Source organism: Equus asinus, chromosome 11 (genome assembly GCF_041296235.1).
Source record: "Equus asinus isolate D_3611 breed Donkey chromosome 11, EquAss-T2T_v2, whole genome shotgun sequence".
NCBI classification, from domain to species: Eukaryota; Metazoa; Chordata; class Mammalia; order Perissodactyla; family Equidae; genus Equus; species Equus asinus.
The window spans coordinates 74,164,483-75,300,517 of record NC_091800.1 but is presented as its reverse complement, the minus strand read 5'-3'; the positions used below and the strand labels follow the sequence as shown (position 1 = coordinate 75,300,517).

General features: G+C 38.3%; 5 protein-coding genes across 10 annotated transcripts; 3 read left to right on the top strand and 2 right to left on the bottom strand.

Annotated features, from left to right (window-relative positions):
- Positions 1–2,693: 2,693 nt before the first annotated feature.
- CCDC168 (coiled-coil domain containing 168) lies at positions 2,694–30,433 on the top strand. The gene is made up of 3 exons (XM_070520241.1): positions 2,694–3,055; positions 9,726–14,156; positions 14,742–30,433. Exons 1-3 carry the CDS (start codon positions 2,812–2,814, stop codon positions 30,311–30,313), a joined length of 20,247 nt encoding a protein of 6,748 aa, XP_070376342.1. The 5' UTR covers positions 2,694–2,811; the 3' UTR covers positions 30,314–30,433.
- A 37,583-nt stretch (positions 30,434–68,016) lies between these two features.
- METTL21C (methyltransferase 21C, AARS1 lysine) lies at positions 68,017–85,123 on the top strand. 2 transcript variants are annotated; one of them, XM_070520125.1, is made up of 5 exons: positions 68,017–68,153; positions 70,311–70,467; positions 73,854–74,005; positions 76,608–76,725; positions 77,685–85,123. In XM_070520125.1, the coding sequence occupies exons 2-5, from the start codon at positions 70,338–70,340 to the stop codon at positions 78,077–78,079; spliced, it is 795 nt and encodes a 264-aa protein (XP_070376226.1). In that variant the 5' UTR covers positions 68,017–68,153; positions 70,311–70,337; the 3' UTR covers positions 78,080–85,123. The 2 variants fall into 2 exon arrangements, 1 of the variants encoding a protein (XP_070376226.1); XR_011506645.1 differs by lacking the exon at positions 68,017–68,153 and having other exon boundaries at positions 77,685–79,663; positions 79,931–85,122.
- Positions 85,124–87,251: 2,128 nt separating this feature from the next.
- TPP2 (tripeptidyl peptidase 2) lies at positions 87,252–163,598 on the bottom strand. 4 transcript variants are annotated; one of them, XR_011506643.1, is made up of 30 exons: positions 162,301–163,598; positions 155,320–155,448; positions 147,670–147,765; positions 145,818–145,922; positions 143,487–143,611; positions 135,721–135,884; positions 132,105–132,259; positions 131,361–131,437; positions 129,139–129,266; positions 125,916–126,015; positions 122,206–122,354; positions 120,396–120,511; positions 119,687–119,855; positions 118,845–119,002; positions 118,470–118,546; positions 116,105–116,211; positions 114,274–114,428; positions 112,973–113,089; positions 112,632–112,732; positions 111,945–112,041; positions 111,003–111,140; positions 109,109–109,353; positions 108,769–108,847; positions 106,585–106,623; positions 100,864–101,015; positions 98,229–98,325; positions 96,685–96,826; positions 91,954–92,161; positions 89,976–90,095; positions 87,252–88,182 (listed from the first exon to the last, which is right to left on the bottom strand). XR_011506643.1 is itself a non-coding variant. In XM_014839439.3 (30 exons), the coding sequence occupies exons 1-30, from the start codon at positions 162,463–162,465 to the stop codon at positions 88,093–88,095; spliced, it is 3,789 nt and encodes a 1,262-aa protein (XP_014694925.1). In that variant the 5' UTR covers positions 162,466–163,598; the 3' UTR covers positions 87,252–88,092. The 4 variants fall into 4 exon arrangements, 2 of the variants coding, with proteins under 2 accessions (XP_014694925.1, XP_070376225.1); XM_014839439.3 differs by having other exon boundaries at positions 96,696–96,826; XR_011506644.1 differs by lacking the exon at positions 106,585–106,623.
- Positions 163,599–304,291: 140,693 nt separating this feature from the next.
- On the top strand, positions 304,292–903,507 carry FGF14 (fibroblast growth factor 14). 2 transcript variants are annotated; one of them, XM_044779731.2, is made up of 5 exons: positions 304,292–305,259; positions 778,366–778,476; positions 784,362–784,465; positions 896,339–896,537; positions 899,839–903,507. In XM_044779731.2, exons 1-5 carry the CDS (start codon positions 305,052–305,054, stop codon positions 899,973–899,975), a joined length of 759 nt encoding a protein of 252 aa, XP_044635666.1. In that variant the 5' UTR covers positions 304,292–305,051; the 3' UTR covers positions 899,976–903,507. The 2 variants fall into 2 exon arrangements, with proteins under 2 accessions (XP_044635666.1, XP_044635667.1); XM_044779732.2 differs by lacking the exon at positions 304,292–305,259 and adding an exon at positions 731,749–732,783.
- Positions 903,508–904,343: 836 nt separating this feature from the next.
- ITGBL1 (integrin subunit beta like 1) lies at positions 904,344–1,110,728 on the bottom strand. Its single transcript, XM_014839412.3, has 11 exons — positions 1,110,204–1,110,728; positions 1,109,074–1,109,291; positions 1,025,761–1,025,907; positions 1,017,447–1,017,569; positions 1,013,588–1,013,728; positions 1,009,680–1,009,820; positions 1,000,001–1,000,147; positions 931,160–931,276; positions 914,503–914,649; positions 908,138–908,251; positions 904,344–907,125 (listed from the first exon to the last, which is right to left on the bottom strand). The coding sequence occupies exons 1-11, from the start codon at positions 1,110,299–1,110,301 to the stop codon at positions 907,034–907,036; spliced, it is 1,485 nt and encodes a 494-aa protein (XP_014694898.3). The 5' UTR covers positions 1,110,302–1,110,728; the 3' UTR covers positions 904,344–907,033.
- Between the last annotated feature and the right edge of the window lie 25,307 nt (positions 1,110,729–1,136,035).

Sequence of the window (1,136,035 nt, the reverse complement as noted above, 5' to 3'; positions counted from 1 at the left end):
CTCCACAATAGGCCTTATCAACACTTCAGCTTTATTTTCCCACATATTCTGCATCTGTACACAGTACTCCAGCTAAGCTGGACTACACAGAATTTTGGAACAAATCTTTCTGTCTCCTCTTCCTGAAACTTTCTTCTCTGTTAGTCTGCCTGCTACTTAATCCTACTCATCCTTTAAGGCCCTTAAATTCTCTTTCCCTCTCTACAGCTTTCCTTGAATTACCCCAATCAAGTGTCTCTCCTTCAAACCCACATAGTATCTTCCTCCTCTCTTTGTTTTGTTAATCACACTCTGCCTTCTCAGTAAGTTATTGACATATTTGCTCCATACCACTTGCATTATATTAGTCCTTCAAGTCAGGGAATGTTTTTTACTCATCTTTGTGTTCATAAAGCACTTTTTAGTGGCTTTTTCAGTGCCTTAAACATTCATTATATAATAAGTATTTGATGTATGAACTAAGATATTTACAGAAGGAGAATTTCTAACTATTATGAGCAATCTCTGGTTTTATATTGCTATCTTATACACCTGTTATTGGGACTTTTTTCTGATACATAAAGAACAAAAACCTAGTTCACAATGTCCAAATAGTTCAAAAAATGTGACATTGGTAGATATAATGGATTTTTTAAACTTTAATAGAATTGTTTTCTGAGTGTTTTCTTGTAGTGTCTATATTACTGTTAGGAATGGGGTTTCTCTGGTGTTATTTTTTGTCTTCGTGATTTTAAAAACTAAATCTAGCATTTACTTTTTATGCTGCTCACTTGAGATTGACGTGGAAGGGTTTCTAGTATGAAGGAATGAGGTGTCTATGCTGAAAACTAGGTAAGTGTATTTTTATTAGTAGGCAAGTACATAAGTAACAAATATGACAGAGCCCTGGAGGGGGAATACTCTTTACCTGTATGCAAACTTAAGCCATCAGCAAGAGTGATACACAGAAGTTCCTTTTCGGTTCTTAGAAGAGCTATTCTGTGCTATACTAATTAGGGATTCAGTGCTGTAAAGCTCTGAAAGATCTAAGGAACCAGAAAGTAAAGTATTAAAGCACTGAATCCCTTTAAGGTAGTTAACATTAAATGAATTAGAGAATGTCTGCTATCAGGCAAGAGAAATTGAATATTTTGCCAGCTGCATTAAATTTTGTAGAAAAACCCAGCAGAATAAAATCATCCAGATTGTATATTTGAGTGGGGTCAGAGAAGAGAGTGTATTTATCCAAGAAAAATCCAGAGGAGCTGCTGAAGTTTCTTCTAGAACTAATGAATGCCTACTTTGCCTTCTGGAGGGCTATCTTTTGCAAAGACAAACCCCAAGATCACAGTTAAACCTAAATAAAGATTGTAAATACTTGTGGTCCAGTAAATACAGGCTATGGTCCAGTAGATGGGAAGACTGTAAACTCTGACACTTAGGATGTGGCATTGATTTCATTATCTCCAATATTTGGGGAAAGTAAGAGCTCAATAAATCTTGCACTCAGTTAAACTTACGTGATAGAGGAGGCCTAAACAGTTAACTCTGGTGTAAAGAATAATACTTCTTTCCTCAACCCACCTTGAATAAGTAAAGGCAAAGAAAGTATTAATTAATTACATCCTCAAAGGGAAAGTGCTGTAAATCCAAGGTAGTATTAACATTCTCATTGGTAGTCCAGACTCTCTTGTCTACTTGTGATTAAACTACTGGAGACATTTTTATTTTAATTTTTTGAGAAAGATTAGCCTTGAGCTAACATCTGCTGCCAATTCTCCTCTTTTTGCTGAGGAAGACTGGCCCTGAGCTAACATCCGTGACCATCTTCCTCTACTTTATGTATGGGATGCCTGCCACAGCATGGCTTGACAAGCAGTGTGTAGGTCCACACCCAGGATCCGAACCAGCGAACCCCAGGCCACCGAAGCAGAACGTGCAAACTTAACCACTGTTCCACTGGGCTGGCCCCTAAACTGCGCTAGACTTTGAAGGAAAGTGAGCAGTAATTAGATCTGGCTCTGCCCCACCCTAATTCTGACATCAGGAAGTGTCACATGTGGCTGCTCCTTGGAATCACTAGAGACTGTGAAAAGGAAATTCACCAGGAGACCATTCCAAAGTCTAACTTTGGTTTTTTGGCGTATCGGTAGATTGTTGAAGAGGAACTTTGCCAACAGGCCTCTCTGGCAAAAAGGAATATGAGGTGTTCTATTTTAAGAAAAAATAGGCCCATAAAAGACAAGCTATCATATGTCCTACATAGTGACAATGGAACATACTAAAAAATTATTTGGTATTTATCTGAAATTAAACTGGGACATCCAGTTTGGGTGTTTTACTTCTAAATGTGGCAACCCTACATTCGTATACTCCTGATCACAAAGAAGCATAATATATGCTGTTCCTGGTGGTAATAGAAAATAGTTAGGTCCAATTCAAATTTGTTCTCCATTTTTAAATTACAAGGTAGTGATGATCCAACTGTGCTAGGGGATTGTTTACAGAATTGTGAAATAAATAGGGGGTTATTGTAAATTTTTAATTATAAACTACTTATAGCACCATGCATGTCTTACCAAGGAACTTTCATGATTGCTAAAGTAAGTTGATGTGAGCTCAGTTAAACACCCACTATGACACGTACCTCACTTGACTTAGGCTCAGGACAATCACTGCTGCACTTGATAAGACTCTGAGCAGCCCTGGAAATTTTTTTCTGGCAGATCGTTGCATGTGGTTATGAGATGGTCATACCACCTTTGTGTGTTTTGGGGCATCTGAAATTGAGGACTTCAGAATGAGACAATCTATTTCACATACTACATAATAATGTTGAAGCAATTTTATTTCTTTAAAAAAGCCCTACAGGGTGGATTAGGAGATAGTACGTTTTTGACATTATGGGACCTTCTAGAATCCTGGATTTCTCAAAATGTTTGGATAGCAATCTTCTTTATAATTTCCTTAGGAATTATTTTTGAGATGGTACTCATAAAGATTTGTACATCCTTTCAGAAGAAGCCTGCACTTCCAGAAAAGAGTAATTCAGATGCCCAGGAGGTAAGAACAAATGGCTGATTTCCTTCTGCTCCATTTCTCAAAATCACATGTAAGAATAACTTATAAAATTGTGGAACCTTGATATTTGGATTACTCCCCTAACATTTTATTGTCTCTCTTGAAATAGAAGGAACACAGTTGCCTGAAAAGCATGAAATTTGGTAAATATCATACAATTTCATATTTTAATATAAAACTGATTCAGCCTGAGCTTCTCCATTGGTTCTCTAACTTTTTTTATTCCCATTTTTCTCTAGACAATTGGTCAATTCATTCATCTTCAGAGGAAAGGTAAGTGATAATTTTTGAAATTAAATGAAATGGGTTGGTTTTGTTCTATTCAAAATTGCATTCACATCTGAATAACAGAGAAGGGTTTTCCCACATGTGTAGAGGACCACAGATGTTCAACATCATAATTCAATCTAACATTGATTTTAAATGGTCACTCTGTTCCAAGCTATGTTAATGGCTTTTCATATATTATTGAAAGTATCCTTCCAAGTAGGTAGTATTACTACTGTTTTTATAGATGCAGAAAATAAAGCTTAAAGAGGTTAAGTGATTTGCTCCCCTACTCCGACCTCTCTCTCCAGTACACACAAAGAAATAGGAAACACTAGTTCTGATAATTCAGTTGAAAAAATATTTATTTAGCAGCTACTGTGATCCCAGCAAACCCTGAGCTAGGTGCTGCAAGAGTGACATGAAAGGACTTTATGCAATCTGAATTCGTCAGCATACTAAAGATAGATCAGAGTTTGGGATTAAATACTGGCAGCACTACTCTTGTTGCCCTCAGTGTTTTAATTGTTTTCATCAAAATCCATTCAACAATCATTAGATATCCACTATGCAATGGACACTGTGTTTGATACTGGAATACAAACAATAAGATAGTCTCTGTTCTCAACAAGTTTATAAGTTTATATTCTTGTGTAGGAGATATGTACATTAAGGATGATTGCCTTGTAGTATGGTAACGCACTGATAGGAATACTGTGGGAGCTTTTAGGAGATACCTAAGCCAGCAAGGGGTGTTGGAGATGGCTTCATGAAGAAGGTTGTACTGGAGCTGAATTTTAAAGGATGGGTGAAAATTAGCCAGAAAAAGACAGCAGGTTAGGAGGATAAGAAAGGCATTCCAGATGTGAGCAGAGGCAAGCAAATAAGAAACATCAGGGTATGTGCAATAAATTATGATTATTTCAGAGTTGCTGGAATGCTGAGGTTGAGTCAGGGAGTAGTGGGAGATGAATGTGAAGAGGCAGGCAGACGTCAGATCATGGGGGGCTTTCTATACCCTGTTAAGAAGCTTGGATTTTATTCTGAGGATAGTTAGTAACCACTGGTGGTGGTTAAGCATAGGAGTGACACAGTTTTGTATTTCAGCTAGTTCACCAGTAGCTGTGTGGAGAATGAATCTGACAATTACTTGACTTTAGTCTAATTTCTTTCATTTGTCATGTGTAAAGGGGCTTTATTCATTTAATCTGATTGCTCTATTTTCATAGCACCTCAAGTCGTAAGGTGGGTATCCTGGGAAGCAGTAACAGTATCTGGAGGTACTAGTAGGTAGAAGCCTGGCCAGGGCTGGTTGGGAACAGGAATGCCAGCACAAACTGGAGCACCTAAGTATTTGAATCAGAATAAGTGACTATCCAAAAGTCAACGAGACAGACCAAGAATCAGTGTTTGAGATATACAGGGATTAGGTGTACACTGTGATTGAAGTTCACATGTAATTAAAAACTAGAGGATTGATAGGCAAGAAAGGAAACCACAGGAAGAAATGAGGAGAAAAGGATTTTTAGCTTCAGAATCAAGGTGACCTCAAGAGTTTCCCTATCCTATGTGCCATTATTCCACTCCTGCCTAGGTGGGATTTAATCCTTAGGTGGCACCTTTCCAGGAGGTATTAGGGGAAAGTAATTGAGAAGAGATTAGGAGGGTGATGTTGAGGGAAAAGGATTAGAGAAGAGATATGGCTCCTTTGGTGGCAGCATACTGTAGTGAAGAAATACACGTTTTGAATTTAAAGAGGTCTAGGTTTATATCATAGTTCTACCTCTTAATGATGGCATGATGTTGGGCAAATTACTTAAACTCATTATACCTTCATTTCCTTACTTTCAAAATAGCATCTAGAAGAATTACCTCTTAGGAATATCATGAAGATTAGTTAAAACTGTGTGTACAAAGCAAAAATATTTTACCCTGGCTCTAGAATTCCTTTCTGGGACAGAACTGTATTTCAGAGAACATCTTAAATTATTTTGAAATAAAATGGGTTGAATATTGGTGGAAGCTCAAGCATCAAAATGATTAAAGTATATCACATCAGAGACTGAGTGGATTTTATCTTGCTTATGAGATGGGAGAGAAGAGAAAGGTGGGAGTGGTGGGCAGAGAGGAGGAAGGAGCAGGTGAAATGGTGTGAGGCTCAGGACTCAATGGCATAAAGGGACGTCAAAGGATGAGACCACCACTCAGTATCTGGAATCAGGGAGAGCTGTGCTGGCCAGGCATAGTCTCAGAGAGCAAAGCAAACTGCTGATCTTACATCAGTCAAGTTTTGGGGAATGAATTGTTTCAGGGTTGACCTCAGCTTTAGAAGTGTGTTCCTGGGAGAGTCTGCCACCAATTACCTGACTTTCAAAGCTTGAAGCTGCCGCTGACTGGTTGGTTTCAGAAACATATTTCCTGAAGCGACTTATCATTAAAATTGTTTAAAAGCAAATTTGGTGTTTATTTGTCATTATGACTATAGGACTATACCATGACTATATGACATTGATTGATTTGATTTACAACCACTTCTGGTACTTACGTGTTACCATGGCTATAGAACTATCAGTCTTTTCCTAGGAGTGTGGGGAATTCTTTTCAAGTTTTCAAAGGTCAGTTGAGATTCTCGGGTGGGGAAAAGCCAAAGGACATTTCAGAAGTGGAAAGACATGCCTAATGTTTAAGTGGGAGTTGTTTGTATTGCTGTAATCAACTCCCTTCTATTTCTGCCTCCAACTTTTCATTAAAGTTTATGTGTATGGGTGGTTTGTGTATGTGGATTTTATTTCCCCCTCATTGAACTTGAGGAAAGGGATGGGTTGTATGTCTGGGTCAGCTTGTTGTGGATGAGGGTTAGCAATCAGAAACCTAGAGGCAAAGATGGCCATTCAGCAAATATTTACTGAGGGCCTATGTTCCAGGCATTGTTCTAGGCCCTTGAGATACATTGGTGAACAAAACAGACAACAATTCCTACCTTACATATTAGCCAGAGGGGAGTCTGATGATAAACTAACACACAGTAGATAAATAAATTACATAATATGTCAGAAGGTGCTAAGTTTTATGGTAAAACAAAAGATAGAATAGGGTAAGAAGAATCAGGGTGCCAGTAGTAGGGGAGAAGAGGTAGGTTGCAATATATATAGTAGGATTTGAGTAAAGCTTTGAAGAGATTATGGAGTTAACCAAACAGATATGGTAGAAGAGTATTCCAGACCGGGGGAGCAACTAGGGCAGAAGGCCTAAGGCAGGGTGTGCCTAACGTTTGAGGAACACTAAGAAGGCCAGGATGGCCAATGCAGGGAGGCGGGGTGACATACAGGGATGAGGTCAGAAAAGTAATAGGTGACCAGATCACCGTTGGGCCTTGTAGGCTATGCTAAGGACAGTGCTTTTACTCTGAGTAATAATGGGGAATTGTTGTAGAGTTTTGCGTAGGAGAACTATCTGTTCTGTTTTATATTTTTAAAGGATCATTCTGCCTGGTGTATTGAGAATAGACTATTTTTGGTCAAGGGTCTAAGCAAATGGCAGGCTACTGCAAGTCATCCAAGTGAGAGATAAAGGTGAGCTAATCCAGGGTGGTAGCAGTGGAGGTGGTGAGAAGTGGTTGGTTTCAGGATGTACTTAGAAAAGTAGAGCCAACAGAGTGTGGATGTAAGAGAGAGGAGGCAAAGATGACTCCAAGATTTTGGCCTGAGCAAGTAGAAAGATACAGTTTTCATCAACTGAGATGAAAGCTGTGAGTGGAGCAGATTTTGAGGGGGAGATCAGGAATTTTGTTTTGCATTTGTTAAATTTGAGATGTTGATTAGACATCCAATAGAGATAGTAAGTGGTTTGGGAGAGATGTCTGGTAGACATAATAAGTTTGAGGGTTGTTGGCATATAGACAGTATTAAAAGCCACAACAGAGGATGAGATTACAAAGGGATTGTGGGAAGGGAAGAAGAGCAAGGATTGAGCCCTGGACACTTCAAAGAGGTCAGGAAGAAGAGGAGGAACCAGCAAAGGTGACTGAAAAGGAGCTACCAGTGAGTTAGGAGGAAAACCAGACCTCGAGGTTCACCAAAAGAATATGTAGAGTGGGAAAGACAGATAGGTATACAAGCTAGGTACCAATATCCCTTATCAATTTGGATGCAAAACACTCAACAAAATAAACTAAACCCAGCAGCATATTAAAAGGATCATATACCATGACCAAGTGGGATTTTTCCCAGGAATTCAAGGTTGGTTCAACATATGAAAATTATCTAGTATTGTTTTGTTATGTTTAAAATCACAATATTACATTGTTGAACTATCTGTCTTGGATTTCAGCTTCCTCTTTTTTCCTGAAATGTGTAAAAATTAATTGTTTTTATATCTTATATTTTCACTATTTGTTCAACTTTCCTAAGTGAATACTCATACTCTAGTCCTGATGAAATGTTATCCTAATTATGTCTGGACAGTGCTATAATTTGTTGAGGTCACTTGATTCCCCAGAATGCTTATACATCCTACCTGTATCAGTTAGGATATTTTAATTCTCAAGTAACAGAAAACCATGATTCAAACAGGCATACTAAGAAAAGAATTTATGATATCATATAATAGGAAATCCTGAGGTAGAACTGGCTGCATAATTGGTTGATGCAGTGGCTCAACAACTTCATTAAGGTCCTGTATCTCTCCCTTTGCCTTTCCAAAATTTTGCTTTGGTAATAAGGACAGACCTTGTTACCATAATAACATGATATTAAAGGTAATGGGTAGGTGTAATTGCCAGAGTTCTCCAGAGAAACAGAACCAATTGAAGATAGATAGATAGATGTTATAGATTAATAGATAGACAGATGTAAGAGAAGATTTGTCAGAGGAATTGGCTCACATGGTTATGGAGGCTGAGATGTCTGGTGATCTCCCTCTGCAAGCTGAAGAACCAAGAAAGACCTGGGGCAGGAGCACGTGGCACTGGTGTAGGTCCCAGAGTCCAAAGGCCCGAGAACCAGGAGCTGTGATGTCCAAGAGCAGAAGATGGATGTTCCAGCTCAAGAAGAGAGGAGAATTCACTTTCTTCTGCCTTTTTGTTCTATTCGGGCCCTCAATGTACTCCCTACCCACATTGGTGAGAGCATATCTTCTTTACTCAGTCTACTGATTCAAATGCTAATCTCTTCCTGAAACTTCCTCACAAACAAACCCTGAAATAATGTTTTAGCAGCTTTCTGAGCATCCTTCAGCCTAACCATCATAATAGGTGACAAAGATGTGTATACAGCCTATATATTAGCTGTTAATAAATACTCTAACAGTTGAGGAAACTTGAAAACTACTTACATTTTTTAAATATTCATCCAATATTTTTGTGTTATCTATGAAAGAAAGTAATCAATAATTTAGCCTAAAATACTCCAAATTCTAATTAGCAGAATCAAATTAATGAGATCTTGCTATATAAGTAAACATTTAGAAAAAATAATTTTTATGGTTGGGTAGATTGTAATGATTTTATATACTATCTTCATGACTTTGTTTATGATGGAGAGTTATTTAAAAGTAGGGTCATTCCTTCAGTAGTAAAGTACAAGATAATCTGTGTTGCCTGAACAAATAGCTCCTAGAGTTATCTGACCTCATTTATATGAGTTTAAGTTTAGGAGTTTAGGCTTGCCTTTCTATAAAACAAAACTTAGGGTGCATCAGAATCATGTGGAGGGCTCATTAAAACTCAGATTTCTGGGCCCCACACCCAGGGTTTCTGATTCATTCGGTCTAGGGTGGGGCCTGAGATTTTACATTTCTAATAAGTTTCCACAGGATGGTGATGCTGCTGGTCCAAGCATTGTTAGACTGAACCTAATCATTTGATGTAGAAAGGATGTTAGACGGTCTACTAACTTGATCATTACACCAATCCAAAATTGTGCTGAGGAGCACTGCCCTAAAGCATAGGGTTTCCTTTTACTCAAAAACAAACAACTGTTAAAATAATCTAGACTTATTTATAGAAAGCCATAGTTTATGGTATTGGACATTCTTCTGTTGTACCTGCTAAATTTCCATAAGAATGTTTTTATTCTTGTCAAAACTTTACAGAGAACAGAAAAAAACTGATATTTCTTATAAAAGGTTACAATCCTAACCTGCAACTTTGACTCATTGCTCTCAAAGATAGACTTTTGGACAGGTTTTAGAGGTAAAAATCCCTCATTCTCTGAGATATGAAAATAATTTCCTTCATTTTTTCAGAAGATTTTTTTATTAAATGAATGGAACTAGTTAATGAATTATTTGTAATGTGGATAATGAATTTCCAATTTATCTCTATAGTGAGCTATGTTGTCATAGACTAAATTGGGTTTTTTTAAATCTAGAAGAGAGTTCTTGTAGAAATATATCCTAAGTGACAATTCATTTGCACACTCTTTTCTTATATTTCAGAATTGATGACTTTTCAGAAGGAACAAGCACTTCATTACTTACATCTGAAGAAAATGAAGGTTACTTCAAAGACAGAGTTTTATCAGCAGATGAAATAACATGGGCAGGTAGCAGTGAAGGTAAATATCAAGTAAGTCACTTTAGTGAAAGTCATATGCTGTCTTCAAATGAGACTAACCCATCTTTGTCACTGCTTCATTCAGAAGCAAAGGAAATTTCTCTAAGCCATAGAGGGTATCCAGAAAATGAACGTGAAGCAATACAATCTTCATCAAAGAAATTATTTTCAATGATGAAAACCAACAAAACTAAAAATTTAATGTTTTCTTCTGACTTTAACTTTTCAAGAACTTCTAGAATCACTATGGAAAGTGAAGATCTAGATGTGGCATCATGCCCGTCTGCCCATTTATTTCTTTCTAGAGACCAAGTCAGACTTCTGGAAGAAAATGTGAGAAATCAAATTCCTTTAAAATCCAAAGCTGTCTTAGAGAGTGAAACTACTTATCTGTACTCAAGATCTCAAGAGTCCTTGATCCGGAATCAACGTTCTTTTAGAATGGACATTTCTGCCCAAACACAAGTTTCTTTTCCAGGACAAAATGCTATTCAGAATCAAGGTTTTTATGAAGCTCAATTTACTAGCCAAGCCCAACGATTTGTTAACAACCAAGAATCAGTCAACTGCCAGTCTGATATCAAGGCCAGGTACTTTTCTATGCCTCAAGATTTGACAAAGAAACCATTTTCCAGCAACACACAATGTTCCTTCCAGACCCAAGACATGGATGGGAGTCAACATTTAGTCAAAGTCCCACATTCTGTTCAGAGTCAAGATTCAAGCAGGGGCCTAGAGTCTGATAAAAAACAGTTAGATGAGGCCCAATATTCTGTTTGGTTTGAAGATTCAAACAAGATTAAATATTCAATCCTGGGACAAAGAACTATTTTTAAGAATGCCAGATCTCTAGTTTTAACTGTAAGTCCAAAATCAGTTGCAGAAGAGATGCCACAGCTAAAAAGTGTAAAGCTAAAGGGCCAGAAACAAATTCCTTCATCAAAATTAAACCAGTATTCTGTATATGGCTCAGTGCCTCTTTCACCTACCACCAAAAGGCAGAAAAACAGAAGAAAAACATTACACGGTAAAAGTAAATTTAGTCTCAAAGTTTCATCTCAAAAGTCAAAGAAAACACCAACTTCACAGGTATTTCAAATCACAGTATGCCACACTTCAAAAGAAAGCAAGCTAGGAGGCAAGTATAACACTAAGAAGAAAGAACTAGATCAAAGGAAAGGTGTATCAGATAGAGCATTGCATCTTATTTATGTTTCCAAGCTTGTTCCTCCTTATATGAAGAAGTATTGCAGGAAAAAACTAATGAAAGTCATGCCAGGTTTAACAGGATGTAGATATTTTCTGCTGAAGCAAAACATCTCAGTAGATGCAGAGAAAGGCAGTTGTGCAGAGTCCGTTGGGAAAAGCGGAACCTCAGGCAAGACTAAAAATGTAAAGCAGCATGGTGGGGACAATAAAGGACTAAAAAACATGTCACTGAAAATTCCACCTCAGCTGAAACAGCCTTTCATGGTCAATAATTGTCAACTAAAAGCACCTTTTCTTTTAATAGAAGCAAACTGGAAGAATAAAAAGTCTTTTAAAGACCCAATTACACAAGCAAATGAAGTTGGTATTGCAGAGTTTCATGCCCCAAATAGGAAAAAAACTTCTGACCTGCCTTTTCCAAAGTATGAGATGCCTTTAGAAGAAGATATATCACAACCTTTGCAGAAATTTATTTTCTCTCCCAAACTGGAATCAAACAGAAGAATGAAAACACAGGAGGACCTGAAAAGTACAGAGAATTCTCATCTTCCACTTTCAAATGGAGAGAAGTTACCAACTAGTTCACCAGAGATGCAGAGGTGCCTTCCACAGGGAAATACACAAGAACAAGAAGATTTTCTGGAAATCGTTCTGGAGTCTTCAGATGTCAATTTGCTCATTTCACTAGGAACCAAAAAGCGTAAAAGCAGTGAACAATTAGCAAGTGTAAAAACTCAAGAGAGTACAGAAGATGTAATTCTGAAGGCAAAGAAACCATCAATCCTTGATGTTACAGAATATGATAATCTAAGTGAAAGTGAGGAACTGGAATGCAACTCTAGAAGCAACATAAAAAATATGCAAGATAAAAGAATAGCTGATGCATTTCACAATGCCACCAACACTACCATTTCTCAACCACCTGATATGGAAATGCTTAGCAGATTAAAAGCCAAGACAGATACATCAAGAATAGAGCTTAGTCATTCAGTGGTAAAGCAAGAGAAATTACCAGAAGAAAAGAAAATATGGAATGTAAAATATATTGAGAAGAAATGTGTATTTAAAAAACCACAAGAACATGACAGAGAGGAAGAGGAACAAGCTTTACAAGAAGAAGTTCCACAGCTGCCACAAGATTTCAGATTCAGCCTACAACTAAAGCAGAAGTCCAAACATGTCAAATTTGAAATAGAACAGAGCAGTTCAGGAAGTAGAAAAACTCAAAATAGAAAGCAAGAAGAGGTAAAACCACAAACTCTTTCTACAGAAACGATTTTGGGTACTAATCCATGCCCCACAATGGATCCATTTGAAGTTGAGAATGTGAAGCAAAGCACTAATAGACCTACAGACAGAGAAACTGCAGAACCAAAGAATCTTGCTACAGTGCCAGAGAACTTACCAGTTGGTGAAGTTTTAATTGAAACAACAGAATGTGGTGTCCCATTTGGTAGAAGCTCCAGGAAGACGCTGGATGATCGTATTGCAGAAGAAAAGGAAGACTTAAAAAAAGTTTTACCTGCAGTTTCCCTGGGCTCTTTCATTATCCACATGCTTCCTTTATCATATTTTAAAAGGCAGAAAATCAGAAAAAAATTATCAGGAACAAAAAGTATACTCAGTCCCAAATGTGTAATTATGAAAGCAAAGAAGCCAGCAATTTTACTGATGCCTGATATCAGTAGACATGGTAGTCTAAATCATAGACAAAGATTGAGAGGCAATTTTAAAATCATAAGTAAAAAGATGCTTCGAGATAACATTGAGGAAGATGTGCTTCTGAATGTTATTTACCCTCATGTGTATATTTTGCCTCATATTAGAACTCACAGCAGATTAAATGCAGAAAATCACAGTTATACCAAGCTAAAACAAGAGAAATCACAAGTTGAAAGGGAAGAAAAGTGTTCAGATTCCATAAATAAAGGAAGTGACTCTGGAAACACACTAGAAGGAGCTAAATTGCAAGATGAAGTGAGAGGAGACAAAGAAGCTCCACAGGAAGCAGTCCTTCCTGATAGCTGGAACCTCAGGTTGGATGCATATCCAGAGAAGAAGCTTAAAACAGAGAAAGAAATGCATCAACCACCCACATCTGCGGAAACCACTTTGGAGTCTATGTACTCCCCCATAATTGATCCACCTCATATTGAGAACATGAAAAGCCTAACAACACAACCAGAGTTAAAATGCACTGCAGATTCTGAGATGCCTCTTCCAACATCAGAAAAATCACTGATTGGAGATCCTTTAAACCAAACAAGAGAAAGTGATGTTCCAGATTATAGAAGTAATACAAGGGAAATGGGTTACTGTTTTGCAGAAGCAAAGGTAGAATTACCAGAAGATTTACCATCAACTTTCCCAGAGACTTTTAATTGCCATATGCCTGTTTTAACTCATTCTAAAGTGAAGAAAAATGGAGTAAGATTCTCACACACAGAATGTACAGTGAGGCCCAAGTCTGTACATATGAAGGCAGTGAAGCCATCAATTTCACAAACATTTAATATCACAGGTCATAGAAAGAAGTTGGAATCCAACTTTAAGGCCAAGTTTGAAAAGATCAACCAAGCTAATGGATTGCTGTTTGAATTCCTAAATACCCTTTACTCTCCCATGCATAACAGATTACAAGGAGAGACAGACAGCTTCTGTCATACTATGTTAAAGCAAGGGGAACTAGCAGATGAAGGGAGACCACAGTATGTTGATTTCTTTGGTAAGAATGGTGCATTCCATGACAGAGAAGAAAAAGTGCAAGATGAAGAGGAAATGGAGCAAAAAACTTTGCTAGAAGCAGCTTCACACCATACCCAATATCTCTGGCCTGATGTATGTCAAGGGAAGGAGACCTACCTTGATGAACCAGACCTGGCACTGGACTGTTTAACACAGGAACTGCCTGTTAATGAGCAAGATGTGCAGCACCAAACATACTTTACACAAACTGCTTTGCAGACTGGCCTCCAGATGCTTCCTAGAGAAGCTGAGCAGCTCCAGAAAACCAACAGAACAGAAAATGACATAACAGCCCCTATGGGTCCAAAGATTCTACTTCCCAAAGCAGGGAACTCATCAGTTGATAAACTTTTGAACACTACAGAGCGTGGCTTACCATCTGGTAGAAACCATGAAAGGGAACGAAATTCTTTTGTGGAAGAAAATTCAGAGTTACCAAAAGATTTGCAAGTGACATTCCTGCAGTCTTCTGATTCTGTTGAGCTCTTTGTTTCTAAATCTAAAAGAAAGAAAAAATCATTGAAATTAGCAAGGAAACGAATAACAGTGAGTCGCAGACACAGAACTATGAGGGAAGAAAAGCCATCAATTTCACATATGCTTAATGGCAGACAGAGCAAGGAACTGCAATGCAACTTTAAAGCGAAGATGAAAAATCCACAGCAAAATAAAAATGTAACAGATGCACTCTTGGATATTATTCACTTCAACATGCTTATTTTGCCCATCAAAATGAATAGCAGATTAAATGTGGAGACAGATAGGCAAAAGATAATAAGTCTTGGTCAAATGCAATTAATGCAAGAGAAATCACCAAATGGAAGGAAATTGTGTAGCCCAGGTTCTATTGATATGAGTGGTTTATCTAATGGTGTGAAAGATGGGAAGGCGGTAGAAGGGGAACATGAAGCTTTACCAGTTCCAGAGAATAGCCAAGGCTTCGTATTCAATGCATATCAGAAGAAGAATTATGAACTTGTCAAATCAGATGAGGAACTGAAACAACCAGGAAGTAAAAATATTCAGGTACAACCACAAATACATTTTACACAAACTATTTTGGGTTCTGCCTCATGCCCTATATTGGATCAGTTTCAATTTGGAAAGCTAGAGAGCTATGCTAGGTATTCACGTCCAAAGTCAAAGGAAGGCAAGACTGATAAAATCATATTTTCTGCAAGAGAATGTGGTGTCCCGTCTGGTGCAAACCATCAAAAAGAACAAGCTGGTGGTATTGAAAAGAAAGAGACTGTGACTTCTGATTTCTGCTTGCCTACTTTATCTACATCTAAAAGCAAGAGAAACTTCAAACAATATTCAGACATGAAAACTTTAGTGAATCTCAAATGTGGAATTTCAAAAGCAAAGAAACCATCGATCTCATGCATACTCAATATCAAAGGTGGTGCTAACCCAAACCATAGGAAAGAATTGGGATGTAACTTGACAACCAAAATGAACAAGGTGGATCAAGGTAAAAAAATGGCAGATAGCATGTACTCCTTCATGACTTTTACACCTGACATTAATATGTATAGCAAGGCAGAAAGAGAAAAAGACATCTTGGAAGAAAAAAGACTTAGTTCCAAGCAAGTAAAGCAAGCAGTATCACCACAAGGAGGGAATATTACTTTAGATGACACCAAAGAAACCAACAATCAAGATAAAGAGGAAGAAGAAAGTGAACAAGAGATGTTATTAAAAGTAATTCTGCAGCACAGTCAACATTTTGTATTCTTTTCAGGCCAGAGGGAGAAGCTTGACCTCCAGAAGTCAGAAAACCAAGGAAGCAGGAAAATTCTGTTTGTTATTGAACAAGACGTCCCACAACAAATGCAGCCTACAGATCCAATGCAGGTTAAAACGGCAAAGAAAAGCCTCCAAACACAAAATGGCACAACGTGTTCAGTGAATTCACAACTTCCTCTTCTAGAGTCAAAGACATCACTGATTGGTCAAGCCTTAATTGATACAATGAGACATGGCGTCCCAAGCAATGGGAGCCACACAGGGGAATGGTACAGTTGCAGTAAAGAGGAAAAGGCAGAGTGTAAAAATGATCCACAAGCAAATGCACTGGAGTCTTTGCATGTCTCCACACCTGATCTACCTGAATCTAAAAGGCAGAGAAAGACATTTACATGTAGAACCATAAAAAGTAAAATGAGTCCCAAATGTGTAATTATGAAGGCACAGAAGGCACCAATTTCACAGATATTTAATATCTCAGGGAATGGCTGTCTAAAAAACCTACCTCCAAAGACCCTGAAATCACAGATTATTGACTTTTTAATTTACATAAAATTCTCTGGGGTACTGGACGATCTTACTGTAGAAAGAAAGGAAGGATTAGCACAAAAATTACCAGCAATGATTCTGGAGTCTTTGGATTTATCCACACTTGCTTTACCTGTGTCAAAAAGAAGGAGAGACAATTTGAAACTTATGGGCAAGAGAAATAAAATGAATCTCAAATGTGTAGCTTTGAAAGCAAAGAAGGCACCGATTTCTCAGACATTTAATATCATGAAATGTGGTACCTCAAGCCATAGAAGGCAATCTGAATGCAACTGCAAAACTGTGATGAAACAAGGTAAACCTGTGTCCGATATAATCCTAAAGGCCATTTCCTCTCCCATGCCTGTTTCACTTGACATGGAAATACATAATAGAACACAAGCAGAGACAAACATGCTGTGGAAAACAAGACTGAGTCATGAACAGCAACAGCAAGAGCAATCATCAGGTGGAGAGAGAGCCTGGTGTGCCTGTTCCAGGGATAAGAGGGGCAGTGCTTCAAATGGCATAAAGAAAGTCAAAGCCCCAGGTAGAGAAGCAGCCCTACAGAATTCTCGACACTTCAGTCTCAATGCTCATAAAAGGAAGATGTCTCGCTTTGTGAAATCAGATCTAGAACTGAAGAATTCAGTCAGGAAAAACATCCCAGAATCACTTACCATAACTCAGGAGCTGCAGCAACAAATCCTTTTTATACAGAGTGTATTACATTCTGTTTCTTGCTGTCTTTTGAATTCATTTCCATTTGAGAAGTTACCAAAAAGAACAAAAACACAAAAAGGCTTAAAACACACAAGGCGTTCAGTGATTTTATCTCCACTCCCAGGGAAATCAGTTAGTGAATCTTTAATTGTTACAGCACGGAGTGACATCCCATCTGAAAAAGGCTCTAGAAAAGAACTTGCTGGTTCTATTCTAAAGGGAAAGATGAAGTTACAAAAGGCTTTACAAGCAAGAAGCCTAGAGTCTTTTGATTTCTCCATGCCAGCTTCATCTGAACTTAAAGGGCAGAGAAATGCAGCACAAATCCCTAAGTCTAGAACTGGGAAAGCACAGATGGCATCAGTTTTAAAGGCAATCAGTATCACTAGATCTGGTGCCCTTCGCCATGGAAAGGAACAAGACCACATCTTGGAAAACATGGCCAAAGAAATATCTCAAGGTATGTCAAATATACTTATGCATACCTTTCTTTCACCTACACCTGCTTCCCCTGCCATCAACACACATAAAAAAGTAAAAGCAGAGGAAGGCTCATTTAGAAAAAAAAGCAACATTATACAGCTAAAACCAGATGACAGGAAAAGACTGTATACATCTTCTGTTAATAAATGGAGTATCTCAAGCAACATGTCAGAATCAAGATGGCAAAATGAAAAAGAGAAAGAAGGCAATGAAGTTTTATTTGAAGCAGGTCTACAATTCCTGAATAGTACAGGAAGTAGAAAAGATCGAAATATGCTTATTACAGAGCAGGAAGTGCAGCAAGAAATGCTAGTTTCAGAAAACCCATTGGAGTCTATTTGTTCTCCTCTGATGATTCCATTTCAAACCCAAGAGCTGAAGAAGAATATCTCACCACAAAAAGACATACTATATAGAATAGGAGGAAAGATTCTGTGTCCAAAATCAGGGAAAGCAACATTTGACGATCTTTTAACTGATGAAACAAAGTGTAGTACTATATCTGACGGGAACTCTACAGAGAAGCTGGATGTTCACAGCGCAGTTTCCCTACAACTTGAAGAAGAAGAGGAAAACATAAAAACTCAAAAAGGAATAAAATACATAGTTGATCAAAGTATCCCACCTACCAAGTCAGAGAACTCAGTGCTTGGAGGTCCGTGTGATGAAAACTCTAGAAGGAAAGTGGGTGGTCATATTGCCAAGAAACATAAAGAGTTGCAAAGAGATTTACTAACAATGTCCATGACATCTGTTTTATGTGAGTCTAAAAGGCAGGAAAAGTTATTTAAATTTCCAGAAGGAAAAGCTCTTAAGAGTCCCAAACATGTAACCATGAAGGCAAAGAAGGCTCTTTGTTCACAGATGCTTAACATTACTGAGCATGGTAATCTATACTGTAGAAAGGAGCAGGAATGCAGTTTGAAATCTACAATAAAAGATGTGCAACCAAATGAAAGTGTAACTAACATATTTTCGTCTCCCATACCTATTTCAACTGATAACAAAATGAATATTGAAATGCATAGCACACCAAAAACAGAGATGGATCAACCAAGAGTAAAAATGCACAAACATACCTATTTAGAGCTAGAGAAATCACCATGTGATGGGAAAGCATGGAAGGCCAATATGACTTATAGACAAAACAGATCAAGCAGCACAAGGAAAATGAATGTGCAACATGAAAAGGAAGGGAAAACTATCCAGAAATTGTTATCAGGATCAGTTCCACACTTCAGTTTCAATGACCATTTTATGAAAAATTCTGTCCCTTGCAAATCAAAATCTGAACTGAATAGTTCAGAAGGCAGAAGGACTTGGAATTTATCTTGTACAGCACAAAAGATGAGGCAAGAAAAACACTCTAGAGAAACTGATTTGGATCCTCTTTCTAGACACATGATGAATGTTCTTCAAGTTGACACGGTGAAAATAAGTCCTCATACCCAAGAAGGAACAAAATGTATGGTAGATCTACTGACTCCATTTCCAAAAGCAGGGACATCAGAGACTGGTTCAGTACAATGTGATAGTCTCTGGGATGGAAATCCTAAGAGCAAATATGGAAGTCTTATTTCTGAGAAAAAGGCGTGGAATCAAAACAACTTAGTAAGAACAGTCTTAAAACCTTTAGATTTTTTTAGCCGTGTTTCATCTGAACCCCAAAGCCAGAACTACACATTAGAATTTGTAGGCAAGAAAAGTATAATGAGTACCAAGCATGTAACTTTGAAGGCAAAGAAACTACCAATTTCACAGTTGCTTAATAGCACAAGATGTCTTAAAGAAAGCCAAAGAAAGAAAAAGCAGCAAAAATACAAGTACAAGATGAAAGAGAGGCCATGGAATGAAAGTACGGGAGAGGCGTTACTCTGTGCCACTGAGGGAGCTAAGATTCCACCACCCAAATCAGGGATTGATGAACACTCATTTTTTGCAGCAGCAAGGGGGACTCTATATAACAGAACACTTCACAAAAATCTGGATGGTCATATTACAGAGGAAAAGGCAAAGTCAGGGGAAAACTTAGCCACAACTTTCTTGGGACCTTTAGATTTCTTCACAGCTGTTTTATCTGACTCAGAAAGCCAGATAAACACAGTGCAGTTATCAGAAAAGAAAATCATATTGAATCCCAAATGTTTAACTATGGAAAAAAAGCCACCAATTTCACAGATCCTTAAAACCAATAGGCAGTTTACCGCAGAACACAGGAAAAACCTTGGATCCAATTTAGAAAACAAAATGAAAGAGATGCGGCAAGGTAAAAATGTGGTTGATACATTTCCAAATACCATTTACTTCACATCAGATACTTCTGACATTAAAAGGCAGAGCAGATTCAAAACAGAGATAGACAGAGTATCAAGGCTTAGTCTTGTACAACCAACACAAATGGAGTTGCCAGTTGAAGAGTTAATGATTTCAGAATCACTTAATACTGTAGGACATGCTGCTTTAAGCATTGGTAAAGAACAGGAAGAGAAGACAGATGTAGAGAGAGATAAAACTGGATTAAATGCAGACCTAAAACCTAAACATGCTTCCACACCTATTCCACTGCACATAAAAATGGAGCAATCACCTAGTACCTGGGACATCTATGAAGAATATTCTGAAGAGAGAAATGCCCTAAACAAGGCAAAATTTAGGGAGAAAGAAGAGTGTGGACCACAGGTTTTGTTTAGAACAGCTCCATGGTACACCCAGCCATTTGAGTCTGGAGCAGATCAAATGAAACAACAAAACACAATGCTACCTTTAGAATCATGCAGTAACACTGTAAAATATCTGAATGTTTCATTTCCACAAGGAAAGGAATCATTGGATGGGGCACAGGTAACTGATTCACTATCAAATAGCAGCTCCCCTAGGCTAAGAGGCAGAAAGAAGGTGCATGTAACATGTAAGACATATCAAAAGGTACAAAAAGAAGTATGTCTACCTAGAATGTTTTTACATTCTCTTTCTATCTGTAAGCCTATGTTGCCTGAAAGTAAAACACAAAAGGATAGCGTAAAACAAGGAGTTAAGGAAGGCATAATATGCCCCCAAAGAAGAACTTTGGAGTTGAAGAAATCAGTATGTTCAAAAGTATTCAATACCACTGACTATGGTACCCCAAGCAACAGAGGGGAATGGCAGCAGAACATAAAACAGAAAACAGCAAATGTGAAATATAGAAAGGGTAAATCTGATTCAGTTGTTGCAAATATATATGAGTTTATCCCTTCTTCACCTCACCTCAAATTGAATAAAGAGACAATTGATGGGATTATCTCAAATAATTTAAAAAGAACAAAACAACATGTATCACAGATGAATGAAAAGGATAGAATAAAAGGAGTCAATTTGAAAGAAATAATGAATCTCAATGTTGTTCTAAAGGCAGAGAAATCATCACCATCATATATACTCGATAGAAAGAAATGTCCTATGCTGTCAAATATTATAAAACAAGAGAGCAGGGTGCAGATAGGTAACAGTAAATCAGGTATGAAACTGACAAACAAGTGTACTTCCTTACCTTCTCTGTCACATCCTAATTTGAATTCAAGAATAAAAGTAGGAAAAGATAAGTCAGGGATACCAAGGAGCTGCCTTTCATCATTGAAGCTCCAGGCATCATCAGATGTCAGGAAAACATCATTTGCAGTGTCCATTAATGGAGCTACTCTAAGCAATGTAATAGAATCAAAACAACATTTGCCACAGAAAAAGGAGGAAGATAGAGAAAATATAGTCTATGTGAAAGATATAATGGGCCTCAAATGTATCACTCTTAAAGGAAAGAGAACACCATTTAAACACATACTGAATGGAAAAGAACCACAGTGGAACAATAAAGAAGAAGAGAAAATGATGCAGGAAGAGAAAAGTGATCTAGATATAGTTCAGAATAAACCCCATGCTTCTATTCCTTCTTTACCTCCCCTGGAATGGGGTCCTGGAATAAAAGAAGAGGTGTACATGCGAGGAATAACAGGATTCTGTCTTCCATCATTAACACTCCAGGAATTATCACATGCAATGGGAATATGTGAGGAGCCAACTGATGATATTTTAAACAGTATTAAAAAAGCAAAATATATGCCACAGAAAGATGATAATAGAGTGGAAATGGCTTTGGAAGAAATAAGACACCCCAAAAGAATAGCTTCGAAGGTGAAGCAGTCTCCAATTGCACAGGAATTACAGTTGAACATCAAAGAAAAAGAGAAAAAGATGCAGGAAGATAAAGATAAACAAGTTGAGAGTCAGAGCAAATCTTGTGCTTTCATCTCCTTTCTACCTTACTCTGAAGCGGACACAAGAACAAGAAGAGAACAAGTCATGCTAATAAAACCAAGATCCTCTTTGCTACAATCAAAACTCCAGGAGTCATCAGATATAGGAAAAATAGCATATAAAAAGTCTATTTATGGTGATATCTCAAACAGTATAAAAAAAGACGAAGAACATATAATGCAGGAAGAAGAAGAGAGAGTAAAAATGGCAAAAGTCATAGCTTTGAAGAAAAAGAAATCACCAATTTCACAGGAAATCCAGTTGGACATCAAAGAGCAAGAGAAAAAGATACAAAAAATTAACGGTGAACCAAGTGGGGTTCTGACCAATACCAGCACTTCCATACCTGCTCCTTCTCATTTAAAATTGGATACAAGAATTAAAAAAGCAGACTCTGTAACTGAAGTACCAAGAGACTCTCTTCCAGAACTATCACACCAGAAATCATCAGATACAGTACAAAAAGCAAGTAAGGAGTCCACTGAGGGTGATATCACAAGTGATGTACAAGAAGGCAAAGAAAATATGCCGCATAAAGAAGAGATCAAGAGGTCAGACGAGAAAGAAGTAATGCATCCAAAAGATAAAGATTTGAAAGGAAAGAAAGTACTTTCACAGGACATACCACTGAATCTTAAAGAGCAGGAGAAAGCAGGTAGAGAAGGTACAGGTAAACAGGAAGCAGTTCTGCCCACAAATCAGGCTTCTGAATCTTCTCTAACTCATCACGAATTGGATACAAGAATAGAAGGAGAGGAAGACATACAAGGAATAACAAAATCTGCTATTTGCCATCTGCAGCTACAAAAATCATTTGATGCAGAGAAAATAGCATATACCACATCAATTGGTGATGATATCTCAAATGATGTAAAAGCAGTACAAGAGTACGAGCCACAGAAAAGAGAGGATAGAAGAAAAATAGTCAACATGGAATATTATATATTACCATGTCCACATGTACTTGGAACCCCTGGGGATTGTGGCCCCCAAATTAGAGAAGTACAGACAAATGAAGAAGAGTTGGGACACGTACAGGAAAGAAAAAGTGAAGTAGATGAGGTTCTGACAGGACCTTCTGTCCCTCAATTTAAATTAAACAAAGGTATAGAATACAAGGAAGAGAAACAAGGAGTAACAAGACCCTTTCTTCCACCCTCATGGCAAAGGGAATCATCAGATGCCGAGAAATTAGAATATGCAGGGTCACCTTTGAACGATATGTCAAGTGATTCAAAAAGAACAAAATATGTGACACAGAGAGAGGACATAGCAAATATTTTTGAGAAAGACATAATGCATTCCAAGTATGTAGCTTTGAAGGCAAAGAAATCACCCCTTTTCCATATACTCAACACAAATAAACTGGAAGTAAACATCAAAGAGCAAGTAAAAGGGGGGCAGGAAGCTACCAAGGAAACAGTTGTGCTTCAGAGCAAAATCTGTCCTCTCGCCACTTCTTCAATTCCTCTTAAATTGGACACAATAAAAGAAGAGGAAGGTGAATCAGGAGTAACCAATTACATGCCACATCTTGAGCCTCAAAATGCATTGCCTTTAGGGCAGATAGCATCTACAGAATCAATTGATAGCCGTGTAAAGAAAGGTAAACGACACTTGCTACAGAAAGAAAACGACAGAGGACAAACAGTAGCCATGAATGGCTGCACACACCCCAATGGCACAGATTTCAAGGCAAAGACATCACCACCTCTTTGTGTGTTTGGTGTCGCTGAGCACGATGCTCTGAGCAAGAGAAGGGAGCCTGAGTGGAGCATTAAGGAGAGAGTAGAACTGGAGCAGGGAAGAAAAGGAGGCCCTGATGTGGCTCTGACAAAAACTCCTCCTCCCAAGCCTTCTCCCTCTCACAGTAGATGGGATACAAGAACCAAAGCAGACAAAGACTTGCTTGCAAGTACAAGATTCTCTCCTTCACAGTTACAGCTCCCCGAGTCATCAGGTACAGGTAAAATCAGACATGCAGATTCCAGTGGAGGTATTGGCTTATGTGATGTAATAATAAAAGCTAACCAACATGTGCCATATAAAGAGGCAAAGGAAAGAGTAAAAACAGAAGGTGAGAAAGGTAAAATATTCTCCAAAACAATAACTTTGAGAGCAGAGACATCCCCACTTACACACCTACTCAGCAGAAAGGGACCACCTTCGAATATTAAAGAGCAAGGGAAAGAAGTGCAGGAAGGCAAAGGTGAGCCAGAAAGGAGGGAAACTTATGCTTCCTTACCTCCTCCATCTGACCGAAAATGGCACATTAGAATGGATGAAAAGGAAGACACAGTAGGAATAACAAAATCCTATTTTCCACCACTAAAGATTCAGAATCCATCCAATTCAGGCAAAAAAGCATATAATAAGTTATTTGATGGGCATATGTTAATCAAGGAAGATAAACTCAAAACAAATGTTGAAGACAAAATGTTCCCAAAATGTATGGATCTGAAGGCAAAGAAACTACCACTTTCATATATACTTGATGCCAGAAAATTGAAGTGGAAAATTGAAGCGCAGGAAGATGAAAATAAGCTAGTTACAAATCTGAAAGACATTTGTATTTCTTTACTTACTCTACCATATCTTAAATTTGATATAACAGAAGGAGAGGGGTACATGATAAGAATTAAAAAATTGCCTCTCTCACAACTACAATCCAAGGAATCATCAGATGCAGCAAAAATAGCACATGAAGAAACAACTGTTGGAGAACTTTCGAAAGATATAAAAGAATTCAAAGAGCACGTGCTACAGAAAGAAGAGAAGGAGAGAGAGAAAAACGTGGATATGAATAGTATAGTGGATCTGAGTGATATGTATTTGAAAGGAAAGAAATCACCTATTTTATTTACATACAATCTAAGTGACCTTCAGTCGAAAACTAAAGAGCAAATGGAGAAGGTTCAGGAAGGTAAACATGAGCCAGATGATGTCACGCTGACTGAGACTTGTGCATCTAAATCTTCCCCACCTCACCTGAATGTGAATACCACAATCGAAGGAGGAAGCGTGCCGATATTAACAGGATCCTCTTTGTCCCCAGTAAACTTACAGGAATTGTCAGATTCTGAAGAAGTGGTGTGTGTAGAGCCAATTACTCATGCTATTTTCATCAGTCCACAGGAAAGTAAACAACATGTGCCACAGAGCAAGGAAGACAATGGAGTGGAAATAGTAAACCTCACGTTCCCCAAACATCAAGAGAAGAAGACGCAGGAAAGTAAAGATGAACCAGATGTGGTTCTGACCAAATTTTCTACTTCATTACCATCTCTCCCTCACTTCAAATTGTCTAAAGAAATACAAGTAGATGATGAAATGCTTAAAAGTTCTGTTTTGCAGAGAATGTCAAATGCAGGGGAAGTAGTACCTACAGAGTCAATCAGAGATGATATCATGAAAGATGTTCAAAATAAGAAACAGTATAAGCCTCAGAAAGAAAAGAAGGACAGAGAAAAAACGGTAGATATGAGAGGTGCAATGCATACCACAGACATAACTTTGAAGTCAAAGCAATCTCCTCCTTCACGTATGCTCCATAGAACAGAATTGCATCTGAACATTGGAGGGCAAGAACAAAAGAAATGTGAAGGTCAAGGTAAACCAGCTGGTTCACTGCTGAGACAAATTTATGTTTCCAAACCCCTAACTAACCTTACATTGGACAAAGGTACACAGGTAGATGAAAAAATGCTTGGAATTAAAAGACCCTCTCTACTTCCACTAATGCTTTCAGCATTATCGGATGCAGACAAGATAGCAGAGACAAAGGCAATTGGTGGTGAGGTAGGAAGAAGAAAACAATCTATGTCACAGAAAGAAAAAAAATATGAAGTGAGAACAGTAGATATGAGGATCAGGATGCATCACAAGGAGGCAAGGATTTCACCAATTTCACGTATCCTTAATACAAAGGAATTTGTCGTGAATATTCAAGAGCCAAAGGAAAGAGTGCACGAAGGTAAAGATGAGAAGCGTACAGTTCTGACAAGGACTTTTCTTTCCATCCCATCAGCACCTCCCCTTTTTCTAGATTCAAGTAGTGAAGTAGACAAAGGTGCACCAGGAATTACAGGATCCCATCCACAGCAAAATCTGCAGGAATCCTCACATACCCGGAAAGCAGCAAGTAGAGAGCCAGTTGCTGGTGATGGTGAAATCCTTGCTGAAAAGGCAGAACTCCCTGTGCCACTAGAAGAGGCAATGCAACAGTGGACCTCAAACTTCATGATCAGTGTACAGCGAAGGAAGGAACCTCCACGAGTCAAATCCGAAGGAGATTTGAGTCAGTTACTTTTAAATTCACAGCATGAGGATATTTATTTCACAGGATTTGGTACCATGAGAAGTGGAAAAAGGCTGGAATGTTTTTTTACAGGGCGAGAGGCTCAGCCAGAAAATTACAAAACAGAAACATTTACGACATTTCTTTCCTACCCCACAATGGATCCAACTAAAATTGAAAATCTGAAGAAAGAAACTGAAATAATGGATAACTTAAACCGTAATATGAATCCTCAGGGTTTAGTTTCACTGCCAAGGAAAATATCAAAGGAAATTCATATCACATTTGGCACCCCCGTAAGTTCAAGAGGATTTCCTGTTTCCAAGCGAGAGGCCCACCAACCAGAAACTTTATCAAAAGCATCTCTAGGATCTGCAGATCCATGTAAATTTGATAAGCCAGAGAAAGATATACAAAATAATGATAAAATGAACAAAATGTTCTCTTCCACAGTGTCAGCACCACAGACAAAGAGGTCACTTGAGAAAATGACTATCATAGAGTCAAATAACCCCCAAAATATAGAAGAACAAGAAATTGTCATGAAAAAGCAAGTGGTGCTATGGTCTCAAAGTGGACACAAGACCAGGCTAAACTCCAGCCTTTCTCTTAAGTTTCCACTTCAAAATGGAAAGCAGAAGACACCGTTGGAAATAGATGTACACAAGCAAACCACAGTGTACCCTGGAACACAAATACTACCAGGAGGACACATGGATATTACAGAGTTTGATTCCATAAGAGGAAAAAAGGAGCAGGCATTGCTTGTTCCAGAACAAGAGGGAAGCATTCTAGAATCACTTCAGAAGTCTCTTCCCCCACACTGGACTGTTCCAATTCAATCTGGAAATCTGGAGGAAAAAAATGAAACTGACACAAGTACTACTATAAATCTGGAGCAGAAAAAATTAGGAATGGAGGAAGGGAAATTAAAAATAGACACAAACATAGCTGTCCATCTGGAAGAGGACAAAATAGAAATGCACAGACATACGACTGTCAATCTGGAGAAGGAGAAAATAAAAGTGGGCACAAGCAATACTGTAAACCTGAAAGCTCCATCTCTAAAGACAGAGGAATCTCAAACTAAAACTCAGGCAATCAATCTTATGGCAAACAGCTGCTCACTCAAGCAAAAACATCAAAAGGAACTGAAAGCATCTGGTGCAAAACAAAACATTCAGCCACAAAAATTGTTTCAAAAACATGTTCTGAATTCATTTTATGCCTATATTCCTCTTTCTCCCAAATTTGATGGTCGGAAAGGCAGATTAACAATAGCAGATTTGAAAAGAGAATTGAGCCCCATATTTTCAACTATGAAAATCCAGAACCATCCAATTTCACAGATTCTTGGCAACACAGGACGTGGTACTCCAAGCAATAGAATGAAGTTAGAGTATGACTTTAACAAACCAGAGAAAGTAATTTCATGGGGTGAAGATGCCTCAGGAATATTTATCAGAAGTCTTTCTATTTCCATGATGAGTCCATTTCAGACTGAAGAAACAGTAAAATCTGAGACAAACCTAAAAAGAGAAAAGATAATCTGTTTTTCTAAATTCCCAGAGAAATCACCAAACACTTGTGAAGTTAAGAGGAACAGCTCAAACACTGCGAAAAATGGGGACCAGAATTTTACAAACACAGTTCCACAAGATTCCCAGCCCTTCATGGTGGACGAGCAACAAATGCAAAAACTTCCTAGTGTCAAATCAGAAGCAAACTTCAGCTGTGAAATAAATGAAAAAACTTTAACTCCACAAATGGAAGAAAGGGTTGTTCCAGAGCATGGTATCTCAAAGACCATAAAAGAACCTGACTTGCTTATAGTGGAGCAAGAGGAAAAGGCACCAAAACCCATTATGACACCCACAGAGTGTCCATCCATGTCTGAAGTTCCAAAGGAAAATGTGGAAACCCACATGAAAAGTAACATAAGTATGAATATTTCCCCTCCAGGAGTAGAGAAACCACAATGTGAGACTCAGCCATTCGATACCACGGAGTGCACCTGGCCACCTGAGCATACAAATCAGAGTGAACCTGTACGGGACACAACCACACAAAAGGTCCAGCAACAAAAAACGTCCCCAGGAACTGGGCCTGTACCACCCCAAGAGAAAAGTAATGAAATAGAAATAGTGGCAGATAGTGCAAGTGTGGAAAGTTTACTTCTTCTTTATAAAGCAATTAAAAATGTCTTTGAATCTCAGGTAAAAAATTGGATCCAAGACAAAATTTATGCTGATATGCTAGAAAAAGTTAAAGCCCAGAAACCTGATGATTGGCAGTCACAACCTTCTGTAGGAGGTCCAGATACAACAGCCACGGAAATACATCCCAAAGTGCAGCCCAAACTCATTTTAGAACGTTTGACTCCCAAAGAAACAAATAAGCTCACTAATCATTTAGAGTCAAAAGCACTTGAAATAAAACTGAATCTCATACCAGAGAGAGCAAAACAATCCTTCACAAAGTTCAACTTTTATCCAAAATCGGCTATTTCAGAAGGTAATAGTTCGAGGCTCTATCCAAGCCATAAAAAAATGTGCTTTTTGTCTCTACAAGGGATTGATACTATAGAACTCAACTTAAAACATAAATGCCAAAATGACTCACCTCCTATCAGCTGTAGGAAGACACTGATCGTTAATGTTTCAAGTGGCAGTGAGGAGAGCATTAGAAAGTTAAAGTGTATTGATAAACTAGAAAGTGGAACATCTTTAGTGACTTCTGCTAATGAGGTGCCATTGCCTCATATTCTCCAAAATTACTCAGTAGACGAAAAAGACAAACTTCTTATACACTTTTCTAAGAAAACATTAGAGATTCAAATGAAAGCCTTTTCCAGAATTGTGAGAGAATCTTATGAAATGGCTGATGCTCAGGAGAGAAGGAAACCTTTATGTAAATGTATTAATTCTGGTGTCAAAATACCAAAACGGAGAAACAGAATTTTGTTACTTTTTGAGGAAAAATCTCTTCATCAAATAGATCTTGATCTACAATACAAATACCTTCGTTTTCTCCTGGGGCTTCGGGGCAAAAGTATGTTTCCTAAGCCAAATGCACTTCCCAAACATACTCTTAAATTAAACACAGTTGCGATGTGTAAATCAGGAGATGATAGTAGAGAAAGTGGTGGTCTTTCCATTGATACAGGATCATTCGAACAACATATCTCTTTCAAAATGCAAAGTCCCCATGAAAACTCGTCATTGACTAGAAAATTCCTCAAACCAACTCATGTGTGTTCTGACCCTGATCAACATGGCACAGTGCAGAAAGATACTGCAGTTCTTTCAGAGTTAAAATCTCGTGTGACTCCAGAAAAAGATAAACAATACCATGTATGGTTTCAAGAAATAAATACATATGAATCTTTTGATTTAAAGACTCAGAAAAATGCCCCTAGTTTAGTTGACTCTCATTCAGTTCAGATTCCTGACTATTTTACTGACAGTCAGACAAAAATTGAGAGTTCCACTAACTTGAATAAATGCTCACCTCTTGAATTACGTGATAGTGAAGAATGCATATTTTTAGAAGCCAACCCTTATTTAAGTCAGGAATCACAAAAAATTCTACTTGAATTACAGAAAGGCATTCCTTTAAAACATCTCTTCAAGATGAAAAAAATCAAAACTGATTTGAAACCATTTTACAATGAAGATTCAGGTTCCCATTATATTAGTGGCTGCAGAAAACATCCTTCGATTGTGAAACCACCTAACTACAAATCCCACAAAAGCAAGAAATACAGGTCATCCTCCAAAATTCAATCTCCTGATTGTTTGTGTCACAGTTCATTAAATGCTGTCGAAGTTCCATCTGTATCACCTTATATTTCATTCAGTGAAGAGAAGTTCTCATGGACTACAGGGAGCAGAACAAGTTACTCTTTCGCTCCCTTAACAGAATCAAATATTAAATTACATCTTGCAAAAAGCCAAGGCAAACCTCACAGGCATCCAGAAAGCAAAGAAAGAAAGAAGACCAAATTTGATTTATTTCGAAAGAACAACATTCATTGGGACTGTGATTACAGTTGTACACAGAGTAAAGAGAAACACACAAGAAAGAAGAAAGTGTATATTTATGAGCCAGAAAGATCAGATTATTTCCCAAGCAAACATAAGTCAACATCAAAACCTCACCAGGAGGATATCAACTTCCATTCTGAAAGACAACAAAACCAGCCATTTTTTTATGCCTGTACACCAGCAGACTCTCTGGAGATTATACCTAAAACCATTCGCTGGAATGTTCCCCAAAAAACTTTAAGGAAAAGAAACTTCAGAGTCCCTCTGGTGGCAAAGATTTCAAGCTCTTGCAGTATATGGAGTTCATCCAAAAAGTTGTTGGGGTCACTCTTAGAGCCCTTCAATCCAGTTCATCCAAATTGATATTACCATATGTAGATTCCTCCAGAGTGGAAGGCTGGTCACTATTGTGGTATTCTTGAAAAATAAAATCATATGAAGTCATATAGTTTCCTCATGAAGTGCTTTCTAAACTGATATATTTTATTTCTGCAGTAGATTTTTGCAGTTGTTCTGGGAGGTCAGGATAGGAAAGCAGATGACTCTGTGTTTGATCCTCCCATGCATGAGATCTTCTTTTAGTTTGTGCTGCCTCCTCATAGTCACAAGAGGAGAGGGCCACAGACGTAGAAGCCCTCTTCCCACCCACTCCAGTGACTGAAGTGTGAGTCGGAGGAAATTTAGCCTATAAATGAGATTGAGAGAGAATGACCAGAAAGTTCGGAGGGCATGGAAACTAAAGGGAGAGAGTTTCAAATAGCTGTGAGGGTTCAGCTGTCAGATGTCACAAAATATAGAGGTAAGTACTGGTTTTGAGAACCTGGATCCCTCTGACAGCTTTGTCCCCACCCCTGGCCTCAAGTGGTACCCACAGAAGCTTGATGGCCTGTACCTGATCACCACCTGCCATCACCAGGACATCACGTCTCTTTGGGACCTTACCCCAGAGCACCTGTCACCGCACAGGAATATCCTCCAGGAGGGGCAGGAAGCCATCCTGCAGCACTGCCAATAGAAGGGAGACCAGCTCTGGGTGTATCTGTACTACCTTCCCTACCACCATTGCACGTGCTCTTCACTGCCCTGGGCTTGGAGGCCCCTGGCTCTGGGGTGGAGCAGGCTCAGCTGCTGGCAGAGGTGGCTGAGAACCTGAAGTGTGATCTGGAACACTAGCAGCAGAGCACCTCACCTTTGCCCTCGAGGCTAGTGACCCCCTGCTCAGGCTCTTCCAGGAGGCCCAAAAAGCCTGGGCTGACCCAAGGCTGTCAGGAGAACACAGATGTGTGGGTTTGGGGGAGGGGAGAGAAGGGGAGGGATTTTTAGCACCAACTGAATTTTTTAAAAATATGTTTGTGCTGGCTTATTCCTAGTATGTGAAGAAAGTATTGGTCTCATTTGGGAAAAAAAAATTGGAAGGCTCATAAAAATTCCATAATGTTAATCATTTTATTATTCTAATGACAAGTCAGAGGGTAGTGTTTCATATCACCATTACATTCATGCTCAGGATAACAATGTTTTCTCTGTTATAAATGCTACTTGATCTTTTTAAAACATGCTTGGAATATTTGGGATGCTTAATAAAGTAAAAAATTATGAAACATTCCAATTATTTTTACTAAGTAAAGTATCTAATATTATACAGTTTAAACACAACTTTTAATTTTAGTAATAGAAACAAGGAAATTATTTCACTTTTTGATATTAACAATAACAAGACTTTAACTCCCAAGACGTGCACTATAACCATAAAATAGATTCTGTCATCAACCTGTGGTCTTGGCATCTTATATGAGTTATGTCCATTGGACTTGACAATCAGGTTGAATATTTTAATGCTATTTATTATAGAGAATTTTGAACATACATAGAAAAAAGAATAGTATAATGGAACTCTATGTACCCCACCCCCAGGCCTCAAACTTTAACCCAGAGCCAAACCTGCCTTATCTACTTCTCATCCACTTCTCCTCCATTAGTATTTTGAAGCAAATCACAGATACATAGTTTTATCTATAAATATTTTATATATCTATACAAGATAAGAACTATTTAACACAACCATCTCACATTTAAATAGTAACAGCAATTTTTTTTTTTAAGATTGGCACCTGGGCTAACAACTGTTGCCAATCTTTTTTTTTTCCTCTGCTTTATCTCCCCAACTCCCCTCCCCGCCCCCCGCCCCGTACACAGTTGTGTATCTTAGTTGCACGTCATTCTAGTTGTGGGATGTGGGACGCCGCCTCAATGTGGCCTGGCGAGCGGTGCCATGTCCGCACCCAGGATCCGAACCCTGGGCCGCCGCAGCCGAGCGCGCGAACTTAACCACTTGGCCACGGAGCCGGCCCCGTAACAGCAATTTTTTGATATCAAATATTCAGTTAGATGGTTTCCAATTATGAATGTCAGTCTCTAATAGTTTGTTTGAATTGGGATATAAAGAAAGTCATGTATTGTGCTTGGTTTTTTAAGTCTCTTTTAATCCATATTTTCTTATTTCATCACTTTTTTTCTTGCAGTTTTTTAAATTTAAGAAACCAGGTTGTTTGTTCTGTAGAGTTTCCCACAAGCTGCAATTTGGTAAGAGTGTCCCCATTGGCAGATTGAAATTATCTCACTTTGGAGCCCTAATTGTTCCTTAACGATCTTCAAATAGATTACACAGTGTGCAGCGTTTAAAATAAGATGTATTGTTTCAGAAGATTGCCTGTCACTTTTGGCAATGCAAACTCGAGCTGTTATAGCTACAGGGTGTTAGATATTATATGTCATATACAGCTATTGTATAGTTACACACTATATACAGCTGTCACATAGTTACACGTTATGTAGAGCTGTCATGTAGTTAGAGCTGTTAGAGCTGCAATCGGGAAATTTCTTACGGTAAATGATAAGGTGGGATTGAGTGACTCGATCTTGTAGAACTAGCACTGAGACAGCAAATGTTATCATTTGTCAATAGAAAAATATTACAAAATTTTGAATACAAAATTAGATATGAAAGGGCATATTTATTTAGAATGAGAAAAGAAATCAATATACATTTCAAATTGTGTAAAGCTAATCAAACCAAAACCATCACAAGTCCAGAAAAACAGCATTTTCAACTGCTTCATACACTTTTTTCTGCATGTTTTGGCTGCACACTCTTTGATCACTTCTCATAAAAACAATTTTGTAATATAATTTTTCATATAGAGATCAAAAGTAAACCTATCTTCTAGTGGTTGATAAAATTTTATTATTATTGACAACTGAGAAAATGCAGGCACTTTTCCTAACTCAGTGGCAATTTTACATATGATTTCATCTGGAACCACCAGACTTCATCAGAACAGGATACATCCAATATGGTAAAATGCAAGCTGACAAGCTGAGATGCATAAAATGTGTTCCTTCACACACAGATGCCCTTGCTGTTTGTGGTCCTGGTACAGGTCTGTACCCAAGAAACAAAGTGTGGTGAACTCTGCATCTTGCAGTCCCCATCAAAAAAGAAAGTAGAGTAAATGTGTTGTGTGTGCTCTGCTCTTTTGAGTGTATTCCTGTTGGAAAAGAACATCCTTTTTGACTAGTTGTTGTAGAGAATGATTCATCAGCTCATAATTTTACACGCCTGATGAATGGAAGACTCTTCCGCAGACTGTTTGCTATCCCACGCCTTCCAAGTCTTGTTTCTCCTCCATCACGCACCTGCCCCCTTGCAGTGGGCACTGTAGGAGGCGTTCACACTGTGATGTAGCCGCTGGCCTTGGCACCCTCCTGTCCCAACCTGGGATGTGTCCTTCACAGAGGGCAGAAGGATTCCTGGGAACATTGTTCTACTCTGGGATGGTTAGCATAACTACAGACAAAAGAGAAAGTCCATCACATGAACATTTAGCCCACTAAACCCAAACTAAATGCATCCTAACTCAACTTGCCCTGAGCTCAATCCCAAAAATGTTTGCAGCCTCTCCAGTCTCACCAAACATGGAGTCAGAGAGTAAGTCAAAGTGGGAAGAGAGAATGCTTTGAGTGAATTGCAGTTAATCATCTCGTTTTTACAAATCTGTGAGGCCCTGAAGCTCGAGCTTCTGTAGCTTTTATGGTACATCTGCTTATGCAAATCAGACAACAATAATTTATTTCTATACTCTAGCAACAAACATTTATTCAGTGTCTGCACATGCCAGGCCTGGTCCTGGGTATTGGACCTAACAAAAATTAACAAAGCACAAGCTTGACTTGAGAAGCTCACAGTTACAGGTCAAGAACAGACAGTCTTTTCAAAGCCCTGTAACACACTCAGACACATGCACACATACATAAACACAGCCTGGTGGCATCTCATTTCCCCAACACACATGGGTACGTTACTGGTATCTTTGCTGGAGAAAAAGAAAGCAGTTCTGAGGCCACAGTTATTTGGCCTAAGCCGTCTCTCGAGAGTTACCCATTTGGAGTGGATGTGGCAAAACGGTGAGCATCCGAGCTAAGTCTTCTGGTGACCCACGTGGCCTGACCTCCTTCAGAGACAGACTCTGAGGGAGCTGTGAGGCATGAGTTTCCTCCTGACTTTAAATACTGAAGTTGTAACCGATGCTGATGGTGTAACCATGTGCCATTAAAACTGGAGAAAGACATTTAGGCTTGAGTTTTAAGGCAATGAGGGAACTTGGGAGGGCAGGGTGGAGAGTATTTGTTATAAGCTATCTCCTGCAGGAGGGAGACTTAGGGCTGAGAATTTCCTAGTTCCGCCACACACAACTACACCCCTCAAGGGCCTTGACTCCTTACTTGGAAGAAAGAGAGAAAGCAACAGGAATTCATCCTTAAGTCAGAGCTTCTCAAACTTTCTCAGCACCTGTAGGGTCTCTGATTTTTCATTGTACTTCTGGGCCAAAATAAATAGCTAACAATTCTTCATATTAAGTAGCTTAGGTCCAAACAACTTAATTATTATTTATATCTTAACAACTTGGAAGTTATTTGAAAAAAACAACTTAAATTGAAAGAAAAAATTCTTTAATTTAATCCTTAAATGACCACAATTACTTACTAGTGGGATGTGTGTGCCTGTTGGGCACTGCATAACTTTTCAGACTTTGGAATAAGATTGGACACTCCATGCTTATTTTTGTGCAGTACTTGCTTTTATTACAGCAACAACTACAAAACTCAGCTTTACAAAGAAATTACTTAATGGAAAGGAACACAGCACCATCTAATAAGGAGACTGCGCTGCCTTGAGCTAGTAGTTCATGCCGAGTCCAACAGATGTCACTGTGTTTCCCTCACAATATAAAAATATTCCACGCAGCCGCAGGCACATGTTTGGAACTGCCACCTTCAGCTTGTTGCAATGCTCTGTATTTGTGATTTGATCAAGAGCAGGTCTTCAAGAACAATAGGACAACAAGCGGTGGTATGCATGGGGCGAGGGAACAACAGCGTAGCAAGTGTCTAAAGCTGGATTCATTTCTTTCTCCTACCAGATTACCCCACATACACATAGTCACTCTAATTTGAGCCATTTTACTTTTGTGACAACAGAACTCTGGTGGGCCTTAGTACATTTCCATAGTCCATTCACCCCCAGCTCTCCTATCTGACTATTTCATACCTTCACTTCTCTCCTCAGACCTCAAATTCCTCCTACCCCATCCTCACAAGCAGATGACCTTGCTTCATACTTCACTGAGAAGTGAAGGAAATTTTCACAGACTCTCCTCACATCTGCACAGAAATATCTGCTCACTCACCTCTTACCACAGATGAACAATCCCTGCTGCTCTCTCAAGCCAATGCCCCATTGATGCATTACATCCTATTCCTTCTCATCTACTCAAGGAATCACTGTAACGTTTCTCCTCTCTCTCCTACATCATCAATTTTTCTCTCTCTACTGGATCACTCCCAACAGCATACATGCTATTATTTCCTTCGTCTAAAAAAACCCCAACAAATCAAAATCCCCCAAAACATCTCTTAGCTCTTCTTCCTCCACCAACTACTTCTCTATTTATTTTCTCCTCTTTGCAACAAAAGTTCTCAAAAGAATTCTTAACTCATTATCCCATTCCTCTATCCCACTGTCTCAAAAATACACATCAATTGTGCTTTCTCCCACCACTTAAACCTTTCTTATGAAAGTCACCAGTAACCTCTACATTGTGAAATTCAATGCGAAATCCAATTCACAAAACTCATCTTCAAATAGTAGTATTTGACACAAGTGAGCTCTCCTTTGTTTTTGAAGCAGTTTTCTTCAATCGGTTTCCATGCTCCTACTTCTCAGTTGCATTTGCTGGTTCTTCCTCTTTTCCCTGGCCTCTTACTGTACTTGGTTTCTTCCCCCTTCCTTGATGATCTCATTCAGTACCATGGCTTGAAAGAACATCTGTGTGTTTGATTACACCAAATTTATATCACCATTGTAAATATATCTCCTAAATTCTAAACTTGGCTATCTAATTGCCCTCTCAATATCTCCCTTGTTTGAGTAGCAGATATGTTTCAAACTAAACATAAAGAAAACTGAAGCGTTCCTCTTCATGCACGAAGCTGTTCCATCCATAGCCTTCTCCTTCTCCATCTCTATTCTTCCAGTTGTTCTGGTCAAAAACCGAGGTTTTATGACTCTGGTTCCAGATAAGATGGAATAATGCATTCCACCCTATTTCTTCCTTTAACTAAAGCTAAAAACCCTGGACAAAATATATAAAACAAATATCAGAAAACACTCCAAAGTGGAAAAATAAGGCAAATTAGCTAGGGACTTTAGGACTCAAAAAAGGTTATAGAAGTGAGTTCTCTATTTTATTTTTCCACCCATATATACCCTGGCCTGCGGACTGGAGAATGCCAGAACACAGAAACGCTAACAAAAGGAGCAGACAAAATGAAAGCTTAAAGAAGAGACTTCTCTCTGTAACCAAAGCACCAGGAAAGGCGAAGTTGAGCAGGACAGAACCCTTTTGACAATACCTGCCCTACTTCACACAAGTACCACAAGTAGACTACAGCTCTCCTCTCTCCACTGGCGCCATCCCAGCACTGGCACTGTGGGCAGAGCCCTAACTTCTGTCCCTGTCCTCTAGTGATGAGGTGACACACCTTCCCCTCCCTGTCAGCCCATGGGTAAGGTGTCCACAGAGACTATGGGTGGCACCCACACTTTTATCGTCCCCTTGCAGTAATGAGGTGGCACTTCTCTCAGGTAGAAAGTGGGGAAAGGATTACTTAAAGAAAGGAGCAAGAGAAAATAATTCTTTGCATATGTGTATGAAGTACTGGGGAGACTCTCAAGTGACCTATGCATGAAACGGAAGAGAATCAAATAGCAAAAGGTTTTAGAAGTGAACTACAGTGTGACTAAGTAGGATTCAAATTGGTCTCTAAGTAGCACACATGTGGGGTAGACCAGAATAGCAATGAAAAGCTTTGAAAACTTAGTTGATGTTTAAACAAAAATGTAAAAAAAAAAAAACCCGCCAAAGGGGGCCGGGATGTATTTTCTAAACCCAAGTAGGGTAACTACCTGTCAAATTAGAAGATTTAAAAACTAGATTCTCATAATAATCAAAAAGTCCAGAATATAATCAAATATTACTCATCACATTGAGAACCAGGACCATCTCACCTCAACGAAAAAAGATAAGAATCGGTCAATGATTTTAAAGCAGTCATCATAAAAATGCTCCAATGAGCAATTATGAACATTCTTGACAAAAATATAAAAATAGTCTCAGAAAAGAAATAGAAGGCATAAAAAAGAATCAATTGAAATTTTTTAAGCTGAAAAAATTAAACAAAATTGGAAAGCTCATTCAATGAACTCAGTAGCAGAATGGAAATGACAAAGGAAAGAATCAGAGAACTTGAAAACAGATCAGGAATCTGAGGCATTCCCAAACAGCATAAACCCAAAGAAATTTACGCCAAGATACATCATCATAAAATTTTTTAAAACAAAAGACAAAGAAAAATATTGAAAGCATTCAGAGAAGAATGATACATTACCTATAGGGGAAAACAATTAGAATGTCAGCGTATTTCTCATCAGAAAACATGGAGCCTGAAGGGAGTTCTACCACATTTCCTAAGTGCTGAAAGAAAAGAGTTTTTCATGCAGAATTCTATATTCAACAATATCTTTTAGGAATGAAGGTGAAATACATTGTCAGATGAAGAAAAACTAAAATAATTTGTCCCCAGTAAACCTTCCCTAAAATAATTGCCAAAGGTAATTCTTCAAATGGAAAGGAATGATAACAGATGGAAATGTGGAACATCAGGAATGAAGAAAGAACAATGGAGGAGATGGTATATTGGAAATATAACAGACTATCCTCCTTTGATGGTTGAAAGCAAGATGTGATTCTCAATGTAGGTAGAGGAAATATTTAAGACAAGTGTATATATATATATGTATATATATATATATATATTTTTTTTTTTTTAAAGATTGGCCCGAGCTAACATCTGTTGCCAATCTTCCTCTTTTTTTTTTTTCTTCTCCCCAAAGCCCCAGTACATAGTTGTATATCCTAGTTGCAGGTCCTTCTAGTTCTGCTATGTGTGATGCCACTTCAGCATGGCTTATGAGCAGTGCTAGGTCTGCGCCCAGGATCCAAACCAGTGAAACCTGGGCCACCAAAGCGGAGCGTGTGAACTTAACCACTCTGCCACGTGGCTGGTTCCAACAAGCATATTTTAAAAGGGAGATTTGTAAAGGAACCTAAATGGTAAGGTTTCTATAGTCCACTATTTACTACTATTTACATATGTTTATGGAGTTCCAAGGAGACTCCCAAGTGACCAATGCATGAAACCAAACAGAATCAACACAACAAAAGGTTTTTAGAAATGAACTATAATGTCAAATATCACCCAGATTCAGATCCTGAATCTGTAGCAAAGTAGTAAGATGTTTATACTGTTGGAATATGAGTAGTTATATATGCATATTATAGTTCCTAGAGCAACCACACACACACATATATGTAAACAATATACTGAAAATAATCTTTAGAGAAGTCAAAATGGATCACCAAAAATCTTTCAGGCAACCCCCCAGAGGAAGGCAGGAAAAGGGACGCAGCAACAAAAAACAGAGAGAATAAACACTTAAAAATATAATAAGATGGTGGACTTAAGTCCTAACATATTAGTAATTATCTTAAATGCAAATGGTCTAAATACATCAATTAAAAGCCATATTAGCAGAGTATATAAAAATTATATTGACTATAAGAAACTTCAAATATAATGATACAAGTAGTTTAAAAGAATGAAAAAAGATACACCATGCAAACCCTAATCAAAAGGAAGCTGGACTAGCTGTATTAATATCACATAAAGTAGATTGCAGAGCAAAGAAAATTACCAGGAACAGAGTGGACTAAATGATAAAAGGATCGATTCACTAAGAGGGGAAAACAGCTCTAAATCGTGTATATACTGAACAACAGAGCCTCAAAGCATGTTAAGCAAAAACTGACAGAACCGAAAGGATGAAATGGACAAATTCACAATTATGTTTGGGGACTTAAAAACTTCTCTCTCAGTAATTGGTAGAAAATCAGCAAGGATATAGAATAAATGAACGACACCATCAACTGATGGAATCTAGGTGACATTTATAGTACACTCTATCCTATAATAGCAAAATACACATTATTTTCAAGTGCACATTGACATTCACCAAGATAGACAATATCTTAGGTCACGAAACAAACTTTAGCAAATTAAAAGAAATGAAATCATACAGAGTATGTTTTCTGACAATAATGGAAAAAACTAGAAATCAATAACAGAAAGATAACAGGAAAATCTACAAGCATTTGGAAATCAAATAACACAGTTTTAGATACTCCATGGGTCAAAGAGGAAGTTCAAAGGAAATTTTTAAAAAATACATTGAACTGAATGAAAACAAAAATACAACACAGAAAAACCTGTGAACTAGTAGTGCTTAGAGGAAAATTTATATTAAATCCTTATATTATAAAAGAATAAAGTTCTCAAATCAATAATTTGTTTCCATCTCAAGAAATTAGAAAAAGAAGAGCAAAAATAAACCCAAAGCAAGCAGAAGGGAAAAAAGTACAAGAGCAGAAATCAGTGAAAAAATTGAAAACAACAACAAGAAATAGAGAAAATCAATCAAACCAAAAGCAAGTTGTTTTAAAACGTCAATAAAATTGATAAATCTCTAGGTAGACTGACAAAGAAATAAAAGAGACAAGACACAAATTATATCAGAAAGGAAAGGGGTATCACTACAGACCCTCAAAGACATTAAAACATATAATAAGGCTATACTAAAAACACCTCTATGTGCATAAATTTGACAACTTAGATGAAACGGAACAATTCCTCAAAAACCAAAAATTATCAAAACTTACCCAAGATGGAATAGATCATTTGACTAGTTCTATAATTCTTAAAGAAAATGATTTCATAGTTTAAAATCTTCTTAAAAAGAAATCTCCAGGCCCAGATGATTCCACTGGAGACTTATACCAAACATTCAAAGAAGAAATAATACTAATTATACACAATCTTTTCCAGAAAATAGAAGAGGAGGAAACACTTCTCAATTCATTTAGTGAAACCAGCATTACCCTGAAAGCAAAACCACAAAAATAGTACCAAAAACAAGGGTATAGTCAAATATCCCTCAGCAACACAGATGCATGCATCCTCAACAAAATATTAGAATATTGAATCCAGCAGTATATAAAAAGATGAATATACACAACCAAGCGTGGTTTATTCCAGGAATTCAAGGCTGGCTCAATGTTAAAAAATCAATGTAATCCACATCATATTAACAGGCTGGAAAGGAAAAACAACATGACATTTATTGAGGCAGAAAAGCATTTGAAAAAATTCAACACATATTCATGTATTTATATTAAATCCTTAGCAAACTAGGAATAGAGAAGACCTTCCTCAACCTGATAAGGAGCATCTACAAAAATCATCCTTAACATCATGCTTAATGATAAAGGCTGAATGCTTTTCTACTAAAATCAGGAACAAAGCAAGGATGCCCACTCTCACCATTCCTATTCAACAAAGTACTGGAAAACCTAGCCAATGCAATAAGGAAAGGAAAGCCATAAAGATTGAAAGGAAGAAATAAAACTGTCCCCATTTGTAGATGACATGACTGTTTACTCAGAAAATCCCAAGGAAACTGGGTAAAAACATCTAGAACTCATTGAGTTGAGCAGAATCAAGGTCAGCACACAAAAATCAATCATATTGCTATACACCAGCAATAAACATTTGGAAACTGAAATTAAAAACAATAACATTTATAATCACTAAAAAAAAATAGTTATTCACACACATACACAATAAGTCATGTAAAAATGAAAGAACTCTGAACAAGGTCTGTAGTCTAGTTAATTATATTGTACCAATGTAAATTTCCTGATTTTGATAATATAATTATGTAAGATGTTATCACTGGGGGAAGCTAGGTGAAGTGTACATGGAAAGTTTCTGTACTATTTTTTCAACTTTTTGTGAGTCTAAAATGATTTCAAAATAAAAGGTAAAAAAAAAGTTGGGTTCATATGTAATGCTCTCTTTCTTTCATATCACACATCTGATTCAGCAGAAAATACCGTTTGCTATAGTAATCAGGAATCTGATCACTTAACACCTTCACTGCTACCACCCTGATCCAAGCTGTCATCATCTCTTGCATGAATTAGTACAATTCCTCATTGATCTCCTACTCCTACCTTTGTCACCATTCGGCACAGAAGCCATAGTGATATTTAAAACTTAAGTCATGGGCCAGCCTGGTGGCACAGCGGTTAAGTGCACACGTTCCGCTTCGGCCGCCTGGGGTTTGCCGGTTCGGATCCCGGGTGCAGACATGGCACCACTTGGCAAGCCATGCTGTGGTAGGCCTCCCACGTATGATGTAGAGGAAGATGGGCACAATATTAGCTCAGGGTCAGTCTTCCTCAGCAAAAAGAGGAGGATTGGCAGCAGTTAGCTCAGGGCTAATCTTCCTCAAAAAAAAAAAAAAAAAACTTAAGTCAGCTATCTCTGCTATTCAGTACCCTTCAATGGCTCCCACTTTACTCAAAGAAAAAAAATCAAAGTCTATACAACAGCCTGCAAGGCCCTACATAATCTGGCTGTCTATTAACGTCTAGGTTCATCTTACATTTTTCTTCCTTTGACTCTATTCTAGCCACACTGGCCTCCTTTCTGTTCCCTGAATATACCAGATATGCCTCCACTGAGAGCCTTTGCTTTGGCTCGTCCCCTTCCCAGAATGCTCTTTCCCCAAGTACTTGTTGAATTAATTGAATGATTAAAGTGATAAAATGAGAATATCAACATGACACATATTCTAAAAGGCTTCCATTCTTTCACTAAAACATCCTATACTCCCTTCCCTAGCGGCTACTCTGGTAATATTCAGGAGCTACCTGAATGATATGTACTCCTAGTGTCCAGATCGTGGTCCTTTGCACTATCATGTAATAAAAGCAACTAGTAAGATTTTTTGGAAATAGTCTTTGCCAAGTCTTGGGCCAAGGAGAGCGAGATGAGCCTAGAACAAATTCAGTAAAGTTGTGGGATACAAAATCAATATACGAAAAATCTGTTGCATTTCTATACACTAATAACAAACTATAAGAAAGAGAAATTAAGAAAACAATTCCCTTTATAACTGCACCAAAAAGAATAAAATACCTAGGAACAAATTTAACCAAGGAGGTGAAAGATCTGTACAATGAAAACTACAAGACAATAATGAAAGAAATTGAAGAAGACACAAATAAATGGAAAGATATTCTATGGTCATGGGTTGGAAGAATTAATATTGTTAAAATGTCCACACATTTTACAAAGCAATCTACAGATTCAGTGCAATCCCTATCAAAATTCCAATGGCATTTTTCCAAGAAATAGAACAAAGAATCCTAAAATTTGTATGAAACCACAAAAGACTCTGAGTAGCCAAAGCAATCTTGAGAAAGAACAAAGCTGGAGGTGTCACGGTCCCTGATTTCAAACTATATTACAAAGCTACAGTAATCAAAACAGTACGGTATTGGCATAAAAAGGGACACATAGATAAATTGAACAGAATAGAGCCCAGAAGTTAACCTACATATGGTTAATTCATTTATGACAAAGGGGAAAGAATATACAGTGGAGAAAGGATAGTCTCTTTGATAAATGGTGTTGGGAAAACTGGACAATCACATGCAAAAGAGTGAAACTGGATCACTATCTTACACCATACACAAAAATTAACTCAAAGTGGATTAAAGACTTGAATGTAATACCTGAAACTATAAAACTCCTGAAAGAAAACGTAGGGAGTAAGCTCCTTGACACTGCTCTTGGAGATGATTTTTTTGGATTTGTCACCAAAAGCAAAAATAAACAAATGGTACTACATCAAACTAAAAAGCTTCTGCACAGCAAAGGAAACCATAAACAAAATGAAAAGGCAACCTACTGAAAGGGAAAAAATATTTTCAAATAATATATCCAATAAGGGGTTAACGTCCAAAATATACAAAGAACTCATACAACTCAGTCACAACAAAAAAATCCAATTAAAAAATGGGTGGGAGGACCTGAATGGATGTTTTTCCAAAGAAGACGTATAAATGGCCAACAGGTACATAAAAAGATACTCAACATCACTAATCATCAGGGAAATGCAAAGCAAAACCACAATGAGATATCATCTCACATCTATGAGAATAGCTATGATCAAGAAGACAACAAATAAGCGTTGCAGAGGATGTGGAGAAAAGGGAACCCTTGTGCACTGTTGTGGGAATGTAAACTGGTGCAGCCACTATGGAAAACAGCATAGAGGTTTCTCAAAAAATTAAAATTAGAACTACTATATGATCCAATAATTCCACTTCTGGGTATTTATCCAAAGAAAAGGAAAACACTAATTTGAAAAGATATATGCACCCCCATGTTCATTGCAGCATTATTTACAATAGCCAAGCCATGGAAACAACCTAAATGTCCATTGATGGATGAAGGGATAAAGAAAATGTGAGAGAGATATATATATACATACATACATACAATGGCATATTATTCCATAAAAACGAATGAAATCGTACCATTTGCAACAACATGGATGGACTTGAAGGACATTATGCTAAGTGAAATAAATCAGACAGGAAAAGATAAACACCATATAATCTCATTTATACATGGAATCAAAAAACACATGAAAACCAAAAAAACTGAGCTCAAGGATGTAGAGAACAGATTCATGGTTGTCTGAGGCCTGGGGTAAGGGGTTGACAAAATGGGTGAAGGGGGTCAAAAAAAACTCAAAGGGGAAGGAGACGGGGAGAGCAATCCTGTTACTTGCAGCAACCAGTGATAGCTCTACACAGTTTAACATTTCATTTCTTCTAGAACTCATAGTCCCCTGCAGGGAGAACAGACTTACCACCAAAGCCATAGTCGTGTATTTTTCCTAATTTCATTTGAAGACTCATGTAAATTTCATATTTAAGAAGTTCGCTAATTTTCCTAGAACATTGTCAATTATCTATTCCTGATCCCTTCTGCACAGTATATAAACAATTCCATGGCTCTTCCAGCAACTCACATATTCCCCCTAAATATCCAGAAAAGCATACTACTACATTGTAGGCAACTCATTAGTAGATTTAGAACATGCATATCATCATAGGATTACAAGAATTATTACAAAATAAGCCATATCACCTCTCCTTGCTGACAAAAATAGACTGGAACTCTGGAGAGGAAAGCTTGCCCTTCATCCAAGAATCTCAACTGATTGTGAGCGGCTGCACAGGAAATTTACCAGCCCTCAACATTACTCTGTGTCCATTCTAAGTTAACACGTCATCAATTCTTCAAAACTCAGCTGTTGCTGGCATATCATTTTCCAAAGGGAGTAAATAAGTTGCAACATACATTCTAAACACTAAATAATACCATCCTGATGTACAAAACAAAGCCATGTGACCATACCATGAGTGACAATTGCATTAGGGAAATTCTGTTCCCACACAGGCCAGGGAGACGTCAACAGCCAACATTTATTAAGTACAAGGCATGCTTGATATACACTATATCATGTACACTTCCCCCCAACTCTGGCATTATTACTCCCATTTTACAGATGTCGAAGCTGAGGTTCAAACTTGCCCGACATCACCAATTAAGGGGTAACACCTGAGTTCACCCTCAGTCTAATTCCAAAGCTTCATTAGAGAACAGATATACAATTCACATTACCTTCAAAGATTTCAAAGGCAGCTACTCAGGCTGCCAGACGTAGAGGGGAGGCATTCATTCAGGTTAGAAAAGTTTCGGGAGCTCTGATCCCCTCTCTGCCCCTCCTTGAGCTCCCACTGCTACCCTCCACCCCCTCCTGATTTTCCAAAGCTCCTACGCCTCCCAGGCCAGATGAAGCAAACGGGGAAGTTCACCAGGTCAGGCCCAGCTCTGTCACTATCCACTGAACTGAAATAAGAATGTTCCACTAGATTAGGGATTTCCCCTATCTACAGCCGAGAGCCTAAATAGAGACACCTGACTTTTTAGTTAGCATAATCTCAGCTATCTCCTTTGAGCCTAAAATACTGTGATTTGCTGTGAATTCTCACGAAGGCTTTCTTAATAGCTCACACCAGCCCACACTGATCTCTTTCTTCTCTGAATTCATGGCTCATCACTGGCATATAAAATGCTGTCCTGACATTTACGGGCCCAGGACAAGAATACAAAGGGAGACCAATATATCATTTCTCTAAATATGTAAAAGTTATAAATCAAATGAACAAGCCATAATATAAAATATGTTCTCTCCTCTACCACGACTAATAAAACTTCATAAGGCACTGGAAGCCCAGGCTCAAATTTAGAATCCTCAGACTTCTTGGAGATCTGCTGGGGAAAGTGACAGTGCAGGGGGGGCCACTCTTGGGCCCACAGTCCTCCCCACTTCCTTCCCAGTCTCCCACAAGGAAGAGAACATCATAGTTACGGATGTGGACCCGCCAGCACACACATGCAAGCTCCATCAAACTCTCCCAACACACACACACACCTGCACACACACACACACAGAGCTGTCCCTTGCCCACCGCTGTCCTGCTGTGTGTGTTCATCCCTGGGGAACAGACTTGGGAAGAAGCATATTCAGATGCTGGAAGCTGACTCAGGACTGGACTGGATGGGGTATTCTGGAGTTCCAGGAACTCCAAACACTGTTCAGAAGCAGGTGGGTGGGCGTGACTCTTCACTTTCCTCCTTCATCACGCACTCATTGCCTGGAAGGTGGGCCCTGGATAGAAGAAAGTCAGGCCCTCTAAGACATGCGTACAGAGCAGGGGACACTCCTGTTGGAGTCTGACATCCGTACTAACTTTGCGACATTCCTTTCATCCTCTCTTTGATCTCCCCTTATTTTCCTCTTGTCAGATAAGATCTTTAGACAGTTTCGCTTCCCGTGGGTCGCAGCCTTTCCCTAACTACCAGGTTTACGTAAGATAACTGGATATTTTACGTCCAACCTATTGACAGGGTTTCCTTTGCAGAATGACTTTTCTCTTACAAGACTTTTTATTTAGCATTTATACAGAGTTCTAGGAACTCGAACAATCTATCATCGACCATTTGGATTTAACCATATGACACTAGAGTCATGGCTCGAAAGTATTTCCTCCCCACTTCACATTTCTCCATGTTGAAGTTAATTTTCTAATTCATTTGTCACTTATTGTAACTAGATTTCTCTAGTATCTTCATCACATAAAATACCAGTGTTATAGTCTCTGAAACCAAGTGTGTCTGCATATGTGTTTCTGTTGCTGCCTGAGTGAGTGATGCTTTGGCTGGATATGGGATTCTTGGGTTGCAACTCTTCTAGCAGCAGTTCATAAATACTGTCTAACTGTCTCCTGGCCTCCAGTGATGACGAATGAGACATTCAACACTGCTCCAAATCGTTTTCCTCAATAAGGTTCTTATTTTTCAGTTCGGAAGCTTTTCAGTTTTGTCTTTGTCCTTGGAGGTTAGGGGTTTTTATCGAGATAGGCCCAGTTTTAGGTCTTCACTGTGTTTTTGGAGTAGCATGAGCCCTCTCAATTTTCAAATTTGGGTCCCTCTCCCGTTTAAGGGTCTATTAATCTATTTTCTCTTATTACCCCTCTATTTGTTTCCTTTTCTCCTTCCGTAACACCTATTATTTGCACATAAGGTCTCTGAGATGTGTCTTCCAACTTTCTCATCTTTCCCCTCGTATCTATTTTGAGATTTTCTTCCACTTGATCTCCTGGACCACAAATTTGTGCCTCAGCAGTAAATAACCTCTCCTTCAATACATCTACTGATTTTTTTTTAAGGAATGGCTATTTTTAATGACAGATTTTACAACATTTTTAATGAAGGATGGCACATAAATAAAAATGCGTGGATTATGTGTCCAACTCTATACATTTTTGCAAGAACACACCTACTTAACCACCGTCTGAATCAAGACATAGAATATTGCCAGCACCCCAGAAGCCTCCTTTATTAACCCTTCCAGAAATTACCACCCCCAGACATAGTCACTATTCTGACTTCTAGCCCCAGAGACTTTCTTGGGCTTTATACAAATGAAATCTCATACAATATGTCCTTTTTTAAGAAGACTTCTCTTATTCAACGTTTTATTTATGACGCTCATCCATTTAGAACTGAGTGGTTTGTTCTTATTGCATAATATTCCACTGTATGAATGTACCACAATTCATTTATCCATTCTAACCTTGATAGACAAATAGATTCTTTCTAGTTTTTATTTCACTCATGTACAATATGCTGTTATGAGCATTTGTATACAGTTTTTTTGGGGGGGAGGTGTACATATTTGTGCTTGTCTATTGTATACACTTAGGAGTGGGGTTGCTGGTTCATTGGGTATGCAAATGTTCAGCTTCATTGGGTACGAAGTGATTTTTCAAAGTAGTTGTACAAATTTCCACTCCCACAGCAGTATATGGGAATTCCTATTGCTTCACCTCATTGCTAACACTTTGTATACTAATTTTTTCCCATTTTGCCCATTCTGATGGATATTAGTGGTAACTCGTTGTGACTTTACATTTTCACAACTGAGTTTTATTTAATGAACTGGTATCCAGCAAACTTACTAAGTTCACTTATTAATTCTAATAGTTTGACTGTAACTTCTTTTTTTTCTACATGCTCAATCATATCTGAAAATAATAATAGTCTTATTCCTTTCTTTCAATACCAAATGCTTTTTATTTATTTTTCTTGCTAGAACTCCCAGTACAATTATGATAGAAGCGGTGATAGCTGGCATCACTGTCTCATTTTCGAAGGAAACCCTTCAGTATTTCACCCTGAAGTATGATGTGTGCTGATAGCTTTTCACAGATGCTTTTGTTGAGATTAATACGTTTCCTTCTATTCCTAGTTTCCAATAGTTTGTTTAAATCATGAATAGGTGTTAATTTTATCTAATGTGCTTTTCTATACCTATGAGATGATCATATGAATTTTCTCCTTTTTCCCTCCTTTCTGTTAATGTAATTTTGAGTGTTAACCCCCTTTGCATTCCTGGAATAGAACCCTCTTAGTCGTAACGTGTCACCCTTTCTGTGCGTAACTTGATATGCTGTTATTTTGTCTCCTTCAATTCACCACTGAATTTACAAATTTGAGAATCGTGTTTCTTGGGTTTACTTGTGTTAGTTCCAGAAGGTCTCCTCATGCTGTATTTGAATCTCCAGGAATGCTCTTCTTATTCACTTATGTTCGAGTTACTGTCTGCTCTTTCGAAGCAGCTGTCTTCCAGGAGGCATTGCATTTTCTCTAAATTTTTGGAATAGCTTGAAAAGGATAGGTATTAAATCCTCTCTGAAAGTTTGGTAGAATTCTCCAGGGAAGACTTCTGATCCTGGACTTTTATTTTTGGGAATGCTTTTGAATACTGTTTCAATCTCTTTCCTTTGATTGGTCTATTCAGATTATCTATTTCTTCCTAATTCAGCTTTGGGAGGTTGTTAAGAGTCTAAGAATTTATCCATTTCCTCTAGATTGTCCATTTTGTTGGCATATAGCTTTTCATAATATTCTCTTATAATCCTTTGTATTTCTTGTGGTACCCATTATTATTTCTCCTCTTCCATTTCTAACTTTATTTATCTTAGTTTTCTCTCTCTTTTTTAATGTATGTCTAGCTGGGGGGTTTCATGTATTCTGCTATTTCTTCTCCCGGCTGCTGCATCTATGGTGTTTTCTTTTGCTTATTTGTGGCTCTGTTCTTCCTTAGGGGCTCAGATCCAGTTCCTGAAGTACCTTAAATGACAGTCCTGAAAATTGCAGAAGATGGGGTAGCTTATTCTCCTATGGTAATTTGGCCATTCCTTGTTTGAAATATGGAAGTTTATTTTCTCCAACTCTTCTCGGCTGCAAGGGCTAACGCTCTCCCAGCCTTGGGATTAGGGAGGATTCAGCCCAACTGTTCTCTTTCCTTGCAGGTCCTTAGCAGTGACAAGAGCAGGTGAACCTAAGAAAAGTCATGCATCTTTCCCCTCTCAAATCTATGGCTCTCCATAGGAAGCTCCTTCCATGAGCCCCTGTTTACCTAGTCCATCGAGCACTCTCCCCCACTGCTCCTCAGGCTCTCTTTTAGATCAGTAGTGGGGCAAAGCTATCAAGGTCCCTCTCTGCCTGAACTCTGGCAGATCCCAGGGTCTGTATAGTATTAAGACAAAGTTTGGAAGCCCAGCAACTATTTTGCTCAAAAGAAGTATTTGGAAAAGGAGGGTGGCACAGATGCATTTAGGTCTCTGTCTTCCCAGAGAGCCTGCTACCCTTCCAGCACTTGTGTGTGTGGGTGTGTGTGTGTGTGTGTGTGAGGAAGATTTGCCCTGAGCTAACATCTGTGCTAATCTTCCTCTGTTTTATGTGGGATGTCGCCACAGCATGGTTTGACCAGCAGTGCTAAGTCCACACCCAGGATCCTGGCCTGCAAACCCCGGGACACCAAAGCAGAGCATGTGAACTTAACCACTATGCCACCGGGTCAGCCCACAGCACTCTTTTAATGCACTTAATAAATCCTGAAGGATTCGGGCAAATCACCCTCTAAGCTTAGTCATTCCTTATCCATATACCCTAAACAATGTATAATAGTATTCTTTCTTCTACACTCTCATTATTATCAGGTACTTTCAATCTTTTACATTTTTTCTGTCTAATGAATGTTGAATTGTATTTCATTGTTGTTTAAATAGCTTTATTGAGGTATAGTTGAATACAATAAACTATATATTCTCAAAAGGTACTATTTTCTAAAGTTTGGCATATTTATACACCCATGAAATCATCACCACAAAAAAGATATACATCACTCCCAAAACTTTCCTTGTGCTGCTTTCTTTTTTCTTTTTAAAGATTGGCACCTGAGCTAACATCTGTTGTCAATCTTCTTTTCTTTTCTTCTTCTTCTTCCCAAAGCCCCCCAGTACATAGTCGTATATTCTAGCTGTAGGTCCTTCTGGTTGTGCTGTGTAGGACGCTGCCTCAGCGTGGCTTGATGAGAGGTGGGTGCTATGTCTGTGCCCAGGATGTGAACTGGTGAAACCCTGGGCCGCCAAAGTGGAGCACAAGAACTTAACCACTTGGCTACAGGGCTGGCGCTCCTTGTGCTACTTTCTAATCTCTCCATCCTGCTCCTCCTTACCCGCTCTACATCCATGATGTTGCATGTACCAATCGCTCATTCCTTCTTATTGCTAAGTAGTATTCCCTTGTATGGCTGTACCATAATTTGTTTAGCCATTCACCTATTGCTAGACATTAGAGTTACGTTCAGTTTTTGACTGCTATGAATAAATTGCTATGAGCATTCATGTACAAATCTTTATATGGACATATTCTTTCATTTCACTTATATAATCACCTAAGTGAATGGCTAGATCTTATGTCAGACCTATGTTTAACTTTTTAAGAAACTATCAGATTATTTTCTAAAGTAACTGTAGCATTTTACATCCCCACCAGCAGGTATGAGAATTCCGGTTCCTCTACATCCTCAGCAACACTTGGTAGTGTCAGTCTTTTAAATTTCAGCCATTATAATGAGTGCTTAGTGGTATTTATGGTTTAAATTTACATATACTTAATTAATGACGAATGATCTTGATCAAATTTTCTTTGTGCTTATTTGCTATCAGTATGTCTTCCTTGGTAATTGTGTTCAAATCTCTTGTGCATTTTTATTTGGTTGTTTTCTCATTATTGAGTTTTGAGAGTTGCATTTTGTAGAACTGGATATAAGTCCTTTATCAGATATTTACTTTACAAATATGTTCTTTCACTCCATGGCTTGTATTTAATTATTCTGACAGCATCTTACTAAGAACAGAAATTTTTAATTTTGGTAAAATTTAATGTATCAACATTCTTTTTTATCAATTGTGCTTTTGGTATTGCATATAAGAAAAAGATTTTTCTCTTATATTTTCTTCTAAAAGTTTTATAGATTTAGGTTTTACATTTAGTTCCATGATTTATTTTGATTTAACTTTGTATATAGTGATCAGCATGGATTAAACTTTATTGTTACACATATGGTTAAACAATTGTTCCGGCACCATCTATTGAAAAGATTATCCTTGTCTACTTTCCTTTCTACTTATATCAAAGATTAATGGGTCATACACATGTGGATCTATTTCTAGACTCTGTTCCATTGATCTGTTTGTCTATCTTCATGCCACATTGTCTATCTTACTGGAGTTTATAAGAAGTCTCAGAGTCAGATAGTGTAAGTCCTCTGACTTTGTTCTCTCTTTTTCAAAGTTATTTTGACTATTCTAGGACTTTTGTGTTTATGAAATTTGGAGTAAGCTCATCAATTTCTACAAGGAAGGCTGCTGGGATTTTGATTGAGATTGCATTGAGCTATAGATTAGGAGAGAAGTGACATCTGAACAATATTGAGTCTTCCAATCCATGAGCATGGTATATCTCATCATTTATTTACATTTTCTTTAATTTCTTTTAGGAATATTTTGTAGTTTCCAGAGTTCAGGTCTTTCTTTTCTCAGGTTTATCCCTAAGTATTTCATATTTTTGGTGCTACAGTAAAAGGTATTTTCAAAAATTTCAATTTCTAATTGTTTGTTGGATTGTTAGACTTTGTGAATTTTATCCCACTGAGAACTAGATATTTTTGTATTTATATATTTTTCAGCTTTGTTCTGGCACATATTTCTTTATTTTGAAACAATATAATCCTTTTAGGTCTTGCTTTTAATCTTTGTTAGGCAGGGCAGAGCGACATTTATTCCAGGACTAATTTTGCCCCACTACGGAGTGAAGAGCCTTCTGCGTCATCACCAATGATCAGCGAGTTCAGTTTCTCACTCTGGCTGGTGAGAATAAGCACTATTCCCAGCTCTAGGAGATTGTTCTAATCCTTCTGAGTGCTTCTTCTCCTGGCGTTGGGTAGTTCCTTCACACACATGTGTTGATCACTAGTCAGCTGAATACCTCAGGAAGGTTTTTATAGATGCTCAGAGTTCTCTCTCTCTGCAGCTCTCTATTCTCTATTACTTTATCCTCAGACTCTTGCTGCCTTGTCTCCTCCCGTGACTCCTAGCTCCATCTCTTCAACTAGTGGAGCCTGCTGGGCTCCTCCTGGATTCCTCCTCCCTTCTCTATGGCCTGGAAACTTGATGCAGGAAGTGAACTGGGTGAATTATAGGGCTCACTTCTTTTGTTTCCTATCTCTCTGGGATCACCTTCTTTTGTTGTCTGATGTTCAATATATTGGGGACCACTGTTTCTTATGTGTTGTCTGGTTTTTTGTTGTTTCAGGCAGGAGGGTAAATCCAGTCCCTGTTACTCCATCTTAGCCCAATGTGGAAGTGCACCTTTTCCTAAGTTTTTAATTTAAATGCTTATTTCTTTTTCTTATTCTTTTTTCACGATAAATACGTTAAAGGCTACAAGTTTTTCTGTATTTTTTCCATATCCCCCAAATTTTTGATATTTAGTTCCATTGTTGCTCATTTTAGTGGTTTCTAATTTCTATTTTGTCATATTATTAAATGTATTGTCTAAAAGGCTTTAAATTATTTTATTATAAAACATGCACAAAATTGCAGAGACTAATACAATGAATCTCTATATCTCACTCTCCCAGCTTCAATAGTTATCAAGATTCTCCCACATTTATGTCATCTTTTCACTTTTCTTTTCTTTTTCTTTGTTATTTTTAAGAAAATCCTAGACAACACGACATTTCCCTCCAGCATATTTTAGTGCCTAAAATATAAGAACATTTTCTTCCTTATCCACAATGTTATTATCACACGTTATTGTTATTATTGTTATAATTAACAATAATTCTTCAGAACCATTTTATAATCAGACTACGACCAAATTCTTCTGATTGTCTCAAGACTATTTTACAGATTGTTTATTCAAATTAGAATTGAATCAAGGTCCACTCATTACATTTAGTTGTTGTGCTTTTTAAGTCTCTTCTCATCAAACGGAGTCCTCACTCGCCCCACTTTTCCCCACCATCAGCTTGTTCCACAAGCCAGATCAGTTGTCCCATAGAATGTGCTACATTCTGATTTGTTTCTTTGTTTCCTTATGGTTTTATTTAACTTTCTCCTCTACCCCCTGTATTTCCTCTAATTCACTCCAGATTCTTAATTAGGGTCAGGTTTAACTTCTTATTGGCAAGAATATGTTACAGTTGGTGCTGCATTCTTCATATTGCATTACATCAGGAGGCACCTAATGTCTGGCTTCTATTTTTAGTGATACTAAATTGATCAAAGGGTTTGGGTGGTGACAGCCTGCCCCCTCCATTATAACTTCCCACCAATCATTGGTCAAGTGATACAATCCTTTGTTGATTGCTGCCTGACTCGGTTATTTCATTAGGGATGGCAAAGTGATAATTTCCTGATTCTATCATTCCCTATACATTTATTAACTGGAATTCCTCTGTAAATAAGAACTTCCTCTTTTCAATTAGGGCTATTTGATTATCCTGAAAGGCAAGAGAAGTGTTTAACTCTTTCCTTTTAATTGCCAATTTTCAGAGTAAGAAATCAGTGACCTGGTACTCCAATGAGCTAGGTCTCTCTCTTTCTTTCTTTCTCTCTCTCTTTCATATATTCAATTGGTTAAATTAACTGAATGAATGTACGTTTCTTATTAATGGCCAATTGTTCCCCTTTGTGAGCTGAGGACCCCATAGAGCCAGCAGCCTTGCTTCAGTGGTGAAGTGGGGGATGAAGTTTTCCTTAGAGGGCTGGTGGCCACTTTTTCATGGAAAGCTGAGATGCTTCTGGCGCCGGGCTGGCTGAATTCCACTTTTCAAGTGAGGCTTGTTGGGCCCTTCCCACCTTGTGTGTCACTGAGTCTGGGTTTACCCATCCCAAATGGCAACATCAGGTTGGAGGATCACGCAGCCTCCATGAGTCAGGTATGCAGTTTCAACTAGAACCCAGGAGCCAGCCAGTTGCTGCTTTTCAAAAGGGGTGAGGCTGGTGGTTGCAGCAGGAAAGTCACAAGTCCAAAACCTCCAGGGGTGCATCTGAGTGGAGGCTGCCCCTCTTTGCCAGAGACTCCAATTGGCATAATCATTAGTCTCAGTGACTGATAGCTCAGAGGATCTGGGACGGTGAGTCCCCAAGAGTCCCAGCACTCCTCTACATGCAGCTCTTCCTGACCAGAATCATCCCGTCTGGCACTTATGGGATAGGAAGAACAAGCATACAACATCCATTCCCACAATATATCCAGATGTAAAAGCTGCTACACTAGCAATATGAATTAACTTTACCTTATTAGAAAAATATAAATTTAATATACTTGTTAAAAGGGATTTTGCTGGTATCTATTTCTGCTTGGGTCCAATCAGGAGAAAGAAATCACGCAGATATTTAACAGGGAAGGTTCATGTAAGGAATTAATAGCTGTAACAGGGGACTGGAATAATGAAGCACTTAATAGTAAGAAGAGACTCTAAAAGACATAGAAATAGCAAATATAAGGAGCAACCACTATACTTAGGGCTACAGTGGAACTCCCTCTCACCCCACCACCACTAATAGGGCTGAGATCCAGATCTTGATGAGAAGGCACGGCTGGCCATGGCTTGCTGGATGGCAGAGAAGTTGCCCTGGTGTTGCACTGGTCATATTTGTGGGAGCCAGGCCCCGGAGAAGACATGTGCTCTAAAGGAGCAGCCCCGGGGGAAGTCCACTGGGCTGCTGGGGCACACCAGAACTAGGAGGCAAAATCTGTTCCTCCCGCACCTTCTACTGACAATGTTTAGTATTGTTCCAGCTGGCAAAGGAAAAAGGACCCACATCCATTTTCAGAGAGCAGGGGAAAAGGGTGAATTTGGAGCTGAGAGACAGGAAGTCCACAACTGACACGCTCTATCTGTTGAAAGGGATCATTACTTATATCTCTATCTTGAAAAAACCTGGAAGCAAATAGGATAAAAAGTGGAGTTAAAATTCTAAGTGATGGGACTTCGGGTGTTTATTATACTAGCTTTGTAACTTTCTATATATTTTAAATTTAGTGAAGACAAACCTTGGTAAGAAAAAGTGATTGATATATTACTTAAGCTTGAGAAAACTTGGACTAGTCGTTCAATCTTTCTACATCTAAAGAAACTGATCTACATTAACTTTTTAACCTTGTATAATCCAAATTCTGTTGAAGAAATAAGAAAGAAGTTTCCATCATTTATTCATACATTCATTTATTCATTAAACATTTAAAGAGCATCTTTTCCATGCCAATAAATGTAGCAGGTACAGAGTCTCAACCCTCAAGTTCCTCAAAGCCCAGGGGGCAAGAGACAAAATCTCAGATAGTTAAATTGGACAATAACTGAGGAGAACGTAAGGGAGGTGTTTACTCAGAAGGGACTCTGGAAGTCCTTCTTACCAGAGTGTTGCCTGAGCTGTGCTGAAGGAAATACTGAGAATTATCAGGGTAAAGAGAGTAGTCAGAAAGACTTTTCCAGAGAGAACAAGATTTGTTTGAAAAAATAAAAAATCCAGCTCAATTTTTCACCTATAAAATAGATAAACCAACAGAGTGGAAAGGCTTATACTCTAAATAAGGAATGTCTATATTCCTTATTCTAAGTAAAATAATTTGTAAGTTTGATGAAGTTAAAACATTTATAAATGATTCATGATCCTACAGTTCTCATTGTTCCAGGAGAGCTAAAATAAATAAATAAATAAATAAAGAGAGACAGAGGCTGTATTTGGGTCTCAGTCAATTTTCTGGCTATCTGCAACACTAAGGTTTTAAGTGGTTGGGGTCAGAGCTTGCATTTCAGAATAGAATCAACACATTCTGGGACAGGTAACACAGATACCTCTCATGAAGTGTGCATTTTATCACATTCGTCTTTTACTAAATGAAAGTAGTGTGATATTTCCATGTCCTCTTCTATTTATCCTGGGTTTCCCAAAGAGATACTGCGAGATAAGATCGCTGTTTTCCACGTTTGGGTAATTATTTCTGATCTTATTGTCTATGCGTTAAGGCATGCTGCAATCCTTTCCTTTGGGAAAAGTCACTGTGTTGTTATTCCAATACCTAGAATGATTCATAGGTCTGGAATGAAAATATGATCCTGTCTCGGTGCCACTGATAATGCCATCGTTATTGCTGTGCTGGGAAGAGCACCAAGACTGTAACTAAATCAGCTGATCTTTAATACCTGTGTAAAGCACTTAAGCTACCCTGCAATTCAGAGTCTCAACTTGCACTGACTTGACGAGTGAATTCTGATTTCCACTCCGGGTTTTCTATTAACATTGTGAGAATGGACTAGTAAAAGATTGATGTTAAATTTTTTTTCTCATAAAACTAAATGGAACTCACCCTAGTTATTGCAATTAAAGTCTCTTAACTAAAATGTTAAATCTTGAGGACTTTTGTTGCCATTTACTTTTTAAATTAATTTTATTTTTTAGAGTACTTTTACATTCACAGCAAAATTGAGCAGTAAATACACAGAATTCCCACATATAATCCCTGTCCCCACACATGTGTAACCTCCTCTGCTGTCAACATCCCGCCAGAGTTGTACATTTGTTACAACAGATGATCCTACATTGACACGTCATTACCACCCAAAGTCCATGGTTTACGTTAAGGTTCATTCTCGGTGTTGTGTATCCTATGGGTTTTGACAAACGTATAATGACATGTACCCACCATTATAGTGTCGTACAGAATAGTGTCACTGCCCTAAAAATCCTCTGTGCTCCACCTTTTCATCCCTAACTCCCCACTACCCCTGATAACCACTGATCTTTTTACTGTCTCTATAGCATTGTCTTTTCCAGAATGCCATATAGCTAGAATCATACAGTAGGCAGCCTTTTCACATTGGCTGTTTTCACTTAGTAATATGCACTTAAGGTTCCTCCATGTCTTTTCATGGTTTGGTTGTTAGCTGATTTCTTTTCAGTACTGAAGAATATTCCATTGTCTGAAGGTACTACATGTTATTTGTCCATTCACCTACTGAAAGGCATCTTGGTTTCTTCCAAGTTTTGGCAGTGAGTTTATGAGTAAAGCTGCTATACATATGTGTAGGTTTTGTGTGGACATAAGTTTTTAACATCTTGGGTAAATACCAAGGAGCGTGGTTGTTGGCTTGCATCCTAAGAGTATGTTAAGCTTCGTTAAGAAAGTGCCAAACTGTTTTCCAAAGTGGCTGCACCGTTTTGCCTTCCCACCAGCAATAAATGAGACTTCCCGTTGCTCCACATCCTCACCAGCTTTTGGTGTTGTCCATGTTCTGAATTTTGGCCATTATTTTTTTTTTTTAAAGATTCGCCCTGAGCTAACATCTATTGCCAACATTTTTTTCTTCTTCTCCCCAAATCCCCCAATACAACTAGAATATAGTTGTCAGTCCTTCTGGTTGTGCTATGTGGGATGCTGCCTCAGCATGGCTTGATGAGCGGTGCCATGTTGGCGCCCAGGATCTGAATCGACAAACCCCAGGTGGTAGAAGCAGAATGCTTGAACTTAAGCACTTGCCCATGTGCCCCTGGCCATTCTAATAGGTGTCTCATTGTTGTTCTAATTGGCATTTTCCCGATGACATATGACTTGGAGCATCTTTTCATATCCCTATTTGCCATCTGTATATCTTATTTCGTGAGGTGACTCTTAAGGTCTTTAGTGCACTTTTAAACCAGATTGTTTGTTTTCTTACTGTTGAATGTTAAGACTTCTTTGTAAATTTTGGGTAACAGTCCTATCAGATATGTCTTTTGCAAATATTTTCTCCCAATCTGTGGCCTAATTCTCTTGACATATATTTGTCTTTCACAGAGCAAAAGTTTTTAATTTTAGTGGAGTCCAGCTTATCAATTATTTCTTTCATGGATGAAATTTGTTTCTATTTGACTCATTATTTTCCCTTCACTCTGATAAAGACTGCTGTTCTCTAAGCATCCTGCTGCCCAGGAAGAGATGACTAACTGAAGCTCTTCTCCCACCGTGTTCCCTGGTATTGATGTCGCTTGTGTGGATCCCACAAAATTGCTGTGAGCATCAAATGAGATAATGCTTATGAATAAGTTTTGAAAACTGAAAAGCAGCTGTACACATGTCAGGTAGCATTCCTTGACAGCACACACACACACAAGCACGCACACACATGCATGCACACGCACACACAGACAGGCTTTTGTTTCTTTCCTGTTTGGCATGGATTGTATTCATGATGCCAATTAAAAAGAGATCAGTTTCTCATTACAGTTGACAACAGCATTTGGAACCTAAGAGATCAGAGGTGGCAAATGTCCTCTTTAATTCCAGAGGTTGACAACTTTCCCTATCTAGGGAGAGTGCATGTCCATTTCAGCGCCTTCTGTCTCTGGAAGCAACAGGAATTATTTTGTGATTTTGCAAGATTTCCCTAGTTTACATTCATCTCCTGGTTCAGGTTTTTCTTTCCATTTCTTTTGATATAACTAAATAAAACTGCAGTGACTTTTAACTGAATAATTGAAGACAACAAAAAGAAAACAGAAAAGAGAGAGAAGGGCCATACATGACGTTCCAAAAGTTTCTGAATTTCCTTGCTGAAGATCTAGTCAACAACTAAGAAAGAAAGATGTCATTATTGGCAAACGTTATAATGAGGTGATTTATGATCGTTTATGTTACCTCCATCTCATTGTCATGGGAGCATGTATTTGGAGCTGTCCCTCCACCAACTAGAGGGAAAGATCTTGAGAAAGAGACAATGTCTTGTAACATCTTTCAATAGATTTATTCCTTGTTGCCTCATAATTTTTGTTATACTACAAATGGCTTATTTAAAAAATTATCCTTTCTAAATTTAGTGTATGACAATGTTGTTTTTTGTATATGATCTTGTACTAACTTGATAAACTCTTTCATTAGTTCTCCAGTTTGTCTGTAGAATGTGTTGAATATTCCATATAGAAAATCCTATTCTATGAAATTTTATTTCCTCCATTCCAATCCTTATACCTCTTGCTTCATTTCCTTGCTTTTATTGTACTGTCCAGACCTTCAGTACAATGCTGACTAGGAACAGTGGTGACAGAGAGCTTTGTCTTTTTCCTGTCGTTGTCACTTTCCTCCATTTAATATAGAGTACACTGTGGGCTTTCAGAGGATAACATTTATCTAGTTAATGAAATTCCCTTGGTTTTATGTTTGTTTAAAAAATCATGAATGATGTTGACTTGTACCAATTTTTTTTTCTGTATTTTTGAAGGAGAGTATTTTTTTCTCCTCTAATTTGCTAAAAGAAGGAATTACACAAATAAATGGTTTTTTCCAACAATGAAGGTAGATTTTTTTCTGATTAGCTCAATATTGCACACTCATTGTAGAAAATTCAACCAGTATATGAATGTGTACAGACACCCGGTGTGCAGCCCTGCCTCCTGCTCCAGCCAGTGCAGCCACGTGGACTTCGGGGACCTCATGAGCTCAACCAGACCGCAGCCCTGTCCTTCTGCTTCCTGACCACAGCTTCTTGATGCAAGGGAGATAGCTTTATATTGTCAAAAGGAAATTCAGAGAGCTTTCTGTACTTCATATGACTATCTTATGGAGCGAGAAATACACTGTTCATGAACAGGAAGACTTCAAAACCGAAAGTGGTGAGAAACCTCTCTCAGCAGTTACAGCTGGGTTTATGAAGCATGCAGGAGGGAGCATTGCTTTCTGTTGTGGTTGGTTCTTAGAAACGTACATCCCTTTTGGGTGGCAGCACTGCAAAAGCTTACTTGTTTGAGGCTGATTGGGCGGGAAGTGGTAAGGTCACCTGACATCTGGAAAGCTAGAGTTTAAGTTGAGTTTTCTTGCTGAAGATCTAGTCAACAACTATAGAAAGAAGGGTGGTGTACAGAGTTCATTGACCTCCCCACCTTCCAAGGACACTGGGCCTGGGCCCTACACAAAGGAATGTGTCTGGGCTTTGGGCCAAAGATGGCCACTTCAGCCCGGACTCTAAGGCACAAGTTGCAAAGAATATGTCCTGCGTCATGTTCCTTGTCTGGGCTGGCCACCCTGACTGGCACCTGACTGGACTATAGAAACATCCCATCCGTGGGAACAAAAAGAAAAAACTCAAAGTATCTAAATGTCTAAAACCCTGAGTCAAAACCCAGAAAACATTAGAATAAAAGGGAGTCACAAGCATAGAACAATTGGGAGTCTCACTGAGGAGAGGATGCTTTGCCTCAGACCCGGACAATCGGCACTCCCGCCTGCCGTTAAAACTATTGGGACTTCCTCGGCTGATTGTGGTGTGGATGTTTTAAGGACCAATTTGTTGTTCCCCTTTATCCCTGCTCCTTGTTCTGTTTCCCTTTATCAGTAAACTTTGATTGCTTAAACAAACAAGTAGCCTTGGCGGTACCTGTCATTCCTTGCCCTTTGCGGCTGCGGGCAACAGGTGTCATTGTTGGAAAATGTCGTAATGAGGTGGTTTATGATAGATGAGTTACCTCTATCACACTGTCATGGGAGTTTCACCTAAGGTGGGAGTCAGCATTTCCAGGAAATTGGGACACTAAGTTTTGGGTATGTGACTATGGGTGTTTGGAGTGGGGGTATTCAAACTGTGGCCTCCATTTTGGACTTTCTTTAACAACATCTTCATTTCCAGTATTTATACTGGTACCCTCCTTCTCTTTCTCCATATGTGTGTGTGTGTGTGTGTGGTGCGTGTGTCATAGTTGTCCTTTCTCTCTTTGTCAGATATGTCCCCTTCATTTAAGTGCACTAATTTTTCCTCTGTCTGCTTCTTGAAGTTCAAGTCTACAAATCCCTGGAGTTCAAGTACTCATCAAACATAATTCTCCTACCAGTTAATAAAAAGGAATGAATGATATGAACACATTGGGAAAAATGATTAAACTTCTTACTGTTTAATATAAAATACTGACACTGAAGAAGATAAAGATAAACTTATAATACACTATAAAAACAAAGGCATAGGTCACAATCCAGTCAATGAGTGTTGTCAATTCAAAGAATATTTACAGCTAATCTCTTCACAAGAATAGGAAATGCAATCTTACAATTCATATATGAAAGAAGCAAATTTGACATCAATCCTAAATATTCACATGACATTACCAATAATGGGTTGTAAAGCTAAAAGAAATTTTACCAAAATGTCATTAATTATAATAAATTTAAATTAACCATTCCAGAGGAAAAAAACTTCATTAATCTTTTATTTTCTTTATAGAAATATGATACTATTTTGTTATCATATAAAGTAATCAAAAAGCAGGCAGGCAAAAATTTAGGAAATAATATTTTTAAAGTGTTGAAGGAAGTTAATTGATATAATATTTCATATACTATTATATAATAATAATTATTATATTATGTAGTTATAATTATATAATAACATTATGATCAACATACTATTTTAAAAATACTTCATTATTTTTCATCTTTTAAAATGTTGTTATTTTGGTGACTTCCCATTTTAAATAAATACTACTTTTGTACTCAATTTTGTATTTGTAATTTTAAATTTTTTTCTTAAAGAGGACACTGTCTTCAGATTGTATAAGCTTCAGGCCCCCCAAAACCTGGATTTACCCTGGTCCAAGATCTCATTTCCTGTTGGCCCAAGGACATATCTCCTGCCCCCCAAAAGCATCAAAACCCCAAAGCTTTTGGATTCTGGGGCCTACACCTGAGTCAAATACACCCCAGACTTGCGGTGGTGGGAACTCATGCACTTACTAACGTGGCTTTGATTTCCCTCTTCATTTGTGGCATCTAGAGGTTTCCCCTTCTTTCAAGCTTGGATATGCATTTCTAAAGTATATCTGAAAATACTTTATTCAGTATTTTATGTGTTCAGAAAGGGATGGAATGTCTGTATCAGCTTTGTTGGCTATGTGGCTAGAAATGAACCCTTATTTTCTTTTGTAATTTTATTGATGCACACACATCACAGATCCAAATTCTTCTTCAATAAACTAATGATAATGCTTACATAGGCCCTGTAATTTTCAAAGGTGTTTCATATGCTTTGTCTCACTCAACCCGTAGAAAAACCCGCGGAGTAGGTACTTTAGATGTGTTATCATCCCTAACAGATGAAGGGAACAGAGCCTGGGTATGTGACTCCTCTGAGATCACACACTTGGAAAGTGAAAGGGCCAGTCTCACACAGAACTGCCTGCTCCTCTCCTCTCCACTACGCCACCTGGATTGAGCTGAAATAATTCGGCATATTTCCCCAAATCCATGGCTGCACATCCTCAGATGAGAAAGCTTGTTTCTCAAATTGTGTCTGCCCTAGAATGGAGGGAAAAAATGAAAAGAATTCTCCAATGTGGCACATCCCGGAATAGCCACACCAGGTAAACATTCTTTCCTAATAGAAATCTGTTGGGAAAAAATTATTATCTTTCTTAACATGGGTCAACGGCTGTTGCTAAAATTGGAGCTTGATCAGTCACCACTAAGCCTCTTTAAAAAGTGCCATTTCCAAACAGCTGATGGCAACATGGAAAGAACAGATGGCATTGGAGGCATCTGCTTCTGGCGGAGAGTTGTAAGGTTGTCATAGTCATTTCTGCTTCACGGGTCTGACAAAACTGGGACCAAGGGGTCATCTCCCATCCTCACTCTCAAAGTTGAATTACTGTGAAGGGATTTTTTTTCCATACTGACAGATTCATTTGGTTCCATCTATCGTAGGATTAAGGTGAGCTTTGAAAAGCTATCACTTATTAAATTTTAAATTAGGCAGAATGTTATTAGCAAATTAACTCTTATTTTGTAGACATTTCGATATCAGAATTTGTTATCTAAACCTGTTTCCCAAGCATGACATTCCTGCATGTACTGTAATTAATATCACAGTCTTATAGCTCTGCTCCAAAGCCTTCTTGGCTATTTTGGTGACATGAACCCTGGCAATTACCAATTGTGATTTACACACGGTTGCAGTTGAAGATTCTCCTAAAATAACAACAAAATTTCCTGGAGGGGAAATCGGTTTTAAGAATTGGCTTGGGAAAAAATAAAAATAGAAACAAAGAACTAAGTGCACCTCTTCCCCAAGACGCATGTAAGTCCATCGAGGCTACTCATTGGTTTCCTGTCAGAGCCACTTTATAAGGCACATAATTTATGGAGGGCCAGGCCTTTCCATGTGGTTAAGTGCAGACCCAAATGCTTTGGAACAGGCATGTGCTATTTTTAAAATGAAATGACTATAACTTCACTTGCTGTTTCCAAATATATTGGATTATTTCACTCATATTCTTCCTTCCTTCCTCACTGGTAATATTTTTCATTATATGAAAGGTATTTAAAATGAACCAGAAGTAAATTCTCTTCTGTGCAGCAAGCTGACAAAATTTAAGTGTTGTTTGAATGGTTTTTGAAGACCTACTTGAAAATTTCTGATGGTGGTCTCTCTTTAGCATGACAAGGAAGCCACGTGTTCATGCCCCAGCCAAAACCAAATCCAGAAGAGTTCCATTTTAAGATCCTGCTTTGGAGGCTTTCCATCAGAGATGCTTCTAAGGGCTGGGGAGTCTAAATCTTAACATCCCCCCATAGCAGCATCAATGGACCCTTTCCCTTGACATTCTCAGGGGCTTCCCCCAGAAGTCTGGCAAATGAGAGGGCATTGTGGCAGCCCTAAATAATTTCACACAGAGGATAATGAACTTTGAGTCACTGTGTTACCAGATAATTGAGGGACCAGAAATTATGGAACTGCATTTCGCTGTGACCAAATATTTTCTGTGTAACATACTGAAAATCACACACATTCTTGAATGTTAGCGGTTACCAGCAGTTTTAGAGAACATCTAGTTCTCCAATGAAACCCTTACCTCTCTGGAAGTGAATTCCCACCACAGTCTCTCCTATAAGTAATTAGCCATACTCATATCTCTTATATTTGTCTAATCAGCATCCCTTCCTTTGTGGAAATTGTGGGGAAGATCAGATGACAAGAAGTGAGCCTCTCATTCATATTCTGGGATGAGAAGAGCAGCCCATAGAAAGCAGTGACGAAACAGCTTATCAAGTCATTGTCTGTGGTCACCTGGGATCATGGGCCTATTGAGGAAAAGGACATCATCTAGAGATTTGAACTCGGAGAAGAATGGTTCCATTCTTTCTAGATGCAATAGACAATGAGACTTTAGGTTGTCTTCCATTGTAGAGAGGATAGGTCTCCATTCTGAAATTGTGTTTATAGAAATAAGCAAGTTGTGTATGTACAGGGTAGCCAGGAAGGAGAGGAAGGCCGTACATAACTCTTGCTTGTTATTGGCACAGCATCCCTCTGTTCAGCTGCCAGCCCTACACTTCATGATTTGGTGGGATGCTTCTCATACCACTCAGCTCTGACTATAAGGGTGAGCTTATGACCAAGTAAGACCCATTAGAATCTTTTCCCCTAGATCTTGAATCTCAACCACAGTTACACAAGCCAGAAGGTGATAGCGGCGGAGGCCTCCAACAGCACTATTTAAAGAGAAGGTCCATGAACTCAGGCTGCTGAGACTTCTGGGACCAGAGCAGCCCTGGGTCCTTTATTTCTCAAGCCCCAGTGCTCAGCATTTCCATTTAATTCAGTGAGGGACCCAAAATCCTTTCAAAGAACCCTGCTGATTCAACCCTCTACTTGAATGGCATACAATTTAATACAAGACATTTATTTATTGATGACCTTCTAGGCACCACGCATTGCCAAATTCTTTCAGATATGTAAAATAAGGAATGATAACATCTTATGAAGCCACAGCAGATGCTGTTGAGGCCACACTCACCTCTCTCAGACATATCTGAGTGCCCAGCTGCTAGTCCCTACATCTGTGCTGAGCTGTTGGTGTATCAATACCCCAAAAGCCCTCTGAGCCTGGACTGGAATAATCCTGAGGTGTGTATTTTGCCCTGTTTCCCAGCCTTTCCCCACGGGTTTCAGTTTTCATCGCCCACTGTGGTAGCAGGCTTCATAGAACACTCTTTGGAGGCTGCCACCTGTCCCTGGGTTAGTCTCCCTTCCTCACTTCCCAAATAAAATACTTTCTCTCAAATCCTTGTCTCTGAATCTGCTCCTGGGAGAAAGCAGATGAAGGCAGGGGCTGCGGTGTTGGATCTACATGAAGATGTGGCTAAGAATCTGGTATAAATGCTAACTCACACCATTGTATAGATGTGGACACTGAGACAGAGGGGGCAGGGGTCACCTTTCTAGAAGATGGTATATATAGGATGGCAATGAAATACCCTGAATGACAACTCCAATCCGTCACCTGGTGCAGGGTTTCTCAGCCTCGGCTCTGTTGACATTGTGGGCTGGGTAGTTCTTCTCTGGGATGGGTTGTCCTGTGCAATCTGGAAGGTTTGGCAGCACGCCCAGCCTCTGTTCAATAGATGCCAATAGCACCCCATCCCAGTTGTGATAAGCAAAAAAGTCTCCAGATTGCCAAATGTCCCTGGGAGGCGGGGAGGATTCCTCCGTGTTGAGGACCACTGGCCGAGAGAGTTGGGTTCAGTTGGAAAGAAGCCCTGTGAGAGATCAGAGGTCTACGATGATGGAGAAAGGCAGATGACAGCACACACACAGCCTATTTATTGACCCTGTACAAACCTTTGATTCAATCTTGTGTCTTCTGACTTCAAATCTGGCCCACTTTCCATTATGCTAGGCTCCCTGAGATCAATTGTTCCATTGCTCTGCTTGTTAGAAAGTTCTTTCCTGTTGAGCCCAAATCTGCTTCCAGGGCACTTACTTCATCCGTGTGCCCTCTGGAGCCATGCAGAGGCCTAATCCCTCTTCACGGGGTGGCACTTCAACTATGTGAAAACAACTCATGTGTCCCCTGCCCTATAGATTGCACTTCCTGCATGCCAGGTGCTGTGGACACACAGGGAGCAGTCGTCAGACTGGGAGTTCTAACTTCTGGGCTCTTTCTCAGTCCTTTGAAGAGGAATTTCCAGGGCCTAGAATCAATGTATTGTAAAGCTTCCAGGTAATTCTGATGTAGCCCATCTACTGTCTAGAATATAGGAAACTTGAACCTAACTTATTCCAGTTATAGGTCAATAAAGTTCCGTTTCTTAAAGCAGCTACCTGAAAGGTGGTTTTTGAAGAAAGCATTAAAAAAAAACTCTTAAAATAATAGGATATTCCATACTAAGTCAAAGAGGTACCTGTTTCTGTCCAGTTTCATTTTCCGTAAAACAGCTTTTAAAGTTTATACAAAAAAAGCCTGGAAGTTGATACCGAAAAATGTTAGGCTTACTTCTCCAGATAGTGAGGTTAAAGCAGATTGAAATTTTTTTTCTTTTTTTGTCCTTTTCTTCATTTTAAAGCTTGTAGAATGAATACTGCGTGTGTGTAAATATACATATATACATTCATATACATTGCAATTGGTTTTCAAAAGTTATTTATAAAACTGTAATGACTATCTTTTTGCTATTCCCTATAAGGATGATGACATCTGGTGGAAATAAGTTACAGACTCGCAGGACACAATCACAGAACTGGACCACTTGGGGAATGAGAAAGCATGACAATGACAGACTTGGGAAAGACTCCAGGTCACCTCCCTTCATTGAAGGGAGTGGGAAAGAAGACCTAATAGTCATGGGACCACCGCACATTCGGATGAAGATCCTGATTTAAAAGAAACAGGCGTAAAGCAAAAAAAAGTGACAGCAGAGAAGAAAGTACCCAAGTTGGGTAAAAAAATGAAAATAGGCTCTTACATCTACTCAAACTAAACCACCATTGGTTCAGTCCACTGGTTAAACAGAGTCCCTCATAAATGTGACTAATTGTTTAATTCCCATTTACCTAAGGCTCAATTTACACGCCATATGTTCTATTTGAAGGGTTTCTAGGCTCCCCAAATAAGCACATGATTTCCCTCCTCCCTTTTTAACTCTGTCTTTTTTCAATTACATAAATGACAATGACTTGCTTTTTTCTTAGAAGAGTTTTTCTGATTTCCTAATCACGGCTGCCCCAACTAAACACCCCTTATCCGACTTGAAGCCTCTGACTCACGCCCCTTCTGGTGGGTAGCTGTTCTCTTGTCCTCCTCTTGGCAGTCTTCCGTGATTTCTGCTGCTAGAAGCAGACTTTAGGGCAGAGCCCACAGCTGCCACGCCCCTTTCTTCAGCCACAGGAGTTTGGCTAATGAGCACAAAGTCTGCAGGTCCATACAAAACGCCAACTATCCAACTCCTACTTCTTTTGAAAGTGAAATATAAATCTACATTTTATACTACATTACAGCAACTGGATACCATAGAGGACAGCCTCTGTTCTGCTGGAGTAATTTTCTGAATCTTTTGAGGGTGATTCCATTTCACGTTGCAAGGATTGTGTTTGTGTATGTAAGAGAGAGAGAGAGAAAATTGAGAATTGAGAAAGAGAGAAAGAGAGAGGAAATACCAGCAAAGTAATGTGTCTGAATACTGGTGGATAATGCTACCCTAAATAACTTGGACTCCCACTGGCTGGCTTTTGTTCATAAAATGCTAATCCTTTCAGGTGCAGATCTATATAAAACATTGGGGATTAAAGTGTGCACAGAAATCTCAATCTCTTCCGCTACATAAGGTAAAGATATATTTAAACTAACAGTTCAATATTATTTTGAGGTTACTAACAAGGAGTCATTTTAAAAACTCCCCAATTCTTTAGTAAATACTGACATAAGCTATATAACACATGATGTGTGCAACTAATGATGAACACTAGGTAGATTACTGTAGTTATTTTCTAGGTTGCTTTTCAATGCACAGCTGTCTTTGGGAAAAAGTTACTTTCTCATGTCAACTATAATGGTGGGGGAGGGAGGCAATTCATTTCAGGAGGGAAAGTGCCACCTGATGTTTGACTGAAAATGATTCTTTCCTTGCGGGCAAAATGAAGAAACGTCTTAAATTTAATGCGCAGAGTCCTGTGGTGCTGGATGGAAGTCCTGCAGAGTGCTGTAGTGCAGAATATCTCTAGCTTCTTGAGATGATGGCGGTTGAGACTGCATGTGTGAGAGGCTTTGTGTAGATTACTTCTCAATTCCTACACCCACCATGTGAGGCAGGTCTCACCATTATCTACCTTCGCAACAAAGATTGTACATGGCAGAGCCAAGATTCAAGTGCCGGCCCACATCACAGCTCTGAGCCTTCTGCACTGAAGATGCTCTGCGTCTTCATAAACAACCAGTCTGTTGTCTTTTAGCGGGAACAATTAACTTCCTGGAGTTGTAGGAAGGTGCAAGTAATTATCTACAAGAGAAAAACTTCTCCTGCAAAGCACAGACAGGTAGAGCATGCTTGGCTGGTTGATGAATTGGAGAATTGGAGTAAATATTTGACTACTTGATTCCAGAGCCAGTGAAAATGCTAACTTACTTTCACAGCAAAGGCATTTGTTTGAAGTCCTGTGGCACATTAATGTGAGGGACACACAACCTCTCCAGGTGCGGAATGGGATTGTGTTGGCTGTGGGGCTGGCACTCTTCCTTGCGTCTTGTCCGTTTGCTCGGTGGAGTGAGTCAACGCCCAGTGGCTGGATTTCGTGTTGGTTTTTAGGTCAGCTGGCTAGTAGTGGCGTGGCTGATGTGTTTAGCTACTATCCTCAGTGGGCTGAAACAATAAGATGAGGCGACTCTGCACGTGGAGAATAAACTCAGGAGGGTACACGGAAATAAGGAAAATCAATTACATTTTGTGAAAAAGACTAGAAAACGTCATTGACAGCTAAGGATTATGAGTATTTTCAGGGCAAACTAGGGCAGGAAACCCAAGGCTGACGGAAGGCATCTCAAGCTGTGTCCAGCCTCGTGGTTAAGAAGGTAGATTGTGCAGCTGGAGCTCCTGGGTCTGACCCCATCTCTCCCACTGGCCAGCTCTAGGGCTGCTTTTTAACCTCTCTGTGCCTGAATTTCTCTCATCCGAGAGTGGCACAATAATAGTGTCCACTTCACGGGGTTTGTTGTAAGGACTAGATGAATCAATACCCTTAAGGCGCTAGAACGGTCCTTGGCAACAACCCGATGGGTCCTGTGGTCAGGGCAGGTGTTACTATTTTGATGCAGATCAATGATCCCAACAGCCAGGTCGCCTTTTGTGAAACAGGTAGAGTTTTCCTGTGCTGGACGAATCACTTTCGCTCTTCTGTTTCTCGCCCTGGGGGTTAGCGGATATTATTATCCCCTTTTTGCTGATGAGGAAATGGCTCGGAGGGGATTAAGCGAGTTGCCAAGTGTTAGCGTAGGGAGCCAAATCAGGCTCCTGGCTCTCAGCCCCCAGCGCTTTCTACTGTCTTGCGATAAAGCCTCAGATGAAAGGGGAGCAGCCCTATGTTGGTCCAAATCCCAGCTTCTCATCCATGATGTCTTTAACCCCTCAATCCACAAGGTACTCGCAATGGTACTTACTGCTGGACCAGATTTTAAGATTTAGTTCCAGATGCTATTGGCAATACATTTTAGAGTTCAGCCACGTAGTGCCTGTCCTCCGGCTACCATTGCTCTGTTTTTGCATTTCTTCATGCACAGCACAGGTTTGGTCATGTTTGATGGTCTCCCTCCACTTTGCTCTGCAAAACCAGGATGGCAGCTCCTCGGGTGGCCACTTTGCTCGCCTAGGGAACTAAGCTGAAAAGCAGGTGTTCTTTTCGGCTCAGCAGATACTAAAGCGATAAGCTGCACCTTTTAGAGCCTTCCGGGAGATTCAGACAGCCTGGGCTGAGCACCTCGGTCTTGTGCAGTTCTCTCCTCTCCAGCCGGCTCCAATTATGGATGTGTGTCTGAGCTCCGAGCAGCAGCCCGGGCACCTGAACGAAGGACCGAGCACCCCAGATGGCTGGTTAGAGGCGAAGGAGGAGGGGGTGCTCCACGAAGATGGCACCGGTGGACCCCCAGGAGGTAATCTCCTTCTTCCTCACCTCAACACCTCTTTTCCTGGTGATGGCATTTTCCGGTGGGCTTCAGTGACAAGAATTTCCATTTCCTTTTAACTCTAGATTTTTCCAATAATGAAGCGTGGTAGAAAAATGCCTTTATACAAGCATAAGCATAGCATTAAAAGTAATCCTATTTTTTATTATTTACTTATCAAAGTCCACAAATTTGTTTTATCTTGTGTGTAAATCTCAGATTTTTATATTTTTTGTAACAAAAACTTTTAAAAAGAAACAAAATCTAGATTCATTTCTGCTTTTTTCTAAAATTTATTCCTAGCCCAATGCCATACAGTGGATCCTTGTAAATCGAAGTGTAGCTTCTCATTAAGACAATGTAACCCTTAAGGCTGCCTTTCTGGACAGGGACTCAGTAGTAAATAGATAATAGACATAACAAATGCTGTCATAAAGTCCAGGATAGAGCATTTGAAACTCCTACAATCATTTAACATGGTAAAATTTGGTTCCAACGCTACTAAGATGTTACTTATTTTTACTAAACTTTTTACACAAAAACGCAACTCTACCTACCTCTAAAATCTGATCTCTCTAAAACTATCAGGCTAGCATATATACAATACATGAAAATATTTAATGCACAATAAACATAAATTTCTGTATCTTAGTAGAATGTAAAGGGTCTTATAGGAGAATATTTATATGCCCATGTTTCTTTACATTGTTGATTGGGGAAGTATAACCGTCAGCTTATTATTTGTTGGTTTATTTCCCTGTGAAATGAGCCATTCAAAATCAGTCCATTGACATTTCCTACAGTCCCAAGAGAAAAATAAGTCCCCAGTTGGTGATACGTGGGAGGAGGGAAGGAGGAACAGTCTGGGTCATCCTGAGGGTGGGGGGAGGAAAGGCTGCAGGAGTTGGCACGAGTCCCTGATGGTCTGGCTGCTCTGAGTCACCTACTGCAGTGAGGAAAGCCTCAGAGGAAAGGAGAGAAGCCCTGTACCGACTCCTGGTACCGACCAGTCTGTACCAGCTCCTCAATTTCAGGAATTTTGTGAGCTGGTTGTTAAAAATGGCCCTTACTGACATTTAAGTTATATATACTTAGATTTAAATAGATTATATAAAAGGCAAAAGTATAGGACAAAATGCAAGTAATAAATACGACTCATCGTGAATCATTTTACGATAATCTATGCTATTGAGGCTATTGACGTCCATTGTATCCGTGTGGCAGAAACACCACGTGAGGGTGTGCTGCTGCGCATCTTTCCCCAGTGACGTCCCGTGGGTGGTTTGAAATCGCAACAGTGGGAGTATTTACACCAGGGTAATCGTCAAACCCTACGAATCAGTGCAGCTTCTCCTCACCCCAAACTGGTTCTTAAACATTTACCGGCATGTGGAGGTCCGTTCCTTTGCCTTCTTATTGTCTCCGAAACAGAATTCAGAGTCAACCACTGGTACTCAGTCCTGTGGGGGAAGCTGGGTCATTCATAAATATTGGGTTCGCATTGTTAGATGTCAGTGGTTTCCCATAATAAGAGTAGGCCAGGGCCACAGGTCTCCTTCCCTCCCCTGCAGCCCCCCCACGGCCCCCACCAGGACATGTGACAGGAAAGGACAGTGTCTAGGGCTGAATGGGCCACTATTTAGTGGCAGATTCTTGCAAGTTCAGTGAAGACCCAGATCTCTGGAGCTCACCCTTCCGGTTAGGGCAGGAAATTCTCCTTCCGGGGTGGAATACACTAAATCGGAACCTGGGGCCCAGAGCAGTGCTCTGAAGAGCTGTGGACATCCGTCATGCGAGTTTACAAACCAGTCCCTTTGCTCACGCTGTGGTCAAAGACTGTTTTGACACTTTTTTGTAAAATGAATTTCTAGAAAAACAAAATGAAAATACATACAAAACACAAGACACGTTTCTTTGTAATTAGATTCAAAAGACATGGCCAAATTATTATAAACATTTCTTTTTTTTTTTAAAAGATTTTATTTTTTTTTTCCTTTTTCTCCCCAAAGTCCCCCAGTACATAGTTGTATATTCTTCGTTGTGGGTCCTTCTAGTTGTGGCATGTGGGATGCCACCTCAGCATGGCTTAATGAGCAGTGCCATGTCTGCGCCCAGGATTCGAACTGACGAAACACTGGGCTGCCTGCAGCAGAGCGCGTGAACTTAATCACTCGGCCACGGGGCCGGCCCCTGTTGTAAGCATTTCTAAATGCTTACTCCAAACTTCTGTGCTTTTTCACTGTGAACTTCTTCTAAAAGGTTTGCAGGGCAACAGCACAGAACTGCTCTGGTGCACGTGGAAATCAGTGCTACTGAACTGGCCTGTCGGACCTGCCTCGGAGGGGTGCATTGCACTCTTGATTAGGTTTCTTCAAAGGCCCGTTACCCTTCACCCTGTATTCCTGCCCTCCACCCCTGTCTCCTCCTCTCCCAACTTAAGTGTATACGTGTTTCTGGTGAGAGCACCTCAAACGTTAACTGACTGCTCCTTTCTGCTATTTTCCAAAGCCCACATTCCACCCATGGTTAAAAATGTCCTGGGCGTATCTCAGGCAACAACAGCAGGTTTCAAGCAGGTTTCCCCCACAAGCTCCTCGCTGCTAATTCCTTCTCCCCACTGGTACCAACAGCTTCTCCTCTTCTGCTGACGGCCCCTAAGTGTGCCTGCTCAGCACCTTATTCCTGACATTTTTACTCCCTGTTCTTTTCACTCTGAAACACTCTGCAAAGCCTTCAAGAACTTGTGCTTCTGTGATGTCAGCCCTGATCAGGCGCTCTTTTCCTCTCATTTTATATGATATTTGAGAGCTGCAAGAGTGGGTCATGAGAGTAAAGGAGTATTTAAAGCAATAGTAACTTAATACCCAGAGCTCATCTGACAACCTCCCCCAGGACTGTGGAGCTGGCTCTTCTTTGGGTGACCTGTACCTTTTGAGGAGCAGTTGTAGGAAGGGTTTAAGGAGCATGCTCCAGCCAACATGTGGGAATGTTACTTCACTTCAAGACCTAAAAATAGGCAGGTTCATGTTTGCCTAGGTCTTCCTTCTCCAGACAGCTCATTCGTGCCATTCGGCTAATAAGCTATCTTCCCCCTGTCGTCAAAACAGAGGGTAGGATGGAGCCACTCCTCGCCCATCCTCTCCTAAACACAGGAAAGGACCCAGGGCAGCCTTTGGTATTTCATCATATTGTAAAAATGTCACATCTGAATCCACGTCCCTGTCACCCCATATCATTCAGTTTTGTGCCCATTTGCTGGCATTATCCCCTTTTTGTGGGAAGATTGCTCAACCTGTTCCCCTCCTGCCATTTGTACCTCGTGTACACTCACACTGGATCAACAAATCATGGAATCTACTTTCTCTGCCCCACAGAGTCTAACAAGATAGAACCATCTCTTCAGAGTCTCCAGAAATTTGTTCCTACTGATTATGCCAGCTACACTCAGGAGCACTATCTGTTTGCAGGCAAGAAGATTGTCATTCAAGAATCGATAGAGAGTTACGGAGCGGTGGTGTGGCCAGGGGTGAGAAAACCGTTACATTTGGGATGTCAGGATTTCTGAGGACCATAATAACAATTTCGTTCATCTGTGTTGCCCTGGATGATTTGCCAAGTGCTTTTGCATTCTGTGCTTCTCCAACTGACGGGCAATTCTCAGCCCCTAGAGGATTGGGTGGTGTGCTCAGGCTCCGCAAAAACGCAGCATGTCTCTCAGAAGCATTCCTTTCCTCTATGCTATGTTTCTTGAAACATTATTTTTTACATTAAAATAAACTTGAATATATCAGGAAGCAAGATGAAAGTTCATATGAAACATTATGAAATTGAATTGAAGTCATATGAATGAATTGAATTCATATAAATTGTTAGCATGGATGTGAATCATTTTGGGTTCATGTTAAAATGCAGGTTCAGATTCAGCAGGTCTGGGGGCCTGTGCGTCTGCATTTCTTGCATGCTCCCAGGCAATGCAGACCTGCGGTCAAGGGACCGCACACTGAGACATCATGATTACAGGTTCCGTGGTGCTTCCTCACGGCCATCTGGGCTACTGGGGGCAAGTGAGAGGGGAGAAGAAGGAGGGGGGAGAGGGGAGGGAGGGACAAAGGGCTCCAGGCTCTCAGAGCTCTACCCTCTTCTCCCCCTAACTAAGGAAGCTTGATCTCTGCGCATTATGCATATAAGTTTGATTTCCTTCAAACAAAGGCTTTTCTTTAGCTTAACAACAAGTTTGAAAACCACCAAACGACTCCACAGCTTCCTATTATAGTATGTCTGGCAAATGGACCACTATAGCAGGGGTATCAGAGATCAGGAACGGAGAAAGAGCAGTGGTCCACCGGCCTGTTTCATTTTTAATAAGGCCTCAGGCTTTCATGCACCAAACGCTGGCCTCTCTTGGGACCTCAGTTTCCTGAAAGCTGCAAAAAAAGGGGGTTATGTAAAGTGGGAGGACACACTTTTCCTGTGTGACTTCATGCTGTGAGAGAGGTCACTTGGAGGAGTTTGCTGCGAGGCCTGAGGAGCGGGTGGGGACTTTGCAGAGAGCATTGGGTGGGCTGGTCTCTGCCAGCGGTGAGGGAGGAAGCCTGGGGGTCTCTTCAGAAAAGCCCTCAAAGCATATGTCCTCTCGATGGCCCCAGGTGACACTCTTCCTAATACTGAAACCCCCACAGAGGAAATAATTATCCTTGCTCCTCAAGAACCAATAGACTCCTTTCCTCACAACCTCCCGTCCCGCCCCAGAGCTCCTTGCAGTGGGCAGCACTTTGCTGCTGTCTCACCTGCTGCCCCTTGCCTGGTGTGTCGCCCCCTCCTTGTGTGTGGTCACTCATCCTTCAACATGCACGTCACCTGTCACTGGGCTTCCCCTGAGTACCCGGTAGTGCCTCCTGCAGGCCTCTTACCTCCCTGTCCCCCACTGTCGTGCAGTTTAGAATCAGTTTACAGGCCCCTTGCCCCACCCACACTGAGTCCCTTGAGAGGAGAGATGACCATGTCATGCTGGTCTTGGCGTGTGACTGCTCAGTATGAACAGAGGAGGATGAGAGGGAGTGACCTATGGGGTTAGTTTGCTCCGGATCCTGCCACGGGCCATCGTGAGAGCAGCATGTCTCAAATAATCCTGGCTGCCCCCCTCTGCAGCCAGGCTCAAAATAGAAAGTGGGGTCATAACGAGTCCTGAGCATCTGTAGGAAGATGCAGGCTAAAAGTGTACACAATCTAGAGAGTTCGATTTGTTTTTCCATCTCAGTGTTCACATTCCCAACTCAAGTAATTTCCTCGTGCACGACTTCCCCCAGGCCCTCGGATCCATGACATCGCTAACTGCTACCCTGTTGGCATAAAAGTGAACACCTCATGAATCAGTGAAAATTGCATATCCTTTATCTCTTCTAAAAAGGTTAAGAAGGTGGAGGCAGAAGAGAACGAATAAAGAAGGAAAGGGACATTTGATTTTCTGTATAAAAAGCTACCTTAACTTATTCACATATAATATGTTTTTTAACATCTCTCTGCTAATACTCAAAGACTGGTCCACAGGTCAGCAGCATTGACATCACCTGGTGGCTTGTTGGAAATGCAGTCTTGAGCCCCCAGACCTACTGCACGAGGATGTGCCTCTTTAACCAGGCCCCGGAGGATCTGCGCGTGCACTGAAGTTTGAGAAGCACTGTTCTGAGCACTAAGTCAAAGCCCTAACCAGCCTGGGTTTTGATAAAGGAGTCAGGAGGCAGGTGTTGAAGAAATCTATGCAGCAACATTCTTAAAGCAGGTGGAGGCCTGACATGAATAAACCAGAGGAAGAAGTTGCTGTTCTTTAGGCTTCCTTTCACAGATTTGTAAGAGCTCAGCTGATCTTCCTATTTCTGGAGATTGACCCAGAGTCTTCTGATATAGGCAATTTAACAAATCTGTTTCTCCAGTTCCTTTGATGCATATTGTAACATTCATATTCCAGAGGTCAGAATATGGCATTGAATGTATATTTTGATTCTTACGAACCCCTCAATAAACTGACACTATCAATAAGATGTCTTTTAGAATTTAACTCGGGGTGGGGAAGGGGATCTCCTGGTTTCCAATGTTCCAATGCCCAGGTGACAACTGCAAATGTTTTTTAGGCAACGGCTCTGTGTCAGTATTTGGAGGAACACACAGAGGAACTGAATCTCCAAGATGCTAAAATACTTGAAATTGGTGCTGGACCAGGCCTTGTTTCCATTGTGGCCAGTATTTTAGGTTTGTGTGTTTGTTTCTTCCTGACCTTGTTTCAAAAGACCTTTACTGTGACAACAATGACAGTGAGTGCTTACTGTATGACTGGCTCTGGTTTAGGTGCCTGGCCAGGATTTCATTCACTGAATCTCCCCCAAATGTCCCCCTAAGCTGTTATCCCAGAAATGAGATAATCGCATCTTAGAGAGGTTAAGGAACTTGCTCAGTCCACTGATCCCCGTGTGATGAAGCTGAAGTTCTGGAGCTGTGACCCCTGAATCCCTGTTGTAGACACTATGTTCTATTATGTCCTGCTTTGGGCTGCAACTAAGATTTTAAAGAAAATAAGTGTGTTAATATAAGATGAAGACAGATTTATACCCCAAATGCAGGTTGTGAGTTCCTGGGCTACTGGGCAAGAAGTGGGTATAAAGCTGGCATACTTCTGCCTACACTCTTACAGTTCTTCTGTTAAAACCAATCTGGAAATACGCTGATCTACTTTGTGAACCGTAGTCACTAGCTTTAAAAGGCCTAAGAATTAATTTAACGATGTTAGGCAGCGGGGAAAGTCATGCAAAATGGATTATCCTTTGTGGAAAGAACTGGGTGCTGAACGCTTCATATAAGAGAAAAACAAGATCTTCAAACAAATACAATTTTAGAAGGAAGAACATTATGAATTATTAATATAATAATGCTAGGAATCTTAGTATGTTTAGCTAATTATCCAGAAATCTCCCAACATTGCACCGCTGTTTAACTTACAGTGTTGGCTGCCACACATCTTGCAGTGCACAGGGCAGGGCTCCCCACGAGAAAGAATTATCCAGCCAGAATTATGTCAAAGATGTCCAGCCCATTTGTCAATAGCCAAGGCTGAGAAGCCCAGTTCTATTTCTGTGTTTCTCCCTGAGAGTGTATGTCCACTGTGGCTGCCCAAATGTTTCTAGGTAATTACAATTTTTCTCTTTCTCTCTTAGGAGCTCAAGTCACAGCAACGGATTTGCCTGATGTCCTAGGAAACCTTCAATACAATCTTTTAAAGAACACACTAAAATGTACAGCACATCTGCCTGAAGTGAAAGAACTGGTGTGGGGAGAGGGCTTGGAACAAAACTTCCCCAAGTCAAGTTTTTATTACGATTACGTTCTGGCCTCTGACGTGGTCTACCACCATTACTTCCTGGACAAGCTGCTCACCACCATGGTGTACCTTTGTCAGCCAGGGACGGTGTTGCTTTGGGCAAACAAGTTCAGATTCAGCACCGATTATGAATTTTTAGATAAATTCAAGCAAGTTTTTGATACAACACTCTTGGCCGAATTTCCAGAGGCATCAGTCAAACTTTTTAAAGGAACACTAAGATGGGACTAAATTAAACAAATGTCTCTCAAAACATTAGTGTGTCTTTTGAGCAGTGTTAGAAATTGTATTGTTAATAAAAGACTTCTTTTATAAGATTGAGAAGATAGTGCATAAAAATAACTCATATGCCTAGAATAGATATAACTCAGTATCACAGCCGCTTTCCAGACTAACCTATTTAAGATTATCTGGTTCATCTAAACATTCGGAAAGAATAACATGAAAACAGAAAAGTAGCTTTGTTGGCTTCCAAAAGTTTAATAAATTTGACAAGAATAAATTAATACACAAGTGGGTTTCCCCTTGTTATTTCTGCTGTAGATCACGGTTTTAAACTTGTCAATATACTTTTGTCACATGATGTTGGAAACTGAGCTTGACAGCGTCCTTGTGCCTTAATTTGAAGAAGCTGCTTATATGCATTTTAACTGTAGCAAAGGGAGAGAATACTGAGTGACAGGAAACAGTTACAGGCTTAACATTGATTAAAAGTGAAAAATACCAAAACAGGGCTGGAATGAGGAAATGGATGTTGTCTTAGGAACTTCTTAGGAGAAGTTACTCTACAAATACTCTCCTTTTGTGTCAGTTGTCTAGGACCACTTCAAGTTAGATTTCTGGATTGTCTGCTTTTTTTTTTAATAACTGATCTATAATTAAAATTCTTGGAAAAGTAGGAAAGAATGGACTTTTTGTTTGTTCTCATAAAGGAAGGCTACAAAACAATGTAAAACAAACATCATAATTATAAAATGTTAAAGGCTTCTCCTTTGAGACAGGGGAAGAATGAAAAGTTCCAGCTAATGCCATTTCTCCACATTTTACTAGAGATTTTAGTCAATGTTGTAAAGGAAGGGAAAGAAATAAAACCTGTAAATTCAGAATGGAAGGAATAAAAGCAACACTGTTCCTGGATGATACGACTGTCGTTTACATAAGACAGGCCAGCAAACTTTCTCTTGAAAGGGCCAGATGACAAATACTTTAGGCTTTACAGGCTACATACTGTTTGTGCAGAATTTTTTTTTTTTTTACAATGATTTATAAAACTGCAAGAACCATTCTTAGCTTGTGGACCCTGTAGAAACAGGCTATGGGTTGATTTGACCTGGAGGCCATAGTTTGCTGACTCCTGAAACTGGGAATAATCTACAATGGAACTATTGGAATTTTTAAGAGTTCAGCAAGGCTGCCAAATGTCAATATATAAAGCTCAATGGTTTTATGAATTCGAACTATAGATAGTTAGAAAATGAAATTTAAGTAACGATATCACTTACAATAGCAATATTAAATACTTAGGATAAATCTAACAAAAGATATACAAGAACTCTACAAAAATGTATAGCCACATTGAGACAAATTAAAGATAACAAGTAAATAGAGAGACACCCCAAGCTTGTGCACCGGAAGACATTATCAAGTTGCCAGTTTTTTCCAAATTGATCAATAGATCACGTGCAGTTTCATGTAATCTTTCTTGTGGATCTTGTCAAACTGATTCTAAAATTATACAAAGATCAAGTCTAAGAAGAGTCAAGGCATTCTTGAAGACGAACCTGGTGGGAAGATTTGCTCTACAAGAAATCAGAGGTATTTTAAAGATGTAGTAATTGAGAAAACAATTAGTATTAGTTGCTAATACTAATACACATTGGTATTTCTTAATACACACACACATTGGTATTTCTTTCTTTTTTTTTTAAAGGAGACACACAGGAGGGAAGGCCAGGTGTTTCCCTGCACAATTTATGTTTAGATGGTCTCATTTTTTTTTTTTTTAAAGATTGGCACCTGAGCTAACATCTGTTGCCAACCTTCTTCTTTGTTTTCTTCTTTCTTTGTTCTTCTATATTCCAGTTGTGAGAGCCTCTGGTTGTGCTATGTGGGACGCCGCCTCAGCACGGCCTAATGAGCGGTGCCATGTCCGTGCCCAGGATTGAAACCGGTGAAACCCTGGGCTGCTGAAGAGGAGTGCATACACTTAACCACTTGGCCATGGGACCCGTCCCTGGTATTTCTTAAACTTTAAAGCCAACTGTAAACCAATTAACATAAGTATCTATGAATTTAAAGGCCAAATAAGCATTCTAGATACAATTCCAAAGATTTAGCTGCCTCTATATTCTCCTTTATTGTTACTGCATATTAGAATTTGAGTCTCTAGGGTATTTATTTAGTGATCAATGTTTTTAAACAGTCTTCAATCTCTCTGGATAGAGATGAAAATTTCTTCTTTCTTTTATGATAAATAATGTGTTCATCAACTAACAGCAAAGTCTATATGGTAAAAGTACTTCCCTGATTTTGAAACTAATACTTGAAAAAATAAGCAGAGGAAATTATTGTGACCCCTACCCCCACCAAAAAAAATAAAGTTCTTGGCCAAGACAAATGCTTTAATTTCCTTCTCTTAAGCAAAGAGAAAGAAAATAAACATGCCTTTCACAATGCCCTCCCTTAGGATATGGAACTTACAAGATCAGGTCCCTAAAAGCAGAAGAAAAGTTGTGGGAAGAGCAGGATATCTTTCATATCCAGATACTGTGTGGCAAGCTCTGATGTTCACGTGGTGATTCCTGATTATTCCACCCAATTCTATGTGCTGCTGCTTCTCTGTCTCTGGTGAGCAAGGGCGGGAAAGACAAGTCAATGTAGAAAACACCAGTTAGTGTAAAGCTCAGTAATCACATCAGCTGATACCAGCATAAGGATGGACAGAGAGGTCAATGGAATAGAAGAGAGTTCAGAAATCAGCCCACACATGTGTGCTCTACTGATTTTTGACAAAGGAGCCAAGGTGATTCAATGGGGGAAAGTACAGTCTTTTAAACCAGTGTGCTACAACAACTGATTATCCATATACAAGACAACGAAGCTTGAACCTTCCTTCCTACATATGTGACAGTTAAACTGAAATGGATCATACACCTAAAGAGTGTTTAAATACTGTTACAATTCTAGAAAAAACATAGGATAAAATGTGTTACTTTGGGCTAGACAAAGATATCTTAGATAAAGACACCAGTAACACAACCCATAAATGAAAAAGAAAGTTAAACTGGACCTTATCAAAATTGAAAACTTTTGCCCTTCGGGGCCGGCCCCATGGCCAAGCAGTTAAGTTTGTGCGCTCCACTTCTGGGGCTGGGGTTTCATGGGTTAGAATCCTGGGTGTGGACATGGCACCCCTCATGAGGCCATGCTGAGGCGGCATCCCACATGCCACAATTAGAAGGACCCACAACTGCAATATACAACTAGGTACTGGGGGGATTTGGGGAGAAAAAAAAACTTTTGTCCTTCCAAAGACGTCATTAAGAAACACACTGGAAGAAAATATTTGCAAAATATATATCTGATAAAAGACTTTTAGCCAAAATATATAAAAACTCTTACAACTCAACAAGAAGACAGACAACCCAACAGAAAAAATGGGCAAAACTTTTGAAAATTTAAATAGAAACTTTACCAAAGATGATATACAAATATCTAATAAGCTCATTATTTATTAGGGGAATATAAATTAAAACCACAATGAGATCCTCTTACACAACCACTAGAATGGCCAAAGTTAAAAAGGTGACAATACCAAGTGTTGATGAGGTGGTGTAAAATCCGCACCTCTCACACATTGCTGGTGGGAATGTAAAATGGTACAACCACTTAACAGCTTACTGGTTTCTTAAAATGTTAAAAAGAAACTCAGCAATTTCATTCTTATGTATCTACCCAAGATAAATGAAAACACACGCCCACACAGAAGACTTATAAATGAATATTCATAGCAGCATTATTCGTAATAGCCTCAAATATAAAGAATCCAAATGTCCATCAACTTGTGAATGGGTAAACAAAATGTGGTCCATCATACAATGGAATATTGCTCAGAAATAAAAAGGAACGAATAACTGAGAAATTCAAGAACACTACGCCAAGCGAAAGAAGACATAAGACTACATGTTGCCTGATTCCATTTATATGAAATGTATAGAAAAGTCAAACTTGTATAGATAGAAAGCAAAGCATTGGCCGTCTGGGGTTAAGGGTGGGAGTGGAGATTGACTACAAATTCGGAGGAGGGAAATTTTACAGCCAATGGAAATGTTCCAAAACTGGATTGCATTGATGGTTGCACTGCAGACAGTGAACTGTACACTTAAAATTGGTGAATTAAAATGAAATAAAGCAGTTTTTAAAAATTTCATGGTTTGTCCCAAATGTTTTGCAAATTCTCTTTCAAATCTCTTTGAAGGACATGACGTAGAGAAATCTGTTAAGAAAATTATAGCGATGGGACCTGACCCCTAAATTTCTTCCTAGACTTACCAATGGATCGCTTTCACACTCTCAGGACAAAGGGATGTAATGACCATGCTTCTTTTCTTTTCTTTTTTTTCCTCCCCAAAGCCCCAGTGCATAGTTGCATATCCTAGTTGTATGCCATTCTAGTTCTATGTGGGACGCCACCATAGCATGGTTTGATGAGTGGTGTGTAGGTCTGCAGCTCAGGCCACTGATGCGGAGTGCATGAACTTAACCACTTGGCCACAGGGCCGGCCCCTCATTTTCTAAATGGATAGAGGCCTGCCCTTTTAGAAATCTGGACTGATTGCCATTATAAAGAATCTTTGTCTTTAAACTTTTACTATAGAAAAGTTTACATATATATAAAAAGTAGACAAATTTAAATATGTGCAGTTCATTGTATGGCAACTATAGCTCAATAATGCTGTTTAAATAAGTAGATGAAAGTATGATGAATCCTCATCCCCATATGAATTTTCATCTCATGGCAAATCTCATTTCACAGATACTTCCACCTCTCTCTCTGCTCCTATATTAACTTAAAGCAAACAACAGACACACCCTTCCTTCTGTATATTCTGTTCATATCTATATAAGACACAAAACCATAATACTATTATCACATCTAAAATACATTTTATATAAAATTTTTATCTTAAAAAATTTAAAATTATTCATATATTAAAAAATCCAGTGTTCCAATTTCCAATTGTCTCATAAATTTCATGAAATTTATTTTTAGAGTTTGAATCAGGACTCAAAGAAGGTCCACGTTTGATTAAATGATTGATCGGCATGTCTCAATTCTTGTAATCAACAGGTTCTCCTTCCATCTTGCTTTTTCCTCTTGCCACTTAACTTGTTGAAGAAGCCGAGCTGTCTGTCTTGTAGCATTTTTTTTTTTTGAGAAAGATTATCCCTGAGCCAGAATCTGCTGCCAATCCTCCTCTTTTTGCTGAGGAAGACTGGCCCTGAGCTAACATCCGTGCCCATCTTCCTCTACTTTATATGTGGGACGCCTACCACAGCATGGCTTGCCAAGTGGTGCCATGTCTGCACCCGGGATCTGAACCGGCTGACCCCAGGCCGCAGAAGCAGAATGTGCACACTTAACTGCTGTGCCAGAGGGTTGGCTCCGGTCTTGTAGCATTCCTGCCTGCTGCATTATGCTGACTGCATCACCAGGGTATCCTTTCATACGTCCCTCTAGTGTCTGTTCTTCCTGTAAATTGTACATTTCAGTGACTCGGGCTGGGAACCAGCCAAGCCAAGCCCAGCTTAAATCAAACTCCACCCAAGTTACACTCTGAGCGAAAAGCAATGATTGTTGTTGGAAACCACTGGGTTTTAGGTAGCTTGGCACATAGAATCACTGAGACATACGTTAGTAACTTTTAAAATCATACATAAAATGAGATATTTCCCATTGCTTTGTATTCTAGTCACGTTTTGGATATGACCTGGCATGGTCAGATTCTGGGATGAATTTGGTTTACACGATTGGAAATGCAGGCAGGCCCACCTGCATAGTGAAAACTGTGGCATCTGGCCTTGATACTGCAACTGTAGCCACTCATGTTTGACCCTCAAGAGGACATGACTTGAATCAATCATACACTTGTTTGTTAATTCTTTGAAATCCTCTCACAAAAGCAGGGGTTCTAAATAAAATGCAAACACCACCTTCGCAGAATAGGGTGTGGCCTGTCGTCTCCTGGTGGGACAGCCCAAGCCCTTGTGTTAGGGCAGTAGTTACACCTTCCTTCTCTTTCCTAGTGTCCTTTTTCAATTATTACTAATGTAGTTTTCTCTTCTTGTTAACTACGCTCAGACTAATGGAGCTTAGAGCTTATTTCTTATTTTCTTCTTCCTTAGAAAATTCTCTCGAGTTTTTTCAGAGTGGGAGAATGAAAAGCATTCCTCCTTCCCATCCCTCTACGCATGCCGCTCTGACTTACATCCTACAGGGAAAGACAAAGACATACAGTTTAATGCTGGGCCATTGAGAGTACAGACAATGAAACACTGCTGAGAGAAAGACTCAGTTAACTCAAATTAAATGATTTTTGACTTGGAACAGACATACACCACCTTAATTTTCTTGATGAAAACCATGGCGTCAAGTGATTTGGCTTGTCAGTGCCTGAGTCAGGATTAGTGAGCAGAGACGGGGCTGGGCCGTCCAGCCAACTGGTCTCAGGACATTTCATCATCAGATTTGGTGGGGAGGTGAGGAGGGGACAAGAGTTGGAAGGAGAGGTTTGAGATTCGTGGTGCCTCAGGAGAGGACCAGGCAATGCTCTTCCGGGGCAAAGGGAAGTTATCCTGGGAAGCACCTACTAAGGGAGAAGTGAGAAATCCCGTGATGGCAAAACTCCTATCAGTACAATTGGGAGCTGCCTCCTGTCATTGGAAAAGGGCCCTGGGGCTAGGACTGAGCAAACACCCTGAACCATCTCTACTGTTCTTTACGAAGTGATTGTCACCTAGCTGACTCCCTTGTTTTCAGTGGGTGTGGTGCAAACATTGGCCACCGTTACCAGAAACAGGAAAACTCTCCCTGCCTTTTTAAAGCACCATTTTACCTCCTGCATTAATCTAATCACACAGAAACAGTAACGATTCTACTGTGCACATCTTCTGGAGCTCATTTGGTCCAGCTGTCCCCGTGGGGGCACAGTGTGATCCAGACAGAAAGCAGAAGCTGATGAGGCCACCTCGTGTAAGTGCCCGCAGCTCACAGCATCGCTTACCTAGGGTCCCCTGATGGAACCGGTCTTTCTAGGAATCTCAGTTCAAAGCAGGTTTTGCCAGTCTGTGGGTGCATCTCTAATTTCCATAGCAAACTTAATAATCATCATTCTAAAATTTTATCTGAGACTTTAGCCCTATGGAAAGAGATAAGTAAAAATTACAGACACAGAAGTTCCTGTTATAAAAGAAAACCAGAAGTACTTTAGGGAGCCTTTTTAAAAAACACTTGCCTATAAATTTTCATGCTGTCCTGAACCTCCATTAGTCACTATCTCCCCCCGCAGACACACACCTCTTTTGTCTGCTTTTCACTACCAGTGAGGGAGGGCTGTGAACCCACCAATTCGCAGCACCAGACTGTCAGGCTGCTGTGACCTGGCCTGGCAGGAGAGCTCAGCTGCTTATTACACCTGGAACGCTACACTTTTCTCGAAAAAGAGAGTATATCCAAAACCCGCCATGGGCTTAAGTTGTCCCTCAAATTAAAAAATACAGTGAAAAACCCAAAACCTGAGGAATAAAGTGGGAAATTAGGGAGCTTAGGAATGATGATGCCTTTATGTAAAAATAAGTCATATTTGAAGAATCCTAGAATTTACTGTATCTTGACATAACTCAGAAGGTAGCACTTTGAAACAAAAGTATTACCAGCAAGTTTCTAACCCTAAGATTACATTAAAATTGGATACTAAATTCATGTGCTAAAAAAAGAAAAAGTGTGACATCAGTGAACACGGTGCACCAATTCCTCAGTGAGAAAGCACCTCTGAAAATGCTCTCCTCCATTAAAGCCATGGTAGAACGGGAGAAACAATCAGAAGCAACTTTTTCAAAACTCTGGAAATGAACGAAAGGCACGGAGCAACCTGAGGCATGTTCACTCATGTAAAATGGCTGAGTCTCGGTAAGAGGAGAGCACTTCGTGATGTTTTAACCTGCCCTGACCTGTCCCATCTCCACGGCAGCCTTGAAAACCAGCAGTCTGGCGATCACTGGAGGGGGCTGGAGAGGGTGGGCACTCCTTCAAAGCTCACTCCCAGAGAACTGTCATCATCTGACTTGTCTGGTTGTTCCCAAGAAGACCCCAAGTGCGAGGCCGACTTTAACTGACAGGACTCAGATCTCTCTCAGGCCAAGAAGCCTTTTCCCACGGGGTGTTTGTCTAGATAATCACAGGCAACTCTGTAATTCTGTGGCTGCCTGAGATGGTGAATAACAATTGGGACTCATCAAAAAACTTAAAAGAAAATGCTGGAGAATGAGATGTCCGTAGGGGCTCTGACATATCCCTGGGGATCTAGAAGGCCACACACGTCGTGGGGCTGTGCACATCCTCGGGAAAGACCTGAGAAGGACCCAAGCTCTCCCCTCGGGCTGACCCTGAGCTCTGTGCAAGCAAGCAGCACTAGCCAGGAATGGCAAAACCTGGCTTGTAAAACAGGTTCTATATTTAATAATCAATCAGTCACTCAGTCAGCAGTATGACCTCAGGAAGTCACCCTAGCCTTCCTGAGCTTCTCAATTTCCTTATTGGACTGAAACTGTACATATGGTGACCTGTGTGTGTGTAGGTGAAAGGACGTGTGTTCGTGAGGGAACATGCATGTGGCTGTTCACGGACTTCAGACTCCACATGGCTCAGAAATTGTGTGCAAAATGTTTACATGCATATGTGTATTTCTCCATAAAGGCTCTAACGTTTTCATCAGATAAAGGGGTTAGTTACCCAAAAACCAGTTATAAATGACTAGAGAAGATTACTGGTAGGTCTTTTGCAGTATTAAATCCTAAGGGAACAAGATTTAAAAACCATACAAACACACACACAGACACACACACATGCATTTGCTACAAGTGAGTAGAAGCTTTTTTATATCATCTATGTGTGTCTGTTTATGTTTTGGAGGAAGGTTGAGAGAAGCTAGTAGCCAAAAAGATAGAAACAATAAAAAGTTACACACATAAAAAAGTTAATCACATAATTAGAATTGGAAATATATTTAAATAATTACAAGCCTGTAAGAAACACTATAAAATAATCTCATGTTGAATGTTTTGTCAATGGATTTAATATTTCTGTTCTAACCCCAAATTTTATTCATGAGAAATTAAGACCAACTTTAAGAAGCTTCAATATTCACTTTTATTATTTATAAAAAAATTAAGGTATCAGAGTGATAATGGTGTACTGTAATCTTGGTTTTGCAATTTATTCAGGTGTTTACATTATTTCAACTTTAATAAACATACCATATGTGTATCTTTACAATACCTGAAAAAGATTTAGCTGTCTGGCACTTATACATCTATTATTAATAAGTTCATTCTGATGTTCTGCACGTCAAGAGGATGTTAAAAATGATTGGCCTGAAATAACTCCAAAATGAAGAGTTATTGAAGCAGTTATGCTCCAGCAATTGCCACCCATTTATTTGTGCCGGTTTCATTTTTTTCCCCTTAATTGAATGTAAACGTTTGCCAAAAAAAAATCTGAAAATGAAGTTCTGTTACTTTTTAGTCCAATAAATAATTTCAGCTACGCTTAATGTAGCTTTTTTAAGGCCTTCATACAATTGAAAAAATTAAAGTCAAGCATGTTAAAACCCTGTTCATTTATAAAATAAAAAACAGAATTTTACTGGTTTGCAGTTAAAAGTTATGGTTTAAAACCTATCATGCATGTAATAGCTGCAACCCAACTGAAAGTCCTTGGTGCTGGCAGACAGGGCATGGCCCGGTGCCAGCAATGTGAGGCATTAAGAAAACACCATGATGTCAGAGGTCTCGGTTTACATGTATTAAGCCACACAGCGAATTCTCTGATAAATACACATCATTTTAATAACTGGTATTTGATAGCGGATGAAAACATGCATTAGACTAAAAATGCGACAAATTTGTTTTTATATCCATTCACTATAAAACTTTCTTTTTTAAAATTTAAAGTCCTGGTTCCTATTTTAGAATACACAATAATCAGGAGGATACATGATGGGGAGCCAGTTTTCAGTAAAAGACGCACAATGGGTCCATCCAAGCAGCTTCATCAGCTATAACAAAACACAAGGATATACTATTAAAGAACAGATTTTTCAAGCTCAATCTTTCGGGTACATTCTGAATTAAATATTTAGTAATAATACAGTAGTAGCATGTAAATCTTCCTTCCCCCCAACCCGCCATCAACCCACCCAGCCACCTTCCTTCCTACCAATCACCCTTCCTACCAGCCCACCTGGCCTGGCAGTCATCACCACCCCTGCAACTTTCCTTCTGACTTAACTCACTTGCTTCCTTCCTTCCTACCAGCCTGGTCTCCTTTCATTCATTTTTTCTGAGCACCTACTCTAAGTCCAACACTGTTATAGGCATCAAGGAAACAGCACTGAACAAACTCACTTTTCACTTTCATTTATGGAAATTTATGTTCTACTCAGGAAAACCAAACAATAAGCAAATTAATAAATAGATGAGTAAGTAAAAAAATTGATATATATCATGTATGCAGTAAAAATAGAACTTGACTAGGAAGTGAGATGGTCAAGAAAGGGAGCTCTGAGGAGGTGACATTTAAGTTGAAATTGGAATGACAAGAAAAAACCTACTCTGTAAATGTGGGACAGAACTTCCATGCAGGGGAACAGTCAGGGCCTCTGCTGGGAAAGCGCCTCGCTCTTTCAGCCAGGCCAAGAGGGGTTTGGCGCGGCACAAGCAGAGCGCAAGGGGAGGTGTGATGTGAGATGCGGCTGGAGAGCAGGGCAGGAGCCAGATAACATGGGCCATGTGGGCCGCACTGAGGAGTTTGCATTTCACTTCAAATGTGATGGAGATTCACTGGTAGGTGACTAAAGCCGTCATTTTTGGCTGCTGGGTAGGGAGATCAGGCAGTAGGGGAGCAGAATAGAGAGGAGACAAGTTATAAAACATCGCTTGATGTGAACGTCTAGGTGGATCACTGGTTCACAAATATAAGAGCTGGCAGATTACAGCCTACGTGATGAGAATCACACTAGACATATTGACAATTAGGTCCAGAAAGAGTTCTCTGAACCCATTAAAAGATCTGAAGGCGCTAATTTAAAATGCCTTACGATATGGACTGACTGATGAAGGCACAAAGAAAAGGTCTGGGAGTAACGATAACCTACAGTTTATACTAATTAGAAAAACTCTCCACAGGAACCTACTGGTTAATTTTACATCCAAGGAATACCTTAAATACAGAGATGAATCCCTCGGCTGCACTTGGCCCAACCAACATTCCCCAAGCTCCAGACATCCTTTAGGCCTAAACCAATTATGTGTGTCCAAAGACAGGGCGAGGTCCAAATAATTTCCGTTGAATTCAGTAAGTTTTTACACTTGACAAGCAACTTGTATGGAAAGCTCAACCACAGAATTTCTCTGCATATAATACAATCTTCGGTAAAATAACAAAATGGTCTATCATCTCAAATGAAGACTAAAATCAAATATAAACTCTAATAATAGTTCAACCATTTTAGAATTGAGCCAACACGTATTTAAACTAAATTACCTGTTTCCTTCATAAAGGAAAACTTTGTCTTTTAACTATACAAAATACATGATGCATTTTTGTCTGTTAAAAAACATTTGAGGCTAAATACAGGCTTCCTAGATAGGAGTAAAACATGTTTTAAAAATTTAAATAGCTTACTGACCATGTCTCATGCATTTATTTGATAGTTCACATTACGTTAGAGTACTAATCAGTCAGGATAAAGTCAGTATCGTTACACCACTATCATAAGGCCTTTTAGCTATCTTGTCGCTATGCAATACTGAAACGATACTCAACAGTGACAATTTAAATATCACTTACTTGAATACAATTTTTCCAGTTTTCTTTTGTTGGCTTTTCTTCCACAAGTTTAGTTGCAAATTTAAGGCCTCTCCCATACATTTTATTTACTAATGCATGTTTGTATGCAAATGTCAAAACCTATAACAAAAAACAAGACAAAGCTTACCTATGAAATATTTACATTTTAAGTCATATAGCTTTAATAATGAAAGAGTTAAGGCTGCAACAGAAATGTAGGTTTTAAGATGAAAATGTTACATCAAGTAAGTTTTAAAAAATTTTAAAACAATTAAATCTTCAAAAGAACTAGGTATTCCACAGAACAGATAATTTACTGGGGGGAAGAAAATTATTATGATAAATCACTAGCTGTTAGAATCCATACCAAAACACCTCTTTATGCAAAATAAAGCAAAGCTAACATAAATGATTACAAAACTGCAAATTAAGATAGAAGTACAAAACTATGAAGTCACTATAATTTATCAAAATTGCAAGAGGATAAAAATAAAAAAAAGCATTAGATTATATAAACATGTTAATTTCAACTACTTCCTTTTGTACAAGCTTTGTATCTTTAATTATTGCATCTGTCAGATATACTTGGAACCATTTATTTATATTTTGGGGCTTCACTTTTAGAATGTGGAGAATGTCCTCAAAGAAGGGAATCATAGCACATTTATTTGTATTCGAGAGCCAAACTGCAAAAATGTTTGACAAATGTTGCTAGAAACGTAGTAAACAGACAGGTAATGTAATGCATGGCCCCAACACTGTAGTACTACGGCAGAAAGAGAACTATTTATAACAACTTTATCATGATGTTCATCAAGTGTCTATCGACTTGCTGTTGGACCAGGTTCTTACTCATCTTTTGCCAGCCGCGCCCCCAGTGTCTGGTACACGGCAGATGTGAGAGCCTTCTGGTTAGCAACAACAGCAAACGTTGTTGAGACCCTCCCACGTACTTAACACTCATTCACAAAAGCCTAGTGTAGCAGTGTCACTATCCTCCTTCAACAGATGAGAAAGTGAGGCACCAGATTCAGTAACTTGCCTCAGGTCACACAGAGAAAGTGGCAGAGGCAGGATTCACACTCCAGGGGGCTGAGGTCAGGTCCAAATTCTTAACCTCGGTGCAATACTGACTCCTTCAGTGTCCTGAATGAAACTGAGTTCCTTCTACGCACGCACTACTGTACTGTGCTGGAAAACCTGACGCTTTCCAGAGAGGAAGGTTTTCTCACCCGCTCCCATGGTTCTTTACCACAAATTACCATAATTAATCCTGAAAACAAGCATCCGTCTACTAAAACAAAACAATGGTTTGTGCTGAGTGAGAATTCCACTTTTACTTTTTTTTCTTTATCTCCAGAAGAAAGGAAGATTGACAAAAACTTGTAGTTATACAATCTCTACTGTAAGAATTATGGTAGAGAGCTAAAAGGGATGTTTCCATAATCAAAATCCAAAAAGTTCATCAATGTTTCTTTTTCTAAACTGGGTTTTAAAACTGATCAGCTACAAACCAAGATGATAATTACTTAGAATTTAAAGAGTTTTGAGAAAAATAACTAATACCTAAACTAACCAGAATACCTCCTTCTCCATTTCTGACAAATTAACACACAACTAGACATGGTGAGGCATGAAGATAGCTTCTAGATGTTCTTCATTTTAGCTTCACACATAACTGGCTTAAACAACAGACCACTACATACATTCTCAAACTGTTTTCCAAATTAGTGTGGCTAAACAGCCGCTTTGCAGACAGATAAAATAATGGTAAAATGGTTTTAAAACAGGTAAGCCAAACATGAGGTCTCGCTAGATGCACTGTCTTCCTCAGAGCCCGGCTTAGCCTCCTTCCATTGCCTCCATTCCCCTTCTGGCTGGTCAAGTGGGCATCAGTAAACAGCAGGCAAACGGGGCCCAAGAGGCATCCGCGAAGTCACCACCAAGAACTGTGCGCAAACCAGAGGCAGAAAGTTACCTTATTGTCAAAAAGATCAGTCCATTTTGTAGTTTCCCAAAAAGTTTCCGCCAGAGAATCCAGAGTACTTTCTCCTTCTTCCTCCCTTCCCTCTGCATCACTTGACACGGCCCCGTCCTGATCCTGTGCGTGAAGAAGATGGTCGGCCAGGGCACAGCCTTTTCTACAAAGGGCATCTACTAGGGTGGATTTTTGTTTGTCCATGTCACTGTATGCCAAACCAAAAAGCATTTCACAGATCAGCAAAACTTCTTTAAAAGTACAGCCTTATCTGAAATTAAATTCATGCATTCTTTTGCCTGAGACTTAGAATGCAGAAATATAGTATAGCCTACATGTACATAAATATACATTTATACTGTACATCAAACAAGATTTCTTATTAATAAACAGCAAATGAGCCACGATATTACACATACATTAAATGAGTTAGGATGGTGGTATCCAGTTAAAACAGAATACTATAAGCAATAGAACTAAAAGATTATTTAGTTCTAAATTCTGTCAGTTACATAACTCTTCATCAGAACAATATCTTTTAAGTGTTTAAATTTCTTACAAATAGCAATTATTACATATTTGTCTATGCGTATGTACAGATGCACCAAAGTTCTTTTAGTCAATAACTTTCCTGTATAAAGAGAGCAAATATAACACATACTCTGAATATGCCAGCAACTGTTCTAGCCTTTTAACATATTAACTCAAGTAGAGTCAAAACAATTTTATGAGTAAGACACTATTTGGCAAAGGAGGAAGCTGAGGCACAAAAAGATCCAGCGATTTGTTCAGGATCCTGCAGTTAGGAAGTGGCAGATCCAGGATTCTCAGCTTGCCAGCCTGGCTGTGCACCCGGTGCTCTCACTCACTAGCGTAGACTGCCTTGCTCCAGGGCAGGCATCTTTGCTTTCTTCTGATGCATTCCAAGTGCCCAGAACAATGCCTGGCACAGACGACACTCAATAAATCACCGTTGAATGAAATATAATAACCTATGCCCCAGGGGAGCGTAGACTAACAGTGTTAGTCTCTAGAATGCTTGCTTATTTGAGGTATTTTCTCCGACTCCTGTCGGATATGTGTGAAGACAATGAGGATTACAAGTGTTGAGAAAATGACCCTAAGACACTCAGATATGGGAGGGACAAACCGTCCAAAAGTTAAGAAGAATTCTGAAGGACCCAGCGTGAAATGAACAACATATGAAATCTGCTGGGACTATAAAATCAACAATAACTAGTTTGAAAGATAATTAACAAAACGAGGGGGGAAAAAACCCCAAACCACCCAACAAGGTGTTACAAGTGACAACTTAAAACAAGTTGCAACGACTTGTTACAACCCAACAACAAAACTATCGACCATAATGCATTTGTGATGTAGATGAAATTATGGCTAAAGGATGCCTAAGAGGACATCAGCAAAGAATTTCAAAGCTTAAAAGAAGCAACTTTCATCTCTTCTAGTAGAAATGTGTCTAGGGGCTTCCTGGTTACTTTGGACTTCAGAAAAAATGGATTTACAGGTTTGGGGCATCTGCACAGCTTCTCATTTACTGAGCGCTCCCCTGCTCCCCATTTTGGGGGGGGGGGCGCCAGCTGAGATGTCTTAGCAGTACTTCATCTATGCTTTACAGCAACCCTAGGAGTTAGGCACAATCACTGACCCCATTTTGTGAGGGAGAACGGGGGCCCTGGAACAGAACTGGATTGGCCAAGCAGGTTTGGCCAGTTTCATCACCCCCAGCAGTCCTGCCTGACTGGACCTAGCTGCACAGAGAAGGGCTGCATGTATGCAGAATTCAGAAGGCAAGCTGAGGGGGACACAGGTGTGTTGTACTTGCCAGTCCTAGGTCACATTATCTGTAAGATCTCTTTCTATTTTAGCACTCTCTGATCCAATAACCTAAATTCCACATATCCGGACTATTTCTTTCCTATCCTTTTCTAACTTACAACTCATCTGCTCATATTTAATACCTACGAATCCATGAAGCTTTCTCCACCCAAAAGAAAGTCAGCTCTCCTTCCCATAGGCTTTCGAAATTTAAAATTCAATTCATTACATCTCTTAATCACCTCCTATCTTGCAATTTCATCTTTCGTATTAGTGCATATGCTTTCTAAGAGTAGAGAGTGTCTTGTTCATTTTTTTTTACATGTTTATGTGTTTGCTCACTGAACATCTCCGAATCAGATCTAGGTAGGCACCAATCAAGGGGGTAACAGCTATATTTTAGGAAGCAACTTGAATCATATATAATGGCCTAAATGGGTAAACTGCAGCTTAAATTTAACTAAAACTTAATTATTAGATGCCCTATAAAAAAGTTAATATTTTTAAGATGACAAAATGGCTATCTTACAACTTTTGACACGAGTGATTTAAGTGAAAGCAGTTTTGCACGGAAATGAGAAGTGAACGCCTAAACTGCAGCTACCTGCCAGCAGATACACCTACAAGGAAAACAGACGACTCCTGCGAGCAGCTCGCCGGGAGCGTACGGCCTCTAAGGCCTGCACAGGCTCCTCTGCTCTACGCAGCCGCCTGAGCCCACTTCGGTCTGCTCCAAGGCCTGGGGCAAACACTGTAACTACAAGGGGGGACAAACTGACCCCATGTTGCCAAAAACTTAACCTATCTTCACTCTTAGCATTTTTATAATGCTTTATGGCTCCTTTCTAGTTTTATCCCAGTATTATCTGAAACTCTCTACAGCTATAATCTTAAAGCCAAGACCCTATTTTATTATGTTTTTTGATAGCCGCGAGAATCAGTGTCTGAGATGAAAAAGTGAGAAAAAAGACTAATACGTGTGAAAACACAACTGATCTTGTACTTTGGGCTCACCTGAACCTAGAATTAAGAGTTTCCTCTACAGATGGTAAAATTTAGAAAAGACAGGCCAAAATATCAGCAGGGATAAACTGACCTTAATATTTAATGAAATTTCAAAATGAGTCACACGAGTTATTTCATATATACCTGAATTTGAGGAACCCACATTATTTCCACAAACTGTAAGACATAACAGATGCCAGAAGCACAGGGCACAGCTAATGGCAGATGCTGCCACACGGTCAAGGATGATGGAATGGGCCATTGTTTTTGGCAATTAGGTTATCAACAGTGATCAAGGCCAGATTCCTCTTGTAACAGGATTAGCATCACCTGGTATTAAGGAAGTAGAAGGGCAGTGTAGACTACTCCCGCAATAAGCCCGGGGCCTCAGGAGACAGGAGGTGTTTGAATATGACCACAGGCTGAGGTGAGGATGCCTGAAAGGAGCGACTGGTCAGTGGAGTGCAGTTATGAAGGAAACGCAGTGGAGAAGACGCAGTGTTGGGACAGAAAGCTCAGCCTTGGAGAAGGGCATCGCCTCACCCCTGCACAGGAAGGAAAGCAATGACCAGGGGAACAGGCAAAGTGGAGCTGATGCTCTACTTTTTTCTGTGAGAAAAAAATGAGGCATGCTACTCTTCTCAAGATGGGATAAAAATGTAAGGAGTTTCTTATCAACAAACGAAAGGGCATAGCTTGACAGACCCTGCTTGAATCCTGGCTTTCCCACTTCCTGGCATGTCACCTTAGGCAAGTCATTTAACCTCTCTGAGCTTCAGTTTCCTCTTCTATAAACATGGGATAAAAAGGTCTCCACTTCGCCTGTTATCTAGAAGATTAAATTTAAATGAAATAGTTTTGAAAATGCCCCAAATAATTCCTTGCACATAATATGCACTTCATAGATGGTGGCTATGCTTTCCTCTATTACTATTATTAACAACAAAATAGCAATGTTTCACACTGTGGAAAGTGTGAAAGGTGGTGATAAAAGCCAATAGCTATTCTGAATAAACAGGTTGAAAATTCCTGCTTGTACGATTCATAAGACCTATAATTTAATACAGTATCAGTATAAACAATGTAATGCCAAGCGTTCTAGCAGTTTAGAATCAAGTATTTTCTATAGCAAAAATACTCTGACTGAAGCAGATGGGATCTTTAAGGGAAATTACAGTACTTTCAGGCAGCCTGAACAGTTTTGGTTTATTAATTATAACAACTGTAAGAGAATATTTCTACCCTTGTAAGTTAATGACCCCCTTGGGTGAAAATAAATGCAAGCGACAGAGTAAAAGCTGATACTGGGAGAGTCAGCATGAGATGAGGCGAGAGCACATGGGATGGCCGGACCAACACACCAGCGTGTGGAAACCACTCTCTCACGTGGAAGGAACCATGAGGTACTGGCTGAGGCTGAACATAAGCGCCCCTCCCCTTCTCCTCAAGTAGTACTGCAAAGCCAGTTCCAGAAAACTGAAGTTGCCAGATAATGGTTTTAATTTAATTTTATTTCTCAGGCATTACAAACTGCACTTGGGTTTTTTCATGCCATTGGCCAATAAATGGCTTAAAAACTAATTTTACAGGGTATAACGTGTTTGCCTTCTCCATACATCCAGTTCACACAAACCCCTAAGTGGCTGGACTGCTTGATCACAGCTACTGAAATCTCTCCATGACTGTAGCACCTGATGGTAGAGAAGGCAAACCACTTTTCTTTTGCTCAATCTTAAACAAAGGAAGAAAATTACTACAAAATATCTAAGGATAGAATATGCAAATATCAATAATTCCAATTATAAGGATATAACAAATACCAGAAAAGAAGAATATTCTTAGTAATTTAAAAAAGTAACTAAGAAATGAGATGCAAGAAAGATTATTTACTGGTTAGGTACTTTTTTATAGTAGCTGCATCGGGCCTGGGGTCAGTCTTCATTGCAATATAAATGGCTAGGGCCGTCTGATCTATATGAGAAATAACAGCATTTGCGGCTTCAACAATTTCATTAAGTCTTTTCATTCGTTCCTGGGGAGGAAAAAAGGAAGAAATAAGAAAAAAATGATGTATCCATGAGTACACTGAAGCAGTTTCCTTTCTGTTGTCTCAACCATGAGAGTTACAAGTCCAGTGTGAGGGACCATGTATTTACTTGCAGCCCAGGGGCTCTGCGCTGTCTCATAGTGGGATATTTTAACTGTCAGCGTCTCTAGAAAACCTGAGCTCAGATGGGAAAACACCTAATTTACATTCCCCACTGTGGTGTTAAATAGCGAGAGTAAGCAAGATACGAAGTTCATAAAAATATAATAAGGTGTTTTCTACAAAGGCACCTCCTTTTCTGAATATCTTAAGAAAACATTTTAGAAACGTGATTGGCTATGTTACTCCAATCCCACATCACATGAAAACAGAAGTAAAGAAAGCACTAGCTGATGAAACAAATTCTTTCTAATTTATAATTAAAAATGAAAAGATGAGGGGCTGGCCCCACAGTGTAGTGGTTAAGTTCAGCACCAACTGCCTCAGCAGCACTGGTTCGTGGGTTCAGATCCCAGATGCAGACCTACACCACTCGTCAGCCATGCTGTGGTGGCAATCCACAGATAAAGTGGAGGAAGACCACCGGCACAGATGTTAGCTCAGGGTTACTCTTCCTCGAGCAAAAAAAAAAAAAAAAAGAAAAAAGAGGAAGATTGGCAACAGATGTCAGCCCAGGGCTAATCTTTCCCAGCAAAAAACCAAAACAAAACAACCAAAAAAACCCAAGAAGGTAAGAGTAAATAAGAATATACTCAACAGAGTCCAACTATGATTACCATGGTGTTCTCAGCAATTTGCTTCTCTCTTGTTAAAGTTTAGATAATTTCTAGTTCTAGTTCAACATCTTTTAGTTAACTCTAAAAGTTTTATCTGATTGTTAAGTTTTACTTGATTATGGTAAGTTTTAACTGATTATGGCTAACATTTTCCTACTGCCATGATTACTAATGAGAGCTGGTCCCTGGTAAGAGACACTCTGGAACTAGGGCTCATTCTTAAAAATGAGAATCATTAACAAAGTTAATGCAAAGTAGGGGTTCTTCTGTTACTGAAGGCATTTATATTTGCAACTGGCCAGAACCACTGCCTTTGGTTCCTTGCTCTTCAGGTTATGGTCAGAAAAGCAATGCTTAGGGTCCTCTTATCTACTCCTCCTCCTACTGACCAAAAATGTGAGCAAGACGCCTAAACTGAATTCATAGTAATGGCTAATTTCTGTAGTTAGCTTAAGAAAATAGTTTAACAGAACATTCAATTTGAGGAAACATGCTTTCAGTCAGGCCAGAACAGAAGACAAATATAAGGTTGCACTCTTATTCAAAATATAAACCTTATCTAATATTAGAAACAAAATAGGATACTCAAATAAAAAATGAACACATCCAACCTTTTCAGCATCCAACTGATGAAGTCGAGCAACATATAGAGGAAGATAATTAGGATACGTTTCTTTCAATTCATTATAAATGTCACTAGAATCCAGCCTATGTATATAAGAGAGAAACATTCATTATTCCATTTCTTTTAGAAAGAAAACAATTTGTCTTTTCTATTATTTAACATTGTTTTGAAGTTCCAGTCAATAATATAAAGCATCAACACGAAATATAATTATTGACAAAGATTATCATTATTTGCAGGTAACATAAATATACTTACCTAGAAAACCAAAAAAATCAAACTGAAAATTATTTCAATTAAGAGTTCAATAAGATAGTCAGATAAAAACAAGCATCAATAGCTTTCCTATGTACCACCTATGACTAGATCTATAAAAAGGAGGAAGGAAACATTCACAAATAGCAAGACAGATTAAAAGAATTAGAAATGCCTAAGAGATCTATAAGAAGAAAAATTTAAACTTTCCTGAAAAATCTGAAGTTTTGAATGAATGAAGAGAGATTCCATGTTCCCAGGTGGAAAGCTGAATAAAACTATATTCATTCTTCCTGACGATACGGAGGAGTGCAGACCACAGCCTGAGGTCTTCCTGGCTTGCCCCGCCTGGCACGAAACCACTGCTTCCCAGGCCGAGTGGGGACGACCAGGCCTCAGTGTTCTCGGCAGCGCCACACCCAAGACACTCCCTCCAGTTCACAAGTAGGGGCTGAGCAGAAGGAGGAAGCCCCATCCCTCGAGTAAATCACCCAGAACTTAGCCTCAACAACAGCAGCGGGGCTGGAGGAGCCCTGCTGACATCCTGCTCCTCCAGGGAGAAAGGGCTGTGGACAAAGGGAGCCCCATGCTCGCAGCTGCAAGCAGCCTGGAGTAAGGCCTCTGCTTCACTGAGCTGCGAGTGTGCAAAGAGGGAATGGTCTGGGCTCAAATGCCACAGATTCTCACTTTTCTTACTGAATTTTTGTAGATACTCTTGAACAGATGTTTCTTCATTTGCTGTATGCTCTTAGGATCATTTCCAGAGGTTTTAGAAGGTTGTTTTTAAAAAAGAATTCTCACTAGTTTTCTGGGGAGTGGGCTCATGGCACTCTTCATACTGTCGTGTCAGAAGTCAATCTTTGCCATTTCATTTGGAAGGATTCTGTATTTTCCACTGTTTATAACACTCTACCAGACAAAGACTCTGACTTCTGGGGCAGATACGACCTAGTTTTAAGTGGAAAGGTGGGTTTGAATGTGGATGACATTGTAACAGTTTAATCCTTGGGAATTACTTTCACAATAAGATGACGTGTTCTCTGTGAGACCTCATGACTGCAAGGCTGCAGACAGATTCAGCTAATGAGGACTCTTACAGAAAATCAGTGGCCAAAGAAATACTGCATAACACAAATGGATAAAGCAATTGATTTGACTACACAGAATAAGCTGAAAGTCAAAGAATAACTGGGGGAAAATATCTGCGACAATACCTTCTATGTTGAAAAAGTCAAAAGAAAGATCTGATACCCCAATAGAAAAATGGGTAAAGAACATGTTCAACTGACAGAAGCTATACAAAGAAAGAAATAACATTAAAAAAGGTCAAATTTAATAATAAAGAAATGTAATTTAAGACAGCAACAACGGCCTTTTCTTTTTGCGCCTACAATAGCAAGGCTTTATTTTTAATTATTTGGCTCATTGCTGGCAAAGGTACAGGGAGCGAAACAGGCTCCCTCATACTCTACTGGGTGGAGTATAAATGGCTATATTCACTCTAGAAAGGAATTTGGCAAACCTATCAAGATAGCTTTTAAAAATTAATATTTCTGATTCAATAATTCTACTTTTATGATGCCGTCTGATGGAAATTAAGAAAAAAAACTTATATGTATAAAAATGTCCATTACAGCATTATAGAGAAAAGCTATCAACGTATGTGCCAAATAGAGTACAATCACGCATTGCTCAACGACAGTGATACGTTCTGAGAAATGTGTCATTAGGCGATTGCATCATTGTGTGCACATCAGAGTGTACTCATACAAACCTAGATGGTGTAGCCTACTACACACCTAGGCTGTATGGTACTACTCTCATGGGACCACCGTTAGTATATGTGGTCCGTCCTTGACTGAAATATCATTATGAGACACATGACTGAATTTAAGTAGGTTCTATTACAGCCACAGGACCATAAACTGTGTAGTCCTTACAAAAGGCATTTTAAAGGACTATTAAATGACATAGGAAATGCTCATAATCAAACAGTAATTGGCAAACTGGGACATAACATCATTCACACTGCTACACGTACAAATACAGAGACATAACAACAGGACAAATGATTATATTTGGGAAGTGGGCAAAAAGCGATTTTTATTTTCTTCTTTATGCCTTCCAATAAAATCCTCTTCCAAGAGAAAATCAGAAAACGTAATTAAAATAATATTTAAAAAAATCCTTCTCACAAAAAGGAATTAAAAATAAATATAATTACAAGAAGATGTAAAAGCACCTGTAACCCTCGCATCTGCTGTGAACATTTGTGAATACAGCCTATGGACACACACACAATACTGTGGTAATTGGGAATATAAAAGTAAACACGTAGAGGTTTAAAATCCATCAAAAAAGCTTACTTTGTCATCCATTGAATTTTAAGATCTCGTAATGCTTCAGTAAACTCTTCTTTTAAATCTTTATCTTTTTCTGAATCTTTTTCTTTATCTTTACTGCCATTCTTACTCTTTGTTGGTGGAGATATTAGGTAGTAATGAACAGGGATTACATCCTGTGAAGGTGGAGAGACAGTCTCAGATTCACATGCTTAATTTTACATATTTTAAAATCATCTTCAACAGCTGAGCATCACATAACACGGGCTGCACCTGAGTTGGGCTACTTCGTATTCCAGATTCTAAGGGCCACAATACATCAAAAATCCCGATCTGTGATCAACTAATTTTCCCCCAAACTTTAAAGTACCGATGTTTCTAGTATCTCCTTTAAAATAAAGGAGATAAGAACAAACTTTTCTCCATTTGAGTGTATTTAGTATTCTTAGTTTTACTTGACAGACTAGTTACTAAAGTATATTGATCTTTCACATTTTATAGCTGAGAAGTGGAGGAAATAAGAATTTAAAAAATCCTCTTCTCAGTAATTTAAAGAAAAATTTCTTTATTCAATCCACAGGACTTACGGAGCCCCTGCCATGCGCCAGGTAATGCTCTAAGAGATGAGGAACAAAGCAGACTTTCCTGCCCTCTGGGAACATATGTTCCAGGGTGGGAAGACAGACAACACATAAGTAAAGAAATATTTTCAGATAACAACACACGATAAGAAGAAAATAAAACAGACTAAAGGAGGAGAGAGTGACTATTGGGTCGGGTGGGGAAGACAAAGTGGTTATGGAATGCTGCTTTAAAGGAACCCAGATGACCTAGATGAATGAGGCTCAATGAGAAGAGGGAGTGTACGAAGGCAGAAGACGAGCACGTGCGAACACCCGCAAGCACAGCTGTGTGCAGAGCGAGGGGGCAGCAAGCACAGTAAGCAGGGCTGAGAGACAGCGGTGAAAGAACGTCGAGTCGATTCTCCGTCCCACAGGAAGCCTCCCAGAAGAGTTGCACGTGAGGCAGTGACAGGATTAAAGACATTTGCTTTCTGTTTCATGACTCTGGATCCTGTATGGCTAAAAACTTTGTTTTTAACAACTCCGGATACTATCTGGAGAATGGATGATAGAGGACAAAAGTAGAAAAGGAGGAAGACAGGTAGGAAGAAACCTGGGTGTCCCAGCACCACATGGGACTAAAGAACAGGCTGCAGAAAAGGAAGGAAACAAGTGAATTTCCTTCTGAATTCTGTGAAGGCAGAACCAACAGTGTTTGCAGATGGTGTTTAAAAGGAAGGGATGAGTAAGACCAGGCATGGATGGGAGACGGGAAAGAGTAAGCCCAGGACTTGGTCCAAAGCATCCTACTATCTAGATGCTCTGTGAGGGAGAGACAAACCAGAGAGAATCGCAGGTCATGGCGGCCCTGAGGGAAGGCCAGCGTGAAGAAAGAGGGAGTGACTGACTGACCACTGTAGCTCAGAGGTGGTGGCAGACGGGAGAAGGAAACAAGTGTAAAACGTGGCAGCAGTGGCTGCTGATCAGCATGACCAGAGCAGTTTCACTGGACAGTCGGGGGGAAAAGGCTAAGAAAGAGATGAAGAGAGAACGGGAAGTAAACAAGTACAGATAGTTCTTTTGAGAAATTTTGCTTTGATGAGAGCAGATAAGTGTGTAATTTATATCTAATTACATCTATTTCTAGCTACTTGATTGCAGCATGTAAGTCTTTACCTATGAAAAGTAATGCATTATTTGGGAAATGAAATCATATGTTATACTTGCTAGATTCATTTTTGGCACAATAACTAGGTTCCTTTAATCAAATCATTATTTATTAAGTCAATTTTTCAAAAAAAATTTTTTTTGAGGAAGATTAGCCCTGAGCTAACTACTGCCAATCCTCCTCTTTTTGCTGAGGAAGACTGGCCCTGAGCTAACATCTTTGCCCATCTTCCTCTACTTTATACATGGGATGCCTACCACAGCATGGCTTGATGAGCGGTGCCATGTCCCCACCCGGGATCCAAACTGGCAAACCCCGGGCCACCAAGAAGTGGAACGTGCAAACTTAACCGCTGCGCCACCGGGCCGGCCCCTGGTTTACATTTTTAATGCTGCTCAGTTAAAACCTTATGCTTGTTTTAACTAACAAAGTCTCTAAAATCAGAACAAACTGTTACCAAAAAGACTTTTACTGCCTAACCATAGTAATTTCAGAAAATTTACAGAGGTTGAGTCAAAAATAGTATTGCAAGCCCCCAGCTTCCCCAAAATAGGATTTTCAGGTGTAAATACTATACAAGTACACCCATTTTCACAATTCAACTTCATTTGGGGTATAATTAAAATAGTAAGTAGAAGGAACTACTGTCGTAGTGGTTTTAATAGTATTCCAACAGAAAACAATAAGTATTTCAATATGACTCATTTAAGGCACAGAAAACCACTAATGTGAAACAACCACACAAATCACTTTTTAGCCATTTCAGTGCCACTCTCTCTCGGGTCAGAGAGCCAGTGCCTGCCAGCAAAGGTGTTCTGTGAAGTGTGAGACGGGTAAAGGAAAAGGTACTGAGCTTGGGCTCACTCCCTCCCGACCCTGCCACCCACCCTCCTCCCCTTCTTGAGGTTCACTTTCCTGGGTGGGTACTGCCCTGGGCAAAGCCAAGTTAAAGTGTCTGCAAAATCTGACTTGATAATTTGCCAAGTTCTTCGGGAAACAGACTGCTTCAGTGTCATCTGTATAAGCACAGACAACATACCTAAGAATGACAGGTATAAATGGCCTCCAACACTTACTCTCTGTTAATACAGTTCTATTCTCCTTGCAATCACACTTCTTTACTGGCCAGTACACTAGAATGTGAATGATACCTGCCCAGATGAAGAACCTTGGCAGTTCACACACATTCTCCCCTATCGTGAGCCTTCCTTAGTTCCGTCCTCCTCACTCAACTAGGGAGGTGGATGACACTGACACTTCAGGGTGGGAAACCTCTGTGTGCAAGGCAATTCCTTCTCTGAAGCTCAGAGGTAAGGCATTTGCTATTATGTTTTAATACTGAAGAGAGAAAATAGAATTTAACTTAAAATGAGCAACCTATTAAACTTAATTTATGGTTAACAATTAACTTTAACTAAGATCTATAAATAGAAAGAAACCCTGTAAAATAGCAAACACAAACTATTACTAAAAGCACAAAAGAGACAAAGTTTATGATGAGTGACCTTAGGGAAAAAAACCAAGGTTTTGTAATCAGCATTTTATATATTAAATATATCAAATTAGCAATTATAAATGCTAAATAATCCTATAAAATATTTCCAGACAAGAATTTTTATTACTAAAAATTATGAATGTGGTAGTTTCAATTACTGATCAAAAAAAAAAAATGGAGTTATTTTAAATTTGCCTTATCATGGTCATCTGTTCTTTTTGTCAATAAGTGTTTTTACAACTCACTTCTCAAGGGCTTAGCATACAGTCAGTTTAATAGAAATGATTTTGTACCATTAAATCTTCAGAAATCTTGATCACGATTTAAAAAAATAGTCAAGGAGACTCTTTATAGCAGAAGTGCTAAAACCCTCTACAGTAGATACTTAACAGGAAGTTTTGTTTTTCTTTTTTTTACAGATTATTCTAGTTATTCATAGAGTATTTCAACAGTGTGTGAACTGAACAATGTTATATTAGAAAGTCAAACCGATCTGCCAAACCCATAAATATTCTTTGGGCAAGATAACACACCACTTTTGACATTTTGGTTCAAAACAATAATTTCCTTAGTTCTTATTAATAACTGTAAATTCAAAATTTTAATACCTTTACACAAATGAAAATAGCTATTTTAGGGATTAATATCTAATTTGAATGCTGTTTATGATCTGTTAAAAGTAACTTTCATATACAATGAGCTTAAGAAAAGGTAATACACACATTTTCAAATAAAAAGTCACTGAAATCCAGAGAACAAATCCATCAAGGATTACGCACAAAAAGCAAGCTGTTATTTTGTTCAGACAATAAAGTTTATACATATATAATTTTTTTTGGTAATGTGACTATAAAACTATAATAATGATTATTTTTAAAACAAGAGCATCATGCGTACTTGCACTGAAGGCAGGGACAAGTGGGAAGAGGTAACTCTAGCTGCCAGGCTCTTTACACACAGCTTGACTAACCATCAAGCAATAATAACCGTGCCGTTAATTTGATAGTTTTCTATCTCACACGACCTAGTCCAAACAAAATCCACCAAAACTCCCAAAAGATCAACCAAAATATACACTAGGAAGAAAAAAAACTGGTTATGTCTTTATGATATGCAGCTTCTACATTTCTTTTTTTTTTTGAGGAAGATTAGCCCTGAGCTAATATCTGTGCCCAGCTTCCTCTACTTTATATGTGGGACACCTGTCACAGCATGGCTGGATAAGTAGTGCATATGTCCGCACTCAGGACCCAAACCGGCAAACCCTGAAGCAGAGCAGGTGACCCTAACCACTATGCAACCGGGCTGGCCCCAGGCGCCTTCTACTTTTAATGGGCTCCTAGACTACCTTTTCCTCATTCTCTAAAGCAGCAGCTTTCAAGCTGTTTTCACTATGACCCAAAGATAAACAATCTACACATAAAATGAAATCATAATTTTATGAGTCTGATGAATTCAAATTTCCTATTTTATTGTTTCCATTTTACTGCTGGTTATGTTTCAGTAGGTGAATTTACTGGCCCCTAAATGGGTCAAAATGCTCAGATGAGAAACACTGCTCTACAGAGAAGCAGATATGCCTTCATCTGGAAATGTGATTCCTAGTGGGGTATTTGGTTTGAACAAAGTGTTTACCATTACACAGAAATACCGACATTTCAGAAGCTTTTATTTAATAAGGAATTTACCTATTATAAAATGGTGATCCTCAGTTTTACACCAGAATGAATTAAGAAATAGAGTTACCTTTTGATTATACCTTAAGATATTAATCCTTCCACTGCAGTGCTTCCTGCTCGAATGCAAGAAATCACTAAGATGTTCAATGACCTCAGGAGGTCTTCCCCAGAGACCACATCGAATAATATATCCCTTTCTCTAACGTACACCTGAAGTAGAATTTTTCTGTTTTGAGTTAAATTTGGCTCTAGTAGTCAACTGGAGATTGTCTAATAAATTGCTGGAAGCCGATCACATCACTTACTAGTTATGGTCTTAAAATCTGCTTGTGCTCTTAGAGGGTGAGTTTCAGCTTTTAGTCAACAGTCCTGATTTCCATTCCTACTATGTCCATTGCTCTGTATCTGCCCTTCCAGAATTAAGAAGATGCAAGAGCAGGGAATAAACTTCACTCCAAATACTTTGATAATATCTTATTAATCAAATCATCCAATTAAAGAATGTTTTAGACTTAACAAAATCACATTCATCTCTCTACAGGCTTTTAGATATGCAAAATTTCAAATATTATTACTTAGTATCATATCTGTAGTAAGAAATGAAGAACCGTAAAATTTTTTCTATACACATGTAAGCCAGGGGTCTTTCAGCAATTTATGGTATTAAAAAAAACCTTATTAAGAAAGTAGAATGTCAACATTGATAAGCTAAGAGCACTATGCTGCAGAACTTAAAGAAAGGAAACTAAGGGAAAGATTTATAATAGTGACAGAAAAAGAGTTTAACTAATACGCAAATAAGGCTTTAAGATATCTTTGTTAAGAACTGACAATCAGTACCTTTTTAAACTTTCCTTGTCGTTTTGCTGCAGACTGCCCCTGGGAGTTAGAACGACATTCTGTAAGAAAACACGCATAATCTACACAGGATGGAGACACCTCCTCTGTCTAAGTTTCTTCCAGGTTACGTTCCAGCTGTGTGTGTCACAGTCCTTAGAGGGGTCAGGTCTATGGTCACAATGGCAGGCTTTTAAAGAAAGCAACATTGCCACTTTCATTTTTTTAAATAAAAATGCACTCAAATATCTTAAATTTATTATTCCTAAGGGCAAATGTTTTTCAACATTTTACTTCAAAAATTTAGTAGAGCAAAAGCCATTAATCATCAAAACAGTTTTGAAAACATTCAGTTTAGCTGATGGTCCAGAGTCTTATTTTCAGGGACATCACAACAATCACACATGCCCATGCATTCACAGAAAAGCATCCTTCAAAGTGACTGTGAAAGTCAGGGAGAGTACAGTGAACAGGAATCTTTCCAACTACCCAAACCACAGGAAATGCAAAACCAGGGAGGTAAGAGGATGTGAACAATGCACCAGGAATCATCATTAACCAGACACCTTTAGGTTTTTGTTCTCTCAAGACAATCTACTCTGGTAAGTAATAACTATAGTTAATCCCACGTGTTTATAATTTAATTTTTTACAACTGCCTCTGAAAGAATGCAGCCAGGAAGTAGTAACCATCTCTAAATTTCTAAAAGCATACTTTTAGTAACAATGCTCTTCTGTCATACTCATCACAACGAAGTGGGCACTTCAAGAGCTATCTGGGTGAGAACCTCATGGCTGAAGCCCCACAGCAGAAGCAGCAGGCTGCCTGGGAAATGAAACCTACAAATAAAGACTACTAGGACTTGTTAAATCAGTTCAGCTATGAATTCCAGTATCACTAACTAGCGACTCACTTCAAATTATATTAAAGTATATAGAAATAAATAGTAATGACTGAAATGAGACAAGAGATGTCAGGGAACAACTTTTTCCAAACACAAAATTCCAAAGTTATGCTTCTGTGACAGTGAATAAACGACCTTTGGTTCAGCAGTCGCAAGCAATAAGTATACTTGTTTAGATGTATGTGATCTATTCATTCTGATAACAGCATTTACAGATTCTAGCATTAGGTGTTAGACCTACTTAAGTGTCTAAGAACTAAAGCAAAAGAGAAATAACAACTGTAAGAAAGACAACTTTTAAGGAATTGAGCTCAGATTACTTTATGGCAAAAGGTGCTAAGTCTACACAAACACTATTCTCATAAAAAATTTGTAATGAAAACACATGGAAATCCACAACAGGTACTTATAAAACTGTAACATTTATCTCTAAAATGTAACAACCACAAACAAGTTTTTAACAAAAAGCATAACTGAGACTACAAAATAAAATGCAATGCCAAAAGAAATCTCGTAATTATGTAATTAACACAAAATTCCAACAATGAGAAAGGCCTGTACAAGTGTGAAAAATACTGTTCATTAGTAATAATTATTCTGACTGGTTTTTAGAAGTAACCCAAGAAGATATGATTTATTCCTATATCCATAATATTACATTGGCTAAAATTCTACAAAACGCTCTAATTTAAACATTCCATTCACTTAAGATAAGAGTGCTTTGGATGTACACATTTCATAGGAAGTTCACGTATACTAGCCACGCAAGGTAGGACAGGTTCAGGGCCGAAGTACTCAGGCTTGGGAAAAAGAATATCAAATATTTAATTAATTAATTAATTTATTTATTCATTCAGGTTTTTTTTCCTTCCTTGTGAGGAAGACTGGCCCTATGCTAATGTCTGTTGCCAATCTTCCTCTTTTTGCTTGAGGAAGATTTTTGCTGAGCTAACATCTGTGCCAATCTTCATCTATTTTATGTGGGATGCTGCCACAGCGTGCGTGGTTTGATGAGTCGTGCCCAGGATCTGAACCTGCAAACCCTGGGCCAGTGAAGCGGAGTGCACGAACTTAACCATTATGCTACCAGACCTTCCCCCCAAATATTTAGAAATACAACTGAATATTACTTGATCTTTACCAGTAACTTGGGAAAAAAGTATTAAACTTTTTCCAGGAAGATCTTCCCTTTTACTCAATCTGAAATATGGAATTAATTCCCATCTTTAAAGAAATGGAAATTTTAGAATAGGTAATTTCAGTGTAAAAAACCTAATACTTACAGCTTTCTTTCCAAGTTCAGTCTTTGACAACGTTAAGGATCCTGCAAGGTAGCATCCTGGTCCTGCTCCTTTGGGTATTCTAATAAGAAGATTCAAAAGAGAAAAAAAAGAACAAAAAAAGAAAGTTTCACAAAGATAATGTAGGGGTAAAAACATCAAAACAACTGCATTTAAAATAATTCCCATAACTAAAATTTCAAAAATCAAAGGGAGGATTAATCTCAGTCTCCAATGGTAAATGACAACATACTATAAATTTAGCCTAACGTAACGAACTAGTAGCATTAAAAGACCAGAGTGTATAAGATGGGCATTAAGAGTAATCAACCTTATCACTTACTTATCATCAGGTAAGGAAGTAACAAAGAATGGCTGATTATACTTGGGTGGTAATGTCAAATTACTTGATTTCTTCTTTCCTAGAAGTGCAAGGCTATGATTTTCATGAATATCTAAGCTCAAGGTATTAGACAACCTATGAGACACAATAAATGGAAGATCTTTGAGACGTTCCAAATCACTGATTTGCTCATGACGAATCTGTAGTCGAATTGTATAATCTCCTTTCTCCAGCTTCAGAGAATACTAAAAAAGAAAAGCAACATTTGGGAAAAGTAAAGTTTAGCCAAGTAAATGGAAATTACAGTAAGAGGATAAATAAGAAATAGTGACTACTTACAGAGCACTTACATCGTGTGAGGAACACTGCCAGTTACGGCACATTTATTTACATACACACAGACAGTCCTGACTGCGCAGGTGAGTAAGCAGGAGCAGGGACATCAGGTGAACTGTCCAAGGTCACACACAGAGTAAAGGACGAGGGGGCTGAAGGCAGGTCTGACTCCCAAGCCCTCATTCTTTCCACAAAAGGTCACTAAAAAATCAGGGTCTGCTCAAGACTGATAAAAGCAGTAATTTTCTAGTCCATAGATCTTCAGAAACGTATAAACCACCACCAAAAATCAGCAAAATTTAGGTGCTAAATATAAAGTCAAGACAAATACGCACACGTGTGTGTATACATGTGACTGCTAATCTTTATATTGTAACTGAAATGCCACACTTCTTCATGGCAGACAGGAAAAATAGGGAGCCAAGAGCGATGGAGGAGTATAAATCCACTAAGCTTCATCTCGATGATCTGCTCAAGAGGATAGGAGCTGTATTCTGCAGCAGCAGTTTCTTCTGGGGAGATTTTAAATGCTAAATTTTAGAAGATTTTAGCGATCACTGCAAAAATCCAGTCTGTACTGAGGAGATGTGACTGGGGCTTGCTTTGATAAAGGAAAAAAGGGAAATCATACCTTGAATGACTAATTGAAAAAAAACCTGTATAAATTATTTTTATTATTTAGCATAAAATTATAAATGTTATAGCAAACACCTCATATTTCTTTGTAACAATATTTCAATTAGAGATAAAATTTCTATAAATTACAATTAAAAGATTTTTCTTTCGGGGCTGGCCTCATGGCCAAGTGGTTAAGTTTGTCCGCTCTGCTTTGGTGGCCCAGGGTTTCGCCAGTTTGGATCCTGGGTGGAACATGGCACCACCCATCAAGCCATGCTGAGGCGGCATCCCACATAACACAACCAGAGGGAGCTATAACTAGAATATACAACTATGTACTGGGGACTTTGGGGAGAAGAAGAAAAAAAAGATTGGCAATAGATGTTAGCTCAGGTGCCAATCTTTAAAAAAAAAAAAAAATTTAAAAAAAGATCTTTCTCCTTCAATACAATAGTGCCAAGCATGGCGCTTGGCATACACTAAGTGTTCAATACGCAATTGTCCAATGAAGAAACAAATTTGAAAGTTCTGATAAACTGAAAACACTTGGCACTGTTGTAGTGCTCTTTATCCAGTTCAGACCAGGGATTATTTCAAGGTGCTCACATAACTAAGATGATCTGTTTCCAACCTTCAGATGGGTGGAAGCAGTGGGAAGGAAGGAGAAATTCTAAAAATAAAAAGGTATGCTGGCCAGTATGTGCAAGTGTCATCCCCACCCTCCTCAACCCCAAAACTTGTTTCAGCTGAACTACATGGCTGAAAAGTTGTCACAGACTGTTCCAAAACAGACAAGTGAGATTCTAAGGGTGTGCCAAAGTACCAAATGCAAAACTCTGACATTAAAAAAACAACAAATAATACCATAACAAGAAATCAGGGATTCATTAGTTCAGGAAACAGCTTTCGTTAATTTTAACAATCACTGCCAATTTTATACCTGATGTGGATAGGCATCACCTGAACCCATCTGTCTTTTATTCTGGTCAAATATGATCCACAGTTGGCTGTCAAATTCTGATTCATATAATAATTCACAAAGTAGCGGGCAGCTTGGAGTTACTTCCCCACTCTTGGGCTATAAAGAAAAAAAGAATGAATACTTGACATGGTTTATGTGATTTCTAATGCTGATGAGATTTTTACATTACAAGTATTAAAAATATTTTCTTGCGGTAACCAATTTTAAAAATGCAGAACATCCAGTATTTTGGTACTAATAAAAGGTACTTCTCTTTACAAACTTTTAAAAATACAAACCTAGCTATTTGTATTCATTAATAAAGCAATATATATTCTTCAAGGACCTCTAATTACTTAAAAAAATTGAAATTTGACAATTCACTGAAATCAATCATCTGAACATTAAAACCAAATCCATATTATGCCTCAGTAAGAGTTTTACTGAAATCTTACTGATGTTACATGAACTCTTTGATCCAACATTTACACTAGTCTCATAACTACCTTCACCATTCATTCAACTGAGGAGTTATTGTGATGCCTCACTCTCTGACGTCTGCTTCCCAGAAAGCAATCAGGCCCACCACCATAATCAGAAGGCATCTGGCACAGACGAGACACCTAACCACCGGACAGGAGATACTGGACAGGTACCAATGAATAGGCATCACTGATTACAAACACTAAGGCTCCAAGGCCAGGTCACCAGTAAATTAGAATTAGTGACTTCAGACCTGAATGGTACTTAGATCATTACAAACCATAATTTCCCAAAGAATAATTTCAAATTAACCAGTGTTAATCACTCGATCCCATTTCATACACAGACACTGAATACATCATCCTCCCATTTTTGATTTTATCATTCATAAACAAAAAAGTTCACTGTAAGGGTATACTTTATTATACACACACTTACTTGATGAAAGTTATATGTCAGGATCATCTCATAAAGTTGACGATTATTTGGCAAAACATCTCTTGATCCTAAAGGTTTTGTTTTTGCACTCAGTGGGCTGTAATTAGACAATTGCATAACTGATTTGAGTTCATTTAATGAGATAAATCTATAATCAACAAAATCTATAATATATCATCATAAGTGACAATGAGCATTCCTAAACACTGTCCTTTTCAGTATATTTTATAACATTTAAATCACTAGCTTACATAATTCTTTACTGACTGAACCACAGCGACACACACAGTTTAAACTTTGCCATATTACAAAGGTAATCTTTTCATGATAAAAACATTTTCAAATGTCAACAATAAATATAATCGGATCCCAATACTAGGGTGACAATTGCCAACAGTGTTGAAGGACAGGTTTTGACTGCAGACAGTGCTCATTTGCCACAGGATTGGTCCTGCCAGGCGCCACAATAACAGCTTTACATACATGTTATTTAAGGCTAGACGCTGCTGCTGGGGCTGCCTCTCAAAGACCTGCCAGGATTCCTAGGCTGGAAAGTCATAAACTTAATTTTCATCTCTAGCATTCAGACGGATTTAAAATAATGACTCTTTTCAAAGAGTGTAGGAGATCCCGTGCACACACCACATCAGTACTCAACATCTGTAGCCCTAAAACATTCAAGGATACCGTAGTGTTTGAACCCAGCTCTTCAAAGTTATGCACGGAGCCAGATCTTCATATTTCAAGGAGGACTGAACATCAAATCGGTTGATTCCTTCCGATGCATGCTACAAAGGATATTTATCAAATTAGTTTCTCAAACTTTATTGCAAATAACTGTACCTTTAAACAATATTGAGACTAAAATAAATGTCTAATGCAAAGTTTATAAGCACCCATGAACAAATACTACCGTTATTTTCAGAAACACAAGTAATTTCCCTATTAAAGTTTAAATCCAACCAGTGAGACTATTTTTCAATAACACAAATAATTGATATTAAAAATGATGAAAATGTGGAACTCACAATGTTTAACTGAGGAGCAGTGCACACTATCCCATGGAAAGAAATGGTATAATCAATATTGACATCACTAAGACTTGCCCACCAACGAGCAATGCAAAATTCAATTGCTTTCCCACCCTGCAAAGAAAAAGAAAAATAAATTATAAACGCGTAAATCCCTTTTCTCAATTTCCTTCAAATTATGGCATACAAATGGTAGGCGTTTGAAAGCAATTCTATGCTTTCAAACTTTTCTATTGGTACAGCAAGAAAACCCAAGGAACTTTTATCAGCTATGTTTGGAGCTGCGCAAATCACAACTGCATAGATAGAATGCAGACATGTAAATCCACAAAGTTATTTACTCATAATCCTACACTGCTTGTCATAAAAGATCTGAGGCAGCTTTGAAAGCACATACAATAAAAAACAGTGAAAACAAACTAGAATAAAATCCTGGGATGAAAGGAAAAATTATTAAGAGTAATGACAAGAAAAAGGGTATTGACAGCTTTCTAAGGCATATTCAACAGCCACAGTTGAGTTTCAGGCTCAGAGCTGCCTGGCAACCAAAGCAAAATGAAATTATGGTCACTTACCTCTTCCTATTAAAAAAATTAAAAACAAAAACTGTCTCTAGCAATGAGTTTTAAATTAAGTGTTCTATTACTCAGCACATTAGAAAGTTTAAAGAGGCGTCATGTGACACTGCCACATACATGAACATAAGTGAAAGTAATCAGAAACATGAGAGATACAGGAAAGACCATATAACCAACTAAAAATACAGTATAGCAAGTTTAAGAAGAACATCAGTACATTCACCTTCCATGGAGGAAGGACTGGTCTTTCTAACACTACTAGTAAGAATGGAGACTGCCATACTTGAAGTAATTTAAGTAGGAAGCAGCAGTAGCAGTTTCACCAATAAAGCAAATTAACCTCATGGATTCTTAACAATAGGGCATTAATAAAATAACATAAGTGACATGTAGAAAAGTCTTAAATAAGGAAATAATCTACTGTATGATGAGGAAACTATCTCAATCAGGGTCGACACTGCTAGGTGTCAGAATCTAGCACAGTAGCATTTTTCTTTGACAATTACTAAAGAGTTAAAAGAAGGTTAATATCTACCTCCAACTCGGTCTCAAGTATCCTAATTAGACTATGTATCTTCATTTATTCAGCATTAACAGAACACAAAGCCCCAATATGCTCTGAATACAAACTATAAAATTAAATTCAAATAATTAGTCTCAGTCCATACCAAAGATGAAAAGAAATCGTTTTAGGATTTTAAACTATTAATTAAAACTTACCAAGACAGGAAAAGCCTCGGTCAGTGTTCCTTTTTCTGGAAGGGAACAAAACTTATAGAATTCATGACTTCGATATGCTCTTTGCTTCACAAGCTGTACTGCGTGAAGAACAAATTTGGCGGACACCTCAGAAGAACATGAACACACTGTAACTTCTAAAATAAGAAATGAAGAAGAAAATTTTAAACTTCTAAGATTTAAAATGGCTATAAAATGGTTTTAATAATGCCTATTTGTTAGGGAATAATATATCAAGAATAAAATATATAAGTATATTCAATGAAATCTGCATATTCCTTAGAAACAAAGTATCAACAGAATATTAATAAAACTGAAGAGGTAGAAGATTTAGCTATGAAAAATACAGAAATCAGTATTAAAATGAACAATCACTATGCTGTAAACACCACGGAGCAGCAAGCTGTCCACAGATGGACAGAAAATTATCCTAATCAGGTACCTTTTAAAATCCCTCTCTCCTCTGTTGCTAAGTTCAACCTTTCCTCTTGTTTTAGCTGGAAACCAATCAATTCCTGATAAAGTAAAGAGGATTTTAATTTTAGAAACCTCTATTTGTTATCATGCCATTAGTATCTATTTATTCAATCTCACTGATAACTTTTCTTAGTCACTCCCTCTTGATTTATTTGTGCCTTGTTTTGCTTCTAGAAAGTCTGACCATCAGAACTACAAATGCTCAGCTTTATTCTGAGGCACAGCTGGAGGGAAGCCCAAATCACTGCGAAGCAAGATTGGCAACCTGTCTAAAGAACAGCTACCGTGACACAGGTAACTAACTCAAGGTCAAGTGGACACAGGCTCTGTGAACCTAATCAATGGTTAAGAATACAAAATCTAGTGTGATGACAGTATTTCCAATTATTTGAAACAGGAATCATCTGCAGTACCTTTCTTTTGTTTTTTTGCTTTGACTCATTCCCCCCCAGCTTTATTGAGAAATAACCAACAACACTGTGTAAGTTTAAGGTGTACAACATGATGATTTGAAACATGCATACATGGTGAAATGACTACCACAGTAAGGCTAGTTAACATATCCATCACTTCACATAGTTACCATTTCTTTTTTCATGGTGAGAACACTTAAAGTCTACTCTTTTAGCAAATTTCAATCACACAATACAGTATTGTTAACTACAGTCACCATGCTGGACATCAAGCTCCCTCAAACTGATTCACCTTACAACTGAAAGTTTGCATCCTCTGACCAATGTCTCCCCATTTCCTCCACCCCTGTAGTACAACTCTAATTCAAGACTGCTAAATGCTCTGAGGTATTTCCATTCTGGATCATCCAACAAATTCTTATTAAAAAAACTAATTATTTTCAATGCCAACCTAAACAAACCATAATTAGGGCATTATAATTAATGACATTTACCATTAAACAAATATCAGATTCAATATGAATTAATTATAGATTTTTATTCTTTAATATTGTTAGCGCATATTTTGTCAGAGCCTAAGGTTAGACGACTTCCAAGGGCTCTATGTGGACGGCAGCCTGGAGTCGTTCAACACTGTGACTCTGACTCTAATCATTAACAGGTAAGGCAACATTCTAAACTAAAATCTTAAATATTAAAACATCTTAAGATAGCCTAGATGATTTGATGTATGAGCCAATGCAAAATAGTAGTACTAGATCTTAAAAAAGTTTTGAATCTAACACAAATATGGGGTGCCAGATACAGTATTGCTATGAGAACAGTATGTATTATCGATATACAAGCTTTATGTAGTCATCACCATAACAGAGACAGAATGTGCATAAAGATAGGTGGTCAAGATAGACTTTAATTTTACTTACCAGCCCACGTTGCACCCTCAGGAACCTCAATAAAATGCCTTCGAATCTGACCAGGTTTAAAATGTACATCTGTAAAGGCTAGATCATAGTGTGATGATTCACTTACTCTGAAAATTAATAAAAATAAATGATTAAATGTAACACTCTCATAAAAAAGGTTTATATTATAAGCCTACTGGCACTCTAGATTTTAACAGTCCATTAGAAATAAACACAGGGACTTAAAAGCTGGTTACAAAACAGTATGCAAAATATTATCTCAATTTTGCAACATGTTAGCAGAGAGAAATTCCAGATAGCCCAGTATAGATGCTTTTTCTACTTTTTGTCTATTTTATAATTTGTCCGTAAGACACACACACTCTATAAAAAAGCTCTCCCTCTTTTTCTGTGAAAGAAATGGTACAACATTCACTGGATTTTCCACCTACCACAGTCTAGACTCTAGTGAGTCCTACATATGGAAATCAAAGGTAATGTTCTGTGTCAGACTGTCTTGCAGCTGTGATGCTGGTATTAAATTAAACCCCTTTTGAAGTTTTGAAATGCTCCCCTACCATAAGGACACGGTAAACAAGAAACTACTGGGGCTGGCCCCGTGGCCGAGTGGTTAAGTTCGCGCGCTCCGCTGCAGGCGGCCCAGTGTTTTGTTGGTTTGAATCCTGGGGGCGGACATGGCACTGCTCATCAAACCACGCTGAGGCAGCGTCCCACATGCCACAACTAGAAGGACTCACAACTAAGAATATACAACTATGTACTGGGGGGCTTTGGGGAGAAAAAGGAAAAAAATAAAATCTTAAAAAAAAAATTGCTTACAAGAATTAAAAAAAAAAAAAGAAGAAACTACTTTCATAACATTTTTCTAAGAAATCAATGAAACCCAAAGGTCAAATGTATAATTATCCATATGGAAACCTAAGTATAAGCTAAGGACAAATTCTAGTCAGTGTGTCAAACATTTAATGAGTGCCTACTATATATGAGGCACTATTGTTAGGAGCCACAAACACAACAATGAATAAAATATTTTCCTTTGTCCTAGACAATCTAGTGGGGACAGAAAAACCATTAGAGACGTTTAACGTAACATGCTCTGGGTAGACAGGAAGCGTAGGGAAAAAGAGATGAAGAGGACCTGGTTCATGCAAAGGGACCAGGTAGAGCTTCCCGAAGGAGAGGGTGTCTCAGTGGTTCCTGAATCTTACATATCCCTTGTCTAAATTCCTCCTGGACTTGTAGGGAATATATGGCTGAGAATTTAACTGTTCTGCAATGCTTCCATGTGTATGTCACTTTTTACCTCCTCAGTTTCATCCTATGTTTGTTATGGGTTGAGACCTGTTGCATAGTTAATACTTACCAGTGTAACTAACTCAATAGAAACTGCTAATTTAGAACTTTTTATTATTTGCAGTATTCTTATAATTCCAATTTTGTCCTTCACCTACTAACAATTTGTTTTCTTTTGTATATTCTGTATAATGGGCTCCAATAGGAATGCGTGAGATACAGTCCCTGTGTCTTCAGTGGGCTCAGTCAAATGGGGTAAATTAAATTAGAAATGACAACATACTGCCTAAAGTCTGTACCGCAGGCACGTAAAAAATGCCACGAGGCAGCAAGAAGGGCCTCCCTTCACTCGGGGATGACTAGGAACGCGTCTGGTCATTACGTTAGGAGACAGGGAACTGAAGCAAACGAAGCAGCTGTGCAAATGCACGGCGTCCTGAGGAAACCTGCAGGGTCACCAGCAGTGAGCTCACAGCCATGTGCAACTGGGTGGATGGAACGACAGGAAACAGCAGCTTGTGAAAGATCATTATTTGCCACTTAAGGAGCATGATCCCTGAGTGTGCCACCAATATATTTTATACAGGAAACAATATGATCCAATCTGAGTTCCTTGGTTCCAGGGTGGAAGACAAGATGGAATGAGAAGAGTCTGGAAATAGTAGGTGACTGGAAAAGTGGAAGTAGCAGAAGAAAACAGTAATCCCAGAGACAAGCAAGGAAAATGGGGTGGGGGTGGAAGGGGACCAAGCCATGTCAAATACTGCAGAGGGATCAGGCAAGATGAAGGCTAAAATGTTCTCTGAGTCAGGCAAGTAGGGGGGCATTGCCACGCTGGTGGAAAGCAGTGTGGTGCAGGGGTAGGGCAGACGACAGATGCCATCACTTATTTTCACAGTGAACAAGGAATACCATGACTCTACGTGCCACCCTGAACTTCAAAGGAAGGAGCAGAACTAAATCCCATTATCTAGTTCTGGCCTATTAATCCTTCGAAAGTTTGCACTATTTTCATAAATAGCCATTAAAAAAATTACGGTTGACAGTAAGCTGTTGGTAACTTGTTACTTACTTTGCTGCTATAACTGCAGTAATTGGAACTCTGAACAGAGGACCTGCATTAGGTGATGCTATATCATAGCCACAGACCTTGGAAAAAGAATATTAAGTTTCAGTATCTGTAAATAAACTTTTAAAAGAGAGAGAAGAAAAAGAAAAAAAGGTGTAATATATTCACAGAAGAAATTAATAGTAAAATTTAAAGGACCTAAGCACAAGCTGACATTAATTTTCTGATGTCAGGTCACATAATTAATGGCAAATAGCCTAAACAAGTACATGGATGACAACCCTCGACTAATTCAGACTAATGGGGAAATGGACTGCCACAAAAAGTACTCAAACATTTTAAAGAGTAAAGAAAGTAGAAATAAAGATACACCAATACCTCTGTGTAATGCAATCCTTCTCTTAAGCCCCTGGGATCCACACGTATGTTTATGTGTCTACACTGATTCATGAGCTCCAAATGGCTGGGACACTGAACCCAAGATGAATTTGAAGTTAAAGCTAAATGAAGCTGAAGGGATATTTTTTCAGAGTTTTCTGGAATTAAAAAAGACCACAAATTAAAGATTAGTACTTTTCCCTTTTCTTCCATTTTAAAAAGTTTTATCTTCTCTGAAGAAAATTTAGCAAATGAGTTTGGTTGGTTGTAAAATGCACAAAGCATAGGCATCCAAAATACAGCTTACATAAAACAGTCACAGAAGTTTCCTTAAGTTTTAGTATGCTTGTGATCCACTGACATCCAACACTGCTACAACCTTAAAATAAGGAGTTTCAGTGGATATTTTTCATAACAGCATTTTATGGAAATGACTGCCAAGTAGACACTGATGATTATTTTGTTCACACCTCACTGAGCTGTGGCTCTCTTTGGCTGCTTCTACTTCCCACTTGCCAACCCAAAGCTTAGTGTTACATCCAAGTAGTAAAAGTGGGAAAGAACAGGAATTTGATGTTCTATTATCCACAATTTAATAAAACTGTGGGTCACTGAATGCCCATTTTACTGTTTTTCTCAATAGACACAATACTAACTGAACTACCACTGTATTGGGATCCTAATTACCATCAGATTTCCCCTAAAATCTTCTAAGATTTGAAACATGGTCAATTCATGTTTTCTCTTTAGAACATTAGCCCAAACAGTGTTTCTCTATTATGATACTATTCATTTGAACCATACATGTGAGCACTTGAGCTTACTGTCCATTTATTACTTACCCGTATTTTCTGGAAATACAGGTTCAATGCCAACACCATGATCTGAAGGTGCAGCCACCTGAACAGGATCTCGGAGGTAGATGCCACGGTTATTTCCAACAGTAACAGTGAAACCTAACTTATTAGCAAATGATGTATTCTGAACGAGGTAGTCATAGGCTTTATCAACCTAATTAAAAGAATACAACAGTAAGATACAAATGGTTGGGTCAAGAGAATGTCGTGTTGCAAATTACCAATCCGATTTCAATTATGGCAAAGTGCAAGCAAAAACTCAGTTTCCACATTCACTTCTCTAAACTACATGGTAACCCCAATCAAAAGGACAATTCTACCTTTTTAGACAAAATACTAGTCTGACCCCTGGACTCACCTTCCACTCCACTCTCTATTACCCTCTTATTCCCAAGTGACCAAAGTTAGGAACTCTTCCATACGCCATTATGATGTACCAGTTTTTGCCCTCTACCTTTTTGCTTTAAATTTCCATCCTCTGCACGTCCTACATTTATTATATTTCTCTTACTCCAACAAATTTGTCTTAACTACAGAATTTTTCATATCCTCTGCTTATAGTTCAGAGACGACTATGGCCAAATAATCTAGAATTAGATATACTCAATCATCATTATAACTAGAAATTTTATCCAGTAATAGCTAAGATATTATCTTAATGATTTACAACCCATTTTCATATAAACAACCATACCTGAATAATACCATGTCCTTGGGCAAATACTTCTATATTATCAGCCTTCACCGCGGTGTTTTCTAGAGCTCTTCTGACTGAATGAACTGTGTAGTTAACATCATTAGTTTTCAGACCTAAAGTCAAAAAACGAAAACAAGAAAGTACTATTAGAGAAGCTTACTACTTGAAACCTTTTCCCCTCACCAGGAGCAATAACATGTACATTCTCTGGTTTTAATGTCTTGTGTTTCAACATTCATTTTTAAGTCTTTAAAAAAAATTTTTTTTTAAACAGAACAATATGACTCAAACTGCTTGCATCACACAAAGACTTCATTCAACAAAAACCACTGCGTGCCCACTAAGCAAGGGCACAAACACAGGCTATGCAGAGGTAATATGCACGCAGGAGGCAGATACCTAAAGGCATTCGAGTGACATTTTCTTTCAAATACTGCTGGTCAAACAATATGGTCACTGGCAGTGCTTTTCAACCCAGCTGCATGTTATAACCACCAGAGGAACTTAAGCAAAAGTGACGCTGAGGCCTCACTACAGACCAATTAAATGAGCATCTGAGACTGGGTCCCAGGCACTGATACTGATTAAAAGCTTTCCTGGGTGACGCTAGGGAGCAGACAGGCTGGGAATGACTGTTCTATGGGAAGGATGTAGAGGCGCCAATCCGTAAATTTCATATTAATGACTATTGTTAGAGATAAAAAATGAGTAATATAGCATTCCTGTCCTCTCCAGAGCTCATCAAACATGTAATCACCTACGATATTGTAAGAAAGAAGCAAAACAAACAGGGAAATATGATGTTCTAAGAGCGAATCAAGAAAGTGACCAATTTTGTCTGTGAGAATCCAAAAGAAAGGGAAGCTCTATCAGAGGGACAGATACATGAGTCAGCTCTTACAGAATGCACAGGAGTTTGCAAGGCCAAAAGACGGCAGGCATGAGCAACCTTGAAGTATCTTGTGAACTTGAAAAGCACTAGAAATGAGGGTGGAGAGTCCCGGATTGATTATAGGGACACTTCTGAGGTGGCATCTTCACGACAGCCTGGTTGCCCTAACTCTGAGTCCTAGCCAGCACCAATGCCACCCTATTTAACACTGTAAGCCTCCTGCACACCACCCTAGCAAGTCCTCACTCCCTCTGCACTTCGTTGTGCTCCACAGCAATACTGACTACCTTCTAATATAATAGAAACTATTTGTTAGTTTGTTCATAGTCTGTCTCACTCAAGGGTAATATAAACTCCACATGGGCAAGTATTTTTGATGTTTTATTCACCAATTTAGCCCCAGAGCTAAAATAATGCTAGATAGTCATTAATAGTCAATAAATACATGTGCTGACTGAATGAATACACATTCAAATCATTATCATCACATAAATATTCTCCACCTTACACTTTACTCTGAGCCAGGACATCACCAATTCTACCACATTTTACCACCATGAGAGCTCCGGAAAACAAAAATATCTGTCTGCACTAAGGTAAGAAAAATTCATTCTATTATTTTTTATGGCTACTATCTGACTATTTTATGCTATGAACATAAAATTGTCTGGATACTTAACTCTTACTTACCCAAGTTTATAAATACATCATAGATTTTAGAACCAGGACTAAAGTGAACTATAAAATGATACATGTAAAATCCATTTTATAACGCCACTCCTATCTCATTAAGCAAAGTAATTAAACTGTAATTGAAATACATGTAGAATAACCCAAAAACTTACCATCACCTTCCTGGAAATGTAGAAGTGGTAGTAAAGTTAAACCATGGAGAGCACTAAGCCACGTCTTTACCTGAAAGTATCAGGGCGATGCCCCCACACGCATTGGGAGAAGACATAGACGTCCCGTTCATTAGCTGAGTTCCTCTCAATGTCCAGTTAGGAACAGAAGCAATGGCTCCTCCTGGTGCACTGATACTCACTCCAAGGGCTCCATCAGCACTGAACAAAAAGCCATTAAAGTTTGCTTATGATGGTGAAAATTGGATACACATGGGCATTCATGAAAAGGGCCACTAGTCAAATAAATTACAGTACAAGACCATGGACTATTTGCAGTCATTGGAATCAACGGGGAAATAATATACAACACAGCTATTTCTCCATCATGCAGCAATTTTTTTCCTTCAAGTGGACAAAATGTGTACGTGTGTGTGTGTGTCTGGGCTTACATGTGAAAGATATCAGGTATATGTATAGAGGGAAAACAAATGAACATCACTGCTCAGAATCCTTGATGAACGTACTTTTCTCTTGTAATAACAGAAGCTTTGCCTTTGTCTAAAGTCTAATATAGCACTGTCCAATAGAAGTATGTGGGACATATGTCATTTTAAATTCTCTAAAAGTCGCATTAAAAAAACAGTTAAGAAACTGGTGAAATTAATTTTAATATTATTTTACTTAATCCAACATATCCAAAATATAATATCAATATGTAATTGATAAGAAAAAAATGAGTTAACTTATATTCTTTTTTGTGGTAAGTCTTGAAAACCCAGTGTACATTTCACTTTCAGCACATCTCAGTTCAGACTAACCTCATGTGACTAGTGGCTGCCGTACTGGACGGCTCAAGCCCACAGAACTGCCTTGCTGTGGGCTTTGGCAAGGCAGGACCTAATGAGTCAAAGCCCGTAGAGTTCACCATCACATCATCACCAAACACACACACTGCCCTCTGCCCCAACTACAGGAGTAACACAATGGCGCACTACTTCCTCCTCCCCGGAAGAGTGGCCATAAACTCCCCAGATAGGCTGGGTCCCTTCTACCATTCTTCCCCGCAATGAGTGAACTATTTTTATTCCTGGCAAGGAATACTAGGGTAATTTGGTTCCACAATTTTATACAGGAAGCTCAACGCAATACAGATAGTAGCTTCCTCCTGAAATGGGCTGGTGGCACCCCCTTTAGTGAATATCTTAAAACAACTATTAGGTAAATACCTGTTGACTTGTAAAGATGTTCATACTGTATCATCGAGTGACAAAAGTAGGTTACAAAAATATCTGAACAGTGTGTTCTCCCATTTATGCACACAAGAATGACTAAAAGGGTGTTCAAATGTCATCTGAATGTATTCTTTGCACCAATTATATTGACTACCAATGTTCACAATGAGAATTTGGTATCTTATAATTTAAAAAAACAACTACAAGAGTCACGAATTCTGACTACTTTCTATTGCTCTCTATTAATTTTCCAGATAGTCTGTTAAAGTGGCTTATGAGAAACTATTTAATCTGTGTTCCGAAAATGGGTTCCATGAAATGTAAATAAGTTTTATTAAAATAAAAAAATAAAATTTTTCTTATTTAAACCTTACAAATTCCTTATAAAAAACCTTATATAAACATTACATGAAATTTTCCTTAACAACAACAAACACACAGACACAGAGGACAGATTGGTGCTTATCAGAGGGGAAGTGAGTAAAGGGGTAAAGGGACACATTTGAATGGTGCCAGAGGGCAACTAGACTTTCAGTGGTGAACACAATGAAGTCTATACAGAAGCTGAAATATAATGATCTGACATTTAGATAATGCTAAAAACCAATGATACTTCAATTAAAAAAAAGGATAATAACAGAAACTATCTCATAATTTTGAGGTTTGATCAGATGAACTAAAAAAAAAGTTACCTTAAAATAAAAAAAAGCCAGTAATATTTTTCACCTAAAAGACAGTACGTAACAAAAATTTGAAATGTTACATAGACATTATTTGGTAATCTGTCTTTAAGAAATATGCCATACCTGCAAACACCAGGAAGTCAAGTAAATTCTCTATGTCTGACAGTCTTTCCTGACAAAAAGGATTTTTCAAATGGTGCTACACAACATACTCCGTTCAGTGATCATTAACCAATGTTTTATATTTCCTACCCTTTCTAATAATTAAATCTAATAATCAAACCATGTATTTGCAGTAACAGACCATTTATAGTATAGTAAACATGAAATAAATTCTCTCAACTCTTAGAGTGACTGGCTTGTGAACCAGTATCTGCTTTAATCCAAGCTTCCCTCATAATTCAGGAACTCCTTGTTTTCTTAAAACAGTTCTTTAAATGTTCTACATGCAAATAAGACTGAGAAAGGCTGGCTTAAGCATTCCCCAATATTTTGTTTTTATCCTGACTATTAGACAAAACATTTCAAAATCAATCTTAGACGAGAATTAACAAGTTTAATAATACTTTCATTAACTGAATATAAAACACAAAGCCTTTGCCCACTTTGACTCTCACCCCTGGCCACTCTTATTCAGTGATGTGGAGTTTTAGGCCAGTTAGTTGGGCTGTTGAGGGCAGTCTATGGTGATGATACAGGCAAAGCTTGCTGATCTACATGGAGATCCATAGCCTGATTGTTTTCAGTGGCAAACAGTAAGAATAAACTATCGAAATAAGTTTATTTTTGAAAGAAGAAATTACCTAGAGAAGGCTAGACAGATACCCGTAACTCACAAGGTTAAATTTAGCATTACCAGATTTGATCTGATCCCAACCAAGTTCTCTAATCTTATCTTCCAATATTTCCTTTTATCTATTTTATGCTTCAGAAAAACCCAACTACTAGTTATTTCCCCCAAAAACCTTACACCAAAACCTGTTCATCTTTAGTTTATGATATTCTTGCCATATAGAACTTCTTTCTTCCATCTCTCAAAATCCTATCCATCCTTCAAGGCCAACTCCAACACCATCTCCTTCTTGAGGGGTTCCATTCAAAGGGAAATGATGGCTCCCACCTCTGTAAGCCCATTGTGAACTCAGATCATGACCTGCTGCAGGCAGTAATGTATTTGCTGAACTGAATTCAGAGTCTGGTCTCTTTAAATAATAACTCCAAAGAGGTAAAGGGATGAATTAAAATAGGCTTTATTTTCCAGAAGGTGTCTGTACCCATTGACGCATAATGAGGGATTATATAAAATAGGATTTAATATACCTCTTTCTCTATCTTGAGAAAGATAAGCAGTTCCTGGAATCAGATAAATATAGTTCACAGAGGATTTCAGGGAACCAAAATAAATGAACTTCATTTATCAAATATAACTTGCCTACTACGGACTGTTCCCAAAAACTGTTCGAAGTAGGTTATAGCTTCAAAAATGTGAACACAGGTATGTAGGCCTATAACTGGGATCCTTTACAAAAGCTTAGGGCTTTTGTTTCACCAAACTTCAAATATCAAAATTATTTCAAATGGCTTTCACTACTTTCTAAAGATAATCAAGTCCTTACTTTTTATTTAGATCCTTATCAGTGAAAGATTATGGGCACAGACATAGGAATAAACACTCAGATTAGTTATGTCATAACTGTATTTTACTTAATTATCTGTTTCCCTGACATGAGACTGTTAAAATGAAAATGCCGAACAAGCAAAAATTAATAGAAAGAACTAGTAAAATTACTGAAACTCTGCCTTTTGCCACCATGTAAAATTTAACCAAATGTTTCTAATAGTCCCATGTACTACTCTCAACCTACCTGGGGCCTCTAGAAGACCACGTGTATTGATTTGCAGGTAATTTCTCTCTCAGAGAATACTCAGCAACCATCATATCAGGAGAAACATAGGCACCAACACCTGTGGGATGGATTTCATTATTAACAAAAGGACACAAAAATGGATCCTAATTCTAATCCACTATTCACTGGGCTATGTGACCTTGAGTGAACTGCTTGATTTTCCTGTACCACAGTTCTCCCTCATAAAATGGAAAGATAAGAAAACTTAATAACCAAGGAAAGTTTACAGTGTCCCAGACATTATACTACATACCTTGCTTTTGGATATAAAAAAATCTACCAGGATTATTATATGGATTAAACATAATAATGTGCCTAAAAGTGCTTGTATGTGTAAAAGAAACAGAGGAGGAATGTGTAATGTGTTTTAAACTACAAAATATAACTTCAAATTTAGAAAAATAAAGGACTTAGTTGACTGTCTTCATTTTTAAATGACCATTATATCCAAAATTCTACCCAGAAAGTTGGCAGTATCCCACGCCTTAAAAATATTTGGCTGTAATAATGAGCAAATAACAAAGATATAACATGCCACAATCTTCTAGAAAAATATGTAGATGCAGATTAATTAGAGAGACTCTGAAACACAGAATAAAGAGATCAAACTCAGTTCCTGCATTTTAGAAATTTGGAAACATGGCCTAGAGAGGCTGGAAAAAAGTACTAAACACACACGTGACTGGCAGAGACGAGACTTAGGATCCAGGTCCACGAGCTCCTACTTCTTCTTTATAACATACACATACTCAGAGTAGAAAACTGGGCAAAACGTGTGAATTAAAGGGATTTAGGTAAACAATGCTGCTACAAAACTGAAATAATTTTGCAAAATTTAGTTTAAAATTTCAATCAATCTGGGGATAAGAAAATGACCAAATACTAAGATTGCAGCAGAGCAGCGTACTTTTTGATCCTTAGGTACCTTTCAGATCTATTTTCTGTTTCATTTTAATTTGTGTACCTAAAATATCTAAAGAACTGGAGTACACAACGGATATATCACGGGTAGGCACTGAACCCATGATTTAACACAATTACTTAAGCAAGAGGTTTTAAATTACATACAGTAAGCTATACTTGACTAAAATTTAGAAGCTATGAATAAAAGCATGTCCTATAAATCTAACATCACTGTTATTTTGAAACAAAAAATTATAAAAGGACTAGTTTCTAAACTTTCACACTCAAATGTTATTATATATCTATAACATCCATATCTGTAAACCTGTAATAACATCTGTACCCTCCATATATCTATGCAGTTATTGATACATACATCAGAAATACTGCTTGGGACCAAACAGTTTCTATAGTCCTGCATCCAATCACAAATGTGAGGACGTATAACCTTATACTGATCTCACTTAAAAATAAACTATGTTAATAATTCCTCAGACGAGGGAAACAATAGAAAGAATAAACAAATGGGACTTCATCAGACTAAAGAGCTTCTTCAAGGCAAGGGAAAACAGGATTGAAACAAAAAAACAGCCCACTAATTGGGAAAAAATATTTACAAGTTATTTATCCGACAAAGGGTTAATCTCCATAAAATATAAAGAACTCACACAGCTCAACAACTAAAAAAATCAAACAACCCAATCAAAAAAAGGGCAGGGGACATGAACAGACATTTCTCCAAAGAAGATATACCGATGGCCAATAGACACATGAAAAGATGCTCATCACCACTAATCTTCAGGGAAATGCAAATCAAAACTACACTAAGATATCACCTTACACCTGTTAGAATGGCAAAAATATCCAAAACCAGGAGTGACAAATGTTGGAGAGGCTGTGGAGAAAAAGGAACCCTCATACACTGTTGGTGGGAATGCAAACTGGTGCAGCCACTATGGAAAACAGTATGGAGATTTCTCAAAAAGTTAAACATAGAAATACCTTATGACCCAGCCACCCCACTATTGGGTATCTATCCTAAGAACCTGAAATCAGCAATTCCCAAAGTCCCATGCACCCCTATGTTCATCGCAGCATTATTTACAATAGTCAAGATGTGGAACCAAACTAAGTGCCCAGCAACTGCTAATTGGATAAAGAAGATATGGTATATATATACAAAGGAATACTACTCAGCCATAAAAAAGGACAAAATCGTCCCATTCACAACAACATGGATGGACCTTGAGGGTATTATGTTAAGTGAAATAAGCCAGACAGAGAAAGACAAACTCTGTATGACTCCACTCATAGGTGGAAGTTAACACATAGACAAAGAGAACTGATCAGTGGTTACCAGGGGAAAGGGGGAGTCGGGGGAGGGCACAAAGGCTGAAGTGGTGTACCTACAACATGACTAACAATAATGTACAACTGAAATTTCACAAGGTTGTAAACTATCATAATCTTAATAAACAAAATAAATAAACTATGTTAGGCATCATTTACTATATACTTGTTCTCTCAATTCATCCTCCTCATTCATGCCTCATATTAAAAAAACGGTATGGGTTTTATGGGCTTTTTTGCACAAGCTGGCAGCTACATACTATAATTAAGCTAATTTTATTATTTTCATCCTATGACTGCATCTAATTTTGATTTCCCATAATTCTTATTGATAGGCATTTTTTCCATTAGAGTACAGTGAAACAGACAAAAAAAACTGCATCATAGCCTAAAGAACAAATAGTGTAAGAAAAGCCACATTCACGGAACAAATGTGTTTTAACTGCTTTCTCATCATGAAGAAGAAGGGATCTTCCGCTACACCTGAGTCTTTCTGCAGGTCCCAAGGGAAGTTAAAGGTGGAAACCCACTATAAATAGTCTACGCTATAAATAGAGAGTGAGGCAAGCCTCCTTATTTATGCTGTTCAGTCAGTCTGGAAAGCCTTTCCCTTGCTCATTTCTACCTACTGAAATCCTCATCTCACACTCCTTCCAGAAAGCCTTCATTAAACTCTCAAATCAGAAATAACTGCGCTTTTGTAATCCCACAGCACTGCGGCTGTACTTTCATTAAACCACTGACTCCCACCTACTTTAAACTAGAGTAAACTCTACATTAGCTGGTCTCTACTAGATTTCGGTTTCCTGAGGGTATACTTAAGGGTTCACGGTGCCTTGCATATAGCAGATACAATTAACACTGGATTAACTGAGTTTTTCTGTTTGCTTGTTTTAAACAAGTCTACTTCTAAAACAGGAAAACTAACCTATTACACTTGACGTAGTTCCACCTGGACAACCGACTGTAGACAGGCATGGACCGTTATTTCCGGCACTTGAAACATAAATTATATTGTGCTTCCACACTGCTTCACTAATTACTTCACAAATTCTCCTGAAAGAGATCAAATTCCTTTGAACATAAAAAATTGTCCTACTTTTCAAGAAATATATTATCCTGTGAAAATATTTTCAAATATGGCTTATATAAAAAACTAAACTAAAACATGGGTTCCAAGGAGTAGAACTAAAAACAGTGGCTATAAATAAGGAGGAGTGCATCAGAATCACGCAGAAGACATTCTCAAACTAAAACGCTTAGCTTCCATACCCAAAGTATCTACACCACCAAAGTATTGTTCAAATGTATGGTTAAGTAAATTTCAGCACATCCACCATTGGCAGAACATGGAACGTACAGCCACTCCAAGTGATAGGCCCTAGTGCGGATGTACTGTAGGGAAGGAGTTATGAGGTGAGATTAAACGCGGGGCAAATGCTGGATACAAAATTGAATATATATAGGAAAATAAACTACAAAAGGACTGAAAGAAAATACTGAAATACTGGCAGTCATTGGGGGATGAGGCAATAGGTGGTAAAGTAACGTATTCAGAAAAGACTCTTCAGGGGATTCCTATATCTATTTCTGATTAGTGGCAAAGGTGAAGGAGAAATAAGGCAACAGGGAGAACTCAAGATTTAAAATCTATGACATCTGGCTTGAGAGCAAGCAAGAAAAATGTACTGGTATTAACTGAAGGAGATGAAGTTAGACCATGAAGAAGAAAATGGAATCAATATAAAAAACATATAGGGCAAAGGACACTCCAAAGTTGTAAGTGTGAAGGAAAGAATATTAGGGAAAGATGACTTTAAAAGGATGAATGTCAGAGAAGGAGAGAAAGAAATAACACTTAGGTAAGTAAGATACTGAAGCAAGAGAACAAAGGGCAAGATCATGTTCACGAATGAAATCACTGAGGATGACAGGCTGCTTGTTACAAGGCTGGGAAGGGCACGTGTCACAAGAAACCTAGAACCAGTTACCTGAGAAAATTAAGTTACTGAGAACAGCGAACCACATGGCCTGGCTTGGTAAAATTTGCATTTTGACAGGATTTTATTAAAGAGTGTCAGAAACTGGATGATAGGTATATATGATGGCTAGGTGGTGGGAGTGGGGGCAAGATGATCAAGAAGTAAACACTCTAAATAAGGTAATTTCAAGTAGTTACCATTATGAAGAAAAAAGAGGTGAGGTAACATGAGGTCAAGGCCAAGCCAGGAAGCAGGAAGACACCGACGACACTGGGAGGAGGGCTGGGCTGTGAGACACACTGGGATGAACTGAGGAGACTCAGAAACCATGAACACACACAACTAACAGTGAGTTTTGCTGGAAAAGTGTGTGAAGGCAGTGTGAAAGGAAGAGGTTTTTGGTTCATCTGTTTTAAAGCTAGCAGATTCTAGAGGATGTCTGTGTCATGATAATAATCCAGGAAAGGAGAGGGATGATGCTGGAGCAGTCTCTAAGGAGAAAAGAAATGGGAACTAGATCACAAGCGCACGAGAGACTTCTGACCTGGGCACTCCTTTATCACCCAAGAAGGAAAGGTGAGACAGCGGGGTGAGAGCAGGTCACAGAAAGGGCACAGACTTCCCCTCTGAGCGCTTCTAGGATCAGTGGAAAAGAAAGGTGTGGCCATCAGCTGAGGGAAGAAACGGGGTCTCTGAAGGTCTCCGAGGGAAAAGAAGGTGTAAAATGGTCACATAGGATGAAAAGATAAATGCGGTGTGATCAAAGGCGATGCAGAGTGAACATCTGAGATCTGTGGTCATAAATTTAAGCGTGACGTCAGGGGGGTTTCCAGCAAAGAGTGGCAGATCAGGTGTGGGATCACTTAAGGGAACGACAGGGTTTCTGCAAGTCTAGAGTCCTGTCAGGTAAGTACACCTCAAAGAGTTCAGGCTGTGGGAAGAGGAATTAGAGTGACAGATGGGCTTCAGGCTACCTGGCTAGGGGAGAACAACGACATCAAAGATTTGACCGTGGGAATGTGGGCTCGAGGTCTAGGAGACACACAGTTGTCATCTAACCACTGCAAGCACTCTTTTTCAGTCGTGATATTGAATCCAGTTATAAAAAACATCTCATACTCTTCATGAGCTAGGCTTCCACGGCTAACAAGTGTCAAAGAACACTCACCCTGAATTTGGCCAGTGAGTTGCTTCTCCATAGCTATAGTTGACAAGATCACACTTATGATTTATAACTTCTATCATCTATTAAAAAGATGAAGAGAGTCTAGTTTAGGCAGCAATTTATAGAAACAGATTAGCCAGTAAAATAAAGGCATGGAATCCCATAGTTTTCTAACCAACAATATTCTAATTCAAATCCAAATTTATAAGTTACTTCTAGGCATATGGTTGATAAATTCAAAAAAAAGATAGGGGGAGGGAGAGTAGAGTAAATGCTCAATAAAACACGAAGCTCACATTTCCAGAATGGAGTTGGGGAAGGGAGAGGAAGAGGGAATGGAATGGTCCTCATGAAATTCTAAAATTACTAAAGTAAATAAAATCTAATTCATATGCTAAAATGAAACATAGAATATTAGTTAAATTCTTAGGCTGATGGAGCAAGCTGGCTAAGAGGTCTTTTTTTAGTTTTTTTAAAGTATCTCAAAATAGCTTGCTAGGGGATTTACTAAAATGAAAAGTATAATATAATATTTTCATAACGGTTATATCAAAAAGCTTTATCCTAATAATTTTTAATAAAAAATAGTTTAAAAATGAATTAAGCACTTTTGCTTTTTAAAACAAAGTCCTGTACACCAAATACAGTTCAATGTATTCTTGGTAAACCAAGGGCACTTTATAAGCCTAAAAATACCCAAGATCATCAATCATTAATCTTCTGAGTCAACAGCTCACAAATACTCACAGCTCGTATAAGGCCGGTGCCTGTCTCCATTGTGCTTAGTCTTGTATCACCAATCTTGACTGAAAGAATTTGGGCACCAGGAGCTACACCATTCCGTTCAGGTTCTTCTGGAAAATGTCCAGCAGCTATACTAGCTACATGTGTTCCATGAGCCCCTAGACACAAAAAGGGGAGAAAAATATTCTCACAGACCCAAACTTTTAACCATTCAATTCAATTTGCATATTATTAATCATGATAAAAATAACTGAATAAAAATACACTCTCGAGGCTGGCCCCATGACCCAGCAGTTAAGTTCACACGTTCTGCTTTGGTGGCCCAGGATTCACTGGTTCAGATCCTGGGCACAGACCTACACACTGCTCATCAAGCCATGCTGTGGTGGCCTCCCATGTAGAAGGACTAGAATGGCCTACAACTAGGATATACGACTATGTGCTGGGGCTTCAGGAGGAAAAAGAAAAAAAGAAAGAAAGAAAAAAAGAGGAAGATTGGCAACAGATGTTAGCTTAGGGCTAATCTTCCTCACCAAAAAAAAGTATATATATATAAAATATATATATTTATATAAAAAACACAAATATATTTTTCTGATCTTAATATCTAATGGTATATTATCTTAAGTCTTTTATCAATAATTCACAAAAAATGAAACTCTTTGAATTACATACACTATTCTGCTACTCTGGATTCTATCCTCTTCATTCAGAGAGAAAATGCAAGTCAAAAAGTGAGAGGGGCTGGCCCTGTGGCCGAGTACTTGAGTTCTCGCACTCTGCTGCAGGCGGCCCAGTGTTTCGTTGGATCAGGTCCTGGGCGCGGACATGGCACTGCTCGTCGAGCCACGCTTAGGCAGCGTCCCACATGCCACAACTAGAAGGACCCAGAACGAAGAATATACAACTATGTACTGCGGGGCTTTGGGGAGAAAAAGGGAAAAAAAATAAAATCTTTAAAAAAAAAAAGTGAGAAAGTGATTGCAATATATATATAAATGACAAAGAGCTTATATCCAGAACATAATCTTTCAAATCCAAAAGAAAAGGAGAATCCAAAAGGAAAATGGGGCGAAACACTTGAAAAAGAATTTCACAAAAGAGGATAATAAGGAAATGGCAAATAAATATACGAAAAGATGTTCAACTTCATCAGTCATCTGGGAAATGCAAACTGAAGCCATGAGATACCTCTTGCTAAAATTTTGAGGCTGACAACAGCAACTGTGGATAGGGATGTGCACTTACACTGCTGGTGGGGCTGCAGACCTGCATTTTGGAAAGCCCAGCACAAGCATATCCTATGATCCAACAATTGCACTTGTAGCTATACACTCAACAGAAATGCAAGCACATGTACACTAAAAGACGTGCAAAGATGATTGTGGTAGCATTGTTTGTAAAATTCAAAAACTAGAAACAACCGCAAGATCCATCAATAGTAAATGGATACATAGCATATTCATAGAATTCATTATTATATAGCAATAAATATGCACTATTTCCACATACTATGTAATGAACACACAAAAATAAGGTTGACCTAAAGAAGTCACACACAAAAGGATATATACTTAATAATTCTATCTATATAACCGGGAAAACACTACATTAGGTTGAACTATGTGAAATTACCACTATTCGATCATCTCTGCCCTACAAAAACAGCAATATCGGATGGTTCACACTAATGTGGTGATAGAAATCAGGATAGCAGTTAGCTCTGGGAGGAGTGGGGGGTAGGTTAAGTGGTTAGAAAGAGGCATGATGGCAGCAGCTCAGATAGCATTTTATTTCTTGACCTGGCTGTGGTTACACAGAAGTGTCCACTTTGTGATAATTCAATGTGTGTACAATTTGTGATTTGTATATTTTTCTGTACATATGTTATATATCCATAAAGTAAAACAAAAACACTAGACTCTTTTTAAGTGAAAAAACTTCTTAAAAGACATGGCTACAGAGAAATGTCCCACCACTGTCAGATAAACAATAACACAAGTACAATGATAAATGACAACCGACACTGGGCTTTCATGTCTGGGTGACATCAGAGTAGCTGGAACTCCAGAAGCGAGAGCACATGACTCTTCCAGCTGGGTCTGCTGCAAGGCTGACTCCTGTGCTCTAGACAACTGCTGTCGTGCAAGAACATGGGCCCACTGTTACCACTTCTTCCATTTTTATTTTTCCCAATAAAAACAGGAAATGGATTTTAATGTAATCTTCTCCCCCAAAAAATACCTTGTTACCATTACCTACCAGTTACAGGGGCTAGAGTTTAGCAGACTGACCACCCCACGTATTGGTGAGGATATGGAGCTCCTGGAGGCTGACGCTGATGGCAGGAGGGTAAAAGGGTGCAGCCACTTTTTAGAAGCCCAAGAAGAAGGGCTTGGGAGTTTCTTAAAAAGTTAAACATATATCCATCATTCCCAACCAGTTCTCCTCGATATCAGTCCAAATTAAATAAAAACGTATTTCCACACAGAGACTTGTACACAAATGTTGGAACAATCCAAATGCCCATCAGTAGGTGAATGGATCACTACACCTCAGTGCACCCACATGATGAAAGATGCCCCAGCAACAGGGAACTAGCTTATTATAATAATAATATTGACAAATTTCAAACCATTTTGCTGAAATAAAGCAGGGGGAAAATATTTTTTTATTCTACTTACATAAAATTCTAGAAAATTCAAAGCAATCTAGAGTGACAGAAAGCAGTTCAGTGGCTTCCCGGGGATGCGGATGGAGAAGGGCTGGATTATAAAAGACAAGCAAACTTTTGGGGGTGATGGTTATGTTCATTATCTTGACTGTGGTGATGGTTTCCTAGGTATAGACATGTATCAAACCTTACCAAATTTTGTGCGTGTGTATGTGCGGTTTATTGTACTTCAGCTACATGTTAATAAAGTTGGGGAAGGGGCGGTGGAGTTAGCTGCCCTACCTCATTCTCCTTGTTCCCTCCCCTGAAGTAGCCACCACCCTGAGGCTGGTGTGCACTTTCTTTCCATCTCTTTACCAAATATACACACATATCCATAAACATTATACAGTATTAATTGGAATGTTTAAGAATTTTACACAAATGTTTTACCGATGTATTTTTTCATTAAAATTTATGTATTTGAGATTTATGCATACAGGCATATGTAGATTTATTCATTTTGATTGCTATATAATATATTCCACAGGATGAGTAATGTGATTTTTTTAGAAACTTGTCCTTTTGTTGATGGGTATTTAGATAGTTTCCAACTTTTTTGAAATTACACAGAATGGTGTGGTAAGGACCCTTTTACCTGACTCTCTGCATTCATAGGTGAATTTCTCAAGGGTTAATATCTGGAGGTGAAATTACTGTGCATAAGATGAATTATGTTGATGGATTTTCTGAGGGTGGACCATGTTTCTACTCTTGGAATGGATCCTACATGGCTATGACTTTAAAACAACATCATGCCAGGCAATCAAATCACATCTATTATTCCAGACCTAGTTCTTCAGTTGGGATTTCTAAATTCTCTATAAGGCTGCTGTTGGCTGTAGGAATTTATCATCTTACCACTTCATAAATTTATCTCTAGTAGGCAAATCTGAAACACAATACCTCCGCTGGTCACAATGGAGAGCAGGTTTCCATCATCATATATATTAACAGAGTAATTCAACATCTCAGCTGTGCCAAAAGAGCCATATTCCTGGGCCTCTTTGTAGTTTCTCAAAACAGTAGATTTACTCAAGTCCCCGTCTTCATTCGAATCAATGCAGGCTCTATAAATTGACAATAAAAAGTAGATAATGAAATTTATCTATTTTCTTATCTTTCTAAAAATCATGTAATATTGTTTCTCAGCTATCTTCTTACTACCCTTTCCATTTCTATCACAGCAGACACAGTAATTGCTTGGTTTAGATTCCTGTTTCATAGAGTCAGCAGTAAAGATTAGCTAAGACAGCTTACAGGACCCAGCCCTTAAATAAAGCCATATACAAAGGGCTTTATAAACTGTCCATCACAAAACTCCAAGCAGAAAATCTTCTACCACTTAAGAAAGCTTAGCTGAGAGCCTTAGAATAGCTTAGGATGATTCTGACACACAGCCTAGGCCTTACTTTCTGCTGCTGCTTCTAGAATTGCCTTCATGAATCTAACGGCTTATGTAAGCTCCTTGATAGATGAACTATACTGAGGCTTGGTCCCATAATTAGAACAGCCTTAGGCAAACGCTTATTTTTTAGGAAAGGCATTTTCTACAGAGTTTTATGGTGGTCTTCCTGTCTGCTCTTTTCCCATTTTACTAACTCTTCAATTTTTTTTATTAAGATTATGATAGTTAACAACCTTGTGAAATTACAGTTGTACATTATTATTAGTCATGTTGTAGGTACACCACTTCACCCTTAGTGCCCTCCCCCCATCCTCCCCCGCTTTCCTCTGGTAACCACCAATCAGTTCTCTTTGTCTATATGTTGACTACCACCTATGCATGGAGTCATACAGAGTTCGTCTTTCTCTGTCTGGCTTATTTCACTCAACATAATACCCTCAAGGTCTATCCATGTTGTTGTGAATGGGACGACTTTGTCCTTTTTTATGCCTGAGTAGTATTCCATTGTGTGTGTGTGTGTGTGTGTGTGTGTGTGTGTGTGTACACACACCATATCTTCTTTATCCGATCATCAGTTGCTGGACACTTAGGTTGGTTCCATGACTTGGCTATTGTGAATAATGCTGCGATGAACATAGGGGTGCATGGGACTTTGGGAATTGCTGATTTCAGGTTCTTAGGATAGATACCCAGTAGTGGGATGGCTGGGTCATAGGTATTTCTATTTTTAACTTTTTGAGAAATCTCCATACTGTTTTCCATAATGGCTGTACCAGTTTGCATTCTCACCAACAGTGTATGAGGGTTCCTTTTTCTCCACAGCCTCTCCAACATTTGTCACTCTTGGTTTTGGATATTTTTGCCATTCTAACAGGTGTAAGGTGATATCTTAGTGTAGTTTTGATTTGCATTTCCCTGATGACTAGTGATGATGAGCATCTTTTCATGTGTCTATTGGCCATCCGTATATCTTCTTTGGAGAAATGTCTGTTCATGTCCCCTGCCCATTTTTTGACTGGGTTGTTTGATTTTTTGTTGAGCTGTGTGAGTTCTTTATATTTTATGGAGATTAACCCTTTGTCGGATAAATAACTTATAAATATTTTTTCCCAATTAGTGGGCTGTTTTTTTGTTTCAGTCCTGTTTGCTCTTGCCATGAAGAAGTTCTTTAGTCTGATGAAGTCCCATTTGTTTATTCTTTCTATTGTTTCCCTCGTCTGAGGGGTTATGGTGTCCGAAAAGATTCTTTTGAAACTCATGTCAAAGAGTGTACTGCCTATATTCTCTTCTAGAAGACTTATTGTTTCAGGCCTAATCTTTAGGTCTTTGATCCATTTTGAGTTTATTTTAGTGAATGGTGAAAAAGAATAGTCAATTTTCATTCTTTTACATGTGGCTGTCCAGTTTTCCCAGCACCATTTGTTGAAGAGACTTTCTTTTCTCCACTGTAGGCCCTCAGCCCCTTAGTCAAAGATTAGCTGTCCATAGATAAGTAGTTTTATTTCTGGGCTTTGAATTCTGTTCCATTGATCTGTGGACCTGTTTTTCTACCAGTACCATGCTGTTTTGATTACCGTAGCTTTGTAGTATGCTTTGAAGTCAGGGATTGTGATGCCTCCAGCTTTGTTCTTCTTTCTCAGGATTGCTTTAGCAATTCGGGGTCTTTTGTTGCCCCATATGAATTTTAGGATTCTTTGTTCAATTTCTGTAAAGAATGTCATTGGGATTCTGATTGGGATAGCGTTGAATCTGCAGATTGCTTTAGGAAGTATGGACATTTTAACTATTTTTATTCTTCCAATCCATGTGCATGGAATGTCTTTCCATCTCTTTATGTCGTCATCGACTTCTTCCAAGAAAGTCTTGTAGTTTTCGTTGTATAGATCTTTCACTTCCTTGGTTAAATTTATCCCAAGGTATTTTACTCTTTTTGTTGCGATTGTGAATGGGATTGAGTTTTTGAGATCTTTTTCTGTTAGTTCATTGTTAGTGTAGAAATGCTACTGATTTATGTATGTTGATTTTATACCCTGCAACTTTGCTGTAGCTGTTGATTGTTTCTAATAGTTTTCCTACAGATTCTTTGGGGTTTTCTATATATAAGATCATGTCATCTGCAAACAGCAAGAGTTTTACTTCTTCATTGCCTATTTGGATTCCTTTTATTTCTTTTTCCTGCCGAATTTCTCTGGCCAACACCTCCAGTACTATGTCGAATAAGAGTGGTGAAAGTGGGCACCCTTGTCTTGTTCCTGTTCTGAGAGGGATGGGTTTCAGTTTTTATCTGTTGACTATGATGTTGGCTGTGTGTATGTCATATTTGGCGTTTATTATGTTGAGGAATTTTCCTTCTATACCTATTTTATTGAGGGTTTTTATCATAAATGGATGTTGGATCTTGTCAAATGCTTTCTCTGCATCTATTGAGATGATCATGTGGTTTTTGTTTCTCAATTTGTTAATGTAGTGAATCACGCTGATTGACTTGCGGATGTTGAACCATCCCTGTGTCCCTGGTATAAATCCCACTTGATCATGGTGTATAATCTTTTTGATGTATTGCTCTATTCGGTTTGCCAGAATTTTGTTGAGGATTTTTGCATCTATGTTCATCTGTGATATTGGCCTGTAGTTTTCCTTCTTTGTGCTGTCCTTGTCAGGTGTGGGGATCAGGGTGATGTTGGCTTCATAGAATGTGTTAGGGAGTGTTCCCTCTTCCTCAATTTTCTGGAATAGTTTGAGAAGGATAGGTATTAAATCTTCTTTGAATGTTTGGTAGAATTCTCCAGAGAAGCCGTCTGGTCCTGGACTCTTATTTTTGGGGAGGTTTTTGATTACTGTTTCTATTTCTTTACTTGTGATTGGTCTATTCAGATTCTCTATTTCTTCCTGATTCAGTTTGGGGAGGTTGCATGAGTCTAGGAATTTATCCATTTCTTCTAGGTTGTTCAATTTGTTGACATATAGTTTTTCATAGTATTCTCTTATGATCCTTTGTATTTCTTCAATATCTGTTGTGATTTCTCCTCTCTCATTTCTAATTTTATTTATTTGAGACTTCTCTCTTTTTTTCTTAGTGAGTCTGGCCAAGAGTTTATTGATTTTGTTAATTTTTTTGAAGAACCAACTCTTTGTTTCACTGATCCTTTCTACTGTCTTTTTTGTTTCAATATCATTTATTTCTGCTTTAATTTTTATTATTTCCCTCCTTCTACTGACTTTGGGCTTAGTTTGCTCTTCTTTTTCTAATTCTGTTAGGTGTTGTTTGAGGTTGTTCACGTAAGATTTTTCTTGCTTATTGAGGTGAGCCTGTATTGCAATGAATTTCCCTCTTAGGACTGCCTTTGCTGCGTCCCAAATAAGTTGGTATGGTGTGTTTTCATTTTCATTTGTCTCCAGATAATATTTGATTTCTTCTTTAATTTCTTCAATAATCCACTGTTTGTTCAGTAGCATGTCTAAATTTTCAATTTTTAAAATACATATTCCATGGGCTGGCCCCATGGCTGAGTGGTTAAATTCGCGCGCTCTGCTTTGGTGGCCGGGGCTCGCTGGTTCGGATCCTGGGAGTGGACATGGCACTGCTCGTTGGGCTACGTTGAGGTGGCGTCCCACATGCCACAACTGGAGGGACCCACAACTAAAATATACAACTATGTACTGAGGGGATTTGGGGAGAAAAAGCAGAAGAAGAAAAAAAAAAACAAAAAAGAAGATTGGCAACAGCTGTTAGCTCAGGTGCCAATCTTTAAAAAAATAATAACAATAAATAAAGAAAATACATATTCCAAACACTTTAGAAGACAGTCTGATTAAAAGTAAATAAATCTAAAATAAAAAAGTCACAAAAAGAATGCACATCATTTAAGGGTCAATACTGTGTGCACATTTTCTAAATAAGAACTGTGTTTTAACAAGCTCAGTTAGTCAATCATAACTGCTACAATGAATTAACGGAAGTCCACTAGTATAGTACAGATAAGATATTTACTATAAATACTAAGGCATATATTTCATTAACAAACTACGACAATTTAGAAAGAAGGATCTCTGAAATTGTTGGTTTGTTTTTATGTATACTTCAATCAACAAGTGCCTAAAATGATTTATGGCATTTCGAAGAAGGACATACAACACAGCAAGATATAGGAGATTGAACACTTAGGGGAAAAGTGAGGCAGAAAGAGAACAAGTAGCGTATGAAATGGAACCAGGACTGAGGTTACCAGGTAAAATGTACGACATCAAATCCTCAATATTTGCCAGAGAGTAGCACTTTTGGTTCCAAAAGATAACTAACTGGCCAGCAAACACCCTGGAAATCATCTCTGAAGTCCTCCCCTTCTTTCACCCAGCCCACCAGACGCTCTAAATTCCTAACAGTTCCTCCCGCATCCTCTGGATTGGTCCCCTTTCTTCAACCCCCTTTTCCTACCCTCTCTGTTTAGCTGACTTGTGCTGATCCTTATTGAAATCTTTCTTACTGCTTCCTAGATGGTTCAGACGTTTCCAATACTTGCTTCCAGAGCCTAGGGACTGTAGAGTATGTTCCCTACAATCGGCCTGGTACAGAGAAGGTACTCAAGTATTTGCCAAATGATGAAAGAACAAATGCATCAACATCTTTAACAACATTCTCACAGCAAATGTAGTGACACATTTCATAGATCAGTTTCTTATAACCACCATCAACACGGAGTGACTCAACAAGTCAAATGCCATATTAATAAATAAATTATTACTGACTTCACTAAATAACACCACAGAGGGCAAATGTGAATGTGGTGCAAGGTTATAACCGTCTGAAGGTTTGGTTGGCTTAGTTCAAGGAATAGTGGCTAAAACACAGAGAAAGAGAATATGGAGAAGAGGCTGACGGACAGGATCAGAGTACACGTGTGTGTCGGGTTTTGAGTTATAAATTCCTGGACATTTTCATATATTTCTTTGTCCAATTTTCTACGGTTTTTTTATCCACAGCTTTCAACAGAATCTCAAAGGAAACCTGAGATAACAAGGTCAAAAACCACTGAAAAGAAACTAATTAATGGTCTTTCCTTTACGTAATCTTCTGTAAATACTATTTCTCTCAATCAGTTTTTGCTCCATATTGAGTGACACTGAGTTTGTACTATACATCCTGACAAATACTACAGTATACTTCTATGAGGTTACCTGCTAAGCACAGAGACGCGGGATCAACAATTAGTGGGACTGTGGCAGGGGGAGGACAGACTTGACACTCTTTGTAAAAACAAAAGCAAAACAAGGCACTTAAGGTCATTTTACCCGCCCTCAGAAACAGCTGGCATTTCTGAAAGAATACTGCAGATAGTGCCTAGATTCACCAGAGATAACTGAGGATCTTAAAGATTATCCTCAAAAATTCTGGATCTAACTCTGAGATGGGGTGGGGGAATCAGAGCCGTATATGGTATACAGTATTGTGCAAAAAAAGTGAAATTACTTCTAGTAGCACCTGAAAGCATAATTCTGTCGTATTTTTCATTGATTATAATAACATTTTCTAAAACGTTATTTGTGACTTCAGATTTTAGTTCATCTAACGTTTGATTAAATTTTATTTCCAACACAAAAGTTCTAAAAGATACCTTAGAATAGCTGCCCACAAACTATTACAGTATATCCCTTGCTTTGTCAACTGCTTTAAAGATCAAGGAAACCTTTTGGAAACATACACTGGCACTCTGGACATGCTGACCCCAAACTCCTTTTCCATGGGACAAAGTAATCTGCAGTAATTTCAGCATCTGTAGGAAATACTTTAATTGAAACCACCTGTTACCCCACCACCCAATCCCTGCCAGTATTTTAGCATTTCCTTAAGTCTTTGTGTAGTATATTTTCTGCAAATACTCAGTTTTTTATCTAGCATTTCTTCACATTAACTTTCCCTCCTCTCCCACACTAAAACCACCTAAGGCTTATCACTGTGAATGACTGTTTCATGTTATACCACCTAAAGGATGTACCAACATTTACTAAACCATACGCCTGAACACCTTTCTAATATTACAACTACTGTGATCAAAGCTTTCTGCAAAGCTTTTGGAAAAAATGTTCACAATGTGTGCGCACCTGCATACACACACACACTCAAACAACATACCAGAATCACACAAAAACTGCATTAATATTTAACATCATTTGGATTAAAATAATGTTATATGCAAATATTAACATTTTTAGTCCCAAATGAAGCAGGGATCTCTTATTCAATTGAAAATTTCATATACTCATTATCAAAGATGAGCTAGTACCCACATCCATGGGAGGAAAGCCCTCCTTGAGGAATGGTACATTGTGATACAATCAGAGAACAGAAATCAAGTCATCATGTTCTGTATTTGCCACATCTTAGGAAACAATTCTTTGCTTATGAGCAGGGACACAAACTAGAAAATGATTCTTGATTTCAAGTTTCAAGGAGCAGTCTCTCTGGTTTACTGCAGGTACCCTAAAACACACATGTGACTATCTATAGCAGAAACATATCCCTATTTCCATACACTAGCCAACCTTAAGAAACACAGTGTACGATTCACTAAGAAAAAAACTGAAAAATGTACATGATACATAGCTCAGTATAAATCACCACTTGTAGTAGCAGAAGCAGGAGTAATAACTTACATTTACTGAGTGCTTACTATGTCTAGAAACATCAAATTTAATTTTCACAAACCCTCTATATAGGTATGATTACTCTCCCAATTAATAGATGAAGAAACAGGCTTAGAGTTCTACATTCAGTGTTCAAGGTCTCAGAGCTAGGATTCCATTTCCAAGATCGAGCTCTTCCCCACCGCATCATACTGTCTGTTTTCTTCCTAGCTACCTTATCTCTATTGAGAAATCTTCACCCAGCTTTCCACCTTTGCCCTTAAAATGTTTATAGTAGATGTTGGCAACATTCTCTGCAGTTACTTTCCAAATTGCCTAGTTTCAATTAGGAGCATTTCTACATACACAATGATCAACCTGCTAATATCTGGCTAATGATTACTATCTGGTTAACAAAATAAGCTTCTTTAAAAGAGACAGGAGTCAGGTTTAGTGTCTAAAATACTGAAGTTCAAACGGCTTGTCCAAAACTACCCAAAAGCCAATTTGGCTCTCAAATAGTTTTGCTTAGTGATATTAATATCACATGAACCAAATCTCTGGAGAGTTCTGAGGGTTTAATGTTCTTCAGAGTAGATAAAAAGATTTTTAAGTGAAGATCTATAAAATACATCGAGTTTACCTCCAGGCTTCACCATCATGCCATACCAAGCAGTCATACACAGGGCCAGGATCACTGTATTTTTTCTCAAAAGAATTTAGCAATTCCACTTGACTTTGAAGCTCCTCTTTGATTAGTTTATTTGCCTAATCAATCAGAAAATACATTAATATTAGCACATTTTGTACTCTTGAAAAGTTATATTAACATACAACCAAAGACACAGTGTGACTCAATAGTAAAGTCCTTTTACCCTGGAAAAACGTAAGAAAATTTTCTTGTTATATCTATGCAACTTGTAGTTCAATTTAATGAAGCCGATATTAATATGGTAAACATTTAAAAAATAATACTTATTTTACTCAATCTCTCATTCAGTCACTCTCACTCCACCTGCTTTGGGAAAGATACTGTGCTACACGTTGGTGCTATCATTTGGCCAAGATATGTTGGTCACATATCTTTAATCTGTATACAGTCACATGTTGCTTAACAAAGGGAATACGTTCTGAGAAACGCTCTGTTAGGCGATTTCATCATTGTGTGAACATCATGGAGGGTACTTACACAAACCTGGATGGCAGAGCCTGCTACACACCTAGACTCTATGGTACTAATCTTATGGGACCACTATCATATATGCAGCCCATTGTTGACCAAAAGGTCATTGTGTAGTGCATGACTAACTCATTTCCAAAAGTAGCTCTAAAATTGCCATAAAATAGGCTATCTACAGTCTTTTATATCAGGATTATTTCCATTTCAAATCTGTTTCTTAAGAACCCAAATAAATAATAGAAACCATGAATCACCTCTTCTAGAATTTGCCACATTAAATACATACTATATTCATGACCATGTACATATAAGCTGCTACTTAACCATTTGATCTATAAACATGAGAATTTCACATTCTTCAACCTAAGTATTAGTTTAACTACATACTACATTAGACTGCTCTACATTAACCTGAATAAAAATTTAATTTTCACATGTTCCAAAAGTCTTAAATTATGCTTTTTTATTTATTCAACATATTTAACATTTACTCCTCCTTAAAGAAACAATTATATCGACATGTTTGATACACAAAATAAAATAAAATGTACAATTAAATCTAGATCCCTCTTTTATAAAGTTAGCTGTATATGGGTAGCACCTGAAATCCTACATTTAATCTGTCTAATAAGAGGCTGAAACACAAATATTGATCTCATAGAAAATTATACAGCTGTTAAAAAAGGATGATGTACACAGATTAAGGAAATAAAAATTAAATATGCATATGGAGATACATACAAACCAGCAGTCCTGGGGAACTTTTAAAAATGCCTGCCTCCCTGAAAGGTTTTAATTTAATTCCTCTCTAGGGTGCAAGCACTGGCAGTTTCTAAAGCTCTTCAAGTGACTTTAATATGCAGCCAGGGATGAGAACCACTAAAACGATTCCATTTTTGATTAAGAAAAGGTAGATGCATACATAAAAGAAAAACCTAGAAAGATACACATCAAGCTGTTATCATCCTTGCGGGTGGCCTTGTGGAGCCCTTCATTTGCTACTTTATTACCCGTGCTGTCCAAAAGTTTCTGCAACTAGCACATATTTCTTTCATAATAAACCAAGGTGTAATTTTCATTTTATAAATTGATTTTAAAAAGTTTGATGGCTATTTAAGGATGTAGAACAATGGGTGCTCTCATATACTTCTTGTGGAAATAGGAATTGATACTACCACTTTATGACCTACCAAGAGACACCCACAAGAATCTTCAAAATAGCATTTCTTGTGATAGCCAAAATTGAAAAAAAAGTATCAATCTGCAGAATGGACACATCAACTGTGGTGCATCCATCACACTGCAACAAAAGTGAACAAACCACTTCAGCATCCCACACACATACGAATCTCACAAACACAACCTGAGTGAGACCACCCACACATGAAAGAACATACACTGCTTCCATTTTACAAAGTTCAAAACAGGCCAAATCATTCAACAGTGTTAGAAGTCAGGATGGTGGTGGCCTCTGGGTAGGAGGGAGGGAGCAAAGCTTAGGAAGAGGCACGAGAGGGAGTCTGGGTGCTGCTTATATTGGACAGTTCACTTGGTGATAAATCATGACTACAGACTTAGAATTTATGCACTTTTACATGTGTATTGTATGTTCACTACGAAGGTTTTAAAAGTTGATACATACATATCTAAATTGATTTCAGGATAAATAATAGACGAAAAATTAGTAAAATTAAACAACTTAAAACTTGTGAAAAAACACTTGATTAATTCTCTAAGGACTCTATGGTAATAGGACTATATGGTAATGTTTAAATAAAAGCGACTAGCACCAACTTGAGAAGGGCAATTGTTGGCAACATCAAATTCTTCCTGTTTTCTACAGGCTTCTGCAAGGGCCACTCTGTGAACAGGGTCCCAGATTTTTTCCTTCCGTTCTTTCTGCAAAGAGAAAAAAATTACCTTACAATGAGGTTGACAAATACTGGGTAAACAAATATGGGTAAACCCAGACAGTCATTTATATATGGACTTAGTTCTTATCAGCTGTGATGCTCCATAATTCTTACACAGAGGTTTAAAAAAAATCGTTTATAATCAAGTTGATAAAGCAATGGAACAATTATTGATTAGGTAATTCACTGCACCTAGGTTTTAAAAGAACAAGTTTACCACAGCACATTCAAACATATTTTTATACATCATGTGCCCCAATTTAAATCCTTCTCTTCTCTAAGAATGAATAATGCCATGTCAGATAAGTGACTGAATTCCCAGTCATTAAGTAGAGGCAAGTTCTGTATTCCGCACCCTTCCAGAACTGGGCAATGCCCTCAGCCAAGTGCAAGCAGAGGACAGGAGCGAGATTGCAGCTGCATTTTGATGGACATGCAGGCTTCCTCAATTTCCTCCCTCTCTAGCTTATTTTTTTCCAGCCTCTTTGACTTGATAGGGTTCTTTGTTACTGAAATTGTTACTTACCTTCATCTCCAGCGTCTTTAACCCATAGTGCCTCCCAATGGGAGTCTGCCAGTTAAAGAAATCCTTTCTAGTAAAACAATCAACTGAGCTGAGGAGGAGGTCTGCTTTAACCCAACCACTCTATATTTGCATTACTTTGTACCTTATCCACACAGTTGATTAAATTTAGTATAGTGCATAAAAATGCTGTCCTGTCTATGTGTATTTCAGCTTGAAATTTTAAAAATAAAATAGTATTCAATTAACGTTATGTGCATTATTATATTACTTATCCATTTGCTTTTGGGGCAGAATGACTGGAATCTGAAAAGTAAGATTACATCATATGTAATATACTGAGTAACTTATGGTTCATAGAGCCCTAGAGAAGCAAATAGCAATATTATGATTAGATGGAAGGGCCCACAGGTCTGACCCATCAGGCTCATTTTCAAGGATTATACCTTGTTTTCCAGCTGAAACCCTGAATCTGTGTCAGCTACTAGTGCTCCAGCAATCTTCTCCAGCAGCCCTGTCAAACATGGTAGCCACTAGCCCATGTTGTTATTTAAACTTAAACTTTAAAATATTACATAAAATTAAGATTTCAGTAACTGAGTCATACCAGCCACATTTCAAGTTCTCAATGACTACCTGTGACTAGTGGTATAATGAATAGATACTGAACATTTTGAACATTTCCGTCATCACTGAAAAAGGTCTACTGAATACCGCTGTTTCAAAGCAGGTCCCTTAACACTCAGTGTACAATTCTTATTCTCTAATGACAGACTTGTGTTTCCTATACTTCAGCTGCTTTAGGTCTGAGTAACCCTTTCCTTAACACTAAAGATGGCTAACTGGAAGCAAGAAGGCTAGTTAAACAGTAATAAAAATGTGGCAAATTATCATAAAAACTATAGGAACAGGAATAAACAAGGCAGTACGAACTTCAAGTTAACTGCCCTTAACCTTTTGAGGTAAAGTCCTTCAAAAATCCAATGAAAGCATACCCCATCTTCCAGAAAGACATAAAAACATAAAAATTTGAATATAATTTCAGGGTTTTCACAGATTCCCTAAGCTTATGCATGTACTGAAGATTAAGAACATTTCACTGAACAGAATCTTTCTTCAAGCAGTCATCATTTGAAACCCTTAGCCCCCCAAATAATTAAGAGTTAGTGAGATTTTGTATCTCACTAGATTGTACTAGACTGTACATTACCTGGATCCTTTCCTTGAGAGCCTTTGGATAGAAGTCATAGCCATTTTTTATGCCAATGTGATACCTGCCTGAGGGATTTATCCAACTCGCAGGAATCTGTAGGAAAGAAGTGAATTATTCTCTCATTAAATGCTTCCCAATTCCAATGATACACTACTAAGGAAAAAGATATCTTACTTTTATCCCAATGGCTCAACTTGGATGAGCAGGCTCACATATTAGAGCAATATTTTTAATATTCTAAGTTGCCACTTAATATTTCTCTGGCTCCTTTTTTCTCATCCACAAATAAGAGGGTTCAACTGGAATGCCTTTCATTGATACGATGCTTCATAGTTTATAAAGTGCTTTCAGCATGCGCTACCCCATTAAACCATGAAGATCTCTAGTTCCCAAGCATCAGCAACACCTCACCTACTGCTTCACCATTCTACTGCCCAGCAAGAGGGGAAACAAGTTACAGAGCCTCTCTACCCTTAAGATTTCCTGTTAAGAAAAAGAACTTCACTCTTGTCTATGACACAACAGGGATAATGCTTAGATATTAAGAAAGAGCTCTTTGAGTTCTTAAGAAAAAACTCCTATAAGATCATGTTAATTATATATAACATATAAGTCTTTTCAACTATCGCAAAGTATTTAAAAATAATACTTAAGCTTATAATTAAGAGAATGATGTAAAGAGTATGTCCAGTTTACAAATGGAGAAAGCAAAGAAGCAAAAAGAAATTATATTGCCTGCCCAAACAACAAGAAGGTGGAAAAGAAAACTGGAACCTAGTCTATCACGGAAACAAAAGTCCAGTGTAAAGGATATGGGATTTAAAGTCAGATAAACCTGGCTGTGAATCCAAACTCTATCACTAACTAGGTAGCACCCACAGGCTTCTACTTCCTGACGTGCAAGAGGAAGAAAATAATCCCTACCTTATGATTCTCATGAATAATAAAATGTACTGAACATCGACCAACTTGAAATGTCAATCAAGAAAATGTGGAGTATTCATATTCTTTGTAAGCACAGGACCCCCGATCATTAAAAACAGCTTTTAAATGTGCATGAGTTATGACATTGAACTATCAACCACTCAGAGTTGGGTGACTCATCACTTCTCACATATGCAATATCTTTAACTGACTCATCCCCACGTCCCTCATCAACTTATTCCCCAGGCAGGAAACCTCTGGATGAAATTTTCTCACAACTAAATAGAGGAAAACAATCATTCACAGGACTTCAAAGATCTACTCACTTTTTAAAAGCCTGCATATCAGTAATCATTTCTGAATCAATTAGATTTATGGAGTATATGAAATTTCAAATATGTTGGCATACAAATCAGTGCTTTTCATTCAAAACTTATCAACCTTCTTTAGAGAACAGGGATTCGTAACTGTAATATTCTTGCAACAGCCTGTGACATAACAACAATAATGAAGTGTTGCAACAACAAAAAGGTAGGTAGTCACCAACTGACAAATTCAAACAATATTTAATCAGGTGTCCCACTACACAGGTGGCTTTGTAACCCTAGGCTAGTGGTAATTTCTTTGTACAAAGAGATTATAAAAAGCTACGAAATGCCAAAGGATTAAATGGAATAACTAATTAAAATAACTGCAAAATAAACAACTGTTAACACATATTTAATCACAATTACTTAAGATATATGTAACATAATAGAAACAATCCAATAGACATAATTTATATTTAATTATAAATGAAACCAAAATCTGAAGGGTCTATCTCAAATCACTACAATGTAATTTCTCACAATAAAAGCAGACTAGTTATTTACAAAACTTAAACTAAAAAAATCAGAAAATAAAAGTTATTTATAATTATGGTTCTGCTCTCCAAACTTAACCAAATTAAAGTAAAGCTAACTTTACTCTATGAGGCAATTAGGGAATATGTCATTTTACATACTTGAATATTCTATACAAATGAAGTTATTTTTAGTCTCTTTAAGAATCAAAGCTTTATATTTAGACCATTTTAAGTTGATCCCTTTAAAATAGTTTTAATTACATGGAACTACAATATAATAAGACTGATTTTCATACGAGAAACAGAATCTCTTTAATTACTAATTACACCTCATTTCCTTGACTCTATCAAAGAAAAGATGGCTAACAAAGATTTTCTTAATGAGTCAAGTGTCATCAAAAGTGTTAATGTTTCATGAGGTAAAATCCTGTCCAGAGTTTTTCTGCCTGAAAATTCTATTTCCAATTTGTCAGCTTCCCGCACTGCCAGTTCACATGTACACTTTCCTTTAGCTGTCACTGCATCTATCTAGGGTGCTAAATCTGGCCAAGTCATTCATTGTGGCTGGACTTAACCATGTTTTAATATGCAAAGCTAAATATTGATGATTTAAAAAAATGACTTCAAGTTGAAAGTGGGAAAATTTAAGAAGCACTGTGCACCCTTCCAAAATGCTGCTAAAATCAGAATAAGGAAAAAGAAAAAAACCACATTGTGAAGGTTGCAAAGTAAAAGACACTAAAAATTAGTGGGGAAATTACAGAATTTTAATACATGGTGTTGAGACAACTGGATCTTCAGATGGGAAAAACAGATATAGGACACTTGTTTTGAACTAAGCATAAAATCAATTCCAGGTGAATTATAGAAAAATGAAAAGAAAAATGATGAAAGTTTTCAGAAAATAATATAGGCAAATATCTTCATAATCTTGGGGTTAGAAAATATTTCTTAAGACATGAAAAGCCCTAATCAAAGAAACAAAGATTGATACTACACTACATCAAACTTAAGAACTTCTATTCATCAAATGACATTGTTTGGAAAGTGAAAATATAAGTGCAGAATGGGAGAAGACACCACATGCACTCAAAGGACAGGCATTGAGAGCCTATAACAAATTCTGTGGATCAGTAAGAAAACAACAGACAACTCAGCGTAAAAAAAAAAAGGGCAAATAACTTGAACAGGCACTTCACAAAGAGGAAATGCAAATGTCTAAACAACACATGAAAAGGTGCTCAATCTGATCAGTAATTAGAGAAATGCAAACTAAAACCATAATGTGATACACTTAGATTCCTAGCATATTTGCAAAAATTAAAAAGCCTAAAAACACCAAGTACTAGTGCAACTGCTAAAGCACTCACACACTGCTAGTGGAAATGCATTTTAGTACAAACATCTGGACAAACTGGCGTCACTTAGTAAAGGAGCATCTCCACGACGCAGCAATTCCAGCCCTAGGTACACATCCTGGGGCTATCTAGACACATGTGCACAGGATATGGGCACAAGCACGCTCTCTAAAGGATTGTTAGTGACAGTCCCAAACTGGAAACAACTCAACTGTTGATGAGCAGAATGGAGAGAATGTGGTATATACACACCATGGCTACTGCACAGCTACGAGACTGAGCAAACCATCACCATATGCAGCATCACGGCTGAATCCCACGAATCGCACAAACCCCCAGGAAGAGAAGACGTAAAATGACACATAAGTAACTGATCACCAGTTTCTCAAGAAGGCCTAGGGCCAGCATCCTTAGAGAATGAGATTTCTGGAATGTTCAAAGCACTTAACTAGAACTAGATCTTAAACGGGGAGAAGAATTAGACATTAACCATCAGCAGTTTATGGGCTACTTGGAAGCAGGAGAAACAGAATATAGATATTTAATTCATTTTTAAAGCATGGTTAAGTCAAAGAAACTTGAAGACTTTACTGTGTTGCCTTCTGAAAACTGAAGAACTCTGAGAGATTCAACTAGCCAGGATCCCAGTGCCTAATAACATTATTCTGTTTAATAACTCCTGTAGCATCCTGAACACCTGCACATACTTGAACATGTGCATAAGTATGTTCTGTATGGATGGAGAAGGGAGCTAGAACCAAGAAGACTGGTGGAAAGTTTGTATGAGGAACAATTAGACTCCCGCTGCCCATCCCACATCCTGCACAAAGCTGACCAACCAGGCAACTTCCCCAACTTGAACCCGAGAGAAGGTGGGATGTCAACTTTCTGGAGAGGTTGACACAGCAGAGGGGAGAGAGGAGACGTAGTGGAGAGTCCTTAAGAAAGCTCCCCAGGCACCTTTCAAGGAGTGAGTCCCTGAATGCTGGTAGCCAGGCTTATCTCTCACTCTTCCCCACAACCCCAGGCCAAAAAGGCTAGGGTCCTCTTTGAGATAACTGGGCATCTCAATGGAAAAAAAAATATACTGTATACTGCTATCTTGGGGTCCTCCATGACAGTGTCATTATCCTGCAGTGAGACCCACATGGCAACACCCTGCACAAGCAGAAGCAGCTTCAATCACCTTTTATGTGCTTTGCTAAATAAGAGACGGCCAGGGATGACTAGATAGCTGAGGAAAAGCTCTCAAGTAAAAGGCAGAGCACAGGAAGAAGAGGAAGCAGAGGGAGGAGACGAGGAAGAGGGGAAGAAAGGGGAGGAGGGAGGACGGAGCAGTAGGTGAAGAAAAAAGGAGAGACGACAGGAGGAGGAGAATGGTAGGAAGGTGAGTACAAAGAGCAGGAAGAGAACAAAGATATAACTAGGGAAAAAATTTAAGACAATACTCTCACAGATAAAATGTAGACATGATAGAAAAATATGCTCTGAGTGAATACGAACAGACTTTTGCAATTAAAAATAACAGGCAAAATTTAATAAAATTCAATACAAGAGTTAGAAGAAAATGTTGAGACAATCTCAGAAATCTCTCAGGAAGGAAAACACAAACAAAAGCAATGAAGAAACAGTATAAATACATAAGAAAATTGGAGGAGCAACTCAAGAGGTCCAAGGTCCAATTAACAGGAGTTCCAGATAAAAGACAGCAAAAACAGTGGGAGGAAGTAGCCCAAGAGACAATATAAGAAAACGTCTCAGACATGAAGGATCTGAGAGCTAAACCCTCTTCTTCCAGTATTAATTCTACAGACAAAAATCTAACACTAGAAAAAAAAAATTCAAGAAACAAAAAGTATGAGCATGTTATTTAAAACTCTGAAGATAATATATCAAAGACTTAACCCTGGTGGAACAGAAATTAGGGGTGGAGGGAAGACAAGCACGATAGGGGACTGAACTTGTCTTGCTACAAGCTTTGTACAAGTATTTTAAACTACACAGACACGCTGAATACTATTAACAATTAAATTAAAAGCCCTCACTATATTAATGGGCTGAGAATATCTAATAGTAGAGCTAAAGAAATATGTCACCAGATTGAGAAAAGATATAAACAGCACTCTATCAATTTTCTGCTCTTATTCCACAGCCATGTATGTGATCCACAGGAGTCTACCTTCGAGCACTAGTGACATCAGGAGTGCATGTGGTTCAGCTAAAGCATGGGCTAGTACTGCCATTTAAAAACAAATGACCGAGGATAACACTCCATGAGGTTGTGAATCGGCCTGACTTGCTAGGAGCGCTCTCCACTTTCCCAGAGCACTGTAACTCACAGGAACCTCACATTTCTCTGTGAAACCTACTCCAGATAACAAGGGTGAGTCAAGGGGAAGACAGGCAAAACTCTAAAATAATTCAGGTGCCCAGAAACTCACTGCCCTGCAGTTTACAATCCTTTTTTTTTTTTTGAAGAAAAAGCACATGGTGTATTAGTCATCTTGACCTGCCATAAGAAAATACCATAGACTGGGAAGTTTAAACAACAGAAACTTATTTTCCCACAGTTCTGAAGGTGGGAGTACATGATCAGGGCTGGAGTCTGGTGAGACTCCCTTGCTGGTTTTCAGGCACAGCTTTCTCACTGTGACCTCAAAGGCAAAGACAGAGAAAGGAAGTTCTCCCCTACAAGGGTGCTAATCCCATCATGAGTGCCCCAGCCTCATGACCTCATCTAAGCCTAATCCTCCCTCGAAGCTCCCATCTGCAAATACCTTCACATTGGGCGTTAGGGCTTCAAAATATGAATTTTGGGGTCACACAAACATTCAGTCCATAACACATGGAAAAGGAAGCAAAACTTGGATATTAATGTCTGCTATCTGCCTGTGATAGGTAGATTCTAAGATGACCCACGCCCTTGTAAAGTCCTCTCCCCTCAGTAAAGGCAGGACCTTTGAATATAATGAGATATCATTCCTGTGATTGCATATTCCAAAGCTGAGGAGATTTTGCAGATGCAATTAAGGTCCCTAATCAGGTGACTGAGTTAATCAAAAGGGAGATTACCCTGGTGGGCCTGACCTAATCAGGTGAGCTCTTTAAAAAGAGACTGGTGCCATGCCCAAGGTCAGACAGATTCTCTTGCTGGTCTTGAAAAAGCAAGGTGTTATGAATTCTACAGCTGCAAGGAATGAATTCTCCCAAAAACCACATGAACTTGGAAGATGATCCTGAGCCTCAGATGAGACCATGGTCTCAAATCAATATACCTGATAGCAGTCTTATGAGACCCTGAGCAGAGAACCACAAAAAGTCTTGCCTGGACTCCTGACCCATAGAAACAGTGAGATAATCAATGGAAGATTATGTGGTTTTAAGCTGCTAAATTTGTGTTAATTTGTTATGCAGCACAGAAAACTAATATACTGCCATGAGAATCTTATCCAACAGACAATGCTTAAACATAATTCACATAGACAGTAACAGATAAGAAGAGTTAAATAGTTAAATACCGCTCTTTAGAAATCTAAATAATCACAAATTTATCTTCCAAACTAATCCTCCTTGTCGGTTTTTAAAGGTAAGAGTACCGAATCATAATCAAATTCTTGCCATCTAACAAACTCACTAGCTAATATCTCATGAACTGCTTTATGTTTGTTTTCTAATCATTGTTCACGTCAGCTTACCTCAGCCTTTCTATCAACTATGTGGAATAAGACAAAGCCAGCCACCAAAGTCCATAAATATTAATACTTACATATTTCACATTTAACTTCCCAGAAGGCACAGAAAAAGATGAAGGCAAAACTGACATCTGATGACTTTTCCCACCTTGTCATCCAAAACTTAATATTTTTAGAATTTGGCAACCATACTGAAAAAGTTATCCCAATTCTAAGCCCACTATCAAACAACAAAAACAATGACTTCTAACGTGGCCCTTAATGATCCAGACCTGCTGATATTCACGCCCTTGTAAAACCTCCTCCCTATAAGTGTGTGCGGGATTTACAGACTCCCTCCTAATGAAAAGAACGTGGCAGAAGTGATGGGCTGTCACTGCTAACAGTGATCTATAAAAAGACCATGGCCTCCATCTGGGGAGGCTCTCTTGGATTGCTCACCCTGGGGAAGACAGCTGCAGGTTGCGGGAGAGACCCGGGTGGGGAGGAACCAAGCCTGCCCATAACCACAGACTCCCCCACCCCAACTCTTTCCCACTCACTCTGAGCCTTCAGATGAAACCACAGTGCTGGCCAACAGTTAGCAAGCTCAGGAGAGACCCTGAACGAGAGGCACCAGCTAAGTCACAACCCGATTCCTCCCTCACAGAAACTGTGAGATGATAAATGTTTGTTGTTTTAAACCACAAGGTTCTGAGGTAATTTGTTATACAGCAACAGGTAACTAATACTCACCATACCACCAAATGTAAGCTAAAAAGATTAGATGCTTTGAGGTGACAGTACAAAAAAAAAAGAAAAAATTCAATAAAAAGATAAAAGCTCCAACCTTAAGCACTCTTCCTGAGAGACCAATAATTTCCCCGTCTTTTGGCTCTACTACTGTGGCAGTATTCACATCACCACTTCCTGTTGTGTCAATGATATCAATGATTTTTGGTTTTCCATCAGTTGTAACCTGAAAATTAAGAGACAATTAAAACATGAATTAGATATTTTAGTTTTTTATCCTTAAAGAAAGCAACACCAACCCGCATGTGTGCATATGTACACAAATGTAAAATATTCTATAAAATCTGCATTCATTTTAAAAAGAGAATTGAATTGTTTTAAACCAAAAGCCTGAAAAATACTAACAAGAAAATTTAATCATGGAAAACACCACAGAATCCTTCAAGTGGTTTCATATATTCAGTGAACAAATACTTACTGAGCATTTACTATGGGCCACACTCTGCTTTAGGTGCTGGGGCTAAGCAATAATCGATACACAAAAATCCCTGACCTTGGAGATCTTATGTCATATGGAGGCAATAAACAAATGAGTGAAATACATAACATGTCAGATGGTGATCATTACCATGGAGGAAAATTAAGCAGGGAAAGGAGACAGGTGGTACAGGGCTTTCAACTGTAACTAGGCTGGTCAAAGGTCTCACCGAGAAGGTAACATTTGAGAAAAGATCTGAAGAAGGGGAGCTTTGGGCTGGACAAATGAAAAACTTTAGGGGAAAATCGTTTAGTAACATTTCATTATTGGATGCCACACTAGTACTCAAACTTACTAAGTCCAAAGTTCAAACTTAACACTCAAACTTGTTCCTCTGCAGGCTTTGCCGCCTCAGGAAATCAACACACACCCAGATGCTCAAGCCAGAAACTTAAAAGCCCTTCCCTGACTCTTCAGTTTACTCCCATCAAATCTGCCAGGAAGTCCTCCTAATTCTACCTTTAAAACAGAGTTCGAATCCATTTGCTCTTGATTTTGACTCCCAGTATCCTGATCCTCTGCGCACCACCATCTCTTGCTTTCATAATGTGGACACTTCCGTACAGGTCTCCCAGCCTCCATTCTTGGCCCCCACACCAAGATCAACAGAAAAACAAGCTGTTATTACGCCACTCCTCCGCTTAACACCCTGCAGCGGATTCACCCAGCACTGGATATAAAAAGCCTTTGCCGGATCTGACTCTGGCCACTCCCAGTCTCTCCCAGCTCTAACCACATTGGCCTCCTTTCAATTCCTGGAACGTGCCACGTTTTTTCCTGCCTCACAACTTTTTGCACATGGTCCTTTTTCTTGGACTTCTCTGTCCCTTCAGTTGTTCCACAGGGGTTCCAATCTCATCCTTCAGTTTTCTATTAAAACAGCACCCCTTCAGGAGGCCTCCCTTAAGACCTCTGTTAAGAAGCGGCCATCCTAACCCTGATTAATCGTCTCACTGTACCTCGTTTCCGTCAGAGAACTGAATTTGTAATTATACAGTTAGGTGACCCCGTACCTATTTCTACTATGAAAAGATGAGCTCTGTAAAGGCAGTGACTGTGTCTATTTTATTCACCAAATTACCCCAAACCCAGCAGTGCCTGTTAAGTACTCAATACATACTTAACTACCGAATGATCAGACACTAATTATGTAGCAGTAAGACTGACTTTCCTGAGGTCCCGTTTCTGGCCAGCCCACAAACTTTCATTTGGGCCATGCTGACGGCTACAGCTAACAGTAATACCGTATTTCCTTATTGCTTTTGTGGGGAAAAATCATTTCTGGGCTAGCTTTGCAGAGGGAATTTGTAGCAATCAGCACATATGTACTGAGTTACCAGGAGGAATCAGGCACGGAGACACAGACCCCCTACCCCAAGAAAGAAATAGGAATGCAAAAATGCCAACAGCGTGAGAAGAGCACAAAGCCTTCGGACTCCTTTTCCACCTGGAGAATTCACTCTTTAAGATAAAGCTTAGTGTCTGTTTCTGAGTCTTCCCAGTCACATGCCCTTGTCCCCAACGCCAACTGCAGTGTCCTCAAAGCTCTGCAGTTAAGGTGAACGTGCAAGGAGGAGAGGGAAACTCACAGTGTGGAGGAAACACAGGTAGACATTTTTTTTTAGAAGGCAAAGCAAGAGGGTGGCTGGTGCACCCCAATCTCACATCACGTTGCCATCAAACGACCAGGGCTGACAGCTTTGTCAGGCACTGCACAGTTGTTATTTTCAGGTATGGTAATTCTTAAGTACATGTTTATTTCTTGGGGGCTGTCTACACTAGTAACAAGTAATTCTAATATACTCAGAAAGCTCAAAATCATAATTTAAAAACATCACAGTGGAAATCATACCAAACCCTGATAAGATTATAGTAAAACTTAAATCAGATACTGATTTTAAAGGGACCGGCTAAGTATCTTCAAGAATAAAATAAAATGAAAATAAAGTAATGAAGGAAAATGTAAGAAAATCTACCAAGATAAAAATGAAGATTAAAAGGACGTTAACAGTCTCCTATAAAGTTAAAACTAGCTAGATCATGTACTAAGAATACAGGAAAATAATCTATTTGTAAATGTATTCCAAATAAGTACATAATTTGAAAGAGACATCGTAGTGCTAAGAGCACAGATCCATTATCTTCATCTCATTCAGTGAGCAACTTCAGTGAATCGAGATCAAGAATCACAAGAGATCACTAACAAGTCAGACACAGATCCCTCTCATTAGAAGCCTCATTATCAGTATGTGAGCAAAGAAGAAAGCCTAATGAGATTTAGTGGCTTATTTACCGTCTACTATTGCCACAAGCTTTATTACTAGGATCTCTCTCTCCCTCTCGTTAAAAATTCTTCTATGTGTAATTTTCTATCCATGCACTTCTTACTTCACCACTAGGTAAAGGCAACCACTCCACTGGAGATAATAAGACAAAAGAGGGAATTTGGGGTTAGGAAGGAGAGGTTTTAAAAAATGCAAACCAGCTGAGAATGTTGGAATGGAACTCTGAGAGAAGGAAAGGAGGACACTGAACTGCTACCATTAGAACTACACCCCTCACCTTTCAAGAGGGGAGGCATCACATGGAGGGAGGGACTGAAGGCAGGGACAATTATAATGAGTAAAGCTAAGGTAATAAGCCCTGCGTACTGGGTGAGAGACTGAGAAATGCTTACCAGGCGATGCTGGCTGGACAAAACAAAAACTGCCCACAGTTCTCCCCCATGGTCAGCAATCTAAGTTACTTTGTGTCTCTACTGAAACAGTTATGGTGGAGGAGTTGGTGAGGGTTGGGAGCTACCCACTAAACATTTGTGGAGGACCAGAACAAAAGGAGGGAAGTTAGCAAATTATCCTAAACAAAACAAAGGGAAGATATAAGTACTTAACTTGAAATCTCAGGGACGATACCAGAACTATTCTTTTAAGCAAAGGAAGATACTTCATAAACACTGTTAAATGACTATCATTCTGAGAACATAACGATGAATGAATAAAACAGGCTTTGCTTTCAGAAAGCTTACAATCCAGTTGGGAAGAGAGACAAGTAAAGAGATAACTGTAGTGTATAAATACTAAATAATGCAATAAATACTAACGGTAAGGACAGTATCTATGAAAGCATGGAAGAATACAAACCCAGCTTGGGAGAATCAGGGAAGGTAACTGAAGGAAAGGAAAGAAAAAGTAAAATTAATTGATAGTACCCTCTATCAGCGACCAATTAGATATCTATGATACTTAGTGAACTTTTATATATTAGTGAATGTAAAAATAGAAAGATTTTTATAGGACTACTTGTACCCTCCTTCCCCAAACCATTTTTTCTCTATGAGGAAATTATGTACATTATGCACATCTATACATTTTTTCCATTCAGCAAAAATATTTAACATTGTGACATTTTATACAAAATAAATTTGGATATATGCTTTCAAGGAATTTTAACTTAACCAGGAAAAATGTATGTGAACAGAAATACAAAAATGAAACATTTTAAGTGCTACAGGGGGTATGAACAAATTGCTATGAGAGCAAAGAGGGGAAAAAAAAGAACTGTTAGCCCGAGTTGGGCCTTCTTCGCCGTTGAACCCCCAGGTCCTCGCACAACAACCGGGACATACACACCAATACATGGTGGGGGATAACTTAAATCAGCAGATATCCCAGAAGGTAATGGTGTCAAGACCCAGCCGGGACTTAAAGGATTAAGCAGGAGTTTACAGGTGATTGAAGGCAGCTTGCTGGCAGATTAAACTCCACGTGCAAAGGCAGGTGTTGAGGAAAGACCCGAATCATTTGAGTGAATGGAAAAGAATGAAATGTTGAAGGCAGACGCACCGGGCAAATGGTGGGTGGGGGTGGAGTGGATATGGACAGAGGAAATAGTGAGAAGAGAACTAAGGCTACATGAGGAGGTGGAGTGGGGATGCTGAAGGGCCATACAAAGTTCAAATTTTGGGATTTTTTATGCAAAGGCAACTGGGATGCTAAAATAGTTTTGTCTCCTATTAAACAAGGCTGTAATGGAAGGTTTTTTTTTTTTAAGGAAAATAACTTTGGCAATGTGACAGATGGATCAATGTGAAGCAAGACTGGTGGCAGGGAGACCCATGGCTTACTGCCTATTTATTTCCAGGTCCAGTCCAAGCCCCAGCTCTGGTCTGTGAAGCCTGACTGGTCCAGCTCTGGCTGGTCCCCTGATCAATCTCTGTAACAGTGACAGTCTGCAGGACTACATCATCTTTTAATACAACATCAGGCACCTGGCATGTGCCTGAATATTTGCTGAGGAAAGAGTTAATCACTTACGTAATTATCACTCCTCTCACGCTGTCCACCCTCCACTTTTAACAAACCCACACAGCTGTCACAGGAGAATAGGGCCCAAGGCAGTTACCAAAGAAGGAGACAACCCAATGCGTTCTTCAAAGTTTCCACTCGTGCCTCTAGTCCTCTACTCAGACCCCATCTGGCTTTCTCAAGGTCCAGTTCGGCCTCCTCTTCCTCCTATTTCCTTCTTTCCTTCCTTTTATTTCTAACCACCACAATCTTATGGTAATGTATGCATAGATCTACAAAATAAATTTGTTAAAGGTAAGGGGGGGAAAAAAACCTTAAAAATTCACTCATGTTTGCAAACCATTACTGAATTTTCTTTTGGCTGGCTGTGTTTAGGTCACTCTCTCTGAGTTACAGGTACAAGAATTGTTTTCATTTTACTTCAATATTTTATTGCTCAAACATTTGTTGTTACATGCAAATATCTAATGCATATTCATATTTATCCTTCAGCTAGTGATTTAAGATGCAACATAAACTCCTACTAAACATCCCTGCTTTAAAAAACTAGTGTCTATTTAACACTTTTCTTGAGCATTTTAAAAAGTTACATGTAACTGATCTCAATCAATTTTCATAGCAACACAGTGGGATGAGAATTACTGTTACTTTCAGAATGTAACGGAATAACGTGATAAGCAGATATGGGAAATTCCACAAGACCATTTTTACTGAGACAGTACTCCTCCAAACTCTTCTGATCCTCTCATTATCCTGACAAAAGAACCAGTGAACCACTTACTGTTCTCCTCCCACCTACCCCTATAAAAAGTAAACGTACACCACGACAGAACGGAAACCATTACTACTCTGTAATAAAGGCTCCATGAGGTGATAGCTGTCTCTGTTGTAAGTCTTCCGAGCTATTAATACAACACCTGTACCACTAAGCTACCAGGAGGGACCTCATCACTAGCTCCTCTTGATTCACCACAGCTGCCTGGCAGGACCACCATAAGGGGTGCTGTACTCCAGAGTCCTGTTGCAGAATGAAGAGGAGGCGGCAAGATTTCGAGAGATTCTACACAGTCAGGAGACTGGTTCCCTTCCTACCCCGCATTACATTCTAACTTCCAAAATGCTACCTCAAGCATTAGAGAGCACAATAAGGGATCCAGAGGGAGAGGCTTGTGGAGAGGAATAGAATTATTAAACTTCAGCGTTTAGTATAGAAAGGCAGGTAAGATACACAGATGAAGAACTCATACAAGGAAGAGATCAGCATACAGTAGGATTGGCCAGGTTAGACATTGGGAGATGGATCTTGAACAACGGTGAAATTTTATTACTGGATTTCAGTAAAAGGCTAAGGCTAAATTTACAAAAGTCAAACTTTGAAGATTTTAAGCGGAATACCTTTGAGAGATTTTTAAAAATTACCTTTCAGTATTACCTTCTGACCAAATGATTTGAAAGGTGCCTAAGGCAAACTAAATAATTTTTAAAAATCGTAAAGTATGTTGTCTTATACTTTGAGGCTAAAAAAATACCGAAGCATAATTTAATAAAGTCTGCAGAGTTCGCCAAAAAAACTAAATTGGGTCCTTCTTATGTCAAAGACTAAGCCATGCGTTTCAATGACCCTAAACAAGTACACTGCAGAAGACGGTTTAAAAATAGAATGCATAAAACTACCAGAGGAAACAATTCCGGAAGTTGACCGAGTTATCTTCATGAAACCCGGCTTTCGTGTTTAAAGATATAAGAATTCTTCCCCCAACCAAATCTCTCGAACGACAGCCATAAAAATGAAGCCCTAATAGGTCATTTGTCCCCTCGCTATTTCCTCCCCACCCCACCCCCCTACAAATACCAAAAACTGTAAAATCTTCATTTGAAAATAGCAGGCACGGGTCGGTGCCCGAGACACGAGGGACCTGCGGAGGAAGGCGGTGTGGAGGGAAAGCGCCCGAGGGTCCAGGCCTGGCAGAGCCTGGGCAGGAACGGGCTTCCCGGGCGAAACGCGGACCCAGGCGCCCCGGCCAGCCGCGCCAGGCACGCCGCTTTGTCTGGGCCGGGATCACGGCCCAGACGAGCCCCGCGCCCGCCCTGCCCTCCGCCGCCTCCCGGTGCCCGGCTCCCGCTCGGCCACAGAGCGGGCTTCGGCCTGAGGGCTCGGAAGCCGCGTTCCTTCGGTGTCCCCGGCCGCCCGCCAGCTGCCCGCGCCCCGCGCCCGGGCCCTCAGCGGCTGCCGCACCTGCATGCCCGGAGCCCCGGGGTCGACCCCCGTGTCCAGGACGGCGATGAGCACCCCTCGCCCGTCATATTCCGGGTAGCGACAGAGGAAGGAGGCGGCCCCGGTCTCTTTCTTCGGGAGCAGGCCGTGGAAGGGGAAGGGCTCCTCAGTCGCGGCGGTGGCCATGGACGCAAGCTGGAGGACGAGGAAGAGGCAAACTGCCAGGCTGCGCGCGGACGAGCTGCCGGAGGACACCCCGGCGGCCGCGGGCCTGGGCGGGGGCGAGGGGCGGGGCCTGCCGCCAGCCAATCCCGGACCGCCAGGGCGAGGCGGCCAATCGCGTGCTGCTACGTAAGCCTTGGGCGCCGCTCTCAGGAGCCGAGCCGGAGTGTTGCCCGGGCCGCAGAGAAAGAGGCGGAGTCTGAGACACTGCTCGAGGGTTCGGTTCGGGAACCTGGGGTCTTAAAGAGACCCGCACTTGCGCTTTTCGGGAGAGAGCCGGCCTCCAAGCCAAGGGTCAGTGTGTCCCGGGCCGAAACTCTCCGAGGGACGGGGAAGGCATGGGCCGCCAACCTGGAGTAGCGGGAACAACCGCCGCTGGCAAGCGATGGTTTCCTAACTTGAGGTTGTGGACGAAACTTTTCGGTCCGCTGCTGCAGCAGGAGCCCCAGCTGACCCGAGGGAAGGGGCCGACTCACGCACCCTACCCGCCTGGGAGTCGTGGGATGTTGGCGAAACGCCCTGACATAAATTTTCGAAAGAGCGTTCTTTGATTCAATGCTGTAGGGTTTGTGTTCCCCTGCCGGTCTCGAGTGTGCCCCTTTGATGGGGGCTGGAGAGGAACAGGGTTGGGACGGGCCAGGGCTCCAGTCAACAGGAAGTGGGTTGTTGACGATTCAGTCGGCCTTGTAACCAGTAAAAAGTATGAGCCTGAAGTGGGCCCTTCCTATCCTCATTGCTTACCCTTGTCTTCCGGGATTGCTGAAAAACTTTTTTTTCTTTAAATTGAAGTTCCTGGTTGCTCCTTGAGGGCCTCCGCTCAATTATCTAGTCATACACTGCAGTTTTTCAGATTTACAGTGGCGGCTATCAGTTGCTGCATGCTGCACTAGTGGCCTTTTAGTGATTTTGATGTCTGTATTCATGCCAGGATAATCTTAGTCTTTTTGTGTGTGTGCCAGAGACCCCTTTGCCAATCTGGTGAAGCTTACAGACCCCTTCTCAGAGCAATGTTTTTAAACGCATAAAATGAAGTACATGATTATAAAGGAAATTATGTTGAAATATGGTTATCAAAATATTAAAAGCAACTTTGTTATATAGCAATAGTTTTGTATTTCTGTGTGTATATAGTAGTATGTGTGCTTTTTGTATTAAAAGGAGCTCGCACTAAATCTAATCAGCTTCCATAATTTCAAAATAGTGAAGAGCATAAATGATATTTTGAGATATCTGCAACAGCTGTACATTATAGTACCTGATTTTTATTGGTGACAAAGTAACAAACATTAACTGCTAATACTAGTCTGGTTATTGCCTACATCCTTAATTGAAGGGAACATTTAATTAAGAAGTTAGTGAAAATAAAGATGTGTTTTTTTTCCTACACAAGTTTTGAACCCCTCGGATTCTCTCATGGACCCCAGGTTAAGAATGCCTGATGTAAAGGGAAGTCCTATGTCGACCAGATTGCAATACACAGGATTTAAGAGATCCTCTGTGAAGTCTCAAATGTTACTATCATGGCTGTGCAGTGGTTTTAATTGATTACTTGGCCATTTATTCATAAGTCTTAGAGAAGCCTGTTCCCTTTAGTGGAGAGGAAAAGGAGAATAGTTGTTTTCCTTTCTATTCCCAACTGTGTTTATGTTACCCCTAGACAAGAACTTCAAATTGACGAGAAGAAAAGAGAAAGACAAACTCTCAGAAGATACTCAATGTAGAGCTTATAGTGACAGAATGGAATAGCTCCCAGTTTCAAATGAACCTTAGTCCAATCACTTCATTTTACAGATGAAGAAACAAAGGTAGACAGGTTAACTGACTCCCGTGGGTCACGAAACCACTTAGTTAAAAAGCTGGATTTCTGTTCTCACAGTATTTTCTAGCATGCCAATTGTGCTCCCTTGCCAAAGTATCCAATGATTGGGTTGGGAATGAACTGTTCATTATGAAACCAAGTGGCGGGCTTTAATTTTATTAGACTCCTGTAACAGTGTTCTTCAAAATTTTTTTTGCTTACGGATTCCATAAAAATGTTTTAGAAAAATTATGTATCCTCTTGTACAGTTTTAAGATAACATTTGAAATTTGTCATCATAAGCTTAAGAAAATATAAAAGATTAGTATCTGGCATATTATAAATATTGGCATTCTTTAATGAAACTTTTACATCACTCATTTAATTATAGCCAGTGGAATGTTACCCTGATACCTACCATTGTCTGTTTATAAAATACTTGAACATATTCCATTTAAAATCAGTCAGACCTTTTACATCACTATTTCTTCTTGAAATTTTATTTCCATTCTACACAGAATTTTATCCTAATGTAGTTTACATTTATAATGGAAAGTTTTACTGATCATTGATCATCTGCAACAAAAATATGTATGTTAATATTTAATTTTTAAAATTTTCCTGGAATCAAAGTGGTAAAGTTTTTCTTTTGGATTAAGTTATCTTTAAATGACTGGAAAGTTGATCAAAACGACATGAATAAATCTTAAACTTTGATTAGAAATTACAGAACAAAAAGATTTGTATTGAAAATGCAGCACTTAAAAAGATGCATGTCATTGGACTTTGGTTAAAGAAGGTTTTACTGACTATTTCAAATCGTCCCTTTATTTGATGCCCAAGAAGCTATGTGCACAATAATTAGATGCCTTTTTATCTGAGAAGTGTGAGACCTGGCTGTGAAATAGGAGCAGAGGGGGGTAGATGTGTCCTTCCACCACAGGCACGTGGTCAAGCAGATAAGTTTAGAAAAGAGTAGAAATGACATTTGAGCGTCTGGAAATTGACTGTTGAAATTATCTGACTTTGTACCCCGGTTTGAAGACCACTATTTTATGTAAGCCCTGAAACCACTTTGTCAATATGAAGTCCTTTACTCTTTGTCTTTAAGTCATAGTATTCTCCACATTATGTGTTTACATCTCTTCTTCCCTTGATTTAGTGACTGTCTCAGCCAAGGGAAACCTTTCAATGCTAAGTCAGTTTGTGCAACTGGGCAAACACCTTGTCAGTTCTTTTGGATGTGGGAAGAAAACAAGTAGAGGATACTTGGAAGAAACAATGAAGATATAGATAAATAAAACAAGGGTTTAGGAGTGGGAGGAGGAAAGGGAGGAAAGGACACAACAGGGTCACTAGACCCAGGCGTCAGTCACCCTATCTGGGGTACAATAATAGGCCGGGTTCACGAAACCTCCCACACAGCATTGTTCAAAGCAGGAAGCGCAGAGCCGGTGTTCTTGATGCTCACCCCCCTTTCCCATCACCTGGCCGGTTTGAGGCCAGCGCAGAGGGGCGGTGAGAGGCAACAGCTTTGAATAGCTTCCCGTGAGTCACCTCTTTTGCAACTATTGCAGCACCATATTATTTAGAGAATATTTTTCAATCAAGTTTCCAAATCTGTGTAGGGGCTGTGAAAGCAGCGTGAACTAAGGGCTGGGCTTTGAAATCCTGCGCAGCTTTTGCAGCGAGGCCCCTCCTCCCGTGGGCGGCTACTAGGCAATAACTGAGTGCAGTAGGAACGCCAGAGCCAAACTGTTCCTGGGAGACGGGGAACTCCTTTGACAGCCGATTTAGACTTGAGGACTCCCGAACAAGGGGCTTGCCAAGACTTTCCTAGACGGCATGGTAATCTAGGACGCTTCCATCCAACCTTCGCTTCTCTCTTCTTTACTCAGGGTCAGACTTGCATCGCGGCCTGATGACTCTCCCAGCCTTATGTGGACTCTTGACTATTTCACTTTGCACAAGCATTTCTCCCAGTAGAATCCTTGCTTGTTTAGCCAGTCTCGGCGTCTGCTGCTTCTCAAAGGACCGGGACTAAAATAGCTCACACCAATGAAACTGCGGTCCAGATGCTTAAACATTCACCCCTGCTGCCCCCTAAAGGCAAAAGCCGTCATTGCCATTCCTACCAAATACGACTGCTTCCTTAGCCGTTTTTCCAGGGCAAAGGCAGATGGGCGAGGGGATTTGGCAAAGCTTAAGTGACATGTCTATGCCTAGCTGTGAAGGAGGAAGATTAAGTTCTGACTTCTTACATGGACAGGCAGGATAATGTGGGAAATTCTATAATCATAGGAAGGCTTTTCAAAAGATGCCAACAAATCATGATAAATATCCACTCTGCCAATTTATATAAATACATATATATCCATTTAGCCTTAAGACTTCTATGACTTGAATACTTGAAGTTATCCTTGCTATCCTCCCACTTTCTATTCTTTCTACCTTCAAACCAAATTAAGCTATATAACACCAAGTTCCAGGTACTTGAACTTTCAGTAATAAAATGACAAACTAGGCAATTCGGACGAAGGCTCCTGGTAAGAATAATGAGAAAAACTGAACAACATAGAAATATATCCACTTGGGGGCTGGCCAGTGGCATAGTGGATAAGTTGGCACACTCTGCTTTAGCAGCTGGGAGTTCAAAAGGTTCAGATCCTGAGTGCGGACCTACACACTGCTCATCAAGCCATGCTGTGGCAGCATTCCACATACAAAATAGAGAAAGATTGGCACAGATGTTACCTCAGTGACAATCTTCCTCAAGCAAAAAGATGAAGATTGGCAACAGATGTTAGCTCAGGGCCAATCTTCCTCACCAAAAAAAGGATAAATATCTTCTTAAAAAATATCTTCTTGCAGAGAGCTAACAGTGTGGTGAAGAATTTCTGGAGCAGATGCAAACTCAGAGACTTGATGCTACCATTTGGGACAGCTTTGCCTTTCGGGGATTTGCCAGTTCTTAAAGATGTAGTGGAGAGGCTGAGAGGTCTTTTTCCCCCAGACCTCCAGGGCTATCAGTACAAAAGTTGAGTCCAGGGCCTGTCAAGAGAGGGCAGCCATGGTAAACTTCGCATGTTTTGGGTTGAGACCACAAAGTACTGCACCCTAGAAGAAGGAATGAATTGAAAGTAGACTGAGACTAGCCCTTGCAAGGACAGTCCCATTGTAAGTAATATTAATTTCTGAACTTGGACTAAGGCAAAGATTCTCAGTTTTGGCTGTTGGTTGGAATCCCCTGGGGAACTTTAAAAATATTGCTATCTGCGCCTAGAAATTTCCAGAGATTCTTATTTCATCAGTCTGGGATTTAGCCAAGGCATTAGGATGCTTTATATCTCTTCACTTTATTGTAATGGGCAGCCAAGGTTGAGACTTACTCTGCTAGTGGTGCCTGGCAGAAGCAAAATACTTTAAAATACCTATGTTCACTATATTTAAGAAGATAAGGTAGAGAATTTTGGCAGCGAACGACTAAGTGTCAAAATAAAGACTACAGCAGATTTGGAAAAATAGCCAAACAGAAATTCCAGAACTTAGAAATACAGAAACAAAACAAGACCTCAGTGAATGAATTTAATAGCTAATTTGATATAGCCACAGGGAGAGTTATTGTGCTGGCAAGCAGGTTGGAAGAAAACACTTGAAAATACCTACAGAGATAAAGGAATAAAAACACAGAAGAGAGGAAAAGAGTCAAAGAACTAATAGAAGTTCCAACAAGCTTTTAGGAAATGAGAGAGAGAATGGGGTAGAAGAAATATTTGAAGAAGTAATTTATGAGAATTTGCCAAAAGTGATCAAAGGCATCAAGCTATATTTATATATATATGTATACACACACACAAGAAGTCCTATGACCCCTATATGCAGGATAAATAAAAAGAAGTTCACATCTAGGCACATAATAGTGTGAAATAGTGCTGAAAGAAAATAATTGCCAACCCAGAATTCTGTGGGTAACAAAAGCATCCTTCAAGAATGAAGATGTTTTAAACACACTTACAGAAACACAAAAGTGAGAGAATGTGTCACCAGTAGAGGGAAAAAGGAAATTCCAAGGCAAAATAAAAATGATCCAGATGCAATGTTGGAAATGCAAGAAAGAATAAAGAGCAAAGAAAATGTAAATATGTGGGTAAATCTACATTAATATTGATTTCAGAAACAACCATAATATTAATGTATTGTGAGCTTTAAAATTTAGAATTAAATTTAGAAGTAAAATACCTAACAGTAATAGCAAATAATTGAGAGAGATGATAAATGGAATTAAAATTAAGTAAATGTCATTGTCTGGAAAGTGGATGAAAGTAAAAGCTCAGACTCTGATAAGTCAAGGGTGCATATTTGTGACCACTGAGAAGACAGTAGAAGAAGATACAGCAAACAAACTCTAACCAAGGGAAAGCTGGAGAGGCTTACCAATCTTAAAGTAAATGTTGGGGCAAAAAGCATTAATAGAGCTAAAAATTGGCATTTAATAATGAAATATTTATAATAATTAATAAAATGGTTCTAAATTAATGTGAACCAAAATATGTAAAGCAAAAGTAGGTAGTACTAAATGAGGAAAAAGATCTGCAATTGTAATGGAAATTTATCATACTTTCCTAAAAACTGATAAAACCTGCAGACCAAAGACAAATCAGTAAATCTATAGAAGATTTGAGCAGCACTCAGTTTCCAGGTCCAGTCTTCCTCAGCAAAAAGAGGAGGATTGGTGGTGGATGTTTGATCAGGGCTAATCTTCCTAAAATAAATAAATAAACATATTTTTAAAAATCTATCACTTTTGGGCAAATTTGCCTAATAAATATCACATCCAGGGTCCCTCTATTATCTTTTCATAGCTAAGTTTCCGCTTATCCCTTGGGTTCTGAGCCAATCCTTGCTCATCAGTATATCTATAAACTAGTATATGTGAGCTGTATGAACATCCAGAATTAGTATGTATGAGAAACATCACTGATACATTCTTGGTTTTGAGAGAGTTTACTAATGAGAGGCCAGACAGCTATACAGAATTACAAGGGAAGTGGGAAAAATCCTGAAAAATTAAAACTGTGACGGCCATGGGCAATGTCAGGAGGCCTTGCGTCTAAGCCCGTGTAGAAGTCTGTGTTGGGAGCTAGGTGACAGCTGTCTTTAGGAATCTGGAGATCTGAGATTTAGTCCTCGCACTGTCTTGGCTTGCCATTTTAGACAAGACAATGAAATTCTCTGGACCTCAGTTTCCTGGTTTGCATGGGGAAGAGTTAGAGGAGCTCCCTTTCTTTGTAGATAGAGGGGGCGAAATGCGAATCAATTTCAAAATGGTGCATTTTATTGTCAGTTAATAGAAGAAAGTTTTTTAAATGTCCCCCGGGGCAGAGAGGGGCCATGTGCTCTTAGCATAATAAAGCTGGGGTTGTCATTTCAGAAGAAATTGAGTCAATGTTATATAAATAGGAGAAATAGGAATTTCTTATATAGGAAAGATAGGTGCCTTTGAAGGAAATTAATCCCTGAAATGGTGAGATGTGTTTAATTTCAGGTATTTGGTGGAGGTAAAGAAGCCACAAGCCATAGTGAAAGTCTCTCACCATTTTCCTCTCATCTATGGGACTAGAGCTGCCCTTTCTCCCTTCCTGACAGCTCTGACCAGCTGCCATTGGGACCAGAGGGCCACCCCTTCCCTCTGCAGAATCAGTAGAAACTGGGCAGAACAGTAAATCCATTGACTTCCAGAAGACATTGGATCCTGTAGACTTAGAGAAGGATAAAAAGTCTGAGGCGGATTGGGATTGATTTGTGCAGGCGGGATGGTATGTCCTGGGAAGCAGGTGGGGAGGGCGTAGGCGGTGAGGCTTCCCTCTGTGCAGAGCACAAACAGATGAGGGAGCTCAGTCACAGGCATAAGGCCCAATTCTGCGCCCCTCTCCATAGCCTTCTTCAGCTACATTTACTGAATTTTCTGTAGAGAACTTCTTAGGACCTGATTGTCAATCAGAATAGTCCAGGCTACACTATAGCAACATGCAAGCCCAAATTTCAGTGATATAAAAGACATTTTTCCCTCATGCTTCATCTCCATTCCAGGTCAGCTGGAGGCTCTGCTCCAAGTTCTTCTCATTCCTGAATCCGGGTTGAAGGAGCAGGCACTATCTGAAATGTTGCTGGTCACAACTGCAGGGAAATGAGAACGTGGGGAAGCATGCACCGGCTCGTAGAGCTTCCATCACTTCTGCTCACACAATTCATTGCCTGCAGCAAGTCCCAGGGGCGTGCCCACCTTCAAGGGGGCAGAGAAACACAGTTCTGTCATGTGTCCCAGGGAACAATAACCAGGATATTTGAATAGTCTTAATTACTACTACAACGCCTTTGATGTTCAGTGTGTTTCACTCTGGTGAAAGATTGGTAATGTGACATCCAGAACAGAAATGTTCTCCTCCTCCATGGTCAGTATCCTTGTATGAACTGCTGGATGGACGGTGAGGGGCATCTACTCCTGAGTGACCACCTAGGGAGAGAAACAGGACAGCAAATACTCCAGGTCGCCTGAGAGGAGCTAGAAATACATACATCTTGTGGTTTAGAAAGAGAAGGGGCAGCTTGTGACTGCTAAGCTCTGACAGTTCTGTCTACTCCATACCACCCAGCATGTATGTGCTCAATAAATAGTTGAGCTACACTGTGTCCTCCTTGAGTAAAGAATTGTGTTCTAAAATGGCCAATTGTTTCTCACAAACACAGAATAAGTTCTCAAATCTTTGTGCATTAGCCTAATTTATTTTAACCTTCAAGTTTGCACACTATTTGGTTATTACTGATTGCATAGTCTCTCCAGCTTTATTTCTTTAGTGTTCTTATAGGTGACAAAAGAAAAATAATAGGAAAATAGAGTAACATTATACTTTCTATTACCATAGGTACATAGAAACATCTCATCTGGAAGTGTGTAAAAATCTCTAGACTTCTTTGAATTGTACATCCTTCCAGAAATGTTGTACATGTAAAAAGAACATGTGTGTGTGTGTATATGTGTGTATATACACGCATGTGTGTGTATTTGTATATGTATAATTCCTCTCTCCTTTTTTACACAAAGGTAATATACTGCACTGTCCTGCACCTCGTTTTTTTACTTTACTCTTTTTCCTGATGAGTATTAGTAAGTAGAATTTTTAATACCTGCATGCTATTTATTTCTTTGGTTGTGCCATCATTTATTTAACCATGTGAGCTTGTTTTAAAATCTCTTGTTTGTGAAGTTGGAAATGGGTACTTCCTTGCTCATACCATTGTTTCCAAAACATAAACCTCTCAGTCCATAAGAATCTTCATTTACTTTAGTTCTGATAAGTCAGATTTCTAAGTCTAACTTCTATTAGTCTCCCTCCCATACCTGGAGGAATTCAGCCCACAGTCCCCGCTCAGTGGGCAGCCGGGATGTAACCCACCTCCTTTCCAGCTGTTGATGAGGGGACAAGGCGTGGACTCCTGACCTGAGGAGGATGAAAGAAGCAGGTGGGCAGGCAGTGTGCAGTGGAGCATTAGAGCGAGGCTCTTGAAAGCTGGATTCCCAGGGCCCGCTGCTGGGGGCCTAAGAGCCCGCTTTAATCCAGAACAACTTGACCGTTCTATTCTCAGAAAAGCCCAGACCGCTGAGCTTTTGGGGTTGATTTGTGATTCCCCCATATCTTATATAAACCATTCTTGCTTGATATTCTGTGGAATTTTCTCTTACTTAATCAAAAGAGCTTTAACTAGAACGGAGCGTATGGTACTTATTTTGTTTCACCCCAATTCCTGATACATGGTAGTTAGCAAAAACATCCTCCCACTGAATTCTATGAAAGTAAATCATGCTTGTGTTGACAGACACGAACTAAGTGGTGCAATGCGGGAATTGTTCAAGGGTGGTTCCTACCCTCTATTGGTTCACTTCAGGAGGTACCTCAGAGTTCTGGGTCTCTCGATGGGTGCAGGCCTGCATCTGCCTAACTGTGTCTGTCATCACCTGCAGCACCTGAGTGGGATTTTATAAGTCCCATTCATCTGCCCAAACTTGCAGTGCCAGACAAACATGTTATGCTTAGGATTCTAGTTATAGGTGAATCCTAATGATGACCCAGAGTATCCTGCGTTGAACAAGAGAGGCAGAGAATATGCTAGTAAAAGCACTTAGAAGTTGAAGTATCTTGCCTTCCAGGACTAGTTCTGCCATTAATTAGCTTCAGGACATTTAATAAGACCTCAGTGTCCTCGGTCACAAATCGGAGTGTTTTAACAGTGTCAAATAAAGACAAGTAACTTCCACAGTGGCCATAAATAATTGCTATTATTATAGCATAGCCGGTATGTAGTAGAGACCCAATGCACTGGGCTGGTCATATCATTTGGCACCTCAATACCTAAAGTTAAGGCTTAGACAAAGTAGGAAACTTCCTTTTTTTAAAGGATTATTTAGTTTCAAGAAATTGTTTTAAAAGTCAATTTAAGGCATATGGTAAAGAGACCTTATAAGCCTGTTTCCTTGAGGTGAATAGATCAAACAATTTACCCCACAGCCTGCAAAACGTAATATAGAGAGATAAGTTTTTACTCTTTCCAGAATTTAGTTTTTTTTAACAAAATATGTCTCCAATCTTACGGAAATATTCTTTTTCCCTTTAATAAAAGAATGACAAATGGAGGACAAATGATAAAAATCACTCTGTGTGCGTTTGCACACACAGCCACATACCCTGGGGTGTCAAAGTGAGAATTCTCTTAAGTCTTGATCTGAATTATCCCGCATTCTTGTTAAAAATACAGATTACAGGTGTTCTGCCTCAGACCTACTGAATCAGCACCTTTAGGGGAGGTCCATGAGAATCTGCATTTTTAACAAAGATCCAAGTGATTCTTCTCATGAGGAAGAAGTTTGGGGAACTGTGCTCAACTGTACTGATTTGCTGTGGTTCTAAGACATCTCTGCAGTGCAGGGAATTAACACTGAAAAGTTTGTTTAAGATTTTTTATTCCACTGGGTAGTGTGCCAGTTATCAACGTACTGCCTCTCAGGTTCAAATCCACCCTTCTCTGCCTGCTCTGTGTTATGGGAGCTGCACACCGTAGATATGTCCTTTGCCATGGACACAATTTTAAGCTTTGCCAGTTTTCTCTATTTCTTGTCTCCAATTTAATTCCTCCCATTTTGTTTTCTGCTGCAGTTTTAAAAATTATTTTTATTGATGTCATAATAGTTTATAACATTGTGAAATTTCAGGTATACATTATTATTTGTCAGCCACCATATATATGTACCCCTTTACCCCTTATGCCCAGCCCCCAACCCCCTTCCCCTCTAGTAACCACTAATCTGTTATCTTTATCCATGTGTTTGTTTATCTTCCACATATGAGTGAAATCATGCGGTGTTTGTCTTTCTCTGTCTGGCTTATTTCACTTAAAATAATACCCTCAAGGTCCATTCATGTTGTTGCAAATGGGATGATTTTGTCTTTTTTTATGGCTGAGTAGTATTCCATTGTATATATGTATAGCACATCTTCTTTATCCATTCATCAGTCGACAGGCACTTGGGTTGCTTCCATGTCTTGGCTATTGTGAATAATGCTGCAATGAACATAGGGGTGCGTAAGGGTGCTCTTTGAATCGTTGATTTCAAGTTATTTGGATAAATATCCAAGTATTCCACCCAAGTAGTGGAATAGCTGGGTTGTATGGTATTTCGATTTTTAATTTTTTGAGAACTCTCCATACTGTTTTCCATAGTGGCTACACCAGTTTGCATTCCCACCAGCAGTGTATGAAGTTTCCTTTTTCTCCACATCCTCTCCAACATTTGTTGTTTTTTGTCTTGGTAATTATAGCCATTTTGACAGGTATAAGATGCTATCTAAATGTAGTTTTGATTTGCATTTCCCTAAAATTAGTGATGTTGAACATCTTTTCATGTGCCCGTTGGCCATTTGTATATCTTCTTTGGAAAAATGTCTGTTCATATCCTCTGCCCATCTTTTGATCAACTTGTTTGTTTTTTTGTTGTTGAGTTGCATGAATTCTTTATGTATTTTGGAGATTAACCCCTTGTTGGATATATGATTTGCAAATATTTTCTCCCAGTTGGTGGGTTGACTTTTCATTTTGTTCCAAGTTTCTTTTGCCTTGCAGAAGCTTTTTAGTCTGATGTAGTCCCATTTGTTTATTTTTTCTTTTGTTCCCCTTGCCTGAGTAGACATGGTATTTGAAAAGATGTTTCTAAGACTGACATCAAAGAGTGTTCTGCCTATATTTTCTTCTAGGAGTTTTATGGTTTCATGCCTTACCTTCAAGCCTTTAATCCATTCTGAGTTAATTTTTGTGTATGGCAAAAGATGATGGTGTACTTTCATTCTTTTGCTCTTGGCTGTCCAGTTTTCCAAACACTGTTTATTGAAGAGACTTTCCTTTCTCCACTGTATGTTCTTAGCTCCTTTGTCGCAGATTAGCTGTCTATAGATGTGTGGTTTTATTTCTGGGCTTTCAATTCGGTTCCATTGATCTGTGTGTCTGTTTTTGTACCAGTACTATGCCGTTTTGATTATTAGAGCTTTGTAGCATATTTTGAAGTCTGGAATTGTGATGCCTCCAGCTTTGTTCTTTTTTCTCAAGATTGCTTTAGCTATTCGGGATCTTTTGTTGCTCCATGCAAATTTTAGGTTCTTTGTCCTATTTCCATGAAGAATGTCGTTGGGATTCTGATTGGGATTGCATTGAATCTGTAGATTGCTTTGGATAATATGGGCATTTTCACTATGTTTATTCTTCCAATCAACGTGCATGGAATATCTTTCCATTTCTTTGTATCATCATTGATTTCTTTCAATAATGTCTTATAGTTTTCAGTGCATAGGTCTTTCACCTCTTTATTCCAAGATATTTTATTCTTTTTGTTGCAATTGTAAACAAGATTGTCTTCTTGAGTTCTCTTTCTGTTAGTTCATTATTAGAGTATAGAAATGCAACTGATTTTTGCAAGTTGATTTTATACCTTGCAACTTTGCTGTACTTGTTCATTATTTCTAACAGTTTTCTCATGGATTCTTTAGGGTTTTCCATATATAGACTCATGTCATCTACAAACAGCGAGTGTTTCACTTCTTCCTTGCCAATCTGGATAGCTTTTATTTATTTTTCTTGCCTAATTACTCTGGCCAAAACCTCCAGTACTACGTAGAGTAAGAGTGGCGACTGTTGTCTTGTTCCTGTTCTCAGAGGCGTGGCTTTCAGTTTTTCACCATTGAGTATGATGTTGCCTGTGAGTTTGTCATATATGGCCTTGATTATATTGAGGTACTTTCCTTCTTCGCCCATTTTATTGAGAGTTTTTTGGTCATAAATGGATGTTGAATCTTGTCAAATGCTTTCTCTGCATCTACTGAGATAAGCACGATTGTTATTCCTCATTTTGTTAATGTGGTGTATCACATTGATTGATTTGTGGATGTTGAACCATCCCTGAGTCCCTTGTATAAATCCCACTTGATCATGGTGTATGATCCTTTTAATGTATTGCTGTATTTGGTTTGCCAATATTTTTTTGAGGATTTTTGCATCTATGTTCATCAGCAACATTGGCCTGTAATTTCCTTTCTTTGTGTTAACTTTGTCTGGTTTTGGGATTACCGTGATGTTGACCTCATAGATTGAGTTAGGAAATTTTCCATCTTCTTCAATTTTTTGCAATAGTTTGAGAAGGATAGGTATTAAATCTTCTTTGAGTGTTTGGTAGAATTCTTCAGAGAAGCTGTCTGATACTAGACTTTAATTTTTGGGAGGTTTTTGATTACTATTTCCATCTCTTTAATTGTGATTTGTCTATTCAGATTCTCTTCTGGATTCTCTATTTCTTCTTGATTCAGTTTTGTGAACGTGTTTGAGTCTAAGAATTTTATCCATTTATTCTAGATTGTCCAATTTGTTGGCATTTAGTTCTTCATAGTATTCTATTATAATCTTTTGTATTTCTGTGATATCTATTGTAAGTCCTCCTTGCTCATTTCTAATTTTATTTATTAGCGCCTTCTCTCTTTTTTCTTACTGAGTTTGGCTAAGGGTTTGTCAATTTTGTTTATATTCTCAAAGAATCAGCTCTTAGTTTCATTGATCCTTTCTGTTTTTTTAGTTTCTATTTGATTTATTTCTGCTCTAATTTTTATTATTTCCCTCCTTCTGCTGGCTTTGGGCTTTGTTTGTTCTTTTCCTAATTCTGTTAGGTTTAGTTTAAGATTACTTATTTGAGATTTTTCTTATTTGTTGAGGTGGGCCTATATTGCTATGAATTTCCCTCTTATGATGATTTTGCTACATCCCATATGAGTTGGTATGGTGTATTTTCATTTTCATTTGTCTCCAGATATTTTCTGATTTCTCCTTTAATTTCTTCATTGATTCATTTGTTTTTCAGGAGTATGTTGTTTAGTCTCCATGTATTTGTCACTTTCCGAGCTTTTCTCTTGTAGTTGATTTTTAGTTTCATAGCATTATGGTCAGAAACCATGCTTGATATTATTCAATCTTCTTAAATTTACTGAGGCTTACCTTGTTTCCCATAATATGGTCTATCTTCGAGAATGTTCCATGGGCACTTGAGAAGAATTGGTATTCTGCTGTTTTTGGATAGAGTGTTCTATATATATCCAGTAAGTCCATCTGGCCTAGTTTTTCATTTAATTTCACTATTTCCTAGTTGACTTTCCGTCTGGATGATCTGTCCTTTGGTGTAAGTGGGGTGTTGAGGGCCCCTATTATTTTCGTGTTGCTGTTAATTTCTCCTTTTAGGTCTGTTAATAGTTGCTTTATGCACTTTGGTGCTCCTGTGTTGGGTGCATATATATTTATAAGTGTTATGTCTGCTTGGTGGAATGTCCCTTTTATCATTATATACTGCACCTCTTTGTCTCTCATAGTCTTTTTTATGTTGAAGTCTACTTTGTCTGATATAAGTATGGCAACACTTGCTTTCTTTTGTTTGCCATTTACTTGGAGTATCATCTTCCATCCCTTCACTCTGAGGTCATGTTTGTTTTAGAGCTGAGATATGTTTCCTGGAGGCAGCATATTGTTGGGTCTTGTTTTTAAACCATCCAGCCACACTGTATCTTTTGATTTGAGAATTCAATCCATTTACAGTTAGAGTGATTGTTAACATATGAGGGCTTAATAATGCCATTTTACCTCTTGTTTTCTGGTTGTTCTGTATTTCCCTTGTTTCTTATCATGTGTATTTCTGACTGCCAGTACAGTTCGGTGATTTTCTTTGATGGTTTTCTCTCTCTTTTTTTTTTTCTTAAAGTTACTTGACTTTTTTTTTTAAAGATTGGTAACTGAGCTAACATTGTTGCCAATTTTCTTTCTCTTCTTCTCCCCAAAGCCCCACAGGACATGGTTGTATATTCTAGTTGTAGGTCCTTCTGGTTCTGCTGTGTGGGACACTGCTTCAGCATGGCTTGATGAGCAATGCTAGGTCCATGCCAAGGATCTGAACTGGTGAAACCCTGGGCTGTCAAAGCAGAGCAAGTGAACTTAACCACTTGGCCATGGGGCCAGTCCCTCAGTTTTCTCTTTATTTATCATTTGTGTCTCTGTTCTGATTTTTTGTTTAATGGTTACCACGAGGTTTATATAAAAGATCTTGTAGATGAGATAGTCCATTTTCTGATAGCTTCTTCTGTCCTTAGCCTAAGCACGTTCCATCCCTTTCCTCTTCCCTGCCTAAGTTATTGTTGTTACAAGTTATTCTGTTTTGTGTTGTGAGTTTGTGATTAAAATGAAGTGATTATAGTTATTTTTGATGCTTTCCTTCCCTTTATCTTTAATGTTATAATTTTTTGCTAACCTGTTCTGATAGAGAGCTGCAATTTTCTGATTTTGTCTGCTTATCTGTATCCTTTCTCAAGGCTTTTTAAACCTTTTCTTTTTTTTATTTCGGGTATGAGGACCTTCTTGATCATCTCCCAAGGGGATGTCTTGTGGTGATATACTCCTCAGCTTTTGTTTATCTGGGAAAGTTTTTTATTTCTCCATTGTATCTGAAGGATAGTTTCACTGGATAGAGTATTCTTGGATGAGGGTTTTTGTCTTTCAGAATTTTGAATCTATCATTCCACTCTCTCCTAGCTTATAAGGTTTCTGGTGAGGAATATGCTGAAAGCCTCACAGGGGTTCCCTTGTAGGTTAATTTCTTCTCCCTTGCTGCCCTTAATATTTTTTCTTTGTCATTGATTTTTGCCAGTTTTATTAATATATGCCTTGGAGAAGGTCTTTTTACACTGATGTAATTAGGAGTTCTATTAGCTTCATTTACCTATAATTCCAGCTTCTTCCCCAGGTTTGTGGGGGAGAAGTTCTGGGAAGTTTGCAACTATTATTTCTTCGACCAAGCTCTCTGCTCCTTTCTCTCTCTCTTCTCCCTCTGAAATACCTATAATCCTCATGTTTCATTTCCTAATTGAGTTGGATATTTCTCAGAGAATTTCTTCATTTCTTTTTAGTCTTAGTTCTCTTTCTTCCTCTACCTGAAGCATTTCTATATTTCTATCTTCTAAATTACTAATTCTGCCTGCCATAATGTCAGCTCTGTTTTTTAAGGCTTCTAGATAGTTTTTTTTTATCTCATTCATTGTTTTCTTCATCTCCAGCATTTCTGTTTGGATGTTTGTTTTATAGTTTCAATCTCTTTTGTGAAGAATTCCCTCTTCTCATTAATTTCATTCCTGAGTTCATTGAACTGTCTTTCTGAGTTTGCTTGTAACTCATTGAATTTCTTTATTATAGCTATTTTGAATGCTCTGTCATTTCAATTGTAAATTTCTGTAACTTCAGGGTTGATTTCTGGGCACCTGTCATGTTCCTCCTGGTCTGGAGTGTTAATGTATTTCTTCATGCTGTTTGACAGGATGGACCTTTGCCAGAGCATAGTGGTAGTATCTGGTTGCAGGTTCCACCTGCCACCACTTGGAGGGCAGGAGCTGTGTTTTTTGAGCCTGCCATGTCCCCTGGCATTGTACCTATCCATTGGGAGTTGTGCCGATAGGCTCTCAGAGTCTGGCAGCTGCTGCTTCATGCACAAAGGTGCAGGCATTCTGGCAGGGATGCCCTGTCCTGGCTGACCAGCTGAGCTCATGTGCCAGGCAAGATTGGGGAGAGGGAGCTCTTTCTTTCCCACCTACGCTCCCTCTCTGCATTTAATGGTGGCCCACCTGGGCTGCTCATCTTGGTGGGTGCGCCCCCACACTGACTGAGCTGCCTCTGCGTGGAGCATTCCCATGGGCTGGGAAGAAACTCCGAGAGCAGAAGCATTCCCACTGAGGGCTGTCTTTTCCCTTGTGTCCTCTCAGAGCTGCATGCTGGCTGCTATAAGAGGTCCCACACCCTAGATTGCTGCCCCTGGGGAGGGGGAGATCTGCTTCCCTTCTCCCACTGCTTCCTGTGTGATCCAGTACCCCTACCTTCAGATACATGGCTGTGGGGTCTCTCAGATGTCCATTGTGTTGTGTGATGTCCTCTGCTGGTTAATGAATGTCCTTTTATTGTTGTATCTTAGGGGAGAGATAGTAAGGGAACAGCTCTCTCTGCCTTGATGCTGACATCACTCTCTCTCAATTCCTCCCATTTTTTTTAAGAATCCACCTGGAGTAGGGTTTTTTACCTACCTTTGAAACTGCTCATTCAAGGACCTCCACACTGGTAAATGGGAAAGTTGATTCTCATCTTTTTACTAGACAATTATCAGCCATATTTGAGCTAGCTGAATGCTGCTTCCTCTGATAGACTTTCTTTGTTTCATTTCAAAGCAAGAACTTTGTTTGGTTTTCTCCTTGTTTTCCTGTTTCAGGGCTTCAGTCTTCTTTGCTGGTTCCTCCCTTTCTCCGGACCTCTGAACTGGCACTTGCCCTGGGACCCAGTCCTTGAACTTCTCTCTTCTATCTACACTTACCTCCTTTGACGATGAGAACTTCTTGCCTGACTTTCAGTGTTGTCTACCTTCTGAAGATTCCAAAATTTGAATTGCCAACCTGGCTTTCTCTCCTAAATTCCATCTGTCTGTTTGATATCCAATTCTGATATTGACTTGGTTATCTAATAGGAATATCAAACTTCACATGCTCTGAAGCATAATTGCTGATCTTCTCCAAACCTTCTTCTTCCAGTGATCCCCTTCTCAGTTATTGGAAACTTCATGCTTCTAGTTGCTGAGACCAAAACTCTTGAAATCTTCCCTGTCTCCTCACTCTTTTATCGTGCATCCAATTCATTAGCAAGACATGTTGACTCTGTCTTCAAAATACACCCAGAAGCTGACTATTTCTCATTACCTCCACTGCTAACTCTTTTGTCCAAGCCAACAGGATGTTTTGTGTGGATTGTACAGTAGACTGCTCTAGCATGATGGGCTAGGTTATGTTGTTGTCAAAATGAACTTTGTCTTAGTCTGTTCAGGATGCTATTAACAAAACACCAAAATACCATAGGCTGGGTGACAAAGGGATGGCTTTTGTAATGGCAATGGTTTCAAAGCTACAGGGGTCATATCATACTTATTTGATGCTTAGAGTTCATAGAGAAGAGAATGTGTCACCACTGCCAATGTTATTCTCCTCTAACCGGATAGTCCAGCTGTCCACAGAAAATGCTTTACCCTGAGTAAGAGGCTGCACATAAGGCAAGAGCACTTTACTCAGTACATGGTAACTGTTCAGCAAATGGTAGTTATTATTAGCAACAAAGTTGGAATTGAAATCTAGACCCCTAGTTTTCTCTATTATCACCCATAATGGGACATCCTAAACATCTCATTTAGAGCTGTTCACAGTGTCAGACCTTTCAATTTTGGTTTTTTTTTTTTAAAGGTTGGCACCTGAGCTAACATCTGTTGCCAATATTTTTTTTTTCCTTCTTCTTCTCCCCAAAGGTGCCCAGTGCCTAGTTGTATATTCTAGTTGTAGGTTCTTTTAGCTCTGCTATGTGGGACGCCGCCTCAGCGTGGCTTGATGAGTGGTGCTAAGTCTGCACCCAGGATCCAAACCAGTGAAACCCTGGGCAGCCAAACTTAACCACGCTGAAGCAGAGCATACAAACTCAACGACTTGGCCACAGGGCCAGCCCTGGCCTTTCAACAAATATTGACAGAGTGTCTACCATGTGCCAAGTGTTCCATCAGGCAGAGAAAGATGATCCCTATTCTCAGGAAACTTCACTTTTATGTTTAGTGTCATACAGTATGAGGAATCCAGGGCTGTGAATTTAATACACTGTTCAGCCAGGCAGAGTAGTCTTCTTTTCTTTTGTCTCAGCCACTAGAAGATTCTTTCTTTGTGAAGCAACTCTAAGAACAAACTGAAGCTGCTCTGAACAACCTCCAGAGATCCTGGACTCACTGTTCGTTCCTCTGAATTTCTGGCTGAGAAACTCCTGAATTTACTCCATAAGACTCTCAGTTTGAATTAAATTCTATCCATTCCACTTTTTCTCAATTTCTAATTTCATTTTAATTTATTTTGGTCATCTAGAAAGCAGTAATTGTTTACCCACAAACCAGTAAAAAGAAAAAAATTACAGTGAATAGTATAGAAAAACAACACGTTTTACTGAAAAAACTTAAATTCAGATAGCCCTAGTGTAAATTCTGTCTGCTGCTTACTGGCTCTGGAACTTTGGTTAAGTTACCTTATCTTCTGAGTCTCATTTCTTCATTTGTAAGGATGTGATTGCCTTGCCTCCCTCACAATATGGTAGTCATATTTTAGTCAAGAGAGTGGTATGAGACAGAATCTGGTATGTAGAAGGTGCTTAATAAGTGTCAGATCTACCCATTCACATTCACATTACTCTGAATTAGACTAAAAAGGTTTACTGGAATGGAAAATCATGCTGGAGATAGAATTTCTTGTAACATAAGCATAGTGAATAGCACGGTTAGTCAAGAAACAGCATAGGAAGAAATAAGTAAAGAGGCATAAAGCTTATCATAAGAATTTCAACTTAATTCAAATAGCAAAATTTTGAGTTGCAGGTGAAATGACCCTTGAAGACAATGTTTCTTATTCCAAGAAGAAAATTGACATAAATGGAAAGAATTAAATATGTCCACACTTAAATTTGAAAACTGATTAATAATGTAAAGAAAGAAGTGAAGAACAATGTCACAATAGCCAAAGGGAAAATTGGATTCTGCTGAATGGTAGAATACTACTTAAATAACCTGGAATATTTAACCAATCAGCAATATGGTTAGGACAAAACTCATTTAGAAAATCTCAGTAAGTGAAATTAATAGCAGGATAACTCACATGAAGAAAAGTTAAGTAACTGTGCTCAATGAGAATATATATCCCACCAAAAATTTTGATTGCCAAACAAATTATGGATACGAGATATTTAAAGAACCATATAAAAATTTTAGAATGTCCATTACCTCTACCAAACTCTAAGGATTAACTATACAAATTCCTCCAAAAATTGGTTATTTGAGGATAGATGGCCAAGTGAAAAACTGGTAAAATATATTTTATCCTTGTTCTATTCCTCAATAGAATATGCTTAATTCAATTTCAACAGAATTTACTAGGAATAGAAATGATATTCTCACAATAAAAAATACTCACGGAATACTGGCATTCCCTAACCAAATAATTAAGAGTAGATCCTTGTGGTACAAATTTCCAGTTACAAAATAAACAAGTCACAGGAATGTAGTGTACAGCATGGTGACTATTGTTAATAACACAGTATTATAGGGGCCTGCCCGGTGGCATAGTGGGTCGTGTGCTCCACTTTGGAGACCCAGCGTTTGCCAGTTCGGATCCTGAGTGCAAACCTACACACCACTTGTCAAGACATGCTGTGGTGGCATCCCACATAGAAGAGCTAGACAAACTTACGACTAAGATATACGACTATGTACTGGGGCCTTGGAGAGAAAAAAAGAGGGGAAGACTGACAACAGATATTAGCTCAGGGCCAGTCTTGCTCACCAAAAAGTATACCTTAAAAAAATTAAAAAAAAATACTGTATTACATATTTGAAGTTGCTGAGAGAGTAGATCTTAAAAATTCTCATAACAAGAAAAAAATTTTGTAAATATGTATGTTGACAGATGTTAACTAGACATATTGTGGTGATCATTTTGCAGTATATACAAATATCAAATCATTATTTACACACCTGAAACTAATATAATGTTATATGTCAATTATACCTCAATAAAAAAAAGAGCGGATCTTTGTATTCCCTCTCTGGCTGGTATTACACCACTTGTATGAGTTATATTGAGTATCTAATACCTTAAATTCTTATGAGGTATAATTGGTATTCAAAAAACTGCACATAATGTATATAATTTAGTGAGTTTGGACATATGTATACACTTATGTTACCATCACTACAATCCAGGAAATAAACATATCCATCACCTCCCAAAGTTTCCTTGTATCCTTTGTGTGTGTGTGTGGTAAGAACATTTAACATGAGATCTACCCTCTTAACAAATTTATGAGTACACAGTACTTTATTATTAACTGTAGGCACTGTGTTGTACAGTAGATCTCTGGAACTTACTCATCTTGTCTAACTGTAACTTTATACCCACTGAACAACAACGCCTCATGTCCTCCTCCCCCCATCCCCCAGTAACCACCATTCTATTGTCTACTTCTATACCTTTGACTATTTTAGATGCCTCATATAAGAAGACTTAGGCAATATCTGTCCTTCTGTGACTGATTTATTTCCCTTAGCATAATATCTTCCAGGTCCATCCATGTTGATGAAAATGATAGAATTTCCTTCTTTTTTCAGGCTGAATAATATATCATTGTATGTATATGCTACATTTTCTTTTTCCACTCATCTGTTGATGGACATTTGGGTTATTTCCGTATCTTGGCTATTATGAATAATGCTGCAGTGAACATGAGAGTGCAGATATCTCTCTGAGATCCTGATTTCAATTCTTGTGGATATATATTTAGAAGTGGGATTGAGGGAGCATATGATAGTTCTATTTTTAATTTCTTGCGTGACCTCTATACTGTTCCCATAGCAGCTACACCATTTGACATTCCCATCAAGACTCTACAAGGGTTGTAATTTCTCCACATCCTTGCCAACACTTATCTTTTTTTTTTAATAATAGCCATCATAACAGACATGAAGTGATAGCTCATTGTGATTTTGATTATAGTTAAAAGCATTCTTATTTCACTGTGCTGAAATAGAGGCCAATGACCAAAATTAGACTTCTTCAGTATATTAGAATTTCATATATGAACTTTCCATTTAACATCATAGTGTTCACATTTTCAGAGTTTAAAACTTATGTACAAACATGATTTGTACGTAGTTCAATGAATACACCCAAACTTTTGGAACCATTCCCAATTTTTGAACATTTAAATTGCTTCTAAGGTTTGCTTTTATAAGCAATGCTATAGCAAACCTTACAAAACCAAAATCTTGATTGCGTCTGTGATTACTTCCTTAGAAAAATTCCCAGGACTTTTGGGGAATTTCTCAAAGTCCGTGAACATTTTTAAGGTTCTTAGTCAAAATGCATGAAAAATTTTCAGATTTGAATTCTGAAAACCTGAACTTCTGGGAAATAAATGGTCGTGAATTGGCAAGAAATGAACATGTAAGAAAGTGGATTCTAATTAGGTGACTTCCCCAAATAACCTTGGCGGCCAGGTTTTTGAGAGCATTTCAAGCCTAATGGACCAAGCTCATTTTCAGATGCTAGAATGCAGGTCAGCAGAGAGTGGAGCACTGGGTAAAAACAGCCAGAGAGGGTCCTCACTCAAGGCCTCTGAAGAAGAGTGGTTTCACCAGCGGTCCAGTCTAAAGATTAGTTGATTTTGTGTAAGATGCTTGGAACTATTTCTGGCACATAGTGAGGGATGTAAAAGCATTTGCTGCTTTGCTTAAATGGTTGTAATATTTACAGCAGAAAATTGGCTGCAGTGGAAAGTAAACTGCAAATTACATATCGTAGGAAAGCATGCTGTTGTGGTCGCAAACTTCAAATCTGTGTTCAGTTTGCAATTATAATTTCATTATAATTATCCTTAACGAGAGGAAAAGTTTCTCAATTCTTTTAACCATATAAACTTTGATTCACTATCTATTTGTGTGTGCGTGTGAGTAAATCCTAGAAGATGTACCTATATCAAAAGCATTGCATTTAGGTTTTTCACTCAGCACTGGTTTTGCAATAGTGCCACCTTCTGGTTGGAGTTTGCCTTTACAAGCTAGCTTGTTAGATTCATCCCACCCCTGCTTGGTAAACTGTGATTTTGCTCCAGGGGATGCTTCAGTGAACCGTGGGAAATCAATCTCAGCAGACTACCCCCTAAAGATGCTGGCCTGATATGTGCTAGAGGATTAAAAAGCGTACAGAATGCACGAAACACAAAGAAAAAAGAACTAAGAAGTTATGCCAAGCGTATAAACAAATCAATAGTGTATCTAAACTTGGAATGTTTCTTTGCTTCTGATTGACCGATTCTCCTTTAGAAAGATTCAGCGGAACTGATCTCTCTCTCTCTGTCTCTCAAACCCTGGAGTGTAAATAGGTCAGGAACCGCCCAAGATGGGTCTCTCAGGGCCACTAGGGTACCTGCTAAGCTTTCATATAAGCATTTGAACGCAGCATTTGAGTTCATCTAAAGAGATAGTTCTTAAACCTCGCCCCCTCACCTTTTTCCTTTTTTAAGTATGAAGTGAAAATTTGAGACAGCTGCTGTCGGCATACCCAGGTTTTTACAAAAGCTCCTCCCTCTTTTATTTTGGTAAAAATAATGCGTTACGGTAACTTGTATGCAGCACAACTGTTCAGATTCGATAGTAAAGATTTACTTACTGCAATTTTGATTAGGGTGGATATGTCCTGTTCCCCAGCTCCAGCGTTCGCTTTCTCTCTCAGAGAAGCTTGTTGACAGGAGTTAGTGTCTCTGTTCAGAAAAACTCGCGAATTCCCTCCGATGTATAAAGTTCAGGGACTTTTCCACTACTGCTTCTTGGATCCCGCCTCAGGATAAGGATAAGAAAATCCTCACCTCCTGGTTAACACAAAAGTGGCAATCTGATTGAGACAAACCTCACAAAGGAGGAAGACAAGGTGAACTGAGGCTCTCACGTGGAGAACTTCCCATCTAAATGTCTCCAATTCAGTGACCATAGGTGCACTATTTACTCTCATTTATTCAACCTTTCAAAATGTACATAAAGCAAAACCTTCCTACAGCCAGACCTACTAATAGCTTACTATATTAATGTCTGGATGCGTGAACTCCTTTGTCATATTGTGATACTTTTAAGCAAGAAACATATACTAATTTTTAATCATGGAAAATAATACAGGGGTCTTTTCCGAGATAAAAATGAGCACCTAAGAGAGTTAACTGGCACTTTTGTTTAGTTTCCGAAGTTGTCAAGTTTCTCAACAGAAAATAAAGCAAAGTGCCTGTTGATCTCATCTGAGGCACACAAACTAAAATCTAGTCTTGAATTGATATGTGAATACTAAGAAATTGATTTGATTGCTTCCTTTTTATTCCTTCTCTAAATCTGAGGGCAAGCAAAGCTCTTACATCACACCCACATATTTAGATATTCATTTGTAAAAGCTGCTCATGTTGTCTGGATGTCTGTCAGTCACCAAAACTAAAAGGAGATTTGATGGACCAGATCTGATGACTGGTAAATATCAATTTCCCTCTAAGAACTGGGATCTGAGCCGTCCGAAACAAGGAAGAGCCTATGGACATCTCCGCTTCACCTGCTATATTTGGGAGATCGTCAGTCAGCTGCATTATTTATCTCCTGCAAAAAAGTATTTCAAAGTATGTAGGAGTTTTCTCCTGCTAAGGTTGATCAATCTTCATTACTCTCAACTTATAGCTTCCCAGCTTAAGAAAAGTGAGTTCCTTGATTATAGTCAATAATACTGTATTATATACTTGAAAGTTGCTAAGAAAGTAGATCTTAAATGTTCTTACTACAAATAAAGGAATGGTAATTATGTGACGTGATGCAGGTGTTGGCTAACGGGTAGTAATCACTGTGCAGGATATAAGTGTATCACATCAAACGGTGTGTACCTTAAACTTACACAATGTTATATGTCAAGTAAAAAGAAAAGAAACCCCAGCTCCTTATTTGCCTTCCTTTAACCATTTCGATGACCTGAATTCACGTGGCTATTAAAAATGAATAACAGAGAGACTTAAGGAGACTTTCTTTGAAACTCTCTAGAAATATCTACAGCACAGCATAGCATGATAAAATAGGAGTGAGGGGAAAGTATTAACAGGTTTAGGCTTTTGAACTCACTATGATTTCCCTGAACCTTTTGAAAAATCTGTGAGCTCTGTATTTTTAAACTGAGGATAACTACAATTTGATTTGTTCAGCTAAATAAAGCATTTATACAGGAGGAGAGATTTTGTGCTAAGCTCTAATTTACTGTGAAACAAAGAGCTATATTTAATATAATTGTGTTTCTTCTTAAAATAAAATTTCTCTATAAACTTTATCCTGAGAATGAACTATTGAGTATTCCCTGGGCTTCCAGGTGACTCTGGTTTGTTGCTCCATGCCATTAAATCGGATTCCTTTTCTGTAATTGCAAATCTGGTTTCCCCACGTTGCATTGTTATCCTCAAATATTACCTTTTCCAGTATTTTCTTCACTATTTCCTACCAATAAATGGTGCAAATTATGTGATCCACAATTTCTTCACGAGTGAAGTGAACCATCCCACCTGTGGTTCTTTGCTGAGTTCTCCCGGGACTCCCAGGCTATCGTGGCTTCTGTTGGTTGGTTTCCATCTCCACCTCTGGCTGTTGCATCCTGGTCTCTGGCCCTGTCTGTAGCAATGTCATCTTGTCTTGCCCCCCTTCTCTCCCCAATCCTTTTCCCAGCAGATTCCTTTCGGGATCCTTTCTCTCTTATCAGCCAAAGACAGCATCAGAGAAATAACCAATTTTGATATCTACACCTGTACTCTAATTCCACTTTGCAGCCAGCCGTGGGATTTGCCTTAACTTAATTTCTATGTTAACCTACTTAAAATGTTCTCAAAAGTTACTACTTACATTTGTACTCATTCTGCCAATCAACAAATATGCCACAAATTTGGCATTTAAAAGTCTCCTGCAAATGTAATTCCAATAAGGGGTTCAATTTAGAAAAGGCTTCCCATACGCCATCTTAAGATCCCCAATGGCAGGATCTTGTGGAATAGAGGCATCCATGCAGTAGACAGGAACAGTTCCCTACTATAAAGACTATTCAATATCTTTAGATTGAAAAAAAATACCATATGTGTATAGTGATTCTTTTGCATGACTGTCAAGGAAAAAGGAATGTGTAATATTTCTGGAGAAATTAGCTCCATGCCTCAATGGGGGTGAAGATTGGAGGAGGTACTTTCTTCTGATACAGTAAGTAGGCTGGAAAAGTGTTATTTGCAGGGACTTTTTTTCCTTTAAAAAATAAGACACTCAGACACTTGTGAAGCTGGTACATAGGTTGGAGGGGGTGAGAGGTGGGAGAGAAGTTATGAAAGTAGGAAATAGAGCAACTTTATTTTCATCCTAGAATTTAACAAGTATGACGCTGCCTGGGGGTGATTGCACTGGATGTGAGGCCGTCATCAGAAGGCTGCAGTGTGGTCCACGCACTGAGCAGAGGGGAGGCGCTCAGTGTCAGGAACAGCTGGAATGGAATAGTCCTTGAACCACAGAAGGACCACCACGCAATGAAATTTGCATGTGTAACTTTTGCACATGCTCCTTTGTAGACTGTCTTCCATAGTTCCTATGTCTCTTCCATTTTTTATAGCCCTTCATTGCTGAGGCATTGCCCTCTCTCTCTCCTAAGTTGGACCATTTCACCCAGTTCTCCAGGAAGTATAACCTCCTTAGTTGAGGATCGAGGAAAGCTCCCAAGCCCTGGAGCATGCCTTCTATGGCAGATGTCATACACAGTAAAGGCTCTTCTTGGCTGTTAGGCAAAGCCATGCACTGTAGTAAGAGCTGCTGTGTGTTGCAAGAAGTCTTTGATATAACAGACTCTTAGATTTTCTGAGCAAAGTGCCTTGAGCACAATAGATACTTCCAAAATATTTATGACTAATGATTTCTAGGGCTTGTGTTATTGATGCCATCTTTGCTGCCCACCATTCTGTCTGGGGAAATGGAAATTCTGAGAAAACAAGCCAGCCATGTATTTCTAAGCATAAAGATACCTAAGGAAACAATCTAATATAAATGTCCTACCAGACTGAAATTTCCCAATTGTTCATGCTGAATTCTGTTGAACATACATATGTGGCAACTGCTCAGACAGTTCCCTGTGAGACCCCCTCAAGTGGGAAGGCATCTGTTTGGTCTCAGTTGGAAAAACATGCTAAAAATGTCTTCAATTTGGCATTAAATCAGTTTATTGGAACAGTGTACACTTCAAACTAGGCATTTCTTACTTCTCTTTTTAGTGAGATATTTCACATTTATAATCTATTTCTGGAGGATCCCGTGACTTTACACATTGCATTGAACCTGAATGCAAAGGTGAGGACATGTTTTTTGCCAACTAAAAATAGCAATTTTTAAAATTATAATGTAAAGTGATCAGAGAGGAGAGTTTCTTAACTAAACATTCGAAAAAATTTACTCCTGAGATAAAAATTATGAGGACACGTGGATATATTATTTTAGCAGAAAAATCACCTCCTACCCTAAGCCAAAAATATGCCGTCTAACAAAATTGATCCCAGAAGGAGGATTTTCATAGTTGGTTTTTAAAAATAAGCTGAAATTTTACTTCTAAGCAATGGAGAATGGTTCAAGCTCTTCAGGTCTTCATAAATTAACTAATTCACTTATTTAGTTAGAATATGAAACACTGTTATGATAAGGGAACATTAATAGGTCGCTTTTAATGCTTTGGTGATAGACGAGAATTTGCTCCTAACCTGTAATAATGATGCTGGAGTTTAGTGCTAGATGAGAGCCATTCTAGGTGACAATAAGAGGGTACATGAGTTAGTAACTGGTGACATCCTGGTTGTAAATGGTGGCTAAAATAGTATTGTTGGAAAAATAGATACATTGGTGGTGGAAAGTCTCTCCAAGAGAGCACTGGCAATCCTCTTTTTTTGTTTGTTTGCTATTCTGAGAAAATACTCATTGACATAGAACTGTGACTTACATTGCATAATGTGGTAGGTGATTTCATGGACTTTCGGTGTTTCTGCTAGATTTGGGCCAGTTATGATCGTCCCTCACTGGGAAGCTACATTCCCTCCATACCAGGATGAGCATCATACTTATCAGAATGGAGATGTGGGGACCATTTGTAGCTGTAAAGGAAGAGCCCCAGATGAGAAGCAGAATGTTCTCTGTTGGGGAGGGAGAGTATGTCAAGGGGAGGGGAAGCAGTGACTGGAGTCTGTGGGGGAGAAACCAGAAGAGACAGGTTAACGTGTCTGCTGGCGCTGCACTAGAGCACAGACAACCTCTGCAACTTGTGGTGTCCTCAACGATTCCTATTTCCCCAGCCACCTTGGGGATGTCACAAGGACGTTAAGATTCCCAGGAAATGCCTCTGTTCCCTGAAATGGGCACAACAAGACTCTGAGTTACTGAGGAAATCTATTAGATTAAAGATGCGGTGGCCTTCTGTTGATTAGTTGAGAACTGCAGGCCCCAGGGGAGTCTAAAGAAGTGTTGACTATACAAAACTCTGGAAGAGAAGAGATGCAGCAGAGTCTGAGGACTGACTGAACCAGGGACACAAATGCCATCAGGGGCCTTTTTTCCAGTTCTTGACTCTGCTTTACTCAGTATGTTGGCTTCATTCTCTCTTATTTCATACACTTCCTGCACTTGATGGGACACTTGGCCACTGACTTGAGCTTTATGTCTCATGGTTTCAGCCACTAGATAAAGACTAGTCTTTGGTTCTCTCCAGTATCAAGTCAAAGTCTTTTGGATTTTTTTTTTTTTTTGAGGAAGATTAGCCCTGAGCTAACATCTGCCAATCCTCCTCGTTTTGCTGAGGAAGACTGGCCCTGAGCTAACATCCATGACCATCTTCCTCTGCTATATACGTGGGACACCTACCACAGCATGACGTACCAAGCAGTGCCATGTCCGCACCCGGGATCCGAACGGGTGAACCCCGGGCCGCCGAGAATCGGAATGTGCAAACTTAACCACTGCGCCACCAGGCCGGCCCCAAAATCTTTTGGATTTTAATGTCTGAGAGGGATGGCTAATTTGGACTTCTGGGTCAGATAGTCAAAAATCCCAAGGAAATCCCATTGGACCACCTTAGCTCACAAACTCATCCTTGTATGAATCAGCTACGATCAGAGGGGTGGAGTCAATGAGGACATGGAGCTGCCACTCCAGCTGGGTTGATGGAGCAGAGCAGCTCCCAAAAAGACAGAGATGTGTGTGAAAGACATATCATGGATTTTGACTACAGGAGGAGGATCATTCCGTTGAGTCACGCATCTAGGCAGGAAGTCAGTTCCTTTTGTTAGTTCTTTCTGTATGATCCCAATTTTATTTTAACTGAACTCTAAGCTCTATTTTTCTGTTTCTCTTATTCTTACCAAAAGTCACAGTGAATAAGAGATGCTAAAAAGATCTTTGCTATATTGAATGGGATTTGTTTTCATGTCAATTATGACATGCAAATGTATTTTACAATTTTAAAATACATCGTTGAGAATTATGGAAATGAATATTCTAAATTTCCTTTGCACATCTGTCACAAAATTTTATTTTGTAAGGAGCCATGGTCACTACCCTTTGTACTTGCTTTATGCACATCAGTGAAGTTCAGAGATTAAGGAGAGGACCTACCTACTTTCTTTTTGAAATCTACAGTGAGGTGGCTATACAAAATACAAGGTGGCTATTTTTCTATTATTTACTCTTAGGCCATATGGTGTTCCACATTGAGTGTCAGTGTCATACAACAGGGCTCAGAATGAATTATGCCTCTTCCTACGGCACAGGCCTTATAAGAGAAAGGGAAACAAGGCAGAGTCATCAAGAAGAGAAGTCATGAGTCTCCCATTATTATTTCTCTCATTATCCCAAGAGAGATGTACCAGAGTACATTGGACACACAATATGGGTTGAGGTTCAGTGGAAAGACCATCGTGCTAGGGATTTTCTGTCTTATAGAATGAAAGTGACAGCAACTGTGTCAATGAGGAACACTCCTGGGAGCCAGGCAGTCTGGATTTGGGTGCCAGCTGTCATAGGAGTTATGTGAGGAAACAAGTTGCTCAGAACCTGGTGACTTTGGGGGACATGGGGTCATGAGGGCAGTAGAACTATGGGAAGATGAACTTAGAAATAGCCCTTCCTGCTGGAAGAAAGGGGGAACCCATGCTGCTTGTTCAAACTAGCTCTTTACCCTTACAGCCATTTTGCAGGGTTGGGGGATGGAAGGGTACAGAAGAGAAAGATTGCTTTTAAACTGAGAAATCAACGTGCACTGGATATTTTCCATTTACTCCTCCAGATCCACTTTCCATTCTTCTTCGCCCTTCTCTGTGCTCCAGGAAACTGATTTTTATTGTCACTGCACTCCCTTTCTTCTTAGTTTTTGGCCAATGGGAGGCCTGGCAGGGATGGGATGAAGAGAGGAGAGGAAAGCAGGGGTATCTATTTCCATAGCTTCACCCTATCTGTGAGTTAGCTTTATCCCTCTGCCAAAGGCTACAGCTCTTGTTGGTTGTCACTCTTTTATAATAGCTATTCTCTCTGATTTCCAGTACATCCCCCCCTGAACTTGCCCTGTTGCCTATGGTGATAACTGCTCCGGGAGGGGCCTGACACCTGGAGGCTGCCTGTGACAGCACCGCCAGCAGCTGGGCTACAGGTTCCGCATTGAAATGAGATGGTGGTGGCACATCGCTGTGTCCACCACAACATTTATGGCTTCCAAATCTGTATTCAGCTTTCCCCCGGTCTTAAAATTCTTTTCCAAATTAAAATTTCTTTGGTTCTGATTTTTAACTTTTTATTCATATTTAATAATTTGAACTTCTACTGTAAACCAAGAAGAAAAAAATTAACATTGATTGAAGCCCACTATAAGTCTAATACTATGTTAGACATTTTCATAAATTGTATGCTTTACTTTTTTTCTCAATAACCGTGTAAGATATTGTGAATATCACTGTGAGGCTCAGGAAGACTGAGCTGAAGACACGGGGTCTGTTTCGCGTGGATATCTGCATCATATACACCACTATACATACCATCCTTGCTAAGTCCCTCATGCAGTGAGGAAAAAAATTTAATAACTAAGTAAAAGCAAGAACATATCAACTCTGTATTCTCTGTTGGTCCCTTCCATCAGATGAAGATGAAGTTAGGACCAAACAACAATGTTAAGAACCAGTGAGTTCTAAGCTATTCGTTTAAAAATGCTGCATTTTTTCTTAAACTCATTTTGGGCTGTTTCCCTAGAGAGTCCTCAGCTGTTGCTTCTGACTGTCTTGGCTCCATCTTTACCACCTATTCATCTGCCTTAAAATCAGTTCACATCGCTCCTGGATTTCTTGGATCCCATCCTCATCTCTTCATCATAGGCACCCATCTGTTTGCCGTTGATTCCATCCCTGCTCCCTTCCTTGGCTTTGCTCTGCTTTTGCAACTCTGATATTTCAGCTCTCCTGTCACAGCCAGTCTGACCAGCCCCTCCCTCTAGCTTTTGAGTGAAAGAAGACACCTTGTAGGAGTAGATGTGGTTTCCTTGGCACTGGGCTAGGCTGGTGGATGTTGTAAGTTAGCATACAGTCCTGAGCTTGGATGGCACATAGTTTGTCTGGAGGAGCATGAACTAAGAGAGCATTGCTATAGTTTGGGAAAGGCAAAGGATTCAGCGTGACCAGAGCCCACGCTGTGAGATTATGGGGGGCGGTGTCAGGGCAGGCAGAAAGAGCCATAGGTAAACCACTAGGGTCAGTCATACGTAACAAAGCTCCCAAGTTGGCAGGGATGTGATCTCTAAGCACAAATTCCACCTACATTTGGTCGTGTTGATGAAGGTTATCTCCAGCGCTCGCTGCCTCTGTTGCGCCCTCCTCCTCCCTACCTGTGTTTACACGTGCTTTTTTCACTGAACATTAGAAGGTCTAGTTGATACTAGGTGTTTCTGAATCCTACACAGATAATAGTTTGCTATTGTTTAGAGACTTCTGAAAAATAAACTACTCAATGTTTTACGAGGATGTATGTAAATAAAAGCAATATGCCGTGTTCACTAGAAATGGCCTGTAGAGGATTGAACAGTGTCCCCCTAAAAGATAGGTCCAAGTACTAACCCCTGGCATCTGTGAACTTGAATTTGACCTTACTTAGAAAATGACCTTTGTAGATGCAACTTAGTTAAGGATCTCATGGGGCCGGCCTGGTGGCGGAGTGGTTAAGTTCGCATGTTCCGCTTCTCAGCAGTCTGGGGTTCGCTGGTTTGGATCCCAGGTGTGGACATGGCACCGCTTGGCAAAAGCCATGCTGTGGTAGGCGTCCCATGTATAAAGTAGAGGAAGATGGGCATGGATGTTAGCTCAGGGCCAGGCTTCCTCAGCAAAAAGAGGAGGATTGACAGTAGTTAGCTCAGGGCTAATCTTCCCCAAAAAACAAACAAACAAACCAAAAAAGGATCTCAGGATGAGGTCATCCTGGATTTAGAGTGGGCCCTAAATCAAATAGTTGGTGTCTTTATAAGAGAAAACAGACGGAGATCCGACACAGACACAGGGGGCATGCCATGTGAAGACAGAGAAAGACATGCAAGTTAGGCAGCTAAAGCTAAGGAGTGCTGGCAACCACTAGAAACCAGAAGATGCAAGAACCAATGTTCCTCTAGAGTCTTTGGAGGATGTGTTGCCTCCTGATCTCTTGATTTTAGACTTCCGGCCCTCAGAGCTGAGATAAAATACATTTCTTTTATTTTAAGCCACTAATTTTGTGGTAATTTGTTACAGCAGCCCCAGGAAACTACTATATCGCCTTTAATTGAATAGGAATGGAGTCTTACCCATAATCATACATCTGTTTTAAAATAGAGTACTATCTTCAGAATTATGTAGACTTATATCATCATGGCCATATTTAGAAGGTATAATCTCATGAGTAAAGTGATCTTCTTGATATGATTAACAAGTCTATCGTGACGGTCTAATATTTAACCAAGTCTGAGTGCACATTATATGTTTTAATCTTTGATCTCTGCAAATATTTCAAGGCGGTAATGACATTTTTTCAAATGAGCTACATAGTTTTGATCAGGTTTCATCTCATTTATTCATAAAGTCCGCTCAATTTTCCTGCCAACATTGATCTCCCCTTCCTAATGGCCTTTAGTCCTTCAGTGTCTGTACTACATATTTTGACATATCAATTAATTTTGATCCTACATCATAATTTTTATAATACAGGTTGATCATGATTGTATAATAATGGCTACCATTTGTTGAGCATATAGTGTTTATGTGTTCTTAACATATGTCATTTCTTAACCCTTCAGCAACGCTCCAAGGTAAGTATTATGCATATTTTTATGATGAGGAAACTGAGGTTCAGAGAAGTGAACTGACAGCCAATATGGGGCAGAATAATAACTGAAATATTGTCTCTTTGACTTCAAAGTCTAAAGCCTTTCTGCTGGGCTATCTTGCTTCTTAAAAAAATTCTGTAAGTCAGTAATTTTAAATTTTTTTCAGAGGAACGATACCTCCCATGTGTTTATTTCACCTACAGTGTACCTGTACAACAATACATACAGCCATAGATAAATGTTCACGTATGAATTCCACTTTGATTTACTTTGAATATATCCCTCCTAGTTTGGGCAGCAGAATTTGGGAACTTAAATTCCAGATTACCGGAAAGCAACTGAGTTCCCCTTGGCTTGGCAGAATTTCTGATGAGACAGGGACTTAAGGTCATGAAAAAGATCCAAAGGGTTTAGGGAGCAACATGCTTGGGAGGGTCCCTTTATGGTCTTTTGTTAGATAAGACACTGACTGGACTCCTCTGGGCCCCAGACTCTCTTCCTTCTGCCTGTCACTTTACGAAGAGTTCTGTGGTGCAGAGCGGGCCGGTCAGCAGGCTTTCATTTCCACTGCATTCAGCAGTTGGTTCTGATGGGAGTTCTCCCCTCCGGGCTTCTGATGAGTAGAACAAGACCTCACAGTTTTTTCCAAGTAATTGGAATAAACACAAAGCCCTTTAGGTATGTTTAATGGTTTTTAACAATTAGCATCTATGGATAAATATGAGATAGAAACAATAAAAATGTGAACTCTGACAAGTTAATATGTTTCCCCCACAAAAGCCCTCCCGATGCTCATTGGACACAATGAGCAAGGATTCACTCCCTTCTCTTTGCGACAAAGGCTTCTCCGCTCTTAGAAGCCCCAGACAGCGTTCTCTCCCTTTTCCCTTCTAGAATTAGTGGGCTTGGGTCTCACTCCCTTATAAAACCAGGCTCCATTCCATGTTTTCCCTTCTCAGTTGCTTGACTCTTGGAATTAAATGAGTCATCCTTTCTATATTTTGGAGTTTTTTGATTAACCTCTTGGGGGCAGCAATCCCTCAGTACTTAACGCCATTTTTCCCAGATGAGATGTTAAATTTCATGTGAATCAGCGTCGGCTTATTTGTTTTGTCTTCTCTATTGCAGTTTGTTATGATGTCACTGTATTAATTCTATGCTTCATTCCATTAATGAAAATAGTAAACCTATGAATCAAAGTCAGATGTTTTTGTAAATTAACAGAGGACAAATTTGCATGTTCAATGAAAGAAGCAGTTGATAAATTGGCTCACAGCTTAATTTAGCTCACTTTCATTCCTGAAAATCTACAGTGAAAAATTCATCTTTTTCCCCATTAAGTCATCTAAAGGATTGGATTGTTTTTTAAGTGTTTTGTGTATTTGTTTCCATATCTGACTGTAACCTCCGTGAGGTCAAAGGCTACAAGTTATACTTTTCATTTGTTTTTTAACTAGCCCAGTACTATGAATGTATTTAAGTGGGTACTTGATAGTGTGAAAGCCATTGGCTTGAACTGAATTAAGCTCTTTTCATGGATATTTGTGTCCATTTTAGAGAAGGCATAATGCCAGATAATTAGGACACAAAGATAAATAAGATATAATTCCTTTATTGTCAAGGACCTCACATGTCTTTTTTTAATCTTTGTGTCCTAAGTCTTTATGTATTGTTTTGATTAGGTAATAGAGATATGTGGTTCCAAATTAAAACAATATTTTGAGATTTACGTTGAGAAATGCAGCTCCTACTTTTGTCTTCCCCCATCCCTCCTCCAAGTCTAATCAATCTCCAGTTGGTAATCATCGTCATTAATTCCATGTGTCCTTTTAGTGTTTCTTTATGTAGACATAAGCAAATACACACATATATATTTTTTCTTATCTTCTTTCTTTTCTTATGAAAAGTTAGTAAATAAACCATTCTGACCTTGTTATTTCTGCTTAATGTACTCTACAAATCTTTTTTTCCCTGTACATAGAGAATGTTTTTATCCTATTTTTTAAATGGCTGCATAATATTCCTTATGTGTATGAATGTTTAACCCAGGATTTCTCACCCTTGGCACTATTGAAATTTTGGGCAGGATAATTTTTAGTTGTTGAGATTGTCCTTTGCAAAGTAGAATGCTTAGCAGCATCCCTGATTTTTACTTTCTAGATGCCAGGAGCATCCCCTCCCCAATTGTGACAACCAAAAATAGATTACTCCTGGTTGAGAACTCTTGGTTTAAGCAACCCTCTAATAAGGAACACCTGAGTTGCTTCTGATCTTTTATTATCATAAACAATGCGGTAATGAATAATCTTGTTGTACATGTGTTGTTTGGTAAGTGTGCAGGATATAAATTACCAGCCATGGGATTGCTGGTTTAAAGTGAAAGGACCCTTGCAATTATAGAAATATTGCAAATTTCCCCCCATAGGGGTCATGCCGTTTGGATTCCCATCAACAATGTATGAGATTGTGTCTATTTTTCTACGTAGAAATCATAGGGTTCTTATGAAATGGTTGAAGGGAGAGTCAGAGTCAGACAGACAGTGATGTGACCACAGAAGCAGAGATGGGAATGATACACTCTGATGAGGAAGGGTCCATGAGCCAAGGAACTCAGGCAGCCTCTAGAAACTGGAAAAGACAATTTCCCCTGGAAATCTCCAGAAGGAATCAGCCCTGCTGACACCTTGATTTCAGTCCAGTGAAACTGACTTTAGACTTCTGGCCTCCAGAATGTAATCTAATCAATGTGTGCTATTTTAAGCCTACATTTGTGGGAATTTGTAATAGTAGCAATGGGACAATAGTAACTATTAAAAACATCTTTTATTATTATCCACCTCAGGAGGGACAGTCTGGTGATCAAGGGCAGGGCTTGAGCACGAGGCCGCTGGCTATATTGCTTACTCTCTGTGTACTTATCCAGGTTATTAGATCCCACCAAGCTTCACTTTCCTCATCTACAAGATGGGCATAATTATTCTTACCCGACAGGTATTGGCTTAAGATTGCAACACATGTAAAAGTAGGTAACCCTGTCTAGTGTAGAGGCGGTTTTCACTAAATGTTCAAATACAAGCAGTGGAGGAACAACCACTGAGTTCACTGCGTGGCCTTCTCCCTGCCATGCATTCAGAATAGGGTTTAAGACATTAAAATTCCATTTAGATCTCTCTTTTCAGGAACTCGAATAACCTGCAACTGTAGAAGGTTTTCCAACTGTCACTTTGGGCTTTCTTCTTTTCTCCTTGCATTAATTATGAAAATAGAACATTTTAAACTTCTGGATCAATAGAAAAGTTACAAATTATTTTGGGGAAGCTGTATGCTCCTGTCTCAATCCGTTCAGACTGTTGTGACAAAATACCCTAGACTGGGTGGTATAAACGACAAACATTTATTTTCTCGTAGTTTTGGAGGCTGGGAAATCTAAGATCAAGTTGCCAGCAGATTTCGTGTCTGGTGAGGGCCCACTTCCTGGTTTATAGACGCATGTCTTTTTGCTGTGTCCTCCTCACATGGCAGAAGTGGCAAGGGAGCTCTCTGGGGTCTCTTTCATAAGGGCAATAAGCCCATTCTTGAGGGCTCCACCCTCGTGACCTAATTACTTCCCAAAGACCCCACCTCCTAAAACCATCACATTGGGACTGGGTCTCAACATATGAATTTTGGTGGAATAAAAACATTTAGTATATAGCACCTCCCTAATATCTCTTTATTAATGGCTTAAGATAGTAGTTTAACCTACAAAATCCCTTATTTAGAAAACAAAAACATTTAATGAAACAGAATAGTTTGAACATAATTTAAATGAAACCCTAATAATTTCTGTATCTTTTAGGACTCTCTCAGCTTCAAGTAACAGAAATCCCGACTCAAACAACACAGAAATGTGTGATCTGACCATAACAGAACATCCAGAGGCAAGGTGGCTTTCAGGGTTTGGGTCAGTGGCTCTGAAATCCTTGGTGTTGGCTTCATCACCAGACTGGTGGCATGATGGTTGCTGCAGACTTCTCCCCAGTTCCCCAAAGCTCAGAATCCTGAGCCAATTGCTAGCAAAGAGAATGACATCATCCTGGGATAGGGGTGGAATCAGCAGCCCCTGTGGCCCCTGGCTCCCCGGCGGAGGGCATGCACAGGAATTACTTTGGTTATCTATTAGGGAGGAAGAATGTGGGAATGACTGCTGGCTAGGCAACAATGATCATTATGAAGTTGATTTTCTTTTTCACATTGAATGCCTCTTAAAACTGCTTCAAGCTTTTCTCAGGATATCATCCACATGTCAAAAAGGAAATATTCTATTTAGACATTTACAAATAGCTAAGTACACAACTTCTGGTCAAATTTTTAATCAAGTTTTTTTTAATGGAAAAAGACAACCATATTTTCTAAAAGTTTAAATAAATTCTTTGGATTGAGATAGACTGTAGAAAGTTTCATGCGAGAAGGTGATTTAAAAATACCCAAGAGCTTATTGAAGCAATATCTTATTACTGTAGTCACAAAGCTTTGATGGCCATTGCATAAAAGAACCCCACTGTCAATTAAAAAATCTGTAAAATTTTCGCTGTGCAACTGTAAGTGACTTGATAGCGATATCCTTATATGTTATATATACATATACACACATACATTATGTATAGTGTGTGTATATATTATAAATAGCACATGTGTGTGTATATAATGTATATGAATGGTGTGTATATTATATATACTACATTATACTATATATTATATGATATATAATACACTATATAGTATATGATATACTATATATATAGATTTATATCTATATAAATATATAGAGATAGATATACGTTATATTATGTATAGCATATGTATATAATGTACATTGTGTGTATATATATAGCTATCTATGTATTTATATTTAGTTATCTATCTACGTACATATATAGTTATCTATGTGTATATATATTATAGTGTATGTATGTAATGTGTTTGTGTGTGTATGTATATATCACTATAGTTCCATTAGATGCCAATAGGACTCTATATTCTCATGTTGATAAAATAGTACTTATTCTCTCATAAAGCTCTCCTATACTTGGTAAGTTTTAGTTTTCTACTTTGTGAATTTTTCCGGAATTGTTCCTCCTGTTGCTTTTGGTCTTATTTGCCTCTCTCCCAAGGCTTGCTCCCTTTGGACTATTTCCTAAGGCTGTTATGGTCCTTGTTGCTCTATTTATTATAAAAGGAGACAAAGGAGGTGGCTACATTTTACTCAGAAAAATAAGGTTAAAATGCCAGGAAATATTAATGGGAATTGAAGAGATGTAAAAGAAAACCAAGTTTTGGGATATTGTTTTGCTTAAATTTGTTAGCAGTCACAAATTATTCTCCATTTTTCTGTACAAGGATTATTTAATCACAATAATTGAGATTTTCATTTCTAGGGCAATTTAAAGTGTTTTGTGAAGGTTCCACATTGACTTATTATTATTAACCTCAGGGAGCAGAGAAATGTAGAGAAACAATGTGTAAAGGGAGGGAGGTCCTTAGAGGGTGAGAGACTTACACGGAGTAGAATCTCAGCTTTTTCAAAAGTGAGGCATTTAACGTAAACAGACTTGGGAGGCTCATAAACACAGAAGCTTGACACATAACAAGGCTGACTTGGGCTTTAAATATTAAAAGGGTAAAATTAATATGTTTAAACACCCCTCAGGTTCAAGGCTGTCTTTAAATCACTTTCCGTGTACTTTGCCGCCTTAAAATATGAATTAGCCATGTCAATACACAAATGACACCCCTTTATAATCACTTCTGTGGAAGCCTGAAGGCTAATTATACAGTTTCTATAGCATGCCACCAATCTTCTAGATCTTTCCCCACCTCTCTACTCAAACCTACCTCACCACCCCCTGCCCAGAGTACTTTAGGGACCTCCAACTCTACTCTTAAAGCCAACTGGGCATTTTGTGTATAGTTGTAGTCAACATCTACAATGATTGGTGCTTTCCTACTAGAGCCTGAAATATTTGAAGGCAAAGGCTATCCCTCACTCATTTTTGTGTCCACAATCATGAGCACAGTTTGTGACACATGACGTTCAATATTTGTATTGATGAAACTAAATAAAGACGGTGTGATGTACTTTTTTCAACTGAGTTTTCCATTTAAAAATTTCCATGATTGTCTCTGAAATATGTGTATTTCACTTTAGTAGGGGCTAACGATGTGGCTGGCTCCTTCTGGTTGTATTCCAGTGTTGGAAAGGAGACTGATGGGATGCAGTGCCTCTCCCAGGTGCTCTACAGTCCCAGTGGGAAGTAGACAAGCAAGGGAATTGTATAGATGGTTTAAGACTGAAATGATTTTCCCTCAAATATTCAGACAATGGAGTCTGAGTCTATTCAAGCTGCTGTGGGGAGATGTAGAGTAAGCATTATTTGTTTAATTTAGGTTGAATGGATGGCACAAATGGCTAATTTATGATAAAATCCACTTTGGGTATTGCAATGTCCTGATTTTTTACTTATTTATTTTGTTACCAAATAATCACCAAGACTGGTTTCTTTCCTATCAGACAGATACAACCGAATCATTTGTTTGAGTTACTCTGATGATTGTCTCTAGTTTCCCTTTCCTGAATGATAAGTTTCAGGGGATTAGATCACTTTCTATGACAAAACAATAGTCATAATGAAACCAATTGGTCAATTGATGAGGGGGTAAGGGGAGACCTCTACAACAGCATATCAGGAGAAAAAGAAGCAGTTGAACTATTTGTGTGGAAATAATGGTTGTGAGACTGGTCATGCTGTTATTGGGAGCCTCATAACAGCAGGGGTTCGGGAAGCTCTTTGGTTCTCCAAAGTGGTCTGAAGCTCAGGTCTGCATTGACAGTGGCCCCAGGACTACTCAAGGGAAGAGCCAGGGGACCTGGGGCTTGAAGCAGTTCCTTTAGTGTGGATCATGGAAGACTGCCATGGAAATGCACTTATGTTGGGAAGCCTGCACTCTGGGGAATCTCAGCATATCAGATCTCCCAGGTGAGTCAGCTAGCTGATGGTAGGGTTGCTGTAGCCACTTGGCATCACTAAGTATCTGGGGATGGACACTCTGAAGGAGAAGAGAAATTGTGAAATGTGTTGAAAATAAATTTTGCCTGAAATTTTGTTTTATTCTTGAGATCAATTTGTTTATTACCCAGAATGGAAAAGACAGCTCTATCAAATAAATAAACTGTAAAACACTTGATTGAATTATCTATTTTACGTTTATATCCTAGTTAAATGAAATACATAGTGAGTTTATTTAAAAGAAAAAATCTTGCAAATTTTCCTTACTTTAACCTTGAGTCATTTTGCTATTTTTTCATATAAAACATTCAATTAATTGTAAGACATTTGTCCTGGGCCATTACCCTTTCAATCATTTAAAAATACACAGACTGTAATTAGATAATTATTGGTTGTTAAAATGTGAATGCTTACTTTTTAAAAGGTTAAATTAGATCCAAAAAGGAAGATATGCAACAGAAATGTATTTGTTGTATTTCCATTAGCACCATCAAAGTAAAATAATTTCTTTTTTTTAAAGATTGGCACCTGAGCTAACAACTTGCCAATCTCTGTTTTTTTTGCTTTTTCTCCCCAAATCTCCCCCAGTAGATAGTTGTATACTTTTAGTTGTGGGTCCTTCTATTTGTGGCATGTGGGATGCCACCTCAACATGGCCTGATGAGCGGTGCCATGTCCGCACCCAGGATCCGAACCGGCGAAACCCTGGGCTGCAGAAGTGGAGTACGTGAACTTAACCATTTGGCCACGGGGCCAGCCCCAGAATAATTTCTAGTCTCATTACACAAACATCACTTTTTTCCCCTCTATTAAGGTAGAAGAAATAAAGGAACTATTTCTTCATCAATTATCCTCATAGTAACTTCAAAATGTTTTGAAATCTACGTGACTGACCTACTGAATATCATTTTAAAAATAAAGTGTAGAGGAAGGAAAAAAAACTTGTGAAAAAATATTTCAGCAAGGAAATGAAAATTAGATTGCCAGTTTGCCTACCTGAATGAGTGTAGTCAATTAGTTGTTTAGTTCAGACAAAATTGAGCCAGGAAATAATTTAGATTTGAATTCTAAAGCAAATTTTGTTTGAAATAAGATTAGATCTTTAGAATTATCTTAACTATGATATTGTCTACTTTGAATCTTACCTATAGCCTTTATATTTTTCTTAAAAAAGAGTACATATGAAAAGAAAAAGGAACATTCTTTTATTTACAGAACCCTCCTATCAATTATTTGGTTTCTAAAAATTCAGAAAAGTTTTATATATATGATATATTTTCAGTGAAATGGTTCTCATGTAACTTAAAGCTGAACATTTGTGAGCTTCTGCAATAGGTCTGGTTTTCTTTAATTTATAGAAAGCATTGATTCTGGTCTTTCCTGTTCTCCAAGTTTTTTTTCTAGTTGATAACTCTATTTTGCAGAATTTCCAGCTCCATCCCGGCAGCGCTTCTCAGACTTTAATCCCCTGGGTGGGGGGTGGGGCATGTGAATCCCCTGGGCATCTTGTTAAAATGCAGATTCTGATTCAAGCAGGTCTGGGCGGGGCTGAGACTCTGCATTTCTAACAGGCTCCTGGGTGATGCTGATGCTGCTGGTTCAGGAACACACTTTAAGCATCAAAGACAGAGAAATGCTTTATTTTTAAACCTTTTGTTTGTCCGCACTCCCTGAAAGCTGACACGCTGGACAGAGCCCGGGCCTGCCTGTGTAGACCAGCCGTGGGACGCAATCATACGGATACTTCCCCTTGCCCGATCTTGACTGCTTTAAAAGGATTTACTCTGGACAATTTCCTTAGCATTATAAACTTTAAAATCTTGGAATAAAAGCCAACTTATTCTTTTAAAGAAAAATAATCTTGCTTTAAAAAAATCTTAGTTACTTTTGGGGCCGGCCCGGTGGCCCAGCGGTTAAGTGCGCACATTCCGCTTCTCGGAGGCCCTGAGGTTCGCCGGTTTGGATCCCAGGTGCAGACATGGCACCGCTTGGCAAGCCATGCTGTGGTAGGTGTCCCATATAGAAAGCAGAGGAAGATGGTCATGGATGTTAGCTCAGGGCCAGGCTTCCTCAGCAAAAAGAGGAGGACTGGTAGTAGTTAGCTCAGGGCTAATCTTCCTCAAAAAAACCCACAAAAAAACCTTACTTTAAAATTCTAAAATTGGATCTGTTATAAAACAAAAACTCTTTAAAATAAGGTAAAAATTTATTTTAAAAAGAAACTAAGAAGGTAGAATTTGTACATCTTGAATGAAATGTATTAATAGTTTCTTAAAATCCAGGAAGTAACAAAATAGAATCTTTTATCTCCAGAAATGAATTTGTTTTAGCTTCTGAATATCAACATCTATCAAAAAGTTCTACACCCAGGACTTCAAGATTTCTCTCTCTCTCTCAGAGAGAGAGCCTTTGAAATTCATTATAAAATATGACCTTTTCCGTATTTCTGGGAGGGAGAATGTAATTCATTTTAACTCTTGATCTGGCCTGTTAACTCTAGTCCTGTGGTATGCAAAAAAAGAACTAAAATGTCATCTTTCCTGTTCTACAAGAGAGATTGGAAGGTCTAATAAATTTTAAAATTTCATAAAGAGATGTAGGAAGTAAGCATCATGAGGGATTTTCCACTTAGCAGCGTAAGAGTGATTTTCTTTTAAATAATATTCGAGGGTCACGTTATGGATAATGGAAACCTCATTTGAGCTTCAACTTCAGCCTGGGTACGTGGGATGAGGTTGTATACAGAACCGCCATGCTGTGGATCAAGGCAATCTTTGCTCGTTTTGATTATTCACTTTTTTTGGTAATGAAATATTTTAAATAGCAGACATACTTTTTAGGGATATACTTTATGACTTTACAAATGGTTTAGCCGTGTGGGTCTCAAAGTGTGGTCCCCGAACCTGCAGCATCAGCATCACCTGGGAACTTGTTAGAGATGCAGATACTCAGGTGGCATGCCAGTCCTATGGAATCAGAAACTCTGGGGTGGGGCCCAGCCATCTGACGTTTAAGAAGCTCTCCGGATGATTTTTTTTTTTTTTTTTAAGATTTTATTTTTTCCTTTTTCTCCCCAAAGCCCCCCGGTACATAGTTGTGTATTCTTCGTTGTGGGTTCCTCTAGTTGTGGCATGTGGGACGCTGCCTCAGCGTGGTCTGACGAGCAGTGCCATGTCCGCGCCCAGGATTCGAACCGACGAAACACTGGGCCGCCTGCAGCGGAGCGCGCGAACTTAACCACTCGGCCACGGGGCCAGCCCCTCTCCGGATGATTTTGATGGAGGTTTAGTTAAACTAAATCAGTTGTTCTCAACAGGGGTGATTTTGGCCCCATCTCCTGGAGACCCCTGGCAATGTCTGGAGACATTTTTGGTTGTCACAACTTGGGGGAAGGGTGCCCTTGCCATCTAGTGGGTAGAGGCCGAGGTGCTGCAATGTCTTACAATGCGGCCCCCATCACAAAGTACTACCAGCCCAAAGTGCCAATAGTGTGGACGTTGAGAAATTCTGCACTAAACCATTTAGGAGGAATTTCCTGAAAGTAGCTAAAATTAGTCAACAGAAAAGCAGCGTGTTTTAGGGACTGAGCAAAGGTCTAGCATTCAGGTTCTGGCTCTGCTAATTAATAGTTGCGTAATTTCATGTAAATCTCTCAATCTACCCGTTTCAGTTGTCTCGTTTGTAAAATGGGAATAATCCCTGCCTATTGCATGGATTACTATGAGGATCACATGGGATAATGTATGAACACACTTTTTAAACCATAATGCTAATTAAATTGAACCAAAGGATTTTTCCAGCGGGAAGAACACATAGGCCAGAGGTGGGAGTAGGATGCTATAAAAGGTTAGAGCATCTGATTCAGCTCTCCGAAAATAACCAGATTCCTTAATGTAAATCTCATTTGTGTTGGAGACTTTTGCCTTGTGCTTCTTACCTCCTTTCCCGTAACTACTCCCGTTTAGCTTTTCTTACCTTCAATCATTGCCTGATACAGAAATAGCTGGCTCCGATTCTCTCTACACCAGAGGTTCTCACACTTTAGCCTGCATCAGGGTCACCAGGAGATTTTTATTTTATTTTAGTAAGAATACAACATGAGATCTACTCTCAACAAAATTTTGAGTGTACAATATAATACATTGTTGACTATAGGTGGGTATCGTGTCGTACTGCAGACCTCTAAAGCTTATGCATTTTGTTGGACTGAAACTTTGTGCCTGTTGATTAGTACTTTTCCATTTCCCCATCCTCCAGCTCCTGGAAACCACCTTTCTACTCTGTGCTGCTATGACTTTGACTGCTTTAGATACTTCGTGTAAGTGGAATCATGCAGTGTTTGTCCTTCTGTGACTGGCTTATTTCACTTAGCATAATGTCCTCAAGTTTCATCCATGTTATTGCGTATTGCTTAATATCTTTATCTTTAAAGACTAAATAGTAATCTGTTCCACATTTTCTTTATCCATTCATCTGTCCATGGGCATTTAGGTTGTTTCCACATCTTGGCTCTTACGAATAATACTACAATGAACATGGGAGTGCCGATAGATATCTTTTTGAAACCCCGATTTCAATTTTTTTTGGATAAATACCCAGAAGTGGGATTATTGGCTCATATAGTAGTTGTACTTTTAATTTTTTGAAGGACCTCCATACTGTTTTCCATAGTGCGCACTATTTCACATTCCACTGTCAGTGTACAAAAGTTACGATTCTCCGCATCCTTGCCAACACTTATTGTCTTTACCAGGAGGTTCTTCTTAAAGGTTATTAAAATGCAGATTGCTGAGCTCAATCCCCAAAGCTTCTCACTCAATAGGTCTGGGAGGGGTCCAAGAAGTTACATTTTTCTAACAGGGTCCCAGGTGATGCTGATGCTCTGATGTTGTTGGTCTGGAGACGACATTTTTAAGACCCACTCTATACCCTATCACTAACTGGAGGACAGAAGATAGTGGTTAGTGCTGCTAATTTCTAGTTGTCACTGGTGAGCTTTGGCTTCAACGGTTCTTCACCAAGCCTCTTTTGACATAAGAAATAGCTTTTATTTGCCTGACAAGGGAAACCATCTCCCTTGTTAATTCCTTGCCTGAGAAGGTCCATTTATTTCTCTTTCCTATTCTCAATGATATTAACAATTTCAGCAATTTACTGTTGATAATGGCTTTGGCTTGTTCTCAGTTAATTGAGGCCACTCTACTTTAGCAATCATAGTTCATGACAGAGGATGTACACTTGGCTTAAACAAAGACAGGATGTCCTAATGAATTTTGGATAAAGAATAGTTTTGTTATTCAGTGTTTGTCTTCAATTCGGGAATTACTGTCCTATCACAAAAACAAAAACATGAAAATGAAGAGACAGGTCTGAGCTGAAGTCTTTGTATTGGAAATATTTTTTACAATGTGGCTCATGGACTGTTTACTTCAGAGTGAATGGGGATATTTGCTTAAAATGCAGTTTCCTAGGCTCACTCCAAAAGTGAGGATGCTCAAATATTGGTTGCTGTAGAGGGACGCTGAGAATGGGCCCTGCAGGACTCTGGACAGAGTGATGTCAGCAATGGCGCAATACGAGTTTTCTACCATCTTCCTCTCAAAGAACAGTGATGAATCATATTGACACGTCATTATCCCCCAGAGTCCACTGTGTACATTAGGGTTGACTGTTCGTTTTGTACCTTCTATGGGTTTGGAAAAATGTATAATGCCGTGTAGCCAACATTATAGTATCATACAGATTTTCACTGCCCTAAAAATCCTCTGGGTGGGTTTCATCCTTGTGTGCCCAGTGCACTGTGTAGATTATGACATAACACAAATTTGTTGAGTAAATGTCTGCTATATATTAAGGTACATTTTTCATACCCACATCTCTTAAAATCACTGAGTTTATAACATTGAAAAGGTCTTGAAGATTATTTACCTTTCTTTGTTTTTGTTATAGTTGAGGGCGCTGAGGTACAAAATGGTTGGATGGTTGGGGTGCTTATTCAAGGTCCTCTATCTAATTAATGACAAAGATTGAACTAGGTCCCAAATATTTCTACCTTCTATAACATTTCTCTGTCATTTCACATTGAACACAGGGCAGAACCATTGACAGTTTTATTTATCAATGTCTGATTACACACTTTTGTTTTAAGTAAGGTGTTTTTTCATCCTTAAAGTCATTAACAATTGTTTAGCTAATCTGTTACCTCTTTTCCCTGTTTTCTAGCCACATCAGACTGCTCACTTCCAGTCCCCAACTAAAACAATTATTTTCATGCCCCTGTACCTTTGCTTATGCTGTTCCTGCTTCTTAGGATGTCATTCCTTTTTCCCACTTAGTCTTCAAATCCCAGCTCAGTAAAGACTTCCTGACCTAACTCAACTTAATACTTATTACCCTCTCCTCTGAGTTCTTCTAGCATTCTAAATATAACTTGCCAAATTGTACAAGAGACACAGTCTCATCTCATAACTTGCTAACTGATAATGATTGCTAATGGTAAGTTGAGCTTTCAAAGGAGATAGATATATAAACAATACAGGACCCTGACATTTATTTTGAATCCTTCTTATGTAGAACCAGGACCACCAAATTTACCCAAGGAAAGTAGATTCTCCTTCTGCACTGCTGTTTAGCATGTTCAGGCCATGGGATCCTTCCAGTCCTCTGGGCACAGTATTTTATACTGAACTCTGCCCAACTAAAACCTCCTGCTCACTTCTGATTTCTGGGGTCAGAAAGATCCCTGTCTCATGTTAGTGAGAAAATGAATGACTTCCTATTTCCTGTGAAATTCTGTCTTTTATGTGCAGGTCATCTTTCTGTCCACATTACAATATGACATGGTCTAACCAATTCAATAACCGCAGCACACAAGAACCACACACGTAAGGGGCCAGTTAGAAGCTACCCTCCCATCAGCAAGGAGGCACTCAGTAAATATTGGGTGAATAAACGTATCAGGGAATAAAGGAATGCAACCTATAATTTCACACAGCAGTGAAATGCAAACATATTTTACCCTAGACTGCAAGGCCCACTCACTATTGTTTTAAAATCTTAGTGAGGGAAAAGGTTTGCCCTTCTCAAATGATGTATAAAACTAACAATATTTATTTGTAATGGTGATTAACTTTGAATGTCCTCCAATCAACTGCTTGATCTCTAGTCATGGCGTACGTCAACCCAGGGTGAGTATATTCCCATATTCCTATACTCAAATTTCCTTATTATGTGCTTAATATATACTTAATATGTTCCATATTTCCTTATTCTTTCATTTAAATGAATGTAGACATAGGCATATTACGTATTTTTGTGTTAAAAATCAGGTTCTTGTCCATTGAGGGAGATAAGCTGGGATCTAAGGCCCACTCTACCTTCAGTGAATGAGCTTCTGGGATCCCTTGAGAACCCCTGACCTCAGTGAAGTTTTCATTGCTCGCGTTTCCTACCGAGCCTTCTATCAATACTAATCAGTGATTATAGACAATAGAGCTTCTACTGTATTAATAGAAGATGTGTAGCTATCAGAAATAGTATGAACCTTTCAACCTTGCTAGAGTGGAGTGTATAGTCCATAAATTCTATCTTTGTTGTAATATTAAAATATATAGAAAACTCTCAAGTAAACTTTACCACCATTTTAGCAATTATTTTCAAAAAATCCATTTGCAAGGCTGAGATGACTCTCTTTTCAACCATTCCCTCATTTATCCACTCAAATATTTATAGCTTCTATAATTTACAAATAGCTGAGCTTGATAAGGAGACTATAACAACAAAAATAACAGCGATTGAGGGCTTGCTATGTACCTGCATGCACCATGCTGAGTTTCACATGTACTTTCATTTACTCTTCATAAAAGAATTGTATATTTTTAATTCTGCATAACCTACTTGAGAAATTAAAAAGTCCATGATCCGTAGGCTGTTTGTAAACACATTTAAAAGCAAATCACATATTTGACTTCCATTTCAGAAGAAGCATTGACCCATTCCTGAGGATCTAGCATGTATGAGGTATGAAAGAAGGATGTGTATAATTTACAACCATGAAGGTCTTATATAATATGGTTAATAAAATCACACAAATGTTATAGGGCACCTTTATAGTGCTATATGTATAACTATTGGGGGAATTTAAATGAAGGAAATATGCATACAGGATTAGGTGATTCGATTGGCCATCCTCACTGATTTTGACTGACTCCACAGTGTGGAGTCACAAAGCTGTAACCTGGTTAAAGTTTTGCTTCAGTAATACCAGTCAAAGATGAACAAACTTCACTTTTACTTCTAATCTGGGCCTTAGAAGCATACTTTTCATCCAATGGTCTACAGGCTTGTTTTAGCTTTCAAAGAGAAGCTGAAAATCAGAAAGAGTCCAGGTGGCAAGTGTTTGCTACTAACCTACAGGGAAAAAAAAGCAACAAGAAAAGAATTTCATTTCCTTGCAAAAACATAAAGCAGCTGCTCTTTGCAGTAAGAGCATTGGCTTCTGTAGACCATTATACATAGTGTGCATTATGTGCAAGGCTGAAGTTCTGGAACCTTATGATTTGTGTGTGCGTGTCTGTGTGAATGTGTTTGTGTTTCTCCAATCAACCCCCTTGCTGAATGACTCACCGTGGAGTTGTCATGGAGGAATGATGGAAAGATGAATCAGATGAACCAGCTCCTTTAAGAACCTGTATTTCTACCCACAAATATGCCAGTTTGGTGATGCACCTTTCTCAAAGCTTTTCTTTCTCGGAAGGAATTCTCGCTTCTCTGCAGCAGCAAATGGCACTAAAATTACGGTAGAGTTTTGACGAGAGCTTTTGAGCCTAGACAATTCATGTTTTCACAGAAGATAAGAGGATTCTTTGACAGAGTGAAATGAAAAAATGGTTCCTTGCCCCTATGATTAGACAGGTTCAAATGTCACAGTCAAGCGTAGGATTGAAAACTACTTAGCATCCTGAAATCATTGTTGCTAAAATAAGCAAATGGAACCTTTCATTAGTTTTTATATTCTCTCGCTTCATAGTTAATTGATATATTATGCTCAATGAAAATGGTTCCTCAAATCCTAATATATTCTGAATTTGCTCATTACTAAAATGTTATCCTTTTCGTTAATTTTTAAATTATATTATTACATTATCCATCAGAGATCAGTGAAATCCTATTAGTTAGGTAATAAAGTTTAAATAGTTTTTATTTCCTGAAAGTTTAATTTTATAATAAATGATCACATAGGAATATGATTTCTTCTATAAACTAGTCTCAAATCCAAGCTGTTGTAGAAGATTTAAAGACTTGAGTAGCTCCTAGATACTCCTAGATACAGGATTGTTGACCTGAAATCCATGAATCACCTGCACAATTTTGTGTGAATATGTACTTTTCTGAAAATTGGATCGAGAACTTTCATCATCTCCCTCAGAGCATCTATGATTAAAAAAAAGATAATGAATAGAGGCTGGCCTGGCTGGGTGGCATAGTGGTTAAGTTCATGCGCTCCACTTTGGCAGCCTGGGGTTCATGGGTTCAGATCCTGGGCGCTGGCCTACACACCACTCATCAAACCATGCTGTGGTGGCATCCCACATAGAAAATAAAGGAAGATTGGCACAGCTGTTAGCTCAGCAACAATCTTCCTCAAGCAAAAGAGGAAGATTGTCAACAGATGTTAGCTGAGGGCCAATCTTAGTCACCGAAAAACAAAACAAAACAAAAGACAATGAATTACTATATTAAATACAGTTTATGTATTGAGAAATAGTATTTAAATGGCTTGAGACCTACTAGATAATACTAACAGGAATTATCTTAATAAAGAAAAATAAGTTTTTCCTGTTAATAAAACAAGTGTCTTTCCCCAAAGTCTGTTGTAATGAACACTTACACAATGAAAGATATTGTTGTCCATATTCCTCCTTTTTCTTCTGGCACTTATGGTACCTCTGTGTATTCATGATGTGTGCTGACATTTTATAGTCAGAACTTGGAGTTTTATTGCTCAATAGTTAATCTAAAATAGACCGGGTTTGCATCCATACATTTCATATCTTTGAATCCACAATTTCCTGGTAGATTCCTTGTTACTTCACTGAATTAATGATAGGTCTCTGAAAAATTTGTCACAGTGTATATGCAGCTTATCCAGTTCTGTCATTAACATTGCCAAGAACCTAAGACTCGCAATTTTTTTTCCTCAAAATAAATTTTGTCAGTACATAAACTATGTAAGTGATTTTTTTGAAAAGCATTTTTTTCAAGGTAGTTTCTTAGTAGAATAAACAATAGTCTGACCAATTCTGACACTTAAAAATGGTCATAAGGAAGTAAAATTTCTCTATTTCAAAGTATTGAAAGGCTCAGACATTTAGTTGTTCGAAATTAGACTTCCTAGTGTATCGCTGGGAACTGCATACCTCAACCAGCGAAACTTAGAGGTATCATAGCCCAAATTACTCATTTCATACATAGAAGAACTGAGACTGTTCTAGACAGCTCCTAAGTAGGTAAAGGAGTCAGGGACCACCTACTTTGGTTGTCTTTAATCCACTCCTATGCACTAATAGATTGGAAGATCATTTCCGGGTACTTATATAACAAGGAAAAAGCGGTCCAAATGTTCTGTGTCGTGGATAGCAGTGGAAGTGGCAGCCCCTACACAGGCCCGTCGTTCCCAGTCCTTTGTCATAAGGCAGGACACTCTCATTTTCCAGGCATTCTTACCCTCTTAAGGGCTCTAGGCCATAACATGGCTATGCTGGGCCTAGAGCAACACCTCCTCTACTCTACCCCAACTGTGACTCAGTAAAACTCAAGCAGAGTGCTTCAAACCTTAAAATACTGTTTGGGAGTTGAGAGGACTGGTTATTACAGTTCCTAAATGTGAGCTCAATGAAGGAACGAACGTCAAACCTTATGCGCGTGCAATTAGAGATGTTAGGAAGCTTGTTTTGGAAACCATTTAAGCTTACTAAACTGCTACCTCATCTCTTTTCAAATTGAAACTTTGAGACAACTGTCTCCTAAGATAAAATACAAAGTTAGCGCGATGAGAAGGAAGGCAGCATCTCAGACAGGATACAGCAACAGTTTCGGAGTCACTCAGAAATGGGTGAATCCACTTAAGGATTGTTTTGTCCTTGGTCAAATTGCTGCATCTACCTGAACATTAGTTTCTTCATCTGGTAAACAAGAAATTGTGGAGATGAATAGCATTTATATCAAGTGGCTCCTGTGAGTATCAAATTATTGCATGCTATTCAGAATAAATATCGCTCATGGTAGACACTCAATGGATAGTCGCAGCTCATTTCGCACACCCGAACAGTCACAGTTTTTCCTTGGATAAGGAAAAAAATCTTTGAAAAATTTATTTACATGTCATAAATTAAAATAAAAACTGGAAAGGCAATGCAGACTACTGGACTGGTACTCTGTAATATTTAAGATCATTAAAGGTAACGTATAGACTGGACATCATTAAAAAATCTATTTTTCTAGCTTCTTTAACTCAGATTTTCTGTCTTGCGTGGAGAAGAAAAGTAATAATAGAATTAAATAAAATCTTTGTTTTTTGGGTAATTAATATAAATGTCATTTTACAACTTTTGAAACTTAGATGTAAACAAAATCAGTCCTTATAGTTCAACCACTAAATGAAAACATTCGCAGCAAACACCATTGTAAATATTTTTTTAAAACCTAGACACATTATGAAAGTAAAATCGCATAAATAGATACCTAGAAAACAAACGTAGTAGCTCCCGGTACTCTTAAAAGCTAGTAAAATGCTGTCAGCATTTACCAAATTGTAAATAGGAAATTTCATAGCAGGTTAAGCTAGTTACACGCGACTAATGACATAAACGTTTAACATTATTCCATCTGAATTCTGTCCAATCATGCCTAACTGACGTATTTTCTGATTTTTTTATCAGCAAGAAGAAATCAGTAGAAATTGTTGGGATTTACTAAAAGCACAAACTTTGCTTTGTTATCATTCAACTTTGCTCCTCCTCTCTCTCCTCCTTCCGCCCTCCCTTTTCCCTTCTCTTCCTCTTACTTCCCCTCCTCTTTCTGTCTCTTTCCCTCCTCCGTCTCACCCTCTTTCTTTCTCATCATTAATAATCTAATATTATTTAGGAACGGTTATATCATGCAATTACATGTGTACCAAATCCCATCTTTCTAAAATGCAGCAATTTTAGTTGATTCTAATACAATGCCCAGCAGATGTTGAGTAAACACTAGGTGATGACTGATAAGAATAAAGAGATGGAACCTTAACCTTGATTGATAATATGTCTATTTTCCTTCTCAACTGACATCTAACTACACAGCCTCAGCTCACCGAACACAGGAAGATGTCTTAGCGCTGGCTTCACAGGTAAGTGACCAGCGCAGTTGCACTGCACCCCGCACTGTGCTTGGTGTGTAATGCTTTGTCCTTTCTGTCTTGAGACTCTTAATAATTTTATCTTTGAATTTGTGTTCCATAAGTAAAGTCTGATGGGACAAAGGAGCATGTGCCAAGGGCTTGAGCCTGGCTCACTGGTGGTTCTGCCTCCCTTTGCCTCCTTCCCCCTTCCTGGGATAGGTTCTTGGCTACTTGGTGCCCAGGCCTCCCCTTCCCTGCATCACTGCCACTCAGTCTAGGTAACAACTGGCTGGGTCGCATGGTTAGAAGGAAGCCCCATTCTGCCATCGCCTTCCATCTGGATGGGGGCCTAGATGTGGGCACCCGGATGAGTGATGTTAGGCACATGCCCCGGACGTCTCAGGGTGGGCCCAGCAGCACTGGGTGCTCTGGCCCATCCCCTTCCAGGTACTGCCCACCCCCAATACAGGCACTGAGTGCATCCTGGGAGGAGGGTGCAATCCGGGAGGGTAAGTGGTCGGCTGTGGGTTGGGGCAGAGGGCCTGGTGGGAAGGGGAGATTGACTACTGGTCCAGCTGGGACTCTGTGTTTTCAATGTGCACTTGTGAAATGTGAGACAAAAAGGGGTTGCTTATGTCTAAGGACTTTAAAAGGAAGCCAGGAGGCCATTAGGGAAATGGATCTTATACACATTCTCATTGGGCAGAACATGAACTTTTGAACTGAGTCAAGACACAAGTATCTGACAATGCTGCAAGAAACCTCCAACTGGTCACAGTGATGGACTTTTGCCTCCCTCTAGCCATAGCCTTAGCAAGCAATTATGTTTAACCAAGATTAGCTGTCTGCTGCCAGCCCCAATTAACATTCTCTGTAATGCAAACCTTCCTCTTCTGACTTTAAAAGCCTTGGTCTCTTACTTCCTAGCAGGACACTATTTGGCTTGCTACCTGACTCTGTGTACACTGAATTGCAATTCTTTGATCCCAAATAAATGCTTCTTTGCCTCTCATTTGGCTCTTTATTTTTAGGTTAACACATTGGACCTGGTCAATTATGTAGCTGGCCCTGGTTTTAGTGTCATTATTGGTGTACTACTACTGAGCATGTTGGTTACACGCAGAGAGCTCTATGTCAAACCATTAGGAAACTAAGAGTATTAAAAATTATGTCTTCCAAATTTAGCTAAGCATTGAGTAATAGATGCTGTTTGGCTAGATATTGATTCCTAATATTAAGAGATTACCCTGGAGAAGTTCAAATAATTTTTTTTTATGTTTGGCTACCTTCATTTGATATCAGCTCTAAGTAATATTTAATCTTGACTAGCAATATTTTTGTGAGCCCAAAGTATTTGAATACCTTTGCAAAGCACTGTTAAGTTGAAAAATACATGGGACTAAATGATCTTAATTAGAGGAGACAAAAAAAGAAAAAGAAAAAGAAAGAAGAGAAGGAAGTGCAAAGCTATTAGAAATTGAGGAATGAAGGAATGACAACGGCAAGATGGCCGAATAAGAGGTTCCAGCCCTCAAATCCCCACAGAGACAAGGAGGCTGCTGGGTGGCAGGGCACCAGCAGAGGAGAAGGCTGTTGGGAGCTGGAGTGGCTGGAGGTTATACTATGAATAGCAACCAGATCTACTGAAGGCTCACTCTGTGCTGGCCCTGTCTGGGTACGTAACATGTGAGAGCCCACCAGAACCCTGTGAGGGAGATGCCATCACCATGCCAGTTTCATGGAAGAGGAAATAGGCTCAGAGAGATTAAATGATGTGTTCTAGGCTACACAGCAAGGTGGTGGCAGAAGAAGAATCTAATCCAGGCAGTTGGTCTGGAGGCCATGCTCCCAAGCATTACTCCACAGCTGAGTTGCATTTGGAGTCTAGGTTTGGAGTTTGAGATTAAATTTGGGCTGTTCATGTATGCATGGTGAAATTAATGAGATCAGCTTCAGTAATATTAGTAAGCTTTTAGTTTTTATTCCACTTATTGACAGAAAAAGAACTGGAGACCCAGGGAAAAAGCATGGGATGAAAATATTGAAGAACTTTGGTCTGATAGTACCTTACATTTGTACATAACATTTGGGACTTTAAAGTGTTTCCATGAGTACTATCTCATTTATTTTGCAAGATGACTTGGCAAGACAAGTATTACTGTCCCCGTTTTACACAGATGAGGAAATTGATGGTTGGAGAGATTAACTGACCTCCAAGCCCAAATAGCTAATAAAATAGAGATTTAAGTGCACAGACTTCTTTCTGCTAAGGATTATTAGGGAGAAAATTGTGATAAATGAAGTATTTTCTTTTTTTTTTTTTTTGAAGATTGGCACCTGAGCTAACATCTGTTGCCAATCTTCTTTGTTTTTCTTCTTCTTCTTCTCCCCAAAGCCCCTAGTACATAGTTGCATAGTCTAGTTGTAGGTCCTTCTGGCTGTGCTATGTGGGATACCGCCTCAGCATGGCCTGATGAGTGATGCCATGTCTGCGTCCAGGATCCGAACTGGTGAAACCCTGGTCCACCGAAGTAGAGCACACGAACTGAACCACTCGGCCGCAGGGCCGGCCCTGAGAATGAAATATTTTCTAATCTCAGTTGAAACAGTTAATTACAGATAGTTTCTTCTCTCTGCAATCACTTTCAAGTGGCTGCTATGCCATGTCTACTTTATTAATTGAAATTATAATCAACCAAAATAATTAAAAGCCGCAATATATAAAAAGAAAGCTTATGGATCTTATATGAGATTTAATCCAATTTATTAACCATAAAAGCCATCTGGATATTGGTGTTCATTATTTTATTTCTTCTTTGGGCAGATATTGCTAAATTGATTTAAAGCAATTGTCTCTCAGTATATTTTGTTCTTGAGTCAACATTTAAGAAACACTATTTGAGAGTGGGCTTTGGCTTTGAATTATAAAGAGGGAGTAAGGGGGAGGCAAAAGGCTGACTCATTTTCCAGAATTATACATGTTGCAGAGAGCAGCACAATTGAGTATACTGCTCCTGACATTTACGGTGAATGCTGAAGGAGAGGATCCATGGTGGCGCATGCTGGCCATGACGTCACTCTCCCTTTTTCACTGGCTGGAGCTTGGCTCCTTTTGTTCTTGATTTCTGCCAACGTTATACTTTTGGAGCCCACATTCTCTCAGTAAGTATGTATAGAACAATATTAAGAGACTGAAACTCAGTATTTGTTTTCCTGAGAGCTCTAGGAAGTAAGACAGGATAAGGATATACACAAAATTGAAAATGACAAGGTGGTGAAGTTAATATCATGGTTTTTTTTGGTTAACGTGAAGCTGAGCAAACACCCTAGAATCATAGATTAAAAAAAATTTTTTTTCCTGAGGAAGATTTCCCCTGAGCTAACATCTGTTGCCAATCTTCCTCTTTTGTTTTAATTTTATTTTTTATGTGAGCTGCTGCCACAGCATGGCCACTAACAGACGAGTGGCTTGGATCCATGCCTGGGAACCAAACCGGGGCTGCAGAAGCAGAGTGCACTGAACTTTAACCGCTGGACCATTGGGCTGACCCTAAAGAATGTTCAAGCATAGAGGATCTGAGAGAGCTGATGAAGATACTAATTAACTAACTAATTAATTAATGTACCATGCTCTGTGTGGAGCTAGAGCTACAGTGAACAAGAGAGACATAGCCCTTATCCACATGAACTTCTCGACTTAATGGAAAAAATACACAGTTAAACAAGGAAGTGTCTGTCTAGCATGCCCAACCCCTGGTTATCCAGTTTTCCATTATCCCATCCAGTGACTAGACAACCCTCAATGTATAAGATTGTGGGGTAAGGCCTTGAATTAAAGCCCAATATTGTATGTGCCTCGACATTTGGGGAAAACCCGGAAGGATCTGGGTGGCTGAACAGCAAGTTCTCCTGCTCTGCTTCTGAGGACAGGGTCTCCTAACCAAACAACTTTGCTTACCATGGGAAACAGGCACAGTGCCTGTTTATCCTGAGGAGCAGGCTTTGGTTCACTGCCAGCTCACAGAATTATTCAAACAAGCCAATCACATCCTCCCCCAGGAACCAGGGGTCACCCACCTTTTCGGTGCTATACAACCTGCCTCCCACAGCCTCTGGTTGTTCGCTCAGTTCCAGAGTCCGACCCCCATGTGGCCCTGCATGGCATGGTGTCCTTTGCTCCTGGGCTGTGAGTATAAGTGACTAATAAACTGCTGTCGGTCACATCTGTCCAGGGCTGGGTGCTGTGTGTTTGGCTGTAACCCTAGGGTGAGAATCCATCCCTCACCAATGGAGTCAAGAGGAGGCAATCAAAACAAAGGTACTTTAGACATTGAATTGAAATTCAATTTCTTATTATATCCACTTATTGCAGAGAGTCGAGAAGTGAATAGGAGTCCAGAAATTGTTGACATGAATGTATACTACTGTTTGAAGTCATTAACGCCAAACACAGAATGAAGAAAACTAAATGTTGTCGTACACGCTTCTTTAGAACCTTATTTTCATGACCTCAGAAATGGCTCCACAATAATGAAACATTTTTGTCGATTAGTTTTATTGATCTGAGCTATAAACTGATAGAAGAATTTGGAGACTTTAAAGAGGCAGAGTTTGAAATTTCACATTGTTCGGTTCAAATACTTGGCTTACTTGGGAAGTTCAATTTTTCATCTGTCAATTTTCAATCTTATCCTTGATCTAACAAGTCTTGCGGAAAATTATTCATCGTTGTGTGAGAAATCTACTGAGAATTGTTGACACACACTTATGATGCATGTCAGTATAAAAATGAGGTGGCTCATGCATGTAGCACCACCACCACTTGTTTTCTTGAAGCAATAATTCCCTGACTAAGGACAGACTCATCACTTATCATCTCATCTTAATTAACTTATATTTTCCTTTCAGTCAACAGCAAACAAATCATAGGCTGGCAACCCTGAGGATGGATGCTCTTCAAATCAGATGCTTGCAGTGTTCTTTTGGCCATGTGCTGTGGCATCCATGATAACGGAGGTCTGAAATAAACTAGGACAGTTTTTACTAAACTGAACAAAGAGGAATTGGAATAAAAACGTGTAATTGTACAAAGAAGTAATCAAAACAGCCATATTGTGCCACTGAATAGGGCTGGAAATGGTGAATCATAAATTTTCACCCCATTGTTATCCTAGTACAGGAAGTCGTGAGAAAGCTGATTGTGAAGAGAGATCAGGAGCATCCCTTGAGCTCCAGCACGTCTTACTTTTCGAGGCCGCTCAGGATGAAATTCTACTTAGAGCCACTTTCCACGCTCTCCTGCTGTCTTTAATTTTGAGCGCATTAGATTGCTATATTATTAAGGGGGTAGATGGGAGATAAGAAAGGAAAGGAGGATATGGAATGAGAAAACAGGATGAAGGTGAGGGCCAGGGCGCTCTAATATCAAATTGTCCTCTAACAGTCTGGAGACATCCTAAATAAGGGAATGGAAAGAAAAGGCAGACAGGAAGGCATTTAGAAATTTGATAGCCCGTAGTAGCTATAGCCGCCACTGACTGGAAGTCTGCTGAGGGACAGGCAGTGTACTAGATATCTATGTTGTATGTACCAGCATAGTGAGGTTCTCCAACTTGGCTGCGCATTGGAATCACCTGGGGAACTTAAAAAAGAATGCTGATACCTAGGTCTTCTCCCAGAGATTCTGATTTCATTGGCCTAGTGTGAGGCTTGAGCATCTGGAGTTTTAAAACCTTCCCAGGTGATGCTAATGTGCAGTCAAGTTTGAGAATCACTCAATTTAATTCTCTCCATAACCTTGGAAGGGAGGTATTATCACCCCAATTTCAATAGTGGCACTAGTCAGATTCAGAAGTTAAATAAATTATCTAAAGTCATGCAGTCAGTGTCAAAGCAAGGACAGCAACGCTGCTCTGCCCGACTCTGGGGTCTGTGCTTTTCCGGATCCACTGCTGCTCTGATGGGTGGATTACCTTGGAGGGAGGGGCGGCGGGGCGGCCGGGCGGGGGAGCAGGAGACTCTGCCCCTCGGAAATGAGAGTTGACCATATAACTTTATTGCTCATTATTCATCCTTTATATTGGAAATGTATTGTACCTGTGAAAACTGGGACTGCAGCAGCTTAAAAAAATGCTACTAACATTTACAGCCCCATATTCCTAAGTTAAACTGATTTTCTATATTTAGAGACATGGGAGCTGAGGTTGGTTCTCTGAGCTCCTTGACTGAAAGAAAAGAAAGGTTATATCAGAATTATGCTTCGAAGATTGGAATTGCTTCCCTTGTGTTTTATGAATGAATCGCAGTGAATATATTTGGCATTTTATAATTTTTCTTACCACTCCCATTATCTTTTTTCTAGCTCACTTTTCAAGTGACAGAGTGATTTATTGACTGTCTTTTAAAAGTTCCATTTCACTGAACAAATGGTGAATATAAAAATTTGCCACTTGACCTAACACTGACTCAGATATTCAAAAGCTTCATTTGATTAAAAAGAACTCATGGAAGTGGAGGTCAATAAATGTTAGATTATAAGAAAATTGAGAAAATTCCAAAATTTGTTCTTTTAAAAATCCATGGGAGGCAATCCAAATTACATTTTCTTGTAGGGTGACCAGGGGCTGGATTTACTTTCTATTGTAAATTACACGGAGTGTGCCTCATTTGTCTGCCTGCCGTTGACTTCAGTCGTCCTCACCTACGAAACCAAAACACGTTAGCACATTTCAAGAAACTGTCAACAAACATATCTTCTCTACTCCTCCTGCCAAAATCCAGAGCAGGCTGCATGTACAGGGACTTGGATGTGTAAAACAAGTGTAGATTGGAAGGGGAAGGCCCAAATCAAAATTAAACTTCTATATTCTTTTAGGAATTATTTAGTTATGAAAGGTCTGATAATAACTTATAAAAGCAAAAGACTGGAAATAACCCAAATGATCCTCAAGAGAGGACTGGTTGAAAGAAAGATGAAAATCCTTACTATGCAGCCTGCATGGTGTTAAATGTTTTAGGTTGATAATGGTATTGTGGTTGTGTAAGATGATGTCTCTATTATTAGTAATGAATATTGAAATATTTAGTGTTGAAATGATATCACATCTGCAATTTTCTTTAAAATTCTTTAGCTAAAATAAAACCAACATCCCATTTCAAAAAAACAAAACAAAACAAGAAAACCTCAACAGGGATAAACCCTCAACAGGGATAAACCAAGTGTGACCAAAATCTTGATAAATTCTTAGCTCTGAGTGGTGGGTGTATGGGAGTTTATTATGGTGCTCTCTCTACTTTTATGTATGTTAGAAAATATTCCAAATAGAAATATTTAAAAACTGGTGGAATCTAAGAATTATCAACCTTCCTCTTGCCACTGTCTAAGCGATGTATAACCAAGCATTCGCATTCTTTATCTGTGCTTCAGCGCCCTTATGTAACAAAGGGGATTGTTATAGACATGGAAATAGGCCACCTAATATAGTACCTAAGTTTCGCTAACTATCTGTGCATGGAAATATCACATGGATCAGGATAATTGCTGTGACTTCATGGAAAAGTTGGGCTCCAAATCCCATAAATGGAGAATGCTCTAGTTCCCACTGGTCTCGGGGAATATTACTTAAAGCCTTCACTGCTTAAAGTAGCCCAGTCACATCTAACCAACATGACTCAGTTTAGACCAGCTGAGATTCTAGCAAAATAAGGTCTTCTTGTTTTAATACTGTTAATAAGATTGGAAAGGAGCCTTTCAAATGCCAGAAAACTGCCAGAAAGGGCTTTTTCCACGTGTGGTCTCAGGTAAAACTTGAAAGAAAGTACTAGTTTGCCTCTGGCATCTTTCTTTCATTCCCAAGGTAGGTCTTACAGACGCTTTCCACACTCAGTCTTCGTACTTATTTTCTTACTCTGCCTCTTCCTATGCAGGGCTCAATGTGCATTTTGGGGACCCCATCAGGGTCTAACTCTTTTGTCAATGCCATGTTGCAGTCCCAAGCCACTCCCCCTTTTTCACTCCTCCTGCTTACCTTTTGTCTGCTTTTAATTGGGAGAGCAAGATGTGAAATAAGAGTAATTTAGGGGAATTGAGTCCAAATTAAAGAGGGGACACTAGAAAAGAGCTAAAAGTGTCCCAGGCAGGTAGTACCACTGGCTCCCAGCAGAAACAAACATATATCCTTCTTGAGGGAAATCATCTCCAATTATGGCCTCCACTTTCCCCACAGATTAAGATAAACCAAATACTAGCTCAAAACAAAAAAATCATCAAACACACAGGGAAATAGATCTCCATGAATGGAATTCAGCAGAAATAACAAAAATTGGGTTAGGGCTCCAACATTTCAGATTTTGGCATCATCAGATACAAAATATAAAATATCAATTTATAAAATGTTTAACAAAATGAAGAGTAAAATTTTTAAAAAATCGATAAGAGGTTATCCAAAATGATCAGTGTTATGTAAATATAATAATACAACATGGCAAAGTTGGGTTAATCTCACAAAAGCCATGTAAAATGGTACAGACCAACTATGGAAAATATTTTGGCTATTTCTTATAAAACTACATATGTGCTTACCATACAACCCAACAACGACACTCTTGGGCATTTGCTCCAGAGAAATGTAAACTTCTGTTCATACAAAAAACATGTGCATGAATGTTTACAGCAGCTTTATTCATAATAGCCCCACCGTAGGAACAACTAAAATGTCCTTTAATGGGTGAATGGTTAAACATATGCATAGTTGTACCATGGAACATTCCTCAGCAATAAAAAGGAGGAAACTATTGATACATGCAACAACTTAGATGGATCTCAAGGAAATTATGTTGAGTCAAAAAACCAGTCTTTACAGGTTACAAACTGAATGTTTCTATTCAGATAACGTTTTTGACATGACAAATTATAGAGATAGAGACCAGATTAGTGGTTGCCTGGGGTTAGGGAGGGGTTGGAGGGTCAGGCAGAAGGGAGGCTGATGTGGCTGTAATAGAATAGGGTGAGGGATCCTTGTGGTGATGGAACTGTTCTGTGTCTTGAATATGGTGGTGGTCACATGAATTTACACATATGATAAAATTCCATAGAACTAAATGCGCACATACCCCGACACACGTATGTAAAACTGGTGAAATCTGAATAAGATGTGTGGATTTTATCAAGACAAATTTTCTGCTTGTGTTATTGTATGATAGTTATGCAGGATGTTACCAGTGGGGAAAACTGAGTGAAGTGCATACAATATTTCTCTGTATAATTTCTTCTAACTGCATGTGAGTCTACAATTATCTCCAAATTTAAATTTAATTAAAACCAAGCAAAATATAGATGTCATTTTTAAAGCAACAAAAATGTAAAGTACTTGGTATAAATCTAATAAAATCCATGCATGATCCGTAAAATTATTAAACTGTATTGGGAGACACTAGAGAAGATCTAAATAAATAGAGAGAGAATTCACATTCATGAAATGAAAGACTTAATATCACAAAGATATTAATGGAGGTAGAAATCCAATAAAATTCCAATAAATATCCCAGTGGAATTCGTTGAGGAAGTTAACAAACTGATTCTAAGATTGAGATTCAAGTGCATAGGTCTAAGAATACATTTAATACCTTTAAAGAAGAATAAGACGGAGGCGCTTACACTTAGCAAATTTGAAGACTTTCTATAAAGCCATGCTAATCAATATCATGTACTTGTGGTCAGGCAGAGACAAACTGCCCAATGGGAAAAAGTCATGTATACATGCAAATTGCTTTATAATAGTGCAAGCATTCTGGATTGCTTGGGAAGAAATTGACTATTAGTAAACTGTGTTGAACAACTGGTTATCTAAAGAAAAACTAAAATTGGATTACTACTTTATACCTTACACAAAATTAAATATGTAAATATGAAAACTTTTAGGAGAAAATATAGGTAAATCTTTTTATGACACACAGGTGGGGAAGAATTTCTTAAACATGATAAAAAGTGCCAGCACAGAAGAAAAGGTTAATAAATTTGACAAAATTTAAATCAAGAACTTCAGTTCATCAAAACACTATAAAGAAAACAAAAGTAAAAGCTCAAACTGACAGAAAATATTTGCAATGTATGAAATCAACAAAACTTAGTAATTAGAATACATAAGAACTATAAACCAATAAGAAAACGTTAACAGTAGAAAAATTAGCAACATACATTAATAGACTTTATACAGAAAAGGAAATACAAATGTCCAATAAACTTATGAAAATATGCTCAATCTTATGAATAATCAGAAATGCCAATTAAGACAGCAATGAGATACAATTTTATGTCACTAGATTGGAAAAAGCAGAGGCCTGTTGACATGTGTTAGTGACGATGTGGAGTAATGGGAAATTCTACTCTCTACTGGTATAAAAAATGTACATTGCTGCAATCACTTTGGAATGCAATTAGATACTATCTGATAAAGTTAAATATTCACATACCCTATGTGACAGCAATTCCATCCTTAGAATACACTCTAAAGAAACTCTTGCTCATGTGTCAGGAGATTTGTATATGAATTCTCTTTACACATTGTTTGCAATGTCAAAAATGAACTCAACATAAATGGTCATTGATAGGAAAAAAAGATAAACTGTGGTATACTTTACAAAGTAAAATAGTACATAGAGAAAATTAATGAAATATAGCTACATTGAAAAACTTCAATGACTCTTAAAAATTATATTGAGTGAGAAAAAGTAGGCTGTGCTAGACAACTTTTAACATGTTATCATTTTCATAAACCTTTAAGGCAAACACAATTAAACATTATGTTATATTCATTATATATTATTGCATTACTTTTTAAAGCAGGAATAAATGCACAGTTCGGAGTAACACGTAGCTCTGAGTTGGGTGTAGACACAGGCAGGCGCAGAGTAACAACATAAGGAAGGACCATATATTGAAGATGCAAGCTTCCTGGCAGTGTTCTGGATCTTAAGTTACGTGTTTACGGCAATTCATTTTAATCTTTTGCTTCATAACTTACACATGTATTGCATATTTTTCATGTTTCAGATATTAACTAATATATTTTAAGCAGGAAAAAAAGTCCATTGTAGAAAACTTCAAAGAGACAAATTCAAATGTCAATAAAAATTCTTGTCCCTTGAGAAAAGGCAAGCCACTAACTAGGAGAAAATATTTGCAAAAGATATATCTGATAAATGACTGCTATAAAAAGAATTCTTAAAACTCAACAATAAGAAGACAAACAATCTGACTAGGAAATGAGCCAAAGACCTTAACAGACACCTCGCCAAAGAAGATTTAGAGATGGCAAATAAGCATATGAAAAGATACTCCACATCGTATGTCATCAGGGTAATGTCAATTAAAGCAACAGGATACCAATACACACCAATTAGAATGGCCAAAATCCAGAACACTGCCAACACCAAATACTGGCATGGATGTGGGGCAACATTCATTCCATTCATTGCTGGTGGAAACGCAAAATGATACAGCCACTTTGGAAGACAGTTTGCCAGTTTCTCACAAAACTATACATACTCTTACCATATGATCCAGCAATTGTACTCCTTGGTGTTTACCAAAAGTGTTAAAAACTTATGTCCACGCAAAAATCTGCACAAAGATATTTATAGTAGTTTATTCATAATTACCCAAACTTGGAAGCAATCAAGATGTCCTTCAGTAGGTGAGTGGATAAACTGGAGTACATACAAACAATGGAATATTATTCAGCACTGAAAAGAAGTGAGATATCAAGTCATGAAAACACATGGAGGAATGTTAAATGCATTATTACTAAGTGAAAGAAGCCAATCTGAAAAGGCTACATATTGTATGAGTCCAACTATAGGACAGTTTCAGAAAAGGCAACACTATGGAAACAGCAAAAGGATCAGTGATCTCTGGGGGTTAGCAAGGAGAGATGAATAAGTGGCGCACAGAGGATTTTTGCGGGAGTGAAACTATTCTGCATAATACTATGATGGTGGGTACATATCATTATACATTAGTCCAAACCCATAGAATGTACACCACCAAGAGTGAATCCTAATGTAAACCATGGACTTAAAGTGATAATGAAGTGTCAATGTAGGTTGATGGACTGCAACAAATGTGGGGGATGTTGATAGTAGGGGAGGCTATGCTAGTGTATGGGATCAAGGGGTACAGGGAACTCTGTACTTTCCACTCAATTTTTCTGTGAACCTAAAACTGCTCTAGAAAATAAAGCAGTAATGTATCAATGTTAACTTCCTGATTGAACCATGGATATGTGACAGGATGTCCTTATTTATAGAAAATATTCCCTAAAGTACACAGTGGCGGTAGGGCATCAGGTCAGCAACCCACTCTTAAATACTTCAGGGAAAAAAAATTGTACTTGAAATTTCTTTGTGTGTTTGAGGTTGTTTCAAAACTAAAGAAAAAAATTTTTTAAATGAAGCCAATCATTGTCAGTGTTCTTAATGGGAAATTTCAGTGTTTAGTTTTCTGTCTGCTATTCTTGTTTCCCCAAATTAGAGGTATGTAGACTCCTAGTCATTTCAAAAAATCTGCGAGGCCCCAGGAGAGCAATTACTCTCAATCTGTTGTTCACTTCAGATGGCCACGTTTTCTTCAGGGCTGACTCAGGTTGCTGACCCAGTGAGTAAGAAGCTGCCCCAGGAGACACGTTATAAAAGGCCATCTGCCTAAATGCACCTTTTTTTTTTTTTTTTAAAGGTTTCCGTGTCTGTGTTCTAGAATATAGGGATGTCAGAAAGAGGCATGAGGGCACTTTGGGCCACTCCCAGGTGGCCAAAATAATGGAGGGTCCCAGAGCTCTCTGTCAGATCACTTCCTTCCTTGCCCTACAACACAACTTTGGCATTTCCCTTGTGCCACCATCCCCCCACTGGCCAACTCAGACAGCCCCAACCCTCTAAGCAGCCAGATCCCTGGGCTTGTCACTGATGGTCTGCAGTTTTTGAACTCTCTGGGTTTCTTTCCTTATTTAAGATTTATCTATGAATATAAATTAAGTTTGATATCAGCTGAAGGAATATAAGCTGGACTTAAATATAGAAATGTCTCTAGAGTAGGGCTGAGCTGCTTTCCACCTGGTAAGAGAGCCTGCAGGAGAAAGAGAGAGAAATATTGGGTTGGTCTTGGGGCCCTGGCTGTTTTAAGTGTAGCCATTGCCAGTAGGAGTATTAGTCATTCCCGTCATTTCTCAAGGCTTCAGGAAAGAATTGTTTAACCTCATGATTAAGACTTATCTGGATTTTGATTAGTTAAGGGATGGGACAATGTTTGGGCAAAAAAGAGCTCTTCAGCTGTGGGTGAGGGCAAATTAGGGGTGGAACAGAAGGGAAAGTTGGTCATGAGAAGTAAACTGACTTATCTTTGTTATGTTTTCAGAATTCTCTACAATGGGTATGCAGTACTTATATAACTAGGAAATTAATAATAAAAATATACAGTGACTGTATAGATATATGTCTCAGTAATGAGTTGAATAGTGAGAGTTTCAGGTCATATGGGTCTCATAGGGAAGCTATTTTGGGATGACATCTGCTATTCTTCCCCTTGTTCTAATTTTCCGTCTTCTCTAAGTACACTTTGCTAAGCCTCTTCTCTAAGCATCTTTGCTCTTCAAAAATGAAATCGAACTTGTCCCATTTGCAATAATGGTACCCACTAATGTCAGTTTTCAGGGTGTGATTGACAGAGAAAAAGTAAATTCTATGTGGATTTAATGGGAACTTCAATGAGAAACATTAACACAATTGGCACACTACACATATTAGCACCTGCTGCCAGAAAAGTTGCCAGATTTTCCCTACCAAGTATGTAAATGGATATTGTATTTGTTTCTATGTGTACAAGCAAGTCACAACTTTGGACTAATTTTCAGCACTTTTGCTTCATAGACTTTTCTTTTTTTCAGGTTGGTCAAAAATTAATTGCGTCATTCAATTGGAACATTAATATTGCATGAGAAGGCAATGCATTTTGCAAACCTACAGATAGTTCAAATGTAACTTTTGAGTTGGCAGGAGACTTACTGTTAATTATTTAGAGGCTTTTTGAGTTTGTGTATTGAAATCTTAGTCATTGTTTAAAATGTATATCTTATAGTAATTCTTCCAGTTACTCAGTCATTGTTTATTCATCAAACTTATTTTGGGTCTCTGCTATGTGCAATATATTCCTTGGTAAATAAGAATTCGTGGTTGTCTTCAGAGAGGTTACAGCCTAGTAGAGAAGAGAAGATGCATATGAGAAATACTGTAAAAATTAGAAAGTGCTAAGTCCAACAAGAATTAAGATAGCTTAAGTGGTGATTGGATAGCAAGTGTGGCGGGGAATGAAATAGTAAGGTCATTCTTAGGGGAAGGAATAGAGTGGCAAAGGTGGGGAGGCAGGAACCCGAGGTATGATGAAAGGACAAAGAGCAGAGGCTACAGCTTATAAATGAAAACTACTGTTGGCCTCTAACCACTAGGGTGTATCAAGTGAATGACAGGTTTGTGGGGTTTATGGTTCTTGTTCTTTGATAACCTCAAACCCACAATAGGTGACAGATATAGATTTCTATGTGACACAGTGGACATATACTAATAAGGCAGCCATTCCACTTTGCTGGGCAGTGGGTTTCATCTGTTTCTCATTCTCTCTCAGTCATTGATGAATTAGGGTCCTCTGTTTTTTGTTTGTTTGTTTGTTTTTTATGGTGAGGAAGATTGGCCTTGAACTAACATGTTGCCAATATTCCTCTTTTTGCTTGAGGAAGATTGTTGTTGAGCTAACATTTGTGCCAATCTTCCTCTGTTTTATATATGGGACGCTGCCACAGCATGGCTTGATAAGCAATGTGTAGGTCCATGTCCAGGATCTGAACCTGCAAACCCCACACCACCAACGTGGAGTGCCTGAACTTAACTGCTATGTCACCGGGCTGCTCCAGGGTCCTCTGTTTTGATCTTCACATCTGTGATGGTCAGTTTTACACTTCAGCTTGGCCAGGTTATAGTCTCAGTTATTCAATCAAACATTAATCTACGTGTTGCTGTGAAGGTATTTGGTAGATGTGAGTCCATAATCAGTTGACTTTAAGCAAGGAACATTATCTTGGATAATCTGGGTGGACCTGACTCAATCAGTTGAAAGGCCTTAAAAGCAGAACTGAGGCTTCCTGGAGAGAGAAGAAATTCTGCCTGTGGACTGGAGCTTGAGCCAGTGCCCTTCCTGGCAGCCTGTCACGTGGATTCCAGACTTGCCTAGCCAGCTCCCACAAGCACAGGATCTAATTCCTTTCAATAAATCCCTTAATATTTATCACCTACTGGTTCTGCTTCACTGGTTGAACTTTGATGGATACAATACCCAACATAAAGATTCTTATACTCCTTTTTGTAATTATACTCCTTGGTTCCCTTTATTGAAATTTTCCCTTTCCTAGAGGTCTAACAGATGACAACTTCTCCAACTTTTCTTTTCCCAGGATTTACTCATTATTTTGTACTGTTAACTCATAAACTCATGATTTGATTTTTAGCAAGTTCGTTTTACTCTATTTCTTTATTCTTTATACCTTAGCAATCCTTGGCTCTGGCGTGTTCCTTCTCTCTTTCTGTCATATCCATCGGTCTCAGTTTTACCTCTAGAAAGTAAGTTCTCCAGGGACCAGGTTTTTCACCTGATTCATTGATGTTTGCTAAGCAATGAGAGCAGTGCCTGGCACATAGGAGATACTTATCAGATGTTAATTGAATGAATAAATTATATTTCTTTGTAACTATTCCTCTTTACGTCTACATGTTGCTCATACAATGATAACATCTTCACATAAAACATTTATCTCTGTCTTCATTGTGGGGTTTCCCAGTGGGAGACAGCTATTTGGGGTAAGTGCATCTGCTTTGAAGATCCAAACTCTCCATTGGTGATGTAATCCCAAGATCTAGACACAGATCAAGTATAAGGTAGCTAGATACTGGCCATAGATCTAAGCTATTCCCTCCAACTCAGCTTCACCAATAACAGAGGTAGTTTAATCTCTATTCATTGGATGCCTCCATTTATCTCTCAATCAGTTCCAAACTCAGAGATAGTTCAAGAAGTATATTGATTATATTTCCCAAACCCTACAACATGCACTTATGGAACAAATACATTTTTGGTCTTTTCTGGCAATAACATACTTTTTTGGGGGAGAATCTATTTCTCTCCCTACATAAAAATTGTGTTCAGTGGAAACTGCCAATCACATAGTTTTCAGTCTTTCTGTCCTCAAAGATGGGTGTGTCACCCACACCAGAGCTCTTCCCAGGGATTTTTTTGAATTGGAACTAAGAAAAGTGAGCCTGCTCTTCTCTGGTGTCATTCTGATATATTTACCTCTTTTTTCATAAGAGTTTAAGATAGTGATATGGCCACTTTTCTGAAGAATTAGTTATGAATTTTGGAAAGGCCTCTGTAGGAAATTGTAGAGGAAATTGATTAAGTATTCCATTGGCCTTGTATTGGCACCAATTGAAATGAGAAATAATTGGTTCCAAAATGTCCCAATGCATATTCTTATCAAATTTTCCTTAGTAATGCCAAAGGTGTAAGAATAGGGAAGGAAATTGTGGGGTGAACTAGGATGGGGGTTCCTAGCTAAATGTAACCTTCTAAGTGACTCAGGTAGTAGGTAATAAGATGTCGTTCAGCCTGGATTGTTAAAAAAGGATTCCCACAGTAGAATTAATTGAATAATACCAGCCCTTGCTTCCTGTGTTCCAAACATGCCTGCTTCCTCAGGTAAATGATCTTTGGTCACTGTCCTTAGAAGGTTCCCTGGAATTTCCCAACCTAGTACAACATTGGGCATCCCCTGATTGTCTCTCCTCTTGGTTCATAAACTGAATCTGGCACCCACTCAATGTTTCTTTAATATCAACTTCTCCAAGCCATAAACCCTGCTGGGTACAATAATATCCAAGTTCTTTCACCAGACATAGTATGACTTAGTCTCTTTAGTAATTTAAATCTTTCAAACTGTTCTCTAGTAATAAAAGAGGAATGTATTTTCATTTGGGAGAACATAGAGATTTATAGTCTTTTGAAATATTGGGCTTGTCTTACTTTCATTCAATACAATATTTATCACTTTTGGTCATTAGAACATAATGTTCATCTCAAAGAAATCCAATACTTTTATATGCCTGTGAACATGAAGTGCTGCGAGATTCTAAAACTGATTCAAGTAGACAATTGAGTGACTCAGCAATGGGATTTTACCTCTTATTTGAAAATCTCCCACTTGCAGAAATTTGTGATTTATGAGCCAAGCTGAAAAGGCTTATTAATCTCTTTGGGAATCAGATAATTATAGCAAAGAATACCTGGGTTAGAATTTAGCAGAGGGATATTTGAAGTCAAGTATAGGGGAAAATCAAAGGAAACAAAATAAAACATTAAAACCTTTCAGAAATAGGTAATCAAACCCATTTTGTTAAGAACAGGAAACATAAAAGTATCTCTCTGTCCTGGCCTGGTCTCCACTACCCTTTCTGTTCTTTTGACACTGGCATACGGTTTGCCAAACACATTGTCAAGGCAACATCATTCTTCTTTTATTGAATGTCTGTCGCAAGCCAGGCCCTGTTCCAGGTGTTCTGCTGAATACAAACATGAGTAAAGAGTTTCTTTTGATGGGGAGACTATGATATCCTGAGGGAGACAGACATATACGAGGTGTATCGGACAGACATTGTAAGTGTGTCTGCTTCCACCTTGAGGAACGGGCCAGCGTGGTGTCTCACGCTGTTGAGGGATTTGGGCCTGTCGGGGCAGCTGGAAGTGGACCAGGAGAGAGACTGAGGGCTGAGTGAAAATGTATGCAATCAGAAGCGTGAGAGTAGATCTCAATACGGGAAGCAAAATTAGAGGGTAAGACCTGGCGAATGCTGGAATTGATGGGACGTGAGCAACATGTGTGGAAGAAGGCAGGAATCCATACAAATGGCCATGATTAGGATTCAGGTACAGAGGTTTTTAATTCTTTTATTCACTTAAAAATTTTGTTTTTACTTGAAAATAACATATATATAGAAGAGTACATAAATCATACTTCAATGAATTACCACGCCCATGTAACCATGAGCAATGTCAGACAATGGAACATTACCAGCACTCCAGAAGCACACCCTCCACCACCACCCTGCAACCCCCCTCTCAATCATTGCCAACTTCCTCCTGCCCCCTCTTCCCATAGTTGCCTGGTTTTGAAATGGATCTAAGTGGAAACATACAGCATGTATTCTTGTCTGGCTTCTTTTGCTCAACATTATGATTTTAGTACCTATCCTGTGTTGCATTTATCAGGATTTCATTCTTTTTCATTGATGCAAATTTTTCCATCATATAAATTTACAGCAATTTATCTATACTCTCTACTGTTGGTGGACATTTGAATTGTTTCCATTTCTGGGACTAATACAAATAATGCTACAATAACCATTTAGTCGGTTTCTTTTAGTACATTTGCATGTGGATATATACCCAGGTGTGCCGTTGCTGAGTCATGAGAGTAGGCATGCAACAATTTTAGCAGTAGATCTTGTCAGTGTTTCCCAAAGAGCTTATATCAAGTTACACTCCCCCACCAGTTGTTGGATCCTATTGTTCCACAACCTTGTCAACACCTGGGATTGTCAGACCTTTTATTTTTAGCTCAGTATGTGTGCTGTGCTATATCATTATGGTTTTAATTTACATTTCCATAATTATTAATGAAGTTGAACATCTTTTTGTATGTTTCTTGACAGTTGGGATGAAATATCTTTGGTGAAATACCTGTTCAAGTTTCTTCATGATTTTTCTATTGGATTGTTTTTTCTTAATTTGAAAGCGTTCTTTATAGATTCTGGATATGAAAACTTTATTAGTCTTGTGCTCCATATATCTTTTCTCTCTGTGTTCCTCATGTTTGCACTGTCTTAATGATGTCTGTTGATAAGCATTTTGTTTATTTTAATGTAGTCCAGTTTATCAATCTTTTCCATTTTGGTTAATGTTTGCTGTGCCCCATTTAAGAAAAGTTTCCCTAACCCTAAGATCTTGAAGTTTTATTGTTTTGCTTTTCACATTTAGATCTAAATTAGTTTAGAATTCATATTTATATACAGTTTGAGGTTGGGAAATTTCATTTTTTTCCATGTAGATATCCAATTGACTCAGAACTGTGTATTGACAAGATTGTCTTTTCCAAAAGAAAAGAAAAAGATCGTCTTTCCCCACTGTTGTGCCATGCCACATTTGTTAAAAATCAAGAACCCATATATTTATGGATGTGTTGCTGCAGTCTAATCTGCTTTGATACATTTAATTATCCTGATGTCAATACCATTCCATTGTCATTACTGAAGTTTTATAATATGTCTCTATATCCAACAATGTAAATTCTCCCATTTTATTCTTACTCTTTAAGATTACCTTAAATATTCTTGGCCCTTTGCATTTCTATAAAAATGTTAGAGTTAGATGATAAATTTAGGCAAAAACCCCCAAACCTGTCAGTGTTTGGATTGGGATTGCTTTGAACCTGTATATGAATTTAGATGGAAGTAACATTTTTAATATTGTCCTTCAATTCATACAGGGCATATCCTCCATTTGTTTAAGTCTTTAATTTCTCTCAAAAATGTTTTATGATTTTCTGGCTTGCAGTTTTGAAGATATTTGGTTAGATTAATTCCTAAGTACTTATTCTTTTCTTAAACTTTTTATTAAAATCTAATATTCATATAGAAAAGTGCACACATCATAAGTGTATATAGCTTGGTGAATTTTCAGAAATCAAACACAACTCTGTACCCAGCACCCAGGTCTAGGAACAGAATATTACCAGCACCTTACATGTTCACATTGTGCCCCTTCCCATCACTAGGCACCCAATGGGAAATGCTATCCAGATTTTTAACACCATAGATTAATTTTGCTCTTAATTTTAAACAGCTTGGTATAAATGGAATCCTTTTGTGTCTGGATTTCGTTGCTCAATATAATGTTTATGAGTCATCAATGTTATTGCAAGTAGTTGGAATATGTTTATTCACGTTGCTGAACAGTATTTCACAATATGAATATAAAATGTTTTTCCTTCATTCTCCTACTGATTAACATTTGCACAGATTTCCAGTTTTGGCCTATCATGAATAATGCTGCTATCAATTCTTGTACATGTCTTTTGGTGAACATACAGATACTTTTTTATCTTGAGTAATGTCTAAGGGTGGAATTTCTGTGTCATAGGGCATGCACATGTTTAATTTATTAGAGGATGTTGAAAAGCTTCCCCAAATGGTGGTGATAATTTATACTCCCACCAACAGCATATAAACATTCCAGTTGCTCCACATCCTCATCAACTATTTTCCTTTGCTTTAGCCATGTAGGCAGATATGTAGTGATATCTAGTGATATTTCATTTTGGTTTCAAATTATTTCCCTCATAACTAATAAAGTTGAGCACATTTGGCCACTTACACATCATCTTTTGTGAAGTATCATTCAAGCCTTTTGCTTCTTGGCCCCCCTATTAAAAGTTGAGCTGTTTGTGGTTTTTCTTATTAATTTGTGTGTATTTTTAAGTGTATATTTTGGATAGGAAGCTTTTGGTCCTTTGTTGGGTATATGCATTGCAAGTATTTTCTCCCACCAAATGAGTTGCCTTTTACTTTGTTAATTGTGCCTTTTCGTGAACAGAAGTACTTTATATTCATGCATTCAAAATTTTTAATTTTCCTTTTAAGTTAGCACTATTTGTGCCTTATTTTAGAAATAATTGCCTCTACTGAGGTCATGAAGATATTCTCTGATGTTTTTGCACATTTAGATCTGTAGTCCGTGTGGGGATAGACGTCAAATTAATTTTTTCCTTATGTGTATCCAATTGACCTAGCACCATTTATTCAAAGGATCATCCTTTCCCCTCTACATTACAAGTTACCTATGTCATAAAGCAGGTGGTTCCATATGTGTGGTTGTAATCTGTACTCTCTATTCTGTCCCATCTATTTGTTTGCCTATTCTTGCACCAATTCCACACTGTTTTACTTCTATATTTTTATAATAAGTCTTAATATGTGGTGGTATATGTTGCCCAGCTTTGTTGTTCTTTAAGATTGCCTTGTCTATACTTGGCATGTTGCATTCCCTTATAAACTTTAGAATCAAATGATCGATTCAATAAATAAAATCCTCCTAGGTTTTAATTGAATCTGTTGTATTAGTTACCTATTTGCTGCCTAACAAAATATAAATTATCCCAAACTTAGTGGCTTAAAACAACATTTATTATCTCCCAGTTCCTGTGGTTCAGGAACTGGGCCCTGCCTTAGCTGGGTCCTTTTGTTCAGGGTCTCTCACAGGCGTCCATGAAGATATCAGCTGAGGCTCTATTCGTTTTGAGGCTCAGCTGGGGAAGAATCTATTTCTAACCTTGCTCATGATTCTTGGCCATGTGGGCCTCTCCAATGTGGTAGCTTATTTTGTTGAAGCATGCAAGCTGAGAAGGCAACAGAGAGAAAATAACAGCAAGATAGAAGTCAGTCTTTTCGAACCTTCATGGAAGTCATATCCCATCACTTTTTAATAGAACATTTTTATTTTACTATGGTAAAAAACACATAACGTAAAATTTACCATCTTAACCATTCAGTATTGTTCATATATTCACATTGTCGTGCAACAGATCTCTAGCCCTCTTTCATCTTATGACACTGAAACTCTGTACCTGTTAAACATTAATTCTCCAACTCTTGGTAACCACCTTTCTACTTTCTTTTTATTATTTTGACTACTTTAAACATTTCATATGAATGGAATCATATAATATTTGTCCTTTTGTGACTGGCTTACATCACTTTTACCATATTATATTATTAGACACAAGTCAGTAGACCAAGCCCAAAATCAAAGGGAGGGTATCAAACAAGAGAAAGAATAGTAGGATATAGGAATCATTTGGATCATTGTTATTGAGTTATAAGCATTTTCCTTTTTTTGCTGAGGAAGATTCACCCTGAGCTAACATCTGTGCCAATCTTCCTCTACTTTGTATGTGGGTTGACACCACAGCATGGCTGACAATTGGTGTAGGTCTGGGCCTAGGATCTGAACCAGGGAACCCGGGTCACTGACATGGAGCATGCTGAACTTAACTACTGCAGCACAGGGCTGGCCCCTGTAAGCATTTTTTATGTATTGTGGATTCTAGATCCTTATCAGATATATGATTTACAAATATTTTATATCATTATGTGCAATGTCTTTTCACTTTCTTTTTACTGGTTTTTCAATGCACAAAATTTTTAATTTTTGTGTGTGTGCGTGTGTAAGGAAGATTGGCCCTGAGCTAACATCTGTTGCCAAACTTCCTCTTTTTGCTTGTGAAGATTGTCACTGAACTAACATCTGTGCCAATCTTCCTCTATTTTATGTGGGATGCTGCCACAGCATGGCTTGACAAGCAGTGCTAGGTCTGTGCCCAGGATCTGAACCTGCAAACCCTGGGCCACTGAAGCATAGCATGCAAACTTAACCAATATGCCACCAGGCTGGCCCTAAAAGTTTTAAATTTTGATTATTCCAGTTTATCTACTTTTTCTCTTGTTGCTTGTACTCTTGATGTCGTATCTAAGAATCCAATGAAAATCCAAGGTCATGAAAATTTAAACCTATGTTTTTTCTACAACTTTCATGGTTTTCGCTCTTATATTTAGACAATTGATCCATATTAATTTTTTTATATGGTGTGAGTCGGGGTCCAACATCATCATTTGCATATGGCTATTCAGTTCTCCCAGCACCATTTGTTGAAGAGTCTGTTCTTTTACCATTGATTAATGGTGACATGTTTGTTTAAAATCAGTTGGTTGTAGCTGTATTGAATCATTTCTGGCCTCTCAATTTTATTCCATTGGTCTATGTGCCAGTCCTTATGTCATTATCACGCTGTTTTAATTACTACAGCTTTGTACTAAGTTTTGAAATTGGGAGGTGTTGTCCGCAGCTGCAAAGGGCAAGGAATGACAGGTACCACCAAGGGTGCTTGGTTGTTTAAACAATCAGAGTTTATTGATAAAGGGGAACAGAATGAGGAGCAGGGAAACAAAGAACAACAAATCGGTGGTTACAACATCCATGCCACAATCAGCCGGGGAAGTCCCAATAGTTTGTACGGTGGGCGGAGGTGCCGATTGTCCAGGTCTGAGGCAAAGCATCCTGTCCTCAGTGAGACTCCCAATTGTTCTATGCTTGTGACTCTCTTTTATTCTAATGTTTTCCGGGTTTTGACTCAGGGTTTTAGACATTTAGATACTTTGAGGTTTTTCTTTTTGTTCCCATGGGTGGGATGTTTCTATAGTCCGGTCAGGTGCCAGTCAGGGTGGCCAGCCCAGACAAGGAACATGATGCAGGACATTGTCTTAGTAACTTGTGCCTTGGAGTCAGGGTCAAAATGGCCATCTTTGGTCCCGAGCCCAGACACATTCTTTCACATAGGCCCCAGATCCCAGTGTCCCCGGAAGGTGGGGAGGTCAATGAACTCTATATAGGACGTATGGATCTTCCCACTTTGATCTTCTTTTTCAAGATTGTTTTGTCTATTCTAAGTCCCTTGAACTTCCATATGAATATAAGGATCATATTTTCCATTTGTGCAAAAAAATGGCCATTGGAACTTTGACAGGCAACTCATTGAATTTGTAGATTGCTTTGGGTAATATTGACTTCCTAACAACATTAAGTCTTCCAATCCATGAACAGGGGATGTCTTTCCATTTATTTAGGTCTTCTTTAATCTTTTTCAGTAATGTTTTGCAGTTTTCAGTGTCATTCACCTTCTTGGTTAAATTTATACCTAGGTATTTTATTCCTTTGGGTGCTATTGTGAATGGAGTTGTTTTCTTTATTTCCTTTTTGAATTGTTCCTTGCTGATAATCTCTTTGGCTTTTGGGTCTCTTGAGAGTTCTGCTCAACTTTGAGACTCTCATCTATAACCACCAGAATTGTCAGATGCCAGTAAAGGAGAAGTGGTCCAAGTGCCAATCTTAGCACTTTAGACTTTTCTCAACTGCTGGATATTGGTCTCAGAATTATACACTTATTTGATAGAAAAACATGTTGTGGGGCCAGCCCGGTGGCACAGTGGTTAAGTTCGCACGTTCTGCTTCTCGGTGGCCCAGGGTTCGCCAGTTTGGATCCCAGGTACCGTTTGTCAAGCCATGCTGTGGTAGGCGTCCCATGTATAAAGTAGAGGAAGATGGGCATGGATGTTAGCTCAGGGCTAGTCTTCCTCAGCAAAAAGAGGAGGACTGGCAATAGTTAGCTCAGGGCTAATCTTCCTCAAAAAAATAAAAAGAAAAGAAAAACGTTGTTATGTAGAATATAGGCCCCATAGTGTTTGGTTGAGTCAACTAGTGTTCAAAGTACAAGATCAGACAGAGATAATAAAAGTTAGAGCATAAAAGTGAGAAAATAGAGCAGATAGACTTGCAACCAATCCTGACTTTACCATTCTCTATTAAGCATCATTGACAAATTGTCAATTGTGTCAATTTTGCTACCTGAATGGAAATGATTATAATTACCTCATGGTGTGGTTTTACAGATTAATGGGCATAAAACGAGTAAAGCTCTTTATAAATGGTAACTATCATTCCTAATTGCCATGTTAAAGAAACAAAGTAGTGTGAAGATGAGCTGATAAAACCGTGAGGAGGGTCATTTGATATAATTTGGTATATATCTTTTATTATTTCATAGCTATGCTAAATATCCTAAAGAATTTAGCATTCACCAAATTAAGCTGAAAGAAATTTTTAAAAAGTTAAAAATGGTAATGTTTAATTAGAAATATTAAATTTGATATAATTCTAAATAATTTCTTTCTAAGTGGAACATTTTCCTTTTGAACAAAGATGAATACCATATAAACAAGTCTCAATTTAACCCTATATACTGGAATTAATGTCAAATTAAGGATGTCCATCAAATATGTGGGTATCCAAATGCTCTATAAACAGGAACAAATACTAAAAAAAAAGGGAATGGAAGAAAAAACAATGAGAAACATTAGCAGTTGAACATATAAATGTGGATTTAGGTTGTAATTATAATTATGATTTTTTAAATGTCCTGAAGATATGTTGTACCTTGGTACACTAGAAATAAAGAAATAAATAAGCAAACTGGAACCCCACCCTTAACCATTAGATATAGAGACATCTTTAAAAACCTTCAATTATTAAACTGCCTTGATAAAATCCAAAATTCAAAAAGTGATGGTTTTATTTATATCTTGCTTCTATAGATTTTCCTTGTCCCTAGCCTTTGCCAGCTGTTATAGAAAAGTCTGTCACTTATCTTGTGAGGAAAGAGAGGGTAGATGAATTTGCTTATATCCATCACTACTGGTGAAAAACAACTTTGCTCTGTCCTAATAGTGAGTTATTATCCCTATTTTTTTATATGAAAGGATAACACTTAATTTCTTTCATTAGTTCAGCCACAATTCTTTTGAGTAGCCATTGATGTGATTAAGTGACTTACTGACAATTGTGGCCAACAAAATAATGAGAGCATGTGTCAACCTCTGAATATTTGTTGTTCAAAAATCTGACATAACTTATTGAAAAGAAAATTAAGAAATTCTATTTCTTTGTGACTTTATGATTGAAGTTTAAAAAAATTTTTAAATGATAAAGCAGCATGTCCCAAATTTACTTGAGATTTTGGTTGTTTTTAGTAGAAAATAAAGGTTTCTGAAACTCATCCTGTATCAAATGTGTTTCAGAAATTTTGGGAATTCAGCCAAGATAATCCCATTTCTTTACTTCAGAACATTGAAAAATCTGTAATATAATGCCCATTGTAAATCTCCAGGAAAGTGAGTTTGGGCTAGAATTTATCAAGTATCAATTTCCAGAATCACAGAGTATATTTCTCAACCTTTTTTCTTTGGAACACTTAGAAGAAGAGAAATTTAAATTAGTAGTCATTTGCAAACGGATCCACTTACAAATTTTGTCCTTCATGTTCTGGCAAAGATGTTATTTACATATTTTAATTTGGTTTACTTTTATCTGTAACATACAGTTTGTTCTTGAGAACTCACATGTCAGAATCAGTATAGTAAGAAATTTGGCATTGATAGATGCCACTATAGCAAAATGTCATAGACTGGGTGGCTTAAACAGCAGAAATTTATTTCTCAGAGTTCTAGAGGCTGGGAAGTCCAAGACTGAGGTCCTCACCCATTCCGTTCCTGGTGAGAGTCCTCTTCCTGGCTTGCAGATAGCTGTCTTGCTGTGTCCTCACATGGTTGAGATCGCCCTCTCTCTCATTCTCTCTCTCATGTTTCTTCTTAAAAGAGCTCTAATCCCATCATGAGGGCTCCACCATCATGAGCTAATTGCCTCCCACAGGTCCCACCTCCAAATACCATCACAATGGGGTTTAGAGCTTCAAAATATGAATTTTGGAAGGACACAATTCAGTCCCTAGCAAATGATATGCCAAAAATGTCTTTTAGGTGAGTATATTAGTTATGATTATTTTGATGGCAAATAACAGAAATCAATTTGACCTGTATTAAGAAAAGTGGGGGGATTTATCACCATAATAACAAAGTTATAATCTGGAACTCAAGGACTAGAATAGTAGGGTGTCAGGCATATCTAGAACAGTGCTGTCCAATGGAAAATAAGTGAGCCACAATTGTAGGACATATGTGTAATTTTGATCTTTCTAACAGCCATGTTAAAAATGTAAAAAGAGGAGCTGGCCCCATGGCCAAGTGGTTAAGTTCATGCGCTCCACTGCAGGCGGCCCAGTGTTTCGTTGGTTCGAATCCTGGGCGTGGACATGGCACTGCTCATCAAACCATGCTGAGGCAGCGTCCCACATGCCACAACTAGAAGGACCCACAACAAAGAATATACAACTATGTACTGGGGGGGTTGGGGGAGAAAAAGAAAAAAAAATCTCTAATAAAAAAAAAACTTGTGTGATGCAGTTAAAACCATACTTAACAGGAAATTTATATTCTTAAACTCTTAAATACATAAAGAAGAAAGGATGAAAATTATTTGTTAATAATTAATAAAATTATTAAGAAATAAAAACAGAAGAAGAGAATCCGCTAACAGAATTCTATTTTCTTTTCTGTTTCATATCAATATGTCACTTAACACTGTTGACTCCACCTTCTAATTATCTCTAAATCCATCCTTACTTCTCTCTTTCCCATGCCCTTGCTTAGGCTCAGCCTTCCTCATTTCACTGGCTTTCTAAAAATATTCTCTATCACTCACATCCCCCTCCCTTTAATCCATTTACCCCCTTGGTTATATCTATTTCTAAGTATTTTATTGTTTTTGATGCTATTGTAAATTAGATTGTTTCCTTTTCTTCTTTCTTTTTTAGACAGCTCATTGTTATGGTATAGAAACAACTGATTTTTGTATGTTTATTCTTTATCCTGCAACTTTACTGAATTTGTTTATTAGTTCTAACACTTTTTGGGTATATACCAAGAAGTGAGATTGTTGGATCAAATGGTAGTTCTACTACTATTTTTCTGAGGAACACCGTATTGTTTTCCATGGTATTTGCAACATTTTACATTCCCACCAATGCACAAGGGCTCCAAATTCTATGCATCCCAGGCAATGCTTGTTATATTCTGTGTTTTTGATACTAGCCATCCTAATGGGTGTGAGGTGAATGGGAATATACTTTTTGTTTGTTTATTTATTTTTTCAAATATTGAAATCATAAATGTTTATAACATTGTGTAATTTCGGGTATACATTATTATTTATCAATTTCTGTATAGACTGCATTGTGCTCACCACCAGTATTCTAACTTTTATCTGTCCTCATACATCTGTGCCCCTTTACCACTTTGCCCACGCCCCCGCCTCCCCCCCCCCCCAGCCTCCTTTCCCTCTGGTAACCACTAATCTCTTCTCTTTATCCATATGTTTGTTTATTTTCCCCATGTGAGTGAAATCATGCAGTATTTGTCTTTCTCTATCTGGCTTATTTTTCTTGACCTCGTACTCTCAAGTTCCATCCATGTTGTTGCAAATGGGACCATTTTGTCTTTTTTATGGCTGAATAGTATTTCATTGTGTATATATACAACATCTTCTCTATGCATTCATCCATAGCAGGGCACTTGGGTTGCTTTCACATCTTGGCTATTGTGAATAATGTTGCAATGAACATAGGGGTGTGTAAATATCCTTAGATTGTTGCTTTCAAGTTCTTTGGATAAATACCCAGTAGTGGGATAGCTGGATAGCATGGTATTTCTATTTTTAATTTTTTGAGAAAGCTCCATACCATTTTCCATAGTGACTGCACCAGTTTCCACTCCCACCAGCAGTGTATGAGGGTTCCCTTTTCTCCACATCCTATCCAACATTTGTTATTTTTTGTCTTGGTAATTACAGACATTCTGACAGCTGGAAGGTGATATCTCATTGTAGTTTTGATCTGCATTTCCTTAAAATTAGCCATGTTGAACATCTTTTTATGTGTCTGTTGGCCATCTGCATATCTTCTTTGGAGAAACGCCTGTTCATATCCTCTGCCCATTTTTTGATCAGGTTTTTGTTGTTGTTGTTGTTGAGTTATATGAGTTCTTTATATATATATTTTTTAAATTAACCTCTTGTCGGATATATGATTTCCAAATACTTTTCTCCCACTTGGTGGGTAGTCTTTCTATTTTGTTCCTGGTTTCCTTTGCCCTGCAAAAGTTTTTAGTCTGATGCAGTCCCATTTGTTTATTTTTTCTTTTGTTTCCCTTGTCTGAGTAGACATCATATTCGAAAAGATACTGCTAAGACTGATGTCAAAGAGCGAACTACCTGTATTTTCTTCTAGGAATTCTACAATTTCACATTTTACATTCAAGTCTTTATTCCATTTTGAGTTAATTTTTGTGCATGCTGCAAGATAATGGTCTACTTTCAGTCTTTTGCATGTGGCTGTCCAGTTTTCCCAACACCATTTATTAAAGAGAATTTCCTTTTTCCATTGTATGTTCTTGGCCAATTGTCATAGATTAGCTGTCCATAGATGTGAAGTTTTATTTCTGGGCTTTCAGTTCTGCTCCGTTGATCTGTGTGTCTGTTTTTGCGCCAGTGCCATGCTGTTTTGATTACTATAGCTTTGTAGTATGTTGTGAAATCTGGGATTGTGATGCCTCCAGCTTTGTTCTTTTTTCTCAGTATTGTTTTGGCTATTCAAGGTCTTTTGTTGTTCTATATAAATTTTAGGATTCTTTGTTCTATTTCCATGAAGAATGTCATTGGGATTCTGATTGGGATTGCATTGAATCTGTAGATTGCTTTAGGTAATACAGACATTTTAACTATGTTTATTCTTCCAATCCATGAGCATGGAATATCTTTCCATTTCTTTATCTCTTCAGTTTCTTTCAAGAATGTCTTATAATTTTCATTGTATAGGTCCTTCACCTCTTTTGGTTAAATTTATTCCTAGACATTTTAATTTTTTTTTGTTGAGATTATAAATGGGCTTGTCCTCTTGACTTCTCTTTCTGCTATTTTTTTTAGTAGTGTATAGGAAAGCAACTGATTTTTGTATGTTGATTTTACACCCTGCAACTTTGCTATAGTTACTGATTATTTCTAATAGTTATCTGATAGATTCTTTAGGGCTTTCTATATATAGAATCATATCATGTGCAAACAGCGAGAGTTTCACTTCTTCTTTGCCAATTTGTATTCCTTTTATTTCTTTTGCTTGCCTAATTGCTCTGGTCAAAACCTCCAGGACTATGTTGAATAGGAGTGGTGAGAATGGGAACCCTTGTCTTGTTCCTCTTCTCAGAGGGATGGCTTTTAGTTTTTCCCCATTAAGTATGATGTTGGCTGTGGGTTTGTCATTTATAACCTTTATTATGTTGAGGTATTTTCTTTCCAATTTTATTGACAGTTTTTATCATAAATGGATGTTGGATCTCGTCAAATGCTTTCTCTACATCTATTGAGATGATCATGTGATTTTTATTCCTCATTTTGTTAATGTCGTGTATCACATTGATTTATTTCTGGATGTTGAACCATCCCTGCATCCCTGATATAAATCCCACTGGATCATGGTGTTTGATCCTTTTAATGTATTGCTGTATTTGGTTTGCCAATGTTTTGTTGGGGATTTTTGCATCTATGTTCATCAGTGGTATTGGCCTGTAATTTTCCTTCTTTCTGCTGTCCTTGCCTCATTTTGGTGTCAGGGTAATGTTGGCCTCATAGAATGAGCTCAGAAGCATTCTATCTTCTTCAATTTTGGAATAGTTTGAAAAGGATAAGTATTAAATCTTCTTTGAACGTTTGGTAGAATTGTCCAGAGAAGCCATCTGGTCCTGGACTTTTATTTTTGAGGAGGTTTTTGATTACTGTTTCAATCTCTTTACTTGTGATTGGTCTGTTCAGATTCTCTATTTCTTCTTGATTTGGTTTTGGGAAATTGTATGAATCTAAGAATTTATCTATTTCTTCTAGGTTATCCAATTTGTGGGCACATAGTTTTTCGTAGTATTCTCATATAATCCTTTGTATTGCAGCAGTATCCCTTGTAATTTCTCCTCTTTCATAACTAATTTTATTTATTTGTGGCTTCTCTCTTTTGTTCTTAGTGAGTCTGGCTAAGGGTTTGTCCATTTTGTTTGTCTTCTCAAAGAACCAGCTCTTAGCTTCATTGATCCTTTCTACTGTTTTTTTAAGTCTCTATTTCATTTATTCCTGCTCTAATTTTTAATATTTCTCTTCTTCTGCTGACTTTGGGCTTTGTTTGTTCTTATTTTTCTAGTTATTTCAGGTGTAGTTTAAGATTATTTATTTTAGATTTTTTCTTGTTTGTTAAGGTGGGCTTGTATAGCTATGAATTTTCCTCTTGTAACTGCTTTTGCTGTATCCCACAAGAGTCGGTATGTTGTATTTTCATTTTCATTTTTCTCCAGGTATTTTTTAATTTCTCCTTTGATTTCTTCATTGATCCAATGGTTGTTCAGTAGCAAGTAGTTTAGTCTCAACATATTTGTGACTTCCCCAGTTTTTTTTTCTTGTGGTTGATTTCTAGTTTCATAGCATTGTGGGTAGAAAAGACACTTGATATGATTTCAATCTTCCCAAAGTAATTGAAGCTTGCCTTATTTCCCAATGTATAGTCTATTTTTCAGAATGTTCCATGTGCATTTGAGAAGGATGTGTATTCTGCTGTTTTTGCATGGAATGTTCTCTATATACCTATTAAATCCATCTGATCAAGTGTTTCATTTAAATCTGCTATTTCCTTGTTGACTTTATCTGGATGATCTATCCATTGACATAATTGAGGTGTTGAGATCTCCTACTATTACTGTGTTGCTGTTAATTTCTCCCTTTAGGTCTGTTAATAGTTGCTTTATATACTTAGGTGCTCCCATGTTGGGTACATATATATTTACAAGTGTTATGTTCTCGTGGTGGAAAGTCCCTTTTATCATTATATACTGTTCCTCTTTCTCTCTCATTGTCCTTTTTTTTTTTTGGAGGAAGATTAGCCCTGAGCTAACATCTGCCTCCAATTCTCCTCTTTTTGCTGAGGAAGATTGGCCCTGAGCTAACATCCATGCCCATCTTCCTCTATTTTATACAAGGGATGCCTGCTGTAGCGTGGCTTGACTAGTAGTACATAGGTCTTCATCTGGGATCCAAACTGGCAAACCCTGGGCCACTGAAGCGGAACACGCAAACTTAACTGCTATGCCACCAGGCTGCCCCCTCTCTCGTTGTCTTTTTTATCTTGTAGTCTGCTTTGTCTGATATAAGTATGGCAACACCTGCTTTTTTTTTGTTTGCCGTTTGCTTGGCATATCATCTTCCATCCCTTCACTCTGAGCCTGTGTTTGTCTTTAGAGCTGAGATTTGTTTCCTGGAGGCAGTATATTGTTCGGTCTTGCTTTCTAATCCATCTAGCAACTCTGTGTCTTTTGATTAGAGAATTCAATCCATTTACACTTAGAGTGGTTATTGATATATGAGGACATAATATTGCCATTTTATTTCTTGTTTTCCAGTTTTTCTATATTTCCATTCTTTCTCTTCCTTTGTATTTCTGACTGCAATTTCACTTTGGTGGTTTTCTGTGCAGGTTTTCTCTTTTTTTATGAGTTGGGGCTCTGCTCTGATTTTTTTTTTTTTTTTGGTGGTTACTGTGAGGTTTGCACAAAAGATCTTGTAAATGAGATAGTTCATTTTCTGATAGCCTCTTACCTCCATAAGCCTAAGCAGGTTCCATCCCCCTTCCCTTTCTGAGTTATTGTTGTCACAAATTATTCTGTTTTGGGTTGTGAGTTTATGACTAAGATGAAGTGTTTATAGTTACTTTTTTTTGAGGAAGATTAGTCCTGAGCTAACATCTACCAATCCTCCTCTTTTTGCTGAGGAAGACTGGCCCTGAGCTAACATCCATGCCCATCTTCCTCTACTTTATATGTGGGACGCCTACCACAGCATGAAGTGCCAAGTGGTGCCATCTCCATACCCGGGATCCAAACTGGCAAACTCTTTGCCACCAAAGTGGAATGTGCGCACTTAACTGCTGCACCACTGGGTTGGCCCTATAGTTACTTTTGATGCTTTCCTTCCCTTGATCTTCTAAGTTATAATTATTTGCTACCTTGTTCTGAAGGAGATCTGCAGTTTTCTGATTTTGTGTGTGCAATTCCTTGATCAAAGCTTTGTAGACCTTTAGCTTTCTGTTTCAGGTATGAGGGTATCCCTAATAATTTCTTGTGGGGGAGGTCTAGTAGTGATGACCTCTCTCAGCTTTTGTTTATCTTGGAAAGCTTTTATTTCTCCACTATATCTGATAGATGGTTTTGCTGGATAGAGTATTCATGGCTGAAAGTTTTTGTCTTTCAGTATTTTAAATATATCATTTCATTCTCTCCTAGCCTGTAAGGTTTCTGCCCAGAAATCCTCTGAAAGGCTGATAGGGGATCCTTTGTATGTTATTTTCTTCTGCCTTCCTGCCCTTAATATATTTTCTTTCTCATTGTCTTTTGCCAGTTTTACTATTAAATGCCTTCGACAAGATCTTTTAGCATTGATGTAATTAGTAACCTATTGGCTTCACATATTTGTAAGTGCAGTTCCTTCCCCAGGTTTGGGAAATTCTCAGCTATTATTCCTTTGAACAAGTTCTCTGCTCCTTTCTCCCTCCCTTCTCCCACTTGAATACCTATCATCTTTATGTTGCTTTTCCTAATTGAGACAGATATTTCTTGAAGCATTCCTTCATTTTTAAAAAATCTTAGTTATCTCTCCTCCTCCACCTGAAGCATTTCTTTATTTCTATCCTCTAAATCACTAATTTCTTCCTCCATATTGTCAGCTCTATTTTTTAAGGATTCTAGATTTTTTTATCTCATTAATTGTGTTCTTCATATCAGAATTTCTACTTGTTTTTTTTTATAGTTTCAATTTCTTTGAAGTATTCCTTCTTCACATTAGTTTCATTTCTGAGTTCATTGAACTGTCTTTCTGAGTTTTCTTGTAACTCGTTGAGTTCCTTTATGACAGCCATTTTGAATTCTCTGTCATTTAGATTGCAAATTTCTGTGACTTCAGGGTTGATTCCTAGAGATTTGTCATTTTCCTTCTGCTCTAAATTCTTGCTATAGTCTGTCATGGTGTTTGATGAATTAGTCTTTTGCCAGTGCATTTGTGGTAGTATCAGGTCAGTTTTCACCTCCTACTGCTGGGAGGAAGTAGGAGCTGTGTTTCTGATCCCACCCCATCTACTGGAAGTTGTCTGGGTATGGTGGGTGCTCCCACCAGCCAGGAAAGTATTCACATGTGGGCTCAGGGCTGCTGCTGCACCAAGGCACATTTCCACTTGTGGGGCCGCAGTGGTACTATGGGCACTTGCACCATCTGGGAAAGCAATCATGTGTGCACATATGTCTGCCACTCCCTCTTCTTATGGTGGCACCAGTTGCTGTGCTTGTTAGGCAGGGCTTCTTCATGGTGTCTGAGGCTGGGCCACTCACTGGGACTGCAGTGGTAGGGTGGGCTCTCCCACTGACTGGGAAAGCATTCACGCACAGACCCAAGGCTGCTGCCACTCTCTCCCTACAGTTGCGCCAAGACGTGTTTCCACTTTTGAGGTCACAGTGGTACTATGGGAGCTCATGCTGTCCAGGAAAGCACTCAGGGGCACACACACAGGGCTGTGGGGAAAGGTACGGGAGTGCTTACCTATCCCCACCACTTCCCAGGGAGCCAGTCCATCCACCTTCAGATGTATATCTGTGTGGGTCTCTCAGGCATCCTGTTGTGCTGTGTGGGCATCCTCCACTGGTCAATGAATGTCCATTTAGTTATAGTTCAAAGGGAGAGAGATAAAGGGAACAGCTCACTCTGCCATGTTGCTGCATCACTCTCTTGGGTATATTTTTAAGCATATTAAACTCTACACACCTCAGCCAGTATTAAACGCTCATTGACCTCTAAATTAAATATCTTTTCAAAGCATCACAATATGAGATATGAAGTCTAAGTGGTCACTAGTCTACCAAGTCTGTGAGAGCAGGGACCACACCCTAGCATATGCCTAGCAGAGCACCTGTATCAAGGCATATTTATCAAATGAATCAAGAATGTGTTTCTATTGACAATGAGCTTGGAAGTGAACTATGTGGTGCTTGTTACCATCGTGGATGCCAGTGTCAAATGTGTGATCACTGACAAGCCTGGGGCTCATGGGACCCTCTCTTTCTCTTTAGCAGCACTTTTGAGGTAAAGGACTGCTGTTCTGGTTCGTTGGCATCAGTTGGTCTTGAGCCACAATGACTAGCACAGAGTTGACATTCCTTGTGTTCCTGAATGCCCAACTGTCTCACATTTTAGAGAGGAAGCACAGTAGTCCAAAGAGAAGATTTCGGGAACATGGCTTTGCACCTAGTAGGTATGTGACCTTTAAGAATGATCTCATCTCTCCAATGCCCATCTACTCCTGTGTAAAATGGGATTATAATACCTACTCCAGGAGATGGTCAAGAATTTAAATGAGATAATGTATGTAAAGTGCAATGCATATGCTTGTAGACATTATTGTGAATATATTTTAATTAATTACATTTTTTCCTTTAATCTGTGCCTTTTTTTAATGGCAGGAACATCCCCACATTAAAATCTATAGACAAAGTACAGAAAATTCCTATTCTAATATTTCTCTGGAGACCTTTTAATATTTTCTCTCAATTACCTCATTAGAATTACTTTGATCAGAGAATAAAAATCTAACACTGATGTGCTACTTGATAATGTACATTACATCAACTCGAGTAAGTATTGAGTGAGATTGTTATATTTTACCTGTCCTCAAATAAAGAGGCAAGTTATTAAAAGACAGTCAATGCCTGATCTCTATCATTATGAATGCCCTTGATCACTAGGATAGGGTTTACTCATACCTCCCTCAACTTTAATAAGCATATTTATGTCAGCTAACAAAGTCATCAGTGGGAATTCCAAAATCCAAAGATACGTTGTTCACTGTGTATCTCAGGGAACATTTTATCCTCATGATGTAAAACCTGAATCTTCTTTTTTCTTTTTTATAAGGAAGATTAGCCCTGAGCTAACTACTGTCAGTCCTCCTCTTTTTGCTGAGGAAGATTGGCCCTGAGCTAACATCCATGCCCATCTTCTTCCACTTTATATGTGGGACACCTACCACAGCATGGAGTGCCAAGCAATGCCATGTCTCCACCTGGGATCTGAACCGATGAACCCAAGGCCACTGAGAAGTGAAGTGTGCAAACTTAACCACTGTGCCACTGATCTGGCCCCTGAATCTTCTTGATTGTGGTTTATTCAATATCTTTTCTGCCAGATTAAACACAGGTTAGATATGTGTTATTTAACTGTGGAACAGGTTACCAAAGGAGATTACAACATTTTTTTTCACCAAGATTATCACCATCCAATAGAAATTTCTGTATTGATGGAAATATTTTATACTTTTGTACTTTTTAACAGAGTTGTCACTAGCTGCATGTGTCAATTGAACACTTGACATGTGGGCAGTGTGGCTGAGAACTAAACTTTTAATTTTAATTAATTAAAATATAAACTTAAGTGGCTGCATATGGCTAGTGACTACCATATTGGACAACTGGACAGCATAGCACAGCATATCTTTAGGAAAATGAGAGTTGGTGTACAGCCATATGAGATATGCTAGCTAATGGCCTAAACTGGGTAAGCTTACCTGCAGCCCCTCACACTGCCTTTGTTTGTAGGTTTGTTTCAGTTTTAGATTCAATATAATGAAGGAAAAATGTTATTCTAAACCAAAATTGACTGTTGTTATAACTGCTGTTGGAGGTAGATGGAGAAGGAATAATTCATTTTAGAGGGAAAATATGTTTCTGTACTGCTCTTTGCATTTTGTAAAGATGGCACAGAAAGAAGTAGAAATAAAAGACTAAAATTTTAAAGTCTCAGTCGGTTCCTCTATGTTACTATTGGGTGAGATCTAGGTTAGGAAGCCCTTCCTTTAAGCAGAAATATTAACAACATTTTGGATATGCAAAAGTAGAGCCAGAGTTTCATGGTGGGTGAAGAATAACTTCATTTGAATTTCCAGATAAGAGGAGCAGATGAAATGTTAAGGAGCATGAAAGCAGAGAAAAATAGAGAAGGAAGAAGCATGGGGATGGAAGAGGGGAGCAAAGGGCAGGAAGCCACAGTATGGCTGGAAGCTGGGCCTGTGGACAAGATAGCTGACAAGTAATCCCAGAAACAGGAAGACAACGCTGACAATAGAGATGTTTAATTCCTAGTGTTAAGTTGACTGCATTCCTGCATTGTAACCCCTCCTATATTTAGCAAAGTCTACTCCATCCACAAAGGATTGCATGGATTATGTGGGGGAAAGTAAAAGAAAAGGGGCTCTGTTTCATATGTGAGTCAGCACAGGGGTAAGAGAACAACCACATGAGGAAAGTTTAAGTAAGACAGAAACTTCAGGAAAAGCAGCTGTAGACAAGGAAGAACTATTCCTTTACTCTCTAGATTCTTCTGACTGGTCTAAGAATTAAATTGAGATGAGATAGAATAACAGGAGAAAACCAAATAATGTTTAATAACATGTACACATGGAGAACTGAGTAACTTGCCAGAATGGCCCAAGCCACCACCTTAAATACCATCTTTAGCTAAAGACAAGGAGGACATTCGGGTAGTGGTCTGAGATGCCAAAAGAGAGGAAGGCAATTTACGTGGACATGGAAAAGCAAACGTTTGATAAATAAATGTTTGCTGGGCCATCTATAGACCATGTGTCGCAGGAGAGAACTTTGATAAAAATGGGCCTAGCAAGGTTCCTCCCAGTCTACCACACCTAGAGTTATCTATGGTGATAGCTCCTTCCCGGGACAGGCCTTCTATGTTAAATACTTTTTGGCAGTTAGAGGAAAGGTCAAAGTTTCTTTCTGAGTCTTTTGTTCTTAAAAATAATCAAGCCAAATAGACATATTTTGAGGTGGCAAATTCTGATCCCCCCACACAGCAAACGTGATTATGACAATATGACCCCTAAAGACCTCTGGAAGGATGAAGTGGTCAAAATCTCAAAGAGCCAAGTAACAGCTAAATTGCACAAGAGGGAAGATACTGCATATGTTGTATTAGCTTAATGTCTTTCCATGTTTTTAGAATGATGGAATTCTGTGTTTCGTTCATGGTGAAGAAGTTCATATCAAGCAACATGTGCTATTTCAACTACAGTTTTTAAAAGCCTTGGATTATTGCTTATATCATCATTAATTCTGATTTACATTTACAATGATCTCCTGGGTGTATTACAGCAGCTGGGTTTTACTTTGGGCAAAAAGAAAAACATCTCTTAATGTAGAAATTTTTGCAACCAGGTATACAAACAAGATAAAAGCTCTGAGCCCCCAGGTGACTAATGGAGACTGAGAGGAGCTTTGACACATTTACAAAGAAACCAGAAAGCTCTTCTCTGGAAAATTCCAAGCATAAAAAATAAAAAAAGCAACAGTCTTTCCTGGAAGTAAGAGAATACAATTAGAAATGTAGAGTTTCTTTTCATCCTGAAATTCTTTGATTTCCACAGCTCAAGCACCTCTTCTATTTGAATCTAGCCAAATGAGTTCCTTTCTTCCTGACCTCCACTTTCGGCCATGAAACTCTGATAGTTGGGGGGAATTTTACTACTTTCATTAGCTTGCTTTCTTTTTAGCAAGTGACTTTCAAAGCACATGTTGCCACATATAAACTTGTCTGTACTCAGGAAATATTTTATTTGTCAGAGTTCCTCACAATGTGTACTTCAAACATACACTCAAGGGCTTTTGGTTGAGGCCATCTGTTAGTTTTGAAGACCGGATTTCAATATGTTGGTGACTGGACTCATGCACATTCTGTCCTCTCTTTTGCAACTCCTCCTACAGCAAAGAATCTTCCTCTCGGAATTCAGAAAGAAGTCCAAGTCTTCTGTGTTTTATTATTTTTAAGCCAGTTCTGCTTTGGCTCTCCTCCTTTTGTTTCACATGCTGCAGTCTCCTGGGTGAGGCAGTGAAGTAGACTGATCCTTCACTGCCCCCTTTCCTATCCTGTACCTCAAGATCTTTCTAGAGAATGAAAGAGATGAGTTCAAGATGGCATTTGGCTAGGAAGAAAAGGAATACATTTCTGTCTTCGATGAGTTACTCTTTGCTTTGAGGTTCTTCAATGAAATACACACAGAGAACATTGTCTGGGAAATGAGTACTTGGTTTACTCTGACACCAGACCCTAAATCCCTGTCTAAGACTCCCTTGGGGTAGCCTGGATAAAGTGAAAATTTCCTTTGTTTAGGCTAGTCATAGGCCTGTGGCTTGTAACTAAATTTCCTATTTTTTACCTTTTCTTTATAAAATGACGCTAGACTCATTAAGGGGTAATGGTTAGGCTTTGGATTCTGAAGCCAAGATTGCTTGGGGTGGAAATCTGTCACTTAAAATAGTAAGTCTTAGGTATTATAATTATTATTGAGTTTGGGAACTTCTCATGAGTGTGTAAGCCAGAGAATGTCAGAAAGCATCAGAAAAAACCACAACACAACACCAGGAAAACAAATGCTGTTTCCTGGACAGTCTTCTGTATCACCTCCTGGTAAAGCCCCAGTCCTATCAACCATGGCCAATCAGTGTAGCTATTCTCTATCCCCATGGGGTAAATCTGGATTCATCCTTGGTGAGGACTGACGTATGGCTTGGATGAGTGAGCAATAAGGAGAAATATACGTGGTTTCTGCTCAAGACCTCAGCATTGATCTGTAAAATGATTTACTGAGAATAAATCAAGGTCTTCACATGCATACTGAAAATTCTTCCTTATTACAGCACAGAACATCAATGACAAAGGTTTCTTCTTGGTTTTCCCACCACCATATTATAGCAGGATTGTCTTGCAATAATTTTCATTTGAATAACTTCACTGGAATAAGTTGGGAACTTTATTGGTGAAAACCTTTGAGGGAATGCAAATGTGATACTGAATAAACAAAAATTCCTTCTCATGATTGTACAGAGATTTGTTTTTTGATTTTTTAATGTAAGATTCTAGGAATCCCAAAAAAATATTTCCATGTAGAGAGGTGAAATGAAGCCAAAGCAAAATGACATCATTAGATGAAAAAAACTCAGTGCAAGTTACATCAAACACGTATTTTACCTTCTCTAAATCAATGACTTGATAAATAAATGAAAAGCAATAGGATTTACTGGAGCATATGAAGAAGCCATTTGATTTAAAATTAGTTCCATCTGACTTTGTTTTTCCGAAAGGGTCTGATGTGGTCTATTGAGCATGCATTGTACATCTGCTTTAAATATTCGTTATGTCCCAAGACAAGAATGATGCTCTTAAAGATAGGGATGTAACTTCCCCCTATATTGTCATTTCTCTAAGGATAAGCATCACTTCCTGGAAACTAAGGATTAATTGTCTACCTGCTGTGCTCACCTTGTGACCACTGACCTGCTGACCACCAATCTACTGTGTCAGCTAATCATCTCATGACAATTGTAAAAGGGACGTTTCTATTATGTGAGGTATGTTCTTTGTTCCAAGACGGGATATAACCAATTTGTTCTCCCCACTTTTTTGGTGCCCTTCCTTCCTTGGGAAAGGAAGGCCCTGTGCTAGTCCTCAGATCTGGGTCATAATAAATTCACCTCAATTTTGGTTTATAGACTGACTATGGATTATTTGCATTGACACTTCTTGGCATAGTCGTGGCAGGATTTCAGAGAAACGCACCAGAGATCACCTGGAATCTCTACACTGAACTGGCGTTCCGTACCCATAGGGGCCCATTGATCCACCCAGATCACTGCATTCTTCAAGAGATCCTGGTGAGTTCTCCTGAAACCCAGGCCTCCTTATTTTAAGTTGATGGTCCAGAGTTTATATGAACTATTTCAAATCTTAAGACTAGGTGTCTTAAGGGAGTATGAGTAACAACCTAGATAAGAGGAACTTGCAGGGGGAATTCCTGGGAAAGAGAAACCTAGGGGGAATTTCCTAGGCCAAAGGAGACTAGAGGGGAACTTTGGAGTGAATGGGACAGGCTGATCTTTTAATTTGGCTTTAAATTGTGTTTATAAAGTCTGAACAAACTGCTTGATAGAGAAATGAGAGTCTGACCTCGTTCAGCTCTGAAGAAAAGGGATAGCAGCTCCTCTGAGCCAAAAGGCATTCCAAGGAGATTGAGAACCTTGTGGGAGTGTCAGAGGATCAATCCTTGTGACGGATAGCATAGCAGTCCCATAGAGAATTCCACCATCTTTCATGTTAATTGATTAAAGGCTCATCTGGGGAAGTGCATTTGAGGGTTAGTCGCCCATGTGCTCCGAGCCCCCACAGTAGTTTTAGACCGCCAGTGGGAGAAACCAAGGCATGTAAGAGAGTGTTTATGACCTTTCCTTAGGGAGTAACACTCACAAGCAGCACATTTCTGATCCACTACACTGTCCCTAGAAATTGTTCAGACTTTATAGTAAAATGAAACCAAAAGAAAAGGGCGAAATCAAGCTTCTAAAAGCTGACCAGTTCCCAAATGGGCAGCCTCGCCTCAGAACTGTGGCTGGCTTCATGCTGAAACTTGCAAGTGCTCAACAAAATAAGGATAGCTACAAATGGCTGGCAAGATAACTTGGGAAAATGTTAAATTACAGTGGCCACTGTGGGGCTCCTTCTTAAGTGCCAGGTAAAACAGAAAGTTTTTTAAAGAGTTGAGCTCACCACCTTCTGGCATAATTGCTCAAACTAGAGGTTCTAGGAGCTGTAAACATTTGCAAAGAAGAGAAAAAAAAACTTACCAAGCTTGTTTCATGTCCTGAGGGCTTGGCTTAATAATTATCAGGTTCGGGTCCCAAAATATAGTCAGACAAAAATGTGACTGCACCCCATTTTTTGGTCAGAGACGGTTGGACAGAAATGTGAGTTGCAGTCTATTGGAGGCTAAGGGAAACTGATGCCTGCCTCAGGGGAATTACATTGGCCATTAGAAGGAATGTTCTGATTAGATAAAATCATTTAAGAAGTGCAGTTAAAAGCAAAAACTTCAAAATTCCAAAATAATCTTCTTGGAAGTTTTGTTGCAAAAAACTAATAAAAATTGTTATAAAAGGGACCTAAAAGAAAATATGTTAGACTGTGATTTTACAGACACCCCTGCAATCTACTCCCAGAATTAATGAGACTCTGAGAGATTTGCTGGGAAACTGCTACGTTAAAGATTACTGGAGCTGTTCAATACCACCAGGGAGTTACTGTTTGTCCTGGCTGAAGCCTGACAAGGTATTTGAAAGGATTTAGCAACTTATGATCAGAAATTCAGCTAAACTGGAAGCTAATATTCAGAGCCTGACAGGAATTTTCTTTCCAGGCCTTCTTCTCTAAGTTAAAATAAAATTAAACACCTAGTGGGAAAGAAACAAATTAGGGATGATGTAGTTGGACAGGTAGATCAACCTATAATACCATTAAGTTACAATCTAAATTTCTGAGAAATTAAGAGTAACTATCCTTAAAAAAAGAAAAAGGAAAAAATTCCTTGTAAGACTGGAAAAGCAGCTCTAGAGGCAATTCAGATTACACCCGTTCCTCTCTCTCAAAAAGGATTATTGCATCACCTCTCTGGGAACTGTTATCTAGCCCATCACCAATTCCTAAGACTGAAGGAAAAAATAAAGGAAAAAAGGCAAGAAAAACAACCATATGAGTGTCTTTGCCAAAAATCTAGCATCTTGAGTGGCTTCTCTACAAATATTAGTAAAAAAAAAAAGCTTAAAACAAAATTTGGATTCATAACTAGGGAGTCATATTACTGTACCTGATTTGTGCCAGTAATTTTAAAACAATAGCTGTGGAGTCTCTATGTGTGCATGTCTATATCTATGTTATATGTGGTGTGATATTTTTACCTCTGGATGGTATGGCCAAAATTAAGAGCTCTGTTTAATTGGCATAAGGTAAGCACTTACATAAATTATTTCTAAATGCAACTAAGTCAAACATCTTTCAAGTTAACGTGATATGAAATAATCTTTGGTAAATGAAAGTTTGTTTAAATTTATTGGTTTGATTAAAATAAGCATGTCCTAAAAGTTGTCAGTATTTGGATATAATGCAAACATACAGCCTGAGTTTCCTGGTCAATTAAGCTCATATTATCCCTCTTACAAATTTGTCAGCAAAATAATAGCTTAGAAAGATAACTGACTTTGTCTGAGGTCTCAAAGTTTATATATATATATATATTTTTTTTTTTAAAGATTATACTATGAAGTAGCATGCTTCTAGAAATTATGAAAAGTGTTTATAAGCTTGCCAAGCCACAGAATGCTAATGTAAAAGGCAGTTTATGATTCCTCACTTAGTTTTCACTAAAATTAAGGTCTGTAAAGATTAGGAATTTTAATTAATATATGTAATTAAAACTACTAAAAATTAATAAGAAAACATCTTCGTATTCAAGGAAAGTAAGATGTATATTTTCAGTAAAGAACATATAAAGAATGCAAATACTTTTGTTTATTTTGTTAAGAAAGATAAATTTATCCTAAAATACTAGGAGAGAAGAAAGAAGGCTTGGGACAAATTCTGAATGTAAAAAGAAAGTTATAGAAGGTTTGTGGAAGAGGAACCTTAAAAAAGATTTTTATGCATGGTCAAGTTGGCCAAGATTAAACTTAATTCAATTAAGTGAATAAGTTTTAATATCAGAAATAGGCTGGTACATAAATTAGAATTTAGTTTTCTCTTTCTTAAAAGGATAATTTTCCTGGATTTTCAGTCTGCTCCTGATAAAGAGATTAACAAAGCTTTTCTTTACTTTTGAGTGAATTTCACTTTGGTTAAATGGATAACTAAGCATTGTTTCACAGAGACACTTGTTTCACGGCCACAAGATCAGCAAATGCTTGATTTTGTTTGAATAAGTGTTTTAAAGCTTTTTGATATTTTTGACAAGCTCCCAGAAGTTCATATCCTAATGAAGTCTTCCTTTGGACTTAAAAAAATTTCTCTGAGAATTTTCAGAGGGCCTCTGGGACTTCTCAAAGAAATTTGTTCTCTCTTGCTACAAAGAGAGAGATACTAAACTAATCAGGCTTGTTTGGTAAGCTAAATTGCATAGGAAGCATTGTCATGTAAATGATGGTAAACCTTCTTAGGTTATATTGTGTAGGTAAATATTACTCATTATCCTAACCCTGCTACCTTGTTTCCAGCACCAGAGGAAGAAAATGATGATGACTGCATTCTGTTATCTAATTTGGTTTACAGATGGGTCTTACTCAAATGATAAGCAAGGACATTATCAAGTTGCATATGCTGTCCAGCCTTGAGAATGCCCGCTACTTTCTATTAACTCTGCTAACCCAGCAGAAGATTTCCTTCTATAGGCTCAAGAAAATTGCCACAGAAGAAAGGAAACAAAAGTGGCAACAAAAGGGGGAATTTTTTTAATCAATTATTTTTTTTATTGAGTTTATAATAGTTTACATCAATGCGAGATTTCAGTTGTACATTATTTCTTGACTGTTACCACATAAGTGCTCCCCTTCACAAAAGTGGGAATTTTTTTTTAAAGATTTTCTTTTTCCTTTTTCTCCCTAAAGCCCCCTGGTACAAAGTTGTGTATTTTTAGTTGTGGGTCCTTCTAATTGTGGCACGTGGGATGCTGCCTCAGCATGGTTTGATGAGCAGTGCCATGTTTGTGCCAAGGATTTGAACTGGCGAAACCCTGGGCAGCCAAAGCGGAGCATGGGAACTTAAACACTTGGCCATGTGCCTGCCCTAAAAGGGAGAGCTTTTGACTCAACCATGCAGATGTGGTTTGGGCCCTGATAACCAACCGCAGTGCCTACTGGAACACAATTGCCACTGCTCCAACATATATACCAATTAACCCACTGGGCAGCTGAAAAGATGATTTCATGGGGGAAAGCAATACTTTTGGATACTTCCCCCACAGTGGCTCATAAAACCTATACTCATTGTGTTATATGCCTGAAAAAATAATCCAGAGAAACTATTTCATGAATTGTGAGGCCACTTTCCCCTTCCTAAGGGACCCTTTAAGGTATGGCAATTGCACTTTGTTCAAATGCCACCATCTCAAGGATAAACATATCTTGCAATGATCTGTATGTTCTCACATTGTGTTGAGGCCTTGTCTTGCAGAAGAACAACAGCTTTAGGTAAATTATTATTGAACAGGATAATTCCTGTTTGAGGAATTCCTACCAAGTTACACAGTGACTGGGGAACTCATTTCACCAGACAAGTAATTAAATCTATTTGTGACATTTGGCCAATAATGCAGCATTTCTAATGCGCTTACCATCCCCAATCCTCAGGACTGGTGGAAAGAACTAATGGCACAATCAAAACTCAATTGGCAAAGCTTTCATAAGCATTTAATCTTTCATGGCCAGAAATTCTTCTGCTAGTGCTCCTCAATCTTAGATCTATACCTTTTGGTAAACATCAGCTGTCCCCTCTAGCGATAATAACTGGAAAGCCTATGCATGAAGATGCACAGGCTATAGATGAAGGAATGCATGAACAAACTTTTCTTAAAGGAGATCTCTTAATTATTGTCAAGGTCTCATTGAGACACTTAAAAAAAATGAGAGGTTGGTAGCTAATTCTTTTCACAGTGAGCCCCCGGGAGACAAAGACCTTGAGGATCATGAACTTCAATTGGGAGATTTCATTTATTGAAGAAGACATCAGATAAAAGACTCTTTGCAGCCCTGTTGGAAAGGACCATACCAGGCCCTTTTAACCAATTAATGCACTGGAGAATCAAAAGGCACAGACCCATGGATCCACATTTCTTGTTTTTTTAAAAAAAAATCTTCTCCACTTGAGTGGGTTTCAGTTCCCACTTCCGATACTTGACTTCAAGTGACCAATGCAAATATCTCCAAACCAGGATGAGGAGATGGCATGTGTTGTAAACAGCTGTCCCAAGACTCCAGACCAGGCCTGTATTCTCAACCTTATATCTCCTCATTTAAACTTTTGTAATGTTTAAACCACATACTTATTTTATAATTATTCCACTTAACTTTTTCAGAGTACTATCATACTTAAAGAAAGTGATTGGTTTGGAATAGACTTATCTTGAAGGCCAGGCATTTATCAAATGGCTCCTAGTGGAACTCAGTGGTTATGGAGAACAAACCTCTGGCCTTGGCTACTGCCTGGATGGCTAAAACACTGCACCCTGAGCTTCCCTTGTATGCAGAGAAGGAGTCACAGTAAGCTAACATCTGTTGCCAATCTTCCTCTCTTTAAAGTCAGATGAGCTCATTCAGTGTTCCACTGGTATGGCCACCAAGTGGTCATATTTATTCATTCTCTTGGGCTAGAGGATGTCATATCAAATAGAAGCCCTAATCTAATTTACTTAACAAGCCCTTAATAAAAGTCAAGCAGAAATAGCTTTATTAAATACTGAAATGTCTTTAATGAGAAAGGCTGTCCTTCAAAATAGAATGGCCTTAGATATTTTAACTGCATCTCAAGGTGATATGTGTATATTCATTCAAATTGAATGCTGTGTTTTAATACCTGATGAATCTTCCAATGTGTCATCTCTGCTAAAACACATGAAAAAGCAGGTGAATGTCTTAAGCAATCCTACACCCAGTCTTGTTTTGTTTGGTTGACCCCCTTCAGGTATTGGTTCCCCTTTTAGATTTGGATTGCAATTGTAATTGTAAACAATGTGAGCATAAGGAGTCATGGAAGAGCACATGTACAATGTTTGTGCAACAATCTAAAATTAATTGAAAAACCTGTGAATTACTTCCTTTGTTAATTATACCTTGATGCTTGTCTGACTATTTCCCCCCAAGGTGGATAACTGGGTAAATAAATGAGATAAAAACATAGCACCAAGAGACATGCATGGACCCAGGGCAGGCAGCAACCACGCTGGCACTGAGGGATAATATTTTGATCATCAATGCTTTCTACTGAAAGATTATAGATCAAAAGGGGGAAAATGATAAATAAATGAAAAGCAATAGGATATACTGGAGTATATGATGAAGCCATTTGACTTGAAACTAATTCTGTCTGACCTTGTTTTTCCAAAAGGGCCTGATATGGCCTGTTGAGCATGCATTGTACATCTGCTTTAAATGTTTACTATGTCCCAAAGACAAGAATGATGTCCTTAAAGATAGGGATGTAACTTCCCCCCATATCAGCATTTCTTTAAGGATAAGCAACTCTTCCTGGAAACTAAAGATTAATTACTTACCTGCTGTGCTCACCTTGTGACCACTGACCTCCTGACCACTAATGTGCTGTGCCAGCTAAGTATCTCTTGACAATCTCATGACAAATGGGGAAAACGTGATGTATGCTCTTTGTTCTAATATGGTATATAACCACTCTGTTCACCCCACTTCTTTGGTGCCCTTCCTTCCTTGGGAAAGGAAGGCCCCAGGCTAGTCCTCAGATCTGGCTCATAATAAACTCATCCCAATTTTGATTTATAGATTGACTATGGATTATTTGTGTTGACAGGCTAACAAACTTTTTTCTAATAGCAGTGGAACTCTTTTGTTGATATTCAATGAAATCTTATAAACCATAGTCATTGCATGAATACATAAAACAGATAAAAGTAGAGCTTTCCTAGTTGCATTGGTCTGACATAGGTGTGGCCTACATTCTTAATGTCAAGACTCTAGAAGCTCCTGAGGCAGCTCCAAGCACTCTGGGGCTGGATATAATACAATGGGCCACCACTTAATTAACTGAATGGTTCCCAGTATCTTTACCACCCAGGATCCTTTATTATTATTTTCTGCACAGATTCTAAAATTTCCTACTATGTCATCATAAGTGCATTACCTGAACTAGACACTCTATGTGTTATCTCCTTTAATCTTCTAAAAATCTTATTAGGTAGATACAAATGTATCCAGTTTACAAGCAAGGGAAAAAATTATATAACTTGTCCAAGGTCACAGAGAGACTGTGGAACTGGGTCTTGAAAGCAGGCCTTTCTCATTCCAAAGTCTTGGGCTACTCCACTACCATATATCCTATACAATTCCAACTCAGAGTAAAGGAGGGACTTGTCTTGCTCAGGACAGTAAATCTTATCATGGGCTTATATATGATTGACATTAACAGTTGATAACCCAATTACAATTGTTGGAGATCTCAATTTGACAATGATTTCTGGTTATCTAAACTGATAAGGCTACTTAGTTTCCAAAGGCAATGAGTAATGAAAGAATGCTTCCAAATAAATAGTTATGAGTTCGTTGTTAATTCTCATTCTATTTATGAGCTTGATCCTCCATTCTCACAAGTTAAGTTGGGTATACTCTTTCCCTTCCTGTCCTTCCAGATATCTTATTGTTAGGTTACCCTCACATAAAAGCAATGTGAAATTCAGGAGTTTGGGCATTTCTTATACAGGTGATAGTCCTGTGCAAAGCTCTAAAGAGTTCCCCTCATATCCCAGTTTGGACATATGGTTCTGCAACTTTCAATCTGATCCAGGAACTATTTTATGACCATTTACTACAAAGTCATCCTCTTCCCCTACAGAGAAGTATCAATGCCTTAGCTATAGATGAGGCTAGACTGCCAAGTGGGTATGAAGTGTTAGGCTCAATATATAAATAATTGTTAAGATATTTTGTTCAGTGTTGAAGCTGTGTAAGTCTAGCATAATGCAAACTGTGTGCTTCTTATCGTTTGTTGTATTTCTAAGGCTATTTTTAATTCTTGGTGAATTCTCATAACATCTCCTCATGCCTCCCAAGAGTTTGTTGTTTTTGTTTCATTGTTATTGTTGCTTGTTTGTTAGTTTACTTTTATACTTCAATTATCTGTAGCTCTTAATTGTCAAGTCATTCACAGGGCTGTATTCTGAGATGTGGGCTTTGACTAGATGGCTCTGAAATGAATTGGAATGATGCTACTTGACAAGAATGTCTAGGCCAACAACACTAAAGATGATAATAGCTTTCACATATATAGCACTTACACTGTGCAAGGCTTTGCTCTAAGTTTTATAGATATTAAACTCATTTAATTCTTATGACAAGTCTAGAAGTCAGCTACTATTATTGTGGAAGCAGGCACAGAGTGTTTTAGTAATTTATCCTAGGTCAGCCAGCTAGTAAGTAGCGAAACTTTGATTTGATTCCAGTGAGGGTTAATGGACTCAAAAATGTCAACCTATCCAGAAAAAAAATCTAGCTTTCTTCCTTTCTTGTATCTATTATTTTCTTTAGGATAGAATTGAGTCTAAGCTCTGCCACCATCAAACTACCACAAAATCTCAGCAGCTTAAAATAAAGAAGGTTTATTTCTTGCTTACATGTCGGCCATGGGTTGGTTGGGAGCTCTGCTCTGCATCTTCCCCGTTCCAAGTCCTGGGAAATGTATGGACCACTGCAGGTCACTGAGTGGGGGAGAACTGAGTCGTCTCAATTGCACAGGAGCTCTTAGGGGTTGTGACCCATCATTGTCTAAAGCAAGTCACATGATCATGATCATGCCTAACTTGAAGTTGGGTGCTTAGAAAGGGAGAAGAACTGGAAATACTTTGTGAACAGCCCCGCTGGCTCTAGATCCAATTTTCAAGTGTAAACTACTGGTGGAAAGAAGGGGAAAATTTACACCTAAGGGCATGCATCCTTCTGATACAGTTTGTGAAAATCTAAGCAGGATTATTCTAGTGGATTGTGAGGATGCATTTAGTGATAAGGTTAAACTCAACAGTTATTAAACTCAGGTTAGATCTGGCTTGCAAAAAGAAATGGGTTTCTGGATCTCATCTTTTGGCCATTTCCACCCCTCTCTCTGCCAATAGTAACGATATGAGCAAGTGGCAAGTAGGTGCTTTCCTTGGAGTCCTGCTCCACTATACTATACTGCCTTCTCTCCCAAGTGATAGCTAAGTAAATATTAAGTGAATGACTCACTAATTAATTATGCTAAACCCTGGAGATACAAAGATATATAAAGCATGGATTATACTCTCAAAGATTTCAGGCTACAAGGATAGACAAAACATAATTAATTTATCCCGCACATAATAGATTTTACAATCTTATGACACAGAATTTTATGGCAATTGAGGTGGGGGAGGTTGGTAATGGTGATGACCAAAACTACAATTTACTACTTCTTAGTGACGATGGCCAACATCAACTATAAATTGCTATAGAATCTGTCCTTCCTTTAGCATTCAAAATCTGAAGTCTTAGCCAGTCCTGTCCATAGAGAAACTTTCTCAACAAAGAATATTTATCACGTGCTTTGTGTCATTGTGCTTCATATACCACATACTCTAAGGGAGAGGCAATAAAGATTTTTAGGTAGAGTTGCTGATTAAGAAACTAATTCTAGTGAAATTATAGAGGATAGATTAGAAAGAAGAAGGAACTGTGGATTGCAGGAATTTTTAGGAAGTTATTCCAACAGGTTGAGTTTGGAGCGAGTAGAAGGAGGAAGGAGTGGACACTGTGGCTCCCTCTCACATCGGCTCTCTGGGTCCCTGGAGTCCCTGCCACCTTGGATGCACTCCAGACATGGACATGGGCATCTTGAGCCTGTCGTCAAAGACTCAAAAGCAGCCTGAGCAGGTGCTGATGCATGTCCTCAAATGGTTGCCTGCTCTGGGCTGTGGGGGCTGGGCAGAGGTGGAATCAATGCATTCCTGGTCCCTTCTGGAAGGCCTTGTATAAAACCAGATCTACATCCTGGGAAGATATAATCTGGCAGACAGGGCTCAGGCCCTCTCCACTGAGCAAAAGAGGCAGAAGGACCCATGGATGCTTCAATCGATGCCTGGGCCACATCCCACCTCCTCTGTGCAGCCCACCTCTGTGCCCAGGAAGGCCAGCACCCTCTTATTTCTGATAATATTCAGAACAGTTCTCTTTTAGCCAGTGCTGTTGAACAAATAGAATGCAAACCATTAAATTACCTAGCAGCCACATTAACAAAAATAAAAAGGAAGAGGTGAAAATAATTTTAATAGTATATTTTATTTAACCCTATATATCCAAAGATATTTTTCAACTTATAATCAATATAAAAATCTGATTATTGAGGTATTTTGTCTTCTCCTTTTGTACTATATCTTTGAAGCCTGTTGAGTATTTCACACTTACAGCACATCTCAGTTTGAATTTAGCCCCATTTCAAGTGCTCAGTAGATGCAAGTGACTGGCTACTGAATTGGATGATGCAGGTAAGGACTCTTTATTCAGCTGCCTTGAAATTGCTATTTTTTAAAAATAATATTTCATGGGGGGCTGGCCCAGCTCCATAATGGTTAATCCCACATGCTCCACTTCTGCGGTGCAGGGTTTGTGGGTTTGGATCTTGGGTGCAGACCTACACACCACTCATTAAGCCATGCTGTGGCACTGACCCACACATAAAATAGAGGAAGACTGGCACAGACGTTAGCTTTGAGACAACCTTCCTCAAGGAAAAAGAGGGAGAGTAGCAACAAATGTTAGCTCAGTGACAATCTTCCTCACCAAAGCAAAAAAATTCATGGAATAATAGTAAGACAGAAATGAAGGCAGGCTATATTACTCGAAACATTTGCCTTTTAGCATAAAAGGATAAACAACAGCACTTCTAATCCTTCCAGATATTCACATTGACTCATATTTAATCTTGAGTTGATACATAGAAATACCTAAATCTCTATGATTTTTATATTTTTCCACAAAAATACTCACAAGATATAGTTTTCTTAAAATAATTCTAAATGATAGGATATTTGTAATGCCAAGTAATTTTTGCTTTTACCAAGTTTTCAAGTGCATGATAGGAATATTGATTTATTTAATTTTACATAAACTCTCTCAATTATCAGTCTTTAATATTTTGTCTAGTCTTGAAGTCATCATAGTAAATGAAATTGTACTTCAATGAATTGAGAAATCAATAATATGATCTGCAAGGTGTTCTGTCAGGTTTAACTGGTGAATTATTGCCTGGAATTTATAAGGTTTAATTCTGGGTTTTATAGGAAATTGGTGTAAAAAAATTGAAAATGTATTCATTTTATTATTTCTCTAAATTAGAAAAGACCACAAACTCCCTCTGAACCTCATTTAGGGAGTTCACCTCTGCATGAGGTCATCCATTTGCAAGCTCTGAAGTGTTGTAGAAATTTTCCTTTTTCCCTTAATTTAATACCATATGTCATTCTAGGATCTGAAGTTCTGTCCCTACAGTCTCCCCAGCTGTTTCTGCAAATCACAACGGAGTGTCTCACATACATTCCCAAATAAGTACTCTTTGTTAATATATCTCTGTTTTTCGCCTTCTATCCAGATAAAAGACAAAAATGTCTTGTAAGTATTTTCATGATGCCTGCAAAGGCCTAAATCATCTATCTAATAAGATTCTATTAGCCAGAAAGAAAAAAGAGGCAAATGACCCAATTAAAAAATTGGCAAAGGACTTGAATAGGCATTTCTCCAAAGAAGATATGCAAATCACCATAGGCACATGAAAAGATGCTCAAGATCATTACTTATTAGTGAAATGCAAACCCAAACCACAGTGAGATACCGCTTCACACACACTAGGATGGCTATAAAGGAAAATGGAAGACAATGACAACTGTTGGTGACAATATGGATAAATTAGAACTTTCATACATTTCCGGTGAGAATTTAAAATGGTACAGTCATTTTGGAAAACAGTCTGGTAGTTCCTCAAAAGATTAGACAGAGTTGTCGTATGACCTAACAAATCCTCTCCTAGTACCATGTGACCAGCAATTCCACTCTTAGGTCAATCTATCTATCTATCTATCTATCTATCTATGTCCAGGAGAAATGAAAATATATGTCCTCACCAAAACTTGTACATGAATGTTCATAGCAGCATTATTAATGATGACCAAAAGGTGGAAACAACCTAAATGCGCATCAACTAATGAATGGAAAAATATAATGTGGTATATCCATTCAGTAGAATATTATTCAGTAATAAAAAAGAGGTGTTGATACATACTACAACATGAATGAATCTTTTTTTTTTAAGATTGGCACCTGAGCTAACAACTGTTGCCAATTGGTTTTTTTTTCTGCTTTTTCTCCCCAAATCCCCCAGTTCATAGTTGTATATCTTTTAGTTGTGAGTCCTTCTAATTGTGGCATGTGGGACACACCTTAGCATGGCCTGACGAGCAGCGCCATGTCTGCGCTCAGGATCTGAACCAGTGAAACCCTGGGCCACCGAAGAGGGGCACGTGAACTTATCTACTCGGCCCCGGGGCTGGCCCCATGAATGAATCTTGAAAACATGCTAAGTAAAAGAAGCCAGATACAAAAGAAAACATATTGTATGCATATCTATTTATATAAAATGTTCATAATCGGCTTGTCCATAGGACAGAAAGTTGATTAGTGCTTGCTTAGGGCTGATGGGGTTGGGGAAAAGTGGACAATGACTGCTAATAGCTATAGGGATTTTTTTCTGAGATGATGAAAATGTTCTAAAATTGATTTTGGTAGTGTTATAATATATAAAATCCTGGAGATATAAGAAGTCCTTGACAGCCTAAAAATAAGAGCATCTTCCACTTTGTTTTTGAAAATGTGACTCTGACAAAGGTTGAACTATGACGTTTTTTGAATGTTTGATTTAGAAATGTTTGGTATTATCACTAACAAAAAGAGTTCCCTTGTTCCATTGGGACTTGAGATTACCTTTCTGATGCTTAGGAAGAGAATAATCAATAACTGTATTCACCCCGTCACAGAATAATCATATTGGTAAATGCATCAGACAGGGAGAACCATTGCAAGTTGAGCTAATGTATGCAAGATATTTTTTCCTCTAGAGATTATCTGTTGATCTTGCGCATGGGCTGAGGATTGCGCTTGGTCTAGGTAGAGACCTTTGTTGGGGGAAGGCTGGATTGACAAATTGGAAACATGTGGGGCCTCAATCATATGGATCTCAGGACATTTGCTGAGCTCTGGGCCATGTGAGAGGCTGTGGAAGAGTAAATTCAGAGCTGGTATCCTGTTCAATATTTAGCAACTTTTGAAGTATGTGGAATGGTAGGTACAGAGCTGAGCCGAAAAACTCTGTAAGTGCAGAACTGGCTCTCAACATAAAGTCAGGAGGAACACTCTCTGAAGTTGGGGCAAAGCCAAATCTAGCTTGAGCCTTCCCAAAATTGCAATCCAGCTCCAACCCACCTCAATTCTTTTTTTTTTTTTTTTTTGAGGAAGATTAGCCCTGAGCTAACTGCTGCCAATCCTCCTCTTTTTGCTGAGGGAGACTGGCCCTGAGCTAATATCCATGCCCATCTTCCTCTACTTTGTATGTGGGATGCCTACCACAGCATGGCGTGCCAAGCAGTGCCATGTCCACACCCGGGATCCAAACTGGTGAACCCCAAGCCACCGAAGCCGAACGTGCGAACTTAACCACTGGGCCGTCCCCCCTCCCTCAATTCTTGATGGGACTGAGGTGATCAACATTTTAGCCTGTTTACCTAACAGAGGAAAGGAGAACATTCTCTGGTAGAATATGACACCACTGGAACCTCTGAACTTCTTTTGTACACAATGTTGGACATATAATAAAAAACTACTAGCCATGCAGAAAGACAAGATTATATGAAATCTTAAAAAGGCAAGAGATTGTTATATTTTTCGCGTTAAGAAAAGAAAAAAAGACACCAAACAGACTCATATTTGATTAGATATTGGAGTTAGCAGAGTTAGTAGATTCAAAGCCGAGAAGAGTGGACTGGACCAGGACAGAGAGGTGGGAGGCACCAGCAAACGCTGGGTCAGAGCCCCCAGGACAAGAAAGAAGAGCAGGCAGAAAGCACACGATGACGGATTCCAATTCTTAGAGGTCAAGTAGAGGAAGAGAAGCTGGTTACAGGCTGAGAAAGACTGATAAACAGGAATACCAGGGTTGTGTGGAGTCGTGATGACAAAGCAAGACATTAGATTGGGAAGAAGGAAGGGATCAACGATGTGGAGATATGGACTACTGCAAAGAGGTCAAGTGAGGTGGAGAGAAGAGACAGCTGTTAAGTTTGAGCAGCTGGTGGGAAACAGACTTGCTGACGCTGGCATCCAAGCTGAGCTGTGCAAGTTCTTGTCTTAGATCAACATATTTTGGGGAATGGTTAAATTATAAATGCAGTTGTGACTCACATAATGACATTTTGGTCAACAATGGACCACATATACAGCAGCGGTCCCATATGATTAGTACCATAGGGCCTAGGTGTGTAGCGGGCCATACCATCTAGGTTTGTGTAAGTACAGTCTACGATGTTCGCACAGTGACGAAATCACCTAGACTCATTTCTCAGAACGTCTTCTATCGTTAATTGAGGAATGACTATCTGAGGATAGACCCACCAAACAGTTCAGACAATCCACCAGAGCATAATAGATTACTTTAACTATGCTCCTTTAGATATTTCCTTGACCTGAACTATTTCTTTTAATTAGATTACAAACTTCTTTCTCATAAATCAAGTCTTACCCCTTAAAAATAACAAAGTTTCTCGATATTTGATTCTTATAACAATGAAATGAAATGAAATTTTAAAGGTACAGATACAACATCATTACCATGAGACAATTTTGAGCATGCTAAATTTACGCTTCCACTCATGTTTCTGAAATACGTAATATTTACTTAAATAGGTAATTGCTGCTTCAGTAACATTACTCTTTACATGAATGGTCAGCAAACTTTTTCTGTAGAGGGCCAAATAATAAATATTTTAGGATTTGAGGGCCACATATAGTCACATATTCTTCTTCTTTTCTGTTTTTTGGGGGTTTTTTTTACAACCTATTAAAAATGTAAAAACTAATTCTTAGCTTGCAGACTCTACAAAACAGGCCTTCTCCCAGATTGGGTCCATGGGCCATGGTTTGCTGACCCCTGCATTAACTTTGAAATGTTTATGGTGTCATATGTGCTTTATTTTACCTGTAGCAGTCTGTCTTCTTATTGTAAATATGTCTATATCAACACAGTATCACTACTTTATATTTAGTATAAATTGTTTATATTGAAAGCGATTTTTAAGATATCTTTATAAAAGACTACGGCTTGTCAGAAAATTGTTCCTTTTATTTTTTCTTCAGGAGTTGATTAAGACCATCCAAGCAAAATCATAGAGTTCTAAGGAGCATTCTGTACATTGAAGGGGAGCAGAATATGCCTCTCCAAATTATGCCTTTTTGGCATAAGGATTATTTTGAGCTGATTATTTTTAAGGAACAGCAGACACAGGAGAAGCTCTGAAAACAGAGAAGTTACCCTTTGTAAGAGGTATTTACATTTATAAGGGAAATCTCCATTTGTAAGAGTGTCTCCTTCTCTGTACAAGGAAGAGAAGGATGGCTCTAAATCTCTAGACACTCTTATCAGTGGAGGAGGCAGCGGCTTAAATATGCATAGCGACCTTATCCTTGCTTATTGTGCTTTGCCTGAAAAACCTCGCAGCTCCCCACTCCCAATATCTTCCTTTGTCTTTAGCTGGTGATGGTATTTAGGTGATGTCTTGGGCCATTTTGGGGAGTTACTTAGGTTTCCTGGGTATCTCCCACGGACACAGAAGGTATACATGTTATTAAACTTCTGTTTGTTTTTCTCCTGTTAACCTGTCTCAGCTAAGAACCTAGGAAGGTAGACGAAAAATTATTAACCTCCCGCATAACATCATTCTAGTTCAGATATTTTTCATGAGATTTTTGAAAGCCAAAATTATATTTTAAAATAAAAGTTCTTCTAAATTTGAGGTTGTTGGCTACACAATTACATGTAATTTCAAAATATGCTCATTTGGCCAATTTATCCACTTCTCCCTTGGGAAATCTGATGAACCCATAGCAATTTATTTATAGATGCTTCTGTATTTCTCAATAAACAGTGATTTCCTTGAAGACAGCAACTTTAAAAATATGGATCTAGTACATGCCTGTCACATGGTGATAATAATAAGAAGAATAACCAATAATACTGACTGCCCTTTGAGTGCATTCTGTGTTCAAAGCTACTACTTCTTCAGATTTTTTAGCACATGTCAGTGGGAACCAGATAGAAAAAATATAGCTGTCTGGAATTTGGCTAAGGAATTATTCCAAGCTTCATGTTCCAAATCTATTTTGAACTTTCTTTTTTCTTTGACTCCTATTGTCCTCCATGCATTTGGCTTTATAGTGTAGGGGAGGAAGACATTTCCTCTACCCACTCTAGGTCCTTCTGGCCGGGCCACAAATTAAATTGACAAGGGACAGAATAACAGGAGAAAATCAAACAAAGCTTTATAACATGTACACATGGGAGAGACCCAGGAAAGCTGAGGAACTCGCCAAAACGGCAGAGGCTGTCATCGTAAATATCGTCTTCAGCTACAAAGGAGGATGTTGGGGGTGGTGGTTTGGGGCTTCAAAGGGGAGGAAGGTAATTCACATGGAAATGGAAAAGCAAATGTTTGGTAAATAGAGCATTGATAAAAGTGGGCTTAGCAAGGATCCTCCCAGTCTACCCAATACCCAGAGCTATCTATGGCAATGGCCTGTCCTGGGGAAAGGCCTTTATTTTAAATTTCTTTTAAGCAGTTAGGCAGAAGATCAAAGTTTCTTTCAGAGTCTTTTGTTATTAAAAATAATCAAGGCAACGCAAAGAGACGCATTTTGGGGTGGCTAGTTCTGATCCCCCACAAGAGCATCGTCCCACTTTGGGCACTTCTATTCAGGTTGGCAACCTGTGTGTGTGTGTGTGTGTGTGTTCATATTTGCACTGATTAGAATTTCAGTGCTCTGATTAGAAATTCCAGTGGGATTTTACATTTTGATAAATATCTTTAGCTCTGTGGGAGAGAAACAGTTTATCTCCACACCCTTCCCAGGTTTCCTGAATACCATCAATATGGGGTATGTGGAAAACATTTTGTATACTGAAATTTAAAAAGGAGCAGAATGGGGTAAATGTTACTCTTTACTCAGCTTAAGTGGTCACTGTCTGAGGTCACAAGGATGATAAGGTAATGGACACTTTATCCTGTCTTCCTTTTCATTCTGCTTCCCCTTGGACAACATCTGTGAGATGCTGCATGTGTTGTACAATGGTACCTACCATCCTTCTGAATCTTAGAATGTTTTCACAGCTTTTTGCTTTATTTTGATTAGTATATATAGAGAGAAACACAGAGAAACATAGAAACAGAGAACATTAGAATTTATGAATCTTGTTGTTTTTCTGGACATGTCAGGTTATAGTCTTCATATCAAGACATTGGTAATATCCAAAAGCTTGTATGGATTTTCCCAGTACTTGTGGGTAACTGCTTTATAACATAAGATGCTGAGAGCCTCAAGAGAAAAATAATGTCTTTGTGTGCTGTCACTAAAATATCTTTGAGTTTACTCACCTGGCCTTCGACTTGTTGATGCCCTAGTGCTCAAAAGGTAAGGTATGTGTCATTGTGAAGGAAGCGTATTTTGAAAGATTATCCAGTGGGGGAGCTTAAGGTGAAAATTTTGTCAAACTTTATTCTTTTAAAGGGACTTAAAATATTGTTGAGGAATCCTCTGCTCCTTTTCCTCATATTTTCATGAAGAAAGTCCCCCAGAGTTTCTGTCCACCCTTCATTCCTCCTTGCTAAAGGAGAAAGTGTTACTCACGTGATTGGTGAGTTTGGGAAGCAAGAACTGAACACATGCTGCTCAGCCCCTTCTACGTTCTCTCGGTTGGACCTTTCTGTCTTCGGGATATGAATACTCTCCACAATTAAGATGGAGAATGCAGTTGGCCTCTGAGAGGGAGGCTTGGGAATTGTCCAGTTCTGTCTGTGCCTGGATAGATAAATTTAATTTAATGATTGAGAGGGTAATTATTAGGACTCTCAACTGGCAACAGATCTAAACTATTTCCAATTCATTAGTTTTACCACTAATAAAGTTGATATTTTTGATTTTGATCTGACTCTTGCATTTCATTCTTTCATTTGGTTCAGAAGAGAAAGGACCAAAAGAAATATATTTAATTGTCATCCTGAGACCTCAATAAACTTCACATGATACTGGGGAGTTACAACAGAATCAATAAAGTTTTTTTAGATTCTGCAAGCCAAGACTGATGTAGTGTAAGCCCTGATAGTTGGCTTTCCTTTTTTGTAATGCAAGTTGCCTGATTTAAGCTTTGACTACCAATGCATCCATTTCAAAGATGGCTATCTCAAATAAATACATTGCTAGCCACAGGACTAGATAAAGAGCCAGGCTGTCCCCTCCCCACCAGCCTCCTTTGTTTTAGAGATTTTGGTTGATTTTAATAACTGACCATTTGGGCTGCTTGGCATTTTCCCCCTCTTCCTGTGCTGTAAATTTCTGCTCTTACATTTTAAATGCACCAATAAACAGTGAGGTCTCTAAACCCTAAGCCCTCAGCCTTGACCCCAATAAAAGCAAAACCCCAGGCCCACACTCTCTCTCTCTCCATGACTTTGCTGTGTGGCCCCAGGTGTGCCATGTAATTTCGAGGACTCATTAAGTAATAAACCTGTTTTTCAAAGTTTCCTCATGGTTGTTGCTGAAGGCATCTTGCAATCAATAAGAACCACAAGGGCTGGTCCAGCTAAAACAATGGCTATCAATAGGTTGAGACCAGCACACAATTGATCTCCTGCCTTACTAAATTTCTCAGGGACTCTTGGAAGAGCATGGCTGCTGATCCACGGATAGGTGTGGGAAGTGAATGGGGCCAGGTGGAGCTAACAGCATCTCTAATGCTGCAAGAACAATATTATCATTACTTTTTTATTAGAGAAAACTGAGTCTTTAAGAGTTCAAGCAGCCACCAAAGTGATCAAGCCAGTATTCACTTCTCAATTCTATTGATTCCAAAATCTATGCTGTTTTCACTAAACTTAGTTGCCTCTCATAAATGTGAATTAAACCCATGAATTGTTACATGGAATAATAAACAGATACAATGTAAATGTTAGCAGCCCAACCATCTCATATATGTGAGTGGATGTGAATGTTTATATGTGCATGTGTAGTTATATGCGAGTCTGGTGTGTAATTTTCGGTTTGTGCTTCAATATTCTTATTTTGAAAATTTTTAATCCTAAAGAAAATCTGAAAGAATGATACAATATACATCTGTGTATCACTTACTTAGATAAGCCAGCTCTTAATATTTTGTTACATACGCTTTATCTATGTGTAGCCTGTGTGTATAAGGTTTTTGCTGAACCTTCTAGAAGCAACTTGCAGATATCATGGCATTTTATCCCTAAGAACCTTAGTATAGACCTGCTAAGAATATGTCATTCTTCTATACAACCACAATGCCATTGTCACACCTGAAAATGTCAACGTTAACTTAATAATATTATCTAATATACATGCTATGATCTGATTTTTCATTGGTGATGTTTTAGAAGAAGAGAATTAGAGTCCCCCATCTTGTGAGGCATGGACTTATATCCTGGACAATGGCTGCCAGATGGAAGGTTCTCTAGACTAGGTAATACTGCTGTACTAACAGGAGAGCTACGCATGGCATCCTGAATAGCAGGAGGAAGAGCACATCACTGTGGCTAGATCCTGGGTAGCAAATGCCACAAGGAGTATTGGCATTCAAAGGATTAGAGTACTGTTCAAATCTTCCAGTAGCTGGGAATCGAGACACTTGAGGTAGGCTTAACCTTACCAACTTTGTTCTGGCTCCGGGTGCTTATTCTTTTATTTTCTCATTCATCTTTCACTATTCTTTCGTTCATTCATTTATTTCATTTTATTTATGCAATTTAATATTAGGCACTTGCTATATGCTGGTGATATATAAATTTATGGCACAATTCTTGCCCTTGAGAATCTCAGATTACTGATGAAACATATGTCAATAAATAAATAATAGCAGACACCTTCCCTTGGAGACCCAACTGAAGCTGAAGTAAAAGGATCCAAAAGGAATAAACTGATCACATTGAGGAGAATGTGCACTGAATCCCAATGGATAAGAGAGTCTAACAAAATTCTAGATGATGGAAAGTGGATGAAAATGTGTAATAGGACAAAAGACCTCAAGATACCACAGGCGAGTACCTTTTCCGGGGTGGCTATGGAGGAGGCAGGAGCCCCTAGGAGCCATAGAAATGTTTGTCTGAAAGCAGGAGGGAAAGGAGGCACTGGAAGGTAGAGGGCTTAAGAAAGTCTGCATATGAGATTCTTGCACCAGTCTACGCTATCTCCTCTCCTCCTTGCTCCTGGAGTGCAAGGCGCCAGGCTTATCTTCCCCAGCAAAACAAACAAAACAAAATCATTCTAAAGAACTTGTTTGAACTGGGAAAATCTAAGGCTTCCACTCTGATGGTTGATGTCCCTCCTTGAAGCTGTCCTCTTCCTTACATTTGCAGGCCCATAGTCCATGGTGGGCTTTTTGCTCATCCTAAAGTAAAGGCTTCAGGGACCAAAGCCGGCAAAGAGTAGACCAGTCCACCCAACACACACTGCCACACACCCTTGAACATGTGAGAGTTTGCAGTGTTCCACACACAGTGGGTGCTTCACAAATGTGGTGGATACAGGGCCACTATACTCACCAGTAGCTGCAAGAAAGGTAAATTTGGGCACAGGAGGAGGGAATTCTTGTTACCGAACCTGAAGTGAGTTCGCTCACCCGTTGCGCAGCAAACCAATCTCTGACACTGGGTGTGGTGGAAGAAATTAGGAATTTTATTTTTGCACAGCACTGAGCAAGGAGAGAGGGCAGCTAACGCTGAAATCCCAAACTCCCTGAAAAGCTAAAAGGAAGGGTTTTTATTTGGGGTTTTAGGTAGGGGAGGGGGAGCATATGGCCTTGCTGGTCAGAGCTTTCCCAGAAGCCTGTCTTTGGCCTTGAGACACTTGCAGAGAGGAGGGAGCCTGTGACCTTGCTGGTCAGCAGCTTTCCCACCAACCCGTATCTCTTTGCGGGAGGAGATAGTCCAGGTGCTTGTCCTTGACGGTGTCTGTCTCCATGGAGGATAGTGGATTCTGGAGCCAGGAAGCCAGAGAGTAAGCAGGGAATGAGTGTTTTTGTTTTAACCCCATATATGCTGGGTTTAATGTGGGGAAACTGATATCAGGGTTGGTATCATTCTGAAAAAGGTTGATCATGCTTTTTATTATTAGTTATTATTTTATTATTATTTTCCTTTTGGTGAGGAAGATTCACTCTGAGCTAACATCTGTTGCCAATCTTCCTCTCTCTTTTTTTTTTGCTTGAGGGAGATTAGCCCTGAGCTAACATCTGTGCTAATATTCCTCTATTTTGTATGTGGGTTGCTGCCACAGCATGGCTTGACAAGTGGTGTAGGTCTGCACGCAGCATCTGAACCTGCTAACCTGGACTGACACAGCGGAGCGCACCAGACTTAACCACTATGACACAGGGCCAGCCCCGGCTATTATTTTAAATAAACAAATGTATTTAGTTGTTACCAACGCAACAGCTTACTTGCCAAGGCAGGGGATGCATCTTAACCCTCTCAGGTTTGGCATCATTCAGGTTCCCCACTGAATAAAATCCAAGGGAAGGAATAGATTTTTCTGCAAGTTTCAGAACCTGGGTTGGTATCCACCAGAATGTAGCCACGAACAACCAGAATGTGGCCAAGAAGATTGTAAGACCCAGCTCCTCCCCTTCCTCCCTTCCTTCTTTTTCCATAGATTCAACCTCTTCCTCCAAACATTTATGTAAAGTGGGGGTGGGGGCGGGGCTTGGGAAAGGGAAGATGAAGCCCTAATCTCATAGGATGATAGCTGAAATTAGACTAAGAAAGCCATAAAGCTCTGCTACTATTTAATTTCATTTTTATTTGTTTGTTTGTTTGTTTGTTTCTGAGGAAGATTTGCCCTGAGCTAATATCTGTGCCAATCTTCCTCTATTTTGTATGTGGATCGCTGCCACAGCATGGCCACCAACTAGTGGTGTAGATCCATGCCCAGGAACTGAACCCAGTCTACCGAATGTGCCCAATTTAACCACCAGGCCATGAGGCTGGACCCTAATTTCATTTTTAAAAGGCTTTACTTAATGAAGATAAAATGAGAATACAACCCCCAAAAACCACTTTAAAAAACCAGTGGGAGATACATTATTAAGATTTTGCATCTCCTTTAAACATCTATTTCGATGCCTCTATGAATTCCACATTGATGCATATATGCATATATGAATAATATATATAAAATATCCTGGTTAAATTACATATAATATGAGGCTTTATGTACTCCCTTTTCATTTTGTATTATTTTTTTTTAAAGATTTTATTTTTTTCCTTTTTCTCCCCAAAGCCCCCCAGTACATATCTGTATATTCTTCGTTGTGGGTCCTTCTAGTTGTGGCATGTGGGACGCTGCCTCAGCGTGGTTTGATGAGTAGTGCCATGTCCGCGCCCAGGATTCGAACCAACAAAACACTGGGCCACCTGCAGCGGAGCACACGAACTTAACCACTCTGCCATGGGGCCAGCCCCTCATTTTGTATTATTTTGACAGTAATCTCTAATGTCACTGAGATTCACGAAAGTCTTCATTTTTAATGACTGTCTAATATTTCCTAATACGAATTTGTCATATTGATTTAATCATTTCCCTTTCATGTAGTTTAGCCCAAATTTGTCAATGTTATAAACAATTCAGAGACTTAGCCAATTTTAATCTTGGCTCGTTATTATGCTGACAGCCAGAGCATCAAATCAACGTGTCTGAAGAGGAGGGAAAGGATGTGAAATTTCACAGCATGGGGATAAGATGACTGTAATGATGCACTAGTAGATATGGAAACTGAAGTTCAGATAGCTTAAGAGATGTGTCCGAGGTCACACAGCTGATCAATGAAAGAACCGTGATTTAAACCCAAGTCAGCCTCACACCCAAATCCACACTTTTTCCTCTATGTTGTTTATACTTTCCTGACTTATGCGATTTTACTATGTACATCCAGAGGGGCTCCTGATGATCACGGGTATCGTGAAATTAGACTTGTATCAGAGCTGTAGTCAACTCCTTCACCAGTGGGACAAAGCAGTTATGTCTCTTAGTCTTCAAATTAAATGAATACGGTCTTCCTCTCCCAAACTTGTAAAGGCTTCCTTCCTTGTCCCTGGCATTTCACTCCTATCAACTCCCCCACCCAGAACACACATGCACACCCCCACGCAAGAATCTGAGGGGCTTTCTCACTGGAAGTGTCAATAGTCTCAGATAGTCAATAGTGAATAGTGTTGAGGGAAAACCAGAAGTCTAATGGTCTTCTGCTGTCCCTGTAGCCGTTGCTGCCACATGGTGTCACTGTTGAAACACAGGCTGATCAGCTGCCCCAGTGCTGTCTCCTTTGTCCCCAGAATGGGGCATGGGCCTTCCAACCTCAACATCTCCTCCCTAAAAGACCTGGTGTGCTGGAAGTCTGATACAGCCCCTGGTTGCTCTCTGGCTCTGCTCCTCCACTCACACACTTCTTTCCATGGGGCATAGTCACCACCATTCGTTACACACTCATACATGACACACAGGCAGTTCAGCCATCTGTCTCAGGTGTGCAAACGTAGCCCACAGACTCTTGGATGTTACATACCAGTGATTTAGCTCCAACTCCACTCATTGGTAACATAGCTTCTCGAGTTTAGACATGTAGTGGAGGTGATCTGCTAAAAATAGCTCTATCCATTTATTTTCCTCCTTCAGACAAAAAAAAATTTATTTTTGCTATTGGGTTTGTGAGGGAACCAGTTCACGCATTCAGAGGAACGGACAATGGAGATGATTCCCTACAACCCTACTCTCAGAGAGGGCACAAAAGCCTTTATGTTTTTAAGGTCTGGTTCTTTCTCTCAGACAGGAGAAACAGATTTTTCTTGCATCTCAAGAGTCCAGGATCTTCTTTTGAGTAATCGTTTACTCTTTTAGAGAGAAGGAGCTGGTATTTCCTGGGTTGAAAAGAAAAGCAGCCCAATTCTGTGGGTACTTCCAAATTGTGGAAGAAAGGGAGGTGGGTATCATTACGGGCAGGTGACACACATGTTCTGGCACAACATGGCTGGGGCCCCAGGCTTGGAAAATTGCTGGTGTTCAAATCTGAACACCAAGCCCAGGTGCTGCAGCTAGGGGCACTTGGGTCAGGGTACCTGAAGCAGAGGAGGTGGAGACACAGCTTTCAAAGGACCTGACTAGCCTGAACCTGCAGCTGGTGACTGCTCTGTTTTGTTGACATTGGGAGGGCAAGTTGGAAGACCAAAGTGAGAAGGGAGCTCTTCCTTTCTTACAAGTGGACATCTGCAGGAAGCCCTTTTGGAATGCGTAGGATATTCCGTTTCTTTGATCATCCAAGGGAGAGTGGGAGAATCCCCAAGAGTTTAAGAATGGACTTCATGCCAATCTATCATTTGGGTGCCAAGCCAGATTAAATTTAATTTGGAGACATTAAACTGATGTGAGACTGCACCCTAGTTTAGAGTAATAACAATAAAATTACCTACACGTACACAGCTACTCATCCAGGTTCAAGCCTTCCACCAGGCTAATTAGTTTCACTATCTCATGGAACCAGAGTCTTGTATTTTCAACCTCAGCATCTCTGAGTCTCAAGGGTAGAAGAAATCCTTTCCTCTCTTAGATCAGCTTCATCTTCTGACCACTGGGTGAGAGAAACTTTGTTCAGAAGAAATATACACCTGGTTACGTGCATTGATCAAACTGCATCGAGGTTTTAGTATATGTCTTTGTTGTATTCATGTCATTGTGGTATAGGAATATGACTATTCCTATGGAATAGCAGCCCCATCCCTGAGCCTTTACTCAAAATGTTTCCCTCAAAGCAATGGTAGAATATTAATAGCATTTGTTCCAGAAATCATTTGGAAATAGTCCCTGGTCTGTGCTCAAGAAGGACTGCCAGGCACTTTCCTGTAGTCTTAACTGGTGACGTCTCCCACTCCACTCTTCCTTCCCAAACTGGTATGAATATTTATTTTCCCTTTCCTCTGGGCATCTTGGGGAGTTTCTCTACCTCCCATGGATCGATGCCTGCAGAAGATCCTTGTAGACTAGTTGGGAAAACTTCTCTGGTCCCTTCCTCATTTATGTTTCATTCTCTTATTTTGTAACACAACACTTGGATGGTCTTATTGTCTTTGTCCTGTACATTAGAGACTTGCTCCGTCCATATTCTCTTTGGCTTGAATTCTGCCTCCCTTGGAGCTTAGACTTGGAGATGGGATCCACTTTGGACTTGGTCTCTAATTTTCAGATCATTTAGGCAAATACCACCACTTACTCCATTGCATTTTGTTTGTCCCTCTGATCTTTTGATTTTGACCCTGCTGTCTCTGTTCCCAGTGTGCCATATGGCTACTACTTTAGTGGACGCTAGTGTAACTAGTTACCTCTCTAGTTGATAATGCCTGGACATGTGTAGTGGTGTTCTACAAGAAGTATCACAGTACAATGTTTGGAGTCCAAGCAGTGAAGGACTCTTCCCATCATAGGAGCTTTAAGATCTTTAACAACATCACAGCATGGAGAATGTTTCTGCTGGACCAAAAGGGGGCAGAGAAGAGACCACTATTTTTCACCCCAAGTGTTTAGATACAAGGAAGACATGCAGTCTTGCACCACTCTCCTTACAGGTAACAACCACTGGTAATATTCATAGTGGCCCCAAAGAAAGGAACAGACATCCCAGGGCAGGTCAAACTGGGAACAAAGAATACACAGAGGAGAATAGAGACCTGTCCAGCCCAGAGCTTGTCACCTCAATGTGGTATTATTAATTCATTGTGACTCTTTAGTATGCATAGTAAATTACATGCCATTCCCAACAGATCCTTGTGGCGTCTTAGCAGAATACCTCCCTCCTATTAGAATGAAATAAGCCAGTCCCATCGTCCACTCTCAGGATCCAGTTGCCTCCAAGACTCCTCGTCATTGATTACCCTCTTTCTCTTCTGTGTCTTCAACCCCTTGCTTTGTCTTGATCTCTTTCACATCAACTTTTAAACACATCCCAATTCCTTCCAACTTAAAAAGCTTTCTATCACTTGCCAGATAACCTTTGCATTTTGAAAGTAATGCCCTTCTTCTGTAGCTAGACCACTGACCAAAGTCTGTAAGAGTGTCCTTGCCCTGTTGCCTGCCAAAACACTGCTTAAAACCTGAGTGAACAATCACAATATCAATCGTTGAAATGTTTGGGGCCATAATGCAATGCTAGGACCCAAAGCCTACCTGCCTCTAATCCTATTGTGCCTCGATTCCCTGTTTGCTTTGGTCACCCCCAGAAGTCCAAACCTCTGCAGACATTCACTACCACCTGCATCTCCTTTATGTTCTTCTCTGTAGACGCCTAATCTGTCGCAATCTGCAGCCTTCCCCTCCAGTCCTGTGACTTCTTTCTGGAATTCCTGCTCTGTGATTGGCCACCTCCCATCTGTCTTAGTCAGCTCAGGCTGTTATAAGAAAGTGCCATAGACTAGGTGGCTTAAACCATAGACTTGTATATCTCACAGTTCTGGAGGTTGGGAAATCCAAGATCAAGCTGCTGGTACCTTCTGCTCCTGATGAGATTTCTCTTCCTGGCTTGTGGACAGCCACCTCACTGTGTCCTCACATAGAAGAGAGAATGAGCTCTTCTTCTTATAAGAACACTAATCCCATCGTGAGGGCCCACCTTCACAACCTCACCTAAACCTAATTACCTCCCCAGAGGCCCCATTCCAAATGCCTTCACACTGGGAATTAGGACTTCAACCTGAATTTTGGAGGGCCACATTCAGCCCATAACATTCTGCTCCTGGCCCCCCAAAATTCATGTTCTTCTCCCATGCAAAATATATTAAATCCATCCCAATAGCCCCAAAAGTCTTAACTTGTTCCTTCAGTAACTCTAAAGTCTAAAGTCCAAAGTCTAAATATTACCTAAATCAGAAATGGGCGAGACTGGAGGTATGATTCATCCTGAGGCAAAATTCATCTCCAGTTGTGAAACTGTGAAACAAGATAAGTCATGTACTTCCAACACACAATGGTGGGATAAGCATTGGCTAGACATTCCCATTCCAAAAGGGATAAATAGAGAAAAAGGAAGGGGTGATGGGTCCCAAGCAAGTAAATATCATTAGATCTTAAAGCTCAAGAATAATCCTCTTTGATTCATTGCTCTACATTTCAGGCTCACTGGAACAGAGGTCCTGCCTCTGTTGCTTCTCCTGGTGGAGGTTGCCTTCCCAAGGCTCCAGGTGACCGCCATTTTGCCTGTAGAAACTGAGATGATGGTCCCCCTCTTTCAAACTGAGGAGGCAGCCCTGATGATCTCTGAAGTGCCTTCAGAGTCATTCTTTCCTTGTCCCAAAGAGTAGTTCATGTTTGTGGCTGAATAGGTCAATGGTCATAGTTCTATAGGATCTAAGAAGTCTGAGAGCCTTCCCTCATTTCATCCCAATTCCCTCTCCATTCTCAAATCTTTCTTTTCTCATTCTTTCCACTCATGGCCTCTAACCATGCCAGGTGCCTGGCAGGTCCCTGAGGACATTGTTTCCCCTGTAGCCTTCCAATTGGAGGCGTTGTTTTTCTCTGTCATGCACCACACACTTCTGAGCCATGTGGTGGGGTAGGTGTCCTCCTTAATTCTCATCATCACACCTGTACCATTAGGCCTCTTTTTTTTTTTTGGCAAAACTCCATGCTGACATCATTGGATTCTATCATGGTATCAATTAGAGTCCTAGCAAGGAAACAGATGGCACATCAAAGTAGAAAAATTCAAAGAGGGTTTTCAAAGGGAGCATTCACAAAGATCCAAAAAGGATGTAGAGAAACCACGTGGAATACAGTGCAGGAACCTGGAGCTAGTAACAGCAATCACCTCAAGGGAGGTGGGGGAGAGTTGTTATCAAAACCCAGAATGAGAGACTCATATTGGATTGGCTGCCTTGAGTGATTAGTGACTTTCAGCCAAGGGTCAGCCTGATGCCACCTGAGGAGCAAGTAGTCAGGTATCCCTGTCTCCAATCTCCTGAGAGGCTCTGCAGTGGCTAAACCAGAAGCCAGAGGGCAAGGGATCCCCTTGAGGTATTCCATATGAGAGTCTCTAGGGCACAGAGCAAGTGCAAAGCTGATCCGATGGGCACATAGGTGCCAGCCAGTGCAATCATTCTCTTCTCTCCCTCACTGCTTTTGTCTGCTGACCACCTGGCCTCTCGCCCCCATTCACTGAAAGCTTCCTCACTACTGCCTTCCCCTTCTCCCTGACTCATGCCATCCTTCCTAGAAATTTTGACATCCTGGTGCATGTCCCATCCAACATGCTGGCCTCTCAGTTCCTTGACCAATATTTCTCCAGTCATTCTTTCCTCTCCTCCCCTCAGCCTTCCACAGCCACAGTCCAACCTGGAACTTGTCATTTATAGAAAGTGTATTGCCTTTGAAATCTTCAGTTTATCTCAATTCTGTAACCACCTCTTTTCCTGACAGCTCATGGAATGGGCCCAAATAATCTCACTGCAAAACTTCTTATCAATTAATTCTCTCCAATTAATCTACCCCAACGCTTTCTTACTATCTAACACCCCCCTTCTGTTTTCATCTTCTTTCTTGTGCAGCTGAGAACCCATGGCTTATCATTATTATTACTCCCTTGCAATCTCCTTAACCTTCTCTCTCCTTCTGTTGTTTTTGCCTGGTAAAACCCCAGACTGTGATGACTCAACCATCCAACCATGAGTTCTGTGCTTACATACAGACAGATGAATGTTGCAGGAGGAAAAAAATGCAGCCAGGCAGACTGGTTTTCCTTTAAATAAATCATACAAAACTCCAGGGGGACACTCAACCCTGACTGACAACTCAGCTGGATTTGTCTTGTAAGTTGCTCTCTCACTCTTTGAGTTAACTATTTTGTTTCTCTTCCTTTCCCTTCTCATTCCCCCTTCCTATACTTTCATCCCTACTCTTAAATTTGACTGTTAATTCACTGAAACATTGAAATCATCACCTAAGAATTTCTTCATCTTCTCATTTCCAAGTCCAGAAACCTACCTGCATCTAAACCCATGTGCTTCGTCCCTCCAGAGGGAGGGAGATCATTTTATAAAAGTTCAATGCCTCCAATCCTTCATTTGGGCTCTGCATCCCATCTCTTTTAGCTTTCTCATGCCCTGATTAGTTCTCCACTCTCCAAGCTCACTTCTTTCTCTTTCAACTGGACCATTCCTACAGGAATATTAGCGATCTTTGGTACCTCCCATCTGAGGGTACTAGAGTCACTCTTCCAACTTAACCCTTCCCTCCACCATCACTTTATTTCTCTACCTCACTTCTTTTGTCTTGGCTTGTTACACTCCACTCTATGATTTCCTTCTCCCTAATGGGCAGCTTTTCTTCAGGCTCCTTTCCTGGAATTTCCTGCAAGAAAGTGAGTGCTCTAAAAGCCAGGAGAGTGGTTCCTTTTGGGGGGAGAGAGCTGTGGTTGGTATTGGACACACTGGGGGCTTCTGAGGGGCTGGAATGATTCTTCTTCTTGATCTTGATCTGTAAAATGGATACAAGAGTGTATACCTCATAATAATTCACAAAGCTATGTCAATCAAGTAAGGAACATTAAAAATATTCATACGAGTTGCTCATAATTTTCTCTTTTTAATATCTGCAAAATCTGTGGTGATAGCCTCTTCTTCATTTCTAACAGTGTGCATGTAAGTGCGTGTGTGTACTGTCTCCATTTATTTTTGGAGGGGGAGGCAGAGTTTATCAGTTTTGTCAGTTTTTCAAAACTTTATTGATCTTCTTTAGTTTATTTTTATATCCCATTTTATTGATTTCATTTCATTTTTTTCTATCACATTATTTGGGCAATTTACTATTCTTTTACTAAAGTTTTGTGATTGACTCTTAGCTCATTAAAATTTCAGCCTTCTGGGGCTAGCCCAATGGTGTAGCAGTAAAGCCATGCTGTGGCAGTGTCCCACATACAAAATAGAGGAAGATTGGCACAGATGTTAGCTCAGGGACAACCTTCTTCTCCCCACGCACCCCCCCCCCCAAAAAATTTCAGTCTTCCTTCTTTTCCAATGTAAACTTTTTAGATTGCAAATTTCCCTCTAACTACTGCTTTGGGTATAGCCCATATATTTTAACGTATAGAATTTTTTAAATTATTATTCATTGAATATTTTAAATTTCCATTGTGATTTCTTCTTTCACCATGGGTCACTTAAATGTGTATTTCTTATTTCTAGTATATGGGGATTATACTTATTTTTTGCACTTATTTCTAAATTAATTACTCTGTGGTTAGAGAACATACCCTGTACTGTTTCATATCTTTGAAATTTGTTAAGACTTGCTTTGTGCCCCAGCATATCACCAAATTTTATAAATGTTTCATGTTTTCTTGAAAAGAAGATATAGTCTTAATTTTGGAGTGCAGGATTATGTATTTATATATCTGTATCCATTAGTTAATGTTAATTATGCTGTTTAAGTCTTCTATATGCTTATTGATATTTTGTCTGCTTGTTTTCTTGAGAGTATTAATATCTCCCATTATGATTGTATATTTCTGTACTTTTTCTTTCATATGTGTATTTTTTAATAATATTTTGGAGTCACATTAATATGTGTACACAAATGTAAAATTTGTTTTGTGTTTCTGATAAACTATACCTTTCATCATTATGATGTAAAACTTTCTTTTGCTTAATGTCTACATGGTGCATCTTTTTTATTACTATTACTTTTTCTTTCTGATTCTTTATGTTGCAAGTATGTCTCTTATAAATAAGTTAGTTTTTTTTATCCAATCTGAAAGTCTTTGTCCTTATCTGAATCTTTTCATCCATTTACACTTAATATAATTAGCAATATATTTGGGTTAAAATCTCCATCTTATTATGTGTATTCTATTTGTTCAACCTATTTTATGTTTCCTTTAATTTTTCTTTCTTACCTCCTTTGGGATTAATAATTTTTATGATCACATTTTCCCATTATTTTGGAAGTTATACACTATTTTTATTACTGAAATGTTACTCCAGATATTACAACATGCATTCTTAACTTATCAAAGTCTAATGTTAATTGGTATTTTTCCTCTTCTTCCAGGAAATGTGAGGATCTGAGAAAATTTTTTCTCCATTTACCCCTACTTGCTCAAATCCTATTGCCATCATGTATTTTATTTCTCTTTGTATAGAAAATAAACCTCATAAGACATTATTGTTACTGTTCTAGAGTCAGTATTTATTTAGATTAACTCTTTTACTTGTCACTTTATTTGTTCTTCATTTCAGCATCTCCAACTTTTCATTATGTGATCATCTTCCTTCTTCCTGGGGAATACTGTTTGTTGCTTCCTTTAACACAGGTTTGTGAATGGAGAATTTGGAACCTCCTCTGTGATTCTTAGCCATATCTTTGTCTATCTATGTAGCATGTTGTATGGTTATTTTTTCCAGTTCACATATTCTGTCTTAAGCCTGCCTTGATCTGCTCTTAAACCTGCCCCTCTAGTTCTTAATTTCAGTTGCATTTTTCAATTCTAGAATCCTGCATTTTTACTTTTATTTTTATCTCCTATGTCATTTTTTATATTTTCCAGTTCCCTACCGAAATTTTCAAGCTTGGTTTTTATCTCCTTTAGTAATAATAGGTATATTTCTTTTACTTTATAGATTTTAATGATAGATTCTAACATTTTCCACCAATATATAGCACTGCTTCCTGCCTTAGGACTATACTTGCCACCATGTTGAACTCAGGTGTGTGTGACCATGGGAGTGGAAGTGATGTGTGTCATTTTTAGGCAGAAGCTTTTAGAGCCAGTATAGGTTTTATCATGCTCTTCTTTCTTTTTGCTGTGGTTATTGGTAATGTTCTGGGGAGTGTCTCTTCTATCAGGCTGCAACCCAGAGTGAGGACAATAACGATGGAGATCAGTACCATCATCCTACTTCTGATGGACATATAATGTGAGATAGAAATAAACATTTGTTGTTTTAAGCCGCTGAAATTCTAGAGTTGTTTATTACTGCAGTGTAATCATATCCATCTGATTGAAAAAGAAACTGGAATGAGGACTGGAGTGCTATTGTAACAAACAACCTAAAATATGTGGCTTTGGTTTATGGGCCAGGCATTAGTTTGCAAGAAAACTGATAATGGAAGCTAGAAGAACGGTAATCCGTGTTATGTAGTGACAAATTACTTAGTAAAATTGTTGCCTATGTTAACTTAGAAAACAAATTATATACCTAATAAATTTGTAACTTCATGGGAAAACAAACTTTTAGTAGCATGTGTTGGCTGCTGTTGGCTGCATATGAAAATTTATTACAAGAAAGAAACAAAATCAGAACAATGCTGGCTGCTTTGCAAGCAATAATGAAAAAGAATAGAAATAGTCTATAAATTCAGGGACTTGTAGGTTGAAAAGAGAAATGTGTCTCAAACTCAAACGTTAAAAGAGAGAATTGAGGGGGGCCAGCCTGGTGGCGCAGTGGTTAAGTTCACACGTTCCACTTCAGCAGCCCGGGGTTCACCAGTTTGACCCCAGGTGCGGATATGGCACCACTTGGCAAGCCATGCTGTCGTAGGTGTCCCACATATAAAGTAGAGGAAGATAGGCATGGATGTTAGCTCAGGGCCAGTCTTCCTCAGCAAAAAGAGAAAGATTGGCAACAGATGTTAGCTCAGGGCTAATCTCCCCCCCCCCAGCAAAAAAAATAGAATTGAGGAATTCTTTGAATGTCAAAGGCTAATTAAAAGTCATTCTTAAGGTGAGCATCAAATAAAGAATACGGTTGTCACACCAATTGTTAAAATTTCTGAATAGATTAACATTTTCCCAGTAAATACTTTTAGTTGGACAAAACAGCTGAAGAAAAAGAGACTAAGTGTGTGGGTCTCCCATCAATGCCTTACAAACACAAGGTTGCTGCATTACACTGGCTATAGAACATGGGACGAGAAAATTGATTGGAAAAAAATGGATAATAAGCTACCTAAGTTTTTGAGAGAATTGTGGTACACAAAGAGCCATCAGCTTGGACTTAAAGAGACTATTATTGATACTTCAGACGCCACTTAGATGCCTGCTATAGACTGAATGTCTGTGTCTCCCCCACCCCAGATTCGTATATTGAAACCTAATCCCCAATGTGATGGCACTTGGAGGTGGAATCTTTGGAAGGTGATCAGGTCATAAGGACAGAGATCTCATGAATGGGTTTAATGCCCTTATAAAAGAGACCCCAGAGAGATCCCTTCCCCTTTCTGCCATGTGAGGACACAGTAAAAAGACAGCCATCTCTGAAAAGTAAGAAGGCCCTCACCAGACACTGAATCTGTCAGTGCCTTGATCTTGGACTTCTCAACCTCCAGAACTGTGAGAAACAAATTTCTGTTGTTTATAGACCACTCAGTTTATAGTGTTCTGTTACAGCTGCCCAAACAGACTGATACAGCACCCATATTTCCACCAGAAGGAAGCTGGCTGAGAAGTTCAGCCCTCAAGGAGGGCAGATTCTTCAACGCTTTCTCAAGTTCTGGTCAAGGATGATAGGGGAGAAAAGGAAGCCCTGTGGGGCATTGAGTCAAGGGGCATGGAGAACAATGGGCTGGGGAGGTACTCCCAGAAAGCAGAGCACGTCCCATCCCCAGAATACCAAATCCCTCATGGCATCTGTTCAGTAGGATTTTGAATTTGCTATTTACAGTGACTTCTTTGTGTCTCTTTTTTTTTTTTTGCTTTTTCGATGCAGAGAGTGTACTGGTATTACCCTTCCCCACTGTCTTTTGGGAGCGTGAGGGGCAAACACTATTGTGTACCACTCAGGGATCCTGGCTTTGCACGGTGATTGGATGGAAACTTTGGCTGTCTCCTTGGAGAGGGGCTGAGTGTACTTTGCATTGAGAAAGGAGAAGGAAACAAATATTTAGTGTTCAGCAGGGCAGGACCTGAAAAGTTGTATGATTAATGACCAATCTCTGGTTTCCCATCCGGCAGGAGGATTGTACTTCCCAACTCTATCAAATCCACGTGTGGTCATAAGAATTGCAATAGGCAATGAAATATGAGCAGAAGTGATGTGCGTCACTTTGAAGAAGCAGCTTTTAAAGGTGTGCGTGCTTTTCCATGCTCTCTCTCCCACTGCCATAGTTACTGGAAGCATTCCACATAGCAACTATCCAGTCATACTAGGTTTCTGAGTGAAGACACAGGTGATAAAATTATTTGTAAAAATATTTTGAAGGATAAGGTAATGTTATCTTCCTCTGTAGAGATTTTTTTTTACTTCTAGGGTACTTGCACCAAGGATTCCTTTAATCTAAGTCCAGAATTTGAGATTGTTTGCCCACCAAGTGACTTGAAGCTGGGCTTCAGTCATGAAGTTCTTGCAGTCACCCTTTTTCCTGGGGTAGAGCCATTTAGGATCCAACCTTTGGCTGGTTCTAGACTCTCTGACTCCTGGCCCTAGAGCTATTGAATATTGTCCCAAGTATAACTCAACCTTTCAGTAGTTAGTCCTAATTGATAAATTCCCCCAGGACAGAAGCAGCACCATATACAGGGCTAAAGTCTCTTAATTCTTTTTGTATCTAAGATCTTGGCCTAGCCATTCCTTATTATATTATATTATTATTTATTTTTTAAGAGAAAGATGTCTTCAGCTGGAGTGTTAGAACAAAGTATCTAGTCTTCCATTACCATTAGCTAAAGTAAATGTTTATTCCCTATATTTCCAGGTTCTCACAGAGGCACTCACTATGTTTTCCAGGTACTGACAACATTTGATTTCTTTGATGACCTGATATGCTCCATTATTTATTATAATGAAACTTTTTTTTTTAGGAAGATTAGCCCTGAGCTAACATCTGCTGCCAATCTTTCTCTTTTTGCTGAGGAAGACTGGCCCTGAGCTAACATTTGTGCCCATCTTCCTCTATGTTATATGTGGGATGTCCCCACAGCATGGCTTGTGGATAGGTCTGTGCCCAGGATCCGAAGTGGCAAACCCCAGGCCACTGAAGCAGAGAGTGCAAACGTAACTGCTACGCCACCAGGCAGGCCCCTGAAACTTTAAAAATTCATCATGTTTTTCTTTTCTCCCTACCTGCCTGAAAACTCAAATTTGAAGCATAAGTACACTGATCAGGTCGAGCTTTGGTTGATTTTATACTTAATTTATTGTTCCTTATTCTTTTTGTTTTTTGAGGAAGATTAGCCCTGAGCTAACTACTGCCAATCTTCCTCTTTTTGCTGAGGAAGACTGGCCCTGAGCTAGCATCCATACCCATCTTCGTCTACTTTATACATGGGATGCCTACCACAGCATGGCTTTTGCCAAGCGGTGCCGTGTCCACACCCGGGATCCGAACCGGTGAACCCCGGGCCACTGAGAAGGGGAATGTGCAAACTTAACTGCTACACCACCGGGACGGCCCCTATCGTTCCTTATTCTTGCAAGTATCTTGTGATAAGATGACTTTGTGACATATAGCGTGGAAGGAGGCAGGCACAAGTAACTCAAAAACACAAATCACAAATTTAAAAAATGTAAATAGTCTATTTTATTGTGGAGGAGCAGGACTTTAAATCAAACAAATTAGTTGAGCACGTAGAATGTAGCTATGATAATTTCAGAGTTACTGATTTTATTCCAGACCTTACTCAATGTAATGTTTATCGGAAGAACTCCCTAACTGCACCTGTTTCCCCTTTATTTATTTTAAATGAAAATAAGGGAGTTTCTGATCGTACTTTATTAATCTTCACATTACCAAAAGAAATGATTGACTAGCTATATAATTAGTGTCTAAATTTTAGTCTAGATCAACTTCTATAATTTATTGTCCTATTTTGTTCCTGAAGCCTATAGTTCAGTACCAGCCCCCCTGACATCAGTTCCTCCTTTGGTTCCAATGACTTTGCAAGTGTCTAATTGTCTATGTTAAATTCTTTTTTTTTGGTGAGGAAGATTGGCCCTGAGCTAGCATCTGTGCCAATCTTCCTCTAGTTTGTACGTGGGATGCCACCACAGTGTGGCTTGATGAGTGGTGTGTAGGTCCAGGCCCGGGATCTGAACCTGCAAACCCCAGGCCATCAAAGTGGAGTGTGCAAACTTAACCACTACACCACCGAGCTGGCCCATATATTACATTCTTAATGTAGTTAAGAATATATATTACATTCTTAATGTACTTAAGAATAATAATAACACTGATTGATACAATCTTTGTTTCCTGTGAGTTCAAATATAGTCTTTACTTTTATGTTTAAAAGTGATAGTGGAAACCTATACTCTTGCCTGCCAAGATCCGTATCCTCCCATTTTATCCATATGTTTTGAATGAGTGCTGCCATGTTATTATGTACTCTACACCTATGGCCACTTTTAATTGGAGCAGAGATGGTCAACTGACGTAAGCTGAATCGATCAGAATATTTCCCTGGAATTTCAAAACTTGGGTCTGGAGAATAATCTCAAACCTTCTCTGTTGCCGAAACTGAGAGATATAATAAATTAAGAGCTCCCAGAAGTCATTTTTCCCAAACTTTTGGAACAAGCTGCTCTAAGAGAATAAAGCTGACACACTGAGAAGAACAGAGATAATAGACAGAAAATCTGTTTTCCTTTCAGCCTTGAGAATCAGTGAAATTTTTGTTCCTCTCATACTTAATGGAGTCAATAGAGTTTTGTTTCTGTCACTTGCAACAAAAAAAGTCTTGAATACTAAAAGAAAATTTCAGACCATGTGAAACTGCTCAGTTGCAATGTCTAGTCTGTAGTTGGCCAATACTGATGCTAAAGCTTTAAGAAAAGAAGTTTGTAAAGTCACAGATTACAAAAAGAAGTGAGCAGTAGAGAAGTGAGGGCTGATATCTCCCACATTAATCAGAAAAAAATAGATGCACATGCCATTTAACGTTTGCTGATAAACACTTATGATTAAACTTGGTGATATTTAGACAGTTAATACATATAGCATAGTAAATTCACATCTTAAGTTACCTATTCTACTCCAATTACATGGCAGTGATGGATATAATATAAAAACCAAAAACCAAGATTACATAGCTAGGTTCAAAAATAAAGATTGATATTTTGAGGGACCAGAAATAGAACAGAAACTCTCAGCAGAGGTGGAGGCTGAAGCTACGGTAAGGCTCAGGTCGGGCAGAAGCAGCCAGGAATCTGGTTCTTGAAGACTAGCCAGGCCTGGAAGCCAGGAGCTTGGGTGGGACTCCCTATCTTGTCAGTAGACTCTGAAACACAGCAGTTCCTGCTCCCACCTGGGACTTGGGTAGTTAGGAGCTTAGGGAGAGGGGAGGATAAAGACAAGGCCTCATGGTCAAGCACTGCCTTGGGGATTTAATGGCTGGTATCCTGAGCATCACTGCAGCTCTGAGCGCCAGCCATGCCACCAGTTCTGGTCTGGACTGTAGTCCTGGGAAGTGCTGGATGGAGGCAACCATTAGGCATAGGGAGAAGAGACGAACCAAAATCTAAACAAAAGTCTTTCTGCCCACCTTCTAAAAGCCAAAATTCCAACCCACATTTGAATCATATGCTGAGAAAGATCACTAACATGATCAACAGAATGTGAATTCTATCCACATTACATTTACTTCATAGAACAATCTGGCAGAGACTGTAAAGTGAGCATGTTTAAGATGCTTAAATAGAGAAATAAAAACACAACATACATCAAGCATAAGCAAGAAGTCATGAACCAAAGGTCTAAAGTAAGAAGTGACCAATACTTCTGTATTAGAATTTCCAGGAAAAGAGAATGGAGAGAATGGCAAAGAATTAATATCTGAAGAGATAATAACTGAGAATTTTGGAACTGAAGAATAATATACACTGCATAGAATGTAGGCTCAGTAAAAAGAAATCCATCCATAAGCACACCATGGAGAAAATGCAGATCATCAAAGAGAAAAAGAAACATCTTGAGTTACCAGGGAGCAAAAATTAGCCACGTACCAGGCCCTATGGAAGTCTCAACACATCATATTCTCAAAGCATAATACTTTAAAATGAGAATAACAATAAAAAGAAATAATACAGGAATCAAAATCAGAAAGATTATAAAAAAGATAGAAATCTTAATAGGTGGATAATTAAAAGACAGCTTATAAGTTATTGTGAAGAATAGCTTAAAATAAAAACAGACTTTATCACGTTTTCCCACAAATTAGTCTACTTTTAGACATACAAATATAACATTGAAGAGTGCAAGGGGTTAATGAAGCATTTTGCTCATGACTTGCTTGTTAACTTGCTCCTTTTCTATAACTTTAATGTGGATGCAGGTGGTGCAGGGGACGTGAGAGAAATGATGTGTTGGCTTTGGAAAAACTACTTAAAAGCCAAACCTCATAGGATCTTACTCAACCCCATTCTGTGGAAGTGGCTCAAACCTGGACGACATGCTTACACCCCTAAAGCCAGTGCTTTTAAAGAAACACCCACAGAAGCCCTTTTGCAGGCAGCCTCAAGTCTCTTAGTTCTTTTTTAAACATGCCAGAAATGAATGGTCAATTTAGGGAAAATTAAGTTCAAATAGTTGTGTTTACGTATCTGTTCATGCAAGGTACATGTCAGAGAGAGGAGGAGAGAGGAATTAGAGAGGTTAGAGAGAGGAAATTAATGGAGATAGCCTGAAGTTTTAAACCTTCATTGGTTGATCTTATGGAGACAAAGTTGAAATCTTCTCGAGACTCAGAAACAGATTTTATAACCCTCCTAGAGGCTGGCCAAATTTCTAATGACTTGGCTGGCTAAATGCCCGAGTTAAAATCAGCAGGCATGCATGATATAGATTTGAAAATATTTTTCAAATAAATAGAACTATTAATCCTCAAATACATTAGACACGGACCAGCGGTCCACCCTGCTTTTGGTTCAATGCCATTCAAAGCTGACTTTTGCATATTTGAGATAAATATTCTTCACGTGCAGAAATTGACATATAATAGGTTGGAGCCACGTGGTGCTTGAGAATAACCTTGGGTACGAAGAATTTTAATGTGTTCAGTGATTAGCACTCAGATTTTAAGGAACGACAATGTATTTAGAATATCATCAGGCACATTGTCTTCTGGCCTGATCAATTAGAAAAAGGTGGAAGATGAGCCACAAACAATCTAAATTTCAAACTTCATACTATATTCAAAACTCACTATTCCCTCTGAATCTATCTTCTTTGATGAATCTTATGTGTCTGAACACTCTCTTCTCTAGAGATTGGTCTCCTTGGTCTCACGGTACTTCAATGTAGGTCTCCTTAGCACAGCAGGTATCCAGGGCTCTACAAATTAGAAAAAAAATGTCTCTTTTGGGTGGACCAATTAGAAAAAAGGCACCCCTTCTAGGCACACTAGTCAGAAAAAGCATATCTTCTGGGCTGACCAATCAGAAAAAGTCACTACCTCTGGAGGACCAATGAGAAAAAGGCAGTTCTTCTGGGGTGAACCAATTAGAAGATGCCTTCCGTAGTCTGGGATGATGCCTAGGGCACTGGGTTAGCAAATGGAGCGCAGCTTGCATTTTAGTCCTGACTCATGCTCTGCCTTGGTTAGCTACCCTTGAAGTTAAGTGTTCAAGAATTAACCACGTTTTGCTGCAAGTGGTGGTCTTTTTTTCCCATATTGCAGGAAATAAAACAAATATTATTGATTATTGGATTTTTTTCCATTTTATTTTTTCTCCCAAATTCAACTTGAGATTTTGGTGCCTGTTGCTGCTAATATTCCTACTGTAATCTAATAAAGTTGGTATAGGGGGCCAGCCCGTGGCGGAGTAGCTAAGTTTGCGCAGTCCCCTGTGACGGCCCGGGGTTTCGTTGTTTGGGATCCTGGGCCCGCACATGGCAGGCTCATCAGGCAACGCTGAGGCAGCGTCCCACGTGCCACAACTGGAAGGACCCAGAGCTAAAATATACAACTACGTACTGGGAGGATTTGGGGAGAAAAAGCAGAAAGAAAAAAATAAGAAGATTGCAACAGTTGTTAGCTCAGGTTCCAATCTTAAAAAAAAAAAAAAAAGAAAGATGGTATAGCATCATCTGAAAAGTACATAACTTTAAGTTTACTGTAACAATATTTTATGTGGCTCTGCACTGAGCACCATGACGGCCCGCCTTCTGCTACCTGAACGTCTTTTAAAATCTTACTTTAAAATATTGCCTTAAAGGAATAGTATCCGACTCAACTGATAATGGAGCTTTAAAATAAACACATTTAAAAACTTGGGAATGCTTATATAAAGCATGTGTTTATTTAAAAAATTAAAATAAAAATAAGCAAAAAAGTCCTAATATGTGTCAGAGCTTGAGAAATATCTATTGATTAAAGGAAAGGGGTTGATATTGAGGTTAAAGTATGACTTTTGTATACTTTTATTCCAATTTTATCCAAATTATGAATTCCTTAAATATAACCTAAAATATTGGCCTGGATATGCTTGGCTACTTATGTATTACTTATTTAAAAAAAAAACAAAGTTAATGCTAAGTAGTAATTATCTTCAGCAATTATACATGTGTGTGTATTCTATTATTTATCCCATTTGACAAGTAATAAAGTAAAACTGCATTATTGTCCAGATGCCAATAATACGTTAAGCCAAATCAATGTTCAAACACAATATTTTAAATATTTTTCACACCTGCATGGACAGCAATTCAATTATGTGCACTTAAATCTACAATATTGTAAATGTTCATGAGGATGTCTATTGACGTGAACAAAGAAATGGTATTTTTTTCTCATAATATAATCTTCAGAATCTAAATATATGTGGAAATTACATATTCAGGACATGAATAATTAAACATGTATACATCTGAGATTATTAGGGTGCTGTATTAAGCAAGTTAAGTAGCCTTAATTTTTGACCTCTGGGAATTTATGGCCAACAAACTTGTGCCATTTACTTTTTAGAATGTAAATTCTCCCTGAGTTGGCATTTTTCTTCATTTACTTTGTAATCTAAGTGTTAGAATATATGACACTTTTTTTCACAAATTGCAATTTTCACATTAATTTTGATCAGTGGCTTTGTGAATGACACAGTTTAACTTAACAGAAAATTTGGGTTTACGAGGAAAATAATTCCACGCATTTTCTTATGAGAGAATTGAATTTGATTTTATAAACTCTTTTTTTGAGGAAACATAAAAATAAGCCCAACCAAATAATTTTCATTCAATTCGAAGTGAAAAGCGCTACAGATTCAACTTGATTCTCTCCCAAAAATGGCCTTCCGGAAGCCCATGTTGGGTAGGGTGCTCAACAAACTCTTCTAGGAGGAAATAATCTCTGTTTATACATTTAATAATGTGTGATAAAACATGTGGATCCTGGATGGAAGGTCTCCTTGTCATACCAGATGTTTAGGTATCAAGTAAGCCATCACAAATTCAAAGAGAATTCTTTATGAACGAGGCACCAGGTACCTATAAAGAGGTACCTAGGCAGTGAAAATATAGCGTATCCATCTGGGAAAGGTCAGGAAAACCGAAGTCATTTGATGTCTTTTGTTTCAAACTGTTTTAATATGGGAATTGGGGACTTAGAACTGTTGGAAAAGCAGCGGATGAAAGTCAGGTCAAATATTATCCATGATCTCAGCCTGAAGCACTGAAAGTGAGTGCTCTCAAGAGTTGAGTGGGATGCTGCCATGATTCTTAGGAAAGCTATGGTTCTCAAGGATGCACCAGGAATCCACTGTGAATCTCACCCTGACAGGCAATTGCCTTTAGAGAATAGGCCTCTTCTCTTCTGCCTTCTGAATCTAACTTGAGGGCCTCTCTTGGGAGACAGCTAACCTGGAACCACACAGAAAGAGCATTCTGGGAAGTCTGTGCCTGGCTTCTGCAGGTGAGCTTGGAACAGGGCGTTGGTGGTGCTGAGTTGACCACAGACATTCACTACATGGAGGGATGCACCTCTTCTATTTAGGTATATATTCAATAATGTTATTCTTATTCCCCAGTTACCTAAATTTTAGAAAGTGAACTATTGTTCAGGGTAAATAATTTTTGAATATATAAATCTCTCCCCAAATTGAGAAAGTTCAGTAGACAAATTTCTCCTGTAATTTCCAGATGTAAAATGATATATATCCAAAGTTGTACCATTCAAGAGTTATGGAGATTAAGGAACAGGATTCTATTGACAGAAAATGTAGTTTCCCTTTAGAACACCTCAAATCATTGATGAACAATGTTTTTGAACCAGAGGCATACTCACCTAGAATAAGGCATAACAAAATTTTGGGTTAGTGAAGAGAAGGTAGAAGGTAGCTTGAAGTAGCCTCCAAAAAATTACCATTGCTTTGAGTTGGTTTTAGTCAAGATATTTAATTCATGTTGAAATTTAAATCACATTAAAGAAGACTTAACCTGTTTATTAATAGGAGGCATGGGTTATAAAGATCAAGAGACATTCATACAAGGAGCCATGCCACGTAGGTTCTCTAATTGTTTAGAGCCAATTCTACTTGTCTGAGGTTCACTCCCACCTCCTCAGAAAAGGCCCTCTGAACTCTTAGTGGGGCTGTACAGGGAATTGGGGCTTTACTGTCAGGAATATCTATATGGGCTGAGACAAAGTGCACTTAGGTGAGAAATGAAGCCTCTTGGCATTTTGTCAAGAGAAACTCATATTTCTGAGGACTCAATGGAATTCACCTGTTTTTACCTGTATCTCTTGGCAGGTTCCTCACTGTTTTATTACTATACTGTGAACATAGTAGGAACAAAGAGGGGGATTTTTTTCTTACATTATTTTCTAGTATTTGGGGCTCTAAGGGGTGATAAGTAATTCTCCCTCTTCCCTCCACTTCTGAGTTCAGATTCAGTTAAGAAATACAGCCACACGAGTTAGAAAGATGAAAATAAAAATATTAGTTTTATTGCTGACAAGGTTGTTTTGGGGAATGAAATTCGAACTGTGGACAAAAATTGGTCTCCCTAAATACTTCCCCCACATCTGGAAACTGCAGTGGCCACTCAGCGAAGAATTTGGATCTGGAGAGCACACACATTTACCCAGAACCCCTGCCTTCCCTCTTCAATCCTGTCTTGGTTTGGGTTTCTGTGGAGGATGAAGATTCTAGTGTAAGTAGTTTATTTGGGAGACAATATAGCAGATGAGTCGGGGACCGATATAGGGAAGGGGAGAGGGCCACTATCACGTTGATGAGCCAACTATCCCGGTGGGAGACTGTGTCTTAATCCCACAGGGAAACTCTGGGAAAGGATGTAAAACACATGCCTCATCATTATCCCTCCCAGGGGTAAGAGAGCTGAGGTATTCAGTCACGGAGAAATTCTACGGCGTGTTACTTCCCAGGCTTTTCTGTGAGTGCCTGGAGAGAGGGGCCTTCCATGGTTTGGACAAAAATCCCTTGGATTTGGAGATGGGGAAACTGGAAGCTGGAGGTAGATCACAGCACATGGATATGTTAGGATGGAAAGGATATGTGTGAGGCACTCATGATGTCTGCTACACGCCCCATAGAGAGCTCAGAGAGAGATTGGTCTCCAGACCTGCTTCTAGAAGACAGGCTGTAGACTCTGAGCCTGACCCAATGCTTCCCACAGAGGAGTCTGAAAACTTCTTGCAGGCAGATCACAAAGAGAGAGAGAGAAGGGGCCAGGCCACTTAAGTCATTCCTCCTTCAATGAGAAATTGGGAGGAGGCAGATAGAAGGGCTAGAGTTACCTTTCAAGACTATTCCCTCCAGAAGAGAGGAGCAGAGGTTTTCTATGCCATGAGTCAATGTAGGAAGATGGGGAGAGGAAGAAAGTAGTGGTACTGAGTAGTACAGTGATGTGAAATTTAGAATTATTCCTTAAACAAATGATGGTAAGGGGCCAGCCCAGTGGCATAGTGGTTAAGTTTGCACACTCCACTTCAGCAGCCTGAGGTTTACAGCTTCAGATCCCGGGCATGGACCTACATACTGCTCATCAAGCCATGCTGTGGTGGTGTCCCACATACAAAACAGAGGAAGATTGGCACGGATCTTTGTTGAGTGACAATCTTCCTCAAGAAAGAAGAGGAAGATTGGCAACTGATGTTAGCTCAAGGACAATCTTCCTCACCAACAAACAAACAAACAAACAAAAGATGGTAATTAACACCAACAATAGAGACGGAATAAGTGTGCAAACAACAAAAGGGGCTATCTTTTAGAAAAAGTTTTCCAAAGTAAACATAGACACTGAGGTCCTTGTACATACATTGGTCTTCTTTTTCTCTCTCTGATCAACTCTTTCTTCCAATCGCTTTCCCCCCTGCTTTTCTTTTCCTTTCAGTAATCAAAGCTTTCTCATCAAGTTCATGAGCTCTAAACTGTCATAGGTTACATTCAAGGGGCAGGGAGCAGGGCAAAGAAGGAGACAAGGGGGAGTCAGATGTGACCCTCAGATGTTTGCACTGTGGTGAAGATAAGCTAGAGTAGCTTGTGAGAGGTGGCTAAGGGACAAGTAGCTGCTACAGTGAAGGGAAAAGAGAGCAGCATGTTCTGAATAAAGCCGTAGGTTATCTGCGGCATACTTGTGTTCTTTATCATTTTAACATAAACAAATAACCCAAACATAAGTGTATTATTATTAACAGTAGACCAGTCCGTAAGATAGTAAACAGGATAAGCTGCTGTAACAAATTCACACAAAAACATAGTGGCTCAGACAAAATAAAAGTTTCTCTCTCTGTCCTCTAACAGTGGGCAGTCCAAGATAGGTCGGTGGCTCTGTCCAAGGGCTCAGGTTTCTTTTATCTTGGTATTTCATTCTTGGGCTGTGTTCCTGTCCATGGTGTCAAAGCTGCTCACACTGTTACCTTCAGCTCACAGAAAGGACAAAAGAGAGCTGTAGAAGACAAGCAACTTCCTTTGAAGAATGTGACCAGGGCTTTGAACAGGGCACTTCTGCTCACACCCCATTGGTCAGAATCTAGTCACATGACCATACTTAATTGCAATGGGGCTGGGAATTATATTCTCTATCTGGATATCCATGTGCCCTTCCAAAACTGTGGTGAGAGTGGAGTTTTATTACTAAAAGGAAGGAAGAAATAGAAGAGTAACTATTGGGAACAATTAGAAAAAGCATGCTCAGACAGTTACACTTACAAAGATGTTTTTATAATCTTATGAAAGTTCACATGTCCTATATTAAAGTAAAATGTATATTTCATTGTGTCCTGAAAGTCTGGTCATTACACTGAACTTTAGGTTTGTTTACTATAATATGCTGAATGTAAGTTTAATTTTTAATGAGCTTGGTTATGAGTCGTGGGTTTATATTGTTTCAACCTTATGAAAACAGTCAAGATTTTTTCTATTTATATACACTACAGATTTTACTGTCAGTTCTTACAGTTACCAATAAGTTTTTCTTACCCTATCTTCCCTTACTTATGTTTTAAATCTTGCGTTTACTTTCCAGTAGTTTACATTTTTGTCATCTAATATTGATTTGAATGTAGCATGGCAGAGGGTGACTAAACATTTTGATGTCTTCCAAAACAAAACTTAAATAATAGTCTGAACTCAGGTCAGTGTAAATCTCTCTGGATCATCCCTAAACTGGAGGCCTCCAGAAATCTGGGCTGACTCTCGGACCACTTTGGTCTTTATTGTGTAACTGGAAACCTGGTTTAATTTTATGAGGTAGCATGCAACAAGGAGTCTTGTACAGTTACTCTCACAGGGTAGATGGTTAATAGATATCGGTTGAATAATTGAATTGGGTCACTCAGAGCTCATGAGAAATTGCAAGTCCTTTGGACCAAAGGTAAATTGAATCAGTGTTAGGCCATCTTTTCCAGACAAAAATATTTGGTATATTTTGTTTGTTTAATAATGTGAATAATAGTCTATGTAACATAAGTAAATATCAGTAAACATAGTAAAGAACTATAGAAATTTCATACACTGTAATAAAAGATTTCTCCTTTCTTTAAATAGCATAAAAGATGAGAAGCAACTAACACAGTGCCTGACATAATAGATTCTCAATAAACAATATCACAGTTAATTACCTTTTATGTTGTTCCTTAGGCCACAGGACAAAGAAGTAATAAGTTGTCCACCAATATATAGCAAAATAAACCATACCTTTCTGGCACTCATTGTTTATTTTAATAGGGATCAAATTCACTGTCACAATGTAGAGAAGAGAGTTCAATTTGGAAATGCAAGAAGAGCTGGTTTGAGAAATACTCTCTTTACACAAACTTAGCATATAAAAAGATGCAACAATTACAGAACATCTCCCCAGATTTTACTTTACCTGTGAAATACCCCAGGGAACTCGGCAAGCTTTTATAGAACCTTAGAACTGTGTGAGTTCAGAAGACCTTGATGGAGAACATTTTTTATCCAAATCTTTCTCTGGCCTATGTCCAGTAGCAATATACTGGGATATTCTGAACCCTCGACAGGACACTGGAACGATAGAGAAGCAGTATGTGATATCTGTCCCTGATTGATTGATACCAAAAATTCTTCCCTAAATATTTGGCAATGCCATCCCATTTTTCTTCTTTCAAAAAAGAATTCTGCTCTTCAATTTTTATTTCAGCCTGCTTCTGCTAAGTCTTTTGGCATTAAATTCGTGGACTCTTTCTTTACTTTCCAAACTTTATTTGAACTGCAGTTCTCTCAGTCATTTCTTTAAGCTGTATGACACGGTACTTTTGGCACAGTGAGCCCATCACTATTTAATTTTCTAGTTTCTTAACTTTAATAGAATTTACTTGTTTTAAATTCCTTTTCTATCTCACCTAAAATTGACTGATGTTTCCCAAAAGGCTTCAGGATGTTGGATGCAAATTTTGGCATCTCAGAATGCTTCTTAAATATTAGAAAACCCTAACAGTGGGAAAATTGTTTATTACATTTTCATTTTTGATAACTGATAATCAAGGAGTTAATTTTCTTTAAAATCACTTTCTTCTATCAATCCTTAACATAAATCTACATCTGTTTATAAAATAGTTTGATATCCCATGCAGTAGAGGGAGTAGTTTTAATTTTTTGAAATTAAAACAGAGCTTCCAGACATGTATTTTTAAATTAGAGTAAAACTTTTATGTCAATTTTCCCATAAAAGTGGAAATAAGCTGGCACAACTTTAATTCATTTACCTAACAAGAATGAGAGTGGTCAGTTCTACTTTTCCAAAATGCTCAACTCACAGATATGATGAAATGCTAATATTTGTTAATTTTGAGCAGTGAGTTCATTGGGGTTTGTTATACAATTCTTTCCAATAGTTTGTACCATTTTATTCTTTGCATTTTTTTCTCAAACAAGATAAAATAAGTCAACAGCTCTGCCCTAAATCTTACTATTTCTGTGAAAGTAGGAAGCTGGGTTATATGTTGGTGAAACAGAAAATTTGCCAGTTTTGTTAGGGTTAGATCGTGGTGACACAGTTGTATATTAGTGTAGATGAGAAGTGAATGAGTGTGATTTTAGTGTTAGGTCAATTAATGGGTGCAGAAACAAGCAATGAATTAGGGTGTAATTTAAGCAGAGTGCTTTCTGTACAGAAAAATTATTTGAGGATAATGGGTTTTCTGTTTAGAGAAGGCATAAATTTTCTCATGTACATATGACCCTTCCCACCAAAATATAGCTTGTCAGCCAGATTTTAGTGATTGACTTTTTAACAGGCTGTTTCTGCAAGTACATATTTGTCATATGCCTACTTTACATTTTTCCAACAGTACTTTAAGTAGGATTCAAATAATGAGAACTAAAGGAACTTGAGTTTTCCCTAATGTTTTAGAAGCTTTAGATGCTGCTTTGGAATATGTAAGGTGGAACTAATTTTGGCTGTGAGGACTGGAATTAAACTACAGTTTCTCTTTAAACCTACCCTCCCATGTATTTTCTAAGGTTTACTAATCATAATTGTTAATTTTCCTTTTCAAAATTCACTTTTAGCAAAAGGCTCTGTTCGATGGCCCCCAGAGCAATCGGCAAGCCGATTCATGCTGGGCAGAGGAGACAGAGGGTCCAACGTCGGGGCTGGGCGCGGGCGGTGGGGATTTCAAGAGGCGAACTAGCGGAGAGACTGCAGTGACAGTGCCCTCCCGGGGCGGGTGGAAGCATCTCACTGGTGACGGGTCTGAAAGCACGTGGCTACGTCATGGAAAGCCAGTCTTTTCAATGCAAACTTCAACTCCTCCTCCTCCTCCCTCTAGTGCCTGTAACTCACATCCGAGGCCAGGCGAGGAATCCGGAGGGGAGATTTTCCTCATGCTCACCGTTGTTGGAAACTGGGAGAGTGAGAGGAAGGAGGAAGGGGATCCGTGGCGCTCTCTACCTGCCACCAGCCTGACAAGGGGAGGGGGCACCTAGATTTGCATCTTTTCTTCGTGGTGATTGAGAACTGCAGGTTCAATCCGATCCCACTGAGCACTGGCGATTGATTATAAAAAAAAAAAAAATCGACCCTGGGAGAAGGCAGGCTGTGTCTTCGGCTGTCAGACTCGATCTCGGAGGTGGTATTGGTGTGTGAGTGTGTGTGCTGGTGGTTTTTTTTTTCTTTTTTTTCTTTTTTCTTTCTTTCTTTCTTTCCTTTTTTTTTCTTCTCTCCTAGGGACTACACAATGGCAGTCTTCTCTCAGTGAGATGAATCCTGCTTTGCCTTCTGCAGACCCACCCATCCTCATAGCGATCAAGTAAAAGGCTATGGTTTTCTCTTTGGGGATCTTTTGTGCATTACTGTTCTCCTTGATTAGTTCTGGTCTCAGCTGGGATTTCTTTGCTTTTTTGTTTGGCTTCATGCTGAAAAGGATTTTTTTCTCAACCCTTTGGTAATAATCCAGTGGTGATCGAGGGGATAAATCATTCACCCTGGCCGAAAAAAAACCATCACTGAGAAGTCTCAAAGAAATATACCACGTGAGGGGAAAAAACTGGGAGAAGATCCGGAATATTATCGTTTTTCCTATGGTAAAACCGGTGTCCCTCTTCAGGAGAACTGATTTCAAATTATTATTATGCAACCACAAGGATCTCTTCTTTCTCAGGGTGTCTAAGCTGCTGGATTGCTTTTCGCCCAAATCAATGTGGTTTCTTTGGAACATTTTCAGCAAAGGAACGCATATGCTGCAGTGTCTTTGTGGCAAGAGTCTTAAGAAAAACAAGAACCCAACTGGTAAGCAAAACATGCATCATGTTATGTTTTTCCTCCTAATAACCTGTCTGTTGCTCATTGAGCTAGCTCTGCAGTTCTGCTATGCAGGAAGGCAGGGGAAACAGAAGGAACCAGGACAGTGTTGCATATAGAGGTGTTGCATGGATAAACAAGGAACGGCTGGATCGCGTCTGTGTGCCCGAAAACCATTATCGGCTTCTCTTGGCCGTGACACAATCCATCACTAGGAGGGAGGAGTAAACTTTTTTTTTTTTTAATATATTTGGTTGCCTGTGTTTGGTGGAATATTGAAGGGCTATGGCTTAAGATTTTGCCCAAGGCAGCTGAAGCTTCGGTAGTTGCCAGAAAAAAGACCCGCGAGCTCTCCTTACTTCTGCTGCAGGTTCGGGGACGTAGCTCGGTGCTGAGAACCTGCTCTAGACTTTCTGATTAGCTTGCACGATATTCGCCACCCCATCTCCTTTAGCAAAGTAGAAGAGGCCCCCTCCCTCGCAGCCCCGCTTCTCCGTCAGCCCCCGCCTCCCTCCCCCGTTTCGCTCCCGGCGCCCGGGTGTTAACTCATTCCCTGGTCTGCCTCCGACACCTCCTGCCACCGGGAATGCTTGAGCAGGGCTTATGCCTGGGGTGGGGGAACCCCAGACCGAGAGGATGAGCCCGGCCCCTCTAGTATGTGGAATTTAAACCCCTCTTTTAAAAAGCAGTATCAATGCCCGGCGTCCGGGTCCCAAGCGTAGGAGGAGCCCGGCGGTGGGTTCCTGCTTCAGCATCCCGGTGATCGTGCGCCCCCATTCCAAAGGGCTCCAACCGGGAAACTTGCAGTACATTACATAAGAAATGCAAATGCAGGTGATTCGGGGAGCCGGGTTCCCCAGGTTCACTTCCCGGTGTCTCAGTCTGAGGCGTTTGGGGGCGGCCGCGGAGCTGTGGGCGAGAAACCCGGCGAGGCCAGACCGGAGGGCTGCGTGGTGGCGGCGGCGCGCCGGCGAGGAGGCTGGGCGCAGCGGCTCCGGGAGCCGCGCGCGCTGGCAGCGGGGGTGTGTGGCGTCCCCCAGCTCCGTTCAGGCTGAGGAGGGACCCCGGGCCGGGTGTTTGTGTTTGGGGCCGCCTTGGGGGGGGCGGGGGGCCGGGTCGTCCTGCAGTGGCAGCCCGGGCGCTGGAGGCTCCTGACGCTGGCACTGCGGTGTAGTAGATCATGGCTCCTCACGGCCGCCCTGACACCCTGAGCTCAGCCGGGGGCCGCCCTGGCCCCCAGCGCCCCAGCGGCTGGGCAGCAAGTGGCCGCTGCCTCCTTGCCTCCGAACCCTGCCAAGGCAGCGCAGCTGGGGCGGCGCGCTCCGAGGGGGCTGCCGGCTCCGGGTGTCGGAGCGGAGGAGGAGGAGGAGGAGGAGTGGGTGGGCGGGGATGGGGGCGGTGGGTGTGAGGCTGAGCACCCTGCGTGGCCCCACTGCTGCAACAGAAGGGAAACTATGAGTTGTTAGACCGTCCAAGAGGGCAGATGCTCGCGTGCTGGCGGAGGACGCCCGGGCGGTTGCCCCAGCGGGGACGTTTGGGGGCTGTAGAGGCTCTGGGAGTAGCCTCTGGGAGGCTGCCCGCGGGCGCGGTGCTGCAGTGAGCTCCGTGCCTCGGTCCTGGAATTCTCATCCTTGTGCCCCAGCTCTACCCGCTTCTGCCGGTGCCCCTCGGTTCCTTCCTCCCCCACCCCTCCTCCGTCCCTGTCCTTTTACCCTTCTCTCGCTTAACTCCTCAGCGTTTAGCAGCTCTGAAATGATACCACCATCCTGAGAATTACCCAAGGAGAAAGCAGTGCTGTTACCTTAGCACCCCCATTTCCAATTCGGCCGGGAGGCGTACCCCAACCTCGGCACCAAGCCCAACCCTGCTGATGCTTTGGTCATACCTAGGTCCGCAACAGTGCTGTCTCACAAGTTCGTGTGAGGACCCTTTTTGCAAGATTTCCAAAGTGGGACAAGCCCGGGGCTGCAGCTGGGAGGGGAGGGGTTACTCCTTCACACAGTAAAAATAGTGGTTTTTGAAGCCTTCTTGTGTCCTTCTGTGAAAAGATTTAGCTCCCTTCTGAGAAAGGAATACTGTAAAAGCATTTTTTTAGACCCAGCCATTTGTCTAGGGACCTTGAAGTCAGTCCCTCTGTAGTACTGGAGAGTGGGAAATAATTATAATGGAACACTAAGTTTCCTCACTGGCCTTTATAATTTTTTTGTAAACAATTTTACTGGAAACACTAGTTTCCCCCTATACACGATTCAAAATCTTTTGATTACACCTCCCCCACCCCACCCACTTTCCTCTCTCTGGAATAAAGCAGATTTTTTTCCCTTCCAAGGCGATTTAGAAGGTGTCAAACAAATGACAAATTGTTTTTAGAGCAACTTATTTTGCAGCTTATGAATGCAAAAGTGCTTGGGTGTGAATTGATGGGTTAACTCAAAGTGTGCTAACGACATCACCAACTATTCTAATAGGAGAGTTTAGTCTGAGATCTCCAGGGGTTAGAGTTCCAACCTGGGAGCTGGAGCATTTTGTAAATTATTTTAAAAATGGGACATTAACGTGTCACACTATTTATCTCACCTCCTAAAAGTTTTTGCCTTTTGAGCTTGAAGCAAACTCATGCTTGGCCATTCCCTTTCAGGACTGTAGTTGGTTGAGTTCAATTCTCCTTCTGCTATTAACAGGAAGCCTAAAATCATTTGCAGGTTTTTGATCCCCAGATAGCAGTACAACTAAGAAGTTAATTGGGTAATTAATATAAAGCAAAGACAAAATCCTCTTAACTGCTAAAACCAAAAAGAACAGATTGACTACTACCTATTATGTTATCTTAAATCTAAATAGAAGACAATTAACTGGTTTCAGACTAAGAAGCTTGGCAGAATATTGCCAAGTACCAGCGCTAGGATCATGAATTTGGTGTAAATACTTCTTCTTAGAATAATTTTTCTTCCCCATCTTTGCAAGTTATAAAATAATTTACTGATTATTCCCAATTCTTTAAATTATCAACAAGTGTACGTGGTTTGGCCAAGGGTTCCTGGGAGGAATTTCAGAGCATTGCTGTATAATCAGGTTGGCGTGAAAATAAGCAGATAATAGAGTCATGAATGTACGGATAAAGTTATATATCTACCCCAAAGTTATTAATTAGTAGTTAAATAAGAGTTGGCAATTAAATAGTTTTTTTGTAGTTGTTTGTATGTAAAATTTAACTGGAAAATAACATGAAGAATATATTTGCACAATACATGCTTTGTAAAATAAATTGCAATAGCTTAGAAATCCTGGATATAAATTTACTATCTTCATAAAAACGTCCAATATCTCACAATACAACTATTAACGGAGAACACACATACAGACCCCTGTTTAATTAAATGTCCTACTTTCCCCTACTTTGCTCGTAGAGCAATAGCTGTATGTTTAGAATAAATGTTACCTGCTTCAACTTTCACTGTATGAGTCATGTAAGGTGACTATATTTTAGGCAAATCAGTAAATGGGGAATACTCGGTCCAAGGCAGTTATTTTGCCTGGAGGAGGGCTTGATATGTTTCTTTAAACCAGTCATGATAGTTTGGACTGACCAATGTGTTTCACAGACCAGTTTGGGTCACTGAACTTTTAGTATTGGCTGCTAAGGAAAGAAATGTGATTGGAAAAAAAAAAAAAAAGCCACAATAAAGATAAATACTAAGGTCACATCATGGATATCCCTTCAGACATCTAATGTAAAACAAGCAAGGGAAGGCACAGACCCTCAAATACATTCACCCACTCAACCACACAGGAGCCCCCCCAAACTTCCATGGCTTGATAGGATGTGGGAAAGCACAGATTTAAAGATACATTGTAATCAAAGATAATTTTATTGAGTCCCAGTGTTAGCTGCTGGGAGGGTGTGAAGCAACGCACCAGACCTATTCCGCAGAGCACATTTAGAAAATCCCACAAACTCGTGGCCCTGAGTGTTCCCTTTCCTGAACTGAGTCTCCCTCTCTGCCACTTTGAGATGAAACAAGCAGGGCTGGGTAGAATTCATTGCCACTTTCTATCTCCTACTTGTTTTGGTGTCTTTCAGCTCTGCTTGCTTCACTAAGTTGTTTTAGGTGCCAAAACACCTGCTATGCCATTGTTGCTCATTTAAATATACATCATTCTTTTAAAGCTCTTTGCTTTACATCCAGGGCTGTCATGACATTTAGAGGAAGAAAAAAGAGAGTAAGCATTTTGTACTCCTTTTCCTTCTCGGCCTGCCGACTCATCCTGGTTTCCTGTAGAGCTGAGTGGGCCACAAATGGCCCCACCCTCTGTATTTCTAAACATTGAGTATATATCAAATGGAGACATAGAATTCAGACTGCATGGCTGGAACACCAAACTGGTGTAAGGTTCTTCTCCTTCGAACATGCTTGCCTTTAGAGTGGGATTCTGTGTAATAGGAGCTGGCCTTGGACTCCACCCGGGAAGCTTTAGTTACTAAAATATCTAAGTTAACAAGCGTAAAATCCAATGCATGATAATCTAAACTTGGTTTTAATGATGAAGATGACTTTGGCTGTACTTGTATCCAGCCTGTTCTCATCTTAGACAGCATCCATAACTGAGAACATTCGCTCAAATGATGCATTGCTTTCAGAAGGTGCAAAAGCTACTTCTATACTGTATTTCACATTTCCCTCATGGAACCATTCCTTTAAAAATGTTCAAACCCAGTCTTCCATGTTTTAGCAACACAAACGTTGGGGACTTTTGTGAAGTGTTTTTGTACATATGGTAACAAGGACAACAACCAAAGTTTTTGCTCGTTTGCACATTTTGGCATCATAACTCACTCAATTGACTCATAAGCTTTCTATAAATACTGTGTAAATGTCTCAAAATGGAAGCATTTATTCACAATAGTTTCTTATGCCTTAAGGGGAAACAGTTGGGATGTTTGAAAGATATATTTGAAGCTCCTCTATTAAGTTTTAAATGAGACATTGTCTTGTGCCTATATTCTTAATAAAACCTTTGAACCCAACTTAGTACCAGCTCCAGGAGAGCAACACCTACTGACACATCTTCCTGCCCAGTGCCAGAGTCTGTGTGGTGTTCTTTAGAGTTCTAGTTTATGTACCATATACCAGATTTATTTATAAGAGTTGAACCTGAGCACTGAAGGGCAGATATTTTCTGAGGGAGACTTCTCAGTTCCTCCATAGGCCTCTAGTGATGCACTAATATTTTTGCTATTCTGCCTTTTAAGGACCAAGTATGTCCTGATGTTTTTCCTGTGTATCTCTCTCTCTAATTGCTACAAACTTTCTGCTTTGGTCAGAATGTAAAAGGTAGGATGATGAAGGGAAGTTGAGAGGAGGAATTCTTAGCGTCTTCCTAAATGTGAAGGACAAGAGGAGGCATAGTGCAGACATGTTTTACAGGGAGTTCCGAAGTTTTTGTTTATCTAACCTACTAAGACCATCTAGCAAAGTTACCCAACAACTGTTGGACAGTGTTGCCTTTATCACTGTCCCCTGACAAAAAACTCTGGTTATGACACATAGCAGGTTTTTAATACATTTTTTATTAAACGAATTAATAGTGAAAAATAGGGTTCTCTGAGAAAGTTAACTGTGGGACTATAACTAGTAGTATCATAAATTTGACTTGGTTAGGTTCACTTAATGCTGACTTCTTTCCAGCAGAGCTAACAAAGAATTTGGCTTCTAAATGATAAATCAAAAAAAGGAAGAAGGAAGAAAGCCTTAGCAGCCTTCTTGCTCTTCATCCGCCATGACAGGGCATCCCGAAGCGTGGTTTGCAAACATTCCCTGGGCCCACATTTTATAACACCTTCATTCGAAGTCTCGAAACTTGAGGCCTTCCTCAGAACACAAGCTCCAGAGCCAATCGCATTCTCCCCTTCTGGCACTCTCAGCCTTTAAATAGCAAATGTTCCGGCACCATTCGGTTCCTCTCTAAGAGCTCCCCTCATTTTCTTTTCTGGTCTCTAATTTTCTTGTCATTAAAAAGGAAGGCATTACGCAATACAGCTGAGAGAATTGTTCCTCTTTTCTGAGCTCTTTTTTCTGAAGAGGGTACCTGGGACCCTCCTTTGTGACATGTTTTTGTTCTTGAGGGGACGGCTCCTCAAGAGCCTCGAGTTCCGGTTGCTTTGTAAGGAGGCGCCCCCTCCCTTTATACTTCGTTCTTCTCCGTTTTAAAGCAGTCATCTTCCAACTTGCGCGCCCCCTGCCCTTCCCGCACCCACGCTGATCTCTCCAGCTTCCTCCTTTCAGGAGCCACAGTCCGAGGTGCAGGCGCCGGGCCGCCGAGGCGTCAGCGACGAGAAGGCCTGGCGAGCGCATGGCTGCGGGCAGAGCCCCTGCCTTCCACAGCGGCGGGTCCCTGTTCGTTTTCTGCAAGCCGCGAGCCGGCCACCTCGGCGGCCCCGAGCGGCTCCCAGGAGTCGGGCCCCTTGGTGACCTGGCTACAGCCGAGCTCAGAGTCCGCCTAATTGAGCCCTCAGGAGAGGGCGCACGCAGCGGCGCGCTGGCCTCCTCCGGGTGTCACCCATGGCCGAAGCGCCCGGGACCCACCCCCAGGCGCTCGCAGTCTCGGGGCGCCGGGACCTCAGCGGCGCAATGCGGTGGAAGCGGCCCGTCCCAGCCGCCATAGCGCGGGAGGTTTCCGTTGCCACAGAGATGACCTCTGATCTGGGGGCGTCTCTGGGGCGGGGGGCTCGGCGGCCGGCGCCGCCGTTGCTATGGAAACCACGTGGCCGGAAGCCGCGGTGCCGGTGCGTCCAGGGGCGCCGGCCGTGCGGGGCTCCTGTCGCGGCGCCAGTTTGTGCGCCCCCAGACAGGCGATCACGCAATTGCGCCCCCGTGCGTCCCCGGGCCGAAGGGCGGCGGCAGGGTTTGGTTCTGGTCCGCAGGTGGCTGCGTCCACCCGCCTGTCCCCAAGGCGCTCTGGGGTTTAGAGGAAAATGGACTGGGCGGGAGGTAACAGCTGGCGTGCTGGTGATTGCGCACAAGCTCAGGACTGCGCGAGGATGCGCCGAGCTGTGGTTTCAGCTGCCCCACTAACTACTGGAACACCGGGCCGGCTCTTGAAGTTCGCTGGGCCTCGGTGGCAGTACGAAGGACAGTGGTTAGAGTAATCTCAGGTCAGCCCCAGCTCTGAGGTTCTAAGCTTCTGTAACTTTCCACCCAATCCGGACTCTAAATGAACTTTTCACTCTTTCCTGTATCTCTCCTGGACTATGTTGAGTATATTTGTGTTCTGTTATCAGAGACTATCAGAGATGGAGGGCCACCTTAGGGATCATGAACCACCTGCTCCTTTTAGAGGTGTGGCAACTCCTTCACAGTGGAGGAAGTGACTATTCCAAGAGCCGATTTTGAATTGTAGACACAAACGCAGCAGCTTTGAGGCCTGGAAGGAGAAACTCAGAATATTTCACTGGTAACACTACCAAAAGCTCTCCATGCATCTTATGGAGTTGTTGGTTGGTGATGAAAGAGATGGCATTCCATTCCCCAGATGTCTTTTCCTATAGTTTTTAAACATTTTGCGGGGCGAGGAGTCTGTCTGCACTCGCTTGCTTTTCCTTCTATCATCTTTAGGTTATTGAGAAAAATGACAAGTGTTTTGAAGTTTTTGTTTTTTGAGGAGGATTGGCCCTAAGCTAAGATCTGTTGCCAATATTCCTCTTTTTGGTTGAGGAAGATTGTCGCTGAGCTAACATCTGTGCCAGTCTTCCTCTATTTTCTCTGTAGGATGCCGCCACAGCATGGCTTGATGAGCGGTGGGTAGGTCCACACCCAGGATCTGAACCTGCGAACTCTGGGTGCTGAGGCAGAGTGTGCAAACTTGATCACTAAGATACCAGGCCAGCCCCCCTGAATCTTTTTTTAAAAGCTTCTTTGTAAATTTAGAAATTGAAAAAGACTATTTTGAGGGCACGATAATGCAAAACTCACTAGTCTATAAAAGAACAGCTGAATCCAAACTGTGTTTCTGGCAGATGGAATAAGTTAAGGTTATGTGCTCAGATGGCTTTAAACTTTTTACAGATTTTTTGTTGGCCTAGTTTCCAAATAGCCTTTCTCTTTCTCCTTTTTTTAACTTATGATAAGAATTATCTCCCTAAAGTTTGCATTTCATAGAAATGGCTCTCAGTTCCTAGAGAAGACCAGGTAAAACGTTTACATCTCAAAGGCACAGGGAAAGAATGCAAGTTTTTCCAAGGACTTTTGTTTCCTAAATCTAGAATTTTACAATACCTATAAACTTTTATAGGTGAATAGGGGTGGTTTGGGATTGGCAAAAAGGATGGATGGGCTTTGAATTGCTTCTAGACTTGCATTTCTGTTCTTGTAAAGACTCAAATTATGAGATAAGGATGATTGTGGGTTTTTTTTTTGTGTGTGTGTGTGTGTGTGAGGAAGATTGGCCCTGAGCTAACATCTGTTGCCAAATCTTCCTCTTTTTGCTTGAGGAAGATTGTTGCTGAGCTAACATCTGTGCCAGTCCTCCTCTACTTTGTATATGGGGCACCGCCACAGCATGATTTGATGAGCAGTGTGTAGGTCTGTGCCCAGGATCTGAACCTGCAAACCCTGGGCCATGGAAGCGGAGAGCATGAACTTCACCACTATGCCACTGGGCCAGCCCAGACAGTTGTTTTTAATTTCTCAAAGAATTGGGTTACAACCTGTATGACATCAAAGGGCTGGCCACCCATCCAACTACATTATCTTCTATTTGCTTCTTTAGATCAGAGAGAAGATCTTCAACTAGAATGGAAATCAAAAGATTCCTGTGTTCTAGATTTACAGCTACTTATCTTTGTAATGTTCTTCTTTTTCTCTGGGTACATAGTTTCATTTAGCTTAGGAGAGAAGGCCTAACAAGAAAGTTCCTATCAGGCTCTGACTAACAGCGTCCAGTTTGGTCAACTTCTAACCATAGAGCTACTTAAAAAAAATCCTTTCAAATAGCTTGTCAGGTTTCAGCCCAGACAAACAGTGAATATTCCTGGCAGTGCTGAACAATCTGTTGGACACAAGTGGTGTCCCCAAATAAGATGCAAAAGATACTACTCTCCCAAGATCCCGAGCCACTGCCAAAGATAACCGAGAAAGAAGGACTTAGACAGTTCTCTTGAGGGCTGGCAGCAATTGGTAGGACACTAGCTGCAAATGGAGTGCAACCCACGTTTCTGTCTGGCTTTATATGAGGACCCCCAACCTGATACTTGCCAAGCCAAGTTCTCAGGGCATAAAATGAAACAAGAAGGCAATAGCTGTCCCTGGGATAGAAAGGATCAACAACCAATGGGTCTTGGAAAGGAAGGGACAACATGAAATTTTACCTTCCTCTCTTGACTGGGCACCACAGACAGAGATCCCGGAGAGCTGACTCTGGTAAGAATTCTCCCCTTTTGCGGGCTTCTGCCAGTTTTCCCAGGATCGCATCCACGGAGTCCTGAGTGAGTGAGGTTTAAAGTAGAGAGTGTACCTCGGGTATCTACCAGAATTTGGCAAGGGTTTTCATTAATTTTACTTTTTGTTTCTCCTTGGCTGTTTAAGGGAGTAACTGGTAGTGGTTTAGCAGAGAATCCCTCGGAGTCCCGTGTGCCCGAGAAGGGCCCATATAGGGGCCTCCTTCAAAGGTAGATACGGGGGCATCTGCAAGGCCACTGACTTGGTGGACTTTTGTTAAGAGTCTTGTAGTCTCTTCAGAGTGGAAGGCAGTTCCAGTAGAGGATTAGTAGACTGCGAGGACTGAGGTAAAGGAGGATAGAGGGAAGTGGTAGCAGCTTTTTGCAATGAATCTTTCAACGAAGCTATTTTGGAAACTTGAAGCCTTTTGGAGGCTTCTGCATGCCAACTAAAACAGGAATCCCATTCAACTTGTTTGATTTGGGAATCCTTATTTTCAAGTGCACTTCTTCAATGCATGCTCTTGTCTAACTGGAATGTTCTCTATAACGGTCATTGTAATTCTACGCTGTCTTAGTAAGATTTTGCCATTTCTGTAGATGTCTACAGCCTCTGGAACCACAGTTCTTAGACATAAAATAAGCAGGTGGGAGCTTAGTTCTTTGAAACTTGAGGATCTCATTTCTCTAGCTAAGTCTTGGGTCTCTTGGAGCCAAATTAATACCTCAGAGGGGTGTGCCCCTGGGTTGGGGACTTGTGGTGTTTTACAGTGTGCCTCAGTGCATGGGCTTTATCTTGAGGTTGGGGGTGACCTAGTGTCGTTCTAACTTGCTCTGTGATCGCCTCACCCTAGCACAGGGGTCTCAGAGTTGCGTGGTGAGTGCTCTAACAGCTTTTAAGTGCTCCACTTGTGCCCACCAATTTTGTGGCTTTGGCTCCTGACATTCCCATTAGCAACAGATCTGTTATTCCTTTCATGAGAAAATTTCTTCCTAGTGGCAGATGCCCTAGTGGCTTTTAATAGTTTGACTTGTGCCTACTTAGATTTTGATGTGCCAATGGTCAGAAAAGTCCGATTTCTTGTCTTAATTTATTTCCTCAGGTCCCCCAGCAGTTTATGCTGTGGACTTAACCTTGAGGCTTTGTGACTCCCCTAAAGGCAGCTACCTTGCTTTCTTTAGATAAAGGGATAGGCACTATTTTCCCTTGAAATAATTCTCCCCGATTCAAGGAGACTTACTGTTTCGGGCCGCCGGCACACAGGGTCCGAGACTGGCAAGGACCTCCCCCGGGCGCGCACTTGGAGGTGAGGCAGGCCCCAAACCCAGATGTTATGGCCACGAAGTCTCACTGTGAAAGTAGGGGGCCTCTCACACACCGATTTTCCGCCCGTAAGTATCAGGACCAACAAACTCGAGGAGCTCAGAACGTGAAAGAAGCGGCGCTCAATCTGAGCGAAGCTCACAGGGGACGCGGGCGAGCGGCCGCCGGGGCCCGGGGCCCACACGGCTCTGCGGGGCCCTCCGCCAGCCGGCGCCCCCTCACCACCCTCGGCACCCAGCGGGCCCCATCTCAGCGCCAGACTGTCAGCCGACAAAGCGAAGACAATTTAGTAACGAGCTTGATGTCCTCTATCGAAGGCGGACACTCCTTGCACTGGGGGAGCGCCTGCCTCACGAGCAGCGGAGCGCTCCTCCCGACGGGCTTGGGGAGGAGCGCGGTTCGCGGAGCCAGAGAAGGGGCGACGTGGGAACGGCGGGATTGGAGGAGGTCGGGGGTGCCCGTGCAAGGCCTGCAGGTCCTCTCTTCTAGAGGAAGGTAAGCCCGCTACAGCTGAGGGGAGGCCTGTGGTTGGTGTGTGTTAGGTGCCCTTGACAGGTGTGTCCCGTAAGTGCAGGCTGACTTAGGTTTAGATGTGTGATGTCGGCCGGGCTACTGGGGCAGCCTCCATTTTGTGGGTCCCAATCTACAAACTAACGTTATCAGTAGTCAAGAACAGGTCATATGTTCTGTTCTGTGGCATGGTCAGCATAACCCTTTAGATAATCCTTAGGGCCACAGTGTGGAAAATAGCTTTGAGTGGGCCGAGATTGAAGGTAGAAAGGCCACAGAGGAAGCAGTTGAGGTAGAAGTGGTGAGGTCCAAAATAAGGCAGTGACAGGGCCTGGAGAGGACGTGGAGTCCATCTATCTCAGTGACTAGTGTGAATTTTGGAAGGAAGGACAAGGAGGGGTCTAGAATGTTCTGGCCACAGGTTTTTGATTTGGACAACTGTTGATGCTGATCCACTGACCATTTGCCAGTAGAACACCTCCATCTCCTTGAAACGTGGAGTGAAAACTTGGCTCTCTTCGGACTGTTCATATTCGAGGGGCTGTGTTCACTTTTAATAGCAAATAGAAAACTTTGACAAGTTTCTCTTTCTAGATCAAGATTTAAATAGGCAGTTCTAGGAGCGTTGCTCTGGGGTAAAGAGTTCATTTTGTTGACTTGAAACCTGAAAGTCCTTAGAGATGGAAGAAAAATGCTTTAAGTCAAAAGTTTTTTTATGATTATATACACTTCTTGGTCAATAGTGGATGTTTTTGTTCACGATAATTTGTTCAGTTTGAGGAGTCATATAATGCAATTAAAAGCCAAGTTTCCAGATTAACTATTAAGGTCTGGCAAGAAAAGAGAAGGAAGTGTGAACTTTATTGAATTTACATATGTAAGTGTGTGCACCTGCTTTTTAGATAGAACTGAATGTAGTTGTAATTAAAATGCCTTTTTTCCCCCATAACATTTTGTTGTCTGCACAATTACAGTGGCTCACTGAAGTGTGTGGTAACCTCTTCTGTAATGCTGCCTCTTTCTTAGATAGAGTGTAGTTTGGGAGGAATTGAAATCTCTATTCTTTCCACTTCCTGTGTGGAGCACATGGTATACTATTGTTGCACTTTAAAAAAGTAGAAATGTGAAAATAAGGCTTAAAGATGAAAACAATTGTAGGGTTTTTTTTTTTTTTAAACAGCCACTTATTTCAAAGTCTGAAACTCATCTTCTTTGGTTGTGTTACTGTTGTACACCAGGTGTTGTAATTCTTTAGCAAAGAAAGGACTCTGCTGGGAGGCCTGAGTCAGGTTCCTAAGTAAAATCTGAGTACTTACCGTCCTTCTGCTTCGACCTTTTCTTGGTGGGACAGATTGAATACAGTAACCCAGTATGCTCCTTCCTCCTTTATTATCCAATGGTGACTTGTTTCCTAGGAATTTGCATTTTTCATTAACTTAATTATTTTTTGTTTTACACTTAAATTTTCCACTCACATGCCAATTAAGTGACATAAAATTCTTCATATGTCAGACATATAATAAAATATTGGAAATACTTTTAATGGAATGGATACTAAATGTTAGAAATATTTTAATGATGCAGTAACATAAAAACAAAAAATTTAAAAGGATAGAAATTTTACATCATTGCTGTTTATTTTCGCTTTCCTAATCATATTTCCATTTAAAATCTTGGGAATAATCTTAAAGAACACAGTGCCAAGGTGACTCTGGTACATCTGTGGCACATGTGCCTTTTAATGGGGATGTTAACCAGCAGCATACATGCTAAAGATAGAGTGTGGCCTGATCTGCGGAGCCATGAAGTCTGGTCAGCTCTGTTCTGACCCCATGCTCTTTGCTTTGGCAAAGTGCTTTTCTGTCACTGAGAATTCACCCCTTTGTTCCCCTCTCCCTGTGTTTGTACTATACTCCAGATTTTGTCCTTTTAGATATTTCCTTTAGTCGTATCTTTCCAAAGTTCTGCCATCAGTTTACTCTTCAGAAGAGGTCAGAATTAGAATTCAATTGGATTTTCAACTTTTGCATGTACTACATTAGGGAAAAAAGGCAAATAATGCAAACAGTTGTCAGAAAGTAAATGAGACACGTCTGCCTTAACTTTAAACGTTTACTTTATTTGACTCAATTTTTTTCTTTCTATGCTTCAAATAACATGTAAACAACTGTGATGTGTCTATTGTGTTATTAGATTATATAATTAAATGACTTTTTGGGTGTTATTATAATAAGTAAATATTCCACCTCATATTCCCACTAATGAATGTACATTAAACTTACTAGTTTTTAAAGCATATTGGTCTTCTACATTAACAGAAATATCCTGTATTATTTTGAATCCTGTATTATTATCAATGCTCTAAGTAATTATAACAACTAACCTTTAGCGAATGCTTTCTATGTACTAGTTGCTTTGCCTATATTATCTAATTTAGTCCTCAAAACCACAGGTAGGAACTTTTGTTATATTTATCTGAAAACGGATGAAGCACAGGCATGAAGAGGTTAAGGAAGTTATCTGACAACACCCAGCTAGCAACTGAAAGATCTGGGTAAAACCCAAGCAATCTTACTCCAGAGTGCATACTCTTAAATCTCTGTGTTGCAGCTGCCTCTCTAAAGAATGCTTGAAGAATGTATGTGAAAGTGGCCAGTATTGTCTTAGTGTTTCTGTGAATCATTATATCCTCAAGCTAAAAGAGACTGCAATACATTCAGTGTTTAAATATTTAGAATTGTGATACATTTTTATCAAGCATAAATTACATACGTTAAAATGCACAGCTCTTAACTGTAGCATTTGATGTCTTTTGACTATTGTGTGTATCCTTGCCACCACCACCCCAGTCAAAATACAGAACATTCTCATCATCCCAGAAAACTCCCTCCTGGTTCAATTAAATTCCCACTGTGCCTCCTCTAAGAAGCAACCACCATTCTGATTTCTCTCACTTTACCTTACTTAGCTTGTAGTAGAACCTCATATCATTAAATCGTGGAGTTCTCATGCTTTTGAGTTTGCTTATTTCACTCAACATTTTTTTTTTTTTTGAGATTCATCTGTGTCATTGTTAGATGTACAGAATTCTATGTGCTGGCTTCTGTTTTCTTTTGTAAACTAGAAACTCCTAATTGAATAGATTCAGTTTTAGTTAACATCAGGAGTTGTCCGAAACTACAAATGGTTTAAGAGTTGGCCCAGCTTGCAGGCTAACAAGTTAGCCTGCCCCAGTTACATAGATACTGGCTGAAGACAGGAGACTCCTGGGTCAGAGATAAAGGACTTTATTACTTAGGGCACGGCAGGCTTCATGTTCTCATTCCCTGTGTCCCCAGATCTCCCAGAGGCAATGCTGAGCGGCCCAGGTGGATGCTTGTACACAGCAGGCTTGTGTCACAGTTGAGGAACTCCAAGTTTAAGGAATCCTGCTGCTTTTATGGAGCTTGCAGCAGAGCTGCCCAACCTTTGCCCAGCAGGGAGGCATTGTCTTTATTATCCTGTGTGGGAAACAAATCTGCCCTCTAACCTGGGAGGAAGCACTATCCCTATTCCAAGGTTGTTTGTGATGCACATATCCTTGCAAAGACAGTCTGAGACAAAGGCTATTGTAAGACATGCAGAAACCCCATGGATTAGTCGTCATTCAAATCTGTTTCTGCAAAGCACCTTTTCTTCCCTGTTTCTCGTAGGCCTGCCATTCTTGTTGTTCTGAAGATGCACTTAATATATAGAAAAATATCTATTTGGAAATTAACTAAAAAGTGATCCTGAGATTTTGAGAGGATTGACAATGTACAATCTTATGTGATAAATCTATCAACATTTATTAAATAAATACTATGTGGTAAGTTCCATGTTAGTTACTGGGAGAGATTTAAAACATTCTATAAGGATTGGGCTTTGACCCATAAGTACTTAAGTTAAATGTACAGAGAATACTAGAAATGAGAGAGTCCTGAACTCCTGAAGGCCAACTAGAGTGCTGGAGGAGACCCATCTAGGATGTGTGGGGAAGAAAGGGAAATGTTTCAGAGAAGTGTGACCTGCGCTGACTTCTGAATGCATGTTTCAGTTGGCAGGAGAGAGAGGTATATTCTTGGCAAAAGTTAAATAATATGAGTGAAAGTCAAGGGCTGAGTGAAAGGTACAAGTTTGGGGATTTGTGGGAATGTTAATGGAATCTTATTTCGGAAGATTAAAGGAATCATAATTTGGAGTCCAAAAGCCTGGCAGAGGAGTCAGACTGGATGTGGTAAAAATTAGTGAACTGGAGAACGTTTCTGAAATGGGAGACTGAACAACTTTCTCAGTAGTACATGGGTAGCAGTTTATTTCCCCGCAAGATGGTGTTTCCTAGTGAAACACCACAACTGGGAAGAACTGAAAATGTCCAGGCTATTTGGCTACAAAGAACTTTTCAACAACTTGAGCCGCATCTTTTAGTGTAAGAATCCTGAGATGCTGTTCTGGCTCTAGTAGTGGCCTTGGGTTTTAGGACCCTGGATGACTGTTGCTTAGCAGAGAGGTGCGTTAAAGAAGAGTTTGCCCAAAGCGCCACTTTTGGAAATGAATTTTGATTTTCTACTCCTTTCTGTTTTAAATTTGAATTGTGTTTTAAGGAGTAACGATCTGTCTCTTGGATTTCTTAATGTTTAAACATGCCACAAAATTTATAAAGTGGTATTTTAAGGAAGATAACTTGTTAAAACAAGAGCACTAATTAAGTTATTAATGGCTATTCAAACATTACAAAATGTAACCAGTAATGCCTTCTAAGCAGGAGTCTCAGTTTCTTTGATTTGGAGCTGGGATCCTTAGAGATCACAGTTTATAAGACTAATAGTTATAGGGCCGCAAACATAATTCATGCAAGAAAGGGAAGGGGTTCATTTTAGGTGGTAATAACAGTAGTAGACACATGGTGGTGGGAGCGAATTGGCAGCATAAACCTGAATTCTGCCATTTCAGTGGATGAGTAAGTGATTTAATAAAATTTTTTGCAATGTAGGGTAAAGGCAGTAGACAGCTGCATAGTGTGAAAGATCTGAGTACTACAGAGTTAAGTAAAGGGTCTGAATGTTGTTGTGTTAACATAGCATTGAATAAAAAATTAAAATATACACCCTTTGCCTATAAAGATGCCACTTCAGAGTCACAGTCGAGCTGTGTCATATGGATTGGCATAGGTATGCACACACTTTCTTACTCAGTCTCTCCGGCGCTGATTAACATGTATTTGCAAGAGCCATGAGGAAAGGGATTTAGGGTCATTCCACTCATTCTGTAAATCGTAATCTTCCTCTCATTTTTATTACCTAAAGCAGAAGGAGACCTTATCACTGAATCTTGGTAACAGTTTTTGCCTAACTGTTTTGCTTTCCTTTCACTGTTACAGTTTTAATGTAAGACAGATTTTTTGACCTTTTCTTTTTTGTATCCTTTTAAATTTATAATTGGAAGAAATACTTTTAAATATTGTGTATATTTTGTTGGGAGCTATTCTTATCTCTCTCCATTTAGAGTTACAGGAAAATTAAGGAAAATGGTAGAAATTGATACTGCTAACAGTTATGGCAATACAGGTACAAGGAACTTTAAAAATTGCGTAAAAGCAATTTTCAGGTAATATGCATAATATTTATTTCCTAATTGCTGTGTTACATTGTGGCAAAATGTCCATATTTTGAGTGGCTGAATAGTGGAATACTCTTTTAATTAAATAGTGCTTTGAATTTTTTCAATTTGAGGGGCAAACACTAAGCCTGTTGAATGTATTTATGGGTATGGATGATGCTAGACATTTAACTTATGGCTTAATCCTAGGTGTTTGTGCTCTTACCCAATCTGTAGGCAATTAGAATTTTTTACCAAAGAGAACCATTCAGGAAGGGTTCATATTAACAGTGATTTGAGGACAGAAAGAAATAGCTAGCAAGTAGGATCAATACAAAATATTAATAGATTATGTATTTTGTTTTTAACTTTGTGATTTTGAAATTAAAAACCATACTATTTCATATCCACACTATTTCATGGCTTTCAAGTGAGTTTTGTTGAGATGATTTTTAGTTAATTAATTATTATATATAATAATATAAAATAACAATATATAACATAATAGTAAATATGTTAAATTTATAAAATTTAAATATTAATTTTAAATTGTATATAAATTAATTATATGTGTATTTAAATATAATTAATTAAAAATTAATAAAATATTAAAATTAAAACTCAGACTATTTCATATCCACACCATTTCATGGCTTTCAGGAAGGTTTTGTTGAGATTATTTTTAATTAGTATTAGATGCCAAATTAAAATTAGACTGCCAAAGGAATCTTGAGAAAGACAGAACAAAACTGGAGGCATCACACTGTCTGATTTCAAGTTGTATTACAAAGCTTTAGTAGCTAAAACAGTATGGTATTGGCATAAAAACAGGCACATAGATCAATGGAACAGAATAGAGAGCCCAGAAATAAACCCATGCATATGTGGTCAGTTAATTTATGACAAAGGAGCCAAGAATATACAATGGGGAAAGGATAGTCTCTTCAGTAAATGGTATTGAAAACTGGACAGCCACATGCAAAAGAATGAAACTGGATGACTATCTTACACCATACACAAAAAATTAACTCAAAATGGATTAAAGATTTGAATGTAAGACCTGAAACCGTGAAACTCCTAGAAGAAAACATAGGTGGTAAGCTCCTTGACATAGGTCTGGGCAATGACTTTTTGAATCTGACATTAAAAGCAAAAGTAGTGAAAGCAAAAATAAACCAGTGGAACTACATCATACTAAAATTTAAAAAAACAGTCTGATTAAAAAATGGTCAGAAGATCTGAATAGACATTTTTCCAAAGACAGTTAGATGGCTAACAGGTGCATGAAAATATGCTCAACATCACTAATCATCAAGGAAATGCAAATCAAAACCACAATGAGATAGCATCTCATACCCGTTAGAATGGCTATTATCAAAAAGACAAGAAGCGAGTGTTGGCGAAGATGTGACGAGAAGGGAACCCTTGTGCGCTGTTGGTGGGAATGTAAACTGGTGCAGCTACTGTGAAAAACAGTGTGGAGGTTTCTCAAAAAATTAAGGATAGAACTGCCACATGATCCAGCAATTCGCCTTCTGGGTATTTATCTGATGAGAACAAACATACTAATTTGAAAGGATATGTGCACCCCCATGTTCATTGCAGCATTGTGTTTATAATAGCCAAGATAAGGAAACAACCTAAGGGTCCATTGATGGATGAATGGACAAAGAAATGTGGTCATACACAGACACACACACGCAGACACACACACACACACACAGTCACTACAGTATTATTCAGCCATAAAAAAGAGTGAAACTGCCATTTACAACAATATGGATGGACCTCGAGGGCATTATGCTAGCACAGATTGGTGATTGCCGGAGGCAGGGGTCGGAGTGGAAGAAATGGGAGAACTGTTTGCTTTTTTGTTTAATAAAGAAAAGAAGGGCCAGCCTGTGGCCAAGTGGTTAAGTTCGGCGCTCTGCTTTGGCCGCCCCGGGTTTCACCCGTTCGGGTCCATGGCACCACTCATCAAGCCATGCTGAGGCAGCATCCCACATGCCACAACTACAAGGACCCACAACTAAAAATGCACAACTATGTACTGGGGGGCTTTGGGGAGAAAAAGGAAAAATAAAATCTTTAAAAATAAAAAGAAAAGAAAAAAGTTCTTTTTCGAACTTCTAGATGCCCACGCCACGCTGTGGCTTCCTCCAGTCAAAGGATCCAAAGACCTTCAGCTCATACCTCAGCTGTCTCCTTTTCATGTCTGGTTTCCTGATGTGTTGCCCACTACCACCCAGGACTACCTGCCTTCCTCCTTTGTTCATGCCAGCATACACCTCCCTTTCCATTCCACAGAAATTTCACTCATTGTTCAGTTACCTAAACTGGAAAACATCCTAGAATGCATATATGTAAGTGATCTCTAGCGTAATTTTTAATACTAAAATACTAAAATAATAGTAAATCAGAATAAGGAAACCTGCCATGTACACACCCTCATTTTAGAAGTCATGGCTCAGCCCAGCTGCAGGCTCACGGGCCCATAATGAGCAGTAACAGATGATACAAGGTTCAGTGTGTAGCTGATGGTGTCTACTTCAGAGACTGCCACTTGGTGTGATACACCTCTTGGAACAGCTCTCCACCTACCTAACCACACCAACCAGTGTAAATTTAACTAGCACCATCAGGTCAAACATGGAGAAACCACAGCCAAGGCAAAGTCCTTCAGTGTGGCAGGTTCATGGATCAAGAAACAATCCCAGGGACACATCCTGATTCTGCTGTCTGCTCTCTGGTCACAGCAGGGACCTAAATACTGTCCAAGGAAGGAAGTCTCTCCCTCTGTGATAAGCACCAAGCCCCACGAATTCTTTTAGGGAAACCTTCCTGCTGTGTTGCTTCTTTTTGTCAAGTGATATAGAACTTGGGAACTGGTCTCAATAAATGACATTAGATGCAAATAATGATGAAATAAAGTTGGATGCTGAGATCTGCAGTATAGGATATAATGGTTGAAAAGGACATTTGTAAGTATGTCTACCTTTCATATCTGATTTGCTAATCAGGCATCTTGGTATTGGCAGTTATGGATTGGTACAGTATAACCAGTAAAGTTTTCTCAAATAAGTAGGCCACCTACATAACTTAGAAGGCAGAGTTGTTACATCCAAATATATGGTATATTTAGTTCACATTGTAGGTTCTTTTATAGGTTTCCGTGTTGTTTGCTGTCATGATTTCTTTGTATACTGACAGATATTAGATAAAAAAAAGAATAGAACTTAGAAAAAATGTATAACCAATAGGGTTTTAGGCTATTTAAAAATTCACTGGGAGGAAATAAAACACACTCTAAATGACTTCTCAATGTATATGTTGTCTCCATATGGTCATTGCAGGAGTTTCAAGATATCCAGTATCATTGATTCTCATTGTATGTGGTGAGACATACTTAACAATAGTTGCCAAGAGTTATTTACTTTATAATCTCCTAAGGACTGCTATGACTTTTCCATTTCTCCTTATTAATCTGCCATCTAAAGGAATAAAATGGGAAAAGCCCTGGTTATTTGATTTTAGATGCTGTCATGCATTTTTTTTTTTTTTTTTGGTCTTTTGTTTTTACTTTAGCTGCTTCACTTGGTAAGGAAGGAGGAGAGAACAGCCTTGATTTTAACATTGCCTTAAAATTAATCACCTGTGATCACTTTGGGGACTGATTCCCAATTTGATTAGAAGTGATGGTTTAATAAAACAAAATATAAACTTATATATCTGCAGAGGTAAAATTTAACTAATTTCTTTTGATTTGTAACACAGTTATATAGAGTGACCTTTCATTTCTGTGGCTCTGATGCCGTAGGACCAACTACAGGGCATTGAGGGCTTTCTGGAAAGAATCAAACTCTGACGGAGTCATGATAGATAATATCCTCACATCTAATACACTTTTATGAATAGTTGTCTCTGCCCACTAATTGTTACTTCTTCCTTTCTCTATTTCTCCAGAAATAACATTAGAAATAATGTAACAAAGACATTATTAGAAGAATAGCCTTGAATATATTTTAATTATATGAAAAAGTCAGTCATTGACAAACATTGGTACTTTATTAGTAGTAACAAATTACTTGAGCAACGTCTTGCAGCTCGTCATGGCATGTGAGTGATGGGACATTGTGATTGAGTTCTGGTATTTTAAGTTTTGAGGGTTGGTCTTCTTTCAAAAAAAGCTGTTAAAATTTTTTTGTAACATTTTTAAAGCATGAAGTCCCACTTCAGGTAGTCGATTCAACACTCAACACTTAACTGAATTCCTTCTACGGGAAGAATGGTGTGCTTAGCTCAGTGAAGGATTCATGAAGGAGACAGGATATTGGTCTTTCTCGGGGGTGTAGAGGGGGTTGGAAGGTCAGGTAAAGATAGGAGGGTTCCTCGGGATGGTCAATCCTGAAGCTAAAGAAGCGATATTGATAGAGATGGAGGGATAAACTGATCCACCCTTCCCCTTTTCTTTTCCATTTCCTTTTTCCCTTTGCCACTGCCAATTATGTCATGAGATTCTGCTGGTTGGACCAAATGAGAGATGGCTTTGGACTGAAGTATTCTAAACTCTAGAGTCCATGGCTGTCCTTAGATAGCATTTCATGAAAAGCTGGGTACATTTTTAAGTTGAAAAATACAATGAAGATAGGAATAGCTGTAAAATAGGTTATGGCTAGAAATTAACTTATTACCCCACAAGGCTGACTGGCAATGCCTGTGAGGTCTTTGTGCTATTTTTTGTTCTTTTAAATTTGTTTGCTTGGTTATCAATAAGCATATTTATCTAATGAATAATGAGACAACTATAAAGAACATTTTCTGTAGTAAAAGAAATCTGAAATAATCTGTAGTATAATTATAATATACAGTTATGCGTTGCTTAACGACAAGTATCTATTCTGAGAAATGCGTCGTTAGGCGATTTCATAGTTGTGTGAACATCATAGAGTGCACTTACACAAACCTAGGTGGTACAACCTACTACACACCTAGGCTATATGGCACTAATCTTATGGGACCACTGTCATGTATGCAATCTCTTGTTGACCGAAATGTTGTCACACGGTGCATGTCTGTAGTTGCAAATGCATTTCTTAGACCCAGATTATGAGTTATAAATTTCATTTCTATAACAGTTTTATTGAAATATAATTCAAATACTATAAAATTTACCCTTTTAAAGGGTAAAATCCAATAATTTTTAGTATATTTACATAGTTGTACAACTGCAACCGGCACCACTATTAGAACATTTTCGTTAACTTAAAAAGAAATCCCATACCTACTAGCAGTCCCTCCTCATTTCCCCCTTCCCCCATACCTTGACAGCAATTAGTATGCTTTCTATTTCTATGCATTTGCTTATTCTGGATATTTCATATAAATGGAATCGTACAATGTGGGTTCATTCATTTAGCATAATGTTTTCAGGGTTCATCCATATTGTAGCATGTATCAGTCCTTCATTCTGTTTTATTATCCAGTAGTATTTTATTGTATGGATATACTACATTTTGTTTATTCATTCTTGAATTGATGGACATTTGGGTTGTTTCCATATTTTTGCTACTATATATAATGCTGCTATGAACATTTGTGTATAAATCTTTACCCACGTAAAAATTTCTCTTGGATATATACCAAGCAGCAGAATTGCTGGTCAAATGATAATTTTATGTTTAACACTTTGAAGGACCACCAAACTATTTACTAAAGCAGTTGTACCACTTTATATTCCCTCCAGCAATGTCTGAGGGCTCCAATTTCTCTGGCTGTCCTTGTCAACACTTGTTATTGTCTGTTGTTTTGATTATAGTCATCCTAGTGAGTGTGAGATAGTATGTCATTGTGGTTTTGATTTGCATTTCTCTAATGAGTAATGATGTTGAGTATCTTTTCATGTGTTTGTTGGCTATTTGTATATCTTTTTTGCAGTAAAGTCCACTCAAATCCTTTGCCCATTTTTAACTAGGCTATTTGTCTTTTTATTTTTGAGTTGTAAGAGTTCTTTATATATTCTGGATACAAGTCTTTTATCAAGTATATGATTTACAAATATTTTCTTCCATTCTGTAGATTGTTTTTCGCTTTCTTGATGGTGTCCTTTGAGGCACACAGTTTTAAATTTTGATGAAGTCCAATTTATCTGTTTCTTCTTTTGTCATTTGTATATTTGGTGTCATATCCAAGAAACCATTTTGTAACTGGAGATTTAGTCTTAAGTTTTCTTCTGAGAATTTTATCCCTTACATTTAGGTCAGTGATCTATTTTGAGTTAATTTTTGTATATGGTCTGAGGTAGGAGTCTACCTTCATTCTTTTGCTTGTGGACATCCAGCTGTCCAAGCAATATTTGTTGAAAATCTTATGAGACTTATAAATCTCATTTTGAATTAATATATAACTAAAAGACCTTTTTGCTATTCTTAATTTGTTTCACCAAAGAACAATCTAAAAATGTCTTGGTAGTTCAAAGAAACAAATTATATTGTATGTTATATGAAACTATAATAGAGATACTGTGAATTTTTTAGTAGTAATACATACCTTACTTTTACTGTAGTTTAGCTTATAAGCACTTAAAAAAATTAATACCCGTGTGAAACTTACAAGCACTTTTGAGAAACTGATCCCCTTGTGAAAATAGAACACTTAGACTATTTATAGATATACAGATTGAACAATTTTTATATATTTATCTTTGATTAAAATATCACTCTGAGGGCCAGCCCAGTGATGTAGCAGTTAAGTTTGCGTGCTCTGCTTCGGTGGCCCGGGGTTTGTCCGTTTGGATCCTGGGCGCGGACCTAGCACCGCTTATCAAGCCATGCTGTGCAGGTGTCCCACGTATAAAATACAGGAAGCTGGGCACAGATGTTAGCTAAGGGCCAATCTTCCTCAGCAAAAAGGCGGATTTGCAGCAGATGTTAGCTCAGGGCCAATCTTCCTAAAAAAAAAATAAGAATAATATTGCTCTGACTCTTCTTATCTGTGTTTATTGTCAAAGCGTGGTCATTTCATTAATATACTGACAATATGATAACATATTTACATTGAATTTTTCTATTTAGCTTTAATGTTAATGCAATGAAGTTCAGAATTCACTGTGAGATATAAATTATGCTTCTTTTATTTAAATTTATTCTGGTTCACTTCCTAAGTATCTCATGCAAAACTTAAACATTCCTTGGTATGAATGTCATCTAAAGTTATAACAGAACAACCCTCTCCTGCTACAGCTTACTGGCTTTGTTAAAAAAACAAATCACCCTATTCTCCAGTAGAGTAAAGCCCTGTCACTGTAAGTAGGTAGAGCCTCTCCTATAGCAGGTGGACATTCTCAGGGCCGATCATCAGAAGGAGGGTTCAGACGTGAACTTGAACCCTGAAAGTGGGAGTTAACCACATAGGAAAAGCAACTGCCTGCTCTCCTTAATACTTCTCTTGGGTATGGATATTAGGTTGCTAGACGTAATTAGGCGTCGTGGGCAGGTTGGAAGCTGAATAGGGAGGCATCCATGTATTGAACTCTAAACTGAACACGGGTCAAGTTATGCTAGCTTATCCAGTTCCATGTCATTCTATGTTGCTTTCGTTTGTATTATATCCAAGTATTTAATTACCTTATGTTTAAGTATTGTAGCCTTACCTTGGCTGTGTGCTGGGGTGTTAAGAGAAAGGCCATTTACCTTTGCTTGAACCAGAGTATTAAGTTCAGAGCAATGCCGACATTCTCCTTCCAAGCTGTCATTAGTGAGATACCCAAAGGGGAGGTGGATCTCAGGAGCATGACTAAAGCTCTAAAAGGCCCTGCTGGCTCTCCAGTGAAAACTTCGGAAGATCTTGGTTTTGTTTTCTTAAGGAATAAAATAATTTTTCCCTCCAAGGTAAATTTTTAGTTTTATGATATCAAAAAATATTTTGTTTTCAATTACATTGCCAGCTTAGAGTGTGATTATGTGAGATTATTTTTGCTTCAGCTAACTTGTTTGCTTGACCCTCCTAATTTAGAACAGGGCAGGACTGTTAACAGCACGTCAACATGCGGGTATTCTTTTTGCCTTAGTCTATATGAACATTTAACATCCAGAAACATATAGTAAGTGTTTGCCCATTGAATTCTCTGTGCATATATGTGTGTGTATTTGTGTGTAAATGTATATGCGTCTGTGTGTGTGTATCTACATTACCTAAGTGTACAAGTGATATACAAATAAATCACACATAGAGATATCTCTTTGCTATTTCTTTATCTTCAGTGTCAGACATATTGCTTGACACCTAGTAGGTTTACTGAATGATGCATTTGGATTAAGTTTGATTTCCTTGAAAATAATGCTGATATTTTTCTTAATGCTCTTAATTTTATCTCCAACCCATACTTGGGAGTAGAGCTGTAAGTACAAATAACCATGTTAATTGTGGTTTTTGATGATGTTATTATAATGTTAAAAAATGAAACATTAAAAAATCTAGATTTTGATTTGCCTAGCTGTTTTCCTTTAACAGAAAGCATAAAAAAAAATCTCAATCTTTTATGTCTTCCTCAATATTATAGAAGGATATTCTGGTACAAGTCCAAGCCAGATGATTTTATCTTCTTTTGGCTTGTGCTGGCCAAGATGTCCCCAGTCCTATTGATTTAGGCGGGCTAGTTTTGTGTAACCCTAAGGCCACTTCATGCTTCTGTGTTCTTATTGTCTTCCTCTGACAATTATTGTTAGATAGTTGTATATTTTAAAAATAATTTTTACTTTTTTTCTTGCTTTTAAGACAGCAGTATGTATAATATTTTAAAGCTTTTAACTATAGCTAATGCTATAAGGTCCATAAATGAATTTTTAAAAAGTGTCCAAGCAGAGGTGGAAGGACAGATTAGAGGCCTAGTAGAAGGCACGTTCTCCTGGAGCCTCCGTTAGGCCTACCTTATGGCTCTAACCAGTTCCTCGCTCATAAGCTGCAGAGCCTAAAGGAGCTTGGAACATTTTGTATTTTGTCCAGAGTGGGACTGGCTGCAAACAGACAGTTTTGAAGTCCTTATATTGTTCTTGAGCTAAAGAACATTGTCAAATATCTGTGCTAGAATATTAGAATACCTGCTTCTCCTGTTTATCTTGTATAGTTGGGTCTTAGTCATCTATATATAACAAAATTAAATTTTAAAGGCTTTTCTAATATGTGTATTTTACTTTATTTTTTATTATTGTCTTCCTTAATTGCTTTTGTCTAACAATAATTGCCTCAAAAGCTTTGAGAAATCTTATGGGGGTTCCCATTCGCAGGTGCTTTGTACCCTAGTTATAAATGAATAAAGTGCATTTTAAAACAGTCTTTTCCTATCATTGTTCTGCTCCCTAAGAGATTCACTGCCCAACTCTTCTTTTACTTCTTCAGATTTAAAAATCATTTGCAGCTTTGAACTCTCTATTTGCTACTAGGCTTTTATTTCTTTTCACTACTTCCTCCCCCATTGTGTATTTACGTCTTAGTTTTGCTGTTATTGATGCTCCTTGTACCCTGAACACTATAAAAAGCCTATCCTGTCAATTTTGTATTATTCGTGAAAATTGTAGTCCTTTTCTTTGTTCCTACCTGACCGCCTTAGGTGCTATTATTCATTTATTTTCTTTAGGAAAAAAAAATAACCAAGACGTTTAAAGTCTAGCTTGTTTGTCTCTCTCAAGGGCCTTGTAGGAAGAGCTCTGCCTCGTAAAGGAGAATCCCATCTGGGGTGGGAGAGAGATTGACCGGATGAGATGAACACACTTCCCACTCCAGGATTTGGGTGACCAGGGCTGTTTCTAACACCTAGCACCACTGGGCTTGTGATAGCTACTTATTACCTGGGAGTGACAAGACCTCCTTTTCTTGGGAATACCATTGGAAAACACAAAATTTCAATGTGCTGACGAAATACAGTTTAGGGAACCAGTAAGTGAAGATGACCTGATTCAAAATGTCAGTCAACTGATTATATAATTGATTTCCTATTGAATATTTAATATGATACCAGGAACAATAAAGTTTCATTTAATGTTACTTTGTACTTCTTTTGGTGTTTAGTTACTTTGTTTATTTAGAATTATACAGTAGTGGGAGTCCTTTCCAGGAAAGGCTGTGGGTGAGAAAAGCTATCTTTAAAAGAGTTGTAGACTCTAGGCAGTTGTATATACTACATCGAAGAGAGGCCTGGGCTACGTAAAAACTTGCTGGCATCAGCAGTGTGTAGCCAATAATTGAACCCTTCGGAAGGAATGTGGGCACAGAGGAGAGAAAGAGTAAGAGGAGAAGTTAGCCTAGAACAGGGTCCTTAGAGACTCCAATATTTGATGAAATAATAAGCCAGTCAGCCATTTTTATTGACAGCAGAACCAGCTCATTTATTCCTTAAAATTCAAGTATCAATATGAGAAATGGACTCTAGATACTACAGCTTCAGAATTAATGGATTTTTACATTTCAGTCCAGTTGAAACTCAATAAAGAAGATGTATTTAAAGAAAGAAGATACATTGGGACACCCTCTTGTTTTGGTTATGATTTTTGGCTTTGTGTGTATAGTTTCTAATCGGTTGTTGATCTTTTTAGGGAGCAAGATTGGAAAATAAAAAAATGAAGGCAAAGGACTTTGACATTTTATTTGCTGAGTTGAGGTTGAGTTTTCTTAAACTAAGAATTGGTTATCTGGTATGGAAAGAAACTCAGGTGAATTTTTTCATCATTAGAATTTGGAGGACAGTTCTAAAATGGAAACTAAAGTTTGTACTTCAAAAGGTAGCTTCCCATATTAGCAGTCTTATCTTCTGAACTTGAAGTTTTTAATTTACTTCACTTAGAAAGTAGGTTTTATATTTTAGATTTAATTTGATTTTTTAAAATTGATAAAACCTTGCTTAGTCTTTTACATCATCATTGAAGAATTATAATTTGTGTCAAAGAGTTGACTCTTCAGTCATTAGTATACTCCGAAGTCTCATACCTTCAGTTAAAATATTTTACTATTTGTATCATACTATTTGCTGGCTCTGATTTCATCACACTGTGCTGGAATTAGGGGATAAGGAACACAGCTTACTCCTGGCTCCCACTGAGCGCCTGCCCCTAGACTCGTTCTGCCTCTAGTAGTGAAGATTAACTAAGACCACATATGGATGTGGGTTTCATTTGTGGGGTGTAATAAGACAGTGGAAGTATTACTTTTTATCAGAGTGAGAGACTTTTCCTATCCCTCTCTGTATTTCCAGTTCTGTTTGGGTACAGTCTGCTGAAATGATTGGCCAGATGTTATGATTTATTTAGTTAAAGTCTTCCTTTAACTCCAGCTCTGATACATTGCTCTGCCTTTCTTTTGTATAAATTTAGTTGTCGGAAATATAATCTAGCAAATGTCTGTTAGTTGACAGTCTCTCATGTCTCAAGTGTTCTTTATACTTTGGAATCAGCATAATTCACTAGCAAGCATGTATGTTTATGAAATTGTTTCAAGTTATTGGGAATTTAGTTCAATTGCATAAGCTACCGATATATCTTGACTCACTTTAGAAAATTTCACTTTAGCCCTTGATTGAAAAAAATCTCTAGAAGGGATTAGTCTGGTTTTGCATAATAAATTCTTTTCAGTAAGTGTTTAGTGAGGTGAAAGAGTCTGAGACATCTGCTTATTGATATATATGAAGTATGACCTACAACTTTTAAATTTTACTTTGATATTTATTCCCTTTCAATAAAATATATGAGGTATGGACTTTTGCACTGATAAGAAAATACTTCTGCCTGAATTACCCCTTCCTCACAACTGGACGTAGTCTCTTTAATGAACTGTCATGCACTGAGACTTCAAACACACCTACCTTACTTTTGTATCACAGCCATTCGTGCCTATTAAATTGTAAGTTCCAATAAGATCTGAAACTCTAGCTAACTCATTATTGAATGTTCAGTACCTAGAAGAGTGTCTTGCACATAGCAGATGCTCAGTAGATATTTAGTAATTGAATAGATTGAATTATTCAGTTTTAATATCTCTTCAATGTAAATTAGAACCTGGAGAAGATAGGATACTTTAAGGAGCAAGTTTAAATAATAGTAGCATCCTTTTTGTATTTTGAAACTACTCCCAGGAAACAATATTACTGCAACAATTTATTTCTAATTTGCACATCCAAAGAAACTTCAGGTCTAGTCTAGAAGCAAGTTTTAGCATGGGTCATAGCAATAGTCAGAATTAGACTCTCAGGGCTAGAAGAGTCCTGACTTGTCATCCATCCCAACTTCCTGCCCAATGCTTAAGTTCTTTCTGTAGCAGTGGTTGTCAGCCTTGGTCGCCTATTTGAATGACTTGAGGAGCTTTAAAAATCCCAGTGCTTAGGCCTCACCTCAGTCCAATTGTATAAGAATCTCCATGGATGGGACGTAGGCATCAGTATTCTTTGAAGCTCCCTATGTGATTCCATTGCGCAGTCAAGGTTCAGAGCCATTGTTCTGTAAAATCTTTACCAAATATTTTTCCAGTCTGATTGAACTCCTCTGGAGATGAGCATCTCACTACCAAACTTAGTCTTGTGTTTATTCCATTTATTCAAATAGTGAATTATAAGAGAGTTTAAATTATATACTAGTTAAATTACATAACATAAATCAGACTCACCAATTTAATACTCAACTGTTGATAAACAACCCTGAAGAGAGAGTGACATTTAAATTTAATAATCTTCCTTGAAGTAGTATTACAGCACTTTTGAATGACTTCCAAAAGGCTGATCATAAATCGCTTCAATCGTTTTCAGATTTTACTTTAGCAGTAATCAAGTTATTTGGTGTGACTCAGATGAACATTCTGCTCTGTCTTAGAGCATTATGATCATTTCATTTCTTGCACCTGGGGAAAATGAGGACTGATGGGCAGGTTATTTTTGTATTTACCTGCCTGTAGCTTACTGATTTAATACACAGTGTTAATAGTGAAAGTTAGGTAGGCCCTTTTGGAAATGTGCTAGCTTCTTAGGACAGTAATGTACCATCTAGGAAATTTCAAATATATTCAAAGGGGAATGGCAAAGGTTTGGTTTTGTAAAGCTCTTTGATTTTAGAGAAGAATTTGTAGAGAATATGTGACTACATACAGATACACACAGAGCTGTATTCTTGCTTAAGAACTTATCCATCTTGAGAGCATTTACCTGCACATCAACTCATTTGAGCACTTTTGCATTTCGTTTAGTTCTTTAGTAGAATCTTGGCACTAGAAGTCAGTCTGTAACATCATTATTAAATACTCACGTAGTTCTGGCATCAGACAAACCTGAATTTGAGTCTCATCTCCATCCTGCCTCACTGTGTGGCCTAGGGCAAAGTATTATTTTATCTCAGCCTTAGTCTCTCTATTGGTAGAGTAGAGATAATGGCACATATCTTGTAGGGATGTTGTGAGGATTAATAGTAATGATGCATATAAAGTCTCACAGTAGTCCCTGGGTTACAGGAAGTTAACTCAGTAACTTAAATTATTTTATACCACTTTATTGAGGTATGATTGACATGTAAAAAGCTGTACATATTTAATGTATACAACTGGATGAGTTTGGGGCTAAATATACACCTGTTATCACTACCGTTAAGGCCATAAACATATCCATCACCTCCCAAAGTTTCCTCTTGCTCCTGTTATTATTATTTTGTTTACTATTTTTGTGGTAAGAACACTTAACATAAAATATACCCTCTTAGAAAGTTTTTTTTTTTTTTTAAGATTTTATTTTTTTCCTTTTTCTCCCCAAAGCCCCCCGGTACATAGTTGTATATTCTTCGTTGTGAGTCCTTCCAGTTGTGGCATGTGGGACGCTGCCTCAGCGTGGTTTGATGAGCAGTGCCATGTCCGTGCCCAGGATTCGAACCAATGAAACACTGGGCTGCCTGCAGCGGAGCGCGCGAACTTAACCACTCGGCCACAGGGCCATCCCCCCTCTTAGAAAGTTTTAAGTACATAATATTATAAGCTATAGGCACCGTGGTAGGTCTACAGAACTTATTTGTAATGCATAATGGAAACTTTGTACTCTTTGACCATCACCTCCCTATTCCCCCGCTCCCCACCTCAGAGCCCCTGGCCATCACCATTCTATTCTCTGCTTCTATGAGTTTGACTATTTTAGATTCCACATATAAGTGGGATCGTACAGTATTTGTCTTTCTGTGTCTGGCTTGTTTCATTTAGCATACTATCCCCCAGATTCATCCAGTCATTACAAATGGCAGGATTTCCTTCTTTTTTAATGCTTCTTTTTTCTTTTGTATGTGTATACTATATTTTCCTTATCCATTTATCCATTGATGGACATTAGGTTGTTTCTGTATCTTGACTGTTGTGACTAATGCTGCAATAAACATGGCAGTGCAAGTATCCCTCTGAAATCTTGATTTCAGTTCCTTTGGATAAATACCCAGAAGTAGGATCTCTGGATCATATGATAATTCTATTTTTATTTTTTGAGGAACTTCCATACTGTTTTCCATAATGATTATATCAATTTATATTTCCTCCAACTGTGTTACCAGGGTTCCCTTTTCTCCACATCTGTGCTAACATTTTTTTTTTTTAAATAATAGCCATCTTCACAAGTGTGAGGTGATATTTCACTGTGGTTTTGATTTGTATTTCTCTGACGATTAGTGATGTTGAACACCTTTTCATATACCTTTTGGCCTTTTGTGTATCCTCAGTATTACTGGATGGATTACAATAGCTGTAAAATAAGATCTTTTAAGACAAAATCCTGAGGCTAGTTCTGTAGAGCACATCATCTTTACTCTCCTTTACAAAAAACTATCCTTACACGTGATCGTGGATTGTGCCTTCACTAAACTGACTTTCCTATTAAGAGCCCTAATGCTACAGCACGTGGGTCAGGCTAGGTCTCTTTAAAGCCATAGAGCATAGGGGATGGCTGGGGTCCTTAGGTTTCCTCTGGGGTACCAGGAAAGCTAACCTTTATGGCTGGCACTCTTTCGTCAACTAAGACCATCCTAGCATCTATTTATTGCTGGTCTTCTTGTCTGTTACATGTAGAGTTGTCAGATAAAGGACACCCATTTAAATTTGAATTTCAGATAAATAACTAATTTTTTTTAGTGTAAGTATGCCCCAAATATTACGTAGGGCATATTTATACATACAAAAAATTGTTTACCTGAAATTCAAATTTAACTGGGCATCCTGTAGGTTTCTTATTTTTATCTTTTTTCTAAATCTGGCAATCCTGCCTATGTGCTATGTAAAAATGTTTTGCGTTAGATGTTAGGCAAATTTTATCCAAAATTAAAATGATAGTATTTCTGAATGAAGTAGAGAGAAATACTGTTTAAATAAGTGAAAAGTCTAAATTATAGCATTAAAATGGCTTCATTTGTTGAAATACTATAAATATAATTGTTACCGATTAATAGTAGTAAATAAAATTAGACAATGATGACGCAGATAGAAGAATGTCTTCCTACTTGTCTAATCTCAAGAGTTTAAGTGAAACCTGAACCTAAGGCTCTTCCAACTACATACTTATAGCATATTAAAAAGCATATATGATACTATAAAGGTATCCTATTTTAAGAAAGTCTGAAGTTAAAAAAGGTTGAAGCATGATTATTCATGCTTCTGAATAATTCCTTTATTAGTGCATTTAAAACATGTTATGTATGAACATTTTATTTACGTATATTTTAATGTAGCAATTCCTGATCACCCCAGAATTTATTGAATTCTCCCTTTTGTAAACTTTTAAAGCACTTACTTTGGTATTCATTCATTCATTCATTTAATATGACTAAGCATTTTCTATGTGCCAAGAATTGTGCTTGGTGCTGGGGATATAAAAATAAATAAGACAATCACTGCCCATGTGGAGCTCACAGTGTAGCTCTGGAAAGACAGAGGTAATATTGACATTATAATGCAGTATGACAAATGTTATAACAATGAAATTAATTGCTTCTAGATCCACAAAAGGTAGCTTGATGGAGGCTTCACTAAATATGTGATATTGAAACTGGGTTGCTTTTTTCTTTTTTAGTGAGGAAGATTGGCCCTGAGTTAACATCTGTGCCAGTCTTCCTCTATTTTGTATGTAGGTCACCACCACAGCATGGCTTAATGAGCAGTGTATAGGTCCACATCTGGGACCCAAAGCTGTGATCCCTGGGCTGCTGAAGCAGAGTATACGAATTTATCTACTATGCCACTGAGCCATCCCTGAAACTGGGTTTTTAAGGATGAATAAAATGTTGGTTGGACAAGAAGAGAGTTAAAGCCACTTTAGGGAGAGAGAGAATGAGAGAGAGAGCATTTTAAAAAAACGAACAACCCAGCCCATGAAAGAACCTGGCATGACTTGTTAATTGTAAGAAGATGGCAGGGGGAGGAGTACTCTGGAAACAGAGTAGAATGTGTTGAGTTGGCAATTAGGTTTAAAGAGAGGTAAGATGAGCCCATGAAGAGTATTTTATATCAGGTGGTGAGATTTTATTTTATTGTCTAGTCAATAAGGAATTACCCAAGTTTTAAGTCAGTAAGACCTAATTGTTTATGTTTCAGATGTACACGTGGAGTAAAGAAAGACAGGTGGCCAGTTGTTGTTGCAATTGTTTATGGGTGATGACATGATGACACAGGAATGGGGGAGTTGTAGTAGGAGTTGAGAGATGCTGGGTGGGGAACATTTCTAAGAATTATTAGGGTTTGAATAGTTTTTCTGGCTGGATTTTTTTCTATTTTTGGTCTAGAGGCAGAAGATTTGAGGATAAAAGATAGGGATAAGTTGTGTGTGTCTGTTATTTCCCCAAGGCCTTAAGATCATTGGAGGCAGGGACGCTTTCCTAATGCTTCTATCTGATTCCCAACAGCACATCAAACAATGTTCATTAAACTCTTGTTACATTTAAACAAGAAACAAAATGTATAAGATGGGGCATATTTGTATATCTTTATTTTATTATTTTGATAAATCTATTGAGTATTATAGGAATAACCCAGGATTCATATGGAAAATTCATTCTCCCCGCCCCACTTGGTTAAATAATAAAATCCAGGTAACTGATAACATAATGATCTCATTAAAATTAATCTTCGTATTTAGTAATGCCTACTGCCTTGTAATTGTTACCATTTACTTTAGAATTTAATTGTCTATAATCCTTTCAATTTTTTGATGTGTCAATAGAATTGTTCTTCCCATTTTACAGTTAAAGAATGCTGCTAGGGAGGTCTGAGACAGACCACATCAGGGCTTTGAATTCATGGCTGTAGTTTTTTAGCTCAACACTTAAATCACAAATCCTGAGACAAAGAAACGACAGGCAGTGATGCTAATAGAAGGGCTTTCACGTTCTAAAAAGTGTATTACTTTGTACATAAAACAATGCACTATTAAATACTATTACGTATATATTCTTACACTTTATTTTTCTTTGTAATTTTTCTTTTTACTTTGATGACATCTAATGCTACTGGTTTTAACAGGTGCATTAAGGTTAGCAGACCAGGTGAGGAGATCTTGTGTGAGGTCCTCAAACACCCAGACTCCGAGGCAGCAATGCTTAACCTTGAACAGGTAAAGAGCCACAGGGCCACAGAGTCAGGAGAAAGTGCGACCTTGTAACATCCCGATTGATAATGTCTGCAGCAAGATACTGTGTCACCATGACTCAGCACCACTCACACATCCATTCTGCAGCGCAGGGAACACACGGAAGAGCAACACTGGTCTGTGAGATCGCGGTTAGTACGAGACCCTGCACCTGCATTCTCAACAGTGCAGCTCTCGTTTCCCTATGTCTTTGGCTACAACCAGGAAAGCAGAATGAATCTGGGCAATTTATTTTCTCACTTCTTCTGAGGAGAGGGAGAGCAGCAGAATCCATGCCATTCTCCTTTTTCTGTGCTGCAGTGGGCATGTTGGCCATTGCCGGGAGCCTTTCAGTGAAGGACAGTAACAGAAGAATGCCAAAGATTCCGGAGCCTCTGTGTGGCTGAAGAGCCAGATTCCATTGACACCAGCACTCCACTGTTAGACTGTGTGACCTGGGCATGTAACAGATGGGCCATCGATCCTGTGGCTTACATTACAAAGACACACGTGACTAGTTTTTCAATGAGAAAACAGATGAGTTGTACTAGTCTGTTGATTGAGAGCTCACAATATATTCTCGATGGACTCTCTCTGGAACAAATCCTGTGAAACGATGTAGTGACTGTTGGCACCCAAACATCTGGATTCTCTTAAAGAAGATATTTCTCCTGATTGTCCCTTACTCATATTCATTTATGTCCAGAGGATCCAATTATACTTCAGCTTTTTATGTTATTGAGTTTACAGATGACACAGGTCTAGTCACTTCTTACATAATTCTCTTGGTGGGACAAAAGCCCTGAAAGATGGCATTTATGGGCCTTTAATATCAACAGTAAAAAGAAGGTGAACTACGTTTTCTTTACACGTAAGGAAATAGTGACTAATTTAGAGTAATTCTGAAATGAATTCATTGCATTATTGTCAAGATTGGTAAATCTTTTAAACTAATATCATTTCTGTCATGCATTTTATGTCTTAAGTAGAAAATATGATATTTTTCTGGAACTTTCAAATAAGCTCAGTCTGTTAGCTTCCCAGGGACTCGGAAGCTTTGAATGTAGAGGAAGAGGAGTTCTGATGGGAGGAAAAAGACTCTCTGAATCACCTCTGATCGCAGTTCAGAGGAAAGAAGGAATAAAACCTCTCATCTTTATTACCTCGTTTATATGTGGTAAAATTTTTCATGTGTGTTATTTCTTTTAATTTTGAAAGCAATTCTGTGAGGTAAATATTATTCCTTTTTTTATGCTAAGGTGATGAACTGACATGCTAAAATACCCATCATGTGTTACTTACTGTGTTAGGAGCTTATCACGTATTTTCTCATTTAATTCTCAAAATAAGTTTCATTCTTTTTAGATATGTGAATTAGAATAGGCTAGATTATACTGTGGTATCAAACAGACCCAACATATCTGTGTCCTGATAATATAAAGGTTTATGTTTTGCTCACACCATATTCACTACGGTGCCAGGAGACTTTCAAGGCAGTTCCCCTTGCTGGTACTTGACAGTTAAGGCCGAGGGAAGCGCTAGCACCCTGCAGCTTCACTGCCCAGAGTACGCAGCTCCTTGGTTGTTGTGGCAGGGAAAAGTGACAGGAGACTCATGCTTGGGTTTTTAAGGCCTCAGCCTGAACATTACACACATTACTTTCCCTCATAGCCCATTGCCCGCAGCTAGTCACATAGTCCGACCTCACTGTAAGGGGGATGGGAATATGAGGCAGCAAATGGATAGTGGTGAACGTTACTGGGTCTGCCACAGTATTGTAACGTTGTTTTAAAAATGAGAAGACTGAAGTTCCAAGGAGTTGGATCATGTTCCCCAATCACACACTTAGTAATTAGTAGACTTAGTTCTTGAAACTAGGTCCCTCTCAATCCAAGGAAACTTTTTGTGCCCTCTACCCCCACCCTCCCACACACTCTTAATATTTTGGTGATTTAGAGTTATGTGTGGATCTGTGGTAGCCAACCTCCAACATGGGCCTGGTGAACTTTGCCTCCTGGTGTGCTCGCCCTCCTGTGGTTTCCTCCCTCAGTGAACAGGGCTGACCTGTGTAACCAGTACGGTGTTGCAGAAATGACGAAGTATGACTTTTGAGACTAGGTCATAAAAGACAGTGGTTTCCTCCTTGCTTTTTCTTGGATCACTTGCTCCTGGGAAAGCCAGCTGCCCTAATGTAAGGACACTAAAGCAGCTCTATGGAGCTGCCACATGGCTGGGAATGAGGCCTCCTGCCAACACCCAGAACCACTGTCCATCCATGAGAGTGAGCCATCTTGAAAGTGATGCCTTGACCTATCAACCTTCAGATGACTGAGCCCAGACCAACATCTGGACAGCAACCACGTGAGAGAACCTGAGCTACAACCACTCAGCTAAGATTAGTCTCCCAGATAATTCGTGACCCACAGAAACTGAATGAGATGATAGATGTTTACTGCTGTTTTCAGTTGCTAAGTTTTAGGGTGATTTGTTATGCAGCAACAGATAGTAATACAGGCCTTTGTGAATTACTTCCTTTCATTGCGTTTTTCTCTCATCTTTGGGAATCTTCCTACTTATCACAGTGAGTTTTTTTTTTTTAAAGATTTTATTTTTTTCCTTTTTCTCCTCAAAGCCCCCTGGTATATAGTTGTATGTTCCCTAGTTGTGGGTCCTTCTAGTTGTGGCATGTGGGACGCCGCCTCAGCGTGGCTCGATGAGCGGTGCCATGTCTGCGCCCAGGATTCGAACTGGCAAAACACTGGGCTGCCTGCAGCGGAGCGCGAGAAGTTAACCACTCGGCCACGGGGCTGGCCCCCACAGTGAGTTTTTAAATTAGCTGAATTATAAAGTAGTACATTTCACAGTGATTGTCACACAATAGTATGTTAAGAAATTGTAGTTGAATAAATCTTATTATTTAATCTAGTAATTGTAAGCAAATTTGGTGTAAAGGTCGGTGCTAAAAAGTGATGTACCGTGCTAGTTCAAAAGAGAATTTTTGCAATTTATTGTCTAACAAATGTGTATTTTTCTGCTTTAAGATATTATCTTTTTGAGATTATTTTGTGTTTTAAATCACATTGTGAAGTTTTGAGAAAGAACAAGCTAGGACGTTTTTATTAACAGTTTGTTGTAGGGAGGAAGACAGAATATAGAAGTAACTGCTGGCTGCTTGGCAAGGCGAAATGTTTTCAGTGCTTCAGCCAGTGCTGTATTGCTTGGGCAGAAGGAGGGTAGGATTTTCAAAAAGCAGAATCCTGCAGTGAGGGCAGACAGCCACATGTGAGCCCTATTGTCACTGGCACCACCAAATCCACATGTGGATCACTCCTGGACCGCAGATATTATTATGTCCCGGATGCCATTCCTCAACATTTTTGTGTGATTCTATATTGTTGAAACTTAGATTATTAATCAAGGAACATAGTATATTTACAAATATAATCATTTTCAGAAATATAATTCAGCGTTCTGAACACCAGTATGACCTGTATTAATAACATTATGCCTTTAAGTTTTTACATTGCTCATATTTCACTCTTGAATGTTGCACAGACTTTCAGAGATGGGTTCTAGGCAAGCTGGGGATCCCAGTGTTGGAAGGTTGGGTGTGAGTCACCTCCCAGAGTTAGTAGTCTATGAACCTTGTAAAAGACAACAGGATACTATTTTGTTCTATTCTATTTGACATTTTCTTAATATCTCTGTTTCAAAATAGAGCTAAGTTTCTATTGGATGCGATGAAATTTTCCTAACAAAATCCTCTTCATTGGTTATTCATGTCCATTTTCTCCCTCCACACATTAGCAAATACTCTTTTTACATACATTCTCTAAATTTTCTTGAGCACACTTGGCTTTTCTTGGCGTGGTTTGTGCCAGTTGGGCGAATGATAAGAGAGAAAACATCATTTAGATCAAGCAATGCATTGTTGTTGGAAACATGGTTATCTAACAGAATCATAGCCAAGTCAGGGGGATAAAGGAATATATAGTCACATATACAAATTGTTTATGTTTACATACACAAACATAGACGTAGACATTATATATGTCTATATATGTTTGTTTATTCATGTATAAGAATGTGTATAGATATATAACAGCTGGGAAGAAGAGATTGAGGTTCAGACATAAGGACTTGAGGTGGTGAGTGAGTCAAAGAGAGATGCTTTGAAGGAACAAAAACAGATTTTAGGAGACAAACAGAAACAACGACTCAAAGATAACTCCAAGGTTTCTAACTAAAAGACATACTTTACCTTACCTAGGGATATATAATTACAAAATTTTGATACACATAACAATTTTTATTGATAGAACCAACAGTGGTGGTGAGAGCAGGAACTTTGTAAATGAGAAAACTGCAAAGTATTTTAATTGACTTGCTTAAAGTCTTATAGTTAGCAAGGGACAAAACTGGAATTTGAATCTAGGGGTTCTGTCTCCAGATGTACTTAGGAATCTTTCCACTTCCAGAGATCCCTCAACTCAGGGTCCGTGGATGGTCCTCTGGGGATTCATGAAGTGCTAAAATGTCGTGTGTACTTGAGTGTATGCGTGAATTTTCCTGATTAGAGGACCCAGATTCGAGATTCTCAAAGGGGTCATGATTCAACAGAGCTTAAGAACTTTGTTTCTCCTGGGTGACTGTCTGGCCTGTGTGACTAGAAGGATGATGAAGTAGGAGGGACAGATCATGGAAAAGTGCCCTCCCAGAATGGAGCCACGTAGTAGTGTGAAGAATCCTATGTAGAAGGAAGAGAAAAGAGCAAGAGTGTTGGAATTTAGTGAATTTTTAAAGGAAAACTTTTACTTGGAGCTGGACTAGCTCATATCCTAGTTAGGAAAACAGGTCAGACTTAAGAGCTTAGGCCACATAGATTTCCTGACTAAGCAAAGGACTTGCAACTCACCCATATGCATGGGGTTTCTTGTCCCTTCTGGCGTTTCTCCCATAGACAGTGGATTTTGTGTTTTGCTGCACACTCATGACCAACTGCAGAGGAACTGAGCAGGAAAGTTTGGGGAGACTGTGGTTTCCAACCATTGTCAGTATGGTGCTGTGGATGGTTCAGTTCAAAACATTTAGATTTTGTTTAAATAGTTTAGATTTTGTTATCAAGGGCCTGTCTGCCATTTTATAATCTAAAGTCCAATAGATTAGTTTATACTCAAGTAAAATTTTGTTAGGTTTAATTGGCAACAAGTAGAAATGTCTATTGAGGAGTCCTTCAGTTGCCACCATTCCTTTTTTCTCAGCAGTAGTAAATAGGTAACATTCTTAAGCATGAAACAGTGAAGAACTGAAGTGCTAAGACTGGAATCTGAAACTGCATGAACAAATTTTCGAACAGAAGAATACTTCGGTTGGAGTTACTGTGAATATGCTAGCAACTTTCTAATGTTAAATTGAGTCCATCCTGAGGTTTGTCCTATTACAAAAAATTTGCAAATATAGGAATAAATCAACATGAAAGTCATGTCAAGGTCAAGCATCCCTGATTGCTTGCTCTGAACCTCAAGCGTGGCCCTCTGAAACATGTTTTACAGCACAACTGGTTTTGATCATTCAAGTGTTTCCTAAGGAAATCAGTGCTATCACATCAATATGGACATGCACATTTGTGCTGTTGGCAGCTGATTTAAAAAGCTCAGAGAAAAATCCAGTGGTACTTACTGCGTCTTCCCTGTAATACAAAAGTGACAATAACATAACTTCCTTCAGATCCAATCCCATGAACCAGGGTATCCAAATGATCTGACATTATTTGTTTGGCTCTGCCTGCATCTCAGGTGGAGACAAGGAAGTTGAAAGTGTGTTTTGGGGCTAAGATATTCAAATGCAGTTACGTCACAGTCAAGACCTTTCTTCAAGAAAAGATCCACTGAGAGACTCTTGTCAGAATGCTTCAGGGCATGGAGCTCCATTCCCCTGAAAAATGGGACTATCTCCCTGTTTAATGTTAAATATGGTGGTAAAGAATCTTGTCTATGAATTTGTGGGGATGGATAGAGAGGAAATCGATCAAACTATTCAAAATGGCAACAGGACAAATAAAGAGCTCCCGACAGCTGTCACAAACAGATAATAGAGACATCACATGAAAAAAAAAATATGTATTTTCTTCAATTCCAAGAAATGCCTTCCTTTTTTTCCTTTTGGGATAGTGATAAATATTCATCTTCATGGCAGTATCATGCTGTGGGAAAAGGAGTCTTTTGTAACAGAATTCAGTTGAAGTGTATTTGAACACATAGTGTTCTAATCGAGCTTGGACGGAACCTACATTTTTATACAGTTTACAAAGCTCTTTGAACATTTATTATCTCACTGAATAGGCTGGAGTCCTATTTCTGATATCCCAGTTGACCTACCATGTGAAATGTGGACAATTGCTAAAACTCTCCCAGAATCACTTTCTTTTTCTTGCAAAATGAGGAATTAATGCCATCCTAAATGAGTGGGTTTTTCTCAAGTAAATTAATAAGAGTATGTTTTGTCTATAAATAAATTAGCAACTTCAATAACTGAAGGTCACAATCAACTGATCTAAATGTTGATTCGGTTAACTGTCTAATTTGAGTTTTAGAGTGAGTTAATTTTACATGATTAGAAAAGCCTGGTGCAGAATTACATCTCAATATCTCTGATATTTAAATGTTTTTCTTTCACATGTATGTATCTCTTAAAATAACCAACTTTAATTGTATTTCATGTGACAATAAAGTTAAATCAATCTGTAGTAGATTAAAAAGCATCATGGTTTAATGGTTTAGTTTTCTTAACATGCTCATTGTTTTTAATTAATTTTTTCCCTGTGAAAGGTAAATCTTTTTCTTTTCTAATACCTCAAAAAAGTAATCTTTTCCACTTGGATTTAATTAACATGTAAGTTTTTTTTCCTTCATAATATGGCTAAAGATAACTCAGTATAATTTAATCTGATTTAAAAAATTTACACTGCAATATAGTTATTTAAAGTTTGAATTTCTTTTTTCCAATACTTGTATGGACTTTACAAATGAGCATCAAAATGAAATCCTTTTTATTTGTTTTGGCAATGAATAAACTAGTGGTGTGGGTAGCATGGTTTCTGTTCTCAACAAAAGTCATAATTTGGCGGGAAGAGAGAGACAAACAAGTCTCTCTCTTTATTGAACACACAAGTACTTAGTTAACAATGTGCTATTGTACATAGAGGTAGAATAGTTGCTTTTGCCTGCAGGCAAGATTAAGTGCCCCCATATCATTTCATTCACATTGCAGTTATCCTGTTGATAATGTTTATATTATAATAAATAAAGTTTCCATCTCATCTGCTAAATATTTAACCTTTTAGGGCAGAAGCACTCTTATTTATCTCAGTATCTCTAGTCCTTACTTTGCTTTATGCTCATTAAATATTTATTGAATTCCGTTTGGTGGACAGAAGTTAGAAGAGCTCATAGAGGAGATAACATTGAGCAAATGAGATAACGTTCCACGTGGGCCTTGAAGAATGAGGAGGCGGGAAAAGGACAGAATAGAGGTGAGGAGGGAGGTTTCATTCCAGCAAAATCAGAAAGGAACAAAAGTTTGTGAAATATTTGGAAAGTGGTCCTATAGAGTGAGGAAGTGGCTGGAAATGGAGATGAAATGGTAAACCCAGGCTGTAATTTGACGGGCCTTGACTCTTCTGCTAATGAATTTAGTTTCTTCTGGAAACAGTCAGGTCAGATCAGTTTCTGGAAGTAGTGAAGCTGCCAGGAGCAATCACACCAGAAAGAAGGCCATAACAATAATAAGAGAAGAAAAAGTCCTGAACTAAGATAATGGCCACAGGAATGGAGAAGAGGACATGAATTCAAGAGACAAAGAAGCCTAAAGGGACATGGATTCCTGACACCATGAAACTACCATATCAGCCCTGGACAGCTTCTGTTTAGACTGTTATTTGAGAGATTAAAAGATTCTATCATGTTTAAGCTAATGCTCCTGCTGAGCCACAGATAATTGCTAGGATGAGCATGCTGGGCATTTGAGATGCAGTTGGGGATGGCATTTGTTTTACTTTGGGACTGCCCTGGTTTGACTGTCCATCTTGAAATAGTATTCCCTGAAAAGAGCATATCAATTAATATTGCCGTGTTTTATAATTTATTTCTTAATTTATTATTGAGACACTGAGATAATATTTGTTTTGTAATTTTGACATAGAGGTCTTAAACCACCGTCCTTTTATTTTCCGTTATAAATTCTGTAAATCAGACAGTGATATAATTTGACTAGGAGATATTTTAGAAGTACCTTCAAATGCAGCAGTAGTGTAATATCTTCTTTGCTTTGCAGTTTATGACCTAGGTGCAGAGACCACAGGTTATGTTCTGGTGTCATGGCCCATTTTCTGCATCACTTATTCAAGAGACAGGTTCTGTGCACAATCAGAATGAACATATCTGCTGATGATGCAGCTGTGCATGTGTGTGAATACCATGCAATATTGAGTGTGGAGTATACAGTAGGAACTGGCTTGACTAAGACATGAGAACATAAAGAATCATATTTCAAGGGAGAACAAAGTCCATCTAAAGAGGAGTCTTCTCAGACAGGTGTGAATGGCTAGCCAGGAGGAGGGGTCATTTTCCTCCTTGACATTGACTTCCAAAGATGTTTGCACTCTTATCATCTCCAGTTTTTTTTGACTTACTGTGGAGGTATTAGCTATGATTTATATACGCTTTAATTGTGTATTTATGTTTTCATCTTGCACTACCTCTTAAGGTAATAAGTTCACTAAGTAACTAGCACTACATGGAATACCGTTTTGTCTTAAAATTATCTCCCTAATTTTTAAAGACTGTGGATAAGCTTTATTATTCCTTTTTAACCTGTTCCCTCTCATCCATGACATTACAATTTTTGAATCAAGATACTTTCATTTAGCCCAAAATGCTTGGGTTTATTTGCCCCTGAGTAGTACAAGTGGTACACAATTTTGGGCAAGTAGTTTACTTATTTTATAGGTTAGTTTTAAAATCTGTAGAATGTTCCTAACAAGTTCTTTTTGTAATTGTATCCACATATAGTTTGTAAATTTGATGCAGAGAACTTGCTTTGCCATGGTTTTAAAATCCCCACAAGCTGAGAAAAGGCATGATCTCGGTCCTCTTCAGACTAAGTCTTACACACAGCACATCCATTTGTTGTGTATGTTAACATGTTGCTTTACATACTGTTAATTCTTGTTGAGTAAAAGTGAAACATGGTTGAAGGTGCAAATGGATAACCAATCTGTTCTTCATGTTTTATAGCTGTTTCTAATATTTATAGCCCTTCAGCTTTGTTTTAAAAGACATCATCCTATATTTTGGGTTGGAATGACATTTTTATTCAAAATCTAATCTACTCACTCTATATGTATTCTTTATACCGTAACATTTTCTTTCACTATATTTTAGGGACCAGAAACAATCGTAAATGTGAAAAAGTAAATTATTTTCCCTGAGGACTGCTTATTTTTTAACATGATATTAATTTTGGTTTATTTATTTTCTAAACCACTATACTAGTTTCCCAATGGAATTATGTTTAGATTTTCAGAAAGTTAACACATAAAGGATGCAAATTTTCTCTTTATTACTCTATCTAATTCAGAAGTTTAATATAAGAGGAAAATTTCACTGGGGTATGAAGGACTGAAAATGAAACTTTATTTGGAACAGCAGCTTGTAACTTTAACTAAACCACCATACATTTTCAGATGCAGTTACTAACTTTCCAGTTCATCATACCATTTTGCCTTAGGGAAACTGAGTGAGGGAAGAGCTGCCTTTTAGCTAGTATTAAACAAAATGCAAAAGTGGAAACTAGCAAGATGTATAGAAATGCAGGTTTCCATGGCATTTTGACTAAATCATCAAAATGTGGAGAGAACGTCATGTCTTAAAAATGATGAGAATATGGAGAGGGATATTAAGGTGCAACAATATTTTATATGTGCTTCTGCTGTATTTGAAAGCATGTTTTTGCATTATGCCTGGCACATATTAGGTGGTTATAAATCTTGTCTGACTCTAATAAAAATTTTTCTAGGGTTGAAATAGCATTCATTGTAGAATTGTGTCTCAAATAAGCATGTATAACATTTGAAAAAGGAAATTTTGTCATATGAATCCTTTTCAAAGCCTTCATTATAGAGCTCTAAAATGTATGGTGGTTTAGTTAAAGTTACAAGCTGCTGTTACAAATAAAGTTTCATTGTATTTCACATTTATACATTTATTTTTGTGGCTGATGCAGAGAATGGTTTTGTGTCATGAAAGTAAAAACAAACACGCACCAAAACACACCTCTTGTGTTTTCAGGTAGGGAGGTAAGAACACATATGTGTGCATGCACACACACATGCACGCATACTGTGCTAACATGTAGATGCTCAAATTATAAGCTGAACTGGGCCTTGACAGCTTGTGCATTCTCTCCACTGCACCCCTCGAGCCTTTGTTAGCATCAGACTGTAGTCAAGTCTCCTAGTGAGACAGTATGTGGTTGAAAGCCTGTAAGTGAGGAAATTCCGTAAGTTCACTAGGATATACACCTGATATTAGAAAATCTTTACGATTATGGTACTGTCAATATCTACTAAGTATCAACAACTAATTCAAAACAAGCTTTGGTGAAGGTTGTAGATAGTCATGGTGGAGGAATTCTTTTATATAATTGATCTATTACTGAAAATATACTCGTAGATCAGATTTTTGTTAATGATTCTTTTTCAGCTGTTTTCTGGGCAGTCAATATTTAGAAGAAACCAGAGGTTTTTAAAATTAAATTAAATGATCATTTTTAAAGGCAAATAACCACTGTCTAATTTTCTTTGTATAAAGTTCAAGTTTTGCCCGTTAGAAATAAGATTTTCCTGATGTGAGATATTCTTATCAAAATGGAAATAACTGGGTTACTATTGATGAAAAAACCTTTCCATTCTGATATCTCTGCTCATACAATTCTTTGGCATGTAATTGCTCATCTATTTAATATGTGCCTACAGATATGTACGAATGAATAGCTCTAGAGAATGATAAGCAAGCCAGACCTTGAGGACTTGTGTACATGCTTCTCTCTGAGCTTGGCTAGTCTGAGACATTTATAAAGTGGGTACAATCACTGAGCCCCGTTTTCAGTACCCCATAGCCCCCCACCGCCTGCTGGTGTAGAGACAGCAAGAACACTATCAAAAAGTGGAGTTTATTGTCCACTTCTTATCTTCTAGGCACTGTCCTAAGCACTTTTTCTTCACTAACTCACTTAGACCTTGCAATGTCCCTATTCATGTCCCCAGTTTACAGGCTGTGAAATAAAGCACAGAGAAGCAACCTGCTCAAAGTCCCCTAGCTAATAACAGGTGGGCTCAGGACCCAAATTTAGGCGGTCTGACTGCAGAACAGCTGATTTTAAGTGCTATATTGAGTTGCCCTCTTCACAGGGAGAATAAGAATTCCAGAGTTCAACAGTGTATTATTCCATTTTTGGACCTTGGCTATGCTATTGGTGGGCCTTCTCTGTATCATGTTGTCAGTGCCCTCATACAGCATAGTGGCCCTCTCAGTGGACCCCTGGGTCCCACTTCAGAAACCTCTGGAGTGCGTGTGCAGGTGTGTCTCCTCCCTTCCTGGAGGAGATCTTGCATTGTACACTGGGAAGGACATGTACATAAATACAATGCACATGTTGTGCTGTGCCCTGGAGGTGTGCAACCTGGTGGCCCTGATGGTGTATGAGGAATTTACCTTGATTAAGTGTTAGGACACTTTTGTTTTTGGAAAACATTATAATGAAAGTAGTTCCATAGTCTGAGTGCAACCTCATTAAAGACCTTGAGCTGGAACCACCCAGCTAAGTCACACCTGGACTCCTGACCTGCAGAAAGTGTCAGATAATAACTGTCTTTTGGGGGGCCGGCTCTGTGGCCAAGTGGTCAAGTTTGCACATTTGCTTCAACCACCCAGGGTTTCACTGGTTTGGATCATGGGCACAGACATGGCACCACTCATCAAGCCATGCTGAGGCGGCATCCCACATAGCAGAGCTAGCAGGACCTACAACTAGAATATACAACTATGTACTGGGGGGCTTTGGGAAGAAGAAGAAAAATAAATAAATAAAAATACATAATTTTTTTTGTTTTTGGAGAGGAAGGATTGTCCCTGAACTAACATCCACTGCTAGTCTTCCTCTTTTTGCTCTAGAAAGATTGTCCCTGAGCTAACACCTGTGCCAGTCTTCTTCTATTTTGTATATGGAATGCCACCACAGCATGGCTGCTGATGAGTGGTATGTAGGTCTGAGCACGGGATCTGAACCTGTGAACCCCAGGCTGCCAAAGCAGAGCTCGTGAACTTAAACACTATGCCACTGGGCCAGCCCCCCTGTTTGTTGTTTTAAGCCACTAAATTTTGTAGTAATTTGTTACTCATAACTAATACACCCATCCAAAACTTGTTTAATCAGCTGAAATGCTCTCTGAAGATTTCCAGTGAAACACTATTTAAAAATATGATTTTAAGCAAAGTAGACATTGTAGAATTGTGTAAAAAATATGATTTGAATTTTTTTTTGAGGGCAAGAAGGTCACATCTAGTTAGAGAAAGATGAGGAAGGAGATGGGGCTTTTTGTTTTTTTTTTAAGAGTCTGAAGGGATATTTGGGAGACTTTCAGTGACTCAGACTTTTAAAATTGGGTATAATTTTATTATACTTATTACTGTACTTTACCAAACTTCACAAACTAGTGGTCTTCTTTTGATTCAAATATTGAAGAATTATGATGAGGTATTGAGAAGTGAGAGGGGGAGAATGGTTTTCCTGAGGCAAGAGTTAGAAGAGATGTAGGAAGGAAGAAGGGGGTTGAAGAGGAGCATAAGAAGCAAGGGGAAACTGTTGACAAGAGTGATGAGAAGCAGAAGAATAGAGAACACAGTGAATGCAAGTCCATTTGAAAGAGAACAAAAGGGATGCTGACACAGATGCAGATGTTGATGCAGTCCACCGTAGTAAGAGGAGAATCTATTGCTCTCTGAGGCAAGTTAGGTCGCAATGACTTTGAGTTTAAGATGGTGAGAGGGAGGCAGTGACCAGTGACCATTCTGTGTAGAAACCTTGCTTATGAAATACGCCTGGATCTTATACCACTCCTTACTACAGTGTCAACTTTGTTGTTCCCACCTAGCTTCCTTTGAATTCCCATACCATTGTCTTATACCTGAATACCTGGATTGCTGTCAGTAAATGCTTTTCAACTGCCTGATCGGCCCCTTCATGTGTTCTGTATGAAGGCCGGCTTGATTTTCCCCAAGTACAAGGAGAGTTTTCTTGTCCCAATAAGGTCTGCAATTTACCAAGGAAGATGTGTAAGTTTAACTATATGATATAGGAAAACAGAGTTAGTTAAAAATGAGAGATTTCAAAATTTCTACCCAGGCTGGAAATGCAGAGATGAATCTGCCTTGCTCCAAATGAGCTCAGAAGATAATTTCCGTAATGACCAAGCTTCTTTTTTTAAGCCCTTTGGAGAGGTGGATTTTTGTGGATGGTTCCGGTAGCATTTAGGGGCAGCCTATGTGCTCGGATGAAAATGATTACTGATGAGTTAAATTTCCGGCTGCATGCTATCACATAAGGCTTTGGTAAATAGTATGGTATAATTCATTGCTAGTGAATATTTTCACAAGCATATGGTTTTAATAGGTCATCCATAGTCCATATTCACTCTTATCTCCGTTCTGTTTCAGGTTTGTATCTGAAAACAGTACGTCATAATTCAGAGTATATATATATATGTTTGTTTCCTTAGTATCACTTAGTAGTATTCACTCTGAAGGAGAAAAATAAGGTCTGTCCCTTCTATGGGACTGATGACCAGTGTAAGTACTATTTTTAAAATACCGTATAGGTTTATTGCACCTATATTTGCCATAGAGTACTCAGAATTTATCCTACTTTAGCCCAAACCTGGGGGTTCATAATATGTTATATTTACATAAAACCAAGGAACCAAGCACATTCAGGGTTTTTAGCTTCATTGCTAGAAAAATTCAACTCTTAGCTTCCTGGCTTTGAAGTTTCTGTTGATAAAAAGAAAAAAAATTAAAACTTTCTGTAGAGATATGCATTATATTATCTTTGTGGAACGAAAATTTGCAGATTTTTATGACTTGGAAACTATCTTTCTCTATTTATACAACATGTTCAAGTCAGAAAAGATGAAGTGCTAGTAACATGACAACAATTCTCTTTGGGCATTTTTAAGTGATAGAATGAATGTTGACATGGAGGGTGCAGCTGAGAGAGTTGTGTCACCTAAGAAAAGCCGTGTATAATTAAGATGAGTTGAGGGAGGGCAGATATGGAAAAGTTTGAGTATAAAGAGAGAATTGACTGTATCAATAGAACCAGGATTTCACAAGTTTTAGTGGAACCAATTGGGTTGGAAGAATTGAAGAACAAATAGGTGATGCTTGATGTGAATTTAGTTCCTAGGGTGACTGCTCTCCATCAGCATTTCTCAACAGCAGCACTGCTCACATCTTGGGCTGGACAATTTTTTGTTGTGGGGGGCTGTCCTGTGCATTGTGAAATGTTTAGCAACATCTCTGGCCTTTACCAAATAGATGCCGGTAGCGCTGCTCCATTCCCCCAGTTTTGACAACCACAAATGTCTCTCACTTTACTATATGTTCCCTGAGAGGCAAAGTGGCTCGAGTTGAGAAGCGCTGGTCTGGATAAAGCCTGTGGGAAGCATTGTATTAGGATGGAAACCTACATTTAAGGTTGCAGTAAGAGGAGATTGCAGAGGAAGAAACACTTGTTTGCTAAAGGCATGTCCGAAGCCGTTTGACTGATGCGGCCGCCTACAAACCCAACTTCACGCCAACAACCCAGACCTGGGGGGATTCTGCTTAACTTTCATGGTATCTTCATGGCTGTTAGCTTCTAGAGTAGTGGTCCCCAAATTTAAGTGTGCATCAGAATCAGCTGGAGGGCTTATTAAATCACAGATTATCAGGTTCCCAGAGTTTCTGATGCACCAGATCTGAGAGCCTGAGAGAGGTTGTGCATTTCTGAGAAGTTTCCAGATGATGTTGTTGCATCACAAAGAGACCACATTTTTGAGAACCAATTTTCTAGAATAAACTACCTTTGGCGTTACCTGGTGTTTAATCATTCTTGATTACCTTTGTGATGTTCTTTCTTCTCGGGCTTGCTGACTTTAGACTTTCTTGTTCACATTTGCTCTATTTATCTTTGCACTTTGCATTGTTTACTTCCCGTGGTCCTTAATGGTCTTTCTTAATTCACATTCTGCACTAATGGATGATGGGTAACTTCTTCCTCTTTCTTTTACTTCTCTCACTGGGCGTATTTTTTTTCTTTGCTTCAAACCATATGAGACTCAGTTTTCCTCATGCTGCGTTCTGCACTATCTCCCAAGGTCGCCTGTCTTTCAGGACATCTGTGCCTTAAGGATGGGTTATGTACTTAACACCACAGTTGTCAAAAACCTGGGGTCACTTACCATTTGATATGTTGTTTGACTGTAGTAACACATTTTTAGTGAATATCTGACTTTTAGATCCTTTCCTGAGCTGTAATTGATTTCTTGGAACTTATTTTTCTACAAAGGATATTTGAATTATTTTGCATAAATGTATAATTTCACGCTTGCCCACATCAAAGTTTATCTGAATTTTCTGCCCACTCACACATCCTCATGAGATGTCCCTATCAGATTGTATTTTATTATCCAGTAAAGATTTCTTAGGGTCACGTGCATTCTTAGAGATATCGCTGTATCCTATTCTTTCTTAGTCATTGAAATGTTTTTTTTTTTTTTTAAATAGATATAGACTGGCCCTCAGGAGACTATCACTGTTTATTTATTTATTTATTGAGGAAGATTAGCCCTGAGCTGACATCTGCTGCCAATCCTCCTCTTTTTGCTGAGGAAGACTGGCCCTGAGCTAATATCCATGCCTATCTTCCTTTACTTTATATGTGGGATGCCTACCACAGCATGGCTTGCCAAGTGGTGCCGTGTCCGCACCTGGGATCCGAACTGGCAAACCCTGGGCTGCTGAAGCAGAACGTGTGAACTTAACTGCTGTGCCACCGACTGGCGCCTCACTGTTTATATTTTTGTGTGTCCGTTCCCTTTGCTGCATGTTGATAATGAACCCCCTATCCATGACAACACAGAATCACACAATCCTGTAGGAGAGAAAATTATTTTCCCTCTATCCTTCTGAAATCTTGGCTGAGACCCCTCTAATAAAAGCCAGACTACCAAGAGAAAAACAAACAAGTTTATTGACATGCATACCACGTGTATACACGGGAGACAGGGAGAAAAGAGTAACTCCCAGAGGTGGATTAGAATTCAGGCTTTCATTACCATCTTAATAGGGAAAGGGGAGAGGAGATATAGGGCTGTTAGGGGAAACTAAAGGATTTTTAGGAAAGATGAATGGGCCTCAGAAGAAGAGTTTATGACAAAGTTTCCCCGGGTGTGGTGTTGACTTCTAATCTCCTCTCCTGTGACAAGAGAGTCAGTCCTCTTTGGCTGGTGAAACTCCCGGGGATGGCATTTATGACAACTGAGTTCCTTTTGGAAAATCTATCTTTAAGCGGATAAGGGGAGTTTAGAGAAAACTTCTCCCTGCGTTTGCTGTTTTTCAAGTGCCTATAGCTTCAAAATAATCAATACAACAAAGTGGCATATTTTGGGGGTGGCATATTCTGCTACCGCTCAATCCCATTCAAATTTTGGGTCAAAAGTAGGCTGTTTCCTCTCTAGCACCACCTGGTTTTCCTAGACCTGATTCCACTTAAGTAGCTGATCCCAGTGAATCACCATAAACTGACAGTTCCCTCAGTCTGGATCTTGCAATGTGCTAGTTTTAGGTGTGTCCCATGGCCCGGGCAATTTGGATTACAAGCAGTGTTAGAAAAGATTGCTCCTTAAGCAGCAGTGAGGGAAGAATTCATTTGATTTCTGCAACGGGGCTTGCTCTTCTTCCGTCGCTGCACATTTTCTAGAGCTGCCTTCCACTTGTACAAAGCACAACCCCTCCTTGCCAAGCCAACTCCTGGTCATCCTTCAGGTGTCAGCTTGCACACCGTCTCCTCACCACCTCAGAGGGGTCTTCCATGACACCCAGGCCATGTCAGCCTGCTGTTTGCTCCTGAAGCACCTGTGACACTTTGCACAGTGTAGTTATTTAACTATTTGTCATAATATGATGAATAACTCCCTTGCCTGTGAGTTCTCTAGGTCCGGTGACTGCTTCTTGGGTCACTGTAAATCCCTGGTGTCAAGCATAGGGCCTGGTGCTGAGAAGGACCTCCATATTGAGACTGGTAGGTCTGTTTATTCTGTCTGCTCACTGGAATAACACTAAAAAAAAGAAAAGATAGAACCTTGTTCCTACACTTCCATTTTGACTGTCCACGATCACGTCTCCCCTTCATTTTCGCCATTTGTTTTCAATTCTCTAATTGAATGTTTTCATTCTCTAAGCTGCTCAGTCCCTTAGCTTTTCTTCACAGGATGTGGTCTCCAGATCTTCTACCATCCTGGGTACCCACTTTTGGATGTTTGGTTGAACACAGTGTTCTGGGTGTCAGCACAAACTACATGGAAGTGTTCTTTTCCTCAATTCGAACATGGTCCTTCTCTAATCCACATTAGGACTGCTTTAATGATTTTAGCACCTGAGTCACAGTGCTGACTAATGCTAAAATTCCGATCACTGCAATGCCTCAGCTATTTGAATGATGCATTTAATAATAGTGATATATGATCACTATAAAAAACTAGAAAGTTCAGATGAAAAATAGTAATAGTTTAAAATCACCAAATAATGCTCTCGCCTAGAAACATCCAGTGTTAAAATTTTATAACCTTAAAGACTTTTACCATGAGTTGTCTATATTGATTAAAAAAAATTATATATATATATATATATATATGCGTGTGTATGTATGTGTGTGTGTGTATCATGAGCTCATATGTTCATTAAAGGTATATGTATCTGTACATGATCATATATTAGCATGTCTCTTCATGTCAATGAGTATAGTTCTGTTCTGCCTTGGGAAGCAATGTAGCATAGTGGTTAAGAATCCGGGATTTGAATTTGGATAGACCTGGGTGCTCTATGCCCCCATACTTACTAGCTATATGACCTTGGATGGGCTACTTATCCTTTCTAAGTTTGAGTTTAATATAGTTATATATATCTATGCAGTTTTATAATTATATAACATATTGTATTTATAACAGCTATATAGTTCATATGGCTATATAGCTTTGCATTTTATGGATATACTGATTTATAGCATCTTTAAATTGGGTTTCCCCCATCCTATAATTTAATTTTTGAATTCTGAAGCTGAATTTGAGAGTTTTGTACTTGTTAGATTTTATCTTGTTGATTTCAACACAGTATTTTGGGCTTTGGAATAATTTTAAAATACTTTTCAATCTTTATCTCTTGGATCTGTGTGTCATATACAAATTTGATAATCAGACATCTAATCCAATTTATAGATAAAAGTTAAACATAGTAAATGTAGTAGAGAACTGTACGTTCCATCATTGTTACCCTTACAGCTGTGACCCCCCAGCTCCCTCTATTGTGCCAGGGTTGTTAATCCACTAACCAACAGACTTTGGGTAAGGTTATTAGTTGAGTGTTGGATCTATCCAACTGATTGGTCTATTCCTCATCAATTTCTTTCTCTCTTCCAAAAGAAGAGCAGGAGAAATCCTGCCAGAAGCCCTGATTGAATAAGAATCTATTGTATTCCCATAATTTGCCTCTCCAGTAAGAGTTGCATAAAAGTAAATAAGGTTAGATTTCTGATGAATTTTTAGTGAACTCATACTAGCCCCTTGAAATTTTGACATTTTTTATTAATAATATAAGAGCTAAGGGCATACGATTTTAAAACATTAATGCCTCTAGAAAAGGGAAATCTATAGCAACAAATCCATACCAACATAAATATATGAGTTATATCCATTCCAGCTTTTCACTCTAGAAAGAGATGGGGGGAAAGGTATGTTTTGGAGGAAGAAAGGAAAGAAAAGAGAAAAGAGATAGGTTGGAGAATGGAGAGAATTTTTATTTGCTTCATTATTTTTCCCTTGGGATAGCATTGGATCTCAAATAAAGAAGGAAACGCCATGCTAAAATAGTGCCATGTTTGATAAAGTCATTATAGCATTAGATACATATAAATAAATGCTGCCCACACATATTATAAAATGTATGCATTTACTATCTCTTGTTCACCTGGTGTGGTTCATTCTATGCATAATAGTTATTAAAGTAACGTAACACTTTTAGATAATATTGTGGTTATGCCTCCAAGGCACTCACTTATTATCTTTTTTAGTTCTTCAGTGCATCTCAGTAGGTTGGTAGGGTACTTCTCAAAAGGGAAAAGAGCCATATAAAGACTAAGTGATTTTCACACAACACAGAGGTTCACAGCAAGTTATTAGTGGAATTAAGACTGTAAACCAGAGGTTATATTAGAAGGATCTGCATCTGAAATTCAGTAAAATTTTCTCTCATTCTATTCTAGGAGACTGAGCCAGGCTCAAGTAGTTTGTTTTAAAAGAACATCCAGGATCCAGTCCTTACCTGCTTCAACAGCTTCATCTCCCATAGCTCCTCATTCCATATCTCATGTTCCAGGTACATCCAGCTGCCAGTACTTTTTCCCCACACCAATGATGCTTCAGGCCTTTGTGTCTTAGGCCATGTAGGTCCATCTAAATAAAGTGCCCTTACACTTTTCTTCATTTGGAACATTCGTATGCCTCTATTAAGCATTTTAACTCCTCTCCTCCCGGAAGCCTTCTTTGAATCTCCTGACAGGGCTCTTGTGTGGCTGCCCTAGTACTTAACATTGCGTGTCACTTGATGTTGCAGTTATGTCTTTATGCGCCTCTCCTCTGTTTTACTAGAAATTCTCTGTATATTCAGGAACCTAACGTGTAGTGAGTGCTCAAATATTGTGAAAGTGGGCTCAACTGACAGGTTGTCTGCAGCAAGTGGGATATGAGAATAAATCTAAGTCAATGAGCAAATAAATACTCTTAGACCATATTCTATTTAGAAAGAAATTCAGTTTCATTTTTGAAAATACAACTGACAAATGATTACTCTAGTATAGCCATTGTTTGTCTCGTTACACATCTAATTAGTGTTTTGCCCAAGTGGGCAAACATGAATCTATTTTATCCAGAAGCAACATATGCTGTAATCTCAATGGCTAATGGGTTTAAGGAAGCAGTTCTATTTTAATTCAGATTCCTTAAGAGGTTGGAGGAGTCTTTACCAGAAATTGTAGCATTTTGACAATATCTATCTTTTTAAAACATTCTGACATCCAAGTGATTTGATTAATTTAGTTTTTAATAGATATGAGGGAATTTTAATATGCTATACTCACAAGATGATTTATTCATGGAGGATCATTTTTTAAGTGATGAATTTCATTCTTTCTTTTCGAGTAGAAGTAGAAAAAAAGTATGTGGAATGCAGCTGCTAATTTAATAATTTTACTGATAACTAAGAGTGGAACAGATCTTGCTGTGAGTTTTATAATCAGCTTAAAAAGCACTCCGTATTCTTTCTGTGACAAAGTATGAAAAACACAAGGCAATATGGTTATTAGAATTTTTTCCCTGAAAAAGCTTAACCACGTTGTATTCAATAGTATAGTCAAAGAAAGATTGGGTTAGAATGATCAAAACAGCCATTAAAGGAATGTGTCTTAATGTCGGCCTTGCATGGCTTCTCTTTTTCCTGCTAAGGAAATCTAACAGGATATTAAAAAACATATTAACCTTCAAAGTGTGTTTAGATTCTGTTACGCTTCTAAAGAGGCAAGATGAGAATATGAGAGCTATGTTTAGTAGAAGGTTTGACCCATAGAATTTGTAGAAAGGGGTCACTTAAATTTAGTTTGAAAGCCAGCACTCTCACATGTGACTGTCTCTAATATCACACCCCTCCAATCCATTCTCCAAGCAGCTGGTACAGCTATCTTTCCAAAGGCAAATCTGATTATGTGATTCATCGGTTTAAAGCTATTTAGTGGTGGAATCTAGACGCCTTAGCTTGGCAGATTAGGTACTACCTACAAAGGTCTTGCAATAACTGCCCTTGAAATCCATGCTCGAGCTAAAACGAGCAACTCCCAGTGCCCAGAACACCTCAGCCATTGGCTACTTGTTGTTATGCAACCATCCCTGTCTGCCTGGAGTGCGTGGTCTCTGTCTATTCCCCCAGGGAAATTGAGCACTCCTTTCTTTGGCCCCATAATCTACCTCTACATCATTGTTCTTTCAAGCCAATCTTAACATTTTGTGTATGCAATTACCCTTATCTCTTACTCTTAAGCTCTTATTATCTCTGTGTGGCACTTGGTTGAATAGATTTATGAATGGATTCACCGATACCTGATACCTGAGAGATATATTGAACGTCCCTCCTTTCAAAAACAATATTCTTCATGGAAGTTTTGCCAGACATTTAAAAATAAATGCTCTCCAGCTTGGGATGTTTTCCTGAGCTTTTATTATTACTCTTACTGATTTCATTTTAACATTGTAGGTGAAAGCATTGGCGATCAGTAGCTTTGGTTTATAATTTCAACTCTTACTCAAAATACTTACATTCCTACAGAAGAATATACTTTGGGCTAAGAAAACCAGCATAGTCAACAATATAGTCAATTTGGACCTTCTCCTCTGCCCCACCCCCCACCCTCCATGGAAATATGTCTTTCAAAATGTGCCCAATGACCCATTTTGCCCTCTCCTGGTATTTGGGGATGGGTTTAGGATTTTTCAGGGAGCAAATAGGGGAATAGCATCACCATTTTTAGCTAGAATCCTAACTATTGAGAGTGATTCTGTTATTTTGTTCCTTGAGCTGTCACTAATCTTAATTACTGGATTATTGTTTATGTCTGAGTTATTTCAATTATAGAAAGTCAGAGATTAGCATGTTAGGTGTTATATAGCTATAGAATTGTCATTGCCATTGTCTGCAGCCTAAAAGTAAGCCCGGAAGTAGACACCATCATCACTGGGGCATAGGAAGACTCACACTGTTGAGTTAATTTTGCACATCGTCCTTTCATTTTCAAAGTTGAGAAAGCTGAAGCCCAGAATCTTAAGTGGCTTATCCACGGTTTCATGGCAAAGTCAGAGAAGCACCAAGCTCCATGCAAAGCATTTCCAAAATGCCTCACCTGCCTTTTGTATTTGAAAGCCCTTCCAGTGGCACTGTAATAATACAGGACTATTCTGGAGGCACCCAGGCTTGGAGCTGGGGGTTACTGGATAGCTTGCTTTCCACTGAGTTTTCATTGGCCTCTCGTGGAAGGGTGCCGCAATGAACTAAGATTGAAGCACAAAACTGCCTTGTAAGTTTATAAGGCTTTATCAAAGGGGGTGTACACATTTTAGATGATGCCAAAATACTGATTTTCTACTTGAATTAGCAGAAACTTTGACAAGGTGGGTGAAGATGCCCAATCTGTAATTACTTCTGTTAACCAGTGGGCCTGTTGCTTCCCTATAGTTTGCAAGACTCTATATTGAGCAGGGTCAGCATGGGTGGCAACGTGGAGCTACAGATAAGTTAGTAACAGAGGCAAGGGAGGGAAAACAGCCTAAGAGACCAATGCAAATAATCCTGGGAGTCCTTTCTAAATATATCTCTACACTAATCTTTGCCTGTCACCTAACTGCCATTCTTCTTCAGTAGGTCACCTATTGTTGCTAGACGGCTTTAATTATTTTGCAATTTTAAGTTAAAAAAAAAGGTAACACCATAGATTTGTGTCAGCTTCCTGCCTTTTATTCATAGTAAGAGGACATAAAAAGTTCTCAAAAAATGCCCAGTGTTGGAAATCTTGCAAGAAGGTAGCCCTTTCAATCATAAAAATATTTCAAATAACAGCTTTATCAGCCTTCTTGCTTTGAGCTGATAATAGGGACAGTAGGTGGGTTGGGGGAGGGGGAAAGAACAGCCTTTAATTATACATCAGGAGCACTTTAGGGAAGGAGCTATATGTTTTTGTATCAATCAAAGCCTACAGTAGTGCTAAGCACACAACTTGCACTTTAAGGTGTTTTCTGAATGGGTGGATGGAGTGATGATGGATGGATAAATGAATGGATATTTTACAGCTGTTTTGTGTAATTTTGAATGACGCAAGATCTCTAAAATAAATGCATCTCCTCGTAATGGAACTCTTTCTTCTTCCTTTTTATTTTGCATAAATAAAAGAGTTATCCTCTTATTCTTCTCTAGTCTAATGGAATTTATCAAAGAGTAATGAAATGAAGGCTGCCATTATGGTAGGTCAGTGTATCTATAATGATGTTGTTCTCTCTCTCCAGTAGCTTCAGAGATGGGTGCATAAAGCAGGGAGCCTAACTGGACCTGCAGATCTATAAACTGAGAGACGTCAAGTATTAACATGTTATCATGAATTACTTTTCTTGTAGTGAGATACAGGAAGTTCTCTGGATATATATACATTGATGGGAAAGCAGGTTTAGGTGGAAGGGGGTGTGGAGAGGAAAGAAGGCAGAAGATGTGATGATGGTTCTGACACTGTGGCTTCTAGTCAGACAGGGTGCTGTCTGGTAGCTTTAAGTGTCAGTGTGGGTTGAAAACAGGTGCTTTCTTGGGGATGGAGCAATGTCACCAACACAATTGCCAAAATCCCCTAGATCCCAGTTGTTATTGTAGTGGGTTATTTTGAAAAACCTAGGACATCTTTCACATGATCATCTCAAAGATAACTAAAAAAGCAAGACACATTTTAGGGTACAAAAAACAAAATTCAAAATATCTTAGAAAGCTAAATTATTTCCACTTGGGTTCATAAACACTGTGCATGAAACATGAAGTTAGAATTCTGATCACGAAAATCTTATACTAATGCATTCTTTTATCCCAGCCTAATCTGTAGCGACTGGCAGTTCTTCGTAATAGATCATGAATCTTTGTGCAACAGGGTGATGTTGAGGCAATAGAGAACATCTCGTTTGGTTTTATTCTACTGAGTAGAGCTGCATGATACTGCTGTTTCTGAGGAGTGGCGGTCATCTGTATGCTTTGCTGCAGACAGCCTTTCCGGCTACAGTAATTTAGGGGCCTCTGAGAACTGAATTTGAAGGTGCAGTAACGCATCATCAGGCAAGCACTGAGCATCATGTCCTCTGGGTGGGTTTCATTTTGTAGATTGTGTACAAGGTGCACTTACTGGTTCACTGGATCCACCTATTTATAAGTCTGTGAGACAGGACTAAGCCAGAGATTTCAAATCAACTTAACATTAGTTTGGGCAAATCAGCCCATGTCTATGACTTGATTGAACCAGAGTGCTGAGAGAGAAGCTGAGTGGGTACGCTGCTCAGGCTGGGTCTTCTGCTTTACCTCAGGTGGCTCGTTAGCGGGGCTGGAGCCCACCCCTTTTGACATCATCTTTTTGTGTGTGTTTGGAGAGCTTGGGACCTGAACAGATGGCCTCTGTGTGGGCTCCCATGACTACCAGGCATGCCAAGCAGGCAGATGAGTGATCTGGCTTGTTCCTTCTCTTTTAAATTGCTGTCAGCCAGGGAAAAGTGGGGAAAATAAATCAATGGCTCCCTCCTCCAGACCCAGCGTGTACCTTTCAGTCATCAAAATAAGAAACATCCTGTGGTGGCTGTTGGGTGATTTCTCTGATAGGAAGAGCCCTTCACACACTGGAGATTAACATAACAAATGGCCAAGCAGTGCCTCAGAAAGGACATTTTTTGTCAGGGATGAAATGTTGGCGCTGAATGGACAGCAGCAGGCTTGGAGGGAGCATTGTTTATTCACTCCCAGACGCTCAGCGTCCTTTGTCACTGGGTTCAGTATTTTTGGTAACTGGTTGGTAACTGTTTACATCTCCCACCTTCGGAACATAGGAAATCATAAACAGGAATCATGCTGACTATCTCTGGCAGTGCCTTTGTGTTCCTACTGTACTAGAAGCTAAGGGGCCTCTTCTTGTGTAACATCCATGTTTTTGACTCTTCATTTGAGTCCAAAGGAAACTATGTAGCAAGGGACTCTGTTTAACACCAATGATAAAAGCTTTAACTCTTGTTTAATCTTCAAATACTACCATGTTGACCCTGAGCTAGCCGACTTTTTGGAGTCACATGTTAAAAAATTGATCCTGAATCAGGGGAGCATGGGATCTTTTATTTTTTAAGATTTAAGATATCATTGCATGATTAATTGCTAATCATTAATATATTAACAAGTTGACCCTGAACTAGACTGTTTTATGGCTCAATTTCCCTTTATTTGGAATAAAGCCCCCCTCCCACCTTGCTTACAAATCTATGTCATATTCTTACAGATGCATACTGATTTTCTAGTTATAAATCATGGAGACTGATGTATTTTCAAACAATAAACATTTCACATATGCGAGAGCCATGCTGGATTAAGGTAGAAGCGAAGTTTTACTTTTTGGAATGAGTCTGATATATATATATATGAGACTTTATAATTTCGAAAGCTTCATATGGCCTGTGGGTGGCATGTTGGATACCCCAAGACTTACTTAGTGCAGTATGATAATCTAGTTCCCAAGTTTTACATAGCTTGACACATAGAACTGGTAATGTTTCTAGAAATACCATAAATAGAAATATCTTCATAAGACCTTTATGTTGTGATCTGCTTTAAGTTGTCTCCCCAGTTAGCTAGATGCATTATGGGGCTGTCAGGTCAGAGAATTAAAAGTGGGACTTCTGGTCTTGTTTCTGATTTGGTTATAACCGAGCTATTTCTTGAAAAATATCACTTATCATGTCTCTTCATTGATGCTTAAAATATGTATGCAAAAATAAAGCTGCCTAACTTGAAAGTCTTTTGGGGGCGTTCCTTTATAAAGTTAAGAAACATAAAAATTATTATTAATGACTATGAAATACTTAGAACTGTCAAGAAGGATGGCAACGTTTCACCCAGCCCTTGAGAGGAGACAGGTCGGCCATGAGTTAGTCATCGTCCGTGGATGATATATTTGAGGACATGATGCACAGCAGTTGAATTTATTTAAAAAAAAAAATGTTAGTAAAGCTCTTGTTTGGAGAAGTCATGGATTGCAGCCTGAAATTCTGGGAAAATGGAATTTTCCCTCAGCTTTACAAATGTGGCAGAAGGGGTCCTCACTATTTTACACATTTGGATTTTTGTTAATGTTTCATACATGCACACACAGTCAATAAAACCTGTGATAATTAAAAATGCTACCTTAGATTTAAGATATATTTAAAAAATATTAACACAGAATAGCATCTCAGGAATATTGAGCATTTTACTCCTGCTGCTTTTATACGTTTTCTTTGGGGAAATGGGCAGACAACTATTTGTTCATTCTTACCCTTTTATTCAAATGTACATTTTCTGTTTATTGAAATAGAATGTGACCTTTAGGCCCCCGTGTCCCAGGACAGCCCTGTGAGTCTCAGCAACTTAAAAAAGTTTCTTTTCTCCTTTTCCTACTCCTACAAATTACAGTCAGCCACCCAACACGCCCTTCCATTGGTGGAATCTGCTGACTGTGATGTAAGCACAAAGATGAGGAAAATGAGACCAGAGAGGTGAAGTAACTTATCCAAGGAGGGTTTGGGCAGAACTGCAACCGGAATTTAGGTCATTGTACTCTTAGTTCAGTTCTTGCACAAATATTTACTGCACTGGGCGCTGTGCTCTTTGCTATTTCTGTGCCCTTTCTATTCCATTCTGCTGCCTGTCTGTCTCTGCTGTGGGGGATTTGCTCTATGGAAGTTACTCTTCTTTCCGCAGGGAAGCGTTTTCTCTGTGCCCATTCTCTTCACGTAAACTCAGCAGACCTCCTCAGTTTCCTCATTTATAAAACAAGGATGCTGTAATATCAAGTCCAAACTTTCATGATTCTGTCATCCTTTAATCAATTATACGTGAAAATTGCATTTGAACCCTGAAAATCCTTCATTGTGCATTTCATGTAGCTTGTGTTCATCATGCTGTGTTTTACTTATTTTTGTTTTGCCTGGTTCTTAAAGACAGCATGAGAAACAATGCGGTAACACCCTGTGATGATACAGTTCTCAAACAAACGGTTTCAATCAGATAATTACATTTTGCTTTAGGTCCCTTGTTGTGAACAAGCTAGGCTTCGCATCACTGTTGGGATTTTCTGGGCCTTTTTGGGTGGTGTGTGCAGGCACATGTTAGCAGCGTTGTGAGCTATTGTCCTCGGGGCCTAGCAAAATGTGAATGTGTAATAATGCGGCAAAAGTTTAGCTAATAAATGCAAGATGATGATGCATGTACGTGATGGAGTAGAACAACAATTCCGTTTTGGGCCCAAGGTATTGGGATCATACCAATATCTATGTTAAATTGCATAAGCTGGAGCTGTGTCTTTTGGGGCATTGGGATATTAAAATATTAGAAAATGGAGCAGTTAAGAATATAATTGTTAAAACTGCTTTCCACCTTTTGACCTGGGATAATGTAAAAGTGGCCATTCATTTATTGTTTGCTGTGTTCCAAGGATTTTGCTGACTGCTTTACATATCATTTTGTTAAATTATTTTAATAATTCTATGGTATAGCTTATCCACATTATCCACATTTTACAGAAATGGAAACTGAATTGCAGAAAAGTTAAATGACATGCCCACATGCTCAAACTGCTATTTAAATTGAGGACTGTCTGATTCCAAAGCTTTCCTTTTTTCTTTTTTAATTTTTTTTTTTGAGGAAGATTAGCCCTGAGCTAACATCTGCCACCAGTCCTCCTCTTTTTGCTGAGAAAGATTGGCCAAGAGCTAACATCTGTGCCCATCTTCCTCTACTTTGTATGTGGGATGCTGCCACAGCGTGGCTTGCTAAGAGGTGCGTAGGTCCACGTCTGGATCCAAACCAGCAAACCCCAGGCTGCTGAAGTGGAGCACACGAGCTTAACTGCTACACCACCAGGCCACCCCCTCAAAGCTTTACTTTTTGTCATTATGCTCTAATTCTCCCAAACCCATTCATTATTTGCCACACTTTTATTGGCATATTTGGATGCCAGGAATTCAGAGAATAAAATAGACAAATAATCCTGATCTCATGGAACTATCACAGGCAACACGGTTAGTGAAGAAATGGGTAAAATGTATAGGATGCCTCATGGTAATGGGAGATTGGAGAACAATAAAGCTGAGAAGGGTGTAGGGAGTGAGGAGTAAGGGTGTGGGGCTTGCAATTTTGAGTAAGGTGGTCAAGAAGGCCTTGCCAAGAAGGTCACACTGGAACAAAGGCATGAGTGGAGGCATAATTGAAGTGGAGTTGGGGTGGGATTGATACCTGTTGGAGAAGGCTAAAGGGAAACTGGGAGGAGAGACATCAGAGAGAGCAAGAGCAGAGACAACTCTTTAGAGTCAGGTGTTAAAAAATCGGTCCTGGATTAGGAGAGTGTGGGATCTTTTATTTTTTAAGATGTGCGATATCACTGCATGATTAAGTGCTAAATGGTGACAGTCTAGTAGAGAAGGAAAATTGATTGACGGTGCAGGAGAGAGACGTGAGAATTGTTACTGCCATGTTCCAGAGTAGGCGAGACGGGATGGGACCTAGTGCAAAAGTGGAGGATTTGATCTTAGACAGGAGCATGGAAAATTGTTTGTAATGATAGGAGGGAAGGTGGAGGATAGGCGTATAGTGCTGATAGGTGAAGAGATGAACTTGTGGGAATGGAGGGTGTTCTCTTCTGATTGCTCCTATTTTCTCATAGAAAAAATAAAATCAGATCTTGAGTTGAGGGTGCAGATGGGGGAGGCTGTGTTGGAAATTCGAGGAGGGAACAGTGCAGAATTGTCCTCCAAAAGAGTGTAGAGTGACTGGAACACACCTCTGAAGTTTCATTGTCTGCCAGCATTAAGGGTGCACGTGGGGTTAGTGGTCATGTGTTCAGAGTGAGAACAATGGATGTGATTGTGGTTCAGTTTCCACATGAAAATGTGGAAGCATGCTTCTCAAACCAAGTTGGTCAGGATGCACAGAGTAGGTGGAAAGTTGGGTTTAACTGTGGTCAGAGTTTTGCCAGAAGAGTGTAATAAAGAGAATAATTATGAAATTTAAGCTGGGAAGATGGCAAGTGAGGACATGGAGGGGGTGAGGGACATGAACAGGGTGATGAGATCAATGGATTGTAAGTCCTGGTAGGTTCCAAGAGCGAGGGACTGAGGTGGAAAACAGGAGGTGGTGATTTGAGAGTGGGATGCTTGATAATGAGGTTACTCAGGGGATTAAGTTTTCTTAGCTATAACCATAGGTCTGAGCAGCTGAGGTGGGGCAGAAGACAAGATCATTGGAGGAAAGGTGCAAGGACCTAAAAGACCACCATTAATTGGAACGGAAAAGCACCAAGGATTATTTCAGGATTCTTCTAGGGATCGATGATGAACTAAAAGTTAAAGAAGTCCAACAAGGGAGGGGTCATGAACATGAGCCAGCAATGATTGCAAGAAGGAGCAAGTTGCTGATGGGTCTTAAAGGAGAATGCTCTGCTCACAATGAGTATTGCTAATGAGTGGTGCTGAGGAATCTGTGGGACTTTTGGGAGGAGGAAGGGAAGGGAGAACTATCTGGCAAAGATGAGAAGGAGGACACCAACCTTGCTTTTGGCACCATGATTCAAGTGCTGTGGAAAAGAATGCAGCCTTCACTCACAAGGCTAAGAAGGAGCTGAGTCTTCCCAGGTCTCAGCCTGGAGCAACAAGCTGCAGGAGAGAGGCGGAGAAGTGATTAAGCAAAGAGGGGGTTGTCCTGATTTTAGTGAGCTTTGGTGGATACAGTGGAAGAACTTCAGGAGTTGGGGCATGGTGGATAGGGCTGCAGAAGAGGATGTAAAGAGGCCTATGGGGTGGAAGTCTGAGAGAGAAGGAATGAACTGGAACTCCTGGGCATCTTAAGGGTGGAAAATCAAGTTAGCTCCATTGGTCTCTAGGCCCATAGTGGTGGTGAGGCTGGGTGTTGTGAGTGGGGGTGGGGGGTTGGGGGGGAGGTTTGTCAAGAGCATGTAGGGTTGGATATTCCCCTGTTCCTGCAAATGATGGTGTAGAGGCTTGGAGAGAGTCAATTTCACTGGAGCATCAGGATCTCTGGGATGCTCTTCTAACTCCTATAACATGAGCAGTGTTAGAGCGCACTCTTAATTTATACTAGGTGTTTACACTACGGAACTCATTTTCTTCACTTGTGAGAATGCTCAGCTGTGGAACTTTGAATCCCCCCACCCCTCTGCCCCTTTAGCAGTCTATGCTGTTGCTTCTCCTTCATGTATCATGCTATCCAGCTATTCTAAGCATCTGCAATGTACCAGGTTCATGCTTTAAGAGAGGAAGTAGGTGGGAGCTACATGGATGAATAGAATCCTTGCTTTGAAGAATTTACAGTCCAGAGGGCAGGAACAAATAACTACAAGGAGGATAGAAACCTATTTATCTATACGGGAGCGATAGAGGAGGTAGGAATATGTTTAGATGTCAATTTTCCTAGAAATATGAAAGACTGAATATCCATGTAGAAGATAAATTTCACCCATTTTATTCAGGTCATTTATAGAATTTTACGGCTATCTAAAAAGAATTTGATTTCTGGGAAGTTATATAGTACTTTTCTCAGGGTTTATATATAGTAACTGTTCAGATCAATACATGAATAGATAGATGGATGGATAAATAACAAATGTACTTATGAAGTGCTTTGACCTTTAAGATTATTAACTTGAACTGGTTGCAGACATTTCTTGTTTATGTTAAAATTCGAGTCCAAAATGAAACAGTTGGACTTCATTGCCTTTAACTCCAGAAGGGAGAATGGAGGAGAGGAGAGCGTTGTGCTCTGGTTTGAGATAATAGGGAGAGGCTCATGAAGTTTAGTTGTCTGTCTTCGTTTTTTTACACATGGTAGTGAACAAGAGCTCCTTCTGCATTAAACATCCTTAGATCACATTCTAGTGTTTATTCTAAACCTTTTTGTTGATCCTTGCAATTCCCTTTATGCTGCCGTTTGCTTATAAAGTATTTTTCTTTTTTGGAAATGAGCCCATTCTCTATTTTTGGGATAAATACAGTTGTCTTCTATCAGATAAAAGAGATTTATAGAAGTGATTTGGTCACCTGGACATATTTATTTGAATTAAGAGAATCATTTGGAGGTGGAGGCATCTCTTAGTAATTTAATGGGTACTTTTCCTGGCATCATAGATTGATTCAAGAGCTTTTATGAGATAACCATAATCACTAGTGTTGATTTTTTTGGAGGAAGATTAGCCGTGAGCTAACATCTGCCAATCCTCCTCTTTTTGCTGAGGAAGACTGACCCTGAGCTAACACCCGTACCCGTCTTCCTCTACTTTATATGTGGGATACCTGCCACAGCATGGCTTGATATGCGGTGTGTAGGTGCGCACACGGGATCCGAACCAGAGAGCTCCGGGCCACCAAAGCCGAACGTGTGAACTTAACCACTGTGCCACCGGGCTGGCCTCTACTAGTGTTGATTTTTAAGTGCCTTTATGTTGTTCTGTGCTGGCTCCCCTTCTCCCCCCTTGCCTCTCAAGTAGTCTTCACCTTTGGATCCTAACAAATGTATCTCAAGGCAGTGAAACTAAAGGGTTGTACGTATGATTTTTATTAACATCAATGTTACTGAAAGCAAAGAAATAGATACTGAAATAGTTCATGCAGTTTTGGAGGACCAGAGAGCCATTCCTAGGCTGACATGCCATTACGTGGCATTGTTGAACTTTATTTTGATGAAGATAACTTGAAATGTGAGCATAGATGCTGGGAAGCTAATTATCCCTTTAACATTTTTGAGCTTTTGGAGTTTTGCTGCCTTTATCCTATACTAGGTTGAACTATTATTCTGCTTTAATAGGTGAGCTGCACAGAACCTTCCCTTTAGGTCTTCCTTCTATGGGGGAATAATTGGGATTATTTTCTTGACTTTTTGTTCCATTCATATTCTACTGATGTATAGTTTCTCTCTTTTAGTCTTTATGGATCTATTTTTCAGTCATAGTCTCCAGAACCCTGGAACATTTATTTCCTTGCATGCTTTTTTTTTTTTGGTCTTTTTTTCTTTTCCTTTTTTAATTTTAAAATGTAGGATTTATGTAGCATATCAGATTTTAAAATGCTTTATAATTATTTTGAGCTGTTTTCTTGTGTGCCTGTTCCTCTTGCCACCTTAACCCTGTTTCATAACCAACATGATGATAGATGAGTACTTTTTTCTCCTGTCAGTGTTGAGGAAATGGTGCTAAATTTGCTATTCACTATCTATTTACTAGTCAGTAATCTGTTCCAAGAAAATAATTTGCAAGGCTAAGGAAATCATAAGAAAGAGATTAACATTCTTCTTTTGGTTTTGATTTATTTAAATTGAACTGAGACTGTGGAATAATTCTCTACTGAGTTTGGCCTGATTATACTAATAGTTTTATTTGGCATTGTGCAGTCTGTGGCCTTAGCATATTAAATGACATTTTTGAAAAAAAATTGGCTGCCGTATTTTCAGTGGAGAAATTTGTTCTCTAGTTGTTTGCATTTGACGTTTTGATTATTGTTCCTGGGCTTCTGGGTTTATTCTTTACATTTACATTTAGTTGTTATTTGAGATTATGCTTTAAAACTTGAGTTAGTACTCAGAATGATTGAGATTTATCTCACATTTCAACCCCATAAATAATAGCGACAAATTTTCCTTTTCTCTCAAGAAAGTCTAACCAGAAGCACAGAGATTTGTTTTGTTTTGCTTTTAAGCATCACCTGTGTCCGTTGGGGCAAGTGTGAAAAAAATAATTGGTATTTTAAATTTATTGAACAAACAGTTTTTCCTTGTTTGTACCAGGCCCTGTTTATATATACCCAGGGTAGATCAGTGAACAGATGGACAAAAACAAAAGAATTTGTGCCTTCATTGAGCTTATATTTAATTTGGGGTAGGTGGGGCGAAATAGACAAAAACAAACATGGTAGATAAGTGTATTGTATAGCGCGATAGAGGATGGTAGTGTTATGAAAGAACATAAAGCAGGGTAGGTAGGATTAGGAAGGCTGGGGTGAGGATGAGGTTGCGAACTTAAATTTTAAATGGTAAGGTCGGAGTAAGTTTCTTCAAGGAGGTGAGGGCGTTAGCCATGATGCTATCTGGAAAACAGAATTCCAAGCAGAGGGGACAGCCTGAGTGTGTCACTGCACATTCAGATAATACCAGGGTGGCCAGAATGGCTGAGTGATGTGAACAAGAGGGAGTGTGATGGAGACGAGATCAGAAAGGAGATGCTCATCAAAGGGATGTTCTGTCTGTGACTGGCCCCAAGTGGTATTGTAAGGACTGTTGATGTTCTTTCTTGTCAACAACAAGGGAGAAAAATAATCTGAGTAATAGTTTTCTAAAAATTTTGTTTCTTCTGTTGATCATCTTGATCTGGTTGGACACTCTCTGCTCCTTTTCAAAGTTTTTTGGAAAAAAATATTCCAAGTATGATTAAAAACCAGTATAATCTCTTCATCTGTCCGTTGGTGTCCTTTAGGGCAATATTTGAGAGCTGTTTTTGGAAATCTGGTCCCATCCCTTTTTTACAGGTTCCTTCCATTTCCCTTGAGCATTTTCTCTTTGATGTACTTTGATTTTAAAGATATTTTCCTTTTCTTAAAAAAATTATGACTGTGCTGTGTGTATATCTGTGTTTATGATATTTGAGAATCACAGTAAAGTTTTAAAAAAATTCACCTTTAACATTTATAAAATTATCAACAGAAATAACAACAAAAATCAATCATTAGACAATGTGGTACAGGGAAAATTGGTGGGTTTTAATGAACTGTTATTTAAACGTGCTAATATTTGTAATATGCTTAGAACACAGAGTTTCTCATATAAAAGTGTAGTATCTATCTCTAGTAGAGAAAAAAGAAAGAACTGTGAATGGTCAAGACACTTTACTTCATTTAGCTTCAGTTTCCTCACATGTAAAACAGGGTTAATAACTATTTTACCCAGTTGTTTTGAAGATTAGAGATCATGTGTGTAAGTGTCTTGCATGGTGTCTGGCGCCCAGTGATAGTAATGACCCTATTGCCTAACATTTATTGAGGGCCTGCTCCGTTTCAGCCACTGTGCTAATAAAGGCTTTGCATCCCAGGTCTGATCTCATCCTCATGGGGACCACTGTCATGAAAGCTCCCTGAGGGAAGAAATCTCATCTGTATGGTTCGCTGCTGTATACCCAGTAGGGAGAATAGTGCTCGGCATATATTAGATACTCAATATATATCTGTTGAATGAGTGAGAGGAAATGCCCATTTCACAGATGAAGAAAGTGAGGTTTGGTGGGATTATACAAATGACTAAAATGGCCCAAGGGGACACATGGAGCAAACGGGGGAGTCAGAATTTGAACCTAGGCAGACTGACCCTAAAGCCCAAGCTCTTAATCAGGCCAGCAGCAGGCTCTTGTAAGGGTTTTGTGTAGGACAACAGAGAGAGGGTTCCCTTCCTCCATTCTTCTAAGTCCATAGCTCCTCCTTTCCACTTTTATCTTAGAGTGAGATATGGTATTAAGCACACTGAATTTAATAGCTATGATTATTGTCCTTGGGTATCAAAACGTTGTCATGTCTCTTTCTCTTTTCCCTATAACAGCAACCAGGGATAAATATGGTAATGCCTCCAAACATGTGCACGTGCTCACATGCAACAACACATGCAGAACACACACACACGTGGGCTGCACACTGGATCCTTTGAAGATTCCTGTGCTAGATCACTCTCTTAAGATCCTGTTGAGCAGTAGTTTGAAGGTCCAGTAAAATAATCACTGATCTGGACTAAATTTGTTGCCTTTAGTTGTATGTAACAGGTGGGAGAGCAGCCTATTACTCTCAGAACCTGAATTTAAATCTCCCATAGGTAAGACATTTTATTTCTACTAGGAGGTTAATTCTACTCCAATTATTTTTAATGATTGATAGGATATCAGTTATTGTAGGTCACATATCTTTTTCAGTACTCAAAGGTTAAAAAAAAAATCAAGGGGAGTCAGGTAGGACCTTACTGCTTATATTCACAAAGAAGCTGGTAAAGGTTTTTAAAAGAAAGGACTTTTGTTTAATTTAATCTTCATTAAATTAAATAATATGTTTTCAATTTGAGTCTGAGAAAAGTGTTTGTCCCTACCAATGTCATATCAATACGTTTGAATGGTTAAACCAGCTTTTGGTGTATTTATTGGTTAGATAACATGTATGAAAATTATGTAACAGATTCTTTAATGGTACCTAGTTAGCTTATTTCATCAGTAATAAAGACAGGAAACAAAATAAAAAGGGGCAGGTTAATGAACTATAGAAAACATGGCATTATAAATCCTTATAAAGCATGTGATCCTGCTTCCATCTGAAGACTCAGAATTCCAGGTATTCTTAAAGAAATCTGTGACTAATGCAGCTTAAAAGGTCTCAAACTGACATGTAGCAATTCTTCTCAGTATTTCCCATATCTGGAATGTGTCAAATGCTGATGCAGTAGTAACAATAATTTATAAATTGACATTGCAGCAACTTTTTAACCTTACACTTAGGCAAAAAATGGAAAAAATCATTGGAGTCAATGCTAACCAAATTTATGTTATAGGCAGAAACCGCAGGGCTTCCATTTCACCTTTATGCTGTTTGCCAGTTTAAGAAATGCTGGCACAGGGATCATTTGGTGAGAAAAGCAAGCTCCGAAGAGGTCAAACTAGATTGTTTCTCTAGCTTTTGTTTTGTTTTTAATATCACGTTAAACTTTTTGGTTTTAGTTTGAAAATAAACTGGGAAGAGGTAGAGATTGGACAGAAAGGGGATGGATATATATTTATTTCTTTAATAGGTATGTGGGATTAGAACACACTACAATGTCTTATTTTAGAAATGGTTATACATGTTTTAGTATGAAACAAGAAATATTAATCTTCTGAAATTATAAAAATTCCATGTGGGCTTCTGTTTTACATTATTTTTACAAAGTTAGTAATGATAATTTTACCTAAAGAAAATCATGTAGCTGGCAGGGAAGGAAATAGTGAACCCAAACTTTATTTATAAATATGAGAAGACTTAAAATTTAGGCAAAGTTTTGGATAATCTTTTTTAAGGGTATTTGCATCTCAAGAGTCCAATCGATAGTCACTGAAGTACTTCATCTTCATAAATGCTCACCATGACTCACCACCATTAAAATCATGGCACTTATGGGATCCCCAAAGCCACAGGGATACATTATATATCGGCATTGTGATGGACAGGCCTAATAGGTCTTTCCCATTTATAATAAATGTATTTCTGTACTTCATGCCAGAGTGTATTTTATTGATTTCCTCTGTTGCCGTGCTGAGGCTTCAATCTTGGTGACAAAGCATGTTTTAGGCAATTACAGTTTAAAGTTGCTAAATTTCAAATATTAAGCCACTGAGTTAACTGCTCAAGGAGTTCATGGCAATACTCTGTGGCATTTAGAAAGCAATATGTAGGTGTTTAGAAAAGTAATGCTTCAGCTCTTCCTAGAAGGCATATCTCTAGCCCATTAACTTTTCATTCCAGCAAATGCTGGAAGGGAAAGTGCTTGGTGAGCCACTCCGTGTTCTGGTATTCAGGGACCTGTCTCAGATCGTGACGTTCCTGGGCTCAATCTAACCGTGTCTGGGCCAGAGCACTCTGACCTGGGTCTGCCTTAGGAAATTTGGTCTGTTCCTGGTGAGGTTTGGGTTGAAAACATTTCTAAAAATTTTAAGGTCACTTTGAACCTTTGGGTTTGAAGATAATTAAAATGTGAGATGCAGTGGAGGTGTAAATGAATATGAACCAATTAATAAGGATGAACCATGACTTTTTATTAGTTATAGAATCACAAATGACTAGAATGCTACTAGTTATGAACAAGATGTGGAATCTAATTTTGTTGTATTTGGTATGCCTGGCCCAAACTTAGAAAATACATTGCAACCCAATCAAAACTAGTGAAATGTAAACACATTTTGGCAGTAGCCCAAATATCCAGTTACCTGCACCTATAATCATCTCATATGCACACACACACTTTTAAACATTGAGTATAAAAAACACTAATAACAAGAATTTATCAAAAATGTCTATTAACTAGCACTTACTAGTAAATGAATGTGTGCTTATAATGACCCTGGGAGGTATTACGTTTCAAATTCATGAAAAACTTATGTTCTGTGTAGTTGTATTGTTAAATATTTTTTTGTGTTATGATTCCTTGAAAATTGATAATTGATATATGATAACTCCAAGGTAACCAAAATACCATACTGTCTCACTTATCTATACTATGGAAATTAAAACAGGCTGTATAGCTTGAATCTCCAGCTAAATATACATATATATAGATGTGTGTGTGTACATACACAGATATATGCAGCAGTCAACAGGAGTCTACTTAAATCTGCTTCTTAACACTGAGTCGAGGAATATTAGAGCTATAGATTTCAATTCAGTTGTTTTATTGATGACAAAATACGATCCATAGCAATGAGGAGGTCTTCCAAGGTCATCCACCTGTGTGGCAGTGGAGGACAGATTGCTCTCTGGCCTCCTGACTTGCAGATTGGTGCCCTTTCCTCCACAGCGTGTCAAGCAGAAATAAGAAATCTTAACACTTTTGAATGGCCTAAAGTTTCTCTACGTTTGAACTGTACCAACTATCCAGGTTACGAATTGAGCCCATATTCAATAAAGGCCATTTGAAGTCAGCCATCCTGATTCCATGGGGAGTCTCTTTTATGTCAGGTTGGCTAAGAATTTGGTGGAAGGAGCAAAGGGAATAGGAAATGAGGTCTCACTCCCTAAGAGATTCATAATAAATGTACACCATGGCTTCATCATAGCCTGTGTTGCTGTTTTCCAGATTTCAGCCCCATTCAAAGGGACGTGGTTAGGTAGGTGTGGGGCATGTAGGCGAGCTGATAGATGCTGTCAGCGTTTCCCTTTGTGCTCCCAGGCTTGTCCTCACAGGTCCCCTTTCACAGAGCACATGCTCTGAGTAGGGGCACCACCTTGACTCCAGCCTCTTATTGTGAACGAGCAAACCTGATCCCTTTCCTCTCAGGCTGCGTGAGGGAATGAGTCTCCAAAAAGGAGCGAATGGACGTGAAAAGGCTAAGTGTAGACATTAAAGAGAAACTTGGCCTCGTCACCCCTTTCCCTAGGATAACTCCAGCCACACAGCATAGCTCAGGATGAAATTATATGGCCATCCCAGTGCAGCACCAACTGAATGCATGCAGGGGATGTGTCCAGAAGGGTCTGCAGGGTCAGGAAGGGTCAGTCATGTCTCCACTTGGATGAATACAGGTCGCCTGAAACTTTCACCACATGATTCTTATCTTGCTGACCTGTGAGACTCATAAATGTCATTTTATTTATTTATTTATTTATTTTTTGGTGAGGAAGATTTGCCCTGAGCTAACATCCATTGGCAATCTTCCTCTTTTTTTTTATTTTTTTTGCTTGAGGAATATTAGCCCTGAGCTAACATCTGTGCCAGGCTTCGTCCACATGGTTTGTGGGATGCCTCCACAGCATGGCTGATGAGTGGGGTAGGTCTACACCTGGGATGCAAACCGGCGAACCTGGGCCAACGAAGCAGAGCATGTGGAACTTTAACCACTCAGCCACGGGGTGAGCCCCTCATTTTATTTTTTCAGGTTTATAAGATGCTTTCACATGATCTCTTTTATTTCATGCTCACAGGTTGGGTAGTAGACATCATTCTTTCATTTTTCATTGGTGGTAGGACTGGAACTCAAACGTAGGACTTCCGATTAACTCCAAATTATTATTCTTTGCAGTACCCTCCAGCTGCTTTGAGAGGACACACACCCACACACACACACATGCAGAGGCACATACATACCTTTTGAATATGGAACCGTACAGTTAAACTGTCCACAGATAGACTTTGGTAGGTGTTCTCAGAGAAAACACCAACCATATGCGTCATAAACTTGGAAGCTATAGCTCAATGGCAATTTGGGGTATCAGCATAGCAGTTTTTGTCAGTCTCTCTCTGTGCACACACACACACAGAGTACTTAGCACATATGTATCAATGTCTATATCTAAATCATTATCCTTAGCTAGTGTCCTCCCAAAAATGCACAGTGACAATCAGCATAAGCCTATGGAGCTAATAGTTTCAGAGTTGATGGGAGGATACAGGCAAGCTGTCATTTGACTTGAGTGCATGGAAAGCTCCCATAGATCTAGAAAGATTTTCCTGACATTGCTTGCATTTAAGTAGCTGTTGTACGCAATCATGGCTGTTTGGCTTGCCACAGTGACAACTAAGTAATTCTCTCCCCTCACTGCAGGATAGCTGCAGTCACAGCCAGTCCTCACCACAGAACTGCCAGGCAGTGTAATATCTGCACTGTGTGCTGGGGAGAGTGAATCCCAGGAAGACTGAGTGACATCACCAAGGCTCCTAAGGGGGACGCTCGGCATTTCCAGGACCATACTCCTAGGTTTTCTTATTAGCATTCAGAGCAGGAGTGGTCTTGAGAGAGGTGACTGCTGACGTCTGAGCACCTGAGCAGAGCAGGAGGCATGCTCTTCAGTCCCAACATGTGATTTCCAACCTTCACCAGCTATGATTAGACATGTAATTGTGCATCTAAATTTAGCCTACCATTTGCATATATAATTAATTATAATATAGTTAGTTCTCTCTGGTCTCCGTTTCCTATAAATCGAATTACTCAGAGACTCTTATCTGACACTAACATCTTTTTTATAAGTACATATGACATTTTGAAGGATAAGATTAGCTGCTATTTATAGCACTCTAACTTCAGATTCAGAGCCTTCTGCTGTGATCAGACAGCAAAGGCTGCCTCAGTTTTTCAGGAAAAAGTCTGAGAAACTTTTTCACAGCAGTAGCTTCTCTCTTCAGTAGTGTTTAGTGTTTAGTAGTGATCACAAAAACTACATCATCCCAAACCAGATACTACTTCATCACCCCAAACCAGATGAGTAATCCCTGCTGAGTAAATTCTTGGACTCAGCAACGATTATGCATTCATGTCTTCATTTACTTAGCATACATGTCTTCATTTATTTGGCACACACCCCTGTGTGCTAGGCCCTGTCTCAGGTAATCCACAGGTAGTGGTAAATATCATCCCTGGTGTTATGAATCAAATTATATCCCTCCAAAAAATTCACATGTTGATGTCCAAACCCCTACCTAGTACCTCAGAATGTGACCTTATGTGGAAGCAGGGTTGTTGCAGATGTAATTAGCTAAGATGAGGTCACACTGGAGCATGGTGGGCCCTTGATCCAATATGACTGGTGTCCTTATACAGAGGGGACATTTGGACACAGAGATGCACACAGGGAGAACACCATATGAAGATGAAGGCAGAGATTGGGGTGATGCTTTACAAGCCAAAGAATGCCAAGGATTGCCAGCAAACCACCAGAAGCTGGGGAGAGGCGTGGACCAGATTTTCCCTAAAAAGCCCCAGAAGGAACCAACCCTGCTGACACCTTGATCTGGGACTTCTGGCCTCCAGAACTGTGAAAAGATAAATTCCTGTTGGTTAAGGCTCCCAGTTTATAGTACTTTGTTACGGCAGCCCTAGCAAACTAACACAACTGGGTACCCAGTTTGGGTTGAGTAGGACACTCTAAGGATTTACGATCGGGACTCTTTGTTGCTGGCAGCTCACACACCATCCAGAGAGCTCCCTGTGTGGATAGAGTCCAAACTGAATTCTGGCTCCTCCAGTGGTTTAAATCTTCCCCACCTCTGTGCCCTGAATGGCTTATAGAAGTGCCAAGGTGTCCATCCTCTCAGCCCTCATGGTGACTGGGAGGGACCCCGAGTTGTTGGAGCCTCCAGCCTCCTTCATTTACTGAGAATGCCAAATACTGTTATCAAATTTTAGTGAGGCATGATGGTAAAATAATGGAGAAACACCAGTCTAAGCAACCAAAAATAAAAAATCAAGTATTATTGGGGTCAATTTTGATTTCCAAGGATCCAGAGTGAAGGCATGGGCACATCGTAGGCTTTCATGTTGCAGGGGTTTGCCATCTTGCAACTGTTGTAGGAGGCTAGATTGGGACAGGGGAGAGTTTATCTGAGTTGAGGAAGGATGTTGTAAGTAGGACGATTTATTGGAAGGACCTGGTAGGAACTAAGCAAGAGTTTCCACTTGGTCAAACTGGAATGTAGAACCTGGCTACCACCCAAGCAGAGTGTGAAAGTGAGACTAGAAATCAGGCGCTGGGTGGGGGGCCAGTCAGGCAAGTCGTAGCATTCAGTGGAGGTCGCTGGAGTGGGATGCTCCATCCCCAGTGCAGGCAGATCCTTCCTGGGAGGGGAGACATCTGTAACTCTCATACTTCATGTGCTTGTGCAAGCCTCCCAAGCACGTTGACAGTTTGGTCCCACATTTTGGAAAGTATGTAGAAGAAACAAAGGAGGTTTAGAAACCAGCACACTGCAAAGCTATAGAAATAAAAGAAATTCATTCGTATAGAGGAAAAATACACCCCTACTAGAGGCAGGCATACTGACATCAGTGAGGTGTCATCTCTATACCACTGTCTAAAAGGGTAAATCATGGCATGAATTGAATTAATGAATGTGGAATGACCCACGAAAACAGTGAAAAGCAGCCATATGACCTAAAGAAGTATAATGCTGTGGACCTGGTTCGTGCAGGTGAGCTGCCTTCCACATGTCAGTCATTGGAAAGATGTCAGTGTATAACATTGATGATCATAATGATTACTCTGAGAGAGGGTTACGTTATTTTTACTATAATCTTTCAGATGTCTCAGAGGTTATATGATCAGCCTTAGAAAAAAAGTAATTAAAATTTTAAAAAATTGTGATTCTTAAAGAGTTCTGCTCGAGATATTTGAACAAAAAATCAAGTTCTATAATATCATGGCCAAAAAACAGGTGTCAACATTTGTAATGTTTTACACACACACACTCTGACAGTCCAAGAGAGCTACTTCAGCAATCTTTAAACGTATTTTGTTAAATTTTTCCCGTGCTTCTCTGTGTTTTAATATGTTTAATTTCCTAGCGAACTTGCCTGATGCATGGCATTCTCTTTCAAATCTTCACTACTTGATGTGCTTGTGGAAGTTTCTCTTCTCTCTTGCACTCAAGAAAATCTATTGGAATGCAAGTGACAGTAATGATGTTGGAGATCTAATTTTGAATCTGTCTTAATTTATTAAAAATGCATTATTTGCAAACTTTAATATTTTAACTATCATTGATAGCATTGCTTTCTACATACCCCACAACTGATTGTCCATAATAGCATGTCATGAAAACTTGGTTTAGTACTGTGGCCGAAGGGTCAGCAGTTTAGGATTTAAGAAAGTTAAATTTTTCTCCAGGCACAAAGCTTACCATTCTGCCAATTTCTGGTAAATTTCTGGTTAAATTTTTCTCCAGGCACAAAGCTTACCCTTCTGCCAATTGCAATGCCCTGGGTTTAATATGAGACTCCAAGGATTCTTCTAGTTTAGAGCCTTGCGTCCTGGCATGGCGTATTTCCCCTTAATTAGCTTGCACTGGCCAAATGTTTTATTCTTTCCTGAATAATGTTGCTATGGGATTGTACTTACTATGCATCCAAGTAGTTATGTCCTAGTTTCTGCTCTTTCATGGTGCTGGTATATTCATGAAAGAGTTTAATGTAATATACAACAGGGGTTTTTTTTGTTTTTTTAATATCCTGGGATGTTGTGAAAGGGAGTAATTTGCTAGAAAGGTAAGAAGAGGGAATTAAGGTTTTAATAAATCTGTGTTAGGCTTACTGCCTTGCTGTATTTGAGGTCTTACCTAGTTAATTTCAGGCCTGGGGTTTTCCCTAAGGTACACAGGATCCAAGCTAATGTATTTTAGAGGTGTGGTATTTAGGACAGAAATTTCCAACTCTGGTTTCGCGATATGCTATGGGATCCTCAACTATTTCAAGAGGGATTACAAACTATCTCAAAAGAAAATGCATTTTAAATTTATTTTGACTTAATAAACTAATGCATGCCAGGGGGTCTTTTTTGCTGCCCTGGTAGGGTCTGACCTGGTCTGTGCCGAGTCCCAGGCATTTAAAGGTGAATGGCTCTTAGTGCCAGCCCTCAGGGAGCTTAGTCAAGTGAAACAGACTTGCAAGAAGACAGTGAAATGTTACAGGTTGTGCTTACAGGAGAGGGTTCACGGAAGTGATAGTTCTTGAACTTGAGGTGGGACTTCAGAGGATCGCTCTGGTCTTCTCTGTTCAGTCAGGATGCAGGCTGGGAGGCACGTTGGAAGCAGTCTCCATTGTCCATGTAAATGTGACTGACTTTTAGAGCAATCTTTGTTCTTTTTGAAAAGATCCAGAAAATTTGCAAAAAGGGGGAATAGCAGATCTTATAGTCTTTTCTCTTTACCACTGATTTTTTTTACCTATTTACTAGAGAAGGCACATGTGTGTGCCATTTGTATATATGTGTATACATGTTTGTATATGTATACATATATGTGTATTGTTTAGATATTATGTTATATAATATATACATATATTATACATACGAATACTTTTCTAGCTAAAGCTAGTAGAAACGAGGTCAACAAAACATTGTCCTTATTCCTATGTCCACAAGCGTCAAACTGTTGGGGCAGGCATGACCAAGCACTTGGTTTCAGAGCCTAGTGGGAAATCTCTAAGAGTTAATACCCAGGAGACAATTTTTTTCTGACAGCAAAAATGAACTTTTAGAATAAAAATAACTCTGTTCTTGTAAACATTTTTGAAATAGTGGTTGGCATTTGTTTCCTTGCCTGTCCATCCACCCATTTATTCACCAAGTATTTCTTGAGTGCTTGCTATGAATAATTGCTTTGTGAGTTACTATGATGATAAAATGAGGCTGCCGATTCTCTCAGGGCAGGAATGGTTTCTTGTTAATTGTTGGATCCTTGTACCTAGTACAGTATCTGGAAAATGTAGACATTGAAGATATGTTTGGTTGGTTGAGATGACCTGTGCTGTGAAGATGTATGGAAATGGCCCTCTCACTTCAGGGAATGGATCTGGCATGATTGAGGACATACTCAGAAGGAACTAAGTGGACAGTACAGAACATGTGCTGCTTGATTTTGCATGTAGTAGAGGTTTTGAAAAATCTTTTCATTTGAGTAAAACAAGATGATACACACGTGGAGATGTTGGTAACTTGATTGAGAACCTCACTTTGTAGGGTCACCATGTGAGGGAAACCATAATGTTGCTAATTGACTTCGGCTCAAGATAGATTTTCTATTGTACAAGCAGCAGAAAGATATTTTACTTTCTCTTTTCCCAACTGACCTCTCAGAAAATGAGCCATTTCTCTTCGGTATGTAATGCTTCATGATGGTATCTTGCGTGGCACTTGGAACGTTTTCTTAAATGGATTGAACACGTTGGTATTTGGATGTCGCTTTTGTCTTTCTGCCTCAGTCTGGCAGAGCTGTTATGCAATTGCTGTATTTCCTGCCTGAGTGATGATGGAAACCAGGTTTGGTGGTTTCAAAGAAAAGATCTGGTATCCAATAAATCGTTGTTGTTTAATTATCGTCTTTTAAGACTTATTTTATTTCTCTGTCTTGAACAGCCATGCATTATTTTGTGAAGGGATTTGGGACATGTTCAGGCTATATTGTTACTCTTCCATTTGTAATGTTGAAGAAATCCTAAGGATTGATGACTATGGACAGTTTTCCATAGAATTTCATCCGAAAGGTTTTGGTGAATATCTCCTTTAATTAAAAGAAAAATACGATTCTTTTCTTTGGAGATGGAAATAGACATTTTAAATGTCATTATATTATATTATTAATTTAAAAATCGATTAAAACTAACAATTCTAAGTATTTTGAATCCTCCTCTGCCTTAAATGTAACTGGTGCATTTCTGAGGGAACTCCCAAAGAATTTCTTGTTTTGACCACTAACTACAGTTCCCACAGGAAACTCACCATTTCCTGTAAAATCTAGCCTCCTTCTGGAATGCCAGCATTCACTCTTGTGTGCCTTTCCCTGGGAGTGGACTGCCCTTCTCCCAACTCTGATGATAAACTCCCACTCGTCATTCAAGATTAAGCTCAAATATTGCCTTCTAGGTCTCAGACAGTTTCTGAGTTTGTTTCTGTTGTGATTTATAAGGAGAGTAAACCCATACTTCTAATTTGACTGTTTACACGCTGGCCTCCTCTGCTGCTGGGTTCTTTCAGGTTCGGGGCTGTGTTTGATGTTGAAGCATACCTTCCAGGGACAGTGCTGTCTTCACAGCAGAGGTTTAACATGTTGTTGAACTTAGTGTTCGCTAGATCTTTGAGACCTTTGCTATAGAGCCTTGCTTGGTACTTCCTTTCTCCTTGAAGAACCATAAAGCTATCAATGTTTTGAAGGTGCTCCATTATCTTTGAACTAAATTGAAATTTTCTTCTGTGGCTGTGGCCCAGGAAGAGACAGGCTGGTCTGCGCGCTGTCATACGTGCCCTTCTACCTTCTTTTCACACAGCCCAGGGGAGCTATGGGCAGAGACCAGAACTGGTGCTTTGATGTAAGGGCTAGATTCTTTATTCTCTGTATGTTTCTGGGGACATTGTTGATACCAAAAATAATCAGCAATAGCCTCCTGCTGTAGGCAGCTTTCAACCTGTGCCCTGAAAAGGAAAATAAACTCCTTCGAGTATAAATAACCACTGTTAGATTTTTCTAGGGCTTGCTCTAGGTATCTTTATCACTTTAAGCTGTCCAAGAGGTAGTCGGAATACCTAACAGTTCTGGGATTAATAGTGAGGTGACATAATGCTAGCAATAAGTGTCTGTGGGAAATACAGTGTCTGGTGGATTTAATTTGTTATAGAATATACAGACATTTCAAACCATTGGCCCAAATTTCAGTCCTACTTATTCTTTTAAATAACATTTTTTCGGTGACCTTGGATACACAATGAATTTCTCCGTTGGTAGAACAGTGATGACTATTAGCCTCCAGAGTTTGTTCAATGAGATTAGTCATTGAAGCCTCTTTGAATACAAAATATTAATAGTGCCCAGATGTAGGCTGCTATTATAAAGTTCTTACCCACTTAAGATATTTTAATTTAATTTCTTTTTGCAGGGGAGGGTGAGCTCTAAGCTAACATCTGTTGCCAATCTTCCTCCTTTTTTCTTCCTTTTTCCCTGCAAAGCCCCAGTCCATGGTTGTGTATAGTTGTAAATTCTTCTGCTGCTTCTATGTGAGGTGCTGCCACAACATGGCTATTGATAGATGAGTGGTGTGGTTCTGCACCTGGGAGCTGAACCCAGGCCACCGAAGCAGAGCGTGCAGAACTTTAATTACTAGGCCATCAGGGCTGGCTCTTAAGATATTCTTTTCTTCGCTTTTATTTAAATGAACGAGCTGGGTTTACCTTTTTTGTCTAGGTCTTGTACCTCGTTCATTGTGTAATACAAGGAAAACACAGGGAGGACTGAAGAGAGAACAATAATGGTTCTGTAAATCATAGGCCACCTCACAGAGAATGGAGTCCTTTATTTAGCAGATGGGGAACTGAAACTCAGAGCAGAGAACTTATGAAAAGCCAGACGCCCTCAGCAGCATAGCTGAGCTAAAGCTCAGGTCACGTGGTCCCTAAATTGAAATATTATTAATTGTATTAGTAAATTAATTGTAAAAGTAAATATGAGAAAGTAAAATGTAGTTAATACTTTGGAACATAGGAGTGAAAATCTCACCACTCCCTTTTTTGGTGAAAGCTGCCTTATGTGAGTAGGTTAAACAAATATTGGAAAATATGAGACCCTAATAATATTCAAATATCTGTTTCTGTTGGTTCACCTCAATAATGAAAGAAACTATTTAGCACATCAGTTAGTTTTCTACTGATTCCTCTGTTTTATTTGGTAAACATTGCACTGTATCTTCTGTATTTCTTTTTTTTTTTTTGAGGAAAATTAGCCCTGAGCTAACTACTGCCAGTCCTCCTCTTTCTGCTGAGGAAGCCTGGCCCTGAGTTAACATCTGTGCCCATCTTCCTTGCCTTTCTATGTGGGATGCCTACCACAGCATGGCGTGCTAAGCAGTGCTGTATCTGCACCTGGGATCCGAACTGGCGAACCCCGGGCCGCCGAGAAGCGGAACATGCGAACTTAACCACTGCACCACCAGGCCTGCCGCTGTATTTCTAAGAAATAGGAGGAGAAGGGGATAACTTGTTCTGCTCTCGTCTTTGATCACAGATGCTTGAGAAGAGAGCTTGTAGTTGTGCTTGAGAATAGCTCAGAGCTTTGTTCATTGGAAATACTCTGTGTTATACACTGCTTCTTTTGTAACTTGCTTTGCCTATCCCTTAATCTCTTCTGCCTTCCTTTCCCCTCCACTCTCCTGCCTACAGCTTTATTTTTGGTTAGCGGTAGTATGACAGCACTTCTGAACTATAATGGTAGTGTTTTTCCATACCTCCAACCTGTCCCAAATTCATGAGGTGACTTTTAAATTGGCCAGATTCAGCTGTGGGAAAGTATGGATGCTTGCCAGCAGGGGCATTGTAGCTCAAATTAAAGACACTGTTCTTTTCTGGGGAGAATCATTGACAAAACTTAGTTTTCCTTTAAAGAGCTCGCACAGAAAAGATGTTTTCTTCAGCACTAATCAGATAACTGTACCTAGTAGATCATAAAGCTCAACTCTCCAGGGCCCAGAAACCAGGGCAAGAGAAACTCCTAAAGCAATGTGATCTGTTCATGACCTTCTTAGAAGAGAACATCTCAGTTCTCCCTAAGGAATGCATTTTCAAATGCATGTCTCCTCACACCCTTAAGAGATGGCCTCTTCTCTGGGACCACGCTGAACGTGATGAATGGAAGGGCGCTGAATGAAGATGTAGTTAGAGCAGCTAGCCTGTTTAAACGGCTGATCAAATCCTTTCCGAATTGTACGTGTGTGTGCACGTATGTGTAAATGAACGGAAGTGGGCCATATGGGACACAGCTGGTAATATCAAGAGATGTAATGCTGGCATAGTAGAAGGACACAGGCTTGAATTAGGTCATGCCCTGGATGCAATTCTCAGCTCCTGAAGATGAGACCCTGACAGTCATTTCCCACCCCCAAGGGGGAACAATCTGGTCTGGCATCTGGCTCCAAATGATTGGTTAACTCCTAAGAGAACCTCAGGCCAGTGGAGGCCAAGCTTCCTTCCCCCAAACCTTAGGGCTTGTTACCTCAGAGAGAGAGGAAGGGTGTGTTTTCTGCAGAGAGAGGAAGGGGGCGTTTTCTGGCAGTTTAAAAAAAAACAACAGAGAAAGAAAGGAGGTTTTATTCCTTACCTTCCTCCAGTTCCTGGCCCGGAAAGACACTTTTCTGTCCCTTGTGCGCACAAGCTCTGAGGACAGAAGCAACAAAGATACTTATGGAAGGGCAGCTCGTACTTAAAGAGAAAAGACTCCATTCTAATTTTAATAAGGAAATTCTCTTCTGTTTTAATATTTATCAGCTCCATTCATTCCTTGTGCCTCTCAAGGTCACTTCTGTTTTTCATATTCTAAGATTCTGTCCATTAGGATTCCTCACTTTAAATAGTTAATAATCCAGATAAAGAATAGAAACGAAAAAAAGACTCTCAGTGAGGAAGGGGGAAGGATTGATGTGTGCGTGTGTTTCACTTTAACCAAGACCAAATCGAGCAAGAATAACACTATGCTCCGCTTCCGTTTGCCCTTCCTTTTGTCTTCTGGACTTGGTAGAGTTAAAGCGCTTCCAAGGTTTTCCCAATTCAAAGCCATGCCAATTAAAGGTAAACTGATGCTGGAATCATAGAGCTGAAAGGAAGCGAACTTCTCATTTTATAGGATAAGAAAGGAGTCCTAAATTGGTGTAGTGACAAGTCAGGATCACACAGAGATGCTGTGAGCCGTGAGGACTTGTATATTTTATCAGAGATAGCCATGTGTGGGTGAAGAATTAAAGGTCATGGAGACCTTATCAATGATTTCCATTGAATGATAGATTCAAATTTAACTGGTTCAAGAGTAACTGAGATTCAAAGACTAAACCAAATGCATGATGAAGATTTAGAGAGGACCTGACATCATATAAGGAGTAGAGCGGGCAGTGAACCGAGATATGTGCTCTGAGAAGATTGTTATTATTTAATTTTGTAGAATTTTCATTAGCATAATCCCTTTAATGGATGAATATGCAGTTGCAGCATGCCTTATAATGTTGCACTAGACAGCACTCCTTTTCTGTTTTTTGTTTTTGTTTTTGCTTGAGGAAGATTAGCCCTGAACTAACATCTGCACCAGTCTTCCTCGACTTTGTAGGTGGGATGCCTCCACAGGACGGCTGAGGAGTGGAGTAGGTCCACACCCCGGATCCGAACCCACAAAGCGGGGCCGCTGCAGCGCAGCAAGTGGAGCTTTAACCACTCGGCCACGGGCCGGCCCTCTGGACAGTGCTAGTGATTTGTTTATTTATTTTTTTATTGAGGTAACGTTAGTTTCTAGCAGTATGTAAATTTCAGGTGTACATCATTATATTTCGATTTCTGTGTAGACTACATCATGTTCACCACCCAAAGACTAGTTACAATCTATCACCACACACAGGTGCCTAATCACCCCTTTCGCCCTCCTGCCTCCCGTCTTCCCCTCTGGTCACTGCCCATCTAATCTCTGTCTCTATGTGTTTGTTTGTCATTGTTTGTGTCTTCTACTTGTGAGTGAGATCATATGGTATTTGACTTTCTCCCTCTGATTTATTTTGCTTATTTAGCTCAATACCCTCCAGGTCCATCCACATTGTCACAAATGGCCAGATTTCATAGTGTTTTTATGTAGACAGCACTAGTTATAACATTCTGTTTACTAAATGAACATTTCAGTGCTCTCCCTTTTTCTGCAGTTTACTATTGAATTTCCTTTCTCATGATTCTATGCTTTGTGCCCAAACTTCATGATTCTTTTGTGCAAGAGAAATCACTTGTGGGCACTAACATGCAACTTTCTCCATCTCTTTGATTCTTTCCTGGCAGGATCCAGGCAGAATCCCCTTTCCTCTCTGGTACTGCAGAGTGGGCTATGAAACTGCCTTTCCTGGGCAGCTGAGTACAGGCTGATAGTCCTGTCGTTTCAACTGGTTAAATGAACGCCTTTACCTAGCTGATGAAAGCATCAGGGTTTGGAAGAGTTCCAGGACCTCCTTTGTGCTTGGAGGAAAACATGGTAGTGTTTCCAGGTGCACTGTGTGTTCAGTGAGTTTGGTGCAGTGCAGCAGGCTTGTGTAATAGTTCATGTTGATGCTTGGATCAGCTCATTGCTCCACTTGAAAGAGCACTCACTCATTTCTGTGTGAGGGGATGTGTGTGTGTTATGCATGTACGCATTTGTGTGGGTGCATGTTTACTTTTCTTTAAATCCCATTAGCCAAGTGTCAAGTACATCTGCGATTACTTACTTAGCAAGGTTACTATTTCTGGTGTCCCATTTTTATTCAGGTCTTAGAAAATTCTCTACATTTTTGCTGATACTTTGGAGTGCTCTTTTTCCAGGGTCCTTTTTTTTTTTTTTTTTTAATGTATAAGAAATCCTCCTAGTTCATATATGAGTGGCTCCTGGGTTTGGATATTTACCATCATCTGCCCCTGGTACCACTTCAGATACCTGGCCCCACTCCAGTCCCCACTCTCCAGATTATTGCCTGAATCTAGACGTTCTTCTTGTGCAAGGACAGAAATCAGAAGTAGGAAGATATTGGGCCCAGCCTGGTGGCGCAGTGGTTAAGCTTGCACCTTCCGCTTCTGCAGCCTGGGGTTCACTGGTTCGGATCCCGGGTGTGGACATGGAACCACTTGGCAAAAGCCATGCTGTGGTAGGCATCCCATGTATAAAGTAGAGGAAGATGGGCATGGATGTTAGCTCAGGGCCAGTCTTCCTCAGCAAAAAGAGGGGGATTGGCAGTAGTCAGCTCAGGGCTAATCTTCCTCAAAAAAAAAAAAAACCAACTAGGAAGATATTTGATGTTTTGTAGACCAGTCTGTTTACTTAACAAATGAGGACATGGAGGTGGACAAGTGAAATGACCTGTTTAAGGTCACTTGGGTAGAACCTGGGTCTACTGACTTTTAGTCCACTTCTTTTTCCAATGTAATTGGACTGACTTTTTCTAGAATATTATGAGAAGTTGCTTGAATTTCCCCTGATATGTCTTATAAGTTTCTTTAGGGCTGTGGCTGTTACGCAACAGCTTACTGAGCTCTTTTAACTTCTCTTTAAAGTTATAAGGTAGAAATCAATACACTCAGATACATTGTACCTGTTAGGATGTTCCTTAATGCTCATCACATTGATTTGCACATAGTAGGTACCCAATAAATGTTTGTTGAATCCATTTTGTAATCAGGATTGAATGAAAAGTGGGAAGGTGACGGAAGCTTTTTGTTGTTGTTAAATACAAATATTCCCAATTGTCGACTTGGCGTATGTGAAGCCCGTCCTGTGCCAACAATGGAGAGGATCTCAAATGTCCTTTGGGAGAGATCTGGCTTGGTTCAAGTGTTTGGAAAGCTTTTAACTATAGTACTCCTCTGAAGATTGTTCAGAAAAGGACATCCTCAAGTAGCCATACATTTCTGCTGCCGGCTCAGCCTTACTGGGCTTCTCTAGAACACACTGCATGGTTTTGAGGGTCTGTTCTGGGGTCAGTTCCAACCTTAGCTGTTTGTTCATTGTGAGCCACTGAGCGAGTTATTGAGCCTTTGTGAGTCTCAGGCTCCTCATCTGCAAAACAGGGTGCTACTGGGGCAGTCATGTGCAAATGAATGAGAAGTGCCCGGCCCAGCTCCTGAGCACACAGTGCTCCTGATAGATGCTCATTCTGTTAGAGGGCTGCCATGAAGCTTAACTGACTACTGTCTGTGTGACCTTAGCACATTAGTCACCTTCTTTGGGCCTCAACCCCTTATCTGTAAAATGGGGATGATAAGAGAAGTTACCTCGTAAGATTGTTGTGAAGATTAAATGAACCAATATGCTTAAAGTGCTTGGGACAATGCCTATCACCTACTAACGCACGTCTGCGTGTGCTCAAAGATATGAGGATTACTACTGCTCTGCAAAGCACTTACTGCAATCACTAGTACATCATAAATGGTAGTTCTTATTATTATCTACTCTTTCTTCCCTTTTAGAAGAACTGCTTCGTAAAAATAAGTGGTATCACTGTAACAACATTTCTGGATCTCGAACAGTATTTATTTTTATAGGATCAAGTGATAATCCTGTATCTGTAACTCTTATCTTTAAGTTAAAAATGGAACGTGTTGGTGTATTAGTTTTCTATTACTTGTGTAGCATAGTACCACACACTTAGACATATATGAAACAACATAAGTTTATTATCTTAAAATTCAATAGGTTGGAAGTCCCATATGGGTCTCATCTGGCTAAAATCAAGGTGTCAGCAGGCTGAGCACCTTTTTGGAGGCTCATTCAGATATTGGCAGAATTGAGTTCCCTGTGGTAGAATCCAGGTCGCCATTTCCTTGCTGGCTGTCAGTCATGATGCTGGAGATTCTTGTAGGTGGGGTTGTCAAATGGCTTAGTAGGCATGGTGGCTTGTGCAGGTGTTTTGGGTGGACTTTGCTTCTTGGAGTTCGAGGGTCTCTCTTGGTATCTAGAGGCCTTGCATGCAGCCCCTATATCTCAGAACCAGCAACAGGGTACAAAATCCATCCCATGTTGCCATTTCTCTGACCACAGCCAGGAAATATTCTCTGTTCTTAATGTAATTAGATTGGGCCCACCTGGATCATCCGGGCTCTTCTCCCCACCTCGAGATCCTTCACCTTGACCACATCTGCAAGGTCCTTTTTGAAATGTATGATAACATCTGCATAGGCTCTGGGGGTTAGGATGTGGACAGCTTTGGGAGGAGGCATTATTCTGTATACCACAGTTAGAATACAAAAATGACTCTGGCCTGTGAACTAGATTAATTATGGATAGTTCAAAGTAAGTATGCCATGAGCCCCAAATTTCATTATTCAAAAGGTGAAAAAGCCTGAACACCTTGGCAGAAGATATGCTAATTTCTTTCTTGATTCTTTTGGTCTTGTGGGCCCTTAGAGACAGGTTTATTTGATGATTACTCTTTTAGCAGTATTTCTGGCATATGGTCATATTTCATGGAAGCTTCAGGTTTGTGGCCTAGTGTCCACTCTTGCCTTGTCAAAAGCTGACTGTCCATCAGGAGACCTTCTACTTAAAGGTCAAGCCCAAAGGTCATTGTTTTTGTCATGTCCTTTTATGCAGTGCTCTGTTCAGCCTGTTTATCTCTGACTTCTTTCTAGAATTTAGAATTCTTCTATCTTTCCCTCCATCATTTGTCTTCCCTCGGTTATGACATGTTTTCTCTGTCCTGCAGTTGTCTGTGTCCATGCCTGGGTCCCCTGCTGCACTGTGAGCTCCTTCACAGCTGGTATTGTTCCTTGAACTACTTTGTATCCTTAGTGCCTAATACATTGCCTGATAGAAGATAAGCAGACAAAGCGTGTTGGTGCATGGATTGGAAGATGAGTATTTGTCTAATCTGTCACTCAACAGTTGTTTATTGGCCAAACACAGGATGCAGAACTTGGGACCAGACACAGAGCTAATATAGACACAGTTCTGGGATTCTAGGAGTTTCCAGCTTAATTTCTAGGAAAGCATCAAAGTGATACATCTCTGACAAAGTGAGTTCTGCATCCCTCATGAAGAGATGAATGCCACATGCTTTATTTGATGGCAGAAGGCCGTTGAAATTATTTAACTTTTATTTCCTAAATGTTTTCCAGAGCTTCAAGACAGAAGGCAAGTGTTATTTCAGGTCTTCTCTCTTCAGTTTCAGATTTATAACACTTCTTTATTGTAATGTGTAATATATATCGAGACCAGAGTAAATATTGGCAATATTAGCTGCCTCTGTAAGTTGGGTGCATATCATTTCATCTGTTTATTTGAATATCTTATGTTGTCTGCAGGTGGCAATTAGAGTTCACCTGATTCAGGTTGCTCTTTTTGACATCAGTCCGAGGAATATTGATCTTCTAACTCAGGCAACAGAAGGGTTAGTTGATAATGACTGACAACATATACGAAATGACTTATGTTAGATTTCTAATTAGTTACCTACAGCAAGCATATTTATATAAGAAAGTACAGTAAGAATACAGATCTAATTACAATGCCATTCTGATATTAATGCCAGGCTTTCAACCTTAAGGCAAATGTTTTTGTGTTGGTCCTAATCTTGAAATTTTCTTCATAGTCATGGCCTGGCATTGTCTTTACTATTTTGTACTGCACTTTAATCTTCTGCTTCTATCCTAGACAATCTATGTTCAGTTGGTTATTATTATATTTTAAATCAGGGTTATTGCATTAATAGCCGGAAATTATGTTTCTTAATGTTTCTCAAAGTTCAGAGTTTAAAGTTCAAAGTTTTTAAAGCTTTATTTTCTATATTTTATGCTATTTGTGCTATTACACAAATTTATTGAAATGCTAACATTTAGGGATTTATTGAAGGTCAGAAAAAGTCAGATAATAGCTTTTTTTTTTAAAACCCATATTCAAAACTCTAAACTTTGTAAAAAGACAAATCCTTATTTTCCTGTCCTGTGTACCACATACATTTTGATTGCTGGGTTGAATTTATACACAACTTTCCTTGTTGTAGAGGTCATGACTTTTTAGGTTTACTTTCCTTACAGGTGGATTTTGTATGCATGTTGTTTTAATTATCTTTTGCTGCATAACAAATTACCCTAAAACTCGATGGCTTCAAATAAGAATGCACATCATGTCACAGTTTCTGTGGGTCAGGAATTCAGGAGAGTCTTAGCTGGGTAGTTCTGGCTTAGGGCCTTTCGTGAGGTTGCAGGTCAGATGTTGGCTGAGGGTGCAGTCATCAGAAGGCTCCCTGGGGCTGGAGAATCCTCTTCAAGAGGCTCATACACACGGACAGCAAGTTAGTGCCGGCTGTTGGTAGGAGGCCTCTGTTCCTTCCTACCCAGACTTCTCCATAGGGCTGCTTTACTGTCCTCATGACATGATCGCTGGCTTCCTGCAGAGCAGATGATCTAAAAGTGCAAGGCAAACCCCTCAGCCCTTCGCCTCAGCCACATAGGTCTTCCCTATTCAGTATGGGAGGCAGCCATAAAAGAACTTGCACACCTAGAGGCAAGAATCACTGGAGCCCTCCTGGAGGCAGGCTGTCACACGCCTATTCCTCTTTCTTATTCCTTAAGCCCATCTGGCTGTATAAATGCTGATTCTGCACACTTTGAAAATAGGATTTAAATGTATTTAGGCTTGAATAGAGAACCCACGTCAGGTAAGCATTAGGAGCTAGTAGAACACGGGGTTAACAGTATTGGTGATAGTAGGGCTGGATTCAGAGTCAGAGGAGCAGCAGGCATCTGGGTCAGGAAGACAAGGCCAGAAGAGAGGAGGTGTTGAACCAAGCACATCTTGGGGCCGCTGCCTTCTTTTCTCAGGAGAGTTTGTGAGGCTATGAAGGAAGACAGGACTCTGGGGAACGGGTCCCAGAGAGGAGGGCAAGAAGTTCACTGTGCTATGTATCCTCAGAGGGGATATTTAATCTAATGGGTTTTTCTGGTTTGTGCCTGTGATGATGGTGAATGGGGTTCAGTAGCGTCTTGGCAAGTAGATTTTAACAACTTGAACCTTAGCATCAATAAAGACCATGTAGCTTTTTGGAGCTAAACTGAAGATACGCTAATTCCAAAGTTACAGTTGTGGTATCCCTCCATTTAGCAAGGCAATGAAGTTGTACCAAATGTCTAAAATCTTTGTTGGAAAATGTGGTGCCTAGCACTCTACTAGCTTTTTGAATCTGATAAGTTATCATTTAGTGTTTTACCTACTGTGTGGAGTTTGATTTTAACACTAAGTGTTGACGTTTATTTAGTATTTATTCACACTAAGGTCATTATCGAGGTTCATCCCAGCAACACAGCTCTAAGATGTGAGGAGTCAAATTAGAAAAGCAATGGGCTGTGGAGTGAATCAGGCTTAAGTGTCAGTCTCAAGTCCACGATGTATCGGCTCTGGGAGTTTGGGTGAGTTACTTGACCTCTCTAAGCCTTAATTTCTTCATCTGTACGATTGGACATTAGAAGAACCTACCTCAAAGATTGTTGCAATGGTTGAGGCAGACAATACGTGCAAAGCACTCATGCCTGGGAGCAATCACTCAGTATGTTAGCTCTTATTATTCTTATAACTATTCTGTTTCAAAATGCAATGATTCATTTAGTCAACAATTATTTATTGATTTCCATTTATCTCCCAGGCATATTTTTGGGTTATGATGAACAGAAGTGCATAGAACAGCCAAGATCCCTATCCTTATAGTGTGGTGCTTATGGCCACAAAGTAAGCACAAAAATGTAAGTACAAAGTGTGTAAGATGGTGATAAGTTCTGTAAGTAAAATAAAGCAGAGAAGGATGAAAGCAAGTGCTGTATTTGGGGAGGGGGTGCTATTTTATGTAGGATTATCAAGGAAATTTTCAGTAACATTTGCCCAGAGAACTGAAAGAAGTAAGGGAAAGAGTTATGCAGGTATCTGGGAAGACATTCTAGGCAAAGGCAGCAGCAAGTGCAAAGGTCCTGAGGTGAGGGCATGCTTGACATGTTGATAAACATCAAGGAGTCCACTTTGGATGGAGCAGAGTGAGTGAGGGAGTGGTAGGGTATGACATCAGAGAGGCGGTGAGTGCTCAGCTTGTTTAGGGTTCTGTAGGTCTTAGTGAGGGGTTTGCCTTTAATTCCTAGGGGGATTGAAAGACATGGGAGGATTTTGAACAAAAGGGTAACATGATCTGACTTACATTTTATAAAGATCACTCTAGCTACTGTGTTGGAATAGACTTCAGGGGCCAGAGTTAAAATGTGCTACTAGTGAAATGGTCTAGCCACAAAATAATGGTTGCTTGAATCAGGAGGTTTTGGTGGAAGTGGTAGAAAAGAGTTCAGATTCTGGACATATATTGAAAGTAGAGTTGACAGGAGACAAGGCGAACTCCAGGTTTTTTAGCCTGAGTAACTGGAAAGATGGACTTATTTCTTGGGTTGGAGAAGTTTGTGGGAGGACGTCTGGAGCTGGGATCAAGAGTCTGGTTTCAGACATGCTAAGTTTGAGAAACTTTTTAGATACGTGTAAGTGGAGATAGTGAGTAGAGTTGGATCTCTGAGTCTGGAGTTCAGGGGACAGGGTGGGGGTTGGAGACTTAAATTTGGAAGTTTTAAGTAATCAGTTGAATTCACAGCTGGGGAATCATGGTAGATGGGGAAGGAGGAGTGGTGTGAGGATGAGCCAGTGTTTACAGAACACGGATTTGAGGAGGAATCTCTGAGAGGAAGGAGGACCCAGAAAACATGATTCCTGAAGCCACATGAAAGAAAGAAGGAGAGAGAGATCCATTATAGTCAATGTTGCTCATATATCAAGTAAGATGATGACGAGAATTAACCATTCAAATATCTGCAACATGGTGAACCAGGTACTCCATTTGACCTTCTGCAGGAACAATGAAAAATGCTGGATATCATATTTTAAAACCTTTTTGAATTCTCCATGAGCTGGCAAGGAAGCAAAGACTACTCATGAGGAAAACTTGCTATGGCAATACTCTTGAACAGGTAGTATGAGAAAGGGTCTGGGATATGGGTGGAGGCGGCTTTCTGTCGAAGTTTGGACTTTTCAACAAAAGTAACAGGAAGGAAGACACCCTGGCTGGGCACACATGCAGGTGGTTGGAAGATGATGGTGGTGTGATGTGCAGTCCTCTTCTGATACTTTCTTTTTTCTCAGCGACATCAGAAGTAAAGCCATCAGCTGAGAGTAAGGGTAGGGGAGAGTTTTGAGAAGAAGGGAAGTATAAAATAATCTCCGAGGAATATACTAAGATTGCGCTCCATCACTAACTGCCTCCTTGAGGTTAGCAAGTCACGGATTTTAAGGGGAGTGTGTCAGGGGATTGGCATGTTTTTCTCCAGTTATGTTTGGCTGCATGGGCACAGGTGGGGAGCAAGTTTTAGCTGGTAAGTCAAGGTGAGAGGGCTAAGGTAGGGAGGGGTGGTTATGGTGATGCACCATGGAACCTAAGTGGGTAAGGCGAGATGAGAGCACCGGAGGAAGACAAGGGAAGCTTAGAAATCAGAGCTTCTGTGTTTCCAATTTGCCATTGATTATAATCTGTCTCCTCTATTAATTTATATTTGTCTCTACCTCCCCCAATTGCTTATGAGCCTATGTGTCTTTCTTTGATGTTTCCAATATACTCTGTAGCAGTTTTTTTCTCCAAAATAGGAAATCATAACAGTCAATTGGATTGTGTTTTCATATTTTTCTTAGTCATTATACATCAGTTACATTATATGAAATTTTATTGAAAACTATTTTTAAGTAGTCAGCTCCATATAAATATGTATAAGGAACTATTCTGCTCCAAAGTGCTACTTTTGATTATAGATGTATCAGCGTGGCTTAGGTAAATTAAAATTTGACAATATGGTCAATTTTGTTAATTAAGTAGATGGATGAAATTAAATTATTGAATAAAGTATTTGGCCTGAACTGTTTGCTTTGACCCATGTACATGTAATCACATTGACCTAATGCTTGCCAATTTTCCATTTTATTTTGAGGAAAGCCTAGAAGATGGAAAAAAAGGGCAATCGCCTTTTTTTTGTTTTGAAACTAATATTTTCATAATGGTTATCAGTTTGAAATTTTATTAAAGTTAGATATGTGTGTGTGTGTATTGGTAGGCGGTTGGTGGGGTCAGGAAGAGAACATAGAATAAAAAAAATGTTAGGTCAGAGGTCAGTGATTGGCAAAGGATCTCTAAAAATATCCTCTTATGTGGCTATGCCTAACATAAAAGACTAGCAACTAAAAGAATTATCTTGAGGTCTAGTAATATATAACTTTAGTCAACAAATATGTATTGTGTATCATCTTGTGTGGGTGCTATGCTAGGTGCTGGGGCTACAGTAATTCAAACAGATAAACAGTAAGATTCTTATTATTATGGGGTTGAAAATCCACAGGGTCTATAAACTGGAATCCTTTAGGAGATAGAGTGGGCAGATTTTGGTAACTGACTAACCATGCCGGGTAAGGAAGAGAAGGTTATGGAAGATCTCACAGAAATTTTGATCCTGAGAAGAAGATGTTGACTTACCTTGTTTAGGGAATACACGAGGACTGTAGAGTCTGGGGAAAGATGCTGAATTGGATGATGCCTGATTTGTTGACAGGACCATGTAGATATTTGCATATAAATGTCCAACAGGAATTGGTGAGAAGGCAGAAAGTACACATGAGGCTGCTTCAGTTGTTAGATGGCGGGAAGGAAAGATTTGAGGAAGCAAGAAGGTTGGAGGGAGAGTTGTGTTGTGAGTCAGGTTGTAAAGAGGATGCTTGTTGTTGCTGCATTTATAAAGCAATCAGTGCTGGTATGCTTTATGTATATAGTTAATTTTAGTTTTTGAATATAAGGTTTGTATTTTCTTCACACAGAAGATTTGAAATTATATTTAATTTTTTTTGTTTTTTTTAAAGATTGGCACCTGGGCTAACAACTGTTGCCAGTCTTCCTTTTTTTTTTTTTTCCTGCTTTATTTCCCAAACCGCGCCCCACCCCCTCGGTACATAGTTGTATATCTTAGTTGCAGGTCCTTCTAGTTGTGGGATGTGGGACGCCGCCTCAACGTGGCCTGACGAGCGGTGCCATGTCCACACCCAGGATCCCAACCCTGGGCCGCCGCAGTGGAGCGCGTGAACGTACCCACTTGGCCACAGAGCTAGCCCCTATATTTAATTTATAATTTAAAATTATTAATTATAAAGGTAGAATAGGTAGCTTTAACAAATATCACTTAAACAAAATTTAATTTCAAACACTTGAAGGATGAAATATGTATATAACTGAGGTTTGTTTAGGGATAAGATCAGGAAGCTTTTAAAGCGTGATTGGATTTTTGTATTTGGTTTACATATTTGTTTTTCTCCCTAATGTTCCTAAAGTATTCCTAGGGGATACTCACATTTTGTGTCACCCAAGGTGATGTATTCTCAAACTCTGACCTTCCTCAAGCCTAGGGAACTTCTGCTGTGCTCCCCAACTCGTCTCGTGTTCTTCTTTCCTAATGCTGTACTTTTAGTGTCCAGGTTAATTCTTGTGGGAAGCAAAGAAGGGTAAAGAAGTGAGGAACCTTTGCCTTCCTGAGACTTTGCTTCCTGGAGTGCCCCTCTTCACTCGCCCACCATCTTTCTTTCTTCCCTCACTTCCCACTCTCCAGTCTATCTCCTCCTCTAGAGTGGGAGAGATGGAAAATGCTGAGGTCACAGGTAGAAATCGGGCCAGCCTCAGCAGTTCTTGTTCTGTTTGATTTTCCTCTTGATCTCTTGCCTACTTGCCAGCTGGTATTTCTGGCAATAGAATGCTCATAATGGAAATATGAAAAGTCCAGCCAGACCTATGTGTATGCTGAAAAGTCTAACCTTTAAACTTGTACGTTGCTTAATCCTAAGAAGCGTTGGTTTTGGACCCATTCTGCACTGTTTTATATTCCTAAGGGATAGTTAGCATCCATTTTGACTCTCCTCCATTTGTTTCTCAAGTATAGTTTTATAAATGCCCTATTTTTAAAATTATTCCTCCAAAGCACATTCCAGACAAAACCACGCTAATTTCTGAAGGGCATTTTTTTTTTTTTTTGGTGAAAAGCTGAATTTGCAAATAACCATGTAATTCCATTTGTTGTATCCTTAGAGCACCTTGCTGTTCTTTTGCTTCAAAGATTCTGACAGCTTGGCACTAGTCAACTTTGATTAGAGCGAGTTTTCTACCAGCGTGGGAAGAAGCAGCTTTGCCACCATCACTGAGCAAGATAGATTCTGTTCGGAAGACTAAACTGTGTCTTAGTGATCTCGCTTTCAGGAGGATGTGAGAAACAGATTCACATCTAGTATAATCTTCTGGTGCAGAAATTATTACCCAGAAGCCAAGAGAGAAACATATCACGTTTATTTATTTCTCATATTCTCTCCTACTTGGAGTTCTATGAAAACAGACTGACTTAATTTTGAGGAAATGATATTGTTTTCTGAGATACTGAATTTAAAAAACAAAACAAAACATTTCTAACCTGTTTTGTTCTCGGGGATTTTTGCTCCAGCTTTCACATAGTGCTTCACCCAGTTCCTCTGAGAAGGCACTTTAATGAAGTTGCTTTTTATGAGCCACACAGTATAATTAGGCAATCACCCTTGTGTGTAGAGTCCACTAGGGGAGAAAGGTGGCAGAATTGCACAATGGACTCGTTATAAAACAGCACAAATTAAAAACCTGAACTTACCAGTTAAAGGAAAGACAGCCAAAAACATACTGTAAAATATTAATGCATGAAAGATGAAAGTAAAAATCATCTTTAATAGAATGTGTTGGTCAATTGGGATCAGCAGTAATTGGTTAATTGAAAAGATAAGTTAATGAAAAAGGCAGTAAAACAGGACAGTTATTAAAAATGATACACACGTGCCTTAAACATTTTATTTTATATTAAGTATGTAAGTGCTGATTCACCAGTACTTTGAGATCGCCCCATGGTGTTTTCTTTGATTATGGTTGAACTGATTTGAATTCCTGAAGAAATCACACTCTTGGTCTGTGATTTCTAATTTTAGTGTCTTTAAGTGGAGCAGAACTTAAAGGATGTAACCAGTCTGAGTGCAGAATCCTTCTTGATTTTTATGGCATTTTCTCCCGATCTTTTATGGTGCAAGAACACACATATTCAAAGGAGTATTTTTAGCCATTTGCCTTTATCAAGTTTTTTCAAATCACTCTATCCATTTTTCATAGAAATAACAACTCTTTTTTTGCAATTATACTTGTGATTTCAAGAATAGTTAAATTACATAATTAAAATAGCAAGTACAACTTGTATAAACAAGATTGGGGGCATGTGTTGGTAAGAACTGAACTCCACACATGGACAATCTATGAGAGTAGCCCAGCCACGTGGTCAGCTTCCCATGGGCATCCATCACGTTCCTCTGTAAAACAGAAGAAATAAAAAAAAGAGTCGGCTAATTGAATCATTCTGATCCATAGATATCACTAAAATAAATGGAAATGACTTTTTTATTTTTAAGGAAACTTTTATTTCAGAATAGTTTCATATTTATGAAAGAGTTGTAAAGATAGTACAGGAAGTTCCTGTGTAATCCACACCCAGGTTTCTCTTACTTAGCATCCCACATTAGTTTGGTACATTTGTTATAATTAATGAACTAATATTGCTACATTATTATTAATCACAGTCCATACTTTATTGGGATTTCATTAGTTTTTACCTAACATTCTTTGTCTGCTCTGGGATCTCATCCAGGATACCATGTTACAGTAGTCATGTCTCCTTAAGCTTCTCTGGAATGACAGTTTTGCAAGCTTTCCTTGTTTTTGATGACCTTGACAGTTTTAAGGAGCACTGGTCTAGTGTTTTGTAGTATGTTCCTCAATTTGGATTTTTCTCATGTTTTCCTCATGTTTAGCCTGAGATTATGGGTTTTTGGGAGGAAGATCCCAGAGGTAAAGTGACATTCTCATCACATCATATGAAGGATACCTATCAATAATATGAAATATGACTTGACACTGTTGATGTTGACCTTGATCACCTGGCCTGGGTTGTGTAGTCAGGTTTCTCCTCAGCTGCATTTCTGTGATTTTTATACTCGAATGGTTTACTACACTCAGATGGGAAATGTGCAGATAGGTAAATCTTTCAACCATGTCTTCTTCATGATAGAATTAGATAGTTTGACCTCTTTATGAGGATTTCGTAAAGAGCTGAAAGAAGTACACTTCATGTCGTCTTAGCATTCCTACCGAAGGCCAATTTTGCTGTCTTGTTTCCTGTTTCTTGAGCTTTAGTACGTAACTGAGGGAAACACAGGCTCAAAAGATGTTTTTTGGCAGTGGTTTGGAAGGAAAACAGAGCACTATGGTTGCACACTTGTGCTTCTGCAGTTGCATGATTCAGGATTTCCAGCTCAAGACTAAATATACCATTCCTGGGTTCAGTTTTATTTGAATCTGTGGTTAGTATTTTATGACAATTTAAAGTTTTTCTTACTACTCTTGAGTGCATTTAACAAAAATGTACGTGATAATCACATTTCAGTGTATCAGTGGATGAACAAGGCCAGTTAAGCGTTGCTAAGTCCATTGTCCTATTTGCAGACTATTCCTAAGATGGAAAGTGATTCCAGTATGGTGTAGAGAAAAGTTTTGTGACATTGACCTAAGCTGCCGACCACAACAGCTCGTATCTCATACTTTACAGAAGAAGTTGCACAAAACCTGAGAAACAATCTTTTAGTAAAGAATCAGACTCCTACACTACATCAATCTAGTGGAAAGATTTTAATATAGAACACAAAGAGATCTCTAAAACCCAGAGACCATCTGTTGCCTTTCTGGGCCTGGAGATAACATGAGAATGTTACACAAACTTCCTTTTACCTAAATTTCTCTGACAAGAATGTGAAAACCATTCATTTTAGAATTGAAATTCATTTACTTCACTTAAATAAGAATGGTTTCCTAACCCTTAAAAAAAACAAGAAACAGTGGTCCTGGCATTTTAAACATAGTCCTACAATATCAATACGAGAGGAAAATAAGACTGAGGCCAGTTCTTTTCAGGGTTTTCTCTTCTGTGGTCCCAAAGGACTTTATTTTTCAACTCCATCTTGGCTGAATATGGAACTCATGCATCTGTTTCCCAGATATCTCCAGATCACTTCAGTGTAAACTTGACCTTGAGCAGCCGAATGATGTGAGTAGCTTACTGCCCGTTCAGACATTCTTTCACTGTTCTTAGGTTGTTCTCTTGGTTCTCTGCCCATTGCCGGGCTATTTGCTTCCACTTATGCGATAGTATGAAGAAAACATTTTGAGGAGTAGCAACATGGTGTTCTGAAAACACCTTTGGAGGGAAAATCCTGAGAGCTGGGCTTTACAGTTTTCTCTGGCACCTCTAATTCTGTGACCCTGGGTAACATCCTAACCCTTGACTCACATTTCCTGGGGTAGAATAAGGGGACAATTATAACTGCCTTGACTACCTTTAGAAAGCTATCTTTAGGATCCAGTGCATGATAATTGTGCAAATGTATTATAAACCACATGGTACTGGACAAAGGAAAAGAAAGAGTGGAAGACTGCTAAGGGACAAGGAAAAGTCTACAGGCATCCTTTCTACCCACACCCATGCACCGGTACGTACCACAGTGTTGGGTATGGATCTGAAGGACAGAGAAACAAGTAAATTTGTTGCCACTGTTGAGAAAATCTCCATACACGAAGCTTAGATTACAAATGCACTTGGGTGGCATTGGAATCCTTGAGAAGTACAATTAACTGTTTAATGAATGCTGATGACAATAATCATGATGATTAAGAACGCACTATGGAAATTGGAAGTTGGACAACATGATTTTTAGGGTTCTTCCTAGCTCTAAAATCCTGTGGCTAGCCAACTTAAAATAATCAAACTAATTACTTAAATTGAAGTAATCCATAGACTAATGGGGTAAAAACAAATAAAAATAGATATTTTAAAATATTTTGAGTAATAATGTGTTCATATTTAAATCACTTCAGCTTTCAGGATGATGACGTTAACATAGAGCTCACTGGCCAGGCATTGTTCTAAGACCTATCCTAATCATTAATACTCGCAGTAACCTTATGAGGTAGATGAGAAAACAGAGATACAGAGAGAAGAAATGACGTGACTGAGGTCATCCAGCTGGTTTTGGGGGAGCTAGGACTTGGGAAAGGCAGTCTAGGTATAAACGTTAAACAAAAATTAAATTGAGAAGATTTCACTAATAAGTTCAGGGAAAAAATTACTATTTTGGCAGTTGGAAAAATAGGGGAGATAAAAAGGAGAAGGGGCAAACACAAATTGGCAATCCAGTACCAGTAACTACTCAAATATTCAAACATACATGACAAAGTACAAGCCAAGGGAATGCCCCGGTATTAAGGGAATGTCCTTGAAATGAATATTTGGAAAGTATTTATTTTTAAAGTTAATATTAGACAATTCATTGAAAATATTTAAATGCTTTCTAGATAAGACGATTCTAATAGTTATCCTAATCATATTCAGGATATAGTTTTTTTAAAAGTCTGCTTCAGAAGAAAGATCAATGGAAGACAAAGATTAAGCAGTGGGAAAAAGGGCTATTATTTTAAGAAAATTAATTGCCAAAAATTAATAGGAAAAGCATTTGATCATGTTTGAGTAAATATGTTTTCTCATTGACTTAAGTACTTTATTTGTACCAGATCATTCATAGATACCTCCCATAAGATTTTTACTAAAGAAACCACTTGTGTTCTGATTACATAAAAATAGTTATGTTCCATTTGTTAACAGTTTTTTCCCTGGTATTTGTGGATGTTGAGTGTTTATTTTTTTTTTCATATTTCAGGTTTCTAATTCTACATTTCTCTCCCTGAATATCCATGAAAGATTGCTGTACCTATGACAGGTTCATGATTCTTTCCCCCTCTGTGCACTTAATTTGTGTATTATTGTATCATATGACATTTTGAATCAAGTGCTGCTAGTACCAAGCTGCTATCAGCAGCTGATGCCAAAAATATTCATTATAACACTTCTCAGCATGCAAGTGAGAGCACTTCAAATCAGAGAGGGAGAATTTCCAGTCATTGTTCTTTTCTTTTTTGCATATTACACAACAAAATGAATGCAAACAAAAGGACGTTTATTAGAAAATAATGCCTTGGTAAAATGTTGTAAAACATGTGATTCATTGTTTGCGAAGGCCGTGGGAAATTCAGTGCTGCATTGTAGATACCATCTCAGAGGCCTTGTTGCCCTTCTTTTCTCTTTTCCCAAATGTTTTTCAAGTAGCATTTTTTTTAGTCTTTGATTACCTTAAGCTATTTACATATCTGGAAGGAGGCAGCGCCCTCAGCAGAGAACCATGAAATGAGCTCCGCAGCCCAGCTTTGCTTTAGCTAAGGCCCCTTTCTGTCAGGACGCAGGTCACGACCAGTGCAGGGCTCAGGTAGCCACAAGGAGAATGGGAGGCTTTCTTCTCTAAAGGAGGACAGTTAAAAAACAAATTCAATAAGTAAGGTTTGTCATTTTCTAATGTTGAGAGTGCTGAGCCTGCAAGTATCAGCAAATTTCTTGTAAATTAATTCATTTTACAAAGTGAACACTGAGACTTGGTCGCCAACTGACAAGATGCCAGAAAATGTCATGGCAAAGAAGAGAGAGCCTTTAGTGGCAATTTGGAACACCTGACCTCTCATTTTCCCCATCTTCTGGAAGAGGAAACATGGAGCCTGTTGACTGGGAGATGAAAAGAGTGGTGGTTACCAGAAGTGGAAAAGTGGGATTGGCCAGGGGACTGCAATTTTCCAATTCTTCTTCTTCTGCCTGAAGAACTGGGGATGGGTAATCTTCCCTCCCTCCTTCGCTGACCCCAGAGAGACAATGAACAAGGGCTGAAGTTGGGCAAAGGTCATTTTCATCTCAGCTTGATGAACACACACCAAGTGCTCCTTAAATCTATGCTTCCTGCACAAAGTGCTGTGACCTCAGTCTACTGGAGAGGGCCAAATGTCACCTGTGTCACCTGGAAAGAAATGAGCACTATTGCTATGGTCTACTGCATTCAGAAGAGATCCAAAACCACCCCTTGGCTCTCTTTGCTGTCTTCTGCTTCACCTGTTCTGTTGTTCATTATATGGGTTGACTCCATATTTTTAAAAAGGTATTTCATATAGAGGTGTTTCTTTTCCTGCTGAATTTCAAGCCCATTGTTGTAGGTGAGGTGATTTCTTTTGTCTGGTGTATAATGTTTTGCTAACTTTTGACTTGGAAATCACAAAGTCTTACCAAAGCCTTAAAGGAGAAGCTAAAAATTCAAGTTTATTGACTACTTTGTAGGTGTCTAATATCATAGTTCATACTGTATATATGAAAGCCCAGAACAAGTTGATGTGCGTGTCTTTAAGAAAACTCATAATCTTTGCTGTGGAAATGGTTTAGGATAGTGATCTCACATTTTCCTATTACATTTGAAATCCTAGAAGATAATAATGTGAAAGACTTTCCCTCAAGAAGAATAATATATTTAAATCTGCTTTGAAAATATTTAGAAATTTCCGTATTTATTTTGCTTTGGAGTATATATTAGGAAATGTTTTGTGGGTAAAGTTTGACTCCTTTGAAACCCCATGAGTTTTTGTCAAATCATTTAAATTCATGAAAAGCAGCCCTTTTATTAACAACAACACAGCCCCACAAAATGTAGAGTGCCATTAGTGGAATATTATTAAGCCATTTTCAAAAATCTATCAGCAAATTTCTGGTGTGACGAAAGACTTAAGAATGGGAGGGCTGGTTTAGTATTGATCACTGATTCATGTTAACTAATTAAATTCAAGCCGGAAGAATGAATTCGCACTGGCTTTGGTCTGCTGCCAATCAGCAGTTGTTGGGGTGGGGTGAAAGGGAACCTGGGGTCACAAGCCAGGCTGGCTCGAAATCAGATAACTGTAGAGTCAGCATTAATGTGCTGACTCATTGCAGTGACTCTGAAGCATTTCACCCCTCCCTTAAATGCTTCCAATTGTGAACAGAGAGAAGGCTGGGCTGGGCAGCATATGGACAAGCAGGAGGGATGGGCTGGGGTTCCACAATCCCATTCGTGGTGGTCAAAACTGGAGTGTGGGAGGAGACCTGCCCGGGGACCTGTTGAATCCTTCCAGGTGCACCGTAGCTGCCAGTTTTTGAGGTTTGCCAGTCTCATTCTTAGGATCCTGTTGTATTCAGATAAAGTCCTTGAAATTCTTCCCTCAGTTTCCCCAGTTTAGCTTGATATCATGTGGGGCCCCTTAGCTCGGTGGGTGATGATTATCTGGTTCTAAAAAGTTTTGTTTATCAATCCATCTATTTTAACTTATATTTATGTGTGTGTGTATTTATTTATTTACTTTGGTGAACAGATAAATTCTTGAGACAGGGAAGAAATTGGCTCTGTTAGGCTTCTCTTAGCACCACCGTGCAATCTTCCACAGTCGTTTCTCCCAAACCTTCTGAACACGCTAGCAAGTTCCTCTCTCTGCATTCAACTGAGAAATCTAACTACAGTTTCTCTGCTCTAAAGGTAGATCAAGTCCGGTGTATAAAACGTCCAGGGTGGAATTGGAAAGTTGCAAATTTCAAAAGAAGAAAATGCTTAGTTTTAACTTTTAAATGATAGTTCGCATAGGAATGGAGATCATTCATGAGGTTATTTTGAGTTATTTGGTAGTTAAATAATTTCAGATTTGTAGCTGAAAAGTTAGAGGAGCTGTATCAATCACCCTTTTTAGGAAAAGCTTCTTTTTACTGCTTTTAGAGTCATGAACAGGAAAACATGCAGCTTACTAAAAAAATACCGTTGCTCAATGTTAATGCTTTTTGTTTTGATTTTTAAAAATGTTTATGTGAAAGTAAAAAAGAATGTTTTCCCAAATGTTATTGGTTATATAACATATTTGATTTCTGCAACATTGTATGTTCTAAAGGACAGTTGCAAACTATGTGAGTTTGCATAGGTCCATCAAGCAGCTCTCACCAAGAGGGTAGCTCTCTACTGCTGCTGTGTCATCTCTGGGGCACAGTAGCTCTGGCAAGTGCTAGTGACAACTGCAGAGGGTGAAACAACTATGTGATTTAAAGGAAGGATGTGGAGGGACAAGACAGTAAAACCCCTAGGCAAGGGTGATGTGGCCCTGGATCTAGCTCAGGGTTGCACCCCATCACTCACTCCAGACATAAGTTCAAGACTGTAGCCAAGTCTTGTATATTCAGAGGGACATGATGCTACACTGAGGCTGGGCTTAGGCACAGCACTAGAATTTAATGGAAAAATTGATAGTTGGCGCCAGAACAAAGTAGATCAGGTCCAGAGAGCCAAAGATGAGATGTTCCTCTGAACCTTAGTGGTTGTTGACTACTGCATCCTGAGGCTGGGCTGGTAAGGGAGTAGCTGTGACAATTTTAATAATGTATTGTGTTGCTTATTACCATTCTACTTATTTAACTGAGCTTTCCTTTGGCAATTAAGTCCCTTTCTAAATATTCTGAACTTAATGGAAATGACTTACCCCTTTAAGGCTAGCATATTTTGGCCTCACTAGAGCCTTAGAGACAGAGAGAAAAAAAAGAGTGCCAATGAATTTGCTCACACATAAATAAGTTAACCATAGTGTTAAGAGAACCATAAGTTATTCAGCAGTGATTCATCCCATAAACGTGTTTTGAGCACCTACAATATACAGAGAACTAAGCAAGGTCTGAACCTATGTTGGCAAATGGAAGGTGACACAGAATCTGTTCTTATGGGTCCTATAGTCTAATATAGGGGTCAGCAAGCTATGACTCATGGGCCAAATCCACCATCACCTGTTTTGGTATAGAGCATAAGCTAAAGTTGAAAAAAAAATAAGACTAATATTTTGTGATGTATGAAAAATTATATTAAATTCAAATTTAGGTGTACAGATATTGAAAAAGTTGTATTGGAACATAGTCACACTCATTCATTACGTATTGCTTATGGCAGGTTTCGTATTACAATGGCCAACTTGAGTAATTAGAGAGCTTTTGGTCCATGAAGCTTAAAATATTTAATATCTGACTCTTGACCAAAAAACTTTGTCAGTGGGTTTTCTAATGAGTTGGAAAAACATTAATCAGATTATCACAGTATTAAAATGTGCATGTGGTGAGTGCTGGGCAAGCAAGGTGTATAAACATATGAACGTGTATGATGAGACCTAGAAATGTAATGATGGTAAGCAGACCCACAGTGGTGTTAATACCTTCATCATTTTTTGTTTAATTCTTTACAGGATTCATAAGAGACCACACTCAAGAAGTGTTAAACAAATGTGATTGGTAACATAATTCTAGTAATATTAAGTGTTTAGGAGTTTCTGATTGAATCCCTGCCAATGTAGTTTGAGAGTTTTTAAGGCAAGAGGGCCAGAAATAAGTTTAAAGCATCATATGATGCTCAGGCTTTCATTGGCCAACCTTGGCACTTACTGGTACTGCAACTGAAAAAGAGTACTGACAAACTCAGAGTATAGAGAAAGATGTCAAAGGATATACACTTTTAAAAAGAGGAAACGGACCGACCCCGTGGCTGAGTGGTTGAGTTTCTGCGCTCCACTGCAGGCGGCCCAGTGTTTCTTTGTTTCGAGTCCTGGGCGCGGACATGGCACCGCTCATCGGGCCATGCTGAGGAAGCGTCCCACGTGCCGAAGCTGGAGGGGTCCACAGCTGGGAATATACAACTGTGTACCGGGGGGCTTTGGGGAGAAAAAGGAAAAAAAATAAAATCTTTAAAAAAAAATGAGGAAACACCCACCTGTATAGATATATGAAATAAGGGAATATATTTTTCTCCATAAATATGCAAAAAATGCTTATTTTTGTGTTATGAAATGACTGCTTATTTAAAATTTATGAGAATGATACTTTTCTTCTAAAGGATTCAAAGTATTTTGGTTTTAATTCTCTGAACATTATTATAGAATAGAGGAAAAATGTAAGTAAATAACTTAGTCTGCATTTAGAATTAATAAAAAGATGTGTCAGTTTGAATTGAGCTTTGAACTTTGAATCAGTTTTCCTGTTAATTATTGAGACAAGGAGGATATGTGATAATAAGGCTGTCCACCTAATTATGGAGATTTTCGTGAGTTTGTGATAGGCTTAGTTTGCAGGCTTACATTAACACAAACCACTTTATCAGTCTTTCCTGATCATTATTGAGAAAAATAAAAAAGCTAGAGAAAATAAAATAATTTTTTGAAAGTGATATTGATATAAAATAAAATTCCAAGGTAATGCAGAAGAGCCTTTGAATTTTTAGATTCTTGACAGATTCAACTTCAAAGACTGCTTTATTCTCTAACGCAAACGTTTTTTATCAGCCATCCTCAAAAGATTTAGTTCATTTGTGTAGCTTCAAAAGATTCTCATTTCTTCATTGATCAAACAATTACTGAGTGCCTCCGGTGTGCCAGGCACTGTGCCTGACGCTTGGAATAACAAGACGACTGCGGAGAGTTTCTAGCATGCTCAAATAGCAGAAAGACAGAGGTCAAAAGTTGAACTCTAGTGGCCAAAGAATTCTCCCGAAGATGAGTTTTTCTATGGGGTGAATGGTTTAATGCAGAAATAAAGGGAGGAATATTTTATGCACAGTGACAATAATTTTACAAGTCTCTTATTTCTTAAATTCCATTGGATATATTTTCATATATCTTCTTGAGCCGTTTATATTAAACTTGAACATTTTTAAAATTAAACATTCAGTAATAGACATTTGATCAACTAACATATTATATCAGTATAGAGATACAGATTGTTAAGGGATCTGCCCTACAGTTTTGGTCTGAAATAATAATTATATATTATATAATTGTAATAATTATAAGTAGAAATCATTTGGGGAGGAGAAAAGAGGCATGGCATCAATAGAGGTGTTTTCACAAAGAATCACCAAAAACTTTGCATGTCTACCTTTTAGACATTTCCTATGAAACAGATATATTATTAGTGATTATATCCCAAATAATGTCATCAACTAAGGTGGCTTGGGTATCCAGGCTCCCGTCGCATTTAAGTTCACTCTTAGACTAACACAGACAGAGCATATGCAGACGTGCTGCCTACACAGCACTTTCAGAAAGGTCAAACCCAAACCCCAAATATATTTTTGCGAGGGACTTGGCAGCCTTGAGTTACAAGCCTTCTCCCCAAATGCTATCACTGTTAAAACTCAAATTTCTCAACTGTTGTCAGCTATGAGCCAAAGACAGGGAGGACTGACCAGGAACGAAACACGTGCCGTGCGTCCTCACCAGGTGTGAAGGAAGGAAGAAAATGTTTGCCTTCGTTAGAAATGAGTCCCTGGGATTGTGTTCATAGTGTGGTTCTGTGAAATTACATAAAGTACCTTAGGCACATATTATTAAATACTATTCATTTAAAATAACAAGTATTAGATTGTAATCATGATCTTTTGTCATATTATTGCAAACGATTTCGGACAACATGAAAGTAACTAATTAATCGATAAAGATTTATTGAGTGCTTTTTGTGTACCACAAATGATTGAGTTGGTGGAAAAAGTAGGGTAACACATAAATTATGGTATTCATTGATACATTCACTTAAATATCCGTTAGGCATTTTGTACACACAACCCACACTGATGAGCATTGTGAGTGACGAGAGAAGTGATACTACGTGGCCCTTAGCCTCAGAATTGCCAGGTGAGATTCTCACGCAGAAAAACAAAACATTTCACTGAAGTATCTGACTGAGTGCAATATACAGATAATAAATACTGTGGCTCTTTCAGCCTTTATAGGGAAAAGGGGGATTTTATGAAAGAGGTGGAAGTTGATCAGCCCCTGTTGATGGGGAAGCTAAGGGGTAAGGAATTTCTTTCAAGGGAGGGCAGGTGAGCGGTGGTGGGGAGAATGGAACAAGCAAAGGTGGTGTCGGGAGTGAATGCTGATACTGCATTCAGGAGAGAGGACGTGGACACGTCTGGTGAGAATATTCAATGATTGTCTAGGATCTTTGGTCTCTTAATTTAAAAGATCCGTTGATGAGAATATTAACTCCATGTATAAGGTTGGAGCCTGCCCTAAACAATGAGCTCAATTTCGCCCTCACAGAATGTTCTAGGAATCTCAGACCAATGGTTCAGGGACATAGTGTCAGGTTGGTTTTCTTTCCTTCTGCTGCTGCTTTGCTGTTGAACCTTGTTCCGCGAAGGGCACCCTCTCCTTGGTCCTTGTTATCCTCCCGCTATGTCGTATCACAATTCCTGGATTTACACCACTGTTTGCCTTAAAGTATCTGCCTTGGCTTCATGCCTGGTGTTAGTGAATGTTGTAACTCTGGGCAAATTACTCACCCTGTCTTTGCCTGCATTTTACCATTTGTAAAATGGGAATAAAAATGGTGTCTACCTCCTTGGAAGTTGTAAGTGTTAAGAACATTTAGAATGGTGCCTGAACTTACTAAGTGCTATACAAGTATAAAAAAGTGTCAAAGCATTATTTTGGCTAGTTTACAAAGATCTGGCTTATCCATTCCCTGGCTAAACCTAGGTCTAAAAGAGTGGAGAGGCTGTGAAGGAAATCATTAGAAATATTGGAATGCAGTACACTCTCAAACAGTTTAATAACAAAATAGAGAAAAATTCAGGGGAAAGGTTGAGTGGTATTAATTCTTAGTGTAACTTTCTAGGTAATTCAGGAGCCAGGTTTATTGTTGATGTGATAAAAGTGCCAACATTTATTTCACCAATTATTAGTTCATTCTGCTTCTAGAAATGCACATATGCACATCATTCCAGTAAAGTTACTTTTCTAGACTTTTTATCTCCGAACAGCAGCTATCATGAATATATTTCATATGACACACACGCAATCTGGAAATTCTTCTTAAGGGAGTGGTGAAATCACCTTTGAAGCACCCTTCATAACCAAAAGAATAGTATTAATCTGGGTACCAAGAACATTTATCTAGTCACCAAAGAGACCATTATGGAGTCATGAATATTACCCTTTGCTGTATGAAAAACGTCCTCTGACATCAAGAAGGTACAAGTTTGGGGGCCAGCCTGGTGACATAGCTGGGGTTGGTGGTGATGGCTTGGCAGGTTCGGATCCCAAATGTGGACCTAAGTGCCACTTATCAAGCCCTGCTGTGGCAGGCGTCCCACATATAAAATGGAGGAAGATGGGCACAGATATTAGCTCAGGGTCAATCTTCCTTGGCCAAAAGAGGAGGATTAGTGGTGGATGTTAACTCAGGGCTAATCTTCCTCACCAAAAAAATAGAAGGTACAAATTTGTGGCTGTAATTTCTAAATGAATAAACATGTTCAATTATATGGAACGCCAAGATTTATTTTTTCTTTCATACCTTTGGTGACTCTCCCTCTCCTTTTTGCAAAATATGTAATATATAAGGCTCAAACAAATGGGGGAGACACACACACGTACACAGAGATAGAGAGAGAGAAAGCACTAAAGGTCTATAAACATTGGTTGCAATAAGAAACAATGATTATGTTAATTATTTAGGGTCTTCCCTACTCATCAGTTAGTAAGAAATATCATTTAAAAAATTTTAGGTAGGATTGTTTGCATTAAAACTGTGAATAAGCATTTATGTTTGAAATCTCCATTGAAATGTTGTATAATTTTATGTTTCTATTATTTTATAGCCAATTCAGCCACTCAAATGGGTCCTGTACTTGTAATCAACGCATAGAGCTGTATTTAATATTAAAAAACTCACATTGAAATTAACATAGAAACTTAAAATTTTGGAGCAGAAAAATATCTTACAGAGCATCTAGTCCAATTTCATTTTTTAAGTGAAGAATTGTGAGAGGCAGTTGCTCTGTTTATTCCTCTGTGTTCATATTGTGTAAAAGTTAAAACTTCAGCTGAAGTGTAGTTTGACTTTGAAAAAAATTAATGCATTTTTGTTTTAGACTTTGCCACATTATCCTCGTTGGTCCCTCGTTTATCCAGCAACCCTCAATCATTCTCTTAGTCAAGATATTTTACTGAGGACTTGCTGCCTATAGATTCCTTCACGGGGGCAGTGAATAGATCAAGACAATCTTAGAGAATTGTATGATTGTTCTTGGTAAAAGAGTTAAGATTTGGAGGCTCTTGAGTGGGCTTCCTGAAATATACTTTTGTGTATGCAAGGTCTGTTTCCTAGAGTTTGAGACCATACTGAGGGTATTAGCCGCGTCAGAGTACTGCTCTCTCCTTGAAAAAGCAAAAAACACAAATTGACTACAGTGTTTCCTGAAGGTCCAGTGCCACGGTTTCTGCAACACCTCTCTGCCCTTCACTATTTTTTCGTCATAGAAACATAATGTTAAAGATCATCTAGTTATACCCACTTTTTTTAATGTGAAAGCATCAATGCTTATTGACTACCCACTGCATTCTGGTACTTTATATGCATTCGTCCATTTAAAGCCCACAGCAATACTGCAATGTGCACATATTATCTTCATTTTACAGCGGGAAAACTGAGACTTGGAAGGGTCAACTGGCTTGCTCAAGGTTACACTGCTAGTGAGTGACAGTTTTGAATTTAAGGATCGGGGGTGAAATTAATGCCATTTAATGTCTCCCTTATGAACACATACATTAGAAAAAAGTAATTTTGACAGCATCTTTTCAATGTAGAATAATTTAAGTAGGTGATGAGTTCAGAAAAATATTTCAATGTAAAGTTTTGAAAATACTTGTATTTTCTAACAATGATTGGAATCTATGCTAAAACCAAAAGATATGGAAAAATAAAACTTATGGCAAAGCATTACTTTTCAGTGTGAACTTTTGGAGGTGCTTGATAATGCTAGTCAAGCACTTCCTTCTCGTTTGCATAATGTGCATCGCCCATAATCTCATTCACATTCATCAGGTCTTTAAGTCAACTTGTTCCCAAATGGATTCTGTAGATAGTATAGAAAAACTACTTGTTCTTCTTCACTCTCTAGTCTTCTCTTCTTTTATAGTAATAGGGGTTTTAGCTAAACACATGGCTGTATCCCTAAAGACTATTTCCCAGTCTTCTTTGTGGCTAGTTGTGGTCATGTGATCAAGCCATGACCAATGGGATAGGAGTGAAAATAGTGTGAATAATTTCTAGGGCATTTGTTTAAAACAGAAGGTGTAGTATGTCCATTTCTCTCCTCTCCACTGGATGTAACATCAGTGTGATGGCGGGAGCTGGAAGTCATCTTAGGATATGGAATGAGTGCTGCCTATTGAGGACCACAGAGCAACAAAATAGAAGGAGCCTGGTCCCTCACCCCTTAGAGCCATCATATCAGCTTGGGACTGTTTATCTCTCTCAGAAAAAGAAACTTCCATCTTGTTGAAGACACTACCACTTTTTTTTTACATAAAGCAATCTGTATCCTAACCTTTTTCTGATATTACTAAGTATAATTTGAGAAAAGGAAACCATAGACAAGGATATTTGGTAAACGTTTACATAAACAAGTTAGAATTTTTTTTTTTTATTGCAGAACTTTTCAGAGCTCTTATTGTATGAGTGTTTGAGGAGAATCTCCAAAAGGGTATATACAGCATTTCTAATGTTTTTTTAATTATAAAAATCATTTTTTAAATGAGGCATCCAATGGACTTATATATGTGGAATGTATTTTGAGAACTGCAACTTTAGGAAGCACAACTTCAAGAAGCTGTTAGTGGCTGAGCTTAAGATAAATATGGAGGGTGTTATATTGAGGGTAGATGTGGCCACAAGGAAGTTTTGGTCTACAGAACCATTCAGTTCAATATGTTGTTAGGGAGCACTAAGTGTTGTGCAGATAAAGATACATTTCTTTATAAGGAAAAAGAAATCAATTATTGTTACAGGTACTCAGCTAACTATGATATTAAGACAGATGAAATAATTTCTAAATAAGAGGTGGCTCAGGTAGCTTATGTGATGACCTATAAGGAGGTAGGGATAGAAGGAGGAGCAAGTTTGGGAACCATGGCATCTTCTGAATTTATATGTGCGTGGGGTGTATGGTCATTATATGGCTAGAGGAAAGTACTGTCTTTGCTTTGCAAAAATATGACTTTGCTTTTTATATGGTTGTGAGAGGTGCCTGGTGGAGGAAAGATAAATCCTGACCAGGTCATCCCTTGTTGCCTCCACTGGTTGGGACACACAGATATTGAGTTATTTGGTGAGATATCTAGATGGACATGTGCAGCATGTTTTTGGGAAGTAGAAGTTTGAAGCTGGGAATGATGAGAAATCTGGAGAAGAAGGTTTGAGAGTCATCGTAAGTGATAGTTGGGGCATGAAATGTATACAGAATAGACAGACAAAACAGAAGATAGGATCTGGGAAACGCAAATTATTTAAGGCCCTTTTGGAGGAAGGAGAGCTGTAGGATGACTGAGAGGTTAGGATAAGAATAATAATGAGATGGACAGGAAACATAGAGCCGAGGATTCCAAGGTGTGGTGAGTGGTTTTATGACAAGGCTGTGGTCAATGTTCTAGTACTGAGGGATGGGAGGAAATGCAAAGGGATGAAGGGAAGATTGTTAGTTTGGATAATTAGGAGGTTGTTGGTGACCATGGTGGAGTAGGTCAGGTCAGAGGAGTGGTAGGGGTGGGGATTTGGTTGCTCTGCTTTGAAGAATGGATGACTGTGAGGAGGGAGATGAGGTGGGGCCAGAACATGCTAGAACAGTTGAGGCACATCTTGACTTTGCTGTGCTGCTGAATAGGGTTTTCGAGGAGAGAGCTACCTTTTTCTGGGAATTTCTGAATCCATAAAACTGGTCAAGGAACAGTGGCCACACCACTGGCAGCACCTACTGCCTTCTGAGCACGCCCGGAGCCTGCGCCCGGAAACTTGATTTTGATGCTACTCTATTTATAGTCAATAAAAGGAATGTCTTACTTTTCATCAAAGCAATGACTTGATTTTATTTAGAATGCTTTTCAAATTATTTTATATTTTTTTTGTGAAAATATTATCCCTGACAGCTCAAAAACTTGGGGGAAAAAAGAGAAAGCTGTAGTAGAAATAGATGAAATCCAAATTCAGGTCCCCAAGCACCTTAGAAAGTGCCTCTTCGTCCTGTTCCTTTTATGCTTGTCACCTGCGGACTACTTCTATTCATTCATGTAGCCCTGGTGTTAGGTCACTTTGAAATTTACGGGGTTGACTCAAACTTCCTACTCCATACTCTGTAGGAAGCTCAACATCTTCCCCACAATTGCTGTTATTTTCCAGGGGCTCATGTTCTCATGTTCACCCTAGGTCTCTTGGCATATTTCTGCTGAGCTCTGGATGTCATTTTTATCTCAGCTCCTGGAGCTATTCTTATTTTTCTGTTCCACGAATACTCAGAAGTGAAACCAAAACGACCACTTGAACAAGGCATTGGTGTGTATAATGGGTTTACTGAAGTTCACAGTGATGAGACCAGTTTACCTTGCAGAACCAAACTCTGACTTAGTTAATAACTGAATGCCCTGACTTTCTGCCACTTGCAATTTTTTTTACCGACCTCCTTTTCTGCATGATCAAGCCCACTGTTATGTTGCTGCCTACTCTCCCCACCACTCTAAATGATAACTTGCCTGCTCTCCTCTCTAGATGCCTCCTCCACGCTCCGGGTTCAGTTAACATCTCATGGAGCAGTCAAACTATGGCTTGGTTTTGCTATCTTCACATAAAACATTCCCTCGGGCCACACTTCTCTGCTTAAAGCAATCTATTCAGGTATTTTCCTAAACAAAGACAGTTCTCTCCCTTAGGGGAACTCTGGTGCCAGCTGTTAAAATGACATTTTTTTCAACCTGCTACATAATTTTTTAAAGATAAATATGTTCTTTATTCTTCAGTGGCTGACATGTCTGGATATTGCTGAAATAATCGCTTATTTTTTCTGCAGCATGTGGTCTAAGTAGGGGCTGTTATTTGAACAGAGTGAATAAAGGAAATAATAATTATTCAATATGTCCTGAACTGCATCCCCAATATATTCAAATGAAGCCTGGACTTATTATTTACTATGTGGAGAGTTTCCTCTCTCTGATAGTTTAAATCATGCACACAATACAGCTTAGGCCTGGTCCCTGAGCATCACTTCTCCAAGTCCGTCTGTTTCCACTGAGATGTGAACTCTGCAAAAAGTCAGTGTAGCATTTGGGAGCAGATTCTAAAGGCATCCTTTGCATTCAGCAGGGAGAAGAGATGGCTGGATGTTTCTCAGTGGAGCCTAGGTACATTTCAAGTGGAGTACCCAAAGGATTTTATTCTGAACAAGATGTTCACAGTTATATTATAAAAGTTTATGCTTTTAAACTGTCTTGTTTCCAAGAAGAGCTTATTTTTATTTATTTGTGGTTTTGAGGGAAGAAAAAAATCACTCAGTATACATTAGCCACAGTGCCAGTTGCTTTGTATGTAGTATTTGATTTCATCCTCACAATAATACTGAGAGAGAGGTTAACATCTATATTTTCAGACTGGAAATGTGACACTAAGAGGTATCTCTCCTCTAGTTGCATCTAGGAAAGGGTAAAGTTAGGACTCAACTCACGTCCAATGTGGCATGATGGTTCTGAATATGGAAATCACAATTCTGCATTATTCACTTCTTGAACTTAAGACTTTGTATTCCCGTTCTTTCTCTCGAAAAATATGAGCACGCACTTTGTAATTCTTCAAGAGGAGGAGTAAGACAAATGTCATTTGTGGGGGAATAAAGCTGTTTCAACGAAGGAGTTGAGTCACTGACAATTTTTCCTTTGTATGTTTTTTTCTTCTAAACTGTTCATTATCCAAATGTATCAATATTCTTGTTCTTACGTGCTATTTTTGAAACTGGGAATATGTTAAAATAGCATACTTAATCAACATGTGATCTTGTTCTTTAGAGACGTGGTGTACTTACATAGTTCAAAGCAGGGCTCAGGGGCCCAGACTCCTGGGTTCTGATCCATCCCATGTTAGTTGTGTGGTCTTAGGAAAGTTAGATGGTTCTCTCTCTGGCTTTGTTTCCTCTGCAAAGATGATAAAAGATAATAATAGTCCTGTATCTCATAAGGTTCTTATGAAGATTAAAATGTGCAAATATATGGAAAGTGTTTGGTATATAATGAGGGATCGATACGTTTGTTGGTGTTATAAGTTGATGAGGAACAATAGACAATAGCACTAAAGCCACTCATAGAAGATATAATTCACAGTTGGAATATTAAGAAGAAAACTCTGGCAACTGAACTGGTTAAATATAACATGTACATTTTGTTAAAATATTGCTATTTGTAGGATTATTTTAATAGACAAAAGGTGGAAGTAACCTGAACCTCAACAATAGAGAAATAGTTAAACAGATCAGCTTATATGTGATGGCAGCTACCACAATATCGTGTCTTCCACATAGCATGTTTCCACATAAATATACTGTGGATAAAGGATTAAAATATTGTACAAATCTTAATTATCTATCTATCTATCTAGCCAGCCAGCCCTCATGGTCTCAGAGGGTTCAGATCTGGCACTCTCACGCCATGGCCTGGTTTTGTTTTCTGGTCAGGGAACCACACCACCCATCTCTCAGTTGTTATACAGTGGTTGCTGTGGTGCTGAAAGCTATGCCATTGGTATTTCAAATACCAGCAGGGTCACCCATGGTGGACAGGTTTCAGCAGAGCTTCCAGACTAAGGCAGACTAGTCAGCAGGACCTGGCTACCCACTTCATCTTCTGGCCATCATCTTCTCTTCCTAGATACTTTGTGCAAAGCCCCTGCAGGAGGGCCTTCAGACACCCTGTGTTTACGTGTGGGCTCATAGTGCATTTCATAATCACACCCTAGAGCAGATGGCGCCAGACTTCCTGTATTTGGTGGAATGTGATTCCCTCTTTCACAATTGTTTGCTTTCAATCATTTAGCTTAAAAATTAATGAATGAACATTATGATAGCAGCAGAGAAGAATTTTGCAGAGTAATACATACCATGGGGTTTAATGAAATATTTTTTTTGGATGCAAAGTATATGTAGAGTGAAGCTTACTTTTAGGGTCACGTGTCTAAATTTCTGCATTTTAGAATATCTTGATTTATTTTTGAAATTTTTTTCTTTAATTTTTTTTTTAAAGATTGGCACCCGAGCTAACATCTGTTGTCAATCTTCTTTTTTTCTTCTTCTCCCCAAAGGCCCCCAGTAAATAGTTGTATATTCTAGTTGTAGGTCCCTCTGGTTGTGCTATGTGGATGCCGCCTCAGCGTGACCTAATGAGCGGTGCATGTCCATGCCAAGGATCCCAACCAGCGAAACCCTGGGCTGCTGAAGGGGAGCATGTGAACTTAACCACTCGGCAACAGGCCGGCCCCTAGAATATCTTGATTTTATTTTCTGAAGGAATGATGTGTTTTGAGCCTATGCTCAAGCACCGCCTGTTTAATCTACCCAGTCTGCTGATTAAATGCATTAGCTATAAAAGAATAACTTTCAGAATGGGTAGGAGCTGATGCCAAGATATATTACTGTTTTATTCACTCATCTTCGAACTACCTTTCTAAAATTAACTTGTTGGCTGCTCATTCTCTGCTGGGCAAATCCTTGAGACTTGGGAGACGGCTGCCAATTGGCTCTGTGATTCTACGCAAACCATTTTACCCCTCGGACCTCCATTTCTTCCTGTGTGAAGAGAGGGAATCTTCAGAGCCCTTAGCCTGTGACCAGGAAGCCTGTTTTCATGGGCTGCACACATTCGTGGAATGGCTAAAGGACTTAAGCTGCATTCGTGTTGGTTCATTAGAATTGAATTATGGAACCTAGTAACAGAGACACTTAAGCTGAATGGTGGGTGGACTCCCACCTTGAGTGCTGTTCTTAAAGGGGCTCTTCGAAGACCACCGTTAGCCCCAGGGAAGCATTTACTCTAAGTGTTACATTTGGTTCTGGGCCAATCACTTTGCAAAGTGAATGGAACAGGTATGATCCCAGCTGGTACCACCTGCAGTCTAATGCAGAAAATAATGACCTGGACAGGGATAGCAGGGACGTAAATTTAAAAAATACATGCTTTAGGGGCCGGCCTGGTGGCACAGTGGTTAAGTTCGCATGTTCTGCTTCAGTGGACCAGGGTTCACCAGTTCGGATCCCAGGTGTGGACCTATGCACTGCTTATCAAGCCATGCTGTGGTAGGCATCCCACATATAAAGTAGAGGAAGACGGGCATGGATGTTATCTCAGGGCCAGTCTTCCTCAGCAAAAAATAAGAGGAGGATTGGCAGCAGATGTTAGCTCAGGGCTAATCTTCCTCAAAAATAAAAAGATGCTTTAAATGGGATCAGTTATGTAAGGAGGCTAAGAAGTTATCAAGTGCAGGAGCAATTCTCTGGGTTCATTTTAGCAGATGTGAACATGTGTCAGAGAAGATCTTGAACAGCTGTAAAATTAGAGGAAAAATGGTACTCAGCATTCAGCTTTCTTCTCTTTTTCCCTTGGTGAGATCCAGTAAATGAAGGAGGTTATGAACGGTCTTCCTTTACCTGGGATTCTCCCCTTCATGGGATGCTTTCCAGCAGGATAATGGAACGTGACAGAGCAGAGTCTGGGGCTGGCCTCCTGATCCAGCATGGAGCTCCTCCCAGTCCCTCCACCTAGGAAATGGAAGCATGAGTCTGCAGGCTAAAGGTTGGACTGGGGAGTTAAGTTTATGAGGAATCTTCTAAATAACCCCAGTGGGCACAGCATGGGACCAACATGCCACTCCCAAACTGGATGGAGGGCATCAAATCCACTGGACATTCCAATTCCTTGGAGTTCAAGACAGAAAGTTGATAGTGGGACAATCTCCCCTATATGATAATGTGATGGCTTTTCCAAGTTTTGAAAACTTTCAGCTTAAACACAACTTTAGAATTAAACAAGATTGTGTAAATTTAAGGCAAAGAGGCATTGCAGTTTTTTAAAATAGGAATATAAAGTCAATGAAGATTTCTAAAATAGATTTTCTTGACAGTTGTTCTAAAATAGAATTTCATCAACCACAATATCTCTGTTGTTTAGCATCTGTTTAAAAATAAGATTGGTAAAATTGGCCATATTCTGGTAATGTGGCAGTTGATAAAATTAATCTACAAAAATACCTGAACAGATAAAATAGTTGAAATTAAAAATGAAAGAAATGTCAAACTATTAACCCTTGCGTCTTCTTTCTGAGTTGATATGCCTTTAGCAAGCATCCTTGGCTTCATAATCTATACTTCTTGGCCTCCATTAATTTTATAAGAGTGACCATCAGCACAGATACCCATAAACATACTACCAAATTAGTCAAAGTCACATTCTCCTGTTATTAATGGCAACACTATGACCTTGCAACCTCTAATTCTATGCATCATTTACTATCAACTTTAAAATGTCATGTTAGTAACTAAGCACATCATTCATGTGTTTCTAGTAGCTTATATAAGATATTGCTTAAATAAAAAGTTCTCTAAAAACATTAAAGGCCAAACACATACATCTCTTTGCAGTGTTTCAGAAAGAAAACTATGTATGCCATGACAGTTATGTGTTTTTTAGGTAACTTGAATAATGCACCAGAGGCTTTAAAACTCTTCTTAAAAGGATAGAGAATGTTTTGAACTGACAGTGAACAAACAATCTTTTCAGAGCTGCAGAATTTTTGTTTGATGCCTGATGCAAATATAGTAAATTATGAGAAAGACTCAATACTCTAAATATGTCAGTAGTTTGGAGAAGATTCTAAGAGATCTTTGAAGTGCTTTTGATTTAGCGATGATAAACTAATAATATATACATATATATATATATATATATAAACTTCCAAGCTAGACAGAAATTTCCAGAGAGCCCTAATTAATATAACTTAGTAATTACAGTGGAAGCATTTTTTTATTGACACCCCACCTATGCAATAGTGTTCCTTTTTATCATCCAATGTGATCCTCAGGACAGCCTGGAGTTTCCATGTTACTAATGGGAAAAGTAAATCTCAGATTGAGTAATTTGCTCAAACTCATTCCGTCGTCTGACTCCAAAGTTCACAGTCATTTCATACCCCACAGTGCTTCTTAATAATATTATATTCCACTTTTTTGTTCGTACAGTAGCTCAAGAAGTGTATACGATGCCAGTCTTGTTTTTTACTGTTTATTGCTCTTAAATCCAATTTGAGAATATGTTGCTTTTATACATGACCAGTCACCTCATTCTGTCATCCTTACCATCCCAGTCCAGGTTATTATTATCTGTGTTAGATCGCAAATGATACGCAGCTGGATCATATCTGTTCAATTCACTTTGCAAAGTGAATTTAGAACACTGGAATTTAATATGCAAAAAAACCATTTTAAATAATTTTCCTTCTTTCCTAGTCTTGGGAAAATGTTAGAGGGAGTTAAATTGGAGGCAGAGTGGTTTATTAGGCTTAGCAGAGGTGGACATTGGGAAGGAAAGTCTCCTTTGAGGAGCCGGATTTTGGACTCACATCATAGGACAGGACTTTAGAAGTAACATTTCTGTTCTAAAATCTAGGAGTTCATCAGTCACAAAAGTCTGAGACCCAAATTCTATTTCTGATGTTCTTTGCAAGGATCCCTGTTAGGCACTTGGATTATTGACAAGTTGTTTCCCAGTGGAGTGCCTTCATGTCTGAAAGCTTAGCTAATTAGTTTCACATTAATTTTTACCTTGTTTGCTTTTCAAATATTTCAAAAGTTATTTTTAATTTAAGGATTAGGAGAGGAATTCTTCCAGTTTTAGATACAAAATTTTTAGAGATTGTGAAAAACAAAAAAGAGTGTAATAATTCCTAGTCTAGACATCATGATTTAAATTCTTCATTAGACAATATATTTTTGCATATTTTTAATTTATAAAAAATGCCAAGGATGACCCATTTTCAATTTTAGAGTCACAAAAGAGATATATTGTGTCAAAAGACAGATAAATGGGTTCTGCAGAGTAGCTTCTGCAGGATATTACCCATGAGTTCACACCATAGAGAAAACTGTTAATTTTTGTCATTACGTATGAAGATAGAAGGACATACCTGAAAGCACTCAGGAGAGAATACTTCCAATCTATGCTAAGATTCTGTTATAGGCTACTTAAAATCTTGATATGTTCATATAAAATCAACATACATTTAATTATTGAGGATTTTACACATGTTTATGAGTTGAATGCTATTATCATCATTATATAAAAAATTTATTAAATAATGATGAGTAAAAACAGAACAAAAACTCTGCATTGGGCATAAAGTGTACAGGCATGGTTCCTACACTTTGTAGCTGAGAATCAGAGGGATACACCAAGTCAGACATAACTGGGATATGGGTTGAAGCAGTGGTTTTCAACATTCCTTCCACCAAGTGCTTCTTTCACTGTGTGTGTGTGTGTTTGGATCCCTTGTTTGACAGGTTTTTAATCTCCAAACAAATTGCATTCTTAAAATAATGTATTAGAAATATGAGTGTTATTAAGAGCTTCTGAGCAGCATTAGAAAATTGGCATTTTATTCTTTTTACTTATTGATCACCTGCGTTTTGCTGAACACAGTATTCAAAAGTCCAAACAAACAGCATCCTTGCTCTAATGAACATTATAGTTGGTGCATGTGTGTTGGGGGGTTGGGGGGCAAATAAAAGAGTTCAAAGATAAACTTCCAGGTCTACTAGAAAGAAACTAGAGGTTTTAGTTGGCTTGTGCAACATTTCACAAATTTGTGTAGCATTTCTGTAGAATTAAAAAAATATATTTCTGACTTTCAGTGGTATAGGTACCCCAAGATGAGATTCACTATGTTAAAACAATTATATATTTGTAGGTGTTATTGTATTAAGTATCCAAAGGACTGTTTTTAGGAGAATGTGTGATAAGGGAAATTGCAGCACAAAGTGGGACCTCCACCATGTAGATGGCTATGGGCAGTGGGAACAATGACAGATACAGCATTGAGTCTTCGCTATGTACTAGATGCTTTTCCCAAAGTATTTACAATTCTTAGCAAAACCCCATGAGGTAAGTATTATTTTCACCACTTTTCTTATGAGAAAATGAAGCCTGAGAAATTCTGTAATTTACTCAAAGGTTAGTAGTGGTAATGATTTGGATCCAGTTTACCTTGCCCCTTGGCTAGATTTGGTTTTATTCAAAGTAGGGAGTTGTTAGGAATAAATGAGAGAACCGGGAGGGAGGAAAAGAGCAGAGAAAGAAACATTTAGTTGAAAGAGGTACTAAAACTAGACCTGTACAAAAAGTAAGTTGAAGATTTTTAAGATGAGTAAAGCATTTATTAGGTATTGGGAATACGGGTTGATCATAAAGAAAGCATTAAAAGTCTCAGGTGTTTTAAGTTAGTACACACAAAATATGTTACTAAAATTAAGAGATTGAGAATTGAGAATGTAACTATTTTTTGCTCCATTCTTCTTTAGATCACAAAGTTTACCTTTCAATAAATGCAATGTTTATTTTTATCGCGTGGTGTAAATGAACGCCATTAGTCATTTGGGTGGTGGGCCATTCTCAGGCCCATGAAAGGCACATCTGAACAGGTGGTGAGTCTCCAGATTTCCTCTTGGTGAAGGCTGTGCACAGAGAAGGAAATTAAACGTTGTGGATTAATTCTGTCTCATGCTGCTATTTCTTTTTCTCATGAATTCTATTTCCTATAAACACCATTAGTTGATGGATCAGTGGTTTGCTATTATTAACCAAGTTAGGTCTATTTTTCAGTGTCCCTGTCCAAAAGTTACTCAGCATGGGTTTGAACCACACCATATGTCCAGCGTTGCTACATTTTTGTCAAGATAATGCTATGCAGCAGAGTCCCATGTATTCCGTTCAGCTAAAGGGAAAGAAAGTCTTTGCCTTTTTCTAAGGACAGACATTGGATTTAGCTCTCATGTCACTGGTTTTTATTAGTCTCATGACAGGTCATAAGATAGGATTTCAACAATGACAACCTAATCTGCTTTATTTTTTAAAATACTCTTTGAATTCATCAGACATATATTCTATTAAATCAAAATAGAGTTAAAACTAGGATATAAAAATATTTCTGATGAATTTGCCTTCTCGTTTTAAAATGAGGTGCATGTAGTACAATGGTGGAGAGAGTGGGGTGCCTTGTCAGTGTTACATAAGTCAAATTCTGGCTCTACTGCTCAATATCTGTGTGCCTTTGGGCTGGTTATTTAACATTTCTCTTTCTCAGTTTTCACATCTCTAAAATGAGGGCAATGACAATGGCTGCCTTTTCTACGTCATAGTTCATGTGTGTATGTGTTTGTGTGTGAAGTAAATGAGTTAACAGTACTTTGTGTGTGGTAGTCATTCAATAAATGTTAGCCATTATTACTACTGCTATTACTGTTACTATGTACTCATTTAGGAATATTTACTATGTACCTAATTTGTGCCAAGCACTAGGTTTACAATGATGAAAAACTCTTAGACAAGGTCTCTGCTATCCTAGAGCTTACATTCTACTACTGGTGGGAGACAAGTAATAAACAAGACTGTATAAGTAGAAGCAGAAAAAAAACTCACAAAATAAGCAAACAATAAGAAATGCATGAATTAACATTGGGTGATATGATTGAAAGATGGGAGATATGTTAGTCTCTGAGTTTCTGACATTTGAACTCAAATCTTTATCATAATAAAAATCAAGCCAGGAAGATGTCAGAGGGAAAATATTGTAGTGGGAGGGAATGGCTGGAGGGAGTGGGCAACAGGGAGAGAGTCAAAAACTTTGGCCAGGGTCAGCACATGGAGAACCATATGGAATCTGGATGTTTCTTTATATGCAACTGGAATCCATTGGAGAGGAGAGACTGATGACATTTATGTTTTAAAATGTTCTTCTGAGTTCTGAAGTGGAGAACAGACCATTGGGTTGGAGCAAATGAAGAAGCAGAGACCAGGCAGGAGGCTACAAATGTGGTCCAGGTGAGAAATGATGGCGGCCTCATCTAAGGAGGTGGAAGTCAAGACGGAAAGGAAAGGAAAGATTCTAATTAGATTTTTGGAATTATTTTTATCCCATGCCCTCTACTTGACCACTTATCAAACAGGCACCCGGAGTACTTGAGGAAGGCAATCATAATTCATCACATATTTATTGAACACCTGGACACTGTACTAGTTATTGAGGATTTAAACTTTTAGTTTGGTAGGAAAAATGGATACATAATAATTAACATGAATCAAGGTGATAATGACTTCAGTGAGTGTGAATAAATGGCCCTACTACTCACAGGAACTCACTTATCTGGGGCTGTCCACAAGAATTCACTGAAGAAATATTTATTGCATCTTCAAATGATAGGTTGGAGTTTGCCATGTTGAGAAGTAGGCAGAAATGTATTCTGGGGAGAGAATGGAGAAGCATAACCTGGAATTATGAACATTCGTAGTATATTTGGGGGAAAAGTACATCAACTGGTGTGACTGAAATGTAGCAAACAGACGAGTGAGAATTACGAAGAGAAGGGTGCCTCTGATAGTGTTGTATTCTGCAGGAAAGAGAGAGTGCTAGGAAACTGGCAAACAAATATGAGACGGAAAAAATAAAAAAGTTTGACAAAGCTTCTGAATTTAACCTGAGAAAAAAGTTCACCAGATACCAAATGAACCAATAACTACATATCTTAATTTAAATTCTAATAAGGATTTACCATACAACCAAGGACAGTTGAGCAAATGCTCCTTTATACATAAACAAGATAAAAATAAGAATATCTCTGCAGGGCATGTCAAGTTAACTAACATGAATGCAGAAAATGTGTCCATTATGAACCATGTTGACCACTACTGTACAAGAGTTTATTCACTCATTTCTTTTAACAAGTAGCATAAGCAAGGAAGTAATGCCTTAGTGTATTTATTCAGTGGTAGCAACAATACCAGCATTAAATGAAATTTATCCAACACGAAAAACATTTGGAAAGCACTTTACACAAAATATATACACAAACATTAGTTGCTACAAATATGACAAAGCACTAATATATTTACTCTACCATGAATTCACAGCTATCAATAAGAAAAACATTGACACAAACAAATAAATGAGCAAAACTTGAACAGACAATTCAGAAAGAAGGAAAAACAAGGCTAAGATATACAAGGCAATGTAATGTATACTATATATAATATATACATACGTGTATATGTATTTACATATATATAAACATACACATATATAGTATATGTACTTATTTATACATATATACATTTATATTACATATAAATGTACATATATATATTTACTTATGTCTATATATTTACATATAAAAATGTTCATGTATTTAATTTTTAGTTGAAAATGTGTAAGTTAAAATTCAACTTGTTTATCAAATTAACTTCTTAGAACGCAATTTGACATGTATAAAAATCCTTAAAAAGTTTTTATATATTTTCTAAGTGATTCTGTTTCTGTGACTCTATCCTAAGGAAATGAACCTACCTAGAAAAATATTTATGCATAATAATTATTTTGCAACCATAAAGAATTGAAAGCAGCTTAGATTTCCAACTATAGGGAAATGTTTTGGGAATCAATGGTAAAGTCATTTCATGTAATATGATACAGATTTTGAAACATGATTTGTGAAAAAGATGTAATAATATGGGAAAAGCTTCTGGTATAAAATAAAGTGAAAAATTAGAGTAAAATTATGTTTAAGCTTAAATTGTATGAAATATCTTAGGCAGAGAGTAAAATGAAAGACATTTAGTATGTAGTTGTATTTAGGTGAAGGGATGTGGGTCATTTTTCCTGAATGTTCCATATGTTCTTGAAGTAGAAATAATTTTATAACATATCATTTCATTTGAAACTTTACACTTCTCTTGTCAGATGACAGATTAATTCTATTTAAAAGCTGTACGAATTTAACACCAGAGAATTTTTTTACTTGGTCAGGCACAGTGCCAGATGCCAGTGACCAATGATGGAGAAACCTGGTCCTTGTTGTAGAGGAGCTCCCAGGATCAGATGTGGTCAGATTCAAAGCCCCTGGTCAGGTCTCTAGCTTGTGGACTTTGTTATAACCTAGGGGTAACAGAACCTGTGAGTTCTAAACAGATGATATCCATCCTTATTTTTAGCAATTGCCAGGATAGTCATTTGATGTACCCTAGAAACTCAGCTCTTCCCTACTTATGTCTGAACAAAATTCTCCATCATATAATTTAAACTCATTTTTCTTAAAATTGTCTTCATAAGAGATGATGAAAAGTTGATCACCATTCTTTATATAATAACCTACCTAATATGAAAAGTAGAATTATATTCTCTATTGTCTTTCCAAAATAATCTGCCCATGCTATCCATGTTGAGAGATATTTCCAGGGCTAATAAAAAGGATTTTATCTCACTCCTGTAGTCTGTTGCTGATCCATCAGTTTGCGATATATTCATGGAAATCGCCCTGACTGTTGACTTCACATATGTCCAGTTTGGATCCCACCGAGCATTCTGGGCTTTTGCTTTTCCTGATGAATTGTTTTTCCTTTTTGTGCATATTTGTGCCTGACAGACCTTTTACTGTCTGTTTCATACAATGGTTTCTGCATAAACCAAACATTAGGCTTGAATTATGTTTTCCTTAGTTGAAAGCTATTTGAACACTTAATGAGAAGGTTCTGTCTCTCTAGATTGTTAGTTATTAGGTGATACGGTATAAAATCTAAAGCTTATCTTGTCAGCATAAATGACATCTCTATCTTGGTGATCTATTGAATGATCTTGTTATAGAAGCAAGGAAATTGGTTGCCATGGTGAGTTTATCATTAGACTTATCATAAGATTAGTCAGGCTTTTGATGTAAATATTTTTCTTAATTTGTCGCTATTTGAATAATGCATTGTGTTTTTCCCCATATATTTTAGTGATCTAAGGATTAGTGCTAGAAATCTCCAGATGACATTTGTAATCTTTGTTTATTTTTAATCTAAATGATTTAAATGATAAAAGTAACATGTTCACTGTAAAAAGTTAAAAATAACAGGAGAGAAATGAAAAGTGAAATTCTTCTCCTCCTCTAATTCCCTGTTTCCTTCATTAGAACCTCTATTGAGATTTTCATGTATGTATTTGTACACGTTATTCTAGACATTTTCCTGTATAAACAGCATTCTATGTGTGCATAATATGGTATTATTACTTATAGAACTTTTGCATAATATCTGCAATCTTGTTTTTATGCAAGTGAGATCATAGTGTAATATTGTTTTACAGTGTTCTCTCTTCACTTAATTACAATCATGCAAAACTTTTCACGTTAGTCAGTTTTGGATCTTTTTATTGTTTTCACAGCTACACATTATTCCTTTGTATGAATTATTATGAATTATTCCACTAACCCTTAAAGAGTTAGTCAGTAATGTGGAGTTCCCACAATGTGTGTGGACCTCTCCTGGTTGCTAGGGACGCAGTAGCTAACAAGACAGATTACATCTCTGTCCTCCACGTGCTCACAGTTTTGTGTCCTTAAGGATGGGCATTTATAATGCTTCCAGTTTTTCACAATTGCATTTTTCTCTTTTAATAATTGATTTTATTGCATTCACATCTTTTCATTTCAGAAGTATTTGGTCCTATTCTTATGTCTTATAATGCTGTATTTCATGATTTATTGCTTCCCTTCTTATTTATTTTTAGCTAAATTGACTATATTCTTTTTTGCACTGTTTGGGGCTTAAAAAATGTCTGCTGAATTACCCAGTTTCTTTTAGTGGTTTTCTTAATATTCTTAGATAATCATTTTGAATAACCATTTCTTGATTATTAACTTTATTCAATTTCTGCCTGCCTTGAAAAATGAGAGAATTGCTATGTTTATATTTTTCTTTACTTTCTAATTTTTTTTAAGCAACTTTATTTTTTAATTCTTTGGTAAGGAGATTAGCCCTGGGCTAACATTTATTGCCAATCTTCCTTTCTTTTTTTTTTCTACCCAAAGCCCCAGTACATAGTTGTATCTCCTAGTTGTAGGTCATTCTAGTTCCTCTATATGGGGAGCTGCCACACCACGGCCTGATGAGCGGTGTGTAGGTCTATGCCCAGGATCTGAACTGGTGAACCCCGGGCTGTGGAAGCCGAGCGCGTAAACTTAACCACTTGGCCACAGGGCCAACCCCATCTAATTTTAGTGTTTTACATTATCAAGGATTACAACATTTGCATTCTGTTCTGTAGCCATAATTCCCATGTTTATTTAGATCTAGTTTTTCATTTGTATTGATTCAGCACCAATCCTTCATGTAATACACATAATTTTGATTTATCACTTGGTTGGAGATATATATATATGTGTGTAATATATATAATATTTACATGTATAATATATAATTTTTTAAAGGATTGCTAATAGATTACTGAGGCCCTTGAATGTTTGAAAATTTATTTCTCTCATCTGTATGTTTGACTTAAAATCACGGCTGCGTATAAAATTTGGAAGTCATATTTTTTTATGTTAGAATTTTATTGGCATTTCTCCACTGTGCTGGTCATTGATAGTTGATCTGGAAATGTCTAAGGCCCGTCTGAAATGCTGCTCATTTCTCTTCCTACATTACACTGTGCCAAGCAGAGTGTTAGGTGCTGGAGGTACAAGGATGGAAAAATTTCAGATTCTTTCATTGAGAAGCTCCCAGCCTAGGGTGTAGTTGAGTTCCAAATCAGTTGTCTGGCTTATGGGCCTCATTCTAACCAATAGTTTTGAATAGAAATTTCACCTTTTGCCTTGAGGTCCAGTAATTTCACCAGAATATTCAATCTTAATATTTCTGCATAATTTCTTTGCAAATATAGCATGACTGTTTAATTTATTCTTTATTTTAAGAAAGATTTCCTGTGTTAAATCTTTGAATTTTTTCTGTTCCATTTTATTCTTCAAAAATATCAATTTTGCTCATTTAAATTTTTTTGTCTTCTGTAACTATTATTTTATCTTCAGTGAGTTTATAGTTTTATTCTTTTGTTTTTGTTTTATTTGATTTGCTTTTCAAGCTTGCTCTTTATGCTTCTTACTGGTTTCAGCAATATATATTCTACTCTTTGCTGTTTTAAGTGTAGTTTTCATATGAAACATGGCTGTAGTGATATTTTACATTTCTGTCCTAAAATCGGTCAGTTCACTTTTTATCCTTGTTTGTTATCTTTGATCCTCTTTTATCTCTTTCTTAAATTCTTTGCCCAGAATCCACATTTTCTTTAAATTCTTTAAGAGTATCACTTGATTTAAATTTGCTTCTGCTTATTGGAGGCAATTCTTTCCTGAAATGTAGTATTTACCAGATCTTTGCTTCTGTCTCTCTCTCTTTATGTTCTATATTCTCTCTTTGGGATGAGCAGATCACTCACTGCAGAAGGTTAGTCTTGTTGTTATTGAACATTTAAGTCACGTGTTTCTTATTTTGTAATTTAGTCTTTGTTTATCACTCATCTGGGGAATCTGGCCAGCAACTACAAGGAGCGATGATCCTCTCTCTTCTGCCTCCCAACTCCATCTTGGGCAGTTCCTTGGTGTTAGGAGTCCTCGTGGGAAAAAAATCTAGATGACCCATGGTATTTCCATCTGTAGTCCAGTCACTTCTGCTATTCTGGAAGTGGAAGTTGACTCTAGTCTTTCTCACCCTTAGTAAAGAATCACCAATTAGGCCTTTTTGAACTTACCAGTTTTAAGAAGTCTTCATCTTGGTCACGATCTAGAGAAACATGAATTGTCCATGATTTTTTTCTCTCATTTTGTCCCAATTCTATTGTGTTTTGCAATAGTCTTCTTAGTCTTTCTTGTGGGGTGGTCATAGCTTCCAAATTTTGTTATAATTGCAATTTTATCTTTTTTTTAGTTACTTCCATTAGTTTTTGTGAGTGTCACTGCAAGGAATAAACACATACTTTTGTTCTTACATTTTCCCAGAAATCTCAATTTGTATGCTTTAAAATAGGTAATCCAAGGAAATAGGTAATCCAGGCATTAGTACTGATTTAAAACTATCTGCATGTTTAAAATCAAAATAAAATAAAAGTAAAGTGTTTGCATACATGTACATGAAAGTATTCTCAATTCTTAGGGACAAATATTTATTTCTATAACCTCTTTCTTTTCCTCTGCATTCTAATTTCTTCACTTACCAGCTGTGATTCTTCATTTAGTCATTTAATTTTTTTCTCTCTTTTTCTATTTAGTCATTAAATTTTCTCAGTCTTAAGGGGTAAAAATTCCTATTTGCCTCAAGGACTATTTTGTGTGAATCAAGTAGGATAAGACAGTTTTGAATGCTACCAATTCCAATGCAAGGATCAGGATCAGTTACTATTTACATTACGTATGGAAATCTTTTCCATTTTACATATGGAAAAAATTCTGAAGTCATAGCTTACAGAGGACTATATTAGGTTTTCTCTTTGCTCAAGTTGTCTCCAGATGAGCTCCCATTTCTTGACTCAGTATGATAGAGAGAAACAGAAGTGCACACCAACGTGGTAGAGCATGCAGTTATTCCCCCTTCCACCTCACCTCCCTCTGTTTGCTAAGGGAGATAATGAACCTGCCAGCTTCTGAGTGTTTGCAAAGCAGGGATGAGGATGGAGAGAACTGAAGTGGGGTTAGGAAGGTTATACCAGAAAGAGCCAGTATTTACTTAGAGGAAAAAATAATAGAGAGGTAAAGGGTGGTGAGGACTTCATTTTGGAGGGAGATTTTGATGGAGGGTGAGAATGAGAGAGGAAGGCAGAAAGACATTTTAAATTGTGTTTTGGGTTATGAATTGGACTTCTTTCAAAGTTTTCAAAAGATACAGGTAAATTTTAGAACCATTTTAAATTACTTTGGGGTGAAGGACTGATTCTTTATGATACTGAATGAATGACTGAGGACGTATGTGGGATTCCCTCCAATCTACTCTTAGCTTTTCTCCATCTTGCTCTGGGAGGCTGATCTTGACCTTTGACCAATGCAGAGCATTACAAGCAACCAGCAGGAGGGAGAAGAGTGAGGCTGGGGACTTATTCCTCATCCTTTCTCCCTGAAGGGTCATGTGGGCCAGCTGCGTCCCTTGACCAAAGGTTACAGTTCCTGTGAGGGGGCTTCTCTGACTCCAGGTTTGAATAACCACTCCTGCCTTGCCCTTTGGCTCAGGTATAGTAGTAGCCGCCTCACCCCATCTTTAGCTCCAGGCTATTGTTACCATCCCTGTGGTTTCTGTACACCCTGCCCAGACTCTTGTAAACAATTCCTTTATAAACTCGCTTCTCAAATTACCCAACTCAAGTGTGTTGTTTTCTACTAGAACCCTGAATGATACTGGACCATGTGAGGCCCTTACTGACTTAGTTTATATAAGTATTTTATAGTGTCTGGAATTCCCCTAGAACAAACACAGATGGTCTGGTGGTCAAATAGCTCAATCAGCTAAAATGGGCAGAACATTTATTTTTGGCCAGCTTTCCTGCTTTAAATGGGAGCCTACATAATGTTGCTTCACCAAGTTGAAGAACTGGAAATACGCCTCGATGTTAATAATAGATGCTAATTTTAGGGAAAGAGAGGAAAGGATGAAAACCTTTCTTGAGCATCAATTTTGTTTGGTCTCAGTGTTCAACATTTCATTATCCTTTGTAATCCTGGTTAGAATGTCATAAGAAAAATATTTTTTCTTTCATTTTATAGATGACTATCATGAAAGTTAGACAGTCTTAAGTTGCTCGTCCAACATCTCAGAACTGGTAAATGGCAGAGCTATGATTCAAACTCTTTAGATCTCAGTCACCAAAAGTTGGTTCTCCAAACTGGCTGTACTGAAGGGAGCTTTTAAAAAAATCCAGATTACCAGGACTACCCCAGATCTGCTGAAGAAAATCTCTAGTGATGTGGCCAGTGGATACGTTTTATAGGCCCCACAACCCCCTCTCCCCTAGGGCAGTTCTGATGTGCAGCCAGATTCGGAAAGTCTGAGCTAAAGCTTCCATTGGTTTTGTTCTTAAATGACAATGAACTTTTCTTTTCTGGTTCTTGAATTTGCACATTTTTGTGATTACCTTAAATAGAGTCATATGTGAGAGAGTAAATTATTTCATTGTATAAGAATGTTTATTGAGATTTTTCCTCTAGGCCACTTTTTTTTTTTAATTCTGAATTTTAACAATAGTTCATGAATGAAAGGCAATATTATGTCCTGAAGCACTGTAGAAGAAATATTTTTATCTCTACTAATATTTATTATCTAAAAACAGAATATTATTTCAGATTCTGTGAGGATGCATGGAGTTTAAATCATCAATACTGACAAAGTAAAAAATATGTCGTTATGTATGTTTTAATAAAAGTAGCCATAAAATGAGAATATTGGCATTTATTAATCTCATTCTCTCTCTCTCTAATCTTCATGCACAGCAGATATTATCTCTATTGTGAGTGCCTCTCATGTTTTTTGAAGACTGAAGAAGAAAACGTGTTATATAATCCCTTAGCACTTGGGACGGAATCTTAGTTACATACATTAAATTGCAATACCATGTGATTTTTCACTCTTCCTGTTCCATTTCCCATCTTTAAAATGAAGATAAGTGCACCTTATTTAACCTCAAAGGAATATCTATCAAATCTACTATTTGTAAATAAATCATCGATTCCTAAGACGTTATGGGATGAAAACATCAATACAGTACAGGTAAAAGTGAACTATCTTCCAAATAGAAGATAGTTGAATAAGTAGAATAAGAAGTCCAAATACCAAGGAAATGTGTTATTTCTACGAGTCCGATGCCTAACATATGCCTAACTCTTAGTAGGTTCTAAATGTTGGTTATAATTGGCTATATTGGGTCATTATTACATGATTTAACAAAAGAGGTCATGCAGCTTTCTTACAGCTAGATTTACATTAAAAAAAACTGTCACAAGTAATCATCCTGCTAGGAATTTTAGGAAGACTATCTAAAATAAGCAACTACCTACCCAGAACCAGTAATGCTGAAAGATTCTCAGCAATAAGGATTATAGCTCTATTTCCCTTTATATAGCACCTAGAGGGACAGGATGAACATGGAATAAAAGGTAAAACTTTTTCAATTTCGTCACTTGAAAGGGACATCCAAGCAATCAAGAGGCAGAAAATAACGATTTTGAATTTTTGTTTCCATTTTAGATGGTAAATGATTGCTTCTGAAAAGTTTTTGAGTGTTTAACCTAAATATTTCATCTTAAGCAGTTAAATTGTTTTTTAATGTAAAAACCTTAAAATGTTTTATCTTAAGTATTTAAAATGTTAAAAACAGTGCAAGTATTTCTTGAACTATCCATGAAGGGCAGTTTTCCCCAACTATGTGATACTGAAGATCAACATCTGCTTTAAAATGTTGAAATCTATTTGTTCAGTGGCATTTACCCAGGCCTCAGCCACAGCTGATGCTGAGTGAACACTTGACGGCTGACAGGTTCCAGCGATAATCACATAGCAAAACACCAGGGGCTGAAATGGACATCGACCCGCCCTGACTCCTGGTATCGCTCGCTAACGAAGCCATTCATCTCATCTGTGAATCATTTTGGACGACTACACCAAAGAAGCCCTGTGCAGAAAGAGTCCTCTGGATCCTCAACTCAACAAAACCTGTTAGTTATCCTCTATTTTTAGGGTGATAATCTCTTCTTTATTTGAAATTCAGCAGGAAAAATCATTTTGTCTCTAAAGCGTTATGAAAATCCTTGAAAATCAACTAAGGGTAATTTGAATTCTAGGTATATGCATTCAGATTTCTTTATGTGTGATGTGTTTATAGAAAATATTGGACATTCAAAGCTGGTAGTCATGCTTCTTAGAGAAAAACCATTTAGTTTTTACTTTTGAGACCTGCTGTCATCTTTCCTTCCCCAGTTTGGGAAAAAAGAGTGTAGTATAACGGGTTGTTTTGGAATATGCAAGGACGCTGATGAGCTATAATTACGTAGTGGCATCTTGGGAGCTGCTATTTGGATGCTGTTTCCAGCTAATTTATTATTCTTTAAAGATGCTACATTCATATGAATTCTCATTTACTTTTGTTTTTTCCCTTTTTTTAAATTACCGAGAGCACTGCTATTGGTTTAAGTATCTCAAAGATTATTCTCCTCAACCTGCAGCCAGCTGAATTAAAACTTGTTAAACCAGCCAAGAATCTAAGGGTAAACCTCCTTAAAGATTTCTCAAAATCCTCTAATTGCCTCTTTGCTTTGTTCTTGGTGCTTAGTTGTGTCCTGCTGTAAGACGGTCTTGATGGGTCTTACTAGGAGCCCTCTGTCCTTTTCCTGAGAGGTGATGTCATTTTCCCCAGATACTCATTAAAATAAAATTACATGAACTTTATTTGTAAAGCAGACTAAATGATCCATTTTCCAGATATTTTTGAGTGTCTCCTATGAACACAGTCTCTGCCCCTAAGTAGCCATGTATTAGGAGAGAGACCTGGGAAAAGGTAACTATGATAGCAGGTGCTAATGGAGCACCCAGGGGCCTCTCGCTCTTGAGGAATCAGGAAAGGCCTCCTGGGGAGTACCTTCTCTGCAGAGCTGTGAGGAAAACAGGTGTTATTCAGGGAAGGGGCACAGCGCAAGGAGGAGCACTGTAAGCAGAGGGATCGGCATGTCTAAGCACAAGGAGATGAGAAAGGACAGGCTGCACAGGGATGCTGCAAGTTGCTGGGTGGGATCCAGCCCATTGCAGAATGTCTTCAAATGTGGCCAGTTATTCTCCTCTGGATTCTGGTGCCCATTCTTCTTCTTGGCATCTTTTAGTGCAATGGACAGTAGTCAATATTATAGAGGGGGAAGAACATCTATCTTAACTTGCCCTTATAACATTAGTATGTTGTAGTGAATTGGAGAAGAGAAGCAACGGAAGGTTTGCAAAGGGAATGAGAACATAGCAGGATTGGAGACTCCCCTTGGAGCTCTCATTCAAGCTTAGTTCAGGGTGGCTCCTGACAGCCCAGCACACTGGCGTCCGGCCATCACCGTGCTATAGGGTGTCATTTTGCTCTACACTTGCTCAGTCTTCATTTGATGTGGAAACACGCTTCCTGTGTCCTAGAAAGTGTAGTTGGGTTACCAACATCAGTGCTGACTTGATTTATTTTGTACTTGAGATAACTTGAGCTTTAGCTTTTACTTGAGATATAAATAACTGAGAATGTGTCAATTACCCATAGAAAATGTAGTTAGGCTTTAATTGATGTCAAAGAAAACTTGCCTAAAATTATTCTTTCCTCTCCTCTTATGTTTCCTCCCCTCCCTTCCTCTTTCTTCTTCCCTTCTTCTTTCCTCCTGCTCCTTCTTTCTCTCATTCCCCACAGTGAAGATCAAGGGCTTCTCTAGTGATGTACTCACCCTTAACTAATTTGCAAGTTACAGATCCCCTGGAAAGGGGTCAGGCAGAGAGTAATCCTTGTAGAGAAGATGAGGAATAGCTCCCTCTGCCCAGGGAGGTCTGCAGAGGCAGCAGTTACATTTTATATTTTTAAAGGATGCAGGAAAAAATGCTCCTTTTTTTTTTTTTTTTTTTTTTCCAGAGCAAAGAGGTAAAGCCCTGGGGCACAAGAGAAATATCAGTGGGATCAGAAGTAGGTTTCTAGTTCTGGTCTGTCACAAACTACCTACACGGCATCTTTACTGAGCTGTTTTATCTATAAAATGTAATATTTGGACTGTATGAGATGCTCAGTGCTTTATCTTTAATATTCTATACTTAAAATTTCATTAACTCGCCTGTTTATTCATTCATTTGTGTAACAAACATTTGTGGAGAAGCTAGAATGTTCCAGGAGTTGTGTTAGGCCTGGGGAGTGTTAAGGCAGAAACGTTCTAACTTCAAAGAGCTGAGTGGAGGGTAGGGCTTCTGCAGGAGCGATAAATCCAGAGATGAGCTAATACACATTAATAGTGGGATGGGATGTGTGCTAGGAGAGAGGCGTACACAGGTTGCTACAAAGACAAGGAAGAGCGTTACCTCATAGAGACTGAGAGTTGAGGCTGTAGGCAGGGAAGTTTTTACAAGGGAAGGGATGCTAGATGAGCCTACAGTGATTCATTAAAGTTATCAAGGTGGAGCAGGGGAAACTGTGCTCACAAGGGGAGTATGGCACGTTCAGGAATTGTGAGTATTCAGTCTGTCTGCAAAGGGCATGCGTGTTGACGAGTTGGGGCTGTGAACCTGGAGCGGGGGCTGGGGCCAGATCCCCACGCAGGCCTAGTATGTCATGCTTTGGATTTGATCTGGAGAGTGGTGGGGAGCCACTGAAACCTTTCCAATATGGGAGTGAGATCACTGTATTTGCATTTCAGGGCACTCTCTTTGTGCCTTGGAAGCAACATTTATAAAATGAGCAGATGAATGATGAGAATGATTTCTAACTTTTTCAAATCCTGTTGTCTTTTGAGAATGTTAAAATTATCTCCAGAAAAATGCGTCTACAGGTAAGATTATACCTGTATGGTTTCAGGGGGCATAGAGACCTCCTGAAGCCCATCCCTAGATCACAGTGGATAAACTCCCAGTGATAACATTCTATATTTAGTTTTCTTATTAGTTTTACTTCAATGGGATTTATCCCAAATCTGCTTAACTGATCCTGAAATTTTTACATTATCATTTGTATCCTCCATTCAGTTAATGACACCAAGAGCACATTTCTCCCAAGTTCATGTGTAGTCCCTATGACAGTATCCGGGGCATAAAGAAGGTGGAATAAATAATTCATTGAGACAGCTGTCACTCTAGGGGCTCAGGCTCAGGGCCTGCTGAGGTCATCACTAAGCTCCTATATGCTACCATGTTCTTCCCATAGGCTCCCAGTCCTCAGACTGGAGGTACAAGGGAGCAGAAGATGGCATTAAAGGAGGGGTTTGTTGAGCAATAGGTAAGCCGTCAGAGCCCTAGGCAAGCAGGCCAGTGTTTAGGGTAAGGGCTCTGTCCTGAAAGGAAATAAGACAGAGTAACTGGGCTGAGAGCAGCATGAGGAAAGGAAGCAGCAGACCCGGCAAGCAGGAGGGGTGAAAGGCAAACAGGCTCCCTGGCAGCCTTAATTCCTGACCCCCTCTGGGGAGGGCATGGGAGAAATGTGTTCCCACTGCCCCCACCCTGGCCCATCCATGGGCTAACGTTGCAGCTGTGCTCCTAGCTATAGGCATAACTGGAATGGAGCTGGGGAGGACATAGGTCAACTCAGCTTGAAGAGCTGGGAGAAGGAAAAGAGATGAGAAGTCTAAAAGTGGTCCCTCCAGGAACACTGTGGACTGGCAGGCTTGTCAAAATCTTTCATTTCTTGCATGAAGCTCTACCCTTTTCTCGTGGCCTAGCGGGAAGCAATTATGAAAAATGGAAGTATGGATGGAAAAAATACATATTGCATAAGATAGGTAGTTGAAGACTATTGATTAGAAATGCACATGCACATAAAAAGGAAAAAAGAAAAAGCAAAGGAACGTTGAAACTGTCAGCAAACTATTGAAAGAATCTACTCCAGAAAAATGCTGTTATTGTAAAGACTTATTCTTGGGTGTAATGAATTTCTATCTGGTGGTCTTTTTTTCCCCTAATGGATAAACTATATATCCACCATCATTTACTGTGATGCTGTTGTCATGAAAAAAGTGTCAATTTTAAGCCAGCCAATGCTTAATTTTGCAATAATCTTACTGTCTTTTTTGTGCCAATTATTTTGCAAGCCAATCCTCCCTTTTCCTTATATAACAGAAAACGAGTTCTAAACAAGCCACTAAATTCAGATAGAAATATGTTATTCTCATTTAAAAAATGAAGGTAAATGAATGTCATTTCATTGGGAAAAAATTGCCGTGTATCTTTTCAACAAATTTTTAGTTTGTGTTCTATTGTTTTATTACAAACAGCCTAAATTCAATTTATAAACCTGATATTGCATAACATGTAACTTAAAGTCAAGCTATGTTCTACGTAGACTAATTTTATTGTATTATCAGCATCAAGTCTTAATTTCAAATCAAGTAAATGCCACCCATTTATTAAACTACACTTAGGCTCTAGCATGTGCAATTGCTAGTAAGTTACATGATAGTTTAGTCCAGATCCTGTGGAGGACGTAAGTTCTGCTTAAGATGTGGGAAGCTCCAGGCGCTGTGTTAACTCTTTAAAACATCTAATACAGTAGCTCCCAAGAGAAGTTTGGGAAACATTTCAACAAAATTTGATAAGTTGATGGGCACCTCTGTTTTGGCTTCCACTTTAGTTACTCTTAAAAGACCTGTTAGATGTGTATGATCCGGGTTCCTGACCTTCTTTTTACCTTTCCCTGTCTTCCATCAACTCACACCATCCCTCCCTGTTCTCAAATCAAAATATTGCTCAGTAATAATTTGGAGTTTGTGTGACTGCTGTGCCCAACCTGACTTCCCAGGTGGCAACCGAGTGGTCTTGGATACTTTTCTCACCAATAAATATGTTTTCCTGTCATTGTCAAATTCCAATTTTATCTTCTAAAACCCACCTTCTCTACCAGAATCTGTCCCACATCGAGTACACCTTGTAAAGGTGTCCTGAGATGGGAAAGGGTAGAGGAAGAGTGCGTTGATGTATCAAGAGTTACTGTCCTCGATGAGTGTTCTCAGTCACAAGATGAGCCCTTTAGAAATCAGGTGATGGTGGGTGTTGCTTTTCCTCGCTGCAGATGTATGGTTTTAACCCAAGTAGACACATACTAAATCAGGCAGTAGTAGCCTTTGCTTTCCCAGCAGAAGTTTCTGAGACGGAGAAAAGGCTGTGTTTCTTCATTTAATTGCCCTCCCTAAACAGAGTTCCTTGATGAGATAATTACTCACTCACAATTTATGCAGGAAATTACATTACTTTGTAATCTTGCCTCATTTACAGGCAAGGGTAAATCTTCTTCCATCACAGACCTTTCTGATGGTATCTCTGCCTGTGGGTTAGTAACACAACTGACTGCACAGGATAGTCTGCTTTGTTTCTTGTTTTATAATTCTAATTTACTTCCTTAAATGGATTGCTTACCTTCCAGCACTGCTTTATTTCCTTTCTCTTTGTCATGTGTGTGTTTTAATTGACTGAATGTAGCTCAGTAAAATTTTCCTATCTCTGTATTTAATATTCAAAGATGGTTGGACATTTGTATTTCCTCTTGGCTCTGGTTTTCCATTCAATCCTTTTCAAGCTCAAATTTTGATCAAATTTAATCAGAATAAATAGCCAAAGGAGTTACAGATTATAGGAGAATCATTTGCTATCTCAAGAAGGCAGCGATGAAAGGGAAATTCTGAGGTGACCCACTCAGTATTTCTAATTGACAAGGACAAAATGGTTCTGTTTTAATTGAGGGAAATAGAACACTGAGAACAATGACCAGGAGAAAAGGGGTTAGAATTTGAACTCTTGTTCCAAAGCAGGAGCCGTTTTGGTAAATTTAAAAGGAACTATCTCAGATGATCAATGATTTGGAGGTGTTTACCCAGCTACTTCCCGAAGTGCTGTCTTAACAATGAATTGAAAAAGAAAGCAAGTTGGTCAGTAGCATGCATTCTCTACTATAGTTTCTCCAGGACTTCAGCTACACTAGTGGTTCTCAACTGGGAGCCCTTTTACTCACCAGGGGACATCTGGCAATGTCTGGAGATGTTTTCAGTTGTTGTCGTAATTGGAGAATAGTGCTACAGGCCTCTAGTGGGTAAGGCCAGGGATGCGGCTAAACATCCTATTGTGCACAGGACACCTCCCCAATATCTGGCTGCAAATATCAATAGTGCTGCTGTCGAGGAACTCAGAGCTATACCAACAGCTACAACCAGGTGTTAGGTGTCCCTTGCCACAAGGCTCAAACAGAGGTCTTTGGAGACTTGTGACATCACTGCTTTTAGGAATCTTAATGTTTAAAACTGCTTCTGAGGTCTGAGGTTATTGGGGATGATTTGTTATTTGGGGTTTCTGGCTCTTGGGGCAGCTCCTGTAAACCCAATGCTGAGGACTTTTAGGATCCTGGTTCAGCCTGTGACATCCACCTGTAGCTGATATTCAGCCATCACCTCGGGACTGATCCAGAGCTCTGGCAGAACCCCATGCTGACTTTGCCTTCCTCCTGCATTTCAGGGCAATTCTAGAACCCTCCCAGGCACTGTGGGTTTGTGCCATGGGCATGTGTCATCAGATTGATAAAAAACAGTATTAACTAGGTTAACTTTATGAAGGCAGCTATCCATTGTATATTTTTGAAGTTTTTCTATTGTTTGGAGGTTGTTAATTTAATCAGCATTTTTTCCAAATAATGAGGAAATTCACCATCCCCAGTATGATCGCCCTTGCTCTCTATTGCGGGGGGGTAGAAATGCTTATTGCTCTTTGGTTGTGTTAACATGTGCTATGTTTTATAGCCTACCTTCACCTGATCTTCATTATGTCAAAACAACATGAGGTGGGGAGAAAGAATCTGCATCTTATTTACTTAGGGGGACCAGAGACCTGTCTCAGTGAATGGAAGTTTTTCTGTTCCACGTTGCTTCTAATTACCAGGCTTACAGATTTAAGAGGCTTACGTGATACTTACACTTTATTTATCTATACAGTTTAAAAAGCTTTCACCTCCATGATTTCAAGTAATCCTCACCCTCGGAAGCAGGTATCATCATTCATCATTTTGTTGATGAAGTTACTGAAGCTCAGCAAAGTTATATAGTACTTAAGTGGCAGAATCAGAACCTAAGTACTGTTTTCTCCTCCTGAAAGTAGTGAATTTCCCAATATAGCAGAGCTAGACCTCACCATGGTGGCCCCCACCATATCAATATAGGGTAACCCTTAGGATGTGTCCTCTTCAGCTCTTCTCAATGTGACCTACTTTTGGCAAGTGGCTCATCTTTACCATTGGTTGCAAAGGTGTGTAGTGCCTTTCCCAACCCCCTTCTTTTCTAAATGGTCCAGACAGATTGGATTAGCCTCATAGCCCCACCACTTTCAGCTATCTGGAGTCAGTAATACGTTGTGACCGGGCCAGTCTGGCATTATGTTGACTTAATTTTATCCATTTGTGGGTGATAGCCTGGGAGAGCTGAGATGCAGAAGTATGAGGAAAATGAGTTTCGTGGGTGGGTAAATTTCAGTTCTAATTTATCAGTGATATTTAGATAATTCTGCACTTATGCCAATAAAGGGGATATTATTTGGGGATTAAATGAGGCTTTGTAGAAGGACAGATTCAGCAACATTATTTGGAAGATGCTGGAAGAGAAGCCTGAAAAGAAACACATAAAGGGAATGGCACATAATATGGACTGAAGCACTAGCACTATTGGGGCTACCCCTCCTCCACCCTGAACCCCTGCCTCCAGACTGTAGAGTGCCCCTGGGAAAATTGGACAAGGCACTCCCTCTGGTAGTGCAGTCCTAGGAGTGCAGACCTTACTTAACCAGGAAAAAAGAGGAGTCCTGCAGGCTCAGGACCCCATGGCTGGCACTCCCATTGGATTTTAGCCCTACCCACCCCAGGCCTCAGTCCTTTATGCAATGCACACACCGTTTATTGTATGCTGCAGCCCTGAAGACTAAAATACTGTCTCATCCTGAGATTCTGTTTCCCAACATTTCAAAAGATTGAGTCTGGCAGCGAGTAAAAGCAAAACCAAGAAGCCAGCAGCAAAGTTTCTCAGGTAACCAACAAAGCTTTCACAAAGTCCGGACTCTTAGAGGGCTATAAGTGCCCACAACCCTCGCCAGAGCCTGCTGCCTGTAAGGAACAGCTGATAGATTGATTGATTGCAAGAGAGGAGACAAACGAAATTTTGCAACAGACATCCAGATCATCAAAGGTCAGCATCCTAGAGGGAGCCTTGTACCTTTACCCCCATAGTCTCGAAGGGCGCAGACCCTATGTCTATGAGTAATGACTGCGTGTAACATTCATGTTTATAATGACTACTCTGAGTAATGAAAATGCGGAATTATTTTCAGAACTTTTATTTTTAATAGTTGACACTTTAATTAATTAATTAATTAATTAGTTTATAGCTGAGGGAGTTTCACCCTAAGCTAACGTGCATTACCAATCCTCCTCTTTTTTTGCTTGAGGACCTTTTACCCTGAGCTAACATCTGTGCCATCATCTTCTACTATGTATGTGGGACACTGCCACAGCTGGGGAGCGGAGGCGGTCTGCACCCAGGATCTGAACCTGCAAACCTGAGCTGCTGACCCAGAGCGCGTGGAACTTTAACCACAGCCACAGGGTCGGGCCCAAGAGTTGACATTTTAAAATGTTGATATGTATAGGAGTAAGTTCTAGTTAACATCAAAATTCACTTATGTAGGATGTTTAATTTCTTGATAAGATTAGCTAAGTAAAGAATTGCAGAATACAGTACTATAGCTATCATTTTGTTGTAACATTTATAAATACAGGAATAACACTGTATAGCTCATTCTTTAGAATAAATCATTAAATAATTAAATATGCCAAAATATATTTTGGAGATAGAGATGTAGTAATATGCCAAATGTCCAGAACAATGTTTTAAAATTTCTGTTTAATAAAATATTAGATTATGAGGATGTTAATTGGAGTTCTCTGAAAAAAATAATTCCTTGGATAAATAAATTTGGGAAATACTACAAATTAGAACATAGACATCTTTATTCCAGGACTTATCAGGACTTTCAATATGTTAAAATGCACGTGCCTTTCTTGGAGAGGAACATAATGTGCAACATCTGCCACACTTATATATAAACTCATAGTTAAAACTCAGCTCCCCTTTGCCCACCCATCCCTTTATGTATTTGGTGAGTGTGATCTCTTCCTACCCTGGGTAGACAATTGGATGGAGCCAAGATATTTCATGGCTCTCAGGTGATAAAATTCCCCTTGCTGTCAAACAGACTTAATTCAGATAGCAAATGCATAGTATACTATGTAAAACTAAAATTCTAAACAAGTACATTAACTCAGTCTTGGACTTCTCTCAGGTCAAACGTGGTTCTGGTTGGACATCTGTGTCCCAGGGAAATAGTGGCTGTCTTCTCCTTGGTCACCTCCTCACTTTGGCAGATGCAACTGGGACCTGGTGACCTGACGGGGTCGGGTGTAGGTAAGAGGGCAGGCAAGCCAGGGTGGCCCAGTTCTGCTGCTTTTCTCTCTCTGGGTCCATGTTAAAGCTCGCCCGTCTCTCCTGAGGGTGCTTTCACAGACTTCCTCTCCCGCAGTTCCATTGACATGGAACACATACATCTTTATATTTGGAGGTGGTCTTCTTCCAAATCCTGGGCCACAGTGCCTCCCAACTCGATTAACTGAGGTCTCCTCTTCCACCAGGAGGCTTACAGGAATGGGACGAAGGCCCACTTTCCCTCCTACCTGGCTTAGATTTGGCACTCAGGTATCCTTGCCCCAATGAGTCTGGGAGTTCGGGTCACCCTGGATCTGCCTTCAGAGAACATGGTCAATCCTTCTCCCAGCCCATAGTAATCGGTTCTAGAATCCATTTCAGGTTTCTCATGAGGAGGAGGAAGAAAATGCTACTGCGTTCTCACTCTGAAGAAATCGTTTTCCTATCTTTAATCTCACCATGGAGTTCAAGAGATCTGGAAATGCTTCCCAGGACCCTTCTCTTCCCAAATTCTGTTTAGGAATTGGGGGAGAGGGGGAGCTCTCTCCCTCTCACTCACTTGGTTATCTCAGCACTGCCAGGTTGGGGACTTGGTTGAAATAGACACAGGTGGAGTTCTGTTCCAGCATCCGGTGTCATCTATTTCACCACATAAGATACCCCTGCCATATACCACACACACACACACACACGCTGTTCTCAGTACCCTACTGTAATTTCTGAATAGTTGATTTTCACGCTTACCCTCCATTCCTCACTGTCTTCTGTGTCCTCCAACCTCACCTACCGCTACTGTCATTCTGAGAAACTGCTATCTGCAAGATCACGTGTCTTTCTAATGGTGTAATCCATTTCTCTTTCTTCAGTACTCATTCTCTCTGACCATTTCAAGATTTTCTTTCAGTTGTAACACCAGTAAGCTGTCAATGCCCTTTCTACTTTCCTATCCAGTTCTTCTTCACTGTGTCTTCTTACTTTTGCTCCCAAATAAGGAAGTAAAACACAGATAAACTCTCAGCCCTTTGCTAGTCTTCCTACCCTTCTTGGAAATCTCATCCATTATAATGGATAATCTTAAATCTTCATCTTTAGGCCTTGACGCCCTTTCTGGCCTCCATTTATGTGGCTCCAGCTATATGTGTCCCATGGCCAGTACATGTTTCTATGTAGATGCCTTGCTGTACCTAGAACTCCATAAGTCCAAAACTAAATTTGTAATTTCCTTCCCAGGACATTCCTCCCTGGGCTTCCTTAGTCTATCAGTGGCACTGTCATCTCCTGATCAGCTAGGCTTGAAATCTTGGTGTCTGGCCTCCTCCTGTTCCTTTGCTTTATATGTGACCAGTCATCAAGTCTCAAAGTTTCTTTCCTCTTAATGCTCCTCCACGCGCCCCCCTTCTTCCACCAGCTTTCTTTCTTTCTTTTTTTTTTTTTGAGGAAGATTAGCCCTGAGCAATCATCTGCTGCTAATCCTCCTCTTTTTGCTGAGGAAGACTGGCCCTGAGCTAACATCCATGCTTCCACTACCTTTCTTGTTCAGTCGTTATTTTACATCATGAGAGACTTATCTGCACATTTTTCTCTGCTTCCAGTTTTTCTTTCTGCATGCAATATATATTGCATGTTTTACCTGAAGTCATCCTAAAAACACAGCTTTGATGCTGTTAATTCCTGGTTTGAAACAGATATCTCACAATTTCCTGACAAGTTAGGTCAAAATCTAGCCTAGAATCCAAGGCTCTTTGTAATCTGGTCCCACCTCCCTCTCCTACCCTACACTCTGCGTATTCCTTTATACAAACACCGTGCTTGAGGCAGACTGGCCTCCATGTTTTTATATTGAACGTATTAAGTCTATTTCCCAGCCCTCTCCTCTTATTTGACTCTTGAATATCTTAAAGAAGGCATACTTATTTGTTCTTAAAAGTTCTCATCAGAAGAAAAAACTTTTCTGGTTATGTATAGTGATCCATGTTAACTAGACTTATTATGGTGATCATTTTGCAGTCTATACAAATATCAACCATTATGTTGTACACCTGAAACCAATTTAATGTTATATGTCAATTATAACTCAATAAAAAATATTTAAGGAAAGCTCTAATAGAAAAGGGATATAAATATTTCACTTCACTAAGAGAAAGCGAAAAACAGAGGCCTAGGAGCAAAGAAATTTACAAGAAAGCACAGAGAACAGTGTAAAACATGCACAAGGTTATTGAGGTAAGAAATTGAATCTTTCTTTTTTGAACTAAAATCCTTATATTTGATATACTTTTTGTCTCACAAATTTCACTTCTAGGATTTTATTCTAAAGAAAGATGATGTGTCCAAGATTTAGCTACAAAGTTATTCCCTGTAGTTTTGTTTACTAATGCAAAAAAAATGGAAAAAACGTAAATAGCCAAAGGAACTGATTTAAAAATCATGATTTAATGATAGATACAATGGGATGCTATCTGCCATTAAAAATATTTCCATAAACTATACTAAATGATATGAAAATTTCAGAATATTTTTTTAGGTGATAAAGAGCACTAAACGTCAAAACAGCCAAAAAACAAGGCATATGTACTCTAAACTTCTCTAACAATGCCTCTCTGTAGCATTTCCTCATTTTATGTTTCCTCATTTTATTTTAGTTGGTAAAGGAGTACACATTAATAATTTCTAAGAGTCTGAAAGACAGGAACAGTATTTTCTGCTTCTTTATAGATCCCATGATGCTGAATACAGTGCCCTGCAAATGGAGTATATGCTAATTTATTATTGATTCATTGAAACGTAATAAATAGAGCCAGTCAAGAATTGTCTAACAAACCTGGATATGAAAGTTGCTCACTTTTCCCCGAGGATAAGTGGGATTTGTGTTTCTCTGTATCCAAATTTGCTTTTTCTCTGCCAGTGCCAACTCCATCTCTTTCAAGTGCTTTTGCACATGTGTGGATTAATGTGAGTGTTTGCCAACTCATCCTGAGCTTGAAAAGTTGACACATACATTTGTGTAGCATCATTTGCTTTCCTTATTTCAACATGTGAGGACTAATTAACATTTGAAAATCTTAATAACATTATCATGACTGCAAGGTAGTGTAACAACTTTAACATGGATGGATGGTCTTTGCTTTTTCAATTCTCGTATTTAGTATGATCATTATGTGTTAACTTTTTTTGAGAGGGCATGTAGCAAAGGAGTAGCTTAGCAATTAAGGAGAGATGAATTCTGGGAATAAATCTCCCTCTAGCCTGTTAGATATCCTGACCAAGTTACTCAACCTTTCTGTGCTTCACTTCTTTTCTAAGACAAAGGAAAATGATAATATCCACCTATACATAATCTGTTTTAAAAAGAAATGAATAAAACAAAATGTTTTTAATGTTTTATGTACTATGTTCAACTGCAGGCAACGTTTTTCAAGTAGTGAGTAGGAAAAATGATGGCATACAGTCTTAATTGATTGTGAACTGCTAAATTAATGTTTTCTTTCCTACACTTTTAGTTGGATGCAATGGTTCTCTCCTGCACATGGGTTAGTCCCTGAATATTGAATAAATACCAAATTTTGGACATCAAATGACAGTTTAAATCAATATCTCAATTCCTATATTTGTTTTTTGAGGATAAAAGAAGACCCTAACATATGCAGTTGTGTTTACTAAATGAGTTAATGCTGCCAGGTGTTCATTTAGACTAATGGATAGTATGTGTTCCACAAAAATTAGTTATTGTTATCATACTATAAAAATTATTTTTCATGAAAGCACTGTAGGAGTAAATGCTAAAAGAAATTATATCAAAATATTAATGGTAGTTGAGTTAGAGATTATGAGTAATCTTTTTTCTAATTCAAAGATGTCATTCCTTATTTAACTAATCCAGTCCATCATTTAGCGACCAATCCATTGAATGACTGCCATATGTCAGGCACTTAGCTAAGCTGTAGTCACTCTAATATGGATAAGGCCAATATGGTCCCTTCCCTGATGAAATAGTCTACATTTTGCAAAGGCTCACCAGCAAAACTTTAAAGAAAGTTCCCATGGTTATTCTTTATGTTTTCTAACTAAAAAATTCTTTTTTTTTAAATTTTATTTTGTTGTGGTAAGAATATTAACATGAGATTTCCCTCTTAACCAGTTTTTCAGTGTACGATAGATTATTGTTGACTATAGGCGCAATGTTGTACAGCAGGTCTCTGGGGCTTATTCATCTTGCTAATCAGTGGGCATAAAGTTTCAGTTAAGCAAGATGAATAAATTCTAACAGATTCTAATAGAAGTGCTTATATTACATATTGCTGTAAGCTTGTCAAGACATACCTACATTACTCTTCTAGAATAATTCTTATAAATATCTTCTTATAGATAATATAAATTCTTATAAATTTATAATGCTTATAAATTATACATTCTTATAGATATATATTCTTTTTTTTTTTAAAAGATTTTATTTTTTCCTTTTTCTCCCCAAAGCCCCCCAGTACATAGCTGTATATTCTTCATTGTGGGTCCCTCTAGCTGTAGCATGTGGGACGCTGCCTCAGCGTGGTCCGACGAGCAGTGCCATGTCCACGCCCAGGATTCGAACCAACGAAACACTGGGCCGCCTGCAGCGGAGCGCGTGAACTTAACCACTCGGCCACGGGGCCAGCCCTTTATAGATATATATTCTTATAAATAATTCTTATCAATAATAAACCTTTGAGAGAGATGGTTCAAGTAGCATGATGTGTGTTTTTTAGATATGGTTAAAGAACTCACCCAAGTGCAGGCAGGCAGTAGAAGGCATTTGGGATCATTGAAAGAAGGGGTACACACACAAGGCTGATTTGCCTACCGGTTGGGCTTTCTGAAGGGAAGATGGAATAAATATCTCTGGTGTCATTCCCTAAGTGGTGAACAACAGTTTTCTTTGCTTTCCATTTGACATTGATTAGAGATAGTAGTTTCTACATTTTATGTAATAAGAACAAATTAGTGGTTTTTCTACCACAGTTTTGAAGGGCTATGATTGTGAAGTTATTTCATTTCCTGGTTCAGACATTTAAATCTTTTTTTTCTTATGCACTTTTGTGTGTTCCCAGAAACATATTTCTTCCTTAAAAGGGATCCTAGGATATTCACAATAATGGACCAGTTCACCTGGCCTCTGTCAGGACTGGGGCATAGTTTCCTTCACTGCACCTGATCAGGCCCATTTCACTATTATTTTCAGTATCCTTTATTTGAGAAGAAGATATATTTGCTTCACAAAACCAGTTGTGATCAAATAATCAACCAGTGATCAAGTGGTACTCTAATTTGCATATTAAAAGATTCAGCTTGTTGATGCCATAGCATGAAAAATCGAGAGGACTCAAGATAAGTCATATATATTCACATGATATTTTTACACTAAACTCTTTCATCCATTGTTTCTGCTAAAGACTTCAAAATTCTTTAGGTCAATAATATTATCATTTTAAGGGAGATTTTTTTTTCACTTAAAATTCTGTGCTTTTTTTGGTTTTGGCTCATACAATTGTGCATGTGAATTGGTCAAAGAGTAGAATTCTGTGAAACCAGAGAGGATGTGGGAGCTGCATAGGAAGAACCATTGCCTCCCTATTCCTATGCGTTGGGGATGAGGTTTTTATCTCCCATCCAATTTGCAAGTTACACGTTTCGATAAAAGAAAACTCAGGACCAAATACACAACCCAAAATGCAGAACAATTCAGACCCAGCGCAGATCTACAGCGCTCCACAAATTCAAGAAAATCCAGTCCCAGAGTAATAAGTACTAGTTTAGATTTTACAGGACACAGGGAGGATGCAAACCTCCTTAGCAGCACTCTTGTTAAATACTTAGAATTTAGGGAAAACTTTGAAGTAATTGCAGATAAAGAATTAGCATTTTCTAAATATAATGATGAGGGGCTTCTGTGGGGAAGAAAACATCCCAGTGCAAACACTATGGGATGAGAATAAGGAGAGGTACCCAAGAGCATCAGCTGAGTGTAGACACAGAAGAGGAACCAGGATGAGACTTGAAGTCAAAGAGTTCTCATCAACATAGTTGTCAAAGGATTTTCATTGTTGTTTCAGTGAGAGAGACTTTTCTTTATAGCTGTTGTATGTAAATATGTTCATTAATTAAAAGACTACTGCTAGTAGCTACACTTTTGTTGACTGTCTACTCTTTGCTATTTCCAGGCTAAACATTTATTATAACATCATGTGCTGGATTGTCTTATCCTCGTATTACATGCATTACATTACATTACATTACATTAAGACTCAGATAAATTAAGTAATACCCCTAGAGATCTTGAATTTAAACCATGGCCTGCCTGCTTCCTTCCTATTTTACCACACTGTTACCACACTTATACCCCAACTTACTTTATAGCAATAATTGGAAATTGGTCCTTTCCTTTCCTTAATTAGTTGTAGTTAAATAATCTAATTAGGTGTTGTTATAAATAAATGTCAGGCCTGAACATTTATTCATCACCAATGATTTGGGTTTATAAAAATTAGATAATCTATTTTGGACTTTTAAAATTTTTGAATTGACAGAAGTTTATATTCGAATGCAGTTACTGCTGGAAGAGAGAGCATTCTAAAGAGCAGAATTTGATTGAACAAATTGCTTTCTTAAGAAAAGGCTAAGCTGCTATGACAAGGAGACCCCAGATGATAGTCACTTAAAGAAGACAGAAATTTGTTTTTTCTTATATAATAGTCCAACCAATTTAGTCTGTCAGCTTAGCTCTGCTTTGGGGGGTCATTCAGAGACCCAGGTTCTTTCCATATTGTTGTTCTGTCTCCTGTGGACTTTGTCTCCATCTTCATGGTTATAGTTGGGTCACAGATATATCCCTGTTCTAACTTGTGGGAACTGGAAAAGAAGGAATGATGAAGTGCATGCCCGAGGTCTTACGGCCGAGATGATGAAGTGGCATATATTTCCACTCACTTCCACTGACAAGAACTTAGTCATAACATGCTTGACAGCAAAGGGGTCTGGGAAATACAGTCTCTAGTTGTCCAACCATGAGCCTAGGGCAAGAGTAGAGAACTGATTTTGAGGGAAAGCTAGCAGTCTGTCACACATTGGAAGGAGTTATACTCTAAAAAGATAGGATTGGTTGAACAAATGGATTTCCAAACAAAATGCTGGGAAAAAGACAAAGACTAAATATACAAAATGGATACACCCAGAGGACACTCTACCAGGTCCTTCGTGGCATGGCCAGGTCTTGACTCCTCCTGCCTGCCAGATTCTTTTTGTCCAGATTACAAATTTAAGTGCACTTCAATATTAAATATATTTAACGTATAAATAAAAACTTAAATATTACATTTAAGTGTCCTATTTCCCCTATCACCTGAGGAATACTAGAGAAAGAGGAGGTGGGAGGAGGACTGGCTGGGACCTCTGTGAGCTCCAAACTTATAAACGCAGTTTACAAATCTCCTACATGCATTTCATTTTATTTTAGCCTCCCAAACTAGGTTATTCTGATAATCCTCATTATAGAAATGCTTTATACTTGAAATCCAAGCCAATAAGTGCAAGGAGCAGGGGCTTGGTTTCCTATTATCAAAAGCCACCGTACCTTTCATTACCCCACCTTGAGGTCTTAGAGCCTGAAGAAAGCATTTAGTTTATTTTCCATTTTCAGGTTGCCAGCAACAGAGGTTCTCTAAATGTTAAATACAAAGCAAGCAAAACTTGTGTGGCTTGTATAAAATGATTTCCTAACTAAAAATAAGGCTTCCTGGCAGGAGCTATTTGCTGGATCAGAGCTTTAGGGCTTTTCATTGGCAGAACCTTGTCTCCAGTGGTTTGTCTGTCTTCATTGTACTCTAAACAAACACTTTCCTTCTTCATTAAGTGGATTGTTGTGTAGGTAATGGGAGGACAGGTTGGCTGCTACCCAAGGAAAGGGTTTTTTTAATAGTGGAAAAAAATAGACTATCTCGATGTTGAAGTTCTTGAGCTCAAATTAGCAAAGCAGGTGGACAGATCATATTTTCTCTATAGCATAACTCCAGGGGGATTCTGAGCTGTCTTTGTTAGTTGTCCCAGTTCCTTTTGACTGATACTTAAAGAAATCTGCATCTTTTAACTTGGATTGTTGTTTCTTCTAAAGAGTCTTTTTATGATGGGGAAAGAATAAGGCTGCCATGTTTGGCTGCATGGATTGTATATGGTACAATTCCAGGACAACCCTGGAAAAGTGAAGATATCAAGTGATCCCCTATAATTTATTTACTAGGGTAAAGGTATATGGAATTTGGAATTATGTTTCCATTTTCAGGGTGGCTCACATATGTATGCAGCCTCTCCTTTCTATGAAAAGGAAAAAAACAGGCATTGGATTGCCTGAGAGAGAAGAGTTTTCTAGCCAGGATGTGCAAGAGCGCCTCTTTCTCTACACCCATCTACCCGCCCCCCCCCCCCCCAGGTTATTATCAATCTGGTGGGAAATATAGACTGTAATTCTTCTAATTTGTACTTTCCTGATTACTGATTAAAAATCTTTACTCATGTTTACTGGAACTTTGAATTTCTTTTTTCCCTGGCAATGATCTTTCCAGATTCTTGTCCATTTTTTAATTTTTGTTGACCTTTCTCTTAATGATTTTTAGGAGTGCTTTTCTTGTTACAGACTTAAAAAACTTCACTACCATATATTTTGATAATATTTTTCTCAATGAGGGTAAAAATTATTCTCTTGTATTATTTCTCCAAATTTTATTTTTTTCCATGGTGTTTGAATTTTTGATGCTTCTGGAATTTAAATACGTTATTCTGTGATAGGAGGTTACCTTCCTTCCTCATCTGCATCCCGACAGCCATTTGCCCAGCAACATTTAAAGAGGTCCCTAGTTGGGGAGAATTGGTGCTGTGGTTGCTTTACTTAAAGGCTGTGTGTTTTCCAGGACATTACTTTGTGAAAGAAGGGAGACTAGGAACCAGATGTAGTGGGAAACAGAGAAAATTGGTCTATTATTTCTAAAAGATACAAAAATCCACTCTCAAATTTGCCGAAAAAATTCATTTTAGTTGGGCAATGTTGCAGGACAGGTAGGGAGGGGAAGTGTGCTTTCCAAATGAAGACAAGTCCTTGTTATGTAACGTGTGAGCCTGGGAGAGCATGATTCTGTGGAGCAGGGAATAGCAGGGATGACAGAATGACTGCATTTGGTTGGCCATATGCTTTATATTCTGTCTTGAATTAAGATCGCTATACATAGAGATATTTTATCTGTAACCTCTGAGCGCCTGTTCGTAATCTTGCTGAGAGTTATGTATGTTATCTATAAAAGGATTTTCTCTCTATGATGCTGATAAAAAATAATAATGCAGGTGCAAGGAGACAGCTAACGCTTCTGGTAATATCCTTGAGATAGGCTGTGCCGTGAAGTAGTAAATGCATTGTGTTAAAGTTTCCATTGTAAAAAAGCATGTTTTGGAAGTGTTTCTTTGAAGGAGAGAGTCTTTTTCTAATCAGAATAAAATACTAATATATCCTTTGTGTTTTTCTTGTGAAATTATATTCTAGACTTTTCAATCCTAATGGAGAGCTTTTGGAAGACTTTCCTGCTTCCATTGACATTTTTTTAAAGGTGTATTTTCTTAAACTTTGTGTTGGAGGAGAGGAGTTTCTTTTTCTCCTTTTGGAAGGCAGCCTATTCTAGTGGGTGAAGAATCAAAAAATAATTAAGAAAATATCAGAGGGAATGCAATAAGAAAAGTAAATACTAAGTTATAGAACCCAGGAAAACTGAGTCCATATTTTCTTCATCTGGTGGCTCCATTCAGTGGAGTAGTTCCAGAAGGAAAGGAACCCCCTTTTGGGTAAGAATCTTATTTCATAATCTTCATCTATTTTTTCAGCTTTCAGGTGATCGCTGTGTTAGTCAGATGTGCAGCTAATGCTATAAATGCATACACCCAATTTAGCAGTTTAGTTAACCTCATTCAAATCCCAAAGCAGAGAATTGGTCATAGTCTTCTATAAGCCTTGCTGCTCTGTGTGGTCCTTGGACCAGCAGCAGAAGCATCACTTGGGAGCTTGCTAGGAATGCCCCAGCCCAGACCTAGTGAATCAGAATCTGCATTTTTTACAGGATTAATGTTTGAGAAACACTGTTCTGCAGCACTAATAAACCACACATATCTTGGATCTCAATTTCTCTTATCTTTAGTTCATCTGAAAAATAATACATCAGGTATTTCTTTGACCAGCAAAAAAGAAAAGCCCAGTTTGGCCAGAGTATGATTAAAGGGAAAAATCTACAGTAACCAGGGAAGGGAAATCTATTCAGTGCAATGCTGGCTCAAGTCTTGGCAGTCTGGCAGACACAGACTGGAATCCTGGTTTTTTGATTTACCAGTTTCATTACCAGTAAGTTATTTAACTTTTTCTCGACGCTCAGCTGAAATAAAGGGTTCTGATTCTCAGTTCCATGGTCTTTTGACTGTACTATGATTTCCACTATGTCCAGCTGGTGAGCAAAACAGTTCATGGATGTACAGAATCATATTCAGTCCAGCTAGTCTTTTTAATAACCTGCATTTTATTCTCTATGTACTGCCTTTCTCAGGGCAGAGACATAAACCAGATACACAGACATATATATGAGCTAGAAGTTAAAGGAAATCTGTGTAAAAGCATTATTAGCTTTTTTTAATAGTTTACATTAGTAAGTTTCCAACTAAATATTTATATTTCTAACCTGACTTTCTGGCTATAACATTATGGGGGAACTTCTGGTGAAGATATGATGCTCTGACTCACTGACAAATTTTAAATATTTACATTATTATGAACTATGTCCATAAATACATCTTAAAGAAGGGCAAAGGGAATTTCAGCTTCTCTCTGAAATGCCATCTCATTTAGAAAAGAGATATGTAAATGAGTTTTCACTGAAAAAGATATAGTGCCAGGCATGCTGATGGAACATGTATCTTTTGTAATTTAGAATAACATCCCAGAAAGAAAATATCACTGTGACTTATATGCAGGTAGAAAGACAGGATACACAAGATAATACAGAAGATGGAAACATTCTTTATATTCTGTACATTTTAAATTGTCTCTAGAAAAGTGCCTGCAACCTGTTTTATTTTGAATTATGACATTTGCTCTTGGCATTTGTTAATCATTGGATTAACCTTTATCTCATGCTCTTAAAGCTGTCACCTTATATTTTCTTGTTACATAATCTCTTCAATATATTCAGAATATTTTGACTTGGTGCAGCTTTTACAATATGAATATCTTATGTCCCAATTATTTCATTTAGTAAGCATGTCAATTTAGTCAAGAGACAAATTTAATGATGTTAAAGAAAATGTTGCCCATTATGCACAAATTGAGCACATAAATGGTAATTAACTAGATTTGGGGGGAGTATGAATAGCTGCAAAATTAAAATTTAAGTAGATCTTTAAAACACAATTGTTCAGGTAATATGTGTCCCTAATACTAGTTTAGAGTAAATGGAAACACACCGATTTCCTCAATATATGTGGCCCAAAGTTCTGCATATGAGTTTATAATTGTAAATTAAATCATTTTGCTATTGAATTCAACACTTTACTTTTAAGAGCTGTTTTAGATTTGTTATTCTAGGTTTGTAATTGTTACTTGTTAATTCGCAGAAGAGTAGCGTTTTTGGGTGTGAGCTCTACACTGTGAAATTGTTACCTTGAAAGCCTGATGACATTTAAAAAATGTATTTAATTTATGGTCTAGATGACTTAAAGAGCCTTGGTAATATTTTTTTTTTAAAATTTATGCTTGATTTGAGCCGGATTTGGAACTCTTTCTTTCTAAGGGGAGAGAAGATCCCAGATGGTTTTGAAAGTAGGTGCAAATACTGGTTCTGCTGAAACACAGCTTGTACCAGCTGGTTGTCCCTCCCTTTCTCCGTAAGTTCCATTGTGACGCCCACGGCATCTCAAGGGGATGGCCGTGCCCTGCTCGCATAGATGAGGAATGGCCACTGTTCCCTTGGACTAATTCTCTTGCAGAGTCTCTCAGGGGCTTTTCCTGCCTCTGGAGAAAGGCTCACCAGGCCCAATCCCTTCTCCTCTGCAGGGAACCTGTGCCTGCTGGCGTTTTAGTGGCTTGGATGGAGGGAGCCCACCCAGTTTTTTCTGAAGTGCTCAGAGAGAGAACAACATGAGCCTCTAGGGTTCCTAATTGTGGGTAAACGTGTGTGGGAAGGTCTCTGGTGAACCGCTGAGTATGAGATGAAGCTTGACCAGCAAGTCTTGCTCATGGTGGGCTGAGCAAAAAACAGGATGTAAGAGCATCCTGCAGCCTACAGCATTCCTTCTGCTAGTCTCTGTTTGGGAAGAGGACTGTGAGGAGGTGAGGTCAGACAGGAGAACCTCAATCACAGGAGCAAATGAGGAGACGGAGCCCAACCCACCACCCCAAGCTCCTGGCTCTGGTGTGCCACCAGCCTGTGCACCTGTCCTCCCCTCTTCTCTGCATTCCTCCAGCAGGGAGGCCAGGTCAGTGGGGGGCCCTCTGAGTGCTCAGCACCCACCAGCCCAGTCTTCTTTGTGTCTCTGATGGATGCGGTTCAACATGAGTGAAGGAAATCTCTATGTGCCTGCTCCAAAAGGGCAGTGCAAATAAGGGTTCTGGATCTTATTTCCGCATTGACCTACTGCATACCCATTGACATCAACAGACTGAAGGAAGATGCTCATACGCTTTAGCTTTCATACCTTTTGCTCAGGTATGGCCTTTGAACCCAGGCTCATTTCCAATTCTTATTCACGGAGTTTCTTGCTTAGATGATGAACAGCCCTGGGGTAAGCATGTGACATGGTGGTTGGGGAGGCCACAAGATGCATGCTGGGGGAGCCCAGTCAGTGTCCAGGAATGAGGCCATTCTGTCCACCACCAAGGAGAGCTTCACTTCCTCCAGAGTTCTCAGAGCACTGTTTGGCTTCCCAGGGCAATGCACTGTTATATTCTTGACACAAATTGTTACTCTTCTAAGTCATAGGGTCAGGCTTTGTGTATACTTACCACAGGATGTGAAAGAAATCTGGGAGAGTTCTCAGTCTAACTGGTTCACTGGTCAGCAAGCATTAATGGGTTATTTACTGTATGCAGAATTCTTTCTGAGGTTGTTGAAACGTTTTTTGTGGAGAGGCTTGTAATTTTAGGCTATTCCTAATTACTTTTCCCTATTTTCATTTCTTACCACATGATCTCAAAGTTTAAAGATAGAGATCTCGTGTCAAAATATTTTGTTGTCTTGAAGAGACACATTTTTTCCTAGAAAGTGTGTTTTATCTTCTAAGAAATAAGGGCTCAAGTATCAAAAAAAATAAACAAATGTTCTTCTTTGATTCACATCACCTAGGACCATAAATTTGGAAAGGAGACCAATTTAAAAAATCAAATTTTATCATATGTCTTTATATATCCCCAGGGCAGTCCTTCTTAAACTTTAAAGTGGATAAAAATCTCACAGGGCTCTTGGTAAATGAGGTCTGGAGGGAGCCTGAGAGTCTCGATGCCTAACAAATTCCCGGGTCACCTGGGTGCAGCTAACCCACAGACCAAACTTGGAGTAATGAAGACATAGAGAATTTCAGTGAATAATTTTATTTGGCTAAATTTCAGTGAATAATTTTATTTGGCTACATTGCTAGCTGAGTAGAGATTAGACCTATGAATTATTCATGATTTTAAATTTATTCATTTATAAAACTGGAATTTTAATATTATCCTACATGATTAATAAATCTTTTTATTTGGCATGATTAAACATTACAGAAAAATATAAATAAATCCCAAAATATAATTTCCAAGGGAATAAATGCTGCCAAATGATTTTGTGATTTCTGTTTTGGAAATCCACTGGGCATATGTGCAATAGAATTTGTCAATAAACCAAATTTATGAATCAGATAATGATCAAATGATACATTGATTTGACCAGACAAGAGGGATCTCACTGTTTGGGGATTTTTCAGTATGGGCAATATCTTCTATGTGTAAATCTTAGCCATAGGTACACATGAAACAGAATTCATGCTCCTCTGAGAATCAAAAGATTTTACCTCTCCCACTCAAACAGTGTTTTAAAGCTTCACTAATTCTTAGAGTCTTTTCTACACACTATTTGACTGTCTACAATAAGTAAGTGAGATTCTGAATTCCAATGTAGTATAACTCATGTACACCACTGAGGAGCTATTAAAGCTGTAACTTTTATAAGCTCAGATATAATTTATGAGTAAAGTGTATTTAATGTGTCTGACATACATATATATGTATATATATCAATAAAATATGTATAGAACTTGAGAGAATACTTCTGAACTCTTTGAGGATAGTAGTATAATATCTAGGCATTTCAGAAAAAAAAAGCTGAAGTTGTCTACTAGTTTTTTAATTTTAGTTTTATTTTTAATTGTGTTAAGACATACCTAGCATAAAATTTGTCATCGTAAGGGTTTTTAAACATACAGTTCTATGATTTTAAGTACAGTCACATTGTTGCACAACCATCACCACCATCCAGCTCCAGAATTCTTTTCATCTTGCAAACCGAAACTCTGTACCCATTGAACGGTAACTCCCCATCCCGCTTGCTCCCTACCTCTCGCCACCACTACTCTACTTTCTGTCTCTATGGATTTGACTACTCTAGGTAGTTCATATAAGTAAAAAATTGTCTACTATTTTGTAGTCAAATATGGAAGAGCATAATTTATTTAACAATTGAAGACAGATGTTTAAAAACTTGATAGGAAACCAATTAGAAGCACATTAAAAGTCTACATGATGCAAATGCAAGGATGCAAGAATCCAGTTTCTCATGGACTTCATTTTTGTGTATGCCAGCACCATTCAGCGTAGCGTTGAAGTTGCTAGACTTTCTGCTAAATCATGGAGGCAGAAGGATGTCACAGAAGATTCTCACTTCTGACTCTCCCTTCAGCTAAGGGGAACTTAGATATTTCATCTGCAAAATTAGGAGGTTGAACTAGGGATGATCTTCCAAGTTCATTCATTTGTTCAGCAATTTAATTTGAGCTCTTCCTTTTGCAGGCTCTGTTATATATAGGTGCTGGGGGTACAGCTGTGGAAAGAACAGATTAAAAATCCCTGCCCTCAGGGAACTTTCACTGTAGCTGGGGAAGCTAGACAAAAAGTAAGCTAAATAAAAAATGATACCGTATTTTACATGGTGAGGAAGGGCTTCGATAGAAAATGAAGCAGAAAAGGCGGGGGAGGATGCTGTGAGTTGGGACCAGGGAACGTGAGAGGAGTAGGCCTCAGGGAGAGGTGGGTGGGGCTCTGTGGATGTCTCCCCCAGAGGGAACAGCAGGTGTAAAGGCCCCTAGGTAGGGTAGCCTGGCACTCCAGGAACAGCAGGGACAATGCTGTGGCCAGAGTCGAGAGTGACGGGGAGAGTGAGAGGTGATGAAGTTGGAGAGATAACAGAAGGCCAGAGCAGATAGGCCCTTGTAGTAATTATATAGATTTTGGTTGTTACTGGAAATGAGGTGGGAATCTCTGAAGGGCTTTTAGCAGAATGACTTGATCTGACATGTTTTGGAAGAGTTGCTCTGGCTGCTGAATGGAGCAAGAGCAGAAGTAGGAGGAGGGTCAGGAGACTGCTGTGGAAATTCAGTTGATCTATACTCAGGCCTTGGACCAGTGTGGTAGCAATAGAGGTGGTGAACCATGGTTTGAAGATAGAGATAACAGGATTTGCTTAAAGATTAGAAAGCCAAGTCTGCAGTTTTTGGCCTGAGCAACTGGAAGGATGGAGCTGTCACTTACTACAATGGGGAAGATTGTGGAAGAGCAGGTAGGAGAGGGAAGATCCAGAGTTTTGTTAAACTGGACATCCAGGTAGAGATGAGGCGCAGGCAGTTGATACGAAGAATGAGTCTCGTGTTTTCAGAAGAGGGCCAGAAACCCAGCAGACTGGAGGAGATCACTAAGAAGGGAGTAATTGCCCACAGAAAAGAGAAGTGGTCAGGAACTGAGCCCTACACCACTCAGACTTAATAAAGGGGTGAGAGTGTGTGTTGATGAAGAGGAATCAGCAAAGAAGGAGAGGGAAGAAGGGTGGAGGACTAGGAGCACGTGGTGTCCTAGAAGCCAGGCAAAGAGTATTTTGATTTCATTCCAGATGTAAGAATTGCTCAATTGTACCTATCTTCAGCAAAATGGGTTCTGAGTCCTGACATGGCAGCCCTCACTCGCAGAGGCAGACACACAAGTGAGTCTCTCCGATCTGATTCTTCTCGAGAAGAACTCACAGATAGTCCCCTAAGCTTTAGTGAGACGATGACCTCTTTTACATTAACATGTAATTTGATTAAAGCCTCCTTCGTTTCACTTAGTACGTGATAAACACATTTTTAAAGAAAACAAGTACTTTTTATTAGTCAAATATAAATGTACTTTTTTTATTCAGTGTTTCTAATATTCATATATACAGGCAGTTTTTGACCTTTTCCCATCTAACGTGTGTTGCATACTGCTTAATGTTAAAGTGATTTTAAAAGAAAAGCATGATTAAAAAATTAAAGGGACATTGTATCATGTTCATTTTTGTGACTAAATATGTTAAAATATGGGTTGGATGTGTTAGGTAATGAAGAGTAGATCAAAATTGCTCTGATGACTTGGAATTTGGAATTCTTACATTTTTGCATAAAAAATCAACTTATTCAATATTCATAATTTTATGTTTTATTTCTATGTGTTAGAATAAAGGAAAAATTTTTTTGATGTTGATATCAATATCGGATTGATATCTGCAAGCACTTCTCTGAAAATAACACATTGTGGATGTGGTAGTTTTTATTCTCCATGAATGAAAAGCCTAATTGGATATAACTGTCACTAAATGTTCACCTAGTATTATTCCTTTTTTAAATTTCTGTGAAATCTTGGTAGGGTATATAAAATTACAATTTACTCTTCAGGTAAAGTTGATATTGATGTGAATGTGAAAAAGTTACTTATATTTTCATGTACGTCATCAGCTTGTAGTTCAACATCAATGTGATCTTTTCTTTCTACTTTTAATTATTTAGTGGCTAAAATAAAAGCATTTTAAACAGTGTGTAAACTGATGGGGAGCTTTGTTCTGTTTAGTTGTAATATGAGACTTATGGGTGCTTAGATGTAAAATTGTGGGCTTCATTTATTCAGTCTCATATTGATAGTAGTCTGCCTGTCTCTATTGATTATCAATGAGAGTGAGGGAAAGGATTAGGAAAAAATAAATGAATTCTCCATGGAAACCACAGCATGCTTCAATTGAATATAATTTGCGTGTGAGTTTCAGGGCTTTCTTTTTTCCTCAATCACAGTTAGTAACAACTAGTCATCACAATAATGTTTATTGAGCATTTATGATGGGCCAGTACTTTTGGGTGCATTCTTTTATCTAGTCCCAGCAGTTACCCTCTCCGTTAGGAGTTACTCTCATACCTACCATCTTGCAAACGGAGAAGCAGAGTTAGGTAGAGCTTAGGTAATTTGCTCCGTGTCCTACAGTCAGGAGAAGGCAGAGCTGGGTATCTGAATTCAGAGTCTGTCCTCTTAACCGCACTGTGTTGAGGAGCTCTTACTCCACGCTCTTCTCTAGCAGGTTCTCTTGAGTCACGAAGTAGCTGTTGGACGAATCATAGCAGGGAGAAGGACGAAACATATGCTGGCTTTGGCTGGGTGGTCAGTTATTGAATACTTCAGAAGCAGCCTACTTCTAAGCAACATAGTTAGGATGCCTGTGTTATACATCTCAAGCATTATTATGTCTTGCAGTTCTTTACTTCTGTCTATAGAGATGCTCCCCCCACACCCTGGGACCCAACTCTGCCTTCTGCTCTGTCTTAAAATTTTTTTTTCTCACTTCTGAACATTTCCAGCTCATTCTTGTAGCCAGCTCACCTCCTGGCACTGCTGTTTACAAGGGATATTTTTCTAGGTTCACAGTGTGCTGAAAAGCCAGGGAAGATCACTCTTTTTTTTCTTGTGAAGAAGATTGTCCCTGAGCTAACATCTGTGCCACTCTTACTCCATTTTGTATGTGGGATGCCACCACAGCATGGCTTGATGAGCAGTGCATATGTCCGTGCCTAGGATCTGAACTTGCAAAACCTGGGCCACTGAAGTGGAGCCCACAAACTTAACCACATGCCATTGGGCTGGCCCCAGAAGATCACTTTTTAGGGAAGTAAACAGATAAAAATGCAAAGTAGGGTACTTATTTTACATGATCTTGATAAGCTTTGATTTGCAGTCTTCCATTCCATGTAAACAGTTCTTTTATCATCATTTTAAAATTCAAGACTTTCAAAGAATGGTTCACATATCTCACAACATATTAAGCTGTATCTGAGAGAGGGAGAAAGAGACAAATACACTTAATGGCAGCTTGGTTCACCAGATTGGCAGACATCAAAATATATTACAGAAGAAAAGAAGAAGGGAAATAATTTAATGGAAAGAATATATTTTGGATCAAGATATCCAAGGTCAGATTCCAGCCATTTAACACTTCTGAGACCTTGAGTAAGTCATTTTAATTCTTTAAGTCCGTTTCTTCACCAGGTGACTAGGGTTACCTTTTTTCCCAACTTGGTTCAGATATTAGTAAGATATTTATAAAATCTAGTTTTAGCCGTTTCTAACTATATGTTTATTTGATAAGCTTCAGCTTATATTATTGCGTATTTTTTTCAACTCTTTCTACAAGTATCATGGTGATTGTCGATAAATGCTCTGATTGCTCCCATCTGCTCACTCATGACTTAAAAGAGAAGTTAGAGGCTTTCAGGAATGACCTACACAAGTTCTTCTGGAATAACTAACACAATAATAGAAATATTGACAAGGTGCATGCACGCTCCCTTCTTGAATGCCTTTTACCCCTTCCACCTGCTACTGCCTACAAGATACTCCTGAGTCACCTTCTCTGTGAAGGCCGCGACCTACTCCCCAACAGTGGGGTTGGATTGGCTGGGACCAAGGAGTCTATGTGAATTAACCACTCCTTCCTTCGTGCCCCCAATATCTCTATTTAGATCTCTATTATAGGACTTTTTCTATTTTGATTTGTAATTATGTTTACATTTCTATCCTTTGTTAGAATGTGAGTTTTTTAAAGACAGAAGTTATGTCTTAATAAGCTTGTCACTGGAATAAATACTTATTGAATAACTGAAGGCTATTCAGTATTTTTCTCATGTGATAAAGCCATTCACAGCATACTCAGACAGTTCACCCCAAGCTCACCTTTCATCTGTCCACTGTCAGAAGCCAAAGTTCATCTGGCACATTGGGAATTAAAGCTCCTATTCTTATTTAGCCCTGAGTTTCCTCTCACAGCCATTGGCAACCACACAGGTAGGTGTGGAAAGTGCAGAGCCTATTTTATTACACTGCGACCACGTCCCCAGAAGCCCTGGGGTTGGACTAAGAGAGAGAATCCAGAAAAGGAGGCTGAGGAGGTGTGACCGGAAAGAGGAAAACCAGGGGAGTGGTGTCTCCCAAGCCAAGAGGAGAGCATTTCCAGGGGAAACGGCAGTAGCCTGTCAGTAAATCCTGAGGAATCTTTTACACCTACCATTACCAATAGCAGGAGAGGCTGGAAGGAAGGAGTACTGGACAGCGACCACAAAATATCAGTTCACGTCCTCTTACATCATCAACTCTCTTTCACTTCATCTGTGAAATGGAGATAATAGCCATTCCTAAGCCATACGCTTGTCATGGAGATGCAGTTGTAAAAGCTGTGTGAAATTCCCTGCACCGAACCCTGCACATCAGCGCTAAATAAACATGAGTTACTAATACTGTTATTGATTGTGTGATCCAAATGAAATTAGTAAAATAGATAAGTGATAAAATCAGCACAATAGAACTTATCTCTAGCAAACAAAGAACATCCAGAAAATTCTCTAAGGCCCGTTGGGAGAACTCCCAAGCAGCATTGGCTCCTGGGTCTTCCAGGCTTCAGGACAAGCTACCCTGACACCTCTCACCTGAGATGCATAACCATTCAAGGTAGAACCAAGAACAGCAGATTTTTTTCTCTCTCAAAATAGAAGTAATTGTAGGAAATAAAGGGATATGAGAAGGAAGTCAGTGAAAAGGGAAGATCAAATTCAGTAGAGTCTTGAGAATATTTTTAAAACAACCCAAAATATATTTGAGACTGTTCTTCAAAATATACTTAATGATGGAGGAGGAGGTTTTATATATTAATATTCATCTTGCATAGGACAGAGGTGTGCTAAGTTTAGAAGGCAGAAGAGCAGAGCTGTTAAGAGCACACTTTCAGAATCAGTAAAACCCGAGACAAAAATCCCAGCACTAGCACCTATTTACTGTGTGATCATGAGAGATTTCTTAACTTATCTTGGCCTCAATTTTCTTATCTGTAAAATGGGAGTTATAATACCTAACTCACTGGGCTACTGTAAGGATGAAATTGAATACTATGAGCAAAAATCTTAGCAGAGGGCCTAGTGCACAGGAAAGGATCAATCAGTATAGGTAGTGTTAGGATGATAGAATGTGGTAAGTGGGTGGATTGATGAATAGCTACATAGACAAATAAATAGATAGACAGTGTTTTCAATCTCAAGAAAATAGATATTAAGTATTAATTAGGCAATTCTAGTCTTAACCTTCCTTAATCACGTAAATCATTCAGTCAATACATCCAAGTAAATTTGATCACCATCAGTGTCAGAGTAGAAAGGAAGATAGGGAGACTTTGAGTGACTTAGAATTCTGTTTGTTTCTCCTTCACCATTTCCTAAGTGGTGCCCTCTGCCACGTGGTAATGAATCTTAATTTTTTAAACTCCCTTTGAACAACTAGAAAACACATTTGTATTGGTAAGGAACTAAAACTACCCAAAAAACCTGAGGATGTATATAGTAGAATAAAGGTAACATCATTTATTTTTGATGAAAACAAATCTTTGAAATAGGAAAAACTGCCATGAGGAAGCAACAAAAAAAGTATGTTTCCAGTTTGTCATTTTACAGTTAGTAAACATGAATGAGAATGTTGGTCAACATAAACGCTCAATAAGAAAAGTCAGCTGTTACTCAATGAGCAATGAAGAGTGTCATATGCGAAGTTTCCCTTTGTGAGTGTATTTCAAATAAAGAAATCTGGAAGTGTCTGGGAGTCCAAAATGTGGTGCATGCAATATATGATGTAAAACAGAGGCGGTTGGTTTACGTAGCTCAGCAGACAAGATGCCAGATGGTAGGTATGCTTGATTGAATGGCACCCAAGATGAGAAGCACCCACCTGCTACTCTGAGAACACAATGGACAGAATCCTGGATTTTCACATCCCCTTCATTGATGGCTCTTATTTTTTTTTAATACTTAATGTTTCTATATTACCCATGTCTATTATTCTAAGTTGCAGTAAGTCCTTCTGGGAAGGCAGAGTATAAATAATATAATCTGGTAAATAGACAAGGATTAGTAAAACTTCTGAGTTAGAAGCAAATGTATGACTGACATCAGATAGACTTGTGTAGTGCAGACAGGTATTCACGGTGGCATGAATTTATGATTGTGTTGCTCAACATGAATACCTACTACATGTCAGACATTGTGCTAGATATCGGGGTGGGGAGACAGCGAGGGGACAAAAACATATATTATTTCTTCCCTCAAAGAGATTGCAAGATAATGGAGGAAGACAGAATATAAAAAATAAAATACACAGGAGCTGGCCCGGTGTCTTAGCAGTAAAGTTTGTGTGTTCTGCTTTGCTGGTATGGCGCTCACCAGTTCAGATCCCGGGTGCAGACATACACACTGCTTATCAAACCATGCTGTGGCAGGCATCCCACATAGAAGTAGAGGAAGATGGGCACGGATGTTAGTTCAGGGCCAGTCTTCCTCAGGAAAAAGAGGAGGATTGGCGGCAGGTGTTAGCTCAGGGCTAATCTTCCTCAAAAATAAATAAATAAATAAATAAATAAATAAAAGAAAAGAAAACCAGTGGAAAACACTCAAAATCTGTTAATTTGGGCTGGAAGAGAGGTTTACTGAAAACTAGACATTTGAGCAGTGCATTGAGGAATGAATGGGTAGATCTCCCCTTATAGATGGATAGGCCAAGCTGAAAAAAAGCAAAAGCAAAATTTCGTAAGTCAAGAGAGTATGTGACATTTCTAAAGGAGCAGACTGGAGGGATCCTAATGTGGGCTGCATGATGGACAGAATGGGAGGTAGAAGAAGTGGCAGGCTTTGAATAGTATTCTAATAACGTAGACTTTATCTTGATAAAAATGGGAATCTGTTAAATGTTATTAAACTGGGAGTGAAAAATGACTGGGGTTGAGCTGGAAAACAGGCACCAGGACCTCGAAATGGTAGAAGATAGGAATGTAGGAGAATTGACTGTGAAATATATATTCATATTATATATATGAAGCGGGGAGCGAAGGCGAGTCACAAAACGGAGGTAAGTAAGATCCTATTGTTCCTGGCTTGGATATCTAGGGTGAAAGCTGGATTCATTAACGAAGGTAGGGAACACAGAAAGTGGAGAGGTCTGAGAAGGGGTGCAAGAATGAAGGTAAGAGGTGCAGTTTAAATTCTAAATTTAATTCTGGTGGCTGTTTACGATGAAAAGTGCTTAAAGTGTTTGAAATAACTTGGTTTAAGCGGGCTGGCAGACATAGATCTGAGAATTATCTGATCACAGCAGTAATTGTAAGCCTGAGAGTAGATGATTTTTGCCTGAAGAAATCAGGTACAATGAGTAGAAAAAGGCCAAGAACAAAAATGTAAGGAATAAGTACATTTCAGGGACGAGAATAGAACTTACAAAAGGAGGAAAACCAGGAGACATTAATATGGCTGAAGTATTGAAGCTGAAATGTTGAAGAACATTTCAAAAATAACACATTCCAAAATATTACATGTTGTAAAAAAATGAAATAGGATTAGAAATGAGAGAATATTGTAATGGGCATTATACAGATCATAGCAAAAATAGTTTTAGATAAACAGGATAATAAATTTAAATGAGTATAACCAGTTATTATTCATTGAGCCCTTTCTTGGTGCTTGGTGTATTAACTCGAATCCTTACACACCCCAATGAAGTAGGATTCATCATTAACCCATTTTTCAGTTGAGGACACTAAGGCATGGAGAAGATAAACAGCTTCAAGTTCATATAGCTAATAAATGACAAAGTTATGATTAAAACCCAGACCGTCGGGCTGCAGAGCCCAACTCTTTAACCACTAATTGGAGTGACTTAGGATGAGAAGTCAGAGCAATGTCTGAAGTGTGCTGCCAGGGTGGGCCAGCTGGGTGGCCTCCTGATGTATCATTATTTGGGGGAAATTAAAGCACACGGGAGCCCTTGTCTAAGCAACTGAATGTCATTTAGATAGACATCGATGGGGACTTGAAGTGGACATGTAAAAACACTCTTTCAGGGTTGCTGCCACGAACTGAAAGGCATAAACATGCTTGAGCTGCCTCAAGTCGCTGGTCACAGTTTGCAATTTCTATAACCAAACAAATTCATGGTGGAATGTTGCTTTCAAGGAAAACATGCTTTACTTTATTATCTAAATGTTAATTTCTCTGCTGTGCCTCCAAGAGGTGGTTTGGTTTGTAAAACACGAGAGAAAACCCAAGGGAATACATGTTTTGCTGACCTGACAGAAAACAATAAATAAATAAACTTTTTTGAATCGTCTTTTAATCTGTAATTTACCTCTATCCTTAGTGTGTATGCAGAGAGACTAGTATCATTTAGTTAGAGGTGATTGAAAAAGTGCAAAACGAAAGGCAATTCTAACCCAGTTAGCAGCAGAGGTTTAGTGTATGAAATAAATCCCTTATTGTGAACTGACAGTGAGGCATGTGGTGTGCATTAATAGAAAATGGTGTCCTCTGGAGGTCATAAAATAAAGAGCTTGAAATTACTAGCTGGTTCAGGCTGGCCACACATCTGGTCTAGCCCTGAACAGTGTGTAGTTAAAAATGGAAGCAACAGTTACTGCGTCTGGAGAAGTCATATTGAAGAGTTGTATATGGATGTGCTGGGGACTTAGGGGGCAGGTAGGGTTGAAGGAAGATTCTGCAGGATTGAAGGGCTTGTCCACAGGCTGAGGCAGGCTTTCCGAGTTAAGAGGAAAAGCAGGGTGAGATATGGGGAAGTGCACTATCGCGGAGGGAAGCTGCGACCGTTCCCCTTAGGAGGGGTTCTTTCTTTTCAGGGAGACAAGAGCAAGCTCTTCTGCTGGGAATTGGGGCCTGAATTTAGACTCGGAAGCAGGAGGAGATTTGGAACATTTCTGATATGAAAGGGAATCAATTAGTGAAATGTTTGCTGCTCAGCGTTAAGGACCAAATTGCAGTTCTAAAGCACCAAATTAGATGAGAATATGTTAAAGAGATTTTTACTTTTTTAATGGACATTTGGAGAGAAGGAAACAATGGAAGCTATAAATAATCAATTATTAGTAACTGATGACATATAGCTGCTTGAACTAGTGTAAAAAAATAGTCACTGGGAGATGGAGAATGTGCCAAAATTGAGCTAAAACATTTCCTCTCCAAGGCATCTTTTAAGATAGCCATAATTATCGATCATCAAGGTACTTACTGAAATGGATTAAACTATAGCTAATATTTGAGTAGTTGTATCATGTCGTACATTTTATGGAAATACATTACATAGTATAGTTTGGTTAGAGTCAGAGGTGTGAGGATACTTAGTAGGTTAATAGTTTAAGATCCATTTGGTATATATACGTAAGTTACCATCTAGAGACACTGCCTTCAGCAATTCTTGGTGCTTTGTAAAATTATTATTTTTTGTCTCAGTTTCAGTTGAGAAGGACCCAGAATGTTGCCTTCTCTTTGTCCCAGGACAACCTGTGGAAATTATAAATGGAATCTATTAATTCACGGTAGCAAGAATTGAGTGTCCTATAATGATGCACAAAAGAGTTAAGATCCCTATAACGCTGAACACAGTACAATTAAAATAGCTTCCTGTTTAGAAAAAGAGCTCCCCTAACAGATACCACCACAGAAATGATTCTTAAATAACATTTCCTGAATACTAAAACCGTTTAATCTGGAGTTTTCTTGCAAGCTGTCTAGAGCCTGTCAAGATACGGGAGAGAACGTCTTTCAATCCAGGAGCTGTTTGAATGACCACTAATGCATGAGAATATCTTTGAGATATATTTTCTGTATTCCAAATCTTTTCTGTTAATGGTGGGGGAAAGTTATAGGATGAAAATAATTTTGATAACATTTTGCAACCATATATTTTTATTAGCTTTAATATGTTTATGTATGAAAGGAAAAGCCAGATGATAAGATTGAAGTGCTTTTCAGAGACTGTGGAACATCACCTCTCACTGTCCTGATTAACCTGTGGCTCAATACAAGTTCTCGTTACCCTTATGTTAGGTATCATTTACAAAAGAATGAAGAATCAAAAATTTTAGTATAAATATATTCTGAAGTGAACATTTTGTACGTTATATTGGTGACTATAAGAGCAAAACGTAGGATAGATGTTGGTGAAGATTGAAAGAGGATACATGTGAATTATGACAGTAGATTAAAAAGATGGAGCAAGACCCTGATGATTTAAAAATGTTAAAAAAATAGGGCAAAACTCTTTCGAAAGCCCTAGACCATAATAGATGACTGCCGCTGTGCAGAGGGAAAAAGCAGAATAAAATTATCATATCAAGTTTAGATAAGAGAGGTCCTAAGAAAATTCTAGTCCTTCTTAAATAATATTTAAACCACAAAACCGCCAAGAGTACTCGCTGTGGCTCCAGGGACAGCAGTGAAAGCAGATTTAATTAGGAAGATACAAAAACTACTGATAATTCTGGTCCCTTCTGGATCTCAGGTAGCTATGACATTGTCAGTATTGTGTTGAAAAGCTCCCATCTACACTGCCCTCTGCCCCCAGCCAAACGCCTGTCTCTGTATCTAGTCACTGATGTTGCTTGCACTGAGTCACCACCCAGATCTTTTAGTAAAGTGGTTTCACATACACCCTTACCCCGACCCATACCCAATTTTGGTAAAGGTGTGAATGTGTGGCTTTAGCATTTTTCTAGGGTGGTTTTTCTCTAGATAATTTGAAACCTATATTTGGAACTGTAGAAAATGAGGTTTTAAATAAAGTGAACGCTAGCATATTCCAGGATGGTTTAATTGACCTAGATAGCATCGCAATAGGTGATGAAAGACATCTATTGAAAGCTGATTTCTAAAGAGCCGCCTAAAATATGGTTTAAATAGATTTATTCCATTTTGTACTAGGTAGGGTCTTGGGCTGCATTGATGGAGGACTCGTGCCTGGATTTTCGTATGTAATCCATGGCCTTAAGAGGACTCTGTGCCTTTCTGATGCTGTATTCCAAGGAGGACATAGACTGGAGAGTGTTTGGAGAGAATGACTAGAATGGTCATTGATCCAGAGACCACATACCACAAGGACTACTCGAGGAAAACAGGACACTTACCTTGGGGAAGAAACGTCCTGAATGAGACAGGATTGCTGACCTACATTTCAAAAGAACATCCTCCAGAAGATGTAGAACAAGCTATTCAGCCTTTCTCTTAATATAGAGTTCGAACCAGTAGGCAAGAGATATAAGGAGGAGGATTTTAGTTCAGAAGAGAATCCTCTAACAGCTAGGGCTGCCTATGAGGCTGTGCCTGCTGGAGGTCTTTAAGCTGGGGCTCACAAACCATTGGGCAGGATTTCTTAAAGGGCTGGACGGTGACGACATGTGAATTTTGAACAATACTTTCCACTTTCAAAACTGCAGACTTTGCTGAATAAGTACTTGTTGACCATGTATATGCCAGACACTGTAGTAGTGCTATAAAATGTGGTGCTGGATAAAACATTAACCCTGCCAAAGGTCTAGCAATGTAATCGGAGGAAATGGCATGTCTAAGACTAAGTATAATGTAGTGTAAGTGGTGTAACAACAGTGTAAACACAGTCCTGGGGGACTCAAGGAATGGCAGTTAATGAAGTCAACAAATATTTATTACCCTCCGACCACATTCCTAACTGGAATCTTACGAGGTTCTGTGCTTAGAGTATAGCTGAGCTTCATGGTCCCTGAAGACTGTTGGTATGGGGTGGGGAGGGTTAGGAAATCTACAGTGAACTCTATAGTTGTACCAAGTATTGGTGAGTACCAAAAGTGCCACTGCTAAAGATGAAGAGAAACCGTCGCTGGCTCCTCATCACCTCTGAATCAGTGGTAGCAATTCTGACTGCTTACACAATAAAGTGACTAGGATAAACAATCAGCCAACAGTTCTTTACTAGATGCCAAATATTTTCTAGTTAGTAATGGAGATCTACAAGCAAAGAACAAACATTCTATCTTCAAGTAACTTGCAGTCTATTTGGGCAAGTCAACAATGATATAAGATAATTAAGTAATAACTTGAAAATTTAACAATTCTTTTTTTTACATTTGCAGTTGAATTTCAACCATGGCTAACTTTCATCCCACTTCTTTACAAATTATTAATTCAAAGAATGTGTGGCTACATTTTTATTGATAATCCATTTTCTCCTTGAGATACCATCCCCATTAACCCTGCACTCAGGTATATGTTCTGAAAGGATGCAATGGTCGTGCATAAGTTTTTGTGGTGTTCAGTCTTCTTTGGACTTGATGATTTTGCACCCTTCCTTTGTAGATTCTCAGCTCCTTGTGGACAGGGTTCTAGCTTGTTTCTTTGGGATCCCTTCAGTGCTCAGAGCAGTGGTAGGCAACGGGTTTAGAGTTAGCATCTTCGTTATTTGTTCTTTTACTCAATGTTCTTGAAAGAACTACATTTTTATGAGTTTAGCATTTCTCCTTTGTTATTGATGTATTTGGGTTCATTAGGTGATTATGGGTTCTGACTGATTTCAAAAAGTTTCCATCTGAAAAAAGTCATTTTTCATCCAAATCTAGTTCTCTTCTGATAAGAATTGCCTCTACAATGCAATTTGCTTAAATCACATGACCATGTTTGTAAAAATTCTGTTCTTTAATTATTTGCACTGCTGGGATATCTAGTTAGTTGGACTTTGAAGACTAAGGACTCATAAGAAAATTTTTTTCACAAAATCCGCTGTATGTCCGCTCTCCTTTTAGCACGAGGAATGTCAATGCTGCCATAGCCCATTTACAGGGTGCTGTTAAACTGTCTTCACTTTTACAGCTGTTATCTCAACACCCATGTGCATTGCATCCCTTATTTTATAGAGGGGGAGAGAAATGTTGGGGACATTAAGTGATTTGTTTGAGATTATACGGCTAAAGAGGGGCTGAGCTGAGACCAGCATGCAAGTTTCAGCTCTGGGCCATCTCTTACTCCATGCATAAATCATGATGCTAGCATGTACATTCTCACGATGCAGAATGTACACATGCCGTGAATTCACTAAGGAAGCACATTAGTAAATGGTAGCTGTGAACATTGTGTGAAGTGCCTCTTAGTGCCAAATAACAGCAACTACAAAATGCAATGTGCTTTTGAAAAATGTATGTAATACCTTGAAAAATTCTGCTGTGTTTTAGATCAAAAACATGATCAAATGTTTTATTTGATGTATTAGGCAGGGATGGCTACACAGGAGGAATCTAGTAATATATGTGCTAACCATCTCTGATGACTTGACTTGTATTTTGGCAACTACCACAGGTAAAAATGTATCTGATATCTTGTGACTTCTAGATATTGAGCTCTCTTCCTTAAATTTCTGCTTCAGTTTTTAGTAATGACTACATAAAATATCTAATTTTGGGTTTTATGTGTAGATCTAGAGTTTATCCTGCTCGTGACTGAAAGTGAGGTTTATTTAGAGTTTTCTCTCTTCAAAATCAATCTGGATTTTGAATTGTTTGTGTAACACTTTTATTTACCTTCTTAAATGACAAATGTAGCCACAATTTTTGTTAGGAGAATTACTAAAATTACTCTTTAGGTAAAAACATCTTTCTCCATGTAGCGTTGGGTCGTATGATCTTAAAAGTTTAGAATTCAAAAAGACTAAATATGAAGAAATTTTAGAAATTTGATTCTCACCCAACTTTTAGGTTTCATGGAAGTGAAAATGAGAACCCAGAAATGTGAGCTCACTTGCCCAAAGCTATGCATGTATAATTTTCGTATGATAATTCTTTGTATTAATACTATTGTTAACAAGATTAAATTAAGTTGTGGCCATGCTATAAAGTACAAGAAAAGTCCTGGGTTAGGTTTAGTGAATAAATATTTCTTGAGAAGCTCTGAAGATGGCTCAGGTTTAACTAAAAGGAAAGCTTTTGGTTTTGAATTGTCATTAATTTAATAACTCTATTCTGGTCATTGTGCTAGAGATATTTTATAGAATCTAGAGCTGTGAGTTCTGAGTTGAGGCTTGAGATATATCAATGGAGGGTATTTTGATATCAAGTTCAACAGCTGAACGCTACCCACCAAAATGGCAATCTAGCCTTTCAATTCCAGAAGGAAGTTGAAAGGTAAACATTATAAATTCTTACCGGAAGCATCTTACGTTTTCTTTCATGATTGAGAATGTCATGTATCCAAGTTCTAAACAAATCTCCACAAGCTCAGAAGTTTCAGCTCTACAGCCAGTTTTAACAATATTTGAAACAGAACAATCTCACTTGACAGTAGAAACCGAGGAGAGCATGATTGGCATCAGATCCCAAGTTAAGAATTCCTTCTCCTGTTTCATGGCATGGAGAGAGCAGCCCAGGAATTAGTGTGAGGGAATACACCTCCAGGTAAATAGGCAGTGGGAAGACTCCTGAGATGCAAGGATTGGCCAGTCTATAAAGCAACACCTAATGACAAGCCCAGTAGAGAATGGTCTTCTATCTAGCCAGTATAGCTCCTTTGAAGCAAGGGAGAATTTGCAAAAGAAGAGAAATTGAAATATTGTGCAGGCATGAAAAATAATGAGTTAATCATGAATTTTCTCTTAATTGAAAAGATCAATTTATAATCTCAGGGTTGTAAAATAAACAGAAACAACATTCTCCATACTTATGTAGGTCAGCATGTTATTTTATGAGTGAGTAGGAAGGTGTGGATGAAAACACACAAGATGGTATTCTGGATGGGAGGAGAGGAGGTAGTAGGTGCTGTGGGTACCGGGGAAAAGAAAAGACTTAGTATGGTGAGGGACATTAGTACTCTAGCTTAACTTTATGTCTCTTTAACACAAAATAAATGTAAACTGTGAGTGATTTGTTTTTTCTCTTAATGTATAACATTTCCTTCCTTCTCCATTTTCTTGCACTACCCATAAGATTCTGAGCTCTTTAAAATTCAACTAGGAATTTTATACATGTTCCAGTTACAATTTACAAACCAAAAATTCCTCTCTAACCTCTAATTCCATTTTACCCACCCGAATATGCTCTACCAAGCACAGCAGGTCAGATGTGGGCTTGATGGCCCTTTTGTCCTTTGGTCAAAGGCCATTCCAATGTCCTCAAAACTCTAGCTCTTAGTCATATTCATTGAACAAAGCAGATGGAATGAAATCCCTGCTTTGTGGTCCATGTTTTTTATTCAAGCAGAGCTCTGGCACTGAGGAGAAAAACGGGGATTTGATGAAAGATCTTGCTTCAAGCTGGGATTGATTTCCTCCGGGAATCGATACTGCATTTGCAGAGTCGGGCAAAGCTGGAGCTGATGAGGGTCCAAAAGCAGATAGTGCTACTAAAAAATGGAAAACGGGAATGTTCGAAAGGGCTCTCTCTTGAAGCAGGATCAGAATTTTGCTTCTGAGGAGAATTTTCTAAACCATTTTAAGTGCTAATTTTTTTTTTTTAAAGATTTTATTTTTTCCCCTTTTCCTCCCCAAAGCCCCCCAGTACATAGTTGTGTATTCTTCGTTGTGGGCTCTTCTAGTTGTGGCATGTGGGACGCTGCCTCAGCATGGTTTGATGAGCACTGCCATGTCCGTGCCCAGGATTTGAACCAACGAAACACTGGGCCGCCTGCAGCAGAGCGTGCGAACTTAACCACTCGGCCACGGGGCCAGCCCCTTTAAGTGCTAATTTTTAAACACTATTTTTCGCTCTGCAACATTGACTTGCTCTTCGCAACCGTGATTGGGTCGAGCTGGTCCTGAAACTTACCTTCAGTCCTCCTGGCTTTCACAGCTTTCTCTAATGAGTGTGGTTCTCCATCCCCACCAACCGCAGGCTGCTAACTGTGGCACTTCATCTGGGGCTGACCCAACTTGTAAGACTCTGCCAGGAGGGCCTTGAATTTGCTGGGGCTGGTTGCATGTTGCTTTGTCTGTGGAGCTGTGTCTGGGGTGGGGGTGGGGGGAGTGGCTTTTAACTGACTTATGAGTTAATTACCTTTGTTTTTCTGAGTCAGTGTTTTCTTTCCCCTGAGTTTCATGTTTGCCACTATTCCGGAAACTTGAATTCTAATTTCAATACGCAAGCTTTTATTTGATACTTGTTAATAGAATGAAATGTTATTTCCTGAGTATTGAAATGTCTACTTATCTTGTTTTTAGCAAAGTATTTCTTAAGATATATGAATAATTTTTTTGGCTGGTAATAAATTGACGTATTCTCTGCACAATGGATGTAACGCTGATGTGGGCATGGAAACTCCTGTAAAGGATGTCTGTTTCCTTTAGAACAGAAATGTCCTGCGATGAAGGTTTAAGAGTGCCTTGTTTGTTTCCCCTGAAAGGAAATAGCAATAAAACAGTTTTTTTTCGTATTTTTTCCCATTTTTGTCAAATACATGTATTTTTCATATGTATATATAAATAGTTTTAGTGCTTTAAAGTCTTCTTAAGAGAACAACAAATTTCTCCTGTGGGAATTAGTGGTTGACTAATGAAGTTTTAAATTACCATTGGATTAAGAATGTTCATAATCCAATTTTGCTTTTGTTATTACTAATATGTTTTGTCTCCAGTACTTAGAGAACTGTGTGATGCGATGGTAAAGCATTCCATATGACATTTGCTAATGCAACTGTTTCTGTACACATGTCACCTGAATCCTATTATATAATGATTGTCCCCATTTTAGGGATGAGGAAATGGGGTTCGGGGAGATTTAAGTGACTTGTTTCAGGTCGGCTGGCCAGCAGGTGGTGCAGCCATTTAAGTCTGTTCTCTCTGGTTCAATGGTTATTGTTTTCTTCAATTTCATTCTGCTTTCCCTCCAAGCTATACTGAGAGCCTGGAATGAGGCACATCTTCGACCTAGGCTCCATAATGACAAATTGCCATGGCACCCAAGTGTTCTGTGTATCTCAAAGCCATGTGAATACCCCTTTTCTCCTGCCAAGCTTGCATAGATTTTATGGTTTCTCTCCCTCCTATCACTTAACTTTATGCTCCATTTAGTCTCTTGGCTCCATTCTGTAAATATTCTTCTGCTCAGCTCATCTTCTCTTGTGCCTTCAGTTCACATACCTGGATCTATCTGGAACCCAGACCTCCGTCTCTGACTTTTACTTCTCTTTCCAACTGGTCTAAGCACTTGAACATTACAATATCAATTCAAACTCAATTGTGAATAACAGTGCTTTAAGAAGAGGAGGCATGTGGCTAAAATAATGTACACAGCGTCTCTATTCCCTTTCCACTCAGAAATAAGAATGATCAACCAACATGTGTTAAGTATTGTATATATAACCCTGTGCTTGAAAAAGCAGAGTTTGAGATGATTCAAAACCTCACAGTTGGCTTTTGAAAAGCTCATCATTTCAAGAAGGAGACAAAATGTTCTAATCAGAATTATATAAAAAGCCTAAACATACACACATGGTAGCATGGATAATAAATACCTTGCTGGCCATGAGGAAGGGACTCAGGGCTAAGATAAATGTGTGGTGGTTTGATCTGGATGTTGGGACCAAGTATCGTGTAGCTAGAAAGGCTCAGTGCAGGCATGGGGACTGGAGATGATTTTTATCTGAGGGCGCTGGCTGTCTAGGAGAGTTCTTTTTACCTTTTTAGAGTTCTGAGCCAATTTCTCTGAAACATATGTTGCACTTATATTTTACTTTTAAGAAGTACATGGGAAAAAATAAAGGAGTAAAAGAAGTGCCAGCTTCTTCTTCAAAGGCTATTTTGAAAAGCTGGAGTCACATCAGCGAACATTAAGCACATGTGTTATATTATCAGTCATTCTAACTCAACGCTTGAGGGATGCTAATGCACCCAGCCACACGGAGCAGGCTGACCCTCTCTGATGCCCTTTTCCTGCTCTGTGTTCCTCAGCATCAGTTCTGTGCAGCTGGGCTAGAAGAGTGGGAGCAATTAACCTGTCAGTATCTCCCATTTTTAGTGCATTACAATTTGCATATGAACCAAAAAGAAGTAAATTGTGAAATTTTAAGCTTAATTTTCCTAGAAGAGTGAATAGTGATATGCCTCTCCTTCACAGAATGTGGGTGGTGACATTCAGTTCCACCAAAAGAGTATATCTGTTTCCCACTCCTTTATTTATAGGTGAGTCATTCTTTCAGGCTTTATGGAACTCTTCAGGCTGATGAATAAAACAGTCTTTCCACACCAAATATGAACAAAGCAGGCAAGAGAGAATATCTAGAACAGGCTTTCTCAATAATGACACTATTGCCATTTTGGGTTGGATAATTCTTTGTTTGGGGACTGTCCTGTGCACTGTAGGATGTTGAACAGCATCCCTGGCCTTCACCTACTAGACGCCAGTAGCAGTCCCCAAGTTGTGACAGTCGAAAGTATCTCTAGCAGTAGTCAAATGTTCCAATGAGGAAAAGCATCCGATGGGGAAAGGGGGCAAAAATACTCCCAGTTGAGAACCTCTGATATAGAAATATACATTATAAATAATGAACTTAATAACAACTTAGTGGGAGGAGACCATTCCAGATGGTTACCTGACTTCCACAGGGAATGCTGAGGACTCGAATTAAATGATATTCATAGAGTGGGAAGGATGAGCTTAATGAACATAATGGGTGTTTGTCATGTTGGCTGTGTGATGACTAATTTGTTCGCATAATTTCATAGAAGACTGTGGAGTCATCTTGGGGCTACCCAATGACTTATCCCTAGGAAAGAAAACCTATCTTTTTTCTTTAAGCTTCTGAATCTTAAATGGTGGATCAGATCCTTAAATTAAGAATAAAAAGAGACAATGAAATGACTCCCAATCATGGCTTCAAATGACATACTAATGACAATACTTCATCCTTTGCTTGTAAATAATTAATGGCAAAGGGAGGGAGTTAATGTGTGAGTGGAGAAAGTGGAAGAATCTTCCCGAGGAGACAATGAAAGGGCAATGTTGTTAATCTTGCCAAATGCAACAAGTCAATATTTACAGGTTAGACAGTGCAATTCAAACAGTGAAGGCAAAGGTTAGGTCAAGGATAAAGACCATTCTGCTGTTATGGACTCAATGCCTCTTTCCCAGCTTGTCAGTGATTTCAGGAGAGGGGCATCTTGTCTATAGAACCTGACTCCCAAGTAATGATCTGAATTCTCACCTGCAGGCTTTCTCAGGTGAAAGGGAACTTCAGTCTTCCCTCCTTTCTGAGGCTGAGGAGTTCTAAACAATGCCTATTAGTACCATAGACTGAAATGCCTTCTAATTAAAGGAGATGGGAAGACTATGGGCTATTCTTCATTAGAACTGTCTAAAGAAGCCTGGCTACCTACAAATTTATTTGGTGCCTAGAGTATAGACAGAGGAATGTTCTCTAAGTTGGCTTGGCTCTGGCAGGCAGCAGCAGATGCTGCTGAGGTTGCTTGTTGGGGAAGGAGAATAAAGAATGATTCCATTTAAATTGTTGAGTCTATTTCTTCTCATTCATCAATGCCATCCTTCTGATTTATTGCTTTTTTCATTAACATTAACAACAACAATAATTATTAAATATGTACAATATTTCAGGGTTTCCAAAAAATTTTCTCCTTTGCTCCTTGATTTATTGGCAGTTTCTCCAAAAGATTCTTAACTTTAAAGTCACCTGATGGACCTATTCATGAACGCCTAAAACTCCTCTTGACATACACGCTCCACAACATTTCTTTCACTTACCATTTAAATGATATTTTGATCCTATTCCCAGCCCTGCCACTAACTGGGGAATGCAAAGTACTTTGAGATCCACAAGTGAAAGGAACATTCTAGGAGGAATGACGATAATTTCTGAGCATAAGTTTCTAAACACTTTGATTGATATTTTTCCCCAGTGTGAATTACTGTATTAACCTAGAGTACACTTTAATGGAGAAGAAGTAAAACTCTGTTAATATTTATGCTGTCTGTAAAAAAAAGGTAGTGGCAGAATTCCCCGGGAAGTTCACTTCATTTAATGTATACTGATCCTTAAATTGCAAAGCAGGCTTGGTGAACGCTGGCTGCAGGCATGAATCGCCTGCTTCGCGGGCTGCTTTAGAGCTCTTTTCTAAGAAATCTCCATCTTTGTCACTATTTCCTTCAAGGTGTTAAATAATTTTAAAAGTGGCAGTTGCAACAATATGTAAAGAAAAGCTGACAGCTGGCAGCATTCAGCTTACTTTTCCGTCCCTTTCGTTGAAAGCTAGGAGCGTTTTGCACTATGGGGGGAAGTAGAGTCTCATTTGGGTTTAGTGGCAGCATCCTGCCTGGTCACTCTGAAGAATCCTGCCTGAGCAGAGCTTTTGGCAAGCCTTGCTCGGCAGTGCTGGTGCAAGCCCATCTTGCTGTAACGACACTAATGTATGTTCAGATATCTGTACTTTACAGGGTACCTGTTCATTTTGAACAGAAAGACAGTTTTTTCCCCTAATGCTCAGTCCTGTAATTAGTTCTTGTTAATTTGATAATATTTTCAGAATCATAATTCTCTGTTTTCTTCATTCAATGCATATTTCCAAAGCTATGTCCAGAGTACATGATGTCCAGTGTACATCACTATAGTAGTGATGTCCAATGTACGTCAATATAAAGTACTCAAGAGAAAGAAGATATGTTCCATGACCTCAAGAAGCTTCAAGGTGTGGTAGACAAAGACCCATGCTGAAATAATCCCGGTGTCCGGTGGAGAGTGCCGGCCAGGGAAGGCAGCACTGTCATGGCTCTGAGCCGGGATCCGGGCTCAGCATGCTCTGAGCTCTCTCTGCTCAGTGTCTGCTCTGTTGCATTTTAGACTTGACTGTGTGCAATGAACTTGTGTGATGTTCTAGAGACTCTTCCTCCATTTGCTTCTAGCATGGGAAATAGACTGACCTACATTAGTGGTTTAAGAAAAACACATGATGTTAAATAAACAACAACAACAAAAGTTTTGGAGGAGGGCTGAAACTGCGGAGAAGAAAGTCCGCGGGAACTGGTGTGAAATAAATGCACAAAGGCTGACTCTATGGGAAGGCGCATTACGGAACCAGTTAGGGAATTAGATTTGGGCCATCTGTTCACTCCCTGATATCCTCTAATAAGAGAAAACTGTAAATGAGGAGGCCCTAAACGCTCTCTCAGAAAACATCTGAGCAGTTGTGAAAGGGAAATTTAAGCAAAATCAGTGTTTGACTTAGAACAGGAACTTAGGACTGAAATAGGAAAAATAGGGCAAAATTACATGTACAGCAAACTGCACTAAGAAGCATTAATAATAAAAGTAAGTCTCAAAATTGAAGTCCTTTTTATGAAAATCAGTCTAAAATACACCCCCAGCTGCTGGCCACCAGAGACGCTTCTCTTTCAGCTCCTCGGCTCTGTTTGGTAAATTGTCCTGAGGCTAGAATAGAGCCCTGTGTGACATCACCGACCTTGAACTCTTTTGGTATTACAGTTGAAAGGAGCAACCAAATTTCGTTGAAAAAATTATTAAACAAAATTAAATTTTAAACTAGATTTGCGAGCCTTTCTTCCCCAGGGTCTAGCAGGTGCTTGGCACGCATGGGTCCAGCATGGGTTTCCTGCGTCCAAGTAGCAAAGAGGTACTCAGCAGGGCAAACTTGCCTACATCGTGTATTTTTCTAATTCTGACTTCAAAAATTTTGTAAGTAATTGAACCAAAAATCTGATTAGTTTCAAGCTAAAATGGCAGATGCCAACATCATCTTGGAAAATAATTTAAAGGAGTCATATTAACATATAAATTCTGATTAGAATGAGGGAAACAAACAGCCATGCAATAGGGCAAAGCATTCTTTAAAATGTTTTATTAGAGGGCCTGGCCCTGTGGCCAAGTGGTTAAGTTTGTACGCTCCGCTGCAGGCGGCCCAGTGTTTCGTTGGTTCGAATCCTGGGCACGGACATGGCACTACTCAGCAAACCATGCTGAGGCAGCGTCCCACATGCCACAACTAGAAGGACCCACAACGAAGAATATACAGCTATGTACCGGGGGGCTTTGGGGAGAAAAAGGAAAAAAAAAAAAGAATAAAGAGGTCATGCCAAAAATGAAGACAAATATTTAAAAAAAAAATGTTTTATTAGATAAGGCTGGGGGAGGAATCACACACATACTGTTCATATCTAATTAGTTTTTTGAGGCATAGGTAGGTATAAGGATCTCACAGACTTACCGGGGTGTGTTGTTAATTTACCCTTTCTTCCCACAAAGCTGTTTGGGCCAACCTGCCTCTCATGTTTGCAAAATAATGAGTGATTTTTTTGTTGCTCATTTTTGTATTATAATCATAATCTTTTCTTTTTTACTGAGATAGAAGTCTTTAAACAGAGAGAGAGAGAGGAGGAAAGGAAAGAGGAGAAAGAGAGAGAAGAAAGAGAAGGAGAAAATAGAGGGAAGAAGGACAGTAAGAAGAATAAATACACCAAGGTAGCCAGGGGGCGAAGTTGGGTTTACCTCTGGTGAGATCACTCAGGGGTCTTACTCTGTCCCAAGAGGCTCTCCTCTTCCTAAGGCAAGAGTTGCCTGGTTACAATAACAAACACCGAACTGGTTGTACAATATGGTTGAGAAACCGAGTATGATTATTTTGACTCAATACAATGCACCATTTCAGCCTTGATTTTTCTCTGCCTTTAGTTGGATTTTTCTCTACCTTGCAAAGCCCTCATTTTCCAGTGACAATCTCTCCTAGATTATTTTGCCTGTGATCAGTTTTTACTCCTTTACTGTGCTAAGTAGGACTCTTAATATGCTTCCTAGACATTTAATTAAACAGGTTTCTGTTGGTAGTTCTGAGGTGCTACATGGGCAATAGCTTCAGGCCCTTGGGGAAATACCTGGTTTGTAATTATGAGTACGTAATGTTGGGAGGTACTCTTTCAATTCTTGCTTTCATACTGCTCATCCCAAAACAGTTTTGAGTGGCCGGCCGGTGGCGCAGCGGTTGAGTTTGCACATTCTGTTTCTCGGCAGCCTAGGCTTCGCCGGTTCAGGTCCCCGGTGCGGACATGGCACCACTTGGCAAAAGCCATGCTGTGGTAGGTGTCCCACGTATGGGGTGGAGGAGGATGGGCATGGATGTTGGCTTGGGGCCGGGCTTCCTTGACAAAGGGAGGAGGATTGGTAGTAGTTAGCTCAGGACTAATCTTCCTCAAACAGACAAAAAAAAAGTTTTGAAAATCTGTCTGTCCCTTGCACGTTTTATAATGAAGACACAAATTTTATATCATAATTTCAAAGTATATAGTTTTTAATGTATTCTAAATATTTTCATTTTAAAATAAAAGTGTACACCTTTCAGAGTAATGATCATTTCTGGAAACTACAGTAATTTGTTAATCACCATTGTCCATTTAAAAAGTGCGTGAACAAGCTCTTCTTTGACATATGGAAATTTTCCGTCATTTTCCTTTCTTCCATAAACTCGTATTTCCATTTAACTTCCCTCACAGAACATAAAATAATCTATCTGTGCTTGAAGGTCTTTTGTTGTTCATCCTTTCATACCTCTCTGTAATAAAAAATTTATATAACTTTAAAAAAAGTATTTTTTCTAAATTGGGTTCTTGTTAGAATCATTTATCAAAATAACATAATTTATAGACTTGATGATTAATAAACATAAAAACTAAAATTATTTTAAAATGCATGTCTGAGTGAAATGGATGAGCCCTTAAAAAAATCTCAATTAGTTCATGTGTTTGGGGTGAATATTACTTATTGCTAAAATGAAAAAAGGTTCAGCATCAATTCTATTTTGTTTTATAGTTTGAAGTGCTGAGAACACTTGTTCAAATAGATGAATTGATGAAAAAAAGATTTATCTATGCTTCCTCTCTTCTCTATATTTATTTTAAAAAATTGTTTATTCTCTTTCATTTGGTATGTGCTTATTTGTCATTGACTAGGCACCCTTAGAGTATCATAGGTCTTAAAAGTTTGAATCAAGATTGGTATGGTTTGAAATCTAACTTGGTGGTGCTTACTCCTGTTAAAAATCCCCTTTGTAAGGGATGCTGTACTGTTCTTTCTAGATCCCCCCTCAGGTCAGAAGCATCCTCTCTAGATGCTGGGAACATGGGCCATTGATGGCTCGTAGCTGTACCCCTCATTGAGAACTGCCCTCAGCCGTTGGGAACTGCCTGGCCCAAAGTTAAGCCTGCAGAGCTGCCCCAATGTGTAGCGGGTGCAGAGTTACAAAACCTGGTTTCAACTGGGGACAAATCTGCAGGGTCACCCCAGCTCCAGAGCTCTTGTAGAGTTAGCTGAGACCTCTGGGGCAACTATACTGAGGACTCACTTCCCCAAAGTTCACCCTATCTCGCCTTCCTCGTGTCCCTGTGGGTGTTTTCCTGGGAACACCCCTCAAGCTCCACAGGCCTCTCTCCATCTCTGAATCAGTTCCCAGGAAACCATCGTAAAACAGTCATTCATTAACTTGCACTTCAAGTTGTGATTCTAGGGCTTGGCCTTGTGGCCGAGTGGTTAAGTTCGCATGCTCCACGTCAGCGGCCCAGGGTTTCGCTGGTTCGGATCCTGGGCGTGGACATGGCACTGCTCTTTGAGCCATGCTGAGGCGGCATCCGACATGCCACAATTCGAAGAACCCACACCTAAAATATACAACTATGTATGGGGGGCTTTAGGGAGAAGAAAAAAATTAAAAAAAAAAAAAGTGTGATTCTGCCGAAGGGAATAAAAAGTCACTCTATTTCAGGTAGAAATGATATAGTGGGATTATTTCACTTGTTGTGGTTATTTTTGGTGGTATTTTTTTGTGTGTGGAGTTTGTGGTATGAAATATCTGTATTCAATAGGAGGACAGCTGTTGAAAATATGACCCATCCTTAATAGATACTCTCCTTGATATTTTCCTAATGAGCTAAAAATAGTTTGGTTATGCCTTGGGTTATCTGTTTTCATTCTGGTCTGAGAGGTAGGATAAACTCGAGTGTGCAATATGCTGAAACTTAATAATTTAATAATCCTCAAATTTAAAATGGCCCAATAAAAACTGTGTTGTTGTTAAAGACTCGGTTTCTATCAGGGAACATACACATGTGTGCATGTTCCTCAGTAGCATGGAGCCGAGGGAAAAGCTAACTACAGTTCATGAATAATGCAGAATTTTGCTGTTTATGCTATTTCCATCTGTTGTGTGCATGATATTTATGATATTCACAAGATAAACTGATAGGAGTGTGTGATTTGCTAATATGTATATTTCTGAAAGAAAGCTTTAATTACTGTTTCATGGAAGAATGATATCACCTCCTCTGACTCCAGGGGAATGAGAATTGGAAAATAAACGAGCCACATAAGCAACACAGACACTTTTGCACATCCAGGCATTTTATGTTTTAATGAGTGATGCTTGATTTGCGTGTCTTCACATTCCAAGATCTCAAAGTGCTTGCCGGCATGGGTTTCTGACGGCATGTCAGGTGGCAAAGAGGGCAAATGGTTCCAGTGTTGTGATTCTGTCTTTCCCTGCTGGCTTCCCACCAGCGCTGCTTCTCCACGGCTGTGTGTTGACTCAGCTGAATGAGGAGGGATTACTTTTGTGTTTTTCAAATGCTATATTAACCTTGGAACTTATCCTGGAAATTACAGTTTTAAGGAAGTGAAAGTCTCTAGAGGAAACAACAACAACAAAAAATCCCCACAGTTTTCTTCTCCATAAACCAAAGGTTCAATCCCACCCAAAAAAATTTTTGTTAACTCTATAATATATAGATTTTAGTGGAAAGTAGCCCAGACAGAAGAACCAGCTTCTTCTATCACTGGGTAAGAGAAATCACTACTTCACTGTGTGGCTACGGGCAGGTCATTTAACCATTGAACTTCTCTCTTGTAATCAGAAAAATGCAAAGTTTGGACTAGGCAATTTCAAACATTTGTTGAGCACAGACATTTTACTTTCACCTTCGAAACATTCATTATTGGCTATTACATCTGAGAGACCATCTAGGTTGATGAACACTATCTTATTTTTATAAAACTGACTCTCCTTTATTTCTTAAGGAGAAATGTTGCAAAAATTGATAAAATGCCCTTGTAATTTTTCCCAGCCCAAGTGCTTTTCAGGTATTTTGACTCTTTTTTTGTCATTGTTGGAAAAGTTTACGAAAATAGTTAGGAGCCTGCCTTCTCCCATTTCTTGGATAATCCTAGGAGTCTGGAAAGAGGTCGATTTGCTTATTTTCAAATCAGGCTTTCTTTGATGACTGTCTTCTGACAGTTTTCCTGAGCTTAGAGATTTAGAGGTGTAAAAGGGCTTTTTAGAAGTGTTCACATTAACTGAATTGAGAAAATGTGAAATCCAAGGTGTTGGAGGGGAAGATTTGTTTCTGAGCCTTTTATCAGATACAGCTTATCATGAATTATTGACATTTAGGCAGTCAAGTGGTGCGATTTAAGATAAGAGACAATGCCCCAAATATTTCCTCTTCACTGTCCAAAATTACAGCAAATACTAATTCTTTTGGCCCACCCACATCCTCTTTGAAAAAGTAAACACTGTATAGTCATGTGTGTGTGTGTTTTGAGGTTTTACTGGTATGAATTCGTTAAATGCCTTGTTTTCATCCCAACACCTAGATGAGCTTATCCTAACCCTTGGAGCAGCCACAGGTAGGTTCTTCAGCTACTTTCTGGAGGAAGCAAAGTCCAAGGGAGTGACCCATGGGTCTCCATCTGGACCACCTAGTGGGTGATAATCCTCACTGCCTCCAACATGAGTGTACTGGTCACTGCTTGCTAAATACCCACTTCCCTTTTCCCCTTTTGGATGTGCTCCTTCAGTTTTTAGTAGGCACACTGAATTATGGTGGCAGTTTAGGGAGTTTGTTCCTGAGGGTTTCCATATGTCTCTCAACCCTTACTTGGGGGAGAGATGGCAATATGCTGTCGTGTTTTTCTTCCTTTCTGAAGACAATTTGTACCCTTATAATCCAGTGCCCCCCATTTTGGGGGATTCTTTCCCTATGGAAAATAAAGTCCAGATCTTCAGTTTCTTTGTGTGGCTTATAAATTCCTCCCCCTTTGATCCTTGAAGGCAAATTGAGAGCAGGGACCGTGTATTATTATACTTTGTATCTCCCACAGTGCAATTTATATTAAATATATATAATTTCTAATGTCTACATATAGTATCTCTAGGTACTTTTCATTAACTATGATAGTAGTAATAGTTACCATTGAAGGTTTTAATTTTGTGTGCCTTGTTTTCTGTTAAGCACTTTACATACATCATCTCATTTAGTCCTTGCATTGATTATCTAAGGTTGTGATTACAAATAGTCCTCATTTTATAGATGGAAAAGCCAAGGCTTCTAGAGGTTAAATAACTCACTTGAGTTAACACACATGCACTCGTGTGCACATACACATAGACCAATGTTGCAAGCCAAAGCTCTTCTTCTCTCGGTTTCTGCTGGCCCCATAAGCAGGAAGGAAGAAAGCTGTTCTCAGTTACTGTCTTCACAATGGGGCCAGAATGAGTGTGTGCAGAGGAGGCAAATCCTGCCAATCTGATTTGCATCAATTTTTCCCTGGAAGTACAAAATCAACCTACCTTGCACCTAGACATCTAATTTTCTTCTGTAGGATGCTCCCACATTAGCTACTGTATTGTCTCATGTTAGCATGACTTTAATCATACACCTTGTGATCCTTGTGGCTTTCTTATAGTAAAAAGATATTTGTCCCTTTCTTGTCCTAAGTTTTATTATAAAGATCCCCACCCCCAATTAAATCAATATACTTGAACCTGTGCCAACCAGGTGGATGGTGCCATGCCCAACTTGCTCTATCCTAACTCCTATATTTCTGAGCTTTCCTGATCCCTGAAGTGAGGCATGGCACAGCGAAGTGGTGTTTGTGCTGGATGGGTGGTGAGGTTGTTCAGTTCACCCAGCACAAGTCTTAACTGAGGTATTAGAGATGTGGGGGAGAGGAGTGTGGAGGGGAGGGTGTGTGCTTCCTGGGAAAATGGAACTAAGTGGGCTGAGGAAAATCTGGTTTTGGACAACCATAAGGTGGTGTGACAAGCTTGGCTTAAGTGAGTCAGAGGGGCAGAGTGCTAAGCACTGGGGCTAACTACCCCCAACTTTACCAGGTCCTAGGGAGCCTGACTGAATTTCAAAGCTGAGTCAAATCACACTTTTGGTTATTGTTTCCATGGATTTAATTTGCCTTGTTCTAATTGAAAAGTTTTAATTGGAGCACACAACTGAAAGCCATGCAAAACTCACCCATCTACAGTATCTGACTATCTAGTCTTTTCCACTGAGCATAGTTAAGCTAGTTGTTCTGACAGAAGCCCCTTATCTAATTAAGTGAAAAGTGCACAGTAGGTAACAATTAAGCTTTAATTAGCAATTGTTTCCAATTGTACAGTCAAACTGTAATGGGGGAAGGGCAAATGGTCTCATTGAGTTAAATTGAATTTGCCCTCATGCAAATGGTCTCATTGAGTTAAATTGAATTTGCCCTCATGCAAATTGGTGTCAAAACTTGTGTTAATTGGGAGAAAAAAAAGTAAGGAATTACAACCTAATTGCAAACAAAATATTAGACTTCATGAAGTACACTTAAAAGCAAAGTGGAAAATATTTCAAATTAACTGTTTCAACAGAATTTTATGTTTTTTAGTATAAGCATCCCAGATTTGAGACTTCTAGATTTCAGTTATAATAAATATAATTTAATTCAATTAATGTTCTCTCATTAGACTAATTCTTTATTAAAATCAATAAATCATGTCGTATATTTTCAAAGAAGTCATGGAAGCATGCTACTGAATTGTCACTTGAGCAAACAAGAAGAGAGAGCCCCCCAGTGCCTGTCTCTGGGGGCGATGATTCTGTAGTTGCTCTGATATCTTCCCAGAGTTATTCAGGATTTTATTTTTACTTATGAAAATTATACCCAAAATTTGCATATCCATCATTCAATTTGAGATTTGTAAATTTATATTTAAAAAGCAGATTCTCTTCTTCATCACCCAGCCCCTTTGGGGCTGCCTCACTTCGTAGTTGTTGATATGTACTTGGGAAATGCAAACCGATTTATTATGGTATTTGCTTAAGCAAATCATAATTTAGAAGGCAAATTTACTGCTATCAAAAAACGGAAAACACGTGCATTATTACAGTGTTAAACTCCAGTGGAATTTGCTCCATGCTTTGGATTACTTTGGTCGCCGCTCTTCATAACCACGTTGGAACAGGGCTTCCTTCTCACCCCGCTCTCTCTCTCTCAGTCTTGGATGCGCTCAGGGAAACACTTATGTGGTTGTTAGTTATCTGTACTGAGATTGAAGGGGTTTCAGGGAGGCCCGTGATAACCTTTGGGTCGGTGCTGCCTCCAAAGCTCTGATAAAGAGGCCCGTCAGCTCCTTCCCCATTCTCCATCCCTCAGATAATTTTGGACAGCATGAAAAGAAATATCAGCATTGCAATATTCTGACTGTGAGCCCTTTTGTTGCCAGTAGTCAGAATAATACCACGAGTTTAGAAATGGAGATTTTGCCAAATTGTCTATTACTTAAGGATAGCACTTCTCTGCAAATGTTTTTGAAGGTCTGGAATTACAAGTGAAAAACACTAACTCTAAAAACACCAAGTCAGACCTTTTCAGAAATGACTTTGCCTTCACTAGGAAGCTTGTAAAGTCAGCAACAGCCATACTGCTAAGATGATAAATTTTAATTCTGGGAAAGAGCTAAAAAGGCTTTTTTTCCCCAATATAGTAGAATACAGTCTGGCATAAAAAGAATGTTTTCCATGTAAAATTAACAGGCTAGTGGTGATTCAAGAAGTCTTATAACTCCTCCTTCTGCCCTCTGGCCATCGCCCTCGCTTGTCATGTTCTCAGAACCCATATGCAACACCATAACCCTGCTTCTTGTTAATGAGACTCCTTTCCTTGTAGGTGACTGTGAACAAGTGTTAGCAACTTCCACACCCCCCTTCCTGGTCAAGGTCTGCATGCTTATAGGCTCGTTGGACCAACTGAGTGCTACAGAGAACATGCTAACTTTTCTCAGTGCATTGGCTTCTAGGAGGCACAGCTGTTCAGATTGTCTGTCACCAGTGACAGAAATAGAAGAGTGCTGCTTTGTAGTTTTAAAGTCTTACCTCTCTCTGGATATTTATCCCTCAGTATCCTCTTCAGCTTCAGGATCACAACTGTACCAGCTTAATATTTTTTTAAACATTTTCTCCACTATCTTTTCCACTTTGTCTTATAAATTGTGCTCAGTTGCTCATTTGACCTCTGGACCATCCATTTAGCATCTTCTTAACTCTTGCTAAAGAATCAGATGCATATTTTCAAAAGGATTTCCTCGTCTGCCCTGAACATGATGTTCAATGATACAACAGAAGAATTAAGATCATGGTATTTCACCTGAGAGAATCTTTTGGAGGGATATGAAAAAAAATGATAGCTGCTTCTTTTTTGTATAATTAGGTCTTTTTTCTCTTCTTTTCCTGCAAACTGTATTTGTTCTCCATATAGTTTACTAATCCATGAGATATGTTTATTATTCTCTTCCAACTCTCTCCATATTCTCTATGCTTGTCAAGTTGGGGGATTTTAGAGATGGATTCAGAGCTTCCTAAGTAATATTTACTAGCATGGAGAGATTGTCTGCTAGACCTTACATTTTAGCATTCATATTTTAAATTTTTCTGAGCAGACTCTTGATAGGGAAGACATTAGTCTTTTTTTTTCTTTAATGTGTGGTCTTTTCAATGCTGTTGTTTATATTTGCTCCCATCTTCAAGTTGTCAGCACACAATTCAACACAATTCAAATTGTGAATTGCAGTGACATCCTCCAAATGTGGCTGAAGCTCTACTCGCTCGGTGCTATCCACAAGCAGTGAGTTCCTCCTCTGAATGTCATTAGTAAGAATGAAGTTCAGTTTGTCAAGGAAAAACTGACAGAACAGTGTGGTTGGAAAAAAAAATCTCAAATGAGAATCAGAAGATCTGCATTTGTCACAGACGGGTTGGCTGTTCGCTGATGGGTTTCTTTAGCCTTTACAATTTTGTAATGCATAATATAGGAATAATGATTATTTCCTAGGTGTCTTAGAAGAATTCTTAGTCAAGTATTTGCTGAGCATTATTTATTGTATATATACTGTGCTAGAGCCGAAAAAGGGTCTTGACGAAAAAGATTGCTACCCTCTAGGGATCCAAGTTCTATCTATCTATCTGTCTGTCTGTCTGTCTGTCTATCTATTCTATCTATCTACCTACCTACCTACCTACCTATCTATCTATCTATTTATCTACCAGTTAAGACAGTAATGATTCTGTACCTCTTCAGAGCATTTTATAGTTTTAACAACTATTACATGTATGTGTACAAAATTATATGCATATGAATGTATAAATATTGTATAAGGATTAAATGAAACATATGAAATTATATGTATATAAACATATGCATGTATTTACTTGTGTATTACTTGTGTACACATATATGTACATTAAATATATCTGTGTGTATTTATAATTTCATTTAATCCTTATAGCAACCCTGTGAGACAGAGAGTAATGAATCCACATCATAAATGAAAACCCTGAGGCTGCATGATATTAAGTAAAATTGCAAAAACTGGAATTTCAGCACAGGTATCTGGATTCTAAGCCCTGTGGTCTTTCTATTGAAGTAGAAATTCTTTTCTTAAACCAGTGTAAGGATGAGACCCTGGAGTGTAATACAACTGGTAAATTATGTGGAAGGGCTGCTTGGAGAAGTGGGGTTGAGGAGAACCTTGGACAGGATAGAAGAAAGAGAATCTGAGACGGAGGCGGAGCATGCACTCCAGTTTGGAATGTGACATACTGTGAAAGAAGAAGCAAGAAACTCAGTGTTTTTACATGGAAATAGTAAGATCTATGGTTTTAGTACATGGGGTCTGAATGTGGTGAGGTGTGAGTTCTCCTGAAGGATTTTGTTCCGAGGCATTGAATTGCATGAGAGAATATAACAGTGCAGGATGAACTCAACACTTCAGGAGGACTGGGGGAGACTGTGGAATAGCTTACAACACGGAGTCAGAGATGAGTTAGAGGGCTTTTGTACCCTCGAGGCATGAAATGCCAATGGGAAAAGGTGAAAAAAAATAAGGCCAGTTAACTTAATACCAAGACCCTTATGAAGGACTTGGTAATCCATCAGCTAGTCTAGTGTTAAGGATCGGGATTCTAGCTCCGCTGCTAACTAGCTTTGTGACCTGGACAAGTTGTTTATCTTCACCAAGTCATAATAGCTCCTGCTTCATCAGCTTGTTTTGAAGATAAATGAAATCATTACATATAAAGCTAATCTTAACCCAGTACCTCACATTTAGAAAATACTCATTAACTGTTAGATATGTATTTGTAACTATTATTAGAAGTAAAGTTGCAAGAGGTGGTATTTAAAAGATGACATGTTGTATGAGAGTGTTTTAATTCCTTGAAGGAAGAATGCTGTATTAAACGAAGACACTAGACTGTTTTAACTAATACACAACCAATACCTGCCTTGTCTGTGGAGAAGATTTATTGTAATTTGGATGGACAGTTTCTATCATGATGCAATAGCAGTGACTCATGACAAAGATAATAAAACTGAGAACTGCCTACCCATCTTTACAAACCTTAAGAGATATGTAGTATGGGAATAATAGCATTTCATGTTCTTGAGCCAGTCTGGTATATTTTGGGAGCTTTGTCATTATTGCGACATTTAGATAGAAGAGAATAATTTGGGACTTCACTGAGATAACTTTAGATTTAGAGTTTGGCAGAGAGTGAGGAGTAAGCACTTGCCGTTTGCTCAATGAGCTTAAATGTTGAATCCCTCTGGAGAGGCTGAGGATGAGCTGTGTCCTAGATGGCATGAGGAAGGCAGCCGACCAGGTGGGGAGGCTCCTGTCACCCCACACACTCGGGATTTTGATGATTCTTTAAAGCATTTGAATAATCAAATCACTTGAGCAGATTCTCCTTTCAATATTTAAATGACTCAATTCCAGGAGCAATATTTAAAAAGTCCAAAAGAATATAGAATTTGTCAGGCGGAGAGGAAATCTTCTCTGGTCCTCAGAAGGAGGAACTAAAATTACCACACCCCCATTTCCCCGCTCAGAATTATGATCTGTTCAATTTCAGTCTGAACAGCCTGGCTACGTTTTGCAGTTCAGTGTCCTATGGCTTCCTAAGGGCAATTTGAGGAATAGGCAGTTGCCAGTAGAATATAATGTCAGTGGAAGCAGAAAGGCTCACATGGCTGAAATATCCACTCTTGAAGTCATTAACAGTGGCTGGGTCATCCTCTCTAGAGAAATTCATATGCGTTCTATTTTGCATTGGTGTGTATTGATTTGTCCTAGAACACGTAGCTGGAAAATACCTCTCATCCCACCGTAGTCTAACTTCCTCTGCCAGTTGGGATAGCAGACCCTTAGCCTCAGAAGACTGTGTATATTCCTTTGAATCTTGTCTAGTGCTATGCCTTGGCTCTTGTTGGTGCCTAAAGGAAGGACTGTGGTTTGCTGCTGCTGCTGCTGCTGCCACAGTCTGCCTTGAATGGGTGGGAAACAGAAAAACCTCATTGGAAGGGATTGTCATTGATTCTCAGAAGAAGATGTCACCTCTGAGTTAGGGTAGGTGGAGGAGAAAGCTGAGAAGGGAGGACAGAGTTGGTGCCCAGCAAAGAGCAAACTATGGTAAAGAATGGGAGGAGAAAATGTTGTTGACCTCGCCATGATGTCTGAAGCCCTTTCTACTGAGACAGCATGTTTCAAAATGTTGGTTCCTATCAATGTAGAGGTTTCCCACCGATAAACACCACCCTGAATCAGGAGTGGGCTACTGTGTGTCATGAGGCTGTTCTATCTTTTGATTCTGAGAAACCCAAAATAATTTTGTACTGACCTACTTTAGATGGTCTGTTTGGAGACTATTGGAAAATACTCTTATGGCAATATAGTTTGTTTATATAGTGTATGTATATCTATGTGTGTGCTATGCTGTATATGTTTGTGTAATTACGTACAAATTGATATTGCTTTATATAAACATATAAATATATATTATATAAAAATATATTTAGATATAAATATATAAATTTCCATAAATATGTATTTATTATTTATTTTAAAGGAAGTGAGGAATTTATTTCATATGGGAGGGGCATCTAAAATCAGAGAATTTTGAAGGTATAAGTTTATCTTTCTCTTTTTACAGATAAAGAAACTAAGGGCCAGAAGAGAATAGTGACCCAGGAAATGGCAGAATCCCCTCTAAAACTCACTTTGCTCTCTCTGAGCCAGGGCGTCCTCCGATACACCCTGGAGTCTAGTGCAGTGGCTCCTGGTGTTGGAGGGGTGAGCCTGGGGGTCTTGACAGTGTACCCCAAGGGTGATTCTGAAATGTTCCACCTCTAACTTGACTTGATATCCACTGTAGAAGGACCAAATAGAGAAATATTAAGAAGTAATTGGCTCAGAGTGTAATAAAACTTCAATAGGAAAACTACGGGAGGTTAATTTGCTATCAGACGTATATGATATACTTGCTCTTAAAATCAATCATCTACCCATAACTGATTTTGAGGAACCATCCTACTGGATCCCACTCACAGAAATGGCTCTTTCCCTTCTATTTTCTCCCCTATTTGTTGAGACCACCAGCCTTGCTTTAAGATAATGTTGTAAGGACAGGAGAAACAGTCTGTTCTCAGTGTGGACTCTTCAAGAATTCCTCCTGCCCCTCCCTTTACCAGAGGCTGTTTGTGAGATGTCCTCCACTAGCAGGCAACCTGAGAACCTGCTGTTTGGACAACATTGCAGGGCAGGACGCATCTTTTTCTTTCCTGAGTCTTTTTGCTTGAATCCAAATATCTTTACAGTTGACTCATTTCTTTCTCCTGCCCCTGCCCACTCCTGTTAGCTGTTCTGCAAAAAACAGCAAATGAGTTTAACATTTGCAGCCAGTGGCTGGAGGCCACAAGCCCAGGACACTTAACATAATATGATACGGTCAGCTTTGTTTCAAATTAAAATTGGAACCAGTAATGTCTTAATTCTCTTGTCTAGACAATTGTCACGGCTGTAAATTACCATCATAATAGCCATTGAATGGCTTATAATGACCTTACCAAAACATTATTTGCCAATCCTATGAACTTTCTGAACATGATGTTTGGTTTATCCTAATTAATCTATTAAGAGACGACATATACATCCTGCTTCCTCTCTCCAAAGTGACATTTGTGGATTCAATTCCTTTCTTGTTGCTAATGGTACTCTGTAAACTCATAACTGATCTAATTCTGTCTTCTGTCTGTCTGCAACAAATTTAATCAAGAAATCATTATCCAAATGCGATGTTCTTCTTTCTGAGTTTGAGACGGTGGCTATTGCATCTGCAGATTCTTAGTGCTGTCCTCTGATGATTAACAGCTGTTTACATATATTTTGTTCAGGGTAGGGATAGTGGTACATTGCATAAGCTACTACTAATTGTGTGCAAAAATGAGTCTAAATGAACTCTTTTCAAACAAGACCTTGAAAGAGTTCAAAATGTTCAGGAGATCGGCTTTGTACCTAAAGGCGTGTCTACAAAGTATATAAGCACAGCATTTAAAACCAATCTGAGTAAGAAACCAATTCACCTTAGAATGTGTGGGGCAGCTAATTGCACAATTATAAACTCAACTAATACTGAAATTGCCATGCCGTGCTCTTGTATCTGTGTGTGTGTGTGTGTGTGTGTGTGTGTGTGTGGAGCACAGTAAGTTAAGGTCGGAGGGAGGGAGACGCCAAAAGACATCTGAAAGAAACTGTCTGAAATCCTAGTTGCAGGACTTGAGTTCCTCTAGTTCTCTGCAAGGAATGCTCTTGTCTTTTCTGCCTGGGAACTCGGAACCATCCTTTGTGGTGCTTCCTCTTCTTTTACCTTGCACACAGCTCTATCCCTTCCAGACTTCTTTTACTTGATGACTATTATTTGTCTGCTTGTCTGTTTCTACTCATAAAATGTGATCTCAAGAGTATGGATGTTATCACTGCTGGTGGTCAAGGAATCAAAGAACCTGGGATTGAATTCTATTTTTGCTGCTTTTTTCCCTAGCTGAGTTACTTTCAGCATGTTTCATTGTTGCCCTACGCTTGATTTTCTTCATCTGAAAATTGGGGATAAAAAGAGCATCTGCTTCATAGGATTTTTGTAAAGGTTATCTAATCTTGGCTATCCTCCTCCTCATCATCATATTCGTATTCATGTCCCTATTGTCATTATAAAACATATAATTATTTAACAAAAGAAATTACTAATTTTATCTTCTTATCAACTAATCTTTCAGTTCCTCCCAATGTTTTTTGTTTCCTGAGATATAATTTACGTACCATAAAATTCACCCTTTCAAAAGTATACAGTTCAGTGGCATTTACTATGTTCACAAAGTTGTGCAAACATCCTAATTCCAGAAAGTGTTCCTCGTTCCCAAAAGAAACCCTTTCCTCCTTAGTGGCCACTCTTTATTCCCTCCTTTGTTCCCCCAGCCTGTGGCAACCACGAATCTATTTTCTGTCTGGATTTGCCTGCAGTGGACATTGCATACAAACGGAATCATACAGTGTGTGGTCTTTTCTGTCTGACCTCTTTCACTTAGTGTAACGTTTTCAAGGTTCATCCATGTTGTAGCATGGATCAGTATTTGATTCCTATTTATGGCTGAATAGTATTCCATCATATGGATATACTACATTTTTTTTAGCTATTTATCAATTGATGGACATTTGAGTTTTCCCCTCCACACTGTCTATTAAGAATAACGCTGCTGTGGACATTTATGTACAAGTTTTGGCGTGGGCGTATGTTTTTAATTGCCTTAAGTGTAAACTTGGAGTGGAATTGCTGAGTCATATAGTAAATCTATGTGAAACTTTTAGAGGAGTTGGCAAACTCTTTTCCAAAGTGGCTGCCCCCTCTTGGATTCCCACTAGCAGTGTATGAAGATTTCCATTTTTCCACATCCTCGCCAACAGTTGTTACTGTTTGTCTTTTTGATTATAGATATCCTAATGGTGTAAAGTGGTATCTCACTATGGTTTTGGTTTTCATTTCCTTAATGCTTAATGTTGAGAATTTTTTCATGTGCTATTGATCATTTCTGAATCTTCCTTGGAGAAATGTCTGTTTAAATCATTTGCCTGTTTTTTACTTAGGTCATTTGCCTTTTTATTGTTGAGTTGTGAGACTTCTTCATATGTTCTTGATACAAGATTGTTACAGATATGTAATTTGCAAATATTTTCTCCTATTCCATGGGAGAGCTGTCTTTTCATTTTCATGATGATGTCTTTTGAAGCACAAAGTTTTCAATTTTGACAAAATCCAACTTATCTATTTTTTTCTCTTGTGCTAGTACTTTTGGCATCATATCTAAGAAACCATTGCCCAATCCAAGATCAAGAAGAATTGCTTCTGTTTTCTTTTAAGAGATTTGTGGTTTTAGATCCTACATTTAGGTCTGTGATGCATTTTGAGTTAATTTTTGTATATGGTGTGAGATAGGGGTCCAGCTTCATTCTTTTACATGTGGATATCTATTGGATATTAGACAACTGATATAGTTGTCCAAATCTTCATTCTTTATTGAATTTTCTTGGTACCCTTGTCAAAATCAATTGACCGTGAATATTAAGATTTATTTCTGGACTCTCAATTCTAGTTCATTGATAAATGGAATATGTCAGACGTCCTTATGCCAGTATCACACTGTCTTGATTACTTTAGCTTTGTAGTAAATTTTGAAATTGAAAAAGGTATGTCCTCCAGCTATATTTGTATTTTTTGAGGTTGTGTTGGCAATTTTGGGTCCTTTGCATTTCCATATGAATTTTAGGATTAGCTTGTCAATTTATGCAGAGAAACCAGGTGGGATTTCGACAGAGATTGTGTTGAGTCTGTAGATCAGTTTGGGGAGAACTGCAATCATAATAATATTAAATCTGATTCTTGAAAGCAGAATATCTTTCCATTTGTTTATGTCTTCTCTGATTTCTTTCAACAATGTTTTATAGATTTTAGGGTACGAGTCTTACACTTGTTTTTTAACTATGTTCTTAACTATTTTCTTTTTGATGCTATTATAAATAGAGTTGTATTGTTAATTTCAGTTTTGTGGTGTTCACTGATAATGTATAGAAACACATTTGATTTTTAATATGGATCTTGTGTCCTGCAACCTTGCTGAGCTTGTTTATTAGTTTTAATAGGTTTTTTAGTGTATTCCTTATGATTTTCTATATAGAAGATAATGTCATATGTAAATAGAAATAGATTTTTTTCCTTTCCAATCTTGATGACTTTCTGTTCTTTTTTCTTTTTTTGCCTAATTGCACTATCTAGAACCTCCAGAACAATAGAAATGGTGAGGGTGGATATTCTTGTCTTGTTCCTTATCTTAGGAGGGAAATCTTGTTATAAGTTTATTCATATTTTCTATTTCTTCTTGAATCAGTTTCAGTCATTTTTATCTTTCTAGGATGTGCCTGTTTCATCTAGGTTAGCTAATTTGTTAGTATACAATTGTTCATAGTATTCCCTTATCATCCTTTTTGTTTCTATAAGGCCAGTAATATTCTCCCTTCTTTCCCTCATGCTTATAGTAGTTGAATCTTCTCTATTTTTCTTGGTCAATCTAACGGTTTTTCAAAGAACTAACTTTTTGTTTTGTTGATTTTCTCTATTTTTTCTACTGTTTGTTTCATTTATTTCAGCTCTGATCTTAATTATTTTCTTCTTTCTGCAGGGTTTGAGTTTAGTTTGCTCTTCTTTTTTTAGTTTTGTAAAGTAGAAGGTTAGATTTTTGGTCTGAGATCTTTCTTCTTAATATAGGCATTCACAGGTATAAATTTTAATCAAAGCATTCATTTAGCTAAATCTCATAAGTTTTGGTATGTTTTGTTTTCATTTTCAATTATCTCAAATTATTTTCTAATGTCTCATAATTTCTTCTTTTATCCTTTGGTTATTTAGGGTTTTGTTTTGTTTTGTTTTGGTGAGGAAGATTCGCCCTGAGCTAACATCTGTTACCAGTCTTCCTCTTTTTTGTCCCCTCCCCAAAGCCCCAGTACATAGTTGTATCTCCTAGTTGTAGGTCATTCTAGTTCTTCTATATGGGAAGCCATCACAGCATGGCTTGATGAGCGGTGTGTAGGTCCATACCCAGGATCCGAACCAGTGAACCCTGGGCCATAAAAGCAGAATGTGTGAACTTGACTACTTGGCCGCAGGGCCAGACCCAGGAATTTTTTAAAAAATTTCTACATGTTTGTGAATTTCACAAATTCCTTCTGTTATTAATTTCTAACTTCATTCCATTGTGGTCAGATAACATACTTCATATGATTTCAATCTTTCTGCATTCACTAAGACTCATTTTATGGCCTAATATGTGATCTGTCCTGGGGGATGTTCCATGGGCACTTGAGGAAAATTTGTATTCTAATGTTGTTATAAGGAACATATGTATGTCTGTTGGATCTAGCTGTTTCATAATGTTACGTCTTTTATTTTTTTGTAGATCTTTAGCCTCCCTTTAATATTTCTTATAGGGTAGGTCTATGAGCATTGAATTATCTCAGTTTCTTTATCTGATAATGTCTTAATTTCTCATTCATTTTTGAAGAATAGTTCTGTTGGATATAGAATTCTTGATTGACAACAGTTTTCTTTAGAACCCAACCATACAGCACCCTGATCTCAGACTTCTAGTCTCCAGAACTGTGAGAAAATAAATTTCTGTTGTTTTAGCCACCTGATCTATGATATTTTGTTATGGCAGTCTAAGCAGATCAAGATAGATACCCATGGACAGCTCACTCACCAGATTTTCTCTCTAAGTTTTTTGGTCAGCTTCTTGTTTGCTCTAACTCTCTGAGGCAGGTCTGATGTTAGACAATTACACTTGATTGCTTTTGACAAATGCCCTGAGGAAAGGCTGTTTACAGTGAATGATCTCTGGGTCAGGTCAAATAAAAGCAAGCCTTGCTGATGGAACTTTCCAGGAAACTGCCAGACAGGTCAAATAACAATATCTGGTAATGGTGCTTTAGGGAATCTTCAAACCTGTTCTGTTCTCTCCAGTGGCTAGTAGGCTGCTGGTTTTTGTGTCTATCATGTTCTCAAAGCTATTGTTTTTCAAGGCTACTGTGGAGCTGAGGAGAGATGGAACTCGGACAAGTTAAAACGCTACAGAGCTCACTGTTTTTGTTGAGATTCAGCTGTTTTGCTTTAATAAACATTCCTGGGATTCTCCTGTTGGCTAACTTCCAGAGTTCTTAAAAAGTTGATTTTGGCAATATTGCTAGTTTTCTCATCGTCTTTATGGGGCAATAGATTTCTGGAGATCTTTAGCATTCCTTCAAGTGCTGTCCCACCCAATTAATTTTTGATGAGTATATGAACTGAATGTACTGTGTGGTTGTCCTTCTAACATTGATTTTACTCTTCTCTATGAATGTCAAGTTGGGTTTGGAGCTGATCCCACCCTCAGGTCCAGAGGTAACCCCTGATTATTCTAATCCAGCATTCTCAACCTCAACACTATTGACATTTTGGGTCCAATAAGTGTGTCGTGGGGGGCTGACGTGTGCTTTGTGGGATCTTTACCAACATCCCTCTACTCCACCCATTAGATGCCAATAACACTCTCCCACTTGTGACAACCACAAAGTTGTCCAGACATTGCCAAATGTCCCCTGCAGGGCAAAATTGCCCCTGACTGAGAACCACTGTTTTAACCACATTAATACAGTCTCATTCTTTTGGACAGAAGGATTGGTTCAAGTAAACAAGCCTTGTGTGTTGAAGCACATGGCAATCCCATGATCACAGTTATTGGTTCAGGAATGGAGGTGTAACCAATTCCAGCCAAGGAGATATGAGAGAATGTTGCTGGAAATAGCAAGAGGAAAAGGTTCTTTCTTTCTCCTTCTTGGTTGGGTTGTGTGAGGATGTGGAATCCATTGGGAGTCCAGCCATCACATGAAGCTAAAAAGGTTCATAACCTATGCCTGGCACACAGTAGATAATTAGTTATTATTACAACACGGACTGTGCCTATGCTGTGACCTTTGCTTTTCATGTGAGACCTATTTTACCTAAAGTTTTTGAACCTAAAAGTATCACTAAAAGTTGTAAGAGATTCTACCTTCAAAACACCTCTCTCAAATCCAATCCCTCCTTTTCATATCACTTCAACTCTCTAGTTCCTACTTTGCCTTTTAAGTCTTAATTGGTTAATTGAAACACTGTTTATGAAATGTTGTCTCTGTTTTTTATGTCCCTCCACTTCACCTCATCCTACCATCCTCAGTTATCTTCCCAAACCACACTTCTGATTTTATCACTGCTCTGCTCAAAAAGTTTCAAGGTTTACTTACTATCTACGCTTCAAACCCAATATCTCAGCCTGTTTTTCAATTTGACTAGAACTAAATTTTCAAGCCTATCAACCTCCACTTTTCTAAGATCAAAACTTTAACCAATCAGAATGCTCACCATTCCCAGAGCAGTCTCTATATTTCCTGTCTCGTGTATTTTCTTATGCTAAAATATTAAAAGTAATAATTAAAATGAGAATGGGGGGCTGGCCCCGTGGCCGAGTGGTTAAGTTCCCACACTCCGCTGCAGGCCACCCAGTGTTTCATTGGTTCGAATCCTGGGCACGGACATGGCACTGCTCATCAAACCACGCTGAGGCAGCATCCCACATGCCACAACTAGAAGGACCCACAACAAAGAATATACAACTATGTACTGGGGGGCTTTGAGGAGAAAAAGGAAAAAATAAAAATCTTTAAAATGAGAATAGGTAGCATGTTATTGAGCACCAGCCCTGTGCCAGATACTGTGATTTATCTCATTTAATTCTCCAAAACCGAAATAGAACAAAATGATTTCTTAAGAGCTTCTATTTAGCCTTCTGGCACATAAGAGGAAATTATAGCATGGAGAGGTTAAATAATTCCTAAGGTCACACAAATAGTAATGGAAAAAGCTGGAACTTAAACTTGGATCTTTCCAATTGACCATATTCTTATGCTTCACCCTATATTCTATATTGCTTTCTCCCTGTTCCTCTTTATTCTCTCTCTCCTATCACTCTTTGTTGAAATTCTGATTTTTTCTAGTCTAAATTTACATGCCAGTTCTTCCATAGCATGTGTCCCGGTCCTTCAATCCCGAAACAGTCTTTCCCCTCTTTAATCTCTTACTGAACCTGGCACAATGCCTAGTACATCATGATAGATGATCAATATACATTTTAAATAAGGGAGATAGATGAATAAAACTTGGAGCCTAGATATCTCAAACTTTTATTTCATCATTGATGTAAAGATAAAAGTCAAAAAATGCACAGTATTTTTCAGATAACAGACACTTAATAACTATTTGTTAAATTGAATGAATTGCTGAAAATTCAATAGATCAGTTTGTTGGGTGTCTATTTCCCTTTGCACTTCCCTTATGTAGACCATAGCTGTATATGTAAGAGCAAGCTATCAAGGCAGCTACCAAATATATGTGCAATGTCCCTTACTTTCTGTCTTAACCTGTGCACGTGAGCAGGCCTGGAGGTCTGTTTGTTTTGTAGTTAACAAAGGAAAAGTGCCTCAGTCTTAAATATCTGCAGAGGAATTCAGAATTTCTAGCTTTTCAACCCACTGTAATTGTGGCTTTCCTTCCACAGAGTAGCTGTTTTATAGGCTGTCAATATGAAAAGAGATTTGTTTCAATGGTATGTCTGTTTTGCCTGTCCCCAGATGTGTGTGGTATTTAAGGAGGGCAAGGATGGGGCACTAAGATGGAAAAGAGGAGAAAAAGCTGGAAAAGAGAAGAAGGTAAAGGGTAAGGATGGAAACTAGACTAAATTAGATACTAGACCTCCCAGCCCAGGGATGCTGTTGCTGATGCTGTTGTCCTGAGATGGCAACATAAATCAATTGTCAGATCTGGCTGGAGTCGGGCACCCTAAGAGATCTATTCAAATCGGGAATTCGGAGATTCTATTTCATAAAAAACTTTTCAAAAGATTTAGACTTAAGTCATGATATAGATACTAGAGTTCCTCAAACAGGAGTGTGTAAAAATTTTGCCAGTGTCTGTGTGTTCCCCAAGAAAATGACCGATTTTATAATTCCACTTTGATTATAATCTGAAAGAAATAATATAAGCATGTTCCCGATTGTCTGGGCCTCCTAACAGAGTTTGCTTATGCGGTTTCAGTACCCACATTTTCATTTGGATTGGTCACATGATTAGCGTGAGGGAGTGCTATTTATTTATCCTGGGTTAATGGGAGAAGATTTGAGCCGTCCTCCATATGTAACACAGGCAGGTGTCTGCAGGAGCTCTGTATGTGCACATTACTTGTATGAGCCGAATGTGTGCCTGCATGTGTAACTCAGTCATGTACCACACCACTGGAGATGTCCTAGAAATGAGACTAGAGAAAAATGTTGAGAAAGTTGTGTTTATAGATGTCAAACTTTAAATGTGCATATGTACTATCATATTCACATTGAAAATAATTGTTTAGTTTCAGTGAAATAATATGGTCCTTTACATTAATGTTATTGTTTTTCATACTATTTTTGTAGTTTTGTTTCCTTTTAATTTATAAAGTAATTTTTAGTTTTATAGTTGTAAACAAACCGTAAGGATAGGACAGGCAGATTACCTTGTTTTTATTTATTATCACCTAGTTTTATATATTAATATCATTATAAAAATAATTTGTCAACATTAGTAGTTAATGAGAGGATCTTTTCCTTTAAAGAGGGTCTTTACATTACTTAAGTTTGAAAAACACTATACCATTCTATTTTGAAGTGCATGTAAGTCCTAATCTGTTGACCTCAATGAACTATTTTAGAGAAAATAGTGTTTATGTTACCCAGAGAAATATTGAGCTTATTAAGGGCAATATTCTATTTACTATCACAGTAGCTGCTATCTCTCTGTTTTGTAAACTGTCGGCTTTACTTACTGAATTATATTTTCTCTTACCTAGAAAAAAATTACACCATGTTAATACTGGTAAATTCTTGAGTCTGTATTCAACGTAATGTGTCCAGGCTAAGAACTGTTTCCTGAGCGGGTCAACAAAGTTTACTTTTAAGACTTTCTCAGGGCCAGCCTGCTGGCGCAGCGCTTAAGTATGCAAGTTCCGCTTCTCCGAGGCCCAGGGTTTGCCGGTTCAGATCCCGGGTGCAGACATGGCACCACTTGGCAAAAGCCATGCTGTGGTAGGCGTCCCACGTATAAAGTAGAGGAAGATGGGCATGGATGTTAGCTCAGGGCCAGTCTTCCTCAGCAAAAAGAGGAGGATTGGCAGCAGTTAGCTCAGGGCTAATCTTCCTCAAAAAAAACAAAAAAAAACAAAAAAAAACAAGACTTTCTTCACTTGAATAAATACAGCATGTTAATTGAGTGAAGAAGCCCTATCAAAGCCTTTTTCCCCCCTTTAGTGTGAAAGAGTTAAAATAATAGCTTCACAACCTATCCTCATGTCTACATATTTTATCTCATGTCATCCCAGTAATGATGTGAGGACTGTATCATTTCCATTCGACAGACACCAGACGTGCAGGTCAACGTGTCGAGAGATTTGTCTCCGTCATAAACTTGGGGATCTAGCTCTGAATGCAAGTGTTCTGGATTCAAGCCTGGAGCTCCTTTCACTATATCAGGAAGTTTCTCTAAATAAAATTTAAATGAATCTTTGGGTAGAAATTGAATTATCTAGGGAAGGGGTAATAATAACTCACATGGAAATCTTTAAAAGATAAATTATTTTCTACACCTGATATGGTTTATTATTATTATTTTGCTATGTATATTTTTTATTGAGATATAATTGACATATAACATATTATATTAGTTTCAGGTGTACACATAATGATTTAATATATGTATATATTGCAAAATGATCACCACAATATGTCTAGTTAACATCATCATTATTATTATAATTACTGTTATTATTACGTTATGTAAAAAAATATATATATATGTTCCCATTGACTACCAAAAAGGATTTATATAAAACACAGCACTATATGACAGATCCTTTAGCTCAGACTAAAATGCAAAAGTCAAGTAATAGAGGAGGAAGAGAAAGGGGGAATAAATTGTTTCAAAGATCTCTGCTGAAAAAGTTAAAGGACCACAGCATAAAATTTTGCTCTTAACTTCCTAGAAGTTAAGAACAAGTTTTATACTTGAATGCAATGAAATGCTGAAGACTTATGCGGAGAGAAAGCTTTTTCTTTTCTTAACTTCCAGGAAATTTACTAGAGGTGAAATGGCTTTAAGGCACATCTTATAAGAGAGCATAGCCCAGGGATATTCTAAAGCTTTCCTTCTGTTATAGAATTATCCAATTAAAATAAGTCTGGAAAATGACAATGAGAATGGCCACATCATTTGACCCACAGTTTGAGGAGAGGCTGGGAAAGTTTCTTCTCCTAGAAGTAGTTTCCTCTTCAAGAATTTGTGTTGCCATCTCTTAACTTCTCTTCTCCCTATCTCATGGTCTCGCTGAAGTCAATAAATAAAATTGTTTTCCACTGAACATTTTCTTGCCTTCTGATGGACGTAAGACCTCAGAACCATGAAAGAAAACAGAAGAGAACAGTTCCCTTTTACCTTTACTTTTTCTTAGTATGGTAATTATTTTAGCTTTATATCCTTCCTGAGCCTAAAGATAATGCACGTACTTTTAGAAAATTTAGAAAAATATGAAGACTCTGGAAATATGTGTTCATAATCCCAGCAATAGTAATTTCTTGGTGTAGTTTTCTTAGTAAATTTTTAGCTTTCATGAGAAGATATGCTCTCTTTACTTGGTGTTTTTAATGTGGTTAAATTTCCCCAAACTGTTGAAAAGCCTTCATATTTAATGGCTACTAAGTATTCCACCATATGGGTATGCTCTGGCTTTTTAAAGCATCCTCTTAATATTGAACACTTGGGAGATTTCCAATTTCTCACTGTTGTGCTGCACTTATGTACATAACTTTTTGTGGGCATTTTGGCTTATCTCCTTATAACTACTGTGTGGTAGTTTCTAAGAAGAATTAATAGGTCAAAAGTTATGAGCATTCTAAATTATTTTGATAAATATCACCAAATTACTTTTCAAACTCTTAGACCAATTTACACTTCTGTCGGCAATGTCTGACTGCCTCTGTTTCACTGTGCCCTCATCTGCATTGATATTTTCATTTTTAATTCTTTGTTCATTTGGCAGGAAACCTTGTATCACATTGATTTCATCTGCATTATATAAAAAGGTACATCATCTTTTTGCTCATATTTACTAGCCATTTATCTTTTTCTTTCGAAAACTGTCTAAATTATCTTCTTACCTCTCTGTCGTTATCACCACTCTACCTCAGAAAAATAGAATCATTTCAATCATAGAGTTTTAGAGCTGGAATGAGCGTGGTCCAGCCACTCACTATACGTGTGAGTCTAGATGGATTGAGGGGCTGAACCGTAGCTCTTGGATAATTATTGACATGTGCCTGTGTGCCTCCTGCCTATCTTTATCGCTCCTCTCATCCTTCTTTTCACTTTTCCCTCCCTTTCTTCCATGCATCTGTTCTCACCCTTTTATTCTCTCCTCAGTTTAAAATTGTTGATATCCTTGTAGTGTACTGGGATTAGCAAGCTTGCATGTATCTCTGGAGATACTTTGCCTTTTTTCCAGGCTGTCTAATGTGCCATTCTGACTTCCCTGACATACTTTCACTGTCCCATGATAGTTCTACCATGTACATGTAAATGTATGTATGGATAGTGCCTACACATATAGCAGAGGCTCCATTTCCGAGTCACCTCGGAGACAGAAATCTAGTTAGTGAACAACAGTCCTACAGAACTGTGCAAAGAAGGCTAAGCATTCCTTTCATCACATTCCTTTACATTCACTTTAGCTCCTTCTGAGACATTCATGGTGGTTACATTTTACTGAGCACCTTCTATAATGTGCCAGCTGGGTAAGCGTCTGAGTGCTTTCTCCGTCAGTCCTCAAGCAACACCATAAAGGACATGTTATGCTCCTTATTTTACATCTGAGCTCTAGAAAACTGTGACCCATCAGTGTTAGACTGTTTTCCCACCATCACATTGTTAATAAGGGGAGTGGATTTCAATCTAAGTCGACTGATTCTGAAGTCCATGCAGGGCCTCTCTGCTACATTTCTTGACTTATCTGACAATGCATGGGGATCTCTCTGCTTGTGCCTATTCTCTTCTAAAGTGGCACAGAGAGGGACTCATGTGGGCTGGGGCAGGGTGGGTGCTGTGAGGTGGGAGGGAAGCAAATGTCAAATGCACCTTCTGTTCTGACAGCAAATGACTGAGTTCATTGAGGAGCAAGGCAAGTGTCCCCTGTTCCCAACACATGGTAGACACTTCACAACAATTTGTTATTACCGAATGAAAGATGTTTTTCATTAAGCTACCATCTTCTCTGAAGTAAAAGCAGGGTTAATTAGTCTGCAGGGCAGGGACAATCTGGTAGTGCTGTCCCCTTTCTTAATGACTCAGCCTGTCTTCAGCAATCCATTTATGCCTTCTTAACTTCTAGTTCCTCAAAATGAGGCTACCAAGTTCTAAATGGTCTGATTAAGAAGAATAAGTTTTGAACTCTTTGAATAGATTATTAATAAGGAAGAACAATGTTTTATTTAACTTTACTGATTATCTAATTCAGAATTTCTGAATTCTGAAGAAATCCTTCAGGGAATGAATTATAAACATATTTTAGGTGAGTCCCATTTTTCAAATAGGAAAATATTTATTATTTTCCCAGTCTTGCACATTCCTCTAAAGCATGTGCGTGTTATGGAGCCAGTGCCACAGAGCTGCCTGCAGGCAGGCATGGGGTCGTCCCGCCGCTCTGGGACAAATGGGCTTGCCTGGGTGTCTGGAAGTAGAAGGGAATACTCTGACCCTTGACTCCTGTGTTCACTGTCCCGGCTGCACTATGGCGGCACATCACAAACTGCCCAAAGGAATTTTTAAAATAAATCAATATAGTCATAGTAAGAGTATGTTTCTTTTAATTCTTTTTGAGATCTACAATTATACAACTCTTTACAATAAATCTGCTTCTCTAATCTGAACTTTAGTAAACTATTCTGCAAGAAATAATGAGAAATGAAAGATCTATATTTTAAGTATTTTCCTTTTAGCAAACTCGAAACTTGCTAACACTCAAAATTAGGGGTCAGCAAACTTTGTCTGTAAAGAGTCACATAGAAACTATTTTAGGCTTTGTGGGCCAAGATGAAAAATTGAAGACATTATGTAGGTACTTACATAATGAGAGAAAACAAATTTCCACAAAATTTCATGAAATTCAATAATAACAATAAGAATAATTGAGTACAATTTTTTTTCACAACAAGCATATTATGTTAGTTTTCTATTGCAGCCATAACAAATTATCACAAACTTGGTGGCTTAAGCAATACAGATTTATTATCCCACTGTTCCAGAGGTCAGAAGCCCAACACGGGTCTCACTGGGCTAAAACCAAGGGGATGGCAGGGCTGCATTCCTTCTGGAGGCTCTAGTGTAGAACCTGTGTCCTTGCCTATTCCAGCTTCTAGAGGTTGCCTGCATTCCTTAGCTCATGGCCCCCTTCCTCCATCTCCAAAGCCAGCAGCATAGATCTCTCTAACCCTGCTTCTATCGTCACATTTCTTCCTCTTACCACAGCCTGGAAAGGTTCTCTGCTCTTAAGGATCCATGAGATTATGTTGGGCCCACGTGGATAATCCAGGACAATCTTCCCATCTCTAAGTCCATGAATTGGTTTCCTAGGGCTGCCATAACAAAGTACCATAAATGGTTGGCTTAAAACAAGAGAAGTTTGTTTTCTCAGATTCTGGAGGCTAAAATTCCAAAATCAAGGTGTCAGCAAGGCCATACTCCTTTTGAGACTCTCTGTAGAATCCTTCCTTGCCTCTTCCTGGCTTCTGGTGGTGGCCATCAGTCCTTAGTGTTCCTGGGTTTGCAGCTGCATCACTCCAATCTCAGCTTCTCTCATCACATGGTCTTCTCCCCGCCTGTGTCTCTGTCTCTTCTGTCTTCTTTTTTTTTTTTTTATTTTTTTTATTTTTTTTAAGATTTTATTTTTTCCTTTTTCTCCCCAAAGCCCCCAGTACATAGTTGTATATTCTTCGTTGTGGATTCTTCTAGTTGTGATACATGGGACGCCGCCTCAGCGTGGCTTGATGAGCAGTGCCATGTCCGCGCCCAGGATTCGAACCAACGAAACACTGGGCCGCCTGCAGCGGAGCGCGCGAACTTAACCACTCGGCCACGGGGCCGGCCCCTCTTCTGTCTTCTTATAAGGGCTACAGTTATATTAGATTAGGGCCCACCCTAATGACCTCATCTTAACCTGATTACATCTGCAAAGACCCGTATTTCAAAATAAGGTAACATTCACAAATAATAGGAATGAAGACTTCAACATAAGTTTTTGGGCCAGGTTTCAACCTATAATAGTCCACAACCTTAATCACATCTGCCAAATCCCTTTTACTGTGTGCAGGAACATATTCACAGGTTCTGGGCTTAGGGCATGGACCTGTTATTGGGGACCATTATTCTGCCTACCACATCCACTAATAAGAACATTATAATTCTCTTTTTTGGAGATAACATTTACTTTAATTGGGACTCAGAATTAGTGTTTTCCATTATCAACTTAATTGCAAATTTGGAAAAATCACTCTGAGCTATGAGTAATACATAAACAGGTAGCGAGTTGGATTTGGCCTACAGGCTCTAGTTTACTGACTCTTTCTTTAAACAAAATATTATTTAGGCCAAAACCTCCAAGAGTGTTACTAGAAGTACCATTTAGTGTAATGATAAACATGACTTGAAAAGTGTAGTAGAAATTATAGTCCCAGTCTGGCTGGAATACATACGTGGGAGTGACCCACATAGTAAAACAGATCCTTTTGAGTAGTTTGAACAAAGTTTCCAGATTTAGGATGCTTAATATTTATCATTGATTTATTTCAAAGAGATGCTTTTATCCTACCACTTGTGTATATTTCTCCAGGCTAATGTGTATAACTCAGCAAAAAATATCATAAATTACACACGTTCTTCCCATGCAATCACAAGCAAGCAGGATAATATGACCAGGCTTCTCATTTAGGAAAATCACTACCTAATTGGTAAAAGCATATTTATCTTATATAAAATAGCTCATCTTACTGGGTATCAACACACTTCAATATTTAAGGAGAATTACAGCTTGGAAATGAAGGTAAACGATCCTCATGATTAATGTGTATACTGTCAACAACAAAGCATCATCAATTTCAAATAGCGTGTCTTTCAAATAAGGAAATCATGTCTGTTGATATTTAACTGGCTAGCCCATGGTCCTACCTAGGAAGTCAATATGAAATAACCTTTCTCTCAATAGATTGCCATGGGAACTCTATAACTTTTTGCTAGAAACACATTTGGTTTTTCTTTGCATTAGTAATAAAATGTGAGATTAGGGAGGTCTAATTGGGATGGAAAATGTTAGGTAGGGATAAGGAGCAATCATATTTATAAATTTGATCAAGTTTCACTGGCAAATATATTTTAGAATCCGCATGATATAAGTAAACAAGCCAACCATAAAGGTATTTTGAAAGGGGGTATAAGAGCTATGGTCTCCTTAACCCATTCATAAGCCTTTTTTAAGGGAAGAATTACACTCTTCAAAAGTTTAGTTATGTATGTGGACTTTTCTAAATTTTTTATTTAGTTTCACTCTTGAGAGTTATGGTAGAATGGTGATGAACAACATGGTCTTTGGAGCCAGACCTCGTGGGTTTAAATCTGAGATCCACTGTTTACTAACAGGTCACTTAACCTCTTTAGGTCTTGATACTTCTCTGTGAAATGGATATAAAGGTAGTACCTAAGTATCAAGTGTTTAGGAGAGTGCCTGACATGTAATAAACATTATATAAGTGCTATTTGCTTGTTTATTATTATTATAATGGTAGTAACAATGGTACTAGAGTTGGTGGTGGTGGTGATAGTAGTAAGATGCCGTCTATTAATGAACATATCCGTTAAGAAACACGGAGACCCAGGGCTAGCATGAGACACTCAGTCCCCAAACCATTAAGCAGATAAATAGGTAGCTTGAGAGACCCTGGCTTATCATGGAAACACTCGATCCGGGACTGAAGGAGGTGTGCTGGAGAGAGAGGTCAGGATGCCATTGGGACAATTACTGGGACCAGAAGCATTCTGGTGGCAGAGGAGGCAGAGATGGGGCCAACCTCTGCAATTACTGGGACAGCACTGATTCTTGGGGCAAACTGGGTATTTCTCCATGATATCCCTATTTCTTTACTAGTTGCTGTGGGAAGGCTGAGAGAGAGTGGGGCCTTCTCTATGCAAATCCTCCTCTAGGCTACTCAATTTGTGACTGAACGATTGCCATAGGCTGCGTTAGTGAATTCCATTCTGCAGGCTACCTTTGGGATTTGTTTTAGCTTTTATTCCTTCTATTTTTTTTTTCCTTTATGTCCTTCCTTAACAGGCTTCCTCGGTATCTCTTCCTCATCATTGCTTACTATTTCCACAATATCACGTCCCCAAGGGACGCATAGCTCCATGATTACAAAAGAGTGAATTAGATAAAATCTTTGCATTTGAATTTAAACTATAATAGTCAATAGAATTTAAAATTAAAGTTAAAATAACTAATGGGTGAGTATTCAGTAGTTACATTGGAGAGCTGGAGGGCTTGAGTGAAACTGATGACTTAACAAAGTCAGTTTTTGGTAGCCGTTGGGGCAATGTTTTACATGATGAGAGGACTGTGATTCAGTTTGCAGTGTCTTCATTCTCCAGCCTCCTGAGCCCTATGGTGTTTCTGTAATCCTCACTGGCAGTTGCTTTCCTTTCCATGATCCTGACTTTATTCTCTCATCAAGCTACTGAAACAGAGCAGGGGCACTAGGCTTTGGGCATCTAGAAGTCAAGACTCTGGACTAGGGAAAGGAATGGGTCAGTCGAGATACCAGTGAAGCTGGGGAAGCTGGTCAAGGAGGCTTTGGCCCTGTATTTGTGCTGGAGATGGGGGTGTGATATCCGGGGTTACTGATTTAGGATGTCCACGTGCGGTGCTGTGTGTACTGTGAGCAGGGGAGGCAGAGGACATGAGCTGAGAGAGACGGGTGCTGTGCATTGGCAGTGATGGACCAATATCATGGCCTGTTTATTTTTATATATCCTTATTGGGGATATGATTTAGAATTTGTCTATTTTCTTTAATAACAGATTTAAAGGAGTTTAGTGATATCAACTTTTATTTAGAAACTGTGAAATGAAGGGCACTTTTTTCTGAGATGGGAGGTTTTTTCTTCATAACTTCTTCTGTGCCACACTCGCCTTGAATAGCTCTTGGTAATAGTCTCCCCTTTGCACAAATGCAGGATTTCAATCAGCCATAAGTTTCCTGAGAAATCACTCAAGCAGACTTTGAGAATTTTGCATTTTTTTTTTTCTTGCAAGTAACTTGATGACAGAACAGATTGGGATAGATTTAATGCACGGACATCAACAGATGCAAAATCAGAAAGAAGAGGCAATGCAGAAAAGGAATCTTATTTCTGAAAAGTAAAGTCACTGTGGCACATATTAATTGAAAATGCCAATACTTTTCCTTGAGAAAAAGAAAGGAGCCCCGAGAATTGTTTGTTCAGTAAAATGAAGAACGTGCAATCTAGAGAATGACAGACGCACCAGGATCCAGTAGAAAGGACACTAGGACTGAAACCATTTAGCATGATTTGAACTTAGTTTAGTTCCTATCAAACGTTGTGTGGCTTCCTGAGAGATCCAAGGTCTGGCTATCTTCTCCATACTATGAATGAATGGAAAAATATCAATTTTCTAGAAAATTGGAATCTTTCAAATTAATTTATGTTGTCATTGAACTCTAAGCTCCATAAAGACACGTTTCCCACTGGATCAGTCCCTTAGTAAGAATCAATAGGTATGCTTTCTATTTGAGCTAAGTAGATCCAAGTACTTGTGCACACTTCACCATGTAGTCATTCATTCATCAACTCAGCCGTTGTTCCATTGCTGTGTCTATGAAGCAGTAAATGCTTTGCTCACAGGTGACTTTTCCTTTTTCAAGACTGACATAGAAACAGCACGTGATAAGCACTAAAAATGAAGGGACAATTAATACGTTATATATTTGTGCATTAAAAAGATATTCAAGTCCACAATGCCTCAAGTATTATATGTTTTTATTCCCAGTTTATGCTTATTTTCAAGCTACAGGATGCTTTGGATTAAGTAGATCCAAGTAGATAAAAGTATCGTCCAGCAGTACAGCTGATATGTCCAAGTTTGTCCATCCTGGTCCTTCACAATCGGCAGAAGATCTGACTGGCTACCCTGTCTACCTGTTGTTAAACATATTGAGTATCATTCTTGCTTGGTAACTGACTGAGTAAAAGGCAAGAAACTTGCTCAATGGTACTTAGAGTTTATGTACTATGTTACCCAGGTACACACCTGGGCATCAGTACACCTGGGCACCTGGTACACCTTTGCACCTGGGCAAAAAGTACAAGTGTATTGATGGAGAGAATGTCTATCTTGTGTGAACAAACAAGGGCTTTTCGTACTGATGCTCTTCAGTTGTGGGCTAAACACACAGGAGAGAAGTGTGAAGAGAAGCTGAGCTGGCAGGACAGCAGCCATAAGGCATCCTGAAGACATGAGGTACTGCAAGGGCAGAGCATCTGGAAGACTCAGCAGACTCCTATCAGGAGCTTTGCAATCTTCTTCCAGAATGACTGACCGAAGCTTTCCAGTAATTCAGATTCAGCTGCCGGATGCTTGTAAATGCACATCACCGTGCTACTGGACTAGACTCTAAGTTCCCCTCGATTCTCCCGCTTTTCTCCATCAAAATACCCCAAATCTATCTCTTAAATTTTACTTTCTTGTTCTTGTGCCCACCTCGCGCCCACAACCACCTTCTAAGAGTTTGTAATCAAGGGCCCCCTAATAAAACAGTATTGAAGAAAGATCAGTCCAAGCTAGACTAGGGAGAGCCTGGGTTATTTCGGTAAATCAGTTTTGTTTTAAATCACTGGTAAGAATTCGTTTAATATTTTCATTTTTTCTTCCAGAAATTTGGTGTAAGTTTGCTATGATAATATCTTAGAAACATACAGGTTTAAGCTGAAAATGTAAACATACGGTTTTTTTTTCAAAATTTATTTTGAAATCTCTTTTAAAATATACAGTTCGGCAAAAAACACAACTGAAATGTTTTTATTTGCTGAAAAATAATTGGAGGGTGGGCAATGTTCAATCAATATGTGGGGGTATCTTGTGGTGCTTCTTAAGAAGATAACAACTCATCAAACCTGGTATTAAAATGTTTTCTTGAGCCCGCCCTGGTTGCCTAGTGGTTAGGTTCAGCATGTTCCTCTTTGGGGCCCAGGTTCAGTTCCTAGGCGCAGACCTACACTGCTCTGTTCGTGTCCATGCTGTGCTGGTGGCCCACAGAGTGAAAAATAATGGAAGATCAGCACAGATGTTAGCTCAGGGTGAATCCTCCTTGGCAAAAAAAAAAAAAAGTTTTTTGGCTAACAACCTAAATCCTTTCCAATATGAATATTTTTAATTCAGCAACACATATGATTATTTTCAGAATGAAAGAAAGAACTTTCTTTTGAAAGACTACTTGTTGCTTGCAGTGATTTCATTCATTTTTAAACAAATAATTCAATATTTTTCAGCAAGATTAATATAAGAAATGAAAGATGTTAAGGCTTGCTGTGTTATTTTCTTCTGTTTATTCATATGCTAAAAAAGAAGGTTAGACTTTTAGTCTCTTCCTGGAAAGACTTTCTAAATTTTTCCAAGGAAAAACTAATTCAAAGGAAGAAACTTCCTTTTATACCTAGATGAAGAGTCTGATGTTAAAAGCTACATTATCATTTGTCATTCCTGATGAATTTAAGTGCTTAATTATCTGGATTGCTTGAAGACGCTATTAGCAAATCTCTTTGTTCAATGCTTCACTGTGCAATCGTTCATTCATCAACTCAGTCGTTGTTCCTTTGCTCTTCTTGGGAAGTACTAAGCGTCTTCTGAGAGCTGAGTTTTCCTCTTCTAAGACCGTCAGAGGAATAGCACATGGATAGAAACACTGGTCTGAAAATGAGGGGTCTATTAATACATTACATCTTTGTGCAAGTATTTTTTTAAATGCCCATGTCCACATTGCCTCAAACGTTATGCATTTATATTCCTAGTTTATGCATATCTTTGGTGCTTTAAATTGCTATCATCCTGTACTTTCATTTTCATTAGAATAACTTTAACAAAACCCATCATATTTTTAAATTCCTATTTACATTCTTTTAAAATTCCATTGTTAATGATTTTGAAACATTGTGGGGGTTTTTTGTAATTCACTATGCTTTGTGAGTTACTCATATGAAACCTTTTGCAAGAGGGGTGGTTGAGAATGTAGATGCAAATAATCCAGAAGTTACAACAGAAAAAGTATTATAAGATGCAGGTATGGATTAGCTATGAGGAGCACAGAGGAGAAATGGTCCGTGCTTTCTGCCATTACGAAGGCTTACCTTTGGTTTGTATGGTCTGGAAGAATGTAATGCTGGGTAGCTGAATTTCACTGATGATTTTTGTTTTCTTTTTTATAACAATCAATTGCTGAGGCATCTTGGCCCACCTATAGTTTTATGATAACAAAGCTGCCTTATGTTCTTGGTCACTGTAGGTCTTTGACTGAACTGCAACACCAAACTGATTGTAAAATAAATGCTTTTGTGATGGAAGATGTGTTTAGAAATATCATACTGTGCTGCTTCTGCTGCATTTGTCTGTAAATAGCTTTCTCTGTAAGTTAGACCAGGACAGCCATCTGTTTGGGTCTAGGGCAGAAGTAGTAGCATTGCTATCAAAGGAGGAGGAGCAGGGAGAGGGGGAGGAGGAGGGGGAGGACAACAGGGAGAAGAAGAAAAAGAAAGGGAAAAAGAAGAGCGGATATTTCCTTTATAGGATTTTTGAGTCCTCCTCAAGATAATAACATGAAACCCACAATTTGTCGAAAAAGAAAACTATAATCTAAGTACCCTTACCTCCTGTTTTAACCTACCAGGAGCCAACTATATCATAGAGTTTTACCGAATGGTTAGTGATAGAGGGTATGCCAGAGAAGGGATGGAAAGCCCTAACTGTCTGCTTCCAGCCCATCCCACTCTTCCAGGGTGAATGGGGACAAGAACTTCCCCCCCATCCCCCATGACGTTGTGTCAACCACACACTCACAGGAGCATTTATGTTCTATAGTCATGCTGTTCAATTTGGGAGCCACCAGCTGCATATGGCTATATAAATTTAATTTTAATTAAATTAAAAAACTCAACTCTTCAGTCTCACAAGCTGCACTTCTAGTGCTCAATAGCCACATTTCCAACATTACAGAGAGTTCTACTGGAGGGCATTGCTCCAAAGCTTCCATAGGGACGCTGAGTTCCTGAAAGAACTTAGTCCTATTGACTGTGATAAAAAGATTACCTGATTAGATTACTTTTGATTGGGGCTTTTGAAGCAGATGTATTTCAGTCGATAACAAACAAGAGAACTTTTTTTATTATTATTTACACATCTTTGAGTAGCAGTGTGAATTTGCAAATTTGGTCCTATAACACTTAAGAGTTGAATTGTTTCTTTCCCAGCAGAGGGCCTTTTGTTGTTACTTTTGCTTTCTGGAGCGTCTCATGGGATGATGCTTAATGACGATTGCCTTTCCTTTTATAACTTCCCATTTGAGGCTTATGATTTCCTTTGCACATAGTTCAGTTAAGAAACACAAAATTTGGTCTGATGATCCAATCTGAGTCCTGTCCTCAAGGCCCTGAGTGAAACTGGTTGCCAAACCAAGGGTAGGTGTCCCTGGGAGGCTGGGAGGGATGAGCAGGTGTCGAGTCGGAGGGGCAACTGGGAGACTGGGAACAGAGAGGAAAGCAAGCCTCTTGGGCTGAGGATCTTAGGAAAAGGTGGTAAAGCAAATCAAGGGCAAAAAGCTCCACAAGTGAGGTTGAGAAAGAGCCAAGGCTGTAACGAGAGCAGGCTTGCTGGCTTAAAGGCAGAGAGCCTTTAGCGTATCTAGTTGTCTAAAGATCACACATCTAAGTCCAGAGATAGGACCTGGAATGAATGACAGAACAGCACTCTCAGTCTCTCAGAGAAAAAAGAGTCAACTGTGCGTGTGTGTTTTTCGTCCCTCTCTCTGCATTATTCCAGATACAACTGAGCATCTAACTGTCTCTAATTTTCCATGTTATTTTCCCAACTATACTGTAGAGTCTTAAGCTCAGGGATCAGCGGTTTACGCTGTTCTTCCTTAGCACGGACTAGATCTTCAGTGCGCGTTTGTTGACTGAAACAGTTCGGGAAGGGAGTAGACATTTGTCCAGGGGATTTTCTCATCTGGGAGGCTCCTCTGTTTCTTTCTCTCTGACATGTATTCACAGGTTTGTTTGGCCTCCCATTGCTCATGTAGAAACCTCCTGACCCTGGCTCAGCCGTGGACAGCAAGGGCCTGCCCTATGCAAATGCATGATCTTGATGCACTCAGCCCTCGTCAGCAGTGGAGAGAGGGCATCCTGAGAGCCTCCGGCCCAAGGGACAAATAGCTCAAGCTTCCCTCCCCTCTTTTCTGGGCTCTTCTTTTAAATGTTGCCAAACTGACTCCCCCTCTCAAGAACATTGTCACAGTCTGACAAAAAGAAACAGGGGTGGTAAGATCCTTCCCAAATCAATTCTAAGACAGATTTTCTCAGCAATAAAATATCAATGTATTTTAAAGAAATGACATTTGTGCCCGTGGTTTATAAGGAGGTCAAAATAAGAAATCCAGCTATTACTGTACCACGTGCACTGGATTCATACAAGGCTTGCTTAAAGTCTTTTTCAGTTCCTACAGGCTGTTTTGCCGCATTAATCAAAGAATAGCTGTGCTCTAACCCCCCCATTTAGCCTCCATAGCCTGTATTGATGCAGCCCCTAGAAAAGAATTTATTACATTGATGCCACATTTTCCCTCACACTTTGGAGGGCTTATCAAAACTGTGCTCGTTGCTTCCAAAAATAATAAAATGAAAGCAGTTTCTGGCTCTCTTTTACACAGTTTTTCTTTTTTCCTCTCTTCTCCTTTTTTTTTTGGTATGATAAAGAAGGCAGCTGCTTTTTTCCATGAAAGCAAATATCTCTCATTTTCCTTTTTTTCTGTCACTCATCTGGCCCATCTTAGTTCAGTGGTAGGATGATAACTGTTTATTATTCAGGTCGATTTTTGCTTATGAATGTGTGCTGCCAGATTAAATACTCAGATTTTCAGAATATGTTTTGCACAAGTTTCTCTGGGTGCAAAGTCCTTCCTTAGCAGTGTAAGTCTCATAGGAGAGAAGAACATTGATTATGAGAGCTGAAGCCTCTAATGCAACATTTAAAGGAATGGTTTCCACAAAAGGAAGAATAGTATGCTGTGGAAAATTGGGTCACATCAAAAAAAGAAAAACCCTTCTCTCTGCTCACAGCATATCCAAACTGTGTCAGAATTCGCAGGAATGTCAAAGGTAAGGACACATGGACAGCACTTTCCTGAGAATTGTGACTGAGGGAGAAGAGGACCAGCATAGTCTTCATTGCGAGTGTTAATACTGAGACGAGGTCAATATTATTTCTATCTTAAATGATCAGTTCCCATGTATTTGAAAATGTGGCATATATCGTTAAAATCAGAAGACCGCTTATGGAATAAGGGACAGATAATTTTCCTTTTAAGTGTGATATGTAGAAGACCTTTAGCATTTGAAGAATTAAATCTGTGACTAAGTGCATTTTGAGTGTGGCCTCAAAGTTCCATGATCTATGATAATTTGTATCTTTGTTGAGACCTGAATTCGAATCTTGAGTACTCCCATTCTAGCACGTAGGAACAAGTCTCTTAGCTCTAAGTGACTACCGTGCAGCATCTTCTCAGTTGTGCTCTACTGTTTTACTACACTAGTTAGCCTAATCCTCCTCAATGATTAAAAACTATGTTTTCTTTTCAGGGGTAAAAAAGACAACTAGAAAAACTACTTTGGGTGAGAAGAATGGAATCTAAGCTCAGAAAGTTAGGGCATTTTTGAAAGTAGGTGTTCATCAAAGTTCCAGGGGACAGCTATTATAAATACAAATGTCTGCACAATTTACTGAGACCTGTGCCCTTAGCACTGAGATGGGTACACGGGACCGCACAAAGGAAGTATAAGCTTCAAGCCCTACTCTTAGGACTGTGTGAGTCTGGTTGTATGCTGCCTGTCCCATGCTTGTGTGTTGTTTTGTTTCCGATGTGAGTGCCTAAGGGAGAGTGCAGACCTTCCACTTTCTAAAAGTACCGAGATTCATTGATTCACTGACTCATTCACTCATTTAACAACCGTTTCCTTGAGCGAGCACCTACTGTGTGCAGACACTGCTAAGCACTGAGGATGCAATGGTGAGCAAAACAGTTCCTTGGTGGGCACTCACAGTTTACTGGCGGACAGTTATTACTTAAAAGGTGCACAACTGTAAAATTTCAAATAGTTATGAGAATCTCGAAGGGTGATCCCAGGGAGCTATGAATGACATAGTGACGGTCTGATTGACATTTTGTTGGGATTAGACACAGATCTTGAAGAATGAGTACAATTTGATGAGACACAGGGGATTGGAAATCTTTGTTCTCACTCCTGACCATGTACATTTTTTTTCTTCATTCTCCAGGAATTGTTTATAGTGTAGAAGTGTATATTTTCTACTGAAATTAGAAATCAACAACACTATGCAAACAGAAACTTCCATGGTTAATGAAAAGCAGTGGAGGTTTTAAGGGTTGGCTGTCAGTGATTTGCTTCAAACTTTTACCCACGGTCTGTGTGAAAAAAATTGAAATTTTGGGTTCAGGGTTTTTGAAGCTACAGTTTTATTGAGGGAGAGTCAATGGCCACATACAGTAAAAGGCCATGGCATAAGAGGCAAGAAAATTAAATTGCAGAATTTTTTTTTTTTTGCATAATAACCTGGCTCTTTTATTTATTTACTTTTGTTGATCCGTCACCTGAAGGATTACAATTCATAACCTTTTTCGTTCTTACAGATTGATTCCTCCTTAAATTTGTTCAGCATCTTCTAAAACATATTTTGGAAAAAGGAAAAACCGGTATTTCAATTTCTGATTTTTTTTATTGAGGTCATAATAGTTTATAACATTGTGAAATTTCACTTGTACATTATTATTTGCCAGTCACCATATAAATGTGCCCCTTCCCCTTGTGCTCACCCCCCAACCCTCTTCCCCTCTGGTAACCAGTAAACTGTTCTCTTTGTCCACGTGTTAGTTTATCTTCCACATATGAGTGAAATCATGCGATGTTTGTCTTTCTCTGTCTGGCTTATTTCACTTAACATAATACCCTCAAGGTCCATACATGTTGTTGTTAATGGGATGATTTTGTCTTTTTTATTGCTGAGTAGTATTCCATTGTATATATATAAACCACATCTTCTTTATCCAATCTTCAGTTGATGGGCACTTGGGTTGCTTCCACATCATGGCTATTGTGAATAATGCTGCAACGAACATGGGGGTGCACAGATATCTTTGAATTGTCGATTTCAAGTTCTTTGGATAAATACCCAGCAGTGGGATAGTTGGGTCACATGATATTTCTATTTTTAATTTTTTGAGAAATCTCCATACTGGTTTCCATAGCTGCACTAGTTTGCTTTCCCACCAGCAGTGTATGAGGATTCCCTTTTCTTCACATCCTCTCCAACATTTGTTATTTTTTGTCTTGGTGATTATAGCCATTCTAACAGTTGTAGGGTGATATTTTAGTGTAGTTTTGATTTGCATTTCCCTGATGATCAGTGATGTTGAGCATCTTTTCATGTGCCCATTGGCCATCTGTATATCTTCTTTGGAAAAATGTCTGTTCATATCCTCTCCCCGTTTTTTGACGGGGTTGTTTGTTTCTTTGTTGTTCAGTTGTGTGAATTCTTTATATATTTTGGAGATTAACCCCTTGTGGGATATGTGATTTGTAAATATTTTCTCCCAGTTGATGGGTTGTCTTTTCATTTGGTTCCTGGTTTCCTTTGCCTTGTAGAAACTCTTTAGTCTGATGAAGTCCCACTTGTTTATTTTTTGTTTGTTTCCCTTGTCTGAGTAGACATGGTATTCGAAAAGATCCTTCTAAGCCCAGTGACAAAGACTGTACTGCCTATATTTTCTTCTAGGAGTTTTATGGTTTCAGGTCTTACCTTCAATTCTTTGATCCATTTTGAGCTAATTTTTGTGTATGGTTTAAGATAATGGTCTACTGTCATACTTTTGCATGTGGCAGTCCAGTTTTCCCAATACCATTTATTGAAGAAATTTTCCTTTCTCCGTTGTATGTTCTTGGCTCCTTTGCTGAAGATTAGCTGTCCATAGATGTGTGGTTTTATTTCTGGGCTTTCAGTTTACTTCCATTGATCTAGTGTCTGTTTTTGTACCAGTACCATGCTGTTTTGATTACTATAGTGTATTTCAAAGTAGCATATTTTGAAGTCAGTAATTGTGATGCCCCCAGCTTTATTCTTTTTTCTCAGCATTGCTTTAGCTATTTGCAGTCCTTTATTGCCCCATATGAATTTTAGGATTCTTTGTTCTATTTCCATGAAAAATATCATTGGAATTCTGATTGGGGTTGCATTGAATCTATAGACTGAATTAGTTAGTATGGACATTTTCACTCTATTTATTCTTCCAATCCATGTGCATGGACCATTTCTTTATGTAGTCATTGATTTCCTTTAATAATGTCTTATAATTTTCATGGTATAGGTCTTTTGCCTCCTTGGTTAAATTTATTCCTAGATATTTTATTCTTTTTGTTGCAGTTGTAAATGGGATTGCATTCTTGAGTTCTCTTTCTGTTAGTTCATTATTAGAATATAGAAGTGCCATTTATTTCTGTAAATTGATTTTGTACTGTGCAATTTTGCTATAGTTGTCGATTATTTCTAATAGTTTTCCTATGGATTCTTTAGGGTTTTCTATATATAAAGTCATGTCAATTGCAAACAGTGAGAGTTTCACTTCTTTATTGCCTATTTGAACTCCTTCTATTTCTTTTTCTTGACTTATTGCTCTGGCCCAGACCCCCAGTACTATGTTGAATAGAAGTGGTGAGAGTGTGCACCTTTTCCTTGTTCCTATTCTCACAGGGTTGGCTTTCAGTTTTTCCCCCTTGAATATGATATTAGCTGTGGGTTTGTCATATATGGCCTTTATTGTGTTGAGGTACTTTCCTCTGGACCCATTTTATTGAGAGTTTTTTTTTATCATAAATGGATGTTGAATCTTGTCAAATGCTTTGTCTGCATCTATTGAGATGATCATGTTGTTTTTATTCCTCATTTTGTTAATGTGGTGTATCACATCGATTGATTTGTGGATGTTAAACCATCCCTGTGTCCTGGTATAAATCCCATTTGATCATGGTGTATGATCTTTTTAATGATTTTCTGTATTCAGTTTCCCAATATTTTGTTGAGGATTTTTGCATCTATGTTCATCCGTGATACTGGCCTGTAATTTTCCTTCTTTGTGTTGTGCTTGTCTGGTTTTGGTATCAGGGTGATGTTGGCCTTACAGAATGTGTTAGGAAGTGTTTCATCTTCCTCAACTTTTTGGAATAGTTTGAGAAGGATAGGTATTAAATCTCTTTTGAATGTTTGGTAGAATTTTCGAGAGATGCCATCTGGTCCTTGGCTTTTATTTTTTTCAGAGGTTTTTGATTACTGTTTCAATCTCTTTATTTGTGATTTGTCTATTCAGATTCTCTATTTCTTCTTGGTTCAGTTTTGGGAGGTTGTATTAGTCAAAGAAGCTATGCATTTCTTCTAGATTGTCCAATTTGTGGGCATACAGTTTTTCATAGTATTCTCACATACTTGTTTGTATTTCTGTGGTATCCATTGTAATTTCTCCTCTTTCTTTTCTCATTTTACTTATTTGAGCCTTCTCTCTTTTTTGCTTAGTGAGTCTGGCTAAGAGTTTGTCAATTTTGTTTATCTTCTCAAAGAGCCAGCTCTTTGTTTCATTGATCTTTTCTACTGTTTGTTTGTTTCAATTTCATTTAATTTCTGCGCTTTTATTTCCCTCTTTCTGCTGAATTTGGGCTTTGTTTGTTCTTCTTTTTCTAATTCTGTTAGGTGTAGTTTAATATTGCTTATTTGAGATTTTTCTTGTTTGTTAAGGTGGGCCTGTATTGCTGTGAATTTCCCTGTTAGGACTGGGGAAATTCATATGAGTTAGCATCTCATATGAGTTGGTATGGTGTATTTTCATTTTCATTTGTCTCCAGATATTTTTTATTTTCCCTTTAACTTCTTCAATGATCCATTTGTTGTTCAGTAGCATGTTGTTTAATCTCCACATATTTATCACTTTCTCAGCTATTTTCTTGTAGTTGATTTCCAGTTTCATAGCATTATGGTCAGAAAAGGTGGTTGATATGATTTCAACTTCTTCAATTTGTTGAGGCTTGCCTTGTTTCCCAAGATATGGTCTATTCTTGAAAATGTTCCATGTGCACTTGAGAAGAATGTGTATTCTGCTGCTTTCAGATGGAGTGTTCTATATATATCTAACAGTCCATCTGATCTAGTTTTTCATTTAAATCTACTATTTCCTTGTGGATTTTCTATCTGGATGATCTATCCATTGATATAAGTGGGGTCTTAAGATCCCCTACTATTATTGTGGTGTTAATGTCTCTTTTTAGGCTTGTTAATAGTTGCTTTTGTACTTTGGTGCTCCTGTGTTGGGTGCATAGATATTTATGTGTTATGTCTTCTTGGTGGAGTGTCCCTTTGATCATTATATGCTGCCCCTCTTTGTCTCTCTTTACCTGTTTTGTCTTGAAGTCTAGTTTGTTTGATATAAGTCTGCCAACACCTGCTTTCTTTTGTTTGCCATTGGCTTTGTGTATCTTCTTCCATCCCTTCACTCTGAGCCTGTGTTTGTCTTTAGAGCTGAGATGTGTTTTCTGGAGGTAGCATATTGTTGGGTCTTAGTTTTTAATCCATCCAGCCACTCTGTGTCTTTTGATTGGAGAATTCAATCCATTTACATTTAAAGTGATTATTGATATATGAGGGCTTAATGCTGCCATTTTATTGCTTGCTTTCCAGTTCTTCTGCCTTTCCCTTGTTTCTCATTTTGTGTATTTCAGACTACCAGTTCCGTCTGATAGTTCTCTATGATGGTTTTCTTAGTTTTCCCTTTATGTATCATTTGTGTCTCTGTTCTATTTGTTTGGTGGTTACCATGAGGTTTGTATTAAAAAATTTCATAGATGTGATAGTCCATTTTCTGATAGCCTCTTATTTCTAAACCAAGCCAATTCCATCCCTTTCCACTTCCCCTTCTAAGTTATTATTGTCACAACTTGTTTCATCTTTTATTGTGAATTTGTGGTTAAAATGATGAGATCATATTTTTGATGTTTTCCTTCCCTTTATCTTTAACAATTGTTTGCTAACCTGTTCTGAGAGAGAGCTGCAATTTTCTGATTTTGTCTGTCAATTTATCTCCTTGCTCAAGGCTTTGTGACCCTCCCTTTTTTTTTCAGGTATGAGGGCTGCTTGAGTATTTCTTGTAGGGGAGTCTTGTAATAAACTCCATTAGCTTTTGTTTATCTTGGAAAGTTTTTATTTCTCAGTCATATCTGAAGGATACTTTCTCTGGATAGAGTATTCTTGGCTGAAAGTTTCTGTCTTTCAGAATTTTGAATATATCATTCCATCCTCTCCTAGCCTGTGAGGTTTCTGCTGAGAAATCTGCTGAGAGCCTGATAGGGACTCCTTTGTAAGTTATTTTCCTCTGCGTTGCTGCCCTTGATACTTTTTCTTTGTCAGTGACTTTTGCCAGTTTTACTTCTATATACCTTGGAGAAGGTATTTTAACATTAATATACTTAGGAGATATAATAGCTTCTTTCACTTGTATTTCCAGCTCTTTCCCCAGATTTGGGAAGTTCTCAGCTATTATTTCTTTGAACAAGCTTTCTGCTCCATTCTCCTTCTCTTCTCCCTGTGGAATACCTATAATCCTTATGTTGCATTTCCTAATTGAGTTGGATATTTCTCAGAATTTCTTCATTTCTTTTTAGTCTTAGTTCTCTCTCTTCCTCCACCAGAAGCATTTCTATATTTCTGTCCTCCAATCTGCTTATTCTGTCCTCCATAATATCAGCTCTGTTATTCAGGAATTCCAGATTTTTCTTTATCTCCTCCATTGTGTTTTTCATCTCTAACATTTCTGATTGGTTTCTCTTCATAGTTTCAATCTCTTTTGTGAAGAAGTTCCTGATTTCAGTGAACTATCTGTATTTTCTTGTAACTCATTGAGTTTTTTCATGATAGCTATTTTGAATTCTCTGTCACTTATCTTATAAATTTCTGTGCCTTCAGGATTGATTTCTGGGTGTTTGTCATTTTCCTTCTGGCCTGGAGTATTAAAATATTTTTTCATATTGTTTGGTGGCATGGATTTGTGCCTCCACATAATAGTATTTGGTCACAGCTTCCACTTGCTGACACTGGCTGAGGGTCAAGAACTGTGTATTCTGAGCCTGCCATGATCTGTGGCTCGCTTACTCAAAGCTGGTGCTTTTCTATCATATGCAAGGGTGCTCCAGCCAACTGGCTGAGCTGGAGTGTCACTCAGGGGCACTTTCTTTCACCTGCTTGATCACAGGAGCTTCTCGTTCTGCCCTCCCCATCTACTCTCCTGGGTGCTAGCTTGATGAAGACACTCCTGCTACAGCTTAGACACTTCTGTTGGGGCTTTCCCCCAAGCTATGAGGGAACTTGGAGAGCCAAGGTGTTCCTGCAGAGAGCCACCCCTCCCCCATCTCTTCTCAGAGCCATGTGCAGTCCCAAGGTCACTGCTGTTCAGGAGGGAGAGGAGATCCTCTTACCTCCTTCCACTTCCTCCAGGGGTCCAGCACCTCCACCAGCAGAGGTATAGCTGTGTGTCTCCCTCAGACGTCTTTTGTGTTGTGTGAATGTCCTCTGTTGGTATACGAATATCCTTTTGTTGTCTCTTAGAGGGGAGAGTCTAAGGGAAGCACTCACTCCACCATGATGCTGATGTCACCTTAGTTTCTAATATTTTAATGAGGATATTTTCAAATATTTTAATTCTAATATTTTAATGAGGATTCTCTAATTGACTTTTCAAAGCTCAAGGCTTTTTGGAACTAAAATCCCATGTATATATAGTTGTCGACTCAATGGGTTAAACATCACTTACTTTGCAGAATTCCTATTTGATAACTATTCAGATACAAGAATAGAGTAAAAATTAAGCCAGGTTGAATGATTCACATAAAGACCCAGAAATCAAAACTCCCAGACCAAGTGTTTTTTTTTAAAAAAATGTAAAAGGCAAACTATTAAAAGTATTTATTGGATTTTCAGTAGTAGTAGATTTAAAGAAAATAATCTGAGAATGCATGCTGAAATATCCAGTCATGGGTGACTTCTTTCCAGTGACTGAGGGCAAGTCTTGTGCTTTAATTAAAATAAAATTCTGGTCTACCTGGGACTTGGTACCATATTTTCTCAATAGGCACCACCTGAGGTATCCCTTATTTTGTTGTCTCTTTGTCAGACTCTTAGTGCCCAGCTTCTGTTGTATCTCCCTTTGTAGTGTATCTCCCTCTTCCACATAGTTGATGCTCCACATTCTCAGTAGTTATGATCTATAACGTCACCACAAACACTGAATTAGTGAATACTGAACCATGGTTTCTAGGAGAAATACAGAGTTAGGTTCCTGTGAGCCTCTGGTCATGACATTTTCATCAACTGATCAATACATAACCTTGTTTTATGTGTGGTTTCTGTTAAAGATATCTTATTTAATATATGTGGATTAATTAACACTGAACTCCCAGCCAACAGCACTATAACTCATGCCTGAGCAGAGCTTCTGTAACACATGTATTTTCTCCATAAGGCATATCACAACCTTCTTGTGCTTAGGAACACTAGACAGTACTTAATGCACTACACTTGGAGGCCATTTTAAACAGTGAAATCGCCCAGAAAAATGTGGAAAATGTGATATTAAATAGACCAGAAAAAGGACACTTGTTTACAGTATGAGCCGAAACGAGAAGACAGAACTTCTCCTTCATCAATCTTAGCTGGGAATGTGCACAGCTGTTGGGTGACTCAAATTTTTCTCCACTCTGCACATGTCTATTAATGACCGAAAAAGCATAGAAAATAGTGACTTTTGGGGCTACCAGTAAATTTTACTGAGTGGCTAAATTTGCAAATGCAGAATCTGAAATAATGAGAATTGACAGTATTCCTTTTCTGCTGTTTTTACCATGACCATTCTGATCTAGGTCCTGGTCATTCATTTCTGAGTTACGGCAAAAACCCCTCATCTTTCTCTCTCCAGCTTTGTCTCTTTATTTAGTCTCCCTTCTTGCTACCACTAAATTAATCTTTTCAGTTACTTTTATGTTGTCACTAAACTTTTCAAATTTTAAACTTTTCAAATTCACTAAAATATTATCCTGGCATTCATGGACTCTCTGGTTCTGTATTTTTTTCATTTTATATCTCACTTTCATAGACAAGCAGTGCCCAATGGGACTTCCTGTGATGATGGAAATGTTCTATATCTGCACAGAACTAGCCACATGAGACTATTGAGTGCTATAACCATGGCTAGTGTGACTGAAGAACTGCTAAAGTTTTATGGCTAGTCAGACTAAAGCACCAGCTTATGTGTTAGACATTGCAGACACCAACTGTCTATTAAGGATGATCTGCTCATTCTGTCCCAAAGATGACCTACAAATTTTCTCTTTCTGACCTTTGCCCATTTAGCTTTGCCCTCTCCCTGTTCCACATCCTGGTCTGTTTTATCTACTCTCTTCACTTCTCCCTATTTACATTTCACCCTAAGGGAAACCATCCATGACTCATCCGATCCACGTGGAAGGGATTTCTATGCTTTCTGAATTCCTAAAGATATTGTTTTGTTTAATGTTGTCTCTTCCTAAAATGATGGCAAAGTCTCTAAGGGCAAAAACTGGTCAGCAGTAAACACAGTGTCTAACACTCGAGTAGCTGTCTAGTAAGTATTTACAGATTGATTGTCAGCAGTGCTTTGTAGCACAAGAAAATAAGAGAAATATTTGGGGATTGTGTAAGTCAGGATAGGCTAGGAACAAAAAGACCCCCAGGTCTCATCAAGATACAAAGACAGAGATTTATTACTTGTTCATGCCCCATACTCATTGTGACCTGGCTATGGCTCCATCCAGAGTCTCAGTTGATTGATCAACCTCTTAAAACTTCTGCCTGTAAGTGACACATCATGACATTTTGTTGGCCAAAGCAAGTCACCTGGCCACTGCTGGGGTCAACAGGGGGGAATGTTCGACCCTCTTGCAGGGAGGACATCAGAATTGTTGGTGAAAAGTAATATAATCTACAACAGGCATAGGATGTTTGAGTTAGGCACTCACCAGTTTCTACCCTGTTCTGGAATGGCTTCATTAACCCATCTCTCTGCATCCCTCCCTGCCCCAGACTAGCCTTTAAGTAGCGTCCAGAATGTTTTCCAAGGGTACAGATCTGATCATTTCATCACCCTGAACAAAAACCTTTGAAGGCTCCCCATTTTGTCTACCCTAAAATGGGGGAAATCCTAAAGTTCTAAGCACGGTACCTGTGAATCTTCACAATCCAGCCTCCTCTTGGTCACATTCCCATTGTACACCCTATGCTTTTGTGCTCCTGAACTGCCTGTCTTTGGAACTAGCCAGATCCCCTGTTGGAATACTTGTCCCTGTAAACCATCCTGTGGAATCCTACCCCAAACGGACCTCTGAAAATTATTGCCAGCAACTCGGCAGAGATTTTCGTCTTCACTGGTGCTTCTGTAAGACTCGTACACCTCTGGTTAGATAGCATTTCTTAAACTAATTGTATTCATGGGTTTACATAGCTGTCCTCCCACTTGCTTTAAAGCTCCTTACCACAGAGTCTTGACAGTACTTTACTCACATTTATAAGCTGGCGCCTGGTCTGGTGTCTTTCTCAGCAGCTTCTTCACATATCCTTCCTCCATGGAAGATGAGTAGAAAAATTCCTTATCTGGTCAAACATGGCATATTACACAAGATGTTGTCCTTGATGTGTAAAATCTCTTTGCTAGAGGATAATTTATAATATTAAAGCAGAATGAGTATAATATCTATAAACTGCCAAGTATGCTCTTATTTGTCATCACAGATATAATTTTTCTGTGAAAGGTCATTTGTGGAACTGGGCAAAAAAGGTGTTTACATTTATTGAGAGTTTTGTCTATGTGTTTGGCACTTGATGAATTTTGTTTGTTTAGTTTTTCTTTTTGGTGAGGAAGATTGTCACTGAGCTAACATCTGTGCCAGTCTTCCTCTATTTCATATGTGGGATGCTGTCACAGCATGGTTTGATGAGCTCTGTGTAGGTCCACACCTGGGCTCCGAACCCACGAACACTGGGCCACCAAAGCAGAGTGCATGACCTTAACCGCTGTGCCACCAGGCCCCTTGATGGGCTTTTTTTTAAAAAGAGAAAATCAAATGTTTTATATATTCTGGGAAGCTTTTATGAATCCCTCCATACAAACTATGTGGATGTATGTTAATAGTATAGTTATTTATTTAGAGGTATTTTCCAAGCAGATATGTTTCCCTAAGAATTAGGAATACTGATTATCTTATCCTTATTGTCTTTACCACTAGCCTACATACAAATAAGAAGGACACTGCTAACATTGTTACTGACCAGAGGAAAATTACCCAGGCTTATAACATCCTCCCAGAAAAGTCTTTACTGAATATACAATAGAAGGAAGCTGGGCAGCTTCTCACAAACAAGGCTGGGCACACACAGAGTTCATGTGAGGGCACATTTTTGACAACTCTCTACCCACAAGAGAAACTCAGGGAACCATAGATATGGCTTCTCAGCTAATTTCCTGTCTCTATTATTTCCATTTTTAAATCAAAGTTCACTCTCAATTAACACATGGCAGAGTCTCATGTTACCTTGGGAGATACCAGAAACTTTATTGGCTGTGTTTGAAGATCAGGGCATCTGCCCAGTATTGCATGCAGGATTACTAATCCTATAAACTCCATAGACTCTTGATTCAAGCATTTGTGATACTTTTAATGACGCAAAGAGCTCATTTGTAAGACTAAATATTAGTCTCTGTCTCCTTGCATTTCATATAAAAGAATTGATTTTTTAATGGAATGTTCATTTATATTAATTGCTTTAGAAATTTGCTCCATGGGCTTCACAATGCCAAAGACCAGAATAGCTCATGGCTGCTTTTGCCAAAAATCTGTTTTTCTAAAAGCTATCTCTTCAACTGCTTTCCAGCAAATATATTCCTGTGATCCATTCTTATAATTTATCACAAATGCCTAAAATAGCAGACTTTGGCCTCTGACCAAGAGATTCAGCATTTGCTGAAACTTCAGTTGCCATTTAAAACAGCAATTTTGAAAGCTGAAATGTATTACTAATTAATTTCCCCTTAGCTTCAAGTTAAGAAACTTTCAATTGATTCTAGTCCCTTCTCTTATTAATTTTTAAAAACCAAGAGATAACATACCTAGAAATGTTTGGTAACTGATAAGATGTCTTACGTGTGTTGGATATTTGTTGTTCCATTTCACTTTAACATTTAGTTTGTAAGTTACAGAGTGGTATTAATAAATCATAAATGCTCACAGAGGCGTTTCTTGATCCACTGCAACTTACCTTCAGGATGAAGGAAAAATGCAAGAACATGATTTTTCTTGATAAAAAGATTGAAATCAATGTCCAGAGTGAGCAGTATCATTCACTCATTCATTCAGTCTCTAAATAATTTTTTTTAATATCTTCTAGGTACACCATGCTGGGAATACAGTGATTAATTAAATAGTTCCTGCCATCATAACTTAGGCTTACTGAGGAATTCTAAAAACATATTTCTATTACCTCTATTCTTTTTCTTGAGATAGCATGATTAATGGAAGTTGGTTGCATAAATATTTAAATATAAATATAATATTTATAACTAAAATATTATTAAGTATAAAAGAATTCCCCTGATAGTTGTCCTTTATTTGCAAAGATGAGACGACATGGACTGTGGGACGCCTGTCTGTGGTGAATAAGCACTTGCTCCTTGGAAAGGTGTACTTGCTGCCTTCTCATCTCTTTACCCACACGGATATCAGGGATACATTGGTGACAAGGCAGGCACAGTTACACAGACGGAAACTGGCACAACACACTCAATTTTCCCTCAGGAAGGGTAATAATTCGTTGTTTAGAGTGAGGACAGTCTTCCACAGAACATGGATGTGAAATTCTGGCAGCTGCCCTTCCTTTACTCCTTGCCGTGTTAATTTTTCTTTTTTCTTTTACTCATTCACTCATTCCTTCAAAACATTTACTTAATGCCTAGTAAGTTATAGAAGACAATTTTGTCTTAATTATCCATTTGAATTTTATGAGGAATAGTTTTTCCTTTACGTTCTGCCTTCCTCCATCCTTTCCTTTCTCTCTTAGGAATATCCTCTATTTATTTTCCTCTCCTATTTTTCTCTATGTTGATCTTAATTCTATGTATTACTTTTTGTATCCTCCAAGCAGAAATGCATGCATGATTTGATATGGTTTTGGAGATAGGCCAACTGAAGCCCTGAAGTTTAGTTTTAAGTTCCTCTGTGGAGTCATATATCAACAACACACTTTGAGCCAAAGCTGTATGGAAAGGTTGGAAGAGGATCTTTACCAGTTGTCTTACCACCTTAAAACCACTTATTTTTTGCCACCAAAAATAGATAAGCACTGTGGTGTTCATACACCCCCCAGTCACTTCCTTGCCATGCCCAACAGTGAGAATTTAGGTTTCTTCCCTGACATTCAGGATTCAGGCTTCTTCTCCAAGCCCCGCCATCTCTAGAATTCTCCTTATTCTGTTCTAGTGTCTTTGGGGTTGTTGATCTTGAAGGGATTGCAGCATTGCTAATGAAAGGGAAGTCCCTCCCTTTCCTGTGGGGCATGTTTCATCTTTCCAAATTCAAGTGAGAGGGGTTTCAAGAGAAGCTCTTGTCAAGCATAAGATATTTGCCAAAAAGAGTAGATGGTATCTCATTCCCTAGTTGGACGTCCACTAAAGCAGAGCCCAGCTTACATACTCCTAAATCTCCCTGAGATAAGGAGTGGGAGGAGGGAGCTGGATGTAGGGGAAGACAGGGTTAGAGCAGGTGCAGTAGTGAAGAAGCCAGCCCTCTCTTGCTATGTGTGGCCTGGCGAGGGTGCTGAGTTTCTTGGGGCTGAACTGGATGGTGTAGAGCATAGCCGGGCTTGAGCATTTTGCTATGACAATATCTAGGGGACTGTCCCTGGGTGAAAAGACCATAGCATCAAGAAACAGTGGGTGGACCATTCATGGCAGGATCTAAAGAAGAGTAGGGCTTACTGGGGAGGCAGCAGGACTCCCACATCTGGGAACTGGGCATGGGGAGTCTCTCAGAAGAGCTCGCACATGGGGTGTCTTGATTGCCTGCAAGGACCAGCAAGGAAAGGACCAAATATGTACCTCTTCCTCCTAACCTTCTTGGAGCACCTGAATTGGAGCCTAGAAGAGTGAGGAGGAAGACGGTGTGCCAAGAGCAGAGCATCCTGTGGAGGGAGAGAGAGAGCTTTGATCAGAGATGAGACTGAACCTTTAAATTCCCCTGGACTAAGTTTTAATGACCAAATATTCTACCCAGTAAGAAAGGAGGATTTGACAGCATATTTAGGAATATTGATTCGGAAAATATAAAACCATTTTAAGGGTACACTTCACTGAGATGAGAAACTTCAATAAACTGGTAGCAAATACTAATTTTCTTAGTATCTGGCAAGAAAGCTTTTTTTTTTAAAAGATTTTATTTTTTCCTTTTTCTCCCAAAGCCCCCCGGTACATAGCTGTGTATTTTTAGTTGTGGGTCCTTCTAGTTGTGGCATGTGGGATGCTGCCTCAGCGTGGCCTGATGAACGGTGCCATGTCCGCGCCCAGAATTCGAACTGGTGAAACCCTGGGCCGCCGAAGCAGAGTGCAACAACTTAACCACTTGGCCATGGGGCTGGCCCCAAGAAAACTTTTAATTGTAGTATTTCTTACAGTACAAATTTAAAAGAGGAAATAAAGCCTTAATAGACATTCAGCCAATACTGACTGTATATTGCAATTGGCACTTAATCAAATGTGAATTCAGTTCTACTTTGGATCGGGTACCATGCAGGGTGCTTGGTGTACAAAGATAAATAAGATAGGCAAGCCATAAGCACACAGATATGCTACAATTTGATGAGTGCTGTAAGAAAGCAGTGAAGAATGAGCTATGTCTTTGATTTTATTCCTGATATGTCTTCTGAAGATCTAAAATTTCATTGTAGGCATGGTTTTCTGCAAAACCATTTGGGAATAATGGAGAAGAGTTTTTATTTTCTTTGGCAAACTATTTAAGCTATAATTAATAAGTAATTATATCATCCATCGCTCAGTTGTGTACTCTGTACTGATATTATGTTCTCCCTGCTGCCCCTTCTCTCCATTCGGAGAAAACCTATTGCTCTGTGGGGTCCCACCTAAAATACCCATACCAGGACGTTTTCCTTGATGGTGTCAGATTCAATTAATGCCTTCTTTTTGCTTTTATAGTATTTTGTTCACGTCACTAATTACTACACTTGCCATATTCTATTATGGCTAGTTTTCCATATGTTCATATGAAAACATATGTGTGAACTCCATGAATTTTGTTAATAATGGGAAATACAGTTTTGATTGATATTAATTTTCAGTAGTTTCCTAGTCTCACTCTGACTCACAATATAAAAGTTATAAATCAATTTGTAGATCCTCAAATCCAATTTTGGAATCCTTAAAATGGAGCCACTATTTGATCTCAAAGATTTAACTATATTTACATCCTTGTTATTCTTCATGGACACCCTACAGCATAGGAGCGAAAAGCAGCGATACTGAGGTCAGACAGAGCCTGCCTTTGACTGTTATCTCTTTAAACATTAGTTTCGTTTCCTGAGAGCTAGAATGAGGAGAAGAACAATGCCTACCTTAAAGGATTTGGGGGAGGATTAGGTAAGGCAATGTTTATAAACCGCTTGTACAGTGCCTGGACATGGTAAGAAGTTATGATGTATTTGATGTTATAATTCCTTTTAAGATTATTTCTGATTCCTCCTTCCCTCTCATTCTCTGAAATTCAATGGCTTTACAACTAAAGGAAGGAGAAATATGTTCATTGGTCTGCAAACTTGGATTTGTGCCCTTTGTTCCGCATCTTCCCAGTGCCCTCAATGGAGAAGGAAGATGGAAGCCATTACAAGATTGAAAACCCTAATCTACATAGTGCTAAATTATTCCTTAAAAGAGTACTAAATACTCCTAGCATTCTATTTTGAAAATGTGACCTTCATTTAAACTTTAGCCTACATTTGGGTTTGACCTAATCCTTGAAATCTTGTGGTATATGTTTAACTCTTTAAGACAGAATTTGTCTTCAAGAAAATGAATAGAAAGCTATAGAATATAAATTTACTCTTTCCAGAAATATACTGCTATCCAAAATTCTTCTCAAAATGGCGATCGTTTACATTAGCATTTCACATACTGTGCCTCATTTGATCCATACAAACCCTGTAAAATAGTCAGTACTGAGATTATTAATCACTCAATTGGGCATGAAAAAGTAAACCTCAAAGAGATTAGCAGTTTGCCCAAGGGTGTGCAAGAAGCAAGTGGCAGATGTGGGGGTATAATCCAGACTTTATGACCCAAGAATCAAGTCTTTCTATTCCTACAATGTGCTGTTATTGTATAGATCAATTGCGATCATCTTTTTTTCAGAGAAAAATACATATGTATAGTGGCAGCATCTACATATAAAATTCTAGTTCTATTTCATTCTCCATCAATAGAGCAGTACTAACCTCAGCAATTCCCTTTTCTATCATGTTCTTTCTTGCTCCTCCAGCCTCTCTCAAAATTTGAGAAAATGTCAGTTATGTTTAGAAAAGCTTTATCTATTTGAGATAATTCTGAATTTAGTTAATCCCTTCATTATATACGAGAACTTCAGGTTAATGTACCTGGAAAAAAGGAGAGCAGGGACCTCTCTGCTCACGCAGCTCCCACTGAAGCTGTGGCTGACATTAGAAAGGACCTGGGGCTGCCACAGTGGAGGTGTAGGAGGGAGGACGAAGTCACGTAGAAAGTCAAACAGTGGTTTTCCAATCAGCCAAAAACAGACCTCTTGAACAACCCCCTCACATCGTTTAAATTAAATGTTCAGCAGAACTTGAAACATTAGTACATTAACATGTCAATACATTTTCCACATCACTGCACAAAGCTAAGCTCTAAGAATAAAACGCACTGTTTAGGTAATTTTTTAACAGATTAAAAAAATTATAGGTGAAAGCAGAACATGGCATAACTCTAAAAAGATCTTTCTATTTTGGAATTGAGGTTTTAGCTATTCATGGGACCCAGATCTCAGCTCTAAAAAATTCCCTGACACCGGTGTTATGGGCTGAGTTGTGTTTCTCCAAAATTCATTATGTTCAAGTCCTAACCTCCGGTGACTCAGAATAGGACTGCATTTGGAGATAGGGTTTTTAAAAAGGAAATTACATTAAGATGAGGTCATTGGAATGGACTCTAATCCAACATGACTGGTGTCCCTATAAGAAGAGATTAGGACACAGACACACAGAGGGCAGATGTCCTAAAGACACAGGGAGAAGAGGGCCATTTACAAGTCAAAGAGAAAGGTCTCAGAAGAAATCAAAGAAATCAACCCTGCTGACACCTTAATCTCTGACTGCTGGTTTCCAGAACTATGAGAAAATACACTTCTGTTGTTTGAGCCCCCTAGCCTGCGGTACTTTGCTGTGGCAGCCCTAGCAATCTAAGACAGCGAGTGACCGGAAGCTTTGGTTGTGGAGTTCAGGAGATTTGCCAGGTCTTACGTTTCCAATGAAATGATAATGAAAGGTTGTTAGTAATAACACTGACATAGTTTTGGTGAAGAAAACTGCCATTTTTATTTTCAGAGATAGAAAACCAGCGTTTGTGTCCCCGAGTGTAGACTATGATAGAATATCGTAAATATCAGCGCTTTTGTGCTTTACACTGGGCAGCGTGAAAAAGTAGCTGCTTGGGAATCAGGATTTACTTAAAAACCCTGTGAGCTGTGTGATCTTAAACTTCCTGGATGTTTTCTCATTAGTGAAATGAGCTAATAATGTAAGATTGTTGTGAAAAATAAGTGAATTAATGGCTATGAAAAATTGCTCCACGTAAGCGACAGAGTTATATAAATGTTATGTAAGTGTTATGCAATCATGTGAGTCATTATTTCACGTGGACCCTTTAGTTGAAAGTGAAAGGAGAACTGGAGGCATTTGAAGCTCAGCTCATCTTCAGCATATGAATTAACGTTAGTATGGTTGTTAAATTCCCTCATCTTTTTTTGGGCTTTTTAAATAAGGCTTAAGAAGATGGCACAAGAGTCTGAGCAAAGATGAGAAAACATGAGTTTCACAGCCTTGCTCTGCATGCGCTGGGCCCCCCAGCATCACATAATCAACATGGCCCACAGCTACCACTTCTGTTTGGATGTAGAGATTCCTCCATGAATTATAGCTCATTACAGTAGGAAAGAATCATAGAGCTTGGCAATTAGCTCATGGTGACCTATCTCTTGGTGCTCTATCATAACAAAACCTCAAAAGCAGTAGAGTTTTCCAATAGCATTTCTTTCTTTGCACTCCCTATAGTAGGGAAAAAATTAAAAATAATATGCTTATGGAAAAATCTTTTAGAATGCAAAAGGGCTCAAGTAATAAAAAAAAGTATAATCCCCACAATTCTGTTACCTACTGCTGGTGTACCTTTTTCCTTTACATTCTCAACACAAAGTCTTTCCTTTGCTATACTGCAAACTTCAACCAGGCAGAATTTCTCATCCTTAACACTACTGATATTTGGGGCTGGGTAATTCTTTGTCATGAGCGCCATCCTGTGCTTTGCAGGCTATTAGCAGCATCCCTGGTCTCTAACTACAAGGTGCCAGTAGCACCCCCTCCTCCAACTGTGACAGCCAAAAATGTCTCCAAACATTACTGGATGTCCCCTGGAGGGAAAACTCTCCCACAGTAGAGAACCATTGGTCCAGATCAAGGGAATGATGCATGGCGGAGTCCTAGAAAGAATGAAAGAATGAGATGAGCAGGCTGATACCAAGATGAGAAAAAACTCTGTATTTGCCCTTCAGACCTCCTCCCCACTCAGTGCTGTCCCTCTTCCTGAATTCCTTACTCTTCGACTCATAATGGTTAAGGGAGGCAAGAAGATTCAGGAATGATGGGGCAAATATGACCACAAAACATGGAGGGAAAGTTGTGACTTGGAAGAACAAGACAGAATAGTGGCACCTGGAGGACCCAGTGCACAATTTGCCGTGCCTCAGCGAAGTAACGGAACGACTGACATGATGTTGTTAGTCTTCTTTTACGTTAAATCCTTTAGCACTTCTTCCAGGTGGGGATTATCTTCCCCACATCTAAATATTTACTGCTGCTATTTGAAAAACAAGCAAACAAAATATGCTCTAGAGAACATGCACTATTATGACACTGGAGGGATTCAGAGACCCAATTTCCAATGTGGTGGTGTCCCCCACAAATACAACAAGCAATTCTCAGACACCAGCAGGGTGTCTAAGAATTCAACTCAATTCTAATACTGTCTACCAGGAGATAGTGTCAGATTCCACAGGTTAAGGGTTCAATCCCGTAAGACTGCCTCCCCCCCCCCCCCCCGCCGACCCCCTTCAGATGCCAGTCGCAAGTCCAGGTTGTTATCTGTGTTTCTGACTGACCAGCTACAAATAGGAGGTTCCAATGAACCCCCTCCAACTCAGGATGCCAATTGCAAGTCCAGGTTATTACCTATACTTCTGAATGACTGGCTATAAATCAGAGGTTCCCACAACCCCCTGCTTGAGTTTGATTAATTTACTAGAGGGTCTCACAGAACTCAGACATTTTGCTTACTAGATCACCAGTTTATTGTAAAAGGATATGATTCAGGAACAGCCAGATGGAATAGATGCATAGGGCAAGCTATGTGGGAAAGGGCACAGAGCTTCCATGCCCTGTGCAGGTGGGCCACTCTCCTGGAACCTCTGTGTGTTCACCGACCCAGATTTCCAAACCTTGTCCTCTTGGGTTTTTGTGGAGGCTTCATTACAAGGTCACGATTGATTAAATCATTGGCCACTGGTGACTGATTCAACCTCTTGCCCCTTTCTCATTCCTAGAGGTGGGGGTGGGAACTGAAAGTCACATGGTTGGTTCCCCTGGCAACTATCCCCCATCCTTAGGTCACCTCATTAACATAACAAAATACATTTAAATCCCTCTTATCACAGGAAATTCCAAGGGTTTTAGGAGGTCTCTGCCAGGAATAGAGTCGAAGACTAAATATCTATTTCTTATTATAAATTAGAATAACAAAATCTCTTAATCTCAAGTTCATGTGCCCAATGTTCAGCAAGCCAAACACTGAGACATCGGTGCTTAGAGATGGAGAAAGATTTATTCTAATCGGCCAAAATGAGAAGGCAGGGTCTTGGGTTCACTCAAATCTGCCTTCCCAAGAAAAGAAAGCAGGAGGGTTTTATGGAGCTAAGGGGCTTGGAAGGAGGAGCTTTGGAGAAGCAAAGGAGTCGCTCCTGATAAGCCCCTGGGCAATCTGACTTCTGAGCTTCAGCAGCTCCTGAGGGACATCTGGTGATTGCAACCTCCTGCAGCATTTGCTTTCTTCTGCAAAACAAACTCACAAATCTTTGAGACCCGAGTCACCCTTCAAGTTAAACAAGAAAACAGCAAATTGACAAGCTTCATCTATGTCTGTGTTGGGAACAAGGTCCAAAGGCAATCATGTTCTTATTGAATATCTACAGTAACCCTCAGGTACCCGGCTTCAACAATATCATAGATGCCATAAAATGGTAGACCATCCAGCCACAGCTCTATCTTCACTTGGTGAGCCCTGTGAAGTTCAGTAATGCTGAGGGTCTTGCCCATGGTGTCACCCAGAGGGTTGGACTAGGACCAGAACAAATTTCTCCATTCCCTGGTCAATGCTCTTTCCACCATCTTCTGCTGCTTTAACTAGGGCAGCATAGTCCCTATTACCAACAAATGTTTATTTGTTCAAAATATTTTCATGAGAACGGAATGTATGGCATGAAGGTCAAGTTGTGCCTTGTGAGACTTTGGTTTAAAATTCTATTCCCAACATGAACTTGAGCCCCAACTCTACATGTTCTTATCACTTTTTACATTTTTTAAAGAGCAACATTGATCCAAGTCACAAGGACATTAAAAACACAGAGGGGCCGGACCCATTCCCAAGTGGTTAAGTTCACGAGCTCAACTTCCACGGCCCAGGGTTTCACCAGTTCAGATCCTGGGCACAGACCTAGCACTGCTCATCAGGCCGTGCTGAGGCAGTGTCCCCCATAGCAAAACTAGAAGGACCTACAGCTAGAATGTGCAACGATGTACTGGGGGGCTTTGGGGAGAAGGAAAAAAAAAGGAAGATTGGAAACAGATGTTAGCTCAGGACCAATCTTTAAAAAAAAACCCAAAACATAAGAAAGTGTAATATAAAAAGTCAGATTAAAGAATTCTTCTTGTTTATAATCAGTATGAGAATTAAAGTGATTTTATAATATTTTTTGCAAAATTAACTCTGATTGTTCAACCAGACTGTTTCAAGTTGTAAAATGACTCCTTTTTTCCCTCAAATTATGTTGAATTTAAATATAAGATTTTAGAAAGTAACTGGACAGACATAAATGAGCAGTTTACAAATGGTAAAACGTTCATTTTCAATGCACGGACCATTGACACATTATCCATTATAGCCTTGGAGGCTCCATGCTTGGCAAAACATTTTAATTCAGATTTATTAAATAAGGATTTTGCTAAAAATCACATACTTTCCAGGTATAGGAGAATTGCTGCATTTTGGGCATTTGCCAAATTTTGAAGGGTAATTATTACTTATATTGTATATGCCCACAGCAGTTCTTTAAAAGCATGGATTAGCATACAGAATAGACTAAAACCTGTGTAATATTTTTCCCTAAAATTCAACAAGAGAATAATTTTTGGCCTGTAAAACCTTCCCACGGGACAAGTACAAGATCACTGAGAGCACGGTAGATTAAGCGACGTTTGACTTCTTTCGTCCTTTCAGCCTTTTTCCAACCTCTCCCCTTTCAGGAACCCGGCAGACCAGTCACCCTCAGCCCCAAGGACTCTGGGCTCCTCTGCGGGAATATTTTTGTTTTAAAAGTCTGAATAGGTGGACCAATGATTAGTACAACAGAATCACGTTTTTGGTGATGATATTTTTGACACGTACAAGAGAGGTGGTTTAAAAAAGTTGTCCTTTCAGGAATCTTTCAAAATCATTCTACTGCCGTAGTATTTACCACATGAAAATAAAATGTCTGTCTCCCTTTGTGGCACATAAGCTCCTTGAAAGCAGGCCCTGTCTTCTACTTCTTTATACCACATACCCTAATCAGTGTCTGGCACATGGAAATGCAGAATAAATGGCTTGCACTATAAATATATACACCTGCATATTCATAAGGCCTGGCCTGCCTTCACAACAAGCCCGTGAACACCACCTGGTCAAACACAGGGCAGAAGAAAATGTGAACTAGGGGTCAAACCCAAATTCAAATCCTATTGGTTACTTTCTGGCTCATTTTGGGTCAGTCACTTCACTCTGATTCTCATTTCTGCTGGTCAAGAGTCTTGACCAGACAGGAGTAAGATTCTCTTCAATAAATATTTATCTAAGTGTTTTCAATAAATTTTTGGTCGTGTGATCTAAAATAATTCAACAAAATACTTTAGAGCCACTAAGTTGTACTGTTATTCATTCTAGGGGGTTGCTAGAGGATGCTGTTTATTTATCGCCTCAGTTTTGGTCAATGTGTGTCACTGGTAACTCTACTGGTGTCACAGTTTAAGCCACCACCCATTGGCAGAAGCAAAAATGGAACCAAGAATTGATAATTAAGTTTCCATCAGTACTTTGGACTTTGTTCTTTTCCCTCTTGGCTACTGTTATTTTAGGCGATGGTCTTCCCTGCGTTTTGTACATACATTTTCATTCATGCTCTTCATAAAAGAGTCAGATCATTAGCACTGGTTTGAAAAAATATTTTATCCTATTTATTTGAAGCTCACGCCTTTGCTTGGTCTAGTTGAACATAGGCAGTCATTTGGAGGCTTTTATTATTCTCCAGGCCGCATGGTGTGGTTGAAAGAGCCATGGCCTGGGAGGTAAGAGATTCAGAATTGAGATCTGATGCTGTCACTAAAAAACTGTGCTGGTGTAAATTACTTCACCTCCTTGGGCCTCCATTCTCTCACTTATAAAGAGCTTGGAAAAGAGTATCTTCTAAGCTATGATATATATTCCTCTATAATCCTGTCGCAGAGGCAGTCTCTAAAGTATTTGTTGAATAAATTAGGGAATTTATGAAATATTGCTGGATTTGGGTTCTCTAGCACAAGTTGAACATAGAAAAGGAGCCACGTTTCTTAGCGTGTTCATGGGCAAATTGCGCTATCATGCCGTATTTGTGCTTGTCTTAGAACTAGTATGACTTTGGTGCTCATCCCACAAAACACAATGCCTTGGCACCACAAAAATCAACACCCACCTTTAGTAGCTAGTTAATTCTTCAAGGCTCTAGCAAGAGCTACTAGAATCAATCTAAACCACCGTGTACTGCATATAAATTACATGTTACACTGAAAAGGGTAAAATAGAACAGAACCAAACTCTTTTTTGCCCATTGATATTGATAGTCAATGTGAAATGACTTTGGACAAGCAAACAGAAAGAGTTTTATGACTCACAAGAGCAAGACTTGCAGAATATAAAAGCTCTTGAGTAATTGAATTCGGTAATTTGCCTTGTTTATCAGAGTGCTAGGTTGGACTTGCTCTTTTATGACAGACTCACTGTTTTTCCCTGATGCACAATCTTTGGAGTCTAAGTAGAACATTATTGAAAAATAAATAGGAATGATTTTGCAAGGATGTTTTCTAGTTTGTTTCTTTCACAATAAATGGATTTCATATCTCTTGCACTCAAATAAAATAATGTTTATATACTTCTCTAAGTACTCGCTCTCCCTTTTGTCAGTATTTCCTGTTCTGAAAATGTATTAGGGTAACCAAATACAATGATTAATTTTATTAATGTACCAATAATTTCTGAGGTGGTTTTGGGCCTTAATGTAGCTTCTGGGAGAAGGCGTATCACTTCTGCTATTCATGAGTACCATGAAAACTACTGTGGCTTTGGAGCATAAAGACATGTTAACAGTTATAACTGATCTATTGAAGGAAACTGCATACTTAGAATAGACATGGGTCATGTGATTTGATATATTTTCAAAATGAAAAACCAGAAAACCTAACTAAAATTTGCTTAAATATAAATGAGAAGTCTGGAGTTAGGGAAGTTCTAGAGTAAGTTAATTCAGCAGCTCTGTGACACACATCTAGGATCTATTTTTTCCATCTTTCCACTCTTCCACGTGGGTGCATTGGTTTCTGCCCTCATGATTGCAAGATGGCTCTAGCAGATCCAGATATCACCTAACAATGTCCAAAGCTCCCCCACCCCTAGTAGAACTTCTCATGTAGCTCATTGGCTAAAATTGAGTTCCATGCCCATTCCTAAATCAGTTATTGTCAAGGAGAAGCAACGATTAGGATCGTCTTCACTTAATCAGGATTCATATACTAGCACTAGAAAGGGCTCAATCCTCAAGTGCATGATTCATACTCCCGCCTACAATACCTTGAATGAAATTGAGATTCTGTTAGAATTGAAAAAAGAGATAATGGCTGTTGGCAACTAAGATCATCTGTCACACCAGTCAAAAACATAATAAAATTCAGGAATGTGTATTTTGGAATTTTTATATCATATATTACTGGAAAATTACTTGGTAGTCATATATTCATTTTATTTAAAAATAGATATTCACTGTTAAAATGATTTAACTTTTCTGATTTAGATCATATTTTTAGAATCCTTATTCTTTTATGTTTGTGTGATGCTCATTCAGATGAAAATTGTTTGAAGTACATGTACTTTTGATGTTGGTAACTTAAGCTTTGAGTTGTATAATATCAAGTGTAGAGACAAAATGTGATGGACTGAGTATTGTACTGAAGGTAGAAAGTGTTACTGGCACTAAGTGATGAAGGCTGAACTTGCGAATACATGCGGCTTAGCTAGGGTGCTTAGGAGGCGGAGAACAGTGGAAATAGGAATTGATATCTTTCCATGTTGACCATCCAATGACCATAAAAGGCAATATTTATTATCTTAACTAGGGGTTTTCAAATTGTGCTTCAAGAAATAATACAATTCTGTGGAGACACTTCAGAGATTCTGCTAACGTTGTATTTGAACTTATTTTGAAGTTTATTTTAAAATCAATTAAAAACTATAATAGATATCAAATTTTAATATGTTGAAGACCTTCAACTTATGCTGCTGGTTAAATTATTTTTTTGGGGCAAACCTCTTAGTAATGACCCCAGACATAACTGCATATAATTGATTTTCTTATAAAATGTGATTAATTACAAAAGTTGTGATTCTACACTGGTCTTACTCTTCTTAATTTAGGCTTGCACATGTCATACATGTAAAATGGTACAATTACTACTACAGTACGTGTTTGCCTTGCTTAATTGAATGCCAGGCAAGAGGCTTTATGTCATAGCCCATGCACGCATCATGAAATTATTGCAATTTAGATGGCTATGTGCATATTTAAAATTTGGGTACTTGTCTTTTGTGTTATGATGAGGTGTTAGTCAGTCTACTAGGGCTTCTATAACGGGACTTAACAGAAATTTGTTTCCTCACACTTCTGGAGGTTAGAAGTCTGAGGTCAGGGTGCCAGCGTGGTTGGGTTCTGGTGAGAGCCCTCTCCCTGGCTTGCAGACGGCTGACTTGTCGCTGTGTGCTCACATGGCTAGTTGAGGAAGGGAGGAAGAGAGCGAGAAAGAGGAAGCTCTTTGGTGTCTCTTCTTATTAGGACACTAATTCCATCATCAGAGCCTCATCCTCATGACCCCATCTAATCCACAGTGCCTCCCAAAGGCCTTGAAATACTGTCATATGGGAGGCTAGGTCTTCAACATGTGAATTTTGGGGTGACACAAACATTCAATACATAATAGATGATAAAGAATTACACCAGATGATAGATAGGGTTAAGATTCAATTTTTAGACAAAACATTTTCCAGCAGTCTCCTGAGAGGCTCCTGGATCAGTAGAGTTGAAGAGTTTTCTGATTAAAAGGCAAACTATTAAAGACTATTACCATTTACAACTACTTGCTTGAATGATTCAGGATTTTTCCAATTGTCTACAACTAAGATACAATACATAAATAAACTACAGGAATAGGCAGAAGAAAGACTGTAGTTATTTCAAATTTTCTTTAAATATGAACCCTGTTCTCATTTTCTTACTTTATAAATAACTATCATAAGCATCTATGTACACAATAAATTCATTTTAATAAAATACCACCTTAATCATCTTCTACACTAGATTTCTATTGAATAAGAAGTTTAATGTAAAAAAAATATGTATCTTGATCTAGTCAAGAGTCTTGGAAAGAAAATCATGGAGAATCACGGATACAATAGAACCCATCAGAGATAAGGTTGTAACATGATCGATGTGGATTATTTTGTTTCTTAATCACAAGATAAATGATGCATAATATTTTGGTTTTAAGACTTGAGGGCATTTCTCATGATAATCTGTACCACTTCTATTTTGTACGAAAGTAATAGTAAACATTATTGTCTTAGAGTACCTAGGTAATCTTACAGAATCCATAAACTCAGATGCTGCAGGGGTGACAGCCAAGACAAGAGAAGGTACAAACATCCTCCAGGCTAGATACTCAAGACCCCAGAGGGAATCGTGCTGCCCTCTGTTGGCTGGACTTTCCATGGGCGTCTCTGCTGTCTATCACAAGACTCCATGTTTCACTCTCCTTGCTGTGAGATCTGTCAGGGAAATTCAGTACTAACTCCTGCCTCCCCTTATTCTTCTAGAACCATCCTAAACTCTACCAGTACTTGAGTCTTTAGACTCTAACTCCACATGAGATCCTTTCCACCAAAAGGAGAAGCAGTTTTTGTCTTGCCTTTTTGGGGCAGAGATCTTTTGAGTTCAAAAATAATTTTGAAGTTTATACAACTATACCAACTTAGTAGAAGCATAGGTTAAAGCTTGATTATTTAAAGCCAATTCTCAAATCCAGGAACTACTGGGAATATATAAACTTCCTTTGGTCTCTTCAGTGAGTTTCTTTTTTATAATATTAATGTGTAAAATAAAAAACAATAATTTTTTTCTTGAGGGAGGGCGAATTGGTAGACAGTCATGATTAGTTTCAAAATGTTTGCCAATATTTATATATAACCAATATGTATTGACATATATACTATGTTTATATATATAATACATTATTGACATTACATATGTAAATATGTAAATAATTTATATATAAATTATATGCAAATACATATATATTATGGTAAGTTAAAAAAGGCTGTGTAGGAGGAGTAATAGTTCTTTTCTCATATAGAACCATTTGTGCCCCCCACACACAGCTCTGAAGATCATTAATATGAAAGAAATCCTATGGGACAAAGCCTTTGAAAGCGTTTAGTGGAGAAAACTCTACCCTCAGGCTCAGATTTGGAGACAAGCTGTTTCTGAAAAAGGATATTTACTTACTGCTACATGGATGCCCATAAGTGGGAGCATAAATGGGTATCTGTCATAATCTCCATTTCCTGTGGACCTGTCCATGCCGTGGGGATGAACCATCGTGGAATCTCAAGTTGGCATCAGGAGGAAAATGACAAAATGTGGAGCAGGAAAGGAAACAGTCTTTGAGTAGAGGAAAACATTTGCAGAAGGTAGCAGATTTGTGGCTTGTAGAGTGGGATATTAAAAAAAAAAAGAATAAGAAAATCTGCTTTTTTAAAAGGCAACATTGGGAGGAACTAAGCCCAGCGATTCTATGAAAATCTATAACTCCTTGTTTACAATCTTCAAAACTTGTGTTGTAGAGAAATTTCAATAAAATGAAGGCAATTTTCTATTTTGATACACTTTTGATGCTATCTGCAGACTAGTGATTTGAAGCATCAGGGGAAAATCAAGGTGTAAAAGCCATAGAAATTACCAGCCCATCACTTCTCTCTGACTCACTAGGGCATTTTCACTTTCATCCCTGAAGTCAAATCATTATGCCACTCACCTCACGACCCTTTCTCTACCTGAAAATCATCTCAGCAAACTTTGCTCTATTTGTTTTCACTTCCAGCAGAATCAGTGGCTCTGGAAAGGCCTTCTCCTTGTAAAATACCAGAAAACAAATCGAGGGAGACGTGAAACCTAACCATAGTTATTAGTGTTGGTCAAACATCCAGAGTGACAAGATGAGGGAGTATTTGCTTTTTCTGGAGAAATTTTTTTTGTCTTTTTTTTTTTTTTAAGGAGTAAAACAGCTGTTGACAATGGAGGTATTCTGCAAGCATGACTCAAGCACGTTATTGTGTGAAGACAGCAACCAAATCATATCCTATTTTTACCACAGTGGCACATTTGCTAAGAAGAGATACAGCACATACCTAATATTTACAAGATTTAGAATCAGTTTTGTGAACTGTATTGTGCTTGATGATTTTGGAAGAGAATTACTCCAAAGATTCTAAGTGTGGCTTAGACAAATATGAGCAGTTTTGCCAATTTGTGGCATTTTTGGCATTGCTGTAGTATGTAGTATTTTTATGTTAGGCTATTCTTTGATAACCATTTGACTCCAATAATATTATGTAAGTCTAAATTTTTATGAACCATCAATCTTTCTTATTCTCCTCACATATGAATACTCTTTGAGAGAGAGAGAGAGAGAGAGATGGAGAGAACAGAACAAAATGGCCCATGGTTAAATGTGAATATGTTTTGACTTTTCTTCTCAAATTTAACGAAAGCATACAATATCTACATATCTTAATTCAGTCACTGTTTCACATATGGAATTTTGCCATCTTCAAAACCTTTTTTCCCCAGAAAAAAAGCCTTATTTGTGCCCTCTAGTGGTAGATGAGTAAATTTTTGCAGTAACTTAGATAAAGACGACTTTTTTTTTTTCTCTCGGTGCGTAATGATTCAGCATCCAAATAACTAAATAATAATGCTAACACATACACTTACTTAGAGAAAAATCTTATGTAATTGAGCTTGATATATTTTCAAAAGGCATCAAAATTTTGTATTGAAAAAATAAATCAACCATTTATCTAGCTAGAGAAACTTCTTAGATCACAAAGTCTATTTCCTCAGGATTTTTATGGTTTATTTGTTGAGCAAAATGCTGTATTTCTTTGAGGAAAAGTAAGGACATTTTATATAAATGCATTTTCTCTTCTTCGAATCCACTTTATGAAAACTCTTCTAAATTACTGCATTAATGCAAAACCTATTTCTTATTTTTGTATTGATAAGTATCCTTAAAGAACTATATGAAAGGGGCTGGCCCCGTAGTGTAGTGGTTAAATTCAGCATGTTCCGCTTTGCTGGCCTGGGTTCATGGGCTTGGATCCTGGGCACAGATCTACACCAGTCATCAGCCATGCTGTGGCAGTGACCCACATATAAAGTAAAGGAAGATTGGCACAGATGTTAACTCAGGGCTAATTTTCCTCAAAAAAAAAAAAAAAAAGAAGAGGAACTATATGAAAAAAGAAACTGTCTTGCTTAATATAGCAAGAATTGACTCTGATAGAAAATAACCACATAGAAGTAGATCCTGGCCTCATGGCTCTACTAGACTTCCACTGGATTGATGCCCAGTTCTTTTTCCTCTTCCTGAAACTGCCACTTCCTTCATTTGAAACATCCATTTTCTTCCATGACCAAAGTTGATTGATCCAGGAATGGACTCTTTATACAAACCAAGCCAACTAGAATCCTCTCTGGGGTTTTTGAAACTAGAACTGAGAAAGAGAGTAAGTCTGTTTCTAGCATAGGAGGCCCCACAACACAGTGAAAATATCAGTGGCCATGTTCACTGCTAGGTTTTTAGTAAGAGATGGTGAGTCAAAGATGAGAAAGAAAGTTTTGGTGACAGTTATACCCCGGTTTCTACCTCTACTGAGATCCAGCTGTCTGCACTTCTGATACCCCTGCATAGTTTGTTTAGTTTTTCTGTTGTGTAATCCATCGTTGGATTTTGTAATGCAGTAAATTCTTAGTTTCTCTTAGGTAAGTTTGAGTTTAAGTTTGGTTTCTATCACATGTCACCAAATTAATATGATAATACTACGGGGTATATGTCAGTTTTTTTTCTTGAATTTTCTCATAACCCAGTTTATAGATCGAGCATTGAGAGAGAAACTGGAGACAGAGTTTCTGCTTAAGTGTCAGACAGTACCCCTCACAAGATTGTGACCTCTTGGATGTTCATTATGGGGGTTTATCAAATCTAATTGGCAGCATTCCATTTCTTCTCTAAATACCAAGGGTATTCCTACTTTCTCACTCTCCCTTACCAAGACTACATAATACTAAATTACAAGCACACTGGAGTTCATTCCTAGCAATACATTACCTCTTCCAGGTAATTTTTCAGTGTTTTATTGCTAAAAGTGTGGAATGATAAACTTTGTTTTTGCTCTCCATTATTTTTTCCATGTAAACATGTAGCTCTTTTCCTTAATGCCCACATCACAACTAACAATGAGAAATTGTTGCAAGTGTTTCAGGTAAATGGAGACAGAAGGACAACAGAAGGAATATCTTACAGCTTTTGTCTTACCTGCTTCCTTTCTCACCTTGGGATTACCCCATGTGGCAAGGGGCAGTCTACTTTCCACCACCAGGAGTTCTCAATACTTCAGTGTTTGGGTCAACCTGAAATCCCAATCCTAGGTCAAGTATTTTCTCCCTCATTACTCTAGCCTAAGGCCCACCTCCTATGTCACCATATCTTGTCCCAGAACTCACACTGTTTATTAACAATAAGAGCATCCATTTCTTTCTGACAAAGACTCACCTTACCTGAGGGATGTGATCTGACCTATGGTCCTAACGAGACAATAACACAACAGTACAACATCTGTACAATTGTCAAGATTTGTGCTATCAGATTTGCAGGGTACTGATGTAGGATGACTGTACAATTCATCCCCCAAATCAACACATTTTGAGAGTGAACTGAGGTCTATTAATAACTATGCCAGGAAAGCACACAAAAACTGAGATGTATGTATTACCCTACAAATTTTGGTCACTGGCAGTCCACAACACGTGGGGTTGCATCAAGCCTAAGTCCATTCCTTCCCAAGAACTCCTCATCCAGTGTGAGAAAAAGATTGGAGTCCAGTCTTATCTAGGCACATCAAGCATATGAACAAATACCTTGGTTGTAATATTACTTTATTATGATGGAATAATCCAAAGTCTAGACACCTGTGGGTAGCCTATAGATTTTCTTGCTCAAATAATTTTGTTTGTCCAGAGGATAAGGTTGCAGTAAATTTGTGAAGATATAAAACACTATTTAGTCACAAATTTTGGCTTTTAACCTTTGTCAGTTATCTTGATTTGGTTGTCTAGAGAGATAGTTGTCTGAGATTAGGGTGCTTCAACATAAATACATTGTGATCATTGGAAAAACAATTAATAAATCGTTTGTTAAGGAGTGCCAGATAGACAGTGGGTGTTGGAGGAAAGATTGCCCGGCTGTATAATGGCACAGTGAAGCAACGGCACCATGTTAGCATCCAAAGCTTAGCAGAGTTTAGAAATGACCTCATTACTGTTTCTAAAATGTAATGGGCAGAATGCCCTAGTTTCAGATTCTTATCTTTGTCACAAATTTTGTTAATGTTCTTTGCCTAAGTAATCTAATGTTCCAGCAGTTTTCCTCGCCTGGGTAAAGACTCTACGGCTTGCCCATTAGCCAAATATGGGAGATAAGAAAGGAATGGCTCTGGATCATTATTTTACTTTTTTCTGGGATAAATCAAATATATATGATCTAGATAAGATACCAATCATGGAGAAGAATATGTTACTTTTTTGTTTTTTTGGCTAACTGGACACTGAATTTTTGTATTAATATCAGTCATCCTTGCTTTGGATTATATATTTCAAGTGTTCGAATCTGTGGACTTACTTTATCAATCTCAGCATTTTTTTCTTTAGCATTTATTTATTTAATATGTGGGCTGTGTTATAGCTAGGCTTGCTGCCTGTGTTGATCCTCGGAGAACTAATTCTTCCAGCAGGATCATTCTGGTTGCTATGGTGCTTTTTGCAATTAAAGCTTTTTGAATAAGAGGGCCCATTTTCAAAGAAATGCTGTGAGTGTATTGAGTTGATTATTTTCTTTGGGTTTTTTTTTTTTTTGGTTAATATGGGAGGCAGATTAATGTAATAGTCATGAGCTCAAAGTTGCAATGAGACTACCTAAGTTCAGCCTTCAGCTCTGGCACTTAATAAGAACTTGGACATGCTACCTCAACTTTCTGTGCCTCGGTTTCCTCATCTATAAAATAGGGATAATGATGACATTAATATTACCTACTTCATAAGGTTGCTGTGAGGATTGCATGGTCTGAAACACACGTAATGGTTAATACAGTACTTGGAGTATAATAAGTACGTGATAAATATCAGCTCTCAGTGTTTGCATTTCCAGATATGAGTAATATTTTTATTGTTAAAATGTAAAGTGATATAGAATGGAGTGTTGAACTGAGAAAACTCTCATTGGCTGCAAAGGTCTGGGTCATAATATGATATATTTCACTTTTGAAGATCCTACTTCTTTCAGGGAATGCAGCTCTGCAAAGCAAATGCATTGAAACATGTAAAATAAGAGAAAAGAATTATAGCCAAAGTTTTATTTAAAATTCTACTGGAATTGAGCTTCAAATCCCACATGTAGAAAAGTACTGTTTACAGGCAGTTTTCCAAATATCGTAGACTACATTACAGAGCTGCCATCCAAAGTCCTAGTATCTTACTCATTTTTAATTCTTTTCAGGCTACTTGTAATAAAAACAACCAGTGAAAGGAATCATTAATGAAAATTCAGAACATAGCTCAGATAAAGTTTTCTTGTAATTGCTTTCCTGCGAATGTGATAGTTGTCCATATGACATATAGAAACTAAGTGGTGGTGAGATTTTTATAGTGCAAGTGGACTTTCTTTTGGATGAGTGACTTGATACCAGATCTCAGTTGGGTCAGATGGAAGCAAAGATTCTAAGAGGAGACAATTGTTGCATTTTCCTAGCGTGTGTGGAAACAGTTTCTAGGAATTTTCTTCTGTGACTTGTTAGTTCAGAGAAACTTGGCCTGAGGATGTCTTGAAGAGGTTTGAGTTTAAGAATTTAGACATGTCTAGGAAACATTCCTGCCAAGAGAGATTTTTTTCCTTTAATGTTAAAATCCTTAATTTAAGCAACTTTGTAAAAAGACAACCACAAATCATTAATTTGGAGTTTTTCCATTTCAGGTGTCATTTCAATCATTATTAGGGAACATTCATGACTTTATATTGTTAAGTTTCAGCATGGGCCCCAAACAGCCGTTAACAATTAGCCCAACTTGTCACTTGAGAGGAAACCTCTTTTCCAGGTTATGCTGTGAGTTTGTTCTCACTATTTCTACACCAGTGTGGTTGAGATTATTAACTCTGTCATGTGCAAAGGCATAAGTCCTAAGACAGGCTGAATAGTATTTGATGCCCATAGTTATTTTAATTACTGACTTCCATTGGAGTATATATGTGTGTCTATATGAAGATGCCTGTCATTACCACTTCTTTTCTATCCACTAGACTTGATTATCTTGAGGTGGCAGATATATGCCTGTGTCACTCTTTTGAGCACATTCAGGAAAAGCTCACAGATCTGGTCAAATGGTGCTGACTGGACATCTTCTTTCCCAAGCACTGGAAAGACTAAGGAGGTATGAAAATTGGGATTGAAAAAATCCACAGCTTGACTAAACACAGTTCTTTCTCACAGCTTCTTCTCTGTGTGGCCCTCTTTAAAAATGCAACACACCCACATTTGTTGCTGAGATTTTAGTCTCCTTGCAAATGTCTTATTTGTCTGTGTTTGATAAGCGAGGTCTAGCCCAGTGCCTTGTTGAAGGCCCACAGACAATATACGTGTTTAAATATAATAAACAACGCATTGGGAGAAGAAAAGAGGCAAAATAAACAGAATTTTTTGTTCATTGCTTTTGTTTTTTGATGCTTCAGATATTTGCTTAATTTGTGCGTTTTTTAGAAAGAGATCTAGGAAAGTAAAGTGTATTGGTTTTCTTATCATAGACAGTAAGAAAATATGTAGACAGTCCACTCCCTGTGCTCACGGGCCCGGCTATCCTGTGCTAATGACCTGGGTATTCACCTCCACATGCAGGAACCGGGGAATAGTGAACAAGTCAGCCCCTGGCCAACGCTGCTGTATGACAGGAGTGAAAAACACGCTTTTGATGAGCCCAAATGAAACTGTTAACTAATTAAATCATTTGTCAGTTATCAATTAATCAAAAAATGTTGGGACCGTTTTAACTAGATTTTCAACTCAGGGAATCATGACTGGTAGATTAGAGTGATTTTTTTTCTTTCCTTCGGAAATGCTATCTTCTCAATTTCCATTTCTATATAAGTCTCTTACTTTATATATTATTCTCTCTAGAAATCTTTTATCACATATACAGTCTTTTATAGTATATGTGGGTACATATATATATTTCTGTAATACATATACTTCTATAATATATATGTATACACATATATATAAATATTATATAAAACTGATTTGACATAGTCTAAATTATAGTCCATTTTTATAAAACCTTTGTAAGTCTGATTCTAATTATTCCTTAAAGTGTAAATATACTTTAATATACACTTTTTCTATACACACTTGTTTAATTAGGAGAAGCAATTCCAACTGGACATGTTATTCTAAATTTTATAATAACCATGAACAAAGCACTATTTGGAAAAGTTTATCAGATTAAACGCAGTGTGGACATAGAATCACAAATAAAGATAATTATTTTAAAAGAACACTTCCATTAAAATATTATAGTGCTGTACCTGTGGGAAACTGTTGATGAAAAATAAATGTGGTGAAGGTAGAAAATAACGGTGAGCACTTCATTTCAGTGTAATCTCAAGAGGGAGAATAGAGAGGCCTTCTGTTCTGATGCTTTGGAGAGCGGATGTTTCCAAGCTCCCCGCTGGCTCTGTTTTCAGGGATAAATGCGACTGCTCAAATGGAAATGTATTTAGGTCACAAAGCACCTGGAAGTCTTTACACTTCTACAGAATGTTTCATTGGTCACTTTTACATTTAAATAAAGGGGAGATAATGTTATCTGTAGTCAAAAATAAACCCTCTTAGGAGACAGAAAACTGCTTAACTTTTAAATAAAGAATTCTTTGAGTCTGTCTATCTACATTGCCGGTTTGTCATCTGCTCCTTTCATGTGGACTTCAGATTGAGTTAATCAAGCCATGACTTTAATAGCTCTATATTACAAATTGTCTTTGCAAGGTCTCTCATCTGTCTCTCTCTCTCTCTCTCTCTCTATCTCTCTATCCATCTATCAATCATCTATCTTCCATCTAATTTATCTAATCTAGCATGTATCTACTTACTTATTGTTACTTTCTCTTAATATACACATTAAATGTCCTTAAAAACATCACTATGTAATGTTTTGTGTGTAAATGTTTTAAATTTACAAAAGTACTATTGTGCTATAAAGTTTTTCTTTTTTTCTTTCAATGTTATCTGTTTAATATCTTGCCATATTGCTTCTCTCTGCTGCAGACTATTCTAAAGCTGGCTTCCAGTACATTCTACTATTCAGCCCCCTCATGGTGGACCTCCAACTTCCCATTGCCACATAAAAGACCATGGGGAACATTTTCATCCATGTCCCTGATGAAATTTGTGAGAATATCTCTGGGATATATATCTAGGAGTAATATTGCTATGTCTCAAGGCAAATAAACTCTTAATTACATAAATCCTGTCCAACTGATTTTTAGAATGGCTGCACAACTTTCTACTCACACATACCTGAGTTCTTGACTCCTGATATCTTTACTAACAGTTGATAATATAGACTTCTAAATTTTACTATTTTGTTGGATCTAATGTATTTTATCATTTTTCATTTTGTGATTTGTACTTATGTGATTACTAATGAGCTTGAGCATTTAGCTCTGTTTTAAGTACTGAGAGAAATACAAAACGACATGTGGGGTGTAAGCTAATTGAGCCTGGAACGTGTTTGAAGGTCAGAAAAAATGTATACAAGCAGATCAGCAACCTGTGGCCTTAAATACTGTAGAATTTTGGAGTATGAGATTAATCTGTGTTGTAGTATTTGGCCAAGGCTTCCTATAGCAAATGAGATCTGGATATGGCAATGGTCTTGAGAAAAGGAACTAATTATAGGCCAAATAACATGAGCGAGATCATGAAAATGAGAATGAGTTGAGCCTACGCCTGGGAAGGTGAATAGATCAGGTTGGGGAGAGCAATGATGACCCATCTCTTGCATGCCACTAAAATGCTTCCTTCTGATTAATTAGGGATTGAGATCCTGCTTAATAATGAAAGTTGTATCGGATAGAAATGCAATAATTTTAATTTATTTATTATTTGTATTTATTAAGCTCTTAGTATAACAGAGTACAGACTACAACTCTGTCTTGGGTAAAATGACCTAATGGAACAAAATCTTAACCCATGTTTTCAAGGAGCCTCGGTCCTGGGAGATGATGGTCAGGTAAACAGTAGTAGGGATAGAGTCAGGGGGCTACAAGAGCACAGATCCCCAGGCCATGGGGGCCAGAGCAGTCTTCCCAGAGGAAGTGATGTCTATATACACATCTTGAGGATGATATAGAATTAGCAAAGCAGGACATGGGGAGAGGGGATATGAGGAAAGAGAGTATGCTCAGGGCAGAAGCAACAGCATGAACAAAAGCCTACATTCCTGGCACTGAAATTTGTTTGGTAAGGCCAGAGCATATAGTGCAAGGTTAGAGGGTAGAAAGAAAAGGGTGGGAAATGAATGGCAATCAGATGGTAAAGGGCTTGTGGTGCCTTGCTAAGGAGTTTGGAATTTATCTTCAACAGAGTAGTGAATGAGGAGCTAGTGATGAGAATTAACCCGCAGTGACTCATCAGAGAGGATACACATTGTAAAATCTATTTCTGGACAATTTGTGGAGAAAGAATGGAGAGAGGTAGCCTGGCATCAGTGAGGACTCTTGGGTGAGAGATGGTCATGGCTCAAACACAGAGCCCAAACATTGTAAGAGAGAGGAGTGAATATGATATAAAGAAGGGAAGTGGGTACATGAGACAGAAGTCAGGGTGAAGGGAGGAGGAAGTGCCAAGGCCTCTTTGGGCTAGGCAACTGAATGGTGCTTACCATGGAGACAGGGAATTGAGGGAGAAGAGCAGGATTGGGAGAGAAGAAAATGGCCAGTCCCCATGCAAGCTTTCCCCAGAGATCTGAGAACAATTGTAAAACTTCATAGTCAGAGTTCTTGATGACAAGATAAAGGTTTTATGTTTACCCATTTCATCTTTCATATCTACAACATCAGTTGCCAAAAGGAGTATTAGACAATAAATATTTGTTGAAATATTGTTGTGTCTATTACACCATGTTATACTGTGCAAAATCTATGTTGAATCCACTGAATTCAGTAATAGAAAGTAAGACTAAATAAGCAAATAGTTTCCCAAGTGCTTATTGCTTTATTGAACAAAAAGACCAACTGCAAAATGGCTTTCTTGTCCTGCCATCCAACAGTCTTCCTGAGGGAAGATGGCCAGAGTCAGAATAGTTAGTATCCAATGGCTGGTGGAGACATGGGTACATCAACAGGTATCATGAACCAACATTTTCTTTTTATCTATACTAATTCAAGGACTCGTTTTCATATATCAGTAAGTGAAGAGTTTTATCTATTACTCTTTGAGAAGTAGTGCTACAATTCTAAGTGATGATGCCTAGTGGAATGTTAACAATGGCTATCTCTAGGTTGAGGAGTTGTGAATGACTCTCTTATGCCTTTCTATGTTTTCTAACATTTTAACTGTGAGTATGTATTATTTCTATAATATGAGTACATACATAGTAAGTAAAGTTGATAAAGCTTTCTAACTTGGCAAAAAAAGTCTAATTGACTGATGAATTAGGGAACTAGCTTGACAACCTTACCAAAAGAAGTTCTCATTAGGAATACAATATGGGGAAAGTTTGATCAAATTTACATATTAAACAATAATATCTGAGGATTTAGTTTACCAAAAGAAGAAGCAGTCTATAGTTTAAAAATGTTAAAAAGAGATAAACTAAAAACAGTAGCCACATCTTATGGAAATATATGGTTGTTATATTCTACTCAGAATTATTGGGATTTCATGTAGTTTGCTGAACTTCAGAAACTTAACTGAGAGAAACTGAGTCTTGTTCTGAATACTGAAGTAGTGAAATAGTATTTCTAAGAGTAAAGAGTAACAGAATTATTATTTTTAATATAGAGAAAAAAAACTAGAGATACCCTTATTTGTCACCATAAACTTTTTATTCCTAAAATGGGATGCCAAAGGCTTTTTTTCTATAAACACATATAAACACAGAAAATGGAGCAAAAATAAATGGGCTCAAGAGAAAGCTAGAGATGGTAGAAAAAGACAAAAGGGAAATACTGGAAACCTCAAATCTCAGACTGGTGAAAACAAGGAATGTGCTAGCCCTCCTGCTCTCAGAGGAGAAGAGACAGAAATCTGTCCAGCATCTCGAGGGTTCAACAGAGCCTACTGCAGAGAGCCTCTAGATCTGATTCCATGCTGGTGTATTCCAAGGGGAAGTGGAATCTCATATCCCTTTTGCTGTAAATCTCTTTAATTTCAGTAAATACCAACAAAAATCTATTAGTATAAAAAATTAGCCCTTTCCCCCCTAATTTAATAGCTGAATGTTCCATTGTCTTCTACTTTTCTGTGGAAGAATCCCAAGAACTTTCTGTAACAGAACCCCGGCATGGCTACACCTCAACATTTCTCTCTTCTTGAGAGTATAATTATCTTCATCTTGATGGTCAAAATTAATGTTCTTTTTGAAGACTCTATCTAATTTTCCATTCTGTAAATTACGTTTTCCTATACTATCTTTTGTCCTAGATCCATATTTCACAGCCCGCAGTAATTTTTTTAGTTTTCTTTTGGTAACCTAGTTAATACTTTCAAGTGGGGCGGCTTTTTAATTTTTAGTAATAGTTAATTAATACTACTTTCCATTCTTCTCTCCTTTTATAGCACATGCCTTATTCCCCAGAATTTACCTGAGGATGAACAGGTTTCATTCTTGCTTTTTACTGTCAAATCTTTTTCATGTCACCATTCTTTCTTATCCCTGCCCCAGTGCTATTCCCTGGATTTTAGAGAATATTCACATGCAAATCTACATCCACTCTCACTCCAAATGTGCTTTGCATTCTGGAGAAGTGTTGAAAGAGCTTAAGCATGGCAACACTTCCATTAAGGTCACTTAGGTGTATGTTTCTAGGTCCAAAACACTTCCACTTTAAAATATTTAATTCACACAAAGGACAGTTGTTTCTGTTTCATGCCTGTTATGTGCAAAGCCTTGCAGTAAAACAAATAAGAAAATTATTAAAATTTATTAAAAATAAATATAATACAAGTCTCAGCATGCAAACAGCTTAAAATCTGGTTGGACGTGGGAGTGGGGGAATGAGACTTAACAAAAACCTCTTACCTTTAAAACTGTTGGTGACATCGGCTACATGTGATGCAAAAACTCCTTTAAAGATATAGAGCAATATGAAGGAAAAGTGATGAAGACGCTGGGAAAATGGCAGGGCTATATCTCGGGACTTTGAGAACTTCATATTTTTAAGTTTGGAAAATTGAGCAAAGCTTTGATCATCTGGTTTAAAAAAAATTGTTTGTTACCATTTCTTTTTTTATCTACTCGTCAATGTTATGAATGTTAGTATCTCTCAAGAAAAATCAATCTTTACTTCATCTTCCTCTCTGGGTTAAATTCCTATAACAGCAGCATTATATGAATTTTAATTAATTGCTCTAATGCTTTTCTCTAATATTTTATTTTTAAGCAAAAGTTCATTTTCCAACCTACTTTATTATGTAAGCTTGCATTCTTCCTCCTACCATCTTTGTAGTTTACTTATCAAAGTGCTTAAAAGAAAATGTAGCTTTTTCTTAATCTAATAGTAGGCATAGTCAGTTGCAAATGACCTAGAAAATTCTGTTGCAGACTTGATTTTATGACCTTCAACAAGTTCTTTAATCTTCTGTGCTTTGGTTTCAGTATACTTACTGGTAAGCTACTTAACATGGAGGCATCTTCTTACTTAGTTCATTCTTACCAGGATCTGTCCATGTATGTGTGTATATATATATGTGTGCATCTATAACCCCTCTATATGTCTTTCTTCTTCTTCTTCATCAACATCATCTCTATGTAAATGTTTTTTTGATCCTACACACCTTAGAACCAAATCCCAATTAATCTGATTGCTTGGGGCAAGAGGCGTTCAAGTGAACTTATGGGTGACTCAACATCATGGTGGGTAGGGAGGTCCTGCAGTCATGCAGCCTGAGTTCAAACACATTCCATAACTATAGCCCTGAGCAATTTAATTAAAATTTCTCTTTAGCTTCTGTAAAATGGAGAAAATATGAAAACCTAACTCATAGAGTTATTTGGGGATCAACTGCATTAATAAATATGACACATTTAAAATAGACCTGGGAGTGGGCTGGCCCCATGGCCTAGGGGTTAAGTTCAGTGCACTTGGCTTTGGTGGCCTGGATTCAGTTCCCGGGTGTGGACCTACACCACCTACAGCACCACCTACCTACACCACCTGCAGCAGCCATGCTGTGGCGGCAACCCGCGTAACAAAATGGAGGAAGATTAGCACAGATATTAGCTCAGGGTGAATCTTCCTCAGAAGAAATAAAAATAAATAAATAAGTGAATGAATAAAATAGACCTTGGAACATTTAAGTCCTTAATCAGTATTTGCTATTGTTATCATCAAAAATATTTATTTCAAAATTAATTTCAATAATCTTTCTAAAACCAAATTGTTCACTTTCCTTCCAAAGTAAATGCAATCTAGGTGATGCAACTAAATCTTTCTGTTATGATCAAGATGCTCATAAAAAGCTGAGTTTTGATTTTCAGCAGTGGGAAATGCTACCAAATAGTTAAGTTTCATAAGGACTGAAAAATGCCCGTTAGATTTAACAACAAGGTGAAGACTGGATGTCTTAGAGGGAGGTCCCTTAAGAGGTAAAAAGGGCTTTTCCCAATGAATATATGGAAAGATTCACTGTGTATCATGAAATACTTCTGCTACGATAATATCTGTAAAAAAAGAAAAAATAGATGTGGGCAAATGAAATCTAGGGGCTTGTGGTCAGGACACTGTGAGATAAAAGATTAAGGTGCTGTTCAAAGTCTGAGGGTTGGAGTGGGGACAAGATGGAAGTTGGAAGAGCCATAATGGATAACAAGAGAGAATGACAACTAGGATCAGAAATCCTGCTACTAATATGTGGACTGAGTATAAAAATAACGGCCTGGTGTACCACTGGGAAACTAGAAAATTCCGGAATGTACAGAAGTCCCCAGCATGTTGGATGACATTTTGCTTGAGTGAGCTTGTGAATAAAATAAGTTGCTTTTTAATCTGTTGCTTTTAAATGCAAACATATCCAAGGAGAACAAAACTGTGACTCTAATATAGCATGTGGATTTGTTGCAATTACAAACAATATTTCAGTCATTAATGGCTTCTCATTTTGTCTTGGTTAGTTTACGTTTGATTTCATTCAATTAAAACGTAACTTTTAAATGCCAGAATAAGGTTACCTTGTCAGAAAACAGTTTTCTTAGGCTCCCCAAAACAAGCTATACTGATAGTTTTGCTTACATTGGATGTCTTGAATTTGATGTCTAGTTGCTTTTAAGCCAGAAGAAGAGACAGGCCTTTGATTAGGAGCTTGATGACATTTGCACTCCATTAGCTGTGTTCTGAACACACTTGATAAAGCAAAAGTGGTTCCATTACATTCCACCCTCAATTCAAAGGCATACTCCCGGGTCTTATAGGAGCATTTGGGTATGTACAATTTATACAGTTACGAATATTTTCAGAACAAAACACAAGGGTGTGTAGATTAATATGAGCAAAGATTTCCACCCAAATACTCAACTGTCTGTAGCATATGGTTCTCAGCAACAAAATATGATTACAAATGAAAACTAAATCTAAAAATTGTCTTGGGAAATAAGGTTTCAAGGATTAAAATTTTCTTCTGCACTGAGTTCTCATTACAGTTGTTAATAGTAAACAGTGAATCAAAATGCAATCCCTTTTTTCAAAATTTTTGGTAACTACCAAATAGAAAAACTAAATTTATTTTTCATCCTGAGATGAGTGGAGTGGGAATGGTCCCTTGGGCAAAGGACACTTTGCCAACACCATTATTTTGAATTGCTCTTTGATCAGATTTTCCACCGCTAGGCAACGCAAGACGATAAGATTCCTGATTAGTGAGAGGTGTGCTTTTCCTCTGTGAGGTGGGAGAAACCCATTTGTGGGAGGGGGCGGTGGGCAAGCAGATTAAGAACAGTTGTAAAATCTATAAGACAGGTGCTGTCTCAGGCAGAAGAATTTTAGAAAAGAGTTCACATGGAGGCTAAGGATTTGGAATCTGAGTCCCTTAAACATCCATGCCCTGAGTACCTTTGAAAGTGTTTGTATATGCTCCGGGGTACCTATTCTGTAGTTTAAAGGTCTCTTCTCTATGATATATTAGCCACAGGCAATGCCATGCTGTACTGTCAAATCTCCTACAGGTTTTGGACTATTAGCCAATTCTTTGAAAAGCCCCGTTTCACCAGGGTGCATGATAGAGTCTGAGCAGTGCTGCTGGGCACCGCTTCCCAGAGCTTCCCTTGGGATTGAGCTCCAGCCTTCCAAACTCATAGCTGACTTGAGAACACTGTCTTGATTGGATGCTTTCCTGTCCCTACATCACTTCTCCTTTCTGCACTTGCTATTTCCTTCGTCTCTCAAATAAACTATTTGCACTTGAACCTTTGTCTGAAGGTCGGCTTCTGGTGGAACCCAAATAAGACACAGCCTTCCTGTTATGTCTCCCTAATTTGACTAGATTATTTGCATCATTTTCATTCCCTTCTAGTACAATCTAATTTCTACCAAAATTGTGAAGTTTTTTAGCCCCTTCATGGTTTGAGGGTCAGAGTCTTATTTGGCCTGGACCAGATTCCTCTCTCAGCTTGAGTTAAAATCAGCTGTCTTCGCAGTTAGGTGATCCCCAGCATGGGGGCCATGCTGTCAAGGGGATTTCCTTGCCTTTTCGTGAATGTCTATTTTTTTGGAGTATGGTAGCCTAAGTAGTAACTGTTTTCCCCGCAATTTTATTCCTTTTACTACTTGTGAAATTTGAAGACATATGACTAAAAATAGTTTTCTTCTGTGTAATCAAATCTTAACTTTAGCATCAGCATCTTCTACTCCTGCTCTGGAGGTGATGGGATTGTGTGGGTCAGGACACTCATTTCCTGGTCTTGTATCTCCTTCGGTCAGTGGTTCTCAAATGTGACTGCAAATTGGTATCATCTTTTGGGCTTTAACAAATACAACAAGGAGATTCTGAACTAGTGGGTCTGGGGATGGACCTGAATGTGTGTATTTTGGAAAAGCTCCACAGGCACTTCTGACTCAAAGCTTTAAGTAGACTCAACATAGAATAGTGATACCTCCACAGTTGAATTATAACTAAGATACTCTGGAAACTGCTATATTGGGCAGTAAGTGATCCCCAAGGATCTTTGCGGTTTGAGGAGGGGTTTGTATTCTGCTATGCCCCCTCTGAGACTGCCGCAGGGTTTATCAGTGTCCTACCCGTGAAGGATGTGCGTGTGCCACAGATGGGCAGGTTAGAGGGTAGAGTAAGGCATAAGGAAGAGTGCTGGTCTAGAGTCGTAACAAATGGAGTTCCCAGACCAAGCAGGAAGATTGTTCCTCCCTCCAACCAATTCTGATCTTTTCCATTGTTACGTCAGTAAATCCAATTTGCTTTTTCTCCCCAAAGCCCCAGTGCATAGTTGTATATCCTAGTTGTAAGTCACTCTAGCTCTTCTATGTGGGACGCCACCGCAGCATGGCTTGATATGCAGTGCTGTGTCCATGCCCAGGATCCAAACCAGTGAACCCTGGATGACCGAAGTGTAGTGTGCAAACTTAACCATTCAGCCATGGGGCTGGCCCCGCAAATCTAATTTTTATGATCCATAGTCCAGCCCTCAATGGAGAGAGATGGCTTGTTAATGTAACTCAGATTCTTGCAATAAGTAAATGACAAAATATTTGTCTTTAGACCTGTGCGTGCTGCTAATTGAATTTGCAGATGAAAGTCAATCAAAATAATTTCATGCCATAGAATGTCAGCTCCTGATCTAAAGAGATGTTAGTAAGGGTATTGCTAAATATCTGAGCTTTTCTGTAGAATTATGAGCTACTTTTATTTATTTATTTATTTTTTGAGGAAGATTAGCCATGAGCTAACTACTGCCAATCCTCCTCTTTTTGCTGAGGAAGACTGGCCCTGAGCTAACATCCATGCCCATCTTCCTCCACTGTATATGTGGGACGCCTACCACAGCATGGCTTTTGCCAAGCGGTGTCATGTCCGCATCTGGGATCCGAACTGGCGAACCCTGGGCTGCCAAGAAGTGAAACGTGCAAACTTAACTGCTGCACCACCAGGCCGGCCCCGAGCTACTTTTATAAGATTGCAAGAACTCTGTCTTATAGTGCATTGTGTCCCAGGTCTCTAGAATACTGGACTTGAACTTTAAGACCTCAGTGAGAGGACCATAAGCAAATTGCTCAAGCTTGATAAATCTGCACTCTCATCTGTATGTGAGGAATATGTTATACTTACTCTGCAGGGTTATTATGAGGATCGGAAATGAAAGTGTGAAGGGCAGAAACCATAAAGGGCTGCACAGGTTTTAAAATAAAATAGTTTAGCAAATTAATTTATCATTATTATTATTATTTTTATTAAGGATATTATTAAAATAACTCAGAATCATTGCTATTTAATCATGTCATCCCCCAAGCTACTTTGAGCAACTTTTTTATTTATTCCAAGTACTTAGAGCAGAGTAGACTTTCAGTAAATGTTGATTGAATGAACAAATAAATGAATGAAGTTTGTTTCAAAACATAGACTATTTCTAAAGAAAATTTTAGTTCTTGCATGACCATGAGATAATAAAATGCAAAGTTGGTGAGAGTAAAGTCAGGCTGTGATTATCTACCTAACAATGGGGAGGAGAACTCAATTTCCTCTGTGCCAGGCATCTTACATACATGTCTCATTTAATCCCTGGAATAACCTATAAAGTAGGAAATTATCATCCCCAAATTAGAGAGGTACAAGGAGAGGTTCAGAGAGATTGAATATCTTTTCCGAGGGAACAGTGTTAGAAAATGACAATATTCTAACCTTTAAGATCATACTACTTTTGCTATACCAGTTCATTCTAGTTAAAAGAATTTGTTGTTGTTATGTGCCATCAAGGTGGCTCCAACTCTTGGTGACCCTCTGAACGAGTGATGTCTCCAATATCTTCTCCTCAACAGCCCTGCTCAGCTCCTGTAGACTCACGCCTGTGGCCTCCTTTATGGAGGCAATCCATGTCATATTTGATCTTCCTCTTTTCCTGCTGCCTTCTACATTTCTTGGCATTATTGTCTTTTTCAAAGCATCCTGCCATCTCCTGGTGTGCCCCAAGTAGGACAGCCTTAGTTTTATCATTTTTGCCTCCAGCGATCGTTCAGGCTTAATTTGTTCTAGGACCCACCTGTTCGTTTTTCTGGCAGTCCAGTGTATACATAGAGCTCTCTTCCAACATCGTATTTCAAATTAATCTGTTTTTTCCTCTCAGCCTTCTTCACTGTCCAGCTTTTGCACCGTACATAGTAATTGGGAATATGAGGGTGTGGATAATCCTGAACTTAGTCTCTAATGATGCTGCCTACTCTTGATGATCTTTCCTAATTCACTGCGGTCCTTCCAAGTCTCAGTTTTCTTTTTTTTTTTAAAGATTGGCACCTGAGCTAACAACTGTTGCCAATCTTCTTTTTTTTTCCCTGCTTTTTCTCCCCAAATCCCCCCAGTACATAGTTGTATATTTTAGTTGTGGGTCCTTCTAGTTGTGGCATGTGGGACGCTGCCTCAGTGTGGCCTGATGAGCGGTGCCATGTCCGCGCCCAGGATGCGAACTGGCGAAACCCTGGGCCACCAAAGTGGAGTGTGCAAACTTAACCACTTGGCCATGGAGCCAGCCCCTCAGTCTTCTCTTGATTTCTTGGCTGCAGTCTCCTTTTAAATTGATGACTGAACCAAGGTAAACAAAATCTTTAACAATTTCACTGTCTTTGTTGTCCATGTTAAGGTGGTGTAGTTCTTCTGCAGTCATGACCTTTGTCTTCTTATTGGTCCAGTGCAGTCCTGCTTTGGCACTTCCTGCTTTCACTTCCATCAGAAGTCATTTCAAGTCATTACTGCTCTCTGCCAGTAAGATGGTGACATCCGCATATCATGGATTGTTGATATTTCTTCCGTCAGTTTTCACTCCTCCTTCATCTGAGTCTAGCCCAGTTTGTTGTATGATATGTTCTGCGTACAGACTAAACAGGGAGCTAAAATGCACTCTTGTTTGACACTTTTGCCTATATGAAACCGTTCTGTCTCCATATTCTATCCTGACTGTGGCTCCTATCCACAGTACAGATTACGCATCAGGACAATCAAGCTCTGAGGCACACCCATTTCTGTGGGAGCAGCCCACAGCTTTTCATGATCCATGCCATCATTGCACGATCTAAAATCACTTATATTTTATTTGAACATTATTTTTACATAAATGTGAATATAAATTTCTAAAATATGCTGTCTTTCTGAACTGGCTATATTCATTTAGAGGAGGTCAATAAAAATACTCAGCCATTTTGGGAAAGAAAAGAAAAACTATTTAATATCAGTATCTTGACAAAGTATTAACACACTTGAAAAACACTAAAGTCTTTACAATTGAATAAAACACATTTATTTCAAAATTATTAGCATATTTTATATATATATGGGATTTCAAATATACTGTAGTTACAGCAGTAACTATATGTGTGAACAACACCTAGAATTCTTTATGCTTTCCAAGCATAAATATTGGAGACAATCCTACCTCTGCTTTGGTTCAGTTTATAACCACAATCTGGGAGAACCATGTTAGTCTTTGTTTAGTATCAAACAATACCCATTTGTTTGACACTAAACTAGATAGAAGAGGGGTAGGAACTGATTACCCATATAGAAGTTGAAAGCAGAAACTAAAATGCTGTTAATAGACTAAAGCAGGAAGACAGTCACTGTGGTACAATGAAGAATTTCTGCTGGAAAGTATGGAGTTATAATAACGTATTCAGTGGTTAAAAGCTATAAAGGCACAAGAAAGCAAAAATACCAGGAGAAAGAATTTTGTTGGAAAAATAATCAGATATGAAATAAAAAATTTTCAAAGAATTCTGCTGCCATATTTTAAACTTCTTTGCCAAATTTAAGACAATGCTTCTCAAATGATGTTACTGAAGTTTCTGAATTGGTTGTGTGGCTTGAAATCAAGCAAAAGGTCTACTCTGGAGGATTTGCCTCCTCCCTTCTCCCGTGACATTTGTTTGAGCCTGAAACACCAAATAAAGATCCTCTATTTGCATACAGATGATGTAGGGGCTTTCTCACAAATAGTCCAGCTTTACTCAATCCAAAGCATTTTAGAACACACCATGATAAATTTGTATTTTAATGCAGAATGGATAAGGTTAGAATTAACTTTGAATTAGATGAAAAATATCCTCATTATACCATAGGAGGAATCTAAAATGATCAAAAATGAAGAATTTATATGTCATACATTATATTCTAATATATTATAATCCCACCAAAGAGGTTATAAATAATCCCGAGGATGAGAATTATGGAAGCATCCTAAGATTGTATCCAAGTTTGTACTACAGCTAAATACTTTTCTGTTTAATACATTGTGATTTCAAGAGTTTTGGTACATATATGTAGAGAAGAGCTTTTGGTAAGGCCATCCTGGCTAATACAATTAGTTAGCAGTTGAACACTCCTTCCTGGTTTGGAGTTCATTTAAATCCCTCCCTTCCCTTTTGAAGGATTCTTTCTTTAACTCCGTTTCTCCCAAATCCATGCTGGTCACCCTTTTTACTTTCTCTACCAAAATCTTTGGTGACCAAACTCATCTCATTCTGTTCATTCATTCTTTCTTCTTAACACATAAAGCACTATGCATTTGGGGCTTAGTGATACATTTCTTCATTCTGGTTTCATTTGAACTCGTGGTTATTTTTATGTTCCAAACTGGCTGACTGTAAGCTTCTGGAGGTTTTTGTTTGTTTGTTTCATTTTAATTATTTTTTGTTGGGCTTATGAAATCCTTTATACATGGTACAGTCTTGGTATATAGTAAGCACTCAAAATTTGCTATTATTATTATTATTCACCACAAGTAAGAGTATATTTTACACTTAACTGCCCAAAGCTCTGTGCTAAGTTTTGAGGATATCAAAGGGCGTGAGACATTTCCTGCTTTGATGGACTTAAATCTAGCAGAAGAGAGAGAATGGGAGCCTCAAACCCAGCTCCACCAATGGACGTGTATGTTCAGTTTCACATGGGCATTCACAACGTACATGGTGAGATATGGTAATAGCTTTGGGATGTAGAGAAAGTAGTGATTGCCGAAGAGTAAGAAGATCATGAAAAGCCTGATTGAAAAGTGGGGACTTGATGGGGAACGTGAAGCAAGGGTAGGTAGGACTTAGAAGAAAAAATACTGGGAGACAGAAGCCTGTCTGTAAGAGGATTCTGTAAACCAAGGTCTGATTTGCAGGTTCTTCAAGGCCTTCTGTGCCAGGGTAAAATTTTTAAAATTTTTCTTAAGACAAATGGGAACGTTTGTCAGTTTGTAAGGAGAGTAACAGGCAATGGTATTTCAGGAAAGGTAAATTATTATTTTACTGTTGGAAGAAGTGGGGTGAGAATAGGGAGGAAAAAATGAATCTGTTGCAACAATCCAAACCCGGGGTGCAGAGGAACTGAGCTGGCCGTGAAGTGAAGAAGATGGAAGCAAGGACGGAACTCTTTCCTGGAGGACCGAGGTGACTGTGGAATAAAAGCGAAGGATCACAGAGACAAATCTCCATGGCAGACATCGAGGAATCAATGAATGCCTAGGGCAGGTGTTGGTAAACTTGTTCTGTACATGCCAGAGAGTATTTTTGGCTTTGAGGGCCATATGGGTCCGTTGGAACTCCTCAACTCTGGTTTTGGAGCATGAAAGCAGCAATAGACAATATCTAAAGGGGAGACATGGGTGTGTTCCAGTGAGACATTCTTTACAAACACAAGCACTGGTCATATTGGGCTGTGGTCTGTGGTTTGCAGCCCCTGGAGACATCACAAGTGCTTTCCTCACTATAATGTAGCTGTGCATTGTTTTTCTAGTGGTTGGGTTTATTATAACTAGATTAATGAGGAAATTTCCATGGGACTAATTACCACAGATGTGTTCAGGAAGACCAACCTCCGATGGCAAACACCATGCACAACTTTATGTGAACATAGTTTTTCACCAAAAACTCCCCATCAAATGTCACTTCTTATAGCAAATATCATTACTTTGAGGCTCTAAGACAAGAGTGTTCTGGAGCCATTAAACAATTAATATTAGTAAGAAATGCCTTTGCCTTTCTTAGTAAAAGGACTTAAGAGAAAACTTCAATTTTAGGATGGCAGAATACAGCCATTGAAAACTGAACTTAAAAGATTATGGATTCTGTATGTAAATATTTATCTTTCTATTATGTGAATTGATAATGCAATGTCTTGCACTTTCCAAAGAATATTTATCAAATATTATTTTCTTGCTTTAAAAATTTACAAAAATCAAGTGATTTTAACTTTAATTATAATCGAGTTCGAATCAAAGCTGCTTGAGGTTACAGTGGTTAATCTTCTAAAAAATCTGGTATTTTTTGAGAATATGATGAAAGACCTTCTCTCCAGGAAAATGTGTGCACATGCATGAATACACGTAACTTTACATATATATCTCCATATGTACATACATACGTACAGTTTCATGAGATTCATGACCATCCATGGAGTCCAGCTGAAAAGCCTCTGTTTTAAATTTTTTCCTGTTAGTGATCTACAAGATGTCAGACTGAGAGATCTTTGACATATATATGTGAAACAATATTGTGTTAAGTTGAAAAACATTATTGTATTATGTGTTCTGGGTCAGATAAATAGTTTTTAAAGCCAACAAGGAGCTTTTCTTTAAAACCCTCTGGTCCCATCTGCTTCTTGGTAAACCAGGCAGATTATAGGAAAAGTTAAATCATCCCTCTAAAAATGGAAAAACGCCACATCTGTGAACAAGGGCTATTCAGTTAAAGGTACAATTATGCATGTATGCACCTATACATAAACTTACACACACACACACACACATACTCACCTATGCATTTTCAACTGTGTATACGTCCAGTTTTAAACATACGCCTGAAATGGTGGAGGGGTCTAGGACATAGAAGCTGTGATCAGGGGCTAATAATCCTTACAGAGAGTTGAAGCACTGGGTACTCTACAGAGAGTCTTAGCGTGGTTCAGAGAGATCCAATCTGATCCCAGATTTGACTTTTTGAACACAATTCTCTTCTTAGTAAATATTCCCAATCCAGCAAATATTTCTAATTCTTTGCTTGTTTGGTCAATATCTGCTCCCACATAGTTCTGTGCTTTACAGATACAGTGTTAGGAATACAAATTTTTGTAAGACACAGTTTTCTGGGACAAACCGCTGAGAAGTAAACAGATAACAACTAAAATAGGAGACTAACCACATCTCCTGTTGTAATAAGTAGGAAAATTTGGGTGGCTCACAAGAAGAAAATTACATGTGTAACGCAAAGTTTGTTGTGTGGAAAGAAAATAAGGAAAACTGCACTGACCTTCCCCAAAATTGATGCAATAGATAAAATGAAAAAAAAATCAATCTAGAGAACAATAATAATTCTGATCATTTTCAAAGATGAAGAATGTAACACAAACTATGTAATTCATATTTAATGAATTCATTTTAAGGAATATTTAATGAATTACTATTTAGTGTAATTCAATTTAATGTTATTTAGTCTAAATAACTTATAAATGTTCTGAAGAAATGCTATAAAAAATAGTATAATTCATTAAAGTCATGGAGAATATTTTATATAGACTGAATTCCCAAATGATGTTAAATGTCTTTTTGATAACTATACAAAGTAGCTCTATCTTTAGGGCTAAGGAAGGCAAAAATCCCTCCCCTTGCCCCAGCATGCCTATGATACAGTTAAACCATAAGACTGTCTGCTGAGTATGTCCTGTAATTTCTGCTGTGCGTGTGCCTTTACTCATGTGGGTCCACCCTCCTGGAATGCCATCCTTTTCTTCTTCTACTTCTGAAATCATACCCTCTCTTTAAAGTGAGTCTAAATGCCAGCTACTTCATTAAGACATCATTGCTCCTCCCTCTTGCACCCACTACACACACACACGTGAACAGTTACATCTGTCTTTGAACAGTTACATCTGTCTTTATGCCTTAAATCACCAGTGCTTGGAAGTGGCTAGGGCATAGTACATGCTCAATAAGGAAAGTACTTTCTTATCTTCATTTTCTTCTTCTCTGCCTCAGAGGCCAGGTGCCTTGTTTTCCTCATCTTTGAATACTCTGTAGTGCTCAAAATGTGTATTGAAGTAAATTTTACTCACTCTTAAAAATGTAACTGTCAAGATGCAATAGGGTGAATCACACCGAAGAGACTTGGCAACTTTCCAGCTATCTTTCCCTAGACTTCAAGCCCGCTTCTTCAGTATGTTTTTATCAGTTCTGACCCGAGTTTTAGATATTGTTCCCTTCATTTAAATTTCATACAACTTTTCAACAGTACTGTGGAACCAGATTTCAAAGTGGTCAGCAGCTAGGACAGTTTGTCAAAGTTCTGTACCCACCTCTTTTGCAGATTAATTTTTACGAAAGTTGTTCTTAAACTGTCTCTATTTATAATACAACCAGTACTCACCAAACTGAAGTTCCAAAGTGATGTGTTAGAAGGCACGCTAGAGCCTAATCAAGAGAGAAAATCAACAGGATATTAAGGTGTGTTGCTTATATTCTGGAACAGTCCATGCCATAGGTACGTTTCTCAAAATGGTTCTAGAACTATTCAGATTATCCTCTGTACAGGCGTGAGCCACCAGATCTATTTTCCTCGCTCACGACTAAGATTTACTTTAATGGAATGTGATTTTAGTGTAAATAAAGATGAAATGAGTATACCATTAACTATTTTATTTATTAACCAAAAGCCATAATGTTCTCAATGAAAGCCTTATGTTCTCAAGAAAGCACGTAAGCATATTTTCGCTGAAACCAGCCCTGTTGGAAATATGTGAAGCTACTATTTATAAACCCAAATAGAAATGTTTGCATACAACTACCTCCCTTGTGATCATGTTCTTTAGGGGTAAAGCTTTTTCAGTTATTAAGAGTAATTTAATGTTAGATCTTTTGTATCCTTAGCAGTACATGCAAATCTTTTGTGTATCTTGGCATCAATCACGCTGCACTACATTGGTTTACTGAACATAAAAATAGAGTTTTGAATGTTTTTATGTAAAGGAAGTTACATTTCTCTAGAAATTTTTTTTTTTGAAGCTGAATCATTTTTTTAACTGCTTCTCAGCACTAATCATGTGATCCAATGTAAAACCTGCTGATCTGTTTGAATGTAAAATGCTATAGGTAAAGACCCTGTAATCGATATATTTACTACAGTCTGGAATCCATCACCATCTTTGATGAGTGTTTATTGAATATGCAAAATATTGATTATAATATGTGGCAATATATCTTGGCACTCGATTATTAATAGATGATCACGTTGATCATTTAAAATTAAATTCATTCTGTGTTTAATCTAATATCTCATGATATTCTTACTAACTCACTCATCTGGTTGAGTGCCCTGAAATGCTCTGAAAATTGAGTTTACAAAAGGACAGGCAGTTCTCATTTAATTTTTTACATTTAAAAAAGCTGCTGGCTTTGGATCACTGAATATATTGCAAGAACAATGTGTCAGCCAAACGCTGTTGGAAAACCAAAACAAATGAAACAGTCTTCATGTCCCAATTAGCTATTTTTAACACTGTAATATTTCATGCTTTTAGAAATATACTCTCCAATAATACAGAAAAACTCTCCATCAAAGATAGTGATTATCAGTGATAAAAATGCCTGGAGGTGTCTTGGAATTTCTAGCAATTAGGGATTCATAAACATTTATAATCAAACTAGATTCTTTTCACTATCTTGTCAAATATTGGAGGCATGAAAATGGAATAAAATGGGTCAGTGGTTCCTCATGAAAAAAATTTAATTGCTCCAATAGAGGTCAACCATGGTCAATTAAATGATCAGAGGAAAATACATAATTAATCCTCTAGACCTACTTAATACTGGCAGCAATTTTCTTCTTCTCTATTGGAAAAAGAAAAAAAAAGACTCTGAAACTATGGAAAAATACTTCCTTTTTAAAATGTGCAATTCTAACAGTTCGAACATAATACACTGCCTTCAGGACACAATCATTAGTTTACTGGCATTAAGAAATGAGTCAACTAGCCTCATTTTTCTAAGTTCCATAGCAAATGTCCTCTCAATCAAAACAGTATGGCCACAGTTCGGTGGAGCAGTACCTCCTTACATGAGAAAATTGGCATTGTTCTTGCATCACTTGTATCTTGCTGCACACCCTGGATTTGGGTTTTGGACACAGTCCTTGCTGTAACCTAATTTGGATTCTGGAAACGTGTTTTACTGTTGATTTAATCCCTAAATATGCCTTCACATTTGTGAATAGGGCACTGAGGTGGGGCTTGTGATTTCAGGGACAAAAAAGAGCCCTCATGCTAGTGGCTGCTGAAATTTCACCCTTCCTCTTAAGGCTTTTCATTTTGCTAGAAGGCAAACTCCTTTGGGAAAAAGAACTCCTAAATTACCAATCCCTTCAAGCCAGGGATAAACGAATAAATGCCACTCATTGTGTGACCTTGGGCAAGTTACTTCAGTTTTCTACCTTCTGTAGTTTCTCTATCTGTAAAATGTAATAATGATAGAATTTACTCTTATTGTGAGTTATAATTATGGAGATACTGTGTGGATTAAATGAGCAAACGGCTTAGCTCAGCTTCTGGCAGCTACTGTGTGTGTAGTAGGTATTGGTTGCTATTACTTTCATTCTTTTTGAAACTTCTTTGCAACTTCAGTGCAAGCCCAGAGCTTAGATCATAGTAAAATGTTGTTATTAGAGAGTAGACAGTGATAATGATGGTGATGACCGATTTAGGCAAAGAATGGAACCAGAAGGATCCTTAGTCCTTGGACATAATGAGGATAAATGCATTGTTTTAGTTTGACTTTGGTCATCCTTGCTTGATGACTTTTTGTTGGGGGAGGGAGAGTGGTCAATGGGGAGAGGGACATCACAAGATGGCAAACAATAAAAAAAAAGAGTGGTCACTAAAAAGAACCCTGAAGTAGGGGGTTGGAGAAATGAGACTGAACATCAGCCTCTGTCACTAACTTAGTGGACAGCAAGTGTAAGTGAACCTGGATCCCGATAATGCAGAAGGACCTTTGTGGAGCGAATAATACTTGATTCTGAGATGGTTGGTGACTTCTGCATTATCTTATGGCTGACAATGGGAGAAAGAGTCCATGGCAGGGCAGGTAAGGACCTGAAATTCTGCCTATGCAGGTAAAGGACCTCTAGCACAGTCTTTCTCCAACTTAAAGTGTGTATAGGCCACATAGAGACCTTGTTAAAATGCAGATTCTCATTGAGCAGGTCTGGGTGGGGGTCGATAATTTGCATTTCTAGCAAGTTCCCAAGTGATGCTGATGCTGTCTGTGTAAGGACCACAGTTTGAGTAGCCATGCCTAAAAACACGCATCATTTGTTAACAGAAGCAAATCAAGTCTGGAAGGGAATAGAAACATGATGTTAATCATAAACTGATGCTTTTTGAACTGTTAGACAAAAAGAGCAGGGACTTAGTTCATAACAAACAAAATCTTGTTAATGTCCTCACAGAGTATGAGAGTACTATCATCTTGGTCTCAGGAAGATAGTCAATATACTTAGGAGTCCATCATAAGGTAAATCTTTTCCTTCTACTCTGTAAGGCTTGTGATCTAAAACTACGTGAAGTATTTGCATTATCCCACGAGAAAGGTGATGTTTCTTCGCTTCTAGAACTTTCATTTCCTTCCAGAACAGAGATATTTTTAGCACCTCTTAAGCTGTGTGCCTGTGATTTACCACTGGTATTCGCTCTCTTCCTTGGTTGCCTTACAGAGAGTTTAATCTGGATCTTTACTTATTCCTCCTGTCATCTCCTCTTGTTTTTTCTCTCTCTCCTCAGCAAATTTGATCAGACTTTTAAGGATGGCAAATAGACCTTCAATGTCAGCTTTGAAAAATGGACTTTTTGGAGAAATAGTATTTTGCCAGGCAGATTTCACAGTGATTCCCTTGTGATTTTGTGGTTCCTTTCTCCTGGCAGTGCACTAGAACGAGCACTTGAAGACTTGGGAGCTGGCTCTTGTCTCCAGTCCCTGTGGACACTGCGAGGAGAAGGGTTGCTCTCTCTGAAATTCTCTGGAGGCAGTGTCCTGGGAAGAATAGTAGATGAGGATGGGGAAGTGGGAGGAGATCTGGATATGAGTTACTTCTCTGCTACTATATGATTCTCTGAGCATCAGTTATCCCATCTGCAAAATGGGTAATACCTGTTTTATTTATATAGAAAGTTAGAAGGATAACATGAAAATGTATGGAAAATTTCTCATTAGTATGTGTACAAATTGCTTATTACTAGTCGTATTTGAGTTGCATGGGAGTCACTCACTGGCTTGTCTGAATTATTTTGATATTCAGTGGCAGAGCAGGGTTCCATGTGATCTTGATTAATCATCAAGGTTGATCAAGTCAATCGTAGAACACTGGTCTCTGCCCCTCAGGGCTTTCCCTGAGGAGGAGGCTGGGCACTAGCTTCTAACCCCCTACTTTGCTGCTTACGACAGATAAGCACAAAGCTTTCCCACTTTCAGTATCAAGCTGACAACAGTTCTCAACAAAGAGCGTTTCCATTTTTCTGACTCCCATCACCATTTCTTGTTGAAATCCCTCAAGTATTTTGTCAGGCATCAACTCAGCAGCCATCCAGAATGGTAAGGAACTCACTTCTAACCCTGTTAAATATCTTAGTAGTTTTTGGAAAGAAAATGCCTTTCACTGCCATTTCCTCTAACATTTTCTTGTCGCTACTACTGGTTTAGAGTTCCTGTAATGTGGTTTAACTGGGAGCATTTAGGAAATAACTGACGCTTATGTTATCATTTGTGCAAAATGAGTCACTCATGCCCAGTTTATTAGATCGGTTTTCAGTAGAGTTGTCTTTTGTCTCTTGAAAGGATGCTCAGTAAAATAAGTATTTGGCGACTTACTTCTGTTGGAGGTTGTCTTTCACAAAGGAATCACTGGTAGAATCTCGATTTACTACTCTCAGGGATGTATGCTGTACAACTGGTTCTTATTCTTCTATGAATCGCTGTACTCTCTGGAAATGCACTTTGCTTTAGGAAAAACACAAAGTGTGTTTGAGATAAAGAATGGGTGCACTCTATTTCCTTTTAGAAACCAACTGTACTGTAATTCTTAGGTTTGGCAGACAATTTAAAAAAGGCTTAAGTAGTGAATGTTAGGATCATGTAAATCTGGTGTATGGTTAATTGGAGAAGACCCTTAGCTGAGAACCTGCGGTGGGAGAAGGAAAACTGCCCAACTCCTTGGCCAAACCTCGAGGTGGCCCCTCGAGAGCCTTGTTCCTCGGTGTTGTATTCTTGTCTTTTTCTAGAGGTTCTCTTTCCAGCAGATTTATATTCAGTAGCCTACAGTTCTCTCCCTACTTTTACCAAAACTGAGAAAAAAGAGGTTTTTGTCCTTTACATCTTAACGCAGATTCAAGTCAACCTGTTTCCTCTTCTCGGGGTGTTTATATTTTAAAGTCTAAGTTCAATTTGGTGTAAAAAGCTGTGCCCCTTCTTGAGTAATTTTAGGCATCTGGCCCCCCCAGGAGGTCACCTGGATGTCAAGGTAGGCTTTTCTGTCATGAAGGCACACTAATTGATGTCCTCTGACAGGTCAGCCCAAAATGACAGCTGAAGGGTACTCTCTGAGTGTGCAGACCTCAGGATTCAGCTCATACCCTGGGTCTGACCTCCTCTAGTCTTAGTCATCTTTAATTACAGCAACATTTTTAACATCTCCTACTTTCTGAATAAATTCTTGCTTGCTTCATGGCTCTGTATCGAAATCTAATCAAGCTAATTATCATGCACAGTGTATTTATATAAATATTTCAATAGAATGGAACAAGAGTAAATTATTAATTACTGTAAATGGAACATATTTATGAACTGTCACATACTGCCTTAGCATAAAAACATAAAAGTTATATGTAAATTGTTGAAAAAATCCACGTTATTCTGCAGCATTTACTCAGAAAAAAATAATGATAGATTCTTTGTTTGTAAGAAACAAATCTTAGAAGATTACCCAGGTGTTACAACTGGGTATATCAGCCACGTTATCATTCTAAGTGCCAATGTCCAGGGACATGCCTTTCTAGAAATGGGTTATTAAGTAAGAAAGTAAACTGGTGACAGACTATCTGCTTGTTTTCTGCATGGAGACTCAGGATGCATGAGGCAGAAAGGAAGTTTTTGTTGCTAATGACGGTACACAGAGTAGCTAGTGGGGCTTCAAAGCAGCTTCACTGATTGTGCAGGATTAGGGCAGGTCCATCTGTAGAAGCACAGGTAATGCCAGAGATGGGAGTCAGTCCTCACCTTGAAGAGGGAGAGAGCAACACGTGACTCCAATGTGGCTGGTCTCCCAGATTTGGGCTCATGTTCATCACTTTTCTTTTGGTTGATGGCTCACTGTGACGAGTTGAAGCAGGGCTCTTAGCTTTCGGTTTGGACACAGACCTCAGTCAGCAGTGAGCTTTACACACACTGCAGCTCTTCTCCTATCACCTCTGTTCTGCTCACACAGAGTGGCTTCAAACCTGCTTGGAGTACTGTGTGACAGATGAGCTCTAGGATGAAGGCAGTTCTCCTGTGAGGGAGGGGAGGTTGGTTATTTGGAAATTGGAAAATAGTGAACTCTTGCAATCATGTTACATCCCACAGGGAGTTTTTGATGTCAACAGTCTGGCCCTCAGCTTCAGAGTTACTTTGGTGCATCTGAGTGCTATTGGTTTGGTCTGAGGTATTGGGCTCTTTATAACTTGCATCATAAAGAATATGCAGAGTGTCAGCCAAGTCTGTTTTGCTGCTTACTAAAGGGGACATGATAAATAGATACGATTTGGCACTATGATCAAGGAGACAAAAGAATTCATCGAGATCACTGTAAATTTATCTAGAAGCATACTGGAAAACTGTTCATCCTAGACATATCCACTAAGTGATAGTGGGTTTCTAACACTGTCTCTGACCATCTATGGAAATTTTGGAAAATGCTCAATTCTGAATCTTTCTGCTCTAAAAGATTCAGCCATTTTAGAACAGGCCCCCTTGTGACTATATTTTGAAAGGAACGTGTCAGTCATCTCCAGGCTTGATACAGTCAAACTGCAAAGCAACCAAGTTTGTCTTAGGCATTGTGGGGCAACCACCTGGGATTTTGGAGTACCCAGGAGGATCTTTCCAGAACACAGCTTTTTTGTTCTTATGACCCAGTCTCATAGTCAGTGAAAAAATTATGCTCTCTGCTTGTTTGCCTGAGACTGGCAGTGGACATAAATTAGTCTAGCTTCAAATGTATCTTGTGGATGATTTCTTACTTTTTAAAATTTCTCGATTTTTCAAACAAGATGCCAGTTTATACTTGGTCCAGTTTCTTCCCTTTCTGGCTACCTAAAAAAAAAAAATCTCTATTTCCTGGTTAGTTGTCTTTCGTGCCCACCCTTCATTCAGAAAGAATAATCCAGGCATCTTGTGGCAGTTTGAAGTCCCATAGCTGTGGGTTGGAATCCTGCCTCTGATGGCTGGAAACTGCATGTCTTTGGAAAAGTCAGATATGCTCTCTGAGTCTCTCAGAGTCCTGAGATGTAAAATAGGGTAAATACACCTCCTTGCTTGGTTGTTCTGATGAGTAAATAAAATCACAGATGGAAGTCTGGGAGTATAATCCTTGGCTCATATTAGATTTTCAATGAATGTTACTTGTTCTTATCAAGTTTAATTCTTCTAAGTATTCAAGCAAGGGTGACCATCATCCAAGTTGGATTTATAAGAATGAAAAGTAATAAACACCAGGACAACAGGCATAAGTCAGAACTGTCCTTGATGTACCAGGACAGTGATCACCATTCTTCAAGGAAGTCTAATCTCCAATGCTAATGTCTAAATGAGATTAGAGTTCTTTCGTTAGCTATCTCTGCTCACCATCTGAACAGCAATTTAACCTGACCATCAGCATTTATGGTTTTGTTTTTTTTCATTTTGACCACCCTTCCTCTATAACTTGTCATTCATTCCTGGTTTTACAGATGTTTCATGAGTTGACCTTTGCTAAATTCCATTGTTCTTTTTACTTTACCCTTCTAATTCCTCTTTTATATATTTGGAATACAGGATATACAAAGTGATATAGGTCAACTCTAATAATTTTGAATAAGACACAAAAAAGTCTTCTATTTATGCCAAAGAAGTAAAGATATGTGTGCAATTGGTATTCAATATGTATATATCTGTGTCCACATTAATAGATTTCCAGAGTGAAAATACACACATATATTGAACGTTTGTATGTGTGTATATGCTCTCACCCAACCCCCCCTGCATTTTTAGGGCTCCCTAACCTAACCCTATGCTTTCATGCTGCTCCTTTATTCATTACACTTTTGCTGTATAACATCTTTGCTAAGATTTCAAACTATTATTATCTTTGTTTTTGCTTTTCTCTTCTCAAACCATAATTACCTTTCTGGTGTCCTGTGTTAGGGCCCTCCAGGACAACTAGACTGATAATTATATTCACCCTCAGGATCTAAAGTAGCTGTGCCAAGGCCTTTGCATACTATACTATTATTATGCATTAATATTAATGTTATTCATATTATATGTTATTTTTATTTCTTTACTATTAAAATTAACAGATTAAATTAATTTTAAAACATGTTTATAGGTAGTTAATGATTTATTTTAGTGTGTTATCCCTCCTAGAAAAACACTTCATTTCAATTTAGACTTTCATCAAGTGCAAGGAAATATGAGGGGAGCTTCTGTCCATGTGCTCAGTGCTGTCCAAGGCCAATGTGATGAGTTGCCCCTCAGCTCAGTTGACAAAGAGAATAGCCTCACCTGCCTGTTTTTTCCTTTTTTGATTGTTACTGTGTGGCATTACTCCCAGAGGTGTTTTTAGGGGTTTTTGGAGCAGTTTTAGTCCCACGATTGGCCTTTAGTTTTCAGGATCAGAGTCTTTAGATGTACAGCAGTGCCTGTCTGTCCTGCACAGTGAATTTCTTCGTCTTACATAACTATGTTTGACATATGAAGACAAAGTGTTTTTTCACTGTTTTAATAAATGTACTGAATTTCCTAGGAATGAATGAAACTATGCTATAAGTCAGGGGACACTGTAGTTAGTTTTGTTCAGCACATTGTCAAGAGTTGATCACCATCTTTGAAAGTGGTGCCATCCATGGCAATACTGCCAGTGGCTTCTTGGTCACCAGTGTGTCATCCTCATATCAGTCAGTATAAGTCCCAGTTGTATTTATGATTTTATGTGTACATGTAAACATACCTTGTAGTCCTTATTTCAGATGTTCAAATAAAAAAGAAATAATCTTGACAATCTTCAGTAGATGTAGAAGTCAGAGTCCGGTCAGGAGAAAGAAATGATGCTAGTTATTTGAACAGATAAAATTTAATATAAAGAATTCTTAGTAAAAAGCTGTCAGCTGGTAACTTAAAATGTGAAGCAGAAACTCGAAGGTATCATGGAGGCAGCATCTTCAGGAAGGAGCTTGCACTCCAGGTTGAGAGAAAAGGGGAAAAACTTAGAAACTTCGAGGCAAGACCCTGGGAAGCTCAAACTCAGACCTCTAGAGAGGAGGCTGGCTCGGCTGGTGCTGGGATGTCTGAGTTCAGAGGAGGGGCCGTCAAACTGGAATCCACACCACTGAGGAAGGAACAATGGCTGGTTGGTGTCTGAGGGAGGCAGGGGCAGGTGAAGCTGCTTCTCCAAGGGTTGGACAAAACCACAAACTGTATTCAGCTGCCTCCAGGAAAAGGCTCTTCAGCTGCTGGGGTGATGAAGCTTTGCAGAGTGATGCTCATTGGAGCCACAGCAGCCGAGAGGCTCCCGGAGGCAGATGGGACCGAGCAAGTTTCTTCGTCGTCCGGCTTTGAAGTCTCCAGTGCCGCTGGGGGCAGATGCTAACAGGGAGAACCTGGCAAAGCAGGAATGTGGTTTGCAGAGTCTCAGGCTCAGCATCATGGAGACGAATATGGAGAGTAAGGCTGGAGCTTAGAGACAATGAATAAATAACTGGCACATTTGCCTATTGTCTTATATTTCCAAAATCCAAACTTACTCATTATAACCATGTCATCTACTATATTTGTACCTGGGCATTTGCGTATTATAATACGTACCCTACTTTTATGTATGTTTCCTATTATTCTTTTATAGTACAGTTTACACATTAATTTGATTTAAAATCATGTTTAGAGGGAGCTAATCATTTTATTTTAGCATAGCAAAGGAGATATTACAAAATATTTGTTATAAAAAGTGGGTATTGAGTCTGATAGTATTAAGAGCCCCTGCCTCGGTTCAGATGGTATAATATACATTTAGACTTTAGACTTTTGGCTCCTCATCAGCTCAGAGTGGCAGTGCCATCTGATCTCAGCTACAAGGCTTGAATACAGAAAGGACCTCGTGTGCATTTAGATTCTGACTGCACTGAAGACGCCATCTCGCAGTTGGCATATGTTGATGGGTTGTTTCACAGTGGGCATGCGTCAAAGAGAATGTGAATCCCACACATTGTTCTGGTTGTCCCCAGCTTTTTAAGGCTATGAAGTCACCTGGGGGAAGTGACATACTCTACTGCTGCCACCTCTGCCATTTCGGTGCCAAAATTCTAAGTGCCCATTGCAGTCAGGGCCTGGGCCTTTTATGAAAATTACATTCAAAAACAATGGCTACCAGTTATTGAGCTTCTCCAGCAAGTAGACACTCTGATAGGGGTTATAAGCACAATATGCTTACCCGCAACATTCTCTAAATAGTAAATAGTATCCTCATTTTATAGATGTAATAATTGACTGCAGAGCCCCTGGAACTTGCTTAAGACTACACAGCTAGCAAGTGAGAGAACCTGGTTCCACTCTCCCTGTTCCTCTAACTTAGAACCTCTTCCACTCTGCCTCCCAGTAGTAACACAGGACAGAGACACACTTAGTGTGAGGGCTCATTTTGGCAAACAGTACAATTACTTGACAGATTAATTGACAATAATTAACTGAAAGATTCAGTAAATTCATAGTACAAATGGATACATGTTAGAATCTCATTAAACATATATGTGAATATACTCATAAAAATATTTGTTGTAATGACAGTTTTCAAGTTGACCCATTTTGACCTTGAGTGCATTATCTATTGAGTTTTTCTGAAAGGCCAGATGCACAGAGTAAAGTTAATTGGTCCACACTGGAAGACGATTCTTCCATAAGGACTTCTGTCATTTGAGCTTCAGGTATGGCAGATGGAGTTTCACAACACAAGAGAAAAAGAGACAACGCCCTAATAATGACAGTTATTCCCAGAGAGTTTCCAAGTATAAACCCTGGACACAAAATGAAGAGTACTTTCATATCTCTACGGTGCAGAAAAGAATTACTTAGAAGACAAAGCCAGTAATTAAAATGAACTGAAGCAAACACGTGATTGGTAAATCACTTGTCTCAGCCACTCAGGAAACCTTATCAAAACTGCCATTGTTTTCTACTTCTACGTCTTCTAAGCTTCCATGAAGCAGAATCGTTTTTGAAGACTTGGTATCATGATGAACATTTTGCTCATGGCCACCTTACATAACATGCTGTCATCGTGGATAGAAAGGACTTTTATAACTCAATGCTAAGTGTAAACTTCCTTGAAAGTAAAGCTGGGAAAAATGTGGAACCCTTAGGCAGGAACTGACTAGAATCACACTCCTTTGCTGGCTGTTAAAATTAGCTAGCTGCTAAAAAGGCTAGCGTCAGTTTTGAAAATATCATTTTATCCAGATGTATTAATGCTCCTTACAGTCGCATTGCAAGCATGAAAGGAAGTACATCTTGCTGAAATATGCACTTATTATATTTGAGCTTTGCTTTCTTTTGTCCAAAATTTCATATACTGGGTTGAATGTCTGCCAGTGCCCTCTTCTGGATAAAATATAATACACTTAGAGAAGTTATCTGCCTTTTTTATATATGGGCTAAACAATTTCTCCTTCACCTCTGAAAATGAAAACAATTGTTAATAGAATACAATTTGGTTTTATTGTGAGCATAAAGGATACATTATACTCACTGTACTCAAAGGAACATGAACAAAGATGTCAAAGCGTTACCTTGGTACTCATTTAGTTTTCCCTACACTCTCAAAAACTTCACTCTAAAATTCAGATTGTATTCTGGATTCTATATCTGTTAAGGCAGAGAAATAGATTTTGCAAGTATTTTCAATAGTTAGAGTTGAAACAAAAGAGTTTTGACCATTAGCCTTTTATGGAGGCTCAATCTTTGACATCATGCTGACTTGGGTTCAGATTCTGGTTAGAGGTTCAGTTTCCTAAGCTGGAAATATAAATCAAAAACTATATCTGCTTTATATGGTAATTGTAAGGATTGAATGAGTTTATGCCTGAAGCACTTATCTTTGTACCTGACCTATAGTAAACATTTTCTACAATATCTGCTATGAGAGTTTTATGACATAAAATGTCTCTTTTAATATGAAGTGTCCAACTTTGAAAAAAAATCCTTTAAATTAAGATACCTGTTTATAAATGTTAAATTATAGAATTTCAAATCTGTACATTTTTCCAATGAAATCAATTATATTTTCCAATTGTATACATCAAATACCTTATGGACTGATTGAATTCTCAGGAAGGAAATATTACAGTGAAATATCTTTATGATAAACTTTGAAAATATACAACATTTATGACCTAAATATTATTCCATACTTTGAGGAATAAAAGAATACTCCATTTGATGTGTTTAATTTTTTAAAATTTTTAAGCTATGCAAGTTGTACATTTTAACACTAACTTGTCTTTGAATTCATGGTACATGTATATGCCACCCTTTGAGATCCATTTTCATTAATATGAAACAAAGAATTCTCTCTGATTATCAAATTTATCATTTTTGTTGTTTATCCCAACTTGGCAGTAATTAGAGCCTTTATTAAAATATGGCATGTCTAAAACTTGACAAAATATCAAGAGAAACTTAGTCTCTGGCTCATTTCAGCTTGACAGCTGAGTACCTGTGTTAGTTGTGTGTCATGGAGAAATGACCCCAAACAAGAATGGAAAACTAACCCACTTACCAAAGTATGACTTTGGGCACGTGATCCAGCCTCCCTGTGCCTGAGTTCCTCTTATGTGAAATGAGAATAGTAGTTTCAAATTCATACGTTAGATGTGAGTATTAATGAGAGATCTAATACAAAGTAAGTTCTCAGTGTAAGTTAATTCTCAATACTATTGTTACACACATAAAGAGAAGTAGAAAAAGTCATGGGCTTTGAAATCAGAGGAACATCTGTATAAATATCTTCTATACTTATTTCTGCAATTTACGTTTCCATCTGTAAGATGGTTACTGTGAGTATTAAATCAGTTGATGCACACAAAATGCTTAGTAGAGTGTCTGGCACAGAGGAGGTGCAGAGTAGATTAAAAAATGACAACTACTAATACCATTTTTGCATACTACCTGCTTTGTGCCATCCCTTGTGCTTAGAGTTAGAATCTCTAATTCTCGCTATGTCCAGGGAAGGTAGACATGAGGAAACTTGCCCCAAGTCGCATTGCTGGGAAGCCCTTAAATTGCATTAGGGGCCGGCCTGGTGGGTGGTGCAGAGGTTAAGTTTGCACGTTCTGCTTTGGCTGCCCGGGGCCTGCCGGTTCGGATCCCAGATGTGGACATATGCACTGCTTGTCAAGCATGCCGTGGCAGGTGTCCCACATATAAAGTAGAGGAAGATGGGTACGGATGTTAGCTCAGGGCCAGTCTTCCTCAGCAAAAAGAGGAGGATTGGTAGCAGATGTTAGCTCAGGGCTAAACTTCCTCAAAAAAACCCCACAAACATTACATTAGTTTTTCTCTTCTCTTCCTTCTTTGATGTTTTACTGACTTGGGGCTGCCTGTTACTTCTGTTGCATGGTTCTTTACACTTTAGGGCTGACCACAGTCTACCATCTCTGAAAATGCACAATGACCTCTTCCAACTCCAATCCCATCAACTTGCACAAGTCTTGTGTCCTATTTCCTGAGCCAACTAATCTGATGAACTAAATTATGGCAGGGCTATTTTTAGATCTATGTGTTTCTCCTGACAAATGACACATTTGCACTCTAAAGACTGTTTCCTTCTGTGTCAGATCCTACAAATCGGGCTCTTACGGGAATTTCTGGATAATGCAGGTCAGCAACAGAAGTCTTTGAGGAGTGCTGTGATTCTCAATTCATGCCCTATCATGAGATGACCTCATGTCTAAACTGCCTTTACTCACCCTCTATAATTCTGGAAAGTTTTAAAAACTTAATGCACAGCTTCATGTATGTTAACCCATCTTCAAAGATAGTTACAATTGCACATGTTGAATTTCAAACATGCATGAAGAAGAATGAATTCCTCCCTTCTTCCAGACTGGGTAGATTATTTGGGCCTGGAATCAGAACAGGAGGAAAGAAAAGAACGAATTCCTTATCTAATAGACAGTAGTCCTAGCAAATGTGATCGTCAAAGTCTGAGATTTAGAATATATATATATTTCCTTGTTTTTTTGTGGTGGTTGTTTTTTAATTTTGTTGAGAAAGTCACTTACATTCTCATCTGTAGAATGAAGAGATTTGATGAAATAAGATCTGAGATACCTCTTAACTCCAAGTCTATATTTAATTTGAGTTGGAATTAACTAGCAAATTACATTTAAAGGTAAGATCAACCACAGCCCATGCAAATTAGGTTTAAGAAAAACATTGTCTTTAGCTTTTAATCAAGACTTGTCATTTAGCAAAACTCCATAATCAGAACCCTGCCAACTGTTGATTAATCTCTATATAGGTTTTCAAAACAGTAGTCTGTTGTGCCTGCTTTAGGGACCTCGGATAGTAAACATGCTAAAAAAACATTTATTTTTAGTTGCAATTTAATAGAAAATATCAGAGGCTTGACTTGCAAGACAGCTACTGAAAAATTCCAGGAGTATATTTAAAGAGGCTTTCTTATCTCTGTTTTTAACTTGTCTTCAGCTTTTCCTCTGTATGTGAGGTAGAGTGACTTTCGAGGTTTTCAACTTGCTTCTACCTCAAGGTTCCATTGGGGAAATTCTGACCTTCTAGGAGCCAAAGAAGTTCTGTGGTTGGTTTCATTGCATAGGTCTCTGGGTACCCAAGCTTTTCATCCCACCTGAGAACGCTTAATCTCACCTTGACATAAATGAGTTACTAACTCCTCAAGATTATACACTGTCAGAGAAACTAGTGAACTCACTTTTACTCTTCTGGATATCAAATTAGGAAATTGCCTATGTCTTCCATTCCTGAATATTATCATTGTCACTGTTTATTCCATCAGAGCTCTCCTCTTAATAATTAATCAGAAAATAGACTGACATCATCCCCATTGTTTCTAACAGAAGCAGTAAGGTGGTTTAGAAAAATAACATAAAATTCTAAATTGCAAAACTTAGACCAAATCATTTCTCCAGCACTTATCAGTTGAAGGATGATGGGCAAAGGAAACTCCATTTTAGTATTATTTTCAGGTTAAATGGACTTGGATTGAGATGGTGCCTGGTACATACAGGGAGCTTGATAAATGTTAGCTCAGTTCTGCTTTGCCAGAACACACACACACACACACACACACAAACACACACACACACACACACACACGGTGGGAGCAAGGGGAGAGAAAGACAGAAAAACATACTCTAATTTAAATAGAGTCAAATTTGATTAAAAACTGTATATAGAGTGTATGACAGAGTGCGCAGAGGAAAAGCGGTAAAGATTAAGGCCAATTAAACTACTTTTTAGCTTCCTTTGTTTAACATTGTTTTGTTACGTATTTGGTCAATGGTGTTTCCTTCTAGAATTTCAAGTACAGTCAAAGGATAAATGTTGGGAGTGTTGTGGGAACTTTCCACTTAAAGAATAAAGACCAGAAATTATGATAGCAGGAGGCCTTGGGAATTAATATTAATGAGTGTTTGGGGGAACCATTTCTGACATTTAGCTCTTTGTAGTAGGGACTATCATAATCATTTCACTTAAAAAGCAACCCACTTAGCATGCTAATAGAAAATTCACACCTGAGCGAGGAGGCGCTCCCCCTTCCAAAAGCATTTCTCTTGTGCTGATTTTGATTGTACGTTATCTGGGGAATACATCTTCAAAGCTCTTCCTGTTGCCCTTTTTTTTCTGTGATTGCCTCAGAAACTTCCTGCTTCCTTTGACTATATATAACTCGTACCATTATCATGATAATATTTACCTTGCTGTGTCAGAGCCAGCCTTAATTTCATGCCCTGTCTTGAAATGATCAGCTGGTAACACAAGTCATTTTAATTGCTAGTCTATAAATTTTATTCTCCCTGAATGTCTATTAGAAAATGAAAGGGAAGCCGGCCCGGTGGTGCAGCGGTTAAGTTTGCATGTTCCGCTTCTCGGCGGCCCAGGGTTCACCAGTTCAGATCCCAGGTGCAGACATGGCACTGCTTAGCAGAAGCCATGCTGTGGTAGGCGTCCCACGTATAAAGTAGAGGAAGATGGGCATGGATGTTAGCTCAGGGCCAGTCTTCCTCAGCAAAAAGAGGAGGATTGGCAGCAGTTAGCTCATGGCTAATCTTCCTCAAAAAAGAACACGAAAGAAAATAAAAGGGAAGTATGGAACTAAAAGTGCTTTGTTAGTAATGGAAGAAAGAAAAAATGTTGTCCACTCATTGATTTTTTTTTTCAACAAATACTTACGGACAGGTAATTCTTGGTGCTGGGGAGATATCTGTGAACCAAAACAGACCAAAGCATCCTGCCTACATGGAGTTTATGTTCTAGTGGGGTAAGAATAATCACAATAAATAAGAAAAGTATAGAGTAAGTTAAAAGATGATAAGTGCCAAGGAAAAAGCATGGAGCAGAGCCGGGTGGGGGTGGGGGGTATTGGGGAATGTGCTGGGAGGTTGCAATTTTCAATAGGGTGAGCCTCCTAGGGAAGAGATTCTTTAGTACATATTGGAAGGTTGTAAGTGAGTTCACCTGTGGGCATGAGGAAAGAGCCTTCTAGGGTGAGAGAACGTCCTGAGTTATACAAAAAATGAGGCCAGTTAGTGGAGTAGAGAGAATTGGAGAAGGAGGAGATGAGCTCTGAGACGTAAGAGAGACTAATTTTATAGGGTCTTTAAGGCCATTATAGGAACTGGCTTTTATGCTGACTGAAATGGAAAACTATTTCATGGTTTTGAACAAAGGAATGACAACCTGCCTCAACTGTTGAAATGCTTTGAAGTTGACTAAAGGGGAATAAGGTGGAAATAGGAAGCTTTTTCAGTAGGAGATAAAAGATGATGGAAGCTTGGGCCAGAGTGATAGCAGTGGGGGTGGGGATAGTAGCCCTGATATATTTGAAGGTAGAACAGACAACATTTGCTAATGAATTAAGTGGAGCATTGAGAGATAGAAAGGCACCGAGGATGAATCCAAGTTTCTCGGCTTCAATAGGTGGAAGGTTATTGAAACTGAATAAAGGAACCAAGTCAAATGACTTTATAGCACAGTGGGTTCATTTAAATTATTGAATAAGTTGCTGAGATACATTCCAAGAGATTAATCACTATTTGACTTCAGAATATTTTACTTATCATTCAAGGCACAAGAATTTATGCGTCTATTTTCATGTTTAATGTTGAATCTGTTTTAATGTTTTCTAGTCTCAGTTTGGGATTGAACAAGGTTCAGAGCCCATCATTAAGTAGCCATTTACCCATTTTTGCTGCTGTTGTTGATTTTCTGGTTGTGACTTCAGATCCTGAAATTAATGAGAACTAGTCCTTGGGAAGATGGATTAGAGTCATTTGGCAAATGCCAGTTCCATTTTGTCTCTTATCACAACTTTCTGTTCTTTAAGGAACACAAGCTAACAAGAGGAGACAGGGCTTAGGGTTTTTTTTTATAATGCTAAGACATAGCTTTGTAGGAGGGCTTGCTGAATTCCAACTGAACTAAAGTATACTCTGTTAGTGTTTTTTCCTTTAAGTCCCTGCTGTAAGATAATAGCACTTCACAATATTTTTTTACATTTATCTGTATCGCAACCTCTCTAGAATGCTGTTGACAAAATGTTATGCTCTTAATTTTTCTCTTCCTTTTCCATTTTGAATTCACACCATACGTTTCTTGATGGTAATTTTAAGCATAGTCCCTGTGTAGTAATAACAGGATGAGTAAATCCATAACATCTTGATATGAATTTTGGGTTTTTCTGTTTGTTTTGGTTGTTTCAATAATTATAGCTAATTTTAAAAAAACAATTGTTACTTTCGAAATTTCAGTTGAAATAAAATATTGCTGTATACATGTGATTCCATTTATAGATACTAAATCTGAAACATTATAATTTTACACTTGAAAACTCACCCTAGTTTTGCTTTTACAATTTTTACCATTCATGTTCTCAGTTCATATGTAGGTCTATATAACACTACCTAAGAGTTTTGGTACATTTTTAGCAATCAGACGTTCTCTCTTCATATAGATAGTTTGTAGTTTCACATGGAAAACAGAGGTATGTATTTATAGTTGTGTAAATAAAGTAAAAATCTATAAGATACTTATATGATGACTATGTAAGAATGTTACAGTCATAAAAAGTTGGAACATAAGCATCTATTCAGATTGACAATTAGGTGAAAAAACAGCAAGGCTAAAAAGTTGTGTTTGGGGAAGGATTGTGAAAGATGGTAGAAAATATCGTTGTGGATTTTTTTTTCAAGATTAATTTTTCCTTTTTTTCTCCCCAAAGCCCCGCCATACATAGTTGTGTATTTGTAGTTGTGGGTCCTTCTAGTTGTGGCATGTGTGATGCCACCTCAGCGTGGCTTGATTTGCGGTGCCACGCCTGCGTTCAGGATCCGAACCAGCGAAACCCTGGGGCGCCAAAGGGGAGCGCTCGAACTCAACCACTCGGCCATGGGGCCAGCCCCTCGTTGGGGATATTTTGACAAGTGTCAGTGGGTTATTTGAGCAGTCACACGGAGTGGAAGAATGCTGAGTGTACAAAACATCACAGCCTGAGTGGAGGCAAAGTGCATTGTAAAATGTCTTGGAGATTCCTTGCTTTCTCTTAAAATTCACCCTCGCTGGTTGATGCCTAAATTCTGTAATCAGAGTTCATTTCTTTACCTGACGTCTTTGATAGATACTTAAACATGTGAGGCCTCTACTCAGAGCTTCAAAGAATCTGTGGACTTTTAAGGGTACCAAAAAAGCAAAATGAAGCAATTCTCTCTTTTGCTTTGGCTGAATGATGGGAAAGAGAAGCAACAGCTTGACTATAGCTAAATAGCGTGAGAGATCTTTCTCATCCTCATGTACATTAATTGGGTTGGTTTTTACAGTTTGTTTTTTATATGAGTTACCATTTTCCCTCTTGCTATTTCAATCTTCTCTTTAAAATGTTTTAATGGTTCTGGAAAGTGAGAAGAAGGTTTCAGGAAGAATAAGTTCATTAGAGCATCCCTCATCCAAAGGAATGGGTCATTGCCTCGGAGCTGGAAGGACAGCCAGGTCCTCCCTGACCTGGTTGCCTAGTAACTTTACCTGAGTGGTCTCCTGGTGCTTTCTGCTTCCCTATATTTCTCCTAAGAGGCAAGTTTTATTTGGTCTTCAATCTGATGTCACAATATGTTACATCTAGTAAATGAACTTTTTAAAAATATGGATAAATTACCTATAGTATATGACGAACTCTTCTGGAGCTAAGCTAATTCCCCATTCTGCTGTCTCTACATTGAGAATTCATTCTAGGGGGAGGAAAAGAGGCTGTGCAGACAAACCACCAACATGTATCCTTTTGGGTTTTAACCATTTTTAACACTTTTAAAACAAAGCTTAGTTTTCTCAAATGTTGGACACATTTGGAAGGTATGGTTGATCTTTGGAAGGAGATGGCATAGAGAATTGAGAGAGGGATGTTTAAATTTGCTAGTCTTAGGAAAGAATGGCTAGTAGGAGAACCAGCAGTGAGAGAGTGAGAAAGCATATTTGGAGGAATTGAGGAAGGTCCTGGCAGACTTGTCTAAGGCGACTGCAGCACCAAACCTGGGAGCCATCCTTGACTCCTCTCTCTTACATCTGACCTTGGCTCTTTCAGCAAAGTCTGTGGACACTTCTTGAGAACATATCCAGAATGTGACAACTTCTTGCCACCTCCATTGCCAGAACTCCAGCCAAAGCCACCGTCCTCTCCCAGATTATTGCAAAAGATTTCTAACTGGTCTTTCTGACTCCACCCTTGTCCTTCCACAATCTAGAATCCAGAAACCAGATGAAGCCTGATAAAAACCAGGTCAGATGGCATCTGCACAAAATACTCCAATGGCTTCTCAAGACAATAAGAGTAAGAGGCAAAGTCCTTATGATCGGCTCTCACTCTGCCCCATCCACTGCTTTGCTAAACTCAGCTCCTACCCTTCTCTCTCTTGCTCACTCTGCTCCAGCTGTAATATCTTCTAGCCATTTCTCACACAGGCCGGGTAAGTCACCACTGATTGATCCTGCTTCCAGACTATTTTCCTCCCTGATAGCTATGTGTTTCCTCTGTCACTTCCTTCAGGTCACCTTCACAGTGAGGTTTTCCCTGGCACTCTATAGCATCACCTCCCCTCTTATCACCACCTGACATATTATATATTAGCATAGTACCTGTTGACATATTATGTGTGTATACATATCACATATGTATACGTATCTAGATTTAGATTGCCTGTTTCTTCTCCAGAGAATAGAGGCTCCATGGGGACACATTCTTCATCTGTTTTGTTCATTGCTGTGCCCTAGGACCAAGAACAGTGCCTGGAATATGATAGACTCTTATAATTATTTATTGAATAAATCAATGAATAACTTTTATCTTTCATATGATTTCCTCTGTGAAAGAAAACACGCTAATCCCCACTTTCTATGGTTCCTTGAAAGTCCAGACTTACTTGTATTTCATTCTGCATAAAAAGCATAAATTGTAACAGTGACTTTTGAAAGTCATTAAGTGCATGCTAAAGAAGAGAGAATTTAATGGAAAAGAGAGCATGACAAGACAGGAGCCAGTGTCAGAGTGCCTGTGTGTCTCTGGGGAAAGGACACTAAGATGAGCTACCCAAGGGCTCTCCAGGTGACTGTCAGCAAAGACATCAGGGCAGAAGGATGGGGACAACTCTGACTACTACCCAGATCCAATGGCATCCACAGAACCACTGAGTCTGTCAGGTTTCCTTCCTAATTGTCTCTGTAGCCTTTTCTCTTCTCTCTACTCTCACTGCTGCTTCCATTGTCTGCAGATTCTCTTGTCTGGATTCTAACCACCAGGTTTCCCAGACTTCAGTTTTGCCTCTTCCTTCTCGTTACCATGGTTGGAGAACTCTTTCCAAAAGGTGAATGTGATCCTGTCATGTCCTTGCTTACAACTCTTTGATAGCTTCCCCCATTGATGGAAGGATAAAGTTCAAGTTCTTAATATGTTTCAAGGGAGTTTCTAACTTCATGACTCACTACTCTAGCTTTTAACATTCTTTGGCTGGACCACATTCTCTCAGACCCCTGGATAATTAGGAACATTGACTTCTCCACAGCCCTAATTCTTACTGCCTTGTAAGACTGGATCCTTCTGTTCATCTTCCATATTTGGCCTGGATGAGAAGACTTCTCTGATACCTGCTTAACTGAACTAGATGTCTTTATAAGAGTCCAGTAGCATCCTTACTATAGTACAGATTGCACATATTGCCTGTTATTGTAATTGTGTGTTTATGTATTGCTGTTTGCTCTATACTATAAGTTTCTTGGTTTGGACTAAATTTGCCTTGTTTACAGTTGTATTTTCAGTGCCTGTCACATATTGTGTTTTCAAGACTTGAGTGAATGATTTTGTTTCCCCACATGTCAATATCTCTGTATCATAGTCTAGGAGAATATATACCCCATTATAGGGAGTTGGGTGAAAAAAAATAAGACTTTCTACCCTTGGAAACAAATGTATGGGCTTGGGGCTAATAGAGAATGGCTCTTTGGAATGGCCTTTTCTTCTCTGGGGAAACGGTTTTGGACCTTGTTGGGGAAGTAGAGAGAGGGAGAGCATGAGAGAGGGATACAAATAATTGTCCTGCATTTGGAGACTGTTCTTACAGGGTCTTTCTTTGGCTCTAGAAAATCCCCCTCTGCTTCAGATCAAGGCCTCAGTTAGGGTGGTGTGTCACTCATGCTCCAAACAGGGAACAGAAGCCCACCTGGCTGGGGCATTGAAGCTCACTGATGAAGATCCTGTCTACAGAGGTGTGGGCAGTGTTGGGGGAACAAACATGGGATGGGAAAAAACCAGGGGCCAGCAAAGTAAACAGCCTTTACTCCTTAGGCCTGAACAATAGCATTACCAGAGGCTGATGGGAGCTGGAGCTGGGCAGAGTCAGGAGCCTTGGAGGAAAGCAGCCACTGCCAAATCCATGGTCAGGATAGAGCAGGGGAAGAAATAGCCCCATCTCCCCCTCCTACTGTACTCTGGTCTCCTTCATGTGTCTACTACTACTAGCCAAACCGAACTAGAAGTCAGAGGGCAAGGAAACTGCAACCCATTGGGATCTGTCCACACCCCATGTGGGCATAGAGAAGAACAGAAAGAGCAGAGATGGCTGGTGGCTGAGGTTGGAGGTGGGCAAGCAGAGAACAAGTAGCACACACCATCACTTGGCTTTTTATTCAACACGCTTAGCTTGATGCTCTGAAGCTGACAGGGAAGATTCTCAGGCTTGATGGGCACCCCACTTTCCAACTTGTTTACGAGAACAGCTTGAGCACCATCTTCTGCGTTTCCAGTTCCCAGAGGCTTTTGTCTCTCCCTGCTCTTGACATCCCCCCGTCACTGTTAAGAGCAATGACTTAAACACAATCCCAGTTTCTCCAGTGTGTCATGGTCCTGCTCTACTGGCAGGGTACAGCTGATTCACATGCAAGGAGGCTGGTCCTGTGCCCGGCTGACCAGAGGTCACGCCTGAAGAGGCTGGATCCTTGGCCACCCTCTAGGCCACTCAGTAATTTGCAGGGGCTGGAGATGACCAAGGAGGTGATACAGTTGTGGCTCCACTACCCACGGCCGCTTCCTGCAACACCAAGTGCTCCATCTATAGGGGAGCCGAGCATACCTGGCGGAATTTAGTCCTGAGCTTTTTTCTGGAGATCTAAGAACCACTGATTCTTCTCACCTTCAAGAACCTCTTGAGGGCACTAGCCCGGTGGCGCAGCGGTTAAGTTCACACATTCCGCTTAGGCGGCCTGGGGTTCACCACTTGGGATCCCAGGTGCAGACATGGCACCGCTTGGCGCGCCATGCTGTGGTAGGTGTCCCACGTGTAATGTAGAGGAAGATGGGCATGGATGTTAGCTCAGGGCCAGTCTTCCTCAGCAAAAACAGGAGGATTAGCAACAGTTAGCTCAGGGCTAATCTTCCTTAAAAAAAAAGAGCCTCTTCAAGTCTTGGAGATGCCACCTTGATAGGGTTGCCAGGATACTATTTGGGACATACTTACACTAAAAATTATTCATTGTTTACCTGAAATCCAGATTTCACTGGGAGTCCTATATATTATCTGACCATCCTACTTGGGTGGACACAACATAAAATGTGAGTGCACTGAGGCCTCCCTGGCCTGGAGCAGCCAAGAGAGACCCAAAAGATGAAATCGCACCAGTCCCCATGGGTAACACTTTATAGTACTTGGAAGTTTCTATCACTCACGTGCCAAGCCGCACCCCCAGCAGAAGTGAGGGGTGCACAAGGAGGGTCTTGTGTTCTCTTCCTGCCCCACCTCTAAAACTGACCAAAATTTCCTCATATGCAGCTTCCAGCAAGAAGTTTGTAATTGTCGGTTGTGACTGAACAGTCAAAATTATGTGAAATCAGCTGCCTAAATTTTGAAAAATAAGTTACAATTCTGTATGTTCTCTGATAGGGTCAAAAATTATAATTTGTCCTCAAGGGATAAAATGAAACCATTGGAAAACTTCAAGTGCTACCATGTCTAATAAATTGGTGCCCACCCCCAAAAGCAGTTTTAGTCGTGCTATATTTGTGTGCCACATTGCCAAACCCCAGCAGAGAGAACTTTTTTTTTTTCCCAGAAAACTGAGTATCAAGGAGCAGACAAGTTGTTTGTGTCTGGGAATTTACCCAACCTTAGGACTTGGCAGCCTCTGAACTACCACTGTCAGAGTCTTCACTGGGCTGCTTCTATGTGACACACACGCACGGCACACACAGCACACACATATGCACACACCCACACACGCACAAGCCTGAGGCTACCTGAGGCTGGCTTGGGAGCTCGTGGGCAGGGCTGTGCCAGCTCCACAAAGCTTCCCCAGAGTGGCCCTCTACCCCATTCGGAACATCACATGTGGTGGGCAGGACTTTGGGTTCCCTCATATCACAAATGACACCCTCTCACAGAGAGTGCGATCCACGCCTTCTGCTCTGCAGAGGTCCCCAGTAGCTGATGAAAAGGAAAGAAAACCCTTTATGGGGACTGGGATAGCGAATCAAGTAGGCACCTGAAGGCTTACATTCTACTCTAAGAACCTGCATAGATTTTGAATTATACTTTATAATATATCCATTTTGGTATGACTCTAAAATATCTTAAATTATTTATATCTGAATAAAATTCACACTCTGGGAATTGGCTCAAAGTTTATCCTCTGGCTCCCCATATCCCCACTACTGTCTGTTTACTTTATCAGCCCGGATGTGGGCCAACACACCTGGACCAAGAGCAGGCAGGTGCCTAAAGAGCTCGTGCCCCGTTTCCTGAGAGTTCACCATAGCAAGCCCAGCAAAATTGCATTTGGCAAGGATCTTCTCGCCTCTCGGCAGTATTTCATGTATCTTACAATAGTTTACGCTGATGGAAGAAAGGCCAGCCAGACTAGCTGTGTGACTCATCTATTTCCAGATACCCTGAAGGTGTTGGTTCTTGCTCATTTTTATGAGCCCTGGAAATTGTTAGTAAACATCCATCTGTGACCAAGGATAAATTTTTAAATTTGAAAAACCACTTAAAATTAGAGTTCCTGAAATCCATTATTTTTTTAAAAATCAACTCATTTGAAACAATGTTTTCTTTTTCTGTGGTATTGATATTACTATCAATAGAATCATTGTGATTGAAATAAATATTAAAAATGTACAAAGATAGATTCATCTGTGTTGTTTCATGTATCAATAGTTCTCTCTCTTTTATTGTTGAGTGGTATTCGATTGTATGAATATGTCATAATTACAAAGTTTTGATGTTTTTAAATTTGGACTAATTCTCTCATAACTGACTGCTAATTTAGTGATATTTAATTTTGAGATGTGAGATAATGAACTTTATAACCTAGAACATGGTGTTAAATTCTACTCATATTAGGCACTCAGTGAATATTTATAAAGTGAATGAATGAATGAATGAAAAGATATAACCTATAAAGGTAGCCTATAATTATGGAAGTTGCGTATGCTCATCACAGAATATTGAAGAATATAAAAAATAAGTAGAATAAAAATTTCCTAGCAAATAATATTTTTACCCTCTATCCTTTTCCTTTGTTTTACGCTTAGAATGTATGATGTGGTCACATATATATTTACTGATATACCTTTTCTTACTTACATTAATTTATTTTAATATTTATGTTCTTAACAATTTAGGATTTATTTTTGTAAAAGGCTTGAGGCAAGATCTAACCTTAATTTTCTTTTTCACTTGTGGCCTTTTAGAAAATACTCTTGAACAAAATGAGTTTCACCCCGTTGACTGGTAAGCACAGCTGGGGATATTTAAATGTTTGAATGACTGTGCCATTCATTCGAATCAGCACATTCTGAGAGGAAACGATGTGTCGGTATCTTGAATGACCATATTAGACCTGTGTTTATTTTATTATATTTTATAAAAAATTACTAGAAATAAAGTATTTAAAAGATAATTTTTCACTTTAAGATAATCCATATTCATTCCCCAAATTTTAGAACAATGCTTAAGAATATTAATTTGTTTATGTTTAATAAAATAGCACACATATAGAAAATTTTAATACAGAATGTATTAATATAGAGGTAATCCATAATTTTATGAAATGGATACTTTGCTATATTTCCTTAGTCCTTCCTTCTTTTCCCATTAATTTTTATATTGTTCAAGTTCAACAGTTAATAGGGATTTTTAAACACAATTAATGGAGGTATAATCAGGCCTTTGATATAAATATCACACAGCCAGAGAGATCTTCCACTTGATAGTTATTGCTTTTTCCCAATTAGCATAAGAGACTTAGCCAATTAATATAAGGTTTAAGGAACCAATGAATCACTGATTTTAAATGTATTGCAAAAATTTTCTTGCATTGAAATTGGCAATAATGTTTTTCTATGCAGCTTAAAAAGGGGAAACTATGTTTGAGTAAATTCAAGTTTCTTGGCAGTGTCCCAATCATGTGTAAATATTAGACTTTATTAGCTAGTACTGGAATAGAACAAAACCCAGGATTATTTTAACCATCATCAAAGATGGTACTAAATTCCCTGTGAACTGTATGATAAAGGACATGGTATGATGCTTGCCGGATGGTGGACTATGAGTGGATGGGGAACTGGGGCAAACTCTGGAAACCTGCAGGGCCAAGGGTTGCTTATGGCCTTAAATCCACCCAATAAGCCAGGTGATTGCAGAGTTCAGCTGTGAGCTGGTGAAGGGAAAATGCAAGTGTGTTTTCATATCAGAGGTCAAAAAATTTTGTACCTCCTCCTGGCTAGAAGGAGACAGTGAATGTACTGTCAGCATTTGCATGTCATGCCTTTATGTGGGCATGGAATTTTCCACAAATATCACTATTTTCTATTGCCTTGCATCAGCCAATTTGCACATTTGCATTACTGGCCCTTCTCCAGTAGGACATTTGCTTTTGAGACCTCAATTTACAACTTTTATTTCCCTATTCCCTCAGTTCTTTGCTCCTATCATCTGAGTGAGGTTTCACATAATTTTTTTCAAAAAGTGTAAATGAGTGATATATTATCCAGTCCTTGCTCATCTAAAAATGTCTTTCCATTTTCCTCACACAGTAAAGCAACTCGGCTGTGTGTAAAATTGAGTCATAAAAGCTTTGCTTCAAAACGCTGTACGATGTCACCCCATTGTTCTATATTAGTTGATTGACAATGCTGGCAGGATTTTCGGCGGAAGGATATTATAAAGTGTTTAGAACTTGTAGAGCCTTGTATACAAATGACCTGTGTTAGTTAGGAAACATTTCTTTCATTAGCATTTTAATTATTGCTTCTGTTCTTGATGATTACTTAGTAATCCTGTAATTCTGAGAGTGATATTTTGCTCTTCATCCTTTATTTTTTTATCCCTTTCTACTTTATTGTTTACAGATCAATTTTTCTTTTTCTACAATTTCTAGAAATGGTTCTGTAGGCCGTCCTCAACATCAGTGATTCAGTTGGCCCCCGGGAGTTAATTACTCTTTGCTGCCTCCAGTGAGGATGGCAAATCTGTGTCCCGAAATTCAACCTTCTTTCCACCATCTATCTCTGCATCTTATTTTTTTTCACTTTTTTTTTTTTTAAGATTGGCACCTGGGCTAACAACTGTTGCCAATCTTTTTTTTTTTTTTTTTCTGCTTTATCTCCCCAAACGCCCCCTGTACACAGTTGTATATCTTAGTTGCAGGTCCTTCTAGTTGTGGGATGTGGGACGCCGCCTCAACGTGGCCTAACCAGCAGTGCCATGTCCGCGCCCAGGATCCCAACCCCGGGCCGCTGCAGTAGAGTGCGTGAGCTTAACCACTCGGCCACGGAGCCAGCCCCTCTGCATCTTATTATAATCCCTTCATTCTCCACCTTTGCCTGCTTTTCTTCTTTCACAAAGACTGGATTTGCTTGCATGCTTATGAGAAGGCTCCATCACAGCAGTGAGCAGTGCCTCTCAGTTTTCATGATTTTCCCCTTAGTTCACAGTAATTTGCATGGAGATATGATATTTGTATTTTCCATTTCTATTTTGTGTGTAGAGGGAAGCAGTTCTAGCCGCATTTACATTTTTCCAGTAGCAGGTCCCTTTATAAGCATGCAGCTCCCACAGCCCCACAGCAAGTTTTTGTCTATTGTTATTTTCCGGGACTAAAATTGGACTTCCTCCTGTCCCTATTGCCCAGATCTCTCATGTTCAAGTTTCACTTCAGTGATAAAAAATGGAAACTATTGCCACTATATTATTACCCAGTAGGCATCTTTTAAGGAGGGATGCAGAATAGTGAAAGATAGGAGGTATCTGTATCTCGTTATCTACCATTAGTGTACAAAGATGAGATGCAGAAAGGGAAAATAAATGGATCCCTTTCTATAGCATCTGAGAAAATTGCTCATACAAATCCACACAAGAAGCATAGTGACGAATCTCAGTTTACTATGGCTTTTGAGGGAGAGGGTTTTGCTATTATTGAATCTTGACATGATGATTATAAAAAAATATCAAGAAGATGGAGAAGTGGAACAAAGGTAAAAAGGTAAAAAGAAGGTAAAAAGAAGGAAAGTAATAGATCAGATAGATTACTGTCATTAATTTAAAACTGAATATCCCCTGATGATACTGGAGCATCAGATCATCAACCCAAAACTTCACTGAAACACATTTTACTATGATTTATGTAGATAACTGAAAAATTGCTTCAGTAATTTTCTCTTTGCTTATCTACAAACACACTATATTTAACCCCCCCTTTTAACCTCCCGTGCGATCTCGATCTGATTCTTTCTCTCCCTGTTGTTCGGCCGTTATTTTGCCACCTGCCATGTGCACACGAGAGCTTCTGAGGGCAGGAAATAACTCCTGATATTTTGTTTCTTTTTCTCCTCCTGTGATGTTTACCAATGATTTAGAGAGGTTCTAGGCTGACTGATTTTTTTTTTTTTTTTGGTGTAAAGTCTTACTTATTTTGACATTAAAGTTGTAAGTTATTTAATCACATATGCTTTTTTCCTCAGTTTAGCTTAGATAAGTTTTCATGGATCTTTTTGTTTTCTGGGCAATAGGGTTGTGGTCCTTAGAGAACCAGTTACCAACTGGAGTTAACGTTTGTGGTTTTGACTTCCTGGCATTATTCGTGAGAACAGGATATGACAATAGGTTTTTATATCCTATACTACAGAGGAAAAACTAACTTGTTAAAATACTACTCAGCCATAAAAAAAAAGACAAAATCATCCCATTTGTGACAACATGGATGGACCTTGAGGGTATGATGTTACGCAAAATAAGCCAGACAGAGAAAGACAAACACTGCATGATTTCCCTCATATATAGAAGATAAACTAATGCATGGACAAAGAGAACAGATTAGTGGTTACCAGTGGGGAAGGGGGTTGGGGGTGAGCTAAAGTGATAAAGGGGCACATATGTATGGTGATGGATAAAAATTAGACCACTAGGGATGAGCACAATGAAGTGTATTCAGGAATTGATAAACAATAATGTGCACCTGAAGTTACACAATGTTATAAACCGTTATAATCCCAATAAAATTGCTTGAAAATAAAGCAAAAGAACATGTTTTATTTAATATAGATGTCTCATGGTTGTCTTATATTCTGTGAAAACTCACTGGTGTAATTAAATTCCTTTGTCAAAATATTGCTCTTACAGTGCAAATAGAAATAGTTTCTATGTAATAGCTCAAAGATAGAGATTGGGAGTTGTGAGAACAGAGTCTCAACAGTTTTTCAACGGGCAACAAAAGCATGTCGTTACACCTCGTTCATCACCATTAGCAATGTTTCTAAATTATTTGCATGATATGAAAACACCAAAAATAGTAGTTGTCTGGGAGACAGATTCTGCTTCTGTTTTATCCATTGTAGCTAGGTGGCTGTGTACAAGTTACTTAATTATCTTATACTGCAACTTAACATTCATATGTATAAAATGAGAGAACTGAACAAGACGATTTCCAATGGCCTCTTCAGAATGAAAATGTGATGACCCTATGACTTAGAATAAATTCAAACTTCACATACATATACTTGTTTTGTGCAGACTTCTGTTGGAGACCTAAGGAAACACGTGTCTTCAAAGTAGGCCAAGGTATGCTCTGAAGGCATAGTTTCAAGTAGTGAAGTGGGGGACAAGAGCTTTTTCTGGGAAACAGTATGAAAGGTGGTGAGAAGTAAGTTAATGTTGGACAGTTGAGAGTTTTAAATATATATATATTTTTCTGCAAGCCATGGGGACCCACGCAGCTTTTGAGCAGGTGCATTTCATGATTCAAGCATGAACCTAGGGGTGGGATGGATGAGGAGGAACGAGACAGGAGCAGAGGCCTGGGAGTTTCCTGCAATATTCTAGGTACAAAATGATAAACACCTGGATCAAGAGGAGGCAGGTATTCTGCAGATTCAAGAGAGATTTTAATGGAAGTATGACTAGGATTAATAAGAATTAGACCATCATCAGAGAAAGACACTGGGACTTAGGACTCATAGAATAAAGAGAGAAATGTGTCTGGAAAAAATATTTCCTTTTAGAAACTTTGGAAACATTGTTTAAACATATCATCTGGAAATTCAGAAGCATATTGGAGGGGATAGGCTTTGTGTTATTTATCTGGCCACGTAGTTTTTTTTTTGATGGGAGTTTTATAAACACGAACTTAGAAAAATAAAGTACATTTAATGGTGAAAAACTCATGTCCTTCAGTGTCTTTACTGCTCCCTGTCTTTGGTAAAATAGCATTGCTATTGATAGGGTAATTTTACTGGTTCTTCTATTTTTGAGTGTCTAATTAGTTTTCAGTTGAAAATTAAGAAGCTGATGTAAATTAGATGTCAGAAAAAGTAATAGCTTTTTAGGATGTTCTCAACTCATATGCTACAGTAACAATGATAAAGAACTTTAACTACATGTTAAGGCACTTATTAGATGTCGAACTAAGCTTAATTTTTTAAAAATAAAAATTACTATAATGAATTAGCCTCCTATTTAAAATTCCCGGCATTCTACCATGATAATTAGTATGGATTCGTAATACATTAATAATCCCCTGCTTAAAAGCAGAGTATATTTTAAGCCACATGTTATGATTAATGTATTACTTAAGTGTATTCTTGGGCACTGACATTCCTAACTAGTTACATCTGAAATAAATAGAGCCAAGAGGTACATTCTTCTACTCAAAATCTACCTCAGGAAAATGACTTTTAATATTTGGAACACACAACTGCCTGAATCCTCTTTTATTAGATTAGCTGTCCATAGATAATGGTTAAAAATGATTGATAGGGGCTGGCCTGGTGGCGCAGTGGTTAAGTGCACACGTTCAGCTTCGGCGGCCCGGGGTTTGCCAGTTCGGATCCTGGGTATAGACATGGCACCCTTGGCAAGCCATGCTGTGGTAGGTGTCCCACATATAAAGTAGAGGAAGATGGGCATGGGTGTTAGCTCAGGGCCAGTCTTCCTCAGCAAAAAGAGGAGGATTGGCAGCAGATGTTGGCTCAGGACTAATCTTCCTCGGAAAAAAAAAAAGATTGATAGTTTATTCATCAAGTTACTGGATGATTTGGTAAATTCCTGGTCAAGTCAGAATGGCCTTTTTATTATATATATTTATTTTTATCCAAGCATGTGTTATTAATTACTCCTTCATGTATTTTAAAATAAGCTATGTTATCTTAGGCTTCTGGAGTAAATTTTCATAATTGTAGAGAAGCTAATGCAGGAGAAAGGTTTCGAAGGGTTGTTTTAAGCTATGTTGCTTCATATCCAGAGACTCTCTGAGCTTGGCTGTTGATTGAAATAAGTTATGATGGGAGGAGCCAAGGGTATTGAGCTCCGTTTGACTTCAGTTCCTAGCAACAGAGCACAGTAGATCACATATGAATGATTAGCCTTGAGCCACAAGTTAGACTTTGTAAACATTTACAGGGTTGATATATATCCCTGAAAAAAAAGGGGTATTTCTCTGCTGGAAACCTCCAATCTCCTTTCTCCTTCACGTGAAGTCCATCCAGGCCTAATAGATGGTGATGGATCCGGAGACTGAGTGGAAACTGATTAATTATTTCAATAACAATGATATTTGGAGCAAAGGACAGTGTTTAAACTTTTGGAATTGTTTTTATGGGAACATTTTAGTTTGGAAATGAGAGTGACATTATAATATCACCTATCTGATATATGTGATAGAAATTAGCATTCAATTTTCCTATGTTTGATAGCTTGTTAAAAGAAACAATTGTACATACTTGAATTGTAAGCTATATAAATGCCTTGATTTTTAAAGCTATCTTTTATTTTCATTTTACGTTTTTCCTGTAAATATAATATATGTTAATACAAAGGTTTACATATACCTTCTTGGTTTTTGAAATTCACATAATAGAGGTAATAGGTTTTTCTTCTTTCGAACTGCTTAAAAACTGTCTCCAAGAGGGTCTCAATTTGTATTAAATGTGATACAAGTAAATGTAACATAAAAGGAATATTTTTTGAAATCAAAATCCAAATGTTCATGAATAATGTTCCTTGAATTAACCTAGGCAATAAATCTCCTTTGAAATTTTAAGGAACATTGAAACTACTTCCAAGCCCGTGCATGAAGCACGTTGTCGTGAGATCTTCGAAAGAAAGGGTGAGAGTAGGTAGCTCTCCAGGCCGCTTCAGCAGAGGATCACTTGGCACTTTGTGTCTCAAGAGCACAAGCAATAAGTTTTCAACCATGTCTGTGATCAGCTCAGTAGACTCTAAGTAGGAACTCATTGGAAGCTAATCATCCCTGTCTTTAGATATCGCAAATTAAAAACGCTGTCTTTTCACACCTTGCTTCAGTTTTCACTCTGACCTCTGATAAGATGGAGTGATTTTTCCTGAGCAAATTATGCCCCAGTTTTATGGCCAGTGCTACCTTAGTCATTTTTTGAGACCCATCTCAAATATTATTTCTTCTCTAAAGACATTATTCATTCAAATAATACAATTCTTCAACATCCTTTTGCTTGTCTGGGTGCCTGGGTAAATTAAATGTCCTGCGCTGAAACAGCTCTAGAAAAGAAGAATGACTTCTAGAAGAAGAATGATTTCAGTTCTGGACATAAATTATGCATGTAAGTTTTAATAAGTGAAGATGTTTAATAATTTCTTAAATATATTTGAATGTGTCATCAGTACATAGATGATATTAAAGTTATGGATTTGAAAAAGGCCATTTAATGCAGATAGTGAGGTAAGTAGAACATCATGGAAGGACCCGTAGACTGCACTACATTTAAGAGGTTGCTGGATACAAAAGGGCCAAGTTAAAATATTTGTATTCCAATCTGATTATAGTAGTAGTGTATGCTCCTTTTAGAAAATAGGAGAAATGCAGAACAGCATAAAGAATAAAATTAAAATCACCTATAAGTTCATGTACTAGAGATGGTCACTATTAATTTTGTTTCCTTTGGTTTTTTAATTTTCATTCTAAAAAGAAACTTGTAAATACAGCAATTATAGTTTCCTAATCTTTTTTTAATTTAAATGAGAATGTCTAAAAATTCTTCAGAAACTTCTAGTGCCTGCACAGTAGTCCATCACATGGATATGCCAGCTTCATCGTTGGTACAATATATTAATTCTATTTTTCGGTTGATTCTCTTGCTTTTTGGGAAATATATAGGCATGTCATCTGAAAATTCTGGTCCATTTATCCGTCTTTTCTAATAATCTGTACATCTTATTCGTATCTCTTGTCTTATTACATTGCCTTGGTTTTTCAATCAAAATAAAATACTAGTGATAATGGACATTCTTATTTTGTTTATGATTTTAATGGTATTGTGTGTAATGTTTTAGCACTGAGTCATGTTGCCGGTGTATAACAGAAGTACCTCTTTCCAACATAATGTTTTAGATGCTATGAATAGGAATATATCAACGTTAACTTCTTGAATTTGACATATTTTTCGTCTATGTTCAAGGAAATATTGGTTTATAGCAGCATTTCCTAAATTGTGTCCTACAGTCACTCATTCTACTGTTTTATAGCACATTAATAATATTTTGTGAATAAAAGCATTTTATAATAATGAAAGTTTGGAAAACACTGATTTCTATATGCTTGGAAATTCATAATAGATATTAGTTTATTATAGACTCAGAAGTTCTTCAGTTCAATAACAACAAACACCTTTAAAGCAAATTTCTCAAATTATTTCTTCTTGAGTTTAATGCGTATTTTATTATTTTTTAATTTTTGACTTTTTTTATAACTTTTGAGGGGGAATGAGATTTATCAGTAGCTAATAAGTGGGTTTCCTATTTTAACTCAAACTGAGTATCTTTTCTAGTTTATAGGAATGTTTAGACCATTTGCATTTATTGTAAAAACTGTATTATTTGGCTTTTGGTTTATGGTTTTTATGCTTCTTGGAGTTTTGCTTCTCTGCTGCTTCTTAGCCGTTCTATTTTATGCACAGCCTCTTTGTTAGCTTTGTTATCGATTGCTGCATCACAAACCACCACAAACGTACTGGCAGGAAACAACAAGAATTGCTCATTATCATTACGTCTCACAATTCCAGGCTTGACTAGTCTCAGCTGGGCAGTTCCTGCTCTGGGTATTCAGGAGACTGCAGTCACATAACGGCTGAGGCTAGAGATTTCTCAAATGCTTCTTCCCTCAAACGTCTGGCAATTGATACTGGATATTAGCTGGGTCACATCAGGGTTTTCAGCCAGAACACCCACCTGGGCCCTCTCTATGTGCCCTGGGCTTTTGCACAGAACAGAGCCTGGTTCCAAGGACAAGCGTCCCAAGACAGAGAGAGGCAGAACCATGCAGTATTGCCTTTTGTGACCTAGTACCAGAAGTCACGTAGTGTCACTTCAATCTTATTCTTTTGGCCAAGGCAATCACAAAGGCCCACCAGGTTCTAGAAGAGCATGTGGGATAGGAAATATTGTTGTGACCGTTTTTGGAAAATGCGATCTGCCACGATAAGCATTAGATTATTACTAACGATTATAAAGATTTTCAGAGATGTTCTTAAACATATTATTCATCTATAAAAGTGACTAAAACTCGCTAGTTTTTGGTTTTCATTTTGGAATATCAGGGATTTTTGCTGATTTTTCTTGCTTATCTCTCACTTATTAATTTACTTTAAAGTGATAAAAACTTTTTTTTTTAAGAACTGATGATCTCTCAAAATATTGCAAGACGTTAATTTTATAACACTATTTAGAAGATTTGTTAGGGTTTATTTCTCTGTATTTAACTGGTTTCATGCTCTCCACCAGTTCTTGATAACTCAATTTCTTCCTTTTTCTTGTATTGACTGTACTTCAGTTTGTTATTCTGGCATAGATCATCAATTGGATTGTTCAGGAGGCATTCCTAGGTGGTGCATTTTCTAAGTCCTTGATTATCCTTGAACTCTTCTTGTTTTCTACACTCCCATACCGATTTGGCTTCTGTGTAGATTTTGAGCTGCAATATTTTCCCTTTAGAGATTCATTCCTTGTGCTCTGCTTGGTGTGGGCACTCATGGGAGAAGTGAGTCCTCTGCCCTCCAGTATGACTGGTGCACTCTAAAGGCTACTGGCCCACAGAGGCAAGAGAGATGCCAAACTGGGTACCACTACTATGCTGAGGACTTTCCCCATGTCTAGCTCTAATGGGTTATGGGACCAAGATACCTTCCATTTACCTCCTAGATATTCTAGACTTTCAGAAGGCATTGCCTTCCTTCAGTCACATTTGATCCTCCCTATGTCTAGAAGATATTCTTTATTGGTTCTGGTATGGGAAGTAGCACCCATCATTAAGTTTCTAGAACGTAAAGAGCCCTCACTCCCATTTTGGGAGATCTTGTTGGTTATTTCACTGGGAATTTGGTGGGGTGGAGTTATACACTTGTGGTGACATAGGTATCTATCTTCATAAACCTTTATTTGTTTCTGAGTTAACAGAGAAGAAATTTCTGGTCTCTCTCCTTAGCAATTCAATATCTTAAGAAATGTAAGTATTTTAGATTGAAAAGCACTTAAGAGTCATGGCAACTAGAAACAATGTGTGATCCTCTGCTGGATCCTCATTCAGACAAATCAGCAACAATAGAAATTTTGAGGCAAATTGAAAATTTTAATAGGGCGGAGTATTAGATGACATGACAATGTATTGGAAAGGAGATATAGACATCGTTAATTGAAAAAAGTTACAAAGCCTGTGTATTATATTAATTTGAAAAAATGCATATGCATGTGTGTGTATATTGGGAATGATGCCCTTAGATGTAACAGTGGCGTTCTCTAAATGAAGAGAAAATGATGGGTTTATGTTTTACCTTTTCTATGTCTATCTACTTTCTGCAATGCACATGTACTACTTTTTAAACGATACCCATTTTATTTTTTTAAAAAACAATTACACACTTTCTTAACTTCATGGGCCAATGTAAAACCCCTAGCTGATAAGTTAAGCAGCTAACTTTCCTCCAGAAGGAAGAAGGACATGCAGACAACCTTGGTCTGTCCAGGAGGAAGAAGGACACGCAGACAAACTTGGTCTGTCCAACAAATGAGTTGGAGTTACTGAGAAAATCAATACAGATGCCTTCTAAGTGAGGGGAGTGTGTTTAGATTTTATATTTGTGTTATTCAGTTTCCATATATGTGTCAAGGAAGTTCTTAGAAAGCCAGGAAATTGTTAAGAAAATAGTCCCTTTTTTCTGCATTCAACTATAATCTCTGCTTGTTAGTAGCCATCAGAGTCTTCTAAGCAGGGTTTGTGTTGTGGCGGCTCTGGCCGTCCCGAGGCCGTAGCTTCTCTGGAGCAATGTTTGATTATAGAGGCTCAGGTCCTTTATAACAAGTGCCAATAAAAATAATAAAGACTTTACACATTTCGTGTCCATCTGCTTGGAACATGTTCTTGGCAAATGACCTGTTCTGAGTTGGTGGCTGAGACACAACAATAATAAAGTTACATGATTGTCGGTGGAGGAGTTTCATGGGCTTGCACAAATTAACTCAAAGTTACACTTGGTGATGGAAGAGAGTGAGTCCAAGATTCAGCACATGAAGAAACTAAGGTACAGAAATAATTAACTCAGGGTCTAAAATACTCCATTAATTGAATTGGGAATATACTTCTTACAGTTGATTAATTCAATCATTTATCCATTTATTTACTCTTTCATTCATTCAAGAAGTGTTTTTGAATCTGCACTGAATTATGTATTAAGAACTTGTCGTCAAAAGAGACATTGATAGTCACAAATAATTATAATACATTATTCTTGCTATAAATAGATATTTCTTCTATTTATATCTTCACTCAACAGATATTTATATCTTCACTCAACAGATATTTATAACATGCCTCCTATGTTTCAAATACTGTATTGGTTACTGTAAAGACAGTGTTGAAAGACAAATAAGATCCCTGTTCTGATGCCAGTTATATTCTGTCTAGAGGAGTCAGACGGTAAGTTAATAAATTAATAGGGAGATATCAGGTTGCTGTGGGTATTATGAGGAAAACACAGCAGACTGATGCGGTGGAGAATATAGGGCACTCCCTCAGGTTGTTGGTCCAGAAAGCTGAGGATGACTCTTAACCTGAGGTCTGAACACCACACGAGGCCAGCCTCAGGAATATGTGTACCTCTCAGAGAGGGAGCAGCAGTGCAAATGCTCCAGGAAGGAAGCAGGTAGCAGTGTGGCAGGAACCTGGGAAGCTGGTTGAGAGGTGGTCTGGGGCTGGACACTGAGCCCCATAGGCAGACCCACCCCTTCCAGCCCTGGGGCCCAGGGCAGGAGTGCGAATGGACGCCGTATGCTCCAGGTCTAAAGACCTAACATTATAGCTCAAACTCACAGACTGTTAACTGGACTGTGTTCTCTGCTGCGACCTTGACAAACAAGCTTTCACAAAGAAAAGATTTTAAAATACTCACAGAACTTTGAGATTTGCATGACTAAACAGCAAAAGATTCAAGATGACCAAATTTTGTTATTATTGCTTATTTTTGGATTTTCTGTAAATGGGTCAGTGATCCTGTATTCATAAGTAATAAAAAAGATAACTTATAAACAATTACATTATTATTCCTTAGATTTTATTTTTCTTATTTTCATTTTAGCAAAATCTCTAATTAAACCTAAATGAAAAACAGTCAAAAAACACATTTTATTGGCAGCAATGATATAAAGGAATAAAAAATAAAATATAATTGTATTGGAAGTCTACAAAATTTAAATATGTCACCAAAAAATATGTCAAGACAAATCAAAAAGTTGAAAAATGTTTATGTGCATTTTCAAACATAGTTGTTTTTCTAAAATATTCAAAATTACCTATTAGAATAAAAGGGAAATAATTATAATACATGTATATCAAAATTATTTATTTTAAAATTTTAATTACATTTTATATAAATATAAAATGTTCATTTTAGTTCTATAATATGTCTATATTATATTTTATAAATATACTACGAGGCTGGGATTCAGTACTGAATAGTTGTAAGGGTAAAGAATTAGGATCATGCCCCATGCTTGTTACATCTAGACTAACATGTATAGAAATTTGAGATAAAAATGAATGTTTTAATATTACAGAATGTTTCTTGGCAGCCATGTACATATAATGCACTAAATTGTCAGTACCTGTGGAACTATAAATGAGAACATGAAGAGAAGTAAGAAATGGACACTTAGCACTTTGGGTAAATAATATTTTCTTATGTAAGAATCTGCTGCCTCCGTATTGTCCTGGAGGAAGGATTTGATAGGATAACGAACGTGTCTTCTTATGTCTAAAGCACTCGAATCCTCTCTGGCCCCCAAAGAAGTAAGTGTCAATCACTGATGTTAGTGGTGGCACAGCCCACAGACACTCACACCACTTGGACCAAAAGTAGCCTTTGTTTTGAGGACGAAGGTAAAGGAAAGTTGAGAAGCACATCTTTGGGCCTGAATCTTGGTGGTCACAGGAGCAGATGTTCAGGGTTACAGACTGTGCCAGGGGCTGGCAAATTTTTCTGGAAAGGGCCAAATACTTTTGGCTTTCTAAGGCATACAATTTGTAGCTACCAACACTGTGGTTGCAGTGCAAAAGTAGCTTTAGAGAATATGTAAATGAAAGGCTGTGGCTGTGTTCCCATACTGTTTTATTTGCAAAAATAGGCAGGCTGGATCTGGCCGTTGAGCTGTGGTTTGCCGCCCCCTGGATTGTGCTATGCCATCACTGAACTCCAGATCCCAAGTGACAGAGGCACTTCTGTGCTCTTTAATAAAGGAGTCGTGGGTGTGTTTTCGATGTGCTGAATGGTGGGGCCAAGAGCAGAGGCCCTGCTGCCGAGTGCTAAGGAGAGTTCTCCGGTAGGGAAGGGTAAGGAGTTTAGATTTAATCTAGGTAGGATACAGAGCCTTTGCAGGTTGTTCATCAGGAATATGTCATAATCTTAGTTATGTTTCAAAAAGATCCCACTCACTGCTGTTGGGAGAATGAATGAAGAGCTGTGAAAGCACAGAAACTAAAAAAAATAGATCGAGATTAGTCGTTCCGGGGGAAATCAATATGCTTTTCACAGAGCAGATGACATTTGATGTGATCACAAGGATAAGTTGAATTTTACCAGACATTGAGGCAGGGAGAGGTGTTTCAGGCACAGGTAAAAGTATGTGCAAAAGCAGAGAATTTAACAAGACTCAGCATATATTGGAGGTGATTAAAAAATTCAAAGTGACTAGAAAAACATGTGCATGAGGCAGGAGACAAGATTAAGGAACTAGGCTGGATCCTTGCATGCTACAAATGGGGCGTTGAACTGTGAGAAACAAATAAGGGACTGGCAAAGTCTTTAAGTGGGTAGGGTCAGATTTTATTTTTAGGTAGAAAACTGGGACTGGAGTGTGGATATTGGTCTGGAGCGGGAGAAACCAGTACCTGGTTGTGCAGTAATCCAAATGGAAGGTAAAGAGAACTGAAAAGGAAGCAGGACTGTGGGAACAGAAAGGGAAGCTAGTTTCAGAAGATCCGTTAGGAGTAACTCTGATGGGATTTGGCTGTCTGATTAACGCTAACCAATGAGAGATGGCCTGAGAGCAGGAGCTTAAGGAAAGGGACACTTTCTAATTCTGTGTGTAATTCTGCAGCTCAGGATCCATTATCTAACAGGGGAGAGGGCCAAGCAGAGGTGTATGAGCCTCTCCCTCATGTTGCAAAACGGCCTGTGTTTAGTTCCGTGTAATTTAAATGTATCGTCTACAAAGGATATCCATTATAAAAGGGACGCTAAAATTCCAGGAAAGAAAATCTCCAAATACACTGATTTTTAAAAATTTCTTTTCATAAGAAAATTACTAGTATAATATCTCATACCAAAACGTGTGGTTGAAAGTTGCAGGCTTCTAATATCATGGTTAATTATTTCTCAAAATGTAATCTTACTCTTGGGGCCGACCCTGTGGCCGAGTGGTTAAGTTCGTGCGCTCTGCTTTGGTGGCCCAGGGTTTCGCTGGTTGGAATCCTGGATGCGGACATGGCACCGCTCATCAGGCCATGCTGAGGAGGCATCCCACATGCCACAACTAGAAGGACCCACAACTAGAATATACAACTATGTACCGGGGGCTTTGGGAGAAAAAGGAAAAATAAAATCTTTAAAAATGTAACCTTAGTCTTTAAGTTGCATTTTTAAAAAGTAACTCAGTTTTCCCTTGCATAAGTGACAACAGATTGGTTTTCCTTGCTTTAAATTTAGTCCATTCTGTCTTGTCTTGTTCCCAAGAATGCTGCAAAAACCATGAGCAAATGTCCATAACTGTGGAGCTATTATGTAAGTATCTACTGCACCCATGTCAGCCATTAAGTCAGCCTTGCCCACATGCCTACAGTCTAAGGGAATCTGAGCAGTGGATGCTCCTTCATTCGTTCCTTTAAACCTTGTTGACTGAGAACTGTGTGCCAGGTGCTGTGTTGAGTGCTGGGGATAAAATGGTGAGCCTCAGTTCTCATGCAATTTGTAATCTAGTAAAAACAAAGGAAAAGGAATATAAAGGAAATAGGACTGAAATTCGCTTTACTTTTGCATGTAACGATGTAATCATTGAGTAAAGACATGGTAGGGGAGAATTTGTAAAGTGGGGTAACCTTAACATCTGGGTTCCAAAGTATAATTTTGTAAAGTGGATGTTTCGGTCTGGTTCTCTGTAATACACCCTGACTGTCACCTATGAGGGAAGTTGGTAGAAAGAGTATAAACTTTTGAGTCAGATATAATCAATCCATTTCCAAATCCCAGCTCTGCAAATTACAAGTTCTTGGCCATTTGTTGTGTTGCTTAACTTCTCTGAAGTTTTTTCCCTGGGAAATGGATATAATTTATATCTACCCCAGAGTAGGAGGATTAAATGATATAGCATTTATAAAGCACTCAGCAAGTATGTGACACTTAGAAAGTGCTAGAGTAAATATTGGTTCATGGGGGGAGGGGGTATAGGGTGAGGAAGCTCTCACTAAGCACTGCCGGGTCTTTATGGGACTTGGTGAAGCTTAGCTCAACGTAATACGTTTATTGTGTTTTGAACTGATAACCCTATTTTCTAAGTTTATTTGTCTAGGTGTGACAGGTAGTTTCTTCTTATGTGCCAAGTGGGATTGCCTAGTTTAGGAGTATTTTCAGGCAATTTCTTTCTCAGAGGGAGGGATTGATGCCTGCCAGGGACAAGAAATAGAGAAATGGAAGAGGTGACATGTCTGATTTGCTAGTTAATCTCGGACAATTCATGACATTTGTTATAGCGTAACTTTTAGTGGATTTATGTTTTCATCACTCCAATTAGATTATAAACTATTAATGAATTAAGATTCTGTCTTATTGGCAGAATCTCGTACACAATAGGTATCCGGTAAGAATTTATTGATTAATTTCTTTTATTAGTGTGAGGTAGAAAGTGTTAAAAGAATATAAAATTCATAATCCCTTATCCAAAATCCTTGGAGCAGAAAGATATGTTTCAAAATTAAGGCCTAAAAAAATTGGAAATCTGTCATATCATATCATATCTATATGTCACCATGTGCTATACTATGTATAGTGTATCATATACTGTATTTAACCAGCGGAATCTGGGCAGCACCCCAAAACCCAATACTTCAAGATATCTGTAGGAAAACTATGATTGTTCATACTGAGGGGGATAAATAAGAGTGTAAAGAGCAACACATCTATCTGTCCAGGCCAGGTTTTGCCACCAAATGTGTTGAAAACTAAACTTTTGATTTTCAGACATTTTAGGATTTTGATTGTAGATATGGGATTGTGAGTCTTTTTGAAAGATGTAGGATGATCCTGACAGATATTATTCTGGTATATACATATCTTTGTGCCACATTAACCTTCTACAAATAAATAAATTTTGAAAGCTATTTTTTGTTTGTTTAGTTTTCTATTGTACAAAAGCAAATGAAGTTTAAGATTCCTAACATGAGACTGGAGTCCTACCATCCAAATAGTTTAATAGAAGTTAAAAACAGAAGCCTCGAATTGCTAAATTTCTTTGAAAGTATTGTCAATCAAAATAAGAGTTGGTTGAAAAATAGTTAACTTCAGAAGTTGTGGAATGATCTGTCATCATCTAAAATATCACTGTGGAGACTACAATATGTGGCTTTATTTTAAACTAACTAAATTTGATTTTTAAATAATCATTCACTTTTAAGAGAACTAGATATCTATTGATAAAAGATTTGAACCAGGTTTTGATTAGAAATTTTTCAAATTACTCTGAAATGAATCTGTAAGAGAAGCATTTTGTATAATACATTTTTGAAAAGAGATTGTAATGACATATTGGTTACAGATTCATTTTCATGTAGTTAATTCATTTTCATGTAGTTTCCTGATATGTATGATACATTGATTCTTAAGATAAAGAATAGACAGATTTATCAAGTAATTTTATTTCCCAATTCCCATAATCAGTCAGAACATCCATTTATTTCTAAGGTGGGTATAGGCATATCGATGGCTATCAGTTATTGAATATCTATAATGTGCTAGGTGTCGGTACAAATTCTACAAGTTCTACAGCAATCTGTACAAGTCAGTGGTTTTGGTGTTTGCGAGTATGATGACCATGAAGCATGATTCCAAAACTACATAGCTTTGTTTCTTTGCTTATGAGAGCTCTCCTCAACCCCAAGGTGGTTTGATGTATAGGATCCAGAAGCCTTTAGTTTTATGAATTTATGAATCTATTGACTTATACTGCCTCCTGATGCAGAAGAAAGAATAAGTACATCCTAGAAATTTCTCATTTATTTTCATCCACTTATCCTTGAGAGGAAATAAACTACATTGGACTTCGCCTTAGTTTTTCCATATATTTTTTATAACTTTTTGCCTAGAAAACAGAACACCGAGTCCCAGCAGCATGCTGCTGAGGCAGCCTTTGTATATTGGTTTGCTAGGGAGGCTGTCATAACAAAGCACCACAAACTGGGAGGCTTCAACAACAGAAATCAATCGTCTCACAGTTCTGGAAGCTCAAATTCCAAGACCAATGTATCAGCAGGGTCGGTTCCTTCTGAGGTTGTGAGGGAGAATCTGTTCTATGCCTCTTCCCAGCTTCTGGTGGTTTGCTGTCAATCTTCAATGTTCCTTGACTTGTAGATGCCTCGGCCTATCTCTGCCTTCATGTTCACATGCTGTTCTCCCTATGTGTGCAACTATATCCAAAATTCTCCTTTCTATAAGGACGCCAGTCATATTGGATTAGGAGTCCACCCTTCTCCAGTATGACTTCATCTTAATTAATTACATCTGGAACAACCCAATTTCCAAATAAGGTCACATTCTGGAGTATTGGAGTTAGGACTTCAACATATGAATCTGGAGGGGGCACAATTCAAACCATAACACTCAGGCAGGCAAACAGTGGATATTTATGATGATTTGGACTTTTTAAAAAAATGACTTATGTCTCCTAATAGCTTTTTGTTTGGAACTGAAGAAATTATTAGAAGACTCAAAATTATTAAGCCCATCCAAGACAGAAAGATGGCAGCGAGGTCCTATGACAGTGTCTCTAATCTGGGTGCTCTGTCCTGGCACAAAGATTTTAGAGTCAATAAGAAATTGAATTTTCCAATTCATTTAGATGGAGAAAGAGCACGTTTATTGATTTATTAAACTCAAGAATGTGGAGGTAAAGGAAAGGGCGTTGGATTGTGCAAGTCAAAGTTTGTGCCTTTTGTTGTAAATTATATATGGCCTCTAAGGATTTTCTGGCATGTTTGAGATTAATATTTTCTCAAATTCGTATGGGATTGCATTTATCTTCTAAAATTTCCTTTTCATGTGGTTGATTGGGATTGTTTTGACTATTGATTTTTATGTTGTTTTCTCAGGAGACACAAGTCTTAGTTTTTCGTCGTAAATTTTTGCCTTTTATTTTATTTTGTATCATAAAATTTTGCCTTTGCTTTCTTCTTCCTTGGAGAACAATCCAGCTTCTTTCTCCCATTATCAGTTGAAAGACGGCAATGCTGAAGACTGCTAAAAAGGAAGTTATTCAGATTTCGATAACTAGTGTAACAATATCTGAAGAATTAAAGTTGGAATGCAGAGTAAGGAACAGGAAAAGTCTGCTTTTCCTTCATAGCCAGTAAAGCAAAGACAAATTACATTATAAATGTGCATGAGTGAGGACAACCTCAGTTCTGGAGTTGGACTCAAGCTCTGGCTACTGTGGGTTTCCAATGGCCAATGCCACTCGTCCCTGGCAGTGTCTTTCCACTACATTAGTTGCCAAATAGCATGGGGCAGCCCCTGCTCACACGGATGCACATCCTTGTCCCTGGCTAACACCTACCTGGTGTAAGGTACGGCCCAGGCAGGATGAGCCAGGGAAAGCACATTCTGGATTTGGAATCAGAAGACTCGCAGAAGAGTCCTGTGTGACAACAGGAAAGTAACTGAACCTCTAGGCTTTAAGTGTCTCGACTGGAATATGGAGATTATAATCTATCTCCCAGTGTTATGAGCATAAAAAATGGGAAACCATAATGAAAGATACAACAAAACATTGGTAGTAATCATATACTAATCTACTATATATCAGGTGCTCTAATTGTTTTACACACAACCATTATCCCTTAAGATTTTCACAGCAACCATACAGTGTAGGTATTTATTATTACTCCCCATCTTTCAGAAGAGAGAAATAGACTGAGTATTTTTCTTAAGTTCATAACAGCTTATAAGTGGCAGAGCCAGAGTAAGACATAACAGCTTTGCTTTTTCCATATCATTAAACAGCCTGTACTGGGCCATTTTGCCAAAAAAAAAATCTAATTATATGAGCCTTAGAGTAAGTCATTTCATGGACTAGAAACTTTCTTAATCTCTTCAGGGTAAACTTTGGTTAAAAAGAAAAACTTTTTATCAATTGCTGGTTCTTTTAACAGCCAAAATAATAACCAGGCTTACGAAAGTCTCATTTCAAAGGGATGTACACCATACCAACTGAAGAGACCCATTCTCTTTTCTTATAGAAATATGGTTTTGGCAGAAAAAGAAGGTGCAAAAGCATGGGTTCAATTTTCATTTTTAATGCTGACAAAAAAATGCTTGTAAAGATGAAGATGTTTAAAACATTTCAGTCCTCATCCTGTCCTCAACAAGCCAGCCATAATAAGTGAATTTCGCTCAAGAGAAGGAGTATTTCAATAAGAAGCTTTCAGGCTTGCATTATCATCTGAATTATTCTTAAAATAACCCAGAGGTTTGAAACTGCCAAAATATACGCATGGGGCAGGGAAGGATATGAACTAGTTGATTTTGTTTAATAAAGCAAAAATCACCTCTGGATGATCTTTCAGGATGTCTAGATGTATTTCATTTCTAAATTCCTCATTTAAGTGTATTATCATTCTCTTCTTATCTAGGCTACAAACAAGAAAAATATATAATATTTCCTTGTTTTTTTATGTGAGTTTTGCATTCTGAGCATAGTTCTCTGATTCATATCCAGAGGTGCATGTGTTTGGTTCTTTGAATGCTAAAAAGTAAAACACTCTTTCTTTTTTGGTGAGGAAGATTGGCCCTGAGCAAACATCTGTTGCCAATCTTCTGCTTTATTCTTTTTTTCTCTCCAGAAAGCCCCAGTACATAGTTGTATATCTTAGTTGTAAGTCATTGTTGTTCTTCTATGTGGGATGCTGCCGTAGCATGGCTTGATGAGAGGTATATATGTCCATGCCCAGGATCTGAACCGACGAACCCCAGGCTTCCGAAGCAGAACAAGTGATCATAACCACTTGGCCATGGGGCCAGCTCCAGTAACATGCTCTTAATAGTTTTATGCTAAAATGTAACACCAACCTGACACCTCCTGAAAAGATCCATCTGATAAGATGGTTTGGTGGCCCAATTAATATTTTTTTCCAAAGTGAATATGGCAGTGGCGGTCATGGAGAGACCTGATTAATGGAGTAGGAAGAGTTGTTCTGAAATCATGTGAAAATTGATGTGGAAATCATGCTGTTAGTCCAGCAAATCCACTCATTTACATTTTTTTTAAATCCTCACTTGCAGATGGTAGAAAAGAAATTAAAGCTTTCAGTCTAACAGCATAATCTTGTGCTTTTCAACAGTTGTCTGAAGATGAGATAAAGTAATTTTAATAAACCTTTTCAGGATATTCTACCTTTTATTGGATATCAAAGGCAGTACTTGCAATTTGTTAAGTGTACCATTGAAGGAGGACCAAGGAGAGCAAAATGGTAGTAACACAACAGTAGTTAAATTGTCAAACAAGGCTGCATAGCCAAGACCCCAAATCTGAGCCTGAGCATCTGTGTTCAATTTTAATATTCACTGCATTAGCATAATCCTGCTCTTTGCAGTTCTTCATATTTAATTCATGTTCTTATAAAATAGTAATAACTTGTGAGAGCTGTTATATTGGTGCTCTTTATATTAATAAAACTCAAAAATATTTCCTGGCAATGTGCATTAATTTTTCCTAGTCATTATGCACAAATTTTAGTGTTAATATTTGTTCATGGGTACAGCTAAACACAATCCATTCGTGTTTATAATTCTATTATAATGATGTATCATTTTTCATTTTACTAATTTTATTCTGACTATCTTTCCAGAAATCAGCTAGAGACTAGAGAGAGGCTTTGAAAGAAGGAGTTGGGGGTTGGGGAACTGGACGATCAGGGTGTCTTGATTGAGGCAAGGATAAAAGGCGTCTTTTTTTCCTCGTGGGTGGAGAGGAGGTGGTGAACCTTGACATCGACAGAGATCCTTGGTGGGCAGGGAAAAGACTGGTTACTTAGTGATTACTAAGTGATCACTCCTGTGAGGACACGTTAGAGAGGATCCTGGGTGTTCAGCTTTTATCGCCCTTAGTCAACGTGATTGTTGGACTCTGGACCCTCTGCATGAATGACTATCTTCATGCTACGGTAGCCTTCACGTAGCTACCAGGTTATCCTAAAGTTTGAGGAGCAAAGGTTTTCAGACCAAATTAAGATGCTTGAATCATGCAATTTATTTCCTCAATTTAAAACATACCATCAGATTCAAGGGGGAAGAGAGAGACGCATTGCACTTCTCTCAGTTGTACCAGGGATCGCTATGGTTTCCAATTAGATACATAAAATCTGTGGTTCTTCCTTTTAGGGGGTCCCTATGAATGACATAACATGTTCTACATTCCCATTACCCTGCCGGCTCCTTTCTATTCTTTTCTCGCTTGTCAAGAAAATTTCTTGATAGATATCACAGTGCTGCATAGTAATCAACACCAGAAAAATGAGTTGTGCTCATGGTTTCCTCATGTCTTAACGGAGTCCTCTCTCAGCCTTTTGTGCCATTTTGCACATTTTCATCATTCTCTATGAAATTCTAAAAACTTGATGTTTGTGGAAGAGATAAAGCATTCCCGTGTCAGGCCTCCTGTGAGCATTGAAACTTCCGTGTGTATTTACATATATTTAGGTCTGTGTTACAGCTTTTCTTTCATCCGCACAGAAGTTTTCCCTCGAATCATTCCTAAAGGATGTACATTTAGCTGATGTGACATTCTCAGCCTACCTATGTGCTCACCTAGGTGCATCTGAGATGCTTCTCGGAACTTCACGCCCCAGTATACATCGTAACTACTCACAGTGAACATCAAGATTATCAGATGAGCAAAAGCCAACAAATAACCTCAGACTCCATGGACAGTTTCACTGACATGGATGTGGGATGTCAGTGAGGTTGCAGCCACATATTTTTGTCACTGTTGCTGTTCTAGTCCTATGCAAGCATGATAATAGGAAGATCTCCTTATTTACAGGCCACAGTGGGCAGTCAGAGCGCACCAGCATTTCTCCAGTAGATCTGAAATATTTTGCTTGACATGTTTCATCAGTACTTTCATTAAACTGAAGCTATCTGGTCAAACAATGTGTCTGGAAGTTGGTGTGGAGGAGCTGTAGGAGACTAACAATGTATTTCTTTCCTCTTCTTGAATGATAGAGAGTAATCTGAGGTTACGTTCTCCTCCTAAATGTGCCTCCTGCAACAAGAAAATAGCTTTGAGGGATCACGAGTTTGGAAATAATTAGTGTTGTAGTCACTCTAAGGCAGCCCTTTTGGAACTAGGTTTAATTCAATGCTTTGGAGTGTACCTGTGTCACCTGAAAGTGACACAAAATTTGGTGCATATACAATTTTTTTTAAGGAAGAGGAGTCTTCGCTTTCATCCTTTTCTCAACAGGATCAATGATTTAAAAAACAATTGTCACTCCACAGTGAACATGTAACACAGGTTTTTGTGGACTACTATTAATTTATTAAAACACTTCCTTCTTCCCCCAAATAGAGCATTCTTATAATTTATTTGATAAAAGCAGCTTTCATAGTTTCAATCTCTCTTTCCAGTTGCGGGGAGGAGCACAAAGAGGGGAATCTTCTCTCGGATAATTAGCAATTAGGGCAGATCTGCCAGGAAGAGGAGAGTGCCTGTGTAGGTGGAGAATCCAATTAGAAAGTGCCTTCACCTGCAGCTCCCTGTGGAGTCACAAGGGCTATCAGTTGGCCCTCCTGATGGTGACCCCAGGTGGGACTCGGCAGGGGAAGCACAGTTGTTCTGGAGGGATCCCCTGTCCACATAGGTTTCAGGAGCAGTTAGCACAGCTGGCTGGAGCCACGCTGCCTTGAATTTAGGCTTTTACATTACAGTGTCATTTCTCTGCAATCCACTCATAGCATCCCAGAGCCAAAGCTTGACAGAACTTGACTCTGTGCGCTTGGAGATCCTTCTGATGGCCCTGCGTGTACAAGGACAATGCAGCAGCAGAGAGAGTAGCCTAACAGCTAGGTAGCATGTGGAAACTGCATGGACATTCCAAATCCATGTCAGTTAGGCTATCTCTAGAGTCTGAGATTATCTGAAGCGAGACTCCACAAAGTTAAATGACTTGCCCGAGATCACCAACTTAAATAGTGGAACAGCTGGAGGGAGAAGCCAGGTTTCCCAGCTCCTCCTCAAGCTTCACATTTCTCATATGGGTCACTCTTTTGGCACATAGTTGTTTTTATCCTGCTTTGCACTTCTCTGGCCTTATTTGAGGAGTATCTCAGTTTTCATGAGCCAAACTGAATTTCTTCTTCTCTTTTTAAATTTCTCCCCCAAATCTGATTTTAGAGTTATAAGACCTTCTTCTTTACTTCACAATTTTATTCCTTTAAGGGAAAAATGCCCCAGTTTCAACACAGTATTAAGTATTTGCTATGCTAAAAAGAAACCTGTTGCTTGGAGTTTTAGCTACAGCATTAGCAAAGTGTCTGGCATAGAGAGGACATTGTGGTATAGAAGAAATCTGTTGGTTGAAAGTTATTAAACAATTGTGATTTAATGCAACCAGGTACACACTGGAATAATAAGTAATCTGAGTGGTTAGAGTGGCTCAAAATGCAATGAATATTGAAGGAAAGTCTTGAAAAGAACAAAGACCATTAAAATCTAAGATTGCCCTTGGGCATCTCATTTTACTTATCTCGATTGTGCTTTCATTTTATAAAGGAAGAAGTAAATATCAATCTTATTTTCCCAGAGATTTATTGTAAGGATCACATGTGCATGAATGGACTTCATACACTATAAGAGCAATATAAATATAAGGCATTTGTTATTTCTTTGATTATCAATGCAAAGCTGTTTGCTAGAATGCAAAGATAAATGCAGTCCAGACTCTGTCATCCAGAAGCTCATGATTTTCTCCTCTTCCTTTCCTGCGTAAAGAATCTGGTAAACTCAGATTCTTTAGACCAGTGTTTTTCTTCTGGGGGAATATTTGTCTCCAGACATTTTTGGTTGTCGCAACTGGAGGTTTGCTACTGGCATCTACTGGGTAGAGATGAAGGATGACACTAAACATTCTATACTACACAAACAGCCCCTGCAATAAAGAATTGTCTAGCCCCAAATGTCAGTGGTGCTCAGGGTAAGACACTCTGCTTTATTCCGAATAAATTTGATCAAGTGTCTCTTGACCACAGGAAATATTAGTTCTCTGCTTTTATAGTATCCTAGGAACACACGCAAACCTGTGTTGGCTCACCATCCCTAACATCGCGAGTCTATCTCCCCAGTTGACTGAGCATTCCATGAGGGCAGGGAGTTCTTTTTACCTTTTTGTTTATCGTGTTACTTCACACATATCGGACACAGTATTCATTTGTTCACTCATTCATTCATTCCAAACTTTTTATTTTTTGGCATCCATTATAGCTCCCTTCTAGAGTCTGGGATCCGTGACTGGATAGAAATGACAAAAAGGCTTATCCTGTTGGAATTTATTCTAGAGGATGGAGAGTTCTTACTAGGAAACATGACTCTGACAGTTATTATTAAGTATAAGAATAGACAAGGTCACAAAGGAACAATAATTTTGACCTTCTAAATTCACCGAGCTGGACTGCAGTGACTAACAAGTGAGAAAGAGATGAGCACATCGTGCTCATCCGTTAGCAATGAGAGGAATTAGCAGACATTTCACAGTGTGGTGTCACGCCTGGAGGCTCCTGTTTTCCTAAGTGGTACCATATTTTTATTTTCCTTCATGTTAGCTGTCATGCCGACGTGAACTAACTTATCATCCTCTTTTATTTGACGTATAGAGCTCCTACCCTGTGCTAGGTAGTGTGTGAACCAGAACTCATATGCAAAAATTGATTCTGTGTTTTAGAAAAATATTTTATGCAAAAAGACATGACTCATGAAGATACAGTTTCTCTTCTTGGGTATGTTTATCTGTTTTCATAAATTTTGTTGCATGAGGTGTCCCCAGTTGAGCTTCCGTTGGCCTCTCAGGGTGTTAAGATGAGCACCCTAAAGTAGTAGATCTTTAGAAGAAATGAGAAGGAAATTGGAGACTTGCACTGTGGATGCTGATGAAACGTTAGGAAATCACGCAGAGAGCGAGAGTCTGAAGGAGCTTTCCTTAGGTTGGTGATTCCCTATGGGGGCACTACCAACCCCCGGGGACATCTGGACACTTGTAGAGGAAGAGGAGAAAGCACTTCTGGCCTTTAGCAGGTTTCAGGACCCCTCTCTCTCAAACTGTCTTTTAAAGTGGAGGACAGCCCTGCACACTGAAGAAGTGATTGCTCTGCATTCTCTTTCAAATTTCCTGTTGTACTTCAAATAAGAGAAACAATTGTTAATAATAATAAAACCTAACTCTTTTTTAAAAATAGGCTTTGTTTTTTAGAGCAGTTTTAGGTTCATGGCAAAATTGAGAGGGCAATACAGAGATTTCCCATGTACCCCCTGCTCCCACACATGCATAGCCTCCCCCACTATCAACATCTGCCACCTGAGTAGTACACTTAGTAGGACTGCTCAGTAGTGGTGGTATCTTGTTGTTTTAGTTAGCATTTCCCTGATGACATGTGATATGGAGCATTTTTTCCTGTGCTTATTTGCCATCTTTATACCCTCTTTGGTGAAGTGTTTATTAAGGTCTTTGTTCTATCTCTTTAATGTGGTTGTTTGTTCCTAACTCTTTTTTTTTTTTTTTGGTGAAGAAGATTTGCCCTGAGCTCACATCCCTTGCCATTCCTCCTGGTTTTTTTGCTTGAGGAGGATTAGCTCCGAGCTAACATCAGTGCCAGTCCTCCTCCACTTTGTGGGAAGAGGGCCGCCTCCACAGCATGGCTGACAAGTTGAGTAGGTCCACACCTACTGTGAGCATTTTCTCCTCGCAGGTTAAGACACCACTCCACAGATTCAGTTTCTTTTTTTCTGCCTTATAAAAGGAAAAGAAAGTTCTTTCGAAACAGGAAAACTAGAGGGAAGATAGCGGTAGTTCAGAAAGCTTCCTTTTAATTAATGGGAGCAACCAGAACAGAGTGCAAATAATCCTAATGTGTGGGTCAGGTCATGGACTTAGACATCTGAAGGGCTCAAATTCAAGTTCCAGCTTTGTTACTTTACCACGTAAAGGACCTGTCTGTGTCCTTTCCCTGAGTCTCGGGTCCCCTGTCTATTAAATCATAAAGATAGCAGGCCTCGTGTCAAGTCACTGCTGTGGGCATTTGAGGAGGTAATCCGTGGAGTACTTAACAAGTGTCAGCCAGCAGTGCTCACAGTAGTATTTGTACTAGCAGAAGTAGTATTTATGAGACAGAAAAAACTCCCCTAGAGGCTCAGGTGAGAGCTACAAGGCCTTGAACAGACTAGCTAGGAGACAGACAGACAATTCCGGTTGGTTTGATTTAACGTCTAAATATGCGGGTGAGGCATCATGGCCCGCTAGGAACAGGAAACAGATTCTCATCCTTCTGTTTCCTTCTCCATCAGATTGCCGTTAGTTGTCATTCTGGCCTTGGCAGAGGCGGCTCATGAGCTCCTGGGGTCTCCATTGTGTCTACAAATCTCTTCTGCAGAGTTTTAGGCTAGATTTGTTTTCCAGATTCACTCTACCTCTGCCTGCCTCCAGTGTCTACGGAATTCGCAGTCTATCACCCCTCTTTAGCTGGCTCCCTATCTCTCGCCAATCACTGCTTCCTGTCTGGCTGCTTTGATCTATGGATCCCAATCCTAGTAACACACACATTAAAGTATGCTTTTAGGGGAGAGTTTGAATACACTCTCTAGTGACCAGGGCTTGAGCCAGGTTAGATGCTGGGTTTGGCCTCCCCTCCTCTGCTGCACCCGGAACTCAGGATCCCAAATCTGAACTCAGCCACCTCAGCCCTGAGCCTGGAAACCTAGATTGATGCCTAGCTGGGGACAGGCTTGGCTTCGTGCACTGAAACAACTCCTTATTTGGGTGTGTTGCTCCAAGTGTAGAGTGGCAGTGTGGGGACAAATGATTCTTTACATCGAACTGTTTATCATAAGCTCCAGGCAGTTCTGGTAAACTTACTCTTCTGAGAAAAATAGCTCTTTTTGGTTCTGTCCTTCTACCCATGGTAGCTCCCCTAATGCATGCTGGCTGTTTTTGAGTTTTTCCTGGTGTGAGTTTTTCCTGCTGTGCACAAACTTTTTAATTATGCAAGTTGCTTCATGGAAACAGGTCACCTCCAAGGACGTTACTTCTCACCAGGCCACATTCAGGGAATTTTGGCCACACTGGAAGGAAGCTTTCCTATGGCCCGAATCCTTTTCATTACAGAAGGAGGTAGAAAAGGTTGGTAACCTCATGTTCTTATGGTTTCTGCCTTTGGGCTTAAAAACTCTGCAGGCACACATGGCCAAGCAGTGACGCCAGGTCTGAAGTGCAGGAGCAGCTTCTAACACCACAGTGATGACAACAGTAAATGACATGAGGCTTCTGGTTCCTCAGTGAGAAGAGGGAGAAGGATCTAGAAGAGAGAGGCTGGTCACTCGCCGTACACACAGAGCCTGCTTGAGACAGAGCTCCCTGCCTAATCAGGAGCTCTGGGGTGGGGCCCTGCAGTCCGTGTTTGGACAAAACCTCCAGGTGACTCTGATGTTCCTGCAAGTTCAAGGGCCACTCATTCACCCTAATACTGCCAGAAAAAGATAAGTTAGTCCTGAAAGGATGAATGCATTAATGAAGTAACAGGTGTCACCCTTGGGGATCACTGACTCAACAGGGCTGCCTTAGGGCCGGAAACTTGCACTCTCACATCTGCCAAGTGAAGCTGCTGCTGCTGCTCTGGTGATCACTCTTGGGCAAGGATAGTTATTTAGTCTAGCCTTGTTTGCTTGTTTAATGCTATACATACCAGGGTGAAAGTGTTTACATGAACACGAATAGGTTCACCTGAACATTCCATGTAAAATACATTACATTGATGGAAGGAGAAATGACTTGCAAATTTAAAGCAGTGTTTATAAAGACATTATAATCAGACTTCTTCTAATGTAATATTTTAGAAAATCACTTCATTTCTTAAGAATACATATTAAGACTTACAACTAGAATATACAACTGCGTACTGGGGCTTTGGGAAGGAAAAGAAGAAAAAAGAGGAAGATGGGCAGCAGATGTTAGCTCAAGGCAAATCTCCAATGGGAGGGAAAAAAAGAATAAGTATTAAATAATAAAATTACGATAAAATGTACATTTCACTTAATCCTTTGGAGATATAACATCAAAAATTTCACCCTGGGTTAAAGTATGTTGCCTTTGCTTTATAAATGATATTAAAAGGCCTGTGGATCTGCTCGTCTTTCACTCCCTCCCAGACAGAGTACAAAATTAATGCACATACCAGACATGGTCAACCGGGGATTAATAGGGTAAAGAATAAATCAAATTAAGACAAAATCACTTGCATGCTTGGGAACACTCCAAGTCCCTACTCAATAAATTTGTTGAACACAAGTTATCCGTGATGAATGAAATGGAAATTTATGGTTCACATTGTAATAATCAGGAACTTGCAACATCCTGGAAATTAGAGTTAGGAAAAATGGCTAACATAATCGTTCTCAACTGCTCGTTGGCAAAGGCCCTTCATATTGCCCTCCAGTCAATCTGCACTACTTTTGTATGTGTAATTCTCATGTAGATCAACTTAATGACTTCTTGAAATGGCTGTGCTTACTAATAACAGATATTCTTAAACAAACTGTTAGACTCAGTAATATTTTTCCTTTTCCATTTTGAAATAAAAGAAGTTAGGCAACTTTCAATAATAATTGGCCCAAACTCATTGGTGTTTGGCTTTAGAATGAATTTATGAGCATAGAGTTCAATATGGGCATTTGTGAACTTGAATAATACAGCATTTCTTGCAAAACAATGAAGGTGTACCATGGATCCCCAGCCTAGAAGTTTTGAATTGGCTCCTCAGTCATCTGTCTAACTCTAAACTATGTCCTTCTGCGCATCGCTCTTCTTAGACTGGTTCAGAAAATCATTTTTACTCCTATTTCTGCCTCATTCACATTATCTTTCCTTCATTGCTTGTTTGCTTGTTTATACTGGAGGTATAATATGGAAGAAGTAAATGTTTGATAGAAAAGAAGAGATCTTTACAGCAGTTAGGGAGTGACTTGCTTTTCAGTGGATGAACAGTTCTATGACTCAAGCCCTGGGACATGAACGCATCACTAGGCTCAGTTAGTTTGAGTATCAGTTTGTAATGTGGTTGATGTGCAACTTATTTTCTTTAGTTAATTTTTCTGTAGCCATTTTTCTGTAGCCACTTTATTCTAAATCAGTTTGCCAAACTGCTGACTTTGACCAGCAGAGAATCTGGCACACGAGGCACTTGCTCAGCATTAGTAATTGTGGTAGTTACTGTGATCTTTCCCCCATTCCCTATTTTCTCCTCTTCCTTGATGAATACTCTCTCTTCACGCTTCTCATTTTTAATTTCAAGACAGAATTCTTTTGGAAGTTACAATTTTAAAGATTTTGGGATGGGCTTTTAAAGCATTTTACTCATATTACAAATAACGTTTAACTAAATGTTTCATCTGCTGTGAATAAATAGCAGATCTATGTGGTCGGTTGAATAATGTGCCCCTTTGACCTGCAAAGATATCCATGTCCTGATCCCTGGAGCCTGTGAACCTGTGAATACGTTGCCTCCCATGGCAAAAAGGGTTTTGTAGATGTAATTAAGTTAAGGGCTTTGATATAGAGAGATTATCCTGGATTATCCAGGGGGCTCAGTCCAAGCACATGGGTCCTTACAGTGACAACCTTTCCAGCCTGTGGTCAGAGTGGGAAGTGTGACTTGGGAAGAAAGGCACGGAGAGCTGCAATGTTTCTGGCTTTGAAGATGGGGAAAGGAGGCATGAGCCAAAAAAATGCAGACAACCACAAGAGGGTGGAAGGGCGAGGAAGCAAACTCTGTCCTTGAGCCTCCAGAAAGCAATACGGCACTGCTGGCGGTGTGATTTCAGCCCAGTGAGACGTGCGTCAGGCTTCAGGCACACAGAACTGTGAGATAATAAATTCGTGTTACTTTAAGCCACTAAATTTGTGGTAATTTGTTACAGTAAAAACAGGAAATAAGTACAATAAAGTAAGACTGTAGGACATACTTCAACAATAATTAATAACCAACAAACTCGTAATGAGCCAAGAGATGGTTTTTCCAAAATGCTGCCCGATCAACACTGTCATTCTTCAGAGTGAGGGAAGACTGTGGAGAATTCAGACAGTAGGCTTTTCTGGAAATTTGCTGTTCTGTGTATTTTGCTGTGGCCACTTTCAGATTTTGTGGTTGTTAAGAAAGAAGGATATCTCCTTTTCTTCCTCAGTCTCCTCTTTCCAAGATTATTAAAATATAAGAGCAAACAGCATTCTTTTTCCTTTTTCTAAGTTAATATTCTTCGTTGCCCTTAAATGTGTTTGTGACATAAAATTCTGCATTTCTCAGAAGCTGAATGTAGAAGTTTGTAACTTTGATCCAGGGCATGATGTGTTTTTGTACTTGTTGTTGCTCAGTATGGAATCATAAGAACATATTTTTGTTCTCCTTTTCTTTCCTCTCTTTGATCCAAACTTCTAATTTCCTGCTGTCTCCTCTCTCCAGGAATTTGTGATAAATTGTGTAAGTTATAATATAGCCTCTGACAGTGCCACTCGTAGCATCACAGGATGTTGTTTCCCAAATTGCTGCTCCGCACCACAGTCAGCACACACTAAGCCTGAACTGTGCCCTTCCTCCCTCTTCAAGCTTGGCCTCCAGGAGTTAGAGGTAAACTTTGTCCCTCCTTTTGGTTACAGCGTCTCAGTCTTGGGACCGATCAATAGTTCTGCATCTGATCATCCATAACTAAAAGCAGGAGGGTATCATTCTCACCACATTCCTGGGGACGTCTGTGAAATGCAGACCGGCTGCCACATCCCCGTTCCCAAGAACTCTCATCCCATTCCTACGTTTTCTTAGAGCTCTCTGATTTCCCACTAGTCGTTTTGGTGTTGACACAGGAATTTAATGGAAATTTCTTTTAAAAAGGCATTGGCATTATGCTCTATCCCAGTGGTTTTCAAATTTTAGTGAGCATCAGAGTCATCTGAAGGGCTTGTTAAAACACATTTCTTGTGTCTGTAGTATCTAGAATAGTCTCTCTCCCTCTGTTTTCCTAACCCCCACCCCACCCCCACTCCAGCCTAGCAGCTGTAACTCTTCTGCTCCTGTTAAAAACTAACCTTTCTGCCCTTAATTTATGACATATGAGGTGATTTCTCTGAACTCGATCTTCTCACCCCTAGGCCATTCTTTCTGATTTATCTCCCCTTTATGTGCTCCAATTTTTGCTTCTGCTAACTTTGACTTTAGTATGTCTTCCCAGAAATATAGACACAGAACTTTAGAGCTAGAAGGACCATTGGCGACTCTCAGGTCAGATGTTGCCAATTTCCACGTGTAGAGCACCTGCCTTATCATCTAGTGCATAGGTGGGGAGCGAAATATTCATTCTCTGACTCAACAGAAAAATATAGGAGTGAAAGAACTTAAATAATTATAAAGTGCTAAAAAATGTTAAGATGTTATTACAAAAATCAAGCTTCTTTCTCCATGAGACTGAGAATTAGCTCCATGCCATGCGTGTGAAAATGTTAGGCGCAGACCCAGAGGTGGCTATTTGATTTACTGACTGTCCCAGGTCAGCCAGTGGGCTTGGCACAGTGGTGCTTGGAACATGGGGATCAGCTTGGCAGCCTTTTGGGTAGCAGTGCTCATGTCCATTACAGGGCCGCGTGGGCCTCTTCAGACACATACAGTCCAGAATCCAATAACTAGTCCAGTAAACTGGATGGGAAATTGCTGATCTTTGTTGGAAAGCATTTCAGGATAGGACAGAAGGGACAGAGATGAGAGACTCTTCCTGGTAGTTTCACATTTAAATAAAGCTACCTGGTTTCTTTGAACCAATAGTCATCCAGACACATTTCTGCAAAAGAAAAAAAATATAAGTAAAAAAACACAAAAAAGGAATCACACATTCTCCTCTACCTTCTCTTCTTGGACCCAGCTCAGATTTCTCTCTTGGGTCTCCTTAGAACCTTAACTCTGACAGAGATTTTTCTAACAGTCTCATATACTGGGATATAGGGCTCTTCTGGGGGTACTCAGTTGTTTAACTATTGACTCAGGAATCAGAGATCCCCACCTGGCCCTTCTATATTATTTCAAGTCTTTAAAATGAATCGAACAAGTTCCAGCACATTTCATTATTAGAGGATAATAGCATGATGACGTGGAAAGAGCACAGGAGATGGAGTTAGACACCCAGGTTCAAATCCTGGCCCAGATACTTGACTTATTAGAACCTTAGTTCCATCATCTGTAACATGGAACAATAAGGGTGACCTCAAAAGTTTTCACAGATTAAATGGGACACTGTTTATGAAGAGCCTAGTCGGTTCCTGCATGGACCCTGGTAGGTGTTCAGGGATAATAGTGTGCTTTCTCTGTAGTGCTTGCTGGCATGCCCATCATTGAATGCTCTCAGCAGCTCTCTGAAGAGCAGGACCAGGACTCAGATGAGATAGGTGAGCTGAATGGTGCAAAAGAAGGGTCGTATTCTATTTTAATTAAAAATGTGATATTTTGTTTGCCATGGATATTTTTGCATTAATTTCTGTTTTAAAAATATTGTATTGGAATATCATCTTGATTCTGAGATTTTCAGCTCTCCCTTAAACTCTGTGCCCAAGGCTGGTGCCTCACTTACCTCATCCTCATTCCGGCCCTGGTCAGGGGGTAAACAGGAGGAAGGATGTTTTCCTTATTTCATGGAGACAAAGTCTAGATGCAGTGACTAATGCTGCCACTGCCATCCTCTGATTCCCTGAACAGCCAGCATTGTTAAGGAGTCCTCCGTACAAATCACCAGCCTTGTAGCTATGCTTCTAACTCTTAAGAGTGTTCTCATTGATCCGTCTCTCCTCAGCAACCAGAAAACACTGTGACTTCATCAGAGGTTCCAGCTGACTTGTAATTCGATGACTTGTCACGCTCGCTTGAGCCAGCTCTATCTCATTCTGTTGGATCCTAGAGTCCTGGACTCCTGGAGGGGACGTTCTCTAGGGAAATTGAGTTGTCGCCTCTGTATTAACATTCTCTGCTTTTGTATCTGCTGCCACATTGCACGATCATCTTTCCTGCTGTGAGATAAAAGGGTGCATCGATCCTAGAAAGAAGGGAGGCACAGCTGTTGAAATCACAGCAGTAACAAAGCTTGCATTTTTCTCTGATGTAAGACCTCAGGTTTGTTCTGAGATGCAGCATTGTGCTTTTCAGGCAGACAGCATGCTGACACCCTGCAGTATATGGGCTCCACCTCCCAGGATTGTACATCTCCACACCGCTGAGCAGAGCTGATAGGAAGTGTTGGTTTCAAGTGCATTGACTTACAACTGCAAAATTGTTTAAATGTTTGCATTTAGCTGAAACCAAATGGTTCTTTGCATATAAGCTTTAAAATGAATATAAATGTTTTAGAACCAGTGAGAGTTCTTACTGAATAGACATTGCATCCGAATACAGCCCAGGTGCCAGGCTCTCCTCCCTTTTCTTAAGCATCTATTTCAGCTTGGGTAGCTTAGATCTTGTCCTGAAAGGGGCTTTATAAATCAAGAGAAGGTAATGCTGAGGTGACAAGCCTAAGTGCGTAAGCCCTTTAAGTCTATTTTGAGTTTTATGGTGGCTCTCTCTATGTGTGCATGAGTGTGTGTGTGTGTCTATAGACTGAAATATTAATTTGGATGGTTCTGTTAAACTGAGTATTCTGTTAAAATATAGAATACTCCTTTTTCTCCCAGGATTTGGTCCAACCTAAACCTTTTCATGTTGATTGCCCCACTATCCAGTCACTTCCTCATGTTGATCCTTTCATAGAACTATTTGATTTCATTTGTGTTGTGTTATGTGACCTGGCTCCTATTTGGCACACTTTGTGGTTTTGCGTGGTTAGTTACAGTCAGATATGGCTCAAAATGTTCTGTAAATCAGAGTATACTTGAAATGCAGTGAAAAAGTAACAATGATCATGAAGATACGATGAAAACTATCATGTATTTTCATGGAAATTCCAACTTGTAAAGTCTATGAGTAGAGTATTCAGGGATTTTTTATTGCAAAGCATTTTTCTAGAGCATGAGGAAATTCCAGAAAGCAAATACAGAGTTTGAGTCAAGTGAAGTCTTGAATGTTGTCCTTAGGTTTACCAAAGTTAGCCTCTGAGCCACTAGTCACTGTCCCTCCTCAGGTAAATTTTGTAAAGGTCATTTCCAGGGAATAAAATCTTGGCTGGTAAGAGATGAACATCCAGGAGGGGATGAGTAGGACACATCTGGGGTCACTGATGGCTTTCCTTGGGAAATTTCCTCATGGATCTCTGCCTCAGTATGATGCCATCCTGATATGACTGTGAAGAAACAACTCTAAGGAACAACGATGTTCCCGGAGAGAGCCAGAACATCTGCACGGTGTCTGTCCCCATGCCTGGCTCCCCCTAGCTTGTGCAACACTTACACACCAGCAACCCACAGTACAGCCCGAGAGGGGCTTGAGTGTTAAGAAACATAGCAGATGTGAACAAAGCACTGTTCAAAATAACTCAGGATCTATACTGGGATCTCTCAAATACCACGAAGGGAATAAATACATAGTTTCTCAAAATATCTTAAGATCTTATCAGTTTTCTCCCCCATCGACTGACTTCACACACTGTGGCTGCTCTCTCTCCATTCCTCTAAGGTTTTTTTTGTTGTTGTTGTTCTGTAAAATTCTACCAGTCCTCATCCTTTTGCCCATTTTCTTGTCCTCTTTTTCTTCCTATGTCTTTTGATTCTCAATCACAGAGCCCAGCAACTAGGCAGACAAATCAGGACCCTCCTTGGAAGGGAGGAGAAGCCAGAGGCTGAATAAAGCCAAACAGAAATCATATCCAGTGGGTGGGGGGAGAAGAAGGGCAGAAAACAGTTGTGTTTCAGTAATTTTTATTTCATCATAAATATAAACTTCCAGTGGACAGGGTCCTTTGCTGCCTGCTGCTTGGTGTGAAGCGAATGTGGAGCTGTGGACCAGCAGGGGTTTTCGAGTCAGGCACTCTTCGGTTTTATTTAGATTATCAGGAGTAGCAGACCTGTAACCTTTATACTGATGTTATGAATTCAACCTCCCCCCCCCCCCATCATTTTCATGGTTCTGTTTCCAGGAAACTAATTAACTGATTTGTAACTTCAGAAATGTACAGAAACTATGTTAATGTCATTGTTACCCTTTAAAAACCCTGATGAACAAGTAAATAGAAACCTTGTCATGATGATTCTTTAAATTAATGTTTTATTCTTTTACAAAAATGTTTTTATTAAATATTCACAGAAATAGACTCAGCTATAAATATTTGAAATGGGCTGTATCTACTTTTTTAGTCTTAAGGGATACATTTTTAAAAGTCATTTGAGACCCATTTATGGACTCAGCGCTATCCAAAGGTCTAAAATGAGGACTGCTGATATTGTTATACTTTTTCTTTTTTGCATTTTATCCTTTCATTGTATCTTCATTGGGATTTTAGCCAAAATTCAATCAAATAAGAAAATATAGGTTTTTTTCCATCTTTCATCTGGAGGAATGTTTACATGACTAATTTCGTAACAAGAGTTGGAAGTGCCAAAATTTATCAAAATATTAATAAATTAGGAAGAAGAAGAACTTTTAGTGAAGAGGGTGTGGGCTTCATAGTAACTCATATCTGAGTTCTAATCTCATCACTAGTTATACAAATGTGGGAAAATTACTTAGCGTTTTTGGCCTCAAGTATTATCAGTGCATAAGGATACCTAGCTCATTGCGAGGAATAAATGATGCGCAACACATTGCTAACTGTAAGCCACATCCACCTTATTCTTATACAGCACAATTTAAATTTCATTTTTTTTACTACAGAAAATATTCTGTGCTTGGTTCTTTTTCACAGTCGGGCCCCCAGTTATAAAACATGTAAACGAGTATATAGAATGGAAGAAAGTTAACCAGTTTTTATATTCGTTGTGGGTGGTTACATAATACGACAATGCAGAAATGCTTGGGAAGCCATAAATGTAAGGCATGAACATTTTTGCTACTTATGATGTTTATGTAACTATACGGGAGGCATGGAAACCAATTTTATTTTGACTTATGTTATAAAGCTGTTGCCAAACCCCCTGTGCTGAAGTCCTGCTTCACATGGAGATAGTAATGTCTAGTGCATTTCCATGTAATGTGGATCTTAATTTTCCCCTGTAATACCAGAATTGCAATGCGATCCCATTGACATTCACACTGAGTGTTCACTTATATTTTCAATTGAGAATAACCTCAGGAGCCTGGATTGTTATGGGAGTGAAAATGAGATGGTTGCTGTGAAAGAGGGGAAAGGAATAGGAGAGAGGGCTGGAGCGAATTTTGTATCTGCTTCCACTGTGGTCACCTTTCCTCCAGGATTCCCCAAAGTCCCTGTCCAGGACTCAGGTTGACTTGTGATGCTGGCAAGATAGGGATCAACCAAAGACACAGTGAAGTTGGATTCCTGAGCTCTCTTGAAATGGACTCTTACTGTTCAAGATTTTGCAAAGAAAAGGATCAGAAACTATCTTGAGGACGCTTTCTGGTCTGGAACCACAAAGTTTATGATAATCTTTCCCCTGAATACGTTCCTTTCATCCCTCTCTCATTGCCTCGTGACCTTCCCTGGCTAACTGCCCTCCCCTGTGCCTTGGCAGCCCTTCTTGTTGAAGACTGATTGGTTGGTTGCAGCTATTTTACAAGGATGTTGTTCAGAGCTATCTCTAAACAAACTGCCCCACTTAGTCTCCTTGCTTCATCTTTGAAGGCATGTGACAGTGTGTCCTCCTCAGGACACTGATCTCTGGAACCCAGGGCAGATAGATTAGATTAGCACTTTAATTTTTACCATCCAGTAGACTTTACAAAGTCAAGGGACAGTTTTTTTCTTGGCTTCCAATAGATTTGTCTGAAGACAAATATCCATAGTCAAAGATACATTACTTTTATTAAAGTATATTGTTTTTTCTTAGGGATTTGGGGGCTCAATAAATAATGGTATTATGAATGGAAATCTCTCATAGTTGATCTAGTATTGCTGAAAATTATATTGTGTACTCGACACATAATACCTCTTTCTCGCCTTCTAATAAGGAGAGTGCATACTGTATATATCTATTAACTTGTTTATTCACACAAAGATCTTAAGCTCCCACACAAGATCTTAAGCTCTATGAAGACAAGAGCTGAACAATCCAGAGCCTCTTCCCATCATTATTATTAAATAATTTTTCTGACTCCCAAAGAAAATGTTAGTTCTTTTCCCATTTTGGCCATTGTTCTACATGGGCAAATGATGGGAGTGGAGATAAAAAATAATAACTATTCCAAAGATTTCCATTTTTTTCTCTTATAAAATCTTGAAGTCAAATATTTCTGTAGCTTTATTCTCTGGGTTAGATTCTTTAAAATTATAGAATGAGAGCTACAATGGGCATTAGACATCTTGTAGTTTAATGTTGCTTTAGCTCTGAGTTATTTGTGATGACACAATTCATGTCAATCTACACACACGATATTATAGTGGCTCAAGCTGTTTCATTTCTCACATGCATTTGTTTTGAAATATTTTGTTCATTTGATTAGACCAAGTGTAAGATAAAATATTTGTGAGGTAACAATTTGATCAGTAGTGAAATCTTCTGCTTTCTGTGTTGCTTCTTCTACACTTATTTTTTCAAAATAATTGTTAAAATACAGAATACTTCTTTTTTTATTTCCAGAAATTCATAATGATCTTAAGATTGGATGAGGAACGAATGTTTTAAGTTAACTGCCTTCCTCCTATCCCCCAGGGCTTTTTACTACACATTGTAACCAAACTCTATATCTGCTGGATCCAGATGTTTCAGGAATCAGCTGAGCTCTACAGGACCTCAGAATAAATGCTTATGTCATTTTACAGGTTTATTCTACAAAGGACTGATCATGGTTAGAGGGAACCTGCAAGGGGGTAGTTTGTAGATATGGAATCTAGTTAATGAAGATGAGATGGAGAGAGTTTTGTATTCTAAGTTATACTTATTATAAAAGGAAAGAGATCTGATTTATGCAAAATAGCAATGAATTAACCAAATCAGCCTCTTTAGACATAAGAACATCTGTGGTAAGTAGATCTGGCCACTTGACTTTGAAGACAGACACACATGGCAGGCAACACAAGAGCTCTATTCTGCCCTCCTCTTTGAAGTGCTTGTTAGTTGATTTTTGGATAATTTCCCAAGCCAGTGAAGTCACCATGTGTGCTGTGACAATCATGTCACCATTGTTTGTAGATAAATCGGGCGTGTTTGATTTCCGCACTGACGAGCTATGGATTTCTAGAGTGCACAGAGAACGCATTCCGCTGAGCCTGGTCTCCGGCTGAGCGCTCCTTCCCCTGTGGGGAGACGAGACTGCTTCCTGTTTCACAGAAACTAGAGCCAGCACAGCAGGAGCCTTGCAAAGCCCAGGACACCTGGACTCTATCACGGGAGTAAGAGAGAGAGTCTCAGGTAGAATGGTTCATTAGATGAAATTTGTTCACACCTTCGAATTTCTCCTCATTCAGTCTTCCTTTATTTGCAACAAGGACATCTGTTATTCAAACCTTAAAAAAGGAAAGAAAAATCCCCCATTAAGAAGACCGAAGAGCCAGGGCAATGGCTAATTTTCTCAGCGTTTTTCTCAATGCGTGGAGCATCTGCTTTTACATAGTAAACATTTAATAAATGCTGGAAGAAGGAGGTAAAAGAGGAGAGACATTGACACAGCTGTTGTTTGAGGGGCACGTTTTCCTTTCCTTCCTCCCTTTCCCTTAATTTCTTTTTCTTTCTCTTTTGGGGATGACTAGTAGACAGTTGGCAGAGTTGTGTTATACCTTAGAGAACTGGTAGAGAGAAATTTAGGTGTGCCTGGGGTCGAGCGATACAAATCAAAATCCAGAGCTTTGTTTTCCAAATAAAGCACAGTGAATAATCAGAGAACACAACTGCTTCTATTAATTTCTCTATTGAAAGAAAAGCATGTCTTGGATTGTCACCCTCTTTGGTGACACAAAATAATAACCATTGTGAGATGTTTCTATAGAAATATCTATAGCTTGGCCTATAACAAATGTAAGTTTTGAGGGGGATGCCCCAGTAACCTGAATCAAACATAAACAATCCCCCACAACTACACACACACACACACCCCTGAATTCCATCTACATCTAAACTCTTCTTTTCTCCAAAAGGCTACAGCAAATCAGATTATACTAACTCAGGCAAAGGTTGGGTTGTTTAATAAGTGAGATAGCCATATGCTAAAATGTTTGTAAACTTTTGCATAGATTTGACGTTTTTCACAGATTTAGGAAAATTTACCTGCCGTTTTTGACTTTTATGTGTGGAATGGAAAATTGGGGGATTCAAGATGGTTGCAACCTTTGGAAGTTGATGAGTGTATAAAGTATCATCAGAATTATCTCTCCTGTTAGCTATTTAGAATATTAACAAAGACCTATATTACAAGAAATTTGCTTATATACCCCCTTTTCTCTTCATTTAATCTTCACGATATTCTGAAAGAAGAAGAATATTTGTGACTTAAAGCTTACAAAGGAAAAAATATTCCCCTGCTGGACTATTATCGAATCATAATACATGTATGTCATTTTATACTATTTTATGTGTGTGTGTGTATTTATGTGTACTATACGTATGTCCATATGTGTGTATGTGTTTGTATTCTTTTTATTTCTCAAGCTGAGTGAATTCTTGTTAATTAAGGAGTTGGTTTACTGGTTACTCTTATTTAAAAGTCTGACATTAAGTCCAATCTTGACTTGGGAATTGGTGAGAGGAGTGGAGCAAAGATACCACCTGCTCTGAACATTAAACACATTGATGGTTTACTTTTCAAGTTTTATTTATTCTGGTTCCTAGGCCACTCCCTTTAAGCTTACAAATTTAGTATGAGTAGAAAGACAACTGATTAACTGAATCTCAATCAATCTACTAATAGAGTTCATCCCATAAGTCTTTCATTGAGTTCAGAGTGAAGTGAAACCTGGTTATGTTACATAGTGAGGACCTTGTGCTCTCACTCAGAATTGACCCGTAACGCTATTTCTTATATAAACAATTACTCAGAGTGAGAAAAAACACAGAAAATGAGGGGAAACTAAATTCTGAAGCATTTATAGGTACTACTCTTGAAAGTGACATTAAAATGAAAAATAGCTAGTTTTATTTCTACTTATTAAGTGATCTCGTTATTCTTTACTGATTTGATCGGGTTAACTAGAAAACTTAATAAGAATTACAAAACTCGCCTCCATAAATAGACTTAGTAAATAATACTGAGCACTGACCTCCTAGTTCTCTGAAAAGTAAAAGGAACAGTAAATGGCGAACTTTAAAAAAGAGAATTTTTTCTTAAAAAGATTCCACTAAACAATGTATTTAAGATTTTTCCAAGACGTAGAATAGGGAATAAGTACTTCCCAACTCATTCTGTGAGGTTAGTATTACCCTGATATCAAAACCAAAGATATCACAAAGAAAGAAAACTATAGATTAATATCCCTTATGAAAATAAATTTTAAAATCTTATTAATGTAAATTTTAAAATTCCTAATAAAATATTAGAAAACTCCATCCAGCAAAATATAAAAAGGAATATTCACCATGACCAAATAGTATTTATTCTAGAATTGCACAATTGTCTTAACATTAAAAAAAATAAATTTGCTTATATCACATTCCTAGAATAAAGAACAAAAACTTGATCACCTCAATAAAAGCAGAAAAAGAATTTACAATACCTTTTGATGATAAAAACTGAACAAAATAGAATGGACGGGAACTTCCTTAGCCTGATAAATGGTATCTGCAAAAAAACCTACGCCTAACGTCATGCTTAATGATGAAAGACTGAATGCTTTCCCCCTAAGATCAGGAGCAAGATAAGAATGTCTGCTCTTGTCACTTCTAATCAGCATTGTATTGGAGGCTCTAACCTAGATACTTAGACAAGAAAAAGAAATAAAAGGAATCCACATTGAAAAGGAAGACGTAAAATCATCCATATTTACAAGTGACATGATACAGCATATGGAAAATTCTAAGGAGTTCATGCACATACACACAAAATATTAGGACTAATAAACAAGTTCAGTAAGGTTGCAGGGTACAAGCTCAATATACAACAAAAATCTGAAGGTGAAATTTAAAAAATTCCGCTTGCAATAGCATAAATGTTAGCAATGAAAACACCTGAAGGTGAAATTAAGAAAATCTCATTGACAATAACATTAAAAGAATAAAATACTTACAAATAAGTTTAACAAAAGAAGTGCAAGACTCGTATACTGAAGGCTACAAAACATCATTGAAATAAATTATAGAATACCTATATAAATGGCAAGACATCCCATGCTCATGGATTGGAAGACTTAACCTCCTTAAAATGTCAATACCCCACAAACTGATCTACAGATTTAATGCAATCTCTATCAAAATTCCAACTGCTTTTTTTTGGTGCGGAAATTGACAAGCTGATCTCAAAATTCCTACGGAAACACAAAAGACCCAGAAGAGTCAAAACAGTCTTGAAAAAGAACAAAGTTGGAGGACTCACAATTCCACATTTTAAAACTTACTACAAAGCAACAGTAGTTAAGGCACTGTGGTACTAGGCATAAAGATAGACATATATATTAATAAAATAAAATTGAGAGCCCAGAAGTAGACCCTTACATTGATGATCAATTGATGTTTGACAAGAGTACAAAGATAATTCAATGGGAGAATAGTATTTTTAGCACGTGGTGCTAGAACAACTGGATAGCCACGTGCACAAGAAAGAAGTTGGACCCATACCTTACACCATATACAAAAATTAACTCGAAACAGATCATACACCTAAACTATAAAACTCTTGGAAAAAAATATAGTTGCAAATCTTCACGATCTTAGGTTAGCAATGGTTTCTTAGATGTGGCAAAAAAACAGTGATAAAAGATGAAATAGTTAAATTTAACTTTATCAAATTAAAAATATTCTTCTTCAAAGGACAACATTAAAAAAATAAAAATAACACTTCACATTATGGGAGAAAATTTTTACAAATCCTATGTCTGATGAGAGACTTTTATCCAGAGTATATAAAAACCTCTTATAACTGAACAATAAATAGACAAATGGCTCAAATAAAAATGGGCAAAGGGTTGAATAGAGTTCTCTAAAAAAAGCTGTACAAATGGCCAATAAACACAAGAAAAGATGCTCAATATCATTTGTCATTGGGGAAATGCAAATCCATGGTACAATCAAGTATCACTTACCCCTGCCCCACCCCTGTGTCAAGAATAACCAAAATAAAAAATTCAGACAAAAACAAGTGTTGGCAAGTCTGTGGAGAAATTGGAACTCTCATACCTTGCTGGTGGAATTGTAAAATGATGCAGAAACTTTGAAAACAGTTTGGCAGTTCTTTAAAACATTAAACCAAGAGTTACTGTATAACTCAACAATTGCACTCCCAGTGAAAGCCTTATTTATCCAAGAAAATTGAAAACACATATCTATACACAACTTGTATGTGAATTTGTATAGCAGCATTATTCATAATAGTCAAAAAATGGAAACAGCCAAATGTCCATCAACTGATAAATAGATCACTAAAATGTGATATGTCCATACAATGGAATATTACTTGTCAGTAAAGGAATTAAAATGTTTTGTTTTCTGACCACAGTCTACTCTCCCTCTAGCTTTCCTGTTTATTTTCTCCCACTGAGACCATTCTTCAGCCTCGTTTGGACCTCCCCATTCACTGACATCTCGTTTTCTTCTTCTCTCTTTTTTTTTTTTTTTTATTAATGTTATGATAGATTACAACCTTGTGAGATTTCAGTTGTACATTTTTGTTAGTCATGTTGTGGGTACACCACTTCCCCCTCTGTGCCCTCCCCCCACCCCCCCTTTTCCCTGGTAACCACCGATCAGATCTCCTTATCAATATGCTAATTTCCACCTATGAGTGGAGTCATATAGAGTTCGTCTTTCTCTGACTGGCTTATTTCGCTTAACATAATACCCTTGAGGTCCATCCATGTTGTTGTGAATGGGCCGATTTCGTCTTTTTTTATGGCTGAGCAGTATTCCATTGTGTATATATACCACATCTTCTTTATCCAATCATCAGTTTCTGGGCATGTAGGCTGGTTTCACGTCTTGGCTATTGTAAATAATGCTGCGATGAACATAGGGGTGCAACGGACTCTTGAGATTTCTGATATCAGGTTCTTAGGATAGATACCCAGTAATGGGATGGCTGGGTCATAGGGTATTTCTATTTTTAACTTTTTGAGAAATCTCCATACTGTTTTCCATAGTGGCTGTATCAGTTTGCATTCCCACCAACAGTGTATGAGGGTTCCTTTTTCTCCACAACCTCTCCAACATTTGTCGCTCTTGGTTTTGGACGTTTTTGCCAATCTAACGGGTGTAAGGTGATATCTTAGTGTAGTTTTGATTTGCATTTCCCTGATGATTAGCGATGATGAACATCTTTTCATGTGTCTATTGGCCATATTCATATCTTCTTTTGAGAAATGTCTGTTCATGTCCTCTGCCCATTTTTTGATCGGGTTGTTTGTTTTTTTGTTGTTAAGCAGTGTGAGTTCTTTGTATATTATGGAGATTAACTCTTTGTCGGATAAGTGGCTTGTAAATATTTTTTCCCAATTAGTGAGCTGTTTTTTTGTTTCAATCCTGTTTTCCCTTGCCTTGAAGAAGCTCTTTAGTCTGATGAAGTCCCATTTGTTTATTCTTTCTATTGTTTCCCTCAACTGAGGAGTTACAGTGTCCGAAAAGATTCTTTTGAAACTGATGTCAAGGAGTGTACTGCCTATATTCTCTTCCAAAAGACTTATTGTCTCAGGCCTAATCTTTAGGTCTTTGATCCACTTTGAGTTTATTTTGGTGTGTGGTGAAAAAGAATGGTCAATTTTCAATCTTTTGCATGTAGCTATCAGTTTTCCCAGCACCATTTGTTGAAGAGACTTTCTTTTCTCCATTGTAGGCCCTCTGCTCCTTTGTCGAAGATTAGCTGTCCATAGATGTGTGGTTTTATCTCTGGGCTTTCAATTCTGTTCCATTGATCTGTGGACCTGCTTTTGTACCAGTACCATGCTGTTTTGATCACTGTAGCTTTGTAGTATGTTTTGAAATCGGGGATTGTGATTCCACCGGCTTTGTTTTTCTTGCTCAGGATTGCTTTAGCAATTCGCGGTCTTTTGTTGCCCCATATGAATTTTAGGATTGTTTGTTCAATTTCTGTGAAGAATGTTCTTGGGATTCTGATTGGGATAGCATTGAATCTGTATATTGCTTTAGGTAGTATGGACATTTTAACTATGTTTATTCTTCCAATCCACGTGCAAGGAATGTCTTTCCATCTCTTTATGTCATCGTCAATTTCTTTCAAGAAAGTCTTGTAGTTTTCATTGTATAGATCCTTCACTTCCTTGGTTAAGTTTATCCCAAGGTATTTTATTCTTTTCGTTGCGATTGTGAATGGGATTGAGTTCTTGAGTTCTTTTTCTGTTAGTTCATTGTTAGTGTATAGAAATGCTACTGATTTATGCACGTTAATTTTATACCCTGCTACTTTGCTGTAGTTGTTGATTATTTCTAATAGTTTTTCTGTGGATTCTTTGGGGTTTTCTATATATAAGATCATGTCTGCAAACAACGAGAGTTTTACTTCTTCGTTACCTATTTGGATTCCTTTTATTTCTTTTTCCTGCTGAATTGCTCTGGCCAGCACCTCCAGTACTATGTTGAATAGGAGTGGTGAAAGTGGGCACCCTTGTCTTGTTCCTGTCCTCAGAGGGATGGCTTTCAGCTTTTGTCCATTGAGTATGATGTTGGCTGTGGGTCTATCATATATGACCTTTATTATGTTGAGGTACTTTCCTTCTATACCCATTTTACTGAGGGTTTTTATCATAAATGGGTGTTGGATCTTGTCGAATACTTTCTCTGCATCTATTGAGATGATCATGTGGTTTTTGTTTTTCATTTTGTTGATGTAGTGTATCACGTTGATTGACTTGCGGATGTTGAACCATCCCTGTGTCCCTGGTATAAATCCCACTTGATCATGGTGTATAATCTTTTTGATGTATTGCTGTATTCGGTTTGCCAAAATTTTGTTGAGGATTTTTGCATCTATGTTCATCAGTGATATCGGCCTGTAGTTCTCCTTCTTTGTGTTGTCCTTGTCAGGTTTGGGGATCAGAGTGATGTTGGCTTCATAGAATGTGTTAGGGAGTTCTCCATCTTTCTCAATTTTCTGGAACAGTTTGAGGAGAATAGGTATTAAGTCTTCTTTGAATGTTTGGTAGAATTCTCCAGAGAAGCCGTCTGGTCCTGGACTCTTATTTTTGGGGAGGTTTTTGATTACCGTTTCTATTTCCTTACTTGTGATTGGCCTATTCAGATTCTCCATTTCTTCCTGATTCAGTTTGGGGAGATTGTAGGAGTCTAGGAATTTGTCCATTTCTTCCAGGTTGTTCAATTTGTTGGCATATAGTTTTTCATAGTATTCTCTTATGATCTCTTGTATTTCATTGGTATCTGTTGTGATTTCTCCTCTGTCATTCCTAATTTTATTAATTTGCGATTTCTCTCTTCTTTTCTTGGTGAGTCTGGCTAGGGGTTTGTCAATTTTGTTAATTCTTTAGAAGAACCAACTCTTTGTTTCATTGATCCTTTCTATTGTCTTTTTTGTTTCAATATCGTTTATTTCTGCTCTTATTTTTATTATTTCCCTCCTTCTACTGACTCTGGGCTTTGTTTGTTCTTCTTTTGCTAGTTCTGTTAGGTGTCGTTTGAGGTTGCTTATGTGAGCTTTTTCTTGTTTAGTGAGGTGAGCCTGTATTGCGATGAATTTCCCTCTTAGGACTGCTTTTGCTGCATCCCAAATGGTTTGGTATGTCGTGTTCCCATTTTCATTAGTCTCCAGATAAAATTTGATTTCTTCTTTAATTTCTTCAATGATCCATTGTTTGTTGAGAAGCGTGTTGTTTAGTCTCCACATTTTTGCACCTTTCTCTGCTTTTTTCTTGTAGTTGATTTCTAGTTTAATAGCATTGTGATCAGAAAAGATGCTTGATATTATTTCAACTCTCTTGTATTTATTGATGTTTGCTTTGGTTCCCAAAATATGGTCAATCCTTGAGAATGTTCCATGTGCACTTGAGAAGAATGTGTAACCTGCTGTTTTTGGATGAAGTGTTCTATATATATCTATTAAGTCCATCTGGTCTAATTTTTCATTTAATTCTATTATTTCCTTGTTGATTTTCTGTCTGGATGTTCTGTCCATTGGTGTTAATGGTGTGTTGAGGTCCCCTACTATTATTGTATTGTTGTTGATGTCTTCTTTTAGTTCTATTAAGAGTTGCTTTACAAATTTTGGTGCTCCTGTGTTGGGTGCGTATATATTTATAAGTGTTATGTCTTCTTGGTGGAGAGTCCCTTTTATCATTATATACTGTCCCTCTTTATCTTTCTTTACCTGTTTTGCTTTGAAATCTACCTTGTCTGATATTAGTATAGCGACACCTGCTTTCTTTTGTTCATTATTAGCTTGGAGTATTGTTCTCCATCCCTTCACTCTGAGTCTGTGTTTGTCTTTGGGGCTGAGGTGTGTTTCCTGGAGGCAGCATATTGTTGGATCTTGTTCTTTGATCCATCCTGCCACTCTGTGTCTTTTGATTGGGGAGTTCAATCCATTTACATTTAGAGTGATTATTGAGACGTGGGGGCCTACCACTCCCATTTTGTGTCTTGTTTTCCGGTTTTCTTCAGTTTCCTTTGCTTCTTGTCCCATGGTTTAATCTGTTCTGATGTAGAGCTGCTACTCTCTGTTGTTGTCCTTCTACTTATCTCCTCTGCTCTTGGTTTTGTAGCCCCTTTCCTTTTTTGGATTTTTCAGGAATGAGGGTTTTCCTGAGGATTTCCTGAAGAGGAGGTTTTGTGGCAATGAACTCCCTTAATTTTTGTTTATCTGGGAAAGTTTTTATTTCTCCATCATATTTGAAGGATATTTTCGCTGGGTAGAGAATTCTTGGCTGTAGATTTTTGTCCTTCAGATTTTTGAATATATCATTCCACTCTCTTCTAGCCTGTAAAGTTTCTGCTGAGAAATCTGCTGATAGCCTGATGGGGGTTCCTTTGTAGGTTAGTTTCTTTTGCCTGGCTGTCCTTAGTATTTTCTCCTTGTCGTTGACTTTTGCTAGCTTCACTACTATATGCCGTGGAGTTGGTCTTCTTGCGTTGATAAAGTTTGGAGATCTATTGGCTTCTGTCACCTGAAGATCCATCTCTCTCACCAGATTTGGGAAGTTCTCAGCCATTATTTCTTTGAATAGGCTTTCTGCCCCTTTCTCCTTCTCTTCTCCCTCTGGTATACCTATAATCCTTTTGTTGCATCTCCTAATTGTGTCTGATAATTCTCGGAGAGTTTCTTCATTTCTTTTTAGTCTTGCTTCTCTCTCCTCCTCTGCCTGCAGCAATTCTATATTGCCATCTTCCAAATTGCTAATTCTTTCCTCCATATTATCGGCCCTACTGTTCAGAGCATCTAGATTTTTCTTAATCTCCTCTATTGTGTTCTTCATTTCCAATATTTCTGTTTGGTTCTTCTTTATCGTATCAAACTCTTTTGTGACATAGCTCCTGAACTCGTTGAGTTGTCGGTCAGAATTCTCTCTTAACTCATTGAGGAATTTTAATGATGGCTGTTTTGAAGTCATCATCATTTAGGTTATATATCTCATTTTCTTTGGGATTGTTTTCTGTGTATTTGTTACTTTCTTTCTGTTCTGGAGATTTAATGTATTTTTTCATATTGCTTGATGTTGTTGATTTGTGCCTCCGCATGGAGATAGAGTTTAGTTGCTCCTTTCACTTGTTTCAGCTGCTGCGGTGGGGGAGCAGCTGTTTATACTGCACCAACCAGGAACCCTGTCCGCAGTTGCTAACTAGGCCTGGGCCCCTCCTCGTAGCTACAGTGGCCCTTTGGATTCCCTCCTCTGCCGTGGGGGCCGTCACAGGGGGGCTTCAGGCTGCTGGTGCCTACTGTTGCAGCCCACCTAGATGTGCTCTCTCCTTAGGGTCTGCAACGGTGTTATGGGCTTTTCCAGCGGCCAGGGGTGGGATCACTTATATTTGTCGCTCCGTTGCTGTCGGCACCCACAAAATCTCACTTGTCCTCTATGGGTCGCAGGAGAGCTATTGGCATCTTCTACAGTCTGTGGTTAGTTCACCTAGCTATGCTGCTTTTGCCCTGGGGTCTTCCAGCCTTGTGGCTGGCGGCTGGGTGCCTTCTACTGGTGCTGTGCAGAGGCTTTCCCTGAGGCTGCTGTGAGCCTGTAGGGTTTCCCCCTAGGCTACGAAGCTGGGACTCTGGAACTCACCCCAGCCCCAGTCCTCTCCAAGATCTCCGGCTATCCCTAGTCCCACGGGGCGGGCAACGGCAGCTGGGGGTCGCCCCGCCCTCTGGGATTCTCTCCGGGCCTCTCCCGGAGCCGTGAATGCTGGGCGTGGCCCCTCTGCTAATGGCAGACAGAGAGTTTTGTCTGCTGCCCGGGCGGAACTCCAGCGCTTCCCCTCCGGGTCGCAGAGCCGGCCTTTGAAAGTTCCCCCAGCCCCGGTCCTCTCCGAGATCTCCGGCAATCCCTAGTCCCACAGGGCGGGCAACGGCAGCTGGGAGACCTCCGTACCCTCAGCGACTCTCTCTGGGACCCTCTGGGCGCCGCGAACACCAGGCGGGGTCTCCCCGCCAATGGCGGGGAGAGACTCTCCCCGCGGGCTCAGGTGTGCAACTCCAAAGTTTCCCTCTGCGTTTAGGAGTAATTGCGGGGGGTTTAGGTAGGGTTCTGGTCACCTGTTTCCACCGTCGCTCCTCTGTTGTGTGCTCGCTCCTGCCCTAGATGTGTGTAGATCCTCTGGGGGCGTCCGTTGGAAGAAAGCCGCTTGCGGGTACTAGGCTGCTCGGTCGGGGTCGGAGAGTTTTCACCTATTTCCACATCCTCCCGGAGGAAAGTCCGTCCGCCTTCTGATGTTTAGTCGCGTGGGTATCTCAGACGTCCTGAGATGCTGTAGTTTCTGTAAGTGGATCCAAGTTAATGTTGTTGAAGCGGAACAGGTCATCGCACGTGAAGGCCCGGAGGGTGGTCATCGCGCCGCCGCAGCCGCTGCCGCCCCCGAAACCAGACCGCCGCGACCCTCTTCTTCTCTTTTTATGCATCATTTTAATGATCCTTATGCCAATGCTTTAAACTCACTTGACTCTGACTCCTCACTGTACCTGTCATTATACCATATTACAGCATGAGTGAACCTTGAAAATATCACACTTGGCAAAAGAAGACAAACACAAAAAGCTACATATTGTATGATTCCATTTATATGAAATGTCCATCACTGGCAAATTCATAGAGAAGGAAAGTGGATTAGTGGTTTTCCCGGGCTGGGGGAAGCAGGGAGTGGGGAGTGACTGCTAAGGAGTATGAAGTTTCTTTTCATAATGATGCAAATTGTGTAAAATGAGAGAGTGGTTATGGTTGCACAACCGTGCAGGTATACTAAAGACCACTGAATTGTACTTTAAAAAGGCAAATTTTTAATATATGAGATATATCAATTTTTAAAAATTATAAAAATAATTTAAGAACTCTACACTCTGAGATGTTTAATATTACTATTTTTTATCAAACAAGTCCTTTCCATTATCAAAAGTGGGGTTGGTAGCTCAGTGTAGTGAAAGGAAGATCAAATTTGACTCTAAGTTCAAACATTTGTGTGCTTCTTATCAGATATGTAACCTGGAGCATTAATTCAATTACCAAATCAAATGAATTTTGAAAGGCTGGTATTAAGATTAAACTGGAATATCCACCTATACATATCTATATCTATATATCTGTATCTATATCTATCTATATCTGTATCTATATATCTACATCCATAGTTCTTGGCACACTGTGGCTGCTAAATAAATAGGGTAATTGGTTAATTGGTGTAATTATTTCAAATTTTTCTCTAAGAACTTTTTCCACCAATTTGATCTAGCCCATCTCTGAAATATAACACTGGCTTTCTTTATTAGTCACCTAGGAATAAGTTAAACACTACCTGGCAATGTCAATCTGTTAGTTATTTTGTGTGGGTTATGTATGTTTGCATGTTTGCAGACATTTTACTATGTGTGCATAGTTTCCTGCCTGGACTATAAATTCCTTTAGATCAGAAGCCCTGCCTTGTACTCCCTCCTGTTCACCCAGGAGCTCAACACAGGGGTTCATACAAGATGCTTGTTCTGATTTGTTAATAGATTGAGAAATTTTCTTAACATGCTGTGATGGAAACAGGTAATTTTGAGTGCACATTTGAAAAGTGACACGTAAAGCACTTATGTAGAATCCAAAATTAATATACAGGCTTTTTACAAAGATTTTCTTTTTTTCTAATTTAAAATGGAACTTAACATATATTTCATTTGAATACTATTTTACTATGATATACCTCAGCATTTTGTGGCATTTAAAATACATTAAAAGAAAGATTTGTTTGCCTTTCATTTGGATGTTAAATTGAGTAAAGGCAAAATTATTGGCCGTCTGAGACTGTGGTTTCTATCTATTTATCTCCTCTGAATTTCCTCCCATTTATTTTTAATTCCCCAGCAGTCTTCATGCCAATCCAGGAAGAAGATTTGGTTCCTCTGAGCAGATGGAGTCAGGGGGGAAAAAAAGCAACAAAAAAGAGAAATTGATATTACTGTCTGTTTGAGAGAGTTTAGCTCCTCATCTCTATTTGGTGGCACTCCTTGCACTTACAATCTGAAGGGACCACCTATCTTTGTGGGCTTTTTTTAAGGCTTATTAGGAAATCTCCCCATTACTCTTACCATTCCCCCCTCTCCTCTCCTTTTTATTTAAAGGGATGATTTCTGGCACTAGAAAGGTGTGGTGCCCATTTGTCATTTTTTGAGTGCCGGGAGAGGCAACCTGCTATGTCCTCTAAATGGTGGAAGGAATTCTCCTGCCCATATAAAAAGAAGGCTCTATCTGAATGTTAGGCAAGACCATTAAGTGAGGAGGGCCCCACCCAAAGGGGCTCTGAATGTTTGTGGGACCCATGAAATAGGGTAAAATTCAGCCAGGGTAGTTGACAAAGTGGAAGTCAAGTAGATGTGGCTGGTCCATCTCAGGATTTCTAGTGAAACATGAATGGCATCATTGGTCTTGGGAACTGGAAAGGTCATTAGTCATTATCTAGTCAATCATCACTCATTGTTCAGGTGAGAGGTTCAGGAAGTTTAAGTGGTTACTCAAGGTTTGACCACTAACAGAAAAACCAAGCATAGAAATCATAGCTCCTGGTTCCACCCTTTGTGAGATTTAAAGAGAATGTGCTTCCTCGTGGATCAGATGAGTGCATTAGATTCAGGATCATGGGCTCAGGGAAACAGTTTGGCATTCTAGAAGTATATATGAATTGTCTCATCTGTGGGTTCTCAGCTAAGGTAATTTCTCAGTAAATATCTGCTGAATTTAATTGATCAACAGTTTTCCCTGCTTGGTCCAGAGCACACCAGTTCTGTTGATCGTCCTTCCCTTAGCTTCAACCATTCCAGAATATCTGGCATCGCAGTTCTGTGACTCAGGGCTGCTGCTGAGTGAGACACAGCATCGAGGTACTCACAAAAGCACTGAATCATGGAAGGATCAGATTTAGAAAAGCTGAGTTCCCCTGCAATGCCCTTCAAGGGGCTCTTTCTCTCCTCATCACATTTCCTCACAAGCAGGAGGTGAATTGATGTCCACCGTGGTGCCACCAAATCGTTACTATCTTACCCTCTCTTAGAAACCTCTGTTCCTTCAAGACTGTTGCTATTTAAGTGTATCATTGTTTTCCCCTCCTATTCCTAGACTTATAAACTATCCATTTTCTGCTCTTCAATTATCCAAGACTTTGGCACCAGATTTCGTCTTCTTAACTCTAAATCCTACTTCATCTTTAATGATGTATAATCCATCTCACCTTTGGCCTTTAGTTCTATGACTCCCTCATCTCCAATATCTTTCTCTACTCCACTTAGGCCACACACACACCCAATGGTCATACCCTAAGTATTGTGATCGTTGGAAACTATCCACTTCCAAAACCACTAATTCAAATATCTTGTGCTCTGACCATGATACTCTCCCTCCAGCTTTTGTTTATCTTCTCCAACTGGGACCATTCTTCAGCCTCGTTTGTACCCCCATGCTCATTCACACCTCATTTTCTCATTCTCTTCCTGTGCATCATTTCAATGATCCTTATGCCAATGCCTTGAATTCTCTTGACTCTGAGTACTCATTGTACTTGTCAGGCAACACTGCAACTGTGGAGTGACCCAATTGTCCATTTTCAGTGTTCCTGTACTCTAGCTTCTAAATGCTACTAGAGAAAGTCACAAATACTGGGAAAATATGCATTCCTTGTGATCAACCTTAACTGCGCCCTCAGCACTACCAAGAATCCTGCTCCATTTCTATAATCATCTTACTTTTCTACTCTTCAAATAACTGACCTTTCCACTGTTTTCTGTCATATTTTCCTACTTCCCAGAGAAAATGAAAAAATTAATGCTCTCACCTTTTCACTACAGAGTCAACAAATCTAACCATATCTGCACCCATTCTTACATCCCTCCCTCCAATAAAGCCATTCCCTCCATTCTTCCTCCAGCCTCCATCCCTTTCTCAAAAACCTCACACTAGAATGCTTACACTGTTCATCAACACCAACAGCATGATCATCACATGATGCTTTCTATAAATTAATGAGAAGATTAAATGTATATGTTTTCCTTAAATACTTTTTATATAATGCAGCCTTTCATGCTTTTGTTTTGCTGTAGGCAAGTACGTAACAAAAATAAGATTGTTTGTTCTCTTTGAGCTAAACATCATCTCTAACTGAAGATATCTGCACTGTTCACACCTGTGCTGAAATGGGATGACCCTTCTTCTGGGCAAGAATACAAGTCCAGCTCTAAACCTTTTATAACAGAAGGACATTCTGCCTCTCCCAGCTCTGGCATTTAAAGTGTACAGTTCTTACATAAACAAACAACACAGCATATCTGCCATGCAGCATAAAGAGAATTTAATTATGAATGTCCTAGGATCAGTGCCTGCCACAGGCTTGCCTAAAACATCTCATTTTTTTTTTCTGAGGAAGATTAGCCCTAAGCTAACATCTGCCAATCCTCCTCCTTTTTGCTGAGGAAGACTGGCCCTGAACTAACATCTGTTCCCATCTTCCTCTACTTTATACGTAGGATGCCTTCCACAGCATGGCTTGCCATGCAGTGCCATGTCCGCACCTGGGATCCAAACCAGCCAACTCTGGGCCGCCGAAGTGGAACGTGCGCACTTAAGCGCTGTGCCACTGGGCCAGCCCCAAAACATCTCATTTTTGAGAGAAATATCTGATCAGTATGCTATAAAAGTAGAAAGAGTGTGACCTTTAGAATTAGAAACCTGAACTTGAATACCTGCTCCATAACTTAGGAAAATTTAAGCACATTGTAACTTCTCCCAGGGAGAGGCAGGACTATCAGGGAAAAATGGAATGATTCTCTCTCATGAGACCCAGGGACAACAGGCACAAGGCTGGCACCAGGGACTCTATGGAATGCCACCCAGGATCCCAAAAGTCTCGACCAGTAGAGGAAGGCAGGTGATCAGGCACATGCCATGTTGTGGTCATGCCTGGAAGGAGGATCAGCAGAACCGTTCTTCAGGTTCATAAAGCAGTGGAAATGATTCATAAACCTTACCGGGTGGCAGGACGAGAGTTTCTGCTGTCTTCTTCCAAAGAAGGCTTGGTGGTTTCTAATTCCGTTGTAACTCAAGATGAAGAGCTGGCATGGGTTAGGCTATGAGGAGAGGGTTTGATCAACTATCTATGTTATCGTAATTGTCGTGACTGCGTCAGGTTGGCTCATCCCAAAGCTAAGCATATTGCCATAATGCTTTGCAAATTATCTTCATTGATTTAGAGCTTAGTGAGATTCTGTTAGCATCTTGCATTTATCGAGGATTGGTACATAAGGAAGCATTTTGAATGTGATAAATTATAATGATGCGTAGTCTCTGCTTGACTGAACATAAAACTCATTGTGGATATTTGTAAGATGTACATGTTCAAGCCCATGCTTGAAGGTTCTGATTCAGCAGGTCTGGAATGTCACCTAGGAGTCTGTAATTCTATAAATTACACGATTGATTCAGATGTACCACGTTTTTAAAAAGCTGCCATATTTGAAAATATTGTTCATTATGTTATCTAGTTCTGAAACCTGTGCAAAACAGTTCATACCATATTTAGGCCTATGGTTTTTTATAGATTTTGGTCCAACAATGAAAACTCCTCGGTAAATAAACTGTGGTAACTAAATTATCTCAGTTCTCTCATATTGCTCCCTGTTTCTTCAAGGTGGCCTTGTTCAACTCATTAATTTTAAAATGTTCATTTTTCATTACGTTTAAAATTTCAAAACCTTTTCAAGTTATCCTGATGGCAAGTTAGCTAAAATTTCTAAATACATATAGTCATATACATTATGATGTGGGAAGAGAGAATAGAGAGTTTTTCTTAACCTCCGTAAACCTCAATTTCCTCAACTGTAAAATGGGAACTATATTGATTAAGTTGAACTAACTCATGGGGTTATTTTTGTGATTAAATGAACTAATTCAACCTAGAATACTTAAAATGATGCCTTGGCTTATATCAGCCACTCAAATGCCAGTCGTTATTCATGACAATAAGGGATTTCATTTTCTTTTATCGAGAAAGGATATTATTTATGCCAAAATCCATTATACCTGGCTTCCAAAGGGAGCTTTGGAATGAGGGACTAATAGTCCTATATTCTATCAGCTCAGTTTTGAGGACTAATGAAGTACCAAATTTGAGAGAATATTTCTATTTGTTTTGGTGATTTTTTTTTTTAAGATTTTTAAATTTTTTTCCTTTTTCTCCCCAAGCCCCCCGGTATATAGTTGTATATTCTTCATTGTGGGTCCTTCTAGTTGTGGCATGTGGGACACTGCCTCAGTGTGGCTTGATGAGCAGTGCCATGTCCACTCCCAGGATTCAAACCAACAAAACACTGGGCTGCTTGCAACAGAGAACGCGAACCTAACCTCTCGGCCATGGGGCCAGCCCCAAGTTTTGGTGATTTTTAAAAAAAGATAGCACACTTCTTGCTGAGATGGCTATTGAAGCTGAAAAAATAAACTTGAACTAAGACTATTTTCAGAGTCTGTAGGGAGGGAAATGCAAATTTGTTTCCATTCAGGTAACAGCATGCTTTGAACTTTTAATTTTATTAAGGAGGCTGCTTCAGACTCTTTGGAAGATAGCACAGAAATAGATGGTGTGTTCCTATCCCTCCATCCTCTAGGGCCTGACCCCACAGGGAGTTCACAATCTGGACAGGCATTGCCTCCATGTTGGATGTGCACAAAGTTGTCTACGATAATCAGTCCACATGCCATAAGCAGGGACGAAACACTTCGAAACAGCCTATCACTGATTCCCCTCAACTGATTTATTTCAAAGGCTTTCTGTGTGTGAGAACAATAACAGAGAAGAGCAATTAATGTTAATTGGTAGTACATATTTTTATTGCTAATCTTAAAGGTAGTTATTTTTTGAACTTATTCTTCTACTATGAATCATTTAGAATCCAAGCACTTGTAGTTATTGAGACTGTGGTGATGTGAATGCAAGTTAATGGGTTAAAAAAATATTCTTGTAGTGATACCAAAGAAGAAATCTTTACTGTTTAGGACAAAGTAGAGAATGGATAAATATTTGGTGAATAAAAGTGATTAAAAATACAAGGTCCAAATTTTGCTGGTGTTCTTCATTATGAATTTTAGCAGAAAAAAAGTGACTTTTTTTAATGGATCTGAACTTCAACCAAATCTTACATACAGTGACTTTTCTTAACTCTGATTCCTTCTTTCCACTCTTTTGCTACAAAGAATCATGAGAATTATAATTTTTTTAAGAAAAAGGAGATTGTAATATTTAATTTGTGTTCTTTAGCTGTTCTGTATTATGATATAATCATTCACTTCATAAAATGATTTATTATACAAGAGAAAATGGAGGACTTATATTTTTGAATCAACACCCATTTTATGTCGTTTTAAAATTTTGAATTACCAACTCTTATAGACTGAGAAAAGAGATGAAGGATGTATTTCTTGGTTCAATTAAATATCAATTACTTTTTTTTTGATGATCAGTTGCTCTGTGTTGCTTATCATCTTTGCTTTAGTTGACTTTGCATCTAAGCCAAAGCATTTGCCATGATACGTATAACATGGCCACAGTCTTTGTGACTTCTTGGCTAGTTTTCATACTAGCTGCTTAGGTATAACTCTCCTTCAGAACATTCACTGCTAATGAAGAGACGTGGTTCTCTGAGAGACTATGACGTTAAGTTTGGGAAATTCTGTATACCATCTCTCTCTCTCATCTTGCTTCTTTCCTCGCCATCTTCTCCTTTCCTTCCCTCCCCCTTGCCCTCTGCCTCCCTCCTCCTTCTCCTTCTTCCTCTTCTTCTTCCTCTCTCTCTTTCTCTGATTCACAACGAACACTAATATATGAAAGAGTTTGAAATATCCTGCAATTTTAAAAAGTTGATTTGTTTTTGTTTAAAGCATTATAACATTTTCAGTGTTTAAGAGTTATATGTCACGGCTGGCCTGGTGGCACAGCGGTTAAGTTTGCACGTTTGGCTTCGATGGCCTGGGGTTCACGGGTTTGGATCCCAGGTGCAGACCTGTGTACTACTTGGCAAGCCATGCTGTGGCAGGCATCCCACATATAAAGTAGAGGAAGATGGGCACGGATGTTAGCTCAGAGCCGGTCTTCCTCAGAAAAAAAGAAGAGAATTGGCAGCAGATGTTAGGTCAGGGCTAATCTTTCTCAAAAAAAAAAAAAAAAAGGAGTTATATATCTTTGTATAAATTATAGATTTTGTGTTCACACATTTTCTCCCCAATCCATGATTTATTGAGTTTAATACCTGGAATAGACAATGTAGCCATATTTATATCTTCTGATCTGAATTTCTAGTCTAGCAGAACTTTATTGGAGAAATAGGCTACATTTCCAGCTCCTTCATCAGGGCTGGTTGTTATTACCTCTATTGGTGAGAACGGCGAAACGTCATAGGAGACCAGCTTAATACCTACAACAGTATTTTGTATTTTTATTGTGTACTATGATTTTCCAAGTGCTTTTGAATATACGATCTCCTTTTGTTCTCTGAACAGCCTATGAAATTATGATTCCTACTTTATTGGCCATAACACTTGTGCTTGGAGGAGAAGGTGGCATTAGCAAGGCCACACAGCTCTTGAGCACTTGTACTGGAACACAATGCAGCCCAGCCCCAGGATTCTCACAAGATGTGTTTGCAAAAGAGCATTTCTTGCTTTAAATCCAACAGCTCCTCTCTTTCTTGACCCTTTGCAGTGCAAAAGAAGACTCTCTCCTGGGACTTTCAAGGTTTTTACGTGCACTGTCAGGATTACACCTGGCTCTGATCAATCTATACATCACTAAGATAGCACTGAATATCACAGAATTGTTACACTGTTGAAAAGAAAATTTTCATTTAAAAAATTAACTGAAAGTTGCTTTTTGCACTTTACTTATCTCAGCCAACCAACTAAAAGCATCAGAGAAGCAGAGATTAGCAGAGAGTTTTGAGATCAGCACAGAAGATTAAAAGTTCACCACTGATTTGTGCCTTCCTCTTTCCACTCACGTGTTCAGGCAGTATGTTTAATGATTCAAAGCACAGGCTCTAAAGACAGACTGCTGGGGTTCGAATCCGAGCTCCTCCATCCAGCTTTTTGACCTCGGGTGTGTTTCTTAACTACTCTGTGCCACATTTTCTTCACATTTACAATGGGACTTTTATAGATTCTTACTAACGTTGTTGTGAAGATTAAAGTCATTGATACATCAAAAGTAACTGACATATGAAGAACACTCAATAAATATCAGCTATTGATCTTCCTTTATGCCCTTTTTTGGGGAAATCTCTTCTCTATACTTGATTAAGCTGCTGGACTATAAGCAAGTCCCATCATTGTCTCAATATGACATAATTGTCCAGAGGACAAAATGAAATAACATATACGTCCATGCCTGGTATGCAGTAGGGGGCTATGAAACAAAGAGATGTCAAAAATAAATTCTTCCAAGCAACCTTATATTTCTTCAGTGCAATTAGGGGGCAAGATGGATAAGTCTAAGAAATTGCTCATTGTATTTAAGTTGTCAAATTGTGTGGTTGACGGATTTTGTATTTCAAGAATTGCCCAATTCCTTTGGGTTTAAGAGTCCATTTATTTATAAATTCATGTTTCTGTGTAAAAGTTCAAACAGCCCCATAGCAGGGCAGCACATAGTTTGTGAGCATCTCAAAATTTGTGCCAGAAACTTAAAATGCCATTTGAGAGAGTTTCTTTCCAAGAAAATGATCCTTAGAAGAACGATAATACCTACAATCAGTCGTATTTCTTGAAACCTCTGTATTTTTGACATTTGTTCCAATGGTGTTCTCAGAAAAGCTTATGATTAGTCAATTATTTATTTAATTTATTTATTTTATTCAATTTTTAAAAATTAAACTTCAACACACGTAAGTAGGAAATTCTAGGTATGGAGGGCTCACAGTCCTTTTATGAAGGGCTCATAGTCCTTTTACTTTTTTCAATTTTCCTTTCTCTTTCTTCCTCTTCTCCCTTCTCTTCCTCCTCCTTCTTCTCCGTTAATGATTCTGTTCTTTAAAAAATATTTTTAAGAATTTATCTTTTTAGAGCAGTTTAAAGTTCACAGTAAAATTGAGCAGAAGGTACAGAGATCTCCCATACACCCCCTGCCTCCACACATGCATAGCCTCCTCTGTTATCAACATCCACCGCCACCGTGGTACATTTGTTACAACTGATGAACCTCCGTTGACATGAGACACATCATAATCACCCAAAGTCCATAGCTTACATTAGAGTTTACTCTGGGTGTTGTACATTCTGTGGATTTGGACAAACATGTATGTATCCTGTGTTATGGTATCATACAGAGTATTTTCACTGCCCTAAAAATCCTCTGTGCTCTGTCTATTTATCTTTCCCTCCCACAACCCATGGCAATCGCTGATCTTTTTACTGTCTATTGTTTTGTCTTTTCCAGAATTTCGTATAGTTAGAATTGTATAGGATGCAGCCTTTTCAGATTGGCTTCTTTCACTTAGTAATATGCATTTAAGTTTCCTCTGTGTTTTTTCATGGCTTGATGGCTCATTTATTTTTAGCACTGAATAATGTTTCGTTTCTGGATGCAACACAGTTTATTATCCATTTGCCTACTGAAGGACATCTTAGTTACTTCCAGGTTTTGGCTATTATGGATAAAGGTGCTGTAAACATCTGCGTGCAGGTTTTTGTGGGGACTTAAGTTTTCAAATGATTCTGTTTTTTTAAAAAGATTTTTTGTTTTTTAAAGATTGGTACCTGAGCTAACATCTGTTGCCAATCTTCTTTTTTTTCTTCCTCTTCTTCTCCTCAAAGCCCCCCAGTACATAGTTGTACACTCTAATTGTAGGTCCTTCTTGTTGTGCTATGTGTGACGCCACCCCAGCATGGCCTGGTGAGCGGTGCCACGTCTGCATCCAGCATCCAAACTGGTGAAACCCCGGGCTGCCGAAGCGGAGCGCGTGAACTTAACCACTTGGCCACTGGGTCAGCCCCAGGGATTCTGTTTTAATATCTGTATCATTCCTGTGAGAGGAATGATAAGATACTCCAAAGGGGTGATTCACAACACGTTATCATTCATTAATACCTTATTTCAAATCAATAGTTGATTACTTGGCATCACTTTGAGAGAACAAGCAGAGAGAACTTAATAAGGGGGATCAGGCACCAGAAGAGGTAGATTTTATGCAGGAGCCAGAACTGGGGTCCTGGATGGAGAGGCTAGAAATAGGGAAGAAGGTGGTGCCACAGATGAGCTTCTCTCTCTCCTCACAAGCCCCAGCGTGGGAGTGGTTCCTCTTCTTCCTCTTAACATCACAGCTTTGTCAGGTTCTGAAAACCCAGGATACGTGTTACCACATGCCTCCACATTTTATCTATTTGACTTGTTTTATTTTACTTGCTCTTAAGACTATTTTATTTCACTCTAAACAACAATGTCTGTTGATATCCTGCCAGTGACTACAACTGCTTCTCCAGATCAATAGCTTTGGCAGAGAGGAGTGTTTGAACCCTCCACATGCAGTTGAGATAATCTAGAGAGAAGTCTCCCAGAGGCCCAGAAATAACAAAGTCCTGCTAAGACGTCTAAATTAATGCAAGAGAGTAACTACCTGTCACATTTACATCAAAGACCTCAGTTTCTCTTTCCAAAGCTGAATATAAAGAGTGAGAAATATTATGATTATAGCTAAATTTTAATGTTTATAGTATTCATGGGACTGTGTAGCTGAGGACATGGTCTCTTCTTTATCCCCTCATCCTTGTTTCCCATGCAGTTCCACGGGGCATTGTCAGGTCACTAGATATTAATTTACATTAAAGGGTTAGAGATTATTTAAGTGTTAATGTGGTACCTCTCGTAGTGGCAGCCCAGTGATCATGACTGTTTTACCCGTTCTTGATTTGGTCTCCAGGCTAAACCTAGAAAAATCTCAATAAACAATATTTATTTTTCGTGGCAAGAAAAAAAATAAGTATATTGGTAGCAATTACCATTCATAAACAAAGCCGTGAGTGACAGCTGAAGATGGATGATTTGCTCCATCTATTTTTTTTTTTTTTAAGGAGGCAGATCTCCATTTAACTCAGATGCAGGAAAAGTATTTCCTTGGCAGATGGGTGAACTGGAGATGGGTATTTATAGAATCAGTGTGCCCCGTCATATCACCACAGAGAATGCTCCGTAAGCTGGGCAACCAAAGGCTTTGCGTTTCTATGGTCCTTCCAGAAACACTATTCTGTGGATTGCCACTGTCTGGATGGCAAAACATCTTTAAAAAAGCATCCTAAAGTAATCTTGCCCATGTTTGTTTGGGCTGCTCTTTAAACCCTGGGGCTCAGCTAAACTCTCATGCAGCTAAACGAAACTACCCTAAGTCTTGCGGTTCTTTTGGGTATTTGGCTAAGAAGAGGGAAGGAGTGTGGATTGTAGGTGAAGGTTTTTTAATGTGTCAGGTAAATTTTATTGGAAACTCCTTGAGAGAGATCAAGGTATGTCACCGTAGTAATTCTCTTTAGAATATAATGAACAATTAAGCAATTAATAAAATGTTTTTATAATAATGCCATTCTAAATGATTCCCAAATGAATGCACTATAATAAAGACAATGTCTTCAAGTTTTTAAACTGTGTTCCCATGGAGATGGTACTCTCAGCTTCTCGTAAAGGCCACGTCACTAAAATAATACACTAAAATGAACAATGACATTATTAAAAATAGAAAACCTAGTCTAAGTATATTCACTTCTTAAATTCAGCGTATTCTGATTTGTACGTGCAATGTTAAGAGAACAAAAATCCACTTTGATTTTCTCAAGTGTGCTTTTCTCCTCATTCTCTTACCCTTCATTCCTGCCTACCAATGACTGAAATTGAGCAATGGGTGTCGCTCTGATATGCCGTCTCTTTATATCCTATCTTTCACCATTCTACCCTGTGTTGGATGCATTATCTACCATACAGTAATCCTGCAAGGAGAACATTATTATTGTCGTCTTTCTTTTGCAGAAGAGAAAGATGAAATTGAGAGAAGTTAACATATGCAAGTATTTCGATTGGTAAATCTACTTCTGAGAATAGGAAGTAGATTCTGGGCAGAGCCCTTGCTGATTAGACCCGTTGTGTTGTCTCTGTGGCATATGCACATCTTTGTTCTCCAAAATGTGGACTGAAGCCGGCTGAAGTTGTCCTCACGGCTCTTTCACCTCTTTGTAGAATTGGCCCCTGTCTTCATGCCTGGTACCATCTGCTGCCATTTTAACTGTTTGGTTTAATGGCTTCACACCAATTTTGTTTTCTGTTTCAAACCTGTTATATAACATAAACCCACTTGAGAGAATGTTCTGTTTCTAAACTGAAGTGAAGAGTTATGCTATTTCAACCATGTACTTAGTAGAAAGAGATGGTTCATTTAAAGTGTGAAAGTAACTAAATAGGGCCCTGAGGTAGCAGCCGTACCATCTTTATGTCTACTCTACTGCTGCTTAATTTTAGAACAACTTGACTCTTTCCTCCATTTCAGTCTGGGTATATTTTTTCATCGTTCAAAATTCAAGAAATTTTGGATTATGAAATTTTGTGGTCAACTTTGGCAGCATTGCTGTAAAGAATTGGAAAGGATCAGTGTTCTTCACATCATCTCTGTCTGGCTTTGGAAAACTTGACAAACAAGCTTTACCTTACTATAGTGTGTGTACTGGGGAATGAGAGTAGACGGGAAGAGAGTGCTTACTACTTTAGATTATTTCCCTTAAGAATCTGCTAATCAGTCTATAGTACACCTAATTATAAACAAATTGAACCTTTTATTAAACTTACTAATGTATTAGAATGTTAAAGCAGATATAACTAGTATTTCAAGCTCGTATCCTGAAAGTAGATGTATAGATTGATGAACACTTTTTGAAGGACAATTTTGAAATCTCTATAAAAAATATTCAAAAGAATATCTATTTTGACCCAAGTTTCCTATTTCTAAAATCATATCCTAAAGGGATAATCTGGAATGTGTATACAGATATAACTCCAAATATGTTTATTGCAAGGCCCAGTGAAACCACGAACTCATAAAGAACACATTTCAACTAACTGACAATAGGAATTGGTTCGAAAATTTACCAATAGAATAGAGTACTATTTAGCCAAAAAAGTGATGTTGTAACTATCCATCATCTGTCTATCTATCTATCTATCTGTCTATCTATCTATCTATCTATCCAAACTGTTTACATGGAAAGATGCTTACAATATAGTATTAAATTAAAAGGGAGCTACAAAACATGATGTTCAATATGACCTTATACAAACACACAAGTATATATGGTCAAGATATAAAACAATATATACCACAAGTTGTTAAAAATGTAATATATATGGAACTGTGAAGTTTTTTCTCATTAATCTATTCTTTCCATTTTTCTTTCAAAGAACATGTAAGGCTTTTGTATTAAGGGAGAACACTGTTTTTAATTCCCTCTTCATAACTGACAAATATTCAAATTAGCCTAAATTTTCAATTAGTTTTCTACAAATCAGGGTGGATATATTTGATTCTCATTGATGATATAATATAGAACTTGTTAAATTAGAACCTAGAGCAGATATAACTGATAAATGACTCTCAATCTTTTCTACCCAACAACTGAATAAGGTGGTGATTGCATATCAATTTCGCTGGCCTTAAATCTCCCTACTGAAATTGTGTTTGATTTATAATAAATAAGTTAGCTCTAGTAATAAGACCAAGAGAACATCTGTTCACATTCTACAAAACACTAACATTTACATCCACATTCATACTTTCTTTGTTCACCAGAGCCATGAAATCATCACATAGAAACAATTGAGAAATATACCAATCTTCTTGCTTTTCAAGGCCATCTATTACTAATGTGTGAGCTAAAGGCAACAGGACACTTACATGATTAAGCATCAGCATCACTGTATTTTCCCAGTGTGCTATGTCAGGTCTTTCCAGTGCCTGCCCTATAATATGCACAGTTTAACAGCAAGACTTATGTAACCCAAAATACAAAAATGCCTCTGGAAGTGCAGAGTAGCACTGTTCAATACTGAGATTTGTTCATCCAATGGACATTCAGCAGAAATGATTTTAATAACAATAAAGTGATTTGGAAGGGCCTTCTTTCACTTGGGAAATAATAAGAAATTCAGTCGCTGTGAGCAATGAAGAATGGATCAATATGTTTTCAAGGCAGATAGATCAGAAGATCATTCTATAGCTTCCTGGTCCGAAAGATTTGTGCCAGAAATCTCCAGCAGCTGGTGCCTACACAGCACATTTAGATGACATCTGGTAACACGGTTTTCTTGTAATTTTCTCTGGGTGGTCATAAAAATGTTGTCTATTAAGATGGAACTAGAGGATGTCTAAACTTCTAGAAAATTGATTTTCTTTATTTTGGTGACTACGTAAGTTACCAGGGCAGATGCAGGAGACAAGATGACTCACTTGTGACCCATCATCTGGTCTCTTCTCTACCTTGATCTTCAGTGGAATCTAAGGCTCGTTATTTTATACTTTGTTTTATAAGAAAGAAATTCTCTGATTTATTTATTCTTCTCCAGTCTACGTAAGGACATGTCCTGGAAATACCATAGGACCTCATTATAGCTTTTTCAGGATTATATTAACTCAATTACATCACGAGGAAGATCATGTCCTTGGAACATACAGTATAGAATGAAAGATCAAGAACCGCCTGTTGATATTATGAAAAGAATCACAAAATCACAGGCATTTTCACGGGTGTCCCCTCCTCAGAGTGTGCTCTCCCAGAGATGAACTCTGGCATTCCAGTGCAGCACAACTTCATTGATAGAAAGAGTTTGATTAACGCTATTTGCAAGATAAAGAAATAGAGTCACTGAGTTATTGAATGTCACTACCTGCTGGATAGCGTCAGAGCAGTGGTGACTCACCTCTCCCCCCCCAATCTTGATAAGTCTCCTATTCTTCCCTCACTGTAAGTTCACAAACACGCTCATAGTTCTGAAGTTTGCCTGCTTCTATTTTTATCCTATTTCTCACAACTATATTTTATTATAAATGCATTCATGGCTCTTTGGCTATTGGACACAGTTTCTTCGGTGGACCTTGTTAATAGTGCCTTGGATTTACTTGAATGGGTACACTACGCTGTGTGCTGCACTCAGTTTAGGCCGTCTCCTGATCCAGAGGGAGTGCAGCCTGAGATCATCTTTTTTCACAAGGACCCTACTTCCCTTTCTTTCCTCTAAAACAAGTTCATAGGGTTGTGGTAACTGAAATAACTGTACTTGGAAATATAATTAAAAACTTTAATTTTTAAAGTGTCATATTCTTTGTTTTCTAGGAAATGGATTTCTTTTTGACCTATTGATATTTGTCCGTCTCTCAGAAGTCAGGTTTTGTGAGTCATATTTCAGACCGTGGTATTTTGTGAGGCTTTTGGTTGTATATTTGGGCTTCCTTCAGATACTAAAATGCCTGTGTATTGCAAAATTCAGTTTGGCTACTTTAGGTTTGTCTGCTCTTGTGTTTAGGTGAATAAAAGGGAGGCACGTTTTATAAAAGATGAGCAATTTTTATAAAATTTCTATGATAACTTGCAATATTTGTAAAATCAGTTTTCTTTCAGAGTTTCACTACGTAATTATAACAGATTGAAAAGAGGTGGCCTCGCATGGTGAAGCTTTGTGACTTTGCTGTAAACCTGAACTTACTTCAAAATTAAAACTTACTATTCCAAAATAAAAGCCAACCATGTGGCTAACTTCCTGGACTGCCCTGAGCTTCTCCAGCACCTAGTGGCCATATAATTGATTTAACAGTTAAGTAGAACCACCCTCTGTTTACCTTCCTCGGCTGTCTTTCTGTCCTATCTCTTCCTAATTGCATATGAATATATTTTATTTCCCCAATAAGATTTTTTTAAATAAATGTTTTGTTTGGAATAAGTTCACGTCTACAGAAAAGTTGAAAAGACGATACAAAAAGTTTATGTGTACACTTTCCTCAGCTTCCCTCATGGCTAACATTGTCCCCAATAAGACTCCAAAATTCTTGTTGACAGAGGATATGTCCCATTTGTCTCTAGAGTCCCTCATAGCACTGAGAATTTATCCCATACCTGGTACTTACTTGTTAGTTTTCAGTAAACTGAGGGTGGATAGACAATTGGAGAAGCACATTTTAGCTGATTTATGTTTTATAGATAAATAAGAGTGGTGGTTGTAATTATTGCAAATATGATGCAAACACTCAATGTAATTGGAAGTTCAGGAACAAGCTGTCATTTATTTAAAATTTTCTTAATTCTTTTCTAGGTGTAATTGCGGCTTTAGTTATGCAAAGGTTTTACCTAAAACTTTAAGAGAAATAAAAGTTGGTCCATTTCTCCAAAATTACAAGTTATAACAGGAATAATCTTTCAGGAAAGACTGACATATTTCATATATTATACCTGAATAAGGTATTTTACAAGCTAGTTTTGTAAGATTAACTCACATCACCAGACTTTTTAAGTTTGATCAGTGATGAGAACTGTTCAAAAAGTGTGTCACCTGATGTTCTTTTCGGCGACTTTGGAACTCTGGGGTAGGGGTCATCTTTGTAAATATTGTCTTTACCCAAGTCAGCTAGATAGGGCATGTGCACTGCCCTGCAAAGACACACTTAGCTTATTGGAAAGATCAGCCAGCTGATACTGTTTCTGCTATGTGTAAAGAAAAAGATGAAAAGCAATAAAATCTTGAAGCCAAGGCCAGGTTGAGATATTTTGTATGGTGCTGGCATTGAACAGAGAAAGCTCTGTGCAAGTTTAAAAGCTACTAATTGCCTAGAGAATGTGTAATTCAAGAGCAAAATCAAGGTTTCTTGGGCTTATTTGCATTTGATTAAGTATCTATGTGGGAATTTTTATAACAGCATCACTAAATGGATATAGAACTAAAAAGAACTCCTCTCTGTGGAAAATAGATAGTAAAGCAAAATTTGCACAATTTGTATTAAACTTTGGATTGCTTTCTTAGAATAAATCCCAAGAATAAATTAAATCAAACGTCCGAAATGCCAAAATGTCATTCATTGCCTGACATTCTGACGCCTTAGTCTCTTCTTTGGAAATGAATCGATGCCTTCATGCAAATGCTTGTTTCTCCAAAGGCAAATCAGCCAAGATCATTTCTGAGGGGTGAGATAACCTCAGGTCCCAGAGTTCATCAGGCTACCCAACGCAGGGAGGGGTCATGACCTTAGATAGATACATTGTCACAAAAGGAGAACACCACTCAATTTGACAGGCCTTCAGGTGGAGATTAGAGAACACTTTGGCTGTTGGTCACTGGTTTCAAAAGGGGACTGTAGGTCAAACTTTTGCTTCTACCAGGCCTTAGTCTAAACTATGGTAAACCTGGCATGTTCACAGCCATCTGATGAAATAATTGTTTTCTATTCCCAAGTTGAATCACATAAACATAACATTCTAAAGTGACTCATCTCTTTTCTCTCCCCAAACATAACCAGACTGATAGGAAATGTCTGGAATAATCTAGTCCCTTTTGAAGTACAAGCCTGTTAGAAATTTCCTTCCTCTCAGCTGAAGCCACTGGAGGCTTTATCTTCCAATTTGAGGAACAAATACTGTGTTTTTTATACACACACACACACACACACACACACACACTTTTGTTTGAATGCCAGGCAATGCACAAGCAAAGGCTACAAATTCCCGATGGAATTTGAGGCTCAACTGCACATACAGGTTGAGTAGGAGATGGTGTCGCGACTAGTAGTGAGAAGTGCTATGAAGTACTATGAAGGTGATGAAAAGGACGAAAAGTGCCCGTGTTTGAGGAGCATCGCTAATTCAGCTGGCTGCAGAAACCCTCTGATCAGAGACATTTAACTGGAGTGAGGGGGAGAGCCATGCAGATGGCTGGTAGCATCCTAGGCAGGTACAAATGCCTTGAGGCAGGAATGGCATGAGAAAACACACTTACTACATTGTTTTATAATTAGGATGCTGGTGGGTTCTGTTGGTTTGTGTTTGGGAGGTGGAAGAAATTGTTCCATGCGATAGCGATTTTGTAGTGTAGCTTCCTTTTTGTCACTCATAAATTTAGAAAGAAGGGCAAAGGAAACCTAAGAGAAGATCACTTGGAGCATCAGGAGTGCCTTTTATTTACTGACCACTGATCCCTAACTTACTTGCAAACTAGATCTGAGGGGATGGCTACAACATGAATTCATAAATCCCAGCTCTTTGTTCTCAGATCTGCTCCTCTCTGTAGTCCATTTCAGGGACAGGGTTTCAACCATGCCAGAAAACCTAGTTATCTTTGATCTCATCTTTTTTCTTATCCCCTTCCCTCCAGTCTCATCTGAGTTTGTCAGTTTTATCTCCTGGATGTTTTTGTGACTGCCTCCTCACTTTTTTCCTCATCATTTTTCATCTGGATTATTCTAACAGCCCCCAAATAGTGTCCCTGCCTCCAGACTCTGTCTGCTACAATTCATCATCTATTTTTCTACCAGAGTTGGATTTCAAAATCATGAGCATTAGTCACAACCTTTCTCAGAAAGTTTCTCCATTGACACAATGCTCAAGTCCAATCTATCCAGCCCCCAAATCAAGTTCTTCCATAATTTGCCCCAAACTACTTTTTCACTCTCATTTCCCACCTGCTCTATAGTTTATACAGCTCAAACCCTAAATAAGCCTTCCCTTTCTAATTGAGTTTTCAAAATCCCATCCATGCTTTAAGGCTTAGCTTGAATGCCAGCTCCTCCATGCAGAATTCCCTGGTTTTCCTACTAACGAGGGTTGCTCTTCTCTGTTCTACTGTGACAAGTGAGTTTAACTTCTATTTAGTACTTTGTCTTGTATTACAGTTAGATGTTGAGATATCTGTTATTAGATTATGACCTATTTTAGAGTGAGGAACCAGTTTTAGTCATTTTTATATTACTTCAATTTTTAGGACAATGTTATGCATGTAAGTACTTGTTAAATGAATTCAGGTAAGTATTGGAAGTTGACATTGTATATTTTATAAAATAAAAACATAATTTAGCTCTTCTTTTAGCAGAATATTTGACTTACTTCCATACTCTTATTCTACTAAAACTGGAAAACAATTATTTTCTTTTTCCTGAACCACATTACGTTCATATTTCTGAATTTCTACTTACTGAGAACTTTTTTCTTTCCCTTAAAATATGATCCTTTTTGGTTTAGGGTCATGCTGTTTAGAGAAATTTCTCACGTATCCACTTTATATTGAGTAGCACACACACAAAACACAGATACAAATGTATTTATTTCAAAGGATGATGGAAAAGCAAAAAGCTAAGTGAAGCTTTTAATGAATTTTTAGAAAATTACTGCCCTTCAGATATTTTTATGACCACTTACACATGACAGTTGATAACAAACATTATGATCCTTACCTTAACTAGCAGATGTTTTCTTCAAATTGCTATAGTTATTTTTTATCTTCTGGTTAAGCTACCAGGACAAAGAATTTAAAGTAGAAAGTTAGGTGTTTGTAATGGCCTTGTGGTTTGATTAGCCATATGTTGACGTCTCATGCCTAACTACATAACACAATTCATGATGGTGCTGTAATAGGTCTTTTAATCTTGGTGGGAATGTGCTATAGAATGCAAGGTATATTTCAAATAACTAGGAAGTTGACTCAGGGGCAGTAAGTTTTCCAATAAGGAGTAGCATGAGATATTGTAAATTTAGCAAAAGGTGTTTATTAACTCATTTTTAATTTCATGTGCTACTAATTTTATTTCCTGCAGTTCCTATTAACCTCAGATTACTTCTCATTACATAGTTATATTACTTGGGAAGTAAAATAAAATTGCATCACTCATGATTTATGGGTTTAAGTGACTGGTAGCTAATAATTCAGTATGTCTCATGGCCAAAACCAATTTCTCTGGAAATTAGAGTAAAAATAAGTATCAGCATCATACACAAAAGATCTTGTTATTTGTAAATTTAAAGAACAGAAATCCTCAAGTGCATTGGCAATAAGTCCTCTGCCCTGAGATTCTTCAAAGATACCTTAAAAGTTAAAATGTGGATTTTTATAAAGATCTTCACTGTAATGTCTACTCTAGAACAAATGCAAAAAGTATATACTGATATTAATTACTCCATTTATTCATTTTTCCATTCATTAAATGATTTTTGATCATTTTTTGAACATATAGGAAAGTTGAAGGAACCATACACTAAATACCGTGTAACCATCACCTAGATTCAACACTTGTTGGAACTTTCTCCTATTTTCTTTCTCTCTTTCTTTGTATATAAATACACACACACACACACTTGCTGAATCAATTGAGAGTAAATTTCAGACATTATGACATTTCATTCGTAAATATAGCATCTTGTTAGAATAAGGCCTTATTTCTATATAACCACAATACCATTATCACATGTAAGAAATTAAATAATTCCTTGTTATCGTCTAATATCCAACCCATCTTCATATTTCTCTAATTGTTCCAAAAGTATCTTTCATGGATTTTCTTTTCTTTTTCTTTCTGCTTTTTTCTTCTATTCTTACTACCTTCTCTGGTTTTAATTGAGCATTTTACGTGACTCCATATTCTCTCTTCTCTTTAATTAGCAATTTAAAAAAATCTTAAAAAAAAAATCTTCGGTGGTTTCCCAGGAGTTTGAGATATACATTTACAATTAATGTAAATTCACTCAGATAACACAATACCACTTCCCGGCTAGTGCAAGTACCTTAGAGTATTCCCAGCCTCTCCCTTATTGCATTGCTGTCGTTCATTTCACTAATCCATAAGCTGTAATCAGCTCATATATTGTTGCTAATAATATTTTGAACAAACTTTTATCAGATCAATTAAGATACAAAAAGACCCAAATTTTATTTTATCTTCCCTTATTCCTTTTCCAACTCTCTTCCTCTCCTTATGTACATCTGAGTTTCTCGCCTACATTATTTTCCTTTCTTCTGAAGAAGTTCTTTTAAAATGTCTTACAAGACAAGCCCATGGGCAACAAATTCCCTCAGGTTTTCTTTGTCTAAGAGTCTTATTTCTCCTTTAGTCTTTTTTTCTTTTGAGGAAGATTAGGCCTGAGCTAACATCTGCCGCCAATCCTCCTCTTTATGCTGACGAAGACTGGCCCTGAACTAACATTTGTGCCCATCTTCCTCTACTTTATGTGTGGGACGCCTACCACAGCATGGCTTGCCAAGCAGTGCCATGTCCCCACCCAGGATGCAAACCGGTGAACCCCGGGCTGCCGAAGCGGAATGTGCGAACTTAACCCCTGCACAACTGGGCTGGCCCATCTCCTTTACTTTTGAAGGATAATTTTGCAGCATAAAGATTTCTAGGTTGATAGTTTTTTCTCCTTTCAACACTATTTAGGTCCTTTGCCCATTTTTAAATTGGGTTATTTGGTGTTTTGCTATTGAGTTGTATGAATTCTTTACATATTTTGGATATTAACCACTTACCAGATATATGGCTTGTAAATATTTTTTCCCCTTCTGTAGGTTGTCTTTTCACTTTGTTTGTGGTTTCTTTGGCTGTGCAGAAGCTTTTCAATATGATATAGTCCCACTTACTGATTTTTTGCTTTTGTTTCTTGTGCTTTTGGTGTCGTATCCAAAAAATCATTGCCAAGACCCATGTCAAGGAGCTTAAGTCCTATGTTTTCTTCAGGGAGTGTCATGGTTTTGGGTCTTACATTTAAGTCTTTAATCCACTTTGAGTTAAGTTTTATGAGTGGCATAAGATATGAGTCCAGTTTCATTTTTTTACATGTGAATATCCAATTAGCCCAGCACCATTTATGGAAGAGAACATCTTTTCCCCATTGAGTATTCTTGGCTCCCTTGTCAAATATTAGTTGACTGTGTGTGCTTGAGTTTGTTTCTGGGCTCTCAATTCTGTTCCTTTTGTCTATTTGACTGTTTTTATGCCAGTACCGTATTGTTTTGATGACAATGACTTTATAGTATAGCTTGAATCAAGAAGTGTGATGCTTCCTGCTTTGTTCTTCTCTCTCAGGATTTCTTTGGCTATTTGGGGTCTTTTGTGTGCTGTCTTTACTTAAGTTACCTTTCTTGATTATCATAACAACTTTTTGAAGTGTGTTTTATTGAAGTGTGTTTAATGCTATATCTGAAAAATTGAGATTCTAAGAATAGTATAATTAAGATCGTTTGGTTCCAACAAGCTACGATTGATTGTGACCATTTTCTTTGGTTATAAGGTTATCTGTAGTTAATTTTTGATGCTGCTTCTCTCCCATTCCTACAATCCTAGTTGTCTGTGTCAGCATCCCCAGAGACCTATGCACAGCCAAGTCAGTACAGGCATCCAGAGCCCCACACTAATGCAGTGCAAAAACAGTCACCCTTTTGGTCTCACGGTCATGTCACCCCTGAAGCACAATCACTCGTAAACATCAAAAACTTTGAAGTGGGCAGTAAACAGAGTTGTAAATACAGCATTGGATATAGATATTAATGGGCATTTAATTAGAACAAAAACCAGAATAAATATGTAAAGGAGTTTTGATACCCACCCATCCTAACTTACTGTTGGAAGTATGTCCTTTGTTAACCATAGAGGTAAGTGCCACGAAGCTCTGAATCGAGGCACCAGCTCAGGGATAGCAAGTAGGAATCACTTGTGTGTAACGATCCAGCCAACTTGCAGTGGCTGCCTGTGGGTCTGTGTGAAGAAGGATTGTGAGGCCAAAAGGTTTGTCACTAATGGACTTTGCACATTCGGGGAGAGAGTGAGGCAGCGCTCAGGCCCTATCTTCAGGGCCCTCCTCTGAGCGAGGCCACTGTTTGTGAGTGTGGGCATAGATTCAACCTGAGTGTTTCTTGTTTGTGTTTTGAGCTTTGACTCACGATATTTTATGAATGCCACAGCTCACGTGATTTTGAAAAGTTATTCTCAAATAAAAAGTTGACAAAAATATTTGGAAGAATCTGTGAGATAGAGCTCTCTTAAAGCTAATTTATTAATCTTATAATAAAGCAGACTGTGTTTGGGATGAGTGATAGAGAGAACTTGGCAAGAATTTATAGTTAGAAGTTCTCAGTGAAATAACTTCAGGATGCTGTCCAAAAAGATGAAAAACAATAGGTGCAGTGAGATATCGAATTAACTCTTACAGGAGGATCCGTACTAGAAAACCAAGTTAAAACTCATAAACATTCTTATGGGGAAAATTCTAAGGCTTGTTTACCTGTTTACCAAGCAGTTTAAGACTAGAACATATTTATTAATTAAAAAATCTCACTGATCCTATAAAAAATGAACCAAATTGATGTACTGTAAGCTTAAAACCAATAATTATACATTTACATATGCAAAAATACATATGCATGCATATATGGCATGGTGTATGTGAGCCTTATTAAAGGAATAGCTATAGAAGTTCATCAATCAGTTGATTGTCCCCATCTAATGAATTTAGGAAATAGTCATTGTGAAACTGACTAAGAATAGTGGAGTATTTAAGAAGAAGAAGAAAACATGTTAAGTATAGAAAACCTAATATACAACACTCTTTTAACCTACATAAAATTCCCTATAATCTTTTGGAAAAGCGAAAACTCATGAATAACAGTTTTGTACATAGGAGATGAAGACGGAAGACGTAAAAGTGCACTTGACAATTTTATTTGTGAATTGGAACTTTTAATAATTATAAATTAAAAACTTCAACTTTTTATACATTTAATACAATAAAATTTACAAATAATATATTCCAGAAAGAGAAATAAATAACTTAATTATTTTAAAACTTATTAACTCTCTCAAGCATATACAGCCCTTTTGAAAAAGTGCATTGAAGTAAAATTATCAAAAGATTCTTTTTTTTTTTTAAAGATCGGCACCTGAGCTAACATCTGCTGCCAATCTTCTTTTTTTGTTTTTTTCTTCTTCTTCTCCCCAAAACCCTCCAGTGCGTAGTTGCATATTCTAGTTGCAGGTCCTTCTGGTCGTGCTATGTGGGACGCTGCCTCAGCATGGCCTGATGAGTGGTGCTAGGTCTGCGCCCAGGATCTGAACTGGCGAAACCCTGGGACGCCGAAGCAGAGCACGTGAACTTAACCTCTTGGCCACAGGGCTGGCCCCAAAAAGACTCTTTTTACATCACTGTAGTGTCAGAGAGATGATGGGATCCAAGACTACTGGTAAGAGCTATCTCCAGGCATTTCTCATGCAATCAGTGGGATTCAGTTTGCCTGACATGGGGAGTCGGATTCAGTATGATACACTCACGTCCTTTAAAAGCAATGAAGTTTTATCTCAGGGAATGAAGTCTTCAGGTACAGGTGTCTCTCTGTGGATAAAAAGCATTTATTTGTATTGAGTTGAACTTATTGGAAAATGTTTGTTTGTTTAGCATCATCCATGACATTAGTTAGTCGCCAGGTCGTCTTATCTTCTTTTTGAGCTATTCTGACTGACCAGGGGCTAGCTTGTGCTCCATCCTGCTGACTTCTACATATGCTTTCCTGGCTGTGGCTGCCATCTCTGCAATTACACTTGTCATCTTAGTTATTTTGTTCATCAACACTCGGGCTAACTTCTGCTGATTTGATCACCACTTGTTCCCATCTCTGCTACAACCATCTAAGACCCTGATTCATCATCTGTGTTAGCAAATGACTCAGGATTCTTCTCGCCTTTCCAAATCTGAATTGTATTTTCTCATCTAAATTGATGTCTCTAAGAGATTTACTTATGGCTTCTTATGCAAGAAATATTTTTTGTATGCATTTCCTTTATGTTTCTAAAGTGGAAAACAGATCATAGCTGTTCATTCAGCATTTAACAAATGTGCCAGGATCAGTTGCAGGCACTGGTGATATATCCTCACACAGGATCAAATCCAGCCCTGTCCTTATGGACCTTATGCTCAAGTGGAGAGAGGTGATCATTTGATCATGACTCAGGTAGTGTCTACTGTGACTTTGCCTTACAAAATACTAATGCAACAGATGTAAAGGCTTCCAAGATACTTCTTTCCAAAAATATATTAAATATTGTGTTCACATTGGTTAATTCAGCAAATATTGATTGAACATCCACATCCAAAGCACTGTTCTAGGTTCTGAGAGTAACTGTGAAAAAAAGAAAAGCAGATGAAATCCTGCTGTCATGGAGCTAATATTCTCCTTCTACAGAGGGAAAATGAATAACTAATAAAAAGATAAATCTGTAAAATTAAGGGATAACAGTTTCTATGAAAAAGAATTAAAGTAGGGAAGGGGGAAGAGAGCGATGAGACAAAGACTTTAAATATGTGATGGCGAGGAATAGAGTCTCTGAGAAGGTGACATTTGAGTAGAGACCTAAGGGGAGTGACGGAGCAAGAGGTATAGATTTCTTGGGCAAGAGAGCTGTAGGCAGAGGCAGGCACCCTGAAGCAGGAACTCACTGGGCGTGTTTGAGGAAGAGCAAGGAGACCCATCTGCTGGAAGCAGAGTTGGGACGAGAAGGTTAGGAGAGACATCACAGCATAGTCCCAGCAAGAATGTGGATTTTTACCCTGAGGGGAAGGGAAACTGTTGGAAGATTTTTTGTAGAGGAGTGATATAATCTGAACTATGTTTTCAAAAGAAGATAGTACATGGAGATCAGACTGTAGCCTGTAGGTGACAAGAGTGGAATTAAGATTAGTAGTTAGGGGTCTTTTACAATAATCTAAGCCAGAGGTGATAAGGGTTTGGACTAAGGCAGTAGCAGCTGAGGTGGTGGGAAGTGATTAAGTCCCAGATATGTAGGTAGAGCTGACAGAATTTCCTGACAGACTGGAGTCGGGATGGGGTGGTGCAAAATTAATTTCTTAACCTTGAAATTGGATTTTTCTCTGCCTTGTCTGTCTTCTGTGTGCACATAGATCAGTCATTAAGAATTATGGTTGTAACCCCAGGCTTGCAAAGAAGTTGAGTGTCTTCAGAATCCTTGCAGACTTAGCAGGAATAGTGAAAATGGTAGACCCTAATAAGTAGCTATTTCGACAAAACTTTGGAGAAAATGGGAACCCGGCATACCATTTTATTTACTTTTAAATATTTAAGCTGCATCAAAATCTCTGTGCTTATTCTGCTTGTAGTCTGAGTAATTTTTATTGCTAACTGAATAGTACTCACTGCTCAAAAATCTATGCATATAGAATTTTATAGGGTGTCATTTGGAGCTTGAAAAAGAGCCAGAGATAAAAATGAAAAACATGTATTTTCAGGTTTGTTCATCTGAACCATGGATTTTTTTTTTCAACAAAGAAAAAGCTATTTCACTGGGAGACTTCTCACACCATGAAGGATGGCACTAATGCGTTAGGAATATGTCATCTATGATTAATGCTGATGATTCAGTGAAACACAGCAAGATACGGAAATAATGGGATTTTTATGCATTTTAGAAATGCAATCATTTTAACACATGGTCCAAGGCATATTTTTATGGGTGTGTTATTGTTTTTGATTTCCAGAAGTTATTTAACATGAGAATGAGTTCTATGAAAATAATACAACACTCACATAAATATAGCTCCTTTTTCTCTAAATAGAAATCATATGCACACATGGGAATTCAATCAGTTTACTTGAGCTAACTAAAAAATTGCTGGTGTATTGGGAACTCCCTCCATAGCTTAAGCATCCATCCAGGGTTAAGCCCTTTTAGAAGACGATAAAAGTAACCTGATGGTCTACTTATAAAGGAACTAGAAAAACTGTTTCCTGAAGCAAGTTTCTGAGATCATTTGTGGTTGTGCTGAAAACCTTGAATTTATGAGCAGTTCTTAGACACTCATGATTACTAAAATGGATGGTTGATGCAGTTGTTTTTTCATATTTTATGTGTAAAATAAAATCACAGACTTTAATCCGTAGCCCAACTGACTTTTATAAAAATTTATATTTTTAAGAATATTTTTGTGCTTTTCTTGTTATTGATTATCGAGATTCTATGATGCTGTCTGCATAGGTATAATGGTACTATTTTCACAACTCAGGCCTATTTCTCCCCAAAATAGTACTTTTCTTAAATTTTTATGAACACGTCTTCAATGCAATGTAGTTGTGATTTTTTTTCAATTCATTCAAAGACGCATGTATCTCTGGAGAATACAGATCCTAATTGTCTCCTAAAATAGGCCCCCACCTGTGAAAATGCTACATTTTCTGGGAATTGGTGGTTCTGATGCCCTTGAAATATAATATTGGTTAGAATAAGTTAAATAATAATGAAATAATGTACAGTTGAATGATTCCCTTTTTCAAGTACTCTTAAAAACTTCAGTTGGAAATGAGTTTTAGTAAAATCCATTTCCTTCATTTATATTTAAACGACTTTCAAAGAATAGTAATTTCATGGGATCCCCCATCTTATTGACGAGACTGAAAATCAGGTACTACATAGATGACAAAAAAGAGTTTTTAAACTTAATTTATCTTTATTTTTTAATGTTCATGGTGACAATAGATGATGGATTAAATTGAGCTTGGTTCTTAGAAAATTTCTGACTACTAAAATGGCTTTTAGATGCAATTTTTTTCCGCACATTTTAGGTCTGAAATACTTAGGGGAAAAGGACAAAACTGAACATCATTGTAATGCCAATCTTGGGATTTACTTACCAGGGCTTTTGTGAAAAGACACTCATATTTTTGAGGACCTGTTACTTCACATGCATTATCTTGTTTAATTCTCACAAAAATGCCATGAGGAGGATGATAGTGTCTCTGTTATTTGGTTGGATAAACAGGCTGAAAGAGAAGCTAAGTAATTATCTGAGTCCGCAGGATAAGAAGTGACAACAATAAGTGAATTCAGTAGTCTCTGACCCCAAAGTGTAGATGGCCAGCTGTGACCAAGCCGTGAACCCAGGTCATTGGGAAATACCGTCACCTGCGGGGCCAGCTGCAGTTGAGCTCTCCTCTTATGGAGGACCCCGCTGGTGAGGCAGTTCCACGTTGGTGTGGGACAGGTGGACAGTGGCAGGGCCCAATCCTTATCCAAGCTCATGTCCTTATTTTCCAGGTAATTGGTGTGTGCCCAGAAAGGGCTTAGCACTGCTCTGGATTTGAGTCTTTTGAAATAGCTCTCCTGTCAATGCTGCCTTGCTGCCACCTGGGGAAAACATGCGGGGCAGCTCCTTGTCTCACAGAGATAATCTATTTGAACCAATGAGGAATCTAAGGCCGGGAAGACTCTAAATTGCCCACAGAAAATGCAGTTAACTAAGCCTGCTATTTCTGCCTTACTGGGTTGATCTAGGGCTAGGAATCAAAGACATGAAAATATTTCAGGTTTTTTTTTTTTTTGGTTTAGATTCATTACTGATTATATTATCCTATTCCTAATAAAGACCATATTTACTTTAAGTATTTAAAATTAGCTTTCAATTAGTGTTTGAGAACTAGCCAAAGGCTTGAATTACAATGACACAGTATTGGAAATATTTGAATAGTAAAAGAATGTAATACATCCCAAAGATAATTCAATATTTAATGGAAACTTTTATAACTCTGCTATAAAGATACAGAACTAACCGTTGTGCTATAGGTTAATTCCTTTGTCAGGAATATTGAATAATGTGCTGGTTTGGAAGGATATGGGGGCACAAATGACTGAGTAAGAAGTAGCTCAACAAAAGGTTATTTACATTCTCACTAGTTAGTCCTGAAAGGTTCTTTATCAGGTCATTTATTTACAACTCCAAAAGACACCCTACAAACAACCACTCATATCAACTGTTAGCAGCAATCAAGTGATGTGCCTTTGTGTGGGCCTGGGTTGACTGTATCCGAAATTTTTAGATGGAAATTTCATAGAGGACCTTCTACACAGCATTATTGCATCTGAGCAATTCAGGTATATCATGTCTCTTAAATAATACGGGTTTGTACAGGAAAACATCCTTTCCAGTTTTTCCATCTGCTTGCTCCAACATTGACTTGCGTAAAATAACTTAATAGGGACTTCTTCAGATTTATGCAATATCAGATATTTATTTATTTTTATATTTTTGTGTGAGAAATATTGGCCCTGAGCTAACATCCATTGCCACTCTTCCTCTTTTTGCTGAGGAAGACTGCTGCTGAGCTAACATCTGTGCCAATCTTCCTATATTTTATGTGGGTTGCCACCACAGTGTGGCCTGATGAGCGGCACTAGGTCTGTGCCCAGGATCCCAACCTGAGAACCCTGGGCCACTGAAGCTGAATGTGTGAACTTAACCACTATATCACCAGGCTGGCCCCAATATCAGATATTTAGATCAGACAACAAGTAAGGTTTTATTTTGTCCAGTTTTTCTTTCTGTTTCCGAGACAGAGAAGGTCACCTATGTTTATAATGTATCTCAAGTAACAGGAGTAATATGGCTTTTTGTCTCTACAACATGTTCCTTAGATTTCTCTGAGATCCGCATGTCTAGCTCCCAAATATAGTCAAAATACAAATTTTCACTTTTAGATAATATATGAATTGTTGTGATCTATTTTTGAGAGAATATTCTGCAAATTAGACATCCATATAAAAGATTTTTAATTCATCACTTTGCAGGGTGGCAGTGTGTGTATTCTATGCCAGCATATTGCAGTGTTCAAAGCCTTGTTGGAAATTCTCTTTTGTAATTCTATCTTATGCTGCAGTACATTTTTTAAAGAGTTCATAGGCCAAACCTCAATACTTTGAGGATAAGTTTAATTTTGAAAACAAATACTTTTAGACAGAAATCTTTGTGTAAAACGAAAAGACACAATTTGAAAACTGTGTGTTAATTGGAAATATGTATTTGATGTGTTCTGTAACTATAATGGAGCAAAATTGTATCAAATAAGCATTGGAATTAGAAGATTTAGTCTGCTTTGTATACTTGTTGTCCCACCATAAGTGTACTAGGAACACTTCTCAAAAGGGTTCTCTCTAAATGCCAAGTTTTATGGTCACCTTACTAACTAGTTAGACGACCTCCGTGTTGCTACCCGTCTTTCATCCCGTCACTATACTGGACATTAAGGAGGCTCATCCATACCTGAGGCTGCTCTGTCTCCTTCCCAATCATCTTTTCTTCCCAGCGATTCCCCAAATAGGAGGTTGAAATGATCACAGTCTGTGGAACTCAAGGTGGGCTCCTTCAAAGGTTGGCATTGCTAACTTGGCCTAAAGCCTTTCACCAGCATGCCTCTTGCTTCTGTGGCTAAAGGAAGGGCCAATTTCTTCCATCTCTGTTCTTCTCAGCCCATTTGGCCAAGAGACTGAGGAATACTCATACGTTTTTCTTTTGAGGAGCCCTTCTAATTTCAATGGACCCCTGAAGACCCTAACTTGAGCCAAACTTGAGAATCAATGATTTATATTCCCTCTCCCCACCCTAATAGAGTTTAGAGTTTATCTTTTTCGTTATTGCAACTTTCTCTCCTGTGGATCTCATCCTCTGATCTTTCACAAACCTGCAGTCCTTTCAGTGCTTGCTTTGTTAGGGTGTTGGTTAGGTCACACCTGAGTTTTCCATCTTTGCCACATGTCCTGAATAGGTTTGTTCCAAAAACATCTTTGTCTTTACCTCATTCCTTCCAAGCCTTGCCCTGTGCTGGGAAACTTAGATGTAACGTTAGGGCTTATGCAGGAATCTGTTAACTCTCCCTGATGGCATGTTGGCACTTGATAAACAAGGAAGATTAATGTATAGACAATGACTTGATCCATTGCAACAAATGTATTTGAATATTTTGGAGAACATAAGAGATTTTCCTTTTTTTCTTTTTTTTTTTAAAGATTGGCACCTGAGCTAACAGCTGTTGCCAATCTTCCTTTTTGTGTTTTTCCCCCTGCTTTTTCTCTCCAAAGCCCCTTCAATACATAGTTGCATATTTTAGTTGTGGGTTCCCATAAGAGATATTTTTGAGATGATAGCCATTTCTTCTAAGGCCCTGAAATTTCTTGACAAATCAAATATAAATCCACACATGGAAATTTTTTTCCTTATCAGCTACCTCCCAATAGCAAGTTTATCAAAATCATTATAATGCTGTAGTTTTAATTTTATCATTTTTCCACTTTCAATAGACATCTTTTACATTCTCATATATGCAGAGACTTTCAAAAACACTCCCATAATAGAAAACCTTAGAATGTCTTTGAGCTCTGCTTTTTGTCATTTTTGTTGTAATGCGTGATATTATAAAACTAATCCCCAAATCCATGTAAGTCAGAATAAATATACTAGCCTTTATTCCAGCCACATTTTTTGTTTAGGTAACTTAAATTGTTAGAAATAATTATCTTTTTGCAATTTTACTTAAGTCAGACTTTATTTCACATTTATCTGTTTATGAAGCCACAGGGTAATTTTTCCTCTACAGAATGCCAGAAGTAATGAGCTGGCATTACTTGTAGATAATTAATCCTTTCATTCTTTATAAATAGTAGCAATAACACCATGAGTCTTGGCACTTCTGAGTAGTGTAAAGTCCTTTAAAGCAGCATTGGTTGACTTGCTACTGATGGTGGGCAGCTGCTTTCTCTGCAGCCAACAGTTAAATGTTGACTGACAGTTTAGATGGGAATCTGGAAGTCTCTGTACTTTTGATGCTTTTTCTATTCCATTTTGCCCTTTGCTTGTAGTAAAAGGCTCTACATTGTCATCAAAGTGAATTTCCGTACTGTTCTTACCTTGTTTTCTTTTTGGCATCTCGTTTTCATCATTAACCAGTTCTACATAGAGCTGTTTTCTTTGTTATTCTATGGGGCATAATAACTTTGATTGTGCCTAGAAAAGAGGGACCATCCCCTTTTGCCTTCGACCTATGTAGTATTTGTCTTTATCTGCTTCATTTTGTTTATCCTCTTTCTATTTCAATTTCAGGCCTTCACCGTCCTAGTCCAACCTTACAGATACAAGGTTATGCAATGGAAAAACAAACCAACCAACACATCAGGGTTTGGAGCCGTGGAAACTTAGATGTAAATCATAGTATGCTGAGGAGAGCTACTTAAACTCTCTGTTTCTCTTTTTTCTCTTCCGTAAAATAGGAAATTTTGTATTCTTCTGCTTCTTCCATGTCGAATTCCATCGCACATTGGCCATTTCTCCAGGAAAGTCTCCATGTCACTTTGTGGCAGATTTGGTGTGATACATAGCAGGAACTGGCCTTTGGCGAGAAAGGAGGAAGTGAGTTATCCTCCTCGAGGGAGGGCTTATCCGGTAAAGGCACTGTCCTGCTGCTGGAACCACAGCCCCCCTTGGTGGCCTGACAGAGGTAATTTATTTGACAGAGATACATGAAAGCAGATCTGGCATTTACTAGAATTATCATTGTTTTCCACAAATGCCTAAGGAATTCAGATGATGTTATCAGCCCAATAATTTAAGAGCTGCATCCTAGTCTGGTTTTGCGTTTATCCTATTTTAATGCTTAGAAAGCCCATTTGGTATTTAATTTAAAAGACATCTCTTTATTTTTTGCCACATATGCAAATGTTCTCCTTTTTTTTTCTTTTTTAGAAAAATATAGTTTGCTTTGACCTTTTAAAGCATTGGGGAAATGTTTTTGATAACAGTGTTTTCTGAATGTTGTTTAAAGACATTGGCTCCAAGGAATTATGATTAAAATCAGACACTAGGAGGAGACCTCAGTTCTACTCTCAGATGAGGCAGAGAGAGTTACAGAGTATGATTATACTAGGATAGAAATGTCAAAAAAATGCCATATCAGATATCCCCATTCTACACAGATAAGTGGAAAACTTCGTTAGAAAGATAAGGACAGAAAGTGGCTTTGTTTTGAAAATGCAACTCTGTTGAAAGAGGGGATTTGTCTATTGCGGTTGGAAGATTGTGCTAACCAGAATAGTTTAAACCCATCAGAAAGCACACCAGTTTTTGTTTAAATCTTCTGTTTAAATCTCCCTCTTTTGCAAGAAGGATGAGTGGAGGTTAATCATTGAGCCCTAGTAAGATAAAGTAATTATAGCGAAAGCTGATCTAGCTTTTTCTCTCAAATGGAAATTTTAGTTCACTAGTGTTTTCTTTCCTGTTGGGAAAATTATATTCCGGTTTGTCCACATTGGGAACTGGGGTGTTTTATGTTACTGAAGTTTCCAGTTAGCTGCTATTTAGCTAATCTTATGATTTGGTAGGTTTAAAAGTTAAAGAAAACTCAAACTCAAATTGACCTCTACAAAATGGGACTTGTTTGGTTCACATCAATGTAAAGTCCAGTCGTGGCTCAGTGGCTCCAAGATGATACCAGGGAATGTGTTTTGTTTTGTGCATTTGTTTGTCTTTCTTTTCTTTAATCTGCCTTCTGTGATGTTGACTCAGTTCCAAGGCTAGCTCAGTTTCCACTTGCAAGATTGCTGTCCAGAGTTCCTGGGGTCACCTACTTTCTTGTCCAGCTTAAACAGAGAGAATGTCACGTTAAATAAAGAAAGAAAGAAAAGAAAAAAGAAAGGAAGAAAGAAGAGAAGGAGAAAGGAAAATTCTAGGACCTGTCTCTGATTGGATTGCGTTAGGTGGCTTGCCCACCTTGGCCAGGGCCTGTGATGGGGTGGTTGGTTTAGGCTTGAGGTAGGAAGTCCATCCCTGAACCTTTAGACCAATTTGGGGTCAATCTTCATAGCTGCTTCACAACAAGAGAGAGGTGGGAAAGATGATGGAGAAGCAGTCGTATTGATCATTGAAATCCAAAAATGGTTATGTTTCAAAAGAAGGGCCCTGTATTCATAAACAGTCAAACCCCATCTGCGGTGTTAGAAGTTGGGATAGTGATTACCTTTCGGGAAGAGGGGAGCAGTGCCTGGAAATGGAGCATGGGGGATTCTCATGGGGTGTCGTTAATGTTCTATTCCTTGATGTGGGTGGAGGTTACATGGGTGTGTTCACTTTCTGAAAACTCATCTAACCATATATTCATGATTTATATACCTTCTGTATTAACTTTGTTTCCATAAATAGATTAAATATAAACCCTAACTGGGAATAGAAAAGATTATAAAGTTATTTATGTAAAATAACTTATGTGAAGTATAATGATTATACCCGTTTCCCAAACTATTCACTGAGGAACCCCAGGGTGCCACAGCAAACTCATGCTGATGCCATAGTCTGTTTAAAATTTGAATGAAACATAGCAATATGCAACATCTGTTGGACCCCATAAACTATTAACTTGGGGTAGTTTATAGCTTCTGTGTTAGATCATGCTATCTTCATTTCAGTGACGTCCCATCTTTGGAAAAAAAGCAAGTACTGCATGGAAAATCAGTGAGGAACAGGAAATGACAGTGGCACAGTGTCCAATCTGACTTCACAGTTGAAGATGTTATGCAGTGCCCAGCAGGAGCACACATCCCATTAGTCATTGTGGCTATTGAAGAATGAAATAAAATATGGTTGTAATATTTTTTCAGTTGGCTACTAGATGGTTAGGACATCAGTGCTTATTAGGTTGTTTGGACCTGATTACTTAATAAGCATAACTGTTAGGTACTCCTTTTGGCCTAGACTGTAGTCAAAATACCACTGAGACACCTAAGAGTGCTATGAATTGAGAAAGTTCGGGAATCACTAGATTATACTATTTTTGGCTGGCCAATTGGCTTCCTCTATTTGACTGTTGTACAATCAGTTCAGCAAATTAATGAGCTAAGAAAAATCAGTGTTATATTGTATGATTCTCTGGCTTCTAAAGCAAACCATATTTAATAGATGAAACATGTTTGTAATAACCCAGGTTCATCATTCTAAACACCAAGCATGACTCTGGCCTTTAATACAAATTCCGGATGCTTCACTGCCGAACCAGGCTGTATATGGTAAGCCTCAGGGCCCAAATGTGGCTTTTGGGTACCACTGACATGTGTATATCTTAGCAGTTTTCTACTTCATCTAACTGGCTTTTGTTTCCCCCTGTCAGAAAAACAGGATAAGTGAATGGAAGAGTCATGGGCTCTCGATGGGCCTGTACTAGGATTCTGGTTCTCACAGGAGCCTTTTGATTTTAGTAAGTTACCTCTCTGTGGGTGCGAAGCTGCAGGAGGCCAAAAAGATCTATGTTTCAATGTGAAAGACTTTGCATGAGGCCTGGCACATGACAGGCGTTAAGATACTCTCCATGCAAATATTTATAATATAGCTACCATGTGTCTTATCTATGCTCAGTCCTGCGGAGGCTAACACCATGATTAAGTCACAACTCTGTCTTCAAGATGCTAAAACATGTAATAAAGGGGGGTGGGATCTGGTTAAATAAGTAAGGCAGGAAGTGAGGGTGGTAGAATGGAGGTTTTAAGGGTAATGACAGCAGAGAGGAATCAATAATTTCTGAAGGAAGGGAATGGAGAACACTCCTCGAGGCGATGATGTCCGCAGTGGGTTTTGAGGCCCGAGTGAATTTCACCAGGCGAAGGTGCCGTTGAAGCTGAGATGGAGGGAAGAGCAAAGCAATGGCTCCAGCCTGAGGGAGGGCTGGTGTGGAAAGCAGGCCAGGCCCACCTGGCTGAAGCAGCTGGTGTGTGTAGCAATAGATGCAGGGAGAGGGTAGGAAGGCGGAAAAGAGTAACTTGAAATGAGGCTGGGAGTATAACTGGAGCAAGCTGGGGTAAAGACTAATTCTTATTTTCTGGAACTTGGGTTTAATTCTGTAGTTGAGGATTTTAAGCAGAGTTGGGAAGGCTCTTCCTCACTCTCGGCTGTCTCTCACCGTCTCTCTTTGTCTGTATTTTAGCTTATCTCCCTATACTTCTCTTACATTTCTCTGCTTTAAGCTCGAGAAATTTCCCCTATTTATCCATCCCCACTCAGTGAGAAATCTCTTATTTCTGATCTCGGCCTAGACACACATTCGTTCAGCAAGAATTTATTGACTATCTGTACAATACAGTGCTTGGGTCTTTCACTTGAGAATTATCAAAAGTAAATTATTTTTGTGGTACTATTTGCTGTTCTTTTTCACTGCCATGGGATTGTTTTTTAAGCAGTTAGGAAGACTTCATCATCAGGGCTGTCGTGGATCGCTGTCCAGGGTCTGGAGCGCGTTCCTCCAACAGGGATCATTCCTGTGGAATATGACGGGAATGACGCCCTGGAGTTGGGCAACGTGGCAGCTCTGTTTCAGAGAGCTGAGGTGTATCATTTTAGGGTAACTGATATTGAAAAATATTGTTGTGCAGCATGGCAGTTTCTTATGTGGACTCCCCAGTCATCAACGCTGGCTTGTATTAGTAAACTTTAAATGCTTGGTGTATTTGATTGCAATGTAATGTGAGAGGCATGCCGCATAGTAAACTTTAGAGTCAGACATGCTTGGGGAGTTCTGGCTCTGCCACTTATCAGCTGTGTGACCTTGAACAAGTTATCTAACCTTTCTGAGTCTCAACATCCCCATCTGCAAACTGGAGAAGATAATACCTAACTGAAAGTTCTTGTGAAGATTAGGAAACATATGTGAGACGTGAGAGTGTGCCGATAGAATGAGTCTTCAAGTGGTAACTGTTCCACCACTGTGAGAACTTGGCAGGGCTCATTTATTTCTATATTCCCTATGTCAAGGGATAGACATATTGTCTCTTGGATAAATAGTAGATACTACAACAAATCAAAATGGATTAATAAGACACATATAATTTATTAACTAGACTTTAGAGTTGTCAAAAGTATGGCATTCAATGATTGAAATGAATGATATTTAATGAGTTTTTTATACTGATAAGTAACAATAAAAATTAAGAACTTTAAAGGAATATCTAAGGAAGCAAGTATAATGGTAATTAGCAACTAAACTAAACCACCACCATGAAATTGGGACTTCTTTATCTTTATCAAGAATAAAAGAGAAAGTAAATTATTGTAGAAAAGGAGACTATCTCCAAGCCAACTTGCATTATTTCATAAAGTACTTATCTTTGTAAACGGTGGTAAAGTTTTCCTTTGAAAGAACGGCTATATTTTATTTAAAGGTATTAGAAGGTTTCCATGACTACGACCTCTGGAGGAAGGGGATACTTTTTTTAAAGATGCATCTGTATTATTCAGTTCACATTATGTATCAAACCAGCTGGTTAAATGCTTTCTCAAGAACTTTAAAAACAGAACTGAAGAAAGTAAAACGAAGTGCATTTTCTGATGTGTTCCATCAGCTATAGATAGTGCGATGAGAAAGGTGAAGATAGTTTTCCCATTTCTAAAGGAGAGAAACTATAGTGATAAAGGGTTATTTGTCTAATCAACCTAGCAAGTCACCAATGTTTCTGAAAATACATCTCAGATTTCCTGTTTATCATTTTCTTTACCAAACCCTATCCACAAAATCGTGCTCTGTCTCAGTACAACTGAACTTCTTCCCCAGCAAAAGAATCTCCATGTCATTATTCTTGAGCTTGGCTTACCCTCCCACCGAAAAAAATGAACTTTGAAAGAAAGACTTTATCAATAAGATTGAAATGAATAATGAATGTAAAAGGAGAACTTTTTTTTTTCTGGAAACGTGAAAAGACAAAGCTGGATTCAAATACCTCTCAGGGCACTTTCACTCCTAAACATTTTGAATAGAGAAAATTTGAAGAGAGTCGTTCCCGTAGATGAGGCAATTACACTGTGGTGTGTGAGTTCTGCCTTCCTTATGCTAAAATATTGCAGCCTCAGGCAAAAATAGACGTGAAATCGGTTGCCAATCCTTGCATAACTACACAGCGAGACCTTTGAATTTGCTTTAATATTTCCAACTGATGGCTTTGAAACCCCGAGTCAGGAAAGTGTTCACGGGGTCTCCTGAACAGTTATTATGCTGGCAACTTCCTTTGGTGTTGGGAGTGCAGGTGAGACAAGATGGAAGAAATCTATGTGCTATGCTCAGAAAAAAACAAACGGAACACCGTGGAAAGCATGCTTGTTTTCATTTGAAGCATATGATCTTTTATTCACCTGTCACTGTGTTGAGTCTGATTCATCAGGGAATTTTACTGGAAACCTAAAGTGACATTGCTGGAGGAGGGGACCTGGCTTCCCCACCCCTTGTGTTCCTCAGAGCTAAACTCCCCTTTGGGGTTCCTATCCCCATGAAAAATGCAAAGGTGGAAAATGTGGCCGTTGCCCTGCTGTATGGAATACCCACTTTTATGTGTTTTCTGCACTATATTATCCCTGACCTGACTTCATAAGAAAACCTTCTTTATAATGGAAATAATTTTTGCATTAGACCCTCTTGACAAAACATCTCTCCTCCCAGCCTGAAAGTGCTACGCAGCTTTAAAAACGCTTAACTGAATTAAAATTTAATTTTGCATAGAGAATTTCTGCATGCCCCATTAGGTAACTGGAGACATCACTGCAGAAAACTATAAAATCAATGTTTTGTGATTTTCTCATCTAGGATTCCAGTATCTGCATATTTGATTAATCTGAAGTCCTTAAATGTCACTCAGAGGATCTTCTAGAGAAAATTACCAGAGAATCTCATGAAGGCCGTATGCAAAGAGTAAAATATATAGTGTAAAGGGAAAGTTACTTTCAAAATTATACTGAGAACAAAGTAAGTTGAGGAAATGTTTTCTGGTTGTACTGAAGATAGAAATCGAAATGAAATGACTTGAGTTCCAGGCCTACATCCCCCATGCATTGTTTCTGTAAGGGTTGACAAATGTGTAGCTTCTGAGAGACTCAGTTCCCTCACCTTCAAAAATATGAGATCCAAATGTGATCCCCAAGGATCGACAGCCAATGGAGCAATTAAAAAAGCTTTACACCGCATTCATTTTGAATAGACTACAAGACAGTCAAAAGAGATTAAGAGATTGTCATGAGGCAAATAACAATAAAGCCGGAAGAAAAGGCATCCAGTGTCCTGATCCATAAACAATGAATGTTTGTTACAGGCATGAATAATGAAAAAAAAAGAACAGTCTATTTTGGCCCTTTGTCACTGTTTTTGAAGATGCAGGGTATTTTGTGCACTAGAACAAAGGAGAACCTTCTGCCCAGCCCCTACCTTCATCCCTCGTCATCACAACCCAGTGCCTCATCAAATAAGGATTCCCTCTTTTCTGTGTACCTAATTAAGTGCTGCTTTTCTATTCCAGGCAACAGAGCTTTCGTATAAAAACTAACATAAACCAAAATAAAACAGGTGGAAATATGCCAGTTGTCAGTTTAATTTGGGGTGAAAATACTCATAAAAACAGTCACGTAGACTTACTGTGTAGGGATGTAAGAAATGAAGAAAGGGTACCACAAGCCTATTGCATAGGATTCCACAGATGACTCATCTGAACTCCTATTCCTTCACTGCACTGAAACCGCAGGTTTACAAAGCACCGGGAACTTCAGCAGCAGGGGGTTCACCTATGACTATCCAAATGAAAGCAGCCTGAAACAATAGGCTATACAATTTCTTATCTTTCAACCAGAGTCACAGGACCAGATAAATTTGTTCAGTTATTTATTAACTTGCCAACACTTTACGAGTGTCAGCTATCATCTAAGTAATGGGAAAGGTAGTTAAGAAGAGGTAGGCAGTCCATCCCTTTACAAAAGAGGCGCCATGAATATCACCAAACATGGAGCCCATTGGCCAAACGTCCCCCACCTTCTCCTCCATCAGCAGTTCTTTTACCTGTCAACTGGTGGGTTCTGTGATAACTTCATTCTAGCCATGTCCTTCTCTTCTGTCCAAACCAAGAGAATCCTAAGTTGAAATTGTAGATGGAAAACAACCTGGCTGTAGAAATCCATCTTCCTGAAAGTACGCTCTTAACTTTCAAATGGCAGCTCTGTTCGGCTCAAACAACACCCAGATCAAAGAAAATTCTGCTGATGGGACCAATGCCTGCATGATTAAAGAATGAATGAAATGAAAGAGAGATAAAGGAGTGGGGGGTGGGTGGGGGGGAAGGTGGGGGTGGGGAACAGTTTAGCAGCTGTGTGCTCTGAATCTTTTGCCATTGAGGTATTCTTTTTTTTTTTTTTTAAAGATTTTATTTTTTCCTTTTTCTCCCCAAAGCCCCCCCGGTACATAGTTGTATATTCTTCGTTGTGGGTTCTTCTAGTTGTGGCATGTGGGACGCTGACTCAGCGTGGTCTGATGAGCAGTGCCATGTCCGCACCCAGGATTCGAACTAACGAAACACTGGGCCGCCTGCAGCGGAGCGCCCGAACTTAACCACTCGGCCACGGGGCCAGCCCCTCCATTGAGGTATTCTTAAATATAAAATTCTAGAAATCTTGAGCTGTGGGGCCCTCCTAAATGTTTTCTTTTTTGATCTTTTTTTTAAAAAAATGTGTCCACTAGCTGCTATAAGAAGACAGGATTTTGTACTTCCAATAGTTAAAATGTTATATTGCAGTTTGGTAGGTTGGAAAAAAAATTCCAAGAAATATTTTCTGACTTCTTGTCAGATTTATGACCACACTCATAATTAATTAGGCATAGCTGTGACATCACAATTTCACCTTTATTCATTTATATTCATTTATCTTCATTTCTGAGATAATATTTATCTACTTATTGCTGCACTTTCACTGTTTGAGTAACAGAAATTGGTTGTAGTATGCAATCAATTACAGTTTCCCCTTCGAGTTTTCAATCTTGACTGATTAAATGCAAACGATAGTTTTAAAAATTATCTTAAAGATTGGCAGAGAGCTACAAATTCACAATATGATCATTGACCCAGTGACTCATCTTCGCTACAATCATAGGTGAGCTTCAAATTCAGAAAAAGATAATGTTATCTCCTGTCACCAGTGTGCCCAAGCCATCACCCCACTTTATTCCGAGTATTAATGTATCAGATTTCCCTCCTTCTAATTAGACAGCAGATATTTATTGGGCTTTTAATGTGTGTACAACATACGATTTTGTGGAGGATTCAAAGGTGACACTAAGACATCATGAACAAGACATGGTCCTTGCCCCCAAAGACAGCATCATGGAGAAGTCAAGCACAGGTGCATAAACAATTCCATGTGTAGGGTCTTTAAGGACACAACCTTGATTTAGAAGAGGCTATGAAGGGAGAAGATTTACAGAAGAGATTTGCTTACTTATGACTTCTAGTGTTTCTATTGTTTTTCTTGCAGTTTGTTTGAGTTATTCATGAGAAGGAATAAGAGATTCCTCCCACAGAACAAAAACATTCCCACTGCCTGACCTTGAAATGATCGTGCTTTGCCTTTACTGCAGAAACTCATATTGGAAACACACATTTTAACTTTAGCATAGTTGGAAGGGAAACGTTATGAAAACAGTCCAGGAAAATATATAATAGTGGGTCTCAAATTTAATGCATACAAAGATTATCTGAGAGTAATTAGAAATACCTTTAGACATTCTGATTCAATAGAATACCCCACCCTCACACATTCCTATTCTATGCAAGAAGATCCCCCACCCTCAGATATTCTGTCTGGTTGAGTAGGTCTTGGATGAGCATTGGAAATAGGAATTTTAAGGTTCATCCTACACGACTTTGATGCGAGATGCTCACGGCCACACCCTCAGATGTTCTGCTACAGAAAAATCTAGTGAATATCATAGAAGTGCTAGCTCAGTGCTATTTTTCAAACAGCTAAACATTATAGCATTGTGGCGATGCTTGGTGTTCTTAGTAAAGACTGGATTAGTCAGCTATTGATGTGAGTTTAAACTGACTAACCAAATTCTTACATTTTTAGGGTAATTTTCTTAGACATTCCTTCAAGCTTTTTTCTTTTTGTAAATTTTCTTTATTTACTTTTTCCAGTTTTATTAACATATAACATATATAAGTTTAAGGTGTACAACATGATGACTTGGCACACGTGTATTATGAAATGATACCACAATAAAGATTAGTTACACCTCCATCCCTTCACATAATTACCATTTTGTGCATGTGTGTATGGTGATAACTTTGAAGATCTATTCTCTTGATCCAGCAATCCCACGTCTGGGTATATATCCAAAGGAAATGAAACCACTGTCTCAAAGAGATACCTGTACTCTCAGGTTCATTGCAGCATTAGTCACAATAGCCAAGGTACAGAGAAAACCTAAATGCCTGTTGCTGGGTGAATGGATAAAGAAAACGTGATGTATATATACACAATGGAATATTATTCAGTCTTAAAAAGGAAGAAATCCTGCCATTTGTGACAACATGGATGGACCTAGAGGGCATTATGCTACATGAAATGAACCAGACATAGACAGACAAATACTGCATGGTATCACTTTTATGTAGAATCTAAAAAAAGAAAAAAAAGTCAAACTCATAGAAACAGAGTAGAAAAGTGGTTGCCAGGGGCTGGGGTTGGGGAGAATAGAGAGGTTGGTAAAAGGGTGCAAACTTTCAATCATAAGAAAAATAAGGTCTGAGGATTGAGTGTATAACATGGTGATTATACTTGATAACACCGTATTGTGTAATTTAAATTTGCCAAGAGAATAGAATTTAAATGTTCTCACCAAAAAAAAAAAAAAAAATAATGGTAAATATGTGAAGGGACGAATATGTTAATTAACTCAATGGGAATCCTTTCACAATGTATATGTATATCAAATCATCATGTGTACACTTTAAATATCTTACAATTTTGTCAGTTGTACCTCAATAAAGCTGGGGGTAAGAAAGGATTTTACTCTCTTAACTTTCTAGTATAAAATGCACTACTGTTATTATAGTCAATATGCTATACATTAGATCCTCAGAATTTGTTCATTTTAGAACTGGAAGTTTGTGCCGTTTGGCCAACATCTCCCCATGTCCGCCACCCGTCAGCTCCTGGCAACGACCGTTCTACTTTTTCTTTCTTTGAGTTCTTAAATCCCTTATCTGGTCAGGATTCCTGATGCATTTTGCAAACAATAACCAGCTGTCTCATAATCCTTTTGTATTCATTCCCCAGGGCCTCTCTAGCAAAGTGCCACAAACTGGTACCAGAAATGCAAAAGCAAGGCAGTGGCAGGGTTGTTCTCCTTCTTGTAGGGCAGAATCGTTCCTCACCTCTTCTAGAGGTAGTTTCTGTTGATCATTGGTGATCTTTGGCATCTCTTGTCTTGTAAATCACCACCCCAATCTCTCCCTTCATCTTCCCATGACATTCTGCATGTCTGTCGCTGTGTCCAAATTTCCCCTTTTTATAAGCATACCAGCTGAGATCCTTAAATTAATTTATATAGACGTCTCAGAATTTTCAACTTTAACTCAGTTATTGAAAAATTCAACCACAAATCTAACTCAGCAAATATTCATCAAAACTGTGTTATACGTCAGGCAGAGAGCTGGGAAGTCATTAGGGAAAAGAGAGATGGATGAGGCATGACTGGAATTCTCAAGAAGGTTCCAAGCCTATTGAAGAAGAAAAGAAGTACATAAATAACTACAGTGCAAGATAGAGTAAATGTCAGAACTGAAATATAAACAAAACACTGAGAGAAAGTGATAGGTCTTGACTGGAGAAATCAGAGAAACTTGCTTGCAGACTTTAACTGGGCTTTGAAAGACAAACAGGGTTTCAGTAGTTGGGAATTAGAGGAAGGAAACTCCAAGTTGAAATAGGAGCTCGGCACATACAAAGATGTGAAAACATGGTGCATATTCAGGGAAATACAAGTAGTCTAATGAGGTGGATATGAGACTGGAAAAGTACTCTTAGCACACAAAAGGGAGGTTCTCAGCACAGTGCACATAAAAAAGCCAGTAATTACGCCACTCGCTTTTGAGAAAAGAAAAGGCTTTATTGCAAGATTGACCAACAAGGAGCCAGGAGGCAATGTTCTCAAATCTGTCTTCTGGAGACAGGGCTTGAGGAGAAATTTAAGAGTTTAGGGGAACAGGCTGGTATGTGGCAGCAGTGGCAGGGCAGGTTGGTCTTTTTTTTTTTTTTTTATGGAAGATTAGCCCTGAGCTAACATCCACACCCATCTTCCTCTACATTATATGTGGGATGCCCCCACAGTATGGCTTGATGAGCAGTGCTAGGTATGCACCTGGGATCCAAACTGGTGAACCCAGGCCACGGAAATGGAGGCGTGAACTGAGCTGCTGCACCACCAGGCTGGCCCCCAGGGCAGGTTTTGATTGGAGAGCTTTAAACTTTTCTGGTAAGTTGTGAAAGGGGCTTTAACACTGCATCTTCCTGGACAATGGACCCCTCGCTTCTGATAAGAGTCAGACTTTCAAGTTCCAGTCATGTCCTGGTCCTTTGATTCTGTGCAGGGGAGAATCTTTGGTTCTGGGTATTATTTCAAGTCAAGATTTTGTCCTCTGTGTATGCTCTGGCTACGTAATTTGCATTTTTTGGCTTGCCCTTGAAAAACAACTTCAACCTGCTGTTGATAAGATGGCGTCAGTTTGAACTGGTCCTAAAGGTCCCGTGGTTACAGTACTATGAAACCAGGTCAGGGAGAACACTTCAATATCTCACTGAAACTGTCAATGCCCTTCAGCCAAAGACCCCCAGGAACACATCTGTAGATAAACAAGCTGTGTTATTACACATTGCATTGCAAGAGAACACACACCAAGGGGAACTGTGGGGCTTCTCAGTAGGAGGACACTGGGAGGAACTTATTATAGCATTTGGGCTTTGGTTGAGTGATTTGGGGGAGAGTTTAAGCAATTGGGGGTGTGCTGTGGATTGGATGCTGTCAGAAAATGGGGGCAGGGTCTGGCCCGGTGGCAAAGCGGTTAAGTTCGCACGTTCTGCTTCTCGGCTGCCCAGGGTTGACCTGTTCGGATCCCTGGTGTGGACATGGCACCACTTGGCAAAAGCCATACTGTGGTAGGCGTCCCACATATAAAGTAGAGGAAGACAGGCATGGATGTTAGCTCAGGACCAGTCTTCCTCAGCAAAAAGAGGAGGATTGGCAGTAGTTAGCTCAGGGCTAATCTTCCTCCAAAAAAAAAAAAAAGAAAGTGGGGGCAAGTCTGTGGTTGGGTATCTCAATTAGTCTTATCCAGAGGGAGGGGCGACTAGAATGAGGATAGAGGTGCAATTGGTAAAGCAGTAGCATTTGTTCATTTTGGCCAAGAGATGGGCTGTTGGGTATTTTTTGGGTGGCACAGTGATCTAGTTTTAGTCAGTGCTTAGGCAAAATTATGAAGTACCTTTGCTTTGTCTCACTGTATTATGGTCTCAGAGTAACCTTTATCTGAGGTGGGTATTCTGTGAGATTGTTTACGCCCCAGAGAATACCATCGCCTAGTTCTGAGTACCAGGCTAGCTTCCTTAAAGTGTCAAGGATGCTCTCTTTATCAAGACTTATAATAGCATTCTGCAAGGAATGAGGGTTATGGAAGACTTGGGAACTAACATTTAATGCCTTGTGGTCGCATTTTGCCTTGGAGAGCTGCAAGCAAGGTATGGGGAGAATGGTAGCCAGGAGACCAGTTGCAATAGCCCACACAAGAAATAAAGCCCAAACCAAACTGAATTTACAACCAGTCCATTGAAGTCCAGGAGGACCCACAGCAGCCTTGAGCTCTGAAGTGGGACAGGAAGAAGGACAGGCAGAATAAAGCGGGTGGTGATACAACTTCACAGTTTGGCCAGTGACTAGCTCCCACATACTTAGCGTCCTAAAATCCCCGCCAAGGTTAGAAGCTGCCAATCATGGCTCGCTTTTGGTTAACCTCTCACCTTTGAGTTCATTCTGAGCATTGCTTCTGAAGCAATGGAAACACCTTATTTTATAGATTGCCAATGTCGCAGACGCAGAACAGCTTTAGGGAAGTTCTCAATTTCTCTGAGAGGTGAGGAGAAAGAAGTCACCATTGCCAACTATTAGGTATTCAGGTGAGAGTTGTTTTGAGATGTTAACAGGTTTGCCATAGATGTGGTTTTATTTTATATTTTGGTTCATGATTTCAGACACACTTGGCACTTACATCCCATATCCTTGGCTATTTTTGTTTCTCCTCATAGCCAGGTGGGTAGAGGAGAAATGACTGCCTGTGAACACACATGTAGTCACATATGATATAGATTAAGGGAATAAAAATGATTTCCTAAACCTTGCCTCACATCCTACTCTAAAACTGAGTCTCATATGTGCTTCCATATAAACAATTGTAGGCCTGTGTAAATGCATAAAGATTGCCTGTGGGGAATGGTTATCTGGTTATGAGCCAATGGGTTGGAGGGAAAGGCTGAGCTTGAAATCATAACAGGCAAAAAGGATGACTCTGATCTAGAGCTTCTCAAATGCCAACGTGCACATGAGTCACCTGGCAACCTTGTTAAAATGCAGATTCTGATTTGGTAGGTTAGATAAGGCCAAGCTACTGTATTTCTAATAAGTTACCAAGTGATGCCGATGCTGCTAGTCTGGGGACCACACTTTGAGTGGCAAGACTCAGTGTCTTTGTACTTAGGCTGTTGACCAGCCCTCTATGAGCTCTTGTTCAATTTCTCCTTAGGTTCTATATTTTCTTTCTTTTCTCATTCCCCCAGCTGTGTCTAACATGTATGATCTCTCTTTGTTCCTTTCTTCCACTCTCACCTCTGCTTTCTTTGCCCAAAAAGGATAACCTTAGTAAATCCATTCACTTTTGTATTTTGTATAAAAATCAAACCTGAGTTTTGGAATTAGACGAAATAGATACAGCTTTCAAAGGATATTGATTCATATCTCTTTTGTTTGTTTTGTTTTGCATTGCACTTCTCATATCTAAATGCAAATTTGAGTACTTGAAAAGAAACAGTGGACATATAGATCCTCTTTGGGTTTCTGTGTCTTCTTTACAGCTTGGAAACCATCTGCATTCATGAACAAGATTCTAGATTATGTTTGTACACATTATCTTGATTATCTTGAATATGTTGACTACATTTAGTTATGGTCTCAATAGTCTCTCTACTGAATGTGTCATTGTAGCAAGAGTTTAATTTTCTATTTCAAAAATGAAGTAATGAAATCTGTAGAGAGAGAACAAGAACAGAGGAAGAATATTTTGTCTCTTTTTCTCCTTTTCTGGGAGCATCTCAGCAGCCTATTTCTTTACAGTCTTGGAGATTGGTGTTAAAAGTACTTTTTCTTTTCTTTCTTTCTTTCTTCCTGCTTATGCTTTCTTTCTTTTCTTAATGTAACCGAATAATATGTGAAGTGCATCAAGGATCTTTGCATTTAAAGAGCACCAACTGTGGCTCTTCTTTCAAATCAAATAATAGTCACTCTATTTGATATTTTACTATTTAAGTAGCATGTGGATATTATATTTTCTATCTGATCAACTCTAGCAGATATATAGGTCAAGCCTCCTTGTCGTTCGTACTCTGTAGAGAACCGAAGCTCAGAACTAAGGTGAATTCCTCAAGAGAATCTAGCTGGTGAGTGGGGAAGCCAGCAATGAGCTGACAGTCTCCCAATAGAGCCCAGGCCTTGTGCATTGCACTTCCTGGAACAGTCACTTCCTAATAGACTTATTGGGCAAATTCAGATTTCCTCTATTTGCTTTGAAAAGCATTCACTACCGTGATATAATAGTGTAAATAAAACTGGAGAGGAGTTACATAATATTGTGAAATACTATAGGGGTGTGTGTATGTGTATAAAGAGAGAGATTAAGATCTATACCTACCTGAGATTCAATATTTATATTAACAACACAATTTATCATGTGAATTTGTGAACCAATGAGCCATTTACTTTACCTGGGTAGAGATTTTTCATGTAGTATCTCTCTCATGTCTGGGCAACTGGTGGAGTTACAGGGATTGCAAAAGAAAGATGAAGTGGTTTGAGATGATGAAATTACAATATTATTACAGAGTATATTTAATCTCTTCCTTACATTTCCCTCTGGGTCTTCACCAATGGACCTGTTTGCCAAATAACTGAATGAAAAACAAAAACAAAAATTTGAGACTTACTTCTTGCCCCTCTGCTTTGCATAGGTAGTGCTGGACAGTAGCTAGTAGTCAATCTGAGGTTTAATTTTGTGTAAAAATTCAGTTAATGAATAAAAGTTAACTCTGATGGCAAAGAGCTCTATCGGATATCCATGCAAATATTTCTAATTCAAATGAATCTTCCCTGTTACTTTGGAGCAAAAGGTCTTGATTCTGAAGCAATCATCTCAGAAATGCGTATGCCATTAAAGTAATTTTTACCATAGAAAACACAATGAAATGAATTGTCTGCATAGTTTTCGCTCAGTTTTGGGCACTCATGTCTCATCCTTCTCCTCAAGGGTCTTGAATTTAAAGGCAGGGTGTAATGTACATCCAACACTGTCTGTCATTAAAGTACATATAACTTTGACATCTAAATATGTACACATTTTATAATATTTTAAGCCTTTTCCCCCATTTTATTGACATGAGGCTGTAGAATGAATCCTCCTGAAGGCTAATTTTTGTGTCTTAATGAGCTTGTTTCCTTGCCTCAAGAAACTGTATCCCTTTGCAGTCCGACAAGAAGCCAGCCTATCCGTGGCTGAGAGAATGAGCTATAAAGCACAGCCACAGTCAGGAAGAAGGCTGTGGACCCACTAACTGTGAGGACCACAAAGCCACATTAGATTAGCATTTCAGAAGCTAAATCAACTGTAGTGTAGACTGGTTTCTAGGCAGTTGCCTAGTGGTTTAAAGACATACCTGAAAAAGTGAGTTCCAGGTGGAACCCAACTTTGGAATATCGCTGCAATTTGCAGACATCTAAAATGAAAGTGATCAGGGTGCAGTGGACTCTGAGATTGCTAGTTCTGGCTTGCTAGATCTACCTGCAGCTCCAGCCAGGAATGCCTTACTCAGCCCTATCCAAGAGGTAGATGCCACTGGACAGATGGCAGTTTTGTTCAAATGGAGGAACTGAGAAATGTTAGCCCAACAGTTGGTTAAGCCGTAGCAGAAGTGTCTCTCTAATTTTTATTTTGGAAACAATCCTCATTTCACCTTTAATTTGGAGAGTCAAGGGTGAGTAGTCAATAGGGACCAAGTTATCTCACTTTTTGCTATTTGCTTTAGTCCCTCCTGGCTAAAACACTCTCCTCCAGGATGAAATCTGTTCCAATCTTGAGCGGCTTTCCAGTCTCAGGACAAATGCTAAGTGACTGAGAAGCCTGATAGCCATTTCCAATATTGATTTCCTCCAGCCTCTGAACTTCCACAGCTGTTAGAGTTTGTACCACTGTTTTGTTATGTCTAATATTTGCTATCTTAGGAACTGTGCGTGTGCAAGCACACCCACGCACGCACACACACACACTCACTGAATTCTAAACTGTTCTGCCAAGTCCCCTCAGGGGCCATGGGAGCACAACTGAGTCTTTCTCTCATTTGCTTATTGGACTCTCACATAACCTTTTATTGAAGAAAGTAATCTACAGCTAATAGAAGTATGGAAAACACTAATGAGCTTTATATCCTCATTTTCAGTTTCTTGAAGCATAAATTATAACTCAAAATTCTTTTCTACTCACACATTGTTGATACTCCATAAATATTTATAGACTGACTAATTTTACTGAGCAGAGCAACTCAAGGTCAGGCCTGGTCAGGTTTTTCTACCATACAAAGAGATCGAGTCTGACATCATCTGCTTCCCTAATGATTACATAACACATTCAGTTCTATTTGAACGCTCTCAACACTGAACACTGAGCAGTAAAACCTAATCTGAGCTTGCTTTTACCTGCTTCTTCAAGAAGTTACAAGAGGCCTGTCTTCTAACAAGCCCACAGTACTACAGTAGAAATAACTTCAGACCACAGAAATTACCAGATCAATTTCTAGTTATTCACCCAAGCTCAGTCTTTTCTGGCTAAGACATAGACAGAGGGTGATGGATGTCTTGGTTTAAAATTCCTAGTACTAGGTAGGTAAAAATCTAGCAAGCTAGCAATTGTGCAAGCAATATCTCATGGCATCTCAAGCAGCGAATAGAGTCTTTAGACAAGGGGGGATTCAGGAGTGAATGTGACATCACTAGTTGGAGTTCAAGAGTCAAGTCATCTGTCACTTTGCTGTCAAGTTAATTCATCTCTGCTGGACCTGTATAACACCCAGATTTCTTGCTGGGCTAAACAGACACTCAGGATGCTCAGCTGATCATCCTGCTTGAGTAGAGAGAGTTGACAACTGTGTGTAGGTAGTGGAATGAGTCAAAAGGATGAAAGTAAATAGAAAAAAGTCAGGAGGATATAAAACTGTGTACAGATGAATCTGAAGAAAAGATGGTTTTCAATCTATGGAAACATAGCATGCAAAGGCAGGAACAGGCGGTCTGAGATGACAACAAACTTAACATAGAACACTGTTGACACTTCGCAGATTTTTAAATAGTGAGGTGACTCTAGCCAGGTCATGCAGGATGATTGCAAAGTGGATTACCTGCAAAACTCCCCAAGATATATTTTCTTATTTTATTTTGACCAATTCATCAGAAAAGGTTTAGGAACAATCTCAGTGAAGTTCATTTTAGTGCCAGTCTTCCTTGGTGAGTGTCATTTGTCAACCTTCAATAAGACTGGGTTTATGCAGAGATGCTTGTTTCCTCTGGTGACAACAATACAGGCTATTCCCTGGTGAGCGCTGGTCTCTGGTGGAGCTGGGAAGGCTCACCAGTAACTTAGACATTCATTGCTGTCTTCTTAGACTGGTAAAGCCTCTTTTTTTTAAAGATTTTATTTTTTCCTTTTTCTCCCAAAGCCCCTTGGTACATAGTTATGTATTTTTAGTTGTGGGTCCTTCTAGCTGTGGCATGTGGGACGCCACCCCAGCATGGCCCCATGAGCAGCACCATGTCCCTGCCCAGGATTCGAACCAGCGAAACCCTGGGCCTCAGAAGCAGAACATGCCAACTCAACCACTCGGCCACCGGGCCAGCCCCAAGACTGGTAAAGCCCCTTAACTTACACTCCATATTGCTGATAATACCTCTTTACTTGTCTGACTATGTTTCACAACATGCATCGCATCAGATTAACATAATTCTTTGGCCACAAACTGTAGGGAATTTCACATTAGTTTCTTAATTAAGAACGATTAGCCTTAATTATGAACGATAAGGATTTCTATGACATGACCTCAAATAGCTGTTTATCCTACTGTGCTCCCTTAGTATCATGTGTTTTGTCAAAAATCCATGCTGTTGCTCCAGCTATTCTCTTAGAATCTTCATTCTTCACTCCTACTTTAGCTGGATAGATGTGTTCTACGTATTGAAAAGCTACTTAACTTTCAAAACAGAGCTCAACTCTTTTCTCTTCTTTAGAGTATCTGAACGTTCCAGTCAGGAATAACCTCCTTCCTTTTCTGCTATCATGCCGTTTTTCATTTTGGCCATTTTAACCTACCATTTTCTTTTTAACTCTGCAGATCTGTTTTTCTCCCATTAGCTTGAAAACTCCTAAATGGCAAGAACTGTGTCTGTTTAATATTATGATCAAACATATTTTTCAAGTTGAATTGGGCATTCAAAAACAAAACCTGCTGAGAGCAAAGACGCTGCTTGACTAACTTTTCCTTTTGAGTTAAAAGGTATTTTGAGGTTGTGACTGCATAAAAAGAGATGCCTGAGAGGCTGGATTCAGGGACTATACATTTTTTTGACATTACTGGGTTGACAGTTATTCAAATTTTAATTGAGTATTGTTCAAACACCTCACTCTAGATGTAGTGTTTACAGACAGGATATTAAAAGACAGCAAAAGGCATGCCTTCAACCACCAAGGACTTTATTAACTAATAGAGAAGATTAAAACAACACAAAGCAACACAAGTTTGTACAATATTCCTATCCCTGGAGGTCCTAAGTTAAATTCCTCTAAGAATTACTATTGTGGCTACCTTATAATTTTACTTACATCTAGAAAATATCTAAGTGTATCAGTTAGAATGCATTCAGCTGCAAGTAACAGAGTGCCCAACTACAAGTAACTTAATCTGCCATAAGTATATGGTTTTTTTAATTGGAAAGTCTGGAGGGAGGTCATTCTAGGCTTGTTCAGTGATGAGTTCATTAATAACTTAGAGACTCAGCATTTCCTATTCTTATTGGGCACCTCATAGCTACAAGTTGACTTCCAGAGCTCCAGGCATCTCTTACTTACACTGATGTCCCAAACAGAAAGGAAGGGACCAGGCCAAATGGGTTGTCATTTTCTCAAGGAGGAAAAAGACAAAAATCTTTCCTAGCAATACCACCCCCCACGCCCCGACCAAAGACTTCCCTTTACATCTCATTGACCAAGAACCAGCTCTCCTAACTGGACATATCTGCAAGGAAAACTGGGGAAATGAGTTTCTAAAAAGGGAGATGGGCTAGCCATAGTTGGCTTACATCAACTGTATTTTATCCCTTGGGGTTGAGCATATTACCACAGTGAACAAAATTGGATTCTCTTGGAAAAAATGGGTGGGATGCTGGTTGGTGAAAAGTTAATATCTTCCACACTAAGCAATTCAAAACTTTTTACTAACTCTTCTTTAGATCCTTTTCAATACACTAACATCCTTCTGGGGGGTAATTTAGGCTTTTGGAGAAGTGCGTGAGCTTTTAAAAATCCCCATGGTACAATGATTAAAGGTCGTGCATTTCTAAGTACCAATGTGCCTTTACTGAATTTCTTTTCTGTTTACTTTTCAGCACTTAACAAATTAATAGTATTTGTAAATGGCGTTCATTTGCTAAATGGTACCACAGTGGCCCCAAAGAACTGCTAGCAAAGGCAGACCCTCAGGTTTCTGTGGGCCTACAACTGAGCAGCTGTGATAGGCACTGGGGAAGAATATTAAAGAAACTTTGTACATCGATGGGACTCCCAACCAGTACTCATCAAACTGTCTCTTCATGGAAGTCCACATTGGACAGTGATTGCATTAGGGAGTAGGACAGAGTTCTGGATTATTATGAGGAAAGTTTCCTGGAAGAGAAACATGTTGGGTCACCTTCTCAATTTATGACAGGAATTCAGTCTCCTCAACACAAAGTCCATGGGCCATTTCACAGAAGGGAAAACTGAGACACAGAAATCTTAATCTAAGTGTAACTGATGAAACCACTGGTGAGGTAGAAACAGTGCCATTATCTTTTAGTCCATCACATAATTCCTGTAATGGCTCCCCCTCACTCCAACACTCATGCACAAAGAAAGGAGAGAGGACATCAGTCTTCTATCTTTTACATGTCTTCACATTCCTGCAGATAAGACCATCATAGTCACTTGAATTGAACTTAGTGTATGGAACACTGAGTCAAAAAAAAAAAGAACACTCTTGTAAAGTTGGAGGAAGATTATGTTTGTGTTTCAGAATTTTGGGCAAATTAGAGGTGGTATGTGTCTTATTCTAGGAATGTTTGGTGACTGTTCTAGTTATAAAAACTTTTGCAAATGTGAAAATTCTGTGTGAAACTCCTTTTATTTCTTGTTTTTCTTTTAAAAAAGAGAAAACCCCTCTAACATTTCCTTCTTTGTCATTAACGAGGCTTGTGCATTGGGAGCTCATTTAGTGTCATTGCTAATGAACTCATTTTAATATCTGCATTTGTGAGTAAGCTGACTTCATTAGAGAAATCCAGAATCTGCCCCTTTGATAGTGAAAATGTTTTGCAGCTCTCTCTCTCCTCTTTCTGAGTCATTCCTATAAAGTTGTTTACCAGCACTAATTCTCAACGTGCATTTGGCATGTATATATTGGACACTGAAAGCTGAGTTGTGGTTTTTTTTTATTTTGATGAAGACTGGCCCTGAGCTAACATCCATGCCCATCTTCCTCTACTTTTATATGTGGGATGCCTAGCACAGCATGGCTTGCCAAGCGATGCCATGTCTGCACCCGGAATCTGAACCAGTGAACCCTGGGGCTGCCGAAGCAGAATGTGCGCACTTAACTGCTGAGCCACCGGGCTGACCCCGAAATCTGAGATATTTTAAAATTCATTTTGATGACTAATAAATTAACTACTGATAATAAAAAAAATCTCCAATAATATATATATGCCCTTCAAAAAATATGACCATACTTCTTTGCTACATCTTGACTTTTACTACATATCATTGCTAAATTTTAGCATAATTAGAGGAACTCTTGAATACAACTCTCAGAGTTGAAAAAAGACAAAATTGTACTGGAAATGCATGCAAATGGCCTCCTTGGACATCATGGCCTATCAACAAAGTTTTCCTTTCTTTAAAAGTGAAGTTTTAAGGTTTTATTTGAATTGACACTCTTTAATTGCCCTGGGAGAGCTGTTCTATTTTAAAAGCTCTTTTTCCACTATTAAATAGCCAGATTATTGCCTTTTACATATTACTTTTATTTTTGGATTAAAAACTCTGGGAACTAAAGAGTTCTTCCTCAAGGTCTAATATATAATAACCTCACAAAGTTCAGTGTAGAAAAATATTTGTATAAGTTAACTCTCTAGATAATATAGTAGTATTTTAACACCCATAAATGAAATATCATGCTGTTTACAGAAAGTGATGTGTAGAATGGATTTTTTACCAGATCTCTGTTTCATAAGCGCAGCTGTGTTGACATGATATGTTATTAATTCCTATTTCTAATATTGTGCAGCAATTTGCTTTTCAGGGCAATAAATGGAACTCAGATTAGAACAAACACTTCTGGGTGATACTTATTACTTGTATTGAAAAGGTATAATTTTAAAACACAAAAATTAAAATGCAAGTTAATTATAAAAATGTATAGTCCAACAATCTCTAAAAGATTCATTCTAAGTGACCATTCTTATTTTGGGGGGCCCTAAGGATGAAGAAATCCATTGGCAGTTCCTAGTCTTTTTCATGCACTTTCTATTTGCCATCTCCAGCAGGCTTAGGCAATCATCAAAAAGCAAAGTAACAAAGGGTAAAAATAAAAAACAAGCCTCTCCAAGAGGCAGCTGTGGCATGGTAAAATGTTCTTTAATTCATTCATTTATTCAGTAAACATTGACTGCACAACTACTTTTTGCTAGGCAAGGTTCGTGAGGATTATGGAAAGCTTTTCTAGAGGGAGTGATGCACTCGAGATTGAGTAAAGGCCAACTGGTGATGCTTGAAGAGGCAGAGAGAGGTGGGTGGGGATGGGATCAAGGATGTTACAGACGGCATTCTAGGAGCAGCGGCTCCGTCTGTGCAGGTCATTGGAAACTATTGAAGTTCTTAAAGCAGATTGATGAACTAGAATTTGCATTTTAGAAAACGTACTCTTCTAGTCTTATAGATGATGAAATTGGGGTAGGAAGGATAGGTGGACAATAAGGGAAGCAGGAAACCAATTAGATGTCTAGTTCGTCAAATATCGTTTGGACCAGGGGTCACCAAAATTTTTGTGTAAAGGGCAAGAGAGTAAATATGCTAGACTGTGTGGACCAGGTGATCTCTGTCATCACTGCTCCACTCTGTGCTGTAACAGGAAAGTGGCCTTAGACGATGTGTAAACAAATGGGCATGACTGTGCTCCAATCAAACTTTATCTATAAAAGCAGATGTCAGGCCAGATTTGGCCCAAGGGTCATAGTTCGCCAACCTCTGATTTAGATTATCAAACATGCATTGAAGATTAAAAATTGATTGCCATACTAAAACTTGCTATTTACACCCATGTGTATAGCAGCATTTTTCACCATAGCCAAAAAGTGGAAGCAACTCAAATGTCCATTGGTGGATGAATGGATGAACAAAATGTGGTACATACATACAGTGGAATATTATTCAGTCTTAAAAAGGAAGGAAATTCTGACACACACTGCAAAATGGATGAACTTTGAGAACATAGTGCTGAGTGAAATAAGCCAGTCACACAGGGACAAATACTGTATGATTCCACTTATGAGAGGTACCTAGAATAGTCAGACTCACAGAGACAGAAAGTGGTGCCAGGGTCTGCGAGGAGGGGAAATGAGGTGTTAGTATTTAATGGATATAGAATTTTAGTTTTCTAAGATGAAAAAGTTCTAGAGATGGAGGGTGGTTATGTTAGGACAGTGTTAATGTACTTAATGCCATTAAACTATACACTTAAAAATGGTAAATTTTATGTTATGTATATTTTACTACAATTTTTAAGAACATGATTGAATAAAAGGGCAAAATGCCCCTCACTATTGTACTATTCCAATTCTGTTTTATAATGACTCTTAGACTAGGTGGCCACACACAATTATTGCAGGAGACGGGGTGAAATCTGTCTGGTGGTGGTATCCTGGTGGGCTGTGTCACAGATGCAGGATCTCAGGCTCCACTTGTGCCAGTTTGGATGTTTTTTGACTGCAGGTAGCAGAAACTCTGAATCAAATTGGTTTAAACAATAAGAAAATTTATTCTTAAACATTGCAATAGGTCCGAAATAGAATGCAGTCCACGTGGCTGACTCAGTAGTTCAACTATATTCTCAAATTCCATTCTTTAAGATCTGCCCATTTCCCTGTCCTGCCATCTGTGGGGCTGGTCTCCTTCTCAGGCTAGTAGCAAAGTGACTACAGCAGTTTCTGACACCGTAACAGAAGCAACATCCAAGAGACAAATGAGATTGTCGCTTCCTGGGACTACTTCTTAGGAATGAAACCCCCTTTTTCCAAAGTCTCCTGAGTTTATTGGCCAGAACTAGGTCACACGGCTGATGCTAAATCTGCTACTGGAGAGCTGGATTGGATTGACCTTGGATCAATTCAGTGGAGGCTCATTTCTAAACTTAGGGGGTGGGTCATTTCCCGAGGCACTTGGCTGTCTGAGCTAAGGTAGTTACCTGAACAAAACTGGATTTGATTTGGGAAGGAAGGAGTGTAGTTTGAGGAGTGTGGGGTTTGCATATGAGGTAGGCAAAAAATAATATACAAACACTGTGGAGGGTAGAAATAATTGGCTTTGCGGATATGTTATGTGTCAGACATTATGAGAGAATCTTTGCATTACCTCATTTGATCCTGAGAAAAACTGTGTGGGGGAGAAATCCTTCCCCTGTCCCATTTTTTTAGTAGATGAAGAAAGCTGGGGCTTGGAGGGTTGAAGAACTCATGCCTCTTTGACTCCAAAACTTCCACTTTTTCTACTCTATGGCACTACTTTTGAAAATATTCTATGAATAACTTCACAGTTAAAAAGCATTCAGTTCTTCCCACAGTCATAATTGTCAGGTGGATATTATTTTTACCAATTTTAAGGGAGGAAACTAAGAGGTTCAGGGAGCTTAAGCAAATGGCGCAAATTCACACAGCACAAGTAAGTGGCAGAGCCGGGATTCAGACCCAACTTCTCTTTCTCTACAGCAGTGTTTCCCAACCTCAGGACCACTGACATTTTGAGCTGGGTAATTCTTTGCTGTGGGAGCTGTCCTGAGTGGTACAGCATCCCTGGCTTCTACCTACTAGATGCCAGTAGCACTTGTCCTCACATTGTGACAACCGAAAATGTCTCCAGATATTACCAAATGTCCCCTGAAGGAACGGGGATGTTGCCCAGAGTTGAAAGCCACTGGTCTATATACCCATGTATTTCCACCATGCTGCTTTTTTTTCCTATCCTAAATCACTCACAATCTAGTAGACGGCCGCAGACGTAGGTAGAGTATTGTACTGAGTCAGTATAGAACCCAAAAGAGCAGAACCTGGTGGTTTTAAGAGCATAGACTTTTCAGCTAGACTGCCGAGATTCAGGATTCAGATCCAACACTTACTAACTGCTATCCAGGGGCTAGATATTGATTTCTGTGGCTCAGTTTCCTCATCTATAAAATGGGAATAATACCTACTTGGCACAAAGGAAACAAGCAAGAGGGCAAGCTGTGCTCCTCTGCTGTGCAGGGTGGAAAGTGGAGAGTAAGAGGATTTCTACTTTGAGCCCACTGCCTGATTTTCCTCAGCTCTGTAGGTTGACTTCCATTATGCTTGCCCTGAGGGCTGGAGCTTATGTTTCTGGCCTCATTACAGAAGGAATAACTGTTTTATAAGCATATTTTTTGGATGGAGATTAAATAACACCTTACCTGATTATTCATGTGTAGGAAAGTCTTTTTGCTCTAGTCTGTTCTGAGAGAGTCATGGAAACACAGACATCACTGTAGGAGTTCTCGGTGATGTGCTAGTTGCTTACTTCCTTTACAGACAGGAGATGACCAAGAACAGAGAGGACTGATGATCTGTCTAGGGTTGCAGAGCTGGTTCGTGGGACCCCAGGACTGAAACCTGGGCCACTGACTGTCAGAGCAGTGTGTTCCTTACACCAGTTGTCAACATTTTCTTGGAGAGAGACCTTTTGAAGATGCATAAGATACAGATGAAAGTAATGATGATTGCATAGTCTGCAGCTAATAGATATGTTCCATAAATTAAAAAACAAAATCAAACAAGAACTTTATTTTTAAATGTAAATATTTATTTCTTAATAATCTTTGGGTGTCCAAGGATAATGCTGATATGTTTTTCTAAAATTTATTTTATTATTTTTCCAGAGTAGGCACCAATGTTACTGACTCCTGCTCTGTTTAAGGGAATAAAGAGTAGGCATTTCCTAAGATATTAAGCAGGCTTTTCCATAGTCACTCTGTGGTGATAACTAGAGTAACAGTGTCCACTGCTGGCAAGTCAGATAATTGCACCATATGCTGTACAGTTACTCTGTGGGAGGAATAACATTTTACCTTCATCAAGATGCAATTTCAGATAAGATTTTTAAGGCAAATCCTGAAAGGATATCACTGTGGTTTTAAAAAAATGTTAGTTTTCTAGTAGTCCAATAATCAATTAATGATTTGTCTCTATAAATCTGAGAATGCAACAATTTGTCTTTATAAACCTGAGAAACAACATAGTAACACTTTCTATTTTAAGATAATTGAGGTTTAAGATATTAAGGGAGTGGAAAATACAATTTCATACAAAGACATTTGTATTTACTGTTATCAAATAAGCAGAGTCAATTATAATTTTACGGTGATGCAACTGAATGCTTTTTAATCATTTCAAACAATAACTTACCAAAAATCGACCTGGATTTATTCTTTTCCAGGACATTCATTATAGGTTTGGAAGAGGAAGAGCAGAAGACTATTGAAATTCTCTTAATTTATTCAAAATATTTAAGGATAATTCAGTTCGTTAACACTTTGAAGCACATTTTATAATCTAAGAATTTAATTTACTTAGCTGGACAGTTAGAGAAAAGCTTATCTAGAAATGACTACTTTTCCAAGATTTCTATGTGCTTTAGAAAAGCTTCTTGAGTTTCAATGCCAAAAGCAGGCAGCAGAGGGCCCAGCAAATTTTTACTATCAGGAGACTTTCTGAAACTGAGGACAGATTTTTGCTCCTCTTTTAAATTTCTCCTTGAAATTTGTACTCGTATATGTTGAAAGCTAGAGATATTTTTGCTACAGAGAAAAAAAATCATTAGGATGCATGGATAACATGGTCTCATGTTGGTCTAATTTATGGAAATCAACAAATAGTAATTTATTGCAGTGGTAGAAATCTGGCATGGATAATTAAGAGCTGGTGTAGAATTTCAGTGTTTATCAGCTTTGAAACTGAGTAGCTACAGCTATGACAGGGAGGAGACACCCTATGTGAAGACTGTGCTTATTGATGAAGATTGTTAAATTATATGGAAATATTGCCACCCTGTCCCTGATCTGTTTGTTTGTGCTTAGCTAGACCCTATTTTTTGAGATTTGAAGCTGTAGGCCCCTGGGCACCAGGACTGGGTAGACCGATAACTTCAGTCTCCACATAGTTTTGCTGCTTTCCGTTCACGAGGTTCTTCTTTCGTGACTCTTCAGGTCTCACTTGACAGGCAGGATCAAGCTGTGTTCCCTTTGTAAATCTTACACGTGCTGCCCAATGGGCGTCTTATCTCCCTAAGGACTCTATCTGGTCTTACCATATTCTGTTTCCATTTTCTCTCTTCTTCCAGATCTTCCCACGTACAGATTTTATTTGTAGTATTTCTTACGCATTTATTCATTCAACAAATATTTATTGAATTTTACTCTGTGCCACATGCTGGGAACAGAGCAATGAACAAGACCTACGAGGCCTCTGTTCTCATGGAGGGAGAAAAATCACAAGTGCATAAAGATGACAATCTAGACTAGATATCACACTGATAAAAGATCTCAGCAGACAAAGAAAATAGGATGAGATCTAAAGAGGGCAGTAGTTACTTTAGATTGGTAGTTAATTTAAATTGGATGGGCAGGGAGGATCTCTCTGAGGAGGTGATGTTGGAGTGGAAATCTTAACGACAGGAGAAGGCAGGCCCTACCAAGTATCTCAGATAGAAAAAGCAATTTGTGCAAAAGCCTCAAGCTTTGTGTGTTGGAAGAAGAGAAAGTAGGCCACTCTACCTTCCTGTACTGTTTTCCATCTCACCTTGGAAAGAACAGGCGAGCACAGGGAATGCCTTTCCCATTCATCTCCCACTGGAGAATTATGACTCGATTAAATGCCTGTGCCTCCCTTCCTCTCTCCTTAACCGCTGTCTCCCTACATACTTCAGAGCAAGAGGTGACCTCGTCTCACCCTCCCAATCCCCCTTTTAAACTGCTCTTCTGCACTTTATCATAAATGTGAAACCCTGCCTATTTAGGCACCTGGATTACTGAGCTTCTGGCTAGCCAACCCAAGGCTCAGATAGAACTAGATATTTACTGTCTAGAAGGACTTTAATCAAGATCATTCAAGCTGAATCATCTATTTTGCAGGTTCGGAGAGGTTAAGTGACTTGGCCAAGGCCATTTTGCCAATTTAAGGAGGAAAAGAACCCAGAATTCTGCATTCCATTCCAGAGCTCTTGGAATTACTTTGTTGTGTCTGCTATAATAAGCCCCTCTGTAATGTTCTATTTCTCTCCCCCACCACCTTTTCCAGCCCTTTCTCTTGGATCTCATGGTACTTTCACTTTCTGACCCACCCCCCCACCCTTCATACTATTTGCTTCCAAAGCATGCCAGTTCTTAGCCCCATCTCCACTTAATAGGAGTGTCTGGTGGCCTTTGGATCCAACATCTTTTTTCCCCCATAAACTAGATTGAATGCAAACAGTAAGGCTACACACACACTGAATGCTCCTCACGCTGAGACTATTTCAGATGGATAGTGCAGTTGTACAAAACCGATTGACATTTGCAGTCTACACGACTCAGGAGCAAGGAGGAAGATGGAAGACTGTGTACTTTCAGTGCATGTTGAAGAGATTTTTTACAACGCTCTGTTACCCAGGATGCAATCTAACTGTGGCCAGTGGTGCGTTTTAGGTCCTGTGTTAACTCCCCAGGGCCTTCCTGGCCTAATTATAACTTCTTCACTCATCCTTACTCAAGGTGAGAGTTGGGCTTATAGTCAGGGGTAATGTATAGAAAAGATGTGCTTTCACTTTTGGGATCATGGAAAGTTAGACAAAAAAAAAGAGAGGATGGACTGAGATTGTTTAGTAAGCCAGCTACAGCTTCAAACCATTTCTAATCATCATTTGATTAGTGTGTGTATTGGTGCTATTAATAACTTGAAAGCTATTTCCAGGAGGGCTGGAGAAGCCCTGCCACCAATACTCAGAGAAAAAGAAGCCAAGGCCAGAATGTCTATGAAATGCACAGAATTGTATCGAGAGATTGTTTCTCTGAAACTAGAAAGCATAAGATGGGAAAAGTTAGAGATCGATAGAGAACCTGAAACTCATCAGACTTTATTCATTCATCAAACATTCGGTGTTCAACTATGGCCTCACCAAATTATTCTAACACTGCAAATGCGCTAACTCTAATGCAAGGTTGTTCATCTTTGGCACGACTGATGTTTTAGGTGGATAATTTGTTGCTCTGGTAAGTAACGAATGATATTTAGCAGCATCCTTGGCCTCTACCCACTAGATGCAAGTAGCTCCCATCACCTCCAGTCATGGCAACTGAAAATGTCTGCAGACCTTGCCAAGTATGCCCTGGGGGGCAAAATAATCCCAGTGGCACACCACTGTTCCTGGATAAAGGTATTCCTTTTTCTCAGAAGGATAATTCTTATTCATTATTATGTCCTATCTAATTCTAGAAAAGGATTTCAAGATGCTTATGGGGAAAAAGCATAGTTCGGCCTATTTGTTAGTTTAATGACTGAAGACTAAATGACAAAGTGATGAGAGAGAGAGACATACCAGAAATCTAGGCACAAGTTAGCAATTATATTTAAAGAATACATTTAGCTTTGAGATTCCAAGGGGACAAATTTAAAAGGAAAATAAATTATATTATTCTTATTGACTGAAAAAAGGAAAATAAAATACTAGTTTTATATGAGTGAGATTTTCTTTTTGGCCTGGACTTATTAGGAGAAACATGCCATGATGCTGTTTTAGTAGCAATTTTTATTAGGAACTAAATAAATATTCTTGCTATCTTCATATGTGATATTAACCCAAAAGATAAAAGCAGAGGGAATAATTGTAAACATTAATTTCACAAAGACATTCTTCATCAGATGTTCATCATAATTAATTTTACCAGTGCTTGGTTAAGAGAAATCATTCCTGGTAAATACACAAGACAAGCCTCTCTTCATGCCAGTGAATTTCATTGTTGTGCACTCAGCAAATAGCTGAAAGTGGGCTCTGGCTATATGCGGATGGTGCTTTATATTCACAAATGGATTTAGTTTCCAAAAGCAGACTGCAAAGTCACAGATGAAAACTTGATGAGTTGTCTATTCCTACATCCATGGAGGTCAACACAGTAGCATGTTGCTGACAGAACCAGTGAAGGATCTGGCCTCAGTGACACCTTGTCAGAAAGCTTGCATAGAGCAATAATTTGTCCAAGCAGTGTCACGGTGTGAATGAGGGCCTTCTCGACTTCACAGTTTTTTCCTTTAACAGCAGAGTGAGTTTGTTTTCTCATAGTGTATTGGTTTCCTAGGGCTGCCGTAACAAAGTAGTGCAGACGGGGGTGCTGAAACCACAACATTTATCTTCTCACAGTTCAGGAGGCTCGAAGTCCAATATCAGGATGTTGGCAGGTTTGGTTTCTTCTGAGGCCTTTCTCCTTGGCTTGTAGACGGCCACCTGCTCACTGTGTCGTCACATGGTCTTTCCTCTGTGCAGGCATCCCTAGTGTCCCTCTTTGTGTCCAAATTTCCTCTTTTTACAAGGACACCAGTCATACTGGATTAGGGCCCACTCTAAGGACCTGATTTTAACTTAATTACCATTTTACAGATCCTATCTCCAAAGACAGTCACATTCTGAGGTGCTGTGGATTAGGGCTTCAACATAGGATCTTGGGCAAACACAATTCGGGCCATAACAAAGAGCTTGCACATTAATGTCACATACTTGAGGAATTATCCTAATACATTTATTATCTTCAATTTGTTCCATTAATTGGTCCAAGGAGATAGATGCAGAGAGAGAATTTTATCCACAGTGACAGTGGGTTTCAAATCTTCACAAATGTCTTTCAGGGATGAGCAAGCTTGGAGGTGCTGTGACAAATTTGTACCATCCTTTTTAGCAAAGAAAGTTTGTGTGTATTTCAAGTTGTATAAAATAGTCTTCATCCTGCTGGTGTTTCAGGAACCCCCATGCCCACCCCTTTAATCTGACCTTTCTGAGCTGATTTGCTCCTATATACTCACTAATTTTCCTATCTAGAAAAAGAACATGCCTTTGCAGACATCCCCTGGAGGGCAAATTAAGGCTTTGTAGCAACTGATTCCACCATGTGTTCTCGGCATACACTCTCATTCATTCAGTCATTTGTTTATTCCTCAACAAATATTGTGTACCATCTACTGTATGTTCTAAGTACTGGGGAGACAGTGGTAAACAAAGAACACAACTTGTTTGCTCTGGAAAACAAGAGAACTACAGGAAAAGAGCAGCTGAGTGTCCTGAGGATAGATTTCTGGTGCTGACTTGGCGTGGTGGCCCTAGATTTTGGATCTTTTAGGTCAGATACTAACTAAAATATTATACCCCATGATTCCCACAAACTGTTCAAATCTCTGAAATGCCAACATTTTGCTATCCACAATGGTCTGCATCTCATATTTAGAAGGATGATACTGGGGACTGACTTGAGTTCTGGAAACCATAGTGACTGTAATACTCAGCACCATGTCAGGGAATGGGACGTAGCCTGAAGCATGGTCCTCCATCCACCTGGAGGCAAGTGCCTGGGTTAGTGCATCCCTCAAAGCTCAACTCTTCTCAGGAAATCACTGCTAGAACCATTCTTCCAAACAAATACATTGCAAAGTTCTTTTCATTCCTTTGCCACATAAATGCATATAGCCTAAGTGGTTTGGACATGAAGAAGCAGCTTTGATCTGGACTCAGGTAACCACAGACGCTGTGACTGCAGTGTAGTTGCCTCCCCATCTGGGGAATAGGAGGGAAGATCTCTCCTTCAGAAGGGTGTGTCAAGGATTGAAAGAGATAAGGTCTGTTAAGGGTCTGCTACTGTGCCTGGCATTCAATAAATGTTAGTTCATGCAGAATGTTTGAGATCATGAAAAGACTCTTTCCACCAGCACTATCTCGCCTGTAAAATCTCCCCCTTCATTGACCTGCTACAGGACTACCAATGTCTTATTCTTTTGAGATCAAACACTATGTTTAAAAATCTCTTATTAATAATTAAAACATCTTACCTGAGCAGGAAAAGAGAATGCATTTTATGCATTCTCAGATTAATTGGTCACAGTAGCTAGATGACAACTTAGAAGCTCTGTGGGGAAAAGAGACAATTTGCTGGACAGATGTCTGTATACATTTGGAGTTTTATGTGTGTTGTGTGTATATTGGGGCTGTGGTTGGGTCGAGTTGAGTATAAGGACCAAGAAGCACTGGTGGGGCTGTTGGTAGAATGTGAGGAGTCAACCTTCCCTGGTTAGTGAGCACCCAATAGTGGAGATCAGGGACCAAGTGGCTGCTGGATGCAACCCTGAAGAGGTTGAAAGGAGGCTATTGATCTCACATCAAATTTGCCTAAGCCTAATTATAGAAAGTAACAAGCTTCCATTATCATTTCAACTTTAGCAGGAAATGTTTTACTGAAATGTATTTTATTAAAATGTAATTGCCTTTCCTTTTCTTCTCTTTGACTTCAGTGTACTGTGTCTATAGCCCCAGAATGTCCTTTTGCATCTTTCTGAGTCTAAAACAAATCTTGAACTGAGTGTCCTGTGTAATCGTTTGGTCTGTGGAACTATCCAACCACCAGACAGTCTGCAACAGGGGATGTTATATTCCCCCAATCTCCACCCCCTGTCAGAGGGTCTTTAATGGAGATAATAGTGTAGGGTGTGGCGCAATATGACCTTCCAGAAAATCTCCAGGTGCTGTATTTGTGCACAGGGCTACTGGCTCATTTGAGTAAATGCTTTTGCTACTGTATTTGTTTTCCTCTAATAGTACTTTATTGAAGGACAATATACACAAAGCGAAATGCAATATTTCAGCTATGCAGCTCAATGAATTCTGGCAAATGTACACATAGCTATGACTCAGATCAAGGTGAAGAATGTTTCTGTTACCCTAGAAAGTTTCCTCTTGCCCTTTTCGGTCAGTCCCCCCACTTCGGAGACAAAGACTCTTCTGATGTCTACAGACATCAGATTCCACTTTTTAAATGGAGTTGTGATTGTACTCATTTGTGTCTGGATTCTTAATTGTTCAACATAATGTTTGTGAGGCTTCTTCAGTTATTGTGTGTAGCAGTGATGTGGTATTCTCTTTGACTCAGGAGAAGTACTATGAACATGCCAAAGTTGGTTTTCCATTCTCCTATTGATGGACATTTGGGTTGTTTCCTTCTGTTGTTTTTGGGAGAACCAGCTGCCATCATATATCATGGTAGCTTGGAGTCTGCTTTCTAATGTTGCCTCAACCACATTCATTTCTCAGATCAAGGTCTTCCATCTTATGTATATTTATATGTAACAGGCATATTTATGTACATAAAATAAAAGCAATAATAATGCTTGGACTAATATTCAGTCACTTAAACTGTAAAAAAGTTTAGAATAATAACATGTAAAATTAGTCAATAATTTGATACATATATCAATAAACAATTAATAACATTAATTCAATATGATTCAACAAACATGTATTCATAAAAGACAATCTGAAAATCTTATAGTGAACAATTTCTTATTTATTGCTATTGAAGCATTTATTCTGTGAACAATGGGAGGTTAGAGGTGGGCAGACGGTGAGTTCTGACCACAAACACATACAAATTGTGTTTTAAGGAAAAAGGACATCCATAATTTTGGTTATTTTTAATGTATTTGCTTGAACATGTTTTGAGGGATAAAAATAACTCAGCTTTTAGAATAATAAGAAAATATATAAAATATCACCAACGGAACTAATGATAATTCAGTCATTTCTATATTACGATCAATTAGGAGAGATGGAAATGAATAGAGTAAAAAAGTAAAGCTAAGAGACAATGTTTTTTAAAAAAGAAAAAGAGAAAGAAGCGAGAGAAAACAGGACTTCAGATGCCACTATAGCTGGTCAGCTGGTTCTGTCTTCCCTTCAGCTTCTATCTTCCACTTCACCAAATTTGACCTTAAAATAATTTGATTGGGGTTTTCCTTTCCCTCTAAATTTGTTCCCTGTGTTAAACACTGAGGCAAAAAATGTCTTGACCTAGAATTTTAGAACCTGCTTCTTGCCTGTATCATTCTTCCTAAGTGCTCCATTTTTAAAGTTTAATTTTATTGTAATTAAAAAAAGAAAAGAAGGAGAGGCTTAGCAAAAGTGCGTAAGGGCAACTGATTGACAAATACCATCATTAATAAAAAAATTTCATTTTGGAAAACCTGCCCACAGCCTAATTCAACTCAGTCATTAGTTACAGGAGACGCAAGAGCCAGAGTTTCCCCAGAGCTGTCTGCATGAAATTCTGTGATGATATTATTTATCTTATGACTTTATGATTTCTTCTTAAAAAATGATACCTCTTTTCCAATGGGGTCAAAATAAGGGCCAGACTGTCTTCCACTAAAGGACCTCATTTTTCATGTCTTAAGAGAAAAATTGCAGAGCAAGGCTATAGGTCAACACATGAAAGAAATAATGTTTCCATGAAATCTTTGAAAAAATATACTCTTGATTTTAATGGAATGTTCTGATCATTTATGTAGTATCTTAATATTTAAAATTGATCTTGGAGGGCATTTAGAGAATGTTTTTATACTTGGGATTCACTCACCTCTAGAGATTCTTTTTAAAATTTCCCGTGTGCATCTCCTGAGCAGCACCTTTGGAGCTCCACTGGACAACAATAATAAACTAATTTATAACAGAAAATGATGTGAGGAAGACTTAGGGTGCAATGGCAAAGCTCAGGATGGATCAACCGTGCTCTTTAGCCACTTGGCACAGTGAGGGGTCCAGACCTACTGAGCTCTTTACCCACCTTGTCTCTGCAGTATGCACTTCTGATCTGAGGGTTTCACATGGCCATCAGCACCCTGTTCTGCTTACCCAGAGGAAATCAACCTTCCAAGTTATGCAACAACTAGTCACTGAATCATGCCTGGGACCAAGTGTGAAGCTAGGCTCTGGGGACACATTGTACGTGCAGTGAGCAAAACAGACAAGGTCCCTGACTTGGTGAAGCTGAAAATCTCCCTCATCTTTCAAACACGGTGGAGAGGAGAGAGGTGAGCAGCCAGTCCAAAGGTTTTAAGAGGACTAAGATAAGTGCAGCCTCATTTTGAGGTCTCAAAGTTTGCGACTAAAGAGAACATCAAAATGTGTATTATGAAATGCCAAGGAAAGTGAATGTAAACTGCTAACTTAGTTGCCAATAAAGGCCTAGAGATAAAACGAGTGTTAAGACTTGGAACTGAGACAACGTTAGTGTGGGATGTGAGGACTCAGGAAGCCAAGGGCAAGGAGAAGAGAAGCTGAGAGTGAAAGGATGCATTTGAATTCTAGACATAAGCAGAAAATGTCGACAGACAAGCATGAAAACTTACAGTTTTTGTGTGACCTCAGCAATAGCTCTCACGGAGGGGTCAATGTCATTTAAATGTACTGAAACTGGAGGGACAGAAATAGAGGGGATACACGTTGTAAAATACTTAAAGACTGTCGTGTGGAAGAGGGAAACATATTTTGTTCCAGTGGGCAATACAAAATCAAGCTTTGGGCTAAATCCTGGGAAAGGCTTTCTAAAATTCAAGCCATCTGAAAAAGGAGAGGGTGACTCTTGAACTGTTGGGTCCTAGGTCATTGGAGAGTTCGAGGGGAAATCAGACAACCTGTTAACAAGGCTGTTGGAATAAAATAGGACTAGATGATTTCAAAGCCCCTTCCTCTGGAAATTCTGAGCAGAAGAGTAAATGTGAATTTAACAAACTAGTCTCTGGAACCCTATGTGGAGGCAGTCATTTTTACTTTCCTTGACAGACTCAGAGGGCTTAGCAATATTTATTTAACTGTGTGTGTGTGCGCGCATGTGTGTGTGTGTCTGTGTGTTGTAGTCTAGACTGAATGTACAAAGATTGTTAAAGTATCAAATAAGTTACTACTGTGAAGAAGGGGCCAGCCCCATGGCGTAGTGGTTAAGTTCAGTGCACTCCACTTTGGTGGCCTGGGTTCATTTCCTGGGCATGGACCTGTACCACTCATTGGTGGCTATGCTGTGGTGGTGACCAACATACAAAACAGAGGAAGCTTGGCACAGGTGTTAGCTCAGGGCCAATCTTCCTCAGAAAAAGCAAGCAAGCAAGCAAGAAAGAAAAACCAATAATAATAATAGTAATTTACTACTGTGAAGAAAATGAAATTGTTGGTATCAACTAGCCGGGAAAGTTGATGGAGGAAACTTTGCAGATGACTTAAGTCCCTGGAAAGTAAAAAGAAAATTGCTGAATGATTGTGTAACTACTCAGAGAGCATCATGAGAACTGAGTATCCCAGTGACAGAGATGTGTTTCTGTGTTTCTCAGCACAGCATTAATACTGGAACATGGGGACAGGAGTGTGCTATAAAAAAAAATGGAGTCTGTTCACCTAGGAGCCAAGGTATGGCCACAAACAGAGCAGTACTTTATTGCAGGAAATTAATTTTGCCCTTTATGACACCAGACTTTGTAAATACTCTCAACTCTGAATTATATTACTCATACTAAAAAAGCTATGTTGAAGGTTGTTAAAGATTGCGACCTTGAATTTTCAAGGAAAAAAAGTTATTGTTTTTGTTGGGTTTTTTGTTTAGAAGGATCTTATTGAAACAGAAGCATTTTATATCTCTGAAAGCAGAAAAGGAAAGAGAATATTTTGATGTTTAAGAATTCTAAGTGCAAGTCTTTGATACCACATAAATAGAATATGCTCTCATATTAAAAGGAGTAATAGGATTATATGAAACTTAGAAGAAAGAATAATTTAATCAGCTAATCGCTATCCACAGCTAGTCCCTCAGCTAAATATATTTTCCTCTTTGTATATGTATTGTCCTCATAATTCTTCTAAATCATCATCTCCTTTTTAAAAAAGTCAACCTTTTATGATTATGCAGTTAGCACATGCTCCTTGTGAAAAATTGGAGAAAAAGTACAAGGAATAAAAAAATATAAAGAGCTATAGCCCACCACCTAGTGATAAGCATTGGTTATCCTGCCCTTCAGTGTATCTTTCTGTACATACATCTATGTCTATATAGATATGTATGTATCACATATATGCTATTATGTCACATATGTACCCTATTTTGTGTATATTTTAATGGCAATGAGCCTGGTTAATAGAAAAGTGTGAGGAAAGGGCACCACGAGAACAATGAGATGACGTGAAAACACCCAGGTAAGTAAGTGGCTCGTATTACAAACCTACATGGAAACACATTTCTCCATGAATTATTAGATAATACTTATTTTCTCAGCTGGTTCTACAGCTGGTGCAAATTTCTCTAAATGACGTATGACTCCTAATACAGCCACCAGCTGAGCTCTTGCAACCCTTCCCCCGACACAGACCGGATGGTTTTGGTGTAGGCAATGGTTTCACTTACCTTCACACATTAAGCTCTGTCTTAACTTGGGGTTTCTCTCATTTGACATTTTCTCTCCGGAATCCCCATGCCCCCTTGACTACCTGATGAATACTTCCCATCTTTTCCATCTCAGCCTGAAGTGTTATTGTTTCAGGAGACTTTTATTGACCCACACCAGGTCAAACTGACTCCTCCTTCCACTCTTCTGGTGAAAGCTTTACACACCGCATCTACAGCACTCAGTACCCATATTCCTCTATACTATGAGCTGCCTGAGGGTAGGATCATCTTTTCTAATGTCTGAATTCTGGGCCAAGCATAGTGATGGAGAGTTAGTGCTCAATAGATTTGTTAATTGAATGACTGAATGAATGAAAGTTGGTCGTGTAAACTAAGACATATGCCTTTATGAAAATTATCTTCTTATGAATATATTGACTGAAGGGGCCCATTTTGCAAATGTCAGATGCAGCAATTCATAGATAACTTAGGTTATTTAAGAATAGTATGTATATCTGCAGAGAAAAAAATAATGGGCTGTGCCTAACAAGAAGGGAGAGAGGACAGTTGTGTTCTAGAATTGCTCTGGGGTCAGTGTAATGGGCACTCTTCTGCAGTGTGGCCAGCTCTTCTAAGATGTAGAGGGTTCTGATGGAGAGGTCCTTGCACATGACATCAGGAGACGTGGAATCCAGGCAGGGAGTTGCTTCCAGTTACCTTATTAATTAACTTAGTAATTAACTAACCTCCTTCAGGTTGAGTTTATAGATCAGTAAAATGTGGTTATTAGATTAGATTATCTCTAAAGTTACTTCTTATTCTAAATGATTTAATGTAACAAATTAAGATTTCAGTGCAAATCCATAAATGATTAGAATTGAAGAATAAAATATGAGTCTGATGCACAGGTTAGTGATTTTTCCTGTTTATTGAGATTAGCAAAAATCAGAGGGCCTGAAGACCTCAAGAAACTTCTGCCCCTTGGCCTCTTTTAGTGCTTCAAGAGTGAGTAGCTTCTTTCAGAGAAGGTCTTGTTTTTGACATCCTTTGAAAAGTTACAGTGTTACCTGGGATGAGAGGAGGAATGGAACCAAGGGCACCTGTGTTATACTGTTGGGTGGAGAATTAAAGAAATCACAACTCTAGAACCCGAGTCTATGCCTTTTATTATTCTCTTCCTTCAACAACCACAGATTGGGTGCTCATGGTGTGTCAGCATGTGCCAGGCCTGGGAAGACAGAGCCCCTGAGGTCAGGATAGCTGTTTTGGGGCCACTTGGAGTGTTTGGGAGCCAAAGAGATCATCCCTGGGAGCTTGAGAAGCTGGGAGTCAGTGGGGACAAATCTACTGAAGGAGGGCAAAATGGCCCTTCAAAGGGCATGTAAGGGGCACTTCACAATCATGAAACAGGAGCTACAACAAAGCTCTGGGAGGTAGGACGCCTGGTTTATCTCTGCCTAAGTGGACCTGAAAAGTAGAAAGCACATTTAAGTATCTCCTCTGGTTCTTATAATGGGCAGCAAGAGCTAAAATTGAAACTTTGTAGTATAAAGATATGTTAAATTGCTATCTCCTGTTTGTAGTCAAAAATCCCTGACATAGACTAACCTAAGACTTTTGCCGCTAGAGCTAAATCTCTTGAGAGGATCACTAAGCCCATTTTATGGGGAGATGAACACAGGGCTAAGAGCGTGGCCCGTGCTGTTTCCTCCTCGGCCCAGCTGACTGCATCGATTAGGTATCTGGGGGAAGAATAATTCTGTTTGGATAGTTTCTCCCTGCTCACTGGGGAGACATCCACTTACTGGTATGTCTTGGTGTTTCAAATTTTATGTGTAATGTATACATGAAAATCTCCAAACTCGAAGAGCTGCTGTTCTTGACTCACAGCCAAAGACTTCTTGCAGCCATTTGGTACTCTCATCTCTGGAACCAGTTTCAAATTGCCGTAGGGACTCAGAGGAAGATAACGTGAGTGACGACACATAAAGGGCACAAGGGGCAAAGGAGTGAGCAAGCAGAAATTTAGAGACCAGGGCCCTAAAATTTCTTTATTTCAAACTCTCCATGGTGTTCTGCCTGAAATTATTCTTTTTCTGAGATTCCTCCTCCTCTGTCCACATCAAACTCAGTAAAAAATATTTCTGATTCCTTTAAAAATCTCTGACTTGAACGAGACCTTTCATTTGTAGTCAGTGTCAAATCTACAGTTAAGGCAAATTCCTACCTAAGGAGCTAGCCTAAATTTCTAAAAGGAAACAGCAATTATCTACTGCCCCTACAGCTATGTAAAAATGAAAATGGAATGGGAGAAAAAGACTTTCAGAATCTATTTCCTTCATTTGGTGATAGCCCTAGGCCCCAAGACTCATCTTGTGGAGCATCACATGTCTAGCTTTAGTTTTACTCAGCTCGATTCTGTGGCCCTAAATCTCATGAAAGTCATGTCATAAACCCAAGAAATTAAATTCTCCATGGATTTATGTGGGACTTAGAAAATGCATCCCCAGGACCCACAGGGGAAGAAAATGGCTCAGTTTCCACAACTTCTGAGAGTTGCTATATGTTTTTCTCTGAGAAATGCAATAATTGAAGTCATAGGGAATTCAGGTAAGCAGTTGGTATCAGAGAGGCCCAGCCAAGGAGAAGACATCTTTCCGAGCAAGAGGTAAAGCAACGGGGGTACAGGAGCAGGCAGTAATCACAGATTCAATCAAGTAAACAGCTGGTGTGAAAAAATTATATTTGTAGGAAACAGGACTCTAATTTAAAAATTGGCATTCTGCAGCAGTTAATCCTGTCCATGGGAGTGGGGTTGGGTGGGTGATTGTCAAATGCTAGGCAGGGTTCTGTTTCCACGTGCTTAGATATAGGATAGGTACGGTAGATGAATAATAGCCCCCAAAGGTGTCCAAATCCCAATCTGTGCAACCTGTGAATATATTAATTTACATGGTAAAAGAGACTTTGCAGGTATGATTAGATTAAAGATCTTGAGATGGGGAGATTATCCTGGATTATCTGGGTGAGCCCAATGTAATCACCAGGGCTCTTTATAAGAGGGAGGCAGGAAGATCAGAATCAGTAGTAGTAGATTTGACTACAGAAGGAAGAAGTTGGAAAGACAGAAGGAAAGGACCATGAGCCGTGGACTGAAGGTGGTCTCTAGAAGATAAAAAAGCAAGCAAATTCTTTCCTCAGAGCATCCAGAAGGAACCAGCTCTGCAAACATCTTGACTAAAACCAGTCAGTGAGACTGATCTGGGACTTCTCACATCCAGAACTGTGAGAGAATAAATGTGTGGTTTTTTAGCAACTAAATTTGCGCTAATTTCTTACAGAAGCAATAGGAAACTTATACTATAGGTTACTGAGAAGGACTCAAGGGAATAACTTAAGAATCTAATTTTTCAGACATTATGTACAAAGTAGGGGCTAGGCTCAGGAATACGGCATCAATTTATAATAGTAACGTTTCTTAATGCATTGCACTTTGGAAAATACTTTTGTATGCCTTTTTTAGAAGTATATTACAAGATCAGAAGCAGATTAATAGCAACTCTTCCAGAACCCTAAGGCTTAAGGTATTTATCTAGACTTCCTAAAACTCTGAACATTAAGGCAACGATTGGTTCCAGAGTTTACAATATGTACAGTATGAATTATAAGGAAGTGATCTTTGAGTTGCAAAGAGTTTTTGCAGACGTGTAGAATATAGTAGTTTCTAATGGATGTCCAGGTCGTATAATGAAAGGGTATGATCTTTGATCCTCCTGCTTTTACCTCAGTTGTATCTTCTCAGTCGCTGAACTATGCCAAAATATGACACCAAATTTTCATGTAAAATTATTTATTTTAAACTGGAAAGAAGACACCAAAAAGTTTTAATGTTGGAATTAGAGGCAATTTTTATTTATCATTCATTTTTATATTCCATTTTTTTTCTGATGAGTATGTATTACTTTTATAGTCAGAAAACATAGTATTGGGTGTTGAGAGCTCATTCCTTTTTTGCTTCCCTCTGCTGTTGTGGTTTTATGCTTGCTTTGGACTCAAATCTCTTTAAGAATTGGATGGAAACTGTGAACCCAGGTGCCATAAAAATGCATGAACACACCATTTTTTTTTTCCTGTTAGTATAAATTTCAGGGGGAATCACAGATAATCCTAAATCTATCCACGAAACTCCTGAGAGTCCTTGAATCCCATATAAGAATCCCCATTCCAGATTTGGCGCTATGATAGAGAGCTGCATTTCAAACAGCTGAACTGCTGGATAGACAGAGCTCGGTAGAAAAAGCATGAGCTTAAATTCTGGTTCCTCCACTTGCTAGTAATGTAAACATAGGAATCATTTAACATCTCTGGGGCTTAACTTTCTCTCCTATTAAATGGAGATCATGACACACACTTCAATAAATGTAAAAGCTCTTCACAGACTATTATGCAAATATTATTTAGGTGTTTTATAAGTTGAGAGAGGCATAGTCTCAATTTATGTTGAAAGAATTATGACTGAAATCTGTACTCTAATTTATTCCTAATTTCCAGTTAACCATTATCGGAAAAAATTTCAAAAGTGAATTTAGAGAGATATTGCCTACACTCTTAAGGTGGCAATGAAAATAGCTTTCGAAGAGTCTGGAATAGGAGTTCTCAAGTCACTTTTTTCTGAAAATCACTAACACTTTGCAATTATCTTTGCCAGAGTCAGGGATTCGCTTGTGTGTTTTGGTGCACATGTGTGCGTGTGTGAATGCATGTGTATTTGAATGTGTGTGTGCACATGTTTATATATGTGATTAACCCATATGTACTAAATACAAAGAACATAATCAATCTGGAACAATTACTTGCTATGAAAGTGACCATTCTAATAATCATTGAATAGAAACTGGTTACAATGTTAAATATAGACAAGACTGTATCATATGTGCCCACAGAATCTTTGCATTGAGATTATAAATAAATATTTCTCAAATATACTTAGAAATTGAGCAGTATTTTTTCTGTTGAGTTTTTCAAGACTCTTTTTAAAAAACCAATTCACTGCTATATCATTAAAATTCAAGTTATTATCATCTCCCACTACCGATGTAGGGTAAGGAAAGATAAGTCAATATCCACAGCTCTGAAATGAATGCTATGCACATTTTGGTTTCATTTTAATATAGAAGGCTGGAAGCCACCAAAATATTTTTCCAACATATTAGCCAGATTAAAAAAATACACTAGATTTGAAAAGCTAAGCCATCTGCTAGTATCAATCTGGTATTGGTTCTATAGGGGAGAATGTTCACAAGTTTTTGGTACCAATAGTTTCCACTTTTTCTTTATTGAATCAAAATATTAAGCAACAATAAAAATCCTTCCAGATTTTCTTTTTATTAGATGGAAATCTGTTGCCTACCAGAAATAAATATATCTAGCAAAATTAATCAACAAGACTGTTATAATATTAATGCAGGACCGGCCCTGTGGCTGAGTGGTTAAGTTTGCGTGCTCTGCTTCGGCAACCCACGGTTCAGATCCTGGGCAGGGACATGGCACTGCTCACTAGGCCATATTGACGTGGCGTCCCACATGCCACAACTAGAAGGACCCACAACTAAAATATACAGCTATGTACTGGGGGGATTTGGGGAGAAAAGAAAAACATTAATGCAATCACTTACTTCTTGAAAATCTAATTTAAAATACTTTAACATTCATTTAGATTATCTTTTGAATATAAAATAAAGGTCAATAATACTATCACAGAAAAAGATAAAATATAATTTTGAACTTGAACTGTAATGAATATATAGGTGTTCAAACTTAATTAACTGCTGAAAATTTGTCCCAAGTGCATCTTACTTAATATTACTTTTTGATGTTCTTCCAAAAGAGTAAAAAGTGAAAAGGGACATCAATATTGACTGCATTCCCGGAATTATCTCATACATTTTCAAATAGAACCCGTTTATCCAGAACAAAAAATAAAAACATAAATGCCAATATGTCCTTTTTAACTCTATTCAACCTCACCCCAACATAGTCTAGAATAATTTATTTACGAAAAATGTTGGGCCCTCAGATTTTATCCTTAATTTAGATGTTTAAAATGTTCAAAAGTGATTGACTCACAAAGGAAACCACTTGACAAAATGGAGTGAGTCACTCATTGTATGGAGATAATCAAATAAGTAAGCAGGAAATATTTGAGGAGTACCTGTTTCTACCCTACTTAACTTCCAATTCAGAGCCTCTGAGAGGTAAAGGAACTAAGATGACAACAAGAGGCCGCCTGGTGGCGTAGTGGTTAAGTTTGCACTCTCTGCTTTGGGGCAGGGGTTCGCAGGTCCGGATCCTGGGCGTGGACCTAGCACCGCTCATCAAGCCACTCTGTGGCAGCATCCTGCATCAAACAGAGGAAGATTGGCACAGATGTTAGCTCAGGGCTAATCTTCTTCACCAAAAAACAACAGCAACAGCAACAACAAAATTAAAGATGTTGCAGAACACGGATGCTCTGAGCGCTTGAAATCTTTTTTCACCAAAAGATGTGCCATATCTAAGTGAAATACAGAGTACAACAGGGTTAATAGGGTACAACTCCCTATTGTAGACTTACATAGTCCCATTATACCATAGTTCACTGATTCTAAGATGCAAAAACATTTTTTGAGTAAACATCTCTGAAATTGGTATACATCTTATCATCTATGGCATGACATAGTTTAATAAAATTTTTTAAAATATAAAATACAAAAAGTTTTTTTCCTTTCCATTGCACGTTTAAAATAATGATGCGTCTTAAAAGCAATGGTTTCTTAGACCCGATGAATTTGGTTACATTGAAATAGTGGCTATGGCAATGGCAGAAATGAAAGAAAATAGGCAGATTATTACTTTGTGAAAAATAAGTGATAGCATTTAACATAGACATCAATGTCACAACGTACATTCTTTAGACTTTTTTGTTTATTTGAAGTTGAAATAAACACAAAAATTATGTACGTTTTTTCAGTAAACCATTAAAAAATTTATGTATTCAAAACTTAAGCAATTGATGCAACAAAATCGCCTAGAACATAACAAAACCTCAGAAGACAAGGGAAAAAAGGCTCCTTTAATAATGAAATCAGTATCAATAAGGTTGTTTCTTGTTTATATATTCTCCTCCCTTAGACTTCATTGACTTTTATCTTTATAGATAATTCTAACAAATATGTTCATCTAGTTTCCTATTTATTATGGATTTGATGTAACAAATATGAAAAGGGGAGTATTGTCAATTGGCAACCTCAGAACAAGGAAGGAAACAGGATGTGGGGGGATAAGCTACAAAGATCAGTAGTATTGTTTCTCCTATTCTAGTGGAATTAGTCTCACGTCCTTCAGTAAGCCTGGAGGGCATCGCTGTTGGAGTTCAGAACTCAAACTACATGTCACATTAGGTTGAGCCTAAGTCATCAAGCAAAGGCTTACGTACTCCCTGCATATCCTATTTATGGGGTTGAGATTGTGTGTAATCCAAATAGAATTTTAGATGTCTTAGTGCTTAAAGAGATCAAGCATCATGGGATAATTCATCCTTGACAAACTAGGCTAAGCAAAATTTTCTCTTCCTCTATTTGGCATTAGCGTCTGTCTATATATCCAACTTCTTAATTCTGTCAATAAACAAATATTTATTGAGCACCACTCTGCCTGGCACCATTTTAAGCACTAGATATTTGGCAGTAGACAAATGAGACAAAATATGTTCCCTCATAGGCTTATGTTTTAAAAGAGCAAGATAATCCAAATAAATAAGGAAAATATATAGAATTTTAAAAGTTGTAAATGCTATGTAGAACCATAAAGCAGGGAAGGAAGAAGGGGTTTACTGTGTTGGGGTTGTGATTTTAAATAGGTTTGTAAGAGAAGATCTCAAATGAGAAGATAATATGTGAGCAAAGAGTTGAAGGAGGTGAGACAGTCAGATGGAAGAGCAAGTATAAAAGTCCTGCCATAGGAGCATGCCAGGTGATTTGAGGAGCAGCAATCAGTGAATGGAGAGAAGTAGAGGTTATGTCAGATAACAAATGAAGGCAGAAGTGGGAGACAAATCCTATGGGACATTGTAGGCACTGTGAGGACTTTGGTTTCTATTAAGGTGTAGGATTTTGAGCATGGACGTGACGTAATCTGATTTATACCTTCAACACTTTGGCCAGTGTTGAGGGCATATCAAAGAATAGCAAGCATGGAACCCAAGGGACCACTTAGCTTGCTTTTGTAACAGTCCAGAAGATGACAGTGGTAGGTAGCAGTGGAGATTATATTTTAGATATATTTTGAGGATACAGTAAATAGATTTTGCTGAGGAATTACAATGGGGTATTAAAGAAAGAAATGAGATTAATATGATGCCAAAGTTTTTGGCCTGAGGTATGAGAACAATGGAGTTGCCATTCCAGAGGTGGGAAAGACTGGAGAAGAATAGGTTTGAGAAAGAAGAACAAGAATTTAATCTTGGCCATGTTAAGTATGAGATGCGTATTTGACATCTTCATAGAGACATCAATCTAGGACTTAGTCATGGAGTAAATGAGGACCTGAGTGATGAAGAGTTAAGTGATTACCCAGTAGCTACTATGTATTGAATTTCAACTGTGCAGGCACTGCTTTAAGTGTTTTAATACCTGTTCTAATTTAATCTTCCTTATAATTTATTGTATTATTATGACAGTTTTACAGAAGAGGACACTGAGACCTAGAAAGGTCTAAATGAATTGCTCAAGGACATACAGTGAAACCTATGTTTGCCTTACTCCAATTGTGGTTTTAGCCACTGTTTGATATTGCCAAGAGGAGTATAGGCCAGGGACAATAAAAATGTTCTATGCAGAGGGAACAACATAGCAAAGCACAGAGACCAAAGGGAGCATGGTATCTTCAGGAGACCTGCAAGCACAGGGAAGTAGTTGAATAGTTATCTTCTAATGAACTAGTGTTTGTGTGAGACCTTACAGTTTTAAAATTGTTTCTTATAAGTACACATATTAATCTCTGTGAGGGAGGGAAATGTTTTCATTATCAGTATTCAATAAGTGGGGAAATGGGCTTACAGAGCCAACTTCACAAATTTATGCATCTGCATTCACAAACCAAGGTTTGAACTCAGACTTCTTTCTCCAAAACTTAAAAGAACTTTCTATATTCCTGATTATTTTAAATCTTGTTGTGTATCCCTTTATTTATAAAGTGAGAAAATATACATAGGAATACATATGTTTTGATATTGAAGAAACATGGAAATTGGCAAAGAATTTCCAAGATAGAAATGAGTGATCTGGAAGATAACAGTAATAATAGCTGTCATTTTTAAGCACTTAGGTTGTGTCAGACACTGTAGCGGGATCTTTATGTTCATCTACTAAATTTAATCTCTCAAGGCTTGAAAAGGAGATTATACTATCATCTTAATTTTAGAGATGAGAAAATTGAGGCTGAGAGAGACTAAAGCAACTTGCTGGAAATCCCTATATAGCCAGGAAGTGGCAGAGTCAAGAAATGAACCAAGATTCAAATCAGAGTGCAGACTCCTAACTGGCTGGTCAGGAGCCCCTCTACCTGGGCAGCACTTCTTTCTTTGTTTTTATAAAGTCAAAGGTGACATTTACAACTCCAAAGAAGTTCTCACGAGTGAGAAATTATTTTCTGAGTTACAGCAAGGTATGGATTTGTATTCAACTGCCCTGAACGGGTTTTCACTCTGGTTTTGCACAGTCTTTTTATCACAGTTTCCGACAGCAGATGGCTCTCTTGCGTTTTCTTTCGCTTACCTCTATCTGTAAACAACTAAACAGCGTTTGGGTGAGGCAAAAGGAAAATGCAGGGATTAAGCCAAAAGACCTTGATTATTCCAATGCTGCCCCCACCCCAAGCTCCCTTAAAACAGGAAACCACATATAATAGAAATGGCCGCTAAAGGTTTTTGAAATTCACAATCTGAATAGACGCCTGAGACTGAAGAGTCTGCTGTTGCAGGCGCTGTGCCAGGGGTCGGAATGCATCAGGAAAGAAGGAGTATTTCTTTATTATCCAAAAGTTGAAAGGTTTTATGTTCCAGGGTGTGTTATTAACGTCAGTGGAAGCTGTGAGGATTAATTTCTTTTCCTCCTTGGAAAAAAAAAAAAAAGAGTGGAAAGCTGCTTTTAACGAAGGAGAGTATCAGAGACTCAGAGCCAGCGCTCACACTCAGGGGAACTTGCTTCCGCTCTGAGAGCCGCGGCCGGGGCGGGATCCCTGTCCACGGTGCTGAATCACAGCCTTGTCTGGAGGGTGCTGAACAATGAAGGGAGGGTCTGAAGGAGTCAAAAAACCGACCTCCCGGATTATCCAATCCAAGAAAATGAGGAAAAGACTGCAGTATAAGAAAATGCCTGGAAACAAAATAATTAACCCAGCTATAATGATAAGAAGCTTAATATCACTTTGTTCAAATTAATACAGTAGGAATATATCATAAGGATTAAAAAAAAAAACCTTTCAAAGCAAACTAGGTTATGTCAATTGGAGGAGTTGTACTAGATTTAAGAGGTCACTATACTTAACACTTTGCTTCTTTGAAAAACTCCCTACAAAAAGCTTTAGATACATATGTTTGCTTTAATTGTAGAGTCATTTGGAAATTCCGCTCTATATGTCTGAAATGTCCAAATGGCCTCTCTTCAATAAAGGAAGGCAGAAATAGCAATCTTTATGTTCAAGAAGACTTATTTCAGTGAATTTTTAAAAGATAGACTTTAATAGACTTCTATTAGATGTATCCATCTCTGTAGATGGTCTTCCCTTTTTAAGCAGGAGCATAGCAACACAACATTAATACCACTTAGTAAATGTAAGAACAAAGGCATATGAAACAGAAAATAAAAAGGTAGAGATAAAAAAAATAGTTGACTCACCCCTTTTCCTCACTTTTACTGTCTCATAGGTGATTAGAGATTGCAAATTTCTGGGAAAATTACTCCTGCATATTCCTTTTAATAATTGTGATTATTTTGTAGATGCACATAGAGAAGTTGGGGAAAATAAGCTTAGAGAGTATGTTCTTTAATGTTAAATACGATATAAAACATCCTAAAGCCAATGATATCTGCGTTGGACCCAAATCTACACACTCTCTTTAGCTTAAATTCTCTTCCCCAAAGGAGACTTGTTAGTAAACAAGGAGTAAATACAATGAATAGCAGTCGAGCAGTAATTGCTTACATGGAGAGGCTCATCCAGTTTTGTAGAGCAAAAGGTGTCTAGCCTCCCTGTAATCAGTCCTTGGCTGAACTTCTCCCACTTGTCTTGGTTGCAAATCTTTGTAGTAGTTTACTGCCTGTTCCTGAGACAAAGAAAGTGTGTTGGTTCAGAACTGCTCCCAGGGCTGCTTGCAGAGTGTGCTGCTCCTCTTTCCAGCTCTAAAGCAGTCACCAGAGAAGTGATTCTCTTGATTACCACGAGTCTTCTTTCCTCCATCCTTCACACTGGATTATGAGAAGTCTAGTTTTTGTAGTTCTTTTCTTTACCTTCCTGTAATGATAAGCAAAACAGCATAAAGGGAAGAGGAAAAGGTAAGAAGCTAGGAGCAAGAGCTACACTTGGTTCTGTCACTGGGACTGTAGCCTAGAAACCACAACTGTATTCATCCAAGCATGAAATGTTTCTCCAACTTCCTTTCTTAGGGTGCCCTCCACTTGCTCTCTTCCACTTGGACCTTCGTATTTTCAGTTATCCAAGACAGAGCACTGATGGGACACAGACAGGAAATCAAGGAGAGGAGCCAGCGGCTGTTGTATTTGAATTTCAGACACAGTTCATATGGCTTTACTCCCTGACAGAGTTTCTCTACCCAGGGACGCCAAAAAAGGCAGGCAGCTCAAACTGGTGTGTCCCTCAGACTGGCTGCTTTTTGTTGTCACTGGAATACCGTGACAAACTCCCCCACCCTTAGTATCTCTGCAGTGACTTCTTCAGTATTCCTTTGGGCGTTTATGCTAATCCAGCTGCTGTTCTGTAGCACTACAGCCGCTGTCGTCTCCTCCAAGTGCTAGAGAGCAAATTTGGGAAGGGGATCTTTTCATACCACATTACCACATCTTCTCCCCTTTCTCCCTCTCCCTCCTTTTTGCTCCGTGTTACCGTTTCAAAATGACAAGCCTACCCTTGCTGGCAGCAGAAGGGAGAGTCCAGCAAGTTTGGGTGGACTAGGTGAGGAGTGGAGGCGCCTCCCTCCCCAGGACACACTCTCCTCCCTCCCAGGCTCCCTTCTTTCCCTCCTCCTTCCCCGGGTGGTGGGGCTTCGGTGCTGAAAGGATTAGCGGAGAGGGCGGAAACCTCCTCGCACTCCAACCGCAGCTGAGAGTTTCTGTGGACCAGGAGCCGCGGTAAGATCCAGAAGGAAGCCTCGGAACCCTGCGAGTTTCATCTAAGAAAAAGCGCACGGATATTCCTTCAGTTCCACCTGCCCTGGCTCAGCCTCTTGGCACCCCACCCCCTGCAATCCATTTTAGCTTTCTTTTTTATTATTATTACTATTTTAAAACAATCATTATTATATATGCATGTTTTCTTTCTGAAGAGAGACATAGGAGGGAGACGGGAAGGGGGTGTAGAGGAACGAAGCGCTTTGATTAGAGATCTCCGGGGAGAAGATTGCTCTCTCCAGATGCTGATTTCCAAAGCACTTGACAATCACCGGCAGAACCCCAGAGCGGGCGGCGGCGGCGGCGGCACCGGCCGGGGGGCAGCTGGAGCCCGGCGCTGAGACCTGCCCACCCAGCGCGCCCTGGACGGACGGACGCGCCGAGATCCGGCCGGGACTTGCCTTCCATCCCGTGCCCTGGAAGAAAGCGGCTGGCTCTACCCCCCGCCCGGCAGGCGAGCAGGACAAGAAGACAGCTCGAGTGGCGGTGACCGGTGGCGCCCGCAGCCCCAGCCCCGCTCCAGGTTCCGACGCAGCCGGGCGGCGGCGGACACGACCTCGGCCGCCCCGGGCGCAGCTGCGAGCCGGGCCCCGCACTCCGCGGATAGGGCGATGGGTCCTAGTCGGGACTGAGCGCCCCACCCCTCTCCCCATCCCCTCTGGTTTCCCCCCCTTCCGCCTCCCCGAGGGCAAGCCGTGGTCTGCGCCGCCCCTTCCCTCTCCCGTGCCCCCAGCTCCGGTTCACTCCGTCCCCTCCCTCCCCCGGACCCATTCGCGGGGCCACCATGGCCGCTGCCATCGCTAGCGGCTTGATCCGCCAGAAGCGGCAGGCGCGGGAGCAGCACTGGGACCGGCCGTCTGCCAGCAGGAGGCGGAGCAGCCCCAGCAAGAACCGCGGGCTCTGCAACGGCAACCTGGTGGATATCTTCTCCAAAGTGCGCATCTTCGGCCTCAAGAAGCGCAGGTTGCGGCGCCAAGGTCTGTGTGGGTCACTGTTGGGAGGTGCGCCCTCGGATCTCTCCCATCTCCCTGCCCGCATGGGGCCTCTTCGGGCTCCCCCCAACCTCGTCTCTCAATACCACCCCCGCCCCCCCCCCCACCCCAAATCTCCCTTTTGAGCGCTCCGAGCGCCTTCCGCCCGCGGGAGCTGGAAACCTGCTCCCAGGCAACCTGTAGCCACTGAAAACTCAACCCCGCTAGGAGCCGGCAAGTTGGCCCGCTCCTTGCCGGCTGCCTCTTGCTCTCCGAGTCTCACGCCGGCAGGGTTCCTGAGAAAATCTTTCTACTCTGAGGGTCTGGGCTTCCCCGGGGGATAGAGTCTGACTCCAGAACGCTGGGCAAACGTCTTCCTTCCCGCGACACCTCAGGGGCGTTGATTGCTGCCAGTCAGATTGGAGACGTTAGGAATTTCTGTGTGTCTGGCCTCACTTGGCCTCGCAGGTCTCCCGGAAACCTCCTGGGCTTTCAGACCTTGGGGAAATGTGGCGATCTCCACCGCGTCCTCAGCAGGGGCTGGTGTAAGGGAAACGAGTGGAAGGGGTGTGTGAAGTAAAGGCTAGTTCAATAGAGATTTACCAGAAAGCTGCTTAGCGGGCAGCATTGAGCCCTCTGAAGCCCTTCAGTCACATCCTGGGATCCGGGGAGGGGCGCAGGGTGAGGAAGACTGAGTCCGAATTGTTGGTTTGGACAAGTATACATCCCCAATATGTGTCCGTTTAAATTCAAGGACTCCCAAATTACACGAGGCAAAACAGGCAGTAATTACGTACAGATGACTAGAATAGTTGCCTTACTATACGTGTTTTTTGAGAAACAACTAGTGCCCAGCATGACCTTCCTTTGCTGCCTTTAGAATGTCAGGATCTGAGAAGGCAATTCACTCGCAGGGCTGAGCCCCGTGGCTTTTGTTCATCTCCCTGCTTGTCTCCACATCCAGTTGCTAAGGGCCGTTGTTTTGAGAGCATGTGGGGTGTTCTGTGGGAGAAATGGGGATTGCTTGCTTTTCATAACTAAGTGGGCTTGGCAGGAAACATCGACGAGTATATTTACGTTAATAGGAGTATATGTTTGCCCAGCACATTATAACTCGGTGCCCAGCTGTATTTGTTTTAAATACCCTGTTGTTCCAAAGACAGAGGAGAGAAGCATATGCTATCCATGTGTATCTATGTGAATGTGGCTGGGTTCCACACATTTACAGATTTATGACCCAAAGTTTTAATGCTTGTTTAAAAAGGCTAAAGCTAAATATTTTAAAAGGATAATTGATCATTGTCACAATTAGAAGTGGGAGATTACTTGCTCTTAGGATCAAGTGTAAAAGACAAACATCTGAGAAAAATGAGTGGATGTTCTAGGGGAGATAAAATTATATAAATATAAGAGGAACTTCTTGGTGAAGTCTTTGGAGGCAATGATATTTTCAGACCAGTGTAGAAATTATTTTAAAAAATGGATTTTAATTTTCCACTTTAGCCTGGAGCCTTATCCAGCAAATCTTTGTATTGTAAGACCAGCTCGATTATGTTTAAATGTTGTTGCTCCGTGGAGCGTCACATTATCATGACTTAAAGTGTTTGCTTCTCCCCTTATTGCTTCAGACTATCTCTTTAAGACAATTTTCACCAGGTAGAGCTCCAAATCTGCCATCTACTTGAAGTAAATAACCATATTCTTTTCTAGATAAGATTATTTTATTGTAAACAATGATTAAAACATGTTGTGTATTCTTTAAACAAGTAGGTTATTTTATAAATATGGACAAGAAATGTTCTGTAGCATATTGGATAATGAGGAAGGGTATGCTCTACACTTCTTTTTAAGGGGGGAATTTTGCAGGGGGGAACATACCTTTCTACAGATATGGAAAGATATTTGAGCTCTCTGATAGCCTATTTCACCCCTTTCAACCCTGACTGCTCTCTTGGTATTCATGAGTTTGAAATGACGCCCATGCCTCAATGATCTGTAAGAAAAATATATTTGAAGTCACTTTTGCTACCTTATTCTTGATGGGGAGAATGGAAAAGAAGATAGGTTAGAACGAAATTTCATCAGAACCTTTTCTTTCGTCCTCCTTATGTTTATTATATATAAAAAATATGTTCTTTAGTGAAAAAAATATAGCTGTATCTCTTGAGTATCAGAAAGGAATTAATTTATTATTATTACTAATTTTAACCAAAATAGATATTAAAACTTTATATTATGTAAATTATATATTGATATATAATTATATGATTTTATATTATATATAACTATACATATATATAATTATTTCATTATTAATTAAACACTCTTTTAGGAAATGTTTTTAAGCATATTTAGCTTTTCCTCCAAAACTCACTCTTTGCATAGGAATTACTCCAAGGAAATTTTAAAAATCTGATTTGTTAATTTAAAGATACAACTTTTAGATGTGACAGTTTTATATATCTTTATATTTGAATGTCACTAATTTGACAAATAGTTATTGGATCTTTATATGTCAAGTCCTGTTCCAGGTATTATGTGTAGAAGAACAGATGAAGTCCCTTCCATCATGGAGCTTACATATATGGGATAGGAAGTCATTGCATATGGAAAAGAACCAACTAATAGGAAATAGGAAACTCCAAGTCCTATAAAGCGCAAAGGGTACGGAGGTAGAGAATGGTGGGGGCGAGGTGGTGGGGAGAGGGACCTAATTAGATCCGGTAGTCTGGGTGGGCCACCCTGAGAGCTACAGGCTGAGGGCTGACATCTGAGAAGGGAGCAAAGGTTTGAAGAGCCATGTGGGTGTGAAGTCCCTGAGGTGGGGAAAATCTCAGCCTGTTGGGAAAAGCAAAAGAGGTGTAGAAACTAAGTGCACTGTCGTTTTGTATCACAGTCCGTTTTGGCTGAAGTTCACATTTAGACGTGTAAATACAAATACATTTGACATGTTGGCAAATAAAATAAAGCATAGCTCCTCATTTTGTATTTTGGGGAAGGGTAATATACATTTCTTAAACATAGGGTTTTTTTCCTTTTTAATGCTTCTTTAAGTAGTGATCAATTTAATGTAAAGAGTATGACTTATATTTACTTATGCCCTTTTGGATGTAGCCCTACTCCCCACTCTGATCACCTCCCACCTCCAGAGAAGGGTGATTTTGTACCAGAGGGGTTGCTCTTGTAAAGGGCAGGAATTTGCAAGATGGCCTTTAGCAGCCATGTGGGCACCATGACTCTATCCCACCTTTTCAGATTCACCTCCCACAACTTTCTTCTACCTCTGTAGGCTCCAGACGCCATCCAATGTTCCCCAAATTCACCACAGGTTCAAATCCCTGGGCTTTTGCTTGTGCTTTGCTCTGTCTGGAATCATCGGTCTTCTCTCTTCACCTGTTGAAATTCTCTCCGTTCCTTAAAGCTTGGAGAAAGTGCCATCTTGTCTGAGAGGTCTTTCCTCATTGAAGACAAGTCAAAATAATTCTTCTGTGGCATTTCATACCTCACAATTGTTGTTTATTCCAGATAATGATTAATCTGGCACACATGTTCAGTAGATGGTGGTTAGGAGCAAAGTCTGTTGTCTGCACTTTGATAGGCTCTCAAATCTTGATAGACAGTCTGCCCTGCCCTGGGTACTCATCGTTGACGTTGAGTTGAAGTGGAATAAGGAAGGTCAACAGGTCCAAAGCTAAAAAAAACTCTTCTTCAACCACTGTGCTCTAACTAGACCATTTTAGAAATATGCTTTCATATTTTTATATCTTTTTGCTTTTCCTAAATATATGGTTATAATTTATTCTTTTTTTAAGGAATTAAAAGGTGATTACGTATTTGGGAGTTTTTCTCAAGAATGCAAGGGTATAACCAAGCTCACTTTAAGGCTAATTAATTTATGAATATAGCTATTTCAAATATCTGTTAACTTAGCTTAAAAAAAAGGAAGGCACAAGGAAATCAACAATTTTCAAATAGTTTTATTATTTGGAGTCTTAAAAAATGAAAAGTAAAATAGAAACTGCATGCAATGATGTATAATGAACATTTCATCCTAAAAATGTTAATTTTTATTAGGAGTTTTTAAAGTAAACAAGAACCTTGATTGTTTGTAAGATAATAGCGTTTCAAAATCTTTGGTGTGGCTAATGCAATTGCTTCTTGAAATCTACATTTTTGGGCTACTGTCATAGGAGCCATGGTATCGTGTGTCATGTATGTTTAATCAATAGTTGTGTGGGTTTCTTATTAACACATTTTGCCTAGAATAAATTACAGGATGTCATAATAAACAAGGAATGAACAATGAGCTACTTAAAAAATTTGTTTTCAAGATTATTCTGTAATATAAAAATCAGAGATCTGTGTATACCTATCTAAACAAAGCTGCTTTGCTCCAGTGTGGCAGTGAAACCCATCAGTTATCCTAAGAAAAGTGGTCTTTCTTCTTACAAGGTACTATGTAAAGAAAGACCTGTCCACCCTCTCAGAAAATAATCAACAGCTAGGAGTAATCAAAAGAACACTGTTCCTTCTGCTTCAGAGCCATTACCATGTGAAAGGCTGAAGACCACCTGCTCATTTTGGCTCCTTAAGTCAAAATAAAACGAGAATATTTTCCCCCTAAAGGATCATCTTACTTTTCTTTTGGAAGTGTATTTAATTTTTAATTTTCTAAGGCTATGTTCATGGGAGTCTTCCTATATATCTTTTGATAATATCTGTTGCTAACTTGTTGATAATCAGAATTTTATTGTTTATTAGTTCTATTAAGTAAGGCAAAATTATAGATTTTCTAAATTGAAATGTCTAATTTTTTAAACAAGGGCTATTTTGTCAAATGCAGGGTTTCTAAGTGAGAAATCTTATGGGACTATTACTGAATTGGTAAATAAAACAGTGTTAGAGATTTTAAAAAGTTGACCTTGTTTGCTTTTATATTTTTTATATGGCTCAACTGTTATGATGTCAACATTCCACATTTGCCATAGGCTTCTGAAAATGGTTAATACCACAGTGGTGCAATAAATTAAGAAGTGGTATAACAAGTTAAAGTGTAAGATAGGATAGTGGGTTAGGTAAGATATAAGTAAGGTTAAGTTTGATGGTTTATTTTGGGTTGAGTTACATTCATAGATTGAGTTGCATTTACATATATTGAGAAAATAGTACTATTAACTGGTGAAGAAATCTTTCGACATTTCCTAATATAAGATTTCAGGAGCACCAGTTCCCCCTAGACCCTCACCAGGTTACCATTATCAATCACAGGTTTCACTTTATATTTCAAATTAGTAGAATTATTAGTATAGTTCTTCTATGTTTCACCCCCAAATTCTATTATTCTGTTAATAATTTTATTCTATATAATGTTACTATAAGAAAATTATTTTTAAATAGAAGTGAACTTCCCCTCTCTTCAATGTGAAATGATGTCTTCTACATTTTATTTGCTTAACTTAAAAATAATGGCAGAAATTTAAATGGCAAGATAGAAGAAGTCTTTTTCAATCTAATTTATCCATTTAGTTGTGGAAATCTAGATTTCTTTCTAGGTATACTTTATATTAATTTTTCCCCAAATGCTGAAAAACTATAGCCAAAAAGGACTATGATATTTAGTTAATACAATCTGTATATGATGTTTTAAATATTGTCATTTTAGCACTCAAAGTCTAAAAAAACAAAAACATAGTGTTGAACTCAAACACGTAACAGACCATTTTAGGGGAATTAGTGCAATTTAAGCCAATCATGCTGTGTTGACATGACTAGAAAACAACTAATTTAGTAATTTTCTCTATAATGGTTCCAATGTTCATTTTGAGAAACTCAGATCACAAGAATTTGTCACCATTCACTGTTTCCTGGAGGTGAGAGCATGGCAGTAGGGAGTGGTAGTGGGAATCTAGACATGTTTTTAAAGCCATTTTATGATAGTTACTACTTTGTTGTTCTGGGAAAAGACTCTTCAAAAGCTATATTTTGTAAAATACTTTTTTGTAGACTATGTGTTTCACCCTATACTTTGGTAGTTTTTTGAAATCAGGTTTAACAGGGACCCATACGGTATCTCAATGGGGGACAGCTGCTCAGAAGTCAGTATCTCGCAAGTGCCTGGCATATAACTAACTCTCCACAAATACTTGTTGAGTGAATGAAAAATCCTGTATTTTTCAGGATTTGCAAGTAGCAGTGGCACAGAGTGACACTTGAGGTCAGTGCACACATAGCAATGGCTATAATTGACTGGGTACTTATTAATGTGTTTAACAACTACCTGTATGACAGTCTGTGTCAGGCACTGTACCGTTAAGTACTATTTAATCCTCACAACAAACCGATATAGCGGGTACACTATATTATCCATCCATTGGTTCACTAAATTATCCATTAGTGGATAATACACTGATATTACCCATCCATCTATCCATCAAATGAGGAATCTGAAACCAAAAATGTTTGGCTAGATTATGCAGGGTCATATGCCTTTAAAGAATGGGACTGGGATTAACACTCAGGTTGGCAGGGTGACTCTAGAGACTCTGCTCTTAACCAGTGCCAATTCTCAATTGCTATGTATTTTATTTTATTATCTCAGCTGGTTGAGATTTATCACCATTTCACAGCATAGGAAACTGAGGCTCGAAGAGTTTGTGTTTTGCCAAAAGACTTACACCTAGCAAGTGACACAGCCAGAATTCAACAAGTCTGTATATCCTTAAATTCTCTATTCTCCCCACAACTTTCTACTTGTTCAGGTCTTCATGACATTGTGAGCTTGTCACTGATGAAAGATACATTACTTCAGGGCGTGGAGTAGAAACTCAAAACATATATCTGTCGATTGGATGAATGTAATAGTGTATTACTAACTTTTTTAAATTGAGAATGTAAGAAGGCTTGCCTGGAAGTAGAGACTCATTTGTAGACTTTGAGGGAAGAGACAGAAAAAATAAGTGCTGTATTTTACCAAACCATTTTTGACACAGGAGTGTAGCTTTGTTTTTCAAACAAGTGTCTGGATGGGACACATGTTGATCTTATCTCCTTAATGAATTGCAACATTAACCTGAAGTTCTGAAAATGATTAGAGTGCTTTCATTAGCATGTAATGAATTTCATGTTAAGTCTTTCATTAATTTTTCATTATTCTTCCTAAATTGCGTATTTTAGACATTTCTTATTACATACCTTATTGGTTATGTTCCTTATTGGCTTTATTGGACATGATAAACTGAAGCCAACCACTAAAATTATAGGGTCACAAATTAATCAAGAAAATTACAGACTGTTAGAAATCTAAATGCTGTGTGTTGTATGCTGCTTTTGAATTACGCATTGGTTCCTAGTCCTTTGCTAATGAGTTCTTAGATCTTATTACTGATGCTAAAAGAACATAATGCAGTCAAGTCTGAGTTGTTTTTAAATTGTATTATACACTTTATAGAAATTGCACACAGATGAATATTTAACTCTGAGACAGCCTACAAATCTAGTTACATGTCACTTGGATATTTTATTGATTTATATTATCTGGCTCTTCTTTTCTTGTTACCTTACTTACGTGGTAAAACTAACTGGTTAACTACTACTACTTTGTGCCTGTGCCTACACAGCTGATTTTGGCTGAAGAAAAACGCATAGGCATGGGTTGGTCCCACTTTAAATTCTTAGTCACTAACATTAAGTGGGCCTTTGGTACATTTTTTATATCTGTTTTCACTTAACTAGATGATATTTCTTACCTTCTGTCTTTTCAGACCTCTTATACCTCCTCCCCATCCTCACTCTCAACTATATCCTTTCTTCTGTTTTCTCTGAGAAAATAGTAATAATCAAAAATGAATGTTCACATACTCCACAACCACTTTTACAAGCCTATCTGCAGAGCTATCCATTTCCTCCTCTTTTTGCTGCTGAATTTGGGGACGAACTCTTAGTCCTCCTATCTAAAGTCAAGGTGTCCTCAAATTGAGGAACAGATGCTTTCTTCTACTCAGGGACATCAATTCAATAACTTTCCTGTCTCCTCTGTGTCATTTAATTTCCATTTCCTACTGCATTATTCTCATCAGCATGTAAATATACTGTAATATAGCCCATCTTATAAAATAATCCCCTGGGGCCGACCCAGTTGTGCAGCGGTTAAGTTCACACGTTCTGCTTCGGTGGCTCAGGGTTTGCCAGTTCGGATCCCGGGTGTGGACATGGCACACTTGGCAAGCCATGCTGTGGTAGGCATCCCACATATAAAGTAGAGGAAGATGGGCATGGATGTTAGCTCTGGGCCAGTCTTCCTCAGCAAAAAGAGGAGGATTGGCAGCAGTTAGCTCAGGGCTAATCTTCCTCAAAAAAAAAAACAAAAAAAACCTCCTCTTGATCATGCATTCCTCTCTAGCTATGAAACTAAACGTCTTTTATTGGCAAATAAATAAAGAAAGAGAAATCTCCACCACCAATATGCTGCTCTTGTCAAGGTTACCAATGACCCGCAAGTGGTCAAACCTGAGGGTTTATTCTCAATCCTTATCCTACTTGTATAGCATTTGTAATTCACCTTTTCACAATACATTTGTATTTTTTACTATAATGTGAGTAAAGTTAGCACCAAAATACTTTAACATATTGTTTACCCCTCTGAAACCTTTCATGTGATCATCTTTTCGTAGTTATGATGTATCTGGATTCCTAATTGCGCATGTTAACGTGTTACCTATTGCCATCAAGTGTCATGATGCCCTGCCAAACACTACCAGTATTCAGTTGGTACTCAGGTACCATTAGAAGGCAATGCTTGTGTTTCCTTACTTCGGAAGAATATTGTTTTCATCACATATTTTTCTATTGAGTCTGAGTGACTTTGTTTCTACAAAATAGGGAGAAGAATTTGAATGGTCTTTCTAAGAGTTAATAATTTAATTTTTTTGTCATTATAGTCAAATATGTTAGATTTGTGACATAATCACTGTTTTTCAAACTCTTTAATTACTACCATAGCCAATAATAATTGTCAAATTTAAATATTTGGTAAAGTTGCTTAATGATAAACATCACTCAAGTTCAAGCATTATATAGAAAGAATGAGTCATAAACATAGGAAGGGCCATTTGACATAGTTTATTTTCTGTGTGTGGAATGTTTTTATGGATGTATTTGGTTTCAAGTAATGCTAATATGTTCTCTTATGTATGCACCTATCATATAGAGAGACATAATTATGAACTCTGGTGACAGAATGAAGGTAACTTTTTTTCCTTTATGTTTTTAATTTTTTTAAATCTCGTCTCAGAATGACAAAGAGCTTCTGAGGTATAAGAAATGGTGAAGTGCTGGCAATTTGCGTTTAGGAATAAATTTGTAGACAGAGTTCTGGTACCTCTTCTTGTTAGTTCTCCAGGGTGATACGTAACTACTGGTTTGGTGGCTACCACATGATACAATATTTTTTCTCAGGAACTCTGGAATGTTTGATGGTCAATGGTTTGCTTTCTGCAGAATCCAACAATTTTCTCCCTTTTGAACAGGTCTTTAAAATAGTCAGAAGCTCATTGCTTACTGTCTTTTTATTCTACCACATGCCTTATTTTATCTCTTGAAATTTCTGTAAATAATTTCTGCCTAGTCTTGGCTACGTTATGCCCTTTAAATATTTGTTCATGGCTTTTTATCCTACGTACCATTTGGCCAACTTACAATTGTTTAACTCTATTAATCTTTCTGCATAAGTAAATGCCACCAGCGCCCTAATCATTTCTGTGGCTTAGATTGTTCAATAATTACCTCATCTTTATTCCAGCAAACGTGATGACTGCTGTTTTCATGAAGAGAATTTCATGCTGAGGCCAACCTTGGTGTAGAGAAGACTGAATGTGTCTGCTGCCTCCTCCCTCTCTGGGGGTGAGGTCTGACTTGAATGCAGGGATAAGGAAATTGGACAAGTCTATGTGACACAAAAGTATTTGTCTTGGCTTCATGCCTGACAAATTCAAGGAAAGTGTAGGGAGGGTAATCAGACATCTCACTGCATTTGCTAGGATTAGAAGCATTGTATGGCCATCTCTTACTTCTCCCAGTCACAGGAAATAGGTGGTATTATTTTCATTTTCATAGATGAGAGGAAATGAAGTCACATTTTCCAGCGACTTGTACTTGGCAGAAGTAGTATTTGAATGCAGGTCTGATAGATACAGGATGTACATTTTTAAAATTAATTCAATGGATCCTAAATAATAATAGAATTCAGCATCATAGTCCAGTGTCTTTCTGGGTTCATCCTTTGGATAGGCTAGAATGTCAGCCACAAGGTCTGCCTCTGTTGGTCGTTACACGCTCTATGTGAGAGAACGTGGGTCCTTCAGCAGCTCTGTGACCAGTGGTGTTGCACACATCACACCCACCTCACATGGAAGTGATGTCTCCACTCTGCATTCACTTTTCCATTTCTGTCCAATGCTTGGGACACCAGGTCAACAAGCTGTATGGAAGGGGAGAGCCCAGACACATCATTCCATAATCACATAGACTTTCCTTTTGGAGTAAGCCATCACAGATGATGTGGCAATGTTGAAGTTTTCCTGTAAGGCCTGGAATATTTTGTATTTGTGGAACTTATATTTTCTTCATCCCAAGGTGTTTGTATTTTGGAAAATTATAAAAGTTGCTGAAGTTTTTAGAATATGGCATTAATAAGCAAAGATTTCCGCTTCCCATGATACTGCTGCTGACCTCATGCAATTTGTATCATTAGAAATGTCCCTGGTAGCCAAATGCTCCCAGGAGTGTTTTGGTTTCCCTTTCTGGATGGTTTATTGTTGTGCAGTCGAGTGAAACTGAGACTCATGGTACGACACTAAGTGCTTTTTGCAACCTCTACACCAACAAATCAGCCTAAAGGTAACATTTTCCTTTCTGCATGGGTTTTTCTTTTGTCCCATTGTGGTAGTAGCACAGGATTATTTCAGTATAATCTCCTGGGTGCATTGGTTTATAGCAAATGTTCCTGTTTGTTTGCTTTTTCAAAAAGGAAACACAACACTTTGCAACATCATAGCTTTTTAACATTAACCGAAATGTCATTATAGTTGCTTGGCTTCATACTGCTGTTCCTTTTTTCCCTTTTTTCCCCTATGCAACGTCCATTGTTGTCTTCTGAGGTAGACTCATTGATTTTTTTTCTGAAAAAGTAAATGCAAGGAAATACCCGAAATCTTTCCTGCACTGCCTCTCTCTCACTCTTCCGTTATCCCTCTACAGCCCAATACTCCACTTGCAACACTCCCCTCCATGGCGTGGTGGGTAATGGTGAGAGCATGGACTCAGACAAAGGAAGCCCTGGGCCTCAGCCTGCTCTTACTGGCTGAGCAAACTGCGTAACACGAGGCACCTCTGTGCAATGAGCAGGTTGGACAAGACAATTTGGAAGACACCTTTTAGCTTTAAATTCTCCTTTTGCTTACTTGTTTAGGAGCCTATATGGACTAGGCCTTAGAAAATCAAGACAGAGCTGCCTTCACAGGGGTGGTGTTTACATTAAAAAGCATCTACAGAGCGGAAGGAACTGTCCTCTCAATGGTCTGTTCTCAGGCTCTGCCTCGTGGTCCCTCTGCCCCAGGATCCCATCCCCTCATGCTTCCCAAACCCATGTGCCTTCCTTGACTGTTTGCTAAATACAGCCAGAAAATAGTTGGTTAATTATCTCTGTGCATTATATTTATTTTACTTCTTCTGATTTATAATTCAAACAACTACAATATCATCTGTTGTTCAAGTTTGAGACAACTGTAGCTAAGGGTACTTTTATCTCTCTGTCTCTGTCTTTTTGCATGTGAGAGAGAGAGAGGGAGGGAGAGAGTATGCTCTGTGTATGTGTGTAAATAAAAAGGTTCATGTGAATCACTCTATGCGAGGCAGATACAGCATAAGGCGTAAAAACAAAATGCTAAGTATGTCCAATTCCAAACTTATATATATTTTTTAAATTGATGTGCTCAGCCCTCTTGCCCCCATCTCTGTAGTTACCCCAGTCCATCTTTAGGCAGATAAAAGCTCCTATATTCAGATAAAATTCTCCTGTATTCACAGATGTGAATATTGAGACAGAAAATAAAAAAGAAGCCCCTGGGGCCGGCCCCATGGCCGAGTGGTTGAGTCCGTGCACTCTACTTCAAGCAGCCTGGGGTCTGCTGGTTTGGATCCTGGGTGCAGACCTACACACTGCTTGTCAAGCCATGCTTTGGGGGCATCCAACATAGAAGAACTAGAATGACTTACATCTAGGTTATACAACTATGAACTGTGGCTTTGAGGAAAAAAAACAAAAAAAGAGGAAGAATGGAAACAGATGTTAGCTCAGGGCCAATCTTCCTCACCAGAAAAAAGAAAAAAAAAAGGCACCCTAGTGTGCTGAGGGCACCAATAATTAAAAAAAAAAAAAAAAGAAGGCTACTCAAGTCTCTACTAAAAGTTAGTTTAATGCCTCTAAGTACTTCTTGAAATAAATTCTTTCAGACATTTTTATTTGTTTTGCCATAACAAATCTCATTATATTTTCCTGGGGTTGACACCTGCACAGAATTTTTTAAAAATTTGCAGGTTTCATACATAAGACCCAGTCACACTAGGTACAAAGCCAAAACCAATTGGAAGGGAATCAAGCTTCCTTGAGGAAATGTGGAAACAATGACAAGCCTGGGAAAAAAGGTATAGCTAAAATGGGTGGCTACACACACGCACACACACACACACACATATACGCACACACCACAACCATTGTCCGCACAACCATGGTCTCCAACTCAAATAAATGTCAAAGTGCCCATAGGAATTTCAATCTTCAATTTGAGTTCTGTTAAGCAATATTGAACCTATTCCTCAAGAACAGCATTGCATGCCCCCAAATAGCAACTAGAATGCATTTAAAGAGAGCAAGAAAGAAAATAAAATCAAACAGAAAACTGGAAAAAGCAATCTAGATGGCATTTTCTAGTCCGTCCAATGGGCATTAACCAGATGGAACTGACAGTGGCCGCAAGCTTTGTATGGAAGAAGGGAGAAGCACTAAATGTGTGAGGTCCTCACTTTTAAGAAGCTGAATTACTCAAACACAAGACTAAAGCTATTGGATTTGCATCAAAAGTGCTGGTTTTGAAAGTTGGCTAGACTTATGCAATCCTGATTAGCGATCAGCCAGTGAAACTTCAGATTCTTAAAAACCCTGACAGAATTTGGAACAGAAAAAACATCCTTTGTTAAAAATCTCGGTAAATAGTAATTTTCCTAGTGCAGAAAATAATTATAAGTCAAGAGGATTCCTTTATGCTTCAGGGAGTTGGTTATTCTGTGGTTATTGGCACTTGTATCCAAGGTAATTCCATTGAAAGTGTGCATTACACACAAGTCGTTTGATTAAACAAACTGGTTTAATGGCTGTTGTATCAATATTGGCTGCAAGCATCTTGTTTCCTGAGGAAAAATGTGGATGGGCCGTATACTACATATCCTGATACGGGATTTTAAGTTGCAGTTAAGAAACTACATAACACAAAAAGGAATTTTTGATATTTGTCTATTGGTTTTATTCTTAAGAAAAATATGAGCCCCTTTCATTCAAACACTTGTGAACTCGGGAAAGAAAACCTTAAATTGAAACGCTTATCATCAGGAAGCTAAAAAGAGGACAGAAAAAATAACATGTATATATATATACAGAGAGAGAGAGAGAAAGAAACCTCTAACATGCAGAAGGTGCAGTCAGCAAGCAGAGTTCTTCAGGTTGGAACTTTGTACACTCTTGTGTGTGTTCCCCTAGCAAAGCGGCTCTATGTGTCTGGTCCTCTTTAAGCATCTGTTGCCTTGAATAATCTAAGTTGCTAAACTGATAAACCTGAGATATTCCTACTGTTGCAAGTAAATATAAGGCAACCCAAATCTTAGCTCATCAAACTTTACTGTTATCTGCATTGACCCTCGTAAAAGCTCTTTAAAGAAGGCAACATTATCCCCATTTTTCAAGTGAAAGAATCGAAACTTGTGGTTATTAGTAATTTTCCTGGGTCACATAGTCTATTGAATAGGAGTAGTAGGATTACCACCCTGTATTTTTGAATTGCTAGTGTAAGGGCTGCTTCCTTATGGTACAACTTCCCCTTCTCCTGAAGTTTTCTTGGTGATAAATAAGAAAAACGTGCAGAGAACATTCTTCCCCGTCAGAGTTGGAAGTCACCCCTTGGGAAGTGGGAGAGAGATGCTGAGAATTATGGTTTTAGTTTCTCTTCTCCCACCTCTTCCTTCTCTCACACATTTCTGTGTAATTACAGGCAATTCCATTCCATGTGTTTTTAGAAAGACTTTCTTCATTTTTTTTGCTTCATAAAATTTGCAAGACTATAAAATCCAGACAACCTAACAGAATCAACATTCTCCCTCAACCTTTGGAAAACATTATGATTCTTCTTTTTGTCCATCCCTAGTTTTCACTTTTTAAAAAGGCATGCATTTTTCTGTAGATTTGAAAATCCTCTCAGTATTTCTCATGCGAGACTACAGTTGAAGATGTACAAAATTCCTAGAGTGAAACACTGCCAAGGTTTATTAAATGACCTATAGGTTGAAGATTATATGCGTGTCATCTAATTCTATTTTATAAATTTTATAGCAGTTTTTACATTCAAAATGCTATCTTAATTTTAAAATAAATATTTTGTTGAAGTATAGCATGCACATGGAAAATTGCACAAATCACATACAAGTTAATGAATTTTCACAAGATGAATACACTTGTATAAGGACCAAGAATAGAACAGTGCCCCGGAAATCCCACTCATATGACTTTCCAATCAATAAACCCTAAAGGTGGGCACTATCTTGACTTTTCAACACAATATATTAGTTTTGCTTGTTTTGAAACTTTAGATAAATGATGTCATACGGCATGCGCTTTTTGTGTCTGGCTTCTTTTATTTAACATTATGTCTGGAGATTCATTAATGTTATCTCTGGGAATAGTTAAGAACACCTGTAGTGGTGGCCCCCTGTTCCCTGATATTGATAATTTATGCCTTTTCTCTTTTATTCTTGAACAGTTTTGTTAATGTGTATTAAATGTTATTAGTCTTTTACAAAGAAGCCACTTTTAGCTTAGTTGATTTTTTCTATTGTATATTTTTGTTTTATTAATCTCTGTTCTTAACTTACTTCCTTCTATTTTCTTTAGATTAAATTTGCTGTTTTTTTTAACTTCTTGAGAGCATAAATTGTAAGCTTATTAATTTTAAGCCTTTAAGGAATTTAAGCATGCGTTTAAGATTATAAGTTTATCTGTGAGCATGTAGCCGTGTGCATTTACCTTTAGCTACATTGCACAAGTTGTGCTGTGTTATGTTTTAATTTTCATTTGTAAAATGCTTTCTAATCCCTAGTGTGACATTATTTTACTCATGACTATTTAGAATTGCTTGTTTAATTTTCAAATATTTAGGGATTGTCTAGTTATCTTTTTATAAAATAAAGCACTAAATTTCTAGGTTAAATCCACCATAATCAGAGAACAAATGAAATATGAGAATTGAAAACAAATTGTTTTTCAGTTGCCAGGTGCAATATTTTATATACATCAATTACAGAAAGTTTGCTAATTTATATAGTTTGAATTTTCTCTTTTAAAAATTGATTTGCATGTCTCTACTTTGTCATTTACTGAGGTAGCTGAGTTAAAAGTCTCCCAGTATGATTGTGGATTTTTCTATATCTCGTTTCGATCTGTCAGTTTTTGCCTTCTTTATAGGTTAATACAAAGTTGTTATATCTCACTGGTAGATATACCCTTTTATCGTAATATCTTGCTTTAATGTTTACTTTATTTGCTATTAGTATAACTACACCAGCTTTCTTTGGTTTAGTATTAGCATGGTGATTATTTTTCATACTTTTAACTTTCTTGTATCCTTATACTTAAGGTGGACATCTTATAAGCATAGGCTTATTTTGTTTTGCTTTAGTTTTTGTTTTAAATACGCTGTGACAGTCTCACACTTTTAAATGGATATTCGGTTTATCTACATTTAATGAAATTACTGATAGAGTTGAGTTTAATTATACCATCTTAACATTTTTTTTCTATGTTTGCAACCTATTCTGTTTCTTTTTCTTTTTTGCCTTGTATTCTTTTCATGCATCAAGTAATTTTTTTATTATTTCATTTTTCCACCATTATTAGCCTGAGGTTTGTAAATCCGTTGCAGTATGTTTTAGTGATTACTCTGGATATTATCACATGTAATGTTGACTTCATAGAATCTTCTATAAATTTGAATACTTACTACTTTTACTACAAATTAGAATCTTAGTATACTTTATCATTTAGTCTCTCTAGTTTTTCGTTTCTTTTGTCGTGCTTTTATTTCTATGTGTATATAAAACTCATGAGATGTCTTTCATTGTTGAATGCACTCAATGTTTGTTTAGATCTTCACTCTTTCCATTGCTCTTTATTCCTTCTTACATTCTTGTGTTTCTCCCTGTGAATTTTTTCCTTCTCCTTAAGCATCTCTTTTATTATTATCATTATCATTATTATTATTATTATTTAATATAGTCTACTGGTTATGAACTCTGTTTTGTTTATGTGAAAATTTCTTTATTTTGTCGTTATTTTGGAATAGTATGTTTACTGGGCGTAGAATTCTAGATTGGAAATTATTTTCTATCATCACTTTAATGATGTCATCCCGTTGTCTTCTGGCTTCCATTATTTCCTCTTGAAATTCAGCTGTCATCTTATTGTTGCTCATTTGAGGGGAACATGTGTTCATTTTCCTCTGGCTGCCTTTAAGATTTTTCTCTTGTCTTTTATTTCAGCAATTTTATATTGATGTGCCTAGGTGTAGTTTTATTTGTGTTTATCTTGTTTGAAGTTTGAGCACATTCTGAATGTGGAGTATAAAGTTTTATGTGAGCTTCAGAATTTTTTTATTATGTTCAAATATTACTTCACCATATTCTCACTTCTATCTTTCTAGAACTTCGGTCACATTTATATTAGTCCTTTTCATTATGTCCCACATGTTCTAAGACGCTTTTCTAGATTTTATATATTTTAATGCTCTGTACTTTAGTCTCGATATTTTCAATTGAGTTATTTTCCAGCTATTTAATCCTCTCTTCTTTTGTTGTTAAATCCATCTATAGATTTTTTTCTTTCCATTATTATGTATTTTTTTCAATTTTAGATGATTCATTTGATTACTTCAGTTCTCTGGGTAGATCTCCATCATTACTTCTACATTCTTAAACATATTAATCACAAATATTTTAAAGTCTATGTCTGTTAACTCTAATACCTGGACCACCTAAGAATCTGTTTTTATTTTCTGTTTTTCTCTTAGATCTTTTTGTATTTTCTTTGGTAATTTTTATTGAGGGTTGAACATTTTGGACAGGAAATCATAGAGGCTCTCTATGATTTTATCTTCCTTGAAGAAGATATTATTTTCTTTTTGCAGCTAATTAGAGTAGGGGCAGAAAATCCCAATTTGTTCTAATATGAAATGTATTTGAAGTTGGTTTTCAGGTGTGTGTGTGTGTGTGTGTGTTTCCGTTAGCTTGTTTATATCTAGATGAGTTTTGGCATAAGTATAGCTTTATCAGGGTTCCAATTGAAAGCCTGGATATTTACCAAGGAAGGATACTATTCATTGGCAAGCCCTGAACTCCAATTTTTGTCTCCTGAGCATTGTGGACTGCTAAAAGGTTTGCTCTGATTTTCAGCCTTTTCCCTTTCTCCACTTCTGAAATAGCAGATTCTTGAGAGAGAGAGTGTGATGTACAATACTGTGCTCAGCTCCATATGTTTTCCTTTCCTTTGGGATGTTGGCCCCTAAAATCTTGATTACTTGGGAAGTGATCCAGGACCTTCAACCAAATTTCTTTCTTTTCTTTTCTTTTTAAAAGTATCTAGTTTTCGTATTTGGAGGAAAAGTTGGTCTTATGGTGGTGAGTTGGTCATAACTAGCAGTCAAATTAGTTTCTAATTTTAAATCCTAACTCACAGAGAAACTGGCAATTAGGAAATATTATGTCCCTTTTTGGTCCCTATTTCCTGCATATAGAAAAAAATCAGTGTCCGGACAAAAATTGAGAGTTTTTGTCATACATCAGTATGATCAACAATGCAATTATAAATTTTCTTGTAAGTCATTTGGAACTATTGGAAGAAAAATTCTTGACCAGTTTTTTATTTTATTCCATCTTTTGAAGGATTACCTACTGACTAAATTCATTTTTAGTTCTAATTTCTTATAAAATCTGGGGCAAAAATGGATATTTTTGTCAGTAATTGTGTCTGGATATACATCTTTTGTATATTGTATGTGTCATGCTATTATACTGCTAATACTGCCAGCTGGAACTATTTTAGACCTTTTGTGTTCTCTTATAAAAATTGAGTTATTCTTTCATTTTCCAAATTAATTTCCTGGCAGTTGCTAACAGCAACAAAGTTGTAAATTATCAAACCACCTTCCAGAGTGTTAAAAATTGTTAGCTTACCTCACAAAGAGTAATTGAAAGATCTGTGTGTATTTTAGTTTTGGCTTAGTACTTAAGTTGGCAAGAAAGATGAAATGGCAGATCCCAAGCTCCAGGCTGCCATAACTCTGGGAAACAGGTTTATTCTTGCTCACAACACCCTAGAGAGCCTGGAATACACCTGACAAGAAATCGAAGTATTCCGGCTTTAATCTCATGGCACATTTTGATGCCGGTGCTCACTTAGTGCCCACCCCGAGCTGCCTTGGTCTCAGGAGCTCTTCCGGATTAGAGTAGAGTTTCTGAACAAGTGACTCAGTTGCCCTAATCTTCAGTATCTTTATTTGTCAAGTAAGTTAATATAATTATATCTTTTTTGCTCACCTAACAATTAAGACTCAAAGGAGATAATGCATGTGAGAGTGCTTTGTAAATTGCCAAACTCTATGTACATAGAATGAGGGGCAAACCCGGACCCAGGTGAACTCTTTCACCATCTCTCTCGATCAGACCCCTCCTCTTCTACGTGCGTAGCAACACATCTTCCAGCACATCATGTTTCTAATTTCATTCCCAGGAATATTAATATAAATCAGTTTGGAAATCTACGGTGGCAGGAAAAGGTTAAAGTTATTGGTCACTTACCTCCATATTTCTTATCTTTATTTGTGAGCTAGTATATTTTCCCAAGTCTTGCCTAGAAGGAATTTAAAAAAATCATCCATTTCAATCATCTTATTTTATAGATAAGGTAACCCACAAATATAGGTAAAGCCCCAAAATTGCTAATTCTCCTGTTCTGGTCTCATGGTTAGTCATTGTCAGAGCCAGGTAACAAAAGGTTCCCCTAACTCATTTTGTTGACGTACTATGAGTGTGACACAGCCTTGCACCATTTCAGATACAACATACACAGGTACACATGTGTCTGCCTATGTGCAGGCATACACATACAGAAAAGAAGAATAACTTCCTCAGGCTGTGAGGAAGGGTCTGATTTCATTTATCATCTCTTCTTCCATTCCAAAGTGGATTTCTTTTCCATTCAGATACACTCTGTTCAGGCATTAGTATCTTCTGTTGGAATCTTTTGCTGCCTCTCAACTAGCATATTTTTGTGGAGTCACACTATGAGAAGATCTGATTATTAGAACTCAAAGTCTCTGAATAGGATCCATAAAACTGTCGAGGAACAGTGTAATGGCTGGAGACTGATGCTAGCTGAGCAGAAGTGAAGTGTACAAGACTTTGAAAGGGACAAGGGAGCTCTGGAATCTCGACAAGGATAAAAAGAAAAGACATAACACCTCAGTATGAGGGTGGTAGTTTAAATTTTGTATTCGAGGTGTAGGGAGGTTTCGTTTGGAAAATAAAAGGCAAAATATTTAGATGAGACTGACTTGGTGACATGAACACAAAATGATAAAAATGCTCAGGAACCATTATCAGTCTGCCCTAATAGCAGTTAAAGTGTTTTCTGCTAGCTAGCATACTTTGCAAATGAGTATGGATACTCTCAGGGAACAGAGCAGTATATGAGGGTATGAGAACCCATAGGTATATCTTTGTCCAGCATCAATTTTGGTTATGGTAAGTAATTTAAAATATTTTATAAAAAACCAAAATAGATTATTGAGTAGAATACAAATTTCGAAAGTTTTGAGTAGAATACAAGATTGCAAAGAAACTCCTGTTCATTGGGTGCTATCGAGGCTACATCCCTCAGATTTACCAGTAAGCATGACCACTCACTTTCCTCTACTTCGATTAGAAATATTAGAGAATCACTGAAGCATTGTGTTGTAGAATATGTCTAGGCACCCTATGTAATTCTCACAAACCCCTGTCTTCACTTTCCGCCCTTCTGAATATCAAGTATCAGATGTTGCCCTAATTCTTGATGCAAAGTATAGAAAGCTAATTCTTTGAAAATTGGTGAATTCTTGCCTTCCACATTTTAATTTACCAAAGTTATTTCTCTTGGACAGCTGTGTTTGTACTGCATGCCCTTCTAATGAGAGTAATTATTTTTCATCTGGCTTTAAAAGGTTTCATAAATTTGAATGATTCCTTGCCTAACGTGAAAGAACATGTTATTTTCATATCCAGGATAAGAACAAAACCAGCCTTGAATGAATGAACAGGGGGAGGAAATCAAGGGGGAAAAGGAGAAAAGATGCAGGAAGCGCTTCACCTGATGGAATTAGGTACTGAAACTGATAACCTTACTTTGTATTTGTAAAGGACTCAGGCATTTGAAAGGAAATTAAATGATCTGACTTCAAAACTTGTTGAAAATCCAATGGATTCTTTAAAAATATGACTTAGGGGCTGGCCCTGTGGATGAGTGGTTAAGTTGGCACGCTCCGCTGCAGGCGGCCCAGTGTTTCGTCAGTTCGAATCCTGGGTGCGGACATGACACTGCTCATCAAACCACGCTGAGGCAGTGTCCCACATGCCACAACTAGAAAGACCCACAACTAAGAATATACAACTATGTACTGGGGGGCTTTGGGGAGAAAAAAGAAAAAATAAAATCTTAAAAATATGACTTAATATACTTTGGAAACAGTAAAACCATCCTTCCCAAGCAGTCATTAGAAGATTAATAGTGTGTAAGATCTCTCAGGTGCATGCCCACATCAAAATTATGAAAAAAGGAAGTACATTTAGACCTTGATTTAAGGAAATCCAGAGACGGATATTACTATTAACTGAGTCTTAGAAGTTGAATTATCAAAGATATGTTAAGTAATAACTTGAGTCTCAGATTTAATGGTTTGAGATAAATTTCCATACTGGATAGATTAACATTCTTTGTGTGGGCCTTAAATGGGAAATACATTTTTATCTCTATTTTACTTTGTCTTGTTGTCTTAGGTGACAGTAGAGTTAGTATTTTTTTCTTTTTCCATACTAAATTCTCAATGATGCAAATACAAATTGTGCTGGAAATACAAAATTAAAAGGTGACTAGTGCTGGAATGGAAGTGCAAATATATTTGACAGTCTCAATTCTTGAGTAGAATTCTTCCTCGTCTTCCTTCCCTCTTTCTTTTTATCTTAAAGTGAAGAGAAAACTTATTAAATATCTAAAACCGTTACAGGAAATTTGAAAAGCTCAGTTTTCCAACTCACACCCACTCTAAGCTGATTAATGACAGAGTCTGTCAACAGCTATCTGGTAAGCAATATAATGTGCTATAAATAGCATCTTGGCTTAGGTGTTAGGTTCAAGTGAGAGGGGACAGTTCTTACAGCTTCACAGTAGTAGCACTGGGTGTGGGGCAGGACTTCATTTCTGCTTCCTTGTACTTTGGCCAAGGATAGGTTTCCATTAGTTCCCTGAAAATCGTGGAGTTCACTGCACCAGTAGATAATCCGTAAGATACTGTCTACCATGACTATTTATAAGTCTATGGCCCGTACAGGGGGTGTTTCTTCAATTAGCAGTATTAGCAAACAAAATATCATTACAATAATCACACAAAGGCAAATTTCAAGTTTTACTCCTCTTGCCTAACCATTTTCATTTTTCTATATTCTCTCCCATATGTGTACATTATTTTAATCATAATGTGGATACAATCCAATCTTAGGTGAAGTTTGTAAATCTCAATGGAGTTAAGATATACGAAAGCACCTTTAAAACTCTACAGGCCATTCCAAATGCAAAGGAAACTGTTCTTCCACTACTAATGCTCCTTCTTAAATATCTTTCCATATCTCTACAAAGGGTAAAATACTTTAAAAAGGGATAGGAAAGGTGGGGAGAGGCTGTTTCAGTAAGAGAAAGTGCTTTCACAGCACAGAGGGCCCACTTGTGTGATGCCCCCGGGAGTCAAAGGTACAGTCCCTCCCTTGAGTGCTAATAGTCTAGTGCAAATATCTTAGCTTCTTATTGCTGCTGTACCAAACTACCACAAATTCAGTGGTTTAAAACATACAAATTATTATCTTATAGTTCTATAGGTTAGAATTCTGACATGGGTCTCACTGGACTAAAATCAAGGTATAAAAGGGCTGCATTTCTTTCTGGAGCTCTCAAGGAGAATCCGTTTCTTTGCCTTTTCCAACTTCTAGAAGCTGCCTGGATTTCTTGGCACATGGCCATGCCTCCATCTCTCAAAGCATGATAATTATTCCAAAGCTGTATCTCCCTTTCACTTCCCTTTTAAGGACCCTTGAGATTACCCTGGACCCACCCAAATAATCCAGAAAAATCTCACCATTTTAAGGTCTTTAATCTAACCCTATATGCAAATGCTCTTTTGCCATGTAAGGTAACAGATTTCAGGGAAGAGGATGTGGACATCTTCGGGGAACCATTATTCTGTTGACCACAGCAAGACAATCCCATGAACAGATGATCACAATGCAACATAGTCAATGCTATATCAGCACCTGACTATAAGATGTTGTGAGAACATACTGCAGGCTGACTTTGTGCAGCTCTGGGTGCAGGGGGCAGGAAAGACCTGCAAGAGGAGGTAATGGCTGGACAGGTGATGACCAGGTAAGTAGGAAATCACCATTGAGAAAGATGCAGAGGCTGGCTTTTAACAGCAGGTGGCCAAAGCAGAGAGCAAGCCTCTATCAAAGCCCATCCCATCATTTTACGTCCTACCTAGTTCTCACTTTTATGCATTTGTCACTGTCCCACTGCTCCCACCTCCGAGAAAGGCTGTGTCGTCTAGGGCATGGTCACAGGGATATTATTTTAAGTGCATGCATCGTATCCAACAGTCTGGTAACCAGAGTGATACTTTAAACATCTCCAGAAGATCTTATCACTTTCTTGCTTTAATTTATTGGCCTACCACATTCTCAGAGTAAAGTTCATTTTTGACATAATTAACTAGACCTCCCAAGATCTGGACACCTACCCACCATTTCAGCCTCATCCCTTGATTTTGCTCTTCACTCCTTTAAAATAATGTATGAGGTTCATGTAGCATCCTGTGACATTGGCTGGACAAGTGTTTTTATGTCCACTTTATGGGAGATTTGGGAGGCTACAACTTACTCCAAACCACACAGCCAATAAATGGCTGAACCTGTGTTCTTCCCACCACACAGTGGTAGGGTCAGTCTGCTGGCAAACTGCAGATTTTGTTCCTGGAGATTTGAGAGATTCGGGGACAAACCATCTCATTGTTTTCTGCAAATTCATTTTGCCTTAAACCAGGAAACAGTGGGATTGGAGTATTTTGGGGGTGTGGTAGTGAGTCATAACACATTAAAGTCGCTTCATTCGTCATGTTCAATGGCCCACATAATTGTGAAGCATAGGTGCTTCCTCTCTGCCGTTGAGAGAATTATCAAGTTAAGAATGTTTTGATCTTAATTAGCATTTACTAAGCATTTCCTGATGCCCCAATAATATATGTGAATAAATGGCAAACAACAAGAGTGAGGATGATTTTCCTTTCTTTCTAAAACACTTTTTAAAGATGTACAAAAAAAACTTACATGAGAATTTGTCATATCAAAAGTCTTTGTGTCATATATGTGGCACTTTTCCTTAGGGAAAATTGTGAGTTTGAATAAGGGACACATTTTTTTAAAAAGTAAAAAACTGTAAAAAAAGAAGCTGTTTCTTTTGCATCGTTGTACTGACTGTGAGTTGCCATTTCTTTATTTTCTCTCCCTGCTATGCAAACTCTAGATATCTTAAACTTTAGCCATTGATACTATTAACAATTATTCTGTCAGTGCTATCAAATAATTGCATGACTTTCCTTTTCTTTCTCCATGTCTCAGTCTCTTTACTTCTGACATCCACGCCCTCGTTCTCTGCACTTACACGTAAAGCTCTCATCCCTTGTCTTCTTTCCCTATTTCTAATATAACCCATCAGAAGCATCAATTAGAAGATTCCTCTGTGACTAGGGGAATAAATGAAAACTCTATAATTATTTACTACTACCACCAGCAGCTTTGAAGGATGAAAGCCTAGATTTACAACCAACTGTGTGAACCTTGTCAAATTCCTCAATTTGATTAAGTCTCAAATTATACATATGTATTTAAATAGATAAACTTAGGGTAATAATACTTGATTTATGTGGTTTTCTAAGGATTATCTCTCATGTAATGTTTATAAAATTCTTAGTATTGTGCTTAACACATACGGAATAATGAATAAAAGATGGCTGTCATTGTTAATATTATTACTGTTCCAATCACCACTCCCACTACTATTACATAGGGGAAGATACAGAGCAGAACATGAGGACTGTTCCCTCTGTGTGGGGAGCAAGAGAAGTGAGGAGAGACAAGGATGCATTCGGGTACTTCTAAGCAAGAGGGTGCTTTTTGGAAGGAGGCAGCTCTGAAATGCTCCCCTGGGATGCTCCTATCAGAATGCTGGGAGACAAGGGAACCGATTTTGAGGGGCAGCATCTAGAATCAGGTTATTTTCCACACAGTTGGGGAGAGGGATGGGTGAGAGCATTGTGAGGGTCCAGGCATCTGGAGTGTGGTGACTGGAGTGTCCCTTATAGAGGAGAAGGCACAGACAGAGGGTAGAGGGTCTCCCCACGTGAACTATCCATCTTGCTTCCAATTGTTGTTCCAATATTGTTTCCAATTTCACCAAAGATTTGGAGATTAGGGATTCTAATTTAAATTCCTGTAAAAGGAGCAGTGAAAATAGATGGCAGAACACGAGGAAAATTTAACGTCTCTTAGCCTCTCCTAAGTGCCAGCTACAGTCTACAATCAGTGTACACCTGATCTCATTGACGGGTAGACCTTATTCCCCTTGTCTTCTTACAAATGAGAAAACAGCCTCTGAAAGGTATGGTACTTATTCAACTCACCAGTCTAGAGAGAAAGTAACTGCCTCCACCTTTGCCCCCATCCAGGCTTTTTCCCTCTACCCCAAATCTCATCCTGTCTAGAGTCAGTCCTGCAGACATCTGAGCAGAGGGCTGATGGAAGCACATGGACCTCTCGGCATGGAGTTGATACTGTGCATGGCGTCGCCAGCATAGTGCTCAGTTACAGGGTCCCCATTGACCTGGTCTGCTTTCATGAATGTACAGAGGCATGAACTCTGTTGTCTGACTGGGAAACATTTTGTTCCAGCATGTATGCTGTGTGGGAGTAGAGCATTGTTGTCACAACCTGTAATGTTATAACCTATTTTATGCTGTCCTCTGAGATTTGAGGGTCCTTTTTTGAGTTCCTATTTTGTTTAAAGCTTTGCCTTTCTGGGATGACCTTGTGAACTACAGATTTCATATTAATGGAAGGACTTAAATGAACAGCAGTCACCAAATGGCTCTCCGGGCACAGAGCAGAGCAAAACAGACGTACAGCTTGCATGAAAGAGTCCTGAGAAGTCGGCGTTAGTCCATTTCACAAGATCAATGTTTTCTCAGGTGAGCTAGGAAATGCTTTGTGCAAATGGAACTTATCAGTATTCCACAGATGTGAGCTGATGAGTATAGAAACAAGCCATCGTATGAGAATGCCCCAAACCTCCTCCCGAGAAAGGCTCTGAAATCTGCACAGAAGCACTTCGTGCCTTGAGATCAGGCCTTGACGTAAGTCAAGATTTATATAGAACTTAACTGTGATATTTTTCATATGTTTTTGTTTGTTTTGTTCCATCTAAGTAAATTGAGTTTTATAACTCAACATAGGTGGTTTAGTAAAATATCCAAATCAAGGAAACAAAGACTGCTTCCCCAGAGGGAGGGCAAGGGACCATTTCATAAATGGGGGTACCTAGGGAGGCTTGATGGAGGGCAGTGTTTTGACAGGTGAGAGGCAGGGGAAACGGTTTGAATAAAGATGTGTATAATAAATATGTGCAGCACCACAAAGCAAAGGCACTTCCAGAGGCCAAAACTTTTCGGGTTTAGAACCAGCTCCACCTCTCACTAACGGGGCAATAGCAGGCAAATCATGTATGTCCTCAGATGTAAGGTTTCTTTGTTTGTGTATTACGTGGCTTGGGCTAAAGACTGAAATAGATAATATGCATTGAATTTTCTACGTCAAATAAGCATATAGTAAAGCTCTATTCCCCTTTCTTTTATCTGATGAAACATCAACTTGACATTTTGCTTTTGATCAGTGGTTTGCAGTTTGTTTCCCAACATGGCAATGGATGTATTTCTTCAAGTGTGATTTTGTAAACATGTTCAGTTGTGTCTTTTCTTTTTATTTCTGCATCCCATGATTCAATGGGGGGGCATGAGATAATTCTAAGTGCCTTTAAATTTTAATATCTAGAAAATACATTATGGTACTGATGTTTAGACCCAAAATTTACTTCAAATTTGTTTCTTCAAATATGTTGGTACATGAAAAAATACGGCAGCCATCCAGGGAGGTGGAAATTACAACTCAGATTTGTCTCATCTGCATCTACACAGTCCTTTGAGAGGAAGCTGGTTTTGTCTCCAAATCAGTAATCATGATAGTTAAACTTTATTTTTTAATCAATAATCGCTTTGAGGCTTTCACACTATTGTACATAAATAGAAATGTATCTTTTAAGAAGTATTTTCTTCATCGCTAATTTTTATCTGAAGGTAACTGGGAAAAGAAGACTCCTTTTAAAGTTGTCTGCCTTCGAGTTCATCAGGAAGATGCTACCTCGTTTAGTTGCATGAGCACTTTTCAGAAAAATGTTGATAGAGATTTAAAGCTTTGGTTTTTTTTCTACTAATGATCTTGTTATATATCCTCCCTTCACGAAACAACAGAGTAAGCTTTTAAAAAATATTATTTAAATTAATTCCCTGTGGAAATATTAGTGGGAATGATCTTGAATCACCTAAAGAGACAGCCTTTATAAAGTTTTCCACACACACACACACACACACACACACACACAAAGCTAACATTCTCTACAGAAAAGCTTAGAATTTTGGATTTGGAAATATAGACACACAATCAAGTGCATTTTTCAGGTTAAATTTTTTATTTCATCCAATGTTCATTGTGTGTAAAGTAATCGTTTGCAGTTGATAGTGTTCTCTAAAATGTCACGACGACAGATCACTTCTCAATTAAGAAAAAACAGAAAACATGTTTACCATCTCTCCACTGTTTAATGTGCCAGCTGCTCAGCTTGAGTTTCATATAAACCCAGAGCTGCCTGCAGACTGCCATCAGCCTTATCTACCAATATCCCTAAACGCTTAAACCCATCCTGTCCGTCAAAATGTCTTCAGAAACTGCTGCCCCCTTGAGGACATTCCTCTTACCTGGAAAACTCTGCCACATTCCATCATCCACATCCTGGCCATCTCTGATGGCTCACATCTCGCTCTCTCTCCGAAGCCTTCCATTAACCACCTGGATTAGAATGCCCAACTCTTAGTGTTTATGTCTATACCACAGATTTTTCAGTTAGCTATAAAGGATGGTCCTCTTCTTTGGCCAGTGGCATTCTATGAATGAATATTTGTCTTTTATTATTGTTGATCTGTTTTCTGTCTAATCCAACTTAAAGTTCACATAAAGCTGTAAATTCCTTAAGGAAGAAAACACTTTAAACTTCCTAGTAGATCTGGATTTTAACAGGGTCTTTTGTATAGAGTTGGAATTAAAGGAAGAGTTTCTAATTTGTTTTAGATACGTGCTAAAGTACGGAACTGGGATTTTAAAATGGGTGAAAGTGTTGCAATTTCTATTCCCTACAAAACTGTATTAGGAAAGAAAAGAACAAGCATGGGTGTGCGCCTACTTAAGTGGTGTTTCTGAGTGTAGCGTTTTAAAGTTTTGCTTTTTGTTTCGCTCCTGCTGTTCTCCGTTATTTGAAACCAGGCTCACTGAGGTGTGACTGCACACCTTCCAGATCTTGTCCCTCTTTGTGAGTCCAGGCTACCCTGGCCTCTGGTTCTTCCCCAGGACACTGTGACTTTTTTCAGGGACCTGTACCAGCTCAGTTACAGGTCAGAAGGGCTTCTGGGTAAAGAGGAACTTCATGTTCTGAACAGAGCAGGAGGGTGGACGGCAGAGTGTAGAGCCGGTGGGGATAAGGAATAAGTAGTTCTCTGTGCTGTTTCTAAAGGAATGTGCCAAAATACACTCTCTGAGTAGTGCCTTTCCCAGCATTTTTTTCTATTTTTAGAAATTAAAAGAATGGATCTGATGCCAAAGCTACAGACCACAATTCCAATTTAAGCAAAGGAAATCTAGACTTCGGACCTAAGTGTACATTCTGAAGAGGTAGGGGAGTGGGCCAGGAGGATCTGATTCTTAATCAACTCTCCACTTCTCTTCCCCATTTTGCACCCTGAACACATGAGCAAACAGTGGACTGTGTATTAAATTAGCATGATATGGCTATGTAACTGTATTTGTGAAATAAAGTTAAATTTAAAGAAAACTGAAATGCAAAAAAATGAAAATTGAATACATAATCTACTGCAGTTTTTCTCCCAGACTTGAGTAGATCAAACTCCTATTAAACTATGCTGGGCTTGCCTACAGCTCCACACTCCACAATTTGCTTTATGAGGTATCAACACATTCTCAATCTTTCAACTGCTATAGATTTCTGTTTTCTAAATCTTTGTTCTAATAAGCAAAGTCTGCTGTTTCCTTTAACAACTTGGTAGGAAACAGTTTCCTTTTCTCCTCCCTGCTTCCTCAGGAGTGCTCACTCTTGCTCACTTCCTCATTGTTCACAGGGGCCCAACCCAAAAGGAGAAGAAAGGGGCAGTGCTTGCCATTCTTCACTCTGTGTGTGAGGGGAGGGGCCATGGTCCTAAACAGGTCCTTTCAAGTGGTGATAGACTTCCACTTTTTTTATAAAGTTGTCTTTTTCTCATATTTGTCTTGTATCTTCAGATAAATGATTTTTTCAAAGCAAGCCTGAAATTACAGCATGCAAAGCAACAATTCTCTCCCCTGTTCCCTTAATAGATAACCATCCAACCTCTTCTTGAACACTTGAGTGCCAGGGAACCATTACTTTATGGGAGAGTTGGTTCTTTCTTGCACTGGACAGTTAAGAGTGTTGTAAACTTCTCCATCTTTATCAATTCATTTATTCATATATTAATCATTTGTTGATTGAGTGCCTAAGCACTCTGCTAGGCACCTGGAATATAGTAGTGACCAAAGAGATGATAATCACCACCCTTATTTATGGTCAATCTTGATATCACCCTACTTATTTGTCCTATTTCTGTCTTTCAAAGCAAGACTAAATAATTCCACTCCCTGCTTTCATGACAACCCCACAAATATAGATGGTCCCCAACTTAGGATGGTTCAACATACGATTTTTCAACTTTACAATGGTGCAAAAGCAATACACATTCAGTAGAAGCTGTGCTCAGAATTTTGAATTTTGCTCTTTTCCCAGGCTAGCGATATGTGGTATGGTCCTCTCTCGTGATGCTGGGCAATGGCAGAAAGCCGCAGCTCCCAGTCAGCCCCGCGATCATGAGGGTACACAACCGATACACTGACAACCATGCTGTACCCATACAACTGTCCTGCTTTTCACTTTCAGTACAGTATTCAATAAATTACAGGAGATATTCAATACTTCATTATAAAATAGGCTTTGTGTTAGATGATTTTGCCCAACTGTAGGCAGAGGTAAGTGTTCTGAGCACATTTAAGTTAGGCTAGGCTAAGCTAGGATGTTTGATAGGTTAGGTGCATAAAATGCATTTTCTACTCAGAGAATATTTTCAACAATGGGTTTATTGGGGTATAACCTCATTGAAAGTCGAGGAAGATCTGTACTGGAAAATGACTAAGTTTCACCTTCTTCAGATTAAACATTCTCTAATATAATTTCTCCAGGTTCCACCTTGTCAATTGCTGTCCTTTAATCTGTCAGTATGCCTTTATTTTGTGTTTTCAGTGAGTCATTGTGACTTCTGAGTACACTGGAGTCCTCACTCTGAGTACACTGGACCCAGTGGTACGTGGACACTCTGGGAGGCCAGACTCCATGGGCTTCAATACCATCTCCATCATTTCCTTCTTGTGTTATCTTGGGCTAGTCACGTACTGCTCTGTGCTTCAGTTTCCTCATGTGTCAAGTGAGGATAATAATTCCACCTACCTCAGAAAGTTGCTATAGGATTAAATGAGTCAATATAGATAAAGGACTTAAAATAGTTTCTGACCCAAAGTATGTGCTCAGCAGATGACAGATGTTATTCCTACTACTATTATCATTAGAGTTGAGCCTTTCTGTTCGTGCAGCCTCATTATTTCAGGACCCACATCATCTGTTGGCTTACTGATGGTAGGAATAATGGACAGCAAGCTGCTTTGGCTATAAATTCCTCTCAGCTCTTAGCAAAGAGCCTGGGACAAAGAAGGTGTTCAACAAATGCCTGCTAAATGAGCAAGTTAAGTATCTCGGTTTTTGAAAATACACTTAAACAGAACGTGAGAAGGATTTCTCCTCTTATTTTCCAGTGTGAATTGATCTATTCCTGTAGCTATATTGTCAAATTTTACTGATTGATATGCTGTTAAGGATTCTTTGAGGAATTTATTGTGAACCGCCATTCTCATTAAGCCTTAATAAATAAAAATGGTGGAGAGGCACTGCTTCCTGGTGATAAAACATGCAGAAGATTTAGGTCTTCAACATACGTACACTTGGTCACAACTGAGCTCTAAATTCAAAACCAAATTCTACATCATCCCTTATGGATGATGGATCTTTTCTTTTTATAACCTCTGGTTTCAGTGTTTTTCCTTTCTGGTTGAATGTGTCCTTGTTGCCTGGGACAAATAGGTGTCGTTGAATGCCTTCTCCTTCTTACTTCTTACCCTGCTTCTCTGGAGGGAGTGGCATTGGTTTAACAAAAGATTTTATGACTCTCTTATCCTTCTAAAAGCAGCTGGAAGACAAATGTTTGAGACAGAAGCTTAAAAGGGAGTGGACCTCAGCACTCTGCACCTTCCTTAAATGGAAGTAGCCTTAAAGTATTTACCAATACGACTTCCAACTATTCATATAGCCCATTGGGTGGAGGTCTCCATGTAGTTCTAGAGGTGAACAGGCAAAATGAGTTTTATACCTGCTCTGAAATACTCTTTCTTAAATGTATAAGCTTCCCCTCTGGAGAATGTATTGATCAGTCTTTGTCATGTGCAGGTGATTCCTTAACTTCGCCCTGTCCTGATTTTTTCTTGGCATAATACAGTTAAGGAAATGCTTCCCAAGCCTAAAGCAAATGTGTCCCAAAAAATTGAAAACACTTTTTTTCATGCTAAGTTCCCAGTTTACTGCTCTCCAGCTTCTCTTAAGAAAGCTAATAAAACTACACATTTACTGTAATTCTTGTTTACTTAGTTAATGCAAAATGATGTATCCTGATTGCAATATAACTTCCACTGAAAGACTTTGGATACTGAATTTCATTGCACAATAATGAACTTTAATTTCAATAGATGCCCTTGATTCTTTAACTTCATACTTTTTTTCATGCCAATCCTCAATTTCAGATAATGTAATAGCTGAAGACCAAATTAGTATTGCCTGCTATTGGTTTGACTAGCTGTGAAAATTCTATGAATGAGTCAAATAGTAGTTTTACAGATTCCTTACATTTAGAGAATCCCATTTATAGTTTTTGAAATGAGAAGTGAATCATACTCTGTGATGATTTAACCAAATATGTTAAATTTAACATGTAAGGCTCTAAGCCTTAGATCTTTTTTTCTATATCCTTGTTGATTTTCTGAATATTTGCTGCATAATTTTTTTGAGAATAGAGTTGAAACTTCTGACTATAACTTTAGATTTTTCTGTTTCTCCTTGAAGTTATATTGGTTTTTGCTTCATGTATTTGAAGCTGTCATTAGATGCATAACATCCAGAATCCTTATGTATTCTTAATGAATTGACTCCTTTATCATTATGAAATGATTCCTCTTTGTCCATTGTAAGATTCCCCTGAAATCTATGTTGTCTTTATTAATATTGATTGATTATTGTTAACATCATTTATTGTTTTCTACCCTTTTACTTTTAATAGCCCTACTAAGGTACAATTGTCATAAAACAATCTGTACATAAAGTGTACAATTTTATTAGTTTTGACATAAGAAATCATCATCATACTCAAGATTGTGGGTATGTTCTTCACCCCAAAAGTTTCCTTATGCCTCTTTGTACTCCTAACCTTCCGGCCCTCCCGGTCCCTTCACCAATCTCCAAACAGTCACAGCGCTTATCTTTGTCATTACATATTTGTTTAAATTTTATAGAATATCATATAAATGGAATCATACAGTAGAAACAACTTTTTTTTTTGAGGAGGAGGATTGGCCCTGAGCTAGCATCTGTGCCCATCTTCCTCTCTTTTCTATGTGGGACACCTGCTGCAGCATGGCTCGATAAGTGGTACGTAGGTCCACGCCAGGGATCTGAACTGGCAAATCCCGGGCTGCTGAAGCAGAGCACATGAGCTGAATTGCTACGCCACTGGGTCGACCCCAAAATGACTTTTATTCAGCATAATTATTTTGAAATTCATCCATTTTCTTGCATCTATCAATAATTCATTCCCTTTTTCTTACTGAATAGTAGTCCATTGTGTGGATATACCAGATTTTGTTTATCCATTCATCTATTGAATGGACGTTTGGATTGTTTCCAGTTTGGGGCTATTACAAAGAAAGCTGTATGAACATTCATGCACATGGTTTTATATGAACATATGTTTTTATTTCTATTTGGTAAATATCTAAGAGGGGAATGGCTGGATTATGTTGGCAGGTTTATGTTGAACATTTTAAGAATCTGCAAACAGTTTTCCAAAGTGGTTGAAGCTTTTTCTATTCCTACCATTAGTGTATGTGAATTCCAGTTTATCCACATCCCTGCTGACAAGTGGTATGGTATTCTTTTTAATTTTAGTTTCCTAATATGTGTAACTGTATTCCATTATGGTTTTAATTTTCATTTTCCCAATGACTAGTGATATTGAACATCTTTTCAATCCATAAATAATCTCTTAAAGTGCTTCGTAGTTTTGCCCATTTGTTTTATTGCAATCTTTGTTTTCTCATTATTGAGTTTCAAGTCTTTATGTATTAGTGGATACAAGCCTTTCATCAGATAGGAAATATGCAAATAGTTTCATCCAGTCTGAGACAAGCCTTTACAGTCTCTTAACAGTTTCTTTTGAAGAGAAGTTTAGGATTTTTGTGAAGTTTGATTTATCAATGTTGTCTTCAACAGATCATGATTTTGCTGTCCTATCTAAGAATAGGGTAGGGTATGTAATTCCAGGAGCCAGGGCAAAATGAAAATTCAGGAACTATTGTTGAAAGATTAATAAGAATTTCAAGGTGGGGTCAGCAGAGCACTAAACCAAGTGTGGGGCCTTCCGAATAGGAGACAGGGCGTATATTTGCGTATATATTGTACCTCGCCATTCTTCCCCTCCTGAGATTTCTACTATTGTTGTCATACATTTTACTTTTATACATGTTATAAACCCCACATTACATTGTTATTGTTTTTACTTAAACAGTGAATTATCTTTTAAAGAGATGTAAATAACAAGAAAAATATGTATGTATTGGCCTGTGTGTTTACCATCTCCAGTGCTCTTTGTTCCTTGGTTTTACATCCACATTTCTATCTCGTATCATTTTCTTTGTCTCTAGAGGACTTCCATCAACATTTCTTGTAGTGATGATACAATCTTTCTACTTCTGTATGTCTGAAAACTTCTTTATTTTACCTTTATTTTTTTGAGGAAGATTATCCCTGAGCTAACATCTGCCACGAATCCTCCTCTTTTTGCTGAGGAAGACTGGCCCTGAGCTAAGATCCGTGCCCATCTTCCTCTACTTTATATGTGGGCCACCTATCACAGCATGGCTGACAAGTGGTGCCATGTTTGTACCCGGGATCCAAACCGGCAAACCCCAGGCTGCCGAAGCAGAGTGTGTGAACTTAACTGCTGCACCACCGGGCCGGTCCCCTACCTTTATTTTAGATATGTTCACTGTTTTAGAATTTCAGGGTATTCTTTTTTTTTTTTCAGTATGTTGAAGATGTTGCCATTGTCTTCTTGCTTGAATTGTTACAAGCAAGGTATCTATTGTCTTTCTTATCTCTGATCCTCTGTACGTACTGTGTTTTTCCCCACTCTAGGAGAAAGAAAGATTCTTTCTCTATCACTGCTCTTGTGTACTTTCAATATGATGTGTCTTGATGTAGTTTTCTTCATGCTTCCTGTCTTTGGAGTTTGTGAAGCTATTTGGATCTTTGCTTTTATAGTTTTCACCAACTGGAAATTTTCCAGCCATTATTTCCTCAAATATTTTTCTTTCCTTGCCCGCTTGATAGTCTCTTCTGGAGACTCCAATTAAACATGTATCCAGTAGCTTGAAATTATCCCACAGCACAATGAGGCTCTGTTAATGTTTTAGAAATTCTCTTTTCTCTGTGGATTTCGTTTGGAATCATTTCCATTGCTATGTCTTCAAGTTCACTACTTGCATTTCTGTAATTCCTAATCTGCAATTAATCTCATCCAAGGTATTTTTATTTTTGCATTTCATAAATTGTGATTTTCATCTATAGAAGTTCATTTTGGATCATCTTTAAATCTTCTATGTCTGTACTTAACTTTTTGGATGTATAAAATATAGTTATAATGACTTTACCTGTCCTCGTCTAATATCCTAACATCTGGGTCAGTTCTGGGTCAGTTTTGATTTGTTGATTCTTCCCCTTGTTGCAGGTTGCCTCTCCCCATTTCTTTGCGTGTCTGATAATCTTATACTGGACTCCAAGTATTTTGAATTTTACTTCATTTGGTGCTCCATATTTTTGGATTCCTATAAATATTCTTGAGCTTATTCTGGGATGCAGTTAGCTTAATTGGGAACAGTATACTCCTTTTAGTTCTTGCTTTCAGAATTTGTTAGGTTAGACTAAAGCAGTGCTCAGACTAAGGCTAATTTTTCCCCAGGAAAGACCCTTATTTGTACTCTGTGGAATGCCCACGAATTATGATTTTTTCTAGTCTTACTAGTGGGAATAGGCACTGTTTCCAGTCCTGGATTCCAGGCAACAGTATTGCCTCTAATCCTCTAAGATGGTTTTCCTCTGCCTGAAGTGGTTTCCTCACGTACAATTATTGATCACTACACAGCTGAATACTCTAGGGAACCCTCTGCAAATCTGGGAAGTTCTTTCTCTCTGCAGTTCTTTTTCTCCAATATTCTGTATACTGTCTACCCTCAGTCTCCCTGGATTCTCAGCTCCATCTTCTCAATTTAGAGAGTTCACTGGGTTCCCCTCTTTTCACTATGCCCTGGAATCTTTCTTAAGGCTTTAAACTCAAGCAGTAGTGGGGCTCACCTCATTTCTTTCTCATCCTCAGAGACAACTGTCCTTCACTTCCTGATGTCTAGTGTCTTGCAAAATTCATTTTGTCATTTTTTTTCTTGTTTCATGTGAGAGGACACTTCTGGTTCCTTTGGTCAGAAGTAGAAGTCATTTAGGCTTTTTAAGGAAGTCTGCATAATTATTAAACTCTCTCAGATTATGGCATATGGCTCATATAACATTCACATTCTTTTTCAGTCATAGTTTTAGCAATGAAATTTGTTCATTATGGTACTATTATTTGATTACAAAATATTAGCAAATGTTGATAACACTCTTGGATATTTGTTCCTCAAGCCATTCAGGTAGATTTTATTAGCCTCAGACTGTATGAAGAATGTAGTGAGGCATGATTATAATTTATAATACACAATTTTGCTTTGTATTATAATAAATATAAAATGGCATTTTTATTGAGCAGCACAAAGTGAAAGGATTGTCTATTGAAATTAGAGGATGTGATTTGGGTCACTTATATAGCAAAGTAAAAACATTTTCTCCCCACTCGTTGCTATTTGGCGTGTATGTGTGTGTGTGAGTGTGTGTGTGTCTTTACTGTGACAAGATATCACAATTAACATAGAACTTGTGGGTATTTCAAGACACTACAGTTTCCTTTCAGAATCAGTCATTGCAAAGGAGGTCTGTCGCAGTTATTGCTGCGGTGGTTTTCTTAATTAAAAAAATCCTGTAATGAGGAAATACAAAGAAAGTTATCATTAAACATTTAGAGACTGACTGAATAAGTCTGAAATATTCTGGCAATTTAACCAGAAATACTTAGTAACGTGTGCTTATTACAAAGGTATTGCTAAGATTCTGAAGATTCTTTTGAGATGCTTATCTGAAAACAGCATTAGGAACACAAATACCAAAATGTATATCTAGAGTTAAAAAAATAAACAGTATTCAGATAACAATTAAAGTCTCTCAGATTTCACTCTTTCTATGACAATAATATTTGAACATTTAAGTAAAATGCTTAGCTTTTTGCTTAGCAATGTAGAAAATGTTATGCTGTCGGTCAGCTGGCATCATATAGTTGTTCATAATACTTATGCTAATATAAAGAAGTAGATATAAATGTCCTCAAAGTAATATTAAGTTTCTTTTAGTATTTGGTGTCAATGACATATTAATGAGGAATATGAACATGAATAATGTGCTCATATCTGTAAGTGCTGCAGATGCCACTCGGAGTGACACATCAGCACACTGAGGGAAACAGAGCATACCACTTCTTTGCATAAGCACGTATATATTCTGGTAAGGAGCAAATGAAGTCATTCACAAATTAGGAATCCCTGACGCAGTATATTTCTCTATATGTAATAATAATAATAGATCTGTATCCCAAAATTTGTTACTGAAGCACACACATTTTTCTCAAATATGCACAAGAATTTTGTATATTATTGTCTTTTGCAATTATATAATTAACAATTATAATTTAATTTTTAAAATATATCATAATTTAGAAGGGATAAATTAGTGGACCAAAGCATACAATATTTTATTACATAATTATTCATCTTCATTAAGTGATGAATAAATACAGAAACAGGAGATCCAATATTTTGGCCAGCTTATTGTCCAATTCTGAATTATGTTGGGGCCATAAGAGCTCTAATATGTCTCTAATATGTTAGAATCTTGCAACTGGAGAATGTCATTGGAAAATAGAATTGGAAAGGGGTGCTTTTCTAACTGAGCTCCAAAGATTTGCTTCCTTCTGGAGCTTGTAGATACTAGAAATTCAAAAAGCTAATGCGAGTTCAACTCTGCACTGGGAATCCCAAGATACCACTAACAGGTCTGTCTGTTTCTTGGAGCTTAGGGTCACATTGTAAGCAAGATCCTCATGGCCTGCCTTCTCTTTGGTGATCTTTTCAAATATTTTCCCCAAGAAGAGGCTTTACCCACTGTTGCTTTCTTAATATATTTTACCTAGAGGGAATTTTTTGGCCAAAATAGTTTTAAAAAAAAGTTTAAAATATTATTGGTGTTTCCATTTCAAAACCCACATTTATCTTTGTTCTCAGCATGCTTGCTCCTCTAATTCTTAAATAAGATTGAAAAATGCATTTTGCCTTGAATGCTATTTAGGGCTTATATATAGATTCTTTTAAAAACAAACAGAAAATAAATTCAGTTCAATAAATATTTGTTGTGCTATTTAGGGCTTATGTATAGACTCTTCTAAAAACAAACAAAATAAATTCAGTTCAATAAATATTTGTTGAGCAGCTGCTCTGTGCAAAGCATAGTGATAAACTGCTTTGAATAATATATGATGCAAATTATCAAAGGATTTATAATGTATTTTCATAGCAGGAAGACATGTAAACCTAATAATATAGCACATGACTGACTGACATAAAGCCATGTTATAGATTCTCTCCTCAATAGAAAGGAAGCTCTTTGAGGGCAAGAACTGTTTTCTTAATGCAAATTCTAGCCCTAGCGCCGACAGGAATAAGATTCTTGTAGGCAGAGGTAAAAAGTCTATTCTAGGTTGTAGAATCAGCAGTTGATTTTCATAGACACAGACATTTGAACAGTGATGGATGGAAACTAGATTTTGGTGGTGAACACAATGTGGTTTCTACAGAAGTCTAAATACAATGATGTACACCTGAAATTTATGTAATGTTATAAGCCAATGCTACCTCAATTAAAAAAAAAAAGCCCTTAAAATTAAAAGAAAAATTAACAGACATGATAATGCATTGGATTGAGGAGGTGGGTTGGGCAACCACTCTGAAATGGCTGAAATAAGGTTCCTAGAAGGCTGGGGCTCTCAAGATAGCAGAGGGTCAGTTCCAGGAGGAAATAGAATGCCAGCCTAAAGAATTAACAGAAAGGTATAGCAGATTTTCACATGCCTTTAGTTTTATTTATCATTTTCCTAAGTGCCCCTACCCTACTCTTTTTTCTCAGTCCTTTGGAAGAGTTCCTGGGCATGGTTTATTTTTATGCTTGGATTATATGATAATTTATGACTTTGGGTAAATTATTCACGATACTATTTTCTGCTTCTAGGAGTGCCAAAACCTAATTAGATCCGTCACAAAAAGTATATTCCAAAAGTTGCTTTTTTCCCTATAAAAAATGCAATTTTTCCATAACTAATAGGTGACATTTGAGAACCTATACTGATAACGAATTAGTACTGAGATTTATATGTAAATAAACATAGTATGTGTGATGTATATACATTTGTATGTTTGTTATATAAAAATACATGCCATATTGTGCATTTTTCAATTTAAATAATGATTTAAAATGTATACATCCTTCAAGGGTTATTCTGATTCCTCTTTTGTCAGTGTGCACGTTGCATGAAAACAATTTGTGACAGTGATTGATTTAAATGAACCCACTTCTGAGAGAGTGATTGTTTTAATTAAAAATGTTGGGTATTTTTTTCCCTGTATCTGAAGGCAGTTGAACTGATTTGCATTTCTTTCAGTTCTGAGTGTTGAGGCTAATATATTATGAAGCGTCTTTTTTTTTCTTGATATATATGCACATTAGCTTTCATTATTTCTATTTTAATTAATATCAGAGAGCATAGTACAGAGTTTCACACAAGGAGTATTCTGAGAACATTTTAGTAAAATGTGCAGGCACAGCAAATATAAAATAAAAGATAAAACAGAAGGAAAAGGATAACTAAGACAAAGTTTTTGTATTTTCTTAAGCAGAGTAAGTATTCTGAATCCATAAATATATTAGAAGAGAATAAAGAACTCTAGAAATTTTATGAGTTGAAAAATATTTTGCATTTTTCACATGGCTAGCTAAAATATGGGTGTGGGATTTCAGATATTTATTCATCCTCCAATTATTAATTGAGAGTTTAAGTTGTAGGGTTTTGGAATACATTAGTATTGAAAAAATCTTGTTCTTGTAGGGCTTCTATTTAGCATTCATTAGAAGAATGTCACCAAACCTTCTTATCCCCTTAGTTCAATGAAAAAAGTGAGATGTACCTCAGTATAAGTTTGTTTCACACGTGAAATTTTCACTGCTTTATATCTCAAGGCATACTATTCACTTAGGGTGATGTTCCGGTTTTATCATAGTAGATACATTTCAGATTTTCTTCTTAACATTTCAAACTCTTTTGGCTGATTTCATGTTAGATCTGAATAGATCATCACTGCTTTTGTTACTTATTTGTGTGCTGGTTTTAACCACATAATCCATGTAGAAGATATGTCATCTTTGCTATTTTGTTGATGTTAGCTTTTGCTTTTTTTTTTTTCCTTCAGTATCACCTTTAATCCATACTATCCCTGTAGGAGTTTTTTCCCTAAATTACCCTAACTTTAGTTAAACTAGATATATAATTAATAAGTCTCCTTAACCAGGAGGACTTAGACTTCAACATATTGAGAAGCACTCATTGGGAACAATGACTGAGAGCCAGAGTCACTGCATCAGCCCCTCAGAATTAAATGCTGCCCCCCCCACATGCCTCATGTACTTCAAGGACCCGAGGTGATATGTGACCCTGGAGACTCTGATGTCAATTCACGTTAAATATTAGCAAAAATTAATTTATTTCTCATTTTTGGAGATAATAAACAAACAGGAAGTTCTAATACTGATCTTCATACACTGCAACACATTGCCTTTCACTCCTTTTTGGGGAGAGGCACCTGCTTTGGATGCTGTGTTTTCAGAGGTGTGTGCTTTTATTGCAGCTGCCCAGTCTGGGTCCTGTCCATTCTGGCAGTCATGTGATATTTTCTTGGTCCCTTTCTGTCAACTTTTTTCTCACAGAGGCATGAAATAATACGTGTAAGTGAGCTGTCCAGCACATATGAGACTGAAGTAGAGACTTGCTATAGAGTGAGAAATGAAGGGTTATGTCCTCCTGTACACAGCAGATCCAGAAACTTAGTCATGCCATTGCCTGACTGTACATAACAGACATGGTTGTTTTCTCAGTGAAATTGTTCTCTTTTGTTTATGCTATGATTATTTGGTTGCATATTTTTGGCCTTTGTAGAAAAGTTCTGTTGTCTTTTTTTTTTTTTTAATTATTTGAAAAAGTGAACTTAAGCGGTAAATGGCCACATTGTGCAATGGCCAGTTTTATAAGTAAGGATCATAGTGAAGGTTTTATGGACACGTAACTATGCACAAAAAGAACTGATAAGTGGAATCCTTGAAAATTTGGGGCAACCAGTTAAGCTGCAGTAGTAATATGCATTTAGATTATTTGCATATATGTATGCAATATTATTTGCAAGTTTTTGTGAAATGTTATTTTTACACACACTTTTTCAAAAGGCATTAATAGATTTTATTAAAGTCTCTGCATTTTCATTATGAAATTAGCATGCCGTCATTACAGGAAATTTTGAAAATAAGATATTGAAAAGTAAATATTCCAGTAACCATCAAAATACAGTTATATTTAACATTTTGGTATATTTTCCCCCTTGTATTTTTCCCCACAGGTAGTGTTTTTTACATAATCATGCTCATATTAAACATACTTATGTTATTATACAAAACTTTATAACACTGAGGATTTATTTTTAAGTTAGAAGTCTGGAAAGCCTAATTATCTGGTCAAAAGTTATGGACATTTTTAAGACTTTACTGCGATTACCATCTTAGTTTTCATGTCATTGTTCCAGTTTTCACTCTTACCAGCAATATATAAAATTGCTAGATAAATTACACCCTAGTCAGTATTCGTTCGGGAAATACTTATTGCATAGCACCCACTCATCTAGACCCTGTAGATGTACTGGCGAGCAATATCATACATTTCTCTTCATGCAACTTACAGTCCAGATTGGAGACAGGCATCAATCATATAACTGCACAAATAAATGTGGAATTAAAAGGATGAATTATAAAGCAAACTATTAACATCTGTTTAATCTCAGTGGTGGGTACATGAGTGCAGGTTATTGTTTTCTGTATTTTTTAATGTAGTAAAACATATCAAAATGAAATAATTTTGATGCTTAAAAAATAAGTTACACCTATGAAGAATGCTGCCATAAAAGTATTCAAAGGAGGAATTTGACCTCGTCTGAGATGTCGGGAAAGTGCCCCAGAGGAAGCACTGATGGAACCAAGCTTGGGAAGAAGGAAAAGGAGTTAGCTATGTAAAGATGTGTGCATGTGGGAAGTGTGTATGCACAGTTGTGCAAGGGGGCACCTTTATGCAGGTGGGCATATTTGAGATAGGTAAGGTTAAGGGAACAGGATAAATGTGGGAGATAATGGAGCATTTGTAGGCAGCCCACAGTGACCCAGGTTGGGCTACTTGCAGGGCATGGTGTGGGAGCAGTAGAAAGCAAAGCCAGGCGGATAAGATGGGGCCCCGCTGCTGCAGGTTGTGTGAGTAAGTCAGCGGGGTGGCGAAGAGTCAAAGAGTCGTTGTGAATTTCCTGGTCTGACGGATGGATTGGGGTGGGCACACTGCAGGTGGGAAGACCACCTAAGAGAGGCCATGAGGGGCTGAACTGCTGCTGGCAGTGAAAATAGAAAAAGGGAAAAGAGTGAGGCAGATTGTGAAGACAGCATCTGTAGGAATTGAGCAACTCATTAGGTGGAATAAAAAAGGTGAGTATGGTGTTGGTCTTAGGGGACTGATGCTGTTAACATAAGAAGTCAAGTCAGGGGTAGAAATGCCTTTCGGCTGGAATTGGTGGAGATGGGAGAATTGAAGTAAAAATGATACTGGAGGAAGTTTAAACTTACTGGAGGAAGTTAAAATTTGCAATTTTGGTGAGGGTTTCATGGGTAGAGATTTATTGGCAGTGCAGCCAAGGACAAAGTGGGGTGGATCTTAGAAGAGATTTTTGAGAACTTTGATCCTTTCTCACTTCATATTATTGTTTTATATTAAGATTCAGCTCCAAGTATGCAGGATTCAGATTTAGACACAGCTGTGGTTAATGTTTGAAACTTAGTTTTTAAAAAAACAGATTGTTTTGCATTTTATTTTAGGTTTTTAAGATGGTTTGGTTCAATTGTTCAATTCTTAGAGGCCACATAGTTTAGTAGGTAAGCAGGCAGGATCATGTTCAAACTCCATCTTTTCACTTATTAGTATGTACTCTTTGTCAAATTACTTCATTGCTGTGTGTCTTCACTTCCTCATTTCAAAATGGGCTTCCTATTAATAAGTTGTGGTGAGGATTCAGTGAGCTAATCCTGTAATGTACTTAGAACAGTGCCTGGAACCTGAGAGGAACACAGCTGATGTTATTATGGCTTCTAAAAAGAAAATACCAAATAATGTGAAACTAGATAAATAGAAATCAATTTAGTTTTGTTTCCTTGAAATTAAATGAGAGCTCAAAAACACAATTTCATGCTTTACTTATACTTATCAGAAAGGAGGTGTGGTGAAGAAAGGCTGTCTTAGCATAATGCCCTCCAGGTTCACTCATGTTGTCACAAATGGCAGGATTGCCTTCTTTTTAAAGACTGAATAATATTCCGTTGAATATATATACACCACATTTTCTTTATCCATTCACTTGTTGATGGACACTTAGGTTATCTCCATGTCTTGGCTGGTGAGAATAATGCTTCAGTGAAAATGGGAGTGCAGATATCTCTTCAATATCCTGATTTCACCTCCTTTGGGTAAATACCCAGAAGTGAGACTGCTGGATCATATGGTAGTTCAATTTTTAATTTTTTGAGGAACCGCCATACTGTTTTCCACAGGGGCTACACCATTTTACATTCCTACCAACAGTGTATGAGGGTTCCCTTTTCTCCACATCCTCACCAATACTTGTCTTTTTGATAATAGAAAAAGCAAAACTGAAGGGTTCTCTTTGAGTAAGTGTGAGGGAGCTTGTGGGGGTTATGTCTTCTTACTGCCTTGCATGACCTGCTTAATTCAAGGCCAGAAGATATAATAGCTAAGACACAGATTATTAAAAGTAATTGATTCAGAACGTAAAGGTTTTGTAGAAAAATTGTCAATCTCTAAAATTCCCTTGTATGTTTTCACGCAGTTAAGAATCAGTCCTCCCTTTTTACTTTTGTTCTCTCCTTTTCCATTCTACTTGTTTTCAGGGATGAGCATAAAATGACACAGCAAAACTAAGAAAAGAAGTTCTCGGTACTTAGAGGGTTGATAGCCCAGTCAGATCTTCTGAGTGATGGGCAGACTAAGGCACAAGAGTAATTTTTATTTTCATTAATGCACATCTTAGAATTACGTGATTTTTAAAGTTACGTACCACAGAATAGTGAACACACGCAACATAATCCTAATAGTCACTTAGATGTTTCTTTTTAAAATCCTAGTCTTGTAAAAGCATCTAGATTGTAATATGTTTAGTCACACTGATGTTGTGATGTTCATGCATTATTTTCCAGGTTTTCCTCAACATCATACTATCTTTGAAGAAAATCTGTGTACCATAGAGTCATTTTCAAATTATTAGTTATGTCAAATCTACATAGAAACAGATATTGGCATTCTTTTAAATTTCTTGAGACTAAACAAAAGCCTAAGGACAATCTGTTTTTAAATAGCTTTTTTTTTGCATGTGTATTTTTTGTGTTCATCTGTTTGCAACTCCACAGTTCTTATATCCATTGCAAGACGCTAGGTTTCATCATTCTGTAACATCCTACTGTTTTGACAGCATGATTACATTTGCATGTCCTACTCAGGGATTGTGGAGAGATGCCAGTTGCCATGGCGAAGGTTATGATGTCCCCACATCAAATCTAGTCATGCAATGGGATGGCCTTTGAAAAGCCACGTGCTGATATTTATTTTCCAAGGTACAACTGGCTGGCTCTTTGTGAAGCATTGGATCACTAAAGTGGTTATCCTTTCAATGAATCATCAAATGAGAAGTCTGCTACCATATTGTTTCCCTGTTTGTTTTAATAAACTTCCACTGCCCTCTACTTCAAACCCTGTTGGCCAAGAATAAAAATCTGTATTGTATAATTTTACTGTTGCTTGTAATTATCTAAATTCGTAAGGTTATCTGTTTAATTCTTTTAATTTGTCCAGATTATGGCCTCAGATCTGATCTCATAGCATAGGTTTGTTATTGTGCCTCAGCCTGAGTTCAGAAGTCTGTTTTTCCATTTTCCTATGGATCATGCATAAGTACCACAGATGCTCCCATACAAATTAGGGTGGCCCTTTAGACATCAAGGAAACATTCTCCATGTCAGAACATGTATCAAAATGTTAGTATAAATTTTTTTTTAAATGCAGATTTTTCCCATTTTGAAGTTGCCAAATTAATTAAAACGAAAAATTCATTAAAAAGACTTTAATGAAGTTTCTTAGAGCTAGAAGTTTACAAAACTTGTACTGCCATCTTGAATGATAATATTAGCCTAAACTATTAAACTAATTAGTTTAGGACTTAACTAACAATTAAACTAATCAATTAATTTAATCATTTCAACTAATAATTTAAATAAAAACATATTAGTTTCAGAAAATGACCTATTTTATGCAACTGACACATGCAGCTTACAATTGTATTTTCTTCACCTTCTATGATTAGTATACTCCAGGTTTGATAAATACAGAGGACTCTGGGAGATGTGAAAGAAAAGGTGCTACTTCTATAAAATGCCCTCTTACTTCTGAAAAAGAAAGAAAAGTAACAGAAAAGAAAAAAAATCCTCTTTTGTGACACATTGTGAGGCTTATGATAACTATGTTTGCCTTTCAGATCCCCAGCTCAAGGGTATAGTGACCAGGTTATATTGCAGGCAAGGCTACTACTTGCAAATGCACCCCGATGGAGCTCTCGATGGAACCAAGGATGACAGCACTAATTCTAGTAAGTGACAACCTCAGGCCACCAGTTAACACAGTTGCTAGAAAATATGCTGCTACTTAAATGACTTTGTAAAATTTGCAAATATTTGGTTATGTTGGTTCATTTTTACAAATGTTACACACCAGAATACCATTTATAATTTCACTTGGCCCACATGGATGAAAATACTAACAGAACAACAAAAGAAACCTGTCCTTTTAAGATAATTATAAGTTAATATTTTCATTTTTTCCAAACAACTGTCATAGCCAGCATTATTGTTACTTTTAATCTCATCATAAAAGTCAAGTGGCTACACTAGTGCATTCACATGAAAGTTGATTACATGTTTACTTTGGAAGTATTATTTTTATCAAGCCTGCAGCTTCTTAATGATAATTGTAGAAATTCAAGAACTACAGGGATTAGTTGTTTCAAATAATAGAAATGTAATTTTTCAAATTCTTTGCATTCAACAAGAAAAGATAATATCTTTATAGAAAGGACATGAAGGCTGTGTGCCTTTAAATACACTGTAAAAATATTTTTAACTACTCTATAGAATTGGGTCTGTGATAACTTTTTTCTATTAAAAAGACTCCCACCTTTATTAAGTAATGTTTGTCTTCATTTACTATTTCTTTATATACAACTTGTTTTTGTATTCTCATTCTGGTATCCCACCTTGTTCAATTGTCTGAATTTTCCTTTCCCATTTTCTATTTATACTGGCATCCTATTCCTTGTAATTTAGCACATCAGTTCTAGAATAGACACACTTTTTACTGCTCAGGAGAGTTAGTGAAAAGCAAAAACGAATTTTATTAGAAATATTTAATCACATGTCACTAGTGGATCTGGAGTAGATATGAATCTTTTCATCCATTAATCATTTATGCTTCATATGTAGAAGAGCATTCCATGAAAAGGAGGGAGGATTTGAATACAGGAAACCAGATTGTCGGCACTTCCTTTTTTAAATTCTAGTAATGATATTTTTAGTAACACTGATGCTGAGAGTAACTAATAATATAAAGTAGACTGTTTTTGCATTTGCTATTGCTATATGACATGTCAATATTTTTCTAGCCATTATGTTTATTTTTTAGACTTTGGACATTGCTTCTTTTTTTAGTTTTTCTTTCAACTTTTAAATTATTCTTTGTTTACCTACATTTTACTCCTTTTCAATTTCTAATCTTTCTCTTTGTGTCTATTATTTTGTCATTTTGTACTTTTAAACTTTTCCCTATCATATTTGTTCACTGATATTTTGTGTGTGTGCTTTATTTCCTCTTTTGATTTAAAGAAAGAGAAGGTAAAACAATTCAGACATAGGGAAGAAAGAAGAAAGAGAAGGTGTTATTCACAAGACCAATGTCAAACATTGTTTACTTTTTGTTTTTTGCTATCAGGTTGAACCTTTAAAGTTATCAATACTTGACCATCTTTGACCTACAAAAGATGTCCGTGTCTTCTGGTTCAAACTAATGTATATGTACCCACTCATTTTCTTTTCCCATTCTCTAACTCTTTACCCATTCTTTGATAAAAAGACATTTTTTTCTTATGTCTTACAGTGTGGGGGTCACGGACTTTAGAGATTCATAAGCTTTGATGTCTTCAGTGCTCTCTGATTTTCTTTGACCAGAGTCTAGTAGAGCATGAAAACTGGTTTTCCATAACTCTGATCACTCTAAGAGCTATGACCCTCTGATCTATCAGACTAGGGGCTGATATCCATTATCACAGAACTTTTCAAGAAAGGAAATGAACTATAGCTGTATGAAAATGCTGCTTATTTAGACTTCTTGGAAAAATAATGTCCTTCAAATAAAGGTTTTATGACTTTTTTTCTACCTTCTTCTTTGGTTTTTGTGATGCCAAACAAGTTGGTTATTTTTAATGATGAGAATCAAAATCAAATTGAGAAGTGTTAAGTAGACACTGTCTTTTAAAAGCATATTGCTTCAGAATTTAATAAGCAACACAAGATTTTCTAAATTATGAAAGTGAAGATGTAGACATTATAGGCATAGGCACATAATTATCTGAATAATTATCTGAATAATTACCTGGTTATCTGAATGATACTAAACACTAAACTGGAAAACTGAGATACTAAAAGATTCTCAATCTTCTTTTCTTTAAATGTATGGGATTCTTTCCTCCTGTTGTGTAACCATGCTAGAAGGAAAAAGAATCTCTGGGTAACTCTTAAAATCCTCTCTAATCTCCCTAAATGTAGGTGAGGATCAGTTCTGGGAATAAAGCAGGACCAGAACCAAATCAGAGCGCCCGCAATAGAGAGACTTAGAGTCCTATGCAAGATCTGGCCCACAGCTTCTTTTCTTACAAGTTACGTTGCATTTTTGGTGCTCTTTAAGCCAGTTTGGTTAGTTTTGTTACCATTTTAACATTTTCAAAGACACAGCAGAACAGAATACAACAGGGTGAGATAAAGGTTCTCTCCTCAAAAGGCCATAAAAATTGTAGGACTATAAAATTTAATAAAACTTGGCAGGATTATAGTAGCTTTAAAAGCACTGGGAATTACTAATTAACTCTACTTTTGTGTCCTACCACCTTTTTAATTGAAAAACAGTTTTTGGGGATGAATTTTAAGACATTTTCTTTTCTCTGGTTCATTATAGTAGTCTTATGAATCTTAAGAATATTGTTAGCACTGAAAAGTTTTCTTTCCAAATGGGAGCGAGCATTAGAGATGCTGACAGACAGGTCCTAATTAGAGCACCGAACTTTTGGTTTGAGGAACTGTGTGACGTAATAATTCACAAACACATTCCAGCTTTTTGATAATTATCTGAATACAAAATAAGGATTAGTTATCCATAAAAAGGAAAAAGAAGGAGAATAACCTAAAAATCACCCTGATGTCACGCTAAAGGTCACCAAACGACAAAACTGTGGCTTGATCCTTCAAATCTTTGTGATTTGAATTCAACACATATCCTACTACTAAATATGAGATTATTTAGAACTAGCTAAAGTCAGAACCATTCTGCTAAGCTGCCTTTGTCAAAATTTCTAGATGAGTTGAAAAGAGGGAGAAAGGCCAGCAGGCAGGAGAACTTGATAGGAATGTTCTCCCAGGCTTTCCAACCTGAGATCTAGAAACCTCTGAGAGGAAAAATGGCAAGAAAATGGTTGATGATGGACAATTGGTCCTAATAGAGAGGATACTGTAGCAACTTGACTGCTTATCATTGGCTTCCATGTGCCCTGGAAGGATCGTTTCCAGAAGGTGGTGAGCGCCCAGGTCATTTCATCACCACACTCATTTACAGGATATATTCCTCTAAAATTCTCAGAGCTTCCTGTCTATCTCCTCAACATCAGCATTACCAGGAACTGTGATATTCGATTAGGGAGTGGTTTTCTTTCCCTCAGCTTGCTTTTGGGGATGCCATGGGGTTTTCCTGTGCTCTGAAACCACACTGTTCCCATTACCAGGCTTAATAAATGCTGCAAGCAGAAGAGGACTATAGAAACATCAATATGCTAGTAGCTATAGCAAGGTTAAACCTCGCGCAAACTAATCCCTCTCACCTCAGAAATTCCCAACCTGGTTACTTGATGTGTAAAAATTGCCAGTCACTCACAGTGACCACCACCCACAGAGGATGGTGGCTCTTACCTTGGCCTGTACCCGAGGGTCCTATGAGGAGCTTTTTAAAAGATTATTTATGCCCTAAATCTGCTCCCAGAGATTCTGATTTAATTGGTCTGGGGTTGGGTATGGCCATCCTATTTTATGAATACAGCTAGTCTTAAAGTGCAGCCAGGGTTGAAAATGACTATTGTATGGAGGACCAGAATGTAAAAGTAGCATGAACATCATTATTCTTACTCCTCTGGGATTTGTGACTTTGCTTTATAATTATGTAAAATACAAAAAGAGTAAAAAAATATAATAATGTCTCAATTAATGTGGATATCTGTGGTTTTAATTAGTGCCACAGATCCATCATGGTCAGCTCTGAATGCTTCCACATTACAGTGGTCATATGGATTCACGTTCTGTTATCATTCTGTATGTTAATAACTTGTATTTTATAATTCAGGTCACAACCAAAATCCTGAGGAAAAAAACCCCAGTATATATTTTCTTAGTATGATCATTTTAAACTGTCATCTACAATTTTACTCTTTCCATGCCACAGTATTTTAGTGAGATCATGATGCACTTCACTTACTTTCTAGAATTATACTATCTGGCCTATATCAAATAGACGGCACCTACAAATACCATTAGGAGTGTATGAAGGTTAGAATAATTAAGCTTGAGTAGGTTAGGTTAGAATAGTTTGCATGGACAGGTATGTTTTTTCCCAAAAACTTTTGCACATAAATCAGGAATTATCCTACGCTACCCATTCTTTCAAAATATAGGGAAGATGGGACAGTTCAGGTGTTCTAGACAAGAGTGAAAATGGCCAATGGCCTTTTCCCATGAAGAAGGAAAACTGAGAGTTACAGTGACACAAGTGCCTCATACTACTCAACAACTCCACACTAATGTTTAATATAAATAATAGAAATAAGCAAACATAAGTCTCATTCCTCCATAAGGATATCCTAAACCTGTAGAATCCTACAGAAGACGGTCCAATGTTAGTTTGCATCATGAAAGCGTATATGCCCTGAGTACTCTTGCAGGGGTAATTACCTATGGCCTGCTAGTTTCCTTTTATCGTTCATGCAGCACAGACACCTTGAGATCTTGGGATCAGTAACATGTAATAATTGGAAGAGAGGGTATCACTTTCCCTCACCCTATTCAGAGAAAACATGTGCCTTGGAATTAAATAGAACACAATTTATAAAGTCTACTTTTGAGAACAGTTGAGAGCCTAAACCTAAGGTATTTTATTTACACATTTACTTCAACATTTTATTGCTTTCATTGCCTGTTCTAGCCTGATCCTATTGCTTACCATTAGACTTTCATTAAGAACTTGAAGGGGAGTAGACAACCTCACTGTGGATAATTAACAATTCTCTTATAAATGTATCTATAAAAAAAATCTCCAAAATCGTCCAGCAGTTATCACCAAGAATGATGCTAGAACACCCACCACACAGTCAACACATAACCCTGGCATGAAAATGCTTTAAAGGAATGTTAAGACTTAAAAAATCAATTATAACGTTGCTGTGTGCACTAGGTGAAAAATATATAAAAACGCTTTTTTTGTTAATAGGGGAAGAAACAAAATATGAAACGTAAATGAGTTTGTATCTCTGAGGTGGGTAAAATTGAGCACTTTTCCCTCCTTTTATTTTAGTTTTCACTCATAGCTTTGTGAAATATTAATAAAGAAAATCGTCTTCTAAAATTTGCATGCCATTCAGCTTGATTGGTTCTTTCTAAATTTAGCAGTTTGGCAGGTGCACATCTTTTCTGGGCTCTGCTGGCATACTGTGTTGGTTCTGCAAGAGTGATTTAGTATGGGAATTATCTTGTTAACTTCTAGCCTGTCCCCCACTGCAATGACAAGGCACACCTTCCGCATGAAAGACCAGAATAAATGTTCAACTCGGACTTTTAAAATTCTACTCTTTGAGAATCTTCACAGCTGATTTTTTTTGGTATCCGATGGTGTCAGAGACTGAGAGACTAGAATCGTGATTATAGGCTTGATTCTGTTTATTATCCCGCCAGTTCTTCAGAATACTATAGGCAGAATGCTAAGAAGCTCCACAAATTAAAGCTCAAGTGCTAATTTTACCCATAGCAAAAACTCCTTAATTATAAAGAGAAATAAAAGTTAATTAATTGGAACTTCTCAGAAGAATGTAACAAAGGTGATGTTTCTTAAATTTAAAACAGGAGAGCTTTGCTCCTTCTGCCCGTTCACGATAGACCATGTTTATCTTTACAGCATTGTTCAACCTCATCCCAGTGGGACTGCGCGTTGTTGCCATCCAGGGCGTGAAGACAGGGTTGTATATAGCCATGAACGGAGAAGGTTACCTCTACCCATCAGTAAGTAACATGCCAAAGATACTGGCCATTCATTCAGTTTGCAAAATAACAATAGCAGCAACAACAAAAGTGAGAAAGTTTTGTGTCTGTTGATTCTGCCATTTTTGCTTTACTATTTGACCTTTGCTACAATGCTGTAGGAGCTGTTTATGCATTCCTCATCAACGTTTGATAATATCAGTATACCAAGCAGAAGAGTAATATTACTTAAAATTGTGCATTTGCCATATTTTTTAAATGACCTCGTTCATAGAAAATTGAGCAATTTTGAAAGAGTTGATGTTAATATAATCTTTTTAATTTCTCTTTAGAAATGTATGTCTTAGAGAGTTTCTTTACAATCTTTCATAACAAGAAACAATCAATGTGAATTCTAAAAAAAGACAAAATTTAGAAGAGACTAGTTCTTTTAAAAATAAGAATTCAAATTGTGCAAATATATTACTGGGAAAATACGTTTAATATCAAAATGAGTATCGCATTTAACTCTAAGCAGGTCTCTCTGTTTTGTGTTAATGTATATTAGAAGTTGAGCACTTTTCCAGCCTTATAACCTTTTTCTGGAATATTTACTATTTACAAATAATTTGCATTCAGATGTGCTATATTCATACATTATATACAGTTAGAATTCATCTCTGCCACAGGTTCATGCAATAGAGATTTAGATGAAGGTACCCCTTTCGACTATCCTTGATGCAAAAATTGATAGATTAAAGTGATACCTCAGAGAAAAATGCTCTTACTTGGGTTTGCACGTCATCTTCATATAAATTCTTTAAAATTCTTTTGTTGTTAAATAACATCATCAAAAAAATTACATGTAAACATACACACATCACTCTCACACACACACACACACACACAAAACTTAAGCAGCAACATTCTCTGTTGCCTCCCATGAAAAATGATATATTTTCTTCAGCAAATCTGGGAAATCCTGTCGGAGGAAATGAAATGCGAGCTACGTATTCCCTTTGCGGTGAGCTGAAAAACGCAGGCTCTTGCTATTTTGGAACCTTCATCTGAGCTCCCTGCGGGGTGTCCCTGAGCACAGTCCTGGGCCTCACATTATGTAAATTGCATTCTGTTGCACAAGATGAATATTCAACATATTGCCAGCGAGATCAAGCTAGGATTCCCTATCTCCCCTTCAGGAAAAATCCAATTTAGACGAAGATCATTTTCTGGAGATGCCTTATTTCAGATATAAGTCAATTTTATTGATTTGACATTTATTCCTGTATTTTTTGTTTCTTTTTTTCCCCCAAGTAATCTTTTAGATGCCTAAAAATTATTAGATGCAGTATCTGCCATAGCCTCTGGTTCTCAATTTCTGTTGATGATTTTATCACGTTGTTGTGCTCTGGGGCATGTGTTGATATCAGGGGAAATTTAAATCTTTGTTTTATCTTTTTGCTACCGAAGGAGATGCTTTTTAATTTTTGCAATGAGGTGGTGAATGTATACCTTTTTTTGAAGGTAGGGTGTATCATCTTGAACATGTGTCTTAGCCTATAATACAAGTACTGGCTATTTTCGGTGCAATCGAAGCAGTGCAGCAGGACTAGAAGTGAGGAAGGCATGAACTGCCCAGTCTAGTCCTTGGCGTCTGACTTACGTATGGCCTCCGTGCCCAGGAAGCAGATCTATGGGCCACAGCATCTGCCCCAGGATTTGTTCCGGTAACAACTTCAGGCTTATTATGAACCCACAGTTTTCTACTCTCACCTCCCTGATTCTCCAGTTCCTTGGCTTCTGGGCCTCCTTTCTGGTGTTTTGATTCTCTGACTTACAGATCTTGATTTTCTCCTCTTCCTGTTTTTGACTCTTTGCACTGAACCCAGCATCTGGTAAGGGGCACTCTCTTCACCGAGCCCTACCCTAGGAGATCCCCTCTGCCCAGGCCAGGCCCTTACAATCCTCAGCCATCTTTAAGAAGACTTAGACAAAAATCAAAAGCAATTTCCAGTCTTGACTAATACTCAACAGTTAAAGTGCTCTGTCTATTTCAATATAATGAAATTTGAACTTCAAATATTTCAGTGAAAAGAATGTTTTTCCACATTCAGTCCAAATTCCACATTCAATATAATTTGTATTATATTATAAAATAATAATATAGCACAACACAATATGACAATTATTATACTATATAATAATACTGATAGCTCTCTTTGTATAATAATAATAATAGTTAATATTTACATAGTACACTCTGCCTAGCACTGTTCTAAGCACTTTACAGTCTTAGCTCATTTAATCCTAATGGCAACTGGTTAAGCAAATACTGTTGAAATGATGAAACAGATGCACAGAGAGTTTAAGAATCTCTACAAAGTCATCCAGGTAGTAGATAGAGAAGACAGGATTTGAGTATTATCAGTCTGACTCATTAGCTTACATTTTTAACTGTTTCACTGTACTGCTTCCATGTGGCAGACATTTTTCATAATATGGTCTGGCACCTATTCTAACAAGAAGTTATAAACACATGACAACGCAATGAAAACCTTTAGGGAGTTGTTACCTAGGAAAGAAACTTCATTTCACTTATTAAGAAGTACAATTTGAAATGTAATCTGTTTCCTTTGGAGATTCTTGAATAAAAAAAAATTATAGAAAGTTATATTTACCCAGGAAAAGTTTGATGTTATATACTGAATATTTAATATTCTTAAAATTTGTTAAATGTAACATCTGAGCTTTCAGTTTTAGAATCTATGACAAACACAGTTAGTCCACCTAAGACGTTTTGAACTAAGTTGCATAAATTTTTTTAAAAGAAAAATCCAGTGAAGCTCAGATTTAAAAAAAAAAGTTAAAGATTTAAGTCTAGGAAATGAAGGAATCTGTTTTAAGCTTATGCCCACCTTAAAAAGATCAACTTAATGTTTGTGCAGTGTAAAGTAGTGTCTAATATGGCACCAGTTTTATTGAAGATGCATAGAGTTAGAATGTAGACAACAAAATACTCAGATCGTTCCGAATGAATTCTGTTAAGTGAAAATCACATTAGTGATTTTGACTCGAGGTGTATATTCCTCTAATTGTTTTCGTGAGGGGACTCTTGTGATCCCTCACCACCCAAATAAAGATATTCAATTTGTCAGATAATTCCACCTCAGGGAGACCAAAAAGGTATCTCAACTGAGAAGTAAATAATCACATTTCCGATGCTGAAGGTGCTTGTTCCCTGTGGAATCCTTTCTTCAATATGACAATAGTCATTTCTTTTGTGGTCATAATGATTGTAACACGTTACTTGAACATGTATCTCAGGAGGATATCTAATATCAGTATATCTAATATCAGATATAAACAGTTTGTTTGAAGGTAGACCATAGGCTGCAAGGTTGCAGAACAGAAACTGACAAGGAAATACTTTTGCTAGAGAAGTAGTTTAAAATGATGTTTAGGGAAAACAATGTATTTTGACCAACTATAAACTATTTATAGTGCTGTGAGGAACAATCAGATTTTTTTTCCTCTTCCAAACAAACTGTGACTTTGAAAGACTAAGAAAATCCTCCATAGGAAGACAAGGTTGAATGTAAACACTGAAGAAAAACTTTGAATGAAAGAAAAATATCATTTATCATGTGGGCAGAGATAAAGAATAGTTGAACTCAGATTTTGTTTCTGATACAAGAAAAGAAAGAGGGAGAGGGAGGGAAGGAAGGAAAAGAGGCTGATGACACAGTGGTAAAGCCCTGGGTTTTTTTCAGATCACCTGGATCCTGGATCAGACAGCCAATACTTGTATCATGTCCTGGTGTCTCTGTCTCTCAGCCTTCTCATCTGTATAGTTAAAGGGTTTCGCTGGATGCTTTAAGTTAGTTTGGGGGTTTAAAATTCTAGTTTTAGTCTGATTGATTTTTTTGAAAGATGAGGTTAAAAATGTACATAAAATGTTGAAAGAGTCATTATTGCTGTCTTATCACAGGCTGACATTTATGAAAATATTATTTTCCAAATGGTGCTATAAGTGTTTCTATTACCCAGATGCCGGCATCTGGGGAGGCTGTAAGCCCTGGGGTTACCCTAAAATTAATATTTCATCTGAGTCTTTTAACTAAGTGATGCAAGTAGAGAGGAAGACTTTCTCCTTTCATGTAGATTTTAAAAGTGAATCAGGAAAATGCGTTGCTACTGTGTTTTGCAAATATTAGGGCTTATAAGAATCATCTGGAAAGAGAGGAAAAATACAGATTCCTTGGATCAACCTCTAAATCCTTCGGTTGGTCTGGTGGGAGGCCCAGGAATCTACAGTTTAATAAGGAAGCTCTTACCTCCCCACCTGTCCACTGGTGGGTGATTCTAGAGCTGGTTACCCTGTAATCAGCAACCACATGGCAAGCATCATTGCCATGGCTGGTGGGGGAGATGATGGTAGCTTTAGACCATGGTGGTGAGAGTAGAGTTGGTGAGAGATGGTAGATGGACTAACCAGGCAGAGAAACCAAAATTGAGTAAAATGAAATATTTAGCTTTCCTAACATCAACCTCTAAGTTGAAGTTTGCAGGAATTTCAATCAGTTCTGCACTCTTCTTCACTAATGCAGCAACCCAGAAGCCCTGGGACGTCTGGATACTATCACCTCTGTGTGCTGGCATCAACTCACCCAACTATCAATACGCAGTGAATGTGTAGGGGGAGATGAAATGTTCTTTCATTAAAGAAAAAAAGATTAATGCTATGTATTCTGTGAAAAAAATTTCAAGGACCTCAAAGTCTTATCTACTCTGCATGATATAGTTTTCTGATATTACTGTCATATCTTTCAGAAATGTTTTCATGAGCCTCCTCTACAAAAATGGTTCCACCTTCCCTCCTGTGCGCCAGCAGGCATCTCTTACTTATGTGTCTTGATTTGTGTTCCTGTCCTTCCTCAACTTTCCAAGGGCACCCAGAGAGGAAAGCCTCAGAGCTCCCTGCCGCATTCCACCAGCAATTGTACATCTTCCTGCAGCGCCCATAGCTCTAGCAAAATGGGATGGAATAATGTTATTTCCTTCTTGACATTTGCTCCTGTGTTCATTGCTCAAATTTGGGGCATAAAAATAGAACTGCTTTGTTTTTTCACAGTGTGGTACCTAATTTCTCTCAAATTCTTTCTGTTCTTCCCTGAGAGTTACGCACACAAAAGCATACACAATCACTCACCTGTATTTCTGTGTTCATGGAGTATAGTGTGAGTTATTTGCCCATTCCTGGGACCCATTCTATCTCTGAATAACATGTATGGACATCCACTCTCAGGACACTGCTCACTATTTATCCTAATGCTGGTAGAGTTATCCTGTGCCTCCTAGCGTTTTTTTCCTTAGTTCCTAGGTAGTGCATGGGATTAATTAAATAATCTGAGTGACAGTGACCATTACTGGCCATCAATATCCATTGTAGGTGAACCAAGGGCCTCAGTAGCATCTGAGGACTGCTTGTTCTTGGGACCAGAGTTTTGTTCTTTGATGTGACCCTTGAGAGGAGGGAGGCAAAACTATAACCAAGCAGGATTCTAAGTTCATCTGGTTGCACAGAGGTGTCCCTTTCAGAATGGAAATTCTTCCATCTTTCATCCTTCATCTCTCTGAATTGGTCAGTTTCTTTATCTTAAAAAGTCTATTAAATTTGAGATGATTATTAATGTCTCTGTTATTCTTACAATCTATGACTATGCATGTTTTTCTGTATAAACAATATCTAAGACCTTTTGGGAATATATATATACATATATAATTTTTTATATATATTTGTGTGTTTCATTGGCATTATGCTTAAATTATACACACATTTATTCACATGATTATACTTCTGATCAGAGTGTTTCTATTTCTTTTTGTGAAATGTTGAATAATATTTTTGAATTTACACCTATTTTAAAGCTTTACTTGCTACACTTAAAATATATTTCTTTTTTCATTGTTTTCCTATGGTTTATCCCCTTTATGACTCAGTTGGATATATCACCCAGACTGAAAATGGCTATTATTCTTTCTTGGTATTTTGGCTAGGACAATTTATACTAATAACGGAGCAAGTATGGTACTTCAGTTAATTTCCCTCCAGTATTCTTGTAATTCCCACAACACTGAACACCAATGCGTAGAATATAATTGCTTATGACAAAGGCAAGAATGTCATCATTCTACTTAGGGTCGCTGACTAGAAGGAAAAAGCAATTGAGAAACAAATGGTAGATTACATGGAACTATTTTAAGTAGACTTTTGGACAAAAGAAAAACATGAAACATCTCATTCTTCTATTGTTAGATTGATAGTAGGCAATAAAAAGAAATAGATGTTCTTTTTGGCTACCCAAGTTCCAGTGTCATTCTATGGAGTATGAAGGAAGGAATTGGGATTGAGGTGGAAAAGATGCTGAGAGCTTAAGAGGAAGAAGAGGAGAAAAAGAGAAATCAAAAGAAAAGGAGATAGCAAATCAGTAGGAAGAGGCCTTAGGCAGCATTAGGGAAAGGAGAGAGAAAAGAAAGAGAAAGAAGGGAGGATGGGAGGACGAGACAGCAAAGGAAAGGAAAAGGAGAAGACACATCACAAGGAGAGGAGAGAGGGAGGCCACATCTTCTGCTCACTCCATCACGTAACTGGAATCCAGCTGACTCTAGGCTCTGGCCTCCAGCTCTAGGGTGGAGAAAATAAAATCCTCTCTCTGGAAGCCCAGTCCCATTTCCAATAACACCCAAGATACCTTTTCTGCTCTAGCCCGATGACTACTTTCTCCTATTTCCCCTCCTCCTATTTTCTCCTCTCCAGAATGCTAGCTATGCTTGGTTAACGGTATTCTCTAAGCAAGGAAACATTTAACTTCTAAAGGATTATACCTGCGACAGTGAGAATTAGTGGAAAGAGATGAGTGGCAGTGTGAAAACCATTGCAATAGTTCAGGTGAGAGATTCTGAGTATATTCAATGGAATATTCGTCATCCCTAAAAGAGGATATACTGCCATGTGCAACAACGTGGATGAATCTGGAGGACATTATACTAAGTAAAAAGAACTGCGTGATCTTATTTGTGGAATATAAACAAGTCAAACACAAAGAAGCAGAGACTTGAATGTTGGTCGCCAGGGGCAGGAAGGGAGGGGAAATAGGAGAATAAAAGAAAAAGAGAAGAAAAAAAAGAGCAAACTAAACAGGGCTTGCAAGCTACAAACCTTTGTTTTGTTTGGGTGGTATAAATGTGTGTGTGTGTGTGCGTGCTTGCATGTGCACTCGCTCGTGTTCTCACTCTCTCTGATCCGAATGCCTTTAGTTGGGACATGTACCCTACAGTTTATAGTCTACAGTGACAGCTAATCCTTAATTTTATAAAGGAAGACACTACACACATGATAACTTTGCTTCTACACACGTTAACTTCGTTTCTGGGCCTGGAGACATTGGTTTCGTCAACCCCTGAATTAAGGGGCTGGAAAGGGACAAAGATATTTGAAAGTGTTTTTGGGGGAAGTTATGGAGAGAACTCCATGGTAGGGGAGGGGACAGAGTCACGGGTCTGTCTAGTCTGACTAACTCAGAACCTGGTGAGTTGTCTTAAGAATGGTGTACAGATAGAGAATTGTTCTGTGATGGATGATGGTTGATTTCCTTTTTACTCGGGAATGTGAGACAAAGATGAAGAAATGGGGTCAATGACATCAGCATGGATGAAGTTAGATGTTATAAAGAACTTTAGTAAATAGCATGGCTTCCTGAGGAAGCTTTCTAATATGTTTTACTTGATTCCTAAGTATCTAGAATCAATAGAAGCAAGTTGGACACTGGATAATAGAGCAGAGGACTAGCTGAGTTAAATTTATAACTTGTGCCTTTATAAAAATGATGCTAATAATATGGGAGGGAAATCAGGTCTTCAGATATTCTCGTGGAGGTTCACAATCCTCAACATACATAAGATTATTCAGACAACATTGTAAATATTCAGATCCCAGAACATTAATCTAAAAGATTCCAAGAATCAGAATTTTGAACGTGTATCCCAGGCATTTTTCGCACCAACGCCTGAAGGAGCATAGCTTGATACACACAAGTCCATCACTGTCTCACGAGTCATGACTTAGAGATTACATGATTTTATATCTACCATTGTTTATTATTATTATTATTATTATCATAGTTTACAAATTCATGGTTCCATTCAAGCCCCTTGAAGTAAGCAGAATGACATGACCGTAAGCAGTGCTCGCCCTTCCCATTGACCAAATGATCAGGGCTTTGAGCAAGTTTACGGAGGGAAGCCCTGACTGTGATTGCTTGCTCAATCTGTGGAAAGAATAGGACAAGAAAAGTGTCTTTGAGCATCAAGATAATATAGAGAAAGGCAGAAATTTTGCTGAGACTTGAGAAACTGAAATAAGAGAAAGTAGAAACAAAGTAAGACATTGAATTTCAAACCAATAACAGCTGATTTGCAATCCTGAAAAAGAGAAGTCATCTCCATCATGTAAGCTCAGGGGAGAAATTGGCCGGAGACAATCAGCCTGGGGCCACTCGGCACCTGCTGACTTGAAGGGGTGATTCAGGACAAGGGCCTCCTCTCAGAGCAGGTTTCCAATGACAACAAATCTAGATTGCTTCAGAAGTGAGCTCTTTTTAGTTTTTAAAAAATTACTAAGGAAATAAATATACCTATATTTAGTAAATCACCTATTTTTCCTAGTCCTCTGTTTCCTCTGGAAAATATTGCTTCCTCTAAGTAGGACCTTCCCACACAAGTCCCATTTCCAGAAGAGAGGAGACTTCTTTCTACATGATCAGCAGGTCTCTGGTGCTTGGCCCACCTTTGAGCGTCTTTTCTGGGTCCCCTATCGATAGTGGGTTGATCCCATGTGGGCCCATCATTATATGGGTTACTTAACTCTACCAAAGCCCATAATCTCTAAGTCACAAAAATGAAACACATATGTCTAACAACAAAAGGATCTGCAAGAAATATATAGAAGACCATTTCTTCTCAGTGTAATTTCTCAACACTTATATATAGGCTGAAGAGTCAAGCACTTGGTAGAGATGTGTATAATCATGAATCCATTCAACAAACATTATTGTATGCCTTCCAGGGGCCAGCCTGGTGGCATAGTGTTTAACATCACATGCTCTGCTTCGGTGGCCCGAGGTTCATGGTTCAGATCCCAGGCACAGACCTTGGCATGACTCATCAAGCCATGCTGTGGTGACGTCCCACATACAAAATAGAGGAAGATGGGTGCAAATGTTAGCTCAGGGACAATCTTCCTCAAGCAAAAAGAGGAAGATTGGCAACAGATGTTAGCTCAGGGTCAATCTTCCTCACCACAACCAAACAGAACAAACAAACGAAAACATTATTGTATGCCTTCCATTGACAGATATTGTGCTGTATGTGCTGGAGCTTTAAAGATAAGTGAAAAATTCCTGATTTAAAAACAAAAACCAAAAAGCCCTGGACATCCAACATAAAAGAGGAAATCATTTGGAATGCATCTTTACTGGATGAATTTTAAGGCTCCTATCTTTTCTCAGAGTCTATGATTGATTATATTTGCACATTTCCTATCACTACTTCAATAGTGATGGATATGTAGGAAGTCTTCAATCTGTAGTTCTCGATTGGATTGATTGTTGTTAACGTGGAATAAATTTCACAAATTTTATTATATGTTCCTTGAGCACCCTCCTGTTTATTATATGTCACTTATCTTTTTTCCCCACTGAAAAACATTAAGCATCAGCAAAGAATGTATGTCTCTTTATTTCTCAGGTTAGAATTGTAGAAAAGCACTTATTTACACATTGCTTTCCTGAAAGAGCATGATAAACCCGCAGAGACAGATCTTGGCTATGCAATGTTTGCGTTCTAACATGGTCAGATTTGCATTAATGAGATGAGTGGTAATGTTGTCCTCACCTTAAGAGAGACTCTCAGGGCAAAAAACAAAAACCTGATTTCTAGTAAACATTGCTAGCACTTGAACTTGAACATTTTAAAGCAAGCACATGAAAAATGATAAGTAGAGAAAGGGCTTTATTATTTCTATATCTTCATAAAAAGGCATGAAATACTTTGATTTTATATTTCCTTTTAGTGTCAAAGAAAAAAATATAATTGCAGTTTACAATTTTATCCTGATTTTTCTCTAGGGTGAAAACTATAAGTTACTGTAAACAGTAATAAAGTTTAGGTTTGATTGAAATGTTTCAATTTTTTAAAATCTGTACTAGTAGAGGGTAAATAGTAGGTAGTAGATGGTGAAAGGAATTTCTATATATAGGGAGTTTTAAAGACTTCCTAAAAAATTGAGTCCTAAAATGCTAGATAAACAATATTTGAGAATAAACTATCTCTTTGTTTTCATTTTCCACATCATGAAAAAATTTCAAAAATCTACGTAAGTGCTAAGAAGGCCAATATGCCACACAGTGAATGACAAATCGGCTTTAACATTAAAGCAATAATTAATAGCTACTAAAATTGGGGGCCAAATTCTGCTTCTTTAAAATTTATTTACGTTTGTGGAAACCCTCATGATTGAAATTGCAACCAACCATTCACCCAAGTTGAGTTGATGGTCTTTCTTTCTGATTATTTCACATTTAGAGAATTTTTCTTCTTCCTACCTCTGTAATGGGAGCTACCTGCCAAGAACTGGGAACCCGTGAACCGTGGGTTCATGGTGGGCCCTAATTTCCTCAATGTAGCCTCAATGATTTACATCCCATTTCTTAGTCACTTGGGAATTAAAAAGAAAAATAATTTATGAAATCATAAAAATATGAACTACATTTTTTTTTCAGAGAAAGAACTATAACAACCTTTATTGAAAAACCAAATTGACTGTTCTTCACATGTTATATACTAACAAAATAACTGGCAAAATTGTTCTTTTGTTGATAATTTTTACTGTTTCCCCTTGCTTATGCTCTCTGTTTCCACTGATTTTAGAGTTATAATACTATTGAAAGAATGATGGCCATTTATTTGACGAAAGTATGATGACCATTTATTTGACTGAAAATACTGGCCCCATTTCCATTCTGATATTACCTGTCAACCAATATCGATGCAACACATGCTAGAACCTAGAGAAATAATGGTGAAAAAGACAGAGATGGCCCCTGGCCTCACGGAACTTACAGTTTCTGTAGAATTGAGTTCCACGCACAATGCACTTTAACCTTGAATGATTTCTGTATGTCATGGAAGGGCATTTTGTGCTCTGAGCTTCTTAGGGTTTCACTGAATATTGGCTGTTTATCGTAAGGTAATGTGTTCAGTTTGGAATGCAAGTTCATAGAAAGGCACATAATGTATTTCTGAGCAAGGACGTAATCTCTTGGGAGTTTTATTTGGAAGTAGATATTGGTTTTAGGATCTGATTAAGGAAACGAAGAGAGATGAGTCACTTAATACATGCCTCATGCAAAGGCGTCATAATTGGTTGTTATTTGCAACCAAATGGGAACTAGATATTTCTGTGAGGTTTTGGAATTGCTACATCTCTGACAAGGTAGAAATATTTTATTTGGTCATTAATCCTGGATTCAGGCCACCATGTAGCAGAAATAGTCATGTGGGCAAACAGGAAACATTGTTCGAGTTTACTTTTAAGCTGGTACAATTAGTCCCTAAAAGTACTAACCTGACAAATGGTGAATATTGGTTTATGTCATGAGAGGAGAAGTTTTTACTGATTTTATGTAATAAATTAACTGTGAATGCCCTTCAAGAGGCATAAAGACAAAGAATTGGTTCTGGGGCCGGCCCCGTGGCCTAGTGGTTAAGTTCGCACACTCTGCTTCGGCGGCCCAGGGTTTTGCCAGTTTGGATCCTGGGTGCCGACATAGTACCTGAGGTGGCATCCCACACCACAACCAAAAGGACCTACAACTAGAATATACAACTATGTACTGGGGACCTTTGGAGAGAAGAAGAGAAAAAAAAAAAAAGAAGAGGCAACATGTTAGCTCAGGTGCCAATCTTTCAAAAAAAAAAGAATTGCTTCTTAATGACTTCCATTAATGTAAACTTCTCAAATTAATTCATTTATCTCTCAGCTATGAGCCCTTTATATCATTGTTTCCACTGTCTAAACCTTATACTCAGTGCATAAGAGATCCTGGTCATGGCAGATTATTGTCTATGGTGAGTGATACTCTGTTATGGTTCAAGAGTGTTGGTTTCTTGGTCTGTACATCAGACACAGCTTTGAAGAAATCAATATCTTTCTTGCTTGTAGGTAATAAAGAGTAAAATTATAACATGAGGATATATTACCTTGAGAGTTGCTTATTTATTGGGGCATCAGAAACAATTGTTTTTATTAGAAGGCACATTAAATTCTCACAATGCAAAGATACAAATTCATTTGCAAGTACTTCCTCTGTAATTAACACTTATTACTCACATTATTTTTGTTATTGTGTTAAATTGTAAGTTAAATGACAGTGAAAAAATTTAAGTTTGGAAGAAATTGTAGCAGCTACTGCATTATTGTTTAAATATTTCCATTTAATACTTTGCTTTCTTATCCCATAACCATCAATTCATGTTGTCAACTAAAATAATCCATAACCAACCTATAAATGAAAATTTGGGAGAGTTTATTCTGAGCTAAAATGTGAGGACCATGGCCCGGGGCCTTTCTTCCCAAAGGAAGAAAGGGAACCAAAGAAGTGGGGTGTACAGAGTGGTTATATACCCCCAAAGAGCATGTTTCACATATGATTGAAATGTCCCTTTTACAATAGTCGTGAGACTGCTCTGTTGGCACAGCAATTGATGGACACAGCAGGTAGGTCTGCTGTCTTGGTGGACACAGCAGGGTGGCAGGTCTGTTGTCTCGAGCTGGGTGGTCACAGGTGAGCACAGCAATCAGTTCCTAGCCTAAGGAAATATGCTTATCCCTAAGGAAATGCCACTGTGGAGGGAAGTTGCACCTTTATCTTAAGGCCATTTGTTCTTGCCATAGGAAATGTTTAAAGCGGATATACAATGCATGCTCAATGGCCACGTCAGGCCCTTTTGGGAAAAAAAACAAAGTCAGGCCGAATTAGGTTTACAGCAAATGGCTTCCTCATATACTCCAATATATACTATTGCTTTCCATTTCTATTTGTCAATATTATTAGTAGACGCAATGGAAAATTGTTTTGCATCAAGAATTTGCAATTTGGATAACTCTGCCTACCATTTAATGAAGGCCAGTATGCCTAATTCCTATACTGTTTTTATTTCAATATCAATTAGAATTCTATGTTTCTGGCAATATTAATAACAGAAAAATCAAATTTTAAACTGTTCAGAATTCTCTAGATGACTTTTACCTAGAGACGAGGTAAGAGTCATTCTTTTAATGTCCATGGAGAAATAAACTCTAATGTGAAGTATCATATTAAAATAACAGAGGAAACTATTAAGAACTTGTTCTGCAGGTGCCCTAAGTGAGTTAGCTATCTTCCTAATGCAGTTTGAGCCCTTTGAAAGAGTGGTTTATAGACTTAGCAAAGCCAAGTGTATACCCAGGAGAAATGGCAGTGAGCCTTTCTTTAATTAAAATTACATTCCAGGAGAGAGCTCGCACACTGAAATGGGGAGACAGAAGAATGGCCGTGGGCAATTGTTCCCCTGTGTTTATCTAAAAAAATCAAATAACACCTTGTAGGAATTTATATGCAGACAAAGTTCTTATTAACTTTCATGTATCATTCATGCAATAACAATAACCAAAAAAAGAGAAATAGAAACCATGTCAGCAATATGTGATTGTTTAAAAGCACAGGATGTTCAGTCACAGTGTGAGCGACAAAAAACAATCCTGATTTTATTTTATTCCTGATGATCAGTCTTTGGGACCAATTAGAAATTCCTCAGGCTCATTAAAGCATGAACTACCAGGACCAAAAGATTATGTTATTTGAAATTTTTTATGAACAATAATTTCATTAGACATTATGTTCCTAATATGACTAGGGAAAACTATGGAATGTGCCACATTGTAGCACTTAATTTCAATTATCCAATATTCCAATCATTTTCTTAACAACAGACTTGCCCAGGGGTCTGCTGAAACACTGCGTATCTGGCAAATTGCTGCATCCTGATTGATCCAACAGTAGCATGTTAAAATTAACTATTCTGTTCAATACCTAATTGTATTTTCCATTGATGTCAGTGTTCTACCTAGACACATTTGGTACTTTAAAATAATTTTTTACTCTGAAAAAAGTGGTAGAATTGTACTATCGGTTCCTGGAGGTGACTTTACGTTTGAGGCGGTGATAGTGAGAATGGTAAGACAGAGGTGAAGAAACATAATGTCCCAGTTCTGCAAACGTAAGGGATGCACAACCCCAGAGTGGTTTTCAATGTGTTATTGATGTAATAATTAATTAATTTCACTGTATTAAACGTATCTTGTTAATTTCACTTCAAAGTTAGTTTCTTAAGGGTAATTCAGTAACCTGAAGGGGTGAATGCAGAGTACCTGGATATGTTACTACTGGGTAAAAATTGAATTATTTTAGTACGTGGACTGTGCAGGGTGTATGTATTTGTGTATAATTATTCTATAGTCATAAACTACTAAGACATACTCTTTGCCATGCAATGAAAAAGGCACACACATAGAAATTGGTATGCTGATGTGGACATGTAGGTATTTTTCTTTTAGTTATAATTTAGGCATTTTTCTGCATACTCATTGTGAAGTACTGTGAACATACAATCCACCATTAGAGAAATTGTATGGAATTTATGATTTACAACCCCAGTTATTTTTAGTTCTTCAGAGGCAAATGCCTTATATAATGCATTTTTCAAATGGACAACAGAGTGGGATTGACAGGTAGACAGGTACAATGGGAGGAGAAAATACCCAGCTCAGAAGAATCAATGAAAGCTGGCAACGCCGCCAGCACTAATTTAAGCATTTGGGCCCTCCGGGTGACCTTGAGAATTCTGAATGACTTTTTATAACATGATGATGACATTGAAATGCTTTCCAAAAATAGGTGAAATACTCAATTACGTCTTCTTTAATCTTCAGATATTGTGATTCTGTTCTGGCAGAATGGTGGCACTTAATTACATAAGGTCAGCAAACATCACCATGTCTATCACACACACATGAAGAACAAGTCGGAATTTCCCCAGCTGTGCAGCTGGCCTGGTGGGCACAGTGCCAGCAGCAGTATTGTCCTCTCTCTGCGGCCTCTTCTGCCGCCGAGATCCCAGTGATGGAACACCAGCTGAGCAGGGAATGAGCGGTGGTATTCCTTCTCTCTGCTTATCTATCCCGGGATCCCTCTTCAACATTTCAGGAAAACTAAAGTTATGATATCCACAAAGGGCATTTATATTTATCCATGAGTGTGTATACATCCTCATCATAATCTCAAATCGAGTAAAGATTGCATTCAAACACATGGTTCTTCAAAAGAGTGCTCACCTAAGTCAAATACTTGCAAGGGATGTGCAGATGTAATGGTTTCCTAAGTGTCATAAACTCTAATGAGCTTTAAAGGTAAATGAAATAGTCTTTTTACATATATTCCAAGTATTAAAGCAGCAAGCTATAGGAAAGAAAATCTGGAGCTTTTGGGTCAAAATCTTTTTTTCTTTCTTTTTTTTTTTTTTTTTTGTTTACAACTCAGTTCACTTCATTGGTAGACCTCAGGGTTTCTTCCTTTCTTGCCTACAGTTGTTATTACTATCTTTCTGATAACGTCAAATAGCCTCCACTCTGTCACTGAAATAACCTAGAAACACTCCCATGAAAGTGGATCCCATAAAATAACACTTCCATGTCATCTTTTTGTGTCCTGAAACTAGAGAAAATGTCAATATAGTATAAATAAATGCATAATAAAACTAAAATTTTATGCATGGTTCTAAGGGGAACTTGTTACTGCTTTTGAAATTTATTGACTTGAAAAGTAAATTAACACATTCTGTGGTTTTTAAGATTTTCAAGGCAGAAATAACTTTATTTTGATGATTATTTTAATAAAATTTTATTTCAACTTACCGTAATATGTATCCCATGTCATACCCTTAAGAGGGCCATTTTATCACCTGATTTGGAGAAGACAAACTTATTTTCCTGGAAACATGCATGTATTTTTATCACATTGGTGATTTTGAAAATATAATTTATTTGTGATACATTTCTGGGTCCTCCTAATAGTGATCATGTGTTAAAATGTTAACTGTTTCTATTCATATTTGCATGAGAGAAATGATGTTGCAAGGAAAATACTAGTATTCAAGTTGCTGATATATATGTGTTGTGAGAAAAGTATTCCATCTGTATTTAGCTGTGAAGTTCGTTTCAGTGTATTTTCCGTTTAATATTTGTAATTCTCTCCTAATGAAGGAGTATATAATTATTTTCATCCTATTTCATGTATGTGTAACAATCAGGGAAATTTCTGAATATCCAGGTTACCAGGATGGATGAAATATTAATGTTTTCTTTGTAAAAGACATTGAAAAAAATTAAAGGGAAAAACACCTACTTAGTTCAGCTCAACTCCATACAAGTTTAGAGGGGGTGGGAACCCAGATAATAATATTTCAATCTATTTCCATTTTCCTTCCTGCTGGACTCTTTATTAGGTTACTTGTTATACACTTAATCTTTGTGCAAATTTCTACTTTTCTATCCTTCATTAGTGGTGTATAGTGCCAATAAATTTTCAAAATGATCATAATATTAAGAGGAGAAATAAGGCATTACTTCAGATTTACAGTTTTATATCATTCTTCTTGGTCCATATCGTTTATTTTTAGTCTTCTTTTTTAAAACTTGTATTTCAGTCTTGGATATCACGATAATACTACTAATGAATTATGTTCACTTTGCAAACAAATTAGACACAACTCCTATTAGATAAAGCTGTTTGTGGGATTTCAAGTGAGCTGCACAGAGCAGTGTGGAGAGATGCTGGAAATGCACACACAGTTGCATGTTGACCAGATTGCCGGCATGTTGGCAAGATATGTTCATTCTCCATACTGTTATAATTATACGCTGACCTCTGCCACCAGCACTGTCTGCTATGAGGGGCATCAAGAATCCTTCCCCAGGAATTCAAAGCTTTCTGCCAACCCAACCTACGAAGTCTTATCCGATCTATTGCCCTACCCCTACCACATCCCAGAAGAGGGAGTAATCTTCTCTCTTCTGTAAACACCCACAATATGTTACTTATACCTCATTAATGTCGCTGATGCCATTTTTTTCTTTGCTTATAGACAATTTTTTATAACCCTCAGATTTTTTTCTGAAGTTACCCTTTTACCAAATCAGCTTCTGTTTCTTTCTCATCCCTGATTTCTTTTCTGTCTCTCTCAGCATGCCTGCACTGTGGTTTCTCTGTCTCTACCTTGTGACTTTCACCACTCTCCAAGTCATAATTAGTTTCTGCTACTTGATATTTTCAAGTTAATCATTCACCTTTACATGTATCTTTGTAAATGGCCCCTTTAGAAGTCAGTTCTTTTCCATACCAGCAGGAATTCTCCCAATGCAGCTGTTATAATTAGAGGACTGGCTCCCCAAGTTTTCATATCAGGTTAGAACTATCATTTGTTGTTTTGCAAATTATGTGCATATGAAGATTTATTCAGCAAAACATTTAAGGTCTTAGATGAGAAATGCTTCCAGCATGCAACAGGCTGTGAAAGCTGTTGTGATGATTATTGAAAAACCCAACACATTTCCACATTTTGACTAACATTAAATTTTTTCAGAAACTTTGCTTTCATCAATTAAGGTTGTGTTAGTTACAAGTGCTATAGTAATTTTTCTTATCCTAGACATTTAAAAATATCACTAAACTCTAAAATATCATATTTATCATTGCATAAGAATTTTCTTCGTAAATGCACTTCATTTTCTGTTTTTTGCATTGCTGCCATTACATGACATTTACAACGTACTAGCAGATGTATGGTGATAAGTACCTCATAAGAAAAGTCCTTCCGGGCTAGGAGTTCTCATTTTAAGTAGATCATGGGGATTTACCATTATTCTACCAAATGCTAGAGAGAATCAGCCCAAATGAAAGATCTCCTGGATCTAAATCTACTCCTGTAAATGTCTACAGTGTCAGGGCAGATGGGAGTGTTGGTCTCTGGCGCTTGTGGTACAATCTTTCAGATTTCCAACATCATTACTCTGTGCTCTAAGATAATTGTTTTGCATCTGCCAAGGTATGTTCAAGGACACACCTGATAATATGAAAATATCTCCCAAACAAATAGCTGCGCATGATTTAGGGAAATTATATTTTTCCTAAAACAAAAGTCAATGAGAATGTACCTTGAGAATGTGTGTAAGGATTACATTTTATCACTTAATGTTTGGAAATTATAAAATGGGAGAAGCATAACTGTGCTACCTATGAGTATTAGCCCAGAGTATCATATTTTATAAAATGGACAATTCTGTTCTGCCATAGGGCAAAGAATAAAAAGCAAAAATATTTCAGCCATACTGTACAAGAAGAGAACAGTGATATGTGTTGAATAATAGGCTTAGAGCCTGTAAATATGTGGATAAATGGGCTTTAAATATAGTACAACCTTTATTCACCAGGGCTCCAAAGCACAAGGAGTTTCTGTGGAGGGAGATGTTCTCATGCGTGGTCTTCAAGCCAGTTTCAAGGAATGATGTCTTTTAGTGAGGATAAGAGTGCAGTGAAGACAATGTTTTGGGACAGTGAGTCTATGTGGGTGACATGGTGCCAAATCACTGATTGCACCAGTCTTGTATGTATCTGGCCTTCTGAGTTTTAGTAAATGCCTGTAATTATTTGACTTTAATGGCTTTAACTTGTGTCTTTATGTTTGCGGTGATAGATGGACTCAGAGGACGTATGAGAGTATTTTCGTAGTTGAAAGGGCTTGTACCTTTGAAACTCACTCTGTCTCTTTACACTCATTTAGTTTAAATTATTTTCCAATTTTGGCCATGGCACACCTTTACAATAGGATGCTATAGGTTAATTTTGTAAGTCTCTTATTAGGCTCCTTTCTTTCTCATAATAATTTTAAAGTTACAGGTTTAGATAACTGACATTATTTGTTTTATTTTTATGTCTCATGTTCTTACTGTAAGTCCTGGACTTTGAAAGAGCCCCTTTTTACGTGAAATTTACTCTCTCAATATCTTCCCATTCTCCTCCTCAACCGCCATTCAGTTACTCTGTCAGGAAAACATCCGTTCATTGGTCATAGATTGGGACAAAGGTCACCTTCATTGATCCTCCTGAAGCCAATTCGGTATTATTTCTTCCCTACCCCCTTATATCTAGATACATAATCCTTTTCTTCCTTATTATATTTTATCATAAGGACTTGTTTACAGCGCCATCTCCTCCTATAACTAGAGTTGAACTACTCAAGTTAAGCATATATTATTTAACTTTGTGAGTAGTGTCACATTATGCATAATTTAAGCAAAGTCCTCCATACACATGGACTTAGAATTCCTACAGTGGGTGCTGGAACACGTGAGCGTGTGCCTAGACTGAGCATAGATCGGGGATGTTGGTCTGCTTTCCTTCTGTCAGATTCAGCTCTGTGGGCTCTCATGATGTAAGTAACTGCACAGTGACTATGATTCACTCTACAAAATATGTAACCATATGAAACTGTAATTTACGTTGGCTCCTATATGCAAGCTGCCTGGTGCACGATGAGGATGGAGGAAGAGTGATTGGTTTTAATGCTGGAGGAAAAACTGGCTAAGTTGATATATTGAAATGATATAATAATCTCCAAAAATGTTATAGCCCTAAAAAATGCTTAAGAATCAATTTTGACCAAATTGAATTTCTGCCTTACTTGCTAATTTTAGAACTTGATCACCCCTGATCCCAGATTCAACTTTATTGTACACATAGCATGTTACAGATGCATAACACGTATTTGTTGTTGAAAGCCTCAGTTATGTGTTTGTCTCCATATAGATGAGTAGTAATTAGACTAACCGTTTTTTTTGGTTTGACCAGGACAGTTCTGTACCCACAGATCATTCTAGTGTAAACATTAATCAGTCCTTCTTTCATTCTTAAAGTTGTCTGAGTTTGGAGGATACATTATATGGTCACTGTAAGTATAATCATATTTGAAATTGTTTTTGTAATTAATTTGAGTATTGCATGCATGATGTGGTAGAAGTAAACAGTACTCCAGTCAAAAGAATTAACTGTGATATGACTGGCTTGGTGATGCTCATTGAACGTCAAGCCACACTGGTCATGACCTGCTTACTTGACCTCTTACTCTCCCTATTCTCCGTTCTTTCTTTTTTCTTACATGGTGTAGAGATGAACACTATTACTTTTTGCCCTGAAATAATACTCTTTTCTAGCCCTTTTCTTTCCACAGAGCACTTTATACATCTACACAGACATCCAATAGCATTTACCCTTTGGCTTCCCGATCATGTTCTGACATTTATTTACCCATCCTCTCTTCTGGGTCTGAATTTGACTTATTAAAGCTATCAGTATTCCTGCCCCGTGGGGTTCTGTATCCAAGAGCATCTTTATTGCTCCATTTACCATTTGTAAAACTAATGTTTCACAGGTAATAACATTGACAAGTGAAGCTTAACCCTGTAAAAACGATTGCTAATGTTCTGGTAAGAAGGGAGGATAGTTCCAGATATGTTACTAAGATGAAGAGAGTAGAGAAAGAGAGAAGAGATACAAAGATGAAAGGAGGACACTGTAATAGCCACCACTGTCTGTTTTCTGAGGGCAGAGAAGAGGGGCAGGAGAAATTTGTTATCCTACAGAGCTTAATTGCCTTTTTCCAATCACTTCTGCATCCAAGAAGATTTCTCAGAAAAGGTGAGATATAAGCCTAAAAAACTACACCAAAAGAGCAATGAACTCCATAGCTGAGTTACCATAAACAGATCATAATGTTATTAAGGAAAATTTGAAGTATTTAAAAATTGATCTATATTTAATTATATGCGTACTTGGTCATACCCGCGTAGGTATTAGGTGGTTCACATAAATGACTATAGCGACTATGCTTTCCACACGCAAAAAGGTGCATTTCTGGAGTCTAAAAACTAAGTGGGAGGGTCAGAGGAGATCTGGAAGCAGCAGAAATTCTTGCATTTGTGTCTCAGAGGCACTCAGATGATCAAAACATCCACTGGTCCCACAGACGTTCTTAGGCATAATTCAGAGAGAGAATTGACAAAAATGACATTTTATGCGTCTTATGGAAAGAAGAGTCAGAAGAACTGGCCACCCTGCAAAGGCTATAGGGTCACCATTGATTTCCTAGCTACTAATTCTAGGGCCACTCTACCATTCCGGTGTTCAATAAATGCTGGCCGCTGCTTTCTTTCTCTGAACGCTTGTCTTGCTACTAGTCTTCGGTTTCATAACTTCCTGGGAAGATGGGAAGATGCTCAATTTGTTTGAGTTTAACATGAGGGGATTTTGCATTGTGTATGCTTAAAAGTAAATAGTATATATGCTTAATAATAAATTATGTTGGAAAACAAATGTATTAACTAAAATCTAACTTAAAGTGGATAACTCATAATTTACTTGACTCAGCAATTTAGATTGTGAAAAAAAATCCATATAAATCTTTCATTTCTTGAAACAAGTATAAAAGTATATGAGATTATTTTATTTGGTTCAATCAGTGGCTCATTGGGGTGTTTCTTGGGTAAACATATGCCATGCTCACAGTGTGTTCTGAGTGGATAGCATCACGCAAAGGTACAAAATAATAAAATAAGCAATGTAAATGTCCTTTTAATTATAAGTCCTTATTATATATGCCATGTAAGATGATTTTTTAAATTGAGGAATAGCTGTTACAATGGCAGAGATACCAATTTGTATCCCAAATACCAGTGGGATGCATTGTCTCTACTATACTTTTGGATTTCCCTGATTTCAGAGTGTCAATGCTGGAAAATATACTTAATCCATTATACTTACCTGGCAGGACTTTTCCACTTGAGCCCCACACTTGAAATTGTAAATAGCCGCACACTTGCAAGTGTAAACTCATTACAAGGAGCTCCAGATCATAACTGCCCAGTTAATAATATCTTTGTGTCAATCCATCTTTCATCTGGAGACAAACATTTTAAAACTACTAGACTATGGTTAGAATATTTATTAAAACATAAAAGCACATATTCTTGATTGTCTCTGGATATAGACAGGTGTGAATAGTTAAGATTATGATAATAGAAATGTTTAAGACATTTTAGAAAAAATACTCTGTTGTATGTATGTTATTACCTGTGGGCCTTATCTATTTGGCTGTTATACATGCACAAAACACTACATTTGCTACTTCGCATGAAAAATTTAAATATAGGTGGCAAATTCTTTGACTTAAATCCAAGGTTTCTTGCAGTACTATTTCACTAATATCCTTCTGTGCATCTTTTAACTATCAATTTATAAATGCATCTTTAGTTACATAATGGAGCTGGTCACCTTACTAGAAAGTGTATCATTATATTAGAGAATAAGAGCATTTTTACACATCACTGAAAATACATTCATAAATATTTTTAAATTGTGAGGGAAATAAAACAATTGACACTTAAGATACCTATTTGAGGTAATTGAGAAATAAGGAAAAGTGGTCTTCAAGTAATAAAATAAGATAGAAGAAATGAAGGATTGCTTCTCCATAATGTGTTTTAAATGATGTATGTAAAATGACCACATTAATTTTTGAGAATTGAATAAAGACTAGACTAGAGGAACTGCAAATTATTCCACAATATAAAACAAATTTAGAATCATTTTTGAATAGATATAGTCAATATTTCTTCCATAAAAGCAGACTTGAAATATCAGCAGGCATCCACTTTACATTAGAGTTCATTGAACTGGCACTTACATTTCAGGACGTTTATTTCTCATTTGCCAAGAAGAGATTGAGGCTTGGTTTTCCTTTGATAATGTCATCACTGGCCATTGAATTGCAAGCATTTATTAAACTACCATTGTTAAGGGAACACAAAAACATGTCAGCCCTTATTCCCATGTACAACTGATTTTATTTTCTCCCAGCTGTTTTCAGGAGAGTAGGTTCTCGTCTTATTTCTTTAGACAAAAATATCCTTAGAGTGCAGAAGGACTACATGTTGGGTTTTCCAAACTTAGAGGAAACATTAAATTCTCTTCATTTTGAGTCTGTACACAAGCAATGAGATTCTAAATCATGTATCATTTGCCTGGGGCTTTCTTTAATATTCCATGAACTATAATTCAGTTTAAACAATAAAAGAGAGCAGTTGGGAAAACACAGTAGAGAAAACCTATGATACAGTTTTATATTCAAATTATGTTTGGTTTTTTTGTTTTGCTTTTGGTGAGGAAGATTGTCCCTGAGCTAACATCTGTGCCAGTCTTGCCCTATTGTGTATGTGGGATGGCGCCACAGCATGGCTTAACCAGCAGTGTGTAGGTACATGCCCAGGATCAAAAGCCACGGACCCATGGAGTGTGTGAACCTAACCACTATGGCGCCTGGCAGGCCCCAAAATTATGGTGTTTGAGACTATTCTGAACTTATCTTTCAGTTTGCTGTGGCCTTTATTAAGCTGGTAGCACTGATAGTTGAATTTTACTTTTAATTTACCTTTTTTATGAGAGTCAAAGTTTATTTTTCTCTTTATTTCTAAATATCCTCTTCATATACTGAATTTTTATTTTCTTTAAGGTCAAAAACCAAGACTTTTCTCAGGATCACGTTTGTACATAGGCTACAAATTAAATTTCATGAGCCATTATTGCTAGAACAACCCCCAAAAAAACAATTTTTCACTTAATTTAAAGTTTACAAAACACCTTTGAAACACTATATTAAAACTGTAGGCTTCATTGGAAACCGAACAATACAGAAGTGTTAGTTTTTAGGTTCCATTTATTAATAGATGTACACCATTATTACTATTATATCTTTCATGTTAATCTGAAACAGTGGATTTCAGTTTGAGCTACACCTTAGGCAACTTTTAAAATATATCAATGCCTGGCTGCATCATCTGAGAATCTGATAGAATTGGTCTGGAAAGGGGTAAAGACATTTGTGTTATCATTTTGAAAGCTCCCTAGATGATTCTAATAGGTACCCCAGGCTTCACCTGCCTATGGCTCTGAGTAGGCAAGTCAAAAAACAAAACAAAACTCTTTGAGAATAATTGGAAAATATAAGTTCCTGCCCCATTGATCATACATGTCCCTTGGAATTTTTACCTGGATATTCTTTCCTTATCAACATCCTCATTATTTGGGAGTGCTAATCAGGTGAAAATCATTTGCACTAGCTGCTGCTTCCACGTCTGAATAACTGTGTTTTTTCTGAGCTGTCTGTTTAGTTTAATCTCATGTTATGCCATCATGTATTTAGTGAGGAGTTTATTTTTGGTCTACTTTGCACAGCACCATGACTTCTTGCTTATTTACTTTAGGTCCTTATAAGATCAGAAGGGTAAAAAGTACTTTTCCCTCTGAGGAGTTCTGCATAAGCACTCATTAGTTCTACCAGTGTTGTTCTTTCAAGCATAAATTTTAATCTTCGAATAGTGATTTCCATGCACATTTTGGCTTCAGGCTTCAGGATGAATTACGGTGCCTGGAGCAAAATCTTTGTCAAGGATGGAGCGGAGCATCCAAAGGAGCCACGGGGAGTCACCAGGGAGCCCTCTGGCTCCAGCTGCCCCCTCAGGAGAAGTATCATCGAACAAAACTCCCCAGAGCTCCACGGTTCCAGGGGCACAGATAGGCCTTCTTTGTTTTTGTGATATGAACAGAGTAAGGATGAAGTTCCTATTGAGGACAATTAGAGTATATTTCAGAATACATTGGTGTAATTATGTATAAAATTCTCTCATCCTTGTGGAAAATAAATACATTGAAATACTAATTCTGAGTTAATCCATGAGAAAAATACTTTAAAAAACTACCGATGTGTGGCTACTACCTCCTGACATTTTGCTAATTGTTCTGGAGTGTAGGCTGGGCATTGGGATTTTTAAAAACAACCCAGGTAATTCTCATGTACAACAAAGTTTGGGAACCATTGTTTTAAATTTTACCCAAACCTATTGAGTCAGAATCTCCAGATGGGGTGAGATCTTGTAGTTTGCATTTTAAGAAGCACTTCAGATGATACTTACACATACTAAAATTCGATAACCACTGGTTTTGCTATGTCATATTTTCTTCCAAGAAATTTTGACTCAGTTATTAGACTATTTTGTCCCTGCGTCCATGATTCATGTTTTGGGTATAAATAGTTATGGCACATTTTTTTTCTTATTTAACCACTGTCTCTCTGTGTTTATTCAATATGTGTAGGTTTGAGCATGTACTAGGCATCCTTGCCACTGACTTCTCCACTTGGGTTAAGGTGGTATGATAGAGCAGAAGTGTTTTGTAATTTTGCATATGCTACTAAACTGCTTGGCAGTGTTTAACTAGTTACTGAGGTGTAGGGTAAGCATCTTAGACTCTATCTCAGAAAGTTAGTTCAGTTTGACGATTGCTCTCTATCTAGCCTTGGGTGGGTGTCTCAAGTGAGCTTTCTTCATATGTGAACTGGTAGTTTTCAATTCCTGTTTCTTAGGGTTGTGATTTGGATAAGGTGGTAATAGATGCTAGTACTGTGTAATTTGTAAAGTGCTATGCAAATTTTAGATATGGCTGTTTATATGTTTGGAAGATGAGGAACTTTCATATATAAGGTCATTTCCATTTCAAAATTCTGTTATTTTTCACTTGGATATGTCCAACACATTATTTGTATACTCCCAAACTATTTATACATAGAAAGTGCTTAAAGTATGTTTATTGATGCGTTTAATAGTTTAGAGTGATTAAATAACTCAAGAAAAGAAAGAAATTTGGAAATTGAGAGAATGACAGTGTGAATACTTAATCCAGCATTTAGGAATTTTATATTTCCTTCTATGTTTCCTCGTTTTTTTGTGGTTCTTTTGGTTTGTTTGCTTGTTTTGGTAGTGGAGGAAATTTTTTTATTCTGTCTTTGTTCACTTTTCTGCAAATTAGGTTATCTGAACGTGAGAGGTGGGAAAACTATGAGAGGAACACATTGAAAGTACCCGGTGCTTTAAAACAATTCCTATTAAAATACATATTACTGAAAAAAGTGGAGAGTGGGTTAAATGGGATAGTTGGGTTAAGTATGTATTTTATATAGTATTATGGTTCATGTTTTGTTTTCAGGCATGTAATGATGAAATAATCTGGTTTTCCTCTAAAATATGGTAAAGAGCAAAACTACTTATTCTCACAAAGAAGATTGGTAGGCTTTAGCGGAATATTTTGCTGCAAACTTTTCTGAAATGTGAGGCTGATCCATGTTTGGAACCTAAAAGATTTTATTGTCCCAGCTGCCAACAATTGAGGACTATTCCTTAGATCTCTGATTACTTTGGTGGTTTGTAGTGTACTCATGGAGGTCTGTATTGACTTGTACCGCATGTTTTTAATATGCAGTGTGATATTTTTATTGATAAAAAATATGAGCTCAGATGTTTTATCTGAGCATAAAGAAATTGATGAACCAACAATATAAGGTTTGTTGGAGTTTTATGGGTACTTCCTGTTTAAAAATAAGATTTCTTTGTTATAAAACATATGGTTCATATAGTTCCCAAAAATGCAGCCTGTCAGTATTTTACATAAGAACTATTTGCTATATCTGATTTATCCAATCAGAATAGATGGATAGATAGATAGATAGATGTAGAATAAATAGAGAGGGAACCTGGTTACCTGTCCTAGAGATTTTAGCTTAGTTGATAATTAAGACTGAGTTAACATCATGAATAATCTGCACTTGGGCAATCATAAACATTCACAGGATTTCCAGAATATGTTTTATTTTGGCAATGTTTATTCTTAGAATGCAGTAGCATAGCATCCCCCCTCACCACTTCCTCCCAAGGAGTGACAATGTGAAATAGAAAATCAGTCAGAGGACAGGACTGGGTTAGAATCTTGAGAGTTTCCTGCATTAAGATAGGGAGATTTAAAAATATTTAGATCAATGGCAGCATGATTAGAATTAATCCATCGTCTTCCAAAATGACTACTTAGACAGGCAACGTTCATTTGAATATATTTTTCAAAAACAGTTCCATTAACTATATATTAAACAGAAAGAAAGAAAAATTTAAAACCTTTGAGATATCTTCTCTGTTACAAGAAGTTAAGCAAGTCAAAATATGTTCTTGCCTCTTTTATTGAATCAACACCAGTGAAGCATTTATTTCTAAAGATCAACATGTGCAATTTGCACGTTCAAATTTGTGACTTTACACAGAGAAATGTATTCCCTCATCAACTTGCCAAATATATATTATTTTTATTTTATATATTTACATAATTACCATGTTTCTGGTACTGTTCTTAGTGTTGAGTATATGGTAGTGACCAAAATAAGCATATGTCGCTGTCCTCATGACCTATAGGTACTGTAGAGGTGTATGTGTGCATGGAAGGGGAGAGATACCAACCTAAAGGAAGATATGAATTGAAGTTGTGAAGTTTATTGCCAATGCAGCTGGTTTATGACATGCTGGAAGAATATTTTTTTACTCCTTTCATAGTGTTTATCTAGTTCTATCCTTCTTTTTTTGTAAGCTAGGAAAACTTTAATTTATCTCTATGTTGTCGTATTTGGTGTTTCAATGCTTTATGATTCTCTTGGAGTCAAAAAGTCTATTATCTAAATTGATCTGGCTAAGTTAATTTGGAAGTAATTTGTTTAAATATTGAAAATATTGAAAAATAAAAAATAAATCACACACGAACACACTCCTAGGAAGACTGAGTGGAAGCAACACTATTGCTTTATCTTCAGGAAAGTTTATAGCCAATGCCAATGCGTCAGTCTAAAGAGCACATTTGAAGCTTTCTTATTTTGAAAAAATAAAAGAAGCTGAATATAGATTTATCATAAATTTCAAACACAATTATTTGTCACAATTAACAAAATTCTTTCTCACGCTTCCAAATGTCTGTATGCCATTATAAACTTTGATTCTCCCTCTGGAACCAGCAACAAATATTTTCTGTTTAGTCCACGTAAGGTTTGTATATGAGTACTATTTACAGGAATTTTACAGATTTACTTTGGCTTGATCAAGATTAGCAAGAAAATTATGCTACCAGGACATCTTAACTGGTATATTTAGGTCCCTAACACATTCCTCATATGTTACTCTTGTGCTGGTAAAATTATGGACTCACATTCTTATACATTTATTTGCATCTTATCATCAGTGACGTCTAGAGGTTTTGAGTGGCTAACTTCCTTCTATAACACATTTCCAGTCCTGTATTGTTTTGAATTGTCTGTAATGGAAAGGAAGAAGTACATTCCACGTGGTGGTTCTGTTGAGAATGGAGATTTAAAAGTACTCGGTTCTTTTCCCAGATCTTTCTTTGATCTCCTACTTTATAATAAATGCTACTCAGTATTCTTATGTTATCACTGAAAATAATAACACATACCACCTGCCACTTAGTACATATAAGTGGGTCTTGGAAAAACTTTTTGACTTCATTTAATGAATCAATGCTGAATTAATGAAAAGCCGGTATCTTTTTTTCAGGTAGTGCCTATCTATAGCCTTCGACCACCACATATTTGCCATCTCTTTGCTTATGTTTGATTTGGAATGTCTGATTTTGTTTGTAAAAGGAGACATCTTCAAGGTACCCACATTCTCAGAAGTTTACATTATGGCAATGCTTTGATACAAATGTGGAAAGCACTTGGAGATCAACACTATGATAGGATAACAGGCCGTTGCTAAACAGAATCAATGAATTTTGCAAAATCAGAGAGAATGTGTATCAAATAAAGATGTGCTACTTACAGATCAAAACTTGCTAAGAATACTTTAGAATTTCAGTTCAAGTTTGACTATTTATGTCTTTCAGTCTATGTCATACTTTCACTTGGAGGTAATTGTTTGATCACTAGGGGACTATATTATTGGTTTGAGAAATAAAGTAGCTATGGTGTTCTCTTTTGAATAGCACTATGTATAAATTAGAACTACAATCTTGTTTGGGTAGAACATTCCATTAAGTTTCTTGGATTTATGTCAGGATATAACAAAGTGCATTCACTAGCTTAGGGGGTTTGCTAACCTCTACATTCAGCATAAGTTTAGTCAACCCAAGTCTACAATTAAGCAACAAGACACAACAGGCTTTGAATTTTAATGGCAATTGGCAAGATGCTGAATTGTAATTAAACCAGTGGAAATGATTAATTACTTACAGATTTAAACTGTGTGCAGCCTAGCCAACATAAAGCAAATAGTCTATGGTTTCCTATATATATATATATACAACACATTATTATTCACATATATATATTTATTATGAATATATTATGAATATATTTATTATTATGAATATACATATATAACATATATACATATATATAGAAATATTTCTATATAATCCTTTGAAAAATGCAAGCATTTCATGTCTTTGAACAACTTGCAAGAGACTGACTTCAAGTCTTCTTGTTATAAATTAAACTTATAGACCATACTTTTTTCTGGAGAACGAGAACCCTACTTCCTCATCTCTGTGCCCCTAAACATTGATTAGTTTATGCCTGTAGTAACTACTCAATCAATATAGTTGAAAGTGCCTCTTAATAGGAATCCTGCTTCTTTTCCCTCACAAGTTAAAAAGAGAAGTATGTATAAAAGAGTGGTGGACTTGCTAAATATCTATCTTTTTACTACACAAAAGCTTTCCATTCTGAAAAATATTTTTCTATGAAAATAGTTTAGAATCATGTCTGCATTTATACTTTAAAAACAAATAAGCTTTGAATGCCATGCCTATTTGGAAAGGTGTAAGAAGGGTCTGTGTCCTTCATGGAAGGATTCTGCCTCCTTCCCAAACTGGCCTAAAGCGACCATCTTGAGTGGTAGCAAGGATAGAGTTACTAGACTGGACCCCTCCTCACAGGATGGTGAACCCAGGTTACCAGGCTGAGCCCCGACTCCCAGCACAGTGAACTTGGGTTACCAGGCTGGACCCTACTTCCAAGACGGTGAACCCAGTTTACCAGGCTGGACCTCTACTCCCAGGACAGTGAGCGGCTGCTTTCCTGGTCTGTGGTTCCTTTCTGGCAGTGGTGCCAACGAGATCAAGCAAAGTAATAATTCATTTACTTACACAGAATTGACCAGAATATATGAGAAAACCACAGGAGAACAGCAACGTTGAGAAGTTCTTTATAAGCGTGTAGATTCCAAAGCCTTTTATGAATAACTCCAATCTTTCTTTTTTATCTTAATTTTTGTGATATACATGCATCCTACACTACTCCTACAACCTTCCCTTAGGAGCTCTGTGGCTCCCTGTCTAATTATGTTTATTTCAAAGTGCATGCACTTTTTCTCTCCATAACATCATTCGCATGGAGCAGTGGTCCCGTTTGGAGGAAGGTAGTATTTGTCTCGGCTCTTACTTTAAGTCTACTCGCTTTTACTTCCACTCTGTTCTCAGTTCCCTTAATTTTCATGGTTAAAAGATGCCAACCATTCTGTAGTTCATCCTACTTTCTCTTTTGTTTCGTCGTTTCCTCTACAAAGTCCAGCTGATCTGTAAAATTTCTTCAGAAGTGGCTAACTCAACCCCCTTATTCCTACATTTCATGACTTCCCTTCCCTGTAAACTTTTAAATTCCCCATCTGATCAATACTGCCCGTGTTAGTTTTCTGCGGCTGTTGCATAAAATTATGACAAACGTGGTGGTTTAAAACAACAGACATTTATTCTCTCACAGTTCTGGATGCCAGAAGTCTCATATCAGTTTCAATGAGCCAAAAATCAGTGTGTTCACAGGGCCACACTCCCTCCAAAGGGTCTAGAAAAGAATTCGTTCCTTGCCTCCTCTGGCTTCTGGAAGTTGCCAGCATCTCTTGACCTGTAGCCACATCCCTTCACTCCCTGCCTCCATGGTCACATTGCCCTCTCCTTTTCTGTGTGTGTCATGTCTCACTCTGCCTCTGTCTTACAAGGAAACATGTATTGAGACAGATAAGGATCTCCCCATGTTGAGATCCTTAATTTAATCACCTCTACAAAGTTCATTTTTCCTTATAAAGTGACATTTATAGGTTCCACGGATTAGGACCTGGTATCTTTGATGGCCATTACTCAGCTTACTGTATTGCCGGATCAAACACTGTCATGCCCAACATTGCACGAGTAATTTCTACAAGCCTTCTCTGGCAGCACTGAAGTGCTGCCTGTTTCTCCATAACCCCACAGATTTTACTCTTGTGCAGACCAGCCTGCCTATTAGAGTTTGGCAGCAGATGAATTGATAGTTGGCCTTATTTTAATCCAGGAATTGATCCTCCAACTTTCTAGCTCATTAACAGGTGAATTGAGGCAAAGATCTCAATACCTAAAGAAAGAAATGCTTATTAAATGAGTAAATGAATGAATGAATTCCTAAACCCAGAAAATTCTTGGGACACCGAAGTCATTTTATGTCTCCTGGGGGAATCCACTTTTCAATGGCCTAGGATGTCAGGTTGGTCTTGGACCTGCAGAATCTTCCTGTATGTGGATGGCGGTGTCTGTGAATCCTGGTTCTTCCTTTAATAAGCCTGGGTTTTCTACAACAGGAAATATTCAGGAAGCATCCTATAAAAGATGCAATTAAATGAATATCCTATAACTTTCTCTGGCGAGAATTCAATAGTAACTAATATATATATATATAATTGAATATATAATATATATATATAATTGAATATATAATATATATATTCAATAGTAACTAATATATAGCACTTACTATGTGTCTAGCTCTCTTCTAAGTGTCTGACATATATTATCTCATTTAATTCTCACAAAACCATATGAGATACTGGGGTAGGCAGAATAATGCCCCCTCCCAAGAAGTCCACATTCCAGTTCCCCAAACCTGTGACTATGTTACCTTACCTGGCAAAAGAGACATAGTGTATGTGTTGAAGGACTGTGAGATGAGATTATCCTGGATTATCCAAGTGGAATAAATATAATCACAAGAATCCTTGAAAGTGGAAGGGAGAGGCAGAAGAGGAGGGCAGTGTGATGTGACGTGATGAGGACTCGACGGCAAGTACCGACTTTGAAGATGGAGCCCCAAGACAAGGAGTGCAGGCAGCCTCTAGAAGCTGGAAGAAGCAGGAAGACAGATTCTCCTCTCGAGGCTCCAGAAAGGAAAATGGCCCTGCCAAGGCCTTGCTTTTAGCCAGAGACCCTTGTCAGACTTCTAAACTGCAAAACCATAACATAAATTTGTGTTGTTTCAAGTCCCCACGTTTATGTCACAGTGCTAATACATAACTGTTGGCAACTGTTTTGTTCCGACTTCATAAATCAGGAAAATGAGTCACAGAGAGTGGAAGCAACTGGCCCAGGGTCAAAAGTTAGGAAGTGGTGGGGGAGGGATTCAAACTCAGGTGGTCTGTTTCTAATGTTTTTAACCACTTATTAATTTGTCTCTTAACCCATCTACAACCAAGAACTGAATTGTCTCCTGAACTGAGGCCTCTGTCTCATGATGGAATCACTTGCTGCAGCTGTAAAATTCAGGCCCATCGGGGACCTGCACTTCCCAGGGTACCTGGCAAATGCTGGGTCATTAACCTTTAGTTCATGCTGCTGACATAACATCTCTGCTCCTCTTCCCCTTCTATCCTTCATTATAGCAGCTTCTGTCTTACTGCTGCCTCCTCCCAAATCCCTAGACACTTACAAGAGCCCTTTCCAAATGATTATAATGATGATGATAATGATGTGAAGGAGAAATTAAAAGGTGATACTGTATCTCTATATAGCTCGATTTGCTCTCTCGGGGTTCAACTACAGCCATTATTTTATTTTAGGCACCATAACTCTATGCAGTAGGCAGGAATGGTCCTTATGACAGAAACTTTACATGGAAGAGAACTAATGCTCAAGGAGACTCAGTAGCTTGCCTAAGATCTCCCAGGGAGCAAGAGGTGACAATAAGGACCACCTGTTCTCATCCAGCATCTTGTGCTACAATGAAAAAGACAAAGCTTTTGAAGTCTATAGGCCTGGTTTGATTCTAAGCCATAGTACTTATTAAATTTAAAGACTGTTGAAACACGACTTAACTATTTTGAGCCTCATTTAAAATATCTGCAAAATGGAGATAAAGATCTTACTTCATATATTTGTTTTAAGGATTAAATAAGATAATGCACTAAAAATTTTGCCTCATAGAAGTTAACTGAATGTTAACAGTTTTTGAAATCTTATTCTGTAGAGGATCTAAAGTCTACTGTGTGTCAGTGACGGGGTTATTCAGCCAAGGCAGTTATTTCTGGAATTCTTCCAACCCCAAAAGATCCTGGTGTCTACTTTGAAGAATGTTTGGCAATGCTGGCTGGCTAATATACTCTTAATTGGTGCAAGAGAAATGTAATTCACTACCATTTAAACCACTATTAAAACTTGTTTTCAGGCTTTCACTATTTGTAATTATATAATTTCTATTCTTTCTCTTAGTGCAGTTGACATTTTTTGGTAAATGGAATGTAGGAGAACCCTGTGATAACACCTTATGATATTGCATGGAACTGATTTCACACAGATTCAGTCAAAGCTGACATCTTCCTGCTCCTTGACACCTGTATTTTAAAAGTGCTTCTGCCACAGGGATGTATAATAGCCAGGCTGGCTGTGAGCTAACTAGTTCCTTTTTCAACTTACTTTACGTGTGCTTTCTGTAAAGACTTTTGGTTGGGAATAATATTATTCCTTGATTCTGCTTTTTTCCTGGATGTCAATGCTCACCTGCAATTAGATCCATGTCTCAGCCCAGGGATAATAGCAAAGATCTAACTTTGGAAGCATCAGGAACACAGCATTGTAGAGCCTGAAGGTCATAGACCACAGATGAGTTCCCATGACCTTGACTTCATTTGCCATCAGGAGTTTCTATTGCCTGGTGTGACGCTGGTAATGAGTTTCTAATGAGAAGACAGGGAAGGTGCGAGAGATTAGGGTGGAGCTCCACTCTCTGCTTTCCTTTCCTGAGTGTGTATATAAAAATAAACGCAACAAAAGCAAATCAGTAGATGATTTAAAGATGTGTTCCTTCTTTTTTAAAGCCAGAGATATTTTTATCTCAACCCAGCAAGCATAATTAGAATAAAATTAGAGCATATAAGGAATTGAATTAGTCCATGGATTGTACCCATCTATTCAGGATAGCATGGTTGTTATGGATCTAACCTAAAAATCAGTGTTGGCCATGTGGCTGTGTGGAGCTCATTGCACTGTGCTGAATACTAAGGATACTGGATGTCCTCTCAGTTTTCACTAGGGAAACCATGATAACACTGATTACCAGGTGAACTCAGAAACAATTAATGTGAGGCTTACTTTCTCTCATCTCCTTGCCAGAAAAAGCCCCAAACAAACAAAACTGCTTTATTTTAAAGTCTTTGAGACAGTTCTAGGGATTTGTCAGCAGTTAATAGGTGTTATATAGTGACAGAAACAGTTACCAGGGATGAGTATGTGCATTTTAAATGATTTGGAGGATCCACTGAGGATATTCAATTCTCAATGAGTAGCTTTCAAGTCAGTCTTATGGAAATGGTTTACTATGCTGTGCTTGAGTCAGCCGGGTAGAAGCAAAACTATTGGCATTTTGGACACATTGACCTTTGCAAATTAACATGTAGTAGGTAGTGCAACTACTGCATTAAAACAATTGCAAATCATCTCATCATGGCTTTTATACTTTTAAAAATATTCAGAATAATGCACATATATCAAATATATATGTAATGTATTTTATTTGTGATATATAAATGATTTATTTGAATGAGTAAAACTTGGGATGGGAGAATAAAGGAGTAGGTTTTGTAATAATTCAGATGTGGCACTTAAGTCTATATCTTGACATTCCTAGAGTGAGCCTACTATGGTGCCACATGGTTTTTAATAATTAGCCAGATTTGCTTAAATTCACCTATAATGATTCAGGTTAATGTCTCCAAGCAGTTAAAAGTATCTCATAGTAGTAAAGATCTATATTGGCTTGATTTAATTAATGAAACTAATGTGAACCATTGTGCCTTGATTTTACTGCAACTAAGTGAGCAGTGGTTATTTTCATATTTCATAATGATGATTACTACCATGAATTGTCTTAAACTCACAGACAATCTGATTTATTAAAAAACCCAGGATGAAACATACTGTTTCTATTGTCCAACTTTTCTTTATAAATAAACTACACAAAAATAATTGGAATAATGAATTTCAATTCATACTTTCACAGATATTTTTCATCTATATCTTATCAAGAGATTTACTCTTTCTGGAGTTTAAAAAAGTATAGAAAGCACTTATAAGAGAGTTTATAAAAAAGAAGTCTTAGATGGCTATTAATAAGAATTATACAATGTAGTTTGAAATATCAATATAAAAACACATTTTATTTGGAATCCCAAATTGGTAGAACAGTAGGAGGTTGATATAACATTTTATTATCCTTAATTAATTGAGTCGAATATTTGTTAATGTTTATATTAGCTCTGGTAACTGTTTTCTCATCAATACTAAGCCACATCCATTTTAAATATAAAGAACATTTTTTAATGCTGTATAAAATCTATTTGTAAAGATGATATCTTTTACTTAAAAACAGGCAAATGAAGTGAATAGTATTTCACAAAACAAGATATCTGAATAGCCAATAAGCTTATAAAAATGTTCTCAACATCATTACTCATCAGAAAAATGTAAATTAAGATGAGAAAATGATGCCCCTAGGCTCTGATCTGAATGGCTAAAATTAAAATGAGAATACCTAGTGTTGTCAATGATGTAGAACAACAACAACGACACAAATCCACTTTCATATATAGGTCCTGGGATGCCAATTGGCCCAACCATTTAGGAAAAGTTTTTGACAAGATCTATTAATGTTAAACATGCATACATCTTAAAGAATAGCAGTTCCACACCTGGGTATATAGCCAAGAGAAATGAGTGTTTTTTCTGACTAAAAAGACATGTATGCGAATGTTAATGGCGGTGTTATTAATAATAGCCTCAAACTGGAACAACCTAAATTTCCATCAACAGTAGAATGGATAAATAAATTGCAATATATTCATATTACAGAAACTAAACATACTAGAATATGGATGGGTCGCAGAGACACAATAAGGAGCAAAAGAAAGCAGACACTAACAGGTGCATGCTGAATGATTCAATATATATGGAATTCAAAACAAGCAAATCTAGTCTTTGATGATAAAGGTCAGAATGGTGGTTACCTTTGGGGAGAGATTATTGATGAGGAGGGGACACAAGTGAGTCTACTGATGTGCTAAAAAGGCTTTATATCTTCATCTGGTATCTGTGTGTGTATATATGTTTGTATGTGTGTGTGTGTGTATGTGTGTGTGTGTGTGTATAATGTAACTGTTCTAAGCTTAATGTTTGGATGCTTTAATGTATGTAATTTATACCTCAGTAGACAAAAAAAAGGGTGTAAACATGGCCTTGAAAGCACTTTCAATGTTCCTTTTCACAATCACCCTCGCATTGCCACTGAGACATTCCCCACTTAAGGGGAAAAAAAATGACATGACTATATTTTGATAAGCTTTTGGTATGGGAAACACAGTATTGTTTTTCAAAATTCAAATTTAACTTTTCTTCTTAAGTGTTAGCTATGACTTTGCTGTAATAGTTCAACTCAGAAGCACAAATTCAATGTGAAGCCTTCCCCTTCCCTTTGGATATGTTAACTTTGGTCCTATCTTACAATTTTAACTTTGTTTTTAATCAATGCTTACTTTATTTTAATCCATTTTCCCTCATTTTTAGTAGCAAAAATATTAAAACTATATAGGACTCAAAGATTCACCATTGGTGCTATATACAAAGTAACCTTGCTGTTTTAAATAGTATATCTGCTAAAAAGTGGTGCTGTTACTTTTCTTTTGTTACACAATCTCATTAGAGAACACATGCCTTTTATTGATATAGTGTTTTGTCAAGCCTCAGAGATATCCATTCATTGGTATATTGCTGTTGCTTTTTCTTTGACATTTTCTATCCTTTGGGACCAATGAGAATCTCTCACTGGCACGTCCCTTGGTAGCTTTTTATCGGTGTAATTAATTCTCATCTTAAATCTTTTCACCTGCTGTCAGCCAAGAACTAACTAGGAAAAGCTGATTTGCCAAAACCTTGTGGATCTTAGATGACAAAAATGATGAGTGTAGAGTTGAGGCTCAGGTACTCTCCTTTTTCTAATTACACGGGCTGTGCCCCTGCACAGCTGTCAGTCACATACATGGGAGGAGGGGAGTGAATGTCTACGAAAGGGAAGATTTCAAGTCCTAAGATAGAAGATGTAAAGGTGTGTTTTCTCTTTTATCATAAGACCTGTGGTTGATCTATCATGTACCTTCACAAAAATCTAAAAGTTTGTATTTTGATGGTTTCAGGAATGAACGGGAGGCAGTACTCGAAAAGGTGCAGATGGCTGCATCATTTTTGATGCTTGAATTAAAATTAAGCAGAAGATTGGTAATGCAGCTATTACTTCAAAGATTCAATTTCGCTTTCTCATTTTAAGTAGTGGAATTATACCATATTATTCCGTTCCTATTTATCTGCAATATAGGTTAACTTTTAAGTTATTGATAGGTGGAATATAATGATAGGAATACAGTTATTTCTTTACTAAAACATGGATTTCTGTCCTCTTCACCCCAAGTCCTTGGACCCAATTTTAACACAGCCTTTCCAGTGCTACCCATGGCTCTCATGAGGGCCCTCTGGGCTAATCCGTGCCACCTTCTGGGTCTTTCAATTGAGTCTATTTGCTTTTTCATAAGAAAAATAACTGCTTATTAAGGAAGGATCTTGGCTGCTTCTCTTTCTGTCGTCTTTCCCCCCTCTTTTGTTGTTGCCTTTCTCTAAACAATTTAATTTATCACCAATTAATTTAACACCTTTATTAATGTAATAATTCTGTGGTACTGGATGAGTTCCTTAAACTCTCTGAGCTTTGGTTTCCTCTCATCTCACTTTGGGATAAATTCTCCCTACCATATAGGCTTATTATGAGGAATAAATGTCTACAAAAACCTTGGAGTAAGGTAAGTGCTCAACAAATGGCTGCTATTTTTTTTTTTTTTTGGTTTTTTAAAATTGATAACTGCTCAAGACAACCTGGGGGGTAAGCCTCAGGGGAAGGGAGCTGAGGAAATGAATGAAAAAGTTATTTTTGAACTTGAGTAATAGATGGGTAATGTCTAGACAAGCCGAGGTTGGGAAAGACAGGTAGACTGGAAATCCTATTCATGAAAATAAATCAGATAGGCTTAGCTCTACATAGGGATCATTGCGTTTTACAGGTTTATGCTGTAGTTTGGTAAAATAGACCTTTGTTCATCTTAAGTTGATTAAGTTGTTATTCTCTGGAAGCTTATAAACTGTTCTGAAATGGTTAAAATATAATTTATGGGGCAATATTATTGGTGGAGTGTAATTTTGCCTAAGATACCTATTCATAAGCATTGATAAAACTCTCCAAACCATCCAAACACTCGAGGGTATAGTTGTTATACCCAAAAGAAGCCAAGAGAATTTCAAATTAGTCTTACAGTTGTGGCAGGGACTCCCCATTGGTTTCAGTCTTACTTGAGTTGACCGTAGCACACATATAGTATATCTTTTTCAATGGCCTTTCACCAATATAAGAAAGCTGGAAGGTTAACAAAAGCTAGGATGGAGTGTATTATCCAAAATATCCTGTATAGGAGAGGGACAACCTGCTTTGGCAGGCATCCAAGCTCAAGTCCTTTGGAAGAGCCAAAGCTTACAGAGAAATGAGTAGTTTGGTTGGGAATGATTTCTTAGAGTTGCTGAATTTGGTTTTTTTCCAGGGATGTTTCCATCTAAGGAAGTTTTAAGAAAATAACAAAAGAAGCAAAACCTAATCTTTCACTCCTGACAGTCTGACACACAATATTCTTAGCAGATTCAAGCTTCATTGAGCTTTTGAAGGTTTCATGTGTCAGTGGATATTTTTCCCAAGACAAAGACCTTGGTTAGAAGCTGAAAACAAGAGCATTTTCAAATTATGCTTTGTGTCTTAGTCACCTTGGCTTTCTAAGAGCCTTGCATACAGTTCCTAATGTATAAGGAGCACCTCAATAAATGTGTCTTGACTGAGTGAATGAATGAGCAAGTGAGTGAAGAATGGTGAAGATGACCTACAATTTGTTTAGATCATCTATGTTGCATACATTTGTGCATAGTAACTAATATTTTTACAATCTCTAGTTCTCTCTCTCTCTCCTTTTTTTTTTTTAATCACCAAGACCATAGCTGCCAATCCTCTATGAGACCAAAGAGTAAAGAAGTTTCTCAGACTATTACGTTTGCTAGGTAAATTTTATTCATTTTCTCTGTTTTATATAAACTCATGTTCATGCAGCAGCTGGATCCTGATGGCATCCATGATGCCGATTAAGTTTACAGGGAGAAAGGCGAGCATACCCAGAACTTCAGAGGCTAAATTTAACCTCTTATTTCTCCTATTCCTTGCCAATAAAAGGGGAAAAAAAATAATTAAAATGAAAAACAGAAGATTAATTTAAGTGCCTCTTCAAAGAAGACACTTTCAAACCAAATAATAGCATTCGTAATGATGCAATTGTGTACCTGCAGATGTAACAGACAGGAGGAAAGAGCATGGCTTGGTTGTGCCTTCCTCTTCTGAATAATATGTCATTTTTTCATGCGTAGAAGATAAGTAACCGGTTTCTACATTTTAGAGAAAATTTTGTATTTAAGATTTATTTAGTGTTTGTTCTTTATTTCTTTATGTTTTGGACACTTCAAAGCTCCCTTTATTAATTAGTTGGAAGAAAAACTTCACATCCAGTTATTGAAGGAAAGAACCAGAAAAACGAGGTGGGGGAGGGAGGTGAAACTGGATTATTAAATGAAGTGAGCGTGGCCTGAACGTTGCCAATATTCCAGATGCTCACTGAGAAACCAGGCCCTGTGATCCTGAGAGAAGATTATAACCATAGATTAACTCACGTACATTTTGGGAAATAGCGACTTTCTTAAGTTTTCAGAACAATAAGAATTTTCTTACTTTTAAAAAAATTTTCTTATTTTCTGTTTGTCTTCTTACAAAATTCTTTAAAGACGAGAGGAAGAGGCAAGTGAGAGGTGGCTTTAAACATCTTTCTTTTGAAACAGGATAAAATGATTTTACATAGTTTTTAAAACCTGTCCATTTACTCAAAACTGATAAAGAAGTTGAGTTTAGCAAAGTAACAATTATGCTTAACATTACAACAGAGAAATTCTCCCCACTGTGAGCAGTGTTTATCTTGTAGGAATAGGATGATTTTAAAGCATACTTGCTGTATATAAGTATGTATTACTCTTATTTGCTGATGCAAATAAATATAAATTATATATTGGATTTATCTATGTTTTAATGTAGAGTTTTGTAGTCAGACATCTATACAATAGAATGACACTTATGCATAAGGGCATAAAAAATAGTGAAGCACAAAAATAGCATATTTTTCTTTATTAAAATATGCAAAAATCGTGCTGAGATAAACTGAATTTTTTTTCCAGTCAAACTACTGTACATACTTTGTAATTTTTTTCAGATCTCTGTAGCTGTAAGGCTTTTTACATAATTTGGTTTTAATAAATGATTTAGACCACGATGGTGACCCAGGTTATTATATTTTAGGAATAAATTGATATTAGGTTATTTGTTAGTCAGTTATATCATTTCCCCTTTAGGTGAATTTTTAATCTCTCTCTTGTACCACATTAAGTAGGGGAGAGAGAGCAAGAAGTTCTAAAAGTCAAAGAGGTAAATGTTAAATAAAACTTTTAAACCTTGAATCTTTCTTTAGATTTCAGGTAAATCTAAATTCTCTACAGCTAAGAGAACTTGTCCCTTCTCTTGTTAATAACCCACCACCCACCTGTCAGCACTCCACTCCTTAGTTTCTTTCTCATGTCATGCTTAACTTTTGCACACTCAGGCACATGAAACTTTTTCATCCCAGCTCACACCTAGTTCCTTCTTGGAAAGAGCTTAGGAGAAATCTATGTAAGGGATTGTTACCCCAATGGCTACATCACCCTATTCCTCCACCTACAACTGGTTAGCATCCTGGGTGAGCTGCCTAGCAGACAAATACATCCCTTTTAAATCAATGAAGGGGGCGATTAACAATGTGGTGTCCTTCACTTGACTTCATTTATCTGCTTTTACCAAAGTGTCTCCAATTGGTTCTTCCCTTGTCTCCAATTCTTCTTAAAATATAAAGGTAAAGGCAACCTCAAGTACCTCGAGTCGTGTCCCTGGTAGCTGCAGCTTCACGAAAGAATCCCAGGTGGACGTGGATGAGCTGATGGGGAGTCTCTGGGATTAGCCTTCTGGGGTCACCATATTGTTCACTCAGTGGGCATTCTTTAAAGACCTAAGACTTCGATACTCTTAGTAAACCTACCTTTCATCTTAAAATATTTCCTGAGTGCCTTTTCTCTACTGCCTTTCACAAAAATCTGTCATTGGTTGCCCAGACTTATGATTCACTCCACCCTTTCACCTCCTCACCACACCAATCCGCATTTTCCCACAAACATGGTTGCTTAAAGTAGACTCCCACTTTTCCCCCTTTCCGCCAGCCCAAATATCAGCATCCAGATCTAGTAGCAAAGTCAATCTTCTTTTAACCCTCTTGAAGAGGTACACAACATATCTATTCTTTACTCCACTTGACAGTTTGGGGATCTCTCTCCACATTAGGAGAGGCCCACTTTGTTGGCACAAATTGTTATTGTAAGGATAACTGTCAGGGAGACTAATAAATCTGTTTGGATCTTCTATTTATTTATGTTACTTTCACTTTACTTGTAAATCATATTGCTGATTGATAGTTGTCACAACCATTGTGGAGACACAAAGACTTATATACATATGTTCATCACATTATTACTCATAGTAAGCCCCAAACTGGAAACAACCCAGGTATCCACCAACTGGTGAATGGATAAACAAAATGTAGTACATTAATACATGAGAATGTGATTCAACAATAAAAAGGAACATATTACTGGTGCACATAGGTGAACTTTGAAAACATCATGCTAGGTGAAAGAAGTCAGGCCAGGGGCTGGACCCGTGGCCGAGTGGTTAAGTTTGCACGCTCTGCTTCAGCGGCCCATGGTCTCGCTGGTTCAGATCCTGGGCGCAGACCTAACACCGCTCATCAAGCCATGCTGGGGCGGCATCCCACATAGCAGAACTGGAAGGACCTACAACTATAATATACAACTACATACTGGGGGGCTTTGGGGAGAAGAAGAAAGAAAAAAGATTGGCAACAGATGTTAGCTCGGGGCCAATCTTTAAAAAAAAAGTAAGGCCAAAGAAACCCTAAATATTGTGTGACTCCTTTTATTCGAAATTCCTACAAAAGACAAAACTGCAGCCACCAAAAGCAGATCAGTAGTTATCTAGGGATAAGAGTGGAAGAGAGGTTGGATTGCAGAGGCATGAGGGAAATTTTGGGGATGATGCAAGTGTTTTAAATCTAAATTGTGGCTGTAATTGCATGATTCTATAATTATGACCATAATTATATTAAAGCTCACTAAATTATACCCTTAAAGGGTGGATTTTATGGTATATAAATTCTGCTTTGATAAAGCTGTTAGAAAATGTGAAGATATATTTTCTTAAGTCCCCAAAACTATGCTTTTGCGTAGTTCCATGTAAAAATTTTTCAGTTAAGTATTCTCCCTTTTATCCCCCCCAGCTCCAGTGTTCTTTGGATAATATTCCTAAGCTTTCATGTGTACATGAATCACCTGGGGATCTGCTTAAAATGCAATTGGGGTTCAGTGGTTCTGGGGTAGGAACGGAGATTCTGCATTTCTACCAGCTCCCAGGTGATGCCAATGTTTCTGGTGTGGGACTACATTTTTTAGGAAGTGTTTAATTGTCTCTGCACTTGCTTGGTCTGTAAGGGTTACTTGACTTCCATTAAAAATAAGTGGAGGGGCCAGCCCGGTGGCACAGCGGTTAAGTTTGCATGTTTTTCTTTGGCGGCCCAGGGTTCCCCTGTTCAGATCCCGGGTGCAGACCTACGTACCGCGTGTCAAGCCATGCTGTGGCAGGCATCCCACATATAAAGTAGAGAAGAAGAGGGGCACAGATGTTAACTCAAGGCCAGTCTTCCTCAGCAAAAAGAGAAGGATTGATGACAGATGTTAGCTTATGGCTAATCTTCCTCAAAGAAAGAAAAATAAGTGGAAACATTCATAGTTTCATCCTACAGCATATGATATGCAAAGAATCTGATGAATAAAGTCTTTAGTTATGTCAGTGCTAGGTCCTTTGACCTTTAATATATTTGTTACTGCCTTGTACTGCTCTCAGCGGCCATTTAAATGAAGTCCAATGGTTGGTTTATTTCCTCTGATTCCCCATTAAAGTTCTACTAAGATTGTTTTATGAAAAAGTGTCTCTGAGAACAGAGTTCTGAAGAAGCAGCTTACCTACCTACACTTTTCCATTAGAGGAAATGTAACTTAAATACCTAAACCCTTTTTTTACATTTTAAATACATCTGTGTCTGTTTATGCTGGGTCAATTTGAAATTCTTTTTATATTCCCCAAGTAGTAGTTGAGGTTCAAAGCCAAGGGCATTGTAATGGTGACAGAAAAGACATGGCGTCTGACATTCACATTCAAGGACACTGGTCTGACATTCAGGAGACTGGTTGCGGTAGAGGTCCTGTTGTGACTTATATGTGCTGCTGTGAGGATGTTACCGCATCTCTCCTCACCTGTAAACTACAGATGTTTTTGCCATGGACCTTTACCCTTTGACAGTCTGTTGAAGCCTTTGGACCCTTTCTAAGTAAAAAAATTTTTGAAATGAGCAAAATAAAAGTCCATAATATTGCTAAAGAAAGCAATTATATTGAAATACAGTTTTCAAAGTATAAAAAATGATATAGTGATATACATGCTTTTTCACATTAACATATCTAGTGGCAAATCTAAGATGAGCTTAAATATTTTGAGATCTCTGCAACAACTACATATAATATGAAAATACCTGTAATACCTATCATTTCTATTAAAAACAAAATGTTAGGTATTGATAATACCACTGTGGTTTTCTGCTTATGTTCATAACGAAAGGAAATGCTAAAGTTCAGTAACAGGCTAATAAAAATAAAGATGTATTGTTTCTCATTTCAGTTTGCAAATCCTCTGAATTCCGTTCACTAACTGCTTAGGAGTCTGTGGTCCCCAGATTAAGAACATCTGCACTAGAAACTCTACAAGATCTAAAATTGAGCAATTAACTGATGATGATTTGGGTGGTAATTTAAAGAGTTTCCAATCCTGCAACATTTGTTAAATAATTTAGAATGCTATCATGTATTTTCTACAGAACAGCCCTACTAAGGAAGTAGGGTGTCTTTTAATCGCTTTTATTGTAAGTAACTTCGATAAAGTTGAAGTGGTTTAGTAGAAGTAATATAACTGATTAGTGATAAATCCTTGGAACCAGATCTGACAGTCTCTGGGACCCTTTTTTTTTTTTAAAGATTTTATTTTTTCCTTTTTCTCCCCAAAGTCCCCCGGTACATAGTTGTATATTCTTCGTTGTGGGTCCTTCTAGTTGTGGCATGTGGGACACTGCCTTAGCGTGGCTTGATGAGCAGTGCCATGTCTGCGCCCAGGATTCGAACCAACGAAACACTGGGCTGCCTGCAGCGGAGCGCGCGAACCTAACCACTCGGCCACGGGGCCAGCCCCTCTGGGACCCTTTGTTATATCATCCTTCAATTTAGGAAATTAACGGGAATTTGTTTGTTATCTTGCATTATATAATTCAAACATTAACAAAATTATATGATAGAGACCTTAAAACTTTATATCTAAAAGATAAGTGTCAATGTTTAACCCAAATCTTTGATTTTATGGATGAAAAGTGAGGCTCCTAGAGATTGCGTCATGCCCCAGGTCACCCAGTTAGAAGATGGCCCAGGCTCTTCCAATTTTGCCCTTCAGCATCTCATCACGAAAAGGACAGGATTCAGAGATTTCTCTGAAAATCCAAGAATGTCAGAAATATTTGAGAACAGGATATTTGGAAACTATAAAATAAGCCTCCACGTCTAGAGGAATGGATTGTGAACTCACCTAAAGAAAGAGCCCGTTTGAGAGTTGTTAGTGATGTCCACAGCTCTGAGAGGTTTGGAAGGTGAGGAGGAGGTGGTAAGACAGAGAGTTAACAGAGCCAGGATGAGAGAGGGCTGCAGTGATGCTGACTCCTGCCAAGGAGAGAGTGATGTAGCCTAGCCAAGCAGGAGATTTCTAAACCACAGGGCCGAGACGCAAGCGCGTGGGCAGCAGTGTTGTAAGATTGCCCATAAGCGCGGTTTATCTAATGCAAGGAAAAGTGTGTAATGTGAATCGTGGAGTTGTCCACTTGAAATGAATTTTGGGAAGGATGGAGATGTGATTATTATAATATGTGCATTTGGGAGGTAATGATGAAGTGGGATTTTTGAAATCGTATCTTAATACAATTGTGTACAATGACCAAAGGCCCACTAATGTGTAAATACCATAGGAATATAAAAATGAGTGAGATGTAGATCATATTTTCAAGAAACTTACAATCTCAAGTAGTTAAGAGTTCAAACTCTTGATTCAAATACAAACTCTGCCGATCTATTGGCTGATTAACTAGTTGTGTGACCTTAGGGTGTCTCTTCCTCTACAAACTATGGATTATCATGAAACATCTTATGGGGCTGCTTTGAGGATTAAATGAATTTATTGGATAGCCAGCCCCATTTGTTAGATCAACAGCTGTCGATCAAAACCATGACCCATTTAGCTGAGAGTTAATCTACACAGTCTTCAGAAACTGCACAGCTTAAGAGTTCTAGAAAGATCTGGATGAATTTTTCATGCTCTGTTATATTAAAATCCTTTAGTCTATCATGCACTTTGTATAGGTCTTTTACCCTAGATCCAGAGTGTGTTATTGTTACGAGATGTTGCTGCTTTTCTGTGAGTCTCTTTACCTGTTTAGCTTCGCCAGTTTGGGTCATCTCAGTTGATAACCGCCCTCTGTGCTCATTTGTAGGATAATTGATATATTGTGAATTAGAGTAGACAAAGTTCTGTTTCATTATTGTAAGTTTTGCTGTAATTTTTAGATTTTTTTTTTTGAGATTGACACCTGAGCTAACGTCTGTTGCCAATCTCCTTTTGTTTTTCTTCTTCTTCTTCTGCCCAAAGCCCCCCAGTACATAGTTGTACATTCTAGTTGTGAGTGCCTCTCGTTGTGCTATGTGGGAAGCCGCCTCAACATGGCCTGAGGACTGGTGCCATGCCCACACCTAGGATCCAAACAGGCAAAACCCTCGGCCATGGAAGCGGAGCCCATGAACTTAACCACTCGGCCATGGGGCCAGCCCCTAATCTTTAGATTTTATTATAAGTCCTTCATAGTCTGCACCTGGGACAGCCAAGTATGTTGCGATGAATCTACCAGTAAGACATGAGGCTGTTGACTTTTGTGGTGGTTATTGGCCATCAGTAAAAAGGCACATGGTTAAAGATTGTTAATCATGTTTTCCGAAAAAACAAAATAAAGTCCTGGGATCCAAACCAAGTATTTTTCTAACTAAGCACACTTTTATCAATTCATCTTGGCATATTATTTCACAGTAAAACATATAAAATAGGTGAAAAGATTTGCCTGAGTTGTGAAAATATAGGCGCCAGAGTCACACTTTTAATATAGGACATATACTCAAGTAAAATAGCATTGGATCAATTCCCCGATTTATCAAAAGTCAAGAACTCCAGGGGGTTTTAAAGCATGCACTCAAATGTTGTCAACATTCTGGTAAATAATTAGAGTAGAAGAGAGTAAAATGAGTTGATGAGCAGAGCACCCAAAATATAGTTTTCGTGTGATATAGGAAAAGAAGGAATTGTGAATTATATCATGCCCTACTATATTTTATGGGTATTTTTCCCTATATTAATAATAAAGTATTAAAAAGTAACATAAGCTTTGTATTTTTCTGTTTAATCTCCAGACATCACCAACCTCAGTATATGCTCAAAATCTTTACCTGGAAAAATTTCTAAAGTAATAAGTTAGTTCAATCTCTTATGCATTTGGACACCAACCTCCAAGTAGGTATTTACAATTAATAGTAGGTGTATTGTAGAATCATGCCTTCCAACAAGGGAGTGATGTCAAATTATAACCACTGAGCCATATTTTTGTCACTAATAGCTCATTCTGGTTCTGTTGGCAAAAGCCAATGTATCATTCTCTAGATTTGGGGTGAAGACAATATTTTTTAATTATTTATTAATAATAATTTATTAAGGAAACACAAATGAATTTCTTATTGTAATTTTTGAAGATATAGAAAATGTTAAATTAATAGCTTTGTAAATTTAAGCATGAGATTACAAAACTTTTATTAGATTAAAAATAGTTGATCCCTACTTTATTTCCAAATGGTAATTGATTAATGGAGAAATATGGTAAGTAAAGAAGCAGAGAAACAGAGAAATATGGAAGAAAAGGAGGAAGAGAAGGACAACAGAAGGAATAAGAATGAGAGACAGAGAAAGACAGGAAGATATTTAGTAGATTCACAGATACATGTAAGTTACAATAAATGGTGTTCTCTTATTTACTTATAATATACTGCACATCATTTGAGCTATGAGTTACTATTTGCCATTTATTTTTTGGAAACCTTTATTCACTGATTTATTTCACTCATTCCATACACATATATTGTATCTACTAGATACAAAGCACAGTGCTAAACTTGTGAAGGAGAACAACATAAAGCAGATTTCTTGCTCATTAGCCATTATTTGCAGCATTTTAATGGCTCCAACCTTTAACCATTACATTCTCCATTCAGAATGGGTAACCATACACAAATTGTTGTTGGGCTCTACCAGGACTGTGCAGAATAATATCGTTACTGGACCAGATAAAACCCAGCTGAGGGCCTGGGAATCTAGCATTTTTCTTACTTCCGTGATATATTATTGTGAAAGTTATTAAAAACAAAATTGTGAGTTCAAAATAATTGAAATATCCCCCTGACTTGGCAACAAGTGACAATCTCTCCCAACCCCCCCCCATTCAAATCTGTGATTCCAGCCACTTCCTTTCCATCTACTCCTTTGTTTGCAAGTGACATAAAATAAGCATAGCTTTCCAGTTTTAAAAATTAGGTATACTCAGCAATTATTTTCCGTAGCCTGAGTCTTGTGTTACCCACCCATAGCATGTTCTTCTTCTTTCATTCTTTTTCCAAATTATAAAATACTAGAGGAGAAAAATGATGCTTTAGTTCAAAGCCTGACGCAAAAAAAATGCACATGTAGCACCAAAAGGAAGCCTACTTAATAGGAGGTAGTACATGAGTATGGGGATCTCGTTGCTTTGATAGCTCTTAGCTTTCAGAGAAAACATTTAAGGTGAGCAATCTTCATCCAATTTCATGAAAAATCATGTTTTGAAGTTATTGAGCCCACTACCTTTCTGTACTAAAGCAGAAAGTGATTCTGCTCAGCAACATTATCAATGTGCAGGCATTTGTCCATTTATGGGTTTGCTCAAGAAATAAGTTAAAATGCTGATGCAATTCTAGTTTTCCTCAATAATCACAATAGAATGAGTAGTGGTTGTGTCCCAGGAACTGATAAAAATATATAATTTTGTGTTCAGTAGCTAGTCCACTAAAAGTGATGTGCTGTCTGGAGTGAATTTAGAATAAGGTCGTGAGGTGTCCTTTTCTTCCTCTATTCTTTTTCTTGGACCATTCCTTCATTTTTCTTTTCTTGATAATTTTCCCTGCCTCTTCCTCCTTCTGAATTTAGCGGGCTATGTTAGGCAGGATAGAAGCTCACATAGAAATATCATAAATGATATTCTATTCCAGAGAATGAAAAACAATTCACCCTAAAGAGGTGAATGTGTGTATGTGTAATGGAGCTGTGATTTTAGTACAGATATTTATAAATAGGGTTTTCATCTACATGAATGTCCTGTGGCACACTGAACAGTTGTATAGGATGTAGAATAATTCCTTCTTGTCATGTGTGACCGTCTCATCCACTGTGGGGCGCAGCATTCATGACTCCTGTATACTAAACGCTAGCCGCACTTCCCTCTACTCACCAAAAGATTTCCAAAATGCCTCTAGGATGCATTGCCGTCCATCTTAATTACCACTGTTGTATATAGTTCTTCCTCTCTTTCATTTCCTCACTTTGTATCTACTCCATCACCCACTTTAATCCGGCTTCAAGTCTCTACTCACCTACCCAGCTCAAACTCAAAAAGCTAAGGTCCTTACAGACTGCAAGTTGCTAAGAGCTCATCATATTTGACTTTCAACAGCCTTACACGTAGATCATTCATTCCCTGCCTAAATCACTTTAATGACCTCCACAGTATCACATCCTTCTATGCTCTTCTCTCCTTTCTGGCTTTTCTGCTGGCTCCTCTTCTAGCTAAACTTTAGATAAGGTGGTCCCGCTTGATCTCAGGCTCTTTTTATTCTTACTTATCTACTTCCATGGTTGAAATTTCCATCTAAATGCCAATGGCGTCTATATTTACATTTCTAGTTTAGATCTCTCTTCTGAGCTCCAAACTTATATATTAATTCAACTGCCTACTCAAAAGTTCCACATCAATTCTTCATATGCATCTGAAATGGAATATGTGTTATGTTAGACTGAATTCATGTTCTTCTGCTCCAAACCTGACTTCCTCCAGTGTTTTCTGGCTCAGTAAATGCATCAACATCTGCCCAGTTCTTCATGCCAGAAGCCTGGGTGCCATCAAAGACACATTTACCAGATCATATAGTCAATTGGTTACCAAGTTCTATATATTCTACCCTAAATAGCTCTTAAATCCATCAACTATTCTCCACATCCACTATCAACAAGGTAGCCTGTCCAAGTCAGCCTCTTCTCTTGCTGGTGTCTCTGTTGCAAATTAGTCCTTAACTGTTTTCTAAGGTGCTCTCACCTCTTCTAATTACCCCTCTAAACAAGTCAGTCAGAGATAGCTTTCAAAAACATCCAAATCTCATCATGTACCCCGTCTATTTCTTTGATACATTAGAGCAGGGGTCTGCAAGATATGACCCTTGGGCCAAATCCAAAATCTTCCCTGGTTTTGTGAATAAGGTTCTCTTGGAAAACAGCCACACTCATTTGTTTATGGATTATCAATGTCTGCTTTCATATTACGGCAGCAGAGTCAAGTAGTTGTGAAATAGCCTTTATGTCCCACAAAGTCTAAAATATTTACTATCTGACTCTTTAGAGAAAAAGTTTGTTGACTCTTGAGTTCAGCACATATTAAACATGCAATAAATATTTAATGAATTTGTGTATGTTCTGTGCTACGAATACAGCAAAGGCCTCCTTGCTGTCTGGACTCTGCATGGTTCTTTGTAATTTTCCTGTGGATGGAGACCTCATGTTCAGTTCAGACTGTGTGTGCTGTTTGGACCTCAGTCATGTGAGGAAAAGCATTATGCATTTAGCATCAATGGTAACAGAGGCCAGAAAAAGAGTTATTTGAATTATCTTTCAGATGTGTGCTCTTTTAGAGCCAGCTTGTCTATCTGTCTGCTGTAGATGGAATACTTGTGTCCTCCCAAAATTCATATGTTAAATCCTAACACACAAGGTGATGGTATTGGGCGGTGGGGACTTTGAGGTGAGTGGGTCACGACGATGGAACTTTCATGAATGAGCTTAGTGCCCTTATAAAGGAGACTTCTGAGAGCTCCCTTGCTGCTTCTGCCATGTGAGGACACAGCAGGAAGACGACGACAGTCTATGAACCAGGAGGTGGGCCCTCCCTAGACCCTGAATCTGCTGCTGCCTTGATCTTGGTCTCCCCAGTCTCCAGAACTGTGAGAAATAAATATCTGTTGTTTACAAGCCACTCAGTCTATGGGATTCTCTTATAGTGGCCTTAACAGACTAAGACACTGTCCCTCATTCAGACACTCACTGATACTCAGTTTTGACCTTCCTTTTAAGGGAATTTTGCCCGGGTATTATGTCAGATTTTCTAAAATAGTTCAACAGTCCATCTTCCAGGCAGTTTTATCACTAAATAAATATTTGTGAAGGTTCAGGATGTTCTGTATTTCGATTGTGGTTGTAAGAGATGCTCTCCTAAGGTGCTAACTCTGTAGCCAACCCTCTCTAGAAGGAAGCGGAAGCTCACACACAAGACTGTGGAGCTGCACTGTGTCAAATTATCGTGCCATCTACTTCATCAAAATATGCCAGTTGAAAGTGCACAGACATGGAATATAAAGATTGTTGATAAATTTGATTTCACTTTGGTGTTGTAGATATCTGTTTGACAGATGGAGGCGTTTTTTGCATTATGGTCAAGAGAAGCATTGTGATCAGTTGCTGTCCTAATTGAGGAACAGTTGAGGACCAGATTTTTACACTAAATGTGAACAACAATTGGATAAGTCGCTTTAGGTTTGGGTACACTTTATGATTATTATAATATATACATTGCTATTGTTCATACTATATACCTACATGATTACAATCTAAAGTATGATTATTATTATATTTAGCAGTTAAATTTGGACAATAGGCATCAATTCTCATTAGTTTTGACATTTTATATTTCTGAATCATTTTTGAGGAAATAGTCTTTGAATTATAAATTATTTTGAAAACCATTTAATAGTAAAGGAGAGGGTGGTCCCATAGGAAAGCAGAAGACATTTTCAGCTGGCGTGCAGCCCATACTGATTTTTGAGATACTCAGTTGTTATTCAAGACACTCTTTCCATCTGCAAACTCTAAAATACTAATTCATTAAAATAAAAGCTTATTATTTCATGGCACTGTTTCAGTGTCTCTGTGGAAGGCTAGGCAGAGAACATCCCGGAAAAATAGACATTTATTCTATTTAAAGTTTACCTAAATGGCAATTCATTTGCCTGCACTAGATATTAAGCCTGATAATATCCTTACGCATAGTTCTATATATGTCCTCGCACAGTTCCCATCGTAACTTCTGGGAAATGATTCCTGTTGACAATTCTGAAGACCATTTTTAGGTGTCCTCTTCCCCTTGAATTATTCTCTTTAAGCATTTTTATAAAGGCCTCATTCTCTTATTTTTTATCGTATCCCTGTCCTCTCACTTTGCTTCTTGCTTTGAGTAGTCTTCCTATTAGCCGAAGAATACTTCCCTTTGGGAAGGGAGTGGGAAGTGGTCCACCAGGTGGAACAGAATCAAAATTCTGAAATTGGCACAGTGAGAAAAAGTAACGACTCTAGCAGAATAATGCGTACACACCATATATTTATTAATTCTCCCCCCACCCCAACAGTGTTTCTGTGTTCAATGTTTCTGTCAGTGCCACATATTATTCAGTTTGACCTAAAGCCATGTTTCTCTGCTCTAAATCTTTTCCTCCCAGCACCAAACTGTGAAAAAAGATCTTTTGCTGTAGCAAATTGCCTCGGTGCCTCCCTTGCCTTCGCTGCGGCCGGGCCCCCCTTTGTTTATCACGGGAACAGGAGCTGAGTCGGAAAAGAACGAAGGCAGGCGTAGGAGACATCACATCAATGTCACACCAAGGCATCGAGGTGACTTCTCCGTCCTGTGGACTCCTACATCCTAAGAAACTTCAGATTTGAAAGACAAAAGGGATATCAAAGGGAACAGCTTGAATGTGAAATGAGAAAGATCAGACAGGAGAAAAAAATGTCTCTAACCTTCCATGGACTTGAGTTAAAGAAAAAGCGAAATAGCACTGAGATTTGAGTAGATATGTGCCAATTCTGTAAACTCACATTGAATTGAAAATTCACTGGAAGTCTGTCATACACAGCAAATAGTCATTTTGTGTTTACCATGTCTGTGCAAGGCAATCTTTGCCTCAGATCAGCTCACTGCCAAGTGATTCATGCTCTAATTAACTATATACCTCTGTCTAATAGCAGAATACTGCAACTAGTCTTAGGAAACAATACTTCAAAACTGAAGTTAGCTCAAAATTTTACAAATGTCACGCCGGAGTCATTGGTTACTCTGACTTTCTGTCTGCTTACTCCAACCGATGTAGTCGTTAAGTCTCACACACACACACACACACACACACACACCCCCCTACCTCTCTGCCCTGCATAATTCAGTTATTTATATAGGCACAGATCTGAACAGCCCTCCCTTAAACACAGAAAAATGCAACCTATGTTCCCACACAACCAATGACAACTTTCAAGATGTGAATGATTTAAAACTTGTACTAGCCTATCCATAGCAAGATTGTTCATTGGCCTATAGGCATATTCAATTTTGAGCACCATTTCCTCCCCAACAAGACCAGTTAGACATCTGAGATGTGGAATAGTTTTATTGAAACATTCAGTTTAGATCTTTTTTTCTCACCTAATATTTTCTAGTCAAATTGTCATATGAGCTACGTCAATAAAGTCAGCTGTTCATGAGTCAACACAATTGAATTATTTTAATGTCACACTATTTTATCACAGGATATTTTTCAGATCAGAGTCTGAGAAAACCAGGAAACCAAGAAGTATCCCAGAGCTTTTCTAGAACACACATCATTAATTATGAAACTAATTCTTACCTTCTTATTTGTTGGTTTTACATCACGGCAGAATATCTGTGTGGAAATAAATTGTCTACTACGTGCTCTTAATATGTTTTGTTTTTATTATTACTCTAGGGAAAATAGTGCAAGATATATTGAGATTGACATTTGTTTGTTTGTTTTCTTCCACTGGAAAAAAAGTAGCCGTTTAAGTCAGGGGTTTTTTTGCATGACAATGCAGAGGTCCTTAACAACCCAATATGAAAATAAGCAAACAGACAAATAAAGTCTCTCCAAAGCACAAGACAAAAGGGAAAAAATTTCAGACTGGAGCTTATCTAAGGAGAGGAAATGCCTTTAGCAGATACTTTCATAATTTTAAAAAATCTTACCATCCACTGATAATCATTATGAATTTTCTTAATTCAGCCTTTCCTTGTAATTTTCTGTCTTTGAATAAAAGACTGCTTCTGAAACAACTTAAAGACAATGGAAAGATTATTTTGCTTTCTGAAGACTCATCATTTCCAAAATATTCTTTCCTCATTGACTTTAAACATCCATGTTTCTACTCAGTTTGAATACACATACACACACACACACACACAGAGAAATTCATGACAGTCACTTTGGTTTATCCCCAAAGTTGATAATCATCATTTTCTGTGGTTGGATAATAAGTTTTTTAAATGGAGTACAATTTGTTTACAAAACAGTACATAACATCAAAAAGTGAAGGCTGAAATCAAAGCTTGGTCCGCCTGCTAGTGTGATGTGTTCTCTCTCAGTTAGACATCTACCGATAAATATGTGTTCACTTGGCTTTTGTTGAGGCTCTAGCCCATCCTCCAACCTCGCCATGTATTTTGTAGAGATTTCACTAGGAACTTGATCATCTGATTATGTTTGTTATTTTACGTTCCAGCGAACACTTCCACACTATTTGCTGGTGAGTGAAATAACAAGCAATGGTCAAGATATGGAAACAACCTAAGTGTCCACCAATGGGTGAAGGGATAAAGAAGATGTGGAATATATATATATATATATATATATACACACGCGATGGAATATTATTTGGTCATGAGAAAGAAGGAAATCCTGTCATATGTGACAACATGGATGGAACTTGAGGGCCAAAAATGCTATTTGGCACTAGGAGAAAGGAGCCAGAGGCAGTTCCTTGTACATAAATTGCCATGCTTTGCACCATGTGGCCATCGATCTTAGTCACTTCTGACTGGGACCAGGAATTGGTAGCCAAGCTACTAACAGCCGTGTATGGACTCATCAAAGCCTCTGTGACAACTCTGCCCAAGAGGAGCATTCTATACTTGGTCAGACTTGACTACTGACCAGAGCAGATGCTTCCCCTGGAGAGTCAGGAACTAGAGAGAAAAAGGACAGACCTCAAAGTGGTAGGAGTGATGAGACTTACAGAGAGAGCCTGAGTAATTGTTAGCAGGAAATGGAAATGGAGAGGGGAGGGGAAGAGAGAGGAAGGAAGAGGGAGAGCAAATAAAGTAAAAGCAGGTGAAGCAGGGAAAGAAATTGAGTGGTAAGAAGGACACAGTGAGTGTGGTCAGAGGCAGACCACACCCATTTCCAAGGAGATAACTGCTGGAGTTGCTGATACGACATTCAAGGGGCGTGTGTGTGTGTGACACAGGGAGCATTCTAGTTCTCCCTCGGTATTTACCTGTCTCCATGTATCTGTGTGCATCTTCGCAAGAAGCCTTATCACCTAAGGTCAACAGAGCTACTAAGCTACTAACATTAGAGTCCCACTGATAAGTACAGTTAATTGACCATTTTCATAATAAAATGCAGAGGCAATGAATCACAAAACAACCTTATTTATGGTTTAGCAAAGGATCTCAAACTGAAATGTCTACGAGCTCAGGCAGGTGAATGGATGAATCAGTCTGGGTGTATGAAGCCATAGGCAGTGGTGGCAACAGAAGGAGGCAGTTTCTACTCAGCTCCATCTGATTGTGTGTCAAAGGCACACAGGGCTTGTGTTGCCAAATCTGCTGATTTCAAGAGAAGCTAGAAATCTCAATTTTATGTGAGTTCTCCTGATTTTTAAGTGTGGGTTCAATTGGTTAAAAAAGAAAGTGGGCAAAGAAAATATTTGTGCACAAGCTTTGTTTTATGATGTTGGATTTACAAGCCTGATTTTTGATAGCCCTCTTGCAATGACAGTCTGGGGCATAAATCAATAGCTATTTTCTATGATTTTTTTTCTTCACAAACATGACCTTGATCTTAGCTCATCTCATGAAATAGGATTTCACTGTTGTTCAGAGTTTTCATTTTTTGCTGGAAACTTCCAAGACTCATATCTGCAAGATAGGCAGTGATGAGTTGTGACGTGTGTCCTGTATATCAATCGTCAACCCGAGTGACATCAAAATGAAAAGCTGTCATTTTGTAGCAGAAATCTCTTCACTTTATTTCCTGTTGTTTCAGCGATCCAAAGTGATGATGCTGTCTGCTTGTGACTCGAGGCTCTTTACCTCTGATCTAAGGATTCCATCTGACAATAGGAGAATAGCGTACAGTTCACTGTAATTGTTCATCTTGGTATCACCCTCACCTCTTCTGTTTTCTTTCTTTTTACTTATTCTACCTGAATTCTTCTTAAACACTGTGTTGTTAGTAAGATGGTTTCTGGTTTTAATATTATTCCCTGTGATAATTCCAGATATTTTTACTGTAACCATTTTGATTTACAGTTTGTTTTCTCATTTGTCACAAAGGCCAAATAAGAAAAGGCCAAATAAGGCTTAAATAATATTTCCTATTTAAATTTATTGGGTGCTGTAATTAATTGCACTCATTCTCTAGAAAAAAAGTTAATACTGTGTTTATTTTATTTTTTAATTAATTTTTTGAGGAAGAAGATTAGCCCTGAGCTAACATCTACCACCAATCCTCTCCTTTTTGCTGAAGAAGACTGGCCCTGAGCTAACATCTGTGCCCATCTTCCTGTACTTTATATGTGGGATGCCTGCCACAGCATGGCTTGACAAGCAGTGCATAGGTCTGCACCTGGGATCTGAACCAGCAAACCTTGGGGCTGCTGAAGCGGAATGTGCAAACTTAACCGCTGCACCACTGGGCCAGCCCCTATACTGTGTTAATTTTATTTTTAAATGCCAATATATAAACACATCCATATTGTCATTTGACATCCAGGGAACTTTATCTTCCAATTGGATGAGTTAGACTCAGTTGTCTATTTTCTCAAAGGACACAAATCGTAAATTTTTGGACACCTTTTTACACTGCGAGTTTCAATAAACTTTACCTGAAGCCAGCCTTGAAAGTGTTAAAAATTAACACTAACAGTGGACGAGGGGTAGTAATGTCAAGGCTTTGACTGGAACTTAGGCTTCTAGAACTCTGCCATTCTACTGTCTTTGAGCTGTTGCAAAAGGTTGTGATAGATTCACTAATAATATTCCCTTTTTTGGTGAAGAGGTGTTGGAGAAAGGGGTTGAAAATAATATTAGCGAAAAGAAGATATTTACTAAAGAGTAGATATGTTTGTAAAAATCACTCACTTGCAATATTTATGGAACAACTCTTCTCTATAGACTACTGTATTTTGGAGAGTTCCTGAGGAATAAGATGGGATTTGTTAACTTACAAAAATTGTAATTTAAAGGTTGGGGGGAGGTTGTAGGAATCAGAAGAGAGTCAAGCTGTCAATTCTTTAAGACCAGAGCATCTCATATACTATATTAAGTCTCACAATGCTTCACATCCCAAAATATGAATGCCAGCTAATGTTTGTCTCCTGTTCATAGCACATTCTCATTTGATCCTCATAACAACCCTTTGAAGTAAGTGGTGACATTCCCATATTACACTTATAGGGGAAGCAAGCTTTGAGAGGTTTTGTGTTCATCAAAGACCACCGAGCTAGAAAGAGAAAGAGCCAGAAATGAGCCCGGGGTTTCTCTGCACACCTAGTGCTCCATCATAGCCACCCTCAGGAATAGCTACCTTGTGTTTTAGTCAGGAAGTAGTTTCCATCAACACTGCCATCCTCTACTTCATTTGGTTATTGACTGAGCAAAAGAAAAAATAGCATGTACTTTCAAATGGAAAGAACTAGAGAGTTTTTTGGCATAAACATCATACCAAATGGACATTTAGGTGGTATAATGAAAACAAATATGACGAATTGCTGATTCTCTAAAGATGTATAACTAATTGCTCTTTTCTGTCCTTTATCAGTGTTTATCATGATATGATTCAAGGTCAAGTTGCATCAAAATCACTTTGGATCCTTATTTAAAATATTTATCTTCAAGCATAAGGGCAACATCTCTGCGGTGGGACCCAGGAGTAATCCTTTAAACACTTCCCCAAAAGGTACAGTGAGGCACACTAAAGCCTGAGAAATATAGCTAGCTTATGGGATTTAGGTATTTCATGTGTTAGAGGTAAAGTTACACTTAATTCTGGAACAAATATAGACATTTAAAAGAAAATGAATAAAGTCAGTCAGTAACACTACCCAAATCCTAGTTCACCCCACCCAAATGAAGTTGACTGTGCTTCCTAGAAATTAGGAGCAGATTAGTTCTCATACATTTATGGCAATAACTCCTACTGGATACAATTAGACAAAGGAGAGAACTCCTGGATTACAAATAGAAAACAAGAGAGGGAGAGTAGATGACAGAGAGTGAAAGAAAGTTCTTTTAAAAACATATAATAAAGCTTTGTAAACATGAGATTTGAGTAAAATTAAAGGAAAATTAAGCAAAAATGTTAGAATCAGACATTCATCCAGAGAATAAGCTGAGACAGTTATGAGTAGACAAAGGAGATTGGGCCAGGAGACAAAATGTAAGGGGCATAAAATCAGAATGACATTTAACATGACGTTGAAGGCTGAGAGCAGGGGAGGGGAGCCTCTGATGGTGTATATTATTTGCAATAAAGACAAAAACAAAAGTAGAGGCATTTCATTGAAACACTAAGGGGAGAAAATTCTGAAAATTATTCAATGATCAAAGGATGGTAAATCCCTTTTAATATAGAATTTTTATTATTAATTTGATATGTATAAAATGTCACTTACATTGTTTTGATTTGATATACTCTTTATTGTTCCATCTTAGAAAACTAATAATATCTAAAGGACTTTCAATGTTCACGCCAAAAATTAGTGTTTTCAACCCAATTTTCCATAATATCTTAAGTTCCTATGATCCTTAGAATCTTAGTTGAAACTTCTAAAATTAGAGAACACATGAATCTCAAGTGAATGATAGTTGGTGCTTTAAATTCTGAAGTGATCCAAATGACTAGAGAAGAGTTTAGAATACTTACCTGAATCGATTTCACGATGGCTGGGAAATCCGTGAAAGATTTGAAGAAGAGAGGATCTGATTTGTTAGAGAGTAAAGAGTGTGGTTTTTCAGGTGGGTCACAAGTTACAATTTGAGATTGGAAATGAAGACAAAGTCTTACAAGACTAACATGGAGATCTGAAACTGGGGCATGAAGGCACCTGTGAACCTGAAAAATTGGTAATGTTGGGAATTGAAAGAAAATAATATTTGGTACTTGGTGTCTGTGGAGGGTCAGAGCAAAGCAGGGAGAAAGAACTCCCAATGGATTCCAGAATTACAAGCCTGGAGATACAGAAGAGCAATGTAAATGATAGGAAGCCTAAAAATTAGGAGAAATGATTTCTTAAGGAAGAGAGCTCCATTCCAGACACATGTAATTCTAGCTATTGAAACATGAATGGAAAAAGTCCTGGACGTGTTCAACTACATTGCAGTCGAAGAGAAGTAGGAAAGTCTGAAATCAGAGATATTTGTGAGTCATGGGGATTGAAAATGTGGTAGTAAATAAGTCCCTAAAAGGAAGGTGTGTGGAGAGGCGAAAGGCAAACCAAATCATGGGTCATTCTATAGGGGGAAAGAAGATCTTATCAGAAATATATAGAGTCAGAAAAGGTATAGTCAAAAAGGCACAAAAAACAAGGAAGGAGTAGAATTTCCCTTAAATCAGGGAACATCCTGGAGGGAAAAAAAAAGGTGAAGAAATATCCAGATACCCTGGACAGGGGAGGCTGTAGATACTTCTAGAACTTAAGCAAATCCTTCTGGTTGATGTTACAAACACAAACTAGGGAATTACATGGAAAATGCACTCTGAAAAAATCCAATTAAGCGTCTACATCTTCTTCTGCTTGTATTTGGTTTTGAACTTGGTCACATTCACGTAAGCAAGGAAGGCAAGCATGTAATGTCCAAGTCACGTTAAAAGAGTCCGCTAGGCCCTCTGATAACTGCATGCTTTGGGTTCATAATAAGTTAATTAATCAAGCATTCCATCTCAAGACTGCCGCCTTTCATTACACTAGAGATATTTCAGAATTTTCCTCAGGACTACGCACATGTGTCGATTGCCTGGAGGGAGGGCGGTGATTACAGTCCCCCAAATTAATTTTCCCATTCAGAGTCCTAATTATCAGTTAATTGCTCTAATCTGACAGCAGCGGCCTGGATGGGGAAATCAGAAGGCCGACTTTTCAGCAACCTCAAATTAGCTGGGTGTTTTCTCAGATCTTTGAGGCACCCAACACTAGCGTGCCTGCGCTCCACATGTTCTGCATGCTAGCAAAACTGCCCTTGTGATTTAAGAAAGAAAAAAAAAAAGGTAATTGGAAACAGCCAAGCATTTCCATGTGATTTAATCTTCTCAGTGAGCAGAAGCAAGCAGTGGGGTGAAAACAAACACCAAACCCAATTACAATCCCACACACTATGGGGTGACCATGTAAGAGCGTTGGAAGTGTGCCTAGACAGTCACTGCTGATGGATGGAGGCCGTGAGCTGTCTGGAGAGGAGGAAGGAAAGAGGACAGGATGTTTGCTACCCAGAATGAAAATCAGGCTGATGTGCTCTGAGGAGATGCAGTCAATAATCAGAAAGCACAGAGAGTTTCTACTGAGAACCACACAGGGTTATGCATTGAGGAAGCAGAGCTGCTTGCAGACGTGATCCTTTTCTTCAGGGGTTTATAAGCCAGTGGGAGAACAGATGAGTAAACTTACAATTAAAATATAGTATAGTAAACTGCATAATAAGGGTAAGTGGAGAGAATTATAGGAATACACAGGGGAGGGGGAAACTAACTAAATTTGAGATATAAAAACAATGAGTCATCCATTCACTCATGCAATACTGATCACAAAAATGGATAATAATAGCTATCCAATATGTTGCATAGTGCTTTATGGCTTTCAAAGGACATTCGTATAGATTCTAACTTTCTCTGTTAGAGCAGTATTAGAAAGGTAGAGAAAGTACTATTGGCTTAGTTTTATAATATACTCTTAGACACCATGTTGAAGGATACACCATTAATTAGTGACACGGGTGATGACTTCTTTTCTGAATTATAGTCCAATGGTTTTTCCACACTGTTTATTCTATGTTTTGAATATTCACTGGGAGCATAAAGAGCAGAATTAGCCTTGGATTCTGGCTTTTAGATGGTACATAACATAGTGTAATTGGGAAGACAAAACAGATTGTATATTGGCAAATGGAACAGGATTAAATAGCAACATGACTTGAGCTATCAGTGTTGATCTTCCTGGCATATATATTCATCATGGAGATAGTAGATTCTTTTTTTAAGTCTCTTGAAAGGCATACCGTTAGCCTTCTAGATGCCTATTTAAATGCTATTTGGTTTAATAGCAACCAGAGGAGGAAACCCAAGAATCAAACAAATTGGGAAAAGAAAAGTGTTATGGGCTGAATTGTGTCCCATCAAAATTCATATGTTGACATCCAAAAGACCCACTACCTCAAATGTGACTGCATCTGGAGATAGGGACATTAAAGAAGTAATGAAGTTAAAATGAGGTCATCAGAGTGAGACCTAATCCGATATGACTGGTATTCCTATAAAAAGAGGAGGTCAGGACTCAGGAACACAGGAGGGAAAACCATGTGAGGACACAGGGAGAAGGTGGCCACGCACAAGCCAAGGAGAGAGGCTTCAGAAGAAACGAACCCTGCCAACACCTTCACTACAAACTTCAGGCCTCCACAACTGTGAGGAAATAAATTTCTATTGTTTAAGTCCCCCAGTCTGTGGTACTATGTTATGGAAGCCCTAGCATACTACTGCAAAAAATTTTTCTCTTCATAATGAGAATCAACGGAACTCTCTTTATGCAAATAGCTAAGTCTTTGCCTATTTAAAATCTCAGCTCTTGTAGATAAATGGGTAAAACACAGGAGTAGATGGTTCATGATAGTTATTGAATATAATTCTGTGAAATGGGGTAAAAGACATGGTCTGAGTCATGGGCCAATGCATTGTACTAGGATATCAGACCAGTAATGAGCCCATTGAAGGCGGTTATTAGCAGCCAGTCCTGTCCAGTTGGTGTAGAGTAAGAGTGACATCCAGTGGCTGATAGTATCAGCCAGCCTCCTGGACGTGGACTCAGGGAGTGTGCCAGGTGGCGGAGCACTTTAGAAGCACTGATCAGTTTTATGTCTAGTACGGTTCTACAGTAGGTAATAATGAAACTTCAGTAAAAAGTTGTGGTTGGTCTGTGTCCTCAAGCATGGGCAGTAGGATTCTCAAAGCGTTACTATTAGAATATTAGCAACGTGTGGATAGCCCAAAAAAAGCACTATAAATTAACTTAATCTTTTACACTCAATTCCTTCTACCACCTAGAAAAGACCTGGAAACCATTTAGCCAGTTGGAAACATGGAGAAATACTGATTTTGGGGACATGATGGCTAGAATGCAAAGTGAGCATGTTCACTAGATATTGGGATGCAGGGCTGGAGTTCAAATGGAAGGCCTGTCATAGAAATGCACAACTAATGTTGTGAAGCCATGAAAAAGAATGAGTTCTCTAAAGGAAAGACTATCGAAAAGAACATACAGTGAATATTAAGGGATACCCGTATTCAAGAGAAATTGGAAAGAAAGAGAGCAAGGGAGAATGAGAAATTAGGTTTTATTGATTCCCTTGCCGGATTGGTTCTTTGCTTCTATAAACATTCATTTAATTATTTTTCTCTCATCCCAGGTTCAGAATCAGAGTTCCCTTGTAATATTAACTACTTAACTAAAAATTAATAAAGTCTGTAAAGCTCCTTAAGCTTCTTTAAAACTTGCTTTACATCTGTGTCATGTAGGGATAAAGTTATCAAATTTGGAATCTAAAAACCAGAACTCAAATCCTGGCAGTTACTTGCTATGTGTATACCCTTGGGCAAGTTCCTTAAATTCTAAAATCTGAGCCTTCAGCTATAAAATGAGGGTGAAAAATCCCCCACAATGGTTTTCTTATGTATACAAAATTAAATGTGATAATGCAGATAAAGAGACTATGCCAGGCCTCTGCCGCAGTCAGTAAATACTAGTTCCCGACTCTTCCCCACTTTCTTAGAAAATGCAACATTAAAAGGCCACTATTGACTATTTAGCTATAATACTCATTCACTCATTTATTCATTTAGTCTTGGAGTTTCTGTCATGATCAGACATGTTCCAGATACTGAGGATACATCAGAGGAAGAGGCAAAGTCTAGTCTTCTTGAGGTTCGTAGACTAGTGGAAGAAGAGAAAATAAACAAGTAAACTGAAAATATGTAACATGACTTCAGACAGTGATAAACTTTTTGGAGTAAAATAAAGCAGCATAAAAAACTGATAAGAGTTGTGTGGGAGTGGCTCGATTTTAGATGCAACACTCACAGGATACAAGAATTTAAACGAGATGAGAGAGAGAGAGTGCTCACCTTGGGGAGATGATTGGGAGAGAAGACATGCGGATCTGACAGCAAGTGCAGGGTCGCTGACGTGGCACTCAGTGGCAAACATGAGAACCGCAAGAAGACAGGCCCTGGGGCCAGAGTGGCATGGACAAGGGGTGGACATCAGAACTGAGAGCAGTGGTAAGATCACTTAGGTCCTCTAACTAGAATGAGGAGTTCACATTTTCTAAGGGTGATGGGAAGCCATTAGGGGTTTTAGCGCAAGGGGGTAACATCACGTGCACTGAGGAAAAGTAGAGTTCCTAACTTCAGGTAAAGAACTGCTTACAGCTCCACACTGGGCTCCTCTAAGCCTCTCATTTCTTTCCTGCTCCGCAGCCTATGTATCGGCGCTGCACTGTGAGCTCTGTTCTACTGCAGCGAAGATCCTTCCAACTCTGAAGGGAGGGGAGGAAAAGTGCTATTTTAAAGGGTTTAGGAAGGCTTGAATTTAAAAAAAAGAAAAAACAAATTTCCAGGGTACCACACCTTTCTCCTACCTTACTTCAAACAAAGAAAATACCACTATATGTCTTTACACACAGTTTCGTTATATAGACAAAGACACCAGTCATTACTAGTTAAAGGATAGAGACTTTGACTTCTTGTTTAAGAAAAATAGAAAAGACTTTAAGTTGTAGATTGGCATTCACATAACGAATCCATTTTAAAAAAAATTTTGCAAGAATTTCTTAGAAAAAAAAATAGAGCATATGCTGCTTCACAAGTGCCTGCTAGAAAACCACAAAATCAGCAGCAATATTTCTGGCTGCAGAGACACTGTGACAACAGCGACTTCCAAAAGACAGAGAGTAACAAAGGAAACAAGGATGCCTTCACAACTCCATACTTTGTGGCATTTTACAAATTGTTTCTCTTTAGCTGGAAGTGGTAATTCCATCAATCAAACAACTGGGACAGCTTGCTAGTAATCATTTATCTTAGCTTTATCTTAACTTTAAATAGTAGGTTTTGAACCACCACTACCCTATCCATTCCAGATACAAAACCAATGCTCAAGGATATTAAGTGAATTGTCCAGTACCATTCAGTTAATAAGTACCTGCGCCAAGATGTGAACTCAGATCCATCGAGTTCCAAAGTCTATGTCTTTGATGTCTTACCATAGAACAGCAGAGTGGGGAGGTTTCCCAGGGCATTAGACTTATTGAAAATAAAGAGATACTATTTTAAGTTTGCCCCCCAAAATATTTTATCAGAGAAACACGTAACTCACATAGTTTATCTCATTGCTCCCCTACAACGTTATTGTTTGCTAGAAAAGAAGGCCCTAGTTTTTCTTTTTATAAATGTAATAGTCAAATCAAAAATTACTGTTGGAGCACATTAAATAAGCTAATTAACATTGGACATTAAATGAGCATATAAAAATAATAATATTGACAAGAATGTTTTCCATGGAATGTTTAGATCAATGATTTAAACTCCAAATATTTATAATTTCATAATAGATACAGGCAAATGCATTGATTTATATGCCTTTTATGTTCAGTCTTTCTTATATTTATGAGAAACACTGAAGAAATAATTTCAAAATGGAATTAATATTAATTTAAGCACAATTTTTTTGTCTAAAAATATTGCTGAGGCACATTTTTCCCTCAATTGGTATTTCTTTGAAAGTTTTATTAGTCCCTGGAATAGATTAAAACAATGAAAGATTGAACCTCTCTGAGGCTTTGAGTGTCAGGTTTGCTATTGTTTTTTTGACTGTAATGAAACCATTTTCTGATTTCTAGATTAGGAAGGATCTTTCATTATTGTTAACATGTGCAAATGACTTTCTTGTCTGGACTTTTGGTCCCAGCTACGGTCTCTGACCCATTGAAAGGATTCTTTACATCACATAAAGATAAGGATGAGATAAGGAACGGAGGTATTTCAGGATTAGGAGGCCAGGGGAAGAAGAGAAGATGACGCTTTGATATCCTCTATGACTTTTTTAGTCATTTATTTTTGTTGATTGGCAGTAGAATATAACTAGTCCCTGGCTGTCAGGCATATTTTATGAGGGCAGAGGAATTTACAAATTGGTCTCAGATATTTTAGAAGAAACAAAAGAAGTAGAAGTCACTTTCTTTAAGAAATTACAACTTATGTCTATCTATCTATAAGTATGCATATGTTCACAAAGGTGCACAAATGCGCACAACCATGATACAGTCTATAAACATTTTATGGAGAAAGGGAGAGTTTGTGGGCCAAAAAAGCCAGGTTTCATAGATGGAGTAGAGCTTGAACTGGGCCTTGAGTATGATGAGCCTTTGATAATGGGGAGCAGGGGAGAAGGAGAAGGACCTTCCAGTCAGTGGACACAGCATAGCTAGATGCAAAGACACAAGTCAATAAGCATATTGTATGCACAAGTCAGCAAGGAAGCCAACCTGACTGCTTGGAAGATGTTGCCTGTAGGAATGGTGCAAAAGAGCACTGGCTGCAAGAGCAGGCTAATTGATGAAGGTTTAGCCTTGCTCTGATAGGTGGACTGTTTACACAAGGGAACCATGCTCTAAGTGGTGCTGCCATATTCACAGGATGTGGGTGGTGTTGGCAAGAGGTGGACAATAGGTTGGCTTAGCTGATGGCAATGGGCTATCAGAAAAATACAAGTGAGATTTCAAAGGAAGGACTAGCAGAATTTAACTGTATTTGAACACTAAGTTAAGGTAGGTGGACAATTGCCATTGGTAGAATAATATATTACAACCACTTCTTAAGTAAACAATTTGGCAGCGTGGACTTTCCTTTGCCTGATTTATGGAAGCAAGAATCATAGCCATTTGATTTATCAGCTCCTCTCACCAAGTAGCTCAAGGATATGCTTTCCTTCACATGTCTAAAGCACGATTTCATTACAGTGTGCATATAGAGTTTTGCCCTCTGGAGTTTTAAAGGGCATTGGGGTTTAGAGGAAGTTTAAATCTCTCTCTCTAACCTTGAGATTAAATTAATGTTATTTTAGACTCAAAACTTTCTCCTGCACATAGTAGATCATTAATGTAATTGAAAGAGATTTGAATCCCAGATGTTTATGCATTTTCGATCCCAAAGGCTTCCCTGGGGAATCATTCTCATTTGCAGTTAGAGACACAATAGAAAGGCAGCCTGAAAGCAAGCAAACAGTGTCAGTTAAATTCAGATGTCAACCTGGCTCTTTGGTGACAGCCCTGGAGTGTAACATGGTTATGCTAGGTCTTGCATCAATTTCTGAATTTTGCCAATTATGATATTACAAAGACTGCCTAACAAAAACTGGCATCTTCACAAATGACCAGTCTTAATGACTATCCCTCTTTTATTCATTAGTGCAGAACAAATCCTTTTTGTAACAAAGCAGGTTTCCGCTAACTCTCATCTAGAGAAATCTCAGTGGAAGAGGAGTACAGAGCAGTGGTGCCGTGCTCCAGGAAGTTAGAAGTTTGATGAAAAGGTAAGACAAATACCATGACAAGAGACGACGGAGTTCACTCTGTTAGTACTCTCCTTTCAGAACTAAAGAGATTTGCTGTATTCTGCTGCAGATCATCAGAATCATCGATCCAGCTTGTTGTATTAAAGTGATTGTGGGAGATGGTGACTTATGAACCAATATGTACTTATTTTCATTCTTTTTATCACTTTTTTTCTGCAAGCTTGGCTAGCTTTCTATGCCAGTCTGTGGACGGGAAGGGCCGTGGCTGCTCTCACACTTCCTCTAGGCAGCACTGGGACTCCTGGGAACCTTCTGAAAGATTTGCAGTGACCCGAGCCTTGAGCTGTATTGGGGAAGAACTTGGAGCCTGCTGTTTTGTCACTGGCCTTTTGTTCTTCAGACTCTAAGGACAGATATTTCAATAGGAAGAGTGTTGTACGTTTTGAGGTTTCATATAGTGCAGGAATTACCCGGGAGGTGGTGGGGTACCCAGAAGCAGAGCTTTAGAACATGTCACTTGTGACCAGACCTCGACACGGGGACGCGCTTTGAAGTGTGGTTTTTGTTCAGTGGCCGGAATTTCCTTCAGCTCTTCCCAGCTTTCAATGACTGTATCTGAAGCTGTGGCCGTCTATATTTTGAAGAGATCAGCTTGAAAGCTGTCTCTTGCCAGCTGAGATCTGACACTGATCTGTAGAAATTGGGAGGGGATTCAGTTATTACCCCGAACTGAAAACAGAGTCTCTGAATGGCAAGCTTCAGGAGAAAATAAACTGATTATTGTCTGTGTGCTCCCTAGACCCTACCCTTGAGAAAGGCATCCTAATAATTACAGGTTCAAGTTAAGATGGCAGCAATAACACCAAGCGATTTTCATTTTGGTGTTTCACAGAACAACTACCTTTCCAAGCCCTGTTCTAAATTTTAATATCTTCACGTTCTAACTGATTAACCAACAAGTGCAGTTAGATAACAAGCTTTCACTCAGAGAGAGAAATTGTGCAGAACGAGAACTGCCCTCTGATATTTCCCCTGATAATAATGGAGAGTGATGAAAGCCAGAGACCTCTTTTCCATATACCTGTGTGTAATTTCCATTTATGTTAACAGAACTGCTAAATGTGTCGTGTGAGTAAGAAAATGGAACTTCAGAAGGTAGTCCCTGTTGACTGGGATGGTTTTTAACGTCAAAGAGTGGCATAATGCTTTCAAGAACTTTCCTTCATCTTGGAAAAATATTGCCACGCAATGTAGTTTATAATTATTCCTAGAAATACAGTGTTTCTAATTGAGAAGTCTGTGTGTGCGGCCTGAGCATTCCAGCTCATGTGTATAACTGGTAGCAATGAATAATTGTAACGGGTAAAGATGCTTGTCCCCCCGGGCTCAGTGGCTATTAATATCAAATGAAAGCACATGCTGGCATCAAGGGGAACGTCGCCTCTCTGCCTTTCCAATTTCATTTTACATTACCTGTCGACTTCCACGAAATCCTTTAGGCATGATCGCACTTTTTCCCCAGTATCCTCAACCTCCCTGAAGACTTCACTCTTAGCGCTTCTAGTCTACACAGGTGCAAGGAAATAAATCTAAGTGCATCTCTTGTCTTTCCTGAGATCTGTTACTTAAATGTAGGAGAAAACCACTTGGCAACTGTAACTCCTCCACTCCCTCCTCCAGCCTCTCAGAATTTCTCAGCTCCTTATAAGAGTGTTTTTTTCCTTATGGAGAAGTTGATTTGGTTCCATTTATAAAAATAGCAGCTATTTAAATGGGAAAAGCTTTCTCATATCATCTTTAGGCCAAATGTTTTTCTAAAAACATACTCTCTTTTTTTTCTAGTAGAGAAGGAAGATTCTAAGTGGATTCAAGTTTCGTCAACTCTCTAAGACTTTTCTGTGGGTTAATGCATTTGACAACTAAGTTTACATAAGCGCCAAAATAAAATACATGAATTAGAGAACTGAGCTATGTAATTGCACTATATGTGTTTGTTTTTTGCATGTATATGCATTATATACACAAACTGTTAGGCTCATATATTAATATACAGTTATTTATTTCCTATGTAGAATTTTATATAGTTTATATAGTGATTTTTTTTTTAGGAAAGTAGGAGGTGTAGCCAATATAAATTGTCGCTTAAACTCTGTTTTCTCTACTACAGGGGAGCAAAAAGAGGAGTTTGTGTCTCTTCTTTCCAGTCCTCTTCAAGCTCATTTATCCATCACCACCTTCAAAAATTTTAGTTTCTCCAGCTTATATCGAGAGACTTGTGGTTGGATGTGTGACTGTGAAGTTCAAAGGTCCACTCTCTTGTCCAATGCAAGATTCACCTTATCATCCATCTTAGCCTCTCTTTAAGCATTTCCACCAATGGCAGTGTGCAAGCATGGCCAGGTATGGGAGTGGGATTGGGGTAAGCAGGACTTCAGAAGCAACATAGTATCCTTCAACCCCTTTGGCCACAATAAATACATGTAAAAGCTAAATAAAACCTTGAGCTCACTATAGGATGAATTGAGCTTGCTGCAAGATGGATCTCTCACCCCTTACCCCACTCTACCATCAAGTTGCTCTACCCTTTAAGCCCCTACATTGAGAAATCCTGGAGTCTCAACTGATTTCCAGTGATAGAGAGAGAACTATAGAATACATTCTAATTATTACAGATCATCCTTACATTAAGGCACATCTGCCTGGCCAATTGGCCCCTGGTCTGCCCCTCTGGAGATATATACAGAAGTGAATCTAATCTCTTTTTAATACAATACTTCTTCAAATATTTGAAGACAACTCTAACATTAAGCTTAGCTTTTCTAAGCTAAACTGTTTGTTTCTTTAAGCATCATTGGTGACATTTATCTATAACAATAGTAATTGCTTATTTGTGCATAGCACTTTGGAGTTTCCAAAGCACTTCCATGTACTTCCTTATTTTACACACACAGCAACAACTGTAGATTCTTAATTTTACATGTGAGGAAATCAAGGCTCAGAATGGATAAGTCACATACCTTAATAATTGATTCAACTAGTACTTATTGAGTATCTGCTATATGTCAGGCACAGTGCAAAATCCTGGGATACTGGTGGGAATAAAACAAATATCATGCCACCCCTGTGCCTCTTATAACCTAGTGAGGATGACATACATTTTAAAAAATCATCACAGATGATACTTAGATAATAGTCACAATTGTGACAGAGTTAGAACATTAACGCAAGTGTTCTGCCTCCAAAACAAATTCAGTAGGACCATTGCCTTCACCGAAGTGGACACTCACTTGTATTAATGAGGTCCAGTTAAACTAGTCTTTCTGGCAATCAGTCGTTTTGGCATGAGCCCTCCTTAAGATTTACATTCTCCATTCTGTAACTGCAGAATTGTGCGAGGTCTACACGTGTATGGTCAACTTAGAGGAGAACTTGATGTCCATTTCTATCAAATTTTATTTTGCCATATTCTTCCCATCACTTTAAATTTCCAACATCCTTTTGAACTCCTCTTTGATCATCTCTAATATATTAGTTCTTCCTCTCGGTTTCTGTTTATCTGCAAGTTTTATGAAATTGTGTTCACCTACATCACCTGCAAAAAAAGTCTCCACAAGTGTTTGGTGTGAAAGAAAGAGCATACATTTGTCATTAGTTGCAGGTTAGATTTCCTATTAGCTAAATGATCTTGGACAGATATCATCCGCTCCCAAAGCGTCTGATTACTCATCTGTGAAATGAAGGAACTGGGTTAAGGAATTTTGAAGGGATTTCCCTGCATTAAAAGTTTTATGATCTAACATGTTTTAAAGCATTACTCTGAGTTTTAAAATCCTTCTCTTCTGGGTGTGGAAGAAGGAACTGTAGAACATACCCTGATACAAACTGATGGGTATCACCTGCCTCTGCACGAATGGAAGGAAGCAAGTCAGCAAAGACTGGTCCAAAAGTCGTACAGAATGGCCGGTTAAAGTACAATAGTTTTCAAACCTTAGTCTAAGACAATGGCTTCATGAAGTACCCAGTAGTCTCTTCTCTCTTTTTTTTAATATTTAGAAACCAACAATGAATATACTTATTATAGATAACTAAGCCAAATCAGTTGTTTAGGAATATGTAGTCTGTAATTGGGGGTCTTCTGAGTCCCGTTTTTCTCCTCTGTGGAGAAAAATTATCTTTGCTTCTACAAGTGGTTCCCCTGACAGGCTTCTTTCAAAAATCTGCCTAAATAAAGGGAATTCGTATTTTCTAGCTTCAGTCTAATGCTACAGTTTATTTATGTCTTTGACCTTGAGTAATTTGTGGATTGTTTTTTTCTTACTTTTGCTTCATTAAGTCGTCTAATGTATCTGTTTTAAATCAACCCTATTTGGTTGCACTATGTGCTATAATTTTTTCCTTCCTTGTCTTAAACTTGCTGTTAGAGAGAATTCAAATTTAATTAATAGAACATTTTACACACTTTCAACAAGGAATAAAGGGGAATTAATTATAGAATTCAAAGCCTTTTCTATCCTGAGAAAGGAGAAAATAAATAAAGAGAGACCCCCCCCCCCACAAAATGTCATAAAGAATCTTCTACATGGAAAGTTCTGTCCTGATACTATGGTTTCAAGACAGACTATTCAGAATGTAGATCTATATAGAGCAATGTTGGAAATATTTTACTTCTCCATTCAAAGATAACTTTGTGTTAATTATATGAAACAGTGGTAGATTAATTAACACATAACAGTGAATTAGCTTCTAGATTGTGCAGTTAAAAAAATTCTTCTGGCATTCTTCAGTTTCTTAGTTCTTTGACGGCTTCTCATAAGCTCTCCAGCCTCGGGAGCTTCCCCAGTGTTCTTGTGAACACGGTAATCCATGCCCGAGTCCAACAATGCCCTTTCTTTCCTGGGAATGTGAATGCTGCTGTATTTGAATATATTTTTTTTACTGTATTTTTGTAAAATGTATCAAAGGAGGCCTCAAATAAAAATCTGTTCAATAGCAATAATTTTGATCAATGTACGTACAGAGGCAAAGTGGTACAAGTACTTAATCTGAGAGTTTTCTTTAAAGTTGGTTCCCTTTAAGTTTTGTATCTTTTTGTTTTGAAAATCGTTAAAATGTATTTTGAAAAAAAGAAATTAAAACCAAATATGTCGAATCCCTAGAGTTCTACAAAACTCAAGTTGGAAAACTTTAGAGAGTTTTACGTGAAAATGTTCTGTCAGACCATTCTTTAAATGCACAGATCAGAGCATTGGGCTATACACTGGGGACCAAATAAATAGTCAGTACTACAACAATCCTGATTGAGTAAAAAGCCAGACATTTGTTTGTCTGAAGTCCAAAATTCTGAGTAAATATGATTTCACTAAAGTTCTGTATATCATATTCAAAGTTTTCATTTTGATGGCGTGAATAACCTTACTACTTAGTAAAATTGGTCCACATAAATGTAATTATCTACTAATGCTTTTATGTTGATTTTTAGCCTAGCCATAATGAGAAGAAATCTCTTCTTTCAGTTTAATACTTGGGGGAAAAAAGTGGCCATTTACCACATTAAATAATTAAAGCCTTGCAATATGCTAAATTAACCTCTCATCATGTGTCCTATTAGCCTCAGTGTATTTGCTGGGGCTTTCTTAAACCATCGTTGTGCATTGTGCATGTAGAGAGAGCATTGCTAAATACACTGCTCATGAAGTACATGACCAACTGAAGCTGAGCCTGGAGAGATTCAAGTCTTTCAACATGGCGGAGAAGAATGAAGATCCTTGCTGATTTGCACCCAAACATCTTCTGCACTATAGACATGTTAGGATATTTATGCACTGCTAAGCATCCTCCAAAATCCCATAGACCCAACATATATAAAACTGACAGTTTGAAAATACCTTTGATGCACTGTTTTAATTTTCATGTGGTTTTAAATCTGTGTCTATTTCTTACTATTTGTTGTATAATTTCCTGATAAATTCCTTGATAGTCAGTTCTATGTGATTATTTGATTCCAAATCATGTTCCTCGCACACTGCAGCATATCTTCTGATACTACTGATTGGATTGTCTAGAAATGCAGTAAATTCTATGTTCTCCAAATCAACAAAATTTTTTTAAAACTTCAGATTTACTATCCAATCATTACATTAAGCCGCAAAAGTTTTTTTAGCTTCTTACTTGATATTTTGGATATTTAGATATTATATTTACATTGCACTATGATGAGATGGAGACACAAATATGTAGGAAAGATGAGGAAATTACTAATATCACTTATTCTGAATGTGTCAGCACACATTGGTTCATAGCAAGTGATTGGGACAAAAGTTCTGGTCAGATTCAATCATTTGTAAGTTATTATACTGTCATGAATGTAGGAAAATTCATAGGAATAAAAACCTCAATATAAATGTACTTTTTAAAACATTTTTTGTGAATATTTTATGTGGATATTTATCACATTTTTTATGCCTGATTCAGTCTTTTTGGAGTAAATTATTTTTAAGGATGCACGGTTCTAAAAATAACAGCTAGTTTATCTTCTGTGCAGTTAGAGATTTCCCCTTCACAGGAAAATGTCTACATGTTGTTGATTTTTATGGTTTCCTTTTATGTCCATTTTAGAAATTACAGTGCTTTCCTCTAAATTGTGTAAATAATAAAACATAAATGTGGGCGTCAAAGAGGAAAATGAAAAAGCTATTTTAGGCTGTTAAGATATAGTCTCAATTTTGTATTCAAAAGTATCTCATTTGCATAACAAGATAATTAAATTTAAATGTACGCTTAAAATGTAGCAAAAAAGGCAATATAATCATTTTTAGAAGAACACATTTGGTAACAAAAGCGCCTATTTTTTTGTTCTATTTAGTTCCTTATTCTGGAGAGGTTTGTCCCCAAAGAGTAGTATGCGGATAACGGCTTTATTATTGCCTTTAAATTCTCACCCCCTTATTTCTCCTACACTGGGAGAACCCCTCCCTCTACCCCCAAATTTTGGTCTGCCTGTCCCCAAATCAATGGGATGTTACTATCTCTCTGATTTGGGTCACAATCCATAATCTTTTACTTTCCCCAGTTTTTATTGAAATCATATTGGAGTAAATAAAATATTGCATGAATTTATAACAGAGACTTAGTAAAACAGGAACAAAAATTTAGAGCTTATTCTTGATTTTATTTGTATTTTCTATTTAGTGCCTTCAGGCAATCATTTAACATTCATTGCTTCCACATAGCTACTTCTAGGAAAACTTTGCCCTATATTGGTAGTTTTCAACACAGGCTGCATTTCTGAAACCCTGGGGAGCTCTAAAAAAAATAATATGACCTAGTATCACACCAGACCAATTAAATCAGAGTCTCTAGGGGCCAGCATTCTGGCATCAGTATTTAAAACAGCTCCCAGAGGATTCTCAAACACAGTGATGGTGGCACATCATGGCTCTAAGGTACAATAGAACAGGATGCTTCTTTGCAAATTAATCGTAGTCTATATTAATTCATCATCACATGGGTGGCTAGAAAAAATTTTGGAACAAAAGGAGAAGTAAAGGCCTGCCATACTTGAGGCTACTTCAAGAGAACTATTACTTTATCTCCTGTCAATATAAATTGAGGACAAACAGATAAAAATTCCAGAAGACTGATAAGTTGCATTTCTAGCTTAATAAAATAAGGACTGTCATGTATAATACAGGGAAATCCTCCTTTTTATTGATAATACTTCTGTTCAGGATGACTAGAGAGAAAGTTCATCTTAGTTCTTATTTTCCTAAGTCTGCTGTAAAATATTACCACAAACTGGGCAGCTTAAAACAATAAAAATTTATTCTCTCGCAGTTCTGGAGGCTGGAAATCTGAAATCATGGTGTTGGAGGGCCTGGTTCCTTCTGAAGTCTCTGAGGAAGAATCTGTTCCATGCCTCTCCTACTTGCTGGTGGTTGCTGGCAATCCTTGATGTTTCTTGGCTCATAAAGGCATCACCTTAATCTCTGCCTCCGCATTCACCTCTCTGTGTGTGTCTAGGTCTCGATGTGGCCTCTCTACTTTTTATGAGGAAGTCAATCATTGGATTTAGGGCCCACCCTAATCCACTATGACCTCATTTTAACTTAACTAGTTAAATCTGCAAAGATCCTGCTTCCAAATGAAGTCACACTGTGAAGTTCCACGTGGACATGAACTTGGGGAAGACACTATTGAGCTCAGAGTCCTTATATTCCTCAGCTTCTCTGCAGCTTTTGGTGCGTTCAACACTCTCCCCACAGTGTCTTCTGTGTATATTTTGCATCTTTTGCTTACTTCTGTCATAATGCCCTAACAACATGTTGCAAAAGTCCATTGTCTACCTATTTCCTCCCACAGTCTGTGAAATCCTAGAGGTCAGGGCCAGTGACTTAATTCAGGTCTGTACGTTAACACCTAACATGGTTTCTGGCTCATGCAAGCCCTCAGTAAGCACTGGAAGAAAGAAAGACAGGAAGAGAGAGAAAAGGATGCATAGTCACTCATCTAAACACAGTAGCAAGTCATGGGTCTGCCGCCGCAAACTCCATCAGGAAGTATACACATACCTGGACATTGTGGGCCCTTGCAATTAATTTTTCTTAATATTGTTATTTCTTACCCATATTGGCTTCCTTCAGTCGAAATATACTGTGCCAGCTAGTACAGGTCCTGTTATAAAAACACAGAAGGGGATCAATGGCTATTGAGACCTGTTTTTAAAGTTACCGAGCCTCATGACTCGGAAATACAATCTCCAGAGATTTGTTCAAGACATAAAAGACTTCCATATATGCACAAAAAGGATTTGTTTTATATGCTGATCTCCTATGGGATCTTCAGTTCCACAGCTTAGGTAGGTATCTGTAGGGTGAAATATTTACCTGGCAAACAGAGATTCTATCAGGGGAAGAGTAGAACATATAAAATAGACCAATTCTGAAACTTCCACCTAGTCAAGCAGTTTCTCTGTAGGTGTTACTGGAAGCTGTCCTTGTCTTCTAGCACAATTTGAGAATGGACCACAAAGCATCTTTTTACTGCCATTATCCTAATCTGTGGCGGTGGTCCCAGTGGCCAACATTTTCAGTTGTTGGATCACGCTGTTTAGAGGTTTTATAGGTTTACAGCTTTGGCCAAACATGGTTCTGCACTTAATTGGCTTATACAGGGGATTTTTAAATTATTTCTCTTTTTGTGTGTGTGTGTATCTTAGTAGTCAAGTCAAATTTCATTAACTGGTTAACTCAAATTTCCTATAACTCAAATATGGAGCAGGGAGGGAAAGGACTGGGGTTAAGAGAAGGCATGTTTATGCCAGAAGCATAGTAATATGTAGTCCACTGGTTGGTCGTACTGACCTAAGCCATTCTTTGCTACTGCTGTCATGTACATGTTTTAGAATGTATGGACCAATCCAAAATGGAACAATGAGAGCTGTTGGCTCACAAAATCCCAATTATATACTGCATGCATGAAACGTCACTTTATGGCAGTGTATACATGGAGAAGTAGATGGGAGAAATTACTGTCTCTGAGTGATTATATTCAACCTAGTGGTATCACTATCACTTAGTGGTATATTAGAATGCTAATTCTCACTCAAGGTCAAATTAAATCCCATATAAGCACTTTAAAAATGTAGAATCATTTGCCTAAAAAAGGCAAATTTGAAATTATTTGAAAATAAATACTTTGAAAAATTTCTGGATTCCTTTACTTCATGGCCTCTACCTCTTGCCCATCTCGTTCCTAAATAGTGACATTAGAGCAGTTATTAATGGGGTGATTTTTCCCCGCAGGGGACTTTAGGCAACATTTGGGGACACTTTTGGTTGTCACAGCTCAGGGGGAGGGTGATGATAGCATCTAATAGGAGGCCAGGGATTCCTCAGCATCCTGCAACACAGAGGACAGCCCCCACAGCAAAGAATTTTCGGGTCCAAAATGCCAGTAGTGCCCACGCTATAGACTGCAGGGAGAATGAAGAAGATGGCTCTCAAGCTAGTCAGTCTCATTGCGTTGTTCCTCACTTGTGGGTAGAGCACGATCCTAAACCAGGAGCAAAGATGGGGTTAGAAGATCACTGGTGAGTTTCAACTTTCGGTCACATTCACTCTGCTCCACACCTTGAGATAATCAAGAGCTTAACTGCTGCAATTTGCTTGACAGTTACAGAACACTTTGTCACCTTTATCACATTTGATCTTCACAATTCTGTGAGGTAGTCGGGGCAGGTGCTGAAATTCTCATATGCAAATTAGAGATGAGACGGAAGCTTAGAGACAGCTTTCGGACCCACTAAGGGGAGGGGGCAGGGTCAGTGGGAGCAGTCCTTGGGTTCAGGCAACAGGAGACTGCCTTGTCTGTAGGGAATTAAGAAGTAATAGTAATGAAACCAACTAAAATTTACTCTGCTTTTTATTGCCATTCCAAACAATGTCAGTGCTGAACCACTATTTCCCATGAGACTGACCTCTTACTAGCCTTCCCACCTCAGCCTGCCCCTGCTTTGGGAGGTGAAGTTCCTTACCCTAAATTAAAACTAGAGAGAAAATGGGAATGCATAGATATGGGATCAGATTCCACATCTGGTGTCTCTACACGCAAAGCTCCTTCACAATCCGTCTAAATCTATGATTGCAATGTTATATCCTTATAGGGAAAAAAGAACTAGGTCCTTAAAATACTGTTAAATTTAATAGGTTGGGCAGATTACATATTAATAGTGATACATTGGGCCCAGCTGAGTCAACCAACCTTTTTACACCAATCAGTGATAGATACAGAAACCTCTTCCTGCCTTTCTGTCTGCGTGTCACCACTAGGGACAATTGGCTGGGGAATTTTATGGGTCTTTTATGTTGTCACAGGTAAAATCATGTTATAACTGTAATCACAGGTCAGTGTGCTGTGCCTTCCATTTCCTCACTCTTGATTTTCTTAAATTCCAACCCCTCCAAACTCCTTAGGCCAAATGCTCTTATTTCTGTGTATTTTACAAACTTCCAACATTCCCAATGCCCTGTATTTGACTTTCCTTGTGATGAGAAGGAGAAATGGCAGTTGGTAGTCTGAGAAATGACCCCTGACCTTTTCATGATGGGAAGGAAGGCTAGAGGCTGGAGCCAGGGTATGTGGTTGGCGCAGCACTAAAAGATATTCCCTATGGCTGTGTCAGCTGCCTGCCGAAATACAACTCATTGACTAGCATGAAAATATTCCTCAGGGCAAGAGGAAAAGTATGACAAGGCGGGAGGTAGGATTTGACATGATACAGATTTGGGAAAATGAAATGTGACAATTGCTAATACCATGCAGTTCAATGAAAGCTGGCACGTTTCAGGTTCCCAACAGGTATTTAAGTGTATAGAATGTGTTTAGGTATTGAAGTGTAAAGAAAGGTGTTAAACTTATGTGTTAAAATTATGATGACTGCACTGTGGCTCTCCCTGATTAACTAGGGGAGCATTTACAACAACGGCCAGCTGTTTTGGTTTTGCCATTTTTATATTTCTTCACCCATGTTATATAATCACAGAGATGACCAGCAGCTGCCTGAATTGGTAGTCTATGAGTTATCCAAGGTCGTATTTCTTGTCAGTCCTTCAAGGGACAGCTTAAACCATGTGGAGTGAAAAAGGCAATGATGATGCGTTTACTTTACTGGAGTGTAACGCTCCTAACAAAAGCGATTTTAGTACAATAAATATATGACTTTATTGTTCAGGATCTCAAACTCAATCTGAAAGTCTGGATTTTCCACAACAGGGTCATAAGATTTCACTGAAAAATTTACCCAGCTGAAGGCGAATATCACCCATTCCTTATTAGGGCATGCTGTTTCAAAATACTGCATTACTGGGCAAGATTTAGTGCAGCAGTCTGCAACTTAACCCTCTCTCGTGTAAGCACACATCTCTATAAGCTTTTCAAATCAAGTTTAAGAGTGCAATTGGGAATCAGACAAAGTGGCCTGAACGTTTGGGTGTTGGCTTCATCAAGTTTATTCAAGTCTTCTCACTATGGAACAACCTACAGAACAATGTCTACTGTTTCTACAGTACAATACAGCACGTGGTATTGCTTCCTGCACTGATCATCAGTATGCTCTGCGTTCAGAGTGTCAACTGAAATCAGCAGAATCAAAAGGACTGGAGTTAGCAGGTTTCTCCCCAGTTCTAACTCCTTGGCAATCTCTCTCTGTGTGACTCTTCTGCTGGTTTATTTCCCCAGAGATGGGAGCCTTTAATTGTGATTTCAAGCCTTTGGGTTGTGAACTGAATATTTGCAGAGAAATGCTCACTCCTTTGCAGCCAGTGAGGAATAGAGAAGTGAACTTGACCAAGAAACCTAAATAAGCGTGTCTGCCATTGGCTGTCCTGAGGGCTCAGAACACTAAAAGGGCTCTTGAGAGAGTGGACCCATGGTCATGTGAGTTCCAAGCTTTGATCTCTTCCCTGGCCAGCCAAGTGACAGGCACTAGTCACTTGGCCTTTAAAATACAGCGAAGTACGACATAGTTTGTGGTATGACTTTCTCTTTAGTTTTTCAGCTAGCTCAAAAGTCTCTTTATAGGCCATTATCTTGTTTTTCCTTATTTGTAAACATTATGTGAATTAGAGCGGAGAGTTTGGTTTATGTTTTCCCCTACACGATCTGTGATTATTTGGAGATTCACAAAATGGATTATTTGATTCAAAAGTTATTTTTAATGTAAATGAAACACAGAATCACCCAGCATTATTTTGTTGCTCTTGTACAATGAGTGTCCCTAATTTAAAGACCTTTGACATTGTAACCTTTGTTAATAAATAATATTGGAGAAGGAATGTACCTAATTTACATTTTAGCCTGAAAAGTCAGATTACTGTGTTAGAATTTTATCCAAGGCCTAAATTCTTAATAGGGAGTTTGAGTGAAGTGACACTATTTTTTTATCCTTCAAGACAATACTTAATTCTACAAAGCACCAACCATGCTGGCTTTAAATTTTTTAAAATACTCAATTTATTCCACAAATGATCCTTGAATACTTACTGTATGCTAAAGACGATAAAGGTGCTGAGGGTGCCAGTGAATAAACCAAAGTTGCTGCTGTCTTGAAGCTTAAATTCTGGTGGAAGGAGACAGATAATAAACAAAGGAATTAAAAAAAAAAAACATTTGGCAAGAGAAAAATAAAGCAATGCGAGGAAGATAGAGCATGTCGGGGTGAGAGGAGGGGTCTGTTTTATAAAGGGTGATTCTGAGAGCTTCTCCACTAGGGGGATATTTGAGCAGAGACACGAAGAAAGTGAAGGAGGAGTGTGGATCTTATGGATACAGGGAAGAACATTTCAGGCAGAGGAAATAGCCATCCTCAGGCCCTGGGTGGGGAGTCCTCAGAGTGGCCGAAGAAGTACCAGGAGGCTTTGGGCTCAGGAGGCCAACATGGCTGGAGTGGGTAAGGAGGATTTGGTTCAAGGTGAAGTCAGAGAATTATCAGGACTCATCTAGAACCTCGTATAATTCCTAGTAAAATGGAATTCAGTGAAATTTTTTAACAGTTAAAGTAAAATCAAGCTTATAAAGTGGTATTTCATGGAGATAGATTATTATTATGCATTTGAAATAGTAACAAAGATGAAAATAAATTAAATTATAGTGGCATGTTGTTAAAATAGGCATGTTTTTGCATCTGTTGATATTAAAATGATAGAGTCATCAGAAGAGAGCCCAAAAGTCACCTTAATCTTAGTCAGCTCAGGCTGCTGTAATAAAATGCTATAGACTGGGTGACCTGGATAACAGAAATTTATTTCTCACAGTTCTTGAGGCTAGATGTCCAAGATCAGGGTGCCAGCATGGTTGCTTTCTGGTGAGAGCTCTCTTCCTGAGTTGCAGACAGCTGCCTTCTCAGTGTGTCCTAACGTGGCCTTTCCTCAGTGTGTGGGTGGAGAGGCAGAGTTCTCCTGTCTCTTCCTCCTCTTATAGGAGTGCTAATCCCATCAGGAGGACCCCACCCTCATGATCTCATCTGACAGCCTCCATCTCCAAATACCGTCACACTTGGGGTTAAGACTTCAATACATGAATTTGGGAGGGACACAAACATTCAACCCATAACACTACCTACAACAAACATCCTTCAAATGTTTGACCTCTTTTTGCTAACACATTAAGGACACATAGTTTTCTGCCTTCTAATGATGAACTTGCATAACTACGTGGTCTATCTTCGACAGCTGTAACTGACAGAAGATTCTTACATTAGCGCGAAATTTGTTAAGTGATGAGTTTTATTCATTGGCCCTTTTTGTTAAAGCCATATGAGTCCATATGAAATGAAAATATTACCTTCTCTCTTGTATTTATGTCAGTTTCACATCATCTTTCGTCTTCTTAGAGTGAGGAACCAAAAACTGAAGGCAACAGGATAGACGTGGGCGGGATTGATTTGTGAAGAATTGAATGGAGTTATTCTTTTCGTGTATGCCTAATGATTGATGAGATATAGATAGATTAAATTATCCATTAGAACACAAATATCATTAATTACAAATATATGTTTCATTCTTCTCATTGAACTCTGTCAGATCCTAAGAAGTCATGAGTTAGGAACAATTTGGTATTAAGAAATTTCTAGGCCAAGAAAGTTCAGCCAACGTTGCACTTGCCAATCTACTTCCCAAGTAGACCATCTAGTTAGTTAGTGCTCAGAGAGGTGCTGTCTGATCAGTACTCGCTATAGGTAGCGCCTAAGGTTGAATTTTGTTGAGTTGGCAGTCATATCTCCCTGTTGAGTCTTTGAGCCTACTGTCAACTATGTACCTCTTATATTTTTCAGATCTGCTACTCTATCAGGTACTTGTGAAGAATAAACTTGGACCCAAGGGGAGCACTTCACTTTTAACCTCTTTGAATCTCATTTTATTATATCTAACCTTTCACTCCAAGTTCTTGGAATCTTTTTAGACCTAGATTCTATCATTCAATATGTGTACTGAACCTCCTAGTTTCATGATATCTTCAATTTTCTAAATATCTCATATTCACTAGGAAAAGCATTGAAGAAGATTGGCTCAAAGATGGAAGCTTAGGGCAGGCCACCATCAACCCTGCTCAGCTTGACACAGATTCAAGATCATTTAGATATGACCATCCAAGTTATTAACTTCTACCAATACAGTCCCTAGTCAGAGGTTTCATATGCTGTACCTGCCTCATGATTCTTATCCACAGTCTGGTAATCCTCTGGAAAGAAACTATGAGAGTCTGAAATGATTTCTTCTAGTGTACACATTCTCGTTTTTAGGGATATTGACTGTTTTCATTTACTCACAAACAATTCCCTTTAATAATCAATTCTAGATTCCTGCTCAGAGTACACATTCAGATAACTGGCATATAGTTAAAGGATCTATTCTTTCTCACTTTTAAATGTAGAGCTATCTGGATTTTCCAGTGCTACTACTGATTTCTGAAGGTCCGCAAAGACCAGTGATGGTGTGTAAGTTGTTCTCGTAAACCAGAAAACTATTAACAATTAAACACTAATATTTGCTGTATTTCAATTTTTTCCCTAGTAGCTTTCAAAACTTAATAGTAGGAAAGTAGGAATCATATCAGTAAAATACTAAATGGAATTTAATGTAATATTGTCACTTGCTTTTATTATTATTAGAATTTTTAAGGGAGGTCCTAAAGTTTGTTCAAACACTTGTTTTGAACAAAATATGAAGTAGTGTGGTCTTGGTTTTCTGTGACCCTGTTTTTTAGTGTTTCTTTTTAACAATGAGTGTAATATGTCATCTTTACTTTCATGAATAGCAGTCATAACTTTTCTCAAATGAATTTTTAGGAACTGGGTTTATAGTTCCAATACCACCTTTATTTTAATAGAAGATGAAAAATTAAAAGATAAGACTATATTGTGTACATCAAGGGAATTAGTATACAGAGAAATTACAAAATTGGTTATAATGCTACAGTTTATATAATTCTTGCCTTAGTCTCAATTGAAATGATTTTTCAAGATATCTAGCAATGAAATCAATTTTGTGAGTAACCATTTGCAAGTACTACACATTCGCTTTGTAAACCAAGAGTTTGTGATCCAGATTTAGAGATAAAACATAGATAGTAGTAAACATGACACAACTCAGAACATGGCCAGTTTTATTATGATACAATTATGAGACCATCATCAGGAAAGAGAGAATTGATCATTACAGTTGGGACATTGTAGAGGGATTCATGAAGTAGGTGGCATGATCTAAGGCTTGAAGAATTGTAATTGTTGAAGACAAAAAGAATGAGAGGCCATTTCAGGTGGAGGGAAACATGGTAATGAAAAAGTGCCATGTGCTGGGGTGTGAGGTCAGTTAGAAGGAATTAAAGGAAAATAATATTACTGGGCAATTAGCACACAATATATGCTCAATAACTATCTGTTCATTATTTGAATAAATTCATGGATGGATGAGACGGCGCTGTCATCATACGACGTGTCAAAAGTAATGTGGAGTTTTCACTTTAAGTTGAGGGGAGCTACTGATGGCTTTTGATGGACAGGACAGCATGAACAGTGCTTTGAGAACCTGGATCATTGGAAAGCCATTTTAAAAGTGTACTTTATGCTTACTTCTCATAGATCTTGTTGCCACTTTAGCTCTCCCTGTGACAGTCTTTGCGACTCTGTAAGTTATGTGAATAGGCAGCATTTGACAATAGCTGTTGATAGAATGTATATTAAATCACCGAATAACCTGACATCTTAAACAAGGGCCTTTTTAATAGAGGGTAGAAGATAGACAAGAAGCAGTGAACACAGAGTAAGCCCCAAATAGATCTATCTTATTGCCCAAACTCCAGGAACTGAAATGGTTCTAAAGAATTTAATTGCAAGAGTCTTGCCTTTCATTCTCAGGTACTGGTTCATATTTCACTTGGATTTGTCTCTGTCAAAAATAGTTTCGTCTAAAAACACTTTGTTGCCCTACCTTGACTAAAAAAGTAGATTTTCTCTTGAATTGCTAGTTCTGTAGTCTGTGCAAAAAGAACTGTTGGAATCACCCCTCTTTTTGGTAGGCTCAGGGCTTGGTATTAGATGCAGAGACATGAGATTTCCCTGTCAGTTGGGAAATCCTTTTTCCTCTTAGGAGTTTATTAGGTTATTTAGCTGCCACTAAGTTTAGTTTATAAGAGATGGAAGCAGCCTCTGAAATGTCTAGGCTGATCCTTTCACTTCTCTAAATTCCATTTCTACTTCTGCAGAAAAGAGCCAGATAATAAATCTGATCCTCTTTCCTCTGCAGTAATAGCTCCCATCCAAAGGCATTTATTGTAAGGCTAAACAGGATTGAATCTTGAGGACTGCAAAGTGCCTTAGAGATCACTGAGTCCTTCCTCTTAATTTTACACCTGAGCAAACTGAGACCCAAAAGATTAAATTATCTCCCAAAACGTAATACCAATGGAAATGCCATATGTAAAGTGAAATAGATGAGACAATCGTTCACTGAATGATGTGAACCTGCCTCTCCAACCTAGAGCTCAGAGGGTGAGATTTATAGAAATGTGTTGGCAGCATACGGGGCACTCAGGGAATCAGTATGAATGTGGCATAACCAAGCTTTGCTGGGAGCCAACAGAAGCACAGTCTAGCCAGAAGCAGTCTACATATGATGTACCATTAGCACCATTTCTGCTGACCTCTTACTGCCCACTGATGCCATTATGGGCCTCAGCTGCCTGGGTCACAATCACTCTTTGATTCACCACTGCAATCTCTACTCCACCCTGCTCCCTAGTACACTGGGTATGTGCTTTATTCCTTCCAGATTCAGACTCCCATGTGAGAGCATCTGACTGACCCCTTTAGATTATATGTGGTACCCTAGTGGCTAGGGCTGGGAGAAGGGGACAGGGAGGTGCGGGGAGGGAGGATCAGCTGGGGCCCTACCTCTTGCCTACCTTGAGATTCTCCCCAAGTTTGGAGTAGTCAAAACGACCCATACCCAGTACCGCTCCATACACTCCTGCATGTCGCTCTGTTTTGCCCCTGACTCCTGAAGCCATCATGGGGCTGGAGATGCATGCTCAGGCAGCTTGAACTAAGATCCACTTGAAAGTGCAGCCCTGATAGAAAAGACACTTTTCTGATTATTGTCATTGTTATTGTTTTCCTCATCTCAGAAGCAACCAGACATCTGTTAAGCCTGTAAGTCAGTTTCTCAAAGCATGTTGGAATACTACATGCCTCAGAATTATCTGCATGCTTATAAAAGAAGATACCTTGTCGCAACCCAGAACTACTGAATCTGTAGGTGCACACTGAATTTTGAGAACCGTCGATCTATACTCAGGGTCCAATATCTATGTTCCTGTATGGCGAAACATCCTGGCACTAACTCCCCCAACTTCTTGCCAATCACGTAGAGAGGTATAAAGTTCTGCAACCAGATCCAGAAATGGGGGAAAGTGTTAGCTTTAGAATCCTGGGTCCAAAGTCCCTGCAACTATTTCATTACCGTCTTTATGGTTGCTATGTCTTTATAGTTACTATGTCTTTGTGCTTTGCAAGGGCAGAAAATGAAAATATATTAGGCTCTGACTCTGCGCTCATCATATCTACACTGAAGGAATTTCCATTGTAGAAGTCATATATGCATTTTAACTTGGTGCAGTGATTTTCAATGTGGTCCCCAGGCAAGAAGCATCAGCATCACCTGGGATCTAGAAATGCAAATTCTCAACTGCTCCATCCCCAGACTTATGCATTAACTAGCTTTGTAGGTGTTCCTGATACATGCCAAAGTTTGAGACTGCTGCTTTAAGCTTCCTTGTCCATAATATAAAAATAATAATAATTCATACCTATTAGTTATCCTTCATATTATTTTCTATTGTTGTTATAAAACTAAGCTAATGCACCCAAAAAAGCACTTAGCCCAAGGAAGGTGTTCAATACATGATAAGAATATCGTAGAGTCTAGATTTCAGTTTTAAAAGCCGCTCCAGTTTTCTCATTGTTTAATTTCCAGTGAATCCATAAGTTGCCTATAATATAAGCAGTCATGTTAGAAGTTACATGTAATGGTTATAGAAGGGATCCAGGTGTTGTAAAACGGTGGCACTTAACAAGGGAAATGAGGTTTTTTTAATTTCTCATTTTAAAATTAGGACCAGACTATCTATTTTTCTACTGTCATTTATAGCCATTTTAAGACTTATTCACCGATGACTTTGACATGGCATTAATAGGCTTAGCGGGACTTTCAATTTCTTAATCCCAGGTGGGGGCCAGTCTTAGGGCTAAGTACAATAATCTCCACCTCTTCATCCTTGACACTCAGATAAAAATCCCTGAATCCTGGATTTGCATTTGAATTTTCAAATCAATCATTTCGTGACTCAAATGCGTGGTGAGTGACTTTTCTTCTCCAGGAGTGAGGATTGAGACTGAAATACGTGTCAACCCCACTAGAGGGTGACCTTTATCTGAGTGAGGGTGAAGATAAACTCAGGAAATCCTCTGCAGCCATCTCAAGATTAGACTGGGTTGCTGTTTGTTCAAGGTGAGGGGGAAGCCCAAGGCACCGCTTCAGGACGGCTCAGACCTGAATTACTGCCCATCTCTAAAGAATCTAGTAGTCTGGTGGGGACATTTAAAACTGAACTGTTGCATAATCTAAGTTTGTATTTAAGGGTAAAATTCCTCATTAATAAATGCTTGTCTGAATTTTCAGATTCTTCATTTATTTCAATTCTGCTTCTCAAATGTCCTCCCCCACTCCCAGAAAAAAACACAACTGAAAATATGAGAAAGAGAACTCTGCCTTTGTTTTATAAAAGCAAAATAAAACAAAAGGCTGCAGGATTTTGTCAAGGTCCATCTAGTGATTTACAGATTAAGAGAAGCAAATTCTCCAGATCCCAGGGAACAAGGGCACCATCAGGATGCCGAGGCATGATCAGCGTGCTCAGTTTAGATCAGACCCTAAGAAATGAATATTGAACACTCGATTTGGTTTCCCTTTCATAGTTTAGATTTAAGAAGTAACATATTTATAAATATTTTAATAACTCTGCTAAAAATCTCTCAATTAGACATCAGACTTCAATGTTATTTTAAAAACTATCTTAGTGAGTGTCCTTTTGTAGCATGTAAAATTAACTCAACATTTTGCAAAACGATGAAGTCAAGTAATATTTATGTATTCTGGATGCCTTGTGTGCTAACTTGATTTTTTTCTATTTTGATTCTTAATAATTTTTAATAGAAAAGAAAGTTTAGCATAGGATAATGCCAATTCTATTAAAACATGTAGGTTGTACAAATATTTGGGAATATTCTTTTACAAATATTCTTTTCTCGGAGTACTGTGAAGAATGTTTCTAGAACACAGGATAGCTGTCCTACCACAAGAAAACCAATTAACCTCATGCAAAAGAAGACTACAGTAATTAAACTTGGGTTCCCAGATGCAAATGATTTTCATTTTTATCCACCTCTGTAAACCAGAAAAACACTCTTATAAAATGCATATCTATTAAAACACAAAGAAAGGTTTTCTGTGGCACCAATTAGTCTGAATTAGTTTTTAACTTGCATCTAAGTTCATGAGAAGAGATTGCCTTTGGAAAGAAGTAAGTCTTTCTTTGAAGGATGAGTGGTTTTATCATTATTATATTCTTGAAGGAACAGATCACAGCCTGAATTGAAGGCTTTCTTCCCAGAAAAATAAACCTGCTGTGCTTTCAGACTAAAATAGTATCTATGTACAATTGCATATATTTTTATATAGAACTGATAAGAACTACGCTGAAACTTTTACAATTCTCTCTAGATCATGCATTATTTATCTGCAAACATTTACTCCTACGTTTAAGCTTAGGTATTTTTCCATTAATTAAACAACTCCCCTTTTAAAACTATAGAAGACATTCTTGAAAATTATGGAGGATTATATATAAGCATATGCTCTTCTAATCACTCCAGCCTCAAGAAGATATGGAGCTAAGCTCTCGTTTGCAAATTACTTAGAAGAGTAATATGCGACTTAATGCATGAGGAGGCTGCTCAGACTTCCCTTCCAGTCGTCAACTATGACTAAACTGCATGACTAGGATGCTTAATTGTCTGTCACCTGCTAAGATTCGACAGTTCCTGTGCATATGGAGAGCAGCTAGTCAGGCAGGGTCTTCAATTCTCTCCGAGTTTAAGATTAGATTGCCCCAATTTTTCCGAATTCCTTCAAAGTGGAAGGCTTCATTTATGTATTTTTAGCTAACTGTTTTGATTCTTCCTCTTTAAGGTAAAGTTTAAGAGGCAATTGACAGACATAAAGCAAGCCTGCCAGAAGAGGATAGATGAGAGTCAGGAGGGTGGGTGGCGTGGAGGGAGAATTGTGAAGTCTCATTTTATTCTTACCTTACTCATCGTTGCGAGACAATGCAGTCCACCCTAGCTATTCCAAGTATTACTAGAATGTCTCTTCTGCATCCTTTATAAACAAAATTCAGAAATGACTTCAACGATTGAGGTTTCCAGACACTTTTTATGATTTCTATGTTATAAGTAGCAGTGTTTCTATAGTATTTGTTTGCATAGGTTTATATGTATAAACTTAGAGATTCATTTTTCCCTATTTTCTTCCAACAATGCTGATGTGGGATATATATCTTCCTGCTTAACTACTTGACTTAAGCAGAAAGATATTTCATTTAACTTCCATTTCTCTTGGGAATTGTATTCCACTCAGCATTTTAACTCTAGTCTATAGTTAAATGAGAAGAAGTGGTTACTGATTTCTCTCCAGCTTTAAAAACAATCGTCTTCCTCTTCTTCATTATTAGTGGTATTTTGGATTCTCAGTTTCTCCATTTATAGAATGGAAAACATAGGCAATGTCAGATCATTTTTGTAAAAAAAGACAACTTATTTTTTATCATTAGAATAAAAGTGTACTCTAATTATGTGGCTTAAAGGCATTAAAAACACTGAAAAGGAGAGGGCAGCAGAGAAAGATACCCTCTGGGCAGAACTCTCATAACTCTCCAAAACAAAGAAGAAGCAGGTTTTCCTCTACTTATTTATTTTACCTGATAACTGGCTACCTTGAGGCAGGAGGCGGCACTCATATGCGGATGCCCCTATGTCACCAGCCATCTGCACTGAAATGCTGACCCTCAGGAAGGACCAGGCCCTGCCTGAGCGAGCCTGAGCCAGGTCCCCGCCCCAAGGCACTACAGCTCAGGGAAGCGGAGAAATGGCCTAGGAGACACATAACTCGTCTCTTAATCTGGAATGATCATAGCATCATCCTCAAACTGGGACATTTTAAAGAGTAAAAGCAACCTAGCTGGTGCAAAAGGCAAAGAAACAGGGTTACTCCAGGCACTGGCAGGTATGGTCACCACTCTCTGTGCTTCTCCCAACACGGGTTTCCCAGCCACACACGCTGCCTGACCTTTCGGGGATGTTTACTGAGTTCTTACTATGTGCCAGGAACCCTTCTACACTCTTGGGATATATAAGGGGCTAAAACAAAGATGCTGTCCCTCATGGAGATTACATTCTAGTGGAAAATAAGCAAAAATTAAGAGATAGAGAAAAGAACAAAGGGAGCCTGGTAAGAGTTTGGGATGTTCTGGGGAAGGGACAATTGAGTTGCAATATCAAATGGAGTGGTCAAGCCTGGCCAGTTTGACATGAAATTTGAGCAAAGGAAAGAAGGTGGGGAGTGAGCCATCCAGCTACATGGGGAAGATTATTCCAGGCAGAGAATAATGAGAGCCAAGACCCTAACGTAGGAGAGTGTCTGACGTGTGTGAAGAAACTCAGGGAAGCAGCATGGCTGGCAGGAGTGAAGGAAGGTGAGCGTTGCAGAGGTGAGGTCAGACAGGTGAGAGGGGGACAGAAGGTAGGGGCAGCCTCATCCCCCATGTCTGCATAAGCCCATGAGGGAGTGCAATCAAAGTGCACTAACTAGGGTGCCCAAGTGGAATGGCAAAGGGCAAATCTCACTGAATTTTTTTAAGTAACAGACATTTGATTTGGCCTGAAGTCCACCCTTCACTTGAAATATTTTCAATTTTGTTTTATTATTTTTGCGACAGAATGATGTTAAACATCTATATTGACGTATCCCCCTGTCAGCTGCCTTTCACATCTCCTAGATTGTATCCTTGGACAGGACTCACATTTTCCTTTGTAGCCCTTATTTGAAATCAACTCCTGATTAACAGGCGGTGGAAATGTAGGAAAGAAAATCAAATATCAGAAAATAATGCAAATATAGTTCATAGATGTGGCTTTGGAATGTCTACTCATCACCTGCAAAAATTGGAGTGGGGCACGTGCACTGACACTGTTTGCTCAGGCTGATGTGACGTGTGCTTGAGTTTCCCGAGCATTCTCCAGATACTAGTGGGGCGGCAGGAGTGAAGAGGGGGTCAGCCAGCTTCTTCCCGCATTAGAAAATTATAGCTAAGTGTGGACGCCTGCACACAATCTAAACCCAAATTACTGACAAATTCTCCTGACATGAAATACCCCGAGGAGGGGTCAGCAAACTATGGCGCCTTCTCTGTTTTGTATAGCCTAAGAGCGAAGAATAGTTTCCAGACTTCTAAATGGTTGTAAAAATCAAAAGAAGAATAATATTTTGTGATACAAGAAATAATATAAAATTCAAACTTCAGTGTCCATAAGTAAAATTTTATTGGAACACAGCCACACCTATTCATTTAAATATAATCTATGACAATTTTCATGCTCTAACCGTGTTGAGTAGTTCCAGCGGGGAGCATATGACCCACAGAGCCTAAAATATTTACTACCTGGCCCTTTTCTGAAGAGAGTTGGCCAACCTCTAACCTGGATGATCTAAGTGACTTTTCTTAATTTTTGCTCTAAGTCTCTAACTTCTTAGTTTGTTAATACCTACTATCCTAATGACTTCTATGTGTTATTTAATGGCATTATCTTTCAATAAACATTGGAAAAAAGGAAAATCCATTTAATACCAATGTGCTAATTAAATTGTTTATTTTGAAAGAGTGTATCCAAGAACTGTTTGTAAAGGAGAGTGAATAAGTATTTCCATTGTTAAGTGAATGCCACTTAACCACTTCTATTTATTTATGTAATATTTGAAATAACATATGCCACTAGGAAGCACATATTTAGAAAGATTTCTTAAATAGTGTCTTAGTTCTTGCTGCTGTAACAAAGTACCCTAGACTGGGGGGCTTATAAACAACAGAAATTTGTTTCTCACAGTCTGGAGGCTGGAAGTCCGAGATCAGGGTCCAATGTGGTCAGGTTCTGGTGAGAGCCCTCTTCTGGGTTGCAGACTGCCAACTTCTCCCTGTTTCCTCACGTGGCAGAAGAGGAGTGATGTAGCTCTCTGCCCTCTTCTTATAAGGGCGCTAATCCTATCCATGAAGCCTCTACCCTTGTGACTTATTTACCTCCTGAAGACCCCACCTTCAAATACCATCACATTGGGGATTATATTTCAACATAGGAATTTTGGGGGACGCAAACGTTCAAACCATAACGAATAGTATGCGCATGGGCATAACTTCCAACTATGAAAATGTGTTTCATTTCTTTCAGTGAATACCACTAGTTATAAGTTTTGTGAAAGTGTATGGTGATTCTGATTTTAACTTCCTCATAGAGTTCTTCCTATTTGTATCTTTTATGTGAATAGAACTAAGTATAGTGTCCAGAAAGAGTGATTTGTGTTGTTAAATTGCACAGAATGTCTCAGGCATTAGCATCCTGTGAACTATTAGTAAGTTTTTTTAGTTAAACTTTCAACAGCAGTAAAAATTTGCCAACCATAAAATTGAAGGGAATGAAGACGATATTTAGAAATAAAATGCTTTAAGATTTTAAGTTGAGAAAGAGAAATAAAATGGAAATTAAGGCCTCCTTTTATCCCAGTTCAAATTATAAACCACGTATATAACACCATATATCATGTACACTGAAATATATAATATATAGTGGGTGTGTGTGTTTATTTGCACATGCATAATGTATGGTATTACTGAGTTGCATTTGCATGTCATATGCTAAAATTGGGTTAGATATAATGAGATTGTGCCACTAAATATGATCATTCGTATGTTTAAAATAGTGTAAGAGAAAGATAAATTTTAGTTTACTTTAATAATACATCAATTTCCAAAGTAATTTCTTCTTTCTCATTAACAGAATCTCACTTCTGTTGGAGTGAGCTATATGCTCTTATCTAGGAAATTAATAATGGTTAGTTAAAGGCTTAAACTTTATACCCTCATAGCAGCCCCAGTCCATTTAACCAGCAGTTACTCTTGGTATGGATATGTACCCCTATTCTGACCAGTAAAATAAATAATAAGCTCTATTGGAGAGCTTCTGAAAAAATACCTCCTCCCTCAAAAAAGAGAGAGAGCTCTTTTTTTCTACTTGCCCTCTTCTATCTTAATTGGGATGCTGTTCTGTGAAAATGTAATGGTTGGAGCTACAGCAACTATTTTGTGAGAGAAAATTGCCCACACACTTAGGATGACAGAAAGGAAAGGTAGAGAGCATGAGCCCTGGATGAAATCAGAGGCACAGGTCCAATGCAAGAAGCACTGACCTCCAGAGACTTTTACATGAGAGAGAAATTCAAATTCTACTTTTAGGCCACTACAGTTGAGACTCATTCCTTGTAGCTGAAAGTGTTCTGAAATGATACAGAACCTGACTTTTTCAAGTACTTTTAGTTATTCATATGTGATCATTTTTATATCATCACTCAAAATGCTAAGACTTGTTTGGTATTTTACACAAGAAAATTATTGTTCTCCTGTTGTACCTTATGCAACTGATTCAAACTCGTATCAAATGTTTAATAAATTTACTTACTTCAAATTCTAACTCATTTTTACTTCTCTGACCAACAGTGTATGAGACCATTGAGAGGTTATATGTGAGAGAAATCTGTTTTTTGAGTGTTGTTTCTAGTTAAAAACAAATGCTTCAGATTTCTATTTTTCTCTGTTAATTCTTCTTCAATTACAGATTTCATGAGAAAAATGCCTCTATAAACTTACTGATAAGAGGTAAAGTGTATCCATGTAATAATTAAGAGAAATAAAATCTATAGCATAGAATGGTGCTTGTGCTGTTTCCTAATTGGGCTGTTTAATGAATCAACATGAGTGCTCTGTTACCTCTGTATGTCAAATTGGAAAAACTTCTCTGGAATCCTATCTCCAAATCTCACATATTCTCAGAGGGATCTGCCCACAGATGGAGTTGCTTCTTTAATTTTTCCAGAAGTTTCTGTATCTCTGTATGATTTATTCTAAAATGGGGGAATCCCATGAGAGCTTATTCAGCCAGCCCCGGTAAGAGTCTAGTTGAGTTCTGAAAAGGGCCAGATGAATATTCTGGGCTTGTAGGTCAAATGGTTTCAATTGCTACATCAGCTGCTGCTGTAGCTCAAAAGCAGCCACAGGCGATGTGTAAATTACTGGGTTTGGCTGTGTTCCAATTAAATTTTATTTGCATAAACAGTTGGCAGCCGGGCTTGGCCTGAGGGCTGTGGTTTACTCATCCCTGATCTAGAGGTTCCATTTTTGCTTCACCAACCTGAGTGTTCAAACACTGTTCTTGAGAACTGTTGATATGTGTATCTTCCTTAACGCATAATTGCTGAGAATTCCTACCGTGAAATTTATTAAGATATTAACGGGGGAACCTGTGCAGAGCCTGCAACATCTCTGCCTGAGCAGTAAAATCTTCCTCCACCCTGAGTCAGTTGTATATTTTTTTAAAAAAATTTAAATTAATAGACTTTATTCTTTTTTTTAACAGTTTTAGGGTTACATAAAAATTGAGCAGAAAATAGAGAGAGTTCCTAAACACCACCTTGCTACCCCCAACCCCACAAATGTTTCCCTTATTGTTAACATCCTACATTAGTGTGGTACAGATGTTACAATTGATGAGCCGATATTGATGTACTATTATTAACTAAAGTCCATAGTTTACATCAGAGTTCATTGTTGGTGGTGTACATTCTGTGGGTTTTGACAAATGTGTGAGGACGTGCATCCACCACTATAGTATCATGAAGATAGTTCCACTGCCCTAAAAATTCCCTGTGCTCCACCTATGCATCCGTCCCCCTGTAGCCCTTGCCAGCCACTGGTCTTTTTACTGTTTCCATAATTTTGCCTTTTCTAGAATGTCTTATAGTTGGGATCATACAGTAGTAACCTTTTCAGATTGGCCTCTTTCACTTAGTAATATGCATTTAAGGTACCCCACGGCCTGAATATTTCTTTTTATCCCTGAATAGTATTCCATGGTATGGATGTACCAGAGTTTGTTTGTACATTCGCTTATTGAAGGCCATCTTGGTTTCTCCCAATTTTTGGCAATTGTGAATAAAGTCACTATAAACATTTATATGCAAGTATTTGTGAGTATGTAAATTTGCAACTCTTTTGGGTAAATACCAAGGAGCATGATTTCTGGATCATATGATCAGCTATCTTTTTAAAACACAATCTCAGCACTTCATCCTTTTACTTAAAATCTCTGGGGCTCGTCTTATTAGAAAGTCACAACTCCACAGTGTGGCCAATATGGTCTCCTGTATTCCGTCTTCAGATGACCACACACTGCACACACCTTAGCTTCCACCACACTCATCCAGTTAGTGTCCTATTGCCGTTTCCTACCCAGAGAGCTTCTTATAGTTTCCAGAATGCAGTTCTTTTCCTTCCAAATGGAATGTCTTTCTCTTTCTCCTTCACCTGAAAAATTCCTATTTATCTTTCAAGACCTAGCTAAATAGCACCTCATTTAAACAGTTTTTCCCCTTCTTCTAGACAGAAATAACTATTCCTTCCTCTAGACTCCCTCTCTAACGTCTTTGGCTTAGCATGGGAAGCTCTGTGTTGTGATGGCTAATGTAATATTGATTCCTTCTACTAAAATAAACCTGAAACTCTTAGAGGACAGGGACAATATCTTACCTATTTTTCCACCCCCAGCAGCTAGTGCCTGAGCTGCACAGAGCAGACACTCAAATATTTGTCAAATAAATGGATGAATTGGCTAGCACTGGAAAAATAGAAACTAAAATAGGCCCCTCGGTGTTCCCTTCAGTTTAATTCTCCATATGCTACTCAAAATTGGTTTCACATTCAACATGTTCATCTCTCATACACAATAATGACACTACTGCGCTGACCCACATTGTACTTTAGTGCCACCATACAAATATCCTGTTAGTGTCCTATTGCCATAGTAGCAAAACACAGAATACCCTTTCTCTTTCTCATACAAAATGACTGGCTTTGGTTAGTGTTATTATGGGATGGGGACATGAAATCAAAGTTAGAAGATCAAAGTTATGAGAAATTTAAACACAAAATGGTCTTTACCTCATTAACTGAAACCATGGTGCCTAATCATGGACTGCAATTTGTTCCTCAAAGGTCATTTATACTCCTTTCTAACAACCTTTCCCTCCACTGTCTTTTTCTAAGGTGAAATCAGATACAGAGACCAAATCTGGCCAGTTTCTCAGTAGCATCTTCAGATACCATTTGTGAGGTGCTCTTTACAAATTATTTCCTGTAATCTTAGTGACGCCCTCCATTGAAACATCTCTCCACCAGCACTCACCAATTTCAAGACTATCCAATCATTCTTACTTGACAGTAGTGATCTCCCTTCTGGCAGTTCCTGCTGGTGACTCCCACTCCCCTGGGCCCCTGTCACTCCTGCTCATTGTTTTCATTAGTTTCCCCTCTGTGTTTGTTCCTGTGTAGAATTCCATGATTGACAAACAGATCTGAATTCACTTTATTCATCTCCTCACATTTGTATGAGTTCTGTTAGACATTACTACAATTCTCTTTATCCTTAGTCTTTTCACAAGAACAAGAGCTAGCATTTATTGAGTGCACACTTCGCACCAAAAACTGTGCTCCTTCTCATCCAATCCAATAATTTCATGGAAGTAAGTATTTTATTTTGGAGGTTAAATGACTTTACCAAGACCATGGTTAGTAAGATGCCAGAATGGAAAGCAAATCCAGGTCTAATATTTAGTTAGCAAATCCTCAACCTTGATCCTGCACTACACTTAGGGTGGGCCACATTCAGTGATCACTGGTTTTTCATCTGTAATTTTCTCTCTTGATGACTTTAATGCAACTGCACTCATATTTATTGATCTTCTAATTCCAATCACCTCCTGAGTGCTCAATTGAGTTAGTGCCTTTCTCTGCAGGTTAATGCTGTCCTTAAAAGTGTAGTGACTCAGGGAGCACACAGTGCCCCAGTGGCAGGCCCATGGGGACTTTGTAACAAGGTGTGGAGATACTTGCTAATTTATTTTCAATTTTCCTCCTCAGAGGGCCTACTTTTTGGTTGGCCTTTTTAGTTGCAACAGCAAATTGGACTGATCGAGCGAATGGAAAAACTAATCTATGAAACCAGACCTGAACGTTTACACAATTCAATCTGGAAAGATAAATGTGGCAAGTGTAGGATGAGAGTGTATAGATTAATGAAGGCAGGAGGGATGCGCTGATGGAATTCATCTTGTTGTTGTTTTAGTATAATACAAATGAAAATGAAAGTCATTTTCAAAAGGGTTCGATGAATTCATCAGTGATGGCTAACAGAACCACCATTAAGGAAGCAAGTATCTCGGAGCCTGTCTCTGACCCTTGCCCTGACATCAGTAAGAAGAACCATGTTTCATATTATTCTGAGAATGTCACAAATTTAACTTCCTTCCCCAATTTCAGGGTCATTCTTATGTATTTAACTGATTCACTGATTGATAATGGAATACTTTCCTACTGTAGTAAACTTATGAGATAAACCTTTTGCAAATTTTTCTGCCCTCAGCTCGGAAGTCTGTAATGGCCATCATCCTCTTAGGTTTTAGTGGTAATCTTGAAACCATCTATTTCCTGACTGGGCCTTTAAAATGAATAAATAAAACCATAAGAAATTTAAGGGGGGCCGGCCCCGTGGCCGAGTGGTTAAGTTCGTGCACTCCACTTCGGCGGCCCAGGGTTTCGCTGGTTCGGATCCTGGGCACAGACACAGCACCGCTCGTCAGGCCACATTGAGGCGGCGTCCCACATGCCACAACTAGAAGGACCCACAACTAAAAATATACAACTATGTGTTGGGGAGATTTGGGGATAAAAAAGCAGGAAAAAAAAAAAAGGATTGGCAACAGTTGTTAGCTCAGGTGCCAATCTTTAAAACAACAACAACAACAAAAAGAAATTTAAAGAATGGTTTCCCCCAAATTCAAGTCCTTTCTCTTCCAACTTCATTTGTTCTGCAGCTAATAATACTTCCTCAACTATAATTCGTCTTTGTTCTAGGAATGCATACTTTTAAAAAATACTCTGGGATTGAAACACACACACACACACACACTCTCAGTCACACACAACACACAAAACAGGCTACTTAAGGAAAAAGTTTTAAATGTAACATTTTGGAAAATTACCCTTCAGGTATTTGAAATAATAGTCTGTAAAAGAACAGAAAGCACCATGTAAACTTACGTTATACACATAAGCTTTATCTTGCCCAAGAATACAAAACTGCAATATTTGACCTTTCAGAAATAGCAATGAGCACATACCAAAGGTCATCCACTTCTACAAGCAAGAAGCCTACACATTGTGCTTGCTACTCCTTCTCCTTTAGCTGCCCTATATGATCACATAGCACTGATGATTTCACCTCCTAAATGTTTCTCCAACTGCCCTTTCCCTCTATCTCCACTGCCGATACCCTCACCTGCTACCGCAGTGGACAAACCAGCATTCTTGTATCCAAACTCACTCTCTTCTACTCCCTTCTTTGCACTTAAACCAGAGTGCTCTTTCCAAATGCCTACCTGATTGTGACATGCTCCTGCCTAAACACTTTTAATCTTTTCCCATTGTTTTTAGGGAAAGACTGAAGATTTTAACATGACCACCTGGTTTGGCACATGCCTAGCACCCACATCTCCACTCCCACTGCTGTCTCCTTCACACTCTGCATTCCAATTGCACTGTTTTCCTTTTGTCCTTCAAATGATCTGTCTCTGCTCCTGCCCAGGGGCCTTTGCACATGATATTGCCCCTTCCAGGAATATTCTTTACCCTGCTCTAAGCCTAATTAACTCATACTGATGTTTCAGATCTCAGCGCAGAGTTTAATGTTTTTCCTTACCAACCCAGGCTAGGTCAGACTTGATTGTTACATGTTCTCATAAAAATCATTCCTTTTCTTATAAGAACTTATTTTGTAATGATATGATCATTACTATAAATTTCTTTCTCCTCCTCTACACAGACTATATGAATTTTTGCTCATTGTTATACCTCAAGATCAAGAACAGTGGCAAAGTAGCCAGCCCCATGGCTGAGTGGTTAAGTTTGTGTGCTCCACTTTGGCAGTCCAGGATTTCACCAGTTCAGATCCTGGGCCCGGACCTAACACCACTCATTAAGGCCATGCTGAGGTGGTGTCTCACATAGCACAACCAGAGGGACCTGCAACTAGAAATAACAACTATGTACTGGGGGGAGAGGGGGCCCTTGGGAGAAAGAGAAGAAGAAAAACAAAAAAAAGAAAGTCGCAAATACTAAAAGCTTGCTAAATATTTATTGGGTAAATGAATTCATGAATTTTAGACATCATTAAGTATAGAATGATGAGAACTTGTTTCCATGTCTTCACAAATTTTCAACTTTATTATCTAATATCTGGGACAAAAAGTTTAGTATTTGTAATGGTAGTTTTTTGTTGTTGTTTTATTGATTTTACATAATATAGTTCTTCCCATTTTATAGTGTCACACTTTCAATCAATAACCTGGAAATTAAGACAGTATAAGTCATTAGTGCCTGTAAAATTTCATGATATAACAAGAAAATAATTCAGTCCTAGTTTAGAGAGAATTAAATCCATAGACGAGATTAACTTGAGTGGCTTCAGCTCCACCTAGTCTGAGTCATTTAGGCAGTAGGTTGACATTGCCTCTCCTCAGTCTCTCTTCTTCCCCAGAAGGTATTGCCATTTCCTCTTTTCTGACTTTCCTGGCCTTTCTCTTCAGTCTTTGATGTTTGTCCTTTTGTATCAACCTTTGGAATTATTAGACAAGTTGTTACCAGAATCTGGGAAATCACAGTCAATGTGTTTCTAGCTCATAAAGCAAAATCAAGAAAAAATAATCCTCAGGTTTTCATTTTAGCACTCCATGGGCTTCCTCTGTATTTCACACGTTCAGTGTTGGTGATTCTTATCAGGTACTGACTTCTCTCTTATGCTGGTAAGATAATTTAGTCAATATTCTGGGAAAAATTATACCCCTTTCATTTGGTCCATATTTTCAACATTGCTATTATTAATAAATATTTGCTAAGTAGCAGCATGATGTAGGTAAATATCACACAGATAGAAATAAAAACATCTTGATTCATTGCTTATTAGGACTAGTGCCCTCTGAGACTCAAAATCATCATCTGTGACATAAGATAATGCTATTTTTCTTCTTAAAGCGTTTTTAACCGCATTATTGAATCAAACAAAATATATGTGACTGGTCTTTGAAAATCATAAAGCTCAATACAAATTAATATTATTCAATGAATATGGCATTTTAGGAATATTGTAGAACCTGTGTACAGTTTCTTCATTTTTCTCTGGAAGCTTGCATTTTAAAGCTTGGATAAACAGGTACTTTTGATATATTGTTTGGTTTGGTTTTTATTTATACAAGTAAGTGGTTATGACTGGGTATGTTTTAGTAAGAAACATCTACAAGACGTGCTTAATACAAAAAGAGTTTTATGAAAAGGTCTAATTTAAGGGTTTAAAGAAAGGAAAGTAGAAAAACTTAGAGATGCATGTAGAAATAGACCTAAAAAGAGAAGCATGTAGAGTCATAGGAATAATATTAAAATACAGTTCAAAGAATTAAGTGGATGAAGACAAGTACATGTTCACTCATAGAATCTGGCAGAGTAAAAGTTACAGCTAAATGTTTGTTGCTTTATATTCAGTTACTCAAGATAGCATGGGCTGAGAAGTACAGAAGATGGAAGAAAACATTGATAAAGGAGGATAAAGAAACCAGACAAGGTTTTGGTAGCACATGGCAAGATATTGAATTGATTGATTCTCACTACATTAACTTAATTTTTTTGCATAGCATATTCTGCTTCTGTTTTGCTAATAAAAAATTTAAGTGCAATGAATTGAAAATATTTGCTTGCATAAGTATAATATCTTTGTCTAGTTGGATGGAAAAGAGCTGAATATTTTCTGCAGCATTGATTCTATCCAGGAATACAGTATCTTTGTTGCACCCCTCCCCACCCCCACTCCCACTGTCACTGCCATTGCCATTAGTACCCTGACTCTAGGAACACAGATTTTTCTTATTTTTATTTCCCCAAATGGCTTAGAATTCCTTAATTATGCATTCATTTCTTAAATGGTATCTCCCTGCATCTCTATCTTCTGTTCCTAGTACACGTAATATCTGCCATAACTACACCAGGGAGACCATCATATCAGGTCAAATCCTATTTCAAACCCAACACTCAGGAGACATTAGGGAAAATAATGAAATAAGATTAAAAAATAAAACAAATACTGAGACCGAAAAATTTTTAAATAATTTATCCAAATGGATTTAATAATCTTTCCAATGACCTTTTGTGGACCGTTCATTGAAGGAGCAATTTTTTTCTGAACTATTTTAACTTCCCTTGTGGTTGCCCTAGCTGTTGTCAGGCCACATCCCTCTCCAGTGCTCTCTGAGAACTACATTGGGTTGAGCAGTGGCATAACCAGTGATTTAGAGCCCAGTCCATAGACTCAGGCAGTGTGAGATTAAAAACCTGCTCTGCCACTTACTAGCTATGTAAACTCTCCTCAAGAAACTTATTGACTTAGCATCATGGTTTGCTAAAAGGAATAAAATCTGATAATTCATGTAAAGCATTTTGCACTGTGACTAGTTTACATTGATGAATAAATGTTAATAATTACAAATTCTCTCCTTGGTTCTCCTTTAATTAGATTTATGTTCCCATCCAACCTTGTGTATAATAGAACAGTGTTCCCTAGATTATTTGTGGTGAAGGACAGTAATTTTTTAAATTTCTAATCTTTTGCAGAGAGATACTCTCATAAAATATAATAAAATAAAACTACTAGAAAAATATTTTTAAAAATACAAAATAAAAGCCCAGAGTTTTTATTTTTGTATTCAACGGCTATTAAAAAATACCCTTAATGTTTATAGAAGTTTTTAAGTGTTTTCACTCACTTTCTGTGCTTGTTTCATTGCAGACAGGAAATAAATAATTTGTAGATTGGCACAGGTCCATGGACCATATTTTAGGTAGTATTGTGATGAAGACTATAATATATTTTAGTATTTACCTTTTGAATGAGATAAACCCATTTCTAAACTGTTCAAATGTTCATTGACATTGTCCCGGTTAGTTAGTATATATATAAATTTGGTTTAATCTGATATTTCTAGATAACAAAACTCAAATCACTAGCTAAATCTGAAAAATCCTTAAAATGGAGGATGATTCAATGCCAACAATCTGACTTTGAAACATCACTAGTTTCTACTGTGATGAAGCCTCTGAGTGTTTGTCAGATCAAGAAACTCTTTGTATAGCACTATGTGCATCTATTATATGTGACACTATTCACTCTGTCGAGAAAAATATAAAAAACTCATGGCAGCACTTTTTCTGGGTGTTATTACATAGATTCAGTCTGATTCCTTTCACATAAAGTGCTATCGGTCTTACAGTTCCTTTTTAGACAGTTCTATCCAACTGACCTATGACTCTGCATATGTTGGAAGTACACTATTGGGAAGATGCTGTGTGACAAAACACCAGAACACATTTGATCCAAGAGCTCAATTTTTCCCCACTATGACACCTTCATCCCGTTCTAAAGCTCCCTTAGGGAATTTATGACAAGGTGTGACTTATGTTTTTCTGGGGGTATGGTTGACAACAGATGGCAGCCAACCTAATTCCTGTTTTGTTCAATGTTTCTTTAATTGATCAATGGAGGAAAAACTTGTGTATACGTTGGGTGAAGAGATTTATTTTGAGTACCCATATGTTTTCTTCTTTCTTTTTTTTTATATACTTTTAAGAATATATGTTTTTCCACCTTAACAATTGTATTCTAAGAGATGCGTCTCTTCTGCCAGTATAAGAACATATATGATTCATACTAGTTTTCTTATGTAGTTAGCTGTAGATAAAGAACAGCAATATAAGGTACATATTTTCTGTTTTAATTGAATGAGTAATTCAGTTGAATTAGTAATTATCTGTATCAGTTATCAACTGCCTTAACGATACGGTGTAACAAACAACCACAAGAGCTGACATGGCATAAACATTAAGTACATATTGCTTATGCATCTAACGTCAGATGGAGTTTGGCTAGTTGGCTCTGTAGATCTTGGCAGGACTTGATCACATGTCTGGAAGTAGGCTAGTTCAGGTTGGGCAACTTGGCTGTGCTCCATATGTGTCTCTCCTCCAGCAGGTGAGCCCAGGCATGCTCTCAGGGCTGGGGAGGGGGCAGAGAGAGGGCAAACCCAACTGCACAAGTGTTGTCAAGCCCCTGCTTTCTTCAACTTAGCTCTTAATGGGAGGACACATCAAATTACATGCTAAAGGGTATTGATCCAGGGGAGGGTGAAGAATTTGGGCCATTTTTGCAATTGATCATATATCTAAAAAAGTAAATCTTTTCAGTTGAATAATAAGATAAATGAGTAGGAATAGTTAAATCTATTTATCTTGATGAGAATAAATGGACTTGGGCAAGTTAGTTAACCCCTCTGTGCTTAGTTTCTTCTTTTCTAAAATGTGGATAATAATAGCACCAATCCCATAGAATTGTAATGAGGATGAAATTAGCTGATTATGTAAATGTATAGAACTATGTCTGATACAAAAGTATGCACAATTGAAGCGTCAGCCATAGTTATTAACATGATGATGATGATGGTGATAATGATGGTGATGATGCTGAGGAATTCACTGTTGAGCGCTGACAAATGTGTGAGGATGGTGTATGGTTGTATCAATACTTTCTTAAGCATATTTACTTTGTGATATTTTTTGCTAATGTTTATAGCACTGATACCATCTGTTCATGTTACATATATTATTATTTTAGGAATGTAGAGATGTCTATTTTCTAGAGAAAACAGATTTAACATTATAGAACCAGTTGGCACATAATTTTATTTATCATCTTAAAATTTATTACTTAAAGAAATATACTGTAAGTACTTTATATTTTTGTTTCCACTTTCTTCCTTTAATAAGTTTTATGCTAATCTAAAGAAATGGTAGCAAGTTTATGAATAATACCAATTTAATTGATATTTCATATAATTTTATGATCATTTATTAAGTTATCTGTATGGTAATAGGAACATATGCCAATGATTCCCAGGCTCCACTGTGCATACAGATCACCTGGGATTTTGTTAAAATGCAAAATCTGCTTCAGTAGGTCTGCAGTGCGGCCTGGGGTTCTGCGTCTCTGACAAGTTCCCAGGTGATGAAGCTGCTATTGGTCCCTGAATAAATTACGTATATTTAAAGATTTTATATATATGTATATATGCAATATATTAAAATATATTAAAATATACATTTATATTAAATAAATAAAATAATTAAATCGATCACTTAATATTTGTTCATTATAATAAATGTAATGTTCTTGCCACAATTGTCAAAAACCTTGTAAGTCATAAGATAATATATATTAAATATAATAAATTTAAAAATATTTAATAAATAAAGTAATTAAAACATCTAAAGAGAGAGAGAGAGAGAGATATGAGAATATATGCAATAGTTCCTCCTTATTCACGAGAGATACATTCTAAGACATGGATACCTGAAACCATGGATAGGGCCAAACCCAATATCTACTATGTTTTTTCCTGTACATACATAGCTATGATAAAGTTTAATTTATAAATTAGGCACAGTAAGAGATTAGCAGAAATAACTAATAGTAAAAAAGAACAATTATAACAATATATTGTAATAAAAGTTACCGTAGATCTTAGTAACCTCAGCATATGAATTTTTCTTTCCTTTTTTTTTGAGGAAGGTTAGCCCTGAGCTAACTGCTGCCAATCCTCCTCTTTTTGCTGAGGAAGGCTGGCCCGGAGCTAACATCTGTGCCCATCTTCCTTATGTGGGACGCCTACCACAGCATGACTTGCCAAGCAGTGCCATGTCCGCACCCTGGATCGGAACCAGCAAAGCTGAACCTGTGCACTTAACTGCTGTGTCACCCGGCTGGCCCCTTTTTTTTCCTTTTTAAGTGAAGAATGTTTACCTTTTCACTTAAAGGAAGCACTTTCTAGCTTCTCTTTGGAATATTCGAATCATCAGCATCACTACTCTTTCGCTTTTAGGCCATTATTAAGGGAAATAAGGGTGACTTGAATACAAGCACTGCCACTGTGACAATCGGTCTGATAGCCCAGATTGCTGCTAAGTGACTAATGGGCAGGTAGATAGATGATGTGGATCCGCTGGACACAGGGATGATTCGTGACCCGGGTAGGAGGGAGCAGGACCCACAGAGATTTCAACATGCAACTCAGAATGGCGGACAATTTATAAACTTATGAATTGTTTACTTCCGGAATTTTCCATTTAGAAATTTCAGACCGAAGTTGACTGTGGGTAACTGAAACTGCAGAAAGGGAAATTGAGGATAAGGAGGGACTACTGTATATATTTATTTATTTATACATATGTAACATCTCTAAATGTCAAATGGTATCTTTACTGACAAAAAATATATATATATATCTATGCCTTCATTTAAAATTTTGTTTCTCCGGAAACTACTGAAGTAACAGCTTCTGGTCCTATAAATATAAGTACTGTAGAGACTGCTTTGTTGGTAGGAATGTACTTAAAATTACTGAGTCCTGTAACCAAATAAAAGCTGTCTCTTAAACACATAAATAGTTATACTTTAGTTTGAAGCATACACATAAACAATTTACTATTTTTTTCTCCCTGTGGGCATTCGTAACAGCTCAATATTTTATCTATTTGATTATGTAGAATTTCAGATAAATAAAAGGCATTAGCCACCTAAATTTTCTGCTTTTGAGTGTTAACTACAAATTCTTTTTTGTTTCAAAATTCATGACTGTAAAATCTCCTAAAAGGTCAGAATATTCTTCCCTTTATATGACTCTGAAGAGTACCCTGCACACTTTCTAAAGAACTGAGTAATGTCAGAACAGTACCATTAAAGGATATAATTGATTTTAAAACTGGAGAACATGAGGGAGAGTAGGATAGGTCTCTGCTGACCTTAGTATAAACTCTGTAGGCTACATCGGCAAAACATAGAAAAGAGAGGAAAAACCCGACAATACAGGTTAAGTGGATCGTGGGGATTCCCACCTAAAGGTATGTCTAATTAAGTTGAAACCTGTTAAGGATAATTAAATAACTACTACCTTGTTCGTGGTAACAATTAACATTTGAGTTGCACTTTTCGATTCAATTTATAGTTTCTAACTATAACCAAGTTTACAGTTTGCAAATCATTTCATACCTCTGTTGTCTTATTTGATATTTGCAAGAAATCTTTGTGATTTGTTATTATTCTCCAAGTAAGAACTTGAAATCTGAAGCTCCCTCCTCTTCTCAGTGTCAGTCTGGAGAGAAATATTCATAAGAAGTTCAGGGTCAGGGTTATTATTAGGCTGTTGATGAGAGGAGACTGAGTTTTTTGATGACTCTCAAACATAGAAGTTAATAGAATATTAATAGCTAGTATTTATTGTGTATTTATTATGTGCTATTTGCTACTAATGTCTAATATCATTTCTCTACCCTCTCTCTTTAATCTACTTTGGAATTTCCTTTTATTCTAATAAATGCTGTAAATTTGTCTGGAATGACTGTTTTTATATTTTTCTCTTTGAAACAGTGGTGCTGATGGTAGGCAAATTCACAGATACTAATCAAACATAACTTTAATTTAGTCATAGATAAAACCAAAGGTGATGTAGTCACTAAATGGAATTTGTGGGCTACTACTTGCTTGTTCTTACCAGAAGCCCGGTCTCCCAACACACCATAAAGGCTTTTCCAGGCATGAAATTGATGAAAACTCTGATTCAAATTGTATACATTTGTGTACGTGAAAATAAGTGCAACCCAAGTGTAACTTGGGAATACTTAGCTCCTTAGGAGTTTGAAATTGGATTAACAACTCCACCCCCAATTACCTAAATTGGAAAGTCCTCAAAATTTACCTTAGATCAGGGTTCACAGAATTTTTTGGCAAAAGACCATACAGTAAATATTTTAGGTTTTGAGGCCATATAATCTCTGTCTGAACAACTCGCCTCTGAACTCTGTAGTGTGAATTTACAAAAACAAGTGGCAGCTGTATTTGGCCCATAGGCCATAGTTTGCTGACCACTGAGTTATATTCTCAAGGTCACTTTTAGTTCTTAGGCTATGGTTATGCTGAATTATCTGGGTTTATGGCTAATTCTTTGGTTATGAATTATGGAACATGGGTCCTCCCTTCCCTCCACCTTCTCCTTTCATCCTGAACCCAGAAGCCTAGCTTTATACATGCAAATGGCCCATCAGGGTATTTTCCTAAACAATTCATTTCCCTCAAAAGAGAAATTCTGCTGCTCCTGTTAAGATAATAAGGACACCACAGATGGTGCTTTCATCTCAAAAACAACCACAACATAAAAGGAGATATGAAATTTTTGTTTAATTGTTGTGTTTTTCTATTCTGTGATTTGATGATTTCGTTTGGCAATGATACAAATTAATATTTAAGCTTCTGCTAGAACTCAACTGTTGATTTTGTTGTGGTCATGTTGGTGGTTCTAAATATAGGAGGCAAGATGAGAAAAAGACCTGACAAACTCCTTATATATTTCATTTTGGCAATTTTGAAGCATTTGTATTTAAGCTTAAATTTAAATAAACATTCTCATATCATCACTGCCAGTTTTCAAGTGTTTCACTGGCACAGTCATTGTATTACTCAGATGTATAAAAGCCCTAAGTTAGGTTAGGGTTGCGCTGATCAGCCAGTGGGATTCCTTCTTCCTGTAATCCTTCTCTGGCCATTCTGCATTGGAGATCTCAGACCAGAGACTCAGAGGCTCCGTCTCAGCCTCCGGTCCACACTATATTGAAAAACAAGAACGAGAACCAAGAAATAGTTGACACCACTAAAAGGAGATTTAGTGTGAGGAACAGCTGCTTCTTTTACCATCATTTCTACCACTCTCTCTGCCTGCTCATCCCCAACCTTGAGTAGGGGGCATTTATCCTCATACTGGGGCCGTGATGACTCCAGCCTGCTTCACTCTTGTATCTGCCTGGTCAGTGTAGACATTTGACTTTGTGGCCCCTGTTGTGCACATGATCCCTGGAGATCTCCTCAGTTACAATTATTCGAAGTCCCACCTATGGGACTTTTCACTCCATATGTCTCCCTAAAGCCTCTTGTAGGACTCAAACACAAAACTATATTACCTGTACAATTACTATCAAGAGCATTTTTGTTTATGTCGATTGATGTCACTTTTTCCTTGCAAGGAAATGCCTTTTAGAAGTTAGTGCCAAGAAAATGAAAAGATTTTCTGTTTTCAATAATTTTTATAACATATAGCCTTTCTCTTTTTGTCTTGACTACTAAGATGTTTAGAACTCAATTTAGTAACGTGTTGTAATTCTGGGGTTATTTCTCCTCTTATTTTGTGCATCATTGATTATTATATTAATACTAATTACTAGCGTGAACACACATCTACATATGTCCTACAAACAATTTTCAAATCCAAGTGATACATACTCTAAGTTCTCAAAACCATCCTCCAGGTTGACAACAAATTTGTATTTATAAAATACTAATCAGGCTATGCCATTATTCCCTTGCTTATTCAAGAAACCTACATGTCTACCTCTTGCTTAAAAGAAATCTAACCTGTTTTTCAGTGTCTAAGTCCCCTATCATGTTTCTCCAACCTGCCTTCCTCGCCCTTTCTGCCCCTACAAAGTCTCAGTAGTGGACTAATCATAGTTCTCCAAATGTACCACAGCGTTTCCCACCCCTCATCCTTCACAATACCATTTATTCCACCAAAAATCCCTCTAGTATTCTGAAAGTAAGTCTGCCACAGCAAATGTTACACTCTAGTGTCAATTTTTATGCACAAGAATTTTAGCAAAATTCTTTCAGTGCAGAATCTTGTTCATTTTGAATATGTTCATTTTGGTATATCTGAAGCTGTGTCCAATATTTGGTATAAAATTGTGCTCATTGACTAATCAGTTAGCTAAATTTTGGTTTGCTGAAATATTGTTAGAATTGAAATCACTGATACACAGTTATTTTTGACTATAAGTAATGGTTTTTTTTTTAAGAATAAATATTGAGTGCTTACTATATGCCAGGTCCTCTTCTAAATATTAGTTCACTCCATCCTCAAAATCACCCTGTTTTACCTATGATTTTTGTACCCTTTTTCAAAGTGAGGAAACTGAAGCCCAGAGGTTAGGTAATTTCCCCAACAGCTGGTAAGGAGCGGGGCCGGGAGGTCTGGTTCCACAGATGGTGTTCATAGTCACTCTACTCCACTGCCTCCCATTTGCATATTGAAAGTATATTTGTCCCTTATGACACCAAATAAATAGTAACTAATCTCAGTTTTCATTAGTCCTATCAGTTCTCCTGGGAATGCTGTGATTATTTTGGACTTTAATATTTGATGGGCAGATTAAATCCTTGAAAAGTCTAGAGAAGTCCAGTAAAATGTATTAGATCTTTGTCTAATTGTACGTTTGAACATAGTGTGTGTGTGTGTGTGTGTGTGCGCGCTCACATTAATTATTTAACCAAGAATTAAGGAGGCTGAAAATGTACTGACTAGTCTCCACCATCACAAGCAACTGAAGACAATGGCTCTCCCTGTGGGAGACAGAAAGAATCACCTATCTCTGAAGTCACAGGCACAGCTCACAGAAAGAGGCTGTGGAATTGACTTCCTTAGAGCCCTAAGACGCAAAAGTATTTTACCTAAAAAGACTTAGCATCAGACGTATACTAAGACACATTCTGAGAATAAATAACTTCTCCACATCAAGGGTCTTCATTCTCTTTCATCCTCAACTTAGTCAACTCAGAGCGGAGACAATGCAGTTCTAATTTGCAGATGGTATTGCAAGCAGCATCTGCCATGTTTCCTGCATTATGGTGGTGAGGATCAGATGAGAATGAGGATTGGCTACACTATGGACCTGCATTTCCAAAGCCTGAGGCCCTGCTGTCTCTAGATAAGGGTCAGTCTTCAGTGATCCTCTCAATAAGGTGAAACAGGCTATGGGCAGAGACCTGATATCCCAGAAGGCAAGTGCCAGCTCCTTTGACCCCTGAGTGACCTACTGGGTCAGCTCTTAGCACCGCACTCCCAATTGGTTTTGAAACAGGTTTTAATTAGTAAACGATATGCTTGCATGCCTTGGCTTGTCTCGGTAAAAACACAAGTGACATGCCAAAGTCTAATCTGTTTGTCCTAGAAGGTGCACTTTCAACCAATATGTTATATTTATTAGTATTTTGAGGATAAGCCAGATTTACAGCATTCCATTTTATTTTCCTCCCACAGTGTATGGACATGCACCCTTTTATCAGTCTTCTCTTTGAAGCACAGTCTGGAGACTGTTATTTATTAGTGAGACAATTAGTAGGAAGATATTTGGAAGAATAGAAATTAGTGGAAGGCTAGAACATTTATCTGGATGAGATCTCACTCAAACCCTAGGGAGCACATCTCTGAGAAATGAAGGCCTACATACATTCCTTTGGGAGGAGGCTAAGCCTGTCTTTGGGCTATTTTAATCTCATCAGATTAATCACTGGATCTGTCATCTTTGTCATGAAAAGCATCTGCCATTAACAAAATCTGTTCCCCTTGGAAAACTATTAGCTAAACTATTAGTTAAAGTTATGGGGCGCTCTGAATAAATTGTATCCTGCAAAGACATCATTTGATAATTCACACTCTCATGGGAAATTTTGAAAGAGCATTTCCACAAGCAATAATGTCACACTCTTTATTATGGTTAGCATAACTTCAGCTCTTTTTCTTTTTTTTTTTTTCCGAAGATTAGCCCTGAGCTAACATCTGCCAATCCTCCTCTTTTTTTTTTCTGAGGAAGACTGGCCCTGAGCTAACATCCATGCCCATCTTCCTCTACTTTATATATGGGACACCTACTACAGCATGGCGTGCCATGCGGTGCCATGTCCACACCCAGGATCCGAACCAGCGAACCCCAGGCCGCCAAAGCGGAATGTGCACACTTAACTGCTGCGCCACCAGGCTGGCCCCGACTTTAACTCTTAAAAGTTTTAATTTTTAGTCCCTAAAGGCTGTGTTTTTCAGAATGTGTATAGAAAATAATTTTTTAAAAGAAAAACACAAATTATTTTCTGCAGTCAAAAATCTATTAAGGTGAAATGAAGACCTTGTGTATATTTTCTCAAGTATAGTGATATTTTTAAAAAGATCAATGACAAATCTCCATTTTTCATCTGTATTTCATATATGTATGGAATAGCACAGTACTGAGCGTATTTAAAACAGCCACAAAAACTGATTAAGTGGCTTCCATGGTCTATAACTAGGAAAGCTGAATTTTTAAATTATTTGTAATAGAGGGCTATCAGAAATTCCTGTGTAGGTTGTACCCTGAAAAATTTTTTACAAATATACACGATATTATATTCATTATTATTCATTCCAAAATAATAAATGTTAGAAGTATGTAAAAGCCATCTTGAATATTTGCGTTATTAAAGAGAGTCATAAAGTTGTAAGCTTTGGGCTACTCATCAGTCAGTGTCAATCATGGCATTGAGTGCCATGGCATTTAACTCATTGCACTCTTTCCAAAAGTGCTGTGTGGATTTCATTCAGGGCAGTGTTTGAAGTTTCTCTTCAAGAGTTCCAGTGGGCTCCAAACCATGCAATCAGTTCATTATTTTCAGCTCCTCTCACTATGACCAGCTAACAGGACCCCTGGCCTCAGCTCCAGTGGCTAGTTTGTGTGCAAGCGGATTGTCATAGTTTTAGTTTGAGGTTGCAGTTTGTCTCTTTGTAGGTAGAATGTATCTCCCCATAATATCAGTAATTCAATTAACGACTGGCAAGTGTTAAAGTATCGTATAAATATTCCTCTAGAAATATTGAAAACAGATTAGCAAATATCTTAATATATATTTTATTTTTGTTTAGTTTATTGTGACCATATGATGCTACTTTCTTGTGTCCTTTCTCGTTATGCTGTGGTTGAGTTGTATTCTGTTTAAGTGAAACTCTTTTGAGTTTGTTCATGTCTTCTATTTTCGTATTAAAGGACATCCACACTGTTGTCTATATGTTTTCCCAAGAGTAGCAGCTTCTTCTCTATTCCTTGTATAGTGAAAACAGTGTGAGGACAGTTAGTGTGTGCGGGAAGAGGTCCGTCTGCTGATCCGTGTGGAAGGGCTGGCTCCCTCACCACGGAGGCCATGCTTCTGGAGGAATGACAAGAAAGCACGGTGAATCTCCCCTTGCTGCCTCTGACTTTCTTCTCCTCCTTTTCTCTTGACAGGAACTTTTTACCCCCGAATGCAAGTTTAAAGAATCTGTTTTTGAAAACTATTATGTAATCTACTCATCTATGCTGTACAGACAACAGGAATCTGGTAGAGCCTGGTTTTTGGGATTGAATAAGGAAGGGCAAGTTATGAAAGGAAACAGAGTAAAGAAAACCAAACCAGCAGCTCATTTTCTACCCAAGCCATTGGAAGGTGAGTGTGGTGTCTGCATTATCTTTATCAGATTTATTAAACATTTATTTTTCACATTAATAACTACCGTGGCCACATGGAATCCTCATGGAATGCTGGAAATTATCTTTATCTTGATCAGGGTGGTGGTTGCGTAGGTGTCTACTTACGTTGTGCATTTAAGATTTGTGCCCTTTATACACTTTATATATGCATATGTGTGTGTATATTATGTGTATATATATACATAATATATACAAATTATACATTTTACATATATACATGTTATCCTATACATATGCACATATATATGCAAATTAGCGGGATGCATATATATACATATATATATAAAAAACTTCCTTTCCGACCACTTCTAATGTCTGAAATCCTCACTGCCCCAACCTTTCTAACCCCTAGATAATTTTAATTAATTAATTAAAAAAATTTAAATCTGTAATTATATTATAAATCTGTGACAATGGCTATTATTAGAAAACCTAAGTTTTGAGTATTATGGGATAAAAGTATTTGCCCGTTTTGGTGTTATCTAAGTGAAAGAAATCATATACATGTGAATTGTCATAATTACAGAAAAGGAAGAGTTAACAGCTTGGCCCTTAAAGAACCTGCTGACTTTATGTATCTCCCTTCTAAACTGCATAATTGTTTAGTAAATTCACTTGTGGCATTTCTTTCTTTTACTATAATAATTTATCTGCATTCACTTGTAAAGAGTGAAGACTTCACATTTATTTTGATTAGATTCCCAGAGAGCAGGCTGAGAAGTTTTGTTAATTAATTAGAAACATCTGAACACTTCTCATTAAGGATTCTGCCAAAAGTGTCACTTATGTTTATCTATGTAACAATTGTTTGAGAACTACAAAACTAAAATTGATATTGAGGCTTTTCAAAAGTGTTTTCTGTTCAAATACTTTTATTTACCCATTGCAGAAAATTAGATCTACCATAACTAAACAAACACCTTAAGCTAGCTTAGACAGTTTTTCTTTTTGTCTTTTATTCCTACAGGAGAGCCTTAACCATCAAGAGAACATGCATATTGGTTTTATAACCCATATTCTGTCTACAAGAATAAGACAATTTGAAATGTCGAAAGTTAATTCTTAATTATCTGTGAATGTGTAATTCAGCTTTCAGTTTGCCTCCGTTTGGAAACACTCTTCTTGGTTAATACTACCTTCATAATTTCAATGATGTTGACTTACTATCCCCCTTAATTAAATTTACCTCTAGAACAAATCATTGAAACCCAAACAATTAGCCACCTCTCTAGGAAAGGAAAAATTATGCCAGAGTCTGAAATATGAGTTGATTATTCTGTAGAAGGATGAAATCAGAGAGTTTCTCTGTTCTTCCAAATTAACACATCTATGATTTGGTTTTACTGTTTTAAATAAATTTTGAGGCCATCAGACTCATCAATATTCAAATGCAATTGAAAAATTAAAAAACTAAGTCCATAGCAGCTCCCCAAAAATCTTGGGTTTTTTGTCACTTTTCATTAATTTTTGTTTTGAATATGGACCATTAGGAATTGACTAAATTTCTGAAACCTTACCTCTTGGTTGCACCAATGTAATAAAAGCCCAAAGGGCTTTTATATCTCTTAACTGAGGCAAAATCTTGAAACCAGCTATTTTGTATACCGAGCAGGAAATATCTGAGACTCTAAAGGTGTGGAGGAATAACGTCACTTGATGTTTCAATCATAAACGGGACTCTTTGTATGTATGTGTTTGTTCTGTGTGTATGTATATGTGAGGAAGAGAAAAATAGTATTTTTATCATGTTTTAAAATAATTAGCAGACGGTCTAAAAACAAAGTCTAAAAATCTAAAAAACATTAGTCTAAATCCAAAAACAATTAAGCAAGTATGATAATGATAGAGGTTATCCCATAGTGTAATTGATAGAGAAAAATCACTTTCAAATTTTCAAAACCTATACAGGATGTAAATTATATAATGGGCAATGTTAGGATAAATTAGGTACTTGATTAATTATTGATGCTCTGGGGCATTCATATCTCTTACACAACTTCATCCATAGCCAATGAAGGTTAATGCTCTGATGCTATTGTCTCCTAATTGAGTTAGTAGTAGAGGTGAGAGATTGGAAAGTGTTTCAAGCATATGGATTAATCCCTTTTACTACCTTGCCAAGACATTTAATATAGGTCTGAGGTACACATGTACTTCAAATAAGAGTGTTGCTAAAAAGTCACATGATGCATTGCTGCAAAGGTAAAATTCTACCATCTTGAACATGGAGAATTCATCTGGTAGTTCATCCTAACTATCCTAACTATCATCACAACATATCATAAACTTTCAAAAACCTATAAAGCAGGTTAGGCAGCTCTAATTCACTTGTATTTCTTATGGCATATAACTTTAACTCAGCTAGTTTTCCCCAAGCATCAACCTCTCTTAAATGTTCTTTTCCAGGATTCCCTAGAATCATTTTCTAAAAAGCCACATGAACTATTGTGATTAATTATGTCACCAGATACTATTCAGGCAATTCCTCAGGGCTTCCTGAGATGTCAGTCCCACCTCCCCTCTTGCTGTCCTATGCTTCTGCCTTATATGACATCAATTATAGACTTTTAATATACCCAAAAATGAGGCATAAAAAATATAAAATATCACAGACTCTCTTTCTATGATCGCAGAAGAGGAAACATAAACAGAGATCTCCGAGGGCCCTGGTTTAAGAAGAGTGAGGTCTTTGTTATTGCTTTGTGTAGCTGTGAAGTTGACACTAGTGTGACTGTGTTGTTTCTGAACCACTTGAGAGAAAAATAATGTAATGATCTAGGGTGTAAATACTTAGACTTGAAAAGGTGAGTGGGAATGAGTGGTTCAAGTGCTGACAGTACTGTGCAGTGGAAGGAAGTCTGGGGTGTCCTTGCTGTACAAAGAGAATGAGGTTAAATGCTTGCCATTCTTCTATACTTTGGGTGCATGTGAGTGTGTGTTTTATATCTTAGGCCCACAAAGAGGCCATAGCTCCCATTTACACCTTCTCTCCTAGACAAAAGTCCATGCACATCCATGTATATATTTTAGTTACATAAACCAGAGAATGCAAAGGAAGTAATGTCTTCTGTTTGGGGGCTGGATTTTACTGCTTTAAAACAGGAATTGTCTCCCAGCGGGATTGCTTGACTTCAGGGAACACAGGATCGGGCACACTGCTGAGGTCTGTGTGCGCGTCAACGGGCCATTCTTGCACCTGACCCAGTAATTTATGTTTCCTTCTCTTCCTTTCTTCACGCCCTCCTTCCTGTCACTAGTTGCCATGTACCGAGAACCATCTTTGCATGACGTTGGAGAAACGGTCCCGAAGGCCGGGGTGACGCCAAGTAAAAGCACAAGTGCGTCTGCAATAATGAATGGAGGCAAACCAGTCAACAAAAGTAAGACGACATAGCCAGATCCTCACAGGTGTTGTGACTTACTCGTCCCGAGCACAGTTGAGTGATTTATCCTTGCCAGACATTCCTGCTCCGTGGCTGAGGAGCAGCTGGAAGTAAGCGGATGCTTGCTCTTTGCTGTCTCGAACTTCTTGGTTGCAAGTGGATAAATCTCAACCTGTTGCACCCCCCACAACAAGAAGACACCTGGATAACCAGCTAAACTCAGACCATGGAATGCCCTACCAGATATGGAATGCCTTTTTAATATCTTTTCTGTGACCGTGACACTTCATGTGAATGACATACTTCACAAGTACACTCGATACTTTGCCTGCTGACAGCTACCCATAATCCTTTTTGAGTCCTGTTTCAGCGAAATCCATGTGTTTAAGTTCAATTTTGTAGCACTCAAATACTATTGAGTAATTTCTAGTTAGACGCTGTAAACCTGTGCTATTATGGATTTCTCTTCTTCCCGTTTTTACAGGGCTGCTCGCTCCACTGTCTGTGATGTTTTGCAGGGATTGTGTTCCTCTAAATAGTAAATGTTGTGGTTGGCTTAGTTCGGAGAGCGATCAGGGAATCAGGAAGCCTTCTAAACCTATTATTACAAATTGCATCTATAAAGATTGAGTGTTGTCTCCGGCTCACACTATCAATTAAACACACATAGACGCTCTATCCAGTAGCAGATCCTGTACTCCTGAGGTTGCCGGGGTGAGAAATGGGTCAAACACTGTCCATGGGAAGCTCTCTACAATACGTGTTTGACACCCCCCCTATAGTTTCTTTGTGTGTGTGTGTGTTTTATACATATCACAAGCTTACTGGTAATGGTAACATTTGCCTTGCCCAGCGAGCAAGACCCACTGGTTTTTGAGAAAGTGGGTCCAAAGAACTCTGTAGGCCTTGTAGGCCTGATTAAGGTTCATTTTTCATCTACTAATCCTCATTATTTGGGAAAAAAAAAAAAGGAAAAATCAATAATTACAACCTACAAGAATTGCGCTACCTAAATCCATTCCAGAAATAATCCTTCCTGTTTTTAATGAACCGAACTTAATGCCATCCCCAGTTTTGGCTGCGTTCCACTCATACTCAGCAGAGCATGGGCAAGGCGCCTGTTGTGTTCTTTTCTGCAGCAGCAATGCAAACGTTAGTTACAAATTAGACTTTAATATTTTTGGTGTTTAATGACAAGTTTTTAAACTGGACATATTAGGAAAAAATATTTTTTTTAGCTCAGCATGCTGAGTCAGGTACTGTGTGTTTCACCGGTCCCTACCTCTAACTCAGCTTGTTGGGGCCCAGGGTGCCCAATGGCTGGGGTAGAGGTGCCTTGCCATGATCTCAGAATGCAATCTGTTGAATTATTCTAGATAAAACTAAAGGCAAACCAACACGTTCAAACATCAGGTTTTTGGTCCATTCACTTGATTTGCTTGTGTTTTATTTTGCTTTCTTAATTTCCTTTTGAATAACTCTGAGCTTAGGGAAGACATCTACTAAGAAAGGCCATGAATAGTTGACTATGCAGTGAAGAAACCATACAAAATGTTCAATATTGGATATAAAGAGTTTCAAAATGTTTAATACTGAACTGTTTGGAAATATATTTGTTAACTCTGTGTACTTAATAAAATTCAATGTTTTCTCCTCAGAAGAGTTAATTGAGACCAAACTGAACCTCATTTACAGAAAACTCTATGTGGGATCAATGTACTGGCCTCATGTTCTTATTTCCATGTGGAAGGGTGACCCATCACCACCTTCCCCACCTGCACTGTCTTTACTGGGAAATTATTTTGTCACTGCTTTCCTAAGTCTACATGACAGCCCTTGCCCAGCATTTAAAAATTTTGGCCTGCTTAGCTGATTAAAGATTTAGTATAAATTTAACTGTTTATGCTTATTTCGTTTTCATATCAGATTCCATTTTAATAAATAAAAAGTTAGCCTAATGTTTGAGTAGATTTATTGCTGATAATGCTATAGTACAAATACAAAAAATTATTCCTTTGACCATTCTGATTTCTGGTTATGCCATTTTAGAGCCTATTGTTTTTAAAAGGATAAGTTAAAATACATTAGATGAATTTCATTAACCAATTATTTAAGAAAGACATATATTCCAAAATATGTGGCAAACTATGAATAATTTAACTTGAAATTCCAATTAGATGGGCTTACAGACACTGCTTACCCCACCATACACACACACACACACACACACACACACACACAGACATCCCAAACAACCCCGCCTATTTGTTTTTGGTAATCAGCCCTACCTACTTGCTGGTTTCTTTGTCTCCTGCAAACTTGTGTGTTTGTTAAAATTAAGACAAGATTTATTTTTGTAAAAGACTGAGATTTATGTAAACATGCACCTCTGTTTTGTTTTTTATATGAGTTGTCTATAAGGGCATTTATCCCTCTTCTAATATATGTTTAGACATATTGCAGAGGGGTCCTTGTTACTTGTAAATTAGTTCAATCGTTTCCTTTGTGTCTGGTCTCACCTGTTGCATGGGACGAGGACAGCACTGAAGAACTGCATGTAGTAGGACCAGTGTATCAAGAACTGTTGGGATGCATTACTCAATTTACATACAAGAGTTTGTCTGCATTGTACAGTTTCTGTGTTTAATATCATTTGTTGTATTCACAAATACAACATATTGAATAAAATATTTATATGAAGGCATCTTAGAAAACATCAAACAACTTTATGTAATGAAATGGCATTGCATTACCCACAAATATAGAGAAATGTCATGTAAATAAGTTGGTAAACTCAATTTCCCCCTTTACCATGCCAAAGAAAATTTTAGCTCTTTGATAATACCTCTCTTGCTATTTTTCCAGGATAAGACTCCACCATTTTTTCCCCTCAAAAATTAAGTTTGCTGTTATTAAGTAAGTGCAATCTGTCATTACTGATGTTCTGTAGAGTAAATCTGATGGAATTCATTTGTATTTACAGACTGTGTGTTTTGTACCTCCATGTACATATGTCAATTGTATGAAGTCTCTCTAATATCACATTCCTTTTGCATGCATATCTGGTGTGGGAGGGGTATTTCTACTGATTTGTTATGGTAGCTGATTGCTTCGTACATCCCTCAACAGTGCTCGGGAATGGTTATTGTTTCGATACCTCGAGTGACACCACTTTTATTTTCCTATAAGTTTGCTTTCTGAAATGTTTTGCTACATATTTACTTGGAAAAATTATAGAAGAGCTGCAAATGGTCCACCCTACCTAAAGAGTAAAATGGTACTGAGAATCATTTCATTACAAATCCTGGAGAATGGAGAGATTCTTGCTCTGTTTGCTTGCCCTGAGTGTTTTGGAGTAGGGAGTGGCTTCCGGGGCCCCACAATGGGCCCACAGGACTCGTGCTGCAGGCCTTCTAATTATTTGCCTCTTGGAGAGGAAGCAGAGTTTCTTTATGACACCTGGCCAGTTGCTTATTTAATGCCAAAAGTGATACAACAGTCAGATGTTTTCGGGATGAGCAGTATCAGATTTGGTTCTCTGTTAAAAAACAAAACAAAACAACAAAAAAACTTCCTGTTCTTTAAGTTAGACGTGTGTAATCCATAATATTAGAGGGAGAATTAACATTTGAAAAAGAGACCAGACTGACTAAGAAATCCACTTTAGAAGGAAGTGAAAATAATTGAAAATTATTTTTAATTTTATTTCAGAACAAGACTATATCCGGGGACAGCAATTGAGCTAAATGCAGGCATATCGAAATCCAGATGTGAACTGTGTTACTTTGGAGTAAAATGCATTTCATAGCTTAGGTTTCTTAGCTTACCAGATGACGCACAGGACCTGTTGACTCTCTTGAATACTGGGTATGGTTTCCAAGTTTTGAGTCTGCAAACAAAGGCTGAGTTATGTTTTGTTTCTGTTTTTTTCTTGATTTTCTATATCATTTAGTCTAATCCCAATGTTTGCTGGCAGAGAGTGTGTTGACATTTGAGGGGGTGGGGCCATTCCTTTCAATGGACTGCAGGAATCTAGATTAGCTCAAGGGGTCCAGGGAGAAAATGGGGTATGATGATTCTCCTCTTAGGTCATAGGCCCTTAGTCGAATTTTATTGAAAAGTCCTTGTGGGAAATTCCTCAGCGATGATTTGCCGACCAAGCAGGGTTAGTGCCAACACCACCCGCAAACTTGCTGCGTCCTTCCCAATTGACATTACCCACCATAACTTCCTACAACATTGAACAAGCCAAGGAGGTTTGCACATTTTCCTCCGCCTATCACAAGTTTGTTCTTGCCCTGCACATTTTTTGAGGGAGTGTCTATCTTAGTAATGGAATCAAAAGTCAAAGCGCAAAATCACATTAAAGAAGGGTAGAATTTATGTCTTTACATGTAACTATGTTTATTTTATTTTTTCCAACTTAAACATGTAAATTAAATCACTTCTTAATAGATCTATTGATTTTGTTTTGCTAGAGTCAAAATCACACAGACACACACACACACAAAGGAAATATTACAGCAGGCAGAAAGAAGTAAAAAGAAGATATTTCTGTTTTAAAAGAAAAACATTCCTTAGAGTTTAATACCATGTGATTTACGCTATAACTCAATTTCGGTTCAATAATTTGTAGTTAAATGAACCCAGAAAAGAGCTGACTGTAACATATTTTCAGCTTTGTCAAAAAATTTGACAAATCACATTTTGAACTTTATAGTATAATAATTTCTCCATATCTAAACTTTTTCGTAAAAAACATACATGCTGAGGACGTTTCTTATACGAAATATAAAAAGAGAAGCACTTTTGTTGTAGTTGTTATTAATGAAAAGGGATAAATATAGAGAATTATAAGAAAAATAAGACACATCTATGGTTATGTGATGGGACATAGGGGGGTTCCAGAACAGAGGTTGGCAACCTACTGCTCAGCTGTGAGCCAAATCTAGCTCGCCATCTATTTTTGTATGGCACAGGAGCTCAGAAAGAATTTTATTTTCTTTGTTACAGTTTTAAAGTATTAAACACAAACAAATAAAGAAGAATATGCAACAGAGATGTATGTGGCCCACAAAGTCTCAAATACTTACTATCAGGTCTTTTATAGAAAGCAGAGCTCTGCAATAGATGGGCTTGACTGCCATCTGTATTATGATGGCCAGATAATGTAATGAATTTCCATGTTTGTGCATCATCAAATAAGTCATCAAAACTGCTACTGAACAATTCTAACAGGTTTGTTTGAGGCTTAAAATGCTTAGGTAGAGAAGAGGAAAGAATATAATCTATATTATTTCTTAATTGCTTATATTTCCCTCCTTTTACAAAATGGATATATTAATTGACAGACTTAATAACACAGATACAACTAAAATGGTTGCACTCAATCTCAGGATAGAGATAATAATTTTATAATTCCACTAAAGTATGAGAACACTATTAGTATATAAAAATCAGCATCAGTTAAATTTTCTCAAATAATTTTCAGTATTAAATTTTTAAGTAACTCAGCCGATACACATTTTCTTTATTTTTGGTGATTTGACTTATAAAGTCCAAGCCATAACTCTAGAATATTTACATCATTAAGTAAAATTTCCAAGTAAAAATTTTCATCTTAAACAATATGGAAATGATTTTGTTACATTATTCTAGGATTTTACAAAATATAATTCACATTTAGAAAAAAAGTGGATCTTTTTTAGCTCTAAATAATTAATGGTTGCCTAAACTAATGTGTGTAAGTAGATTTAACTGTAAATATGTAAGGGAAGTCTGAATTATTGTACATTTTCATAATTCAATGTGAATTTCATACAGAGCAAAATTTCACCATTAAGAAAATAAACATTTTGTTCCTATCACTGAGTGGATATTTGTAATTTCTATTTAAACCATTTCTAGACTTTTTTTTTAAATCTTCTGAGCTTTTGAGACTGGTGCCATTTTATCACAGTATCTCTTCTTGACTTCTTTGCATGCATGACCCTTCTTGTCTTGTATCCTTAGAAATAAGACAATCTTTTAAGGGAAATGAATGCATATTTCAGGCCCATTATATATCTAACTAGATATTGTCTTTTTAAAAGGCAAGTTACCATGGAGTAATTTAAATAGTGAAAAATCAGATTCCTTGTACATGTAACCTCTGCTCAGTTTAAAAAATGTTCTAGTAACAGAAAATGGATACCCCTGAATAAAAATTCATTCTTTTTGTTAATCATCAGTAGGTCATCAATATAAATATATATTGACACAGAGTATAAACTCATGTCACTATTTATTAAAAATTGTTAAATTGTACATTTTTCATAGTTTCATAGTTTCTTCCTTCATCTTACGAGAATCTTATTTTGTGAGCTTAAAGTGAGACTAGACAAATGACTTAATAGCTAAAAATGACCAGTCTTTTTTTCAAAAGCACTGGTCTTCTGTCCTCTGGCCCCCACGACGTTATACTTCATGTGTGTTCGTCTTCATTGTCACCATAGGGAAATGCTGAGAGGTCTGGAATCCTGGAAAAATATGATGACAGATGGATTTATGTGCGGATATGTCTTTTTCTTAGATTCAAATATGGTCTTTCCTGTGTAGGGATGTGCATTTCTAACAACAATGTAATTCAGTGTTTCTCAACTCCACTCCGGCACTATTGACATTTGGAGTTAGATAATTCTTTGTCGGGGGGCTGTCCTGTGCACTGTAGGATGTTTAGCAGCATCCCTGGCCTCTACCTACTAGATGCCATAGCACGCCCTTCCACCCCACCCAGTGTGACAATCAAAATTGTCTGCAGACATTGCCAAATGTTTTCTGGGTGGCAAAGTTGCCCTCGTTGAGAACCACTGACAAAATTATGGAAGAGAAATTGTTTCTGGCATTATTTACATCAGTTTGCTTAACGTATTTTTAATGGGTATCCAGAATTCATTCAGGCATTCGGAAATAGAAAAACATAAAATAGTCTATTTGACCTGTCCTAGTGGTGATTATACATGGTTTCCTTTGCATTTACATGTTCTAATGGCCTAGAAAAATAAGAATCCAGTCCTCTCCCATGTAATTGTTAAGGATATTCTGTGCCAAGCCAGATTTCACATGCATTTCCATTCCATCCATCCCAGCATTCACAGTTTCCACAGCTACATATTCCATTCCCTGCAATAAAATACACAGGGGAATCATTATCATCAAAATGCACCAAGTTAAAATATGTTATTATAAATCCTAACTGTTCATAATCAAAATCATTTCATTCATCCTCTGCGGATTTTCTTATTGTGCAGCCATCTTCTTATTAGCTTATTAAGTAGCTATAGGAAATTAATGGCATCTATTTGGTGCCACCATCTATGTAGTGTCAATCTAATAGTGACCATCTTGTATCACTCCAGCTGGGCTTCCATGTCATAATTTTGTTTTCCTGTAGAGGGAAAGTTGTGTCTGACTTAGGAATAAATGCTAAGAAACATAAAACTCCTCGACATAGTAAGAGGTAGGCTAAGTAATCAGCTAGAAGAGGAACCTTGTGTAGTACGGATGAACAGAGGGTGAGTGTCTAGCTTAATGATGCACACAAATATTCATTTTACCTTCAGCTAGAAACAAGGAGGGCAAATACATGTCTTTATTTCCCCTGTAACTTGTTTAAGCAAATGTATTTTGTAACCAATTATCAGGACTCAAAACAGGACAGCAGTGTCTATTACAGTAAGTCTTTTTCATAACCCCATTCCCCTCAACACACACACACCCCATCACTAAAAATGACCAAGTATCACCCATCTTTGAACTAGTGGCACCTGGACCCTGTTTAAAATAATATTCCATTCCCTGCACCATGTTCAAAGTAAAACGGTTGTCAAGAGAATTATTTTCTTTTTCAAATATTAACTGCATGTGTGTAAGTTGGGAGGGGGGGTTACTTTGTGGAAATTTCCCGACAATCATATAATTTGGCCTCATTCTTTTGTATCTTCTAGCCTGAACATAATGTTGGTGCTTATTCCCAACTGCCCACCTCCCCTCATGTAGTTACTTCATGTTAATAGTTGGCCCTTGATTACGTGTACGCTCTCCTGTCCGGCCATCTACAGCAGTATGTGGTGTGTGTCATTTGTCCTTACTGCAAACTGAGGCATAGAACAATTAGAGTAGATCAATACTGTACCTGTGCAAATGAGACCATCATGTTTGTCGCAGTCCCTGTCATCACAGTCACAGAATTCTCCAGAAATATACCATTCTTCGGCAGAACAAATGCACTTTCCACAGTGACAAGAACCTGAAATCACAAAGGGTGTTACTTGCCATCACCACATCACTAAAGCTTTCCGTCTAGAATAGAATACATCAATGCACTGACAATAGGCTTCTAATAACCTACCTTCCAAAGGTAAAAGTTTATTGAATAGCCAGTTGCTCAGAGGGGAGCTGCACTTACTGTAATTCATAAAGGTTACCCAGGAAAGGCTTCGTTATGGATCTAGACAGTTGCAATTAGCCTTGAGCAAATGTCCCATGGCCCAGTCTGGTTGAAATGTCAATGAGAGCAGAATGTGGCTGATTCTTAGAGATGGCCTTCTAAAATGGTGTTCAAAAATAGATTTTTCTTCTTTTTTCTGAATTGAATCATGTTTTTAAAGTGTCTGCTCTTTAAAGGAATTGAATGGTAAGTTCTATTAAATAAGGATGCATTTTATGATCAAAATAACTACAAAATTTTTGTGCTTATAATTTTGGATTTTTGTTCACATGATTTTCTTAAAGTAGGGGCACACCTGCATATTGGTGGCTCATTCAAGTGCTAAAAATACACACACCATCACCTATGTATCTTTCACTTATCAAACCTCATCCTCAGGATTTCCTGCCATAATCAAGGATGGCTCTGATGCCCCAAAATGGTCATCTTTTATGAGGCCCTGGATCCAACCACCTCTCTCATTACTTCGCCCACTTCTCTTTTTTACTTTCTACCTAATTAAAAACTTCCGCTTTGGTTATTGAAAATATTTTGGTTTGCTGAGAGACAGTTTTATTAATGATATATGTAAAAGAAAAGAAAATATATGAATTAAATGGTGTCACAAAGAGAAGAAATTTCTCTCCGTCTACCTGTCATTACATGACAGGTTAAAAGACCCTCACGTGGCAAAATGACTTCTAAAACAGCAGTAAAGACAACTTTAAAGTTAAAAAAAACAAAAACACCACACATAAAAAAGGAACACACATAAAAAACACACTTCCCCTTCCTTCTATTTCCTAGAATTGGTTGTTCTTTCCAAATGCGATTTCCTTTTCCTACAGATAGCTATCAACTTAAGAGAATGTGAAGTAGAAAAAGCAATTTGACATAGTCAACAAAATTCCAGATTTGGTACATTCAAAATATTTTGGGGGGGGGCTGGAATCAATCGTTAGTGCCTCTATGAAACACAGTGATTGAAAAATGAGTGAACAACATGGGTGACAAAAATGGTTAGAGAAAGGAATTTTATTTATCATAGATAACATGAAAGGATTGTATAATTGTGTCCCAACCACTAAGCACTTTGTGGTATTCTACATCATGACAACTGTTATATGCATTTTAGTGGCAAAAATTCCCAACGTCCAAATTAAATTTTTGACATTCTTTGTTGCACTTCTCAAGGTAAGGTAGTAATCAGAATTACTTACATGCCAAGGACTCTGTTTACATTTATTAGCTTCTTGCTTAACCACAGCAGGATTTCACGTAGTTCTGACTTGTTTTCCTGAGGGTCTAGGTGGATTTGCATGTTCTCAAGCAAACTCGAGACAACGTTCAATTCTGACGACTGACTAATAGTCTGGTGGTTGCTTAGGACCCAAGAGCTGGGCCTCCCAGGTGAGTCTGTGAGGGATGGTGGCTCCCTCTTGGTCTCATCCAGGTACGGTGTTTCCTTATTTTAGAAATTTACTTATCCTAATTTTAAAGATTTTCTTTTGAATTTCTAGAATGGAAATGTTCAATGTTCAACTGCTTATTTAATAAATGGTTAGCGATAGATCTGCAAACAAAGAAAGCTTCAGGCATTTCATTGACTTTTCATTAAAATTTCCTCAGAAGGCACCATATTGAGTGCTTTATTTTCATGAGTGGAGAAAGATGAATTATTTGAAGAACGTGACTGGTTTTAGTTGTTTCTAAAATAGTATCTCCCTTACATTGCAAAATTATTTCTACAACAGAAGCAGAAGTAAATGACTTTACATATCCATGTTATGCATGTATTAAACCTAGGATATCTTTTTTTTGGCCACAACTCATGAAAGATCTCACATTTCATCTTTAAACTTCTCCCCTGGCCCTGGAACTAGTCTAATCACTGTTCTTGCTTCTGGAATGCTTAGCTTCAGGCCATAGCAAAGTATTTTCCTAAAACTGGTAAGCTCAGCTAAAGTTAATATGGTATACATTGATGCGCCATTTGACAAGTAAATTCCAGTTCCAAAAGTCTACTAGTCACTGAAATGCTTAGAATGAAAAATGGGGATTGATTTTTGTATGTGCTATGAAAAACGAGCTTTTCTCAGTCAGCATTTTCCCCAGCTGTGTTGTTCTTTCCTGTGTGTCAATTCTCAGAGCATCTTAGAGGTAGGAAATTCTTCTACTGCTTCTGAAACTAGGAATAGCGTAGCATGTAATAATACCATAGTGTGATAGTTCTTAGGACCTCTTACAGCGCCTTTCTTGTAGAGTGCTCTGGCTGTTTTCATCAATAACCGGGGGTCAAATTGTCCACCTCTGGAAAGGGACGAACTTAGAGAAAGGATTCTATCAGACGGACATAGGCCCATGACTGTCAAGAGGTGACTGTGTTCAGCTCAGCTGGCCAGGACCCACTTACACCTGTGAGACCCAGTCCAGCCACAGGGAGCAGCTGGCCCACCTTGGCAGGAGCTCTAGGTGGTAAATTCATTACCACAACAAAACTAATCCATTTATTTTCTTTCTCAGTGTAAGGACCCTTAAGAATGCTCCAGTCTCCCTTCTGTGCTTCTTACTAGCTTCCATTCCTGGGGAATCAGCCACTCTCTCATTTGTCTTCAGAGCATCCTTAGGACTCAAGAAGGGAAAAGAAATACAATTCTGCCTTCAAAGATGAGACAATGGAAGTACAGAGAGGATAGGGAAGTTCCCAGAGCCTCATGGGAATAAACAACAGTTAACCTAAGATTTCAATCTGGTTCAATCAACTCTTCTATCTCCCTACCTATCAATAACGCTTCTCACAAGGATAACTTTCATATACAGTCCTGCGGTGCGTAACAATGTTTCAGTTAACAACAGACCACATATACAATTGTGGTCCCATAAGATTAGTACCATCGAGCCTAGGTGTGTAGTAGGCTGTACCATCTAGGTTTGTGTAAGTGCACTCTATGATGTATGCACAACCACGAAATTGCCTAACGATGCATTTCTCAGTACGTATCCCCATCATTAAATGATGCATGATTGTAGTTTCAAAAAATGTGTTGTGTGTTCCTGCAGATCTGACTAGACAGCCACATCAGGTGAGGCAACTAGAACACTGGGCTAAGGATGATTTTCAAAGCATAACTTTTACCATTTCTCTTTTCACGGATGAAGAGCAGGGGCCAGGGTGGGGTGGAGTGAGGGATAGGTGGGTGGGTGGGTGTACCGTGGACTTATTTGGGTGATGTGGGCCTCAACAGTATCATGGTGAGTGTTTAAGGAGACATTTAATGACATGCAATTACAGCCACTGTCACACAGCAGCATCTTTAAGAATATTAGAGGTGATGACCTGGATCTAGGTTGAAGTTATCAAGATAAAAAGGTTATTGTGTACTCTTGGATCCAAATAAATAAATCCTCAAACAAACAAACAAACAGCCTATGAATTATGTCATGTATTCTGCAAAGGCAGCCAAACTTAGGGGACACCTAGCTCCTAGCTCATCTCTCTAGTTATTCACAAAAACAATTTGAGCCTACGAGCAAGGCACCTTTGTTAGCTGCCCATTTAATAACGTTGGACTTTCTTTTTCATTCATCAAGCCTGACAAAATGCTGCAACCCAACATCCCAGCAGGCAGTTTTCACCATTGTAATAACGACTCCATCTGTTATGAAGGTCACAGCAATGTATCTTGTTTTAAATTTTTCTATGGAGTGATTTATTGTCTTGGCTATAAATTTGTAAAGAAATAAAATGCTATTTCTTCATCGTCTCCTGAGGTCACAGCTTTATTCACGGCTCCTGGGAAGCGTGTGTTTCAGACTCATCTTTCTGGTGGAAACACTTGGCCAGGTACTGGCTGCTAGGTGGTGTGCCGTGGTGACCTCAGGCCCAGTGCTCACACCTGTCCCACAGTCAGAGACAGAAAAAGACTCTGATTTCCTTTGTGATAATCAGGGTGAGGGGTTTTCATTTACAAATTTGAGGAAAAGTCTAGGGAATTCTGACAAGTCCGTGAGATCTACCAAGAAACACATGGCTCCAGCCAAATAACTTGGAGCAGGGTTCTCTTTTCTGCTACCGCGTTGAAGACCTGTAGTCAATTTCATGAGTTACTTTTCCTGTGTTTCCTGGGGTTGGGGGTGGGGTGGTAGCCTCCACGGCAACAGGAATAGCTGCCGCATCCCCACTATTCTCTGTGCCTACAAAAGGGTGCAGTCCCATCATCTTGGTTTCAGCCCTGTCCTTTCTCTACCGTCCAGCGCTGATGTCTCCAGAGTAAGAGGAAAGATAGGTGCCCAGCACCAGCTGCTGCCAACAACAGGCATACCCACCACCATCACCGACACCAGCCTCCAAACGTGCAGCCTTGAGGCAGCTTTTACATTCCCTTTTGAGTTTAAAGGCTCTAAAACACTTTCTCCATTGAAGGATAAACAAATAATTTAGAATCTATGCTTTCAATCCTTCACTGATCTCTGGATATATTTCTGCCACCCAAAGCAAACAATATGAAAAGGCATTAACCAGAGAGGTTTTCTCCTGTTCTTCTGTTTCGAGGAAGTGCTTTTGGGTCACTATTTAGTCAATCCGTTTTGGGGGCATTTTCTACATTTATGATGCCGAAAAATGAGAATCTCTCCTCAGGATGTAATGACTTTAATAAGAATGTGTATTTCTTGAAAGGAAACGACTCTTCCTTTTTCATGAAGGTCAGTTTAGAAAAGGACAGACTGCTCTTCACTACACTGGTGGGCACAGATTGTATTTTCTTCCTGTACCTGCAATTGAACATGACTTAGCAAAGACTTGCTCATGGACAATGTTAATGATCTAACTATTAGTAGTGTGTCTAGTAAACACATACACATCCACACCCCAAATGGCTGATTTTTTAAATAAACAAATAGGAAACAAGCACACTCATGTTTTAATATGAATGGATGTCCTCATTCGGTAGAGTTTCTATGAAAAGTTAATATCCTTATTCCAATGATAATGCCTCTATGAAAACCAACTAAAAATCTAAACTTTAGTGCTCTGTGTTTGGAGGTATACTCAGAAAAAAAAATCTAATTCAGACGAGTTCACCATTCTCAGCACTTTTTTATATGCAGGACACTCCCTTCTGATCTGAGAACACTCCTTTTCTTCCTTCCTGCTTTCCTTTTGAGGGTTAATTCTATTCCAACTCTGTTTCCTGTTTTCTGTGTTAATCTCTTCCTCAGAAACTCCTTCCCTCTATCTTTTCCTTTTCACCTCTCGTTCCTCCTTTTTGGCTCTCCCAACAGAGCTTGAACCTAAAGCAAGTATTTCCAGGAGCCGAGGGCCCCTGAGAACAGAACTGGTGCAAGATTTGTTCGGGACTTGGAATTCGAACGCATTTTAGTAGGAGAACAAACAGGGAACCAAGTGATTGCTTAAACTCATTTGACTGCCACCTGGCCACTCAAAATAATAATAAAAAAAATTTATTAGGTTACACGTTTGGTTGAAAGATTGAGAGATTTTCAGGCCAAAGAAAATTACACCAGCATTTTGAAACTCGCATACTTTTTCTTTCCTTTTTCGTGAAGTGAAATATTTAGTTTCCTTTTGTGTCTTTCTCCCATCCCCAGCCTCCCCTCCACACACATCTACATAGTTTAGCCTCTGAAATTCCAAAGTCAAAATTTGTTGGCAGTTCAGATTCTTGTGATCACTTTTCTGCAATTCTGGGCTGTGCTGTTTCACAGGTGAACTCAACAATTATCCTTTTGCCTTTTTTGGGGGGGGTCTATTCAGTGCCTAGTAGATCTTGTCCTTTCTTCTTTATACAACGATTAATTCCATTTCATTCAGCAGTGACGTTGCACACACGGGGCTGAGGATCTTTTTGCATGAAACCCATCTCATGCACTTCATTTTCTTAGAACCTAAACCTCGTATGGTTAACTTTCAAGCTTAGAATCTGGTACAAGCAGAGGACCAAGTGGTTTTCATTCACACCAAGTGCAGTCTGGGAAAGACAGTTGCACGTGCTGCTGTACAAACCACGTGTCAGAACAGGGATGCAGTCCAAGCTCTGGGAGATACTCACCCTTTCCAGAGCACAATATGCCATCTGCTGATTCACACAAACTCTTGCTTTGTTCCTCTGTCATGTTGCACTTCCGCGGATGTTGGCAGAGCTTTCCGAACCATCCTTTCTCACAAACGCAGCCACCACAGGAACACGTGCCATGGCCTGTGGAGCAATCACAGGGTGAGGTGAGAGGAAGAGATGGGTAAATATCCAGCTGAATCACGGGTTTCAAGAAAGAAATGTGTAAACCAGAGGATTTCATCTCCTCTCAAGCAAACACACTTTCCCTTTATGCATAGCCAATTTGGCACATAATTGTTTAAAAGAACTTCACAACAGAGTTCTAGCTTAACATAATACATTCAAATGTAGCATAGGAGATGAACAAGAGAAAGAAACATTGAAACAATTTAAAATGGAATTTCACCATCCTTTCTTGATACAAAATACTCCCTCATTTGCATTTTTATCTGTATGGAGTCTTGTGCTTTTCTTCATTGTACGCACCATGACACCCAGACCAATTTGCAAGCTAGTCAAGTGTTACCATTGCTTGCCACATTACATTGATTGCTCTCCTATTGTTTACTAATAAAAACAAGAGGTTAACTTCCATACAAATGGCATCCAGTACTATATTACTGTATCTCTGTACCTCTCTACTTACTAATAAGAACAGATAGAAGTTTAAGTAATGGTGTCTCTCTATTATTGGATAGAAGTTAAAAACAGCACAAGGCTTGGATTTACATCTCGCCCTTTTCTTCCTTTTGTTTCAGTCATTGGCTCCTGGATTTTGAGGTGTTTATCTTTTGATAGACATACAACATTGTATTGTGACAGTTATACACTGGCATATGCACCTAACTAGTTGCTTGCCACCAATACCCCGTTAGATCACATCATCTTCCATTTTAATTTCTTGTTTCCAGTCCATGCTTTATTTCTTTTCCTTTACGTGCATTATCTTATAGCCAGACTTCTCCAAACAGAATAAACGAAACGGCTACTTGTTGGCAAACTTTTACTGCGTAGTTATTATGAACAGAGCATTTTGCTAGGCACCAGGGAATACAAAATCAAGTATGATGGACATGGTGGTCCCTGTACTACTCCCAGGGACACACAAAATCGTCATTCAGACTGGTCAGCTCCGCTGGATCTGCTGACACCATTCTGTCTTGACCGCTTGCTTGGAAGGCCCTTCACAAGTAAATCTGTTTCATCTGCCTCCTCCTACACTCAGCTCCACACAAGGAGGCATTAAGGGCCAATATTTGTTTGCAGTTCATTGTTATGATTAATTTTAATCTAACCACCCATGAACCCAGGTGATGTTTTTCCATAACACATGATCACCTGGAAGTTAATGGAAGGCAAACAGGAGGCAAATGCAAAAGAGACTTGGATTAACAGACCTATTTCCAACAGCCTCTTCTTATCCACATGCTGATTTATTCAATTTAATCTCACTATGCCCTTCGAGTCAGGTATTATCCCCATTTTACAGTCTAGAAACTGAAGCTCAGAGAGATGAAACAATTTTGCCCCAAATAACACAGCTCGACCATGAAGGATCAGAACTTGACTCCAGTTCTTCTGATTTCAATGCCCACTCTTTTTTCATTGTGTCACATTGCCTCTATATTTCGTTTTGGAAAATAAACAATGACCATCAATTTGAGACATCTAGAAGGCTTTTCTTAATTTCTATCTTTTTTAACTGCTGCATAGTTTGAAGGTATACATTTGACACTCATGAGCACTTTCTCCTTAAAAAGTCTCTCTTATATTGGTTTTCATGACATTGGAATTTCCTTATCTCTGCAACATTTCTTCTTTGTCTATTTATTCTTCAGCTTTTTTTTTCTGACCCTGATTATCCTTAATCATCTTCTTTTATCTCTCTATAATGTCTCCTCTGAAAAATTAATCAAATCATAGGTAACCATAATGACCAGAGGCTGCATCTCCAGCTCCTAAATGTCTCCTAAATTCCACTCTTGTGATTCCCGACTTTGTGCTCTGCTAGCACGTGAGATTGATACTTCTAGACCTGCAGAGATAATTTCCTTTCCAAAATCTACTCTTCGGTATTGTCCATTTCTTTTAATAACACAACTGTCTTTCCAGTCAACCAGTTGAAGATGTTTTGAATCACATTTGAATCTCCCTTACTCCCTCATCTAAAGAGTTGCCAGATCCTGTTGAATCCTCCACAAGTTCCACTCACATCACCATCATAAACCTTTGAGAAACCTTCTATCACGTCTTTATCCAATATTCTTGCTCACAGCTTCCCACAGCACAACTCTACTCACATCACAGCCTTGAGATCTAGTGCTGTGTGGCTCCCTCATGCTTATGGGGTGAGTTCACCTACTTCAGCCTTCCTTATGTTAGGTTCCCAAGCTACTTTTCCAACCTCCCTTCTCTCCTCTTCTCCCCTTTGACAAACTTGTTAACCTAACCAATGGACCTACTCATTGTTCCCAGTACATTTCCCATGTTTTTCTGACTTCATGCCTTTGCTGAGACAGGAATGCCACCCCTGCTCCCCACTCACACATACACATCCAGGGCCTGCTTAATTTTCAAAGCTCAGGGAAAGTGACGACACCTCTGTGAAGATTTTTCTAATATCCCCAAGTGAAAGTCATATTCTCCTCTGAATTTCTATACTACCTTATTTTTCACCTTTATCATGGAACTGTTTGTCCTCTACCTTGTGATATGTAGTTATGTATCAAATAAACCCGTTACTTAGCTGCGAATTCCTTGAGAGCAGAAATCACTTCTGCTTCATTACTATAGTCTTCAGAGTACCAAGCATACTGCTTTAGACATGGTGGATCTTCTAAAAGAACTTGTAGATTGAGGTTTTTTAAAATAAAATCTCCTTCCCATTTTTTTTTTCCCCACAAATTCCAACTGAGAATTGTAAACTGAATCCAGGACGTGTTTACAGGTCACCTGGTTAATGGACTGTCATTCAAGGGCAATGGACAGTTCTTGGATGACTCTTTTATTTCTGTGTTCTGTAGACTAGAGTGAAGTTAAAGAATTGGTGCCCCCTAAGAGCTACATATGCAATGAATACTTACTAAATTGATTATATTTTGACTTCTCCAGTAAAACAAAAGTTCACCTAAAGTGAGGTCTACTCAAGAACAAAAAAAGTTGTCCATTTTTGGAGGCAGATAATCTGGAGTACAACAAAGTAAGAAAAAGAGAGCTGCTAGTGCCAGTGCCATGGAGTCATGAACTTTTCAAACGTCCATGTTTCTTACTGACCCTAGGTTAGTAAGAATTACCATCAATTTGACATAACTGGAATCATTTAATCTGTATTGCAGAGAAAGGCATTCTGCCTTTGACTTAGGATATTACTGAGAATAACTCAATGGCTCCTCACAGCAAGTAATTTAATAATCAAATTTATACGCAAGGAAATAGGAGACTGTTTTCCATTTATTGGCTCATTTATCACATCCATCCACAAAGTTAAGTTGGCATCTATCCAGACAATGGTCAAAATGCATTGGTATTTAAATATTTTGCTTTGCCATTTACATTGACTTCCCTTTACTTAAAAATTTTTCAAAAGCTTTCAGTAATATCTTCTTTATAAACTTTAATAATTTAGCCATCCATTCTAGAACTATTTATTGTGTGCCAGGCATTGTACTTTCCCTACCCTCATGGTGCTTACAGTCTACTAGGGGAGAAAACAAGTAACAACAAGCAAATAAATGCATTTGAGCTTTGGGAGAATTAAAGAAGGTGCCGGTATATTCAACAGGGAGAACGCTATTAACTGGAGTCATCAGGAAAGGACTCTGTGACACCCAGAGGGTGAGAAGGAGCCAGAAATCCAATGTTCTAGGAAAGCTAATGAAAAGGTCTTGGAATAAGAAAGAGCGTGACGTGTTACAGGTTGTGAAAAAAGGCCAATGTGTTTGAAAAATAATGAGTAAGAAAAAATGGAATAAGTAATAAAGTTGGAGAAATATTCAGGAATGATACAGCAAACTGTTTATTCTTCATAAGGAGTTTAAATTTTATTCTAAGAGGAACGCGAAATCATAGAAGCATGTTAAGCAAGAGACAGCTGTGATATAATTTACAATTTCCAAATTCATTTTGGCAATTGGGTGGGAGAAGTTAAGGCGTGTTGGGAGGAAATAAGTATGGGGACAGTGAGAAGGCATTCCAGTTTTCCAAGTGAAAGGTGATCGAGGCTTAAAGTAGGTTAGCGGCAGTGCAAATGCAGAGAAATGGATGGAGACCTACTTTGGTGGTGCTGCCTATGGGACCTGCTGTTGGATTAGATGTGGCAAGTGAGAGAAAGAAAGTACTAGTTTCTTGCTAGAAAAGCATTGTGAATAATGAAGCTATTTATTATAAATGGAAGCTGCAGGAGGGAGAAGTTGAGGATACTGTTGTGAACCTCATGTGCTTGAGATACTCTTAAGACAACCAAGTAGAGAAGTCAGGTAAGCAATTGACACAAACCTAGTGTTCAGAGGAGAGGTTAGGACCAGGCGTACACATGCTGGAGTTCCTGAAAGTGGATGGCATGTAAGGCTTTGGAAGTTAATGAGCATACCTAGGGAGAAATAAGTCTTGAGAAACTCCAATATTTAGGGCTAGGGTATAGGAGGAGGACCTAGACAAGTAGGAATAGCCACTTGATGTAAAGAAGAAGGAAAATAAGACAACTTTGCTGTCTTATAAGATGACAAAGGAGAGTATTCCATAATGGAGGCCTATTGAGTGGAAAGTTCCTGAAAATTGGAGTGAAAGAGAAATAAAACTATAAGAATAGTTTCAGTCAGCTTTTGCTGGACCAACCCTACTGTGCTGCCACTTAGGCTTATGAGTGGAACAGCCAGAGGTGGCAAAACTGTTGGAGAATCATCTATATATACCATTCAGTGAGAACAATGTCTCTGCTCAGTGGTCGAATCCACAGTGATAGGTTATCTCAGTATAATAAGTGTACAACAGGTCATTCTGGAATGAGCCTGTAGAGAGAACCAGCCTAATGAACCACTGGCAGTACACTACATCTGCTGTCACCTGACTTCCCAAGTCTTTGCACAGGTGAGTACTTCTCCAATCCATTTTCATTTCCAATGTCATTCATCCTCCCCCCGATACTTACCTCCCTACATCTGATTCCCCATCAGTGATTTTTCTTCCTATTCTCTTCCCTCACCCCACAGCAAAATATTCACCAAGGATGCTCTGGACCTGTGTTGTCCAATATAGTAGACAGTATGTGACTTTTCAAATTTATTAAAGTTAAGTAAAATTTTAAATTCAGTTTCTCAGCCGCACTAGTCACATCTCAAGTACTCAATAGCCACGTGTGGCCAGTGGCTACTGCACTGAATAATGCAGATACAGAACATTACCATCAACTTTGAAAGTTCTTTTGGACAGTGCTGCTCTAGACAATGACCTTTCCCAGTGAAATTCATCACCTTGGAGACACATTTCCTTAAAATACTGCAATGCTGGTTCTCAATTAGGAAGCTGACCCATGAATGGATCTAATTCCATCAGATACTACATACTGCCTGCCTGATATTCTTCTCCACTTGTTGGTATTAGGTCAACCATCTTTTTTTTTTTTCAGGGATGTGATAATATGTCCATCTGGAAAATGTTTGATTACCCAGGCTCCTTTTGACCTAGAGGTGGTCCTAGGACATAGCCCTACTAAGTGAGATATAAGAGAAAATCTCCTGGGTGAGGTTTCCAGGAAAGCGATTGTCCTCCAAAAGAAACAAGACAGACTCAGAGAGCATGTGCCCTTTGCCCTCTGCCCTTTTCCTTCCCTTTCTTCTTCCCTGGAAAATGGATACAACTGGAGGTTTTCTACAAGCATGATGATAAAAGTGATACTGGAAGATGTAACTTGGAGACAATCCCACCACTGACTATACTGTCTGGCTAAGAAAGGCTTGGCTGCGTGAGTGGCCTGAGGTCTTCCTCAACATGAGAAATCCAGCAGGGCCTGGGGCACTGTACTCATACTCTCAGGCTGCATGATCCCCTTCAAGTGGCAGTTACGAACGAAAGAACTCCCTGAAGAAATGTGAAGTGATTGTGTAATTAAGAGGTGGCTCTTCATTATCCCTTCTAGTTTTGTAAATTGGACTCACGGGCAGCTATTCCAGGTGCATAGAGGAAAGAAGAAAAGCAAGAAGCAGTCCATTTCTTATTCTCATCCTGGGTGTACGGAGTACAGGATGGAGGTCTCTGGTTAAGCTCATATTAGGTTAAAACAATTCAACACACACTAGCCTACATGTAAATATATTTTCTTTATGAAATCTTAAAATCATATACCATGAAAAAATGAATACATCTTAGGGACTATCATTCTAGACAAAGTATCATCTTTTTAAGTAGTGACTTATCTGATTTAAAAAATCCATCTATTTTGGGGGCTGGCCCCGTGGCCGAGTGGTTAAGTGTGCGCGCTCCGCGGCAGGTGGCCCAGTGTTTCGTTGGTTCGATTCCTGGGCGCAGACATGGCACTGCTCATCAAACCACACTGAGGCAGTGTCCCACATACCACAACAAGAAGGACCCACAACGAAGAATATATAACTATGTACCAGGGGGCTTTGGGGAGAAAAAGGAAAAAAAATAAAATCTTTAAAAATAAAAAATAAATAAATAAATAAAAATCCGTGTATTTAAAGGTCACATAAAATTTTTATTGTTAATAAAGATGTTTTGAGAGGGTCCACATGTGGTCCATGATCACTGAACATGACTCACCAATAAGTTAACTAAATGAAGAATGGTCTCATTTCATACTGATTTTCTTTTTTCCAGTCATTTTCATGACTCTCATTTTCAGGTTGTAATTTTGGTGTAATCAAAACTGAACTGCATAAAATTATGTAGTTACTTACATTCACCTTCAGGTACAATTGCTAATTAACCCCAGCCTACGAGAATTGGTTTAATCATCTTGTGTTATTGTTAGGAAGGTGGATAAACAGCACTGGCTATTAGTTCTCCCTGCCTTGGAGTCAGCGACCTGCATTTTGCTCTTTGGCCACACACTGGATACGCAGGGTTCTCGTCCATCCCTCCAGGTGAAAGGACACAGCAACTATGGCTCAGTGTCTGGTGGTAAACTGAGAAAATTACCCAAATTAGTGATTTTCAATTTTGTTCTCTGAAGCCACACCAGAGGGATGATGTTAGTGCGTTTCACACACACACACAGTAGTAAGATTCGTTCACTACTGGCTGCCACATGGTGGGGAGACTAAATGCTTTGAACAAACTCGCAGCCATTCCTTCCCTGAGGCACAGAACCTCTGATTTGTATGATGCCAATTTCCTTCCAAAACACTGTAGCTTGTGATTCAAGATGTCTGAGACAGATGTACTGTTTGTCCTGTTATGGAGATGGACACTTCAGTCTTTTACTCTCCATTATACGCATACGGCATTCACTAGGTGCCCACTTGCACAAGTACCAGGCACACTTCATTCTTTGTCTCGTTCTCACCATAAGGCCAATGTGTGGGCATTATTATCCTTATTGTACACATGAGGAAACTAAGGCAGAGGGACCAAATAACCTGTCCACGTTACTACAACTAGTAGGAAATATCCAGAATCGAAATCTGGTCTGTCTGAATATGAGGTTTGCATTCATCTTGCTGTGCGGCATGCCTCACTTAGCTTGAAAGAAAATGGTGACTTCTACTTACTTAAATCTTATATGAAAACATTCGGCAGAGTGTATGCACACACACACAATAAAACAACTGAGAATTCCATAGAATGTGGACTTTCTCTAGACAAAATATGAAAATACTCAAAGAAGATTCATAAATCTAGAGTCAAAAAAAACCTAGAAAGAAACATTACAAAAACCTTTCATCAAATATTATTTTTGGATGATGGATTTAAGGGTGATTTTTATGTTGCTCTTTATTATTTTCTTTATTCTTTTTACTTTTTTTTTTTCCTGAGGAAGATTCACCCTGAGCTAACATCTGTGCCAGTCTTCCTCTATTTTATACATGGGCTGCTGCCACATCATAGTGCTGATGAGTGGTGTAGTCCATGCCTGGGAACCAAACCTGGGCCACCAAAGTAGAGTGCACTGAACTTAACCACTAGGCCAGGGAGCCAGCCCCTATATTTTTTAGTTTTTTAAATATTGAAAAGGAAAATGTTCATTTCAAAGTATTCTGTAATGTCCTGATATCTAAAGATGAGCAAAGTAAAATAAATGGAGTTAAAATGATGTATATTATAAATGTTAAATGAGTAAATAGTTTGGAAAAAAAAAATCCTTCCTGAGGATGGCTTCAAGAGCAGTTGAGAAAGATCTCAATGTAAGAAAATGAAATAAACATATTCCTTCAACATATCAAATAATTTTCACTTCTGTGCCTCTGCTCCGCCTTCCCAGGCCTAAAATCTTCTTCACATCCAGTTTCCACGCATCCAAATATTAGCTGGTCAAGGCCCAAGTCAAATGTTAACTTCAACTTGAGGAATTTTCTGATCCAAAACTGGAATCAATATCGCTCTCTGTCTTTCCCTGTCTGTCTGTCTCTCTCTCTCCCCTCCCTCCTCTTAATTGTGACTCCTTTAATTTATAATTTATTCCAAAAAACTTCTTGAGCTTCCGTCTTTATCGTAAGTTTGAGGATACAATAATTTGAGAGAGAGAGTTTGATTATATCCATGAGAACCATACAGACTTGAAGAAGAGAGACACAAGAACGATCACAATAAAACAGCATGATGTTTTCAGGAAGGTAATGCAGTATTAAGAAAGTATACAGTAATTCAGAAAGGCTTCCTAAGGGAGATGATTTGGAAGAATGATGGAAAAATGAAAAAAATGATGAGTTATTCAGAGGGAGAAGCGAAAATAAGGAATAGAATGTCAGGTAAAAGGAACAAAATCAGAACACATCCAAGTTTCTCCATCTCTATGGCCCTCCGTGAAGAAGTCTATTTTTCAACAAATGGAGACAATCGGTGCAACAAAAGCATAGTCTCCTTCACCCACATCCAACTGCTCAAACCAGAAGCTTGGGATTCCGCCTTGACCCTGCCCTGCCTCTCGCTCACATCTTTCAATCACAAATTTCTATAAATGCTGCTTGTACACCTAGGGCAGGGATGCGGGGGGCTCTTCTTAGGTTCATCTAAGCATTTACATTGACACTTGACACTAATCTCCGTAGAAGGATATGGAGTAGGAACCACATCCTGGCATCAGGCTTTCCTGTCCACGTGAGTCCTTGCAGCACATTTTATGGATGACAGCTCAATATAACGGTCTAGGGATTACCTTCTCTTCAGATAATACAGCCCAGATGCACAGAAATCAGATCCATATTGCACAGATGTCAAGGCTTCTCTGGCTTAGAAGAAGCTTATGCCCCAGAGGAGCCAAAATCTCTCCTAATGATTTCTTAGGGTAGCTTCCAGAAACCCCACAAGGGACATGCCTGTTGGCAGAGTTACAACACTCATGGAGACCAAAAGCATGGCATTCCCATCAGACATTTATAGTTCATTCATAATCCTTCCCAATCTAATTGAAATTTATCACCCATAGGTCCCTATTACCATGAGCAATGTTGCCTGGGAACATTGGCATATACCATCTTCATCTGTTTCCAGGGAACTGGAGCTAGGAATTTAACAGAACACAGAGTCTCTTGCAGAAAAGTAAAAAGTTTTGTTATCCTGTTGTCCACACTGTTTCTATTATTTTCTCCAACACCTCCAGGTTTCTCCATCTTGTCTGTCCTCCATCTAGCTAAACCACCTTCATCTCTCACCAAGACTCATCTCCTAACATCCATATTTACTCACCAACCCCACAAACACATACTCCTCCCAGCAATCCATAATTCATTCGGCAGCCGGACTACCTTTGAAATACAGTGCTCATGTTATTGCCTTGTTTAAACCCCTTTTATGGCTTCTTATCATCCTTTGATAAAGCCCTAAATCATTAACATTGTTTACAAAACATGTCACACCCTTCTCCCCTTTGCTTTCTAATCTTTAGTCATATAGAGTTTCTCTCTGGTTCTCAAATGTTCTTTGAAGATGCCACTCTCCCTTTCCCCCATATGCCTCTGCACACGCTGTTCTCTGTGACTGCTATGTCGCATCCACCTCTCCTCACTGGCTAAGTTCTATGTATCCTGTTACTACCAACTGTGGTTGTTGGGACACCTGGCTGCTTAATACACACAAAGCACGTATTATGTGTGATATAGATGTTACCAGATATGAAGGCATTAGAGAAACCTTCCTTAGCCTCCAGTCTATGTTCAATTCCCCTGTTATGTATGTTCCCATTGAACTAGTTCTTCTCTTTTCAGATCATTCACCTCATTGTCATTCCTTTGTCAACATTGCCTTTCAAGCTTAATCATAAACTCCAATAGATTCACCACTGAATCTCCAGTGCTGGCAGATAGTGGGAGCTCAATAAATATTTGTTGAAGTAATGAAGAAATAAATGATTACAATCATGTGTTGCTTAACGATACATTGCATCATTAGGTGATTTCACCATTGTGCGAACATCATAGAGTGTACTTACACAAACCTAGATGGTATAGCCTACCACACACCTAGGCTCTATGGTACCAATCTTATACGACCACCATAAGATGTCTGTCATTGACTGAAAGATTGTTGTATAGCGAATGACTCTACTTCAGTTTCAGCCATGCAGAATTTAGAGGAATTGCCATATTTAAATATTTAATCAGAATTTTAAAATAAGAGTCTGGAGCCAAGGAAAATGACTGACAATAAGAAATCATCTTGAGAGACATTGACTTAAAAGTTGAAAGTGGAGGTGGCTGAGATTACTTGACGGCAACAAATAGCAAGTAGAAAATACATCCCCCAAAAAGCAATTTTCAGGGGAATACTAAGATTTATTGGTAAGCTCTGGGAGATGAGTAATAAAAAGAAACTAAGTGACTATGAGAGAAGTTAGAGAAGGCATTGGTAGGAAAGGCGTTGCTGAGGCCCAGGGAGGAGACCATTTCATGGGGGTTTCAGAATGAAGTAAATACAACTCTATGCTAAAAAGTAGTCCTCTAGAATGAGAGCTGAAATCCAGGATTTGGACAACTAGGAATTACTAACCTCAGGGAGAGTCAGTTATGTGGAATGGTTGGAGATAGAGCAAGATTCCACAGGTTTAAGTCGGACCAAGACGAATGCAAGCATATGGGTAAAGGAGCTCAAAAATATTTAGGGGCATGTGTGTGTTTGAGGGGCAGGGCAGGGCTTTACAAGGAATAAGTATACAATGAGTATTTGCTGATTTAACTATTATTATGTGCGATATACACATAATAAATAGCATATTACTAAGTAAGAAGAGAGGTTTTCTTATGATAATAGATATCTTCAGATACACTGAGAAACACAGAAACTTTGGTAATGCATATTTTGGCTTGAGGAACCCTGAAGGCCAGTGTCTTCTTAACTGTGCTCCGACCATGCTTGGGGGAATCCATGCGAAGCTTCCCCATGGAAGGTGCACTGCTGAGTAAGAGCCACTAAAAAAACTTCTGAGATACATGGCAGCCACTTTGATTTGGTAGCTTAGCGTCAAGTGTGAAGAGAAAGACTGCTTTATGCATAAAGAACAGACAGGAGAAATCGTCCATGCTGTCCAGAACTGAAGACAAGACAGTCACAGTTCTGAACAAATTACTGTTGCAAAAGGAATTAATGAGCAAACATGGAGCTCTGTTATATATCCTGTAGAGTCATCAGTAATATACAGCATAAAATTCTGCCTGGGCTAGTTATGTCTGTCACTCTGTCTATAGGTATATAATACTAATGATAATAATACCTAATGTAGATGAATATGACATTTATGGGCTGCGTACAGTCTGAAGTATTTTATATGTATTGACTCATTTAATGTCACAATAACCTTACGAGAGGTATATTATAATCATCATTTATAGATGAGAAATGGGGGTTATGTAAGTTGCTGCAGGTAATATCAATAGTAAGTGACAGAGTCAGAGTTGGAACCAAGAAAACATCACGTCTATAGTCGTAACTACTGCACTACATTGCCATTTATATCTCTAAATATTAAAGTACACTTACATAAATGTTCATGAAAGGTATGGGAACTTATAATCTCCTTATCAATTGCTTTAGTATGGTGTATATTTTAGCACTAAAATTACTATAGGTTCAAAACATGTTAATTAATGGAATGTCTCTTGTATTTTTTTTCCAGAGAACAGCTGAGACATAAATAAAATTCAAGACTATAATAGCCAAGGCTCAAATAATTCCTTCCATAAGGCAATGTTCAGAAAATAGAGGAATTAAAATCACAGTAGCATTATTAGCTGTCTTACAGAAATCACCACTTGAGGCCAAATGCAAAGCTGAAGTGGGGGGTGATGTGTTTGGTGAGAACGTGAATTACAGTTGATCCTCATTATTCGCAGATTCTGTATTTGAAAACTTGCCTACCTGCTAAAATTTATTTGTATCCCTGAAATCAATACTTGCAAAACTGTCCGGGTCACTTGAGAAGACAGGCAGGATGGCAAAAACATTGAGTTCCTGAGGTTCACATTCCCAGCTCAGGTCAAAGAAGGTCACACTCTGCCTTCTTGTTTCAGCTCTTACAGTGAACAAGTGTCCTTTCTGCAGTATATTTAGTGTCACGCTTTTCACACTTTTGTGCTTTTTCTTGGTGACTTGGATGTTTAAGATGGCCCCTAAGTGTGGTGGTGAAGTGCTGTCTAGCATTCGTAAGAGCAAAAAGCCTGTGATGTGCCTTATGGAGAAAATATGTGTTATATAATTTCCATTCAGGAATGAGTTATAGGGCTGTTGGCTGTGAGTTCAATGTTAATGAATCAACTATATATTACACAGGTGTCAACACACATAAAACAAGGTTATGTATTGATCGGATGATGAAAATGCCGTGACCAGAGGCAGGAACATAGCCCTATAACTCCCTTAGGAGAAAGGATTCAGTACTCGCTAATTCGGCGTTCATGGCAACTTCACAGACCATAGTTACCACGAATAACAAGAAGAGACTGCATCTTGTTGAAGAATACTAAACAGAGTGTCTGCACGCATTGTAAATTATACGTAGCTTTTCCAGCTATCTGTCGCTTAGGATAAATACGAGCAGGCCACTGATGTGGACAGCTCTCCCTCTTCCTCCTGGAACCATCCACCTCCAAGCAAGAGGATTGGCTACCAGGAGTAGGGACGCACAAGTGAATGACAAAGAAGCAAAAAAAGTCCTCACTGGAACATGTAAAGATGTGTGCGTAGGCACTAGTGAAGAATTTGCGGCAGAATTTAAGGTATGCACTGTCACCTGGCCTAGCTAGCTTAAGTAGCTGGGGTGAAGCAGGAGAAAGTGAGTGAAACAAAGTGTTGTTACCTACAGACAATCTTGTAAAATACTGGTATGATCCTAACCTCAAATCTCTCAAGGGCATTATTCAAATATCAAAGTGGAACTTAAGAACAACAACATAAAATATTTTCAAGGAAAATTTCCAAGACTTGTTTCCTTCACGTCCTTAAAAAGTATTCAGAGATCTTTTGGTCAATAAAATGTTTTTAATATGAAATTAAATGCATACGTAATTTCTTAGAGCTGGTTGCTAAAATTGAAGAAAAAGCACTGAGAGAATTCATCCTATTATAGTGACCAAAGATGCTATGCATATCTGGCTACTATTTACTGCTGGCAGGGCTGTGCTCTTCGTTGAGCTCACAGGAGTAGCAGCAAAGCTCTTCCCAAACTTGAAAACACATTTGTCCTCTGATAATCAAGTTCCATGATATCAATATTTGGTATGATCAACCACCTAAGAATTAATCTCTAAATGTGTGCGTAAGGATCTCCCAAATTGTAACCAAGGATATGCCAGAAGGATAAGGTGAATTAGCACGTCTACAGCTATTGTCTAATCTATTGTGCTACATCCTGTACAAAGAAAGGTTGGATTGGATGCTCAGCAAAATCCAGATAGTGTTAAAGAATAAGAATGTGCTGGTGGGTCTGCTGTACTATCCAAAGAAGATACTCAGACTATTTGGCATGAGAGCTGCAGTGCTTTGGCAGGTATATTTTGGTGGCTGCAGCCATGCCCCAACAATATCATCCTTACTGTTTTGGTGACTTTCACCTGGGGCCATCTGGGGTTCTCAGCCCCAAAGTTTTGTCCAGCCACAGAAGCCTGCTCTGATCATGTACCTGTGAGGCATGCTGGATGTGGCAGGGCAGTTAACGTCTCCTAGAAGCAGTCCTCAACCAATGACTGATGGCTATATAAGAATTGTATGTTTTACTTGAGCTCCCAGAATTTCATCCCCTCTACTGGGATGAAGCTCCAGTTGACCACAGTGGTAACTGGATTGATAATACAATCTTAATTGGCTGCCTTCCCTTTCCCACCATACTTTCCCACTCTCCTACCAGGATCTCCTTCACCTTTCCAATAAATAACTTGCATCCAAATCCTTATCTCAGAATCTTCCTTTCCACAGACTTTCTCTACAAAGAGTTCTAGTCCTTGGGCAATGATGTGTCATTGTATATCAAGTAATTGGTGTTCTGGTTTATACACTGGTCTTTTACTAGTTTTACTAGTTTGGAAGTCAGTTTTCCCTGTGGCATAGACAACTCTGGGTAGACAGGCAAAATATAGAGAGTAGACATGCAGAGTCAAGAATTAGTCTCAAAAATTATCCCTCTGTGAGGTACTTTCTCACTTACTTAGTAAACACTTGATCTCATCTAACAGGGAGATATACAGATCTGTTTCCATCTTTGATTTCCTCTCCAAAGTTGGAGAGAAAGAGAGATTCACTAAGGGGCGAAAGGTATATAATTTAATGGGTATGTAGATGTAACAGCTTTCCACGATATCAACCATTTTGGCCAAGTCACCAAAGCAGATGGGCAAGGAAACCCATGTGTCACAGAGCCTGCGTGTCACAGAGAAAATTACAATGATAACAAGAGCAAAGACATGCATAAGACATGCATATGGTACTTTCCAGGTGCTAGGAAGGCTTTATAGACATCATTGTGAGAATTAAATGAGTTAATATATATGAAGTACTTAACAGCAACAATGAAAAAGACCATAACCTGCTTAGATATTTCTGGTAACTAAGACCAGTGAGGGGAGAATCTAAACTAAAAAGAACATTGACAGAAAGTCAAAATATTTTGATGTCACTCTGCGGCAAACTGTGTAGAGAGAGATCTGTGAACTGAACATCAGAGCTCAGATCCTGGCTCTGCCATTTTTCAGTTATGTGGCATTAATACCTCAAACCTCACTCACTTTTCCATTTGTGAAATGAAGACAGCAGGGACAATCTCTTAGTGTGGCTGCCACAAGGACTGTGTGAGATAACACCATCCAGCACAACAGTTATGGAAAAGGGCCTTTCCCCTCGGCTCACAGAGAAGGGAAAGAAGAAAGAGTCTTTGGCTAAATTGCAAGTGTTTTACAGTTGTTTAGAGAGAGAATAGATAGAGAGATATACACAGATGTTAGGTAGATGATAGAGATAGATGGTGTCCCCACCGTCCATAAGTTGTACATGCATTTGTGGTTTCTTCCCAACAATAGTGCCCGATTGCATTATGATAATTATCTTGAAGAGACACAGTTATATTCTTTTAGTATGACTCCACATCAAGGTCACCTCAATTATGCTGGAAACCTGGAAGGAGCTGTAATCAGTACGCATCATCTCTACAATACGATGTTCTGCAAGACTGAAATACGAGCATAATGTTGACCCCCATTCCCTCTCCTGAACGAAGCTCAGATGTTTGCTGACCACCCTCTATGTGCCTCATGCTTTCTTTGCACAGTTTATTACTTTCAGTAAGCTCTTGTTTTTTGGGTTTCAGAGTCATCATGGAAACTGAGTGTATATTTCTTGTGATTTTGTAATTAAACAGAGTATAAACGTTCTGCTCTTTTTTTCAAGTCTGTAGGTGATACTTACTTCCCTTATCAGTTTTGCTTAGTAGGGTAATAAAAATCACTTTAACTGTTCAGTTGCAGCAAAGCTTTTCACTGCCTTCATAGGACTTAGTTTAGTTTCAAGAATCCTTTATCAATAGTGAACTGTGGACTTTCATATGCCCCTAAATCAAGAGTTCAAGAAAAGAAAGGTCATTATAAACCTAATTGTATATTGTTTCTAGGTCTAATTGTATATTGCTCTTTGTTTATCTTTTTTTTTAATTTATTTTTTGAGGAAGATTAGCCCTGAGCTAACATCTGCTGCGAATCCTCCTCTTTTTGCTGAGGAAGACTGGCCCTGAGCTAACATCCATGCCCATCTTCCTTTACTTTTTATGTGTGGGACGCCTGCCACAGCATGGCTTGCCAAGCCACGTCACCTCGGCACCAGGATCCAAACCGGCGAACCCTGGGCTGCCGAAGCAGAATGTGTGAACTTCACCACTGCACCACCGGGCTGGCCCCCTGTTTATCTTCTTTTTAACAGAAGTTTTTTTAAAGGATAAGTAGAACAAGAAAGGCAGGCGAAGCAAGTTGCCCGCAGGGAGCTGAAGGCTGTGAGAATGGCTCACCTCCGCAGATCACCCCGTCCAGGTCTTCGCAGCGGCGGTTGTCACACTCACACGTCCTGCCGTACACCCTGCGATCTCCCGGGGGGTAACAGGTGCATTTGCCACATTCACATTTACCTGCAAAATACAAGGCGAGAACACACTTAGGAGACCGCAAACTCTGCCGGGCTTGCAAAGGAAACGAGCACACTGTTCCAGCCAGATCTTCCAGGCAGCTCTCGGCTGTGCCTCATAAGGGTTCAGCGAATACCTCTTCTTGCTTGCCTAAGGTAAGCTGAAGGTCAAGCCCAAATGCCACGGAGGTAGGGAGCTGAAGTGACAATTGACAGCTCAGAAGGCATTCACATTTACTACTTTCCACTTTCTGCTTCATTCATCTTTGAGGAATAATTCAGTTATTGAACTCTCTGGGTATTTCATATTCAACTTCGTTTGATGATACCATTTAACATAAGTGAGTCAATTTTATACGTTTTGACATAATTTTGCATAATGTGATCATTTAAAAAAATATTTTTACTTTGGGTCTATCTGCCCCATAAGAAAAAATGTTTATAGGTATGTTTCAATGAGATATTTTAGTGATTATTTGGCATCGATTTTTTAGTTCTTAGAACTCCTTGTAACATGGAACAGGTGTCAAAGTACATCACCTAAATATCTTTATTATTCTTGACTTAAAATTTAAACGTATAAATATTTTTTGGAATGAGTTAGGTTTACAGTTTGGGAATTCCTTAAATATTATCATTCTGATGACTTTCATCATTATTTCTTGAGTTGTAACTATGCATAAAGCACTATAATTGCTCAAATTCCATCATGTTGTTTTCATCATACCACAATTGACTAGGATTATCACTATCATTTTACTAAACAGGAAACAGAGACATAGTGAAGCTATGTTACTCTCCATGGTGAATCAGCTTGTAAAGAATAGATTCAAAATTTATGGCCATTCTCATTAACCTTAAAGTTTGCACACATAATCATTAAGCCATAGTGCATCTTATACATTCATAAAGCAGCACCAGGAGGCTGTAGGAGAAAGTAAATACCTTTTGTCTGAGGAATTGGCCCTGGTTTGCCAGAAATTCAGCTGGGTGACTACTCAGAGACATCTGTTACTCTCTGTCATTAGCCCAACCATCATAATTACACACCCACTGAAATGATCATAAGATGCTTCAGGGCTGACCCTGGAATGTTGTTAGTCATTCTGTTGCTGCATTTGTATCTTGTTAAAGAAATTCTGAGTTGGTAGATGATGGAAGAAAGAAAATTAGTATTTAGCATCATATAATTTCAGAGCTGTAATTAAAGATAATCTAATGCAGTGATTCATAATCTTTTCTGGCAGAAGTGGCGGGGTCACAATCCCTTTGAGAATCTGGTGAAAGATATGGCAATAGACAGCGTTGTTCTGGCTGCCCTTCGACAAGTCCCTCTTTCTACCTGGAGGCAGTCCCAAGTTCAGCAGAAGGCAGAGCCCCTCGCCTCCCCTAATGATATTCCCTCTTCCTATGCCATGGTAGACAGAACAGGGACACACCAAACACTCTTGGCCAGGGTTTTAATTCTTGAGGGTGAAAGCAAAGGCACAAGATCTGTGGCAGAGTGCCAAGTGTGACAGCACAGCAGTGAGTGTCCAGGAGCGGTGGAGCTTGGCACATAGCAACTGGAGTTCAAAAGTGATGGCAGCAGGGGCCGGTTCTTGGCAGTGCCTTGCTTCTCAGGGGTGCTGCATGAGCTGGTTGTGCATGCTGGCATCCTGAGCCTAAGCCCTTCTAATCAAACTCTTTTCATCTCATTTAATGAAGTTGGTTTCTGTTGTTTGCAATCAAAACCTCTAACTGGCAGATCACAGATCTCTCCCTGGAAAAATATCCCAGCACACATTTTTTGTAAAATGTCAGGAGGATCCATGACTTCCTGCAATTTATTTATAGATGAGGAAACTCAAGCATGCTGAGGCTAAATGACTTGCCTAAGGCCAATGAAATAGACATTAGCAGTGTTGGTGCTAGAACCCAGATTTTCTGGGCCCCAGTTACCTTCTGGTGTGCATAATCACACTAGCTCTCATCATGGGTGGATGTGAGTGACAAAAATAATCCAGAGTGTGGAGAGCAAGAGCCAAACTATAGGACCATCAGCAGTACGGCTGGGCACGGTCAACCAGCCCCACGTGGACAGATGTGGGAAACAGCAACCACGTTACTCCTGAGAGGTAGTACAGTGCCAGTCATGAAAACAACATTGATTTTTAAGTTTGAGGACATATGGATTTATGGTGACAATTTGATTATCGTTTTAAGGGACACAGGAAGTTTCCTGAATATGCATTATTGGTTTCTACGCCTCTTTGGAAAGAATAAACTAAATACTGGATATGTGTTCAAACATCTACATTTCATTGTGGATAATCTCTGTCTTAAATTTCTCCTATAAAGTTGGATAGTGAAGTGTTAATATTTGGTCCCGGGTACACTTTTTTCCTTGATAAATTGTAATTCACATATCTTTTTCAAATATCAGAGAATAATTGGCCATTTTCCAATTCTTTTTTTTTTTTTTGCCTTGTTTCTGTTGGAGTTTTTAAATGACATATTAAGGCAAGTATTAACTACAGTAACTTTATGGATGCAGTCCTAATATAATTTATAGGATATCATAGCTTCTGACGGAAAGGCAAAACATCATACATCAAGAAAGGCTAATTTGTTGCAGATAGAAATGTAAAAATGAGTAAATTCTTTATGCAGTCCACATTTTTAAAGTGCATGATTTTGCCGTCTCAGCTCAAAACGTTGGTCCAAGCACTACCAGGACAGATACCTGCCAGGTAAATTTCCACTCATTCTTCAAGATCCAAAGTAAATTTCACCAAATCCGTGATGCTCACACCCTCCTGCTCATACACCTTCACAAATACCAGCAGTATTAACTGCAACTTCTCATATGTCCTCATAAAGTTTGAATCAATATTTATTGAATGGACGCACTAAACAATAATCACATGTAAACAGTTTAGTAATAGTCACACAATGCATGAGCTTTAATGGTAGAATTTCCATTTAGAATAGGATGTCTCTCGCAGAATACATATGTGTTTAAAACTGACTGAATACCTTCATTTGTGTTTGCCACAGCTACATCAATGAAATATGTCCCACAGCGAATTCATCATCTTTATTCACAGACCTACTCTTCTTTCTGGGTCCTTCCATCTATGAGAAGGTCACCATTGGCTAATCTGTCACCGAACCTTAAAAATATCTGATGATGTATTTGATTCCTTTCTTCTTTTAATTAACTATTCTTCTCCTTTCAACTTGAAATTTCATAAAATTCACTTTCTTAAAACATACATATAATACATCTTATATATAATACCTAATTACCTGAATATTTATAATACCATAATCCTCTTTCACATGATGGCTCCACGTGACCTTCAAGGCAGAGATCAAATTCTCCAACAGAGCTCTCCACACTTGGCCCCACTTACCTTTCCAAGTATGTACCTAATGTTCACAGTGCGCTCAGGTTCAGAGACTTTGCTTATGTTCTCCATTTCTTCTCTCTGTTGCATACTCTACCACTCTCTCTATAGAATCCTATCCAGAGATCAACAGCTAGCTCAAATCTAATCTCGTCTGTGAAACCTTCCTTGCCATCCCTATCTGGTCACCTGACACAACTGCTCCCTTGCTCTGATTCCATAGTACTTTGTTCACATCACTAGCACATCACTGAATGCAAACTTTATACTAGATAAGTACGTGCCTGAACCCAACCATAAATAGTGAGCTCTTTGTGGTCCAGGCTGACCATGAGATCTGTATCCTGTCAAAGCTCTCTGTTGATATAGTAAGAAACACTGACATACAGATTTATTGTCCTTTTTTTAAATAAGAAATTGAGTCTAATCTCTTTCCTTTATTTACTAAATGATATTATTTCAATGCCTATTTTAATGTTATGGAGATATAACTGTGGCTTCTCGAATGACTATCAAATCAAAATTCTCATAAGTAAGAATGAAGGATAATGGAAGTTTGCATGTCTAGCACTAATAAATGCTATTTTATATAACAAACTGAGAGGAAAACCTAAAGAAAGATATACTCTAAGATACAAATAAAGCAAATAATTCTTTAAAAGACAATTCAGGAACAGATGGAAAGGATAGAAATAACCATCTGAGAAACTAATTCAGTCAACATTATCAATATTATCCAACCAAAACTTATCTGAAATTTACTCTGCACTGAACTGGTCCACTCCTATTAAATTTTAATAAAGCAGATAATCTTTAAGCACATACAAAAAGTCAGTCTAATGATATCATTTTATAAGGAACTGCAATCCCCATGAATTATATTGTAAAGCTTATTATACACTAGCAAAGAGGAGTAATGAACTAAAGCAGATATCTAGAAGTTCTGATTAAAATAGATTTCACTTAAACATTTCATTTTGATACTTCCATAAAATACAGAAAACTCCAAATCAAGACATTGACAAAAGGTAGAGTTTATAACTCTATGCACAACTAATCATTTAAAAAATAAAATATCTCATTTAATTTAAATATATTTAATTTAAATTTAAATTTTCTCACAATCATTAAAATAGCTAAACATCTTTCAAAGATGTGTAGGCTTGGAGTACATTTGCAACCTTGGAGCCCACAAGTACTAGATTAGAATTTAAAACCCTGATACATCTACTCCAACATATCTCTTATATGGAATTCAACAAATATGGATTAAGAATCTATTTTGTGTGAAGCACTTGATTAGATATGGGAGTTTAATGCTAAACAAAAGATATGTAAGTCTGTAATTTCTGCCATCTGTATAGCTTATTTCATTTCACTAAGTATTAGCACCAAATAAAAACACTGAAGAATGAGATTTCCAAATATTAAAAACTTAATGGTTTTGAGAAACACTACTGCCTCCTTTTCATAATAAAAATTTATTATTATTGTGAAACTGAAAGGTCAAAACTTTAAAATATTTGTTTTAATGGGAAATTCATATGGTCAGCAGACATATGAAAAGATGCTCCCCTCTTAATCACATGGGAAATGAGAACTAAAAGCACAATGAGATTCTATCCCAAACTAATCAGACTAACAAACATTTAAGAACTGACCGGAGCAAGATCTGGCTATGATTTGGAAATACACTTTTTACAGCTAATGGAAGTATAAATTGGTAGAATAGTTTGGGAAACTGTTTAGCATTATCTAGTAAAGTCAATATGTATAATCTATGGACCAGCAACTCAATTCTTGGTTATATTCCCTGAAGAAAAGTATATACATTTGTACCAGGACATGTTCCAGAACAATCACAGCAACACTGTTCCTAATAGTCTCAGAGAAGAAATGTCCAAAATGTTTGTCAATAAGAGGATAGATAAATGTTAGTTATATTCTTAAAACACTGTACAACAGTTAAAAATGAAGCAAGCACCACTACTTCCCACAACACGCTGGAATCTTCATAACATAATGTAGAGTGCAAGATGTCAGCCACAGAATAGTGCATATTGTTTGATGGTATAATTTCAAAATAGGCAAGGCTAAACACTATAGTGTTTGGGAATATATATTTAGTTGGTAAACTTTAAAGAAAGGCATAGAGGTGATTACCATGGAAGTGAGAATGATGGTCATCTTCTCAGGGGAGAGGGTATGTACATACAGCAATTGGAGAAAGGCAAGGGGAAGCTCTTGGGATTCTGGCATTATTCTATTTCCACAGCTGGGTCATGGTTTGGGGTGTGATTGCTTTCTAATGATTCACAATGCTATAAATTAATATGCTATCCTTTTCTGGGCATAATGGATGATTCAAGAAACAAAGCTGGTGAGCCATGTTGCAAAAACAATCAGTCTCTTTACTTAATTCATTACAACTAAATAAATTCCCAATGGATTGAACACTTAAATATAAAAGCTTAAAACATAAAATACTAGACAGGAATATAGGTGGGAGTTTTCATAACCCTTGGGTGGGAAAGACTACTCTAAACACGACAACAAACCAGAAACATAAAGAAAAGCAAGCATTGATAAATTTGACCATAAAATATTCAATATTCAATTTATTTAAAGCAGCAAATAACATAAGCAAGACTGAAACATACACAATAAACTGAGACAAAACATTGGCACGAATAAGACAGATAAGTAAAACTATATATGAGCTCATACACAAATAGCCAATAAGGTACACCCAAAAGGAAAACAGGCCAAGGACAAAAATAGATCATAGATAATAGAAAAAATACAGAATTATCATTAGCGACAGTAAATTATTCATATCTCTTAGTAAATCCCATGGAAATAAACTGCAAATTTAAAATAATTCTACGTTGTTGGGAAGTCACCAGTTTCATTAAGTACTTGAAATTTCTGAAATCTTTAAGTTACTAATATTTTACCTGACATAGCCTGGAAGAAACTCTCATTTATGGTTTTTTAAAAAGATTTTGCCCACAAGATGCTGCAAGGTACATGCAAACAAAATACTATTATCCTAATACAAAGCAAGAGAAAGCAGAACTTTCATTCCACTTACAGGATAACTCTGTACCACTAAATTGTAAGATGAAATAAAAGAGTAGCTTGAAACCTTTATAAAAGGTAAATTGTCTCATTTACATTTTTAGAAATTGAAAGATCAAAACTTTAGTAATTTCACTAGTTTTCATCCTTATTAACTGCTAGAGTGCAGCTACAGTAGAAATAATCTTTAATTATTTCACAAAATTGGAGATTGTTAAGAGATGGAAAAACCATGAAGAATGATCAAGTCCAACTAGCCCCGCAATTTACAGATGAGGAAAACAAAGCTCTGAGAGTGAGATAATATGTGACTTGCACAAGGTCACACAGTGAAGGGTATCCACAGGTCATCTCTCAAGGTCACAGAGCGGGCGAGGGGATGGAAAGGTCATCTCTCTTTCCTCAGTCATGTCTCTAGCTATTGTTCTTTGTCCTTTTTAACAGTTAGGCGTGCTTGGGTTACTCTTGCCTAACGAAAATGGAGAGACACCAGGAAGCCTTGCCTGAAGAAAAGGTGTTAATCTCCGGTAGAGGCTAGTTTTCTGAAACTGGTATAAGGCCAACTATGTGAAACTGAGAAGGCGACAGTCTTTGTTTTCAGGCTATATATCTCTTCCTCCTCCTTCTTGTTTCCCTATTTCTCCTCATGATCCTCTACTCCCTCCCTTGCCTCCGACCATCCTCCTCCACGTCACACACACACACACACACACACACACACATGTTCACTCCCTCCCTGCTTCCTCCAGGTATTTCTTTTCTCCTTGGACTCCTCTTTCTGCACAACTGTAATCATGACAAGTCTTTCAAGCTTTAGACTTTGCCTTTTCCTTCCCTCACTCTCTTCAAACTTCTCTTTTTAAGGCACAGGGCACAGGCTTGAAATCAGCAGTGAGTAGTTACTCTATGCCAGCTGTGAAGATACAAAGCTAAAGAAGGTAACATTCCCCCTAACCTCACAGATTAACAGTCAGGAGAGAGTCCTCTGATTAACTAACTGGGTAAAAGCACACTTCATTAGGTGTTAACGACCAATTAAATATTCTCCTCTCCATTACAATCAGTAATATGGCTGTGCATTTGTGAAGGACTGAAAATCTGGAATTTTCAGACACCACATGGTAGATGTGTGGACCTGAACTGTGACTGTTAAAGATGGAAATCATCTCCAGAAGCCATGACTGAAAACAACACACACACAAATCATTTCTACCCTATATGCACATTTGAGGTGTTTAGCAGGAGAATGAGTTCAACTTCCTTCAAACTACACCACATAGAAAAGACACATGTGCTCTTGTTCAATGGTGGATTGAACCAGGCTCATCAACCTTGAACATGTGCATTAATTTGATCAATGCCTCAGTTGTTCATTCAACAAACACACTGTGAATATCAACTATGAGTTAAGCATTGTGCTAGGCACTGAAAATACAAAATTAAGAAACATGTTTAAAGACACAGACTAGTGGAGGGAGAAAAGGTCAAATACATGAGCAGACACACCTTGTAGGGTTAGAGAAGGTTCCTGGCAAAGGTGACCTGTGGATGGGTCTAAAAGTGTTTGTTAAATATCAACCAGGCAAAGAAGAAAGGAAATAAATATTATGGCAAAGATACAATTAAAAGCATGGGCTCTGATTTTAAATAAATCTAGATTTTAATCTTTTCACATCCAGCATTAATTATGATTCCTTGGAAGAATAAGTTAAACCATTTATTGTAGTTGCATAATGGGAACCATGTTAATGATAATACTAATGACATAGGATTATTGTAAAGGCTAAGTGTTCTAACCCATGTAAAGTACACAGTACAGGGAGTGGCCCATAGTAAGTGTTCAGTTAATATTAGATACTATTATTTATATTTTTAGAATAAAACACATGTCGGGAGGCTTGTATTTCAATTGCTCGCATAAAATCTGTTCCTTTCTTTTCTCATTCCATTTCTCTTTTAAAAAAATAAGTGTATTTCCTGATCCAAAATGAGATTATTTAAGAAGAGCCCTGTATCATCAAAGGCTCCTGCCAGCATGATAACAGCAGGCACACTCTCCATGACCTTATTTTTTCCACTTTTTAAAATGGTAAAAACCACACTTGCAGTACATGCTCAATAGTTGGAGAGTAATTAGCGGCTCACATAAAACAGAAAAGAGATTAGCACTTTACTAGCACAGTCCTCCTTTGCCTAAAATAATAGGTTTACCATAGCAACCTGATTGCACTAGAGAAAGCTCCTGCCAGATGCATCCTAAGTTCCCTTGAAATTTCTATGAGAAGGAAGTAAACGCTTGAGAACTATAATATTCTGTACCATTTTGTCTAAGTACAAATATTTTTTTGTGAGAATAATCTTTCATCAGACATTTGAAAGTGAAGAGGCACCTTCCCCTTCCATTTCAAAATGGGCAGTGAGACCTCTTACAATTCAAGTCACATTGACATTACAGATAAATTGCTAGGCAAGGAAGAGCTGTTCATGACTCTTTAAAGCATGGATAAATGTCAATCCTTCTGTTTGTGCTTTCTTAGTACACAAGGATTAAAGTAATCTATCATGGACTGTGTGAGGAAATAAGGCATTTAAGCAAATGCTGTACTAATATAATTTTCTGTTGTCTCCCGTAGAGTGTCTAAAATTGAAAATGGGAAATGGGAGCACCAGGCCTCATTTTTCTCTAAAAGTTTTCCAAGGTTTTGAGCTAAACATCACAGAAAAGGTCTATGAGAACTCTGAATTGGATATCTCATCATTTCAACCTTAAGATCATTTCTACAATAACAACTAAAATTACTCAATTCACTTTTTTTTCTAGAAATAATTCTATAAATTACTAGTAGCACTATCACACTCATTTACCAATATAATTCAGAAACTAAGTAACAGGTGCAAGGTGAAAAAGTCTGTGAGTGAAGCAGGAAATGTAGAGCTTAATTAATCCATGTGGCCCACCTTGAAGCAGCCAATATCAATTAGAATAAGAATCTCCTTCTTCCTAGCTGGTAAACCCACTGACTGGACAGTGGGCAGTACTTTGCTTCAGAAACAAGGTTTTGGTATTCTGAAAACATAAATCCTATCACACTGGGGCCTGTCTTTGGTATTGACTTTAATGATTCCTTCCTAGGTCATAAATAAACATATGCAATTGTAATTCACCATGAAAGACTCTATGGGATAAGTGCCAAAGGATAGACACAGGCAACAAATGCTGCTCACCAGAGAAAGAGAATGCTGTGGTTGATATAATCAGAGAAATGTTTCTATAGAGAGTGTTTCCTTTCTTTTTGTTTTTTTGCTGAGGCAGATTCACCCTGAGCTAACATCTATTGCCAATCTTCCTTCTTTCGTTTGAGGAAGATTAGCCCTTAACTAAGATCTGTCACCAATCTTCCTCTATTTTGTATGTGGGTCACCACCACAATGTGGCTGCTGATGACTGGTATAGGTCTGTGCCTGGGAATCGAACCTGGGCCAGCAAAGTGGAGTGTGCTGAACTTAACCACTAGGCCATGGGGCCAGCCCCAGAAAGTGTTTCTTGAAGATGAGTTTATTTGAGCAAAAAAGGGTAGAGTGGAATCTGGCCTAGTCATTTTTAAAATCTCGATTTTTGCCACTTTAAAATTCAAAAGTGTGAGTGAATATATCACTTCCTTAATAGACATTTCAGGAGTGCTAATTAAATTGATTTGAAACAAGTGTGGACTTTCTTTCCATATCAAGGACAATTAGCAAATTTGTTTTACAAATTGAATAATAAAATCTATGTAACAATAAATAATACATTTTTCATCAAAATGCTAATCTTTAAAAACTAAAAAAAAAGCCATAAGGCAATATTTTCTACTGATAACTTTTTTTATTATTCTTTGCTTCTGAATCTATCACTATTGATTTCCCCATTTCAAAAAACACTAGAAAGAACTTTGCATGTATATATAAATGTGCACGTACCTGAGAATGTATATGGATATGTACATTTAAATTTGAGGGTGCTGGAACTCAATTTGAGCAACTTATCCTCAAATTGTTCATGTAAAAAAGCTCTTTGCACTATTATTAAATCTTCTAAGTTTGAAATTATTTCAAAATAAGAATGTTTTAAAATTTAAAAATATGTAAGCAAAACCCTAGACATAATTTATCTATGTAGCTAAATGGTTTCTTAAAAATAAAGCTTTATCAATAATTATGTATACACCTACCCACACATTTTACATTCAGTTTTGGAAAATATTCTATAACATCACATTCAGGATTTAAGCCAAATTTTTCAATAAAGCTGTGTCAAACATATGCAAAGCCTGGGAATTGTGTAGTCAAAGATACCAGAAATTCAATAAACTTAAAATTTAAGGACATCATAAACTTGCTTTAAGTTTGCCATTTTACAGTACAGTTAGCATAATCAGGATTAATAGGTAGGGGGTACAAGGACATAGAGTTTAACATACTGTAATAAATAACATTCTACCCATCGGAGTAGTCCTTAGTGGAATGTACTGCCATGGTAGGAAGTAAGTTCCCATCACTGAAGAAATTGAAGCCAAGAAGTCAGTCTTTCGTAAGGATTAAGAGTTTGTGATCTGGACTCAGAAAGACCTAAGACAGAATTTAATATCTACTACTTATATGCTCTATAATCATAGGAAATAACTAAGCCTCTCTATTTTAAAATTTTCAAATTTGGGAATACATACTTAATAAATACCTTTAAAGAGACTGAAATGAAAATCTATTTTTTAACTGTTACTGTTTGGATTTCCTAAGTACCATTATGATATTTGTTTATAGCATAATATTTAGACATTTAAAAAAGTTAAATAAATATATAACTTAAAAAGATCCACATATAATTTTATATATTTTTTATATAATTGGAAGTAGTATACCATCTTTTCATAGCTAATATGTTTCTCCCTCAATATGAGCTTCCACTTCCTTTTTTTTCCTCTGCCAAAATACGTTTCAGGTAACTTATGGTTTCTACATTGAGTAATGCTATTTCCTTACAAAGTATTTTATATGGACATTATTTTTCAACAAACTCCTTTTGCACCTGAAAGTCCTATCTCTACTTTGTCTCTAGCCTCAGAAATAACTTTTGACTATAAAAATTCAATATATAAGATTAAGTCAAAATTTCCAAAGGCAGCTTGGATTTAAGAGGCCAAGATCCTACAGAAAAAGGAACCAGGGAAGTGAGTTCTACCCTTTATGCAAATAATCTCTTTCATGCATTTGTCAAGTTTGAAACTTGTTAGGGCAAGAGGTTGAAAGGTCAAGCAGAAAACAACATCTAAAGATAAATAAACTAAACAGAGCTTTTGGCTTTTTCATCTGGATGGAAAGACAGTAATTGGAATTCTGGGAGCTTTGAGAAGGAGGGCACTGATAAACATCACATAAACATCCTAGGTTTTCACTTTAGAAACATTTTCATCCCTGACTGGATTTAGTTTATCTGCCTTTCCACATATGTCTGCCAAAAGAAAAAAGTAAATTATCTCTTTAAAGAAGATAACTTCATTCATAAAATGCTACCAATTTTATTAAACAACATGATTTATACTTAACAAAAACAATAACAGGTATGTCAAAAGGCAGGACAGAATGAGAAAAAATGAAAGAGAAAAGATGGACAATAGAGTGAGATCCAAAAATGATAGAGGTGACCAAACTAGAATTGTCAGTAATGGACTTTACCCATCAAGGGATGAATGGATAAAGAAGATGTGGTATTTATGCACGATGGACTACTACTCAGCCATAAGAAATGACGAAATCCGGCCATTTGTGACAACATGGATGGACCTTGAGGGTATTATGCTGAGTGAAATAAGTCAGAGGGAGAAAGTCAAATACCATATGATCTCACTCATAAGTAGAAGATAAAAAGGACAAAAAAAAAAAAAAACCAAACACATAGCATTGGAGATTGGACTGATGGTTACCATTGGGGAAGGGGGAAAGGGGGAGGGCAAAAGGGGTGATTAGGGTCACATGTGAGGGGATGCACTATAATTAGTGTTCAGGTAGTGAACATGATGTAATGTATACAGAATTCGAAATATGATGTACAACCAAAAAAATAAAAATTAAAAAAAAATATATATATATATTCAAAAAACTATATTACCAAATGGAGAAATTCATCAGAGAAGTATATATAAAAAAAAATCAAATGGAAATTCTGAATTTAAAAATTTAGTAACTGAAATTAAAAACTGAATAAAGAGATTCAATGGTAGATTAGACACAGGAGAAGAGAGGATTAGTAAACTGGAAGATAGGTCAGTAGAAAATATCTACACTGAAGCATAGAAAATAAAAGAATGAGGAAAAAAGAGCATAAGAGACACATTGAAAGTGAAATAATATCTCATGCACCTATTTGGGTTCCCAGAATAAAAGATACAATGAGGCAGAAATAATATTCTAAGAGATATTAACCAAGACACTTCTAATAGTGCTGTCATAGGCTGAATTGTGTCCCCCCCAAATTCATATGCTGAAATCCTAATCCCTGGTACCTCAGAATGTGACTATATTTAGAGACAGGATCTTTAAAGAGGTAATTAAGATTCAATGAGGCCATTAGAGTGGGCCCCAATTCTGTTGATTTTATAAGACTACAACACAGAGGGAAGACTATGTGAAGATGCAGAGAGAAGACGGCCATCTGCAAGCCAAGAAGAGAGAGTCTCAGAAGAAATCAACTTTGCTGACACTTTGATCTTGGAATTCAAGCCTCCAGGACTGTGAGGAAATAAATTTCTGTTTTCTACGCCACCCACTCAGTAGTACTTTATTATGGCAGCCCTAGCAAACTAATACAAGTGCCAAAAGAATTTAAGCCACAGATTAAAGAGGCTTCATGAAGCCTGAAGAGAAAGAATAAAAAGAAAATCACACAACGTAGCTGAGACATAGCATAGTCAATTGCTGAAAGACAAGGAGAAAATCTTAAAAGTGATCAGAGATAAAGAGATACATTATCTTCACAGGAAAAAAGAAGAAGACTGACAACTGAATTACCAGAATAAATGCTTAAGCCAGACGGCAATGGAATGATATCTTTAAAATTCCGAAAGAAACTGTCAAATGAGAATTCTATGCCTAACAAAAAAATACTTCCAATTTGATTACAAAATGAGAACATTTCCAGACAAGCAAAAACTAAAGGAAGTTATGACCAGAGTGCCTTCTCAGAAGAAATATTAAATAAAAAGCTCTTCACACGAAAGGAATATGATCCCAAACATAAACACTAAAATGAAGAAAGAAATGAAAAACAAAAAGTAAATATACAGTAAAATCTAAGATTTTAAAAAGTCTATAAAATTAAAACAATGTCCTGTGAATGTCAAACTAAGTCTAGAATTTAAATTTAATGATGCTAGAGTAACCTTCACAACAAAATCACACCAAGACACTACAGGAAAAGGATGTTACAAACAACCTCTCACAAACTTTGAATTCAGCAATTTGCAAACAGAATCAGATCTAAATGGGTTTAGTCCAGCATTCAAGGGTTGGTTTAACATTTAAAAATCAAGCAAAATATTTCATCACATTAACAGAAAAAACATATTATTGCCTCAATAGATGTACACTACGTACTTGATAATATTCAAAATTCCTCCATGAGGAAAAAAGTAAAGGAATAGAAAGTAACTTCCCTATTTTAAAGAAAGTAATCTAAAATAAATCTAGAGCAAACATCACCTACAGAAGTAAAATATTGAGAACATTTTCCCCAAGATTGGGAGCAAGACAAGAATGTCCACTATCTCTATTTCTAATCAACATTATACAGACATCTTATCTCATGCTCTTAGGCAAGAAAAAGAAACAAAAAGTGTAAAGAAAGGAAGAAATAACATTGTCATCATTCACATATGGCATGATTATATGGTAGAAAATCCAAAAAGACCTACATATGAAGTATTAAAATTGAGAAGTAAATTTAGCAAATTCGTAAGACACAAGCGGTTAATACTTAAAAATTTAGTTGTTTTTTTATATAGCAGAAATAAATATTTAGGACATAAAATTTTTTAATAATAAAATTTTTAAAAACAAAGAATGGAAATACTCAAGAAAAATGTCAAGACCTCTATATAGAAAACTATAAATTATTAAGTAAAATTTAAAAATATATAAATAGAATGAAGGGTATACCATGTCTATAAATTAGAATCTTAATACTGTTAATTTTCCAACAATTGATTTACAGGTTTATTTTATCCCTGTGGTATTCAGGTACATTAAGGGTATGTAAACGCAAAAGGATAAAAATAACAAAGCATTGCTGTGAAACAAAAATGGGTGGAGAAATTATAATACTGGATTTTAAGACATACTATAAAGCTACAGTAGTTAAGAGTGTATTGCTGGTAAAAAAAAAAAATTAGACAAATAACAAATGAAACAATAAAAATGCTGGAAAAAGACCCATATGATATAAGGCCACTTGACTTATGACAGAGGCGACATTACACTGCAGTGGGGATAGGTTCACTTTTTCAATAAATGGTTCTGTGCAGCCTGGGATAGTCACTTTTGCTTTTCACAGATTCAGTTTCCTGTTCTCTATGGAAACCTTTTAGACTAAATGATCTCTCAAGTGTCTCAGATGTAATCACAGAATTACATTCACAAACCTGCACCAATTGTAGCTACTTGTTCTATTTTCTGGTTAAATGCTCCAAATATCTCTGGTCAAGTTGTATAATTCGTTAGACTTCAATGGCAGATACCATGGTAGTACTTGCAATTTTTTCTCAAAGACTATTACTATGTAATGCACATATAAAAATCATACTAATTCATTCAGCTTATACTTAAATATTAAAATTGCCTTCCATCACAAATAGACAATTGCTTGTGGCTCCCTTCAAATCAATTTCTTTTCTAGAGAAACTAAGATAAATACTTCCTACCATTGACTAGAGAGTAAAAGTAGTTAAGTATAGAAACACAGTTGAATACAATGAACATTGCCTGTAAAGGCAAAAGAGAGTAATCAAAAGTCATGGAAACAATTCAGAGACTGTGGGAAAACCTATGAGAAAAATTCCTTGACCATCCTTTTTACTATTTCAAGATAATTAAATCCTTAGTCAGAGGAGAGACCATAGAGACTTCCATGGATAAACTTAGCCACCTAGAAAAACTGAATGATGACCAAATAAAGGAGGGTGCTTTATCTTCCCTATACTCTACCAGATAAGAGGAGACACTCCATTTTGATAAGAATATCAAAGGAATAGCGTAGAGATGGAGGAAGAGAGGGAAATATGCTTTCAATTAAGGGAAAGAGGAAGAAGGGAGAGTATTCAAAGAGAAAGAACACTCAAATACATGTGATTATCTGTCTATACTGGCAATGGAAGAAGATGTCAGAAAATAAAGGTATTTGAAATTCAGGTCCTTCATGCAAGCCTCACAGTTCCCTGACTGCAGAAAATGCAGGATAAATAGTCATTTGTTGAAATAGAACCTGAGCTTACTTTGGGTCCCTTCATATTATGAGTTAAACTGTGCTTATGTGTCTCTCTCATTCAAATCTTCACTGAAATCAAAGACATGAATACGGAACAACAAAAACAAGACAAAACAAAAACGTAACTGCTAATTGTCAAAAACATTTGTGCCTTTGTTTGAATAGCAACGTCTTCGTTGAAGTAACAGGAAATTGCAATATCAGCTCTGCAGTGAAATGACTTTTGCTTTCACCTGACGGTTATCAAAAGAAACAGATTATTCAATCAGTCCTAGCAAGAATAGTTAACATCACTACTGCAAAAGCTATTCAGGGAATGAAATGAGGTAATAAAAGAGAACAAAGAAAGGCTAAGTGATTAGATGTTTCCAACAACGATAAGCTCTCCATCACACCAAAAGCAGTGTTGGAGGAACCCTGATTACTTTTGTCTTAAATCATCTTTGGCTTAAATATATCTGATTCCCTGAGAGACCAAAGGATTGATGGCTTGGCCGTGATGTGTTATGTAATAAGGCATTGTATTAGTTCCACTGGGAATTTTTATTTGCATATTTTTTTTTTTTTGCTAGAAAATGACAACTGCTTTGTGGGAAGTAAGGTTAATAAACATTCTAAACTTATTCTCTTCTAAATTTAAGTTTCTTATTTATCCTCCACTTAATTTTCAATTTTATTTATTTTTTTTGGTGGAGAGATGTGATTTTAAATATGAGTTTTTATTAATTTTCACTTTTTGAAATAGCATTACAAAAGATATATTACAATGAAGTACATAGCATATGGGCTTTAGCTTCCAGCAATATGAAGAGCAAATAATATATTGTACCTAAAATACAGTGTTTGTTCCATTGCTGGGTTTATTGGAAGTAATGTAATTCTCCTAGAAACCCAAAAACAAAAACTATGAGCTGCAACAAGAGCAACTGCCACAAGCTCACATGGAAGCAGTCCTGAGGGTAAAAGCCAATATTAGCACTTCAAGCAAAGAAAAGTAGAGAAGTTGAACCTTAGACTCCTTGAGTAAACTGGGGACCCTGGACAGAGGGCTAAATAGAGCCACGATAAGTAATATCCTGTGAGAAACTAACACAAATCCTCCATGTAGGAAAGAGTTCCCAACTTAGGCTTTAAGATTTTTCAGAGTTTAGGATAAACCACATATAAGTTCACAACTGAAGATCAACAAATGGATACACAGGGAAACAAACCACCATGAGCGAAAGTCAGCAAAAACAATATTTTTTTAAGCTCTGTGCTACAGACTGGATATTGTCTAATTACCCATCCCGCCATCTTTTTTCTTGAATATAATTGTTATAGTTATTCTAATATCTGTATCTGATAATCTCAATAACTGGGTCATTCATGCATCTGTTTCTATTGTCTGTTGTTTCCTTGGTCCTGTTCCTTATTTCTTTGATTGACTGTCAGAAATTGTACATGAAAAGATTACAGAGCCCTTGGATGATAGTCTTTTCCCCAGAAATAGTTCACCTCTTATAGGCAGATAGAGCAGTAGGTCTCATCCTGGGGTAATTTTGCCCCTAGGGGACATTTGGCAATGTCTGCAGACATTTTTGAGTGTAATGACGGGTTGGAGGTGCTACTGGCATCTAGTAGGCAGAAGTCAGGGATGCTTTGACACATCCTACGAAGCACAGGGCACCCCTACCCCCAGCCCCGACAAAGAATTATCCAGCCCAAAATGTTAATAGTGCTGCTTTTGAGAAACCCTAAGATAAGTGATGGCAGGTCGCTTTAATCCAGTTAGCAACTTAGCTCACCTGAGGCTGAGTTGCATTTACCCTTGGTTACCTCTTCCCCTCCCAAGAGGTCCAAAGACACTGGGTATTTGTGCTCATGCACACACATACATATGCACACACATGCTCCCATGAAAATTACCTCCTCAAAGTCTACACTTCATCCTTTAAGGCTGATCATTTTTACCTCCTCTGAGAAGCACTGCCTGCCACTCCTTTGATCCTCTACTCAATCACCACTTATGGCTTGATTAGTATCACTATGATGTTTAAAACAGACCTTTTAAACATGGAGTGCTCCAGTCTAACAGATATTGATTGATCTACAATGCGCTCCATGGTGTCAAAGTCTGTTTTATAATTTTTAAATCTAGGCTGCTCATTTGCATCTTGTATTCAGCACTTGTGCAAGTCATCAGCACATTTACGGCATCACCTAAGACTCCCATTCACCACATTTTTTGAATGTATACTCCCATCATCCCCTATCAAAAAAAAACCACTTCCCTAATGTCAAATCAAGATTTGTAAATATTATATATGTATATACACACATACATGTGCTAAAATACTGAGTGCCTTTTACTTTTTAAATTATTATTTATCTAACAAAATATATTATCAAAGCAATACAAAAATAATCATAAATCAATATAGGATCAATGTAACTAAAAAAAGAAAATACATACACATAAGAAGGAAATTCTCTGTTAAATTCAGGTCCAGGGACAATTACTATTAACGTAGCAATGAATTTCCTTCTAGTGTTTTATCTACATCTATTTTTACATACATGAGTAAATAATGCAATATAATTTTATCTAAAATTATAACATAAATATTTTAGTTAGGAGTACTTTGAAAAGGATGGATTTTAACTAAGATCATTCTTCCAACAGCCCTTTTCATGACCTAAACTGTAGTTGGATTTAATCCCAGAGTATGGTATTATTTTTTTAAAGGAGCAGATGTGTCTAGTACCAGCCAAAACCTCTGCTGCACACATGTGAATTCCTCCTGCTGACAGAATTTCTAGGGTAGATTAATTTACTTAAAGCTTGACTAATTGGCCATTCAGTCCCAGTGGAGAGAGAAGGCTGATTTAGTCACTTAAATCAGTAAGTAGGCCACCCCTAGGAGAAAAACTCATCTCTCTCATACTCTGAAAATTGCCCATGAACTCTCACAAATGAGCTTCTTTGTCTTGTGTGCAACCCAAGGGTCAGGAGAACTCTTTGCTTTGCTCCCTCCATTCAGGATTTTTGTAACGTAAATTGTTCAATAGAGAACCATTTGTTCTCTGCTTTATTACCTGTGGGGACAACCATTAACATTCAACCATGTGGACAGCATTCTAGGTATTGTACAGAACACAGAGGGAGGGTGTTTAAAATCCAGATCAAACAGATGAGTCTGTGAAGATTGATGGCCCAAGGAAGAGAAAGTTACCCTCCAATGTGAATTCCAGTTTCCACAGAAGGAAAACTGATCTGAAAATATTTTGTAACTGTAAAGAAAACCTCTACTATGGTTTGGGCAGGTTAGCTAATGTGTAAGGGGAGTCATATATAATAAAGCAAACCACAAGGAAAGAAAGAGACCCACAGTTACAGGCAGAATGGGGATAAGAACGTATCATAAGATGCTTTTAAAAGGTTCTACGATGATGGGCAGCTGAGGAGGAAGGCGGAATTACACCCTTGGTCTATGTGTTACACTTTGTTTGTAGACTTGGGGTGTGTTAGATTAGACTGTTTACCCAGGGCCAGTGCATCGTCAGATCAGCAGACGGGGGCATGCTTGATAAAGGCTTAAAACGATGAATTAAATGAAATTCTAACAATAATTTTATTAAGAAACAAGATGATGAATTTTTACACAACTTAAACTAAAAACTCAAAAATATACTGAGTGAAGCCTAATTTTAAAAGCTCACTGATTTATATCAAAAAAACCTGTCAATTACACTCATATTCAAATTTAAAATGCAATGCACACTATATCAGCTTCATTATGTTTAAGACCAAGTCACGCAACTCTCCTTTCTGCATTTGGGCTAGTTTTCCAGGAGCAATACTGGGAACATAGTCTAATCAACCTAATCAACACTATTTGAGCTAAAGAGAGGCCTGAATATATATCAAAGATGTACTTTATAGACCAAAAGAAAAAGAAGAAAATAAGGAGGATGTGAAAACAGATTATGTAGACTTGAGCTGCAATAAAAATATTAAAATACTCTCCAAGAACATGTTCAATAAGAGTGAGAGTAGGTTATCCACAAAGGAAAGGAAAATATTACCAACTATTACAAACAAATCAGAATATGAGTGCATTTTGAAAAGTAAGGTGTTAAACTGATGACCCTTAAATTCCTCTATGAAAATCCATCACATTCTTTGGATAGTAAGGCTTCCAACTGTTTATCTTAAGGGCATTGCTAATTATCACGTGTGGCAGTTGATGGGAAAAGACATGGCTACTGTAACAAAAACTGCCACCAAACCAGTGAGCTCATGTCCCACAACATGGCACATCAGTTGGAGGTAGTGACCATCTGATTTAACAATAGAAAAGCAAATGAATTTTAGAGGTAATAGTGGATGTTTTAAATGTAGGTAAAGAGATAAGATCCAAGCAATTAGCTTCATAGAAAGGGGAAGTGAAAATTGCGTTTACAGATATAGAAATATTAATTAAGAAGCAGAGGAGAAAGGAACCTAAAACCCTCAGTGCTTCTTTTCTTATACACCAGATTGCTCTCAATTCTAGTTCTGTGCTTTCCCTGCATTATCAATGCTCTAATTGCATTTGTAAGAATAGGAGAAGCAGCACAACAGGGATTTGCATTTTCTGAGGATAAATTATTAGTACATTAATTTGACTAAATTTATCTTGTCTACCACTTTGCTTTTCACTACATTTAAATATGCATGTCTAGCAACTGCTTTTTTGCAATTTGTCCACTCCTCCCACATAAGCAAAGAGAGAGAAGATAAACCAAACGCTGATTCCACGCCATCAATCTAGCCTCAGTCGAGCAGTGCAATGAGATTTCAATGGTTGGGTGAGTTAATGAACTGATTCCTCCTCTTTGGCAAGAATGCACTTTTTTCTTTTAAGCAAGTTCATCATTCCTTGCATCACTTTTACCTCAGTCATCTTCAGAAATCTGAGCCTCACAGATCACGCACCGTTGAAAAGAAATGCACCATTCTGCATGCCCCATACCTTCATCTCCCCGGCGCTCCTTCGTAACATCAATGGAACTTAATCTGCCATCACCAAGGACATCTACAAGCATAAACTCTTCTCATAACGTTGCCTTGATCTTGCTATAACTGAAACCTGGCTATTCCCGAGGACTCCTCTGGCCATTTCTTCTTGGTCTCTTTTGTGGGCTCTCCTCCCAGACCTGTAAATGATGCTTTGCCCCAAGTCTTGCCCACAGATGTGTATACTCTCAACCTGGAAGGTCTGTCCAGTCCCAGGTCTTCAAATCCATCTGCATTCTGAAGACCATCACATCTACACACCTCACTCAGACTTCCCCTCTGACTTCTAGACTTCTGTATCTAACTTCCCACTTTACATCATAAGCAAGTGAACATGACCAAAAGAGAATCATTTATTTGCCCACATTACCATCTAAATCTGCTCCCCAAAGCCTTCCGTTTCTCTGCAAATAAGATGACAATATATGTAGCAGTTCAGACAAAAAACTTCCTGGATTCCTCTCTCACTTGTATCGCAAATCCAAACTTTTGGTAAAAAATAGATCCCAGATGTGAATAATTCTACCATTTTCACTGCTCCCAGTCTAAATCACCATCATCTACCTGAATTGTTCCTTAGGTGGTTTTCTTGTCTCCACTTTTGGACGCCTAGAGGCCATCCATCACATAGTAGCCAGAAGGATCTTTCAAGGAAAAAACATGTTGTATCACCTCCCCCTTGTTAAACTCTTCTGATGCCTTCATAAATTTAGAATAAAATCCAAACTTGGGCTTCAGGACTCTCTGTGGTCCCTCTCTGAACAGATTCTGAGCTTCTCTCTCTCCATTCTTCAGCCTCAATTGCTATGATCTCACACAGTGATCTTTTCCTACCTTAACCTGCAAACCAGAGGCTTTTATACTTGATATTACTTTTTCTTGTAAAACTTTTCCCCCAGATTTTTCTTTCTCTCTCCCTCTCTTCACCTACTTCCCAATTTATATGTCATCTCAGAAAAGCTTTCTCTACCACCCATATTCATTTCCTATCATATTGCCACAGTTCATCATTCATAACACTTACCAATATCATGTGTCTTGATATGTAGGTATGTTTTTGCAGCCCTCTCCTTCCCAAATTAAAATATATGCTTCTTAAAGTCAAAGATTTTTTCTATTTTGAATACCAATGTGTCACCCATAATATGTGTTAACATACGTTTGTTAATTGACTTTTGTTGATTCACTTTGGTAATGTTTTAGATGCTGCATTTTCTATTTCTGTATTCCCCAACACCTTTATTGATCCAAGAATTCCAATGTTCTTCTTTATTACTCAAAAAAAACCACGAATCTTACAAAGTCAATGACATCCTGACATCCACTTGGATAAATTCAGAGGTCTCTCTTACATGGTCAACCCTTCTCATCTTTATACTAGCAACAGGTTTTTCTGTCGTGATACTAGCTTTAGTTATTTAATCTCTCAAGTTCTGTGTTCTGTTATGATGACCATATAGAGGTAATTTTGGTGTATCCATTTCCTTCTCGTGCATTTTACGTGCTTCTGAGGGAAGCCTTCCTGAACCTTCTCCTGCTTTTTCCCATCTAGAAGCCGATATGTTTAAATAACTGTAACAAAACACTTGTAGGGGAATAGGCATTCACGGAGACCATCATTGTTTTTAGATAACAAATTTGGATTTTCCACATGGATTCTGTGGCTGGGATGCATGAAAATGTCCTGAGATCATACGTCTACAAGGAAATGGTCTACCCTTAGGCAACTGTGTGACTATGACCATTTGACCACTTTGCTGGCATTGCACTGAATACTCCCTGTCCATTGTTTGATTTCTTCTCCATCAGGTACAGAAAAAAAAGCTTTATGTCATCTCCTTAAAAACACACTATTAAACCATTTTGTTCATTTTTTGCCCCCTGAGGAAGAGTAGACCTGAGCTAACATCTGCCAATCTTCCTCTTTTTTCTGAGGAAGACTGGCCCTGAGCTAACATCCGTGCCCATCTTCCTCTACTTTATATGTGGGACACCTACCACAGCATGGCTTGCCACACGGTGCCATGTCCGCACCCGGGATCCGAACCAGCAAACCCCAGGCCGCTGAAGCGGAACGTGCATACTTAACTGCTGCCCCACCGGGCTGGCTCCCCATTTTGTTCATTTTAAAAACAAACTAACCTAATGCTTCTCCTTAAAGGGAAGAAAATAAGGCACATCTTCTAATACATTAGTACATGTATATGCCCACGGTGTGGGGCATCAAGTACATTTACCTTAATTAAGAATCTTTGGGCATTTGAGGATCCGATCAGAAAATTGGGACCCCATGGCACTGTGAGCCTAAGAGAGCCACGTATTCTTAGGAAAAAAGCCGACTGCCTTTCTCTTGCTCTCACTCTCGCTCTCACCCCTCCTCAGGCATCTCACACTTTACTGCAGACAGAGAAGCCTACAGTTGCAGCACAACATGATAAGAATGTGATAAAAGTAACTGAGGAACACAGAGATCTGGGCAGCTTCTTGGAAAAGGTGATACCTGCAGCGAGTTCTAAAGCTAGCCTCAGTGGGTGCAGGAGAGGAAAGAGGTCTGGATGTTTCCTAAAGGCTTAATATACTTTAAGCTGGAAAATTAGGAAACCATATTTTGATTTTGGCCAATTACCTTGACAGCAGTATGGAGAACATATAAATCAAAGTGCACAAGTAATAGAGAAATCAGGTGAGAGGGCCTTAGAGCGCTACACTGAGAGATGGTGGCCCTGCTAAGGTGGTGACAGAGGTCTGGACCAGAGGACCAGACATTTCTTCATTTGACTGGAAAGGAGAATAGCTCAAGAAGTATCAAATTCCCATATGAACTATTATCATCCACAGGGCCAATACCTTAAAATATTCCTAAGAATCTATTTCTATGTCAAAAGATAACCCAGCTTTTCACACTTTTATTATGTTAATCATTTATGTAGGGACTCTACTTACATTGATCTTACACTCGAATTGAGAAAGGCAGAAATACCTAAGTAGAAAGGTACGTACCTAATATAAATTCTCCTGTAAACAAGCCACCAATATAACCTGCTGATTTGAGGACCTTATTGTATACTTCTTCCCCATAAATAATATGAAGACACATCCCTTGTGTTTTGAATGATGACTTGGTTGACAACAATTGTCTCATTTCAGAGTTCACCATAAAAATACGAATCAGAGAAACAGATGTGTTTTCACATTTGAATTTCAATAAAAATTAAAAATCTGTGAACAACAAAAGTGAGCAGATGTTCAAAAGCCAACAGAATTCTAAAACTAAAATTATCCATTTCTTGATTCATATGTGTACTCCTCTTTATTAGCAAGAAAAAATGCATTAATCATAATTTTAATTACGGCTCTTTTCAATCTTTAAAATTTTATGTAGGTGCCTCATATTTGTAGCATATTAATTTTAAAGTCATTTAAAATATACATACAGAAAATTGCACAAATCATGAGTATACGATTCAATGAATTTTTGTGACGTGAACAGACTCATGTGATACCCAAATGAAGAAACATAACGTTCCTACACCTCCAGAAGTTCCTCTTCTGCCCCACCCCATCAGTCCTCAAACATAACCACTAATTCCATTACTATAGATCAGTTTTTGAAATTTATGTAAATGGAATCATACAGAATATAATCTTTTGGGGCTGGCCCCGTGGCCAAGTGGTTAAGTTCGCACACTCCGCTGCAGGTGGCCCAGTGTTTCATTGGTTCGAATCCTGGGCGCGGACATGGCACTGCTCATCAAACCACGCTGAGGCAGCGTCCCACATGCCACAACTAAAAGGACCCACAACAAAGAATATACAACTATGTACTGGGGGGCTTTGGGGAGAAAAAGGAAAAAAATAAAATCTTAAAAAAAAAAGAATATAATCTTTTGTATGTACTATCACTGCTGGGATAAAGTTGCACAACTGACTTTTTTTCTTTTTTTTCTTTTGAGGAAGATTAGCCCTGAGCTAACATCTGCCAATCCTCCTCTTTTTGCTGAGGAAGACTGGCCCTGAGCCAACATCCATACCCATCTTCCTCTACTTCACACGTGGGACGCCTACCACAGCATGGCTTCTGCCAAGTGGTGCCATGTCTACACCCGGGATCGGAACTGGTGAACCCTGGGCCACCCAGAAGTGGAACGTGCGAACCCAACCACTGCGCCACTGGGCTGGCCCCTGACTTTTTTCTTATCTTCTTGTTTACTAGGAATGTTCCAAAATCATTTAGTAATTTTCATGGTTTGTCTGAAATGTTTTTGATGAGGTATATATACACACATATATATAGATATATATATATATGTGTGTGTATATATATATATAATTATGTCATTGGTGCATAATGGCAGTTTTATTTCTTCTTTTCCATTTCTTATGTCTTTTTATAATTTTCTTGCTTTATGCACTAACTACGTTCAACCAAACAATGCTAAATAGAAGTGATGCTATCAGGCATCTTGGTTTTGTTCCCAATCACAGGGGAAAAACTTTAAACATTTCAGCATTAAATATATTTTTCATTCTTCTGACTAATCCTCTCTTCTGTTATGCCCAATCTGCTGTTAAATTCCTCATTTGAGTTCTCAATATTACTTATTGTATTCTTACATTGGTTCTAAAGATATGTTGAAATTCTACATCTTGCCATCTCTTTTCTTAAGCATAGATCACGGTATAGCTGACATTCCAGTATCACCTGTGGGTCTGTTTCTACTGACTGTATTTCCAAATGGTCCTAGTTGGCTATTGTTTGTTTGGACATATTTTTACTGAATGCAGGATGCTGTAAAGGCTCTGAATGGTGTAATATTTCTCCTGAGATAATTGACATTATTCTCTAGCAGGCATCAAAATGAGAGGTAGATCTCCCCAAGCCAATCAGGGACTGAGCTGATTCCAGTTGGCTGAAGTTTTTGCTAGGTTTGATCTGTTTCTGATTCACCAACAGTTCTCTAGGCTCCTATGAGAATGTGGGATCCATACTCGTTAGTGAATCCTGAAACTCAACATTTGTCTCCCAAGCACCACAGGACTCCTTGAAATTCTAATCCTCTGTTAATCATTTTCTCTTTGGCTTCTTAGTCTCTAACCTTTCACTGCTTATGATTTTGGCAAATGCCTTGGAGAAAAAACTAGGGTGGAACATTTGGCTCACTTTTCTGCACCTCTTTTTATCACCAAGATCACGACCTCGCAAGTCCTGGCTGCCTTGACAACTTCACCCTTCTATATTTTGTCTCCACCCTTTTATGATTCCAGAAAGTTCTAATGTCATCTCTTCTTACATCCAAGTCCTCTGCTGGCTCCTTGCCCTTTTTTCCTGCACAAGGTAAAAATCAGTAAATGGTCTGAGGGGAAAGCATTGCACAGAATACCAGGTTCACACCTAAATTAGCTTCTCTTGTATATGAGATCTTGGCTTCTCAAGCTCTAGCTGCCTCAACAGCATTCCAGTTCCTTCAAGTAGCTTTTTTTGGGTATTTATCCAGCTTTTGTCATTGTCTTTGGCCATAGCATTGTTCTGCCAAAATTATTTCATCATACTGAGAAATAGAATCACTTATTAATTTTTAAAGTGTGTTTACAGTGAATTTTTGCCACTCAAAATCTTATATTTTATTACAAATAAATTAGACAAATATTAATTTTTTTTCATCCCAGAGGAGTTTAAAAATGGAAAATATTAATTTAGGTAATTATTTCATTACTACTGAATCACTTGTTTGATGTTGATTTCTATAATTTTGGCAAATAGAAGTGTAAAAACTATTCTTATAATCATGTGGCATTTCTGCTATCATTTGTCCTAAAAATAACTTCTAATAATTCAGTGAATAAACACCATGCTAACAAAGATATTTAATCATATTTTAATGATTGAATAAATATAGATTTTGAATGTTAAAAGAATAAAAATTTACAAGCCCACCACTCAGAGTTTATCACGTTTACATTTTTTGGCCTATTTGTTTCCATTCTTGCTTTTAAACAGATTATATACAATATATAATAATATAAAACTTAAGGATATATTTTGAATCTTGATTATTTTACTTATACTGTGAGCACAGGAGGTTTTCCTTTTTTCACTATTGGAATAAAATCTTTGTATTTAGGGGTGTTTGCTTAGGTAAATTCTTTGAAGTAAAACTATTGAGTGAAGGGGTATAGATTTTTAAGGCTCTATAGTTCACTTTTATATATACATTTTTAATTAATTTTTTTTCTTTGGGTAAGTTGTTAAAGTCCTCTGACCATTCTTTTCATATAACATGTCTTTTTCATATAACTTTTAGGCTTTCTTATATTAAGAATGATAACATATTGTTTTCTACTGAACTCCAACTAGAGAAAGGAATTATACCATTTACCATAATAGTGTTTTGTTCATTGAGAAACTCAGTGGAGTAGTAGAATACACACTAAATTGGTACCCTACAACAAAAGGCATGTTATCCTCAATATGGTGTTTAAAGTTCACCCTGTTGTGGATGTAAGGAAATGGAAGGTGAAAGCCAATGGAAACACATCAATCTAATGGACAGTTGAGGACAATACCCAGCAGTTCTGTTCCTCCCACTGGACACACACTCGTCGGCATTAATCATTGTTAGCTACTTTCATTAGGCAGAGAACAGGATTATATCGCTCCTGCAGCAAAATTAGAGACTGCTTCTGGAGTCAGGTGGAAGACAAGTTCAGTTGGAGGAAAAGAGAAAACTCTCACATCAAAAACTAAATACTATGCTGTCCTCCCACTTAATTTTCAAAAGATGAAAAGAAATCATTCTAGCAAATAAAAGATAAGAAACGAAGGATTCACTTCCTTGTATATTCAACGTCATTGTACATGTTCCAGAAAAGACCACGTGTTCCTCCTGCACAAGGCAGTTCCAGGGTCTGAATCTTGAGGTGGCCATGCTACAGACCATTGCTAAGCTTTTCATCTTCATCTCTAAGGGCCTATGTCCAGATTCTCTGTCTCACTCGCATAGCTGCTCTCGGCTCTAACTAGATAAGGTTCTTGCAAAGAGCCTGCAAAATATGCATCAGAGTATTATTATACTTAATTTTCCTGAAAGAGAGAAATGTCACATGATGCTAGTGGTCTATATAATATAATGGTCTCCTAATTTCTTACTGACAAAACTTCTATTTTATTCAGGTTTGCAAAGTGCCTAAATACATAGTTCTATTCCAAGGCTCACTTGCAGCTAGACATGGCTAGCATCCTTTCTAGAGAGATACAAGCCAGAGCCAGTCCTGATGGCCTAGGGGTTAAAGTTCAGCACTCTCACCATTTCAGCAGACCGGGTTTGCTTGCTTCCTGGCTGTGGAACCACACCACCTGTCTGTTAGTTGCCATGCTATGGGAGCTCACATAGAAGAAATAGAACGACTCACAGCTAAGATAGGCAACCAAGTACTGGGGGTGTTGGGAGGGAAAAAAGGCAAAAAAAAAAAAAAAAGGAAGAAGATTGACAATAGATGTCACCTCAAGGTAAATCTTTCCATGCAAAAAAAAAAAAGAAAAAAAAGAGATATAAGTCAACGAGGTATAACAGAATGAGATATAAACAGAAGCCACCGCAGAGGCCCCAGAGACAGCTCCTTTAAAGAAGTTAAGCTGTCAAGCAACTTTTTTTTGCCCTTGGAACTTCACCTTCTTCCTTCCTGAGATATGAGCAAGATGTCTAGAGTCCCAGCAGTTATCTTGAGAGCATGAAGGCAAGGGGGATCTCACCCTGAGAACCACAGAACCGAAGCGAGCTTGGGCCCCTGATGACACTGTAGAATGGTCGACTCTCCCTGAGTGCCTGCCTCCAGACTTCTTTGAGAGGAGACCTCCCCCAAAATTTGTTTAAGCCACTATTTGATTGGGAAGAGGAGTGTCTGTTCACCAGAGCCAAAAGTTATTCCTGACGGATGCAATTCTCTATGCACTCATTTAACTATTTCATTTCCATTTTCCTCTGCTGCCTCTCTATTTTGATTACATTCTTGTTCTAATATCCTTCCTTCTCCAACTGACTAAATATCCTTTCTCAGAATCTAGTGCTTAAAGTATCACGTCTTAGAAACCTTTCTGACATATCAAGTCTACTGTTTTCATCAGGTACTTCACAACATCTAATTTGTTCCTTCATTTTTCAATTGTTTATTTACATAAGTGAGTACTTGTTACTCATCTGAAAACGAGTTACTGGATTTTTATTAAATAGAAAATCAGAGGCATGCTTAATTCAGGAATGGAGGAAAACATATAGAATAAACTGGCGTTATAATCAGGAAGATATCCAGAAGGCATAATAGTAACTGAGCCTTTTATAAACTATAAGTTTGTGTTTACCCACTACTAACAATTTACATACAAATATGACTTTGATTTCTCAGTAATTGCTGAATCCCTAAAAGAGAAATTTGAGTCTTTATCTGGCAGATTTTATTTTAAATGTTTATTTTAATGTGGGCATGCAGCATTTTAGTTTTCCTGATGTAATCTCATGTGGGTGAAGAGTAGTTATAAATCTGAGGATATCCTACTTAATACCCCTGATGCTACATCGGTCTTTATTACAGTTTCCATTTTCCTCTGCCACAATCGTTTGCTACAACTGTAGGAAGCATCAGGCACTACTTCTAATATTTATTCTCCTTGTTGTCCTCTCCATGAAGATCAGTCAGCCTCCAAATGCAATGAAAGGAATAGAAGTAAACCTAACCATTTCCCTCTTATTTACACATAAAACGCCACTGTTTTGCACTGTGCTGGGGAAAGAACAAACTCAACTGTCTATGGTGACCAAGCTTGAAAATTACATGAGTGAAGGTGCAGAGTCAGTCCCCTCTTCTCCTCTTGACTGTACTAAAGAAGTATGAAGACAACCAAGGTTCCCGTGAGGGAGCAAGAAGGAGTATTAGGCCAAAGGGGAAGGCAGGGGACCTTCCATACAGCCATCCGCAGCCAAGGTGACATGGCCAGCCAGAGATCTGGGCCAATGGAGTCAAGTCTTTTGCTTTTTCAAGAGTTCCCAGAAATCTAAATGTTGATCCTAATTTTGAAATGGAGCTTACATCGTGTGGGCCAGTCTGGAGGATCACTGGGTCACAACCCCAGGAAGAGGAGACAGAGCTTGGCATTTATTAAGAAATTCCAGCACTTCTCACTGCAAAACCAGAAGCCCTGAACACATAATTCCAGGGTGATAGCCTGAGGGTCGCCCATACCGCACACCCCTGGCCACACACAGCAAGGAGTGCAGCTCCCAGGGACCCTCGGCCAGACCCCAAAGACTTGAGAGGCCCATCACGCTCAAAGCCCACGAGATGACTAAAGCCCCTGGGGCTCAGTGCTCCTCTGCAGACTGTGTGAAGCCTGGGAATGTGCCCGGCTCCTGCTGTAAACTGCCTTTCACTGCACCACGAGAGCAAAACTCTTGGATTTTCACAGTATTTCATTGCTCATTTATATTATTGACACCATACTTCTCAGTTTGGATTTATTTTTCTTATGTTTGCTTGTTCTGTTTTATTCATTACATAGCTAATCCAGACTTCAAAATTTTGCTTTTATTTCTTTAATTATTTATCACTTAATTTGTGTGTTCTTTTAAAATTTTGTCTAGTTTTGCTTAACTATAAATATTTATTTTAGAAATACACATTTCTTTCCATTTTAAATCATAAATTATTTTAACATGGAAAACAGACTTGGCTATTATTGCTTTTTTGTAGTACCATGTTATATCAGCCATTTATTTTATATGCATGCTTTTTAATATTATATATAATACAGTATATAATTATGTATAATATGAACACAAAAAATAGATATAGAAAACAGAAAGAAATGGCTCGATGGGAAAGGTTAAGACTAGCTATTATCCTAAGAAAGGAAATTTGAATATCTTTCCTCTACGATTTCTTTAACTATACACAACAGGAAAAATCTGGCCCTTTGCAAAACTTTAAGTACCCACCTGAGTTACAGAAGAATGCTGTCTTCCCACATGGGAAGCTATGCAGTTCATTGAGGAAAGCATTAGATACAGTCCATGATTATTATTTAACACAACTATTGGTAACTAGATTATTGAATATTCTGGAGAAATACACAAATCTATACATATTAGGAAGGAAAGGAAAAAGTAAGTGGGAAGAGAATTTATTGTTAATGAAGTACTGCTCTAATATTTTGAAATATTATATACTTAACTTAATCTTTACAATATCTTGGTAAAAGGACAGGCCGCATAGTTTGCAGGCCGCAGTGCAAAATGAAAATAGCCCCTTGTTCAAAAGGACTGAGAATTTCAAGACGGAGACGGCAGAGCATTAAACCAAGCTCAGCCCATCTGAGCATGGGGAAAGGAGTGGCTGCGCAGGTCCTTCCCGCCACGGTAGACATCAGCGTCTCTGCTTTTGAGGTGAGGGAAGAGAGGCCTGAAGAGAACAAGTGTCTCTCCAGGCCATAAGTAGATCTAGCTGGTGCCCAAAGGGCCCCTCGTTACCCTGTGCCAGGAATTTGGGGAATGAAAGCAGCTCATTCTCATTGGTGACTAAAAATCACATGGGAGAAAATGAAGTCTTGGACTTTAAACAACATGGTAATGGGATGGATAAATACACATAAAGTTATGAAGCGGTTGTGTACAGAATTGAGACTAAAAACCATAATGACATAAACAAATAATGCAAAAAATTAAAAGGGCTTTAGAAAGCATCTATTTTAACACCTTTACTATACAGAGAAAGAGGAAATAAAGAAAAATATACAAAGAGGAAATAAAAAGAGATACTTTTTATCCACATATGTATGTCTATGTATATACATATGTATATGTATAGAGAGAGACAGAGAGTGAGAGGAGCACCTTATTTGTGCACTGAGAGTTTATTATTTTACTAATGCATTTATACAACAAGTATCATTTTATGCGCACCATGTACCCAGATGTTTACTAGTCACTGAGTTCCTAACCTACCTCAGACATTACAAAACTCATAAGACGAAGATATTGCAGGTTCCTGCCTTCAGCATGTTTACATTCTAGTTGAGAGGAGAGATTCACACACATATGTATGAAACAACCATGGGATACTTACTTGCAGAAAACAGGCATAAGAAAATATACTGACTGACAAAAGGATCCATGGAGAAGTCCTACAGTGACGATTTCAAAACCTTTAGTCACAGACGACATGGATGAAAAGTACTTGGTAGCAAAACTCATACTAAATAAACTAAGGAATGGATTTTTTTCATTGTCAGTCAGTCAGTTATCACCTACTTATTGGGACACCATAGGTCTTGATGTGCCATGGACTAGTCTAGGAGCTAAGACCACACAGGTAAATAAGAAAAGCATGCGCTCTTCTGTGATTTCTGTTCTAACAGGTGAAACGGTATTCTGGAAGTAAACAAAAAATTTATATAATTTCAAGTAGTAAAAAATGCTATAAAAAATATGTACCAGGGTAAAAGATAATCAGTGAGAGGGCTTGGTGCAATTTAGATCAGATTGAGCAGGCCGGGATCTTGTACTCTTTTCCTAGTGTGGAAATAACGTTTTCTACCAAATGGACCCCCAAATGTTTTGACTCAATTTTAATCTGAGAACATTTACATGTAAGTAGATTGAGTGTTATCACAAATAATTAAATTTCATATATTTTACTCTTTAAATTAGGACAAAAGTAATATTTTTAATCCTTAAATCTGAACGCTTTGTTCCCTGAGATAAGAACTTTCTCAAAAGCAATAGAGTGAACAGATTTTCATGGGGCTGTTGCCTTTTTGAAAGTTGATTCAAAAATTAGTGTGTAAAGATCCTGCTTTTAAATACAACCATTTTCACTTGTGAATATGAGCGGGGAAGATTATAAGCTGTCAAGAATTTCCAGAGCTTCTGCCCGTGACAGAATGATGGGTCCACATGCTGTATTTAAAACCCAGCTGAATGGATAAAAATAGTGTTTAACTTTCATAGTCATTATGAGCTGAAGCAATTTGTTGAACCCTTCAATCAGGAAAGGAAGCAGAAGACGGGAAATGGGTGAATGACTCACTTCGTGTGTTGTCTCCATTGTGCTATTCCGATAATTGGATTATCTGAAGTTTAAACGAAATTGCATTAATGCATTTTAGGGAGGAGGCAACCACAAAATATTTCAAAAACAAAAACAAAATCCTGTAAAAGGCTGAAAGAATTGGATGAAACATCTTGTAATTAGAAACGCACAAGGATTCTGCATTTCTGAAATGCAGAAGAATAAAAGCGTTCTTAAATAAAACTAAAAAGCCAAGGAGAAGAGTCCTCCTTACACCTAAAAATCCCAACTGAAATCGTGCATCTATTCAATGTACTAAAATATTTTATTTTAGAATAAATATTAAAAGTAAATATTTAATTCCTTGAAAAATATATTTAAAAGGATAGCAATTTCAGGAATATCTGTAGGCTGTAATTTAAATAATTGACTCTCTCATATTTCATATGTAATAATTTAAGGTGAGTCATCCAACTGCCAGTGACAATGAATTATGCATATTTTTGCTTCTTGTGAAACGTTCATCAGCACCTCCCAATATCACTTGCTCAAGCAATTTTATTCCATGAATCTCAGAACAAAAGAAAATTCTGTCTTAGGGGAACATTGGCAAAGAGTTGAAAATACCGTATAGAAAATCTCTTAGATGTCTGAAATTTTTTTAAAAATGTTTTTTTCCCCCCATTTCTGGATAAGGTTTTTAAAACAGAATACTTCTAATACAATCTTCCAAATTTTAATGGCTATTTTAGGTCTTGACTTCAGGAAGGAGGGTTAGTGTTTACAGGTGGGCTCCTGGCAGTGGGACATCAGATGGGAGCGAGGGGCTGAGCCCGCAGAGAGAAAACCATGCTGTAAACCAGATCATCTACCTGCATATAGCACTGAGTTCACTTCCCTTCTCTTTTTCCCTAGTCGGTTAGTTTTTTTAATGTTTCAAAAAGCATTAATAAATGCAAACAGTTAGTAAAACAGACAACACTATCACTGTTCAGTATTGAAACACAAAACTACTTTCTACTCCACAACAAATTACTGTGAAAGACTTTCATTTCTAGCTTCTTTTGCATTTCATAATAGTTATTCCAAGAAAATAAACAGCTATTGAAAACCAAAAACACGCCAAGCAGTGCGCTAGTTCATTTAGTCCTCAAATCGTGCCAAGACGTGACACAGTGCTCTCTTCCGTTTGCACTTCAAACGCCATCCCTTACGGGGAACAGCAATTGGTAATGCACACACTATGTAGCAATTACAAATATGATACTTTTGCTTTTATATGGCATTAAATTACATTTATTTCCTACCAAATTGTCTATAAAATAATGCCATTGACCTTCTTTGAAGAGCAGGAGTTGACCTTTCAAAGATGAGCAGTACACTTTCATCAGAACCTCTCAGAACACCCTGAAATTAGTGACATGTAAAAACCTTTTTTTGATATATTTTTCATTACTGATGCTTTTTTTCTTCTCACCTTACATCAATACTTGGTAATATATTTTGTAGTGTACTAGGAATATCCCTTTTTAAAAGGGCTTTATTTTACTTATTTTATTTTAATGAGTTTACTTTCAATAGTAATTAAATGTGGCTATACAAGTAAGTGAGGATTTGTTTTTGTTATAGAACTAAGCCTTACAGCACAAAATCAACTCAACTCAGTCTGACCTGCTAAATGGCGTGAGGTTAACTTCAGTGTTAGCAGTGTTGGACAATGGGAAAGTGTCCTCCCAATTCCTAGGAAATGTATTTCTCTGTAGCCAGCTATGGGATTTCCCTGTAAACCAAGGGTAATAGAGGCAGTTGGCATATAGTAGTGGAGTATTTCTGTCTACATGTGCAGTCAATATAGCAATAATTGATGGCCTTAAAAGCGTTGCTCCATTTTGACTTTGCTCCCCCATCACTGATTTGATTTTGAAGCCAATGCACACACACACACATATGCTTATATACATATACATCTTTATGCATATATACGACACACATTGATTGAAGGGTTTTTAAATTATTGTATCTGATCTTTATGTATATATACGACACACATTGACTGAAGGGTTTTTAAATTATTGTATCTGATCTTTATGTATATATACGACACACATTGATTGAAGGGTTTTTAAATTACTGTATCTGATCTTTATGTATATATACGACACACATTGATTGAAGTGTTTTTAAATTATTGTATCTGATCTTTATGTATATATATGACACACATTGATTGAAGTGTTTTTAAATTATTGTATCTGAAAATATCATCACCTATAAGTCATTGAAAATTCCAATGTGTACTGAAAATTCAGGTTTATCAAAGCCTGCTCTAAACAACTTCTGATGCATCTTCTCATTTTGTTACTTTTGGTGATCAATACATAAAACTCTTAGGACTACGAAAACTTTATAACTAATAGCTACGGAATTGTCTAGACTTAGAACATTCAAACCTCAGCCTCAGTGAAGCTAATTTCAGAATTGAGTGATTATATAATTATACATAAAATTACTCTAATTAAATCCTTTCATAAAACATATTTGATGTAATGAGCTCGGGTAAAATTTATCAAAGCAGTAGATTGAGTCTTTGGCATCCAAACAAATACCATGGATATTTCCAGTACATGATGTAGCAAGATCAAGACTAGAAAATTCAGAAATGCTGGAACACACTGAAGTATTGAAAATCATCATGACCAGTTTATTCCTCACTGGAAGTGAGGAATGATTATCTGCTCCAGCTTCTCCTTCCCACCTCTGCAAAGCGCAATCTGAAGCTGTTTTTAGGTGGTTCCGTTCACTTAAAAATACTCTACTAACCTAGGTCTCCGACTCAGTGTCTCCAAAGAAGGTCCGTGAAAAGGTCCAATTAATTTTTAAATAGCTTCCTTTCATAAAAAATACTGAGGACATATAAGTAATATATTTACAAGTCTATAATCTATAAATGTTTGAATAGGCTTCTAATCAAATATGAAGAATCTATATTCATGGAGAGTATTATGTGCTAGTTCCTCCTGTTAGCCCTTGATTAAACAACAGATGAGGCTAGTTTCTGATTCATTCAGCTTGGACAAGAATCATAAGATTAAACGATAATAAATTAAGGTAACTTTCTCACTAAACAGATATATGTTTGATAACTAGAAGAGGAGGTGCACTTTCCCTGGCTAATTAGATCCTTGTCACTAGCTAACTAGAAAGTAGACTTTCTCTCTAAAAAGAAAAGTACCTGCAAAAGGTTTCTGATGCCCAAAATTACATTTCTAGAGGTAAAGTTTCTTTTATTATGAAAAGCCATTGGGAATCTCTTGGCTACCATTAGGGACAAACTGAAAAGGAAACACATTTTGAAATTTTTTAACATATTACATAAAAGAGTAAAATGGAAGGAAAAGTATAAAAATGTGGTCTCTTACCCATTAGAAAAAACGTTCAATCTCGTCCCTGAATAAATTGTTAATTCTTTGAGTTCTATATGCTCTATATTTTCTAATAGTTCCTTGGAAATTATGTCACTTAAAATAGAAATAGCTTTGTTCTTTGGTGTTGATGGTTAGATCAATAATAATTGTTTCTTCTGTTTTCTTTATATACTGGTCAAATTATGCCAAAATTAAGTAATGAGTGTAAATGATGAAGCACTTTATAGTCTGGATTTTCTTCAGTTCATATCCACACATGAGTGTGGAAAATTAACCCAGGAACTGTTTAGAGTATGTGGAAAAGCTTACTATGCCCATCTTTATTCATATATAATCATCATCTTCTATATAGTTCAGGTTTACATTAGCTATTGGAGTTAATTCAAATACACAAAGAGCTGTGCACTTAATTTTCCCTACTTGAATGCATGTAGATTAAGGAATATGCCTTCTCTCCCCACCATGGGCACGAGTATGGTATTTATACAACAGCACTGATTGAAATGGGGCCACGTTTTACGTATTTCTAGTCCTTTGAGCAAATAACACAATCATACTCCCTTAAGAAGCTTTGAGACTCATTTTTTTTTGTTTTTACTGCATGCAACTATATGACATGGAATAATATTGTAACTAACATGAGCAATTTGCTTATGACTAAATTGCAGTTTATTTCGAAGAGAAGATGTTCTTATTCATTCTATTGAAAAAGATGTTATTTTTGGCTCTTGTGTTCAGTTTATTTATCCAGATATTTAACATGTGTTTTATTTCCTTTGGTTTGGAATTCTTTTTTTTGAAGAGGAATAGCCTACTGACTAAGTCTTTTGCTCCACAGAATATTTTGTTCCATAAAAGCTTGAGAAACTCTTATTTGCACAGCCAGCACAGACAATTTAGGCAGCTAAAAGTATTTTGCAAAAAGTTTGTATGAATGATATGAAACTTCCCAGATAATTATACATTCTCATTTTCTTTTTTACTGGATAATATACAATTTAACATGTTCCCAATAGCACTGTTACAGTTAAGACATGCCCATGAAGCTAAAAAAGAAAAAGAAAAAAGAAATTAAAATAGAAATTGAGCATACTTGCCTATAATACCAATTATTTAAAAGGAGCTTAACAATGGAAACACACACATATTGTTATACGCAAAAGGATATATATCTATAGAGATATCAATATCTATAAATCCTTTTAAATATAGGAAATACTGGCCTTGGTGATATTACAGAACACAAGCACCTCTTTGCTGCCTCAAGGCATTTCCCTTGCTGGTACCACCCAGGATCCTGCAAACCTTTCCTTAGCTGGCTTTCTCACTTCATTCAGGTCTCAGCTTAAACATCAGGTCCTCATCAGTGTCCTTTTCTGCTCATCCCATCTGCCCCCTCTTCCTCCTAAAAATACCACCCTGCAAATAGTCACACTCACCCCTCTCTTCCTTTATCATTCTCCTCATTGCATTTGTGACTCCAAAAGATTATTCCTTCTGTTTGTTTATTTCCCCCACTGGAACACGAGAGACCTGTGCGAGCAGGTTTATCTCCCGTTCGCTGCATACGACCCACATCCAGCAAACCCGGCCCAAGAACACATGCAATAGAAACACTTGCTTAAAGAATGAAGGAAGGAAACATTTGAGAAAGCTTATCCAAGACAATGAGCCCAGTCAATTCTCTAATCTTTCCTCATAAAACCTCTTTCTTGCAATCTTTCCCACCTTAATGGGAAAGTCCTTTACCTTGTATATCCTTAAGCATAGCTTCTTGATTAACACAGGCCTCTTAAAGACAAACCCTGGATTCCAGGGCCTTCAACATCTCTCCTTTGAATTCCTCATTTACTGCCTCACTAACAATCAATCTTTCAATGATCTATCAAGTTATCATGTTTATTCACTCAAGGAAAGATTTCTTAAGTAGATTAATGTTGTCTCCCCATTCATTCGCCTTATTGGAGTCTATCTTCCACTTTCAAACATGGAAATTTTAGCCCATCTACTCCAGAAACCCAATTAAATTATACTCAGAGTTTTGAAGAGTAAATATTTTTAACCAGAGGCTTTTGCTTTGAGTGTTTAAAAATATATTTAATTGTCTTTGAATGGAAAAACCAATGCTGATAGAGGAGGAGGTTCTGCTGTTTTCTGTGGTTGCATTAACTATGCCCATTGATTAAGATATTGGGATTAGAAAGGTGAAACTAATAATATCCCTTAACAAACGTACTGTATTCACACATAACGTTACTTATATTTTACCATTTTATGCACTACCACATCATGGTATACATGAAAGAAATCTCTTACCAGAGTTAGTGTGGTCAACTCTCTGTAAACCTTATTTTCTTCCCTATAATTTGAGGAATAATATCTAACTGGCAGGATTATTGTGGTAACTAAAACTAATACATTACACATAATCAGCCTAGCCCCATAGCTGGCCTCATTAGGAGGTATGGAGTACTCAGCAATTTTCTCCAGATTTTGCCACAATAATAGCCCCAAAATCTCACTGACATACAATAACAAATATTTATTGCTTGCTCAGGTTATATGTTGGCTTGAACTCTTCTGCTTGTATTTTTCTCATTCTGGCTAAAGGAGCAGGCTCTGTCTGTGACATGCTATTCTTATGGCAGAGGGGGAAAAAGAAAGAGTTGAGAAACTACAAGAGGGCTCTCGAAGCTTCTACTCAGAACTGTACATTCCACTCACTTTTTGTTGGTGAAGACCTGGTCACATGACTAAGCTTGTTGTCAGGTGGGAAAACATCCTTACCCATGCCCCGATCCCATACGGCAATATAAGTCACACAGCAACACGCATGGAGGGAAGAATTGGGCACAGTAATAAAATCTACCACACCATCCCACCCCCTTCAATAAATCAATGGCATAGCTTAACAACGTTTCATGATTGTTTCTTCTCAGGTCAAGTAGATAGGAAAACAGTACATTTTGACCCAACGTAGATACATTCATTATGAATGTGCCTTAAACGGCTTATAAGAACTCAGACAGCATTCAGCTCAGTGATGTGCCTTGAAGGGCAGGACTCAGCAGGCACTCGCACTATACTTCGATATTCATATACTCTTTGAAATGCAAATTTGAAAGGTAACTATTCTTCTCAGCTCTTCATCCATTACCAAGAAACCCATTATCCAGCAGTACTCCTCTGTTCCTGGACCAGCAGTAGCAGCATCACCTGGGAACCTGTTAGAAATGAAAATTCCCAGGCTCTGCCCTAGACCCGCTGGATCTGAAACTCCAGGTGATTTTGACGTACATCAAGGTTTGAGAACACTGCTTTGTCATTAACAGCAATTATCAGATTAAACCAATGTTACCAGGTGAAATTAAACTGAAGGCTGAACTTAGTCTGTGACTCAGAAGTTCCGCTCTTCTGAATCAGTGTTTGAGAAGAGCAGCATTCTAACTTCCAAACTTGAAAACCTGACAGTCCCACTCAAGAAAAATTCAAGTAAAGAAAGAAAATAATGTATTTTTCCCCAAAAATTATTTTTTTGATGAGTGGAGATAATAAAATCTGTATAAACAGATCCATATTGTGTATATCATCCATAGAAGCCATATTTTTGGGTATACAGTCATGCACTGCATAAGAACATTTCGCTCAACAATGGACTGCATATATAGCCTAGGTACGTAGTAGCCTATACTATCTAAGGCTAGTACACTCTCTGCAGTTTGCACAATGACAAAATTGCCTAACAATGCATTTTTCAGAACGTATCCCTATCAGTAAATGATGCATGACTGTATTGTGTATTCTCTTTTATTGTTGAGTAACATTTATTTTATGAATTACCACTATTTACTTATAAGTATTTTTGGCAGACATTTCTCTTGGGTTAACCCTTAAGTGGCATTGCTGGGTCACAGAATAGAGTATACTTTTCCCAAATTAGGTGTTCCATTTTATATTCTCAGCAGCAATGTATGAGAGTTCTGGGCTTCACATCCTCACCAACATCCGGTGTTTCCAGTCCCTTTCATTTTATCCATCCCAATGCTTGTGCAGGGGTAACTCCCTGAGGTGTTCATTTATATTTCCTTGATAATGACATGGAGTACCTTTCCACATGTTTATGACAAGCATATGTCTTCTTTCATAAAGTCTGATTAAGTCTTTCTCCTATGTAATTGGATTGTTTATCTTTTTACAACTGAGTAATAAAGGTGGTTTACTTATTCTATATACAAGTTATTGTCAGATATACGTATTGAGAATATTTTATCCTATGTGTGACTTCCTTTTTCATTTTATTAATAGCGTCTTTTGATAACTAGACTTTATTTTTTTATTATGAGGCAGTTCAATTTATCAATATTTATTTTATGGTTTATGCTTCTTGTGTCCCCTATAAAAACCTTAGCCTAACCCAAAGTCACAAAAATACCATCTCATGTTTTCTTCTAGAAACTCTGTCATTTTGGCTTTTACAGTTGATTATGAATGTTGTGTGGTAGAGGGTCCAGTCATCTTTTTCATATATTTATTCCATTGTTTCAGCACCATTTGTTGAAAAGGTTTCCTCTGTTCATTGGCTTGCCTTGGTGAATATCTATATCTGTAAAGACCCTCTTTACTTTTGTTTTTCATATACTTTTGTGCAAACATCTTTTCATATTCTATGTAGCTATAAAATAATAGAGCATAATTTTTTTGATACACAAAAAATTAGTCATTGACACTTTGCAATGCTCCCTCCTCATACACAGAGTTCTTCAATTGGTAAACTTAGGCAAAAACATGAGTTCACATCCTGTAATTATTACTTTGACATCTTTTAGCATGCTTGCAATATTTCAATGTGATCTATGATAGTACAACATGTGTGATAAATGTCTGCAATCTTCTCTTGCTTTTTCTCTGTATAGGTGTCAAAAATATGTCTATAAAAACCTCATTAAATGATTTTCCTCCTCATTTAAAGAATAATAAGATATTTACTTAATATCTACACATTATTTTTACATAAAAAGCCAAAACACTGGAAAACTCTATATCACAATTTCTTTTCATTTGTAAAGAAACCATAACTAAATATAAAATCATAATAAATTGGTTTTAAATTGAAAATGAGTAGCAGTGGCTAATTAGAGCAGTCAAAAGATTTCCCATGATATTTACAGATTATAAAATGACATGTATTTAGCCATTTGGGGTCCAATATAATTTCATGAAACAATGATTCTGTGAAGTTTTTCATGGGGAGAAAAGTTCTAGGATCGATTAATTTTAGGGGATATTGGTTTGGACAGAGTTAAAGAATTTTCCTAATGCAGAAGGTATTGGTGGCTTTAATAAACTGATGGGCATTGTGTATTTCTAAGAAGAGGACAGAGTAATCAACATGGGGAAGGAAAGAGGATCTTCAGAGGAAGCAAAGCAACAAGTCAAAGTCAAAACACACACTTCTAAAAACTGTTCTGTTTTGTTTTGTTTTGCTTTGAGGAAGATTAGACCTGAGCCAGCATCTGCTGCCAAGCCTCCTCTTTTTGCTGAAGAAGATTGGCCCTGAGCTAACATCCGTGCCCATCTTCCTCTACTTTATACGTGGGATGTCTGCCACAGCATGGCTTGACAGCGACGCCATGTCCGCACCCGGGATCTGAACCTGTGAACCTGGGGCCACCGAAGTGGAACGTGTGCACTTAACTGCTGCCCCGTGGGGCTGGCCCCCTAAAAACTGTTTTAGCAGTAAAAGAAGATTTTTTTTGGTCTTTATTGATTTCAATAAAAAGATATAGCTTCAGTTTTAAAAAAAAAACAACAACACAGGACAGTCAACTAAAACTCAAAGGGAGCAGAGTGAGAAGGGAGAAGAACAAAGTAAGTAAAGCACCTTTGTGGCATTAAACTCTCTAATGAAGACAATAGAGAGCAGCACTTACGAGGGGGGCGACCTAACAGGTGATGTGGAATAGAAACTTGACACATTTCCAAAAGTGCAGAGGAAACGAAGAGAGACAAAAACTACTGGAAGATGATGCTAGATGTAGAACCATCCAACCTAAGAATTGTGGGTACTCCCCAGAAAGAATCAACCACAACAGCACCAGAAGTGACACTGAAGAAATCACTGAAGAAGACTTTTGTACCTAAAACCAGATCTCAGTGTGAAGCTAAGAACAATTTCCCATGCTCCATGGGAAGAGCAATTAAAAGAGATTCATTTGACGACAGAATTTAAATATATAGGTGGGAAATAAATGTAGACCCTTACAAAGGACCAGATTTTATTGTAATTTAAACATCAGAAGAAAATGGGGCATTTAGAGATAAAATATTATCACTTAAGATATCTATTTCTAAGGGTGAATCGATATCCAGGTTTGAGGGCAACAGAAAAAATAATCTTAGATACTCAAGGTTTTACAAAGTAAACTGCCCAAATAAAATTCTTTAAAAATTTACTTCAAAATGCATAACAGAGAAATGTAAATAAAAGGACTCAAAAATATGGGAGAAGTGGACAATGGGACCGGCTACAAGCACTGTAATCATCACCTGTAGAAGTTGGATTTAACGACCATTATAAATTAGGTTACACAGCTCAAAAAACGTCAAAAACAGTGCTTGAAACAGAAACAGTATGAAATGGTCAATTTAATTTTATTTTTCTACTTCTAAAATTCAAAATTATGTTAACAATTTCCAGTGAGTAAAGATGAGAGGAAAATAAAAAGATGCTAAATCCTTCATTTTAATAGATAAAGGACAAATGATACCATTTATTTTGAGACCTTGATAATTGCAAAAATTAATACTGATGATGTTTTTAGAATAATATAAGGTAACCATTAGGAGAAATAAAAACATATATTTATTTGCAAGTCATTGAAGATTAAAACCTGTAAAATGTGTTCCATACAGGAATTGAAACAAAACGCAGAAAATAAAAAATGCCATGAAGAAAGGATAAAACAAGTTGGCAGGAATCATATCAAATATATCAGTTAGGATAATATAAACGCAAACAGTTTAATCCCTACTCTCTTGCAGAAAAGATTCACAGATTATATAAAAAATAAACAAAATCATAAATCCAAGTGTGTGATGCTCACCAGAGACAAATCTGACTCAAAAGAATGAAGAGGAATAAAAGCAAAAGGACTGGCGAGAATTTATCAAGCATATAGACAAAACAGATGGCAACATAAATTTGAGACCCAGTAGAATTTAATACAAAACAATTAAACTAAGCAAGAAGGTGATATGACTTTGTTCTTTCATAATTTCGCTGTCAATGAATATGTGAAGTCATGAAATTTTTTTGCCCATATCATGCGTTATCAATACATATGACATAAAAACTGCTAGAAACAAAATGAGAAATTGATTATTAGTATGGGAAAATTTAGTACTCTTCTTTCCATCTTGGATAGATTGAATCTAAACAGAATTATATAGGATCAGAACCAAATAATCAATAGGGCTAATTTATTAAATATGTCAACTTTCTTTAAACTATCCACAGAACATTCCAAAACCGATTATATACATTATACACTACATCACATAAAATCACTGAAATATTCCAAAACATGATTTCTATAAGCTATATTTTGTGGTCATAATACCATAAACCTAGAAACAAATGACCAAAAACAAATGTAAATGAAAGAGAAATCCTACAACTCAGACTATATTTTGAGAAGCAGTGAAAAGGAAAGTAAAACAAAAGCTGTCACAGAGATTAGTGAAACAACAGAGAAAACTCCACAATGTAATCCTCATTTAATCCTAATAAGAGTTTTATCCTATTAGCAGACAACATAAAGGGGATTCAGAAAGGTTGAGTGACCTCTGCAAAGTCACACAGCCTGAAAGTGGCTGAAGCAGGACTTCAATCCAGATCTTGTCTTCCATCCTAGGGCGATTTTCAAGATTCCCCGCTGCCTGTCTTTTGAATAGCTCAAGCCATACTTGGAAGGCATTAAATTAGCCAATCCCTTGATTCTAAAATACCTTTTTTGATATTTTAAGGTTTCTGAAATCAGGATGAATCTTAAAATGATTTCTTTAAAATAACGATGGACTTTTATTACCTGAGAATAGGCAAATTAACATCAATAGAAAATATATACTGATTAGATGTTCTCCTCAATTGAATTACTAAATTTAATAGGAATGTGTGCAGTTGGACTTTAATTTAAATTCAAATCCTTCATTTGTATTTAAAATATCTTTACAAAACACTGAAACACAAAAAACACTTATTGTACCTGCAGAAGACTGTCACAAGCAAAGCAAAAATCAATGCAGTTTAAGGCAGTAGAAACTGCCAGGTGTCCTGCAGTAGAGGGCACTTTTTAAAGCCAGCTGAGGGAGACATGTCTGATTCTTCAAAAGGACCAGCACGCAAGTACTAACACCAGTCAGTGACAAACCAACCTTTAAAGTAAACTACTCATCTTGGACAAAATTGCTATTCACTTATAATTACAATTTTTAAAATCTGAAATACCTACAAAACTGTTACTCTTTTTTTGCCCTATGAAATTATGGTGTCATTTTCAAAATGCTTAATAGATCAAGGATTATGGGAATGGCTATAAAACTTTATGGGTCATAGTGATGCATATGTTAAAATAGCAAAAATGTTTCTGAAGAATTTGTAGACATTGCCTATAAAGAAGACAGATTAAATTTTATTCCGTTGCAAATCATAACATTGATTAATACTTGCTATTTTTAATTTGTTTTTTTAATGCGGACATTTTACATAGCATTCCTACTTCTGAACCTATTCAAGTATCTTATACTTATTCAAGTATCAAATACTTATTCAAGTATCGCCAATCACTGGTGTACTTTATCACTTATTGTCTTACATCTAGGAGATAAGGTATGCTAGGCAAAGTAGTGAGGGATGCCACAGCACCTTTCTGGACCACCACTGTCCTTTTCTAGACAACTGTCATCAGAAAAGAAATTGATATCCATCTACTTTTACCTGTTTCCAAAAGATTCAATTTGTGGTTATTTCATTGAACACTCTAACTCAAATTTATCCTGTTAGGATGGTGACATCACAGGTGTCAAGCCTCACAGAGTCTGATGTGTCAGTTTCATTTCTACTGAGTGTTCAAATAATTAAAATTAGCAACAGAAGTAATGTTATGAAAGACAATTAAAATAATTAGGTTTATTTTTCAGGCTTTGCACTTACTACTTCTAGTTTCTGATATTTAAGACCATGCACTATTATGTTTCTTCTGGGGTCTGTTCACACTACCGAATTGAAATACTAGCCAATGCTGGAAGATCACTTAAAGTATATTTCCTGGCCTATCCAATAATTATTGCAATCTTTCAAAATAAAAAAAAAAAAGCAACTTCCTTTTTAAACATTAATTTATCAAATGCTTAAATTTTAACCTTACTTTGTTGCATGTTGAGAAAGCATTTCAGAACTATAAAGGTTAAGTACATTTTTAATGTGTTTAAGTTACAGACTCCAATTTCCTGTAAAAATTTACCGTCTAGCTTGGAGGGGGCCAGCACACTTTAGTAGGTAATTTGGCTTCATCAGGCCTAAATGGAGGGCCCTCACAATGATCTTACAAATATGTTTCAATGGGGTCCAGTATAGTGCTAGGACACAAAGAAGAAGGATCAAGAATCAAAATACTTCATGTGGTGCACGAGAGGAAATGATTTTGAAAAATGCTTGGGCACTTCAAAATCTCTTTCTGAACTTGTTACCACTATTTTCTTTTCGGATTTCACAGAAATACTTCCCAGGACACTCTCTGCCCCTTGTTATTGAAACTAGAAGCTTCATGTGCTCCCCCCTGACCCTCCACCACCCGTGCCAGGAGAAAAGTCTCAACCTCTAGGCACTGCCATGGTTTTTCACACGCCCTCAAAGTCATCATCACCCACCCAGGCACTCACAACCCTCACTGTCGTAAAGATGTTGGCAAATGCGTAACAGGGCAGTCCTTGTTAAACCTCATGGTGAATACCAATCATTGGGGAGGGTCTTAGAATGCAGATTCTGATTAAGTAGGTCTGGGGTGGGGTCTGAAATTCGACATTTCTAATGAGCTCCCAGGTGACGTGATGCCGGTACTGCTACTCCAAAGGCCACACTTTGAACAGCAAAGGTACAATGGTTCAGAGGACCTGTATTGGCCTTCAACACAGCTGAGTCAAAATCCCACCATTTACTAGCTATGAGATCTTGCACAAGTCATTTCCCTGCGTTCTAATCTCTGCCTGGGTAAAATGAGAATACCTACTGCATTTTTTTGTTAATGTTATAGGATTAATGGAAAATTTATGTGAAGTCTTTAGGACAGTACCTAACATATTGTAAGTGCTCAGTAAAAGTTAGCTATTTCTATTATTGGGTATAAATACAGAGTTGGGCCAGACCAGCTCTTGCAGTACAGTGAAATTTATAACTCTACAGCCACTACTTGTGACCCTCAAGCTCCAGATGAAACAATGCCATCCCCTGACATCAAATTAAATCTGTCAACTCCTATGTTACTGGCCAGCTGACTTTTCACTGGCAAAGTAAAGACATGTTAAGTCTTAATTGGCGGGAAGATAACTAATTTAGACTTTGAGAGGTTGTATAATCAAGAATCCACACATCTATAACTAAGTAGTTCTTCAATGGCTAAAGTCTGTGCCAAGAGTGTTTACTAAGTCAATCCGCACACAGCAGGCTATTGTCACTGGGCTCACTTCTGTCACTTGGTGACACCAGCCCTCCATCAGGCAAGATGATTACATCTACAACCTCTCATTTGGTAAAACAGGAAAGGTAATCACAAGAGCTGCAATTGTGTCACCGCAAAAATGTCTCTTGCTTTAACAAATAAGTACACTGTCTTTGCCTCTACATTTATCTACCAGCAGGGGACCATTATGTGGTGACAACACTCTGTGCCAGAAGCATTATCTCTGAATAATTACCTGCTTCTTCTCTCCGTGGACTGCTGTACAGGCAGGAGCTCTTTTAATTTGCTATATGGCAGGATTCACAGATTGCACCTTATTACTATAAAAAATACCTTTTCCATCCCCTACAAAAATGAGGGTAAATGTTAGCCACGTCGTGAACTGGGCTGCAGCTCAGTTCATTTGCAGCCTACTGATGGGGAAGCTTTCCCTTACTTTCTTGAACCATTTATCAAGAAAGGGAATCTGTGGGTGGCTCCAGCTGGTTGCAGAGACCAGGATTTGAAAGGAGAGGAAATCCTTGATGCTGGGCTCTCCTGCCGGATTCTCAGTCAAGACACTGATTTGACAGGAATAAAATGCAGAGAGGCTGCGAGCCATGTGCCAGTGCTGGACAAAGAGAAAGCACGAAGGCTCACTCTTCTCCCTTTGATTTTATTCTACTTTGGCTTTTCTTGTGGTCTCAATCCATGACCAACCGCAGGTGAATCTGCAACCCTGAGGCTTCCCCACCCCGCTTCCATGGACACTGACTTCATTTCCTTTTGGAGTGACACATAATTTTTAAGTCCTTTCAGGTGAACACGTAAAGCTCAGAGAAGGGAAAATTAAAAATATTGCAGTTATTGGAGCATAGAATATAAATGTTTGCCTAGAGTGGAGATGGGATTCAGGAAGAAATGGTGATTGCTTTCACTAAAGCAAAGGTTTTCACATTTGAGCAACAAAAACAAGAAGAAACCAGCAGAAACATTTTATTCAAAGTGAAATCATTAATAGATCCTTGCTAAATAAAACATATATAAATGACATTTACCTGGAAGAAGCCAAAGGTAGGGGTTGGCAAAGCTCAACAGGCCCAGATTTTTCTCTCTCCAAAGTAACCTGTCTAGGATATCTCCAGGAATCTTGGGGGCTCTGGGTTGCCCCACAAGTCACTGCTCCAAATGAATACAAGCGACTGCACCTACTGCTACTCTAAATAGACTGCAGAGAGGCATGTTTAACCAGCCTAATGGAACATTTACGAAATCTGTTCTTTCAGTTGTTTCATGCAATGGGGTATTTTAAAGTGAGAGTTAAAGCAGGCCCAGAAGGCTAAAGTGTATACTCAGAAAAACAGAGGCTGGCCCGGTGGCACAGTGGTTAAGTTCGCATGTTCCGCTTCTCTGCGGCCTGGGGTTTGCTGGTTCGGATGCCGGGTGTGGACATGGCGCTGCTTGGCATGCCATGCTGTGGTAGGCGTCCCACATATAAAGTGAGGAAGATGGGCACAGATGTTAGCTCAGGGCCAGTCTTCCTCAGCTAAAAAGAGGAGGACTGGCAGTAGTTGGTTCAGGGCTAGTCTTTCTCAAAAAAAAAAAAAAAGAAGAAAAATAATATTTCATTCCTTTAAAATGTTCTACAATCAGATTACTCACTAGACCGTCCTGATGATCTCACCCAACGTGAAGGAGAAAGTTCTTATGTTAACTGTCCATTTTTCAGTCTTGTATCTCCCCTTAAATCCATGCTACGTGAAGGTTAAGGGGGCTGCAGTAATTCTTTACATCTCTGGAACCACAGTGACTCACAGGTGAACTCATTACCTGTCCCCAGATGCAAGGCAACAGGAGACCTGGGTTTCATAATTTTATAGAATAATCTTGTCAGGAATCTGAATGGAATCATACAGGAAAGAGTAACTAAATGTATTTATATGCCTTTTATAAAAATATTGACATAACATTTCTCTATGTAGAATGAGGAATAAAATAAAAATATACATTAGGTATTTGGGTAGAAGTAAGAAAACAATTTCAATATAAAAAAATACAGACTTGATTCATTTAACAAACTTTTTTTTGACTTTTAGAGAAAAGTAGATAATCATCACCCTGGAATAATTAATAGGTAACCTCTAAAAATTCTTAACAGGTTGTTGATCATATACTCAACATTAGATGAGTCTATCACAGGATCAAGCTAAATTAGTAAACAATGGATTGCAATATTGTATTAATTTTTAAAGTTTTCTTCAAATTTGTGAATTATTTTTAATAATAAAAATTAAAACTTAAGTGGAAAATACCCATCTTAATAATATTAATGTGTCAGTGATTTGTAGAAAATACACATTATTAATGAATTAAAATTTTGTATATCTGTCTGCAAAACAGAAATATGATCTACTCTCAATTAGAGAAAAGAAGTATAAATAATGGAAAATTCCCATATTATCACTAATTGACTTTGGAATTAAGTCACAATTACAGGAAAACACACACATGTACCTCATTCCAGATTGAATTTTCTGTTCCCCTTCCAAATCACTGCTAGAGAATACAGAACTAAACCCTTGGGAAGGAGGACCCGCACCAACTGAAATAAAGATTTTCCACTCATGGGTCTCTAACTACTGAGGAACCTATGCTTAGAACCAGTTTTTTAGTTACTTCTACATGATCATTCATTTACAAGAGGAATTACTGGATTCATCTGTGTGTTCACTTAATCATTTATTCCACACTCAATCATCGCTCTTTACTCTCTTTACTCCTTACATGCTCAATGCTAGATTCCAGGAATACAAAGAAAAACACCACTGCGCATGGAACCAACAATAAGGGAGACCAACATCAATAATTATAGCAAAGTAGCATATAGGCAAAAAGAAAAGCGTACACCGGTTTAGCTGTGGCACAGAGAAGGCTGTGATGACATCTACACGTGAGGTTTGATTTACCCCAGCATATGAGGTGTTGGTGGATATCCTAAGCAGAGAGAAGGGCACACGCAAGATCCCAGACTGGAATATTATTAATGGAAATAGGCACAACAGAATTTCTATAGACGGAGAGAGAGAGACTCATGCTGTTATTAGCTGTGTAGGGATAATCATGATACCACCATTATGAGGCTGTGGGAGTGCTACACGAGGTAGATCACGGACTTCGCACAGTGGCTAGCACATAGTAAGTACTCATTAAACGTTAACTGCTATTACTCATTCAATCTTCAATCTAATACTAGAAGCACTGCATAAATATAAAAGTTTAATCACACAGATTTTTACTTACAGGGAAAGGTTAATTCAATCAACACTTAAGTCTCTAGTACATTCGTAGGCACTGTGCAGGCACAGGAAACAAAAGAAACAGAAAACATAAAGTCCTGCTTATTTATATAGCACTGTCTTCAATCTAATAAAACATTTCCTCCCTTTTCTTCTGTTCTGTTCTCTTTGTTCCCAACCTGTCCAGGCCCTTGACCTGAGGGTGCATATCTTCACTCAAGTCTGTGCTGCCTCTGGTTTATTTCCCTGTCTGATCCAGGCTTTGGGGATAATCCGCCAAACTGTTCCACTTCCTTATTTCAATTATCCCCTCAAGCCTTAATTTGTCATTGCCAACAGTCTTATTCCCTTCTGACTAAGATAAAGTTCTGCTTTTTCCCCAAGAGAAGTCGTAGAGAGTAAAAAAGTTTTGAAAAGCTTTCTTTTTGTATTATCTTCATATCAATGCATTAAGACTCTGGAAATCTTCTGTCTCCAAAGTCTTGTGAAGAGATGGACAAGAGCATTTTAAAAGGTGTAATAAAGTCTCTGGAGTGTGGGAACACTTTTCAATGAGTATGCAAAGCTCATTTTAGGCTTAACATCAATCTAGGGTGGATCAGCTTTCTTATCTCTTTTTAAGTGGGAAAAAAATAGCCAGGAGGGCTCTAAGTCTGAATTCCTATCACCAAAAATCTAGCTTTTTATGGGTTGTGAAACTAAGACTCAAGGTCATGATTACATTTTGCTGGAAGAGCTTGACATCTGCAAAGGGTTCAGGTAAGAAGTGACATTCTATATGACAAATAAATGAAAATAGAAACACTGAGGCCCCAGGCTATACACTTCTAGATTTTTTAAAAATGTATTTGGAAGCTGATAACGTGACAAATATTTCTAATTCCACACATGCCTAGGGATTGGAAGGATGCCTGGGCTGGCAGCATCCACATGTACAAAACTATCCATCTAAACAGATACTTTCCTTTCAATAGTTCAGAATAATTTTATGATATTAACATCATGAAACAGACAGCTGCCAGGCCACAAGGGTGTCAGCAGGCCCTTGTGGGAGCATCATAAATCATTACAGATGGACTTCACCTTTTATAGTGATATAAAGAAGGGCTGAAGCCATAGCAAGTGTTCCACTTTTGCAAATGATTTGCTTATTACTCTTTTGGAGAGGAGAGCATAGAAAGTCAATGATAGGAGGTAGAAAAGCTGTTCTTACTTTGGGTACAGCCCCTAGTGCAGTTAGTTCTTCAACTGTCAACCATCAGAGTCAGAGGCACACTGACCAAGAAGCTAATGGCAATTAATCCTTAGATTTCTTTACTTGTGGGGGTCCCTTCCACAGTGCTGTGGTGGACCCTGGCAATAGGTGACATATATTTTTGAAAATTTCCCAAAATAAGAAATTTTAACTGCATTGATTAAGACTGCTTTCTCTTTCCATGCCAGCCTCCGCTCAGCCACACTTCCCTTCATCACTGGAATGGCTCCAGTCACTTTGGGGATTCAGCCAGAGGGAAGGTGAATCAAGGACACATTTACTTTGGGATTAGCGGGGTATAATCGCTTCCATGGCTTTTCATGGCATAGGAATGGCTTCTAGGAATGCACCTAAAGTAAGTACTGGGTCATGACAAGGTAACACCAGAGATCAAGTCATAATATTGAATGCATTCTACAGTGCCCAGCCCACATTTGGGAAGTTGAGGAGAAACAAGTTTTGAAGTACACAGAGACATTTACAACAGAGGCATAAAATTATAATTGTGTCCTATTCTGGATTTTCTGATGTTTCTGGTATACGGCTACTTTAAAATAAGTATGTTGATTTCCTTTTTCATCCTAAATAAATACTCAGCTCAACTAATTCTGTACTTGTAATTTTGATTTCATTTTACTGAAAAAGACTCCTAAAATGTAGGCCCTGCAAAACGTGGGTCTACTTATTTACTCTAGATACTGATATCTACCCAGAATTACAATGTAGAAATGGGAAAGAAATTCAGACCATAATATTAAAATCTTATAATTGTGTTCATGGGCCATTTAAGTAGAATAATGGATTAAATGGTGGAATAAAGATGCATATTATGCTTGGTCAAAATACCTTCATACAGTACACAGCCATTAAAAACAATGTATCCAGACTATATTGCAACATGGAATAAATTGTAAGATCCCATAAAAGTGCAAAAAGTAGGATACAAATTTGTGTTTAAAAGCAGTTTCTATTATTTTAAAATAATGCAAGAGGAAATTATCAACAAGGAAATTATACCTTAGCTAACCTTTTTATGTTTATAGCCAGTAAATGAAATACTAGCAGTAAAAGAAAAAAACCTTTTAACATTATTCTTTTTCAGAATCTGTAAAAAGCCTAAAATAATTCACAGGAATACATAATTTACTCAGAAAAAGATTCTGATGTATAGTCTAGTGACCACGCCAAAGAATATTTTCATAGATCGTTGTTTTCTATTGCTGCTATAACAGATTACCACAAACTTTGTGGCTAAAAACAAGACAAATTTATCACCTTACAGTTCTGAAGATCAGAAGTCTAAATGAGTTTCACTAGGCTCAAAGGAAGATGGCAGGACTGCCTCTCTTCTGGGGGCTCTAGGGGCGAACAGTCCCTTGCCTTTTCAGGTTTCTAGAGGCCAACCACATTCCTTGGCTTTTGGTCCCATTCCTCCACCTTCAAAATCAGCAACAAAAGGTTAAGGTCCTTCTCCTGCTGAATCACTCTGATTCTTCCTCCTCTTCTGTCTCCTTTTCCACTTGTAAGGACCGCGGTGATTATATTGGACCCACTCAGATAATCCACTATAATCTCTTGATTAGCAACACTAATTTCATGTGCAATTTTTTTCCCTTTGTCATGTAATCTAGCATATCCACCGGTTTCAGGAATCAGCACACGAATGTCTTTGGGGGCCTTTATTCTGCCTACCATAATTATTAATGAATTGCCTTGGCTTGTGGTACTATCGTTTGGTTACGAATCTGAAAATATGCTATATATCATCCTTGCTACACCAAGAAGACTCTACATGTAATCAAAGATTTTCAAGATCAATACCAACCTGGAATACAGTTGTAGCTGTAAAAACTGTTGTGTCTGCTCAGAAGGGCTCTTTGAAGTCTTAAAATCTTATATTGCACCACCCCAGCATGGCCTCCCAGGTGGGCCAAGTTTAATACTTCATCATTCCTCTGTTTGGACACAGGGATTGGTTCAAAATTGATCATGGCTACAAGCGAGGCCAGTCAGAGATTTTTCCTGAGACTTCTTTTTCTCCCTTGAACTGTCAGGGAAGGGTCTCTCAACTTCCTGGGTCAGGGCACAGTAAAACTATAGTGTTTTATATAGTGAGGTGATGCTAAAATCTGTGGCCTTCCTGCATGGAGAAAAATCCATCTGCAGTAGGCAAGATTAAGACCAAACTTCTGACAGAAGCAGAAATGTGTGTGCTGGGACAGTTAAGTGTGGAGAAGTGTGCTCACAGGTGTGTACATGTACAATAGAGAGAGAGGAAAAAAGTGAGAGAGACTGATGTGAGGTTGTCTGAGTCCTTTTTCCATTCATCCTAAAGGTCATCTTTACCCCTGTCCTTCCTGGTCATACAAGTGCATAACTCATTTGTTTGTTTTTCGTTGAACTATGATTCTGCCATTTGTATCCAAAAGACTCAATTAAAATAGATGCCAATTTTGTTATATCTTCAGCACTGTAATTAATGAGAAAGGTATTAAAATCATAATCAAGAAAGCTAGACTTCAGGACCAGGGCAGAAAAACCACACAACTCTTAATATGCCCCAAACTGGGGATTGCCCTTAAATGTGATCTGGTAGCAGTAATGTTACACCTTTTTGTTACCGAGAATCTTTGATCTATAGTAAGCATCAACCATGGTCTCTTGAACACGTTCCGTATTATCGCCTACATTAAACAAAAAATAGCAAATATTCTTATTAAACATTATTTTCCTTAGTGTAGCCAGTTTATAGCATAGAAATAAAGCCCTTGGATTCAACCAGAAGCTATTAGCAACATCAGAGAGGTTTAATGCCATTTAAGTAAATATTAGGAAGATCCTCTTTGTTATTTTATATTGCCAATGTAGTTGGTTGTATTGAATAAATAAGTGAATTACATGAATGGCTTTATGATGAACAGTTATAAGCCCAGGAGGCAGGCCCTGGATCATTCAATATTAATAAGCACCAGTTATTGCTGCCTTATGACCTGTTCATCTATCTGCTCTACTATTTCCTCAGGTCATGTGCTCTGTCACACTGCTTGAAATTTTCTTTGATAATCTTGCCCTCTACCACGCATTTCCAAGACTCATATGGACATTAACTAGTCACAGTTAAAACATAATAATATGGCTGAATGTTTACTGGAAATAAGTTTACAGACTGGCTAAATCTTAGTTTGGAGCCATGCAGGAATTGCAAAATGCCCACTCTATCAAATTTTTATATTTGCTAATAAAAGACTATTTTTACATAACGATATGGGTATCCTTAAAACAATTCCAAATAAAACTTGATTAGCATACAAATTAAATTTCCTTCTGTTCTTGTTCTTACTCTCGTGTTATTTCTAGAATGCCAGGTTGTACTCTGATGAGCATCCAGTACTTCAACATTTATTAATCAGAATGGACACCTCTCACGAGTAAAGACTAAAACCTCAAGCATTATAGAAGAAATGTCATTCTGTTCTGAGAGAAAAACAGAAATGTAATTTTTTCTCTACTTGAAATTTCGCCTGTGTTTCTAATTATCCTAATAAGAAACTTCAGTGACAAAAATCTCATGACTTAGAATAAAATGGTCTTGGGTTTGGTCCCTCTTTTCACTCCAAGTTTGAATCTTGTGAACACATTTAAAAAAAAAAAAAAAAGAAGCCAGGGGCTGGCCCCGTGGCCAAGTGGTTAAGTTCGTGCGCTCCGCTTCGGTGGCCCAGGGTTTCACTGGTTTGAATCCTGGGCGCAGACATGGCACCACTCATCAGGCCATGCTGAGGTGGCATCCCAATGCCACAACTAGAAGGACCCACAACTAGAATATACAACTATGTACCAGGGGGCTTTGGGAGAAAAAGTAAAAATAAAATCTTTAAAAGAATAAATAAATAAAAATTTTAAAAAAGCCAAATGATAAGTTACGTATACAACTAGACATCACAAAGTATTTCTGTATTTGATTACTATTTTGATAATTTACTAATTTAATTTTTAAACTATACAATGTATAGTTAAGGCACATCTAGCTCAAATATGTTCCTTAATAATCTGCTGTGACATCTCTCTAAAAGTGTTTGTTTTGGGGCCAGCCCTGTGGCTGAGTGGTTAAGTTCTCAAGCTCGGCTTCGGCGGCCTAGGATTTCACCGGTTCAGATCCTGGGCGTGGACCTAGCACCACTCATCAGGCCGTGCTGAGGCGGTGTCCCACATAGCTCAACTAGAAGGACCTACAACTAAAACATACAGCTATGTACTGGGGGGCTTTGGGGAGAAGAATTAAAAAAAAAAGAGGAAGTTGGCAACAGATGTTAGCTCAGGGCCTATCTTAAAAAAAAAGCGTTTGTTTTGGTTTCATGCAGCGGTTTCTAAATCACTGCCACCTTCTACTGCTATTATGAAGCCCTTTTAGAATGTAGTAAAAGAAGCTCTGGACCTCTCTTCATAAAAACATTAAAAGGTACATACAATATATTTGTGCTATTTTAAGAAGTTCTTATTGCCCTGATACCCAACCATAAACTCCAGATTTGCATGAATTCCAGGTTAAGAATCCCCGGATATGGAGTCTCCAGAATCCCTCATTACAATATAAATCACTCTGGCTGAGGAAACACATCACAGGATAGTTCTCAGAAAACAATCCACGAAGGCTGAAGGCAGGTCTAAGGGTTTGGAGCGACCAAGGACCACGGAAGGACATTTTTGTAAAAACCGGGATGCAGCAATTCCCTGAACAAACATACCGTAATCTTTCATACTTCTGTGCTTCCTGATGCGATTTTCTCTTTTGGAAATTATCTTCCCCGCTTCTCCAAGAGCAGATCCCCGTACTTCCCTACCCCACGTCATTGCTTTCCCACCTATTCCACAGAGCATCGCAAAAATACCCCACACAACAGTCATTTCTCTGCAACTCTTAAGCACTCCCTGAAGCCCTGTTTGCTCTGTGGGAAGTAGGGCAAAAACGAAAGCGTCCATCCTTTTGCCGCAGGACCAGCCCCCTATACAACTCTGCAGAGCAGTGACTCGTAAGGTAATTACATAGCAGAATCACCAGAGAGCTTTTGAAATCCCTGATGCCCAGACCATATCACAGACAAATTAAGCCAGGCGGGAGCTTGGCTTTGGTATTTTGAAAATACTTCTTCAACAAACTCTAAGTGTCCTCTGTGGACTCTCTGAGGACAAAGCCCACCTGACTTTGATCTCTTCCGAGAAACCTTCATCACTTGAGCCTAAAATTTTGTATAAACCTTTTTGTTTTCTCTGTTTTCTAACCATCTTCCATCAGTTCTAATTTGGCCCCCTTTCAATACTCAGATCTGGCCAAACAAGGCCTCCTCAGAGAGCGTCCCTGACCACCTTATTTGGAGAATTCTCCAAACTCCACCTTGGCCACTCTATCCTATTATCTTCATTTCCTTCTCCTAGCATTAACTGAAACTATTTGTTTTCTTATTTAACTTCTCTGACCAAACTCACTAGAAGCTCTGTGAGAGCCCTGACATTGGCTGCCTAATTTAGAATTCTATCCTCAGCACCTAGACTGGTTCTAAGCACATGGTAGGATCCCAATAAATATATGTTGAATGAATGAATGAATACTGATCTTGTTTTCTCTATTAAATTCTATGTCCTTGAGTTCATCTGCCATGCCATCCACTTAAACCTTTGTAATCCCTCACAATTGTCTATCACTTTTAAAGTTAACAAGGGAATTTCATATATTTCATATTAATTGTTCCTCACAACAACATTTTAAAGGAAACAGAATGGTTATAATAATATTGTTCTTACAGATAATAAAACTGAGGTTCCATAAAGCTAAAAAAAACTTTCCAGGAGCACACAAACAATAAATGACATGAGAACATCTGCCCTGTCAGGGTGTCATAGGCCAGCAGCCATCTTTTTAATTCTTGCCCCCAAAGAAGCACATGCCCTCAAAAGTGGAAACCAACTGACAGGATATGGGTATAGATACCTCGAGAAAGTGCAATACTTGGCAGCATGTGGGAGCCTCTCTACGCAAACAGGAAATGGATGCCTGTCGATAGTTCTCTCAGAGATCACACATCTGGGAGGAGTAACATCTGGGAAGAGGGTTGAACAATGTCAGCAGGTACCAGCCCCGTCACACCCTTGTGCAGCCACAAGACTTCAGGTCTCCTAACACATCCAAGATCTCACTTACCGATAATCCTTCTGGATTTCTCTCTTTATGTAGTAGAATCTTCCAGAAGAGTACATCTAGAATCGAGCATGAATTATATCACTTGGGTTTTGCTACCGCCTCTTTTATAACTACAATAAACTACACTCAAGAGTGTAAGTTCTGTGATTCCATCTCACCATTGGCACTGTAACTCAGTAGTAATATTAACCACACCCAGACTTCCAGCAAATTAATCAAATGAAGCAGTGTGAGAGACCCTTCCAGTTAACACATACTCTATATCTGCTGCATCTTTTTTACATTTCTTTTAAGCTCCTTCAGTTAACTCTTGTGTAATACAAGGCCTGAGGAAGAAATCCAGAGGAAGAAATCCTGGCAAAGGATCTAACCTCCTTGTAAAGGACTTTTCAATATGACCTCAAATATTTGTTGTTTAATCCTTGGGACCATTCAAACCTTAAATGGCTCACAACTGTACTATGCCAGACCATTTGGTACTATTTACAAGCATCCACATGGCATGGGTATTTTGAGCAGCAAAGAGGCCAAAATTATTTAGAAACTTAAATAAGAAGCCAAAGAATCCTGCCTTTCCTTCTTTATCCAAATAAAAGTCATCACATGAGAAATAAATATTTATGGAGAACCAAACTCTCATCCATCTTAACAGTTATATTCCAAATGAAAGGATGCCATAACTGAAGAATATATTACTCCGTACCCAAAACAGACACTTGGTAGAAAGCAGAGTCTAGAAGAACAGCTTGGCTAGTCACCTGATTCTCATGGGGAGTAGTCAGCTCTCCGTCTATCTTGTTAGCTATGCAAAATCAAACATAAAGTCTGTTATGAAGGTGAATCAGAAATGAAAGAAACGGAACCATGGGAGCAAACATAAAATCTAGGGGTCCAAGTGAGCAAGAACAGAGTCAAGTTCACTAACTGCAGAGAGAGGTGAAGGAGAGGGGAAGTAGCCTGAAGAAACTAAGTTCAAAGTTACCATTAGAGTTTTGCTGCCATTTTAGTCTTTGACTTGCTGGCTCACACATCTAGTGAATGGCAGACCCCAACTAAGTAACCCACTATACCACTATACCAGTAACCCACAAGATCGCCTCGCTGTGCAAGATGTCCCTTTGCTGTTTAAAACACATAGGCGTATGTGTCCATACCCAGTACAATGTCCCTCAAAATACTAATCTGACTGCTAAACTGTTGTTATTTTACTACTTGCTAATATGAATGATTTTTAATAAAAAAGCCACTTTAGATTTGTGGTTGTCTTCTCATATTCTGTCAGTAGATAAGGAAACCTTGATTTGAGGTGCAGGAAGGAGGAAGAAAGGCACATGAGAAGATGCTAACATATTTGTCTCGTTCATGGAAAGATCTGGATCTTGGTAACTTTGGTTACATTGAACTTGGCATTTTAGCAATGAGACAATGGAGTGGGCACTAAGCAAGGTTAACCAGCATTTCTGTGACATCATTTTAGAGGACTTATAATCCGTACTTATAATGTGTGTCCTTCTTATTAACAATTAACCTCATGTGACAATTACGAGAACAAGAGCTCTGCAAAGAAGTTGCTTTTTCTGTCTCAAACCTATCACAACATGAGGAGGGGGTGGGAAAGATGACATTTGCCCCCAGTCTGTCTCCTACCGCTTTCTTATTCTTTACATCATCACGAGTGAATTTGTTTCCTGTTCCTGGCACAAGTTATTCCCCTGTTGACTTAACGTTTCTCCCACATTGCTCCCTCTATCTAGAATCCACCTTTTTTATACTCATTCCTGCAGACTCAATTCTAGTTTCACTCACTTCAAGAAGACATATTTGCACCCAAATTTATTTAGAAAATAGTATCTTCCTCCTCTGAGTCTTAAGACATTCTATCCCTTCTCCCACCACATTTGTCACATTTATCACAGATACTTAGCACAGGGCTCAGCAAACTTTTTCAGCAAAGGGCTAGATAGTACAAATATTAGGCTCTGTGTGCCATACACTCTGTGGCAACTTTTTAACTCTCCCATTATGGCAAGAAAGCAGCCATGTATAGACAAACGAGCATGGCTGTGTTCCAATAAAACTTTTTGTTCATTTATAAAAACAGAATGTGGACCTCCTGGTACTAGTTTCTTGGCCCCTGGCTTAGCATAGAGATACACAGTAGGCTGGTCAGTAAATATTAGACTGATTAAATTTGATAAACAATATCACTAATGAAAATATGATGCTTAAGTTGGCTCTATGCTATAGCATGATTATATATCAAACATATTCACTATGCAAATATAGCACAATGACCAGCCCTATCAATTTTTAATAACATCTTATGCATCCAAGAGGAGAATCATAGGATTCTGATCAGCTATATGACCCTAAAGCCTGGACAAAATGACGACATTCTGTCTCATTGATTTGCTATTAGAAAGAAAGTCTATAGAGCATATGGTTCCGTGAAGGTTACAGTTGATAGCAGACCAGATTGTTTCCCATGAAAAATATTTGGTTTGCTTGTTTATATTGAATAAAATCAAGTAAATAGCTGCCAGAGCCCCACACTACATCCTTCCCTATGTGTTTAATGTTTTAATAGAAATAAATATATAATTGTAGTAACAAAATTTTCCTAGTTGTCACACATTTCATTTTAAGCTCACTTGAAGAAATCGGGATTGAATTCACGTCCAATTTTCTATTTTCATTTCAAATAGATTTTGACAATATTTGTTGCAGCCTTTACTAGGAAGTTTTCTTAGCCAAAGAATTTCACTGGTTTTCAACTTACCACATAAAAATTATGCAAAATATAATAAAAATTGTTTGTTTATTTGGATTGATGCCTATCTTTGGCACAAAATGTTCTGTTGCCATAGATAAAACATTTAAATAAGATAGTTGACAGGAACACAAAAAACTACTCACTCTATCTTGAGAGTGATACAGTTTTCTGGGATATGGATTAGAAAAACCTTAGGCAATTCCAAAAGTACTCTCTTTATTATTTTTCACTGAAATATTTTCTAGCATCTTTTAAAAAGATAACCAAAACTATTAAGTTCCGCTTATGAATTTCTTCTTCTCCTCTCTGTTCTGTTGAATATAAAAATGACAAGAAGAGAGGCAAGATAAAATAAAGAAGGAGAAATAAGGAACGTAGGTAACTATTTACCCACTGGAAAGGGGGGTCCTGAATAATCACCTTGTAGGAGACCTTCTTTTCTATTTAACTTGGCTCTTTCCATTCTTTTTAGCAATTCTCTTCAATATATGCAAATCATGCCTTTAGTTTAGTAAATGCTGCTTCTTCAAATGAATGAGAGATTTAATACCGGATTAATCAGGACCTTCCAGTAAACCACCAGTTCTGGGCACCTGCACCATTGGCCTTCTCATGAGGATAGAAAATGTCCCAACACCCAGAGGTCCCAGCACATCATGAGGACATGGAGAAAGGATGCTGGAGGCACCATATTTAGTTCCCCCTGGATCTCAGTCTTTTTGTCTTGGTACCATCTTTAATAAAGTTATAATAAACAATATTTACATTCCTGAAGTTTTGTGAAATACAGGAGGCATATAAAGTTTAAGACAGTCTAATAAGTTTTTCTGAGTACAAAGAAAGCAAATAATAAACAGGCTTTTCTCTTCCTCGATACCATAGTACTATTCTGGTCATTCCATGATGATAGAACATAAAAAAGCCATAATAGAGAGCACTGTAAGCTCAACGTGTGTTCAGAGATCCATGGAAGACTGCCTAGGGATCCACAGACCAATTTCTCATCGTTTAACGTCTATAATATGAAAAAGTAAAGACTTTTGTTTCCGGCGTGATTTTCTAATTCACTGATATTTTCTCCATTTGGTGCATCACTAAAAGTGGGACCATTCCTCCTGGATAATGAAGAGTAAAGAAGTTAACTTTACAGGGTCATTTCTTCACCTTCTTTAGCTGTGGTCCTTAACAAGTATGTTTGAAATGCCGTAATTTAGAGGACGACTACTCCAAGGGTCCTCGAGCGCAGGCAGATATAGCGGATCAACCAATCTGGACACTCAGAGTAGAGTAAGTCTGAATCCATTTGCTGCCTAGAAATACTGCTAGAAGAATACACTGGGTTCCTTTGTCTCTTGAAAACTGTGCATTTCCCACTGCAGTTAACTTACAATAAGATATTTAATTAGGCCACTGAGAATTTTAAATATAATCAAAATCACAATAGGTGGTGTGGTGCTTAATTTAAAATGCCTGGAGGTCTACTCTTAAAATTTTAAGTCCACAATACTGTCTTGTTAACTAGAGGCACTATGTTGTACAGCAGATCTCTAGAACTTCTCCATCTTGTCTAACTGTAACTTTACAATCATTGAATAACAACTCCCCATTTTCCCCTCCCCCAGACCCTTGCAATCACTACTCTATTTTCTGCTTCTATAAGTTTGACTATTTTATATACTCCTCATGTTAAACATTCTTAACACACACACATAAAAAAGCAAAGGCAGTGGGGCTGGACCCACAGCCGAGTGGTTAAGTTCACGCTCTCCACTTTGGCGGCCCAGGGTTTCACTGGTTCGGATCCTGGGTGTGGACATGACACTGCTCATCACGCCAAGCTGAGGCGGTGTCCCACATAGCACAACCAGAAGGCCCTACAACTAGAATATACAACTATAGACTGGGGGTCTTTGGGGTGAAGAAGAAGAAAAAAAAGAAGATTGGCAACAGATGTTAGCTCAGGTGCCAATCCTGAAGAAAAAAAAAGCAAAGGGAAACAAGGACATTTTTGGAGGTAACAGACATATTTATTACCTTGATTGTGGTGATAGCATCAAGGATGCATGCATATGTCCAAACTCATCAAAGCATGTACATTAAATATACGCAGCGCTTTTCTATATCAATTTATACCTCAATAAAGCTGTAAAAAAAGTTTCAGATAAAAATAAAAAGAAAATCCCCTTAAAAAATAAAAAAAAAAAATGTTTGGAGGACTTCAAATTTCTTTTTAACTTTTTCTCTGTTCCAAACAATAACATCTCTGTATACGTGAATAAGAAAAATAATGATTCAGTTTTCAAAAAATCACAGAGTGAAAAATACATAGGTTAAAAAAATATATGCCTCATGGAAAACTTCTCTGATAAATAAAAGCAAGAAAATTTAAAGATGTGCTTTGCCAGTAAAAGAGAGAGAGAAATTATGGCTTAAGTTGAAAAATCTCCAGATGGTGAGAATTTGGCAGGCTATTATTCTTTGAAAGTATGTTCTTTCCTAGGTAAGGGAACTGAACCAACTCGCTTAATTCATTAGTTAAAACATACTAATTGATAAAAATGAGGACATGGTTTCTACTTTCTAGAAGCTACAATATGAAATAATTAGCCTCAATTTATCATTCTTTCTCCACTTCACACCTTCCCTTGTGAGGGTATATGATTATGTGTGTTTAAATGCTAAAATATATGCAATACCTCTTAGAACAAGTCTGACAAAAGAAAACCAAAGGGCACAGAGGACAGGTAACAGAGGCACATGGGATTGCACTACCAAACAAAAAGATGACTTAGACACAAGGACAAATGATGATCAAAGAAGGCAAATACTGCAAACACAAGCCTCTGAATAATAATGCCTGCAGATAAATCATTTGTTTTGATGATTACAGAAGTCAATGAAAGGAGTTTGATGAATGGTAAAAGTTTCTAACACTAAGAGCAAAATATATGGAGAAGAGCTAACTGACTATTAAATCTAAATTCCCACCATTGCTGGGTGAGGGGAATCCTTGTTATGCTCCTGAAGGAGGATATAGTAGGACAATTTTTCTAGAGAATATGAATTGTTTGGGCAACTTTATTGAAAAGCTTTAATATATTTTTTATTCATTTAGATCTATGCATTCCACATATAAGAATTAATACTAAGGATTTGCAAATTTTCCGCTACAAGAATGTGAACTATGATATTTAAAACTTGAATAAAATAGGAGACAATTCAGATGTCTAATAAAAGATGACTGCTTAAATTCTATTATGGAATACTATGCAGCCATATCAACGATTTTGCATAATATTTGGAACAAGCAAATAAATTCATTACATATTTTCAGCAAATTGGCATGTGAAAAGAACCAGTAAACTATCTAAAATGACCGTTCTGGAGCCTGAGGGGCTGTATTAAAATTTTGTATTAAAACTTGTATCTCTGGGGCTGACCCACTGGTGCAGCAGTTAAGTCCACGCACTCTACTTCTGTGGCCCGGGCTTTGCTGGTTCAGATCCCAGGCATGGACCTATGCACTGCTTATCAAGCCATGCTGTGGCAGGCGTCCCACATATAAAGTAGAGGAAGATGGGGACCGATGTTAGCTCAGGGCCAGTCTTCCTCAGCAAAAAGAGGAGGATTGGTGGCAGATGTTAGCTCAGGGCTAATCTTCCTGATAAAACAAAACCAACAGGGGCCAGCCCTGTGGCACAGCAGTTAAGTTTGCATGTTCTGCTTTGGTGGCCCAGGGTACGCCAGTTTGGATCCTGGCTGTTGACCCACACACTGCTTGTCAAGCCATGCTTTGGCAGGTGTCCCACACACAAAGTAGAGGAAGATGGGCACAGATGTTAGCTTAGGGCCAGTCTTCCTCAGCAAAAAGAGGAGGATTGGTGGCAGATGTTAGCTCAGGGCTAATCTTCCTCAAAAAAACAAACAGACAAAAAAAAACTTTCATCTCTATCACTTATGTAAGATGGCAAATTGTCCAAATTTCCAATTTCTTTTTTTGTAAAAAGAATAATAATTATGCTTCTTCCTACCTCGTTGTGTCTGGGGGATATCAAAAAAGATAATAGATTCAATGTTCTTGGCATTTTACCGTTGAAGTGCACATAAACACGGTCGATAGAATAGCATAAATACATCATTTGTAAAATATATCCTTGTTTATATTTATTTTGATTCAGTTATTGATACTGATAAGATATACATATAGTTATAAACCTCAACTGCTTTTTTTGCTTCTCTCTTTGAGTTTGTGTGATTTTTGTGGTGTGTTCTGGTTTGTTTGTTCTGGTTTGACTGCGTTCCCTAAATTTTGTATGTGGAAGAGAGTATGAGTCAGGAGTCCTATTATCTCAGCTGCTTGAAACAACAAAGGTTTATTTCTCAGTCGTGTTAGAGGTCCTTGGTGGGTCAGCAGAAGTTTCTGCTAACCGTCCACATTCAGAGACCCAGGCTAAGGGCTCATCTCCAACACTGCAAATCCCCAGGCCAGGGGAAAGAGATAGCAAGCCTCTGCCTGCCTCTAAAGCTCCTGCTGCAAAGAGAAACTCATCACTTTTGCTTAGTTTTTGGCCAAAGCCAGACACATACTCAGGAGGAGAACCCCAATAATAATAATAATAATAATGTATTTTTAAGTCAACAAGAGTTTAAAACTAATGTGTAGCCCATTAAAAGCCATTGTAAGCTTTTGAGCAGACCATTGGTATGACAGTAGGAAAAGTTGTCCCCCATCCCCTCGTGGGAGCAGAAATTAGGATGAATAACTGTATACCCATATTGACTATATGAGAGTCATATAATGAAATGAAAATATATTTATAGACAATAAGGAATAGAAATTAAGGAATCACAGGATCAATAGGGAATTTAAGAAATCACCTAAATTATTCCCCTACCTTCAAGACACAGTGATCACACTCAGTCATCATCAGTGGAAGCAGGTAATTTAGATTTAATTTCCGGTGGAAAAATGCCTTCACCTGGCCTTGAGGTGGACTCTACTGAGGAGCCTCAGTATATTCTACCAGGAGAATCTTTTTTGGCCCCAGCTGGTGAGCTGATGGGGCTCTGGGCTTGAGAACCAATGGGCCTTATAATTGTTTTCTTCACTCCCGTAACCACAGCTGCAGCTCTCATTCATAAACTACAAAAATAATCCTTTAAAAGTTTCCTATTGGCCATTTGCTTTAAAACATCCAGTGGCAATGAGTTTGCAGAAGTAGCACTATGAGAAAGGAATGGTCTCTGATCACTGGTTCAAGCGCTGGCCTGGCTCTCACAAATCCTTGGCCTTCATTCTCAAAATCCTTCTATTTGCTATGGTTCCCTGGGAAATCACTTCACTCATCAATACCTCCATTTCCCTGCGAGGAAACTAGAGAAGCTTATTATTTATCTGTAAAGTATTTCAAAGGCTTAAATGAATTATAAAAAATAAAAAAATTATAATTCTATACACATATTCAACAACTCTAACAAAATAAATTTTAAATATACTCTATTGCTTAAAAATGGTAGCTAAACACATTAGTGAATCTCTAGAAAGATGAGACATATGTACTTGGAGTTTATTAAAGATTGATATATAAAGTCTGTAATAATTTTCTTGCACTAACACTATATTAAAAAATTTAGAGACAAATGAATAACCACTGGTAAATATATATACTAAGAGTGATTTTCTATGTTTTGGAGATATTTTATATGCTTTTTAAATTTTCCATGCTATAATTTGTTATTTTTAACAATAAATGAATGAGTGAATGAATAACAGCAATCTGAGGGATACTAATTTTTAATCATGTTACTTTAAAAGCACGACAGGCTTACTCAAGCACTATAATGACAATATTTTATTCATGCAGGTAGAACAGTTACTCCTGTCTGGGGTTATTGGTGAAAGATGGAGCAAGTCAGAAATGCTTCTGAAATAAAAAATCCTTCTACCCATATCCTATGTTCCTACTTATAATCATTAGGGATAAACATCAGAGTACGGGAAAAGATCCACGGTACAAATAATCTTGGAGACTTGGGAGTTTTCTACATAAGGAAAATTAGAAGTATTCAAAAAGATAAATGATAAATAATGGCAAGAATGTGAGAAAACTGGAAGCCTTGTACTCTGCTGGTGGGAATGTAAAATGTAGCCACTTTAAAGACAGTTTTGCAGTACCTCAAAAAGTTAAACATAGAGATACCACATGACCCAGCAATTTCACTTATAGGTATATACCCAAGAGAAATTAAGACACAAATCCACACAAAAACATATACATGAATGTTCATAGGACATCATTCCTGATGGCCAAAAGTACAAACAACCCCAATGTCCATTAACAAATAAGTAAATGTGATATATCCATAGAAATGAACATTATCCAGCCATAAAAAGGAATGAAGTACATGCCGTGACATGGATAACCTTGAAAACATTATGCTAAGTGAAAAAAGCCAGAAACAAAAAGGCCACATATTTTATGCTTCCATTTATATGAAATATCCAGATTAGGCAAATTCATAGGGACAGGAAGTAAACTGAGGGTTTTTAGGGGTTGAAGGGGAGAGGACAATAGGGTGTGACTGGTAAGGGTGCAGGGTTTCTTTTTGTGGTGATGAAAATGTTCTGGAATGAGAGTGGTGACGGCTGGGTAATTCTGTGACTATACTAAAAACCACTAAGTTGTACACTTTAAAAGAGTAAATTTTATGGTATTTGAATTATATCTCAAAAATCCGATTTTCAAAAAGAAAACTTCAACATAAAATTAAATTTCTGATCTAACATTCAGGGAAAAGAAGTCTTTCTCCTTTTAATCTTTCATAAACAAAATCTGTAATAACTTTGGGCTGACCCGGTGGCATAGTGGTTAAGTTTGCACGCTCCACTTTGGCTTCCTGGGGTTCACAGGTTTGGATCCTGGGTGCAGACCTATACATACCGCTAATGAAGCCATGCTGTGCTGGTATCCCACATACAAAATAGGGGATGATTGGCACAGATGTTAGCTCAGGGCCAATCTTCCTCACCAAAAAATAAATAGATAAAAATCTATAATAACTTCAATTACCAGTTCCTCCAAAAGCATATTTCATATTAACCTTGCCATTTTCATGTGAGAAGTGAAATTGTATTTCTTATTTTGATAAATCAAAAAGAATGGAACCAGCTTTCCTCGAGATGAATTTTTCCTTCCCCTCCAATTTGTACTGATCTGGTACCTCAGGCTACATGCCTTCCAAAACAGCAAAAGCTTATTCAGAGCTATCTGTTTACACCCTGCTTTTTCAAAAGCCAACAATCCTCAATACAATGTTATTGAGTTTCAGAAATGTCAGTGGACAATTAGGTGGTCTCATTCAGAAAGCTTTGAGCAAATATCTCAACTGGTTTTTCTTTCTTTTTTTTTTTCAGATTGGCACCTGAGCTAACATCTGTTGCCAACGTTCCTTTTTTTTTTTTTTTTCCTCTTCTTTTTCTCCCCACAGACCCAAGTACATAGTTCTATATTCTAGTTGTGAGTGCCTCTGGTTGTGCTATGTGGGACGCTGCCTCAGCGTGGCCTGATGAGTGGTGCCATGTTCGCGCCCAGGATCCGAACCAGCCAAATCCTGGGCCGCTGAAGCGGAGCATGAGAACTTAACCACTCGGCCACAGCGCCGGCCCCTGGTTTTTCTTTTTGATGTAGCATTGAACTGAATTGAACTGAGCTGAAATTGAACAGACCTCAAAACTAACGTGGGCTGAGAGAGTGAGTGTGAGTATATGAGTGTGTGTGAGTGTATGTGTGAGACAGAGAGGGAGATGGATATATTATATTTCTCCATATACTTTAACTTATGAAAATTGGATGCATTAGTTATGAAAGGACTAATCTTGCCTCAGTCAGGGGTCTCAGCCATCTTTTAAACAAGATACATGTGAGTTGAATTCATTCGACTCACAGGATTAGGAGGTGGCGGCACTGCGTGAGAGCCCTCGCTTACCCCTTCCAGAGCAGGGCAGATCGGAACTCCCTTGGCACTTCTTGATGCTCTCCTCAGCCGACAGCGGGCAGGAGTTCGGGTGCTCACACTTCTTCCCATACCAGCCTACTCTGCAGTCACATCTTCCACAGTTACACTGCCCATGACCTTCACAATGAGAGTCGCAAAAAAATATGAAAAAATATATAAGGAAGTCAGAATTAGTTTTCATTTCAACAGTGAATGTCACAGATGAGTCAGGAGCTTAATTAACACAATATAAAATATTAAGGCAAAGGCATATTTTTCTCAAGTTCTTAAATACCTGATTTACATTAATTAATCATGAGGTGTGAAAAAAACAACCACTCCAGAAAAGATAAACAGGGTCACAGGGCTATGAACTTGAATCTATCAAAATCCAGGTGCATGTGGTTGTATTGGTCTGCTGGGGCCTAAAAGGAGTATTTGATGGATTTGGCAATTAATTCATGTGGAGGAGAGCCATAGGAAATGGAAAACAATTTGTTGTGGAAACGGGGTCTTATCTTCTGGAGTCCCCGACACTTCATTTTCATTACCTTTATACTATACACCTCATGCTTAGCCTGGAGACTCTTAGCCTAAAACCAGTAACCTGTGTGGAGTTCAGAATCCTTGAAGACCAATTTAGTATACACAAAAGAGGTCAGGAAAGATATGAAATTTCTTTACGTGGACACAGAGCCTGTAAAGAACTGTGATGAGTAGTGGTTTGGTATAGCAAAAAAACAGTCGACGCTATCAGTCCAAGAAGTGGGTTCAAATCCTGATCCTGCTACCTATAGAGTATTATCTATCCACATTTATCAGGAAGTACATAACAGATGTTAAAACGCTATACAAACGTGAGTTATTATTATTTATATTCATTTGAGCTCACACACGTAACCAAGTAGGCATAGAAAGGAAACAAAACTTTGCTGAGCTTTTCCTAATTCCTAATAAACATTCAGATACTCCATTACTACAGATGCAGAATAAAGTGGATTGCTATAATTGCTGCAAAACTGCATGAAGAATTTTAAAGGAAGTGGAATTAACACTTTCTTTAACTAAATCAAGTATAATGCTAATCGATGAAAATCCACGCTATTTTGTCTTTGGCATCTGATATTAATATATATCATACAATATAGAAATTGGCCTTCAGTGAAGACTGGCCTGATTCATCAATACTCCACGAGGTTTGTGGGCAGATGTCTATCTTTTGAGTTTGAAGAACTGGACAATCCACATATCAGGAAGCTTTTCACCCTCTATTAACCTGGTTCTTCATGGAACAAATCATAAAATGATAGGTCAAAGTGGGGTGAGATATTAGGGATCATTGAATCTAAATCTCTCACGTAACACTAAATTCAATTCAACGTACTCTGACTAAGCACCTATTGTAGCAGAGTCTGAACCACAAATTGCTGCCATCATTACTACTCTGACTTAGAGCTCATCATTTTAAAGGAAAACAAAATTGCAACTGCCAATAAATATGTATGACACATGAATATACCATTTAAATATGAGATTTTTACTATAATAGTTTAACTTATTAGCAATTATATTTCAGAGGTTGTTGGGTTCCATGACTTTTTTGCCATTTATCTCAGCTTAAAAGGTTCCTACCCTTCTTCTCAACCCTCATGTAATTAGAGCAAAATTTGCAAACAGAGCAATATTGCAAATACGTAGATAAATCACAATTTTAAAAGTTTTTAACATTTTAAAGTACAGTCAATTCTGCTGTCTTATAGGCACCAGAGGCTTTGAAATTCTTGAAGACAGAGGTTTAATTTCAAGGACAGTGAGAACTGCCACAAGGAAACTGGACAAAGCACAGAACATACTGCCATTTGTGAAAGCCCTGCTGACACTAACAACAACATTGAAAAAGAGAGGTAGATTGACAGAGGAAAAATGCTTTACTCTTGAAAGTTTAAAATAGTTGTGGGAGAACAAAACATCCAGTAGACAAGGATGCCATCTGTTGCTGCAGTGGCCTTGGATTCCTGGGCAGTGACACACACCCAGGGTCCCGACCCCTAGGCATAGGGAATGGAGCAGGAGCCACTGCAGAGGGAGACCGGTCAGTGACTGAGGGGAGAACGTTCTCAAGTTCTAGAGTTGGAATACAGGTGTAAGAGCAGTCATCATTTTCTATCTGAGGTTCGTTTGCATGGTGACATTAAAAAAACTTTGTAGTGGAATAAAACAAATTCATGAGGATGGTCAGATGTTACTAATAAGAGATTTTCAGAGTTAAAATCTGGTCCCATTAATATCAAAAGAAGTCAGACTAATTGTGGATGCATTAACAAAGTTTGAAAAACATTGCCCTGCTCCAGACCAAAGAGAAGAAATCTTCACAAGTCTTTCCCCTTTATGCCCCGATGTCTACTTTCTGTTTTCTTACCTGTCTATTTTCCTCACAGAGATTTTTTAATATCTATGCTTTTCCCTCCTAATGTTGTGCTATTATTGCAGCTTCCTTTTTCTATCCCTTTGCTATTTCTGTGCTCTTCCACAATCACTAGGGGAAACGTGGCCTATAAGGACCCGCACCTCTACTTCCCGTGCATTTAATGCAGCATGATGAACCTTCCAAAGGATGGCTCCTATAAACATATGCTTCACCTCCAGGCATCGCCAACTCCAAGCAAAGCTGGGAAGAATATATACAATGTGTCCTCACTTTTGCTGTATGTGTGATGATCCCTAACTCCCTGTGCTTCTGCCTCAGCCTCAGCCTTCACCTAATCAAAGCCCCCTCAATAACCCAGCTGCAGTCGATTGCTTACACATTGGAAGGAATTGATGGGATAGTGTCACTGCTGTGATTGGCTGTGGGATGAAAGGCTTTGCCTCTAAATAGAAAGGTATCAAAGTGGGAGAATATTATCTAGTTGAGGATGGCCACTGCTCTTCCTCAAATCATCCACTTAGAAGTCTTCCACACTCTGCCATCAGAAGTCAACATCAATTGAACAAATTCAAGCTAAGGAAAGCAGGGTTATTAAAATATGAATGACCTAAGAAAACCATCCACAATGAAGGAAATTCATGAGAGTCAGTGAACAGATGGCAACCAGTCTAAATGATGAAACAGTGGCATGTAAGATGTTTTTAGAAGGTTTCACTGTTTTGGAAAAGTGAGAATACCTAAATCGAATATGCCAACGGAGAGCATAGAAGAAGAAAACTAAAAGTAAGAGGGAAAAGGTTTAAATAATTCTAGTCTAATAAGATGAAAAACAGTATTGGGATTGGTACTGCCTAATCTAATTTGTTTATTTGAGATTAATTGCCAAGTTAAAACATAAACACAACTTTTGCTTGCACAGGAATGAAAAGTTATATCCTATACCTTTCAATAACTCAGTCACATACTGTCAAAATATGTTCCAGAACACTACGCATTCCACTTTAAATGAAACTGTACCTTTTCCATAAAATCCTTTATGATATGTAATCAGTAAAGTTAGGAAATCAGTTAGAAATGCAAGGTATTGATACCAGATTCTGAAGCAGGTATTGAGTCCTTCAGAGAAGACAGGAAATCATAAAATGAAATCGCAATTTCTCCTCTGGAGTTACTAGTTTCTCAATTCCAGTAAAAAAGTTATGCCAAAGCGAGAGAGAAGCAATCATTTTATAGTGATAAAATGAAGGAGATGAAAACGCTTGGCTTTCATATATAAAGAAGGGTTTAGAAACAACAAGATCTATTTAGTATGAAAATCCTTTGGACTGGCATAACACACTGTATCAGGGTCTTCTATAAACAAACAGTGAAAAGGGCATAAAAGAGGAAATTAGGAGACGTGTGTTCTCCACTTTTATGTGTCACTAGTTCACCTTTCTGGGCCTCGTCTCACTTTATCTTTAAAATGAGAGAACTAGAAGTGAATTTTACCACATTGATCTGAAATTTAATGCTTCCATGCTAGTTTGTCAAATCTATACATATATATATTAAGCCTGCAGGAGTTAATTTCATTGCTTCTAACAAGTATTCCCTTAAACTCTGTAGGCAGAGGACCAACAAAAGAGAGATGAAAGATACAGAATGTTGTTGTTTATCCCTGATATCAAATATGCAGAGAATGAACAATAGGGAATTGATTTCAAAAGACCTATGAGCATGCATTAAACACACACACACCCCCACCCATAACAATGGGAGATCAACATGGTGGTTAGTCTTGATATGTAAATGAAACCACAGCCAGATCTGTACCACATGGGCAGGGAGTTGGCAGCAAGAGCAGACATGCTGGGCAGGTAGGAACTAACAAGGCTCTGAGGCCACTGTAGGAGAGGGTGTTGACACCAAAACTAAATCATTCTTTGTACTCATTGTGTTCTTCTGAGTTAAGCTACCTAAACTCAGAAATATCAATCCAGGGCAAATGTACTTGTATCCTTTCCAAACACTCTTCTGCTATAGAGGATATTTCTTTCTTTTAAAATGATCAAAAATGCTCAAGAATTGGAACCTAAACGTCAGGTTTAGAAGTAGCGTCTTACGAAGTAGTATGAAGACAATCTAAGTTTTGGGAAATACATTAGATCTAACTAGTACTTATTAAAAAAATCGATTCAATATATTGATTTCCCTTTCAAGACAATGAAAACTGAATGTACTTAATCATTTCCTTCAGTTTCTCTCCTTAATGCTTTGGTAATCCACAGTGACAAATTTCCCCATATAACACAGTCTATCAATGATTTCATTTTCCAAACTAATGAATTTTAATCTACTCTAAGCCAGGGGTTCATATTTTCATCACTTTGGTAGGCAGGACAAGCCAAAAGATAGAGTTTAAGGTCACACTGCAGCATATCTATCCAATTATGGGATTTGGGGAAATAGACTAGTGTGGTAAGCAGCTATCAGGAATAAAGGAGTGATTTTAGAATGAAGAAGTAAATTCAGTGGCGCGGCTCACAGAACTGAAGTAAACAGAGCAGTCGGTACATTTCAGCATGGCTCGTCATGCCCCGGTCCGTTTAGTCGCACTCAGATTTCGTCAACTGTATCATCTTTGAAGTGTGTGTATGTGTGTGTGGATTAGTCATGTTTGCATATGGATGAATTCTCATGCACGCACACACACACACCCCCATGTGGATGATGAACCACAGACGAACGAAAGAAGAAATAAATAAAACAGATTTTTTTGCAATCAGGGATCATGTTTTAAAATATCTGTACCCTCTGTACCCACGATGTATTAGGCAGAAAATATTTATATTTAAATGCATTATTGAAAGATGAATAAAGTGGGAATGAATAAAATGAGAATGTCAATTAAAGGAGCCAGCTTAAACTAATCCATTGAGAGACTTTCCTTGGGCTTAAATAAGACCAACACCCTCAGGATGGCTGGAACGGGAGCTAAAAATAAAGCTGCGTTGCATCTGAGCCTTATTACACTCCAGCCTTGCAAAAATCACTAGAGAATATTGACGTAGTTGGGTTACTTCTGTCTTATTACCCTAAGGTATTAACATACTCAGTAATCAACCGCATGGTACCCTTCCTACAGGGCAACTCAGACTGGCAATTAGGAAAACTGTAAAGACTAAGAATTCACTCAGTATAATACAGAGAATTCTACAGATTTAGTCAGAAGAAAGAAACACTCCAGAGGTTGATGCTGGCCCCAGACCATGATCATGTCCAGAGAAGCTTAGTTTTACATGAATTTTGAGCATCCAGAGGACAGCTCTTCCTTGCCAAAATAAAGTGAAGTTGAAGAATTTTATTTGCAACACTTGGAGATTAAATTGCATGAGTACTTAGGCTACATGTGTTTTCAGATGACACTTAACAGCAGTGTGAACTTTGTCAAGTTACTCAATTTCTTCGAACCTGTTTTCTGTTAAAATGTAGATAATGTCTCCCTCTCTGAGTTAGTGTGAACATAAAATGGAATGAGGTGTGTGAACGAACTTGGTAAGTGTCTAACAGAGTAGAATCTCTGTTAATGTGAGTTTCTTCTTTCCTGAATTCCTCATTTTAAGTGTGGGAGGCAGGCTGCGGCAAGCTGGCCACACTCAGTTCACTTTAACAGAAAAATAATAAAATCCAAGGTACAGACTGATGCCTTATTGCTCAAAGAACAGACTATTACCCCATCACTTCTTCCCACCTGTCTACACCCACAGCACGGAGACCACATACAAAGGGTGAAGCATTCTCTCCTACTCTCTTCCCATGACAAACCTCATCAACCACATAACCATAAAGGCCCAATCACTTAACTTTATCTGAAATCTCACAGGATAGGGAAGAATGGAAAATGTGAGGGAGAAGAAAATAGGGCAGAAGGAAGAAAGGAGGGAATAGATGAAGCGGAAAATTTCAGATTCCACTCAGACCTCCTTAATGGCCTTCATCTGCCCGACCTACGGTGGTAACTCGAAGCCTAAACAACACACAACAGGAATTGTGAGCTTACAAAAGGATCAAAGCATCACCGTCCACTTCATGACCCTACTCCCTCACAGGGAGATGGACCAGCTCACCTGACCCTGAATTATCACTCTAATGGAGCTATTTTGAATTTTTCAAACCACTCCAAACCAGGATCAAGATCAGGATCATGGGTTTAACAAGGAAGAGCATATGTTAAAACAAAAACAAAAACAAAAAAAAAACCCAGCATTATATCAGATAGTCACAGACATTTTTATAACAGCCTGATTATCTCCTTTATTTTCCTATTTTAAATTGTATGAATTCATGTTTTATCTCACGATCTTAAAATGACATTCTTAAACAGTGTTTCCTGAGCCTCAGTACAGTTTTTATTACCAGCTCAGCTCTGTGCTTATGACTCTAAATTCTCATGTTCAGCCCTGATCCTTTCGACTCACATATTCAACAGGCTGAAAAAAATCAATTTTGGCTTGTCATCAGTTATTTATGCTAGATATATCTAGAAACAAATTTGACAACTTCCTTCTATATTGCCCATTTCAGTAAATGGTACCAACATTTACCTAGACAATCAGACTAGAAACCTGGTGACTACAGCACTCCACTGCCTACAGCTATCACTAGCTCCCCATTGCCTTTAGAACAGAGTCTAGTTCTGCAGCAAAGTGAAAAACTCCTCCAGTTCTTGTTTCTCACTAGCTTTACCCTTTGTTCCTTGTACATTCTGGTGATAACCAAACTGATTCTAGTCCCCTGCACAGGTCATATGCCTCTATCTTCCCTCTGCCTGGGATGCCCTTCTCATCTCTCTTGAGCTGCAAGCCTACCCTTTAGGGCAGAACTGTACGTGCACAGCCATCCAAAGGCATCCTGCAGTGCATGAGCCATACATCACCAGCTCTGGGAAGGGCCTCAGGCCCTCATTAAAGTGTCAAACAAGCCCACGCCCCAACATTCTCCACCCGCTTGTCTCTTCATTGTAAGCTATGGCACTTAGCCCACGAAAAATACATAGCACTGACCTACTATACATTTTATTGTTTTACTTTATTCATCGTCTCTCCAGCCCTACTGGGATGCAAACTCCATGAGGAGGGGCATTTTCTCTGTCGTTTTCACTGCTCTGTCCCCACTATAAGTAAACAAAGGCATGAATATAGTATGCAAATCTCCCATATTAAAATTATATGTCTATGTGGCAGTTTTCTTCACTAAACAGCACATTTCTTGAGGGCACAGTCTGTGCTTTTTTATATTTTTATACCATAATATTCCATGCAGTGCCTCTAGCATAGTTGGCTCTCAACAAATGTTTGTTATATTAAATTGAAGTTTAAGACTGGCCCCGTGGCCAAGTGGTTGAGTTCTCTCACTTCGCTTCAGAAGCCCAGGGTTTTGCTGGCTCAGATTTTGGGCCAGGACCTAGCACCACTGGTCAGGCCATGCTGAGGTGGCATCCCACACAGCACAATCAGAAGGACCACAATTAGAATATACAACTATGTGCTGGGGGGCTTTGGGGAGAAGAAGAAGAAGATAAAAAAAGATTGGCAACAGATGTTAGCTCAGGTGCCAATCTTTAAAAAAAAAAAATAAAAGATTGAAGTTTAAACAAAGATGTGTTCAGTAAAGAAAGAACCTTTAGGGGCCAGCCTGGTGGCGTAGTGGTTAGGTTTGTGAGCTCTGCTTTGGCAGCCTAGGGTTCACAGGTCCAGATCCTAGGCATTACCTATGCACAGCTCATAGGGCCATTCTGGGGTGGTGTCCCACATATAAAGTTGAGGAAGATAGGCACAGATGTTAGCTCAGGGCCTATTGTCCTCAGCAAAAAGAGAAGGATTTGCAGCGGATGTTAGCTCAGGGCTGATCTTCCTCAAAAAAAAAGAGAACATTTAAATTTCTTCAGATTCACAGAACTCGTTAAGATTTTGATTTTATCTCCTAGCTTTGGGGCCTTCAGCAAATTACGGAACTTCCCCAAGCCTCAGTTTCCCCAATTGTAAAATGAGAATAAATATATTCTCTACCTCATAGACTTTTATGAAGAATAAATGCAACAGTCTGGGAAGTGCTTAACACAGTATCCGCCATACAGAAGCCGCTCAATAGTTGTTAGCTGTTTTACGGCCACTGTGTTGATAATGATGATGATAAAGAACACTCATGTAGAATGAATGACAGAAAAATCTGAAAAGGGCATCTCCTCAAGAAAACAGTATTCACAGAATGTTTAGGAAATTCTCCCAAGCACCAGGTAATCAAAAGAGGGAAACTCTTTTGCATGTGGAGTTTTAGCAGCAGGCTCCCCTCACTGGGGCCGGAGAAGTCTCTGCTGTTTAGAGCATCATCATTAAAAAGGGCAGCTCTTTTATTTCCCTTTGCTGGCAAATTTTCAGGAGCCCAGTGGAGTTTCCTAGCTCTCTACCTATACCAATCAGGCAATCAAGCACAAAGAAATGTATATGTGTATGTCTCTGCCTTCTGGATGGTCAAATATAACCAGACTGAAAATCCATAACTCCATTTTCACAAATGACACTTTTTCAGATAAATCTGATTGCTTTTTTTCTTTACTTTGCACTCTTGGAAATTCTGGCAGGATGTATTGTTTCCTCTGCCTTTAGACCGCCAGCTCCATAAAGTCAAGGATCATGTTTGTCTCCTTCACTGCTGGAACCAGCAGCCTAGAGGTAGTCCTTGGCAAATAGTATCTGTTCCATAAATATTTATGGAATAGAATTTTTGAATCTACTAATTGATCAAATCCACTAATTCAATTCTAGACTAAACTGCAGAACAATTCGAACGTATAAATTATACCAAAGAATTAATGCATCAAAATATCTATGAGAATTGCATTATCCTAAGTTTTTTAATAGATTAATATAGCTGTCATAATGGTACCTATACTGTTCATTGTCATCAGGTCTGCCAGTTTTGTATTCTTACATTTGGGCAGCAGAAGTCTGGAGGTAATGGTTCTCCTTGGTGAGGAATTAGACTAATTTTAAGAGAGTGGGTGCATTTATATCTCTAGTCTTTGCCCAGTGTGTGAATTCTCTAAAGGTTTTCCAAGTTACTAATAGGAGCACTGTGAACATCGAATGCTTCAGAATGCACATTCAGTTCTGTCACAGTTTCCGTAAGAACCAAAATGAATCTTGAAAATAGGGAAATGAATATTTTTCATTTAAAATTGGGAATTAGGAGAGCACTTACCTGAACAGAAGTCATCAGAATATCTGTCATAGACAGCTCTACAGTCCCTTTCGTCACACTCACAGGTGTCCCCATGAATATCTCCCCAGTCTCCAGTCGGGTCAACATCGTGGCAAGAACATTCACCACAAACACAAATCCCTAGATGGGAAAAATAATTTTATATGGGTCTAGCGAAGAAAAATCATGAAAGAAAGCATCTTACATATTGCTTTGTTTTTTTTCCTGTTGATTACTTTGTATTTGGAAAATATACATATTCAGAAAAAACATTCTACAAAGAAAAACACCATCCAAAGTTGACAGTAGAGGTTCTTTAATAAACAAAAGTTATTATCTATGTTCATAATTAGGTGGGATTGAATGATGGGTCATTAGTACTGTGTTGGTTTGCCTCAAAGATAATGCCAAAACAATTGATATAAGATATAACCCTTGCTCTCAAGAAACTGACAATGTATTTGACCAAAAAACAGCTAATGAAAGAAAAATTAGCAAACAATAAACATATGTGTACTAACGTTTTGTAAACTAGGACAGAAATACTGTAAGAGTTTAGGGAAGGGCTGAAGTGATTAGATGGTCTGGATATGCAGAGAGAAGGGGAAATGTTCTAGGATCCCAAGAGCAGTTGGAGGTGGAACAACTCAAGGAAAGTCAAGAAAGCAAGAATAAGCAAAGAAGGGTGGGATTGGCACGGGGACCCTAAGGAGTCCTGCACCACTGGAGCATAAGGTGCATGTTAAGGAAGACTAAGAAGTAGGCTTTGCTAGATCGGATGAGCTCAGGACATAGAGGATGTTGGAGATCAGGCAGAGAGATACAGACTTGGAGATTTGCATAGAAGAAGTACCCAGTTGTAGATCATATTTAGTTTGTGCAATTTATCTGTAATCGTCTTTAAGGCAACCAGCTAATCATCTTGGGGGAAAATAAAGTTAAATCCCTTCTTACCTCTTACATCAAAGTAAATTCCAGATAGATTAAAGATTTAAGGATATAAAATAAAACCATGAAATATAAAATACATTTTTTTATTCAAAACCCCCAAAGCAAATTACTAAAAGGAAAAAAAGAAATAGATTTAATAACATAAAAATCTAAAATTTTGGTTGGAAGCAAAACATTATAAAACTAAAACACTAAAAAAGGCTGGAATGAATAGTCATGTGTATGTAAAAGACAAAAAGCTACCTTCACAAACATAAACATTTCTTAGGAATCAACATCCAAAGGAAAAATATGGCTAAAAAAAATAGACAAGGGAAAAGAACACCAATCCAAAATTTTGTAGAGAATTAATGATGATAGATAAACATAAAAAATATTTACCACTGGACCTACTATTACTAAGGGGTAAGGGTGGGGGATCTGTAAAACAATAGTGAGAATTATTTTGTAGCTCAGATTGCAGAAGTGAAAAAGATTGCTAGGATTGAGAGTTGGTGAGGGCATGGCGTACAAAATGTACAGCTTTCAGGGAGGCAATTTCATAACATGTAATTTTTAAATGTGTGTTACTATTTAGCATAACAGTCCACTTCAATTAATATATCCAAAGGAAACGAAAAGTGCACAAAAGTATATTGTCAGGAATATTAACCATGGTGGTATTCATGTTATTGAAAAACTACCAGTGACCTAAATATCGATCAATAAGGAATGAGTGCAGTAAGAGTTCTTGTGTAGCTTTGACTATCAAGCAGCCATTGAAAGTAATAATTAGGGCTGGCCAGGTGGCACAGCGATTAAGTTTGCACATTCCGCTTCAGCGCCCTGGAGTTCGCCAGTTCAGATCCCGGGTGTGGACATGGCACCGCACGGCAAGCCATGCTGTGGCGGGCGTCTATAAAGTAGAGGAAGATGGGCATGGATGTTAGCTCAGGGCCAGTCTTCCTCAGCACAAAGAGGAGGACTGGCAGCAGATATTATCTGAGGGCTAATCTTCCTCAAAAAAAAAGAAAAAGAAAAAATTAATAATTAGGTTTTTGTTCTGTGAACATGGAAAGATATCCAAAATATAGGATTAAATGGAAAAAGCAAATTACAAGTTAGTATGTATAGTATGATTCAATTTTTGTATTAAATAAGAAGAAAATACATATCAAGGAGAGAAACATGATAAATTTTTAAAAATAAACAAAAATAGACTGAAAGATCATATACAAAATGGAATGTTGAGATTATGGATCATTTTCTACTTTACTGTTATTTTTTTAAATGAATATGCATTGCTTTCATAACAGTATAAATGATGTGGGGGATGGATGTGTGTTAAAGTGAGTCCACTGTGAAAGTGTGAGTAAACCACGTGGGCAATAACGGACATTTATCCCATCACTGATTACCTGTGTCTACAACCTCGATGTTTTGGCCCCTGAAGATGGGTAAACAAGGACAACGAGGTAGGCATGTGTGGGGATTCATGTCTCTCTCCTACCTAGGAGGTAGGACCTAGGTTCCTAGGAAATGAGCTTATCGACGGTGGACAGAAGTCCACAAAATGACTCATTGCAGTGTCTGCCCCTGACGTGCCATCATGTACCCCTGAATCTCACTGGCTACCAGCCCCGTTTAGGCTGCTTTCCATTCTCCCTATGCCAGATCTCAAACCCAAAAGCTCTGAGCACCAGGACAGGGGAAGCAGGAGGTGAGATGGCAGAGAGGTGCAAGGAGTGTTTCTGAAGGATAGCTGTCTCTCCCAGCTCACGTGGCCCAGCAGCAGAACTGGTCCTGGTCCACTCTCTTTCAACACCTACCCAAGTGGTTGTTTTCCACGGTAACACAATTCAAGCTTCACACACTGACATCACAATGGTGACTACGAACCCTACTGAATAAAAGGACTTAAGTAGAAACATGTCCTCACATATTAAAGGAAAACAAAGTGAATTAGTACGATATACAGTCAGATCTATTCTGCATATATTAGAGAGGACTTTTCTTTACAATTTTTGTTCTAAGTTCAGGCCTTTTGCTTTCCTTTCTCCCTGTACAGAAATGTGGCACATTTTACTCTTCTATGTAAATTTTTAAAAAGATAAAATTTGTTGTGTGTTAAGGCTTTTTGTGTAAGCGTTATCTATTAAAATGCATCATTCATTTGTAGAAATGCAAAAGAAGAGTTTTCCAGCTTTCTAGATTTTTACTTTTATAGAAGGAAATATGGCAACTTATTTACATCATCAGGTAGGCAAGGAACAATCCAGCATGGCTCTCTTTTACCTACCAGTACAGCTGACAAAGGGAAAAATAAGTATTTTCAAGGATTTTTAAAAAGTGTTTATAACTGATTTGATGTCAACAGTTAGTTAATTCCTTTCAATTATATTTTAGCACACTAATATATTTTTAAAATTCATGTCCAAGGTCAGTCTAAATTTTATATGCCTATTTGATACGTAGTTTCTATACCTATTCTGTTCAATATCACAATTTAATTATCGCATATAAAAGTTAAATGACTCCATGCCAATTCCACATTGCAAACTAGCCTTCACTTTACTCATAATTAAGACAAGAGAGCTTTTCGAATACTCTGGACAATTAGATGCTCATGCAATAGATAGTTCTGTTAGTCAAGAGACATTTAACAGAAGTACCTATAAGAATTGCCTTTTAGCTGCACTGTGCTATTTCTGGATGGCCGCCAAAGAAATTACAGTCCCTATGTTAACTATTTGTTCAGTGAGGCTGAAAGAACGACAGCAACTTTCTTATCTTTCTGCTTTCTACTTAATAAAAAATAAGAAAGAGATTGTGGGTACGGTAAATGTTGGTCTACATCAAAGTCAAGCACTATGAAGGATGACTTCCTCTCACACGGAAGGAAACAGAGAAAAGGAGTGTTAACAATGAAGATCTTTATTTTCCTCCCAATTACGTAGTAAAGTGTATGAATGACACACCTCTGTTACTGCAGATTTTGCCATCTGGAGATGTGCATCTTCGCTTGCTCTCCCAGGGGGTGATATCACACTGGAATTCACATTTATCTCCATGCCAACCAGCCTCGCAGTAACAGTTTCCACAGTAACACTTTCCATGGCCTTTACCCAAAATGAATTTTAGACAGTGAGGAAAAAAGCAACTTTTAAAAGCAAAATTAACTTTCTACCTCCTTGTGATCATTTTTGCCTTTTAAAATAATATATCCACTCCATGGCCCTTGCTTAAAATAATCAAATTACATAGTTTGCCCCCAAAACATCATAGTTGCACCTATACTTACATAATTATACATATAAAGCAAGCCAACGTGTGCTCTAACTTGTCCTAGCCAGGTAGCTGATTAAAATGAAAAGAAATGAAAGAATTTTTAAAGAAGTGACATGAAAAACTGTGAAAGTTTATTACCTTCCAATCTCAAAGATATGCATCAAACTCAAATGTATGTAAGCATTCACTCTAAGGGCATTTCTTGAATTAGTCACTGAAATATTTCATTTGAAATCAACTATTGAGAAACCAATGGTGCATATTTACTTGGATGCACACTATTAATGACTGACCATTTCTTAAACCCAAGGAAATATTTCATCTTTTATTCAACTGTGTCCCACAAGCTGTTGTGTTCCACCACGTGGAAAAGAGGTTTTCAGCTAAATCAATGTTTGGTAATGATCTAGACCCATAGAATATCATGGACCCTTGGTCTCACAATGAAATTCCCATCTTATTTGTCAAGAAAATACAAATGATAGGGAACGGTACCTACAAGCAATCTGTACTGAATTGTCACATCATCACTTTCTGCATCCATATCTAGCAATCCTACAAATTCCCAAAAGATGGCAATTTTATTTACCCCAAAATCACTTCTTATGTCCTCCCTTTTTGCAGTCATGCCACCCAACCATGAATGTCTGTTCTTGCTCTTGGAAATATGATGAAAACCGGGGTCACATTGGATTTTGGTTTTTAGCCCATTCTTTCTGTTTTACGGGAATTTATGTTTTATCAGGATCTTTGGATAAAGTGTTTGCTCTGCCCTCTCTTCTTCTACAGCCATAATTCCAGAGGACCCATGGGAAACTGATTGTGAGGCTATTTTTCTTTCTAAACACTAGCATTTCCAGCCAACAGTTAGAGGGTCAATAGGGCCTGTGAAAGTCACATAAGAAAGAGGAATACCATGAAATATTCTGGTCTAGTAGGCTATTCTTGTCCATCAAATGAGACTTCCTTCAAGCAGACATGCATCAGAGAGACAGACGATGAGAAAGGAGCTATAGAGAGACAGGGACCCAAGCAGATGATGCCACATTTTCTGTCTGAATGAACTGTAATTGGGGTGGCCATAGAAAACCTCTTCTTAACCTAATGGACAATGATCATTTCTACAACAAATTTTAATTCTAATTTGTTCAGTTAGGTAAACGTAAAGGTTAGCAAATGATTTCATCAATAATAAAACATAAAAGCTATACATTTTATTTATAAACTTAAAAATATCTCAACATGTACACACACACACAAATATCACGTTCCTGTGCTGTATCTTAAGCCTCAGGAACTTAAGGATTACACTGGAGGAAAGCAAGACAACTGTGTACTAAAAGCTTTTCCTAGGAGTTAGTTTTTTTAAGACTTGATTAACTTCTTCAACTAGAATTTATTTCCTTTAAAATTTCAGGAAATTTATGTAAGGTGCTACATATGTAAGGATTATCATGATATTAATAAATGATCATAAATCTAAATTCTTCACACCCAAATTCTTTGTATATTTATAAAATTCAGTATTGAATTAAGAGTTTTACTAAAAAATCATTGAGATCGAGGTGAATAAGGAAAGAAAAATCATGTAAAACTACCCCTGTATCCAGATATGTAAAATAAGTAGATATCCTCACAACTCAAATGAAAATATTATAACAAGGCACATCTGGATAGCTGAAATAAAATATAAGCTTCAGGACAATAGACATTCCAGGCAATAAAAATCATTCTTTGCTTTGTGTAAACCAATGGAGCAAGAAAACCTCCTTTCGAATGACTTCATGGATGGACTGTAGAATCACCTCTCAACGGATTAGTTTCACGTGAGTGACATGAGGAACGATCTACAATCCTAATCAATGTCACCCCTAGAGGATGTTTACTGGAGTGCCTGTGTCTGTGATCAGAGACTTTGCACCACGAAATTGCTTAAACCTCAAACAAACGGAAACAATAAGTGGAAAAGTGGAGAGTTAACATTTCCTGTTGTGTTGTTTCAAGTTAAATGTTATATTTACATATTCAAATAGACTTTGCTTTGGTGGTGTGCGTCAGAACACACTGGCCCCAAGCAAGTTCCCCTCCTCTTTTCTGATCTATAATAATTAGAAAGGAAACATCAGGAGGACAAATATATAATATTTGTGGGTGGATTTATCTAATTGTTCTAATTATTTTGAACTGAGCCCTTTAGCAGAATTGTCTGAGTAGCATCTAGCTTAGGTCACTGGCTTGAAAAATGAAGGCTTTTGTGTTTGTTTGTTTTATCCTGATGGGTTGTACAGTAAGGAAACCAGAGAGAGAGAACCAAGCAGATCTAAAATCAGAGTATCTGAATGACCACAGCAATTGAAGATACAATTTGATTTTGTAAACAAAGGGACAGCTTGCTGTATGTTAGTAACACTTTCTCTATGGCACTCAGGTTCCTCCTGGCCCCATTTGCCCCTAATCCTTGCAGGGAAAATATTCTTTTGAAATCACCCATTCTGCATGCAGGATAGGATTCCATGGACTGGAATCTTGTCAGAGATAAGTGAAATAAGCAATTACTTATAATAGAGAGATGAGGCCAGACGTAACCAGGCTAAAATGTTTAATAGCAGCAGAGAAGAGTTTACTAAAATGAAGGGATTCTCATTTCTCTCTCCTTTCTTCTTCTGTGCTAGCCATGGTTGCAAATTGAAACTTGGAACAGGCTTGCAGATGGGTAGGCAGAAGAGAAGGGCACTACAACTTGTGAGGAAGCGTTCTTCTCATGGAGCTCCAAATCCCTGCGCACTGATGATGAGACTGTCTATGGTGGGGGGTCAAGAGCACAGTCTTTGGCATCAGACAGACACAAGACTAAATTCCACCACAATCGGTGGAGTGACCCTAGGTAAGCTACCTCATTTATCCAAGGCCTGGTTTCCACATCCATGTGTTTGGATGAAAACAATTCTTACCCTAGAATGATGTTGTGAAACTTGACATAATGAATGTAAAAGTGTTGCAGTGGTTGGTACTAGTAAGCATGCAAAAACTGGAATAACATAAAAATAGACTAAGTGATCGAGGTGCAAAGAAAAGATCATGAAAAATGTTATCTAAGTGTGTGGGGAAGATAAGTCCTAGTCTAATACTCCTAAGGTCTTTCGATGTCCCCAGTAGGACATGAGACTATTTAAAGGCTTACTGTTTAGAAAGGGAAAGAGAATGAAATTAAAACCTGCAGTTGAGAGATTGGGAGAAAAGAGACAGAAGCGGTTAACGTGGAGCAGAGAAGATAGAGTCTAGCTAGGACCACTTTAGAACTCTGCAGTTGGCCTCTTGCCATAATGATCTGGCTTTCCTCCGGGAACAATCTGATTTTGCATTTAAAAAGTACTAGTCTACTCTGAAGGCTTAGTGTAACTCTTCTTATATGAAGTATTTTCCAAATAAACATAGGTTCAGGTTAAATAAGTAAACTTAGCACATAAGTTCATAGAGAGATAAAAGCACAATGAAACAGGTGAAAAACCAAATACGTTTTATTAATTTCTGCAAACTTAACATACATACCTCCACATATTTCTTCTGTTTCATCATCTATGCATTCTCTATCATCACACTCACAAAATTTACCATAAACGAGTCCATTTCCATCTGAATTATCACACTTACATCTGCCACAGTGACATGTACCTAAACCATTAAAAACAAAGCAAAAATTATTTGCTAAATGCATATAAGTTATAATTAATGAATTTTTAACCTATTTCTTTCAAGGATATAGAGAATTCAAATCATTTTAATATTGCAATTATGTATTACTGTGGGTATGATGAGAGAGGTAATGACATTCTTTCTCGAGACCATTGTAGAAGAGCAATCATATTTTATAGCACACTTACGATTGACCTCTGATAGTTCTGTGAACATAAATTTGACCTCCCAAGTGCACAGCTCTTTATACGCATCCATCCAATCAATGCTTGAATGAATATCTTCTGATTACACCTGGGGCTGAAGTGAACTAAAGCAGAGAATTCTAAGCTTTGTGTGGGAAGTAACCTTGCTTATCTTCCTCACCAGTATTGATTCAATGCTTTGCCCAATATTTGAGCATACTATTTATATAATAAATATTTGTGGAATTCATTATCAAATGCATAAATGAAAAACTTAGAGCCTCCAAATAATTTCACATCCACATGTTAAACTGATACACATGTCCTTATGACAACGGGCCCAGGGTGAGTATTCTTAGGCACAGAGTCCCGGGATCTCACCAAAACCTCAGGGCCACTCCGGGTGGTAGAGGCACTAGAGTCATCTGGTCTACCACATGCCACATATGCAGCCAAGTCTGACAATCTGACTACAACTCCCGAGAATGATTTCACTGACAGTAAAAGAGCATTCAAATGATATTGATAGATGCAATGTCTGCTTGAGGAACTTCCTTTTTAATACTTATTTTTCAATTTTTAATTGATCCTCACAGCAATCAACATATATTAACTGAGAATTTACCACTCACTAGCTACCATCCTAGACTCTGGAAATGCAACAAGAGATGAAGTCAGCCATAATCCTCCTTTTAAAGTTTTATATGAGTAAAAGCTAGTGTGATAAAATAAATGGAGAAGTGCAAAGTGTTGCAGGAGCACATAGCAAGGAGATTTAACTGAGACCTGGTGGCCAAAGATATGGCCCCTGGAGAGGTAGCTCTTAAACTGAGAACTGAGAGCCAAGTAAAAAAAATAGCTCAGGGGCCGGCCCCGTGGCCGAGTGGTTAAGTTTGCACACTCCACTTAAGCGGCCAAGGGTTTCACTGGTTGGGATCCTGGGCGCAGACACGGCACCGCTTGTCAGGCCACGTTGAGGTGGTATCCCACATGCCACAACTAGAGGGGCCCACAACTAAAATATACAACTATGTACTGGGGGGATTTGGGGAGAAAAAGCAGGGAAAAAAAAAAAAAGATTGGCAACAGTTGATAGCTCAGGTGCCAATCTTAGGAAAAAAAAAAATAGCTCAGAGATGAGATGGTGAAGATGCCCACTTCCAGCAAGAGACTACAGCAGAGTCTCTAAGGTGAAAGAGGAAGCAAGAGAAAAAAATCAAACACAGCTGCAGTATAGAAAACAATGTGGTGGGCCCGCCCGGTGGCGCAGCAGTTAAGTGTGCACCTTCTGCTTCTCGGCAGCCCTGGGTTTGCTGGTTTGGATCCCGGGTGTGGACATGGCACCACTTGGCAAACGCCATGCTGTGGTAGGCATCCCATGTATAAAGCAGAGGAAGATGGGCATGTATGTTAGCTCAGGGCCAGGCTTCCTCAGAAAAAAGAGGAGGATTGGCAGTAGTTAGCTCAGGGCTAATCTTCCTCAAAAAAAAGGAAAATAATGTGGAAAGTGGCATGAAACGAATAGAGTAATTAAAGATGCCTTTCACGGAAATCTTATAGCTCATGTGAAATATTTCCAACTTTAATCCAAGAATGACAAGAAGCCATAAGAAGTATTTTCAGCAAGGGACTGATGTGATCAGTTAAGCATTTTCACCAGATCTCTCTGGTCGTCATACGGAGAACGAACTGAAATGAGACAAAAGTGGATATGAGGAAATGTTGTTACATTTGTCTTCAGGAAAGAAGACAGAAGCTGACCAGGGTGGTGGCAATGAGGATAGAAATAAGCAAATACACTTGGGGATATTTTCAGGAGAAAGAATAGACGATTTGGCAACTGGTTATGAAGGGTGAAGGATAGGGAGAAACCAAAGACAATACTGATATTTGACTTGAGCTGCTGGATATTGACAATTCTGTACACGGTGTACCAGAAGCAGCATGGATTCAGGACTAAGGTAGACTTGTAGCCAAATCCAGGTTTTAATCTCCAGTGGCTATACATTTTTGAGGTCATTACTTTCATCTCTAACTCTCAAATTCCTCATCTGTAAATAAGATCTACTTCATGGAGCTGCTCTCAAGACCAAGTGATAAGTATATCACCCAGGCATCTTTCTAGACACACCACAGTGTCTTGTGCAGAGTAGGCTTTCAGAAAACTCTGGGGTCTTTGTTTACTCCTATTAAGATATTGAGATTATTAGTCATATTCCCAAATATTTTCTCCAGACTCACTTTACATTTCTGGACCCCACAATGTCCTGTTTTCACACCCTCTGCATGATTCTGTCACCCAGGTCACTTGCAATTTGTTATTACCCGTAAGACTTTTTTCTCTCACTGTCATATATAAATGGTGATTTTTCAGAATTTGAGCTTGTATTTTTCTTCCTTGAGAATACTTGTATAAATTTTACTTTTATTAAACTTCATTTTCTTGTTTTTTTCCTGAAAACGATTTTAATTTATAAAAGTTCATTTCAAATCTAATACTGTAATTCATGATATTGCTTCCTCTCATTTTTTTCCTCTAATTATCACCCTTCTTTTCCATTTTCACATTTATTCATACTGTCTTTCAGCCATCCACATAGCCATTCCTTAAATTTTCTTGTTGCCCATTATATTGCTGGCAAAGCACTAGGTGCTATAGGAGATAATAAGGCGAATAAATTAAAATTAAGTAAATCATAGACCAGGAAGAAAGAGCTAGATGATAGATTATATATATATATATATATACAAACACAGATGATGCAAAGTCATTTGCAACAGATTTGTGACAAATACTTTATAGAAAGTATAAACCTCAATCTGGCTCTGTGAAGGAGAAAATGTACAGTAAAGGGGTAGGTTCTTGAGTTGGCACTTGATGTATGGATAGAATTTCAACAAGTACAGATGGAAAAAAGACTTGTGACATTCAGGAAAGAGCCTGGGATAAGGAACAAGGATGGAGAATTAAAGAACAGTGAAGTGTCTGGCTTGAGTTTGGAGAAAAGGGTAGTTTGAAGGCAGAGAGCAGAGGATCCAGAACACTGGTCAAGGATTTCTGCTTTTATCTGTTGGGATACCAGGAGCTTTCACGGTTTGGGAGCGAGGTGTAACCTAGGACTATGGATGCAGTAGTCGTTTTTAGGTAAGATGGGCAGGAACAGCCTCTGCCTCTGAATTCTACAACTTCTCACTGACGTCCCCCACAGGCAGGCTCACTCCCATCCAGGCATCTGAACCATTCCTGGCTGATGTGAGAAGTTTACAGCAGCTCAGGCTTCCTGTCTCATTCATCAAGTAGAATTCACAACTGAAGCTCCAAGATATGGCATATGCAAGCCCAGGCAAAAGTGCCAGACTCCCATGTTCATGCTGTGTCATACTGCATCTCTCTCCTGGTTGCCAGTTAACTCAGTCTCTAGAATTGGTCTTTATACTAGATTATTTTAGCTCTGACTTTTCATTCTGCCTAATATAGCCATCTCTCTCTAGGATGACTTCCCTGTCTTGAACACCAGCCTATACCCCTGAGCAATGGCACTGGAGCCTTGATTCACTCTGCAGACTGTGCCTTGCCTTTCATGGCCCCTACAGAGTCAGCTTCTGGAACTCCTTTCGTCCCCAGCTCCATCTTGCCCTGGCCTTCAGTCTTATGCCCCACTTCATTTATCTCCTCTTTACCTTCTGCTCCAATCTGCTTCCAGCAAACCACAATGCGATATGAAGGGGAAATATTAATGGAGAGAACTCACAGACTAGTGCGGTTTTGGGGGAGCGGTCCTGAACTAGGCTGGTGGAAGTAGGCGTTAAAAGAAAGGCATGTGAGAATGAGATTGCCAAAGTAAACTTGAAAGGCTTAGATATTGAGAAGAGAGTAAGAGAGAAAGTGAAGATCAAATGTAACAGTATAAATTTATCTCTTGGCCCAGCAATCTCATTTCTAGTAATTTACCCTGAAGATACACCTCCAAAAATATGAAAATACCTATGCACTAGTTCATTCTGTGCATTAATATTTGTAATTTCAAAATATTGGGAACTGCCTAAATGCCCAAGCAGAGGAGATTGATTGAATAAATTATGTCACTTGCATAGAATTAAATACATTCTATCTAAAAAATACATGGGGAAGATCTCTATGAGCTTATATGGAGTGACTTCCAGGAGATAATGCTGAGGGGCAAAAGAGCATATATAAAAGGAAAAAACTGAAAAATAATAACATACACATATACCTATTTATTTTTTCAAAAATAAACACATACATGGGCCAGTCAGTGGTGCAGCCATTAAGTTTGTGCACTCTGCTTCGGTGGCCCGGGGTTCCAAGGTTCGAATCCTGGGTATAGACCTATGCAGCGCTTATCAAGCCATGCTGAGGCGGCGTCCCACATATAAAGTAGAGGAAGATGGGCACGGATGTTAGCTCAGGGCCAATCTTCCTCAGCAAAAAGAGGAGAATTGGCAGCAGATGTTAGGTCAAGAAATAAAATAAAATAAACACATACACAAAGCAGAAAGCAGTAAAGTTGGTTACCTGTAAGGCATGTGGGGAAGCATGATGGAAGGTTTAAGGAAGAGAATGATGATTCACTGAGTATGCTTTTTAGCAAAGTTTTGACTTTTGGAAGCATGTTAATGTTCTACATATTATAAAATAAAATGAAATCCACGAGGATGGGAAGGAGGGAAAAAACTCTACAATTGGAAGCAATCTGAAATAAATAAGTTCAACTGCATTTCAGATGAGGACCTTAACTATACTACAGGGGGAGAAAGAAGAAAGATATCCAAGTAACGTTTGAACACAGCATTTGACCACATACCCCAGTCTTGGGCATGGCTTGGGTGGGGCGAACATGCAGGAGGCGATGGATTGCAAATGGATTGCAAATGTGCAAAAAATCCTGGGATTTTTCAGCAGATTTGTATAGTGGTATGTATGAAGCAATCCTAAAAACAATGTTAGGTGTAGTATAGAATTGAGCAAATGAGTAAATATGTGGATCACGTTGGGAGCCAGATTTCTCACTGTGGAAGATGAGACACATAAATATGGAAGGGAAAAAACAAGGAACAACCTGGTGGGGATGGATCGGAGTTGGATGCACTGGTATGAATTCATGATTTTTAAAATATGTGCATGTATATGTATTTATACGCATACATGTGTGCCTATATGTATGAGTATTTGTGTCTATATATATTTACATGCATGTATTTCCCAGCCTATTTGCAGAAAGGACTAAGAAGTAAATATACCCTAGAAAATAAGCAACCCTAGTGCTCACAATTCTTATTCTAATACCATTCTTCACTAAAAGGAATCAGGGCTCTTTGGAGAAATGATTGATTCCAAAAGTGTGGCAGGGCAGGTACAATATGACTCCAGAATACATTTCTGGCAAGTATATTTGCCAGGAAGTAAAAAATTGCTAAACCCAAACCAAACCAAACCAAAAAAACAATGGAGGCATGTCACAAGGATAGAGAAGTAGGCTTACAGGGGTTCCACTAGCCTAATCTGAGATTATCTGAGCACCAGAATAATTAAGTACAGTAATGAACAATAAACCATTGAAATAATAGGAATTCTGATCCTAGACTCATAATAAATATTAAATGATTGATAGATGAGAGATGACTCTCATTGTGGTAGAATGTTGAGTGTCAACTGGTACATATAGAGGGAATGTTGGCATTTGGAAATCATCATTTTTCAATCATCATTGTAAATAGTGGATCAGGTGAGAATCATCAAAGGATGGTAAATCTGGGGTAATTTTGATGAGGATGGGATATTTTATGGTTTCAACGGGTTTCCCCCACAGACTAGAGCTGAGACATCAGACCAACAGCCTGACCATGTGAGCAAAGTTAACCTGACCAGCGAGAGCAGATGGATCTCAGGTACTTCCAGATGACACATCCTGAGAACACAAAATCATCTATCCAGTATTTCACCTAAGAATGTAGCATGAATCTAACCACAAGGACACAACAGGCAAACCCAAAATAAGTAACATTCTATTAAAAAAAGGTTGAGGACAATTTTCTTCAAAATTTTAATGCTATAATACCACTGTCTGTGAAAATGGTCCAGGTCAAAGGAGGCTAAAGAGAGATGACAACATAACACTGCCGCTTAGCCTGGATCCTGTACAGAGGGGGTGGAAATGCTATGAAGGACATTGTTGGGTCAAGTGAAACTGGAATATGGATGGTAGATGGGATCAATGTTAAAAAAAAATAGAGACACAGATATCTCTGAAATGTTTTACACCTTATCAAATGTATTTTATCATTTATTGAAATAATTCTGTAAATTTTCTCCTTTGAAATACATTAATTTAGCAAATCACATGTTTAGATTCCTGAATGTTGAAACATCTTTGGATTCCTAGACTATATTCTATTTGGTTATAATGTATCATTAAAAATAATAATAACTCAGATTTTATTTGAAAAAAAAATAAATCCAAAAATAGAGAATAAAGAATTCAAGTCTTATTACTGAAAGAAGTTTGAAAAGTGTGAATTTTTCAAGACAGAAGAGGCTATGTGGGGTGTCTGTGTGTTTGGAGGAGCAGGTGTTACAAACTGGAGGTGGAGATCTCCTACTGAGAGGAAAGGAAAGACTGGAGTGCTAGAGAGAAGCAAGGAGAATATCTATGAACACAGAAAGTGACCTGAGACCTACTGTTGAGACTATTGTCACAGTCCCTGACTGCTCCACTCACGCTTTGCATTGGGTATGGATGCTGATTACGACTAGCAAAACACCCGATTGCACTTAATCTACACAGAGTAATTTGTCTCAATCAAAGACTGTGGAAAGGTCCTAGCTAATTGCAGAAGGACTCTACCAACAAAGTGAGTTTCAAGAGGGAAGATATTCATTCATGTAGTCAACGTCTCACCTTTAGCACACAGAGCAATGGCTCACACCCCTGGATCTACATAAGAATTACCTGAAAGCTTTAAAAACCCACTGTAGTCCAGAACACACCCCAAAACAACTGAATCAGAGCCTCCAGTGCAGGACAGGGGCAGTCTCAAGTTCAACTAGGGTTTAGAAAAGCTGACGTGGAAGCTCCACATGCTCCAAAGTTAAGAGTATTTAATTATAGCAACAATGGCTAAACACCTTTGAAACCAAAACACAGTTGTTTTGTTTTATATGGTTTTGGCAAATAATTTTAACAGCTTATCTATAAATTTCTAAGAAATATTTCTAAATGACCTCTTTGAGACATAAAAATATTTTCATCTAACAAAAAATCTTGTTGCCACTATATTCTTCAATGAGTTTCATATTCAGTGCATCTAAAACTTCTATTAAATTTAAAAGGTTTGGGGGCCGGCCCGGTGGCGCAGTGGTTAAGTTTGCACGTTCCGCTTCTTGGTGGCCTGGGGTTCGCGGGTTTGGATCCCGGGTGTGGACATGGCACCACTTGGCACACCATGCTGTAGTAGGTGTCCCACATATAAAGTAAAGGAAGATGGGCATGAATGTTAGCTCAGGGCCAGTCTTCCTCACTGAAAAGAGGATAATTGGCAGCAGTTAGCTCAGGGTTAATCTTCCTCACCAAAAAAAAAGTAAAAGGCTTGGTTGTATTTGATGCTAAGGTATAAATTCAAAGCATCCTTGATCTGTAACAGAAAATAATTGTCAGTTTGTATATATCCTTTTAAAAAGATTTAATCAGCATTCAAATTCATGGTTCACAATTTACATAAAATGTTGTCAGGGTGTTGTTTCCAGTGGATATCCTGCTTGAAGGAGGCATTGGAACAGCTGGAGGGTGTCAAACTTGCCAGTCTCAGCAAGATGACATTTTTTCTTATCTGAATTTCATTTCTCAAAAATATACTCAAAAGCAGGCTCACTCAGAGGTTCAACATTTCTCAACACGTACATATTTCCATTAAAAAACAATATTTGATTATTTGACTTAAGAATTTTTATAGGATAGAATTCTTACCTGCATTAGAGCAGATGACATCTTGAGAATTCTTGCACATTTGGTTACTTTTTTTCTTGGTCAGATCACAGTGAGTTGGGTACTGGCAAGCATCCCCAGACCATCCTTCATCACACTCACACTTGCCACAGTTACACTTACCATGGCCTGAGAATTTAATGACATCCAGTTAGACTCAAATTGTTTTCCAAAGGAAATTATTGTAACTAAGATTCTTAAGGGTGATGTTGTTTCAAGACTGAGCTATAATAAATTCAAACACATGTATATTACAGTGGCTGAGAGGTAATGCTACTATACAGTATAATAGAATACGTGAATTTTATTTCAATAATCAACTTTGATAAATAATTCTAAAATCATGAAGTTAATTATAGAGACATTAGAGTGGCTAACAAACCAGAAGTGTAATAAACCACATGATTAGAAAATTTAGCACTAAAAAAGAAATTCACCTACCATCTCCACATTTAAGAGAAAAAAGGCCAATAAAAATGATTTCTATAGAACTGCATTTTATAACACATAAAATCACACTCTGGGCAAGGAATCTTACATGAAACTCCACTAAACTAATCATTGGACTTATATTTATTTGAATATAACATGTAATAAAATTTTATGGATATATTAAATACCACCTCGGGATAAGATTGACGTGAAAAATAAGTATATAATTTGTTTCTTAATGAGGAAATTTGGTTCAAGAATCAAAAGAATAAGAGCCATATTCATTCACTTCCACGGAAATTTCTCAACCTTTCATGCTCTCAAATAAACATTTTGCTGTTTTTATTGTTGTGATCATTAACGTTATTAAGTCCTGCTTGATGAAGCCTACTAATGTTTTTATTGACTACATAATAGTCAGACTGAAGTGAAAACACATATAATCCTTGGCACTTGTCTCCAAGGAACTTATAAACTTCAAAGTCGAGACCGATATACAAAGAGGATGGGGTTATCTTCAGCCAAAAATGTTAGTCAGATCTTGTGTTAAGTTGAGCAATGGAGTCTACGACCTGTAGAAATAAGAGGGGAGAGAAGACTTTCTAGACGTTCTTTACCTTTAACTGGGCCTTGAAAGGTGAGAAGAGTTTGACTGGGTTGCAGGGAGAGTATTCTTATATTACTCAAGATAATGATACTATGTCTTAATGCCTGAAATTCATAGACCACAATAGAATGGAATCATTGATCTGGGGCTAACAGTCATTCAACATGGCAGCCAAAATCCACACGATGAGGTCCAGGTGGCCAGTCAGATTGAAAGGCTCAGAGGTGCCCCATTTGGGCATGTTCAACAGAGTCCGCATCTGTGATTGGCTGTGACTTTAAAACTCTTCTGCATACGGCTCAGTCCATGTAAATGTTTCCATTCCTGTTGCATTTTTCAAATTAATTATTCTATTTTACAAACAAAAGCTTGCATGCAACCTAATTGCAATTCATTTTATCCAGTGCACATTACTCCATCAAATTGACTGTATCATTTTGCATTCCTATCTGGCCCTACATGATATTGCCAATCTCCACCAACTTGGTATCATTTACAAGCCTAAGTAATCTCTCCTGTCAACCATCCAGTCTATTTCTAAAAGTATTAAGCGAAATCCTTGAAGTGGCTAAGCCTCTTTTGGTAAATTAAGTATCTTGGTAACTGTAATGACTCTTTAATAATATTAGTGCATTAGGTTGAACCACATGAAATCGCCACCACTGTAAGTTGAATATCAGCTATTTTTATGGATCATCCCAACAAAAAAGCTTCATATCAACAGCAAAGGGAAACGATTTGAAGAAGAAGAAGTATGGTAGTAATGATTTACTGAATCTAGAATACAAGAATACCCAATGCTTCTTTTATATTGGATGGGACATCTCAGACTCTAACCTAAGGTATATAACAGAGATGGATAATGACTTGTGCGTGAAAGGCTATTTATTTTTAAAAGGGAGGGAGAGGAAAGAATTTCACTATATTCTTTTTTAGAGTGTCATTATATATATCAGTACAATGAAACTCCTCAGATGTCCTCTCATGAAAAAGCTATTTATCTTTAGTTCAGAATATACAATTCCTTTTGACTAGGGAGCCTCTGTTCCTCATTACCTATATTAACATCCTAAGCACACTCTTAGACCAACAATGTGTCAGGTAATGTGTTTTCAGCTTTTCCTTTAGCATATGATTGGAGGCAAAGATGACAGTCAATGTAGGACCAGGTCATCTACTTTTATATTATTTCTAAACTTGAGGCCCAGTAAAGGCCTCCTTGATTTACTTTCCTCCATTTAGGAAAGTGAACAGAAATAATCTTTTTTACTGTTAAGAATTATCAAGTAATAACCTGTACAATCTTATTTGAAGATAAATATATAATTTTTTAGAAAGAAAATAGTCTTCAGACTCTTTTTACTCTTTATGCAAAGTTACTAAGAGTTTTGGAAGGTCTCAGGGCATTAGATTGCTATATTATTTTGGCACAGTAATCTCCATTGCAGTGTCAATAAAATGGATTCAACAAACATCTCATTTTTCAAAAACATTTATCCATTGTGTGCTAGTTTTGTGGGGCTGCCATACAAAGTACCACAGACTGAATGGTTTCAACAACAGAAATTTACTCTCTCACAGTTCTGGAGCCCAGAAGCTCACAATCAAGGCATTGGCAGACTGGGTCCTTCTGGAGAATCTGAGTGAGGAACTCCTCCATGCCGCTCTCCCAGCTACTGGTGGTTGCCCATAATTTTGGTGTTCCTTGGCTTGCGACAGCTTAACTCCCATCTCTGTTTCTGTCTTCATGTGTTTTTTTCCCACATGTGTGTCTGTGTCTTCACATCTTTCTCCTTATAAGTACACCAGTCATTGGATTTAGAGCCCATTCTACTCCAGTATGACCTCATCTTAACTTAATCACATCTTCAAAGACCCTATTGCCAAATGTCACATTCACAGGTACCGGGTGTTAAGACTTCACATATCTTCTGAGAGGACACAATTCAACCCACAACAGTTGTAGATCTCGATTATTCTCTTTCCTAACTCAAATTCATGTAAAAGATGGGGTCATTTTTTTCTCTTAGATATGAAAACAAAGTGGGTAGGGCTGGCAGCAAGGCCCCCCTCCTCCCCATTTCTATCCTACACTGGGAGGGCCTGAGAATTCCTACGGACAGCAAAGCCCAGGTCTACGTTTGCTTCCACAGCTCTCTCAGTCCTTCCCCTCCCCTCCTTCTCTTATAATAGCTGCTCCTTGATCACCAGTCCAGCCTAAAGATGTATGCACTGCCACAGACCTGGAGGGAAAGTCACAGCAGGCTCTGGAAGGGAGTTGGGGAACTTTGGAGTACAAAGCCCTGGGTCCCAGGTCTCCGGGTCTAGGAGAACAGAGGTGGCTGGCTCCACGGAGCTAGGTGGCCACATCCCCTTGGCCTCTCAGACATCCCACCCCACCCCAGCCTTTGGAATGATGGCCAAGGAGGACCAGAGCAGAACATCTAAATCATAAGGCCTGGAAGAAGGCTCTTATTGCCCAGATCAAAGGGTGGCCCTTTCCCAGACATGAAGTCCTAACCAGCAAAGCATTCACCATTCCTGGCTGTCTCAACCGCTGCAGTTCTAGTTCTTCTCCAGATAACTCAGTTTCCACAACTACAAAACATGGTCTCACATGAACAATCTAACACGCTTGAGAATAAATGTTGCCCTTCAAATAAGTTCCTAAGGAGTCAAGAGAAAACAAACACACAAAAAAGGAATATCAGAGAAATGAGAAAACAATTCCCCACCAAAGTAATGAGGATAAAAACGTAAGAGGCTATTAAAGCTTAGTCAAGAAGAAGCAGACAATTTGAACAGACCAATCACAAGGAAAGAGATTGAAACAACAATCAAAAGCATCCCAAAGAAAAACCCCAGGACCAGATGGCTTTCCTGGGGAATTCTACCAAACTTTCAGAGAGGATTTAATACCTATCCTTTTCAAGCTATTCCAAAAAATTAGGGAGGACGGAACACTTCCTAACACATTCTATGAGGCCAACATCACGCTGATACCAAAACCTGACAAGGACACCACGAAAAAAGAGGACTACAGGCCAATATCACTGATAAACATAGATGCAAAAATTCTCAACAAAATTTTGGCAACCCGAATTCAGCAATTCATCAAAAGGATCATACATCATGATCAAGTGGGATTCATACCAGGGACACAGGAATGGTTCAACATTCGCAAATCAATCAACGTGATAGACTACATCAACAAACTGAGGAATAAAAACCACACGATCATCTCAATAGATGCAGAGAAAGCATTTGACAAGATCCAACAGCCATTTATAATAAAAACTCTGAACAAAATGGGGATAGAAGGGAATTACCTCAACATAATAAAGGCCATATATGACAAATCCACGGCCAACATCATACTCAATGGGCAAAAACTGAGTGCCATCCCCCTGAAAACAGGAACAACACAAGGATACCCCCTATCACCACTCTTATTTAACATAGTACTGGAGGTCCTTGCCAGAGCAATTAGGCAAGAAAAAGGAATAAAAGGAACCCAAATAGGGTGGGAAGAAGTGAAACTCTCGCTGTTTGTAGACAACATGATCTCATATCTAGAAAACCCCAAGGAATCCAAAGAAAAACTTTTAGAAGTAATCAACAACTACAGCAAAGTTGCAGGGTATAAAATTAATTTACATAAATCAGTAGCATTTCTATACTCTAATAACGAACTAACAGAAAAAGAACTCAAGAATACAATACCATTCACAATTGCAACAAAAAGAATAAAATACCTCAGGGTGAATTAACTAAAGAAGTGAAAGACTTATACAACAAAAATTAAAAGGCTTTTCTGAAAGAGACGGATGATGACATAAAGAGATGGAAAGACATTCCATGTACATGGATTGGAAGAATAAACATAGTTAAAATGTCCATTCTACCTAAAGCAATCTACAGATTCAGCGCTATCCCAATCAGAATCCCAATGACATTCTTTATAGAAATAGAACAAAGAATCCTAAAATTCATATGGGGCAACAAAAGACCCCCAATTGCTAAAGCAATCTTGAGAAAAAAGAACACAGCTGGAGGCATCACAATCCCTGACTTCAAAACATACTACAAAGCTACAGTAATCAAAACAGCATGGTACTGGTACAAAAACAGGTGCACTGATCAATGGAACAGAATTGAAAGCCCAGAGATAAAACCACACATCTATGGACAGCTTATCTTTGACAAAGGAGCTGAGGGCATACAATGGAGAAAAGAAAGTCTTTTCAACAAATGGTGCTGGGAAAACTGGAAAGCCACATGTAAAAGAATGAAAATTGACCATTCTTTTCCACCATTCACCAAAATAAACTCAAAATTGATCAAAGATCTAAAGCTGAGACCTGAAACCATAAGGCTTCTAGAAGAAAATGCAGGCAGTACACTCTTTGACATCAGTATTAAAACAATCGTTTTGGACACCATGTCTTCTCAGACAAGAGAAACAATAGAAAGAATAAACAAATGGGACTTCATCAGACTAAAGAGCTTCTTCAAGGCAAAGGAAAACAGGATTGAAACAAAAAAAAAACACTAACTGGGAAAAAATATTTGCAAGTCATACATCTGACAAAGGCTTAATATCCATAATATATAAAGAACTCACACAACTCAACAACAAAAAATCAAACAACTCAACCAAAGAATGGGCAGGAGACATGAACAGACATTTCTCCAAAGAGGATATATGGATGGCCAATAGGCACATGAAAAGATGTTCATCATTGCTGTGCATCAGGGAAATGCAAATCAAAACTACACTAAGATATCACCTTACACCCATCAGAATGACAAAAATAACTAAAACAAATAGTAACAAATGCTGGAGAGGTTGTGGAGAAAAAGGAACCCTCATAAACTGCTGGTGGGAATGCAAACTGGTGAAGCCACTATGGAAAACAGTATGGAGATTCCTCAAAAAATTAAAAATAGAACTACCATACGACCCAGCTATCCCACTACTAGGTATCTATCCAAAGAGCTTGAAGTCAGCAATTCCAAAAGTCCCATGTACCCCAATGTTCATTGCAGGATTATTTACAATAGCCAAGACGTGGAAGCAACCTAAGTACCCATCAACAGATGACTGGATAAAGAAGATGTGTTATATATATACAATGGAATACTACTCAGCCATTAAAAAGAACAAAATCGTCCCATTTGCAATAACATGGATGGCGCTTGAGGGAGTTATGTTAAGTGAAATAAGCCAGATAGAGAAGGACAATCTCTGTATGACTCCACTCATATGAGGAATTTAAACATGTGGACAAAGAGAACAGATGAGTGGCTACCAGGGGAAAGGGGGGGTGGGGGGAGGGCACACGGGGGAAGGGGTGCACCTACAACGCGACTGACAGACAATAATGTACAACTGAAATTTCACAAGATTGTAACCTATTGTTAACTCAATAAAAAATAAAAATTAAAAAAAAAAGTAAGAGGTTATTCTTACTGCTCCCACGGTTGTCGGTGGTGTAGCCAGTCACTGGAAAGGTAAGACAAGCCACTTGGAGGACAAAATCCAGTAGTTTAGTCTCCTTTTCAGGTAAGAATGTAGAAGCCTGACTGACTTTCTCCACTGCTTCCCAGGTGAGCTAATGCCTTGACCTCCATTGACAAAGGAAAGGCATTCCAGCAAAGACAGAATACAATGGGTTTTGTGATTCTTAAACAATGCAGCAGCAGCTCCACCACTACTCCATGATCCCTTTTACCTGAGTAATGCAAAGGCACTAATCTACTCCAGTCAGTGGTGAGGAACTCATTAAAATACATTAGCACACAAAGGAGGAGAAGTTGATGCTTTTTATTTTTAAATTAAAACAAATTGTTTCCAAATGGAAATAGTTTATCAGTATTGAAGAACTTTTAAAAATCAATTAGCCACTTGCATATACCAATGAAAAATGATTGTATTTTTCTTTGCCAAATATAAGAAAGAAAAAAATAAAGATGAAGGAGACAGCACTTACCTCTCCCAAGTCTACTGATATTTTGGATGGAAATAAACCTCCAAAACTAATGAGCCTATTGGATTAGCTATACATCTTTGGCTTCAAATCCTTTTTAAGTCCTAAAAAGGTAAAAAATATGTAGATAGATTGATCATAGATAGATGCAGATGTAGGTAGGTATACGTATAGGATGAATGGATAAAGAAGATGTGGTACATATTTACAACTGACTAGTATTCAGCCATGAGAAAGAGGGGAACTTGCCTTTTGCAACAACATGGATGGCACCTTGAGGGCATTATGCTAAGTGAAATAAGTCAGACAAATACTGTAGGATCTCACTCATATGTTGAATCTAAAAACAAACAAGCAAAACCCAAACCCATTGAAAAAGAGATCAGACTTGTGGTTACCAGAGGTGGGGGGCGGGGGAAGAGGAAATTGGATGAAGGTGGTCATAAACTTCTAGTTGTAAGATAAACAAGTACCAGGGATGTAATGTGCAACATGAAGACTTTAACTAGTATACATACACATATGCTGTATGGTGTATTTGAAAGCTATTAAAAGAGTAAATTCTAAGAGTTCTCATCACAAGGGAAAAAAATCTTTTTTTTCCCTTTTATTGTGAGTCTGTATGAGATGACGGATGTTAACCAAACTTATGGTAATCATTTCACACTAGATGTAAGTCAAGTCATTATGCTGTATAACTTAAACATACACAGTGCTGTATGTCACCTCTATCTCAATAAAACTGGGGGTAAGTCCTGATTATTAACTATGATTTTATGATTACTACTGAAAACAATTTTATCATATATAGGAGGAGAGATATCAAAAAATGATTCTTCCTGCGTGTCAAATAAACGAGGTATACCACTGCTAGAGTTTCATGGTAACCTTGAAATAGATGTCTTAATTTAAGCACTTAGCTGGCCCTACAAATCTATTTGTTTTGGCAAAATACGTAAATTTCCAAGATCTGCATTGTGTCCTATTTTCCAGTGGATTCAAACACGCACACTTAATAATAGACACATTCAATTTTACTCCCATTCTTTCTGGGTCAGTAAAGATTCCCCAGCCTTCTCTGGATACAAGAAACAAAAGAATTAAATGCCACATCTAAAATTTTAAGAAAAAGACTGTGATAGGATGCCTTATTTAATATTACAATTGCTTCATGGTTTGTGAGAGAAACTTGACCATTTTCAAGACAGCGGCACCAGTCCCAGGCTAACAAAAAATGACAACTTAGATATTTCTGCTTCCCATTCCTGAGAACACTACAATGTGAACGATGGAAGAATTCCATGTAGAAAGAGCTTTGCCCTAGAAATAAAAAGGTCTGGGCTCTAGTCCTGCTTGGACACTAATCTGCCATGTGACCTTGATCAGGAAAATAGAAAAGAAGAGAGGAAAGGGAAAAGACTGGTTATTGGTTTCTGGGTAGCATGATAGGGACTTTATACAGGCTAGTCTGTTTAATTTCCATAAGGAGCCAGTGAGATAGATTTTGCTTCCCTATTTAACAAACAAAAGGACTAAAGTATAATTAGCTTGTTCAAGGTCACAGTTTGTAAACTGAAAAGCTATGTTTTTCCCATTACAGCCAACATTATCTGCTTAGTTGCAATGCAATAGACATGACAGGTTCCTTTTGCTCTAGGAAAGACGGTGCCAGTAAAAGCTATCAGTTGGTGGCTTGACAGCACTAGTTTAGTTTTTGCTGTTTCCTTTCGGAACTCACATGCCCAGAATCGGAGTATTCATCATCCTTGATGAAAGTCCTCTAACAGTAAGATTATCAGACTTTACTATGTAAAATTACATAATGCTAAAGCTGGCAGATGAAAGAATTCTGGAATCTAGTCACCTAATTTCTCTAGACGTCAATGTGCCAATCTGCAAAATTAAGAGATTGGACTGAATAACCCCAAGGTTCTTATAATTCTGAAAATTCCATACGATAGCCTCAGTTATTTTCTTTTTCTCTTGACAAGCCAAAGTAGTCTTTTCAAATGGGGCACTCAATATATTAAATCAGAGTGGTGGTGGTGAATATCAATTGCTACCAAATCTTGTTTGCTACTGAAAACAATCGTGAAACAAAATCCTATTTGTTATTCAAAGCACCCGTTAAAATACTGTAGATTATCCTGATATGTTTTGTTTTGGTTTTTTTGTTTGTTGTTGTTGTTTTTTGAGGAAGATTAGCCCTGAGCTACTACTGCCAATCCTCCTGTTTTTGCTGAGGAAGACTGGCCCTAAGCTAACATATGTACCCATCTTCCTCTACTTTATACGTGGGACGCCTACCACAGCATGGCCTTTGCCAAGCGGTGCCATGTCCACACCCAGGATCCAAACCAGCGAACCCTGGGCCGCAGAGAAGCAGAGCCTGCAAACTTAAGTGCTGCACCACCAGGCCAGCCCTGATATGTTTATTTTTAAAGTAGGGATGGGTTGAATACTGCCAAAATTGGGAGATTTCAATTTAGAATTCCAGTAACCTGAGATTGAGGGATGAAATATAAATCATAGCAAAGTAAGACAATATTTTGGCTGAGCCTTGGGCAGTAAATTTTCTAAAGTCAAATATATAATTTTATATCAAGTTCTGGCAAGAATTATACCACACAAATACACACAGACACAGGCACTAGCTCAGATTCAGGAAACCTAGTTGTTAGTACAGATGCTGCCGCCGCCTCAGAAGGTTAATCTTTGAACTTTTCTTGTCTCATCTTTTTTTGTCTGATAAATTAAAAATGTAAATGACCTTAGTATTTCTTGAGGGATGCAGGGCATTATTAGAATTGTCTTCTTGCCTCCCTGTCTCATCCACATTTCCCAAGAAGCTAGTGCTCCCTTCCCCACCAAAAAATTCATGAGAAGAGCATGTGCCATATTTCTCAGTTGTCTCAAGAAGGGAAAGAGAGATAGGAAAGGTCACTGGAGTAGATGACAGAAGTTCTCAGTTCTCTTTTCCTCTAACTTCCAGTTCTAAGATTCTATTCATCAAAAATCTTTACAGATTCCTTCACTTTCTTCTGCAATAAAAAAATAAAAAGACCCTCCCTTTCTTTAGTTTCTGCCTTGGCCTGTTGTCCTGTTGGAGTATTTTATTCAGGAGTGTCTCTTAGTATCAAATACACCAAATGACAGAAGCCACTCAAGATTTAGAAACTTAACATTCACCAATAATATTTCTTAGTTAATGGAAATGAACTTAAATTGGAATCTAAGAATCTCAGAACATTGTATTCAGAACAGGAGACCTGAGACTAGTGAAATCTCAGTTTTACTGAAGAAAAAATGAAGCTTCATGCTTTCCATTACCTCCTTCCTTATTATAGATAAATATGTGTGCCAAGGAATCAGGTCAATGGAGATAGATGCATATGTACGCGTGTGTGTGTGTGAATACATATATGTATTCATATATGTATGTATGTATGTGCATACATATGAGACTTAGCAAGACTCTAAACTTCGTCTTTTAATGTGGTTACCAAAAGTGAAAGCACTTGGGCCGGCCCCGTGGCCCAGTGGTTAAGTTTGCGCGCTCTGCTTCGGCAGGCCAGGGTTTTGCCGGTTCGAATCCTGGGTGCGGACATGGCACCGCTCATCAAGCCATGCCAAGGTGGCATCCCATGCCACAACTAGAAGGACCTACAACTATGTACCAGGGGGCTTTGGGGATAAAAAAGAAAAATAAAATCTTCAACAACAACAAAAAAATGTGAAAGCACTGGATGATGAGATGGCATTTAGCATTCCTCCAAAGTTGAGATTTTTATTCCAGAACTTTTTATATGTGTATCTTTGATAAATATTAATAATATTCTTCATCTGTTTATGTTAACTTTCTTCATCTCAAGTTCTACTGGTTGTCCATCCAGCAAACTCTGTAAATGTCCTTATTCCTCACAATCAGTAAGGCATTGTGCATCAACATGGTGACATTCTGTCTCTTCCATGAGGCACCATAATGCAGGGCCACAGAGCGTGCACTCCAGTGATGGACTACCCAGGTTCAAGACCTGCTTCCATGACCTGCTAGCTGGGTAATCTTGGGCAATAGTTAACGTCCTTTATTAGTTTCCTAGGACTACAGTAACAAAATACCACAAACTGGGTGACTCCAACAACAGGAATTTATCATCTTACAATTCTGGAGGCTAAAAGTCCTAAATCAAGGTGCTATCAGGGCCATGCTCCCTTGAGACACTGAGTAGAATCCTTCCTCACTTCTTCCTTCTGGTGGGGACCAACAATTCTTGGAATCTTAGCTTGCAGTCGCATCACTCCAATCTCTGCCTGCTCTCCTCATGTGTCTGTGTCTCTTACCGTCTAATTATAAGGACAACCATCACACTGGATTTTGGTCCCACTCTACTTCAATATGACTTCATCTTAACTAATTACATCTGCAATGACCCTATTTCCAAATAAGGTCACAGTCTGAGGGACTATAGGGTTGGATTTCAACATATCTTTTGGGGAGGACACAATTCAACTCATAACACCTCTCACTGTCTCTGCTTCTTCCTCTCTAAGCTAAGGAAAATAATAACATCTATCTCACAGGGTTGTTACGGGTAGGGAATGAGTTCATACCCAAAAAGCACTTAAAACATTTCCTATCAATAAAACTCTAGCTATCACTGACAGTATTTGGAGAGCAAGTTGCTCTAACACAACTGTCATGATAATCACAATCCTAAACTTAAGAGAAGAGGTACTTCTGCAGAATAAAAAACAGACATTAAGTGCAAATTCTGACTCACGTATCTTCCTCTCTCATACTGTACAGAAAAAATTCCTGATCCAATACTAAGAGGGCATCTGGGTTACAGGGATATGAAATTTTCTCAGAGTAGGTCCATATCTCACAAAACTAATAGACAAATCCACTAACTAATTCAATGACTAGTTATGGCTGAATAATAATTTAAAGACTTTAAAGTTCTAACCAATGTGCTAACAAGTATATATACACTTAAATATATACATGTTTGTTATGTGTGTGTTTGTGTGCCTGTGTATATTTTTTTAAGCTTCCTAAAATTCTCCCACATTCATACTAGCCTTTGGGATTGGATACCTTTGGAAAAGCAACAAAAAGCAGCAAAAAAAAGTTCATCTTTGTTTTTCAGCTTCAGAGCAAAAGTCCTGATACAAACTGGTGGTTTCCAAAATGTCATGCTCATCATTCAGGGAGTGCATAAGAAGATACTTGGGATGCGAGAAGAAAAAACTAGAATTAATATTTATATTCATTTTTGTTTTATCTTTAAAGATGTTTATTTTGTATATTTAACATGCATAACACATTGATATGAAATATGTCTATATAATTATAAGTGAATACACATCTATGGGTAAATTCAATTTTTTTGAGGTGTGATTAAGAGTTTTAAGACAACTGATTAAAGCAACACATTTGCAAAGTTATAAGAAAGATTCTACTTAAGCTAAGTGGTGAAGACAATATTTTTTTTCTTATCTTTTATACTTTATGATAATATTTTACTGAAACAAACTAAAAAGAAAACCACATCTTTTAGAAGTAATAGTCCTATAACCAATGATGTGGAAGAGCATTATTTGGGGACTTCAGTGGCATTCCGGAGATGTCACAATCCTGACTCATATTCATAAAGTACTGCATGAAGGAGACAGAGTAATCTTAATCTCTTACAACCTGAAGATGTATGAAGAGCAGGGTAGAATGTAGTTGATAAGGTGAATGGGAGGATACCGCTATTCAGAAGAATATAGGCTGAGCCAGTATGCAAAGTGCAGAGAAGAGTTATGAATTGTGTGGGTCTCCAGAACAAAGCCTTGACCCCTGCCCCTCCAGTGGGGTGGAGTATAGGACACAGAAAGATAGTGTTGGAGATCCAACTGCACATCCCTGGAGAAGCTTTGCAAATTTTCTCTGGACCATCTTGGAACAGTTTCAATAGAATAGAAATGGCTGTGAAGGTTGCAAGTACCTAATACAGGCCACCAAGTGTCATGCAGACACAGATGACACAGCAGGGAAATCACAATTTTTTGGAGAGGGAAAGTTGCTACCTGAAGGGGACTTGTGGTTAAAACGAGTAGACAGAACTACAAGGACTGACTGCCAACCACAGACCAAATGGGAAATATAGATGTCATAGTAAATGAGAATCTGGATAGAAGACAGCAACTACGGAAGCAGAGGTGAGCTGGAAGAAGGACACAGAGCAATGCCCTGTGGGCAGTGAGCAGTTTACTTCCAAAGATCCTATGTCTCCATTGCCCTTATCATCTGAACTCCAGGGAAAACCTCAAATTGACTAGTATACCGAATTAAAGAAGATTCTTATCATTGGTGGAATGGGAGCTGTTAAGTGTTGGTTGAATTGTGTCCCTTCAAAATTCGTGTTAAAGCTCTAACTCTAGTACCCCAAAATTCGAGCTTATTTGGAAATACAATATAATTAGTAAGATAGAATTAGTTAGGATGAGGTCATATTGGAGTAAGATGGGTCATTAATCTAATCTGACTAGTGTCCTTATATAAAGGGAAAATCTGGATACAGAGTGCCATGTGACGATGAAGACAGAGATTGGGGTGATGCCTCTATAAGCCAAGGAACACCAATGATTGCTGGAAAAACACCAGAAACTCAGGAGAGAATCATGAAACAGATTCTCCCTCATAACCCGCAGAAGGAACCAACCCTGCTGATATCTTGATCTTGGTCTTCTAGCCTCCAGAACTGTGAGACAAAAAATGTCTATAGTTTAAAGCTTCCAGCTCGTGGCACTTTGATATGACAGCCCTAACAAAATAATACAGGAGCTCAAGGTATGGTTTAAAGGAAGTACAGAAAAATGAAGGTATATCATTTTATATTTCTGAATGTATCGTTTGAAAAAGTAATTGCCGCCCACTGATATATTCAACAACAATCCACATGATTAAGAGATGACTCCACAAACAATGGCCAAAATTTACCCGCATCTTAGGAGAAATAACCAAACCTAAATGTTGTACCTACCCAGCGCCAACCTAAAGGTGACATTAGAAAGCAAAAATCTCCAAGCAAAAGTATATTTTTCTTTGTTAACTTGTATCTAAAGTCAATAGGAAAAAAAATCAACAGAAATTCCCTATATAATGAAACACATTGCTTAGGCAATCACTGAAAAACAGGGCAAATGACTCTCCATGGCTTATTTTTCTCTTTCTTCTACTTAAGATTCCTCCATTCCCCAAATCCTGTTCTCTAAAAAGATAAAACCACTTTCTTCATCTGGAAAGAATACCACACCTCTCCCGTTAGTGCCATTGCATTATTAAATTCCAGTGGGCCATGTAAAGGCTCTTCCGTATAAGCTGCCAAAACATGCTCAAGAACTAGACTTTATAAAGGTCTGAACTTTTATAAAGACTTTTTATAAAGTCTACTTTTTATGAAGAACTCTTTTATTGCTTCTTAAACAAGTCTGTGCAGAGGCTAAATCAAAGATCGTCTAGAATCACCTCACGATCTTCAAATGTGATGATCAAGCAATTCTTTGGAATGTTATTTTCTCCTCATCAACTAAAAAGGAGCAGATGGCAACAAGTTATTTTTTTATTTCCTTCTCATTTAGTTCAAAAATTAACAAACATTTATATGTTCAGTTAACTTTATTGTAAATCATCTAATTGCAATGATTTTTCTTTTCTATTAACTCAGTAACTCCCTAGGGTACCTCTGCTCTAAGCTGGTATAAAGTGGGTAATTAATAAAAGTTGTTGACAGTTTGGTTGACTTCATTGAAAAAAAATGAAATCATTCTTTTGCAAGCAGGTAAAAGGACTTTAAGTCATGACATTTTCTACGATACAAAGATCAGTCACCGGGAAATTATATATCAATAGTTGGCATGGAGACTAATACGAGCTCGTTACTATTCATTTTTAAAACATTTTAGTTACACATGAAGTATTTTATAAAATTTAAAAAGCAATTCATGGACAAGGTAAAAAATATTTTAAAATGAGATATCGCTTCTGATTCTCTTATTAAAAATTAAAAATCTTGATCAGTAGACAGAAAAATTAAATTGGGAATAAAGCCATAGGGCAAGCAATGTATTTTTAGGATATAATATACCCTGTCACTCTGTTCTGATACCTCTACTTCATTTCTGCAGGAGTGAAAACTAGACACAGCTCATTCGACAAGTAGAGCTCTTATAAATACCACGTCTATTGGCGGAGGAGAGGCAACCTGTACTGACATGTGCACACAGGTGATCAAACAGGAAAGGAAGGCTTGCTGTAATAGCCAGTCCTCTCAGTTGCTGTGAAACCATTTAAAGCCAAGGCATTTGGAGAGTGAGAAAAGGGCATGACAACAGAGTGGTCATTGCTCCAAAGAGAAGGAACCTCTTCAGGTGAAAATATGATCAGTTCAAAACTTGCCAAGCCCTGTCCAGGATGTGCTTCCTGTCCCTGACTCACAAGCTATGCCATTCCCCACGCTGAAAGCCTACAGTTAATATAGACAAGACTTCACCTATTGTTAGATTTTAAAAGTATCCCATTTTTAACCGTTCTAGATAACGTATCTTGTCTTCCTTTTTGCATTGGCATACTAATATTTACTTTGGAAAATAGCTTCACCAAGTTATAATGCATAAAATAACAGAAAAATATATTAAACTTCTAAGTTACAAATCACTTTAATTCATATTATCTTATTTGATTACCAAAATGGCATGAAAAAATAGAAAATAAGTATTACCATCCTCACCAATAGAAAAGGAAATTCTTGGTTAATGTCTTTAAACGACTCCTCCAAATTTTTAACCAAGCTCTCAAGTCGCCCACTCAGCTCAGCTACCCTCAAAGTGAGCAGCAAGAATGAAATCCCCTAACTTCCTGTCCTTCCTCCCTCTTACCTTGCCCTCATCCTCTCTGCCTCTCTCTCTCCAGTCCCTGAGGCTACATAAAGCTCCCTTCCTTTCAAAGAGCCTTGATTTCTTTGCCTTCGGATTCTTGGGGGCCCTATTTCCTCTCTCTTCTCTATTTTCGACCTTAGCTTCATTGTTAGCACCTTCCCTTCATAAAATCGAACAACTTCTCCTGTTCTTTACAAAATGTAACCAATACTCCCCTTACTAAACACATGTCCCCTTTTCCAGTCTCTATTCCAAGTCAATTCTCCCTTTCTTATTCAGATCTCCAAAAAGGTCGATTTCACTCTCAGTCTCACCTTTTCTCTACAGTTTTCAATCCTACCATTCTACTGACAGGTTTCTAACTAAGATGATTAATATCTTTTTATCCCTTAATTCAAGTGACATTTAAGTCCTTACCTTATTGGGTGCTTCTCTATCCTTTGACATCTTCCCCTCTTTCTCCCAACCTCCGCCTCACCCTTCTCTGCCTCCTCATCTTCCTCCGTCATGCCTCAAGACACAGTGCCAGTAAAATCCATATTCCCCAATGCATGTTACAGCAGATAAGGCAAATAAGAGGAATAAAAAAGACTGTAGCACTTATACTGAAGATATTAAACCTAAGATAGTCTTTACATTATGGAATCACACTAGGTTTAAGCAGGCTTGAACTAAGTTATATTTTATTGTTTGGTTTCCTTTTAATTTTCCCCCTGGCATTTAGTGAACAGTTATGAGACACTTATTATATTATTATATATTATATTATAAGTTAAGAACACTTATGAGGAACATCAGAGAAAATAAAAAAGGAATTAAAAGCAATATTTCCTTTGCATATCCAAATATCCAAGTTTCAAGATAAATTATATATAAAGTTGCATTTGCCACATACACACACTTACTAGTTTCTTAAAGTTAGCAGTATACTATGTACATTGTTCTGAGCTTTAATTATTTTTCCACCTGAAATACATCCTGGAGAACTTTTGTCAAGAACTGTGAAGGGGGAGCTGAAATTAGATTTTCCCCTTTTTAAAACTAACAAATTAGCCTGCCACAGTTTCATGGATTCTGGCAGAAGACGTGAGATTCTTGGGTCAGAGTCAACGGGCTTTATTACACACATCAGTAGCTGAAATATCAGTTTGAGTCAGTTATCTACCCCTAAGCCCACAGGACAACATGACGATGGCCAGGTGATGCTTGCACAGGCAGTGGGTTGTGTTACAGGAGAGGAACCCCCACTATAGGGGGATCCTAACTCTTTGATAATGGGCAGCAAGCATGCCTGAGCCTGAAGGTGCCCCAGAGGGAGACATTATTTTATTACACTAGGCTATAAACAAACTTCCTGTTGCTCCAGAGGGAGACACCAGGTCTATCTTCCAAGACTGTTCTCTGATATTCTGGAATGAAAGTGACCAGTACCTGTGTTGACAAGAATCATAGAAACAGAAGAGACCCATGAAGAATTATCTCCCAACACCTCTTCATATCAATATCTTAGCCCATAGAGATCTACTTTACTCTTTATAAGAGATGCATAATGTCCCATTGTATATAGCCACAATAATCTAGCCATCCTTTATTGATGTGCACTTAACTAGTTTTGATCATTTACTGCTACAATCAACGTTGTCGTAAGTATTCTTCCTTACATACGCTTCTTTTTTCAGAAGTGTGAAGAGATCTGTGGGATAAATTATTTTAAGTGGAGTTTATGGATGAAAGGGTATGCATATCATTAAAATTTTAATAGACATAGACAGATTTGTTTCCAAAACTATACAAAATACACTCCCACCAACGATGTGTAAGGATACACTTGCCAACACATAACACAGAATATTATCAAATAACCTGTGTTAATCTGAGCATTAAAAATTACACAGGATATTTTCACTGGCATGTGTCAACTATGGATGAGATTCAACATCTTTTCATTAGTGTATAAATCATTTTTGTTTTATAAACAAAACCATTTTTGTTGCATTTTCTTATAATTTTCTGCTTATATTTTGCCTATTTTTCTATTGGGTTGTTAGACATTTTCACGATTTTTATAAGCATTAAGTTTTATATGTTAAAGAATTTAGTCTTTTTTCTACGATTATATTGCAAATACTTTTATGACATATAGTTTCTAACACTCCTAAATCATATGATCAAATGCTCTCATGCTTTCTTCTTAAAAGTTTGTTTTTACACATAAATCTGGAATTCTTTGGTATAACCAGTCAGGTAAGTGTCCATATCTATTTTGGCATGTAGCCAGGTAAGTCTTCCGACATCATTAATAAATGGTTTACTCCTTCCCCATTGATTTAAAATGCCACCTTTATCAAATACTACCTCCTGGATATATATCTTTTTCTCAACCCTGTATAATCTTACACTGATATCTCTGTCAATTTATGTGTGAATGTCAGGCTGTTTTAAATCTTCAAGTGTAAAAATGTATTTTAAACATATTTGGTAGGTTTGGTCTCTCTTTTGTATACTTTGTTTTCAGTATTTGTTTTTAGACTCAGTTTATTTCATCCCAAAAATAAATCTTGGAACTTTTGGGAGAGAGGAGCTAATTACATTAAATATAAAGATTAATTTAGGATAAGTTCACAAACACACACTAAAGTATAATGTAAAAATAGAGCCTGTCAATTTCAATTAATTGCCTACTATATTCTCTTATTACTTACGAGTCACTTTTTCAGATGGTTGTTTTGTTGTAGGTATTTAAGATCTGAATCAAATTAATGACAGTTAAATAATTTAAAATAACTATTTTTTCTTATGTTTAGTTATTTTGGTTTCTACATACAAAACAATGTTAAAAATGGTACCAAGAATAAATCCATGTTCCTATTCTTCACTTAAATGCACCAAACTTCATGCTACTTTGGGGGAAAGCTATGATATATATTCTTTTTATATTCAGAAAGTATTTACTTGTTTTATTTTATTGTCATTTTTTTAAGTCAGAAATAATTGTTAAATTTTATCAAATGACTTTTCAGCCTCTCTAGAAATGATCACGAGTCTTTTCTAGATTGGCCTATCAATATCGTAAATTATATTAAAAGATACTAAGATTAAACCAATCTTGCCCTTCCTGTACAGACACTGTTGCAAGTAGTATAATATCCTTAAACATGCTCCTGGATTTTTTTTACGTATTTGAGGTGATGGTACTTTTAAAAACGTAAAATTGTAACTATGGTTAGTAGGCTTATTTAGTTTTATTTCTTCTTGTGTTCATTTTGGAAAAATGTTAGAAAACTATCCATTTCATCTAGGTTTTAAAATTTATATTTAGATTATTTTACTATCACATTCTTTTGTATAGTCATGTGTTGCTTCACAGGGATACATTCTGAGAAATGCGTTGTTAGGCGATTTCAGCCTTGTGCAAACATCACACAGTGTGCTTACACAAACCTGGATGGGACAGCCTACTGCACACCTAGTTACATGGTACTAGTCTTGTGGGACCACCGTTGTACATATGGTCCAGAGTTGACCAAAAAGTCATTATGTGGTGCATGACTATCTATCTAAAGAACTCTTAAGGGGAAAACTTATCTCCTTGAATATATTTATACTAAACAAGGAAGAAGATAAAGAAATTAAGCTTTTAATTAAAAAAATAAAGTCATAAAATAAAAATTCTTAGGAAAGAATAAGGAAGAATCCACTAAAGATGAAAGCAGAAATTAATAAATTAGAAAATAGCCACACAAAGAAACCTAATAAATCTAACAGCCAGTAAAAAGGCAAAGCCATTAGCTACCATAATGAATGCAAAAAAAGGAAAGTAAATGTTCACAAACAATCAAGGAAAAAGGAAAAAATAGCAAAAAATTCTGAGAAAAGTAAATAAATCACTAAATAAAAAAATACATGAATAATTTATACACACACATCAAATTCCGATATTCAGTATTTTGATTATTTTTATAGTCTTGGTAGGCTGCAGTTTTGGTTTATCTTCCCTTTTTGTAAGAGTTTCAAGAGAGATTTTTAAAATTTACAGTCAATAGGGTCTTGTTTTGTTTTATCTAGTTTGTTATTTTATTTTTAAAATTATATAGAACTACTGATCCTATAATATATTTGAGAGTTATTTTTCTTTCAAATTCTTATACTACTTTTTTCTTACGTCACTCCCTTCAGTAAAATACTGAAAGGAGCTATGATTGTCAACATCTTCATCTCACCCTGATAGTAAATAATTTTCTATTTCTTTTTGAGTCAGGTTGATAAACTACATTTTCTGGAGATTAATAAAATTTTCGATCTTGCTGGAAAAACAATGCTCATTGTGTTTTTAAAACTATGCTGATTCTGTAGTTAATGTATGCAGTTTCATTCCTAACGGTGTATTTCTCTTTTTTTGTTTGTTGTTTTGTTTGTTGCTTTTCATTTAGTTTGTTTTATTATTAATTTGCTTATTTGCATTTTTTGTTTTTCCCTAATTAAGTTTGCAGGAGGATTATCTAGCTTTCAAAAACTTAGCATTTGACTTCATTCTATTATTTTTACTTGTTTTCTATTTGATTAACTTTTCCTTTAATATTTTGGGTTTATTCTGTTGGTTTTTTCTTACTTTGACTTTGCACACTTAAAATGTTCTTTGTCGTTTGTTTCTGTTGGTTTCATTTTTGCCATGTAAATTGCTCTGTTTTACAATATCATAAACACAAAAGGATACATATAAAACCTACATACGGTTTAACACTTAATAATGAAATGAAAGCCTTGCATCCGCCACCCAGATAACAAGGAAGAAGACCACATTGAGGACCGAATCCCTTGTACCCCACTGCAGCTGCACCAACCACCCTGAATTTTGGGTATGACTTCGTTTTTCTTTACAATTTTATTACATTTGTATACACGCATAAACAATGGTTTAATGTCACATCTTTTCTAACTTTTATAAGAATCATACAATATCAACTCTGTCACTCAATGTTATACGTAATTTTATAACATAGATTTTTGGCTCAACATTATGTTTGTAAGACATCTATCTTGTCACATGTAGCTGTATTTCATTCATTTTCATTTAATATGTCTCATTGCATGATTGTTTTTAAAAATTATGCTTTAATCTTCTATTGGACTTTGTCTTTGTTTCAAGTTGTTGTCAATACCAATAATGTGACTAAAAACAGGAGACATATTGGAAATATTTAACAAGTAGAAATAACCCATGTGAACACAGGCCAGCCTGGAGGCTCTCCACCAGCCTCTGCCGTAACCCTTTAGTTGTTGGGTCATAGACAGATCCATGGTCCCAGGGGAAGGCCTGCAGTGCACAGAAAGGCTGGAGGATCTTAGGAAACTTGGGGCCACATAGTTTTACCAATTGCTAGAGTAGTATTTCAATATTAACAACTGTAATAATTTAATCAGTGCATACCAGCTGAATATCACCCTGGCTATAAACATTCCTGAACATACTCTAGAATTTCTCCTCTGACTTATTTTTCTCTATAAAATTAGATAACTAGAATGTTAGGTCAATGAGAACCAAGAAAGTTTTGTCTTGTCCAATACTGTATCCACAGTGCCTAAGAAAGGTGTTTATAAAAGATTCTTATCTAGTACTCCTTGAAAGAAATTTTTTCTCTGGTAGTTTCTCAAAGAAATGCTATGATCATATAGTCTCTCAGTTCTTGTATGTTTGAAAATATGCAGAGAAATGGGTGAACTGTTTTGCTTTTTTTTTAGTTTAAATAAATTGGATTATTCTTATTTATTTATTTCCTTTTGAGTGGCACGTGAGCTAACATCTGTTGCCAATCTTCCTTTTTGAGTTCTTCTTCTTCTTCTTCTCCCCAAAGCCCTCCAGTACATAGTTGTATATTCTAGTTGTAGGTCCTTCTGGTTGTGGCATGTGGGACGCCACCTCAGCATGGCCTGATGAGCAGTGCTATGTCCGCGCCTAGGATCCAAACCAGGGAAACCCTGGGCCGCCGAAACAGAGCAACCAAACTTAACCGCTCGGCCATGGGGCAGCCCCTAAACTGAATTATTCTTAAAAAAATTTTCTAAATGTAAATTTGATGAGCTAAATGTTATATGAATATATATGTCTAATATTTAACAGCCATAAATAATATTTAACAGCCTAAAATGGCTGTGACGTTCATTTCCGCTAACAACTGTAAGTCAGTGCTGCTTCTCCACTTGCATTATTTATGCTTTCCCTTCTGCTTGAAATGCTCCCTGACCCTCAACTGGGGGAGGAAGCTTTTCCAGACTTCCATTATACCACGTACGTATCTATTACTTCACTAACCCATAATTATCTCTTTACATGGCTCTCTCCCCACCACTAAACTGCCACCTTCTTTAGGACTGGGACTCTGTTATCTCACTTTCATATTCTTGGTTCCTATCCAATTTTCTGGCACATAGTAATTGCCCCCAAAAATCTTTGATAGATGTGTAAATGATGAAGGCAGCAAAAAATTACTCTCCATGGGTGCACCACTAGTAAATAGCAAAAGTAGATTATGACACCAGCTTTTCTTCCTACATATCTTTTTCACTATAACTTTCCTCAGTCTTATCAATATAAATTAAAAAACTGGAGTCTAGGTCAAAAACTTGTTTTACATACTTGCAATTATAATTATCCCTCAAGTGACTCTTATTTCATTGTAATACTGGTAAAATTATGGTGTACAGTTTGCATAGACATTAATAATAAGCTTTAATTCATATGAGATTTTAAAGGTTGATCCAAATATAATTTCTATCTATGTAACCAAAGTTTGACGTAGGATTAATAAGCCCTCATAAAAGTATTGCATAATTCTTTTTTGATTAAGATGCAATTAGGCAACTATAGCTACTTATGACTAAATCTCAATGGCTCCTCATGCAAACAGTCATAGAATCCCTTATTTCTTTTTCAAATGAAGACAGAGACTACATGTAGAGTCCATTCTAAGGTAAAAGGCCTGGGAGTTGATTATAGTAATTTAATTGGTTGTGATCCATATGGCAATTTTAATTCTCTAGGCAAGGAGAGAAACATTTCTGCTTTATATGAAAAATATTGTTTTAAAATTAATAGTTTTAATTAGGATTATTGAATCAACCTTGCATCTAGGAAATTCAGTGAGATTATCATGGTGCTGTACATTGAGTGAAATAAATTGCCCAGTTGTCAAAATTTATACTTTCATTTCAACTTTACTTTTGCCAAAGCCACACCATTGTCAACAGCATCCCAAAACTGCCACAAACTGTGAGTCCTAATGGTTGAACTCAAAGCTTTTCTTTGAAATGTTATGTATCTCTAAAAACTATTTGTACATAAAATTATTTTAATCTACTATATATCTATCACTTAAGATACAGTGTGTGTATTCTATTATAAATATTGCCTAAGTTATTTGGCCAAAATTTGTTTTAGTTCTTGGTGTTCTTCTCAAATAAAGAGATGGAATAGCCAAAGAGCCAGTCTCTGACTCCCAAGATGTGCTTTGTGGCAGTCAGAGCTGATATAATATCTGTAGTCGGGCTGCAACAGCCAATTTGATTAGAATATTATGAATTTCACATATCTCAAGAGACTGATCATGAAATGCGACAGGAGGTACCACTTTAAGCTTTCTATGCTCACCATTCTAGTAATATGTGTGATTGCAATCAGGGAGAGAACGCTGGATGCCACAGAGGGTTAGGAAATAATTTACTGAAAATCTATATTATGTTCATCAACGTATGAAAACATCTACTTCAATATGGAGATAAGCAAAGAAAGGTTTATGTATGAAAAGTTGATTAAATGCCATTGGCTTAAATTAAATATGTAAGTGCCATTGGTTTCTTGAATATGCACAAATATCATTTGTCCTAGATATTTTCCAGGGAATCATTATGAACATGAGATTAAAATGTTAATTTGACCAGAAATCATCCTCTGTGTTTAAGCCAATATTTGGCAGTGAGATGACCACTGGAAAATAATAAAGGACTTATATCAATTTACTTCAGAATTTTCGAAAGGCAGATAAGGTAAAAACGAGCCTAAGAAAGGAGGAAACTAATATTATTGAGTACCCAATATATGTCAGGCCCTGTGCTAGGTCCTTCACATTCATTAGCACAATGAATTATTTACCACAACCTTATGAGTTGAGAATGAGAAAGCCAACGTTCAGACTCAGGGAGACCAACTGGCTTATCTCAAATCATAAAATCTGATTCAAACTCAATATTCACAATCTCATCTTTTGTACCACACTTCTCAGCTTCAAAAATCACTCTCAGTTTTGCCTCTTTCCAACGTAACTTTCAGGAACACAAATGCCTCCATGGTTAGTTACTTTAGAAGATAGCAATGTCTGTTAAGAAACTGTGTTATACAATCTTACCCAGATTGCTTATGCTAGAGCAAATGGATGTTGTTTTATGTACTACCTCTTCTGGAAACTTAATGCTTCTAGAAGTTTAAAAAAAGAAACAAACCAGCAACCTTGTTCTAGTACTGAGCCTGACTTTGGAGAAGGAAGGACACTTAGTATTGCTCTTAGAAGAGATAATTATAGCCTGGTCTTCTGATTACCTGCCAGGCAGAATCTTTTTAAACATAAACCACCAACCTTCCCCAGGTATCCATATTTAAGATAAAGGAATCAACAGAGGGCCAAACGCAAAATCTGAGTCCGTCTAGATTCCAGCGAGTCAAAGGAAGTTGAGAAAAATTTTTCCAGTCATGATTTTCATAGGGATTCAAAGATGTTTTGAAGGAAGCTAAAAGTTCAAACTAAACTAATTTGACCAGGACATCTTTAGAAATTTGCCCACTAAATCTTTGAATAATAAATTTAATGTAATTAAACTTTTAGCCAATGTTCAGATTCATTCTTATAATTCCAGAAGTTTGTTCTATGATGATGGCATTCAACTTTGGCTTGAACTCAGCTGAATGTTGATATTAACACCCAGCCATTGAGAATATGGTATTGTTCATATCAATTACGTATTGTTAATATTGCTTCCAACAGGAGTTTTTTATTTTCTATTCCAAATACTCCTAGGTTAGTTTAATGATATGTCTTTAAACAACCATGCAACAAAAATTGGACCTAATGTTAGGAGTTAGGACCTAATGCTTCTAGGCTTCCACTGATAACTGTAATCATCCTTAGGATAGGGAAATGCTATTATTTAGGTTCATTACTTCGATCAATCTTTTCACTCTATTAAAACAGCATTATGGAAAACAAAACATTTTGCAAGGTAACAGTTTAAAATTGTTTTGCATCTGTACATTCCCACTTTATAACTTCATGTTCAGAGGAGAATTTCATATGTTCCACTGCTTTCTTTCTTCTTTGTAATCTTAAGTGCCAGGAGTGAAGAGGACTTTACTGGGAGAAACACTATTTAGAAAATCTGCAATAGGGATGTTGTTTATAATCTATGGAGCTTAAAATATAGAGAGAAAGCAAAACTAATATGCAATTAGCATCTAAATATACTGATTCTGAATTCCAAAAAAATTAACATATATTTGAAATCTGCTAAAATACATTAAAGCATTTAACTGTTAACTTGATTTTTAATTTGTGATGGATAAACACATCCCTTGTCAGATAACGTACTGAATATTTACTCTCTGTATGTTCTTATAATAGAAATTAGCTTTTTAGATAAGTAGAGAATTACTACAAGTGATTCATTTTACTTATTTACTTTTTGTTTTTAAAAATTCACTTAATGGTACCCAAATCAATTTTTTAAAAATTAACATCTCTTCAAATAAACAGCTGACTTCTAAGGAATAATTTGGAAAGATTAGTTCTTTAAATAGAGGTGTTTACCCTATTTTAAAATGTACACCATATTTGTCTTGAATCTTTGAGAGCAAATTAAAACTATGAAATCATCAAGAAAAGTCCAAATCACTAATAAAGCATCTAAATTACTTAATAGATAAGGAATATTCTCAACAAAACTATGTGAAGAAAGGGTGTGGTACGTTCAGACACCAGCAGGTCCTGTTTTTCAGTGCACATGTCACCCTTCCAATTCTGTGAAAACCCACTCAATGAGCTGGACTTCATGTGATATTAACTGCTAATTTTTATTCCTTCCAGAGTATTGCTTTAAAACAGCACAATCTTGGTGCTGGCCCGGTGGTGTAGTGGTTAAGTTCGGCACACTCCTCTTCAGTGGCCTGGATTTGCAGGTTCAGATCCTGAATATGGACCTACACCACTCATCAAGCCATGCTGTGGCAGCAACTCACACACAAAATACAGGAAGATTAGTACAGATGTTAGTTCAGGGCAAATCTTCCTCAAGCAAAAAGAGGAAGCTTGGCAACAGACGTTAGCTCAGGGTCAATCTCCCTCACCAAAACAAAAACAAAAAAACAGCACAATGTTTAACCCCTCAAAATATAGGAGGACCTGGATAAACATGTAACAACAGAATAAGTGAATGAATATGAATGATTACGAAAAGTTTAAACCAGACTTTAAGCTACAAGAAGAAATTTCAGTCCAGTGGTGGAGCAGTGGAAATATCAGAGCCCTGAAATATTATCATTTAAGAAGCTGTTTATTTCCTACCCAGTGACTTTTTTCATCACTTTCTAATTACATGAAGTGATATTGAAAACACCTGATTTGAACAAACTGGTATACAATTGTAAAAAAATCAACAATTACAGCTAAATATATGGTTTAGGTATTTCAGTTGAATTTAACGGACTCAGCTATCATTTAAAGTTTATCCTCCATACCTCCAAAAGTTCTGAAAATCAACATAATGTTCTTATAAAATATCTTCCTATAATGAACTGGAACTCCAATTCATTCCAATACTTTTTAAAAAAAGGAGAAAGAAAAGGAAAGAAATAAAAGAAAGCTTGAGGTACTTTGAAACATATGACTTGACTTTCCTTAGTCATTTTTTTGACATTAGCACTATCAGCCATTCTATTCTACACAATACCATATTCTATTTTCGAATAGTAAAGTCTATACATCAACATAGTTCAACTCAATGAAGGAAAAAACTTTCTAATAGCCAAAACTGTTTATAATGCATTGGGCACCCTTGTGAAGAAGGGTTTTCTCTGTCACTAGAGGTGTTCACAAAAGTTTAGGCAACCTCTTTAAAAACAAATTGCGCAAAACTCTAGTTATAGGCAGTCAGTTCATTCATTCATTCTTTAACTCAACAAATATCCAAATGGAGTGCCAACTCGGAGCCAAGGGCTGTGTTAGGTACTCTGAAACGAGTGGTGAGCTCGCACATCTGTGATTCCTGTCTTCATGTATCTTACACTTTAGTAGAGGAGACAAATACCAATCAAGTAATTTCACAAACACATGTAGAATTACATCAGTGATGACAGCTATACAAACAAATCAGTTGGTCAAATGACCATCCATATCCTTCCCAAACATGAGATGGATTCATTTTTTTGACATTCCCTACTTTAGGTATCATGCTTTAGTGTCATATTTTAACTTGTTGATTTAAGAATAATTGCAAAAAGAATGAGTGAGAAAACATTGAGTTCTATAATCTATTTCTTACCAGTAAAAGAACTGAATTTTTCCCTCTATAAAGTAAATCATGATATGGGGAACGTGAGAGGATTATACATAACCTGAAGCATATCATCAATGGTATTAACAGATTTTTTTGAAAGACAGGCTCTGCTTTTAATTGGGAGATTTTCCAGCAAGGGAACAATTGCTCCCTGCTGTATAACTCCCACAGACTGTTGTTTAACTCGCAGTACACAGGAGAGGTGGTGAAAAAACTGAAAATAAGTTGGTTTTTTTTTCCTTAATCTCATTAGAAAGGCATAGATTCATCACACTTAACTGCAGTAAAAACAGTTCTGTCACCTTCTTCTCTTTTTCACCCACATTAGATCAGGGAGCGACAACTCATTTGGTTATGATCCATAATTCTCAGCCATCACGTTTCACCTCTACCACAACAGACTTGCCCTGAGGAGCAATGAGTAAAGCTTCTGGGAAAGTCATCATGGTCCACACAGCAACTGCTCATGGCAGGGCGGAATGGCTGTCCGTCCCACAATCTGGTCCTGAATCACAGGAAGTGATGCACACTGGTTCTGGGAGAAAATTGAAGATTACTATCATGGAGCAACACATGAGCACATGGTTTTGTTTTTTTTTTACAGTCACAGACACTCTAACAACTATTTGATGTGCTTCCATTTTAAGTTCAAAGTGTTGTCAAGAGAATAAAAACAAGCAACCCTGAACATGAACAACGCATACTCCTTTAGTGAATAAGTAAAGTGTTTAGTTTTTGACATTTCGGAAGTCACCAGCATTAGTAAGAAGTCTATGGTTTTCTAACACGAAAAAAAGCAGTCTTGGATTAGCATTAATCCAGAGCAGAAGGTTCACCGTCAGAAGAGATACACGGTATTTTTGTCAAAATATGCTAGATAGCTAGCAAAATCTCATCAGTTTGACATTCAGTTAGCAAAAACACTTTCAGCTTCCACTGCAGCAGGTGGTAAGCCATAGGCTCCAGGACATTCTCTAAGCCAACTTGGTTGGCCAGGAAGGCAGAGAGTTGGGCTCTCACAGAGAGGCCTGGGATGGTTGGCCAAGGAGAGGAAGTCATGGGAAGAATGAAAAGGCTACTCCGTTGCATCCAAGCCTTGGCCTTCTCTTCCTTTGAACAGGTAATTTAGGGTCATTCATAGATTACTGAAACACTTCCAGCAATACAATCTTCTCCTAAGAAATCTTGGATCTAGAACCAGATATTTATTTCAAGGACAAAGAAGCTAGGATGGGCAATCACTTTTCTTTCACAGAATAGATATGCTCTGGAAAGGGAGCTAAAGAGTGAATTTTCTTAAAACAGCATTATTTCCACTTCATTTATGTTTTGAATTTACACAAAAGGGGGGGGGAAAAATCCCTGCATGAATTGAAGCGAAATCGTTGGACTAGAAATGACTATGTCTTGAGATACCATCCACTGGCACTAATTTTTGTGTGTGTTTGTGTGAAGAAGACTGGCCCTGAGCTAACACCTGTGCCAATCGTCCTCTATTTTGTATGTGGGATGCTGCCTCAGCATGGCTTGATGAGCACTGCTGAGGTTCGTGCCAGGCATCAAGACCCACAAACCCTGGGTCACCTAAGAGGAGCATGTGAACTCCATGGGGCCAGCCCCCAACTGGCACTATTTTGCCTGAAGCTATATAACCAACCACTCTCTTTTCCTTTGAAGACAGTAACTCTAAGACTTTATGCCATTGCTACACTTTGCTCTTGTTCTTTGCCACTTGTCTGCCTCAATTCCTGGGTTTAAAGCTCCTCAAATCTGACTTTTTGTTATTTTCTTTAAGTGAAATATGAGTGCAAAGAGCCCTGACTTGTTCCTGGCACCTAGAACTATGTAGACGGGTCATAGTAGATACTAGCATGTAGTAGATACTTAATAAATATTTTCTGACTGAATAAACCTCCATCCACGTCCCACTTAAAAGCCTCATCATATTTTTCTTAGCGTACTCAAAAAGCTGGTTGACTGGTCTCCCTTCTCTTAATCTTTCTGCCTCCCATGAAGCAGTTGTCCATGTAATCCTTCCTAAATCATGGCTCTGATGAAGCTTTATCTCTTCTCACTTTTGAGAGCACTTTAACGGCGTCCCACAGCGGAACTCAAATTCCTCCATGATATGTGCTAGGAGTAATAGAAATCATAACCTCCAGAGATGGAACAATGGAGGTAAACTGGATGGAATAGTAGGAGTGTCTTTTTTTTTAGTGTAGTTTTCAGGATGAAAAAGAACTAGTCTAGAGGGGCAGATGCAATCAGCTCAATGTTTTGACTATGATTTTACTTGAGCTCACTGTGGGTAGATAATATGTCAGGGAAAAGGACAGGGAAGCTCTTCTGCATTCCCAGGGGAAAAAAGGCCTTCCTGATGCCACCGTGGGTGGCAGAGCAATTATCCTCTGTCCGGGTCCTCTGGTGTGGGCCCATGAGTCTCTACCACATCCTCTGCCCCAACCCACCACCCCTCTGACGTCGTCCTCTGCTCCTCGCCCCCTCTCTCCCTCTATTCCAGCCACACTGGTCTCCATTCTCTTCCTTGAATACAAAGGCAAGGTCTTTTACATTTGCAGGCCTTTCCTGGCCACCCTATTTAAAATTGCAGCTTCCTCAGCCGAACTATCCTGATCCCCCTTCCCCATCTAATTTTTCTGTATTATTTGTCACCATCGAAAATGCTTTATGTTTTGCTTCTTTTCCCATCTTACAAGGAAAGTTCTATGTAAGCAGAGATTTTTATCCACTGCTATTTGCTGCTACATCTCTCGCTTCTAGAACAGTGCCTGGAAATGAATGAGTAAGAGAAAGAGTGAATGAACTAATGAATGAGCGATAATTTCCAATATTACCTCAAGCGAGAGGTCAAGAAACATGGCTCCTACATGAGCAAAGTTCTGTTCTTTGGAGTCCACCCAAAGTTTGTAAATATTTTTTCATTCCAGCACTTTTTATCATCACTTCATTTGGTAACCCTTCCTTATATTATTTCTGCTAAAATCCTCTCTCTCAAGTGGCATTTTGATTGAAGACAACAGTCAGATACAAAAGGATTATAACACCGCAGTCTACAAGAAGTGAGTTCACCACTTCATTGTCCTGCTTGTCACTCGTTTCCACCGCCTTCTCAAGCCCTGGACAACAATGTGTTTGACTGGAAGCACATCTTAGCCTCTAACATTCTGCATTCCCTTCCCCAGCCCCATGGATGTGTGAGGTACCCCGCAATCCTCAGGTTTTACTCTTCTTGCTTTGGTATCTCAGCACATCACTTGCATTCTCAGCTCAAACTTGCTCTCCTTTCCTGCCATTTGCTAAATCCCTTGGTTTCAGTGAGTCAGCCTGGCAGTCTCTCTCACATCCTGCTAGCATCTCCATGGAGTCAGCAGGACACCCTGAACAGAACAATGATTATCCTTCAAAAACATGATTAGATGCCATCTTCTCCATGGAGCTGTGATAATGGTGGGAGATGAAAGTTGATACACGACTTGGCATCTTTCCTCACCAAAAGATCACTTCTCTAATTTTTATCCCTTAAGAACAGTGGATTTCCTCTACCATTTCCACTGTTACACCCACTTCAAGACCTTAGGCTGGAACTTTCCAGTTGCAAGATTAAACAAAATAAATGCTGCCCTCTAAAAAGCACTGCTAATGGTCTTTTAAAAAAGAGAGATATTACTGAAAGATCCTTTCATCTGGAATTTTGATCATACTAAACCAAGATTCTAACAGATTATTGTTTTCATTCATATTGAAAAGTTTTAATGAAGTCCCACAAACATTTATATTTTTCATTGAGTCTTAGAGTCTTTCATATTATTTTTTCAGAGGCAATATGATAGAGCAGAAAGAAAAGTAGATGGAAACAGAAGCTGGGAATTTGAGGGAAACTTCTATGAGATCTGCAGTAAATCTCTCTCTTGCTAGGTTTTGATGTTATCATTAGTAAAATAAGCCAAATACTTCAACCTTACCTTGAAAAGCACACGTACATGCTCACAGATGATAAACTGCTCCATACTACAAACCACAGTATACACACATGGCTTCAATGGCATGTGAGATTTTACTACGTTAATGAGGAAATACATGATTTAGCACAGGAGACATTGACGACACTTTCATCTCATCTGCTGAATGGATACGTCATTAGCATCAGTACGACCATCATCAATAGATGATTTATAGCAGGAATGCTACTGGATACTTTACATGGATCATCCCCTTAATCCTAAAAATAACCATATAAGTAGGTGTTACTGTTTGCATTTAGGAAGGAAAACCTCAGTTATTTACTCAGATTATTACTAGGAATTAAGCTTTTGTTTGTCTGACTCCAAAGTTTGTATTTATTCTCTTTATTCAAAAGAAAGAAGGAAGGAAGGGAAGGAGGGAGGGACAGACGGAGGAAGTTCAGTGGGCTAACATATCGGTCAGGACAAATGAAGAATGCTTCCATCACTGCATATTGCTCTATCAAGCAGCTCTGGCTTAGACCACAGACCCCTCAGCAAAGTACCCTGTATCAGACATGGGTATCAAGAAACTTTTTGTGGAGGCCTGGGTAGCATCTATCACATTATCTTCAAAAAGTTTATTCCCAAGATATTTCCAAGCCTCTCTTGATATACCATTATGAATTTAACTTATTTATTTTTAGTGCATGCCACTAATTTTATTTTCTAAGTTTAGTACCTGCTAGAAAAAAGAGTATTTTATTGTGTGTGTGTTTACAATAATCAATTTCAAACCTCAAGAAGTGCCTTCAATTAGTAGGTCTAAGTATAAAGTTTAAGAGCATGAAGCAAGTCCTAACTGCAATTAACTAGCAGAGTGAACATGGACAAGTGATTCAGCAGTTTCCTCATCTGCAAAACGGAGATTATCAAATTAAACAAGACGATGTTTATAAGGTATGAACACGGTGTCCAACACATAATAAGCCCACAATTAATGGAGATTGTTGTTACAGTAATAGTAACATAAATGCTTTGAGTATTTGACTTGAACTTTGTAAGTGAGAATCATATTTCTTAAGGCCAAGGTTATACAGAGCCTAGAGGCTCCCTAAGTTAGACGAACTGAGAAATGTACTCTGTAATGTTATTAATCAATAAACTGTTCTTGCTCTCCCCTTGAATCAGCTTCAAATGCTCACTCAAATGAAATAATTAATCCAAATCCACAATTAGGAGAGGTTCTGAAGGACAAGAGAGGTGGCACTAATAGGATTAAGACAATTCTGGCCTCTTCCCTTGGAGGTGGCACCACCGGTTGATATGATTTTAAAGGTGATTCATACAGTTTAGACAGATGACAAAAGCATCTGAGGAAGACAAAGACAAATTAAATGTATCTAGAAAAATAATTTGGAGATGAATATTTATATTAATATAATTCTTAATGATAATTTTTAATCAAACTATCCCATGTTAAAAATGTTGCTTCAAGACAAAAGGCATAATTTTATGGTTCCTTATAAACTAAAAAGGAGTTTACAGTTTTTGCCTAAAGAAGAAGAGGAGACACTGGTTTTGCTGACCAGAAGTTCCGGTTTAACATTGGTTCCTTTCTTAATATTTACATTCAACATCACAGTAAGTCTTTTATAAACAGCTAACACGTAGCCATTTTCCCAAGTGAGGGGAAGACTGGGAAAAGAGGAAATGTCGATGATGCTTTAGGGCAGACTCAAGCCAGCTCACCTCAGTGCCTCACGCCATGACATAGCATGGGAGAAAGAGAGGGCCTTTCAGGTGGGATGGAACAGAGTGGAAATGTGGTGCCACAGGGACCCAGGGACCACTGGCCCATCATGGGACAGACATGCTGGTGTGCATTTCAGCAAGGCTAGTGCAGATAGGTAGTGGCCTAGAACTGAGCCCTTTCCAATCCCACGCCCAAATGCTTGAGTACCATGTAAGCCCCTTGGAACTCACTTGCAGTTCTACGGAAAAAAAGAATCCTAAATTGGCCAAGATAAACTCCACCACACTGGCTGAATTATATAAGTTGGAGTGTGCAATTCACAATCGAAATTAGATTAGGTTATAAGAAAATAACCCGTATATCTGGAACATCTGGACCTGTAGACTAAGATCTTCATCCACTACATATGTCAGGATCTATGATTATGATATCATTTGGGGTTGTTGGTTTATAAGACAGTGATTCTCAAATTTGGTTCCATATTGTAGTCACCTGGAGGCTTAAAAAAACTGATGCCTGGTTCCAACAGCAGAGACATTCTGATTTAGCTGGTCTGTCATGCAGCCTGAGTGTTAGGAATTAAAAAGCACATCCAGGTGATTGCCATGTACAGCCAAGACTGAGCATCAGTATTCTAAGATAATGTTTATATATCTATGTATTTTAAAGAGATCTCAACATCCTGGGAAAAGAATGATATGCATCAAGAGCTTGAGAAAGGAAGGCCTCTGGGTACCATTAGTGGCTTTAGGAATAGGTACTTAAGTAGGTTTTAAGAGCTGGGCAATGCAGGTTTTCTCCCTGATCACTATCTCCCTGTGCTGGGAATTCAGTTTTTTGGTCTTTTGCCTGCAATATAAATATCAAGTATGGCTAGGGGCAGAGGGAGGCAAATCAAGGTTGGCACATCCTCAAGTAGTTCCTTTCTTCTCACACCCAGAATAATTGAAGAGAAACGCCACATTTCTCCCTGGTGACCAACCAGGCTTAATGTCACCTCAGCTGCAGGAATGTTGGCCATAGAAACCTTTGCAAATAAATGTCAGGAGAAGCTTTTGAGCCAAAGTTCATTTTATGCCAATTCGATTTTACATAGTCTAACTAGGAAGAAACTTTCTTCCTAAATGGTAAATGCAATGGAGCAGTATCTAAACATACTGAGGTTCAGAAATGAAGTAATTATTCAGGAAATGTAGGAAACATCACTTTACATAAAATTGTTAGGACATATTAATTAAAATATTTCCAGATATTTTTATTTCTAGATAACAGAAACTTAGAAATAGTATGACAACTAAATTGCCAAGACCCTCCTGAACAAAATCTAACTCAGAAAACTTTTCTTGACTTTCAATTCAAAGACTTCCATGAAGAACATAAAACATAATATAATTAGCTTCTGGGCTACGGTGACATCCAGTCACTATCAAAATTGGCAATTTTTTTTCAATCTTCTCTTTCACTTGTGCATATTTTGAACTAGAGATTAGTGATGGTGTTAAAAGGTAGTTAATTACCAGTTGCAATGTTGTGGATTTCCTTGAGCAGAAATGGAGTCAAATCTAAATCTGGCCAGTCATGGGGATGAGCTGGACTAGACTTATTACTGTGTGGATGTAACTATAACCAACTCTACTTGAACTTCCAAAACAGATTTTACACTCTGATAACCTCATATCCACATTTCCTTTAGACACAGATGTGATCTCAGCCTAAGGATTAGGGTGTTTGTAATCACCATTGTCTTACAGATAGAAAGCAATGGCTGGGATAGAGGAGGATTCAGAGAAAGCCCACATTAAGAAATGTCATTTGAAAAACACAGATTAAAACAGAATTCAAAACATTGCTTTAAAACTATTTCAATAAATACAAGATAAACCAAAATTAGCTCTATTTTTTTATTCTCTTTCTGTAAAGGAAAAGCAAAATAATTCTTAGACTAGCAGAACATAATGGATAAAAGCAGGAACAGATTGTTTTATTTTCTTCTGTAACACAATATTTCAGTCTTACAGGCAAAAAGACAGCATCTAGATGTGGGTGTATAATTGAGTTAATCAGGCCCTCCATGTTGTTATTCTCTTTGATGCACATTTAAGTGCAGAAATAATAAGTAACGTATTCTAGAAAAAAAGTAATTGAAAAAGGTAGAATGGTTAAATAGCATTTTCAGTTACTGATGATAAATGAATTGTGGTTTAAAAACATCACAAAGAAGATCCATCTGATGACTCATCTGAAGAGTTTCACCTAGATTCAAAGAGTGTCCAAAGATGCTGTTTTCAAAGTTTGTTCTGCTATGAATTATAACATTTCCATTAATTGCTGACCCTACCCTCTATCCCAAGGCAGAAACATGTCTGCATACATAAACTCAATGGATGCCACCTGGGTTATCAAAGCTAGACAAATGACCATAAATAAAAGAAAAGAGAAAAATGGCAAATGCCTGTGTTGCTTCTAGAAACTCTTAGAGTTACCCTGGCAAGCTCAGGTCCTGGGACTGGTTTTCAGATAACACAATTCAAAAAGAACCCATGGAAAGACCCACAAAGGAAGTAACTCTTTCCTTCTTCTCCAGTGGAAATACCCGTAGCTTATGACATTATTCCTCTTACCACCGACACCCATCCAAAGAAATCCTACCATTTTGTTTTTTAACGTTTTGTGTTATATCAAAAGCTGGGCTAACAAAAACATCCAGACTTTTATTTCAGAATAATCTAGAAGCTAGCTTGTGATTAAAAAAACTGTACTCCAACGACTAGAATCAGTTATATTTTATATCATTCATAAATATATAAAGGATTTATACCCAAATGAACTAATGTCAATATTTTTTAAATGGGAATCATTGAGTATTAATTACTGTTTATGTCTGTACCACGGTCTCCAGAAACCAAAACCAAACCAACCACATGTTTTAATCACTTTGTTTTAACGGAGGTGTTCAATGGAGGTGTTCAGTTTCTCAAGTTTGTTCACTCAAAGCATTCTGCATAAGAAAACAGCGGGTTTAGAACATTTTTCTCTGTAGATGACTATACCATAAATAACTACAATACAATACTTTTTATTTGGTGGTGAACTTGATGTTAGTTGCATTTTGTATTTTTATACTTAAATGGAAGGAATATGGGAGCCCTCTGGTGGCCAGTATCCGAGTGCTCATTAGCACAGCCCAGCTTCCCATAGCCTGGGGTATCAGGAGCAAAGATGGATGGAAGGAGCTAAAGTTACCCAAGTTCAGATACCTGAGGGTATGCACACACCACATTCACACGTCTTCAAGTTTTTAAGGCAACATTTTCAGTGGTTATTTTAGACTCCATGTTAAACTCTCATGTAAAAGGGATATCGAAGGAATTGAAATTCAGATATTAAATGCAGGTGATTTTAAACAGCCGGGGGGAAAGTTGAAATTTCATAATATTAACAGATATAATTATTCATAGATATAATTAGTTTGTTTTTATACTTATCATCACTTATAAATATGTACCTCTCATTACACAAATGATATCAAAAGAAGAAATGAAAGACTTTAGGAAATTAACTCCTAAAAATGATTCCTAACTAAAAAAAAAGTAATTAGATGTGACTCATTAAATAGCACCTTGGTGACCTAGAAGAGTTAATGTGCTTTAAAAGTTATTAGTTTTTTCCAAAGGAGACATTTATTCACTGGAGAATATTAAGTCATGGTAATTTTAATGATGAAACTAAACTTAGCAAGTTTTTAACAGATGTTGATAACATTTTGATTATTTTCAAATTTCCCCTTTATCTCCAATTCAGCAATAAATGTATATTTAATTATAAAGTTTATATAAACCAAACAACACACTTCTTCCTATAATGCAAAAAGACGGGGATGTGTAGGATGGAATACTTAGATATAGGCTATTTCACTTCTACTTTTAGGACGTTTCCTCATTTATACATCATCCCATGAAAACACAGAACATGTGTTAAACATTAGAAATGTTTAAAATGTCACAATACAAAGCAACAATTAATAATTCAGAAAGTATTAATTTAGGGTATTAATTTCATGTGATTAAATTAAAACATGAGACACATGAATGCTATATATTCACATCTGCACAGACTCAGGGCAGTGCCTCATTCCGAATTATCACCAAAAAGGAAGTTAATATACATTAGTCATTATTAAGTCAGGAAGTATTGCATGTGAGATATTTCCCAAGATTGTTTTAATCTAGAATATTTATTAGTCCAAAATAATTACTGCAGATGTGAATAACACATCCTCACGAAGAATTCATTCCTTGTAGGTCAATTTCAGAACCTGATTTCACAGGATCAATGGTTCTCCATTCATCTGAAGTATGATTGTGAAAGACCATATTAAAAGCTTTAGACTTACAAGAGAATTATAAAGGTACAGGAAGTCTAACCCTAACCTAAATGCTAATTTTGATTAATAAAAATAATTTTAAGGAGTATATGATTTCTCTTTTCTCTTTTAAATAATAATATGTCTATTACTAAAGACATAATAAGAAATTGGAGGAATTTCTGATATTTTATCTTAGCAGCAGCACAGCAGCAACATTATTTTGGGACCAGATAATACGGTTCTTAAACTTCAGTGTGCACAAAAAACACGTGGGAGGCATTTTGGATCCCCAGGCTCCACACCCAGAAATTCTGATTTAGTAAATCTTACTGAGTATGAACCTTATGCCACAGAGGATGTGTACCCACCAGACATCAGTATCACCTTCCCAGTATATGTCATAATTGTTACACCTGGGAGGGGAAAGGCAACTCTTTTTCATCTTTATACCCTCCATAGCCCTCTGGACACTCCTTGGAATATCATAATTACTCATGACATGTTTGTTTTGTGAAAGAATGCAAGATTTTTAGGGAAGGAAGAAGTCCCAGACAAAAATGTATTCACCAGCACAAATAAAAGTATTTCCTGCCACACAAATGGGCAGGACACCAAGCCACTGCTATGTCCTGGTACAGGAAAGACCCACGCAATCCTTGTAATATATTCTGAATCCCAGCTTCAGGGAATGAGGCACAGATGCGGGAACTGGTGGAGACTTTGGCACACAGATCCACGTGAGGGAAGGCAATCGCAGATGAGAAGCCATGTACTTCAGAGCACAAAAGAGGCTGTCTTAGTCTGTTCAGGCTTCTGTAACAGAATCCCACAGACTGAGTGGCTTATAAACAATACAAATTTATTTCTTACATTTCTGGAGGTTGAAAAGTCCAAGATCAAGGTGCCAACAGATTTGGTATCTGGAAAGGACCCACTTCCTGGTTGATAGAAGGCTGTCGCTTTGCTGTGGCCTCATATGGTGCAAGGAAAAAGTTGTCTCTTTTATGGGCACTAATCCCATTCATGAAGGCTCCACCCTCATGACCTAACCACCTCCCAAAGGCCCCACCTCCTAATACTGTCGCTTAGGGGATTAGGATTTCAACATGTGAATTTGGAGGGACACAAACATTCAGTCTATAGCAGGCATCCTTTGGTCAAAGAATAGCCAACTTTCCCTGCAATGCTTCTGGTTCTCAAAGGATCACCCATCTGTGGGAATGGTCTTCATGGTCACTCACAACCTTTGAATAGTAGTGCCACAATTCTAGAGCTCAGGTGAGATATTTATATGTGATCTGTACCCAACGACGATGAAAAACCTCATGCGCACTCAAAGTTGCATGTACCTTTGTTCACTTCTTTCCAAGGAAAATAAACACGAAACACGAATCTCACAAAGGAACAGGCTTAAACTCCACATTTCTAAATTTGAAACTTGTCAAGCAGGAAATGGAAATTCTTACATGGAGGCAAATCTTAAGGAGGAAAGGAGACAGAAATTTCTTGGATGCTGAGGGACATGGGAAAGAGGCAGTGATAAAGGGGCAAGGGTGGACCCAGAATGAGAATGGAAAGAGGAATCCAGCTGAAATAAGCATCCTGGCCAAGTGAGATGCAGAATCCCTCGGCACAGACAAGGTACTAATAACATCGTGAAAAGGAGATCAGCTGATCAAACACAGTGGCAAGTGGAAAAGGAGTGTCCACTTGACCTTAGAAGGAAAAGGACTTAAATGAGAATAGACAAAATCAGAAGAGTGGTAGGATTGTAGGAAAACTCAAAACTCACAAGAATAAGCACTACTATTAGTCTGAGGGGGCATTATTTCAAGAATACTCTTTTTTTTCCCTAAAGGTTGGTACCTGAGTCAACATCTATTGCCAATCCTTTTTTTTCTCTTCTCCCCAAAGCATCCCAGTAAATAGTTGTATATTCTAGCTGCAGGTCCTTCTAGTTGTGTCTTTTTTTTAAGGGTGCTTTTTTTTTTTTGGTGAGGAAGATTGGCCCTGAGGTAACATCTGTTGACAATCTTCCTTTTTTTTTTTTTCCCTCCCCAAAGCCCCAGTACATAGTTGTATATCCTTGTGGTAAGTCATTCTAGTTCTTCTACGTGGAATGCCGCCACATGCTTGATGAGCGGTCTATGTCCACACCCAGGATCTGAACTGGTGAACCCCGGGCTGCCAAAGCAGAGCACATAAACATAAACACTCAGCCACGGAGCCAGCCCCAAGAATACTCCCTTTGATATTTTTATCAGCATCCCTTAATAAAAAGGGTACACAAAGAAAGCAGAAAGTACCAGACCATTTCTTCCAGTATGGACATAATTTCAAATTAGAATGGCAACTTTCAAATTAATCTTCAGTCTGAGAGAGGAAGTGCATATTTTGGTGTTTCTGAGAGAAAGCATTCTCCTTCCCTTAGCTGATGCAGTCAAGGAGACTCCTTGTTTTAGTTTTCTGTTACAGCATAACAACTGAGAGGCATAAAGCAACACGTATTTATTATCTCACAGTTTCTATAGATCAGAAGTCCGGACGTAGCTTAGCTGAGTTCTCTGATCAGAGCTTCAGAAGGCTGACACAAAGGTGCATGTCTGGCTGTGTTCTCATCTGGTGGCTCAAATAGGAAAGGATCCACCTGCAAGCTCCCTCGGGTTGCTGGTGAAATTCATTTCTTTGTGGCTGTAGGATTTATGACTCTTCCTTCTTCAAAGCAACTGAAGGAGGGAGAGAGCTCTGCTTCCCTTCAGGGAAGGCTGGGACCTCCCTTTAAAGGACTCACTTGATTCGGCCAATTCCACTTAGAATAATCTCCCTTTGATTGGCTCAGAGACAACAGACTAGGAACTAAATACATCAGCAAAATCTTTCACCTTTGCCATATAACAGTCATTGGAGTGACCTTCCATCACTTTTGCAATATTCTACCAGTTAAAGGCGACTCCCTGATTCCACTCAAGGGGAATGGATTATACAAGGGTGTGACTCACTGGGGGTTTCCTTAAGGTGTGTTTACCACACTACTGTACACTCAATTACTCTTCCTCGACACTCAATTCTGAACTTCCTGTCAGAGTTCTCATTTATAATGCCCAAATACATAAACACATAGTTTCTGCAAATTAAAATCATCTCTCATTCTATTCCTGGAGTTTTTTCAAAATGGAGTAAAAGAGAATGACTATTCAAAAAAAAGAAAAAAAGCCAGTAAATGAGGAAGACTAAGAAATCAGCATAGAGCAGATTTAATTTTTGTAGTATTCTTCATTCTTTCAAGGTCACTGCCTAATCTATGTCTAGGCAGGCACATTGTTAAATTAATTATTATAGTAACTAACCACAGTTATAAAACATTGGTGATTTTATTTTTGACCTGAAGTTAGCCACAGGAAATTTGAGAGAGTGCTTTTCAAAGAAATTAGTCTAAGGGCTTCAGCTGATATGTGGGCACTTTAACGGAATTACAGGAGTGCACATCATTTCCATTCCCTCCCCAGTCGGACTCTGAGGACCGCTGGCCTCCTGCGTTGCCAAAATCAACTTTTCCCCCATTCATCCTCGCCGGTGGGAAGTCACTGCGACCAGTTTCAAACCTACAATTAGGACCATGTATAAACCTTATCCAATAATAATAATACTCTCCAATAATAATTGACATTGAAAGAATCACAACATTGTGCTAAGCAAACCAGGTTTGATGGCATTGCTCCACTTAGAACATGGACATAAAATTAATGTATATTTGTGGAAAACAGCTAAAAGAGGGATGAGTGTTTGAAGGTGATTTTCAGAATTGCTCAATACTGGTACAAGAAGAGACAAATATATAAGATGCAAACACTTTAGTTTCACAGTCTTTCTTTTTTGTCTGTGATTTACGTTTGGTTTCTGAGCCAACGTTTTCTATTACCTACTAAAATGAACCAGCTTCAAATTTGATAAAGATCAAAAGATTCTTAAAATATAGTTAGTAAAAATAAATTTGATAAAGGAAGTATCTCAAAGGGTGGAAATATTGAAAACATCAAAGAATTCAAAATAAAAATTCATCTGGTGTCTGGATGATGACTTTCTTAACAATGAAAGAAATCACAAAGGAAAGAATCAATTAGTTTGACTACATAGACATTTAAAATGTCAGCATAGAACACAATAATGTAAATTTTATTTCAAAAAATATGGCCAAGAATGAATATCCATAATACACTAAAACTTTATAGGTAATTAAAAGAGGGGAAAAAAACCTCTAAACTTCAGTGGGAAAAGATGAGCAAAGGTTTAATCATGAAAAGATTCCATTTCAGTGGTGATATGATAAGATGGATAAGATGGATTTCATTGTTATCAGAAAAGCGAGCTGAAACAGTACTCTTTTTTTTTAAGATTTTATTTTTTCTTTTTCTCCCCAAAGCCCCCCAGTACATAGTTGTGTATTTTTAGTTGTGAGTCCTTCTAGTTGTGGCATGTGCGATGCCACCTCAGCATGGCTTGATGAGTAGTGCCATGTTGGTGCCCAGGATTCAAACTGGTGAAACCCTGGGTCGCCAAAGCAGAGTGCTCGAACTTAACCACTTGGCCATGGGGCCGGCCCCCTGAAACAGTATTCTTATAAAGCAGTTTGGCAAATGTAAGATGTTCCAGACCTGTATAAAATATGCAAAGCTCTGGCAAAGTGCAAGGTACTATGGCTAGAGTTGCGAATGAGACAAAGTTCCTGCCCTCATGGAGCTTACATTCTAGTGGAGGAGAGAGCCAAGGGACACCAATGACTAGTTACAGATTGTCAGAGGTGCTACAAAGAAAAATGAACTGAATGGTGGGATAGAGAAACTGGGAGAGGCCACGGTGTAAGTCACCACGCAGGTTGAAATATGTCAATGGATCATTTTTGTGAACAGCAGCAGGAAGAGCATTCTAGACAAACAGAATAAAAGTACAAGGACCAACACAGTAAAGAGTTTGGTGTGTTAAAAACTACATTTCCCAGACTCCCTTGCAAGCAATGCCTCACACATGACCTAAGTTTGAGAAAGCAGATTTGGAAGAGAATAGGATCAATGGGAAGTTATTTCCAAAAGTGTAGTTGTGCCAGTGGTTCTGGGAGCTTGCTAGATCCATGCTTCCTTAAAACACTAGCTAGAGCTCATTGAAGGACTGATGCTGTAGTTAACATCAGCTCTATGAAAACATACATAAAGATGACTAGACAGAAGTATGGAAAAGAACTAGTGGTTTCCTAAGGTAGATGAAATTGTGCTTCCCCTGCCGCATATTTGTCTGTATTTTAAAAATATTGAAGAATTTTTATATTTTTTGTCATAAGCAAAAATTTTTAAAGCATGTGTACTAGAAAAAGATACTATTTGAAGTGGGATGATAAATAAGGGAAAATAATTTATCTGTTCAACACAATCATAAAAGCAAAATAATTTATTTCTAAATAAATGTCATTTATTTGTTCAGCAAGTATTTCGTGGGTGCCCACTCTGTGCCAAGCACTGTCTTTGGTGTTGGGGTCAAAGCAGAGAATAGAACAGGCCATTCTTCTTTCCTCATGGAACTTCTCGTGGGTAAAGCAGAAAATAAGCACATAGCATTCACTTCACAACAGATTGATGAGAAACAAATGTCTGCTTAAAGATTGCATGAGGTTAGAAGGAAAAGGGTTAACTCCGTATGTTGTGTGGGAAGACTCACTGGGACGTGGAGAGGGCATACTCTAAACATATCCTTCAGCAACCAGGCTTCCGTTAGTTCCTCTTTCCCGACCCAGGTAGGCCCCTCTCTCCCAGATCTTCCCGGTGTCTTCATGTTTCCTTGCCTCGTGCAGAAACGCTTAGTTCTCCCAATGACACCTTCAAACCCTGATCTCTACTGAACAAACAAATCATCGTTTTTAAAATCCATGATCCTTAGAAATTGGAAACCTACCATGTTTTCATGTTACTCTGGGTAATCTGCTCACAGTCAAGAGAGATCTCAGGAGACGAGAATCCCACATGTCACACAAGTCAACGGAAATCAGAAATCAAATGCAAGCCATGGGCCAAAAAAAGGGAGACCTTGAGCCTGAAGCAAAATTTATCTCAGATAGAGTCTCTTGTGTTTCCTCAGCAGTCAGGAACCTCTCCTGGGTTGCAAATATTGTGGAGCCTGCAGGCAGAGCAGGTAGTGGGCGTGGAGGCAAAGCAGCGACACCTCGGGCACTGCCCATCCAACCCCACACTGCCTGCCCATTGATGAACCTGCTACTTCACTCTAAATACTTGCCACATCTTCCAAGTATCCCAATATCCCGCTGCACGTGGTGTTTCACAGTTGCCATGGAAAAAAATGCCTACTATCAAAATCCCATTGCTATTCTGACACACATGACTCTAGAAATTTACCCCAAAATGAAGAAAATATGGCATTATAGTTGAATAGTTTAGTTTCGTCTTTAACAATCGAATAAGTTTAACATTTCTTCTATCTTCAATGTCACAGATGCTCTATAAAAGTAGAAAGTTATGCCTCCTGGTATTTTGCCCTGAATCAAACCAAGGAGTAAAATTCAACACATCAGGAATGTCTTGTTTAGCTCAGCAGTGCATTTTAGGACAGCTGAAGTATTCTCAAATGTCCTTAGGTTAGTTCCTTGTTGAGCACATTGCAGTAGGCCCATCATCAAAAGAATATTCACTTGGTAGGAAAACCTACCTCTTCAGAAGTAGCTAAGCCTCTTGCTAATAGAACTCTCTCATGTCACTACTGCACTGTCATCCTGGGGCTGACATGCAGCCAAAAAAGGGAACTCAGACACTGGTGTTCTGCTGCCGAAACAACTTTCAAATCTACAGACCTACTACCAGCAAGTTCAGTTTGTTCTCTGTCATCAGTTTAATAGTTTCTAAAGAACTGGAAAGCTGCTACCCGAAAGTGCCCTTGTCTGTGTGTTCAGCGGTTGGATAAAGCAGTGGTATAGTTACTTCTGAGTGTTAGCAAGCAGGAAAAGAATGGTAAAGTCAGCTACTGATGGTTCTTCAGGCCGAGAGAAAGCCCTGAGATCAGACCTTTTGTTGGCATCACAGATGGCCATGGGAGGTAACAGAATTAAGAATACGGTTTACGGCTGTGAGTGTGGGGACACTGGGGGAACTCTCACTTTTTTCCTTTATACACTATTGTATTCCACTTTACAAGAATGATCTATTTGTTTTGCATTTTACATAAAGTACAAGAATAAAAATATTTTATACATCACCATTTTTTAATGTACTTATTTTATCCCTGTTTATCATCTTTTACTGAGAATTACCTTTCTGGGCAAAGAAGCAGGTCATTTCCCTGATCACAAAAGCCTACTCATCAGGGCAAAGGACGGGAGAGAAATGCCATCCTAAGCACTCAGAGGTCCAAACTTCTCTGTCTGGGTACATAAATGTCTGCCAGATATTTCATGCATCCTTTCTGGCCTAATATATCTGCTAATAAATCACTATGCAATGAGATCCACAGTGTTAAACAATTATGAATTAAAAACAAAAGAATGGAAGTAAATTAAGCTCTAATTTTAAAAAGCAAAAAAAAGAATAACACGAAGCTTTAATAAAAGCACTGGAAGAAAATACAAAAAAAGTAAATTGTTTATAATTTAAAAGGTTAAATAATAAATTTAATAATACATTATTTAAAATCTAACCAAAGAAAAGGTAAAACTCAGGTGTTTATGAAGAAAAGACTGTCACATGATATAGTAAAATTATTGTTGAAAATAAAAAGTAAATACAAAGTAAAACTTCTTTTTCACTAACAATAAATAACTTTATAATAGTTAAATGGAAACAAAATTTGAAAACTTTAATGCAAGAAGTAATTTTGAGATAAAGTATAAATTAGTAAAATTTGCTCAAGAAGCAAAAAATATGAATTCACACCTATGTGCACAGCATCCATCTGGACCTATACTGCAATTCTCCCATAGAATTTGGGAAGCAAAAAGAACCGATATGAACATGAAGCTTGTGCTGCCCCATTATGCCATGAGTAATAAATAAAGTCCTTTGTCTCTGACCTAGGAACCTCATGTCTTCTATCAGCAGCCGTGAAACTGCCAGGCTAACTAGTTAGCTTGCAAGGAGGGTAAAAGTCTCAGACCTTCTGCCATTCTTGGCCCTATTATGTTTTGTCACCAGTGTATTCCCAGCATCAAATACAGTGCCTGAAATATACTAAAACACTCTATAAAGACTGAACAAAATAATGAATATTAATAAATCTTATTTTTTTAATATTCATTGTTTTAGTCGTTGTTACTCCCCTAAATCCTCCAGGCAGAGTTAGCCACAATCTACTTAGAGTCCCCAGGGCATATAGAACGCCTTTCTCCCAAATATTTCATCACATTGTACTCTAAACATTTATTCTCTTGTTTATATCTTCTGCTAGACTATGAGCTCTTCAAAGACATACACATCTAGTATACAATAGGCACTCAAAAAGTGTTCACGAAATTGGTAAAAGTGCCATTTAGGTGCACACCCCTACTATAGGAGTCTTCATTTTCTTGATTGTCAAAGCCAAACGACTTGCAGAGAAGTACAAATATCCTTTTTGACAATTCTGCTGACAACCCATCTAACAGTAGAGACATCTCATTCAAATACATTTTCTTTGTGTGAATGCACTCACTGCTAATTGTGGCCTTTTGTGAAGGTCTCAGCTTTAAATGTTTATAATAAATAAGTAGGCAAGCTTGAAATCCTCAACAGCTTGAAGCACAGCATGGACACCCAAAATGTCTCAGTATTAAACACTTTATAGAGAGATGACCCGCTGAACATTCTATTTCGCCCTCACCTTCTTCCACTTACATAGAATTATCCTTAATTGTACAAAAAGGCTGAGTGATGCTGTTTTTTCTTTGACATTATGTGAAGATGTCATTTTTTCCAAGTACTGCAAAGCACATTAGAGAAATTTGCCAGGTATATCTTCCCCTTAAACACAGAAAAGACAGAAGCAGCAGCCACCAAAGCAAGTTAAAGCAATGAGTCAGCGAGCCAGCCATCGTTTGCCATCTACTCTTTCAGTTTCTTAAAAATTATCTTCCTGAAAAATAGGTACAAAAGGCTCCTGGCTAAGGTGGAATGCTCATGCAATATTTCTGACTTCAGTATTTATTTTATTAATACTCTCCTCTCATGTAAAATGTGTGTACAGAACATGTTTAGATTTGTATATCTAAAGTGAATTTGTGAAAATGTCTATTGCCAAGACTAGCGACATAAGGATAAAAGCATTTTGATGTTCTCGATGAATACTTGGACATAGATATTTAAGGAAATGCACAGGCATTGGCTTTATCAGCTAATGATATTTTACTTGTGTAGAATGTTACAGTGCACTCTTATTATCTTATTTAATCTTCAAAACAAACCTGTAATATAAAATAGTAGTTAAGATACAGGGCTTGGAAGTCAGATTGTCATGTTCAAACCCTCACTGGACAGAGACTGTATGACAGACGATTCCTTTCTATCCACTTTGTGTCTCCAGTAGTTTATGTCAAGTACTAAAAGGATGAGCAGTTTTATAACAAAAATAACCTTTTCATGTTTTTTTAAAAATGGATCTATCCTAACTGTAGTGCTTGTGACAGCTCTCCTGGGATTATATCTTTATAAAGCAAAGTATTTTTAATAATTATCCCAACATTCAGCAAAGATGTTTTTCTTTAAAATCAGGTTTTTATTTAACAAAAAAATTGGCTTTATCTTTTACAGATTTAAATGCGTGCCCATATTTCAAAGTATGTGTAACTTCAGGCTTTATGGATACCCAGACTTGAATACTCTTCGTCTTCTCAATGACCATCCCTGATAGTATATTGTGTGCTGCTGTTTAGTTATTGGTTGCTGTTTAGTTACTGGTTATTCTTACACCCAAAAACTCTATTCTGTCACCATTAAAGGTGACCATTAAAGCAAAACACATCACTCTCAGCTCTATTTATCACCTCTCCACAGTTTCAGCTGTTGAGGCTAAGAGGGGAATTTTCCCCACCAGGGACTAAAGACGCTAGAAGAAAATAGTTCTCTCAGTTTCTAGTGGTTCCTCATTTTTTGATAAATTTGAGGTGCATCCCCCAGGAGCCATGTGAGACGTCATTTCAGAGCTGCCCATCATGCCACTTCAAAGGCATGAGCTCTCCTACCATGAACAAACACGTTGTATCCATCCAGCTAAAGGGTGAGTTCCTGACTCACCATGAGGTCTTTCCCAGCCCCCAGGGTAAGAACATGGTGTGTCTTCCTTCATTATTTCAGAATAGTATTTCCCATTCGCTAAGGCTTGACTATCAGCTCAAATTCCCATCACCATTTCTTTACAGGTACAGCAGCCCCTTCTGGGGAGTAGACACCCGGTGAACCCCTATTACATCCCAGTGTCTGAAGTGGTCATGCAGATGACACCTCCACTCTTGATCCTGACTACAAACAGTCTTAGAAATATTGGGTCCATATTTCATGAAAAAAGTGTCTGTGGCTCAGTGCACAACTTTACTTCTTCTGTTCTGGATCCTTCTGCCTCAATAGTGACTTTTACTTCCATAAATTTCACAGTATACGAAGTCCCTGGAGACTTTAAAATTGATTATCCCATATTTCTTTTACCAAATATGACATCTGGCAGGTTGAAAACAGCACTTGCTTCAAATTTTGTGCCAGTTTGAACAAACCGCTATCAGATTAATGCTGTTTTATTGGGTACACACAAAATAAGTTCCCAGGAGCCCTGGATTTAAATTAGAGGAAGGAAATTGTTAGAGGATATAATCTATAGATGGAGAGGTGTAATGGAAAAAGACTGAGGGACAATCCAATTCATTTTGCCTCATTCTTTCTTCTCTCCTAGGGAATGACTGGTGGAGAAAGGAAACATATCAAATCATTTTTCTGTTTCCTTCTGTGTCAAAAGCTGTAACCAGGCACATGAGAATTTAGGGGAAAAAGAGCCTCTGCCGTTTTTACTAGTAAGATTTCTTTTGCATTATGTCTGTTGTCCTTACAGTATAAATACTGCAGAAACAAATATTGCAATTTATTCATATGTCTGTCTCATAATTTTCAACACAGGCATTGAATATTAAAAGTTATCAATAAAAATCTATTTAATTAGTAAATATATGAACCAACCTATCTATGCCCAAGTAATCAGAGCAGCCACCTAAATAGCAGTTTTTGAGAATGAGTTTCTAGGTCTAGAAAATCTAATTTCTTTACAACTATGTCTTGGTTACCTAAAATGCCATTCTAAATATATCAGATGGAAGAGAAAAGGCTGATGTATGCTAGGTACTCCATAAATGCTCGTCGAACGGTAAATAAATGAAGGAAAGAATGAATATGGAGACAATGATTACTTTGGAAGGGAGAGAGTGAGGTCAAATTTGGGATGGGATCCATGGCTTCTGGCATGGCTGCAGATTTCAATTTCTTGGCCTCAGAGTTCAACCTTCTAATAATTCATTATGCCACACATGGTGGTGTGTGGTTTTCTTCATCTGTGTTTTATTAAATAAAACTATTTTTTAATTGGAAGTAAAAATACTAATTTACATAAAAATTATCTTAGACTGTTTATTGTACATAAGGGCATCTGTCAAAGAGCACCAGTTTTGTTTTTTTTTTTTAAGTGTGTACTTATGCCTATGATATCCATTCAACCTTTAAATTGAGGTGTCTCCTTGGGGGCCAGTGCACATTCTCACTTTGTTTTGTCTGCATCCATTTCCTTCTGCTAATGGGGCTGATCCAAGCAGCCCTTTCTGGTCAGGCACATCCCTGGAGCCCTTGGGGAGTGAGAGGGATATATATTCAAAGTAAGCAGAATGAAACTGGCTTACATGGGATCCTCTAGTCCTCGGTTTCTTCATCTTTATGATGAGGGATTTCCAAAAATTAGATCATGAGCCACTTCTGGAAGCTGTTTATGTAGCATATGCCCTCCAAGCCATAGTTTGTTCATCACTGGTCCAAAAGTTTATCGATGGGGCAGACCTTGGAGAAATCTTGATCTCATGGGAGCCCAACAATGAACAGTACAACATATTTTCTGGAAGAAACTGACCACACTGGAGGGTAGAGTCTAAGGTCATATAGCACCTACAGATCTTTCAACTGGAAATGATAAGGGCTGTTGTGGGGCATTATGATTCTCTGGAATACTGTGGTTTCCTTGCTGGGTAATATGTAAGAGTCGTTTGTGTTTTCACAAGATTTCAATTTCCTCTCCTGCAGTTAGTGTATTTCAAGAGAGGACGTTCGTGTCAGATAGCTGGACTCTCAGTGAGAAAGCTCTTCCTTGGTTTTACCTAGAAATTAAATCCCTAGAAGAATGACAGGGTACTACATGTCACAGTGTCACATCCCGTCAGGACCCTGAGAACTAGAAGATGAGCTGGCGGAGTACGGTTGGCAGTACTAGCTGTAGGTGCAGACAACTCGACACTCACCGTACCATGGTCCAGCACTGCTACAAGTACTCAGTAGAAGAGTGTGATTAAGGAGTTTTCAGAGGCTCGGGCTGCCACAGAAAGAAAGAAACTGTGGAAGGACTTCCTGCCATCAACCTGTTTCACCCTCTTTCCCTCCAGAAGAGTAATCAGATCCAGGCTACTTGAATTCTTCCTAGAACAGATTCCAGAACCCAGTATCCAAGCCAGGCAGGACAGACTGAAGACGTGAAGTCAAAGAGCAGGAGCCAAGAGGTGAACTCAAGTCAAACCAAACTCCATCTCTGCTGGGAAACAGAACAGGAGGCGCCGGTAATATCATAATAATAACCACTGAGATATCTACCACTTAGCTGTTTAAAAATAACTTTTTATTATTTTATTTACTGTCAAGAAGGAACAAGAAGAGCAATTAGCTCAGATAAATTGTGAGTGGCTTCAACTGGGTAATGAACGGGGGTAGGATTCCAAGCTTTATTTGCTTTTGTCCTAAATAAGTCTGAGATACTTCTGGAGTGGATATTGGAGTCGATTCGAGTCCCTCTGCTAGAGACAGGGCTCCCAGAGGACTGACACATGTGCCCAAGTAGTTTTATTATTATTTGTTTGGAAAAAGCTGTTTGAAGGCTGTAAAATGCCACTCCCCACCAGGATGCCTCTTTTTTGCCTATGACTGATTTACATGAAAGATAAATGTTGGGGAAACGCAATCGGCAACCCAACAGTGGAAAGGGGACGTCCCCTCTTCCAGTGGGCAAATCTGCTTGAGTTCTCCCTACATTGGAGAGATATGGAAGGATGAATTAGTAAATGACTTTTAAATTTTATGTAATTTGGAAGAAGAATACTCTCATAAGAATTTGTGGCAGTTGTTTAATATTCAGGGAGAACATTAAGCTCCTTGTAAGAAAGGATTCATACAAATATAATAATATAGCATAATGAACCTCGCTGACAAAGAGCGACGTGACATTTTTAACTTGGCGATGCTTTAATTGCATCCTCATAACCGAAACTTTCATTTCCAATATCGGTGAGCAGGAATTTCACCAAATTAAACTCACTGTTATAAGTAGGAATCCAATGGAAATGGACTCTGTTGATAATATCCAAAAAAACAACTTATAAGGAGAAACTTCATGATACATTTTACTGGACTTTATGCTAGTTAGTTGAAGCTTGCAGGCAATCATCAAAAATTATCCTAACCATGACCAATCAAATACAGGCTATTTTAAATTTACTGTCTTCATCCTTATGATTTTATTCTGAGAGACCAGAGAACGAGAGTGCCTGGTGGGCCACTTTGGTGAGTGGAACAGGTGCTGCAGGACAAACCTGTAGCCTACAGAGGTGTAGGAGATGGCAGCTGAGGAAGGGAGTGGTGACAGGGAGGCCATGGCAGTCAATGGCCATCGGGAAAGCCAGACTGAAGGGATGAAGTCTAAGAGCCAGTGGCAGGAAGCTCAAACAGCACAAGCGAAGAATGTGTTCCAGGCCCAGGATCTATCTGAGAAGCAAATTAGGAAACAAAGGCACCTAAGCCCTGAACCACCTCCCATTTCTTCTTTCTCTTTTCCCCTGTTACTATTATGACAAATTTCAAACACACAGAAATTTTTTCCCCTTTTCGGGGCCATGCATTAATGATCTCTGTAGGGGCATCTGATTACAAGTAGACAAATCAATTGCCAAAGTCTATTCTGATGTGACTCTCATTGATGGGACAGGATAACATGAGAAATATATTGTCCAAGCCAGAAATGGCAACTCTAGACAATTTTTCTTGTTCTCTTTGATCTAGTTTCAAAATTGAGTTGGGGCATTTTATAGTCAAAGTCAAAGGGAAAATATGAACATAAAGAATATTTCAGTGCTGACGAACAGTCTTCTCTCTTTTCCCCAGATAAAACCATAAACAACTGTATGACCTTTCACTGTAAAGCAATCACCATTGCAGCCATCTACGGTATTGATACAATAAACTTTGCATCAAGTGCCTCTGTGTAACTGTAGATACCAAGACATGAGGTAAGGGTTGATAGAGTAAAAAAATAAAAGTCAGAACCAAAGGCGCAATATCCAGCAACAGCCATTCTTTAGAACATGGGGAAGCAGGTATAGATTGTGATAAAAGGATATGGGGTAAATGCAGGAAGAGTCTGAAGTTCTTTCTTTGCAGATAGCCAAGGAACAACCCACATGAAGCTAAAGACACAGACAATGCAAAGCAAGACGGTGCTGGAAGGGGACATTCATGAACCAAGATGAAGCCCCCATCTGGGGCCATCCATGCTACTAGGCTCAAGGAAGTAGGATTGGTGGTTTAATAAGTTGACATATCACACCCATGTATACAAATATACAGCTATATAAATTATTTAGGTCATGTGTATATTTTTTAAACTGAATGAAGATTCACCTCTTCTTAACTAAGTCTTCATTTTTGTAAAATCCTAAAGACTCGATGAACCCAAATTCCTTGAATCCTAAATGAATCTCACTGAATACGTCACTGTAGATCTCTAGACATTAGCTGGCGCAAATAGCAGCCCTTCCCAAGTGTTCTGGGGAAGCAAATCAATTTATAAAGGTATTTCAGAGGTGTTACATGGTATATGAAACAATGATTGCAGTATCTATCTCTACAGAAAAATACGCCTCATATTTCCACCCTAAGATACACCGTCACAGATTATTTTAACAGTCTTGTCTAATACACTCATTTGAGAAGTCAAAAAAAGTGTGCTCACATCTGTGAAGGAAATACAACGACCAGGCTTCAGACAAGAGACTTCTCAGTAGATTTGGAAATGAAGGCCAGCCAGTGGAATTTCAAAGGAAATGCAAGTTGAAAGTGGAGACAGTTCCCAGTGGAAGTCATATGAGGTCTCAGGTAGAAAGCCTTTTTTAGGTACTAAATCAAAAGAAAAAAGTGCAACAAAATTTTTAAGTGGTGGGTCAGATATACTAAATTAGGACGTGAATACCAGGGGCACTAAATCATATGACTAAACGGAAAACCTTACTGACTGAAATCCTACCACAGAACCAGACGCTGCTATTGGAAAAACATTCTGATCAGAGGTTGGCATCAGAATCTCCCCCACCACTCCTGAAACTGTCAAAGTATTAAACTCTACAGAAGGAACACTCATCTTTGAACCCGAGAGCAGGGAATTTTGTACCTGCCTGAAAGGAAAATACATCTCAGCTGAATTACTTAGAAAAAAGAGATGAACGCTATTTCTCTCAAGGACTCCTTAGCTTCAGAACCAATTTCCAGGTAATTTCTCTAGAAACCAGGCATCATCCAAAGGGACTGCCCTTAAAGGGAGTTACGTGGTTAAGGGGGTCACAACATGCTTCCAGCTCCGAAGACAAGTAACAGGCCACTCAGGACATGGAGCACCTTTGCTTGGGACTTCCATGTGGCCAATTTAAATTAAAGTACACCAAGTGAAATCAAAGTTTTTCTCTAATTTCCAGCTTCACTTTTTCACTAGTTTGCCCAATGACATAGAAATTTCAGAGTCTCAGTGCTTACCTGGTTTAAGTGTTCTGACCCAACTCAATAGGAAAAAATCAACATGACAATTACACAAGAAGAAGAGTTAGTAAACTCGAATACAGGTTGATAAAGATTGTGTAATCCAAAGAACAGAGAGAAAACAGAATAAAGAAAAATGAATAAAGTCTCAGAGAAATGTGGGATACCATCAAGTGCACCAACACAGCCTATGTCTTTAACATATGTGTCCCTGTGTGACCAGGAGGACTATATCGATAATAAAACAATGGAGAGACGGAAGTCGAGGACGATAACGATAAAAGGATGCATGCTTTCAAGGGAAAATCAAAGGGCATTGATAGTGATTATTGACATTGGAAAAACAAATAAAATGAGAAGAGGAAAGACTTAAATATGGATCTGTTCTCTGTAGGTTATAACTAATTACAGTCATTCATTGTGAGCCATTTATTTTCATGCATAATTATCATGCAGCACAAGCACAATTACATGTATTGTTAAATATTACAATCACAGAAGCAGAATTTTAAGCTTGAAGAGGTTTTTGAGACCATGTAGGTCAAGCCACTCCTTTCACAGATGGGGAGTTTGAAACGTGAGAGATTAAATGATTTACTGGATCACAGAGCTGTGCTCAGGCAGAGGGAACCCCACCCTGGGTCTCCTGACTCCAAGCCCAGGGCTCAGGTCCACTGGCCACTGGCCTACCTGGGAGCTTATCTAGTTTTGGAGTAAACTGGATTTGAATAGAGTATGGAATTCTATACTGAGCACTATCTGTTGTTTTGCAACAGAAATAAATTTTGAACCCTGACTTCAATATGTTCATTTTCAGATATTAGCAAATCATTCAAGTAGAAAGTTTCTGTGAGAAAGAGTAACTCTGGAGTAAGACTGACTGGGAAATACAGATTTAGGGTGGATGTATCTGTATGTAGATAAGTTGGGGAAATAGCCTGCTGGGAAAATTAAAAAGTATTAAGAAAACCAACATAAGACAAAGCTTTTGAAAATGTTCTACTCTGTTATGAAATACACACTGTAAGATAGAAGATATTAGCTTTTATCTTAATGAATTCATTTTATCTAGAATCATTGTCTCAAGTTAAAAGGAAGCTATGCTGGTTATGTAAACCATGTAAGTTTACCTACCCAAATGGGAAAGTTTCTTCCTAATCATGTCCCAGACAGATAGCATGAAATCCCACACATCTCCCTGGTAGCTCCAAGTAAAGACCCTTTTATCCTCTGCTACCTCCCCAACCTGAGCCCACCCTATGTGAGGTAGGCCCCTACAGTATGATTTGAGAAGTATCAAAAGTCATTAGCCTGAACAAAAATCTTCCCTCTTTGTGCAAAATAGTATGTCCCCAAACAATTCCTATCCAAATAGCAACAGCACTGTTGAGGAGTGGTGCCCACACACAGATTATGTCCCGAGGGTGCTTGAGAGGATGGGAAGAGAACAGGTACATCTTGACAAGAGGATTCTAGGATGGGAAAAGACAATTATGCCTGGAAAAGAGATGACCATGTTTACATCTGTTGGGAGAGATATGGCATTATCTGTGTCGAGGCTGGAAACAAATCTAGGGTATTCCGTGGTTCTGCCAAGGGCTCGCTCAGTTCCTAACATTCCCATCCCTTCAATACCATACATTTCTAAGTAATGAACACCAGGCGGTTTTGTCCCAGTCATCATTCCTGCTACTTACACATTTTGGAGCCCCTTTAAAGTCAGCAATCTTCCTTAAAAAATTAATTTATTTGGAATACACAGTTAAGACTTGAAAATAGTTAGCACCTTCCAGGCCGCTTGATCAATTTAGGGACCCGAAGGCCCAACTGAGGATTCCAAACCCTCCCTGACCAGCTAGGAATGTCAGTCATGGGTATGGAGAAGAACAGCACTTGCATCATGTCCTTGTCATCCCTCTTCAAATAATGTGCTCCTATTTCCTAATACTGTGTATCATACTATTGAATCATGTTGTATTATGAACCAATATTAAATTACAGAAAAATTTAAAAGTAGAAAAAAAGCATTTATAATTTTACCAACCTCACCCTGGTAGTATTTCACAGAACTTTTCACTTTTGTCTGTATGCATACATACTTTTCCCATAATTGAAAGCAGAGTGGACGTACAATAGTGGTTTTGTTTTTTAAAACTTGATTTTGTATCATATGTCCACTTATGAAATCTTCATACTTATTTTAATGACTGTAAATTATCACATTGAGTTAATGTTGTATAACTCATTTTACGCTATTGGATAAGTAATTGTCTACAACTTTTTGCTATTATAGGCATCGATGCATTAAGCATCTTCATGTATATAGCATTTCTCTTGCTCTGGATTATTTCCTTAAGATAAATTTGTAAAAGAGAGTTTACTGGCTCTAGGTTAGAACATTGTGGGAAAGTATATATGAAGCATGTGTAATATAACAACATAAAACTTAACATAATGTAGAATATGTAAATATATTTATTTGTTTAGAAGTGTATGTCAATACATAGATATGTGTAAGAGTATGTATGTTTGTGTGTGCATATGAGAGAGAGTTGTATAGTTGTATATTCTGACCAAGGTATTACCATATTTCTTTAGCCCCTTTCAAACTTTCACTAGAAAATAATATTCATAACTTTCTAAAAGAATCACTTATTAATCAAGGAATCAAACAAAATCTCAGGAATAAATGGTTACTAAAACTTGAGTACTTTAGTTGATTTAGAACTTGAAGGCAAATTTTATCTGAAACGTGAGCTCATTTTGAGACTTTGCTAGAAAGGCACACAAGCTCTGTGGGTTTCAATTTTCTCATTTAAAACAAAACAAAACAAAACAACAAAACAGGGACCTCTAAATCCCCTGCTTGCTTTTTGGCTCTCTATTCATATACATTATTGTTTTATGACTACCCAATAGACTCATGCTGTGTATTATGTCTTATCACAATAGATGGCAGGTAAATACTATATTCCCCCAAAACAAATGACTAGTGGGATATTTAGGTAAATGATACTGAAAAGACAAACCTAAATATGTGTTCTTGGGTTAGGTACAAAGAAATATAATTAGTTAAAATGTCTATATAAATCTAGCCCAGCAAATCCCTTAAATGGATCTGAGATTAGAAACTAGCAACAGATGGCGACATGCTTTGCACCAAGCCAATTTCTCTATAACCTTGAAATTCTGAAAGGTCCCCAAAGAAGAAAAATCAGATAGGCTTTTAGCCGGGATTGTCCTCAAGACAGATGAAGCTAATGGACTTGTGTCAAAGAAAGAAGATGAGATCGATGTTCTACGGGCTTCAGTCCCCAGGCGCAAGGACATTTTGCCATCAGGCATGTAGAATAAATCTTTGGACAACTGGGAGGACAGATGTGAAAAATATATTGGCAGGATGCACAGGTGATGAAGGCCCAACTCACATATCACTCGGGAGGAGAGTTGTCGTGCGGCTGAAGTATGTCCCGGACAAAGAGGAGCTGCCTGCCAATGTCATTCCCCACCCACAGATCGGAACCGCTCCAGACCAGGAAGTGAATGCAAAATGTAAGTTTGAGTCAAAGACTCTCAAAACAATTTGCTGCAGTATCGAGAATCGTAATAAAGAATACACGACATGAGGTATATGGAAATGATTTAGTGGGAAATAGCTTACTGTTTTTTCTTCTCAAAAACTAAGCAAAACTGGTATCTTCTCAAAAGTTTCCCCAGCCTTCATTAGGTTCATCATTCTTCATCAGATCACTGGGACAGGTGGTAAAAGATCAAAAGGCAGGAGCTCCACTTCCACTAGGTAAGGAAGTTAGAGAATTCAAATAGCCCTTTATTTATGAACTACTTGAAGTTTTCTTAGCTCTAAATATGAAATCCTATGAGTCAAATTTTGAAAATTCTAAGGATGATTTGAAATCTGCTCATTCCACAAAATCTGTCATTTCCATCTCCCCTCCCACCCATTCACCTATTTATTTACTTATTTCAGCAATAAACTTCATAGTTTATATTCTCCTACTATGTATTTAGCAGAGGATTTACTCCCAGAAAACGCCTGTGTAGAGGGATTACTGTTTTCTTCATAAATGTATTTATCCTTAGGCAGCCTAAGGCTTCTCCATTTGAACTTGGAGGGTGAAAGGGAGTGAGGAATTTCAGGATTATTAAAGAAGCAATGCAAAGAGAAAGAATTAATATTCAGCTTCTGAAATTCAAAAGAGGATTGTATAGCAAGACAACATACTTGGGAGCCAGGTTCTGTGAAGAAAGAATTTTCTACATTCCTTTGGTGGCTACCTTTTAACCTACCAACAGCTGTGGATGGTGAATTTAATCCTAGTGTTTTACATAATGGATTTCCCAGGAGTGCAGGAGGGGAGGTAAAATAAAATCTCATCCTTTCAAACTCTGAGGAATCCGGGAAAAGAAAGGAAGAGGGGGACAAGAGAAGGGTATCCACAGGTAGACCCGCAGAGTGAATCCTGACCACCCCTCTCAGGGTGTTGTTCCACATAACACCGCCAGCCCCGGCCTCCTTTCTGACTCAATAGAAGCTGCCTAGCAGCCTGAGCAGGAAATTAATATCCACTGTAAATTACAAAGAGGCCCAGAAAACTGCAATAAAGTGTGTCAGCCCGATTGAGCCAAATGGATTTCTGGAATCTAAAAGCAACCCATTTATTCCATTTCCCTTTTCTCCAAAAATAGCAAAATCACCTCCTAAATGAATAACTGTTGAGCATGACCACAAATACAGTCATATATTTGAAGCAGTCGAACTTCAAAAAGAAGGCGCTGTATACATTCCAGAATCTCCTTTAGGAACCTATTCATCCAGGTGACTCGGAACTTGTCATCTTATAAATCAGTTCAAAACCAAGTGAAATATTTAAAATGGTCAAAGAAACTAGCAATGTATGATGGAGGAAAAGCCGTTAGAATGAGTGACGAGGCACGGGCCCTGTAGCACAATTTGTCTAATCTTAAGAGCCCTTCAAATGCAACAATCTGAATAAAACTTCACAGCCTATACGTGCATATATAAACTGTCGCATGATGAGAAGGCAAAAAAGTGAGTTAATTTGGAAGCTATCAGCTTTATAAAGTAAGTTTTTGCAGTGACCAGTGACAGGGAAGGTAAACGATCTAGGCAGACAGTGAGAGGAGAAAGATGCTAGAGTTTGACCCTGACGGACTCTGCCATCTGCTGACCTGGAAGAGGAGAATGCTGCTGCAAAAGGAGACCAATGCATATTATTCACAATCTTGAATCAGAGACAGAAAACCAAACATTCATTAATGACAAAGTTCAAACACATTTAACTCACAGTGATTTATGTAGTTACAAGTTGGAGATATAAAAGTGCTTACAAATTATAGAGCAGAAAAGTCATTAGAACCTTTAAAAAAAAAAACCATTCCTATAGACTTTTTGGCTAAATGGTTCACCCAGAAACCAAGAAAGATCTTATAGGTGCAATATGCTAATATACCACTCATTAACAATGGAGCCAGTATGAAGAAGGAATTTTCAAATTCTTTACTAAATGTCAATAAATGTCTTTAGCTTTGGGGCAATACTGATGCTGGGAACACTAACAGATTCCCAGCTCTTCAACAGAAAAACACGATTCAGTGATGATTTCCCTAATGACCAAGAAACTCTCCTCCCTTTCTCTGCAAATCTGTCAGACTAAAATCTGAAGCAAGAAGATAATCAGAGCTATTGCATTTGACTCAGCTTACATTTGTTAGGCTTGGCATATTTTGTCAATACATTTATTTGTAGTTTAGCGTCTTCCCTTTACTCCTTTACAATTTCCTATCTCTTTGAAGCTTTCACACCTCAAGGGTACAAATCCCTCTCATTCTTCAAGACCCAGCTCAAAGGGCACCTCTCGCATGATAATCCCAGGCAGAATTAATGGCTTCTCACACTACACACGATGAGCAAATTACTGACGTGTTCATTTATAGCATTACTTTAATCAGTCTTGGCTTCACTGGCTTCAGGGTTGGACTGTTCCTTTTTGCTTAAGAGGACTCTGTACATAATAGCTGTTCATTAAGAGTGTCTTAGCTCGGGCAACTATAATATAATATCATAGACTGGGTGGCTTAAACAACAGACATTTATTTCTCACAGCTCTAGTGTCTAGAAAGTCCAAGATCAAGGTGCTGACAGATCTGGTTCTTGGGGAGGGCCTTCTGCCTGGCTTGCAAACAGCTGCCTTCTTGCTGTGTTCTCACATGGCAGAGAAGGAGAGAGCTCCACTGTCTCTTCCTCTTCTTATAAGGGCACCAATCCCATCATGGGGATCCACCCTCACGACCTCATCTACACCTAATCCTCCTCAAATGTCCCACCTTCTAATACCATCCTATTGGGGGTTAAGGCCTCAACTTAAGAATTTCAAGGGGGACACAAAATTTCAGTCCATAGCAAAGTGCTAACTAAATCAAACGAAAAATGTTTACTCTTACTGAACGTTCCCATGACAGCAAGTGAGCTCTTAAGACAAAGTCTAAAATGAAAACATTTTGTTTTCCACTTGTTCTAAAAGCTAGCAATCCTCACACCAAGACCTTTAGTCCACCTCTCAATGGTTTCTATTTTTTCACCAATGAGTCAGACACACCGAATGCTGTTTTATCATTGTGCAGCAGCATTCAGCAACCTTTGATGTCAGCAACCTCATCCTTAGCAGTACATTCCTTCCCCTAGTGTGGAACAAAACAAAACAAAAGTTCACTAATTCCCTTCATTCAGGATGGATCTTACCAAATGTTACTCAAAAACTTGCTCCTCTAACATTATTTACATTCACACTTTTCAGAAAATGAATCTTTCTGTTATAGATGTGATGATGTAGACATGCATTTAGAAAGAATTATTCTACACATTGTCATTCAAGTGTGATATTTCATTTAAAATCTTATCCAATTTTTGTCACTCCCTGTGATAGGTCACCTTATATTATTTCACTTAGTCTTCATAAGGACACTATGAGATGATTCCCAGTCTTCCACTGAGAACAGACTTGGAAGAGGTGAAAGAACCTGTTTAGTGTCGCACAGCCAATTCAGGACAGATAAGATTCTATCAATCCAATACTTTTCTAACTCTGAAGCCCATATATATTCAACTACACCATCTGGTCTTTCCAAGTCACATGCCAAAGCATTGAAGGAGAGCTAAAGTATATTGAGCACCTCCATAATATAAATGCCATGTGTTAATAGATCAGGGAGGGTTCCATACAAATTTAATGGGTAGATGTTGGGGAAAAAAAACAAACCTGTTTTCTCAAAGCTGTATACAGTTTGTCTCAAAAGAAGTAGAATTTGACCCCCACTTTTGAACATGATTTTTGTTTGTTTGTTGAAAGTCTCTAACCTCACTGATTACACACAAAAGTCCTATAAAGAAACTACATCGGTGTTGCTATTGTCAGGACATAATAATGCTTATCTCAAAAGGGTGTAGTGGAAATTCCATGAATAATATAAAGGACACCTAGCACAATGCTGGGGCGCGTGGTATATGCTAAGTAAATAGCACTTTCTATTAAGATGTCCTGTTCTTCAGTTTACAGGCAAGGAAATTTGTTGGGCAGGTTTAGTAGCTTTTACCTCTTGACACAGTCCTCACAAGGTAGAGTTGGGAGTCAGCTTAAGTATTCCTCTGTTACAAAGCCTGCAACCTGGAATCTCCTCCACCGTCAATTCCTGGAGGCATCCCAATTTCACAATGGACACGGGAAAACCAAGCAGACATGTGTCCTTAACCTACTTAAAAATAAAAGAATGAACTCTGAAATGCCATTCACTCTTTTAAGTCAAGATACAGTCAGTTGAATTTACATGTCAAGCTAAAAACTATACTCCCTTTAACATGACCATAAAGTATGGGCAGATTGCTCTGAAAAGATCACGTGTTCTAATACAAAAAGCAACGGCTCACTTGACTCCAGCCTCATTTGGAATTGTATGCTCCCATGCATGCCAATGCCACGGCTGGCTCCTTGGTTTGAAAGGCATGGCTTGTGTCACATGAGCATCCTTTGGGAAATATCAGTATCTCCATTTACTGGGGGCCCCAATCAAGTTCCTCCTTTGTATCCCCTTTCTCATCACAGCCAATATCCACTTGATCTCCTCAGAACCCCACGATTTCTATTTTCACCACCTCCTTGGCCTCAACCTTTCTGCATGGCTGTACACAGCCCCTCCTTCTGTGCCATCTGCACACACTGAACATAAACCTAGTTCACCCTTCAATTCTCTTCCTAGGCGCCACTTGAATTAGGGAGGTTAACCCTTCTTTCTGGCCTAAATGAATGGTAAGGATATAAAATTTATAAGATAAGACTGGATATATTTCTATGAGCTTCCCCACATTCATTTTTTTAAAAGTATACAAATTCCTTACCTTAGGCCAGCATTTTGCCTGGGACGCTAGTTAAATAGAAACATCTATGAAATACACTTCTCCATAGGAGGGGCTTAGGAAACTGATGATGGAAAAACACTACAACTAATTCTTATGATCACTCAAGCTTAGAAAACACAACTGAGGTAATTTAAGTAAACATCAAGTGTACTTATTTTAAAAGAACTTTTTTGCAAATGTAATCATAATTGCCAATTTTATCCATATTTTCAACAATTACAACTACATTTTTAAATCATCCTTATTTTCTCTTTTTAAGTGATTTTGGTATAAACTCTCCAATATGAACCTTCTATTTTAACAAGGGAGTTGACAATGTGGCAGGTTTGGGATTATTTTAGGTCACAGTACAAGGACAAGCTGTTATCAACAGGCTCCATATAATTTCCTGTGCTCCTCAGACGTCTCCCAGCAACTGACCTGACGTGGCTCGAAATTAGCTTGAGCAATTTGACAGGATCACAACACCTGCCTTGGAGCTATAACGACACATTTCTCTTGTGAAATTCAATGTGCTCCACAATATGCTAAATCTGGGCATTTTTACCTAATAAAGATATAGGAACCAAAAATAAGATAGTTCAACAAAACCACTGGGAGTAACTAGAAGCAATAAAACAAGCCCAAGGTTTATGAAGAAGTATTATAAAGAAAATTTTATTATAAAATATTTACCTTAAGAATGTATTTAGGTAGTTCTTTACATATTTTTAGATTTGTTTCCCATTTGGTTGATGCAATTTAGAAAGCATTAAAAAAAAAAAAAAGCCTACACTCAAAATCTACAGCATAGTCACTTTTTTTGTATAAAACGAACCTAAGTAAAATGTGGAATACTGGATATGTGCTTGTGTCCCTTACAATGCTACACACGCTTTGACTGAATAAATGAATAGTGATATAACCATAGAGAATAGCAATTAGCATGAATGATTAAAATTATCATTATTTTACAATATTAAACATGACATTTAAAAAGCTTATGAAGTTTTAAAGCTGCAACGTCTCTATACTTTTAAAATATGAAACCCATACTGCAGATCTGCACTATTTACCTATTTCTCAAATCGTCTTTATTGTCCCAGTAACCTAGTCTCCTGTTTTTCTCCAATCTCTCATCTCTGTTTTTGGTCTTCTTTGCAGCCACATGCTTCTCCCTCTGACTATCTCTTTTAAAAAGATTTGAATAAAAGAAAAATATATCATGTGTATTGACTCATGCGGTTACCATTTCTAGTTCTCTTCATTCCTTTGTCTACATCCAGATTTCTACCAGATATTAAAGACTCAATTCAAGATGAAATCATTTCTCTCGTCCACTGGACAGGGTGTTGCAATGACACGCATCTAAAACTCATTGGCCACCATGTGAAGCCTAGAAATAGGGCTAACCCAGGAGTAGCAGAGCCTACATTTAGATCCTGGTGGTAGCCTTTGAGCCCTAAATTGAGTTGCTCCCAAAGATAGATTTAGTCCTAGACCACGTTTCTCAAATTTTACTATGCACCAGAACAACGTGCAGGGCTCGTTAAAGCAGATGGCTGAGCCTCACAGTCAGAGTTTCTGAGTCAGGAAATTGTGATTCAGAGCCTGCATTTTGAACAAGTCTCCAGTGATACTGGCTCAAGGACCACACTTTGGGAACAAGTCTTCTAAATATTTCATTTAAGTGGGACAGTAAATTGTAATGTTTTATCTTAAGCATGTTTGGGTTGGGTTTTCCATTACTTGGGCCCCAAAAACGTGTCCTACCTGAAACACCTGTGAGTATCTGAAAGATGACTGCCCCCCAAATAAGCCTGAATGACTCCATCTTATTTAGTTCAGATACACTAAAAAGTATATGAAGGAAAGTCATGAGGAAATTATTATATGGAATAACATAGAGTTCATAGTGTATTTGGAGTTTTACCTACTTCATACTATGCTACAATTTAATTTCATAGTATCTTGTAAACAAATATTGGAAGTACACATAAAAATTATTTAATATTTAGATTTCTTTTCCATATAATAGGAAGTTTCTGATATTTTCATGCAGAATTTTATTTTTAATCAAGTTAAATTGAAGCTATTTTTACATGATGAATACAAATAGCAAGACATCTTATCATACTTTGGGTATAGTATACATAGCACTATAGTTAAGAGTTGCAACTAGTGTTTACCATTCAACCTACAATTTCATTTCTCATTCCTTTTTCACAGCTTTGATGAAATGATTACCAACATCTAAAGAGTTAAATTGTCCTAGACACCCACAAATAAAAATATCGATTTAAATAACTAGAAACTTATCTAGATGTGATATTTTAGAGAAAATGAGTTGAGCTCAGGAGTGGCACCTTTTTAAAGTCCTCTCGGCTCCCAATTCATGCTCATTATATGATGAATTGTTTGGGGGTTGATGTATTCTTTGGTCACAATTCAGCACCTTCAGATGGCTATTTGTGAACAAGTGCTCACCCTTTTGCCTTCAAAAACATGGCCTCCTCAATTTCCTATTGATGGCCCCAACATATCCGCTTCTTCTCTCCCTGGTGGAAGACACTTGCAAGTATTTAATCAGGAATGAGGAAAAAGTACCAGTGCTTAGCACCAAAGCAGGGCAGGAGTTCTCTAGGTATGCAGGGGTTTAACCCTTTAACTTCAAATCCTGAAGGGGCCCAGGTGTCTCTGGAGTGGAGGTGGGGTGGGAGGTCGCAGGCTTGGGATATTTGAAAACTAGCATGACAACAGTTTACATTTGCCAAGTCAGTCTTGCCCCCACCTTCCAAGTCCCATGTCCTGTTCCTGTCATTTCCATCACCTAACAATGTACCTAGCATCGCTCTTTCCCTTTGCTTTCTATGATCAGCAACATGATTCAGAATATTATTAGTTTTCACTGTTGGCTATTTAAACAGCTTTCTCATTGTTCTCTCCATTTAAAGGCTTTTCTCTTTCCATTTATCCTAAGATCAATGTCCCTGAAATTTCTATCTGGAAAAGCCAATTGTCCACTCGCCATTGCCTGCCAAGAGCTGTCCACAGTCATTTTTCTGGCATTGAACAGCTCCCCACTTACCTCTGCAGGCTTCTCTCTGATAACCCCTCAGAAAGAATCCATTGACCTAAAGAAGCAAGACTAGTATCCATGAGATTTTACCTTCAAATTTACTTATTTTCGCCCTTTGGCTGGAATGCCCATCCTCCCATACTCACTAGGTAATATCTCACTCATCTCCAAAACGGCTCCACCGCTTCATGTGAGAGGCACTTAGTACGTCTTTAACGCTGCATTGCACTCTATTTTAAACCGACTGCTACATTTCTCAAGGAAAGTAATCACATCTTTTAATCTTTATAACCCCTATAGCTACTAATGCAGGGTCTTATCCACTGTAGTTGCTTAATAAATAGCTGGTGATTGAACACACAAATGACATAATAATTACAAACATACAACACAAATATGTATATTTCTTATTTTATATCTATACATAAATCCTTGGCTCTTTATATATGAGAAAGCTGTCCATTTTCAGAGTTTCAATTCCTAAAGACAGTGACTAATTTATACAGACAACCTTTCTAATAACTACACATGTATTTTTGTCAACAATATCTATATGGACTTCTAATAAAACTGTAAATATTTTGAATTTCAAAATCAATCAAACTTTATGGAAAATTAGTCTCTAAGGGATCTACAGTTCCTCATTAGAAACAGGAAGATACTCTGCATTAAATTAATGAACTACAGTACAGTGTTGTCAATTAGTTTCCAATGGTTGACTGGCCAATCAATGGTTGTATTGATAACTCGTACAATTTAAAACTGTTTCCATTCTCCTTTCTTCTTAAGTAAATGGAATTCTATCATTTAAAAATCTGAAAAACAGAAATCCGAATAATACCAAATATGGTGACTGATTCCAATGCTTGTTTGAAGTTCTCAGAAGATAAAAGAAATTCCAAAAATCACTTATTCAAGGAACCAAACACATTATCCTACATAAAATATTCTCCTAAGGTAGAAAGAGTGTGGAAATTAAAAAGGGTAATTTAACAAAAAGCAGATAGATGGCTTACTAAATGTGCAAATGAAAACAGACAACAATTGAGCCTGTCTTGTGACATGTATCAATAGTTTGGTTTTCATTTGAACCTCTTGTTCTATGGCATGTGGAGCACGCATTTATACAAAGTTCAGTTGGATGATGCCATGGAACCGCAGATTGGTACATTTAAGTACAGTGGAAAGGAACACTTCCCTTTGACTCATAAGACATTAAGTCTACCTTTAGGGAATTCATTTTTATGAGATTGATATCTCATAAGTCAATCCAATATATCTAGATTAGCCTCTAGATATATTTTTGCTTTTTTCTCTCCAATTTTCTCACCCCTTCATAAAAATCCTCAAGATGCGAATATAATTTACTATGTAATTAAAAGTGAAACATATTTACCTCCAAATTAAATTTAAATATCAGTTAGATATTTACAGTCACATCAATCAATTAATTTCACTGAGGAGCCAGTATCTTCGAATATCTATGTCAAATCCTGCAGCTGAGAGCAATTCAGCTCGTCGACTCCCCGGTTCCTCAGCTCCCCCCTGCCACGCCGCTTTACAGCACACAGGAAGGAGCAGAGCACAGCTATCAATGCCCTGTTCTCCTCCAGATATCTTTTTGGAGATGCTTAATAAAGGCTTGTTGTATTTAACTGAGGCACAGAGAAGTTAAGTGATTTACACAAAATCACACAGTAAATAACAATAGTGGAGAAAGAAGACACAATTTGTTTTGTTTTTTTGTTTTAATTCTGAAGCATTTTCCAGAGAAGTCTGCCTCTGCATTTTCATCCCATCCAAACCTGCTCACTTAGCTTTCCCAAAGGAAAGATTATTAAATTCAACAAAGACCATATTAATAACAGATCAGTGCATTGCCACTCATAAGTCTTAAAATTCTACATCTGGCATATCAACAGAGATATTTGAAATACAGAAGGAGTAGGACTTTAGGAATCCCAGGCAGATTGATGAGTGACACATGTAGGATGCCCCCAGAAGCCTTCATATCATGAGCCAAAGGCTGACAGACCCATCTCCCAGGCAGAAGGCATCTCCTTGCTGGTGATCCCATCAAAAGTGTTCAGCATTTTACAGACTCCTTTCTTCCCTCACTGCACATTTCTTAATTCACATCTCTTCGTTCGCAAAAAGGCCATACATACACTAAAAATTGCATGTATCTGAATTTCTGGATTTCATATTATGAATACGTTAATTTTGTAAGAGCAAAAGATATTCTCTAATGTGACATTCATAATAGCCAAAATGTGTAATAAACAAAATAACACTAGGTAATGTCCATGAAAGTAACATGTATTTCCAATTCTCCTATCTACCTTTCCTTTCACTTTTATAAACAAGGAAAATAAAAGGTTATGGAGGAATTTCTCCCATTCTTGACGCCAGAGAATCCTTGTTATTTGGATAATAGTTGTGTTAAATGCAATCACTGAAGAATTCCGATTACAGATGAGAGAAGTGTTCTTTGTTGGCACGACAAGTAATTTAGTCCCAGTGATTTCTGTTACTTGGACTTCTTTTGATGCTAAATGAATAAGGGGTTTTTCTGTCCAGTGTTTGAGCTTTTATACGCACTATCTCTGACATAAGGCCAAAATGAGAGTCAAAATCTGCTTTCCCAAGAAAAAAAATCAACGGAAGATATATTTTTAAATGCAAAAATGAAGTCCCTGAAAATTATGTTCTTATTTTAGGCCTCCAAATTCATGAAAGTATTTTCCTTAAATATGTGGTTTCAGAACAACGTTAATATGCTTGAACAGAAGCCTTCTATTGATTTGGGGACAGATTTACTCTCAGAGTTCTTTAGTATGATAGTTGGAGGAAAATAATTTTGACTACCTCTTAAAAGTTATATGAGATTGAATAAATTCATAGGTATGAAAATATTTTCCAGCAAAGCATACTCAAATATAAGTAGATATTTTCACATTATTTTTTTGTATTACTAATGTAGCATTAATTTTAAGGTTCAAATCCATCCAAGCAGGCAATTGAGAGAAGTCTATCCAGTACATAGCTAACAAATCCAATATATTCCTTCTTAAAACAAATGAATTATTTTCACGTCAAGAGTGCTCTTAGAGCTTATACAACTAACAGTTTTGACCACAAAAGCCAAAAGAAAAGGAAAAAAAAAAAGCCTGTAACTTGTCTTTTGTATTTTAGAAAGGAAAAGGCTTAAATGGCCAAGTCATTTTGTATAGAAAAAATAACTAGTTTTGTCTAACTATTTTGCACAGCACAAAATGATAGCTTTGAAAGAGCAGTAATGACCAGCTGGGACATACATCTACCATGTTTTGGTTTTCTGATTTTGGTTCCTTACTCTCCCCAATTGACTAAATCACAAATTCACAGTTAAGCCCTTGTCGTAAGAGAAGTTTCTAAGCATTATCAAAACGTATTGACCTTTTTAAAAAAATTTTTTTAGCGTGTCTTTCCCTAGGAAGTATCCAAATAAAGTAATAAAACAGGAAACTAGAATGAGTAACTACTCACTTGGAATAATTTGATGTTTGAATTAGTGACGATGTACAATGAGGAAGATAGGGCTCTCGGTATAGGGACTATCTTACTGTCTAAGTTAGGACTGCAGTGACACAAGGTCAAGCCAGCAGCACCCTCACAAAGGTCTTATTTTTCTTTTCCCTCTATAAAGCCTTCATTCTTTTACCCAGCCTTAAGTAAGATGATTTAGAGTAGATAGAAGAATGAGTTCTATTACAAAATATAGTTTCTTATTTGCCAGGAAATGTGATCCTTGAAAAGACAAAGCACTCTTTTCCAAAGAAAATGAGATTTACAACCTTCTTGCAGCTCTCTATCTTTACCAATTTAAGAGTTCAGGGAAAATAGCTTGAGAATTTTCCCATGCGGGGGCCTAAACCACCCTGGAAAATCCCCCGGTACTCTCAATCCCGGGAGCACTACGCTTCTTCCTGTGTCAGATGTGACTCTTGACCTTGAAGCCCAGGCCAGACTTGGAATCTAAATTTCCCAAAGGACAAAGGCTTCAGATCTCCCAGTTCCACCTGATTCAAAGCTTCTCTTTGCCAAGATCAGCCATGTACAAAGACACTTTTAATAAGGCTTCTGTTGGCTGGTGACTGCCTTACACGTGCCTTGGAACCCAGCTCACTCTAGTGGAAATGTCTACGTGCACGTGCAAGAGCCAGAGTGCTCGAGAGCTGTGTGCATGTATGTGTGCAAATATGTATGTACAATTTTAAAGTGGAGTTTGAAAATACTGTTTAAAGTCCTCCTATCTCAAAAAACAAAATGCACAAAAATAACAAAAACTGAGAACGATCAGAATGTCCACTAATAGGCAAATATTTTAATAAAGTAATACATCCATACTATAGAACATCATATACCTATTAAAATTCTTAATCATAAATATACTACTAAACTAAAATGAGGGCCATGATATCTTCTTAAGGAAAAAACAAGAAAGAGAAAGAGAAAGAACTGAGTGTGTGTGCATGTGCACGTGTTTATAACACACATATTTATATAATCATGGGAAAATGTGGACATATACACCCTAAATTTAACAATGATCAACACTAGAGGCAATGATTAACCATAAGACTAAAAGGGAGTCACAGCATGCACATATTTAACTTACTTGAATTCAATGACATGAGCTTAGGCACTTAAGGTGTATATTTAGCAATAAATGGAGGTGAAAAAATAATTTTAAACAGCATAGAGATTCTGTTGTTCCATTCATTGAGTGGAGGCCGCAAGGGTATGTGAATGCCAGTGTGAAAGTGATGTTATCTCTGTAGGCTGAGGTTCTTGGTGCATAAATCCCAGTGTGAGCATCTCACAGGGCTAGTGGCCCCCAAAATAACAATCCAGCTAATATTCATCTAATAGCCAAAAATCAAAAATGTCTTCCAGCCATGAAGTAAACATTCATTTATTAGTAATAATAGCTCATTAACAGTAATAATGGCTACCATTTAGAATGATAATTATGTGGCAGTTATTCTATTAGGTCCTTCATGTGTATTTTCTCACTTAAACTTTGCAATACCCCTCCCCAGAGTGTTAATTATACCCCATGTTAGAGATGAGCAAATTAAGTCCTACAGAGTTTACAAAAACTGTTGGGGCCCACATAGCAGGCAAACTGGTGTGGAATCCAGCCCTACTGGTCTCATGAGCTCAAGCTCTCAACCACGGTACATATTCTATCCTCGCCCTATTTTAATAGACTTGAACTTTTTAAATAAAACCATTGTTTCAGATAGGGTTATATTTAACTGCCAATGACAGACAACTCCAAAATGACAGGGGCTTAAACAACATAAAAGTCTATTATTCTTACATGCATAAAGCAGTCCAGAGGCAGGCGGTCCAGGACTGGAGTGGCAGCACTACAGTGTCTCCAAAAAGCCAGATTCCTGCTTGTGGCTAAGCCATCCTCATAGGTGGCCACCATATTCATCTCTTGATTCAAAAGAGCTGCTGGAAGCCCAGGTGTATACAAGGCAGGAAGAAAGGTGGACAGGCAAAACAAATATCTCTTTGCAAGTCAGCTCCCTTTTGGTCCTGTCACAACATCTCTGAGTACATCTCTTTGGCTAGAATTTCATCACATATCCACATTTGGCTCTCAGAAGGGGGAAGGGTTGAAAAATCGGGTCTTTATCTGGGAGAGTAAGATTCTCAAAATAAAAACTAATCAGAAGTCAGCAAAAATGGCAGAATTAGAACTTCTGAAAATTCTCTCCTTCATAAAAGCAATAAGAAAACTGGAAAAAATTCTCAGAATTTTTTTCAGAATCAACTTTTTCAGACTCTGGAAATTAATTAAATGTCCATAGAAGCCCTGAAAATTAACAGCCCATATTTACAGTGAAGTCTAGCACCCTGGCAGTCACTGGAAGAAGCAGAACAGGAATGAAATTCTTTCAAAGTCTCATTCTCAAAAGACTATCATTATTTTATCTGTCTGCTTATTCCCCCTGAATTACCTCACTTGCAAGGCTCTCTGTATTTTACCTGACCTGGAACTCATCAGTGAGAAAAGCCTTTTCCCTGGGAGGCATCTGTAGAAAACTATTACAGGCAAGAGTTTAACTTCACAGCTCTCTGTTATCCTCAAAGAGGATAACAGAGAAGACAGTAGACTAACTAACAAACTTAAAAGAAAAAGCTGGAAAAAGAGATGCCCATAAAGGCTTTGAAAAGCTCCAATATTCCTGGGAATCCAGAAGGCCATGTGAATGCATAGAGCTATGCACACGCTCAGGGGAAAACTGAGAAAGTCCTAAGTCATCACTTATGACTGACATTGAGGCTCTAGGCGAGCAAGAAGTGAAAACTGAGGCAGAGTTGAAACATCCTAGCTGAGTTGAAGGCTTGCTGCAACACTGCAACATGCACACAGAGCCACTGGACAAAGACAGGGAGACTTATTGGTTCCAGACATTTAAGGAAATCTCTGTCCAATCATTAGCTAAGTTCCTATGCTAATTGAGCAACTATTTCAATGACCACACATAACAATGCATGCACTTTACAAAATTAGTCCAGAAAAGTCATTAAACAAACAACAAGTAGCAACAATAAGAAACCCTAGGGAGGAGGTAGAATACGATTTCCAGACTTGCCACACTGTATTATTTAAAATACACAGTTTCAACAAAAAAATTAACAGACTTGTGAAGAACCACGAAAGGATGGCCCATGTATAGAAAAAAAAAAAGTAGTCAACTGAAACTATCCCAGAAGTCAACCAGACACTACTACTCGACAAAGACTTTTGTCAGCTATTTTAAATATATTCAAAGAATTACAAGAAATCATGCCAAAAGAACTAAAGGAAAGTATAGAAACAAAATCTCACCAAATAGAGAATCAACAAAGAGATAGAATTTTTCCTTTAGCAGAATAGAAATTCTGCAGCTGAAAAGTATAATAACTCAAATGAAAAATTCATTAGAGAAGCAAAACAGGAGGTTTGAGCAGGCAGAAGAAAGGATCAAGGAAGACAGTCATTTGTAATTTATCCAGTCTGAGGAATAGGAAAAGAAAAGAATGAAGAAAAATGAACAGAGCATCCGAGACTTGTGGGATACCATCAAACATACCAACATAGGAACAATGGGAGTCCCAGAAGGAGAGGAGAGAAATACAGGGGCTGAAAGGATATTTGAAGAAATTAAGGCCAGAAAGTTCCCAAATTTGATTAAAGATATGTCTATAAATATAAGAAGCTCAACACACTCCAGGTAGGATAAGGGCAAAAAGATCCATTCCTGGACACCTAAAAATCAAACTTTCAAAAGCTAAAGACAAAGAATCATGAAAGCATCAAGAGAGAAGAGACTCACCACATACAAGGGATCCTCCATAAGGTTAACAAGTAATTTCTAAGCAGAAACCATGGAGGCTAGAAGGTAGTAGGATAACATATTCAAAGTATTGAAAGAAAATAAAACTTTCAACCAAGAATTCTATATCCAGTAAAACTATCCTTCAAATATGAAGGACCAATTAAGACATCCTCAGACAAACAAAAACTGAGAGACCTTTTTGCTAGTAGATCTGCCCTACAAGAAATACTGAAGAGAATCTTTCAGGTTGACATTAAAGGACACTACACAGTAATTCAAATCCACATAAAGAAGTAAAGAGTGCCACTAAAGTTCTGTACTATTTACTCAGCACTGTGATAAATGCTTTAAAAATTTCCATAAAAATATATGATATTGTGCCAGTATTCAAAAAGCATCTGGTATACTTGTGAACATAAGAAATACAAGAAACAGAGTGATAATTTGTGTAGTAAAGAGTATATTAAGTGATGGTGAGGTTAAAATCTGACCAGAGAGGAGGGAGCACATATGGTGAGAAATGTGCCTGCCATTAAAAGGGGAACCAGAGTCTAAGAGGTCTTAAAAGCCAAGTAGATGTGAAGCCAAAGTTTAGATTTGATATCCATACTATATTCCCTCAATATGGTTAGTGAAGTGAATTAAAGAAGGGGTACAGAGGGGCCGGCCCAGTGGCACAGTGTTTAAGTTAGTGTGCTCTGCTTCAGCAGCTCAGGGTTCATGGGTTTGGATCCTGGGTACAGACCTACACACCATTCATCAAGCCATGTTGTGTTAGTGTCCCACATACAAAACAGAGGAAGATTGGCACAGATGTTAGCTCAGGGCCAATCTTCCTCACCAAAAAAAAACAAAAAAAAAACAAAAAGAAGAAGGGGTACAGAATAAGTGGTCAGAATAAATAGAACAGTCTTTGAAGGGAGTTTGTAAAAGCACCGATAACTTGAAAAAATGTCATTTATGTGGATTTACTAAGTGGTAGCTTACAAGACAGATAGGAATGGAGACACCCTGGAGTCCAAAGACTCATAAGAACTTAACTACTGTTCCAAGGTGGAGGAAAGGAAAACTGGGTTAGGGCATTGACAATGGAGCTGGACTTAACATAAAATTACATAAAAACATTAGCAAGACTGGCAGGATACAAGATTAAATGAAAAGGGAGAGTCAAAGTTGGCTGTGGTTTCATTGGATGACGAGGAGAATGCCATCTCCAGGTTTTCTTAGGCTTTCTGACTCATATTTTCATCTTCTTGGTTTGTTTGTTAACTACCAGCAGCATCAAAACTTCTACTTCATAATTATGAGTGTCTTCTTTCTTTTACCCTCTCACTATTACCACTATCCTTGAATATTAAAATGTGCAGCCTCCTTTACAAAGCATTTGTGCCACAAACATACTGCTGGACGCATAGCAGTAATTTGGGAAAGCTGAATCTTATTTATGCACTCCACAAATATTTACTGAGCCCTACAATGTGCCAATTACCCACTAAGTTCCTGAACCTCACACTTTCCTTTTGAAAACATCAGAGGGATAATTATACAAAATATAAATAGATAACTGTAGGCTTAGGTGGATATTTTTGTTATTTGCCAAGATCACATAGTAGATAGGTGCAAAAGTGTATAATATGGCCTATTTCTTCTGTCTCCTAATCCAGTCATCCTCCCATTGATGCAAACTGCTTCCTAAGTTAAAAGATCTTAAATCCAGACAGATACAAAGCTGACTTATCTCACTATTTTATTTATTTCTCTTTTTCTATCTGCTGAGGTCTGACTAGACAATTCAGATGAACTTAGCCAAGAATAAAATTTCTGTTGTAGTAGAATTTATTGTCACATGAAAAACAGTACAGGAAGATATTATTGCCTTGAGGATACAGAAAATTTATTTATCATTCATTTTATATTTCTAAGACTGTCTTCCAGAGGCTAGCTATAAGAAAATCAAGAATATTTTTGCATCCTACCCTCGACTCCAGAATTTAGCATGGAACACGAGACTGGGAGTAGTTTCAAAACTCTCTGTAAAACGTATACTGCATAAAAATACGTTAGTGACAAGAATAGTACTATTATTCATAAAAAATAGGAAAAGAAGCTGTTTTCTGTTTTCTTTGAACAAAGTTTTCGTATTACAATAAGACAACTCCTTTACCAACATTAATGGCAATTGAAATGTGACTTCAGCAGCCTAACAACATTTAATTGACTGGATGGTGAAGAAGACAATCCAAATGGGAGTCAACTATATAATTTCTCACTGTCTTCGTGGTATTTCTTGAAGAGACAGTCACCAAAGACTTCACCGATGAGAGACTGATTTGTGGCAGGGTTCCACATGTGGTAATCTCAAGGGGGCCTTCTATATCACAAGTATTAGCATCACAAAGATTTGAAAGTGGAATAGACTCCCTCTGCAGATAGTAGTCTATCAGAAAGATGAGTTCTGTATGTGTGTCTCTGCATATAACATTTTGATGCACACATACATGTATAAATACATATATAAATATGTTTGTGCACATATTTATATATTCACATATATACGATATAAACACATACACATATACATTTGAACAGATATTTATATATTCATATATATATGATATTTATGCATAAAATTAAGGTAATAAATATGTATTCATACATATATAGATATGTAAATGTGTATATAAGAAATCAGAATATATACGTATAAAGAGAATCTCCTTAGGCCTTGTTATTTATCAATACATATATATTATAAAGTAAGATGTGAAAAGATATGCACATACATTACTACATATATATCCTTAATATCTAAGAACATCAACACGTAGGATAGAAACCAAGAGTTCAAAGACCATGGATGAGCAAGAGACAAGATGATAGAAATAATAGTTAAACTCCTTGCCAAAAATGAGCAGAATTTGGGAATGAAATAAAAATGAGGAATGTTGACAAGGAAAAGGAGTTTGGAAAGGAGAGAGAGGGGATGTCTGAAGCACAGGAAAGAGTAGCTGGGAGTTTTAAGAACAAGAATGATTACTATTCAATCTTAAATTGTTTACATTCTTGGGATTAAACAACCCCACTCCCAATGTCTCCAGAACATTTAGTAGTGTATACTACATATTCAAAAACACTGTAAAAGTGAGTTATTTTGATTGTGTTTTGTATTGTGTTGCTTTTCCCATTTTCGTAAGTTGAACAAGTAGGTTCTGGGATCAGCTCACTTGAGATCAATGCTTTGGAGGAGATAAAGGAACAGTCTGGAAATCCAGATATCTCAATGGAAGGAACAGTCAGATGCAGAAAGGCACTGAATGTACACCCTGCAAATTTGTAAAAATCTTGGGGTTTCCGGAAAGAAAAAGGTTAAAAATTCCAGATTCAAGGATTAATCACACAGTATTGAGGATGGAGCTCTGGAATCTTCCATACAATCAATTATGATGGTGTGAATGAGGGTGATGATTGCAGAGACAGGAACACAAAAGTTAAGCTCCTGAGATAAAGACAGAAATGAGGGTCAGAAACTTAGATGTCCAGTGAGCAGCATGACACAGAGAGTGGCTTAGTCTCCTCCTCAAGTTGGCCAGGGCTGAAAGCTCATCCAGCCTTGACACTATGGAGGAGGCATGTTGTCTGAGGTCAGATAGTTCCAAACACTCACTGAAAGTCAAAGGGGGAAATGTGAAACATAGGTTTAGACCCAGAGGAAGACATAAGGTGGAGGAAAAATCGCTTTTTTGGGAGTAATTATCTTAGGACCAAGGATCATGCTAGAGTAGAAGAGAGGCACTGAACATAAGTAAGCACAAAAACTCCAGTGACTCACTAATCACTCATATGTGTTTGGCATTGTATTATCCCCGTTCGATACTACTACTGCCCCCATTTTACAGATAAGGAAACAAAGTTGCAAGCATTTGAGTAACTTGCCCACAGCTCCACAGTTTGCAAGTGATAATGTCAGGCATTGAACCAAGGCAACTGCTGAGTTGTAAGTCACTCTTCACGGTCTGGAGCAGAAACCTGATGTCCCCTATCAGTAATGGTGTGGGAAAGACTGGGACCAGGGAAATTAAATCACGTAGATGAGCTCTGAAAGAAGGAAAAGACTCAGTACTTTCATCCCGGATAGAATGTGAGAACAGCCAGGCATTGACGGGGTTGGAACCTCTCTCCCTTGCCATTCGTACATCATGGTATCCCTCTAGCAATTTTTAGAAGGATGGCTACACTCAGAAGAATAAAGGCCCCCAAAGAAATCCACATCCTTGTTCCCGGAACCTGTAAATATGTTACCTTACATGGAAAAAGAGACTTTGCTGATGTGATTAGGATTATGAATCTTAAAATAAGAAGATTATACTTGATTATCTGAGTGGATCCAATCTAATCACATGAGTCCTTAAACAGGACCATTTTTCCAGGCTGTGGTGAGAGAGAGATATTACAATGGAAGAAACTCAGAGAAACAGCCTAATGAGAAGAATCTAATACCCTATTGCTGGCTCTGCGATGTAGGGGTGCACAGGCAAGGATCCAAGAGAGGCCTCTAGGAAATAAGGGAGATCCCCCAGCTGACAGCCAGCAAGGAAATGGGGACCTTGGTCCTACAACTACAGGAAACTAAATTCTCTCAACAACAAATGACCAGGAAATGGATTCTCTCCAAAAGTCTCCAGAAAGGAGTGGAGCCTGCCAACACTTTAGCCATGGGAGACCCATGTAAGACTTCTGACCTACAAAACTAAAAGAAAATATATGTTTGTGGTAAATCTATTTATGTATTTTGTTTGTGGTAATTTGTTACAGCAGCAACAGAAAACTAATACAATGGCAAGATATGGAACTCAGAAAAATGTCTTGTCTTACTTCATAACTCCTCAGACAGGGAATTCTTCAGACAAAGACCCATATAGGGTATCTCTGCTCCTATGGCATTGATTGTCCACCTCCAAGCCCTGAGGATCACGAGTCATAAGGTCAGATTTAACAATCTGTGTCTGAGGCCCAGAGAACTGAGCAGCTTTTTGGGGGGTTATGATACCAAGAGACATGGGATGTCAGTTTTAGCATCCTGTCTCAAAACACATTGACGATTTTTGAGAACCCTATAGAGGAGGTTTATGCTTTGCAAATTTAAAACTTGTAACACAAATAAATTTGTTTCCATACGTTACGTTCTCTTTCTGGGGAAAATTTACTTTAAAAATAACTGCTGAACTTGTCACATTGATACTATTTGATCTAAATACCATAATGTTGTAAATATGCTCTTGATAATTAACCAGGTCAGGGATGACCTGGTCCAAGGCCCAGGTATTTCAGTGTCTATGGTAGAGCGGCAGAGTACTGGCAAAATAAAGTGGTATAGACCAGAGAAAGTGGTATGCAAGTCTGGTACTTGCTTTAAGGATGAAAACTTTTTTTTTAAATTTCATTGAGATTATGATAGTTTACAACCTTGTGAAATTTCAGCTGTACATTATTGTTTGTCAGTCATGTTGTAGGTGCACCACTTCACCCTTTCTGCCCACCCGCACCACCCCCTCTTTCCCCTGGTAACCATTAATCTGTTCTCTTTGTCTACATGTTTATCTTCCACATATGAGTGGAGTCATACAGAGATTGTCTTTCTCTATCTGGCTTACTTCACTAACTTATTTCACTTATTTAACTCTCAAGCTCCATCCATGTTGTTGTGAATGGGATGATTTTATCCTTTTTTATGGCTGAGTAGTATTCCGTTGTATACATATCCCATATCTTCCTTATCCAATCATCAGTTGATGGGCACTTAGGTTGCTTCCACATCTTGGCTATTGTAAATAATGGTGCAATGAACATAGGGGTGCATGGGACTTTTGGAATTGCTGATTTCAAGTTCTTTGGATAGATACCCAGTAGTGGGATGGCTGTCTCATATGATATTTCTATTTTTAATTTTTTGAGAAATCTCCGTACTGTTTTCCATAGTGGCTGCACCAGTTTGCATTCCCACCAGCAGTGAATGAGGGTTTAAGGATGAAAACTTTTAACTTCTATGTGTTACTTGGGGTAAGAAAAGATGCATTTCCCCAAAATGGATGAGTCTAAGAGAGGAGAGCTCAAAAAAGAGGTTTGCATGAGCTGAGTGAGCTGATTTTGTGAGACTCCTGAATGTGTTCTCCAAAAGTATAAGAGATGCTAAGGCCATGATGAAAACACATGAAAGGAGGCAGTGTGGAAACCAGTCAGCCTGCTCAACACATGCGCTTCCTGGGGAGGGCACCAAAGAGCAGGTGATGCTCTCATGTACTGGGTGTCCTCACAGGGGCAGAGAGGAAATATAAAAATGAAGCAAAGGATGGGGAATACCAAGGGGGCTTGGACAGAGGAAAAGGAGTGGGCAAGTAGAATAGGATAAGGTCTGAAGGAAAGAAGAGACGGTAGAAAATAGAAAATGAATAAGAAGGGAAAAGCTAAAGAGTGATTCCACAAAGGAAGAAAATAATATTAATCTAATAATATTTTAATTATTTTATATTGTGTATGTTTGTATATAAATCAATGTTTATAAAATGTTTATATAGTCTGAATAAATGTAAAATTATCTGGATATTAAATATATTAATATTAAATATTTATTTAATGTATCTATATATAAATATATAACATTAAACATATTAAATTTAATTATTAAATATATTTATACATAAATGTTATAAATTATTCTGAATAATACCACGCATAGCGTAACATTCTTTATATCTATAAAGATGTTGTTTCAGAAAAGGAAACTTAAGTTTCAGAGAAATCAAAGGACTCGCTCAGAGTTAACAATACAGACAAGTTCACAGTTCAGACAAGATTCCCATCTAGCCCCAATAAAGTCCAGACTTATTCTGCTAGCAATAATTCTTCATTTTACAGTAATTCCAGATAAAAATAAGTGTTTTTTTCTTTAATAAGGACTTTTAGCCATTGATTAGGAGTTATCTGGTTCTTTCTCCTGACTTCTTTCTTCCGTCAGTTCTATCACACTCTCAGTCACTGACTTATCAACTTACTCATCCTTGGGTACTAAAGCATATTAATTCTACCTTTCAACAGTCTTTAAAATTCATCATAATTCTATCCTTATTCCCTCTCCGGTGGACTATAATTTAAATAGTATATAAATTGAGTTCCTCCCCATCAAGTGTCTACCCCAACCTGCCGTGTCCTCAGGCACCACATTACTTTTCACGAGTCAGAGCACTAACCACCCCTCCCGGGTTCCAACAGCGTCATGGCTCCTATATGCTGTTTAACTGAGCGCAAACTTCACATTCAGGTTCAAAGCTCTCCACAATATGCCCTACTGTAACTCTCAGTACATCTCCTACTACTTTCCCCACAGCTCTAAGATCCAGCCAAGCCAACCCTAGAATCCCTCACTCTTCCCCAAACACACCCATATGCTCTTCTGCCTCTAAGCCTTTGCTTGAATTTTTCTTCACTCAGAAGTCCACCTTCTGGATTAAAAACCTCCCTAGACTTAAAGATTTATGTCAAATGCTACCTCTTTCTCAAGAACTTTTACCAATAATATTTAATCCCTGCATCAATGGAACCCTCACATAAATTTGTAAAAATTATATTCTGCGTTACACTACAGATATTGGGTACTTCTCTTAACCTCCCTAGTCAACGAGAAGCTCTCATACCATCCTCATCTTTACATGCCCTTCAACAGCAAACAGAGAGCCTAGCAAATACACAGCACTCCATAAGGGTCTGCGAACTTGAATCAGTTCTTCCCACTTACTAAAACTGAAAACTTTTAAGCGATATATTTCAAAAATGATTAGTACAGATTTTTAAGAAACCAACATTTTATTTAAGTGTAATCATAGCTGTTCAGAGGAGTTATCCAGAAATGCCTTGGAAATATCAACTGGAAGTTTCTTTTTATGTAACCAAACATTTTACTGTTCTCAAAGACATATTTCATCAAAATTAGTTTACTCCTTATTAGAACATTGCACCCACAGGAACAATCGCTGGGCCAGGCCTTTATGCTGCAGAAGTCAGAGGAAGATTCACGCGCATGGAAAAGTGGACACGGGAAGAAATAGACCACTTGTGACAGTGTAAACGTAATCACTTTCAACCAGCTCAAACTAAAATAAGTATGTTTCTTATGATTCACAGTATAAGAATTCCAATGGGCTTAATTTTAAAAGGGCATGGTGTATCTAATACAGCTGCTCTGAGACTGGGCCAAAATAGCTATCCTTGCTCAACCTTTTGAGCTTTGGATCAATAACAGACCCAGATTACACCAAGAAAACTAAATTGCTTTCACTGCGTCAAAAGCCCAACAAACACAAAGCCAGGCTATTTATCTATTTATCTTTCTATCCACCCATCCATCCATCCATCTATCCATATTAGGTCATCTTTTGTGCACTGCTATAATATTGTTATATACATACACACACATTAATATGTATTGAGCACTTATTTTGTGAAAAGCCTGATTCACAATGTTTTATATAAGTTAAACCTCACAACAATGCTGTAAGGTAGGTATTTTTATTATTCCCACTTTACAGATGAAGAAATCAAGGCTCAGGAAGCTTAAGTAACTGCCCAAGTTCACACAGCTGTTAAGTGGGCTGGGATCTGCATCCTGGAAATTTTCCTCCAGAGCCCATAGTCTTAACCACTCTATGACACCCTACCAGAGCAGGATTTCGTTTTCTTCACGGAGGTGGGGGAGGTCTCTGAAAGCTACCCTACTACCAGCCCCTATAGGAGTTTATCACAGACATGAAGGCCCAGGTGCACATAAAAACAAAGAGACAACCTGCTATGTTTCTATTTTCCTAGCTACAATATTGGAACTATTTCTCCAGGATGGAATTGAGAAGCTAAATGTGAAGCTGAGAACAAGCGGCAAGTTGGCTGATGTGTTGTGTGTAAGATTCTCCTCACTGGCCAGGCAAACGTAGATTCTGCACCAGGCCCCGAAGGGCAGAGATGTAGGCCTCACGGGCATCAGCGAGAAAGATGAGAATGGAAGAAGAACACGGTCACTTCATTGAGTCTTGCAATAAAGAGAAGTATTTCGCCTTCTACAGGAATGCACACGCAAGCAAACAAAACCATGCATGACTCAGTGCTGCATTTTTGTATCAGGGAGGAAGGAATGCAGTGACTAAGATGCTAGGAGTAAACAGCACATCACTTTCCAAGGGAGAAAAATAAGAGCCCTGTATACCACAGTGTTCCCTCCGTATGGTTTTGCAGAAAGGAACCAGCTAAGGCTCCTCAGGAGGGGAGCTTTATCTCATGGCACCCATAATAGTTCCATTGGCTGAAGGCTGCATCTCACGTCTTACTTTTCCGGTGAAAGAGCAATACAAAATGCCCTGAAAACTGTGTTCAGAACTCAAGATATTGAAAAGGCCTTGCCAGAGGCAATAAAAGTCAGAGAAGCCAGGTAACAGTTGAATTTGGAATGAAATATTAGGCAATACTTAGCTTTCATTCCGAGGGCTGCCCTTAACAATACCGCAGCTTGTGGGGCTGACGAAGTTAAAATAACAAGTTGTGGCATTTGATATTTTAAAGGGTTGAACTTCAGCCTTCACAGGGCAAACCAACCACATAGAAGCACCTGTGCCCTGGTGAACGACTTTGATGACTATTTTTTCCACTGCCAAACAGCCTGCATATTAAGTATTCTCACTATGCACTTCTGGGATCAGGTGCCAAGAAAAAAGCATTTTGCTATAAACTCATTCGTGATCTCTCTATGTTAGTGTTGGACTCTTATTCTTAGCTACATTGTGGATCAAATAAGTTGTGATTTTTTTTTCCCTGCAAATTTGCCAAACCCTCATTGGAATGCATTGCATTGTCCTTTTACTGACGGAGTGCCCGTGTCATTCACAATGACCTAATTGAGGTTCGTGGCCTTAAGTAAATGACATGTTCATGCGAAACCAGTAGAGGTTAGGGGTGGTCCCCTCAAGAAAACATCCTGACCCTTTCCAATATCAGAATCTGAATCGCTTCTTAAAACTATGCGAAGGGAAATGAATTTCTTTTCACTCCACCCTTACAAAATACCAAGTTTCACCACAGCTAAAAATTTCAAGCCGATGAAACAATACAAAAGCAATCGCTGCTGAGTAAAAACGGGCCTGCTTATTTTTCCCTTGTTAGAGTCTCAGATCCGCACTTCTGTCTGTGAACTATACTCTAAGTATGAGAGGGCAAACCAGAGTTCAATTGCCCTGGAATTTAGGAAAATAACATTCGCCTGTGTTCCCCTGGTAAAATAAAATATAGGCGTATGTTCTGCAAATATTATGATTAATATTCATAATTGGGATAGGAGAGCCCAGCAAAAGTACTCCATTTGGGAGGAAGTTGGGTGGTTTAGTTGTACTAAGGAACTAGAGTAGAAGGAAGTGAGATGAATAATTAAGCGAATGAACTTACAAACATTATTTCCATTTGAGTTTGGACCCTACGGCAGAGGAAAGTAGTACAAACCATGATTCCAGAATTGACTAGCAAAAGGAAGGCCGTCGCGGCTGGCGGTAACTTCCTCGAGGGCCATGGAATAGAGTCGTTCTGTCCCCACCCCCGTGCCCTGTGAAGCGGCAGAAACCCAGAAGGGAGCCTCCCTGGCTCCTGCGGGGCGGTGTGTCCCGCAGAGGAGCAGCCTCGCCCCTTACCTGCGCAGATGCTCCCGTCGTAGGTCTCGCACACCCACTCGTGGCACTCACACAGGGGCCCGAAGTACACGCCCGGCTCGCTCACGTGGCAGATGCAGACCCCGCAGTCGCACCGGCCCCGGCCGTGGCACAGAGCGCCCCCTGGGGGCTGCCCGGGCGCCCGGCACCGGCGCTCCGACTCGGCCCGGGACAGCCTGCAAGCGGCACCAGGCCCGATTCTGCATGGGTGACAAACCACAGCAGGGCCGTAGTCAAGAACAGACACTGCTCTTTCCGCTCTGAGTCCTCGTTTCCTCCCAATGCCCACCCACCTGGAGACGTACAACCCCAAGGACAGGAAGCCTGAGGCCCCACATTTCTCTGGGCGCCACGCAGGTACCACCCATGGTTCATGGCCTGAGAAATGACCATGGCCCAAAATATCTAAGGGCTGACTTGCCCATTTAGGAATAAGACCCTCTTCCAGGTGGACAGAGGTGATCCAGCCCTGCCTCTTGACCATTTGCCACGGAATCCTATGTGCACATCTAGATTAAATACAAATTAATCCAAAGTATGACACTTGGCTGACTTTTCAGTTCTCTAAAAAGTCCAGTCGCTATCTCGTGCCCAGTGGCAATTATTTTTTGAAAAAGAAGAGACTTATATGTAAACAGAGCTTATGTGTTATGATAGCATAGGTCATAATGCTTTTTAAAGTTGCATTAAGCGGCACTCATGAACTATACTTTTTAAAAGTTTATTGCAAAGTGCCTCTAAGTCTTTTTCAAGACGTACTATAAAATATAATACAGGCCCCATGAAATAATTCTGCCTTATAGGCTACGAGAACGTACAGGTACTCATGCCTTTAAGTCAGGGCAGAACTTCCTCCTGATATGTTTTGGGATAGGAAGAAATTATATGTTTATTCAATTATTGCATTTTTCCGAAGGAAAAGCAAAAGGACAAGAGTGAAGCAACACATAGTGTAGATATAAGCAAAGGAATAGGAACAGGTTGGAAAGAGTTTATCCTGTGTCCAACTTCCTAACTGCTCTTGGTTCTCGGCAGCCATCCTGCAAGCTTGAGCCCTGCCTGCCACGCAAAGCAGGGCAGGTCCGCCTTAAAGAATAACAAACCAAACTTACCTCAGAGATGGCGAGAAGCTTTGAGGAACAGCTGACAGCCCCGCGAAGAGCAGGGAGGACGCCAGCAGCAAGACGTTCCTGAAGCCTGCGGGAAGCATGCTGAGCTCCCGGGCTGTGGAGGCGCGCCGTGTTTCTGCAAGGTGGGGCTCTGGGGGCAGGCTGCGGGAGAGAGAGGTGCCACCAGCAGATGGCCGGGCAGACGGACCCACAGACAGCCAGGCGTGCAGGTCCGGGCTCTACCCCGGAGCTGCAAGTGCGTGGATGAGCTGCCTGCGAGGAATTGGGCAGCGGCACGGCTCTGGGCGGGGTGCTGGTACCAAACCCCTCAAGTGGAGAGTCTAGGCAGGGAAGTAATTAGAAACAGTTGTACAAGCAGATGGTTTATTTTGACATAAAAAAAAAGTTCTGTTCACAGATTTGGGAAAATCACTTCTTTCTTCAAGTACAGGCCCCAGAAATATTTGACAAGAGAATATTTGGGCTGGCTGATATTAAAGGGACGGATAAAAATAATCCTCAAGATGTAGAGGAGAAAGGGGGAGGCTGACGATGTCAGTGTGAACACGTGCTGTTTAAGAAGAGGCACTATTTGGCTACTTGGGCTGTGAGTTGTAAGGGGCAAGCAAAATAGACAAATATGCCATTTTCCTGTCTTTTTACCCTTTGTTTTAAATTATGGGTCTTTCATTTCTCAAGCCTTTAAAAAGTGTGTCATGTTTCTAGTTGCTCAGGCCAGTAGTTTATCGCACCACATTTTTTTCTTGACTTGGACAGTTCAAATTGTAGTTGTCCCAAATTCACCCCGTTCCCCCCCATGAATCAAGTATGAGGAAATAAAATAAAATGCCTGATTACAGTGTCAATTGCACTGAAAAAGCATCAGGGTCACCTATTAAACATCTACTATGTGCCAGTCACTTAGCATATTTTGTCTCTAATTGTGGCAATAACCACAAACTCATTTACTCATTTAGCAAACACGGGTTTAGTATCTGCCAGATACCAGGCTCTGTGCCAGGGAGAGAGGACACAACGGGGGATTGAGGAGATGTGACCACTGCTCCCAGAATCCAGTGGGCCAGTAGACACGAATCAAAACAAAAACACAAATATAAAAGGACAAAGAATTGCAAGTACAATGAAAAAGAGTGCAGTTACTTCCAGAGCAGCTGGAGGCACCTGATCTAATCAAGGTGGCGGCATTTGAATTAAAGGTTGAAGGAGGATTAGAAGTAAACTGGGAGAAAATGGAGAATGGGTAAGAGAGTGGAGAAATATTCTTATTCCCTTTATAAAGACCAAGAAACAGTGGGCAAGAATGAGCTCTTGCTCAAAAGTAACTGACTTGTTCAAATTCACACAAGAAGTTAAGGTGAGAGTTCAGCTGAATTCTGTGGGACCTCAAAGCCCACACATTTTCCCCTATATTGTGCAGTCAACTGGGAAAAGTGTTGTGGAGGGTTATATGGAAGGGGAGAAAAAATTCTTCCTTCGCTCTAAGAAGAGCACTTTAGATGCAATGGTTCCTTATGAGATAGAACCATCCCAGCTATGGTTCTGTGGCCTTAAAATCAGGGATAAGTATAACAAGATGGGATTTCTCCCTGTCATTTACATGAACAGACATAAGATCACTCCCAACATTTGCCTGCTGGGGCAAGGAGGCAAGCGAAGGCCCTGTGAACAGAGCCCACCCGTTTTCTCTTGCTTCCCCAGTCTCTGTCTATACCAGAAGGGGCTCTGCCTGGGGCACATCCTAGCCCAGGCAGCTAAGCCTTCTCCAAATGGCTGAGCCTTTGTCAACCTTTAGGCCCAGGCATGTGCAACCGGTAGCAGGATCTGCTATCAGGAGGATAGACTGGAGAGGCGTGTGCACAAGCCAGAGAATGGTCTGGGCGGGGGAATTCTTGGGTCCTGGGAGCCCACAGTGTGGTTTAGAAGGAGCAACATAGGCTCTAGGTTGGCGGGTTCCCTGGATCACATGAACCACTCATTCTGTGGGGAGAGGGTGTGTCTGGAGGAGAAACAGAGGGAATCACTAAACCAGTCCTTCTCAAAGTGTGATCCGTGAACCAGCAAAAGCAGCACCTGGGAACTTGCTAGAAATGCAAATTCTCAGGTCCCAATCCCAGACCTACTGAATCACAGGGTGCATTTTCACAATACCCTGAGAAATCTCTTTGCACATCATCATTTGAGAAACCCTGCAGAGCCCAGGGCCCAGGGCTGGGACCACGTACGCCTGGATCTCAGGGCAGTGCTTACACTCACTCCTAGTTCAACTTTTGGCCTTACATTCCCTCCTAGCCACGTGTAACACTATGAGGACGTAGGAACAGGCTCTCCTGCCAACATCTAAAAACCTTGGTGACTCAGAGAATATGGGAATAGTAGAAGGGAAGCATCAATTCCAAAGCCTGGCTAGGAATTTGCAATGAAAACACGGGACTTTTAATAAATGAGTCATGTATTACTTACTTTTTGCAAAGTTTCTGAGGCAAAAAAGAATTGTTGTGAAATAGGGTCCTGACATTTGAACATTTCTTTCATAAATTAAAACAACTTTGTAACCCGTGGTATTTTTATACAGTGTAATGTGCAATGAGGAATATTATCATTAAGAGCACGCAGCTGTGAAGTAAAGACAGTATGTACCAGGTGACTGAGAGCATTTAAATGTTCAGATCATTATATCACTGTGACTCAGAAATAGTATTTCCAGTAAGTTGAAATAGTTATATTGTGGCTGACTTGGTGACTCAGTAGAAAGTCTTGGATTCATAGAAACTCTGTCAAAATAAAAGTAATATTTAAAATTTCTCTTTTTAGCAAAACTTTGATTATTTTTTTCTGCAAAAGTACTAAATGCCTTGGAAATATCTGCTTTCTCCCCTCTCCCAGAAACCTCAAGGATGCATATTCTAATGAGGATGGATGTAGAGCCCAATTGCTGTATGGAAGGCCCTGAGATTCTCACTGACCCAGAAGAGCCTGTGACAGTTCTGGGGAAAAGGCAGTGGATTGAATGCAAAGTGGAGGATGCCTGGGAAGACCCCCAGCATCTAGAACCAAACTCAAAGGGATTCCTGAATGTAGTCCTTGAATCCTCAGGTCACAAAATTGTGGAATCTCAGGCTTCAAGGGATTTTGTTTTGTTTTGTTGTGCTTTGCTTTTTGGAGAAGAAGATTGGCCCTGAGCTAACATCTGTTGCCAATCTTCCTCTATTTTGTATGTGGGACGCCACCACAGCCTGGCTTGATGAGCAGTGTGTAGGTCCTGGCCAAGGATCTGAACTCGTGAACCCCAAGCCGCCAAAGTGCAGCATGTGAGCTTAACCACTACACGACTGGGCGGGGCCCAGAGGTGATTTTTTAAAGTCATCTAGTCTAAAATTAAATTTGTTGACAGTGTACAACACATGCCGAATGATTAGGTAGACTTAGTAAGAAAACAAAAATTAAGGGGAACACTTTCCTTTCCCAGAGCAGTTCTGAATTTTTCACTCCTTGGTTTCAGATCTATCCCAAAAGGTCATTTAAAATAATATCCTGGCCATGAGCCTTGCCTAAAATATCTTAAGATATAATATGTGTGTTCCCCAGTCCCACACCTGTTACACGTATTCCCCAAATAATTCTACACTTCTCAAGATGAACATTTTTATTTCCATCACCTCCTTCTCGTGTATTACAATTTCAAGTCTTCAACACGGTGATTTCCTGAGTGTTTTTGCTTTGTCTGGTGTGGATGCTTCTGTAAAGTGTAACATGCACAACTGAGGCTATGAAGTAGATGTAGTCTACGTGTGGGGAACTGTTGTCTTGCAAACTGACCCCCATACATGAAAAGCAAGAAGACACCAAAGAAAGAGGCAGACCACTCCAGACTGGTAGGTGCTGGTGTAATAAGCAAGGGAACTTACGTACAAGGTTTGTCTTGGGTGGCCATGACCCTAGTAGATTTTTGCACCTGCCTGCCAGAATCTTAAATGTTTATACAAACATCTTAATGGGTTTCAGTCACAAATACAGTCCAGATGGTCCCACTCACACATTGCTCTCTCAAGACTGCATCCTTGAAAGCAGTTCTCACAGTGGGAATGGTAGTCAGAGTGTACACTCCAAGGACAAGGGAGGGCGTGAGGACCCTCCTGTTGCCCGGGTCCAGCTCACCGGTCAACTGGCGGTCATGTGCTCTCGATGATGTCCCCTAACAGAAACAGATTGATACTTTCAGCATTCTTATTTCCTATGCCATATTTCTACTAATAAACTGAAGATCACATTAACTTTTTGACTCTCTCGTTACTCCAATCAGGTGCTTTTACAAGTATGCTTTTCCCCAAATAGAAGTTGATATTTATCTTTGTCATTTTATCTAGGCTCAGCTCTTTTAGCCAGACAGTCAAAATCTTTATGGATACTAGTTTTGTATTTCTCTTACCCTTTCAAAAGTAAATATGATGAGCATATTTTCCATATCTTTATCCAAATAATTGATAATGTAGTTGAAAAGTATTAGGTGAGGCCCAAGCTTAGGTGAGAACTTTCTTCAAGACAAGAGCAGTCCCTTAATCAGCACATGTTGAATAAATAATCCGACCACTTTCCAGTGTAGTGAGTTGTCTGAATCAGTCTATGTCTTCATTTTGTACACAAGAATATTATGAAAGATCCCATCAGTTGCCTTATCAACAGTAGTTTACCAGGTAAAACTTGGGATTTCACACCTTTTTTATCGGTGCCTAAAAGAGTGCCCAATACATGTTATATACTGAATATATATTTCTGGCATAAATAAATTAACTGGAAATGATGCACAACGTGAATAACAGATCCATGAGTCAACAAAGGATGCAGGTGATATAGTAGATTCTAGAAGAATTTTCAGATGACATTTTTAAACTTTAGTATCCTCCTGACATCATGTAGATACCATAATAATCCAAATAATGCCAGATCCTCTTCCTATATTCCAAATTTATATTAATTATATCATTTTTAACCTAATTCCTATAGTCATAGTTCTGAGAATTATCTTTGGCACCTCTCTACAATTCGCCTGGATTATCCAGTAAATCCCTGAATCACGTTGATTCCATCTTTTAGTAATCTAGCCTCCCACTCCAACATCTTTACTTTCACTTTTATCTTGTACACTATTGCCATAACCTCCTAACGGGCCTCCCTGCATCCAGTCTCATCCTATGTGTCTACTCTTACCCTGCTCCCTCTGAGATCTTTCTAACACACAAATTTCATCATGTCCATTCTCTATCAAAAAATATTTTAATCGCTCTCCATTGTTTATAACATGAATCTTGAATATTCTATAATTTCATACAAGACACTTTATGTTTGGACTCTGACTGTCTCCATAGTGGATGCTCCACTCAGATCCCCTCTCCAGGGCCCATGTACCCATCCCCTAGCTGATGGCAGTATCAGATGCTAACGGCTCACAACTGCACATCTCACTGGGAATTCCCCAGTGCCCATCAGGAACAGCCTCCTCTATGGCTGATCTCTCGGATCCAAGGCAGTCCCCCAACCCCGACTTGCAAGAGTATTGACATCTTTACATCCCTCCTATATGGAAATTGTAGAGCTGGACAGCTCCATCATTGTGCTTCATGTCAACTAGGCAGGAAAGACTCAAAAATTGTAGGCAACAAGATGTGTGAGATATGAGGATAAGCAAGAAGATTTTTTTAGAAGTATTTATTTATTATTTCCTTCCTCCTTTCCTCCCTTCTTTCTTTCCTTTCTTCCTTCCTCCCTCCCTCTGTCTAAAGGTGCTCCCCTGATCAAGCACTCTTTATTCTATTTTCTTGGCAGCTCTTAAAAGAGTCTCACATTGTGTTTTTCCATGTATTTACCTACTTCACATAATCTACCACTTGCCATTTAAATACAGATTCCATGAGAGCAGGGACCTTTGATCTCTTGCTCTGTGCTGTAACTCTAGTACCTGGCACAGAGGAGAATCTCAGTAAATATTTGCTTAGAGAAAGACTGAATGAATGAATGACTTTTAAAAATTTGATACACCTTGATTAAAATCAATAATTTAAACTCAAGGAGAGTATTTTGGTTTTAATGGGAGGAAAGAATTAACACAGTCATGAGCCAAATTTAGGCAACTAAAATATAAAAATCAGCGGGAAAATTATATTTGTCATGAAAAAAATCAAGAAAGCTAATGTAGAGTCAGATAATCAACAGCTCTTATTGAACTCTCCGTATATGTGTGCACACTAACTGTCCAATCACTTAGAGTCAAGTTTGAAGTAAAAAAAAAATCTCAATTTCACTCAAAAGCCGTTTGGATGAAATTTTCAGCTCAAAGGAGGCTGCCATGTTTTCAAATAGTAAAAGGTACACCAAATCTTTCAGGAAGTCGAAATATTCCCAGGCAGCAATAAAAATAAGTTTAAATTTCCAAGAAAAAGAACTTTTCAGCTGGGCCAAAGCTGTGGAATAAAAAGGTGTTTAGTTAACATCTTTTCCAGACATTAGTGCAGACCCAGAAGGCATTTTTTTTCCTCCCACGTAGTAAAAACACCTGGAAATATTAGGAGCCTCTGGGATAAGAAATAATCTTTCAGTCTTCTGAGTATTTTTGCAGTTCTAGTTGATGCTGAAGGGAAATTTTAGAAAAACAAAGTCTGGAAGTTTTCATTGACTTCAGAAGAAAAGAGATTTATCACTTCAATATTATTTTATCCCAACTAATAGGCTCTAATTCTTAAAGTCATGCTCAGCTGTTAATCAGTTAATAACAACCGGGAGGATATACTCAGGAGCAGACAAGTGGAGAGAACACTGAACGATTTGTTCAGAGAAGGGTTTCTGATGCTGGCTCTCTCATCCCATAGCAGCCTGATCTTGGCTGGGTTCCTTAACCTGCTGAATTTCAGTTGCCAAAATGGCGCGGTTGAGGGAGCAGTGGTTCTCTCCAATTCTAAAGTTCTGTGATTATATTTTCTTTGTATATTTGTCCAGAGTCTTCCAGTAATAAAGGGGGAATAGGAGTATATAGATATGGAAGCAAATATATATAGTTGCTTACGTATGCACATATATTAGAGATGGAAATGATGGAAACTAGTATTTAGTCTTCTGGTAATAGGCATTTCTAGTGAGTTAGTTTATAAAGCATACTTTCCAGAAGCTAAAAATATATTTCATTCATGTGTATTTTTATTTGAACTCTGTGCTGGGGCCTTTCCCACTACCCAGCCTGGTCTACAAAGCTACTCGGCAGTAGCAGCCACTAGCTTCCTCCTCGTCATAGCACTACTCCGGGTTTTGTGCAGGGCGTACCATACACTACCCTGATTTAAAACTTTTATTCACACTACCATTTCCATTATTTTCACTATTATTCTCACATTCTACATAAATCAAAAGGAAATAAGCAGACTAATGAGACAGAATCTAGAAGAGAGATGCTCGGCAGGTTGCAGGCTGGCGCCTAGTCAGGAGCCCCGAGCGTGCTGTCCTAGATGCTGAGACACATCCAGGAAATAATAACAGTGCTGTGGAAATCCATGTCAGAGCTGAACATTTTCCCACAATAATGTACAAATTATAAACTTAAATTATAGGTATAAAAAACATCCTATGGACTTGGATGTCATTTATTGGATGAGGCAACTTGTACACGTTTTCTTATTGTGATGAAGATTGTCAGCAAGACTTTTTATTTTCATAAACAGTGAAGAAATTCAGTCTATAGAAATTCCATTGATATAAGCCTGATAATCAATCTAGACAAATTACTGTAAGTGGGATATGAATTACATTGCTTTAGAAAAAAGGAGAGGAGGGTAACTCAGGCCGATAATAGAAAAGTAGAATAGTTGAGTAAGAACTGGAGTGACAAAGCCAGTTTTTAAAGAGACAGCAGCTCATTAGCCTGTCTATAACTCAGTCAATTACCACTTCTTTCACATTCTGCCTCCTTCTCGACTGTGGTGACACCGTAAATTATATTTGCCTCTCAAGCTCTGGTTGAAATGGTCAAAAAACTTGTTCCTCTAATTAATTCTGTCCCTAAATCTGCTGCTTTGGCATTAGAGAGTCAAATGAAGCTTCACATTTGAACAATTCTTGAAAACCGAAATATCTGTAGTACCGTCCTGGTGTGTCGAAAGGGTGTTTAACACAATGGGAAAGTTGAGTTGTTTCGTAATTTCTTAAGTAACTCTCTTCCAGGGACTGTTTACGGTCCTAGGTTAAATATATCCACTTGGTTGGATATAACTGTGTCTCGAAAGAGAAATAGCATCCACTTCTTCCACTTATTGATGAAACTATAAAATATATAAGAAATATTAATTAAATGATTAGATTTTATGTTTCATTGTGTTTGTTCTTCTAAAAAATTATTGCAATGACTTAAATACCTAAGTTCTTTTAGATTGAAGTAACAAATAATTGAAAAATCAAGTCCACTCACTTTCATTGAGAACCGACTCTATGTCAGTCACTTTCTGTAACATATTTCATCAAATATAAGACACTCTCCATTTCAAGATTCATCATCATTTTATGTAACACTGAGAAAGAAAAAACATGGCCAACTAAACTGCGACGTGTGCTTATCAGTTAGATATTTTATTTTGTACTTATTGAAAGACATCTTTTAGGCTTATTTACATTTATTTTTATGATATCTCCCTATTCTGTAAATCAAAAGGAAAATACAAGTGAAGCTAATTGGTTGAGATATTCCTGAAACTTCTTTGAAGGCTCTAACTATTCACTATTCAACTTAGAATTACATGACTGTGTTTTTCATACCGCACCATCCTCCGTGTCATTAAGTGTTGATGATGCAGTCTTACTTAAAATAATCCATAAAATATGTCAAACTCCTTTGGTGCTGAGTTATTAGCATATTTGTATAGCTAGCCAAATTTTGGTTCCAACTTCTAGAATTTTGCTGAACTCATCTGAATCACCATGATCCATACCTGGTCACCACATCTGTTTGGTTCCAAGATTACTCTGCGACTGTCTGTGGGGTTTTATTCCAAGAGACTGGCACTACTTTTGCAAGTTTCGAGATTAGAGCTTCGGGTGCTTGTACATCCTCATGACTGCCTTGGCCAATAGAGATTGTAAGATTTCATCAATTGCTATTGATCTGATTGCAGATTTGTTAAAAATCTATACAAAATGTTTGCCTTTGAGAATCAGAAAGATGTGATATTTTACCTTACTTCATCATTACAACAACTTCCTGAGGTGGAAATACGTTTCTTACAAAAGACAGGCAAATAACCAGGATAATGAAGTAAGCAAATTAAGACAAGGCATTTGTGCATAAAGTCAGTTGCTTCTTTTGGAATAGAATTGGTCTCAGGTCAAATGATAAAAAAGGTAAAGTTTGTCCTGTACCCCTCCATTTTCCATTTCAGTTACTGCTTTCTCCTTCCCTGCCAATGGCTCACAGGTAACTCAGTGTTCTTTGATTCAGCTTGAAGACTGTATCATTCCCATACCTTTCCTTTAGCAACATTTGCCAGACTGCCATCATTCAACTATTCACTGAAAAAAGCATTTAGTATGCATCTATAAGTGCCATCAAGAATGATACCAGCTTTGAGGTACAAGAAGAAATACCCGTAAGGAGGACAGACCCAAGGAACATTTCTCATGATTACAAGAGCGGTTCCTATTCCATTCCTACAGTCAACAATGTGTCACATGCCTCCATAATTTCTGACATCTTGCATTTAGTCATGAGTGCAGGACATTGCTTAGAACCCCCTTCAAGAAAAGACTAGGTAACCAGCAGAGAGGAGTGTGGTCGGCTAAAAACCACCAGCTGTTTGTTTGCCCCTTCAGAGGCTGCCTCAGCTTTCTAGCCAACGTCATGCCCTTCTCAGGATGACCCATCACTGGCTGGATAAGACAGTGGTATGAGAGTCCAGCCATTTCTGCCCAACGTAGCATCCTCTAAGCGACAATCACTGCGCAAGAGCTGCCCACGGGGTTGGCACAGAGCAATGTCACTTCAGCCTGATAGACTGATGGCTCCCGTTCCCCAGTCTTGCCTCCTCCCTTGCCCTTTCCCAGGTGTTACTCCCAAAAAATCATTCTGTACCCCTAATTCCTTCTCAACATTTGCTTCCCAATCTGCAAAATTTTGCTTTTTCAGCCACAAAATGCCCTCTTTTCTCCCCCATGCAGTTAAGTCTTCCACATTTTAAAAATCTACTTTAGTTCAATGCCTTCCACAGGGCTCCTCAGTCTTCTTCAGCCCGTGTGGGTAATATCAACAGTCTCAACTTATTGGACTTATACTGATGGCTATTTAACTAATTCTTGCATTGTACTACAACTGCCTTATATGCGTTGGTTGTATTTTCTCAGCATCTTGAAGGTGTCTACCATAGATGTCAGACATCATTGGTGCCCTGCCCAGGTTCCCTCAGATTCACGAATTCTGTTGGTGTACGTGTTGTCCCGTTGGTGTACTTTCAAAGACCAGCACTTATACATCCTCTTCAGGGCACTGCCCTCAGACTACTGAGACCACTTTGTCAACAAGTACAGAGTGAGAAGTTCCTTCCCTGTTTCACCTCCCGCCTCCCACTTACCCTCCTGAAGCCAGAACCAAAGACTGTTGGGTGAAAGCCCAGCAAATTTGCCTAGGTTTAGACATCTCTGAGGTATAAGTTATAATCTATCATTCCCCTACAAGATCATGTTAAATCCAACTCTCTGTGAGTCTTATGCCTAAAATTACATGATTGCTTATCTTCTTCCTCTCCCTGCCCTGCTTCTACCACTTCCATGTTGATCTCCTCTGGGAGCACCTGTATTAAAATTAATTTCACACAAATATTCATCCTGCATCTGCTTCTGGGAAATTCAAACTAAGATAACATACTATTACATGTAACACCTCATGTGATTTGAGATATGTTACTTTATGGGATATGTTGTTTAAACAACCATAAACAATTGTTGTTGTTCAACTATTTATGACCAATAAAGATGGTCACCTCCAGTGATCTAATAGTTGTGGCTCAATATTGCATGACTGATCAAGAGGAAATGAATTTCTTAATTTGGGGAAAAAGTCGATTAGTCTAGGTTCAGCGATTGCCATTATACATTAAAAAAAATCTTATACACATAATAATAATAAAATATATAGGGATACACAAAATACATGGTAGACTTCATGGTGAGCAACCATTTTATATCCACTTATAATCACAAGGGTAGGAAATTGGCTTAAATCAAAGACGAAGATTCCTGGTGACTATTTGGAAAAATGAATACACTTTTGGATCGCTGGAAGGCTTTTGATAACAAGAAAACCATACTTGAGCCCCTAATTTTAGTTACAAACATCCATTACACCAATGGCTTGATGTTATATAAACACACCAACCAGATCAAGTCCATAATTTTTGTTTGGTTACATAATGTATTGAAATTCATAGAGAAAACATTTTTATGAATTTTTTCCACTGAAGCTTCTTATATAAGAAAGTCAGCTATATTTTTGGTGTAATTTAGTTATCATCCTGCCTGGATGTAGATACTGAATTCAATGGTCTCTGAAGGTTTTTTCCAGTCTTACAACGTGAGAATGTTTTGAAGACTAATGAGGACATACTTATTTAATATCATCTTCTACTTTATTTTCACACTGAAGCAGGAAGCTTCAGTTCCCTGGTGGTTTAGTAATTAGACATTATCACCACTGTGTTTTGAGACTGATTTCTGGTCAGGGAATGGAAAATTTCAGTGCCTAATATAAAATTATTTGACTGCCTCACTAAAAATACCTATTACATCAGAGGGAAAATTGTTCATACAATGCATTTAGATCTTGGACAATTAAATTTGTGAACTGATTGGTATTTAGTTAATCCTTTAAACAAATACTGATTGAGGACTCTACTTGGTAAAATAGTACTAGACAGGCAAAACAGGGATGCAAAGACTTACAAAGTTAGTACTCTCTCTAAGGATCTTAAAATCTAAATAAGATGATATATGTTTATAAATAATTCCCATAATTGACAATATGGAAACAAAAATAAGCCCAATTTATCCATTGAAAAACATTAATGTAGAATAACGTATCAGGTGAATATATTTCCCATATGTTTCAGAAATTTCCCTCAACTACTTGTGTTCTTTAAGAAATAGTCATATTTTGGTAGATTCCAAGTGAAAACATGGCAAAACCAACATTGCAGGTTACCATTGGGATTAGTGAGGGTAGATAGTTTTGGAAATAAAGCACAGTGCACATTTCTTTATGAATCCTTTTATTTACTTGATATTGTTACAAATCCTTCATCATTTTTTTCCCTTGCTGATATATTTTCTCATTTCCCTTCTATCTCTGTAAATATTTTCCATTAGCAGAAAGGCTATTGAGTTCTAAGAAATCTGTTAGCATAAGATTCATTGACTTCAGAAAACAGCATAAATCTGACTTTATCTTTTTAAACTATATTTTTTGTTTTTAGCCCAAACAGTTGCATATACTGTAATACCTGCAGAAATAATGTGATTTGAAATCAATGAACTTTCACAAGAAGCCTTGCTACTGTTATACTGGGCTTGAAAATATTTTATTACTCACTAGGCTAAACTATAACCCTGTGAAAAACAGATTACATTGCTGTTGACTTCACTCATGCCACTGAACAAGGCTAGGAAAAAATACATGTCTCATATTAAATTCATAATCAATAATCTCAAGTGGGCCCTTGAGATTGCCAGTAATCATGCTCTATTTCCATAGTCCAGCCACTCCACACTCTCCTAGTTGATGATTCTCCAACTTATTTTCCCCCAAACCTCCAACATGTTCTTCCTCGATCCTCACTCTCACTTGATGAGTTTCTTCCAATTTCATTGAAACAAAAATGAAACCAATTAGAAGAAAATTTCCACAAACTCATGCCGCCAAACTACCCACTTGCTGCATTTAGGACCTCACATTCTACCTTCTGCCCTGTTAAAATGAATGAATAGGTGAATCATCTGTGCTTCTAGATCAGGCCAGCCCTCCTTTGTGCACTGGATCCTAATCCATTCTTCTACTCAGGGACATGCTCTATTCACTCCCCATCTTCCTGCCTCACAAATTTTCCCTACCCGCTAGGTCAGCATAAAGTGGACTCATGTCTCCTGTCTTAACAAAAATAATAATTGTCTCACAATAACACTACTTATCTCTTTCCGTTTGTAGGAAAACTCCACGAAGGAATTGTCTATACATAACACCTGCATTCTCATCTCCCTGGCCTCTAAATGATTGTGTGCAATATGCTCAGTCTTGGTCCACTTGTCTTTTATGTTTACATTTAGAAAAGAGACGTCCTAGGTGACTTCATCCAGTCTTGCTTTTAGATACAATCTCTATACCGAAGACACCCAGATTTATAATTCTAGCCCTTCTCTTTTCCCAGAAATAATCATATATGTATAAATAAAATACACAAATGCCTCCTCAGAGTATTCTCTTGGATGTCTGATGGGCATATACAATTTTCCCTGTCCAACACTAAGCTCCTGTTATCCCCACCCCACATCTAAACCTGCCCCCGCACAGTCCTCTTCATCCAATAAATAGTAAATCCATTCTTCCAGAGACTCAGGCCCAAAACCTCAGAATTATTCTTAACTCTTCTATTTTTCTCACAGCCCATAGTCTATCCATCAATGAATCCTGTCAGATCCCTCCAAAAAGATTCAGAATCTGAGTGCATCTCACCATCTCTACTAGCCTCACTTTGATCCAAGCCAACATCTTCTCTCACCTGGACAGCAGAAGTCAATCAGGTCTCCCTGCTCCTGTCAGTTCTTAACAGCTTAGCCAGAACAAGCCCTAAAATATACGTAGATTATAACACTGCTTTGCTGGAAACCTTTCCATGTCATGGGGAAATACGTAAACCAAAGTTTTTAAAAGAACACACAAGCCCTTATATGATGTGTACTCCACCCACTTACATCCATGCTCACCTCGTCCAGTCATGTTGGACTGTTTGCTCTTTCTCAAAATTGCAAGGTGTATTCTCACTTCAGGCCCTTTGCACTTTATGTCCTCTCCATCTGGAATGTTCTTTCCCAACATATCTACAAACTTCTCTTTAAAAGTATATAAAGTTCTTTATTTCCTCTGAAAGACTTTAAAGCATATAAGACAAGGCTAAAAATGTCTTTACTGTCAATACAGTAGTCCAGAGCTATTTATTTCATTTAAATTTATGTGCACTTCTAAATCTCATTTGTATCCATGGTTCATGGGATGCTTTCAACTGCCCATAATTGGAAGCCTAGTAACAGGCGGTATAAATGTTAGTTCACAAGATTTCAGTTTTATTTCAGCAGCTCACCAATGACATCAAAGAGCCAGGTTCTTCTTCTGTTTTTGCTCCATCACCTACAGGCTGTTAGCTTCAGTCTCAGACTTGTCCTTTCATGGTCACCAGACGGCTAGATCAAGTCCAAGCCTCCCCAACTCATACAGCTCACCCAGAATGTCCTCAGGGAGTCAAACATGTCTCTGACTCATGTTCTTTTTAAGAGTGAAAAAAAAAATCTTTCTTACAAGCTTCCAGCAGTCTTTCTTCTAAGTCTCATTGGCTAGAAATATGTCACATGTCTATATCTAAAGCAACTACTAGAAATGGAAACTGAATTCACATGGCTGTTAATTGGAGCTGGCAACCGGCCTTTGCCCTGAGCATGTGGCCAAGAGGAGAGAGAACTAATTGGTCAGCCAACCAACACTAGTCTGCTGGCATGTGTTTAGAAGGAATAGTTATAGAAATAGCAAGAATTTTGCTAGGAAGTTTTGGAAAAGACTCACTCCAAAGCCAATAGACTTGTCAATATCAGATTATTTTTCTCCTTTAGACAAATGCATTCCCCCAAATTTTTATTCAACAGCAATCAATAGATATTTGTTGAATGCTACCACGTGCTAGTCCTGTTCTAAGAGCTGGGGACACAGAAATGAACAAAATAGATCTTAATGCCTGCCCAGAAAAGCTGACATAAAATAAGTTGAAAACTTTTTTGCCCAAGTGTTTACCTCTGATAATCTTTGTCTATACAGGATTGAAATCTCCCAGGAAAGTTCTTCTGTGGAAAATTTTGCCATAACTCCAGCCCCAGTGACAGTGGTTACATTGATGATGGACAAGAAGATGGTAAACTCTGTCAATCATTCCACATTCCCCTGGGAGCAGGCAAACCTCAGGTAAGTCTATGGTTTCGGAAATAGTTTTTCACTGAAGTATACCAATGTTAGAGCTACTCAAGAGAAAAAAATTTGTTCTTCTATGCATCACATTAGACTTGGGAAAATAAGAGCAACATGTATGAATTTAGAAAGAACGAAATACTTCTGGAATTCAAAAAGAGTTCAGTAATGTAACTATATACATGATAAACTTACAAAACCAGACACCTTTCCTATGTAAAGCAATAACAAATCTTGATACATAATGGGGAAAATCACAAACCCAATGGTTCTTCAAATATTTAAAATTCCTAATCTTGACTTCTGTGTGAGAAGTGTGAAACATATAGAAGAGAAAATGCATAAACTTGACGCCAACTATCAAATTAGAGATCAATAAAGAGAGAGCTGTGCCATCTTCCTGGATGGAATGACTAATAGTACAAAGCTATCACTTATTCACAAGGTAACTCCAATGTGTAATGGAATGCCACTGAAAACCTTAATTTATTGCTTTTTTAGGCAGCATAAAATGGTTTGTAAATTAACTTGCAGAAATAATTACAATATCGTTAAGAAAGCACAGAAAAGAGCTTCAATAATGGGAGTTGGCAAATGGACTTTTCCTTCCAACTATTTAAGCATGTTTTACAGGGAAAATACTTAAATGGAATAGATTTTGTGCAAGAGTAGACATTTACATCATACCACAGAAATGGCAGCTCAAAATCAGAACTTAGATTCTAAATTCAATAAATGTAAGTGGTGATGATGGGATAATTGTTCGACTATTTTAAAAACAAAACAAAATAACCTAACTCTTCACTGGATATTAAACTCCATATAAATTCTAGATGGAACAATGATAGATAGAGATTTTCAGATACAGATATATTGATAGATGGCATAACAACAATGTGAAAAAACACAAAGGCAACGGTCGATAGAGCTCATCGCACTTTTGATGCATCACTAACAAAAATATAAGTCATCCCAAATGGGCGAAGGATTTACAAACTTTATGAAAAAATCATTGGTAATCCCTAACTTAAGAGGAACTTTTACAAAGTGGTAAGAAAATGCTAATTTCTCAACAAAATGAGCAAAGAGTATCAAAAGATAAGTTATAAAAACAGCAAAAATGTAGAAAATGTACATTTTAAAAATGTAGTTTAAAAGAACAAGCTCACGAGGTGAGCCAGGAAACGTAAAATAAAACGAGATATGATTTTCCATCATTTGAATTAGAAAAGACTTTGTAGACATAATGTTGGAGAGAGTGGATGAGCCAGGCTCCCCAGTACATTGCTGGTGGACACGCAAACTGACACATACTGGAAAGCAATCCACGCACAAGTCCACCACACCTGATTGTGCAGGCTCTCACCTACACATAGGCATCTGGCTGGGGTCATGAGTGAAGGCTGAAATCCAGGCCTTATTCCATTTTCTCCAAGCCGTGATCTCTGACATGCATTGAGTTATCCCATAAAAAGTGTACGTCTTTCTTCACACGCAGGCTGGACCAGCAGTGGCTCCATCTAAATATGTACAGACCATACCTTTTGCCACAGTTAGTGACTTATGAAGAATTACTTTAAATTATCCTGGGAGTTAGAGACACACGAACACATGGCTATTCGTTTCACCTGCAGTTTTTGTATTGTCACCAGACTCCACTTCTCTATACACGTTGTTCATTGAAGATTTAATAGCAGGTGACCCATCTGGATACTCAGCTATATCGTGAGTTTCTCATGACCAGCCCGGGACGGACTCACCGAGCAAGCCATGATTATATCAACATCATAATCATATTCATAATTTAATTTATTTAACAATAATGACAACATCAATATTCATAATACCATTTATTCGACAAATGAATATTGCACACTTCCTGTCTGCAAGCTTTGTTCTCAGGCCAGGGATACAGCAGTGAACTAGACCAACAGACATCGCTGCTCTCAACGAGCATATATTTTAGATTTTAAAAAAGTAAAAATCCATGGGAGTAGAGCATAAGTCCGCTGAAATAATACATTTGGTGTCACTTATGCTTTCTTCTTGCAGCTCAAAGCACAATCTCTCCTCCAACTGACTTGGGTGATTGGTTGCTATTCTACTTACACTCTTTACGAAAACACTAATGTGCCAGGCCCAAAGCTTAGCAAAGCATTGCTATTTACCATTGCTCAGACTGGCTATCCCCAAATTTCCATGAAGTCTCAATTTTACTAAATCAGTCATGTGTGTTTCTATAATTAATTATACTATTCTGTTTCCATAAAAGGCCACATCCAAGATTGCAGATATTTCTTTATTCACTCAATAAATATTTATTAGGTGCTCAGTGTGTGCTAAGCACTGTTGTAAGTGCTGAGGATACAGTCAGGGGTAAACAGACAAAATTCATGGAGCTTCTGTTCCAGTGGTGTAGACAAAGAGCAAGATAAATAAGTAAACTACAGAGGGTGTTAGATACATAAAGGAGCTAAGGAGAAAAGATAAAAAAGGGAATGGGAATAAGAAATATTGGATTGGGGCAATGAAATTTTAGATAGAATAGACAGGGAAGATTTGACTGAGAAGATAATCCACAAGAACTTAAGGAGTGAGTGACCCAAACAGATTTCTGACGGAAAAGTACTCCAGACAGAGGAAAGAGTAAGTGCAAAGGCCCTGAGGTAGAAGCATCCCTGATAGCTCAAGGAACAGAAAGGAGGTGAATGTGGCTCAAGTGGAATTCCTGAAGGAGGAGTGTAGTGGGAGGAAAGGTCAGAGAGGTAAGGGGGCCCACATGGTGGCTACATCAGTATGGCATGGTAAGTCAGAGGATCTGGAATTTCGCCCTGAGGATAATGGGATGCTCTCACAATGTTTTGAGAAAAGGAGTGATGTGATTAGATTTGTTTATTGCTCTGGTTGGCTGTACTAGGAGAAGACTGCAGGGGGCAGAGCGGGGAGCAGAAGAGACTAGTTTGGAAGATATAGAAATAATTCTGATGACAGCTGGAAGAAGTGTGAGAGTAGAAGGTGGTCAGATTCTGGTTATATTTTTCTGACAAAACTATTATGAAAACTTTCAAACATAATAGAAATTGAAAGATCTATACAGTGAGCTCATATATACCCACCACCACGATGCCAACACTAACAGTTTATGTACTTACTCTATCACATGTCTGCCCATCTAACCTTCCTCCATCTACCAATCCATCTTAGTGTTTGATGCATCTCAAAGTAAATTGCAGACATTCATACATTTCTACCTAAGTAATTCAGCATGCATTTCAACCATAGTTCAATATATTTTAGTCTTTTCTTTTATATGAAATTTTCATAAAATAGAAGAGTCTTAAAGATACAGAACAGTCTTGTCACTCCCCAAAACTTCCCTCATTCCCCTTCCCAGTCAATCTTTCCCACACCCCAGAGTCAACCACCATTCTGATGTTTACCCACCACTAATTTTTCCTATTTTTGACATGCATATTGATGAAAACATACAGTATTAACTCTTGAGTAAGTTTTCTTGGCACGTTTGTAAGAGTCATCCATGTTGTATGTATGAGTACTTCATTCATTTTAATGCTTTTCCAATTCATTGGCCTGGCCTAACTCAATAATTACAGAAAAATATAATTCATTTTCCAAACAGATTTGGTTACCCAAGCTGGCCTGTACAACCAGGTTATCATGTTTAAAAAATTACATTGTGCTTTAAAAAGTATAGTTGAATCCTGAAGCAGCTGTCACTTGTGAAATAAATAGTTGAGCGATACAAGTCCCTCATTAACTCGTTTCCCTTCAGTGCCTTGTACAGCAAGGGTTATAATGAAATTTATTAAAACTATGCCTATGCATTATGCATTTTGTGACCCTAGGGGTAATTATCTTCATAATTTTATGAGTTGTTTGTTCCCAAAGTTCTCGAAAAAACAGATTCTGTGTAACAGTTGGGCCTGGTGTACTCATTGGTTCGCAAACTTTGGAGCTGCCTGGGTGAGATCTGAAACTGGTCTCCATCCTGGGAGGGCAAGGAGAGACTGGAGAAAGAGACAGATCACTCCAGATTGGCTGGTGGCAGGTGTAGGAGGCAAGGGAACTCACTTATGAGGCTTGTCTTGGGCAGCCACAGACGACTAGACCTCCACGCCCACCTGCCGGAATCTTCAAAGTTTATATAGAGGCCTTAACTGAGTTCAGTTACACGTATACCATCAAGATGCTCAACAACACCTTAGTCTCTCAAGGCTGTGTCCTTGCAACAGCTCCTAGTGTGGCATTGGTGGGCAGAACATATATCCAAGGACAAGAGAGGGGATGAGGAGCCTCTAACTGCCTGGGTCCAGCTTGCAGGTCAACTAGTGGTCATATCCTCTTGATGACCTCCCACAACAGTGTGAAAGGCCTTGTCCTTGACCGTGTGCAGCTCTTCGTTGACTCTGCACAGTGAAGTACAATAAACTGTTTGACACACATGTGGCTGTGAATGATAGAAAACTATGTTAGAAAAAGAGCCAACACTTTTATTTAGAAGATGATGATTTCAATGTTAAGAGACATTAAGTATGTGCTAGAACACACGTGCCTTCCTAATTTTCCAGCAAACACTGTTCTGGATGGACCATGAACATGTTTCAGTAAATTAGTGGAGTCAGAGCAGAGAGCAGATACCCCGATTTCATATTCTGTGATGGAGATGCCAGGGTTCTGTGAAGTAGCAATGTTAGGCTCTAATATAGAGTAGTTTGAAAGTGCTACATAAGAAAACTATATGTTTTTAAATGTTTTCTGATTTCTCCAAATGAACTTGCTTTCCCCGAATGTAAAGGGTTGTTTCAGACGCCTGCTGAGCACACCACCCTACCTAACGACGATGAATCATCTAATCAGAGATGAGAAAAGGTGAAGCATCTCGTTTTAGTCCAGATATAAAGCAGCTGGTAATTGTAAAGAAAATTCTTTTTCTAGTTGTCCATTCGCTCTGCTTGTTTGTTTGTGCTTTCATTGCAGATCATAAGATACCACTGAAGATCTTTTGATTTTGTCGTTCACATCATTAATAGACTGAAGGAGAAACATCATATATTTATCTCAGTAGGTATAGAAAAAGTATTTTTAAAGAACAAAAGTCATTCAAGGTAAAAAAAAATAAAAGAAAAAAACTCTTAGTAAACTAGGAATAGAAATAACCTTATCTAAAAAAGTTATCAACCAAAAAACCTATAGTAAATATCATACACTGGAAGTGGTTAATCATTGGAAGCTGTCCCTTTGAGATCAAAAACAATCTCTGCATCTAATATCTCCAAGGTGGCCAGCACCGAAAGGCAAAGAAAAGGAATAAAATATAAACATTTGAAAAGTGAAAGCAAAACTGTCATTTTTCAGAGAGAAAATAATTCTGTATGTAGAATATCTAAAAAGAACCTACATCACATTTTTAGAATTTGCAGGACTAAAGTTTTGCAAGCTTTCTGGACTCAAAAACAATTAGTAAGAGAAGGAAATTTACTAATTCCTGTTACAGTAACACGCAAAATAGGAAATTGTCTTAGGTTAGCTCCCTAGAAGCAGGGTCTGAGACAAAGATTCAGGGACACATGACTTATTCAAGGGGTTCTTTCAGGAGAGAGGAAGTGAGCATAGCAGGAGAGAGCAGGGAAAGGAGCTGAGGAAGGAGACAGGTCTCAGACAGAGTCTAGCTTCAGCCAGGGCCTATAGGGAGCTCTGGAGATACACGACACCAGAGTTGGTCCACCTTGAGGCGTGAGGGCTGGCTTGTCCATTTCTTATTGGCTTCAGACTGCTCCCGGGGTGAAGGTGGGGTCGTATCTTCCCAGATGAGGCATCTCTCACTCTAAACAGGGCCATTCTCTGAAGAAGGGGACGGTTATGAGAAGGTAGCACTAATCCTAACAGCAGCAGGGGGATGGGTAACGTGGCCTGGTAAAGCAGCCCTGGATGTGCCATCAATGCCATCCAACACTATCTACCCCTTGCTTCTCAGTGCTACGCAGATCTACTTGCTTCTCGCCTTGCTGATTCCACCCAGGCACAGTTTATTTTCTCCAGGATTCTGGTTGGTCCCAATTTCTGAGCCATTTATAAGAGGAGAATTAGTGAGATCAACAACAGCCCCCGCTACTACAGCTGGTCCCAAGTCAATACATGATGCTCGCCAGCTTTCTGCGCTGTCACCCATTCCAGATGCCTCTTCCCCTCTGCTAGATTTTTGGGTGGCTTGCCTTACAGATGGCCCCAGCCTATCAGCCTTGAGGGTTCTGAGGCCCTGGTATGTACTTACTAAGATATTTTATACAATAAATGAGATCTTCAAGGTTACTTTCAGAACTCAAATATTTACTCCTATCTGGTAGTAGCTTTTGTTACTAAGTAGTCAAAACATGCATCATTTTATTACTGAGTGATTTTCGTGAAACATGACCTTTGTTTTCAGACGTCCACCAGTTTCTTTGGGCGACTGGCTCTGCTGTAGCTCACTACACTGGGATCTCTATTTTGCTACCAGGACGAATGTTTAATTGGTAATATTGTTTATTCCTGATTTTACAATCTTTCCCTTTTTTTCCTCCTAAAACCTAGTTTCATCTGAAAATATAATCCTAAAGCAGAACGAAATGGTGAGTTAGGAATCTTTTTCAATTAAACTATAAAGTGTGCATAGTGTAAAGACCAAACTTATTTTTTTTATTTTTTTATTTTTCTGTTACTTTTTTGTGAGGAAGATTGGCCCTGAGTGAACATCTGTGCCAATCTTCCCTCTGTTTTATATGGGATGCCACCACACCATGGCTGGATGACTGCTGCTGGGTCTGCGCCCAGGATCCAAACCTGTGAACCCTGGGCCACTGAAGTGGAGCATGAGAACTTGACCACTACACCACCAAGCTGGCCCCAAGACCAAACTTATTTCTACTCTTTATGATTTTCCAAGTCCAGTTTGTCCTCTGGAATCTCTCTCATATCGTTTGGCAGTTTATTTTTCCATAAGAGAAATTATTTGCATTTCTTGCCCCAATTTATTTCTGCCCAGTTTGAGTCACAGCCTCTGTCTGTTTGAGGTTTAATATCATCCTTCCTTCTTGTATTTGCTGTTGAAGGATATGCTAAGCCTTTCTCCTCTCTGTGGTTAATTTGAATGCAAATAGGAACTACTTGAAACATTAACGGGCCATCCCACAACCTTGCCAAGACCTCAATTCTGCCTCAGCAGATGGTCTTTTACCACCCAGCTGTGCTCACACATTTTTAGTGCTTCAGATAACACAACTACAGCATAAGTGCAGGGTCTACAGGGATTCCAGAGCTGGTCCAGTGTCCACCCAAAGACGGCGCTGCCCGAGCCGGGTGAGAGTGGGCAAGTCCACTCTGATCTATGAGGAAAGGAAGTCTTGTGAATAGGTGCCAATTATCAGGACCGTCTCCCTCAAAGGATGCCTGTTTTATTAAGAGAGATTCTCCATAGTTGCATGTCTCATTCCAGAGATATTTAATCAGAATTTCCATGGAAATATTTAAGATCACCAAAGTGATCCTTATTATCAGAGAAACATTGCCTTCAAGGAAAGGTAAGATGTGAGGTGTCTTCCCAAACCTTGTAATATTTAACTGCTGAATGATTGTTTTGTGGTTGCCTGGAAAGCTGATTCATGACAGGACAAGGACATCCCAGCAGCACTCAATATCATGCTTCCTCCTGAGAGGTGTAGAAAAAAAACTGTTAAACCTCACCCAGGCCCTTCATCACCAAACTGGATCTGTTCTGCATAGATGTAATTCTGTACATGCTAATCCACGCTAGGAAGTCAGCAAGCAGTGGATGCCCCCTGGTTAGCCTGTTTTTATTTTAATTTTTTAATTTTTTATTTATTTAATTTTGAGTAAGATTAGCCCTGAGCTACCATCTGTGACCATCTTCCTATTTTATATGTGGGACGCCTGCCACAGCGTGGCTTGATAAAGGGTGCCTAGGTCCACGCCCGGGATCCGAACCTGTGAACCCTGGCCCACCAAAGCGGAGTGTGCAAACTTAACCCCAGCCTGTTTTTATTTTTAAGAAGGTCTTCTGGACCTTTGCTTTCCCTGCTCAGAGTGTCTCTAACAGAGGAAATTCAATCATATCCATATTTGCTGGCAAGTGGGCCATATGTGAGTCCTGAAGTCACACAATATAAGCAAATGTGTACAGATTGAAATCAATCTTAACAAGGGTCTCAAAGATGTTGGAACATCTTGAGTAGTTATCTTAGTGTACTCTACTCATAAATCTAATCTACCAGAATCCTTCTGGAGCTGAATTGGTTTCCATATTCCCATAGAGCACATGGCATTCCCTCCAAGGATTTTAAAATTTCTCCTATAGCATTGTTATTGTTTTCTCAGCTACTCATTATGGTGTCACATGAGATACTAATTTTAGAAATAAACAGGGACAGATGAGTTAGTGATAAACAAATATCCCATTTTCATCAAATTCTTACTATCTCGCATTTCATAGTTACTTCTATTCCAAAGCACTTGCTGGACTATGAATGTAATTTTCTCTAAACCATAGTTTGCTCTCTTGATTGTACATTGGCCTGGCTTCATCCTGTGTATTGTAAAATTCTTTGCATTTGAGTGTTTTCTCTCTGTTTGACAGTGCCCCTTCCTAGTCTCATACTGTTGAATACAGAGTTAACTGTATGGGCTCACACCCTCAAACGCCTTCTAGGGCCGGGCATGGGAGTGGCCCGGGTTACAGGGGCAAACGGGAAGGATAGACCTGTCTGAGGGAGGCACGGGATGCTTCCAGGTCCTCTTTGCCATGCAGAAATGCAAACCTGACTTGGCCAGATCTTCCAATTTTTCATGATAAACTACACATCTCATGTTGGTAATTGATCTTATTTTGTCAAAAATATTTTGCAAGCCAAACAAAACATACCTGTGAATTATATTGAATCCATCGGGTGCCAAATTGCTTTCATTGGATTATAGCAATGAGTATAGTTACAGAGCCTGTTGGATCTGGAAAAGATGCTTGTCCATCTTCCCTCATTTTACTGATAAGAAAACAGAAGGGAAGATGAGCAGGTAGAAGGAGTAATATGGTATTTGGGACATAAGTATCTGCCTTTTAGGATGATTGTCTACTCCCATATATAGGGAGTTCCTACAGATTCCAGGATGGGTGTACTGAGTTTGTCCATGACTGCTTCATTGAAGCCCACTGCTTTCCCAGGCTTTCTCCATCATCCATGGGATTGTTGGCTCCTACGCATGAATTATAGATGCTTACACAGTGGTAGTTGAACCTCCGTCAGAGAAGGGTCTGAAATGCCTGATTGATGATGAGTGGTGCTGAGATTAGTAAAAGTGCTGCCTTTATCACTTCATTCACAAAATTTGTAAATTCTTAATATCTTGGTCTTTAATTACTTCATTAATATAATTTTCTGATTATTTTAACTTGATGAATTCCAAAGAATGATACATAGCTAGATCTTTTAAAAATACAAACTGAAATAAACCAGCCTTTAGATCAAACAATTGAGAGCAGCGACTTACGGCGATTAAACAAATGAGTAAATAGTTTTTCTACACAAATTGTTTATAGACTTATCATTGTTTAAACTACTTTCCATTTGATGTTACCAGAATATTTCCATAAGGTTTCATTTGTGAAAACTTAGCCTTTTATATAGTTGACCTTTCTGAAATCTTCAGAAATTGGAAAAAAGATGATTCCACATGCTTCCATATTTCATGAAATGCCAATTGTTTTTAAATTTCCTTTAAACAGTAAAAACAGGCTAATACAGACAATAAAAAAGTGCTAATATTGGTCCCAATGTGAATGGATTGTGAATAGGTTTCTTTAGATGGAAACAATTAAATATACACAACCAGAAAACACATCTTAAAATGTGTGCGTGTGACTTTACTTCCAACCCTTGGGATTTAACATTTTGAATAGGGAATTGTTTTTTGTTGAAGACTGCTGATATCTCTTTTAGAGGAAACTTCATTCAGTTTCTCTCTCCCTCTATTTATGTGTCTGTGTGTGTATGATGTCTAATTCCTGTCAAGGGTTCCTTGGTTGTTTTAATATCTGACTACAAGGCAAGACGCCAGCCCCAGAGCAAGCTTTCCAGGAAGTGCAACTGTGTGGGTGGATGTCCCCCGGGCCTGAGCAAGGTGCCCAAGATTCCAAGATTTCCCTAAACCTGCTCTGCTAAGAGCCGCAGGAAACATCAGGTGCAGCTTCCTGTCCGGATATACCTACAGCGCATGGAGGCAACTATCAATTTTTGAATGGACATCCAGCCTCATTAATTTTAAGGGAAAAGGTCAACATGTTTAGAAGACTATGAGAGGTGTCACTGATGCACTCATTACTTCGCGATTTCATACTCCAGGGTGAAACTAGTGTGCATCCTCAGATACCGTGTCCAGTAAGACCAGACCCCGCACACGCACACACTCACGCACACGGGCCTCACTGGCCTCTATGCGGTGTCCTTGCGTGTGCCCCGCGTGTGCCGGTCTCGAGTGCACACGGCCGTGCTCGGGGAGCACGACA

What these genes read in the sequence shown, in the direction of transcription:
- METTL21C (XM_070520125.1), top strand. Translation starts at nt 70,338, where the DNA reads ATGGATGTGTGTCTGAGCTCCGAGCAGCAGCCCGGGCACCTGAACGAA. An exon ending in CACCGGTGGACCCCCAGGAG is followed by an intron (nt 70,468 to 73,853) that starts GTAATCTCCTTC and finishes TCTGCCCCACAG; the next exon opens with AGTCTAACAAGATAGAACCA. An exon ending in CATTGTGGCCAGTATTTTAG is followed by an intron (nt 76,726 to 77,684) that starts GTTTGTGTGTTT and finishes TTTCTCTCTTAG; the next exon opens with GAGCTCAAGTCACAGCAACG.
- FGF14 (XM_044779731.2), top strand. Translation starts at nt 305,052, where the DNA reads ATGGTAAAACCGGTGTCCCTCTTCAGGAGAACTGATTTCAAATTATTA. An exon ending in AAGGTTACCTCTACCCATCA is followed by an intron (nt 784,466 to 896,338) that starts GTAAGTAACATG and finishes TTCTCTTGACAG; the next exon opens with GAACTTTTTACCCCCGAATG. An exon ending in TCTACCCAAGCCATTGGAAG is followed by an intron (nt 896,538 to 899,838) that starts GTGAGTGTGGTG and finishes TCCTGTCACTAG; the next exon opens with TTGCCATGTACCGAGAACCA.
- TPP2 (XM_014839439.3), bottom strand. Translation starts at nt 162,465, where the DNA reads ATGGCCACCGCCGCGACTGAGGAGCCCTTCCCCTTCCACGGCCTGCTC. An exon ending in CATGATGGTGAAGCCTGGAG is followed by an intron (nt 135,885 to 143,486) that starts GTAAACTCGATG and finishes GTCAATTTATAG; the next exon opens with AGCCTGCATTGATTCGAATG. An exon ending in AGCTGGGTTCAAACACTACG is followed by an intron (nt 112,042 to 112,631) that starts GTATCCTTGAAT and finishes GTCTAATTACAG; the next exon opens with CCCACTGAGTGCAAAAACAA.
- CCDC168 (XM_070520241.1), top strand. Translation starts at nt 2,812, where the DNA reads ATGTTGAAGCAATTTTATTTCTTTAAAAAAGCCCTACAGGGTGGATTA. An exon ending in CCAGGAGGTAAGAACAAATG is followed by an intron (nt 3,056 to 9,725) that starts GCTGATTTCCTT and finishes ATATATCCTAAG; the next exon opens with TGACAATTCATTTGCACACT. An exon ending in TCCAAAGATTCTACTTCCCA is followed by an intron (nt 14,157 to 14,741) that starts AAGCAGGGAACT and finishes AAGGGGAACATG; the next exon opens with AAGCTTTACCAGTTCCAGAG.
- ITGBL1 (XM_014839412.3), bottom strand. Translation starts at nt 1,110,301, where the DNA reads ATGCTTCCCGCAGGCTTCAGGAACGTCTTGCTGCTGGCGTCCTCCCTG. An exon ending in AGCTTCTCGCCATCTCTGAG is followed by an intron (nt 1,109,292 to 1,110,203) that starts GTAAGTTTGGTT and finishes TCACCCATGCAG; the next exon opens with AATCGGGCCTGGTGCCGCTT. An exon ending in TGATGGTCTCATTTGCACAG is followed by an intron (nt 907,126 to 908,137) that starts GTACAGTATTGA and finishes ATTTTATTGCAG; the next exon opens with GGAATGGAATATGTAGCTGT.